This window comes from Lissotriton vulgaris, chromosome 7 (assembly GCF_964263255.1).
Source record: "Lissotriton vulgaris chromosome 7, aLisVul1.2, whole genome shotgun sequence".
Lineage (NCBI taxonomy): Eukaryota > Metazoa > Chordata > Amphibia > Caudata > Salamandridae > Lissotriton > Lissotriton vulgaris.
In genome coordinates, this window is record NC_141695.1 from 363,303,336 (window position 1) to 364,456,768 (window position 1,153,433).

General features: G+C 45.3%; 1 protein-coding gene across 6 annotated transcripts; it reads left to right on the forward strand.

Annotated features, from left to right (window-relative positions):
• Nucleotides 1-25,598: 25,598 nt before the first annotated feature.
• On the forward strand, nt 25,599-957,712 carry LOC147701649 (immunoglobulin superfamily member 1-like). 6 transcript variants are annotated; one of them, XM_086930280.1, is made up of 14 exons: nt 25,599-25,741; nt 185,302-185,340; nt 341,126-341,242; nt 365,034-365,321; nt 365,654-365,935; nt 509,807-510,094; nt 510,428-510,709; nt 542,516-542,803; nt 553,722-554,003; nt 617,113-617,403; nt 652,929-653,219; nt 695,252-695,557; nt 706,482-706,787; nt 956,869-957,707. In XM_086930280.1, exons 4-14 carry the CDS (start codon nt 365,135-365,137, stop codon nt 957,006-957,008), a joined length of 2,943 nt encoding a protein of 980 aa, XP_086786406.1. In that variant the 5' UTR covers nt 25,599-25,741; nt 185,302-185,340; nt 341,126-341,242; nt 365,034-365,134; the 3' UTR covers nt 957,009-957,707. The 6 variants fall into 6 exon arrangements, with proteins under 6 accessions (XP_086786406.1, XP_086786404.1, XP_086786405.1 ...); XM_086930278.1 differs by lacking the exon at nt 341,126-341,242 and having other exon boundaries at nt 706,485-706,787; nt 956,869-957,709; XM_086930279.1 differs by lacking the exon at nt 341,126-341,242 and having other exon boundaries at nt 510,428-510,547; nt 956,869-957,709.
• The last annotated feature ends 195,721 nt before the right edge of the window (nt 957,713-1,153,433 follow it).

Here is a 1,153,433-nt window from a genome sequence, read left to right on the forward strand (position 1 = left end):
TTTGTTTGGATGGTATTTAGCGGCTGGCCTGAGCCGCGGAAGACGCTCCGATGCTGGTTCAACATCCCCGTTGATCCGTGAACAGCGGATTAGCTTTGGGCACTGGTGCCGTTTTTCAAGAGTACACAAACGGTGGCATGGACAGTGACTTGGTGCCACGATCCACTTGGATGTTATTAACTGTTATGATCGAGCAAACAGCAGGCGACTCACTGTAGTAAAAATGCGGCACTACGAATACCAGAGGCCTTCAGGTGAGGGCCGCGCCCATTGAGGCGGGGTTTTGTCAAATACAAAAGTTGCCGCCATAACTGCTCTGCTGTTTGTTTCGAGTCCTCTGCCCCTGAGGAAGTTTACTACGAAACGCGTTGGGCTGGACATCTGATGCCTGTGGACTACGTTGCCTAAAATGCTGCCTTTTCTTGAATAAACAAACTTGGCGAAATACCTACCAGTGGTGCGGTCTCTTCCACAAACAGGCAACTTTGTTTGGATGATATATATATATATATATATATATATATAGTAGTATAAGTACTGTATCTTTCTTAATCTTGGCCGAATAAGTAACACGATTACTGGTGCTCCTAGTTACATTTCCGATGTACTCCGTTTTAAAATCGTCTGTAATTGCATGACACAGGTGCTGCTCTTCACTGACTCTTGCGTGTTGTTTTAACTTTGCGCTAGCTTTTGCTGTTTATTGATGTTAGATTTTCTTTATTGTAGAAAACTGAAGTTAGTAAATGCTATTGCTAGAGTCTAGTCCTTCCATTGTCCGTCAGTGAAATAGTGGTGGATGGATAAGTTTACGTAGTTTGTATATTGTATCATTTTTTTTTAACGGTCTTCTCTTCTGCATGAAGCCTCCTCTGTCAATGAATGCTAATAGTTACTTCTTACCCTAGCCCTCCATAGAACCGATTTAGTTTGTTTAGTGAGTGGTAGGCTTAGCAGCAATAGCATTTTCAGTTAGTAGCAGAACAAAATATGAGGCAACGAACGTACAATTACGTGTATGCACTAATTTATGCATGTCTCCTCCATGTGATCTATGCATTTTGCTGGCAAAAATAACATTGAATTGCCTACTTACAGATAATTGCCCCATCTTGAATCGGTGGTGTTGGTCAGGTGTTACTGCCTCTGTTACTTAGTATTTTGCAATCAGAATTATTATGGAACATTTGATTAGTGTTCTCTAAGTATACAGTCTGTGAATCCTGCAAGCCAGTAGTCATTTGGTAGATCAATTTTTGTTTCCTAAAATGTTTGAGCAGTGTTTTTTAATGATGTCTTTGTTTCACAGCACTCAATGTTTTTCTCTTTCTTTATTATTTCTTACATGAACATCAGAACCCAGGGGCAAGCAGAAGACGGGGACCAAGTTGGCGGGTGAACCACCAGAGAGCTCCTCTCCTGAGGATCCTGCTGCTGTCCCCAGTAAGTCCGACAGTGCTTTTTTTATGAACAATTATATTTCCCTAACTTTCTAACGCACCTTTTTTTCCAACTGATTAAGTATGTTTCCTTCCTAATTTAATTTTAACAAAAGCTTTTCTGATTTTCATTATGTTTTCCAAAATTTGTGTATCTTTCCCTGCCTTTCAGTTCCATCAAACTGCCTCTGCTATGGCTCTCTGTGCTACTACTATTAGACTGTCTTTAGGTAAGCTTGCCCTGTTGCCCACTCTTTAGTTAAGGTATTCTTTTCAAAACATCTGTGATAGAATAGCTGTAGTCACTGGGTCCACCCTGCCTTATGCGTTTTTCTCTGTAATGTCTCTGCTTTGTCAATTGCCACCAACAAAATGTGCATCCAGATGTTTGTCTAGTATTTTGTAAACGTTAGTATACTACTACTTCTCTTGTGGGTATTCTTCTATGCACAGTCACATACAGAACTATGCACCAGAAAATTGGATGTTGGTGATAGGGAGGTTGGACCTTACTTACACCTCAGTCACAGAACTCAGAGGAACCCACAATTCACTGACCAACGACCTATAGTGGCTCAGTCATTAGTCATCGATTCAATTATCCCACTCCCGACCCCCCATACCAAGATGCCCAATGCTTTTATTACACAATCCATAACATAAGTAAAACCCTTTTGCTCACTCGTGTAAGTCTACAACACAACAGACACTGAAAATATACTTCTGAGTCAATGTGGTAGTTCAAAAGCTTTATTTTTGTATAAGTAATATCAATCTTTGTAAGTTGTTGAGTGAAATAAATACATCCAGGTCCACCATAAAAAATGATTAAAACTCTACATTTGTACAACTACCAGTGCACGATAGGGAAATGTGGAAAATGTGGGAGACCTCTCACCATTGAACGTACACTGGTTACATATGCATCTTTAGTAAGCTCTGCAAATCTCTGGTTCGTAGAAGGAAATCTTCTCATCTGCCTAAAAATAATGACAAAAGTGGTGCATGTTAGACAGTATGAAATAGAATTACGCACGTTTTTTGCAGTCATGCTAAAAAAAAAGTGTAACTTGATGGATAAGCAATAGGGAGTAAGGAAACTCGTTTCCTTATACAAAAACGTGCCTTTTTTTCCAACCTCTTCAGTTGTATGCATTGCAATAATCATGTGGCCTCAAAGGCGTCTTACTGCGCAACAAGCTGCGAGGTAGCATGCGCAAAACAGTAGACATTGATCTACAATGGTTACATGGTTCAGGCTACATTTCCAAGGACTAGAGTAGAAGTAGAGCAGAGTGCAAATCCGGCGCCCCCACTGACCCTGTCCCGGCGAAACTCATGGGAGAACTGGCGCCGTCGCTAGCCTGCTCCTTCCTCTCCATCTGGAATGCCTCCCTTCACCATGGCTTCTTCCCTACCACTTGGAAGGAGGCCTTGGTGATTCCAATTCTAAAAAAGGCGGATGCCGACCCCACTGTTTTCGCTAACTACCGCCCCATCTCCCTTCTCCCCAAACCCGCAAAAGTACTGGAAAAAGCCGCTCAGTTGCAACTCACGAAATATCTGGAAAACCACTCCCTACTGCACGATTCACAATCCGGATTCAGAGCGGGATTCAGCACTGAGACGGCATTACTGGAAGTATCGGAAACCATTCGGGAATGCGTGGACAGGGGCGAGGAGGCCATGCTGGTCCTCCTCGACCTGTCAGCAGCTTTCGATACGGTCTCCCACCCCATCCTCCTCAACCGACTCAAACAGATAGGCATTGGTGGCACTGCCTTCAGCTGGATCGAGTCCTTCCTTGCGGGAAGAAGTCAGAGGGTACTGCTGCGGCCTTTCAAATCGGATGAGAAACCCCTGTCTTGCGGTGTGCCACAGGGCTCCGCCCTCAGCCCCCTGTTCTTTAACGTCTACCTTGCCCCTCTGGCCGACGTTGTGGAGTCCTACGGAGTCAGGGTGGTCTCCTATGCTGACGATACTCAGCTGGTGTTTTCCTTCAGAGACCACTCGGACTCCGCATTCACCAACTTCCGCCAATGCCTCAACAACATCAGTGTCTGGATGACTGATAACCACCTCCGACTAAATGCAGACAAGACGGAGGTGCTGTTCTTCAATCAGAAAGATCCCATCCCCTCTTCTTGGTGGTGGCCCACGGCACTTGATCCTGCTCCCTCTCCTGTTCACTCTGCACGTAACCTGGGTTTCCAGTTTGACGACTCCCTATCATGCAAAACTCAGGTCAATAAAGTGACCTCTGCCTGCTTCCTGAAGTTGCGCATGATCAAAAAAATACTCCCCTATCTCCCTATGGATTCCCGCCGCACAGTTACCCATGCCCTCATCACGTCCCACCTGGATTATGCTAACAGCCTCTATGCTGGTGCCCCCCAGTATCTGTTAGACCGACTTCAGATTGTCCAGAATGCGGCGGCCAGATTGATTGGTAACATTCCCTACCGTCAATCAGTTTCCGCGTACCGTAAGGAGCTTCACTGGCTTCCAGTGGCCAGCCGTATCCAGTTCAAGATCCTTACCCTTACTTTCCGAGCCATCAACGACCTCGGACCCAACTATCTGAAAAAACGCGTCTCTATATCTCGTTCCATCAGATCCTTGAGATCCAATGACCTCCGCCTCCTGATCTCTCCCCGTTTTAGACTTTCTATAATGGGTGGCAGAGGGTTCAGTGTCATTGCGGCAAAATGGTGGAACGCTCTGCCAATTGATCTGAGATTTTGTCCTTCCGAATCCATCTTCCGAGCCAAACTCAAAACTTGGCTCTTCTCTGGACTCTGATTTCTCCCTGCTGCTCCCCTTGCTCTTTGCTCCTTATTCCCCCTTAGAGACTCAGGATCTAGCGCCGGGACACCCCTTCGGGGGTAGCTGTGCGCTCTATAAACTACATAAAATAAATAAAAATAAATGAGTTTGGGGACCATATAACATAAGAAATGAATGCTAATGTCTGTAGTGACTCTGCTGTACTACGCAATTTGGACTACTACTGATTATGTTGTACTTAACTGTTTTGCCAACCTCCCTTCCTGGTGAACAAGTAAAAAGGGAGGTGTGCATGCATCTAAAAAGGTATACTTATTTTTATAGGTGCACAAGCACTACCAACCACCAGTGCCGATGGGTACAGCTGCGATGCAGCAACAGAAGCGATCCCGGAGGGGACAGGAGCTGCGGCACCTACAGCAGCACCAGTGGGGGTGGAAACAACAGCGGTGGGCGATGGTAAGTTACATTCAATAGTGACCCGCATTACTAGGTGGGAGGTGAAAAAATCCCTCACTGTACTCTGAGATTGATATGAACTTGAAGTTGTACTGGACAATATGACGCCACCTTTATTAGGCATTACCAATGCTTAGCATTACCACCGGCGATAATTGATAAAATAAGGCCTCTTCTATCAGACTCCAACTCAGCTGTGAAAGTTTGATGGCAGACTAAAAGTCTGATCCGCATGACCTTGATGGATGTGTTTTTACCACATGAGAAAGAAGTTAAGTATGATGGAAGGAGGAAGGACAAACCACCAGTCATCTACCATACAAGGATACTTTGGAATCAGCAATGCAGGTGGCTGATAGCAGTCTGATGCATGGGTTGTTGAAGGAAGGATGGAAAGGGTAAAACAGCTGCCTGCCTGGGTGGGAGACAAACACAATATGGGTGGGTAGTGGATAGGAAGAATCAGCAGCGGTGTTTGTGTCAAACCCAAAGGCAAGGAAGGAGTGGACGCATGGGTCGTTGCTGGTGAAACAGAAACCAGCTAAGGTTTGTTGCGCGCTATAAAGAATGATAGTCTCTAGACATTTACTTTTAGTGGTTGCCCCCTGAATGTCTTACATCTTCGGTGGAGACTGTCACCGGAAGCAGAGTATATGATATAAAAGGAGATACGAACAATACTGGTGTTCTTATGTGTGTTGATGTTGAAGTACACCCATAGTACTAGGGCAAGCATAATGCCGGGCCAAAAAGTCCAACAAATGTTACAGGCCGTACAATCTGGAAGATAGATACTTAAACTTACCACCAATTTTTGTACTGAGCTTGCTAGTGCTACTGTGCCACTATGTGTTGAATTAATTTTGTGTTATTGATTTGCTGGGATTTTGGATTACAACAATTATGTCTCTTTCTTTATAGCTACTCCTTCCCAAAAACCAACCAGGAAGGAGTTGGCAGTCAGGGCCCGCCAACGGAAAGTGCAGGCCATCGTGGAGGCTTATCGCCGACTGGTGGCTCAGGCCGAGGAGGAGGAGGAGGCGGCGGCAGCAGCTGCTGCCTCTTCCAACGCCCTGGCCCCCAGCCAGGCCTGACCTACAGGAGTACGTCGCCGTGGTCAGGCAGCCGCCCACCGGCGGCATTTGACAACATCAGCTGCCCCCTCACATGGATGCAAATGTAGGTGCCGTGCATTTCGGCAACTGATTCTCCTCCGGGTATCCAAGCTGGAGGATGAACTAGAGGAGCGTGTGTAGATCTTGGTGGATAAACACCTTAAAGCCTGCCGACTGTGATGGACCCTGTTCGTTTGCCCCTTTTTTAATAATTCTGTTGGTGGGTGGAAATTGGGTGTTGGGGTTTTTGTGGGACATTCCTTGTGCTTGGACATTTGGTTGGGGTAAGGGAGGGTAGGGTGAGGTGTCGGGTACAAATTTATATATTTTTTTTAATCTTTTTTAATATTCTGTTCAAGAATAAATCTGACTTATTTTCAAAGGACACATTAGAAGTTAATTTGTGTGGGGGGGTACTGTTTCACCAAGTAATGTACGTTGGAATATCGCAAGGTTTAATTGGACATGCAGGTCAGTGGACAGTGCTTTTGATTAAAAAAATGTATTGCCCACATCTTTAACATGCAGATAGGTAGATGCGGTAACCCTCACCGAGTTATATTTGTAGTATTAGAAGAACTACCAGTCTCTCTTGCGTTATACCTCACAGCAAACTTATCTACCTGTGTTTGCTGATGATGATTGATGATGAAGTTCGGCACTGCAAGGGCTGCATTTGTTTCCCAAGACAATGGAGAAGAATCTGTGGTTGTGTGATGGTAGTAGTAGACAGACCCTGGCAGTAGCATTTTGAGACAAAAAGAAAGAGGCAGTCATTTGCGTGAGAAACAATGTAGGGGTAGTATTAGTACAGAACATCACACAACTGACCCAAAACTATATTGCAACTGCTAAACTGAAAGAAAACAATGGTTTTTGGGACTGTAAAGTAAGACAGAAGATAAGTAGTTCAACTGTAGTTGTGTTGAAGTACTTACGTAAACGTAAACTCATTTCTAACTCATAAACTTTAATGCTGTAAACTGAAACCCAAACAATGCCGACAAGTAATTAAATGTATTCATTGGTTCCCATTGGGAAATTCTTTGGCTTGTACATACACAGAGCTTGGGTGGGCAAGCAAAAGAATATCCTGGCCATGCCTTGTTGATATTTCGATATTGTTGCTTTCACCACATCTGCCCCAGCAAGTGTGTGATCAAATTGTTGGTGTATATTTCATGTAAAATCATCCCTCAATAAAACCACACAGCCCGGGGGAAGAGGGTTAGGGTTTGTTGAATGGATGGGAACTGGGGTTTTGGGAAAGGTTTGAGAAAGAAAAACTGTATGCACGGAGACAACAAAAGCAAAACAATGAAGACGATGATTGATGATCCACTACTACCCTATAAATCTAAAGTTCAGCAAAACGAAATGCATGCATGATGAAGATAGGTTATAACTTGATGGTTACTAAAAAGTGGTACTTAACTACTACTACACAATTCAAATGAAGTATTTCTTATATATGATATGAATATGACTTTTGCATAGGCTGTATGCCCTCTGAGAAACCGTAATACCTGCTTTAGCGGGCTGAAAGGTAGCAAAGAAAAGTAAACAATAGTTTAAGTGAACAATCAATTAACAAACACAAGCGTAAAATAAATGAAGAGGAAAAAGGAATCCAAAAAAATTACCAAAATTATACTAAAGTTAATGTATGGCATCATTCATTTCATATACCTGTCTTTCTCTTCCTTGTGACTGTCAGATCACAGATGCAGCAGAGCCTTCCGAAAGTGATGACGAGTTTACTTTAATTTTGGAGCCCTGCTCAAGTTCTGACATTGAAGAGTTGTGTATGCCAGTGCAGACAGAGGTGGTAGCCTTAAGACAGTGATGCGTTTCAGATTGGAAACAAAACAGAAGATGGCTATAGTCACGTACGTTTCACTTGTAATGGAGGGACTGTTAGGCGCTACATTATTGTACTATTCTCCATCTCCATCCAATGTATGGCAAGATGGAAATGTATTTAGGGTGAGTCAGGAAGATGGAGCAGGACTGTGAGGAGTGGAGTGCACAGTTAAATGCACAGATGTGCAACTCCAATAGGTAATTAAAAAAGTAAAAGGAAGGATGGTGTTGGTGTTGAAGTTTGACCAAGAAAGACAGATACACACAAATAAAGGAAGGGAGAATGTAACAATTTAAAAGTCTAGTTGTCAGGGAAGAGGAGCTCGTCCTCAAACCCTGGTGGTACTTCTGATAGAAGTAGGTCATGTAACCCAGTAGTTATGTTTTCCGACTCGCTCTCCTCTTCCAGGTGTGATTCACGTATTTTGTAGTCTCGTGGTATGAAGTGCTGATTCATTTTGATCATGGTTAACCTCTCCATGCTTTTGGGTGAGAGACTGGCCCTTTTCACAGTTACAATGGCACCAGCAGCACTGAAAACACGCTCTGAAGAGACACTTGCAACAGGGCAAGCCAGATACTTTATCGCCAGCCTGCAGAGCACTGGCCAATTGTTTCTTTTCCTATACCAATACACCAATCGGCTTTGCTCCATGAACACCTCTGTTGTGTCATCCAGATAGGCCTGGACCATCCGCTCAATATTCAGTGGTGCTCCTGTTTGCTTGTCCTCTTTTTGCTTTGTGACAGCAACAGACTTACCCATCCCTTTCTGTAGAAACCAAGCAGCTATTTTTTTGGTTGTGCCTGATGAATCAGATCCTGCTTGTGCTGTTGTTATGGGTAGTGTTGGTGACTGCTGGGAAGCAAACACACTGCTCTCATGCTGTGAAGAGGAACTTGACTCTTTAGGATGCTCAGTAGTACTTGCACTATCCTGGGCTGGCACCGGCAGGCCTCTAATTGAGAGCCGTTCGTTTTCTAAATCAGTGGCTTCCTCAGCTATTACAGTTTTGTACTTGGCAACATCCCCTTCTGAAAAAGGAAATACTGCATTACTGTTCACATATAATTTGTACTGTGGATCCAAAATTGTGGCAGTAATGTAATGTTGATGTGACACAATCTTATTTTGAATCCTTGTATTCTCAGATAAGCAGCCTTCGCCAAATAACATGCGTCAACTTTTCCTTCAACACCTTTGTATGTTTCAGACACCTCCTGCAGCTCTTGCTCTAGCATGTACAACAATGGGATAGCTTGGCCCATAGTACAGTCCTCCCTGCTGACTGCACGTGTGAAGACCTCAAAAGGAAGTAGCATCTCTGTCAGGCATTTAATGAGTTCCCATTGCCACATCTCAACGGTCATGGCTTTAACAGTAGGACCCCCTGATCTTCTTGTCATGACATTAGCATTAAGTGGTATGTACTGCTCAAACAGCCGATCAAGCATATAATAAGTAGAGTTCCGACGTGTTGGGACCTCCTGGATGAGTGCTAACACTGGCATTTTATGGTCACGTTGAATGACCCGTAGCTGCTACCGAGCTTTAAAAGAATGGTTGAAATGCATGCAGATTCTTCTGCAAATGGTCAGTAAGTTGCTGACTTTGCTTTCATTTTTCAGAAAGTCCTGCACAACAATGTTAATGCAGTGTGCCAAACACGGGACCCTGAAATAGTGACCATCTTGCATGGCCTTAACTACATTACTACCATTGTCTGTGGCAACAAAACCAATGTTAAGGCCTCTTGGTCGCAGTCATTTAAAGACCTTGGTGTTAAACTCAACCAAAATGTTTGCAGCAGTATGCGATTTCTCCATAGCAAACATGGCCACAGTTGCATGTCTGCGAGTAGCTTTAAAAATCTCAGCAGTGTCAATGCCTGCAGATACCTTGTCTCTAACACCTGAAAAAGAGATCCAGTGTGCAGTGATGCACATGTAATCAGCGACTTGGCAACTGGTCCACATGTCTGTTGTCAGGTGGATACTATGAACAGCACTCTGCTGCAAGGCTTTTCCAAGCAATTCCAGCACGTCGTGGTAAAGTGCTGGAACAGCAACTCTGGCAAAATAGTAGCAGCTGGGAACATTCCATTTTGGGCAGAGGGTTGTCACAAATTCCAGGAAACTCACCCCTTCAACAAAAGAAAAAGGGAGAAGGTCCAGTGCTAACATTTTAGCAAGCTTAGCATTGTACAAACATGCTATTGGGTGGTTGCGCTCATACTTTCCCTCCTGCCTAAACATGCTAAGAATGGTACGCTGCTTGGTATTTCCATCAGTTATGCTCAATGCAGTACTTCGCATCGCAGACTTTGCACCCGTACTCCTTGGTGTCTCCGGGTTACTCTTACTCTGGTGCCACTGAGATGTTGCTGATATGGAGGATGTGGGCTCTACCACTGCAGCGCTGGGGAGAGGGGTACTTTGTGTACAAGTACCATATAGAATGTCTCCCTCTTCTTCCTGTTCGACCGTGAGTGGACCTTTTACTAATTCCCAACCAACATTAAGGGTTCCTGCTTTCATGATACGTAGGTGGTCCTCCCACTGGATTGGGTGGTGTTTTTTCAAATGGGTCATTTGGCCTTCGGTACCATAGTTGTACCAAGCTTACCACGACTAACAGAGGTATGACAAATGGAGCACATAGCAATGTTCTCCTCATTTGCGCTAACTGTAAAGAAGTCCCACACTGGGGAGCTTCACTTTTGTCTCCTGCTAGAGGTGCCACGTTCAATGCCGGATGAACTGGAGGTTGTGTGTTGAAATTCACTATGTGGCTGTGCAGTAGTACCACAACCTACTTCTGCTGAGGTGGAACTTGTGCTGGATGTAGGACGCTGCCGGCCCTGTGAAAATGTAAAAATGGAAGCTGGAGGTAGTGTTGCTTTTGGTGTGGCCTGTGCTGGAGGTATGCGTGCTACATTCCTACTAGTCGCAGCCATTCTTGCTAGGGTTAAAATGTTGGTCTCCATGTTCTCAGGCCCAGGAGTAATTCTTGTGATGACTGGGTCTGACTTGTCATCACCATCATTATCCAGCTGTTCAACATCACACTCCATAAGTGTAAGGCTTCCTGGAACCTTCATTTTCCCTATCCTGGTCTTCTTCGGATGTCTATCCCTCTCATGCTTAGATTGTTGTGGCTCCCAATTGAGACCAAGATCATCAGAAGGGATGCTAAGCGAAGAACTCGATGGACTAACCCTCCTTTTCCTTGGTGGGGATTTGGAAAACAGTAGATGTCCTGCATCAGGTGCTTTATCTTCTTCTTGCTCTGCATCAGGCTCAATCTCCTGAACTACCCCGACTTTGGGAGAGACAACAACTACTATTGCAGGCGGTGGTTGTGGTTGTTCTTTTCGTTGAGCATCTACTATTGCGGGCGGTGGTTTTTGAACAACTACTATTGCGGGCGGTTGCTCAGGGTGAACATCTACTATTGCTGGCAGGGGTTGTGGATGCTGTTTTGGAACATCTACTATTGCGGGCGGTGGTTGTTGTTCACCACTTTTCTGCTGTTCCCTCTTGCATGGATTGTGTACTACTTTGAGATAGCACTAAGTTTATGTCAGGCTCATTATCACTGCTTTCCACCATTAGGCTGGCTACCTCTTCCCCACTCATCTGCTTGGGCCTGGGTTGGTGACTTGGGCCCACTGATGCGGAGGTGCTGGCCCCAGCAAGGACCCCGGTCACCGCTGCTGCAGGTGTACTTTTTTTCCCAAAAAAGGTTTTCGGGTCAACACCAGACTTAAGTGTCACTTCCTTCTTCTGTTCTTCCTTCTTCTCAGCAGCTTTCTTGGTCTTGGAGGACCTGGTACCTGCTTTCTTTGGGCCCATCTTCTTCAGATGTCTGCAGCTGCACTCAGTTGCACAAGTTGCTGAGAATGATGTCTGGTCAGGTGAGTCACACCACACGTGACGTAGTACAGAAGGACGTCCGTCTGGCAGTAGAACAGGCGATGAATGATGACGGACACCTCCTCTCAGTCTTCAGTCTTTTGTGCACCTACAAGCAAAGAAGGCAGAATAACATCAGTCGAATGTGGAATTTTTTTCGCTTTAATTTTAATTACTACTAGAAGTATTAGTGCACTCAGTAAGAGTAAGAATAGCAAAAAGCAAATGTGGTGGAAGTGGAACTTGTTTATCCTTAATTTGTGCATCATTTAGGATGGATGCAGCATCAGTGACCTGCAGCAGATAGCAATGGGGATGTGAATAGTAGTAAGCCAACAGGAACAATGGCAAGACACAGGCCAATTTGTCAAAAACAAAACAGCACACTACCACCACAGCTCCCAGCCACATATCACATTCACAGGTACATGGGTAAAGGCCAGAAAACAATAAACTCAAGCAGGCCTATATTTATACCTATATGGCCAGAAAAAGGAGGATGCCTGTTACACATCACAGCTTAATGCACAAAAAGGAAAATCCCCATGGCTAAAAGGTTTGAAAGTTACACAACAACACAAACAACAAAGGCATTTACAGTTTTTTTACACATACCCAAACAGTTAACTACACCCCAAACACTACATTTGGGAATTCAATGTATTGCCATCCACGCACTAAATGATGTTAAATTCAACAGACAAAATGGAAACCGCTACATCAAGCACCCCCGCTGCGCTGACTAACTCTGGGACTCTAGGCCTACTGGCAGAGAAATCACAAGTTTGTAGGCCAGCGACAAAACTGAAGCACGATGGAAGGTCACACAAAATGGCCACCCCCCACATGGCCTGGCCATCCCCAACAACATGAAAAGAAAGAGAAGACAGACAATACATGCCTACGGAAAAAGGACAATGCTTGGCTTCACAAAATGGCCGCCCCGCCACCCACATGGTCAGGCCACCCTCAAACAACAAAGTACATAGAGGACAGAAACAGTAAGTGGTCCATGCTCCAAAAACGACTACCAAATGACAACCTGAGGAGTTTCTTTAGCAAAATGAACAGCATCAACATTTTCGAGAAGGTTTTATGCAACTCGAGACATATTGCTCGCGAGATTGCAAAATTGGCGTGTTTGGCAGGGCGAATTGTACAAAACGGCATTATCGCATGCCTGAGCACGCACATTGAGCGCGCGAACAAGACAAAAACTGTAAGGTCGCGTTGTCACACTGTGCAAAGTTACCAAAACTATACGAGCTGAATTCTAGGGTTACCTAGTGGGCAGAAAAAGCCATATTATCAACAAACACCCAAAACATGCAATTCAACACCAAACACACATTTTGCTAATCAACCCAAAGCCATCCATGACCTACATGATGTTACACTTACAACTTAAACACCACAATAACAGTTGAACAACTTTCATGCACCCATGATGATGACTCTAGTGTTACCCTTGGGCCTACTGGCAGAGTAGGGCACAAGCTTGCAGGCCTATGGCAAAAACACAGTGGCTACTAGCACCAGAAAATGGCCACCACCACATGGGAGGTCACACAAAATGGCCGCCCCCACATGGCCTGGCCATCCCCATCAAAATGAAAAGAAAGAGAAGACAGACAATAAATGCCTACGGCAAAAGGACAATGCTTGGCTTTACAAAATGGCCGCCCCCACATGGCCTGGCCATCCCCAACAACATGAAAAGAAAGAGAAGACAGACAATACATGCCTACGGCAAAAGGACAATGCTTGGCTTCACAAAATGGCCGCCCTACCACCCACATTGTCAGGCCACCCTCAAAGAACAAAGTACATAGAGGACAGAAACAGTAAGTGGTCCATGCTCCAAAAACTACAACCAAATGACAACCTGGGGAGTTTCTTTAGCAAAATGAACAGCATCAACATTTTCGAGAAGGTTTTAGGCAACTCAAGACATATTGATCGCGAGATTGCAAAATCGGCGTGTTCGGCAGCACGAATTGTACAAAACGTTGTTATCGCGTGTCTGAGCACGCACATTAAGCGCGCGAACAAGACAAAAACTGTAAGGTCGCGTTGTCACATAGTGCAAAGTTACCAAAACTACGCGAGCTGAATTCTAGGGTTACCTAGTGTGCAGAAAAAGGCATATTATTCAACACACACCCAAAACCTGCAATTGAACACCAAACACACATTTTGCTAATCAATCCAGAGCCATCCATGACCTACATGATGTTACACTTACAACTTAAACACCACAATAACAGTTGAAAAACTTTAATGCACCCAAGATGATGACTCTAGTAGTACCCTTGGGCCTACTGGCAGAGTAGGCCACAAGCTTGGAGGCCTATGGCAAAAACACAGTGGCTTAACACAAAATGGCCGCCACCACCTGGCCAAGCCACCCACAGAAAGTAAATAAACTCAAGCAGGCCTACACTAACTATATGAACTACTAGGGCTACCTAATTTTACTAAATAAAATTAAATTCCACTAAAACAGAGTTTGCAATTGAATCCAATGCCATCCATGATGTTTTACAGACACCACAGAAACATGGTTGGACCCGTGGGTACCTCTTGGCCTACCGGATGAAATTTCAAAGACATACAACTTGGCCCCTCATGAAAGTACAGGCCTCCCTCAATAATAATTTTTAAGAAAGATTGAAAAGCACAGAAAACTGTAGTTAAGAAAAACATTTACAGTACACCAATTCTCAAACTTACTTGTTAAAGAAAAGTTCAAATCCAAAAGTCCTCAATAAATCCAATCAAATGCTATGATGCAGCAGACATACACAAAGAGTGATCCTTCCCACTTCAAATCCAAATGAAAGTGAACAGCACATGGACAAAGCACTGGGAGGAGCCTGGTGGACAGAAAGAGGAAGTTGGAGACTCAGGGGCACTTCCTTTCTCTTAAAAAAATTAGAAACAAAAAGAGGACTCCTTGCCCAAAAAATACAGCCAAATCACAATCTGAGGGAATTTCCTGAGCAAAATGATCATTTTTGATGAGGTTTTAACATGCTAGAGAGATATTCTGTGCCGGATTGCACTTTCTGCGTGTTCGTGGCAAAGTGAGCAAGGGACTCACGTCTGAGCATACCCTGCCAACTTAGGGCGAACAAAGAAAAACCAAAGGGGATGATGGACGGAGCGTTGACAATACAGACACTCACCCCCAGTCAACAGATCTGGGTTTAATCCATCACCGGTCCAGGAAAGACATGGCTTGGCAGTTCGGGCTGAACTGTTCCCATGAGGCACAGGGTCAGACTGATTTGCATATGGCCATGTCTGAACTGGGATGGTGGAGTGAGCTAAAGAACGGTGAAGGATTAAACCCAGATCAGTTGACTGAGGGTGAGTGTTTGTATTGTCAACGCTCTGTCCATCATCCCCTTTGGTTTTTCTTTGTTCGCCCTAAGTTGGCAGGGTATGCTCAGACATGAGTCCCTTGCTCAATTTGCCAGTGGATTCAAGCAAGCCCGGCTGAAGACAGCTGTAATGCCAGAAACCGGTCCTGGGAAACTGAATTCCGGTCCTGGGAAGACATGGCTTGGCAGTTCTGGCTGGTCTGTTCCCATGAGTCACAGGGTCAGACTGATTTGCATATGGCCATGTCTGAACTGGGGTGGCGGAGTGAGCTAAAGAACGGTGATGGATTAAACCCAGATCAGTTGACTGGGTGTGAGTGTTGGTATTGTCAATGCTCCGTCCATCATCCCCTTTGGTTTTTCTTTGTTCGCCCTAAGTTTGCAGGGCTATGCTCAGACGTGAATCCCTTGCTCACTTTGCCACTGGATTCAAGCAAGCCAGGCTGAAGACGGCTGTAATGCCAGAAACCGGTCCTGGGAAGCTTGATTCCGGTCCAAGGAAGACATGGCTTGGCAGTTCGGGCTGGACTGTTCCCATGAGGCACAGGGTCAGACTGATTTGCATATGGCCATGTCTGAACTGGGGTGGCTGAGTGAGCTAAAGAACGGTGATGGATTAAACCCAAATCAGTTGACTGGTGGTGAGTGTTTGTATTGTCAACGCTCCGTCCATCATCCCCTTTGGTTTTTTCTTTGTTCGCCCTAAGTTTGCAGGGTATGCTCAGACGTGAGTCTCTTGCTCAATTTGCCACTGGATTGAAGCAAGCCTGGCTGAAGGCGGCTGTAATGCCAGAAACCGGTCCTGGGAAGCTTGATTCCGGTCCAGGGAAGACTTGGCTTGGCAGTTAGGGCTGGACTGTTCCCATGAGGCACAGGGTCAGACTGATTTGCATATGGCCATGTCTGAACTGGGGTGGCGGAGTGAGCTAAAGAACGGTGATGGATTAAACCCAGATCAGTTGACTGGGGGTGAGTGTTTGTATTGTCAACGCTCCGTCCATCATCCCCTTTGTTTTTTTCTCTGTTTGCCCTAAGTTGGCAGGGTATGCTCAGACGTGAGTCCCTTGCTCACTTTGCAACTGGATTCAAGCAAGCCCGGCTGAAGATGGCTGTAATGCCAGAAACCGGTCCTGGGAAGCTTGATTCCGGTCCAGGGAAGACATGGCTTGGCAGTTCGGGCTGAACTGGTCCCATGAGGCACAGGGTCAGACTGATTTGCATATGTCCATGTCTGAACTGGGGTGGCGGAGTGAGCTAAAGAACGGTGATGGATTAAACCCAGATTAGTAGACTGGGGGTGAGCGATTAACAATCAGAGGGCCAAATATACCTGGGTCCTACGCCTATTGAAGGAATTGGTCTTACAATGCTTGCAGCGCAATGTACACTTTACTGCCAAACATGTACCTGGGGTGGACAACACAGTCGCTGACGCTTTGTCCCGTTTTAAGTTGGCAGAGTTTCGCACACAATGACCGCAAGTAGACAGGCAGATGACGACCTTCCTGGAGGGACTATGGAAGCTTGGTGCCCCACGGCCTCTGAGTTGATCACAGCGTCACTGGGCCCCAAGACCAAGAGTATGTATGAGAGGTCATGGCAATCATGCCTGACTATTTTAAGAGTCAGGATCAGTAGAGAGTTTCCTACCACAAAGTGCCCTGAAGTTCATAGTCCATCAGAAAGGGAGCGGGAGGTCCGTAGTTATGGTTAGAAGACAATTTTCGGCAATAGCATTTTATGCGGGGTTGGGGTTGGGGTTGTGGCGGATCCAACAAAAGATCCAAGGGTGAAAAAAGCAATGAGGGGTTGGGAGCGCTTGGCGCCTAGACTGAAGGACAGTAGGAGACCCATAGATGCGAGCAGACTTATCAGTATCTTGGAAGTACTGTCCAGAATTTGCTACACACCTTACGAGACGCAATTACTCAGGTTGGCATACTCATTAGCATTTTTTGGGGCATTTAGAATTTCTGAATTGTTACCGGCGTCAAAGTCAGACAAGGAAGGGATTATACGTTTGGGAGATGTGATCCTGACCACAGAACACCTTTGGGTCAGGGTGAGGGGATCAAAAACGGATTCGGTAGGTAATGGAACCTGGGTCCAGCTAGGATCAGTGGTGGGGGCCACATGTTGCCCGGTGAGTTTGGCCAGTAATTATTTCTAGATTAGATATGGGAGAGGTGACAGAAGGGGATTATTACATGCTGATGGCATTCCTCTCACCAGGTTTCAGTTCACTAGGATATGTAAGCGGGGTTTAGAACGTTTAGGGATGGAAGCGATACATTTCACTTTTACACTCATTCTGCATCGGTGCAGCCACGACGGCGGCGGCCCTAGGCCTCCCAGAAGAAACAATTAAGAGGGTAGGGCGCTGGAAGTCAACGTGTTTCAAGCATTACGTACGTCCCCAGTTAGCATGAGTTGTCAGTTAGTCTTCTCCACTTGTCCTGTCGCCCGCTGATTGTATCCATTTTCAACTTTGATCTAGGTGGACCGGGTCAGAGAGCCCAGATATGCTGGTGTGGCCATTCTTTTGTTCACAGAGCAGGGCACCTATTCAAGAATTTGTGCGAGGAAGAGATACAGAGTGCGAAGGGAGCTAACCACCATTGGGTGGGGGTTGGCGGACAGAGATTAGCGGAGGTGCCAACTGATGTGCAGGGTGCCATGGCCAAGGGCATGCCGCTGCCCGAAATACTGGTGATTCATTCAAGTGGCAATGATATGATCCCAGCGGGAAGAAGAGGGGTAAAGGAGGCTCTTTTTTCAATTTTGTCCGCAGTCAAGAACATGTTGCCTAATGCAAAAATACTATGGTCCGAGGTGATACCGCGTCAGGTATGGGCGGAGGGAGAACCGCCAAAGGCAATTAATAAATCAGTGAGCAGACTTAATCAGTCAGTGGCCGAGATCTTAAAGAAATCAATCATTCGTACCATCAGGCACAAGTTGATCCAAGTGTGCAGCGGATGGGGTACACCTCTCTAAGGCAGGTTTGGAGTTTCTTACACAGACTGTTTTGGGGGCCCTGGCTGAAGAAGTAGAAGGCGCGAGGGGGAGGGGAGGGAGTGACCGTCAGTGAGCGCCTCACCCTGTGGCATGGTCTTGGGTAAGAGAAATGACGGGGACTCTGTTGGTCGGTGGCTGTTGGGCCCCAGAACAGGGCTTGCAGTATATCTGCGACTCTGGGCTGGCGGGAGAGGGGGCTGACCTGCTGGTGGCTCTGGACTCTCTGGCTCTACCCAGGAATCCGGCGCTTGTCACAAGCAGTGGCAAATTATCTACCTGCTGCTCTGTTGGCCGGGTGGCGGTCAGCATAAGGAGAGCAGGGTGTATATTAGTTGTGGCCTGCTGACACAGCCCCAAGGTAAAGCAAGAGGACCCGTGGAGAAGCAATTGTAATTACAATGGAAACGTATAACCCTGATTACTTATTGGTGTGCTGTGTGTTTAAATAAAGCAAGAATAAAGCGATGGTCACAGAAATTTATAGAAGTAAGGCCAATGGAGTAATTGGCCGTATTTGAAGTTAATAAAGGTAACACTGTGAAGACGAAATACTGACTCATGTGTCTGTACACAAGGGGAAGGGAAAATGTGAAATGCACTTTGTCTGCCAGCTATGACGGGTGCCACTTCCACTTAGGAGGCTTGGCGCCGTTAGGTGCAGCAAAGGGGGAACAGCCTCGGAATCCTCCCTTCCGGGTCAAGCGACCCGGAAGAGGAAGGTGAGGGCTTTTCAGGAGTGAGGCAAGTAGCAACAGCAACCGGCTACACGTCACGCGAGGGACCCACATGACAGGATCTGGCACCGGCGTTTAAAAGCCCTAGGGTCAGTAATGACCCCCTCTTTGTCCAGTTGCTTGCCTGAGGTCGGAGGTCGTTGCGGAAGTGTTTCCCACCCACCCATCCCTATAAACTGTGCTTGGTTAGGCGGGGTCCTGGGCAAGAGAAATGACAGGGACTCCGTTGGTCGGTGGCTGTTGGGCCCCAGAACAGGGCTTGCAGTACAGAACAGGGCTTGCAGTATATCCGGGGCTCCGGGCTGGCGGGAGAGGGGGCTGACCTGCTGGTGGCTCTGGACTCTCTGGCTCTACCCAGGTAGCCGGCGCTTGTCACAAGCAGTGGCAAATTATCTACCTACTGCTCTGTTGGCCGGGGGGCGGTCAGCATAAGGAGAGCAGGGTGTATATTGGTTGTGGCCTGCTGGCACAACCCCAAGGTAAAGCAAGAGGACCTGTGGAGAAACAATTGTAATTACAATGGAAATGTATAACCTTGATTTCTTATTGGTGTGCTGTGTGTTTAAATAAAGCGATGGTCACAGAAATTAATAGAAATAAGGCCAATGGAGTAATTGGCCGTATTTGAAGTTAATCAAAGTAACACTGTGAAGACCAAATACTGACTCATGTTCTGTATACGAGGGGAAGGGGAAATGTGAAATGCACTTTGTCTGCCAGCTATACTACTTCTGCTACTATTTCCATCACACAAGGACAATCTGGATTTTAATCTGTAGCAAACATTTCTAAGCTTATAGACATGAGCAAAATGCACAGGAGGACGCAGGACCCCTTCCACAACATTTACTTGAGAGTGCTATATAAACTATCTGGAAAAAAAAGAACATAGAGTAATATGCGATTTGTAGCATAGGGTTACCGATTTGCAAAAAATCAAATCACATTGATTTTTAGTCTAACAGTATTTCAGATATGGCAGATACTGTACAAGCACTATGCCAAACCTTTATGGAAGCGGCCAACAAACAGAGACGTAGGAAGTTCAAGGTTGGCATTGCATTAAAGAATTAGGTGAGCCTTTGGGGAAATTAGCCTCCAGCACTACATGAGTGTTCCACAGATCAATACATTTCCAAGCCCGATTAATGAGACAGAATACTTTGAGGAATAGGGGCTTAGAAAAAATTAGCAATGTCATAGAGGTTACACTGAGACCTAATTCACATCAAAAGGCAGAAATAACAACACCACAAAGTAAAGAAGGTACGACTGGCACTAACATTTCTATGCATGACTCAAGTGGTGAAGTGAAACCTCCATGTAATCATCAGCCAATCAGCAGACAAACAGATAGTTGATCAAAGTGAAAATAAATGTGTGAATGAGACATATGAGTATGTAATGTTAACTTTTATTTAATTATTGAGTTTTCTATTGTTGTAAAAAAAATGACCACATTTATCTGTGGTGTAAAAATAACAATATTTGTACTCAATGTTAAGCAGAACTTTACTATAGCGTTAATATAAAAAGACAACAAGCATTTGCAATGCATTTGTTCTCGCCTTTGGGACGTTATATGTATTTAGCTATGCAGCACATTAGCCTGGGTGCTGAAACATATACTGTTCTTTAACATGGAGGGAAAGTAAGCACCAAACTGCATGACATGCCAGTTATGGAAACACATGGAGAGAAAAATTGCCTTTCAGCAGGAAATTGTATAGTCCAAAGCTCTGTTTTTAATATAAAATCAGGGTATTCGGTAGTCATATCACTGAAAATACAAGATTTGAAAAAAATATTATTGTCAATGGGTGTTCGTGGAAGACAATTTCTATGTACTGGAATCTAAAGAATGCTAAAGTGATTTTGATATTTTACTGACCTCTGCTTATCGTTTTCTATCAAGAAAGTTAAATAGAGGCAGTTGCCAGGAAAGTTAAAGCAAGAAAGTCCCTCAGCAGAAAGCAATTCTGGTATTTTACTGACCTCTACTGGTCGTTCTCTATTAAGACAGTTAAATAGATGCAGTTGAACAGAAAAAAAAGTCCCTAAGCGAAGCAGACAACTCCTAGGGCTGATCTCCAAAGCCCACAAAGTACATACACATATAAGTATATACTAAAGTATATACAAGAGGTTTCAAATGCTCGACCTAAAAAGGCAGTGGACTAAAAAGAAAGCTGCACCTCAACTGTTATCTCCAAAAAGATTTGTAAGAAAGTGGAATTCTCTCTTTGTGCACTCTATAGACACCTTCTGCCAGAAGAGCCACCCTAAGCTAGAGAGAATCCATATACTGGAAAGTTAGAGCTGCACCACTATTTATGTTCCCTGAAGAAGTCCCTTTGTATATGGATGAAATGTGTTGGCTGGTTTTGCTGTGTACATATTAAGCAACAATAAAGAGAACATTTCTTACTGTTTCCTGATCTTTGTGGAAACATTTCATAAACCCTGTGATTATTGTAAATGTGGTGCATCTCTAGCTCTCTTTTATACAACTTTACTTATGTTAGTTTTTGAAGTAATACATGTCATTAAAAATAATCATTTGTGATCCCTATTCTCTGGTTTCTACTTTCAGCTGAACATAAACTGGCTTACATTCATTTTTGTTCCTTGAAGGGGAACCCTCATCACCATCGGCTTTATCATCAGCTATTTCTTGTGGTAATGCACTCTCCATTGCAATATTATGCAAAATTGTACACACAGCTATTATTTTGCAGATTGACCCTGTTTTATCAAAGTTCTATGCAAAGCAACACAGCAAGATACAATGCAGCTCTGCCTGAAAGGATGAGGACAGGATGTACCATATTTAACATTATATGGTGCTTTCCTGTGCTCTCCTTGTACCACCGTACAATGTGCTGCCTTGTACCAATGAATTCACCCTTGCGCTGTGGTGCAAGGGTGCCTGCATTGTAGACAAGAATGTTTTTGTACAGGAAGTGATACCTTTCTGCAAAAAAAAAAAAACACAGGCTTTTTTCTCTTTTTCATGTATGCTCCAGAACGCAGCACATGTAAAAAGAGGAAAACAATGAGGAGAAATACACATATTTCTCCTTGTTATGCCTCCCCTGGGAAGGCATATCATTTTGACTCATTCCCAGGTTTACCACTCACAGTAAATCTGGAAATGCAGCAAAAACCATCAGTGAATGCGTCGGAACACCCACGGTCCACCCATGAAACACGTTCCCAGGCTAGAGTGACGCAAGGCAGCAACGTGCGCCGTCCCGCGTTACTCCAGATTTGCCAAGCTCCCCAGGGCCACGCAGGGTGGCCTTGCATTGCTCGGCAAGTCAGACTTCAGTGTTGTGTTGCCCTTGTGTTATGTTGCATGACAGAAGGGCAACACAACACTATGATACCTTTGCCCCATCTTCACGCCTATTCGGGACAGACAGATGAAAAATAAAATGGTAATGAACTACCATTAGTTTTTTCATCCCAGGGGCTTTGGGGGGCAATTAAGTGGGACAACGCTCCTATGCTCCAGCGGTTACCATCTGCTTTCACTTGATGGTAATTTGCAAGTGCTATTTTGGCTTTATTTAAAGCAATAGCAATTTCCAAATGTTTAGTATATAGAAATAATGAAAAAAGTATGACTCCTATTTAAGGACTCACTAAGTAATGCTCTATTTGCCGATTCCTGAAATATTTTGTTTCATGTGGCATTTTAAGAAATCCTCATGTTTACCCTTTGATACATAAGGAATGCCTATATTAGCAATAATAAAGCGGTTTGCGACCGATTTATGATTCGCTAAAGCTTTGTACATGAGGCACTGTGTCTGCTATTTAGGGATTTTTTAAAATTTGCATACAACAGAACTTCCAGATATCATCTGTGATCGTGGAGTCCAAATCACGCTCCCATTTCATTCTATATTTCGATGTATTATTATGGGCATTCTCTGCAGCAGAATTGTTATAGTTTTGTGAGGAGACCTCGTGGCGAGGTAGAGGCAAATGTCATGGTCAGGGCTGCAAATGAGGATGGGATGTCAGTCAGTGAATTGCAGAAAGTATGCCTGAAGTGTCTTTCTAACATGCCAGTATAAGAAAAGTGGAAGGGAAGAGGTCTTGCCTCTTAAATTAAAAGCCAAAAGTATGATTTATCTACCTCGGAGAATTGCTACCCCAAAATGTGGATTTCCAAAGACGCCAGTTCATAAGAGAAGGGCAAGAGTGAGTTGTTGGTAATCGGATCCCATGGAGAACAGAACACAGTGTTACTTACATGGTGTGCGAGGGAGTGCCAAGCATGGACTGTACAGCTTATGGTGTTGGAGTAGAGTGTTGGAGGGGTAACCTTTCTTGCAACATAGATGGTGAGTGGAGTGTCGCTCGCCATGTCTCGTTCAGTAGAGTGAAAATGAAGGTGGAACCTGGGGTGGGCATAGTTATAGTTAAGGAGAGTAGGTAAGCAAGATAATAGTACTCCAGACTGGGGAAAGTAAAACCTCCCTTGGAGTAGGGTATGGTCAGAATGTTCCTATGTTCCTATGTATGCTTGGTTGTTTGTTGACTCACATCAAGCTTATAAAATGGAATGCATGGTGATAAAAAATAATTTTGTAAGATTGAGTGGAATATTAACAAATAGGTATAGTAAGACAGGAACGGAAATAATTTTAGGATGGCTGCCCATCCCGCGAAGGAGGAATTTGTTAGGGTGTGTTTGCTGTTTAATTTTCTATACCACTGGGTCACCAACAGCTGGAATGACAGCTGTTGGCTTTTGGTGAGCTCGTATCCCTAGCTGGCATATAGGAGTCTCACTCCATGCAAGGGGAAAATCAGAGCTAGGTATTTGAAGTGCAGGAGGTGGAGCAGTCATCATGGAGTTATCCCAGTCTATGCGCAGCCTGAAACAATGTCCACATTTGATTTCTCTTACGACTGGGTGAACATTAGAACCAGTTTGTTTATATAAGAATATTATCATCCACATAAGAGATACGAGAAAACTTGTCCTTGTTAGGCAGGTGCTTCCGTGGTGGAGTTTCTCGATCAGAATATTTATTAATGGGTCTGTGGCGATGACAAATAACAGAGAGGATGATGGCCATCATTGCCATGTACCACAAGGTATTGTAATTGGACTGGATAAGAGGGCGCCAACTCTCAATCTAGCTGTGGGCTGATAATAAAGCAGCTGAATCCAGTCTAAAAGTCCGATGCCCGCTGTTACCCTACCACGTACTGACCAGGGCAGTAAAGGTGACCATGGTAAGGATGGCTCCTCATTCGTGAGGAGTAGACAGCTCAATGAAAGGAGGACTGGAACACGCCATGGAGAGCAAAAGTAATGAATTTTCCAGTGAGCAACACAAGCAAGAAGCTTCCTAATGAGCTGAGTGGTGGATCATCAAGAAGGGCTTGTGTTATTGTCTAAGACAGTAAGGCTGGTTTAGGATTTGATGGATGTGGGGCGTCAGACAAAAATGTCAGATGTCCCTTTCTCCAAACTCACAGTTCTCTTGCTCCACTGAGAGTCAAGTGAAGTGTCAGGTTTCTGATGGCAAAGCCTCAACTAGCTCCGCTAGTGGACATCTTTGACCGGTGGCCAGTCCGCCCAATGGCCATCGCTCAATGTACATCAGAATGCCTGCCCTATTATGGCGGTTGCTCCTACATACATTATTCCACTCTGGCACTGCCTGGGAACAAGACACAAAGACGCAATCCCTATAGGCTTGGAGGAGATTCCCAGTACTCTTGCTTTGGGCGTTTCATATTAAAAAACACAAACCTTTGCAGGTGACTGCATTAAATATGGAGCCTGGTGGGCCAAGCGTCAGTGTCCTCATCAGAGCCACTAAGGCACTGACGAGGGCCTCATTTTTGGGTTATGGCATAGGGCAGCGCAGCAAGTCACCTTACTGCACTGCCCTACATCAAAGTGAAAGGGCAGGAATGCACCGTATTTATCTAATATGGTGCGTTCCTGTGCTTCCACCAACGCTGGTGTAGTTTCAGCAGCCTAGTGCCAACGCAGGTACCCTTGCACCATGGAGCAAGGGTGATTGTGTTGTTGGCAGGGTTATGTTTCTGCAGGAAGGTGCACCTTCCGGCACAAAAATAATTGTTGGAGGCGTTTTCCTTTTTCTATGTGTGAGGAGAATGCAGCAGACATGGAAAGAGGCAAAATGGGAAGAAATAAAGTTATTTATCCTCGTTACTCTTCCCCTGGGGAGGCGTAAGGTTTTGGCGCATCCACAGGCTCACATAGTTTTGTAAATCAGGGGTAGCCTCAAAATCTATGGGTGTTGTGTGCGGATCACCCACCACAACGCCCATGGAACACCATCCTGAGGCAGAGTAAGGCAACACATCAATTTGCGCTGCCGTGCCTTACTCCAAATCTATGAGGCCATTCAAAGCCACGCATATTATCTTTGCGTGGCCTCATAGATAATATTTCAAGGTATGCCCCGCCGGAGCATAGGAAAAAGTGAGGCTACGGTGGTCTGAGGGGGTCATAAATATTCCCTTGAGGCTTCAAGCCTGCTGGGAGAGGATCTCTAAATATGTTGGTGCTCTCCACCGGGGGAGCAGAGGCCATGCCACATGTGACCTAGAGTGCTAGTAGACCCCTTGCCAAACTTTAAATTAGCCCATATATCTGTTTTATCCAGGACAGTCTCACCTGCATGGGAACATAAGTTTCTTTGTATAACTATTCGTTTTGTGAAATATTTTTTGGGTATTCACTGAGGAGCAAATTCTCGGTGCGGAGATGAATCAATTTCCTTCCCCTTTATGAGTAGCTGAAAAATCGTCTGCTTTGTCATTGTGCAAAGTACACACAAGGGTGTTGTGAAAGTTACCAAGAAGGAGGGGGAGGACAGCAGTTTTAGATCGGTTAGAGTTGAGAAATGGACAGATTCTAGTCAGTTCCTCTTCGCTGGATGAGAGGAGCTTCAGCGGATGCCGAGGTCTGCCTGTGATGCTGCTCAAGATGTCGCCTGCGTTCACCTCCTGCCTCTTCTTCAGCTGTAAGTCTCATCCGGCTCATCCCTTTATTGCATTTTTCCAGACCCTAATTATCATATTAGCAGATAAGGATATTCATCCCCACCAGCCTGCTCACTTCTTAACCTGGCATTTGCGGTTTCCTGGGGATCAGTGCCGACTTTGGGGTGGTGCGACTGGTGCAGCCTCACCTGACGCTGACTTTGGGGGGCACAGTGTTTACAAATAACTTATGGGTTTACAAGCACCCGCTGCATTGTGTCCTATGTCTCAAGTAGATTTCAGACAACAATAAAAATGTCAAGATAACTGGTGAATAATCACCAGCGTAGGTAGGGGGGTCGGTCCGCCCCAGGCGGCACGATTTTACGGGCGGCGGCCGTGCGGCACTGGCCTTTATAATTTATTTGGCCATGGGCTGAACTGACTGTGCAGAAGTCATTATGTGCAGCCGAGTGTTAGCTGCGTTCACGTGACATGGCATCAGGACAGTGACAGGAAGTTCAGTTACAGAGCCAGGCAGGGCCCCAGTGTGAGCGGGCTGTAGTTACGATTTGTTTCTGTAGTTAAAGTGGCATCCTCTCACTGCTCGCTGGGCTGCCTGTTCCAAATTGGTCACGGTGCCTAATCATGCTGCTCTGGGACCAGACCTGTTTGGAGAAGAGAAGTCACAGACTGTCAGCAGAGAGGCCGCTGCGTGGCTCACTGAGGTATTAATACATCTTTTTAAAACTAACAGCCTGAGAAACACCGAGCCTGCCCTGTAGCTCTGCTCACTGCTCTCCAGGCTCGTGTATTTGACAATTCATTATTTCGTGTGTGAAATTATATGAAGAGGACTTAAGTAAACAAAGCGCCCGCGAGTCTAGAGTCACTGAAATGCTTAGTGATAGAGCGAGATATGTTCAAAACATAAAACGCCCTAGAATAAGCTGCGCTTTACTATTAAAGTAATATAGCCCGGCGTATCACCTGTGAGGGTTCAGTTCAGCGTGGTGGGAATTTCTTTTAGCTGGTTGCAAACGTTTGTTACCGTATCCATTTTTGACCAGTTTTTGGACTTTGAATGACATAGTCCTGGCAGAAAAATTGAGTGCACTTCTACTGGTTACAAAAACGACACCAAAACAAGTCCTATGATGCAGCTGCTTCCCCAGGAGCGAGAGCACATAAATTGGGAAAAGAGTGCTGCCAGTTTATGTGTTGAAAATGTGGCATCGTTTGCTGTCACACTATTTTGGTGTTTAGTCCACAAAAATGGCACCAATTCGGATAGTAACCACTTACTTGAATTGTGACTCTTGAAACAGATTGCACTCTAATGAGTCGAAGTGGCCAAAAAATAACACTTTTAATTCGCATTAGTGATGCTGCACTAATTTGCTGCACAAATTGTACATCATCCATCATGCAATTTATCAATGATTTTTCTACAAGTATAATTGACACAGCTGAGACCGTTTCAGATCAAGACTGCAGGCCAAGTTTTTATAAACTGCTTGAACTTGGCTGCGTAGGAGATGACGTGCAGTTAACTCTGCCAGGTGTACAGGGGTGAAGAAGTGATAGAGATGGCAATCCTCTGGCACCACTGGATGGGAGTGGCATCCGAGAATCGGGAAGGAGAGGCCCTTGCCTCGTCACCACTTGCCCTGAGGTCCAACCAAAACTTCGGCACCATGCTAGGTACAATAAACATTTAGCGCCATCTGACACAATGTATGTAATTCAGCGCCTGAAATCTTTCACAAAGCAGTTCATCGTGTGTCCAATTGCAACCACCAGCTTCCAGTGACAACTTGCTTACTGGAATTTCCTCGAGGCAGACCAAGTTTATGGCCAAACAGGGGCCCAGGAGTTCAGATGAATTAAGAATCAAACGTGTTGTTGCATTTCAGTCATATTACCGGTCAGGGTTCGAACTGGCACGATGCCATCCATCAGTGATGGAAAGTGGTATCAGCTAATCAACCAATCTGTTTGTATTGTGCTCACGCCAGAAAGCTGGTTGTTATAGATCGTCAACATGTTGATTGGCGCTTTGGCTATTTGTTTTCTGATCGCCACAAGTGATTTACAAATACGCACGCGTGGGTGGTGCCGCGGTGGGTTAGGCTCCATTCCGATGTCCCTTGATTGATTGATTTATTTACAGATTTCATTTAGATTTTGAATACCAATGTTGCCCTAATTTTACCTTTCAGCAACCTGCTTTTTCCTGAAGTATAACAATCTTTAAACTTTCATCTGCACTTCACCTGGTTTGTTTCCACTCCTGGTCATTTTACCCAAGAAACCTATGAACAAAAACTTGTTACCACTAGTCTGCTTTCCGTTTTTTTTCAAATCCATTCTGGCTATTTTATTTTAAGAAGTGTATCAACTGCTGCTCCTAGCTTTTTGCACAGGACTGTTTTTTAACTGCTATTTTTATAGGATTGATTTGGGAATTAGGGGGCATATTACCAAGCTTTAGCGATAATTATCGCTATTGCTTGGTTAGAGACAAAATTTTAGCGCTGAGCTGCGGCGATTTTTATCGCAGATAAACCTTGGTATTACCAAGGTTTATCGCAAATGCGATAAAAATCGTCCGCAATGCATGAATATCGCTGAAAAGTCAGCGATATTTATGCATTACCGAGCTAATGCTCGTAGCCATGTTATCCACCTCCCATTGGATAACATGGCTAAGAATTGCTCAGGGCAGGTGTTAGCTTTTGGAGATATTCACGCTTAGCGTGAATATCTCCAAAAGTTGGTAATAGGAGATAGCGATGTTAGCGACTGTTTCCAGTCGCTAACATCGTGGCACGCCCACTTTGCATGTCATTAGTGATAAATATCACTGACATGCAAAGCGGGGAACAAGATGGTCGCTATCTCCTACTAGCTGTCGCTAACTGGTGTTAGCGACAGCTAGGTAATAGGGAGATAATTTCATCTCCGCTTTCTTGGCTTTTATAGCCAAAAAAGCGGGGATAAACCCCCTTGATAATATGCCCCTGTATTTATTGTAAAGATTTTAAAAATCACACAAACAAGAGACTCTCTACAAGGTATGCAGTGTACGTTTCTTGCATATTCATGGCATTTCTCCCAGTTCGTTTTCGGCTTCTGAAACTCTGATCTCAATTTTTTTCAGTAAACTATTTTCCTCTGTCATCTAGAGACGAAATGCTGGTTTCTCGCTCCGTGATGATGTGTGTGGTCAGGCAAGTTTCAATAAGGCTCGTTTGTTAGCATCAGTGGCAGCACAAGGTAGGGTGCAGGTAGAATCCCTAGGACCGGACAGTCGCCGAGGATTTTGAGTTCTTCTGACTGATGGCTTCCAATCCATGCGCAGTCTTTGCGCTCGCACTGGTCCTCGGAGCGCCTATTTAAAGTCGTCCTCCCCCGCGCAGCGGGGACGCGCAGTCGGGGCGCCCTCGCGTAGCCCTCGCGTAGCCTGAGTCGTGCCAGAGTCCTGCCCGTCTGCGCCCGTCAGCGACGAGGAAGCGCGAGTCGCGGCAGGGCTCTGGTCACAAGTTTCGATTACCATCATGCCTGCTCTGCCAACATTCAGCTATACTCGGGCTGAACTGCTGTCCATTGGGAATAGGGTCGATGTTGGTTCATGTGATCCTGTGGACCCCTTATCAGGCCCATTTGTTTGCAGCTGTAGGGGGTGGTCCCTAGACAGACCGGTTAGGATTCGATCTTTTGAAGGGAGTGATCCGATCACGCGCAATAACATCGCAGCCCGTGCACTTCGGATCTGGAACCTGAACGTGAGGTCATTGGTCAATCATCACCAGTTTATATATGACCTCATTGAAAAGGACTCCCCCGATCTACTTTTCCTCACCGAAACCTGGCTTCAGGACTCGGATGCCGCTATCCTTAATCTTACCTTTCCACCGGAATATACGGTCTTCACACTGAATCGGGCCATGAGAGGAGGTGGCATCGCCATGGTGGTAAAATCGTGCTTCCCCGCGGAATGGAAAGCCCTTGGGTTGCCAGCCTGTGAGAGTGCCCTTTTTAAAGTGGCCTTCAGTCATCATTTCACGCTGAGCGGTATTCTTATCTACCGCCTTCCAGGCAATGACACAGCCTTCAAGACCGCCCTTGCCGATACGGTAAGTTCTCTAGCACCTAGCTGTGCAAACTTCAACATCACTGGCGACCTTAACATTCATTTTGACTGCGTATCGTCCACAGCCGTAGACACTTTGTTTGCAGATCTTGAAGCACTGCAACTTGTCCAACTTGTAACACTTCCCACTCATACTGGGGGACACATTCTTGATCCCTTCTTTACCACTCTGGAGAGGGTGAAGGTGTCCAACCCGATCCCGGTTGGCTGGACCGACCATCTGCTGGTGGAAGTCTTCTGTCCCATCGATAATATGCCATTCAAATCTGTGGATATGCTGATTCTTAAAAGACACTGGCACAAGCTCAAACTTGAGGAGTTTTACAGGTTACTGGAGCAGAAACCCCTGAGCCCTTTTCTGGATGTGGAACGAGGCTACGAACTGTTTTGCAAATGGATTTCGGATGCCCTTGACTCCCTTATACCTATGCGCTGGTCGAAATGTCATTCTAAGGTACCTAGCCCATGGTATAACGACTCTCTTGCCGAGCTTAAAAAAATCTGCCGGAAAGCTGAGAGGGAATGGAGGAAGTCTTATGACCTCAGCCTGAAATCCTCTTATTTTGCCAAACTGAAGACCTATCATAGGGCAATTTGCAGAACTCGTGCCGCATTCTATGCCCAGGAATTCCAAACCAGTACCAACCCCTCTAAATTAATTTTCAAGGTCCTTAAAGACCTTATGAATAAAAGAGCCACTTCGGCAGAAATCTGCACCGACTCTCACTGCGAGAGTCTAGCTTCCTTTTTTTTGGAGAAAGTGCAGGCTATCTACCGAGGATTTGACCTGTCTCTGCCTGATCCAGAGCTAGCTGGCCCGAACCTCTCGGGCTATGAGACTCTGACCTCCTTGCCTGACTTGTCTATGGAGGCTTTTGACAAGCTGAGCCTCAGGATTAAATCAGGCTCCCCTCTGGATCCGCTGAAGCCAGCTCAAATTAAGATGCTTTCCCCCCTGTGTCGGGTCCCGATACTTACCTTGATCAACCTATCGTTGTCTACCGGAAGGGTCCCCTCCTCATGGAAGCAGGCGGTAGTCACCCCAGTTTTAAAGAAGGCAAACGCAGACCCGCTCCTGCCTGAGAACTACCGCCCCAAATCTCTTCTTCCCTGGACTGCCAAAGTCACCGAGGCTCATGTAAATTCCATCCTGACTGACCATCTTGCTCATAACCATATACTAGACCCGAGGCTTCCGGCCGGGACACAGCACCGAGACCGCTCTGCTCTATATGACCGAGCATCTGCGTCTGGTGCTCGACTCCGGACGGACGGCGGCGCACTTTTTATTAGATCTGAGCGCCGCATTCAATACTGTGTCCCACCGTATTTTGAATCAGCGCCTAGAGGGAGCTGGAGTAGCAGGGACTGCTCTTCAGTGGTTCCGCTCTTTCCTCTCTGATCGATTCTTTAAGGTGGCTATACCACCCTGCCAGTCCACCTTCCATCCTTTGGACCTGGGGGTCCCACAGGGCTCCTCGTTGAGCCCTACCTTGTTCAACCTCTACGTGAAACCGCTATCTGCGATCGTCAAACAGTGGGGTTTGACGATGACCTCATATGCAGATGACACGCAGCTAGCGGTGACACTGAGTGGAGACCCTGAAGTGGATGCCCCCAGATTCCGAGCAGGACTTGTGGCAGTGGCAAATTGGTTAAAAACCAATTGCCTACAACTGAATGCCAAAAAAACTGAAGTTATGGTTTTGGGGAAACATGCGGAGCTTTGGGGAGATCAGTGGTGGCCTCCAGAATTGGGCGTCACTCCCGTCCCAGCTTCCGAAGTAAAGAACTTAGGGGTCTGGCTGGATCCGGCACTTACCTTTACGGGCCATACGAAGAAGGTTGCAGCCACCTGCTACGGAATCCTGCGAGGCTTAAGGCCAATCCTCAAGTTTTTTGACCCCCCTACCCGGCAGCTCGTGGTCCAAGCCTCGGTTCTATCTTGGCTGGACTACGGTAGCGCGCTGATGCTGGGGGTAAACCAGGCTGAGGCATCTAGGCTACAAAGGGTACAGAATGCTGCGGCGCGGGCCATTGTTGGTCTTCCCAGGCATTGCTCTGTTTCCAGCACTATTTCTGCCCTTCACTGGCTGCCGGTCAGGCAAAGAATTAAGTTTAAGGCGCTTTGTTTGGCCTTTAAAATCATGAAGCTCTCCTCGCCGCCTGCACTTGCTCACTTGCTCACCCCTTACGTTCCTTCGAGGTCCTTGAGATCGGAGGCTCTTCATCTCGCGGTCTGCCCCCGTTTTAAACTCAGCAGGATGGGTGGCCGCTCCTACCGAGTGCTTGCCGCTGGGTTATGGAATTCTCTCCCGGTGCACATTCGAGCTCTGGACAATCTGTCCGCCTTTAGGCGTGCTATCAAAACTTTCCTGTTTTCTGTACTTGGTTAGCCGTCTTTTTCCTTTTTCCTGCATGTTATGTTTTAGTACCTGTTCAAGCGCCAGGACGCCCCTTTGCTGGGGCAGATGCGCGCTGTATAAATAATATTAACGTAAGATAACATAACATACTACAAGGTAGGGTGCAGGTAGAATCCCTAGGACCGGACAGTCGCAGAGGATTTTGAGTTCTTCTGACTGATGGCTTCCAATCCATGCGCGACCTCTCAGTATTTGTGCTGCTCACGCTCACACTGGCACCAGGCAGAAGTGTTTTGAAGTCCTGCTGTACCCCCTGCTGTCTCACCAGCCCTGGCCCCTAGGCAGAGATTCCCTCTGGGCGGGCCTTTGATGTAAATAAATAAATGTAAATGTAAAATGTAAATTGATACTTGTATAGCGCACTACTCACCCGCAAGCATCTCAAGGCGCTTGTACGAATACCGCTGTGGAACCCATCCTGGCTTTCCCTGTGAGGTGTCCACTCCTGGGCACCCCCAAGGTGGAGGCCAGGCATCCTTAGCGTTGTGGGGGCCGTTGTGGAGATTAAGCAAGCTATTGCCCAGAGTTGCAGAGTGGGACTCTATGATTTGTATAGGCACCGAGGCGAGAATTATCAGGTCCGTGGAATTTTGAGCCCAAGACCCACCAAGGCGGGGAATTTAACCCTGGTCCCGGGCTAGACCTCTGCATCAGGGTCTGCCGCTCTAATCATTGAGCCACACTTCTCCACTCTTCTTCACCTGCCCTGGCTCCTTGTGTGATGCGGGAATGGTGGGGTCCTTGTGTTCGTCCAGACGAGCTCTGTGCTGTATGTACTATTTTCAAAAGGCACAAGCCAGAGCCTGTAACTTGTCAATTACCTGAAGTGGCAGCTGCGACTGAGGATTCTGCAGACTGTCAGTGCTGATAGAGTGATGCTGATTGAGTGATGTATGCGGTTGGAGGGGTGACGGACATATACCTATAACATTTTATAGTACTTGAAATGGAAACATAGAGAAAGTGCTGCTACTTATTATCTACAGTACCTATTCGCTCCCCCGAAGTGCTGCTGCCCTCCCATTAAATGTATTACAGCAGTGCTGAGAAATGCAGATGCTCTTTCTTTTAAATTAAAGTAGTGCAGGTACTCAGTACCAGACACCATCTACTCAGTTAAAGCAATACTTTACATGAAGAAGTTTGGATTTAATGATCACTCTGGTAAGGTTTTATATCATGGAATGGAAATGTTACACAGGAGCGAGCGGTGTGAATAATCTGCGGTGCAAGCAGGTGTAAAGTGTAGGATGAGAGGAGATTCCACAAGTGTGAGAGCGTTTTTGAAGAAGTGTTTTGAAGGAGTATGTGCATGGGAAAAAGCAGAAGAAGGGTCTTGTGCTGCTTTTGGCACCTGTTGAGGAGAACTGCATTTCCATTTCTGGTACTTTGCAGCAGTTTTAAGAAAATCTTAAAGTTTCTCATTGCTCAAATGGTTGTAATTTCTGGTATTATTGTTTCCCTCGTCTTCATTTCTTGATTTTGCTTGCGAGAAAGTGTCACTCATAGTCATTGAATGTCACCCATAATGACATTGAAATTCTGAAAATGTCACACATAAGTAACCTGAAACCTTGGCAGCTATGCACAATATGTTTAATTGGAGAGTAATTGGAGAGTACCAGCACTTTTCAAGAGTGACTAGTACGTTTAATTACAGAGTACCGGCACTTCTCAGAAACAAGCAGGTACTCTGGTACAGGGTGCCTGCTCTTCAATTTTTCCATTTCTAGTTTTGGAAAGCATAGGTAGGTAACATGCCTCAAGCTACTGTACATTTTTCAAGGACGAGCACAGGAAGTGATTTGTTTTTGCTTGTTTTGTTCGACGTAAGTTCTTTCACACCTAATTCTAGAGCTCAGCTTAGCAGCGGGCTGCCTGTGGAGGAGAAGTGATTTGTGATTTGTGTGGGTATTTGTAAAGCGCAACATTCGCTCCGGAAGGAGCATCTTGGCGCTGATTTCATTGGTAAGAGATCACATTACTTCATAGAGGCTAGGAGTTAGATGGCTGCCTTGGTGTAGTCATCAGGGAGTTTAAAAATCCAGGGGACATATTACCAACAACTAGCGATAATTTTTGTCTCTAACTTGTTTAGAGACAAAAATTATCGCCGCACATCGGCGATTTTTATCGCAGATAAACCTTGCTATTAGCAAGGTTTATCGCAAATGCGATAAAAAACGGCCGCAATGCATGAATATCGCTGAAAAGTCAGCGATATTCATGCATTATCGAGCAAATGCTCTTAGCCATGTTATCCACCTCCCATTGGATAACATGGCTAAGAACTGCTCAGGGCAGGTGTTAGCTTTTGGAGATATTCGCGCTTAGCGCGAATATCTCCAAAAGTTGGTAATAGGAGATAGCGATGTTAGCGACTGTTTCCAGTCTCTAACATCTTGGCACGCCCACTTTGCATCTCATTAGTGATAAATATCACTGACATGCAAAGCGGGGCCCAAGATGGTCGCTATCTCCTTTTAGCTGTCACTAACTGGTGTTAGCGACAGCTTGGTAATAGGAAGATAATTTTATCTCCGCTTTCTTGGCTTTTAAAGCCAAAAAAGCGGAGATAAACCCCCTTGATAATATGCCCCCAGGTTTTTAGTAATTTCCTGAACTGTTTTTCCTGAGTTTGGGACCTGAGGTATTTAGGCATGGAGTTCCAGGCTTTAGTGGCCAGATAGCTTAGGGTTTTGCCACCTTTGGTTTTGAGATTAAACTTTGTTTGAAGGATTTGGTTGTCATTGGCAGGGTTCTGCTAGGGTTGTAGTGGGGGAAACGCCTGACAAGATACTTCGGGCCTGTGTTATTGAAAGGCCGGAATGCAGCAATAAGAATCTTGAAGAATATTCTCTTGTGTAGTGGGAGCCAGTGTAAAGTTTTTAAAGCTTGCGATATGGAAGATTTCCTGGGTAGTTTTAAAACTAATCTGGCTGCGGCGTGTAGCACACTTTGGAGTTTATTAAGTGTGGATTTTTTAGCGCCTGCTAGGAGACCGTTGCAGTAATCTAGGCGTGCGAGAATTAAAGCCACTGCTACGGTTTTTCTAGAGTCTATCGGTAAGAAGTGAAAGAATTTTTTCAGAGACTTTATGATGACGAAGCAGCGGCCCGCTACAGTCCTAACATGTTGGTCGAATGACAGATGAGTGTCAAACAGAACTCCAAGATTCCTTGCTGTTTCAACGGTCTGGGGGGGGAGCAGCTGAGTCTTCAGGCCACCATAGGCTTGGACAGAAATTAACTTTTTTTCCCATTGGGAGGATTTCTGTCTTGCTGGAATTGCATTTGAGATGGTTAATATCCATCCAGTGAAATACAGCCTTTAGACAGCTTTTGAGGTTTAGCTCTGCCTTAGTAGAGTGTTCCTCTAGGGGTACGATGAGTTGCGTGTCATCGGCATACGATGTTACAAGTATGCCGAATGACTCAATCAGAGAAATGACAGGGATCAGGTAAATATTAAAAAGTAGAGGGCTCAAAATGGATCCCTGGGGGACTCCTGATGGGACCCTCTCCTCTTTGGAGAGGAAGGGACCTAGGGCGATCGTTTGAGACCTGTCGGTTAAAGAAGAAGTTATCCATGCGAGAACCACCTCTGAGATACCGATATCTTTCAGTCGGCTAAGCAAGATGGAATGCGAGATGGTATCGAACGCCGCTGTGAGGTCTAGAAGAATAAGCACAGCGTTCTTCCTCTGATCCTGGAGTAGCTTTATGGAGTCTGTTAACTCAATCAGTGCTGTTTCCGTAGAGTGGTGGGGGCGAAAACCTGATTGTTGGGGATGGAGCACGTCATGTGCTTCAAGATGCCTTTTGAGTTGTCTGTAAACCATTTGTTCTGTAATTTTTCCTAGGGCAGGGAGGAGAGATATTGGACGGAGATTAGTAAGGTCAGATGGGGATTTGTTAGGTTTTTTCATCAGGGGCTTTACTGTTCCCTGTTTCCATTCGTGTGGCACGATCCCCGTACTGAGGGAAGAGTTAACAATCTTGTTTATTATTGGGTTTACCACATCAATGAGTTGATGGAGAATTCTGGGGGGGCAAAGGTCCGAGGGAGATCCTGATTTGCATGCCAGAATAGCTTCTCTGGTTTGATCTAAATTGACCGGAGTGAAATTTTTAAGGCTTCCGACTGGGATTACTTTCTGCTTAGGTATGCAAGAGATTTGAGCCCTTTGGGGTGGAGGGAAGTTTTTTTGGATTGCGTCGATTTTATCCTCAAAAAAGTCAGCTATTTGGTCACAGAACTCTTGTGATGGGGGGATTTCAGGTAGTAACGCTCTGGGCTGAGTGAAAGTCTATACTATTGAAAACAAAGTTTTCTGTTTTTGATTAGACTCCATGATGGCGTTGGTATAGAAGACTTTTTTAGCTGTTTTAATGTTGGAATGATATATTTTCCTCAATTGGATGTATGAAAGTCTGTCCGTCGTGTCGTACTTTTTACGCCATTTGCGTTCGGCTTTTCTGCAAGATAGATGGACTTTTGCTAGATCTGGGGTGAACCATGGGGCATTAGTCTTAAGTTTCTTATCTGTTTTTCGAGGTCGTTTGGGAGGTTCTTGTGCTCTGATCTCCTGCAGTATCCATCTATGGAAGAGATTAGAGTCGTGTTCAGTGTCACCAGTAAGGTTAGGGATCTGTGTAAATGTAAATGTGTAAATGTAAATGTGTTGTATTTGTATAGCGCGAACAGTCACCCGTAAGTATCCCGGCGCTTGTACTCCTACCACAAGGGAACCCCTCCTGGTTTTTCCTTGTGAGGTGTCCACTCCTGGGCATCCCATGGTGAAACCAGGCATCCCTTGTGTATCGGGGGCCGTTGTGGAGACTAAGCAAGCTATTGCCCAGAGTTGCAGCGTGGGGCCCATGCTTAGATTCAGCACTGAGGCGAGAATATCCAGTCAGAGGAATTTAAGCCCGATCCCGCCGAGGCGGGAATCGAACCCTGGTCCCTGGCCAGCACTCTGCATCAAGGTCTGCCGCTCTAACCATTGAGCCACACTTCTCCACATGTGTAGGGGTAATGGGATTGAGCTCGAAGTTTTCCTCTATCTTTATCCAGTTTACAAAGTTTTCCGAGTGTGAGCTGGGATTACTGGAGATCTGCGGGCGGGAGATAGTAATGTAGAACGGGATCAGACTATGATCAGTCCATATTTGTGGGACAGGGGGAAGGGTGGTTAGAAGGGGGAAGTTCGTACATACCCCATCGAGTATATGACCCAGAAGGTGAGTGGGTTGGGTAACTCTTTGTTGCAGGTTGAAAATTTCTAGGGTCTGTAGAAAGTTATTGGCTTGAGGGTCCATTTTGGACTCGAGGTGTAGGGTAAAATCCCCAGTGAGAGTAAAGTGTGGGTATCTCAGGAGATGGTGTCCCAAAGAGTCACTAAGCGTATCCAGGAATCTGGAGGCATTACCTGGGGGGCGGTAAATTAAAGCTCCCGAAAAGGAGGTGGATTCGTTAAGTTTAATTGAGAAGCCAAGACCTTCAATGTCTTTTAGGGAGTCTAAGTTGAAAGTGTGGCAGTTGAAAGTGTTTCTGAGTAACACGGCGACTCCTCCACCTCTCCCCTTCAATCTATATTGCCTAAAGATGGAATAGCCCTGGGGGAGGGCAATGGCTAGATCAGGATTGCTATCGTCCGTTAGCCAGGTCTCCGTTAGAAGGAGGCAATCGAGGTCTGAGTCTAGGATGAGATCTCTAACATCTTGACTATGGCAACACATGGAGCGGGCATTGATCAGTCCTCCTTTAAAATGCGGCTTGTTGTCCATGGAGTAGTTACAGGGGTAGGGGACTTGGCAGGGTCTCTGTAGGAGGATCAGCGACAGAGTTTACAGCTGAAGGGTCCATTTAAGTTCCTCATATCGAGCTTGCAAGTGCAGTTATTTTTCCAGCGTAGACGGCGGAGGTCGTTGGGCTGGTATCTTACTAGGGTGGGGGTAAGGACAGAGTGGCCTGCGCCTGTCGCGGACTTGGCGCGGACGGGCGCAGACGAGCTTGCCTCCGGCGCTCCCACTGCGCTCGTCCGCTGCGCTTCCTGTGCATGCACATATCTACCTGAGGGGGGTGTGGCCTCGAGGGGTGGGGTCAGGGCGCACGCCGGTGATGGCGGCCGCTCCAAGTAAACAATAAGCGCTACAGCGTTCAAGTCGGCTGTGCGCTGCTATATGCGTTGGGCTGCTGCCCCAAATGAGGAATGAGGGCTGTAAGTAATCTTTTCCCAGTCAATTTTAAAATCACGAAGTATAAGTTACAACAAACAGCAATATTTAAAAACAGTGTTGAAGCAAAAGAAGTCGTACCGCCAGCTCCCGGCTTTCGCCTCAGGAGTGGGTAATGAAATCTAAGATGACGCTAGTTATCAGCGTTTTTGTGGGCTTGGCGGGGGACATGGTCTTGAGGGGGCGTGGTCAGCGCGCACACCGGTGATGGCGGCCGCTCCAAGTAAACAATAAGCGCTACAGCGTTCAAGTCGGCTGTGCGCTGTTATATGCGTTGGGCTGCTGCCCCAAATGAGGAATGAGGGCTGTAAGTAATCTTTTCCCAGTCAATTTTAAAATCACGAAGTATAAGTGACAACAAACAGCAATATTTAAAAACAGTGTTGAAGCAAAAGAAGTCGTACCGCCAGCTCCCGGCTTCCGCCTCAGGAGTGGGTAATGAAATTTAAGATGACGCTAGTTATCAGCGTTTTTGTAGGCTTGGCGGGGGGCGTGGCCTCGAGGGGGCGTGGTCAGCGCGCACGCCGGTGATGGCGGCCGCTCCAAGTAAACAATAAGCGCTACAGCGTTCAAGTCGGCTGTGCGCTGTTATATGCGTTGGGCTGCTGCCCCAAATGAGGAATGAGGGCTGTAAGTAATCTTTTCCCAGTCAATTTTAAAATCACGAAGTATAAGTGACAACAAACAGCAATATTTAAAAACAGTGTTGAAGCAAAAGAAGTCGTACCGCCAGCTCCCGGCTTCCGCCTCAGGAGTGAGCTTCACCTGACTATCAGCGGCGATTCTATGTGTTTTTCAGACCTCTTTCAGGTGCTCGCTGTCCTTTTTCCCCAGCACCCGCCAGGGGGCGGCAATCTGAAGGATAGCCCCGGGCGCTACAAGCTCTAGCTACGCCCCTGTGAATAATGATCCTGCTGGTGAGCATCAGAGTTGTGTCTAGTGGTAGTTTGACTCATCTTAAAGTAATGTATAAAGAACGTATAATATGCAGATCAAAGAATTGTATTGTATGTAGGTCACTCAGAGTGTTACTGCTTTTGCCACAGAGATCCTTTTGTTACTTGCAGTTCATAAATTAAAATCCTGATATAGGACAGTGACCTATGAACTGTCATCAAGGAGCTGTGCGCAAACTGCATAGTATAGGTTAGAACACTATTCCACTCCCTCCGCCCCTCCCCCTCTTTTTTCATTGTCTATTCATAATGGTGCTGAAAAGATTTAGTTTAGGGAGGAATACATTCTTATTAGTAAAGCCAATCCCAACCAGCACTTTAAAATAAATAAAACATATGTGATAAAGGGCTATGGAAAAATGAGGGGCAGTGGTGGAGGGTGCTAGTGATGGAATCTGTTGGGAAGGAGGTAAACACGGGGCGTAAATAAAAATGGTCGCACTGGGCATCACTTGCGCTAAAGCTGGCCCTGTCCATGACACCTACTTAGGGGTTCGACATCTGATAGAAAATGATTCAAGATTAGTAAATTAGATATACGATTAAAGCAAAATTGAAAATTAAAAAAAGTTAAACGCTTTGGAAATGTGAATGATTTTAAAATTGCAGGGTATACATTACATTGGCATCCTTAGCTGGATTGCCAGAGCTGCACAGGTGCAGTAAACACAATCTAGTATGGAGGATTGGTGGCATCGCTGAATTTAATTAATGGTGTACGGACAAAAAGAGAACATGCATTAGGAGCAAAAAAGACATAGCGGCTTGCTAGAGTCAAGCATATTGCTTCATCTTTTTGAAACAAAATCAAAGTTTGAAAAGTACCAGACTGTCATTAAAATTAAAACTTCAATTTTTGTGTATTTTTTCTTTGCGAATTAAATACCCTGGGGCAGATTTATGTTAACTGGCGCATCCCCAGGGATGCGCCAGTTAATGTGCGCAACAGTGCGCCACAGCTCCGCCACCCATGGTGCGCCGCATTTACAATGCGGTGCACCATGGGGCAAAAACGGCACAGATGCGTGACGCATCTGTGCTGTAAAGGTGGTGCATTGGTGGAGTTGCAGCTCCAGCAAGGCTCGGGGTTGCCCCATCTTCACAATGCTGCGTCAAGACCTACGCCTGCTTCAAGCAGGCGCAGGGTTTTGACGCAGCATTGGCCTGAAAGTGACTGAGTGAAATCTTATAGATTTCACTCAGACACTTTTAGGAGGCGTTCCTGCGCAGGAACGCCCCCCCTGCGCAGGAACGCCTCTTTATGGTTTAGGGCTTTACAACGTGACGCATCTCCTAGATTGCGCCGCCGTTGCGTCAAATAAAGTGACAAAATTGCGGCGCAAAGAATCGCAAGGGCCTCATAAATCTGCCCCCGTATCTCATATTATGTGCATCCCTTTTATGTATACTTGTTTATGTATCTTTATGTCTTGTTTTGTGGTTCAGAGCTTTGCCCAGGGTGGGGCAAAGGTTAAGAACCTATATTTTAACGACTTGTGAGCAAAACGCAATATTTCGTTCCATAGAGGTGGCCACATATTTCAAAGAATTTCATTAGGAATTTGTTTTTATTTTTGTGTCTGGCAACTATCATGAGTACAGAATTTGTTGAAGAAGAGGACCAATGTACTGTACTGCCACTGATGACAAAGGTAAGCCCGGGCATAATGTCGATTGCGCCGGAGTAATCGGATTCATTTTGGTAATGCGGTGTTACACCAGTGTAATAAAAAGCACATTTAGTGAGTGCTAACGCTAGTTACTTATGTTCTTCTACATTTAGCACTATTTCATTCCAATTTGGACGCAAGGGTGCATTTTGGACTAAGCCAATATCTCCAAACACTGGGAGTAAATTGGGGAAAAATCTTCCCCTAAGAGCCTTATTAGCAAGCACAAGTGGCTGCTCACATCCACTATTTGTGTTTTGTTGCATATTGTGCTATTTCTTAGAGCAAAGCGCATTCTCGAGCCCATTTTGGACACGAGGAGACAGTATTGAGATAAAAAATAGCGCCAAACGCACAATTGCGCTTCTGGCGTAACTAAGCATAATCTCAGGGAATTTTCAGGTACCCAAATACGCGAGTCACTATCAGGCCCACACAAACGGTAAAATCAAACAGGAATTTGGTTATTTAATACATAAATTGCATAATCAATTAGGACTATTAGCAATATTATACTTTGTAAGGTACCTTCAACCTTCACAACTCTTTACATGTAGGCTTATCTCTCGAGTCCCCCTATGCCTATAGAAATATTTGCCAGTCTATGGTGAAACACACATTATATACTGGATAAAGTACCCCCTTTTGCACATTAGAAGAATATTGCCAGCCACTGAGGAGTTCCATAACCATATAGAGGAATGAGACCCAAGGTTCTTAAGCAGCAGCTGGAGTCCTCAGTAGCCCAGCAGTAATAGTATGATGTAATAATATGGATTACAGGCTGTGTGGGACCACTGCATTGATCAATCTGATCCCAGGAATTACTGATACCGCAGGTACACTAATTCTGAGGTGCACGATTACCACAGGATTAAAGATTTTGCCTGAGGAATGTAAATAAGTACAGGAATCGGAGTTTCTGCTCCTATTCTAACAGGTTTTATAAATGCCAATTTTCCCCATTACTTGTGAAACTAGCAATGTGAAATAAATGCGCTAATCCCAAACAACTTGGAACCTCGATTCAGCCATATGCTTTAATAAATTTATAGTCGAATTACTGTAAATCTCATAATTCAATTTCAGATTTCAATTTCACCTACTCTTGGTCACAGGCACATCTTTCACATTTATAGGAAGACATGATTTTAGAACACTCTAGTAGCGAAAACAAACAGCAGGTTAAGGTGATAAGCACATTTAAAACATTTACCTTTCACGTCATTGATTAAATGATATGTGGTGTTTGCATCTTTTAAAAAGAGAATGTTCTGTGCGTTGGTAGTTTGGAATGCTTCTAGATTGCGCTCTGTACATGCATCTCAATTGCAGCCTTTCACGTTTAGGCTGCCCTACTGCAACTTTCTGGACATTTTAGATTACAGGGAAAAAAGTGGGAGTTAGTATTACATTATTATTACTATAGCTTGCTACTGCCACTTGTTAATGTTGTGTAGGCTTTACAAAGGCGGAGGAGCGTCGCCCCACTGGCTCAAAGCTAGCAGCTGAAAATTAAAAAGATATTCTACAATTGTTTTAGTTTTCAGCTGCTGGCTCTGAGCCAGCATGTGTAAGGAGGGTCGGGCGGGGGCATGGGAGGGAGGAGGTGGTATATTGTGCACTTCTAAGTGCCCATGTCTGTTTGGCCGGCCATACGAGGTCAGCCAAACAGACATGTACACTTAGGTTTCTTTAACCCCGCTTTATTCTACAGCAGGGCTAGGAAAAGGCACAGACTCCTTGTGCCTGAGTGGAGCGAAAACCAGCCCACTTAGGCCAATCCCTACGCTGCTCTCATAGTATGACTGTTGGCAGAAGCATAACGGTGAGCACCAAAGCGCTAGGCGGCAGCAGGATCAAGTAATGTTTTTTTTTTACATTTTCTTAATTCAAACCCCGGCTCCCCAACTGATGCTCCTGCTGCCCTGCCGCCCACCACTCCATAGTTGGAAAAAGACAAGAGTGCTGTTTTTTAACCACATGGCTGCTGCGGGGATTTTTGCGCTGTGCTGCAAATTGCCAGTTTGCTGCTGTCATGACGAGCTCAGCTCGTCATCAGCACACGACACCCGTGGGTGATGACGAGCTGAGCTCGTCATCAGCATCGAAAGGGTTAATTATCAGCAACAAAGCTTCAAATTAATTAGAAAGCTCGTGAATACTTTCACATGTTTACATATTTAGAAACATTTTTATAGTTACGAGTTTTCACACAACTTTTACATGAACTGTGCATCAACATTAAACACATAGTGAAAACATAATTGAAAATGTTGTTCAAAATGTGAAAACAAGTCTTATATGTAAATAAATGACATAAAAAATTTTCATGCGTACAAGGTACAATCATTTGATTCATAGGTAAACCAGAAACAATCAAATCAGTCCTGTCTGCCTATTTCTTTACCTAATTCGGACTGGAAGTCACCATAGGCTTTTATTTTAAATCAAATTAAGTCCAACAGCCTGGGACTAGTATTTTTTGCCTTAGGTGAATAAAGGGATGAATCCTTTAAGAAAGCCGACGCGTTTCCAAACCCGTTCCTAAATGTGTCGGGTTTTTCTTCAGGGCAACCTGGGTACCTGATGGTGTAGAAAATAAAAAAGACTTAATTTAGTGCCTACTCCTGTTTGTTTTAAAGGTATACTTGACGCTGATAGGAACATGGGAATACCTTTTTGTTCCTGCGCAGTGAAGTCATCAAGATGCAGTGAAGGAAATTTTCTAACCTGTAGTTATGAAAGGAGACATTGTTTGTCCCTGTTTTACGAACGGAAGGCATTTCTTGTTTTACATGACAATCGTGTGAATCACCACTTACTTGGGAATAGCTTGTAATGTGGCCCGGTTTTGTTGTGACGTATTTCGTGTGTTTTACCCCATCTGACGAAAAAAGACTGGTTTTATTTGTCTGTGGATCTCAGTTAGTGGGTGCTTAATATATACGATTGTTTAAAAGCGGCTTACTTGGGGCGGCACTCTTTTTGGTCGCGGTGCTTCTCCTTTAATGATTGCGCTGCCACGGGAACTCTGTCCTGCTGCAAATAAATCAAGAAACTAGGTGTAATTTGACTCGTTTTGGCACGATTTTGAATCTACAAGTGTTGAGTGTGTATCTGCTCACCTTATTCTTGGTTTATTTCTGCCTCACTGGCTCCTGCTGCTGTTTGGGGTGCTCCTCCAAATGCGCTGAATTAGTCACAGGAAGTCTGTACTTCAGTCACATGCTTATGTATGTGGCCGAGACTTCTGGGAGTTGTAGTTCTTATTGGACCGGGCTGTGCTATGTGACATGCGATTCCTTTCGTGATTGCTCCTGCGAGTGTGGATGTGAGTTGCAGACTCGCAGGTGGATACAGTCGTGTGGGCGGTGTTCACAGAGTTTAGTGTATGTTTCTTTGTAGTTCGGTCAGTTCGTTCATACCATCAACCACGCAATTGAACTTTAATATTAAGTATGCTTCTCTTTGCAATAGTAATGATTCAACATCTCCACCACGAAATCCATGAAATCCAAAAAGAAATTTCCGCTAGACTAACAGAGGGATTTGACTTGGGTATCTTAGGTCCAAAAGAATTTGAGTACCTATCCAAAAAGAAACCGCGTACTCCTGTAATTTACTTCTTGCCCAAATTACATAAAAACATCACCGAACCACCCGGGAGGCCAATAGTCTCCGGGTGTGATTCAATATTGGAACCTCTGGCAAAGTACGTGGACGTGTTCCTAAAACCTTTTATGGGCCAGGTTAAATCATATTTGAGGGACACCATGGACTTTATCAATAAAATTGAAGGCTCCGAATTTGATGACAGTCAACATTTAATGGTGTCCTTTGACGTGATTTCCCTATACACCCAGATCCCCCAGGAGGAGGGCCTAGAGGCCCTGGAGTATTTCCTGGAAACACGCCCTAAACCACAAAGAGTACCCACAGAATTCATACTAGCCTTAGCTAGAATTGCACTCAAGAGGAATTATTTCCGATTCATGGACAAGTTCTACATGCACGTGAAGGGGACTGCCATGGGGTGTCCCTATGCCCCAGAGATGGCGGTCCTCTTCATGGCCCTGTATGAGGAGCGGTTTGTGTACCAAAACAACCCGTACCGCAACCACATCATAACGCGGTATCATTACATTGATGATATTTGGTGTCAATGGAACGGTACCACAGAAACTTTAATTCGTTTCCATGATTGGCTGAACACGAGACACCCAGACATCAGATTCACCATCTCTTCTAGCAATGTCCGCCTCACATTCTTGGATGTAGAGGTGTCGCCACAGAATCAAAAGCTCACCACAACTTTAAATCGTAAAGAAACAGACAAAAACACAATCCTCCACTACAAAAGCCACCACCCTCAAAATCTAAAAGCAAACCTCCCCTATAGCCAAATGCTTAGGATCAGGAGAAACTGCTCCAGAAAGGAGGACTTTGAAGCCCACGCAGAAATCCTAAGTAATCAGTTAAAAGCAAGAGGCTACCCGAGCAAAATGCTCAAACAATCCACCAAAAGAGCATGGAATACACCAAGGGAAGAGCTCCTGACCAAGAAACAAAAAACACCCTGGGAGAAGCTGGTATGCGTAAAGACATTCGGACCATACACTAACAGATTCAAAGCAATTATCCTCAAAAACTGGCATTTAGTGTCTGGGCTAGACATACCATTTGAAAAACCACTATTTGCTCTCAAAAAGAACAGAAGTATAGGGCAACAGTTGGTTCGTGCAGATTTAGGAATTAGTCAGGCCAAATCAGATTTACGCGCCCTTTGGAGACTCAAACCAATAGAAGGACACCATAAATGTGGCACATGTGTGTCCTGTGCCAGTACAGTGGAAGGCACAGAGTTCGAGCACAACACCATTAAGTGGACACACAAAGAATTCACAAATTGTAAAAGTCGCAATCTGGTCTATGCAATCACCTGTCCCTGCCCGAAATTATACATAGGCAAAACAACACAACAAATCAATCAAAGAATAGCCCAACATCGGTCCCGAATCAAACAAAACACAATCACAGCCCCAATGGTGCAGCATTTTCAACAATGTGGTCACACAGAAAAAGAATTCAAATGGACAGTACTGTCCGCAATTAAAATTCCCACACGTGGTGGAGATGTTGAATCATTACTATTGCAAAGAGAAGCATACTTAATATTAAAGTTCAATTGCGTGGTTGATGGTATGAACGAACTGACCGAACTACAAAGAAACATACACTAAACTCTGTGAACACCGCCCACACGACTGTATCCACCTGCGAGTCTGCAACTCACATCCACACTCGCAGGAGCAATCACGAAAGGAATCGCATGTCACATAGCACAGCCCGGTCCAAATAAGAACTACAACTCCCAGAAGTCTCGGCCACATACATAAGCATGTGACTGAAGTACCGAATTCCTGTGACTAATTCAGCGCATTTGGAGGAGCACCCCAAACAGCAGCAGGAGCCAGTGAGGCAGAAATAAACCAAGAATAAGGTGAGCAGATACACACTCAACACTCGTAGATTCAAAATCGTGCCAAAACGAGTTAAATTACACCTAGTTTCTTGATTTATTTGCAGCCGGACAGAGTTCCCGCGGCAGCGCAATCATTAAAGGAGAAGCACCGCGACCAAAAAGAGTGCCGCCCCAAGTAAGCCGCTTTTAAACAATCATATATATTAAGCACCCACTAACTGAGATCCACAGACAAATAAAACCAGTCTTTTTTCGTCAGATGGGGTAAAACACACAAAATACGTCACAACAAAACCGGGCCACATTACAAGCTATTCCCAAATAAGTGTTGATTCACACGATTGTCATGTAAAACAAGAAATGCCTTCCGTTCGTAAAACAGGGACAAACAATGTCTCCTTTCATAACTACAGGTTAGAAAATTTCCTTCACTGCATCTTGATGACTTCACTGCGCAGGAACAAAAAGGTATTCCCATGTTCCTATCAGCGTCAAGTATAGCTTTAAAACAAACAGGAGTTGGCACTAAATGAAGTCTTTTTTATTTTCTACACCATCAGGTACCCAGGTTGCCCTGAAGAAAAACCCGACACATTTAGGAACGGGTTTGGAAACGCGTCGGCTTTCTTAAAGGATTCATCCCTTTATTCACCTAAGGCAAAAAATACTAGTCCCAGGCTGTTGGACTTAATTTGATTTAAAATAAAAGCCTATGGTGACTTCCAGTCCGAATTAGTTAAAGAAATAGGCAGACAGGACTGATTTGATTGTTTCTGGTGTACCTATGAATCAAATGATTGTACCTTGTACGCATGAAATTTTTTTATGTCATTTATTTACATATAAGACTTGTTTTCACATTTTGAACAACATTTTCAATTATGTTTTCACTATATGTGTTTAATGTTGATGCACAGTTCATGTAAAGGTTGTGTGGAAACCTCGTAACTATAAAAAAATTTCTAAATATGTAAACATGTGAAAGTATTCACGAGCTTTCTAATTAATTTGAAGCTTTGTTGCTGACAATTAAAAAACAGCACTCAAACTCGAGACCAGGCACCCTTGTCTTTTTCCAAGTTTATAGTGTCCAGCCTGGTCCCGTAGGACAAAACCCCTGTATTGATAAAACACCACTCCATAGTGGCAGTAACTGCGACAGGGCTACATCCGATTCTGAGGCAGCCTAAGCTTGCATGATGAGTTGCCTTGGACATAGTGCAATCCTTTGCTTCCATGGATGGTCCCCATGTCCAAATTGTGTGCAAGCCAGATCTGATGCATGGGGTTGGTGTAGCAGATGCATGGGCGTTGATTCATCAAACTAGTAGGGGTAGTGAAAGTAACATCATACACCCTTTGACCTCAATGACATCACAGGAAGTGATGTGACTGCATTTAATCCTGAATCTTCCCAGGAATTATGTCACATGAATAAAATTCTGATGACATCATAATAATTGTAATTGCTAAAATTTCATTATAATTGCATGAGTTAAAATCAAAGATAAATCTACATTTTTGATACTGCCTATATATTAATTAAGGTGCTCACATGATATGCCAATCACATTTTACTAATTTCTCCTTCATGAAACATTTTGTGCTTGTTTCAAGAGGAGGCTACAGTGCCACAAAAAACAGAACAATCCAAAATATTCATTCCACAAACTGACATAATTTAATTCCCCTAGTTTATGCCTCAATGAGAAAAATAATAATAAATTATGTGGAAAAGCAAAAAAAGATTCGCAAAAACAATAATAGTTATGTCCACCTATATGAATTCGTAAGGACCATTGGACCTAGTCGGAAAGTTAAATTTAGTTCTTAACATAAGTTACTTACACCTTTAAGGAATTCACAAAGGGATTTCTGGTAGACTGTTAGACTTGGCATCTTTTGGCATGTCTCCCCTGTCTTTTTGCTTTCTGACCTCCCGGTTTTTTACTCTGTTTTTGCTGGTGCAATGATTCTGCACACTTTCCTCACTGCGGTCCAGGGGGAAGTGCAAGTGCTCCTGTATAAAATGTGTTATGGATTGGTCTTTCCATAATTGGTATTTTTGATTTATGTGTCAGTCCCCAGTAAAGTGCACTGCGTGTGCCAGGGCCTCTAAATCGAATGCTGTTGGTGGGCTGCAGCCCTTAATTGTGCCACCCATGTAAACAGCCGTAAAGTGTTACTCTGGCCTGCCATCGCAGAGTCTGTGCGCAGCCTGGAGCTGCCGTGCCGACTGGGCGAGTGCACACACTCGCAAGCCCCTAAACCTTCCCTTTGCTACATGTGAGTCGCCCCTAAGGTAGGCCCAAGGTACCCCCATGGGAAGGGTGCATTGTATGTAAAAGGTAGGACATGCCCTGGTGTGTGGGGCATGTCCTGATAGTGAATTACAGCCTACTTAGTTTTTCACTATTGCAAGGCCACCTGTTCTCCGTAAGCCAGAATGGGCAGTTCGGTCATTACATCCTATGATCCTAACTGACTCCGAGAACAAGGTAGAAATTCGAGTTTAGTATGCCTGAACTCAGAATGATAAAATACATCTTTTAGGTAAGTTGGTTTTAACATTCTGTGTTTGAAAATACCACTTTTAGAAAGTAGGTATTTTCTGACCTAACCATCCATTCTGCCTCTGCTAACGTGTGTATTGTCTGTGTGGTTTGTGAGTGACAGGAGCTGGGGGGAGACAGGGTGATTCAGCCGGGCTGAATAGCCACATCTACACCTAGATTGGTGGGAGGAGTAGTGCCTAGGTGTGAATAGGGCTGAGCTCACCTTACACAATGCTGGCTCCACCTCCTGTGGTGCATCTGAGGACCCTGGCCCACACTGACAAAAGAAGAAGGTGCACTCTGGCAGAATGCACACCAAACTGGTTTGAACTAGGTCCAGGCCCCTCTGCCTTCAGAGGACAAAGTAATTGCTGATATAAATATTGGGGCCCAGACCCCAAGACTTTGGACCTTGCTGGAATCAAGGAACCTGCCAAAAAGAAGAGCTGGAAGAGCTGTCAGGAGGAGTACTGCCTCTTTGCTGTGTTGTTGATTTGTTGGGTTGGCCTGCATCTGCTGCTTCTGCCTTGAGCAGTGAAAGGACTGGACTGAACTTTGTCTACTTTTGTTGAGCATCTCCAAGGGCTTGAGGTAGAGCTTGCCCCATGTTCACAAAGTTTCAGGAACATCAAAGACTTCAAGCCTGACGCTGTATACGACGCTGCCTGCTGATGCCAACACCGAGCCGTTGCTCGTACTGTGACCTGTGGGCACCGCACTTCGCACCGCCTCGCTTCACGCCGCCGCCTTGGTATCCCCGATGACGACACTCCACGCCGGACGCAACCCTGCTGCTTGCACCGTCGTTTGGGTTCACCGCTCGTGAAGCTATATGACGCACCACCCTCATTCCGCACCGCAGCCTTGGCCTACCGACGCCGGTATCTTCGACTCCAGTTGTCAGCCAATGACAGCGCTTCAGCAACAGTGAGGCCGCTGCTGCACCGTGACCTGCCAACAGCATAACGAGCACCGCCTTCATCTCACACCGCAACCCTGGTCTCACTGATGACGTCATCTGACGCCGCCACCGAGTTACTGCGCGCACCGTGACCTGAGGGCACCGCACTCCGCACCGCTGCACTTTACACCGCAGCACCCAACACCTGCCAACACCAGCATTCCTGATTCCATCAGAGAGTGGATCGACCTGCAATGGACATGACAACGAGAGGTCATCGAGGACCTGCATCTCTGAAAGGTACTGTTGGCGGGTCTTCCCGACACTGCAGTTGACCCGCGACACTGTGGCCAGCCAGAAATTTTTGGACTTGCTTGTTCACGACACCATGATAGCCCGGACGAGCTATCAACATCAAGGAATGGTGTTTTCAAGACATCGTGCAACCCAACTATTTTAAAAGTAGTGTACAGTGGATTCTTATCGTAATTGGTCTTAAACGTTTGAGTATATAAAAATATTGGATATTTTTCTAAACTCGTGTTGTGTCCGTTTGTAGTGCTTACACTTTATTACTATTGGTTATGTGCAAATGCTTTACACACTGCATCTAAGATAAGCCTGACTGCTTGTGCAAGGCTACCAAGGGGGTGAGCAAGGGTTATTTTAGGAGTATAACTCCCTTATCCTGACTAGAGTGGTGTTTTCTGCCTAGCTTTGGTGCAAACCTCAGCAAACCAGAAATCCCATTTCTAACATTGGTTGTCAGCGGTGAGGATAGGACTTCTGTTTGCACTTGACTTACAGTGTTTGGTGTGCACTACTACCATATCGCAAACCATTACGTACCACATACAGGTTCTTTTTTTTTAACTTGCTACTTCAACATGCTGGAATCCATTGCATCATCGATTGCATCAGTAGAAATTGCCTTTGAGGAGGATTGATTGGAAATCTACAATGTGAAAGAGTTGAAATCGATTTGCAAGAACCTGAAAGTCCAGGTCAGAGGCCTCACCACGAAGGATGAGCTACAAAAGGCGCTGAGGGCCTGTCTAGCAGCCAGACATGCCTGTGTGCCTCTGGTAACCTCAGTGGAGAGGTGGATGAGCTTGGCACAAAGGGAGATGTGCTCTTGGGAGGAGGGGAACCTCCAGGCCGGGCAGCAGTAGCTTGTCCCCAGAGGAGCTGGAGGACAGGCGTGAAGCATGGAAGTTTGAATTGGAGAAACTCAGAATAGAAAGTGAGAGGGAAGAGAAAAGAATAGCCATGGAGGAAAGGAAGATGATACTAGATCATAAGAGAATGACCAAGGCACTGGAGCTAAACAGTAGAAACTGCTCAGACGATGGCAGACACTTTTCAGCACACACAGACAGGGTTGTACACTTCCCCAAGAACGAGAAGGGTGATGACATTCAACAGTGGTTTCAAGGGTACGAGTCATCTATTCATATGAATGGGGTACCTGAGAAGAACTTGGGTGTGGGGTTGTGGCCTCTCTTTCCTGAGGAAGCTAGGGATACCCTGATAGCTTTGGGTAAGGGGCAGGACCTCACCTATGCTGACATGAAAGACGCTTTCCTCACTAGGTATGGACTCACTTGTGAAAAGTACAGTGATCAGTTTAGTTCCAGTAAAAAGTCTGAGGCCAACACTTGGTTTAAATGTGTGGATATGTTCTGTAGGTCGCTGGATGGCTGGGCGAAGGGCAGTACTGTAACTGATTTTCAGGGGCTCTACAATTTGATTGGATGGGACCACTTGTCTAGTCTATGTTTTGCAGATCTGAGCCAGCACCTAGTGGACAGTAAATGTAAAATTGATACTTGTATAGCACACTACTCACCCGCAAGGGTCTCAAGGCGCTTGTACGAATACCGCTGTGGAACCCATCCTGGCTTTCCCTGTGAGGCGTCCACTCCTGGGCACCCCTTAGGTGGAGGCCAGGCATCCTTAGCATTGTGGGGGCCGTTGTGGAGATTAAGCAAGCTATTGCCCAGAGTTGCAGAGTGGGACTCCACGATTGGAATAGGCACTGAGACGAGAATTATCAGGTCCGTGGAATTTTTGAGTCCAAGACCCGCCGAGGCGGTAGCTAACTGACCCCAGGAAGCTTGTTATGGAAGCAGACCGCTGGATGACTACCAGGGTTCACAAGAAAGTGTTTGGGGGAGACTATGCCAAAGTTTGGCAGGGTCCCCAGCAGAAGAGTGGGGGGACAAGGGTAAAAGTCAGGAGTTCTCTAAAGGGCCCCAAACTAGTACCCATGGTAAAGGTTCCCAGCCCCAGATGATAAGAAGAAAGGAGTCTCTATAGGGAAGCCTGCTGAGACTGGCCCCCGCAAGTGGTATGCATGTGATCAGGTGGGTCACATGAAGGGGGACCCCAGGTGCCCAAAGGGGACACAGCCACCCACCGGTGGACAGACCAAGGTGTTGGCTAGTGAAGTGCTTGGGGAGGAGGGGTGCCCACTGTAGGGTGGGGATCCCACAGAAATGACCCTCGTCTCACTAGGGGACAGTGAGATGGTCCGAGGAGAACAGGTGCCCCCTAACACAAAGAAATATAGCACCTGGGTGACCAATAATGGAAAAAGATTGGAGGATCTCAGAGATACTGGAGCCAGTGTGACCTCAGTCCTGTGTCACCTGGTCTCTGTGAAGCAGGTAGTCCCAGGGGCATTCCACCAAGTAGTTGCTGTAGACAATTCGGAGCGCCAGTGTAAGGAAGCGCCGGTTCCCTTTGAATGGGGGGGGGGTCTCAGGGTCCTTGAGGGAGGTTGTGAGCCCTTACATGCCGGTAGATTGTCTGCTAGGTAATGACCTGGAACATTCCTTATGGAAGGATGTTGAATTCAGGTCTCACTTGGAGATGCTTGGGTTGCCAGAGTGGGCATGCATGTCTACTCGGTCAATGGTGGCCAGAGATGGTGATCGAGAGGACTTGGAGCCTGAAACAGTGGCTCAAGTCCCTGCCAAGAGAAAGCTCAGGGGGTGCGGGAAACCGGCCCTCGAAGTTCCCATGGACCGGGAGGAGGTGGACCTTGAGGGGGATGCCCCAGTGCCTACAGGGTTGCAGGTAGTCGAACTAGGAGACATCATTGGCAGCAAGACGGGGGTCCCACCAGGGAGGAGTTCTACCGTGAGCAAAGTGTATGCCCTACTCTGGAGGGTCTGCGGTGACAGGCTGCAGACCAGGTAGCTGGAAATCAGTCCGGGTCACATCTGATCTACTGTGAGAATGGTCGCCTATACAGTGAGCCTAAGGTTGCTGAGCCTGGGTCAGCCCGTGTACTGGTGGTACCCCAGTGCTTCATGGCCTTTTCTACTGGGTCTGGCTCATGACATGCCTTTGGCAGGACATTTGGGGCAGGACAAGACCTTTGACAGGCTTGTCACCCACTTCTTTTGGCCCCAAATGCAAAGGCAGTCAGATGCACACTGTAGGTCTTGCCAAACCTGCCAGGCAAGTGGTAAGAGTGGGAGGAAGGTCAAATCTCCTCTCCAACCTTTTCCTGTTGTTGGAACACCCTTTGAAAGGGTAGGGATGGATATTGTGGGGCCACTGGATCCCAAGACAGCCATCGGCAAAAGGTACATCCTGGTCTTGGTGGACCACGCCACCCGGTACCCGGAAGCAATCACTCTCAGGACAACGACTGTGCCAGTGGAGGGCTGGGTGTTAATGGGGATTTTTTCCCGCCTGGGATTCCCTAGAGAGGTGGTTTCTGACAGGGGGACCAATTTCATATCCAAGTATATGACATCCCTGTGGAAGGAGTATGGTGTAACCTACAAGTTCACCACTCCTTACCACCCCCAAGGAAACTGTCTGGTGGAGAGATTCAACCAAACCTTGAAGGGCATGATCAAGGGTCTAATCAAACCCGTGAGGCGTAAGTGGGACGTCACCTCACCATGCCTACTTTTTGCCTACAGAGCGGTGCCTCAGAAGTCTCTTGGGTACAGCCCCTTTGAGCTCCTGTACAGCCACCCTGCCCGAGGACCTCTTAGTTTGGTGAAGGAGGGCTGGGAGGCAGCTCCAAGGAAAACTCCCTAGGATGTGCTTAGTTACATGCTGGCCTTCCGAAACCAGACTACCCGCTTCAGGAAACTTGCTAGGGCAAACCTAGAAGCAAGCAAGGAAGAAATGAAGAAGTGGTATGACCAGAATGCCACTCTGGTCAAATTTCAACCTTGGCAAAAAGTGTGGGTCATGGACCCAGTGGAACCTTGTTCCTTGCATGACAAGTGGACTGGGCCATACGAGGTGGTGGAGCGCAAAAGTGACATTGCCTACCTGGTGAATTTGCAGTCTCCAAGGAACCCTGAGGGTCCGTCACGTGAACCACCTCAAGCCCCCTTCGAGAGGTCCGAAGTGAGTATGCTCTTGGCGACAGATGATGGGGTGGAAGAAGAGATTAAGCCTCTTCCTGACCTCCTGTCTACCAAGTAGCATGGAGGGTCAGTGGAGGGTGTGATCCTAACCTACCCTGCACTGACTCAAGAGCAGCATGGGGACTGTAGTCAGTTGTTGGGACAGTTCGCCCCACTGTTCTCTCTGACCCCCGATGTTACTCACTGGTGTACCCATGACATGGACACTAGTGACAGCCTTCTGGTAAAGCACAAGATTTACAGGTTGACTGATCGGGTCAGAGCCAGCATCAAGGAGAGGGTCTCTAAGATGTTGGCGTTAGGGATGATTGAGCCCTCGCACAGTCCTTGGGCCACCCCAGTGGTCTTGGTCCCGAAGGCTGCTGCACCCGGTGCCACTCTAGAACTGCGGTTTTGTGTGGACTACCGTGGGCTTAATGCAGTCACCAGGACTGACGAGCACCCCATCCCCAGAGCTGAGGAGCTCATTGATCGGTTGGGAGCTGCCCGGTTCCTCAGCACGTTTGATTTGACCTCTGGGTACTGTCAGATTGCCTTAAGCCATGAGGCTAAGGAGAGATCAGCGTTCTCAACCCCAGAAGGTCATTTCCAGTTTCAGGTGATGCCCTTTGGGTTGAAGAATGCCCCTGACAACTTTCAGAGGTTGGTCAATCAGGTGTTGGCTGGACTGGAGGATTTCATTGCTGTCTACCTGGATGACATTGCTGTATTCAGTTCCAGCTGGGAAGAACATTTACAGCACCTCGAGAAAGTGTTGAGGGCTCTGCAAGGTTCAGGCCTCACGATCAAGGCTAGTAAGTGCCATATCCGGCAGGGTTCGGTGGTATACTTGAGACACTAGATAGGAAGCAGCCAGGTAGCACCCCTACAGCCCAAGATTGACACCCTTCTGGCTTTGGAGCCCCCAAAGCCCCACTCAGAGGTGAGGGCCTTTTTAGGTCTCACCGGTTACTATAGGAGATTTGTTAAGGGCTACGGCACCATCGTTGCCAGCTTAACAGAGCTGATTTCCAAGAAGCACCCCATGAAGGTGATCTGGACTGAGTCGTGCCAGAAAGCTTTCGATGCCTTGAAGACCACCATGTGCACGGCACCCATGCTCAAGGCAACTGACTTCTCCAAGGAATTCATCGTGCAGACTGATGCTTCAGAGCATGGAGTGGGAGTGGTGCTCTCACAACTGAACAAAGAGGGCCTAGATCAGCCTGTAGTCTTCCTTAGCAGAAGACTACTTCCCAGGGAACAGAGGTGGAGTGCCATAGAAAGGCAAGCTTTCGCTGTGGTATGGGCGCTGAAGAAGCTGAGACTTTACTTGTTTGAGACTCACTTCAGGGATCAGACCGACCACAGGCCCCTCAGATGGTTAATGCAAATGAGGGGAGAGAATCCAAAAAGGGCTGAGGTTGTCCATTTCCCTATATGGGACGTACTTTGCGGTGGAACAACGCCCTGGTACAGAACACGGCTGCATATGGTCTGTCCAGGTTCTTTCCGACTCAGTGAAGAGTACTCCCAAGATGGTGGGTAGTTCTCCCTACTTTCAGCTGGAGGGGACATGTATTAGACTAGGCATCTTTTGGCATGTCTCCCCTGACTTTTTGCTTTCTGACCTCCCGGTTTTTGACTCTGTTTTTGCTGGTGTAATGATTCTGCGCACTTTCCTCACTGCTGTCCAGGGGAAAAGTGCAAGTGCTCCCGTATAAAATGTGTTATGGATTGGTGTTTCCATGATTGGTATATTTGATTTATGTGTCAATCTTCCGTAAAGTGCACTGCGAGTGCTGGGGCCTATAAATTGAATGCTGTTGGTGGGCTGCAGCCCAGGATGTGCCACCCACGTAAACAGCCCGTAAAGTGTAACTCTGGCCTGCCATCGCAGAGCCTGTGCACAGCCTGGGGCTGCTGTGCCGACTTGGCGAGTGCACACACTCGCAAGTCCCTAAACCTTCCCTTTGCTACATGTGAGTCGCCCCTAAGATAGGCCCAGGGTACCCCCATGGGCAGGGTGCATTGTATGTAAAAGGTAGTACATGCCTTGGTGTGTGTGGCATGTCCTGATAGTGAATTACAGCCTACTTCATTTTTCACTATTGCAAGGCTACCTGTTCTCCATAGGCCAGAATGGGCAGTTCGGTCATTACATCCTATGATCCAAACTTACTCAGAGAACATTGTAGAAATTCGAGTTTAGTATGCCTGATAAAATACATCTTTTAGTGAAGTTGGTTTTAACATTCTGTGTTTGAAAATACCACTTTTAGAAAGTAGGTATTTTCTGACCTAAACATCCATCCTGCCTCTGCTAACGTGTGTATTGTCTGCCTGGTTTGTGAGTGACAGGTGCTGGGGGGAGACAGGGGGATTTTGCCAGGTTGAATAGGCACATCTGCACCTAGATGGGTGGGAGGAGTAGCGCCTAGGTCTGAATAGGGCTGAGCTCACCTTCCAATACTGGCTCCTCCACCTGTGGTGCGTCTGAGGACCCAGGCCCAAACTGACAAAGAAAGAAGGTGCACCCAGGCACAATGCACCGTGAACTGGTTTGAACTAGGTCCAGGCCGCTCTGCCTTCAGAGGACAAAGGAATTGCTGATATGAATATTGGGGCCCAGACCCAAAGACTTTGAAACTCGCTTGAATCAAGGAACCTGCCAAGAAGAAGAGCTGGTAGTGCTGTCAGGAGGAGTACTGCCCCTTTGCTGTGTTTTTGCTTTGTTGGGTTGGCCTGCAGCTGCCAACCCAACAAAGCAGTGAAAGGACTGGACTGAACTTTCTCTACTTGTGCTGAGTATCTCTAAGGGCTTGAGGTAGAGCTTGACCCCTGTTCACAAAGTCTCAGGAACATGAAAGACTTCAAGCCCGACGCCATCTACGATGCAGCTGCCGACACTGTGTCCTGAAGGCTCCGCAGAGAGCACCGCCACAACGCCGTCACCTGACCCTGGTCTCACTGACGACGCCTTCTGATGCGGCTAATGAGCCACTGCTCGCACCGTGACCTGTAGGCACCGCACTCCGCACCGCCTCGCTTCACGATGACGCCTTGGTATCCCCGACGATGCCACTCCACGCCGCACTCTATGCCGCTGCTTCCACCATGGTTCGGGGGCACCGCTTGTGAAGCTATACAACACACTGTCCTCATTCCACACAGTGACCTTGGCCTACCAACGCAGGTATCACCAACTCGAGTTGTCAGCCGATGACAGCTTTTCAGCGACAGCGACGCCGCTACTGCACTGTGACCTGCCAGCACCGGGACGAGCACCACCTTTATCTCACACCGCAACCCTGGTCTCAACGGCAACGCCATCTGATGCCGCCACCAATCCGCTGCTCGCACCGCAACCTGAGGGCACCGCATGCCGCACCATTGCATTTTGCACCGCAGCACCCGACGCCTGCAAACGCCAGTGCTCCTGACTCCATCAGTGAGGAGATCGACCTGCAACGGGCGTGACAACGAGAGGTCATCGACGATCAGCATCTCTGAAAGGTACTGTTGGCGGGTCTTCTCGACACCGCAGCTGACCTGCGATGCTGCAGCCAGCCAGAACTGTTTGGACTTGCTTGTTCACGACATCAAGGAACTGTGTTTTTAAGACATCTTGCAACGCAACTATTTTAAAAGTACTGTACAGTGGATTCTTATCGTAACTGATCTTGTTTGAGTATATAAAAATATTGGATATTTTTCTGAACTTGTGTTGTGTCCGTTTGTAGTGCTTACACTGTATTACTGTCGGTTATGTGCAAATGCTTTACACACTGCCTCTAAGTTAAGCCTGACTGCTCGTGCTAAGCTAACAAGGGGGTTATTTTTGGAGTGTAACTCCCTTATCCTGACTAGAGTGGTGGTTTCTGCCTGGCTTTGGTGCAAACCTCAGCCAACCAGAAATCCCATTTCTAACAGAGACTTTATTCCTTTTACGAGTGCAGGGAATCTCCACCATACGTTTGTTGTTCTCCACCTCATAAATCCCACTCAGTGTGGGATTGAGGGCTTTTCATGGGGTTTCAGGGTGTGGTTTGCCTTGGAAGTTTGTTAATGCATTGTGGGCATTCACAGCGTCGTGAACAACAAATCCAAACAGTTCTGGCTGACCGCAGCGCCGCGGACGGGCTACGGTGTCAGGAAGACCCACAAAACAGTACCTTTTAGAAATGCAGGGCATCAGTGACCTATCGTCGGGACTAAAGTGCATTTTTCAAAGTCCCATGTTACACACACAGACGCCCTTGGGTATGTGTGTGTGCAACATGTGGAGAAATTGTAATTTAAGGGGGTGCACAGTGTGCCCTTTTGGCACCCTTGCAAACATTGTAATTACATGCGCAATTTGCGAATACATATTGGGTACTCGCAAATTGCGCATGCAATTCCCATTGATTCCTATGGGCCTATAGGCCCATAGTAATCCATGGGAATCAATTCTTTAATTGCGAGTGGCAATTTGTGACTCGCAATTAGGGAATGTGTAGGAATCACAATTATTTTGTGATTCCTACATGCATAGGCAATAGCGATTCTTTAATTGCGATTCCTTAAAAATCGCAATTAAAGAATCACGTTTGTCTATTTTGATGCATGTGCACCTAGGTGTCCTGCCGGTGTGAGCTAGTGGGGACAGGATGTTTATGCTAAAGGAATAGGCAATCTGCCATATTTATTAGCTAGTACTGATTCAATACAGATATTCCTCCCCCAAAAGCTGGGTCAAAACATTTCGTACCGTCCATGATTTGTGGGGTTCTCCTCAGGACCGTGACTTGATCAGTGCTGCAAAATGTAATGTGAAACAGTGGTTTAGAATTGTTATAGTCCAATCTTTTTTGCCTTCCCTAAAAATCGATTCAGAAAAGGGGGTGGTGATGAACAGAGTGTCTGAATTAAGCAGACCACTCTTACCCAGTCCAAAGATCAGGGCTTGATCCATCACCGTTATTTATCTCACTGCACCATCTCAGCTCAGAAACTGGCTATATGCAAATCAGTCTGTCCCTGGCCCAGTGCATCATGGGAACAGGGCAGACTAAACTACCAAGCCAATTCTTCACCAGAAAGGAGACAAGCTACCGGGGTCCGGTTTCTGGCATTTCAGCCGTCTTCGGCCCGGCTTGCTTGAATCCTGATGGTGCAGTGAGAAAGGGACTCATGTCTGAGTATACCCTGCCACACCTATAGTGGCCAAAAACGATTCAGAAAAGGGGGTGGTGATGAACAGAGTGTCTGAATTAAGCAGACCACTCTTACCCAGTCCAAAGATCAGGGCTTGATCCATCACTGTTATTTATCTCACTGCACCATCCCAGCTCAGAACCTGGCTATATGCAAATCAGTCTGTCCCTGGCCCAGTGCATCATGGGAACAGGGCAGACTAAACTACCAAGCCAATTCTTCACCAGAAAGGAGACAAGCTACCGGGGACCAGTTTCTGGCATTTCAGCAGTCTTCAGCCCGGCTTGCTTGAATCCTGATGGTGCAGTGAGAAAGGGACTCATGTCTGAGTATACCCTGCCACACCTATAGTGGCCAAAAACGATTCAGAAAAGGGGGTGGTGATGAACAGAGTGTCTGAATTAAGCAGACCACTCTTACCCAGTCCAAAGATCAGGGCTTGATCCATCACCGTTATTTATCTCACTGCACCATCCCAGCTCAGAACCTGGCTATATGCAAATCAGTCTGTCCCTGGCCCAGTGCATCATGGGAACAGGGCAGACTAAACTACCAAGCCAATTCTTCACCAGAAAGGAGACAAGCTACCGGGGACCGGTTTCTGGCATTTCAGCCGTCTTCGGCCCGGCTTGCTTGAATCCTGATGGTGCAGTGAGAAAGGGACTCATGTCTGAGTATACCCTGCCACACCTATAGTGGCCAAAAACGATTCAGAAAAGGGGGTGGTGATGAACAGAGTGTCTGAATTAAGCAGACCACTCTTACCCAGTCCAAAGATCAGGGCTTGATCCAGCACCGTTATTTATCTCACTGCACCATCCCAGCTCAGAACCTGGCTATATGCAAATCAGTCTGTCCCTGGCCCAGTGCATCATGGGAACAGGGCAGACTAAACTACCAAGCCAATTCTTCACCAGAAAGGAGACAAGCTACCGGGGACCGGTTTCTGGCATTTCAGCCGTCTTCGGCCCGGCTTGCTTGAATCCTGATGGTGCAGTGAGAAAGGGACTCATGTCTGAGTATACCCTGCCACACCTATAGTGGCCAAAAACGATTCAGAAAAGGGGGTGGTGATGAACAGAGTGTCTGAATTAAGCAGACCACTCTTACCCAGTCCAAAGATCAGGGCTTGATCCATCACTGTTATTTATCTCACTGCACCATCCCAGCTCAGAACCTGGCTATATGCAAATCAGTCTGTCCCTGGCCCAGCGCATCATGGGAACAGGGCAGACTAAACTACCAAGCCAATTCTTCACCAGAAAGGAGACAAGCTACCGGGGACCGGTTTCTGGAATTTCAGCCGTCTTCGGCCCAGCTTGCTTGAATCCTGATGGTGCAGTGAGAAAGGGGCTCATGTCTGAGTATACCCTGCCACACCTATAGTGGCCAAAAACGATTCAGAAAAGGGGGTGATGATGAACAGAGTGTCTGAATTAAGCAGACCACTCTTACCCAGTCCAAAGATCAGGGCTTGATCCATCACCGTTATTTATCTCACTGCACCATCCCAGCTCAGAACCTGGCTATATGCAAATCAGTCTGTCCCTGGCCCAGCGCATCATGGGAACAGGGCGGACTAAACTACCAAGCCAATTCTTCACCAGAAAGGAGACAAGCTACCGGGGACCGGTTTCTGGCATTTCAGCCGTCTTCGGCCCGGCTTGCTTGAATCCTGATGGTGCAGTGAGAAAGGGACTCATGTCTGAGTAAACCCTGCCACACCTATAGTGGCCAAAAACGATTCAGAAAAGGGGGTGGTGATGAACAGAGTGTCTGAATTAAGCAGACCACTCTTCCCCAGTCCAAAGATCAGGGCTTGATCCATCACCGTTATTTATCTCACTGCACCATCCCAGCTCAGAACCTGGCTATATGCAAATCAGTCTGTCCCTGGCCCAGTGCATCATGGGAACAGGGCAGACTAAACTACCAAGCCAATTCTTCACCAGAAAGGAGACAAGCTACCGGGGACCGGTTTCTGGCATTTCAGCCGTCTTCGGCCCGGCTTGCTTGAATCCTGATGGTGCAGTGAGAAAGGGACTCATGTCCCTAAAAATCAACACCTGATTTCAGTGTCTTAAGGTACCTTATACTGTGTTGTTGCTGTCTGGAATCAGTGGTAGTTTCGTGTTCAGAACAGCTCGTAGAAAAGTCTGACTAATCAATTAGCGTTTAGATGGGTTTCTAAAGTTTTTCAATTTAGAAACAACTGTGGAGTAGCTTCATGTGTGCACACATTTTTAATTGACCTATTTTTATTTTTACAGTTGCGTGAACATCATACTCTTCTACAGGCTAACGAAGGCGCATTTCCTATGCTGTGCGCTTCGCTTTATCAAAAAGGGGGGACTTGCCTTGTATAAGCAATGAAAATCCACCAGCTTCGTTTTGCTTAGTGTGCGTGGTATGACTTGTTTGGTGTCACGAACTGGCATGCCTATAAAGTTGAAACAGTCTATCAATGAAATGACCATACAAAGGCTAATATGTAAGAACTTCTATGAACAGGCTAAATGAGTTCAGTCAAGAAGGTACTTGCCTCGCAAGAGAAATCACTTGCCTCTAATTTTCCTCATCTCATGCGACCAACTGCGTTCATGGAACTCAGGAGTTGATGTAGTAGAAACAAATCGAGCAGGCATAACAAATCAACTGCCAGAGAACTTGAGTTTCCTACTTTTTTTCAAGCTGGGATAGGTAGTTTTTAGGTCTTGCCTAGCAGTGCGCTTGCGCTGTATAGGCAGAAGACCTTTAGCAATCGGTTTGGTTTTGTCTTAAAAACGTGCACGCATTCCATTGCCTTCAAAGGCAACGCCTGCTCGTTTGGCAATTCCCTTGCGGGAGCGAGCTTGACACCATATGTTTGTAATTAATTTACAAAGACAGGGTGCCCCTGGCTCACTCCCGGTATGGAAACGCTTTCTCTTTTGCTGACATTTTTTTAGGCATGCACGCTTGTTTTTCATTCAGACCTCACTAACAGGAGAGATGAACGGAGCAGTCGCTGCATACACCGGTTTCCCTTGGCGTAGCGCCATTTTCTGGTGAAAATAAGGAGTTACTGCGTCCTACAGGTATGAACGGTGACAAATCCACCCAATGATGCAGAGTTTTTCTTACAAGTTAAGTTGCGTTGTTGCTCACACACTACACAGAGATATCTCAAAGCAAACAATGAAAGTAGCACTTGAGTCCGCACTCTAACATTCAGTCCCTGCAGGACAGGTTGTTCTGATGCAGAGATACAGTCTGATGAAACCCTGGTGTCAGGTGTAGACTTCCACTTACTGACTCATACTTCTGCCCGAGAACTATGGTGATGGTATTTACTCCGGTTCCTCATTCCGGTTTGTCACATTCTTCCTGATACGCAGTAGTAATTGATAATTGTGTGGTGGGTGTGCCTGGCAACCTCCTTGTGCCTCATATTTGTGAGACAAGCAAACGTGAAAGCTTCGAGCTGATGCTCCCCCCTTAGAAGGGTGTCCCGACAAACATTGGAAAGCAGCCCACCTACGGGCTTTCAGTAGACAACGGAGAGTCTTTTAGCCCTAGTTTACCGTACCATGTCAACTACACGAAGTACCGCAGTGTTCAACCACGCACACTAAAAACCACATTATTTATCCTTCATGCCAGCTCCTGTCATCACCATTCAGCCCAAATTGTTGCTGCAGCTCAACACATTACCCAAGTACTTGGCCTCTTCCAACCAGTACTTTTTGTGAATACAAATTACACCAGCACTTGTGTTTTTGTTTTTCTTGGGAGAAATCTTGGCCACAGTTTTATTAACATGTGTTATCTATTTTACGTCATTGCCCTAAATCAGAGCAGCCAGTCATAGAGTAATATAGCAGGCCATTAATCATTATTACAGTGTCATAAATCATTCCGACAGGATCATAATTCATAAACGAATGACTGGTCATAACTTATAAACTGGTTAAGGTTCATAAATCCTATCTGTCATAGATCAATTCAGTCCTATCATTTGCTTGTCATAGTTCCAACACCTTTTACATGTTAGGGCCATCATACATGTCACTTTTTTTGAGTCATAAAGTTTCTTGTTGGTTTTTCTCATATTGCGAGGTGGTAGCCTCTTACTGCTGTTAGGCTTAAGTCGCGCCCTTGGTCTGTCCATTTTGTGTCCACGGATATAAGCTGCGAGTTCCATGCTCCGCTTACTCCCCCATCAGCCTACTCACCCTGCCATAAGGCATCCCCAGGTAAGTGGCCTTCCTCTGGCACACCGTCTTGCCGGTGTGCCTTCTTTGCCAGCAAATACACCCCTTGTGTCCTGTGCACTGTCCCTGCTCCACAAATGTAGCCTATGCAAGGGCAAGGCCTCCTTTTAAGCCCTCCGTTGCTCCAGCTGAAGTGCTGCAGTGTCCCCCACAGGGGGGTTTAAAACATTACTTGAGTCCTCATTGACCAAGTGTTTATGTGCCAACCTTGGTGCGCTTTCTTATCCTGTGGGAAATGAGTGCTGCCTCCCCCTTGTTGGGCACGCTACTGCGGCTCAAACTGGTGTTTTTGGGTCCCTGGCAGCTGTTATGGCGCCCTTTAGGGGCTGCCTTTGCTATAACCCTCAGTAGACAATAGGGCTCGCCTTTGGGACCTTACAAGTATTTAGTTATGCAGCACAATATCCTTGGTGCAACAACATCAACTGTTACATGGGTAAACACTTATAAGGTCGCAAAGGTGCGACCTATTGACTATGCCAATGCTTGTTTCTTTTATAAACTTGTGCTGTAGAGATGAGATAGTGAGATTCCATCAAAATTTAGCAGTCAAGACTGCGGACTGGAGGTCAGCCGGACCAGTATCCACAACGGCACGTCCGCCCGACATCGAGTGTGAATGATGGGTAATGGTCTTTGCGGCCTGGGATGCAGACCACAATGGAGCATTGTTTGGTTAAACCACCCAGGTTTTGTCCAGGTGAAAACAAAAATGTTTTGCCTTCTGACTTTAGTCCTTTAGGCCCCAATCCACTAAAGGAGTATGCTTCTAAAGCCCCTCAGGATCTAAGGGGAGCCACTCAAAGACTCACAGGGTGTTAGACAGAGTCCAGTCCGGGACAAATAACCACTGATCAGCTGGGCAGTGGCAATGAAGGTCTCTTGCTGTTTCCATATAAATTGAAGAGGAAGTTAGCCTTATGACCCTTGGAGTCTGATTCTTTGTCCTGGGTACAAGACGGAGAGCAGGCCTAGTCATTTAGGGTTCTTCTCATGTTTCAGACAGCAGATTCAGTCTTCTTCTCATCTTACCAGGTTCTTACTCACAGGGTCAAACAACACGAGCTAGCAACCCATCAGCGAGTACCGACCCCCGGAAAAAAAGAGACAGACATCATCCTATTTATCCGAGAATTCAAATCCAGAGGAAGAGTGGATACCCTAAACAGGGGCAACATACTAGGACTCATCCACTCAATTGAAAATGTAAAACATATTAACACAGCAGATCTACTTGCAATAGAATTTCACTCTTCCCCAGATCAACATGGACACGAAATGACAAAAACAATATGGAAAACAAATGACTCAGCAGTTCAAATCCTGGGGGAAATGCTCAGATTCTCTTAATGGGGAAAAAAGCTTGAAACTATTTAAAATCATTCAATTGATTTTACTCCAAGAAACCTGGGAAGAGAAAGAGTTACCCCTACAAGGATACACAACTCAAATCCACCCAGCAATTCGAGGTTCTTCCTATGGTCACAGCTCAGGAGGCCTGGCGTCACTCGCCTCAATACTAAAAATAGGAACAATGGAAGAAATCATGGTAAAATTCACTCCCACTAGTGCCATACAGGCAATAGCAATAACAATTGAAAACAACCAGGTTGCTCTACTACTATATATAATAAATACATACATACACCCCAAGCACAGACTAAAAGGGGCAAGAGAACTGGTCAGTGAACTGGTAAGACTCATGGAAGAAAGGGAATGGAGAACTTACTTCTGGCAGGCTATTTCAATCCTCACCTTTTTGGAAAAAAATCAGAAGATGAAATAGCACAGGATTTGAACATTGCGTGGGGAATACCAAACCAATCCCAGCCTCTACAAATAAGCAAACACAATGCTCAACCCAAATATTGAAAGATGTGGAGCAGCTAAACCTGAGAGTACTAAATGGTCGATTTAAAGAGGACACATCACCTGCAATAACATATTTTTCCTCAACCACCTCTTCTCACCTCGACTTCACCCTTGCGACACTACCACTGTTTGATATAATAAGTTCATTCAAGGTTGGAGAAAATGGCCAAAGCGACCACCTGCCACAAGAAGTGAAACTAGGCGTCACTAGTGGGAACTACATTGAAGCAAGAGATAGCGTTGTGACAGAGTATACCTCCAACTTTAGACGGATAAGGTGCAAGACCGATAAAGTAGAAGAATTAACAATCAATGCAAAAATAATCTTCCACCGGATAACAAGGTTGACAAAGAACCCATTAGAGGCTTCGTAATGGAACTTGGAAGAACACACGCCACAGAGCAAGAAACCTGCAAAGGGAACATACCATGCAACATATTGGGAAAGGTAACCACGCCAGAGATAAAAAACCTGAAAACGGAAAGTAAACCAGATCCTAAGGCAGCTCCGCAAACAATCAAACAATAAAGCCCTGCAAAAGGAGTTGCGAACCCCAAAAGCTCTGCAAAAAAAGAAGACTTGGGAAAGGAAAAGGAAAATGAATGAGGAACTCTGGGCGAAAATCGTGTATGACTCGAAACAGAAGTACAGCGCTAGATTCTGGAAAACAATCCATAGCCTACAACGGCCAGGTCACTAAGGAATAAACTCACATATATCTGAAACCGAATGGGCACACTATTTATCAAATCACTTCAACGATAAAAACTCAGAGGGGGACAATCAAGATGTACCCAAGCACTAACAAAACAAGAATACACAAACAGGAAGTATATGATGACTCCAAACTGACTGAGACCAAGCTTGCAAATCTGGAGGAGAAAGGAACAACAAGCTCCATATTATTTATTTTATTTATTTTAAGAATTTATAAAGCGCAACAATCACCATTGCAGGCATCCTGGCGCTGACAGAATCCGAGAAGGAGCGAGAGAGTGGACCAGAGGGGAAATTAGGCTAACCAGGGAAGAGCCAGGTTTTAACCTTTTATCTGAACGGCAGGAGATCATTGATCCGCAAACAAGAAGGAAAAAAATCACGCAGCAACAGCGGCTAGGATCAAGCCACAAATATCAAAAGGGAAACTAGAAGGTGCTCCTGGCCCCGACGGAATCCCGCCAATAATATATAAGCAAGACGCTGACTTCTGGAGCGACACACTTGCGCCAGTCTTCCAGGATATTAGTAAAACAGCGATATATCAATCAACCTGAAGAGAATCAATAATAAGTCTTATCTATAAACAGGGCAAAAGGAGCAATCCAAGTAACCATCGACTTATCGCCTTAATTGACACAGAGGCAAAGTACTATGCAGGACTTCTCTTGGATGAACTAACATCCTAAGCTACTTCAAAACACATCATCCCAGCAAACCAAACCGGTTTCTGTAGAGGTCAGGGCACAATAACTAATATTATAGCTCTAACTCTTCTGGCAGACGCGGTTAAGACAGCTGAGAGCTCGCTATTTCTTTGCTTCATAGATTACAGTGCTGCGTTTGACCATGTAGACCGTAGAAAACTCTGGCAGAAACTGGAAAAATTGGAGTTTCCCGGGCCACTTTTAAAACACCTGATACTACTGCATACCAACACTTGGGTCAAGAATAAACTGGGATCTGGAACGCACCTTTCAAGGCAAATCAACACCACAAAAGGTCTCAAACAAGGATGCGTTCTAGCCCCCAAGGTGTTTAACCTTTTCCTCGCAGATTTTCCTGGAGAACTGGACAAAACCAAATCGCATGCCCCACGGTTGGGAGACATCTTGCTATCACACCTCCTGTACGCAGAGGACCTAGTCTTAATTAGTCGGTCCCCTATTGGACAACAACACATCCTGGACACTACCAACAAATTCTCAATAAACAATGCACTAAAGATCAACCTAAACAAATCAAAAGTTATGTCAGTTAACTACAATAAAACAACAAAACTTGCATGGTTCCTGGATGAACAGAGGCTAGACCATGTAGCCAATTATAAATACCTTGGGGTACTATTAGACAGCAGAGGTTTGTTTAAACCCCAACCAGAGGCCATCCGTCCAAAGGGTCCATCATTCTACTTCTCAATGAAACCCCTGAAGAAAGTGCTCCCAGATCGATCACTGGACCCCCTCCTACAGGTGATGAGAGCACGTCTACAGCCAATGCTCACATATAGCAGCGAACCCATGCAAGAGAAAGACACAACGGCTCTAGACAAAATAATCAATGGGTTTGAATCTGAACCTGCAGATCCAGTGTTGCTGCACCGCTTCGTAATCGAGAGTCCAGGCGAACCATTCGCACCCCGAACATGCTGCTCCACGTGTCCCTACCCGGACCATATTAACTACTCTATTCTCCGGCACAACTTGAATTTTGACAACCGTTGATACAGCGCTTGTCCGCAGCCCCACAGGCAAACCCACCTAATCACGAATCCGCCGCACCACATGTCCCTACTCGGGCAACAAGTATTGCTTCATTCCCCGGCTCCCACACACCGCCATTCCTCTGGCATCCCCACCTTGCTCACCTGCAGACACTAGACATCTACCCACTTACTTTTGGATTGCAAAACTGCTAGCCTTTCAAACGCCACCGCGTACCCGCCTTGGCAGTCTCATCTAATTTCACCGCCCATGGATTCCATCCTGGGGGCACCATTGATCAAACCGCCTCTGGGTCTCAGTTTTATTCCAACCTATAGCATCACCACCTACCACGCTTTTAACCCAAGCTTGTAGTACACCCCAGACCGGGTTGAAATTATCACCGGTCACCTGGGGCCTGCCCTCCTTCCTCTTCCGACACGGAATAGCTCTAAATAGTCATGGGATAACTCCTTGTGATGAAACATGTGTCAACTGGTTGTTTTTTCCAATACCGTTGTTACCTTCTGATATATAAAAGACTTTTTCAAATCACACACTGGTGTCGACCGTCGCTTTGTCAGAACCAAAAATATTTAAACCATCTTTGTAAATACCCTCACCACGTGTGCCGGGGACTGTGCTCAGTTTCCAGTGTGGGTCCTACGACCCACACAAATCCCAGGGTTATGGGGTAAATCCCCCAACCTGGCAGCACTGTACTCACTTAGATCCTCATGAACCTTACGCAAACAAGTCTGAGCGCCACTTCTTCCTGTCCTCACTAAAAAACCCATCTCTAGCTCTCAAAAAATTCAGTAGAGCATACAGGGCAACCTTCAATCCGCCGAACTGCGTGTTCCCAGCCCAAATCCGCCTTGAATTTGGTCTCCAGAGACAAACGGTGGAGAGAAGGGGCGCCTACATAAAAAGCTGGCGCAAAATCAGAGGCGCAGAGCAAGGATCTCTAAACGCCCATCTCTGGACCAAACTGTCTACCCGAGAGAACTCACCCGCCGAGAAATATCCATTAGAATCAGTGGAGTACCTGGAATTAACAATCCTTTGGGAGTCATCCACAGACAATAAAAGCTTTAAAAAAGTGGTAACAAAAGTAAACAAAATGATTTCATCTATACAAGATAAAGCAATTCTGGCCAAGAGGACTCGTGGATGGACAGTGCTGAAAGACTATAGAGCTCTTAAGATGCAGGAACATCTGAAAATGTGTCTCACGCAGAAGAAAAAAAACAAATTCTTAAATCTACTCTTCAGCATACTACCTCACCTGGCATCTTGGAAAAGGGGAGCAGAAGACCACCTTTGCTGTTTTTGTCGAACAGGGAAAGAGGACCTAATACACATAATTTGCATCCGCCCAAACCTGATGGGACATAAGGCGCGCCGAGTATTATGGAACCAAGGGCATAACAAATTGCAGGCAGGCTGTGAAGTTGTGCTTTAAACCTGAAGAGAGCCAGCTAAATTGCAGACCAACAAAGTGCTTTGATATTGTGGCAAGAAGACTCACGATCTAGCCATATGGTACATCTGAAACACAGCAAGCAACAGCACTTTAATCAAAAAAAGGAACAGCCTTCTAAGACACTTGCCAAGCCATAATCCCGTACCGGCATATTGAGGCACACTAATTTTTATACATTTAGAAACAGACAATACAGACAATGCAATTGAGACTGATACGATTTTATAGAGTGTAAAACACCTTTTTCTTTTTATTCTAATAACATAAGTGTAAAACAAGGTTCATATGATTTTTAATGATGGAAGTTTTTTTAATTGTGAGTTTTTAATAACTGTACAATAAAGCTATTCCATTCTGGTGAAACACAGAATGTACCACATCAGCCAATCCTTTACAATAGTCCAGACTAAGATCATCAGTTATAGTCAGCAGTTTGTTGACAGGTACAAATGCTTGTCCCATCAGTATTTCATGAGGACTCAAACCTTTTTTACCTGTCAAGGATGGCTTCCTAACATCATTAGGACAAGTGGCAAAGCATCCGGCCACTTGAGTCCTGTGGCCAAACACATTTTTCCAAGTCTGTTTTTGATTGTTCCATTTACTTGTTCAAGCCTCTGGTCCGTAGGCACAATGCAATGTCCGATGCCTAACATATTGTTTGAATTATTTCATTCTGAAAGTGACTTCCTCTCTCTGTTTCGATCGTCACTGGAAAACCATACCAAGGAATTAATTCCCTCAGTAAAAGTTTTGCTACTGTAACTCCATCATTTCCCCTGGTTGGAAACGCCTCCACCCAGCGAGAGAATAAGCAAACAATCACCAAAACATATCTAAATATATTACATGGTGGCATTTCGATAAATTCAAGTTGCATTCTGGTAAAAGGACCTCTCTCCCGTCCTATTGATCCTAGACTAATAACTGTTTTTCTTCCTGGATTCAATTGTTGACATATAAGACATCTTTGACAAAGGCTCTAAGCTATGATCCGAAACTTAGGGTTATACCAAGTTTGTTTGAAAAGTCTAATCATTGCATCTCTACCAACGTGTGCCTGTCCATGGGACATCCGTGCCATGTTAGAGATCATGCTATCAGGCCTAACTGGTCTTTCATCCCTGTAAATCCAAACTTCATCTTCCTCTCTTTGTCTACAACCTACTTTTATCCATCTATCTTTTTCCTCATCACTCTCTTATTCTTGTAATTGTATCACTTCCTGCAAAAGTTTCAACTATGTTACTAAGCATTAAAGGACAAGAAACATGTACTTTTTCCCTTCTCCGATTCATGGAAGTCATGTGCCTAGCACAATATTAAGCTATCGCATCTGAAAATTTATTTCCTTCAGTGATGTAATCATCTCCATTTTGGTGAGCAGCACACTTTACAACTGCTATCTTTTTAGGCAGCTATATTTCCTCAAGCAACATTTTCACAATTCCGGATTGGAGGTCCCGAGGAGGTCATGTATCCCCTCTAGGACCAAATTCACCCAAAATCATGCACAACTCTGAACCCATACTGACGGTAAGTAATTACAGTAATTCTGCATTCTTTCCCAGTTTACAAGCTCGATTCAAAGCAATCAGCTCAGCAACTTGGGCTGAACGTATTCCTTTAAAATAAGATGCCTCCTTTACAGTTGCCACTGTGCATACAGCATACACAGCACTCAAAACTCCTTCGTTTGTTCTCATACATGATCCATCCACAAACATCACATAATCTGATTCTTCCATAGGTTAATCTTTAATGTCAGGTCTTGGTTTTGTACAGTACTCAAGTACATTCAAACATTTATGGTCAACGTCATTTGTGACTTCAGCATCCAATGCATCAGGCAATAAGGTGGAAGGATTCACATACATACATCTTGCAATCGTTACATTGTCTGCACCCAAAATCCCTTTCTCATATCTGGTCAAACGACCATTGGTCATGAATTGTGTTTTGGTTTGGGTCCAAAGTATTTCAAATGAATGTGGAACATATACCTTAGCAGGATATCCTATCACAATGCTTTCACTCTGTTCCAAACTCACACTCCTAGCAGCTACAGCTTAGAGACATCCAGGTAATGCTTTTGCTACTGGATCTAAAACAGCTGAAAAGTATGCTATTGGTCGTCTCATTCTTCCATGCCTTTGTATTAGGACTGAAAGTGCACACCCATCTCTTTCACTGCAATACAGTTCAAATTCTTTCTCATAATCAGGCATGCCTAGTGCTGGCGCTTCACATAAACTGTTACTCAATTGTACAAAAGCTTCCTTCTCTTTTTCATTCAGCACTATATGGTCTTCCGCAGCCCCTTTGGTTAATCGCTGCAAAGGTTTTGCAATCAATGAGAATCCACTTATCGAATGACGGCAAGGAACATTCTCACCTGTTTCTGTGTCGTTGGGGGACTCATTCCTTTAATAATTCTGATTTTTTCGGTGATCACCTTTCTCATCCCTTTTTCACTCTTATGACCTAGATACTGTACTTCTTGTTGACAGAACTGTAATTTTGATGGAGACACAATATATCATACTTCTGCCAAGTGGTGCAATATTGCAACAGTATCAGAAATGCAAGGTTGCTTGGTCCTTTATGCCACTAATAGGTTCTCAATATATTGAACCAAAACAGATTTTTCAGGCATTTTCAAACTTTCTATGAATTTCTTAAGTATCTGATTAAAAACGCCACACTGACTTTTGCCCTGTGGAGGAAGGAAGGAGTTTGACATCGTCGAGGGAAGGACTGACCAGCAACTTGCGGAACCCGCTGCGCGGGTCCCGCTGCGTCGAGGCTGCACATCCGTTTGTTGGCCCCTGCTGGGTGAGAGAGTGAGAGACAGGGCTGCGAGCGCTGGGTCCGGGATTCGCTTTCCCAGGAGTCCCGGCTTCCCAGAGGCCAAGTCACCTGGCCCGCTCTCCCTGACCGCCCCGCCCAGCAGAACAGCTGAAAAGGATTCTGCCTGTTTAGGATCCCGGGAACGCCACACTGACTTTTGCCCTGTGGAGGAAGGAAGGAGTTTGACATCGTCGAGGGAAGGACTGACCAGCAACTTGTGGAACCCGCTGCGCGGGTCCCGCTGCGTCGAGGCTGCACATCCGTTTGTTGGCCCCTGCTGGGTGAGAGAGTGAGAGACAGGGCTGCGAGCGCTGGGTCCGGGACTCGCTTTCCCAGGAGTCCCGGCTTCCCAGAGGCCAAGTCACCTGGCCCGCTCTCCCTGACCGCCCCGCCCAGCAGAACAGCTGAAAAGGATTCTGCCTGTTTAGGATCCCGGGAACGCCACACTGACTTTTGCCCTGTGGAGGAAGGAAGGAGTTTGACATCGTCGAGGGAAGGACTGACCAGCAGCTTGCGGAACCCGCTGCGCGGGTCCCGCTGCGTCGAGGCTGCACATCCGTTTGTTGGCCCCTGCTGGGTGAGAGAGTGAGAGACAGGGCTGCGAGCGCTGGGTCCGGGACTCGCTTTCCCAGGAGTCCCGGCTTCCCAGAGGCCAAGTCACCTGGCCCGCTCTCCCTGACCGCCCCGCCCTGCAATCCCCCCTCCCCTATCCACGCCCATAAGTAGTGACGAACCCCGCTGCGCGGGAGCGCGCGGGAGCGCCCGGGGCTAAGCCCGGGCAAAGGGCGGGCCCTCTGCGGCCCTCAGAGGCCAGAGGAGGCTGGGCTGGGCCACTGACCCTGGTCGTTAGTAACTATCTTGCTCGTACTTTGTACCCCTAGGGCATATGGGTTATGTCCACACGGAAAACCAGAAGTATGGCAGTTGCTAGTGCAAAAAAACTTACTGGGACACTGGATGACTTTATTACCCGCACACACGCATTAATTGACGAAGGAATCGTATTAATGGACAGGAGAGTATCACAAGACCTGGCCATGGCCAAACGTTCATCATTGGGCCTGATTGCGATGGCCCAAACCCCTATCACTGTTTGCCGTCCAGAAACCCAGGCTCTAATACATAGCCACGAAGATATTGGGGCTATGGATGGCTCTAATAGTAACATTGATACCGTTCAGGACTTGGAGGCTTCACCTAACCTTAATATTCTAACTCTGAGCGGAACACAACCGCAAGAGTCACACACCTGTGATACCACCGATGTTAACACTAGAAGTGAGAGGGGTAGGATTGAAGGGGCTATTCCTAAACAGAAACAGAAGGGTAATAAACAAACTACTTCTAAACGAAAGAAGGGCCAGACACACCCCAACCCCAATCCCCCTAACTGCGAGAAGCTGTCTGAGGTTCAAACTAGCTCAACAGGGGGGACACTCCCAAACAAGGTCGGTTTACCCCTAAATCTACCAGACGACACCTTAATTGATCAAAGTCTGGAGGAAGTTTTACAGTTTAGTGTAGACACTGGTAATCCTCCTCCTATTGCGCCATCACAGGAGGAGGATGGTTTAACTATCAACAACTCTGTGATTTTCAATATGTTGAAATCACTGCTAGAACCCATAGAGGTAAGACTACGTTGTCTTGAAACTGTCCTTAAAAACATACATAAGGACATAAGTGCTCCTAGTTTCTCCTTAAATAATAAAACTGTCCAGATTTCTAATCAGCCTAAACCACTAAAACCCCAGGTGATTTCTAAAAAAACATTGGAGTCCGCCAAAGGGGTGCCTAAGAATCATAGTAATACTCCAATTCAGACTATTTCTAACAATAAGCCCCCTTCAGCAGAGGGAACTAAGAAAACTGACTCCGGCCATACACCCTCCAAAAACAACTCAAATTTAACTCCACAGGCTTCTTATAGGGATGGTCTATCTAAACCGACAATCCCTGAAGCACTTGATAATGTTAAATGTAAGGTCCGGAAAAATATCCATCTGCCTCCAGATGCCTGTCCCTATGTTGTTATACTTACTGGGGTCACTGAAATACCCGCAACTGAACAAGAGTCATATCAGACCCTAAAAAATAAAGTATGCCACTGGTTAGCCAATAATTATCCTCTCCCTCCAAATATTCCCTGTAATATCTTGATGATAGAGAGAGCTCCATGGGTAGGACATAATAGGAAAAATCTTCCAGGGGATTGTGTAGTGATTACTTTCGAGAATACTGAGGTCGTAGAATTTATTTGTAGCAGAAGGGCCCCGAGATACCAGGCGAGCACAGTAACCGCTAGACCTCTCTCCTATTTTTATCTCCCACACAATCAAGCCGACAATCGATGGAGTTGGCTTAAGGGTCCTCACGATCGTAAACCCAGACAGAGATCCAATCTTCCCTGGATGCCACAAACCCCTGGATGGGAGGAGGAATGGGGTGGGGGTTGGAACCTGGTTGGGAACAGAGGAGGCAGACCACCTCAAGGTGGCCCTTTCTTTGGTCCGCATTCTTCTCAACTACATCATTTCCCCCAACAGCGAAATGGACCTCCCAATGCTCTGTACTTCCCAATGGCGAATCGTTTTGAATGCTTCTCAAATACAGACTGGGTGGACTGACATATGCGGGGCTCTCCAAAGGGAAGGGGACCTCTGACCAATTTAATTCCTCATCATAAGGAAGTGGCAACATCGGTCTTAATTACGGACAAACCCTCTTTTACTCCCTCTGATAGTTCGTTGGAGGCGCAGGAACGGGGCACACCATCTTTTCTCCCAGCCACACCTCCCCCACTTTGTAAATTCCTTACTTGGAATGTGGCGGGTCTAAATGCAAAGGCGTTGGACCCCATATGGCAAGAGTTTGTAAAACAATATGACATAGTGGGTTTGCAAGAAACCTGGGACACCACAACTAATTTTGCACTAGATGGCTTTCGTAGCTTTTTTACCCCTGCAGCCTCTAGTGCAAGAGGTAGGGCAAAAGGTGGCCTACTTACACTGTGTTCCCTGGAGCTGGTAGGGGCATTCAAACAATTGGAATCTGCACCTGCAAACACACTAGTCGTGGAGTGGACCTTACCTGGCTTCCAACCTTTTCTAGTGGTTAATTTTTATAATTCCAGGGAGTCTTTATTTGTGAATGAACATTTGACTTCCTTACTACAATTTTTGTCAGCCTATAGAAGCGACTGCACCTCTTCCCTAGAGATGATCATCTTGGGTGATTTTAATATTCATCCCTGTGAGGGTGATTGCCTAAATGATAGCTATGGGGGTTCACCGACGGAGGCCATCCCCCATTTTGTGCATACAATTGAGGGTGAGTGTCTTGAGTCTTTCCTGGCGACTTTAAATCCATTTGAATTTGCCCAAAGTAGGAACGATCCCAGAGCCCCAACCTTCATGGGGAAAGACGCTAATACTATTATAGACTTCATTTTTGTTTCATCTGGGGTACTAGCTAAGGCACGCGAGTACATGGTGGTCACTGCTAGTTTCAGTGATCACAATCCTGTCCTCCTGATGCTGGACCTAGACTGTTTCCGGACCCATAATCCAACAGATGTGGCAGCCCCAAGGGACTTGATAACTAAAGGCCAGGGAAGGCGCCTAAAATGGGAACAAATAGTACCTGAACACTTTTTCCATTCACTTGCCCAAGAGTCAGAGGCAGATATGGCAGTATGTCTGGACCCAACTGCTCGAGGCCCGGATGTAGTAGTCGCATACGAGGAGATATGCGGAAGGATTGCTAAGAATTTGGAGCTAAGGTCTACCGGGCAAGGGATTAAGAAACCCCAGAAATGGTTCAATAAAGAATGTTCCCAGAAACATAGTGCTCTGATGAAAGCTCTAAAACAAAAACCTAGGGACAGGACGTTGGTGGCCAATTTAAGGAAGGATTACAAAACTGCAGTTCTTAAACGCAAATCTGGAATCAAGGAAGAAGCTTGGGAGAGCCTTTTATCTACGGATGTATTGAGAGACAGCAAAAAGTTTTGGGCCATTGTGAACCAGCCCTTCTTCTCCAATGAAGGGAAGACCGACATGGACTGTGTGATAGAAGATGATAGATGGGTAGCCCACTTCGAAAAGATCTACGAATCCACAGCACCTGGTCTAACCGATAATGTCCATAAATCCCCTAACATGGTTATGGAATTTAGTAGTTCGGAGGTTGAAAGGGCGATTAGAGACACAAGTAAACACAAAGCCCCGGGCCCTGACGGGGTCCCTGCAGACCTCTACATCCAATACCCCCAATTTTGGTCGAAGATATTAATGAACGTTTTTAACGCAATACCCTCAGCTGGTTTTCCTTCCTCTTGGTCCACCTCTATCATTGTGCCCATATTCAAGAAAGGGAACAGGGGGGACCCGGCTTGCTACAGGCCAATCTCCTTGCTGGACTCTGCCGTTAAGATCTTGGGCAGGGTCATTTTGCAGAGGCTTGAGGACTGGCTTGGAGAGAGCAGGATCCTCTCGGAGTTACAGTATGGCTTCAGAGCACACAGAGGGACCATGGACCAATGTCTCAACCTCCACCTAATTATCAGCAAGTACACAGTGGCGAAGGGGGGACTCCTTTATTTGGGTTTTATGGACTTATCATCCGCTTTTGATTTGGTCAATCGTTCTAAACTGTGGACTATTTTGGGCAATATGGGTTTGGACACAACTTTGGTTAATTTTCTGCACGATCTTCATTTAAATTTATTTGCATCTGTTAGGGTGAACAGGGATGGAAGGTGCACAGCAAAGTTCAAGTCTGGAAGAGGTGTCAGACAAGGCTGCATTCTGGCACCTCTCCTTTTCACACTGTACATCAACTCCCTGGGTAATTCACTGAACTCAGTCACCCCAGACATTCCGCGTATGGGGGGGGTACCTATTCCGGTCCTCCTATATGCGGACGACGCCGTCCTCTTAGCTCGGACTGGCACAGGCCTCCAAAAACTCTTAGATCACTTTGGCCTTTTTATGGAAGCTCTCGATCTTAAAATTAACTCGACCAAATCCCATGTTATGGTTACAGGTTCACGGAAAAAACATACGAAGATCAGATCTTTTAGCTGTAATAGTTCACCAATTTCCAGGGTCCCTTTCTTTTGCTATCTGGGCGTCACCTTCGATGAGAAAGGAACATGGGGCGCACAAATGAGATTAAAACAGAATGGAGTTACTAGATCCACTACAGCCCTTCTGCACTTCTCTAAAAAACTGGGATCAAAACCTATGGAAGCCATGACCCGTATCTATAAAGCTAAATGTTTGGCAATTGCCTCTTATGGGGCTGCCATATGGGGCTATGTCTCATGCCCAGGCATTCAGATTGCAGAAAATAATTTTTTACGAGCCTTACTATCACTACCTAAATCTTCCCCAATACACACAATTCATAATGAATTAGGCTTGGGTCACGTTACTGACCTCCTAAAAATGGCCCCAGTGATATATTGGGTTAAAACGTGGACAAACGAGGAAATCAGTTTAAATCATTGTATCCTCAAAGATTGTTTGTCTCTGGATAAAGCCAATAACATCCCGTGGCTGGCGTATGTTAGAGCGGCATGCGCGAGACTAGGGCGTCCAGAAATGTACTCTTTACCACACAATTTAAAAAAAGAGGATGTAAAGTGGGTCAAGCTGCATTTCCAAAACTTGCTGGAGTCTGAAAGGGAAACGGTTGAATTAGGTAAACCAATGGTACGATCACTTTTTCAACTCTCCTCAACTTTAGCCATGGAACCTTATTTGAAATATGTTACCAAGCCTTACCATCGCTTTCTACTCATAAGGTTCAGGTTTAATTTAATACACCTAGTGCTTGGCTCACAATCAAAGTGGGGCTTACCAGAGAACTTACCCCCCTGTACCTGCGACTGTTTTTCCATACAGGACACCCTCCACTTAGTTATGCTTTGTGAACATTATTTGGTGGCTCGCAAAAAATTTCTGGTACCTATTCTGAAAAAATTTAATTTTGTCCAGGTACGGCCAGCATTATTACATCTACAGATGCTGAACTCAGTACAGACATCATATGGGGTAGCCTGTTTCCTGGCAGCAGCTGCCAGACAAAATAAACTAAGAATGGCTGCTACTTCTAATAACCAAAATTTTACACTTGTATAACTTTTGTTGGACACCATGTAAACTTGCTCTTACAGTCACTTATTTTTAACAAAATTCGGTTCTTTGTACTTTTTATGAAGGTGTAATAATGTCTTTTCATATATGTTTAATTGAATTTTAAACTTGTTTTGTATACCATGTCTTGCTTTTATGGTTTTAAATAACCGAATAAAGTTTCTTTGACTGACTGACTGACTGATTAAAAATGGAATACCCTTGAGGAATTTGGCACCATGCCAAAATGTGCTCGCCAAAACTGAAGGCAAAAATTGGTTGGCTCTCAGTTTGAAATGGAATTGTAAAGAATGCATTGCACAAATCAATGACTGTGTACCATTCTGTATCATGCGGAATTTGGTATAGTATTATAGCTGGATTTGGCACAATTGGCAACAGGGAACAGCAATTTTATTTACCTTTCTCAAATCTTGCACTATTCTAAAAGTTCCATTTGGCTTTTTCAGTGCCATTATAGGTGAATTACATGGACTACTCATTATTTCTTTTAAAATCCCTTGCTCAAGCATTTTATTAATTATTGGGGTTACTCCTTCAATGATTTCTGGTGTCAATTTATATTGTGGGTATTTGGGTAAACTGCTTCTTCTTTTACAGTAATCTTTCGGGGATTCACTCCTTTCATTAGACTTACATCTTCTCCTGTAAAATCCCACACCTCATTTTTAACTCTTCTTTTCAATTCAATGGGAATCTTTTCTTTATCAAACACAGGGAACGTTTCACCTTTCTCTGAGTCAATTAGTGACATGGTCATTTTATACAAAACATCCTTATCTGCTGGCCGTTAGGCAATGCCATCTGGGGTACAGTACATGGCACAGTTCATTTTACAGAGTATATCACATCCAAGCAAATTTACAGGACCGCTATCGCATACTACAAAGCAATACATTTCTTTAAAGGAACCAATTTCTACCTCGACTGGTTGTGTGAGAGGGGTTTTAATCTGTCTATTTGTTATACCTACAACTTGGATGTATTCTCCCAAGAGAGGAAGGTTTGGAATTTCGCCTGATTTAACTGCAGAAAGGGTAGCACCAGTGTCCACTAGGAAAGTAACATTTATGCCACTCACCTTTCTATCCACAAAGGGACCAGACTGATCTACCTCTAGAGTTGCTCCAAGCATGCACTCTACTTCTTCTCCTAGGCACTGTCAAAGACTCATTTGATTCATTTCCTTCCGGTCGTAACCAATACTGTGAAACAGCAGCTGCATGCGGTAATCTCTTTACCTTCTCTCCTCCGTAGAATCCTGTCTCTGCACTGTATCTCTGAGGATTTACACTCTGTGGGAGAGGTGGTTGTGGCACCTGACTCTGCTGAGTAACTACCTGTTGTTGTGGCAGTGATTCACCTCATTTTGCACCTGTGGATTCAATGATTTATTTTCGGTATTAACTTTTGTAGGTAACTTACACTCGTTCTTCCAATGCCCTACCTTTCCGCAATTTTGACATGGCCCTTTCTTTTCAGCTTCATCTATATTCATTTGACTTTTTCCTTTACCAATGTTAAATTTCATATTTGTCTGACCTATTTCATTAGCCAGATTAATCAACTGTGCTTCTTGTTGTTCAGTAACCTCCACCTGTGCCGACATAGCTTTTTCTTTAAGCTTATGCTGCCTAGCTTCAATGTCATCACTACAATATTTTGCGTACCTCAATACCTCATCAACGGTACTGGACTGCCAGAACATCATATGCTGTTTTGTCATGTCACTTATCTCCGGTCTCAATCCAAACACAAATCAATATACAAAGTGACTCATATTAACCCTGGGCGAAGAACTACGCTCCGTTTGCGGAGTTTGCGGAGTTTTGGCAACTCCGCGTTCCGTGGAGTTCGCGTAGCTGCCGATAACTCCGCTATCCGGTGCGGAGCGTAGTTGTCGCGCGCTAAATAACATTGTCGCGCGCTAAATAACATTATCGCGTGCGCGGCAATGGCTTACCTTGGTTCTGCGTTCGCTTTTTCCCGGTCGCGTCTGCCACCATGTTTGTAAACCCTCCCGTGCGACTGTGCGCGCTAGCCATCCCGAGCATGCAGGCAACGCCCCGAACACGCGCACCGCGCTCCCGAAGACGAAAAACGGCGCGCGAACGGGCCCAGCAAGCAACTCCGCATGGTTGCGGAGCTACGCGTAGTTCGCGGAGTGCAACTACGTCTTCGCGTAGCTCCGCGGAGTCCGACTCCGCGAACTACGCCCAGGGTTAACTCATATCATTCTCACTCAAAGTCTCATATCTACTATTCTGTTTAAAAACTAGACGTAATGTTTCATAATAAGCATGTACAGATTCTTTAGCATCTTGAGTAGTTCTATCGATCATTACCCAATCTCTTTCTTTTGGAGGAATTTTATTTTTCAAAAATGTTATGACCTGTTCATATTTCCTCATTACTTCCGGACCTGGAGCTCCTGTTTTGTGCATCTCTTGGATATTCTTCCTTTGGCCAATCAATTGTAATTTTACATTCTGTCCACAAATCTGCAGGTACAACTATGTCAAACAATCCATCTAAATCTTCCCACAAAACTTTTGAAACCTTTACAAACCTATCTACTAGGTTTTTCTCGTAATCTTGGGAAATCATTTGTAAATGACAATATAACTTGTCTAATCCATGGCACAGATACAAAACCTCCTCCCGGTATTTCTCTCATCGGATATTCTACTACCACTGGTTCATTTTCTTTAACAGGGAAGCTAATGATGCTTTATCAATTATCTCATCCCTTTTCTTTATCCACCTTCTTCTCCATCGATCTACGTCTCCCCATTTTCTCAGCAATACAATTTATTCTTTTATCTGTGTTTACCGTCCTGATGTATTCAGATTCTCTATGGGCCAGATGTATCAAGAATCCGTTTTGCGAATCCTAAATAGCAATTTTTGGGCGAATCGCTATTTAGAATTCGCAAAACGGTATGTATGTACAAAATCGCAATTTTTTTTGCGTTTCCTAATTATTGTTTATTCGCGAATGCATTCCTATGGGCCTGGAGGCCCATAGGAATGATAGTGCAATAATTCTCAAATCGCAATTTGAGAATTATTTCAAGGGTGCAGGGGTGTCTCAAAGACACCCTGCTGCACCCCTGAAATCTACATGAGTACACACATACATGCCCTATGGGCATGTATGTGTGTCACATGCCACCCTCACAAATGCCAAATAGGGCATTTTTAAAAGAAATCGCAAATTACCACCAAGTACAAGTTGGTGGTAATTTGCGATTCCTTAACTTAAAATCGCAATTTCAAAATGTGTCATACATATCATTTAAGGAATCACAAAATTTGTGATTCCTTAAATGCTATGGCAAAATAAGGAATCGCAAATAATTGCGATTCCTTAAATTGCGATTTTTTTCATACATCTGAAAAAATGCTAATTCTGCAAATTTCGGCCTTTGCGAGTCGCAAAAGCCTTGAACATCTGGCTCTATATCTTTCTCAGTGAAATCTACTCTGTAGGGTTTCTGCAATATTTTAATTTTGCAAATTCTACTCCTAATTCATTTGCTGTTTCTTCCAATTTATCATGCAGATTGTCTGCTCTCGAAGTTATACTTTTGCACATAAACATTAATTCAACTTCTTGATATGATTTTAGTCTATCAGTTCCAATTGTTCCGATAATCAGTTCTTCCATGTCTATTTTTATTCTAACGACATCCAAAAGTTTTGGTTTGATATCTTTCTTTTGGAAAGTTTTAACCCAGTCATTTACTTCTTCTGCTGTTGGCCCTACAGGTGTCTTAGATAAGTCGATTCTATCCACACTTCTTTCTGGAGTTTCAGTTGCTGATTCTGATCCAATAGGAACTCTATATATTGGGCTTTGATTTATTGTCAAATCGACAGGTGGTGTTGTTTCAATTGTACTTTTTGTTTCATTAATGTCAGGATACATTTTTTCTCATACTTTTTGCATACTGGAATTCAAAGGAATCGTTAACGGATACTCATCTATTTTCGAATTCTCAAATACTGGTATCACAAGATCTATAGTTACTGGTATAGTTACAGATTCTACATCATCATCCATTCCTTTATTTTTTCAGCTAATTCTTTTGTTGATTTTTCTAAGTCTGAAGTACTAGGTTTTACAGTCTGTGGTATCTCCTATTTTTCAAATGGACCTTTTATTTCAGTAAATCATTTTGGGGGTTTCATTTATTTCAGTCTCTATTGGCGGTGCATTTGATGTCACCACTGCAGAAGTCTGTTGATATGGAGGAGGTTTCTTATTTAGAATATCCTCCAACACCTCGTCTTCTGTATCACTAATTCCACATTCATTCTTCACTGGTATTCCATGTTTTCTTTTCTCTGTATACTTTCTTCCCACTATCTCATCCACTGTTCTAATAGGATACATACCATTCCACATATCAGCACACCTTCATCGTCTCATCCTACTTTCGTGATTGGATTCCCATAATTTTTCTGAACTATACCTTTTTTTTGTATCTAGGAATCTCTCTCTTTCTCTCTCATACATCTCATCTTCCCATTCTTTCAAAGCGTCAAATTGCGTCGGTCTAGGTCTCGGTTCAAGTTTCATCATCTTCTCTCTTAAATTCCGTAACACCACTGTGCTAAATGAACCTAAATTGCAGTTGTTTTTTACTACGGAGTTTGGGGATAACTTGTTGTACTGGGTAGGAAGTCAGACGATGGCTCAGCGAGCAGGAAGGAAATGCTAACCACCACAGATGGCCGCAGTGGGCAAGAGGTGAATGTTTTGATGTGTTTTGCATTCCGTCCATCAATTGTGTGTCTTTTGCTTTCTCACCCTAAGTGCACCAGGTATGTCCAGACATGGGTCCTGGGCTCACTGTGCCACTGGAATTAAGCTATCCTGGCTGAAGAGGGTGAAACCCCAAAACCGGTCCTAGGATACTTGTTTACGGTCCAGGGAGAACCTGATTTGGCAGTTCGGGTTGGGCTGTTCCCATGAGGGACAGGGTCAAGACTGATTTGCATATGGCCAGGTCTAAACTGGGGTGGCATGGTGAGCAAAATAATGATGGAATTAACCCAGACCTCTTGACTGGGGGTGAATGTTTTGATTTGTTCTGTATTCCGTCCATCAACTGTGTGTCTTTTGCATAAAGTGCAACTGAGCCATTATATGGGACACAGCTGTTGTGAAGAATTTGACTCTTGAGGCACAACCTATAGTAACCCAATACCCAGAATATACAGATGCACCTTTCACTGTACAGAATGTGGTGCCTCACATCTTTTTAATGCTGGTATATTGCAAAGCTTTTTGATATCCACTCCACGGGGTGTATCAAATATACGTGCATCAGATGGAGACCCAAGTGTCAGTGGATCACATAGTGTGATGGGTCGACTGCACCTAAATTGCAGTTGTATTTTACTATGGAGCTTGGGGACAACTTGCTGCACTTGGTAGGAAGTCAGACTACGGCTCAGCGACCAGGCAGGAAATGCTAACCACCACAGGTGGCCACAGTGGGCGAGTGTCCATAAAAAACACTTGCCCACTAAAGACAACTTCAGCTTCTTTACCTGCCCCTACAGACCGCACCCAACTCTAACTACACGATACTGTGTCTCTTGGTGCATCCAAGACAAGAAGATTGACGTGACAATATCAAGCTTTAAAAAAGTCATGGCCATGCTAGCCAGAGTTAAACAGATGTTGGCTGTCATCCAAAACAATGCAACTTCCATGAACAAGAGGAAACCTGAAAAACATGGCATTACTCTTAAATTATGCACTTTTGTCAACAGTGTGAACAGGACCAAAGCGGATGTCCAGAAGAAGAAAAAATATAGATACCCTTTTTTTTAAAGAAAATCACTTAAGCTTTTATGAATCACAACATCATTGTTTAATATCTCTAAATTTCAAATGCAATGATTGTTTCCTTTTCCTGATTTTTTAATGGCCTTTGTTGTCGGCCATGCCTGCTGTTTTCAACCCCACTCTTTGGAACTTCCTACAGCTGCATCTTAGATTTATCCCACCCCATTCCTGCCTCAGAACGGAAAAAGGAATGGAAATCTTTACATAATAGGGAGTAGCCCTTCAAATAGCTGTTTCCTTCTGTAGGTCATAGAGCGAAGAGAAGCACAAAGTTATAATGCACTCTGTAGAATCTCAATAACATAACATTAGAGTTAATTTCACAATACGTTTGTTAATAGCAAAACATGAGCAAGTTCCGGATATGTATCTCTGAGAAAGGTGTGAGTCGTAGGTAGCAGGATATTTTGGCCATGTATACGGTGACAACAATAATGTACATTTATTCTGTTGCAAAATGAGGAGGGCATCACAATTAAATTATTGGTGCAGAGTCTGTGTTAAACTGATTGACAGATTCCTTGGCAGACTGGCTGATATTTTCTTCCGGCATCAAAGCTCAACTCAAAGCCTTTAAAGTGTGTGACTCTATGGTGGGGGTTCATACATCAGTTTGGAATGGAACCTTCTGCAGCATCCAGGAGCACCATCTTTCCTTCTTGGACTGATTGAAGCTCTTTAGTGGTTGGTGGAGGGGTGGGGGCAGGGTGAATGAAAGATACAGTCATCACTTCTTTACAACACTTTTGTATAGTTGTGACCCATTTTTTCCCAACACATGCTTATCTTCAAGACCACCAAAGCATGGCCATGTTGAAGCTGTGTTCACGGCATGGGACCAATTCAGTGAATGAAAGAGTTAGCCAAACAAAAGATAAATAAATCAAGGAGTAAGGGGACATGTAACAGGGGCAATCACCACAAAGGGAAAAACACACCAAAAGGTGGGACAAAGAGCAGCGTTGTACCAATAAAAAGAAAGAAATTCAGAAAGGCACACCAAGGGACAAATAGAAAGCAGTGGGTGTGCTCTATGCACCCCAAGCAGATACAGCATAACTCGCAGAGCAGCGCATGTGTGCTGCTAGGATCGACCCAAAAAGGACTCTAAGACAAATTATTAAACTTCTGATGTCATCAGGGGCCACCATTTGGTCATGAACGCAAATAGGTAGGGGGTAGAGTGCGACAGATGATAGGGCCAGCATGGTAGCCAAATAGGTCAAGAATATCACCTCACTTCCGAAATAGACATGAATTGAACAGTAGCTTTTCAGTTAGTGGTCTGTGGTACAGAATGGGGAGCAGCCATAGGTAGGATGTATGACGGAACAATAGGGGCATTTATAACAAATGCCTTTACAACAACGCAGGAAACATGACAGCATCATTACAACGAAAGCCTTTACAGCTACTTTTTATACCATGAGTATGCCTTTGCCACAAATGTCTTTACCATGAAAATTTAAGTATTTTACTGGTAAGTATAAACCCCCAATCTGTTTCATAGTGATGAGGGTTGGAAGTGGCAAACCAGGAAGGGGGGGGGGGTAGCCATTGTTTTTAAAATCAGTACGAAAATTACATCTTGGACTCTCAGTGTGGCTTCCGTCGCAACCTCAGCACTTGAATCAGTCCTCTTAGCCGTATCTGAACATCTAAGAGCTGCTCTGGATGAGGGGCGGTCCTAGGCACTGATCCTATTGGTTCTCAGTGCCGCTTTTGATACGGTCTTGCATCAGATCCTGATTCAAAGGCTGAAGGAGGCTGGCATTGCTGGCGCTGCCCTGACATGGCTTTCTTCTTTTCTCTCAGACAGGCTGCCCCTTTTTCTTCTAGGATGTATCTCATTAAACAGGGGGTCCCCCAGGGCTCTGCGCTAAGCCCAACACTTTTTAACTTGTATGTTCTGCCTCCGGCTTTGCTATCCAAAAGGAAAGGGCTGACGATCGTGTCATATGCTGATGACACCCAGCTTGTAGTCGCCCTTTCCAATGACTGTCAGGACGATGCGGCCAAGTTCCAAAGTGGCTTAGCGGCTGGACAGGGAGGCTGACGGCCAACTACCTACAGCTTAATGCCAGCAAGACAGAGGTCTTGCTGGTTGGAAAGGACCATGAGCTATGGAGCGGGCACTGGTGGACCTCCTCCCTGGGACCCCCTCCTATCCCAAAAAGGTGGTGAAAAAGGTGGTGAAAAACTTGGGTGTTTGGGTTGACTCAGCATTGAGCTTTCAAACCAAAACTAAGAGGGTGGCGGCAACCTGTCTTGTCATTCTACGTTGGCTTAGACCCATGCTAACGTTCTTTGATCCCTCTATTTGGCAGCCCATTGTGCAGGCGTCTGTCCTTTCTAGACTGGATATGCCAATGTGCTCTACCTTGGGGTTAATAAGACCGAGATCTCAAGACTTCAGAGGGTCCAGAATGTCGCCGTAAGAACGCTTTTTGACATACCCAGTCGTTGCTCCACCTCTAGTACTATTCGGCGGCTACATTGGCTACCAGCGGAGAGAAGGGTGGAGTTTAAATCTCTTTGCTTTGTGTTTAAGATTTTGAAATCTCCCTCCTCTGGCATAATATCTGGCCTGTTTACATTCTACACGCCTCAGCGTCATTTGTGGTCTGCTAGTAAACACTGGTTTCTATACCACACGTGCAGATGGCCCGTGCTGGTGGTCGCTCGTTTCGCGCACTGGCTTCTAAGCTCTGGAATGACCTCCCGTTTCATATCCGGAGCATGGATAATTATTTGACCTTCCGGAAAGCGATAAAAACCCATTTGTTCTCGCAATAAGCTTTCCTTTTCTACTCTTTTGCCGTTCCAGCCCCCTTTTTTCTCTTATCTGTGTGGGATTCTCTTGCAGTATTTGTGTTATTGTTGCTCAGCGCCGGGACGCCCCATTGCTGGGCAGCTGTGCGCTTTACAAACTATCTTAACATAACATACCATGCATTACCTATGACTCACCAATTACAGCATGTGAAACAATGTCTTTCTCGCTGGAAGGTACTCAAAATTTCACAATACCATCGGGCATGCCAGAGATCGGTGTACACTACTCCCAGATCTACTGGCACCACAGACACTCAGGCCCCAATTCACAGAATTCACTTAAGACAAAATCCTAAACTTACTACTTTTGGAATTCACAGAATGCACTTACTACTTTTGGTATTCACCAAATGCACTTACTACTTTTGGCATTCACAGAATGGATTTATGACTACTAATTTTAAGTCCACACTCGGGCCGGAGATTCCGGCCTGGAGGCGGAGCTTCGGGCTCGGAGGTGGATTTTCCGGCCCAGAGGCAGAGCTTCCGGCTCAGAGGTGGGGATTCTGGGCGGTGGCGGAGATTTAGCCATGGCCTAAATCTCCACTCTCACCCCTAAAATTACCCTTGCAACCCAAAAACCCTAAAAATATCATTGCCATCCCAAAACCAATATACATGGTAAATACTAAAATTACCACCCAAAAACCTATATATATATCTGGATATTACCTACTGGTGGTTGTCAGTATGTAGTTGTCGTTAAGACATAATTTCCAAAGAAAATGCTCTGATTGGCTGGACACAACCTGACTAGAAAGTTGCGGCCGCCATTTTATCTATCGGGAATGGTTCCCCGGGGCTGAAATATTGTGTGAAAGCCCACATAAAGGGTCATGGTGGAGATACTCTGACCCCAAGTTTGTGAAATAGAGGTGTTAGTGACAGAAGTTATATGTCCAAAATTATTTGAAATATACATATGAAATATTACACAACATTCAATTATAGAAAGATAGTATGAAAATCTTATAGGTTCAGGTACAAAAAAAAGGACATTACAATTCGCAAATAGAATTTTTAAAAAACCTTAGAAATTGAAAAAAAACAAAGGATACGGGAACGTTATAGTTAACAATTAGCATTTTAAAAACCTTAGAAATTCACTGAAAAAAACAAAGGTTACAAATAAATTCAGCAGTGATAGTTAGCTGAGCTAACAATAACTTGCGCCCCCGTAATACACTCTTTATGACCTCACATAATACATCGTTCATGACATGGTCAGTGACCTCACTGATGACATCACTGATGACATCACTGATGACATCATCTACAGAATCTCTGACCCACCACTCCCCCATGTAACCTTTCATACACCCACTAAAACGTTCACACTACCATGTGACACACCCAGATCAATACTTACATAACCACTCACTGATTTATAGGTCTACACACACATCCACTCATGTACCCATTCAGCCACTCATACAACCACTAACTCAATAATACAGCCAATGACATATCTACGCATACACCTATACAGCTACTCACACACTGTCAGACACTCATACAGTTACTCACACACCTACTCACTCACTCATAGAGTCAATCACAGCCACTTACTCACCTATCAGTTATACACACACCAATCCACGTATTCATAAACATACTACTTACACCTACTTACTCACTGTTAGACGTGGCATCATTGGCGTGAGTCTCCCTTCCATTTTTGACGGATTGCCTCCTCTGTTTTGATATGTTTTTGCTGGATTTATGCTTTGGGCACTGTGCCACTGCTAATCAGTGCCACAGTGCAAGTGCTCCCTATGTTAAATTGATAAACTGATTGGATTTCATGATTGGGTTGTTTGATATATCTGTCAGTCCCTAGTACAGTGCACCATATGTGCCCAGGGCTTGTAAATCAAATGCTGCTGGTGGGCTTGCAGCACTGGTTGTGCCACCCACAGAAGCAGCTTGTAAAGTGTGTCTCAGGCCTGTGTGCAGTCTAGCACTGCCATGTCGACTTGGCCAAGTGCACCCACTTGCCAGTCCCTAAACCTTCCCTTTGCTTCCTATTAGATACCCCTATGGTAGGCCCAAGGGCAGGGTGCATTGTAAGTACAAGGTAGGACATGCTCTGATGTGTGTAGCATGTTCTACTAGTGAATTACAGACATTGTCGTTTTTCACTATTGAAGGCTTCCATGTTCTCATAGGCCAGAATGGGAAGTTAAGATTGTTACATTCTTACAATCCTAACTGACTCAGGGAACACAGTAGTAATTCGAATTTAGTATGCCTGAGCTCAGAATAATAAAATACATCTTTTAGTAAAGTTTATTTTAATATTCTGTGTTTGCAAATACCACTTTTAGAAAGCAGGTATTTGCTTGCCTAACCATTTGAGCCTGCCTCTGCTGAGTTGTGTATTCCTCGTCTGGGTTTGTGAGTGACAGGGCTAGGGAATTCCAGGAGACAGTGCACCTGGGACCTGAATAGGGCTGGGCATTCCCTCTACAATGCTGGCTCCACCTCCTGTGGCTTGTCTGATGTCTATGCCCTGCACTGTGAAAGGAGAGGGGAAATCATGTCAACAGGTGCTCCAGAGCTGTATCTTCCCTCCCCTGTGCTGGCTCCACCTCCTGTGGGGCGTCTGATGACTCTGCCCTGCACAGTGAAAGGAAGAAGAGAGTCATGTAAACAAAGTGCTCAGGAACTGGTTTGGACTAGGCAGAGGCCTCTCTGCTTTCAGAGCTGGAAGCGCGACAAATCGAGAAGAAGCGTGTCGCAGGGCCTGTCGCGGCTCCAAAGTACAGAGTCGTCGCAAGGCTGCCAGGGCGTCATCGCATTGTCATTGCCGCATCAAGGGCGCCATCTTCTTGCATCGCAACTGGATCATCGCATCGCATCAAGGTGCCATCTTGCGCACCGCAACTGGCCCACAAGCCAAGAATGCACGCATCACCTTCACTCTTATAAGGCTCACGACGAGTCCCCTACGACGCAACCATTCCCCGGATTACGGAACCGACGCATCACCCCTTTTGCGAACCTTTTGTTTACTTTGCGTTACGCATCCAGGTACTTTGTTGAGAACTTTCTCACCTTTACCAACAACTCGAATTAAGAGACTTTAATCATCTTTTCAGTAACCTTAAGTGTAGTATTGTGGATTTTTGTCATTTGTGGTCTTGTGTTTAAGTCTATATAAAGAATACTTATTTTTTATAAAACCTGTGTTGTGTCCACCTGTAGTGTTATCACTGTATTACTGTGTATATTCACAAATGCTTAGCACACTGCCTCTGAGATAAGCCTGTCTGCTCGTGCCAAGCTACCAAGGGGGTCAGCAGGGCTTATTAGGGAGTGTAATCCCCTTATCCTGACTTAGAAGTAAGGTTTCCTATTTGGACAAAGGTGATAACCATTGCCAACTAGAGACCCCCAGATCTAACCCTCACCTACACAGTCACTTTCACAATCGCTCACTCACACATACAGTCAGATATATACTCCAACACTCACCTATACCGTCACTGACACAAGTACACACTCATCCATACAGGCGCTTTCCTAATCACTCACTCGCACATACAGTCACGTATAAACTCCAACACTCACCTATACTGCTTTTCACATATGTAGTTACTCACCCATATAGAACTGACACATCCATTCAACCACCAACACAGCCATAAGGACCTACACCTACCCATAGAGCCCCTCTAAGATGAACTCATAAACCCATACAGCCAATGATTCACCCACTCACTCATCCATTCAGAGTCACAAATCCCCTCACCTACCTGCACAGACACTCAGACACCCATACAGCTACTCAGACAACTGATCCATAACCCATACAGCCACACATGTACCTGCTCATCAACCCATGAGGCCAGTTACATACCAACTGACAGAATGATACAGACATTCACACAAATTAGTCAATTGCCCATACATACACTGAGACATCTATAATTACTCACTTATACAGTCAGTCACACACCCACTACATCATCCATACATGCCCTCATACACCCACTGATTCATCAATACACCTTTGTGTATATCTATTTAACAACTTTTTAGAAACACTCAGTCACCAAATGATGTCATGAGTGATGTCATCAGTGTGTGTGTGTGTGTGTGTGTGTTATTACCTACTGACAGTCGCCAGTAGGTAGTCATTGTTAAGACCCAGTTTCCATAGAAAAGCATTTTTTGACTTGCCTATAACATTGGCGTTGTTTGACCAATCTTCATCAAATTTTCCGAAAAGAAGTGTCAAGGTAGGTCCTGGTTGTCATTGAAAGTTTGGGTATGATCCATGCAGTGAGGACTGAGAATTTGAGGTGAGAAAATTGGGTGTGTTTGTGATGTTAATTCCCATGGGAATCTTTAGTCACAGTTACAGCCCAAACTGCTGAACGGACTAACACCAAAGGAAGTGCCTTTTACCTATTTGGTGTAAATATGTTCAGTAGTTTTTGAGAAAAAAATCTGAAAATGATAGTGATATCTCTGGTCGTGTAGCCTTCGCGAACAAAGACGAGCTCCTACAGGGAAATGAACTGCTCTGATTGGCTTCCGACACTTAAACGAGGTGAAAATAACACATAGGGGGCAGGGTGGGAATACCCTGACCCCCAAATCATGGTCGTGGGCTCCCCCAATATTAAACAATTTGCAGCAATTCTTTTATTTAAAAAAAGCAATTGCAGGCTCCCACGCTTCCTATTAAATAATCCCCAGTAGAGCCAGGTCCAGGGGGCATGTAATAAATAGCGGAGGGAAGTGTAGTGCTAGAGGCACTACTTTGGTTTGACACCACGTGAGGACCTTTGACTACCATCATTTTAATTGACGTAAGTGTTTCATTTTACCCTAGCATGAATGTACGTCCTGCATATACTTTGCTTCTCTTGAAGATTTCTCTTGTGTAATCTTGTAGTTTTAAAGTGGAAGCTGTCACAGAGTAGAACAGCTTGCCAAGAACAAAACATATGGGATGTGCATTTGAAAGCATGAGAGGTGTTAAATGCACTTTTTGGCCCCGAAGTGCAGAGCTATGAGCAGTGGTGCTCAAATGCGCATTGTGTTGTACATTGAGAGATAAAAAATTTGATTCTATAGGCAGTGGTGCACAAATGTGCATTATGTCATACATTGGGAAGTCAAATGAAGTTCTTACTATTGGTTTTGACATGCCCTCATGTCATCTTTAATCCTAATTATGTCTTACTAGAGCTTTCTGCATGCACAGGCAGGCCCCCAGAGTGCTCAAGTTGTTTGGGTTATTCACATATATGGTTGCTTTGTTTTTGGTGAGGAGATTGTTGGATGTACTCTTGGAGACTTTTGTAAGCTTCGTTACGATACAGGCTGGAACATGTGAGAATGCAGAGGGAAGGATGGAAATCCTTTTGCCTTTAGACTGCTTGCATGGAAGGTGGCCAATTCCAGTAAGTTTCTTTGGTGCAGAGGGAAGGTCTCTTGAAATCTTCTAGTGTGCTTTGAAACTATAAAGCTGAGGTTTGTTGACCTAGAGACTGGGATTTGGAATCCGAATGGGGATGGGCACATCTACTTCAGTACAACAGAACCCGGTTTGCTGAGACTCTTAACCCCGGCTGTGACCAGTGATGTGATTTATTTTTGAGTATTGACTTTTTGAATTGTGAGTGAGTCAGAGTGCACATCCAAAGTAATCATCTGATGTATTTAGTGTATATATCTGTCTGATTTTCTGCAGGACGTCCAGTATAACTTGCCTATTCTTTTGTTTATTATTATTATCCATGCATTTAACAATTGCATTTGTCAATTTTGTTTATTTTATATCCACCCACAAGTTTGCCCAACTTGAGAATGTCCTCTCAGAAACTTGACTTCTTCATGTGAGGTCTGCAGCCATCACAGCATACCGCTTCATCAAATGTATCTGCGGCTTCACGGGTTTTGAATGCAATATTCTTGTTGACATGCCAAACATATGACTGACATCAGTAACTCATTTTTTCAACTGCACTTATTCAGAAAATGTCCCGCCCTAGTGGGAGTGTTCTTGCACCTCAGTGCGCGTATGCTTAAGACATCATGGTATTTGCAGTCCTTAAAATAACTTCCCCAGTGGGCTTTTTGTTGCTCAGTTCATGATTAAAGTTTTGAATCCAAGTCTCTTCGTGGGTTGATATTAGCTAAGAGTGCTGCAGTGGCTGACAAATGCACAACACTCACTTTTGAAAGTTTCTGTCGCGGTATCGGCGTCAGAATTTTCTGCTGTTGCGGGTCATCCTCGCGGCCTGAGCATGGCCACTTAACATCCATTCACAAATTTGCCCAACTTGAGAATGTCCTCTCAGAAACTTGACTTCTTCATGTGAGGTCTGCAGCCATCACAGCATACCGCTTCATCAAATGTATCTGCGGCTTCACGCGTTTTGAATGGAATATTCTTGTTGACATGCCAAACATATGACTGACATCAGTAACTCATTTTTTCAACTGCACTTATTCAGAAAATGTCCCGCCCTAGTGGGAGTGTTCTTGCACCTCAGTGGACGTATGCTTAAGGCATCATGGTATTTGCAGTCTTTAAAATAACTTCCCCAGTGGGCTTTTTGTTGCTCAGTTCATGATTAAAGTTTTGAATCCAAGTCTCTTCGTGGGTTGATATTAGCTAAGAGTGCTGCAGTGGCTGACAAATGCACAACACTCACTTTTGAAAGTTTCTGTTGCGGTATCGGTGTCAGAATTTTCTGCTGTTGCGGGTCATCCTCGCGGCCTGAGCATGGCCACTAAACATCCATCCACAAATGTGCCCAACTTGAGAACATCCTCTCAGAAACTTGACTTCTTCAAGTGCGGTCTGCAGCCATCACTGCATACTGCTTCATCAAATGTATCTGCGGCTTAACGTGTTTCGAATGCAATATTCTTGTTCCCAAGCCAAACATATGACTGACATCAGCAACTCATTGTTTCAACTGCATCTCGTGACAAAAATTCCCACCCTAGTGGGCGTGTTTTTGCACCTCAGTGTGCATATGCTAAAGGCATCATGGTATTTGCAGTCCTAAAAATAATTTCCTCAGTGGGCTTTTTGTTGCTCAGTTCATGATTAAAGTTTTTGATACAAGTCCCTTCATGGGTTGATATCAGCTAAGAGTGCTGCTGTGGCGGACAAAAACACAACACTCACTGTTGAAAGTTCTGTCCCGGTATCAGAGTCTGAATTTTCTGCCATCGCTGGCCTGCCTCACAGCGGCGGGTCGTCCTCGTGGCCTGATCATGGCCGCTAAACATCCATCCACATGTTTGCCCAACTTGAGAATGTCCTCTCAGAAACTTGACTTCTTCAAGTGAGGTCTGCAGCCATCACAGCATACCGCTTCATCATATATAACTGTGGCTGAACGCGTTTCGAATGCAATATTCTTGTTCACCAGCCAAACATATGACTGACATCAGCAACTCATTGTTTCAACTGAATTTATTGATAAGTCCTGCCCTAGTGGGCGTGTTCTTGCGCCTCAGTGGACGTATGCTAAATGCATCGTGGTATTTGCAGTCCTTAAAATAACTTCCCCAGTGAGCTTTTTATTGCTCAGTTTATGAATAAAGGTTTGAATCCAAGTCCCTTCGTGGGTTGATATCAGCTTAGAGTGCTGCAGTGCCTGACAAATACACAACACTCACTGTTGAAAGTTTCTGTCCCGGTTTCGGCGTCAGAATTTTCTGCCGCTGCAGGTTCGCCTCACAGCGGCGGGTTGTACACGCGGCCTGAGCATGGCCGCTAAACACCCATCCACAAGTTTGCCCAACTTGAGAACATCACCTCAGAAACTTGACTTCTTCAAGTGAGGTCTGCCGCCATCACAGCATACCGCTTCATCAAATATATCTGCTGCTTATCACGTTTCGAATGCAATATTCTTGTTCACAAGCCAAACATATGACTGACATCAGTAACTCATTGTTTCAACTGCATTTATTGATAAAATGTCCCGCCCTAGTGGGCACGTTCTTGCGCCTCAGTGGGCGTATGCTGAAGGCATCATGGTATTTGAAGGTTCATTTGACATCTGGGAGACCCTTTCTGTTAGAAAGCATTGCATAAAAAAAAACCCAAGCCTTATTCTGAAAACAGTCTTTGATGTACTCCATTTTAGAAAGTGAAATCCCTTTTTTTAGTGTGTGTAGTGTAATGTTCATTGCTTCGTCCTGTTTTAGCCATTATGTGGGGGAATGGTACTTTGTGTTATCTGACAAAGGGCGAAGCAAGACAGAGGCTTCCCCTTAGGGCTTATCAAAGCCCCGGGAACCACCACTTCCCAGGGGCACTTTCTATTATTAATATGGGAGGACCCACTGGGCCTTGCCTCAGCGGAGGGGACCGCCACCTCCTTGGTTCTATTTTCATTTACGATCTGGGGCCATGTGGGCTCTCCTGCCCCGGAGACTACCACCACTCCCGGGCTAATTTAACAATATGGGGTGCCTCGCCCCTCCCTGCCCCAGGGACCACCACCTCCCTGGGGCTGATTGCACAATATCGCCACCTCCCTGGGGCACATACATATTAATAAAAAATGTAGGGAGGGCCTACCCTGCAACCGCAGGGACCCTGGGGCAAAAATAAATAATGATGCTTGGGGGGTCTCCTGCCCCCCAACGCAGCCCTGGTGCCCGCCACCTCCTAGACAATTTGGCCAAGGCGGTGAATTCTGTTCCACTTGCGGAATTTGGGTAATTTTGCGTTCCGCGGAGAATGCCACATTTTTTGCTTGTTCCCGCTTTCAAAATTCATGTCCGCAAGATATTTCTCCCGGAGCAAGCAAACAGCATTCGCGAACAGGAAAAAAGCAGTGCGAACGGGCGGAACATGCAAGAATTTACCACCCAGGCCTAATAGTTAGGCTGACATTTCACATGGGCAAAACTATAGAAATTCAGCAGTTATCGTTCGCTGAGCGAGCTATAACTCGCGCCCCTGCAGTGCACAGCTTATGACCTCGCATATCACATCACTCATTGATATGGTCAGTGACATTACTTATGACATCTCAAATGACATCACTGATGACATCATCCAGTGACTCTGAGTGTTTAAAAAAAATTTCAGTGTTAAATAAATATACCAAAGTGTATTGGTTAATCAGTGGGTGTATAAGTGCCTGTATGGATGATTCAGTGGGTGCATGACTGACTGAATAAGTGAGTGATTACATGTCTCAGTGAATGTATGGCTGAGGGACTAGGTTGTGCGAATGTCTCTATCAGTTTGTCAGTTGGTGTCTAACTGGCTGTATGGGTTGCTGACTGGGTACGTGAGTGGCTGTATGGGTGATTGATTGGTTGTCAGATTACCTGTATGAGTGTCTGTGTGAGTGGATGAGGATGTGTGTGACTGCCTGCATGGATGAGTGAGTGGGTGAGTCACTGGCTGCATGGGTTAGCGAGTTCATCTGTGCAGGGCTCAATGGGTGACTGAGTGTGTGTATGGATGTGTGAGTGAGTGAATGGATATGTCAGTGGTATATGGGTGTGTATCTATATATTTGAAAGGCAGTATAGGTGAGGGTTGGGAGTATATGAGTGACTGTATGTGTGACTGAGTTATTGCAAGAGTGGCCTAATGGGTGAGTGTGTGCTTGTGTCAGTGACTGTATAGGCGAGTGAGTATGTGTTAGTATCTGTATGAATAAGTGAGTGGGTATGTGTATAACTGTATAGGTGAGTAACTGGCTGTGTTATTGACTCGATGGGCGAGTGACAATGTGAGTAAGTAGCTCTATGGGTGGCTGACAGTATGTGAGTGGCTCTATGGGTGTATGAGTGGATATATCAGTGGCCCTGTTGGTCAGTGAGTTGGTTATGAGTGGCTGTACAGGTGAGTGTGAGCTTGTTTCAGCGTCTGTATAGGTTAGTATGTGTTAGTATCTTTGTGAATAAGTATGATTGCATTTACGGGTGAGTGAGTAGGTGTGCGAGTAGCTCTATGAGTGACTGACAGTGTGTGATTGCCTGTATGGGTGTATGAGTTGACATATCAGTGGCTGTATTAGTGAGTGAGTAGGTGTATGTGTGGCTTTATGGGTGACTAAGTGGATGTGTGTGTAGTCCTAAGACTCATTAAGTGGATGTATAAGTTTGGGTATGAGTTTGTCAATGATTTTGAGAATGCTAGTGTGGAAGCTGGAGTGGGTATATGAAAGGTGATATTGGGGTGTGACTGGGTGTGGCAGCTTCTGTGGATGATGTCATGAGTCATGTCATTTGCGATGTCACTGATGATGTCATGAGTTTTGTTATATGTTAGGTCATAAGCAGTGCATTACAGGGGTGCGAGTTATAGTTAGCTCAGCTGCTGAATTTCTCTGTTGTTGTGTCTGTAAAATAAGAGCCTAACTATAACGTTCCTGTAACCCTTGGTTTATATTTTGGTATATATATATATATATATATATAAATATATATATATATATATATATATACATATACATATATATATATATATATATATATATACAGCATACGACCAATGCGACCATTGCGCCATCAGCTTCATTTTCGGACCTCAGCTGGGCTGCGGAAAGTGATCCAGAAGCAGACCCAATAAGAGATTCAAATCTGGGGTTTACAAAACTATCCCTGGCGCAAGAAGTCAACTGCCTGTGCCAGGATCGCAGAGAAACTTTGAGGTCACACAAACCTACTGGAGCAAGAGACAAAGGGACAACTTCAAACGGAGCGAACAGAGGAAATGTCGCGCCCGGAAACACAAATGGAGGCAAACCGGGGAAACAAGGTCATTGGAATCGGTTTCAAAAAAAGACTGCGAAAAAACCGAACCAAAATCAGTAATTAATCTTACGGACCTAAATTTAACTACAGGGGAGATTGCTGTCCTCAATTTGGGGCTATCATATTGCCCGCCCTGCAACATGAACTATGCAGACACAAGGATGGACATCTACAGATTCACCCGTAAATTAAAATTGAATGCATTCTTCCAATTACAACCCAAAAAGAAAAATCAACTTGAAGTGACGTAAAGCCCAGCAATGGCCAATAGTGAAGACCAGAATACCTTTGAAGAAATTTGGGAATTACAAAACGAACAAGGATCCGGTCGAATTGGAAAAAATATGCTCCATGCTTCTAGTAGTCCACATATCATACTCTTGAAACCTAAATCTACATTTCAGCCAGTCATGATTCATGACAACTTGGACACCTTCCAGGAAATAGTAGTACAAGATGTTAAGAAATTGTATACCCCCATCAACAAAAAAAAGTTCTACATCAGTAAACAAAACAAATGTTATAAACAACTCATCAGCAAGCTAGAAACCAATCATAATATAATCGTAAAGCAGGCTGATAAGAGCGGAAATGTAGTCTTGTGGCCCCGGAAGATGTATTTGAAAGAGGCAAAGTTCATCTAGGTGAACCTACATGCTACCGTAGAAGTAACATTCAAATTGTTAAAACAGTATGGGTGGATCAATACCAAAAACTACAAGCATGGAGAAGTGCGGGTCTTCTATCGGAGGATGAATTCCGTTACTTGAAAAAGGAACATCCAGTGATCCCGTTCTTCTATCTAATTCCCAAAATTCACAAAGGGGCCGACATACCACCTGGTCGACACATTATCTCTGCTATTGACAGTTCAATGGAGAACGTGTCAAAATATATTGACTTCTTCCTTCAAGATTTGGTCAAGTCTTTAGACTCCTATGTAAAAGATTCTTTCGATTTCTTGTGTAAAGTAGAACGATTTTCTTGGGGCCCAAACATGTTATTGATGACTCTTGATGTGTCAGCCCTATACACCTCCATAAGACACTGTGACGGATTGAAAGCCATGGAATTTTATCTTAATAAATGCCCCCCCAGTTCAGTGGCTCACAACAGGATTCTATTGGACATGACAAGGATGTGCCTGGAACAAGATTTCTTCATCTTTAATGGTGCCATCTACCAGCAGGTCAGAGGTGTGGCGATGAGGGCCTGCTTCTCCCCCAGCTACGTGTGTTTACACGCTGGGCTGTGGGAGGAGCAGGTCCTCTTTGGCCAACTCCAGGAAATTGCTACCAACAATATTCTATTGTACCTACGCTATATAGATGATTTGTTCCTTGTTTGGAGGGGCACCTTTGAAAGTGCCATGGCTTTTGTAGAGGTAATTAAGAAGAACAACATCAATTTGAATTTTACCTCCAATATTAGTTCTAAGTCACTGTGTTTTCTAGATGTGGAGATATTTGTGTAGAATGACAGCCTAGCGACCAGATTATATAGGAAACCTAGTGATGGCAACACAGTATTGCATGCCAGTAGCCATCATCCGGCACACCTGATCCGGAGCATTCCCTTCGGGGAAATGCTTCGGATCAGAAGAATTTGTAGCACAGAGGTAGAATGCGCAGCTGCACAGGAGGCAAGCATGCTACGCTTCTTGGCCAGAGGCTACTCAAACACAAGCCTACTTAAAGCAATGCAACGGACCAAGTCTATTACTAGACAGGAGGCTATGGTTCCGAAGGATAGGGCTAAGGCAAGGGTTGATCAACTGGTGGACAAGGTCCCTGAAGTACCCTCTCGCATTATACTGACTTACAATCGTCAGCATGGGGAATTGAGGAAGATCTTATACAAAAATTGGAACCTTGTCCAAAGTGATCCAATTATTGGACAAAGAGTGAGGAATAAACCTTTGCTCACTTTCTGTAGATCTACCTCTATGGCTAAAGTGCTAGTTAGGAACACCTTAGAGCCGTAACTATCTACCACTTGGTTGTCTTCCAGCAAGGGTTTTAAGACATGCCCCCAATGTAAGGCCTGCCGTTATGGTAGTAATAGGACAGACTACAGCAGTCCTTTTTGGCAGCAACCCATTGCTATTACCAAGAGGTTGACTTGTAGGACAGATTATGCCATATATGTGTTATAGTGTCCGTGTGGGTTGAAATAAGTGGGCAGTACTCGACTGCCCGCCCACAAGTGGATACTCCAACACATACGGGCTATTGTGGGACATGACCAGACCTATCCGGTTGCCAGGCATTTTGAAGCCAAAAATCTAGGCAGTCCTGATCAGCTCCAATATTTTGTTATAGATACAGTAGAAGTATCAAGGAGAGGAGGTGACCGTGAGGCCAAACTCAGTCTCCTTGAGAGGATACATATTGGAGCTGAACACAAAGAATCCCAATGGACTTAATAACAGGGAAGATCTGTACACCTTCATTTAGGTTTCTCAGGAATTAATTCAGCCTGTCCAGATAGAGATACAAACTGAAGGTTTTTTAGCTGATTTGAATAGAAATATGTGGCTACATGAGCATTGAGTAATTTATACACAAATTTGTGTCTTTTTTAAGATCTGTTTTGTCTTGCACTTTTTGCACTTTATAATTGCACTTTGCACATCACTTTGGCACTTTAATCCTTTGAGCAGACATTTATTTATTGAATGGCCCACTTGGGCTCTATGCGTTTGGAGTTAATCCAGCTAAAGAATTGTACCAGACAATGTTGAGATGGAAATGTTTTCTAATTGAGTTTTAAACTGTGCTAGTAATTTGTTTTAAAAGGACAATGGGACCATGGCGTATCAGTTTGACCCTAGATAATACAATACAGGGACAGATTAGATTATTTTCCTATTTACACGATGTTAGCCACTGTGGCTTATATAGGAAATCTTTGAATACGCTATTACCTGTGACTTGTTATCGTGCAATCAATTTTAATCCCTTTTTAATCTTTGGGTTTATTGCCATACAGGTTGCTGTTTGTAAATTTGATACAGGATTTATCTATTTATGTATTGGTCCAATTGATGCAAATTTGCACAGTATTTTTTCCATGTCTGTTACCGGCTGCTCCGCACTGTCACTTTAAATAGTCTGCTTCTAGGCTTGCAGTTTGTCATGTGATCAAGCCTCCTTTGGAGGCGAAACGCGTCATGGCGGGCGCGCTGGCACCTACTTAATAAAAGCACTTTTCTGCACCAGCAACTAAAGGGTTCACTCTTCGTCATTTTGGATCTTGACACGGCTCCCCTCCTGAGGCTATTGTTGGGGGTGTGCCTCAATCTTTTTTTTCAAAAGAATTCATTAGGGAGGGAAGCCGCCTAGCCCCCCTCCTCATGTCCACTTCTGGCTCTGGGGATCCGTCAGCGTTGGGGACCATGGGGGGATCCCCAATGCCCCCATGGTCCCAGCTGGCTCCCCGCCTCTTGCGGAAGACGGCATTGCTTTTGGGCAAGGGGAGCAGCTAACATGCAGCTCCCCTTGCCCAAAAGCAATTCTGCTTTTCTTCTTGGAAGCAAGAGCATATTTGTTGCTCTTGCTTCCAAGAAACAAAGCAGTGTTTGCTATGGCACGCCCTGCCATAGCAAAGGGCAATGTCCCAGGAGTGGGCGCCCCGGGACATTACAGGAGATGGTCCTGCGGGGTAGTGGTCCCCAGGGCCAAGTAGGGCTCCAGAAGGGGGGCCGCGAGGCCCCCTTCCAATATATGCAATGCCCCAGGGAGCTGGTGGTCCCTGATGCCGGGGGTCTGCAACAGACCTCTGCATTTAAATATTTAGTTCCCCAGGGAGGTGGTGGTCCCTGGGGCAGTGTGGGGGGCAGGACCCCCCCACACTTCATTTTTTAAATGTAAGTCCTGGGACGTGGTCCATGGGGCATGGGGGCACGCAAGGCCCCCCACATATAATGAACAAAGCCCCTGGGGGTGGTGGTCCCCGGGGCGGTATGAGGGTGCAGGAGCCCTCATGCATTTTTTACCAGCCCGAGGGAGGTGGCGGTCCCCAGGGCTGCAGGGCCCCCTGCGGGCCCCTGCTACATATTTACTCATTGCCCCTGAGACCTAGACCACCCGGGCACTTATAGGAAACGTAGCGCGGGAGTCCGCCCTTCGTTTGTTTTATTTTCTCTACTGAATTCGTGCAACCACTGCAAAATCGGCAGACATTTAAAAAAAATGCTTTTCTTGGGCCTGGGGGTCCTTCTGGGCCCTCCCTGAGCAGGCCTATGGGTCAGGGTGCTTCTACCCTGCTCCCTTTTTTTGTTTTTCACCTTTCTTATACTGTTTAATTGTAACTCAGTAACCGATGGCTGCCAACACATTCTGCTTTGGAGTGTTGGCAGCCAATCAGAAGTCAGGCCATGCTTGGGAGAAGTCGCGACTCAGATATCAATATTTTTATTTTTTATTTTCTTGGGAACTACAGAACAGATATACACCATTTAAATAAAAGGTCGCTTTCTGGACCAAGAGCTACCTTTTCGCCAAAGTTGGTATAATTCCATTCACCAGTTCAAGCTATAGCCTGTTCCAAAATTCCTATGGAAATTAACATGAAGAAATCGCGTTTTGGGACCCCTCTTTTTTCTTGGCCCCCCTTGATGAAGACCACTGACAGCCAGAAACCGGTCCTAGGATGCTTGATTCCGGTCCAGGGAAGACATGGCTTGGCAGTTTGGGCTGGACTGTTCCTATGAGGCACAGGGTCAAGACTGATTTGCATATGGCCATGTCTGACCTGGGGTGGCTTGGTGAGCAAAATAACGATGGATTAAACCCAGATCTGTGACTGGGGGTGAATGTTTTTCCATTGTGCAACATTCCGTCCATCATCTTGTGTATTTTGCTATTCACCCTATGTGGGAAGAGTATGCCTAGACATGGGTCCCTTACTCACTATACCACTGGAGTCAAGCTATCCTGGCTGAAGATGGCTGATAGCCAGAAACCGGTCCTAGGATGCTTGATTCTGGTCCAGGGAAGATATGGGTTGGCAGTTCTGGATGGACTGTTCCCATGAGGCACAGGGTCAAGACTGATTTGCATATGGCCATGTCTGAACAGAGGTGGCTTCGTGAGCAAAATAACGATGTATTAAACCCAGATCTGTGACTGGGGGTGAATGTTTTGCCATTGTGCAACATTCCGTCCATCATCTTATGTATTTTGCTGTTCACCCTATGTGGGAAGGGTATGCCTAGAAGAGGGTCTCTTGCTCACTACGCCACTGGAGTTAAGCTATCCTGGCTGAAGACGGCAGAGAGCCAGAAACCGGTCCTAGGATGCTTGATTCCAGTCCAGGGAAGACATGGCTTGGCAGTTTGGGCTGGACTGTTCCCATGACGCACAGGGTCAAGACTGATTTGCATATGGCCATGTCTGAACAAGGGTGGCTTCGTGAGCAAAATAACGATGTATTAAACCCAGATCTGTGACTGGGGTGAATGTTTTGCCATTGTGCAACATTCCGTCCATCATCTTGTGTATTTTGCTGTTCACCCTATGTGGGAAGGGTTTGCCTAGATGCGGGTCTCTTGCTCACTAAGCCACTGGAGTTAAGCTATCCTGGCTGAAGATGGCTGATAGCCAGAAACCGGTCCTAGGATGCTTGATTCTGGTCCAGGGAAGACATTGGTTGGCAGTTTGGGCTGGACTGTTCCCATGAGGTACAGGGTCAAGACTGGTTTGCATATGGCCATGTCTGACCTGGGGTGGCTTGGTGAGTAAAATAACCATGGATTAAACCCAGATCTAGACTGGGGGTGAATGTTTTGCCATTGTGCAACATTCAGTCCATCATCTTGTGTGTTTTGCTGTTCACCCTATGTGGGAAGGGTATGCCCAGACGTGGGTCCCTTGCTCACTACGCCACTGGAGTTAAGCTATCCTGGCTGAAGATGGCTGATAGCCAGAAACCGGTCGTAGGATGCTTGATTCTGGTCCAGTGAAGACATGGGTTGGCAGTTCGGGCTGGACTGTTCCCAAGAGGCACAGGGTCAAGGCTGATTTGTATATGGCCATTTCTGAACCAGGGTGGCTTTGTGAGCAAAATACCGATGGATTAAACCCAGATCTGTGACTGGGGGTGAATGTTTTGCAATTGAGAAACATTCCGTCCATCATCTTTTGTGTTTTGCTGTTCACCCTATGAGGGAAGGGTTTGCCCAGACCAGGGTCACTTGCTCAATACGCCACTGGAGTCAAGCTATCCTGGTTGAAGACGGCTGGGACCTCCCTGAGCAGGCCTATGGGTCAGGGTGCTTCTACCCTGCCCCCTTTTTTTGTTTTTCACCTTTTTTATACTGTTTAATTGTAACTCAGTAACCGATGGCTGCCAACACGTTCTGCTTTGGAGTGTTGGCAGCCAATCAGAAGTCAGGCCATGCTTGGGAGAAGTCGTGACTCAGATATCAATATATATTTATTTTATTTTCTCAGGAACTACAGAACAGATATACACCATTTAAATAAAAGGTCTCTTTCTGGACCAAGAGCTACCTTTTTGCCAAATTTGGTGTAATTCCATTCACCAGTTCAAGCTGTAGCCTGTTCCAAAATTCCTATGGAAATTAACATGAAAAAATCGCGTTTTGAGACCCCTCTTTTTTCTTGGCCCCGCTTGATGAAGACCGCTGATAGCCGGAAACCGGTCCTAGGATGCTTGATTCCGGTCCAGGGAAGACATGGCTTGGCAGTTCGGGCTGGACTGTTCCCATGAGGCACAGGGTCAAGACTGATTTGCATATGGCCATGTCTGACCTGGGGTGGTTTGGTGAGCAAAATAACGATGGATTAAACCCAGATCTGTGACTGGGGGTGAATGTTTTGCCATTGTGCAACATTCCATCCATCATCTGGTGTGTTTTGCTGTTCACCCTATGACGGAAAGGTTTGCCCAGACAAGTGTCCCTTGCTCACTACGCCACTGGAGTCAAGCTATCCTGGTTGAAGACAGCTGATAGCCAGGAACCAGTCCTAAGATGCTTGATTCCGGTCCAGGGAAGACATGGCCTGGCAGTTCGGGCTGGACTGTTCCCAATAGGCACAGGGTCAGACTGATTTGCATATGGCCGTGTCTGAACTAGGGTGGCTTGGTGAGCAAAATAACGATGGATTAAACTCAGATCTGTGACTGGGGGTGAATGTTTTGCCGTTGTGCAACATTCCGTCCATCATCTTGTGTGTTTTGCTGTTCACCCTATGTTTGAAGAGTATGCCTAGACATGGGTCACTTACTCACTATACCACTGGAGTCAAGCTATCCTGGCTGAAGACGGCTGATAGTCAGAAACCGGTCCTAGGATGCTTGATTCCAGTCCAGGGAAGACATGGCTTGGCAGTTCGGGGTGGACTGTTCCCATGAGGCACAGGGTCAAGACTGATTTGCATATGGCCATGTCTGAACAGGGGTGGCTTCGTGAGCAAAATAACGATGTATTAAACCCAGATCTGTGACTGGGGGTGAATGTTTTGCCGTTGTGCAACATTCCGTCCATCATCTTGTGTATTTTGCTGTTCACCCTATGTGTGAAGGGTATGCCTAGATGTGGGTCTCTTGCTCACTACGCCACTGGAGTTAAGCTATCCTGGCTGAAGATGGCTGATAGCCAGAAACCGGTCCTAGGATGCTTGATTCTGGTCCAAGGAAGACATGGGTTGGCAGTTTGGGCTGGACTGTTCCCATGAGGAGCAGGGGCAAGACTGATTTGCATATGGCCATTTCTGAACTGGGGTGGCTTAGTGAGCAAAATAATGATGGATTAAACCCAGATCTGTGACTGGGGTGAATGTTTTGCCATTGTGCAACATTCCATCCATCATCTTGTGTGTTTTGCTGTTTACCCTATGTGGGAAGAGAATGCCTAGACATGGGTCCCTTACTCACTATGCCACTGGAGTCAAGCTATCCTGGCTGAAGACGGCTGATAGTCAGAAACCGGTCCTAGGATACTTGTTTCTGGTCCAGGAAGACATGGCTTGGCAGTTCGGGCTGGACTGTTCCCATGAGGCACAGGGTCAAGACTGATTTGCATATGGCCATGTCTGTAATGGGGTGGCTTGGTGAGCAAAATAACGATGGATTAAACCCGGATCTGTGACTGGGGGTGAATGTTTTACCATTGTGCAACATTCCGTTCATCATCTTTTGGTTTTTGCTGTTCACCCATTGTGGGAAGGGTATGCCCAGACGTGGATCCCTTGCTCACTACGCCACTGGAGATAAGCTATCCTGGCTGAAGACGGCTGATAGTCAGAAACTGGTCCTAGGATGCTTGATTCCAGTCCAGGAAAGACATGGCTTGGCAGTTCAAGGGGAACTGTTCCCATGAGGCACAGGGTCAAGACTGATTTGCTTATGGCCATGTCGGTACTGGGGTGGCTTGGTGAGCAAAATAACAATTGATTAAACCCATATCTGTGACTGGGGGTGAATGTTTTGCCATTGTGCAACATTCCGTCCATCATCTTTTGTGTTTTGCTGTTCACCCATTGTGGGAAGGGTATGCCCAGACGTGGGTCCCTTGCTCACTACGCCACTGGGGTCAAGCTATCCTGGCTGAAGATGGCTAATAGCCAGAAACCGGTCCTGGGATACTTGATTCCGGTCCAGGGAAGAACTGGCTTGGCAGTTTGGGCTTGACTGTTCCCATGAGGCACAGGGTCAAGACTGATTTGCATATAGCCATGTCTGAACTGAGGTGGCTTGGTGAGCAAAACAACGATGGATTAAACCCAGATCTGTGACTGGGGGTGAATGTTTTGCCATTGTGCAACATTCCGTCCATCATCTTGTGTATTTTGCTGTTCACCCTATGTGGGAAGGGTATGCCCAGACGTGGGTCCCTTGCATACTACGTCACTGGAGTCAAGCTATCCTGGCTGAAGTGGCTGATAGCCAGAAACCGGTCCTAGGATGCTTGATTCTGGTCCAGGGAAGACATGGCTTGGCAGTTCAGGCTGGACTGTTCCCTTGAGGCACAGGGTCAAGACTGATTTGCATATGGCCATGTCTGAACTGGGGTGGCTTGGTGAGCGAAATAACAATGGATTAAACCCAGATCTGTGACTTGGGTGAATGTTTTGCCATTGTGCAACATTCCGTCCACCATCTTGTGTGTTTTGCTGTTCACCCTGTGTGGGAAGGGTATGCCCAGACGTGGGTCCCTTGCTCACTACGCCACTGGAGTCAAGCTATCCTGGCTGAAGATGACTGATAGCCAGAAACCAGTCCTAGGATGCTTGATTCTGGGCCAGGGAAGACATGGCTTCGCAGTTCAGGCTCGACTGTTCCCATGAGGCACAGGGTCAAGATTGATTTGCACATGGCCATGTCTGAACTAGGGTGGCTTAGTGAGCAAAATACCAATGGATTAAACCCAGATCTGTGACTGGTGGTGAATGTTTTGCCATTGTGCAATATTCTGTCCATCATCTTGTGTGTTTTGCTGTTCACTTGCAAAGCTGGACACACCCTCGACCCAATCTTTACAGGTGGGACAAACATCCGTTGCAGCCACACCACCCAGCCCCTTTGGACGGACCACCACTGCGTCCACTTCACCTTCAACACCACCACCATACCCAAGCCACCCCTCGCCCACCACAAGAAACTGGAGCAAGGTCACAGAGAAACACCTCAACACCACCCTCCTCCAAGACCCCCCCCAGTGCCACAACCAACACCAACTCCGCAGCCAGGGAATTTCACCGCTGGACCTCCTGCTGCATCGACAAGCTCGCACCCTTCTGCCGCCCCGCCAAACAACGCCCTCTGAAGGCTCCCTGGTTCACCACTGAACTACAAGAAGCCAGATGCTCCTGCAGATGCCTAGAAAAAACCTGGCGAAACCAGAAAACCACGGTAGCACAGAATAACTACCAGAGCGCCCTGAAGGAATACCACTTGCGCATATGAGACACCAAATGGACCTTCATAAAAGACAAAGTCCAGCCCAATGTGCCCAATGCCAAGGAACTGTTCAACATCATGCAGCAGTTCGCAAAAACCCTCAGCGAAGCCACGGACATCACACCTTCAAAGGAACTCTGCTACAAACTCAGCTTGTAGTTCTGAATAGCACGGAGTCTGCCTTGACAAAAGTCATGGATAACATCCGCAGAAAAGTGGATTTGGGTCTCACCACCGTACTGGTGCTGCTTGATCTTTCAGCAGCTTTCGACACCCTGTCTCCCCTGACTTTAACATCTAGGTTAAGGGAGGCAGGGGTAGTCGGACCAGCGCTCAGTCTCCTGAGCTCCTTTTTACAACATCGAGAGCAGCGTGTCATGCTAGGTGAATACCTCTCCCCTGCCAAGTCTTTGCAATGTGGGGTGCCTCAGGGGTCGGCATTGAGTCCGACCCTGTTCAACATCTACGTGGCCCCCCTTGCAAGACTTGTAAGATCTCAGGGGATGGAGGTAGTGTCGTATGCTGACGACACGCAGATTATGGTATCCCTGACCCACTCTGTCAGTGAAACTGCTTCTAACTTTAGGGCCTGCATGCAACTTGTTGCAGAGTGGATGGTCTCCAACTCCCTAAAGTTGAACGGGGACAAGACAGAGGTCCTGGTCTTTGGCAAGGACCAGGACATATGGTCAGATGACTGGTGGCCCCCTTCTTTAGGCAGCTGCCCCATACCTACCAAATCTGCTAGAAACCTAGGTGTCATCTTTGACACCCAGCTCTCCATGGAGCTACAGGTGAATAGAACGGTGGCAACCTGTTGGGGTGTCATCAAGACCCTGAAAAGGATTGTGCACTATCTGTCCCCACAGGCGCGGAAACAGGTGGTGATTGCCCTTGTTGGCTCAAGGCTCGATTACTGTAACTCAGTGTACGCCGGGGCCAACAAGGGCTTGCTCCAGCGTCTACAGGTCATACAGAACGCTGCAGCGCGGTTTGCTCTCGCTTTGCCCTGGTTGTCATCTATGACCCTAGCGAGGAAGAACCTCCACTGGCTCCCCATTCCGTCAAGGATCACTTTCAAACTCCTTTGCCTTACATATAAGGCTCTAACTGCAGGCCCGGCTGATGCCCTTGGCTCATTACTTACCAGATATGTTCCGGGCAGATGTTTACGATCCAGCGAGCAACATCAACTGGTAATCCCCAGAGCCAAGAAGGCTAGATGGGGGTCCAAAGCTTTCTCCATATTGGCACCTCTGATGTGGAATTCACTCCCCCTTGAAATCAAACGACTTCCTTCCCTTGACCTCTTTAGGAAGTCATTTAAAACTTGGCTCTTTATTAAGGCATACCAGTAGGCTCTGTTTCTGTCTGCTAACAGCTTTATATTTTGGTTTAGGCGCCTTGACGCCCACTGGGCATAGCTGCGCGTTATAAATAATATTTCATTCATTCATTCAAGATCAAAGCCCTCTACAACAACTTCAATGAAAAGACACCAGACACCACCCCCACCCCCACACCACCGATAAGCCATCCATCATGACCTGGAATCCCTCCACCGTAGAACTGGAATCCTGCCATCGAACCCGAACTAGGATGGACCATCAATGCCTCCTTCATGTCCAGCCTCTTCCCAGATGACTGGAAGCGGGCAGAGATCAAACCCCTCCTCAATAAACCAACGGCCGACCCAACAGACCTGAAAATCTACCGGCCCATCTCTCTCTCTCCCTTCGCGGTCAAACTCACAGAGAGACTTGTGAATGCACATCTGACCACCTTCATCGAAGGAAAATCCATCCTGGATGCCTCCCAGTCTGGATTCCGCAGCAAACATTGCACCACGACCACCCTCCTCACCGCCACTGATGACATCTGCATGCTACTCGAACAAGGACACGCTGCGGCCCTCATCCCTCTGGACCTCACCGCAGCCTTCAACACCATTTTCATACCGTACACTCGCAGACTCCCTCCCTTTCTCTCCAATTCCACCGATATCAATTGTGGAGTACACCAAGGATCATCGCTCAGCCCCAACATCTACATGGACCCCTCGCCACCATTGTCAGACAGCAAGGGTTCAGCATTGTATCCTACGCCGATGACACCCAGCTCATCCTCTCACTCACAAAGAAGTCAGAAGACACCAGGCTCTGTTTCCAGGAAGGAATGAAGAACGTGGCAGCCTCAGTGAAAGACACCTGTTTGACACTCAACTCAGAGACGACCGAGGTCCTCATCATTGGACCCTACACCTCCGCCTGGGACTACATCTGGTGGCCCTCTGCCCTCGGAAACCCATCATCCCCTCTAGACCATGTATGAAATCTCTGCATCATCCTCGACTCCTCCCCCTCCATGAACCGCCTGATCAATAGCGTCGCCTCCACCAGTTTCAACTGCCTACGCGTCCTGCGCAAGACCTTCAAATGGATCCCCCGACTGCAGAAGAAACTTCACCCACGCACTTATAACCAGCAGACTGAACTACTGCAACCCCCTATACGCCGGAATCCACAGAACCCTTCTACACAAACTCCAAACCATCCAGAATGCTGCAGCCAGACTTATCTTCTGGACACCACTTCACAAACACATAACCCAACAAGACCTCCACTGGCTCTCCGTCGAGAAGAGGGTCACCTGCAAACTCCTCACCCACACCTACAAATCCCTCAACAACATTGGACCCAAATACCTCAACGAGATGGTATCCTTCCAAGTACCCAAGAGAAACCTTTGCTCCTCCGACCTTATCCAAGCAGAGGTCTCCAATGCATCCGCAGAAACAGAAAAGGCAGGAGAGCCTTCTCCTACATCGCAACCAAGACCTGGAACGAGCTCCCTGTGAACATCAGATGCTCCCCGACCCTGCACACATTCAGGAAGGACCTCAAGACCTGGCTCTTCAACTGATCCGGAGCTGCTCCCTCCCTCCCCAGTGCCTTGAGACCCACGCTTTATTAACCCCTGATTGATTGATTCATTCATTCATAGTTTTGCCGTCATTGTAAACAACGTTTCCCCCACATGTAGTATCTGGACTGATATCCACAGGATGTAGGGTGAACTGATGAGTTCTTAAGACTTGAGAGTTGGTGAGAAACACAAAGTACTAACTCAGCCTCTATTTCATGCTGATTGCCAAAAATAGGTATTCTGCTATTCATTAAAATTTCTAAAATGCCATTAGTTTTACCGTCGTCTGTCAGATGGGTGTAACATATTGATGGTTTTGGGGACTTTCAATGTTAGATTTGTATTCTTTTAAAGACTGCGACATTGTGCAATTTCTGTCTAACCGGCTGTATTCTGCTATTCATTAAAATTTCTAAAATACCATTAGTTTTACATTCGGCTGTCAGATGGGTGGAACATATTGATGGTTTTGGGGACTTTCAATGTTAGATTTGTATTCTTTTAAAGACTGCGACATTGTGCAATTTCTCTTCCCTCTTTCTCTGGAGAGTAGCCAGTGTCCTTTGTCTTACATGATAACTAAGGGCATTGATTTGAATGGCATTTGGAGCTTACATGGTGATGATCACACTCTAGGGCAAAGTCCCCAGCTTTGAAATGTACCTGAAGAAAGTTCCAATTCCTAAATTTCTGCTCTTTGCTCTTGTACCTTAAGTGATAAATCTTCTCTGACTGCACAGATATGCATGTCCAGGATGAGGAATGAGAAGAAGAATCAGTCACAATGCCACCCATGTTCATCAAGTCATAGGTGCAGTTGAGGGGCATATGGAATGTGTTCTTGTGTTATCTAGGATACCTTAATGTGGTATATACTATACCACAGTAAGGTCCAGTTTGCACAGGGTCCAGTGGATTCCCAAAGGCTTTATAGAGGCCAAGGGGTGAGTTAAGAATTTTTTGTACACACTCAGACAAGAAATGGTTACACACACTCAAAGATTGAATCCAAGACCAATTGTTATGTATGAAAATATTACTTTGCTACTTTTATTTTATTTCTAGGACCAAGAGAAACTCAGTTGCAAGTAAGTACCAGTTTTCAAATATCAATACGTTTCAGGTACATTAAATTGTGTTTGCAATAGCAGTAAAAATACTTAACACGTATACTGAAAATACTTTGTGATATAATATTCAACAGTAGTAGAACTTAACAATTGAAACAGATAGACATTTAGTGCAACAGATAGAAATGCAAAGCACTCCTATGGAAGGAAAACAGTTTTTCACCTTTACAGGTAAGTACTCTACTTACACATCCAGGCTTTGGGGGTTTAGACCAATACAGGGCAAGGGTCAGATCAAGGTAGGTATTATACCACCAGCGGCACTGGGACTGTCAGGTGCAGAGGTCACTGGGTCCAATGTTAGTCAATAGAGACTGAGGGCACAACAAGAGGTGCTGGTTGCAGGTAAATTCCCACGGTTTCAGGGCACAGGCTTTAAGGGTTAAAACAAGCACAACTGGGGCCACATGGCTGCACCAACCATACACTACCAGCAGCACCGGGGCGGCTGGGTGCAGGGTGCAAATCAGCATCAGTCGCCCAATGCAGGTAAATGTGATTCTCAGTCGCACAAAGAAGCTGCAGGCTTCGTCCAGGAGGCTGGACGAAGGTGACCACCAGCTGGGCAGGTAGGTTGATTTGTGAATGGAGGCTTGAGCCTCGTCAGCTGAGCTCTCCAAAGTCTGACAGTGAGGATGCAGGTTTGCCTTTAGGTGTTGGATTTTCTTTACTGGAGATGGTTGCGATCAGGGGGACCCTTCGTGTTGATGCTGCAGGCGCCCTTGTGGCATCCAGGAGAGGTCCTCCACTGATGGAGTCGAGGTCAGATCTCTGGGGAGACTTCACTGAACAGGTGAGCCACTCTAAATCCGGCTGTGGGTGTCAGTTGCAGCGTGGCCAGGAGATGGGGAACCGGCTGGATCTGGAGTCCTTGTACTTGGATTCTTCTGGACAAGGATGCTGAGATCTTGTATTTTTTGAAGAGTGACAGTCTTGCTCAGGTTTCTGGAAGTCACCGGCCACAGGACAGGTGTTGTCTTCTTGGCAGGTCCTTTAAGATGGAGACAGGTCGGAACACTGGGGCGAAGTCAGTAGTCATCTTCAGGCTTTGCTGCATGGCGTCTTTTTCATCCTTTTTCTTCGTAGGTTGCTGGAATCTGAGGATCAAGGTTCAGGGACGCAGCCAAATCCAAATGTAGGGGTGTTTATGGGTCTAAGACCCATTTGCGCATGCAAATATCCATCGTACATATGGCCATTGGAGCAGGACCATATTTTCATTTTATTATTTAAGATTTTTGCTAAACATTTGCCAGTAACAACCAGTAGGGCAATGAGTCTGAAGTTGGCTGGGTTATCCCTCAAGCCCTTTATATGGATTGAGGTGAGTATGGCACCTCTCCAGCTATCCTAGAATTTGTTTTACATTAAGCGGTTTTTAAAGAGTGGCTCCAGAAGATCGCCCAATCTTCTGAAGCATCTTTGAAGATCTTTGTGAGGATGCTGTTTCGGCCAGGGGCTCCTGCAGCTCTGAAAAAAGCTGAGGTGTGCATGATCTGTTGCTAATGTGGCACCGGACCACAATGATGTACTTTGAAGTGTGTTGATGTCCTCCGGTAACTCTTCAAAAGCAGTCTCTAGGCTGCACACTAATTTATCAGGGTTGTATGGATTATGTATGTAATTGTTCCACTGCTCGACGGATACAGCTGGAAACTTCTTCCAATTGTTTTGATTTACTTTTCTCTTAACAAGAGACCAAAATGTTATTGGCCTCATATAATTTTACCCAAGCTTGATCTTCTCTGGTTAAAGCAAAGACTTTTTGTCTGTACATCTTCAGGGGCTTCCTGAACTCCATTAGCATGCTTCCCGTGGCAAAATCTCTATGGAGCCCCCTCCAGGGTTTGTTTAGATCATGTTATAAGGGCCTCAATACAGGATTGTTGGTTTAATTTTCGTACTGAGCTCTGCCTGTTGCTTGTGGCTAGTGTGCCAGTTTTGCTAGTAGTTTAGTCAGTAGAGTTGGCAACCTCAGCAAGGAAGTTAATGTTATTGATGTTTTATTTTGCAGTTGTTTCTTCAGTTCTGCCCAAATATTCTGGGGCCAGATTTGCAGATAATTTTATTCTTCATATCCCGCAGGTGCCCTCTTCTGTGCCAACTACATATAGTTGCTGTAATTCCAAAGTCTCACTGTGGATGGAATTGAGAAGCGTGGGAGCTATTTGGAGAGTGGCAGACTTGGAAGTTGCAAATCCGGATGAAATACTGGGAAGAAACTCAGATATAATCAATTTGTGAGGTCAAAAAACTAGTTGTGTGAGTATGACTGGCTGGTTGATCCTTGCTTCCCCTTCCATTTAAGGTTCATAGATCCAAGGCGTTTAAGGCGGAGGCAAATTTCTGGATGGGTCTTTCTCGTTTCTTGAGGCCGGGCACAATCTCTGGAATATTCCATTGGTTGTCCTCTTCTTGCTGCTTGGGGGACATGTGGGATAGCCCAAGTAGAAATATATTTAAATCTCCTGCCAAGATCCAGAATTCGTTCAGATATTGTGGGCATAGGCCCTTATTCAAATTTAAAATCTTTAGCGTGATCAATTTTTTTTAGGTTGCTTTGGATTTATATATATGCTTCCAAAGATTAACAATGGACTCTTTTTTCGGTGCTTTGTGGATCAAGATTGAAACACCTCCTGAGGCAAGCCGCCCTGAAGTAGAGAGGGAGGTCAATGGCAGTATTCGTTGTGTTTGGGCCATGACTTGTGTGATAATTGCCAGTTCTCATGTAGGCAAATTATATCTTTGAAGCATATTTCCTTAAGAGCTAAGGTGTCATTTAGAAGGGAGCTTAAGCTTCGTACATTCCATGAGCACGGATGCAATACTGACTTGTTTATTTGTTTGGGGGGTACTTGGGGACCCTGTCCCCTTAAGTATTGCATACACTTCAGTGACTGTTCCTTCTGAGGCAGCATACTCTTTTGTTGGCTACATGGTCCATTGAAACCCTTTTTTCCAAATGTTTTTTTTAGGATTTTGTATTTCATTACATCGATTATGCCAGTGAGAAGAAATCATTTCATCATGAAATTACATTAATCTGTGTCTATTATCCATCTAGAGAATACTGGGAGGAAAAGACCTCTTACACATGTTCGCATTGTACTCAAGTCATAATAGAGAAACCCTTCTTAAGCAGCAACCACTATTCTTCTCACGGGGAAGTCAGTGGCAAACCCTGAACTGACCAGTGCTCAACTCTCAAGTAGCTTGGCACAGAGCAGTCAGGCTTCACTCAGAGGCAATGTATAAAGTATTTGTGCAACACTTCAAACAATAACACAGGGAAAACACACCACAAAAGGATCCCACACCAATTTAAAAAAACAGAATAATTTCTAAAAAATAAAACAGACCAAAATTACAACAATTCAGTCAGTAGAACCAGAGATATGCAGGTTTAGAGATTTTAGTAAAAACAGTGTCTAAAAGCACAAAGTGCCAACTGTGGATATCTGGTCGCGCCAGACTGGGGTAAATTCAAAAGTTCAGGCCAACCGTGATGAAGCATGAGCTGGCTACAGGACCCACTTAGGCCCGCTAAACAAAGTACCTTAAATCCAGGTTAGCAAAATGTTTCAAGCAGCAGAAGCAATGAGTCAGTTCCGAGATGTGGCATGGCTGTGGGGCGAAGTCTTGTGTCATTCTCAAGGATGGCAGCAACAAGGGGTTGCATAGCAAAGTCCCTCCTTGAGGATGCGTCACACAATCAGGACAGCGTGTCAGTTCCGTGAAGCTGCAAAGCTGTGTTGCAGAGTCAGCAGTCCTAATTGAGGAAGCCATCTACAAGAGATATGATGCATCGTGCAGCAGAGGATACGATGAGGCAACGGGCTGCAATGCAATGGGGGTCTTTGCGACAATTCCAATGTACACAGCAACAGCGATGCATCAGTACTGATAGAGGTTGCGCTGTGCTGCAGAGGAGATGCATCGGTTCTGCTGGATACACAGAGACTGGTTGAGCACCTTAGGCCCACTTCCAAGGGATAAGGACTTGGGTGGCACCAATTGGCAAGGTAGATTCACTAATGGCAGTCCAGGGGCTGGGTTCAAGGTTTTTGGAGCCTTCTGTCCCTCGGGCTCTAGTCAGGAGGCCAACCAACTAGCACTAGGAGTTACTCTAGGGTTCTGGGTTTAACAGATGCAAGTTCTCACCCAGACAAGAGGGCAGCAGGCTGCAGGTCAGTACAATAAATAGCTATCTAGCAGGGCAGCAGTCTATCAGAGTGCCAGTTCTTCAATAACATCATTCTTTCTTCCGGGCAGAGTATCTACCGGTCCAGAAGTTTACTGAAGAGTTGGTGTCTGAGGTTCGGTATCTATACCCAGTTGTGCCTCTGAAGTAGAGGAGAAGATTCTAGAGGTTTTCATGTGAAGTCCACGGCATCCTGCCTTTCCTGGCATAAGACAAACTATAGGGGGTATGCAGCCCTTTGGGTGAAGGCAGGACACAGCCTAATCAAGTGTAGGTAAGGCTGTACTCAGCTCCACCTTCCCATCCTGCCAGTAATGAACCATACCGACACACCCAAGCTGCCTATTGTGTGTGGCTGTCTAGGAGGAAAACACAAAGTCCAACTGTTAGCTACACCCAGTTATGTGAGCCAGAGACAAGCTACAGGCACTAAAGGCAAATCACTAAAGTCAGGAAAACACCAACTTATTAACAGTGGCATTTTCAAAATTGTAATTTAAAATTTGACTGCACCATAAGTTAGTTTTCATTGCAATTCCAAAGACGCCAAACATTAACTGGCTACCTGTTCCTATTTGGAAATTACAGTCTATTAAATGTAATAAGGAAACTTCAATGTGAGTCTATGCCTTTCAGTACAAGTGAAACTTAAAAGTACTTGCCTGACTTTCAAATGCATTTTACCCTGCTCTCTGGGCTGTCCACTTCTACCATAGGGGTGACTTATTTGTTTCACAAAGGGGGTTTGGGCCTGGCAGAAGGTTGTTTTTGGCAGATAGAAATTAAAAACTGCACACACAGGCTGCAATGGCAGACCTGAGACATGTTTAAAGGGCTACTTAAGAGAGTGGCACAATAAGTGTTGAAAGCCCACTTGTACATTATAATTTCAGGCCTGGATACAGGTAGTACCACTTTACTAGAGACATATAAGCAAATTAAATATGTCAATTGGGACAAACTATAGGAGGTATGCAGCCCTTTGGGTGAAGGCAGGACACAGCCTAATCAAGTGCAAGTAAGGCTGTACTCAGCTCCACCTTCCCATCCTGCCAGTAATGAACCATACAGACGCACCCAAGCTGTCTATTGTGTGTGGGTGTCTAGGAGGAAAACACAAAGCCCAACTGTTAGCTACACCCAGTCATGTGAGCCAGAGACAAGCTATAGGCACTAAAGGCAATTCACCAAAGTCAGGAAAACGCCATCTTTTTAACAGTGGCATTTTCAAAATTATAATTAAAAATTTGACGTCACCATAAGTTCGTTTTCATTACAATTCCAAAGACGCCAAACATTAACTGGTTACCTGTTCCTATTTGGAAATTACAGTCTATTAAATGTAATAAGGAAACTCCAAAGTGAGTCTATGCCTTTCAGAACAAGTGAAACTTAAAAGTGCTTGACTGACTTTTCAAATTTTAATAAATTAGAGTTCAAGATCAAGAGACAAGCTGGGAATTTACATAGGGGTGGCAATATGTCTAGTTTCTGGTTGGGAGAACAGAGTTGGAGAGGAAAGTTACACTAGACTCTGTGGGAGCGAGAGGGTAAGTGTTGTGCTTCACGTGGCTGCACAGGATGCAATGTACGGTAGGACGTTTGTCAATCACCATGAGTGTGTTAAAGGAAATAAGGAAGAATGTAGTAGGATGGAAGGGATGGCTCTCTTTGTAAGGTGCTTGCAACCAGGGGGTGATCATAGTGAAGGAATGTAATAAGGGAAAAGGGTTCTTGGTGTAGGAATAAGCAGAAGAATGAATAAGGGAGTTGACTCCAGTCAGTGGGGGTTTAGACTTTGTAAAGATGATACCTGAAAGGGTTGATCTTTAGCTGTTTGCATAAGATATAGGTATATTTGATGCTAGTTTTGAGTGATTGTTAATTCTGCGCTCCAGAAATTCATTGCTAATATATCTTAGGTGCAAGAGGCCACTTTCCACTGTGGCTCTCAACTCATGACTTCTGTGGAGTCATTTGCTTATCTGTATCGAAGAACATTTGTATGGCAATTGGAGTACTGCTGTCTGAGACAATGGTCTTGTATCTTTGGTGTAACAAGTGTTGGTTCCTGTAAATCTGAGGGTACTGTAAAGTTGTCGTCCCTAGACTCATATACTAAAGTAATGAATGACTCAGAAACTTAGTTCTAGTGGGTTCAACTGACCCAGAGAACGTGCACCTGGATCCTTTTATTGGGAGGGTTACCTCACTGTGATACCTGTGATGAATGGTTGTGGGGTGGGTGTAGTCACTGATCCTATGAAGGGGCTGCAATATCGCATGTCCAGTGGGACACTACATTCCTCCCAAACTCCAAATGAAAAAAGACAATGGGCCTGATTCACAGGACTAACTTACGACAAAATCCTAAACTTACTACTTTTGGTATTCATAGACAGCATTTAGTACTCTTAAATTAGGATTTTGTCTTAAATTAGGATTTTGTCTAAGTTAGGATTTTGTCTTAAGTTAAAGTTAAGTTTGCCTTAAGTTTAACTTAAGACAAAATCCTAAATTAAGACAAAATCCTAATTTAGGACAAAATCCTAATTTAGGACAAAATCCTAACTTAATATAAAATATTAATTTAAAACAAAATCCTAATTTAGGACAAAATCCTAATTTAAGACTACTGAATGCCTTCTGTGAATACCAAAAGTAGTAAGTTTAGGAGTTTGACGTAAGTTAGTTCTGTGAATAGGCCCCTAAGAATCAAACCTGTAGAAACAAAACAAATAAACTGGATACCACATAGTGTCGTGTAGTTCCTACAAATCTATATAGGATCTGTGCATTGAGACAACATAAACTAAGGGATTGGTGTCCAGACTGATTCTAGAATCCAACATAGGATATGTTAGTCTGTAAACCAGATAGCTCACAGTGCCACTATAAGCCCCACAACTTTACCAAAGAGAGAATCATTTCTGGCAACTATTGAACATGACAAGCTTGATCCCTCAGGGATTGTTAAACAGTACAGTAATTTTCGCTCAGTCACTCGTGCTCACTCAGAGAGATACACAGAATAAACTGTGGGGACATTTTCAATAAGTATTTATTGAACCAGTGTCATGCTAGTATAAAATATGTGTGCCGCAACAACCATTAGACAGAAGCAGATGTATACGGTTATGAGCACTAACAGATTAAAGAAAAGGTAGAATTCCACCATGGTACTAAAACAATGAATATATGCTGGTATGTAGATACATGACAATAATCATGAGCACCCCTAAAATGCAAACCCTAACTAGAAGTACCTAAATTTACCAAGCATGTGTGAAGGTGTACGGCCAAGAATCTCCCTGGGAAAGAGCCAACCCCATTACCTGATGGGAGAGAATGAAGGACACTGTCTTTGTCTCGAAATGGACAACTCGCTAGGGATGTCAGACCACTGCCTGCTGGAATGTCTGCGGGCAGGGACTTCAACGTCTTGTGTCAGCGTGTGAGCATGGAAGCTTCTTCTCCTCTGGTTTGCCCAGTGAAGATGTGGGACTTATATACCAGAAAGGTACCCACTTTGCTTTCTACCTCAATTTGGAATGATACTGTGGGCTTGTCGGCCAAGGATGACGATAGTGGTGACTTCTGTACAAAGTTATACCATATACAGAAAGAGGCAAGAGAAGTACAGAAACAGGCAGGAACGGTACAGAAACAGGGAACAGGGGTACAGAAAGAGGCAAGAGAGGTAGAAAAAGAGAAAAGAGGGGTACAGAAAGAGGCAAGAGATCTACAGAAAAAAGCAACAGAGGTGCTGAAAGAGGCAAGTGACGTACAGAAAGAGGCAAGAGAGCTGTAGAAAAAAGCAACAGAGGTGCTAAAAGAGGCAAGTGAGGTGCAGAAAGAAGCAAGAGAGTTACAGACAGAGGCAATAGAAGGTCAGAAAGAAGCAACAGATGTGCATAAAGAGGCAAGGGGGTGTAGACAAAAGGAGAAGTGGCGACAGAAGCCACAGAGGTGATGAAAGAGTCACAAAGGTTGAGGTAAGAGGCAAGAGAAGTGCAGAAAGAGCCAAGAAAAGTACAGAAAGAAGCACCAGAGGTGCCGAAGGAGGCACAAGGGGTGCAGAAAGAAGGAAGAAAAGTGCAGAAAGAAGCAACAGAGGTGCTGAAAGAGGCATAAAGGGTGCAGAAAGAGGCAAGAGAAGTTAGAAAGAAGCAACAGAGGTACAGAAAGAGGCAAGAGTGCTACAGAAAGAGGGAAGAGAGCTGTAAAAAGAGGCAAGAGTGATGGACAAATAGGGAAGAGGGTTGCAGAAAGAGGCTGGAGGGGTGCAGAAGTAAGCAACACAGGTGCCAAAAGAGGCAAGAGAGGTGCAGAAAGAAGCATGTGAAGTGCAGAAAAAAGCAACAGAGGTGCAGAAAGACACAAGAGAGGTGCAGAAACAAGCAAGTGTTGTGAAGAAAGAGGCAAGATAATTGCTGAAAGAACCAACAGAGGTTTAGAAAGAAGCAAGAGAAGTGCAGAAATAGGCGAGTGAGATGCAGAAAGAAGCAAGAGCAGTGCAGAAAGAACCAACAGAGGTGCTGATAGAGGCAACAGTGGTGCAGAAAGAGGCATAATGGGTGCAGAAAGAAGGAAGAGGAGTGCAGAAAGAAGCAACAGAGGTGCTGAAAAAGGCACAAGGGGTGCAGAAAGAAGGAAGAGAAGTGCAGAAAGAAGCAACAGTGGTGCTGAAAGAGGCACGAAGTGTGCAAAAAGAGGCAAGAGAAGTACAGAAAGAAGTAAACGCAGTACAAAAGAGGAAAAAGTGGTGCAGGAAGAAGGAAGACAAGTGTAGAAAGAGGCAAGAGAGTTGCACAAATAGGGAAGAGGCGCAGAAAGAGGCAGGAGGGGTGCAGAAAGAATTAACAGAGGTACAAAAAGAGGCAAGCGGGGTGCACAAAGAGGTAGGAGAGGTGCACAAAGAGGTAAGAGAGGTGCAGAAAGAGGCAGGAGGGGTGCAAAAACAAGGATGAGAAGTGCAGAAAGAGTCAAGAGAATTGCTGAAGGAAGCAACAGAAATGTAAAAAGAAGCAAGGGAAGTGCAGAAAGAGGCAAGTGATGTGCATGAAGAAACAACAGAGGTGATGAAAGCAGAACAAAGTGTACAGAAAGAGGCAAGAGAAGTTCAGAAAGAAGCAACAGAGGTACAGAAAGGGGCAAAAGTGCTGGAAAAATAGGGAAGAGGGTGCAGAAAGAGGCAGGAGGGGTACAGAAAGCTACAACAGAGGTGCTGAAAGATGCTGGGCTCCACAAAGTCTGACGGTGCAGATGCAGGGTTGACTTTAGGTTTTGGATTTTCTTTATTGGAGCTGGTTGCAATCAGGGGGACCCTTCGTGCTGATGCTGCAGGCATCTTTGTGGCATCCAGGAGAGGTTAGCCACTGATGGAGTCGAGGTCAGGATCTCTGGTGCGACTTCACTGAACAGGTGAGCCACTCAGACTCGGACTTTGGATGTCGGGGCAGAGTGGCCAGGAGATGGGGATCCGGCTGGATCTGGAGTCCTTGTAGGCAGATTCTTCTGGGCAAGGATGCTGTCCTCGGGTGATCTGGTCTTTTTTGAAGAGCAACAGTCTTCCTCAGGTTTCTGGAAGTCACTGGCCGAAAACAGGTATCGTCTTCTTGGCAGGTACTTTAAGCTGGAGACAGACCGGTACACTGGGGCCAAGTCAATAGTCATCTTCAGGCTTTGCTGCATGGCGTCTTTTTCATCCTTTTTCTTCATAGATTGCTGGAATCTGAGGATCAAGGTTCAGGGCCGCAGTCAAATACTAAATTTAGGGGTGTTTATGGGTCTAAGACCCATTTGTGAATGCTAATATCCATCGTACATCTGGCCCTTGGAGCTGGACCATATTTTAATTTCATTATTTAAGACTTTTGCTAAACATTTGCCAATCACATCCAGTAGGTCAATGAAGTTGGCTGGGTTATCCCATAAGCCCTTTTTATGGATTGAGGTGAGCATGGCACCTCTCCAACTGTCCTAGAATTTGTTTTACATTAAGCAGTTTTTAAAGAGTGGCTCAAGAAGATCAGCCCAAGCTGCTGAAGCATTTAGAAGATCTTTGTGGGGATGCTGTTTGGGCCAAGGGCTCCTGCAGCTCCAAAAGTAGTTAAGGTGAGCATGTTCCATTGCGAATGTGGCACGGGACCACAACAATGTACTTTGAAGTGTGTTGATGTCCTTCGGGAACTCTTCAATAGCAGTCTCCAGGCTTCACACTAATTTATCAGGCTTGTATGGATTATGGATGTAATGGTTCCACTGCTCGACAGATGCAGCTTGAAACTTCTTCCAATTTTTTTGATTTACTGTTCTCTTAACAAGAGACCAAAATGTTATTGGCCTCATACAATTTTACCCAAGCTTGATCTTCTCTGGCTATAGCTATTTCCCAGACTTTTTGTCTGTCCATCTTCAGGACTTCCTGAACTCCATTAGCACGCTCCTTGTGGCAAAACCTCTATGGAGCCGCCTCCAGGGTTTGTTCACATCATGTTGTAAGGGCCTCAATACAGGATTTTTGGTTTCATTTTCGTACTGAGCTCTACCTGTTGTTTGTGGCTTGTGTGCTAGTTTTGCTAGTAGTTTAGTCAGTAGAATTGGCCAGCTCAGCAAAAAAGTTCATTTTATGGTATAATTTTTTTTAAATAATTTTCTTTATTAACAGTAGGAATCAACATTACAAGGCAAATCACAGTATATTTACGCATCTCTTCGCAGGATAGTTTGAACAGGCGAAAGTGCACGTTTTACAACAATCGGTAACATGTTTCATATCTAGATTGTTTCTTCATGAGCTGGTAATAGCGGCGAAGTGCAGATGTTCGTTAATACCTCACCCATCACCTTGTGTACCTATTTCCAATACCTATGTATAAATGTGCATTCCCACAGTATATGGAGGAATGTGCCCTCACTCCCACACCCCCTCCTACATCGGCTGTCTGTTGCTCTTCCCATTAGTAACATAGTTGGCCCGGGATGTAGATTCTGTGTAATATTTTGAGTTGTACCAGCCTTAACCTAGCTGCAATGGCAACGTCATGTGGCGAGGCTAGTGCTGTTATCCAATCCTCATCATCTAGAATCTCTTTCCAAGTTTTTGTGCAGTTTCAAGAGGGGATCTCCAGTGTGATTTACTAACTTTTTATAGGTGAGTGATATGGCTTTAATTGGCAAATATATGTCAAGAAGTCTGTCCTCAAGGGTTGATGAGTCCGTGTGGGTATCTCCCTTCTGGAAACAGGATAGCAACATGTGATGGATCTGTAAGTATCTGAAATATTCTGTGGGGGCAAGATCGTATTCCTGCTGCAGGACTGAAAATGGTTTGATTGTAGCTTGTCCATAAATCACCGATTTTCTAAATACCTATGAGGTCCCATTTGTCGAAACCTTTAGATGACCATAGATTCCCCAACTGGGCCGAGTCCCATGGTGGAGTGGCCAGAGTCAACTTGCGGTCCCCTCCCAGACTTTTGTTGGGCGCCTGCCAAACCTGCACCGAGTGCTTAGTGGGTCCGGTGAGGCAGTCCTTTCCGGCACTTGAGAATAGCGCATGCTGATAGTTCCCTCTCGGTAGTACCAAATGATCCATTGCATAGCCCGGATCATCCGCCTGTCTGTAGGTGCCGTGGTTGATGGCTGCCAGATGGGCTACCCAATATTATTTTTTGAGATCAGGGAGGGTGATGCCCCATCGTACCAGGTGAGATTTAGTTTGGGGAGCGCTATCCGCGGCTTCCCATTCAAGAGTAGGCGGCGTTGTAAACTTTCGATTTCTTTAAAGTAGCTTGCAGGTACCAAATCCAGTGAATCTTGCAGGGCATATAGGAACCAGGGTAGGGACATCATTTTAAATGAAGATGCTCTGCCCAACATCGAGAGTGGAAGCGTCATCCAACGCTCCGTGTCTTTTTTCAGTCTCTGTATGGGAGGGAGTAAGTTCTTAGCGAATCTGACTGATGGATCTGAGGTAATGTAAATGCCCAAGTATTTGAAACCCTGTGTGGAGACCTGTATCGTGGAATTCCTGGGAAGGCCCGCAAGGATTCCCTTGAGGACATATAGCACTGATTTGACCCAGTTGATGGAATACCCTGAGTATCCTCCAGAAATGGCAATGATTTCAAGTACTGCAGTAAGGGAGGCCCTTGGGGATGTTAAAAACAATAGGATGTTGTCCGCATATAGAGATGCGGTCTTCTTGCATTTCAGCCCATTTAAAACCTCGAATCACTAGGTCTCTGTGCACCCAGTATGCCAGGGGTTCCAGTGCCAGGGCAAAAGGGAGGGGAGAAAGCGGGCATCCCTGTCTGGTCCCTCTATTAAGTCCAAACACTTCAGATTTTTTGTTATTTACAACTATCTAGGCTAAGGGTTTTGTGTAGAGGAGTCTCACCCACTGAATGAAGTGGGGCCCAAAACCCATTTTTTCTAGAATGGCAAATAGATATGTCCATTTGAGCATATCGAATGCCATGGATGCATCTAGTGACACTAATACCGCCTCTTCCTATATGGATGCTGCCCTTCTTATCACCCATGCACCCTACGGAGTGCTGTGTTGCGCTGGGGTATGAAACCAGATTCGTCAGGGTGTACTAAGTTGTTAATGACTTTAATAAAACTGTTGGCCAGGAGTTTAGCTAAGATTTTGGGATCGGCATTCAGAAGGGAGATTGGTCTATAGGACAAGCAGGTCGTTCGGGGTTTGCCTTCTTTGTGGATCATTACTAGAGTGGCTATCCTCTGGTCGCGAGGTAGCTCCCCGAGTTCTTTACTCTCAGTAAACATTTTACACAGGTGGGGGGCAAGTTTATATAATTCAATCAGGAGGCTGTTGGGCCCTGATGCTTTCCCCGGTTTAAGTCCCCTGACTGCCTGTGTCATCTCATCTGTCGTGCGTGCCCCTTCTAAATATTCCAGCTCTGACGCTGATAGTTTAGGTAAAGTAATGTCTCGCAGGACATCGAGAGAGTCTTGCATTGTGTAGGGATTCTGTGAGGAATAGATCTGTTCGAAGTGGGTAGCAAAGGTGTTGGCAATGTCCTGGGGGTCCGGGATCTTATGGTAGGCTTCGTCAATAAGTTCTGGTATGAGCCTGCTAGCTAACCTTTGCTTGTCTAACCACGCAATCAGCTTCCTGGCCTTATCCCCTTGGTCATATATCCTTCCTAGCGTCACTCTTCTCAGTGCCTTGGCTCTATCTGTCACCAGGGCCTTTTAGTGTAGCTGTCTTTTTTTAGGTGCAGGGCGTGCAGGATGTCTGGGTTGGATCCTTCTGTCAATTCTTCCTAGAGTCAGAGGATCTCGACTCTAGTGCTTCCTCCTCCTTGACCTTTTCCTTCCTCACTCGCGCTATTTGGGAAAGGTCCTGCCCCTGACTACCGTCTTGAATGCTTCCCATAGTGTCTGATGAGAGCTAACTGAGCCCACGTTTTCTAGAAAGTATTGTTTGATTGCAGTGCGTAATGCCTCATGAACCACTGGGCTCTGGAGGTGCCAGGAGTTGATGGGGCAACTCTTCCCACTCTTTGGAGACCAACCACAATGTTTGCCCACAACGGGGAATGGTCGGATATAACTCTCGCCATGTGTCTGATCTCCCGTACATGTGTCAAGTGGTCTGAAGGGGCTAGCAAGTAATCTATCCATGACAGGCTGGCATGAGCGCCTGAGTAGTATGTGTATTAGGTAGTAGTTGGGTGAAATGAGCGCCATAGATCTTGTAGTCCCATAGCCCCCATAAAATCTGGTAGCCAGCTATTGGAGGCGCAAAGTTCTTCTGGAGGGCTCCTGTCTTTGGTGCCATCAAGTCCCATCCCTCCAGAAGAAGTCCCTCTGGTACCGTTAACAAAATGGTGCCCAGGTCTTTAAAAGCGAGTTCCTGATGGCCCGGCAGCACATAGACCGACATTAGGGTTAGTACCTTACCTTCCCATTGTCCCATTGTCCCAAGATGCCCACATACCTCCCCCCAGTGTCCACCCAGGTTGACTTGACCGTTATAGGGAAGACGTTCCTAAGTAATATACCTGTTCCCCTCGAGCCTGAGGTAAACCCTGAGTGTGCCACAAGGCGGTATCCCCACCTATTAAGGGCTTTGCAAGTATTTCCCATCAAGTGCCCACCGGGTCATGCCTCTTGATGTATTGTAGTACCGCGGTTCTCTTTACCTTGTCCCCCAAACCATTTACATTCCAGATCATTACTTTAAACTCTTTGTCCCATTGAGTACTCATGGGTATTCACGTCGGTCTAGTGGTTATAATTGATGTCTCGCACCCTTCACAGTTAATCACGGAGAGCCTGGCACCATTGATGATGCCGCCCATACCCCAACACACAACTCAAATGAGGCCAGGGCCCCGGTACCTCCTAGTCCCCTTGGGAGCCACACTCTGTTGGGTTTTTCCAGCCATCCAGCCAATCGGAAGCATCTTACGGTGCCTCAAATAATCTGGTTTTCCCCCCAGCCTCCACATGTAGATGAGCCGGGAACAACAAGGCATACTTGAGGCCCTTGTCTCTTAGTCGTTTTTTGACCCCCAAAAAGGATCTGCACTGCCTCTGTACCGCGTGGGTAAAGTCCGGGAAGAAGCTGACCTCCAAATTTTCAAGTCGTATGTGTGGTGCAACCCTGGCCTTCTGTAATAAGAGGTCTCTGTCTTGATAATTCAACAGTCTGGCCAGTATGGGATGAGGAGGGGCTCCCGGGGTCAGACGGCCCTCCGGCACCATGTGGGACCTTTCAATGACAAAGATATTTGATAGGCCTTTTGGTTGGAGGTGCTTGGTGATTAGATTTTTGACAAATGGATCCATCGCTTGTGCTTCCGCTTTTTCCTGTACACCAAGGATGCATACGTTATTGCGCCTACTACGGCATTCATAGTCATCCAGTTTTCCTTCAGCAATCTTTCGGAATGTCTTTAGTTCCTGCACTTCGATTTGTAGTTGGTTGGTGTCTTCTACCAGGCTTGTTGTTGTGACCTCCAATTGTTTGACTTTCTCCCTATTCATGGTTAGGTCTGCCCTGATTGACATGACCTCCGCATCCATTCTCTGCTCTAGAGACGCGCGAATCCCACCAATTGCGTCCAGCACAACCTTCAGGGTGTGCTCCTGGGCGTCCGCCACCGGTTCTTCCCCTGGCTTTACTTTGGGTGGCAGCTGTTCGGCCAGGGCTGTCTTCAGGCATGTGTATCTGTCCAGTTTATTATTTTGAACAGTCTTAGATCCCCTCGCAATCGACATTGTGACAGAATGGACAAGGACCATCGTGTTGCAAGTCTAGGGTTTGTCTTCCGCTGCCGTAGTGTGGTCACGGCGTCCCGGGCTCACGTAGGCCCTGTCTGTCCGACCCCTCTGTCCCTCTGTGTTACGAATGTACTGCTACGATTGTTCACTATGGAGTGGAGTGCAGCGCAGGGAGTACCCAGATGGAATTTCAGAAATAGTCAAGATGGGGCGAGGAGGCAGTTAGGTTACGGCCTCAAGCAGGTGCGACTCTTTGAACGGTAGTCCGCCCCCGCCAACTGAGACTGTGCACCTCCCTAGGCCAATTTCTCCTCTCTCCACCCTAGGTTGGGGAGTTAGCGGCTGTTGTGGGGGTGGGGCCCCCCCGAGGTGTGCTGATACAGAAGTTACCCCTGTGATGTGCTTTACTCTCTCTTCTCTAGCTTCGCAGAGGGATCCACAGCATCTCTGTCGCCTCCCGGTTACTGGGGGGCCCCATGTATTACTCCAGCCCCCACTGGTATATCGCTGCCTGCGTGGGTTCGGTGCCTTGGGGGGCTTACCTCAGTATATTGGGTCGAGGATCTGGCTTCTCTTGGACCTCTTCGTCTGCCTCCTCGCTGGCCCCCAGGAGCACCCCTGGTTATTTCCAAAGCGGCCACTCCTCCCGACGGGTGCCTGGGGGGCTTTTAGTAAAAATAGTGTCTAAGTGCCAACTGTTGATATCAGGTCACGCCAGACCGGGACAAAGTCAAAAGTTCAGGCCAACCATGATGGAGCACGAGTTGGCTACAGGGACCCACTTAGGCCCACTCAACAAAGTACCTTAAATCCAAGTTAGCGAAACGCCTCAAGAGTCCACGTTGAAGATGTGTCATGCAGCAGAAGCGATGAGTCAGTTCTGAGATGTGGCATGGCTGTGGTGCGAAGTCTTGTGTCATTCTCAAGGATGCCCTCAACAAGGGGTTGCATAGCAAAGTCCCACCTCGAGGATGCGTCGCACAATCAGGACAGTGTGTCAGTTCCTAGAAGCTGCAAAGCTGTTTTGCAGAGTCTGCAGTCCTCGTTGAGGATGCCATCGACAAGAGATGTGAGGGTGTGTGCTGAAGATGCATCATGCAGTGGCATTTCCGATGAGGCAACAGGCTGGAATGCAGTGGGGGCCTTGGCGACAATTCGGATGTACTCAGCATCGGGGATGCGTCAGTACTGCTAGAGGTTGCGCTGTGTTGCAAAGGAAATGCATTGGTTCTGCTGGATCCACAGAGGCTGGTAGAGCACCTCAGACCCACTTCCAAGAATTCAGGACTGGGGTGGCACCACTTCGCAAGGTAGATTCACTGATGGCAGTCCAGGTGCTGGGTTCAAGGTTTTTGAATCCTTCTGTCCCTCAGGCTCTAGTCAGGAGGCCAGTCAACTAGCCCTAGGAGTTACTCTAGGGTTCTGGGTTAAACAGATGCAGGTTCTCACCCAGACAAGAGGGCAGGAGGCTGCAGGTCAGATCAGTAAACAGCTGTCCAGCAGGGCAGCAGTACAGCAGAGTGCCATTTCTTCAACAGTACAGCAGCCCTTCTTCCTGGCAGAGTATCCACAGGTCCAGAAGTTTCCTGAAGAGTCTGAGGATCGGTATCTATACCCAGTTGTGCCTTTGAAGTGGAAGAGAAGATTCTAGAGGTTTCCCTGTGAAGTCCCCAGCATCTTGCTTTTCCTGGCATAAGACAAACTATAGTGGGTATGCAGCCCTTTGGGTGAAGGCAGACACAGCCATATCAAGAGTAAGTAGGGCTCTACTCAGCTCCACCTTCCCATCCTGCCAGTAACGAACCATACAGGCACAACCAAGCTGTCTATTCTGTGTGGCTGTCTAGGAGGAAAACACAAAGCCCAACTGTTAGCTACACTCAGTCATGTGAGCCAGAGCCAAGCTACAGGCACTAAAGGGATTTCACTAAAGTCAGGAAAATGACAACTTTAACAGTGGCATTTTCAAAATTGTAATTCAAAATTTGACTTCACCATAAGTTAGGAGTTTTCATTACAATTCTAAAGATGCCAAATATTAACTGGTTACCTGTTCCTATTTGGAAATTACTAATGGGAAAAAGGGGGGATTGCACCGGGTTCAGTGCTGGATGATAATAGAACTCGTAGCTTGTAGACCACTGTGCAAACAAAGTGCATGAGACAAAATGTATAGAAAAATATATATTTTTGATTTATTATTTTCTCATTTTATACATACTGGTTATCCATTTTTTCTGACACCAGTCATTTAGTTAACATGCATTGATAAATATTAGATATCCAACATAATTAATTGTTTATACAAAAATAGACGTCATAATCATAAATAGTCAAACCACTGAACGATATATTGCAAAGGACCCTATATAAACGTGTAACTACAATTGTTGCACTCTAGTAGATTCAGCATACAACAAGACAAAAGAGAGAAAGACAATTATAATGTTTGTTAGCCCATTCTCTAGATATTGGTTTAGTTGCTGGCTACCAATGCGTTTCGTCTGAGCATTCGTCAGGGTTTTCTTTACTAGTGGTTACTACAAAAAAGAAAATTACAATAAACATTTCTAATTGCTGACTCTGATTAATTCATTTCAGAAGTGGTCTACAAGCTTACAGCTAACTTACTAAATGTACATGCGTGCCAAGCTGCATCTTAAAATCAATATATTGATTTAACCGGTCTTTGAATATTGAATCAAACCTTAGCTGTGCCCATCAACATATAACAATATACAGTGAAAGAAGACATTTACTCGCAAAGATACATTCCCTGTCTTACCAGAAATCTAGTTGGTATGAATCCTCACTAAAGTTGTCCAAAGTTTTCAATTATATTAAACCATTAAAAGATTAACCTCCTTAACTAAAGAGATGAGGTTACTTCAAACATCTTCTAATAATTTGTCGCAGCACTCACCCAATGTGATTTCCTCGTGGTTAGATTTTTTTGCTTACACATCTTTTTCAATATATTATCTAAATTCAAAAGTTAAGGAACCCAGATATAAGATATCTTTTGTGTTACTCTATGAGTAAAGAAAGAGACCCTTGTCTAGTTATGATTTAAGGGATTAATTTATCTCAACTACCAACTGTGAACTTTACTTAAAACTTGAATTCAGCTGGTTATATTTATCTGAGGTTTCCTATTGATGTTGAAATTCCTGGCATGTATCTACGGATAATACGCAGGACCTAAGTTGCATGAAAATAAAACAACAACATCTAATAGTACCTTAATTTGAAATAATCTTCTGTCCTTCATATATGTCTTGATGGAAAAACTGCCTGAAACCAAGTGGTATGGCCGACAGAAGGTCAAAAAAAGGTAGAAATATTTCAGTTCTGGGGTAATCGATGAACCCCATGTTAATGCGACCTCGTTGTTCACTGAATAAATGACGGTAGTGTTACCTTCTGAAAACTCGACGTTTCCACTCCGTGGATGAAGCTCTGCCTGCTTCCCAAATGTGGGTATTGTTACAAACCATATGGTGTAAATCTGAAATGTTAAATGATAGAGCTGTGCTCTGTACCATTAACTAAATCCCCTCCTAGGTTGTATGGCTCCCATGATCATACTGACCTCTTTCAATAGTTGCAGTGTTTATAATGGATGGACAATATTAGGTATTTTCATCATAAAGCATGTGGGGCCAGATGTAGGAAGGCAAATACAGGTCGGTAACGGATGATTTTGGCCGTTACTGACCGGTATTTGGAGTTTGGGATGTAGGGGCATGTCCAGATACAGATTCGGTAATTTTATCGAATCGGTAATTTTACCGATTCGGTAAAATACCAATTCTGTAAAATTACCGAATCTGTATCTTGACATGTAGGTAGCACTGTAATCAGTGCTACAGGGGTTTAAGAGTTCGTTATTTACCACCAACTAGAAGTTGGTAGTAAATAATGAAAACCCTTTAAAAAGCATTTTTTTTTGCTTTTAAAACAGTGCCATGTTGCAGACATACATGCCCTAGGGGCATGTATGTCTGCAACATGTGCACCCATGCACAATTGAGGGGTGCAACAACAGGGTGTCAAAGTGACACCCTGCCACCCTTCTATGTTTCCCCCAATTACGGAATCGGTATTTACCGATTCGGTAATTGACATTCATTCCTATGGGCCTTCAGGCCTATAGGAATGAATGGCAATTACCGAATCGGTAAATATCGATTCGGTAATTACTGAATCATACTGATTCGGTAATTACATCAGTAAAATTACCTACATCCCGATTGCCAGTTCTTAAATAACGAATCGGTATGATTCGGTATTTAAGAATTGGTAATCTGGGATTACCTACATCGGCCCTTGGTCCGATAACGATCTTAACCTATGCTCGATTCAATTTAGACAAAAATGGAAATAATTAATGGACTTAGTGCAATTCCTTCCTTAAAGTTGATAACAATGTTATGATAGCACAATAACATCAGTGTTAGGATGAACAATATTTTCTTATGTACGGTCCATTTATTAAATGTGGATTAATTTATCAGGATTTCATCCGAGCATTTCCTATGGGGTGATCTGTATGTTGCCAATATGACCATTTGAAAGTACGGCCCTATTTCTCGGTCTTTTATGGCCTAAATGCAGTACAAATCACTGATCATGTCTATCCCTATACCAAGTTGCATAAACTGCGATACTCTTGTTTACACACGAAAAGTACTATAGTGAATACCAAAGTGGGTAAAGGGCCATGTAGTGTCACTAACAAGTGACTGTATCTCTAGCTCCCAGTAACTACATGAGGTTTCAATATAGAGAGTGTATCCCTTGTGTTAAAATAGCGCAGATGAAATACAACAATGTGCCTACCCTTACTCGGGTGTCTAAGCACTCGCAAATTTTTTTTTTTTTCCGTGGGCAGCAAAAACAGGCTACCTCTTGGAGGAGATTAAACACACATGATTGTATATATTTTGTATTTTGTTTATTGTTTCAATTAATTAAAATTGTTACAAAAAGAAACTGGTTGGGTTCGATCATAAATAGGCATGGTCATTTCATTTAACAAGACTGTTAAACATATCTAAAACATTATAATTTCTGAGCCATTCTCATAATTACAGCAATGAAACATGGGTTAAAACTACTGTTTCTAGTCTTTGACTGAGTCATTATGTAGTAGTTCTTTCACCTTATGTGCAAATTTCGCTAATCTTGCTTATTCCATTGGGATCTCCATCTTGAAGAGGAGTTTCATAGCATCTGTGCAGGTGCGTATCCCATATGTTAAGAAGAGGGGTTTCAGTAAAGTGCGACGTGCATAATACAAGCGATGGCATGAGCAGATCATATGGGTCATGGATTCCTCGTACTGATGGCACAATCTACAAGTAGTAACCGACTCTATTGTTTTCAAATGCCCGTTGATGTCTTTTATCGGTAATACCATCAATCTCACAGACAGAATTTGCTTTAAAATAGACTTGTTCAAGGTGGAGTCAAGGTATGGCTGACTCAGTTTATCATGAAAGGAACTGGCTAGTAGACTGATGTTGCGACTAGAGGACTCTAGTTTCTTCATGTCCACTTCCTTGGATAGTAGTCTAACTTGTTTCTTTAAAATGTTTTTTAAAATTCCAGGTTGGTAAATAAAATCCTGCCAATTGGACAAGTCAAGGTGCAATTCAGTGCAAGCAGTTAGAAGGCCGTTTCCTTCAAGATTGCCTTCATTGTGTTTGAGGGGGCAGCACAGACCCCTCGATAGTACCGAACAATCGACACTCAGCGTTCATAGCACTGTTTGTTTAGCCCAAATTCAAGCCGTACCAAGATGCTTCGAGCATGAGCGGGTATATGGAAGATCTGTTTAAATGCCCGGCAATTGGCATGCTCCATGATGTTGATTGGTGCCGCGGTGAATGCTAGTTGGCCATATGTAATTGAAGGGAGTAACTTAGCTTTTATGACCTTTCTAATGGGTCCAGTTGTCGGGCTACTTAGTTTGGAGTTCAATTTGCAGAGGGCGTATGTCACTGCCTTAGCTTTTGATTCCATGGATGCAGTGTATGCTGCTGATTTTCCACTGTTCATAATCCAAACCCCAAGGTAGTTGTATTTGGTTGTTGTTGCTATATTCGGGTTACCCATTCTCCATGGTTTTTTTAGTTTATTTGTATACTTCCCGAAAATTACTACCTTTGTTTTCCCTGCGTTTGCTCTTAAATCGTTTTCGTCGTTATAGATGCTTAATGCATTCAGTGTTCGGTGCATGCCCGTTTTGGTATGGTCCATGAGCACCATGTCGTCTGCATACTGCAGTAGAAACAGTCTAGTAGATCCAATTTTCGGGGGTACCAGATTGGCTTTAGATATTGTTTTGCCAAGGTCGGCAGTGTAGAGATTAAAAAGCAAGAGTGCCAGTACACACCCTTGTTTTAAACCTCTGTATGTGTAGATTTTTTTGTGTTCTGCGTTCGTCGATACCTTCACGCGTACCCAAGTTCCGGTATAGAGAGCGATATTTGCTTTCAGCAGGGTAGTCAGAATCCCCCAACCAAAATTTCCTCCACAGCAAATTCCTGTTGACTCCATCGAATGCTGTGGAATAATCCACAAAGCATGCGAAGAGTGAAAGCTGGTTTTCCTGGGTGGACTGTTCTACCAGATAGGCGAGGGCTATGATGTAGTCTAGTGTTGAAACTCCTGGCCTGAAACCGGACTGATATACTGGAAGAATTTCATTCTCGTTAGCCCAATTTTGCAGGTCTTGCAGGAGGAGGCTTGAATATCCTTTTGCCTCAATATCCAAGAGGGCTATCAGCCTATAATTAGTTGGATCCCCAGTGTCCCCCCTTTTGTGTATCGGTTGAAGCAAGGAGCCTTTCCAGGCTTCAGGCACCATTGAGTTATTCTGGGAGAACTGATAAAGTGGAGTAAGTAAAGTTCCCCAGAAATCGCTGTCTTCTTTAAAGAGGCTTCCAAGCAGACCATTGGGTCCCGGGACCCCATCCTTTCTAATATTTTTTAATATTAGTGTCACCCGAGGGCCTGCGTCAAGAGTTTCAGGAGCTTCCTCCGTGGTCATTATACGGGGGTTAATTGAACTGGTGTTGGTAGAAGCTCTTTGATGGTTTACTGGTCTGTGGTCCGGAACATTACAGTACAGTGTAGTCACATAGGAAACCCAAGTTTGGCTGGCGACCCCATTGCGCCGGTCGTGGCCGTGGCTGGACAGCCTATTGATATATGACCAGAATTAAGCCTGTCTATTTGGCATCAACAGGCTAAAGATATGCAGCCATTGTGAGTCTTGCAATTGCCTTTTGTGAGCCCATGGGTTTTTCCGGTGAGCTTTTCTTGCTAACAACCGGGTTTGAAGTGTTTTATCGTTACCCTCTCTTGTATGCTCACGGTTGGATTGTCTTAAGTCCTGCTTGCTTTGTGCGATGTTTTCACATCTTGGTTGAGTTTTGCAGCTCACCTTTTCTACAGAGTCTTGCTGCTGGTGTGGTCTTTTGCCTGACAAAAGGCGATACAGTTCTGGTGCCAAGTTGGTCCAATTCTCACCTTTATTGCCAGCTGTAAAGTCTTTAGTGGGTGCGGGCCAATTGCTTTTCTACTTTGACAGGCCAGTTGTATCTATTTTATTCCATTTTAGCCTTCTCGGGAATACATGTATTTCCTCTCCTTTAGAGTGGCCTAAGAGGGGAATATTCAAAAGCCTGGCTGTTTGCAGCGAGATGGCTATGGCTAATGGAAAATGATCACTGGTCTGTAGCACTGGATTGCAGAGTTCTGATGCTTGTTCATACTGGCGATTGCACAAAAAAATATAATCAATTGAGGGTTTGGTCTTCCCCTGTGAAGCGGTATTTGTGACATAGTTGGTAAGCTGTGGGTCGTGCGTTGACCTTCATCTGTATGTGTGTAAAAAGATGTTTAATATGGTCCCAGCGCGATCCATGTGCAGTGATGCATCTTTTACTTTCCCCAGATTCTGGGTGTTGAAGTCCCAAGCCAATATGATCCCGCTGTTTGAGTGGTTACTAAGCAAGTCTTCAAGTGTGTCTACCATGGCCCTCATCTCGGAGTATATTGGTTTATCTTTACAATTAAAGTAAATATTCAATAGGAGAATTGTAAATAGACGGCCTTCCAATTGTAATCCCTGCAAGTAGATAGCTTGAATGTAATCCGTGTTTAACACAGTTTTAGCTTTTTATGTTACAGCCAATTTGTATGTATATGGATAAGCCCCCAGATGGCCTGCCAAATATATTGTACTTTTTTGCTGGTTGTTGGAATTCTACAAAGCCTGGGATGACCACTGGAGCGAGTAACCAGGTTTCTTGGAGACACAACAGATCCCCAGGCTATAAGAATTCAAATGCAGCTCTATTTTGCAACTTAGTTTTTAATCCGTACACGTTCCATGAGATGACTTTTATAGTGGTGATCATTTGACTCCCCAAACGATCGTTCCTTATTGTGCTAGGAGTTATTTGGTTTTATGCATGTACGGGTCATTATAGTTCCATTTTGGGACTTTCTAGATTGGTGAATTTGTCCTCGTTCTGTTTGGTTGAGGTTTGGTGAAAGATGTATTCTTAAGTTAAGAAATGACGACATGTGGAGAACTGGTTTTGTCCCTCTTAAGATGGTCTTTCTTGGGTTGTTGTCTTTTTGTCGTTTGAACCGCCTCCTAACATATGCGGGTACTTTTCCTCTTTTGATATGTATATACTGATCCCCCATTTCGCAAATTGATCTCTTTCTTGCATGATTTTGTAGGCTATTGAATTATTTTTCCATTTTGATATTGTTGACTCTCTTGCATTACTCCCTAGAACCTTGAATTGGACTTGAATGAGGTCTTCAATCACAATACAAGAGAGCTCTGGGATGTATCGGAGGAGTTGTAAAATATTAGATCTGTTTAATGTGTCGGAGATTCCATGAGATATATATTCAGGTGTGAAAATTATGATGTTGTTCTCCGTCTCCATTTGCACTTGAACCCTTTGGCTGTCGGTGGGAGGTTGTGTTTCCAAACTTTGAACCGTTGTTGTGGTTACTCTGTTGTCATCTAGTCTGGCCTCATTCCCCCATGTCCCGAGGTTTTCAGCTAAATAGAAGGATATCCTTTATCTGCTCCTAGCCTGTGGTGATGCAACCAGTTCTTGATTTTCTAAGCACTGTTCTACAAGGTGGCGCTCCCCGCTATCTATGTTTAGTGAAGGTTTGGGCTCATTTGGGACTCCAATAGGCTGCTCTTTGTGCTTGAAAATAAGACGAGTATCAAGATTTGTGCTTGTGTTTAATTTGATAGCTAATGATTTATTTAGCTGATTATTGTCACAATTTGTATTTATAATTAGTTTCAATGGCGGTATTTTGTTTAGCTGATCTTTTCCTGGTCTAAACTTTTGAAATATAGGATAATATTCCTGAGACTCTGGAGGGCTTTGTGCACGGGCCTTCTTTGGGTTCGTTTTTTTACTCTGGCTGCTGTGTGATGTATCCAGGCCCAGCTGTAATTCCTTTGCACCCATTAAGACAATGGGGTGACCCAGAACGTCAAGGAGACCCGGGTAGTAAATGCTATTCAAAAACAATGGTCTCAGACAATTATTTCTGCTTCAGAGATTATTCACTTAGTCCTGGGGCATGTACAATTACTCAGCCCAAGTACATTCAATGATAGTAGGAATACAATCAAAATCGAAATCAAACGAAGCAACAGCAATAATTCAGGGCAAATTTAATTTATGGCAATTGTAGCTATCTCAATGCACAGAGAGAGAGATTCGGTTGCCCAAACTAGAGTATGTGCACGAAATTGAATATAGCGTGTTAGAATAGAAAGATATAAAAGAGCATAGAGTGAAAAGTGCTTCAAATAAGAGACATGAACAGTTAATTTATATCAAAACACAGTTTTTTCAAATGTCCTGGCGTATAATATTTTCAAAACACTTCCTTATGGAGACCATGCTTCCACAATTATGTTGCACACGAAAAGAGTTTATGAAAACATCCAGGATAAAGGTTCAAATGGCGTCGACGTTTCGACTCGTCTTTGAGGCCTTATGGAAAGTTAAACCTTGGCCAGCGAGTCTTCATCAGGACTAATAGTGTGGGCAGCCAGAAGAGTGGCAAGGCCCTAATCAGTATAGGTGGCAGGGGAGGTTGATGCGTTCAATCTCACACCCGGAGATAAGGAATTAATGCCTTATTAACAAGGTGGTTCTAGGTTGTAAGTTTGCTAGATTCCTGCAGGCAATTAGTCTCTGCTTCCTCAGAAAATTTAATCAGGTCCCATTATGGCTTCCAAGTGGCCCATTGAAACTGCCAGTAGTAGAATTAAAAAGGCAGTGGTGGAGGTACACGTTGTGGGTAAAGTTACCAGTAATGTAAACAGTTCCCCAGCGCCGTTCGGCATTTGATTCCAAAATGTGGGTCGAGTTGCCAGTCTTGTCAACAGTCCCCCGGCTCCATTCGGCGTCTACTTCCGAATGAGCCGGGCTCATTCGGAAGTAGACGTCGAACGGAGCCGGCAGTTTCAATAAGGAAGTGTTTTGAAAATATTATACGCCAGGACATTTGAAAAAACTAAGTGAATAATCTCTGAAGCAGAAATAATTGTCTGAGACCATTGTTTTTGAATAGTAATTCCTTTGCACGGCTGCGTTGTTTATTATTTTTTGCTTGCTTCTTCAAGCGTTTTTTGCTATCCTTGATAATACTTTGGCAGGTTCTGAGGCTTCTTACGTGTTAACTGAATGGTTAAAGTTGCTATAGACAGTCTTGCCCGTCACCGGTTCCTCGTCGTTGGGTGTATTTTAGCGCATTACTAGCGCCAACTGTGTCGATGTCAGAGGTGTGTCCGGCCCTAAGGTGAGTTTGCTGTCTTGAATATAATTGTTCATGAAATACTTGACTTCTGGTCTTGGGATGTGGCTCATGCTCTTTGTTGTTTGATCTAACAAAATGAGGGGGCTATCAGACCCTGTTGTGGCGTTGATGCCATTATATTTTGCGTGATTTAGTGCTTTTTCAGCTATGTTTTGTTTTGGTCGATCTGTAAACTTCAATTGTCTTTCCTTTAGCTCTGATATTATTGATGTTAAAACTTCTGGAAGAGAGCTAAACTTCTCGACTATTGGCAAGCAAGAACACCAAGCAGTTGTCTGCCGCTTTAACAGCTCCAAATTTACTGGTAATATATATTCTATGTTGATCATAGCTGTTGCAATTGCCTGCATTGTGTCCATTTGAATTTCAAGTTTTTGTGTTTGCCAGGTAAGAGCCTTGATCGCCGTCGACAATGTGGAGTTTATTGAGGATAACAAATTATTTTGTTGGTAAGAGCCACTTTGGGTTGTGCTCTTTGTTTCTACAGTTAATTGATGGGTAATGTGTACCCCCAGGTAGCTATTCTCTTTAAGCTCCGCTCCCTGCAAAATTAAGCTTTGGTTGAAGGTGAGGAGTTTGATTGCTGATAGATACGGTGACTGGGACAGTTTTTGTAATAAGATCCTCTGCCAGCTACCTGTGGGGTCACAGGGCTCTCCCCGTACATCTGCAGTTTAACCTTATTTGGGGACCCCAAAGCTGATGATATTTCCAGGACTTTCTTGGTTTCCCGGCCCCGGTACATCTTGCCTCCTATCAAATGACTCAGATACTGAGGATTTTTCCAGGATTTCCAGGTTGTCTTGCCCTGATACGTCTGGTCTCCTTTCCGGGGATGTACAGGGGTCTGCTTCATTATTCCGGGAGGAAGAATAGTTCTCATCGTCCAGTATGTCAATGCTCTGTATTTTTGATTTCTGTCGCATGGCGTCTTTAGCTTGTTGTTTCACTTGTTTTGGTGTATTGGTGTCGGGCTCTCCATTCCCCAAGGTTCTTTGTCCAGTCAGTTTTGTCATAAAGTATTGACTGATTCCCTTGCTTTTTAAGTTGGCATTTGAATTTAATGTGAAATGCACGATAGGGGTAGACTCTAATTGTGCTCGGGCCTCCTTATCCGACTTTTTCTTGATGCTGGTGCCAGAACTGACCCTGGTTTTACGTATTTTGATGCCTGGTCTGCTCTTCGTCATTTCCCTCCCCTGTTGTGCGTGAGCTTGTCTTTGGTTTTCTCGTACAGTCCTGTCACCAAGTTTGTATGGTAATTTGTATGTCGATTTCCAGCTATATACCCCGTATCTATGTTCTTTAAATACCAAGGTTTTGCACGTCTTGTGAGTGGTAGCACTTTGCTTGATCACTCCTCCTTTTCTAATTTTACAATTGTCCGGAGTTTTGTCCGGAATTGTCCGGAGAAGTCAGTTTGTTGGCTGAATGTTTTTTTTTCTAGGCTGTGCTGGGCAGGAATCCTGTGTTCCTCGCCTCATGTGCCCTGCTCAGTACTCACAACTAGCGGTTAGGGTGAGCGCAAAGCACAGTCTGGACCGGCTAGTCAAGAGCAGTATCCGGAGCTGGAGCAGTGGCACTTTCAGTCAGAGTAAGCAGGGCGAGCAGAGGGTGGGGGGGTGAGCAGGGGACACTAGTGAGTTCGGGCTGCACTCCTCCGTGAGTTCACCAGGCTCGCACTCCGCGGCCACAGTTAATTGCGGCCGCGCTCGTTCCTTGGTGCACACTCTTTTGTGCACAGGACTCACCGCACACTCTATGTGCACTCTATGCACTCATGCTACCGTGGCCGGTCTAAGGTAAACACCATGGCCCCGGATCTCTCCTGTTCATGCTGCTGTTTCCCAGCTCCTCTCTGCTCCCCTCTGCTCACTGCGGTCGCTGGCCCTGGGTGCGTGGCTCTGACCCCTCACGCTCCCTCGGCCACTCCGCGCCCCTCCGTGGCCAAGGGAAAGTAGGGGCAGGGAAGCTGTGGGCCTGGAATGGCTACCAGGGGCCAAGAGCCGGGAGAAGAGAGCAGCAGCCTCGGCGTCTTCGATCGGCGTCCTCCTTGCTCAGTCAGGTGGCGTGAAAAGACGGTGTGGACCACTTAGGGGGAAAAGGAAAAATCAACGAGAGAGGTACCACACATGACTGCTATACGTTATGTTGATTCTCAATCTACTGACTTGTAAAGTTTGAAACTCTTAGCGTGAAAATACAGTAACAGATTTACCACTGAAAAATTGCCTCGCTATTAGAGACTAACATATACGCTATTATACATATGTATTGTGGGTATTCCTATATATAGACTCACCTTTATTAATAAAGGATATCCATCCTCTGGCTCCCGGTCATTTTTCGAGAAAGATTTTCGAAGCTGATGGAAGCAAGCTTTTATTAGAGCCGCTGCTCTTACGTACGTGGCGTGAATACGTCATGTATCCGCGCCGTGCCCACATAGACTAGAACATTAAATGATATAATAGACTCGTCCTAATGGAATCACTAAGGCGCCTCAGTAGTTTAATGATTAATTTCATATGTTATTTATTGTCCAACTCAATTTAGAGACCCTAAGCTTGCTATAAAGAAAATAAAGTTTGCCGGATGTTAAAAGACAACTCGTATCTGACGAGCACTGCTCTATTATCAATCACATGTGTTGTTTGTTATCTCAGTCAAAGTAGAGACACTATCTTTGCTTTAAAGACAGTAAAGCTTTACAGATATTAAAACAACTCATATCTAGCGGGCACTACTAGAGTTTCCATTGCATGTTAATATTTATTGTCTCAACCTATTGAAGAATGTTTCTGTAAAGTTAAAATATGTCTTACATATTGAAGAATGAGTGGATGTATAAGTGTCTGGATGAAGGATTTAGTAGGTGCATGACTGACTGTATGAGTGAGTGATTAAATGTGTCTCACTGAGTGCATGGGTTAGTGACTAAACTGTCTTAATTTGTGCATCATTATGTCTGTTGTTCTGTAAACTGCTGCATGTGTTGATCAGTAGCTATATGAGTAACTATATGGGTTATTGATTGGTTGCCCAATTTTTTGTATGGGAGACTGCGTGTGTGTGTGGGTGGCTGGGAGGTGTATGACTCTGTGCATAGATGTGTGAGCAGTTGATTCACTAGATGTATGGGTTCAAAAGTGCATGCGGAAACAGCTGTATGGGCGGTTGACTGTGTGCATGAGTGTATTGGTGAGTGAATGGATATCTCAGTGCTACATGTCAAAGTAAGTACATATGTAAAACACAGTACATGTGAGAGTTGACATATATAAATAACTGTGCATAAGAGCCAGTGAATGTGTGAGTGGCTGTATGTATCATTGTGCACTTGTTTCAGGGATTGTATAAGAGAGTAAATATGTGTTAGTATATGTTTGAATAAGTAAGGTGTGTATAACTGTATAGTTGAGGAAATGGAGGTGTGATTGATTCTTTGCATGACTGACTAGGTGTGTGAGTAACTCCATGGATGAGTGACAGTCTGTGAGTGTCTGTTTACACTGAGTGTATCTAAGGTTATATTAGAGTCTGAAAAGGTTCATCGTATTATCACATGAATGATGTCATCAGTGATGTCATCAGTGATGTCATTTGAGATGTCATCAGTGATGTCATCAGTGATGTCATTTGAGATGTCATCAGTGATGTCATTTCAGATGTCATCAGTGATGTCATCAGTGATGTCATTTGAGATGTCATCAGTGATGTCATCAGTGATGTCACTGACCATGTCATGAATGATGTAATAGGTGACATGATCAGTAGTGGATTGCGGGTGCACGATATATAGTTAGTGCAACTAACTATATATGCGAATTTCAATGGTTTTGTGTGAGTAAAATAAGGTTTTGTAAATGCTAATCCCTAACTATATATGGTCTATAACCTATGGTTTTTTCAGTGAATTTTCAAGGTTTTGTAAATGCTAATTCCTAACTATATATGGTCTATAACCTATGGTTTTTTCAGTGAATTTCAATGGTTTTTTAATAGAAAATATCAAAAGCTGTAAAATGTATTCTTCTTTTAAATGAAAAATATATTTTATATGTTTTTAATATAATTTTTTTATGCATCTGCCAAACCCTGACCTCTTAATAGTGCACTGTGGTGGAAATGATTTTGGGACTATGACTGGGGTTGGTCTGGAAATGCTTTTAAAGGACACCTTTCATCAATTGATGACACTTTTCCCCAAACTGCCTTGGTATATTCCAATATATGCCAAAGACAGAAATGGAACTGTTCCAACCAATGTTGTCCACAATTTGAGAAAGCACGGAAACGTGAATAAATCTGTTTCTGCTTACATGAGAGACTTTAGAATGGGTTCAATATACAACAATAACTTGCGTTACAACATGCAAGACATCTACAGAGGAGATGGTGTGCACTTCTCAGATGAGGGGAATAGAATATTCCTCCTGAATTTAAAACTGTGCATTGGAACATACTTGTAGGTACCTAAATCAGCCACAGAACCCAACAGCTCTTTTCAGAGCTACCCTACCTCTGATCATTCAAAACGTTTATCTTTTTCTAACTTTTTTCACTATTTTTCACCAAAGTACGCTCCCTGGTTTGCTTACCGGTGCGCGTACCGGGCGCTCCCCACGCAAATTTTTTTGTATTTTATTTTTTGCCTATATGAGCGTCCTAAGCCCCCTTCAGAAAACCTAGAGGGTCAGAAAGTGTCTACCGTGCCCCCTTCTACCCATTCCGAACATTGGTTCCCCTCCATCTTGTGTCTCAATTCTACCAATACACAAAATGGAGGACTCCCGTAACGCTGCTGATCCACGTACCGGGGTGCGCACCGGTGAGCGCTCGCTAAAAAAAGGTGGGAAAGTAATTTACAGAAAAACCACTGGAGACACTTTCATCAAATATAGAATAGGCCCTACTACATAGCAGTCCCTACCATTTACCCAAATTTGATGGAATTCCATTGAGAAAATTATGCTGTAGGCCTGACTAAATATCCTGAGGTAAATTACATGACAGAAACACATATGAAGTGTTAGAATTGACAACCAATTAAAATGTTACTTTCATTTTCTACTATTATTTCAAGACATTTGATTGGTTATGTACCTGAATATATATAAAGAAAGAGAGAGAAACACAGCCATTTTGACTACTACTTCCTGAAGTACATTTCAAGAGCATTTTCACTGTCAACTTTAACTTCTTTTTCAAAGGTAAGATATCATTTAAAAAATTTGAAAGGAGAACTATGTTATGCACTTTAAATTAAATAAGGAAAACGTTTTCAGATAGTTACATACTGTCCCTCTATAAGAGTTAGTCATTGAGAAAGACTTAATTATTTAAATTATTGATTGAGTTAGGCTTCTGTGGTATAATTATGAATTTACTTAGGCTTCATCACAGGCACTTTTTAATAGTTCTACTTCCTGCCTGAAACCATGCACTGCCCAAAGATTACTTCACTGTTAAAAACTCACAAGTACCTGTCTGAACTTAAACCCAACAGTGCCCTATCTCCACTGATATATTATATAGAAAATGGAAGCACAGCAAAAAGAAAATACAATTTCATTTGAAATTAAGATTGAAAGCAATCCAAACCAAGAAAAAGAAGAACTAGACTTTGTGGATGAATCAGTAGACCAAGAATTATTAAAATGTGCTGAAGAATGTCATTCTTGGAATGAAAAGGAGGACATTCCTGATGATTTAATGTTACAAATTCTCTTAGATTTTGAAAAATCAGAACAATAAATTTAAATTTTAAAAGTTTAAATTGTTTGAGAGATTATTCTTTTTAATATGAAAATTATGAAATAGTACCCAAAAAGATAAAATATAAACTGAGACTTAAAATATACTGTGCAACTTTTTTTGTGTTACATAGTAAGTTTGCTCATAGTTACTTTCTTTCTCCCACTATATTATCTCCAATGTGTATTTAACATCTCTTTATCATCTCCTGCCTCCATGTTCTTTCTGCTTTCCTCACAGACTATGCTATGAATTCCATATACCACAATAACTTCTGAAACAACATGCAAGATATCTACAAAGGAAACAGTGTATATTTATTTTTAGACTCTGCATTGGTACCTACATGTTGGTACTTAAATAAAAAAAATAAAAACAAAAATACAACAAAAAGAACAATCAATAAACATACAATATTTGAACATTCTTTTTTCGCTCCCCGGACCACTTCCCGGTGCGCGTACCGGGCGCTCCCCCGCAAAAAAAACGATAATAAAAATTTTTTTTTTTGCCCCGCGGGGCCCTTTTAAAGCCCCCTCATCAAACCTACGGGGTCAGGGAGGATGTACTCTGCCCCCTTATGCTCATTTCCCCCTTTGTTTTTGCCACCTCTTGTGTCTCGATCCTACCGAGACACAAGATGGCGGCCGCTCCGGACTGTTTAGAATGTTGACAGTCACCGGGGAGCCAATCCGCTTCTCCTCGCAAAGTTCCGTTACGCGTCAGATACACGAACCGGGGCGCTAACCGGGACGCTGTCACAGATATACATATTTTTTAAAACATTAATTTCTCAAAATCCACTGGAGCACATATCTTGAGACCTAGCAAAGGCACGTCGGGCAAACCATATCTACCATTTTGCCAAGTTTCGTGTAAATCCATTCAGCCGTTCGAGCTAAAAGGGAGTCCAACCGCCCTATGGAAAAATGAATGGGAAAAACGCGTTTGGGACCCCCCTTTTTTCTCGGCCCCCCCTTGACGAACCCCCCCACATTTTCAGGGGCTGCTCAGAAAACAAAATGTGCCATTTTCCTGAAAATTTCAGCCAATTCCGTCCACAAACGCCAAAGTTATTCGACATAGAATTTTCAGAAATCCCATAGGAAAAAAATCCTAACTATATATACCTACTGGCGACCGCCAGTAGGTAATATATATATATATATATATATGTATATATATATATATATGTGTGTGTATATATATATTTGCCACAGTGGGGGCACAAGATGCCCCCATGCTGACATCCTGATTTTGTCTATAAAGTTGGTTATTAAATTCAAAGATGTTGTCTGAGAGTACGATTTTAAGACATTCTAGCACAAAAACTGATGGGCAGCTGATTTGATATTCATGGATGAACCAAACTACTGCTTCTATCGCTCCATCAATTGGAGTATTTCTGTAAAGCGCTTCAATGTCCACGGTGACAAGGTATTGTGTTTCCGGACTAATGGGTACATTTTCCACCTGATTGATGATGTGTCTTGTGTCCTGCACGAACGCTGGAGTGCAGGAAACATGAGAACACAGTATTGCATCCACATATTTTGCCAGCGGCTCTGTGGCTGATCCTATCGTTGTGACTATAGGCCTTACGGGCGGGTCCACGACACTCTTGTGGACCTTCGGTATACCATAAATATTCGCCATTCTTGGTGTTTCAGCATTTAAATAGGCCCATTCCTTCTCACAGATGTCCCCATTTTGAAGAGCTTTACCTGTAACTTTACGTATTTTGTTTACAACCTGCCTAGTGGAATCTCTAGTAATGGGAAGATAGAAGCGAGTATCCCTCAGCATTTCTTCCATTTTTGAAAATACGTTGTGGTATCATACACAACGATTCCACCTCCTTTATTGCAGGCTTTGATTACTTTATCTGAATCAGATTTCAAATCTTTCAGTGCTCTATGTTCATCTCTGTTCAGGTTGAAAGGAGTTTTTTTGACCTGATTAGTTATATTGACAACTTTTTTATATAGTATTTTTTCAAAGATAGACACCTCTGGTGGTAATTGGTCCAATGTGGGGGTACAAGTAGATTTAGGTGAGAGCCCTGACAGGTTGGCATTGTACTATATGGGATTTTGATTGGAAAAAAATATACGGAACCTAACTTTCCTGAAAAAGGATTGTAGATCTCGGAATTGGAAATTAAACTCTATCAAATGTAATAAGGAAACGCTAATATGAGTATATGGGCGAGGTAGGCCTTGCGGTACCAGTACAAGTAAAACTTAAAAGTACTTGTCTGATTTTTCAAAATGCATTGTACCCTGCTCTCTGAGCTGTCCACGTCTACCCTAGGGTTGACTTATTTGTATTACAAAGGGTGGTTTGTGCCTGGCGAAAGGTTGATTTTGGCAGATAGAAATTAAAAACTGCACACACAGGCTGCAATGGCAGGCCTGAGACATGTTTAAAGGGCTACTTAATAGAGTGGCCCAATAAGTGCTGAAAGCCCACTTGTAGAATTTAATTGCAGGTCCTGGGTACATGGAGTGCCACTTTACTAGGGACTTATAAGTAAATGAAATATGTTAATTACGGATAAGCCAATGTTACCATGTTTTCAGGAGTGAGCACATGCACATCCACTTTAGCCTTGATTGGCAGCAGTACAGTCCTATGGCTAGCAAAAAACAGGATCAGCAAAAAATGAAGAAAGGCAAAAGGTTTCCAGGAACCCTGCAGCCAACAGGTCTAACAGAGGATCATTGTGATATTGTACCCTACTAAAGATCCATGTGTGGATACATATTTTTCTAGCATACTGATATCTCCATCAGCCTCACAGTAGTAGGTGTCATTGTGAACTGCCACAACGAGGTACCTTCCATCAGGTAGGCTGCAAACATCTGCGCTAGCCATCAGCCATGCAATGTTTGGGTTATCCTCTAATATTAGGGGGCTGGCCAAACTCCTGGTCACACTGTTAGGCGTGCAAGGTAGCACAGGACATTGATTGCTCAAGAATAATCGGCAAAATTGTTATCATCCATGTATCATGGTGTAGTGCTACAGTTGGCATAATGCTGTTAACTCTTTGTATCTAGTGGGTTTCTATGGTACAATGAAGTTCAGTCCTGTCGCAATGCTATACCTCGTATCATTGTGCCTAGCCGTAGCATAATGCTGGCCCTGGTTTGATGGTAATAATTTTTGGCATGGGATGTGCATACCTTGCATTTATGGTAATACACAAGGCTGTAAGATCAAGTTTGTACATGAATTCCCAGATAAAAGGCATTAGGACATATGAGTATTTGATAAAAGCGACATTCATAATTTTAAAGACCAAGGGCCAGATGTAGGTCAGCAAATACCGGTCAGTAACGGCCGATTTCGGCCGTTACCGGCCGGTATTTGCTAATGGAGATGTAGGGGCCTTAAAACATACAGAATCAGTATATTTAGCGATTTGGTAAATTTACCAATTCTGTAAAATAGTGAATCTGTAAATTTAGCGAATCGGTAAATACAGATGTAGGTGGCACTGGAAACAGTGCCACAGGCCATTACTGATTCGTTATTTACCATGTAATAATATTACATGGTAAATAACGAATTCCAGTGTACATGCACATCTGTGCATGTACACCTGTGCCATGTGGCACACAGACATGCCCTAAGGGCATGTATGTGTGTCACATGGCACACAAGCCAGTAACAGGGGTGCAACAGGGTGTCAAAGTGACAACCTGTCCCCCTTGTACAATTGGTAATTTTACCGATTCGGTAATTACCGAATCGGTATTTGCTATTGAATCCTATGGGCTTCAAGGCCCATAGGAATCAATGGCAAATACCGATTCGGTATTTTTACCAAATTATTTACCTACATAGCAATTACCTAATAGTAAATACCGAATCGGTAAAATTCGGTATTTACCATTCAGTAATTTGCTATTACCTACATCTAGGCCCATATGTTAAAAATGCATGAGAGTTGTAGAGTGTGAACCTAACTATAGCATGCACCCAACTACAAAGCAAGGGATGCCCAAAAAACATAGGCATCCTCATTGACGATTCCCTTTCCATGAAGGACCATGTGAAGGCCCTCTGTGGAAGGGGTTTTGTAACCATGAAATTACCTAGGAGACTCTTTCCCTGGATCCCATTGGACTGCAGAAGAACTGTCACACAGGCCTCACTCATAAGTAAGCTCGACTATGGAAATGCCCTATTGGTTGGTATGGCTGAATACCTTTTTACACACCTGCATGTGCTTCAAAATGCTGCAGTCAAACTGGTGTGTAATAAAGGCAGATTGAGCTCAGCATCTAAGTGCATGAAAGATCTACACTGGCTACCCATGCGACAAAGAGCAGTGTTCAAACAACTTAGTCACACATACAAAGATCTGCATCAACGTGTCCCTAGAATTATACAGAATAGAATTGAATTCTACGTCCCCACGAGGAGCCTACGTTCACTATCTCAAGCACTGGCTAGGATGAAGCACATAAAGAAAGTGGGAGCGGGGGGAGGTTCATTCGCATATCTGGCAGCCAAAAAATGGAACAAACTCTCCCAAGAATTGCGCCTAACGACTGACGATTTTGCCTTTAGGAAAAAACTTAGGACCCATTTTTTCCTAAGACCAATACAAAGAGGGGCCCCCTGAAAGAACAGATTTCGAGCAGACAAGCAGGGGAAACAACAGCTAAATCGAAAAAGAACAACGTCTGCCCCTATAGATTAATATTATGGCTCGAGTTGAGTCCTAACTTTACAAACAGCAGGGATAAGCTCACTGTAACCAGAATCCTACAAACATGAGTCAGAGTCACACAAGTCGTTATAAAAAAATATTCATATTTTATTTCATTTTTTCTCGTATAAATATATCATTTCTTTACAAATCATCAATCCAAATCCACAACACATACATGATAATAGTATACATCATGACAACTTAAACTCATCCTACAAACCCCTGTGTTCATTCAATCAGATTTATCCACAAACACACAGACTAAAACATCCAAGACCCCATAGGTTCATACATACTCATCCATTCAAGAATCATCACATACACATCATAGTTCAGTAGTTCAGTAGCCAGATGGTGTACAGGTATTGTGTCCTGGGTCATCTCCCGACACAGGATCGGAGACAAGATGGCAAAATCACAGGACTAACTAAAACGCCAACGCACGTTTCGGTGCAATGCCAGGTCTAAGGCCACACCTTCATCAGGGCACACAGAGGAGAATAGGGAGAAGGAGGAAATGGCATACAATCTGAAATGTGTAAAGACATACATTATAGTGAAATACACATAGGACCTCTAAACAATTGTATTTTATTTCCACAAGAGTCCTTGGTCATAATTATACGTTGTATATTCATTAAAAAAATGACATTACATTCATACTCTAGTCAAAAACAATCCATCAACAAAATGTCGATGGATTGTTTTTGACTAATAGGCCAGCATAAATGTTTTGTCTACGAGTTATGTTTAAATCGGTGGGATTCACCGTAGAAAGTTTTTATCCTTTTTGATCAATTTAGCAGTGTTTAAGCTCACTTCTCTAACCAGATTTAGAGTATGAATGTGATGTCATTTTTTGATGAATATACATCCCTGGGCAACTTTAAAAAAAAAAATTTAAATGTAATTAAAGGGAGGGGGCCACATGGCTCCCCTCCCCGGCCACTTCTGGTCCCGGGAGGTTTCCTGCTCTCGCTTTTAAAAGCAAAGCAGGGTTTGCTATGACAGGCCAGGAGCAGTGCTCCAACCCTGCCATATAAACAGCAATGTGACATTGCAGGAGCCAGCCCTAAGGGGTGGCGGTCCCCAGGGCCATAGAGGGCTCCAGGAGGTGGGCCATGCAGCCCTCCTCCAACATGTAAATAGCCCCGGCGAGGTGGTGGTTCACAACGGACTCCGTATTTACATATTCAATGCCTTGGGGAGGTGGTGGTCCCCTGGGCAGTGTGGGTGGGCTCCACCCCCCCCCCCCCACTAATTATTAGTTATAGCTCTGGGGAGGTGATGGTCCCCGGGGCTTGGGTGGTCCCACAAGGCCACCCCACCCAATTTTATTAAAGTCCTGGGGAGGTGGCGGTCCCTGAGACATTGGAGGGCCCGCGAGGCCCAGGGAGGTTGCAGTCCCCTGGGCAGCGGGGGGGGGGCTGTGTGCCACCCCGCACATAAATTATAAAGCCCCAGGGAGGTGGCGGTCCCTAGGGGCTGTGTTAATGTTAATGTTAATGTTAATCAATCAATCAATCAGTGACACTTATAAAGCGCGCTACATACCCGTAGGGTCTCAAGCGCTTGTAAAGCGCATCTGTTACCAAAAAGGTGTCCTGGCACTGGGAGAAGTACTGAAGAGGAATCAATGGAAGATGAGTAGTGGGGTTTTTATTTTCAGTTTGTAAAGAGCCAAGTTTTTAATGTCTTTCTGAATGCAAGTAGGTTAGTCATGCTTCTCAGAGAGAGGGGAAGTGCATTCCAAGCCTTAGCTGCATTAACTGTGAAGCTTCTGCCTCCCCAGTTAGCTTTCTTTACCCTTGGTATAGTTACCATCTTGGCATCAGAGGAGCGTAACGTTCTGGTCGGGGTGTACCATTGGGTGAGTTGTTTAAGGAATTCAGGCCCTATTCCATGAAGGGCTTTGAAAACCAAGCACAGGGCTTTGAATTGGGTGCGTTTCCTTACAGGAAGCCAGTGTAGGGCTTTGATTTGGGCGGAGATGGATTCGGATCTGGGTATGCGGGTAAGTAGTCTAGCTGCTGCGTTCTGCAGAACTTGTCGTTTATTCAAAGATCCCTCATGTATCTTTAGGTACAGGCTGTTGCAGTAATCTAGCCTAGGCATGATTAAGGCAGTAACAATAGTTTTTTATGCTGCTTTAGGGAGAGATGGCAATATTTTTTTTGCAGGATTTAAGAATAAAGGTGGTAGTCGAGACCACTTTATTGATCTGATCCCTGCAGTTCAGTTTCTCATCAATCCAAAAGCCCAGGTTTTTCACTTTTTTTACTGGCGTGAGAAGCTGGCCTAGATCTATCGGACAGCAATCTGGTGTCCAGAGATTAGGATTATTTCCAAACAAAACCACCTCTGTCTTGTTAGAATTCAACTTCAGACAGTTTCGTGTCATCTAACCCCCCACGGCACTCATACAGTTCTTTAGCCTCCGGGGGGCAGTCTGAGTGCCGCCAGGAAGAAGGTTCACGACTATCTGGGTGTCGTCGGCATAGGATGTTAGTGTGAATCCAAATGATGGGGACCACCACCCATGTTTAGTGGCCTGTGATGTCACTCTCGGAAGTTTAAATGTAGGAGAAGAGGAGTTTCAGAGCATAGCGTGCGTGAGGGAGTTAGGAGTCTTCTATCAACAAGCATTAGAAATGCAATAGGTCTCGCAGCATTAGAGTTAGTGCATTTAGAATTGTTTATGGGTTTTTTTGTAAATCTTTAGCATGAGGTTGAGGGTGAGTGAGGGTGAGTGAGGGTGAGGGGTTGAGGGTGAGTGAGGGTGAGGCTGAGGGGTTGAGGGTGAGGGTGAGTGAGGGTGAGTGAGGGGTTGAGGGTGAGGGGTTGAGGGTGAGTGAGGGTGAGGGGTTGAGGGTGGGTGAGGGGTTGAGGGTGAGTGAGGGTGAGGGGTTGAGGGTGAGTGAGGGTGAGGGTGAGTGAGGGTGAGTGAGGGTGAGGGTGAGTGAGGGTGAGGGTGAGTGAGGGTGAGTGAGGGTGAGGGTGAGTGAGGGTGTGTGAGTGAGGGTGAGTGGGGGTGAGTGAGGGTGAGTGAGGGTGTGTGAGTGAGGGTGAGTGGGGGTGAGTGAGGGTGAGTGTGGGTGAGGGATTGAGGGTGAGGGGTTGAGGGTGAGTGAGGGTGAGGGGTTGAGGGTGAGTGAGGGTGAGGGAGGGTGAGGGGTTGAGGGTGAGGGGTTGAGGGTGAGTGGGGGTGAGTGAGGGTGAGGGGTTGAGGGTGAGTGAGGGTGAAGGTGAGTGAGGGTGAGGGTGAGTGAGGGTGGGTGAGTGTGAGTGAGGGTGAGTGAGAGTGAGGGTGAGTGAGAGTGAGGGTGAGTGAGAGTGAGGGTGAGTGAGAGTGAGGGTGAGTGAGGGTGGGTGAGGGTGGGTGAGGGAGAGTGAGGGTGAGTGAGGGTGAGTGAGGGTGAGTGAGAGTGAGGGTGAGTGAGAGTGAGAGTGAGGGTGAGTGAGAGTGAGGGTGAGTGAGAGTGAGGGTGAGTGAGAGTGAGGGTGAGTGAGGGTGAGTGAGAGTGAGTGAGGGTGAGTGAGTGAGGGTGAGTGAGGGAGGGTGAGGGTGGGTGAGGGTGAGTGAGGGTGAGTGAGGGGTTGATGTTGAGGGGTTGAGGGTGAGTGAGGGTGAGTGAGGGGTTGAGGGTGAGTGAGGGTGAGGGTGAGTTAGGGTGAGGGGTTGAGGGTGAGTGAGGGTGAGGGGTTGAGGGTGAGTGAGGATGAGGGGTTGAGGGTGAGTGAGGATGAGTGAGAGTGAGGGTGAGTGAGGGTAAGGGGTTGAGGGTGAGTGAGGGTGAGGGTGAGTGAGGGGTTGAGGGTGAGGGGTTGAGGGTGAGTGAGGGTGAGTGAGGGTGAGGGGTTGAGGGTGAGTGAGGGTGAGGGGTTGAGGGTGAGTGAGGGTGAGGGGGAGTGCGGAAGCAGCACGGAGGGCAGAAAAGGGCGGAAGCAGCACGGAGGGGCGGAAGCAGCACAGAGGGCAGGGAAGGGCGGAAGCAACAGGGAGGGCAGGGAAGGGCGGAAGCAACAGGGAGGGTAGGGAAGGGCAGAAGCAACAGGGAGGGCAGGGAAGGGCGGAAGCAACAGGGAGGGCAGGGAAGAGCGGAAACAGGGAGGGCAGGGAAGGGCGGAAGCAACAGGGAGGGCAGGGAAGCGCTGAAGCAACACTGAGGGCAGGGAAGGGCTGAAACAAAACGGAGGGCAGGGAAGGGCTATTTTGTATTTTATTGTAAATATGCGGACACAGAGGGATGGAGCTAGCCTTGCGCGAAGATGGCTGCGCTCTAGGCAAGCTCCTTTGGCTGCCACCTAATGAACAGCAATATGCTGCGGTAAAGAAAATAATTAGAATTTAGAGAAGCTGACCTGTGCTTCGTAGGGGATTGAGCACACAAAATAGGCTTGCCACCGTACATGTGAAGCAGGCGTTGTCCCGCGGCCTAGATGGAAGCGGCAAGGACCGCCCTGCAGAGGATGTGGGAGGCCGCTGGCTGTGAGCTGCTCCTGTGCAGGCGGGCACTCTGTGGAGCCGGTCAGCGCCTGTGACGCTGTGCTCTGCAGCTGGAGGACGGGCGGCACCGAGGGAGCTGCGACCGGCCTGTGGGAATGACTGGCAGGATCAGTGTACAGGGAGGGTAGGGAAGGGCAGAAGCAACAGGGAGGGCAGGGAAGGGCGGAAGCAACAGGGAGGGCAGGGAAGAGCGGAAACAGGGAGGGCAGGGAAGAGCGGAAACAGGGAGGGCAGGGAAGGGCGGAAGCAACAGGGAGGGCAGGGAAGCGCTGAAGCAACACTGAGGGCAGGGAAGGGCTGAAACAAAACGGAGGGCAGGGAAGGGCTATTTTGTATTTTATTGTAAATATGCGGACACAGAGGGATGGAGCTAGCCTTGCGCGAAGATGGCTGCGCTGTAGGCAAGCTCCTTTGGCTGCCACCTAATGAACAGCAATATGCTGCGGTAAACAAAATAATTAGAATTTAGAGAAGCTGACCTGTGCTTCGTAGGGGATTGAGCACACTGATAAAGTCCTAAAGGTTATGGTTTGGGGCTCAGGTGTTCCTGAAAAGAAGACCTGGCAATTTGTAATGGGCTGTCCCTATTGGAGTATGACCAAACCTGTATATGGCAGGCCTGTTTGCACTCGCAGGGTGGGCAAAATAAAAGAATATAAAACATGTTGCTGCTGTCCTCAGACTCCGATCGAACGTGGTCAGGGTTGCTGGTGTTCTCATCTGGAGGGGACCTGGCCTGGCAGTTTGGTCAGGACCACGACTGATGTGCACGACTCGCCTCAGACTACATTGGCATTGTGGGCAAAAACACAAAAGATGGACTAGAATGCACTCGAAGAACAACGCTCAGATGAACTCGAGCACTTCACCCATCTATTTTCCCCATAAAGTGCTAGTGGCACAGCCTGGCCACAGTACGAAAGCCTTCGTCTGTTCTGACGTGGCCTGCTCCGGAATCCTGGCTCTCGAAGGGAGTGCAGTTTGCTCTGATCTGTGATTCTACAAACAGCCTGAACTCTCGCTGGCTGAAAGTATGCTGGTAAATATTAATAAAGTGTACTTACGAGGCCGTGGGAGCTCCAGGGTGGTAAGTGCACCAGATGCTGTGGGAGCTCCAGGGTGGTAAGTGCACCAGAGGCCGAGGGAGCTCCAGTTTCGCCGGCTGCTGGGGCTGCTTCGATGTAGCTCATACTCCAGAGTGAAAAGGTGCTCCAGGGTGCACTGCTGCTTCAAGGGGTGAGAATTCTGGGATCTGTAGTTCCTTCAAGGTAGGCTGGTGATGGTGGCGGGGGGGGGGGCAAAAACGTGTTAGGGTATATAGAGTGGGTGCATACAGAGGGACACACAGATATGCCAGGGGAACAGAGACAGGCCGGAGGATAGACATAAAAGAGGCATAAGCGGGACAAACGTGGGACGGAAATCAAGACGGGGAAAGAAACAAGAGTAAACTGGGAGACAGAGACAGTCGTAGGGAGGGAGGCCGCAAAATCAAGACAGAAGGAAAGAGACAGACTGCGTGACAGAGTCCGATTAAGGCATAAAGAGAAGAAGTTAAAGGGTCAGACACATGTAAAAGGAAAGAGGTCAACAGAACCACGGGGTTAAAAACAAGCCTTTCACCGTAACACGGCGGGCAGGGGAGGGGGCGGGCAGGGGAGGGGGCGGAGAGGGGAGAGGTGCGACACGGCAGGATGTGACCGTTGCGGCGGTGTTACGCGGAAGGAAGTTAGACGGCGTTAGACGGAAGGAAGAGAGGGGAGGGGGAGGAGAAATGCGACACGGCGGGAGGGGGCGGAGCGGGTAAAGAAAGACGGACGTGCACGCGCACGCGCTTTTAAGGTCAATGCGCATGCGCATAAGCTCAATGCGCATGCGCATTGACCTTAAAAGTCACGGGCACTGCAAGGAATCGCCACGATTCCTTGCAGTGTAGATAAAGAGTGGATAAGTCGCAATAGTCTCGCTTGCTCGATGCGCATGCGCATCGACAGGCGAGACCTAAAAAACATCAAATTGCTAAGGTAAGAGAAGGAGGGCTTATTCGCCCTAGGATTACTGAGAAGCCCAGAAACTATTGTTTACCACGTCTCTTTACTTTGCAGTATAATGCTCAGTGTTTGATTGTCTGAATCCGTGGAAGAGAAAGGAGGCAAGTCATTCAGAATCTTGAAGTATGTCATATTCATGATTTTCGGGTTTGGGCTTTGGGTACTTTAATGCAAATCGTCTGTTCACCGGTTTAAACAGAGACATTAATTTTTGTCATTACCTTTTCGCTGCGTGCACCCGCACTGCTTTCAAAATGCAATAGATTTGTGGCATCCTTTTAGGTTAGTCTTTTAGGATTCAATAGGGGGAGACTAATTAGCATGCTTTTAAAAGTTTTTTTAGTTTTTTTAGTTTTGTTAGTTGCACTAGCTTTGGAGATTGCCTCAGTTGTGAACAGGGCGTTTGCACACTGTTTATTCTGCGTGTTTTTAAACACTTGGTACTCTGCACTAGACACAATGTGTTTGCATGGCCACTGATCATTTCTTTCACTAGTCATCACAACCTTTGATCACAGGACCATTGGCTTGTCCTGATTACCCCTTGGATCTTTGCTTTGAATCACAACTGAAAATGTTTATTTGTACAATCATGTCTATAAATTTTGAATTTAGTAATCAAAAGGGTAGGGAAGAGGAATGAATGTCCACTTACTGGAAGAGATACATTGACGATATTCTCCTCATATGGGACATAAAACATGATCTGAAACTCTTCATCGGCTGGCTAAATGGACGCGATCCATGGCTCAAATTTACCTACACGGCCAACAACTCAACAATTGACTTTTTGGATCTCACCATCTTTGTTGAAAATAACATCCTACAAACAAAAACTTACACAAAGCCCACTGCCAAAAACAGTTTACTGTCGTACAAGAGCTATCACCCAAAACCACTGAGAGACAATCTTCCTTATAGCCAGTTTTTAAGAATTAAAAGAAACTGTACAAAAAATGAGGATTATAAGATACAAGCACTGGAACTCAGCAAAAAATTGAAAGTGAGAGACTACACACCTGCCACAATCCGCAAATGTAGGAAACGTGCAAATAATCAACCCAGGGAATGTCTCTTGCAGATCCATCCAAAAGACCCTACACCTGATTTAGCCACATGTGTTACTACTTTCTGTCCCTCCACATATGAGGTCCAAAAACTAGTGAATAAAAACTGGAATAACCTGAATACCGGAAAATTTGACTGGCCAAAACCCCGGTTCGCAAATAAAAGAACCAAAAATTTGCGAGAAACTTTGGTACACACCCGTCCCAGAAAAAAACAACTGCCGGTTTTAACAAGAGACATGACGATGACACCCATAACAGGCCATTACCCCTGTGGTAACTGTATAGCCTGTAAATACACGATAACATCAAAACAGTTACAACTATCGGAAACTCTGCTATGGACCCAGAGGCAGCACACGAACTGCAATTCTACTCATGATATATACATGGCGAGCTGTCCCTGCTAAAAGAAATATATAGGGATGACCTGCAGAAAAGTTAAGACACGAATAGGAGAACACAGAAGCAACATCAGGCTCAAAAAGACAACCACTAAATATGTGCACACTTTGTCGAGGCAAGACATTCCTGTGAAGATATACGTTGGACAGTGCTAGAAATGCTTGTGGATAAAACTCAAAATGCAGAAAAAAGGCTCTATGAGAAGGAACAAAGATGGGTGAATCGCCTTAAAACCCATGTTTGGGGACTTAACGACAATGTGCCTTGGCACCAATTTGCTGTACATTGACTACATTTGCCCAACAGTACGATGCTATAGACACTACTGTACACAAAGATGTCTCAGGTCACTAACTGTTACTGGCCATATTAACACTACTTCGTTTTAGTGAGTTAAGAAATTAAAACAGAATCTGTATTTAGCACAAGACCATATCAACAGGGTTACAATGTATTTGTATGAACCAAAACAGTGCCATGCAACCGCAAAGAATAGAAGCTTGCACGGACAACTTTACGAGTGCCCGAGTGCCTAAGACACGATTAACATTATACGACTCAATTAAGTAACACTCTACTCAAAAATAAGGGCGTATTTATATAGACAAGTTATCCGCAAATAAGCGCTATACATCAAACAAAGGGATTCCAATCTAATGCATGAGCACGAACAATGCTACACACCATCACCTTTAAATCCCAACATAAATCAATAATTTTCTAGAACTAACTCGATACAAGAATAATATGATGAGCCTAAATCCAGTAAACTTAGCGCTAGCCACAACCCCTACCCAGGGGCACGTCAACATGACAACTAATAAAGTTTTAGAAATCAGCAAAAAACTGCACCCATGACCCCTTTAAATACGTGCCTCTGACGTGTGCTCCTAGTCCAGGGGCAGAGTCAGCACAAGTGGCAGGATCCTTGCACATGCGGGTAATGGCGGTGGACTGTTTGCTGTTCTCCTTTTCAAAATCTAGCGGTAAGGTTATTGGGTAAGCCTAACACCACATTGTGTCGCTTACCTTTAGCTCTGAGGCTACAAGGAAGCTTGAATCCCCTGACGAGGCCCGTAATGAACAGCTTTTAGGTAAGAGGGTGCCTGCGGTCTTTTACCGAATACGCGCTTAATGATTAGAGTGACGAAAACCTTTTAAAATAACTTTTCAAGCCGCATTAATGTAATTGCGAACTTGATGCCACAGCTAATGGTGCAACGCGTAGACCCTGTAAGCACGACTTTCAACTTTCAACTTTCCAATAAGCGCGAGCATGACTTTCTATTAAGTGCTAGGACTACTCATTAAATAATTGCCGATTTTGCCGAACTATGAAAGTTCGAACATTGAGCATGTTATATACATTTTTGCTGACAAGAAATAGCGCCCTGTGCCCTAACAGGTTTTAAAAGTTAACATCTAATAGAGCTTGGGACTATTTTAAAGACGACCTTAACCCGAGGTCTGTGAAAGACAGTGTACGTGCACATTTATCACTACCATTCAAGTACATGCACGTAGTACAACTACCCAGTGTAAATACTGAAAAACTGCCTTTACGATATTTTGACCGCACAAAGGTGTATTAATGCACACTTTCAACAGTAGCCATACAACCCCTATCAACCAGTGGGTTACCTCCATTACACAATGCCCACTTTTGCACCTAGAATGACGAGCACCCGCTGTGAAAACATTAGGTACCTTAGTGTAAATATCTAGACATATAATGGCCAAGCACACCTTATCCTTGGTAAAAGCCATATATAAGCCACATTTTCTGCACTGTGGGTCCAAGCACATCTACGGGCCCCATCAGAGTTTTGCCGAAAGTCGCTTTCTAACCTCTCTCAGTCCTCTACCTAAAATAGCCCTTCCACCATCTGATACCAGACATAATCTTAAAATAAGAGACCCACAAGATTAGACTATCGCTAACTCTGGCGCCCCCACGATACCTTACACTATATTTATGTGTATTGTATGCATGTTTGTCTTTCTCTTTTTACAGGTTAAAAGAGCACAAATGGCCAGTGAACACCTAATAAGTAAGCTATCTTAATATACTACACAAGTTGTGTAAGTAAAAGATACGATTTAAATGTTTGTCTGTCTGTTAGTCCTGACAAAAGCCCCATAGACTCCTTTGAGTCAAGGAGGGCTGAAACATGTCGACACAACTTCTAATGATATACTTATAGATCTAGTAACACGATCTATTATAAGTACCGCTTATGTTTTATTGATAATAGACTCACACCATTCATTAAATACCTAAGGTGTTGATCTATTTTTTAACTCACTTTCATTCACTTACCCTTACTCAGTGGGGGCATCTTACAAATCTCTGGACACTGCAAATCTAGACCAGAGGAGCTTCTGGATGAGGCGGGCACCAAGCACTATCTATAGTACCCAATGATAATTGCCAAAACTACAATGTGGGGCGGATGAAAGACATATACCGCAAGACTGAGATACATTGAGTTTTTGAGGGTACTATAGTTTTTCTATCCAAAGGTTTAGAATTGTAACTAGTGTCCATTTTCTGCACCTGATTACTTTTATAAATTTTGAATCCCAGAAACATGTGTATTATATATATTTTTGTAGCATTCCCCTGATGAAGGTGTTTGCACCGAAATGCAATGAGAATTGTTTGATGCCGTTTTGATTTATCAAGAAATGAAAGCATGGAAAATAAAACAAACAAGAACAGAGTGCTTTGAACTGTCATCATTTTGTTTGCGCATTTATGGATTTCACTTGCTTCTGCAATTTGTCTTTTTGTATACTCTATCCCAAGAACCCTTAGGTCATTAACCGTTGTTGAAAAACATTGCTTGTATTGACTATTGAATACATTGTGAGAACAATTTGATTACTAGTGAAGGTACACATAATCGTCCTTATTTTCTCAACAAATTTTGTGAAAATTATAGAGCACCATATAGGGTTTGTGTAAAGTGCGCCCTTAGGTTCAAATAGGTCCTGTTTGACTTTTTAAAAGTAGACATTTCTCTGCACTTATTGCTCTGTATGCCTGACAACCTGTCTCCAATACACGTCTGGGTTGAGCTAAGTGACAGCTACATTTGTGCATTCCCTAGAGACAGCCACAACACAGATCACTCAACTGCATTTACATTCATCTTCAATCTGATGGTTCTTCTTGGGCCGGGGCGAGACGGGTGCTGCTCACACCCCACTTGAATAGCTAGTGTCCTGCACAAGCACAAGGTACTGACAGGACAGGACTGGGTTGAAAGGGATCCTTTTGCACTTTGGAGAACTCCTTTGAAGTTACCCCCTGCATCAAAGGCACTTTTGGATACAAGTACTGGGGTTCTGACCCATAAAATCAGACACTACATGGGAATTGTAAGCAGATGCTGCTGGCTCTATATCTGCACACTGTCAGAAGGACTGTTGTGCTGCCAGAAGAGACTGCCACTTTGCTAACTGTTTTGCTGTGTTAGCCTGCTGCTTGCTGAGTGTTGTGCTGCTAGAGAAACTGTCACTCTGTGACCTGATTTTGTGTTCTGGCTTGCTGCCTGATACCTTTTTGTTGTGCAACAAGTGTTCTCCAAGAGCTTGTTGGCTTGCCCTCTTTTCCTAAAAGTCTCAGGGTCACCAAAGACTTTTGCCTTACCTGCGCTGCTGTGGGACGCTGAGTTCGGCAGCTGAAAGCTCCTCAGACTCTGTGCTTCACTTCTGTAAAGACAAGCGCTCGCCCTTGGGAGGCTGATGCTCCATGCCTCTCAAGTCCGCGCAATATAAGCAGAGAATCCAGATGAGAGTAGCACCTTAGGCATGGGCCTGGTCTGCGTGAATGGAAGAAAGGAAGTGGACCGGCCCACGAATCGTACCTTTAAAGTAGGGCAACAAATGTGCCCCATAGATTACACATTCATACAGGCCTGGAATTTTTATTTAATTAAACAGTTTGAAATTCTCAAGGTGGATGGAAGTGACCACTGCCCACTGCAGGAAGAACTCCAGGTAAATAGCTCCCCGCTTAGACAAAAAGTGCTACCAGTAGAGGTGGAATATCCTAAGCAACTCACTACGAGAATTACTGACGAATACATAAAAAAACTGAGTGCACACCAGTTAACCGTGAATTTAGATAACCTAGCACCAGAAGAGGGTATAACCTGGTATGAGGATACAATAAGGCAACTGGTGGAATGCCTCAGGATAAAATTAAAGCACGGTAAACATAAATCAGTAAATAATGCGAAATCATACCCAATAATACCAAACATTGGTTTGATGATGATTGCCGGAAAGTAAAGGCCGGTATTAGAAAACAGGAGAGACGCCTAAGAGGTAATTATAGTGATGAAGCGGCAATAGAACTTAGGAAATTAAAGATAAAATATAAGGCCACTATTAGAGATAAAAGAGGATTTTTAAGGACAAATGTTGGGGGAATCTACTTGAGGCAATAGAAGAAAAAAATGGGAGAGGCTTTTGGAAGTTAATACAGGAAGGCACGGGGAAAGTCCGAGTGACACTACAGTGCTCTGTGCCAGAGGACAAGTGGATGACCTACCTGGAAGAAATCTATGGTAAATGGCCAAGGAGGGAGGGAACAATAGCCAATGTTTGGCCTGAAATAAGGGAAGAAATAAAAGTACACTTCTCCCCAGATGCCATCAGAAGTATAATAAACAGATTAAATCTAACACGGGCAGCGGGCCCAGATAATCTACCAGCTGTTATAATAAAAACGAACATAGAATGGTGGGCGCAGTTTTTCTCTAATATGTTCCAAGGGATTTTAAACACTGGCAATTTCCCAGATAATTGGAAAGGGGCTATTGTCAGGCCAATACATAAAAAGGCGATGTAAACTCCCCAAAAAATTACCGCCTAATAAATCTTCTGGACATAGGCGAAAAGGTTTTCTCTAAAGTAATTCTAGGTTTACTAAAGGAATGGGTGGATGTCAAACAGATAGTACCACCAGAACAGGGTGGAGGTTCAAAGAAGGCCACTCAACGGTTGACCACTGCTTTGCTCTTTGGTCCATTGCATGGAAGTCGATCGATCAGAGAGGTAATTTATTCTGCTGTTTCGTGGACTTCCGTGCAGCTTTCGATCTGGTGGACAGGGAGCAACTGTGGTCAACATTGGTAGGGTATGAAATACAGGGTGACCTGCTAGCCCTAATCGAAGCACTGCACACAGAAAATTGGGCACAGATAATTCTGGATAAGGAGGGAGGTTTGACGAAGAGAATCCCAATTGGGAACGGTCTAAGGCAGGGGTGTGTACTCGCCCCCCTACTATTCTCCCTGTTCTTAGCAGACCTAGCCCAACAATTAAGAGAGGTCAGAGGAGCGAACCCAAAACTGTGAGGAAACCGGATATCGTGCCTCCTATATGCTGATGATCTGGTAATCATGGATCAGACGGAGATAGGCCTCCAAAGAAAATTAAATCGATTTAAAGAATACTGTACAAGCAAAAAATTAGTAGTAAACATGGAGAAGACAAAAATTGTATGCTTTGGAAGGAGGAAAACGAAGGTCTCTTGGTACCTGGGCACAGTATTGCTTGAGAGGGTAGCTGATTATAGATACTTGGGAATGTGGTTTTCTGGTACCCTGAAATGGTATACTCATTTACAAGCATTAAAAATGAGGGCATTGGCGTCTGTGAAAGGCTTAAAAAGATTCAATAATACCTATGGGGAAATGTCGGATAGACCGGTCCTAAAAGCCTACCAAGCAATGGTGCCCCCACAATTTTTGTATGGAGCCGAGGTTATTTACATAAGTGGTAAGACCTCCTGGGATAGAGAGGAGGGAAATATACTAAAAAGATTATTTGTGCTGCCTAAATCACATATGGTACAGGCGGCAAGACTTGAGCTGGGAATCACCTCGTGGGCGATAACTGCTTGTATGGCCCTTGTACGATTCTGGCAGCGATTGGGAGCAGAGAAGCTTTTTAAAATCTCCCAGTGGGCCAAAGAGGAAATTACCACGAGCCAGCTACCCTGGGCAAAAGAGACTAGAGTATCAATAAATAATGCATATAGGGTGCTCGATCTGAAGGAATGTTCGCTGCAAAACCACATAATAATAGGTAAGAAAGAACTAAGGCTTCAAGGGACCGATATGTCCCGTACTTATGATCGGGAGTACCTTTCACAAAAGAGCTTGGTAGCCCACATGACATCGGCCTGGGAGCTCGACCAACATTTTCCCTATGTGGACCGGCTACGAAGTCATAGCTTAAGGCGGGAAGTCCTAAAAATGCGAATTGGAATAAACCCATGTTACGCTGATAATGGAGTTCGAAACCAAATGGTAGGATGCAATGGTAATTGCACTTGCACTTTAGGTACTATTTGCAATATTTTACATATTTTACTTGATTGAATGTGGTTTTTAGATATACGAAAGGAGTTTTTATGTCCGATTTTAAAATTTATAATATTACGAACAGGATGCAAGCAGTTCATCATTTGGTGGAAATGGGGAATTTAGATATAGCCTGTGCTCTGGGGAAATATATGAATAAAGTTAAGGTGTTCCTCATGTGCACAGATTAAGCACAAATAATGCTACTCCTCGGCAATATATAAGGGTGGAACAATTAGTGTTTACAGTAGTAAGTGCTGTATGATTAAGGAGGTGTTGTATGGGTATGAATTAAATGATTTTAATAATTTAATTGTTATAATACTACGATTTTAAAAATGAAAGTCAAACTATATGTATATCGAGAAGTAATATGTTGTGTGATACCGCCGTGTTATGTTTTTGTTGTTTTTATTAGGATAAGAGGTAAATTGTACTTTTATGGTTGTAACAAACCAAATAAAGTTTGTTTTGACTGACTGACTGACACCCCCTGCATCAAAGGCACTTTTGGATACAAGTACTGGGGTTCTGGCCCATAAAATCAGACACTACATGGGAAGTGTAAGCAGATGCTGCTGGCTCTATATCTGTACACTGTCAGAAGGACTGTTGTGCTGCCAGAAGGGACTTCCACTTTGTTAACTGTTTTGCTGTGTTAGCCTGCTGCTTGCTGAGTGTTGTGCAGCTGGAGAAACTGTCACTCTGTGACCTGATTTTGTGTTCTGGCTTGCTGCCTGATACCTTTTTGTTGTGCAACAAGTGTTCTCCAAGAGCTTGCTGGCTTGCCCTCTTTTCCTAAAAGTCTCAGGGTCACCAAACACTTTTGCCTTACCTGCGCTGCTGTGGGACTCTGAGTTCGGCAGCTGAAAGCTCCTCAGAATCTGCGCTTCACTTCTGTAAAGACAAGCGCTCGCCTTTGGGATGCTGATGCTCCATGCCTCTCATGTCTGCACCATGTAAGCAGAGAATCCAGATGAGAGTGGCACCTCAGGCTAGGTGCCATGTGGATCAGCTGTATTCCCTTTGAATGTGTTGCCTGGGCAACACAGATTGCAGCGACTATGTCATGCCTGTCCCAGCCTCCTTGGGCCGTCCAATGCTCGGGGCCCACTTCCCTTGTTATCAACGTCCTTAGCAGGCAGAGTTTGACAGCAGACCTTGGAGGTCCCTGCAGCTTCCTCGCTCGCAAACATGTGGCGGATTCTGCCTCATTAGCAGGACCATGTTGTTCCCACTACTCTGTTGTTAGCGTCTGGTAGTGTAAACCAGTCAGTGATACTGTGGCTGCCCGAACCAATGTGAGTGTTCTTTTGGCATTCCAGAGTTTGCTAATCTTACATTTTTGCCTATATAAACAAAATGCTTTGAACACCAGTGTCCCTTCAACCATTGAATACCGTGAGTCTTGGTATGCTTTAAATGTGCATATCTTGAGAAATATATATGACATTTTCATCATTTTGGTCTTGTTTTGTTAATAATACAAGAGAACTATTTTTATAAATCGGTGTGTATTCTTTTTATGGTGTATTCATTGTGTTACTGTGTGTGTGTGTTTTGCACAAATACTTTACACATTATCTCTTTAGATAAGCCTAACTACTCTGTGCCAAGCTACCAGAGAGAAAGCACAGGTTATCTTTTGATCAATGAGCAATTGAAGATTTGAGCATTTCTAATTGTACTGCTAGTCAAACCAGCTGAGAGGTGTAGCAATTGTAATGAAAGTGCTCCATTTTAAGCAGTGACATGTGGCCCAGAAGATTAATACTTACTACATTCTTTTAATAGTGGATGGGAAGCTTTTTTGACTCAGGTTTCTTAAAGGGGTGATTGTAATCTAAACAAATTGGGAGATTGAGCAGGGTCAACAACACAGGAAGTGGCCACAAACTCACTACCATTTTTAAGCTTTTTTATTGCTGACGGGCCATGTTAATTGACCAAGCTTTATAATGAATAAAATACCAGGATTGAAGAAGAGTAATCTTAAGAAAGGATGTCAGAGACATTTCCTGGCTAGGGGAAGCAGTTCAAATAAACATCACGCCTAGCTTACTTCATGGATTTCAAGCACTCAATCATTAAGGATTTATAAAGTGCAGCTAATCACCCGAAGGGTATCCAAGTGGTTGCAGGTCCCAGAGACCCTTCGAACAGCTAAGTCTTGAGGGCATTTTGGAATTCTGGCAGAGAGGTGATGGTCTGTTGCTGTGTGGGGAGGCTGTTCCAGGTCTTTGCTGCGATGTAGAAGGAGCATCCTCCACTTCTGCTTCGGTAGAAGTGGGGAGTGTGGGCAAGTGAAAGGGAGGAGGAGTGTAATATTCTCAACAGTTGGTGGAAGGTCAAGTAGTGGTTGATGTAGGTAGATGTTTGGTTCTGTAGGGCCTGATGTGCATGGGCCAGCAGTAAGGGTAAGCAGTGAACTCCACTCGACCAGCAAACTTTGCGGAGATTTAGTAACTCATACTCCATTTGGAGTGCGAAGTTTTTCCAAAACTCCACCTACGCAGCAGAGCGGAGTTTACTGGTGCAGGCAAGACTTACCTGCAACCCAAATCTGTGTCTTGTCTGTTATGATACTGCTGCTAGGCCTGGACCCAATACTTCCTCTGCTCCAGGAGAATTACAGGAAGAATTGCAGAGTGCATGGTGTATTTTGATAAGGCATGCCTGACCTATACTGTAAGTATTGACATTTAGGAAAAGAATAAATAGAGTGGACCTTCATCAGGAAGCCATGTTGTCAAGAACAAAGATGTGACCTGGGAAGTGAAATAAGATATATTCTGATGCATGTATCTTCAATTCGTCTCACACATTAATTACATAGCGGTCCTACACATTATATATAGAAAGAAAATAATATACTTAAATACTAAGGATGAAAACATTTGTCGCAAGCCTATTATCAGGAAGTCTAGAAATACAGGCAAATAGTGCTGTGAAATGAATAGAGGGCCACCACCTTATCGTTTCCTAAACATGAACAAAGCAGAGTGGAAATAACACCCTTGTGAAGAGGCAAGGAATTCCTGAAGGTACATAGCCGAAACGCGCGTAGGAACATATTCTCTAGCCATGCTTTAAACCACCATGGTTCATCATTTTGAATTGTACTGTGACCATTAAGTATTTGACCTGATACTCATAGATGTGTTTTATTAATAATGTTCTGTTAAGGAATTTTTGGATCATTGTGTATTTATTGTATTTGATATATATTTATAAAGATAGAAATAAAAAGATATCCCTATAAAATCATTACTTCTAGCAGAAATTGATGATATGTATCTACCGTATTTGTGAGTTGATAATTTTGCTTAGGTCCACTCTATTTATTCTGTTCCTAAATGTCGATACTTACACCATTGTAATTTTCCCTGATTTAGGAACTTGTTTCAGGGGTATCCCATTCTTTGCACCCGATGCCTGACCTATACTTCAGTCTGGTTCATGTTCAGCTTCACGAAGTTGTTCTTTATCCATTTGGTGACACTTGTTATGCATCTGTGGCAATTGGTACTGGTGGTGGTAGAGTCATTGGTGAGTGAGAGGATTAGTTGGGTGTCATCTGCTTAGGCTATTATGTTGAGACCGTGAGATCTGACGATGTTGGCCTGTTGGCTCATATATGGGTTGAAGAACGTGGAGCAGAGGGAAGAGACCTGGAGGGACACCGCAGACAATATCCATGGGTTTGGAGGTGAAAGGTGGTAGGTGTCAAGTGAGACTCCAGCAACTCACCTGAATATCCAGGGGAATTTGCAGGGGCGATGTTGATGCTGATTCACCTTACCTCCTGAAACAATCCTCAAGGCCAATGGAGAAACAGCAGACTTGACAATTATTCCAAAAGGGAAGGGGATTTGGGAAGACAAGAGAGAAAAAGAAGACACTGCAACGTCTGCTACCTGGACCAGCCAGGATCCAACTTCTTGCTAACAGGTGTTGTTTTTAACTTCTTATCTGAATGAATTGGATCTTGTAACGCGCAAACTTAGCCCAATGGGCGTCAAGGCGCCTATACCAAAAAGGAACTAGCCAGGTCATGCAACAGTATCTCATTGATAAGCTCTGATGAAGCATCAGGTTTTGAGGGCCTTTTTAAACAGATCGATGGAGGGTAGAGTTTTGATCCCCACCGGGAGGGAGTTCCAGAGCTGAGGGGCGGCAACAGAAAAAGCTCTCGCTCCCCATCTGGACCTCCTAGCACAAGGCACTACCAATTGGTGTAGCCCGGCCGATCGTAGGCATCTAGTAGGTGCATAGCGGGTAAGCAGAGCACCAAGGGCATCCGCCGGACCAGCCGCAAGTGCTCTATATGTAAGCCATAGGAGCTTAAAGGAGATACTGAGTTGAATGGGGAGCCAGTGGAGATTTCTCCTAGCAGTGGTGGCAGAAGATGCTATGGGAAGGGCCAGAACAAAGCGCGCTGCTGCATTCTGTACTGTCTGCAGTCGATGAATGAGTCCCTTGTTGGACTCCACATAGAGAGAGTTACAATAATCAAGCCTGGAGCCAACAAGAGCAATCGCAATCTGCTTGCGCGCTTGGAAGGTCAGATAGTGGAGTATTCTTTTTAAGATCTTGATAACACCCCAGCATGTGGCCACGGTCCTATTCACTTGGAGAGTCATGGCGAGTGAAGTGTCAAAGATGACTCCGAGATTTCTGGCCGATTGGGAGGGAATGGGGCAGGTGCCAAGAGATGAAGGCCACCAATCACTCGACCAAGCGTGTTGGTCTTTACCGAAGACCAAGACCTCTGTCTTGTCGCCATTTAGCTTTAGGGAGTTTAGGATCATCCACTCTGCCACGTGTCGCATGCATGACCTAAAGCTGAATGCGGATGTATTGACAGAGTGGGCCAGCGACACCATGATCTGGGTGTCATCGGCGTAAGACACCACCTCCATCCCCTGTGATCTTACTAATCTAGCAAGGGGGGCCACGTAGATGTTGAATAGGGTTGGGCTAAGGGCCGACCCCTGTGGCACCCCACATTGCAATGACTTGGCAGTGGAGTAGTTCATGAATAGTTATCTGTGAATAGTTAATGGAATCCATACTAATATAATAATGAGAGAGACCAAACCTTTGAGGCGGGTAATGTCAGGAACCACAGCACCAATCACAACACCCAATACAGCGTTGGAAAGGGCAGTTGCAGCAGAAGGACATAGTCTATGCAGACGCCCACCATATACATTTAAAAGGTAAAAGAACCGTGCCAGCAAAGTAGTCCCTTGTGGGCGTGTCTGCGTTGTGCCGTGGGCGTGTGCTGGGGGCGTGTGCTGGGGGTGTGACAAACGCTGGGGGCGTGTGGTACTTCCGCCCTTCATAATGTAAACAACAAGGACCCCCTGTTAAGAAAATCAATTCGTGGTACAGGGAAATAAACAGTGCGAAAGAAATAGCATAATATCAACACAAAGGGGGAGAAATTGTATGAAAGGCACACAACCAAATAATTAAAAAAACTGAATTACATTTATTATGTGTGAACTTATTCACATTAAAAACATTTTATAAAAAAGCATGATGAATCAACAATTACATAAACAACACAGTAGCACAATAATCGTATACTTATATCACAATTACATGAAAAAAGTCATAAAACGGTGGCAAACAATGTTATTTGACGCGCGTTTCGGCGTTGTTGGAAACGCCTTCTTCAGGAGCCACAATACAGTCTGAAAAACATTTAAAACAAAATTAAAACCAACTAAAATATTCAATATATTCAAAAATTACAATCTCAAGTTTTAATATGGACAATGAGAAGTACATACAAAAAATGCCTTTAACTGTGCTTACATAACAATGACTCCCTTCTTGTGTAGCTGGAAAATATAGCTACGCAAGGTACAAGCTAATAGTTATATATTTGAGCAGTGGTCAATGGGCGAAGGGAAGGTACCATATAGGTAAAGTATGTTCACAACAGGTCAGTCAGGATGATGGACTCTGAATCTGTGGAGCTGTGGCCTTAAATAACTTCATACCTTCCATAAACTACACATAGAAGGATAGATCTATGTATATATTTATAAAACAAATGAACTATTTAACGTAACCCATTAGTGTTCGGAAATCTGTAAATGACATCAAGTATTGGCCCAATGTTCCTATAGCTGATGTGGGTGTTTAGGAGCAAGAAATGGACTGTAATGGGGAGAAGATTCACCTACTGTCAGAATTCTAGGGTGCGAAACGTTGGAAATCACTTACCAAGGTGTCTATGACGCAAGTGAAAAAATACACTTTTTTTCTTTCTTATTATGTCACTGTCCGTACAATCAAATCTGGAAAAAGATATGGCAGGGTAAAATGAGGGAGAGAAGTACTATCAGTGATTACTTCATGAAAAAAATTAATGCAGTCTCTCCGACTGATCGTAATTGCAAAATAATATCCCACATATGGAAAATGAGATATCAGATTGCAGTTTTATATGTTATATATACTCCATCACTATACTTGATATTGGGGGTAACAGTGATTTGGTGATTAAAAGATCATAGATGCTCATCAAGATTAAAATGGGGGAATCTAATTATTCCGACGTTAGAGCTCAGATAAATGTTTAGTACAGTCTGCCTCTTTGCTCCTGCTTACCGTAATAATACTTCGCTAGCAAGTTATGTTGCATAGGCCTCTTCGGATATGGCAGAAACTATCTTGGTTAATCTGAACGGGTAGCTTTCATATCTCAAGACTGGAAATAAGCACATAGGAAAGTCTGGTCAAATTTTTACCATGAGAACACTAAGTGAAGCTCTTAGCGATTTAGACCTAACTGGAGTGCAAGAACCTGCGTAATTTACCCAACACGACAGGGATGGTTACTGGTGGTTAAACACAGGGAAGTATAATGAAGAAGTATCATGGAGTCATATTCTATGGGTTACTCGATAGATTTGTCATTATTGGAATTGGGTCGTCTAAAGCAGAAGAGTATATGACTTACATCGATAGTTGGGTTTGAATGGTGGTTAGGACTGAAGCTGGATTTTATCGTTTATCCTTTCCAAAAACACAGATAGCGTGCTCAATCCTTTTATCTGGGGGTACATATAAAGGAGACGACTCATGATCCCTTTGTTCTTATGTGAACTGGATGGAAATGTAACTCCACGTCGCGACTATGTTTCTGGAATGGAAATGGAAGATAGCTACAGTTACGATTAAATTAATGAATACTACATATTGTATTCAGACCGGTAGACCTTGGGTTCGGCATGGGCATGTATCTTACCATTAATTAAAAGTCGAGAACGTGTGTATCAACCTGAGGGAGCCGTGCTAATGATGTCTGCTGGCGTCCCGCAGCCGTTGGGAAAGGAAAGTAACCCGGTGTGCCAGGTAGGCCCCTCCTTAAGTATATGAACTGGGTAGAAATGTAACTCCACGTCGGACTTAGTTTCTAGAAAGGAAATGCAAAGTAGCTACAGTTACGATTAAACTAATGGATGTTACATATTACAGGTGCTGTGATAAACCCGGGGTTCGGCATGGACATGTATCTTACCGTGGATGTGAAGTCGCGAACGTGTGCATCAACCTGCGGGAGCCGCGCTAAAGATGTCTGCTGGCGTACCGCAGCCGTTGGGAAATGAAAATAACCCGACGTGCAGATAGGCCCCTCTTTAAGTATGGGTAACTAAGTTACCTCTAATGACGCGCCGGCGGAACGGTTCCTCCTATTAAAGGGGAATTCGTTCTAAATAAAAACCGTGCTGAGCGTCACAGACAGAAAAGCCCGATGTGGGGAATACGGTACTAAACAATATCTAGATTGATGGCACGGACCGTCTGTTCGGCTATGATGAAAACATACCTATTATGTCAAACTTATATCAAGTTGATAACGGGTAATAAACAACGTGCTGAGCGTCACAGACTGGAAAGCCAGGTGTAGGGAGCATGTTACTACACAATATCCCGTTAGCTGGCACAGATCGCCCGTTCGGCTATGATTGGATGATGGGAACATACCTATTCTGAGGAACTAATACCACGTTGATAACGGGTATTCTCTAATGCAACTGAATGAGCGATTTAATGGAATCTCAGTTCTAATGCTACTGAAAAAAATATTCTTACAAAAATATTTCAATCCCCTAGTTCGAATAATTATTATCAAGGTATTCCATGTGATCCAAAGATAAAGGTAGGGGACACTAAAAATGTATCAAGTGGACCATGATTAGTTCCTCAGAATAGGTATGTTCCCATCATCCAATCATAGCCGAACGGGCGATCTGTGCCAGCTAACGGGATATTGTGTAGTAACATGCTCCCTACACCTGGCTTTCCAGTCTGTGACGCTCAGCACGTTGTTTATTACCCGTTATCAACTTGATATAAGTTTGACATAATAAGTATGTTTTCATCATAGCCGAACAGACGATCCGTGCCATCAATCTAGATATTGTTTAGTACCATATTCCCCACATCGGGCTTTTCTGTCTGTGACGCTCAGCACGGTTTTTATTTAGAACAAATTCCCCTTTAATAGCCGGCGCGTCATTAGAGGTACCCATACTTAAAGAGGGGCCTATCTGCACGTCGGGTTACTTTCCTTTCCCAACGGCTGCGGGACGCCAGCAGACATCTTTAGCGCGGCTCCCGCAGGTTGATGCACACGTTCGCGACTTCACATCCACGGTAAGATACATGTCCATGCCGAACCCCGGGTTTATCACTGCACCTGTAATATGTAACATCCATTAGTTTAATCGTAACTGTAGCTACTTTGCATTTCCTTTCTAGAAACTAAGTCCGACGTGGAGTTACATTCCTACCCAGTTCATATACTTAAGGAGGGGCCTACCTGGCACACCGGGTTACTTTCCTTTCCCAACGGCTGCGGGACGCCAGCAGACATCATTAGCACGGCTCCCTCAGGTTGATACACACGTTCTCGACTTTTAATTAATGGTAAGATACCTGCCCATGCCGAACCCAAGGTCTACCGGTCTGAATACAAAATGTAGTATTCATTAATTTAATCGTAACTGTAGCTATCTTCCATTTCCATTCCAGAAACATAGTTGCGACGTGGAGTTACATTTCCATCCAGTTCACATAAGAACAAAGGGATCACGAGTCGTCTCCTTTATATGTACCCCCAGATAAAAGGATTGAGCACGCTATCTGTGTTTTTGGTAAGGATAAACGATAAAATCCAGCTTCAGTCCTAACCACCATTCAAACCCAACTATCGATGTAAGTCATATACTCTTCTGCTTTAGACGACCCAATTCCAATAATGACAAATCTATCGAGTAACCCATAGAATATGACTCCATGATACTTCTTCATTATACTTCCCTGTGTTTAACCACCAGTAACCATCCCTGTCGTGTTGCGTAAATTACGCAGGTTCTTGCACTCCAGTTAGGTCTAAATCGCTAAGAGCTTCACTTAGTGTTCTCATGGTAAAAATTTGACCAGACTTTCCTATGTACTTATTTCCAGCCTTGAGATATGAAAGCTACCCGTTCAGATTAACCAAGATAGTTTCTGCCATATCCGAAGAGGCCTATGCAACATAACTTGCTAGCGAAGTATTATTACGGTAAGCAGGAGCAAAGAGGCAGACTGTACTAAACATTTATCTGAGCTCTAACGTCGGAACAATTAGATTCCCCCATTTTAATCTTGATGAGCATCTATGATTTTTTAATCACCAAATCACTGTTACCCCCAGTATCAAGTATAGTGATGGAGTATGCATAACATATAAAACTGCAATCTGATATCTCATTTTCCATATGTGGGATATTATTTTGCAATTACGATCAGTCGGAGAGACTGCATTAATTTTTTTCATGAAGTAATCACTGATAGTACTTCTCTCCCTCATTTTACCCTGCCATATCTTTTTCCAGATTTGATTGTACGGACAGTGACATAATAAGAAAGAAAAAAAGTGTCTTTTTTCACTTGCGTCATAGACACCTTGGTAAGTGATTTCCAACGTTTTGCACCCTTGAATTCTGACAGTAGGTGAATCTTCTCCCCATTACAGTCCATTTCTTGCTCCTAAACACCCACATCAGCTATAGGAACATTGGGCCAATACTTGATGTCATTTACAGATTTCCGAACACTAATGGGTTACGTTAAATAGTTCATTTGTTTTATATATATATACATAGATCTATCCTTCTATGTGTAGTTTCCTTCTGGGAGACCTCAACTTTCACCTTGAAAAGAACAACGACCGCAACACCACCACCCTCTTGGACAACCTCGCCAACCTCGGACTTAAACAACTGGTCACCTCCCCCACCCACATCGCAGGTCACACACTCGACCCCATCTTCACCTCCAGCAACCATGTCTCATTCAGCCACACTACGGATCTCCTCTGGACTGACCACAGCTGCGTTCACTTCACCTACAACAAGCCGAAACCCACCAACCACCTCCAACCAACTCTGCAAAGAAACTGGAACAAAATCACCATCGACCAGATCTCCTCATCGCTCCTTCTAAACACCCCAGCCCACTCTTCTAACGCAGACCAAGCCGCCGCCAACCTCACCCTATGGTTATCCAACACCACCGACATCCTAGCACCACTGAAAAAACGTCAAAGCAAACCTGGCAGCAAGAAGGCCTCATGGTTCAACGATGATCTTAAGAAGTCCAAGAAACTCTGCCGCTCCCTTGAGAAGGCCTGGAAAAAAGACCCAACCACTAGCACCAAGGACGCCTTCAAAAACGCCACCCGCACACACCACCAACTAATCCGAAAAGCCAAGAAAACAGCATTCAAGGATCGACTAGACAACAACGCCCACAACAGCAAGGAACTTTTCAACATCGTCAAGGAATTCACCAACCCCTCGGCCAACTCCAACGACATCACCCCCTCTCAAGCCCTCTGCGACTCCCTGGCTTTATTCTTCCACAACAAAATCGCAGACATCCACAACAGCTTCGACAACCAACCCGGAGACCAACCCACCCAACCATATGCTGGACATTCTCCCCCCTTGAACACCCTCAACGAATGGAACCCAATCTCCACTGAGGACACCATCCGCCTGATGAACTCCATCCACTCAGGATCCCCCACAGACCCATGTCCTCACCACATCTTCAACAAAGCTGACTCCGTCATAGCACCGCACCTCCGAGACGTCATCAACTGCTCCTTCAACTCCGCCACCTTCCCGGAGAGCTGGAAACACGCTGAACTCACCGCCCTTCTGAAAAAACCCACAGCGGACCCCAACGAACTCAAAAATTACCGCCCCATATCGCTCCTTCCTTTCCCGGCCAAAGTCATTGAGAAAGCTGTCAACAACCAACTCGCCGCTTTCCTCAAAGCCAACAAATCCCTCGACTCCTCACAATCTGGCTTCCGAGCAAAACACAGCACGGAGACCGCCCTCATCGCAGCAACAGACGACATTCGAACTCTACTGGACAATGGAGACACAGTCGCCCTCATCCTCCTCGATCTCTCTGCAGCCTTCGACACAGTCTGCCACAACACCCTTTTACAACGCCTCAGAAACATCGGAATACAAGGAAAAGCACTTGAATGGATCACCTCGTTCCTCACCGGAAGAACGCAGAGAGTCCGCCTTCCACCATTCAAGTCCGAGGCCACTGAAGTTATCTGTGGTGTACCACAAGGATCATCACTCAGTCCCACCCTCTTCAACGTATACATGAGCCCCCTTGCGGCCATCGCTCGCCAACACAATCTCAACATCATCTCTTACGCGGACGACACTCAACTGATCCTTTCTCTCACCAATGACCCCAGCACCGCCAAAACTAACCTACATGAAGGAATGAAAGAAGTTGCCGAATGGATGAAACACAGCTGTCTGAAACTGAACTCAGATAAAACAGAAGTCCTCATCTTAGGTACATCCCCCTCTGCATGGGACGACTCTTGGTGGCCGGAAGCCCTTGGAAAAGCACCCATCCCGACAGACCACGCTCGGAACCTAGGCGTTATCCTGGATTCTTCACTCTCAATGAACAGACAAGTCAGTGCCGTATCCTCATCCTGCTTCAACATTCTTCGCATGCTCAAAAAAAAATTTCGCTGGATCCCCACCGAAACCAGAAAAACAGTCACCCATGCTCTGGTCACGAGCCGACTGGATTACGGAAACACCCTCTACGCAAGTACTACCGCTAAAATCCAGAAGAAACTCCAACGAATCCAAAACGCCTCAGCCAGGATCATACTAGACATCCCGCGCAACGAACACATCTCTGGCCACCTGAAAGACCTCCACTGGCTGCCCGTCGATAAGAGGATCACTTTCCGACTGCTGACCCACGCACACAAATCACTCTACGACATCGGACCAGAATGCCTCAACTCTCGACTGTCCTTCTACACCCCCTCCCGCCAACTTCGCTCTTCCAGCCAAGCCCTCGCCACTGTACCCCGCATCAACAAGACCACTATGGGAGGAAGATCCTTCTCATACCTTGCAGCTAAAACATGGAACTCACTCCCCACTTACCTCCGCCTCACCCAGAACCACCTAGCATTCAGAAAGCAACTTAAAACGTGGATATTTGACAAGTAATCCTCCTCCCTTCCCTAAGCGCCTTGAAACCCTCTGGGTATGTAGTGCGCTATATAAATTCTTTGACTTGACTTGACTTGACTGACCTGTTGTGAACATAATTTACCTATATGGTACCTTCCCTTCGCCCATTGACCACTGCTCAAATATATAACTATAAGCTTGTACCTTGCGTAGCTATATTTTCTAGCTACACAAGAAGGGAGTCATTGTTATGTAAGCACAGTTAAAGGCATTTTTTGTATGTACTTCTCATTGTCCATATTGGAACTTGAGATTGTAATTTTTGAATATATTGAATATTTTAGTTGGTTTTAATTTTGTTTTAAATATGTTTTTCAGACTGTATTGTGGCTCCTGAAGAAGGCGTTTCCAACAACGCCGAAACGCGCTTCGAATAACATTGTTTGCCACCGTTTTATGACTTTTTTCATGTAATTGTGATATAAGTATATGATTTTTGTGCTACTGTGTTGTTTATGTAATTGTTGGTTTATCATGCTTTTTTATAAAATGTTTTTAATGTGAATAAGTTCACACATAATAAATGTAATTCAGTTTTTTAATTATTTGGTTGTGTGCCTTTCATACAATTTCTCCCCCTTTGTGTTGATATTATGCTATTTCTTTCGCACCACTTCCGCCCTTCATGCCATGTCTCATATCGTGTGCTAATCCCACCCTGCTCCCTTTAAATACCCCTGCACCCCATAATCATAACCCACCCATACTCCTTAAAATACCCCAACACCCTTAAACACTAACCCGTCTAAACCCTATAAATATACCCTATACCCCAAAACCTAAACCTATCCCTAAACCTATAAAATACCCCTGTACCCCAAACCCCAAACCTAGCCCTGAACCCTATAAATACCCCTGTACCTCAAAACCCAAACCTAGCCCTGAACCCTTAAAATACCCCTGTACCCCCAAAACCCAAACCTAGCCCTGAACCCTCAAAATAACCCTGTACCCCAAAACCCAAACCTACCCCTGAACCCTAAAATACCCCTGTACCCCAAAACCCAAACCTAGCCCTGAACCCTAAAAATACCCCTGTATCCCAAAACACACACATAGCCCTGAACCGTTAAAATACCCCTGTACCCCAAAACCCAAACCTACCCTTGAACCCTAAAAATACCCCTATACCACAAAACCTAAACTTAGCCCTGAACCCTAAAAATATCTGCGTACCCCAAAACCCATACCTATCCCTAAACCCTAAAACTACCCCTGTACCCCATAACCCAAATATATATATGAACCCTTAAAATACCCAAACACCCCAAAACATATACCTCAGTACCCCAAAATATATACCCCTATACCCATACTTACTTTATCCAAAAAAATAAAATAAACCATGCTTTTAACATTCATGCAAATGTATGCGTAGTAAAAGCATATAAAATGTAATGCCATGCGCTCTAATTGCATTGCGGAGTCATTGTACTTTCGTAATGAAAGTATGCGGCGTGATGGTATGGGGAAAAAAAGTTGCGGAATAATGGGCGTTTACCCTCCCCGGTAAGTACATTGGTGGCACGGCAGCCAACATCTCCAGCAGCATACTCATATTTTTTCACCACCCATTTGAAAAATGAACAGGTCTCTCTCATTGATGGCCAGCACCGACATACACTTTTAGACACACCTCCCGCCACAAGTTCTAGAATTGCGAACTTTAGAGCTGGGGAGCTACGTTCGAATCTCGGCATGAGCTCAACATCCTGTGATTCCAGGCAAATCGCTTTGCCTCCCGTGCCTACCACAAAATGAATGTGTTCTTCTGTAATGTAAATTGTGCTCATGCCATGTTGTCGAGTTTGCGCTATATAATATTGCAAGGAAAAATAAAGTGGGGAAACTCCGGTTCACACACTACTGAACGCTCACTCTTAAGTGTATCAGCAGTGCACTGTGAATCGGAGCGTTTCACAGGCCTGTCACAGATAAGGAATGCTATCTAAACAAAATCCTACAAAACAATATACTACTGGCCGGCAGCAATTCATACCCGGACAACGTCAGGACGGGCTGCTAGTTATATTATAAAATTACACTAACATGAATCATCTTACAGAGAGAGGAAAACTGCACTAAAAAACTACACTAATATACCTTATAAAGTCTTCTGTTTCAACTGTATTCTCTCTGTATTAAGACTGACTTCTTTATGCATATGGACTGACTGCGTAAAGAATTCATAAAGAATTAAACTGAATTAGAACATTGGAATGTTGGGAGCTCTATTGAAAACAATGGAGTGGTCTGGGCTTATAACGGCTGGCATAAGCCTGGAGCTCCAACATTCCAATGTTTATTTGTTCACAGCTCTGGCTGTGAACAAAGGCTTCAGGGAACCTGAGGGGATTCCAATCCCCTCACACTTCCAAAAGTTTTTTTTTTGTTAGAACATTCTGTCCTCTAGTGACAGAATGTTCTAATAGCCTTATAGCCCTTCGTAGATGGGCTATACCGCTATTAAAGTCCCTCTCCCTTGTTAAAGGCCCTCGCCTTCGGCTCGGGCCTTTAACGCTGGAGAGGGCCTTTAATAGCCGGTATAGCCCTCTACGGCAGGCTATAAGAAATGCAAAAATCATGTGAGTGTATATCCACATTTCCATTTTTTGTTGAATTGAACACTGTTAAAATCAAATCTCTGACATCATGAACTCTTACCTCAATATTCAATGACAATTATTCAAAAGGTTCATCCAAGTGTTCATTATTGCAAAAGAAAAAGTCTCTCTGGGAATTTTTCTGAAAATACTTCTACCGGCAAACTAAACAGTTAAATATCACTGCCTAGATACACATGTTCTTTTTAAATGCACAAATTCTAAATGCTGGTTTATTTATAATGCTTTTTACACTTCCTTCTTAATCAGCTTGATTAATGTCCGATGCCAACATTAGGAAGTATAAATCAACGTTGCTGTCAAACATCTTTAGAGTTCTTTTTCATTCGGAAACCTGGAGCACGCCTTTTCTATTGGTTTAAATGAGTTCAAAGTCTGCTGTGCCCAATAATGAATAGAATGTTTCTTTAAATATATTGAAGTCCAACATGCCCTCTCAATGCAGAAAGCTTCACTCGGCAATGATGTACAGTGTTTAGACACTCTGAAAGCAATGCGTCTTTTTAGAAATAAAGATTGCTTTCACTTCGCTGTAACATTACATGCGCTTTTAAAAGTCACACGCGCATATAATGTGCAAGAAAATAAACAGCGCGTTTACACCAAAGCGTGATAAAATATTAAACGAGTTTCATTAGTTCACTTAGCTGACACATGAGGAAGGGTTCTCAGGATTCAGGATGACTTGTACAGCCCAGGAGTTTCTTCTTTCAGGATTCAGGAACGACAATCTCCTTCTTGAACTCGACCCTTCAGACGAAAAGCCAAGCGCTGTTTCAACATGGGTGTGGCTATTTATAGAGGAGCGAGGGTGTGGCTCCTACGTTCATCACGTTTTCTGAACGTGATAGAACGGAGATGTACCTGACAAAGGCTAACAGTCTAAGCATGGCATTTAGTAAAACATCAAGCATTGCTAAAGTCAAATGTCCCATGCCATGTGAATAACTTGTACAATTGAAATATAATAAATACCAAATCAGCATACATGATTAAAATACTTTCCAGAAGGATGCAGGCAAATTATACAGGAAACATGAGGGTTTTTAGCATGATCATGAGATTTCCTAACAGTAGGGGCACTATCTGTGTTCTTCTGAAGAGGTGATCCATCTGAGCACGTCCCATCGGATGCCGAAGTAATGGAGTATTTCTATAAGCGTGTGGTAGGATGTGGTGTTGAAGGCTGCTGAGAGGTTGAGGAGGATCAAAGCTGCTATTTCCCCTCATTTGAGGAGGGTTTGCATGTCATGGGTTGCTGCGATCAGGTGCTGTGATTCTGCGGAAGCCGGATTGGAAAGCGTTGAGTAGCTGGTTTTGCTCCAGGGGTGTTTTGAGTTGATTGTTAACAATCTTTTCCAGTATCTTGGTTGGGAATGAGAACAAGGAGATTGTCCAGTAGTGTTTGAGCTTGCTGGAGTCAGTGGATGGTTTTTTGAGAAGTGGTAAGGAGTCAGGAAAGGTTGCAGTGTTGATTGAGGTGCTGAACAGGGTGGTGAGTTCCTGGCCGAACCTTTGGTTTCTGAGTTTAAAGATGTGGTATGGGCATGGGTCTGTGGGAACTCTCAAGTGGATGGATTTCATGATGGAGGTGGTGTCCTGGGTGGAGAGAAGGTTCCATGTCGTCAGGCTGTAGTTTGTGTTGGTTGCGGTGGAAGTGAATCTGTCAAGGAAGGCTGAAGGTATAGTTTGGGGATTGAAGTTTCTTTGTATGGTTGCGATCGTGTGATGAAAGAAGTTGGTGAGGTTGCCGCACAGCTCTTGTGAAGTAGTGATGACGTATTCTCTGTCATCCGGTTTGGAGAATTCCTTAATGATGCTGGTTCGGACTCTTGGTCCAAACACCAGAAAAAGATATGAAACCGCTTCAGATGGCTGTTGACCACTTCATTTGGGCTGGCAAATGTGTGCGTCTGTCTTGGAGAGTCTTGAGAGTGCATAAGAGGTAATGGACCTGGGAACGCCAAATATTACAAGTTACTTTAAGGTTGCACAACTTAGGATATTGTTTGAGTGGTCTTTGAAACTGAGGGACACTGGATACATATGGGCGTTGTGCATATGGGCGTTGTGGTCATCGGATATGACTTGAGCCATATAAAAGGTGTACTAGGCTACCCAATTTAAGCATATTTCATCATAGCTACACTTGGGATCAGGCCACCTGAGAATAAAGCCATGTGATTAACTGACTGGAGAATAGTTACAAACATGATTCTTGCCGCCAAATGGCTATTGGCTCTCCACTGGAAAACCGAAAACATGCTGTAGATGCAGGAGTGGGCCACTAAGCTGTGGTCTTTGCTGGTTATATAAAAGCTGACTTGTGATTTGAACGATTTGAAGCAAACTGGCACCCTCTGGTGGACTATCAGCTGATGAGTTGGTTGTTGCTATGATGCCCCCAATCTCAGTGCTTGTTCAGACTTGCACAATACGTCTGTTTGGCTGGGGTATGTTTACAGATCTGCCAACTGTATGCTGTGCCTTTGATGATCAAGCGTAGGACAATGGTCCCTATTGTTTGTTACTCTAAGTGCTAACATAAGTGATGGGGAGGGATGGATGGGTAGGGTTTGTTTGCCCAGGGTTAAAATCAGTGTTGTAGATTGTGAATGACAAAAATCAATAAAGTACAAATGAAAGAAAGGCTGTCAGAGACCTCAGTGATAACTAATAGGTTTGAGGTCTTGAATCAGTTGATAATATTAACGAAAAGGAATGGGGAACTTAGGGTCTGATTTGGATCTCGGCGGACAGGTTAATTCATTACAACGGTGATGGATATCCTGTCCACTGAAATATAAATCCCCTTACATCCTATGGGATTTCTACTTTGGCAATGGGAGATCAGTCCGTTGTGCTGGAGTAACACATCTGCCAAGATCTAAATCAGGGCCTTAGTGTGGTACTTCTCAGGGATGCCAGGATATCACTGCTCAAGGTGTGGCACTGCTCAGGGGTTCCAAGAGAACAACTAGGCTGATTGGACAATGATGCTTGAGAAGAGAGAAAAGTAAAGAAAAAATTCCTTCTTAATCTGTGTCATCACAGAAAAAAAGATCATTTTAAGTTCAGGCAAGCTTCAGACACTAAAATAAAAATAGAAGAAAACTTTTGAAAATATGGGTTTGTGTATGTTATGAGACAACTGCTAGTTAGGAGGAAACGGAACTGAGTCCATTGCTCACATTATTCTAGGAGTTGTTGCTCAACAAAAAAGACAAAGGTTGACAGGTACTGGATAGGTACGATCATTCTAACAGTTACTGTGGTCTTGTCAATTGAAAGGACAGAGTGAGGTTCACCTTCTTGAAGTTGTAAGTGCATTGCGAAGAAGGCAAGGGTCAGAAACGAAGATGCCAGGTGAGGGGGTGAGTATCCATCTCTAATAATAACCACAATCCTTGTTGGGTGAGTCACTAAAATCTCTAAATAAATCTGAGATCATGCCCCTGGTAGCTATAGCACAAAGTGGACAGGCTGAACTTAGAGGCAATGTGTAAATATGTAAAGTATTTACGCAGTATTAAAATGGTAATAAAGTTGAAAAGCAAAACAATAAAAATCTAATAAGAAATCAGAAAGGTATAGTGAAATTGGAAAACAAAATTACACCAAAATGACATAAAGCCAATTAGGGGAACCAGAGACAGGATTTTTTAAAGTACTTTGTAGAAATAGTGCCAAGAAGTGCAAAGTGCTAATTATAGTTGGTGATCATTGCAGAACAGTACCTAGGCACTGAATGCGATGGAGAGTGGGCCAGGCACACTAACCAGGTTCATCATTTTACTTTCTGACTTTAGTCCTTTAAGTCCATGTCCACCACAAGAGTACACCTTTAAGTACCCCTACCCTCCATAGAACCGAAGGGGAGGCACTTTGAGACTCACCAAGTGGCAGGCAGAGGCCAAACAGCAGGGTCCAGTTGGGTTCAGTTGCCACTGGTCATCTGAGCAGTTGCAAGAAAAGACCTCTTGTAGCCTGTTGTGTCCCTGTAGCTTTAACAGTAGATCAGTCTTATGATCCTTGAAGTCCACTTCTTGGTCCTAGGTACAAGAGGGAGAGTAGGTCCAATGTTCTATGATCTTCTCCGGTCTATGAGAGGTTGTGGTTCAGTCCTCTTCTGATTTTCCACAGGTACAGCAGTGTTCTGACGTGGATATCAGGAGATGCCAAATTTATGGCTGATACCAGCTAGTGGACTAGAATGCCACCTGAGGATGCCCCAAACAATACATTAAAGTTTACTTGGGCTAACCCTACTCATTTTGTGCATTTTAAAGATAATCAAACTTTTTGGGCACACTAAACTTGAGCTCTAGGGACTGGGGCTATGGGGGAGCGTTCCATTACAATCCTAGTGTCCTCCTATATCTAAAACTAAAATCCAGTTGTAGTCAGTCCCTCTACCCCCAACAGAATTGTGGTAGGACAACAGTGAGCTTTCAGCTACCCGACACACAAATTGATACAAAGGCAAGATTTCAGCAACCAGACACACAAATTGTTTTGGCATTCTTTTTCTATCCTTTAAAGGGTGCCTCCAAATTACCTAAGAAAACCCCAGCAGACCTGTCAAGCCATTCTTGACAATCCAGTAGGATCTGACATTGTGATATCAACAAGAGACCCACTGTGATGGAAGCTGGTCTGGCAGGGGGACAATAGAAGGGCACAAGCCTGTGTGTTAGCTGCATCTGCTTCTGACAGGGTAGGCGCCTTTGAAGTTAATCAAGTCCTTGGGTCCAGTCAATAGGCTATTCTGTCAAGGGCACAAGAAAACCTCCACACACCCACAGCCTTTTGTTCCTGTCTTGTGAGCAAGTTCATACTGTATTGACTCAAAATGCTAATTAATACCTGGCAGAAGCTGGAGATCAAAATGCAGATTTCGTTTCCAGGGACATCAGCTAGACAAAGGTAATTTTCTAAAGTTACTTTTGAATATTATCTAGAAAAAATCTGATTTTACCAATGAATTCCATTTTTAATATCTATTGAGATAGGTGTTTCATTATTTGTCTAGCTAGTACCATACCAGAGATACAGTATTAGTACTCAATGTTGTAACCAAGTTCTTTCCTAAGGAACAGCCAAGCCTTCTACAGTGAAAATAGCTTTGAGTTGTTAATCGCTGTAAGGATATATTTAACATGAAAGGTCACATGTTCTACTTTTAAATATCATGCACCATGCCTTAATGGGCAGTGAAGCTACTTTGGACTGCCAATTAGGAGTATGCCAATTTCACAATTTTGAAATGAGTAGTACAAACACTTTACCTCTAAATAAGAGAGGCAAATTGCACAGTGTTGCATAGCTCGCGAAAAGAGACTTCAGCAAAAAGGCCCAAAAACATTTGGTTGACCCTGCAAAAGCGCAAAATTCCAACAACTAGCAGTCATAGACTGAGGCTGGACAAAAGTGGTGAAATGATTAGTGAGATTTCAGACTGACACCACACAGACTCTACACTGGCGTAAAGACAGTTACTCATTTTGTGTCAGTTCCAGTATTTTCCATTTTTGTATAATTTGGTCACTCATATTAATTATGAGTTGCTTGGGGTTGACCTTTATGGACCTTTGTGGCATGTGACTCTTGAAAAACTGGTATAAACTGGGTCTGCTTACTGATTCAACATGAAGCAGACTGTCCTCTTAACTGCTGCCTCACAAGCAGGAGGTAGATTGTACAAGACTCTGAACAGTGCCCTTGGCTTGTGCTACCAAATAATCTGGGTAAAAAGGATAAAATCTACAACATATTTCTGTGAGTGTCTTAAAGACAATGGAGGGAAAAATAAGTTTAATAAGTATAAAATCATTAGCATGCCTATAACTAAATTGAATTAGAGATATGGTAATCTTTTTTCAACTCTGCTTTCTGTTTTTGTGCCAACAGTCAACCTATTAAAACATTTTAGCTGGCATACCTCCAATGTTGTACCAAGGCATGATTGGTCAATCCGTGTGCTTCTGGCAATTGATAATGATGATAAATTAATTGTGAGACAGATGATTATTTTAAATACGTGAGTAAAGCATGAACAAAGAAATTGGAGGTACCAATATCAAACTCTTGCTTCATAGGATTTTTGAAAAACACCAGGTTGCGCAAAGTAGGAGAAGTCTGACATTCTATGGATGTAATGTTGAGTACCTTTGATATTTTTCCTAATAGTTGATTGGTACATCCTATTTGCCTAATGTATTAATTTGGTACTGTTGTGTGGAAAGGATGAAGATTGACTATTGAAACAAAGTTCACGCCTCAAATTACAAGTGCGTCCTCTCAACAGTGAAACTCCATCACATGATTCCTTTTTTCCTCTGCAAATTGAACAAAAACATCAGAGAGGATTAAAGGACCTTCACGGAAGATGTGAACTCTAACTCTCAATAATGGCAGAAAAAATAGTCTGAGTCTATCTCTTACCAGGATTTCTAATATATGAAGGGTGGGTTGTGATAGAGGTGACTGGGGAAAGCCTACCAAAACTATTTCTAATAGAGCAAAAATTAATCTCACTGGCTTCTGGATAAGAGAGAGGACTAGCAAAACGACTTGCCAAAGTTAAGCTTTAAGTACGTGAAATACAGAATTTAGCAATAACATTCTACATGGAACACATTGCACTAATAATATACTACTTTATTTTTAGGTTTCTTTCTGGACAGATGGAATTTGGTGTCATTGCAGGGTGAGTATTTAATTTTAGTATTTAACTAATGATTATTAAATACTTTGAACCACATAAATGGTGCAAACTGAATGGTAATGGTCATAACTAAGGGATGAAGTATGCTTTACTTTTCTCCACAATCAGTATTACTTACATCTATTGAGGCCCATTGTTGGACTAGGCTCTCTCTACTGGGTCATCCCCAAATGTTTTGTTTTCTCTTCTCCTGTTTTCTGAACCAGTTCTTGTTGGCACTTTCCAACTGCTAACCAGTATTAAAATGCTTGTACCCTGTACAGAAACATGGTAAAATTGGCTTACACCCTATCTGCACATTTACTTTACTTAAAGATCCCTAGTAAAGTGGTACTGCATGTACCCAGGGCCGGCAAATTAAATGCTACAAGTGGGCCTTCAACATTTACTGTACGGACCACTTAAGTAGGCCTTTAAAAGATTTCCCAGGTTAGCCTGCACAGCCTGTGTTCAGTTTTTACCTGACAATTCTACTTGACAAAATAAACCTTTTGCCAAGCCTGCCCTGCATGTCCTGGTGGTAAAAAAAACTCCTACATGTGTTCTTCACTACTGTCTGGCCTACCTCTCCCATTGGATAACATTGGGTTTCCTTTTTGCATGTAATGTTTGCTAATCTTTGTTTTGAAACAGGTGGAAAAGTCATGTTTGGTCTCAAAAGAATTATGATTTAAAATCCTCTTTAATAGTCAGATACGCCCAATTCTAAAAATGGCCCTTCTAGAAAGTAGGCGTTTTCTTATCCTAACTATTTGATGTCTGCATGTGGGTCACTTGACTGTGAATAGCTTGGCAGGTGGCCTTTGTGCATAATGGGGTTCAGTGGATTCCAGAAAGTGCAATCCTACCAGATATCAGCTCTGCCCCACTCACATTTCAAAGTGATATCTCCAGCACACTCACTAATGGACTTGACGCCATTCTTTTGTCACTCTAGTCTTCTTGGAGCCTGGCAGGGGATGGCAAGGAAATTTCTAGAACCAGAGTGGGGGAAGCATAGAAGCATGTCAAAGTCCGGCACAGGTATACATATTAGACTCTCAGAACACTTCTTCAGTTCCCTTCTGGATCTGTGGAGGACACTCAAAAGGACTGCTTTGTATTTCAGAGAACTGCCCTGCTGCTACCAGAAGCTACCCTGCTGCTTTAAACCTGCCATGTACCCTCAGATGACTGCCCTTCTGCTTAAGGCCGACCCTGTTGCTTACCCCAGAACTACCAGAGTGACTCCAAGGGCTAGTTACCAGGCCTCCTGTTCTGAAGTACAGGGACATATTATGCTCCAGAACCCTTGAACCCAGTACCTGGACTCTGCCTGGAGTGAAACCTGACCCCCAAAAGTGGGGCACAACCAGTTCTGGTCCCTTGGAAGTGGAGCTGAATGTGCATTTCCATCCTAACCTTAACACCTTGGACTTAAACAAGTTTTCACTAAAAAGTGGTCTGAGAACTGACAGGAGACATACCGGGAGACATACCTACCTGCCAGTCGATCCACCCAAGGTGCATGGTCCATTGGCTTCCAGCTACATTCTCCTCCACAACAACAAATTCTTCTCAACAGCTCCTCCCAGAATAGGGATCAAGTCTTGTGCCCTCAATGGATACAGTCTGCAGCTTTGTTCCACTGGATTTACTTTGCTTCTAATAAAGCGACAAAGTCCCAACTCAGAAATCTTTGCCGGACTTAATTCAGCAGCTTCCCTATGATTATACCTCTTCCTCAGACAGCACCTGCTGCCGTGCACCACTGAAATGTACCTTCTCAGGAATGTTTCCTTGAAAATTTGGCTATAGGCCTGATTACGAGTACTACGGTCCACAGGACCGTGGTACTCAAGGTTGCAATACGACCACCGCCACACTGCGGTACCAAATGCTGCAATTGGAATGTGGCAGTTGGGCCACCACAGGACTGCCACTTCCACGTGGATCTTGGATTCCGCTGTGTAGCGGTCAGGCATATTAACATGCTGCTGGTGCTGGTGCGTCACTGCGAGCATATTTTGAGTTGCCGCACATGCCATTTTCATGGCAGTAAGCCCGCCATGAAAAAGGTGGTGGTGAGGCAGCTAAGTGGCCCCGTAATGGGGCCCCCTTGCTGCTCCTGGACCTGGAGGTGCATATGGGGGGGCATATGTTCTGCCCCCCTAGATTTGCACACTAGTTTCCTGCACAGTGTGGCATGTATGCCACATAGTGCAGGAATGTTCAGTCGGTGCTCTGACAGCAGCGGTCTGCATGTTCAGCTCTTCAATGAGCCTAACAGACCACTGCTGTCAGACTGCCACTGGACCACCCACCATGACAAGATTGAACTCCTAACCTGGTGTGTGACCGCACCACAGCTTTGGTGGTCGTACATTGGACGGCGCATTAACGTTGGACTTTCCCTGGTCTCCCACTACCAGATTACTGTGGTGCGTGCTTAGTTCTTTTTGCTGCTATTGTTCACTTTAAACTTTAACAATTTCCAACTCTGTTTCTACTATTGGGGTTTAATGTGTTTTGGTGTCATTTTATTTATTACATTTTAGTTTATTTTCCTAAAAGTATGTGGGATTTTTCTTCTGTTGGGTTTGTACTGTTTGTGTGCTGCATACATATTTAACACAGAGGCTCTAAGTAAAGCCTGACAATTTTTGTGCGGATCTACCAGAGGATTAATCACAGCTTAATGTAGTGACTTTTCTAGTTCACCCTGACAAGGATTGTTGTTGTTGTTTGATAGGGGTATGCATCCCCCTCAACCAATTATATAATTTCTTACTGTAAGAATTGGGGGTCTATGGTTGGCACAGGTAGGTACTTGTGACAAGCAGTGACCCTCTCCTCTAGTCAGGGCAAGGGAATTACTCTCTCCAAATAACCCCTGCTCACCCTAAAGGCAGCGTGGCGCGAGCAGTCAAGGCTTATTTCGGAGGCGATGTGAGTTAAGAAGTTGTTTCCACATACAGTAACCCAGTGACAACACTACAAATGGATACCACACAGGTTTTATATAAAAAATAAGTATACTTTATATAAAGTTATCACAAAACCAATAAACGACAAAAAAATCCACAGTACTATTCAGTTTCAAGAGTTCAGGTTAAAAAGGCTTAATTCAAGGTTCTGTGCGAGTTGGTAGCCTTGTCCGGCTACAGCGCTGCTGAAAGGAGCACAAAGTCTAACAAATCCAGCGGACTGCGGCAGTCCGGGCCAACTCAAATGTCGACAGACTCAGTCACAGTACCTTTTCCTTGAGGCGTCCGGCACGGATGTGCGAGCCGGTTCCGGGGTTTGTCACAGTGTAGAAAAAGAAAGCGTTGCAGGTCACAGTGTCCTTCCAGTCACGGTGCAGGCTACAGGCTCGTTGACAGCATTGAGACGGAGTCGGTGAACTCAGAGCATCCGTTGTTCGAGGTGTTGATCAGTCCGGACAGCGGTGCGAGTCAGGCGGTGCGTGGCAAAGTGTGCGAGGCGGTGCCCAACTCCGTTGCGGTCACAGGACTCGAAGTCAGCATCAGCTCCCTGCCTCTGTAGCCACTTGTTTCCAGCAGCAATTCACAAAGGCTGGTGAAGTCCACTGGTCCTGGGACTTCGGTCAGTGGGCAGGCTCTCTTCCAAGCCCTTGGAGATCTTTGCACAAGTTGAAAGAAAAGTCCAAAGTTCTTTCTCCTCTCTTGGGCAGTCAGGCAACCACTGCAAGCCAATCCCCCAAGCAGCACTTCAGCTTGGGAATAGTCTTTCCTCAGTTTCTTCAGGTTCCTTCTCCTCAGCAGAGGTTTAGTCTTGTAAGTCAAGGAGTGATCTAATTTCTTGGGATCAGGGTCCCAATACTTATACCCCTAAATCCTTTGTTCTCTGAGGGGAGAGGGACCTGTGCCCAGTTCAAGCCAGTTCTGAAGTACTCTGCTTACCAGACTTCTCCTTTCCTTTCACCACGCAGGGCAGGCATATCAGACGCCCCAAAGGAGGTGGAGCCAGAATTGTGTAAGGCAAGTACAGTCCAGGAGCACTTTGTTAACAGTCTTCCTTCTCTTCTTTCAGTATGCAGGGCAGAGACATCAGACACACCACAGGGGGTGGAGCCAGCATTGTAGAGGGAAGGCCCAGCCCTATTCAGGTGCAACTCCTCCCTCCCATCTAGATGTAGGTCTCCCTATCCACCACCGGGCTGCCCCAGCCTGTCTCTTGGAGTCCCCCAGCCCTGTCACACACAAACCCAGACAAGGAATACACAACCTCGCAGAGGCAGGCTTAAATGGTTAGGCAAGCAGATACCTACTTTCTAAAAGTGGTATTTGCAAACACAGAACATTAAAATAAACCACTAAAAGATGTATGTTATGTCCAGGCTTGCTAAACTCGAATTTCTACCATGTTCTCTGAGCCTGCTAGGAGTATAAAGTGTAATAATTCTAACAGCCCATTCTGACCTAGGGAGAACAGGTAGCCTTGCAATAGAATAGTGAAAAATGAAAATGGCTGTAATTAAGCATGGGCGAATTTTGCGAATTGGCAATTCGCGAATTTGCGAATTGGCAATCCTCAAAATTCGCAAATTCGCCCGAATTTGCAGATTTTTTTTATTTTTGCGTGTTCGCGGATGTTCGCGATGCGCTTTGCATGTTTGTGGGTGTTCGCGAAGCGCTTTGCAATTTCGCGGGGTTTTTTTTTTGCCTACTTAATCACTGCCACCCTCTTGTTTTTTATGCCATCTGCCCTCTGTACCACTTGTTTCTGTGCCCTTATGCCCTCTGCCCCACTCATTTTTTGTCCCTTCTGCCCTCTGTCCCACTTATGTGACTTTCTGCCCTCAGCCCCACTTAGAATGGCGCCGGCAAGCTGCCAGCGCCATTCTAAAATAGCTAGAAATAGCTTCAACAGGAAGCACTAATAGATAAAGTAAAGCAGGTGCTCCAGTTGAAGGTCAAATTAAGTTACACAATCATTAATCACCCCAAGTATGGGGGTGATTAATGATTGTGTAACTGAATTTGAGCAGCACCTGCTTTACTTTATCTATTAGAGCTTCCTGTTGAAGCTGACTTTTGTAACTATTTTAGAATGGCTCTGGCAGCTTGCTGGCGCCATTCTAAAAGAGTTACAAAAGTCAGCTTGAACTTTTGACCAAATCCCCGTTCGTTGATTTCCGTTCGCGGATTTTGCGGGAAATTCACGAATCTCGCGGATTGCGAATTTACTGAAAATCCGCGAGCGGAACGGATTTTCCGCCCATGCTTAGCTGTAATTCACTATTAGGACATGCCGTACATCTGGGCCTGTCCTACCTTATTGTTACAATGCACCCTGCCCTTGGGCCTACAATAGGGATGACTAATATGAAGAAAAGGGAAGGTTTAGGGACTGGCAAGTGGGTGCACTTGCCCAGTCAGCATGACAGTACCAGACTGCACGCAGGCTCTGCAATGGCAGACCTTAGACACATTTTACGAGGCCGCTTCTGTGGGTGGCACAATCAGTGCTGCAAGCCCACTAGCAGCATTTGGATTTACAGGCCCTGGGCACACTCAGTGCACTGTACTAGGGTCTGACAAGTAAACCAAATAGTTAATCATGAAATCACCAATTAATACATTCATTTACAGTAGGGAGAGCATATGCACTTTAGCACTGATCAGCAGTGGTAAAGTGCCCAGAGTCATTAAACCAACAAAAACAGGTCAGAGAGAATATAGGAGGAAGGCAAAAAGTCCAGGGATGACCCTGCAAAAAGAACCAAGTCCAACACTTACATTTACGGAGATTTGGACCCCATATAGGAGTAGAATAAGAGAGCTAAGTTGCACCCTTAACACAGGCTCAGGATAGACCTGGAGTGGATTTGAATTCAGTAAAATCTGTTAGCATTCTTTCCTTTGCCTACTAGGGTTCTAATTACGAGTCTGGTGGTCCTAGGACAGCCAGACTTGTGGCGGGGCGGCGGTGGCGGTCTTACGACTGCCACAATATTACCCTAGTGGTCTTGCCACCCACCGTCAAAACAGCCAGGAAACCACCTTTCTCTGGCTGTAACATGGCAATCCAGAGGCTGCAATATGCTTAGCGAGACCACTAAGCATGTTAAAAGTTTATTCTATGCCAGAGTTTTCATGGCGGTTCCACCATGATAAAAACACCGGAGGAGAGGAAACGAAGGAACCCCCTTGTGCCTCACTCCCTGTGGAAGCACAAAGGCAGCACAGCATGTTCCCTCCTGTGTGCATGCACAGAAATTCCAGCACGGCATGGATTTTTCAGTCCATGCTGTGCTAGAACTTTCTTGGACATTCCTATGCGGTGCCCATTTTATAGGCACCGCCGTGGGAATGCCAAAAGAAGCGCCATCCAGTGACTAAAAAAGTAATTATATGGCAGGCGGTTCTCACAAGGGTTTGGCAATATGGAGGTCGTCCCTCTGTCGCACTGCCAAACTTGCAATCGGGGCCTTAGTAGTTAACAGTAATGTGTTTACTTAATTGACTATTTATGGTGAATATATGTTTGTAAGATGATTTATAGAGAGACTTGTTGACATAAACCTATTGAAGCAGAAGATTGACTCGTAGATCTGATTAAACACATTGAATTTAAATTATAATATTAGCATATCATTCACAGGCATTCACATCCTTTCCAACAGTGACCGAAGAGCCCCTTATAATGTTGAAATGTCAGAGTTTTGATGGTACCAATGACAAAATAAGTAGGGAAGTCAAGTGAAGAAAAAGTAAAGAAATTAACATAAGAATGTTGAATGTATCTTATCACTTAATGATGTAACACATCTTACCCTTTAGCAAAGAACTACCAAAACACACTCCTGTATATTTACAAGATGGTTTCCTACATCCAGCATGGTATTTGATCACATGAACCAGTGTCTTCCATAATACTTTCATGTAGAGTACCCTCAAAAACGCTTTCTCTAGTAGCATCAATGAAAAGTTGAGGATACTCCTCATGCATATCAGGTTGGACACTTTCTCTTTGAGAATGGTTTCCACAACAGGGTTTATGAATCCCACTATTTTATCATAGATAATACCATTATGATTATCATTCTCAATTAAGATATTTATCCACCTTGCACATCTTCCGACACTTCCATCAGATGTCATATACATTATTGCATAATTACTATATATATTTTGTAAGGCTATATGTATGTGAGTTTATCAGTCTTTCCTGGTGAACTCATATTTTCTTCGGCTATCTTTATTATTTAGGTGTGTTGTTTTGCTCTATAATTTCCTCTACTGCTAGGCATTATTTTGTTTTGCGTTGGTACAAAATATGCGGCATTTATTTGCAATGAAATGTGAACCACCACAAAAGATTTGCCCAGAGCTAAGCGGATCCACCTATCCTGTGAAAAAGATCGAAAAAAGAATGACCTTCTTGTGTAGTAGCCTTAGAAGCAGAGATCAAATGCCAGTTGAAAGAAACAATTCAAGCTGCTACATTGTCTAGCCTCATAAGGCCAGGAAATATTTAAGACATTACCAAAAGGTGTTTCTGCTGAGGGTGAAGATGATTTGAGTGATTTTAATGAGGCCATCCACAGGTTAAACTACTGTTTTAAGCTCTACCCCCACACCAGTGACATGGGAAACCTATAACATCTATACACCTGTCCAAAACCACAGTGAGACATTTAATGACATCCTCATGGCTCTAAGACGGTTAGCCAATACCTCCAACTTTGGAGCATCTGCTGATGAAATGTTGGAAGACCAGGTAGTAATTAATACCAACTCTAATACAATGGAATAAACATTGCATATTATGGGTATTGCCAAATTAGACTAAAATAATACCTACACTTGAAGCAATACAGAAATCAGTATCTTGAATGAAGGAGGTCAGAGAAATAAGCCTGAAACTAGACCAAGTGAAATACGTGAAGTTTTGATTTCAAAATCAAAATGAAATTAAAAGAAATGAGGGTAGCTTGTTGTGCTAATGTTGTGGTAGTTATTTTCATGTGGCCTTATATGGAGGGTGCCTAGCTGTGAGAAAGGAATGAAACATTTGTGGCAAAAAGAGCATTTTACAAACAAATGCAAAGAAAGCAAAATGTTCCCATGGGTAGGGTCACTCAAATGAGTCAGACTTCAGTAACTGAGAATGAATGTTTTAAGATAAATGATATGGGGCCTCATTTATGAAAAGTGACGCATCGCTGCGTGAAAACAGCGATGCGTCACTTTTCACTGCGCACTCCTTGCGACACCCATGATGCGTCATATTTAATGTATGACGCATCATGTCGCAAGGACTTACAGATATGTCAGTACTTCTGACGCATCTGTAAGCGCAAAAGTGACGCATTGCTGGAGTGTGTCACAAAAGTGACGCAACTCCAGCAATGCGTCCTTTCACATGGGGAAAACCCCATGTGAAAGGGCTTGCGTCAGTCTTACGCCTGCTGTGAGGCAGGCACAAGATTTTGACGCAACAGCATCCTAAAAGTGACGCAGTGAAATCTCATAGATTTCACTGCGTCACTATTACGAGGCTTTTTGCGGTGGAACGCCCCCTCTGCATACATTATACCTGACGCAGGTATAATGTGGTGCAGGGGTTTAAAAAGTGACGCATCTACCTAGATGCGTCACTTTTTAAATATGGCGCAACAAGGCGCATTTTGTACGCCGCTGGTGCGTCACAAAAAGTGACGCACTGGCGCCGCAAAACTGACGCAAGGGCTCATAAATAAGGGCCCAGGTGTTTGTTGTAAGAACTGTCAACAATGTAAGGAATGCCTTATTTTTTCGGTCAGGAGATGTTTGCCGTGATTGCTTAGATCTTCACGCCCTTACGTCTGATTTAACAGTAAATGTGGGAGGATAGGGGAGTGGCTGGAAAAAAAGGGAATACCCACTACAAAAAGGGAGGGGTTTAGGGAGCAGCAGGTGCGCACCAGCAAAAGACTAAGCCGATTCCTATTCATAAACTGCATTTAGGAAACTACTCTAGCCAAAAAGGCCCTAACACTTGTAAATGTACTCCAACTCTGGACTGGAGAATGTCTAGAACCACACATGGTCAAACACTGGTAATGCAAAAAGCTCCCATAAAAAACAATGGGGGCAGGGACTTAAAATGACACCCTATAGGAAATAATGTTTATATAAATAAATTGACGTTTACTTTTTTTGAAATATATAAATAGTATGTATTGTTTAAAAAGTATATAAGAGAACAACAATATCATTTTAGTGTAAAATATTTTCATAACCTCTTTTAACATTCAAAAACATTAAAATAAATGCAACTTAAAAAAATTAAATTAATTTAAATGCATTATGTAAATACATTTAATGCACAATAAATCAATATAAATGTAGGTATTTTTTATATCTCTTTTTAACATTATTTTAATTTTATACCTTTATATTTGTTAAAAATGTACTTCAACATTAGGTTATTTGTGCAGTGGCATATTTTATTACGTGGTACATTTAAAATAAAAATACAAAAAGAATTTACTTTAATATTTAACATCAAAATATTTGTTCTTCATTTGTTTCCTAAATTGAATAAACATTTTAAGTTTTCTCTATACCTTACCAGACGGAGCTCTCCACTTTGGTGAGAGACCACTGCCTTCATGGGAAAAGTTACAAATAGTAACTTTAGGCTCATAAATTTGGCTCCCCCATTTTAGGAGGGGTGTAATTTAAGTCCTAATTACGAGTCTGGTGGTCTTAGGACTGCCAGACTCATGGTGGGGTGGCAGTGGCGGTCGTAACATTACGACCACAGTAGTCAAGTCACCCTGGAACCACTGACACTGCCAGGGAACTGCTGTTCCCTGGCAGTGCCGCAGTGGTCCAGAGGGTGCGATATGTCTGGCAGGACCTCAATCATGAAATTCCTGGTGCAGAGGGAGCAAGAGGGCCCTAAAGGGCCTCTAGTGCATCACACGCTGTGGAAGCACAAGGTGGGAACAACATGAGCACCCCTGTATGCATGCACAGAATTTTCAGCACGGCATGGACTTTACAAACCATGCCGTGCTGGAACTTCCTTTGACGTTCCCATTGCAGTGATAATTTTATAGGCACCACCGTGGGAACACCAAAAGAACTGCCCGCCAGTGACGTAAAAAGTAGTTATATGGCGGGCAGTTCTCATGCAGGTTTTGCTGTGCATCTGCACTACTAAACTCATAAACAGGTCCTTAGAGAGTGCACTGTGTAGTAAATTCATAATAGTCAATTGTGATTAGCTACTTGGTTGAATCTTTTGGAGCCAAGATAATCTCATTTGCAAAATTCAGTTGTTTTTCTCCTTTAACGCCTTAACCGCAGCGGCAAATCCGCCGCGGTGTGGGCGTTCTATTGAGTGGGCGGGGCTGTGACGGCCTTTGACTGTTCGCAGCACTGGGAAGGGAGTGCTCCCATCGGCCAACGGCAGACGGGAGCACGGAAGGGGTTAATAAAAGTGAAGATAACTCTACAGATTTAATTAGACCATATCTAACTGCATTATTCTACTAGCTGCACCAGAATCAGCTGTGTGCGATGTGGATAAGACAGAAATACTCTTCTTTGCCTTGTATGTCCCCCCTGACTGGGTGGCTTATTTTCCAGAGGGAGCCCCCCAGTGCTCTCCCCAACAGATGTGGTTAAGAAATTAGGGGTTTCGTTTGACACCCAACTCTTGTTTCAGCCTCAAGTTAGGTCTGTGGTAGGGACCTGTTTTGGTCTCCTCTGAATGCTGAAAAAGGTTTCAGTTTGTTCTGTCTGCACTTGCCAGGAAAACTGTAATTCAGGCCCTCATCATGTCAAGGCTAGAGTACACTAATGTGATGTACATTGGACTGCTGGACTTTGAAATCCAAAGGCTCCTGGTAGGCCAGAATGCAACAGCACAACTGCCTCTTTGAGCCCAGAGCTAAGGTTTCCTCATACCTCTGTGCTTTGTATTGGCTTCCTCTGAGGAGATGGATTATGCTTGAGACTCTAGTCCTTACTTATAGAGCCTTACATCAGATAGGCCCTAAATGTCTGGTCCTCAGAATTCATCTTTACCATCCAGCTAGGAACCTCCAGTCTTCTAACATGGCCTTATCTTTAGTTTCAAGGATCAGTCGTTCTAGGAGAGGTTGTCACTCATTTTCCTCTCTGAGTCCTTCTGCATGGAATAAACTTCCCCTGAATCTCCACCTTGCAGTATCAGAACACATCTTTAAGAAGAGGCTGAAAGGTTGGCTGCTTGCCCAGCTGTAAATGTAACCTGATAAGACTATTGCTGAGACACTCTTTGGAGCAGCTGTGCGCTTTGCAAATCTGATTCATCATCATCGCCATGCCATCTCAGTTTGGACCCAGCCATATGCAAAATAGTGTTTCCAGTAGGTGGCATAGAATCTGAAACTTGCAGCTGTGATGCCTGGCATTCTGCACATAAAAGTTGTAGTTAGGAACACTGGCAGCGGACCGCTGGTAGTCTTATTACTCAATTTTCAAAAATCTGCATTTATATGGGGGGCGGGGGTCCTGAGGGATGAATTAAAGGAAATATCTCCTCAGTTTGAACTTCTCTGGATGCAGATTAACATAGAGCAGGCTGGAAAAATACCATTACTCAGACCACCAGACATCCTAAAGATCATTGGTTGTCTACTAGGCTGAGTCAAACATTGGCAACAAAGTCAATGGCTGAAGAGGGCTGATGCACTGCCCAATTATATCTGTGCTGTTCTGAAGTACTGAACTAATAGGTGAATGAGACCGTCTGATGAATAACTGAAGTGGGTTTACCCTAAGCCAATTTTCTCTAAGCAATATTATGTACTATTTATGAGACAACATGATACAATCTTTACAATCCAAAAACAATTAACATTTTTGTTCATTGTACCACACCGGCTAGTGTCTGAAATTTTTAGTCAACAGGTGCTACTTCCAAATAGTTCCACTGTTATGAATGGGATCACACTCAAACGTCAATCAATCAATAATATTTGTAGTTCATGATGATCAGAAAAGAATGTCTGGTACACATGCAGGCTTCAGCCAACACATTTCTTTCATACAAATTTTTTCAACGCACAAAATAATGTTTCAAATTTCAAAGGGCATCAAATGAATTCAAATTAATAGTTTATCACATACATAGACGTATCATCCAGGTGGGCATAACACTGCATATATTTTTTCCTGATCACTATGGACTAGAGCTAAAAGAAAGAATTGATGGACTGGGCTTGGATTAGAATATTTTTTATTGAGTTGTTGTGAACGTATCTAGGACCCTAATTAAATGTTCCCGATTTATGCCTTATGTGGTTATAACAAATCATATCCTTATAAAGGCATAAGAATCATATCCATATTTAGTCATAGCCAATGCAGTCCAAATACGGCAAGGCTACTTTCTTAGACTCCTAGAAAGTACAATGAGTTCTTTAAACAAACCAAACCTCCAGCAACCCGGGAATTTCCCCTGCTTTTGTTTTGATTTGTCCTAGAACTCCTGCGAGTCCTGAAAGAACAGCCAGTTCTTAGTGACAGTTCTTATTGACGTCTTATGTCCAACCTTACGTCAAACACGGCACCTTCCAGGTATAAATGTACCAGCATTTGCCTTAAGCAACACACGGTGGTTTGAAGCAGAGCGGCTAACTACTTACCCGAAGCCCAGCTGATGCGAGTGCCGAAGGAAGCCGTCCCTCCCATTTGACGCACTGAGAAAGACGCTGTCTTTTCTCCTGCCGAGAAAATCCAGCTTCAGTGTTTCCAGTCACCCTTGCGGGTGACTGGGAGATCCAGTCCTGAGAACAAGATACAAGACCTCCTTCATTCTAAAACCAAGGTACGGAGCTGATTAGACCCTTAGAGAATTCCTGATTCAGATTCTTGGCAAAACTAACTTAACTTAAACTGCAACTCCCTTACTCCTTCCCACGTACTAGGCTTAGGTTAGGTACACTGGGGTAGGTGTATTTTAGAAGCACCAGTTTAGTACATTTAGTCAACTTTTATCATTGTATACAACTGTATATATTTTATCCGTTTTAAGCATCATATGGCTCAGAAACCATATCAATGCTTTTACAGTATTATTTCATAATACTCCTTTTACTGTACGCACTTTACTTTATGACAAGTATTACAATTGTGGCAATTCTATTCTCTTGCATGAGAAAGAAGAATGCTCAATAAATAACACCTTTTATTGAAAACGCCTGTCTCTCTATTTCTCTGCACTCTGGTGAAACTAAGCATGCACGATTGACTGAGTGAAATAGCTATCTATTGTTTTTACAAGACTCTGGAGATATACTCCTTATTCTGGAGGGAGCAACGTTGTCATGTTTATGCGGTTGTCAGAAGCTAATCCCTTCTTGTCTAATCAGGGAAGTTAACTCCTCCCTTTTTCATTCGAGAAAGTTTCTAGTGACCTCTGAGCTAGCTGGCATACCTAATTAAGTATAACATATTCAGTAGAGACCTAGTCGACCTCAGTCATACGTCTAAACTACCGTTTATGTTATTCCAATGCGCAGAGCCTATTGGGAATATAGGAATTACACTACAGAGTGACAGTTGAGTGACATCCCTTTCAAAGGAAATGAGAAAACAAGAGTCTGGTGAGACAGCTTAAAACTGTTTTTAATCAGATCAAAAACACACAGAACTATATGGAGCACAGGGAGCAGGAGTTCCTGGAGTCTTTGGCTCACACACATAAGACATACAGCTCTGATATAGAGCACCACAATCTTCCCTGAAAAACAAGAAAGAAGGATAATACTGCAGGATTACTGCAAATTTCATTTAGCGACACTGAAGAAGGGTGGTACGGCATTGCCAGCCTTTGCAAGCTGCTTCATTTAACAAGGATGCTACTGCAAGGCTAGTCAGTGCAAGCATTCTTCAAACACATGTAACAAATGCGGCACTCATGGGCCAGTGCAAACTTGCTTCACAGATGCTACACTGGAAGATGGAACACTAGTCTCTGATTTTTCATAAACTTCTTCTACCTGCTGCAAGAACTCAGGTCTAGTAAACCACCTACTTCTTATATATATTTGTTCAATACATTCTGTCTGCAGATTAGATTGAACTGATCTACAATTGGACAATCCATCGTACACCCTGTAGCGCTCGGCAATTGACCACCATTGCTTCTGCTTATATGGCACACATTTGTTTCTGCTTCACATGCCGCAAGCGTACAGTGTATCTTAGATATCTACTCTATACTCAAGAGATTTGGATCAGTTAACCGTTTGATCATATTTCATTAACATATTTCATCAACAACTTTTAAGATCATTGATTGGATCTTACAAATTGCAGGTTCATTTTAGCATTTCACATAAATTATGGCGAAAGGATAGGCAATTTGTGTGGAACATTCTTTAGTAGGAATTTTTTGATCCATTTGAAAATACACTCAACATTTTATAAACCTGCAATTTGTTTGGCAAATGTGTAGAATGCATAATTATGAACTAAATGCAGCAGCTAAAAATCACATAATCCACTGGGCCACACCTTAGACATTTTTTATTAAAAAGCTAAAAATGAAAGTTAAAGAAAACCTAAACATTGTATTTACAACCAGCAGCAATTTGAAGAGAACAACTTCTCTAGGCCTACTACCCCAAAATAATCATGCAATACTAAATATACATAGTCTGTAGCATGGTTATTATGGAACAAATTTGGCGTTGCAGGGCCACTGCAAGCCTCTCCCAATTAAATACAAGTGTGGCATTTAATGCCTAAATTAGGAGCTGATTTAAATGTCTGCAGATGGGTGGCTCTGCCTCAACGGTGATGGATATCCCATCGGCTGAAATATGAATATCATTATATCCCACGGGATTTATATTTCGGCTGATGGGATATCCGTCACTGTTGTGATGGAGTTACCGTCCATCGAGTTCTAAATTATGCCTTTAGTTACAACAAACAAGCAGCATTTCAGATTTGGGACAGGTGTAAGGAACAGCACTGGCATGTATGAGTGCAAGCTTGTCTCACAAGCATAGCAAGATTTCCAAACACAAAATGGGTACAGCATGAGGCAGGAGTACATGCTTCCCTAATACCCATAGAACATATATCGATCTATTAAAAAATAATGTTAGTTTCTCTCATACAGACAGAACATAGACATCATCTGCAGCAGCAGTCCAAGTGTGTGTGTAAACACACACACAAAATGCAGCATTTACAGCAGTGTAAGTTCCCCTCACATGTAGCACAGGCACAAGGTGGCCATCAGCAGTGCGAGCTAAGATATCCTCAGGGCTTAAGGGGCTAATGTAGTTAGGCTCCTACCAACCTCTGAGCCCCAGTGAAATGCACCGACTGCACCACTAGCAGCTACGCCAATAGCAGGTAATGATATGTCAAATCACTGAATTTGCTATGATTCAGTGCCCTAAATATTCTGCACTGGAAGAGTATCATGCCAATATGTTTAATTGTGTCCTAAGAAGAACCTAAGAAATTCAGGGGACTATCTGACTTGCCATTAATCAACACTTTTGGTGGTTATTCGGAAAATAGGACGATGAATCAGATCTTCTATCAATAGCAAAATACACTGGAAGTCCCTTGAACTATTAGGCAGAGGAGTCTCACCTCTCATTAAGAGAAATTATACAGTTCACACTGGCCAGTTCATTGAATAAATGTAGTGATATTGGCATCTAGGAGCTGTTTAACTGCTTTAGTTTCCCATGGACTTGAAAAGGAACCTGGCATAACAATTGTATCCAATAATATGCACAGAGCATAGAGTATGTGTACCACCTCTGTTGGTCCCAAAATCTGATATGAAACATTTTCCCAAAAAGACCACCAGGTAAATGATAATGAATGCTGTTAGAATAGTCACTCCTTGTCACACTATGTGTAGGTAAATTTGGTTGCAATTGTTGTACAACTGAAGACAGTGGAAAATACTCTTGAAGAGTGTGCCTTTGCTCTATAGCCAAGAGAATAACCAGAATTGCAATCCACAAAAAATGATGAATTGGCTGTAAAAATTCCAAATGAATAGCTATAGTGAACAAATGTGCCAACTACTACCCAAGACACGTGTGATCATCAATTTAGATCAACACCCACTGACTTCAGACATCAACCTTTCCAGGAGAGATGCTTCTTCAGTATCAGGATAAACTTTTAATATTACAACTTCTTACAAGAGATTCAGCTCTTAAACTGGTGGAGAGTCTCATGATTCTGAGGATGCAGTTAATGTTGGTGCAAGTTCAGTTGTTAAATTGCTGCTTGCACCAAATCAGAATGTGTCTGAATTCATCAGATTTAAAGCTGGGGGTTCATCAGTCCCTCGAATAGATAAAACTATTTCATCTTGGCCGATGTCTTCTTGGGTAACTGTAGAATAGGGAGCATGTATTGTATAATCTGGAGGAACTTTAGTATCTGTAGGTGGCTGCTGAATAGATTCAGAAACTGGACACTTCTTGAAGTGAGATCCATTGATAACGTTACTACTTTTCTTAGCTCCAGATAATAATGGCCGGATTATGGTTAAGTACCTTCTATCCCAAGATTTAAAACTGTTGGTCTATATGTTGGTACAAAAAAGTACATTCTCACAAATCCTCATGGACTAGGTCTCCCCGTTTTCAATGAAAGAATGTATTTATTGTATGATTAATTAAAATCATTACAATTGCAGAAGCAAAAAAAACAAAAAAAAGATAAGAAGCTAATCAATAACATACACATAAATAAAAAAATAAAAGAAGTTTAAAAACAATATTCTACAATCAGCATCCAGAGCTTCATAATTTATCTAAGGCTGGTTTTAGACATATGAAATACAGGTGGGCCTCCGAAGCCCACGGTCATTGCACAAATATGTCAAGCATTTTCGTGTTTTTCGCGGGTCACAGCACCCCAAGTAAAAAAACTTATGTTAGGTATTAAGTCGAGATCTCCACTAGAGCCATGTCTGCCTAAAATTCTGCAATTAGCCCCTAACATTATAGTGAAACATCTCACTATGATCCTCAACCAGATTATTTTTTCCTAATCTATGAAATTAAACTATTATCACTTCATTGCTCAAAAAATCTAACCTAAAGCCAGAAGCCCTAAAAACTTTTGACTAATTTCCTTTTTGCCTACACCTGCAAAGTATTGGAAAGACATCTGAACCAGAAACTCATGGAGTTAATTGCTACATATAATCTTCTTGATCCTTCCGTGGCTGGCTTTGGGAGTGGACATAGCACAGACTTGCACAGGTTGTGGTGGCTGAGAGTATCGGAGGTCATGTTGATCGCAGAAGCTCCATAGTTTTGATCAAGTTTCACCTACCCAGAGCTTTTGATTTTGTCTTCCCAGTGCTTTTAACATGACACCTCTGTCTTTTTTTTTAAGTTCAAGTATATTGAAACCAAGCACAAAAAAGAAATATAGTAACAGTGCTTCAAAACAATATATTATATACATGAAAATTAAAAATACATAATAAAGATGCATAATAAGATGGATTCAATAAACAATAATATCTGAACCGAAGGCAAGGAAAGAAGGGGGAATAAAGGGAGAACAATATAATGAATTTTGTCAATAAACAAATTAAAACAATTTTAAGTATAACATTATATGCAGATAAGTGACTCTATAAATAAAGAGCATGAGTAAATATAAGTGTAGATTAAACAACAATATTGAGAATAACTAAAGAAAAAGACAACAAGAAATGATCATGGCGGTTTACGAACATCATCTGACTTATTTGTATGAGTAACAGTAGAGGGACTTGGGGAAGAGATTGTGGATAGGTATGTGGTAAGTGGAATCCATAATAAATCTCTTTTAATTGCTAAGGAAATAGGAGTGACATAATTAGTGTCAAGTGTGTGATGAAAACATATGGCATTCCACCATGCCGAATGAGTAACTTTTGTTGTATCTTTCCAGTTGGAGGTTATCAAGGGTAAAGCTACAGCTAGCAGTAAGTTAAGTAATTTAAAATGAGAAGGGGTTTGGGGCCAAGATGGGGATAAGGAACCCATGAGAATAGTTGAAGGGAAGAATGGAACTTTCGTGTTAAAGATAATGTTTATAAGAGGCCAAATTGATTGCCAGAAGATATGGATATTAGGGCAATGAAATAGCATGTGAATTAGATCAGCATTTGGGTATGGGCAAGACCAACATTTAGACAAAATATCTGGAGACAAAAAGATACGAATTTTGCTGGAGAGTATAATAAACGCTGATAAATGAAATACAGGGTTTGAGTAGTGTTGGCTGCTCTTGAAGTTTTATGAATCTTTAACCATAATTTATCCCATAAAGAAACAGACCAGGAAATTGACAGATTCTGTTCCCAAGCCAATTCAGTCTTTGTCTTAAGCCTTTCTGAAGGAGATAAAAAAAAATTGTAAGTACGGAAAGCTGAAGGAGAAGTATTCAAAAGCGAAAAAATTGTGGAACAAGAAGTGGGAAGATCAGGGGAGGAAGGGAGTGATTGAAGATAATCTTGGAGGGCAGGGAGCAGAAGATCATATTGTTTCCTAAAAGAGTTAGGAAGAAGGAATTGAGACTGAAGATCAGTAAAGGATAAGGGCACATCATCAAGCAAAAGTTGAGAAATCCATAGTAAGCCTTTGGATCTCCAAGATTTCCAGAAAAAAGTGCGATTTTTAATGCAAAGTAATTTGTTATGCCAAATAGGTTGTTGAGGTGAGGAAGTAAGTGACGGGTATGAGGAAGGTAAAAGGAGAATTAAAAGTTGACGTGTATGAGAAATAACAGAAGAGTGCAGAAAAGAAGTATTAGCAGTAAATGCAAGTGTTTCAAGAAAGTCAAACGGCGAGGTATGGGATTTTCAATGGATAACCATACTGAAGGGTGCGGGGAGAATTTGGTAGATAGCCATCGAGAAGCTTGTCTGAGAGAGAATGCATGATGATAAGATTTAAAGTCAGGGAACTTAAGACCTCCATTGATTTTATCTTTCTTAAGATAAGATAAGGCGATCAGTGGGGGTTTATTTTTCCAGAGGAATTTCAATAAGAATTAATCTATTCTTTTAAAATAATAACCTGGGATATGGACAGGGATCATAGAAAGAGAATATAAAATTAGAGGAGCTAGCATCATTTTATTTGAATCCAGTCTACCCCACCACGAGAGAAAGAGAGAATGCCATCTGGTAATTGAGTCAGTCAATTTTTTGGTGATATACTCAAAATTAAATTTTAAGGTATCAGAAATATTGAAGTAAAACCATAATCCTAAGTATTTTAATTTAGTCGGTTGCCAGGAAAATCCAGTTTGATCGAAGTAGTGACGCAGACATAAGACATTAAGGGGTAAAACTTCACATTTATCTCGATTCAGGCGACAGCCTGAAATTTTCGAGAAAGTGTCAACTTGACGGTGGAAAGAAGGGAGAGAAGTATCTTGATTAGAGCAATATAATAGGATGTCGTCAGCTTAAACAGACAATTTAACTTGGTTGGGCCCGAGGTTAAAACCAGTAATTTGAATGTCCTGTCTTATTTTTTGTTAAAAAGGGTTCTAATGCTACTATAAACAACAAAGGGGACAAGGGACAGCCTTGGTGAACACTTCTGGAAAGAGAAAAATAATCTGAGACTCTGCCATTGGCAAAGATAGAAGCTCTAGGGCCAGAATACAATAAGGAAATATGGGAGATTAATTTGGGGGGAAAGCCTATCCATTTGAGAGCATGAAACATAAAATCCCAAACAATCCTGTTGAATGCCTTTTCCGCATCTAAGGTTATGGTGGCGAGTGGGTAGTGTAAGGAAGATGCTTTGCTAAGAACATTACAGAAAACTCTAGAGTTATCGGAGGATAAACGTCCTCTGACCAAACTGGATTGTTCTGGTCCAATGAGTTCAGGTAGGATGGGGTCGATACATAGTGCGAGTAGCTTTGCAAAGATCTTATAGTCCGTGTTTATAAGAGAGATGGGACGATAGTTTTTACAGAAAGAGGGATCTTTATTGTCTTTGGGTATTAAACAAATCATAGCTTCTTGAAAAGTTCCTTGGGAAGAATCATTCCCAATAAAAGAGTTAAATAGGAGAAGAAGGTGCGGAAGAAGAAGCTTCGAAAAATGTTCATAAAATTCGATGATAAAACCGTCGGGGCCAGGAGCTTTAACGCATCTTAAGACCGAAACGGCATGAGAAATTGCTTCCAAAGTTATGTCTGTTTCGAGCGCATCAAAGGTAATATGGGTAGAAAAAGGAGAAGTGAGTGATTGAAAGTAAGAGGATATATTAGATTGAAGGGGTTGTGTTTCAGGAGTGTAAAGATGTTTATAAAATGTGACAAATTCCTGTAAAATATTGTCATTTTTAAAAAGAGAATCACCATTAGAGTTTGTTATGAAAGCAATCCTGGTTCTATCACAGCAGGTTTTTAAGTAAGTAGCTAAGAGCTTCCCCATTTTATTTTGACCCCCATAATATTGTGCGCTACTTTTCAAAAGCTTGGAAGCTGAAGCTTCAGTAGATAATTTATTAAAGGTAACTTTGGCGGAAACTAGATCCTTTAAAGAAGATTCTGTAAGTGAATGGTAATAGGTATACTCTAGTTGTTTAATTTTAGTGAGAAGTTGGGAAGATTGTTTTTCAAAACTCTTTTTCTTCTGAGAAACATAATTGATTATGAAACCTCTTGCAGTTGCCTTAAAAGAGTCCCAAATCATAGTTGGAGAAGAATCAGAGAGGTTATTAGTAGTAAAAAGTCACTAGCAAAACAGCTGAATTGGCCAGAGAATTTAGGATCTGCAAGAAGGGAGTTATTAAAATGCCATCTGCCAGAGGACGGTGAAAAGGGAATTAGGTAAAAATCAACAAAAACCGGGGAATAGTCTGAGATTAAAATGGAGCCTATCTCTGAATGAAGAGCATGTTGAGCAAGGCACCTACTAAAAAAGAGATAAACAATGCGAGGTTGTTTTTATGTGGGGAGGAGAAATAACTATATTCTTGGAGGTCTGAATGACAAAGTCTCCAGATATCAATTAAGGATTTACGACGAATGGTGGAGGTAAATTGGGTGTGCATTTTAGAGTGCACAAATTTAACTGGGGAGTGTCTATCTAATATGGGATCATGAATTTGGTTAAAATCACCACCAAAAATATTATAGTCATCATCAAATGAGAGCAGTTTATCTGAAATAAGTACCCAAAAGTTGTTATCAACAGAAATTGGAGAATAGATGTTAAAAATAACTAATGGTACGTTATCTATTAATAATTTGGTAATCACCCAGCGACCATCTGAATCAATTTCTTGATGAACAATAGAAACATTAAACTTTTTGTGACATAGGATTACAACACCATTCTTTTTCCCTAAAGCTGGAGAAGAGAATACATTGCCAACCCAAAATCTTTCCAATTTAAAGGCTTCAGTATCTGATAAATGGGTTTCTTGTAACATGGCAATATCTGTTTTTAATCTAGCCAAATGGGATAACACTCGCTGTCTTTTAATAGGGTTATTTAGACCTTTAACATTCCATGTAGTAACTCTGAATGTATCTGAGATAAAATAAAATCATTAAACAGGAAGCATACAATACAATGAACAATCTTAAAAACTAATCTATGCAGCATGCAAGAGAGAATAAAATTGTAAATAGAAATGCAATAGGGAAGATACTTATGAAAAGTAACAATGAGTGGAGTAAGGAGGGAGAAGAAAAATGTAGAAAGAAGGAAACATTGTATAGTAAAGGAGAAGGAGAAGATAGGAGAGAAAACACTTGAAAAGTAGAAATAAAGAAAGAAAGAGATGAAGCAAGAAGTTAAAGAGGGAAACATTGAATGAAGACTACAGAAGAAAAACCAGAGGAATACAAAAAATTTGAACATACCTACAAAAGGAAGATTCAAAAAGACAAGGGGAGGGATGTAACCACACAGGACGGAGGGTACAACTGGGGCTAACCAAATGGAGGACCAGGGGGCAGCACATCAGGAAGAGGAAAGAACTGTGGGAACAAAAACAATCAAACAATATAGGAGCTTAGAGGGAATATGGAAAGGGTCGCCCTCCACTCACAATTAACAATACAAAATGAGACCCAGTCCAATGGCGTATGCATATATCAGTGACTCAAGGGGGGTCAAAAAAGTCCTACTCCCCACTACTCTCTTATCCACATAATAATGAGGTAATGCACTGTACTCCGCCGTGTTTAAAATACCTGTTCTCCTGGGCAACACAACAGAACACCCACTCAGAGTGACCCAAAGTATACTGGTTCACAGTAGTCCACACCAGACATTGGACCTTACTCTAAATAGAGGAAAAAATGTGCGAGAAGCAAATGACCCCTCACGGAAACACCACCATCGGGGTAACTGGTATGCAATTTCCAGACAGGCCCCTGTCTCATCATCGGTGGTCACTTGCTTCTCAAAGGAAAATAAGATGAAAGAAAAGAAGTGTCCAAAACAAACAACATATAAAGTGACAAAGTGAAGTGCAGAGAAATCTGCTGGTGACAAACACACATAAAGATAACTGAGTGCCTAAAAACACACACAGTACATCAATCCCTTAGCCAATTTTATTCCTAGGGTGGTGATCGTGTGCTATTGATTATTAAAAAGGCTGGTAGCTAATCACGCATACCATTACCTACAGTGCCGACATGTTTCACTGCTGTATTGCGAAGAGCAGTTTCATCAGGGCTGCACTCAAGTGCTGCCACTTCACTCTTTATGGACACTAGTTCTGCCTCGCAGCGGATCTTAGCGCTGCCGAGGACACTATGTTGGAACACATCTTGCCGCCATTCCCCGCCGCACCCCAGGCCACGCCCCTTTTTACGAGGCCATGTCCCCCTGTACTGCATAAGGCGCACTAGTCTAGCGTCTTGCTAGAGATCGTTTCTCCTGAGGCGGAAGCCGGGAGGTATAGGCAACAAGCACTGCTAAATTCTAAATTTTAATCTTTGAGAGTCACTTATTGATTTACTTGCTTTTAAAACTGTCACGAGTGTATGTGTGTGTGTTGAACAAAAACCTCACCATCCACATTTACAGCTTCTGGGCCACAGCCTCGCAGCGGATCTTAGCGCTGCCGAGGACACTCTGTTGGAACACATCTTGCCGCCATTCCCCGCCGCTCCCCAGGCCACGCCCCTTTTTACGAGGCCACGCCCCTAGACTACATAAGGCGCACTAGTCTAGCGTCTTGCTAGGGATCGTTTCTCCTGAGGCGGAAGCCGGGAGGTATAGGCAACAAGCACTGCTAAATTCTAAATTTTAATCTTGAGAGTCACTTTTGATTTACTTGCTTTTAAAACTGTCACGAGTGTATGTGTGTGTGTTGAACAAAAACCTCATCATCCACATTTACAGCTTCTGGGCCACAGCCTCGCAGCGGATCTTAGCGCTGCCGAGGACACTCTGTTGGAACACATCTTGCCGCCATTCCCCGCCGCACCCCAGGCCACGCCCCTTTTTACGAGGCCACGCCTTCCTCCCACGGCTCCCTCTTCCCATAAAATTATGCGTGTCTTTCGGACGCGCAGCGGGCGAGCGCAGCGGGTGCGACGGTTGCGCGCCGAAGGCGCGCCTAAGGCAAGCCCGTCTGCGGCCGTCATCACCAGGACATCGCCTCTCGCCTATCCCCCTGGCCAAATACCACGAGAACCCCGTCAATATGATAAGAATTCTCTAATTGCCCTGAACTCGGTACAGAGCTGCGAGGAGATATCAGGAACTCTCGGACAAACACGTCTACAATGTAAGTCCTGCCATTTCTCCACACCCAGCCCGTGTCTATTAAGGCACCTCTCAGACACACACAACCTTACCCCCCTTACCATCCTACAACTCAATGTCAGGTCTCTTGTTAAACACCACCTAGAAGTAAATACTCTTCTACTTGAAGAGAACCCTGACATCCTCTTTTACCGAACCTCACGCTACCAGATAACTACTCCATGAAATCGTTAAATAGAGACGCCAGAGGAGGTGGCATCGCTGTTATTTACAGGAAACAATTCACCTGCTCCTTTACTAAAGAAATTATCTCGAGCTGTGAGAGTGCCCGATTTAATATCACTACAGGCTCCCATTTCTCCCTATCTGCCTATACATTTACAGGCCTCCTGGTCCGGCTTCTAAATTTATTGATGCTCTCCTCGAAGTGACAAGCTCCCTAGTTGTGAGCTCGGCCAACTTTACCATATTAGGAGACCTTAATCTCCACTTCGATCTAACTCAAGACTCCACTATTAAAAACCTCTTGGCGGACCTAGCAGCCCTACAACTCTACCCTTTGATCCAGGCCGCCACCCACTCAGCCGGACATACTCTGGATCCCATTTTCACCAACATCCTGGAGACTACGACAGAAGTTCCCAAACCCATGGGATGGACAGACCACTACCTTATTAAATTCACCATATTGATCACAGAAACATTCAAGATAGCCGAACCCACTGGACACCTAAAAAGACTATGGCATAAACTTTCCACCAGCGACCTGCACTCTGTTCTTGTAGAATTCCGGCATAAGGCTGACATAGATATCAACAATACTTATGCTGCATTCCATGATTGGATCACGAAAGGACTAGATGCCCTTATCCCTCTCAAATGGTCCAAGGGACGCTGTTCCCCTTCCAACCCATGGTATAACGACTCCTTAAAATCCATGCGGAAGGAATGCAAGAAAGCTGAGAGAGTCTGGAGAAAAGAATACAATAAAAAGGATAAAATTGTCTACTTGTCTAAACAAAAAACTACCACAAAGCTATCCGATCCGCACGTGCCACCTTCTACGCGGACGAAATTAACTCTAGCGCCAATCCCGCTAAAGTCGTTTTTAAACTATTGGAAGAATTACAGAGCAGTAGATCTTCCTCCTCCAGTATCACCTCTGCTCAACATTGTGAAGATCTTGCTACGTTTTTTGTTGAGAAGGTGCAAAAAATCTATAAATCATTTCCAAAGACCGCCTCTGCTCCACTTAACCCCCTTAACTCCATCAGCAGCGGCACCATGTTGATGTCCATACCCGAAATCTCACAGGAGGATCTTGCGAAAATTTGTATAAAAATCAAATCTGGTTCCCCTGCAGACCCGATGAGACCAGCGCAATTCGTCGAATCACTAGATTTCTTCCTGCCTTCCTTGGCGTCCATACTTAATCTCTCCTTCTCCTCGGCCACTGTCCCGACCGCGTGGAAGCAGGCTTGGGTTTCCCCTATTATCAAAAAGCCGACTCTTGACCCCTCCAAGTTAGAGAATTTTAGACCAATTTCATTGCTCCCATGGACATCTAAACTTGCAGAGGCCCACGCTAACATCATCCTATCCCAGCACATGGATCATAAAAACATCCTAGACCCATCCCAAAATGGTTTCCGGCCGGGACACAGCACCGAATCCGCCCTCTTGGCCACGTCGGAGCATCTACGAACGATACTGGACGCCGGACAAAGTGCTGCGCTGATTCTGTTAGACCTCAGCGCAGCCTTTGACACGGTCTCTCATACCATCCTTCTAGATCGTTTGGCCGATGTAGGAATCTCAGGTCTTGCCCTGGAGTGGTTTCGCTCCTTCTTGAAAGACAGATCATTCAGGGTGTCTGCCCCTCCTTTTCTCTCCCAGCCACACCCCATTGGACAGGGTGTCCCTCAGGGCTCTGCTCTTAGCCCATCTCTTTTTAACCTATATGTACAACCACTCGCTGCAGTAGCTAAAGCATGGGACCTCTCCTTAGTGTCTTACGCAGATGACACGCAGCTTGCTATCACTCTTACTGAAGGCCCTTCCACCACGGCCTCAAGATTTAGAGATGGTTTAGCTGCCGTAGCCCAGTGGATGACGGACAACTGCCTGCAGCTCAACGCAGGAAAGACGGAGGTGCTGCTCCTCGGTAAGAACACCAATTACTGGAACGAGCACTGGTGGCCTTCGTCACTTGGCACTATCCCACCTCCTAAATCCCTGGTTAAAAACCTTGGTGTGTGGATGGACTCCGCACTCAGCTTCCAGACCCACACAAAAAAAGTGGCAGCTACATGTGTGGGCCTGTTAAGGAATCTCCATCCTATACTTGGATTCTTCGATCCCAAAACTCGCCAGCTGATTATCCAAGCTACAATCCTCTCCCGCTTGGACTACGCTAACGTACTGCTACTGGGCGCAAACAAAGCGGAAACTGCACAACTGCAACGCGTGCAGAACACTGCAGCTAGAGCCTTAGTGGGTCTCCCCCGCAGATGCTCAGCCAGAGCCACTATTCGGAAACTGCATTGGCTACCCATTGAATCACGTATCCAGTTTAAAACACTCATTATGATTTTCAAGATACTTAAAACTGGTCGCCCAGAATTATTTCGCCCACTTTTAACACCTTATGTGCCACAACGTAACCTTCGCTCTTTAGGGCAACATCTTCTGACTGTCCCTCGGACGAGACTTGCCCGCACTGGTGGACGCTCCTTTAAAGTGCTAGGAGCCAAGCTCTGGAACACCCTCCCTCTGCACATCCGCTCTCTGGATAACTTGACTGCCTTTCGTAAAGCCGTCAAAACACATTTGTTCCCCTTTCCTTAAACCCCCTAGCTCCTTCCTTTTCTTATCCCTCAGGTGCTGACTTGGGTCTCTTAGCGCCGGTACGCCTCTTTGCTGGGGCAGCTGTCGCGCTCTACCAAAAGCTAACATAACATAACATAACCCTCTCATCTCAGGTGCTGAAAACTTCTTCATCTTTCGTAAGCTTCTTTAAACTTGGCATTTTTCGACCTAGTCCTAAGAGATCATGTCATCTCTATGTCTTCCTGGCACTGTTGTGGTGCTCTCTGACCTGCTAGGGCCTACAAACCCTCGGGTAATGGTGTGTTTTATAAATATATTTAATTTCATTCCATTTTAACTACTCTGTAGGAACTTTCCATTCAGTCCATGGGTGCCCGCTTCATATGCCATAACAGGTGTGCTATAAGCTAGTCAAGACTAAAAATCAGATGGGAAATACAAGAGCAGTTTGGGGTAAAAAACAGCCAAATGAAATTATCTTTTGAGACAGGGGAATGTTGCTATTGTCTTGCCGCATAACGCTCGGCACAATTCTTTATCTTGTCTTCTCATTTCGCTGGGGCTGCTCGACCAGAGTCTCCCCTTTCCATTCTGTGATTGCCTGCTCCAGGACCCCTTAAAACCGTGCTGTCACATGGGCGAATGTTTCAGAGTCTATCCGCTTATGCCAAAAATGGGCCTAGCTCCAAAAGGTGAGGGCAGATACAGACACTATGAGTTAATGATTCAGATGTGGTGCGAATCGCAAAATTCGACCGTTTGCGAATGCAATTCCCATTTTTGGGATGCATTAACATTTTTGTAATATTCGCAATTTACATACTCCTAGAGTACGTGGAGGAAGGTGCCCAAGTGTTGTGTTTTATCTAGGACCCCGATCAATATTGTGACCTTATGCCCCTATACGGCTATAATTAATAGATATCCCTATAATGGCATAAACGATCAGAGCCATATTTCAGTAACTCGTCTCTGCAGCTCATTAAAGTATATGACACAGCAGAAGCCACTTCCTTAGATTCCTAGATAACACTTCGAGTTCTTTCAACAGATAAATCCCCCAGCAACCTGGGAAAGCCCCGCTTGCTTTGTTTTGATTAGTAATAGAACTCTAACGAGCACTGTAAGAACGACCAGTTCTTAGTGACATCTTTATTGACGTCTTATGTCCAAAAACGTACGTCAAACAAGGCACCTTTCAGGTATAAATAATACCAACATTGCCTTAAGCAAACGCGATGGTGGTGGTGAATACAGGAGCAGAACAGCTGTCCCTTGCAGAGCCCAGCAGATGCGAGAAGCCCACGGATGCTGCCCCTCCTCCTCCTTGACGCGCTGAGAGAGGCGCTGTCTTTTCTCCTGCCGAGAACATCCAGCTCCGGCGTTTCCAACCTACCCTTGCGGGTAACTGGAATATCGAGTCCTGAGAGGAGATACCAGACCTCCAACATTCTATTCCAGAGGTACCGTGCTGACTAAACCCTTAGAGAGAATTCTTGAAGCAAACCCTTGGCAAAATCAACTTAACTTAAACTGCTACTTACTTACTCCCTCCCAAGTATTAGGCTTAGGTCAGGTACACCGGGGTAGGCGTAGTTAGAAGCACCAGTTGAGGACGTTAGCCAAATGTATATATGAATGTATATATTTTATTCATTTTAACTATCGTATGGCTAAGGAACCATATCAATGCTTTTACAGTATTATTTCGCAATACTCCTTTTACTGTACGCACTTTTTATAATAACAAGTCTTGCAATTGTGGCAATTCATTTCTCTTGCATGAGAAGAAAGACTGTACAATAAATAATACCTTTTATTGAAAATGCCCGTCTCTCTATTCTCTGCATCCTGGTGAAAGTAATTCTGCACAACTGACTGAGTGAAATAGCTGTCTATTGTTTCACACGACTCTAGAGATTGACTCTTATTCTGAGGAGCAAAGTTGTCATGTTAATGCGGTTGTTGGAAAACTGAATCCCTTCTTGTCTGAGCCAGGGAAGCTGATCACTTCCTATTCAGTCAAGAAAGTTTCCAGTGACCTCTGAGCTAGCTGGTACAAACCCAATTAAGTCTAACATAGTCAGTAGAGACCTAGAAGACCACACTCCTACGTCTACACTGCTGTTTATGTTATTCCAATGCGCAGGGCCTATAGGGAAAATAGGAACTACACTACATGGCGCCCAACATTTGGTAAGGCGATAAACCTAACGCAAGACGTTAGAGTAACTCAGTCGTGCTTTTTCACACAGACCCTTTCTCCCGTAAATACTCCAATAGACGTCTGGAGTGGGTGAAAGGTTAAAATCCGCCCGAACTTAGTAGGAAGAGATTCCTATGTAAAGCTCTGGTTTATTCAACGTTGAAGGATACAGTGTTCCAAAATATTGTGCACCTAATCTTTGTCTCCTTGGAGACCTGTTCTGCAAAACTCTCATTTATACAATGTCAGTAGAAAACAACGGAACCACTGAAGCCGCAGTAAATGCGACTCAGCAGGGTCCCGATGTTACAGGAATTAATGAACCGGGTGCAATAATCATCCCGGTCAACATAAGAAAAACTATAACGTTAAAACTTATAGAAAACGGACTGACCACACAAGGTGGCACAGTCGTCTTCGTGATAGAGGCACATGAATATCGGCAGACAGAGGTATTCTAATATTGGATAAAATTTCCAGCAGCAAACGCTACAACACACGAGTTCCACTATTAAAAAATAGAGGATCCACCGGATGAGTATGCTCCTTTCGAGGAGATTGAAATCCCATTAAAATACCAAGAGCATCTGCTCTGGTTTAAAGGCGCCCTAAAACACAATGATCATATTACCAGGCTCGGTCCACTAGGTAGACCAGGAGCAACGTGGCCGGTTCTAGCCAGCTACACACCACATCCGGACATTGCAAAAATGTCAAAAGAAGAACTTTTAGCACAGCTAAAAACATTAATTAAAATACATAGACAATTAGTCCAATATGTGATGCGGACTGCAACACTCCAAACAGCTGTAAATGTTCCACAACTGACCCCTCATCAGGGGAACACAAATAAAATTACACCACAGAACATACAATCATGTCTTGGTAAAACACCCATAAAACGGGAACAAATTCCTTTCTGGTTAGCGCAGAAAATTACTCAAATAGAGGCAGTATTTCCGAATACTACCCCTATTGAGAAACACAGAATTCTGACCATCTGCCTTCCAATGGGGGTCGCACCACACGTGGAGGACTGTGAGACTTGGGGTACAGTTTTTGCTTCCATTTACACAAAAACACATGGTGTTCCGTCAATGGCGGTAATACCAGATGTGCTAAAACAGATTCAGAATGAATACGGTCCGGAACCTGCTTTAACTCTTGGTATGAAATTACTGAAAGACTTCAAGCAGGTCTCGGCTATATTACTAGCCAATATAAAAGGAGAAGCAGCATCTGTGGCGAACCGCCAGAAGTTGAAGGAAACAGATATAACAGATCAACCAATTGAGCTTGCCAGAATTATAGAAAAATGTTATGAAGAATTAGGTAGAGACAGCTTGGGTGGGAAACCAGTGAAACCCCAACTACTCGAAAAATCCTGAAAAATTGTTTATTAAAAATAATTTAAACACTCCTAAAAAGAGCTGGGATGGAAATAAACAATCCACTCCCAAGGAAAAAGTTTTCCAGTCCAGAGGAAGGTCTCCTCGACGGAGGGAAAGAACTCCGACTCGAGAACACCAGTCTCCCCAGAGGGAGCCCTCTGAGAAAAGATATAACCTTAGAAATAGGGATAACTTGAAAAAGCCTGATAGATATCAAAGTATTGATACACGTCCCTCTCGGTCTTTTTTGCACTACAAATACTAAGTACAAACTACACCACCCTCCTTACCCGTGGTCATTAGGTTTACCGTAGGATCTAGTGAGTTAATAAGTGGAGTAATGGAATCACTTGGGGCACCCAGCAACAAAGGGGCAGTTGCCCCCTTCTTGTTTGTAGGTATATTTAGGTTTTTTTTTATTGCCCTCCTTCCTATCTTTGCCCTGTTTAGGTATAGCGCCCCCGTTTGCCCCCTTAGGCAGATTCTTGGGACCTAGGTCTTCAGATAAAATTAGCTGGAGGTCTGGGGTTTTCTCAAGGTTCCCCGTAGAGTCAAAATCAGAAGTGAGATTGGTAGCTGACAGGTCAACAGATTTCGGGATAGAGTGGACCTCCGCCATGGCATTTGATTGCAGTAAGACCGGAATGGGCGAGGCTAGTGGGAGTGGGGATAACGCAGAAGCTAAGGGGCCCATAGAAGATCTCCTCGCAATTGCCAGGTCTTGTGACACCCTTCGCTCCAGCAGGGAAATGCTTAGGTCAATGGCATCATTAGTTTTGGTAATTGGTCAATTGGTCCAGTGATCAAAGCAGTTTTCATCGCTGTCTTGCTTCGGGACCCCCTTGTCATGATGGTAAGACAGGTTTCTTAGCACAGGAATTGTGGGGTACAGGTAACTGAATATCAAGAAGCAGAAAATTAAAAGTACCTTCAATGGGAAACTTGCAGACCGGATCATGCAGCCAAGAGGGTCCGCGCTGGCTCAGCTGTACAGGGAAGGCTTGGTGCACAGCGTGCAAGTGATTACGGATGCAGGCAAAAGCGGCAGCAAAGTCGTAGGAGATTCCCACCCCTCAATGGGGCTGATGGTGATTTTAAGCGCCTCCTGGCGCTCCCCGGTGACGCAGTTCGCCGCAAGGGCCTCTGGACACTGAAGTCTGCCCCTCGCCGGTCTCCGCTCGGCAGCCCCGCTCAGGATATTAAAGAGCAGCCGGGCAGCGGGAGACGGGCGGGCGGGTCCGCGCTGGCTCAGCTGTACAGGGAAGGCTTGGTGCACAGCGTGCAAGTGATTACGGATGCAGGCAAAAGCGGCAGCAAAGTCGTAGGAGATTCCCCTAACACATGCCTGTCATTATTCTTCCTGAAACTCTGAAGCAGTAATCAGAGATAGACAAATAGGTAGGCCCTGCCTAGGTTCCTCACCTTGAGCAACAAAAACTGAAGTCCTGCCCCACGATTATCGTATTTCTCTAGCAAGGCAGAAATCCATGCAATACACTTCCACTCTCGGGGAAGCTATATCTCCCTTCCATCTTTTGCCATGCTGAGCAAGATACTTCCAGAATGTGTCCCACTAGCCTCTGTACTCAGACTCAAACCACATTCAGAGTCCTAACACCTTATATGTGCTACACACTCACTACAAATGCACACACTCAAAATGCACATGGAAAGTCAGATCGCAATTCTGGGGAGTCAGGAACCGGTAGACATTTACAGGAGAGGAAACAGAATGGTTACTTCTCCTGGACACATAGAACAAGGTCTGGTCACAGTCCTATTTCACAAAACACAGTACACTGCCAGTAATGCTGTATGTTGTGCCGACAGAGCATATACAGTAGTAAACTCAGAAAATATGTTCTGGGTCATACATTAGCAAGGAGGGACAGAGGACTCTACATACACTCTAGATTTGCATGAAGCCAGGGTCAAAATAAAAGTCAGGATACCAGTTTCACAAGCAAGCAGTCAGGCATTCAGGGCAGCAGGACATTCCTGTTTGCCATGCAGGGAACATTCCTGTCTCAACTCTCGTTTATGAGCTTAAACACTGATACATGTGGGGACCATTTTTATCAGGCTACCAAGATGAGGACCTCAAAGTTGCTTGTCTATCAATGATAAAGACCCACATTTTATCAGTCATTGCTAGTCAAGTCAAGTCAAGTCAAAATGATTTATATAGTGCGCTACATACCCAGAGGGTCTCAAGGCGCTTGAAGATGGGTGGGGAATTACTTGTCGAATATCCATGTTTTAAGTTGCTTTCTGAATGCTAGGTGGTTCTGAGTGAGGCGAAGGTGAGTGGGAAGTGAGTTCCAGGTTTTAGCTGCCAGGTAGGAGAAGGATCTTCCTCCCATGGTGGTTTTGTTGATGCGAGGTACAGTAGCAAGGGCTTGGTTGGAGGATCGTAGCTGGCGGGAGGGGGTGTAGAAGGAAAGTCGTGTGTTGAGGCATTCGGGTCCAAGTTCGTAAAGTGCTTTGTGTGCGTGGGTTAGGAGGCGGAAAGTAATCCTCTTATTAACTGGGAGCCAGTGGAGGTTTTTCAGGTGACCAGAGATGTGGTCTTTACGCGGGGTGTCTAGTATGAGTCTGGCTGAAGCGTTCTGGATGCGTTGGAGTTTTTTCTGGAGTTTTGCAGTGGTACCGGCGTATAGGGTGTTTCCGTAGTCCAGGCGGCTCGTGACCAGTGCGTGGGTGACCGTTTTTCTAGTTTCGGTGGGGATCCAGCGAAAAGTTTTTTTGAGCATGCGAAGAATGTTGAAGCAGGATGATGAAATGGCGTTGATTTGTCTGGTCATCGAGAGTGAGGAGTCCAGGATGACGCCTAGGTTCCGTGCGTGGTCCGTCGGGATAGGTGCTTTTCCAAGGGCCTCTGGCCACCAAGAGTCATCCCAGGCGGAGGGGGAGGTACCTAAGATAAGGACTTCTGTTTTTTCTGAGTTCAGTTTCAGGCGGCGGTGTTTCATCCACTCGGCTACTTCTTTCATTCCTTCATGTAGGTTGGTTTTGGCAGTGTTAGGGTCTTTGGTGAGTGATAGGATCAGTTGAGTGTCATCAGCGTAGGAGATGATGTTGAGGTTGTGTTGGCGTGCGATGGCGGCGAGGGGGCTCATGCATACGTTGAAGAGGGTGGGACTGAGTGAGGATCCTTGTGGCACGCCGCAGATGACTTCAGTGGTCTCTGACTTAAAGGGTGGGAGGCGGACTCTCTGAGTTCTTCCGGTGATCCATTCCAGTGCTTTTCCTTGGATTCTGATGTTTCTAAGGCGCTGTAATAGAGTGCTATGACAGACTGTGTCAAAGGCTGCGGAGAGGTCAAGTAGGATGAGGGCAGCTGTTTCTCCATTGTCCAGTAGAGTTCGAATGTTGTCTGTTGCTGCGATAAGGGCGGTCTCAGTGCTGTGTTTGGCTCGGAAGCCGGACTGTGAGGAGTCGAGGGATTTGTTGGTTTCGAGGAAGGCGGTGAGCTGGTTGTTGAGAGCTTTCTCGATGACTTTGGCCGGGAATGGAAGGAGCGAGATGGGGCGGTAGTTTTTGAGTTCGGTGGGGTCAGCTGTGGGTTTTTTCAGAAGGGCGCTGAGTTCTGCGTGTTTCCAGCTTTCCGGGAAGGTGGCAGAGTTGAGGGAGCAGTTGATGACGTCTCGGAGGTGTGGTGCTATGATGGAGTCTGCTTTGTTGAAGATGTGGTGAGGGCATGGGTCTGTGGGGGATCCTGAGTGGATGGAGTTCATCAGGCGGATGGTGTCCTCAGTGGAGACTGGGTTCCAGTCATTAAGGATGTTCAAGGGGGGTGAAGGTCCTGTAGAAGGTTGGGTGGGTTGGTCTCCGGGGTGGTTGTCGAAGCTGTTGTGGATGTCTGCGATTTTGTTGTGGAAGAACGAAGCTAGGGAGTGGCAGAGGGTTTGAGAGGGAGTGATGTCGTTGGAATTGGCTGAGGGGTTGGTAAATTCTTTGACGATGTTGAATAATTCCTTGCTGTTGTGGGCGTTGTTATCTAGTCGGTCTTTACATGAATAGCTAATGAAATAGAACGAAACTATTGTCATTCTGTTTCAGATTACTAAGGATTGTAGTGAATGTTCTCCAGTGGAGTGTGATAAAAATTAACTTCCTTGGACTATTTTAGAATTATTGAAACTAGGCTGCTTTAAAAGACTGAAGACTATAGAGGAAGTCCTGTCCTTTGTTAGGTTTGCCAGATCGACAGTCTTGCAAAAGATATCACAAGCCCTATTTAAAAAAATGTTAAGTTTGCTATGAACTATCTGCCTGTTATATTGAGTGTAATAACAGTCCACACCTAAGCACAGCATTTGTTAAGGTTAGATTTACTGTTATAATTTTAAATGGTCCGCAAAGTGTCACAGTACAAAGCCTATTTCGTTTTTTTCAGGGCACACTCAAAATGGCATCCATAGTCTGCTTTCTTGAAGATGATTGTGAACCACTACAGACGACGCAGACCTGTCTGTGCTCATGATCCATAGTTTACAGTCTCAGCATCAGCGGACTATGAAAAGGTCCAAATAGAGTTCATAAGTTTCATAGTTCCCGGGCTCATCATGAAGACCAGGGATTAAAAATAGCAACCATAGTATGAAGCCTCTGTGACAGAACTGCAGACTTTGATACTTGTGGACAGTTGTTGAGACTACTTCTATAGATAATGAAACCGTGGACTATTGATCGTTAATGCAGGAGTCTGCATCTTTTAGGATTTTCCAATTCTGTGTTATGGTGCCATTGGACAGATCATCCACTACGACCAGGGAGACACGATGTGTGCTCAGCATGCTCATTTTTGTGGGTTTTCATGTGGGGTTTTTTCAGGGCACCAGGATCATGCCACACATCATGTAATGCCAGCTGCAGTGGGCAGCTAATCAGGAAGCTAGGGTCTACAAACCCATCTTTAAGAAGCAAAAATGAACAATGTGGCTATGCTATGTGGATGTTTGTATATGTAATGTTGGTTGAGCTGATATAGATGATGGTGGGCATGTTTCCATAAGTTAGTTGGTCTGTTACATTATGATGTTAGTTGTATGGATGTGTGTATGTGGACTTATGATGTTTGTTCTGTGGATATATCATGATTTTGTGATGGCATATGAAACTACTTTTGTGGATGCACAGTCATAGCTGTGCTGACATATTACAGTAAGTATGTTGACATATAAAGAATGGTGGCGGACATATAGTGTTGGTATATGATGCTTTAATATTTGGTAGGTGGCTGAGCCTCCGCCAGGATGATGGAGTAAATTACTCCATCACCCTGATGGAGGTTCCTCTGGCCAAATTTAGAAATGTCCACTGGGCCAGTGGACATTTCAAACATTGGCAGGAACTGCCATCATGGCTCTTCATGTCAATGTATTGTAAGTTTGCAGTAAAGCTCCATCAACATGACAGAGCCGTTCATCAAACTTTCAGTTTTCTTTTATTTCAAAAAGAAAATCCCAAAGTGGGATTTTCTTTTTGAAAAAAACCCAGTACCCCCATCGTTATAATTTCCTCCCATGGTGAGGGGTATTGAGCATTTTTCAATGCCCCTTACCATCAGATTTTTCCTGGTGGTGATGGACATTGATAAACGGCCCTATGTATGCTCCCCTAAATTTGATGGGTGGACATACAGCCAAACCTCCGATGGCCCTTACTCTGCTGAGACTTTGGAGGGGTTTCACCAAGGCAGAGACGGAGTAGTCGTACCATCATCAAACCATGGTCTATCCAACTCTAAATTGGGTGGGAGGACCTTTATGTTAGAGCGGAGGGATCTCTGTTGCCGTCTTTGCCAACATATAAATCAGGCCCATAGGTTTGCTTGTGTGGACATATAAAGGTGTATAAGGACTATTGGGTAGTCGTATCAGGACAAGTGGATTGGCGATTCATGTATGTGTGCATGTGCTATTGTGAATGAATCGATATAATGTTGGCAGTGTATTTAAAATGTATGGTGTTTTGAGATATGATGTGGGAATGTTGTAAAATGATGGTGCGTGCAATGGCATAAGATGGTGGCAATGTTTGCAGATCATATTGATTATGTGGACATATGATTGTGAATGCGTTGGTCGTGTGCATGTATGGTGGAGGTCAGTTGGTGTCAAGACGTGAATACTGAGATGGTCTGTTGATTTGCCACTGTGATTGTGCAAGGAAAGTGTTACTCCTCTAAGTAGCCAAGGTATCAGCTTGCATAGAACAACATAAGTAAAAGTTGTCAAGGGTCTCCTGAAGATGGTCCCATTTAGGAGGGAAAACAGACAAAGGGTAAAACAACCTTCATGGAAATCTTGTAGCTCTTGATTGAAGATAGCATTCTGGAGAAATCATTAATACACCAAACTCCTCCTGACATTAGGAAGGAGAAAAGAGCCAAACTAGGATCCAAGCATTGAAATCCATAAGAGAAAAAGTTCCCTTTCCCTTTTTCAAAGACGAGGGCTCTAAAAGTTAAAATGTCGATAGGTACCAAGCTGATAACCGCTTGTGAACCATGTTCTCCATTAGGGACACAGCTAAGCAACATGTGCCAAGTGGGCCCCCCTTATGGGGCTCTCACTATACTGTAGCCCATGAATGGGCTGGTCAGCTGGCACCTGCTCCTGCGCTTTCATCCAGATTGAGAATAGGGCACAGGAGTGAACGACAAGTGACTTCCTCCTCGGTGGCTCCAGCATTGTGCAGGTCACGGACAAGTGGGTCAGATGGCTCGCACTACTTTGTGACCTGCACAATGCTGTAGGCCATGAAGAAGTAGCTAAAACCTGGTACTGCACCCTGCTCTACATTTAGAACAGAGTGCAGAGTGGGTGTACGGTGACCCGTTCCCCGATGGGCCCTGGATGCAGTGTACCGTGGAGGAGTGGGTCACTGCTCACCTGACCTGACCCTTCACACAAACTCCAAATTGGAAACCAGGTGAAAGAGCAGGTGAGAGATAATGCACTCCTCCATGACCCACAGTGGGAACAGGGTTCAGGGACAGATGACAGGTGGCCATACCCTGCGGATGTATGTCATTACGAAGCAGTGTTTACACCGCGCTACCATTATAACGCAGTTATCACAACACACATCGTTACAATGTCCTGCGCATTAGGCGCTGGACACAGGAATAGTATGATTTACTATTCCAACTCCAGCCCACGTAACAATAGGGAAGGTGTTGGGATAGTAAATCATACAACTCCTTAGTATATAGCGCCATCCAGCGCAAGTCGTTGCCACGACTTGTGTTGTGATGACCGCATCGTAATGGTAATGCGGTGTAAAGACCGCGTTGTAATGGTCGTTTCCCTACCCTGCTCCTGCACCCTGTTTTTAATTTGCAACAGGTACGGGGGTGCTGGAACTCCCTTCTCATATTTCATTATTTTTTGATGCCCTACTCTCCCAAGGGCAAGGTGAGGGGGATTATTAATAGGGGTGGGAAGAAATTGCGTAATTGCATTACGCAAATCTCTGCAAAACGGTAAAAAAATCTCACCGAACACGCAGAAATTCCGTGAACACTCGCAATTGCTTGTTCGCAATGCTTTTTTCCTGTTCGCAATCGCTGTTTGCGTGCTCAGAGGGAAATATCTTGCGAACATGCATTTTGAGAACGCGAACAAGCAAACAATTTCACGAAGTTGCGGAACGCAGAATTGTGGGCAATTTCGCATTCTCCGCGGAAAGCAAAATTAACCAAATTCTGCAAATTCCGCAAGCGGAACGGAATTTACTACCCAGGCCTAGCCTAGTCTTAGATATAGGACTCTACCCCTGCACTAAGGCAGTTTTAGGAGTGAAGGGTAGTTCCCCCTCACCTTTAGCAGTTTGTGGGAAGGGTCCAGCTCTCACCTCTTGCCCATATGGAAGGTTACAGAGAGTTTTTATGGAAAACACCCCTTGCCTTAGCCGCATTGGTGAACATTCCTGGGTCAAGATGTGGGAGCATGGCAGGCATTCCAATTTCCCATCCTTAGTAAAGACCTGGGAGGACTACGCTATTGGGCAAGGTGTGAGAAGAGTGTTTAACCCCCATGGTCCAGGCCAGGGAGTATGAGGATTACTCCCTTATGCCCTCATTTATGAGAATGCAATATTGGCTCTCCCAGCGCTGCTTTTGCATTGTTCCTATTTTCTTTTAATTGTTATTATTTTGCTCCCAATCGTTGAGCATGGGCTTGCGGTCAGTATGTTCACACTTGCCATTTATGGGAGTCTATGAACTGCCTGAATTATTCATACTTTTAAATGTTCAAGGGGCACTCAGATTTTCCCTTACAGCTGCAAAGCGGCAGAGCCAAACCTAAAAAATTCACTGAATTATCAGCATAGTACTAGAAAATCATAGCCAAAATATTGGCTGATATAAATATACCTTAAATATCATTAACAAACATATTGCCTCATTGGAGTTAATAGACGAAATCTACACCCAATAGGGTGATATTTTGTAAGCCAAATTCAGGACACACTATTTATGTTGCACAATACTTCCGTATAAAACTGTGACTCTTTCTTTTTACATATTTTTATTATTACTTTTTGTGGGTGAAAATGTGGAAATACATTGGCTGGGGCCACTTTGTTTTCATAAAAAATATTAGTCCTTGTTTTTTTTCTTTTAACATATTTCAGCACAAAAAATGTAATCATGAAATCAAACACAGAAAGGAATTGTATTTATTTGTATACAGCTTCAGGCTACATAAACCACAGCAATAATACCAACCCCTGGAGGACGTTGCAGTCCTAGCTGTAAAGCAAAAGCTCAAACTTGAGAAAAGTTTTTTTTAAATATGGTACATTCTCCTGGGGTCATGGTTTCAATGACCCAGGAGACTTCGTTTTTTTCTCTAATGTTCCTGGGGGCTGCAGAAAACCCTGCACCTCCTCACAACATTACAAAGAAAGTGTGTTGCCCCCTCCCTTCAAGGGACATCCCCCCAAAAAATGAATAGCCCTTGCAGGGCATTTTAGATGGCACTCCTTGAAGTAGCAGTAAATAATTCATGTGTGGTTGTGGCCGCTCATTTATTATTCACTTTTGTCAATTTTTTCCTATTTTTCTGAGTGTTCTGGTCCCACACGGACACCCAGGGTATTTTTGGCTTATGGGCTACGGCGGAGCCCCAGCATGCCTATTTAGGTGTGCAGGAGCAGGCATTTATTTAATTTAAGGGGTGCCCATCTAGGATACCCCAGACAATTACTTTTGATGAGGGCAGCGAGGATGCCCCAAGGCCTCTATTTCCCTACCGGCTCTCTGACCCGCAGGATTGGTTGTCATTTATTTTTTGGAGTGCCGTGACAGTGTGCCCACCTGGGGCATGCCACAGCTGCTTCCTTGCTGCGGGGAGGCTCAGGGGCTCAGCAGCCATGGCAGCTCCCCGTGTGCACCCATTGCAGCTTCTTTAGATGCCCGCATTTCACCCACCCTGTGAAAGAAGTTTTCTCTTACTCCTGCGGGGTGGGAAAAGTTAAGTCTGCTCTCCCTGCACAAGAGCACAGACAGGGAAAAAAGCTTTGTGCTCCCTCCTGATGGGAGAACATTACTTTGCGCTTGCCCGCATTCTTGGGCAGGGAAAAAACACTGTCTCTGGGTTTGGTGACCCAGTGACACTGTCCTTCAGCCTGCCCTGGGGGATGGGGTCCCCACACAGGCCATAGTATAGTTCAGGTAGGGGCTGCATACACCTCTCACCAGTTCATGGCTTATGTTAATTGGGGATTAGGTCCCCAGGGCTTCTTAGAGGCTCAGTGAGAGGGCCACGTGGTGCCCCCCCTTCATTAAGTTATCAGCCCTAGAGGATGTGGTTTATCGGATTTTAGAGGCCCAGGAGGGAAGTGTGGCCCTCCTACCTTTAATTAATTTAAATGCCAGAACCAGTGCATGGGGTCCTTGGGCCCCTTAGAGGGTTGGGGAGGCATATGTCCCTTCCCCTTGTTATATATGAGCTGCCGCCCCACTCTGGCCCACCCAGGGATTGTTTTATTGCACAGGAAGCCACATTTCTTTCTTTTTACATTTTGCTGCTGATTTGCACACCCTTAGCAAACTTGCAACAATTTTAAAACAAGCATTGGCTGGGCAAATAGGTCTCGCCATATATTGGAGTTTAGAACTTAAAAAGTATAAAAGAACAGTGAAAGTATTAAAGAGCAGTGGTAGCAAAAACGGAAAACAAACCCCGACAACGTCAACAGAAAAAGAAAAAAGAAATGATCTACCGTATTTTTTAACCCCTCCCATGCTCATGATGAGCTCAGCTCGTCATGAGCCACGGTGCTCCTGTGCTGGCCATTAGAGCGCTCACACGGGGGGATAATTCCCCTGCTGTGCTGAGCATTCTAAGGAAACGGGTGTGGCCGTGACGAGATCAGCTCGTCATGAGCACGTGGGCGCTGTGAGCCCCCCCTACCCCCAGCACAGCCGGGGAATAACCCCCGCAGCTAAAGGGTTCATAACATGCAATGCTTAATATTAGTAAAGTAAAATGCTCCATAGTTTTTTAATATTATTTTTATGCTTGACTGTTTGGTATAGTTGTATTAGTCACACCAACGGACACAGCTTTAATTGGGTCGGGTCCTACCAGTGCTCACCATTGTTAGCTCCAAAAAGCTGGTGCTGAAACAAGTGCATATGCACTGCGATTTACTCCCAGCCACACCTTGCATAACTCCTGCATCTCTGACCATGTCCGCTGGCAAAACGGAAAACAAACCCCAACAACTTCAATAGAAAAAGAAACTAAAAACTCTCTACCATATTATTTAATTAATAACACACAATATATATATATATATATATTTTAATATTTTTTATTAACATGAGTTCATTCATCATAGACAAATAACAAAAAATAAAGTAATACATTAGTAATACAGATACATCGAGACAAACATAACAGATATCAAAAAATGAAACCAGTGAATTATAGTACAAGATACAAGATGACATCAAATACGAATCTGAAAAAAATAAGAAAAAAATAAGGCCAAACTTTACATAAAACTTCCCCAGATTTTTGTTCATCTTACAGAACAATTGAACCCCCCTAGTTTTAGCAAGTAAAAGCTCCATATTATATATATCTTTAACCATACAACACCATTGCATTACTGCTGGTGGTGATTTTGAGATCCAGGCCCGGGCTATAGTAAATCTGGCACAGGACAATAATATAGTTATTAAATCCTTCTGTTTAGCGTCCCAATTTTTTCCCCCGATTAAGACATCAGATATTGTGAATTAAATATGTCTATCTGATTTAAGTGATACAGCTTTGGTCACCCCTTGCCAGAATTCTCCCAACATAGGACACAAGAAAAACATGTGTTGAAGATCAGCTGCCACCAGATCACATTTTGGGCATTTGGTCCTATAACCAGTAATCAAGTTTGATGCCCACTTGGATATTCGCTCTGGGGTATAATATAAAAAACAAATAGTTCTATATAGCTGTAATCTTAAATTATATGAATGCACCACTTTGCATATACCACTAAGATCACATTTCGGGCATTTGGTCCTATCACCAGTAATCAAGTTTGATGCCCACTTGGATATCAGCTCTGGGGTATAATATAAAAAACAAATAGTTCTATATAGCTGTAATCTTAAATTATATGAATGCACCACTTTGCATATACCACTAATTGCAGACGTGATCATATTAGCAGATATATTATACCCCATTTTCTGACTCCACCGTACAGCTATTCTTCCACAATCGCTTTCTTTGTGAGAGTTAAAGCTTTTATAACCAGTGCTGACCATCGATGTATTCTCCCTTTGATATATGCATTTCCATAGATTAGAATCCAATATTACCATGATCTTCAATTTTCGCACAAAATAATCACGTATCTGGTAATACTTCCATCGCATACACTCTGTCAAGTCATATATAAGCTTCAGTCTCTCAAATGTTAAGAATCCATTGGAGTTATATAAATCTCCTAAATTTACAATACCCAGGTTAGCCCATGTTTCCATCCTACCTCCTGAAATATTCCCCGGAGTGCTGGGTTTTCCCATAAAGGGAATTTAGAATGGTAGATTGATATTTTATATTTATTTAGGATAGTTCGCCAAATAAATATAGTCTCACGTACAGTCTTAAATTGAACCCGTTTGTAGTAATTGGGTCATTGACTCTGTAAAGAAACTTCTTGGTTTCTTCTCCTAACATAAATACATAATAAAAAAGCTTATTACCTGGGTTTATTAGGCTGCGTATCCGACCCAAAAATGCTGACCAGAAGTAAAGTTTAAAATTAGGGAAGTCGAAACCTCCTTGACTGAATGGAAGTTTTAATAAATCAATTGCATGCTGTGCTTTTTTGTACCCCTAGATGAAACTGCTAAGTATGCCATCTAAACGTTTAAAAAATGAATTGCTAATACGTAAAGGAATAGAGCGAAACAGATACAAAAATTTTGGGCGAATTTTCATTTTAACTAAGTTTATACGTCCACTTATACTGAGAGGAACCTTATGCCATTTTTTCAGTGAGATGACTGTCTCTTTTAACAAAGTTTCATAATTTAATGTAACTACTTGTTCTAAGTTGGCAGAAATTTTTACCTCCAAATAAATCGCAGTTTTACAAACTCCTTGTACCCTCGTTGATGCGTTATAATTCACTACTACCTGTGTTTTATTCGTGTTTATTCGATATCCAGAAACCGACCCATATCTTCTTGCTTCTAATATAATCCCTTCAGTAGCTTCTTCTATATCTGTTGAATAGACAGCGATGTCGTCTGCATATACAGTTATTTTCAGTAGGTTCAGACTTGAAGTAAAGGGAATAATACATGATTGATTCTGCAAAGATACTAAGAACGGTTCCATTGATAGAGCGAATATTAATGGGGATAGAGGACATCCTTGGAGAGTGCCCCGTAGTATAGGGAACACTGTAGATTTTAATCCTGCATAGCTGATCTTTGCCTTAGGATAATCATAAATAGCTTTGACCCACTGTAGAAATTGTCCTTTTATCCCAAATATTTCTAGTGTAGCCCAGAGGTAGTCCTACCCCACTCGGTCAAATGCTTTTTCCGCATCTAGTAAAATCCTACCGAGTGGGGATGAGCCAGCTCTGGCCACATCAAATGCTGCAACAGCAGTATTTATATGGGTCGTAGTATCCCTCCCTAGAATAAACACATGCTGTTGGGTAGACACCAAATCAGACATTATCGGTGCCAGTCGATTTGCCAGAATTTTAGCAAAAAATTTTGCATCGGTATTGATAAGCGATATGGGTCTATACGACCCACAATCATCAGCTAGTTTATTATTTTTTAAGAAAAATACAATTTTCGTGATGTTCCAGGAGCTAGGGGCTTTTCTCTCATTTCTAATATATGATATTACCTTATTAAATAGAGGACCTCTTCCATATATTCTCTATGCAGCTCTAAAGGGATGGAATCCTCTCCAGCCGCCTTCCCGGCTGCTAACGACAACACAGCTGTTTTAATTTCTACCATTGAGATGTCACTGGTTAATTATTATTATTATTATTATTATTGCATTTATTGAGCGCACAGCTACCCAGAGGTTTCCCGGGGCTTGCCTTGGGAACCCGTCCTGGCTTTTCCCTGTGAGATAGCCCCTACAGGGCATCCCCAAGGTGAAAGCCAGGCATCCCGCCGCAGGGGGGCCGTTGTGGAGATTAAGCAAGCTTAATGCCCAGAGTTGCAGAGTGAGAACACATGATTAGAGCAGGCACCGAAGCAAGAATTATCGAGTCCATGGACAATTGAGCTCAAGACCCTGCCGCGTCGGGAATTGAACCCTGGTCCCGGGTCTGACCTCAGCTTCCGGGTCTGCCTGCTCTACACCGTGAGCCACACTTCTCCACAATGTGTCTAGCTGTCCATTCTCAATCTGATTAAGAGGGGTAGTCTGCAGATACGCTTGAATATCAATAAATAATGGCAGACTCTCAGGAGTATACAGATCCCTATAATATTTAGCAAATTGCGCTAGTATCTGCTCGGCATTTTTATAAATCACATTATCTGATCCTTTAATAGCCTTGATTAAAGTTTTAGCCTTTTCGTCTGCTACTTTGCGAGCTAAAATGTTCCCTATTTTCTCGCCTCCCTCATATTGAGTTAGATGATATTTGTTCAAATTACTAATGCTTTTCTCCCTGAGTGTATTTTTGAGAGTAGATTTTAGATCAACGAGGATACACCCCAGAGTTTCTACCTCTGATGAGTGCTGTAACAATGCATCCGCTAATTGCTTTACTGCTTGAAGTATATTGGCAATGGTATCATCTTTTTCTTTTTTCCTTTCCCGATACTGTCTAAATATAAATTTTTGTGTAAACCCCTGAGGTTAGCCTTACATGCATCCCAGACCACGATATGTGAGGCTGATCCTATATTAATTTCCCAAAATTCCTTCAAATGTATCTTGAGCTTGGCCATAAAATTCAGATCTGAAATTAAACTTCTAGGAAATGAGAAAGGCCTAGGTCTCTGCTTATCGATCTTGATTTTGAATGTTAAAAGGATTGGATTGTGATCTGATGTAATCCTTGGGCAGATTTGCATACCACTTGACTCCAATATTCTGCCTGAAACCCAAGCCATGTCTATACGCGAACAGAGTTTATGTGCCGCTGAGTAATACATATATCCAGCAATATCTGGATATAGCACCAGCCAGGCGTCTTTTATACCATGTATTCTCCCAAGCTCTCTAATCGCAGCTCGTGTTTTGCTCATTATCTGAAATGCGCCTGTTCTAGTGGTGTCAATGTAATAGCTCATTATGCAATTAAAGTCACCCATTATTACCTGTTCTCCCTCCCGGTCCACCAGCTCTATATTAACCTTATCGATGACAGTAGGGTAATCCCTATTAGACCCATACAAGACACAAAATATGTATTTAACACCTTCCACCTTAATCTGTGCTATAGCCCACCTATCGCTTTTATCAGAAGATGTGTGGTACTGAGAATTCTGGACCTGCATTATAAACATCGTCGATTCATGACGATGTTGGTATCAGAGAACCGCAAATGATGAGTGCGGTATACATAATCATTTTCGTCATGATCGAGTGTTGGGATCACCCTGAAACCGGCATTTCCGTCACGAACCCTCGGGTTCCATTTTGTGAACGGCATCCATTTTGTGATTGCCCTCACATAAGGCAATGACTAAAGCCAAGATGAGTCCGAAGGACACGTACACCTTCGCTGACTCCACCATGACCTGGGCAAGCTGACTCCACTGCCTACAGCCAAACTTGTTCGGCCACGTCCTTTTCCAGTGGCGGAGCGAGATCAGTATCAAGGCACAACATATCATAAACCTTTCATCGCACACAAACCATGCCTAATCTTACATACACCTGTCCCTTTCTGTTGGTTTATGACTTGCTTTACGAGGAGGAGGTGCCCGATTTTATTAGGGGTCTGTCGATATCTGATGGAAATACTGGGTCTTGCCGGGTAATCAATTATGGGTTGGGCGAACTGAAATATGTGTTTGACATCATGACTCTGCTTTTTCTTTGTAGTAGAAATATATGTATGGTCTACTGTAAAATAAGGAATGTTTGCCCGAAGCTAATTATTTGGTATAAAAGAAGAAGACTGGCTTTGTAACTTTGAGCAGTCTCCTGAGAACTTACACGCTGTTGTACTTCTAGGATATCTGTTACTGGCTGCAGCCAATAAATACGATCATTGACTTCACCAAGAAGACTCTGTGTTTCTGTGGACTGAAACAGGAAGAACTCGAAGTTTTCAGGTGTTCTCCCTGGCACCGCTGGGTTCTTAAAAACCCGGTACTTGAATTAGCGCCCAACGCGGTGGCGAATTCAGCGGTACCGGTCCAAGCCAGAGGTTTGTGAGGAGCTTCGCGTAAAAATTCTGGAGGAAGGCCATCCACTTTATCGACCCCTGTATGTCGACGTGGTCCGAAAGTCTTTGATGCGAGGTTCCCCGCGTCCCAACGGCTACGAAGGACTGCTGCCCTGACTATCGCCCTGTTTTGGACCCTCGATCCTTGGTAGAGCGAAACGATAGACGAGTCTTCTGGTGACGTCATCGATCATCGATACCTCAGTTAAGTATGAGTGGAGCGTCTCCCAGTCCTTAGTTTGGTTCTTAGTTTGGTATCCTGCGGGATTGTTTTGTTTGGTACCTGCAGGCCCCAAAACCGAAGGATTCGTGTTTTCACGAGACTATCGTATTCGATAATCCTTTGAAGTTTGAAGCTAGACTAGAGAGCGAAGATGCCTGGTCTAAGCAGACTTGGAAATTTATTTTGTCTTGGTTGTAATAGGGATTCCCGATTGGAGGACTCGTGTCCGGTTCCTCCGATTGGAACTCCAACATATGAACTCTATGTGAAACATGGCGTAGGCCCGATCACATATAATGAAGTCTGGATCCGATACACCAGAAAAGACGGTGTTTTAAAATGGCCCCAATATGGTAGCTTTGACACGGAAATTTTAGATAATCTCGAGGTTAAACTTTTTAAGAGGAAAGCCCGGCCGGCAATGTTTGACTCTTTTCATCTATGGCGCAAGGAAGCCAAACAAAAAGAGATGAAATTAGCGAAGAAAAATAAACGAGGTATGTCAATGGTACAAGCCGCTGTTGCGTTTAGGGATAATGAAGAAGAACAAGAGAGCGAACAAATGCATAGAATAAGGAAATTAGCGGATGATAAATGCTACCAGTTTTGCCGCGGAAAGAACAAGAATCTAAATAAAAACTCGATAAAGACCCTTTGATGTCTCATTTACTGAGTTCACCACCCCCTTATGCTCAGAGTGTTACAGCACCTCAGCAACCTTTGGTTGCGCAACCCCCGATTGTTGGGCCACAGGTTCTACCGCAACCACCAGCTCCTCTTCAGCTGGTTCCGATTCCTACGGCGCAGTCCCCTCAAGGGCCGCCGCTTTTGCTACCTACTCCATCTGTGTTTCCTACGACTTCGCCTACTGCTCCAACTGTTTATCCTACTACTCCCTCTGCTACTGCTCCCACCTCTACTTTACCGCTGCATGTCTTTCCTGGTGTTTCTGTCCTTCCGTCAGCTTCTCCTTCCGTTCGGCAGAGAATGGCCAACACTGTTAGTGGCCTTTTCTCGCCTTTCTTTGGGTCGCCTAATGCGACCCTTATCGCAGAACGAAGACAGTTGCGGAGCCAACTGCCCGACTATCGAGAGAGAGAATTACTGAATAGGTTAGCGCGTAAATGGATTGTCGATACTGCGAGATATGATATACAGTCTATCATGGAAGTTTTCCATCAATGGGAAGCGTCGAAGCTGAGATATGTTTTTGAACAAATGTGTATATTTCTTCGTGAAGATTTGGAGGGAAATGATCCGGAACTCGACCTGTCTGAAATATGGCGTGTGCGGTTTGAGTTCTCGGAAGGCATGATCATAGGCACTGATGTTGAGAGAGCGATTGCGATACTGTTGTCGTATCGGAGTAAGGGAGACACTTCCCGTCATCCTCTGAGCATGACGCACCCGGTAGGAAAAAGGCGCAACAGTATCCCATGAGAGAGGTTCCCCCGGTTTGGAGGGAAGGGGACGCAAACGCCAATCCAGCCATTCCGCCGCATTTTCAGCGTGTATGGGTACATGTCCCTTGGAAGAGGTCTGTAGTTTTGGCTCTCAAACAGACATTACCTGACCCCTGTAAAAATCCTGCCGGGTATTATAAGGAGTTGTCACAAACTGTAGGCTCATGAATTATGAACTTAGCCGATATAGACATGTTGTTTGGAAATGTTGTCCCACAGCCTTTATGGGGAAAGATTCGACATACGGATCACGATCAGGAGTTAGGTGATACATGGGCTAATTTTGCTGCCATAGATAACAGACAAGTTGGTGGTGCTAAACCCGAGCCTTTAATTTCTGAACTCCCTGGTAGAATTATTACTTATATGAAAACCCTAATGCCCGAATTGCGCGTTAATTGGGACAAGTTGTCTGCATGTAAGCAGAAGAAAGACGAGAATGTATTTGACTTTTTCACGCGGTTCGAATAAACTTTTTCAGATCATAGTGGTCAGGATATGGCTACCGAGGGTGGCCAGAGATTGTTCGTCGACAAATTTGTACATAATTTACTTCCTGAATTGTGTAATAAGTTGAAGGATTCTGAGAGTGCTTGGGCTATTTCCACGTCAGCACAGATTTTAGCTACGGCCCAGTACTATGAAAGTAGGCGCAAAGATGAGTTAGAAAAAAGCGGATAAGAAGACTAAAGAACTAAAGACTAAGGTTCTCTTACAACAAGCTTATTTGCCCCGTACCAATAGTCAGCGCGATTATCAACAGCCCCAACAATATTCGGGGAACTCGCAAAGAAATGAGTTTCCTCAACAACGCTTACAGTATGGACCCAATCAGTGCGCGTATTGCAAGAAAGAGGGTCACTTTAAGAATAGTTGACCGGTTTTGTTACAACGCACGAACGGTGCTCCTGATGCAAGAGGTCGAAGTAATCAACAGGCTCCTAGAGGGAGGGGACGCGGTGCGTTCCCACAAAACGTGCAATCCTTTCCGTCTCAGAATTCTATGAATAGTTTTGATCAGCAGAATAGTGCATCTGGTAGGACGGCTCAGTACTATACTGATGACTACTATGCAGAAGAAGAGGATATGAATAATACTGATTGCTAAGACAGCCAAGGACAAAGAGAGGGAGTCGTTTCAGTTCCAGTAGATCAGAGTGGACCCTATGTTGAGGTTATTACATCAGGTGTGTCAGAACCTTTTCTGTTGGATACTGGTGCTACAAAGAGTTCTATTATGCACTCGAAACTCCCTGGCGCACCTTTGTCTGGCAAAATGAATGTTTCAGTAGGTTTATCTGGCGCCCCGGTTAGGAACCCGATTTCTAGTCCTATGTCTCTTTCTGTTGGACCTTGTGAACTAGAAGCACCCCTTATTCTGTCGACGGGTTGTGGCGAAAACTTGTTAGGATTGGACCTATTGAAAAGATTACATGCGACTTTGTACTGTTCCCCTTCGGGAGTACAACTTACACTGGGTAGGAGACTAGTTTCTCCAATGTATTTATCGAAAGACACGCTCCCGACAGAATTGTCTTGTCTCCCGGATGTTCTTTGGGCTAAAGGTCCTAATGATGTGGGTCTTTTGGAAATACCGCCATATGTAGTGACATTAAAAGCCAATGTTAGAATGCCGCGCATTCCCCAGTACAAGATATCTAGCGAAGGTGAAAAGGCGTTGTTAGCGATCATTTATGATTTGATCGAAAAGGATGTGATTGAAGAGACGAGAGGAAATGTTTGTAACAGTCCTGTTTTGCCTGTTTTGAAACGCACTGATCCTTCCCAGCTGCCTGTTTACAGGTTTGTGATTGATCTTAGAGAGGTGAATAAAGTTGTCGTGCCACAGTTTCCGGTTGTCCCTGATATCACTGCCCTATTGACTATGATTCCAGTTTCCGCCACCTGGTTTTCGGTGATTGACTTGAAGAATGCTTTCTTCAGCATCCCGATTGCCGAGGAGAGCAGGGATATTTTCGGCTTCAGTTTAGGAGGACGAAGTTTCCGCTTTAAGCGCGCTCCTCAGGGCTACTGCGAAAGTCCATCAATATACAGTCAAGCTTTGTATGGGCCGGGATGCCCGCCACCCCCTCCCAACACCAATTCCCCATGGGAGGAGACAGACACAGGTTTGAACTTTTGGAAGGCGGGGGGGAGTTACCCCCCCGGCCGTATTTATTAAAATATGAAACAAAATGTAAAACTTTAAATTAAAAACGTTTCATGAATCATGTACAATTTTACTTCCATTACATTTTGATGAAGACAAGTTCTTTGGCTAACCTTAACAAATCTCTAATACAAAGGTTTCCTAGCCGAGTCTAGCATCCTGAAAATGCATAACATTCTAAAATAAAATTGTACATCCTAGCATTAAGGGCCAACGGCAAGGTCTTAACCGGTGTCAGATCCCTACTACCAAATTCCCGCCCTCACTGTGTGAGTGGCGCATGCGCAGAGGACTTTACCCTCGCTGCCAACTGTAACTTCCCTTGCCGTGGGGGCCCCCTTTCACTCGACGCCATCTTAAAGGTCGTCCGAGTTCTCGTGCGAGGTATCCGTAAGAAGGACAGCGTGGACTCCCCCCTTCCCCACACTCTCTTCCGCCGGAGCGGATATCCGGCCCCCGGGAAATTCGTAGGAGGGGCATATAGCCGTCTCCCCCTGGGAGGGGCCTATGGCCGTCTCCCCCTAGGCGACCCATCTGTAGTGGGTGCCGCCTCCCCATGGGAGGGGCCAATGGCCACCTCCCCCCGGGCGCTCCCATCCGTACTGGGTGGCGCCCCCCCTAGGGACCTTGAAATCACTGCTCACCGATCATGACCTTACCGCCCGACCAAAATAAATACGACAGTTGTTTTACCTACTAAAAGGAAAGAAAATACGCCTAATCGGCAATAGCTTGACAATTCATCACTTTGACATTGCTACAAAGGGAAAAAAGTCCTAAAGAACAAGACAATTTTTATTATTTGATCCATTCCTCTACGTTTCTACAAAGGAAAAAAGTCCTACAAACATTTATTCAATCAAAGGCATACATCCATGATGCAAAAGTGACTGTACCTTTTTAATACATTTGAATATCACCAACAATTACTTTATTAAAAAAACATTGCAAAAAAGGGGCTGGTGGGTGGGTCAAAATTGCCGCTTGTTCCTTCGAGGGCTCACGAGCGACGAGTGGTGCAGCCTTCAGAGCACTGAAACAAGAGGAAGCTTCGTTGAATTCCCGCTCCATTTATCCATCTGCGGGAGGGCGGGGGCCCGCCTCAGGTATGCCCATCCGTGCACGGACTTCCGGGCAGGTGTCTAGGACAACCCCTTCTGGGCGGGAAAGGCGTGCTTCGGCTACGCCGCTTTGGGCATACCAGCCGAGACACGCCCCCCGCCCACAACGGTTTCCCGGGGGATCGGGGCACCCATCCATACGTTCGGGGGGACCGAGTGGTCTTCCCTTTCCATATGGGCCGGGATGCCCGCCACCCCCTCCCAACACCAATTCCCCATGGGAGGAGACAGACACAGGTTTGAACTTTTGGAAGGCGGGGGAGAGTTACCCCCCCGGCTTAATTTATTAAAATATGAAACAAAATTTAAAACTTTAAATTAAAAACGTTTCATGAATCATGTCCAATTTTACTTCCATTACATTTTGATGAAGACAAGTTCTTTGGCTAACCTTAACAAATCTCTAATACAAAGGTTTCCTAGCCGAGTCTAGCATCCTGAAAATGCATAACATTCTAAAATAAAATTGTACACCCTAGCATTAAGGGCCAACGGCAAGGTCTTAACCGGTGTCAGATCCCTACTACCAAATTCCCGCCCTCACGGTGTGAGTGGCGCAGGCGCAGAGGACTTTACCCTCGCTGCCAACTGTAACTTCCCTTGTCGTGGGGGCCCCCTTTCACTCGACGCCATCTTAAAGGTCGTCCGAGTTCTCGTGCGAGGTATCCGTAAGAAGGACAGCGTGGACTCCCCCCTTCCCCACACTCTCTTCCGCCGGAGCGGATATCCGGCCCCCGGGAAATTCGTAGGAGGGGCATATAGCCGTCTCCCCCTGGGAGGGGCCTATGGCCGTCTCCCCCTATGCGACCCATCCGTAGTGGGTGCCGCCTCCTAATGGGAGGGGCCAATGGCCGCCTCCCCCCGGGCGCTCCCATCCGTACTGGGTGGCGCCCCCCCTAGGGACCTTGAAATCACTGCTCACCGATCATGACCTTACCGCCACAGGCCGGATAGTTGACCGACTATCCGGCCCCCCCACACCTCCTAAAGGTCATGTCTCCTCAATGCCACTAGCCATGCTATGATGTCTCCTATGAGTAAATCATTCCCAGCCCTGGACAGGTGAACCCCATCATTCAGGTAACAGTGATCACCCCGAATACACCCATGGGGAATGCTTTGCAAATGCGTGGATCGAAACAATTTCTCAATTTTGTTGTTGACCCTCTTTACCGAGTGGTTCAACGCCATCACAGAGATACCCCCCCGCCAGATTCTTCTGGGGATCATGTGGGACCATGCAATTGTACACCCCGGGAGCCTCCTAGCCAACCAGCTGACTGCCGACAATATGTGTTCAACTAACACCCGCCTTCCCAGTCTTACCAAGTCATTGCCCCCCAGGTGCACTATGAGTACAGATGGCGGTGACCTTTGCCGCCCTAAGAGTTCCTCCACAAAGGTTTGAAATTGGTCAAAACAGAGGCCTCCCTTCCCATGGAAGGTCACTCTGAACCCGTATTCCGCCAGATGCGTGAATCGCGTCACCTGCCTTGAATACGTCCCCGGCACGCCTCACGTATGAGTGGCCCACGACCCATACCACTTGATCTCCAGTCGGTGATCCTTGACCGCTGGTCCTCTGATGTTGGGTCGATCCCAATTTCCGCCCCGCGTCACAGGCTTGCGAAACTGTAATCCAAACAAAAGACAACAAGCGTGAGTGCATTTCATCAGTCTTTTACAACATGTGCAGTGGCACATACCTCTTGAAACAGTTCGAGGACCAACGGCCTAACTGCTTCACTTCCTCAGCACCCAGACCCCGAGCCGTAGCCTCAGTAGCGGCCCCTATTCTGAATGAGTGGGTCCCAAAATCGCACGGGTTCAAGCCCGCCGCTCAATCGTAATTGCCAGCACCCTCCGGAACTGAAATCTCGTCAGCGGGGTGCCATTCTTGTGTATAAGCAGGGTCCCCCCCCATGTTGTCGACCTCTGAGCCAGGTAGTCCTCTAAGTACCTTATGGGACAACAGGAGCTCCTTTGGGCGCGCTGCAAAACCACACTATTCCCCAAAGCCTCCTGGTCTGTCTTGGACCTGGCTATCGAGATCAGCAGAGAATCACCTCGTACTTGAACTTGATCCCTGCATAGACCTCCCTCAACATCCTTCTTGTTCCTTGCTACGAGTTCACTTACCCGCATGGCCCCGTGGAATGCCAATGCGAAAGCCGCTCGGAACAGAATTACCTCGCAGGGCGAGGAGCATGTCTCATCCAGCTTTGCTAGTAGCAGGGACAACCTGTCTAGCCCAATCGGGTGCCTTGTATCTTGCCTGCGACCCTCCAGGCGCTGCCAACCGCGGAGCGCTTTCCTGACTAAGAAGGAACCCGTTGGGTCCCGTACCCCATGGAGTTGCGCCATGAATGATATGGCTGCACTATATCTGTTGGCCGTTGCCGCCGATCGGCCTTCCTTATGAAGTGCCACCAAGAACCCGAGGAAGGATTCTTCCCGCCCCCAGCTATGGCTCCCCACCGGCCCTAAAGAGGCGCAGTATGAACGAAACGCTCCCTCATAAGCTTTCCTCGTCCTGAGCGCTAAGCTGGCTGCCACGAGATCTTGTAATCCGGGGCACCGATCTGCCATAGTGCTTCGGGGAATGGTGCCGCTACTAGTTCCGCTGTGGGTAGATAACCCCTGAAAGCCTGCATGTGTGAACGAGAGAGTGCATCAGCTGCATTATTCAGTACACCCGGCACATGTTTTGCCCTGAACTGTACATTCAATCTCATGCATCGCAATACAATTTCCTTCAACAATCTCAATATCCACTTGCAGCGTGCTGCCTGGTGATTAATGCACTCGACCACCATCATGTTGTCCGACCAGAACACCACTGAGCGGTTCCTAAAGTCTTCCGGCCATGTCAGCAGAGCCACCCAGATGGGGAATAGCTCCAAGAACCCAATGTTACCTGTTAGGCCACTTGAGTGCCACCACAACGGCCATGTTTGCGCCGACCACCGGTTACCAAAAATTGCGCCAAATCCCACGCTCCCAGCCGAGTAGGTCCACAAACCCAATTCGTCAGACGATGCTGGGGGTTTGTTCCACGCCACTCGACCATTGAAATCCGCCAGGAATGCCAACCAAATGCGCATGTCCTGGCGAACCTCTGCCGACAGTCTAGTGCGGTGGTGACCCTCCTTGAGGCCTACCATAGCTTGCGCAATGGAACGTGAGAACGGGCTAGCCATCGGTATCACTTTCAAGGCAAAATTAAGCTGACCCACTGTCTGTTGCAACTGGTGTAGGGTCACCTTGTCCTTACTGAGACATTGTATCAAGGAAGCCCTGAACTTGGCCACCTTTTCAATTGGCAGACGGAAACATCCTTCCACTGAGTCGAGCTCAATCCCCAAAAACTCTAGTGAGGTAGATGGCCCCACTGTCTTACCTGGCGCTAATGGGACCCCAAACTCGCGCATGAGCGTGCAGAAGTCCCGTAGTGTTTGCGCACATTCCGCAGTGTACGCCGGACCTAGAAAAAGGAAGTCATCAAGATAATGCATCACCCGTGGCCTCGGTGAACGCCCATTCCAAAAAGGAGCTGAACATCTCAAAATAGGCACATGAAATTGAACAACCCATGGGCATACATTTATCCATGAAATACTTCCCTTGAAACGTGAATCCCAACAAGCGCTGGTCCTGAGGATGTACCGGGAGCAACCTGAATGCCGATTCGATGTCTGATTTTGCCAACAGTGCACCGGGGCCCAGGCGATTCAGCAGAACGACGGCATCGTCGAACGATGCGTATCGAACTGAGCACACTTCAGGGTCAATGGCCTCATTCACCGAGGCCCCCTTCGGGGCCGACAGATTGTGAATGAGTCTATACTCCCCCGGGTCCTTCTTCGGGACCACTCCTAGAGGTGAACACACAAATTCGGACACTGGCGGGCTTGCAAATGGCCCTGCCACCCGTCCCAAGCTGACCTCTTTCGCTATTTTCTTGGCGGCCAATGCCGGGTTATGTTGAATAGACAGTTGGTTCTTACAGACGGGGCTCCCCCGAAAATTTCCCACCGGGATTCTGAAGCCGTACAGAAAGCCATTCCTCAAAATCCCGGCGGATACATTATCTGGGTATCGGTTCAGCCAGGGGGTCAAAGCCAAGATATCGATGGGCGAAGATGTTTGCTTCCAAGGCACCACCTCAATCCTGCTTGGATCCCCCCCTTCCTCCCGCCCCATTGGACTTGGAGCGGCAGCCAGTTTCATGGTGTGAGGAATTCCCACAGCCCAAACAAGCATGCCGGAACCTACACGTTCCTTGAGGCCTGGTACAGGTTCCTTTGTTGAATCCCCAACAAACCCCCCGCTTGCCTCCATTCCCGCCGGACCTGGGATGCTGCTCCCCCCCGGCGTTCGTCCGAAAGGAGTGTGCCGGCTTCTGTTGGAATGTCCCAGAGACGCTCGTGCTCGGCACTGACGTCCCCGCGGGTCCCGCCAACAGCTGATTATGCCAGGACACCGTGTCCAGACAATCCCATGTTAAAGCCTCGTTAAACTCCTTCGCCTTTCTAAAATTAACGTCATATCCCTTCCATTTGTTTCCCCCGTACATTGCATAGAAATTCATGATCCTGTTCTGATAACATGTTAAGTCGGGCAACACTTCAGGTCTACGCTCCCCCATAACTGCAGTGAAAACAGAAAAGGCCCTGACCCAGTTCACCATGGTCTCGTCGACCCTGAATTCCGCCATCTTGGCCCGCCATACGCTGGGGTGCCATAAATCCTTCTGGGTCTTTGCATATTCCATCTCTCGATGGTCAGTCAAAAGGGAAAACATATTGATGTATTTGTCCACCCATATCATTTCCTTTGTGGCTGCCGGAATGTGCTGAGACAAACGTTCCCGCCTCGAAGGCACTGAACTCTCCCCTGCCAATGGCAATGGTCTCTTACCGGGTTCGGACGGCGTGTCCGTTGTCTTCGTTCGACCATCATCCGTCGTGACCCCGTCGCCACCTGTGGGGAAATACAAGGTACATTGACTGTCCCGGCATCCCTTGACTGCCGCAACTGCTCAATTATTAGTCTGGCTTCCTCCGTCGGATCACCCGCAGCCACTGTTCCCCCTGCTCCCTTCTTTAGCCAAGGTAGTACTGCCGCTAACTGAAGGGCCAATTCTGGGGCATTTGGTCATCCCCGACTGGCGTTATTACTACGGGGATTGGTAAACCCACATCCGGACCTGGTACCGGGCTATCCACTGGGACTGGGGCCTCCCTAGAACCTGCCCTCCCCCTACTTTTCTTACCCTTACCCTTCGGGGCGACATCCGGCAAGGCCGGCCCTATTACCTTTTTAGGCCGTTCCGAGGGGGTGTTCTGGGCTGCCAACTGCTTCTTGACGTCCGCTAAGCCTCGACCGATTACGTCCACTTTACCCATTTTCCGGTCGATCACAGCTACCCGGTTTACCAAGGTGCGTAGCATCTTCTCCATCTCGGAGCTCTTTCCCGCTTTCTTGCCAGACATGCTCTCGGTCTAGATCTTCCACACGCCTGACACTGAAAAAGAAACAAGAAAGATTACAAGTTCTCAAAATTGCCGCTTGTTCCTTCAAGGGCTCACGAGCGACGAGTGGTGCAGCCTTCAGAGCACTGGAACAAGAGGAAGCTTCGTTGAAATCCCGCTCTATTTATCCATCTGTGGGAGGGCGGGGGCCCGCCTCAGGTACGCCCATCCGTGCGCGGACTTCCGGGCAGGTGTCTAGGACAACCCCTTTGGGCATACCAGCCGAGACACGCCCCCCGCCCACAACGGTTTCCCGGGGGGATCGGGGCACCCATCCATACGTTCGGGGGGACTGAGTGGTCTTCCCTTTCCAAAAACACAGCTTGACACGATTGTTTTACCTGATGGCGCTACCCTTATCCAGTACGTTGATGATTTGCTAGTTTCTGCAGATACTAAGGAGATTTGTAAAAATGCCACCTTATCGTCATTTGTCAAAATTGCATCACAAAGTGTCTCTATCGAAATTACAATATTGCCGACAAGAAGTGACCTACCTAGGTCACCTCTTTTCAAAGGAGGGAAAGAAACTGACCCCAGAAAGAATTCAGGCGATTGCAGAACTGAGTGTGCCTAGGACACAGACGAAGTGCGTGCTTTCTTGGGTATTACATCATATTGTAGGCAATGGATACCGAATTTTTCCCTGTTGGCCAAACCGTTGGAAGCATTAACCTTTAAGGATACACCAAATCCCATTCCGTGGTCTGAAGAGTGTCGGAGAAGTTTTTCCGAATTGCGTGATGCATTGTGTTTGGCTCCTGTGTTGGGTACCCCCGACTACAGTAAGCCCTTTACACTATATGTCCATAAGAAAGAAGGATGTGCATTATCAGTGTTGATGTAGTCTTTTGGGGACAAGCAACGTCCATGCGCGTATTTCTCGTCGACTCTAGATCCAGTAGCTAGGGCGTTGCCGAGTTGTCTGAGAGCCACAGCCGCAGCAGCTGTTTCTATTCGACAGTCTGCTGGTTTGGTGATGGACAATACCCTAATTGTAAAGGTCCCACACGCAGTAGATACCTTATTGAATCGCACCAAGATACAGCACTTAACTAGTGCTCGATTGTCAGGTTATGAGTTAACCTTGTTAACAAGCCATGTCCACATTAAAAGATGTAATGCATTAAACCCAGCCACGTTGTTGCCGATTCCAGTTGAGACAGAAAATGCTGAAAAGCAGCACAACTGTTTCTTTAGGACAGAAGAAGAAACGAAAGGGAGAGTAGACCTTAGGGACACTCCTCTTACTCAATGTGATGGTACTTTGTGGGTTGATGGGTCGTGCTTTAAGCTTCCGAATGGTGATACGACTGTGGCATATGCTGTTACGACTTTGCATACGGTTGTTGAAGCTGCACGAATCCCACATAACTCAGCGCAAGCCGCAGAGTTGATTGCACTTACGAGAGCGTGCGTGTTGGCGAAAGGAAAGCGAGTGAATGTGTACACTGACAGTCAGTATGCGTTTGGAGTGGCTCATAGTTTTGGATGTTTGTGGCGTGAACGTGGGTTTTTGACTTCACACGGTGCTAAGATCCAGCATGGTCAGTTGGTGAATGAGCTCCTTGAGTCACTGACCTTGCCGTTACAAGTTGCAATTGTGAAGTGCAGTGCACACAAAAAGGTCACGGATGATGTTGGTCGTGGTAATGCATTTGCCGACGAAGTCGCGAAAGAAACTGCAAGGAACGTGACGAGTCGAATGTATGTTACAGGTCCTGCAAGATGGATTGGTGATGTTGGAATGTGTGAAGACACGATAGAGAGCGTAAAGTCGATTCAAGCTGAAGCTTCAGAGAAAGCGTTGAATGAATGGAGAGAAAGTAAAGGTAGATTGGATGTGAATGGTTGTTGGGTCGAATTGTCAGAACACCAGCGATGGTTGTTGCCCGATGCGTATGTGCTTGCAGTGGTGACAATGGCCCATGGTATGGCTCATATCAGTGTGAAAGGGATTTGTAAGTTGTTAGCTCCGGTATGGCAAAATGCGGGTATATCCAAGTGTGCAGAGAATGTGGTCAAGAATTGCATGGTGTGTTTGAGAAACAATCCTGGTAGGGGAACCCCAACTCCAGCTGGTCATTTTGCGCCTCCAACGTATCCGTTCGAGGTTTTGCAGCTAGATTTCATCCACATGGAAAGGTGCAACAATTTGAAATAAGTACTCGTTGTTGTTTGTGCCTTTTCAAGATGGGTAGAGGCATACCCCTTAAAGGACAATACTGCCCTGTCCACAGCTAAGGCCTGTGTCAAAGAGTTCTTCCCTAGATTTGGAATGCCGAGAATGGTCTGGAGTGATAACGGAAGTGAATTCGTGGGTCGAGTGATGAGGAGAGTATGTGAAGGGCTAGGCATTCATCAGAAGTTCCACGCTGCAAATCACCCCCAATCAGCTGGATTAGTAGAGTGCTATAATGGCACATTAAAACTGAAATTGGCCAAGATTCAAGCAAGCTCTGGTCTTAAATGGCCTGACGCCCTGCCTTTAGCACTCCTATCGACAAGAATGACTGCGCATTCGGGACTGGGACTTAGTCCGTACGAGATTGTGTTCGGCCATCCGGCCAACATTTGGGGAGAGTGCCAAGGCCCACTAGGTTTAGCGAGGTAGAACACCCTGTACTGCTTAGCAGAAAAGGTGACAGTTTACACGGAGCGCACAGCGTGTGTAAGTAAATTAAGTTAACAAGTATAGGAGGTGCTCAAAGTGAACAAGAATCTGTCACCAAGACTCTCATGAATAGCCAATGAGTGGCTAACAACCAGTACAAAGAATTCACCAAGCACTCAATTATCAAGTCCACGTTCAAAACAGTAAAATGAATGAGTTTCTTCAGATTTCTTCTTTTATTCCGTCATCCAATGAAATTGACCCTGGTTTTAGGTGCATTACATTTGCCCAGTAATGAGCCATTCATATAGGGTAATATGACTCACACCTATCTGTCTGACAGTCGCGTTGATTTGTGGACAGTGATAACATTATGACATTATACTGAATAAAGAAGGCAATAGAACATCTGATATAGTGGAGATGACTTAGCACACATATGGTTACTTATTTACCGTATTATCATATACGTCTACATGGATTACGAACTGTTTAGCGATATTAGCTGGTGTTACTAGTTTCATTTGCAGTGTGGATAGTGTTAACTTATTAGGTTAATTAGTTTGTTGTGATACGCTATTGATGGTGCGTATTATCATATAATATTAATTACTTAGTAACGTGTATATAATACAGAGAATAGATACGTGCCATTACTTCAATACGACAATTGTGCTATCGATTTAATTTCTAGTTTAATGTTTACGTTGTTGCATGCTTTTAGCTATTACTTAAAGCCATTACAAGATGGCGCCCGCGTAACTCACGGAAATATGGAATGTCGGACACTCTTGATACGAGGTGAATTGTTACTCGTAACCATAGCTTATAGGCTCATTTTTTATATAACAGAGAATATATACGTGCCATTACCACAATACGGCCATTGTGCTATCGATTTAATTTAAAGTTTAATTTTTACGCTGTAACGTGATTTTAGACGATAGCACCGCTCCAAGATGGCGCATGCTCTCAGTTACTACTTAAAGCCATTACAAGATGGCGCCCGCGTAGCACGCGGAAATACGGAACGTCGGATACTCTCGGACACTCCTGATACGAGGTGAATTGTTACTCGCAATCATAGCTTTTAGGCTTATTTTTTACGAATTCACTGCATTTGGAAATCAAAGTTAGACGCATAGAACTTATGACTTATATTTTGTCAGGTACTTTTTTAGCGGATGATTACTTACATTATGGGAGAGTGATTATTGGATTTATTGACTCGGCATACAGATAGGTAAGGAGACGACTTACATTGTTAATCTAAATATGCTCTTTTGTAATCACCAGTGAATGGTGTAGTTACTTTCTGTTACGTTTTACTTGCAGTTGTTGCCTGAATTTTGTGAGGTTTGAGGTTACTACCCATTCTTCACATATGTGATGAAGATAATAATAAGACGTGCTACAAGAGATATATATATCATTGGTTGTGGGTGAGTTTTACCAACGTTGTTTTTTTGTGTTTTATTCGTCATAGATCCCTTGAGAATGGCTTGTGATCAGGGTACTCTAATTTTTCAGACAGATGAGAAGACGTGATTGTACTGAGGCTTGAGGAATACTTAATACATTCTTTTTTGGGGTATGATTTTACTCCGTTGTTATTTATTTATTTACCGTGATTGACTCTGTCTTACTATGGGTTTCATACTTTGGACTGCCAACTTGGCGAGTTGTTCTGTCACGCTTGGGTGATACAACTTTTCACGCTTGGTATTTGGGACTTCCTTTTGCTTTACGTTTTTCTGTGTTACATTGTTCGGTGACTTTGAGAAGTAATTATTAGCCTATGTTATTGTTATAATTTTTGTAGATGTACTATATTGTTTGGTATCACAAACCAATCACTTGCAGCCCTGAAGAAGTCTTAATGTCAAACACAGACTAGACGAAACACGTGTTGGATGTATTGCTGTATCAAGAATTTCTTTTCATTGGATGACGGAATAAAAGAAGAAATCTGAAGAAACTCATTCATTTTACTATTTTGAACGTGGACTTGATAATTGAGTGCTTGGTGAATTCTTTGTACCCTGTACTGCTTGACTATTTGTATGAATTGATGGCTAAATTACGCGTCTTACACCAACAGGTCCACAGCTCCTTACCGCCAGCGTCTGACGATCCAGGCCACGCAATTGAACCTGGCACCTGGGTCCTGGTGCGCAACTTCCAGCGAACCAAGAACGAACAGCCTCGCTGGTCCGGACCCTTCCAAGTGCTGCTGGCTACCCGCTCTGCAGTACGTGTCCACGGCAAACGGAATTGGGTGCACGGCGCCCATTGTAAGCGGGTCCCGTTGCCCTTGCCGAGCGACCGGTGGGTCCAGGAGGGGATTGCTGATTCTGAAACAGAGACTGTGCCACGCTTTCTACCCTTCAGAGATGCTAGTGTAAGAGGAACAACTTCCGATCTGGAAAACGATAACGTGTTGCAGGAAGCTGTGCCACCGTCAATCCGATTGAACACTACAGAACCTGAACTATTGTTCAGAAATCAAGAACTGCCTGAAAGAAACCGTTATAATTTGAGACCGAGAGTCATGGACAAATAAAGTAAATAAAGCCTTTTTTGTGATTTTTGGTTGCAGGTTGAACTCTCCACCGAGGATCTACTTATTTTTGGGGGTTTTTAACCGCCATCCAGGTTCAGCTGCTAAGGCCGCGGTTGCTTAAAGTCTTCTGAGTGCAGCCCGAGACATAAGGTCGACGGTTCTGGTTGGTCTAAGGGAGTTGCCCTGGACTGACAGAGGCATTCTTTAGCAGAATCAACCTACCACCGCGGGCAGCAAATAGAGAGGATGGATTTCCTTGAGTTGGAGAGACCTGCACGGACAATAACTTTCAGACAGAAATTATGTAAATTGACTACAACAAAACGTTTTTTAATATTATGTTCGTTTTTGCTATTGAGCTTAATGATTTAACTTAATGGGTTATGTGACATTCTCTTTTCAAGTAACGTTTATGCCTACTGTACAACCTACACCTCCTTCTACTGCTTCCCCGCATTCTTTCCACCCTCTGCCTGAACACGAGTCCGCTAGGAGATCCGAATTTATTAATAATTCCTTTGTTCAGCTCCTACACCAACACCAGCTAGTAGTTAACACAACTAATTGTTGGGTTTGTGGTCTAATGCCACACACGACAGATAAGGGTATCCCGTACTTGGTCTTACCGTTTAGTTACAATGGTTCTCTGTGGGCATTTCAAACAATGTTCATATACGCCATCGAACCATATCCCACACATTCCATGAGAGGTAACCTGAGCAACAAAGCACTGGTAGTGGGAATAACGAACATGAGCAGGAACATCGATTCATACACAATGATTCTGAGAGATGAGTTGCAGGCTTATGATAGATGGAACATAACAGGGTATAGAGTCACTTTGAGTGAGAACCAGCAAGAAAAAAGGTCCTACCCGATTTGGATAGTACCCCATCAGGGTCGCCTGTGTCTGCAATGTAATGGTAGAAATCCCGGAGCTCAGTTAGGGAGAAGTGTCTGCACCGAAACATATGTTTTTGCATCTCAGACTTCCCCTTCGTTCCTGGCAGCTAGGGGCACCTATTTCATCTGCCATGATAGAGCCTATACATGGTTGCCCCCTGACTTCTCGGGCACATGTTTTGTTTCGTTCCTGTTGCCTCCCACCTACACGGCCGCAGCAGATTACCATAGGACAAGGATAGTTAGAGGTGCCATGAGTAAAGATGACACTGCCGGACAAGAATTTGGAGATTTCTCAAGGGGTTTTCTGCCTTTTTGGGGGCCTATGGTGAACAGCAGGAAAATAAGGCAATTGACAAGGGTGGTTGAATCCACTGTCATTGAAACAGCTGGTGCCCTTAGCAATTTGACTGCCGAGCTCCAGTTGGATCGCCTTATGACTCTTCAAAACAGGGTCGCACTCGACGTCATACTTGCAGACCGAGGTGGGGTATGTAAAGTGATCCAATCAAGTTGCTGCATCTTCATCCCAGATAACGCCCCGACAGTCTACCAGGCCATCTCCAAACTGCATAAAATCTCCGAATCTATCCACACGGATAAAGGAGATTGGTCATTAGTGGGGTGGTTCTGGGGACTGATATCCGCCTGGGGATGGAAGATTCTGATGGTCATTGGGATGGTCTTAGCCATTCTCTTTCTGTTCTGCCTATGTGTACAGTGTGCTCCTGCAATATGTGGCCTCTGCGCTACACCATGTGTAAGGAAACCGGTATCAAGAAACGAGCTAAATAGGATGATGCTACAGCAACATCTCAATGACTTCATGAACACAGACCTAGACTAAGATTAAATTGAGTATAGGTTATTGCCTTAGTAAGGGCAAAAGGAGGGGCTGTGGTACTGAGAATTCTGGACCTGCATTATAAACATAGTCGATTCATGACGATGTTGGTATCAGCAAACCGTAAATGACGAGTGCGGTATACATAAGCATTTTCGTCACGATCGAGTGTTGGGATCACCCTGAAACCGGCATTTCCGTCACGAACCCTCGGGTTCCATTTTGTGAACGGCATCCATTTTGTGATTGCCCTCACATAAGGCAATGACTAAAGCCAAGACGAGTCCGAAGGACACGTACACCTTCGCTGACTCCACCATGACCTGGGCAAGCTGACTCCACTGCCTACAGCCAAACTTGTTCGGCCAGGTCCTTTTCCAGTGGCCGAGCGAGATCAGTATCAAGGCACAACATATCATAAACCTTTCATCACACACAAACCATGCCTAATCTTACATACACCTGTCCCTTTCTGTTGGTTTATGACTTGCTTTACGAGGAGGAGGTGCCCGATTTTATTAGGGGTCTGTCGATATCTGATGGAAATACTGGGTCTTGCCGGGTAATCAATTATGGGTTGGACGAACTGAAATATGTGTTTAACATCATGACTCTGCTTTTTCTTTGTAGTAGAAATATGTGTATGGTCTACTGTAAAATAAGGAATGTTTGCCCGAAGCTAATTATTTGGTATAAAAGAAGAAGACTGGCTTTGTAACTTTGAGCAGTCTCCTGAGAACTGACACGCTGTTGTACTTCTAGGATATCTGTTACTGGCTGCAGCCAATAAATACGATCTTTGACTTCACCAAGAAGACTCTGTGTTTCTTTGGTCTGAAACAGGAAGGACTCGAAGTTTTCAGGTGTTCTCCCTGGCACCGCTGGGTTCTTAAAAACCCGGTACTTCAGATGTCTTAATAACTACCCATTTAAATTGCCTATGCTTCAAGATGACAACTCCTCGGACCGCAGTATTTAACTCTGAACTAACCACTACATCATACCCTAATTGACCAAGTAGATTCTTGCCTTGATGCGTAATGTGGGTTTCTGAAAGTAGGGCAAGATGTGGGTTATACATTCTTATTTCTTCCAAAACTAACCTTTGTTTATTTTTACTATTCAGTCCCGCAACATTCCATGCCATACATCTCAATCTATCCATACCGATCTATCCATACCAATATTGTCTTTCCCTTTTTAATCTTACTCATTGCAACAACAATTCTTTTTCCCTTATCAATTTTCTCAAAGTGCAATTTCCTCATGTTATTTTTCACCCCTTTATCCCCCCACCCAAGCTCATCCCTAGGAATGCCCATCCCCCACTCACACGCCCACCCTCCTTATCCCAAGAGGAGGATTCCCCTGTCTTCCCAGCTGGTGTTAGTCTAGGCAGCCATAAAGAGCTACAGCAATAGTGATCCCCCCTTGTATACTGACAAGGCTCAAGCGTTTAATTGTGTACTTTATTTAATTTTAGGGCCCCCGTTAGAGCAGAGAATAAGTTTCAGATAAAAATAAATAAATAAGAGAAGGTTATAAAATTTCAAGTATATATACTACAGTGGGGTTTATTTTATTCTGTTGCGCTGCCCGTGCTTTCCCCCTGCCACTTAATCACCATCTTTTTGTCTTCCATCTCATCCGTAAAGAAGTAGGTATGCCCCTTCTTGAAAACTTTGAGCCTAGCTGGCTGCTGCAGGAACACCTGCCCTCCAAGAGCTTTAATCTGATCTATAAACTGCCTCAATTTCCATCGCCTATCCATGGTAGCCTTACTTAAGTCCGACCTAACAAAGAAAGTTATAGATAAGATTCCATTGTGACTGGGGTGTTGGGGCGGGCCTTAAGTGAGACCGTTTGCCTCAATAAGAAGTTACCCAAACATATCAGAAAGGGCCGCGGGTATTGGCTTCCCTTGTTCCTCTGTACCAGTGGTAGTCTATGTGCTATTTGGACCTGAGAGTCCCAGTCCGATAAATCCGTAAATGCTTTTTGCAATAGCTGAACGACATAAGCTCTTGGGTCCCCACCCTCAACCCCCTCTGGAATACCAAACAATCTGAGATGTTGTCTCCGCTGTCTGTTTTCTATATCCTCCAACTTTATTTGCAAGGCCGTGATCTGGTTCTCATGTCTTTTCTCAGACTCCTCCGTGCCAGCAAATGATTCCTCAACACCAACTACTCTTTGTTCCAGTTCTGACATCTCCAGCGTCAACCATTCCAATTTGCTTGCCATTTCAGAGAGTGAGTGCTGCATTCTCCCATTATCCTCTTGCATCTGGACGTAATGTTGCTGTGCCTCCTGCCTTTGTTCAGTAAGCATCTGCCAAATTAAACAAAGCAAGACATCTTCCTTGATCGAGCCGGTCTCCTGCGATGTCTGAGTAAGCAGTCCTGTCTGATCCGGACTGTCCAATGTATTGACAGAGTGGAGAACTGGAGAGGCAGCTGATAATACCGACTGTCCCGTCATACCCAGCTTGCCCTTATCTGTTTCCACTATACCTGGTGATATATCTTTTACAATTTCCCCTTCTGTAGGGCTAGCACCTGAGTCTCGCAGTGCCATTGATTTAACACCTCCTTTTGACTGTATCCATCTCCGTAGCGGACTGTCATTGATCATCGATTGTCCTTTGGTGATTAGATTAGTATTTAGATTATTTTGTCCCCTGAGCGCCTTCTTTATTTTATTCTTAGCTTTTGCTCTCCCTTTCTTGCTCCCTGGGCCTTTATCAACACTTTTGTTCGACTCTCTAAGGTGCTCGTCTACTGTCTCCTCTAAATCCTGGAACTCATCGTTGGAAGCCGAGTCTTCTCCCAAAGTGATATCTATGTCTAAATCCGCAGCCTGATTCTCCATAGCAGAGCCTGCTTTTATCCCTGTTTCTGCAGAGTTAGTTGGATTAAGATACCCCTCCGGGCCAGAGATTTCTAGATTTTCTGAGGGGACTGCATGTGGCGAAGCGTTACTCGGGTCATTCCTGGAAGTTATCTCTTTTTCTGGGGGGGTGTCTAATACTGATACCCCTTTCTCGCACTCCACCAACAGGGATTCCTCCATTAATACTAGAGCCTTACTTATGCCTGTGTTTGTCTCTGATTGCAGCATATTGCTACTTGCAGCGTACCTCTCTGTGATGGTATTGTTGCAGCACAAGGGTTCTGTAACAGTTATTGGTAGTCCCATTATTGCTTTGTTACCTTTGTTTCCTTGTTGTTTTTTGAGTTCCCCCCCCCCCCCATCCTCAGTCTCAGTCTCAGTTCCCGGTGCTCTCTGTGATTGCACTTGTAGTATGGGAGCTCGAATTATTGATTTAACAACATTTTGAGAGGTTTTCTCTATTGTTACATCACCCCCCTGACTAGAGCAGGTAGCATCACCACTCACCAGATATTTTACAATTGGACCGTGAGGGATTTTTCGGGGCCATCTCTTGATGTGCAGATAGATTCCCTGCAAGGGATTCCATGGGTATCTCTCAATTTGTACCTTGGTTGGTAGTAGAGCCGCAATAAAGAAAGTTGTTTGTACGTTGTAGCAATCAGCCCTTGACCCCCCCCTTCAGAGTTGTACAATGCTTATATTTTGTTCTTATGATCCGCCAGATCCGCCAGACCTGCAGCCCATGAAAGCGCAACATCCACTACCAAACTTACTCCCGCAGGTCCTCTGCAGTCTCTGGTCATCTCTACGTGGCTTCTCACAGGCCCCACACTTTCCCGCTAGCAGGTTTTTCCCAGTACCAGTCTTTTCCACAGCTTTCTTACAGCGTTATTGTCCCAATACTTTTACTGTGGCTGCTATGTTTGTTTTTTTTTAGGCGCACTGTGACTCTGTGACTCTGTGACTCCATGACTTCTGAGGCTCACAGCACCACCTCACCACTTTTCGCAGCGATCTCCTCCTTCACTGAGCCCCCGCAGCTGCTCCGCTTTTGTCTTCACTACAGATTTGCATCAGGACGCCGTGGCAATCTCGCCCCTCCAGGCAGCTTTCCCTCGTCGCTCTCTCTCTCTCCCCGCGGCCAGCTCCGCACCGCTGACTCTCTCCGCCGGGCCCCGCCAAGCTTCGCTGGATCCCGCCGGACCCCAGCAGACACTGCTCAAGTTCCGCTCCCGCCGGTGCTCCACCTCAGCCCGGCGAGTCGACGTCTTTTTTCGCCATGCTTCTGCAGTTCCTGCATTAACTGTGTTGGGTCGCAGCTCTCCACTCTCCACTCTCGATCGGGGCCGGGGCCGAAAATGCTCAGTTAATTCGCTTTCTCTCTGCTCTCACCGTTAGCCCATTCGTTTCACATTAGTCGTCCATAGCCACGGGAGAGAACGCTACGATGCTGTGCTCCGTGGTGGCTTCAGTCCGCCTTCTTGCTCCTCCCCCAATCAACACACAATATTTAATATTAGTAAAATAAAATGCTCAAGCATCTCTGCCCATGTCCGCTGGCAAAACGGAAAACAAACCCTAACAACTTCAACAGAAAAGGAAACTAAAAACGCTCTACCTTATCATTGAATTAATAACACGCAATGTTTAATATTAGTAAAATGAAATGCTCCGTGTCTTTAGGTCAGAATGGAAGTCAGACTACAGTTATGAGAAGGATAATTGCTAACAGATGCACGTCTCTATAAATAGAGCCCATCACATACTACACAGTGTGGTGGCCAAACTAAATACTCAATAAGTGAAACTGTCAGAAGGAGAGAAGGGAGAGACTGTTACAACCCTACACCGATACAAAGGCTAAATTTTTTAATGGCACAGTCAACAGCCAATAGAAAGCAGTTAATATTTTAATACACATGGAATACAATACAACATGTCTTGCAGACAGCACAAGCATTGTCTAGGCTCGACCTAAACAAATGTTTTTGACCCTACCACCATGCCTAAGGGCCAGGGCTTCCCTACCCAGCTCCCTTATATCTTTTTTCACATTTTGTTTAGGACTCAGGACTGCAGCACTGTGCCACTACAGCAGGTGCAGTGGCACCAGGGCCAAGAGGATGTATGACGTACAACGCGTACCGTTTCAACGCGTGCCTTTACAACGCGTCTTTAACAACGCAAGTCGTTACAGCGACTTGCTTTGTTGGGCGCGGATAGTAAATAGTATAATTTACTATTCTAACACCAGTCCCCGTGGATAGTAGGGAAGGTGTTGGAATAGTAAATATACTTTTCTTTATCCTTTAGCGCCCTCCAGCGCAAGTCGTGGTTACGACTTGCGTTGTAAAGGGCGCGTCGTAAAAGCACTGTGGGGTAACATCCGAGTTGAAAAGGATGTTCCCCGGGCCAAGAGGCCTAATGGGCCCATTAACCCCTGATTAACACCTTGGCTGTGCAGGCTATTCCTCTGCTGTGCTGGGCCATAATGATAATGGGTGTGGTCATGACGAGCTCAGCTCGTTATGAGGACACGAGCACTGTGCCTCATGACGAGCTGAGCTCGTCATGAGCACCGAAGGGGTTAATGCCAGCAGTCTTGGAAAGTGGATTATTAGTGTGGATGAGTAGGAACTTGCCACTAGTAATAAGGCCACGATAAAAAGTCAAGTCAAGGTAACAATAAATGATTCCCTTGCCCAACATTTGGTAGCTGGTGATGAACAGGCAGGGTTAACTTAGGAGACAGGTCTTCAAAACATTTAAAATCCATAATACATTAACAATTGGGACACAACACACAATAAAAATAAATCCAACACCAATTTATAAAAATCGGAAATATTGTTATCTTTAAAATGACAACAAAATAGCAAATATCAGAAGTGGGAAACCTGAGATATGAATTTTGAACGAATAAACATTTTCTAGTGCTTAAAACTCCAAAGCTCCAACTTGTAACATCTAGTTGCACTTAACCATGACAAAGTCAAACTTTGAGGCCACCACGATAGAGCACAGGTCGGGGACACTAAGTGGAAGGCCTCAGACAAAATTTTACTTTCCCACTTAGAAACCTTTTCGGAGCTTTTTCTCTCAACGTAGAGCGAGGATGGCTCATCCACGTTCATGTAGGGGGTTGGTTCAAAGCGAGGCCTTGGTAAAATCCTGGAAGGCTTGAGCTCCAGAGCTTTAAGTGGGATGAACATTAAATCCAAGCCAGGTCGTGGTTTGACATTGGCAGCTTGACTCTCGTCGGCAAGTCGGTCACCTTCTTCCAGAAGTTTCTCTTGTGGATTGCAAGTGTCTAAAACACCAGTCCAGGGGTCTAGAAGCTCTAAAATGGTTCTTGGGGTGTTGGGACTACATTTCCCACAATGCACCTAGCCAAATGCTTAAAAGTCCCCTGGATGCTCTTCAGATGGGGTTTTCTTGGTGGAGATGGTGCAGGTGGAGCATGTTGCTTGAATACAAATTAACCTTTAAAAATAGACAAAAGCTGTTTAGCAAAACAGAAACCGTTGGTTTAATTAATCACTTCAGCTGGGAGAACAGGTACAGTGTTGGGGGCTGAGGACTGCCTCAAAGTACAATTGATCTGAGGGCCAAACAATTCATAGATCCTTTTTAGGAAAAGGAATGCAGGCGTAGTCTTGGAGCCATACATTATTCCCACCTGATAACAGATGTAGGTAGGCCTTAACCTTGCATGGACACAATTTGGGCAAGTGGGTAACATGTTCAGATGTCCTACATGAGTGCATGTGCTGTGTGTGCTGTGTTCTGTTTGGCTAAGTGTTCCAAACTTCATGTGGCATCCAATATTATGGTGTTTTGGGAACGCACTCGCCCTCTGGCCATATGTGCTTTATTCGTCCCAATCTCCCTGAACCATTGTATTGTCCCTGCCTATCTGTAGGATAAAACTGGGTTAATCAAGTTTTAAGCATTTGTCTACTGGCTACATGCCACCCCACCTGTGATCTGTCAATCAGTTGCCTCAGGCATAGGTCACAGTGCCTGCCTAACCACTTATTTTTGACTCTGGATTGATGGAGATGTCATATCGGGTGAATATGAAAACAGTAATGCAAATCTGTTTTGTTATACACGTGTATCATTGCATATATTGATATCAATTTTTTCAATATTGCAATTTTATTCATGTTCGATAAGTTAAAATCACTACTTGTAAACACCTATGATCAGAGTTCACAATATACCATGCTAGGACATGTTAATAAATAGCATTAAATAGTGTCATTCATTGTAAACTCTGTAAAGTTTCTAATGGTAAAAACATTGTGAACTCTGGGTCTAAAGTTCGTGGGCCCTATTGCCCTTGAACTTGGCCATATGGGAACTTGTGAGGCACTGGTACAAACCAGTGTGTTGCTGATTTTAAAATGTCTTGTACCTTATCTTTTATCTCCCTGCTAATCTGGGTTCAGGTTTGTAAAGCCTGCAATTTGTGTTGCATCAGCAGGTTGTCCAAGCCGGCCAAATTCTGTGGCTAAATAGCAAGTTGCAAGGGTACTTTTCTTGTTAAATTTAAAAGGGAGGTGCATATTAAATCTGTAAATTTCTCCAGCCTGGCTAGTGCCTGTGTAGTATTGATGAAGAAACACAAGCCCGAGGCTTCTCTGCAGTGTCTGAGGCTCTTGTTCCAGCATAACATGGTTAGTAGGCAGTGGTGGTAGCTAGCCAGATTAGGGCAGCAACACAACAGGTGGAACCAAGATTCTCAGTGGTAAATGCATAGTAAGCAAGATGCTAATTCATCCCTCCGTGCCCCGGCTCGGTTAAAGTCTACGATAGGGAGTGCGATAAGCCTCATAAAAGTGATTTTCCTTCAACCCTAGGCTGTCAATGGTTGCTCAAAATAAGGCTGGGCTTTCCCTAAGATATAGGAGGTGTCCAGTGCAGTGAAGGCGGTTCTATGTTGAAGCCTATCAGAGTCTCATTCGAATGAAACTTTCATGAACTGCACGCCCCTTTTTTCCAGGCTGTAGTGTAAACGGAATGTCCTGAATGTGCAGATTGAAGGTTTCAATTTCCAAATGGCTTGTGCCCACTATCGGTTGTGAATGCAATGGGGAGTCTTCCTCTTCAAAGATGTTTTTTTAGTTGCTCTTTGGGTGAAAGCGCTTGGGCTCGAAGGGTTGTTATGTAATATTTTGGTAGGTCCCCTAAGCATATAAGGTCTGGGGTTATGAGAGCCAGTTCCGCTCCCATCCTTGCTCTCCCAGCCTGCTGGGGAGAAATAAAGATTTTATTCATCAGCAGTCATTTGAGAGTTCATAAGGTACCTTTTCAGTGCTATGTGACCGTAGTTTAGAGAGAGGATTAGTTTAGCTCTCAGGACTGAGTAGTTGCAACTAGTGCATGAGTTTATTTGTAGATCTTCAAGTTACCATTAGGCTAATTTCTTGCGTGGGTATTTCCCAAAGATGACTATGTTGGTTTTTCCCTGGTTCACCAAGACTTTATTTGCTTGGTTATACCTGGTTAAACATGGATGAACGCCTCCTCAGCCCCAGACATCACCATTGCCATCCCGGAAGGATACAAGATTATTCGTAAAGACCGCACCAAGCAAACAGGAGGAGGCATCGCCATCGTCCATAAGAATTCCATCCGCATCTCAACCAGCTCAGACGTCAACCTCACTCGCGCCAAACACCTTCACTTCCAGATCCACACCGACCCCAAGACCACTCTCAGAGGCACCCTCCTCTACAGGCCACCAGGACCCCGTGCACAATTCAGTGAAGACATCACTGACTTTATCACTCCTCACGCCCTCCCCTCCGAGGACTACATTCTACTGGGAGACCTCAATTTTCATCTGGAAAAGAGCAACGACAGCAACGCCACCACCTTACTGGACAACCTCGCCAACCTTGGACTCAAACAACTTGTTAACACCCCCACTCATCACGCAGGCCACACACTCGACCCCATCTTCACCTCCAGCAAACATATCTCCTTCAGTCACACCACAGTTCTCCATTGGACGGACCACAGCTGCGTTCACTTTGACTACAAAAAGACCACAACCCACAACCATCCTCAACCCACTGTACGAAGAAACTGGAACAAAATCACCATCGACCAGATCTCCTCTTCGCTTCTTCAAAACCCCCATGCCCACTCTTCGAACCCCAACCAAGCAGCCATTAACTTCACTCAATGGCTAACCAACAGCGCCGACAACTTAGCACCTTTGAAAAAACGTCAACACAAACTAGACTGCAAAAACGCTCCCTGGTTTAACGATGATCTTAAGAAATCCAAGAAACTCTGTCGCTCCCTCGAGAAGGCCTGGAAAAAAAACCCGAACACCAGCACCAAGGACGCCTTCAAAAAACGCCACCTGCACACACCACCAACTGATCCGGACTGCCAAGAAAGCTGCACTTAAAGACCGACTAGACAACAACGCCCACAACAGCAAGGAATTATTCAACATCATCAAAGAATTTACCAACCCCTCTGCCAACTCCAACGACATCACTCCCTCTCAAACCCTTTGTGACTCCCTAGCCTCGTTCTTCCACGACAAAATCTCAGACATCCACAACAGCTTCGACAACCAACCCATACACCAACCCTCACAACCTTCTGCCGTACCCTCACCCCCCTCGAACATCCTCAACGACTGGAACCCTATCTCCACCGAGGACACCATCTGCCTGATGAACACCATTCACTCTGGCTCCCCTACAGACCCATGCCCTCACCACATCTTCAACAAAGCAGACTCCATCATAGCACCTCACCTCCGGGACGTCATCAACTGCTCCTTCAACTTCGCCACCTTCCCGGAAAGCTGGAAACACGCCGAACTCAGTGCCCTTCTGAAAAAACCCACAGCCGACCCCACCGAACTCAAAAACTACTGCCCCATCTCGCTCCTACCTTTCCCGGCCAAAGTCATCAAGAAAGCTGTCAACAACCAGCTCGCTGCCTTCCTCGAAACCAACAAATCCCTCGACTCCTCACAGTCCGGCTTCCGAGCCAAACACAGCACTGAGACCGCCCTCATCGCAGCAACAGACGACATTCGTACTCTACTGGACAATGGAGATACAGTCGCCCTCATCCTCCTTGACCTCTCCGCAGCCTTCGACACAGTCTGTCATAGCACCCTCATACAACGCCTCAGAAACATCGGAAACCAAGGAAAAGCACTGGAATGGATCTCCTCGTTCCTTGCCGGAAGAACTCAAAGAGTCCGCCTCCCACCATTCAAGTCAGAGGCCACTGAAGTCTCTTGCGGAGTTCCACAAGGATCCTCACTCAGCCCCACCCTCTTCAACGCATACATGAGCCCCCTCGCGACCATCACACGCCAACACAACCTCAACATCATCTCCTACGCTGATGACACTCAACTGATCCTCTGACTCACCAAAGACCCGACCACCGCCAAAACCAACCTACATGAAGGAATGAAAGAAGTTGCCGAGTGGATGAAGCACAGCCGTCTGAAACTGAACTCAGACAAAACAGAAGTCCTTATCTTAGGTACCTCTCCCTCCGCCTGGGACGACTCTTGGTGGCCAGAGGCCCTTGGAAAAGCACCCATCCCGACGGACCACGCACGGAACCTAGGCGTCATCCTGGACTCCTCTCTCTCGATGAACAGACAAGTCAACGCCGTTTCATCATCTTGCTTCAACATTCTTTGCATGCTCAAAAAAACATTTTGCTGGATCCCCACCGAAACCAGAAAAACGGTCACCCACGCACTGGTCACGAGCCGCCTAGACTACGGGAACACCCTATACGCCGGCACCACCGCAAAACTTCAGAAAAAACTCCAACGCATCCAGAACGCATCAGCCAGACTCATACTAGACATCCCGCGTAATGACCACATATCTGGTCACCTGAAAGACCTCCAATGGCTCCCCGTCAATAAGAGGATAACATTCCGCCTCCTAACCCACGCACACAAAGCACTTTACGAACTTGGACCCGCTCAACACTCGACTTTCCTTCTACACCCCCCCCCCCCCCCCCCGCCAGCTACGCTCCTCCAACCAAGCCCTTGCCACTGTACCTCGCATCAACAAGACTAATATGGGAGGAAGATCCTTCTCCTACCTGGCAGCTAAAACCTGGAACTCACTTCCCACTCACCTTCGCCTCACTCAGAACCATCTAGCATTCAGAAAGCAAGTGAAAACTTGGATATTGGACAAATAATTCCCCACCCCACCAAGCGCCTAGATACCCTCTGGGTATGTAGTGCGCTATATAAATTATTTGACTTGACTTGACTTGTGTAGAGCATTGAGGGCTCTCTGTTAGCCAATTCGGGAGTGGTCCATAATTGTGATAGGAAATGAAATGAAATGAAAAAAAGATTTCTATAGCGCCAACTACCCGGAGGCATCATAGCGCTTGTGAGCAGGCAGGACAGAGTTAACCAGGAATGTCTAACTAGCGTTAAAAAGGTGGGTTTTAAGCAACTTACTGAAGATTTGTAAGTTGGATTCCCTACGTAGGGTGAGAGGGAGGCAGTTCCACAAGTTGGAGGCGTTTATTGAGAAGGAGCGACCGCACCATCTCGCTCTGCGGACTCTCCTAGTAAAGGCCTAAAAGGCCTCGCTAGAGCGAAGGCTCCTAGCGGGAGAGTAGGGAACCACAAATGAGTGGGTGATGGCAGGACCGGTTTTCCGAATGGCTCCATGGGTAAGGCACATGGCCTTAAAACGTATTCTGGACTGAACGGGGAGCCAGTGGAGTGTTTTCAGAGCAGAGCTCGCAGACTGCCTACCAGGAATCTACCAGGAATCTGCAAGAGTAGACGGGCTGTGCAGTTCTGGATTACCTGAAGTTTTTTATGGTGGCACAGGGAGCGCCCAAATATAGGGCGTTCCCGTAGTCCAGTCGAGACAAGATGAGGGCTTGCACCATGATCCCGCGTGCAAGAAAAGGAAGTAAGGGTAGAATTTTCCGCAACATCCTCATCAGACCGAAGCAGGTGGCCGAGAGCTTGGCAGCTTGATAGTTGAAACTAAGGGAGCTGTCAAGCCAAATGCCAAGACTCTTGATCTGCTGCTTAGGAGTGGGCATACTGCCAAGACAGGACGGCCAAGATGGTATGCTGAGAGGAGAGGGTAGTTTGCCCAGAAACATTAGCTCTGTCTTGTCCCCGTTTAGTTTGAGTTGGGATAGTTCCATCCATTCAGCTACCGCCTATAGGCAATTGCCCTAGGCGCCAGATGAACCTTCAGGGTGGTTTAATGCAACCACCAGTTGGGTATCATCTGCATAGGTGATGATTTGAATGCCGAATGGAAGAACTATCCCTGACAGTGGGGCCATATAGATTTTAAACAATGTGGGGCTGAAGGAAAAACCCTGAGTGACCCCATAGCTGAGAGGCCACTGATTGGATGAAGTTGTATCCTCAATAACTTGGAAAAACCGGTCCTCCAAAAAGGGCTTGAACCAAGCCAGGGCACTGTGCTTCACTCCAAGGTTGTGCAGGCGCTCAAGCAGGATGGCATGATCAACAGTGTCGAAAGCGGCACTGAGATCCAGCAAAATAATTGCTGCTGAGCCGCCTTGATCTACCAGCCTTCTAGCCTCTTCCGTTACTACCAGTAAGGCACTCTCTGTCCCAAGCTTTGGCCGGAACCCTGTCTGAGACTCATGGAGAAGACTATTTAATTCCAGATGTTGAACTAAGTTGAGGTTGATATGTTTCCCAACCAGCTTACTCAACCACGGGAGAAGGGAGATAGGTCTAAAACTGGCCAGGTTTGAGACATCCAAGTTGGTTTCTTAGAGGGCTCTGACCTGAGCACATTTCCAGGCTGAAGATACCCTTCACATGGTGATAGAAGCATTTAGGATCTGTAGAATTGTTGGACGGATGACTTCCGATACAGAGGTGAGATGTTGTGGAGGGGCAGGGTCCGTGGGTGAGCCAGAAGTGACCCTGGACATCAAAGTACTCAGCGCCGACTCATTCAACAAGGGAAACTCAGCTAGTGAGCACAGTGGGTAAGGGATGAACTTGTGTTGTTGGGAACTATAGACCCACTCTGATGTAGGGGGAAGGATTGAGATATCAGGTTAATTTTTTTGGAGGAAGTATTTGGCCAGATTATTACAGCGAGCTTGTGTATCTTCTAGATCAGAAGCTTTACAGGGTACGGAGATCAGGGATTTGAGTTAAGGAACTGACCTAAAGGCCCAGGGGGACGGTATAAGAGCAAGCCAGTAAAGGTGTGGGTAGGTGAGAGTTGTAGGGAGAAGGACAAGCTTTCTGTATCGGGTATATCTTCCATAGAGGACCGGCAGCAATAGTTGTCTTTAAAGATGATCGCTAGTCCTCCACCTCTGCCTGATTTGCAGTCTACTCTATGTATTAAGTACCCCATTTGCACAATCTGAGTAATGGCTGAGTCGACTTTATCCTGCAGCCAAGTCTCTGTTAGAAAAAGAACGTCCGGTTTGAGATCTTCAACGAGAAGAGCTAGTTCAACTGAATGTTTGGGAAGAGAGCGGCAATTTAAAAGATAAAATTTGAGGGGGGCATAGCCTTCTTAGTACCCATACTACTGGATTGTAATTTAAAATTGCAGTAGGAACAGTTGGTAGGGTTGTCAGCAAGGGCCAGTGAGTGTAGGCATTTATGTCCAGTGCTCCTCGCAGATTCAGGAGGGTCTGGGCACTATAAATATAGGTTAGGTGGGCACAACCCGGGTTCGTGGCCCCTGGTCCCGGTCGGGCGCGGACGGGCGCAGACGGGCTTGCCTTTGGTGCGCCCGCTGCACGCGACTGCTGCATGGGATTTAAGTAAGGTAATGCGGGGAACCACTAGAGCGAGAGGCTCTCAAAATGGCCGCTCGCGAGTGTCCCACCGGAAGTGAGGATAGTGCCCCTGCGCGAAGCGTCTACTCCCTCCACACAAACAGCATGGCAGCTGCGGTGGACCGGGGAGGCTGACGCACACAACACCAAGCACAAGATTGCACAGGTAAATCAAATCATTTAAAACAGCAAGAATTTTTAGTTTTTAAAACAGATAAGTAGCAGTGTCAATTCTGTCAGAGCAAGGAATCAATAAATGGCGCTAGCGCATTGACAATCGAGCCCACTCGCCTGTCTGTCGCCGTCGCTTTGGCATACTGCAAAATTTGAAGGCACACTTTCACTAGCCTCGGAGTTATTAAGCTGATGCCTTCCACTGATTTGCCCAGATGGACTGTGTAAAGGTTAAAAGGAGAGCCAGTGCGCAGCCTTTCTTGAGGCCGTTGTTTGTTGGCATTTGTGCTGTTGCTGTTGTGGGACTAGTTTTAATCTGAACCCAGGTCCCCTGATGTAGATCTGTTATGGCCTTGAGAAGCTGTTGGGGGAGCCCCCGGGTGACAAATTTCTCCCACAGTTTTCCCCAGTCACCCGGTCCAATACTGTGCTGTGATCTACAATGGAGCAAAATAAAGAATGGATGCTTTGGCCGTGTTGCTTGGTGTGACATGTATTCCAGTGCTGAGATGTTGTCCATGGTGGAGCTTTCACACCTAAATCCAGATTGAAAAAAGGTGAGAATGGCTGTTATATGATGCCCAGGCTCCCAGCTCTCCCAATAAAGTTTGAGTGTCAGCTTTTTCTTCAAGATCTAGAGCAAAAAGCCAGTAATTAACTGGATTTGAACGATCCCTTTTTTTGGATTGGGAAAGTATTTAACTTCTCCCTGAAGATGGAATCACTACAGTAGCAAAGGGATTGTTACAAAAGTGGTTTAAGCAACCCAGCCCAGAGGAGTAATGCTCAGTTGAAGACAGTGACTGGGCTCCCATTGGGTCCATGAGCGCCATTGTTCCTATTTTTTTCACTAGTGTCGATTATTGAGGCTTCTGAAACACAGGTGGCTTGCAAGGCGAAACAGGGTGAAGTACATGGGGGATGTGTTTGTTGTGCCCGGATTATTAGAATACAAGTGCTTAATATAGTTGACCCACACATGGTCGCCACTCCAGTCTCCTTTTTCTGGCTATATTTGCTAAGATTGCTGATGTACTTCCAGGGCTGAGTGTAGCTCTTCTTTTTAATGAGGGTGAACATTTTCAGCCATTCTTCTTAAATCATCTTTGTTCTTTGCAGCCAGATTCTCTTTCTGAGTACAGGACCACAATTAGGCACTATAAAAATCAAATAAAAATCGCCCAAGCAGAGTTCTATGGAACTAAAATCACTCAGGCAGTGAATGCTCCTAGAGAAATGTTTAAGATCGTAAAATCTCTAATCTCTCCTCCCCCGGAGCTTCCAGCTGCGGATGGTGCGCAGGCTCGTTGTGATAATCTTGCCACTTTTTTCTCTCAAAAAATCCAAACAATATACTCCCTGTTTCCAACAGGGGGGAATGACCTGGGTCTGACTTTTATGTCAGATTTCGACCTACCTTTGTCCTGTTCACTGGCCACCCTTCCCCTCTTGGATCTTGTTTCTTTGGATACATTGGTCCACAAAGTTACCTCTGGATCCCCGAACGACCCGGCCCCCCCACAGGCCCTAGTTAAAGTGATGGACACTATTGGCCCGCACATTTTAGACGTCTTTAACACCTCCATCTCCTCCAACTCTGTCCCAGCCCCATGGAAGTGTGCGATGGTTAGGGCCCTGTTAAAAAAACCAAATCTGGATCAGAATGACCTGTCCAATTTTCGTCCAATATCCTTACTCCCTTGGATGAGTAAATTGGTGGAAAGACATGTCAACAAGGTCTCGGTGGATTATCTGGAGTCTAACAGCCTACTGCGTGTTTCTCAGACGGGGTTCCGTCCTCAGCATGGTACTGAGACGGCCCTTCTGGCAGTAACGGAGGCAGCCAGAGCCATAATGGACCAGGGAGGAAAAACAGCCATTATTTTGCTCGATCTAAGTGCCGCGTTCGACACAGTTAACCATGTCACACTATTACATCGTCTGAAGAACATGGGTGTGTCGGGCGCGGCCCTTGCATGGCTGACCTCCTTCCTGGACGAGCGATCCTTTCGGGTGTTCGAGGGTGAGGGGGTTTCATCAAAGCATCCGCTTAGGTGTGGTGTGCCTCAGGGTTCCTCCCTGAGCCCCACCCTTTTTAACATTTATATGCAGCCGCTAGAAGGGATAGTCCACCCGTTCGGTGTGCGTATTATTACATACGCTGACGACACCCAGCTGGTGGTCTCCCTGGACCACGCGGAGGGCTCCTCTAACAACTTAGGCCCCTGTCTAGAGGCTGTTGCTAAGTGGATGCACTCTTCCCACCTTAAGCTTAATGGGGAGAAAACCGAGATCATATTATTGGGCAACTCTCCTCTGACCAACTTAATTTCCATCTGGCCCTCATGTCTCGGTGTCCCCCCTCCCCCTAAGCCCCTGATAAAAAGCTTGGGAATTTGGCTCGATAAAGCACTGGACTTCTCAGCTCAAGCCAGCAAAACTGCCTCCACCTGCGTTGGGCTGATGAAAATGCTCCGCAAAGTGCTCCCTTTGCTCCCAATCCAGGCGAGGAGGGTCATGGTGCAGGCCCTTGTACTCTCCCGCTTGGACTATGGAAATGTGTTATATCTGGGAGCCCCTGCGGCAGTGGTCAACAGGCTCCAGGTCACCCAAAACTGTGCCGCACGATTGCTGTTTAACATCCCTCGCTGGCAGTCCGCCAGGAAGGCGCTAAAAGATCTCCATTGGCTCCCGGTGGCTGCCCGAGCACAGTTTAAAGCCATGTGTATTCTACATAAATCTCTTCATCGAACAGGCCCGGCCATTCTACATCCTCTAGCGTCACTCTACACTCCTTCCAGAGCTCTTCGCTCTGGAACACTGTATCTGGCAACTTCGTCCAGAGTCAAGAGGGCCAGATGGGGCGGCCGCTCTTTCAGCCATACAGCGACAAGGCTCTGGAACTCTCTGCCTGTGACCCTGAGGAAAGACAGTAACTTACAGTCCTTCAGGAAGGCCTTAAAGACCTACCTGTTTGCAAAAGCGTACTAACTACCCGTAGGTCCGACACAGTAATCAGTCTAAAGCGCTGCGAGGCCTCCGGGTAGTTATGCGCTATAGAAATGTAATTTTTCATTTCATTTCATTTCATTTCTTTCTGTGCACTGCTCTTAGTGCTGGGATTGTTTGAACTTGCGACATTATGTCTCCTCGTCCTCTTGCCCTCAGGGCCTTTCGAAGTCTCTGCGAATCTGTGAGCAGCTCCCTGGATTTAAATCTTTTGAGGGGAATGGTCGAGCGTGAAGTTCCTGCCTCGTGGGAATCCTGAGTCCTCCCTCTAGCAGGGCCGGCTCTAGGCTCAAGGTGGCCCTGGGCAGGCAGTGTAGGTAGGGGCCCCTGGAAGAAGGGGTCCGATCGGGGCGGAGCACGGAGGCCAGTGAAGTGGGGGTGGGTAAGGGTGTTTGGAAGTGGAACAGAGCGGGAGGCTGCCAAATCCCTGCCAGGGGCCACCACGCAAATATGTATTCCATCTTCAGAGGATTATTATATTAAGGATATATATTGGCGTGGTGGCCCCTGGGGTTTGGTGGCCCTGTGCAGGTGCACAGCTTGCACATGCCTAAGGCCGGCCCTGCCTCTAGTGTCCATTGAAGTTCTGAGAAAAGGTCCTCTAAGTGCTCCAGGGGAGTGGCTGTTCCTGGTTATGTGTGGGTTGTCTCTTTTGTTGCTATTCAGTCTGTACGTTTTGTGCCAAGATTTACTGATCATTTAATTTTGCAAAGGACTTTACGGCGTACTTCCCCTGTGGTATCCCCACGTCCACGTGTCAGTAGTTGTGGCGTGGCTTTTCTGGCTAATTGCAAAACTGCCAGCTGGGGACTGAGATCACTCTCATACCTGTACTCAACTTCAAAATTACCAACGGTTGGGGTCAGCGAACCATATAGTCAATAGTAGATGTGTTCCTGAATGTAGGACATGGTAAACATTGTTGTTCATAGGCCTCTTTGATGGAGTGCACAGAGACTAAACTGTAGCTGTCAAAAAGACTATTCAGAGAAGCTAGCTCTGTTGAAGGACTGGGGTATTTAAGGGACTTGCCCAGCAGCATGTTGTTAAAGTCCTCAACCATTATTGGGAAATGAGAGGCATATTTGTTTAAAGGTTCTTCATGTTTAACTGCAAAAAAACAAGTTTTTTTTTCTGATGGAAAGAGTGATTAATATAGCAGTTGATTAACAGTAATTGGATGGACTGATAAATAATTACTATTTAGCCCTTTGATGAGTAGTGCTTGCAGCTCTGGTGTGTTGATGAGTATTGCCATGGCCTCTACCTTTAATGTTTCATAAAGATGGAAAGACAGCTGAATGGCCGTCCGAAGATATTGCGTTTTATGGTATGGATGTGAAATTGATAATAACATGTGAGAGTTGTGGTTTTAGTGGCTCAGGTCTCCTGAAGACAGAGGAGGTCGCTGTTATAAAGATAATCAGTGGCAGAGTTGATCTCGGTGTGTTTTTTTTATGCTGCCACGTTCGAGGATATGATTGATAAATGCGAGCTGGGTCCGGTGCCCCTGATAAGATTCCCTTGTGTGTTGGTGTTTATGTTGTTAATGATGCTGTCGTGAGAGGCAGCTGTCCAACAGAACCCTGTGATTCTGTGTTTATCATGGGCTGGTCCTTAGGTCAAGTATGCAGATTATTCTGTATGCGTTGGGGGTCTTGCTGTTGCTAATTAATTATTGCCCTGTGGGTTGCCGTCTGCTCCTCTTGGGATGGAATGGACTTCCTTCTTTGGCGAGATGGTATTGAGCATGTGTGGATATTTCTCTAGTTTGGGGACTTTGATGTCTATCCCCATTCAGCGAGGAGAGTTGATCATAGTTTCCTGATGTGATAGTTAGTGCAGTCCTACCAGAGTTGTCTCGCCATAAGTGTCCCTGAGGAGCCCATGTTTATTACCAGCGACATCCTGCTGACACCCACAACTGTTGCCACGAAGCTGGGGGCCTTCAAGTCCTCCCAGGGCCACGCTGATGCCCGGAGCAGCCAGGGACTTCATCCTTCACTGTCCTTCGCGGCGCTCACGCCACGCACCACGTTTTCGAGCTCCAGGAGGCACTGAAAAGGGGGCCAGGGCTCCCGCAGCACGGGAGCCTTTGTTATTACCTGCGACATCCTGCTGACACCCACGACTGCTGCTACAGAGCTGAGGGCCTTCAAGTCCACCGCAGGGCCACGCTGCCGCCCAGGGCGGTCATGGGACTTCATCACCCACTGTCCTTTGCGGCTTGCACGCCGCGCACCACGTTTTCGAGCGCCAGGAGGTGCTGAAAAGGGGGCCAGGGCTCCCGCAGGCTTGTCCGCAGCAGGACGAGGCTGGGCTGGGCCACCCCTCTGACATCTTGGCACCAGGAGAACCCCGTGATTTTTGGAACGGATTTCAGATTGGCCAACTAAGGACATAAAAGATACTGTTCTTTTTCCCAGCATCAAAGTGCTTCTAGCCCCGTAGAATGAGCAAGCGCAAGGGAACGGGCTCGTTGGTGGGGTCACGGGGACTCCTGAGGCTTTCTCAATCAGAGCGGAATCAAGATTGGTCCATCAATCCAGCTTACGGAGAAGAGACTTTCCCTGGACTCTATAGTGACTCAAAAACGATCATCTATGGGCAGCATAGCCACGTCTAAATCGCCCAATGACGGGGGTCTTCCACACCTAGAGAAGAGGGAGGTGGTAATAACCAAAAAAGTCCAATATCCGTTGTTTTGTCCCCACAGGTATCTCCCCCACTACCACACCTATTGAGCCGCAATCTGTGGAGAGTGGCTGCTTAGAGAAAGCTGCAAGAAACATTGGGGGGACACTGATTCGGACGCATTGTCAAGGCAGGGCGACGGGACCATTGCATTGGTCCCTCCAAGCACAAGTGTTGAAACTACATCACGCTTAGACAGGGAGGTTATTACTCTCTCTAAAAGGGCCTCCAAATTAAATAGCTCCATGAAATTATTAGACAACGACATTGTTCCAGCAAAGCGAATGAGGGGTGGGGGGCCCTCTAATTCTAAACAAAAACCGAGACAAACGCCCAGATCAGCATCCAAAGCTATTAAGCCCCCAGATTTAGAGAGCACTGTAGATAACCATCTGGGTCAACACTGTGGAGGGGATAATGTGGGGCAGGGAGCGGACAATGAACTATGGACACGGATGGAAATTATGTTAACCACTCTTCTGGGGTCCGTATTAGAGAAAATCAGGTCAGTAGAAGAAAAATTGTTGCTGCTCTTGACACAGAACAGTACCTCAACTACTGAGGGCAATAGGTGTGCAGCTAGCAGCCATGAGGTACAGGAGGGTCCCAATTTACCAGATGTACCAACCATAATAGGTAGAGTGTCACCCCTAGGGCCCCTGGAAGGAAAGGCACCCAGTACACATATTAATTGCAGAGGTCACAGGTACACAAGGGAAGGGGCTATAGGATATAACACAAATCAACAATTAGCCCCCGTCAATACTGGGGGTAGAGCAATCATACCTCAAGACACTGAGCAAATGTTAGTCCACACTGTTAGGGGTACCCCAGACTTGCCGTCTTTAGATTTCCTGCCTGCTTCATGCCCATATACAGTGGTCCTGACAGGGGTTCCGGCCTGCATAAGTGATGGAGAAGAAACCCCACTAAAGTTGATTAATAAAGCAGCCCATTGGATGAGTAGAAACGCAGGATTCAACATCACTAATCATGTGCATATTTTAATGGCTAGAAGGGTGTCCTGGATCGGCAAGTCCAGGAAATGTTTTACAGGGGACTGCATGATCGTGAATTTAATGCACCCTGAGCTTGTACACAACTTGCTCATGCAAAGTAAGGGGTTTTGTCATGATGAGGGGGGCTCTAGCATCAAAATGCTGCCCTTGGGCTTCTTTTACAGGCACACAATTAACCCGAACAACAGTGATGAACACAAGGGCCACACGGTGGGAACATATGGGGTGGCTCAATAATCCCAGTATGGAATCGGTATGCCTCACTTAAGAATGCGAGGGATCTAAATGATATTGATTGACTGGACCGGTCGGGGGAAACCAGGGGCGCTCGTGGTTTGGAGAGTCATCCTTTTTACACAGACTTGGTAGGAATTGTTAGGGCAAATTTAAATGAGGACATCATAAGTCCATCGCACTCAGAGCTTTTGGGACCCGGCACACAAGAGCATATTCACTTACTAACAGAACCCCATATTCCCCAATCTTGCCCTACACCAGATATCCCAGACAGACACAGCCTGAGGGATTTTAAGATAATCTCCTGGAATATAGCAGGCATAGCTACTAAATTTAAAAATGAAGAGTCTTCGTTAGTTTACATAGCAAATTTTCAGGTTATCTGTCTACAGGAGATGTGGGAGGTAAATAGTAGCACCTTCCACCTTGAGGGCTATAAATTATTTTGTGCCTGCAAGTAAGGCTGCATCGGGGAGAGCAAGGGGATTGATTGACTGCGATTGGTACAATAGTTAATTGTGGATGCAATAACAAATGATGTGTGCACTGATGGCTGGTGGTGTGTGTGCCTGTATAAATTGTGCACTGATGGCTGATGGTGTGTGTGCCTGGTGGAAGTGTGCACTGCTGGCTGGTGGTGTGTGTGCCTGGTGGAAGCGTGCACTGACGGCTGGTGGTGTGTGTGCCTGGTGAAAGCGTGCACTGACGGCTGGTGGTGTGTGTGCCTGGGGAAAGCGTGCACTGACAGCTGGTGGTGTGTGTGCCTGGTGGAAGTGTGCACTGATGGTTGGTGGTGTGTGTGCCTGGTGAAAGCATGCACTGACGACTGATGGTGTGTGTGCCTGGTGGAAGCAGGAGCATTCAGAGTGATAGAGACACAAATGAAACTGAGGAAGAGGAGGAGGGGGAGAAGGGGGAGGGAGTGGAGCAGGGGAGAATGAGTCACAGCTAGAAGACACAAATGAAGCTGAAGGCTGAGTGGTGAAAGTAAAAGACAAGCCCTACTCAGCCATCAAACCTTTCGTGGTCAGTTAACTAAGCACCATTGAATTCGGTGATTAACACTTTCTGTTGCCAACTCTAGTGCCTTGAAGCCCTTAGGTATAAGCTGTGCTTTACCAAAACCCAAACAAGACAACTCTTATAGCCTACTACCTATTACAAAGTGCGTTCCATTGTTGTTATTGTAAGCTTATGCTAGCGCAGGACGATGTGTGGAACTTTTCATTGAAGTACTGTAAGAAAATTGGTAGTCTTGATTACAAAGCCAATACTTTGAAGAACAGGGCCGTAATGGAGACGCAAACTGCAAACAGACTGGATTGGTTCCTAATGAAAACAGCCCAGTAAAACACGTGTCTGTTTATCTAGAATACGCAAAACCTCTGCTGGGTACGAGCACAGCGTGCAACGTACTTTGAGCCTGAGGCTGCTCTGTGGTGGGGGAGAGGGAGGGGCAGGTGTGAACAGGCGCCATGACAACAAAGGATGCAGGAAAAGCAGATGGCTGCGTGTACACGTGCACGTGCACTCATGCTTGTAGCCAGCAAGCAAAGGCTGAGTGGCACTTTTGAGATCTCCTTTACAAATATAGTACCTGAAGTACAAAACGAGTGGTGGATGTACACTAGGGGAGAATCAACAGATGCCAGAATCCAGGGGCAGACTGAGGTATTGCTGAGTGATGCTGAGGTGGTTGTGTGCTACTGTGGAGGTGATGCTCCGGTGACACTGGCTGATACTTAACCCCTTGCTTGCTCAGGACAGCCCCGGTCGTCATGCATCTTGGTGGGCATGTGTGGAGGACGGCCGGGGGCCATCTGAATCCCGCCCCCTACTCAAATTGCCTGAACAGCATGAAAATTTGCGCCGCATGCTAGGGGATTAGTGATGCTGAGGTGGTTCTGTGCTGATGCAAAGATGATGCGGAGGTAGTGCTGAGTGATGCTGTGGGCCTATTGTTGTCTCACTCAATGTCAACGGAAATGTAGGGGCTGGGGGAATGGAAATGCTGTGTTTGTGCTCGAAGGGTAGAGATAGGGCTTCTAACGTGAAGCTTGAGAGGGGAAATTTAAAAAAATCAGGACAAGTCTAGAAAGTGCAGCGCTCCTGAAACTTGGGCAGCGCAGAGTGAAAATATGTTAAAGTCTATTCAAAATCAATAAAAAAAAAGTAATTTAAAAAGGTGAGCGAGCCACGCATAACCAAAAAAAGACACAGCTGCCATACTTAAAGATAAAACGTGGCTGAAGCATAAAGAATAAGAGGGAGGAGAAGAGCAGCGTGAGGTACAAGGACAAAGAGTAAGGAGAAGAGCAGCGTGAGGCACAAGGACGGAAAGTGAGGAGAAGAGCACCGTGAGGCACAAGGACAGAGAGTAAGGAGAAGAGCACCATGAGGAACAAGGAAAGAGAGTCGGGAGAAGAGCAACATGAGGCACAAGGACGGAGAGTGAGGAGAAGAGCAGCGTGAGGCACAAGGAAAGAGAGTCGGGAGAAGAGCAACATGAGGCACAAGGACGGAGAGTGAGGAGAAGAGCAGCGTGAGGCACAAGGCAAGAGAAGAGCAGCATGAGGCACCAGCTAAGGCGTGACCAACATTTTTTATTTCACGTTGCAGACATAAACATAATTGCCATTTCTCCCGCCAAATGGAATTCCAGTGCCATCAAACACCACAAGGTTATGACCATGAAGCACAACTAGGAGAACTATTTGGGCCCAATTTTGGCAAAAAGTCAACAGCAAAGCAGAACAGGGTGTGGCTCTAATTTTTAAATTGTGGTGTTTCACCTATTCCAACAAGTCATAAATCCTCACGTTTAAATAGTAAAGTAATTTTGTTTATCTGTACCACTGATTCTCTATTAATCTTAATAAACTATTTTAATACTGTAGAGGTAGGACCCCAGTGGCTCTGTGAGAGTAAGAGATTGCATAAGAAGCCTTGCCTAAAACTTTGATTAATAATAGAACCCTAAATCTAAATGATTGTTTTAAAAAACTTAAACATGCACAGGCACTTGTCTGAAATACAGCGTATTCAAATACTGGCTGCGATATCTCGATGATATAATTGTTTTTTGTGCACTTTAAATGAGATTCACTTCTTGTGGCAGCTTTCTTTCAAGATGAAATGCTGCACTTTTTCCTTTACCCTCACATAATCTCCCCTGGGTGTTTAAATACAGCCCCCCCAAAAAAGCTCTATGAGGCACCTGTCTAAAGAACAACGAGAAATGTTTTTGCTATTTATAAGTAATTCAATGTGACAATCCTTCCCTTAATACTCACGGACACATCCGGCACTTAAGAGTCCCGATAGTATCATAGCCAGTTTGAAGGCTGTCTAAAGAATGAGAAATGTTTTTGCTATTTATAAGTAATTCAATGTGACAATCCTTCCTTAACACCTTGGCTGCTAGAGGTTTCCCCCCCCCCCGGTGCTTGACTCACAGAGTTCCCATTGTTCATGACGAGCTCAGCTCGTCATAAGCACAGCTCAACCGTGCCTCATAATGAGCTGAGCCCGTCATGAGCAGCAAAGGGGTTAATACTCACGGACACAGAGCCGGGGAGCACCCAGCACTTAAGAGTCCCGATAGTATCATAGCCAGTTTGAAGGCTGTCAGTGGCGGCTGGTGGATTATGAAAGTGGTGATGCGGAAAAAGTTGTACCCCAACGTAATAAGCGAGCGAAGCGAGCGAGCTCGAACTGTAACAGGAGGGTGCGGGGGGTTCTCCCCCTGCAAGAAAATTTTGAAAAACATTGATTAAAATGGTGGGTTTTACACCACATATTAACTGCAAATTGTTGAAAAAAGGGGGGGCAAAATATATCATTTAGAAGCACAAGTGTGAAGAAAACATTAGAATCAAATCAAAAATGTGACCAATCCACAAACTGATCTGCTGGCAAAATGACCCCCAAGCCAAGCACATACAACCAACGGAAACAGGCCCTCTAAGTGTTTCCCACCTGTAACACATCTGTGAACCACCTATGTTTTCATAGTATATAATAATGAAAATGCTGCAGTTTGTTCTTATTTATCTTATGCAACTTACAACCATTGACAAAGCCTATATTCCGGGCTGGTTGTACGTTTAGTGTCACTCGTATTATATATCTGGAGGCAATGACAGAAGAAGCACAATACCAGTGGGACAGCACACTACGTACAGATGATTTTTTTGCTTAACAGTTTTAAGCCACGCTCATTATTACATTGGCTGCCCCAAAGAGAGATCCCCCCCAGTTTTTTCATCCCACTTAAAGCGCTGCACACATACTTTGCCTACACTTTTCGTGAGAGCCCTGGGAAACTGAGACGCACAGGTTACTCACACATAAATCATAAAAATAAAAATAAAAATAAACTTCAAGCTCCCTGGAAGACACAGCCTATCATTTGACCTCTGTCTTTGATTGCACAGTTAATGTGACAAGATAAGAACAAGATTTAAAAGCTTCTTTACAGAAAGCGAGTTTGTGGAAAAACACAGTATACAAGATTTTGGCAATGGAAGGGCCGACCCACACAGCTTAAACAAAGCCAGCAAACAGAAAATGTGAGTTACAAACCACACAGCTAATGGTAAGCAACGGGCGAAATGCATTCCTGGGTCAACTTTCTGAATGTCTCCAATGTCTTTAGCAAACCAGACAGCTACAGGGTTTGGTAGGCTGAGATGTAAAAAAAAAGTCGTTATATGAGTATGAGCAGTGGAAGGATAGATGTCATCCAGTCAAAGGGATTGTAAAGAAGCTAATTTCCAGGGGAATGACAAACACAAGTGGAAAAAAAGACATTAACACCTTGGCTGCTAGGGAGATTTTTAACCTGTGCTGGACACAAACAGCAATGGGTGTGTTCATGACGAGCTCAGCTCGTCATAAGCACACGACCAGTGTACTGCATGACGAGCTGAGCTCGTCATGAGCAGGGAAGGGGTTAAGTAGGAAGTAAGCAAACAAGCGACTAGACAGGCAACCAATGATTAGCAATGGGCTGGCTCAAAGTCCCCTGGAAGTTTTTGATATGTTTCAGAGAATGTCTTTTAAGATTCTGTAGGTAAGATCTAAAAATAGCAGATTAAATGCAAATGCCTTGGTCCTTGCATTGAAGAATGGGACTATTGGGCTACTAAAGGTTTGACCGGCTGAAAGGAGAGGGTGCAAATGCATGCGTGTGAGTGAGTGCATAGCTGGAAAGATGAAAGCATGTGTGCATGAATGAAAAGATGAATGTGTGAAAAGATGGATGATTGCCGTTATCCCCCCATTTTGAAGGCAGAGAAAACAAATGCTTCCCCAGCTCCATGAAACAGAGAAATCCGGGGAGAGGTTGCATTGTCATGGCTATGCTGGGATCAGGGTAAGCCAAATTTCAAGTCCCATAACATTATGCAATTTTGTTTCGAGTGTAAGTCTGGTCCATTGAGGAAAATATGGCCACAACACAATGGGACCACCGCCGGTGCAAGGACACACACTGCTGAATGTTTTAATGCACCAGTGTCTTAAGCGATGCGTCAATGGATGCCTTAGAGTGGGATCGTACATGGATGGTGTAGCGGGGAGAGCGTACCTCCAGTAGAAGGAACCCCTGTAGTGGACTGGTGGGTCTCTGAAGTAGATGCCCCTCCCTCTTGTTCCCCACACCAGGTCAACTCGGGCCACGACTCGCTGAATAGCTGGCCAGATGACTACGCTGGAGAAGGAGACAGCTCCTTTAACTGGGAGACTGTGCTGGACAAAGCCACACCCCGGACTGACGTCTTCACCACCGGATTGGTGAAAACCCAGGAAGCAGAAGGGACGGCGTGTGACATCACCGGACCAAGACCGGAGGAGGGAGTGCAGTTCGTGTGGAAGCCGAAAGACGTATCAGAGAACTGAGAAGACGTTTCTAAAAGAACGGAGGCGGGAGAAGGAAAGAAGACCCAGCCGGTGTCCAGGCCAGAGGAAAAAGGAAAGCCAGGAGGCCAACAAAGAGAGCAGCCATCCCCACACAAAGCCAGGAGGAAGAGGAGTCAACCCTGCAATACTTGCTAGAGAAAGAACTTCACAAAGGAGAAAAAAACCTTTATTAAAATAAAACCCTATATACCACGCTCCAGTCTCCGTGCCCCTCATTCTCCACCATCACCCCCGCTACAGATGGCTAAATAGGTATGGATAAGTGCCTGGGTGTGACTGGATTAATAAAGGAAGGTGCAAATGTGGCAGAAGTCAAGAGCTGGACTCCATGGTGTCTGCATCAAAAGTGAATACCAGCAGAAGGCACATAGGTCCCAGGAACTCCACAAGAGACGCAAGCGGGACACCAGCAGCCATCATCCTGCTCCGTGGACCCTCCTTTTCTACGTACACATGACTTTTATCCTCAAAAACATCAGAACCTTGGTTAACTTGCAGTTACACAACCTCTGGCTTACCCGAAAGATGAGAGATCCCCTGAATCCACCCTGAACTGCAAGATCGAAATCGGACACTCCAAAGTGGTGGAGTCGTGGAGTGCTCGAGATTTGAGATGGGTCTTGATGAGGCCTTTGGGGTATTTTACAAATACATGCCTACTGTTTTTCTGTGTTTTCGATATGTGACCTATTTTTAATAGAGGAACCAACAAATTAACAGGAAGAGCCAACCTAGAGTCGAGCCAGGGGTCAGTCTGGGCTCAAAAAGACAAAGCACAAGCAAAGCCAGTAAAACATTTGTTAAGTAAATCGTGCAACAATCATCTTGTAAGCACAGAAAAAAAAGTTTCCCATTTCCAAAAAGTTTTCTTTGTAAGGTGGGAGTGTTTCAATCTAGTACGTTAGTTTTTTTTATACAGATGAATTGATGGTTATTTGCTAGTAGTGGTAATTACTTAAGATGAGCTTAGAAACATGAATGCTACCTCCTGCCTTGCCCTAACGATGATGTCAGTATAGAACCAAGTGGCAATTCAGAAGGTCATTGCCTCCTATATGTACCTCACTTGCAAGCAAAGATTTTATACAGAGCATATCCTGAACGGATGTAGCTCAAGGTGCTGTTAAATGTGCTGATGACCGAAAAATTGTCACAGTAAAATAAAATAATTATCTAGCATCACACAGTTTGTTCAACTGAGGTGAGGTAGACGAGATTGAGCACAGATTTCCTGAATTAACACTGCACAATTCAGCCATTAATCTTACATGACAGTGCCTGCACTGAGAAAGCGTTCTTCTTAATACATTTTCCCTTCGGAGTGGGTAGGCTTGAACAACGAGGTAAGAGGGTGGGCAGGAAAGCAAAAATCATGAGAAGGCTCGGCTCCTTTTGGGATTGAGGTTCTAAGAATACCTCCAACGAGCCAACCATTAGGCTCTAGCCTTTTAACTCTAGGTCTTTCCTGATAGTTCACACCAAGTGTCCTGCCATGCGTGGGCAAGGTAGGTGGCACTGGAACCGGTTATCTACTGAGAAAATACTGTATGCATTTGCCTCAAAACGATTTCACTACGAGCGGGCACATCATTGACCCATAACAGTGGCAGACTATCAGAGGTTCTAGAGGTTCTAGACAATAAAATACAAAAAAGCAAGAAGTGATACTCGATTATTAGATTTCATAATAATAATGAAAAACATAAATCCATTTAAAAAGCAAATGTGTGCGCCTTGAGACTGATGTCTGTAGTGTCCACTCTGTAAGTAATAAAAATAAACCCATAAGTACATTTCAACTCAGATGGACTTGTTTCTCTTGGGCTTGGTTCCACTTTATCTGCAGCTCTTCCTCTCGGCCCTGGATGTTCCGTGCCTGTACTTCATCTGATCTCTTTTCCCCCAGACCTGGTGACTCACAGTAACTAAAAGGGTCGACTGGCCTGCTGGGCAATCAAGCTGTGCCCGAAGGGCTGGTCTGAAAGGTCAGCGTTTGATAACCCCACATCAATAGTTCTCTCTTCTGGGGGCTCTTCAACCATAACTGCCTTAACAGGAGAATCAGTTTGAACTTTAACAACACCTGCGTACCTGTATCTCTGCTGGTACTCAACAATCCCAGTCATTGCAATCACAGATGGGGCACTTGCCATTTTACTCACAGCCATCACAACGATGGCAATTTGCATAGAAATGCGGCTTAATTCAAGCACATTAATAAAAACACTTTTATGCATCATAGAAAGTTCATTTAATTTGCGATTATGTTAATATCTCTCTATATTTGCAAATCCTTATACATTTCATAGAAATTATTATTAGTCAATGCACAAAATGCAAACCCTAAAAACTATCCAAGCAGCCCCTGCAGAAAGAGCAGCTAGAGTCAATGTATGATTCCATGCTACACAACCTCTGCAGTCATTGAGTCACACACAGGTCGTCAATGAAGGGTATTTTGGTGCTGAATAACAGATGCTTATTGTTATCCAACTCCTTGGTACTCATTTTATCGACCTCAGAAGGAGGTGGACCCATCAGGATATGTAACTGTGGTCAAACAGAGCGCCTATAGTGGACGCATTAGTCCACTAAGCCACCAGGCTTGGCTGTGTCTCTCCTCTAATGTGATTACTTCAACTTTCCTCTCTAATGAACTTAATTTAACTGGGTGGAAGAACTTTATTGAATTTTTGATGCCGTTTCGCTATATGGAAAACCTAGCACAAGTCCAGGATTCGGAATGCTAAAAGTGAGATTGTGGTAAAAGGCAAGCTTACTGATTCTGTTATAAATGTGGTCTTTTTTTGTAATCAAAAGTCTACAGTCTGCCGTCTGCTGCACTCCTGGCAATCAGCATTTGAAATGTGATCTAGGCAACGTTCTTTTGTTGGCGTTTTTATGGAGGAACTTTAACGTCATAAATATAACAAGAGGAGGGAGGGAGAGGAAAAAGTGGATTCAGTCTCCCCTTGCAATTCGTTTAAACAAAATAGAATCCACTCAGAAAGTGGTCGTGATCCCTAAAGTGATGGGGAGCACACAGTGTTATAGACAGCGTACAGCTGTGGGAGCCCCTCCCTATTTTGAACACACTTAGACATTTGCCATACACTACATCCAACGCCTAGTCTTCCCTTTCACCATCTTAAAATGGAGGACGAACACGGCCTAACCTTCAGTGAGAACGACATCGACAGAATTCTTGCAGATGTCAATCCTTTTGAGGGGTTAAGCAACAGTGACCCGAGCCAAGCCGTAGCAGACTGGGATGAATTGATGAACTTAAGAAAAGTCCAAATAAGGGCAGCCTTACATGATCTACTAATGAGGGAATATTTGAGGAATAAAATAGCCCCACAGGGGTTGCTGGTAAGAAACAAACCTTTCATCTTTCAAGATGACCTCACCTTTAAGAAAGCCTGGTCTCTTATCTCCTGGCATTGCACCAGAGACTGGTTGGTGCTAATAGTTCAGACAGCTACAAGAAAATCATTGGAATTAAAAGTAGAGATTCAGAAACTTGAACTACAACTGAAAGCTTTCATTTCACCAGCAGACTTAAAGAAAGGGCTAGAAGAACTGAATCAGCAAATGAAGGATTTCGAGGTCACCCTAAAACAAAGTAAGTTTAACAAACTGAAAAAAGATAAGGACCGGTTTACACCAGAGAGGGCTTACCCTTACACAAAAGCTGGTTATGTTACAAAAGGGAACACTAGTGACACAGACAGTGTGAGTTCGGATGGTAGTTCCACGAGTACTAACTCAGGTGGTTTTCAGCAAAGGAAACACCAAAGGGGTGGTTTCTGCCAACAGAGATCCCAATTCCGCCGCCAGAGATGCCGAAGAGGTTTCCAGGGACCACCTCAATACAACCCCTTCCAAAACCATTTTCAATTCCCTCAATACCAATTTGGCCCACCACAAATGGGACAAATGTACCCCCAATGGGGACCAGACCAACCTACTGTACCCCAGAATGCCCAGCCTTTTTTATCATGGGGCCAAGGACCGCGCAGAGGGAGGAACAAGAAGGGAAACAATGTCAACTGGCAGCCCGCGGACGAAACAGACCCCAGGGTCCTTACTAGGAGCATGACTGCGAACCAAGCGTCAACAAGCAAGAGGGGGACTTAGTAATTAACATAACCCCCTGGCCCTTAACAAACCTACAACATGAGGTATTAAAGAAGGGCTTAGGATACGTTCCAACTAACAAACCTGACTCGTTCCTTTTGCATAAAGAGATCCAGGATTTCATTAGAACTATAATACCGAGGGCTTTCTTTAAGGACAAAGAACCTTCCCAAGAAACCTCTGATACGGGTTTAAAACCTAAATCTAACTTTACACCCCTGGACAATCAACTCCCTGTTGAGGTACTGGCATTCGAGAAAGCCATCATGCTCGAACTCAGTAAATTGAACATCAAGCAAAATGTTTTCCAAAACATGAGCAAACTTGAGAATGAAGCAATGAGAGAACTCATACAAAACAAAGAACTCATCATAAAACCTGCAGATAAGGGCGGGGCAGTGGTAATCCAAACCACAGCTGCATATGATGAGGAATGCAGGAGATTACTCTCTGACAGAAGGAACTATCAGGTTTTGGTAGAAGACCCTATTGAGTCTCTGCGTGTGCAAATACAGACAATGATTGAGGAGGTTTGGGCGCACAATTGGCTTACCAAGAAAGAATCGGAATTCCTTGTCCAAAAAAATCCTCGTACACCTTATTTCTACACAATACCGAAGGTCCACAAAAACCTTGAAAACCCACCAGGCCGCCCTATTGTGTCCGGCATCTCGCCCATTTTGGAACCACTGTCAAAATTTGCCGTTGCCTTTTTGAGACCCTTGGTGCAAGCAACAGATACGTACCAAAGGGATACTAAAGCAGTTCTGCAATTACTACAGAACCATCCTTTTGATCCAGACTCACAGATGCTGTTGAGCCTAGATGTGGAGAGTCTCTACACGAGCCTCCCACATGACGAGACACTACTGATCATTGAAGAGGTACTCCACTCTGACCGATGGAAATATCAAACCCCCCTCTCGATAACACTTACAAAAAACTTTTTTGAATACGAGGGCACTCTGTATTGGCAAAGTCATGGAACTAGTATGGGGAGTACATTTGCACCGAGCCTGACGGGATTATATGTTCACCATCTAGAATCCTCCAAAATTCTCCACCCAGACAACCCCTTCAGGGAAAGAATCCGCACGTGGCGGCGCTATATAGATGACATTCTGGTGATTTGGGAAGGGGATGGACAATCGATCACTGAGTTCATGCATTGGCTGAACAACCAAAACCCTTTCCTGAAGTTCACCCATCAAATGTCCAACAGCTCAATGGTCTTTCTACATTTGAACATCTATTACGAGGCAGGTCTGTTAAAAACTGAGACGCATTTCAAATCGACGGCGAGGAACTGTCTCCTCAGGTTCGACAGTTTCCATCCACGTCACCTGAGGGATAATTTACCATACGGGCAGTTCTTACACCTACGGCGCAACTGTAGCGACATAGCCAAGTACAAAACCCAGGCCAAAGATCTGGGTGAAAAACTGCAACAAAGGAAGTACCCTAACCAGGTCATTCAAAAAGCAATGAAGAGAGCGAGAAACAATAATCGTGAAGCCCTCCTGGAAGAAAAACCAGTCAGAGAAAACACACCCAGTAGAACAGTCTGTGTCACGACGTACAGTTCAGTTTCAAACCAAGTTTCTAAACTGGTTAACAAACATTGGCGCATTCTGACCAGCGGTTCACTTGATCTGGAGAAACCTCTGTTTGCCCACTGGAGGGGCAAGAACTTAAAAGACATGCTTGTACACACGAGACCGCAAACCACAAAAAAACAACAAACAAGGCTACAGGGACTACATGGCCACCATCCCTGTGGAAACTGCAACAGCTGCCATCTAACTAAAAAGAGTCAGACCCTTACTTTCATGAATGGCACTAGGTGGGAACAACGCACGTTTTTACTAATTGCAATAGTAAGAACGTTGTGTACCTAATCACACACCCTTGCAACAAAGAATATGTGGGCATGACCACAAGGGCGGTCAAAATCAGGATTAATGAACATAAAAGCAACATAAGATGTAAGAAATCAACCACGAAAATGGCAGCCCATTTTCTTGAACGCCAAGACTGTGTGAATGAAATACAGTGGACAGTGATTGAACAACTGCCAACGGATGTTGGCCTATTCGAAAAGGAGCAAAGATGGGTGTTCCGTCTAGGGACAGACTCCACTGGATTAAACGACTCTATCCCTTGGAGCCAATTGCAAAATTACACACTCCACCCTTTTGAGTTGTTGGGCAAGTAACTAAGAAAACACCTGTAAAATTGCAATGCAAAGAACTTTACTTTACAAACTGTGAATAATGTATATAACTATAACTACCAACCATCTTAGATTGGCTAGTACTACTGAAAATCAGGAGCTGTTCGTTATGCATAGACCATGATCAGGTTAACCCTGGCCCTTTGGCATTTCACTTTAAACATTGCACTCGTATCTAGGACCTCCGAGTGCTCCACTACGCGTAACAGGCATACGCGAATAACTAGTGTCTCGGAAGTCGGACACCATTGCGCATCCTCGTTACCTTTCCCCTAACTAGCTTCATGGTTGTTATCACGCATGCGCGTATTTGGGAATGCTTTTCTCTAGCGCATGCGCCTTTCAACCCTGAAACACGCCCCTGATCAGTGCGCAATACCGGACCTGGCGAATAGATTCCATCCTTCTTTGGGCATGCTTCCGCTTCTAATTAACACTTAATTAAAGTGAGTTGAGCGGTATATAAGCTATGGTTTAACACGACTCAACACATCGTCTGAGCCGCGTTGAGGGGATGGCAGCCTACTAGGTCCTGCAGTAACCGTGAGTTATGATTGTTCAAACAAGGGCCACTGAGTCTTTCAGTAATACCACCTATTCGAGAACCTAAAACCTATCTTTAACATCTTATAGGTTGCTATATTGGGCAGTGAGGAAGGAACCCCCAATACCACGCTTAGGCTCATGAGGTCAGACAACCTTGATCCATAAGTAAGCCACACTTATAACATCCTTCTCCTTCCTCCACAGTCAATGTTTGGAAAGATAATTTGGCGTTTATCCAATCAGTGTATGTCTATGTCTGTTGTGTGTTCGTTTGATTGTTTTATTCCACAGGGTCCCTGAACCTTATTTTTGGTTCAATCTTTACCCTATCATACATGGAATTATTTTTTCGTGTTCCTGGACGTCCGACTGTGATGTTTATTATGTTGTGGATTTATCCCACAGGTTCTTCAAACGCCAATTGGGCGCAACAGAGCTTAAACATACTAAAACACCTATAGGTACATTTCACCTAGTGTTTTTTTGTATAATACACTTTTACATTTCATAAACCCATGTGGGTAAGGTGGGGATAATCGTGCATATCCTCGTCCTGAAGAAGGAGTTGCTGTACTCCGAAACATGTCGACGCACTTTGAGAGGTTGATATACCCTAATATGTATAACTGACAACCTCGTCTTGCACCCCTTTTTAATAATACCAGCCGAGGACATAATAAATATTTTTTCCTACGAGCCAGGTATTTTTTAATCCTCACTCTTTTCACCTCACCACTCACCTTCCCTCTCACACACACAAACACATAGCTCACTATCAGTGCTCCTACGTATTCGTGAGTCGTAGCATGCTGCATCCCGTAGAGGGGTGCGAAGGCCCCGATGATGAAGCATGACACCAAGGGGCCTGTTGGTGTGTGAGGGGCATTTAAACAACACTGTGTGCTCCGCATCACTTTAGGGAACTTTAACGTCCACACCGTTCCCTGCTGCCTGCAGTGCCCTTTTGAAACACTCATTTGAAGGGACTCTCAAGTCAGCCGCAGAGGGCAGATGTCTCCTTTACTGATTTGAACTCCCATTTGTCTTTATGTGAGAGTTTCATATAATGACAACAGTGAGAGTAACTTTTGTACGCTGCTAAAATCCACGCAACCATCGTAATGCCAAAGCCAGTGCCCCATGCTACCAGAATGAAATAAACTTTTTTTTAAAAAAAAGAATGATCATACGAACTAGGAACTCCTGAAACAACAAAACTAGCCTGTTCATTACAGCCCTAGAGACAAGGCCTGGGTCCGACCACGAGTTGGTTTCAGGCTGCTCTGAAATGAACCCACATGTGACTCTCTGGAGATTCAAAGAGGAAAGCAGGCAGGCACCTCGAGTCTGCGCAGACTCCATTTCTCGGCTTCCAGACTGTTTGCGGCCTCTACCCTGCCCTTTCCAAACTCGTCACAGTGACGAATTGGGAAAAGGGCGGGGTGACCAATTCTCCATTCCCTGATTGACGTGAAGCCCCGGTGCTACAGGGCTACACTGTCAAACGCCCAGGGCTGATTCTATCTCCATGGCATCAGGGGGTGAAGACTGGTCTGCAATTCAATGCTTTTGCCGAGCTGATGACATCACAGGCCCCAGGGCTGTGAGATTGTCATCCGGGAAAAAGTGGAAGACCTTGTCACTCAGCGTTAGCCTCACTGCAGACTGTAGTAACATCGCACCGTGAGTAGCAGGCAGTTTTTAGCTGCACCGGTCGGTCCTAAAAAGAAAAACCTATAATGAAGCATCTTTAGCCTGTGGGAATTCGTTATAAAACAAAACAGTAAAGCACAACACGTTGCTTTATTTTGACAGACCAGTCCTAGCTAAAGTAACGAGTGCGGAGCCCCGACGCCCTCAAAGAAAAACCGCCACTGCTGTAGACAGAAAAAAAAGGGACTTGTGATGTGGTTTAGTTAAATAAAGGGACTACAAAGTAAGGAGATCGTGTTGAACAAATAGAAAGGTAAATGTTTTTTTAGAGAAAAATAAATACCAGTGGACTTATACTTCCAATGCTCAATCAGATACTTACTAATAAAAATTAATTTGCTTTGCGTGAAAAGACTAGGGAAAAAAAGAACACACCGATTAAAAAACATATGATCGAAGAAAGAATTAAAAGCAGCTTTTGGCAGAAATACAGCGCATTCAAATGACAATACTTAGGGACACAGAGCCGGAGCATCCGCCACTTAAGACACCTGATACGCATGAAGCCAGATGTAAGGCTATAGACAGAGAAGAGGGACTAATGATGGGTGTGGGGTAAATAAACGGACCTCATTTTAATGGGACCATACCGAACAACTAGAAAGGTAAATATTTTATTCAGGAAAAAAATACCAATGGAATTATCCCATTGCTGGGCAGTACTGAGTTTCTACACATGAGCAGGGATGTGAGATAACTATGTTAAACATTGTTGTCACACCCTGTATGCATTTGCACCACAGCAGCCGATTAAAGTGTCGCTTCCCGCACATGCCTGGTTATTGTCCCCGGTTGGATAGATAAGCACCTCCGATGACATGTGGGCAGTGAAGTATACAGGGGCGGCTGACTGCATATGGCTGCCAGGAGAGTAGGGCACTGGAGCGGACAGCACGCACTGCAGCCGGAGGCTAAGGAGCACCATTGACGGAACGGGAACAGTGCCACTGTCAGGCGAGGTACTGCAAATAGCAGGCTAAGTGTCTACTGGTTCATGGGGCTGCACTGAGGCAGGCAGTGACCATAGCAGGTAAGTGCACCCAGTACCTTGTAGAGCGAACATGAAAACATGGCGAATGTACTCTGCTGCTTCGGTTATACCCCGCCTAGCTTGCAAGTTTCAGAGTCGACAATATGTTGCGCTGAAACGAGAGGGTGGCTTCATAAGGGGCTGAAGAAATATCAGCACCACAAGATCCAGTTGTGGAGGGGTGGTGTCCTTCAGAGGCAGGTCTTCCTTTAAGAAGCGAAAGGAACGTAATCCACTAAGGGGCAGAGATATAGAGAGAAGAAACAGAAACAGCCTGAGGCAGCGGAGGGAGGAGGAGGAGATAGCACGAGATAGACATATGGGCAGTGAAGTATACAGGGGCGGCTGACTGCATATAGCTGCCAGGAAAGTAGGGCACTGAGAGGAGTAGTGGTCAAACAGGAGAATAAACCAGACGGGAGGAGAGGCCATCACACTGTAGTTGCAAGTGCTTCTTTCCCAGCGATCAGCTTGCTATAACGCGCATGCACGCACACTCTTGTGTGTGTTCTAGCAAGCTGATCACCGGCAAAGTAGCATTTCTCAGAGCCCTACTAAATGCCTCAGCCGAGCCAGCACATGCGCTGGATCAGGCCAAGGCCTAAAAAGCAAGAACGAATGACCCAAGGTGGTTCGACCAACAGTGCTCCCGCGCCCTGAGAGAGCTGAAAATTGCATTAAAATCCTCTCCAAAAGACAATAGCAGGGTGACCCTATGTATGTTAAATTATTAATCGGCAGTAAAACGCCGTAAAATCGGTTTGTTTACAACAAGGGGTGGTGAGGGACAGAGTCTCTGAATTAAACAGAATACTCTCACCCAGTCAAGAGATCAGGGCTAGATCCAACACCGTTTTTTAGCTCACTGCACCATCCCAGTTTCAGAACCTGGCTGTATGCAAATTAGTCTGTTCCTGTCCCAGTGCATGATGGGAACAGGGCAAACCAAACTACAAAAGCCAATTCTTACACTGGGAAGGAAACAAGCTACCGGGGACCGGTTTCTGGCATTTCAGCCGTCTTCGGCCCGGCTTGCTTGAATCCTGATGGTGCAATGAGCAAGGGACTCACATCTGAGTATACCCTTCCACGCTTAGGGTGGACAAAAATATTTCCTCACTGCTCCATCAGGATTCAAGCAAGCCGGGCCGAAGAAGGCTGAAATGCCAGAAACCGGTCCCCGGTAGCTTGTCTCATTTCTGGTGAAGAATTGGCTTGGTAGTTTAGTCTGCCCTGTTCCCATGATGCACTGGGCCAGGGACAGACTGATTTGCATATAGCCAGGTTCTGAGCTGGGATGGGGCAGTGAGATAAATAACGGTGATGGATCAAGCCCTGATCTTTGGACTGGGTAAGAGTGGTCTGTTTAACTCAGACACTCTGTTCATCACCACCCCCTTTTTGTAAATCGTTTTTGGCCACTATAGGTGTGGCAGGGTATACTCAGACATGAGTCCCTTTCTCACTGCTCCATCAGGATTCAAGCAAGCCGGGCCGAAGAAGGCTGAAATGCCAGAAACCGGTCCCCGGTAGCTTGTCTCCTTTCTGGTGAAGAATTGGCTTGGTAGTTTAGTCTGCCCTGTTCCCATGATGCACTGGGCCAGGGACAGACTGATTTTCATATAGCCAGGTTCTGAGCTGGGATGGGGCAGTGAGATAAATAACGGTGATGGATCAAGCCCTGATCTTTGGACTGGGTAAGAGTGGTCTGTTTAACTCAGACACTCTGTTCATCACCACCCCCTTTTTGTAAATCGTAAAATCGGTTTGTGGCAGCAGGCCTGCGAGGACTTAAGAGAAGCGATAGAGCTAAAGAACACAACTGCCTTCTGCAAAGTGTATAAATGACCCTTGCTTCCAAGAGGCAAACAAACCAAGGGTAGCCAATCACATCTTGCCAGAATCATGGGCTTTATAATCACTGCCTGACTGAGGCCCAGACAGAAGCTGTAGGGGGAGAGCAGTTTATCATCCAGACAAGTTTCACCCTGGGGGCGATTAAGGCAGGAATTGAAGGACTGACTCCAAATAAGGCCCGGGTCCTGATGGGATCCCACCAGATCTTTTCTTGAGCTAGGTAGATCTATGGGCACCAATCCTGACCAGAGTCATTAATGCAGCAGTAGACACAGGTATGCCACCATCCTGGTCCACAGCCATAATCGTTCCTATTTTAAAAAAGGGCAATAAGGACAGCCCACTTTGCTATCGGCCCATTTCCCTAATCGATGTGTCAGCGAAAGTTCTAGGAAGGGCTATCCTCAGCCGGTTAATGGACTGGGCGGAGGATCAACAGATTATAACTGACACCCAATATGGCTTTAGGCCAGGAAAGTCAACCACCGATCAACGTCTTAATCCTCATTTATTGGTAGCCAAGTACACCATTGCCAGCCACAAAACTGTGTCCTTGGTTTTCACGGACTTGACGGCGGCTTTTGTCCAAATCAATCGCAGGAAATTATGAGCAATTATGGCCCTGTGCTTATTAACATCTTAAAGGCATCGCACCAGAATACTGACGCCAGTGTTAGATACAATCAGGAGGGAAGTACCACCGACCCTTTACCATGTTTAAGTGGGGTGAGACAGGGATGTATTCTGGCCCCATTTCTGTTCACCCTGTACATAAATGGCTTGGATCAAGCACTTAGCACCTTAAAGCGTGATACACCGTGGATTGGCTCAAGAGGGATCCCTGTCCTGCTTTAAGCAGACGGCACGATACTCCTCGAGTGGACACCCAACGGGCTTCAGGGTTTGATAGATGGCTTTGTTTCCTTTATGAAGAACTAAGACCTGTCCCCCAATCTAATCAAGTCATACACCATTGAGGTGGGGAAACAAATGAGTAAAAATTATGTCTACTCAATTGGTTCCCATCACCTGGGAAAGGTGCATTCCTTTTCTCACCTGGGGATATTGTTTTACAGTCGTCTTAATTTTAAGGCCCTTGTAGAAGAGAAATGCCGCACACTAGTGAGTTGCTCTGGGTCGATCATGAACTTTGCACAAAGGTTGGGCCGTTGGTCCCCGGAGCAAATCCTGAGATTATACAGCTCTATATGTTGTGCCAAAATTCTTTATGGAAGTGAGGTATGGGGTTTTATTGACTCACAGCCTCTGCAAACCGATGAAAACAAGAACCTCCGGCGCCTACTGAAAGTACCCCAGAGTACACCGTCCCACATCATTCATGAAGAACGGGGCATCAATTACGTCAGAGATAGGCTAGAAGCCAAACCCCTAACCTGCTGGGCCAAAATATGGGCAAATACAGAGGCCTCATTTAGCAAGTAGATTATAACAGAATGCCTTGCCCGTGACCGGGGGCTGAACATCCTATGGCTCAAGTATGTGAAGCAGACCCTAGAAGCCATAGGATGCACAGATCTCTTTAATAACCCTATAAAAATGTCAATGCATGACAAGAGTTTGGTGCATGCCCGGTTCCAGAAGCATGTGATATCGCTCAGGAAAGATAGGGAACTGGTTATACAGTCAGTTAGAGAACACCTACTGACTAAATCATGTCTGTGCATTGAGCCTTGTCTATCTTACTTCCATAATGCCCATGATAGATTTATAATGACACGCTTTAGGCTCAATCTATTGCACCACATACTAGCTGACCAGGTAGGATATACTCTGTCCATAGAGTTGAAGGTTCCGTGTGGCTGCGACCATCGGTCTCCACAGAACACCCTTCACTTTGTTTTATTCTGCCCTTTTTATTCACAACCCAGGAGTTTGTTTTTAAAAAGTATTTTAAAGACTTCTAGATTTAAACATGCAAAGGTGGCCCTGTTATTTTTAAGATTGTCGACAGACGCATTAACCTTGTTCTGCACTGTAAACTTTTTAAAGGCAGCTGTCAGACTCAGAAACACAAGAGGTATTACATGAACAAATGCGGTTCGTAATGCCAGTCTGTAAAAGGATAAACCACAGTTGATGGACAGAATGCAGAACAATGTCATACATTCACCCCAGTACAGAGATCTGGGCCTAAATCCATCGTTTTTTTGCACTCCACACCACCCCAGTTCAGACATGGCCATATGCAAATCAGTCTGACCCTGTGCCTCATGAGAACAGTCCAGCCCGAACTGCCAAGCCATGCCTTCCCTGGACCGGAAACACGCTTCCGAGGACCGGTTTCTTGCATTCCAGCTGTCTATAGCCCGGCTTGCTTGAATCCAGTGGTGTGGAGTGCATGGGACTTACGTCTGAGCATACCCATCCCACTCGGGGTGACAAATGCAAAAACCACAGTTGATGGACAGAATGCAGAAGAATGTCATACATTCACCCCAGTACAGAGATCTGGGCCTAAATCCATCGTTTTTTTGCACTCCACACCACCCCAGTTCAGACATGGCCATATGCAAATCAGTCTGACCCTGTGCCTCATGAGAACAGTCCAGCCCGAACTGCCAAGCCATGCCTTCCCTGGACCGGAAACAAGCTTTCGAGGACCGGTTTCTGGCATTCCAGCCGTCTTCAGCCCGGCTTGCTTGAATCCAGTGGTGTAGAGTGCATGGGACTCACGTCTGAGCATACCCATCCCACTCGGGGTGACAAATGCAAAAACACAGTTGATGGACAGAATGCAGAACAATGTCATACATTCACCCCAGTACAGAGATCTGGGCCTAAATCCATCGTTTTCTTGCACTCCACACCACCCCAGTCTGTAAAAGGCACATGAAAAAATTAAATTGATGAGGGGAAGGTTATTTTAATTGTGAAGGGAGTGAATATGTATGAATTTTAAGCTGTCAAACTATTACGTCTCTCTCTTAATTTTGATGTTTTCTACCTGTACTTTGTGGCCCGAGTTCTTAGCCTCTTACTGGTCCCAAATGTGAATATTCCATGTGAGAAGGGGTTCCCATTCATGGATGGATCGAACACGTATCACTTTAAGCTGCTTATTTTCTTGGTTTTATATTACAATGTATTTTATTTGCACTTTTATGGTATTTTTTTTATACCAAATAAAGTATTATGAATTGACTCAAGAACCTGACCTAAACAAAATTAGGATGTCATAATCTCACTTTATGTGATATGTAGGGGTTAGCACTACATAGTGGGTCACATTAGGGGGACTTTGCACCAGGGATAGGGCTCAGTCTGCTGGTTGGGCACTAGTTGAGACGAGGTCTGCTTCCTCCTCTGGGGTTTAAGCATTTGGGGTAAGACCTGAGAATAGTGGGACGTTGGGCAGGCAGAAACTCGGAGCAAGCAGTTTTATGGGGCCCCAGGTGGATCGCGCCCCAGTGTTTGTGCCAGTTACCCCAGTAGGGGTGGCCTGAGTGCTTGCGTCGGTCTTCTACTTTATTGTCGCTGGAGCCATTTTATTCTTGGGAGCCGGGCTTTTTCTCTTGTCCTGTTCTCCTGTTAAGGTTTCCGCATTGGGAAAGGTTTTATTCTCTTGTTCTTTAGCTACAGTAGCTGTTGAATTGTTGGGCTGGACTTTGAGGCAAAGCTCAAATACATCTAGGCTGTGCCGTTTGCAACTTGAGGGAGCTGAGTCTGAGTGGTTTACAGGGATGCCACTCATTTGGATGTTGTAGCCCTTTTATGTTGTTTCCTTCGTTTTTTTCTTAGCCCTTCTAGAGAGCGGTGCATTTGGCTGTTTTGGACTGAGTAGGGTATCCTTGTTTTCCTCAAATATGAGGTGAGTTCTGGTGCTGATACTTTTCCCCAGTTGGCAAGAAGAAAAGTTATCACAAGAACATTCAGCTTGTTTGCCAGGGTTTGCTGGGGTCTTTCAGTTATATCTGTTTTTGAGTTGGAAGGGGCTGGCTATTTTTTCCCACCAATGCGTTATCGACATGCTAGCTGCATTTGTCAATGATGGCAACGCATGAGTAAATGCAGGACCAGATTTCTTGATTGCTACTGAATTTGTTTTCAATAAGATCCACCTTGGTGCTCAGGTCCACTAGGCTCTGTGCTATTGATTGGCAGAGATCTATTTGTAGCTTCATTTTGGAGGATTTCCATGATAATGCTGTAGCCTTGGAGCAGTGTGCTTCACTGGTTGTTGTCAATTGAGGGGCATCCGTCCTGTTGATGTTTTGGGTGTTTTGGGAACAGAGGGTGGATTGCTTGGTTCCTTCTGCTTTTCTGAATAACTTCGGGGTGAGCTCCAATATGCTTAAAATTTTGGACTCCTGGTTTTGTAGAAATTATGCTGAGAGATCCCCCAGTTCTTGTTTAAAGTCTGGTGCCCCATCCTTATAGAACTAACAGTTGGTAATTCGGGAGTTTTAAGCTGGTTAGAAGACTGTGCGGTAAGTTGCTGATGATAATGGTTTTGGGCTGAGACTACTTGCTTCCGTCTTTCCGGAGCCGGGGTATTTATTGAATCTTAAGAGTGCCACAAATATGTTGGGTCATTTCCTTGGGCACTGCCTTCTTTGGGCAGGATTGAGACCTGCGTTTCCCTGTTGTAGCACACAGGTTATATGCGGGAAGTGGCTGACTGTCGGTAAGTCGGTGAAGGAGGTATGCTGCTGTTTGAAGATTGTGAAGATGTGCATGATGAGGTCTGTAGTGGGAACCTTTTTGTGTAACGTTGGGGCTGGGATAGCCTGGGCATCATTCTAAATGCTTTGGGTGTTCCGGGGGGCCTCAGGGATCAGAGAGGCTTTTCCCTCAGAGGCTGATTTTGGCTGCATGGTAGATTTCCTTTTGAGCATACTGCGATTGGAAGAGGTGGCCTGACGTCCACAGTAAGCCTTATTTTGAAGTTGTAGCTGCCAAAAAGGGTATTACACGTCTGATTGATAGGGTCCTTCCCACTTGGTATGGGGAAGGGCAGGTGGAGACTTAAGGGTTGCAAGGGCACCCTGGGGCAGTAGGAGGGAAGCAGGCTGGGAGCTGTAGGACTTCCAACAGGGAAGGCTAAGCCAGTGGGGTGGGGGAGGGGGGAGCTCACCCAGTTTGCAAGCTGCACCTGTGCCTAATTCAGGCCTCTTCAGCAGGCACGGGGCTCATCCTACACACTGGGAAAAAAGTGACTGCTGCTGGCCTCGCCCCTTCCCCCCTCAGCTCTTCCGAAGTTCTACAGCCCAGCAGTTTTCTCTGTGCTCTCATGCTCTCACTCACAATTGTATGCCACAGATCTCCTGCTTGCAGTAGGGTGGGGGCTGGTGAGTTTTCTCGGTCCTTTGGTTACCACAGTCCTGGTTACTTTTGGCCTCAGATAAACGGGTGTCTGAAGTCACAGATACAGTTGCAATCCGCTCCTCCAGCTTCTCTCCGAACTTTGCAGTGCAAGCTGTGCACTTACTAGGCCCGGCATCCAGAATTATGTTTCAGGTGTGAGCTGATACTATTCACCAGTGCTTCAGACCAAGAGCTGTGGAACATTGGTGTGATGAGAAGGTAAGGCTGCACCGCAGTCAAACAAACCGCACCGGCCTAGGGCTGGTCGCTTCTGTCCGGCGTGTGGCCCCTTGATGCTGCTGCTCACTGGAGGTACCCGTCGCTCTCCATCCTGTCACATGGCCCATGGGGACATTGTCATCTTCTCTAAGTTAGAATGAGCCCGTTTCAGCTTGCCTGCTGCTTTGCACACATTACTGCACATCTTCATTTTTTCAATATTTTCTATGGCTGTTTTCACATGAGAATTCATCGCTGTGTTCACTCTCTGCACATTCCTGGGATTGTGACTGAACATTGTGAGCAAGGTTTAACAACAGTGGCCCTTGTTATTTTGTTCTGGCAATGCCTTAGGCCTTAGACAAAACATACAGATGCATCTGTTGTTTGGACAATGTACTTTGGTTTTATTGGAATACACAAATAAGTAGGGCACACTTTGAGATGGACCTTTCCAGGAAGAAAAGCAAGACAGACCTATGATGTAGATCTATCATCTGTAGGCTAAGGTATGAGGTCTGCTGACTAGTATATAATAATACTGCTTCATAGAAAGGGGAGGGAGGTTAGGCTCTATTGTCTTTTCATGATGATATCTCCCTTCATGATTATGGACTAGCTGCTATGCTGACTGGTATTTGTACTATGAATTTTCCTGCTTGTGGTGGCACGTATACTGCATGTTAGGGCATGTTATTTAAAATAAGTATTTTAAACTGTTTTGTGTCTCTGTCAGATCTTACTGTGCACAAGTACAAGAGTGCGATCAAAAGGGTGTGTCTTGTTACAGCAATTCCTGGGAGATCTGGGAGTGTTGTGTTCTGGGGTGTCTAATCATTTGTTGAGTGAGTAGGAAAAGCAAGTGAGACACTATAGCTAGTCAGTCCTGGGCTCATGGGTAATAAGGTGGTAGGATGAGTCAGTCCCTATATACCAAGGTCCTATAATCCTGCGCATAGTTCTGTTTTTGGGCAGAATCCCTGCAATAATCCTTGATGGGGCCTTCGGGTGGAGGAACTCTGAATGTGGAGTGTCGAGAGCGGGTTGTGGACAATAAGCTGTTGCTGAAGAAAGAGCCCAGCCTGGCGCAGCTCCCCAGTAGGCAAGTATGGCAGCAAGGGAGACCACAGCCACACCCTCTCAGCCCTCCACTCTCTTCCGGCATAATGAATATGCGCTCTGGTAACCTATCCTGCACCAATATTAACAAACTCTTTTAACTTGGTGTTGTCAGGGAGTCCACTACTTCACTTCTTGAAGCCAGGCAAAGTTCTTAGGGCTGTAGTTCCAAGTGTGCAGCAGGTACAGTTATTCAAAGAGCAGTTCTTTGGGGTGCAGGCCAGGGTTCCAGCAGGGCAGTCCTTCTTCTTCTTTAGTGTTAGGCAGTGAACTTTTGTTGGTCATTTGTACCTGTTGCTTTTGGGGAATCCCTCTTTAATCCTTTTTAAGCAAGGCAAAGTCGTGAGGGCTGCAGTTCCATAGTGTGCAGCAGGTGTAGTCTTTATGAGTGCAGTCCTCTTGCAGTGCAGACCAGGGGTTCGAGCAGGGGAGTCCTGCTTCTCTTGATTATTCCAGACAGGGAGCTGGGTTGCTGGGCAGCTCTCCCATATTTATATATTGTTCCTGACTGACAAGCAGGGAGGCACCCCTGACCAACTTCCTCCGAAGTGTGGCATATTCTTGTCCCAGAAAGCTCTAATCTTCCAAAATGTAGAAACTGTCTCCTAGAGGTTAAGATCTGGCTAAGCCATCCCCATGGTGTGACTAAGTATCCCTAACATTCCCCTTCCAGCCCCTCTGCTAATCTTATTACTGGGGCTTCAGTCTGGCTGGAGGTGCAGGATGTGGGGGTGAGACAGTGCTTCCTTAAACTGTCATTCTACCTTTGTAGACCAGTTTGGCTACTCCACACCCACTCTGGCATTTGTTCTGCAGCTTGCAGATCTCTTCTCAAAGGAAATCCTTTGTCTCTAGTCAGGCAACTTCACACTTCATTAAGACAGCTTGGCTCAGCCTGGCAGAGGATGAACAATAGGAAGAGGGTTGTTGGAATGCTGAGTTTTGGCTCACACAACAGAAAGTTCTATAATGCATTTTCTGTAATAGTTATAACAAATTAAACAGGGGCACATTGTTGGATTTATTATAACTATTCTTTAAAGATCTTGAATTATATTTTTAGCCCACTCCTATCAATAGTTATACTTTAACAAAGTAGTCACATGTTAGCCTATAGAGCAATTGTGCTACAGTTGGAAAAATTAAATTGCCAGGTTTTTCATCAACAGCCCATATAAAACATTTGTAATTATGTCCCTGCTTCTAGTTAAAATGTGCCCTACCCCTGAGGCACCTCGGGAGGACCTTAGGGGTTACTTATATGTACCACTGTGGTTCAAACTTTAGTGCATGAAATCTACTGGGCCTCTAGACCTACATGTCATACATGCCCTACCATATACTGGGGACTTACAGGTAGGTTGTCAGTACCAACTGTAATTATACCTAATTACCATGGACATTTAATCAGACCACATGCCCTCAGTCTGGTTAGCATAACCCAGGGCACAGTCAGCATCAGAAAACCAGCATGGTGTAGTCAAAATGAGGGCAAAAAGTGTAGAGCACTGCAAACAGGTCCTGGTTTCTCACATGCAGTTACTGTGGCCATCTTTTTTTATTGCACTAGGGCCTACAGCCCCCACGCTTTGCCACTGCCCCAGAGTGCAACCATTCTTGTTGATGCTACAGGCTGAACATGCTTTGAAGGCCTGTGTTTAACTTGTACTTGCGCAGAGCCTCCAGTGTATGATTCTGTTCATTGATCCATGTGGAAAAGCATAGTCTTTCCCTCCATAAAATGTAAAGGATTCTTAGGCCTGTCCTTCCAACGTTCAACACTTGTCATTCAAAATTCTGAGACGTTTATCGACATTTACGGGTAAATGTTTAATTCTATTTTCAAAAGATAGAATCAGCAGCACTGTCCATGGCAGTGCCAGTGGTACTAGTGCCAGTGGTAGACACAGCCAGTACCTGCACTCCTGTAGTAGCCATTTATCCATCTGGAGAGCAGACACCTGGCTAGTCCCTGCTTATGGGACATATGGAAGCTGAAAGGTCTCTATTCAGTGACATTCATCTACAGTGCCACACATTACCAGGACATGAGTATGGTGGCAACCTAGTCTTGGTGAGCAGTTGAGTCCTTACCTTTCCAGACTAACTGCCTCCCTGGTGCCTGTGTGACTGGTGGGCCTTTGTGAGTGCCATGTGATCTGTGAGCCTGTGTGCATGCAGGGTAAGCGATTTGAGTTCAAGGAGAAAAGTCTTGATGTGTGAGAGTAGGTTAAAGCTAAGTACCTGCGTGCGTACAGAGAGAGGTAGTAGTTTCTTACCTGTGACTCCAGTTCTGTAGTAGGGGCATCTCTGTTATAGTCATAATCTAGTTATTAGTCCCACCCATGTGCGTGGACCCCGGAGCAATCAAAAATATTCTCTGAAGCTGTCTTCTTTGCAGTCCTGCATAGACACTTAAGAGAAAATCAAGACAAATAATGCAGCCTAACACTTAAAAAGGCTACAATGGCCACCACTTCATCCAATCAGTGAAAAGGATAGCCCAAAATGTCAGATTTTACACATTTTACCAAGTTTTCCCTCCTGGAGAAAACTCCCCTACACCAAAATCCTTGAAATGATAGAGAGGAAGGGTTGGACAGACAAGCCCCCATAGGCTGCCATTATGTGTCTGGAAAAGGGATACCGTGCCTTTAAGGAACTCTCCAGAGACCCTCAGTATCCCATGATGCACAGCCAAAGTTCTTTTACTTTCAGTTCTTTTTGAAGGTGTATAAAGCAAGGCCTGTAGCATACTTTCAGTTCTTTTTGAAGGTGTATAAAGCAAGGCCTGTAGCATACATTACAGTACCATTTTCTCCACGGGGGAGGAGGGCGGGCGCTTATGACTATAACAGAGATATCCCTACTACAGAACTGGAGTTACAGGTAAGAAACTACTCCTTCTGTAGTAGGGGATCTCTGTGTATAGTCATAATCTAGTGAATTGAATGGCAAGCCCATCCCAAAAACCAATCCTGCGGTGGAGAAAAAACAGACAACATCACTACTGTGCAAACAGATTTCTCAACGAAGCCTGCCCAACTTGAGCATCTGCTCTAGCATCAGAGTCCAGACAGTAATGCTTAGCAAAGGTATGAACCGACTTCCAAGTGGCAGCCTGCAGATCTCTGCAACAGGAACATTGCGAAGCAAAGCTGTTGTAGCTGCTTTGCCTCTGGTAGAATGAGCCTTAGGCTTACCCCCTAAGGTTTTGTTAGCTTTCTGATAACATAACTGGATACAGGTCACAATCCATCTAGAAATGGACTGTTTCGAGGTGGCAAGACCAGTCTTGACTGACCCATAATTGACAAACAATCGGTCTGACCTACAAATGTCCTTGGTCTTATCCAAGTAAAGTTCCAACACTCTTCTGACATCCAGTGAAAGAAGAGACCTCTCCGCTGGAGTGGAAGGGTTTTGAAAAAACGTAGGCAAAGTTATAGTCTGATTGACACGGAAATCAGAAATCACCTTTATAAGGAACATAGGTTGAGTACGCATCACAACCTTATCAGCCTGAGACACAGCGTAAGGTTCCTGGCAACCCAATGCCTGAATTTCACTCACCCTGCGGGCCGAAGTAAGGGCCACAAGGAAGGCCGCCTACCATGACAAGTGCTGTAGTGAAGCCTTATGAAAAAGTTCAAAAGGCTCCTTCATCAACCTGAACAGCACCCCATTCAGCTCCGATGAAGGCGAAGGACGCCAAACAGGATGAAACACTTTCTTCCATCCTTCCAAAAAATCTTTAATCACAGGAAACTGGAAGAAGGATGTTTGTCAAAGGCATTTCTTATACGCAGTGAACACTGCGAGGTGAACCTTAACAGAATGAAAATTAAGGCCAGACTGATCCTAATGCAAGAGGTATGGAAGTATTACATCTTCCTTGCAGGTCATCGGATCATAGTTCTTGGACGTGCACCAGATGCCGAACCTCAACCACTCATAGGCATAGAAAGTCCTTGTGGAAGGTCGCTTAGCCTCCTTGAGTATTATCCATACAACCATTGAGCAGATTCAGGGGCCCATATTGCACTATCTGAGAAGACTTGCTGCCAAACTCAACGAAGAGAGGTTGGGGTGCACCATCCATCCCCCAAACTTCGTGGGAAGGTCAGGCCGACACGGCAGCTGCAGGTGAGGCAGGAGAGACCTGTGAAACAGGTTCAGGAATCACAACTGTCGGGCCACTCTGGAGCAATTAGGATCATCCGTGCTCTGGACTGAGACAACTTGATAAGTACCGCCAGAATCAGGGGAATGGGAGGAAAAGCGTACAGAGAGCTGTTCGACCAGCTGATCCATAGCGCGCACCCCAGAGTCCCCGGTTGGTAAAACCTGGAAGCGAAGTCTTGGCGTTTTTTGTTTTCGGCGGTGGCGACAGATCTATGTCTGGAGTGCCCCACCTGTCGGAGAGGTTTCCTAGCACCTCGTAGTTTAGAAACCACACATGGTTTACTTGCCCCAGCCTGCAGAGTGGATCCGCCCGAGCATTCTGCACACCTGGCAGATGGGTAGCCGTTATCGTCAGTCCTCTGGCTAGCAGCCAGTACCAGACCTCCTGCGCCTCTTGTGACAGAGCGCGCGATCTCGAGCCCCCCCCTGCTAGTTGAGGTAATACCTTCTAAACAAGCAAGGAGTTGGTCTGGACGGACAGATGAAAGGCCTTCAGTGCCAAATGCATAGCTCTGAGTTCCAGGAAATTGAAGTGATACATGGATTCTGCTGGGGATCACGTTCCTTGGATCTGTAGAAGGTCTGAATGTGCCCCCCCCCCAGCCGTGGAGAGAAGCATCCGTAACGATAACTGAATGGGAATGTCCTTGTGGAATCAAACCCCTCTGCGGAGATTCTCTGCAGAGCACCCCCATCTCAGGGACTGCTGAGCCTTTCGTCCTGTCGCCCTCCCCCGCTTCTGGTCCCACTGATCCTCCAGGGATTCCTGCAGCGACCTCATATGGAGGCGCACGTGCGGCGTGAGGAAGATACACAAGGCCATCGACCCCAGTAGAGAAGACACCGTCCTCACTGTCGTAGATGGAATAGCTATGAGCCTGAGCCTTTCGAAGGATCGATAAGCGTCGCTCCTTCGAAGGAGACATGCTTGCTGAAAAAGTATCGAAGGAGGCCCCCAAGTACTGTTGGCACCGGACAGGAGTCTGAACAGACTTGGCCATGGTCATGTGCAACCCCAGCGGATTCAACAGAACGATCACCCTGTTAAAGTGCAATTGCGCTTCCTGGAAAGGGGAGGTTTTGAACAACCAGTCAACCAGGTACGGGTATACAAACACCTTGTTCCTTTTCAGGTGCTCTGCCACCACTGCCATGCATTTTAAAAAAGTCCTGGGTGCAGACTTCAGCCAAAATGGTAGTAGGATGCAGTGATAGTGACTGGTGCCGACTAGAAAGCGCAGGAACTTCCGGTGTTTCGGTGCAAAGGGCACATGGAAGTACGCCTCCTGCAGATCTATAGCGCAACACCAGCCTCCCCTTTGCAGCCGAGGATAAATCTGGCGCAAAGACAGCATGCGGAACTTCTCCCTGAAAATCCGAATTGTTTGCTTGTCACAAACCCAGAATGGGCCTGAACTCCTTCTTTCGCACCAGAAAGAAACCTTGAGACGGAAACATCTCATATCTCCCTTTGTCTCAACAGGATATCGGCCTCCGCGTGGAGCTCGTGCAGCTGGAACTGCGAGTGAACCGGTGGACTTGCTGGAGGAGGGCTGACAAAACAAAGAGAGTATCCATCGCAAACAATATTCAGCACCCACTTGCTCTGCCAGGTAATTCTTTCCCCCCACCGTAGCGGCTAACTGACGAGGGGGAAGTAACTCCTCAGGTCTTAGACCCGGCCGGGCCTTTGTGCGCCGAGGAGCATTGACCTCTTCAGTGTATCCACTGCGCACATTATACTTGTGAATTATTTAATGGCAGCCCGGGGCCACAGACAAATACTGGGAGGAAAAAACGTCGCTAGAAAGGGCAGAAAACTGTAGCCGTTCTCCATGGTTCCCCAAACCTACAGCCTTCAAAAGTCTCTGATGCAGACTTCATGCAGACCACTCACTACCTGCATGAAAACCAAAGGGTTGCCCAAAGAATGGGAGATAAGAAGCACACTGCTGTGCCGCAGGCTGCCGCGATGTCAGACAAATACAAGTCTGCCCCATGGAACAAAACCAAGGCAATACCTGGGGGTCGCCAGGAGAGACAAATCCGCTCCAGCGCCGATGATTAGGCCTGAAACCATCAGGCCCTTTAAGCTATCTCTTGTAAGGCTTCCCTCCCTTGGTAGGAAATCCACAAATTGGCGAAGAAAACACACACACACAGGGATCTATCAAAACGGCCAGCAAGAGCGGACCACAGCATGCCGCTCACCTGCCGCCCCCCCTGTGACAAAGTCAGGAGTAGGCTCGAAGCTAGAACCTCCTGGCAGGCGGCAGTGGATGAAAGTTAAGTACCGCCGACCAGTGAACAACCCGCTAGGAGGGAAATTTGTAAGAATAGGAGAGCATCTCCCCGTACTCATGGTGGAGAACTGGGATATCAAATACCCAGCGGCGCCAGGGACACGCCCAAAGTCCTCTGGGTTCCCCTGCCTTGGGATACAGAGACATGGAATACTTCTAGGTGGCGTCAGAGATCAAATTTATTAGCTGCAGCTAGTAGCAGAAATCCCAGCAATACAACAGGGTGTACAACTCAAGAAACTGCTCAATTTTACTAAGGCGAGACATCCCTATTTATACACAAAAAGGTACATTTAAAATGCACGCCCCTGCACCAAAATTCAACCAATAGAAAATACATGACATCACACAGCATCATACAGTAAAGCTCATTTTACAGTGTCCCAACCCACAAGTTAATATTTAGGCATATCTAAATAATAATCTGAAAGGCCCAGACAAACCCTTAATTGAAAGCGTAACCCATGAAATGAAAAAACAGTAAAGAAAAGTAGTTTCAGATAATGTGCAAGATAACAGAAACGTAAAGAAACTTAAAAGTTAACAAATGTCTTGAATGGTGATTGGGAAAGTGGATAACGATCTTGCAGGGAGATTGGCTTGGCAGGGTCAATTCCAGGTGAAAGGCCAGCTTCTGAAATTAACTCCAGCGCACGAAGAAAACCTTAGTTAATTATACATGACCCACAAAAGGTCAGACTGCTATGCTCGCAGACTAAATTCTGAGGCCTACGTAAAAGGCAACACCAGATGGCAGTCACGAGGCATGTCAAAAACCCATGTTTAGAAAAGAAAGTCGTAAGGAAAGAAACGATTTAGATATTGTTTAGGATAAGATATGTGCAAGGAAACTAAAGGTTAACAAGGTCCTGAACAGTGATTGAAAAACTCAGACAACGATCAGCTAGTGAAAGGTCAGTTTCAGATGAAAAGGGTCACTCTCTCTGCAGTTCATTCAGAGTCAGAAAAACCCAAGTTAATATATGCACGAACTCAGAAGGCCAGGCCACTTGTTCGTTGGGCCTACTTCACAGGCCTACATGAGGGCAAGACTAAAATAGAGTCAGGTTTGAGAATTACAGAACCACAGACCCTCCTTTTGCCATTACGTAGGCAATAACCTAAGCTCATGTTAATCTGAATCTAGGTCTATATCTATTCTCATCAGGTCATCAAGGTGTTGCTGTAACATCATCTTATTATCCTTCACTTCTCTCGGGACTGGTCTTCTCACACAGATCGTAGCACAAAGACTACAAATGACGGGACCACACTGGATGCATAAACAACACGAGAAAAGGATAGCTAACGCCATACCAAGGAACATCAGAATCTTCCATCCCCATTTGGACAGCGATTCCCATAACCACCCCATCAACGACCAGTTACCTTCGTCCACATGAATAGACTCAGAGATCTTATGTAGTCTAGAGATGGCTTGGTACACTGTCGGGGCATTATCTGGTATGAAAATGCAGCAACTAGATCTAATCAATTTGCATACCCCACCTCTATCTGCAAGTATAATATCTAGAACAAAGTGGTTCTGTAATGTCATAAGGCGATCCGCTTGAAGCTCAGCTGTAATATTGCTAAGGGCACCTGCAGTCTCATTTATAGTGGCCTCAACCACTCTCGTAAGCTGACGAATATTCCTACTATTAGCCATAGGACCCCAAAAGGGTAGGAAACCCTTGAAGAAGTCTCCAGCTTCTTGTGCGACAGTATCTTTCGCATCGATTATACCTCTACGATATCTTGTCTTATGGTAATCGAAAACAGCAGTGTATGTAGGGGGAAGCAGAAATGCCACATAACATGTGCCAGAAAAATCAGATGGCAACCATGTGTAGGCTCTGTCGTGACAAACAAAATATATGCCTTTAGCTGGCACGAACGGAGAAGATTTCTGGGACGTATAAACGTATGTGTGAACACACACACTCTTACCAAGCTGAGCTCTCAGATTCTGACCATTACCTTGCAAACAGAGATGACCTCGGTGGGGTATAATCCAAGTAGGAGGAGACCTTCGCTGCCTTTCTTTCTCCAACAAGCTAATACTATATGTCGTCTTATTCCAACCGACATATGCTCGTACCTCATCTCTAGGGATAGCGTTATACGCATCGATATCTCTAATCTTATCAACTATTCCCCGTATCAAGGACTTATTACTTGCATTGTCTTTGACGGAACGTACAGAAGAGGCTTCATTTGCATAGATAAACATTGATTGGAGTGCCCAAACTGACCCGTTAGGCGAAAAAGGCAAAACCAAATAGGGCATTCCCTTATCTGTAGTATGTGGCATAAGACCACACACCCAACAATTCGTGATATTTATGACTAGCTGATGCTGATGCAACATCTGTATAAACAAATTGTTCACAAATTCTGATCTTCGTGTCTGTTCATGTTCAGGTAACGTATGAAACTCATGTGGAGAAACAGTAGAAAAAGAAAGAGTAGGTTGGGAGGTAGATGTAAGTGGCAATTGTGTGACATAGAAAATCCCACCCACACAAGCTAACGTAATATTCACAAGCCTAAGAAAACACATTATTAAAAAACATTTGCTACAAATCAATATACATGTTTGGACTTTAGAATCCACTTTCCTAACACATTTATCAGACTCAAGAAACTCCATCCTCTAACGTGCTGCTCACAGAAATTTTCCTTCTTCACTTAAGTGTGCGCCAAGATCGCACTAACGACCCTGAACCACAGACCTTGTGTCAATACGCGGCTCTCCCCTTAAGAACTTCCTACCGTGACCCTGCAGCTGAGTCCGGATGGTGACTCGAAAAAGGAAAAAGCAAAAAAGTCTCCTGGTCTGACAAGGTGTAATTCACTATATAAAAAAATTTGGTTTTATTTGTCCATGGCAATAGACTTTCTTGGCCTTAAATCGTAGCGTTCTTTATCAGGTACAGTTGGATCCTTAAATAAAAGTTCCGGATTGGTGGTGTCAATCTTTAGATGAGGAGGCACAGCAGCTTGCAGAACATCATCATCCTCGCGTTCTGACCGTGTCCATGTCAAATGAGCATCACTAAAGGGCACAAATGTGGGGACTCTCTCGCAATCTGTGTCAGCTGTCATCTGTGTCAGCTATACCATCCCTCACCCACATACGGTAAAGGCAAAGGAACTTTTTTCGTATGGGTGGCATGCACCCAGTTCTTTTTACCAGCTACTCTAACAGCAGTTCTAGTGACCAGCAATACCAAATAGGGACCAGTCCAACTCGGTTCCAAATTCTTGGATCGCTGAAAATTATTTGTCAAGATAAAATCACCAGGTTGGATCGTGTGCCCTGGATCTGTAGTAGCTGTCGGCAAACTGTCATAGACCTGTTGGTGGAGAACACGTAATTTAACAGTCAAGTCATGTAAGTAATCCACCAACATAGGGTACTCAATACTGCTGTATTCTTTAGGACGAGGCACACCCCAAACATTCGCAGGACGACCAAACACAATTTCATACGGACTAAGTGCCACTCGAGAATGCACAGTCATCCTTGTTGACAAAAGAGCCGACGGCAAGGCATCCGGCCATGTAAGACCAGTGCTCGCTTGTACCTTAGCTAATTTCAGCTTCAAGGTACCATTGTAACATTCAACAAGTCCAGCAGACTGGGGGTGATTCGCTGCATGGAACTTCTGATTTATTCCCAAACCAGCACATACTTTCTTCATGATTTGACCCACAAATTCACTCCCATTATCCGACCATACAATTCTCGGCAAACCATACCTAGGGAAGTACTCTCACAGCAAAACCTTGGCTGTAGACAAGACAGTATTATCCTTTAGGGGGTAGGCCTCTATCCACCAAAAAAGGCACAAACAACCACAAGGACATACTTCAAATTATTGCATCTCTCCATATGTATATAATCTAGCTGTATCACCTCAAACAGATACGTCGGAGGAGGAAAATGACCAGCTGGAGTTGGAGTTCCCTTACCAGAATTATACTTCAGACAAATCATACAATGTTTCACCACGTTCTCTGCACATTTCGGAATTCCAACATTCTGCCAAACTGGAGCCAACAACTTGCATATTCCCTTCGAACTTATGTGAGCCATTCCATGAGCCATTGTAACCACTGGGAGCACATACGCATCTGGCAACAGCCATCGCTGGTGTTCTGAAAACTCAACCCAACAACCTGTCGAATCCAACATACCCGTATTCTCTCTCCAAACACTCTCTTCTTTCTCAGTCGCTTCAGCCTGAATCATTTTTCACACTTTCTATTGTGTCTTCACACATTCCACCAGCCATAACCCAATTAGCTGGGCCTGCAACATACATACGGCTCATCATGTCTTTCGCCGTTTCCTTCGCAACTTCATCTGCAAATGCATTCCCTCGACCAACATCGTCCACAACTTTCTTATGCGCACTACACTTCATAATTGCAATCTGCTTTGGGAGAGTGAGAGATTCCAAAAGTTCATTCACCAACTGTCCATGCTGTATTTTCGTTCCGTGCGAAGTAAGGAACCCACGCTCTCTCCACAAACGCCCAAAACTATGGGCAACACCAAACGCATACTGGCTGTCGGTGTAAACATTCACTTGCTTTCCTCTTGACAACACACACGCTCTAGTCAATGCAATCAACTCTGCTGCTTGCGCAGAATTCTGTGGAATGCGTGCTGTCTCAACAACTGTATGTAAAGTTGTAATAGCATACGATGCAGTCGTTTCACCATTCGGAAGCTTAAAACACGAACCATCTACCCATAGGGTACCATCAACATCCGTCAGGGGAGTATCCCTTAGGTCAACTCTAGCCTTCGTTTCTTCTTCTGTACGAAGAAAACAATCATGCTGTTCCTGAGGATCCGTCTCTGTAGAGATCGGTAACAATGTAGCTGGATTCAAAACATTACATCTTTTAATGTGCACATGACAAGCCAACCACGTCAACTCGTAACCTGACAGACGTGCACTAGTAAGGTGCTGTGTCTTAGTCCTGTTTAATAAGGTATCCACTGCATGTGGGACCATCATAATCAACGTATTATCCAATACCAAACCAGCAGACTGTCGGATAGAAACAGCCGCTGCAGCTGTAGCTCTCAGACAACTCGGCAATGCCTTAGCAACTGGGTCTAACGTTGCTGAAAAATACGCACATGGACGCTGCTTGTCCCCAAATGGTTGTGTCAATACTGACAACGCACAACCTTCTCTCTCAAGTTCAAGTTCAAGTTTAAAATTTGTATAGCGCACTACTCACCCAGAGGGTCTCAAGGCACTTGAGGGAGGGGGGTACTTTACTTATCAAATATCCACGTTTTTTAGTCGTTTTCTGAAGGAGAGGTGGTTCTGTGTGAGGCGGAGGTAGGTGGGGAGAGAATTACCGGTCTTGGCCGCTAAGTAGTAGAAGGATCTTCCCCCCATGGTGATCTTTGGATGCGTGGTATTGCGGCGAGGGCTTGATTGTACAAACGTAGTTGGCGGGTGGGGGTGTAAAAGGACAGGCGTGTGTTGAGGTATTCGGGTCCTAGGTCTTAGAGGGCTTTTTGTGTGTGGGTGAGGAGACGGAACGTTATTCTCTTGTTGATGGGGAGCCAGTGGAGGTCTTTCAGGTGACCGGAAATGTGGGCTTGGCGGAGGATGTCTAGGATGAGTCTGGCTGAGGCATTCTGGATGCGTTGGAGTTTTTCTGTAGTTTGGCTGTGGTTCCGGCGTAGAGAGTGTTTCCGTAGTCCAGTCGGCTTGTGACCAGTGCATGGGTGACCGTCTTTCTTGTTTCGGTGGGGATCCAACGGAAGATTTTTTTGAGCATGCGTAGGATGTTGAAGCATGAAGATGAGACGGCGTTGACTTGTCTGGTCTTCGAGAGGGAGGAGTCCAGGATGAAGCCCAGGTTACGTGCGTGGTCCGTTGGTATTGGTGCGTTTCCTAGGGCCGGAGGCCACCATGAGTTGTCCCAGGCGGAGGGGGATGATCCTAAGTTGAGGACTTCCATTTTGTCCGAGTTCAGTTTTAAATGGCTGTTCTTCATCCACTAGGCTACTTCTTTCATCCCTTCGTGTAGGTTGGTTTTGGCGGTGTTTGGGTCTTTGGTGAGGGAGAGGATTAGCTGGGTGTGGTCTGCGTAGGAGATGATGTTGAGGTTGTGTTGGCGCGCGATGGATGCGAGGGGACTCATGTATACGTTAAAGAGGGTGGGATTGAGTGATGATCCTTGTGGTACGCCGCAGATGACTTTGATGGCCTCTGATCTAAAAGGGGGGAGGTGAACTCTCTGGGTTCTTCCGGCGAGGAATGAGATGATCCAGTCCAATGCTTTTCCTTGTATTCCGACGTTGTTGAGGCGTTGTATAAGGGTGCTGTGACAGACTGTGTCGAAGGCTGCGAAGAGGTCAAGTAGGAAGAGGGCAGCTGTTTCTCCGTTGTCCAGTAAAGTTCGAATGTCATACGTTGCTGCGATGAGGGCGGTCTCGGTGCTGTGTTTGGCTCGGAAGCCGGACTGTGAAGGGTCGAGGGATTTGTTGGATTCGAGGAAGGCGGCTAGCTGATTGTTGACGGATTTCTCAATGACTTTGGCAGGGAAAGGTAGGAGCGAGATGGGGCGGTAGTTCTTAGGGGGGCGCTGAGTTCGGCATGTTTCCAGCTTTCCGGGAAGGTAGCGGAGTTGAGGGAGCAGTTGATGACATCTCGGAGATGGGGTGTGATAATGGATTCTGCTTTGTTGAAAATGTGGTGGGGACATGGATCGGTTGGCGATCCTGAGTGGATGGAGTTCATCAGGCGAATGGTGTCTTCAGTGGTGATTGGGTTCCAGGCGCAAAGGTTGTTGGAGGGGGGTTTTAGTTCAGAGGTGGGTGGGGTGGACTGGTCTCCAAAGCTGTTATGTATGTCAGCGATTTTGTTGTGGAAGAATGAGGCAAGAGAGTCGCAGAGGTCTTGGGAGGGAGTGATGTCGTTGGTGCCGGCAGTGGGGTTGGTAAACTCTTTGACGATGTTGAATAGTTCCTTGCTGTTGTGGGAGTTGTTATCGAGTCGATCCTTGAATGCTGATTTCTTGGTGGATCGGATCAGTTGGTGGTGATTGCGGGTGGCGTTCTTGAAGGAGGCCAGGTTGTCAGTGGTTGGGTTTTTTCGCCAGGCTTTCTCGAGGGTGCGACAGATCTTCTTGGATTTCTTAAGGTCATCATTGAACCAGGGGGCTTTTTTGCTACCTTGCTTGATTTGATGGTTTTTCAAGGGTGCTAATTCATCAGCGCTGTGGGTGATCCATTGTGTGAGGTTAGTGGCTGCTTGCTTTGGGTCCGATGATTTGGCAGGAGGGTTTTGGTGAAGCGATGTGAAGAGCTGGTCGGTGGTAATTTTGTTCCAGTTTCTGCGGGGAATTGGTTGTGGGTGGTTGTGGGTCGTGGTCTTTTTGTAGTTGAAGTGAAAGCAGCTGTGGTCCGTCCAATGGAGAGCTGTGGTGTGATTGAAGGAGATGTGCTTACTGGACGTGAAGATTGGGTCGAGCGTGTGCCCGGCATAGTGGGTGGGGGTGTTTACCAGTTGTTTGAGTCCGAGATTGGCGAGGTTGTCCAGAAGGGTAGTGGTGTTGCTGTCGTTGTTCTTTTCCAGGTGGAAATTGAGGTCTCCCAGTAGAATGTAGTCCTCGGAAGGGAGGGCGTGTGGGCTGATGAAGTCAGTGATGTCTTCGCTGAATTGTGTGCGGGGTCCTGGTGGTCTGTAGATGAGGGTGCCTCTAAGTGTGGTTTTGAGGTCGGTGTGGATCTGGAAGTGAAGGTGTTCGGCGGCTGCGAGGTTATTGTCAGAGCTGGTCGTGATGCGGATGGTGTTCTTATGGACGATGGCGATGCCTCCTCCTGTTTGGTTGATGCGGTCCTTTCGGATGATCTTTTAGCCGTCCGGGATGGCTATGGCGATGTCGGGGGCTGAGGAGGCGTTCATCCAGGTTTCTCTACGAAAGGCGACGTCCAGTGATGTGGTGTCGAGTAAGTTCCAAAGTTCGATGGCGTGTCTGTGGACTGAGCGGGTGTTGAGCAGGATGCACTTCAGGTGGTTAGTGTCGGGGCTATGTTTGGAGTTTGTGGATTTGGTGTCGGTCCTGATGCAGTCGAACTTGCAGAAGTGGCAGGTGAAGGGTCCAGGGGTGTGTCCTGGGGCGGCTTGGTAGCAGTTAGGGAGTCGGCCGGGGTTAAGTGCTGAGAGCGTAGTGGCGTCGTACGTTATGCGGGTTGAGTGGGAATTACGGGGGGCAGGGGGTCTGGCGCTGGGCGCGGTCCAGGCACGGACGGGCGTAGACGGGCTTACCTTTGGTGCACCTTCGGCGCGCATTGGGGCGTCCGCTGCGCGTGAACGCTGCGCGCAAGAGTGACTGTCATAAGTTGATAGTGGGGGGGGGGGGGCGGAGCGAGGGAGGGTCAGCTGGGAGGCGGGAGCGGGGTGGAGAGGCGGGCTGGGAGGCAACAAAACAACAACAAAATGGCAGCAGACCAAAATCGAAACAGGACGAGATTGGGGCACAGGCAAAAATATTGCTAGGATGTGGGCAGATGCACCGGCACAATCAGGCACAATTTCAATTAGCCAGCAATGCAAGCTTTTACAAATAGCGCTACGAGGTCACAGAGGCACAAGACACAGTGCGCGCGATGTGGGCTATGTACTAAAAGCGCAACAAAAATCAATCAGGCAAGTTAAATGCTGTTAATGCGATCAGATGGTGATGTCAGCAGAGAGCAGCAAAGCGCTACGATACCAGTAGTTGAGCAGGGAGCGTGGGGAGCGACCGCTTCTGAGCGAGTCAGGAAGGTCACTGCGTAGGTGCGGAGAGGTCAGCCCCTAACTTCCAGTGGGAGGGAGGGTCAGCTGGGAGGCGGGAGCGGGGTGGAGAGGCGGGCTGGGAGGCAACAAAACAACAACAAAATGGCAGCAGACCAAAATCGAAACAGGACGAGATTGGGGCACCGGCAAAAATATTGCTACGATGTGGGCAGATGCACCGGCACAATAAGGCACAATTTCAATTAGCCAGCAATGCAAGCTTTTACAAATAGCGCTACGAGGTCACCGAGGCACAAGACACAGTGCGCTCGATGTGGGCTATGTACTAAAAGCGTAACAAAAATCAATCAGGCAAATTAAATGCTGTTAATGCGATCAGATGGTGATGTCAGCAGAGAGCTTCAGTAGTTGAGCAGGGAGCGTGGGGAGCGACCGCTCGTGCACGTACAACGTGAAAGGCTTACTATAGTCTGGAGTACCCAACACAGGAGCCGAACACAATTCATCGCGTAGTTCAGAAAAACTTTTCTGACATTCGTCAGACCAAGGAAGAGGATGCGGAGTATCTTTCAGAGTCAATGCTAACAGAGGTTTCGCCAACAGTGAAAAATTGGGGATCCACCGTCTACAATACGATGTAATACCTAAAAAGGCACGCACTTCTCTCTGTGTGGATGGCACATTCATTTGCGCAATTGCTTGAATTCGTTCTGGGGTCAATCTCCTTCCCTCCTTCGACAAGAGATGACCTAAGTAGGTCACTTCTTGGCGACAATATTGCAACTTTGAAGGTGAAACTTTATGATGAAGATCAGACAAATACCGCAACAAAGAAAGAGTAGCCTCTTTACAAATCTTTTCATCATCAGCAGTAATCAACAAATCATCGACGTACTGAATAAGAGTAGCACCAACAGGTAACACAAAACCGTCAAGCTGAGTTTTCAACGCCTGACTATAGATGGAGGAACTTTCACAATAACCTTTGGGAGCTCTCTTAAACCGGAAGCTTCGGCCTCTGTAATGACCGGGTTCTCAGACTAGATGGGATCAGCTCCTGAGAGCCCCTCCAACCCAGCCGTAACGTAACCACCTCCCTCCTCAGGACCATCTATCCAGGCACCTGGGTACCTACCTGAGGATGGGGAACTCGCAATATACAAGCTCATATCATTAGAAACACCACTAAATCTATAGGGATTACTAGGAATACTCACTGATTACTAAGGACGTCCATGCCCTACACCACACTCATACCTCATAGTCTCGCGACCACATGGGTCCAGACTAATCTACCCTGGGGCAGTTCTGATTATCTACCATTACACACTGATCACCATCAGTGCTCACTCGACACACAATCCGGCATGCCTTACACACTGAGCTGCAGCCTCAGTGCTCACTCTCTTTCTATTGTGTCCACAATCCGGCGGAACTACACACTGGTCTCCCCCCCAGTGCTCACTTACTTACTTTCCGGTCCACAATCCGGCGGACCTAGGCACCAGTCTCCCACCTGGTGTTCTCATTAACGCCGCTTACCAACGACGACCACTTTCCTATGAATACCTTTAGCTCTCTCTATGTTGGGAAGTCTCTCTCACTATCCACTAAAGGTTTGCTACTACAATAATATTATGGGATGGCCGAATTACTTAGTATATACTTTATCCCTCAGTTCCAGGGCTCCTCTCTCTCCCTAATTATTCAGTTATCACTTACCTGATCAGGGGTAGCATCTGTTCAAACAGTAATACCTGACTAGCAGACAAGGTTAACTCCACTGTGTGGGGACAAAAGATATACACACTGTATGCAAGAGTTTTTCCCTGATTTAAGCGCTCCTACTCCCTTTTGATCCATCAGTTGCTACACAGCATCTGGTTAGAAGAAAGGTTAGCTCTATCTTAAGAACAACACATGCACACTGGTTCACTAAGAACTGGGGTATCTTTATTACAATAGAATACACATACATAAATCTGCGGGGTCTCTATAACTAACAGGAACTGTAACACACCGCTGAAGAAAAGGGATTAAACATACAGTATAAGGACAAGGTTATCTGCGGGGTCTCTGTAACTAACAGGAACTGTAACACACAAGGTTATCTACCGGGTCTCTGTAACTAACAGGAACTTTTAACACACCGCTGAAAGAAAAGGATTAGACATACAATAGCCTAGGGAATAAGGACAAGATTAAGGTGTAAGTGTAAAGTGGATTAGTTTAGACTACCTCACCTATTAGAAGGAAGATTTCTCTCTGACTCTGGTGGGATCAGGGCTCTCTCTGTCTCTCCCTCCATCACCACAGCTCCACCCCTCTGGCTCAATTGCTCCAGCTGACAGCCTCAGCTCCTCCATCTGCTTTAATGCATTCTGATAGTCTCTCTCCAGCTTCAGCAATCATCTGCCTTCTTTCTCCATTCCAGAAAACCAATAGGACTGCACTGTATTCTGCAGCTCCAGCAGACATCCTACTCTCCACTCTTCAAGAACCAAACTGACCACTCCTCCTCTTCTGCACTCGCTAATATGGAATCCTCTCCCCTCATGGAAATTTCCAACAGAGGGCTGCCTCCCACCGAATTCCTGTGCTAGCTCCAGAGCTCTTTGCGCAACCGCAGTGGCCAGCTGCATGTTACGTCTGGGCCCAAGAGACAAACACATTCTTCGGATAAGAACCAGTCCTGGCTGGTTTTCCCCTAGCAGTCAACAGCCTTAACTATAAACATTACCTTTCCCCTTGAAGCATCTCAGCTCTGCAGGGATAGAAAGCAAAATGGAGTCTCTCTAGTTCTGGGCCTTGTAGGCCTGAGAAGGATGAAATAACCCTTAGCTCTGTCAGAGTACCTACACAAACCATACTAAGGTGTAATATAAAGTCAGGACCACAGGATCCACCCTCTACTATAGGCAAAATAATGAAAGGCAAAGCCAATAGGCAATAGATGGATTAGAGTAAGGGATCTATCATCATATAAAGCAGCTATCCTCTTCTAGGTCTGGAAGAAAGGGCTTAAAAGAGCCAACACAAGCTAAGAATACATATCCTAGATGTGAGCAAGCTTAAAGTCTTTATCACTCCGAAATAGAGCCAAAAAGCTTGTCAAGACATTCCACCCTTAGACTTTATCTTGCGAACATCTATAAACAACAACATCCAAGTAAACAAACATCAACATAATCTATCAACAAAACCAAAAACCAAAAGACTCTGTAAAATAAATGACAACTTAAGGAAATTCCACCTGAAACTTAATGTAGGGAATACAAATCTAACAACCAACTGAAAACAAATCAAAGCACCCTTGACCTGAATGCTGAAACGTATCTAAGATTGATCTGATAACAACAGAAACCAACCAAAGCACCCTCGAACTAAATGTGCCTCAACCTCTAGTGATAACTGATAAAATCTATTGATGTAGGGACATGTTTGTAGAATGAAAACAGCAAGGGGCCTAAATGGGGCCTACCTACTTCGGTCAACTTAAGAACTAAATGTACCTCAACTTCTAATGATAAAACAACAAAGGGCCTAAATGAGGCCTACCTACTTTGGTCAACTTAAGAACTAAATGTACTTCAACTTCTAATGATAACTCATGAAATCCATTGGTGTAGGGCCATGTTTGTGGAATAAAAATAACAATGGGCCTAAATGAGGCCTACCAACTTTGGTCAACTTAAGAAAGAATTTGGTGAAATCTGACAAATAAACATGACAAAAGGTCTTCAAGGTCTGCGCAAACATTAATAATAGATGTAGGACATAACCTGACTAAAAGACACACCTCCCAGGACAACTTAAAGTTTAGGGTAACCACCCTTGGAACTAATCCCACTGTTCTAATTAAGAGTTAATGAATCAAAGTGAAAGTGTAATAACAGGAAAATAAGGATAACCCCATTCCTACAAAATAGCTGGTGTATGTATGTATGTATGTATGTAAATGTATAGGGATTTATATAGCGCACTACATACCCGTAGGGTCCCAAGGCGCTTCGACCGCTGCGAAACCCTTCCTGGCTTCCCTGAGAGATGGTCCCTTAATGGGTATCTCCAGGGTGAGACCAGGCATCCCCGGCGGTCTGGTGGGGCCGTTAGTGAAGATGAGGCAAGCTAATGCCCAGAGTTGCCGAGTGTGATCGCTGATCAGAGTGGGCACCGAGGCGAGAGAATTATCGAGTCCGCTGACCCTGGTCCAGAAACCTGCCGCGCCGGGAATCAAACCCTGGTCCCGGGCCGTCCTCTGCTCTCGGGTCTGCCGCCTCTAACCGGTGAGCCACACTACTAGCACTATGCATATCAAGCAATGAATCAAAGAAAATTATCTAAGTGTGGTGCATATATAAAAGATAAATTTGAACCATGCCAAAGGCAATAAGTAAATGTCATAAGTCATCTAACTCAGGAAACAGTTTGTATCTAATCCTTCTGTATCGATCTGTGGAACACATGTGTGCACCACCATTTAAAAGATTACATTTCTTTCATTGGCAAAAACTGTTTTGCAGAAAACAGGAAAACTATAATAGGTGAAAGATAAACAAGTGTAAAGTCAATCTGTAATAGCATAGCATATTAAAGGCAAAATATATATGAGCCATGCATAACAGGACTGAGAAATTGTCAATTGGGGCCTGTTTGTGGTAATGTCCATCTGAAAAAAAAAACATGGGAAAAAATGCAATGCTCAATTATAACCAAATAATCATAGCACATGACTCGTGCAAAATTTAATTTAGGGGTCAAGGCAGTCAATTGTGGGATTCATCAGTGTAGGTCACCACCCTTCATCTTCATCTGTATCCGGTGCCAAGGAAGCACTTCCTCCGATCTGGTCATTAGTCACCAGCTTCCGCCGTTCATCCGCCACTAATCCGGTCTGGTCTGGTTCCATCTTCCAAAAATAACAAACTAACATAAAAAAAATAAAAACAAAAAAGTAAAATAACAAAGGGAGTGGGAGGGGGGTGGGCCGACGCACACACCAAACACCTCAACCCAACAACCTGAAACGAAAAAACAAGTATCATTAATCTAGCAAAAATAAATTTTCCATTTAAAAAGCACCCCAAGTGCTTTTTATCATCGAACGAAACCTCCTAATTAATAAAGATAAGTCTTCTAAATTCAAGGAATGATTTAAATCATATTCTTTTAAATTTGTTTGGGCAAAATCAAATTTTTTCATACACAGCCAGAAGGGCTGGGGCCTAAGCTACTCTCAACTCATCCGAGAAACAGCCCCTCCCTTCAGAAAGATGCTCGCGCTCTGAGTCCTGAATCCGATCCAATCAAAATAAGCAGGAGCCGAGCTACAGTGCGATGTAATTTTGAATCACTGCCAAGTGCTGATCTCATTGCAGGAGCAAGGCTGCTGCCAACCACTCTGTCCAAGCATCTCTAATCTCTAGTCACGGAAGCTCACTTAGGCCTACTGTATTTATCTAACTCCAAGGGCCAAGCGTCTGTCAATTATTCTGCATGTGCAAGGATCCCTTATCTGAAGTCCATGAAGCTGTCTGCGCCGAGAGCAAGGAAGAGCGACTTGACCCCCCCTTACATAAACATTTCTCCGCGGAAAGAAATTGGAATGTAGCCAAGAATAACAAGCTGGCTCACTCTGCTCTCAGAAGTTACACACTGGGCCTCCTCCCTCACAAAGCTCCGAGCTGAGAACTGGTGCCTGGCTCATATCAGCCAAGGTCATTTCAAATTCTTTGTAACTCAAAACACATCTGTTCCCAGGCCAGAGAGCTAACCATTATTCTCTAACTAACCGAAGCAAAATTAAAACGTGATGAAAAGCATCCTAAAACCAATAATTATTAAGGACATATTTTTGCAACTAAGTCACATGCTAGTATTTTTAAATAAATCTATTATAAAAACAGCTGTTTGCTGAAAGGGAAAAAATAATTAGATGCAAACACATTTCATTTTCCATTTTGAAAACAACATGAGAAGTAAAACAAGGGGTAACATGTAATTTTGCATTGCAGCATAATTTAGTGTGCAAGCTATTCTATTCAACCTATCAAAAAGGGCCAGATTCAACATCATTTAATTTTCAAATAGCCATTTTTTCAAACTGAGTGGGTTAACTTTCACACGCTATTCTAAGGGGCAGCTTGCATTGGAAAAAAAAATAATCATGCATAATTTCTAGAACACACATTTTATTTTTAAAAGCACACGGTTGCATTTCACTAATTAAAAGCACATTCTATGATGGGTCTGTTTTTATATTTTCGTTCTTCACAACCGCTAACGCACTAATTCTAAAACACTAGTTCGTGTGCCATCCACAGCTGAAAACCCTTATCTCAATCCGACTGGTTGATTTATAACTTTACGACCTCTAAGACAGACACATTAAATCATGTGTTCTAAGGCAAACCCACACAAATTCGTGGACGCATTTCAAATAAAATGTTAAATGAACACAGCTTTTCTGTCTGCGCAAGATGTTACCATTATCTCAGCAAGCTGACAAAGCACATAGGCAGAACCCAGCAACCAATGAAAGTCAAATCAAACCACCATTCATCTAAACACTCACTGACTTTTAGTGTCAGCTCACATAACCATGCATGTTAAACAGCATGTTAAAATAAATGCTGCCGTCACAATTCAAGATATTAACCCTTTGGCAGCTCAAACACAATCATTCCCCAATGTCTGTAGTACATGGGAAATTCAAGAACATATCACTCCACGTTTTCAAATAACACATGCGCACATCTACAAAACATTTTCCCCAAGCATTTGAAAGAGATCCAGCTCTCTCCTGCCTAACGCAACAATAACATCCACTGTACAAGCCATATCCACATGGCCCTATTCACAAGCCATATTCACAAGAAAGTCAAGTTCAAAAAATGACACGCTCTTCACAAGGAAAATATTCAAGGCGCAATTCACAATGAATACAGCAAGTCAAAAATGAGAACATGCACCTCACAAGCCATAATTACATGGCGCTATTTACAAGGAACTACACAAATCATATTACAATGAACACATTTCACATTGCACAACATAAGCAAACGCAGCAAGCAATTTAATGGGCAATTTAAAAGCATTTTTCACACATATTTGTACAATTGGATCATCACCAAGATGTAATTGGCTCTCTCATGTAATGTCACCCTTCAAGCCTGACAGTTGAAACACCAAGATGAAAAGCATTTCTTCCACCCTGCATAAGTCAAATGCCATGATGTACTGCAATCTCCTTACACTGCAACTGTTCAAGCCCATAGGCCAATGTTCGTGCCAAGTGCAAACCATCAAGATAAAAACCAATACAGCGCACACAGGCTTCGCAAGCTGTTTGTCGACGCCAGATGTAACTGGCGATTAGGGCACTCCCCCACAACTTATGGGAAACTATCCAAATACATGGCCAGGGCACACAGGCTTCGTAAGCAGCTGACTACGCCAGATGTAACGACCGGGTTCTCAGACTAGATGGGATCAGCTCCTGAGAGCCCCTCCAACCCAGCCGGAACGTAACCACCTCCCTCCTCAGGACCATCTATCCAGGCACCTGGGTACCTACCTGAGGATGGGGAACTCGCAATATACAAGCTCATATCATTAGAAACACCACTAAATCTATAGGGATTACTAGGAATACTCACTGATTACTAAGGACGTCCATGCCCTACACCACACTCATACCTCATAGTCTCGCGACTACATGGGTCCAGACTAATCTACCCTGGGGCAGTTCTGATTATCTACCATTACACACTGATCACCATCAGTGCTCACTCGACACACAATCCGGCGTGCCTTACACACTGAGCTGCAGCCTCAGTGTTCACTCTCTTTCTATTGTGTCCACAATCCGGCGGAACTACACACGGGTCTCCCCCCCAGTGCTCACTTACTTACTTTCCGGTCCACAATCCGGCGGGCCTAGGCACCAGTCTCCCACCTGGTGTTCTCATTAACGCCGCTTACCAACGACGACCACTTTCCTATGAATACCTTTAGCTCTCTCTATGTTGGGAAGTCTCTCTCACTATCCACTAAAGGTTTGCTACTACAATAATATTATGGGATGGCCGAATTACTTAGTATATACTTTATCCCTCAGTTCCAGGGCTCCTCTCTCTCCCTAATTATTCAGTTATCACTTACCTGATCAGGGGTAGCATCTGTTCAAACAGTAATACCTGACTAGGAGACAAGGTTACCTCCACTGTGTGGGGACAAAAGATATACACACTGTATGCAAGAGTCATTCCCTGATTTAAGCGCTCCTACTCCCTTTTGATCCATCAGTTGCTACACAGCATCTGGTTAGAAGAAAGGTTAGCTCTATCTTAAGAACAACACATGCACACTGGTTCACTAAGAACTAGGGTATCTTCATTACAATAGAATACACATACATAAATCTGCGGGGTCTCTATAACTAATAGGAACTGTAACACACCGCTGAAAGAAAAGGGATTAAACATACAGTATAAGGACAAGGTTATCTGCGGGGTCTCTGTAACTAGCAGGAACTGTAACACACAAGGTTATCTACCGGGTCTCTGTAACTAACAGGAACTTTTAACACACCGCTGAAAGAAAAGGATTAGACATACAATAGCCTAGGGAATAAGGACAAGATTAAGGTGTAAGTGTAAAGTGGACTAGTTTAGACTACCTCACCTATTAGAAGGAAGATTTCTCTCTGACTCTGGTGGGATCAGGGCTCTCTCTGTCTCTCTCTCCGTCACCACAGCTCCACGCCACTGGCTCAATTGCTCCAGCTGACAGCCTCAGCTCCTCCATCTGCTTTAATGCATTCTGATAGTCTCTCTCCAGCTTCAGCAATCATCTGCCTTCTTTCTCCATTCCAGAAAACCAATAGGACTGCACTGTATTCTGCAGCTCCAGCAGACATCCTACTCTCCACTCTTCAAGAACCAAACTGACCACTCCTCCTCTTCTGCACTTCGCTAATATGGAATCCTCTCCCCTCATGGAAATTTCCAACAGAGGGCTGCCTCCCACCGAATTCCTGTGCTAGCTCCAGAGCTCTTTGCGCAACCGCAGTGGCCAGCTGCATGTTACGTCTGGGCCCAAGAGACAAACACATTCTTCGGATAAGAACCAGTCCTGGCTGGTTTTCCCCTAGCAGTTAACAGCATTAACTATAAACATTACCTTTCCCCTTGAAGCATCTCAGCTCTGCAGGGATAGAAAGCAAAATGGAGTCTCTCTAGTTTTGGGCCTTGTAGGCCTGAGAAGGATGAAATAACCCTTAGCTCTGTCAGAGTACCTACACAAACCATACTAATGTGTAATATAAAGTCAGGACCACAGGATCCACAATCTACTATAGGCAAAATAATGAAAGGCAAAGCCAATAGGCAATAGATGGATTAGAGTAAGGGATCTATCATCATATAAAGCAGCTATCCTCTTCTAGGTCTGGAAGAAAGGGCTTAAAAGAGCCAACACAAGCTAAGAATACATATCCTAGATGTGAGCAAGCTTAAAGTCTTTATCACTCCGAAATAGAGCCAAAAAGCCTGTCAAGACAGCCAAAAATATCCCTGCTCTCCTCAGCAATAGGAATACTGAAGAAAGCATTCTTCAAATCTATGACAGAAAACCAAGCTGCCGAAGCAGAAATCAAAGTCAACAAAGCAGTGATATCAGGTACCACAGGAAACTGTGGTACGATAATCTTATTTACCTCTCGAAGGTCGATCACAAACCGGTACACAGGTGGCTGAGAAGCATCAGTACGTTTAAGGACAGGCAAAACAGGACTGTTACAAACATTACCTCTCGTTTCCTCAACTACACCCTTCTCAACCAGATCATAAACAATCGCTAAAAGAGCTCTCTCACCATCACTCGAGACCTTATATGAGGTAGCCTAGCATTTGACTTGAGGGTGACAACATAAGGTGGAATCTGCAAAAGACCAACATCATTTGGACCTGTAGCCCAAAGTGTATCAGGAAGCGAACGCAATTCCAGTGGCAAACAATCCTTAGACAAATAGATTGGGGAAATCACTTTCTTACCGAGGGTAAGATGTACTCCTGAAGGAGAACAATGTAATGTCACATACAATCTTTTCAGCAGGTCCAAATCCAACAGATTCTCACCACAACCAGTCGTTAGAATAAGTGGAGCTTCCAATTCACAAGGGCCAATGGAAAGGGACAAAGGACTAGAAACCAGATTACGAACTGGGGCGCCTAAAATCCTACTGAAACATTGATCAAGCCAGACAAAGGTGTGCCAGGAAGTTTAGAGTGCATAATAGAACTCTTCATCGCACCAGTATCCAAAAGAAAAGGTTCTGCCACACCTGATGTAATCACTTCAACATAAGGTCCACTCTGATCTACTGGAACTGACACTACTCCCTCACTTTGTCCTTGGCTGTCCTAGTTATCATAAAGCCAGAACTCTCACCTTCGACATAGTAATCCTCAACATAGTACTGGGCAGACTGACCACTCGGAACATTCTGTCTGTCAAAATAATTTGCAGAATTCTGTAGGGAGGAGGAACGCTCATTCTGAGGGATCACACCACGTCCCCTACCCCTAGGAGCTTGCTGAAAACTACCACGACCTCTCTGACCAGATACACCATTCGCACGCTGTAACAAAGCCGGGCAACTATTCTTGTAATGACCTTCCACTCTGCAATAAGCACACTGATTAGGGCCAGGAAAGAATCGCTGAACATAAGGCTCAGGCTTCTGTAAAAATCTCTGAAATTGTGGAGGTTGCTGAAACTGAGGCTGATTCTGACGAGGCGGATAAGCTTGCTGCAAAAGAACTTTCGTCTTTAACTCTTTAGTTTTCTTCTCCACTTTATCCTTCTCATCTTTATCCCTATTCTCGTAATATTGTGCAGTAGCCAATATCTGGGCCGACGAAGAGACAGCCCATGAACTCTCAGAGTCCTTTAACTTATTAGAAATTTCGGGAAGCAAATTAAAGACAAATTTATCCACAAACAACCTTTGACCACCTTCCGTACTCATATCCTGACCACTATGATCAATAAACGTCTCTTCAAACCTAGTGAAGAAATCAGATACACTCTCATCTTTCTTCTGCTTACATGCTGCTAACTTATCCCAATTCACTCGTAAAGTGGGCATCATTGTTTTCATCAAATTAATAATTCTACCTGGTAATTCTGAAACTAAAGGTTCAGGTTTAGCACCTCCCTCCTGTCTACCATCTGCAGCAACAATATTCGCCCAGGTATCACCTAATTCAGCAGCATGATTCTCATGACGAATCTTCGCCCATAAGGGTTGAGGGACTACATTACCCATCAACATATCGATGTCAGCTAAATTCATAATACACGCTTTAACTGTCTGGGACAACTTCTTGTAATAACCAGCAGGATTCTTACGAGGGTCAGGTAAGGTCTGCTTAAGAGCCAAGACCTCTGCTCTCTTCCAAGGGACATGTACCCATACTCGCTGAAAATGAGCCGGAGCGGCCTGAATACCCAAATTTACATTAGCCTGAACTGCTTCTTTCCATACAGGAGGAACTTCTCTCATAGGGTACTGTTTCACTTTCCTCCTAACAGAGGAATCAGGTTCATACAATGTCTGAGGCGAAAGTCTAGATCTGAAAGCAAGTATTGTCTCTACGGCATCAGTAACATCAGATTCCACTATTATCCCTTTAGCAAAATCTGACTGAACTTCGAGCACATCCTGCGGAATCGGACTCAACTCATTATCTTCCCATTCCTGACGCAGAAAAGTACACATTACATCAAAAACATACCTTTGCTTAGGCGGTTCCCACTGAAAGAAAACATCCATAACTGCTGGCAAACCATACCTTGGAGCATTTAAAATCCACCTACGAGCCAACAAATCCAACACTGTTCGTTCTTCAGAACTAGGAAGCTGACTACGACTCTGTTTACGTTCCGAAACAGGGGTCATATTCAGTGACCCAAACAATGGTGCCAACAGATTAACAACAGTCTCGGTCATTCGTTTTCGAGCAGAAGGGGAAGAAGTAGACATAAGAACAGGAGAATAAGTATTCTGAGGCAAGGACGGTAAAGGGACAAGAACAGTAGAAGTCGAAGATGCAGAAGCAGAAGGCAAAGGAGTTTGAGGCAAAGCTGGTAGCAAGGCTGGCGACCCTAGAATGGGTTGCGCAGGAGGAGGCAAAACCATCTGTGGAGCACCGGGTGGCTGAACAACAGCAGGAGGTTGAACAACAAAGGGTGGAGCAACCAGGGGTAATAGAGGCGCAGTAGCACCCTGCACATAGGGAGGAGGCAATCTCAGTAAATGAGAGATCAAAGGATCTTTTTCAAGGTCTTCCTTCACTTTCGGAGGAGAAGATGGCAAGGCCGGATAACATTTATCTATGGCCATGCAACGCTGTCTATCTAAGACTTCACTTGCACGCTCTTCTCCATATTCCTTAAACTGTCTAGCAGCTTGTAGTACTGACATATTCTTACCTTTCCTATCTCTCTTTGCTTGCTTAATTTCTCGCTGTTTGGCTTCCTTACGCCAAAGGCGGAAAGAGTCAAACATTGCCGGCCGGGCTTTCTTCCTAAATAGCCTAACTTCTAGATTGTCTAAAATCTCTGTTTCAAAACTACAATGTGGGGGCCATTGCAAAACACCATCTTTTTTTGTGTAGCGGACCCATACCTCATTATAAGTAATGAGACCCACTCCGTGTTTAGAATAGAGCTCATAAGTCGGAGTTCCAACCGGAGGTATCGGACATGAATCCTCCAATCGGGAATCCCTGTTACTACCACAAAAAAACCAATTACCAAATTTACCAAGACCAGGCATCTTGCTCACTAGTCTGGTTTCAAACTTCAAAGGGAATCAAAAAATGATACACTCGTAAATATACAAGCCCTTCGGCTTTGGGTACTGCAGCAACCAAATCAAAACCAAGGAACCAAACAAAGTCGTGGGAGCCACCAGAAGACCGTCTATAATCTCGCTTTACAAACCTCAATCGGAGGGTCCAAGACAAGGCGACAGTCAGGGCAGCAGTCCTTCGCAGCCGTTGGAAAGCAGGAAGCCTCGCAGAAAAGACCTTTGGTCCACGTCGACATGCAGGGGTCGATAAAGTGGGGTCCCTCCTACAGAGTTTCCTCAGGTGGCTCCTCGCAATCTTCGGGCTTGGACCGGTTCCACTGAAGTCGCCCCACGTTGGCGGCGCCAACTGAAGAACTGGGATATCAATTACCCAGCAGCACCAGGGACACGCCCAAAGTCCTCTGGGTTCCCTTGCCTTGGGATACAGAGACACGGAATACTTATAGGTGGCGTCAGAGATCAAATTTATTAGCTGCAGCTAGTAGCAGAAATCCCAGCAATACAACACAGTGTACATCTCAAGAAACTGCTCAATTTTACTAAGACGAGACATCCCAATTTATACACAAAAAGGTACATTTAAAATGCACGCCCCTGCACCAAAATTCAACCAATAGAAAATACATGACATCACACAGCATCATACAGTAAAGCTCATTCTACAGTGTCCCAACCCACAAGTTAATATTTAGGCATATCTAAATAATAATCTGAAAGGCCCAGACAAACCCTTAATTGAAAGCGTAACCCATGAAATGAAGAAACAGTAAAGAAAAGTAGTTTCAGATAATGTGCAAGATAACAGAAACGTAAAGAAACTTAAAAGTTAACAAATGTCTTGAATGGTGATTAGGAAAGTGGATAACGATCTTGCAGGGAAATTGGCTTGGCAGGGTCAATTCCAGGTGAAAGGCCAGCTCCTGAAATTAACTCCAGCGCACGAAGAAAACCTTAGTTAATGTATACATGACCCACAAAAGGTCAGACTGCTTTGCTCGCAGACTAACTTCTGAGGCCTACGTAAAAGGCAACACCAGATGGCAGTCACGACGCACGGCAAAAACCCATGTTTAGAAAAGAAAGTCGTAAGGAAAGAAACAATTTAGTTATTGTTTAGGATAAGATATGTGCAAGGAAACTAAAGGTTAACAAGGTCCTGAACAGTGATTGAAAAACTCAGACAACAATCAGCTAGTGAAACTGGTTTTGCAAAAGGTCAGTTTCAGATGAAAAGGGTCACTCTCTGCAGTTCATTCAGTGTCAGAAAAACCCAAGTTAATATATGCACAAACTCAGAAGGCTAGGCCACTTGTTTGTTGGGCCTACTTCACAGGCCTACGTGAGGGCAAGACTAAAATGGAGTCAGGTTTGAGAATTACAGAACCACAATGGAGGATGCCTCCCTGGCATGCCTGAACCGAGACCTTCCACCAAGGTGACGTCGGGACCTAATGGAAGACAGCGGAGCCCATGCAACCAAACGCCCCAAAAGGAGATCTCTTTCTACTTCCCCCCACCGTTCGACGGAGGTCGCAGACTGAGGGGCCAAAGTCCCCTGAGGCGGTGGGTGGGAGAGGGGCCGAAGAGAATTCCAAGGCATCCCTGGTGGCATCACCAGTGGGGGCAGATCAGGAGGCGGCCTAGACAGTGAGTCAAATACTCAAAACTAAGCAAAGGGACCAACGTCCCTCGCTTACGAGTGGTAAGTAGCCTCAGTCTCCCCAACAGAAGGATTCCCCGACACAGACTGCTCAGCGTTGAGAGTCGACGTTGCCGGGAACCCAATGTCCCCGCCAACGATGATAGGCTCACCACGGAGCGAGGCCTGGAACAAGACCTAGGCGTCGAGCGCCGGCATGACGTCGACATCACTAGGACGTCACCATCACTACGACATTGACCAACACCACGATGTCAAAACGCCACTACGGTGTTGAACACTTTTATACTTGGACGTCGCTGCACTTTGAAGTCGAGCAGCACTGTACTGAGAAGCCAAGCATCCCTCGACGTCGAGCATCACTGCTCTGTGAAGCCTAGCAAACCTAGACATCGAGCATTACTGCTCCTCATCGTCGAGCGCTCCTCGACGTCGAGCATTGCTGCTCTTTGACGTTGAGCATTGCTGTTCCTCGACGTCGAGCCTTGCTGTTCCGCGACGTCGAGCCTTGCTGTGCTCCTCGACGTCAAGCCATGCTGTACTCCTCGACGTCGAGCATGCTGTACTCCTCAATGTCGAGCATTGGTGCTCCTCGACATCGAGCTCCTCCTCGACGTCATGCACTTCGACGTCGAGCATAAACTGCACTCCTATGACGTCGAGCCTCACGTCAACGTCGAACATGACCACAACGTCGAGGTCCTCAAGGTCCACTCCTAGACGTCGACCTTTAACATCGTGTCAACCGGAGTCCTGGGTTGACGGAGAGCATACCTGCTCTCGACGTCGCCATCCTCGACGCTGACCGGAGCCGCGTCATTCTCCAGACGAGTTCCTACAAGGGGAAACCCCCGAGGTCACACCATGGGACCCAGTAGAGGACCTACCCTCTCCTTACCCAGAGGCTGAAGAAGATGCCCTCAAACTTCCCTGCTCTAAACCTGGTAGCCAAAGCCTCCTGGAAATGATTTGACAGAGAAGACGGTTGTCAAAGACATAAGACACAGGCAAGCACAGAAAACAAACTCTGTGAGCTTCAGCTTTTGGTCTTCATTTCAACTGCAGTCAAAGCACTTGTCATAAAGAAACAGCATAAATACAAGAAGACTGCAGAAATTCTGCCAAAAAAACACAGCAGAATTTAGATAAAGGCCAAAGACGTCGAGTGAAGCTACAAAAATCCCAAAATAATCACTAAAAGTGAATAAAAAAACCTCAAAAAATGAAGAACTAATGCTCCAGGGTCCTGCTAGCAGGAGCCGGAAAAAAGAACTGAAAGTAAAAGGACTTTGGCTGTGCATCATGGGATACAGAGGGTCTCTGGAGAGTTCCTTAAAGGCACGGTATCCCTTTTCCAGACACATAATTGCAGCCTATGGGGGCTTGTCTGTCGAACCCTTCCTCTCTATCATTTCAAGGATTTTTGTGAAGGGGAGTTTTCTCCAGGAGGGAAAACTTGGTAAAATGTGTAAAATCTGACATTTTGGGCTATCCTTTTCACTGATTGGATGACGTGGTGGCCATTGTAGCCTTTTTAAGTGTTAGGCTGCATTATTTGTCTTGATTTTCTCTTAAGTGTCTATGCAGGACTGCAAAGAAGCCAGCTTAAGAGATTATTTTTGATTGCTCCGGGGTCAACGCACATGGGCGGGACTATTCACTAGATTATGACTATAACAGAGATCCCCTACTACAGAACTGTGTGTTTGTGTTAGTACTGGTTGAGTCGTGAGTCTGTCTGCAGTGTGATGAGTGCAGGAAGGCACCATTTACACCCTTTTTTCCAAACATTAGTAGTACGTTTCCTTGAATATTATTTAGTATAATACACAATTTTCACCCAGGTGAGTGTATTAAAACCTACACATAGGTATTTTGTTACATAAAATGTAAAGGATTTCCTCTGTAAGGAATGACTTTAGTGTTGCTTATAGCCTCTGCCAAATCCTTGGGGGGAAGATTTGCATTGTAAACATTCTTGCTAGAATCTTTTCTTAGCTGGGTAGCAGGATCCTGCAATTAAAAAAACCCACAAAATTATACATATATCTGTACATATCGTATAGATACACTGAGTGCCTTTGGGTCCGCTCTGTTCTACCATTTATTGTTCTGTCTGAGTGTCATTTACACTCTGCTTTCATCAATGAAAGCGAACTGCATGAGTTAATAGTTCATTCTGTGTCAGTTATTGGGTCTCTTACCCTATAAATGAAGGCATTTTCTATCAAGCCTATCTTGAAAATGAGAGTGCTTCAGTGGCAGCAATGGTTGGCTAATACTATACTTTTTAATTTCTCCTTTCATTTATTTCCTTCTTCTCCTCTTTTTTATTTTAATGTTTCTTAAAATGGTAGGACAGCTCTCCAGTCAGCGCTAATGGATTGCTTGCCACTCATTTCATCTGCAGTGAGCAGCCACTCGATTCAAGTTAGCCTGGCTGATGAGAGGAGATACCCCGAAACCGGTCCCAGGATTCTTGTTTCAAGTCCAGGGAAGGCCTGGCTTGGCAGTTTGGGCTGCACTGTTCCCATGAGAAACAGGGTAAAGACTGATTTGCATATGGCTGGGTCTGAACAGGGGTGGCGAAGTGAGCTAAAGAACAATGATGGATTCAACCCAGATCTGTGACTAGGGGTGAATGTCTGAAAAGTTTCAGTGCTCCGTCCATCATCTACTTGTGTTTACTTTGTACACCATAAGTTGCAGTGTATGCCCAGAAGTAAGCCCCTTGATCACTTTGCCACTGGATTCAAGATTGCCTGGCTGATGAGGGGTGTTACTCCGAAGCACGTCCCAGGATGCTTGTTTCCAGTCCAAAGAAGACCTGGCTTGGCAGTTAGCGATGGACTATTCCCATGAGGAACAGGGTCAAGACTGATTTGCATACGGCTGGGACTGAACTGGGGTGGCGAAGTGAGCTAAAGAACGATTATGGATTCAACCCAGATCTTTGACGGGGTTTAGTGTCTCAAACATTTCAGCCCTGCATCCATCATCTTCTTGTGCGTGCATTGTTCGCCTTAAGTTCGCAGGGTACCTCCAGACATTGGTCCCTTGCTCACTTTGGCTTTGGATTCATGCTAGCCTGGCTGATGAGGGGTGTTACTTCGAACCTGATCCCAGGATGCTTGTTTCCGCTGTAGAGAAGACCTGGCTTGGCAGTTCGGGCTGGACTGTTCCCATGAGGAACAGGGTCGAGACTGATTTGCTGTTAGCTGCATCTGAACTGGAGTGGCGAAGTGAGCTAAAGAACGATGAATGATTCAACCCAGATCTATGACTGGGGGTGAGTGTCTGAAAGGTTTCAGCACTCTGTCCATCATCTCCATGTGTTTGAGTTGTTTGCCTTAAGTTGGCAGGGTATGTCTAGACATGGGCCCCTTGCTCACTTTGGCAGTGGATTCAAGCAAGCCTGGCTGGTGAAGAGTGTTACCTTGAAACCAGTTCCAGGATGCTTGTTTGCGGTATAGGGAAGACCTGGCTTGGCATTTATGGCTAGACTGTTCCGATGAGGAACCTGGTCAAGACTGATATGCACATGGCTGGGTCTGAACTGTGGTGGCAAATTTAGCTAAAGAACAATGATGGATTCAACCCAGATCTGGGACTGGGGGTGAGTGTTTGAAAAGTTTTTGCTCTCCATCCATCATCTCCTTGTATTTGCCCTAAGTTGGCAGGGTATGCTCAGACATGGGTCCCTTGCTCACTTTGCCACTGGATTCAACCTAGCCTAGAGGATGAAGCATGTTACCCCGAAACCAGTCCCAGTGTTATTATTTCCAGTGATTATTATACGCACATACAGTGGCAATGCCTAGTTGCGAATTCCCTTCAATCTATAAGGTCCACCAGATAATAGTATAAGAAAAAATCTATCATATAGTCTGGTGCTCTCCACGCAAAGATCCTCCTGCCACCTTGGAGGAAACAAGCTCTAAAGAGAAACTTCTCTATAGAGCTAAACATGTATACACAAATGCTGAAGTACACAAAAACCAGTCCATACTGTTTATAGGGCAGTGACCATATTAGTAAAGCAACAAGTCCATTTCAATGTTCCTTTTCTCTTTATTTTCTGATTTCCTTCTTCTATAAGTAGTACAAAAACAGTGGCAATCTAGCAGCACCACTCCCAAAGACTCACGAGTCTACAGTTTGCATACTCCCGGAGTTACAGGTTCCGTTCATTGACATCCTGTGACCGCGCCGGAGCCGGGGACTCGAATGCAGGCAGAGGGTAAAGGTGACTGGAAGGTGAGGCCCAACGCAGTTGAAAACCCCGGACCCCGTGAAAACAAAAAAAGTAGAGCGTTGACGTCAACGTGTCCTGTCACACACACTGAACCATCGATTAGTTGAGGCAGCTGACTGAGAGGTATTAACGGCGCCAAGAGTGGAGCCCAGCCAGACAGAAGCGGAGTGAGAGGGGCCCATGTAGCCCGATAATGGTACTGGGACCATTAATGCGCATCAGAGGAGGCAGTAGTGAGAGACAGGGTGCCGGATTTCGGGTTGGGGAGCGACTGTGATTTCCCCCGCCCCCTCTTGTTGCCGACCTTTCCCTCAAAACCAAGGTGGCGTAGGCAAGAGGACAGTGATTGCCTTTACTTGAACGGGGAATCTCCGCACAGCGTGTGTCGGAGCCCGTAATCGCTAAGAGGCCCTGCCAATAACTGAGGGAGACTAAGGCACCTTTTAATGGCCTGGTGGTGGAACCCTTTGGGGTTGTGAGCACACAAGGCCTAACTGCGCCACAGTTGACACGCATCACGACCCGCAGTGGAGGGCCGTAACTACCGCTCAGGACTACCACTGATTCAGAAGGCAAGTGCTTGAGGGACGGAGAGTACTACCTCCCCCCCACTGATCCTTCACCCTACAGTCATATCGAAGATTGACGGCCTATGATAGGGCTCCGACATTAAACCGACCTATGCACTGCGGGGGACAGACGGTGAGAAAGGCTGAGTGACAGAGTCCTAGGCCTGCGAAGACACAAAATTGATAAACCCAAAGCAACAGGGGCAAAAGGTTCCAAGACAGTCCAAACAAATAAACTTGATCGCTACACCCTCACTAAAGACTCACTGCAGGAACTCCAAGTAGGAAGCAAATCTACAGGTGACCAGGGAAGAGAGAGCCAGGAACTGACTCTGAAAGATGTCATTATTGCTATATCTGGAATCAGGACCACCTTAGAGCATAAAATGGAATCAATCTCGATGGAACTAAACCTAATCAGAGCAGCTCTCACCAAAATCAATGAGAAAGTCAAACAAGTAGAAATCACTGCAACAAGCCTAGTGGGTGACGTCACGCAAATACAAGGAGAGATACAAGCCCTCAAACCTTCCGCAAATTTACAAAACAAAAACTGGACGATTATGAAGGGCACCTTCGGTGGAACAACATACGCATACTGGGGGTGCCAGAGAGAGCATAAGGGCAAGCCTTGGACCACTTTGTGGAGGAACTTATACTGAACTATCTGCAGTCCAAGGGCCTCAGTAAATTATTTGTCATCCAACAGGCGCATAGGGTCCCTGGTGGACGTCCAAAGCCGGGGCCCCCCCACGCCCGATGTTAGCAAGAGTTTTGAATTTTCGAGACAGGGATGTAATCCTTCAGAACGCCAAGTAAAGACCCCCACTTCGTTATGACAATGCCGTAATAACCTTTTTCCCGGATTTCATGCAAATGGTACAGAGGCAGAGACAAAGATTCATGGAGGTGAAAAGGAAGCTCAGAGAGGGAGGGTTTAAGTATGCAATGCTATTCCCAGTGCATCTTCGTGTAGAGGCAGAGTACGAGCTTGGTTCTTCGAACAACCAGACTGTCTCATACTGGCTTGAGAGCCAGACAGAGCGAAATCTCAACGCCCGTAGCAGTGGCGAGGAATCAGCCTCCCAGACCAGAAGATGAAAGGGCATGAAATGAGGGGGCCTCCTTGGATCAGAAAAGGTCCACAGTCATGTTGAGACAAATACCTGGGGCCCATCACAGCCGACGTCCGATGGGACTCCTCTCCCAGTCACTTAAAATTAGAACTATTGAACGTGACTCTACATGGGGAACGTATGGCTGCTGAAGGGGAGGAGTGGAAAGAGGGACGGAGGGCAGCGCCCCACATATTTCTACCTTTGGTTCACCTTGAGGGAGACAGGCACTCTGCAAGTTTTAAAATGGGCAGTTCGACGCCCAGAGTGCAGGAAAGCAGGGAGTGGGGTTGTTGGGTTAGGGGTTTGTGTTTGTTTTTTGTTGTGGTTTTTAACATCGACAGCGCATATTGGCATCGTGGCAGAGGATACAAAGACTTATTCTGGACCCAATGAGTACACAGTGGGACAAGAGTGCTAGAATACTGAGCGGGAATATTAACGGGCTTGGGGATAAAATCAAACGCAGTGTGGTCCTTCAATATATTAAAAGGCAGACCCTGACAATATCATGCTTCAGGAAACGCACTTGGTAGGAAACTCCTGTACGGCAATGCACTGATGGGGATACAAAATGGTAGCGCATGTGGGGTTCACAACTAGCTCACGAGGCATTAGTATTATGATGAAAAACTCATTCCCCCTCACCATAAGTTCCACATGGACAGATGATAGGGGCAGGTACATAGGAGTTACGGGCTCATGGGAAGGGTGTACCATAACACTCATGTCAGTTTACATACCACCTGGCCTACAGGCTACCACATTTAAAGACCTGGGCGCCATCTTGCTTTCAGTGCCGTAAAGTCTACTAGTACTTGATGGCGACTTCAACTCTGTGGTTTCAGGTACGCTGGACCGCCAGCCTCCACGTGAAATAGGCCCTCTTCTCGTTTGCTGCCAGACTTTATTGAGGCCCTGAGATTGGCTGACTGGTGGAGAACACATAACCCTGACAAAATACAACAAACTTTCCACTCCAGGGGTCATCATAGCCTTTTCCGGATAGACTATATCCTAATACCTGGCCCACAAATAGCGCACATTCGTGAAATTCGGCACTTAGCCAGGGGCATTTCTGATCACTTCCCGGTGTGGGTACACATGGTCCTCAACCAAGTAAGAGTGGGGATACTTGCCCCGATAAGCCTTTGGTAACTCCGGGACCCCATAATCCGTAGTGTCTCGTCAAAGCCATGGACAACTACTTTCGAGAAAACGAGGGGACAGTGGACTCCTCACACACTCTATGGAAAGCCTTTAAATCAGTGATCAGGGACCAGGCCCTATCTCTAATAACTGGACAGAAGAAAGGCAAAAGGAAAGAGATCTCAGAAATTGAGGAATAGATCTATTGACTAGAAGGGGAAATTGGAACTGAGGCAACGCAAGAGAGGCTTCATGTGCTGCAACTTAAGCAAGACGAATATAGAGACCTAGTGACCGACAGGGCTAAAGTCCTGGGGAGGGAAAAACTCAGAAGAACATATGACCTGGGGGATAAGGCGGGGAAACTAATCGCCTGACTTGATAAAAGAGAGTGGGTGAGCCGGCTGGTTCCAGAACTCAGGGATACAGGTAGCACTTCCATAACAGACCCACAGGATATCACAAAACGATTTGCTAGACACTTTAGTGAGGTGTACACTACGGGGCACCAGACATTGAAGAAGACTCTTCCGAGCTCTTGCAAGGCATAACGCTGCCCACCCTCTCTGCAGAGGACCATGATTTTCTAGACAGTACATTAACGATGGACGAAATAGCACAGGCAATTAGATCATTGAACTCAGTAAAAGCCCTTGGCCCAAACGGCATTCCTATTGAGCTGCATAAGCTCAGGCCCGACAAGTTAACACCCTATTTAAAAGCAATGTTTGAGGAAAGCTAGGAAAAGGGGATACTGCCAATATATCAAAGAGTGGCCACCATAGTCACCATTCATAAGGAGGGTAAAACCAAAACTGACTTCGCATCATACAGACCGAACTCGCTCCTCAACTTGGAACCCAAAATTCTTGCCAAGGTCCTGGCTAATCGCCTAGTTAAAAATATAACAAGCCTGGTGCACCCGTATCAATCAGGCTTCATGCCGCACCTAAACAAAGCACTGAACCTGCGTAGAGTCCATGGAGTTCTGGGTAGAGCAGCCACGATCTCCGAATCAGCCATAATTGTATCCTTGGATGCGACCATGGCATTTGATACTGTCGAATGGTCCTATCTCCTGTCCGTACTCGCAAAAATGGGGTTTGGTCCGGGCTTCATTCAATGGGCACGCCTCTTGTATAATAGGCCCATGACGCAGGTTGTAGTCAATAACAAAAGATCAGACACGCTTACCCTGAGTCAAGGAACCCATCAGGGATGTCAGCTTTCACCTCTCCTGTTTGCCTTGGCCTTGGAACCACTGCTGGTTTGGATCCGGAGGGACCCAATAATAGGAGGACTGCATTGGTCCCCTGATTGGGAAGACAGCATTTCGCTTTATGCGGGCAACATACTATTGTATCAGGCCTCCCCCAAGAGGTCCCTGGTGTCAGTCCTGGACATTCTTGCAGTTTTCGGCAGATATCCCGGGTTTTCCATCAATTGGAATCAGTCCCATCTCTACGTCCTTCAGGGAGACCCACCACGAGGCTGCACAATACAGATTAGCGCTGTGGGCTTCAAATATTTGGGAATATTCATCTCCTTAGACCAAACACTCTGATACAATCGCAATCTTCTCCCTCCGTTATTGAGGTTGAAATAGGATATAGCTAGTTGGAAGTCTCATCCCCTGTCACTCTTGGGCAAAGAAGCTCTTTGCAAAATGATGTCCTTACCCCGTTTCTTGTATGCCTTGCAAAATTTGTTAGCTCCTGTGCCACTGACATATGGTAAAGAAATTGAGGGCCTCCAGCTGGACTTGCTAAGGGACGAGAAACCACGCATTGCCCTAAACAAGCTCACATTAAACTGATAAGATGGAGGCATTAGCCTCCGAGACATCCAGAAATATTATTGGACTGCACACCTTGCAGCCGTCAATCACGGCACCTGTGGTAGCCCAGATGACCCTGGATATAATATGGATAGTTGGCTCCTCCCAGGGGGGAATTTCAATAGAGCACTCTACTCCAAACCTGGCCAATTCCATCTGACAGGCACTACCAAACACTCGGTAGACGTCTAGCATGTTGTAACTAAATCACTCGGGTGGGGACATAAACTGACTTTAGAAACTCCCTTGTGGGACTCGGAGAGGCTGGGTTGCCTATGGAAATCGGACAAATTCGATAGGTGGGACCTGATTGGAATCTCGCAAGATAAAGACATGTGGGAGAAGGGCAAAGTGAGGTGCTTTACCACTCTATAGCAACAACACGAGCTAGTCGACCCAGAACTTTTTCGATAAAAACAAGTCTGCCATGCACTGCATTCGCTTCTCCCGTAGGGCTCTTCCCCGCCTGAGTCCTCCCCACTGGAAGATAGAGTGCTGGATGGTCACCTGCCCGGAGAAACCTATAGCATTAATATATAAGAAGTTAATAAACAATATGACAGACCCCCTCCAAACCCTATGGGAGAAATGGGTATGAGATGGTATCGAATTGGATGATGAAGAATGGCAGGAGGCAGAATCTTCTCTGAGAGTGGAAGCAATCCCGGCAGTACTTAGGTTGGTACAACTCAAAAGTCTCCATAGAGTATATGTTACAGGCCCCCGACTGGTGCAGATGGGAAGGGCTGAAGGAGGAGAGTGTAGGAGAAGGTGCGGCCACTTAGGCACCTTCATGCACTTTATATGGGAATGCGAGCATATGCAATCCTACTGGAGAAAAATACACAATATAATATGTAACATGCTCACTGTAGTCCTTCACCCGGAGGCATGTAGGTGCCTTCTGAACATATGGGAGCCTATAGATTTGAATAAACATCACACACAGTGGGTTACACTGGGGTTGATGTTGCAAGGAGGAACATTGCACAATTATGGGGAGAGGTGTAGCCACCCACCGTAGAGGCCTGGAAAAAAGATTTTGATTGTTGCATGCACTGGGAGAAGACGGTCTATGTAGCCCGGGGTTGACCAAAAAAATGGTCTCGAATCTGGAGCCCATGGAACGCATACGGAGGGGACATGTGCCTTCCACAGCGTAGTATTGAGCAGGATGATGCCCTCACCCGTAGATTGTCCCTACAGTATGAAGTTATACTTAGTGATTGCCTATTGTTGTCGCTGCATATGATAATCCTGATTCCACTGTATTGTATGTTTTATGTCGATGAATGTTAATAAAAAGAAATTAATTTTTTTTTTTTTTAAGATTGGTCTACACCTTATATAATTTACCTGTCAGTCCCTTGTAAAGTGGTATCTCAGATACCCAGAGCTGGTAAATTAAATGCTGCTGGTGGGCTTGCCGTGCTGATTGCGCCACCCACCTAAGTAGCCTTTCAAACCCGTCTCAGTCCTCTGCCATTGCAGGGCCTGTGCGTGCAGTGTTACTGCCGCTATTACGTGGCACCTAAAGTGTGTGCCATGTCTGTGACCCCCCTTTTACTGCACCTCAGTCAACCCTAAGGTAGGCCCTAGCTAGCCCTATGGGCAGGGTGAATTGTAGGTAGAAGGTAGGACATGTACCTTAAGTGTGTGACATGTCCTGGTAGTAACAAACAGCCATTTTGATTTCTCACTGCTGTGAGGCTCTCCTCCCATAGGAATGCATTGGGGATTCCCTGATAAGTGTTTCAGTGGTTATTCCTGATATGAGAGGAGGAGCGTGTTCAAGTTTGGTATGGTGGGAATAGTAATAATAAATGCTGCACTATGGTGTGCGCAGATTTATTATCACTATTTTAGAAATGCCACTTCAAGAATTAGGCATTTCTTGGTGCTATGTGTCTGCCTGTCTGATGTGGATTGCATGTCTGCCTTTGGAGTGACAGGGATTGGTGAGGTGTGTGTGGCTCCAGGGAGGACACGGTGAGTCAGTGCTAGGCTGAATGAGAGATCTGCAATTGGAGTAGTGGGAGGAGTAGTCCCCTGACCCTGAATAGGTCTGTCCCTGCCTAGATGAATGCTGGCTCCGCCCACCTGTGGTGTTGCTGATGACAGCCCCAACCTGACAAAGGAGGGTGGGAGCCCTGTAAGCAAAGGGCTCCACACCCCCCAGAATGAGTTGAGGCTGGATTTGCCCAAGCCCTGTGCCAGGGCAGACAAAGCAAAAGTGGTGTATAAATATTGGGGCTGTGACCTCATGAAAAGTGGGCTTCCTTGTGCTTTTGAGGACTAGCTGCTGCTGGGCTCCAGGAGGTACCTTCATGAGGGACTGCCTCCCTGCTGGAGGGCCCTGTGAGCTGGCCTGCCTGGGTCTGGCCTTGTGCCCCTGAAACTTTGCTCTTTGGAGCTGTGGCCCCTAGCGCCTTGTGAAGCACTGTATCCAGATTCCAGGAAAGGAGGAATGTGGGGCCGTGCAGCACTGTGCTGCGAAGTGCCTGCAGAGGGAATCCCGAGCGTAGAGATTACCCCGAGTTGCTGGAAGGAGCGGGAGCCCAGCCTGCATTGCCACTGCTTAGAAGAAAGGGAGCCTACCCCACATTGGTGTGCGTTTAGAGGTGGGAGCCCACCCCACCTTTATGTTGCGAGAAGGGGGAACCCACCCGCATGATGGTGCCTTTATTTGTTTAGTGGGAGCCCACCCTCATGCTGGTCCCATTATTTGTGGAGCGGGTGCCCACCCCGCATTTCGTGCGGATCAAAACCAAAGCGGGAGCCTACCCTGTGTCATAGTGCCTCCCGGAGTGAAGCCGCCACAGAGAACAGCAAAAACAGAAGTCAGGTGCGACTCGTTTTTTGGTTGTAGGTGGGCCGGCAGGAGAGACGATGCCAGAGCCCCGTGTGGTGCTACTTGAGTCAGGCCATTGTAGCCTGGTCCTGGGCAGGGCCCCCGTGAGCTGGAGAGAGCTCCGCGGAATTGGCCAATTAGAGAGAGAGCAAGACCCCTCCGGTGACTGCAAGAGAGCCTCGGAAGTCAGGTTTTGTGGAAGCCTGATCGAGGGAGTCATGCAATTGGAGCTTTCTGTGCCCCGGTAGCTGCAGAAGTGAGACTGGTGTCCCAAACAGGGCGGTGTGTCGCAGATTCAGTCAGAAGAACCAACCCCGGTGAGTGGGGCTGTACGTGAGCCTTTTTTTCTGGTGCGGAAGCTACACCAGAGGAGTCCCGGTGCAGGGGTCACTGTGATTGCTAGAGTCCTGACGAGAGGGACTCTTGGGCCACTGAAGTGCTGAGGCTAAATTCCTTGTTGGGGAGCAGTTTGTATTGGAGAGTCCCGGGGCCAGTTTGTATTTAGGAGTCCTGGAGTGGGGCTCAAAAGGGTACAGTGGTACCAGGCCTCATAATCACAGCTGCACCGTGAGAGACAGCTGCCACATTGGGGACAATTGTGGTAGAGTTCTAGTGGGGATTTAGGGGAAACAGAGGTGCCAGGGCCTAATTTCCAGCTGCACCACGAGAGAGAGCGGGCAGCTACAATGTGGGGCATTATTTTTACTTTCTGATGATGAGGGAGTGAGATACACTCCTCTGCCCCAACGCATTGTGCACCGTGATTTTGCTGCATTAGCATCTACGAGCCCTGACATTTAGGACAAAGAGCCTTTGGGCCCCAGAGAAGGCCAGTTCATCTGGGGTCATTTCAGTGTGTCTGCTAAGGTGCTTTGTGCACTTTATCTGTGGTACTGGGGTGCAGTACTCATGTTTTAGGCATAATGTGTTTATTCCTAATGTGGTTTATTCCTAATGTGTCTATGCCTATTGTGATGCCTATGACATAATGCGTTTATGTTAGGATGTTTATGCATACGGTGTTCATGCCTGATAGAGCGCCCAGGTCGCCCGACTCTTTATTTCACCAACTTGTACGCACTTAGGCCCATAACATGTTTATCACTGTATTCCTGTGAATCGGGCGAGCTTACACATCACCATCAGTAATACTTATGTTTCTTTTACTATTAATATTCTGTTGTACCTGACTTGCCAATTCTTGTCACAGGTACCTAAGTTTCCCGATGAATCAGGAGTAAGCAGGGGTAGGAGATAAGGCTAACCTGAATGCCTTGTACATTTAAATAACACTTTATACCTTTTGTAATAACCACAGACACCTGAAGGGTTTTCAAGGCTTTATATAGCAAAAATTAAAGTCCATATGCCATGAGAATAAAATTGATACAGATTAAAATATCAATAACTTGAATCAGAACTATAATGTAACTATGAATGAGAGCGAGCACTATTGAATGTCAGAAAACTAAAGGAAAAGGGTAACAAGGAACATACTATTCAGTTTATAGGCTTAAACTAAGGCTGTAAAAAGAGACCTTATTTTATCTACTGATTGAAACAATATTTTCTAACAGAAGGTGAGAATAAATCCCACTAATTAAGTAAACAGTTCATTAATATCCTACAGGTAAGGGGAAAAATGGAACATAACTAATAAAACAATTTGCATGTAAAAATCCTTCTAGAAGAGACAGGGAAAATAACATAGGCAATGATGCTTTATTCAAAAAGAGAAAAGGAAAAGTAAAGTTAGACGGACACCCACAGATATATTTACCTAGGATGGAAATGAGGACTAACCCTGGCCACGGGTCAGTTTGGGAAAGCGAGGAGAAAGACCCTCAAGGACTTAGGATGCCAGTAAGCGAGCAGGTACAGCTCATGGACAGTCAGGACAGGATACTCCTCAGGATTTGGATCAGGACTGGGCTCATCAAAGGGTACGACCAACACCTGCAGCTTCGGATGCAACGCCTGCGCTACTCCCTCTCTGCACGAAATCTGCCAATAACCCCGATTGGGTTCTCGAATCTCCCAGCAAAGTGCTTCGCCAGCACTTAAGACTATTCCACCCCTTGGAGTTTGTGGAAATTATGGACAGAGTGCTCCGCAGCTCTCTGTATCAATCACCTATAGAGTTCGTAGGGTCGGTGACAGGTCAGCTACTCGGACAAGTCAGACAATTTCTCTATCTAAAACTAGGCTAGTTATACTGTTTTCGGGTAAGTGGGCCACCCACAAATGTTGCAAATGACAGGATCCCCAACTTTGGATTGGACAAGAGAGGTGGTTAGGTCATTGTCACCACCTAGAATTCGGTGTTCTCATAATTAATATGCGATATTTCGAACCCACCCCTTACATTCCAGTTCCCATGGCATACGTGTAAAGAGAACAATAGGGCAGACAGTGGACTATCAATTTCGTAACACTTTTAGGTGTAATACAGTTTCTTCTCGCTAGGTCAGAGTGCAGGTTCCCAGGAGCATCTCAGGTTTGGTAGCCAGCTGGCTGAGTTCCACTGCTGCAAGACTAGGTTCTCTTGTCATGTGATCGGTTCCTTTCAGATTTCCAAGATGGAGGGGCTACCCACTCCCAGGCCCGCAAATACGCGGTACATGAAAAGTAAGCGAAAACAAATTAGAAACACAGAAAAAATAATTACACTGTATACCATGATTAGCTACACTGCACCCCCTTACTTTATATTATCTATAGCGTTAGAGGTTAAGCAGAAATAGACAGCTGAGCAAAAGCAGCAGCAGCAAGCAAGATGCATGTTATAAACAAAGCGGCCATATTTGCTATAATGCGCATGTGCGAAAAAATCCCTCCAGAACTACGAGTGCGTCACATCACATGGGTATGACCGACGCATGCGCAGACTGAAATCCCGCATAGCAGCGACCAGTCAGTGTGCAAGCTTTGTTAGGATTAGAAAACACATAAGCAAGCGTCTCTGGGACACCCGCGTGCTCTGTGAAAGTGCGATATTAATACACGAAACAGGTTGGTTAATAACATTATTGATCAAGTGAGGTTCTTGAATGCAAGCAAGTCGCTTTTCGTGCGAATCCTTGCTCCATCAATCCCCTCTTTGATGATATTTACTATCATCACTATTAATGGAAACAGATGCCAACTTTTTCTTTCAGATCTCATTCATTTCAATCTCCACGAACTTATTATTGAGCCTTTTTTCTGCATCCTTATTAGGATGGGAATTCTTGGCTCTCTTGTAAATGTACTTCCTCAGCTCTTCTAATTCCAGTTCATCAACATTCCTTTTCACTCCCCTTTTATTCACAGTATACTTTTTTCTGCATTTTTGACATTTGCAGCAAATTATTATAATCAGCACAATCAAACTTATTCCAGCCATTGGCATCAGTATTTTACCCACGAGACTTCTACCTATGTTAGAAAACCAACTACCTATTGAGGAGAGACAATCAGTTAGTCTCTTCCAGGCACTGTCAACCTCCAGTGATTTGAGTTCTTTTTCCAAATTAGTTATGTTTCTCACGTATTTCTTAATTTCAATGCTCTTGTCCGGAATGTAAGTGCAACAATGTTGCGCTTTCAACATTCTACAGACTCCGCCCTCTTTTTCTAATAAGGTATCAAGAGCAAGACGGTTTTGTAAAACCATTGATCTGATCGCAACCAATTCGGTATTGACCATCAGCAATCCAGCAGCAGAGTCAGTGGATAACCGATCCACTACTGTAGACAATTTGCAAATTCGATGTGTATTCAGAACCACTCCCACTCCAGGTATCAATGCACTAAATATATCACCTATTATTTCTCCTACACTCTCTCTTCTACTGCGTACTAAACCATTAGTATTTTCATTGCTTCCAGTGGCGTCATTCACATGGTATATTTTCGGGAAGACAATGCCAAAATAGCAGCTTCCATACCAGTGATCTGGCAATTTGAAATAAGCCCTGTTTCCACATATATAATATATTCCAGGAAACACAGGTTCTGACCCATTTTTGAATCCCCAACGTCCAATTACCTTATACTTGTGTTTGCACTCACTGGAACCGATGAATACATTGTTATAATAGCTAGTCTTTTCTCTGTGAAGACACAGTTTCCCCTTTCTTTCGAAGTCCAACAACAGTGCAGGATTAGCTTCACCATTTGAGGTGCTTTCCATGTTTTCTGCCCATTAAGGAGTTCTCTGTCTTTTATCATTTGCCTTTCTTTGGAAACTGTCCCTTCTTTTCTCTGCCATTTTAAAAAAAAAAATTTCTTGTTCATGTAATGAACAGGTCAAATTATTTCTGTGTGCTTCATTTAAATCTATTGCAAAAAACACAGTTGATGGACAGAATGTAGAACAATGTCATACATTCACCCCAGTACAAGGATCTGGGCCTAAATCCATCGTTTTTTTGCACTCCACACCACCCTGGGTTAGACACTGGCTATATGCAAATCAGCTCTGACCCTGTGCCTCATGGGAACAGTCCAGTCCGAACTACCAAGCCATGTCTTTCCCAGACCGGAATCAAGCATCTAAGGACCAGTTTCTGGCTATCAGCCTTCATCAGCCTGGATAGCTTGACTCCAGTGGTGTGGAGAGCCTGGGACTCACGTCTGAGTATACCCAGCACACTCGGGGTGAAAATTGCAAAAAACACAGTTGATGGACAGAATGTAGAACAATGTCATACATTCACCCCAGTACAAGGATCTGGGCCTAAATCCATCATTTTTTTTGCACTCCACACCACCCTGGGTTAGACACTGGCTATATGCAAATCAGCTCTGACCCTGTGCCTCATGGGAACAGTCCAGTCCGAACTACCAGGCCATGTCTTTCCCAAACCAAATTGGACTGTTCCCATGAGGCACAGGGTCAGAGCTGATTTGCACATAGCCAGTGTCTAACCCAGAGTGGTGTGGAGTGCAAAAAAATGATGGATTTAGGCCCAGATCCTTGTACTGGGGTGAATTTATGACATTGTTCTACATTCTGTCCATCAACTGTGTTTTTTGTCATTTAAATCTATGTCGCCTATAGAAAATATTCTCCCATATAACGAGTCACATCACTTTTAGTATGTACAATATTCAGGTTTCCCCCAATAGGAAGTTCAGAAAAAATGACGTCAGCGTTTGAATAGTAATACTGTAGGGTGCTTCTGTAAAATAAGCTTGCTAAAATACTACAGGAAATTCTATAGGTTAGGGGTAAATAGTGATAGGTCACACCTTCAGCTACAGAAGTGGGTAGTTTCATACAGACATAACAGTCTTCTATTTCCATAGCTTCTACATAGTGTACTAAAAGGTTTGCAAATACATTTAAATGTGTTCTGTTCTTAATTCTGTGATAATGTAGTCCTCCCTCATCTGATGCATCTAAGTCAGGTCTAGTTTGTTTCAGGCTAAATGTATTCTCATGTCTTTCTACGCTTCGTGGTGTTTCTTCTGTCAGTTGAATGTCTGAGTCCTCTGTCACTTGTTTAGTAGGATACAGGTTAGAATCTTTACTTAATATGAACGGGATTAAGACTGTTAGTCCTATCCATACTATCAGTACTATTGCTACACTACATAAGCATATTTTACAGCATGTTTTACAGCAATTCTTTCTAGGTCTTCCATTCACACTTGAATCAGACATTGTGGCTCAACAGAAGTTTTCCATCCCCTCTTTTTTTCTTTTCACAGGTAGCTTACGCAAGTTAACCTTCAGGTTGGGTCTTCTTCTTCGGAACCCTGATCAGTGACCAATTCTCCGTCACTTTCGTCACTTATTTCAAGGTCTTCAAATTCTTCAAGCACTAAGTAAGTCCATTCAGGATCTCGATAGTTTTCGTTTTGTCTTCTTATTCTGCTACTTCTTCTCTTAGGTTGGACTCCAGCTCTTTCCTTTTCACTGGCAGCCTTTTTCCGGTCTTCTAGTTTTTCCTCTACAGTTTTCAATCTTAGTTTCAGTCTTCTTATGTACCTGGGTACACTTTTCTTCCTTTTTAGTCTTTTAACTGGCACTGTGATCTGACTTTCTTCACGGGCTCTGTTATTTTCATTCAGTTGTGGTACATTTATTTCGACAGTGTTTTCGTCCCTTCCTGTCTGACTAGTTCAGGTCTTACTTCAGTTTCTTCTGCCTGGTCTCTAAACTGGCCTTGTTCAGGTATACTTTGGATTTGACTTTGACTTTCAACTGTTTCAAACTCGGTCTCCTGAACACGTTCGTCTATTTCTATCTGTTCCTGTTCATGCACTTCGAACCCTTGATTTTCTTCCGCATGAACTTCAGCCCTAATTACTATCTGTCCCTTTCCAGTTTCTGGAGTCTTTGGAGGTGTGTCGATGACTTGGTCTGTCCCTATCTGACCTTGTTCTTCAGCAGGTCTGACATGGATTTCGATGACCTGATTATCTCTGTCAATTCCTGTCTCGTCCTCACTATCCCACTCTCTATCTAGATAGGAGTACTTTCTGGTTCTTATTGGATCAAGAATCAGATCGTCTGCTGGGTACCATTCGTCTAGACTTGTGCTCGGTTGATCGACATCAGCTAGTTCCAGACCTTCATCTGGAGACCCCTCAGCTGCACAAACTTCAGCCTCAGTCGCTTCTTCTCCGGTTACCCGCTTGGTATGACTGGCATGGATCCACTTTGGCACCCCTGCACACTTCACTGCAGTTGTGGTGACAAGGATCACTTGTCTGCGCTTTCCCCACTTTGGTGCAAGGCAACTCTTCCGGGTGTGTTTCTTTAACATAACCCAATCACCTGGTTTCAGGTTATGGACTGGAGTTGTTGGCCAGGCGACGGCGTCCTCCCCAATCTGGTGAGAGATAGAACGCACTTGGTCACCCAGCTGCTTGCAGTATTCTAGTACCAAATCATCAGAAATACTTAGCAGTTTGTGTCCTGGTACCCATGCCTGTTGCATCACTCTTCCCATTAGTATCTCATGGGGACTCAGGCCTGTCTTTCGGTCTGGAATGCTCTCAATCCCATCAGGACAAGGGGTAAAGCGTCTATCCAGTTCAATCCTGTAGAGTTACACATTTTTCCCAATCTTGACTTTATAGTGCCATTCACCTGTTCGACTATTCCAGAAGCCTCTGGATGGTATGCACAGTGCAGTTTTTGAGTAATTTTGAACGCTTTGTAAAGTTCATCTAATATTTCATTGGCAAAATTCCCACCTCTGTTCGATTCAATCGTGACTGGAAAACCGTACCTAGGTATCAGTTCCCTTAGTAACAATTTGGCTACAGTAATAGCATCATTTTTCTTTGCTGGGTAGGCCTCCACCCACCTTGAGAACAGACAGACTATAACCAAAACATACCGGTAGCCTCTACACATGGGTAACTGGATAAAGTCAGCCTGTAGTCTGAAAAATGGACCTTCTGCCTTCCCAATCGTACTTTGTCCCACTGCTGTTCTCTTCCCAGGGTTAAACTGCTGACAAGTTAAACACCTCTGGCAAAGTGCCTCTGCAATGTTCCTGAACTTCGAATAGTACCACACTTCTTTGAAAACACGGACCATCGTATCTCTCCCTATGTGTGAGTCTCCGTGTGTTAGTCGGGCCATTGGAGCAACCATACTACAAGCAATGACACCATCTCTATCCCTAGGCATACATACATCTTTCTCCCATCTTTCCTGTTCTTCTGGTTCTGCTGCCATTTGCAACTCTTTCAGTTCCTCCCAAGTAGATACACTCTCAAACACCATAAATTGACTGCTGTTTCCGCCTCCCCACAATTTGATGTTTAATGACATTTTGTGTTGTGCACAATATTGGGCAATTTGGTCAGCGTATCTATTTCCAGCTGTCACATCGTCATTTCCAGATTTGTGAGCAGCACATTTGACCACTGCCAATTCTTTGGGTAACTGGATTGCTTCCAGTAAGTTCTGTACCACTTTTCCATTTCTAATAGGGGTGCCTGAGGAAGTCATGAATTCTCTTTGCAGCCATAACTGGCCGAAGTCATGCACAGCCCCGTAACCATACTGGCTGTCAGTATATATGGTTACTCTTTTGTTTTTCCCTTGTTTACAGGCTCTAGCCAATGCAATCAATTCAGCTACTTGTGCAGATTGTATTTCACTTAAATAGGAGGCTTCTAGTGACTTTTCCAGAGTGACTATAGCATAGGCAGCACTCAGGCCCCCATCCTCATGTCTTAAGCATGAGCCATCCACAAACATTTCAAGATCTTCTATTGGCAAATCTGTTTCTTTTATATCAGGTCGTGGCTTAGTGCTAAATTCAGTTAGGTCAATGCAATTATGCTCAATTTCACCCTCAACTTCTGCACTTTGGGTGTTTGGTAACAAGGTTGCTGGATTCAGTATGTTACATCGGGAAATTATCACATTTTCTGCACCTACAAGGATTCTCTCATATTTAGTCAGCCGACTTGGTGTGAGATACTGAGTCTTGGTCCTGGTTAGCAGAATCACAACTGAATGTGGAACATATACAGTTACAGGATGTCCCATAACAATGCATTCACTTTGCTCTAGACTAGTGCAAGTTGCAGCTACTGCCTTCAGGCAGCCAGGCAATCCAGCAGCCACTGGATCTAAAGTGGCAGAAAAATAGGCCACTGGACGTCTGGTCAGACCATGTTCTTGCGTTAGGACTGAGAGTGCACAATTGTCTCGTGTATCACAAAACAGATCAAAGTTTTTAGAATAATCAGGCATTCCTAATGCAGGAGCTGAACACAGACAGTTTCGTAATTTTATCCAGGATGTCATACTTTCATCATCCCATTCAACTGGATCTTTTGCTCCCCTCTTGGTCATCTTTATTAATGGTTTTGCTAGAACAGCAAATCCCACAATCCACTGTCTGCAGTATCCTACAACTCCTAGGAACATTCTAACTTCTTTCTGGGTTCTGGGTAACTCCATGTCTCGAATTATTCTAATCCTTTCTGAAGTGACTCTTCGGATACCTTTTTCTATCTGGTGTCCCAGATATTTCACTGAGTTTTTACAGAACTGCAATTTGTCAGGTGATACTTTATGTCCTCCCTTGCCTAGATGGTTCAACAATGCAATGGTATCAGTAACACAGTCGTTCCGACTTTTAGACGCCACTAGGAGGTCGTCTATGTACTGTACTAAAACTGATTCTCTAGGCAAGATTAATGATTCAAGGCATCTTTTTAAAATCTGGTTGAAAATCGAAGGACTCTCTGTGTACCCTTGAGGGACACAATTCCAGACGTAGACATGACTGTCAAATTCAAATGAGAAAAGAAATTTGATGTCGGGATGCAATGGGATGGAAAAGAATGCATGACATAAGTCAATAACGGTAAACCATTCTGCATTCCATGGAATTTGGTACAAGATCACTGCAGGGTTTGGCACAATAGGACAGCAAGGTACAACAATCTGGTTTACCTTTCGCAGGTCCTGCATTACCCTGTACTTTCCACTAGGCTTTTTAATTCCAATTATGGGTGAATTACAAGGACTGCTCATTACTTCCTGTATGATGTTTGCTTCTAGCAATCTTTTTATTTCTATGGCAACTCCGGCCTTTACTTCTGTGTTCATTTTATACTGTTTGGTATTCGGGTAAACTGCATTCGGTTTTATGGCTATTTGAATTGGGTCTACATTTGCCATTAACCCTACATCTCTCCCAGTGAAATCCCACACATCTGGCATCACCTTTTGTTGGAGTTCTTCAGGTAAGTCCTGTATTGTCAGTTTCTTTATTTCCGAGTCAGGCCTTAGTAACATTAATTTGTAAAGTCCATCTTCATCTGGGGTCTGAATTTCAACTCCCTTTGGTGTGCAAAAGATGGTGCAGTTCATTTTGCATAGCAAATCACGTCCCAGCAAATTCACAGGACTAGAGTCACAGACGACAAATCTGTGCATTTCTTTAAAATTCCCTATGGAAATCTCCATTGGTTCAGTTACTGGAGTACTGATTATTTGATTTGACACGCCCACTACTTGGATGGCTTCTCCCGAGAGGGGTCGGTTTGGAACCTCTGCTGTTCTCACAGTAGAACGGGTAGCACCAGTGTCCAACAGAAAGGTGACGTCATTTCCTTCAACCTTTCCTTCAATGTATGGCCCTGTCTGGTCTACCGGTAAGGAAGCGCCAAGCACGCATTCCTCGTCCTCCCCCCTCAGGCCCCGTCAGTATGGTTCATCACAGAGGAATGTATCATTCAACAGGAATTGCGAGGTTGCTGCATTTCTCTCATCTCTTCCTTCCCATACCTCGACCCCCTCATTCTGCTTAGCTTGGTTCTTATAATTAGGTCTAGGAGCTCGAGGCAACTGATTCTGTTTTACCTGTTGCTGGTTCTTTCGTGGCCCCTCTTTCTGCACCTGTGGATTTAAACCATTTATGGGGACATTACCAGCCTGTATATGTGGACACTCGTCTCTCCAGTGCCCTATCTGACCGCACTCATGACAGGGGAACTTCTTTTTGGCCTCTTCGCGACTCATTTTTACTCGGGGCTTCCCTCCTCCCCCAGAGTTGGTATTCGGGTTATTATTTTTCACATTACTTAACTGTTTTTCTTGCTGTTCAGCCAATTTCACTTGTGCCCACATCACTTTCTCCTTCAGGGCTTTTCTTTTGTTCTCCATCTCATCCTCACAGTACTTGGCGTACTTGAGGACCTCATCTATGGGTTTTCCCTGCCAACAGATTTTATTATCCCTGATCCACTGGGAGATTTCAGGCCTCAATCCCAACACGAATCGGTAAATGAAATGGGTCATATCCTTCATTTCAATGTTATCGATTCCACTGTAGGTTTTGAATATCTGTAGCAGTCGTTCATAGTAGGAATGCACAGTTTCATCACTATTTTGGGTAGTTCTATCTATATGGGTCCAATCAGTTTCTTTAGCTGGCACTTTCTCTTTTAAGTATTGTATTACTTTATCAAATTTTCTCATTACCTCCGGTGAGGGAGCTCCGGTTCTGGAGTCTCTCTCATACTCTTCACTGGGCCAATCAACTGCAATTTTGCATTCTGTCCACAAATCCACAGGAACTACAATGTCAAAGAACCCATCTAGGTCCTTCAGGAGACATTTTTGGACCTTAACAAATCGCTCAACCTGCCTATACCATTCTACAGGTTTCTCTCTAAATTTTGGGAAATCATTTGTGAAAGACACTATGTCTTGTCGAGACCATGGAACATGCACATATTTCCCACCTGGTACTTCTCTCATGGGATATAATTTTTCTGCCTTGTCAACTTCTTGGAGTACATATTCAGAAGTCTTCGGTCTGGCCTTACTGTCTTCTTTTTTCTTTGCCCACCTGGTCTTCCATTTTTCTAAGTCCCCCCATTTCTGTAACAAATTCAACAATTCTTTTATCTGTATCTTTTTCCCTGACACGTTCATGTTTTCCAGGTCTTTATCTGAAAATTCGGCTCTGTAGGGCTTTTGTAAGACTTTGGATTTGCTAACATCTATTCCCATATTCGCTGCAGTGTCCATTAGTTTCTCATGGAACACTCTGGTGTTTCGGGTAAGGCTTTTGCTTATGAACAGTAACTCCTCCTCACTAAGGGTGTTTAATCTGTCTAATCCCACATTTCCAGCTATTAGTTCCTCCATTTCTATTCTTAGTTTGTAGATATCCAAAGGTTTGGGCTGGGGTGTTTCCTTTTCTATTTCTCTGGTCCACCGATCTAATTCCTCCGAAGTTAATACGGTGGCACTCCGTGTTCCTGAACCTGTTTCAATCAGGACTTCCTTTGCCCTAGTCTGGGGTCTCGTCCGGGGTTTACTGCTTTCCAGTTCCCTTATGGGCATATCCATTAGGGAAATCACAGACTCACATTCGCTTGCCTGGTCATCAACAATGAGTGGCTCCTTCTGGGGATGCACTACGGCAGGAGAAACAACTGGAGTTCTTGTACCAGTCTGTTTATCCCCATAAAGAGGGACAACGGGTCCAATAGTCACTGGAATTGTCAGTGCTTCAGGACTGAGATTTATCTGTGCTATTGTCTGAATGAGTTCATTACGCTGTTTAATTAAGGCTTCTTTTTCTCTTTCGTGCAAAACCCTTTCAATGGATGTGTCATGCAATGCTTGCGGAACTAAAGGTGGATACAGACTTGGGGCAGTTGGGACTGTCATAACTGGTCTTTCATTACCGAATGGTCTATAATTTGGGACCGTGGTATCAGGTCTACAAAACCCGTCCCTATTGGTTTGTCTGTTACCTATACCTGTTGTATCTGTTTCACTGGCCCTTCTACTTCTAGGACGTCTGAAAAAGGGTTTTTTGGTACTTAGGGACCTTGTCTCCTCCTCATAAGGAGGTGGATTTTTCACAAATAAATCCTCCAGATACTCATCTGCTGAATCACCTGCAGCCATCAGGTGTCGGGTTTTCTCTGTGCATTTTCCTCCCACAGGTTCCTCTACCCCAAATACTGGAAACAGTCCCTCAACCATCATATTCTGTCTCCACTGTTTCATCTTTTTCTCCTTGGTTTCTCGCTGTAATTTCGGATACCATTTGCTCACCCCCTTATCCATTCGGGGTCTGTCTCTCTCTAGAGCCTCAATCTCCCATTCCTCTAAAGCCTCATATTGCGTTAATCTAGGTCTGGGATGTAAGTCATTCATTCGGGTCCTCAAGTTAACCAGGATTCTACTATTAAAAGTACCATCGAGAGGAAACGCTAAGATTCCATCACCTTCGGTATACTTTACCCAATTTTCCAACCATACACAGGTATGATACCCTTTATCAAACATCATAAAGGATGCGGGTGTATTAGGTGGTGGAATGATTACACCCTCCCTAGTTCTGACGGGCTTGTCTTTCTTGAAATAATTCCTGATCTTTTCGGCAAATGACATTTTCCTCTTGCTTCCGTACATATTGTAAGGTCTACCTCTGAGCATCTGCTCCTTATGAAAACCTAGACTTTTCGGATCAGGTAAGAATTCGGGATACCACATACACCTCTCCAAGCTATCCTTAAGCTCCGAATGTGTGGTTTTGTTTATAAACGGGCTTCCAATGTTAGCGTGTCTTTCAATTCTCGACAACCAATCAACACAGAGATTGCAAATACTCTCGCCCAATGGATGTGCGGCCTTTTTCGCGAGACGCGGTCTCACACTCCGGCACTCACCCCTCCTTTACAATACTATCTTCGTTACACGCCCGCTGTTTCAGCCAATCTCAGCGCGGCACGGAGTGACGTCAGCGCAGCTTTGCAAACGACTCCCTCCTTCACAAGGTAACGGAAACTTTGAATTTTTCTTAAAGTGCAAGTGCTCAATTTAGTTAACAACGTATAACATTCGCCACTGTGCTCGAGTGTTTTAAAAAGAAAGAAGGTTTTGGTTTCGCTACAAGTAAACCACTTCTGTCTACTTTTCATTCACTACGGATAGATCCTTCTGCCTACCCTATCACACAAGCATTAGAGAACCAGTTACTTCTTCGACTCATCCACTCTTTCCGGGATATATACTAAGTCAAAAGTTTCACCAGCGCACTCTTCTGCTACCACTCAAGCTCCGATGACTCTATTACTCCTTCCCTTTGTGACCCTTACTAGGTAATATCACAACCGAAGTTTCTATTAGCAGTCTCGTTGCTGACATTTATCCAATTATTCACTCAGAGAAAATCCTAATTAGCGCTTCCAGTTCTGCCTAACCATGCACTAATCTTCCTCACAGCAAGTGACCTCACAGCCAAATGGATTCTACTCACCACCCGCTATTCTATTCCCCGGGGATTCCAGACAAACACAGAACAATCACTAACAATTTGTTAATCATATATAATAATATAGCAGCATTTCATAAAATATAATTTCAAAACATTTTATAACAGTTTCAAAGCAATAGTAAAAACTTGTTTTTAGCAGCAAATAAGTTTTAGGAGCACATATTATAGATTCACGGTTTATTCATAAAATATCTTATCTGCCTATCTTAACTAGTCCTAACCATAGCTCTGCTACCAGAAAATTACTGATAGAGCGCGCAGGTCGCCCGACTCTTTATTTCACCAACTTGTACGCACTTAGGCCCATAACATGTTTATCACTGTATTCTTGTGAATCGGGCGAGCTTACACATCACCATCAGTAATTCTTATGTTTCTTTTACTATTATTATTCTGTTGTACCCGACTTACCAATTCTTGTCACAGGTACCTAAGTTTCCCGATGAATCAGGAGCTAGCAGGGGTAGGAGATAAGGCTAACCTGAATGCCTTGTACATTTAAATAACACTTTATACCTTTTGTAATAACCACAGACACCTGAAGGGTTTTCAAGAGTTTATATACTAAAAATTAAAGTCCATATGCCATGACAATAAAATTGATACAGATTAAAATATCAATAACTAGAATCAGAACTATAATGTAACTATGAATGAGAGCGAGCACCATTGAATGTCAGAAAACTAAAGGAAAAGGGTAACAAGGAACATGCTATTCAGTTTACAGGCTTAAACTAAGGCAGGAACAAAAAACCTTATTCTATCTACTGATTGAAACAATATTTTCTAACAGAAGGTGAGAATAAATCCCACTAATTAGGTAAACAGTTCATTAATATCCTACAGGTAAGGGGAAAAGTGGAACATAACTAATAAAAGATTTTGCATGTAAAAATCCTTCTAGAAGAGACAGGGAAAATAACATAGGCAATGATGCTTTATTCAAAAAGAGAAAAGGAAAAGTAAAGTTAGACGGACACCCACAGATATATTTACCTAGGACGGAAATGAGGACTAACCCTGGCGACGGGTCAGTTTGAGAAAGCGAGGAGAAAGACCCCCAAGGACTTAGGATGCCAGTAGGCGAGCAGGTACAGCTCATGGACAGTCAGGACAGGATACCCCTCAGGATTTGGAACAGGACTGGGCTCATCAAAGGGTACAACCAACTCCTGCAGCTTCGGATGCAACGCCTGCGCTACTCCCTCTCTGCACGGAATCTGCCAATAACCCCGATTGGGTTCTCAAATCTCCCAGCAAAGTGCTTCGCCAGCACTTAAGACTATTAAACCCCTTGGAGTTTGTGGAAATTACGGACAGAGTGCTCCGTACCTCTCTGTATCAATCACCTATAGAGTTCGTAGGGTCGGTGACAGGTCAGCTACTTGGACAAGTCGGACAATTTCTCTATATAAAACTAGGCTAGTTATACTGTTTTCGGGTCAGTGGGCCACCCACAAATGTTGCAAATGACAGGATCCCCAACTTTGGATTGGACAAGAGAGGTGGTTAGGTCATTGTCACCACCTAGAATTCGGTGTTCTCATAATTAATATGCGATATTTCGAACCCACCCCTTACATTCCAGTTCCCATGGCATACGTGTAAAGAGAACAATAGGGCACACAGTGGACTATCAATTTTGTAACACTTTTAGGTGTAATACAGTTTCTTCTCGCTGGGTCAGAGTGCAGGTTCCCAGGAGCATCTCAGCTTTGGTAGCCAGCTGGCTGAGTTCCACTGCTGCAAGACTAGGTTCTCTTGTCACATGATCGGTTCCTTTCAGACTTCCAAGATGGAGGGGCTACCTACTCCCAGGCCCGCAAATACACGGTACATGAAAAGTAAGCGAAAGCAAATTAGAAACACAGAAAAAATAATTACACTGTATACCATGATTAGCAACCCTGCATCCCCTTACTTTATATTATCTATAGCGTTAGAAATTAAGCAGAAATAGACAGCTGAGCAAAAGCGGCGGCAGCAAGCAAGATGCATGTTATAAACAAAGCGGCCATATTTGCAATAATGCGCATGTGTGAAAAAATCCCTCCAGAACTACGAGTGCGTCACATCACATGGGTATGACCGACGTATGCGCAGACTGAAATCCCGCATAGCAGCGACCAGTCAGTGTGCAAGCTTTGTTAGGATTAGAAAACACATAAGCAAGCGTCTCTGGGACACCCGCGTGTACTGTGAAAGTGCGATATTAATACACGAAACTGGTTGGTTGATAACGTTATTGATTAAGTGAGGTTCTTGAATGCAAGCAAGTCACTTTACGTGTGAATCCTTGCTCCATCATGCCTACAGATATTGCATAATGTGTTTATGCTTGTGATTTGTGCATAATGTGTTCTCTGCCTAATGCTAATGTGATCTAATGCTGAGGTCATTATTGTACCAGTAGTTACTGGTTGTGATATTTTTACTACTAGTGCTTTCTAAAGGTTCTGACAGCGGCCTGCTTGGCCCTGTCCTGTCTATTATCCCCTGTGAATATTGCCTAGTGACAGTTGGCACAGTGTATTGTGTGATTATGATTCTGTTGTAAATAGGATGGTCACAGATGACAGGATACTTCTAGTTGATTACATGTAGATTTATTGTAGGACACAGCTGAGCACACAACCTCGCTAGCTGACCAGACCATCAACTGACACTAGTAGAATTCACAGGTGGAAGTAAGAACATACATAGGCATTGTGGTAAACAGAGAATGAGAGAACACTAAGAAAGGACTAAGACTACAGACAACCATATTACATGAAGAATCAATGTACAACACATCTCCCTCCTTTACAGAAAAGAAATTAAATAAAGCAAAAACAAAGATTACAACACCTACCCCATGTAGTACAAAAACGAGAAACGCAGATCTAATTAAGTACCACACGAGGTATCAGAAATATCACTAACATGAACGGAAATACAATAAGATAGTAGTATTGTAGACATTTGTACTACACACACCATCCCCCTCCCTTGGTGAAACCAAAACACGGGTTAGATGAATGAAAATCAATGCAACAAGGAAAGGTGTTCACGCCCACAACCTCCCCAAACACAGGTACACCAAAGAATAGGTACACTTTCCACACTGACCCCCAAAACACACAATAAGTTAAACAAACCAGGTACAATTATATAAGCTCTCCTAGATAGAGCACATCAGGGGTATTGACCCTTAAAACTATAATGAGGCTCTGAACGTCGGCACAACATAGGGTATACCATGGGTACTGACTGGCCCCACACCCTCCCCAAAGAAGGCTACACCATTGGGTAAAAAAAAAACACCGCCCTAGGAAAGTACAGCCACAACAGCTTTTCTTACACTTTCCACAATGACCCCCAAAACACACAAGTTCACCCCCTGGAACTAAAACTACAACATACCCTACATTGGGTATACCATGGGTACTGACAATCCCCACACCCTCCCCAAAGAAGGGTACACCATTGGGTAAAAAAAAAACACCGCCCTAGGAAAGTACAGCCACAAAAGCTTTTCTTACACTTTCCACAATGACCCCCAAAACACACAAGTTCACACCCTGGAACTAAAACTACAACATACCCTACATTGGGTATACCATGGGTACTGACACGCCCCACACCCTCCCCAAAGAAGGGTACACCATTGGGTAAAAGACACCGCCCTAGAAAAGTACAGCCACAACAGCTCTTCTTACACTTTCCACAATGACCCCCAAAACACACAAGTTCACACCCTGGAACCAAAACTACAACATACCCTACATAGGGTATACCATGGGTACTGTCAAATTCAAATTCAAATTTAGCTTTATTCGATTTATCAGCAAAAATCATAAAAGCATACAAGTACATTTTATACAATAAATTTAAAAGGATTTCCCCATCTAGAAATTTTGTAAAAAATCTATAAGACAGTTTTCCATACGTAAAAAGTCAATGATGAAGATATGACCGAAGGCCTCATGTTAGAGCGTCTAGTAGAATTAAACATATAAGGCTTACATCATAGAATTTCTGTATTTCATCACTGACATTAAAAAGCGAGAAACAACAAAGATGACATACACCTCATCTAGCAAGAGTAACTTCAGATAAGCGTTTTTACATGTTCTAATGCCCCAGCGTTTAAGAAGAGGTAAGAGGAACAATTTCCTCGGGGCAGAATACAGGTTACAGAAGAACATAATATGAATGTTACTTTGTGATGAGTGATCATCGCATGGGCAAATTAGGTTCGATGAAATCCAATCATTTTGTTTCGGGAGGGTGACCATACGGAAGAAAGTGCCTAAACGCAGCCTGGTAAGAAGCATACGAGGGTAAGGTGCAGTTTCAATCCTGAGATACAATTGTAAACCTTCAATAGGGGTAATTTTTTGATAACACAGGGTAGTATTTTTGAGCTTCTCAGTGTCCCATCTAACGCTTTCCAGGTGTGTGATTAAAAGTTTTTTGAGAGCTGGCCTAGACAAATTTTCTAGGGACTCTGGGTCATCATAATATTCAGGATGTCCAATCTTAGAGAACATCAGCCGGACGTGTCTTAGCCATTTGATTTTGGATGCACCATCCAAATTCATACAATCCGTGATGAGTTCTCTATTAAATTGGCATTCCATAGTGGTCCAGATTTTGTGCCAAAGCAAACACGGTGATAGCTTTATAGTGTCGCTAAGGTATTTGAGACCAGTCTCAATGTGAGTAATAAAAGTTGAGGTAGATTTACTCACACCTAGTAAATAGCGAATAAAAAGATTCTCACAAATTTGTAATGAGGACACATTTTCGAAGCCCCATAGGCCTGCTCCATAAGTGACTGTCGCTACACACTTGGCTTGATATATCTGTAACATCTCGACAGTTGGTTTGCCCCCAATTTTTGCTGCAAAAGTTCTCAGGGCCCCAATAGCACGGGTAAAAGCAAGTTTCCTAGCAGATACTGCATGTTTCCAAGCTCCTTTCCTCTCAAAAACAACACCCAGATAACAAAAAGTGTCCGTACTCTCAATTCTTTGCTCATCAAGATATATCGAACATTGTGGCCTTTTGTTTTTTTGGGTGCATGGCATGGAGAAAGTTTTAGAGATGTTCACTTTCAGATTTCTTTTCCCCATGTAGGAAGAGAATTCACTTACCGCTCTCTGCAACCCTACCTTAGTCCTAGACATAATTGCCGCGTCGTCAGCATATAAAAGGATGGGTACAGGCCTACCATTGACGGCTGGGTAGTCACTTGGCAGATTTGTTAAATGCTCTACAACAGAGTTAATATAAAAACTAAATAGAAGGGGCGCAAGTATGCAGCCTTGCCTAACCCCTCTATTTATGGCAAATTTCTGAGTACATTGCCCCTGGGTCCCGAACCTCACTCTGGCGCCGGCATCTCTGTACAGTTCTTTTATGAATATGACGATGGTGGGATCCACCCCAATATGTTCCAATGTTGACCAGAGCTGCAGATGATCCACACAATCAAATGCTGAGCTAAGGTCAACAAAGGTGACAAACAGGTCCCCTTTTTTGGCCTGGGTATATTTGGACATCAGTAGGGACAGGTTTAAACATTGTTCCTGGGTACCCAATCCCTTTCGGAAACCATATTGAAGTTCCGAGATGACCTTTTTTTCCGTCTCCCACTGCTGGATTCTCTTAAGGACGATCCTTACTGCGATTTTCATGAGGCCGTCCAGTAACGATATGGGACGGTAGCAAGCAGGATCGTCCCTATTTCCCCTTTTAAAGATGGGCACTACAATTGCGTCTGACCAGGTGTTAATTAAGCCGCATTTGTTTCCCATATTTAGAACGTTAGTTAACAGGGGAACCCAGAATTCAAGATTTGTTTTATAGACATCCACTGGAGTGTGGTCGGGGCCAGGGGCTTTCCCTGGCGGGCTTTCCCTGATGGCATTTTCAACTTCAATGGTGGTAAAGACCAGATCAATTGGGTAGGGAGATACTGGGGGGTCACTTAACTGATAATCCTGAGTTGATTTATTCAAGGATGAGATTGCCTTTTGTTGATTCTGGGTGTCCCCCTGGCTGTTGGTGTAAAGTTTGCCATAGTGTTCTACCCAGAGCTCTGCCGTGATTGCTACATCTATGCAATTGTCAGTATCTTTTGTGTTGTATACTGATCTTATAACTTTACAGAAGAGGTTAGTGTCCTTATTCCTGGCAGCTTCCCCCAAAGCTTCCCAGGCCTCCCTTTTCATAGTTGCCTTCCGATGATTAATTTCCCTCTTATACTCTCGTCTGGCCTGGGAAATTTGAACCCTGTTTTTCGGGATGGTGTTTAAAACTTTCTTCAAATTCTTTAGGGCAGCTGTACACCTGGAGTCAAACCACCCGCATGCGTGTTTCCCATTCTTTTTGTAGCTCCTAGTTAAAATATCTTTTATGTACAGCTGGATATTAGCGAAAGCTGCCATAATCGCCGTAGGATCAATATCTTCTTCTAAACAGACAAATATGTCTGCAAAGCAAGATGATATGAAGTTGTGAAAGAAGATTATGCGGTTCAATTTCTCCCACTTTATCACATAGCCATTTATCTTTGTTAAGGTGACCTCTAGTGGATAAAGCGGCCCGCTGGGTTCCTTTGCTTTCTCCTCTGGGAGCCTTACCCCAAAGGTAATAGGGTAATGATCACTCATTGGTTCATCTCCTATCTCCCAAAAAGTTATAAAATTGGGTTTAGTGGGTGATATCAGTGCAAAGTCGATTGTAGATTCACAGCCTCTTCCATTATATGTAGGGGCAAAGGGAACTGGGGGGGAGCATGCCTGATTAATGAAAGTAAAATCAAAAGAAAATATAATACTGTTAAGGAGAGACCCCAGGTTGGTGTGTGAGAAGTGGAAAGGGCCATCCTCCTCATGATCTGCAAGGCCGCACAAACCTAACTCAGAAAATGGGCAGATGGCACAATTAAAATCTCCCGCCCAAACAATTGTGTGGTCCCCCGTGTTTTGATCTCTCACTTTATGAATATGGTTTGACATTTTATTCAAAATCAATTCCATTTCATTTACTGGCATGTTATTATAAAAATTCACCAGTATGACCTTTTGTGTGGTGCCCCATTTAAATGAAAGGATTTGGAAATATTGGTCAGAGTGGAAAGTATATACCTTTATATCCCCTACATTCGAGGTGTATATGCACAAACCCCCTTTATTGCGACCCTGAGGAGAGGGCACAGCGGGTGAATGGAATGTTCGATACCCCATAATGTGCCTTTCCTCTACAAGCCAAGTTTCTTGCAGGCAAAGTATGCCATGCTTCTGCACAGTCTCCAACCAAGGTTTATGCCTGATCTTATTTCCCAGACCAGCTACATTCCAGGATAACAGTGAATGCTTTAAGTCGCTAACTTCCTGATGTGGTGGCCCAGATTCCCCGTTAGGTCTACCGGGGCTTGGGAATGTACCCTATCTAGATATTGTGTGGCCCGCACTGGGAGGGGGCGCTGGACAGGGCAGTGTTGTTCCACCACCGAATGGGTCGAAATGTTGTCAATAAGTGGTGATTTGTCACTGCTACTGGCATTCATTGGGTGATTTTGGGCACTCGACCGGGGTGGAAGGTCGACAATTCCCAGTCAATCCACCTGATCTAGGCATTCAAACCTATTCATAGTGGGTGCTCCTTCCCACCAGTTGTTAGTGGGTTGCCATCCCTGCCCATGCCCCTTCCATCTGTGATTGTGGGCTATGGTCCAGGCCCCAGGACACTCTACTACCTGTTTTGGAGGGTAAAAAAAGGTAAGGGGTTTAGCGACAATGGCTTGTTCAGTCGCATATGGATCCCACGTGGTGATGAGATGTGCTGTATGAGGGTCTGCAAATGACACCACAATGCAGTCTCCTGGTATCGACTTGTAGGTGCGACCCACCCATGGGACTCGCCTGACCATTAAAACCCTACTCCTGTTGGTATGAGGGAGCTGCCTGTTGACATTTAGCCAGTAGATCACTTTGTTCTTTAAGGACCACTGGGTTTCCACAGTGTCAGGGTCAAGCGGAGGTACCCCGGCCAAGATGACAACATAGGGCCCGGCCTCAGGAGGGAGGTCAATATAGCCCCCGCGAAAATTCTGATGGTTTTGATGTGGGTTAGGTAGGCGCTCTAAAAGAGGGGTGATAGGCTTGCTCGCCTTCTGGTCAGTTCTAGGAAAAGTTTTGGGCTGCACCTGTTTTTTGGAAGGTTTTTTCTCTGGTTTTGGTGGATTAGATGAAGGAGGGGCAGCGACATTTGCAATTGTCCGGGGTTTGGGAATTGGAGTAGGTTTGGGTAATGGGGGGGGTAAAAGTGAGGGCAGAATTAAAGGAACAAGGGGGGCCTCCTTGGGGGCCGGAGCTGCTTGGATGCCAGTGTTAGGGGCTGGTACAGGTTGGATGCCATCATTACTAACCTGGGGAGCAACCTCAGTAATATGGGGGTATGTTGCTTCCAACTGTTTTAGGCTAAGCGTGGCCAGGGATACTAAGGTTTTATCCATTTCAAGAAGGTGATTCTCAATACGTGACAGTCTGAGTTCGAAAGGTGTCAATAGTTGTTTTAAAGTAACCCAGACTGTTTTGAGAAAGTCTTCATCATCACCCGCCTTGTCCATGTCCCTCCCTAGCTCATTTTGCCCTCCCCTTGTTAGGTTATCGCCAGGGACAGCAGGATTCTCTGAAACAGGGGCAGTAGTGGTGTTAAAATAAGTAAGATTGCTATCACCCCCTGTTGGCTGGATAGCTGGAGGTGATGTTTGTTTAAGCTCCCCTGTATTGGGCAGAGTTCTTCTATGGTTGAAAAACTGCTGCCTTGCAATTTTTGCTTTCTTACGAGCATAAGCAGATTTTGCATTATTTTTCTTTTTCAGGCCTTGGCGATCTAGGTTTTTACTTTTTGCAACAGAAAAGGAAGGGACAGGGATGTCCGGCACAGTGATAGAGTTTCCCTGTTCAGTAGGCAATTGACCCTCAGTAGGTTTGGAGGTCATGGGTGAGAAGATAAAGGAAGAGTCTAATGGGAGTGGAGAGGAGGAAGGGGGAGAGTGATGAACGTCGGCAAGGATCAACAGAGGGGGGGGCGTGAAGCCTGTTGGGGGGATGCGGCAGACGCAATGTTTCCCAGGGAAGATTTTTTAGAATTAGCAAATGTTTGGGAGAGTCTGCGCGCAGCATCTAGCTCAAGTGAAACCCTCTTCTGCATTTTAGTGATTTCGGCGTCTATTGCCAAGTTTGTTTTTACAAGGAAATCGTCCAAGGTACCATTTGGCTTAGTCAAACCCAGCGCAGTCTTACTGCGACTCCCCCGAGTACACATAATGTGTGACAGTTATGATTTCTGTTGAGTACTCACTAATCTCAAAGTCCAGGCACGATGACAGTGGCAAGAACCAAGGGGGGTGGGCCAGGCCAGTCCTCTTAGTCCTCGAACGGCCTCAAACGGTCCCGCCCTTGTCCCGGGCTTCTCCCGGCGCCCTCCCGCGCGCTCCCGCGCAGCGGGGATGTTACTTGACTTTTATGCCTATGAGATTGGTGGATGAGGGGGTGGAGCCGACAGGGAGAGCAGCCCAGGTGGTGAAGGGCGCGCGGGGACTCCTGGTCCTTGGAGTCCCCCGCTACAAGCTCGCAGCCCTGCCGGTCAGTGGAAACGCCCAAACCTTGCTGGAAAGTGGAGTATGGCGAGGCTGCTAACCGCGCAGCGGGACCCGCGAAGCGGGTCCGGCGAGTTGTAGCGGCAACAGCGGCAACAGGCAGCAGGGTCAGCAGAAATCCGAGGGTGAGGCTAGTGTCCGTGAAATCGCCAAAAGGAATCCACTTGCAAAGTTTTCAGCCGCCGATTTTAAGAGGAAGGATGGGGGTGGAGCCGGCAGGGAGAGCAGCCCAGGTGGTGAAGGGCGCGCGGGGACTCCTGGTCCTTGGAGTCCCCCGCTACAAGCTCGCAGCCCTGCCGGTCAGTGGAAACGCCCAAACCTTGCTGGAAAGTGGAGTATGGCGAGGCTGCTAACCGCGCAGCGGGACCCGCGAAGCGGGTCCGGCCAGTTGTAGCGGCAACAGCGGCAACAGGCAGCAGGGTCAGCAGAAATCCGAGGGTGAGGCTAGTGTCCGTGAAATCGCCAAAAGGAATCCACTTGCAAAGTTTTCAGCCGCCGATTTTAAGAGGAAGGATGGGGGTGGAGCCGGCAGGGAGAGCAGCCCAGGTGGTGAAGGGCGCGCGGGGACTCCTGGTCCTTGGAGTCCCCCGCTACAAGCTCGCAGCCCTGCCGGTCAGTGGAAACGCCCAAACCTTGCTGGAAAGTGGAGTATGGCGAGGCTGCTAACCGCGCAGCGGGACCCGCGAAGCGGGTCCGGCGAGTTGTAGCGGCAACAGCGGCAACAGGCAGCAGGGTCAGCAGAAATCCGAGGGTGAGGCTAGTGTCCGTGAAATCGCCAAAAGGAATCCACTTGCAAAGTTTTCAGCCGCCGATTTTAAGAGGAAGGATGGGGGTGGAGCCGGCAGGGAGAGCAGCCCAGGTGGTGAAGGGCGCGCGGGGACTCCTGGTCCTTGGAGTCCCCCGCTACAAGCTCGCAGCCCTGCCGGTCAGTGGAAACGCCCAAACCTTGCTGGAAAGTGGAGTATGGCGAGGCTGCTAACCGCGCAGCGGGACCCGCGAAGCGGGTCCGGCCAGTTGTAGCGGCAACAGCGGCAACAGGCAGCAGGGTCAGCAGAAATCCGAGGGTGAGGCTAGTGTCCGTGAAATCGCCAAAAGGAATCCACTTGCAAAGTTTTCAGCCGCCGATTTTAAGAGGAAGGATGGGGGTGGAGCCGGCAGGGAGAGCAGCCCAGGTGGTGAAGGGCGCGCGGGGACTCCTGGTCCTTGGAGTCCCCCGCTACAAGCTCGCAGCCCTGCCGGTCAGTGGAAACGCCCAAACCTTGCTGGAAAGTGGAGTATGGCGAGGCTGCTAACCGCGCAGCGGGACCCGCGAAGCGGGTCCGGCCAGTTGTAGCGGCAACAGCGGCAACAGGCAGCAGGGTCAGCAGAAATCCGAGGGTGAGGCTAGTGTCCGTGAAATCGCCAAAAGGAATCCACTTGCAAAGTTTTCAGCCGCCGATTTTAAGAGGAAGGATGGGGGTGGAGCCGGCAGGGAGAGCAGCCCAGGTGGTGAAGGGCGCGCGGGGACTCCTGGTCCTTGGAGTCCCCCGCTACAGGCTCGCAGCCCTGCCGGTCAGTGGAAACGCCCAAACCTTGCTGGAAAGTGGAGTATGGCGAGGCTGCTAACCGCGCAGCGGGACCCGCGAAGCGGGTCCGGCCAGTTGTAGCGGCAACAGCGGCAACAGGCAGCAGGGTCAGCAGAAATCCGAGGGTGAGGCTAGTGTCCGTGAAATCGCCAAAAGGAATCCACTTGCAAAGTTTTCAGCCGCCGATTTTAAGAGGAAGGATGGGGGTGGAGCCGGCAGGGAGAGCAGCCCAGGTGGTGAAGGGCGCGCGGGGACTCCTGGTCCTTGGAGTCCCCCGCTACAAGCTTGCAGCCCTGCCGGTCAGTGGAAACGCCCAAACCTTGCTGGAAAGTGGAGTATGGCGAGGCTGCTAACCGCGCAGCGGGACCCGCGAAGCGGGTCCGGCCAGTTGTAGCGGCAACAGCGGCAACAGGCAGCAGGGTCAGCAGAAATCCGAGGGTGAGGCTAGTGTCCGTGAAATCGCCAAAAGGAATCCACTTGCAAAGTTTTCAGCCGCCGATTTTAAGAGGAAGGATGGGGGTGGAGCCGGCAGGGAGAGCAGCCCAGGTGGTGAAGGGCGCGCAGGGACTCCTGGTCCTTGGAGTCCCCCGCTACAAGCTCGCAGCCCTGCCGGTCAGTGGAAACGCCCAAACCTTGCTGGAAAGTGGAGTATGGCGAGGCTGCTAACCGCGCAGCGGGACCCGCGAAGCGGGTCCGGACAGTTGTAGCGGCAACAGCGGCAACAGGCAGCAGGGTCAGCAGAAATCCGAGGGTGAGGCTAGTGTCCGTGAAATCGCCAAAAGGAATCCACTTGCAAAGTTTTCAGCCGCCGATTTTAAGAGGAAGGATGGGGGTGGAGCCGGCAGGGAGAGCAGCCCAGGTGGTGAAGGGCGCGCGGGGACTCCTGGTCCTTGGAGTCCCCCGCTCCAAGCTCGCAGCCCTGCCGGTCAGTGGAAACGCCCAAACCTTGCTGGAAAGTGGAGTATGGCGAGGCTGCTAACCGCGCAGCGGGACCCGCGAAGCGGGTCCGGCCAGTTGTAGCGGCAACAGCGGCAACAGGCAGCAGGGTCAGCAGAAATCCGAGGGTGAGGCTAGTGTCCGTGAAATCGCCAAAAGGAATCCACTTGCAAAGTTTTCAGCCGCCGATTTTAAGAGGAAGGATGGGGGTGGAGCCGGCAGGGAGAGCAGCCCAGGTGGTGAAGGGCGCGCAGGGACTCCTGGTCCTTGGAGTCCCCCGCTACAAGCTCGCAGCCCTGCCGGTCAGTGGAAACGCCCAAACCTTGCTGGAAAGTGGAGTATGGCGAGGCTGCTAACCGCGCAGCGGGACCCGCGAAGCGGGTCCGGCCAGTTGTAGCGGCAACAGCGGCAACAGGCAGCAGGGTCAGCAGAAATCCGAGGGTGAGGCTAGTGTCCGTGAAATCGCCAAAAGGAATCCACTTGCAAAGTTTTCAGCCGCCGATTTTAAGAGGAAGGATGGGGGTGGAGCCGGCAGGGAGAGCAGCCCAGGTGGTGAAGGCCGCGCGGGGACTCCTGGTCCTTGGAGTCCCCCGCTACAAGCTCGCAGCCCTGCCGGTCAGTGGAAACGCCCAAACCTTGCTGGAAAGTGGAGTATGGCGAGGCTGCTAACCGCGCAGCGGGACCCGCGAAGCGGGTCCGGCCAGTTGTAGCGGCAACAGCGGCAACAGGCAGCAGGGTCAGCAGAAATCCGAGGGTGAGGCTAGTGTCCGTGAAATCGCCAAAAGGAATCCACTTGCAAAGTTTTCAGCCGCCGATTTTAAGAGGAAGGATGGGGGTGGAGCCGGCAGGGAGAGCAGCCCAGGTGGTGAAGGGCGCGCGGGGACTCCTGGTCCTTGGAGTCCCCCGCTACAAGCTCGCAGCCCTGCCGGTCAGTGGAAACGCCCAAACCTTGCTGGAAAGTGGAGTATGGCGAGGCTGCTAACCGCGCAGCGGGACCCGCGAAGCGGGTCCGGCCAGTTGTAGCGGCAACAGCGGCAACAGGCAGCAGGGTCAGCAGAAATCCGAGGGTGAGGCTAGTGTCCGTGAAATCGCCAAAAGGAATCCACTTGCAAAGTTTTCAGCCGCCGATTTTAAGAGGAAGGATGGGGGTGGAGCCGGCAGGGAGAGCAGCCCAGGTGGTGAAGGGCGCGCGGGGACTCCTGGTCCTTGGAGTCCCCCGCTACAAGCTCGCAGCCCTGCCGGTCAGTGGAAACGCCCAAACCTTGCTGGAAAGTGGAGTATGGCGAGGCTGCTAACCGCGCAGCGGGACCCGCGAAGCGGGTCCGGCCAGTTGTAGCGGCAACAGCGGCAACAGGCAGCAGGGTCAGCAGAAATCCGAGGGTGAGGCTAGTGTCCGTGAAATCGCCAAAAGGAATCCACTTGCAAAGTTTTCAGCCGCCGATTTTAAGAGGAAGGATGGGGGTGGAGCCGGCAGGGAGAGCAGCCCAGGTGGTGAAGGGTGCGCGGGGACTCCTGGTCCTTGGAGTCCCCCGCTACAAGCTCGCAGCCCTGCCGGTCAGTGGAAACGGCCAAACCTTGCTGGAAAGTGGAGTATGGCGAGGCTGCTAACCGCGCAGCAGGACCCGCGAAGCGGGTCCGGCCAGTTGTAGCGGCAACAGCGGCAACAGGCAGCAGGGTCAGCAGAAATCCGAGGGTGAGGCTAGTGTCTGTGAAATCGCCAAAAGGAATCCACTTGCAAAGTTTTCAGCCGCCGATTTTAAGAGGAAGGATGGGGGTGGAGCCGGCAGGGAGAGCAGCCCAGGTGGTGAAGGGCGCGCGGGGACTCCTGGTCCTTGGAGTCCCCCGCTACAAGCTCGCAGCCCTGCCGGTCAGTGGAAACGCCCAAACCTTGCTGGAAAGTGGAGTATGGCGAGGCTGCTAACCGCGCAGCGGGACCCGCGAAGCGGGTCCGGCCAGTTGTAGCGGCAACAGCGGCAACAGGCAGCAGGGTCAGCAGAAATCCGAGGGTGAGGCTAGTGTCCGTGAAATCGCCAAAAGGAATCCCATGGGTACTGACAATCCCCACACTCTCCCCAAAGAATGGTACACCATTGGGTAAAAGACACCGCCCTAGAAAAGTACAGTCACAACAGCTCTTCTTACACTTTCCACAATGACCCCCAAAACACACAAGTTCACACCCTGGAACTAAAACTACAACATACCCTACATAGGGTATACCATGGGTACCGACAGGCCCCACACCCTCGCCAAAGAAGGGTACACCATTGGGTAAAAGACACCGCCCTAGGAAAGTACAGCCACAACAGCTCTCAATACACTTTCCACAATGACCCCCAAAACACACAATAGGTTAAACACACCAGGTAAGATTATATAAGCTCTCCTAGAAAGAGTACATCAGGGGTATTGGCCCTTAAAACTAGAATAAGGCACTGAATGTCAGAACAACCTCTCCATGAAGAAAACAAAAGGAGAACAGACCCTTGAAACTGGATTAAAAAGGAATCGCTCATGCATGAAGAATCAATGTACAACAGATTCTAATGTGTTTTGGATAATACAAAGGCTATTTTTCATATAACCTTGTGTGGAGTGTCTTTTGTGGTGTGCCTAGTGTGTTGCTGCTGTTTGTATGTGTTGCGCAAGCGCTTTACACATTGTCTCTCGAATAAGCCTGACTGCTCATGCCAAGCAACCAAGAGGGTGAGCAGAGGTTATCTTCCGTGTGTAACTCCCTTACCCTGACTAGAGTGGTGGTTTCTGCCTGGCTTTGGCACAAGCCTTAGCCAAGCAGAAATCCCATTTCTAACAGAGGGTGAATGCATTAATGAATCAGTGGATGTGTGATTAGATTCATGAAAGTAAAGATGAGTGACAAAGTGCATGAATGATACGTTTTTGAGTAACTAAACCCATCAATGACACAATAGGTACTTTCATTCACACTCCAGGCCTATTGGCATTGCTAATGCTTGTTACTGTTAAAAAGGTGCACTTCGCAAGAGCAGCTGAGACATAAAGTGAAGAAAGATGATACTTAGTGCTCTCGTCCAGTCCTGACATAGAATCAATAGCCATGTGTGGATGTGAGACTAGGGGACAGACCAAAGTCACAATTGAGTACAAACCTGACACAGCCTAAAGATGCGGAAACTCGATTAACAGCCCGAAAAAGGGTGGAGGCGGAGCAAAGCTAAGAGCCAAAGACAAGTGATCAGGAATCAGAGAGGCAGGCCACAGATACTCCTGAAGGGGAACATGATATGCGTCTTCACCGTCACCCCGAAATGCATAACATGTAAGCAATTGTGTAATGTTTATACCACGTATCTAGTCTAAAGGTGCGTATTATATTACACGAAACAACCAAGATCGGTCGTTTCACAAGTACCAGTATTATACTATTAAGCTGGTGTTTCTCGGGTGCACAACGATTACATAGTTACTGGCGTTGGGCCAATATTAGGACATTTTCCGAGTGAGCAGAATCACAGAATGGAGACTTGAGGTAAGTAAGAGACATTTGAACATTTGATTCAAGATTGGTAATGACCCGAAGTGGTGGGAGGTAAAGATGCCATCGGGGGCGGGAGCGGAAGAGGAGGGAAGTGGGAGTGAGTCCCATGTTGTTCTTTTGTACATTGTGGTGAACGTGTCTTCTTTTATTGTGTCTGCAGAAACCTTCCCGAAACCGACCCTTCGGATCACCTCCGGGAGCGCGACCGTGAGAGGAGGAAACCTGATCTTGAGCTGTGCGGCTGCTGCACAGTACAGAGATATGAGATTTATTCTGAATGGAGGTGGAGTCTATCGCCCTCCACAAGACCCTCCTGGGGCCGAGGCCGTCTTCCACTTCACTGATGTAAACTCGGGGCACGAGGGGAGATATTACTGCCAGTACTATTCCAAAGGAGCCCCCAGCACGGAGTCTGACTTCAGTGACCGCGTCGAGGTAACGCTCCGAGGTGAGAGCTGAGGTGTTCTTTTGTGTCTTCCGCTGCTTTCGTGTCGTGCGCGCCTCTCGATTTAGAGGGTTATTTTGTATTCAGCTTGTGTCCTCTTTAGTTAGGGAAACTCGAGCTCGTTAGATTTCCACACAGATATCGCAATGCTCGGGGCTCAGAGGGCGACTAATGCTTCCTATAGGGTGAAGCCATAAGAGACGGACCAACCGAGGTTTCAGAGAAAAGCTCAGTGTGAGGCGATAGCTGGGACAAGCTGGGGTGCGGTGTGTACTGTGGAGTAGAAGATGGTTCGTTTCTGGCCTTTATGTGTGTTTGTTTCCCGCTCATCACAGATTCCTATCCGAATCCATCGGTTGTGTTGAGCCCCGGGAGCCTGGTCGCCAGAGGAGGAAATCTGACCATAAACTGTTCATCGGAGTATCCGAACATGAGATTTTATCTATACAAAGAAAGTAACATTTACCGTCAAGTGGACCCCCCTGGAAGCGAGGCTGTGTTCGTCATCAGCGGAGTCCGAGAGATGGATGAAGGGCGCTATGAGTGCCGTTATCATCCCCTATACGGAGCGGTCGTGTGGTCTGATCCCAGTGACCCCTTCCAGATTAGAGTCCTAGGTAACACTGTGATACTGTGACTTTACTTCATCTCTCTCCTTTCCTGTAAAACAACTCGATGTTTCTGACACTCACTTCTCTTGGCCTGCTTCAGTCTAACGCCCGTAGCCTCCTCGCGGCTCACACCGAACACACAGGGTTGGGAGGGATGAAGGGGGGCAATCGAGACCGACTACCATTTTGTGTGTGTAAAAGGCCGCTTTATATGAAACAGGTGCACATCACATATATAAAAACTGGAACCGCCTCACAAAACTAACACCTCTCTAAACATCGAGTTACCTGACCCCTTAGGTTTTGTCTCCCCCCACCCCTACGATCCCCACATGATACAATCCCCACACCCTGCATATACAAATATACAATTCCATTACATCCTCATGTATCCACTTTTCTCCCCTACATCCTAACTCCAAAACCTGTCAATACCTACAGACCTATCTGCCTTATTGCAACTGTAACTAAGCCCCTCTAATGTAACTCCAAAACTGTTTACCCTTTCCCCGCTCCCGTTCCCCAAATCCCCAACAAAAGACCCGAACTCCAGCCAAACTTGGCCAACATCAACCCAAACTCCGCCTGCACCTGCTCAAAGCGACAAATACATACAGAAATCCCCCCTGTGCACCTGTCCCAAACGCCGCCACCTAAAAACATGACCGCCAATACATCCCCCCCAACAACCTCATCTTAAGGGTGGGAGGGTGGGACAAGCTGCTAATTACGCTCACAGCCACCAGGTTTCCATACCTAAAATGGTGGCTGGGCGGAAGTGTAAACCCCCTATATAGCCCCTTTGGGCTTGTTAGTATTAATTGGGCTGCCTTTGGGCTATCCCAGGCAGTCCAAAACAGCGGCAAAATGGCCGCCCCCATGATTCCCACTTCCCCCTCCCAACAGGGGCGTAACACAAGCCCCCGCAGACCACGCATTGCGGGGGGCCCCCACGCTCCAGGGGCCCCCATCCGCGGCTGCGCAGCCAGCCAGCACTTACATAGATACCTCTTTAATTGGTGCGCGGCGCGCACGTCTCCACGTCTGCGCCGGGAAACTGGTAACCATTGCCATGCGTATTAGAGGGACTGTACGGCCGCTGGCCATAATTTAATTCTCGCTAGCCCCTGAGTGGCCCCTTGGATGTACGCGGTCTATTCTTGTGTTCTGTTTAACTATGGAAGCCAGCGCAGCCGGGAGTATGCCTCTGCTGCTGCAGCTCTCATTTTGTTGTGGTGCACTTCCGCACGGGGCCCCCAGCCAGGTAATGAACACGTGGAACCCATGGCGGACTCGTGGCCTGTTGCCTGAGCACTGCAGCCTGGCCCCCAAGTATGTAAAATTCAATGTAATCGTTCCATGCCAGTCAGAATGTATTTGTCTGTAAAATGTAACATGTGCTCAATATCAAAGACACGGCCTCAAGGTAAGAGCCTGCACGTGTCTGAATTGTGATCTTTCACACACTCGTGAGGTGAGGTGAGCGCGTGTCAGTGCCCGGGGCTCACCTCTATCAAGATGCTGCCACCACAGAGCACACAGTCACAATTACGCGTCGGCAATTACTCTTCAGACACTGACATATGGAAGATTTAACAAAACGGGTCACCACCCAGCAAGGCAAGGAGTTCAGATCCATCTTCTAAATAGAGCCTAGAAAAGTAACTTTGAAGTGCTTCTTGGGGCTTTTTTACTGAACCCTGGGACAATTCTACCAGCTGATTCTGGGGGGTTCTTCCAGGCGCTATGCACAGTAGCAAGTCAGAGAGAGCCTCGGTCAGCGAGCCAGGCCTGTCTGCAGTGCAGGCCACGAGCGCTCTCAGACGGTGATACCAGCACTATGCATTTATGTGACATTGTAATGTATGCACATGTTAAGTTTTTAAGTAAACTGTGGTGTTTGGACAAACCTTCGCGTCTTTTTCCTACAGGTTGGCATCAGTCCAGTATGACCCCAAATCCGGTCCCCACCCTAGACACATAATATTAGCACACTTCTTTAAATCAAATGTAAGAACTTTAAGGGCTAGTCTTGGCTTTAATTGCCCCTTCTCTTTCGTTGGCCCTTTGCAGCGTGGGACGTGTGCCCCGGCCTCTAATGCAAGCAAGCCTTAGACTCAAACCCTAGACTAGAGCATTCTGGTCATCGTACTTCTTAATATTGGGTGATGCTGCTCAGCGCTTTGGCCTGCCTAGCACAACGGTAAATGATGTCGGACTTTATGGGATTAAAACTTAAAAAATAACGGGATGCAACGTCATCACTTCAGGTATGAATATTATTTTTGGAACGTGAATTCAGTCTGTCAGATTCTCATGGAGAAAACACATCGCGCATGCCCAGAACACATATTCTAGCGCTACGTGGCCACTGCAATGGCATCTCTGCGCTTTGCAAATGGGGAGGATAACATAATATGCAAATGGTCACGTAGGCCTACATGGCACCACACAAATAATCACAAATGCATGTACACACATGACACCATGGACGTGCACACATATGCCAGAGTTATATTTCGTTATTAAACCTTAATATTTTGATCGTTTTCAATAGTGTTTGATCCAATGCTGCTGCGCACAGGCCAGGGAGCATTGTATAGGTTTAGGGAGAGAAGACGAAACTGGTGCTCACGTAAAGCACTCTGATACCCGATTTCTCGGGTCTAGTTCGCGCTATATAAAACTCTAAAAAATAAATAAATAAAAATAATTTGGCAACGAGTGGTAATAAATGTGCAGGGCTCTGGCTGGTGGCAGCTGTATAAGTTCTTCAGAGATCTCAAAACTGCGGTCATTAATTTGGCTAATGCTCTAGTTGCAACACTTTGAAATCCCCAACTAGTGAACATTTTCTTTACTGCACAGTTAATTTCTAAGTTGCAGATCAATGTTTATATACGGGCCGTAACTGAGATAAGAGAGTTATTTGGTATAGATTACCAGCTGCATTTTATTTTATGCTACTATCAAATAGTAGAGGAAGGTATGGTACAGTGGGAAAGGGCGCAGGACAACTTCACAAATCACAAAATACCCCATGTCGGGTGTGAGTGGTTTATTTAATCCAGGTACTACACTGCATTTACTAAAACAAGATTTTGCTAATCCACTGCCAGTTATAAGGTGACACACATGAGATGTGAATATGTCACTCATAGGTGTCTTGAAACTTAGAAATGTCACTCGTGTGCAATTAAAAGTTGGCAGCTATGTTTGGGCTGCGCCCGTGAGGATCCGGTGACTCTGGTCAGTGGTGTTGGAGATAGTGTCACTTATAGTCGTTGAATGTCACTCTTAATTACACTGAAATTAAGAAAATGTCACACATGAGCAATCTGAAACCTTGGCAGCTATGCTGGTGAATCACAACATCTCTGTTAAAGGTAATGCCCATCTGGGGCGCGAGCGACTTGTTTCCAGGGGGTGGCGCACATCAATCTTTCAGTGAGTTAAGTGGGAGTTCAACTTATAAATACACCAAATAAAACCAGGAGTCTGGTTGGTTTGTTAATTTTAAACAGGTTATTTGAAGAAGCACAAAACGTTTTGAGGATATTTATTTAATATGAGGCTAAAGCTCTGTTAAATGCTAGATATGGCTTTCAATTGGCTGCAGCCAATTGGCAAGCTATTGCACCTATCGCCTTCCAAGAGCTTTAACGATGGCAGGAGAAGACCAGCAATCTGACTCAGATCCCAGAGATTAAAACGTTTTTTTTCTGTGTGTGCTGCACCGTCCTAGTAGGTCTGTCCTCTTTGGCACACACTACGGAGGTGCACCTTTGCTTTCCCCTTCAGCCAATGGCAAGTCGGGATCAAATTGACATTCCTGATACATCAATCATTGGTGGGGCTCGGGCCCCAGGGGATAGAATAACCTGGTGCATGTGTTTAGTGAGAGATGACTGACCCCACATCAGCCCTCCCAGCCATTCGGAATCAGTTGTGTTTCTGGGAAATTAACCAATGTCGCAACAGACCAGCCCCATTCTTGACATATTTCCATCAGAAACCTTGTTTTATGCGTCAGTTGCTGTTTGGATTTTATTCTAATCTTGTGAGATGTCGAAGATGCAAATAGCCTTCCATTGTACTACATCTCCTGCTCCTATGAACCATTTGTGTCTGAAAATGTGAGGAAACCATAAAAAATGTTGTGAAAATTACGGAGAAATGTACAAACTGAAGGAAATGTGGGGGAGGTCGCAACTATGGACTCTATTTATTGCATAGTGCTTGCATGCCACATCTCTAGGGGCGTAGCGAGATCTGACTTAGAAACGTGAACTGTGCACACCTACCCAATACCCTAATTCAATGTAAAATAATCCTGTAATCATGGGAACGAAATGTTTTTAATTAAAAGGAAAAGAAAGTAAAACATTAAAATGTTTATTACAGATTAGTATTGACAGCCAGGCTTACAAATACCCGTACATAGTTAAACACTACTTAAGTGTGTGGGTGGGAGGTGGGGAGGGCATCACCCATTCTTTGCCCCCAGGGCACTGAGCAGAACATGTCCCATAGGGACACCGATCGCACACCCAGAAGGCTTAAAGTCCAAAGGCAGTGCTGTGGATGGGGAAGCACTGTGAGGTTCTGAGTGCCTGTACTTTATCTGATAGGCAGAGAACCTGCACTCTCAAGAAGGACCCATTGCTATCAATGGGCAAAGCGCCAGCACTTCTCAGTGGGACAAGAGCACTCTAAGGTTGTTAACATCTGCACTTCTCTCCTGCCATTTCAAGCACTGGTCAACACCAGTGCGGCTGGAAATATGCCGAAGCACTTTCTACAAATTGAACTTGTTCAGAATCTATGATACGTTGCATATTTTCAACAAAACATATTTTTTCTAGCTCAAAAGATTTAAAATGACTAAACAGTGTCACATAGGCTGCTTCGCAGTTGAAGACACCTTGCAAGGGTAAACTGGTCACCTTTCTTTTGCTGGTTTGTTTATTCATATTCCACAGTTGTATGTCAGACCATCTTGTACACAAATATCACCTGACATACATATTTTGTTCTAAATATCATTTACAAAAATATTGTCGCATTACAAAAATAACATCCCATTGGCTGTGCATTCTTTTATTAACTCCAGTGGGTAATATTTTTATGAATGCTATTTAGCACACAATGTTTTTGTTATATGATATTCTGGTCTCACACAGTTAAACTGCTACTGCTGAAGTATTAGTATGTATTGAAATGACAAAACAACACACCCACAGAATGTTACTGCATAATGCATATTTGTTTGCCTTTTGTGACCACTTTATTTAATCAACCTGGCAACCTAATTTGATCCCCCTTGCATTATAATTCTAGTGGTCCTGGTCAAGGGGACTTGCAGTTCTTTGGCCTGAGATATATCACACACAAACAAAAACACACACAAACACACCACATACATACATGTATCTAAACACACAGTCATAACTGAGGAGAAAACTGTATTTTACATTTTCAAAATCACATCCCTTCACACAAATTTGTCATATCCAAGAGGAAAATATGTTTCAAATTTCCCAAAAAATAATTCAATACATTTTTCAGTTACTTTTGAAAGCCCCCATTATACTGGTCAGATTGCAAAAGAATTATGCATAGACTATATTAATTAAAAGAGAGAAACTGGTTCTAAAATAATGGCATGATGGTCTTGAACTGTTTATTTGCAATCAAGGTCAAACAGTCGTTTGTGTTTTATTTTTCCATTTAATGCCTTTAGAAGGCAAGGGAAAGACCCCTCAGACATGTCACACACATAGCGCAGACTTACCAGAGTTCTTTGTTATGTTAATCTGGACCGAACACCAGGAGACGTCGATTATCCAGAGCTGCCCTTTTTATATGCTCCAGGTTCAAACTAGAGCAAACATCAAACTGATGTAGGTGGCTCTTGGACCGGCTCCATATCAGAGTGGCACAAGAAGGCGTGAGGGATCAGGGCATCAGGCTATCTCATTTAAATTTTGAGCCAACTTGATTATTTGATGACAGGATCTGGCTTGCCTCGTCCTGGCCATGGGTGGCGACAGTCCACATCCTTACTGAGTAAATGCTGTGATACTAGATGAAAATGGCCAAAAGCGGTGATTCGTTCAAGAAGCATAAGTTCTCACTCCATAGCTATAGGGAATGGGTTGTCATTTAAGCACTAAAAGAAAAGCTTAAGTGGTCCAGTTGGCGCATGCGATGACTAGGTAGGGAGAGCTGATGGAACACAGAAAATGAGTCACGTCTCAATAAGGAGAACCAGAGAGGGACAGATGAAAAGAGATTTGGGTAGAAAGCCATGCAGAGTTTGTCTGCAACCCTGATCATTTAAATGCCCAAAGCTCTTCACCAGACCCGAGGTGTGAGGTAGGATCTTTGTCCTCACAGTAAATTGCAACTAGCTTAACTCGTGACACTGGAGCCGAGTCGTTGGTATGAGGGTGGAGCCACAACTTTGGCTGCATTTGGACACTCGTCCTTGGTGTGAGCCTGAAGGCCGGTTGTCAGTTTGAGACGGGAGGCCAGTGCACAGAGCCAGATGGGAGCTCATCCTTGGTTAACAGATGGAGTTCAGTTATTGGTGTGAGGCTGCAGATTCGCTCTGGTGTAACAATAGCCCCTGCAGCCCCCGCATAGTGGGGGCCCGAGCTCCAGGGCACCCCCGCCAGCACTGTACACGGATGGACCTGAGAGCTCCTGACTGGATCCGGGAGCATGGGGCCCCCTCCGTACACTTTGCAGGGGGGCCCCCGCAAGTTTCGTTACGCCACTGCATCCAGGAGTGAGGAGCTTTTAAGCATTGCAGGGAACAGAGCTGTTCCCCTCCAAAAGGCCCCAGCTCCCTGATTGGGCGCCTAGCACTCCTCTGAGCACAAGAGCAGCCCCTTCTGCGTGGGGCTGATTGCCCCATACAGAATGACAATGGGTGAGTCTGGGTGGGCACAGCATGTGGTGGCCTCCTCCAGCCTGGGTCCAGGGCAGGGCATTCTGTCACTTGAAAGTGCAAAAACGCCCCTGCTGCTGCTAGGTGAGAAACCACTTAGCCAAAGGAAGGCGGTGAAAGAAGTTGAAAGGAAAGGATTATAGTTTTAGTACAGCAACCATGATTGCTGCTTTTTTTTATTTTATTCAACTAACAACCATTGACAAAGCCAATAGTTCTGGCTTGTTGTAGGTGTAACGTTACTTTTTCTAAGTGTAACGTTACTTGTATTATATATCCGGATGCAATGACAGAAGCAACAAAAATACCAGTCAGGCGGCACATTATATTAAGCACAGAATTTTAGCTTATGTGTTTTAAGGCACGCATTTTGTTACATCAAACACCCTTTTGAAGAGACCCCCTAGTTTTCTCATCCTACTTAAAGCTCTGGAAACAACATCATGTCACAGTCGCCCCACGTCAAGGCCCTGCGCATCATGCATGACTCATGCCTTCCACTTTTTCAGATTGCCTCTGTGCAGGGGCACAATGAACCCTGCTCCACCCCACCCCTAGCTTTAGGAACTACAGCGAGGGTGGAGTCCTTGATGGGTCTCATAATTAATGTGAAAAGGTGAGTGAATAAGTAAGTTAAGGGATGAGTGGATGGATGGATGGCTGGATAGATGAGTGAAATGATGGATGGATGGATGAGTGAAAGGGTGGATGACGGGCGAGTAAATGGGTGGATGGATGAGTGAAATGATGGATGGATTGATGAATTGATAAGTGAAAGGGTGGATTAATGAATTGATAAGTGAAAAGGTGAATGGATGGAGGGATGAGTGAAAGGGTGGATGTACGGCTGGATGAGTGAGTGAAAGGGTGGGTAGATGGACAAAAGGATAGAGAGAGGAGAGAAGGAGTGAAAGGATGGATGGATGAGAGGAAGAGTGGATGGATGAGTGTACAGATGGATGGAAGGAAACGTGATGGATAGGTTTGTGAATGGATGAATTTGGACATGGATCGGCACACAGATGGAATGACAGAATGAATCGTGAAAGACTGAATGATGGATGAAAGTAAGATTACACATTGTAAGGCCCCTTATCTTAAGCAACATTTCCTATATATTGACTTTCTCATTTATATGATTGATTGTCTCTATATAATATGTGTGTGTTGTAACGCACTCCAAAACTCTGCCCCACATATGTGGGATGAGTAGCACTATACAAGAAATTAAACACACATGAGAGAGGGTCTATGTGAAGATGAGGGGCGCCTTTGGAGGGTGGTATCAAGGCCAGACTGGCCGGAACGGGCATCAGGCGTTTTCTCTGGGAGCTGGAAAGGTGAGGGCGGTTTTGTTACCATAAAAAGACCTGCACATTTGCTTAAAGCTGCACGTTTACTGACAAACCATGATGTGCACAATTGTCTCAACCTAATATAAACTTATTTTCACTTGTACTTTAGTGGTTGTCTATTTATTTACTTATACACTATTGCGCAACCTTCTCTGATGTGTCTTTAAACCTTACCTTTTGTCCTGAATTTTGACCTCCTGTCTTGAATTTTTGTCCTGAATTTTGACCCTTTGTCCTGAATTTTTACACTCAGTCTCCTGAATTTGCACCCATGCCAGTTGGTCTCTAGGCATCACAGCAACCCCTCCAAGTACCGGTGGTTGGGGGGGCGGTGATCCTTGGCGTTCAGAGGGAGGGGGCTACCAATGACAGAGGGGGCAAGTGCAGGCGCCCTGCAACCCACTCATCACCACCACATAAAGGAAGAAAATAACCCGATCAGCTCGTCGACCCAACTTCCTGAAAAAACTTTCAGACACCATGGAAAGGCAGCAGCATTTGCTGTCTGCGAGTATGTCAAATTAGATTTGTACAATAAACCTATTTGTAAAGGAAACTGCATTAAATGTCTGCCCCATCACGGTCACCACTCAGTCAGTGTCTTCAATCCCTTGTTCACCCCTCTTTTAAACCTCACGTCAACTCCTCTCCCTCAAATTTCGGGAGGGGGGCTAATTCATCCAGCCAAAGCCATGTGCAGAGTGGAGATGCAGGGGCTCTAAGTAGGGGTGAAAACACAACAAAGCCTCATTACCAAGTAAATGGTCTTTTGAAGACCTGTGTGAAGTACTCGGGTGCGGCTGTGTGTCTGTGGTGTGCTGGGAAGCTGTCTCAGTCGGGTACACACATTCTTATAACATTCACACCCCTCAGAATGGCAAATCACCACTTCTAGCTGCCTGGTCATGGCGTGGGAGTGGGAAGATGTGCACAGCAAGGGGAAAGGGATAGTGACGCTTTTCTTTTGTATAGGAATTTCTGCTGGCATCATAGCCCAGGGTTTGCTGCCTGTGCACTTGTAAAGGTGTGTAGCCATACAAGTGCACAGACAGCAAACCACGGGCTATGACGCCAGCAGGAATGACTTTACAAAGGAAAGCATCACCTGCACTGCCATCCCTTTCTCCCTGCTGTCTGTGCACTTGTATGGAATACACATCCATGGCGCTGCTCACCAGATAAATGGTGAACAGGGCCATGGATCTTTCTCTTTTTGCATCCAAGGGCACAGACGAAGAAGCAGAGGAGGCCCAGGCAAGGAGAATCCAGGAGACATTTGACCAACACCTATCTAGAAAGTGAGACCTTCATGAGGGGCTGAATGCCAGGACGACAGTGTTGCTGATCAGCCCAACTCCACCGAATAGTATCGGAAGAGCAGGCAGCAGTTTTTAAGTAAGTTCCAGTAACTTTAATGCATTCTGCAGCATCACCAGCATTACCTACTGGCTGCATATCTAGGTTGTAGTGTTTTAGACTTACATGCATGGAAACCTCAAGGAGGACAGCCCCATCCGAATATGCGAATGTAGTGTAAGCTTGTAGGGGTAGATTTACAAGCCCCTTGGGCCACTTTTGCGACACTTTTCCCATGTTAATAGTGACGCAAAAGTGGCGCAGGGTCTTGTAAATCTGCCCCATAGCGTTCAGCTTTTGGCATGCCAGTGGGGTAATTTTAGGGTTTAGGGTGGGTATAGGTTTTGGGGTGGCAGGGATAATTTTAGGGTTCAAGCTGGGTATGAGTTTTGTGGTGCCAGGGGTAATTTGAGGGTTCAGGGCGAGTATGGGGTTTGGGGTGCTAGGGGAAATGTTAGGATTCAGGGTGGATATGGGTTTTGGGGTGCCAGGGGTGATGTTAGGGTTCAGGGCGGGTATGAGTTTTGGGGGGGCATGGGTAATTATAGGGTTCAGGGTGGGTATGGGTTTGGTGGTACCAGGGGGTAATTTTAGGGTTCAGGGTGGGTATGGGTTTTGGGTTGCAAGGGGGGACATTTTAGGATTCAGGGCAGGTATGGGTTTTGGGGTACCAGGGGGACAAATTTAGGAGTCAGGGCGGGCATGGGTTATGGGTTTTGGGGTGCCAGGGGGCTAATTTCAGGAATTAGGGAATATATGAGTTTTAAGGGGCCAGGGTGTAATATTAGGGTTCATATGTGTGCTCTAATTGTTGTCCAGTTTCAAATGCACAATTCACCACTTTTTTTTTCTCAGCTTGGCCTGAGCATTATCCGATCCTGATTGTCTGCCATTTTAGCCCCGCCCCTATTGAATAACATTAGCCACGCCCCTTCATTTGCCAGGTGTTTCCAGTGACACTTTGCCTTAAATCTTGTGGTAGCACCTTCTCAACCAGATTACTATGTAATCATTGCCACAGGGTTTCACTGTGAGTTAAACGTAAATGCAAAAAACCTCTATGGCATTACCTCAACCAAAATGTTAAGGGCATTTAACAAATACAAGCCTCTTGATTAGCACTTTAATGCAAAAAGTGTGTAGCACAAAGAGTAGGGCTGTTCAAATAACTTCATTAGGCTTCTACCACAAGTGTTTGCCTATAGGAGGGTGCCTCCTGCCAGATGCTCATGGCTCTCGTATCACCCGTTTCTAGGGTAAGAAGTGTGACTCTATCAGCTTGCTTTTCTGAATAAAATTATGTGCGTGCTCACATGCAGTATACCTTGCAATTGTTTGCTGTGCTTCACTTTATAGCATTATTGAATATCACAGCCTATGGTAAGGTTTTTTAACAGTGTATACATTTGGTAGAGCTAGGTGGCTGATGCTGGTCGGTGGCAGCTAACACAGGGTGCACCTCCACTGGCTCTAGCTATTATCAAAGTTGACAATTTTTAAATTGATTCTAACGGTTCTACACTAAATGAACCTTCTGGTGCATCTAAAACTGTTCCTAGGTTTTCTCCGTTTAGAATGCCTATTAAAGGTGAGAGCTGTAGGCGTCATATCTACCATGATATGAATGAGTAGATAGGTAGGTAGGTATAGTAACAGCCCTGAAAAATGCCTCAGACCCGAATGGACTGCAAATGCGGGACGAAACATGCTGGATTTTACAGGAGTATCTGAGTCATTCATTCTCAAACAGACCAGATGACATATTTTTATTCATGTCTAGGGTACCCAAATAATTTTATAAAATCTCCTTGGGTATACCTTGAAACATTTTTTCCACTTTTCGTCTGGATCCCTGCTTTATATCAAAGAACAATTTATATAAGATCTCCAAATTTTGGTTGAGTCCGCTATGGTGGTACCATCCTACCAGGATGCAGATAGGTGCCAATAATGTAGCATTCCACTGTTTCGTGGGTGAGGCTTGTACTCTAAAATGTTGGATTACCCTCAGGACCTCCTTTGTAAATCCATCCTAGCTGGAGAGAAAAGTAGAAAGTAAGTGGACACAATAGATTATATCAATTTTGGAAAAGGTGATGGACAGAGTTTCTGAATGATGCAGAATACTCCTACCCAGTCAAGAGATCAGGGCTTGATCCATCACCGTTTTTTAGCTCACTGCACCATCCCAGCTTCAGAACCTTTCCAAAATTGATTTTATCCACACTATGTGTGGGAGGGTATACTCAGACGTGAGTCCCTAGCTCATTGCACCATCAGGATTCAAGCAAGCCGGGCCGACGAGGCTGAAATGCCAGAAACCGGTCCCCGGTAGCTTGTCTCCTTCCCAGTATAAGAATTGGCTTGGTAGTTTGGTTTGCCCTGTTCCCATCATGCACTGGGACAGGAACGGACTAATTTGCATATAGCCAGGTTCTGAAGCTGGGGTGGTGCAGTGAGCTAAAAAACGATGATGGATCAAGCCCTGATCTCTTGACTGGGTAGGAGTTTTCTGCATCATTCAGAAACTCTGTCCATCATCTTTTCCAAAATTGATTTTATCCACACTATGTGTGGGAGGGTATACTCAGACGTGAGTCCCTAGCTCATTGCACCATCAAGATTCAAGCAAGCCGGGCCGACGAGGCTGAAATGCCAGAAACCGGTCCCCGGTAGCTTGTCTCCTTCCCAGTATAAGAATTGGCTTGGTAGTTTGGTTTGCCCTGTTCCCATCATGCACTGGGACAGGAACGGACTAATTTGCATATAGCCAGGTTCTGAAGCTGGGGTGGTGCAGTGAGCTAAAAAACGATGATGGATCAAGCCCTGATCTCTTGACTGGGTAGGAGTTTTCTGCATCATTCAGAAACTCTGTCCATCATCTTTTCCAAAATTCACAATAGATTATATCTACATTTTATTATATGATGTAGAGAGAGTGTAAACCAGTACCTGAACTATCTTTGTTGTGTATAGTATTTCATTTTGCTGTATGGTTAAAGTACATACTTTTTAACAAAGGATATATACTGTACTAGGCTATAAATTATTGCGCTTGTTGGTTGGCTGTTCAGTTCTAAGCTGTTATCCTCCATACTACTTCAACGAGAAGCCTTTGATTGCTCTCGCTTGCAACTCTGAGAGTTAAGTGCTCACAAATGTGTACCTGGGCCAGTTTTCAGGGGCAAAGTAACATGGTCCCATGAACACCAGAGGCAAATGACCCCAACCACTGAAAATGGGCCCCAGCAGCCACTTTCTGGTTCCGGTAGCAAAATACTGGAATGCCCTTCTCTCAGAGCTACAGCTTACCTCTAAAGTCTTGTTCTTTCCCAAAACATTGTTGTTCCCCATGTATCCTCTTGCTTTGTATCAGCTGTATTACCGATATCTGCCTCAACCGTCATGATCCCCTGTTCAGAGGGTAGCAGATAGCGTTCTCTAAATACATACTATAAAATAAGATCTAGAGGTATTCTCTTAGGAAAATGTCTTTAAAACAGAACTACTTGGCGACAGAAAAAACCTGTGTTGATGTACTATTTAAAATCATTGCATCTAGAGAGACTGAATGTGTTGCCTGTTTATCGCATACATCATGAGATTTCACAAGGGCATTGATTCCACATTCCAAATGGATTCTTCACTCTTGATGGGTTTTTTAAGACCTGCAGTGTAAACTGAGTAATCATTGACCAAATAATCTTGCAGCATCTATTCAAACTATAACTTGCACAACAAATCTACTTCTCAAGACCTCACCCTTAATTCAACAGATGCCATTGCAAATGTTGCCAATCATCTTAAAGATCAAAGCATATATCATATCTGTACCATTCAGAGATGACTATGAGTGTAATATCATATATTGGTTTAAGTGTGTTTTCTCTTTTGATTACATTTGATTTGTGGGTGTTGTTATTTATTGATATAAATTTTGTGAGGTCATAAGCATTGCATTTGGTGTGCAAGTTATAGTTTGCTTGGCTGTTGCACTACTTATGGACCGTCCCTAAAAACCATACCCTGCAAAGTTAATTGGATTTATGGTTTTATTTCTTAACAAAAACTGCACTTTAACTGTGGCTTTATAGGTGTTATTACCAAGTGAAACATTGCCTTAAAATAAACTATTTTGTTCATTTGTTTGTTGTTTTTCATCATGTACCACATCCACCTGCACTAAACCCGCTGTGGCCTTTGGCCATGCTCAGCTTTGGATTAGCACCGAGGATGAAGCATGCCACTATTTAGTTGGTGAGGTGTATACTCCAAAATCTTTGGGTTCCACACAGGACCCCCTTTGTAAATCCATCCTAGTTGCTCACGTGTATGTGATTGTGTCAAGGAGAATGCAGATACGAATCCTACTCTATTGCTCTCTCTTTGTGAAAGAAAGGGCAAGGCACAAGCCAATCCTGTATTAATATGTGCTCAATCCTCAGGTAGTTTGGCACCGAGCAGTCAGACCTTAACTCAGAGGCAAAATATAAAGTATTTGTACAAAACTTCAAACAGTAAAACAATGAAAACAAAACACAAAAGGTTGGAAAAGTAGAGTACTTTGTAATAAATAAAACCAAACCAGAAAGACAGAAATCCAATCAGTAGGACGAGAGATAAGCAGGTTTTAAGATTTCAGTGACAATAGTGCCAAAAGCAAAAAGCGCCTACTGTGTATATCTAGTTGCGACAAACTAAGACAAAATCACAAAATCAGGCTGACCATGATGGAGCGCAGGCGGCTACAGTGGCCTAGTTATGCCTGTTGAAAAGAGTACCTTAAATTGTGGTTTGTGTTTTGTTGCAAGGATCCACGATGACGACGTGTCGCACAGCCAAAGAGATGCATCGGTTATGAGATACGGCCAGGCAGCGATGCGAGGTCTGTTATCGACATCAAGGATCCCGTCGATGGGGGCTTGCGATGCAAAGTCCTGAGTCAAGGGTGCATTGTGCAGTTGGGGTAATATTGCAGTACCAAAGGGCTGCAAGACTGCGATGCGGAGTCCTGCGTCGAGACTACTGACGTTGAGGGATTTGAGGACTTGCGCCAAGGATGTGCCGCACAGTGGCAGTTCTAAAGTGGCTGTAGGCTGTGAAGCTGAGGCGAGTCTTTGTGACATGTCCAATCTATGCTGCAGCATCAATGCGTTAGTTCTGCTTGGTGTTGCACCGAGCAGCAGAGTTGATGCATTGGTCCTACTGGGTCCACAGAGACTGGCAAAGCAACTTAGGCCTACTTCCAAAGGTCGAGGACTGGGGTGCCACTGCTTGGCAGGTTACACTCAAAGACTGCAGAGTCCATGTGCAGTTGCAAGTTTGTTTTAAGTCTGTTGTGTCCATGAGGCTCCAGATCAGACCTTCGGCCTACAATAGGTAATCAGAGTCACTCTTGGGTTCTGAGATGCAGTACTTCTCATCCAAGCAACAGGGCAGCTGGTCAGCGCAGCAGCGCAGCAGTTCCTTCAGAGCAGCAGTCCAGCAGAATGGCAGTCCTTTCAGCCGCACAACAGTCCTACTTCCAAGCAAAGTATCCACAGGTCCGGCAATGTACTGAAGAGGTGGTGTCTGAAGTCAAATATTTATTCTTGTTACCCTTCCCCTGGAAGGTGGGAATCTTCTAGTGTTTCTCATTGACGTTCCCTGGCATCAAGCCTTCTCTGTCCTGGCCCCAGACTAATTTCAGGGGGTAAGCAGCCCTTTATTTGGAGAAAGGACACAGCCTATTCAAGTGTAAGTGAGGCGGGCCAGCTCCATCCTCCCATCCTGCCAGTGATGTCCCATCCATGCAACTCTAAGGTGCCTATTGCATAGGAGGAGTTTATAATGCCCAGTTGCCAGCTACACACAGTCATGTGACCCAAGAACAGGCTATAGGCACTAAATCGGCAAGGTATGAAAATGCCAACTTTCTAAAAGTAAAACACACAAGATGATGGACAGAATTTTGCACAATGGCAAAACATTCACCCCCAGTCACAGATCTGGGTTTAATCCATCGTTATTTTGCTCACCAAGCCACCCCAGTTCAGACATGGCCATATGCAAATCAGTCTTGATCCTGTGCCTAATGGGAACAGTCCAGCCTGAACTGCCAAGCCATGTCTTCCCTGGACTGGAAACAAGGTCAGACTGATTTGCATATGGCCATGTCTCAACTGGGGTGGTGGTGAGCTAAAGAATGGTGATGGATTAAACCCAGATCAGTTGATTGGGGGAGAGTGTTTGATTTGCTCAAACGCTCCATCCATCATCCTCTTTGGTATCGCTTTGTTCGCCCGAAGTTGGCAGGCTATGCCCAGACGTGGATACCTTTCTCACTCTACCATCGGATTCAAGATAGCCTGGCTGATGAGGATTATAAATCCGAAACCGGTGCCAGGGGGCTTGTTTCCGGTCCAGGGAAGACTTGGCTTGGCAGTTCGGGCTCGACTGTTCCCATAAGGCACAGGGTCAGACTGATTCGCATAGGGCCATGTCTGAACTGGGGTGGTGGAGTGAGCTAAAGAATGGTGATGGATTAAACCCAGATCAGTTGACTGGGGAGAGTGTTTGATTTGATCAAACACTCCGTCCATCATCCCCTTTGGTATCGCTTTGTTCGCCCGAAGTTGGCAGGGTATGCCCAGATGTGGATCTCTTGCTCACTCTACCACTGGATTCAAGATAGCCTGGCTGATGAGGATTATGAATCCAAAACCGATACCAGGATGCTTGTTGCCAGTCCAGGGAAGACATGGCTTGGCAGTACAGGCTGGACTGTTCCCATGAGGCACAGGGTCAGACTGATTTGCATATGGCCATGTCTGAACTGGGGTGGTGGAGTGAGCTAAAGAATGGTGATGGATTAAACCCAAATCAGTTGACTGGGGGAGAGTGGTTGATTTGCTCAAACGCTCTGTCCATCATCCCCTTTGGTATAACTTTCTTAAAGTGGCATTTTCCAAATTATAATTTAAAATCAGACTTTACCATGAAAGATAATTTCTTCCAAAGACAACAAACATGAACTGTTTACATGCTATCATTTGGAAATTGCATCATATTAAATGTAATAAGGTAAATCCAGTGTTATCCTATGGGAGAGGTAGACCTTGCAGTAGGGAAACATGAATTTAAGAGTTTGTCACTAACTGGACATGTAAAACTTAAAAGTACATGTCTGTCCTTTTAAATCCACTGCACCCTGCGGTCTGGACTGCCCAGGTCGAAATGGCAGGTTTAAAACTGCACACACAGGCTGCAATGGCAGGTCTGAGATATGTGTAAAGGGCTACTTAAGTGGATGGCACAATCAGTGCTGCAGATCAAATTGTAGCATTTAATTCCAGGGCCCTGGGTGCATAGAGTACATGCTACTAGGGGCTATAAAGTAAATTAAATATGCCAATTGGTTAAAGGCTATTGTTACCATGTTTTAAGTAGGGAGCACATGCACTTTAGTACTGGTCATAATTGGTAAAGAGTGCAGAGTCCTAAAGCCATCCAAAACTAGATCAGTAAAATATGGAGGAGGAAGGCAAAAGGTTTGTGGTAAGATCACCCTAAGGCTCATAGGTCTAGCAATATGGCTACAGGACTACACTAGGCAAAATTGTCTTTAAGCCCAACAATTTCATACAAGCAAAGATTAGCATTTTAGCAGCAGTCTCCTGCCCTGCTTCAATGGCATAACAAAATTTGATGGAGGCCCCTCTGCAAAGTACATTGAGAGGGCCCCCCACACTTTGGTCCCTGTCAGGAGCCCTCAAGCAAAGGGCCTGCTGCCCCTGCACTGTGCCCAAGGGGGCCCACCTGGAGGCGGCCCTGCTTGCGTTAAGAAAAGTCTTTCAATTTGTGCACACATAGTATTTCATTACCTGCACCAGAAGGCTTCTGGGGTCCAAGGCATAGGCAGATGTGATCAGTGACTTTACACTGTTGGTCTTCAGTGCCCAGTCAAGAGGTCCTGGATAATGGTCTCATCCCTGCAGAATCATAGGCATTGAGCAGAACTCTTGGCTGGCTTCTCAGGGGTCAGTGCCCCTTGGCTCACAATGGCAGGTGCTTATTTTCAGCAGATGCAGCCCCTGAGGCCAATGAAGGTGGATGCTAATCTTCAACAGTCACAGCTCCTGGGTTGATGCAGGCAGGCGCTCCCCTTCAGAAGCTGTGGCCGCGAGGTAAATGCAGGTGGGTTCTTGTTTTAGGACAACTCATGTGGCAGCAGCAGCAATAGGCTCTCAGAGTCAGCAATGGTAACACTGAGGAGTAGGATGATGATTTGGAAAACAACTTGTTTATGCAGCTCTTGGGAGAAGCTGCAACAGGAGATCGAGAATACCTATCGTCATCCGGTCTGGACCGGCTTTTCTCCCTGCAGCAGTCAGTTACCTCCTTATGCCTTGTACTACAGAAAGACACTGGCCTTTACCTCCTGGACTGTCTCTCTTCCTGCAGGGGCCAGGCACTCTCCTTCCCTCTCTGAACAAACAGGCAGGCTAAATGTTAAGCAGACTCTTGCCTCTCCAGTAGGTTCTAGACTTGAGGTGATGTCACCTCCCATGTGGGAAGCTATCTCATGCCATGCAGATATGAACTCTGGTCACATAGTTCAAGGACTCTGTGGAGATCTCCGTTCCTTGGTCATGAAGAACTAGGTCCTGAAAAAAGTGCTGTGGTTTGTAATTTGGATCCCACTTTTATCTACTTTCCCCAAGCAGGGGATGTCATCCTCTGGCTAAGGTTTCACAGTCAGTTTGGGTGATTTTTTTTTTAATATCCCTTTCAGGTTGCTCCTCAGACACAGTCTTTGTAAAAGGCGATGCATCTCATAGCAGGCAGCAATGTAGCTGGCTCAAAGCAGGAGCATCCAAAACAAGAGTGCAACAGAATATGAGAAATCTGCACATGCCTGTCATTATTCTTCCTAAAACTCTGAAGCAGTAATAGAGATAGACAAATAGGTAGGCCCTGCCTAGCTTCCTCACCTTGAACAACAACTGAAGTCCTGCCCCACGATTATCGTATTTCTCTAACAAGGCAGAAATCCATGCAATACACTTCCACTCTCGGGGAAGCTATATCTGCCTTCCATCTTTTGCCATGCTGAGCAAGATACTTCCAGAATGTATCCCACTGGCCTCTGTACTCAGACTCAAACCACATGCAGAGTCCTACCACCTTATATGTGCTACACACTCACTACAAATGCACACACTCAAAATGCACATGGAAAGTCAGATCGGAATTCTGGGGAGTCAGAAACCGGTAGACTTTTACAGGAGAGAAAACAGTATGGTTACTTCTCCTGGACACATAGAACAAGGTCTGGTCACAGTCCTATTTCACAAAACACAGTACACTGCCAGTGATGCTGTATGTGGTGCAGCCAGACCATATACAGTAGTAAACTGTCCACTACGGTTCAGAAAGCAGGTTCTGGATCATACATTAGCAAAGACTGACAGAGGGCTCTACACACACTCTAGATTTGCATGAAGCCAGGGTCAAAATAAAAGTCAGGATACCAGTTTCACAAGCAAGCAGTCAGGCATTCAGAGCAGGAGGACATTCCTATTTGCCATGCAGGGAACATTCCTGACTCAACTCTCGGTTATGAGCTTATAACACTGATACATGTGGGGACCATTTTTATCAGGCCACCAAGATGAGGACCTCAAAGTTGCTTGTCTATCAATGATAAAGACCCACATTTTATCAGTCATTGCTGGCAATCATGTTACAATGATGCTGCAGCCAGGACATGTCATTAGATTCTGGATTCTTTTACTCAGACTAGTTGCCCATTGAGGGCTCTTTGTATTGATGAGTGGGTTGCATATAAGTATCCCAGACATGAATAGCTAATGAAATAGAACGAAACTATTGCCATTCTGGTTCAGATTACTAAGGATTGAACTGAATGTTCTCCAGTGGAGTGTGATAAAAATTAACTTGCTTGGACTATTTAAGAATTATTGAAACTAGGCTGCTTTAAAAGACTGAAGACTATAGAGGAAGTCCTGTCCTTTGTTAGGCATGCCAGATCGACAGTCTTGCAGAAGATATCACAAGCCCTATTTAAAAAAAATTGTAAGTTTGCTATGAACTACCTGCCTGTTATATTGAGCGTAATAGCAGTCCACACCTAAGCACAGCATTTGTTAAAGTTAGATTTACTGTTATAATTTTAAATGGTCCGCAAAGTGTCACAGTACAAAGCCTATTTCGTTTTTTTCAGGGCACACTCGAAATGGCATCCATAGTCTGCTTCCTTGAAGATGATTGTGAACCACTACAGACGACGCAGACCTGTCTGTGCTCATGATCCATAGTTTACAGTCTCAGCATCAGCGGACTATGAAACGATCCAAATAAGAGTTCATAAGTTTCATAGTTCCCGGGCTCATCATGAAGGTTGAGGATTAAACATAGTAAAAATGGCAATTATAGTATGAAGCCTCTGTGACCGAATCGCAGACTTTGATACTCGTGGACTGGTGTTGGGACCACTTCCATAGATAATGAAACCATGGACTATTGATCGTTAATGCAGGAGTCTGCAGCTTGTAGGGTTTCCAATTCTGTGTAAATGCACACAAATTCGAGATAGTGCCACTGGACAGATCATCCACTATGGCCAGGGAGACACAATGTGTGCTCAGCATGCTCACTTTTGTGGGTTGTCATATGTTTTTTTTCAGGGGACCAGGATCATGCCACACATCATGTAATGCCAGCTGCAAGAGAACATTTTCTCTTGTTGGCAGCCAATCAGGAAGCTGAGGTCTACAACCCCATCTTTGAGAAACAAAAATGAAAAATGTGGCTATGCTATGTGGATGTTTGTATATGTAATGTTGGATGAGTCGTTACATATGATGGTGGGTGTGTTTCTATAAGTTAGTGGGTCTGTTACATTATGATCTTGGTTGTATGGATGTGTGTATGTGGACATATGATGTTGGTTCTGTGGATATATCATGATTTTTGTGGTGGCATTTGAAGCTACTTTTGTGGATGCACAATCATGGCTCTGCTGACATATGACAGTAAGTTACTGTATAATGAGTTGTGGTGGACCTATTGTGTTGGTATATGATGCTGTGTGTTGACATACTGGACCTAATTTAATATTTGGTGGGTGGCTGGTCCTCCGCCAGGATGATAGAGTAAATTACTCCATCACGCTGATGGAGGTTCCTCTGGACAAATTTAGAAATGTCCGCTGGGCCAGCGGACATTTCAAACATTGGCAGGAACTGCCATCATTGTGCCTCGTGTCGATGCGTTGTAAGTTTGCAGTAAAGCTCCAGCAACATGACAGTGCTGTTCATCAAACTTTCCCAAAGTGGGGTTTTCTTTTTGAAAAATAAAAAAAACAATGCCCCCCTCGCTATAGAGTATCCTCCCATGGTGAGGGGTATTGAGCATTTTTCAATGCCCCTTACCATCAGGTTTTTCCTGGTGGTGATGGACATTGATAAACAGCCCTCTGTATGCCCCCCTAAATTAGATGGGTGGACATACAGCCAAACTTCCGATAGTCCTTACTCAGCTGGGTCTTTGAAGGTGTTTGACCAAGGCAGAGACGGAGTAGCCTCACCGTCATCAAACCATGGTGTGTCAACTCTAAATCGGTGGGCGGACCATTATGTCGAGGGTAGGGAACTCTGTCGCCGTCCTCGCCAACATGTAAATCAGGCCCATAGGGTGGCTTGTGTGGCCATATAAAGATGTATAAGGACTATTGTGTTGACGTATCAGGAAAGGTGCATTGGCTTATCATGTATCTGTGGATGTACTATCATGAATGAGTAGATATACATTTGGCAGTTTATTTAAAATGTAGGGTGTTTTGAGGTATGATGTGGGACTGTTGTAATATGATGGTGTGTGCAATTGCATAAGTTGGTGGCCATGTTTGCGGATCATATTGATTATTTGGACATATGATTGTGAATGTGTTGGTCGTGTGCATGTATGGTGGGGGAAAGTTGGTGTCAAGACGTGAATGCTTAGATGGTCTGTTGATTTGCCACTGTGATTGTGCAAGGGAAGGGTTACTTCTCCAAATAGCAAAGATACCACCTTGCATAGAACAACATAAGTAAAAGTTGTCAAAGGTCCCATTTAGTCGGGAAAACACAAAAAGGGTAAAAAATCTTCGTGGAAATCTTGCTGCTCTTGATTGAAGATAGCATTCTGGACAAATCATTAAGACACCAAACTCCTCCTGACATCAGGAAGGAGAAAAAAGTCAAACTAGGACCCAAGCATGGAAGTCCATAAGAGAAAAAGATCAAACTGGTAGATGCAAATGTCTGTAGTAAAAATAGTAGTAAAGGGTGAAGAGTGTGACAAAGAATAAGGGAATACATGTTGTGAGACATCCAACACTTGGAAATGTCTCTTTGTATTTGGTATTCACAGATTTTCATATCACATGAAAGAACTCTGTTCCATCTTGGGTTGATAATCTCTTTTAACATTCTATTAGGTGTGTTGGTATAGATGGACTTATAATAGTTAAGGGATTGGTTTATGATGTTAGTTGTGAGGATTTATGATGGTAGATGAAATGGCCTAAGATGGTAGTTGTGTGGGTATATAAGGTCAGTGAGTGCATGTATGATGTTAATTGTGTGAGGCTATGTTGGTGGGTGTCTTGATGCATGTCAGCATGTGTGATGACATGACAATGGCCTTGTTGGCGTGTAACAAAGTGTATTTTGGAGTATGATGGAGTATGATGGCGGGTTTGTTAGCATATGGCTGTATGTTGGGTGATGACTGACAATGGTTTTGCTGGCTGTGACAGTAAATGTGTTGGAGTATTATAGTGAGGGTATGGGCATATGATGGTAAATGTGTGCCTATATGTGAGGGTTGTTTTGATGTATGATTTTGGTTTGGCCTCTCGTTCATTTCTCTCTTTGTCCCTGCCTCACTGCAACCCCTGTGAATTGCCTTGCCCCCTGTCTGCAGCCCCTTTGTGTGTCCCTTTGCCCCAGCAACACCTCTAGGCCCCACAGTCCTTCTTTGTACCTCTTCCCATTCCCATTCCTGCAGCCCCTCTGTGTGACACCCAGTGCACCTCTATGTACCACTGACATCAGCATGTTGGTGTCAGTGGCACATGCACCTGCTTGTTTTAGGACTCTGCAGACTTTGTGTGCCACCCTGCCCTACCCCTCCAGCCATATTATTTGCCCATCCGTCCACCCTTCAATCCTTCATAATGTTCTTCATTTTTTCTTTTTTTTGCCCCGTCCTGCTGCCCGCCGAAGCCCTGCTGGCCCTCTGTGGGCCCCTTCACCCTTATGCTGCTTCTATTTCGAACCCTGCCGTTCTGCCGCTCCACTGCGTACCATAGTCTGTAACTCTGTCAGTCATGACCAATGGGCTATGCTTGTATTTTAAAGATCTATTAGCTTTAAAAAAAAAATCTCTCTCCCGATGTGGATAAACTTCATGAGTGATTTTTAAAAATAAATTGAGTCTGGCGTTAGTGAGGCACTTTTGTTACACTTCTCAGCCCTCAGGCTTCATTATTTTTAAAACAGTCTCCCAATTTCACAAGCTTTTCGAGGCAATGATGAAATAAATGGTGGTGGAGGAATGGGTTACCTAAAAACCACACAAGGAGAGGGATGTTAGTACTCTAAACGCCGCCTTGCTGAAGAATGGGGCACTGCAAGTCTTTTTATAAAATCTTTGTTTATTGTTTCTTTAGTAGGAATGTAGGAAAGAGAAAAAACAAGAAGAAGAAGAAGGAGAAAAAGGAAAAAGTACAGGCGATAAGCCACCAAATAACCCCACACAGGGGGTGCTGGAGAACGCTGCTACAAAAAAGGCAAGGGGAGACAGCATATATGAACGTTAAATGCAGGTGTAAGAGTCACTGTTCATCAGATGCAGCAGAAGAATTGGGCTCAAACCCTTCGCGAATGGTCCATAAGCTTGCCATGAAGGGTGACAACCCCAACTGGGGGACACAGCTGCATAAGAAGTCAACATAGTCCGTCTCCATAAGCTAAGTAGTGTCGCAACAAAGAAGAACCAACAACCCCATCCACAACCCCCCCACACCCCCCCTTCCCCCCTCCCCCTTCCCCGGTGGTGGCGACCATTCACTCATTCATAGCAGACCTTCACACAGGTCAGGTGGTTAGATTTGGAAGAGGTAAAGAGCACGAAGAGCGGAGGGACAAACCGCAGACGGGAGACCTCGAGACAAAAATCGGACCAGAGGACCCCAGCGGAACAAGACATTTTTAAAATTACCCAAAAATATATCTGACATTCTCTCCATGCTCAGCAGTCGCCATAACCTCGCGTACCATAGAGAAATAGCCGGGGCAGTCGTTTTTTTCCAGGCTGCCGCTAGGGTTAGCTTGGCCGCCCCCAAGCACAGCCATATAATACGTTTGTCGGCCTTAGTCTGGTGTTCCAACATCGGATCCCGAAGCCCCAACAGGACGTAATCCATCGACTCCGGAATCGGATAGCCCACTACATCCTTGATGTGGGATAAAATCTCAGACCAGAACGGCCGGATGGTAAGGCAATCCCACCAGATATGGCGGAAGTCTCCCAGCATACCGCAACCCCTCCAGCACCTGTCCGAGGTGGTTGGGAATATCCGATGCAACTTGGATGGGTAGAGGTACCAGTCGAACATAAGCTTCAAGTGAGCTTCTCTAAGGTCTATCGAGTGATTATGTGCCGCCACGTCCCTCCAGAGGCTCTTCCACTCGCAGTCAGAGATGTCCCTGCTTAGGAGGGCCTCCCAATGTTCCATGTAGCGAGGACGGGGGGATACCACGGTGTCTAACAGCAACCCATATAGGAAGGAGATCGTCCCCTTCATAGTGGACGTGCGAAGGATAAAGGCCTCAAACTTCGACAATGGTCTTGTGGCGGCGTCCACCACTCCCGCCGATGTTGCCCAATGCAAGAGCTGAATGTGTCGGAAGCGTTCAGTGGGCGGAACACCATAGTCTTGCACACAATTTTGAAAGGTCAGAGGCGTCGCACCATGAAACAAGTGGGTGAGGGCTCTACATCCTCCCTCTCTCCATAGTCCGAAAGGTCCCTCACTCAGAGCCGGAGGAAAAGCCGGGTTAAAATGAATAGGCGTACACGGGGACGGGAAAGTGGTCCAGCGGTCATCGCCACTGACCGTGTCCCAGACTTTTAGGACAGTGCTGGTGGGAGTGTTGATATACGCATTCCTGGGTAGGTCAACCTTAGGCTTCCAGGCCAAGTCCCAAATGGACCTTCCGGCCACACTCCGATCCATATGGAGCCAGTGTTTCTCTGAGAGCTGCTGGGACCATTCCACCAGTACCCTTAGCTGTGCAGCTTTATAATACAGGTGCATGTCCGGGAACCCCACCCCTCCCTCCCTCCGCGGTCGCCTCATCGTTGCAAATGAGAGACGCGCCCGGCCTCCCTTCCACACAAACTTCAGCATCAAAGTCTTAAGGCGGCAAAAAAAATCTAATTCCACCGGTATAGGTAGCGCCTGGAAAAGATACAAGAACTTAGGAAGGAGGACCATCTTGATAGTGTGGACCCTACCCAGCCACGAAATGTATTTCGGCTTCCATCTCTCCAGCTCAGCGCACACTGCCGTTAGCATCGGAGGGAAGTTAGCCGAAAATAACGAGCCCAGAGTAGAAGTCAGCTGGACGCCCAGATACAGCAGAGAGGTAGACCACCACGATAGGGGCGAAAGCGCGCGCACCCGGTGCACCTCCTCGGGGGGGAAGAGTCAGGTTCAGTATGTACGATTTGTCGAAGTTGACCCTGAACCCTGCCGCCGCCTCAAAGTCAGAGAGCACCGTGTGAATGTGAGGCAGCGACTGGGCCGGGTCCCCCACCGACAGCAGCACATCATCCGCGAATAGAGAAATCTTGTGCTGCTCACCCGTAAAGGGAAGACCTTTGATTTGCTCCTTCTCCCGGATTGCGAGGGCCAATGGCTCGATACTTAAAGCGAAGAGGAGTGGGGAGAGAGAACACCCCTGTCGCGTTCCGCGCGAGTGAGGGAAGCAGGCGGATCTGTGCCCGTTAACCATCACCCTAGATGTGGGGTTGCTGTAATTAGCACTTATCATTTTTATGAATTGGGGAGAGAAACCGAAGGCTTCCAGGGTACGATGTAAAAATCCCCAGTCGACGCGGTCAAAGGCTTTTTCCGCGTCGAGCCCCACCAACACCGCCGGTATACGAAACCTGTTGGCCTTTTCTATCAGATGGATCACCCGTCTCAGGTTGTCGTGAGTTTGTCGCCCTTTTATGAATCCGGACTGGTCCGGATGAATGAAGGCCGGCATCAAGTCCTGGAGCCTACTCGCGATGATAGAGGAGTACAATTTAACATCCAGATTGAGGAGAGCTATTGGGCGATACGACGCGCACTTGGTGAGATCCTTCCCCGGTTTGGGGAGAACGGTAATCATGGCCTCGGCCATGGTCCCAGAGGTCAGTCCGTCGGTTGCCATTCCATTAAAGAGGGAAACCAGACAATCGCACAACTCCGACGCAAATGTTTTATAAAACAGGGCAGTGTAGCCGTCTGGGCCAGGAGCTTTGTGGAGCTTCAGAGCCTTGATGGCGTCTAGCACCTCCTCCCTGATGATAGGGGCAGACAGCAACTCATTCCATTCTTTGGAGACCTGTGGTATAGGGAGGCCGTCCAAGAACGCAGACTGGGCACCCGGATCAAGGGCGTCGCCCCTATAAAGAACGGCATAAAAGCGGCCAAAGATATTCGCCTTGTCTGCATCCCGGTGCTGCACGGACCCCGTAGGATCCTGAATTCTCCCAATGTAGTCCCTCTCCCTCTTATCCCGGAGTTGCCGGGCTAAGTGCCGCCCCACTTTGTTCCCCTGTGAGTAGGAGACACGCCGCAGGCGCAAGAGAGTGAATTTGGCCCAATTGTTGTAGTGGGCCCTCAGCTTCCCCCTCACCGCAGTTAGAGGCCAGAGGGTCACTCTAGACGGATTCGATTTATGTGCCTGTTCCAATACGGCGAGTTCCGCCTCCAGGTCCTCCCGCTCCTTCCTCCTTAATTTGTTGAGGTTCGCATTGAGGCCCAGGCAGGTGCCCCGTAGCGAGGCCTTGCAGGCGTCCCAAGTGTTGTACACCGAGGTGTCTGATGGCGGGTTAAGAGCCAGGAATTCCCCAATGGCTTTCCGCAGCTCCCTGCAAGAGACATCATCCCGTACCAGTGCTGCCGGAAAGTACCACTTCTGCCAACCGTCCCCCCCACCGACCAGTGCAACCCGAGAACCACCAGGCTATGATCCGACACGGAGAGTGGAAAAACGCTGGAGACACGGATATCTCCTCTAAGGGCCTGGCTCACGAAGATATGGTCTATGCGAGAGTAAGAGCGATGGACGTGTGAGAAGAATGTGTAATCCCTGGTCTGGGGGTGCAAGAAACGCCAGCTATCAACCAACCCCAGGTCACCCACCTGTTGCTGCGTTTCATCGGAGAAGACCCCAGACTCCGCCCTCTGTGTGCCTGAGCTATCCAAGTCTTTGTCCCACACCATGTTAAAGTCCCCCAAGAGGAACAAATGCCCTTCCACAAAATCCCCCACCCTGTCCAACAATTCCTGTAGAAAGCTATTCTGTCTAGCATTGGGAGCATACACCACCACAAAAGTACATAGTTGACCATACAACAACCCCTTCACCATCAACCAACGGCCCTCCTTATCGCCACTCACCCCCACAGGCTGAAAGTGAAGGGACGCCCTAAACAGGAGAGCCACCCCCCTATGCTTGGTGGACGCAGACGCCCTATAGATGAGAGGGAATTGTCTGTGCTGGAGTCTAAGTTCATCTTTCCTAGCTAGATGAGTCTCCTGAAGGCCCACCACATCAAGATGATGGTCCGACAGATATTTCCAGAGCTTCTGGCGTTTCTGCGGGGAGTTGAGACCTTTCACATTCCAAGTGCCAACACTAGCATAATGAGACAGGAAGCCCCAGTGCTGTGTGCTCAATAGGGTGACCTGGGTCCGCCCCCTGACCCTCCCCAACGTCCATGCCTCCCTCCAAGGTCCAGTCCCATCCTTGATTACCTCCGCCCAACTCCCATCCCTTCTCTCCCACCACAGGCCCCAGGCTCCAAGGCCCCCCAAAGGCCATGTACTCAGTAAGAAGCATAGGATCCCTAGCAGAGCAAAGGTCATTGTTATCACCTGAACAGAAACACTGTCAGCAAAGGCCCACATAGCAACCCTCCAAAGGGAACAACTCACACCCCAAACATCCATTGGTCACCACCACCACTTTGCCCCCCCAACCCGAACCCCATCGCCCCCCCTGCACATTCCACCCCCAAGACGCCCCACCCCCCCACTCCCCCTGCAAACAGAAGAACAAGAAAGAATAACACAGTGCACTGAACCTGAACATTGCACTTAGCAGTTCCAGTAGACCATAGTCCGTAAGGGCCCCCCTGGACTGGGGTTGGGGCACCAACGTAGTGTTCTCCAGGGCCACGGTCCGGGGTGTCTTCTCCAAAAGTACAACCAAACCCATGGGACCTAAGATCCTGTGCCCCCTCCGGCACCAAACCAACAGCGGCTCAAGGATCAAGCCGCTCCAGAGCTTTGTTGGGAATCTGCCAACGTGGCTGAGGCCACCGATGCCACCGCTTCTCCCCTCTCCTGCAGACTAGCAGTACGGTCCGGCCGTCTCCGGTCCGGGGACGGACCCACTCTGTGCCAAGAGGAGGACCGACGACGCCTCCGCGATGGTGAGATGATCGCCTCCTGCGATGGTGCGACGTCATCCAGGCCCAAAAGATCTTTCGCCACCTGAAGAGATCGAATCTGTGCCAGTCTATTTTGCCATCTAAAGATGATGCGGAAGGGATGACCCCACGAATAGGAGATGTTGCGCTCCCGCAGGAAGGAGGTCACTGGACGGAACTCCCGTCTCTTCTGGAGTGTCAATGCCGCCAGATCCTGGTAGAGTTGCGGACGGTGCTCCCTGAACTGTAAAGATGGGATGGCTCTAGCCTTCCGCAGGATGCGTTCCTTTAACTGGAAGTTGTGTACACAAACGAGAATATCCGGAGGGGGCCCCCCTCCACGCCTGGGCAGGCCGACTCTATGTACTCTTTCCATTCTGATGTCCTGTACATCCTCCTCGTCCAAAATCTGCAGGAAAAGTGCCTGGACATATCCACGCAGGTCCCCTGCCTCTCCGTCCCATGGCACCGCGTGGATGCGGATGTTGTTCCTCCGGGAACGGTTCTCCAGGTCTTCCGAGTGGGCCTGGAGGTCCAAATTTTGTTCCGTGAGCCGGATGACATCTTGCTGTAGCTGGTGGACATCGTTCGCCACACTCAAGTCATGATCCTCCAGAGTCGCCACTCGCTCTCCAATGCCATTTACATCTCTCCGCACTTCCCGGAGGTCCGACGCCAATTGAGCGCGAAGCTCAGAGATGTCTTCCTTAATAGAGGCGAAGAGCTCAGTCATAAAGGCCTTGGTAGCAGGGGCCTCATCATCCGACTGCTTGGATGACCCACTGGCTCCGGGAGAAGCCGGCTGCTGAGAGGATTTTGATGCGCCATCTTTCCCAGGCCTCCCCTTGCGTAGCGTGTTGAACATCGTGGGACACCGCTTTGGCGGGAAGGCAGAGCGGCCTTACACGTTCCAGAGGTAAAAAGGCATCAAGGCGGTCACCCGCACCCCGTCATCGCCGTTAGGACAGCGGCCCTTATAGCACCCCCACCAGACAGCTCAGTCGGGGGTCACACCTCCTTTCTCCCCTCCAGGGATTAACGCTAGGATCCTCGCCCCAGGAGATACCTGTTTTATGTCTCCGCCAATCCACCTGCTGCTCCCAAAGGGGGGATTGAGTGCTGTGGGCCCCCGAGATCAGTTCAAGCAGGAAGGTCCAGGAGTGATGCAAGGCTGCTCCAAGCACCCGGTCAAGCCGGAGACTGGGGGGGGAGCGAAGTGGGCAAGCACTGTGCTCGCTGGTTCGGGCCGTTCGATGAGGCAGCTACCAATTGTCCAGTCGGGGCGGCGCCGCAGTGGTGGCCTCCCGGCAGGAGGGCGCTCCCCTTTCTCCCCGTGGCTCCCCCGGCAGAAGGCAGCCCGAGACTGCGGAGTGCCAAAAGCTTAGGCCGCTGCGACTCCTCTCCAATGCGTCCCCGCCGCCACCTCAAAGCAGGGAGCCCGGGCCCTGCAGTCACCACAGGCTGGGGATCCCTAGGCCTCAGGTCGCCGAAACCGCAGTTCCCTCCTATGGCCCCACTGGCCAGCGGGTGTCTCCCACTCCACCCGCGCCACTCATAAGGCCACAACAGGACCCCGTCAGGTGAGGCAGTTTGGCCGGGCGGCCCGCTTCGGATGGCAGACAGAGGCGGCGCGCGAGCAGCACCGGGGCCGCCGTGCACACTGGTTCCAGCCGGCTCGTCCTACCGGCGCTTGTCTTCCGGCTGTCATGGGGTTCTCAATGTAGCCGCTTCCCCCCGGAGACGTGTGCAGGCTCAAGCAGGCGGCGGGATGGGAGCCGCGAGTCCCGAGTCCGTTGCGGCCCTCCGCTGGCGTCTTTCCTGCGTCGCCGCAGAGCAGGAGGTCCGGCCCCTCCTCCATGCAAGGCCGAGGCTCACAGGGCCGCAATCCGCCGCCACTCCACAGACCGCTCCAGGCGACCTCCGGCCCCGCTGGCAGCACCGGACTTTACCCCTCCGCTCCGGGGTCCACCGCTGGCCTCTGGAAGTCGGTCAGCACGCCGCCAGACTTGCAATACAATGCTAAGGTGGGTTCGGCGCCCGAGGGACACGAAAGAGCTTCTCACTCCGTCGCCATCTTGACCACGCCCCCTACCTTTCGTTGGCACTGCAAGTTTTAACTATCACTACTGCCTTGCCCAGGAGCGGAGTACAGTGTTCCTCCGCCCTCTCCCTTGCCCAGGTGACAAACAGGATTTTCTTACTTAAAATGTCGATAGGTACCAAGCTGATACCCGCTTGTGAACCATGTCCTCCACTAGGAACACAGTAAAGCAACATGTGCGAAGCGGGCCCCTCTCTTGGGGCTCTCACCATGCTGTAGGCCACGAATAAGCTGGTCAGCTGGTACCTGCTCCTGTGCCTTGATCCAAACTGAGAATAGGGCACAGACGCGAATGACAGGTGACTCACTCCTCCGTGGCCCGCAGCATTGTGCAGGTCACGACAAGTGGATCTGAAGGCTCGCACTACTCTGGGACCTGCACAATGCTGTAGGCCACGAAGGAGCAGCGAACACCTGTTACTGCACTCTGCTCTACATTAAGAACAGAGTGCTGAGTGGGTGTACGGTGACCCGCTCCTCGGTGGCCCACTGGATGCAGTGTACTGTGGAGGCGTGTGTCACTGCTTACCTGTCCCTGCAATCAAACTCCAAATCGGAAACCAGGTGCAAGAGCAGGTGAGAGGCAATGCGCTCCTCCATGACCCACTGTGGGAACAGTGTTCAGGGGCAGATGACAGGTGGCCATACCCTGCTCCTGTGCCCTTCTCTTAATTTGGAAAAAGTACAGGGGTGCTGGAACTCCCTTCTCATATTTCATTATTTTTTGAAGCTCTACTCTACCATGGGCAAGGTGAGGGGGGATATAGGGCATCCCTCCTTGCACTAAGGCAGTTTTGGGAGTGAAGGGTAGTTCCCCCTCACCTTTGGCAGTTTGGGGGGAAGGGTCCAGCTCCCACCTCTTGCCCATAAGGAAGGTTAGGGGGAGTTTTTATGGATAACACCCCTTGCCTTAGCCGCATTAGTGAACATTCCTGGGTCAAGATGTGGGAGCATGGCAGCCATTCCAATTTCCCATCCTTAGTAAAGACCTGGGAGGACTGCGGCTATTGGGCAAGGTGTGAGAAGAGTGTTTAGCCCCATGGTTCAGGCCATGGAGTGTGAGGATTACCCCTTATGCCCTCATTTATGAGTAAACAACATTGGCTCTCCCTGTGGTGCTTTTGCATTGTTCCTATTTTCTTTTAATTGTTATTGTTTTGCTCCCAATCGTTGCGCCTGGGCTTCGCTGTCAGTAGGTTCACACTTGCCATTTATGGGATGCTGTGAACTGTCTGAATTATTCATACTTTTAAATGTTCACAGGGCGCTCACATTTTCGCTTACAGCTGCAAAACGGCAGAGCCAAACCTAACAAAATCACAGAATTATCAGCATGGTACTAGAAAATCATAGCCAAAATAGTGCCTGATATAAATACACCTTAAATATCATTAACAAACATATTGCCTCATTGGAGTTAATAGACGAAATCTACACCCAATAGGGTGATATTTTGTAAGCTAAATTCAGGACACACTATTTCCACAATTCTTCTGTATGAATCTGTGACCCTTTCATTTTACATATTTTTATTATTACTTTTTGTAGGTGAAAATGTGGAAATAAAATTAGCTGGGGCCACTTTGTTTTCATAAAAAATATATATGTCCTTGAATCTTTCTTTTAACATATTTCACCCCAAAAAATGTAATCCTGAAATCAAACACAGAAAGGAATTGTATTTATTTGTATACAGCTTCAGACTACATAAAATACAGCCATAGTACCAACCCCTGGAGGACATTGAAGTCCTAGCTGTAAAGCAAAAGCTCAAACTTGAGAAAAGTTTTTTAAAATATGGTACATTCTCCTGGGGTCATAGTTTCAATGACCCAGGAGACTTTGTTTTTTAGGTCGAGGACCGTAGACTGCACTTGCGCAGTTCGGTCCAAAGATTTAATGTTTCTTAGTACGGGGCATTAACCCGCCCCTCTTCTCAATTGGCTGGCCTCGTAACTGCTGGCCAGCCATTGGAGGAGAGGGGCGTAACTCCGTTTAAGCCCCGTCCTTTTCAGATTGAGGGGCGTGTTTTTTTGCAGTTTTCTCGCTGTGACGTCATCCGTCACTAAAAAAAACCACGCCCCCAATCCCAAACTTCCCAACTTTCATCACAACGTCTCCCTCCTGCTGGCCAAACCCGGCATGACGTAACGCGTCTCCCATTCCGCCACGCTCAGCCAATCAGCGCCTTGTTTGCATCTAGCAGGGCCGAGGCTAACGGAGCAACGACATTCATTTCGTGGTGCACCCGTTATCGAGGACCGAAGACCAGCTGAATCATAGGTGAGAGGCATTGGAGGAGCTGCGATCTGGCAGCCGCACTGGCATCAGTGGGTATTTCTGCACTTGTATTTTGTTGGGATTTTAAAGACCCAAGTTTCGCGGAGTCACATGTGGTATTTGAAGGTTGTGGTCAGTTGATTGTGGCAGATGACTGAATGTTGCTAAAAGTTGGTAATAATTGACGTTCTCAGCAGTGGTTAGTGGTAGTGTCTGATGAACACCCTTCTTAAGGTTGGCGGTTTCAATTCAGCTAACCAAGGAGGAGTCACTGAAGTTCTGGGCTTTTGTTTTGCAAAAAGTTGTTTCCTGGTGTGTCAGTTCAACAGGGCCAAGAAAAGCAGATCTACAGCTCCCAGAACTGTCTGCTGTCTGCATCCTTAATGTCTTGGTTTTCTAGTAACATTACACCATCTCGGTTATGGCCTATGAAGATTAATTATGAGTGGGTGTGGAGTTCCCATGGATGGGCTTACTTGGAGGAGTCTAGTGATCAGCCCTGGCCCAGGTGTGTGCGACCACAGCGTGCAAAAAAAATTCATTTTCCTTTCGGTTGCACTCCGCAGAGTTAATCATCTTCTTACATCCACTTCAAAAGCTATGTGTGCGATGTAGGTTCAGGTTGGGTCTTATGCCACATAAGCTGTGCCGTCTTGGGTGTTTGTTTCCGCCAGAAGTTAGGGCTTTCTAAGGACAAGGGCATGGATGAATGCCATTACCCAGTGCCCCCTTGTAGTATCTTGGTAAAATGGTGCTGGAATATAGTGTGTGCTCAGCTGCACCGGGCTCCTCTCTTGAGGGGCCCCCTTGCAGCCTGTTCGTTCTTCAAATGCACAGCTCTTCTCAGGGGCGTAGCTAGAGCTTGTGGCGCCCGGGGCTATTCCTCAGATTGCCGCCCCCCCTGGGGGGATTGTCGGGGGGTGCTGGGGAAAAAGGACGGCAAGCACCTGAAAGAGGTCCGAGAGGCACGTTGTATTGCCACTAATAGTTACCTTGATCATGCAAGTTACATGCACAGATATGACACGGTCCAGGGCTAAACAGCCCCCGTCCACAAAATAGCCGCCCCCACCTAGCTACGCCGCCAAAACTTACATCAGTTCTACCTACCCTGTGACATCTCACTCATAACATCACAGCTTGTGCAGGGACCTTGTCCCCTGTCCCCTATCTGCCCCGTCTTTGACCTCAGCGATGTCTGCAGACCGGTCCACCACACTGGGTTTGACCATGGTTCCCCTGGCAGCACATTCAGGATACTACAAGTGAGTCCTTTACACCTGATCACTAGACTAACTTGAGTTCTGCAGTTGGGGCAGTACCAGGCCGGATGATGGGGTGCAGGATCAGAGGTGGGTGGAGGGGCATCTGAATCTGAGCCATGGTCATTCAGTGCCAGGGCCCAGGAGCCACCTTGAAGTCACTTGACCCGCTCCTTGACCCACTCCTAGGAGAGAAGTATCCGAACCAGATTAAAAGATTTTCCAGATACTGCACTGAAGAGGCCCTGCCTGCCTGACGGGGGACACGGATGTGTCCGGCTCCGCCTTTCACTGCTGGGTGAGGACAGGCCGTGAGACGGGAGGGATGTCTGTGGGGGGGGGGGTGGCTGAAGCCCCTTAAACACAATGAACGTTGCACGCCTGATGTGAGTAATCTCATGCCAACAGATTGTCCTGGCTGCAAGTTAACAATTACACCACATTCTTTCTGAGCCTGGAGCATTTCAAATATGCTTCAGGTGAGAGTGTCGCTGTCTGTAGCCTAGGCCTTAGATTTTTGTTTTTATTTTCCAGCAACTGCATGCAGATACCACCTGTCCACCGTCTGTGGCTGTTGCATTGAGAGTGTGCATGCATGTGCAAGTGTCCGTATATGTGCACATCTGCTTTTGAGCCTGTGTTGGTTTGTGTCTGTGTGCGTGTGCCAGTGTTCGGCCTGCTCTACATGCATGTGGGAAAAGGTGTTGCAGACTGCAGTCGGGGACCACTTAGCACAAGAGGAACGTGCACACCTTCACGCATCCCCCAAAGGGGCATCTATTGCTGTCAAAGCTGAGGATACAGACACTTTGGTGTGCAGCACAATAACACAGGTCTGCACTGTGTCGAGGAACCCCTGCCCCCATTTTACAAGGATTCCATTTCCAATATTAAAGGGACGGTCACGGGTTCAGACAAGCTACGGAGGCCAGTGCAGCTTTAGCGGTAACACAAAGAGGCTGAGGCTGTCTGTGTTCTCTCGACGTCACACATAGCTGAACTGTTCTTCGCAGCTCATGAAGTCCTTTGCAATATTGGCTTTTAATTTACATTCATTCCTCATTCACTCATCATCGCTCAGTCATTCTCCTTTCACTCCTCCTAAGCACTTTATATAAGCCAAGCTGAAGACCTGTTTGTTTACCATCTAAATGTCCTAATGGTCATCTTTTCCTCCCGGGTGCCTCTTTCACAGGTTTTGGCTTTCTGACTAAACTAGCACTGGGACGCCACATTGCTAAATCACATAATATAACTAATGCATAATTACAAGGGGGTGCTGTGGTGTTGCGGGCTGCATCAGTTGTTCTACCAGGTGGCCCATTGGAACGGTGTTTTTGAATCAGGGAATTACTTTCTGATAACACTGTGGCTGTTAAATTAGTGATTGGACTGCGTCAGCGTGTTGGGGATTGCATTGCAGGAAGGACTACGCTCAGGAATGGTGCTGTATCAAAGGAGACTGGTGCTGCGCCTTGAAAGGGGTGGGGGCAGCAGACAGTTGTGGAGGGACATGTATTAAGATTTTGCAGTACTTGGTATGTTGCTTTAAGTTAATATATGGTGGTGCAGTGCCATGGCTCTGTATCTGGGAAGTGCTGTGTCAGGAGTGCAGATGCCTCTATCTAAAGTTGCACATGGAACTCTTGATTCTGGTGATGCAGCTACTCAGGATGCCATTCAGGGGGTTTGTATGTATTCTTCAGAAGGTGATAGCGTTTGTTAGAGAAGGTGTGGTTGCTGAAGTGTTTTAAAGTGGGATTCTGAAATTATAAAACTGCATCACAAAATAATCAATCATAGCCCCACCACCCTGGTGTCTGCCCCGGTCCGGGGCCCCCATCTGACTGGACTCACTCGACTCCGGCGTCCGACCCGAGTCTCTCACCTCAATCAACGCGCAGAGTGCCGCCCGCCCGCCCGCCCGCAGCCACAGCCAGCCTACAAAGAGACAGTACTGAGTTAAGTACTGTAAAGCTGAGCAGCAGGGCCAGGCAAAAAGAATGGTGGTCCACACTCCTCGACTGCTCGACACGATGGGAGGGGCGCTGGGGCGGTGAGGTGAGCGCGTAACGCGTCACACTACGGTGCAGCGGCAAGGGCTGGCCCAAAAAATGTTACAGGGCCGTCATTGGTTAAGGCTGTGCGCACCGCTCACGCTACTTATTGACGGCCCTGTGAGCGCGAGGCTGGGAGGAGGTGGGGGCCCCCCAACGGTCGGCTGCACAAGGAAGTCGGAACCCATTTATAAATGTTTTATTGTCGTCATTGTGTGCTTACTGCTTAGCCTTAGTGCTGCGTGCTATAATCACTTCCGATATTGAAATCAGATGGTGATGAACCTTACCGATGGGCCGGCAGGTGACGGGTCACAGGTCACTAGCTGCCGGTGATAATAATATGTGTGCATGCATGTACCACTGCACCGCCGACCGCCCTACAGTCACTGACTCACAGGCCTCCGCGGCCGCAATGGGCCTCGGCCGGGCCTCCTCAGTCAGTCAGTGAGTACCTGTGCCGGGGCGGCCGCGGCCGCCTCAAAAAAGGTGCTGCCTGGGGCGGACCGCCCCCCTCCCCGCCCCCCCCTAGCTACTCGGATGGCTCTTCTGCCTTGCTCGGTTGCTGTGGCTCGCGCCTGCTGCTGGCAAGCAGTGAAGCTCCCCGTCGAGCTTTAGTAGCGGTAGACGGCTCCGCGATGGTTGCCGGCTGTCCACTGCACATGCAGTCCCTTCAGAAAGACTCCTGCACCTGTCCCCTGTTTCCCAGCACAATAGTCCCTGCACACAGCTGCTCCTTCCCTGTGGATCCCCGGCCCACACTCCCCTGAGCCCCAAGCCTCAGCGGGACACCTTGCCGGGTCTGGCACTCAAGTATGGTGTTACGGTGAGTACTGACCACTTGCTTGTTTCAGAAACTTAAATGTGTCTACCAGAGCTCTGTGCTGGTGGCATGTAGTATTACACATATGAACGGATTATGAACGTGTATGATGTATGTGTCAGCATGTACTGCATGTGAGTTTATTTCCGACGCACCCACCATTTTGCCTTTCTCGTTCTCGCATTAAAAAGAAATGCATTGCGGGTTACAATGTTTGTTATTTTGCAATTTTGTGTAGGTCTGTGCCCCCCTCACTCCCATTTATAAGGCTGAAAGTGCAGGTGCCTTGTTTTCAAGTTGAAGATTAGTAAACACAAAGATGATTTGATGTGCTCCTGTGGAGCCAGTACCATCGTCTGATCTAGGTTGGGGTTGGTATCGTGAGTCACATATGCCTTTACCTTTCAGTAGTTAGAGTGAAACGGTGCACGGTTTTATTCCTGATGGGAGTCGCGGATTATGGCGACTCTCTAATGGATACTTAATGTTCAGGCCATATCTTGTTAATTTATGCTCTCTGGTACAACAAAAACTAGTAGTTGATGGATGGATAGCTGCTGCAGACTACATCTGCAGTGATATAGGAGTCCTCTGCACAACCGCCGCAGGACGTTGCAGAAGACTCCACCATCTTTGTATTTGCATCCCCAGAGCTGCAACAGAAGTGGCAGTTCTACCTTCACATTATGGTGTCACTGATTAAAACCAGTGTGCACCCCTACCACTAAGTATATTTCTAACACAAGTGCACCAAATATAACAACACTGAATGGTGCTCTGAATGCATGCGCCATGGCATTTTTGTTGTGCCTAAATGGTATTTAGTCATACTCCTTGAACACATCACCACATTCGTTACAAATCAGCCACAAATTCTGCCAATCGGTAATCCGCATTTGCGTACAACATGCAATACAACATAGGGAGCTGCGGGGGTACTCATCTACCTACTGATGTGACACCCAAACTGTTGTTATTCAACATCTATGCACTCACTACTATTCAACAACTCTCTAATACTCCCTACTCACTTTAGTACACAAATAAATACTCTACAGTACTCACTATAACGCTCTATTACACACTGTACTTCACACCCTTTACTACACTCTCTACTACTCACAAATACTCACTCAAATAGTCACTCTATACTACTCACTATCAAATATTATCAATACTCACTCGAATACTTACTATACAACTCCATAACACTCTCTACTCACTGTAATACTCAATATCAACTACTCGCTACTACTCACTCTACTAAATAGCATCTAATGTATAGTACTTACTGTAATACTGTACTACACACTCTCTACGACTCAACATTACTCACTCATAATTAGTCACTCTATACAACTCACTCTTTACTACTGAAACTAAAAATACACTTTGTATATGTAAGGGTGTGGCTGTGCATGTAAATGTGTGTGGTTCTAGGATTCTTTACTACTCACTCTCTCACTATTTAATACGCACTCTCACTTTTTACTACTAGCTCTCTAATACTCTCTTTACTAATAACTCTATTCTACTCACTATCAACTACTCACTCTACTACTCTACTACTTACTCTGTGTGTGGGTGCTAATGCAATATGTCTCGCATATGCAAGCGATTAAGCTATTGGTAGGCTTTCCTGTTTTCAATTTCTATTTTTGGCAAATTCTGGTGGTGTTTTTTCAGTGTTTTCCAGTGATTTCAATACCTTACAAAAACAGTGCTTTTCAGTGGTTACCCATTTTCGCTCCATAAGAAACAGCAGAAACAGTGTTTTATGGGTGTTTATGGAACGCTTTGCTTTTATTATTGCTTGCTTTCTTCACTGATGCATGGTATGTAGACAGTGTACGTACAGTGTATATGAGGTTCAAATATATTTTTATGAGTCGAGCTTATTGTAACACACTATGCAATACTTCTTCAGTCAATCTTTGGAAAACAGACGATTCACAATAACGAAAGACAAGAGCAAACTGAATTGAAAAATGTGATCATACAATTTCTGCCACAACAAGGAGTCCAGAAGCTGCTTGTTTTCCCATCAACAATAGTGATGAGGTGCATTTTACCTAACAAATGCAGGTCTAACAAAACCAGCACAGTAGTCCTACATGTATTAGCAGCCTGCTGCATTTGAAAACGCATGGGGATTGGGGTTGACACTAGAGCAGAAATGTTTAGAGTTAAAATATTTTATAAAATATCACATATAATTTGGAATGCCTAACACTTTGGCGCTTCATTAAGGCAACTTCTGCATAACCAGAGTAAGGTTTAACAGTTGCTTTTTGCTGCATATTTTTATTTTTTTGGGGTGTGTGCAACCTTTGATTTATTGCGGGAGGAGAACTATCTACGTTATCGCGGACCCTGGCCTAACTGCTGGTGTCCTCGTACGTGTACCCCGAATGAACGGTGCCACCAATAGGCCAAATTAGCCTCTTATGCAGCCCAACATTACACCCCCACCCTCCTGGTGTAGCACTGGCACCACCCAGACAATCTTCCTTGCTCCTTGTCTGTCAACAGAGGGGACACAATTAGCCATCTGTAATCTTTTCGCTGCTGCCATGCCAGACACTCAAATTATTGCACGCTCCGCCACCTGTGTGCCCACCAGCGTACCACCGACTGTTCCTTCCATCTCCAGCATCATCCCCCTGTGTCCTTACTGCCTCGTGCCATGAGACCCCCCCTTTCATGAAGGTGACCACCCACTCCCCCACCACCTGCGCAAACTACCTCCAGCTTCCCTTGCATTTCTCCCTGTAGTGCGCCCCTTCATCCCTCCCCAGACAAGTCCCCTTGAGCACAACCGTAGGCACTGTGGTTATTGGCAACGAGTTGTAACTTATATAATTAGTCTCAGAAGGATGAAAGCTGGGGAATAAAGAAAGGGCCCGAAACCGCTGTCCAAGGAAACCAGCGGCTCCTTTAATCCACCCTGCATCCGAGTTGGAGCCAGCCCAGCATTCGATTCGAGGGCGGAGAACAGACAACCTTGCCCTATGTAGGTGGCCTTAGGCGATTAATTGAGAAATCTGCTCCTGTCAAGAGTGTGGTTAAAAATGTAATCTAATTCTTCTGGAACAAAAATAAATGCACCCTCAAAAGTATTTTTTACCTTTCCGAGTTTGAAACCGATGGGTGATATTTGATATTTTTGTAAAGTGAATTCCCGGAAAATCTGGAGTAACAAAGAAAAAGGCTATGGGTCCATGCTCACCTTTACCTTCCTTAGCAGGTATGCAAGCACAGCTGTGGCCAGTGTGAGAGGCTTGCGCCGCTCCTTTGAGATATATTCTAAATGGCCATGTCAGCACGACATGCCCTTTTTATTTAAAAACAGGAGCCTATCTTCTCTTCTCAGTGATAGCATTTTTGGGAAATCTGAGAAAAAACACCCAAGCACTCAATCTGCCCTACAAATCAGTTTTAACGCACAGTGAAGAGCAGCGTGGGAAGTTTGCACTTCAGTGCTTTCAACAGTAGATAACACTGCCAGAGGGCTACATCCAGAGGGCACAGGCAATTCTTAAAGCAGGTGCTCAGACGCCTCTCTATTGGGCTTTCACCCTCATGGCGATTTTTTTAAATCTCTGCAGCAGTGCCACTGCTCAAAGCATTTAATGTAACCAGACTCGTTCTAGATCTTTCAGTGTCTCATCAATTTAGCATGGAAGCATTTTCAATATTATATAAACAAGGCTGTGGTTGCTGCTTATTTATCTTTTGCTACTTACAACCATTTGACTAAGCCAATAGCCCTGGCTCATTGTAGGTCGAATGGATCGGAACCGGCCAGACTCCATTCTTCTTACCTTACAAAAACCTCCCCCATGGCAGCCTGGTTCCCTGCATTAACTTAGTAATTAGACCCCTATCTGCCCTGTCTTAACCTGGTGAAACGAGAGCCCCCTATGCCCCTCCCTTCTCGCCACCCCCACGTACACGCTTTGTCTCCCTCTAACCCGCCTCTGATATTGAAGTGTTGTGCTGCCCCTGTTGCGTCACCCCATTACAAATACATCATTTGCAGTATTCTGGGACATATATCATCCCCCCAGGCTCACAGGATGTTGAGCTACATCGAGATTCAAACTTAACTCGCCTGCTCCTGAGTCAGCAGGTCCGAGCCCCAGCCCCCTCACCTCCCTCATTTACAACTATTGCCTTGCGTAACAACCTTGTGCTCCTGCGCCCAATTACGATGAGCACAACTCCTTAAATGGGCCTCCTGCATCCCCTCTCACTGCTCTCATTCGCACCCGCTCTGTCAGCCCATCAATCCGATTCCGAAATTGTAACTCGACTCCACACTGAAGCTCTCCCCCACCAGTCAGTGCTTGACCCCCAGGCCAAAGACCTCGTTTGTGATCGCCTGAGGACATTAACATATCTACCCAGGATCTCTATGTTGAGCCGCTCTGCGCATAGGACCGCATCGCTTTTCCCCTTGGTCTCCGCTATTGCCTGCTGTTGTCCAGCGGGCCCCATTGATCTGCGCTAAGCCTCCAGCATCCCGAGAAATATTCTCCCTCACGAGCGTTACACCTACCCCAAGCGTATCTCGCCCCCTGCCGTATTAAGTACCGACCATTACCCCCCCCCCCCATATCCATATTAGTGCCTGGACGTCCCTACCCTCCCCCGCCTAGCTATCCACGGGCAATTCACCACTTTTAATTATCCTTATCCTCTGCTCTCCCTTTATATCTTACGTGTTGCAGCTTGTTAGGACCTAAGTACCCATCCCACACCTATGAATGGCACTTGAATCCCCGCTGTGCCCTTCCCACTTCTCTGCCCATTTATAACCCCCATCAAGCCAGCCCCAGACAACAGTTCCGCCCTACCATTATCACACGTCGTTACCTCCTCTCCTGCACATAACTCCACTGCTGCTGCCATGTGAACTTAAATCGGGGGGCCATTGTACTGCTTTGGCTCCACCAAGTGGCCAAAAGGTTAAACAAATTGTGCAACAAATAAGAAAATCAGTGACACTCGGTTTAAACCGGGTCAGCTGATTTTCAGCCGGTAGGGTATTTTCGAGTACATTCGGTTTTAACCGAATTCCGGACAGCCTAGCTGTTGGCAATATAAATGACAATGCCATTTATTTATGATTAAAAAAAAAGAAAAAAATAAGAAATGTCATGAGCAATGCCAATAGCTCTACCTTTAATAATGCCGAGACCATTGCATTGTAAATGCTTGTTCTCTAATGTTCCTGGGGGCTGCAGAAAACCCTGCACCTCCACACAACATTACAAAGAAAATGTGTTGCCCCCTCCCTTCAAGGGACATCCCCCCCTAAAATTAATAGCCCTTGCAGGCCATTATGGGGCACTCCTTGAAGTAGCAGTAAATAATTCATGTGTGGTGGTGGCCGCTCATTTATTATTCACTTTTGTCCACTTTTTTCTATTTTTCTGGTCCCACACGGGACACCCAGGGTAATTTTCGCTTATGGGCTACGGGAGAGCCCTAGCGTGCCTATTAAGCATTGCAGGAGCAGGCATTTATTTTGTTTAAGGGGTGCCTGTTGGACTTGGCCCTTTTGGCAGGTTCCCCCCTGTACTTTTTGCCTTTTATTATGTAAATGTAAATGTAAATGTAAGGTGTTTTGTAGCGCGCTCAATTACTACCGGAGTATCCTGGCGCGAATGACCGCTGGGGAACCCGTCCTGGCTTTCCCTGTGAGATGGTCCCATGCTGGGTATCTCCAAGGTGAAGCCAGGCATCCCCGGCGTCTGTGGGGGGCCGTTGTAGCGATGAGGCAAGCTTAATGCCCAGAGTTACCGAGTGTGATCACTGACCAAAGTGGGCACCGAGGCGAGAATTATCAGTCCGCTGACCCTGGTCCTCGACCCTGCCGCGTCGGGAATCGAACCCTGGTCCCGGGCCGTTCTCAGCCTCCGGGTCTGCCGCCTCTAACCAGTGAGCCACACCTCGCCACATGATATGATGTTCATTGATTTCTGGTCTCTGCTCACTTTAGCACTGTGGCCCAGTTTAAAGTGCGTGCGCTCTCTGATTGCGTGTGGTGAGATTGGCCTGCCCTCCCATAGGAATGCATGGGGAATATGTGTGTCCATGGTAGTTCCTGATGTGTGGGGAGTGCAGGGTCGAGTTTGGTATGTGCAAACTCGTGAGATGGAATGCTGTGCGATGATGTGCGCAGATTTAATGTGTTTAGTGTAGAATTACCACTTTTAGAAGTTGGCATGTCTGTGCAGTGAATGTGAATTGACTGTCTGGCTTGTGATTGGCTGGAGCTGGCTGGTGTGTTTGGCTCCAGGAGTCAGGATGGGTCTGCCCGGTGGTGAATGGGGAGATCTGCAAGTAGATGGGAGGGAGAAGTTGCACATGGGACCTGAATAGGGCTGGGCCTTCCCTCCAAAATGCTGTCTCCACCCCCTGTGGTGTGTCTGATGTCTCCGGCCTGTCCTGTGAATAGGGAGAGGGGCTGAGCAAAACAAAGTGCTCCAGAACTAGTTGCATCTGGTTCGCCCCTCGCCTGCACCTTTGGAGACAAAAGATATCTGTGTATAAAAAGGGGCTGTGATCCCATATAAAATGATCTTGTTCTGCTACTTGAATCTACCAGGGGTATGCTGCTGCTAGGGGCCCAGGGGAAGGCTTGCCTCCCTAGGCCCTGCCCAGCCCCTGGATGCCCTGGATGCCTTGAGTTCTACTTGCGGAATCCTAACAGGGGGGCCTGCTGCTGGTGGGGCCCAGGAGGGACCACCATGGGGGCTGCCTCCTTGCTGGAGTGCCCTGTGTGCTGGCCCCTACATTGCCCTCCCCTTTCATTGGATCCTATTCTCTCTCACTGGCCCTTCCTAGGGGCTTTGTGGTTTCTGTGCCTCCAGCGCTGCGTGAGCGCTTTATTCTGAGCCTGGGGGCTGAGCAGCGCGGCGCTACCGCCCTCACTGAGGGAATCCCCCTTATAGGGATTCCCCCCTCCTCCTTGTGCCTTGCAGGTGCCATGCCGCTTATGGGATCGTTTATGGGGCGCAAGTGCCCACCCTGCATCTTGCAATGGCTGCTTGCCGTTTTATTTAGGCGGGTGCCCACCCGCAATGTATCTCTGACATAGAGGGAGCCTACCCCTCATTTTTCTCCGAGATCGCCGTCTCCGGCCCACCTGGTTGTGGGCGGAGCCGCCAGACGGAAGGGGAAGTGCGGCCGGAAGTTGAGTTTTTCGAGAGAGGAGGTCGGGAGCCCACCCCGCCTCCTCGAGTGCTGAGTCCCGGGTCTCCCAGCAGGGGGCCCGGGTGAAGAAAGAAGGTGGCTGCAGCCACCAACGGCAGCGCAGGGCTCCCAGGAGCGAAGGGCAGCTCTGCACCGCAAGTGTCTCTGCCAGTGTGCGGGGATCTCCTAGTGAGGAGAGAGCCCCGCAGATTCCTACGGCCAGCAGGAAGCAGCCCGAGTGTTGCGGGGCTCCCATGCGCTGGAGGGAGCCCCAGAAGTGAAGTCCTACCCCGAGACGGAGAGACGCCTCCAACAGCAGCCCTGTGAGTCAAGGTTGGACCGGGTGGAGAGAGACTGAGTCAGAGCAGCCCTGTGTTCTCAGGGGGCCGCTCCAACATGGGTCCCTGATTGTTTGAAGGGCCCAGAGGGGCCCAGGCTTTCACTGAATAGTGCCAGAGGGGGCCCGTGACCACTTCCCTCCATGCCCCAGTGTGAGGGCTTCCCTCTTTGCACTTGAGGCCCCCAAAGCACCATGTGAGTGTTTGCTTGTGCCACGGTGTGTTGGGAGGTCCCCATGCCTAGGGGCCCGTGTTGTCCCCAACTCTTCCTTCCTGAGCCTAGATGGCTCCAGCAGGGGCTTTATTTCTTTTATAGGCCCATGTTCTTGCCCACATTGTTGCCTCATGTGTATCTTTCAGAGCTTAGGTGGCTCCAACATTTGGGCGCAGTTTTGTTCCTAAGGGCTAGTGAGAGCCCATGCCGCAGTTTACAGTTCACAGCTGCCCAGCAAGTAGTGGGCAGCTGCACCGTTTAGGCTTTTCTTTCAGGGGACATGTGCTTTGTGAATCCAGGAGTGAGACGCACTCCTTCGCTCCTACCTTGGCCTCCACAGCTGCGCAGCACTTAGTGCCAGCTGCAGTGTTTAGGCCCCAGTTCATTGTTCCCAGCTGCCCAGCAAGTAGTGGGCAGCTGCAACGTTTAGGCTTTGCGCAGTGGCGCAACCTTGACCTTTGCTGCTTAGGCAGCAGCCCTGACTCTCTGGACATAGGACGTTTGAGCCCCCTTTTTAGATGGCCAGTTGGCCAGGGGGATGGTTATTTTTTACAGGGCAGCAGGCCCTAATGTGATTTATGTGTTAATGCTTTTGGGTGCTAGGAAATGTATTGTGTATAGTATGTTTTGTGCACCCTTTCTGATACCTCTAGAGATGGTTTATGCTTATGAGGTTGTTTTACCTAGTTTGGTTTGCGTTAGGGAGATTATACTTCCCTGTGTGATTTACGCCCCTAGTGTAATTCTTACATGGGTAGTGAGGGTCTAATGTATTTAGACTTGTGGGATATTGTGCCTGTTATGATTTATAGTACAGGTTGACGATGACTATAGTGTCTGCCAGTGATTTCTAAGTTCATATGTATTCTTTTACTACTTCTTTACCAAGTGCTAATTCAGCCAGTGGTCCACGTGGCCCTGTCATGTGTAAATAATCCCTTGTAAATGTTGCCAGTGTCAGTTGGCACAATGTATATTGTGTGATTACTATCTGATGTATTTTGAGAATACAAAGGCTATTTTTGATATAACCTTATGTGGAGTTCTTTTTGTTGGGGGCCTGGGATGTTGTTGCTGGTGGGTGTGTGCGCAAATGCTTTACATATTGCCTCCGGGATAAGCCTTACTGCTTGTGTCACGTTGCCAAGGGGGTGAGCAGGGTTTATTCTTGGCGTGTAACTCCCTTGCCCTGACTAGAGTGGTGGTCTCTGCCTGGCTTTGGCGCAAGCCTCAGCCAACCAGAGATCCCATTTCTAACACTGGAAGCAGCGGAAGGATTTTGCACAGTACCACAGCGACAACTGGCTTCACTACAAAACTCTACATTTTAGATAGTCATATGGAAAAGGGATCATTGTTTTTAAGTTGGTTCTACATTTAATTTCTTTGGAAATGTGTTTCTTGTGCATTGTGAGTTGGGTGTCCTGCCAAGGACAGAAACCAGAGAATCTGGAGGAGAGACTGCCCTTGAGCCATTGCACTGGTTCTTGGATTGGCCTACAGTGGGGACTTAATTGGTATGGTGTCACTAGCTCGGTAGGGTAGATAAATAAATAAATCGTAAATCATACGTTCTTATATAGCGCCTTTCACCGTAAGGTCTCAAGGCGCTTGCTTTAGGAACCCGTCCTGGCCTTTCCCTGCGAGATTACCCCTACTGGGCATCCCCAAGGTGAAGACCAGGCATCCCATCGCAGTGGGGCCATAGTGGAGATTAAACAAGCTATTGCCCAGAGTTGCAGAGTGTGAACCCATGATTCGAGTAGGCACCGAGGCGAGAATTATCGAGTCCGTGGACATTTTTGAGCTCAAGGCCCTGCCGCGTCGGGGATTGAACCCTGGTCCCGGGTCTGACCTCTGCATCAGGGACTGCCTCCTCTAACCGGTGAGCCACACTTCTCCACCGATCATCCCCTAAGTGCAGTGTGAGTTTTCTGGATTCACCAGTAAGGGTGGGATCCAGTGGAAGCAGCATAAGTGTTTCCAGTGCATGTGTTCCCCATCCCGTTCCCAGAGTGTGGTACCTGGTGCTCAGTAAGAGGGGTGCAGGTTGAGATTCAGGGACAGTAGATACTGTCTCACCGGTCTGGGGGGGTGTGCATGGATGACTGGTGTGTTGCACTGGACAAGTGATTGGGTGAGAGTTCTCTGAAATAAGGAGCTTGCATTGGGGAGTGATTCCAAAAGGAGTGGCTGAGGTGTCTTCCAGCCCAGAGTGGTGGAAGAGGTTCAGAGTAGCCCAGCTAGGTCCCGGTGTAAGGGTCCACGTCCTGTCTCTGAGGAGAAGGAGTGGGTGGGACTGTGTGTCTCCATGTGCCTGAAACCCTGTCTCAGAGCCTGGATGGTTTCTTTAGGGAACACCAGGTGGGGAGCCTAGGCTGGCAGTTATTTTTTTAATACACATGGAATACAATACAACATGTCTTACAGACAGTGCAAGCGCTGTCTAGGCTTGACCTAAACACATGTTTTGGACCCTACCACCATGCCTAAGGGACAGGGCTTCCCTACCCAGCACCCTTATATTTTTTTTCACGTGTTGTTTAGGACTCAGGACTGCAGCACTATGCCACTACAGCAGGTGCAGTGGCACCAGGGCCAAGAGGCCTAATGGGCCCATTAACCCCTGATTAATTCCAGCAGTGTTGGAAAGTGTATTATTAGTATGGATGAGTAGGAACTTACCACTAGTAATAAGGCCACAATAAAACGTCAAGTCAAGGTGTCAATAAATTATACCCTTGTCCAACATTTGGTAGCTGGCAACGAGCAGGCAGGGTTAACTTAGGAGACAGGTCTTCAAAATATTTAAAACCACTAATACATTAACAATTAGGACACAACACACAATAAAAATCCAACCCCAATTTATAAAAAATCGGAAATGTTGTTATCTTTAAAATGACACCAAAATAACAAATATCAGAGGTAGGAAACCGGAGATATGAATTTTGAAAGAATAAACACGTTTTAGTGCTTAAAACCCCAAAGCTCCAACTTGTGACATCTAGTCGCACTTGACCAGGACAAAGTCAAACTTTGAGACCACCACGATGGCGTACAGGTCAGATACACTAAGTGGGAGGCCTCGGACAAAATTTTACTTTTCAGAGCTTTTTCTCTCAACGTAGAGCGAGTATGGCTGATCCGCGTTCATGTAGGGGTTGGTTCAAAGCGAGGCATTGGTAAAATCCTGGAAGGCTTGACCTCCAGAGCTTTCAGTGGGCTGAACATTAAAACCAAGCCGGGTCATAGTTTGACATTGGCAGCTTGACTCTCGTCGACAAGTCGGTCACCTTCTTCCAGAAGTTCCTCTTGTGGATTGCAAGTATCTAAAACACCAGTCCAGGGGTCTAGAAGCTCTGAAATGGTTCTTGGGATGTTGGGACTACATTTCCCACAATACACCTAGCCAAATGCTTAAAAGTCCACTGGATGCTCTTCAGATGGGGTCTTCTTGATGGAGATAGTGCAGGTGGAGCATGTTGCTTGAAAACGAATTAACCTTGATAAAAAAGACAAAAGGTGTTTAGCAAAACAGAAACCGTTGGTTTAATTAAACACTTCAACTGGGAGAACAGGTACAGTGTCAGGGTCTGAGGACTGCATCAAAGTACAATTGATCTGAGGGCCATTTTATATATTTCTTCGAGCATCAAGAAACAATTCATAGATCCTTTTTAGGAAAAGGAATGCAGGCCTAGTCTTGGAGCCATACATTATTCCCACCTGATAACAGATGAAGGTCGGCCTTAACCTTGCATTGACACAATTTGGGCCGGTGGGTAACGTGTTCAGATGTCCTACATGAGTGCATGTGCTGTGTGTGCTGTGTGTATGGCCCATCTGGCCATATGTGCTTTATTAGTCCAAATCTCCCTGAACTATTGTATTGTCCCTGCCTATCTGTAACATAAAACTGGGTTAATCCTGTTTTGAGCATTTGTCTACCGGCTACATGCCACCCCATCTGTGATCTGTGATCTGTCAATCAGCTGCCTCAGGCATAGGTCAAAGTGCCTGCCTGACCACGTATTTCTGACTCTGGATGGACGGAGATGTCATATCGGGTGAATATGAAAAGAGTAATGCAATATTGTTTTGTTATATACATGTATAATTGCATATATTGATATCAATGTTTTCAATATTGCAATTTTATTCATGTTCGATTAGTTAAAAGCATTACTTGTAAACACCTATGATCAGAGTTCGCAATATACCATGCAAGGACATGTTAACAAATAGCATTAAATATTGTCAATCATTGTAAACTCTGGAAAGTTTCTAATGCTAAAAACATTGTAAACTCTGGCTCTTCTGTTCGTGGGCCCTTATTGCCCTTGAACTTGGCCATATGGGAACTTGTGAGGCACTGGTACTAACCAGTGTGTTGCTGATTTTAAAAAGTCTTGTAGTTTAGCCTTTATCTCCCTGCTAATCTGGGTTCAGGTTTGAAAAGCCTGCAATTTGTGTTGTATCAGCAGGTTGTTCAAGCCAGCCAAAATCTGTGGCTAAATAGCAAGTTGCAAGGGTACTTTTCTTGTTAAATTTAAAAGGGCGCTGCATAATAAATCTGTACATTTTTCCAGCCTGGCTAGTGACTGTGTAGTTGATGGAGAAACAAAGGTCCGAGGCTTCTCTGCAGTGTCTGAGGCTCTTGTTCCAGCATAACAGGGTTAGCAGGCTGTGGTAGTCGCTAGCCAGATTAGGGCTGCAACACAACAGGTGGAACCAAGATTCTCAATGGTAAATGCATAGTAAGCAAGATGCTAATTCATCCCTCCTTGGCCCGACTGTGTTAAAATCTACGATAGGCAGTGCGAGAAGCCTTATAAAAGTGATTTTCCTTGGAACCTAGGCTGTCAGTGGTTGCTCAAAATAAGGGTGAGCTTTCCCTAAGATATAGGAGGTGCCCAATGCAGTGAAGTCGGTTCTATGTTGAAGCCTATCAGAGTCTCGTTCGAATGAAACTTTCATGAACTGCACGTCCCTTTTTTTCCAGGCTGTAAACGGAATGTCCTGAATGAGCAGATTGGAGGTCTCAATTTTCAAACGGCTTGTGCCCACTAGCAGCTGTGAATGCCATGGGGAGCCTTCCTCTTTAAAGATGTTTTTTTAGTTGCTCTTTGGGTGAAAGCGCTTGGGCTCGCAGGGTTGTTATGTAATATTTTGGTAGGTCCCGTAAGCATGTAAGGTCTGGGTTCATGAGAGCCAGTTCCGCCCTCAACCTTGCTCTCCCAGCCTGCTGGGGAGAAATAAAGATTTTATTTATCAGCAGTCATTTGAGAGGTGTTTGCCTTACCTGGATTGGAGGTTTTAACGGAGGGACTGCGAGGACCGGTAGGCCATTCACTCGCAGCTGCAGCCTCTTCTCTCAGCGCCCACACCCCCTGCCTGGACTCTTGATAACTTTTCGCGGCCCCCGCTTCGCGGGAGCCGCTCACAGAGGTGTTTACCTTACCTGGATTGGAGGTTTTAACGGAGGGACTGTGAGGACCTGCATGCCATTTCACTCGCAGCTTCAGCCTCTTCCCTCAGCGCCCAAGCCCCCTGCCTGGACTCTTGATAACTTTTCGCGGCCCTCGCCCCCTGCCTGAAAGGATAATACTGTCGTCATCTACCCGCGACGTGGGACGTGCGCGGACAAGCGCCGGGCGAAGCCCGGGCCAAGGGCGGGCCCGTTTTAGCCTGTTCCAGACCGCAAGTGACCGGACCGGGCCACCCCTCTTTCGCCTACAACTTTGGTGAGACTCACAATTTCAGAGGGCCTGTGTGAGTATCTATTTGGGTGCTGGGCACTGTTAAGTTTATTTAGGAATGACAGCCCGGGAACTGAGAAATAAAACTATGGCCGCCAGGGGCCAGTTCACAGGTACCCTAGATAATTTTATCATAAGGGCAAATTCGGTGATTGACCGGGGATAATTCTGATGGAGCGTCGTGTATCGCAGGACCTTGCCATGGCGAAACGCTCTTCGATGGGCCGAATTGCTAATGCTCGCACACCGGAACGCGAGCGACCACCAGGCACGATGTCAGTCTCAGCCATTGTCCATACCCCGCCTGCTCTCCATGGGGAGGAGCACATTTCATCACTCGGCTCTCAGCAAGGTGTGGACACTTCATTGACTGTGGATACTTCAAACTTGGCTGACCTCCCCGAAAATCAATAACTACACATGCTGAGGGCAGCAAGACGGGGGTAATACAAAAAGAAAGCGTGTAGTAACTTCTCTGGCTGGCAGAAGGAAATCGAAGCGCGCTAAAGCTGTGACTGAAAGTGTTATATCATCTGTGGACGAGGGAGGCTGTGTTGGAAATGCTCTGGTTGTTCAGGGGACTGAGACATTGTACCAACAGGGTTCTGGTCAAAGCACTATGGATGCGGTCCAGCATGCTGTAGGTTCTAATATGGCTAATGATCGTATAATAACCATACTAGGAGATTTGCTTAAGACCTTGCTAGCTAGGACCATTGGAAGATAGATTAGGGCACATTGAGCATAGGCTTATTCAACTTGATCATGTCACAAGGGGTTCTATGTCAAAGAGAAAATCCAAGGCAGTAGAACAGGAGAATGTAGCTGTGAACACTAGGTGTGAAGGGGCTTCTGTGCACAAATCGCCCACCCCAATTGCTGGTGTTAGCAATGGTAACAACGCGTCCCTGGGTTGTATCTCAGACCTCTGTGTCCCTAATCACGAAAATTTGAGTAAAAGCAGCTCCTTGGGTGTGACAAAACCAATGGAGAGTGGTCAGACTCGGTCTCTGGAAGAACCTAGAGCGATCCCTATTATTGATCTACCACTGGAAACTAGTCCGTACCTGGTGATCCTGACTGGTATTCCTGAAGTAAGGAACATGGAAAAGGAATCATACAGGTCCCTCAAAAACAAAGTGACCCATTGGCTAAATGTGAACAGACCTTTGCCTTCCCATGTCACTAGTGAACTAATGATGGTATGTAGGGCCTCATGGGTGGGACGCAGGCCCAAAACTATAATGGGTGACTGCGTCTTGGCCAATTTTAGGAATCCCCGCACTGTCGGGCATATTTGTGGAGTCACAACAGTAATGGGTCAGCAATTCGGCCTCACCCCACTATCCTTTTTTTATCCACCAGCTAATCCTCAAGATAGGGCAGGTGGATGGTCCTTCGTGCAAAACCATCATGGGGCTTGACTAGAAAGGGCTAGGCAAAATCAGATGCCCGCACAGAGTTACCTAGCCCTGCAGAACAGGTTCTCTTGCCTGGATACGGTAGATTGACTTTACCGCAACGAGCGGGTCGAAGAAATGAGCATTCAAGTTCGTAACATAAAGGGGGAAGGCAGGGCCTCAGAGATGTTAAAGAGAGATTCCCCGAGTTCTAAGATAGATACACATGCAGGCATCACAGGATCTGTTCAGGTATTGGACCCGGAGGATCTGGTTGGGCCAGCCTCTCCAGATGGGGTGCTCTCCACTCAGTCACACCGAGAGGAGGAAGCCCAGGTGGGGAGTACAGCCATTCCGGAGCCAAAGAGAATGACTATACTATCATGGAATGTTGCAGGCCTAGCTAATAAATTTGATTCCACAGACTGGGGTTCCCTAGTGGATAACAATGACATCTGTCTTTTTCAGGAGACATGGGCTAGGGGGGATTACCCCAGAGAAGGCTTTGCAACTTTTTATGTTCCTGCCAGGTGGGGTGGAAAAGGGTGGCCGTCAGGCGGCCTTGCAATCTGGGTTGCCACCCATTTGGGATGTATTGCGGAGAATATGTCAATGTACTCGGAAGATGTCCAGTGCGTACTCCTCAAATGGCCAAATGCTTACAAACTAGCTGTTGTGAACGTGTATTCTCGTCCAGTCAATTTGACCATGGAATCCCCCACCATAGATGAATTATCCCATTTTCTAGGGTCATTGCCAGGCGACTGCAAGATTCTTGTGGCAGGAGATGTCAATTGCCAGTTCGAGCCACTTCTGGGATTAAAGGAGGGTGCTCTCATGGGTGAGGACGACTACTGGGGGATTCCCCTGTGCCAATCGCCTAGTCCAAAATCATGGTCTCCCCTGGCGATTCAGATTATGTCTCTTACCCTGAACAACGCCTTGAGGGCCTGTAATGGGCATACTCCATTCAACAGCTCTTCAACGTGTACCTTCAATAAGAAGGGTCATGAATCGCGCCTAGATTATATCTTAGTGGAAATAAGTATGTGATCTAAGGTTTTGGATTTCAGTGTAATCGCCATGTGCTGATAGTGACCATAATGCCCTTTGTCTGGAAATGGTCTTTCCAGGGCCCACCGAAAGTCCTATCCCTGAAACAAATGACTTGGCCACAGGGGCGTTAATACTATCAAATAATAGGCGAAGGGTAAAATGGGGGAAATTAGTAAAGTAAGTAAGTAAGTAGTTCTTTATTGTTGGTTAATTAAAACCATTACAATATATACAATTCCACAATGTTTAAAATGAACATTTAAGTAAATAAAAAGAGAAAAGGTATGTATTCTAAGTGTCCAAAAGACTGACGTGAGTTTCAGTGAAATTATTCAAGACACAAATTGTCTTTGGAAACAGGGTTCTTAAGTCAAGATGAAGGTCGGACCTGTGACAATAGGTCTTGTTTTTTCACGAAACTGTCCAGGAATTTAACTGATCTACAAATCAGTTGAGGATCCGCAGTGCATAAGATTTGGATTATCGCAGTCCGGCAGGTACGAACTCCTTGCTCGTTGAGCTTGTCCTTTAACCAATACCGCCGACCTTGATACATAGCCGGACAGATGCAAACTATATGAATAATGTCTTGTTTACCTGCGCCACAAAGGTCACATTCCGTTGATTCTTGTGGTTTCCATTTTGGTTGATCAAATCTTGTCGGGAGGTTACCCAGCCTTAATTGAAGAAATTTACATTTGATAAAGAACGAGAAGGCCATGTCTAAATAAGCTGCTGGTATGGGCTTTATGTATGATTTGATGGTCATCCAGGCGTGGGTCCGGGCGCTGAAGGTTATTTTATCGTTGAGAAGCGAGTGTTTCTTGGCGATCCTCACGACCGCTTGTTTGAACGAAGAAACTGGCAGTTTTGTTCCCCACAGTGGTCCCAGCTCGGTTGTATCCAGTGAGAGTTTTAGGTACTTTGCGTGCTCGGAGCTCGGGTTTGTGTGGATTGCTTCCCACAATGCCCCATTCATTTTGTTCTCCTTGTTCCTCCAAACGTTGTACCAGAATTTGATAGCCTCATATTTTTTCAGTAGTACTTGTGATTGTAATCCAAATTCAAGTCTTACTTGCGCTGGTGAAGAGCTGTTCGGTAGGGAAAAGACCCGTTTATAGACTTTAGTTTGTATTTTGTCTATGAGAGTAGCACTTTTCCCATGATGTAATACACTCCCATATGCTATTGTGGGTAACAGCTTTGATTTCATTGCGGTTAGCGAGGGGGAGACAAGAGGACCTTTTAGCTCTGCTGCCAAACTAGTGAAAGCGTGCAGTAAGGTGGACCCTTTTTTTTCCATGTCCTTAAAATGCACTTGGAAATTGAGGCGGTTATCTAAATGTACCCCCAGGTACTTGTAGCTGTTTACCACTTCCAGTTGATCATTGTTTATTCGGAAGCTTGGTGAAGTTTTGCGTCGTCGCGTTATGAGCATTACCTTTGTTTTCCTGATGTTTATGGTTAACAGGTTCTTTTTTGTGTAGACGGACATGTCATGCAGTAGGCGTTGGAGGCCAATTTTTGTTTGGCTCAGCAATACCACGTCGTCCGCGTATGATAAGTGCGTTACACGGAGGCTACTTAACCGGGGAGGATGTGCGTTGACCTTGTCCAGGCTTTCTGTCAGATCACCCATAAATAGATTAAATAGATGTGGGGACAAAACACATCCTTGCTTTAGACCATCGGCAGTGTTGATCTTCCGGGTTAGGCAGTGCCCGTTGTCAATTTTTACCTGCATCCAGGTGTCAGTGTACAGGTTAATGATGGGCAAGAGAATTGAGTCCGGTAGGCCCAGTTTTTTTAGTTTTGCCCAAAGCAATTGCCTGTTGACGCGGTCAAATGCCGCCTTGAAGTCCACAAAACAGGTGTAGAGCTCCTGGCGGTTCTGTAGGCTTTTCTCTGCGATCAGGCATAGGGCCATAACATTCGTCATTGTTCCCATGCCACGGCGGAACCCAGACTGATTCAGTGGTATTTTGTTGTTCTTATCTGACCATTGGGCCAGGTCTGCTAGTATCATTGACGCGTAGTATTTTGCTTCAGCGTCGATGAGGGCGATCAGACGGTAGTTATTTGGATCTTTACGGTCTCCACCTTTATAGATTGGAGTTATGATCGCCCCCCTCCAGCTCTCAGGGATACCACCTGTGTTGTTTACTGTTCGGAAGAGCAAATCGAATTTACTGGCCCAGTACTGTGGGTCCTCCTTGTAAATGGCTTGCGGAATGCCGTTTGGACCAGGGGCGCTTTCTTGCCTACTTTTCTTGATTATTTTTAATATGCTTTGCTCTTCGTCTTGCCTGGTGTGTGGTGCCAAGTTTTCCACAGTTTTTAGGCGGTCCCCTTGATGGACTTGGACAATGTGTTCTCCCACTGATTTAACTGTTACTTTGCTAAGCAAAGTTGCCGGTGTCATCCAATTATTTATTGAAAATGTATCCATTATATGTTGGGTCCATTCCGGTTCGGTTATACAGGTCATACTTATTGGTTGAGCTGTCTGGTTTACGGAGTTAACTTGTAACCAGAACGCCCTCGAGTCTGCTCTCTTTATATTATGCAGTAATTTAGACCAGAATTCATTTACAAGATTTTGCTTTTCAGTCCATATTAATTTCTTATATTGTTTCCTGGCCTTACGTACTGCTTCCCAAACGCTGGAATTTTGGGTTTGACCATGTACTCGATGCGTTAATTTTTTCAAGTGCCTCCTTAATGATCGTGCTGAGCTATCGAATCTGATGTTAAATTTGAGAGGAGTTTTGGTTTTGTTGTTTGTACTGGTCCTCGGGAGTTGTTTCAAATAGTCACTCCAAATTTCTGGGCTCAGAACGTTCTCTATAAGGAGCGCTTGTAATAAGTTCTTAGCATCATTGGCTATTTGAGGGAGGGATTTGCTCGTCCACTTAAGCCGCTTCAAATTAATAGTAGTGGTGCTGCCTGGTAGCATGGGCGCTGGTGCGTGTTTGGTTATGCCCGTCCTAATCTCAAGATGTTGCATTGAATGGTCACTGTCCAAGGAACAAATAATGTGGAAGTCTTGTACTTGACTTAACAGGGGTAATGTGACTAACGTGTAGTCCAGAATGGAGCTTGTGTTGTGACCTGTGTAGGTCATGGAGGGGGGGTTGTCTTGGTTACATCTTCCATTTAGTACCCTAAGGCCAAGATTTTCTAGATCCCACATGAATTGTTTGCCCTCCTTGTCCCTCTTCCTGACTTGAGGAATCACCTGCGGCACAACATTCCAAAATTCATTAGCTGTGTTGATGTTAGTTTCATCTTCTGATTCTTGAAGCAGATTAGAGTTAAAATCACCAGTGAGAATTATCTCCCAGTTAGGGTGTTCCAAACGCAGGTTTGAGACCACTGTTATTATACGTTGGAAGAGTGCTTTTTTGGGAGTTTTTTTTGGATTAACATAAGTGTTTATTAAAATTAAAGTTCTGTTTATGGCCCTTATCGTGCTTTCCAGTTTTAGAATTTGCATGTCCGCCGTTGTTGCAGCCAGTTGTGATGCTTTGATGTTTAAGGCTGTTGAAATATAGATGGAGAGGCCCCCACTAGCTCGCCCGAAGCGTTGAGAGCGGGTCGCACTTACATGGTAGCATAGCCGGCCTGGTATGTCAATTGGCTCGATTAGCCACGTTTCTTGTAGGGCTATTATTGCGTATGGAGCCCAGGTGGCAGCTTTGCCATTTTTGGTTACAATGTCTTTTGCGCCTGCAATATTCCAAGAGAGTACCTTTATGACTTGTCTTTCAGTGTTAGTTGACTTGCGGGAGATTCAATTGGGGGATGTCGATTGCGGCCATAGGTGCTCAAACTCAGTTACTTCGGGTCCCCTAGCACCATGAAGGACTGAGCGCGTTGGTCGGTTCGTCTGTACTTGATTTACGATCTCGTGGCTCCTTTTTAGGAGCGGGGACGGATACGCTGCCTTGGCCACTTCCTTCAGAACGATTCCCCATTTCTTAAATTTAGCCATCTCTGACAGAATGTGGGTCACTATACTTGCGTCCCTCCATGTTGTAACCGTGCATTCTTTTTTTGCCTCGTCATTCATTGTTGTAAACTCAACCGAGAGAAGATCTGCTGAGGTGAGGTGACCAAGGCTTGGGATTGCTGATGTTAAACGAAGTATGTTCCCTCGGTTTAGGTAATCTTGTGAGCCTTGTAGTTCATATTCGGGGATAAAGAGAAGTTTCCCTATGTTAGTGGTTTCCTCCTTTATCATTTGCAAATTGTCACAAGTTTTAACGGTTTGACGTTGTTTCGTTTGCATGCGACTTCCAGTGTCTATTATGTTAACGGTGTGATGGTTTTTGAGTAAATTAAGTGCACCATTCTGGAGTCGTATTTGTGGTATAGTTAATGTTTTTGCTTCTTGTTCCACACTTGTTGTTTGCCTCATTGCTGCTAAGCACTCATTTGCGTCAACCGGATTCTCAGGGTGGTCTCTTCCCCTTACTTTGTTTGTTGTTTCAGCATTAGCTGCCTTTATGTCAGTGGGGAAGGTAACTTTGATGAGTTCCAAATTTTTCCTATTAACGTTTGTTACCAGTTGCCTGTCAGTTTCTATGTCCGCACTGGTGGTGGTGGTTAAAATTGTGGATGCCATGCCGTTATTGATTGATTTTTTGGTAACCTGACTGTAAAGCCTGTAATTACCAGATTTGCCATTGTTTTGCTCTTTCTCTAATATTAGGTGCCGCTTGTTTGTACTCTGCAGACTAGGACTTTGTGTTGAGGCAAGATCAGGTTTATCTAGTTTGAATTGACAAGTCATTAATGGCATACTTGATTGATCTTCAAGGCTGACTCCTTGTTCAAAGGAGGAACTTGATCCAATAGAATTACATTGGTCAGTAATTGGAAGGTTCCCTGTATCCAAGACTTTTGGGGAGGTGACTACTGCTGCATGTAGGGGTCTGCTGGACAGATTTTTCTGTGCTTGTTTGCTAAGAGTTTCTGTCCTGCAGTCAGGTTCATTCTTCTGATCGTTATATTTTTTGTCTTTCATTATCGTCAACTGTGGTGAATCATTTTTGGTGACACTCCAGTTTTTTATTTTTGATTTGGCTTGATCAAAAATGGGAAAGTTTGCTATGCTCTGTTTATTTTCAGGTTCGCATCTAGGTTGTTGATTTCTGTTTTTTCTGGCCCTTTTTTTCTGGCGTTTGGTGAGTCTTGTCCCATTGTCAATATTGGTAGTTTGATCGATTGTGGGGTTTTTAGTGGTGGTGGGTTGACCTGTCAAAAGAATGTTGGATTTTACATTTGTGGTACCCATTCCTTCGTCTATTATTATGCCTGAGTTGATTTGATTATCATTTCCTTCTGTCGGCTGTTGTAGAGGAACAGCTTTGTGAGCTGCCTCTACGTTCCTAGACTTGCTTGCGTCGCTTGGTTGGGTCACTTGATGGTCAAAGGAGATCAAATCGCCACTTAGTTGAATATTGTTAGTAGGTTGACTTGCCTGCTTGCATTCCTTCAGGATATCCTTTAGTAGGTGCGGCAAGTCCTGCAGTTTGTCTAGTATTGGATAACAGGTGCAAGGCTGGGTTGGCATACTTGGGCAAACTTGCTCCATGAAGCTGTTAAATGTGCCAGCCATAGTGTCAAGTTTTTTATTTATGCCAGCTATATGTTCAGCTATTGAGCCCATTAAGTGTATTTGTATGTCAAGTTTATCTGATTGCATATTGAGGGTTTTTATGGACGTTTCCAATATGCACCCCAGCGCGCTATGGAGAGTCAAAATGGCGTCTAGATTGCTTTTTACGTCCTGTTCAACTTCTGGTTGGTTGCTGTGGTTTTTATTTTGGCTAGTAAAGATATCCAGGTGTGCCTGTTCGCAGAACAATGTTTTTTGTTTCATTGCCTGGATTCGATTTTGTTCAAGTTTTGGGTTGCTTACTTTTGATGCAGTGTCTGATGAGGATAAGCTTGATATTTCTAGTATGGATGCTTTCTTTGGACCCTCCTTGTCACAAGGTCTTGCATATGTAAGCATTTCGTTATCTGATGCCGGTTTTGATCTACTGAGGGTCTTTACTATGCTTTTGTTCATTCGACCTGTATTTAATGAAACTTCTGACTGTGAGTCATGAATCGTTATTACTTGGTCCTCCAGTGCCGCAAGGAGTAGTTTGTCGCTTGTACTGGTTTGGTCCATATCACTTCTGGTTGCATTAATGGAAGAACAGCTCCTGTGCCTTGCAATGTTTTCGTTGTTATTCATTATTATGTGTGGTTTACTTACCAGATTTTGGTCTTTTGTTTTTGCTGCACTAGATTTTAGTTCTTTGTTTGGGCGTGGAACCGGTCTTGGAGTTGAATGGTTATTAGGATGAGCCTTGTCCAGGGAGTCACTCCAATTGATTTTGTGAGGGCTATTCCTCTCGCAAGGACTATCCCTTGTGCTTACTGAACACTTACTTTCAATCATGGGTAAGTTTGTTCCACTGTTGTTAGGTATTAATTTGCTTGTGTGTCCTTCCAGAGAGGTGTCGAGGGGTCTTTTTGATGCTGGCATTGTTGTTAATGAATTCTCATCGTCAAGTCCTTTTGGCGGGTTGGATGTAGTGTTATTCCTGTGGACTTGGGCTTGACATTGCATCATGTGTATATTTGTGTCATGGGTTAGATCCACGCAATTGTGCTTCAATTCAACTCCGTTCGGCGTTGTGCTTGAGGCTGGTTTAGGAACCGTCATGTTTGTATTCTCTGACTTTGTTTTACAAGTGTTCGGCGTCATAGGTTTTTGTAGACCATTTGGGGTTGCCGACATAGAGTAAATCACCGACATTGGGTCCTTCATGAATGCAAACTTCCCGGAATGTTTCAGTGTTCCAAAAATTGGGTAGGTAGGGGATGTTAGACTGGGAAGTGGGCCAGCTTGTTGAAGGTGAGTGGGCGATTTGGTCTTGACTTTCTTCCTGGTGGTTCTAAGTGGAGTTGTTCTCAGCTTCCCAGATCTCATCTTTTTGTTTCCCAGGTGGTTTACTTTGTTAGATTTTTAATTAGTTGGTGTTTTCTGAGATTTCCTGGTACTGGCTTGGGTGCTTACAGCCTCGCACCTTGTTTAACACTGAGGACCTTGAGAGGGCACGCAGCTATCTATGAGGCAGTTTGGACTTGCCACTAGTGTAGATTTTAGTGATGGTGGTAATACAAAGGACTTTCAGGGTCTTCAGGGAGTGTTGTCGCAGCGCTATGCCTTTACTTCCTGCGCTCACACCACCTGCTTGTCAACTGGAGGGCTGTGGTGCACTGTGGGGCACTGGAGAAACCACAGGACGCAGGGCACTCAGTTGGGCACTCGGTTGCGCACTTCCGGAAGGCTGTCGCTGCTCTAGGGCTGTTAGAGATAGTCTGGCAGTTGTCTTGGGTGGAGGGTGGTTTTGCTGTTAATAGATTGTTAATAGGTTGAGTAGATTAGGTGCTGGCTGCTGGCACACCACAGCCTCCCCTCTCTCTGCAACTCTCTGCCACTCGTTCGCTCTCTGCTACGCTCGCCTTTCCGCAGTGCCTGTCCACTTCTCCCGGCACCTGCACCTGCCTTGACAGCTGCTGCCACAGCTCTCTGCACCAGATTTTTTTTTTTTTTTTGCAGGGGCGCCGGCAGCCGGCCGGCAGTGGCTCTCCCAAGCTGCACAACAGGACACAGCAGGGCACAGCGGAACACAGCGGGACGCAGCCAATCCACTCGCTCCGGACCACACGACCCACCTGGCCCCGGTGGACGGCGGTGAAGGAGGAGCCGGCGAAGATCCCCGGCCCCGGCAAGGACCACAGCAGGCTGCTCGAACAATGAGCAGCGGTCGTCGCCACGACCCCCTCGCTCTCTGCAGGCAGGCAGGTAGAACAAGGCGAAGCAAATTGCTGTGGTCTGGAGCCTGTTTTCCGAGGCTTGCTCGCCACTCGGCGTTTCTGGTGTTTCTGGCGTTTGCTGTCAGTTACAGCTCTCTTGCTCCCTCTAGCGGGAAATTAGTAGACTCCCCAGAGAATGTAGCGAAAATGTATGATCTGGTCCTTCCACGATTTACCGAGGTGGACATTTTGATTAACCAACCCATACCTGCAGATTTTAACGAGAAACTAGGGCATATTTACGCAGACCTAGTTCATGGGCTGCGAGATGTCTTTTACCCACTCTAAGGAAAAAGAGGACACCAACTTCAGCCTGGTATAACTCTGCCTGTAGAAAGGCCAAGGCTGAGTTGATCTCAGCGGTTAAGTCTAGCACTAATAAACATAAAATGCATGAGCTTAGACGGCAGTGTAAAGAGGTAATGGCCCACGCAAAGAGTGAATGGGACTGGGACAGATGGCATAATTTACTAATGGCCCTGGAAACCAGGGATGCACGAAAATTCTGGTCGTTAGTAAATACAGGCTCAGGGGATCCGAGAGCGGCTGTAGAACCAAATATCGCTGCCTCAGTATGGGAATCCCACTTTAGAGCATTATACTGTGATGGACCCACTGCGTCTATTGAGGCCGACTCCCCAACTCCAGTTGTACAATATGATCCATTAGAGTTCACACTGGGGGAAGTTCATAACGCAATAGGGAGACTTGCATTGGGAAGGCTCCAGGTCTTGATAAACTTCCTGGAGACCTATTTAGGCACCAACCGGAGATCTGGCCCCCTTATTTGCTTATTATTTTTAATTCAATTTTAAGGGGCATGGAGATCCCCTGTACTTGGCTGGGCGCAGAGATAGTTCCGATCTTTAAAAAGGGCTCTCCTCTGCTCCCAGCCAATTATAGGCCGATCAGCCTCATAGATGTCTCCCAAAAACTTTTCGCTCGTCTTGTGCTGGATCACCTCCAGGGTTGGATGGAGGTGATCCAGCATCCAGAGATAGTTCCGATCTTTAAAAAGGGCTCTCCTCTGCTCCCAGCCAATTATAGGCCGACCAGCCTCATAGATGTCTCCCAAAAACTTTTCGCTCGTCTTGTGCTGGATCACCTCCAGGGTTGGATGGAGGATAATGAGATCCTAAGTCCCTTTCAGGCAGGATTTAGAAGGAACACATCCACCATGGACCAGATCTTCCGCCTTGTCCTCCTTTATTGGAAAACGGCAAAGATCGAGGGTGACAGCCTCTACATGGTGTTTGTGGACCTCAGGTCCGCATTTGATCTGGTGCCGCAGAAGAAATTGTGGGCGGTTCTCAGGGAATTGGGCGTTCCGCCTCAGCTTTTGCACGTACTGACCAGGCTCCATGAAGGGAACTTCCCTCAGGTCAGATGTGGAAGGGATGGGGCACTGTCACCCAGGTTTCCAGTTGGCAGGGGGGTGAGACAGGGTTGCGTCTTAGCACCGACCCTGTTTTGCCTCTACTTCAACGGTGTAATGTCACATCTTGACAGTGTCCCCAACAATGACGCCCCAAGGCTGGCAGGCAGGAGGGTTCGGCAATTATGTTTGCCGATGACACCCTCCTGCTCTCCAAATGCCCAATGGGGATTCAACAGATACTGGACGGGTTTGGGGACTTCTGCAGAATCCATGGCCTTGAGATAAATGCAGAGAAAACAAAGTATATGATATTTAACCCCTCGGCATCTACCCGACCAAATCCGACTTTAGGGTCGGACAGGTTGGAAAGGGTTATGACGTTCCAATATCTTGGGGTAACTTTGCACGAAAATCTTTCCTGGGGCCCACAGCCAGTAAAATCACGTCTAAAGCTATCGCAACTGGTGGGGGGCATTTTGAAGGTTTCAAACTCCTCAATCTTCAAGCCAGTAAGTTCAGCACTGGAGATGTATAAAACCCAAGCCAGAACAGCAGCTCTCTATGGCGGAGAGCTGTGGGGGCACAACGGTAGCACTGAACTCACCAAAGTGGAAACAAATTTCATTAGACGCTTGCTGGCGCTACCACAAGGCACCCCACTTTTTCCCTTAAGATTAGATCTGGGGCTCTCATCCATAGGAGATGAGTTAGCACTGAAACCATTGAGGTTTTGGCATAGGCTATGGTCAACCGCAGAACTGTTGTACCATATTCAAGAGCTCAAGCATGTACTGAGCCTTAACAGCTCTGATAAAATACCTTGGCTAATCTTTGTCAAGCGAGAACTTTTACGATTGGGCCTGGCTGTTATGTGGGAGGACCCCGAACGGGGTTGTTCCGAGGTCTCTGGCAAAACCCTGAGCAGGATTTTTAAGGATAATAGCCTAAGCATGCCTGTGCGTGCTCCAAAGGCTGGCACACTAACTGAACAATTTTTGGTTTCCAAAAGTTCCTATAGGTTTGAAGATTTTATGGACATTGTTTTTCCTATTACTGCCAGGAAACTTTTCATTCAATGGAGGTATGGTACCTTGCTTCTTAAAGTCTTTACAAGTAAATGGTCTGCTTCGGATGACAAATCTTGCCCAGGATGTAGCAGTAGTGCGGAGGATGAAATCCAGGTGCTCTTTTTTTTGCCCTGCTTACATCAGATCAAGGAAGCACTGGCTCGTACCACTTTGTAGGAATTTAGGCTTCAGAAACTGTTCACACTCTTTCAGAATCCTAAAGACCAGCACTTCAAGCTGTGCCGTATTTGCTGTCTCTAAGTATTTGCTAGCTATGTGGTTGACAAGGCGAAAATTATTGCTTAGTTAATTTTTAACTGTAGGATGATTTACCAGTGCATACTACACTGTAAATATAGATCTTACTTATTTAATGTAATCTACTGTTTTTACGGGTTGTGCACATCTTTTTATAAAATACCTCCTTGTAATAATGTAATGATTGGATGATTTTAATGTTTTTATTGCATCTTTTATGGCCTTGATGGCCGAAATAAAGAACTTTTGGATTGGATTGGATTGGATTTGAGAGTTCATAAGGTACCTTTTCAGTGCTTCAGGGAAGTATATGTGACCATAGTTTAGAGAGGGGATTAGTTTAGCTCTCAGGACTGAGTAGTTGCAACTAGTGCATGAGTTTATTTGTAGATCTCCAAGTTACCATTAGGCTAAATTCCTGCGTGGGTATTTCCCAAAGATGACTATGTTGGTCTTTCCCTGGTTCACCAAGAGTTTATTTGCTTGGTTATACCTGTGGAGGGCATTGAGGGCTCTCTGTTAGCCAATTTGGGAGTGGTCCATAATTGTGATATCTTCAGCATACTGCAAAATTTGAAGGCGCACTTTCACATGCCTCAGAGTTATTAAGCTGGTGCCTTCCACTGATTTGCCCAGATAGACTGTGTAAAGGTTAAAAAGAAGGAGAGCCAGAAAGCAGCCTTTCTAGAGACCATTGTTTGTTGGCATTTGTGCTGTTGCTGTCATGGGACTATTTTTAATCTGAACCCAGGTCCCCTGATGTAGAGCTGTTATGGCCTTGAGCAGCTGTTGGGGGATCCCCCGGATGACAAATTTCTGCCACAGTTTTCCCGTCACCCGGTCCAATACTGTGCTGTGATCTACAAAGCAGCAAAATAAAGAGAGGATGCTTTGGCCATGTTGCTCGGTGTGACAAGTATGCCAGTGCTGAGATGTTGTCCATGGTGGAGCTTTCACACCTTAATCCAGATTTAAAAAAGGTGAGAATGGCTGTTATCTGATGCCCAGGCTCCCAGCTCTCCCAGTAAAGTTTAAGTGTCAGCTTTTTCTTCAAGATCTAGAGCAATAAGCCAGTAATTAGCTGGATTTGAACGATCCCCTTTTTTGGATTGGGAAAAGTTTTTAACTTCTCCATGAAGATAGAATCACTGCACTAGCAAAGGCATTGTTAAAAAGTGGTTTAAGAAACTCAGCCCAGAGGAGTAATGCTAATTTGAAGACAGTGACTAGGCTCCCATTGGGTCCCAGAGCTCCATTGTTCCTATTTTTTTAATAGTGTCAATTACTGAGGTTTCTGAAATACAGGTGGCTTGCAAGGCCAAACAGGGTGAAGTAGATGGGGGATGTGTTTGTTGTGCCTGGGTTATTAGAATACAACTGCTTAATATAGTTGACCCACACATGGTCCGCCACTCCAGACTTCTTTTTCTGGCTATAATTGCTAAGATTGCTGAAGTACTTCGAGGGCTGAGTGTAGCTCTTCTTTTAAATTTTTTTTTAAATTTTTTTTTTTATTGAGAATTCATTGATACAAAACAGACCTAGCAGCATAGAATCTTTGCTTTACAATAAAAACACATAGTTCTGATGAAGGTGTATTGCCTAGTAAAAAGAGTTCGGTAAAACAGGGATACAGCTTAAATGAATTCAAACAATATATATACAAGTAAATACATATTTACACATACATTATAAATATAAATATAAGTGGACCTAGCCTCATTTAAACTATGTCTGCTCATCCCTCCAGACTTTCAGGGGGTCCCTCATCTTATTGCCGAAATCGTGCATTTTTATTACCCTTATAGAGATGTAAGGTGGATTCAATATTATGTATACCAAGAAGTCTGGACAACCACATTTGGAATGTTGGGGCATTAGGATCCTTCCAGGCGGCTAAAAGTAAAATGCGTATTACCGCCACGGCCAGAAAGATAAAAGCCTCAGTTTCCCTGTTAACAAGGGCCGTTTTACTATCACTTCCAAAAATCAACGCTGTCGGGGATAGGCTGATCTTTATGCCTAGCAGCCCCTCCAAAAATGTATCAATCTCAGTCTTTATCAGACTGAGCTTCTCACAATAGAAGAACATGTGTAAAAGATCTCCAGGGCCTTTCTGGCACCTGGGACAATTGCTATCTATCCTCATGCCCCAGTCATGTAACTTAGATGGAGTATAGTACAGATTAAATAATGTTTTAAAATGTTGAGCCTTCAGGTTTGAGGACCGCAATATTTGTTTATCCAGCCCCAAAGCTTTATCGAGATCGGTGTCAGGATCTTGTAATCTATCTGCCTAAGCAGCCTCGTGCTTCTCGAGGTCATCGGGTATTCTTTCTATAAGGGCTTGGTATATGTTCCTGATCTTATCTCCCCCTCTTATCAAATATCCCAGCACTGGGCATGGTGGGCCAGGAGCGATATCTGATATAGCATTTTTAAGGGTTTGTGAGACCTAGAGATATTTAAAAATTTGGCGGCTGGTCAGACCGAACTCCTCCTGTAGCCTGTTAAAGCTCAGTATGCTGTCGTTTGGCATCACGTCCGAATAAGCAGTAGTTCCCATTGTTGCCAGGCCCCATCCACACTCAAATTTGGTAGATACCCTGAGTTCCATAAAGGGGTATACTTATTAATGAGGGCGAACATTTTCAGACATTCTGCTTAAATCATATTTGTTCTTTGCAGTCAGACTCTCTTTCTGTGGACTGCTGTAAGTGCTGGGATTGTTTGATCTTGCTATATTTTGTCTCCTCTTCCTCTTGCCTTCAGGGTCTTTCGAAGTCTCCGCTTGCTTTTGAGCAGCTCCCTGGATTTAATAATTGCGGGGAATGGTCGAGCGTGAAGTTCCTGCCTCGTGGGAATCCTGAGTCCTCCCACTAGTGCCCATTGAAGTTCTGCGAAAAGCCAGGGGAGTGGCTGTTCCTAGTTATGTGTGGGTTGCCTCTTTTGCTGCTATCCAGGCTGTACGTTTTGTGCCAAGATTTACTGACCATTTAATTCTGCGAAGGACTTTGCAGCGTTCTTCCCCAGTGAGATCCCCACGTGTCTGTAGTTGTGGCGTGGCTTTATTGGCTAATTGCAAAACTGCCAGCTGGGGTCTGAGATCACTCTCATACCTGTACTCAACTTCAAAATTACAAATTACAGGTTTGGGGTCAGCGAACCATATAGTCAATAGTAGATGTGTTCCTGAATGTAGGAAATGGTAAACATTGTTGTTCATAGGCCTCTTTGATGGAGTGCACGGAGACTAAACTGTAGCTGTCAAAAAGACAATTCAGAAAAGCTAGCTCTGTTGAAGGACTGGGGTATTTAAGGGACTTGCCCAGCAGCATGTTGTTAAAGTACTCAACTATTATTCGGAGATGAGAGGCATATTTGTTTAAATGTCCTTCATGTTTAACTGCAAAGAAAATGTTTTTTTCTGATGGAAAGAGTGATTAATATAGCAGTAGATTAACAGTAATCGGATGGACTGATAATTACTCTTTAGCCCTTTGATGAGTAGTGCTTGAAGCTCTGGTGTGTTGATGAGTATTGCCATGGCCTCTACCTTTCCGGCGTGTTTAATAAAGTTAGAAAGACCGCTGAATGGCCATCCGAAGATATTGCGTTTTATGGCATGGATGTGAAATTGATAATAACATGGGAGAGTTGTGGTTTCAGTGGCTCAGGTCTCCTGAAGACAGAGGATGTCACTGTTATAAAGATAATCAGTGACAGCGTTGATCTCGGTGAGTTTTTTTTATGCCTGCCACGTTTAAGGATATGATTGATAAATGCGAGCTGGGTCCAGTGCCCCTGATAAGATTCCCTTGTGTGTTGGTGTTTATGTTGTTAATGATGCTGTCATGAGAGGCAGCTGTCCAACAGAACCCTGTGATTCTGTGTTTATCATGGACTGGTCCTTTGGTCAAGTATGCAGATTTTTCTGTATGCATTGAGGGTCTTGCCGCTAATTCATTATTGCCCTGTGGGTTGCCATCTGCTCCTATTGGGATGGAGTGGACTTCCTTCTTTGGCGAGCATGTGTGGATATTTCTCTAGTTTGGGGACTTTGATGTCTATTCCCCATTAAGCGAGGAGAGTTGATCATAGCCTCCTGACATGATAGTTAGTGCAGTCCTACCAGAGTTGTCTCTCCATAAGTGTCCCTGAGGAACCCGTGTATTACCTGCGACATCCTGCTGACACCCACGACTGCTGCCACGGAGTTGGGGGCCTTCAAGTCCACCGCAGGGCCATGCTGATGCCCGGAGTGGCCAGGGACTTCATCCTCCACTATCCTTCGCGGCGCTCATGCCACGCACCACGTTTTCGAGCTCCAGGAGGCACTGAAAAGGGGGCCAGGGCTCCCGCAGCACGGGAGCCTGTGTTATTACCTGTGACATCCTGCTGACACCCACGACTGCTGCTACAGAGCTGAGGGCCTACAAGTCCACCGCAGGGCCACGCTGACACCCAGGGCAGTCATGGGACTTCATCACCCACTCTCCTTCGCGCTCGGAAGCCCCGCACCACGTTTTCGAGCGCCCGGAGGTGCTGCAAAGGGGGCCAGGGCTCCCGCAGGCCTGTCCGCGGCAGGACGAGGGTGGGCTGGGCCACCCTCCTGACATCTTGGCACCAGGAGAACCCCATGATTTTTGGAACAGATTTCAGATTGGCCAACTAAGGACATAAAAGATACTGTTCTTTTTCCCAGCATCAAAGTGATTTTAGCCCCGTAGAATGAGCAAGCGCAAGGGAACGGGCTCGTTGGTGGGGTCACGGGGACTCCTGATGCTTTCTTAATCAGAGCGGAATCATGATTGGTCCATCAATCCAGCTTACGGAGAAGAGACTTTCCCTGGACTCTATAGTGACTCAAAAACGATCATCTATGAGCAGCATAGCCACGTCTAAATCGCCCAATGACGGGGGTCTCCCACGCTTGGAGAAGAGGGGAGGTGGTAATAACCAAAAAAGTCCAATGTCCGTTGTTTTGTCCCCGCAGGTATCTCCCCCACTACCATACCAATTGAGCCGCAATCTGTGGAGAGTGGCTCCTTAGAGAAAGCTGCAAGAGACATTGGGGGTACACTGATTCGGACGCATTGTCAAGGCAGGGCGACGGGACCATTGCATTGCTCCCTCCAAGCACAAGTGTTGAAACGACATCACGTTTAGGCAGGGAGGTTATTACTCGCTCTAAAAGGGCCTCCAAATTAAATAGCTCTATGAAATTATTAGACAACAACATTGTTCCAGCAAAGCGAACGAGGGGTGGGGGGCCCTCTAATTCTAAACAAAAACCGAGACAAACGCCCAGATCAGCATCCAAAGCTATTAAGCCCCCAGATTTAGAGAGCACTGTAGATAACTATCTGTGTCAACACTGTGGAGGGGATAATGTGGGGCAGGGAGCGGACAATGAACTATGGACACGAATGGAAATTATGATAACCACTCTTCTGGGGTCCGTATTAGAGAAAATCAGGTCAGTAGAAGAAAAATTGTTGCTGCTCTTGACACAGAATGTAGTGTAGTTCCTATTTTCCCTATAGGCCCTGCGCATTGGAATAACATAAACAGCAGTGTAGACTTAGAAGTGCGGTCTTCCAGGTCTCTACTGACTATGCTAAACTTAATTGGGTTTGTTACCAACTAGCTCAGAGGTCACTCGAAACTTTCTTGACTGAATAGGAAGTGATCAGCTCCACTGGCTCAGACAAGAAGGGATTCAGTTTTCCACCAACCGCATAAACATGACAACTTTGCTCCTTAGAATAAGAGTCAATCTCTAGAGTCTTGTGAAACAATAGACAGCTATTTCACTCAGTCAGTTGTGCAGATTACTTTCACCAAGATGCAGAGAATAGAGAGACGGGCGTTTTCAATAAAAAGGTATTATTTATTGAACAGTCTTTCTTCTCATGCAAGAGAAACGAATTGCCACAATTGCAAGATTTGTTATTATATAAAGTGCGTACAGTAAAAAGAGTATTGCGAAATAATACTGTAAAGGCATCGATATGGTTTCTTAGCCATACGATAGTTAAAATGAGTACAATATATACATTCATATATACATTTGGCTAACGTCCTCAACTGGTGCTTCTAACTATGCCTACCCCAGTGTACCTGACCTAAGCCTAATACATGGAAGGGAGTAAGTAAGTAGCTTTAGTTAAGTTGGTTTTGCCAAGGGTTTTCTTCAAGAATTCTCTCTAAGTGTTTAGTCAACACCGTACCTCTGGAATAGAATGTTGGAGGTCTTGTATCTCCTCTCTGGACTCGAAATCCAGTCACCCGCAAGGGTAGGCTGGAAACGCCGGAGCTGGATTTTCTCGGCAGGAGAAAAGACAGCGTCTTTCTCAGTGCGTCAAAGAGGAGGAGGACGGGCAGCGTCCTTGGGCTTCTCGCATCTGCTGGGCTCTGCAAGGGACAGCTGTTCTGCTCCTGTATTCACCACACCATCGTTGTCGCATTTGCTTAAGGCATTGCTGGTATTATTTATACCTGAAAGGTGCCTTGTTTGACGTAGGTTTTTGGACATAAGACGTCAATAAAGATGTCACTAAGAACCGGTCGTTCTTACAGTGCTCATTAGAGTTCTATTACTAATCAAAACATAGCAAGTGGGGCTTTCCCAGGTTGCTGGGGGTTTTATCTGGTGAAAGAACTCAGTGTGTAATCTAGGAATCTTAGATAGTGGCTTCTGCTGTGTCATGTACTTTAACACCTTGGGTGCTAAGGGTTTTCCCCCCCGGTGCTGGATTCCCACATTTACCATTGTTTGTGACAAGGTCAACTCGTCATAAGCACAGGGCAGGTAAAGCCCATGACGAGTTGACCTTGTCACTAGCATGGAAGTGGTTAATGAGCTGCAGAGGCGAGTTTCTGAAATATGGCTGAAATATGGCTGAAATATGGCTCTGATCGTTTATGCCATTATAGGGGTTTGATTTGATTATAACCGAATAGGGGCATAAGGTCACATATTGATCGGGGTCCTAGATTAGAACACAACACCCACTCCACGAATTTATGTCCTTCAAATTACTAAAAACTAAAGCAATAAGATGCGTGTGTAACATTACCCACCCCAAAATACATATTTGCATTTGAAATGGCGTATTTGAAATACATGATAGTACTGTATGTTTTAAGCAAAGAAATCATTCAAAACTATTGTATATATAATCAGTTGAACGATTTTGCGAAAACATTACACATGAAATATCTCTTTATACAGAAAAGAAGGGCGAGATAATTTCATCACATAGAAATGCATTTGCTAGAGGCTGAGGTAAAGTTATTATGTCTCTAGATCTACCTAAAAATAAAAGTTCTCTTCTTTTTGAATAGTTCTACTTTAAGTAAAGGTTTTCGTGCCAGAAAAAAGGTAAATATTTTGAAAAAATGTTCAATTAAAAAAAAAAAAAAATCATGGTGAACGGGGCAATAGAGTTCCAACGCAATTCAGCAGTTTTTTGTTGCTCAAAACTGAAGGCCGAATTCAGAGTTCATGGGAACGCTGTGTGTCGGAATGCTTTTCAAAAATCATTGTTTCTGTTCAGGGGAGAATATCATATCAGACAAGCTCTCAAAAAATTGGTCTACAAAATCAGGTGACAGTTCGACCAAGTTCGATAATGCAGTTACTTGGCAGGTGTGAGAATGATTGCTATCTTCGGTGTCTGGATCAGCAATACTCACAGATGGTTGTACCTGGGTGATGTTGCTTTTATTTCTCGCTCCACTGTCACCACCTAGTCGTAGCACAGGAGTCTCAACGAATGCCGTCATCAGGATTGGTAGCCGCTGGGGACAATACAATGCATGAGCCGTTACAGGACTTAGCAAAGTATCGATATCCATTGGTACTGCTGATGGGAGTGCAAGACAGGTGTCTAACACGCATTCTTCTCCGCATAGCATACATCGAAGCACAGGTATGATGCAGGTCTGCCATATAGGTCTGAATGAAAGAAACCAGGTCATGTTCAGATCTCTCAGCCTGGCCAATCCAAGGACTCTAGTTATGCGGTCCCAGTAGCGTACTGCTAGGATCGTTTCTTCCATCCTTGCCGGAGTCATGTCTGTGTTTTGGCTTGCCATATCAGAGCAGGAGGGTCAAAAATAAAATGCCTGCTACAAGTCCCAAAATCAGGGGTATGCCGCCAAAGACTGAATGGACAAAATTAGGAATAATTCCTAGGATTGCTTTGAATGGTGTTAACAGTCCCGAAAAAATGGTCTTAAATACGCCTGGGATGCCTACGGCACTTGACATATTGAGAATTTGGCTAAGCATTTCTGTGAAATGCACGGGGCAATTTGTTGATAAAAGGTCATGTATCTCCAAAGCTGTCCTTGCAACTTGGAGATCATACGTCTCTTTTGATGACGCTATGGGCACTGTTGTCTGTAAAAGCACAGACTTCATTCTGCTTAAAGTATCAATTCATATAGAGGAGACATTCAAACGAGGCCATATCGGAGTCTCGGAGTCTCCAGGGCCGTTTGGAAACAATGCTTGCATACAGCAAGTGACCATGGATGTTACGCTTACGAGATAGGCTTTCCCTGGCAGCAAGCCACAACAGCTGTGATCCGTTATTAGAATGTAACTCCCGTTAGAAAGTTGTCTAAAGAAAGGCTCTATGAAAGGTTGTTTGAAGTTCCTTCACAGGCCCCGTGTAAATTAATACCCTGGCACAAAAGTATACCGCTCAGTGAATGTTTGCAATTTTCACCACTAAGAAATACATTTTTGTTGTTGTCACTGTTGCATGTGTGTGTATATGGTAATTTCCATGCTGACTTAATGTACCCTTTACTCAATCGTTCATACTGGCCAGTCGGTATATACTCAAGGCAATTTTTAAATCGGAAAGTTGTTATGGGAATTTTGATAATACCGTGTATTATCCATTCAATGACAGGTCTTTCTGACATTGTCAATGGTAATCTCTCAAGTTTTTCGATGCTCAGGATTGTATAGTCTGTTCCTTTCTGTGCCAAGCTGATTTGTTTATCAGTAAGGTTAAAGATGGAAAACAATGACGTTGTGTTGATTAAACGCCATGGCATATAGCCTGAACGAAGATTTTGCAGCGTCCAGCCTAGCTGTACAATAGAACGTAATTGCGACTGGCCATGCTGTAACATTAGCAAATCCTTATCTATTATATCGATGGCAGATGATACAACACTGTCCAGTGAATATATTCTGGAAGACAGAGTCATTAACCCATTGTCCACAACAGAAAGTGATTTTTCCAAATTAATACGATCAATTTCTCGTATTTTTTCAGCTGTTTCAATTTGCATTACTTTCCTTGCCTCGTTGTAAGCTGCATATACACTTGCCGCTATGAAACGTTTTTGACGCTGTTTGCGTGGTCCCAGAATGAAATCGCGCAAATCAGCACCATCTTTAAGTAAAGATAAGTGTTGCTTAATTTCTGCCAGTGTGGATGATTCTAGCCATTCAAGGAACAGTTTCCCTACACTGTATGTTGTTACTATCCCTGGATGTTGTCTCTGGGAGTATCTAGGGTCTGGTCATTGTTAACCCCTGTGTTTTGTTCAGGAATCTATCTTGACAGTTATTCGTGTCAGTAGGCCAGATTAACCACTTTTTCTAATCAGGATGTGTTCTGTTTAGATGTAAAATTTTAGATACGTCTATTTCAATATCTGTGGTTGCATTATCAGTTATTGGCTTTGGAATAGACGGTTTGTTAAGGTCTTTAATCTTAGCTAGGCCAAGACAGGTTGTTTGGTGAATTGTGTCATTTAAGAACATTATTTGTTCTGGGATCATGCAGGCTCGAAATAATGCTTCTAGACCTTGTACCTGCCAATCTTTTGTACCCCAGATGGTTTTTGTTTCAATGTTTTTTCTCCAAAAATCAAAACCAAATGTCATCATTTTTTCATAAAATGCTTCTGAATATATCAATTTAGTATTTGTCAGCATTGTCTTCAACCCTGTTTTATCCAACAGTTTTTGATAAAACGTTTCTGCATCACTTGTGTTAAACCCTGAGAAGTATTGGAATCTCTCATAGAATGTTTTCGAGCTACTTCTAGGTGGTGTAGCACAATGTTCCCATTGGTTATATTTAAAAACATTTCCAGGTTGTGCAGATTTATGTAAGTAATGGTCTCCGTAATGTGAGAAGCAGTACATCTGTTCATAATTAGACGAACCTTGTAAATAATCATGTTCTGTAAATCTTGCTGACAACACTAAATCAGACATCATATTATTTATACTTTCAAAATCGCAATCATCAGAGAATGTACTTGGTTTTACAAAGTCACTTAATGAAACCTTGAACTGGTGAGGATATTTCAGGATTTCGACCGGGCCATATACTTCATAGTCATTCTTGTCCCATACTACCCCGCCGGGTATTGGAATGGCTGTGACATTTACTGATGATAGTTCTCTTTTCTCGACGTGATATGATTTGTGTGGTTTCAGGACTAAGTTGATGTTCTGACTTGCTGTGTCCATTGAACTGTAATAAACTTTCCTAAAATTATAACCAAGATTAGGCATAGTAGGAGTATAAATACCCCTGATACAATCCAGTGCTCAAACAGTTGTGCATTCAGAAATGCTTCCTTGAGTTGTTGAAAGCGTTCTGTTGCCTTTTCTTTAAGAGTCTTTGTTTCTGGCGTCACTCCAGGGTCGTTTTGATCTTCCGAAAAGGTATCGAAGTTGATGAAGTAGCCAGAGGCAGTTCTGTCAATTGTTGGAATTTGTTTCTCAATTTGTCTTTCATTAGCACATTCTGATGCCACATCATTGTAGACAGGTGTTTCATGACGAACTTTTTCAATCTGTGTTTCAAGAGGCACGAGTTCCATGGCATTATTGCATAGTCCCTCTCTGTGCACTGCAGGCTTATCGAATGTGATTAGTCTTTCAGTTTGAACCTCTTGGATTGTTGCAAATTTGGGTATTCTGTTATTTCTTGGGAGTCCACTTGGCCTACTGTTGATTATAAGCCACATGATTGTGGTTTTACCAGGTCGATTGATACAACTCTGTTCTCCTTTTTACCAGCAAGAGGCTGTAGTACTACTGATCTTGTACCGTTGATTGCCAAGACAGGTACTGCTTTTCTGTAAGAAGGCCCAAATTCCTTATTCACCGCTATTTTCTCTCAGACTAGATCCCCAATCTTTGGAATCCAGACAGGTCTTGCAGGGGCTGGTGGTGCCTCTTCAGTGGTAGTTGGCTGTTGCTTTCATTTTATGTTGCCTAAGGATTTTCTTGTTTCATTCAAGTCCTGTAAAACAGCCAAACGATCTTTGATGTCAAAGTCTTTATTCTTATCTTTTACCACTGATACCTGACTATCAAGGTCCTGAATATGCATTCTAGTTCCGAACAATAGTTCGTACGGGCTGAAACCCTTTAGAGAATTTCTTGGCAAATTTTTAGACTAAGTTGGGCACTTGTTAAATGTTTGACCCACCCATCACCCAAACTTAATACCTTCGCCGTTATAGATTGCTTTATGTCTCGGTTTTTTCTTTCCACTACACTGTTCCCTTCGGGGTGGAATTGACAAGAGTATCGCAACCCAACGCCCATACTGGCCATGGCCTCCTTATAAGCTCGAGAGCTGAGAGCAGGACCCTGGTCAGAATGGAACATGGCAATTGCGTATGTGCCGATAAAGACTCGCAGATCTTTTATAACAGTTTTGGCGTCAGCCGAGCGCTGGGGCCACATCCATACGAATCTCATACAGGAATCCACTGCGACCATGATATATTTATAGTTGCCATCCCTTTGCAAGGGACCTCAGTGGTCCAGGTAAACACACGCTAATGGTTTATCCGAGATGAGAAGAGGTGTCTGCACTGGTCGTTTCACTGTTGATACTTTCATTTTTTGGCAAATTTCGCATCCTAGTACATATTTCTTGGTTTGTATACTCATACGAGGCCACCAATATCTCTGTTTTAGTAATGATATTGTTGCAGAAACGCCAGCGTGTGCAGAAGCAAGCCCTTCGTGTGCCGCTATTATTAGTCCTAACCTGTGTTCCATGTTTGGAATTACCCTATCCCCCACTCCAGGGATTCGAGCAAAAGGAACATTATTCGTATCTGTTAAATATGAGTACTTTTCTGGAAAGCCTCTAGGAAGTGTTTCTTTATTATCTGTTACTGACGCACTGACAGCTTGTAGTATATCGCTGTCTATTTTTGTTTGTGACGGAGTAATCGCAGCTACGGAAGCCGATTGCACAGCTGCCTTCGCGGCTTCATCAGCCAATGAATTCCCTGCAACGTGAACGCCATCACGTTGATGACTCAATGTGTGTATCACGTGAGTCTTTTGTAGTTCTTTCTGTAAAAGAACTACTTGTTTCTAAAGCATTTTATGCTTAATTGTGCCACCTTTTGCATATTTGAACCCGTTTTCAACCCAATTCTTTAAGTATTCATTATAAGATTGAACGCAATAATATGAATCGCACACTATAAGTGTGGGGAATTCGCGATCGATATTTTCAAGCGCCATCTTGAATGCTAGTAGTTCAGCTCGTTGAGCTGTACAATCTCCTAGAGATTGAGTTTTCGTGACCATTGGTCTAAATTTCCTTTTGTGCCAATGACCTTTAACAATCGCGCACACAGCACTGTAAGCTTGTTTACCCCCAACTGCGGGTTGTGCCGATCCGTCTGTATATATGATACATGCGTATTGTTCTAGAGGCAGGATTTCAAGTGGCAGAGGACATTCATATTCATATTGTAAAAATTCCAGTGTTTTTAAGTTAGGATCAAATTCATACATTACGTCTGTTGCAGCAAGAGAATTAACCCATTGTATCCATCTTGGATGCAGAGCTTTAGCATTTGGAATGCTTGCTTTGGTTACCGCTTCTAATGCAGGTATAGGTGTAACGGTTATTATTCGTTTGCCTTGTGCTAGGGCCCTTTCTTTTGCTACAGCAGTCTGAACGCAGTTAGAATTTTTTCCGTCAAACTGAATTTTATTTTAGCTTTTGAGTACAAATGTGATTTGTAAGCTATTGGTACCGTTTCTCCCTCATTAGAGGTCAGGTACGTGAATCCGCATCTTCCTGGGATGACTCAGATTGCAAGGTTGCGTGTATTGTCACGTGTTTCTAATTTTGTTTTTGCTAACATGTCTGTTTGCAGTGATCTCAAAATTTCTGTGTGTTTTTGAGTCCAGTTGATTGGTTTTAAAATCAGGTTTAATTAGTTCGTAGAGAGGTTTAACCCTCTCCGCGTAGTTTAATATGTATGTTCTTCCGAAATTCAGGAAACCTAGAATCGATTGTAAGTTCTTCATCGTTTTTGGTGCGTGGAGTACAGCGCACTTCTCTAAGAAGTTGTCCGCTAGACTTTTTCCTTCACTTGATAATCCGTATCCTAAAAATAAGACTGTCAGATGGGCAATTCTTGACTTTTTAAAGTTGAATTTGTAACCCTCTGCAGCGAACCCAAGTATTATGGTGTTCACCCTTTTCAAGTGAGTCACCAAGTGGAATATTTTTGTGTGGTGTCCACGTAGCACCTGAGTGCCGTGTTGCTGCTCCGCCCCCACACGAGGTACGCGATGGTGGAGGGCGTTGGCGTTTGTTCCTCGTAGCAGGAGAGAAAGCGGCGGTTTTCGGAGAAGCATTCCCGGAGGCTTCTTTTCTCGATGTTTGAGTAAATTTGCTACCGACGTGAAAGCAGCAGCGGATGACAGCAGATTACAGTTCTCCGGTGGTATGCTCTCCAGATTTACTGCCTGACTGAATAACGCTGAGGGGGCCATGCATCTTTTCCTGCCGTAGAGAGTGGCGGCTTCACAGTGAATATTTCTTTGTCTAAAACGGCCCTGAGCACTCTGGGGGGAGCTTGCATCTATTAAAAAGTACGGAAGGAGCTGTGCTCTGTGTCAGCAACTAGTAGTTGGCAACCCTCTCTCGAACACTTTAAAGTGAGCTATCGTTCTGGAGAAAAGTAACTGTGGTGTGATAGTGGATGGTAATTCCCCAGTGGCGTTCTTATCTCACAAACTGGCCTGACTCGAATTGCGGAGCAGGGCTGAATAAGGCTGAGAACACTACGCCGCTTCTTTGAGGAAGTGAACGTCGCCCACTGAACATTCTTAACATTCTGAGGGGAGATTGCATTTAAAACACGAAGTCTGTTAAAAACTGTGAAATTCGAAAGGAGCAGAGAAGACACGTTTTGTTTTGTGTCAGCAGTCAGCAGTGGCTGGACTTCCCTTAAAATACTTTAAAGGAGTTATTGTTGGAAGAGAATGCTGAATATCGAAATTTTGTCTAAAACAGAAAGAACAGAGGAGCAGAAGAGTAAGATTATCCGGCTGAATATAGAGAGGGATGCTCTGAGAAATTCTGGCTGACAGCCCAGATGAAATGGATCTGGGTGTTCGTTGCTGTGTGGTTTCTTTCCCTCGCAGCCGGGCTTAGCTCCGCCCCCCTGCCCTCACCGACCGGCCGGGCTTTGCTCCGCCGGTCCAGTGCCCCGGATTCCATTGCCTGACTACATGCCCTAGGAGCCACAGGGGTAGATCGCGCATTTCCAGCGCGCCAGGAGGCGCATAAAGACTTGCCTGCTCCTTCGTCCCGCGAGGACGCGCGCGGGACGCCCCGGGCTAAGGCCGGGCAAAGGGTGGGCCCTCTGTGGCCCTCAGAGGCCAGAGGAGGACGGGACGGGCCCACCCCCCTTGGCTGTTCATGAGGAGGAAAAGCCATCGGTTGATATTTTGCACTGGACAGTAGTACCTGTCATATAAACTGTACTAACCTTATTACCTCCATCCCATACTATGATCCGCAAGGGGGCTACCACTAAATCAGCTCTCTGGTCGGATTCTTGCCCTAGGACGACTGACACAAACACAAATAGTACACTGTTACCTACGCGCAGAGATGTTGAAAAAAATTCCAATCTACCTATAGACAGTCTAACCAGTAATCAATCCCCTTCACAAATAACCAATACAGGGTGTAGCCTCTCACTGTTGGATGAATTAAACAGTCTATGTAAAACTAGGTATGCCCCAGCAGGATTACCCTCCCCGCCAAACAACATTAACCCCTCATCCCCTAACGAGAGTTTGCTGGAACCCTTCTCCATTTTCATAAAAGCCAACACTCAAAGTATAGTACCCGATCGGGCTACATCGGCTAAAAGGAAGCATGACGGGGACAAATATAATAGGAGTCAACCTAAAATACAAAAATTACAAAATGGGTCCCCAGCTCCAACTTTCTCTCCAACCAACTCCCCACCAAATCCCGAGGTGGCTAACAAATCAGACGACCTAGCACTCACTTCCCAGATGGCTTTAATGCCTATGATTGAACAACTGATCAAATCTATTATATACCCCCTGATTGACAAAATTAACATCTTGGGGGATAGATTGACAGGGATTGAGGAATCAATCAAACTTAACTTGTTACCTCCTCCCAAAGCTACAACTTCTAATCATCCCTCGTCAACTGCTCCCCCGAATGTGCCTAAACCAACCACACTAAATAAAATTGCTCAAACCCAAGTAATAGTTTCTCCTTCTTTGCCCCCAAATGTTCCTAAAGCTCCTCCTAAACCCACCATAGTGCACAAAATTGCTACCAGAGTAGACCGTAATAGGGTTTCTCGAATTAATCTACCTCCGGAGGCCGCTCCATTTGTGTGTGTCCTCTTGGGAGTTCCGCAACTCAAACAGGGAAAATCAGAGAGACAACATGACCTGTTAAATAAAGTCAAGTTTTGGCTATCAAAAAATAGACCCCTGCCCCATGATCTTGACGGAAGGATCATGAGCGTGAGGAGAGTGGGCTGGTTGGGTCCCCTCCTAAAAGACATCACTGGTGACTTGGTACTAATAAGATTTAGGAGTAGACACATTGTCCCATACCTCCGAACTCGGCCACCCAATGAAGGTGATGGTCCCATATCTATCTGGGACCTTCACGATTTCTACCCAAGCACCTCATATACCCCAGCCCCCAGAAAAACGGCTGAGGATAATATCAGGATGGGTAGAGGAGTTTGTGTACCACAGTGCTGTACTATCCCCGCGCCTAACAGTTTTGATTTACCGTATAATAATTTTAAGTACTGTAACACATATTAACTCCCTTTTTTGATGTATTGTAAGGCGAATCCTGCAAAGTCTGTTATTATTAAGATAGTCATATTTACAGGGTGTGCAAAAGTTTTTTAACTTTTAACTTGTGGATAACTTGTGACCTCATATGTATGTTTCTTTTAATCATGATTGTATTTTTCTAACTGTACGCTTTTATGATTTTAAACAAAAATCGAATAAAGCAATCTGAACTGAACTGACTTTTTAAAGTTGAATTTGTAACCCTCTGCAGCGAACCCAAGTATTATGGTTTTCACCCTTTTCAAGTGAGTCACCAAGTCGTCATCTGTTAGATAGATGTCATCGACGTAAGATAATGCCTTATCATCATATATTTGTAGTAACTCTGTTACTCTGGCTGAGAATAGTCCTGGGCTGTTCTTGAATCCCTGTGGGAGCCTACAGAAATTTTTCTGAGACCCCATTACTAAGAAAGCGGTCAAGTATCTACTTTCTGGTGCAATGTTTTGACAAAAGAAACCATTAGATATATCTAATGTCGTTTTATATTTTTTGCGAACTATGTTATTCATTAGTGCAGCACTATGCAAGTTTTGTACTGCAAATGTTTGCAACATAAGTTAAGGTGTCTGTAGTCCAAGACTAGACGATACGAATCGTCCGGTTTGGAGACAGGAAACAAAGGATTGTTCATTTGAGAGGTGCATGTTTCAATCACCCCCTGGTATTCAAGTTGATCTAAGATCTCCTTGACCTGTTTTTTAGCTTCTAGCTTAATTGGATACTGCCTTTGTGCAGTCGGTTGACTTTTTAACTGGATTTTGTGAGGAGGAGAGTCCTCATCTCATCCTACATGATTCTTATATAATGCCGGTGCCTGGGCTACTGCCCATTTCCTTGCATATATATATTTAGTGTGAATCGGAATGTGATTCGAGAAGGCAGGCATAATCATTTCTTCACCACGAGGGCACTCCCTGACAAACTCCGGGGGCCAATCTTTTTCAGCTAACAGGATGTCATAGCCTTTTGAGAGGTTATCCCAAAATAGGCCCCTTATTTTCCTGGTCTTATCTCCCTCTATACGCAGTGTTATTTCGTATATCTTATGAGGTTCGCTAACTCTGGTGTCCGCAGTTTCCACCTGAATGTATTCATTCGTGTCCACTGTCTCCAGATGACTCATCAGGATCTTGCGAGCTATGGTGATTTCTGCTGCACTGTCTAACTTTGTCTTTGCCCACTCCCCGTTTTTCAACTGTGTCCTCAGTATTCTCGGCATAATCGATTACTCTAATACTGGCTACCTTCTTTCTTGGAAATTGTAATTTTTTGCTTTGAGCAGGTTCCTTGTCTTCGGACTTGGTGTGCTCTCCTGGGTCTGAACGTCCTCTTCTTTCCGATTTGTGCGAAAAAGATCGAGAGGGACATGTATCAATACTTTGATATCTATCAGGCTTCTTCAAGTTATCCCTATTTCTAAGGTTATATCTTTTCTCAGAGGGCTCCTTCTGGGGAGACAGGTGTTCTCGAGTCGGAGTTCTTTCCCTCCGTCGAGGAGACCTTCCTCTGGACTGGAAAACTTTTTCCTTGGGAGTGGATTGTTTATTTCCATCCCAGCTCTTTTTAGGAGTGTTTGAATTATTTTTAATAAATAATTTTTCAGGATTTTCGAGTAGTTGGGGTTTTACTGGTTTCCCACCCAAGCTGTCTCTACCTAATTCTTCATAAAATTTTTCTATAATTCTGGCAAGCTCAATTGGTTGATCTGTTATATCTGTTTCCTTCAATTTCTGGCGGATCGCCACAGATGCTGCTTCTCCTTTTATATTGGCTAGTAATATAGCCGAGACCTGCTTGAAGTCTTTCAGTAATTTCATACCAAGAGTTAAAGCAGGTTCTGGACCGTATTCATTCTGAATCTGTTTTAGCACATCTGGTATTACCGCCATGGACGGAACACCATGTGTTTTTGTGTAAATGGAAGCAAAGACTGTACCCCAAGTGTCACAGTCCTCCACGTGTGGTGCGACCCCCATTGGAAGGCAGATGGTCAAGATTCTGTGTTTCTCAATAGAGGTAGTATTCGGAAATACTGCCTCTATTTGAGTAATTTTCTGCGCTAACCAGAAAGGAATTTGTTCCCGTTTTATGGGTGTTTTATCAAGACATGATTGTATGTTCTGTGGTGTAATTTTACTTGTGTTCCCCTGATGAGGGGTCAGCTGTGGAACATTAACAGCTGTTTGGACTGTTGCAGTCCTCATTACATATTGGACTAATTGTCTATGTATTTTAATTAATGTTTTTAGCTGTGCTAAAAGTTCCTCTTTTGACATTTTTTCAATGTCCGGATGTGGTGTGTAGCTGGCTAGAACCGGCCACGTTGCTCCTGGTCTACCTAGTGGACCGAGCCTGGTAATATGATCATTATGTTTTAGGGCGCCTTTAAACCAGAGCAAATGCTCTTGGTATTTTAATGGGATTTCAATCTCCTCGAAAGGAGCGTACTCTTCCGGAGGTTCCTCTATTTTATAATAGTGGAACTCGTGTGTTGCAGCGTTTGCCGCTTAAATTTTATCCAAGAATAGAATACCTCTGTCTGCCGATATTCGTGTGCCTCTATCACGAAGACGACTGTGCCACCTTGTGTGGTCAGTCCATTGTCTATAAGTTTTAACGTTATAGATCTTCTTAAATGTACCGGAATGATTATTGCATCCTGTGGGTAAATCCCTGTTTCATCGGAACCCTGATGAGTCGCATTTACTGCGGCACCAGTGTTTCCATTTATACAATGTCTCTTCTTCTGACATTGTATAAATGAAAGTTTTTTGTAGAGCAGGTCTCCAAGGAGACAAAGATTAGGTGCACAATATTTTGGAACACTGTATCCTTCAAGGTTGAATAAACCAGAGCTTTACATAGGAATCTCTTCCTACTAAGTTCGGGCGGATTTTAACCTTTCACCCACTCCAGACGTCTATTGGAGTATTAACGGGAGAAAGGGTCTGCGTGAAAAAGCACAACTGAGTTACTCTAACGTCTTGCGTTAGTTTTATCGCCTTACCAAACGTTGGGCGCCATGTAGTGTAGTTCCTATTTTCCCTATAGGCCCTGCGCATTGGAATAACATAAACAGCAGTGTAGACGTAGAAGTGCGGTCTTCCAGGTCTCAACTGACTATGCTAAACTTAATTGGGTTTGTTACCAATTAGCTCAGAGGTCACTGGAAACGTTCTTGACTGAATAGGAAGTGATCAGCTCTCCTGGCTCAGACAAGAAGGGATTCAGTTTTCCAACAACCGCATAATCATGACAACTTTGCTCCTTAGAATAAGAGTCAATCTCTAGAGTCGTGTGAAACAATAGACAGCTATTTCACTCAGTCAGTTGTGCAGATTACTTTCACCAAGATGCTGAGAATAGAGAGACGGGCGTTTTCAATAAAAAGGTATTATTTATTGAACAGTCTTTCTTCTCATGCAAGAAAAATGAATTGCCACAATTGCAAGACTTGTTATTATATAAAGTGCGTACAGTAAAAAGAGTATTGCGAAATAATACTGTAAAAGCATCGATATGGTTTCTTAGCCATACGATAGTTAAAATGAGTACAATATATACATTCATATATACATCTGGCTAACGTCCTCAACTGGTGCTTCTAACTACGCCTACCCCAGTGTACCTGACCTAAGCCTAATACATGGAAGGGAGTAAGTAAGTAGGATTAGTGAAGTTGGTTTTGCCAAGGGTTTGCTTCAAGAATTCTCTCTAAGGGTTTAGTCAACACCGTACCTCTGGAATAGAATGTTGGATGTCTTGTATCTCCTCTCAGGACTCGATATCCCAGTCACCCGCAAGGATAGGCTGGAAACGCCGGAGCTGGATCTTCTCGGCAGGAGAAAAGACAGCGTCTTTCTCAGCGCGTCAAAGAGGAGGAGGAGGGGCAGCGTCCGTGGGCTTCTCGCATCTGCTGGGCTCTGCAAGGGACAGCTGTTCTGCTCCTGTATTCACCACACCATCGTTGTCGCGTTTGCTTAAGGCAATGCTGGTATTATTTATACCTGAAAGGTGCCTTGTTTGAGGTAAGTTTTTGGACATAAGACGTCAATAAAGATGTCACTAAGAACCGGTCGTTCTTACAGTGCTCATTAGAGTTCTATTACTAATCAAAACATAGCAAGCGGGGCTTTCCCAGGTTGCTGGGGGTTTTATCTGGTGAAAGAACTCAGTGTGTAATCTAAGAATCTTAGATAGTGGCTTCTGCTGTGTCATGTGCTTTAATGAGCTGCAGAGGCGAGTTTCTGAAATATGGCTGAAATATGGCTCTGATCGTTTATGCCATTATAGGGGTTTGATTTGAATATAACTGAATACGGGCATAAGGTCACATATTGATCGGGTCCTAGATTAGAGCACGACAAGAACAGTACCTGAACTACTGAGGGCAATAGGTGTGCAACTAGCAGCCATGAGGTACAGGAGGGTCCCAATTTACCAGATGTACCAACCATAATAGGTAGCGTGTCACCCCTAGGGCCTCTGGAAGGAAAGGCACCCAGTACACATATTAATTGCAGAGGTCACTGGTACACAAGGGAAGGGACTATAGGATATAACACAAATCAACAATTAGCCCCCGTCAATACTGGGGGTAGAGCAATCATAACTCAAGACTCTGAGCAAATGTTAGTCCACACTGTTAGGGGTACCCCAGACTTGCCGTCTTTAGATTTGCTGCCTGCTTCATGCCCATATACAGTGGTCCTGACAGGGGTTCGGGCCTGCATAAGTGATGGAGAAGAAACCCCACTAATGTTGATTAATAAAGCAGCCCATTGGATGAGTAGAAACGCAGGATTCAACATCACTAATCATATGCATATTTTAATGGCTAGAAGGGTGTCCTGGATCGGCAAGTCCAGGAAATGTTTTACAGGGCACTGCATGATCGTGAATTTAAGGCACCCTGAGCTTGTACACAACTTGCTCATGCAAAGTAAGGGGTTTTGTCATGATGAGGGGGGCTCTAGCATCAAAATGCTCCCCTTGGGCTTCTGTTACAGGCACACAATTAACCCAAACAACAGCGGTGAACACAAGGGCCACACGGTGGGAACATATGGGGTGGCTCAATAATCCCAGTATGGAATCGGTATGCCCCACTTAAGAATGCGAGGGATCTAAATGATATTGATTGACTGGACCGGTCGGGGGAAACCAGGGGCGCCCGTGGTTTGGAGATTCATCCTTTTAACACAGACACGCGGAATTGTTAGGGAAAATTTAAATGAGGACATCATAAGTCCATCGCACTCAGAGCTTTTGGGACCCGGCACGCAAGAGCATATTCACTTACTGACAGAACCCCATATTCCCCAATCTTGCTCTACACCAGATATCCCAGCAGACACAGCCTGAGGGTTTTAAAGATAATCTCCTGGAATATAGCAGGTGTATCTACTAAATTTAAAAATGAAGAGTCTTCGTTAGTTTACATAGCAAATTTTCAGGTTATCTGTCTACAGGAGACTTGGGAGGTAAATAGTAGCACCTTCCACCTTGAGGGCTATAAACTTACTCGTGCGTGCAAGTAAGGCCGCATCGGGGAGAGCAAGGGAATTCATTGACTGCGATTGCTACAATAGTTAATTGTGGATGCAATAACAAATCATGTGTGCACTGATGGCTGGTGGTGTGTGTGCCTGTAGAAATTGTGCACTGAAGGCTGATGGTGTGTGTGCCTGGTGGAAGTGTGCACTGCCAGCTGGTGGTGTGTGTGCCTGGTGGAAGAGTGCACTGACGGCTGGTGGTGCGTGTGCCCGGTGAAAGCGTGCGCCGGCGGCTGGTGGTGTGTGTTTGTCTGGTGAACCCGTGCACTGACGCTGGTGGTGTGTGACAGCTGGTAGTGTTTGTGTGCCTGGTGAAAGTGTGCACTGACGGCTGGTGGTGTGTGTGCCTGGTGGAAGCGTGCACTGGCGGCTGGTGGTGTGTGTGCCTGGTGGAAGCAGGAGCATTCAGAGTGATAGAAGATACAAATGAAACTGAGGAAGAGGAAGGAGAGGAGGGGGAGAAGGGGGAGGGAGTGGAGCAGGGGAGAATGAGTCACAGCTAGAAGACACAAATGAAGCTGAAGGCTGAGTGGTGAAAGCAAAAGACAAGCCCTACTCAGCCATTAATCCTTTCGAGGTCAGTAAACTAAGCACCATTGAATTCGGTGATATTAACACTTTCTGTTGCCAACTCTAGTGCCTTGAAACCCTTAGGTATAAGCTGTGCTTTACCAAAACCCAAACAAGACAACTCTTATAGCCTACTACCTATTACAAAGTGCGTTCCCCTGTTGTTATTGTAAGCTTATGCTAGCGCAGGACGATGTGTGGAACTTTTCATTGAAGTACTGTAAGAATATTAGTAGTCTTGATTACAAAGCCAATACTTTGAAGAACAGGGCTGTAATGGAGACGCAAACTGCAAACAGACTGGGTTGGTTCCTAATGAAAACAGCCCAGTAAAACACGTGTCTATTTATCTAGAATAGGCAAAACCTCTGCTGGGTACGAGCACAGCGTGCAACGTACTTTGAGCCTGAGGCTGCTCTGTGGTGGGGGAGAGGGAGGGGCAGGTGTGAACAGGCGCCATGACAACAAAGGATGCAGGAAAAGCAGATGGCCGCGCGTGCACGTGCACTCATGCTTGTAGCCAGCAAGCAAAGGCTGGGTAGCACTTTTGAGTTCCCCTTTAAAAATATAGTACTTGAAGTACAAAACGAGCAGTGGATGTACACTAGGGGAGAATCAACAGATGCCAGAATCCAGGGGCAGACTGAGGTATTGCTGAGTGATGCTGAGGTGGTTGTGTGCTACTGTGGAGGTGATGCTCCGGTGACACTGGATGATACTTAACCCCTTGCTTGCTCAGGACGGCCCCGGTCGTCATGCGTCACGGTGGGCATCTGTGGAGGACCGCCGGGGGCCGTCTGAATCCCGCCCCTTACTCAAATTGCCTGCACAGCATGAAAATTTGCGCTGCATGCTAGGGGTTAAGTGATGCTGAGGTTGTTCTGTGCTGATGCGGAGATGTTGCGGAGGTAGTGTTGAGTGATGCTGTGGGCCTATTGTTGTCTCACTCAATGTCAACGGAAATGTAGGGGCTGGGGGAATGGAAATGCTGTGTTTGTGCTCGAAGGGTAGGGATAGGGCTTCTAATGTGAAGCATGAGGGGGGAAATTTAAAAAAATCAGGACAAGTCTAGAAAGTGCAGGGTTCCTGAAACTGGGGCAGCGCAGAGTGAAAATATGTTAAAGTCTATTCAAAATCTATAAAAAAAGTAATTTAAAAAGGTGGGCGAGCCACGCATAACCAAAAAAAGACACATCTGCCATACTTAAAGATAAAGCATGGCTGAAGCATAAAGAATAAGAGGGAGGAGAAGAGCAGCGTGAGGTAAAGGACAAAGATTAAGGAGAAGAGCAGTGTGAGGTACAAGGACGGAAAGTGAGGAGAAGAGCACCGTGAGGCACAAGGACAGAGAGTAAGGAGAAGAGCACTATGAGGCACAAGGACAGAGAGTAGGGAGAAGAGCAGCATGAGGCACAAGGATGGAGAGTGAGGAGAAGAGCAGCGTGAGGCACAAGGACAGAGAGTAGGGAGAAGAGCAGCATGAGGCACCAGCTAAGGCGTGACCAACATTTTTTATTGTACGTTGCTGACATGAACATAATTGCCATTGCTCCCGCCAAATGGAATTCCAGTGCCACCAAACACCACAAGGTTATGACCATGTAGCACAACTAGGAGAAGAACTATTTGTGCCCAATTTTGGCAGAAAGTCAACAGCAAAGCAGAACAGGGTGTGGCTCTAATTTTTAAATTGTGGTGTTTCACCTATTCCAACAAGTCATAAATCCTCACGTTTAAATAGTAAAGTAAGTTTGTTTATCTGTACCACTGATTCTCTATTAATCTTAATAAACAATTTTAATGCTGTAGAGGTAGGACCCCAGTGGCTCTGTGAGAGCAAGAGATTGCATAAGACGCCTTGTCTAAAACTTTGATTAATAATAGAACCCTAAATCTAAATTATTGTTTTAAAAAACTTAAACATGCACAGGCACTTGTCTGAAATACAGCGTATTCAAATACTGACTGCGATATCTTGATGATATAATTGTTTTTTGTGCACTTTAAATGAGATCCACTTCTTGTGGCAGCTTTCTTTCAAGATGAAATGCTGCACTTTTTCCTTTACCCTCACATAATCTCCCCTGGGTGTTTAAATACAGCCCCCCCAAAAAAGCTCTGTGAGGCACCTGTCTAAAGAACAACAAGAAATGTTTTTGCTATTCATAAGTAATTCAATGTGACAATCCTTCCCTTAATACTTGGAGCAGATCAGCAGCTGCGTACGCCAAGTGCCTTCTGCTGCGAGATACACTGCTTGCTTTGTCGAAGAAAACCTCACCGCGGGAAATCGTAAAAATCTTGACTCCACTGGGATATCACCGCACAAATCCCCTTGCGGGCCGATGCGGATACCGTGGTATAAAGGGGCAACTCTGAACCCAGAAAATAGGGGAAAAGGACTCTCTAAACCCTGCAGAGCACCCGCAAAGGGAAAATCAGTTGCACAGCAAAGTGGATCTTGCTCCAGTAACCAGTAATCAGTAATCCAGTAATCCGTGCCAGCAAGTCTTGTTGCAGTTTTCTCCCACAACCGGACAACAACCAGGGGAGGCCAGTGCAGCCCCCGCCCCCGCCTCCCCTTTGTCATGAGGTTTCTTGAGCAGCATCGGGGGGCCCAGTGCCCAGTGCCCTCACCTAAGCCACAATCAAGGCAAGATCTTCAGGACTTAACAGAAGTGACCCTGGGTAGCCCAGCGTGACAGAGTAATCGCGAGCGCGGCTGCCGTTAGAGGCCGCTGCGAAGTAAGAGGGGGTGGTGGTCTAGGCTGGTCTGACTAGGTCCGACTCCGCCAGTGGCCCCCCCTGTGTGCTCCACTCGCTCACGCTAGCTCTTCAGTGGCCCGCCAACAGAAGGGCACAGACGCTGGGAGAAAACGCCAGATCTATTCCACACTGAGGGCACTAACTTCTTTTCAATTTATCACAACTATCCTGACATTAGAAGAAACCCCCGCCTCAACTACGACCTCACTACAATGCGCACTAGGAGCAGCCTCCAATTGCAACCCATACACCGCCCACATAAATCTGCCAAACGCCAGAAATCGAAGCTGTTGTATCCCAGGAGGCAGGTCATGGCCACCAATCTCCATTCTGTCTACTGCGGCTCGAATGAACGGAAGAGGCCGACGAAAAGCTCTTAAAGGCCTCAATGGAAGCCCCCAAGGGCGTAAAAACGCCAATCAACCTTCCTGGACAACTCGCTTGTCCTTCACATTCATCAAAAACCAAAAACAACGGCAGTGCAGACATCAGAGATCACTTTCTCCGTATCAGTCAACTAAATAAATCTGTCCGCCAATTTTCAAAAGACAAGAATATAAAACTCTCTCATTTATCAATAAATTCTCCAGTTTCCTCTAACCCAATTTCTCTCTATCCTGAAATAACCATTTGCCGCAAGACCACAGCCAGCGATACTGTTACTGTACCAGCCAATCCATCAGTCAGTCATTCCCTCTTTCACCCGACATTACCCCTGTTTCTCCCAGAGAAACAACTTTTACAATCAAGCCCAAGTAAACCGTCTGATGTCATCCCATCCTCGGCAATGTCCGCTTTTCCCACTTCGTCGCAGGCCAACAGTATTGTCAGTGCCTCTGATTTAGAGAAAGAAAATCCATTTCCCCAGTTGGGAAAAGACAAAGATAAAGTCAAAACCATGACAAGTACCTCAGCTGATTCTATAATCTGGACTTCATCGACCCATTCCCTGATTCAATCATTAAAGCTTTCACCCGGACACGCGGACATACACAACAGCTTCAGCACCCAACCGACGAGCACCACGACCGAACCGCCGCCCCCCACCTCCACCCTCCGCGCCTGGACTCCGATCAGCACCGAAGACACCGTCCGCAAGATGAACTCCATCTACTCCGGATCTCCGACTGACCCCTGCCCTCACCACGTCTTCAACAAGGCCGACGCTATCATCGCACCCCACCTGCGGGACATCATCAACACCTCCTTCGACACGCTACCTTCCCGGAGAGCTGGAAGCACGCCAAACTCAGCGCTCTACTCAAGAAGCCATCGGCTGACCCCACCGACCTCAAGAACTACTGCCCCATCTCGCTGCTCCCGTTTCCTGCAAAAGTCATTGAGAAGACCATCAACAAGCAGCTGGCCGCCTTCCTCGAGACGAACGGATCCCTCGACCCCTCGCAGTCTGGCTTCCGGGCCAACCACAGCACCGAGACCGCCCTGATCGCAGTCACCGATGACATCCGAACGCTGCTCGACAATGGAGAAACAGCGCCCTCATCCTCCTTGACCTCTCCGCGGCCTTCGACACTGTCTGCCATCGTACCATAGTACAACGCCTCAGCAACGTCGGAGTCCAGGAGAAGGCAATGGAGTGGATCATCTCCTTCCTCGCCGGAAGAACACAGAGAGTCCGCCTCCCCAGTTCAGATCTGAAACCACCGAAGTCATCTGCGGCGTCCCTCAAGGCTCCTCGCTCAGTCCAACCCTCTTCAACATCTACATGAGCCCCCTCGCAGACATCGCACGCCAGCACAACCTCAACATCATTTCCTACGCCGACGACACCCAGCTGATCCTCTCCCTTACCAACGACCCCGCCACCGCCAGAGCCAACCTTCACGAAGGGATGAAAGAGGTAGCCGAATGGATGATGAACAGCCGCCTGAAACTGAACTCGGACAAGACGGAAGTCCTCATCCTGGGATCCTCACCCTCCGCCTGGAACGACTCCTGGTGGCCCCCCGCCCTAGGCAGCGCACTCAAACCAACAGACCACGCACGCAATCTGGGCTTCATCCTGGACTCCTCACTCTCCATGACCAGACAAGTCAACGCCGTCTCCTCGTCGTGCTTCAATATCCTGCGCATGCTACGTAAGATCTTCCGGTGGATCCCCACCGAGACCAGGAAGACGGTCACCCAGGCCCTCGTCACCAGCCGTCTGGACTACGGCAACACCATCTACGCCGGAACCACCGCCAAACTCCAGAAGAGACTCCAGCGGATCCAGAACGCCTCAGCACGACTCATCCTGGACATCCCCCGTCGCAGCCACATCTCCAGACACCTGAGAGATCTGCATTGGCTCCCGGTTAACAAGAGAATCACCTTCCGTGTCCTCACCCACGCACACAAAGCCCTACACAACCAAGGCCCAGGATACCTCAACAGCCGCCTCAACTTCTACGCTCCCAAACGCCAGCTTCGTTCGTCCAGCCACGCCCTCGCCGCCGTCCACCGCATCCGCAGAGCCACCACAGGGGGACGGTCCTTCTCCTACCTCGCCGCCAAGACATGGAACTCCCTCCCCACCCACCTCCGCAAGACCCAGGACCACCTCGCCTTCAGGAAGCAACTCAAGACCTGGTTGTTCGAGCAGTAGCAGACCCCCCCCCCCCCGCAGCGCCTTGAGACCCTCTGGGTAAGTAGTGCGCTATATAAATAAGATCATTGATTGATTGATTGACCCTCGCAAAGCTCACTGCCGCATGAAAATATGCCAAATATGCCAAAGGATACATCAAACGATTACACTCAAAAACGTAGTTTCGATTTTTTGTCGCAAACATCCACTCCGATTCCCAACGGAGTACTTCACTTCACTCTTTCTAGCAACAATGACTCACTCGAGGCGACGACCAAAACAAGTCCACCTATTGTCCCATTTGTAATTACCAGCAATCCCAAAACTGGAATCAAAGACTGCAGTCTAAATCAAGCATCAAACAAAAATTTCCAAAAGGACCAAATTAATTCACTTATCAACTCACCTTTCGTATACAACTTCCCCACTGGGAATAATCACCCCTCAACAGGCCTTAGACAAGGGGCCTCTCAAATTAACTCAGGAACGCCTAAAGTTGAAGCACTTCTCGCAGTCAAAGCCCTGAATTCTGTGGCCAATGCTGCTCACATGCATGCTGACAAGCTTGACACTCAGATAACTATCCTCCAATTATTAGCAGACTCCATAACGGGAATAGACCTAAAACTGGACCAGCTAAACTCGCTGATACGAAGAGCCCAAAAAAACGTGGCTCAAAACTACAGTCCCACAGTAAATCCAAGTCAGGAACCAATTGCAAACACAAAATCATATCCAAACTACGCTCAAATCAGCTGCAACTGTGAGCCCCTAATAAAATAACTTGAGTCTCTGCCCGAAATAATGTCCACTTTAATAGAAGATTTGAGGACAAAGTCTCAGACTAGACCAGAGAAACCAAGTACTCCGACTCAATCTCAAGAAACTTCTAGAACACCAAAATTAAGCTCCAACAATCAAGATCGCCCTAATAACAACAACAATAGTTCAAAACTGGATCAACCACGACTCAATGCCACAACAAATATCCACTATGAGCAGCCTTTTCCTGCGGCTCAAGACCCCACTCAAGGCTCCCAAGGAAACATCTTCTACCCTGACAACATTACCATCTCTTCCTCACAATCACAGACGGCTGAAGACACGACTACACAACCTAACATCGAAGAAACGCCACCTATCACATCAAGCCTTTCTATGTCCTCAATCAAGACCAAACAAACTCTGAAGGAAGGAACCTCCTTGTCTAGAAAGAACAAGAAGAAACTGAAGAAATTAAACAAAGCAAGGAAAAAGGGCAATGCATTATTACAATGGCTTGGAACAAACAAGAGGGATCCACCTATGAATTTGACTAAGCAGCCAGAAAAACCAGCCGACTCACGTAAAGAAAAAACTGAAAACCTGAAAACGTCTTTAAATCATACGCAAAAATTACTAGACCTAAAGAAAACTAAAACAACTAAAAATAGTAGCAATAATAAAAAATCTCATAGTAACCATCCCAGCCAAAATGATAATCCTAATAAACTCATTAACATAAGTCTCTCTGCCACCATTGGTGAACAAATCAAACCTTCTATTCAAGACTTAGGACAAATAACAAGAACTTATACTGTAGAAAATCCACAGCCAAGAACAGAAGAAGAACCACCCTATAACGAGGCCATCATAGAAGATGTTAGACCTGACAACAAGACGCACTTCGTCCAAAACTCGGCTATAGGCAGCGACCTGCCCATAAGTACCTGCTCCTCAATTTTAAAACCAATTACTCAAGAAAATTTGGAGCGTCTACGCAATGAAAAGCCCCTGATGAATCCTCTAATCCGCAGCCCCAACCAGGTACAATTACACAAACTGAATTCCAACAACCAAGACCTCGATTCATACAGCAACAATACAAAAAAATAATACTGCACCCGGAATATGAATCCCAGGGTCAATGGGACATTCTAAACAGAGGAAATATTCTAAAGCTATGCTTGTACCTTCCAGGTTTAGAAAGCGTCAATTCAGCGGACATCGAAACAGTGGCTTTTATAGACCCCATAATGGGACTGAAAAACCAGTCGACAGTGGTTACTTTTTTCAATCCCGATCAGGCTGCAACATTAATGAAGAACGCAAAACAACTGAGTGAATGGGGCATTCAGGCTAGCCTTTACACAATCACCAACTATCCGACCTTTCTAAAAAACACTTCCGAATCCATAACGACTGACAATACCAGACCAGACCTAAACCAGGAAAGGAAGAATCAGCAGTTACCCCCGACACTACATGGCCACAGACAGGAATCAAAAACAGCACCCTGGATTGAGACCCCGCTTCAAGTTACAGCTACAACAGCAGGAGGACCACGAAAATGCGTATTCAAGCCGAATAAATCCCAAGATGGGTCTTGGCTCTCCCAGGCCTTAGGGTAGTGCACAGACAACTTTGCACGAAAATAAACCAAATTATGACATAGCCCACTGCCTAAATATATGCTGCTGGAACATCCGGGGCCTAACAAAAGAGAAAATCAGACGATTAACTACAGACCTCCGGAAGACCCATGACATCTTCGCTATCCAAAAGACCTGGGCCCTGGAGGACACCATCTGGGAAGATTTTACCGTAATGGAATCCTTCGCCATTCCATCCACAGCAGGTGGCCATGCATCCAGGGGGTGTGCTAATCGCTGTGAAGAATACATTGGTCGCAAAATTTGAAACACTCCGCAAGGGCGAGGGCGACTACATCTTCATAAGCATTGAGATCAAGAGCCACGAAAAGGGAAAAACTAAGCAAAAAATCATCCTTGGCCGTGTCTACCTGCACCCCACAAAAACAAGATGAGAGTCCACTTTAAGCAATATGTTGCCTATAATAAACAATCTTGAAGCCCTATTCCCAAACGATTTGTGGCTGTTAATGGGCGACTTCAACTGTAATCTTATGAATACCGACCTCACCCAATCCTCTCAACTATTATCAGTAAACGAAATGTGGGCAATCCCAGAGATAAAATCTCAGTGCCAACGGAAGGAAGCCGATGGTATAAAACTAGCAACAAAACTAAATCAATCCGGCTTGCGCATCCTCAACGGAAGGATTGCCTCGGACAAACCAGCTGCATATACTCACATATCCTCCTCCCGCATGGCTACTCTAGACTATATATGGATATCACTCACCCCTTTCCACCAGGTATGTCAGCTCTCGATAATACCATCCTCAGATAGCGGCCATGCCATCTTAATATGCAAGATTGCCCTGAGGCAGTTACATCGCCCGAACATTCCCCAGTTGGGGATTGAATCGAATCTCCAGAATGTAAGAAAATTGAGATGGTCCGAAGGCTATCGCGAAGTAATAGAAGCGGAAGTGTCCAAATGGGCTCTGGCTGGCATTAATCATTCGTCAGCATCCTCTTGGGAAATCACAATGACCAACTTCAGAGATCAATTAGCATTAAAACCAACAAATAGCCTTCCGAAGGACCTTCCGGCTTCGATTACTTTGTTAGAGCAAAAACAACTTATAATCACCACAAAAAGCAGATTAAATAAGTTGCAACATACCACCGTGAATAATGAAAGCAAATATAAATCTCTGAAGAGTGACATATCAGCTGCTAGAAAATAATACAGGAAGGCCAGGTTCCTCCTAAAGAAACTGGAAGAAGAGCATCACTGGGCGACAGCCTTTGAGATCATAAAAACTAAAGACCAAAGGAAATTTTGGAACTGGGTAAATAAGGCCACCAAAGGCATTAAACCACCCACCGCAACCAATATCTCTCCTGCTGATTGGAAGTCTTCTGTCAAAATACTTTATACAGCACCGCGCGCTTTAAATAGCAATAGCAGTAGCCTGTCTTTGCTTGATCAATCAATCCCTCAGGAAGATACAATCTCCTCCGTCAAGTTAACAACAGACGATATAGCAGGAATAATAAAGAAAAGGCGCCCCCGGACCCAATGGAATCCCTATTCAAGTATTCAAAGCCTCCGCCCAGAAATGGGCCACGATACTGACCCCTCTTTTCGAGGCCGCAATACTGGGAAGCCCTATTTCGGCATCTTGGCAAGGATCACTCCTCGTCCCCTTCCATAAAAAGGGCTCGCGCTCCAATCCTGACAATTATAGGATGATAGCCTTACTCGATGTGGACGGAAGGCATATGCTAGTGTCCTTTTAAAGGAACTTACAAAATGGGCGGAAAATAACAACCTAATCCCTTTCCCCCAAACGGATTTCCAAAGAGGCAGCCATATTGAGGACAATTTAATTTGCATGGCTCACCTGATGAAAACCACACTAGCATCAAAAGGCAAATTGTTGTACCTAGGATTTATTGACTTTCGTAAAGCCTTCAACAGCTTGAGCCGGCCTAAACTGTGGGAAAAATTGGCAAGATGTGGCATCCCACGGTCACTATTGAATGCACTAATAGCCCTACACACAGACACCTGGGTTAAAATAAGAGTAACAACGAGATGGTCTACTTCTAACAAAATCTACACTAGCAGAGGCCTAAAACAAGGGTGCACCCTTGCACCATTACTCTTCAACCTGTATCTCGCAGACCTCCCTGAATGGTTGTCCCGTTCCAGAGCTTTTCCCCCTGGAATTGAACAAAGAAAAATACAAACTCTGCAATACACAGACAACATCATTCTCTTAGACCCAACCCAGGTGGGCCTTCAAAGACTGTTCGACTCCCTCGCCCAGTACTGTAACATCATTACCTGCATTTAATTAAAAAAAAAACTGTGTGTTATAATCCCTGTGCCTTTTTTAAACTCTTAAATACTGTTACCTGTTGTAGCGCTTGACATTTGGACCCCCTGTGCCCCGTTCCACCGCGGCTGGTGCCGATTGTTGTGGAGGGCTAGACGGGCGCCATCTTGAGTTAGGCTCGGACCCGGCTGGACCCGAGTTAGCGGTCCAGCGGAGGGAGGGGCTGTGACTATAAATAAACATGCACTTTAAGACGCGCAGCGGCCACGCGCAGCGGGCGCGCCGTCTGCGCGCTGAAGGAGCGCCAAAGGAGGGCCCGTCTGTGCCCGTCCGTGCCTCGGACGGGCCCAGGGCCAACCCCCTTACCAACACTCCTCGGCGCCCTGATAACACACCCATTCGGTACTCTCGTGGACTCCTCATGACGCTGAAAGCCAGCTCCTGTCTGTGCAACGCCTCATGGGAGGTGGCAAACAGTGCATCCCGGGTCTGCCAGGTGTGTAAATACCGTTTTCAGCCCACGCTTAACCCTTTGCCTCCCCGCCCTGTGGCCTCTTCACTGGTCCACGCCGGTTTGATTAATGCTAGGTCACTGGTCAAACATGCAGCAGACATTTTTGAGCTGCTGAGTGACAATCAGCTGGATCTCCTTTTCATAACGGAAACCTGGCTCAATGATACCTGCGCCCCCTCTGTTGAATTGGCCGTTCCACGCGGTTTTAAAATTGTCAGATCTGACCGCCCTCTAGGTCGAGGTGGGGGGATAGCAGTTGTCTTTAGAGAACAGTGGACCTTTTCTTACGACTCCCAACAACAATTGCCTGAAGCCGAGATGCTCCATTTTTCCCTAATCTTTAACGCCCACTCTTCCATAGGCGGCACGCTGGTCTACCGCCCTCCAGGCAACGTTGGTAACTTTGTGCAGGTCTTAGAAGAATTGATAGTCCCTCGGATTTTATGCCATTCCCGGTATCTTCTCCTAGGGGATTTTAATATTCATGTTGATAGCCCGGACCTACCAGAGGCAGCTCGCCTTGCAGAAGCTCTCTCTATGGCCCAACTAAGGCAATGGGTAGCTGCCCCAACCCATTTAGGAGGTCATATTCTCGATCTGGTATGCTCTAATTTTGATATCACTATGACTCATCCTGAGCCAGTAACCTGGTCGGACCATAAGCTTATCAGATTCTCTTGGACTCTGATAACTGCTGCTGTGATCCACCCCCAAACTGCCCATACACAGAAGATTAATCTTAACACCCTCTCTGAGGGTCTTGCTGCTTCTCGCCCTTCGCTACCTTCTGATATCGAGGCCGCAGCCAACGCATTTAACTCATGGGTGGAATGCGCAACCGCTGCATCAATCAATAGTAGCCGGGTCTGCAGACTCCGTTCTACCCCCTCCAAACCCTGGTTTTCCCCTGCCCTCCGAGACCTCAAATCAGACTGTAAAAAGCTGGAGAGGCTGTGGAGACAAGCCTATCTTCCCGAGGCAAAAAAGGATCTGCGGGTTGCACAAAAAAAGTATTATGCAGCCATCAGATCGGCCAAACGCAGCTATTTTGCAGGACGCATTAATAAAGCAAACAACAATAGTAAGGAAATCTTTACGATTGTAAAAAGTTTTGTGTCCCCCTGTGCATCACAACCTTTGTTGCCTGCTTCGAAGGAATGGTGCGAAGAACTATCTGAGTTTTTTATTGAAAAAATCGCTAAAATTCAGGAGGACCTACAAAATGTTTGTAATGGCCCCACACCACCTCTAACCACTCTGCGTCCTTCAATGCCCCCACGTACTGAGCAATTGGTTACGTTTACTCCCCAACTAAAATCTGACATCACTTCTATTGTGGCTGCTCTAAAATCAGGATCTCCCTCTGACCCCTGCCCGGCTAGAGTATTTGCGGGTTTAGCGGAAACATTGGGAAATGAGGTTACTCAGCTGATCAACCTTTCGCTCCTTACAGCTACTGTCCCCGCTTGCTGGAAGCAAGCCAAATTGCTTCCATTGCTAAAAAAAAATGGATTATATCCGGCCACGCCGTCTAATTACCGGCCTATATCTCTGCTCCCAGCTCTTGCAAAGATTTGTGAAAAGACTGTCTTTAAGCAGCTGGATAAATTCGTCGAGTCAACTGAGGCCCTACATCCAGCTCAATCCGGATTCCGGGCCTCCTATAGTACCGAGACGGCCTTGGTTGAAATCTCAGAAGCTATTCGGGAGTGCCTTGACGGAGGTGGCAGAGCGGCTCTGATTTTATTAGACCTCTCTGCTGCCTTCGATACGGTGCCTCACTCCCTATTACTCGCCAGATTAGCAGATATTGGTGTCACTGGCCCTGCATTTGACTGGCTGACTTCTTTTTTAAATAACCGTACTCAACAGATCTGGCTGCCCCCATTTGCCTCCACCCCTAAACAACTTTCCACAGGTGTTCCCCAGGGGTCCATTTTAAGCCCCTTACTTTTTAATATCTATCTCACCCCGCTGATTTACCTCGCTGAACAACTAGGGGCAAAAATTATGGCGTACGCCGACGATACGCAGCTTTTGTTTACCTGGCCTAAAGATAATTTAGATACGTCGGATGCCCAACTTTGTCTGTCCTCTGTTTTTCAATGGCTAGCACACGCACAATTAAAATGCAACGAAAGTAAATCCGAGGTTCTGCTGTACGGCTCTTTTCCTGAGGATTTTAGTGAGCGTCTCTGGCCTGCTGACCTCCCCCCTCCAAAAGCCACATCTGGCCCAGTGAAAAACTTGGGAGTTTGGTTTGGTAAGAACCTTAAGTTCGAGGACCATATAAAGAAACTCACGGGGGTTTGTTTTGCCACCCTAAAAACCCTACGTAGGTTCTTCCCTCTTCTACCACAAGAAGCAAAAGAGACAGTCATCCGTGCCTTAATTCTCTCCAGGCTAGACTACTCGAACGGACTGTTCTGTGGATTGCCGGCATACCTGATTCACCGCCTTCAGGTCATTCAGAACGCCGCCGCCAGGCTCTTGTTTAATGCACCTAGGCGCTCCAGTGCCCGTCCCCTGCTTTGTGCTCTCCACTGGCTTCCGGTCGCCCACAGGATTTTGTTTAAAATTCTAGTGCTGGCCTACCGAGCCATCTATCAAACTGGCCCTGTCTATCTGAGAAAAAGGTTCTGTTTGTATGTCCCTAACCGCCCTCTACGATCGGCCAACATGTGCCAGATGTCTGTCCCCAAATTTAAATATTGCAGACTTGGCGGCCAATCAATCTTGGTAAAAGCAGCAAAATCCTGGAATGCCCTTCCCCTCCACTTAAAAACTGCACCGTCTCTTAATGCTTTTAAGAAAGGACTAAAAACTCACCTTTTTAATATTAAAGTCTAATTTTTTCTGTTATGTTTCTTAATATTTGTCCTCTCCCAGTCTGCTCCGCCTTTACCGCGCCAGGATACTATTTTTTAGTAACAGAGCGCGCTATAAAAGCCTTTAATAATAATAATAATAATAATCAATATGCTACAGATAAATGTTACTAAAACCAAAGCAATGGTAATATCTTCTACGAATATAAAAAAGCCATGTGGTTTATTGAAGGGAAACCACTGGAGACTTTAATCGCATATAAGTATCTGGGCGTCTGGATTGATCATAAAGGGAGATCTTCTGTGCATACAACTGAGATGCAGGTAGTTGCTTGTAGCCTAGAGGGGGCTTTCATAAGAATGAAGAATGCTCTGCACTTCCAGGACTTGGTCCCACTGATAAAACTGATTACCGCAAAATTCCTTCCCACAATCTCTTTTGGAGCAATAATTTTTAAAGATAAAATGAATAACTGGCTAGACAGAGCGCAATCATCATGTTACCTCAGGGTCTTTGGGTTGCCAAACTCAACCTCCCACGCCCAAATTCGGAAATAATTCTCTCTATCATCCATGCGATGGATTATGAGCGCAAGATATATCACCTATTGCCTAAAAGCGAAACAAGCTAGCCCTCTCACTTTAAAGAGCTGCATATGGTCAGTGCTTAGTAATCCCAAAACATTGTGGAATAAATATCTGACATTCTGCCTCGACTCCCTCGAAGCAAAAGATATATGGTCAACTTCTTTGCCCATCGAGGTGAAATCAAAGCTTTTTAGCAAACAAGCAAAAATCTTATCAAATGACTTTGATGCGCAACAGGTACTCCATCTCTTCCACGGCTCTTGGGCCTCCAAACTATGTGCCTCGAAAACTTTACCGTCTTATCTTACATCCTCTTTGAAACCACATACAAAACTCCAACTAATGAGATTCCGTTTCGGTTTAATTCCGCTGAAGGCATATAAGTTTGGCCAAGGATATATGAAAGAAACTTCCTCCCAATGCCGCTTTTGTAACCAGGAAGAGGAAAACCTCATCCACATCTTGTGTATTTGTCATCGCCTACGAGCCCAAAGAATTTTCTGGCTGAGACCAATTTGGCTTCTTCTTAGTATCAGGACATGTCAAGAAGCACTAGATGCTTGCATGAGGGGGGACTCACCTCAGATAGCGACACGCTTTGTAAAGTTTATTACAGAAATTAACTCTTTGATCTTACCATCTGATCAAGTTTGAGCTCTATCCTCTCTAAGTTACTTTCCCATTGCTCTTTTAACCAACAATCTTACTGACTTTTTAATAGACTTGAATACTCCTTTTCTACAACAGTCAATTTTGAATGTGTTTATTGCAATGATTTTAATTAATTGTGAAAATAAAATTTTACTTACTTACTTACTTACTTCCCTTAATACTCACGGACACAGAGCCGGGGAGCATCCGGTACTTAAGAGTCCCGATAGTATCATAGCCAGTTTGAAGGCTGTCTAAAAAACAACGAGAAATGTTTTTGATATTTATAAGTAATTCAATGTGACAATCCTTCCCTTAATACTCACGGACACAGAGCCGGCACTTAAGAGTCCTGATAGTATCATCGCCAGTTTGAAGGCTTAGACAGAAAAAAAGGGACTTGTGATGTGGTTTAGTTAAATAAAGGGACCACAAAGTAAGGAGATCGTATTGAACAAATAGAAAGGTAAATGTTTTTTTAGAGAAAAATAAATACCAGTGGACTTTTACTTCCAATGCTCAATCAGATACTTACTAATAAAAATTAATTTGCTTTGCGTGAAAAGACTAGGGAAAAAAAGAACACACCGATTAAAAAACATATGATCAAAGAAAGAATTAAAAGCAGCTTTTGGCAGAAATACAGCGCATTCAAATGATAATACTCAGGGACACAGAGCCGAAGCATCCGCCACTTAAGACACCTGGTACGCATGAAGCCAGATGTAAGGTTATAGACAGAGAAGAGGGACTAATGATGGGGGTTGGGTAAATAAACGGACCTCATTTTAATGGGGCCATACCGAACAACTAGAAAGGTAAATGTTTTATTCAGGAAAAAAATACAAATGGAATTATCCCATTGCTGTGCAGTACTGAGTTTCTACACATGAGCAGGGATGTGAGATAACTATGTTGAACATTGCTGTCACACCCTGTATGAACTTGCACCACAGCAGCCGATTAAAGTGTCGCTTCCTGCGCATGCCTGGTTATTGTCCCCGGTTGGATAGATAAGCACCTCCGACGACATGTAAGCAGTGAAGTATACAGGGGCGGCTGACTGCATATGGCTGCCAGGAGAGTAGGGAACTGGAGCGGACAGCACGCACTGCAGCCGGAGGCTAAGGAGCATTATTGATGGAACGGGAACAGTGCCACTGTCAGGCGAGGTACTGCAAATAGCAGGCTAAGTGTCTACCAGTTCACGGGGCTGCACTGAGGCGGGCAGTGACCATAGCAGGTAAGTGCACCCAGTACCTTGTAGAGCGAACATGAAAACATGGCGAATGTACTCTGCTGCTTCGGTTATACCCGGCCTAGCTTGCAAGTTTCAGAGTCGACAATATGTTGCGCTGAAACGAGAGGGCGGCTTCCTAAGCAGCTGAAGAAATATCAGCACCACAAGATCCAGTTGTGGAGGGGCGGTGTACTTCAGAGGCAGGTCTTCCTTTAAGAAGCGAAAGGAACGGAATCCACTAAGGGGGCAGAGATATAGAGAGAAGAAACAGAGACAACCTGAGGCAGCAGAGGGAGGAGGAGATAGCACGAGATAGACCTATGGGCAGTGAAGCATACAGGGGCGGCTGACTGCATATAGCTGCCAGGAAAGTAGGGCACTGAGAGGAGTAGTGGTCAAACTGGAGAATTAACCAGACGGGAGGAGAGGCCATCACACTGTAGTTGCAAGTGCTTCTTTCCTGGCGATAAGCTTGCTATCACGCGCATGTGTTCTAGCAAGCTGATCACCGGCAAAGTAGCATTTCTCAGAGCCCTACTAAATGTCTCAGCCGAGCCAGTGCATGCGCTGGATCAGGCCAAGGCCTAAAAAGCAAGAACGAATGACCCAAGGTGGTTCGACCAACAGTGCTCCCGCTCCCTGAGAGAGCTGAAAATTGCATTAAAATCCTCTCCAAGAGACAAGAGCAGGGTGACCCTATGTATGTTAAATTATAAATCGGCAGTAAAACGCCGTAAAATCGGTTTGTAGCAGCAGACTTAAGAGAAGCGATAGAGCTAAAGAACACAACTGCCTTCTGCGAAGTGTATAAATGACCCTTGCTTCCCAGAGGCAAACAAACCAAGGGTAGCCAATCACATCTTTCCAGATTCATGGTACGAGCATTTCCATGGGCTTTATAATCACTGCCTGACTGAGGCCCAGACGGAAGCTGTAGAGCGGGAGCAGTTTATCATCCAGACAAGTTTCACCCTGGTGGAGATTAAGCCAGGAATTGAAGGCCCGGGTCCTGATGGGATCCCACCAGATCTTCTCTTGAGCCAGGTAGATCTATGGGCACCAATCCTGACCAGAGTCATTAATGCAGCAGTAGACACAGGTATGCCACCATCCTGGTCCACAGCCATAATCGTTTCTATTTTTGAAAAGGGCAATAAGGACAGACCACTTTGCTATCGGCCCATTTCCCTAATCGATGTGTCAGCGAAAGTTCTGGAAGGGCTATCCTCAGCCGGTTAATGGACTGGGTGGAGGATCAACAGATTATAACTGACACCCAATATGGCTTTAGGCCAGGAAAGTCAACCACCGATCAATGTCTTAATCTTAATTTATTGGTAGCCAAGTACACCATTGCCAGCCACGAAACTGTGTACTTGGCTTTCATGGACTTGACGGTGGCTTTTGACCAAGTCAATCGCAGGAAATTATGGGCAATTATGGGAGGCCTTGGTGTGGACCCTGTGCTTATTAACATCTTAAAGGCATTGCACCAGAATACCACCGCCATTGTTAGATACAATCAGGAGGGAAGTACCACCGACCCTTTCCCATGTTTAAGTGGGGTGAGACAGGGATGTATTCTGGCCCCATTTCTATTCACCCTGTACATAAATGGCTTGGATCAGGCACTTAGCACCTTAAAGGGTGATACACTGTGGATTGGCTCAAGAGGGATCCTTGTCCTGCTTTACGCAGACGGCAGGATACTGGACGCGTGGACACCCAAAGGGCTTCAGGGTTTGATAGACGGCTTTGTTTCCTTTATGAAGAACCTAGACCTGTCCCCCAATCTAATCAAGTCATACATCATGGAGGTGGGGAAAAAAATGAGTAAAAATGATGTCTACTCGATTGGTTCCCATTACCTGGGAAAGGTGCAGTCCTTTTCTTACCTGGGGATATTGTTTGACAGTCATCTTAATTTTAAGGCCCTTGTAGAAGAGAAATGCCGCACATTAGTGAGTTGCTCTGGGTCGATCATGAACTTTGCACAAAGGTTGGGCAGTTGGTCCCGGGAGCAAATCCTGAGATTATACAGCTCTATATGTTGTGCCAAAATTCTTTATGAAAGTGAGGTATGGGGTTTTATTGACACACAGCATCTGCAAACCGAGGAAAACAAGAACCTTCGGCGCCTACTGAAAGTACCCCAGAGTACACCGTCCCACATCATTCATGAAGAACGGGGCATCAATTACGTCAGAGATAGGCTAGAAGCCAAACCCCTAACCTGCTGGGCCAAAATATGGGCAAATACAGAGGCCTCATTTAGCAAGCAGATTATAAAAGACTGCCTTGCCCGTGACCGGGGGCTGAACATCCTATGGCTCAAGTATGTGAAGCAGACCCTAGAAGCCATAGGATGCGCAGATCTCTTTAATAACGCAAGCACTCATGCCAGCCCCATCTGGGGTGACTGGCACAAACACTGGGGCGCTATCCACCAGTGGCCCATAAACCTGCTTGCTCCGGGTTTATGCCTGCCCAACGTCCCACTATTCTCAGGTCTTACCCCAGCAGACTGAGCCCTATCCCTGGTGCAAAGTCCCCCAAATGTGACCCACTATGTAGTGCTAACCCCTAGATATCACATAAAGGGAGACTATGACATCCTAAATGGGTCAACATACTCTGGCTATTTAAGCACAAACCCTCTCTGGCCCCCATATGATCGTCCTGTTGATGTTTTGGGTGTTTTTGGAACAGGGGGAGGATTGTTTGGTTCCTTCTGCCTTTCTGAATAACTTCGGGGTGAGCTCCAGTGTGCTTTCAGTTTTGGACTCCTGGTTTTGTAGAAATTATGCTGAGAGACCCCCACTTCTTGTTTAAAGCCTGGTGCCCCATCCTTATAGAACTAACAGTTAGTAACTCTGGGGTTCTAAGCTGGTTAGAAAACTGTGGGGTAAGTTGCTGATGATAATGGTTTTGGGCTGAGACTACTTGCTTCCGTCTTTCTGGAGCCTGGGAATTTATTGAATCTTAAGAGTGCCACAAATATGTTGGGTCATTTCCTTGGGCACTGCCTTCTTTGGGCAGGATTGAGACCTGCGTTTCCCTGTTGTAGCACACAGGTTATATGCGGCAAGTGGCTGACTGTTGGTAAGTCGGTGAAGGAGGTATGCTGCTGTTTGAAGATTGTGAAGAAGTGCATGATGCGGTCTGTAGTAGGAACCTTTTTGTGTAACGTTGGGGCTGGGATAGCCTGGGCATCATTCCAAATGCTTTGGGTGTTCAGGGGGCCTCAGGGATCAGAGAGGCTTTTCCCTCAGAGGCTGATTTTGGCTGCATGATAGATTTCCTTTTGATGATACTGCGATTGGAAGAGATGGTCTGACGTCCACAGTAAGCCTTATTTTGTAGTTGTAGCTTCCTAAAAGGGTATTACACATCCGATTGATAGGGTCCTTCCCACTTGGTATGGGGGAGGGCAGGTGGAGATTTAAGGGTTGCAAGGGCACCCTGGGGCAATAGGAGGGAAGTGGGCTGGGAGCTGTAGGACTTCCAACAGGAAAGGCTGAGCCAGTGAGGGTGGGTGAGCGGGGAGCTCACCCAGTTTTCAAGCTGCACCTGTGCCTAATTTAGGCCTCTTCAGCAGGCTCGGGGCTCAACCTATACACTGGGGAAAAAGTGACTGCTGCTGGCCTCGTCCCTTCCCCCCTCTTCTCTTCCAAAGTTCTACAGCTCTGCGGTTTTCTCTATGTGCTCTCATGCTCTAACTCACAATTGTATGCCCCAGATCTCCTGCTTGCAGTTGGGTGGGTGCTGGTGAGTTTTTCTGCCCTTTGGTTACCACAGTTGCTCCCTTCCTAGCTACTTTTGGCCTCAGATAAACGGGTGTCGGAAGTCACAGATACAGTTGCAATCCACTCCTCCACCTTCTCTCCATACTTTGCAGAGCAAGCTGTGCACTTACTAGGCCTGGCGTCCAGAATTATGTTTCAGGTGTGAGCTGATACTATTCACTAGTGCTTCACACCAAGAGCAGTGGAACGTTTGTGTGATGAGAAGGTAAGGCTGCACCGCAGTTAAACAAACCGCACCGGCCTAGGGCTGGTCGCTTCTGTCCGGCGTGTGACCCTTGGTGCTGCTGCTCACTGGAGGTACCCGTCGCTCTCCATCCTGTCACATGGCCCAGGGGGACATTATCATCTTCTCTAAGTTAGAATGAGCCCGTTTCAGCTTACCCGCTGCTTTGCACTCATTACTGCACATCTTCATTTTTGCAATATTTTCTATGGCTGTTTTCACATGAGAATTCATCGCTGTGTTCACTCTCTGCACATTCCTGGGATTTTGACTGAACATTGTGAGCAAGGTTTAACAACAATGGCCCTTGTTATTTTGTTCTGTCAAGGCCTTAGGCCTTAGACAAAACATACAGATGCAGCTGTTGTTTGGACAATGTACTTTGGTTTTATTGGAATACACAAATAAGTAGGGCACACTTTGAGGCGGACCTTTCCAGGAAGAAAAGCAAGACAGCACCTATGATGTAGATCTATCATCTATAGGCTAAGGTATGAGGTCTGCTGACTAAGCCAAGAGATCTTCTAATATATAATAATACTGCTTCATAGAAAGGGGAGGGAGGTTAGGCTCTATTGTCTTTTCATGATGATATCTCCCTTCATGATTATGGACTAGCTGCTATGCTGACTGGTATTTATACTATGAATGTTCCTGCTTGTGGTGGCACGTATACTGCATGTTAGGGCATGTTATTTAAAATAAGTATTTTAAACTGTTTTGTGTCTCTGTCAGATCTTACTGTGCACAAGTACAAAAGTGCGAGCAAAAGGGTGTGTCTTGTTACAGCAATTCCTGGGAGATCTGGGAGTGTTGTGTTCTGGGGTGTCTAATCATTTGTTGAGTGAGTAGGAAAAGCAAGTGAGACACTATAGCTAGTCGGTCCTGGGCTCATGGGTACTAAGGTGGTAGGATGACTCAGTCCCTATATACCAAGCTCCTATAATCCTGCGCATAGTTCTGTTTTTGGGCAGAATCCCTGCAATAATCCTTGATGGGGCCTTCGGGTGGAGGAACTCTGAATGTGGAGTGCGGAGAGCGGGTTGCGGGCAATAAGCTGTTGCTGAAGAAAGAGCTCAGCCTGGTCTTTCTCTGCGGCTCTCCAGTAGGCAAGTATGGCAGCAAGGGAGACCACAGCCACACCCTCTTGGCTCTCCACTCTCTTCCGACATCATGAATATGCTCTCTGGTAACCTATCCTGCACCAATATTAACAAACCCTTTTAACTTGGTGTTGTCAGGGAGTCCACTCCTTCACTTCCTGAAGCCAGCAAAGTTCTTAGGGCTGTAGTTCCAAGTGTGCAGCATGTACAGTTATTCAAAGAGCAGTTCTTTGGGGTGCAGGCCAGGGTTCCAGCAGGGCAGTCCTTCTTCTTCTTTAGTGTTAGGCAGTGAACATTTGTTGGTCATTTGTACCTGTTGCTTTTGGGGAATCCCTCTTTAATCCTTTTTAAGCAAGGCAAAGTCGTGAGGGCTGCAGTTCCATAGTGTGCAGCAGGTGTAGTCTTTATGAGTGCAGTCCTCTTGCAGTGCAGACCAGGGCTTCAATCAGGGGAGTCCTGCTTCTCTTGATTATTCCAGACAGGGAGCTGGGTTGCTGGGCAGCTCTCCCATATTTATATATTGTTCCTGAGTGACAAGCAGGGAGGCACCCCTGACCAACTTCCTCCGAAGTGTGGCATAAGCTCTAATCTTCCAAAATGTAGAAACTGTCTCCTAGAGGTTAAGATCTGGCTAAGCCATCCCCATGGTGTGACTAAGTATCCCTAACACTCCCCTTCCAGCCCCTCTGCTAATCTTATTACTGGGGCTTCAGTCTGGCTGGAGGTGCAAGATGTGGGGGTGAGACAGTGCTTCCTTAAACTGTCATTCTCCCTTTGTAGACCAGTTTGGCTACTCCACACTCACTCTGGCATTTGCTCTGCAGCTTGCAGATCTCTTCCCAAAGGAAATCCTTTTTCTCTAGTCAGACAACTTCACACTTCATTAAGACAGCTTGGCTCAGCCTGGCAGAGGATGAACAATAAGAAGAGGGCTGTTGGAATGCTGAGTTTTGGCTCACACAACATAAAGTTCTATAATGCATTTTCTGTAATAGTTATAACAAACAGGGGCACATTGTTGGATTTATTATAACTATTCTTTAAAGATCTTGAATTATATTTTTAGCCCACTCCTATCAATAGTTATACTTTAACAAAGCAGTCCCATGTTAGCCTATAGAGCAATTGTGCTACAGTTGGGAAAAATTAAATTGCCAGGTTTTTCATCAACAGCACATATAAAACATTTGTAATTATGTCCCTGCTTCTAGTTAAAATGTACCCTACCCCCGAGGCACCTCGGGAGGACCTTAGGGGTTACTTATATGTACCACTGTGGTTCAAACTTTAGTGCATGAAATCTACTGGGCCTCTAGGCCTACATGTCATACATGCCCTACCATATACTGGGGACTTACAGGTAGGTTGTCAGTACCAACTGTAATTATACCTAATTACCATGGCATTTAATCAGACCACATGCCCTCAGTCTGGTTAATATAACCCAGGGCACAGTCAGCATCAGAAAACCAGCATGGTGTAGTCAAAATGAGGGCAAATAGTGTAGAGCACTGCAAACAGTTCCTGGTTTCTCATATGCAGTTACTGTGACCATCTTCTTTTAATGCACTGGGGCCTACAGCCCCCACGCTTTGCCACTGCCCCAGAGTGCAACCATTCTTGTTGATGCTACAGGCTGAACATGCTTTGAAGGCCTGTGTTTAACTTGTACTTGCTCAGAGCCTCCAGTGTATGATTCCGTTTATTGATCCATGTGGAAAAGCATAGTCTTTCCATCCATAAAATGTAAAGGATTCTTAAGCCTGTCCTTCCAACGTTCAACACTTGTCATTCAAAATTCTGAGAAGTTTATTGACATTTACGGGTAAATGTTTAATTCTATTTTCAAAAGATAGAATCAGCAGCACTGTCCATGGTAGTGCCAGTAGTACTTATGCCAGTGGTAGACACAGCCAGTACCTGCACTCCTGTAGTAGCCATTTATCCATCTGGAGAGCAGACACCTGGCTAGTCCCTGCTTATGGGACATGTGGAAGCTAAAAGGTCTGAGGTAAGTGACATTCATCAACAGTGCCACACATTAACAGGACTTGAGTATGGTGGCAACCTAGTCTTGGTGAGCAACTGAGTCCTTACCTTTCCAGGCTGACTGCCTCTCTGGTGCCTGTGTGACTGGTGGGCCTTTGTGAGTGCCATGTGATCTGTGCGCCTGTGTGCATGTAGGGTAAGCGATGTGAGTTCAAGGAGAAAAGTCTTGATGTGTGAGAGTAGGTTAAAGCTAAGTACCTGAGTGCGTACAGAGAGAGGGAGTAGTTTCTTACCTGTAACTCCAGTTCTGTAGTAGGGTTATCTCTGTTATAGTCATAATCTAGTGCAGAGGTATTCAAACTTTTCCAGGTTGAGCCACCCCAGCTGAATTCCCCCAGATGTTGGGCCCCCCCACCACCTGACCGAAACCTCGGGGGATCCGGCACACCACATGATCGACTGCAACGCGCACACCATGGGCCATATCCGGCAAACAATGCTCAACACAACAAGAGTGCCTAGCAAACTACAGGCCTGTGAGTGGGTGTGGCCAAACGACAGAGGCGTACCACACAGCTCAAAACACAATCCTCCAAGGCAAAGGAAGTCATCACAACCCTCCCCATCCATCATGTACACCTTGTCATCCACCAACTCCCCCACCATTCATTCCTTCCCTCCATCTGTGCCCCATCCACATCCAAACCCCTTCAACCACTTGCAAACCCATCCACCATCCATCCCTCCATCCATCATCTCACCCATCCATCCCTCCATCCACCCCCTCACCCATCCATCCATCATCCATCCATCCCTTCACCCAATCCATCCCCTCACCAATCCATCAACTCTTCCACCCACCCATCCAACCACTCACCCCTTCACCCAAGCTATCCTCCCACTCATCCATCCACTCCTCCATTCATTCATCCATCCACTCCTCCATTCATCCATCCATCCACTCCTCCATTCATTCATCCACTCTTCCACCCATCCACTCACTCACTCATCCATCCAACCACCCACCCTCTCACCCATCCAACCATCCCCCCACCCACTCATCCATCCACCCAGTCACTCATCCGTCCACCCACTCAACCCCCCACTCATCCATCCACCCACCCATCCATCCATCCCGCTCTCCACCCTCCCCCCACTCATGCATGCACTCTCTGACCCATCCATCTCCACTCTGCCAATCATTCATCCATGTCCTCACTCACTCATCCATCCATCCATCCTCCCCCTCTCTCTCCATCCCTCCCTCGCTCTCCCTCTGTCTCCCTCGCTCTCCCTCTGTCTCCCTCGCTCTCCCTCTGTCTCCCTCGCTCTCTCTCACTCTGTCTCCCTCGCTCTCCCTCGCTCTCCCTCTCCCTCGCTCTCCCTCACTCTGCCTCCCTCGCTCTCCCTCTGTCTGCCTGTCTCCCTCCCTCGCTCTCCCTCTGTCTCCCTCGCTCTCTCTCACTCTGTCTCCCTCGCTCTCCCTCGCTCTCCCTCACTCTGCCTCCCTCGCTCTCCCTCTGTCTGCCTGTCTCCCTCCCTCGCTCTCCCTCTGTCTGCCTGTCTCCCTCCCTCGCTCTCCCTCTGTCTGCATGTCTCCCTCCCTCACTCTCCCTCGCTCTCCCTGTCTGCCTCAGTCTCCCTCGCTCTCCCTCGCGCTGCCTCCCTCGCTCTCGCTCTGTCAGCCTCTGTCTCCTTCCCTCGCTCCCCCTCTGTCTGCCTGTCTCCCTCCCTTGCTCTCCCTCTGTCTGTCTGTCTCTGTCTCCTTCCTCCCTCCCTCTCCCTCTTCATCTCACCATGCCTGTGTGTGCCCGGGCTGACACAGCTTCTGGGCACACACACACTCAGCCAGGCAGCCGCACCGAGCACTTCACACCTCTTTAAGAGACCATTCGCATGCTAATGAGCTTTGTTCAGCTCTTAGGCCCCTGCAGCCCCACTCTGACGGAAATCGCCCGCCCTCACAGAGAGTCTCTGCATCGCGCTGCACAAAGGGAAGATCGGAGTGGAGCGTGCGCCCCCCCCTGGGATGGTGCCGCGCCCCCCCAGGGGGGCGTGCCCCACAGTTTGAAGAACCCTGATCTAGTGAATAGTCCCACCTATGTGCGTGGACCCCGGAGCAATCAAAAATAATCTCTTAAGCTGTCTTCTTTGCCGTCCTGCATAGACACTTAAGAGAAAATCAAGACAAATAATGCAGCCTAACACTTAAAAAAGCTACAATGGCCACCACGTCATCCAATAAGTGAAAAGGATAGCCCAAAATGTCAGATTTCACACATTTTACCAAGTTTTCCCTCCTGGAGAAAACTCCCCTTCACCAAAATCCTTGAAATGATAGAGAGGAAGGGTTGGACAGACAAGCCCCCATAGGCTGCCATTATGTTTCTGGAAAAGGGATACCGTGCCTTACAGGAACTCTCCAGAGACCCTCGGTATCCCATGATGCACAGCCAAAGTCCTTTTACTTTCAGTTCTTTTTGAAGGTGTATAAAGCAAGGCCTGTAGCATACATTACAGTACCATTTTCTCCACCGGGAAGGAGGGCGGGCGCTTATGACTATAACAGAGATACCCCTACTACAGAACTGGAGTTACAGGTAAGAAACTACTCCTTCTGTAGTAGGGGATCTCTGTGTATAGTCATAATCTAGTGAATCGAATGGCAAGCCCATCCCAAAAACCAATCCGGCGGTGGAGAAAAAACAGACAACACCCCTACTGTGCAAACAGATTTCTCAACGAAGCCTGCCCAACTTGAGCATCTGCTCTGGCATCAGAGTCCACACAGTAATGCTTAGCAAAAGTATGAACCGACTTCCAAGTGGCAGCTCTGCAGATCTCTGCAACGGGAATATTGTGAAGCAAAGCTGTTGTAGCTGCTTTGCCTCTGGTAGAATGAGCCTTGGGCTTATCCCCTGAGGTCTTGTTAGCTTTCTGATAACATAACTGGATACAGGACACAATCCATCTGGAAATGGACTGTTTCAAGGTGGCAAGACCAGTCCTGACTGACTCATAATTGACAAACAATTGGTCTGACCTACGAATGTCCTTGATCTTACCCAAGTAAAATTCCAACACTCTTCTAACATCCAGTGAAAGAAGAGACCTCTCCACTGGAGTGGAAGGGTTTTGAAAAAACGTAGCCAAAGTTATAGTCTGATTGACACGGAAATCAGAAATCACCTTAATAAGGAACATAGGTTGAGTACGGATCACAACCTTATCAGCCTAAGACACTGCGTAAGGTTCCTGGCAACCCAATGCCTGAATTTCACTCACCCTACGGGCCGAAGTAAGGGTCACAAGGAAGGCCGCCTACCATGACAAGTGCTGTAGTGAAGCCTTATGAAAAGGTTCAAAAGGCTCCTTCATCAACCTGAACAGCACCCCATTCAGCTCCTATGAAGGCAAAGGACGCCGAACTGGAGGAAACACTTTCTTCCATCCTTCCAAAAAATCTTTAATCACAGGAAACTGAAAGAAGGATGTTTGTGAAAGGCATTTCTTATACGCAGAGAACACTGCGAGGTGAACCTTAACAGAATGAAAATTAAGGCCAGACTGATCTAAATGCAAGAGGTATGGAAGTATTACATCTTCCTTGCAGGTCGTCGGATCATAGTTCTTGGACGTGCACCAGATGCCGAACCTCAACCACTCGTAGGCATAGGAAGTACTTGTGGAAGGTCGCTTAACCTCCTTGAGTATATCCATACAACCATTGAGCAGATTCAGGGGCCGACATTGCCATATCTGAGAAGCCATGTCGCCAAACTCAACGAAGAGAGGTTGGGGTGCACCATCCGTCCCGCGAACTTCTTGAGAAGGTCCGACCGACACGGCAGCTGCAGGTGAGGCAGGAGGGACCTGTGAAACACGTTCGGGAATCACAACTGTCGGGGCCACTCCGGAGCAATTAGGATCATCCGCGCTCTGGACTGAGACAGCTTGATGAGTACCGTCAGAATAAGGGAAATGGGAGGATAAGAGTACAGAAAGCTTTTTAACCAGCTGATCCATAGCGCGTACTGGAGTTCTGGACTTTTTGGTTCCGTCCAGAGGTGTCAGGGTACAACACCCAAAGACCCCGGAGTCCCACCTGCCTTGGTGCACAAATGAACAGAAACACGGGCTTCTCGATGGTGGCGTCAAAGACCAAAGGTTTATTACTGCAGGGACACAGAAGTCACAGAATCTACACACGGGCAGAATCTAGGAGACTGTTCGATTTGTACAAAGTGGGTTGCTCCTTATATACTAAAAATTGTGCTCTAGGCAAATATTTCACATGTCGGTACATTCCCAAACCTTTGTGTCTCTAAACAATAAATATTTGGCGTTACACAGGAACTGTCGATAATATCTGATACCAAACATCACGAAGAGGGGTTCCCACCAGTCCATCACAATCCCTTGTCAATATTGTATTCAAGACCCGGACCGCCTCATCGTAAAGTTCGTTACCTCCCCCTAATAAAGGCCCAGAAGGAAAAGAGTAGAGCCAGGTGCAGGAGATAGAAAAGCGGGATAAGAGATGTTTGTGGGTTGTAAAAGGGCAAGGCTACCGGCTTCGGCCGCCTAATCATGATCAGGTACAATGGACAGGAAAACCAGTTCAGGTGGGCTGGCCTCGGGCAGAGGAGGCAGCCTTTGTCGAGTCATGCAGCTTCAGCGTGATCTGGTTTAAGGTGCACGTGTCACGTAAGAGGTGAATCTCCGGCTAAGGCTACGTGTCCTTAATCAAAGTGAAGTGAATGAAATGATCAGAGGCTATTGCATATGTGAGGGCAAGGAACCACAAAATGGCGGCCACGATCTAAGATGGATGCCGTGTGTATATCAGAAATGTGTCAGTGGAAGGAGTGCTCTTGCTCGTAGCGTAGCGAAAACACTAGGATATACTAAATGGATCATTTGCGGTTCGCTGATACTAATTTTATGTATTTCCGACAAACTTGAAAACACGGGTTCAAGTCGTCACGGAACCGTCACGGAACCTCAGACCCTCCTTTTGCCCTTACATAGGCAATTACTCAATCTATGTCTGAATCTAGTTCTATGCTCATCAGGTCAGTGACATGCTGTTGTATCATCATCCTTTCTCGTGTCTTTTCTCCAAATGCAGGTGGTTTTCTGAGACAAGTTGCAGCACAAAGACTACACAGAGCAGGACCACACTGGATAATCAGACAACATGAGAATAGGAATACTAGGATGACACCAATGACCATTAGAACCTTCCATCCCCACGCTGAGATCAGAGTCCAAAACCACTCCATGAAGGACCAGTTTCCCTCATCTACATGTATGGAGTCCGAAATCTTGTGCAACTTAGAGATCGCCTCGTAAACTGTTGGAGCATTATTAGGAATAAAGACACAGCAGCTCGATTGGATCATTCTGCATACCCCACCTCGATCTGCAAGTATAACATCTAGAACCATACGGTTCTGCAATGTCATGAGCCTATCCGCCTGAAGCTCAGCTGTCAGATTGCTAAGGGCACCAGCAGTTTCGGTAATAGTAGATTCAACTACCCGTGTTAGCTGACGTATGTTTCTACTATTGGCCATAGGCCCCCAGAACGGAAGGAAGCCTTTGAAGAAGTCTCCAGCTTCCTGACCAGCTGTATCTTCCTTGCTGAAGACACCTCTCGCTACTCTTGTTCTGTGGTAATCAGGTGAAGCAGTGTATGTCGGAGGCAACAATCGAGCAATATAACATGATCCTGAGAAGTCGGCAGGCAACCATGTATAAGCTCTGTCTCGACAAATGAAATAGGTACCCCTAGCAGTAAGAAAGGCAGGGGAAGAGTTAGCCGGAAACACATAAGTCTCTACGCACTCACTCCTCCCTAGCTGAGCTCTCGGATTTCTCCCATTACCTTGCAAACAGACCTGACCTCGGTGAGGTACGACCCAGATTGGAGTTGAGCTTTTACGCTTGCTTTCTCCTAAACTAAGGCGATACTCTGAAGTATTCCAACTTAAATATACTCGCAATTCGTCTCTAGGGTATGATGGAGTATTATTGACGTCTTTGACCATGTCAATAATTCCCTGGACTAAAGCTTTGTTAGCAGAGTTATATTTAGTGGAACGTGGTGGACGTGGAGGATAGGTCTCAAGAGCATAAGCAAAGATGGTTTGAAGGGCCTGAAATGATCCATTGTAGCTGAAAGGCAAAACCAGATAGGGAATACCTTTATCCATAGTGTGAGGTATCAAGCCACACACCCAACAGTCTGTCGTGTTAACTACCAGTTGGTGTTGGTGCAAGAGCTGTACAAAAGTATTATTAATGAATTCTGAGCGTCGAGCTTGCTCATGTTCCGGAAACGAGTGAAAAGAGTGTATAGAAGAAACAGTAGAAATAGCAGGATCAAGGGGAGGTACTGTAGATACTGGCACAAAAATCAAATTTATGCTAAAGACAATTCCACCCACCAGTGTTGCTAAAACAATCAAAAATGTAATGGCACATTGCATCAAGAAACATTTGCTATGAAGAATTCTATTTAGTCTGTTTCTGCGAACGTAAATCACATTTTCTCGTTGCAGCGCAGGAAGTTCCATCTTCTACAATCCGCTCGCGACCACTGATGATGTGTACGTAGATGAAAATGCCTCTGTCAGCCCTGGGAGTTCCCAGTACTAACAGAAAGATCGACCTTGTGTCAGACCCCTGCAAATTCAAACTAGGCACACAGCCACGACCCTACGGCTACCCAGACGGCAAGGCAATTTTAAAAACAATAAACAATAGCAAACTTCCTGGCTGAAAAGCAAAAAAAAGTCCAATGTATATAAATATCAAAATCACAATATGCAGTTGCCTGCTTTATTTGTCCTTTTTATGGCTTCTAAGGTTGTATTTCTGCTTCGCTGGTACTGTCTGATCGGAAAATAGTGTATCACTAGCAGCTGTTGCAGAGTTTACGTTCGCAGATGGCAAAGTTTCTTCTGATGCTGGAGACAAATGTTCAATGTTCAAAGTAGTCTTTTCAAGAGGAGAGTCACGTTTCAAAGTGTCAGAAATCAAATCGGCATCGCTGAAAGGGACAAATTTTGGAGTTATTTCAGATTCGGAGGCACCAATTCCCTTCTTCACCCAGTCGTCGTAGGGCAGCGGCAGTGGAACACGCTTTACGTGAGAAGCGTGGATCCAGTGCTTGCGACCAGCAACACGTACAGCTGTCCTCGTCGCCAGCAGGATTTGGAAGGGGCCGATGTAGCGAGGCTGAAGATTCTTTGTCCTCGCAAAATTTCTGACCACCACGTGGTCGCCGGGTTTCAGCTGATGCCCTGGACTCTCCGGAGGTTTTGGCAAAGCATCAAAGACCTGTTGATGAATAAGACTTAATTTAGCAGTCAAGTCGTAAAGATAGTCTATCAACATAGGATATTCAATGGAGCAAAATTGTTTAGGCCTTGGCACACCCCAGACATTTGCCGGGCGGCCAAATACAATCTCATATGGAGAAAGCCCTATTCTAGAATGCACTGTTGCTCTCGTTGATAACAAGGCCAAAGGAAGTGCGTCTGGCCAAGCCAAACCTGTGGATGCTTGAATTTTGGCTATTTTAAGCTTGAGGGTGCCATTGTAACCCTCAACTAAACCAGCAGACTGGGGATGGTTCGCACTATGAAATTTTTGTTTCAATCCTAGACCAGCACACACACTCTGCATAACTTTCCCTATAAACTCACTTCCGTTATCTGACCATACAATCCGTGGCATTCCAAACCTAGGGAAAAATTCTTTGAGAAGAATTTTGGCAGTTGATAAAGCAGTGTTGTCCTTTAGTGGGTATGCTTCTATCCACCTGGAAAAAGCACAAACCACCACCAGGACGTATTTTAAATTGTTGCAGCGTTCCATGTGAATGAAGTCTAACTGTATTACTTCAAAGGGACAGGAAGGAGGAGCAAAATGACCAGCTGGAGTTGGAGTTCCCTTGCCAGGATTATGCATCAAGCACACCATACAATTTTTCACCACTCTCTCTGCACACTTACTGATTCCCTCATTCTTCCAGACTGGAGCTAACATCTTACATATCCCTTTAGAACTTATGTGCGCCACTCCATGCGCCATCGTCACTACTGCAAGCACATATGCATCAGGCAACATCCAACGCTGCTGTTCTGTCAAATCGATCCAACATCCATTCGAGTCCAATTTGCCCGTACTTTCTCTCCATACGCGTTTCTCTTCCTCAGTCGCTTCTTTCTGAATCTCTTTCACACTTTCCATTGTGTCCTCACACATTCCAGACTCAGCAATCCATCTTGCAGACGTAGCAACATACATTCTACTCATCATGTCTCTAGCTGTCTGTTTAGCTGTTTCATCAGCAAAGGCATTTCCCCGACCAACATCATCCGTGATTGCTTTATGAGCACTGCACTTCACAATCGCAACTTCAGTCGGTAAGGTTAGAGATTCTAACAAGTCGTTAACTAGCTGACCATGTTGAATCTTAGTCCCATGGGACGTAATGAAACCCCTTTCTCTCCACAACCGGCCAAAACTATGGGCCACGCCAAATGCGTACTGACTATCTGTAAACACATTCACTCTCTTTCCCTCAGCTAAAACACACGCTCTCGTAAGAGCTATTAACTCTGCAGCTTGGGCAGAATTCTGACTCACTCTTGCAGTCTCCACAATCGTCTTCAAAGTCGTTACCGCGTAGGCAGCAGTCACATCACCATTCCCCAATTTAAAACATGACCCGTCCACATACAGCGTACCATCTGGGTCGGATAGAGGAGTATCTCTCAAGTCGATACGACCTTTTGTCTCTTCCTCCGTTTTGAAATAACAGTCATGTGGCTCAGAATCACTCGACTCTTGATCAGTCGGCAACAATGTTGCTGGGTTCAATACATTGCATCTTTTTGATCTGAATATGACTCGCTAATAATGTCAGCTCGTAACCAGATAATCTCGCACTAGTAAGGTGTTGTGTCTTCGTTCGGTTCATGAGTGTGTCCACTGCATGAGGAACCATGACCACTAGCATATTGTTCATCACCAAACCAGCAGATTGTCGAATGGAAGCTGCAGCTGCCGCTGTAGCCCTCAAACAACTAGGCAATGCTCTAGCTACCGGATCTAATGTTGATGAGAAATACGCACAAGGGCGTTGTTTATCACCAAACTTCTGTGTCAAGACACTCAACGCGCAACCTTCTCTTTCGTGAACGTAGAGCGTGAATGGCTTACTGTAATCAGGTGTGCCCAATACAGGAGCTGAACACAAAGCTTTTCGTAATTCAGCAAAACTCTCTTGACATTCATCAGACCATGGCACCGGACTCGGAACATTTTTCCCAGTCAAAGCTACCAATGGCTTTGCTAAAAGTGAAAAATTTGGGATCCATTGCCTACAGTAAGAGGTAATACCTAGAAAGGCACGTACTTCTCTCTGTGTGCGTGGAACACTCATCTGCGTAATTGCTTTTATTCTTTCTGGGGTCAACTTCCTTCCCTCCTTTGATAAGAGGTGACCTAAGTAGGTTACTTCTTGGCAGCAATATTGCATTTTGGAAGGTGACACCTTATGATTCAAATTAGACAAATGATGCAATAGTGAAATTGTAGCTGCTTTGCAAGTTTCCTTGTCATCGGCAGCCACCAAAAGATCATCTACGTATTGTACTAGGGCAGAACCTGGAGGAAGGACAAAAGAATCTAACTGGCTTTTTAAAGCTTGACTGTAAATAGATGGACTTTCACAGTAGCCTTGTGGAGCGCGTTTAAATCTGAAACTGCGACCTCCTAAACAGAAGCCAAAAATATCTCTGCTTTCCTCGGCTATCGGAATGCTGAAAAAGGCATTCTTCAAGTCGATGACTGAGAACCATGTAGCTGTAGCAGGAATCAATGTTAACAAAGCAGTAATGTCTGGCACTACAGGAAACTGCGGAATTACAATCTTATTAACTTCTCTAAGGTCTATGACAAACCTATAGACTGGAGGCTTTGTAGGATCTGTTCGTTTCAAAATCGGCAATACAGGACTATTACAAACATTTCCTCGCGTTTCTTCAACCACACCTTTCTTAATCAAATCTTGCACAATCAATAAGAGTGCACGCTCACCTTCATTCGATATTTTATATTGAGGAATTCTTGGAAATTTCACATTCGCTTTCAAAGTTACTACATACGGTGGAATCTCTAGTAGACCTACATCATTGGGACCAGTCGCCCAAAGAGAATCAGGGAGTGAACGTAGCTCCGGCGGGAGTGCGTCCATTGACAAGTACATCGGAGAGGTGAGTCTTTTACCCAAAGTAAGCTGTACTCCTTCCGGAGAACAGTACAATGTCGCATATAGTCGTTTTAACAAATCTAAACCAAGCAGATTTTCATTACAACCTGTCGTCAAAATTAAGGGTGCTTTCAATTGACACGGTCCAACAGAAATAGACAAAGGACCAGATATCGGGTTGTACACAGGGGCGCCTGAAAAACCTACGGAAACATTTGTTGAGCCAGACAAAGGTGCGCCAGGGAGTTTCGCATGCATGATAGAACTTTTTGCGGCACCAGTATCCAACAGAAACGGTTCGACTACACCTGATGTTGCTACTGCGACATAAGGCCCACTCTGATCCACTGGAACTGATACTACTCCCTCTCTCTGTCTATGGCTGTCCTAGTACCCATTTTGTTGAAAACCCTCTTCAACTTCACAATAATCCTCAACAAGATATTGCTGAGATCTATTCTGTTGAGCTGACTGTACATTTCGCTGATCAAAGTGATTAGAAGGACGATCATTAGTTTGTGGAGGCATAGCACCTCGTCCCCGACCTCTAGAATTCTGTGCAAAACCACCACGACCTCTCTGAGCTGCTGCCGCATTATTTTGCGCTAAAATCTGACAATCATTTTTATAGTGACCCTCTTTCTTACAGTACGCACACTGATTCCACTGGTATTGAGGCCTGGTCGAATTATAATCTGTCTTTTGATACGAATTCTGTTGCATATTAGTCTGATTCGTGCGAGGCGGATACGCCTGCTGTAAAAGAACTTTAGTCTTTAAATCTTTCGTTTTCTTCTCTGATTTCTCCTTTTCCTCTTTATCCCTATTTTCATAGTACTGTGCAGTCGCAAGTATTTGCGCTGTCGTAGATACAGCCCACGCACTTTCTGAGTCTTTCAATTTATTGCATAATTCGGGTAACAAATTATGCACAAATTTATCGACAAACAATCTCTGTCCTCCTTCAGTGCTCATGTCCTGACCACTATGATCCACAAAAGTCTCTTCGAACCTCGTGAAGAAGTCGGAGACACTTTCGTCTTTCTTCTGCTTGCATGCGGATAATTTATCCCAATTAACACGCAATGCTGGCATCAGAGTCTTCATTAAATCTATTATTCTACCTGGAAGATTAGCAATTAGGGGTTCGGGTTTCGCACCACCTATTTGTTGAGCATCTGCTGCAGTGATAGCTGCCCAATCACCACCTAAAGCAGCCTGATGATCCTCTCTACGAATTTTAGCCCACACTGGTTGTGGAACTACATTACCAAACAACATATCAATGTCGGCTAAGTTCATTATACAAGCCTCAACTGTCTGTGTCAATTCCTTGTAATATCCGGCTGGATTCTTACGTGGATCTGGCAAGGCCTGTTTCACTGCTAACACTTCTGCTCGCTTCCACGGAATATGTATCCATACTCTTTGGAACTGTGCTGGAGCAGCTGCAATACCCGCATTATCATCACGTTGTACTGCTTCGCGCCAAATTGGAGGAACTTCCCTCATAGGATATTGGCGACTTAGCTTCATTCTACCTTTCTCTAAATCTCTCGGCGAACGAAGAGATGGATCATTCCTAAAACTCAAAATGAATTCCATCGCTTGCTTTATATTATCGCCCACTATCATTCCAGCAGCAAACTCTTTTTGAATCTTAATTAAATCTTCCAAATCTGATTCGACATCGTCTTCTTCTATTTCCTCACGTAACAACGAGCACATCTCGTCGAAGACGTATCGCTGTGTTGGCTCTCCCCATTGCATAAATGTCTCTAACACATCTTTCGTACTATATCTTTTAACTTTTGTAATCCATCTGAGAGCCGTGGAGTCTAAAACTCCCCGTTCCTCAGTACTTGGAAGCTGACTCCGTCTCTGAACAGAGTCAGGAGTAGGAGTCTTAATCAAAGTTTTATATATAGGAGACAGCATATTAGTAACAGAATCAGTAATTCTTCGACGAACAGAAAGTGGAGTTAGTACACTCGCAGACATAGAGAACGCAGTAGAGGTAGGAATAGATGACGAAACAGTAGGAGTATCGAGGAAAATAGTTTGAGGACCAATAGGTACAGTGGTAGGTATAGGAGCGGGCAGTGCAGGAAGAGGAGGAGCTGTAGGAACATTTACATTCACCACAGGAGGTATAGGAACTTGATTCTGAGGAACAAGAACACCAGGTTGTCCAGCAACCGGCAATTGAACATTCGGTATAAGTGGAACCGTAGCACCTTGTGCATACGGTGGAGGCGACCGTAACAGATAAGATAGCAGAGGATCGTTTTCGGAATCCTCCAGTATCTTAGCCATTTTCGATGGCAAGGCAGGATAGCACTTGTCAATCGCTAAGTTACGCTCTCTAATGGCTACATCTATGGCTTTCTCACACTCGTTAGCCTGCAACTGCTTAGTCGCTTGCTCTAGAGTTAACTCTTCTAGTTCTTTTTGCTCTTTCTTCAACCTTTTCATTTCTCTCTGTTTGGATTCTTTCCGCCAATAACGAAAAGAGTCAAACATTGCCGGCCGGGCTTTCTTCCTAAACAATTTCGCTTCTAAATTGTCGAGAATCTCTTGTTCAAAACTACCATGCAGTGGCCAACTAAGGACACCATCCTTCTTACAATAACGGACCCATATCTCATTATAAGTTATAGGACCCACACCATACTTACAATATAGGTCATATAGGGGAGTCCCAATCGGAGGAACCAGACAGGAATCCTCTAATTGTGAGTCACTGTTGCAACTAAAACAAGACAACATTTTCCGACTTACCATTCTCAGTCCGGAACACAAAACAAACAAAACACGAAACAAATTGTGCACTTGAACCAAGAACTTAGGCCTACCAAAACGAACTGATGTATCGATACCCAAAACTGAACCAAATAGATTATCGTAACCAGAACAACTAGTGATAATCTAACAAAACCAAACTAAACCAAGAACCGATCAAGGATTTTTAACAATCCTCACAAAAGTAACCAGCTAGCTATCACTAAATACTTAACTGAGGCACTGAAGACGTCACCAAGGAGAAACCCGTCACGTTTCGCCGTACTAAGGACTGCACCACTTCGGGTCCAAGACAGGGCGACGGTCAAGGCAACGGCCCACTGCAGCCGTCCTGAACGGGAACCCTCGTGGAAGAGAACTTCAGGGCCACTTTTGCGATATGCCGGGATCGATGAAGTGGGGCGCCTCCCTCAGGAATCTTCACACGAAGCTTCTCGAACTCTTCAGGCTTTTGGACCGGTACCGAATGACGTCGCCCCACGTTGGGCGCCAATTGGAGTTCTGGACTTTTTGGTTCCGTCCAGAGGTGTCAGGGTACAACACCCAAAGACCCCGGAGTCCCACCTGCCTTGGTGCACAAATGAACAGAAACACGGGCTTCTCGATGGTGGCGTCAAAGACCAAAGGTTTATTACTGCAGGGACACAGAAGTCACAGAATCTACACACGGGCAGAATCTAGGAGACTGTTCGATTTGTACAAAGTGGGTTGCTCCTTATATACTAAAAATTGTGCTCTAGGCAAATATTTCACATGTCGGTACATTCCCAAACCTTTGTGTCTCTAAACAATAAATATTTGGCGTTACACAGGAACTGTCGATAATATCTGATACCAAACATCACGAAGAGGGGTTCCCACCAGTCCATCACAATCCCTTGTCAATATTGTATTCAAGACCCGGACCGCCTCATCGTAAAGTTCGTTACCTCCCCCTAATAAAGGCCCAGAAGGAAAAGAGTAGAGCCAGGTGCAGGAGATAGAAAAGCGGGATAAGAGATGTTTGTGGGTTGTAAAAGGGCAAGGCTACCGGCTTCGGCCGCCTAATCATGATCAGGTACAATGGACAGGAAAACCAGTTCAGGTGGGCTGGCCTCGGGCAGAGGAGGCAGCCTTTGTCGAGTCATGCAGCTTCAGCGTGATCTGGTTTAAGGTGCACGTGTCACGTAAGAGGTGAATCTCCGGCTAAGGCTACGTGTCCTTAATCAAAGTGAAGTGAATGAAATGATCAGAGGCTATTGCATATGTGAGGGCAAGGAACCACAAAATGGCGGCCACGATCTAAGATGGATGCCGTGTGTATATCAGAAATGTGTCAGTGGAAGGAGTGCTCTTGCTCGTAGCGTAGCGAAAACACTAGGATATACTAAATGGATCATTTGCGGTTCGCTGATACTAATTTTATGTATTTCCGACAAACTTGAAAACACGGGTTCAAGTCGTCACGGAACCGTCACGGAACCTCAGAACCCCAGAGTCCCCGGTTGGTAAAACCTGGAAGCGAAGTCTTGGCGTTTTTTGATTTCGGCGGTGGCGACAGATCTATGTCTGGAGTGCCCCACCAGTCGGAGAGGTTTCCTAGCACCTCGTAGGTTAGAACCCACACGTGGTTTACTTGCCCCAGCCTGCCAAGTACATCCGCCCAAGCATTCTGCACACCTGGCGGATGGGTAGCCATTATCGTCAGTCCTCTGGCTAGCAGCCAGTGCCAGACTTCCTGCGCCTCTTGTGACAGAGCGCACGATCTCGAGCCCCCCCTGCTTGTTGAGGTAATACCTTCTAAACAAGCAAGTAGTTGGTCTGGAAGAACGGATGAAAGGCCTTCAGTGCCAAATGCACAGCTCTGAGTTCCAGGAAATTGAAAAGAAGCGTGGATTCCGCTGGGGATGACGTTCCTTGGATCTGTAGAAGGTCTGAATGTGCCCCCCCCGAGCCGTGGAGAGAAGCATCGGTAACGATAACTGAATGGGAATGTCCTTGTGGAATGGAACCCCTCTGCGGAGATTCTCTGCGGAGCACCCCTATCTCAGGGACTGTTGAGCATGAAGGGACAGCCGGATCCTGTCGTCCCAGCTCCCCCGCTTCTGGTCCCACTGATCCTCCAGGGATTCCTGCATTGGCCTCATATGGAGGCGCACGTGCGGCGTGAGGAAGATACACAAGGCCATCGACCCCAGTGGAGAAGACACCGTCCTCAATGTCGTAGATGGAATAGCTATGAGCCTGAGCCTTCCGAAGGATCGATAAGCGTCGCTCCTTCGAAGGAGACACGCTTGCTGAAAAAGTATTGAAGGAAGCCCCCAAGTACTGTAGGCACCGGACAGGAGTTGGAACTGACTTGGCCATGGTCATGTGCAACCCCAGCGGATTCAACAGAATGATCGTCCTGTTGAAGTGCAATTGCGCTTCCTGGAAAGTGGAGGCTTTAAACAACCAGTCGACCAGGTACGGGTATACAAATACCTCGTTCCTTCTCAGGTGCGCTGCCACCACTGCCATGCATTTTGAAAAAGTCCTGGGTGCAGACTTCAGCCCAAACGGTAGTATGATGCACTGATAGTGACTGGTGCCGACTAGAAAGCGCAGGAACTTCCGCTGTTTTGGTGCAAAGGGCACATGGAAGTGCGCCTCCTACAGATCTATAGTACAACGCCAGCCTCCTCTTTGCAGCCGAGGAGGAATCTGGTGCAAAGACAGCATGCAGAACTTCTCCCTGCGAATCCGAATTGTTTGCTTGTCGCAAACCCAGAATGGGCCTGAACTCCTTCTTTTGCACCAGAAAGAAACCTTGAGACCGAAACATCTCATATCGCCCTTTGTCTCAACAGGATATCGGCCTCCGCGTGGAGCTCAAGCAGCTGGAACTGTGAGCGAAACGGTGGACTTGCTGGAGGAGGGCTGACAAAACGAAGACAATATCCATCGCAAACAATATTCAGCACCCACTTGCTCTGCCAGGTAATTTTGCCTGCTTCCCCCCACCGTAGCGGCTAACTGACGAGGGGGAAGTAACTCCTCAGGGCTTAGACCCGGCCGGGCCTTTGTCCGCCGAGGAGCATTGATCTCTCCCGCGTATCCACTGCGCACATTATACTTGTGAATTATTCAATGGCGGCCCGGGGCCACAGACAAATACTGGGAGGAAAAAACGCCGCTAGAAAGGGCGGAAAACCGTAGCCGTTCTCCATGCTTCCCCAAATCTACAGCCTTCAAAAGTCTCCGATGCAGACTTCATGTGGACCACTCACTACCTGCATGAAAGCCAAAGGGTTGCCCAAAGAATGTGAGATTAGAAGCACACTGCTGTGCCGCAGGCTTCCGCGATGTCAGACGAATACAAGTCTGCCCCGTGGAACAAAACCAAGGCAATACCTGGGGGTCGCCAGGAGAGAAAAATCCGCTCCAGCGCCGATGATTAGCCCTGAAACTATCAGGCCCTTTAAACTATCTCTTGTAAGGCTTCCCTCCCTCAACAGGAGATCCACAAATTGGCGAAGAAAACACACACACACAGGGATCTATCAAAACGGCCTAGCAGAGCGGACCACAGCATGCCGCTCGCCTGCTGAAACCCCCCCCCAGTGACAGAGTCAAGAGTATGTTCAAAGCTAGAACCTCCTGGCAGCTGGCGGTGGACGAAAGTTAAGTGACGCCGACCAGTGAACAAACCGCTAGGAGGGAAATTTGTAAGAATAGGAGAGCACCTCCCCGTACTCATGGAAGATGCCTCCCTGGCATGCCTGCACCGAGACCTTCCACCAAGGTGACGTCGGGACCTAATGGAAGACAGCGGAGCCCATGCGACCAAACGCCCCCAAAGGAGATCTCTTTCTACTTCCCCCCCACCGTTCAACGGAGTTCATAGACTGATGGGCCAAAGTCCCCTGAGGCGGTGGGTGGGAGAGGGGCCAAAGAGAGTTCTGAGGCATCCCCGGTGGCATCACCAGTGAGGGCAGAGCAGGAGGCGACCTAGACAGTGAGTCGAATACTCAAAACTAAGCAAAGGGACCAATGTCCCTCGCTTACGAGTGGTAAGTAGCCTCAGACTCCCCAACAGAAGGAATCCCCGACGCAGACTGCTCAGCGTCGAGTCGACGTTGCCGGGAACACAAAGTCCCCGCCGATGATGATAGGCTTACCACAGAGCGAGGCCTGGAACAAGACCTAGGCGTCGAGCGCCGGCATGACGTCGACATCACTACGACATCACCATCACTACGACATTGACCAACACCACGACGTCAAAACGCCACTACGGTGTTGAACACTTTTATACTTGCACGTCGCTGCACTTTGAAGTCGAGCAGCACTGTACTGAGAAGCCAAGCATCCCTCGATGTCGAGCATCACTGCTCTGTGAAGCCTAGCACACCTAGACGTCGAGCATTACTGCTCCTCGACGTTGAGCGCTCCTCGACGTTGAGCATTGCTGCTCTTTGACGTCAAGCATTGCTGTTCCTCAACGTCGAGCCTTGCTGTTCCTCGACGTCCAGCCTTGCTGTGCTCCTCGACGTCGAGCCATGCTGTACTCCTCGATGTCGAGCATGCTGTACTCCTCGACGTTGAGCATTGGTGCTCCTCGACGTCGAGCTCCTCCTCGACGTCATGCACTTCGACGTCGAGCATAAACTGCACTCCTATGACGTTGAGCCTAACGTCGACGTCGAACATGACCACAACATCGAGGTCCTCCAGGTCCCCTCCTAGACGTCGACCTTTAACGTCGTGTCGACCGGAGTCCTGGGTTGACGGAGAGCATACCTGCTCTCGACGTCGCCATCCTCGGTGCTGACCGGCGCCGTGTCATTCTCCAGACGAGTTCCTACAAGGGGAAACCCCCGAGGTCACAGCATGGGACCCGGTAGAGGACCTACCCTCTCCTTACCCAGAGGCTGAAGAAGATGCCCTCAAACTTCCCTGCTCCAAACCTGGTAGCCGAAGCCTCCTGGAAAAGATTTGACAGAGAAGACGGGTGTCAAAGACATAAGACACAGGCAAGCACAGTAAACAAACTCTGTGATCTTCAGCTTTTGGTCTTCATTTCAACTACAGTCAAAGCACTTGTCAGAAAGAAACAGCATAAAGACAAGAAGACTGCAGAAATTCTGCCAAAAAAACACAGCAGAATGTAAATAAAGGGCAAAGACGTCGAGTGAAGCTACAAAAATCCAAAAATAATCACTAAAAGTGAATTTTAAAAAACTCAAAAAATGAAGAGCTGATGCTCCAGGGTCCTGCTAGCAGGAGACGGAAAAAAGAACTAAAAGTAAAAGGACTTTGGTTGTAAATTATGGGATACTGAGGGTCTCTGGAGAGTTCCTTAAAGGCACAGTATCCCTTTTCCAGACACATAATGGCAGCCTATGGGGGCTTGTCTGTCCAACGGATGTATGACGTTACAACGCATACTTTTACTCCGCATACCATTACAACGCGGTATTCACAACGCATACCACTACAACGCATAGCGCTTTGTGGTGCTGGATAGTGGTAAGTATAATTTACTATTCTAACTCCAGTCCCCGTGGACCCTAGGGAAGGTGTTGGATAGTAAATTAAACTTACCTCTTATCCTAGAGCGCCCCCCAGCGCTATGCGTTGTAATGGTATGCGTTGTAATGCCTGCGTTGTAGTGGTAGTGCGTTGTAAAAAATGCGTTGTAACAGGTGAATACCCTGTCCAACCCTTCCTCTCTATCATTTCAAGGATTTTGGTGAAGGGGAGTTTTCTCCAGGAGGGAAAACTTGGTAAAATGTGTAAAATCTGACATTTTGGGCTATCCTTTTCACTAAGTGTTAGGCTGCATTATTTGTCTTGATTTTTTCTTAGGTATCTATGCAGGACTGCAAAGAAGACAGCTTAAGAGATTATTTTTGATTGCTCCGGGGTCCACGTACATGGGCGGGACTATTCACTAGATTATGACTATAACAGAGATCCCCTACTACAGAACTGTGCGTTTGTCTTAGTACTGGTTGAGTCGTGAGTCTGTCTGCAGTGTGATGAGTGCAGGAAGGCACCATTTACACCCTTTTTTCCAAACATTAGTAGTACGTTTGCGCGAATGATATTTAGTATAATACACAAGTTTCACCCAGGTGAGTGTATTAAAACCTACACATTGGTATTTTGTTACATAAAATGTAAAGGATTTCCTCTGTAAGGAATGACTTTAGTGTTGCTTATAGCCTCTGCCAAATCCTAGGGGGGAAGATTTGCACTGTAAACATTCTTGCTAGAATCTTTTCTTAGCTGGGTAGCAGGATTATGCAATTTAAAAAAATCACCAAATTATACATATATCTGTACATATCGTATAGATACACTGAGTGCCTTTGGGTTCTCTCTGTTCTATCATTTCTTGTTCTGTCCGAGTGTCATTTACACTCTGCTTTCCTCAATGAAAGCGAACTGCATGAGTTAATAGTTCATTCCGTGTCAGTCATTGGGTCTCTTACACTATAAATGATGGCATTTTCTATCAAGTCTATCTTGAAAATGAGAGTGCTTCAGTGGCAGCAATGGTTGGCTAATACTATACTTTTTAATTTCTTCTTTCATTTTTTCCTTCTTCTCCTCTTTTTTATTTTAATGTTTCTTAAAATGGTAGTACAGCTCTCCAGTCAGCGCTAATGGATTGCTTGCCACTCATTTCATCTGCAGTGAGCAGCCACTTGATTCAAGTTAGCCTGGCTGATGAGAGGAGATACCCCGAAACCGGTCCCAGGATTCTTGTTTCAAGTCCAGGGAAGGACTGGCTTGGCAGTTTGGGCTGGACTGTTCCCATGAGAAACAGGGTAAAGACTGATTTGCATATGGCTGGGTCTGCTCAGGGGTGGCGAAGTGAGCTAAAGAACGATGATGGATTCAACCCAGATCTGTGACTAGGGGTGAGTGTCTGAAAAGTTTCAGTGCTCCGTCCATCATCTACTTGTGTTTACTTTGTTCACCATAAGTTGCAGTGTATGCCCAGAAGTAGGCCCCTTGATCACTTTGCCACTGGATTCAAGATTGCCTGGCTGATCAGGTGTGTTACTCGGAAGCCCGTCCCAGGATGCTTGTTTCCAGTCCAAAGAAGACCTGGCTTGGCAGTTAGGGCTGGAATGTTCCCATGAGGAACAGGGTCAAGACTGATTTGCATATGGCTAGGACTGAACTGGGGTGGCGAAGTGAGCTAAAGAACGATGATGGATTCAACCCAGATCTTTGACGGGGTTTAGTGTCTTAAAAGTTTCAGCGCTTCATCCATCATCTTCTTGTGCATGCATTGTTCGCCTTCAGTTTGCAGGATACGTCCAGACATTGGTCCCTTGCTCACTTTGGCTTTGGATTCATGCTAGCCTGGCTGATGAGGGGTGTTACTTCGAAACCTATCCCAGGATGCTAGTTTTCGGTGTAGAGAAGACCTGGCTTGGCAGTTCGGGCAGGACTGTTCCCATGAGGAACAGGGTCGAGACTGATTTGCTGTTGGCTGCATCTGAACTGGAGTGGCGAAGTGAGCTAAAGAACGCTGAATAATTCAACCAAGATCTATGACGGGGGTGAGTGTCTGAAAAGTTTCAGCACTCTGTCCATCATCTCCTTGTATTTTCCCTAAGTTGGCAGGGTATGCTCAGACATGGGTCTTGCTCACTTTGCCACTGGATTCAAGCTAGCCTGGCTGATGAAGGATGTTACCCCGAAACCAGTCCCAGTGTTATTATTTCCAGTGATTATTATAAGCACATACAGTGGCAATGCCTAGTTGCAAATTCCCTTCGATCTATAAGGACCGCCAGATAATAGTATAAGAAAAAATCTAACATATAGTCTGGTGCTCTCCAGGCAAAGATCCTCCTGCCACCTTGGAGGAAATAAGCTCTAAAGAGAAACTTCTCTGTGGAGCTAAACATGTATGCACAAATGCTGAAGCACACAAATAGCAGTCCATACTGTTTATAGGGCAGTGACCATATTAGTAAAGCAACAAGTCCATTTCAATGTTCCTTTTCTCTTTATTTTCTGCTTTCCTTCTTCTATAAGTAGTACAAAAACAGTGGCAATCTGGCAGCACCACTCCCAAAGACTCCCGAGTCTACAGTTTGCATACTCCCGGAGTTACAGGTTCCGTTCATTGATGGCCTGTGACCGCGCCGGAGCCGGGGACTAAAGTGTAGGCAGAGGGCAAAGGTGACTGGAAGGTGCGGCCCAACGCAGTTGAAAACCCCAGCCCCTGTGAAAACAAAAAAAGTAGAGCGCTGACGTCAACGTGTCCGGTGACACACACTGAACCCTCGATTAGTTGAGGCAGCTGACTGAGAGGTATTAACGGTGCCAAGAGTGGAGCCCAGCCAGACAGAAGCGGAGTGAGAGGTGCCCATGTAGCCCGGTGATGGTACTGGGACCATTAATGTGCATCAGAGGAGGCTGTAGTGAGAGGCAGGGTGCCAGATTTGGGGTTGGGGAGCGACTGTGATTTCCCCCCGTCCCCTCTTGTTGCCGACCTTCCCCACAAAACCAAGATGGCGATGGCAAGAGGACAGGGATTGCCTTTACTTGAACGGGGAATCTCCGCACAGCATGTGTCGGAGCCCGTAATCGCTAAGAGGCCCTGCAAATAACTGAGGGAGACTAAGGCACCTTTTAATGGCCTGGTGGTGGAACCCTTTGGGGTTGTGAGCACACAAGGCCTAACTGCGCCACAGGTGACACGCATCACGACCGGCAGTGGCAGGCCGTAACTGCCGCTCAGGACTACCACTAATTCAGAAGGCAAGTGCTTGAGGGACAGAGAGAACTACCTCCCCCCCCCACTGATCCTACACCCTACAGTCGTATCGGAGATTGACGGCTTATGATAGGGCTTTGACATTAAACCGACCTGTGCACTACGGGGGACAGGCGGTGAGAAAGGCTGTGTGACAGAGTCCTAGGCCTGCGAAGACACAAAATGGATAAACCCAAAGTAACAGGGGCAAAAGGCTCCAACACAGTCCAAACAAATAAACTTGATCGCTGCACCCTCACTAAAGACTCACTGTGTCATGGATGATACATCTGGAATCAAGACCACCTTAGAGCATAAAATGGGATCAATCTCGATGGAAGTGAACCTAATCAGAGCAGCTCTCACCAAAATCAACGAGAAAGTCAAACAAGTAGAAATCACTGCAACAAGCCTAGTGGGTGACGTCACGCAAATACAAGGAGAGATACAAGCCCTCAAACCTTCCGCAAATTTACTGAACAAAAACTGGACGATTATGAAGGGCACCTTCGGTGGAACAACATACGCATACTGGTGGTGCCAGAGAGAGCACAAGGGCAAGCCTCGGACCGCTTTGTGGAGGAACTTATACTGAACTATCTGCAGCCCAGGGGCCTCAGTAAATTATTCGTCATTGAGCAGGCACATAGGGTCCCTGGTGGACGTCCGAAGCCGGGGGCCCCCCCACGCCCGATGTTAGCGAGAGTTCAGAATTTTCGAGACAGGGATGTAATCGTTCAGAACGCCAAGTAAAGACCCCCACTTCGTTACGACAATGCCGTAATAACCTTTTTCCCGGATTTCATCCAAATGGTACAGAGGCAGAGACAAACATTCATGGAGGTGAAAAGGAAGCTCAGAGAGGGAGGGTTTAAGTTTGCAATGCTATTCCCAGCGCGTCTTCGTGTAGAGGCAGAGGGACGAGCTTGGTTCTTTGCACAACCAGACTGTCTCAGACTGGCTTGAGAGCCAGACAGAGCGAAATCTCAACGGTCATAGCAGTGATGAGGAATCAGCCTCCCAGACCAGGGGATGAAAGGGCCTGAAATGATGAGGGGGCCTCCTTGGATCAGAAAAGGTCGACAGTCATGTTGAGACAGGTACCTGGGGCCCATCACAGCCGACGTCCGATGGGACTCCTCTCCCAGTCACTTAAAATTAGAACTATGGAACATGACTCTACTTGGGGAACGTATGGCTGCTAAAAGGGAGGAGTGGACAGAGGGACGGAGGGCAGCGCCCCACATATTGCTACCTTTAGTTCACCTTGAGGGAGACAGGCACTCTGCAAGTTTTAAAATGGGCAGTTCGACGCCCAGAGTGCAGGGAAGCAGGGAGTGGGGTTGTTGGGTTAGGGGTTTGTGTTTGTTTTTTGTTGTGGTTTTTAACATCGACAACGCATATTGGCATCGTGTCAGAGGATACAAAGACTTATTCTGGACCCAATGAGTACACAGTGGGACAAGAGTGCTAGAATACTGAGCTGGAATATTAACGGGCTTGGGGATAAAATCAAACGCAGTGTGGTCCTTCAATATATTAAAAGGCAGGCCCCGACATTGTCATGCTTCAGGAAACGCACTTGGTAGGAAACTCCTGTAGGACAATGCACTGATGGGGATACAAAATGGTAGTGCATGCCGGGTTCACAACTAGCTCACAAGGCATTAGTATTATGATGAAAAACTCATTCCTGCTCCCTGCTCCTGCTCCCAGGACACCCCCGCACCGCACGGCCACCAGCTGCTGCGTGTGCCCCCTGCTCGCTGCCTCTCTCAGCCTCGCTGAGCCTGCTGCCTCTTCCCCGCCCCCGCTGCCCCAGCGGGATCGCTCTCCCCGCCTGTGTGCTGCCGCGCTAATTTTTCAACTGTGTTTGCATTTTTCTGTCACTGCATTGTCCACTGTTGTTCGTGTTTTCTCCCCCTGAGCCTGCGATTTAATTCACTTTTCCTCCCCGTTTTTCCCCTGTGCCCCCCGCCCCGCTCCCCGCTTCCCGCCGCCGTGCCAGCGGCCACACCCCTTTCCTTTGTGTACCCTCCCCGCTCCCCGCCTCCCAGCTCCTCCCTCCCTCACACTTCGCCAGGTATGGCGACCGTGCAGACGCGCAGCGGGCGCGCCCGAAGCGCGCCGAAGGTGCGCCAAAGGTAAGACCGTCTGCGCCCATCCGCGCCTGGACCGCGCCCAGTGCCAGGACCCCTGGCTCCCGCAGACACCAGCCCACCCGCCGGACCTATGACGCCACCGAACTCTACGCACTCAACGCCGGCCGAACCCCGGGTTGCTACCGAGCCACCCCGAGACGCACCCACGGACCCTTCTGCTGCCACTCCTGCAAGTTCACCTGCATCCGGACCTGCACTACTCCTGCACCGACCAAGACCAAGACGAGCAACAGCAGCAGCCACCTAAAGTGCATCCTGCTCAACACCCGCTCCGTCCACAGACACGCCATCGAGCTCTGGAACCTGCTCGACACTACTTCACCAGACGTCGCCTTCCTCACGGAAACCTGGATGAACGCCTCTTCAGCGCCCGACATCGCCATCGCCATCCCAGACGGCTATAAGATCATCCGAAGGGACCGCATCAACCAGACCCGAGGAGGCATCGCCATCATCCACAGGAACACCATCCGCATCACGACCAACACCTACGACACCCTCGCACCCGCCGAGCACCTGCACTTCCAGGTCCACATCAACCCCAAGACCACCCTCAGAGGCACCCTCATCTACAGACCCCCGGGACCACGCACACAATTCAGCGAAGACATTGCCGACTTCATCAGCCCGCACGCCCTCTCCTTCGCTGACTACATCCTCCTCGGGGACCTCAACTTCCACCTGGAGAACAACAACGACCGCAACACCACCACCCTGCTGGACAACCTCGCAAACCTCGGACTCAAGCAGCTGGTGACCACCCCCCACCCACTACGCCGGACACACACTCGACCCAGTCTTCTCATCCAGCAAGGACATCGCCTTCAGCCACGCCACCGGACTCCACTGGACGGACCACAGCTGCGTCCACTTCAGCTTCAAAAGGACCACGATCCCCCACCAACAGCAACAGGTTGCACGCAGAAGCTGGAACAAGCTCACAGCCGTCCAGCTCGCGACTTCCCTGAGCAAGAACCCACCCACCAGCGCAACGAACCCCAGCCAAGCGGCCACCAACCTCACAAAATGGATCAGCGACTGCGCAGACGACCTCGCCCCCCTGAGGACCCCGCCTAGCAGACCCGGCAGCAAGAAAGCCCCATGGTTCACCGACGAACTCAAGAGCTCCAAGAAGAACTGCAGAGCCCTCGAGAGAACCTGGCGCAGAGACTCAACACCTGACAACATGACTGCCCTCAAGCTCGCCACCCGAAAACACCACCAACTCATCCACACAACCAAGAAAACTGCATTCAAGGAACGACTGGACAACAACACACACAACAGCAAGGAACTCTTCAACATCGTCAAAGAGCTCTCCAACCCCAACGCCGGAAACAACGACATCACCCCTTCGCAAGACCTCTGCAACTCCGTCGCCTCCTACTTCCACAACAAGATCGCGGACATACACTACAGTTCCAGCACTCAACCGACGCACGCCACGACCGAACCACCGCCCCCCACCACCACCCTCCGCGCCTGGACCCCGATCAGCATCGAAGATACCGTCGACACGATGAACTCCATCCACTCTGGATCTCCGACCGACCCCTGCCCTCACCACGTCTTCAACAAGGCCGACGTTGTCATCGCACCCCACCTGCGGGACATCATCAACACCTCCTTCGACACCGTGACCTTCCGGGAGAGCTGGAAGCACGCCAAACTCAGCGCTCCACTAAAGAAGCCATCAGCCGACCCAACCGACCTCAAGAACTACCGCCCCATCTCGCTGCTCCCGTTCCCTGCAAAAGTCATCGAGAAGACCGTCAACAAGCAGCTGGCCGCCTTCCTCGAGACGAACGGATCCTTCGACCTCTCGCAGTCTGGCTTCCGAGCCAACCACAGCACCGAGACCGCCCTGATCGCAGCCACCAATGACATCCGAGCACTGCTTGACAACGGAGAAACAGCGGCCCTCATCCTCCTAGACCTCTACGCGGCCTTCGACACTGTCTGCCACCGTACACTAGTGCAGCGACTCAGCAACGTCGGAATCCAGGAGAAGGCACTGGAATGGATCATCTCCTTCCTTGCCGGAAGGACACAGAGAGTCCGCCTCCCCCCGTTCAGATCTGAAGCCACCGAAGTCATCTGCGGCGTTCCTCAAGGGTCCTCGCTCAGTCCAACCCTCTTCAACGTCTACATGAGCCCCCTTGCAGACATCACACGCCAGCACACCCTCAACATCATCTCCTACGCCGACGACACCCAGCTGATCCTCTCCCTCATCAAAGACCCCGCCACCGCCAGAGCCAACCTTCACGAAGGGATGAAAGAGGTAGCCGAATGGATGAAGAACAGTCGCCTGAAACTGAACTCGGACAAGACGGAAGTCCTCATCCTGGGATCCTCACCCTCCGCCTGGGATGACTCCTGGTGGCCCCCCGCCCTAGGCAGCGCACCCCAACCAACAGACCACGCATGGAACCTGGGCTTCATCCTGGACTCCTCCCTCTCCATGACCAGACAAGTCAACGCCGTCTCCTCGTCGTGCTTCAACATCCTGCGCATGCTAGGTAAGATCTTCCGGTGGATCCCCACCGAGACCAGGAAGACGGTTACCCAGGCCCTCGTCACCAACCGGCTGGACTACGGCAACTCCCTCTACCCCGGAACCACCGCCAAACTCCAGAAGAGACTCCAGCGGATCCAGAACGCCTCAGCACGACTCATCCTGCACATCCCCCATCGCAGCCACATCTCCGGACACCTGAGAGACCTGCACTGGCTCCCGGTCAACAAGAGAATCACCTTCCGTCTCCTCACCCACGCACACAAAGCCCTACACAACCAAGGCCCAGGATACCTCAACAGCCGCCTCAACTTCTACGCTCCCAAACACCAGCTTCGATCGACCGGCCACGCCCTCGCCACCATCCCCCGCATCCGAAGAGCCACCACAGGGGGACGGTCCTTCTCCTACCTCGCCGCCAAGACATGGAAATCCCTCCCGACCCACCTCCGCCAGACCCAGGACCACCTCGCCTTCAGGAAACAACTCAAGACCTGGCTGTTCGAGCAGTAGCAGACCCCCCCCACCCCCTAGCGCCTTGAGACCCTCTGGGTGAGTAGTGCGCTATACAAATGCCTTGATTGATTGATTGATTGGTTCCCCCTCATCATAAGTTCCACGTGGACAGATGATAGGGGCAGGTACATAGGAGTTACGGGCTCATGGGAAGGGGGCACCATAACACTCATGTCAGTCTACATACCACCTGGCCTATAGACTACCACATTTAAAGACCTGGGCGCCATCTTGCTTTCAGTGCCGTAACGTCTACTAGTACTTGATGGCGACTTCAACTCTGGTTTCAGGTACGCTGGACCGCCAGCCCCCACGTGAAATAGGGCCCTCTTCTCATTTGCTGCCAGACTTTATTGAGGCCCTGGGATTGGCTGACGGGTAGAGAACACATAACCCTGACAAAATACAACAAACTTTCCACTCCGGGGGTCATCATAGCCTTTTCCGGATAAACTGTATCCTAGTCCCTGGCCCACAAATAGCGCACATTTGTGAAATTCAGCACTTAGCCAGGGGCATTTCTGATCACTCCCCGGTGTGGGTACACATGGTCCTCAACCAAGTAAGAGTGGGGATACTTGCCCCGATAAGCCCTTGGTAACTCTGGGACCCCATAATCCGTAGGGTCTCGTCAAAGCCATGGACAACTACTTTTGAGAAAACAAGGGGACAGTGGACTCCTCCCACACTCTATGGAAAGCCTTGAAATTAGTGATCAAGGGCCAGGCCCAATGTCTAATATCTGGACAGAAGAAAGGCAAACGGAAAGAGATCTAAGAAATTGAGGAATAGATCTATCGACTAGAAGGGGAAATGGGAACTGAGGCCACGCCAGAGAGGCTTCATGTGCTGCAACTTAAGCAAGACGGATATGGAGCCCTAGTGACCGACAGGGCTAAAGTCCTAGGGAGGAAAAAACTCAGAAGAACATATGACCTGGGGGATAAGGCAGGGAAACTCATGGCCTGGCTTGATAACAGAGAGTGGATGAGCTGGCTGGTTCCAGAACTCAGGGATACAGGTAGCCCTTCCATAACAGACCCACAGGATATCGCAAAACGATTTGCTAGACACTTTAGTGAGGTGTACACTACGGGGGCACCATTCATTGAAGAAGACTCATGTTTGTTAAATACGGAGTACGTACAGTTACACATGCTATGATTTTAATTTTTAACTTGGAATCGGCAGACATTTGTTTTTATACTGCGACGTTCTTAAATCAGTGCATCAACGCTAGGAAAAGTATGATTTTTTAACTGAAATTTTGATCAATTGGTTAGATATGTCTATTTTAATGTAAATAACCACATCTGATATGATATGATTTTATGAAATATGTAATAATAGTTTTGATTCCTTTTTTAACATTTTGTATTCTGTCTGTGCTTTTATGGTCATCTATTTGAACCGAATAACGCTTCATGAAATGAAATAAAATGACTCTTCCGAGCTCTTGCAAGGCATAACGCTCCCCACCCTCTCTGCAGAGGACCATGATTTTCTAGACAGTACATTAACGACGGACGAAATAGCACAGGCAATCAGATCGTTGAACTCAGAAAAAGCCCTTGGCCCAAACGGCATTCCTATTGAGCTGCATAAACTCAGGCCCGACAAGTTAACACCCTATTTAAAAGGAATGTTTGATGAAAGCAAGGAAAAGGGGATACTGCCAATAGATCAAAGAGTGGCCACCATAGTCACCATTCATAAGGAGGGTAAAACCAAAAATGACTTCGCATCATACAGACCGCACTCGCTCCTCAACTTGGAACCCAAAATTCTTGCCTAGGTCCTGGCTAATCGCCTAGTTAAAAATATAACAAGCCTGGTGCACCCGGATAAATCAGGCTTTATGCCGCACCTAAACACAGCACTGAACCTGCGTAGAGTCCATGGAGTTCTGGGTAGAGCAGCCACGATCCGCGAATCAGCCATAATTGTATCCTTGGATGCGACCATGGCATTTGATACTGTCGAATGGTCCCATCTCCTGGCCGTACTCACAAAAATGGGGTTTGGTCCACGCTTCATTCAATGGGCACGCCTCTTGTATAATAGGCCCATGACGCAAGTTGTAGTCAATAACAAAAGATCAGACACGTTTACCTTGAGTCGAGGAACCCATCAGTGATGTCCGCTTTCACCTCTCCTGTTTGCCTTGGCCTTGGAACCACTGGTGGTTTGGATCCGGAGGGACCCAGTAATAGGAGGACTGCATTGGTCTCCTGATTGGGAAGACAGCATTTCGCTTTATGCGGACAACATACTATTGTATCTGGCCTCCCCCAAGAGGTCCCTGGGGTCAGTCCTGGACATTCTTGCAGTTTTCTGCAGATATTCCGGGTTTTCCATCAATTGGAATCAGTCCCATCTCTACGTCCTTCAGGGAGACCCACCACGAGGCTGCACAATACAGATTAGCGCTGTGGGCTTCAAATATTTGGGAATATTCATCTCCTTAGACCAAACACTCCGATACAATCACAATCTTCTCCCTCCGTTATTGAGGTTGAAATAGGACATAGCTAGTTGGAAGTCTCATCCCCTGTCACTCTTGGGCAAAGAAGCTCTTTTCAAAATGATGTCCTTACCCTGTTTCTTGTATGCCTTGCAAAATGTGTTAGCTCCTGTGGACCTGACATATTTTAAAGAAATTGAGGGCCTCCTGCGGGACTTGCTAAGAGATGGGAAACCACGCATTGCCCTAAACAAGCTCACATTAAACTGATACGAGGGAGGCATTAGCCTCCGAGACATCCAGAAATATTATTGGACTGCACACCTTGCAGCCGTCAATCATGGCACCTATGGTAGCCCAGATGACCCTGGATATAATATGGATAGTTGGTTCCTCCCAGGCGGGAATTTCAATTGAGCACTCTACTCCAAACCTGGCCAATTCCATCTGACAGGCACTACCAAACACTCGGTAGAAGTCTAGCATGTTGTATCTAAATCCCTCGGGTGGGGATATAAACTGACTTTAGAAACTCCCTTGTGGGACTCCGAGAGGCTGGGTTGCCTATGGAAATCGGACAGATTCGATAGGTGGGACCTGATTGGAATCTTACATGATAAAGACATGTGGGAGGAGGGAGAAGTGAAGTCCTTTACCACTCTATAGCAACAACAAGAGCTAGTCGACACAGAACTTTTTCGATACAAACAAGCCCGCCATTGCACTGCATTTGCTTCTCCCATAGGGCTCTTCCCCCCTGAGTCCTCCCCGCTGGAAGATAGAGTGCTGGATGGTCACCTGCCCGGAGAAAACTATAGCATTAATATATAAGAAGTTAATAAACAATATGACAGACCCCCTCCAAACCCTATGGGAGAAATGGGTATGAGATGGTATCGAATTGGATGATGAAGAATGGCACGAGGCAGAGTCTTCTCCGAGAGTGGTAGCAATCCCGGCAGTACTTAGGCTGGTACAGCTCAAAAGTCTCCATAGAGTATATGTTACAGGCCCCAGACTGGTACAGATGGAAAGGGCTGAAGGAGGAGAGTGTAGGGTAAGGTGCGGCAACTTAGGCACCTTCATGCACATTATATGGGAATGCGAGCATATGCAATCCTACTGGAGAAAAATACACAATATAATAAGTAACGTGCTCACTGTAGTCCTTCACCCGGAGGCACGTAGGTGCCTTCTGAACATATGGAAGCCTATAGATCTGAATAAACATCACACACAGGGGGTTACACTGGGGTTAATGTTGCAAGGAGGAACATTGAACAATTATGGGGAGCGGTGCAGCCACCCACCGTAGAGGCCTGGAAAAAAGATCTTGATTGTTGCATGCACGGGGAGAAGACGGTCTATGTAGCCCGGGGTTGCCCCAAAAAATTTTCTCGAATCTGGAGCCCATGGAACGCATATGGAGGGGACATGTGCCTTCCACCGCGTAGTATTGAGCAGGATGATGCCCTCACTCGTAGATTGTCCCTACAGTATAAAGTTATACTTAGTGATTGCCTATTGTTGTCACTGCATATGATAATCCTGATTCCACTGTATTGTATGGTTTATGTCGATGAATGTTAATAAAAAGAAATTAAAATGTTATTTTTTTTAAAGATTGGTCTACACCTGTTTGGCTTATTTAATTTACCTGTCAGTCCCTTGTAAAGTGGTATCTCAGATACCCAGAGCTGGTAAATTAAATGCTGCTGGTGGGCTTGCCGCGCTGGTTGCGCCACCCACCGAAGTAGCTTTTCAACCCGTCTCAGTCCTCTGCCATTGCAGGGCCTGTGTGTGCAGTGTTACTGCCGCTATTACGTGGCACCTAAAGTGTGTGCCATGTCTGTGACCCCCCTTTTACTGCATGTCAGTCTCCCCTAAGGTAGGCCCTAGCTAGCCCTATGGGCAGGGTGAATTGTAGGTAGAAGGTAGGACATGTACCTTAAGTGTGTGACATGTCCTGGTAGTAACACACAGCCATTTTGGTTTCTCACTGCTGTGAGGCTGCCCTCCCATAGGAATGCATTGGGGATTCCCTGATAAGTGTTTCAGTGGTTATTCCTGATATGAGAGGAGGAGCGGGGTCAAGTTTGTTATGGTGGGAATAGTAATAATAAATACTGCACTATAGTGTGCGCAGATTTATTATCGCTATTTTAGAAATGCCACTTCAAGAAGTAGGCATTTCTTGGTGCTATGTGTCTGCCTGTCTGATGTGGATTGCATGTCTGCCTTTGGAGTGACAGAGATTGGTGAGGTGTGTGTGGCTCCAGGGAGGGAAGGGTGAGTCAGTGCTAGGCTGAATAGGAGATCTGCAATTGGAGTAGTGGGAGGAGTAGTCCCCTGACCCTGAATAGGTCTGTGCCTGCCTAGGTGAATGCTGGCTCCGCCCACCTGTGGTGTTGCCGATGACAGCCCCAACCTGACAAAGGAGGGTGGGAGCCCTGTAAACAAAGTGCTCCACACCCCCCAGAACGAGTTGAGGCTGGATTTGCCCAAGCCCTGTGCCAGGACAGACAAAGCAAAAGTGGTGTATAAATATTGGGGCTGTGACCTCATGAAAAGTGTGCTTCCTTGTGCTTCTGAGGACTAGCTGCTGCTGGGCTTCAGGAGGTACCTTCATGAGGGACTGCCTCCCTTCTGGAGGGCCCTGTGAGCTGGCCTGCCTGGGTCTGGCCTTGTGCCCCTGAAACTTTGTTCTTTGGAGCTGTGGCCCCTAGCGCCTTGTGAAGCACTGTATCCAGATTCCAGGAAAGGAGGAATGTGGGGCTGTGCAGCACTGTGCTGCGAAGTGCCTGCAGAGGGAATCCCGAGCGTAGAGATTACCCTGAGTTGCTGGAAGGAGTTGGAGCCCAGCCTGCATTGCCACTGCTTAGAAGAAAGGGAGCCTATCCCACAATGGTGTGCGTTTATTGGTGGGAGCCCACCCCACCTTTATGTTGCGAGAAGCGGGAACCCACCCGCAGGATGGTGCCTTTATTTGTCTAGCGGGAGCCCACCCCTCATGCTGGTACCATTATTTGTGGAGCGGGTGCCCACTCCGCATTTGGTGCAGATCAAAACCAAAGCGGGAGCCTACCCCGCCTCATAGTGCCTCCCGGAGTGAAGCCGCCACAGAGAACGGCAAAAACAGAAGTCAGGTGGGACTCGCCTGGTTGTAGGCGGGCCGGCAGGAGAGACGATGCCAGAGCCCCGTGTGGTGCTACTTGAGTCAGGACGTTGTAGCCTGGGCCTGGGCAGGGCTCCAGTGAGCTGGAGAGAGCCCCTCGGAATTGGCCAAGTCGAGACAGAGCAAGACCCCTCCGGTGACTGCAAGAGAGCCTCGGAAGTCAGGTTTTGTGGAAGCCTGATCGAGGGAGGAGTCATGGAATTGGAGCTTTCTGGCCTCCGGTAGATGCAGGAGTGAGACCGGTGTCCCAAACAGGACGGTGTGTCGTGGATTCAGTCAGAAGAACCAACCCCGGTGAGTGGGGCTGTACGTGAGCCTTTTTTTTTTTGGTGCGTGAGCCACACCGGAGGCGTCCCGGTGCAGGGGTCACTGTGATTGCTAGAGTCCTGACGAGAGGGACTCATGGGACACTGAAGTGCTGAGGCTGAATTCCTTGTTGGGGAGCAGTTTGTATTGGAGAGTCCCGGGGCCAGTTTGTATTTAGGAGTCCTGGAGTGGGGCTCAAAAGGGCACAGTGGTACCAGGCCTCATGATCACAGCTGCACCGTGAGAGAGAGCGGGCAGCTGACACATTGGGGACAATTGTGGTAGAGTTCTAGTGGGGACTTAGGGGAAACAGAGGTGCCAAGGCCTAGTTTCCAGCTGCACCACGAGAGAGAGCGGGCAGCTACAATGTGGGGCATTATTTTTCCTTTCTCATGATGAGGGAGTGAGATACACTCCTCTACCCCAGCGCATTGCGCACCGTGATTTTGCTGCATTGGCAGCTACGAGCCCTGACATTTAGGACAAAGAGCATTTGGGCCCCAGAGAAGGCCAGTTCATCTGGGGTCATTTCAGTGTGTCTGTTAAGGTGCTGTGTGCACTTTATCTGTGGTACTGGGGTGCAGTACTCAAGTTTTAGGCATAATGTGTTTATTCCTAATGTGGCTTATTCCTAATGTGTCTATGCCTATTGTGATGCCTATGACATAATGTGTTTATGTTAGGATGTTTATGCATAAGCTGTTCATGCCTACAGATATTGCATAATGTGTTTATGCTTGTGATTTGTGCATAATGTGTTCTCTGCCTAATGCTAATGTGACCTGATGCTGAGGTCATTATTGTACCAGTAGTTACTGGTTGTGATATTTGTACTACTAGTGCTTTCTAAAGGTTCTGACATCGGCCTCATTGGCCCTGTCCTGTATATAATCCCCTGTAAATATTGCCTAGTGACAGTTGGCACAGTGTATATTGTGTGATTATGATTCTAATGTGTTTTGGATAATACAAAGGCTATTTTTCATATAACCTTGTGTGGAGTGTCTTTTGTGGTGTGCCTAGTGTGTTGCTGCTGTTTGTGTGTGTTGCGCAAACGCTTTACACATTGCCTCTCGAAAAAGCCTGACTGCTCGTGCCAAGCTACCAAGGCGGTGAGCAGGGGTTATCTTCGATGTGTAACTCCCTTGCCCTGACTAAAGTGGTGGTTTCTGCCTGGCTTTGGCGCAAGCCTTACCCATGCAGAAATGCCATTTCTAACAGAGGGTGAATGCATGAATCAATCAGTGGATGTGTGAATAGATTCATGAAAGTAAAGATGAGTGACAAAGTGCATGAATGATACGTTGTTGAGTACCTAAACCCATCAATGACACATTAGGTACTTTCATTCACACTCCAGGCCTATTGGCATTGCTAATGCTTGTTACTGTTAAAAAGGTGCACTTCGCAAGAGCAGCTGAGACATAAAGTGAAGAAAGATGATACTTAATGCTCTCGTCCAGTCCTGACATAGAATCAATAGCCATGTGTGGATGTGAGACTAGGGGACAGACCAAAGTCACAATTGAGTACAAACCTGACACAGCCTAAAGATGCGGAAACTCGATTAACAGCCCGAAAAAGGGTGGAGGCGGAGCAAAGCTAAGAGCCAAAGACAAGTGATCAGGAATCAGAGAGGCAGGCCACAGATACTCCTGAAGGGGAACATGATATGCGTCTTCACCGTCACCCCGAAATGCATAACATGAAAGCAATTGTGTAATTTTTATACCACGTATCTAGTCTAAAAGTTTGTATTATATTACACGAAACAACCAAGATTGGTCGTTTCACAAGTACCAGTATTATACTATTAAGCTGGTGTTTCTCGGGTGCACAACGATTACATAGTTACTGGCGTTGGGCCAATATTAGGACATTTTTCGTGCGAGTAGAATCACAGAATGGAGACTTGTGGTAAGTAAGAGACATTTGAACATTTGATCCAAGATTAGTAATGACCCGAAGTGGTGGGAGGTAAAGATGCCATCGGGGGCGGGAGCGAAGAGGAGGGAAGTGGGAGTGGGTCCCATGTTGTCCTTTTGTACATTGTGGTGAACGTGTCTTCTTTTATTGTGTTTCAGGACTCTTACCGAAACCGACCCTTCGGATCACCTCCGGGAGCGCGACCGTGAGAGGAGGAAACCTGACCTTGAGCTGTGCGGCTGCTGCACAGTACAGAGATATGAGATTTGCTCTGAGTGGAGGTGGAATCCCTCGCCCTCCACAAGACCCTCCTGGGGCCGAGGCCGTCTTCCACTTCACTGATGTAAACTCGGGGCACGAGGGGAGATATTACTGCCGGTACTATTCCAAAGGAGCCAACCGCATTGCGTCTGACTTCAGTGACACCGTCGAGGTAACGCTCCGAGGTGAGAGCTGAGGTGTTCTTTTGTGTCTTCCGCTGCTTTCGTGTCGTGCGCGCCTCTCGATTTAGAGGGTTATTTTGTATTCAGCTTGTGTCCTCTTTAGTTAGGGAAACTCGAGCTCGTTAGATTTCCACACAGATATCGCAATGCTGGGGGCTCAGAGGGCGACGAATCCTTCCTATAGGGTGAAGCCATAAAAGACGGGCCCAACCGAGGTTTCAGAGAAAAGCTCCGTGCGCAGCGATAACTGGGACAAGCTGGGGTGCGGTGTGTACTGGGGAGGAGAAGATGGTTAGTTTCTGGCCTTTATGTTTGTTTGTTTTCCTCTCATCACAGATTTCTATCCGAATCCATCGGTTGTGTTGAGCCCCGGGAGCCTGGTCGCCAAAGGAGGAACTCTGACCATAAGCTGTACATCGGAGTATCCGAACATGAGATTTTTTCTATACAAAGGAGGTAACATTTACCGTCAAGTGGACCCCCCTGGAAGCGAGGCCGTGTTCGTCATCAGCGGAGTCCGAGAGAAGGATGAAGGGCGCTATGAGTGCCGTTATCATTCCTTATACGGAGCGGCCGTGTGGTCTGATCCCAGTGACTCCTTCCAGATTAGAGTCCTCGGTAACAATGTGATGCTGTGACTTTACTTCATCTCTCTCCTTTCCTGTAAAACAACTCTATGTTTTTGACACTCACTTCTTTTGGCCTGCTCCAGTCTAACGCTCGTAGCTCCTCGCGGCTCACACTGAACACACAGGGTTGTTCTGTCACTTTGGCGGGTCTAACCAGAGCGCAAGATTCGCGCGAGCGTCAGAGAGGGCAGCGCGTGCCAGGCTGGAGCGTGTGAAGAATGGAGGAAGGGTTTGTAAGAGGAAGGAATATATCCCACATCTTTTCTACCTCATTTACAGACCTGCCAACCACCGGGCGGTCTTTTCACTCCAACTAGGGGTAGTGATGGCAGTTGATCTATATAAGAACAGGTGAACAGCAGGAAACACGCCTGCACCATTTGTAGGAAGGAGACATTACTCAGATTTTAAGCATTGAAGATGCCACACATTATCCACAGAAAATTAATCTCTTGAGACGCTCACACTTTTATTTTTTGTAAGAATTTGTTCCTCAAATCCCTTTACTTTCCCGGATGTGCAAGCAAGTGTAGCGAGTGATATCCTGCTATTCTATCCTACAAAGGGTTGTTTTGGACTCTATTCCAGGCAACACATGGGGCGGCGGGAGGGGGGATTTCGGGTTGCATGAACCATGTGAAAAGGGCATGAGGTTGGGTCAGACACTCGCTTTCGTTTTCTCGCTTTATTTTGTGTTTCTGGTCGCATGATCTCTTTTTATGTTTCTCTTTCTTTAAGACATGTACCTGCCTATCTCGTGTTTATATCCTCGCCTCCCATATTTATGTCTTTCCTTCTTTCTTATTGACAATTCCTCGCTCTGACGTCCTTTCCCTCTTCTTTGCCTGTGTTTGTATTTTACATTTCTTGGTTCATCCTATTTTTCTTTGATTCTTCCACTTTCATTCTTTCTTTCTCTCTTTCAGTCTCTCTCACACTTTCTGGGCTTCTCTTAATTTTTCCCATGTTCTCACCACTTTCTCTCTGCATGTAATTCCTTCTTCCTTTGCCTAGCTCGTCAGCTCTGTCCGCCTCACTTCCCCTTTCTCTGCTGATTTAGTATTTTCTTGTATAACCTTCATTTTCCAGTTTTTCCCCTCTTCCTGCCTGTCTCTTCTATAGAACAGTCTTCTACTTTCCCTCTCTTAAGTGTGGCTTGCCTATCTTTGACTCTGTTTCTTCATCTCTCTATATCTCTTTTGTCGCTTGCCACGCTCTCTCTTTCAATGTCTGTATGTCCTACCTCAACCCTCTCTTTCTTCACCTGCTTTTTTTTATCTCCGTATTTACAAGTTGTTGCTAACCGCAGTTAGCGGCAGTTTTCCGGGGTAAACTTGAATTTTTAGGATCGCCACTTTTGTTAGCAGGACTTAACGAAAATGAGATGCAAGGTAGACGTTCCCGTGCAAAAACTGCTGTTAACTCCTCTTTGCGATATTTACAACAAATTCCTTGCATGGTGCAAACCAAAAAAACTGCCTCTAACTCCAGTTTTAGGCAGTTTTTTGAGACCATAAAATAGCTGGCCTTAAAAATGGTGCAAACAATTGGGGCCTCATTTCAGAAGGTTTTGGTGCTGGACAGCGCTGCCGGGAATGTTGGAAAGAAACAGTTTAATGGAGTATAACCCGTTAACTCAGGTGAGACCGGGTAAAGTTTGTAACATACGTCAATTTCTCAACTGGAAGGCATTTAATTAGGACGAAGACAAAAAAACGCGTTGTAGATTACAGCGGGAAGGGGATAAAGAAAGGGAGACCACAACGGGGATGGTAAAGAAAAGGAGTTATTATGTGTGTGTAGTTATAACAGCACTACAGTGCAGATTGATAAACAGTGAACATTAACACACAAAGTGAGCACTGTATATGCTAGTGATAGTGAGCAGTGCAGTGACACAAGGGTTAGGATAACAGCGTAAACAGCGAACAGAGTGACAATAGTACTGTGGTCAAAATAATGCAAATAAGGGTTTTTAGAACATAGGAATGTTGGGAGCTCCATTGCAGACAATGGAGTGCTACCTGCTTCTACGGGCCGGTAAAGGCCCGCAGAGCAACATTCCAATGTTCTACAATGGCTTCTCGAAGTTCGAGGGGATTTATATTCCCTCGAGCTTCGAGAACCCTTTGTTTAATTTGTTAGAACATTCTGCCCTCTAGTGGCAGAATGTTCTAATAGCCTTATAGTCCTTCGTAGCAGGGCTATACGGCTATTAAAGTCCCGCTGTTTCGTTAAAGTCCCTCGCCTTCGGCTCTGGCCTTTAACGATTCAGCGGGTCTTTAATAGCCGGTATAGCCCGCTACGGCGGGCTATAAGGCTATATTAGAACATTGGAATGTTGGTAGCTCCATTAAAAACAATGGAGTGCTCCGGGCCTATAATGGCTGGTATAAGCCTGGAGCTCCAACATTCCAATGTTTCTTTGATCACAGCTCTGGCTGTGAACAAAGGCTTCAAGGAGCCTGAGGGGATTCCAATCCCCTCACGCTCCCATAAGGCTTTGTTATTTTTTGTTAGACTATTCTGCCCTCTAGTGGCAGAATGTTCTAATAGTCTAATAGCCCTTAGTAGTTGGGCTATACCGGCTATTAAAGTCCCTCTCCCTTGTTAACGCTGGAGAGAGCCTTTAATAGCCGGTATAGCCCTCTATGGCGGGCTATAAGGCTATAGTATAAGCCTGGAGCTCCAACATTCCAATGTTTCTTTGTTCACAGCTCTGGCTGTGAACAAGGGCATCAGGGAGCCTGAGGGGATTCCAATCCCCTCACGCTCCCATAAGCCTTTTTTTTTTGTTAGAACATTCTGCCCTAAACTGGCAGAATGTTCTAGTAGCCTTATAGCCCTGCGTAGCTGGGCTATACTGGCTAATAAGGTCCCTCTCCCATGTTAAAGGCCCTTGCCTTCGCCTCGGGACTTTAACGCTGGAGAGGGTCTTTAATAGCCGGTATAGCCATCTACAGCGGACTATAAGGCTATAATATACAAAGTAGATATTTATCATTCAAGACAAGTAAAAATGACCAAAACAGCGCCAATGTTTTTAGCTGGGTAGTCAACGACGTTTGAACCTGATTGATTTCAGGTCATCATCAGGACAATGGTCAATAATTTTAAAGTAGTGCTTTTTAGAGGGAAGGAGAGAGAGAGAGAGAAGGGTTAGTAACTAAGTAGCCCAAGAGTGAAACAAAGAGAAGATGGGAGGGTACTGGTGGTTGGTAAATACCTCAGGTGGATGTAGAGTGGCTCAAACGTCCTGGTTTGGTGAAACAAGGGTTGCCACAAGAGAGGCAACGTCAAGCAACCGTGGTGAAACTGCATGGGGAAATGCACATGTAAGCAGTGGTGGCTCCTCCATTGGGGTGTGAGGGCATTGCCCCACTGCTTTCTCACAATGAGAGAAGCAGAAACATGAAATTGTAAAACTACCATTTCATATTTCTGCTTCTCGCACGACGAGAAAGCAGAAGTGCCTGGAGTGCCTGGTTGGGGGCGGGCGGGTGGGCGTTCCTCCTTGAGTGCAGGGGAGGCGTGGCTAGCCCACTGTCTTTGGTGCGGACTGTTTGTTCAGTCCCCAGGGCTGACCAAACCAGTCATGCGCAGTAGGGCACTCTCTCTTTTTCTCTATGTAGGCTGCACCTACATAGAGAAAATGGCTTCCTGGCCTAAAGGTGCTCAGCCGGGTGCTGCCCGCCCGCCTCCAATCACAATGATGCCATTGCAGCGTTGTGATTGGCTGAGGGGAGCGTGACGGAGGCTGCCTAGGTTAACGCCTGGCCGGCAGCAGCAGGAGAGGTGGCGTGTGATCTGGAGGAAGAAGTGGAAGGAAGGTATTAAGGTAAGTTTAGTTTACATTTTATTTTAATTACTGTCCCACTCTCCCCCACACCCGCGCGAACCCCCCCTCCCGTCTTGCTGGCCGTGACTGCTTGCAGGCCGAGAGCCTCATCTGTTGCTGTGGTAGGCCCCTGGTGTTGTAAAGCGCAACGGGCGAACCTTTTGGCAAGCGAGTTCACCAGCGACGAAGTTGAAACCTTCCAGCTGGGCGTGCTCATTTTTCCCGCTTACTCAGGAAATCACGAAAGGTGCTACTGCAGAGTTCCCTGACAAAGAAGCACAAAAAAATATGCTTCGCTAATTTGAATTTGGTCTTTCTGTAAATAACTTCTTGGCTCTTGAAAGCGCATATCCAGTTCCAACCGTCTCAGGCTCATTTACTCGCTGTCCGAAGCCGGGTTTCCTTACTTCACAGCGATTCTCTGGGCACATTTCGTGCACCTAGATGAAAGTGCCTGCAGTCAGGGAAACCGAGCCCCTAACAAATAGCTTGCCCTGGAGTTGTCTCCCAACCTGTTTAAGAAGAGTGAAAATAGTGAGGGGGCCTTTGCATTGCATCCCAAATGCAATAGTCTCTCTGACATCAGCGAAGGAGAGGACAGGGCTATTTGAACAGCGTGGAATTTGACAGCTTGAGGACTGTGAGCCACCCGAGGGGCCTCTCAGTGCACCTGGAGTGGCTTTGCCAACCATAGGCATGCTATGCACTAGTGGATCTTACAAAGAATGAGGACTTCTTAAGGGGAACCTACATTTAGAGCTCCAAATTTTTAGGTGTCAGTGTTCATTTGAAAGGGCAGACAGCCAAAGAAATTAAAAGAAGTCGCTGCTTTGAGAGACAGACAGGGCCGGACTGGCCATAGCGGGCACCGGGCAATCCCCGGGTGCGCCGCACAGATGGGAGCCGGTTTTGGCCCCCTGGTGGCCCAAGTTGTTACAGGGCCGTTTTTGCAGCATAGCGGCAAAATCGGCCCTGTACCAAATCAGCCGAAAACCGCCCCGGAAAAGAGCTCTGGGGCTACTCCAACCCCCCCAAGTGGGTAGGGGGCAGGGGGGGGCGCCCGAGCACTTTGCCAGGGCCGGTTGTGATTCCCAGTCCGGCCCTGGAGACAGAAATAGTGAGCGGGGGGAGAATGACTTCAGTGTTAAGGAAAAGCCACCAATCTTGCTTAACATTGTTACAAATCTGAGGCTGAACTTTGATGTGAGTCTGGCCCTGGAGGCGAAATTGACTACTGTAGACAAAGCAACTTTAATCTAAATCCACATGCCAAAACTAATTTCACACATCACCATGGATTCATCCTGAGCATGCTCCAAACAGTTACACAGCGCATGCTTCTGCACGTCATGTGTTTTCTGTTTAGCGCCCGCTGAGATGGCCTGAGAGATGATTTTTATGAGCTGTAGCAGCTGGGCCTCATCATTGAAAATGCCATCGTGGCCTGTTGAAGTGCACTGATTGGAAGACTCCTGAGGGTGAGTGTTGTTTTATTTACTTGCTGTAGTGTCGGGCTCCCTTTAATCTTTCATCCTGTCTTTTTCTTCCTACCCTGCACTGCCCTTGACCTGTCAGTCGCTCTCTCATTTTCACTCGCTGTTTTCTCTCTCCAACACACTCTCTTTATAAAGGATGGTAGGAAGACGGAACAAAGGTAGCCTGATTGTGCGCCGATTTACCTGCCGGAAGTTTGCTTAATCAATTTTCTAGCAAGGAAGGCTCAGCACTTTCCTCAATTACTTTCATTAATGATGGGAGCAGGTGATTCAGCTACCTATCAGCTCTTCATAAACATGGTCTGCAACATGGAAGTTAGGGCTCCGGTTGATTGGGCTTACGTGTTTGGGCTTTTCAAACATGGTTTGCAACAAAGGGCAATCTTCGACTATGGACAAGATTTTGGGTGCTGCATTGTGTGTGAAAATATATATTAAAAGGAACAACGGTCCTAAGGAGTTGCAATGTAGACGAAAAATAGCAATATAGAACACAATAAGTACTATATTTACCTCCAAAACCCAGCCGAGCAAGGAGTATTTTATTTTCAGGAATAACAAAAGATTAATTGACCTAGAGGGTCAATTAGATAGGGCACAATCCTGTACCTATCCCGAAAACATAGAAAAACCATAGATTAAGAGAAGGGGTAAGTTGAAAGAAAAAGGTTTTACAGGCAAGTAGAAATTTCTTTGGAGCCAGAGAGTGGCTTGCGAATTAAATGAAAAATTCCGCAAATCTCAATCAACAGTGTATACAACTTAATATGTACAATGATTTACATGTCACACTGTTTTTAGAGCGTCAACGTTTCGATTCCTATTGCTCCTAATGAAACGGGATCATCATCAGGACTGTTTTAAATCACTGCCTGTTTACAATACGAACGCCTGTGAGAGTGAAGAAGGGAGAAAAAATGAAGAAACAACATGAGGCATCCGCCTGAAATCGTAAGGTTAAAGAGCATTTAGCAAGGTTTAGGTGTCAATTATAATTTAAATTTAAAATAAAGGCCACTTTTGGCTGCATCTCATAGTGAATTATCTGAGATAACGGTGAGTTGTGATGTCATCTCGTGGTTTAATATACATGCGTGCATTTTCATTTAGCACAGTGAAAAAACGGCGCGGTGACTTGGGGATCAGGTGGTCATTCATTTCTTGGTTTTGTTCAATAGTGCATAATAGGGTGGGTGGTGACATCTCTGGTCCGAGGTAAACGAAGAAATGACTTTGGGGTGCTCGTGACGGTGGTGAACCAGTGAATTCCAATTTTGGATCGCCTAATTGTGATCCTGATTGCCAGGCGAAGTTTTGGGAGGATTGCAGTCGACGTGGGTGAAGTGGGGTGGTGGTGAACGTGGATGAGAAACGCACTGACCTACCAAGTCCTTAAGAGGCTTGGTTTGGCGTGGGACTGCCTACGGGCAGTTGCCGGTCTGTCTGAAAGTGATTAAAGGGGTAGCTCTAATCATGCAATTGAAGTTATTGCTAGAGCCGGGGATAATTACCTTCACGGGTTCTGGATCAGGGTCGTGAGGGCGCGATTGTTCCTTGTTGGAGGGATTTTATTTACTCCATTTCTGTTAAGGCTCTGAGAGCGGGGTGCTGTATGGTAAGAAATTGTTTTTACCATTAGGAACGGGCACTTCATGGTCTGGGTTGGCGTGACTAATAGGTAAAGATGGATGCTTACCTTGCTTCAATTGGAAGCAGCGGCGGGTGAGAGACAGGAACACGAGGGTCTTCTCCCTTTTGGTTAGCGGAGTGAAATAGCTCCTTGGATTTGGTCCGCAAGCTCGATGCTAAATAGTGAAAATCACATTTAGAGCGGCCTTTTCATAGTTGGGGTGAAGGAGTCCGGGGGAATTTGGAAACAAGCTTACCTAACTTCTCAGTGGAAGCGGCGGTTGGAGGGAGGAAGAAACACGATGGTCTTCTCCCTCTTCGATGGCAGCGCAAATCCGCTGTGCAGGTGTGCCTCGTTGGTTGGACATTTAAGGCCGGTGAGGTGCCAAACCTAAGGGAGGACTAGGCACAGCTTCCTTATGTTTGGCGGCCATGATGGAGTGGTGGAATTGGCTGGGAAGATGTGCAACTGGGTTGTTTTGCAGTCGCCATGATAGATTGGGCAGCCCAAAATTAGTTTAACATCGGACAGTGCTCTGTCGTGGCTTATAGTGCTCATAGCCGTGACGAGTGAGGGCCTTTAGTGCTCTACATTCATACACATTGGATTATAAAACAATTAAAATTGGTAGTAGTAAGACTTTCAAAGTTAGTTAGTTCTGTATCAATTTCTTCACGCCTCAAGGCTTTTCTGGTTTTCAGAGAGAATGTGAACAAGTCTTAACGTGGCTGCGCATCAATAGACATTTAGATTAGCGAAGTCCAATCCTCTGTCCGGTTCAGTCCATTGCGAATAGAGTCCAGCAGTATTATGCACTTCAACTCTTCTTTGTTAAGGAGACTGGACATGCTGCCCCCTCTCTGGGGGAGTTTCAATGCTTTTAAAACAGTCCACCGAATGTCGTCCTCATCATGATTTGCCTCCAGTAAGTGTTCGACCAGTGGGGCATTTGGCGTCCGACACCTGATGCGGCTCCTATGCTCTCTTAATTTTTTGTGAGGTTTGGCCAACATAGTTTTTGTTGCAAGGACATTGGATGAGATAAATTACATTGCTTGTGTTACAGTTTGTGAGAGTGTTACATTTAAAGGTGACATTGTTGAACACAAACGTTTTGCCTTCAATTGTTAAATTACAAACTGTGCATCCACCACATTTGACATGTCCAACTATGGGGGACAGACCCCATGCCGTCTCAAGAGTAGAAGAGTGGTTAGGACTGGGGAGCGCTGCGCAAACCAGATGGTCCTTAACATTCTTACGTTTTCTGAAAGCAAAAATGGGGCGCTCGATTTCTAGAATGCCTGCATTAATCACCGGCCAGTGTTTTAGAATCATTTTTCTCAGATTGTTGGAGATGGGAGAGAAAGCTGTGACACATGCTATTCTGTCCATGTTTTTCTTTGGGTTTGGAACAAGGAGTGTCTCACGTGGGCGGTACCAGGCCCTTTTCAGGGCGTTTTTTACAATTTTCTTCGGGTATCCCCTGTCTTTGAGTTTATTGGCCAGGATAGTACTTTCTCTAAAATAATCCTCCCTCTGGGAACAGTTTTGCCTGATTCGTAGGAATTGGGAAAATGGTAAAGAGTCCCTCAATGCTCTGGGGTGATTACTCGAGTATTCTAACAGGGTGTTTCTCTCGGTGGGTTTTCTAAATAGCCTTGTAAGCAATTCGCCTTCCTGATGAAAGATTGTTAAATCCAAGAAATTTATGGAAGTCTTATCAGATGTGGAGGTGAATTGGAGTCCCAAACAGTTGTTATTCATCCAGTGTAAAAAGTGGCGCAGTACATTGATGTCTAATCTCCATATCATGAAGATGTCATCAATGTATCTGCGCCACATGATGACACCGGAGAAAAAGGGATTATAGGGTAGCAGAATTACCTGCCTTTCTATTTCGTCCATGAACAATATGGCAAGGTTTGGGGCAAAAATCGCGCCCATCGAGGTCCCCTTAATTTGCTGATAAAAGAGGCCTTGGAACGTGAAGAAATTTCTGGTCAGGTAGATTTCCAGTAATTTGCAAATAAAGGATGTGGGAATGGCATGTGGTCGTGGGCGACTGTCTAAAGTCCTCTGTATAACAAGCAGAGCCGCTGTTTGCGCGATATTAGTATACAGAGACTCCACGTCCATGGTGCACAGGGTATCGGTTTGGGGATTAAAGGGATGGTGCTCGATCAGGTTGATCATGGACATGGAGTCACGTACATAGCAAGCTGTTGGGTGGACAAATTCTTTTATAAAGAAATCAACAAATGCCCCTAAGGGTTCCAGTATAGAACCTCATGCCGATACAATTGGGCGGCCTGGGGGGGTGTTCAGATTCTTGTGAATCTTAGGTAAAGTATATATTACCGGGGTCCTGGGACTTTTCACATTTAGATAGTTGAATTATTTTTTAGTCAGGAAGCCTTCTGATACTGCCTCTGTTGTTACCTTACGTATGAGTTCCTGAAGTACCTTGGTCGGGTTAGATGCGAGCCTAAGGTAGTGGTCTGTGTTGTCTAGTTGTCTTTGGATTTCAGATGTGTAAGAGTCAAGCTCCTGTATGACAATTCCACCCCCCTTGTCTGCACTTTTAATCACGATTGAGTCATTATTTTTCAAGGAACAGATGGCTTGTTTTTCTTTGAGTGTGATGTTATATGGTATAAACCTTTTTTGTTGTTTCATGCTCGTGAGGTCTTTAAGCACCAGTTTCTTGAATGTAATTACTTCTGGTGGTATTAGACTCGCAGATGGTAAAAAGGTTGAAGGAGGGCGAAAAGGAGTCTGTGCATTTACTTCTGGCGATGGGTGAATTTGGAAAAATGCCTTCAAGCGAACGTGCCTGAAGAATCTTAGGAGTTCGGTGTGTAACTCCATAAAGTTAGGTGCCACAGTAGGAACAAAAGTGAGGCCTTTTTTAAGGAGGGAGAGTTCATCTTGCGCCAGCAAGTGAGTGGTAAGATTAAAAATGGGAATGGTGTCAGTTGTGGAGGGAATCTGTGTAACCATTGGTAATAGTTGTTCCTGGTCCTCCGTACCCCCGGGGGGTTGACCCATCTCTGAGCTTTCTTGATGCGCCCTCGTTGTGGTAAACTAATTTTGGGCTGCCCAATCTATCATGGCGACTGCAACACAACCCAGTTGCACATCTTCCCAGCCAATTCCACCACTCCATCATGGCCGCCAAACATAAGGAAGCTGTGCCTAGTCCTCCCTTAGTTTTGGCACCTCACCGGGCTTAAATGTCCAACCAACGAGGCACACCTGCACAGCGGATTTGCGCTGCCATCGAAGAGGGAGAAGACCATTGTGTTTCTTCCACCCACCAACCGCCGCTTCCACTGAGAAGTTAGGTAAGCTTGTTTCCAAATTCCACCGGACTCCTTCACCCCAACTATGAAAAGGCCGCTCTAAATGTGATTTTCACTATTTAGCATCGAGCTTGCGGACCAAATCCAAGGAGCTATTTCACTCCGCTAACCAAAAGGGAGAAGACCCTCGTGTTCCTGTCTCCCACCCGCTGCTGCTTCCAATTGAAGCAAGGTAAGCATCCATCTTCACTTATTAGTCACGCCAACCCAGACCATGAAGTGCCCGTTACTAATGGTAAAAACAATTTCTTACCATACAGCACCCCGCTCTCAGAGCCTTAACAGAAATGGAGTAAATAAAATCCCTCCAAAAAAGGAACAATCGCGCCCTCACAACCCTGATCCAGAACCCGTTAAGGTAATTATCCCCGGCTCTAGCAATAACTTCAATTGCATGATTAGAGCTACCCCTTTAATAACTTTCAGCCAGACCGGCAACTGCCCGTGGGCAGTCCCACGCCAAACCAAGCCTCTTAAGACTTGGTAGGTCAGTGCGTTTCTCATCCACGTTCACCACCACCCCACTTCACCCACGTCGACTGCAATCCTCCCAAAACTTCGCCTGGCAATCAGGATCACAATTAGGCGATCCAAAATTGGAATTCACTGGTTCAGCACTGTCACGAGCACCCCAAAGTCATTTCTTCGTTTACCTCGGACCAGAGATGTCACCACCCACCCTATTATGCACTATTGAACAAAACCAAGAAATGAATGACCACCTGATCACCAAGTCACCGCGCCGTTTTTCCACTGTGCTAAATGAAAATGCACGCATGTATATTAAACCACGAGATGACATCACAACTCACCGTTATCTAAGATAATTCACTATGAGATGCAGCCAAAAGTGGCCTTTATTTTAAATTTAAATTATAATTGACACCTAAACCTGGCTAAATGCTCTTTAACCTTACGATTTCAGGCGGATGCCCCATGTTGTTTCTTCATTTTTTCTCCCTTCTTCACTCTCATAGGCGTTCGTATTGTAAACAGGCAGTGATTTAAAACAGTCCTGATGATGATCCCGTTTCATTAGGAGCAATAGGGATCGAAACGATGACGCTCTAAAAACAGTGTGACATGTAAATCATTGTACATATTAAGTTGTATACACTGTTGATTGAGATTTGCGGAATTTTTCATTTAATTCGCAAGCCACTCTCTGGCTCCAAAGAAATTTCTACTTGCCTGTAAAACCTTTTTCTTTCAACTTACCCCTTCTCTTAATCTATGGTTTTTTCTATGTTCTTGGGATAGGTACAGAATTGTGCCCTATCTAATTGACCCTCTGGGTCAATTAATCTTTTGTTATTCCTGAAAATAAAATACTCCTTGCCCAGCTGGGTTTTGGAGGTAAATATAGTACTTATTGTGGTCTATATTGCTATTTTTCGTCTACATTGCAACTCCTTAGGATCGTTGTTCCTTTTAATAAGTATATGACCCTTGGTCCAAAGGCCCCTTTCGGGTTTCCTTGTTTTCTTAAAATGAAGCATTGTGTGTGAAAGGCATCATGGAGTGTTGTAATGCATATTTACCGGTCCAGCAGAATTTAAGTCTGTTATTAAACATACTCCGAGGAAGGTCTGTGCTTCATATTCACACACAAGGCTGCACAAAGCTTTGCCTTGGCAATGCAGCCTGCACAGCTGCAAACTCACCATCCTTAGGGAGTGACATCCACTTTCGATGTCTTACACCCTCTCACCCGCTAACCTGCTTTCTCATCCGCTTGCATCTGGGTGAAACAGACAAGGGCTGCAACGCAGAACAGGGAATTAGAACAGCAGGGGCTCCAAACTATATGCAGATATTAAGGTTAATTCGTTTTTTGGTTAGTCCTCTCTAGTAGCAGAAGTAGTGACAATCACTGTGGGACGCTGAATTTCAATAGTTTAAATTAAATACTTCATAGTGTCATTGTGTGTTTCCTGTTCTGTAAAATGAACGCCAGACAGGCAGCTGAGCTAATCAAAATCAAGCCTTCCTCTCAGGATACTTGCTGGCCTGAAAAAAATTCAAATGTACACTACAACAAGTTAATCTGTAATTGTTAAGGCTAATCTGCAAATGAAAAGGGAGGTTGGGAGCTGGGTATTGGGAAATTGGCATTAATTGATCAAATCACTTCAAGGTGAGTGGCTCGCTAAGGAGGTTGTGTTCCTGTGTTGCTGCTGGCCGTTTTGGAGCCCTACTGGACTTGGAAATCTGCGAGTGGGAGAGCTGCTGCCAAGGAGAGCGGGACTGCGAGGTCCGGCAGGCTGTGCGTGACCCAGCGAGCACACCTGCCGCCTCTTCCCGTGTCTCCGCCCCCCTTTTCAGAGAACGTTTAGGATTTGGCGCACTCACGCGTAAGCGGGACGCGTGTGCGGGACATATCCCGGGACGAAGCCCGGACTAAGGGCGGACCCTCTGAGACCCTCCGAGAACCGAGGAAAACCGGACCGGGCGCATTGCTCTTTGCCCTCAGGTACTGTTTGCTAACAACATTGATCTATTTTGGTTGCGTGCACCACCATCCGCCCGTAAATGTCTCTAGTTATACCAGAACAGCCCATGTCTGATAAAGCGGGAGTACTGTTGAATGGCACTTTAGACAAGTACTTCTCAAAATCCACAACCGACGTTGCTAGGGAAAGTACTTTGGCAGAGAAGCGAGCGGATCGTCGCCGCTCGATTGAAAATATGAAGAATGGGTCTATTCTCTTGCCAACATCCCCCGTCATAGGGTTGATTGACATTGTCACCGAAACAACATCTGGTGAATTGATCAATCTATTAGACTCTGACCCCTTGGAACTAAAAGTAGCTGTGCTCACACCTAATGTGTCAACTTCATTAGAATTGACCAGGCCAACTGCATCTTCTGCATCTGCATCATCTAAAGACATTAGTGAATGTACGCCAAAAGAGGATAACTTGCTATTGGTAACTACATCACGTAGCAGGGCTGCAAAACAAATTCCCCAGGAGAAACGCTATGGCCCACCGCCTATTAAGAAACAGCGAAGAAGGAGGGACCTGTTGCAACCAAAGTTGAGTTGTAGAGACTTTGGTAAAAAGGCAATCACTGCCCCAAAGGTATCACATAATTCTAATGTTGAATCAGAAGGGAGCACTATACCGCCTTTATCATTATCCCAGCCTAACCCACATCTAGTCCAAGAGCATAGTATGGACACTAATGATGTTGCGAATGTATCAATAGTAAACAAAGGTTCTGTGACCCTATTAGATATAGAGAGTTTGATTAAATCATACTCTGCAAGTATCATTGAGAGGCTGATGGAAGTAGAAAGTAGGCTGTGTAAGATTGAACATGTATTAGGATGTAAGGATGTTGTAATCGATCCTGGTCGGAACAATGTAGGCAAAAAACATCAGAATATCACTACAAAACCAACATCGACCCCTGCTCATGTGTCTACACACACCCCAAACAGTACTACAATTCCATCCACGACTGCACCTACCGTAAAACCCATGGGGAAAACAGTAACAGCACTGGTCCATCATCATTCTCCTCCCAAGCCCTCTCAAACTAAAATTGTTGATCAACCAGCTATAAGTGTCATAAATAAGACTATTGACAACACTAGTAATAAAACACTTCTGAGAAAACCAGTGAGGGAGGTGGGAGAAACTAGACATACCTGGGGTAAACCTAGAAGGACTCCCTTACCCGAACTTCCCCCAGAGGCTGTACCCTATGTGGTAATTTTAACAGGGGTGCCTGTGCTTGGTCCAAACAAGCGGGAGGGTTTTGCCCAATTAAAAAACAAAATTATGCATTGGCTGAGCATTTACAGGCCTATTGCAAACCACATCAATGGGGATATCGCCCATGTTCGACGTCTAGAATGGCTAGGGGGCAAACCCAAAGATATCGAAGGAGATATAGTGGTTGTGAATTTTCGAGACCCGAATGCAGTCCAGTTCATTTTGAACTGGCAGTTGGGTGCCTCTAATAATACAATAATTCCCAAACCACTTACCTACTTTTATCCTAGATCTTTGGTGTTTTCATCTCAATATCACCCACCTCAGCACTGCCCTCCACAGCGTATACAGCATTTACAGCAAAATAATTATTCAAGCGTCCAGGACGCTGCTAGTATCCATCATGTTTTGCACTCTTCATCACTTCAGAACATAAATAACACGTACCAAGCACCACACCCGGTGGAAACTTTAGATCCTAGGGTATGGAACTATGTAATGCCCAAAATTCATAATCCCCAGAATGGAAGTATGGATCACCTACAACCCTTCACCCCCCTAGAAACTTTCAACAGGTTTGACATCTTTAGCGGTCTAGAAGATTGTGATTGATGCCATCTGTTCGGGGGGGATGAGGGATCAAAGAAAATGTTCGTGGGTGATGTGGGCACTACAGTTAAGCTTGATGTATCTGATATTAATGTGCTTCCCTGTTTGGACAAAACTGTACTCCTTGATATGAATGGTTCTGAAGATATAAATGTTATGGCAGAACAGGTATTAGCCATGACCAGTTCGGGGAGTACCTTAACTGTTGATGTAGTGCCCTGGTTGCCCCCAGCGGTGCCTTTCCCCAATCTTGATGAGATCTCTGGGGCTGCTGCTGAAAGGCAATCAAATCTCACTGTGTCGATAAAGATGATTTGTTGGAATATAGCTGGTGTTGTAAAAAATCTGAGGGATCCTGAGTGGTCTAATTTTATAGAATCTTTTGATTTCTGCTTCCTTCAGGAAACTTGGGCAGTCGAGGTGCCTCATAGGGTGGGTTATAAGACTTATGGGATTGAAGCGATTCCCTCTAGAAGTGGAAGGGCATCAGGGGGTCTTTTGATATGGGTGAAAATAAATCTAAAGGTAAAGATTGAGGTGGTGCCCACGGACTCTGTAGACATATTGGTGCTAAAAGTCATTCTATCCAACGGGAAAAATTTGTTCCTTGTAAACATTTACAACAGGCCCTTACCTTTATCTGGAGAATCACCAATTGTTGCAAAATTAGACTGCTTTCTGAGCAATCTGGATCACAGCCATGATTTTGTCATCTTGGCAGGAGATCTAAATTGTAATTTTGAGCCAGTTGAGGGTCTTAGCGAAATCTTCATCGAAGAAGATCAAGCAAACAAAATCCCAACTTTAGAGAATGTCAAATCAGTTAAATGCTCAACCTTGGGTCTTCAATTGTTGAGTTTATGTACGGAACACTCTCTTAGGGCTTGCAACGGAAGGTTACCATCTGATAGCTCTAAGAAACCAACATTCTCTAGAAATACTTACAAAAGCAACTTAGATTTTGTCATTGTCTCTATCCCTCTCTGGCCAAATCTCCTGGACTTTGAAGTACTGGAGCGATTTGAAAGCGATCATTTCCCCTTAATTTTAACATTAGAGGCTTTACTCTTTAATAATACGGTCGAACAAAGCATAACTGAGGAAGGGGTGAATTCCAATTCTGAGATTCATATTAGTAATAATAGAAGATCTCTGAAATGGCCACTCATATTGGACCGTAATGATATCCTCAGTGAAATTTATTCACTTCTGGCTGGGACGTTTGGCCCTTATTTGGCGTCAATGGGCGAAGATGCAACAACAACTGCATTCCTGCCATTACACCAAAATTTTTTTAAAGAATTAAAATTACTGGTTACCAAGATGCCCAAAAAAACCCAACAGAAGACCCAGAATCTGTCCCATAGTAAACCTTGGTACGACAGATCCTGTAGAGAATCGAAGAGGGAATTATTGATTGCAATTAAGGCTAAATCTCCTTTTGATGTAAAACAAGCGAGGAACAATTACAAATATGTACAAAGGGCCGCAAAGATGGCATGGGAGGAAGACAGATGGGCCAATTTGCTGCAAGCAGCTAGGGCACGTGACAACGTTACCTTTTGGAGGCTAGTGGCAAACGGAAATAAGGTGGGCAGGGTGGCCAAGGATGTGTTCCTAGATGAACAAACTTGGGTTACCCATTTTACAAATTTATACAAAAAGTATGATGACCCATGTTTGGATATGCATGCACCAAATTATGAATCTTCGGCAGACCAACTCTCCTTTACTCTAGGTGAAACAGAACTGGCAATAACCCAGATCAAATCAGGAAAAGCACCAGGCTTGGATAAAATTCCTGGGGACCTATACAAGCATGATTTAGCTGTATGGGTACCATATATTAATTTTTTATGTAATGCATTCTCATGCACTTTAGAATTTCCAGAGAGCTGGAAGGGAGCGGAAATTGTTTTAATTTTTAAAAAGGGAGATAGGATGGATCCTTGCAATTATCGGCCAATAAGTTTAATGGATATTCTACAAAAAATGTATTCACGCCATATTCTTTTACGCGTGAATAATTGGCTAGATGAAAATGCAATACTGACTAAGTTCCAAGCAGGATTTAGATCTAACATCAGCACATCAGCACAATAGATCAGATTTTTAGATTCTGCTGTCTCTATTGGAAGTACGTGGTGATTAAAAGGTGCCATTTATATGTTGCCTTTATCGATTTAAGGGCAGCATTTGATTTGGTGCCTCGCAATCTACTATGGAAAACTTTGAGTTCAGCAGGTATGCCAAATAACCTTGTCACTCAGATAAGGGAGTTACACGCAGGGAATTTTGCTAGAATTAGATGGGGTCCAAATGGTGAATTAACCCAGAAGATACCCATCGAGCGTGGAGTTCGCCAGGGTTGCGTCCCGGCCCCCACGCTCTTTTCCCTGTTTGTAAACGATATTCCCCAATTTTTGGAGAAATGTAAAAATGACTCCCCGAAACTAAATGGTGAAAAGGTGACATCGCTACTATTTGCTGATGATACCATTTTGATTTCTCAAACGAAAAATGGTCTGCAGAGAATTATAGATACTTTTAATGAATACTGCAGTCAGAAGGGGCTTGAAATAAAGACCAAATATATGGCCCTGAATCCCATAAAACCTGACAGAGGCAACCTTATACTAAACGGCGAAAAGCTAGAATCCGTCCCTCATTTTTCTTATTTGGGGGTGACATTGGACTCCAACTTTACTTGGAAAACACAATTGGATAAAAGTAAATTAACTTTTGTCCAGAATGTTAAACCTATTCTTAGGGAGCAAACTTTAAGTACAAGTAAAGCAGCTTCTCCCGTGATGGAACTTTTTAAAGCCAAGGTTCAATCAGCGGTCCTTTATGGGGCAGAAATATGGGGTCCCGGTTCAAAGGAAACGTTCAGTCTCCTAGATAACAACTTTATGCGAAGTTTAGCAAGGGTCCCGAGAGGCACTCCTTTAGTCCCCCTGGAACTTGATCTAAACTTCAAAAGAACTGATCACCAAGTCTTGATTCGACCATTGATGCTGTGGGTCAGACTATGGCATGTCCCTGAACTTCAAGATTATAGAGATGGATTAAAAGAAGTTATTAGACTTGATAATCAGGGTGACATCCCATGGCTAAGGCACATCAAGATTTGGTTAAGTAATATAGGGCTGAAACATTTTTGGGAGAACCCCGAACATCTACCCGCAAACCCCAAATTAATATTAAAAAGGGCATTTTGGAGTTTCATACTAAATAGGACTACAAGTAATAGTACTAGTGGGACCTTGGTCTCAAGGTTCCTAAACTTTAAGAATGAACCTATGTATGAGACTTTTATGGATGAAATAGAGCCCCCATTAGCAAAAACTTTATTTCTAAAATTTAGATATGGGAACTTACAAATAAAAACCACCTTGGCCCGTTGGGCTAGAAATCGTGCTGCAGGAACTCTGATAATGGATGAGAATTGCTCTATGTGTACTTACAACCAGATCGAAAACGAGCAACATATCCTCCTTTTTTGTCCTTGTTATAAACAGGCCAGAAAGAGATGGATTAAACCCATTTGCCTTCTCTTAGGCTTGAGTTCCAGTGCACAGGCGGTGAGAATCCTAACAACTAATACCTCTCAACAAATAACATTTAGTGTTAGTAGATTCCTACTTTCCATATTCTATACAAGGAAAAAATTGGGGCACTATTTGTAATGTAATACAATTAATCTGCTTGGAATTGTTAAGATGCTCCCTATTTTGACCTATGAATGTAATGTTTCGTTCCATCCAGCTCCTTAATTGTCGTAGTCTTTTTTGTATTTTAAACTAATGTTTTATTTATTGTAATGTTTTATTATAATGAAATGTAAAGTAATATATGCATTGCTCTTTTATGGCAGTTGTGCCGAAATAAAGATCTACTGACTGACTGAGTGGCAAATATTTATTTTTTTGAGCATCAGTGTAAAGAGTTAACAACAGAGCTGTAAAGTAAGTGTGAGATTTTAATTGTAATTGTGTATAGCCTTTACTACCCCAGACCAGGAATTGAATGGACAGTTATGTTAAATAAAAATGTATTAATAGTGCACTTTTAGGTCAATATCTTGCTTACCCCAGTCACATGATACATATAACTTATAAGGGAACGATTTTAAGTCCGTGTGGTTGACTTCCTTATGCTGTGTATTTTTCAGCATTTTAGTTTTAGAAACACTAGCATGTATGCTCAGAGCAACGGGCGGCATGACCTTTGGTATACTGAATAAGCAGCTACCTATGTTGTTGAGTGACATCTCTTTATTAATGTAATAATTGCACTTTCACAATTGCTTTATTAACCATCCTGCTTTCCCATACTTACTTGAAAATGTCCACTCTTTTTTCAAAATTTTCACGGGGGCCTTCCCCGAACCCCACCGTAGGCTGTTCGGGCTCGCTCACTAGCCGCAGTGCAGTACAACATTAATTTTAAGCCTCACCACTTTCAAATGTCACCAGCCGCCACTGCGTGTAAGTACAGAGCCTCAAGTGTAGGTCAGAAAGTATGGAAAAACGATAATTGTAGCAAAATGACCTAATATGAATGAATAGGGGCGGGGTAGGAAGGTAAAGTCTGTGGTGTATTCACGTCCTTGCCAGGGAGCGATAATCTGCCCGACAGGAAGGAATATTAAGGCATGTAAATGTAATGCAAATGTAAATGTAAATGAATTTATATAGCGCAAATCACCAAGCGGTTTCTAAGCGCTTGCTTAGGGAACCCGCCCTGGTATTCCCCTGTGAGATAACCCCAGCAGGGTATCTGCAAGGTGAAAGCCAGGCATCCCACCGCGAGGGGCCGTTGTGGAGATTAAGCAAGCTATTGCCCAGAGTCGCAGAGTGTGATCCCGTGAATCGAGTAGGCACCGGAGCGAGAATTGTTGAGTCCATGGACATTTTAGGACTCAAGACCCCTCTGAGCCGGGAATTGAACCCTTGTCCCGGGCTGACCTCTGCTTCCAGGTCTGCTTCCTCTAACCAGTGAGCCACACTTCTCCACTTGGAACAAACAAATTGTGAAAGTGTCTGCCTGTCTGATGTGGATTGCATGTCTGCCTTTGGAGTGAGAGGGATTGGTGAGGTGTGTGTGGCTCCAGGGAGGGCAGGATGAGTCAGTGCTAGGCTGAATGGGAAATCTGCAATTGGAGTAGTGGCAGGAGTTGTCCCCTGACCCTGAATAGGTCTGTGCCTGCCTAGGTGAATGCTGGCTCCGCCCACCTGTGGTGTTGCTGATGACAGCCCCAACCTGACAAAGGAGGGTGGGAGCCCTGTAAACAAAGTGCTCCACACCCCCCAGAACGAGTTGAGGCTGGATTTGCCCAAGCCCTGTGCCAGGGCAGAGAATGCAAAAGTGGTGTATAAATATTGGGGCTGTGACCTCATGAAAAGTGTGCTTCCTTGTGCTTTTGAGGACTAGCTGCTGCTGGGCTCCAGAAGGTACCTTGATGCGGGACTGCCTCCCTGCTGGAGGGCCCTGTGAGCTGGCCTGCCTGGGTCTGGCCTTGTGCCCCTGAAACTTTGCTCTTTGGAGCTGTGGCCCGTTGCGCCTTGTGAAGCACTGTATCCAGATTCCAGGAAAGGAGGAATGTGGGGCCGTGCAGCACTGTGCTGCAAAGTGCCTACAGAGGGAATCCCAAGTGTAGAGAATACCCCGAGTTGCTGGAAGGAGTGGGAGCCCAGCCTGCATTGCCACTGCTTAGAAGAAAGGGAGCCTACCCCACATTGGTGTGCGTTTAGAGGTGGGAGCCCACCCCATCTTTATGTTGCGAGAAGCGGGAACCCACCCGCATGATTGCGCCTTTATTTGTCTAGCGGGAGCCCACCCCTCATGCTGGTACCATTATTTGTGGAGCGGGTGCCCACCCCGCATTTCGTGCAGATCAAAACCAAAGCGGGAGCCTACCCCACGTCATATTGCCTCCTGGAGTGAAGCCCCCACAGAAAACGGAAAAAACAGAAGTCAGGTGGGACTCGCTGGGTTGTAGGTGGGCCAGCAGGAAAGACGATGCCAGAGCCCCGTGTGGTGCTACTTGAGTCAGGCCGTTGTAGCCTGGTCCTGGGCAGGGCTCCCGTGAGCTGGAGAGAGCCCCGCGGAATTGGCCAAGTCGAGACAGAGCAAGACCACTCCGGTGACTGCAAGAGAGCCTCGGAAATCAGGTTTTGTGGAAGCCTGATCGAGGGAGGAGTCCTGGAATTGGAGCTTTCTGGGCTCTGGTAGATGCAGGAGTGAGACCGGTGTCCCAAACAGGACGGTGTGTCACGGATTCCGTCAGAAGAACCAACCCCGGTGAGTGGGGCTGTACGTGAGCCTTTTATTTCTGGTCCGTGAGCTACACCGGAGGAGTCCCGGTGCAGGGGTCACTGTGATTGCTATAGTCCTGACGAGAGGGATTCATGCGGCACTGAAGTGCTGAGGCTGAATTCCTTGTTGGGGAGCAGTTTGTATTGGAGAGTCTCGGGGCCAGTTTGTATTTAGGAGTCCTGGAGTGGGGCTCAAAAGGGCACAGTGGTACCAGGCCACATGATAACAGCTGCACCGTGAGAGAGAGCAGGCAGCTGCTACATTGGGGACAATTGTGGTAGAGTTCTAGTGGGGATTTAGGGGAAACGAGGGGCCAAGGCCTAATTTCCAGCTGCACCACGAGAGAGAGCGGGCAGCTACAATGTGGGGCATTATTTTTCCTTTCTGATGATGAGGGAATGAGATACGCTCCTCTGCCCCAGCGCATTGCGCACCGTGATTTTGCTGCATTGGCAGCTACGACCCCTGACATTTAGGACAAAGGGCATTTGGGCCCCAGAGAAGGCCAGTTCATCTGGGGTCATTTCAGTGTGTCTGCTAAGGTGCTGTGTGCACTTTATCTGTGGTACTGGGGTGCAGTACTCATGTTTTAGGCATAATGTGTTTATTCCTAATGTGGTTTATTCCTAATGTGTCTATGCCTATTGTGATGCCTATGACATAATGTGTTTATGTTAGGAAGTTTATGCATACGGTGTTCATGCCTACAGATATTGCATAATGTGTTTATGCTTGTGATTTGTGCATAATATGTTCTATGCCAAATGCTAATGTGACCTATTGCGGAGGTCATTATTGTACCAGTAGTTACTGGTTGTGATATTTTTACTACTTGTGCTTTCTAAAGGTTCTGACAACGGCCTGATTGGCCCTGTCCTGTATATAATCCCCTATGAATATTGCCTAGTGACAGTTGGCACAGTTTATATTGTGTGATTATGATTCTAATGTGTTTTGGATAATACAAAGGCTATTTTTCATATAACCTTGTGTTAAAAGGGGTTCAAAGACAACCAGTAACCAAAGACCCCTTTATGTTGCCCGGCGGTGTCGCCTCTATGACCCACCAATATTAATCAATGAAGAAGCAGGCGCTGGAGACTGGAAGGCAGGAAACGAGGATTTTATTCTCTCCGGAGGAGAACACATCAATTCAGACAGCAAGTATCGTCACGAGGTGCTCTAACCACATCTCTGAGGCCTGGCCTCTTATACTAGGGTTTATGACCTTTATTGCACGTAACACATTCTCGCAACACTTTGATATTTGAAAGAACATCCTCGGAATCTCCCCTTCAGGCCCGTTCCCACATACATTTACAGTTGAATTCCCCACCCCGGTCACAACAGGTGATGATTGTCGCGCAGCAGGGCATTCCGCCGATTCACGGAATGCGTGGAGTTGATCGGATCTCATAGGGTGGGGGCTTTGATCGGCTCGAGGGTCTTTTGATGGGGAGGGGAAGCTTCCTACTGTACGGGGTAATAAACAGTATCCGCAGGGCCAGGTGGCGGCCTGGGAACAAGGAAGACAAACGGGGACACAGGGAAAGGGGGTTTGCATCAAAAGGATCTGAGACCATGAAAGGAATGAGGGGAGGTGTCGCGCTGGGAACAGGATGGGATTCTGTGGTGAAGCTGCGCTGAAGAGGGGTTTATGACCCAAGGCATGAGAGAGCGGGGGTTGTCAGCGTGTGGGGGATGCTTGCGAGGTTAGGAGAGAGAGAGAGAGACGCGCTGGCTATCAGCGAGGGGCAGGGAGGCCATGGTGTTTAAAATGGCTGCCGCTTATGCGCAAGGCATGTGAGAGTGGGAATGACCGGTGCGTGGGGGTCTTTCGTGAGGGTGATTCTGATCGTAACGGCTAAAATATGGTGGATGTGCATGACGAAAAGTGTGGCATCGGGAAAAAGGCAAGATGGCGTAGATAATGTTCACCAAACTGTATTAATTTTCCACAGTCCTCCCTTTAACATTTCCAAGACATCTTGCTGGCCTATTTCCTATCTATACCTATTGCAGCGGTCATAAGTAAGGGAGAGGGGACTTAGGCAAAAGAACTGTACATAAACATCACATTATAAACATCACATTGAAAAATCTCATCATCTAGTAGGCGGGTTCATCGTTAAGTTGGTTGCAGAAAAAGTCATAGTAATGCAATATCATACTAGAATTATGTAGCGAGGGCGTTGGGTACAGATCATAGATACTTATAGTCATTTGGAATAGGAACTGGTAAGTTATCATATAAGTAAGTCCTTTTTGTACTCGGCGGGAGCATAGTCAGTCCAATGGTGGTTGGGAGAGAAATGAGATATAGTAAATATCAGAGTTCTCAGTGTCTTTGTCGTCTTCTGTTGGCACTGTTAAGCACCTGGATTACAATTCGTTCTGTCAACAGGAATGTTCATGTGGATTGAGTCGTTGGAGGTCTGCGGGCGGGAGTGCATCTTTGTTTTGTTTCGCCAGACCTCTTGAGAGGAATGCATCATGGTTCCGGAGCACGTGCATTTTCTTCCGTAACTCAGAGCATAGTTATTAGGAGGCAGAAAGGATTGTGATAAAAAGTGCAATTGTCTTTGAGTGGTGGGGTCTGTTTGTTTCTTGAGTCTCTGTGATGGGTATTTCCTGTTGCTTCCATCATCATCGAGGCGTTCAGCAGCGGGTAGAACCACATACTTCGTTCATCTTCTCTTCGGGGGCGACCCTTGGTGGAGTTCTAGGTCACCGTTCTGAGATTAATATAGTTCGTGGTCTACTTAGTCGGAGCTCCCTCCCTTTTGACGCAGGGAATACCCTTCTCTGGATAGCTCAGTAGGATTTGGAGGAACTTGAAAGTTCAGGTGGAAAGGTGTGTGTGTGAACAGTCCTTATGGTAGGTCGGAGGAGGAGGGGATGGAGCAGGGCCAAGTCGGGAACAGATCAGGGGGACGGAGAATTTGAGACAGGCGGGTCCATAACCAGGTTCAGAGAGCGGGGACTTTTTTTTGGCACACGTCGATCATAGAGCAGGGGCTTCAGGTCAGCCCCTTCCTTAGCTTTGTCTGAAACAGTGCCTTATCCTGCGACTCCTTACTGCCGTGGTCTCGCCTTGGCCTCCGTCGCTGAGGTTCCACGATCCGCAGTCAGGCCGCGTGCTCCCACATCCGGTCTCTTTCTTCTCCGACAGTGGTACCCTTAAATGAGTTCGAAAAGACAGTCTTTAGAGATTTTGCAGAAGAAGGTAATTACATAAACCTATTTCTCTCCCAACACCGAGCAACTGGGGTAAACATCCGCTACATTGAGATTTGCAGCCAACGTATAAACAATTGATGATGGGTTTGCTGGATTTCCTACAACTTCCCTTTGTGGCTAATTCCTTGGCGTTTTGTTGGTTATTACATTCATTTGTCGTGGTACGAGGTCTGATACCCATTCATTGCATTCGTCTATTACAGTAGATGTCAGTTCTTCTGGTAGAGACCCATTTCCCTAGTATGAGTCTTGCAAGGCTAGGCCGGTCTTCAGGGCTTTGTATCTTACGGAAAAGTGCAACGTGCTATTCACCATAGTCTGATAGGCATCCTTCTGAGGGATGAACATAGGCTAAACGACTCTCCATTACATCAATGCGTCCTATCTTTTAGCTAAACATCCTATTTTCAACAAGGTTTACTGCAACAAGTTCCTTCAGTTTTCGATCTAATTTTAACTTTGCACACATCTTTCTAACTTTCTATATAGTTTCTCGCAACCTGGCTACTACAAAAACTCGGGGGGGCTTGCGATAATTATTAAACTTATCCTTGGGGTGGGTGGGGTCTTATGGAAAACAACTAGGAACACAGCGAATTGGAGCAAGGGGCGTTTTTCAGATTCTCGTTCAGGGCAGCTGATACCAAACTGGGGGCATTTTGGGAAGACGGGGGTGTCTCGATCATTTTTTACTGCTTGGGGTATGGAGACAACTTGGAATGGGGAAGGTCGCGTTACCACAGACATTTTTTTTTATTTATTTTTTTTTTTTTTATCATAGAAGCCACTGACAAATCGTTCCCTGACTGTGGGTCAAATTTAGGGAACCTTAGTCGTCTTACCTGTCCCTTTCCTTTTGGCCAATTTAATTTTCATCCATATTTAGCAGAAAAGGAGAGGTAGTAACGTGGTATCGATACGATTTTATTTAGGACGAATTTGTGCAAATACTTGTGGTATTTGGGGCCAATCAGGAGGTGCACCAGGTTCGCCAATTAGGTGCCAGTCGCTAGGAAGAGGGAAAGTGTGGAGGGGTGAAGAGAGAGAGAGAGAGAGAGAGAGAGAGAGAGAGAGAGAGAGAGAGAGAGAGAGAGAGAGAGAGTAACAATAGGCCAAATAGTACACGTGTGACATGGAGAATGACCGTGTATTGTTTGGGCTATTCGGTGCATTACCCAACGTTAGACGTTTCGGGTCTGTGTTAGGATGTAGAAAGCATGCAGTTTTGGGACGGAAGAGCATTAGGTCAGGTACAAAAAGGTCGCGCATTGAGTAGGGTGTCTTTTTGTGTCGTCTTGCAGCGTTAGTCCGTTTTCATGCATCGGGCGTGACGTGGCTCCAGATCCTTTACGGTACCCTAATCGGGACTCCAATGTAACCTGCAGAGGGAAAAAAGGAAGAAAAGGGAGGGGGAACAACATCCGAGCACATCAAATGTACGGGCACGAAAGTCCTTTACTTACCACATACTCGTACTTATCTCCTCGGGATATAATCCCTAGGGTCTTGGTTTCTGAAGTCAAGGGGGCGGGCAGTGTGATAGGTGGTTCATGGGGGGGTTCGAGGGTGGCATTATGGATCGTGTGTAGGGAAACGCTAAAAAGAGGAATCAGAGGTGCCTAGCGCGAGGTACCTGGTTTTGTAGAAGTATCTGGCCATCGGGATCCTTAAATCATTCCCAAAGCTGTGATGTTCTAAGGCATATCAGTTCTTCGGTCAACCCTGTCCCTTAGTACCTTCGACCACCATACCTTTATAACATTCTATCAATCACACCGCTTTACTTTACCCATTCTCAGAAGTCGAGGTCCTTCTTCATACGTTAGTTCCTGAGCTTAGTCGCATATTTTGGAGGCAGCGTATCATACCTTTGATTCGATCATCACTCCAGGGCCGAACAACCATTTTTCAGATAACCTTAAAAAAAGAGCAGAACGGTTGCGCACAGAAAAAGCCCTCCCACCAATTCCCACATTTACAAAAGCATGTGATGCCTATTCATAGTTTGGAAAACCTTTATTTGCATAATCGTTCAGTACGTAAAATGTGAGAGTGCAATCATATTTTGGCCGGACATGTCGACGATGGAAGCACATACAGTAGGGGGGTTATTTTGTAGCACAAGAACATGTTAAAAAGGCCTAATTAATTATTTGCAAGTAACTAAAGACGTTTCATTGCGTGATGAGGGATCAGGGGCATTTCAGTTCATAAATGGAAACACAGTCAAACTCATCGTAATCGCATTTCCTAGATGTATACCGTGGGTGTGCATCATAAGCGACGTTATGTACCAGTTACAATAAATATCAAAATAAATCGTTCATTGGAATCAACATTTTTACGGGACCCCCTTTCGAATGTTCGCCAAGTGAACCCTCCTCCCTTTTTCATCAAGTGCGCAAAGGTTCGTATATATATCTTAGTACATCAAGTCTCATTAGCTAAGGAACACCACGAGGCATCCGTTAGTTCCTATTGATACCGGCGCCATTTTGGGCGAGGCCGGTTTAGTCCGGAAGTAGCATCAGGGGCAAAAATGTCTCCGACGATTGGCGGTTGGACCAGGGTCCTTTTCGGCAGTTCAAAAAACCTGTGCTAACAGAGGGGCTGGTGGTGTGGACCGTCAATCAAGAGAGGGAGGGAGGTAGAGTCTTTCTTACCGGGTCATGTTGATGTTCAGCCGGAACTTACTCGAGTTTGTTAGCCCATAATGTTCCTGGGTGGTTCAGACTGAAGCTGGTGCAGACACGAGAGCACCGCCATCTTGCTGCTGTGCCGTGGTTATTTCATTAGTGATCAATGCCGCTGTTCCCCACCGGAAGCCTGAAGGGGCCGAGGGCTCTTGGGACTTTGGTAGAATCTTCAAAGTCGAGGGGATGTTTGTCGATGGTGGGGGCTTGCGCCCAGGTGGGCAAGTGCCCGAGTTGCAATTTTCGGACAAAGTTACTCCAGCGGCCTAGACCCGCCTTCCAGAGGGCCCAGGCGCCATTTTGAGACCCTGCAGCTGCCGCCCTTCGTCGTATCTATCAGGAGTGGAAGAAACTTCTTGTGGTGATGAAAGCGGAACATCATGCTGTTGGAGCAGGGCATTTTGGTTCGGGGCGCCAGGGTGCAGCTGTGGAGCCTTCATCTGGGGAGGTGAGGGAGACTCATCCGTGCCGTCTCCCTCTCCCGGCGCATCCCACGCCGTCCCTTTGAATCAGGGGTGCACATGATGACCACCCTACACCCCTGATTCCGACTCTTGGGGGACCATTGTACGTCCGGTGCTGCGCAAGTATGCCCGTCGGACATTGTATGTCCTGTGCTACGTAAATATATGTGCGTCGGACATTGTAAGTTCTGTGCTGCGCAGGTATATGGCCGTTGCCCGGCTGGAGGACATCGGCGCCGGGCCAGGGCTGGGAAACCTCCTACCTGCGGAGGCGGGAGAGGCTCGTCCGCGTCGCCTCTCCCTCCCTGCCCACCCTGCATCAGTTCGATGGAGGAATTCGTGATGGCCGGACCAGGAGATACGAGGGAGGGGGTCATTTGCATCCGCCCCCTCCCTACTCGTGGCCCGGGGGACGCCATCCCTGGAAGGGTAGTATGGGAAGACCATTTCATTGCCTGCTTTGAGGAGCCTCCTGTACCTTCTCGCCGGCGATCTCTTTTGGTCTATGGCTGTTGGCAGGCCCCGCCCCACACGTGCTATGTGTTTCGGGTGGGCGGGACCGTCGAACTGTTACATTTCGAGGACTTCCGGAGTGAGCGTAATATGTTTTGTAATTCTCCTATTAGTACAGTTTGCTTTAGAGAGTGTTTTACTAGTTATTCTATTTACCGTTGGTTGTGTGTCATCTTTACCGTAATTAAATCCTAAATTATATAACAGATGCTTGGCTTCCTTGAGTCCTTTCTCTAACGGGGGTTGTTTACACTGGCCTGTAATTGTTTTTTTTTGTTTTTCAGAGTGGGGGAGCAACAGAGAGCAATCAGTCCCAGAACTCTAACATGTCGTTAAAATTGGTCTGACGAAATCTGTGCCATCGAGCATAATCAAGCGTGGTGGTTCTATCCGTCCTGTCCGTGCTAGTCTGATTGGTTTTTATCTCGCGCCTTTTCCCTTTCTGTCGGCCAGTTCTTTCTGTCGACCCTCCGCTCTTACCTATGCTCTGTAGAGTCGGGCATTGGGCTTTCCAGTGCCCGAGGCATCTACAGAAAGCACATTGGTTTTGTTTTAAATCTGTTCGTCCTGTGCATAGTGTCGGGGGATTACTTTCAGGTCGTTGTGTCCCGGGGTTGTTCTGTCGGCACATCCCTTTACACCGTTCCCTTTTCATGTCTACTCCTCAGAACTGTGCCATCACTGGCCCTTCCCTTTGCCTACTAGACGTTTGGAGGGTTGTCCGTCGTGTCTCTTCACCCTTTCTGACTTCATCGCTTTCCTTTCGTCGTGTGGCTTCTTTGCGCCACATACCGAGACTATCGAGCATAATAGGTGTTGTTTCATTCCTACGAAGGGCTATTTCTACCGTTTCTATTTTGTCAAGATCGAAGGATCCTATCAGTGGCCACTGACTTTCTCGATCCTTTTTCGTATATTTATGCCACAGCTGGCTATAGGCTATAGCGATTAATCCATGCTTCATGAACATGTCCTTATTAGGGGTGCCTTCCAGCGGAGCCGGATGGTTCATCTCTAATAAGCGGTCCGGGCTAAACAGGCTACTAACCAGTGGGGAGAAGACAGGCATGACGGATCACAATGGGGATAATAGTCAGCACTACCTATCTTATCACTGCGTGCAAAGACTAGACAGAATATTTCTATTCTACGTTGTTTGCAGGCAGTGAATACCTCATGAACCAATCTTGAGCAATCAATGTTAGGTCAAAAATAAAAAATCAATATGGTCAATGGGGAGAATAAGTAGGCTCGCAAAGGTCCGCGTCACCTACCCTTTCACTATCTGCAAAGAGGGGACCTATTCTTCCCTGTTTGCAGACAGAGAATCTCCAGAAAACAATCTATAACAGTTAATCAATGGGGGAGGGGCAATTGTTCAGTGGGGGAGAAATATAGGTCCGACGGATGCGTACCTATCCTTCACTGTTTATAAAGGGAGAGCCTGTTGTTTCTCCGTTTGCAGACAGTGAATCTCCAAATAAATTAACAAAAAGTAATACTAGTATTTTCTCATCAATTATCAATCACTTTCGCAATTCGTCGTGTTTACACGACCTTACCCGGACCGCATGGACAGTTTCTTGTCTTCCGAATCCAGCGCCCGATCGTCCTCTTCTCTTCGTACTCCTTGCGGCACTCCTGATGGTTCCCAGTCAGGACCGCAGATCACTCGAGAGAGGTCTGTTCGGAACCAGTGAAGTTCGGATGATCGGCTGTCAGACGAGGGTCTATCGGACAGGGTACCTTCCGATCGTTGCAGTCGTTCACTCTGTCGTCAGGACCTCTCCCACTGGATCCACGAGTCGCTGATGGGCCCCACGCTTGGGACGCCAATTGTTAAAAGGGGTTCAAAGACAACCAGTAACCAAAGACCCCTTTATGTTGCCCGGCGGTGTCGCCTCTATGACCCACCAATATTAATCAATGAAGAAGCAGGCGCTGGAGACTGGAAGGCAGGAAACGAGGATTTTATTCTCTCCGGAGGAGAACACATCAATTCAGACAGCAAGTATCGTCACGAGGTGCTCTAACCACATCTCTGAGGCCTGGCCTCTTATACTAGGGTTTATGACCTTTATTGCACGTAACACATTCTCGCAACACTTTGATATTTGAAAGAACATCCTCGGAATCTCCCCTTCAGGCCCGTTCCCACATACATTTACAGTTGAATTCCCCACCCCGGTCACAACAGGTGATGATTGTCGCGCAGCAGGGCATTCCGCCGATTCACGGAATGCGTGGAGTTGATCGGATCTCATAGGGTGGGGGCTTTGATCGGCTCGAGGGTCTTTTGATGGGGAGGGGAAGCTTCCTACTGTACGGGGTAATAAACAGTATCCGCAGGGCCAGGTGGCGGCCTGGGAACAAGGAAGACAAACGGGGACACAGGGAAAGGGGGTTTGCATCAAAAGGATCTGAGACCATGAAAGGAATGAGGGGAGGTGTCGCGCTGGGAACAGGATGGGATTCTGTGGTGAAGCTGCGCTGAAGAGGGGTTTATGACCCAAGGCATGAGAGAGCGGGGGTTGTCAGCGTGTGGGGGATGCTTGCGAGGTTAGGAGAGAGAGAGAGAGAGACGCTGGCTATCAGCGAGGGGCAGGGAGGCCATGGTGTTTAAAATGGCTGCCGCTTATGCGCAAGGCATGTGAGAGTGGGAATGACCGGTGCGTGGGGGTCTTTCGTGAGGGTGATTCTGATCGTAACGGCTAAAATATGGTGGATGTGCATGACGAAAAGTGTGGCATCGGGAAAAAGGCAAGATGGCGTAGATAATGTTCACCAAACTGTATTAATTTTCCACACTTGTGTGGAGTGTCTTTTGTGGTGTGCCTAGTGTGTTGCTGCTGTTTGTGTGTGTTGCACAAACGCTTTACACATTGCCTCCCGAATAAGCCGGACTGCTCGTGCCAAGCTACCAAGGCGGTGAGCAGGGGGTATCTTCGGTGTGTAACTCCCTTGCCCTGACTGGTTTCTGCCTGGCTTTGGCGCAAGCCTTACCCAAGCAGAAATCCCATTTCTAACAGAGGGTGGATGCATGAATGAATCAGTGGATGTGTGAATAGATTCATGAAAGTAAAGATGAGTGACAAAGTGCATGAATGATACGTTGTTGAGTACCTAAACCCATCAATGACACAATAGGTACTTTCATTCACACTCCAGGCCTATTGGCATTGTTAATGCTTGTTACTGTTAAAAAGGTGCACTTCGCAACAGCAGCTGAGACATAAAGTGAAGAAAGATGATACTTAATGCTCTCGTCCAGTCCTGACATAGAATCAATAGCCATGTGTGGATGTGAGACTAGGGGACAGACCAAAGTCACAATTGAGTACAAACCTGACACAGCCTAAAGATGCGGAAACTCGATTAACAGCCCGAAAAAGGGTGGAGGCACCCTGGGAGACAGAGCAAAGCGAAGAGCCAAAGACAAGTGATAAGGAATCAGAGAGGCAGGTCACAGATACTCCTGAAGAGGAACATGATATGTTTCACCGTGACCCCGAAATGCATAAAATGTAAGCAACTGTGTAATTTTTATACCACGTATCTAGTCTAAAGGTTTGTATTATATTACACGAAACAACTAAGATCGGTCGTTTTACAAGTACCAGTATTATAACATTAAGCTGGTGTTTCTCGGATGCATAACGATTACATAGTTACTGGCGTTGGGCCAATATTAGGACATTTTTCGTTTGAGCAGAATCACAGAATGGAGACTTGAGGTAAGTAAGAGACATTTGAACATTTGATCAAAGATTGGTAATGACCCGAAGTGGTGGGAGGTAAAGATGCCATCGGGGGCGGGAGCGGAAGAGGAGGGAAGAGGGAGTGAGTCAAATGTTGTTCTTTTGTACATTGTGGTGAACTTGTCTTCTTTTATTGTGTCTTCAGGACCCTTCCCGAAACCGACCCTTCGGATCACCTCCGGGAGCGCGACCGTGAGAGGAGGAAACCTGACTTTGAGCTGTGCGGCTGCGGCACCGTACAGAGATATGAGATTTATTCTGAATGGAGGTAGAATCGATCGCCCTCCACAAGACCCTCCTGGGACCGAGGCCGTCTTCCACTTCACTAATGTAGACTCGGAGCACGAGGGGAGATATTACTGCGAGTACTATTCCAAAGGAGCCCCCCGCATTGAGTCTGACTTCAGTGACACCGTCGAGGTAACGCTCCGAGGTGAGAGCTGAGGTGTTCTTTTGTGTCTATCGCTGCTTTCGTGTCGTGTTCGCCTCTCGATTTAGAGGGTTATTTGTATTGATCCAGCGTCACTATAGAAATTCTGTCTCTCTACCTAATACTCACCATACTAATCAAAACCAAGGCCCATACAACCGGGACAGAAAAGTGTGCAGCTGAATCATATGGCCTAATTAATCACACTATCTAATCAAACTATGTACATTATATACAACTGCAGTATAACATTCTATTCATAGACTCTAGTAAACATTTAATTAGACCATTTGGGTTAATGGATTTAGATGTTGGTAACGACTAAATGATCAAGACCAGCTTGACGTTTTAAGTCTTTTATTTTTAAAGTTTCAAAGTTTCAATTTCAAAATCTTTATTAGCTCATTTATTAATTTCAAACATTTTTATTAAATCAGTATTATCCATTAGTTTTTTAGCACAAAAGTCTGACTCTTCAAAATTGCACAAAATTAATGAATTAAAATAAACATCAACCCTAATTCCCTATGTTAAGCTTTCTGACCTGAAAAAGAAAAACGTTTAATAAGCATTCAGAATTCGTACGTGTCCAAGGAAAATCGGACAGCACTTTGCCCTCAGGAACAGTCAACCCCGCTCCCATCAATGGGCTAAGTTTTTATACTTTTTCTAACTCACTAATCTAGCTAAACAATATATTTTTAATAATTTCCAGCACCCTGATTGGTTGCTGTCTGTCAGACCACCGTGAGGCCACCGCTTCCAAATATCAAAAACGTCACTCGTCATTGTCCATTGACATGAAGCGACACCGGCTTCCGAAGGATTGATACAGTAACCAAAGTCAGTTCTCTGTTTCCTCCATAGCTCGGCCAAACCATCCCTTGTCATTTCCTTGGCCTTGAAAAAAATATCATTCAGAGCACATTATGCACAATTGTCTTTGTTTAGGCTTAAGTTTATTTCAGAGAATAATTTTCGTGGAAAAGCTTCAACATGGCTGTGCTTGGCTCTGCTCTCAGTCGGGCTAACCATCATTTTCCAAAACTAGGCCTCAAGCCTTTCTCTCAGGCTCGTATTCAAACAAACAAAAAAGAATAATTAATACAAGAAAAGAAAGGCGTTCTGTTACCTAACTTCCATTACTAATGTTATCCCATTAGTATAAATCACCTAGCAGAAGCACATAAAAAGCAGCACATTTATAATCTACCATTCTTCATAATGTCCAGCAGGTTTTTTTATAAATCTGAAATGATAAAAAGAAATACAAACACAACATAGACAACAACGTAACGTAGACACTAGCACATATAAACTAAGCACATGCCATCAATAAATCAGCCGCATTAATGTTGACAAAGGCAATAAGACAAACAAAACAACATTAGTTATGTATTATAAAACATACTTGCAAATGCAACAAGAGCACATTTATCATTAAACCCGCGTGTAATGCAATGATGAACTTTTAACCTAAATTGATTTAATACAACAAACATGCAATAACACATTAATATATTAGTTCATGTTACAAGGGATTAACTTCACGAGCCAGAATAAAATTATTTCTGAAGCTCGCTCCATCAACTCCCTCATCTGGTGATTTCAAAATCACCAAAAAACACCCAAAATTTAGAAAATGTTGAACCCAATTTAGAGACATCACATATTGAGCTCTTTCAGTATTAGTCTCCCTAAACCCCTGTTTCTGCTGTTTGCTCGACACTTTCAAACTGAGCCTTTCGCATTTCCTCTAACTCATATTCCTTTTCTTGTTCCTTTCTGAGGTTATAAATTCTCCTTTTTTCCTTCTGATGCTTCTTTCTCTTGTGAATCATGCAACTCATTTTTAGCAGCAATGTCACCATAATGATGACAATTACTGGACAGAGCACTTTGCCGATGATTGAGCCACCAATCTCTGAAAACCATTCTTTAATTGCCTCAATCCTTTTGCCTATTCGTTCAGTGAAATTTTGTTCCTCCAGGGGTTCTATCTCTTCATGAAATTCTGTTATGTTTTTAATAAGCAACTCTATATTCCGACTCTTGTCAGGAATATATGTACAACAATGCTGGACATGTAAAACCCCACAGACTCCTCCCTCTTTTGCAAGCAGAATGTCTAATACAAGACGATTCTGCAAAACCATGCTTCTAGTAGCAACAAGTTCTGTGTTGACTAATTGAAAACCACTTGCTGTATCTGTATACAATCTATCTACAATTGTGGAAACCTTTCTAATTTTTATTGAATTTATGGTAATTCCTACCATAGGAATGACTGCACCAAAAATGTCTCCCAAGACTTCTGTAAAACTTTCTCTTTTGTACCTGTTCAGGTCTTCTCCAAATTCAAAGGTACCCTTTTCATTTCTGTCAACATGGAAATTTTTGGGAAAAACTAATCCAAGATAGCAAGTCCCATACCAATGGGCTGGGAGGCTAAAATATGCCTTATTACCACAAATAAAATAAATTCCAGGAAAAATTGGATCTCTACCACCCTTAAATCCCCATCCCCCTATGATACGATAAGTATCCTCACATTGACTAGCGCCAACAAAAAAGTTATCATAAAGCGTATTATCTCTTCTAATGCAAATTTTACCACTAACTAGTTCATCAATGTGTATAGCTGCATTTGTGTTAACACCATTAAGCTTAGCATCCTCCATCTGCCAGAACTTGGACTTAGCATGTTTTAGGACATCATTTCTTTTGTAAATAGCCCTTCTCTCCTCAACCATATTCAGGAAAGTCTTTTACTCAGCTCTCATCTTGCATGTTAAATTGTTTCTATAAGCATATTCATAATTAAGTTCATTAGTTACTAAGAAGAATTCCCTCATCTGCTTTGCAGGCTTAACTTTGTTTAAGCTATTTACAACTTTGAGATTGGCAAAACCTCATCAAAGTCTGAGTAATAATACTCCAGTCGACCAGTTTGATAAATCAGACTAGCAATTACACTACAGGTGATGCCATAAGTGAGAGGTAACATGTTATAAGTAACCCCCTCTGAGACAGAAGCAAGCAGCTTCACACAGACATAGCAATCCTTTACATTCATTACTTTAACATATTCAGACAAAAGCCTAAAAAATGAATTGCTAGAAAAATCTCCCACAGATCTATCTTGATGTATCTCTGGATTATGCTCAATAATTCTGCTAGACTTGCCAGCATGTTTTTCATGTTTAGTCTCTACCTTACTTGTTATATTAGTCCTAAGTTTCTGTTTATCAATACCAAAAGGATATACTACAGCTAAAATTAACCAAACCAGTATTAAGAGAACCACACAAATTGAAGACATCTTGCAACATCTTTTCAAAATGGAGCACCTTGAAGTATCTGAGCTAGGCATTTTAAAATGAAATAAACAAAATCAAAAATTTAACATAAGTAATGAACTATAAAAACTAAAATTAAAATATCCCCCCTTTTTAATTTTTTTTTTAAAAAGAACCCTAAAACAGCTTTTCTTCGACCTTGCGTCACATGAACGTGTATATTTCAGCTAACTTAATTTCTTTGACCTTATGTCACCTAACACATTTCCTTCGGCCTTTTGCCAGGAATTTAAAAACCCTTATCCAAAATTAAACAGCTTCAACCATTGTCACTAGCTTCTTCCAAATCTTCTTGACTACTGCTTCCTACCTCAACAATTGGCGGGATTATTATGTACGTCCACTCTGGGGACTTATACTTTTGATTTGGCTTTATTACTCTTTTTGTCTTACGAGTGATTACTTCAATTTTCTTATTCTTTTCGTCATTCTTATCAGAGTCACCTCCCTGACTAGAAACTTTGTTGATCTGTTCTTTTGATTTCTTTACTAATTTCAATTTCAGGTTATCTTCTGGCCAAATATTTCCTTTTCTCAAAATTTTCTTTTTCGGCACGTTTTCGTTACTTCCAGCTTTCCAAGCTCTTTTTCTGAATTTTCTTATTTCAGATTCTTCATCACTCCCATCTGTGTCTGTTTCTGAGACTTCAAATCTGTATTTAGGAACTTCTTCAATCTTTGTAATGGCTTTGCAATTACCGAAAATCCACTAATCCATTGACGACAATATCCAACTATTCCCAAAAACATTCTGACCTGTCTTTTTGTTGTTGGGGGCTGTATTGCTCGAATCATTTTGATTCTTTCAATAGTCACTTGTCTGATTCCCTTTGCAAATCTGTGACCAAGATACTTTACTTCTTGTTTGCAAAACTGTAATTTCGCAGGTGACACTTTATGTCCCTCATCTGCCAATCGATTTAAAAGAGTAATGGTGTCAGTTACACAATTTTCTCGTGTCTTTGCTGCCACGAGAAAGTCATCAATATACTGGACCAATGTTGAATTTCCGGGTAAAATCAAATCTTTCAGGGATTTCTTTAATAACTGATTAAAGATAGATGGACTCTCAGTATACCCCTGTGGGATACGACACCATGCTAAAATGCGATTCTGGAACTAAAAGCAAAAATTTGCTGGCTCTCTGGATGCAGTAGAACTGTAAAGAAGGCATTACATAGGCCAATGACCGTGTACCATTCTGCATCATGCGGAATCTGATAAAGAATTACCGCAGGGTTTCGAACAATTGGGCAACATGGAACAACAATTTGCTTAATTTTCCTTAAATCCTGAACAATACTGTATGTTCCATTTGGCTTTTTAATACCCATAATCAGTGAATTACATGGGCTGCTCTCAATCTCTTTTAGTACACCTTGGCTTAAGAATTTTTCAATCACTGGAATGACACCTTCAATTGTCTCAGCTTTCATTTTGTATTGTGTAACATTCGGAAAATCTATTCCTTGTTTTACAGTATTTTTTACTGGATCCACATTTTTCATAAGACCCATATCATTTCCAGTTAGGTCCCAAATTTCTGGTTTGACTGGCTTTTTGAGCTCTTCTGGCAAATCATTTTTGTCAAAGACAGGAAATAATAATTTCCTTTCCTCTTCAACCATCAACATTGTTAATTTGTAATGACCATCTACTTCTGATGTTTGTAACTCGATGCCATCTGGTGAGCAATATATCTTGCAATTCATTTTGCACAATATATCACGACCCAGCAGATTTACTGGACTACTGTCACAAACCAGAAACCTGTGTTTATCTTTGTAATTTCCAATCTCAACTGTTACAGGCTCTGTCAGACTTGTTTTAATTTGCTGATTTGCTACACCTACAACTTGGATGGACTCACCAGACAGAGGAAGGTTTTCTATTTCTGTTGATCTAACAGTAGAACGGGTAGCACTTGTGTCCACAAGAAAAGTGATATCTACATCATTCACTTTACCATTAACAAATGGACCAGACTGTTCTACCTCAAGAGTGGGTCCAAGCACACACTCTTCTTCCTCTCTCAGGCACCGTCATGAGTATTCTTCTGATGAATCACTCTCTTCCTTATTTTTCAACCAAAACTGTTGAGAAGCATTTGACATATTCATTTTCGACCCATTATTTATCTAATTACCTCCACAGAAACCTGTTTCTGGTGTAAACCTTTGAGCATTTACCCAATTTGGAAATGGTGCTTGTGGAATCTGTCTCTGCTGAATTTGGCTCTGTTGAATCTGACTCTGCTGATTCGCTACCTGTCGCTGTAGCTGTCGCTGCTGACTTAACTCGTTTAACTACTGCTGTAGCTGTTGCTGTTGCTGCTGATTTAACTCACTCTGCATCTGCGAATTTAATGAAGTATTTTTAACATTTTTGGGCGGGTTTTTACACTTGCGCCTCCAGTGTCCAATTTCGCCGCAATTAAAACATGGGAGCTTCTGTTTTAGCTCTTCCACATTTACATTAAATTTAGGTTTATTATTGAAATTATTCTTAAATTTCCCTTGATTTTGTTGCACATTTTTATTTTCAAAAGCCATTTGCTGTTGTTCAGCTACTTTCACTTGTGCCCACATTGCTTTCTCTTTAAGATTTTTCTGCTTGGCATCTATCTCATCACTGCAATATTTTGCCTTTCTCAAAATGTCATCAACCGAAAGTGATTGCCAGCCCACAATTCCATTTTTAATCATCTCACCAATTTCAGGTCTCAGGCCATAGACAAATCTGTAAATAAAGTGGCTCATGTCCTTTTCCCTTAATTTTTCATAACCACTGTACTGTTTAAATACTAACAGCAACCTTTCATAAAAAGAATGTACTGATTCTTTTGGCTCTTGATTTGTTCTGTCAATTTTAACCCAGTCTACTTCTTTCGGGGGAATTTTCCCTTTCAGCCAATAAATTACTTTATGATACAAATCCATAACATCTTTGGATGGGGCACCTGTAATTGGTTCTTCTTTTGGCCAACTCACAGAAATTTTGCATTCTGTCCAAAGATCTGATGGGACAACAATGTCAAAAAATCCATCCAGATCAATCCACAGAACTTTTGACACTTTAATAAATCTGTCTACCTGTCGATACCATTCAACAGGCTTTTCTCTCAGCCGAGGAAAATCATTGGTAAATAACAGAATATCCTGTCTGGACCAAGGGACATGCACATATCCTCCACCTGCAATTTCCCTCATTGGAAATTCTGAAACAGTTTCACCTCTGACCCTTTTGTCTTGTTCTTTATTCTTTGACCATTTCATTCTCCACTTTCCTAATTCACCTAATCTTTTGAGAAAAGCTATCAATTCTTTAATATGGGTCATTCTTCCAGCAGTATTGAGATTATCAATATCCTTTTCAGAAAAATCCACTCTATAATGTTTCTGCAAATGTTTCTGTTTGCTCTGATCAATTTCTAATTCAGCAACTATTTCTTCAGTTGCTCATACCTGTTTTTCGTTTTCCACTGAATACTTTTACAAATAAAAAGTAATTCATCATGCTGATACAATTTCAGACTGTCAGTACCAATTGTGCCAATAATTAATTCCTCCAAATCAGCTTTTAATTTGGCAACATCAAGCTTTTTAAATTCAGGAGCTTCTGGAGACAATGCATTTTGTGTTAAATTTATTCTATTTATTTATTTATTTATTTATTTATTATTTATTTATTTTGTGTTAAATTTCTGAAGGACCCGGATCTGATTCTGCAACAGATGGTGTCTGAGAACCTGTTAAACTTCGATTTAAAGTTAAATTTGGCATCATAGATTTTTCTCTGTGAATTTCTGAAAGTTCAGAATAAAATTTTTCAGCCACTTTTTGAATTTCTGTATTCAATGGAACTGTCAAAGCAGAATGTCTATTTTCTCCCTGATCAAAAACTGGTACAACAGGACCAATTGTTACTGGTACTGTCACTGCTTCCATGCTTTTTGTTAATTGCTGAATTAAATCTTCCTTTGCTTTATTATAACTTGACATTTCTGGCATATCAGCAAGAGTTCTTTCCTGATTACTTTGAAAAATATTTCTCTGTTCTGGAAATCTATTTTCTCTGGGTGTACTAGAATTATTTATTGACCCTACTCTTTCAGGAAATTTTAAAAATCTGGTTGACCCTTCATTAGCTTCCCTAGGAGGAGGTGCACTTGGAGAAGTTCCTGTAGAAACTCTCGGGTGGATTGAGAATCTATTTGATAAGGTGGCGGTTTGCGTTTAGTGGAATAAATGTCTTCTAAAATTGCATCATCTAATTCCTCATCAAGTCTACTTTTCTGTTGAAATTCTTTTTTACCTGAATCTTTAGTAATCATTATTCTCACTGGATACAGACCATCATACATGTCTGCTTTTCTCCAGCATCTCACCTTGTCCTCATGTGTTTCTCTGTTTAGAATCTGTTTTGAATTTCTAGGTGCTGAACATGTGCTTTCACGTTCAAGCTCCATCATCTCAACCTCCCATTCAACTAAAGCCTCAAATTGTGTAGGTCTACGCTTTGGCACCAGATCCATCATCCTTTCTCTCAGGCTCCTTAAACCTTTCATATTAAATGACCCATCTTCTGGCCATGTTAATACACCATCCTTTTGTGTATAATGCATCCAATTTTCAAACCAAATTACAGTATGATAACCATATTCGCCTTCCATATAGGCTGCGGGTGTTTTGTACTTATGAAGTAATTTACCACCTCGCGTTTCAATTTTCTTGTCAGGTTTAAATACATTTGTCATTTTCTGAAACCATGAAGGCTTCGTTTTCTCTTTATCATACCAATCACTCATGTTTTAAATCAAAGTTACTTATTCCGAAACGTCCAAAATGTTTTCTCGGTGTTCCGCTACTTCAACCAATCTGTGCGCAAAAGACACCAACAAGCCAATCAGGTCAAGCTACGTCACTACCTTGCTCAACCAATAGAAATACAGTATTCAGAACTGTCCAATCTGGTATCAACTTGTCACTTTCACGTGAACCAATCAGTGTGCTTGCTGTGAGGTATGTTAGCCAATCAAAGCGCGGACCGAAATGACGTACACTGCCGCTTCACTGTGTGTTACTCCGTAAACTCACCCCTTCTTCAAAAAAACTTTTCACAGCGCCATTTTAAACAATACTTTTCCAATGAATTTCAATTAGAGACTACAAATAAACAAACCATTTGTCTGTTTCGCTAAATAAAGTAATAGTTTTGCAAACATTCAGAATTCTTTTCGCATAAAATAGACGACGCTATTTTTATACGATTATTCACACATTCAAACGGAAAACCCTGATCATACCAGCACAAAATCTTGGCAGGACTTGAACCAACCACAGAAATCGTCAAACGTTAATAAGAATAGACGACGCCATCTTACCCTTCACTCAAGCTTGGATAAATCCTATTACTCTTTTCACAAAAAGTTTTAAAACGGGCTCACCAGGTCCCTATGCTTAATGCTTCAATTTGATAGGCGATCCTCACTATTACATTCAACCAGTCACATCTAAGGCCCCTAAACTTGTGCTGTACGTCCACAACACTTTGCGATATATTCTATACCACAATTTTGAAACAGAACAAGTGCATTGTGTAACTCTTCTAGTCACACTACTCTTTGCCGGCAACCAACCAGGAATTTTTCACACTGCAGGAAAAGTCCTTTCGACTACATAAAACAACTGAACAAACTTAACAATATGTTTTAGACATGTATCCTATGTAATTAACATGTAACATGTCAGTTACCATAGCAACCGAACTCTGCTACCAGAGATTTGATCCAGCTTCACTATAGAAATTCTGTCTCTCTATAAGCACCAATCTCTACCTAATACTCACCATACTAATCAAAACCAAGGCCCATACAACTGAGACAGAAAAGTGTGCAGCTGAATCATATGGCCTAATTAATCACACTATCTAATCAAACTATGTACATTATATACAACGGCAGTATAACATTCTATTCATAGACTCTAGTAAACATTTAATTAGACCATTTGGGTCAATGGATTTAGATGTTGGTAATGACTAAGTGATCAAGACCAGCTTGACGTTTTAAGTCTTTTATTTTTAAAATTTCAAAGTTTCAATTTCAAAATCTTTATTAGCTCATTTATTAATTTCAAACATTTTTATTAAATCAGTATTATCCATTAGTTTATTGGCACAAAAGTCTGACTCTTCAAAATTGCACAAAATTAATGAATTAAAATAAACATCAACCCTAATTCCCTATGTTAAGCTTTCTGACCTGAAAAAGAAAAACATTTAATATGCATTCAGAATTCTTACGTGTCCAAGGAAAATCGGACAGCACTTCGCCCTCAGGAACAGTCAGCCCCGCTCCCCTCAATGGGCTAAGTTTTTATACTTTTTCTAACTCACTAATCTAGCTAAACGATATATTTTTAATAATTTCCAGCACCCTGATTGGTTGCTGTCTGCCAGACCACCGTGAGGCCACCGCTTCCAAATATCAAATACGTCACTCGTCATTGTCCATTGACATGAAGCGACACCGGCTTCCGAAGGATTGATACAGTAACCAAAGTCAGTTCTCTGTTTCCTCCATAGCTCGGCCAAACCATCCCTTGTCATTTCCTTGGCCTTGAAAAAATATCATTCAGAGCACATTACGCACAATTGTCTTTGTTTAGGCTTCAGTTTCTTTCAGAGAATAATGTTCGTGGAAAAGCTTCAACATGGCTGTGCTTGGCTCTGCTCTCAGTAGGGCTAACCATCATTTTCCAAACTAGGCCTCAAGCCTTTCTCTCAGGCTCGTATTCAAACAAACACAAAAGAATAATTAATACAAGAAAAGAAAGGCGTTCTGTTACCTAACTTCCATTACTAATGTTATCCCATTAGTATAAATCACCTAGCAAAAGCACATAAAAAGCAGCACATTTATAATCTACCATTCTTCATAATGTCCAGCAGGTTTCTTCATAAATCTGAAATGATAAAAAGAAATACAAACACAACATAGACAACAACGTAACGTAGACACTAGCACATATAAACTAAGCACATGCCATCAATAAATCAGCCGCATTAATGTTGACAAAGACAATAAGACAAACAAAACAACATTAGTTATGTATTATAAAACATACTTGCAAATGCAACAAGAGCACATTTATCATTAAACCCGCGTGTAATGCAATGATGAACTTTTAATCTAAATTGATTTAATACAACAAACATGCAATAACACAGTAATATATTAGTTCATGTTACAAGGGATTAACTTCAAGAGCCAGAATAAAATTATTTCTGAAGCTCGCTCCATTAATTTTCAGCTTTTGTCCTCTTTAGTTAGGGAAACTTAAGCTCGTTAGATTTTCACACAGATATCGCAATGCTCGGGGCTCATTGGGCGACTAATGCTTCCTATAGAGTGAAGCCATAAGAGACGGACCCAACTGAGGTTTCAGAGAAAAGCTCTGTGTGAGGCAATAGCTGGGAAAAGCTGGGGTGCGGTGTGTACTGGGGAGGAGAAGATGGTTAGTTTCTGGCCTTTATGATTGTTTGTTTCCCTCTCACCACAGACGCCTATCCGAATCCATCGGTTGTGTTGAGCCCCGGGAGCCTGGTTGCCAGAGGAGGAACTCTGGCCATAAACTGTAAAGCGGAGTATCCGAACATGAGATTTTTTCTATACAAAGGAAGAGACATTTACCGTCAAGTGGACCCCCCTGGAAGCGAGGCCGTGTTCGTCATCAGCGGAGTCCGAGAGAAGGATGAAGGGCGCTATGAGTGCCGTTATCATTCCTTATATGGAGCGGCCGTGTGGTCTGATCCCAGTGACCCCTTCCAGATCAGAGTCCTAGGTAACACTGTGATACTGTGACTTTACTTAATCTCTCTCCTTTCCTGTAAAACAACTCGATGTTTCTGACACTCACTTCTCTTGGCCTGCTCCAGTCTAACGCCCGTAGCTCCTCGCTGCTCACACCGAACACACAGGGTTGTTCCGTCACTTTGGCGGGTCTAACCAGAGCGCAAGATTCGCTTGAGCGTCAGAGAGGGCAGCACGTGCCAGGCTGGAACATGGGAAGAGTGGAGGGAGGGCTTGTAAGAGGAAAGAATATATCCCACATCTTTTCTACCTATCTCCTCCCTCATTTACAAATCTGTCAACAGCTGTGCAGTATTTTCACTCCAACTAGGGGCAGTGATGGCAGATGATATATATAAGTCCAGGTGAACAGCAGGAAACACGCCTGCACCATTTGTAGGAAGGAGACGTTGTTCACCTTTTAGGCATTGAAGATACCACATGTTATCCACAGAAAATTAATCTCTTGAGACGCTCACACTTTTATTTTTTATAAGAATTTGTTCCTCCAATCCCTTTACTTTCCCGGATGTGCAAGCAAGTGTAGCGAGTGCTATCCTGCTATTCTATCCTACAAAGGGTTGTTTTGGACTCTATTCCAGACAACACATGGGGCGGGGGTAGGAGGGTAGGGGGGATTACGGGTTGCATGAACCATGTGAAAAGAGCATGAGGTTGGGTCTGACACTCGCTTTCGTTTTCTCGCTCTATTTTGTGTTTCTGGTCTCATGATCTCTTTTTATGTTTCTCTTTCTTTATGACATGTACCTGCCGAGCTCGTGTTTATATCCTCGCCTCCCATATTTATGTCTTTCCTTCTTTCTAATTGACTCTTCCTCGCTCTGTCATCCTTTCCCTCTTCTTTGCCTGTGTTTTTATCTTACATTTCTTGGTTCATCCTATTTTTCTTTGATTCTTCCTCTTTCATTCTTTCCTTCTCTCTACCAGTCTCTCCCACTCTTTCTGGGCTTCGCTTAATTTTTCCCATGTTCTCACCACTTTCTCTCTGCATGTAATTCCTTCTTCCTTTGACTAGCTCGTCAGCTCTGTCCGCCTCACTTCCCCTTTCTCTGCTGATTTTGTATTTTCTTGTATAACCTTAATTTTTCAATTTTTCCCCTCTTCCTGCCTGTCTCTTCCTATAGAACAGCCTTCTACTTTCCCTTTCTTAAGTGTGGCTTGTCTATCTTTGACTCTGTTTCTTCATCTGTCTATATCTCTTTTGTCGCTTGCCACGCTCCCTCTTTCAATGTCTGTATGTCCTACCTCAACCCTCTCTTTCTTCACCTGCTTTTTTTTATCGCCGTATTTACAAGTTGTTGCTAACCGCAGTTAGCAGCAGTTTTCCGGGGTAAACGTGAATTTTTAGGATCGCCACTTCTGTTAGCGGGACTTAACGAAAATGAGATGCAAGGTAGGCTTTCCCGTTCAAAAACTGCTGCTAACTCCACTTTGCGATATTTATAAGGAATTCCTTGCATGGTGCAAACCAAAAAAACTGCCTCTAACTCCAGTTTTAGGCACTTTTTGAGACCATAAAATAGCTGGTCTTAAAAATGGTGCAAACACTTGGGGCCTCATTTCAGAATGTTTTGGTGCTGGACAGCGCTGCCAGGAATGTTGGAAAGAAACAGTTTACTGGAGTATAACCCGTTAACTCAGGTGAGACCGGGTAAAGTTTGTAACATACGTCAATTTCTCAACTGGAAGTCATTTAATTAGGACAAAGACAAAAAAACGTGTTGTAGATAACAGCGGGAAGGGGATAAAGAAAGGGAGACAACAACGGGGATGGTAAAGAAAAGGAGTTATTATTTGTGCGTCGTTATAACAGCACTACAGTACAGATTGATAAACAGTAAAAATTAACACACGAAGTGAGCACTGTACGTGCTAGTGATAGTGAGCAGTGCAGTGACACAAGGGTTAGGATAACAGCATAAACAGCGAACAGAGTGACAATAGTACTGTGGTCAAAATAATGCAAATAAGGGTTTTTAGAACATAGGAATGTTGGGAGCTCCATTGAAAACAATGCAGTGCTCCGGCCTTATAATGGCTATTAGAACATTGGGATGTTGGGAGCTCCATTGAAAACAATGGAGTGCTCCTGGCTTATAATGGCTGGTATAAGCCTGGAGCTCCAACATTCCAATGTTTCTTTGTTCACAGCTCTGGCTGTGAACAAAGGCTTCAAAGAGCCTGAGGGGATTCCAGTCCCCTCATGCTCCCATAAGGCTTTGTTATTTTTTGTTAGAATATTCTGCCCTCTAGTGGCAGAATGTTCTAATAGCCTTATAGCCCTTCGTAGTTGGGCTATACCGGCTATTAAAGTCCCTCTCCCTTGTTAACGCTAGAGAGGGCCTTTAATAGCCGGTATAGCCCTCTACGGCGGGCTATAAGGCTATAGTATAAGCCTGGAGCTCCAACATTCCAATGTTTCTTTGTTCAAAGCTCTGGCTGTGAACAAGGGCATCAGGGAGCCTGAGGGGATTCCAATCTTTTTTGTTAGAACATTCTGCCCTCAAGTGGCAGAATGTTCTAATAGCCTTATAGCCCTTCGTAGCTGGGCTGTACTGGCTATTAAGGTCCCTCTCCCTTGTTAAAGGCCCGAGCCGAATGCTGGAGAGGGCCTTTAATAGCCGGTATAGCCATCTACAGCGGGATATAAGGCTATAAAATACAAAGTAGGTATTTAGCATTTAAGACAAGTAAAAATGACCAAAACAGCCCCAATGTTTTTAGCTGGGTAGTCAACGGTGTTTCAACCTGATTGATTTCAGCTCATCATCAGGACAATGGTCAATAATTTTAAAGTAGTGCTGTATAGAGGGAAGGAGAGAGAGAGAGAGAGAGAGAGAGAGAGAGAGAGAGAGAGAAGGGTAAGTAACTAAGTAGCCCAAGAGTAAAACAAAGAGAAGATGGGAGGGTCCTGGTGGTTGGTAAATACCTCAGGTGGATGTGGAGTGACTCAAACGTCCTGGTTTGCTGAAACAAGGGTTGCCACAAGGGGGGCGACCTCAAGCAAGCGTGGTGAAACTACATGGGGAAATGCACGTGTAAGCAGTGGTGGCTCCTCCATTGGGGTTTGAGGGCATTGCCCACTGCTTTCTTACAGTGAGAGAAGCAGAAACATGAAATTGTAAAACTACCATTTCATATTTCTGCTTCTCACACGGCGAGAAAGCAGAAGTGCCAGGAGTGCCTGGTTGGGGCGGGCGGGTGGGCGTTCCTCCTTCAGTGCAGGGGAGTGCAGGGGAGGTGTGGCTAGCTCACTGTCTTTGGTGCGGACTGTTTCTTCTGTCCCAGGGCTTACCAAACCAGTCATGCGCAGTTGGGCACTCTCTCTTTTTCTCTATGTAGGCTGCATGCAGCCTACATAGAGAAAATGGCTCCCTGCCCTAAAGGGACTCTGCCGGGTGCCGCCCGCCTGCCTCCAATCATGTGATTGGCTGAGGGGAGCGGGAGGGAGGCTGCCTAGGTTAACGCCTTGCCGGGAGCAGCAGGAGAGGTGGCGCGTGATCCGGAGGAAGAAGTGGAAGGAAGGTATTAAGGTAATTTTATTTTCATTACTGTCCCACTCCCCCCCCTCCCCCACACACACCCGTGCGAACCCCCACTCCCTCCTTGCTGGCCATGACTGCTTGCAGGCCGAGAACCTCATCTGTTGCTGTGGTAGGCCCCTGGTGTTGTAAAGCGTGCCGGTCGAACCTTTTGGCAAGCAAGTTCACCAGAGACGAAGTTGAAACCTTCCGGCTGGGCGTGCTCATTTTTCCCGCTTACTCAGGGAAACACGAAGGATGCTGCTGCCAAGTTCCCTGACAACGAAGCACAAAAAAATATGCTTCGCTAATTTGAATTTAGTCTTTCTGTAAATAACTTCTTGGCTCTTGAAAGTGCATATCCAGTTCCAACCGTCTCAGGCTCATTTACTCGCTGTCCGAAGCCGGGTTTCCTTACTTCACAGCGATTCTCTGGGCACATTTCGTGCACCTAGATGAAAGTGCCTGCAGTCAGGGAAACCGGGCCCCTAACAAATAGCTTACCCTGGAGTTGTCTCCCAACCTGTTTAGGAAGAGTGAAAATAGTGAGGGGGCCCTTGCTTTGCATCCTAAATGCATTAGCCTCTCTGACGTCATCGCAGGAGAGGACAGGGCTAGTTGAACAGCGTGGAATTTGACAGCTTGAGGACTGTGAGCCACCCGAGGGGCCTCTCAGTACACCGGGACTTTGCCAACCATACGCATGCAATGCACTAGTGGATCTTACAAAGAATGAGGACTTCTTAAAGGGAACCTACATTTAGAGCTCCGAATTTTAAGGTGTCAGTGTTCATTTGAAAAGGCAGACAGCCAGAGAAAATAAAAGAAGTCGCTGCTTTTAGAGACAGAAATAGGGTGCGGGGGAGAATAACGTTCCACAACAAAACACAGCAGAGATCAGTAGTAAAGCTACTGTATGATTATCTTTGTTTTAGTCAGTCATGTTTATCGCATCAAAGTCCAGGAATGCACCCGGTTTCCATTTTTAAATTAAAAAGGATACCTTCATAACCTACATGAAATAAATCGTCGAACAGTCGTCCAGGGTCAAGGAATGACTTCAGTGTTAAGGAAAAGCCACCAATCTTGCTTAACATTGTTACAAATCTGAGGCTGAACTTTGATGTGAGTCGGCCCTGGATGCGAAATTTACTGCTGAAGACCAAGCAACTTTCATCTAAATCCACATGCCCAAACTAATTTCACACATCACCATGGATTCATCCTGAGCATGCTCCAAACAGTTGCACAGCGCATGCTTCTGCGCCTCATGTGTATTCTGTTTTGAGCATTATTGTCTAGCGCCCGCTGAGATGGCCTGAGAGATTATTTTTATGAGCTGTAGCAGCTGGGCCTCATCATTGAAAATGCCATCGTGGCCTGTTGAAGTGCACTGATTGGAAGACTCCTGAGGGTGAGTGTTGTTTTATTTACTTGCTGTAGTGTCGGGCTCCCTTTAATCTTTCATCCTGTCTTTTTCTTCCTACCCTGCACTGCCCTTGACCTGTCAGTCGCTCTCTCATTTTCACTCGCTGTTATCTCTATCCAACACACTCTCTTTATAAAGGATGGTAGGAAGACGGAACAAAGGTAGCCTGATTGTGCGCCGATTTACCTGCCGGAAGTTTGCTTAATCAATTTTCTAGCAAGGAAGGCTCAGCACTTTCCTCAATTACTTTCATTAATGATGTGGAGCAGGTGATTCAGCTACCTATCAGCTCTTCATAAACATGGTCTGCAACATGGAAGTTAGGGCTCCGGTTGATTGGGCTTACGTGTTTGGGCTTTTCAAACATGGTTTGCAAAACATGGCAATCTTCGACTATGGACAAGATTTTGGGTGCTGCATTGTGTGTGAAAGGCATCATGGAGTGTCGTAATGCATATTTACCGGTCCAGCAGAATTTAAGTCTGTCATTAAACATACTCTGAGGAAGGCCTGTGCTTCATATTCACACACAAGGCTGTACAAACCTTTGCCTCGGCAATGCAGCCTGTACAGCTGCAAACTCACCATCCTTAGGGAGTGACTTCCACTCTCGATGTCTTACACCCTCTCACCCGCTAACCTGCTTTCTCATCGGCTTGCTTCTGGGTGAAACAGACACGGGCTGCAATGCAGAACAGGGAATTAGAACAGCAGGGGCTCTAAACTATATGCAGATAATAGCGTTAATTCGTTTTTAGGTCTCGGACCGACGGCTGGCTTGCCAGTCGAAAGTCGGAGAATTATTGTGTTTCAGTGAGGGGGCTTAAACCCGCCTCTCTCCTCGTCTCTCCTCCATTGGCTGGCTTCCTAAACGGAGGCCAGCCATTGGAGGAGAGAAGCGTCCCTCCAAAGAAGCTCCGTCTCTTTCGGATTCGGGGCGTGTTTGTGCTGTTGTTTCCACTTTTAAGCCACGCCCCGAATCCAAAAATTCTTCTGAGTTGCGGCCGCCATTTTGTTTCCTGCCTGCCGGCTGTTCTCTCTCCCCTTTCTTTCTCCCAGCCTGCGCAGTTCCCCTCCTCAGCCACCCTTCTCCCCCAGCTCCACTTGTGCTCGCCCCGCGCTGCCTTTCTCCAGTTAGCCGGTCTTTCTTCGCCGAGGCTCCGGCCGCCCTCCCTCGCCCGCTGAGACACACGAGCACAGCGCGGGCTCCCTCGCCTCATGAAGCGGCGTCCTCCGGCGGCGCTGGCTGCCCTCCTTCACCGCCCTGTGCTCTCCCTCCTCCCGTTCCGAGCTCAAGGCGTTGGAGGCACAAACTCAGGCTTCCTCGTTCTTGCCTTCTGCCCCCAAGGCGGCTCCCCTGACACACACAGGGAGTTAAGCCGAACACCACACTGCATTGCTGAGCCGATCACGCTTTTAAACTCTTAATTTGAAGTTTGTTATAAAATTGTGTTTACTCTTTTAATACACTGCTTAGCATAGCGTATGACTAAATAGGCTGTTGGGGGCTTTTTCGAGCCGTTACTGGGCTCCTATTTACCTCGGGCTACCGACAAGGGAAAACCGGAAGGAACCGCCATCTTGGGTAGGGGAAGAGGGCACTTAGCGCTCTAGTGCGAGGGCAAACACAGGCCCTCACGCTATAAATCAAGGCAGGAGCCTCGCGCGCACCCTGTACACCAAGGCGGCTCCCCTGACACACAGAGGGAGTTAAGCCGAACACCACACGGCATTGCTGAGCCGATCACGCTTTTTTAAACTCTTAATTTGAAGTTTGTTATAAAATTGTGTTTACTCTTTTAATACACTGCTTAGCATAGCGTATGACTAAATAGGCTGTTGGGGGCTTTTTCGAGCCGTTACTGGGCTCCTATTTACCTCGGGCTACCGACAAGGGAAAACCGAAAGGAACCGCCATCTTGAGTAGGGGAAGAGGGCACTTAGCGCTCTAGTGCGAGTGCGAACACAGGCCCTCGCGCTTCATAAATGGCCGCACTCACTCGCCCGCGCAGCGGGCGCGCCGATGGCGCGCCAGAGGCGCGCCAGAGGCAAGCCCGTCTGGGCCCGTCCGGGCCAGTACGGACCTAGGTCCAGATACGCTGCCCAATGCAGTGCGAGTACCCCTAACATACTCGCAAGAACAACTTATGCATCTATGTCCCAAAGCCTCCTGCCTTTGTCCAAGGGGACTGAGGTTGGATGCGCTTTTCAAAGTCTGCGACCTCTGCATCAATAGGAGCAAAGAGGCTCTGAATGCTCCCCCTCCCAGGGAACCATTACGGCTGGCTCTCCTGAATTGTAGATCCTTACCGAGGCATTCCTTACATATCCACCACCTGATTTTAGATCACAAGTTAGATATTCTGTTCCTGTCGGAAACTTGGACATCGGACAGTTTTGATTTCGACGTGGTGAACGCCCTTCCCCCCCGGATTCTGCATCTTTTGTCTGCACAAACCGTTGGGTAGAGGGGGTGGGCTGGCTATCATATATAAGGATACATTGGCATGTAGGGCCGATGAAGGGTCCATTTCGGACGCGGAAAGTTGCAGCTTTAAGATCCAACTGTCCCCCAACGACTTGTTGTCGGGGTTGCTGATCTACCGGCCTCCGGGCAATATCAAACAATTCGCAAATTCTCTGCTTGAAGAGGCCCCAATGCTGATAGCATCGGCACCCAATTTCCTCCTGCTCGGAGATCTGAATCTCCATTTCAATTCACCGGAGGATAAAGTAGCGAACGATCTAAGATCTGAACTTGGGCTGGGGAACATTATCCTACATAACCAGGAGCCCACTCATGTCAAGGGCCATTTATTGGACACAGTGTTTTCCAACATTCCCCTTCTCTCCACGTCGCCGCCCCTGCCTCTCCCGTGGACCGACCATTTCCTGATCCCCTTTCAATTGGGTTTTGCCTCAGCTCCCCCACCCCCTTCGGCAGCCACAGTACGAGTACCAGTGAGGGTATGGTCGAAACTCCCTATCAATGATCTAACCTGCAATTTGACACAGACCATCCCGGTACTTAGTAGGGACCCGTTAGAAGCCGACGATGCCTTTTGCGATTGGCTCGGTACGGCTTTAGATGCTGTACTTCCCCTGAAAATAGTTAATAGGAAGACTGGGGGCCCTAAATCCTCATGGTTCACCCCCGAGTTAGGTCTCCTGAGGAAAATATGTAAAAAGAAAGAACGGGACTGGTGAAAAAACTGGGCAGTAAATACCAAAGAAGAGTACAGGGCAGCCATGAGAACTTATAAAGCGGCACGCAATTCCACCAAAGCGGCCTACCTTGAAGACAGGATAAAATCATCAGCCAATTCATCGAGTGAAACTTATAAAATTCTCAAAGAGCTGCTCAAAGTTCCAGTGCCCTCAGGATTCCCAGAGGGGAGCTCGGATCGCTGCAATCTTCTGGCCCAGTTTTTCGACCATAAAATCCAAAATATCATAGCCGGCCTCCCCAAGCCCCGACAGAGACTGGTCTCAGGGGAGATCTGCTTGGCTGCCGACAGAGCTGTGCTGGACAATTTTGTCCCGATTACCAGGGAAGCTTTTTGTAAAGAGCTGGCCGCGCAAAAAAGTGGCTCACCGATGGACCCCATGCCTATGCACATCCTAAAGCATTTTACGGATGTCATAGCGGGACCGGCAGTATATTTACTTAACGCTTCCTTCGCCTCTGGCCAGGTCCCCCCCAGTTGGAAGCGGGCCATAGTAAAAGCCCTGTTGAAAAAAGCTGGGCTTGACCCCGCCGATTTTTCCAACTTTCGGCCAATTTCCTTACTGCCAGGGATGGGAAAAATCGCAGAGAAATGGGTCAACCGCCAGCTCTCGTCCTTCTTGGAAACCAACGAGCTGTTGCGGCACTTCCAAACTGGCTTTCGGCCCAGTCAGGGCACTGACTCGGCGCTGATTGCTATGATAGAAGAGGGCAGGTGCATCTTAGATTCAGGAGGATCAGCAGCTCTGGTCCTCCTGGATCTGAGTGCCGCATTTGACACGGTGGATCACAAGATCTTGATCCACCGGCTGGAAGAGCTGGGAGTAAGAGAGTTGGCGCTCACCTGGCTGACGCCTTTCTTGAGTGAGCGAACGTATCAAGTGTGCGAGGGCAATAGAAGATCAGTGCCCACCCCCCTTCAGTTTTCTACAGAAGGGAGGTGGTCCACAGGGGAATCCAAGTCCACATTAGTTTTCACAGGGTTTTGATAACGGTAACACACTCAAAAAAACTCTGGACCTCTTGAGTTTTCAGACAGTAAAGTATTTGAAGGGGATGATGAGTGTGTTAGGTTTTGCGTCTTAGTGTCCTTAGGCTCAATCCTTATTTGTATAGACAGAATCAAGAGAGTCCCTGCTTTGTAGAAAAGTTGCTCTTTATTTGTGTAGGTAAAAGCGTGAACAGCCGACACGTGTTTCGCCCCTGTGGCGAATTGCGCCAGGGCTTTTTCAAGGCTGTAATGAATCACAATTAAAAATGTGAGTGTACATGAATAAAGAGAGAGTGCCTATGACCCCAAGAGACGTGCACAAGTTCGAAAGAGAGGTGGTGTGGAGTACAAATTCATTAATATGATTTCTGGTATGTGGTCAACGGATACATGAGACCCCATTTGTGAATTTTTAAACAACATTGAGAAGAGGTGTGTGCATGAAGACAGAGAGCATCAAACACTGTGAGTTGTACCACCAAGGTTTTTTGCAAGTTATATATAAAGGTGTTGAAAGTTACAGTTCTGATTTGTTAGAGGTGAGAGAGGATCAAAGCGATCATGAATAAGCAGATAACACCAGAGGTCTAGTTATAGAAATAGTTGAGGTGTTTTACCACAGCAGAGAGATTAAAGGATGTGAAGAGAAAAGCTTAACCGTATCTATTTCATACCTATTTACAATGTTTTTTGTTCTGTACACTTCCTCATCTTATACAAAGTATTTTTCAACATCAAATCCGGTTTTTCAATCTGTTGACACAACATTTCCATTTTTTAGAAAACATTTTTTTGTTATAAAAAGCCATTTTTACTATATTCATTAAATAACATCTTTTGCCTGTTTCTAAGCCTACTAACAGTCTGATTAGAAGGGTGCGATGTGGTGTGCAGCCATCTTTTTACATTACTATCACTGTTTCCATCACGTGATTCATAACATTTGATCCCAGATATTCTAATATATATTACAGAATTATCACAGGTTAAATTAACACACTATGTGTCGCAATGTATCGGGTGAGATCAGGGTAATGGATTAGAGTCAATTGGGTCATGTAAAAAAATGTTATTCTGGGAAATAGGTCCCTTAGTTTGTAGAGACGTAATCGTTAAGGAGTTAAGGCAAATGGTCAAGCAATGAGGAGTATGGGGATTATCACATCATGGGGGTGATTAATGGCGTTTTAGAGCTAAAGGGAAGGCAAGATTTAAAGTTCTCAGCAAATTATTCCAGCATACTACTGTCTCACTCTACTATTCTCTCACTCTACTACTCTCTCTCTACTACTCTCTCTCTCAACTCACTCTCTCTACTACTCACTCCCTCTACTACTCACTCATTCTACTACTCACTCACTCTACTACTCACTCACTCTACTACTCTCTCTCTACTACTCTCTACTCTCTCACTCTACTACTCTCTCTCTACTACTCTCTCTCTCAACTCACTCACTCTACTACTCACTCACTCGACTACTCTCTCACTCTACTACTCTCTCTCAACTCACTCACTCTACTACTCACTCGACTACTCTCTCACTCTACTACTCTCTCCTCACTCTCTCCTCACTCTCTCCTCACTCTCCCCTCACTCTCTCCTCACTCTACTACTATCTACTACTTACTCTACTCACCCTCTACTACTCACTTTACTACTACTTGTATGAATTACAATTAATAAAAAATAGCCACCAATCAATTAATCATTATTTAATGTATAGTTGTCGTTTTCTCAGAAAATTATTGAAGAGGATTGCCTCACATAAGAGCAAGCAAGTACATCACAATTTTCCACACAGTTTATGCAGGACTAGCAGAAAGCCCGCCAAATTTCCAATTCTAACTCAAGTGTACTGCACTAATGCCCCGATGCAGGGCCCGTATTGATGAAAACGTTACTGAAGAGTCGGCAAAACACAGATATTTCGAACTCCACGTAGCTATGAAAGCACTGAACCGACATCTAACCAAGCGCTATCAATGATTGATTCCGGCCGAAATTAGTAGTTGAGCAGGTACAGAAATGTCTGTTAGCTAAATCCCCTCTGCTTTTGTCCGACAATTTTGCTTTTAATAACCATGTTCTACTCTGCTTTTTTTTAATTGTCTGTGTTGCACATGTCATGGCTTCTAAAACCTTTGGGTGACTTTGTGACATCATCGCCAATGATCACTTTACTTTTCAAACTGACAGGATCACAGAGCGTGACATCACCTGTACCCTGACCGCACTCATGTAACAATAACATCTCTAAATCTATGCTGCGACTGGAATTAGAATCTCACCGCTGTCTGTGGCACTCTTAGGATAGCCTCGTCAGTCAGCCACACTTCTTTGAATGGTGTTCAACAATCCTATGTCTTTGGGCTGCGTGGTAGTCATTCGTGTGACATGGTTGACACATTTAGAGAGTTATGGTGTTCAAGATGTGACTAATACTCGAGTGTAAAATATGGAAAGTATAAAAATCATGAACAACATCAGTTGTAATAAGCTGAAGACAAGAAACATCCCCTTCAGCCACATGTCCCTCTCTATCATCTGGGGCAAGTAGGAGGTAGATTTTTAATAACAGCTCTAAAGACATGTCTATGTAAACATCGAGAATTTTCCTGCCATTGTGTCTTTAACAACAGTTGCATGATATGGACCCGGAAGCCCTTCCTTTCCAAATTAGCTTTTGTATCTGCACTCCAAAGGTATCGGAGTACAGGCTCGAACCCAGTTCCCCAGCATCAAAGTCGGCTGCTCCAGTCATTATGCCATATTCTCTTCATTGCCCCGTTCTGCCTGCTCCACCTTCCCCCGCACTAAGCACAGGATGGCCCCTCACGTAACTACCTTCCCATTCCAAGGCTCTTCCTGTTTTTCTGTTGTGCAAATGTTTTTACTCTTAGGCTTCGTGGTGTTGCAATGGTACTCCTCATTTAGACTTCGCACTTCAAGGGTTATTCTCTCCAGGAAGATGGGGAGATTGGAAAGGGGCGACCACTCGGTCCCCCCGAACGTATGGTTGGGTGCCCCGATCCTCCCGGGAAACCATTTTGGGCGGGGGGCGTGTCTCGACTGGTATGCCCGAAGCGGCGTAGCCGGGGCGCGCCTTTTCCCGCCCAAGAGGGGTTGTCCTAGACACCTACACCGATGGCCATGCCCAGTATGCGTACCTGCGGAGGGTACACGCCCTCCCGAAGAAGAATAAAGAGAGCGGGAATCCGAAGAAGCGTCCTCTTGTTCCTGTGCTTGGAAGCTGCACCCACTCGTTGCACGTGAGCCCTCGACGGAACAAGGAGCAATTTTGAGAACTTGTAATTCTTGTGTTTCTCTTTCAGTGACTTTACAGAGAAGAGTCCCGGACCGTCTTGATCGACCCGGAGTGGAAAATCGAACCATGTCTGGCAAGAAGGCAGGAAAGGGTTCCGAGACAGACCAGGTGCTTCGCATGTTGGTGAACAGAATGACGAGGATTGAATGAAGCAACGGTCAAGTTCCAGCGCTTGGTGGTGATATGGCGGGCATTAAGAAGAACTGGCCGCAATGAACAAGCCTGTTAACCCGAAGAAGGTAATAGGCCCGGCATTGCCGGGAGTCGTCCCAGAGGGTAGAGGGAAACGGGTCAAGAGGAGGGCGGCGGCAGGGGAGGTTCCGGTCCATGAGGTGCCCCCGGTCAGCCCTGCCATACCAGCTGATGCCCCAGTACCAAACCCAGACGCGGGTCAACCGATTCCGGTTGTGATTACGCCCGCCGACGACGAGGACATGCCTCCCGAATTGGCCACCCAGTTGGCCGCATGGCTCAACAAAAAGGCAGGGGGTGCTACGGCGCCCGGAGACACGGCCGAAGAGGCCAGGTTATTAATCCAGCAGTTGCGGCAGTCGCGAGATGCCGCGAAGGCGAATCGCCCTCTTGTCTCCCCACAGGTGACCCCGGAAGGACCGGAAACTGGCATCGAGAGAACGGCGGGAACAACGACCGAACCGGGTAAGCTCGCTTTGCCAGTGGCGGGGGAGGGCTCATTGCCCTCAAGATGGGAGAGAGTGGTTCAACATATCCCGTTGGCCACAAAAGAATTGATATGGGCAGACAAGTATGTTAATATGTTTTCATTATTGACCGACCATCGCGAGATGGAGTATGCTAAGACACAGAAAGATTTGTGGCACCCGAGTGTTTGGCGAGCAAAAATGGCGGGATTCAGGGTGGATGAGACAATAACAAATTGGGCCAAGGCCTTTGCAATGTTTACTGCGATTATTGGCGAGCGTAAGCCCGAGGTGTTGCCCGAATTGTCTTGTTATCAGGCACGTATAATGGATTTTTATGAAACATATGAGGGGAATGAATGGATGGGTTACGACATGAAATTCCGTAAAGCGAAAGAGTATGATTCATCTCTGACATGGGATTGCCTCGACTCGATTTCGTGGCAAAAGCAGCTCCTGCCTGGCGCGGCGAGGACGTCCTCGCCAGGTGGGAATGGGTCAGGGTTTTCCCGCCAGCAGCCCGCGGTGCCCTTTTGAGCAGGCACCGGTGGTGATCACCAGCCGAGAACCGGCGGGAATGGAGGAAAGCGGGGGGTCTGTTGGGGCTTCAATAGAGGCAACTGTACCAGACCGCAAGGGGCATGTAAGTTCAAACATGCATGTGCGGGTTGTGGGAATTCCTCGCACCCGGAGAGTTCATGCAGGTCAAAAAATAGCGGGTCGGGAGGTAGAGGAGGGTCCAAACAAGACTGAGGGGAACGTTGTGTACAATTGCCCACTCCCGTTGATCTCATGGCTATGACTCCCTGGTTAAACATATACCCTGATTATGTCTCTGCTGGGGTGTTGAGGAAGGGATTCTTATATGGCTTCCACATCCCGGCGGGGGATTTTCGTGGGGAACCTTTTTGTAAAAACCAGCTTTCGGCACAACATAATCCAGGTGTGGTGGAGAGGAAAATCGCCAAAGAGGTGACCCTAGGCCGAGTCGCTGGCCCATTTCAGCACCCCCCAGTAGCGAATTTCATCTGTTCCCCATTAGGGGTGGTCCCCAAAAAAGACCCCGGGGAATTTAGGCTGATCCATAATCTGTCTGCTCCAAGGGCTTTCTCAGTAAACGAAGCTATTGACCCAGAAGTCTGTTCGGTGCGGTACGCATCATTCGATGATGCCGTCACCATGTTAAATCGCCTGGGCCCGGGGCGCTGATGGCGAAATCAGATATCGAATCAGCATTCCGGTTGCTCCCGGTACACCCACAGGATCAGCGTTTGCTAGGTTTTGCGTTCCAAGGATGTTATTACATGGATAAATGCATGCCGATGGGTTGCTCCATTTCTTGTGCCTATTTTGAAAAATTCAGTTGTTTTTTAGAGTGGGCATTCACCGAGGCCACAGGGCATAGGCATGTTATGCATTACCTAGATGACTTTCTGTTCTTGGGAGCAGCCGGCGACACGGAATGTGCGCAGGCGCTACAGGACTTTTGCATCCTCATGAGGGAGTTTGGAGTGCCATTGGCACCAGGTAAGACGGTCGGACCATCTACTTCACTAGAGTTTCTGGGAATTGAGCTTGATTCTGTGGAGGGATGTTTCCGTTTGCCGGTGGGAAAGGTAGCTAAATTTAGGGCTTCCCTGGAACTGTGCCTTAGTAAGGAGAAAGTGACCCTGCACCAGTTACAGCAAGCAGTAGGTCAGCTTAACTTTGCCTTGAGAGTGATACCAATGGCCCGCCCTTTTTCACGCTCTATTGCACAAGCTATGGTTGGTCTCAAGGAAGGACACCACCGCACGAGACTGTCTGCAGAGGTTCGCCAGGATATGCGCATCTGGTTGGCATTCCTGGCGGACTTCAACGGTCGAGTAGTGTGGAACAAGCCGCCAGCGTCTTCGGACGAGCTGGGTTTGTGGACTGACTCGGCGGGGAGCGTGGGATTCGGCGCCATCTTTGGTAATCGATGGTCGGCGCAAACATGGCCGACGTGGTGGCACACCAGCGGTCTCACAGGTAATATAGGGTTCCTCGAGCTATTCCCTATTTTTGTTGCTCTGATGGCATGGCCGGACGAGTTCAGAGACCGCTCTGTGGTATTTTGGTCGGATAATATGACTGTTGTCGAATGCATTAACAATCAGGCAGCACGCTGCAAATGGATCTTGAGATTGTTGAGGGAAGTTGTGCTGCTTTGCATGAGACTGAATGTACAGTTCAGGGCGAAACATGTGCCGGGTGTACTGAATCATGCGGCTGATGCACTCTCTCGTTCACATATGCAGGCGTTCAGGGGTTATCTACCTACAGCGGACCTAGCGGCGGCACCATTCCCCGAAGCACTCTGGCTAATCGGTGCCCATGATTACAAGACCTCGTGGCAGCAAGCTTAGCCCCCAGGACGAGGAAGGCATACGAAGGAGCGTTTCGTTCCTATTGTGCATTTTTGGGTCCGACAGGGAATCAGAACTGGGGTCAGGAGGATTCCTTTCTAGGGTTCCTAGTAGCACTGCACAGGGAAGGCCGATCAGCGGCAACGGCCAATAGGCATAGGGCGGCCATTTCATTCATGGCGCAGGTGCATGGCATAAAAGACCCAACGGGTTCCTTTTTGGTGAAGAAAGCCCTTCGTGGCTGGCAGCGCCTCGAGGGTCATAGGCAAGATGAGAGGCGCCCGATTGGCTTAGAGAGGTTGGCCCTACTCATGGCGAAACTAGTCACGACATGCTCCTCCCAATTCGAAGCAGTTCTGTTCCGGGCAGCTTTCGCATTAGCGTTCCATGGGGCTATGCGGGTGAGCGAACTGGTCGCAAGGAATAAGAAAGATGTGGAGGGTGGCTTGTGCAGGGATCACATCCTAATTAAGGGTGATTCGATGGTAGTCACGATAGCTAGGTCCAAAACTGACCAGGGAGCTATGGGAAACAGTGTTGTTGTGCAGCGCATGCGAGGGTCCCCCACGTGCCCGATAAGGTGCATCGAAGAATACTTGGCACTGAGGGCGGGTACATGGGGGGGGGAGTTTGCTGAGGCACATCGATGCCACCCCACTGACGAGGTTTCAGTTCCAGAGGGTGCTAGCACTGACAATCGCGGCGGCGGGCATGGACCCGTGCGATTTTGGGACCCACTCCTTTAGGATAGGGGCTGCTACTGAGGCTACAGCCAGGGGTCAGAGTGCGGAAGAGGTGAAACAGTTGGGACGATGGTCCTCGAATTGTTTTAAAAGGTATGTGCGATTGCACATGTTGTGAAGTCAAGTTACATGAACTCACGCTTCTTGTCTTCTGTTTGATTTACAGTTTCGCGAGCATATCATGCGGGGCGGAATTTGCAGTCGACCCAGCACCAGGGGACCAGCGGTCACGGATCACCTGCTGAGGAGAGAGTGGTGTGGGTCGTGGGCCACTCATACGTGAGGCGGGCCGGGGACGTATTCAAAGCAGGTGACGTGACTCACGCAGCTGGGGAATACGGGTACAGAGTGGCCTTCCACGGAAGGGGCGGGCTCTGTATTGACCAGTTCGAATCTTTTGTTGAGGGTCTCTTAGGGCGGCAGAGGTCACCGCCATCTGTAATCATAGTACACCTGGGGGGCAATGACTTGGTGACACTCGGTAGGCGAGTATTACTCGAGCGAGTTTTGTCTGCCGTTAGCTGGTTGGCTAAAAGAATCCCGGGGTGCACGATTGCCTGGTCCCACATGATTCCCAGAAGGGTTTGGCGGGGGGGCCTTTCAGTGTCAGCTCTGAACCATTCGGTGAAGAAGGTTAACAACAAAATTGGTAGATTGTTTCGCTCTGCGCAGTTGCATAGCATTCCGCATGGGTGTATTCGGGGTGATCACATGTATCTCAATGATGGGGTTCACCTGTCCCGGGAGGGGAATGTCTTACTCATAGGAGACTTCATAGCATGGCTAAGGGGTTTGAGGAAACATGACCTTAAGGAGGAGTTTGTGGGGGGGCCGGATAGCCGTTCAACTATCCGGCCTGTGGCGGTAAGGTCATGATCGGTGAGAAGTAATTTCAAGGTCCCTAGAGGGGGGCGCCACCCACTATGGATGGGAGCGCCCGGGGGAAGGAGGCCATTGGCCCCTCCCACTGGGAGGCGGCACCCACTAAGGATGGGTCGCCTAAGGGGAGACGGCCATAGGCCCCTTCCAGGTGAGGAGGCGGCTATATGCCCCTCCTACGAATTTCCCGGGGCCCGGATATCCGCGACGGCGGATGTGAGAGAGAGTGTGGGGTGGGGGGGAGTCCCCGCTGTCCTTCCTACAGATACCTCACACGGGTGCTCGGACGACCTTTAAGATGGCGTCGAGCTGAAATGGGGGCCCCCAACAAGACAAGGGAAATTGGAGTTGGCACGGAGGGTATAGTCCTCTGCGCGGCCGCCACTCACACCGTGAGGGCGAGAGTTTTGATAGTAGGGATCTGACACCGGTTGTGACCTTGCCGTTGGCCCTTAATGCTAGGATGTACAATTTTAATTTAGAATGTATGCATTTGCAGGATGTTAGACTCGGCTAGGAAACCTTTGTATTAGAGATTTGTTAAGGTTAGCCAATGAACATGTCTTCATCGAAATGTAATAAATGAAAATTGTACATGATATGAAACTTTTATTTTAATGTTTTAATTTTGTTTCATATTTTAATAAATACGGCCGGGAGGGTGACTCCCTCCCGCCTTCCAAAAGTTCAGAACTGCGTCCGTCTTCCCATCCTTGGGGATTGTGTTGGGAGGGGGTGACAGGCATCCCGGCCATATGGAAAGGGGCGACCACTCGGTCCCCCCGAACGTATGGTTGGGTGCCCCGATCCTCCCGGGAAACCATTTTGGGCGGGGGGCGTGTCTCGGCTGGTATGCCCAAAGCGGCGTAGCCGGGGCGCGCCTTTTCCCGCCCAAGAGGGGTTGTCCTAGACACCTACACTGATGGCCATGCCCAGTAGGCGTACCGGCTTAGGGTACACGCCCTCCCGAAGAAGAATAAAGAGAGCGGGAATCCGAAGAAGCGTCCTCTTGTTCCTGTGCTTGGAAGCTGCACCCACTCGTTGCACGTGAGCCCTCGACGGAACAAGGAGCAATTTTGACCCACCCACCAGCCCCTTATGGCAATGTTAGTTTTGCAATAAAGTTTTGGCTCTGATAACATCTTCTTTCCCTCCGTATAGAAGTAAATGAATGTCTAGTTTAAGGAAGTAAGTTCTGTTTGTAGGTACTGTTTTCCTTAGGAGTAAACAATTGATACAAGTAGACAGGATGATATTTTCTCCCTTAGTAGGTAAACAAATGTCGTATTTATTTTTTGGTCGGGCGTTAAGGTCATGATTGGTGAGCAGTAATTTCAAGGTCCCTAGAGGGGGGCGCCACCCACTATGGATGGGAGCGCCCGGGGGGAGGTGGCCATTGGCCCCTCCCACTGGGAGGCGGCACCCACTAAGGATGGGTCGCCTAAGGGGAGACCGCCATAGGCCCCTTCCAGGGGAGGAGGCGGCTATATGCCCCTCCTACGAATTTCCCGGGGCCCGGATATCCGCGACGGCGGATGTGAGAGAGAGTGTGGGGTGGGGGGGAGTCCACGCTGTCCTTCCTACAGATACCTCACACGGGTGCTCGGACGACCTTTAAGATGGCGTCGAGCTGAAATGGGGGCCCCCAACAAGACAAGGGAAATTGGAGTTGGCACGGAGGGTACAGTCCTCTGCGCGGCCGCCACTCACACCGTGAGGGCGAGAGTTTTGGTAGTAGGGATCTGACACTGGTTGTGACCTTGCCGTTGGCCCTTAATGCTAGGATGTACAATTTTAATTTAGAATGTATGCATTTGCAGGATGTTAGACTCGGCTAGGAAACCTTTGTATTAGAGATTTGTTAAGGTTAGCCAATGAACATGTCTTCATCGAAATGTAATACATGAAAATTGTACATGATATGAAACTTTTATTTTAATGTTTTAATTTTGTTTCATATTTTAATAAATACGGCTGGGAGGGTGACTCCCTCCCGCCTTCCAAAAGTTCAGAACTGCGTCCGTCTTCCCATCCTTGGGGATTGTGTTGGGAGGGGGTGACAGGCATCCCGGCCATATGTTATAGTGTAGCGCCTACTGAATTTAATATTCATGTGCTGACACTGCATTCCCTGCAAAGTGGAAGAGGCTAAACTCTGGCCTTAGCGGCACAGAGACATCTTAAGCGGCCCTGCTAATGTTAGCTCAGCATGAAAAGGACCCGATTTGCAATATGATGGGACTCCATTTTCGTAGACTACGCTTTTTCGTAGACTGCGCTTTAACATTGAAAGCATTTTATTCCTTTAATTATCGTATTTGTTTTTGTTCATCACGTACATTAGTAAGACGTTAGAACTGTTATCAACTCTTATTAAACAGTTCCTTTTGCTGCTCCTTACTCAGAGGGATGGTGATAATATTCAGTGCTCAACGCCCTCTGAGTTGTCAGGTGTGAATTTCTTGGCGAGTAGTTACTCCACATGGTGGTTGCTATTTTGGAAAATGTATGTCAGTTGCTGGGTTATATATCTGGATGCAGACACTTTAACAACTGCTTCTTGCTTTCTCAAATATGCTTGAAAATGCACCATTTGCCCTCTATGTTTTCAAACTTTCCTCAGGGGAAGAACCCACCCCCAAAAGCTCTTTATGATGGTGTGCTCACAATGCTCGCTTGCCACCAGGCGCTCACTCTATCTTTTACGCCCACCACTTTCAAATGTCACCAGCCACCACTGTGTAGCTCTGTGTGTGTGTGGCTCTGTGTGGATAGCTTTTTTGTAGGTGGTCCTGTGTGGGTGGCTCTGTGTGAGGGTGGCTCTGTGTGGCTGGCTCTGTGTGGGTGGCTCTGTGTGGGTGTGTGGGTGACTTTGTGTGTGTGGCTCTGTGTGTGTGGCTCTGTGTGGGTGTAAATGCAATAGGTCATGCATTTGCGAGCGATTAAGCTATTGGCATTGTAAATGACAATGGCATTTATTTATAATTATTTTTAAAAACACCCCCAAAAAAAGTCATGAGCAATGCCAATAGCTCTACCTTTAATAATGCCGAGACCATTGCATTGTAAAGGCTTGTTTGGTTAGTCCTCTCTAGTAGCAGCAGTAGTGACAATCACTGTGGGACGCTGAATTTCAATAGTTTAAATTAAACACTTCATAGTGTCATTGTGTGTTTCCTGTTCTGTGAAATGAACGCCAGACAGACAGCTGAGCTAATCAAAAACAAGCCGTCCTCTCAGGATACTTGCTGGCCTGAAAAAAATTCAAAAGTACACTACAACAAGTCAATCTGTAATTGTTAAGGCTAATCTGCAAATGAAAAGGGAGGTTGGGAGCTGGGTATTGGGAAATTGGCATTAATTGATCAAATCACTCCAAGGTTTGTGGCAAATATTTATTGTTTTTGAGCATCAGTGTAAAGAGTTAACAACTGAGCTGTAAAGTAAGTGTGAGATTTTAATTGTAATTGTGTATAGCCTTTACTACCCCAGACCAGGTATTGAAGGGACAGTTATGTTCAATAAAAATGCATTAATAGGTCAAAATCTTGCTTACCCCAATCACATTATACATATAACTTATAAGGGAACGATTTTCAGTCCGTGTGGCTGACTTTCTTATGGATTTATATCTGCATTGCTGCACTAAGCACATTACACAGATAGTACAGTATGCGCCTGTCTGTATGTGAGGTAGAACAAATGAACAATTTCCCAACAGGTAATAGTATTAGTCAAATAGGTATGCATGCAAAAAGCATTACAATGACGGAAATAGGGAGAACACTCGTTTAGTCGATTCAAGATTGTAAATCATCTTATATTGTAAATCACAAGTTCATGGTCGAGTATATACAGTTAAAGCAGCACTGCATAAAACAAATTTTGAGACAACCATGTTGCACTTGGTGCTCAAAAACGTGTCTGTGGAGAACGTGGCGACGCAAGTGAAAGGGTGAACAGCATTAACAGGCGCATTAACAGGCGTACCTCTCAACGTGGCTCAACACAAATTATAAAAATACTGTATTCAGTGATGTCACTTTGTCACAATACTTGAGCCACCCACTGTACATAACTTGCACCATTGTTCACTGTACGCCGTCTATGCTGTTCACCCTTTCACTTGCGTCGCCACGTTCTCCACAGACACGTTTTTGAGCACCAAGTGCAATATGGTTGTCACAAAATTTGTTTTATGCAGTGCTGCATTAACCATATATACCCGACCATGAACTTGTGATTTACAATATAAGATGATTTACAATCTTGAATCGACTAAACAAGTGTTCTCCTTATTTCCGTTTTTGTAATGCTTTTTGCATGCATATCTATTTGACTAATACTATTAACTGTTGGGACATTGTTCTTTTGTTCTACCTTCCTAACCCAGTCCCGACTTGGTGTATGGGTCACACTCCTGTAACCTTTTACCTGTCTGTATGTGAGGCTGCATGTCACACACATATTTTACAGAACTTTAGTTTTAGAAATACTAGCATGTATGCTCAGAGCAGCGGGCGGCATGAGGTTGGGTATACTGAATAAGCAGCTGCCTATGTTGTTGAGTGACATCTCTTTACTAATGTAATAACTGCACTTTCACAATTGCTTTATTAACTATCCTGCTTTCTCAAATTTACTTGAAAATGTCAACTCTTTTTTCAAGATTTTCACGGGGGCCCTCCCCAAAACCCCCCCCGTAGGCTGTTCGGGCTCGCTCACTAGCCACAGTGCAGTACAACATTAATTTTAAGCCTCACCACTTTCAAATGTCACCAGCTGCCACTGCGTGTAAGTACAGAGCCTCAAGTGTAGGTCAGAAAGTGTGGAAAAACGATAATTGTAGCAAAATGACCTAATATGAATAAATCGGGGCGGGGTAGGACAGTAAAGCCTGTGGTGTATTCACGTCCCTGCCATGGAGCGATAATCTGCCCGACAGGGAGGAATATTTAGGCGTGGAACAAACAAATTGTGAAATTAGATAGGGGACCCAGAAAGAGCCGTAACTTACTTGAAGTTGAATGCGAGTGAAGGAGTCGATCCAGGAGCTGTATCGCTAAGTAGCGAACTTCGGATTAGGAGCTGCACGAGGATACAAAACCTCTGCACGGTGGCCTGGAGATGAATTAAGCGTCCAAGGGTATGGAGACGTGAGTTGACCGGCATTAAGGGGCTGGTGCGCTGATCATGTCACAGGGGTCACATGGAGTGAAGAACTAGAACGGGGACTGAGTGGAACTAATGGGAGCCCCGCCGGGACCAGCGGGAATCTATCACGGCAAATACACCACCAGGCTTTACTGTCCTCCCCAGCGCCGAATCATTCATATTAGGTCATTTTGCTCAAAATATTGCTTTTCCACACTTTCTGCCTCTGACTTACACTTGAGGTTCTGTACTTACACGTCCATGCAGTTTCACCATGGTTGCTTGATGTCGCCCCCCTCATGGCAACCCTTGTTTCACCAGCCCAGGGCGTTTGAGTCACTCAACATCCACCTGAGGTATTTACCGACCACCAGGACCCTCCCCTCTTCGCTTTGCTTTACTCTCCACTCTCTCTCTTTCTCTCCTTCCCTCTATACAGCACTACTTTGAAATTATTGACCATTGTCCTGATGATGACCTGAAAACAATCAGGCTGAAACACCGTCGATAAACCAGCTAAAAACATTGGTGCTCCTGTGGTCATTTTTACTTATCTTGAATGCTAAATATCTACCTTATATATAAACCCTTATTTGCATTATTTTGACCACAGCCCTGTTGTCACTCTGTTCGCTGTTTATGCTGTTATCCTCACCCTTGTGTCACTGTCCTGCTCGCTATCACTAGCACGTCCAGTGCTAACATCATGTATTAATGGTCACTGTATATCAATCTGTACTGTAGTGCTGTCATAACTATGTACAAATAATAACTCCTTTTCTTTACCATCCCCATTGTGGTCTCCCTTTCTTTATCCCCTTCCCGCTGTGATCTACAACACTTTTTTTGTCTTTGCAAGGAATGTTGCTGCACTGCAACAAAACTACAGGGCAGGAATGCTCACCATCAATAAGATGGGGTGCATTCCTGGGCCTCATTCATGAAACGTATAGCATCGCTGCGACAAAACAATGATACAAAACTTTTCACTATGCCCTTCTTGTGACACCATGGATGCGCTGTATTCACTGTGTGGCACTCCATGTCAAAATTAATGGCAGATACTTCTGGAATCGTGACATATCTATCAGCGCTAAATTCACGCATTGCTGCAGTTGTGTCACAAGCATGATGCAACTCAAGCAATGCATGGGGCCAGCCTATCCCTGTAGCACTGCGTCAACCTTATGGCTGCCATGAAGCAGGCTTAAGGTACTGATCCTGTGCCATCCTACAATAGTTGCAGTGAAATCTGATGAATTTCACTGCGCCACTCCTATGAGGCTTTGTTGCGTGGGAACTCCCACCCTGCATACATCATACCTAATGCAGTTTTAATGTGGCACAGGGCTTCACAAGTTCATGCATTTGCCTAGATGCGTCACTTTGCTAATATGGTGCAACATGGTGCAAGAATCACGCTGCACGTGCAAGAAAATGACACACCGGCGGAGTGAAACTGTCACAATGGTGCAAGGATGACTGTGTTAAGAAGTTGATTGATGTTGTGGCTCCATCTCGTCTCAAGATGTCTGCAGGTGGGGCTGGACTGGTGGCGGGTGGGAGTGAACCAGTTGGACTTCTTGGAGTGTTGTTTGCCTGGTCTTTTCTTGAGGGGTGCCAGGGTGTCGGCGCAGTTGGAGATCCATCGGTGGAGGTTGCGGGCTGTGGTGTTGGTGTCTGTAAGCCTTGGCTGAGTGGTGGTGCTGAGGGAATTGATGGGAAGTTTTCCTGTGGCTTTTATACAGCTGCGAGGATGGGTCTTTATGGCAATGGTGTACAGTGGGCATGATAAAGGAGTGATGTAAACAATGATGTTCAGTACAGGAGAGTCCTGTCGTGTAGTTGAAGTTCCTGCTGGTGAAGAAGACAGGCTCGAGCATGTGTCAGGATATGTGGGTTGGTGCTGTGACTAGCTGCTTGAGTCCAATGTTGGCGAGGTTCCCCAGGAGGGGGATGGTGTTCTGGTCACTGGGGTTGTCTACGTGAAACTTGAGGTCTCCGAGTAGGATGTAGTTGGTGGATGGGAGAGCCTGGGATACAATGAGGTCTACAATGGCATTAGTGAATGGGGGTTCATGCCCTGGGGAGCCTGTAGATGAGGGTGCTGTGGAGGAAGGTGTTGGGGTTGGTCTGGATCTGGAAGTGGTGTTCCATGGTCAACGCGGGTCATTAGAGTATGTGGTTCGTCTGAGTGTGCTTTTGTAGCCAATGGCAATGCCTCCTCCTGGGCACTTGGGCTGGTCATGCGGGTGAATTTGTAGCCGTAGAGGATGGTGATGGCGATGTCCAGTCCAGAGCAGAGGTTGGTCCAGGTTTCTCTGCAGAAGGCAATGTCTGGAGAGGTGGCATTGAGGAGGTCCCAGATTTCTGTTGTGTGTTTGAGGAGGGACCGCACATTGAGGAGGATGCAGTTGAGCCGGTCGGCTGTGCTGTTGGGCAGCTGGGTGGCCGGGCAGCAGAATGCTCTGGTGTGATTCTGTGGCAGAAGGTGCGTTTGCAGTTTCGACAGGCGCAGGGTGCAAGAGAATTCTACAGTGTTACTAGATGGCAGGCAGTGTTAGGGTTGATGGCGAGAAGGGTGTTGGCGCCAAAGCAGTGGTGTGTCCGAGATGAAGTTCCTTGGTGCATTCCAGGGTCGGACCGATGCAGACGGGCTTGCCTTTGGTGCACCAGTAGTACACTTGCTGCGCATGGCCGGCCGCCACTTAGTAGTGCTGTAAGGGGGACTGGACAGCTGGGAGGTGGGAAACACGGGAAAGGACACTGGATGGAGCAAGGATTGTAAATATATTTTAAAATACTTCTTACCTTGAGGCCTGGTCCCGCTTCTTCTGTGCTCCTGCTCTCCTGAGTGTGCTTCCAGGAACAGTAAAAAGGCAGCCAGACTCCCTTACCTAAGCCAATCACAATGCTGCAATGTGGTGTTGTGATTGTTCTTGAGCACTGTGACTAGGTGTTCAGCAAGGGGCTGGAGGGGTGGGCATGCACTCCATGAAGGCTGTAATGCAGCTGCATTGCAAACAGGGAAGTGCACATGACTGCTTTGGGCTGCCTGAGAGGGCCAACCAAACAGTAACTGGACACTTGAGTGGGCATTCTGATCCAGTGGTTCACCAACAACAGATACTCCACTACCATATACTCGCCTGGGCCCATAAACTCATAAGTGGTAAAAACCACTGGGGTCGGTTAAGTTTGTAGTTTCCACAGTGCTCAAGATTAGTTATTTATTACTCCTAATTAACCTTTCAATGATTAAAAATTATTTCTTCTTGTCAATGGACCATTAGTTGAACTAGTTGATGGTGAAAATTAACCTTAAACTAACTGTTCTTTCATTCAATGTAAATAACCACAGACTCAGGCAAGTTTTAAATCTGTATCTAAATTAATGTATGTGAAACTATTCCAAAATACAGTGCAGTCATCGTCACTCATAGGAGAGAAAATTCAATTAATAAAACATCAAACATATACTTCAGACTCATACACTAATCAGTGCTCAGAAAGGGAGAGGACACAGAGAAAAGGAAATCAATAAATAACAAGAAAATATAGTTACCAAGGATGGTGTGAAAGACCAACCCCCTGGCCAAAGGGCTGGTGAGGGTCCCCCGGATTAGGGCAGGAGACAAAAACACCAGGACAGGATTCAGGACAGGATAGATGACCTCTCTAGAATACCGATGATTGCGCAGCACCCGTCTCTGACACTCTCTCCCTCTTCGAGATTCTCTGCGATCTTCTGATCTAACCCAATTAAATTAGGATAGAAGGTTTTGCTTCAGGTTCTGCATTTGGTTCAGCATCTCGCAGCATCTCGCAGCATCTCTCCCAACGACAGCATCTCCGTCATCTCGGCAATTCTTCATCTGCTTCTTCATCTGGCTTACTAACTAAAGCTATTTTATTATACCTTTTGTTCTGCATGTTCCACCCATTGATGTTTCAATATCATAAAAATACGAAATCTGATTGGTCAGGCAAGGGAGGAAGCTCCATCACACCATGCTTACATGTCATTAAAATCAGTTCAACTATTGTTTGCAAACCCATCCCCCTAATTTTTATTCATACATTTAGTTCTCACACGTCTTTTAGCTTACTTTGCAACATTTTAATAACATTCTGAGTATGAGTCTTCATTGTTGAACTCGTCACCATTCAATTCAATTCAATTCAATTGATTTATATAGCGCGCTACATACCTAGAGGGTCTCAAGGCGCTTGAGGAAGGGTGGGGAATTACATGTCGAAAATCTAGGTTTTAAGTTGCTTTCTGAATGCTAGGTGGTTCTGAGTGAGGCGAAGGTGAGTGGGAAGTGAGTTCCAGGTTTTAGCCGCCAGGTAGGAGAAGGATCTTCCTCCCAAGGTACAGCAGCAAGGGCTTGGTTGGAAGAGCGTAGCTGGCGGGAGGGGGTGTAGAAGGAAAGTCATGTGTTGAGGCATTCGGGTCCCAGTTCGTAGAGTGCTTTGTGTGCGTGGGTTAGGAGGCGGAATGTTATCCTCTTATTGACGGGGAGCCAGTGGAGATTTTTCAGGTGACCGGAAATGTGGTCTTTACGCGGGATGTCTAGTATGAGTCTGGCTGATGCTTTCTGGATGCGTTGGAGTTTTTTCTGAAGTTTTGCGGAGGTACCGGCGTATAGGGTGTTTCTGTAGTCCAGGCGGCTTGTAACCAGTGCGTGGGTGACTGTTTTCCTAGTTTCGGTGGGGATCCAGCGAAATGTTTTTTTGAGCATGCAAAGAATATTGAAGCAAGAGGAAGAAACGGCGTTGACTTGTCTGGTCATCGAGAGTGAGGAGTCCAGGATGACGCCCAGGTTCCGTGCGTGGTCCGTCGGGATGGGTGCTTTTCCAAGGGCCTCTGGCCACCAAGAGTCGTCCCAGGTGGAGGGGGAGGTACCTAAGATAAGGACTTCTGTTTTGTCTGAATTCAGTTTCAAATGGCTGTGCTTCATCCATTCGGCTACTTCTTTCATTCCTGCATGTAGGTCGGTTTTGGCGGTGTTAGGGTCTTTGGTGAGTGAGAGGATCAGTTGAGTGTCATCAGCGTAGGAGATGATGTTGAGGTTGTGTTGGCGTGCGATGGCCGCGAGGGGGCTCATGTATACGTTGAAGAGGGTGGGGCTGAGTGAAGATCCTTGTGGCACGCTGCAAATGACTTCAGTGGCCTCTGATTTGAATGGTGGGAGGCGGACTCTCTGAGTTCTACCGGCAAAGAACGAGGTGATCCATGCCAGTGCTTTTCCTTGGATTCCGATGTTTCTGAGGCGTTGTAACAGGGTACTATGACAGACTGTGTCGAAGGCTGCAGAGAGGTCGAGGAGGATGAGGGCGACTGTGTCACCATTGTCCAGTAAAGTTCGAATGTCGTCTGATGCTGCGATGAGTGCGGTCTCAGTGCTGTGTTTGGCTCGGAAGCCGGACTGTGAGGAGTCGAGGGATTTGTTGGTTTCGAGGAAGGCGGCGAGCTGGTTGTTGACAGCTTTCTCGATGACTTTGGCCGGAAATGGAAGGAGCGAGATGGGGCGGTAGTTTTTGAGTTCGGTGGGGTCAGCTGTGGGTTTTTTCAGAAGGGCGCTGAGTTCGGCGTGTTTCCAGCTTTCCGGGAAGGTGGAGGAGTTGAGGGAGCAGTTGATGGCGTCTCGGTGGTGTGGTGCTATGATGGAGTCTGCTTTGTTGAAGATGTGGTGAGGGCATGGGTCTGTTGGGGATCCTGAGTGGGTGGAGTTCATCAGGCGGATGGTGTCCTCAGTGGAGATTGGGTTCCAGTCATTAAGGATGTTCAAGGGGGGTGAGGGTACGTCGGAAGGTTGGGTGGGTTGGTCTTCGGGTTGGTTGTCGAAGCTGTTGTGGATGTCTGCGATTTTGTTGTGGAAGAATGAAGCAAGGGAGTCGCAAAGGGTTTGAGAGGGAGTGATGTCGTTGGAGTTGGCGGTAGGGTTGGTAAACTCTTTGACGATGTTGAATAATTCCTTGCTGTTGTGGGCGTTGTTGTCTAGTCGGTCTTTGAATGCGGCTTTCTTGGCAATCCGGATCAGTTGGTGGTGTATGCGGGTGGCGTTTTTGAAGGCGTCCCTGGTGCTGGTGTTTGGGTCTTTTTTCCAGGCCTTCTCAAGGGAGCGACAGAGTTTCTTGGATTTCTAAAGGTCATCATTGAACCAGGGGGCGTTTTTGCTGCCTCGTTTGATTTGACGTTTTTTCAAGGGTGCTAGGTTGTCGGCGCTGTTGGTTAACCATTGAGTGAGGTTAATGGCTGCTTGGTTGGGGTTCGAAGAGTGGGCAGGGGGGTTTTGAAGAAGCGATGTGGAGATCTGGTCGGTGGTGATTTTGTTCCAGTTTCTTCGCAGAGTAGGTTGAGGATGGTTGTGGGATGTGGTCTTTTTGTAGACAAAGTGAACGCAGCTGTGGTCCGTCCAATGGAGAACTGTGGTGTGGCTGAAGGAGATATGTTTGCTGGAGGTGAAGATAGGGTCGAGTGTGTGACCTGCGTAGTGGGTGGGGGTATTAACAAGTTGTTTGAGACCGAGGTTGGCGAGATTGTCCAGGAGGGTGGTCGTGTTGCTGTCGTTGCTCTTTTCTAGGTGAAAGTTGAGGTCTCCCAATAGAATGTAGTCTTCGGAGGGGAGGGCGTGTGGGGTGATAAAGTCAGTGATGTCTTCACTGAATTGTGCACGGTGTCCTGGTGGCCTGTAGAGGAGGGTGCCTCTGAGTGTGGTCTTGGGGTCGGTGTGGATCTGGAAGTGAAGGTGTTCGGTGCTAGGGAGGTTGACGTCTGAGCTGGTTGAGATGCGGATGGAATTCTTATGGACGATAGCGATGCCTCCTCCTGTTTAGATAGTGCTGTCCTTACGGATGATCTTGTATCCTTCCGGGATGGCAATGGTGATGTCTGTTGCTGAGGAGGCGTTCATCCATGTTTCTGTTAGGAAGGCGACGTCCGGAGAGATGGTGTCTAGTAGATTCCAAAGGTCGATGGCGTGTCTGTGGACCGAGCGGGTGTTGAGCAGGATGCATTTTAGGTGGTTGGTGTCAGAGCTCTGTTTGGTGTTCGTGGAAGAGGAGTTGGTCTTGGTGCCGATATACTTGCAGGAGTTGCAAGTGAAGGGTCCATGGGTGTGTCCAGGAGCGGCTTGTGCGCAGTTGGGGAGTCGACCGGAATTTAGGGCTAGGAGGGTGGAGGCGTCATATGTAATGCGGGTGGGCTGCCTGGGACGGGAGCCAGGGGGTCTGGCACTGGTTCTTTGTCTCCCTTTCAACTGCTCAGTCATGACCTACATGGCTTCCCTCAGTGGACATGCGCGGAGTTCGCATCACTCAGCTTAATCCAGTTACACACGAGAGGCCCAAATACGTACCAATGATAAAGTCAGAAAGACAAATATTAATTTCACAAATAAAGTGGTTGCAATGTATACCACCAGTGTTCCCTGCAACACGCGCGCTTGAACCTTGCTTACCCCCGAGCGCAAAGAGTCTTTAGGAAAGCGCGCACATCCAAACATTTTCACAAGGGCTCACAATCAGCCCCCAACCGTGCTCCCTTAAGAGAAGACATTTAGCAAGTCCAAAAGCACGACGTGTGATGCGAGAGGGGAGGGTTGAGGATGAGGTCAGGAGACAGACATGGGCAGATAGCAAGAGGGAACAAGCATTTACAATGCAATAGGTCTCGCATTTACGCGAGTTTGAGCTATTGACATTGCAAATAACAATGCCAATAACTTAAACTCGCCTAACTGCAAAACCTATTGCATTGCAAATGCTTGTGTTTTTTAAAGTCACATCTGACATATGTGAGTTTAATGACTAACTATAATAAAGCTTGAAACATTGAAAGAACATATTAGAACCAGTTGTTGAATGGTTGCACAGAGTGATGCTGTGGCGTTGAGTGGTGCTGAGTGCTGCTGTGGCCTTCAGTGGTGCTGAGTGATGCTGTGGGGTTGAGTGGTGCTGAGTGATGCTGTGGCAGTGAGTGATGCTGTGGCATTGAGTGATGCTGTGGCGTTGCGTAATGCTGTGACTTTGAGTGATGCTGTGACGTTGAGTGATGCTGTGGCGTTGATGGATGCTGTGGTATTGAGGGATGCTGTGGCCTTGAGGGATGCTGTGCGCTGAGTGGTGCTGTTGCGTTGAGTGGTGTTGTGGCGTTGAGTGGTGCTGTGGCGTTGAGGGGTGCTGTGGCATTCAGTGGTGCTGAGTGAATCTGTGGCACTGAGTGATGCTGTGGCATTGAGTGATGCTGTGGCATTGAGTGGTGCTGTGGTGTTGAGTGGTGCTGTGGTGTTGAGTGGTGCTGTGGCGTTGAGTGGTGCTGTGGCATTGAGGGGGCTGTGGCATTGAGGGATGCTGTGGCATTCAGTGGTGCTGAGTGATTCTGTGGCGCTGAGTGATGCTGTGGCGTTGAGTGATCAGCCCTCCTCCTTGTCCTTCCACCCCCAACAAACAGCTTGGTACCAGTGTGAAGAAAGCTGAGCTGTGCTGTGAGTGACTCATGTGAATTGGAGGGGGTACAGGGGTGTTTGTGTTTAGAGGCTAGACACCACTGTGATCCCATCAGTTAGGAGCTAACCTGTGAATTTTGCGAGGATGACATAGGTATTTCTGTATGGCCGGCTCTGCATAGCAGGCTAGTAAACACCAGGTATTCGCATAACTGTGAGTGCTCGAGCAAAACAGACAACCATGACTCACAGGAAACAAGAGCAAGCAGCATGAGCTCTCACACAAACAGCGCTCACTTGGGGTTGGACGGTATCTGCTGAGTGACTCCATCTAATGTGACATCATCAGCCAAACCTATCTTTTAAGTCAGATAGCTCAGTGAGCTAAGTGCTCTCTGCTCATGCCCTTTGCAACATCCAGGTAATGGGTTTGGATCATGGCAGGGCTAACTCAGCGTGTTATCCTTCAGAGGTAGAAAAGTGGGTAATATAGTACCTGTGATACACGAAACTGCAACAGGGTGGATGGAATCCAGCAATATAAAAATAAGAAATTATTTGTCCTTATTGTTGGCATACTGTGCTCCCAAAAAGATCTCATCCACCATCTCTCTCGAGACAAAAAAAGGGGAAGTTACAACAACACCTCCAGAAGTAAACACGCGCGGGTGCATCAACGACATGTTTATGAGCAGGATGTCAAAAATACTTAGATACAGACATGAGGCAGGCCAGAGTCGCGCTCAGGGGAGCTCCGAGGCAGCGCTGGCCGGGGGAGTGCAGTGCACGCGCCCGCTGCCCCTCTCTCACGGACTCTTCCTGGTTGTGAGTTTCCCTATCACATGACCTGTCGGGGAGGAACTGAGAGCCCAGCAGCAGCCCTGCCAGTGCGACGCCGAGCAGGGGGAGGAGGGGACTCCTGACCGAAGTTTGTGCGGAGCTTTAACAGTGACCCCCCGCGCCGCCGGCCAGGTGAGCTGCCCCGGGCACCTATGGGCATTCCGCAGTGACCCCTGACTTCACTTCAGTTCGCAAAAGGCACAAAGGGGACATGGGTAGCAGACGGGATGACCTTTTCAGCTTCCAGGTCATCCTTGCATTGTCCCACGGGGGCCTTCACCTCAGACCCTCGCCCTGAACGTAGCTGAAGAACCCACTTCAGGCCGCAGTCACCCCGGAACCTGCTCCAGGGAAGGATCCGAGCTGCAGCCGGGCCGTGGAAGGGGTGAGGGGTGGGGGGTGGTGAGTCGGCTGGGACCGGGGCAATGCAGTCCACGTGTGTCATTTCTGCAGTCCATGGGTGCTAGAATGTAGCTTCAGCCCGCGGGGTGTCCTGCCTGTACCCCGCAGGGTGTTCCTGATGTCCTGACTGTACTCCACAGTATCCAGACATCACACCGCAGGGTGTACAGACTGCACCCCGCAGGGTGTACAGACTTGCACTCTATAATGTGACTGACTGCATAGCACTGAGTGGCTGCCTGGGGAATCATGTCTACTTTCTATCTTTTGGGAGGGGTCCTGACTGCACTTCTGCACTTTTCATGGGGTTCTGATTGCTGTCTGCTGGGGGGGGGGGGCTTGCATTAACTGTACTCTACGGGGGAGGGGTTGACTGCACTAGACGAGGGGTCCTGACTACACTACACTATGGGAATCCTGACTGCGCCCCAAGGGGGGTGACTGAACTCCCAGAGGGGGTTTACTACTACTGCAGCGCACACAGAGAGGTTTACCACACTCCCGGGAGTGACTGCAGCTCTCAGGGGGCCCTGACCTCAGTCCATGTGAAGGGGGCGGCGGTTGCCACAATCTACAGTGGTGTAGCCGCAGTCCAGAGTAGGCAGTCGCATTGGTGCCGGCCTGGGTGAAGCCAGTGTGTGTCCGGGAGAGTAGGATGGAGGTAGGGGCGTAGCTTGATCAAATGTTTTAGGGGGGATGCGAGTCTGAGGCTAGATATACCACAACAGCAAAAGAGCAAGGGGCCAAAATCATAAAATGTGGAACCTGTATGAAAACAAGCTGAGGATCGCCGGGCGCGAAACTGAAAGCGCGGTGGGAGAGCACGAGACGCCGTCGCCGTGAGCGTGCACATCGGCTGTATCCCGGCGCAAGCTGAGGATCGCCGGAGAAGACACGCCGAGCTCCGAGTCTGAATTGGAGCCTGCTGCCGAGACTGACTCACTGCGGAGGGAGAGGGACACGCGGAAAGAGCTCAGTGAGGGGGGGCCGAGAGGGACAAGAGAGAGGGCGGGGATGTGTGTGTGTGTGTGCGCGTGTGTGTGTCTGCATGTGTGTGTGCGCGTGTGTGTGTGTCTGTGTATGTGTGTGTGTGCGCGCGCGCGTCTGTGTGTGTGAACAGCATGCCGGAATTGGAGCGCGTGTTCACGCACGTGACCTGATCCGATTCGGGTATGCTGCGCATGCCCATCTTCTTGTAAGAAGAGCCGACAGCAATAGGTCTCGCTACGACAGGGCTTTCGCCCTTTATCGCAGGTGCGAGACCTAAAAAAGACAAAACAGTGGAGATGGAAGAGGAGAAAAGAAGGAGACAGGGTAAAGGTACTCTGGGGCAGTGGTGGCTGCTTGAGGCAGCCTCCTGGGTCCCAGGGATTCTAACTGGATCAGATGAGATAGTTATATGCAGACCCTTAAAATGCACCATCCCCTCTTAGGAGGACGCGGGGGCTTCCTGTGAGGGCACCCGCGGGCCTGCTTCCCTTCCCAGCCCTGCTACGGCTCCCCGGGGAAGCACGTCACCGGCCCTGCATCCAATTAACCTGATCAATGAAATATGTGACCCTATCAGTATCAGGAGTACATCCCTACCAGGGCCCTTGGGGCCAGTCCTGGCAGTGCTGGCATCAATGACACCAAGTCGGAGGCCCAATCCGAGGAAGGGATTCACTCAAGACAGGCCTTCCTGCCAGGCTTGGACAGGAGTGACAGGAAACAGCCTCCCGGCGTCAATGTTTTTTAAAAATATTCCCGATGGCCATCCAATTCAAGTCCAAAATCACAACGTGTAACGTCGTGCTTTTGCATAGCTGCCAAGGTTTCACATTGCTTATGTGTGACATTTTCATAATTTCAGTGTAATTATGAGTGACATTCAACCACTATGAGTGACACTTTCTCACAAACAAAATCAAGCATTAAATACAAGGGAAGCATGTAAATATCAGAAATTACACCCATTTGAGCAAGTAGAAACTCTAAGATCTTAAAACTGCTGTAAAGCACAGGTTCACAACATAATTTTGTTGATTTTCGTGGTTCTTATTTATACACCAGCACACATTGCTTTCTGAGGCACTGCACAATGTTCAGCCTCTTAATTTCTTATGTGCACAGTCTCTGGATTTAACTGCCTACTGCACTGACTTGCACATTGATATCAAACTCCAAGCTCAAACACAAACTGTCACTCACTGTGACTGTACCTGATGAACAAAGTCTCCAAATATAGGTGTTACCTGTCAAGAGCGGATCGCACTCACTGTGACTGCATTATGCTCAATCAAGGCACCAAACAATGGGCCTCATTTATGAGCCCTTGCATCATTTTTACGCCGCCAATGCTTCACTTTTTGTGACGCACCAGTGGAGTAAAAAATGCGCCTTGTTGCGTCATATTTACAAAGTGACGCATCTAGGTAGATGCGCCACTTTGTAAACCCCTGCGCCACATTATACCTGCGCCAGATATAATGTATGCAAGGGGGGCGTATTTACGCAAGTAAGGGTCGTAGAAGTGACGCAGTGAAATCTATGAGTTTTCACTGCGTCACTTTTAGGACACTGTTGAGTCAAAATCTTGCGCCTCCCTCACAGCAGGTGTAAGACTGACGCAGGCCCTTTCACATGGGGCTTGCCCCATGTGAAAGCATGCTTTGCTGGAGTTGCGTCACTTTTGTGACACACTCCAGCAATGCGTCACTTTTGCGCTTACAGATACGTCAGAAATACTGACGTATCTGTAACTCCTTGCGACATGATGCGTCATGCATTAAATGTGACGCATCAGGAATGTCGCAAGGAGTGTGCACTGAGAAGTGACGCATCGCTGCTTTCACGCAGCGATGCGTCATTTCTCATAAACGAGGCCCAATATTTCAACCAATGCAGGCAATCAGGAATGCTATGCTCTTCTGAGCTCATTCAATGTGGAATGTACTATAAAACAGAAATTGCCCGTGCAGATCTCACATAAGCATGTCAGTTGTATCGGTGCATGTGAACCCTTAGCATGCTGCTGACCGGCCTTTCTAAACTTTGCCTTGACAGCTTTCCGGCACACTCTACTCAGCGGCCTCTCTGCTGGAGAGCACAATATTGAGTGGTGAACCGAATGGTGTGCCAGATTTACACTGCAGCCGCTTTGCTGACAAGGCAGCTAAACAACCCAGGGGTATCATGGGTCTTGAAGTCTCAGATGCCCACATTCTATTTTACAGGATTACAAGAAAATTAAAAGCATGTTGTGTCTATTACAGAGATGCTTACCAAAGCCAGTCATTTAACTCTTGTTCCATAATGTGTGACTTTGCATAACAGTGCGGTGATGCGGACCACCACACTGAAATGCCTTCGCAAAATGTGTGATGCATGGTACTTGGCAGGTCTGGCCTGGGGAGCGTTTTCTAGAGAGACATGCACCGGAGCTTTTTCCAGTCCAACAGTGATATATGGCTATGTGCTCATGTGTGATGCCTGATTGCACTGAAGACGCTGTTGGCAGAGGTATCTAGATATCTTTTCACAGGAGTGACTGTATGTCTCAGTCTCTTTTCATGATTGCTTGTAAACTGTGTGGATGAGTACATATATACTTGTATGTGCTGGTGTCTTTAAGTGGCTGTCCTGCTAGGCTTTCCAGGTTCAGATGTGATGTGCTGCTATGAAGTGGGCTGGTGTGTGTGTTTTTATCCATCTGTATGCAAGTAAAATGCATCATTCCAAGAGTTTTGCTAATGGTTCAGTTTAAACTTACAGTAAGAATCCCTGGCAGGATTGCCAAGAAAACAAATCAGCCGATTTAAGTAAAAAAGAACACAAATCTAGCTGCTTTTAGATGTAAAAAAAATAAAGCGAAATTGTATTTATGACTCATGACATTTTAGATACGAATTAAAGTTATTGTCACCCGTTCAAAAGTATTACTCATTTTTATCAACCTAGGAATGATGAAAGACTTGTCAACCCTGCTGGGATTCAAATCATTGACTTGCATATCACGCCGACGTCGAAGCTGGGGAACCGGGTTCGAGTCTCGGCTTTGACGCTCAACATCCTGTGATTCTGGGCAAATCACTTAATCTCCCTGTGCCTAAGAAAAAATGAATGTGTCCTTGTGTAACTAAACTGGTGCTATGTAAAGCGATCTGATACCCGATTTATCGGCTCTAGTTCGAGCTATATAAAACTTCCCCCCACACACAGCTCTCAGCAGCCAGCATTTAAGTCACATGTATGTTTTCTTTTTTTTGTATAGTTAATTAATCACCCCTGTATGCCTGCACCCATGTGAGCTACCTTAGCAGAAAGCATAAGTGTTATATAAAACTTGGCAGAATTGGACTAGTTGGTCGTTTCACGAGATCAGACTGCATTTCATATTGATCATATCCGAATTTGCTTTAAAACTTTTCATTCTGGGGCTGAACTCGGGCAAAGTGTTCTAGTGGCAGTTTTCATAATATCAAGTCCCATTGTCAAAATTAGGGTATGAAGATTATATACTCATTCCGCTTCCTTCAGGCGAATTCCCTCTGCCTTCCCTGTTTTCATGCAGAAGATGACCTTTTCAGTTTCACTTTCGCATCAATCCAGGAACCAGTAATCCGAACGACTTCCAAATCTTCATTTTGATAATAAGAGAGTGCATCTTTCCAGAGGAGCGAAAATTGGCATCAGGGGAAGTATGTATAAATCTTGCCTCAGTAGGGTTCATGTCAGTACCTAGACGGATCCCTTTTGGCGATTTCTGTAGTTTATGTCCACTTCAACCGATGAGGCTTACTTGACGTGAAATTACACAAGTAATTGGACCGGCATCCCTTGCCGTGCGCTAGCGCAATAATACCATTTAACACACAATTTTAAGGAAGAGATAGATACCCAAGTAAGACACAACTTACTTAGCATGGTGACTCGATGAGCGGCAATTGTACAGGCGGCAGCTCCGTCTTTTGCCCAGCAGCAGCTGTATGGGAGGGGCTGGTGTGCTTGGCCAACTCAAGCCATAGCGGTCCATCCAGGATTTAGCTGATACTGCTGGTTGGGTCCCTAGTGTCCATGGCAGACCACCTGGCTCTGATGCCGGAAAAAGTGCATCCCCTCCAAACACGAGGTGCCTGCTGTCCAGCAGCCATCATGCGGCCCCACTTGCTGACCTAGCAGGGCGGCCCCATCTCTGCCGCTGGAGTCGATGCCAGCCCACCTCCATGAGTACAGTAGCACTCCTATCAACCAGTGCGGCAGGTCTCCCCTGTCACCGGCCTCCGATCACCCAGCTTGTCTTTGCCTGCTTTGCGGTTTGGCCCACAAGGCCCATGGGACTGGGCAGACTGTCTCTCAGGACGGGCCCCACTCCTCCTCCATTAAGACTTTTCCTTCACCAAAGTGAGGAAAGGGATTTAAGGGAATAAAATACCCGTGGCACAGTGCGGACATGGAGTGAGCAGCTTACTACTGCCGCCTGAACAGCACTCGCGCTGCAGCGTCATGAACCCATAATCCTTAATCATGCTACAGCTCATGTCGGGTTATTGTCTGTTACATTGTAGCACCTTACAGCTGAGCTGCAGACTCGCCCACAAGCCTAACAGAAGCAGGGCGCACGGCGCGCCAGCCACTCCAGACCAGCTTTCTGTTTCAATCAGACATTATTGGTGCATGAGTAGTTAGCCTGAGGAGGCCCTATTATGCTTGACTTAGCATTTAAGTGCGATGATGCGGACCACCACACTGAAATGCGTTAGTATCACGCCTGATGCGTGATACTTGGCAGTACTGATTTGGACTTGCTAAAAGTCTTCTCTAAGGGAGCGCAGTTGGGGGCTGATTGTGAGCCATTGTGAAAATGTTTGTTAATTGAAGCGCATGACGGTGCTGCAATTAACAAATGTTTTCACAAAGGGCCACAAACAGCCCGCAGCCTCAGCCCATTAGGAAAGAAGTGCAGCAAAAGAAAAGATGTGATTAGGCGTTGTTTCCCGCCTCTATTTTGCCGCCATTTTAATCATGTCACCAGCCCCTCCTCACTAGTGGTACAGGTCTCTGTTGTCTCTGGCTCGGGCAGATGCATGTGCGCTCTGCTCAGCTGACAGCTCGGGTGAGACAGAGCCATAGCTGTCAAGGTTTCAGATTGCTATGGGTGACATTTTTATAATTTCTATGTAATCTTGAGTGATATTTCAACAAATGTGAGTGACACTTTCTTTCAAGCAAAATCAAGCAATGAAGATAAGGGAAACATAAATATGAGACATTACACCCCTCAGATAGCTGTAATTTCTTTTATTCATAGGTTTTTCCTCTTTTTCATGGCTGGATTTTACTAGCCAGAAAGTGTCACTCATAGTTGTTGAAATGTCACTCATAATTACACTGTATTTATGAAAATGTCACACACAAGCAATCTGAAACCTTGGCAGCTATGTGTAAAGCACACATCGTGCTTTTGGGCTTGCTGAAGCCAAGCCTCCTAAACGTTATACACAGCAGTAGTTGGCTGCCAGATTGTGAGCTGTGCATGGAGATAGATGAAGGCCACTGACAGGCTTTGCTGCATGCAGCTGACTATACATATAATAAGGGTGTTGTCCTCGTGTGAAGAATTGGATGCCGTGCATGTTCCTGGCCTCCAGCAATTTTCAATTAAAATGTCTAGATAACTCTAGTGATTAATCGTCTTGCTGAAAAGAGATAGAGGTTTGTCTAGTGGAAGTTTTGACTCATCCAAAGGTCGCACAGTGGGTTAAAATGCCTGCTGCTAAGAACATGTACCATGCAGATAAAAAAGTGCAGAAATGTAAATAGGTCAGTGGGTTACTGCTTCTGTAAGAGAGCTCATTTTGTTACTTGTGGTTTGTAAGTCAAAATCCTAATATAGAGCGTTGAGCTATTAACAGTCATCAAACAGCGGCATGTTAACTGCAAGTATTATGTTAGAGCAATATGTTTTATTGCCCAGTCTTTTATTATCCTAATTTTGCCAAAAGGGTTCATTTGGGTAACAAACCAATTCTTGTTTTAAAGAGAATCTCTAACAATGGTGTCACATTTTGAATTCTGAATTCGTACTTTTCCAGAATAAGCACTCTTAAACTATATTGCCTACTAGTATTGATAACTCCTACACTACACCTTGCAGTCTTGTCTGATGTAACACTTCCAATACACTGATTTACACACCTATGATTGTCTCTGTGCAATGTGTGTATTATGTAAAGTGCTCTGACACCTTACACTGGTATGAGTGGTGCTATAATACTTAATGAATCAGAGAGCCAGTGGTTCTGGAGACTTGAGGGCCGCTGTTAAAGGGTGCTAGTGAGGGAATCCGTGGTAGAGGTGGCCATTGGGGGACGCCAACAAACAATGTCACACAGGGCGCCACCAGTGTTAAAGGTGGCCCGGCTGTGCCTACTTGAAGTGGGCTGACCAAAGTCCAATTGAACAACTTGTAAAGCACACGTTGTTCTTTTGGACTTGCTGCAATTCTTTTAGGTATCAGGTAAGTTAGAAATCTCTCTGCTTAGCCTAGTGTGCCTCCTGGCTGGTATTTTGTTGCTTCTTTCTGTCTGTGCATCCAGATATACAATACAACAAGTAAAATTATACCTACAGCAGTAAAATCTTATATTGGTACTATCATTGGAGTCTTGTGCTTTTCTAAACCCGAAGTGTACTTGCCTGTGTAACCAATTCATGTCATGGTGTGTGTCTACATTGCAAACCTGCCATAAGACCCTTAACGTGGCGATTTATGTGTGAAAATGCAGACTTTTTACTTGTTTAAGCATGAGTTTGGAGTGATATTTGGCGCTGCACCTGTAGTGTAGTTCCTATTTTCCCTATAGGCCCTGCACATTGGAATAACATAAACAGCAGTGTAGACGTAGGACTGAAGTCTTCTAGGTCTCTACTGACTATGCTAGACTTAATTTAGGTTTGCGCCAGCTAGCTCAGAGGTCACTGGAAACTCTCTTGACTGAATAGGAAGGGATCAGCTTCCCTGGCTCAGACAAGAAGGGATTCAGCTTCCGACAACCGCATAAACATGACAACTTTGCTCCCCCAGAATAAGAGTAAATCTCTAGAGTCGTGTGAAAACAATAGACAATTATTTCACTCAGTCAGACGTGCGTTCTTAGTTTCACCAGAGTGCAGAGAAGAGAGAGACGGGCGTTTTCAATAAAAGGGTATTATTTATTGAACAGTCTTCCTTCTCATGCAAGAGAAATGGATTGCCTCAATTGCAATACTTAATATAAAGTAAAATACATACAGTAAAAGGAGTATTATGAAATAATAATGTAAAAGCATTGATATGGTTTCTTAGCCATAAGATACTTAAAATTAATAAAATATAAACAATATATACATTCATATATACATTGGCTAACGCACTCAACTGGTGCTTCTAACTACGCATACCCCGGTGTACCTGACCTAAGCCTAATACGTGGGAGGGAGTAAGTAAGTAGCAGTTTAAGTTAAGTTGGTTTTGCCAAGAATCTGATCCAAGAATTCTCTCCAAGGGTTTAGTCAGCACTGTACCTTGGGAATAGAATGTAGGAGGTCTGGTATCTCTCTCTCAGGACTCGATATCCCAGTCACCCGCAAGGGTTGGCTGGAAACGCCGGAGCTGGATTTTCTCGGCAGGAGAAAATACAGCATCTTTCTCAATGCGTCAAAGAGGAGGGGCAGAGTCTGTGGGCTTCTCGCATCTGCTGTGCTTTCTGCAAGTCGACAGCTGCTCTGCTCCAGATTTCACCACCGTGTGTTTGCTTAAGGCAACGTTGGCATATTTATACCTGAAAGGTGCCGGGTTTGACGTAAGGTTGGACATAAGACGTAAATAAAGATGTCACTAAGAACTGGCCGTTCTTACAGTGCTTCGCAGGAGTTCTAGGACGAAATCAAAACAAAGCTAACGGGGATTTCCCAGGTTGCTAGAGGTTTGGTATGTCGAAAGAACTCGTTGTGCTTTCTAGGAATCTAAGGAAGTGGCTTTTGCCGTGCTTTGGACTCCAAGGGCGATTTACTAAAATATGGATCTGATCCTTATGCCGTTATATGGATATTATCGATTATAGTCAACGTAAGGGCATAAAATGGTAATATTGATTATGGTTCCTAGATAAACACACAACACCCACTCCACGATTTTATGTCCATCAGTTACTAAAACTAAGCAATAAAGGTGCATGTGTATTTCAACCCACCCCAAAATACATTTTGCATTCGAAATGGTGTATGTGAAATACACGAAAAATCATAGTTACTGTACGTTTTTAAGCAGTGTAATCATTCACTAAAAACTGCATATATATTTAGCTGAACGATTTGCGAAAATTTACACATGAAATGTCTCTTAATACAGAAAAGAAGAGCGAGACTATTTCATCACATATAAATGCAGTTGCTGTATGTGCTAGAGGCTGAGGTAATATTTTGTCTCTAGATCTACTAAAAATAGAAGCTCTGTTCTTTATGAATAGTTCTACTTTAAGCAAAGTACATGTGCCAGAAAAAGGTAAATATTTTGGAATTTGGAAAAAATAATTTCATCATCAGGGGAAGAGAAAAAATAGTTCCAAACGTTTTTCAGTAGCTCTTGTTTATCAAAGCTGAAGGCCGAATTCAGAGTTCATGGGAACGCTGTGTGCCGGATTCTTTTTCAAAAAGTTATTGTTTCTGTTCAGGGGAGAACATCATATTCAGGTGACAGTTCGACCAAGTTTGATAATGCTGTAACCTGGCAGTCGTGAGAATGATTGCTATCATCGATTTCAGGATCAGCAATGCTCACAGAAGGTCGTACCTGGGTGATGTTGCTTTCATTTCTTGCTTCACTGCCACCACCTAATCGTAGTGCAGAAGTCTCAACGAATGCCGCCATCAGGATTGGTAACCGCTGGGGACAACACGATGCATGAGCCGTTACAGGACTTAGCAAGGTATCGATATCCATTGGTACTGCTGATTGTAGTGCAGGACAGGTGTCTAACACGCATTCTTCACCGCATTGCATACATCGAAGCACAGGTAAGATGCAGTTCTGCCATATAGGTCTGAATGAAAGAAACCAGGTCATATTCAGATCTCTTAGCCGGGCTAATCCAAGGACTTTAGTTATGCGGTCCGATAGCGTATTGCTAGGATCGTTTCTTCCATTGTTGCTGGAGTCATGTCTGCGTTTTGGCTTGCCATATCGGAGCAGAAGGGTCAAAAATAAAATTCCTGCTACGAGCCCCAAAAGTAGTGGTAGGCCGCCAAAGACCGAATGGACAAAATTGGGAAAGATGCCCAGGACTGCTTCGAAGGGTGTTAACAGTCCCGAAAAAATTGTCTTAAATACATGTGAGATACCACTGGCATCCGACATATTTAGGATTTGGTTTAACATTTCTACGAAATGCAAGGGGCATTTTGTTGATAAAAATGTACGTATCTCTGCAGTTGTCCGTGCAACTTGGAGATCATACGTCTCTTTTGATGACGTGATGGGCACTGTTGTCTGTAAAAGCACTGACTTCATTCTGCTTAAAGTATCAATTCGTATAGAAGAGATATTCAACGGAGGCCAAATCGGAGACTCTGAGTCTCCAGGGCCGTTTGGATACAATGCTTGCATACAGCAAGTGACCATGGAAGTAACGTTTACGAGATATGCTTTCCCTGGCACCATGCCACAACAGCTGTGGTCCGTTATTAGAACGTAACTCCCGTTAGAAAGTTGTCTAAAGAATGGCTCTATCTGTGTTGCAGGTATGCCGTGCTGGTGGCATGAAAGGTTATTTGAAGTCCCCTCACAGGCCCCATGCAAGTTAATACCTTGGCACCAAAGTATACCGCTTAGTGACTGTTTACACTCATTACCACTAAGAAATACATTTTTGTCACTATAACATGTGTGTGTGTAAGGTAATTTCCATGGTGACTTAATGTACCCTTTACCCAACCTTTCATACTGGCCTGCTGGCATATATATTCCTGGCAATTTTTAAATTGGAAAGTTGTTATCGGAATTGTGATTATTCCGTGTATTATCCATTCAATGACAGGTCTTTCTGACATTGTCAATGGTAATCTCTCAAGTTTTTCAATGCTCAGAATTGTATAGTCTGCTCCTTTTTGTGCCAAACTGATTTGTTTATCGGTAAGGTTAAAGATAGAAAACAATGACGTTGTGTTGATTAAACGCCATGGCACATAGCCTGAACGCAGATTTTGCAACGTCCAGCCTAGCTGCACAATAGAACGTAACTGGGACTGACCATGTTGCAACATTACCAAGTCCTGATCTATTATATCAATGGCAGATGATACAATACTGTCCAGTGAATACATTCTGGAAGACAGAGTCATTAACCCATTGTCCACAACAGAAAGTGATTTTTCCAAATTAATACGATCAATTTCTCGTATTTTTTCTGCTGTTTCAATTTGCATTACTTTCCATGCCTCGTTGTACGCCGCATATATACTAGCCGCTATGAAACGTTTTTGGCGCTGTTTGCGTGGTCCCATTATGAAATCACGCAAGTCAGCACCGTCTTTAAGTAAAGTCAAGTGTTGCTTAATTTCTGCCAGTGTGGATGTTTGTAGCCATTCAAGGCATAGTTTCCCTACACTGTATGTTGTTACTATCCCTGGATGTTGTCTCTGGGAGTATCTAGGGTCTGGTCATTTTTAACCCCTGTATTTTGTTCAGGAATGTATCTTGACAGTTATTAGTGTCTGTTGGCCAGATTAACCACTTTTTCCAGTCAGGTTGTGTTCTATTTTGATGTAAAATTTGGGATACGTCTATCTCAATATCTGTGGTTGTATTATCAGGTATTGGTTTTGGAATAGACGGTTTATTAAGGTCTTTAATCTTGGCTAGGCCAAGACAGGTAGTCTGTTGAATTGTGTCATTCAAGAACATAATTTGTTCTGGGATCATGCAGGCTCGAAATAATGCTTCTAGGCCTTGTACCTGCCACTCTTTTGTACCCCAGATGGTTTTTGTTTCAATATTATTTTTCCAGAAATCAAAACCAAAAGTAATCATTTTTTCATAAAACATTTCAGAATAAATCAGTTTAGTATTTGTCAGCATGTTTTTTGTCCCTGTCTTATCTAACAGTTTATAATAAAATGTTTCTGCATAACTTGTGTTGAACCTTGAGAAGTATGGAAATTTCTCATAAAATGTTTTTGAGCTGCTTTTGGGTGGTGTTGCACAATGTTCCCATTGATTATATTTAAAAACATTTCTAGGTTGTGCAGATTTATGCAAATAGTGGTGTGCATAGTGGTTGTAGCAATACATCTGGTCATAGTTCGATGACCCCTGTAAATAATCATGTTCTTTAAATTTTGCTGACAATACTAGATCTGACATCATATTATTAATGCTCTCAAAGTCCCAATCATCTGAAAATGTACTTGGTTTTACAAAGTCACTTAATGAAACCTTGAATTGATGTGGATATTTCAATAGCTCGACCGGGCCATATATTTCATAATCCGTTTTGTCCCAAACTACCCCGCCGGGTACTGGAATGGCTGTGACACACTGATGATAGTTCTCTTTTCTCGATGTGAGATGACTTGTGTGGCTTTAGGACAAAGTTGATGTTCTGACTTGCTGTGTCCATTGTACTGTCTTTTCCTTCAATGAATTTTCCCAAACAAAGTACCATGATGAGCCAAAGCAGGAGGAAAAGTACACCTAACACAATCCAAAATTCAATCCATGGATAAATCAGATAGGTTTCTTTGAGTTGAAGCAAGAGTTTTGTTGCTTTGTCTTTAAAAGTTTTTGTTGTTGGCGTTTCTTCTGGTTCACTTGGATCTTCAGAAAAGTTATCGAAATTGATAAAGTAGCCAGATGCAGTTCTGTCAATTGTTGGGATTGTTTTTCCAATTTGTCTTTCATCAGTACATTCTGATGCTACATCGTTGTAGACTGGTGTTTCTTGACAAACTGTTTCAATTTGAGTTTCAAAAGGCACAAGTTCCATGGCATTGTTGCATAGTCCTCTTTTTATTCACTGTAGGTTTATCAAATGTGATTAGTCCGTCAGTTTGAACCTCTTGGATTGTAGCAAATTTGGGTATTCTGTTATTTCTTGGGAGTTCACTGGGCCTACTATTTATTATTGACCACATGATTGTGGTTTTACCAGGTCGATGGATACAACTCGGTTCTCCTTTTTACCAGCAAGGGGCGGTAGTACAACTGATCTTGTTCCGTTGATGGCTAAGACAGGTACTGCTTTTCTGTAAGAAGGCCCAAATTTCTTCTTCACCGCGATCTTTTCTCTGACCAGATCCCCAATCTTTGGAATCCAGACAGGTCTTGCTGGGACAGGTGGTGATTCTTCAGTGGTTGTTGGCTCTTGTTTTAATTTTACGTTGCTCGGGGCTTTTCTTGTTTCATTTAAGTCCTGTAAAACAGCCAAATGATCTTTGATGTCAAAGCATTTTTTCTTATCTTCCACCACTGAAGCATGACTATCTAAATCCTGAATATACATTCTAGTTCTGAACAATAGTTTGTACGGGCTGAAACCTTTTAGAGAATTTCTTGGCAGATTGTTAAGACTACGTTGGACACTTATTAAATGCTGGACCCACCCATCACCCGAACCTAAAACCTTTGCCATTATAGATTGCTTTATGTCTCGTTTTTTTCTTTCCACAATCCCGTTTCCCTCAGGATGGAAGGGACAAGAGTATCGCAATTCAAAACCCATGCTGGTCATGGCCTCCTTATAAGCTCGAGAGCTGAAAGCAGGACCCTGGTCAGAATGTAGCATGGCAATTGCGTATGTGCCGATAAAGACTCGCAAATCTTTTATAACAGTTCTGGCGTCAGCCGAGCGCTGGTGGACTTAATTTTTAGTGTATTTAGTCTTAAAAGAATTTTAATGGGATGCTGGATTTTACATGTAGATAGCCTTATCCTAACTACTGAAATGGCCATGGCACCACTCCGGTCGGTTCACTGCTACAATCTCTGTTGCAGTTTGGACAGCTCTTTACAAATTTGTAATGTTGCAGGCTCATCCCCGGCCACCAGAAATCTGATTGTAATTCTGTCAGAGATTCTTTGATCTCTATGTGCCTCAGACCCAATCCCAAAACCACCCTGAAGCCTTCAGCTACGGTCGCTCCCCATGCAGCTCCCCGCACTATCTGCCATGGTATTGTAGCGCTCATCCGCATTGCCCCTTCATTATTTTGCACTGTGCCTGCCTGTCTGCTTGCGCCCACCCGCATTGCTCCCTCATTATTTTTGAACTGTGCCTGAATGCCCGCTGCAATTTAATATACTATAGCGCTTGAGCTTTTGGGGAATTGCAGCGCGCTATTGTTGTTAGGAGATCGCAGCGTTTCTACAATTGTTTAACATTTACAGCTGCCCGTCTGTTTCAAATTACTGCTCGTAGCGCTTGAGGTAGCCAAATAAGTTTCGTCGCACTACACTCAGTAAGCGCGCAGCCTGCAGGATTGTATTGTGCCTGGCTACTTTTGATTACTTTGTTTAAATAGTGCAATTGTGCATAACATCCATATCAAGTTGTGCCTCCAATACAGTTTTGTTTTTGGCCTGCAGCCATTTTGTGCTTTGTTGTTGTCCCTCCCTGCCCGGACCTACGCCCCGCCCCCGCCTCCTAGCTGTTCCTCCCTCGCCCCTCCCCCTCCACTATCCACTTATGACAGATGCTCTTGCGCGCCGCGTTTACGCGCAGCGTTCGCGCCCCATGAGAGCCGAAGGTGCGCCAAAGGAAAGCTGTCTACGCCCGTTCCCGCCTGGACCGCGCCCAGCGCCAGACCCCCTGGCCCCCACAAACTGCACTCCTCCAGCATAACGTATGACGCCACCACCCTCCTAGCCCTTAACCCCGGACGCACACCTCAATGCTACGAAGCTGCCCCGGGGCGTACCCACGGTCCCTTTGCTTGCCACTCCTGCAAATTTTCCAGCATCAAGACTCATACCACATCCACTAACCCCAAACACAGCTCCGACTCTAACCACCTGAAGTGCATCCTGCTGAACACCCGCTCGGTCCACAGACACGCCACTGAACTCTGGGATCTACTCGACACTACATCACCGGACGTCGCCTTCCTTACTGAAACATGATGAACGCATCATCAACACCCGACATCGCCATAGCCATCCAGGACAATTACAAGATCATCCGAAAAGACCGCACCGTCCAAACAGGAGGAGGCATCGCCATCGTCCATAAGAACACCATCAAAATCACGACCAGCTTTGACGATAACCTTACAACCACCGAACACATCCACTTCCAGATCCACACCGACCCTAGGACCACACTCAGAGGCACCCTCATCTACAGGCCTCCAGGAACCCGTAAACAATTCAGCGAAGACATCACTGACTTCATCAGTCCACATGCCCTCGCCTCTGAGAACTACATTCTACTAGGAGACCTCAACTTCCACCTGGAAAAGAAAAACGACAGCAACACCACCACCCTTCTTGACAACCTGGCCAATCTCGGCCTCAAACAACTTGTTGACACCCCCACCCATGTAGCCGGACATACGCTCGACCCAATCTTCACCTCCAGCAAACACATCTCCTTCGATCGCACCGCAGCTCTCCATTGGACGGACCACAGTTGTGTTCACTTCAGCTACAAAACCACCTCGACCCACAATCCCCCACAACCTATTCCCCGAAGAAAATGGAACAAAATCACCACCGACCAACTCCTCACATCGCTCAACCAAAACCCACCCGCCCTCTCATCGGACCCAAACCAAGCTGCCATCAAATTCAAACAATGGATCACTCGCAGCGCTGACGAATTAGCACCCTTGAAAAACCATCACACCAAACAAGACAGCAAAAAGACCCCCTGGTTTAACGATGACGTTAAGAAATCCAAGAAGATATGCCGTACTCTCGAGAAAACATGGAGAAAAAACGCAACCTCCAACAACATGACCACCTTCAAGGCAGCCACCCGCAAACACCACCAGCTGATTCGATCCACCAACAAATCAGCATTCAAGAATCGACTCGACAACAACGCCCATAACAGCAAGGAACTAATCAACATCGTCAAAGAATTCACCAACCCCACCGCAGCCTCAAACGACATCACTCCCTCCCAAGATCTCTGCGATTCGTTATCCTCCTTCTTCTACAACAAAATTGACGACATACATAACAGCTTCGAAAACAGTTCCAACGAACAATCCTCTCCACCCCCCTCAGAACCTAAACCGCCCTCTAACACCCTCAGCGCCTGGAACCCAATCACCACTGAAGACACCATCCGCCTAATGAATTCCATCCACTCTGGCTCGCCAACCGACCCATGTCCCCACCACATCTTCAACAAAGCTGACTCCATCATCGCACCCCATCTCCGTGATGTCATCAACTGCTCCTTCAACTCTGCTACCTTCCCAGAAAGCTGGAAACATGCCAAAGTCAGCGCCCTCCTGAAGAAACCCCCAGCAGACCCCTCTGAACTTAAAAACTACCGCCCCATATCCCTCCTCCCATTCTTGGCCAAAGTCATCGAGAAAGCCGTCAATAGCCAACTCGCCGCCTTCCTCGAATCCAACAACTCCCTCGATCCCTCACAGTCCGGCTTTCGAGCCAAACACAGCACCAAAACCGCCCTCATCACAGCAACAGACGACATTCGAACACTACTGAACAACGGAGAAACAGTGGCCCTCATTCTACTCGACCTCTCCGCCGCCTTCGACACTGTCTGTCACAGCACCCTCATACAACGCCTCAGCAACATCAGCATAAAAGGAAAAGCCTTGGACTGGATCATCTCGTTCCTAGCTGGGAGAACTCAGAGAGTCCGACTTCCTCCATTCAAATCAGAGGCCACCGAAGTCATCTGCGGTGCACCACAAGGATCATCACTCAGTCCCACCCTCTTCAACGTTTACATGAGTCCACTCGCTTCCATCGCGCGTCAACACAACCTTAACATCATCTCCTACGCTGACGACACCCAGCTGATCCTCTCCCTCACCAAAGACCCCGACAGCGCCAAAACCAATCTTCACGAAGGCATGAAAGAAGTAGCCGTATGGATGAAACACAGCCGCCTAAAACTTAACTCAGACAAAACGGAAGTGCTCATCCTAGGAATATCCCCCTCTGCCTGGGACGACTCATGGTGGCCTTCGGATCTGAGCTCAGCACCCATACCCACAGACCACGCACGCAACCTTGGCTTCATTTTGGACTCCTCACTCTCGATGACCAAACAAGTCAACGCCGTCTCATCCTCCTGCTTCAACGTACTTCGTATGCTCAAAAAAATCTTCCACTGGATCCCCGCCGAGACAAGAAAGACTGTCACCCACGCACTGGTTACGAGTCGACTAGACTACTGAAACACCCTCTATGCCGGAATTACAGCCAAATTACAGAAAAAACTCCAACGCATCCAAAACACATCAGCGAGACTCATTTTGGACATCCCTCGCCAAGATCACATTACCGGCCACCTGAAAGACCTCCACTGGCTTCCCGTCAACAAGAGAATAACATTCTGTCTCCTCACCCACGCACACAAGGCCCTCTACAAACTAGGGCCCGAATGCCTCAACACTCGACTATCCTTCTACACACCCACCCGCCAACTAAGATCCTCCAATCAAGGCCTTGCCGCAGTTCCGCGTATCCAAAGATCCACCATGGGAGGTAGATCCTTCTCCTACTTGGCGGCTAAGACCTGGAACTCACTCCCCACTCACCTCCGCCTTACACAGAACCACATCTCCTTCAGAAAATAACTTAAAACCTGGCTATTCGATAAATAATGAACCCCCTCCCCAAGTGCCTTGAGACCCTCTGGGTGAGTAGTGCGCTATATAAATTCTTGAACTTGAACTTGAACACGTGTGCGTCTGCTATTAAAAAGATACTCCGATTCGTGTTTGGAATTACCCTATCCCCACTCCAGGGATTCGAGCAAAAGAAACGGAGTTTGCGTCAATTATGTATGTATAATTGAGTGGATAGTTCATGGGTAGTGCTGCACAGTTGCCTTTTGAAGACGTTTTTACCGCCAGCATGGTTTCCCCGTCCATGTGTTTTTCTGAACGCTTTTTTGTGGCTACGGAAGCCGGTTGAGTTGCTTCCCCTGTGGCTGAATTAGCCAATGAATTCCCTGCAACGTGAACGCCATCACGTTGATGACTCAATGTATGTATCACGTGAGTCTTCTGTCGTTCTTTTTGTAAAAGAACCACCTGTTTCCAAAGCATTTTATGCTTGATTGTGGCACCTGTGTCATCTTTGTAATCGTTTTGAACCCATTTCTGCAAATCATTATTGTAAGATTTGACGCAGGAATGCAAATCGCACACTATTAGTGTCGGGAATTCACGATCGGCATTCTCAAGCGCCATCTTTAAAGATCTGATTTCAGCTCGCTGAGCCAAACAGTTTCTCAGTGATTCAGTTTTCGTTATTTTTGGTCTGAATTTACCACAGAGCCAGCGACCTTTAACAATCGCGCAGGCTGCTTTGTACGATTTATCATCTACATTGTAATGTTGTACAAATCTGTCCGTATAGATTATACAAGAGTACTGTTGTAGAGGCAGAATTTCGATTGGCAGAGGATATTCTTCTTCATATTTCAAATCATTCAGTTTTTTCATGTCTGGGACAAAATAGTATGTCATGTCTTCTGCCGCAAGAGAATTTTCCCACTGTATCCATATAGGATCTAATGCCACTGTTTTTAGATTGACTGGGCTGAATAGCAGCTCAAAGGCTGATTCTGCTGTAAAAACAGTTATCCTTTTGCCTTGGGCTAGGGCTCTTTCTTTTGTTATCGCAGTTAGTACCACCTTCACAGTATTTTCTTTAAGACTGAATGTTTTTTCTGTTTGTGTGTACAAATGTGATTTGTATGCTATTGGTACCGTTTCTCCCTCATTAGAGGTCAGGTACGTGAATCCGCATCTTCCTGGGATGACTCGGATTACAAGTTTGCTTGTATTGTCACATGTTTCTAATTTTGCTTTAGCTAACATGTCGGTTTGCAGTGATCTTAAAATTTCTGTGTGTGTCTGAGTCCAATGTATTGGCTTGAAATCAGGTTTTATTAATTCATAGAGAGGTTTAACCCTCTCTGCATAATTTAGAATGTAAGTTCTTCCAAAATTCAGGAAGCCTAGTACAGATTGTAAGTTCTTCAGCGTTTTTGGTGCTTGGAGTACAGCACACTTCTCTAAAAAGTTGTCTGCTAGGCTCTTTCCTTCACTTGATAATTCGTATCCTAAGAACAGGACCGTCAGATGGGCAATTCGTGACTTTTTAAAGTTGAATTTGTAACCCTCTGCTGCGAACCCAAGTATTACTCTTTTCAAGTGAGTATCCAAGTTGTCGTCTGTAAGATAGATGTCATCCACATAAGATAATGCCTCATCATCATACATTTGTAGTAACTCCATTACTCTGGCTGAGAATAATCCTGGACTGTTCTTGAATCCTTGTGGGATCCTACTGAATTTTTCGGTGACCCCATTGTTGAGAAAGCGGTTAAATACCTGCTTTCCGGTGCTATATTTTGACAAAAGAATATATTAGAGGTGTCTAATGTTGTTTTGTATTTTTTGCGAACTATGTTATTCATCAGTGCCGCACTGTGCGAGTTTTGTACCGCAAATGTTTTGCAACACGAGTTAAGGTGTCTGTAGTCCAAGACTAGACGATATGAATTGTCTGGTTTGGAGACAGGAAACAAAGGATTGTTCATTTGAGAGGTGCATGTTTCAATCACCCCTTGGTATTCAAGTTGATCTAAAATCTCCCTGACCTGTTTTTTAGCTTCTTGCTTAATTGGGTACTGCCTTTGTGCAGTTGGTTGACATTTTAACTGGATTTTGTGAGGAAGAGAGTCCTCATCCCATCCTACATGATTCTTATATAAATCAGGTGCTTGAGCTAGTGCCCATTTTTTAGCATATATATATTTTCTATGAATTGGAATATGATCCTTCGCCATGAGGGCACTCCCTGACAAACTCTGGTGGCCAGTCTTTTTCAGCAAATAAGATGTCATAGCCTTTTGAGAGGTTATCCCAAAACAGACCTCTTATTTTCCTAGTCTTATCTCCCTCTATACGCAGTGTTATTTCGTATATCTTATGAGGTTCGCTAACTCTGGTATCTGCAGTTTCCACTTGAATGTATTCATTCGTGTCCACTCTCTCCAGATGATTCATCAGGATCTTGCAAGCTATGCTGATTTCTGCTGGGCTGTCTAGCATTGTCTGTGCCCACTCTCCGTTTTTCAGCTGTGTCCTCAGTATTCTCGGCATGTTCGATTACTCTAATACTGGCTACCTTCTTTTTTGGAAATTGTAATTTTTTACTTTGAGCAGGTTCCTTGTCTTTGGACTTGGCGTGCTCTTCCCTTTGTTCTGACCGTCCTCTTCTTTCCGATTTCTGCGAAAAAGATCGAGAGGGACGTGTATCATTACTTTGATATCTATCAGGTTTTTTCAAATTATCCCTATTTCTAAGGTTGTATCTTTTCTCAGAGGGCTCCCTTTGGGGAGACTGGTGTTCTCGGTTCAGAGTTCTTTCCCTCCGCCGAGGAGACCTTCCTTTGGATTGGAATCTTTTTCTTTGGGACTGGATTGTTTATTTCCATCCCAGCTCTTTTTTGCAGTGTTTTGATTATTTTTAATAAATATTTTTTCAGGATTTTCAAGTAGTTGGGGTTTTACCGGTTTACCACCCAAACTATCTCTACCTAGTTCTTCATAGGATTTTTCTATGATTCTGGCAAGTTCAATTGGTTGATCTGTTATATCTGTCTCCTTCAATTTTTGGAGGTAAGTTATATCTTCCATTGCCAATTGAACTAACTCTCTATATGCTTTTGTTAATTCTTTTATTTTAACTAAGAGTTCTTCGCTTGACATTTTTTTGATGTCTGGATGTGGTGCGTAGCTGGCTAGGACCAGCCACGTTGCTCCTGGTCTACCTAGTGGACCGAGCCTGGTGTTGTGATCATTATGTTTTAGGGCGCCTTTAAACCAGAGCAGGTGCTCTTGGTATTTTAATGGTATTTCAATCTCCTCGAAAGGAGCGTATTCATCCAGTGGTTCCTCTATTTTGTAATAGTGGAATTCGTGTGTTGTAGCTTTTTTCGCTGGAAAGTTTATCCATGAATAGAATACCTCTGTCTGCCGATATTCGTGTGCCTCTATCACGAAAATGACTGTACCACCTCGTGCTGTCAGTCCGTTTTCCATAAGCTTTATAGTTATCGTTTTTCTTATGTTGACCGGAATGAGGATAGCATTCGGGTCGTTATGTAGGAGACTCGTGTCATCCTCTATCAGTTGAGCTGCTAATGTAGCAGCATCTCTATCTTCATCACTGTCTGCCATTTTTACTGGCAGAAGGTTTCTTTGTTGCAGATCAAATTTCAAGGAGACAAAAGATTAGGTGCACAATATTTTGGAACACTGTATCCTTCAACGTTGACAAACCAGGAACTCTACATAGGAATCTCTTCCTACTAAGTTCCGGCGGATTTTAACCTTTTACCCACTCCAGACGTCTATTGGAGTATTTACGGGAAAAAGGGTCTGTGTGAAAAAGCACGACTGAGTTACTCTAACGTCTTGCGTTAGTTTTATCGCCTTACCACACGTTGGGCGCCATGTAGTGTAGTTCCTATTTTCCCTATAGGCCCTGCGAATTGGAATAACTTAAACAACAGTGTAGACGTAGGACTGAAGTCTTCTAGGTCTCTACTGACTATGTCAGACTTAATTTAGGTTTGCGCCAGCTAGCTCAGAGGTCACTGGAAACTTTCTTGACTGAATAGGAAGGGATCAGCTTCCCTGGCTCAGACAAGAAGGGATTCAGCTTCCGACAACCGCATACACATGACAACTTTGCTCCCCCAGACAAAGAGTAAATCTCTAGAGTTGTGTGAAAACAATAGACAATTATTTCACTCAGTCAGACGTGCGTTCATAGTTTCACCAGAGTGCAGAGAAGAGAGAGACAGGCGTTTTCAATAAAAGGGTATTATTTATTGAACAGTCTTCCTTCTCATGCAAGAGAAATGGATTGCCACAATTGCAATACTTAATATAATGTAAAATACGTACAGTAAAAGGAGTATTATGAAATAATACTGTAAAAGCATTGATATGGTTTCTTAGCCATAAGATACTTAAAATGAATAAAATATATACAATATATACATTCATATATACATTGGCTAACGTACTCAACTGGTGCTTCTAACTACGCCTACCCCTGTGTACCTGACCTAAGCCTAATACCTGGGAGGGAGTAAGTAAGTAGCAGTTTAAGTTAAGTTGGTTTTGCCAAGAATCTGATCCAAGAATTCTCTCTAAGGGTTTAGTTAGCACTGTACCTTGGGAATAGAATGTAGGAGGTCTGGTATCTCTCTCTCAGGACTTGATATCCCAGTCACCGGCAAGGGTAGGCTGGAAACACCGGAGCTGGATTTTCTCGGCAGGAGAAAAGACAGCGTCTTTCTCAACGCGTCAAAGAGGAGGGGCAGCGTCCGTGGGATTCTCGCATCTGCTGTGCTTTCTGCAAGTCGACAGCTGCTCTGCTCCAGATTTCACCACCTTGTGTTTGCTTAAGGCAACGTTGGCATATTTATACCTGAAAGGTGCCGGGTTTGACGTAAGGTTGGACACAAGACGTCAATAAAGATGTCACTAAGAACTGGCCGTTCTTACAGTGCTTCGCAGGAGTTCTAGGACGAAATCAAAACAAAGCTAACGGGGATTTCCCAGGTTGCTAGAGGTTTGGTATGTCGAAAGAACTCGTTGTGCTTTCTAGAAATATAAGGAAGTGGCTTTTGCTGTGCTTTGGACTGCAAGGACGATTTACTAAAAGATATATCTGATCCTTATGCCGTTATATGGATATTATCGATTATAGTCATGTAAGGGCATAAAATGGTAATATTGATTATGGTTCCTAGCTAAACACACAACACACCCACACGCATGGTCTGGTTCCTGACGCACATGACCATGGCCGCAGCGCACAGAGACCCCACAGTGCCACACACAGAAGAAAAAAATTAGATGGAACATTGAACAGCACCTGTCAAGAAGTGGTAATAAATGCGCGCAGTGTTGCAAGCCTGCAACTATTCCGTGTTCCATTTCCTCTCCCTACTCACTAGAGAAGTTCTCCAGCATTAGCCAGTCTTCATCTTCTGCTGAGGGCTCCGAGCTATCTCCAACGCACGCTCCACCCTCCCCACCACGGTTTTTCTCTCTCTCTGGTTGTAGTTCTTTCACCGGGGACAGTGTTTGGTAAAATTAAGAGAGTACTGCACAACAGTCTTATGTCATCAAATGGGGACAGAAACAGAGCAACGTACACTGGCGTGTCAAAGAGGAGAAGTGGCCGTCATTTTCGAGCTTCCTAATTTTCACAGTTCTTTAAAGGCAAAACAAAATAGCCATATTGTTATTTTATGATTTTTTTTTTACCTGCATGATACACAATTATTTTATTAATTAAATGTGATACCTAACGTATGTTTTATTTAGGTTATCTAACTAATTCATGCTGTATATTAACCAAAAAAGTGTGCACATGAGTCCTAGTTAAAACAGAATAAAAGCAACCATTCCAAAAACACGCGCTGGGCAGAAAGCAACATAAATTTACCTCGTCTAGTGCACGGCGTGTGGATGTTGTGAGCACTGGCAGGGAGGGGCTCTTGAAGAGAGACTCAAGATCTGAGGCTTTTTAATTTTAAAGTGAAAGAGCTAGTTGTACACGTCTGTGTAATGAAGGGAACTCACTTCCCATTGCTCACGGGGAGGCTTAGGGAAGCAAAAGGGAGGAAGGGGTAAAGGTGGGTGCATGGTGGGATGGAGACTCAGTGAGGATAAACCCCCTAAAATGCATATTGTCTTTAAGCAAGGAGGTGGTTTAAAAGCTGCAGACTTTGGAGCTGGGGAACTGGGTAGTAAATATTAGCAAATCGCTTTCTATTAATAATAATTTAATAAACAGTGATCTCGGAGAAATGCAAGTGCAAACTATTTTGGGAAGCAGCCACGATTAATAAGTTGTTACTTGGAGAAATGCAAGTTGCTGGTGTCCATGGAGTGATGTGTAACTTTTAATAAAGTAAATAGTTCTAGGAACTGCTAATGAAAGCTCCTGAGTTAGGACACTTGTAAAAGGGTCAGTCCTCGTGGGAGGCTACAAATGGAGAAAAGATTATACTAAGGAGCGGCTAAGAAGCTCATTAACAAATCAGAAACCAGCATTTACAAAAGACAATAACACAAGCCAATGAAAAATGTGGGCGGAGATGGGCGGAGGTTCAAGTCCATACTCTAATACAGCATGCTTTGCAGAGCATGCGCTGCCCAGGCTCGACCTAAACAGTAGATGTCAATGTATTAAAAATGTCACATCAGCCTACAATTCATCCAGTAAGTCAATGGAACAACCAGTGGCTGCACAAAATTAAAAAAATATCAAAGGCTTGCACATTTCCTTATTTAAAAAAGTATTAAAATCACAAAAGTTAATTTCGGAGTCAGACTACTGGGGAGGGGCCCAGGTGTTCGACTGACCCACATATAAATTAGGACAAGGGCCCTTGATAAATGTGAGACATTGTAAGAAAGTAATGCTTAGCCGTAGTGTAATTATATGAAATTACCACAAAATGATGTGTTCTTAGGCAAAATGCATCTCCAACTGAATAAATTACCCTAATGGTTTGTTCTGATAAATATTTAACTTGAAAATGTAATTTTGAGTTGCTTTCTGGTTGTTTGCATTCAAGACACTGCTGCTCTCAATTTAATTTGTAGTTTGCACTCAGAAATTACCCTAATGGTGCGCTTGGGTAAAAACTCTACCTGAAATATTTGATGAGTGTGCACATTTAAGGAACTGCCTGCGGCTCACATTTAAATCATTGCTTCTCACGTTCGGTTGTGTAGTTTCATACCTAAAAATTACCTGAACCATTGGGTTAAAAATTAACTAGACATGCCGCTCAAGTTCAAACACATACAAATGTCTCCCTGAAATTACAAAATATGGCATAATGGTGTAATCTCTGTGATTTCAAGTTTAATTATGCAAAATTTCCTAGATTGCACCAATTATGCCTGTGTTATAAATATTTCACCCTAGCCTACTTACCACCAGGAATATTTATTTCTCGAGTTCTCCCTTCCTCATCCCAGTAATGTATGTAAGAGTTGAGAGGCACCACATTCTCAGTTCAGCATCGCTTCCAAACCATTTCTTTCTTCATTTCCGAACATTAAACTAACCTTACTCTGTTCCCATCATCATCCCTAACCATGTGAGGGTTCCAAGTTCAAAAAATAACTGATGGAGAGACAGACACGTGGGCAGTAGCTAAGTACTAGGATGAGGAAGGGAGATTCGCAAGTAATCTAATCATTATGTCCTCCTCCTCTTCTTCTTCCCATTCCTGACTTCTTGAGACACTAGCCAAGTGGTATGCCTAATTCCTAAATTTGTATTTATAACTGCAAAACTCCATAGAATACACTGAATATAACAGGCCTAAGGCTGAGAAACACCTGACAAGACACCCGTGCAAGCAGCTAAATCATTTCCTTGTCACAAATGTTGAAGATGAGGCCTAAGCGGATACTGTAGATACCTCAGTGGCAGAAATGTCAGCTCAATCAGCCAATAATGCAGCCATTCCTCTCATTAGTCTAGCATGAATTAAGCCCAGGATCTCCACTACCTTTGTACTTAAGCAGAAAAAAATGACAAATCCTGTTGTAGAAGGATTTACTAGTGGTGGGAGAAATGTAGGTTTACACTTAGATGCACATCACCTCTTTGAAATGGTAAACAGCAAAAAAGTGTAGACTTACACTCAGTACAGAAGCAGATTTATATGTGAGTACATCTAAAAGTTTAAATTTACCTTGATGAACTAGCCCTATTGTCTATGTTCAATTGTTCTGTGAATTTTGCGGATGGTTTGAGGGCTGTTGCTAGTTGGCTTACGGCCAACTGTTTACAGCTCAACGCCCTCAAAACCGAGGTGATGGTACTGGGGAAACATCCTGATCTGTGGGGTGCTAGCTGGTGGCCTAAAGAGCTGGGGCCTCCCCCAAAACCTGTTTCCGAACTTAAAAATCTTGGCGTCTGGTTGGATTCCAAACTAACCTTCTCGTTCCATACTAAGAAGGTGGCATCCATGTGCTTCGGCTTTTTGCGTGGTTTGAGGCCTATCCTCAAATGTTTTGATGCCCCCACTCGCCAGATGGTGATTCAAGCTAGCGTATTATCGAGGCTCGATTACGCGAGCTCACTGTTTTTGGGCGCCAACCAGGCGGAAGTCCTGCGACTCCAACGGGTGCAGAATGCGGCAGCCAGGGCCCTGGTGGGCTTGCCGCGTTTCTGCTCAGCCCGCAGTACAATCTTTAAATTGCAATGGCTACCAGTAATTAGACACATAGAGTTTAAGACCCTTTGTTTTGCGTTTAAAATTCTGAAAAACGACACTCCCGCCATCCTCCAGCACCTCCTGACTTCGTACACCCCTTCGCGCAGCCTTCGTTCTGCCGGCCAAAATCTGGCACTTGTTCCTCGTTTCCAAAAATGCAGACTAGGCGGCCGATCGTTTACGGTGCTGGCCTCCAAATTGTGGAACGCACTTCCTGTCCACATTCGCTCTTTAGAAGACCTCTTTGCCTTCAGGAAAGCTGTTAAAACTTATTTTTTCCCTCTGTCTTATTAACTACCCCCTATTTTGTCTGTGTTGTTAGTTATGTTACCTTTTCAGATATAGCGCGGGGACGCCCCTTTGCTGGGGCAGCTGTGCGCTCAAAAATTCAATTAACATAACATAACATAACATTTAAATCTTGAAATCTTGATCACTTTAACCTAAAAGGATAAGTTCGGTTTTGATTCTTATCATTAGAATCATTGGGACAAATAACTTGATTAACTACTTCTTGCTCATTATGAAAGGCTGAGTTCACCTTTGGAACAAAACCTGGTGCTCGACTTAATACTATTCTGTCATCAGAATCCTCGTACAAGAAAGGCAATTCCAGCAATTGTGCTGTTCTGACTACTCAAAAGAAAATATTGAGTCTAAAAAATTGGTCTGTAATTTCCTGTAATGGTGAAAATCGACAATGGCAAATGTGGATAAAGTTTATGAAATGTCCCATGGAGGTCATAATTCGCTTCCATTTGGTCTTAATAGAGAAAGCCAAGGAAAGGCCAAGTGATTAAAGGCTCCTTTTGTAAAAATCAATTGAAACCCCATGAGAAGAAAACCGGGCAATGCACCACATATATATTAAAATTGGGTACATGCCAAATACTTGGGAATAGGTGTCTCTAATGACCCGGCTCATTTCAAAGAATGCAGCCTCCTGCCCCCGCTGCAGCAACTCAAGAGTGATGTCCTGCACTTGAAGTCGCTCCCATTGTCCCGCCTGGGGTGGGAATCCTTATTCAAAATGATGTCCCTTCAACGGTTTTTGTATGTCTTACAGAACATGCAGCATCCAGTGGGCGCAGAATACTTTAGGGCCATAGATGGTGCCTCTAGAGAGCTCCTGTGGGACGGTAACCACCCAGAATTGCTATGCAGAAGCTTACACGATGGTGGTACGACATGGGACTTGATTTCCCAGACATCAAGAAATAATATTGGCTGGCACAACTTACTGGAGGTAAGATCACACTGCTCCCCCCCACTCTGGGACACCAATCTACTTGGCAATCTATAACACACCCGTGGATTTGACCGCTGGGACTTAATAGGCATCTCTAGAGTTGGGGATCGCTGGAAGGCAGGAGGAGTAATCCCTTAGTCCATTTGCAAGTGGACTATGAACTTGCTAATACTTTTTTTTAGGTATCTAAAGTTCCGGCATGCGTTGCTCTCAGTGATAGCAAAGGGAGAGACGCCACCAGACTCCTCCCCACTAGAAGATAGGGTCTTAGATTGGTCTCTCCTGGAAAAAGCCATATTGTTAATATATAAAAAAAGTATCAATAAAATGATGGACCCTCTGCTTTGGCTTAGAACCAAGTGGGAATACAACGTTGCGGGTTTGGAGGATGAAGAATGGCTTGAGGCCTTGGCTTCTCCTAGAGAGACTGCCATCTCCTCTAGGCTTAGACTTGTACAGCTGAAGGTACTTCATAGAATATACCTCGCTGGACCAATGCTGGTAAAGATGGGATATAGCGCAGAGGTCAGATGCACAAGAGGATGCGGGCAGGAGGGCACTTTCATACACATACTCTGGGAGTGTATGGTCATCCAGAGATACTGGTCAATATTGAACTGGTGTATGGAGCGAGTAATGGGCAACAAAATTGACTGCAATATAAAACTATGTCTTTTGAATATTTGGGGCCCTACAGACTAAAATACTAAAGATAGAATCTGGGTGACACTTGGGGTGATGATTGCTAAGAGGAATATTGCAAGATTTTGGCGGGCACAGGAACCACCAACACTGGGTGAGGGGGGGGGGGAGGACATGGATTGGTGCATGGCATCGGAGAAGACTGTATACGAATCCAGGGGGTGTGCCACCAAACGGACACATATTTGGGGGAAACGGAATGAATACAGGGGAGGAATATGTGATCCCCCACAGCCAAGGCGGGGTGCTGATCCGGGATGGCCGTTCATAAGTGGACCCAATGTAAATTGTTTGTAATAACGCTATGGTCTCATATACATTGTTAAGTTTGTGCCAGCACAAAGCCTCTGGCACACGTCTGCATGATGTCTAATGTGTTTAAACCAGTCCCAAATAAAAGGTTTTACAAAAAAAAGCAATTGGGTACAGGCATCAACATTGCCAGCCCTACCTCCTGTCACCGTTTTTTAAACTACAACATTATTCCACGTTTATTCTGTGAAGAAAGCACAAATAAAAAACAACAAAACTGTTATTTCAGGTAATTCTGAAACAGCGTTTTAACTATTCAGTGCACTGCTCAGATTGCTACGCAGTGCTTAATTTGTGAATGAATAAGTGACACGCCCAACATTTTCTACAGAAACCAACCACTGGCTCTCCCAAACATCAGAGTTGACAAAATTTAGCTGCATATGGTTTTGATTCCACGTCAGTCTGATTATTCCCCTGGCCATTTAATCTCACTCGTGCAGGTTTGTTTTTCTTGCTGTTTTCTTCACTTTTCATTGTTTTCTGCTCTTTGGCCAGCTTTAGTTGGAGCCTTTTACCTTCTTCAGCAATGCTCTGCTTTGGAATTAGTGTACAGAGTCCAGAGACAGTCAGGGGTCAAATGTCTGAAGGGGTTTCTATGTACCTATCCTCCTGTTTTAGCTCAGTGGTTCTGGAGGAGTATAGCTTAGCAGCCCAATTTTGACCATGAAAGTTGTGGTTTCCACTCCTGTCTCAGTCAGTAGTACAGTAGATAATCCATTTTCACTATGCCCTCCACTGATCATTTTCCCCTTCTCCCGAAGTGCTCTTTAGGCTCTAAAACTGCCGGTCTGAAAACTGACTGAGTGGAGGGCATTGCAGGCCTTACATTGTTCAAGACTCGTGGCCTTATATATACAGCAATCCAGGAAATTGTCTCATTTATTTGCACATGCAAACTACTGGTGTACTTTTAAAAATAGTGTTTATAGAACAACTGTATTGCAACAGCTTATGACCCTTTTAACATGGTAATAACCATCAACATTGGCAGTGACTAAAAGTTGTTAATTTCTGGAAGCCTCCAACAAATCTTGCATTGTTAAGAGGATGAATAAACTGTTCACAATAAACAAAAATATTAAATATTCAATGGTGCCTCCATGGGGTTTACCGACAGTGTTAAGTGGTATTCAGTAACCCCTATCTAAGCTTTAAAATTGGTTTCTCATATTGGCTGACAGTTAAGATGGTCTTGTTGGTGGTAATAATGTCAGCAAGAAGTCAAGGGGAGGAGGGAGCCCTATTAGCTTCATATCCTTATATCTGTTGTTTTCCAGATGGTGTGAAACTAAAGCTGGATCCAAAGTTTAATTCCAAAATGTAGTCACAATTTCATAAACATTAAGAAATAATTCTACTGGTTTACAGTCTGGGGGTGAGGATTCAGTCCTTCTAGGTTTGGATATTAAGAAAGCATTACAAGTGTATCTAGCTACAACAAAGGATATAAGAACAACTAATTCTCTTTTTGTTGCTTTTGAATCAACAAAGAGGGATAATAAGCCATCTATAATAAATATTGGTACATGGGTTCTTCAATCCATAGCAAAAACCTAAGCTGCAGCACAAAGTCCCTGGCTCTTTTCAGAGTAAGTTTAGGAGGTGAGTGTCAGCATCTTGGGCAGAAGCAAATAATTCATTTATTTCTCAATGCAAATTGATGTTAAAGCATACTTTTGAAAAGAAGGGGGATCTGTGGCCAATAAAAAGGGTTCTTCCATGTAAATATTGAAAAAAGATTCGATAAGTTGTATAGTCTAGAGACCGGGTCCACCTCCATATTACGTTTGGACTGAGATGGGGAAGAACGAGGTTTTGGGTAAGGAAGAGTATCCTGAGTAATATTTTCATTTACACAAGTCTGTTAGTTGCTGGTCCCAGCACAAATAATAGTCTCTCTGAATATTGTGTGTTCTATTTTTGCCAAATAACAATAAGGTATAAAAATAGAGAGTTGGCCTGCATTTGAGGGCTGCCTCCAGTGGCTACATGTAGCCTGTTCAGTGCTAAAGAAGAGATATTTAATTGTATTAAGACATTTACACAATGTGTTCTGGTTTGTGCGGGTGGTGGGCACTGGCACTCATTGGGAAATGGGAGAAAGAATGACTAAAAGCCACATAGGAAAACAATGCATTGGAGGTGAAAACAGACGTGTAGAGGGATGAAAGAAAGAGGCAGAAGTTAGAAACAAAAATATATTCAGCAACCTAGGTATTCAGAGCATATGAAAATGCTAGGAAATGTACACTCTGATGTCTCACAATGCCGTTTAACAACATTTTTATCATCGGTTATTTCAGATCTCCTCAAGCCGTTTATCTCCTATGAGCCGGTGCGGAACGTAGAAGGAGACTATGCAATTACCTGCTCAGCACCCCAAGACAAGACAGTGAAAAGAATGTTCCTGTATAAAGATGGAAAGCAATCACCTCTAACTGATCGCACTCCCTCGCCTGGGAGCCAGAGCGTGACTATTCCCGTCAGCGGCGTGAATGCCAGAGCTGGCACAGGGTACAGGTGCTCCTATCAGATCCAAGAGTCTGGAGAATTTGTGGAATCACCGCTCAGTGACCCCATACAGATTGTAAAAGGTGAGCTGTGTAGCATTTTATATTTAAAGATGGAAAAAACAAACAGTTGGAAAAAAGAAAATGCCATTACATTAGTAAGCCCTTGATTTTTGTGTTGTCACAAAAAGAGGCTTAAGCAAGGTCTGTGAAGTTCCCATCTCCAATAAGAACCACTCGCACACTTGGTACATTTTAAGAATAATTTATTTCTAGCCCATCATAAACGAGTCACAAATCTTCAAAGAGACCTGCCTGCAACTACCTCATGCTAAATATCAACATTCCAATATAGAAGCGTGGAAACTAAAACACCCCATAGTGACTGAGAGCTCCCCTTTAATTGATGTCACTTCACATGCAACTCCCTACCAACCTTATATCAGCCACTAGAATTTCATTGCACTTATTCACTTCCCTACTCTTTGCAGAGTTTTATATAGCACGAACTTGACCCGAATCAGAGATCACAGCGCTTTACATAGCACCAGTTACGTTACATGAGGACACTCATTTATGTTGGGCACAGGGAGATTAAGTGATTTGCCCAGGATCACAGGATGTTCAGCGTCATTGCAGAGACTCAAACCCAGTTCGCCAGATTCAAGGTCGGCCGTCCTAGTCGTTAGCCAACTCCTCTCCCAAGTAACGACGTAAAAGGCTAACTAAGGCTAGGGCATAATGTTGCTTAGTTAAGGATGGATAAAAGTCGCTTAACCCACTGAAACTGATCTAATGTGCAGTTCTCTGTTCATTTTAGAAATCTAGGGTTGTTCTACAAAGAAAAAAAAATTCAGCAAATATGCAACTGACTACAAGGATACAATTTGATAGGTTCGATAAATGTTCCATACATAACAGTGTTGGAAAGGTGAGTAAATAATGTTTTAAAAATATTTTAGTTTGTGAACATTGGTAGACTTACTCTAATACAACAGGAAAATATATGAACTATCAACCGTAGAACAAAAGTGATTTACATTTTTTCTGCAATGTTTTAATGGACATTCATGAGACATTGTTTGTAACATCTCATGTGAGATCGTGAGCAGTGCATTGACAGCAGGTGTATGGTATGTGATCCTCATCGTATGGGCTATTTTCAAGCTCATTAGGCTTTGCATCATAATCATCGTGTCCTTTCAAATGAAGGGGCTGATTTAGATCTCAGTGCAGTAAATAGTCCATCACAGATGTGATGAATGTTCTGTCCCCCATATTACAATCCCCATTTAAAAAAAAAATGGGATTGTAATATGGTGGACAGAGTATTTCCGTCCATCAAGATATACATCTGGCCCAATTTTTTTAAGGTCATATCTAGGGTCTTTCATAAAAGACAATATTTCATCTTCTGAGTAAAGAACTATAATTTCTATTTATAATTTCTATTTATCATTCCATCCCATTTAAAGTCTTTTTAAGTGAACATGCTAAATTTTCGCTAGGCAGTTCTGATCTCAGATAGTTTCACATTATTCTTGTTATGCAAAATTACTGAAATTATTCGAGCACCCACAGTTGCACAATTACACAACATTTGGAGCTAAATTTAACTGTGAGTCCTTGGGGCAAAATGTAAACAGTGTGAGAATGCGAGCGGCTATTGCTTGCAGCACTTGATTTTTTTTAGGTATATTTTTAACGTAAAATGCATTCTTGTATCCAAAGTAGTAAACCTCGATTTGCTTTTGTTGTATTTATGCATATTTTTGTGATTTTCCAGACATTTTGCATACTTATGCAAAAGCAAATTTCACAAATTTTGCACATTCTTAATCTATACATCGATACGTCACAAAACAATAAAAGAAAAGAAATACAAAGTTAAGCAACCAAAACAAAATCGTCAACATATCTGCTGCTTATCATGTTACCGATCAGGCATATGGATGCCAATGTTCAATGTGTCAGACTAAGATGGTTGTGCGAAAGGTGACATCCAGATATACTCTTTACATTTGTTGGTTGCTGAGTGAGCAAATGTGCATTTAGCAAGCTGAGTAGTAGAGTTTCTATAAAAAACTACAGTGCCTAAGATCTGTTGGGCAACAGGAAGCTGTTTCTATAGCCTTTATGTTCTATAGTCTTTATATTTTTCTTTTGTTTGCATGTGAGTTTGGCTGAAGAATTCATTGGTCGGGTGACGTAGGCATGTTGTTGATATGCAGAGGACGGCCCGGGACCAGGGTTCGATTCCCGGCGCAGCAGGTTTCTGGACCAGGGTCAGCGGACTCGATAATTCTCTCGCCTCGGTGCCCACTCTGATCAGCGATCACACTCGGCAACTCTGGGCATTAGCTTGCCTCATCTTCACTAACGGCCCCACCAGACCGCCGGGGATGCCTGGTCTCACCCTGGAGATACCCATTAAGGGACCATCTCTCAGGGAAGCCAGGAAGGGTTTCGCAGCGGTCGAAGCGCCTTGGGACCCTACAGGTAAGTAGTGCGCTATATAAATGCCAATACATACATACATTAACTTTTTTATAACTAATCGTCAGGTTAGCATTTGCATTTCAAGTAAACACATTTGCACGTTCTCTAACAACACAGGATTTGTAAACAAGCATGCGTATTAACCTTTTCACTGCGGCGGCTATTCCGCCGCAGCGCTAACGGGGCAGGGCGGCCGCGCAGCGGCCGCATGCTGGTAACAGAACCGCTCCGTCACCAGCCGCGGTTGAGCTGTGCTGGTGACAGAGCGGTTCCGTCATGACCCGCCCTGCTCAATACAACTTCCGCGCACGCGCGGCGGCCGGGCAATGACGGAACCGCTCCGTCATCAGCACAGCCCAACCCTAGCTGATGACGGAGCGGATCCGTCATCAGCAGGGGAGGGGTTAAAGAGCAAACTTTGCTGTATGCCAAGTAGTTTGTATGTAATCTATGTAGTATTAATACAGCTCAAAGCCAGCTGAAATACAGCAAACTGCTGTACAGGGTAAAGTTTGTGAACATAGAAGCCCATTTACAAACAGCATACTGATAAATTTACTGGATTTTGCTTCCAGAATACGTCCTGTGAAAGGGCAACAGTGCACTTTCAACTGTAAAATATAAACTTGAACAAATGACTCTCCATAATGCAAAAGGGAATACCCGAATGAAAAACATATGAAGATTGTGTAATACCCAGAATGATGATGAAGCCGTTGACTTAAATATATGATGGGTATATAGGCAAACAGCTGCAACTTCCGGTTGTCTCTACTAAATTCACATTGTTTTTTGGGTTTTTTGTCCTCATTCACCTTCAACTACAGTGTACATTTCGATTGCCCGTACACCGAGTTCGTAGGTGTAAGGTCGGGTGTGGCCCACCATCAGGCACACAATAGGACAGAAGCACACTGCCCCGGAAGGGTAAGTCTCTCTCAGCTTTGTCCGGATAACCGATAGATGCATATAAAGGAAATGAAGAGGGAAGTCTATTGCAGCTTAGAGAGATTTTCGTAGGTGTAATCATTGGGCAAGCAGACATACCATAGATTATACACCTCACTCGTCCCTCAACTTTCTCAATAGAAACTCTAAAACGTCTTCTTTTTGTTTGCAGTGTTCTCCATTAAATCCATTTTAGACACATAGTGCAAAGCGTCCAGCCACTCTATGTACTGAGGGGGGATGTCTGCTATCCACTTAACGCAAATCTCCCTTCTCGCAAGTATAATTGAACAAAACAGAAGATGTGTAGCAGGGCCTGTAATAGCCTCCTCCACTCCAAAAACAATCAATGTGAGGCTTATCTTGACCTGGACCCCAGTTTGCTTGAGATGGTCTTACCCAATTTTTCAGAGAATTGCAGAATGACCGCACACTGTTGAAACATATGGCCGTCTGATGCCTTTTCTAATTCACATTTCATTCATTTGGCCGAACCTTCCCTTGCCATCTTAGACAGCTTTCAAGGAGTTATGTAGGCCCTATGAAGTGAAAAATGGTGGTTTCTTCTCAACCAAGCAGGCTTAACAGTTGAGTATAGTGTGTGCATTGAACTTGCCGAATGTGTTACAACTGCTCCCTAGGCAAGTACTCCTCCCACAGATCCTCAGCCAGAGTGAACAATTCATCGGCGGCCTGATGAAGTGCTTCCTTGCTTCCAGGGGATTTTACCACCAGCTGAGACTCCAGATAATTTCTGCTTCCCAAAGGGGATCTGCGACTTTGCTCCCAACTTTTTAGTTGAATGTATTTAAATTTCGCCAGTTTCCCCCCATCTTTTGGTTCATCTCAACCCAGGGTAAGAGTTCTCCATTCTGAGCTAGTTCTCCCCAACAGCAAACACCTGTCACTATTATAGAGGTATCTACCTTGTCTTTTAGACATTCCAGTATCCCTGGAGAGTCCCAAATAGGAACCAAGTTCGAATAATAGCCTAAGCTTGTACTCTGTCTAATTCTTGACCACATTTTTGCCATGACTTGCTTTACTTTCAGTTTAACCTTCTTGAAGTACTTCGAATCTCCATACTTAAAAAAAAAATGGTCTATACCTACTTCAGCTCCCTTCAGAATAACATTAAACAGGGCACACAAAATCAGAACAGTCTGGCGAGTTTAGTAGCATTCCAGAGTGTGTCCACTTACAGACCCATTCATATTATTGGAGGGAGGGATAAGTCCTGCGTCTCCCTTTTTCGCCGTAGTTTTTTCCATGAGATTCTTATGCCCTTAAATGCCCAAATGAATGCGTTAATGGCCTGCTGGACTCTATCAATCTGAGGTTTTTCAAAGTGCAAGAGAACTGTATGAAACAAATAGCTGATTTTTTGGCAAAATTATAGTTTTTACCAGGTTCACCTTCCCAAAGATTGTTAAAGGGCGGTGTGCCCAGCCCTTCATTATTCAAGTACATTTCCTTACAATGGTGTCAAGGTTAACCCCTGTGATTTTATCAATATCTTGTACAAAATTGAATCCCAGATAGCTCCTCTTCTTTTTAACTAACGGGCTATCCTCTTCAAGATACCAAAACCATTACCTCTGTTTTTGCCACAATAACTTCATATCCAACCCCTCATAACCAAAACATGGAATATCAGCTGCGGCTCTACTTTTTGTTCTAAGGGCTCTATATATAGATTAAACATGATGGGTGATAAGGGGCAGCCTTGTGTAGTGCCTCTGGATATTTTATCAAAAGATAAAGAGGGAGCTACCCTTTTGACAGGAAAAGGAGTGGGTCAACAATCTTATGAAAACAAAAAACTCCTTCTCCTGAGTTTGGCAAATGATTAGTGATGCTAGATTCCCCTGGGGGCCGTTTGCATCAGTGGGAGGGATTTAAATATTGCGTAGGTTAACAAATTTACAACTTAATATGTATCAGACCAAAAAATTACATGAAAACATTGCATACACAAAAATGAAAAGTTTCATTCACTTATTCAAATAATTTAAAAATAATAACACGTTATTTCATAAAAACAATCTGGTGCACATTTGTTTTTTGCTGTTAGTCAGCTATATAAAAAAACTCCAATGTTTTAAAAAATGCTGTTAAGCATTGCTACACAAGTCTACATGTACATCATATTTATTTAGACATAAGGAACAAACGGCGTTTGGTTGCCTCAAATAATCTTGCACCTTCTTCAGGACATTTAAATCATATCTATAAAAAACATATCACAATACATTTCATTAGGTCCAATATTTAATCTAACAATTGCACATTGATTCATTAACATTTTGGCTAGTCTCCTAATATTTGATAGCCCCGCCATTTTGTAATCCGGATCTATTCCCTACGTCCCCTGTATTACTAAGTTCCCACACCTTAGTATTACTCAGAGGGAAGACATAACTAGCGTGGTATATTTTTATCGCTAGGATGTGGTGTCATCAATTTACTTTTGTCGGACACAAGTGGGCTGCGTATAAAGGTAAAAAAGGGCTGTCAGATTTCGTCCCTTCTTTATTATAGAGTCCCACCCACAGGTACCTCTATATTCTTACCCAGGTTTGTATTTCCTTTAAACAGTTCTTTCAGATTACCTTTTACAAGTATTTTACCCAATGGGTTCTGCTATTTTAACCGAATAACCTTACAAAAATGATTGCCCAGATTGTACCTCTTCAAGTTGGTCGCTAAGAATGAGCAGTTTACTCTGTCAAAGTCTTTGGCAGCGTCTAGGTTCACTACTGCCAGAAGAATTGAAAGAGTAGAGGTTAGGTCTATCGCACCTATCAGGCTAAATGTTGGTTCATGTAGATATCTACCCTTGGGGAAATCCTTCTGGTCGCTATGTATCATCCCATCTATGACTTTACTAAATATGTGCACCAAAATCTTTGCAAACTTTTTGTAGTCTTCGTTAAGCAGAGATATCGCCCTAGCATTTTTTTTCTTCCTGGTTTGAAAATCAGTGTGATTGTTGCCTCACTCCAGGATTTGGGCAGCTGTAGGCCTGCACCCAAATGTCAATGAGCAACAGTGTCATGAATGGGATGAGAGCCTCTCCCAGGATTCTATATAACTCTAATGGTAACTTGTCCGGGCTCACAGCTTTCCCGCTTTCACTTGTCTTCATAACTTTCCTGACCTCGTCCTGAGTGACTTCCTAGTTAAGAAGAATTGGCATGTTCGAGTCTGAAGGTTTGAATATATTTGATCCCATCCAATGGTTAACCTCATCCTCCGACACTACCCGCTCTTCTGCATAGAGTTTCATTAAAAGCAGCCTCAATTTCTAGTTTGTTTGTAAATTTGGCCTCTTTCTCTATGCCCTCTATTTTTTTTATCAAATTCCTACTTTTATCCTCTTTTCCCTTCCAAGCAAGTAACTTCCTAGCACCTTCCCCGTATTCAAGGTTTGCCAGTGGAAAAACATGTCTCGTTAAGGGAGAACATGGCGGCAGCAGCACTAGCAGGTCGCTATTGCGCTGACAGAGCCCGCCACCGATGTAGCTGTACGATAAATGTATAATGTCCCCACCTCCTTTAATACCGTTCGCACCTATGGATGTGCTTCCCTTGTCACACGAAGAGACACACCTGGTGAAGAGAAAGTATATGGAGATCTTCAATGGACAACCATGGGTTCAGCAAGTTATATACACAGAGCAGAGTGCAAATATAAGAAGAGTAGCAATACTAATTAAGAAGCGGGAAGGTTCTTATATTAGATACAGGTGATTTCAATGTAATAATTGATTTAAAACTAGACAAATCTAAACATAGCAGAGCACTAGCCACCCCTAAATCACTTACGTAGTTAAGGGCAATGATGAAGCAAAGCCCACTGTGTGCTTTATGGAGAGAAAGGTCAGGACAGTACGCTAGATTCCTCCTATCACAATACAACTTATTTTCTGGTTAGTCTACACCTGAGGGAATACATTCAAGATATTACCTATTTGACTGCCCACCTCTCGGATCACTCTATGGTCACATTGAGTATGGACCTAAAAAGTAGGTCCTTAGGAAAAAAATGGATGTTAGATCGCACCATACTCTCTGACACAGATGCAATGAACCACTTGCAATATGAGGTAGATGAGTTATTGACCTATAATATAGGCTCTGCTTCTGTCACAGTAGTCTGGAATATGCTTATGGCTTACATAGGGGTAAAATAAGGAGCATTATATGCTTTAGGAATAGGAGTTATAGAGCTGAGGTTAGTCAGTTAGAGACGGAGATGAAGGCTGTAGAAGCAAGTCTAAAGAGGAGCAAGGATGAGCAGCATAGGCTTTTGGAGGGGTCAACGCTGCAAACACTCAGAGAACAACTAGAAACTATCTTACAGACCTAAATTCACATTGTTGTGAAGACATAAGAACATTTACAAACCTGCAGCACCCAAAAATTCAATGCGCAGATGAAAACTATGATGATCTTTCTGTAGTGAATGAGATTACATGCATTAAACTTCCTTGGAAGAGTGCAGGGTTTCACAAGATGTTGACGATAATAAAGAAGCCATAAGCCTCTCAAGAAATTAGCATGCTGAAACCATAGGTGTAGAAACTAATGTTGAAGGTAAGGTTTTTGTTGTTGAGGCATTCTGCAACACAAGAGCAATTGGAGCCTATTCACAAACTGCAATATGTAGTATGTTTTGTAGTGCTAAAATAGTACTACAGAATTACTACAAAATGCTATTCACAAACTGTATGTGGAGGCCTATATCTCCATCTGTCCCTTATTTTTCTGTGGTAGATCTCCTCCCGTATGCGTAGTCCTCGCTCACCTCTGTTTTAATAGTAAATGTGGGAGGGACAGGTTTCCGTGGCTGGAGAACTGAGAATTTCTATGACTAAAGGGGAGTGGTTTAGTAGGGATAAGGATGGGTTAATGGCAGTCTAAAGAAGAAAATATGAGGGACACACACCTACCTAAAAGTGTAAGCCAACTCCTGCTCACAAACTGCAAATAGGGTCTGATTGTAATGGCAGGGAGACCGCCACTGACAGACTGTCGGTGGCAGTCTTCCCGCCATCGTAACTAAGTTTACCACCTGCCATATTATGATGAAGGGCGGACGTGTGGCAGTCGTAAAGACCAATCGCCACACATCCGATGGGCTCCTCCTTGAGCCTGCCAGTGCGATGGAGGGGCTTTTAGTCCCTACAATTCTGGCAGTGCCTACAAGGCACTGCTGTAGGGATTACAATGTCCCTTTCCGCCAGCTTTTTCATGTCGGGTCACCTGCCATGAAAAAGGCTGGCGGAAATCGACATTCGCTTCCCAAATCGGGTCCCTCTTTCCCCCTGGCCCCTGTTTGTAGGTGTTGGGGGGCACCTATGGTGCCTGTCATGTAGTGCAGGGATATGTGTGGGGTCTCTGTTTTGTATTGCGGCAGGTTCTGCAGAGCGCAGCACCCGTGGCAATACAGAACATGTTCAATGCGACCACCACGGTGGCGGTCGCATTAATATTAGGGCTCCCGGTTTTCCGTTTAAACTGATTTTTACATATAAATACAGACCGAAAACAAGTTTTCTTTTATCTGTATTTATATATAAAAACGGGAAAATACTAGTACATTTTGTCATTTGCCTCAATGGATTCACACCCCCAACCATCTGCTGTGTCCCCCTCCTTCGAGGTGTCAGCCCAGGCTGACACAGCTCTGGGGCACACACACAGCCGCACCAGAGTACTTCACAGGTCTTTGAAAGACCGTTTACTTGTTAATGTGGCTTTGTTGTTCTTTCACACCTTAGCCCCTGCCTCTTCACTCTGCGGATTGCACTGAAGGCCGCTCGGCTATCTGTGGGCACCCCAGCTGGGCCTGCTTTGAGGCCGCATTTACTCCTCTACATGAACACAAAAGGATTGTTTCTCTCGGCTGCACCTGCGTTTGTTCTTGCAGAGTGTGCCACGTGGATTGTGCGTGTTTGCACTTTGCATAGTGCTTAATACAGCAGTGTTCTTCTAGGCACTGTAAATAATAGGTTATTTTTACTCAGTCCAGGATCACTCTTTTCATGTCTGTAGGAGGGGGGGAGCCACACTGGCCTGCAGGTCACACCAGAGGTCAGCAGAGGGTGCTGCGCCTTGAAGATAACATTTGAAGCGCCAGCATCTTTGTGAATCCAGCAAAATGTTTGTACTGGATCCCTCTGGACAATGTCAGCATTATTTCAGGGTCTGGGGGTGTCTCCCCAGCAGGTTTATGTTTTAAACTAGCATGTCCAACACAGAATACCAGTTTTTTTTGTCTTACTAGAGATCACATTAGCAGTAAGCCATGTCTTGTGATGGCAAAGAAGTATACCCTCACCAAAATGGAAGCTCTTCATTTAGTGTGATTTCAGTGTTTACAGTGGTATTCATTTACCATTAAAACGTAGTATTCATTTAGTATGCATGACGACTATGCCCACAAGCCGAAATATGCTAATGAGGGAATACTAGTTCTACTCAACTACCCTTCAAATACATGATGAACACTTCAATTGATTGCTAAAAGAAGACTAGAAGTATTAGAGAATAATAGTATTTGAAGGTTAGTAGTATTCTGTTAGTGTTTATCTGCAGCTCTTGTGCTATTTCAAGAGCAAAATGAAGGCTAGTCTCATTGATTGTGACCACTATTTGAAGACTAGTGGTATTCTTTGTGAGCAATATCTGAATAATAACGGACCACTATTTGAAGACTAGTGGTATTCTTTGTGAGCAATATATGAATACTAACAGACCACTATTTGAAGACTAGTGGTATTCTTTGTGAGCAATATCTGAATACTAACAAACCACTATTTGAAGATTAGTGGTATTCTTTGTGAGCAATATATGAATACTAACGGCAATGATTGTGAAGACTCAAGTAAGACTAGTAGAATTTAAAGTGAATGTTAATTGAACACTAGTCACATTCGCTCTGATTAATTTATAGTAATGCGATTGATTTGATTGCTTGCACAGGGCTTCTCTTAATGATGCCTTATGGGCCATTCAGACTACATGTTATTTGTAACATGTTTTAAGACTCAATGATTATAATCTGACTGTTACAAACTCATTAGTCATACATTCAGCAAAAAGTTTATGATGTGTACCTGGAACATGCGTTTGTTTTCAGATTACCCAGAAGGAACAATTGTGTAAAATTGAATTAGTCGCCAGATAAAACCTTAACTGTTCTAATTCCTCCTGTGTTGATTTTCCACCAGACTCTATTAATGTTATAATTTAGAAAAACAGTTTGCTAAACACATTGTACAAGTTTTTATGGCATTCACTTGTAAAATGTTCTTACCGAGATGCAGGTTGACTGTGAGATGACATTTTATTGATAGAAGAAACTTGCAGATTGGTTGAACTTATAATGTAACAATAGTAAACCACATTATTAGTAAAAATGTCTATATCAGATGTTTGAATGGAGTTATAGTTTATCAAATTATCAGAACAGATTTTAAAAAAATGTGACAAATATAACCAGTCCATCTCTTGGCATCTGCACTTTTAGATATATTGCTATTTAAATCAAAATTTATAAGCAAATCAGTAGTACAAGTGTCTGCATCACATTTGAATGGAGTAATCGTCTATCAAATTATCAGAATAGATTTAGAAAAAACTTGACAAATATTACCAGTCCATCTCATGCATCTGAACCTGTAATTGCTATCTAAATCAACAAAGCTTATAAAGTTTGATGTACTAAAAATGTCTGTCTTGCATTAGTGCACTTGTTGTTAAAGATCCGTGGGTCACTTTTTGAGACTTTCCAGTGGCGCTCCTTGCAAAGAGCCCAAACAAATTCTGTAGAATAAATATAAAAGTGGTTATATTAAAAGGTGGGAACAGTCAGGTCAATTGATTTCTGTCATGAGCATATCCTCCAGTCAGTGTCCTCACAGTTCCATTTACCACCTGCACCCCACAGACACCCATTCACACTGACACTCAAGCATATCAGCAGACATACATAATCATACAACCACAAACACTATAATACACTCTCAAATGCCATGAGAAGCCCAAACATATGCCATCAGGCATCAAATCACATTCACATACTCTAAACTATTTAGCCTCTTATCAAAACAACTTTTCTTGCCTTCAGAAAATATGATAACTCACCCAGTTTGATACTCCCATGTAATCTTAGAAACTCATGCTACATATTAGACACACCCTCACATTGAAAATCTAAAAACAGGCAGCAACTTATTAGGAATGCATCTACCCTGTTATTAACCCTCGTAAATTATCCATGCAGACATGACTCATTCACCACACTCACAAAGCGGACACTGATAGATTAGGGTGGTGATGTGAGCTAAAGAGCGATGATGGATTCTACCCAGATCTGTGACGGGGGTGAGTGTCTGAAAAGTTTCAGCACTCTGTCCATCCTCTCCTCATGGTTGCTTTGTTCGCCCTAAGTTGGCAAGGTATGCCGAGACATGGGTCCCTTACTCACTTTGTCACTGGATTGGAGCTAGCCTGGCTGATGAGGGGTGTTACCCTGGAACCAGTCCCTGGATGCTTGTTTCCGGTCCATCATACTTTATGCTGGTGAATGCAAAGCTGTACAAAAGGGGGTGGTGATGGACGGAGCATCTGAATCAATCAAACACTCACAACCAGTCAAAAGATCTGGGTTTAATCCATCACCGTTCTTCAGCCTGAACTGCAAAGCCATGTCTTCCCTGGACCGGAAACAAGCTTCCGAGGACCGGTTTCTGGCATTCCAGCCGTCTTCAGCCCGGCTTGCTTGAATCCAGTGGCAAAGTGAGCAAGGGACTCACGTCTGAGCATACCCTGCCACACTTATGGCGGCCAAAAGCGGTACAAAAGGGGGTGGTGATGGACGGAGCATCTGCAAAGCTAGCAATGGCTGTGTGCCTACCTCATTATGTGGGGACAGTTAGAAACGACAGCCTTGTTCATGTTAAAGGCCTGGGTGAGAGGGAACTTACTCTTGCATGTTCGTTTTTGTATTTTTTTTTCTTTGTCACTTTTGCTTTCCCTAAGTCTTACTCCTTTATCTGTGTTTCTTTATGCTGCTCTTGATCAAAATACATTTTGAACCCTAAAATATGAGTACCGGTGTCCACCACCTGCAACCACCAGCACAAATTAAGCATGGAAGTACGGATGTGATGGGACTCTTTCACATACATTGAGTGCCTTGAAAAGGTGTCTGGTACATAGAATACACTGATCCTTTATTAAACAGAGTGCACACAAAAGACCTAATTTTTAGGTGCACATGGATTGTCCTAGTATGAAAGAGGTAACAGACATTAAATTCATGTTCAAATCTAACTGAAAATGCAGCACAATTGCTTGGTACTTAGAAAAAAGGTAATATGGACAATTTAGCAACAGCTGATTAGCGATGCTTTCACGTGGGCATAATGCTAGTTATGTTGATGCTTATAGCGCCACATGACACCCTGCCAAGCATCAGAGCGCCTACCATTTTCATAACAAGAAGCATGCTTTCATGAATGACTGCAAGTGTTAGGAGTGCCTGGCATGAAAAATGATTGTTGCTTTTCATGTGATCCCTGTGATCGGTGTCTCCAGGAATCAGGCACATTTGCAGAACTGCTGATTAGTTTTCCCAAACAGCAAAATTCAAACATTAATATAGAAGGTAAGTTTGGCTAATCGTCATTTCTACACAGTAGATGTGGTACGTTTTTTTTCTGCTTGGGCTGTGATCTAGTGCTGATCTGTTCAATTTGGCGTTCAAAGGCACTGCCATTTCAATTTTTTTAATTGGGCACCACAAAAATATCAGTTTGGACATAACTGAATCTTGATAATACAGGAAACAGTTGATGCATGTGGGTGGAACCTCACAATAGAGAATGCATGTCCTTAATCTCCGAACCACCTAGCATAGCAGGCTCATTATTTGGTGAATGTACAATTTCTACAGAAAATGTTTCATTAGATATGGGTGGACTGCTGATGAAAGTGATGAATCTTGAAACATAAATAGTGAAAGTGCAGGAGCTACACAAGTGGGCAGTATTGTCATGAATGAAAGCCTTTTGAGTACTTGACTATACAGAAGGCATGGGGAAAGGAATATGTCTCACAAATCTGGCTTAATTTAGGACACTTGACGTTTGAAACTGTATTACTTCCTTATTTATTTATTTGTTTATTTGTTTATTAGAATTATGATGGCGCTTTTGGCCAAAGCCTTTACAAAAATTAACAAGTTGGTTTAATAAATTAATGTAAGATGGCCATATGCAGAAAAAAATAGAACAAAAGTCCAATCAAGGTGAAATCCCAGAAATGTATTTCCTGCTTGAAAATGAACATGCCGCAGGTGAAACTGCATCGAGTAATCTACCTAGTTCCTTAAAGACGTCCCTCACACAGTGTGGAAAAACGCCTTTAGGTTTTTTTTTTTTAAAGACCCCTCCCTCACCGACTTGGTTGGTTTCATACTTTATCATTGGGGGTCCCACCCGGACACTTAGCGCATCACACGTGTAGTTCGATGCCAGAGTTCAGCAGAGTTGTTTTTTTGGGGGTTGTTTCTTTTCTTCAGATCAGATGAGGGAGTAAATTGAGGTTGTCTTCCGGGTTGCCCACCAGTGTGCCCTTAGCCAACATTGAAGTCAATGGTGAATGTGTGACAAGGAATTGGGGACCTCACATCCTTCATAGAAATGTTTTAGGCATGCAATAGTTTCACAATGCGTAACTTACAGATTTCAGAATTACTCCTTTTGAGATGCTCTGTGAAGTAAAGGGAGAGAGACACAGCATGTTGTACTATTGGTAGCCAGTACAAGCAAGGGTCAAGGGCTAAGCACTCTCTGTGCGCTTGCGCCATCATGCAAACCATAAATGGAACCACAGAGTCCTTGAATTGAAATGGCAGCTTTCTGCTGTGTATGGTTCTGCATTGACTCGCATGCAGACTATTCAGGTGTGCCGGTGGTGTCCTTAAATGTGATACTTTCGGTGCGGTGTCTGGTGACTCGGCATGCACGGTATTATGTCATCTGAACAGCCAGCAGGTCTTGAAGCTCTTCCTGCTTGCGGTGTGGGGCTTCATCTGATGCTAAGGGGAAGTTCATTCCAGGTCTTGGCCGCGGCGGAGGAGAAGTACCTGCCACCCGTTCTGGCTCAGAGGATGCGGGGTATTTCAGGCAAAGGCTAGGTCAGCGAGCGGAGGTTTCTCCTGGGGGCATAGAAGGAGATTCTTTAGGTGAGGTATGGGGTTACGGTGTTGTGGAGGACTTTGTAAGCGTGTGTGAGCAGCTTGAAGGTCATTCTTTTTTTGATGGGAAGCCAGTGTGATGCTGGGTGATGTGATCATGTTGTGGGATGCTGAGGACGAGTCTGGCTGCAGCATTCTGGACAGTCTTGTGAAGTAGAGATTTTTTGATTCCGGCATAGAGAGCGTTCCCGTAGTCCAGCCTGCTGGTGATGAGTGTGCTATTATCAAATTTATATACTTAAGAAAATACATTTCAGCTAACCATTTAGTTTAAAGAGTTTTCATTGACAAGGTGGGCTTCTATGCGTCTCAGTCATTGTATGTGGAGATTGTTCATTGTGTTACTGATAAAAACCCATATACTTTTAATCTTTGGACTGTTGAAAATTAAACCAAATACTCATATGAACAAAAATGGTCATAAGTGCTGGAATACTTTGACCATTAATTCATACTAATATATTAATTGAGGAAGTTGTGAGATCCTCCCACATATGCATGTGTAATTGGGAAGTATCTGCTAGAGTACCTATTTATTTGTTAATATTGTGGTATATCATTAACCTAGCCATACCGTTCGGTTTAGCTTTAACAGTTTGGAAACAAAATGCTTTGGACATAATAGGTTCACGATCTGCTACAATTCAGCATGCAGTAGAATGTTAATAGTAGTCCAGTATTATTCAAATTGTTTGTATTTAGTAAATGTTCTGCATTGTAAATGAAGATTATATGATTAGCAAATAAGTATTTGCTTACTATTCTGTTAGTGTTCAAGAAGTATCACTCACATATCAGTAGTCTTTATGCACTAGCCTTTACAAAAAGAATACTACCGAATACTAAAATTGGCATAAAATAGTCTTCGAATGCTATAAAAAGACAGGTTAACCACTAAATGTAGTATTCAACTTCGGTAAGGGTACACAGAGGGGCTCTTCCTGTTTGCTTCAGCCGTTAACGTCTTTTGTGTTTTTGAATTGGTGAGGCAGATTCAAAAAGGAGATTTTGTACACCATTGCTTCACAGAGCTGCCTTCACGCAAACGCAGCCCCTGGTGTTGGTTCATATTTACAACAGTAATACCTATGGCAGTGACAAAATCTCTTGTCCTTGCGCCAACCGATATGGATAACCAAAGCAGCTGCTGTGCGGCAGCTGTTGCGCCTCTGGTCACTGCCGTTGTCCCTACAGTGGTCGCAGCTTTGGCATCTTCTGTATTTCCTGCTCTTGTGATAGAAACATCTTATTTGCAACGTTCTTCTTATTATTTACCACAAGGTGTTAGGTGTCCCTGTCTTCTGGTTTTGGGGCGGGTGGCTATGGTTGCGACGTGGCCTGTCTTTGGCAGGTCAGGTGAAGGGTCATGTAGGCCACAAGATATATCCTCACCAGACTCCCACCTGGAATGAGGGGGATTAAGAGAAGTTTTCGAGATAGGATTTAAAAAAATGAGAAACAAAGAGCTTTACTGTGTGTGGGCTGAGAAAGGAGACAAGAGGCAAGTCGGTTTAAACACCACAATGAGATGGATCCAAAAAAAGAAGAAACACTTTTGCTGCAAAGGTCTTTGTCTGACATTTTTCTACTCCAAAATGCAGCCTCTGGAGGAGAGAAAAAAAGGTTTTAAAATACAAACAATAAATACATAACTAAATAAAGCAAGATTGGTTTCATTTACACTAAAACACATTAGCGCCACCTTACAGATTTTGCAGTGAAGCTCTTCTTTTTTTTCATGTTGTTAGCTTTTCAAGCAAAAACACTCATTGATTTCTGAAAATGATGATGGTAAAAGCTTTAAGTTGTATTCCCTATGAGTGTTTGCTTTTTTCCAGTATGTTGTTACTTTTTTTTCAGGCAGTATATTACTGAAGTCTAGTGCATAATTTTAATTGAATTTCTTCCTGCTGTTTAAAGCGGGGCACAATTGGGTTGCAGCTGAAGACAGTGTGAGTTTCTCTCAGTGGGGCAGTATGGTGTTCAGTGGGGGAGAGGATGTGGCACTCTGCCAATGACCGAAACTGCAAGACTCTGAGACAAATGGCTAGTGATCGCACTTTTAAGCATATTTGGGACATTCTGCAAATGGCAAAGTTTTCAGATGAATGTATAGTGTTGACCAATACCAAACCAAGCGCATGTGTGCATTGTCAATTTAAATAAATGTGGAAAAATACTAGCTGTAGTGTCATCTTTCGCTTGTGGCAAAAATAAATGTGGATAAATACAGAAAAAATGACCCAAAAATAAGTATGGATGAATACAGACGGAAATGGCAAAAAAATAAATACCATCAAATCGGGAGCCCTAATTATAATTAGCCCTTTGGGACTGCAGCCTTGTAGGTGGGCGGTCCCAATCCCCGATACGATGGCAGACGGACTGATGTCCGTCGCCATCATAATCAGCCCCGTAGTTACTTCGGACACAAATTATCAGAAACATAAGAAAATGTACACAAGTTCAGATCTGGAGTAAATCCAGCCCCACCCAAACTATCGGTTAATTACCTTAACTTCTGTAGAAGCTAAGGTAATTACTTCCCAATTATTGGTTGATCGGAAAATTTGGGCAGCATTGTAGGAAATATTCCCAATTAACTAAACAGGATTTCATAAGGGCCACTCTACAATTACTAATTTGCTGACACTAACTTTTTTTAGGTGAGAGGGCTGTTTTAAAAAACTAAATCTATACATTTCTTTTATAGCTTTAAAAGCTGCTTTCAATTCAGTGCAATGAGTATTATTATGGCAAAAACTTGTAGGATGGGGCAGTCCCTAAAAGATGCTGGACTCTATAATACTCTTGTACGCTAATATTTGGATTCAGGTTAAGTTAGGTGATGGTTTTAATTTGTGTCAAAAAATCAAAACTTGTAATGACCTTAACCAAGGCTGTGTACTTACCCCTTGTCTTTTTAAATTGTTTATGTTGGATCTACCACAGCACTTTGAGTCTGTCAATGTCTATTCTCCGAAAATCTCTGATGTGCAGCTTAGATATCTACAATATGCAGATGATCTGATTTTGATGAGTCAAAGTCCGAAATTATTAAAAGAATAATTATTACATTTGATGATTATATTTTAGCTAATGGCATGGAGGTGAATGTTAAAAAAAATTAAAATCATGGAAATTGGCTCAGTTAAGTTTAAGACTAGATCATGGAGAGCTAGAGGTGAGCCAATTGAATTGGCAAAGAAATATAAAAAACTGGGCATTTTATTTGACAATAAAGTCTCATTTAAAAGATATTTCAATGTTCTGAGGTCAAGAACATAAGCTTTTATTTATACTTTTAAATATTTACATAAAACATTGAGGTGTCAACAGTTTAAAAATCTTCTAATAGTTTTGGGAGCAAAGCAATAGCCAACAATTACATTGGCTCTCCTATCAACTGGGGAAAAGATGCTAAACTATTGGACCTACTAGTTATCAAGGCTTGTAAATTAGTCTTTGGAATATATGTATTCCTTGTTTTTATTGGATCCGGCACTCTCTAGCAAACAAGTGCTGGTGTGAAGTAACTTTACACAGACGCCTGGAGATCCCATATTTCAACATGTTTCCAGAGTATTGATTTGCAGTCAGGGTTTCCAGAAACGGTGAAGCTCAGTTTTAAACAGTTTCTAACTAAAAATATTCAAATTAATTAAATCATTGCGGATACGGAGGCTTTAGTGGCAAAAACACATGCTTGGTCAGTGGTTAATTCTCATCGGTTTTTGCGAATTCAGCCCTATTTGACTGCCTATTTCTTGGCCCATAAGAGGGATACATTTAGAAAATTAAGGCGGGCCCACCAACCTAAATAAAATAGTGGCCAACCAGTGAATGCACATCGTGCGGCTGGCCATGTGAAACTTACAACACATTGTGTGTGTGTGTGACCAAATTTGCTTAAAACATGTTGTGCATTGCTAAAATACTTACTTCTTGAAACCAGGCTAAGTTCCCCGATTCCCATGCCCATATTTTATGTTTTTCGGGTATGTTGATTTCATTGATTTGTCAAATCATATACTTTTTATCAATTGTCGAACAAATGCTGGCCTTTGGAGTCTAAATTAATTTGTTTATGCCTTTTCTAAAGGAACATTTTTATAGGATTGGATAATAGAAGGTTATTGTTTTTAGGCACTTGTCACTTTGAATTTGTATTCAGTTTGACTCAATGATTCTGTTTCCGGCAACTTTTGGAACTAGGCTTTAAATATAATAGGAAAGCACAGAGGCACTTTATTGTTCATTTGTACAGTGGTATAACATGTTTACAGCTTAATTGAATTGTGTTATGGCCTCCTATATCATGGTTCTGTGATGGTCAATTTTTAAGCTGTTTGTGTGATTCGAATTTACAGATCATGTGTAAGCACCTAGGCACTTTCTTGTTCATTTTCACAATGGTGTATAATGTTTACAGGTTTTATTGAATTATTTAGGGAACTTCTTGTTCATCATGTGTACCATTTACAATGATCAATGAACAACTGTGATAAAGATGTGCATATGTGGTATCAATGTCGCAGTACAGTATGTAAACATTGAAGCATTTTTTGTGCACAGTTGTAACCAGTTAATTAGCATATAACATTTTTAAATGATTGAGGAACAGTTCTCATGATATCAATGTTTTAATTGTAATGCTTTTTTATTAATCAAACAACAAAGAATTACTTCTGCCATGGCCACTCACTGGCACTGCATTAGCCTCCTGCAACAAGTAATGAAGGTAGGGACTTAAAATAAAAACTCATAGGAAATAGTTCTGAATTAAATTAAATGTTGTAAAAGAGATACTAATATAAAGTATTGTAACTTGATGTACAACAAATCTATAAATAAAACTATTTATTTTATGGGAACACATATATATATATATATATATATATATATATATATATATATATATATATATATATATATATATATATATATACACACACACACATACACACACACACACACACACACACACACATATATATATATATATATATATAATTGTTGCATTTAAAAATAAAGGTAACATTACATTACATTACTTTTTTAAATTAAAATATAATTAAAATATTTTAATTATTTCTATACATCACTTCCAACTTTAATTAAATTTAAACTCCAGAAAAATTACTTTTATTTATACAAAATAACAAAGTTGTAAATTTAAAATCAGTCATGAATGCTACAGTATTTTCCTCAATTTGTTTAACTTTTAAAACAAAAATGTATTTCCCACTTTTCAATGTATTTTACCATAGGGACACTCCACAGTCAGGTTGGAGAGCTCCATATGCTAAAGTGTAGGGAAAACTAGATACGTTTATTAAACTTGAAAAAGTTGTAAAAATACTTTTATGATGAATATTATTGTACATTAATTGTATGTATTTGTTTTAATTAAAATGAATAAAAAAGTATGCTAGAGTACTGTTAAAATATTTAATTCATTAAAACATGTTACAGTAAAATACTTAAAAAAATTCTTTTCAGAAAAAGCTTCCCATCTTAAGTTAAAAAAGAAATTCTATTATGTGTTAATAATTACCACAAGTAATATATAGAATAACCTAAAAGTAATTTTATTTAATTTCAATAAAAATGTTTCTTTAATTTTCAAATAGAAATTGTAGTAACATAAAATATAAACATATCTTACGTTTTTTTACGCTGAGTTTAGCATTAAATTAAATGTTAAATTGTTTAACTTAACAATATTTCCTATTGGGTTCTATTTTAAGTCAATGCCTCCATTATTTTACATGGAAGTGTATTGCAGTATCAGTGGTTGGACATGCAGTGCTGCACTTGCTGCTACTCCTTTTTTGCAATGATAACTTTACATTCGTAGACTTGGCTGTACCCCCTTTTGCAGGGGGTGGAGAAATGTAATGTAATGTGGCATAATGGCTTCTCTGTAATTTTGAGTACATTTTGTTATGCAAAATTTCCAAAATTACACCAATTACAAATCATCTCAATAGTTAATCCAGGAGTTGGGAGGCACCACCTTCTGAGTTTAGCACCACTTCCCAACCATTCCTTTCTTCATTTCCACACATTAAACTAACCTTACTCTGTTCCCAGATAATAGGCTTAAAATGTATTTATTTCCTAACAGCCCTGGTATTTCCAAGTTGAAAAACAGATCTCTGATGGAGAGACAGACACCTGGGTGGTAGTTAAGTACTAGGATGAGGAAGGGAGATTCGTAATTAATCTAACTGTTATGCCCTCAGTCCCTTCTTCTCCCCATCTTTACTTTATGAGGCACTAGCCAAATAGTATTTCTTCATCACAATCCCAAGGCAGGACGGAAGTAATGGGGGTGTAAGAAGTGAGAAGTACATCATAGATTTATGGATAAATGAGGTGTTCTGTATAAACACGAAAAAGGTTTGGAAAATCTTGAATTCTTCCCGAAAGCTACTCCACAATGAATTCCGGTATCTGATTTACAAAGATAAACTTACGCTTTTGTGTAAATGTACTATTTTTGCTATTCTTGAACAAATGCACGAGTAGTACTAGTCATGAAGACAACCAAGTTACCAAAGGTTATATTTTCGTCAAGGGTGGACTAAGATAAGATCATTCAGATGTCTGGCACACAGGATTTGCCTTTGGGAGGAGATTCATCTCCTGCCACTCTCAGGAATGTCACACCAGGCAAAGACAATTTACAGGTGGCTCTTTAAGCAGGAAGTTGCTTCTTCAGTCAAGAAGCCTTCAGACAGGTTGTGGGGACGTTTGTCCAGCACTGGTTGGATCGTTTTGACTCCTCAAGCAATGCTCATCTTCAGAATTACTGTACGGAGTCCAGAGACAGTCAAGCGTCTGATGGCCGAAGGGGCTACTACATACCTTTCCTCCACCGGGAAACACTTTTTGGGTAGCTGTCGCGCTCTACAAGCCTAATAAATAAATAAAATACCTTTCCTCCCAGGGATTCTCACTGGATCAGATGAGATAGTTATATGCAGACCCTTAAAATGCACAATCCCCTCTTAGGAGGCCTTGGGGGCGTCCTGTGAGGGCCTTGCGGCCCAGCTGCCCTTCCCAGCCCTGCTACGGCTACCCGGGGAGGCACGTCACCGGCCCTGCATCCAGTTATCTGATCAATGAAAAATGTGACCCTATCAGTATCAGGATTGGGGCCAGTCCTGGCGGTGCTGGCATCAATGTCACCAATGTCACCAAGTCAAAGGCCCAATCCGGGGACGGGATTCACTCAAGACAGGCCTTCCTGCCAGGCTTGGACAGGAGTGACAGGAAACAGCCTCCCGGTGTCAATGTTTTTTAAAAATATTCCCGATGGCCATCCAATTCAAGTCCAAAATCATGACGTGTAACGTCGTGCTTTTGCATAGCTGCCAAGGTTTCACATTGCTTATGTGTGACATTTTCAGAATTTCAGTGTAATTATGAGTGACATTCAACCACTATGAGTGACACTTTCTCAAAAACAAAATCAAGCATTAAATACAAGGGAAGCATGTAAATATCAGAAATTACACCCATTTGAGCAAGTAGAAACTCTAAGATCTTAAAACTGCTGTAAAGCACAGGTTCACAACATAATTTTGTTGATTTTTGTGGTTCTTATTTATACACCGGCACACATTGCTTTCTGAGGCACTGCACAATGTTAGCCTCTTAATTTCTTATGTGCACAGTCTCTGGATTTAACTGCCTACGGCACTGACTTGCACATTGATATCACTCTCCAAGCTCAAACACAAACTGTCACTCGCTGTGACTGTACCAGATGAACAAAGTCTCCAAGTACAGGTGTTACCTGTCAAGAGCAGATCGCACTCACCAAACAATATTTCAACCAATGCAGGCAATCAGGAAGGCTATGCTCATCTGAGCTCATTCAATGTGGAATGTACTATAAAACAGAAATTGCCAGTGCAGATCTCACATAAGCATGTCAGTTGTATCGGTGCATGTGAACCCTTAGCATGCTGCTGACCGGCCTTTCTAAACTTTGCCTTGACAGCTTTCCGGCACACTCTACTCAGCGGCCTCCTGCTGAAGAGCACAATAATGAGTGGTGAACAGAATGGTGTGCCTGATTTACACTGCATCCGCTTTGCTGAAAAGTCAGCTAAACAACCCAGGGGTATCATGGGTCTTGCAGTCTCAGATGCCCACATTCTATTTTACAGGATTACAAGAAAATTAAAAGCATGTTGTGTCTATTACAAAGACGCTTACCAATGCCAGTCATTTAACTCTTGCTCCATAATGTGTGACTTTGCATGTCAGTGTGATGATGCGGAACACTACACTGAAATGCCTTCGTAAAATGTGTGATGCATGGTACTTGGCAGGTCTGGCCTGGGGAGCGTTTTCTAGAGAGACATGCACCGGAGCTTTTTCCAGTCCAACAGTGATATATGGCTATGTGCTCATGTGTGATGCCTGATTGCACTGAAGACGCTGTTGGCAGAGGTATCTAGATATCTTTTCACAGGAGTGACTGTATGTCTCAGTCTCTTTTCATGATTGCTTGTAAACTGTGTGGATGAGTACATATATACTTGTATGTGCTGGTGTCTTTAAATGGCTGTCCTGCTAGGCTTTCCAGGTTCAGATGTGATGTGCTGCTATGAAGTGGGCTGGTGTGTGTGTTTGTTATCCATCTGTATGCAGGTAAAATGCATCATTCCAAGAGTTTTACTAATGGTTCAGTTTAAATTTACAGTAAGAATCCCTGGCAGGATTGCCAAGAAAACAAATCAGCAGATTTAAGTTAAAAGAACACAAATTTAGCTGCTTTTAGATGTAAAAAAATAAAGCGAAATTGTATTGGCATTTTAGATACGAATTAAAGTTATTGTCACCCGTTCAAAAGTATTACTCATTTTTATCAACCTAGGAATCATGAAAGACTTGTGTACCCTGCTGGGATTCAAACCATTGTCTTGCAAATCACGTCGAGGTCGAAGCTGGGGAACCGGGTTCGAGTCTCGGCTTTGACGCTCAACATCCTGTGATTCTGGGCAAATCACTTAATCTCCCTGTGCCTAAGAAAAAATGAATGTGTCCTTGTGTAACTAAACTGGTGCTATGTAAAGCGATCTGATACCCGATTTATCGGCTCTAGTTCGAGCTATATAAAACTTCCCCCCACACACAGCTCTCAGCAGCCAGCATTTAAGTCACATGTATGTTATCTTTTTTTTGTATAGTTAATTAATCACCCCTGTATGCCTGCACCCATGTGAGCTACCTTAGCAGAAAGCATAAGTGTTATATAAAACTTGGCAGAATTGGACTAGTTGGTCGTTTCACGAGATCAGACTGCATTTCATATTGATCATATCCGAATTTGCTTTAAAACTTTTCATTCTGGGGCTGAACTCGGGCAAAGTGTTCTAGTGGCAGTTTTCATAATATCAAGTCCCATTGTCAAAATTAGGGTATGAAGATTATATATTCATTCCGCTTCCTTCAGGCGAATTCCCTCTGCCTTCCCTGTTTTCATGCAGAAGATGACCTTTTCAGTTTCACTTTCGCATCAATCCAGGAACCAGTAATCCGAACGACTTCCAAATCTTCATTTTGATAATAAGAGAGTGCATCTTTCCAGAGGAGCGAACATTGGCATCAGGGGAAGTATGTATATATCTTGCCTCAGTGGGGTTCATGTCAGTACCTAGACGGATCCCTTTTGGCGATTTCTGTATTTTATGTCCACTTCAACCGATGAGGCTTACTTGACGTGAAATTACACAAGTAATTGGACCGGCATCCCTTGCCGTGCGCTAGCGCAATAATACCATTTAACACACAATTTTAAGGAAGAGATAGATACCCAAGTAAGACACAACTTACTTAGCATGGTGACTCGATGAGCGGCAATTGTACAGGCGGCAGCTCCGTCTTTTGCCCAGCAGCAGCTGTATGGGAGGGGCTGGTGTGCTTGGCCAACTCCAGCCACAGCGGTCCATCCAGGATTTAGCTGATACTGCTGGGTGGGTCCCTAGTGTCCATGGCAGACCACCTGGCTCTGATGCCAGAAAAAGTGCATCCCCTCCAAGGCACGAGGTGCCTGCTGTCCAGCAGCCATCATGCGGCCCCACTTGCTGACCTAGCAGGGCGGCCCCCTCTCTGCCGCTGGAGTCGATGCCAGCCCACCTCCTTGAGTACAGTAGCACTCCTATCAACCAGTGCGGCAGGTCTCCCCTGTCACCGGCCTCCGATCACCCAGCTTGTCTTTGCCTGCTTTGCGGTTTGGCCCACAAGGCCCATGGGACTGGGCAGACTGTCTCTCAGGACGGGCCCCACTCCTCCTCCATTAAGACTTTTCCTTCAACAAAGTGAGGAAAGGGGTTTGAGGGAATAAAATAACCGTGGCACAGTGCGGGCACGGAGAGAGCAGCTTACTACTGCCGCCTGAACAGCACTCGCGCTGCAGCGTCATGAACCCATAATCCTTAATCATGCTACAGCTCATGTCGGGTTATTGTCTGTTACATTGTAGCACCTTACAGCTGAGCTGCAGACTCGCCCACAAGCCTAACAGAAGCAGGGCGCACGGCGCGCCAGCCACTCCAGACCAGCTTTCTGTTTCAATCAGACATTATTGGTGCATGAGTAGTTAGCCTGAGGAGGCCCTATTATGCTTGACTTAGCATTTAAGTGCGATGATGCGCACCACCACACTGAAATGCGTTAGTATCACGCCTGATGCGTGATACTTGGCAGTACTGATTTGGACTTGCTAAAAGTCTTCTCTAAGGGAGCGCAGTTGGGGGCTGATTGTGAGCCATTGTGAAAATGTTTGTTAATTGAAGCGCATGACGGTGCTGCAATTAACAAATGTTTTCACAAAGGGCCACAAACAGCCCGCAGCCTCAGCCCATTAGGAAAGAAGTGCAGCAAAAGAAAAGATGTGATTAGGCGTTGTTTCCCGCCTCTATTTTGCCGCCATTTTAATCATGTCACCAGCCCCTCCTCACTAGTGGTACAGGTCTCTGTTGTCTCTGGCTCGGGCAGATGCATGTGCGCTCTGCTCAGCTGACAGCTCGGGTGAGACAGAGCCATAGCTGCCAAGGTTTCAGATTGCTATGGGTGACATTTTTATAATTTCTATGTAATCTTGAGTGATATTTCAACAAATGTGAGTGACACTTTCTTTCAAGCAAAATCAAGCAATGAAGATAAGGGAAACATAAATATGAGACATTACACCCCTCAGATAGCTGTAATTTCTTTTATTCATAGGTTTTTCCTCTTTTTCATGGCTGGATTTTACTAGCCAGAAAGTGTCACTCATAGTTGTTGAAATGTCACTCATAATTACACTGTATTTATGAAAATGTCACACACAAGCAATCTGAAACCTTGGCAGCTATGTGTAAAGCACACATCGTGCTTTTGGGCTTGCTGAAGCCAAGCCTCCTAAACGTTATACACAGCAGTAGTTGGCTGCCAGATTGTGAGCTGTGCATGGAGATAGATGAAGGCCACTGACAGGCTTTGCTGCATGCAGCTGACTATACATATAATAAGGGTGTTGTCCTCGTGTGAAGAATTGGATGCCGTGCATGTTCCTGGCCTCCAGCAATTTTCAATTAAAATGTCTAGATAACTCTAGTGATTAATCGTCTTGCTGAAAAGAGATAGAGGTTTGTCTAGTGGAAGTTTTGACTCATCCAAAGGTCGCACAGTGGGTTAAAATGCCTGCTGCTAAGAACATGTACCATGCAGATAAAAAAGTGCAGAAATGTAAATAGGTCAGTGGGTTACTGCTTCTGTAAGAGAGCTCATTTTGTTACTTGTGGTTTGTAAGTCAAAATCCTAGTATAGAGCGTTGAGCTATTAACTGTCATCAAACAGCTGCGTGTTAACTGCAAGTATTATGTTAGAGCAATATGTTTTATTGCCCAGTCTTTTATTATCCTAATTTTGCCAAAAGGGTTCATTTGGGTAACAAACCAATTCTTGTTTTAAAGAGAACCTCTAACAATGGTGTCACATTTTGAATTCTGAATTTGTACTTTTCCAGAATAAGCACTCTTAAACTATATTGCCTACTAGTATCGATAACTCCTACACTACACCTTGTAGTCTTGTCTGATGTAACACTTCCAATACACTGATTTACACACCTATGATTGTCTCTGTGCAATGTGTGTATTATGTAAAGTGCTCTGACACCTTACACTGGTATGAGTGGTGCTATAATACTAAATGAATCAGAGAGCCAGTGGTTCTGGAGACTTGAGGGCCGCTGTTAAAGTGTGCTAATGAGGGAATCCGTGGGAGAGGTGGCCATTGGGGGACGCCAACAAACAATGTCACACAGGGCGCCACCAGTGTTAAAGGTGGCCCGGCTGTGCCTAATTGAAGTTGGCTGACCAAAGTCCAATTGAACAACCTGTAAAGCACACGTCGTTCTTTTGGACTTGCTGCATTTCTTTTAGGTATCACATAAGTTAGAAATCTCTCTGCTTAGCCTAGTGAGCCACCTGGCTGGTATTTTGTTGCTTCTTTCTGTCTGTGCATCCAGATATACAATACAACAAGTAACATTACACCTACAGCAGTAAAATCTTATATTGGCACTATCATTGGAGTCTTGTGCTTTTCTAAACCCGAAGTGTACTTGCCTGTGTAACCAATTCATGTCATGGCGTGTGTCTAAATTGCAAACCTGCCATAAGACCCTTAACGTGGCGATTTATGTGTGAAAATGCAGTCTTTTTACTTGTTTAAGCATGAGTTTGGAGTGATATTTGGCGCTTCAACCACACGCATGTTCTGGTTCCTGGCGCACATAACCATGGCTGCAGCACACAGAGACCCCACAGTGCCGCACACAGAGGAAAAAAATTAGAGGGAACATTGAACAGCACCTGTCAAGAAGTGGTAATAAATGCGCGCAGTGTTGCAAGCCTGCAACTATTCCGTGTTCAATTTCCTCTCCCTACTCACCAGGGTAGTTCTCCAGCGTTAGCCAGTCTTTATTCATCTTCTGTTGAGGGCTCCGCGCTATCTCCAACCCACGCTTCACCCTCTACACCACGGTTTTTCTCTCTCTCTGGTTGTAGTTCTTTCACCGGGGACAGTGTTTGGTAAAATTAAGAGAGTACTGTACAACAGTCTTATGTCATCAAATGGGGACAGAAACAGAGCAACGTACACTGGCCTGTCGAAGAGGAGACGTGGCCGTCATTTTCGAGCTTCCTAATTTTCACAGTTCTTTAAAGGCAAAACAAAATAGCCATATTGTTATTTCTTGAATTTTTATTTGCCTGCATGATACACAATAATTTTATGAATTAAATTATATACCTAACGTATGTATTATTTAGTTTATCTAACTAATTCATGCTGTATATGAACCAAAAAAGTGTGCACATGAGTCCTACTTAAAACACAACAAAAGCAACCATTCCAAAAACACGCGCTGGGCAGAAAGCAACATAAATTTACCTCGTCTAGGGCACGGTGTGTGGATGTTGTGAGCACTGGCAGGGAGGGGCTCTTGAAGAGAGACTCAAGATCTGAGGCTTTTTATTTTTAAAGTGAAAGAGCTAGTTGTACACGTCTGTGTAATGAAGGGAACTCAGGGGCGTATTATCAAGCCTGTGCGCTAAAATTATCGCCGCTTTATCGGCCGAAAACGGCAGATAAAGCGGCGATAATGGGCTTGATAATATGCTCTGTGGAATTCCAATCGAAGCCCATGTTAGATGTCTTCACATCTAACATGTGCTTTGATTGGAATTCCATAGAGCATATTATCAAGCCCATTATCGCCACTTTATCGGCCGTTTTCGGCCGATAAAGCGGCGATAATTTTAGCGCACAGGCTTGATAATATGCCCCTCACTTCCCATTGCTCACGGGGAAGCTTAGGGAAGCAAAAGGGAGGAAGGGGAAAGGTGGGTGCATGGCGGGATGGTGACTCAGTGAGGATAAACCCCCTAAAATGCATATTGTCTTTAAGCAAGGAGGTGGTTTAAAAGCTGCTGACTTTGGAGCTGGGGAACAGGGTTCGAACCTCGACGTGGGTGGTAAATATTAGCAAATCGATTTCTATTAATAATAAATTAATAAAAAGCGATCTCGGAGAAATGCAAGTGCAAACTGTTTTGGGAAGCAGCCACGATTAATAAGTGTTACTCGGAGAAGTGCAAGTTGCTGGTGTCCTTGGAGTGATGTGTAACCTAATAAAGTAAATAGTTCAAGGAATTGCTAATGAAAGCTCCCGACTTAGGACACTTGTAAAAGGGTCAGTCCTCGTGGGAGGCTACAAATGGAGAAACGATTATACTAAGGAGCGGCTAACAAGCCAATTAACAAATCAGAAGCCAGCATTTACAAAAGACAATAACACAAGCCAATGAAAAATGTGGGCGGAGTTGGGCGGAGCTTCAAGTCCATACTCTAATATAGCATGCTTCGCAGAGCATGCGCTGCCCAGGCTCGACCTAAACAGTAGATGTCAATGTATTAAAAATGTCACATCAGCCTACAATTGATCCAGTCAATGGAACAACCAGTGGCTGCACAAAATTAAAAAAGTATCAAAGGCTTGCACATTTCCTTATTTAAAAAAGCATTAAAATCACAAAAGTTAACTTCGGAGTCAGACTACTGGGGAGGGGCCCAGGTGTTTGACTGACCCACATATAATTTAGGACAAGGACCCTTGATAAATGTGAGACATTGTAAGAAAGTAATGCTTAGCCGTAGTGTAATTATATGAAATTACCACAAAATGATGTGTTCTTAGGCAAAATGCATCTCCAACTCAAAAAATTACCCTAATGGTTTGTTCAGGTAAATATTTAACTTGAAAATGTAATTTTGAGTTGCTTTCTGGTTGTTTGCATTCAAAACACTGCTGCTCTCAATTGAATTTGTAGTTTGCACTCAGCAATTACCCTAATGGTCCGCTTAGGTAAAAACTCTACCTGAAATATTTGATGAGTGTGCACATTTAAGGAACTGCCTGCGGCTCACATTTAAATCACTGCTTCTCACGTTCGGTTGTGTAGTTTCATACCTAAAAATTACCTGAACCATTGGGTTAAAAATTAACTAGACATGCCGCTCACGTTCAAACACATACAAATGTCTCCCTGAAATTACACAATATGGCATAATGGTGTAATCTCTGTGATTTCAAGTTTAATTATGCGAAATTTCCAAGATTGCACCAATTATGTCTGTGTTATAAATATTTCACCCTAGCCTACTTACCACTAGGAATATTTATTTCTCGAGTTCTCCCTTCCTCATCCCAGTAATGTAAGTAAGAGTTGAGAGGCACCACATTCTCAGTTCAGCATCGCTTCCAAACCATTTCTTTCTTCATTTCCAAACATTAACCTAACCGTACTCTGTTCCCATCATCATCCCTAACCATGTGAGGGTATTTCCAAGTTAAAATAATAACTGATGGAGAGACAGACACGTGGGCAGTAGCTAAGTACTAGGATGAGAAAGGGAGATTCGCAAGTAATCTAATCATTATCCCCCACATGCATCATTGTTACATTGTGCGATTTCTTAATTGTGAAAATTAAGGAATTGCAATTAAGAAATCACAAAATGCTATGCATTAAAAATTCACAATATTTTTTGTGATTCCTTAATTTTCCTTAATTGCGATTCACAATTTGCGAATCGCAATTAAGGAATCCCTTCCCATTCATTCCTATGGGCCTAGAGGCCCATAGGAATGAATGGGAAGCCATTCTCATTTTGCGATTCGTAATTAAGGAATCGCAAAATGAGAATGCTATTTCAAGGGTGCAGGGGGGGGTCCCAAGGACCCCCCGCCCCGCACCCCTAAAATTTATTTTTAAGAAAATTTTTCACACACACATGCCCCAAGGGCATGTGTGTGTGTAAAATGAAACTTTCAAAAATGCACTTTTGTGCATTTTTGAAAGATTTAGAAAATTACCATGAAGTTCAACTTTATGGTAATTTAGCTCTTCCTATTTGCGAATCCGCAAAAAAAAAATATTCAAGCATTGCTTTTGAGAAATAACAAATTGCGATTTCTTAAATGCGCTCGCAATTTAAGAAATCGCAGCATAATTGTGATTGCTTAAATTGCGAAAAAATAAAAAAACATGATGCATCCCAAAAAAGGAAATTGTATTCACAAACGGCCGAATTTTGCGATTCGCACCGTTTGCGAATATAATTTACCTTGATTCATGTGGGCAAATGTCCTCCTCCTCTTCTTCTTCCCATTCCTGACTTCTTGAGACACTAGCCAAGTGGTATGCCTAAATCCTAAATTAGTATTTATAACTGCAAAACTCCATAGAATACACTGAATATAACAGTCCTAAGGCTGAGAAACACCTGACAAGACACCCGTGCAAGCAGCTAAATCATTTCCTTGTCACAAATGTTGAAGATGAGGCCTGAGCGGATACTGTAGATACCTCAGTGGCAGAAATGTCAGTTCAATCAGCCAATGATGCAGCCATTCCTCTCATTAGTCTAGCATGAATTATCCCAGGATCTCCACTACCCTTGTACTTAAGCAGAAAAAATGACAATCCTGTTGTAGGAGGATTTACTAGTGGTGGGAGAAATGTAGGTTTACACTTAGATGCACAGCACCTCTTTGAAATGGTAAACAGCAAAAAAAGTGTAGACTTACACTCAGTGCAGAAGTAGATTTATATGTGAGTAAATCTAAAAGTTTAAATTTACCTTGATCAATTGTTCTGTGAATTTAAATCTTGAAATCTTGATCACTTTAACCTAAAAGGATAAGTTCGGTTTTGATTCTTATCATTAGAACCATTGGGACAAATAACTTGATTAACTACTTCTTGGTCATTATGAAAGGCTGAGTTCACCTATGGAACAAAACCTGGTGCTCGATTTAATACTATTCTGTCATCAGAACCCTCGTACAGGAAGAGCAATTCAAGCAATTGTGCTGTTGTGACTATTCAAAAGAAAACATTGAGTCTCAAAAATTGGTCTGTAATTTCCTGTAATGGTGCAAATCGACAATTTGCTAATGTGGAAAAAGTTTATGGAATGTCCCAGTGAGGTCATAATTTGCTTCCATTCGGTCTTAATAGAGAAAGCCAAGGAAAGGACAAGTCATTAAAGGCTCCTTTTGTAAAAATCAATTGAAACCCCATGAGAAGAAAATCGTGAAATGCACCTCATATATATTAAAATTGGGTACAGGCCAAATACTTGGGAATCGGGGTCACTGAAGACCCAGCTCATTTCAAAGAATGCAGCCTCCTGCCCCCGCTGCAGCAACTCAAGAGTGATGTCCTACACTGGAAGTCGCTCCCATTGTCCCGCCTGGGGTGGGAAGCCTTTTTCAAAATGATGTCCCTTCAACGGTTTTTGTATGTCTTACAGAACATGCAGCATCCAGTGGGCGCAGAATACTTTAGGGCCATAGATGGTGCCTTGAGAGAGCTCCTGTGGGACGGTAACCACCCAGAATTGCTATGCAGAAGCTTACACCATGGTGGTACGACAGGGGACTTGGTTTCCGAGACATCAAGAAATAATATTGGGTGGCACAACTTACTGGAGGTAAGATCACACTTGGCCCCCAGTCTGGGACACCAACCTTCTTGGCAATCTATAACACACCCGTGTATTTGACCGCTGGGACTTAATAGGCATCTCTAGAGTTGGGGATCGCTGGAAGGCAGGAGGAGTAATCCCTTAGTCCATTTGCAAGTGGACTATGAACTTGCTAAACTGAGTATTTTAGGAATCTAAAGATCCGGCATGCGTTGGTCTCAGTGATAGCAAAGGGAGAGACGCCACCATACTCCTCCACACTAGAAGATAGGGTCTTAGACTGGTCTCTCCTGGAAAAAGCCAAATTGTTAATATATAAAACAAGTATCAATAAAATGACGGACCCTCTGCTTTGGCTTAGAGCCAAGTGGGAATACAACGTTGCGGGTTTGGAGGATGAAGAATGGCTTGAGGCCTTGGCTTCTCCTAGAGAGACTGCCATCTCTTCTAGGCTTAGACTTGTACAGCTGAAGGTACTTCATAGAATATACCTCGCTGGACCAATGCTGGTAAAGATGGGATATAGTGCAGAGGTCAGATGCACAAGAGGATGCGGGCAGGAGGGCACTTTCATACACATACTCTGGGAGTGTATGGTCATCCAGAGATACTGGTCATTATTGAACTAGTGTATGGAGCGAGTAATGGGCAACAAAATTGACTGCAATATAAAACTATGTCTCTTGAATATTTGGGGCCCTACAGACTAAAATACTAAAGATAGAATCTCGGTGACACTCGGGATGATGATTGCTAAGTGGAATATTGCAAGATTTTGGCGGGCACAGGAACCACCAACACTGGGTGAGGGGGGGGGGGAGGACATGGATTGGTGCATGGCATCGGAGAAGACTGTATACGAATCCAGGGGGTGTGCCACCAAACGGACACATATTTGGGGGAAACGGAATGAATACAGGGGAGGAATATGTGATCCCCCACAGCCAAGGCGGGGTGCTGATCCGGGATGGCCGTTCATAAGTGGACCCAATGTAAATTGTTTGTAATAACGCTATGGTCTCATATACATTGTTAAGTTTGTGCCAGCACAAAGCCTCTGGCACACGTCTGCATGATGTCTAATGTGTTTAAACCAGTCCCAAATAAAAGGTTTTACAAAAAAAAGCAATTGGGTACAGGCATCAACATTGCCAGCCCTACCTCCTGTCACCGTTTTTTAAACTACAACATTATTCCACGTTTATTCTGTGAAGAAAGCACAAATAAAAAACAACAAAACTGTTATTTCAGGTAATTCTGAAACAGCGTTTTAACTATTCAGTGCACTGGTCAGATTGCTACGCAGTGCTTAATTTGTGAATGAATAAGTGACACGCCCAACATTTTCTACAGAAACCAACCGCTTGCACTGCCAAACAGCAGAGTTGACAAAATTAAGCTGCATATGGTTTTGATTCCACCTCAGGCTGATTATTCCCCTGGCCCTTTAATCTCACTCGTGCAGGTTTGTTTTTCTTGCTGTTTTCTTCACTTTTCATTGTTTTCTGCTCTTTGGCCAGCTTTAGTTGGAGCCTTTTACCTTCTTCAGCAATGCTCTGCTTTGGAATTAGTGTACAGAGTCCAGAGACAGTCAGGGGTCAAATGTCTGAAGGGGTTTCTATGTACCTATCCTCCTGTTTTAGCTCAGTGGTTCTGGAGGAGTATAGCTTAGCAGCCCAATTTTGACCATGAAAGTTGTGGTTTCCACTCCTGTCTCAGTCAGTAGTACAGTAGATAATCCATTTTCACTATGCCCTCCACTGATCATTTTCCCCTTCTCCCGAAGTGCTCTTTAGGCTCTAAAACTGCCGGTCTGAAAACTGACTGAGTGGAGGGCATTGCAGGCCTTACATTGTTCAAGACTCGTGGCCTTATATATACAGCAATCCAGGAAATTGTCTCATTTATTTGCACATGCAAACTACTGGTGTACTTTTAAAAATAGTGTTTATAGAACAACTGTATTGCAACAGCTTATGACCCTTTTAACATGGTAATAACCATCAACATTGGCAGTGACTAAAAGTTGTTAATTTCTGGAAGCCTCCAACAAATCTTGCATTGTTAAGAGGATGAATAAACTGTTCACAATAAACAAAAATATTAAATATTCAATGGTGCCTCCATGGGGTTTACCGACAGTGTTAAGTGGTATTCAGTAACCCCTATCTAAGCTTTAAAATTGGTTTCTCATATTGGCTGACAGTTAAGATGGTCTTGTTGGTGGTAATAATGTCAGCAAGAAGTCAAGGGGAGGAGGGAGCCCTATTAGCTTCATATCCTTATATCTGTTGTTTTCCAGATGGTGTGAAACTAAAGCTGGATCCAAAGTTTAATTCCAAAATGTAGTCACAATTTCATAAACATTAAGAAATAATTCTACTGGTTTACAGTCTGGGGGTGAGGATTCAGTCCTTCTAGGTTTGGATATTAAGAAAGCATTACAAGTGTATCTAGCTACAACAAAGGATATAAGAACAACTAATTCTCTTTTTGTTGCTTTTGAATCAACAAAGAGGGATAATAAGCCATCTATAATAAATATTGGTACATGGGTTCTTCAATCCATAGCAAAAACCTAAGCTGCAGCACAAAGTCCCTGGCTCTTTTCAGAGTAAGTTTAGGAGGTGAGTGTCAGCATCTTGGGCAGAAGCAAATAATTCATTTATTCCTCAATGCAAATTGATGTTAAAGCATACTTTTGAAAAGAAGGGGGATCTGTGGCCAATAAAAAGGGTTCTTCCATGTAAATATTGAAAAAAGATTCGATAAGTTGTATAGTCTAGAGACCAGGTCCACCTCCATATTACGTTTGGACTGAGATGGGGAAGAACGAGGTTTTGGGTAAGGAAGAGTATCCTGAGTAATATTTTCATTTACACAAGTCTGTTAGTTGCTGGTCCCAGCACAAATAATAGTCTCTCTGAATATTGTGTGTTCTATTTTTGCCAAATAACAATAAGGTATAAAAATAGAGAGTTGGCCTGCATTTGAGGGCTGCCTCCAGTGGCTACATGTAGCCTGTTCAGTGCTAAAGAAGAGATATTTAATTGTATTAAGACATTTACACAATGTGTTCTGGTTTGTGCGGGTGGTGGGCACTGGCACTCATTGGGAAATGGGAGAAAGAATGACTAAAAGCCACATAGGAAAACAATGCATTGGAGGTGAAAACAGACGTGTAGAGGGATGAAAGAAAGAGGCAGAAGTTAGAAACAAAAATATATTCAGCAACCTAGGTATTCAGAGCATATGAAAATGCTAGGAAATGTACACTCTGATGTCTCACAATGCCGTTTAACAACATTTTTATCATCGGTTATTTCAGATCTCCTCAAGCCGTTTATCTCCTATGAGCCGGTGCGGAACGTAGAAGGAGACTATGCAATTACCTGCTCAGCACCCCAAGACAAGACAGTGAAAAGAATGTTCCTGTATAAAGATGGAAAGCAATCACCTCTAACTGATCGCACTCCCTCGCCTGGGAGCCAGAGCGTGACTATTCCCGTCAGCGGCGTGAATGCCAGAGCTGGCACAGGGTACAGGTGCTCCTATCAGATCCAAGAGTCTGGAGAATTTGTGGAATCACCGCTCAGTGACCCCATACAGATTGTAAAAGGTGAGCTGTGTAGCATTTTATATTTAAAGATGGAAAAAACAAACAGTTGGAAAAAAGAAAATGCCTTTACATTAGTAATCCCTTGATTTTTGTGTTGTCACAAAAAGAGGCTTAAGCAAGGTCTGTGAAGTTCCCATCTCCAATAAGAACCACTCGCACACTTGGTACATTTTAAGAATAATTTATTTCTAGCCCATCATAAACGAGTCACAAATCTTCAAAGAGACCTGCCTGCAACTACCTCATGCTAAATATCAACATTCCAATATAGAAGCGTGGAAACTAAAACACCCCATAGTGACTGAGAGCTCCCCTTTAATTGATGTCACTTCACATGCAACTCCCTACCAACCTTATATCAGCCACTAGAATTTCATTGCACTTATTCACTTCCCTACTCTGCATTTCCTATAGAACCATCTTGTGCAATTTATAAGCAAAGCTTTTTTCTTTTTTTTTTAGTTTTATATAGCACGAACGTGAACCAAATCAGATATCACAGCGCTTTACATAGCACCAGTTAGGTTACATGAGGACACTCATTTTTGCTAGGCACGGGGACATTATGTGATTTGCCCCGAATCACAGGATGTTCAGCGTCATTGCAGCGACTCAAACCCCGTTCGCCAGATTCAAGTTCGACCGTCCTAGTCGTTAGCCAACTCCTCTCCCAAGTAACAACGTAAAAAGCTAACTAAGGCTAGGGCATAATGTTGCTTAGTTAAGGATGAATAAAAGTCGCTTAACCTACTGAAACTGATCTAATGTGCAGTTCTCTGTTCATTTTAGATATCTAGGGGCATATTATCAAGAAAGGGCGTTACATTATCGCCGCTTTTATCGGCAGGAAACTGCCGATAAAGCGACGATAACGGGCTTGATAATATGCTCTATGGAATTCCAATCGAAGCCCATGCTAGATGTCTTCACATCTAACATGGGCTTCGATTGGAATTCATAGAGGGGCTGATTTAGATCTCAGTGCAGTAAATAGTCCATCACAGATGTGATGAATGTTCTGTCCCCCATATTACAATCCCCATAAAATAAAATGGGATTGTAATATGGTGGACGGAATATCCGTCACGTTTGTGACAGAGTATTTCCGTCCATCAAGATATAAATCTGGCCCAAATTTTTTATGGTCATATCTAGGGTCTTTCATAAAAGACAATATTTTATCTTCTGAGTAAAGAACTATAATTTCTATTTATCATTCCATCCCATTTAAAGTCTTTTTAAGTGAACATGTACATATATGCATCTATGCTAAGCAATGCTAAATTTCCACTAGGCAGTTCTAATCTCACATAGTTTCACATTATTCTTGTTATGCAAAATTACTGAAATTATTCGAGCACCCACAGTTGCACAATTACGCACCATTTGGAGCTAAATTTAACTGTGAGTCCTTGGGGCAAAATGGAAACGGTGTGAGAATGCGAGCGGCTATTGCTTGCAGCACTTGATTTTTTTAGGTATATTTTTAAATGCATTCTTGTATCCAAAGTGGTAAACCTCGATTTGCTTTTGTTGTATTTATGCATATTTTTGTGATTTTTCCAGACATTTTGCATACTTATGCAAAAGCTAATTTCACAAATTTTGCACATTCTTAATCTGTACATGGATACGTCACAAAACAATAAAAGAAAATAAATACAAAGTTAAGCAACCAAAACAAAATCTTCAACATATCTGCTGCTTATCATGTTACCGATCAGGCATATGGATGCCAATGTTCAATGTGTCAGACTAAGATGGTTGTGCGAAAGGTGAAATCCAGATATACCCTTTACATTTGTTGGTTGCTGAGTGAGCAAATGTGCATTTAGCAAGCTGAGTAGTAGAGTTTCTATAAAAAACTACAGTGCCTAAGATCTGTTGGGCAACAGGAAGCTGTTTCTATAGCCTTTATGTTCTATAGTCTTTATATTTTTCTTTTGTTTGCATGTGAGTTTGGCTGAAGAATTCATTGGTCGGGTGACGTAGGCATGTTGTTGATATGATTAACCTTTTTTATAACTAATCTTCAGGTTAGCATTTGCATTTCAAGTAAACACATTTGCATGTTCTCTAACAACACAGGATTTGTAAACAAGCATGCGTATTAAAGAGCAAACTTTGCAGTATGCCAAGTAGTTTATATGTAATGTATGTAGTATTAATACAGCTCAAAGCCAGCTGAAATACAGCAAACTGCTGTACAGTGTTAAGTTTGTGACCATAGAAGCACATTTACAAACAGCATACTGATAAGCTTACTGGATTTTGTTTCCAGAATATGTCCTGTGAAAGGGCAACAGTGCACTTTCAACTGTAAAATATAAACTTGAACAAATGACTCTCCATAATGCAAAAGGGAATACCCGAATGAAAAACATATGAAGATTGTGTAATACCCGGAATGATAATGAAGCCGTTGACTTAAATATATGATGGGTATATAGGCAAACAGCTGCAACTTCCGGTTGTCTCTACTAAATTCACATTGTTTTTTGGGTTTTTTGTCCTCATTCGCCTCCAACTACAGTGTACATTTCGATTGCTCGTACACCAAGTTCGTAAGTGTAAGGTCGGGTGTGTCCCATCATCAGGTACACAATAGGACAGAAGCACACTGCCCCAGAAGGGTAAGTCTCTCTCAGCTTTGTCCGGATAACCGGTAGCTGCATATAAAGGAAATGAAGAGGGAAGACTATCGCAGCTTAGAGAGATTTTCATAGGTGTAATCATTGGGCAAGAAGCCATACTATAGGTTATACACCTCACTCGTTCCTCAACTATCTCAATAGAAACTCTAAAACGTCTTCTTTTTGCTTGCAGTGTTCTCCATTAAATCCATTTTAGACACATAGTGCAAAGAGTCCAGCCACTCTACGTACTGAGTGGGGATGTCTGCTACCCACTTAAGGCAAATCTCCCTTCTCGCAAGTATAATTGAACAAAACAGAAGATGTGTAGCAGGGCCTGTAATAGCCTCCTCCACTCCAAAAACAATCAATGTGAGGCCTATCTTGACCTGGACCCCCAGTTTGCTTGAGATGGTCTTACCCACTTTTTCCGAGAATTGCAGAATGACCGCACACTGTTGAAACATATGGCCGTCTGATGCCTTTTCTAATTCACATTTAATTCATTTGGCCAAACCTTCCCTTGCCAACTTAGACAGCTTTCCAGGAGTTATGTAGGCCCTATGAAGTGAAAAATGGTGGTTCTGTAGTAGGGGATCTCTGTGTATAGTCATAATCTAGGGAATAGTCCGCCCATGTGCGTGGACCCCGGAGCAATCAAAAATAATCTCTTAAATTGTCAAAAAATGCAGAACTGCAAAGACACTTAAGAGAGAATTTAAAGACAGATAATGCAGCCTATATCCACAGGCTACACTGTCCAGTACTTCAACTAGACATTCCACCAAACTAACCACACAAACAGCACAGCTTGCCCAGTTTCCTCACAGAGAAAACTTGCCTCTACCAGCAAAAGCCTCTGGAATGATAGAGAGGAAGGCATGGACAGACAAGCCCCATAGGCTGCCATTATGTCGCTCAAATAGGATACTGTGCCTTTAAGAAAACTTTCCAGAACTCTCTCAGTATCCCAGAAAGCACAGCAGGTCCCTTTTACTTTCAGTTCTTTTTGAAGGCGTAACACCCCAGACCTGTAGCATTCCTTATATGAATATCTTACTCCACCGGGGAGGAGGGTGGGAGCTTATGACTATAACAGAGATACCCGTACTACAGAACTGGAGTTACAGGACAAAAACTACACCTTCTGTAGTAGGGGATCTCTGTGTATAGTCATAATCTAGTGAATGGAATGGCAAGCCCATTCCCAAACTAAAGCGGCGGTGGAGAAAAAAGCATAACACCACTACTGTGCGAACAGATTTCGCAGTGAAGCCTGCCCAACCTGAGCGTCTGTCCTGGCATCAGTGTCCAGACAGTAATGCTTAGCAAAGGTATGAAGCCGACTTCCAAGTGGCCGCCTTGCAGATTTCTGCAATTGGAACATTACGCAGCAAAGCAGTCGTGGCAGCTTTGCCCCTTGTGGAATGAGCCTTAGGTTTACCCCCTAAGGTCTTATTAGCCTTTTGGTAACACAATTGTATACAGGACACAATCCACCTAGAGATGGACTGCTTGGAGGTAGACCGGTCCTGACTGATCCATAATTGATAAACAATTGGTCCGACCTACGAATATCTTCGCCTTCATGCGAATAGAATGTGGTGCTGTCCAGATTGATGAAGGAGCCTTTTGAACCTATTCATAAGGCTTTGTTGCAGCACCTGTCCTGGAATGCGGCATTCCTCGTGCCCATTACATCAGCCCGCAGGGTGAGTGAAATTCAGGCGTTGTGTTGCCAAGAACCTTATACTGTATTTCATGCTGCTTAGGTTGTTATGCGTATCCACCCTTAATTTCTTCCCAAGGTTATTTCTGATTTTCATGTCAACCAGACTATATGTTTGCTACGTTTTTTCAGAATCCTTCATCTCCAGCGGAAAGGTCTTTACATTCCCTGGACGTTAGGAGGGTGTTGAAATTTTATCTGGATAAAACCAAAGATATTCGTAGGTCGGACCAATTGTTTGTCAATTATGGATCAGTCAGGACCGGTCTTGCTACCTCCAAGCAGTCCATCTCTAGGTGGATTGTGTCCTGTATACAATTGTGTTACCAAAAGGCTAATAAGACCTTAGGGGGTAAACCTAAGGCTCATTCCACAAGGGGCAAAGCTGCCACGACTGCTTTGCTGCGTAATGTTCCAATTGCAGAAATCTGCAAGGCGGCCACATGGAAGTCGGCTTCATACCTTTGCTAAGCATTACTGTCTGGACACTGATGCCAGGACAGACGCTCAGGTTGGGCAGGCTTCACTGCGAAATCTGTTCGCACAGTGGTGCTGTTAGGTTTTTTTCTCCACTGCCGCTTTGGTTTGGGGATGGGCTCCCATTTCATTCACTAGATTATGACTATACACAGAGATCCCCTACTACAGAAGGAGTAGTTTCTGTCCTGTAACTCCAGTTCTGTAGTACAGGTATCTCTGTTATAGTCACAAGCGCCCGCCCTCCTCCCCGGTGGAGTAAGATATTCATATAAGGAATGCTACAGGTCTGGGGTGTTACGCCTTCAAAAAGAACTGAAAGTAAAAGGGACCTGCTGTGCTTTCTGGGATACTGAGAGAGTTCTGAAAAGTTTTCTTAAAGGCACAGTATCCTATTTGAGCCACATAATGGCAGCCTATGGGGCTTGACTGTCCATGCCTTCCTCTCTATCATTCCAGAGGCTTTTGCTGGTAGAGGCAAGTTTTCTCTGTGAGGAAACTGGGCAAGCAGTGCTGTTTGTGTGGGTATTTTGGTGGAATTTCTAGTTGAAGTACTGGGCAGTGTAGCCTGTGGATATAGGCTGCATTATCTGTCTTTAAATTCTCTCTTAAGTGTCTTTGAAGTTCTGCATTTTTTGACAATTTAAGAGATTATTTTTGATCGCTCCGGGGTCCACGCACATGGGCGGAACTATTCCCTAGATTATGACTATAACAGAGATACCCCTACTACAGAACTGGAGTTACAGGATAGAAACTACTCCTTTCTTCTCAACCAAGCAGGCTTAACAGTTGAGTATAGTGTGCGCATTGAACTTGCCAAATGTGTTGCAACTGCTCCCTAGGCAAGTACTCCTCCCACAGATCCTCAGCCAGAGTGAACAATTCATCGGCGGCCTGAAGAAGTGCTTCTTTGCTTCCAGGGGATTTTACCACCAGCTGAGACTCCAGATAATTTCTGCTTCCCAAAGGGGATCTGCGACTTTGCTCCTAACTTTTCAGTTGAATGTATTTAAATTTCGCCAGTTTCCCCCCCATCTTTTGGTGCATCTCAACCCAGGGTAAGAGTTCACCATCCTGAGCTTGTTCTCCAACAGCAAACACCTGTCTCTATTATAGAGGTATCTACCTTGTCTTTTAGACATTCCAGTATCCCTGGAGAGTCCCAAATAGGAACCAAGTTCGAATAATAGCCTAAGCTTGTACTCTGTCTAATTATTGACCACATTTTTTGCCATGGCTTGCTTTACTTTCAGTTTAACCTTCCTAAAGTACTTTGAATCTCCATACTTAAATAAAAAATGGTTTATACCTACTACAGCTCCCTTCAGAATAACATTAAACAGGGCACACAAAATCAAAACAGTCTGGGGAGTTTAGTAGCATTCCAGAGTGTGTCCACTTACAGACCCATTCATAGTATTGGAGGGAGGGATAAGTCTTGCTTTTCCCTTTTTCGCGGTAGTTACTTCCATGAGATTCTTATGCCCTTAAATGCCCAAATGAATGCGTTAATGGCCTGCTGGAATCTAACAATCCGAGATTTTTCAAAGTGCAAGAGAACTGTATGAAACAAATAGGTTATTTTGCGCAAAATTATCATTTTTACCAGGTTCACCTTCCCAAAGATTGTTAAAGGGAGGTGTGCCCAGCCCTTCATTATTCAAGTACATATCCTTACAATGGTGTCCAGGTTAACCCCTGTGATTTTATCAATATCTTGTTCAAAATTGAATCCCAGATATCTCCTTTTCTTTTTAACTAACGGGCTATCCTCTTCAAGATTCCAAAACTACTACCTCTGTTTTTACCACAATAACTTCATATCCCAACCCTCATAACCAAAACATGGAATATCAGCTGCGGCTCTACTTTTTGTTCTAGGGGCTCTACATATAGATTAAACATGATGGGTGATAAGGGGAAGCCTTATGTAGTGCATCTGGGTTTTTTAAACAGTTCTTTGAGATTACCATTTACAAGTATTTTAGCCAATGGGTTCTGCTATTTTAACCGGATAGCCTTACAAAAATTATCGCCTAGATTGTACCTCTTTAAAATGGTCGCTAAGAATGAGCAGTTTACTCTGTCAAAGTCTTTGGCAGCGTCTAGGTTAACTACTGCCAGAAGTATCGAAAGAGTATAGGTTGGGTATATCACGCCTATCAGGCTATATGTTGGTTAATGTAGATATCTACCCTTGCGGAAATCCTTCTGGTCGCTATGTATCATCCCATCTATGACTTTACTAAATATGTGCACCAAAAGCTTTGCAAACATTTTGTAGTCTTCGTTAAGCAGAGATATCGTCCTAGCATTTTTTTCTTCCTGGTTTGAATATCAGTGTAATTATTGCCTCACCCCAGGATTTGGGCAGCTGTAGGCCTTTGCCCAAATGTCAATGAGCAACAGTGTCATGAATGGGATGAGTTACCTAAACAACAACACAACTGCCAGTACTGGATATATTTTGAATGATTTTAAGAAAACCCCTATGGATGAGACATAAGGGCCAGGATAGTTATTTGCATCACTAGTTTATTCATTTATTTTGGCACTAGTAAAAACAATTATTTTCATAAGCAGAAATGATTTACATGTGTATATACAAAAGATTTAGAAAAATAAAATAATGACAATATACTTATACAAAACAATTTACACAATATTTACAACACATCCACACTTTCACTTTGGCCAAACACATTCATCCATCTACAATCATACCACAAAGCAAAAAATACTAAGGACAAGTCTATCTAGATACAAAAAAGGATATAAGAACAACTAATTCTCTTTTTGTTGCTTTTGAATCAACAAAGAGGGATAATAAGCCATCTATAATAAATATTGCTACATGGGTTCTTCAAGCCATAGCAAAAACCTGAGCTGCAGCACAAAGTCCCTGGCTCTTTTCAGAGTAAGTTTAGGAGGTGAGTGTCAGCATCTTGGGCAGAAGCAAATAATTCATTTATTCCTCAATGCAAATTGATGTTAAAGCATAATTTTGAAAAGAAGGGGGATCTGTGGTCAATAAGAAGAGTTCTTCCATGTAAATATTGAAAAAAGATTCGATAAGTAGTATCGTCTATGGACCAGGTCCACCTCCATAATACGTTTGGACTGAGATGGGGAAGAACGAGGTTTTGGGTAAGGAAGAGTATCCTGAGTAATATTTTCATTTACACAAGTCTGTTAGTTGCTGGTCCCAGCACAAATAATAGTCTCTCTGATTATTGGGTGTTCTATTTTTGCCAAATTAACAATAAGGTATACAAATAGAGAGTTAGCCAGCATATGAGGGCTGCCTCCATTGGCTAAATGTAGCCTGTTCAGTGCTAAAGAAGAGATCTCTTATTGTATTAAGACATGTACATAATGTGTTCTGGTTTGTGCAGGTGGTGGGCACTGGCACTCATTGGGAAATGGGAGAAAGAATGACTAAAAGCAACATAGGAAAACAATGCCTTGGAGGTGAAAACAGACGTGTATAGGGATGAAAGAAAGAGGCAGAAGTTAGAAACAAAAATATATTCAGCAACCTACGTATTCAGAGCATATGAAAATGCTAGGAAATGTACACTCTGATGTCTCACAATGCCGTTTAACAACATTTTTATCATCGGTTATTTCAAATCTCCTCAAACCGTCCATCTCTTATGAGCCGGCGAGGAGCCAAGTAGGCGATTACAAAATAACCTGCTCAGCACCCGAAGACATGACAGTGAAAAGAATGTTCCTGTATATAAATGGAGTGCAAAGACGTCTAACGGATCGCACTCCCTCGCCTGGGAGCCAGAGCGTGACTTTTCCCATCAGCAGCGTGAATGCCAGAGCTGGCACAGGGTACAGGTGCTCCTATCAGATCCAAGAGTCTGGAGAATTTGTGGAATCACCGCTCAGTGACCCCATACAGATTGGAAAAGGTGAGCTGTGTAGCATTTTATTTTTAAAGATGGAAAAAACAAACAGTTGGAAAAAAGAAAATGCCATTACATTAGTAAGCCCTTGATTTTTGTGTTGTCACAAAAAGAGGCTTAAGCAAGGTCTGTGAAGTTTCCATCTCCAATAAGAACCATAGCACACTTGGTACATTTTAAGAATAATTTATTTCTAGCCCATCATAAACGAGTCACAAATCTTCAAAGAGACCTGCCTGCAACTACCTCATGCTAAATATCAACATTCCAATATAGAAGCGTGGAAACTAAAACCCCCCATAGTGACTGAGAGCTACCCTTTAATTGATGTCACTTCACATGCAACTCCTTACCAACCTTATATCAGCCACTAGAATTTCATTGCACTTATTCACTTCCCTACTCTGCATTTCCTATAGAACCATCTTGTGCAATTTATAAGCAAAGATTTTTTTCTTTTTTTTTGCAGAGTTTTATATAGCACGAACTTGAACCGAATCAGAGATCACAGCGCTTTACATAGCACCAGTTACGTTACATGAGGACACTCATTTTTGCTAGGCACGGGGAGATTACGTGTTTTGCCCCGAATCACAGGATGTTCAGCGTCATTGCAGCGACTCAAACCCAGTTCACCAGATACAAGTTCGACCGTCCTAGTCGTTAGCCAACTCCTCTCCCAAGTAACAACGTAAAAGGCTAACTAAGGCTAGGGCATAATGTTGCTTAGTTAAGGATGGATAAAAGTCGCTTAACCCACTGAAACTGATCTAATGTGCAGTTCTCTGTTCATTTTAGAAATCTAGGGTTGTTCTATAAAGAAAAAAATACTCAGCAAATATGCAACTGACTGTAAGGATACAATTTGATAGGCTTAATAAATGTTCCATACATAATATGTTGGAAAGGTGAGTAAATAATGTTTTTAAAATATTTTGGTTTGTGAACATTGCAGTAAATTGTCCATCACAGATGTGATGAATGTTCTGTCCCCCATATTACAATCCCCATAGGATAAAATGGGATTGTAATATGCTGGACGGAATATCCGTCACGTTAGTGACAGAGTATTTCCGTCCATCAAGATATACATCTGGCCCAAATTTTTTAAAGTCATATCTAGGGTCTTTCATGAAAGACAATATTTTATCTTCTGAGTAAAGAACTATAATTTCTATTGATCATTTCATCCCATTTAAAGTCTTTTTGAGTGAACATGTACATATATGCATCTATGCTAAGCAATGCTAAATTTCTGCTAGGCAGTTCTAATCTCACATAGTTTCACTTTATTCTTGTTATGCAAAATTACTGAAATTATTCAAGCACCCACAGTTGCACAATTACGCACCATTCGAAGCTAAATTTAACTGTGAGTCCTTGGGGCAAAATGTAAACAGTGTGAGAATGCGAGCGGCTATTGCTTGCAGCACTTGATTTTTTTAGGTATATTTTTAAATGCATTCTTGTATCCAAAGTGGTAAACCTCGATTTGCTTTTGTTGTATTTATGCATATTTTTGTGTTTTTTCCAGACATTTTGCATACTTATGCAAAAGCTAATTTCACAAATTTTGCACATTCTTAATCTATACATGGATACGTCACAAAACAATAAAAGAAAATAAATACAAAGTTAAGCAACCAAAACAAAATCTTCAACATATCTGCTGCTTATCATGTTACCGATCAGGCATATGGATGCCAATGTTCAATGTGTCAGACTAAGATGGTTTTGCGAAAGGTGAAATCCAGATATAGCCTTTACATTTGTTGGTTGCTGAGTGTGCAAATGTGCATTTAGCAAGCTGAGTAGTAGAGTTTCTATAAAAAACTACAGTGCCTAAGATCTGTTGGGCAACAGGAAGCTGTTTCTATAGTCTTTATATTCTATAGTCTTTATATTTTTCTTTTGTTTGCATGTGAGTTTGGCTGAAGAATTCATTGGTCGGGTGACGTAGGCATGTTGTTGATATGATTAACCTTTTTTATAACTAATCGTCAGGTTAGCATTTGCATTTGAAGTAAACACATTCGCATGTTCTCTAACAACACAGGATTTGTAAACAAGCATGCGTATTAAAGAGCAAACTTTGCAGTATGCCAAGTAGTTTGTATGTAATGTATGTAGTATTAATACAGCTCAAAGCCAGCTGAAATACAGCAAACTGCTGTACAGGGTTAAGTTTGTGACCATAGAAGCACATTTACAAACAGCATACTGATAAGTTTACTGGATTTTGTTTCCAGAATACGTCCTGTGAAAGGGCAACAGTGCACTTCCAACTGTAAAATATAAACTTGAACAAATGACTCTCCATAATGCAAAAGGGAATACCCAAATGAAAAACATATGAAGATTGTGTAATACTCGGAATGATAATGAAGCCGTTGACTTAAATATATGATGGGTATATAGGCAAACAGCTGCAACTTCCAGTTTTCTCTACTAAATTCACATTGTTTTTTGGGTTTTTTGTCCTCATTCACCTCCAACTACAGTGTACATTTCGATTGCTCGTACACCAAGTTCGTAAGTGTAAGGTCGGGTGTGTCCCATCATCAGGTACACAATAGGACAGAAGCACACTGCCCCAGAAGGGTAAGTCTCTCTCAGCTTTGTCCGGATAACCGGTAGATGCATATAAAGCAAATGAAGAGGGAAGACTATCGCAGCTTAGAGAGATTTTCATAGGTGTAATCATTGGGCAAGCAGACATACCATAGGTTATACACCTCACTCGTCCCTCAACTATCTCAATAGAAACTCTAAAACGTCTTCTTTTTGCTTGCAGTGTTCTCCATTAAATCCATTTTAGACACATAGTGCAAAGAGTCCAGCCACTCTACGTACTGAGGGGGGATGTCTGCTACCCACTTAAGGCAAATCTCCCTTCTCGCAAGTATAATTGAACAAAACAGAAGATGTGTAGCAGGGCCTGTAAGAGCCTCCTCCACTCCAAAAACAATCATTGTGAGGCTTATCTTGACCTGGACCCCCAGTTTGCTTGAGATGGTCTTACCCACTTTTTCCGAGAATTGCAGAATGACCGCACACTGTTGAAACATATGGCCGTCTGATGCCTTTTCTAATTCACATTTCATTCATTTGGCCAAATTTTCCCTTGCCAACTTAGACAGCTTTCCAGGAGTTATGTAGGCCCTATGAAGTGAAAAATGGTGGTTCTGTAGTAGGGGATCTCTGTGTATAGTCATAATCTAGGGAATAGTCCCGCCCATGTGCATGGACCCCGGAGCAATCAAAAATAATCTCTTAAATTGTCAAAAAATGCAGAACTGCAAAGACACTTAAGAGAGAATTTAAAGACAGATAGTGCAGCCTATATCCACAGGCTACACTGTCCAGTACTTCAACTAGAAATTCCACCAAAATAACCACACAAACAGCACAGCTTGCCCAGTTTCCTCACAGAGAAAACTTGCCTCTACCAGCAAAAGCCTCTGGAATGATAGAGAGGAAGGCATGGACAGACAAGCCCCATAGGCTGCCATTATGTGGCTCAAATAGGATACTGTGCCTTTAAGAAAACTTTCCAGAACTCTCTCAGTATCCCAGAAAGCACAGCAGGTCCCTTTTACTTTCAGTTCTTTTTGAAGGCGTAACACCCCAGACCTGTAGCATTCCTTATATGAATATCTTACTCCACCGGGGCGGAGGGCGGGCGCTTATGACTATAACAGAGATACGCGTACTACAGAACTGGAGTTACAGGACAGAAACTACTCCTTCTGTAGTTGGGGATCTCTGTGTATAGTCATAATCTAGTGAATGGAATGGCAAGCCCATCCCCAAACCAAAGCGGCGGTGGAGAAAAAAACATAACACCACTACTGCGCGAACAGATTTCGCAGTGAAGCCTGCCCAACCTAAGCGTCTGTCCTGGCATCAGTGTCCAGACAGTAATGCTTAGCAAAGGTATGAAGCCGACTTCCAAGTGGCCGCCTTGCAGATTTCTGCAATTGGAACATTACTCAGCAAAGCAGTCGTGGCAGCTTTGCCCCTTGTGGAATGAGCCTTAGGTTTACCCCCTAAGGTCTTATTAGCCTTTTGGTAACACAATTGTATACAGGACAAAATCCATCTAGAGATGGACTGCTTGGAGGTAGCAAGACAGGTCCTGACTGATCCATAATTGACAAACAATTGGTCCGACCTACGAATATCTTTGGTTTTATCCAGATAAAATTTCAACACCCTCCTAACGTCCAGGGAATGTAAAGACCTTTCCGCTGGAGATTAAGGATTCTGAAAAAACGTAGGCAAAGTTATAGTCTGGTTGACATGAAAATCAGAAATAACCTTGGGAAGAAATTTAGGGTGAGTACGCATAACAACCTTAGCAGCATGAAATACAGTATAAGGTTCTTGGCAACACAACGCCTGAATTTCACTCACCCTGCGGGCCGATGTAATGGCCACGAGGAACGCCGCCTTCCAGGACATGTGCTGCAACGAAGCCTTATGAATAGGTTCAAAAGGCTCCTTCATCAATCTGGACAGCACCACATTCAATTCCCATGAAGGCGAAGGAAGCCGGACAGGAGGGAATACTTTCTTCAAGCCTAGGAAGTCCTAGTGGAAGGTCACTTAGACTCCTTCAGTATGTCCATACAATCTTCGGGTAGATTCAAATGGCCCTTCCAGAAATGCCAGAGGGGCAGAGGAAGCCAACAGTCCGCAACAGCGACCAAAGGCCCGGCCGGGTCTAGGCCCTGAGCGTTTACTTCCCCCACATCCGTTACCCACTCCGGTGGGGGGAAGCGTTCAATTCTTTTTGGCAGAGTGGAGAAAAATTACTCAGGACAAGTGGGTGCTGAATATTGTTTGCAATGGATACAGTCTTCGGTTCACCAGCCCGCCTCCAGCTATTCCGCCGGTGAGCTCGCAGTTTCAACTGCGCCAGCTCCAGGCAGAGGCCGACATCCTATTAAGGAAAAGGGCGATAGAAGACGTACCTCGGCCTCAAAGGGGAAGAGGTCTGTACTCACGGTTCTTTCGTGTCCGCAAGAAGGACAAGAACGAATTCAGGCCCATTCTGGACTTGCGGCAAGCAAACAAGTGGATTCGCAGAGAGAGAATTCGCATGCTGTCATTGCAGCAGATTTACCCTCAGCTGCAGCAGGGAGACTGGCTTTGTGCTATAGACCTACAGGATGCGTACCTCCATGTGCCCATTGCACAGAAACACAGGAAGTTCCTGCGATTCCAAGTCGGCGCCAATCATTATCAATACACAGTACTGCCATTCGGGCTGAAGTCTGCGCCCAGGATGTTCTCGAAGTGCATGGCAGTGGTAGAGGCACACCTGCGGAAGAACAAGGTGTTTGTGTACCCGTACCTGGACGACTGGTTGATCAAGGCCTCCTCCTTCTCGGAAGCTCAAGCACACTTCCAGAAGACGTGCGTTCTATTGAACAAGCTGGGGTTGCACATCAACATGTCCAAGTCTGTCTCGACTCCGGTCCAATGCATACAGTACTTGGGAGCATCCATCAATATGCTGTCAGCAAGCGTGTCTCCTTCGGAGGAGCGACGGTTATCACTACTTCGGAAGGCTCAGGCCCTTATGACCGCTCCATCTACAACAGTGAGGACGGTGTCTTCTCTACTGGGGTCGATGGCCTCTTGTATCTTCCTCACGCCCCACGCACGGCTGCACATGAGACCACTGCAGGAGTGCTTGGAGGATCTGTGGGATCAGAGAACTGGTTCTTGGGATGACACGATACGACTGTCTCTGCATGCTCTTCAGTCTCTGTAGTGGTGGTGTTCAGCGGAGAATCTCCTCAGAGGGGTTCCCTTTCACAAGGACATTCCCGCACAGACGATCGTGACGGATGCGTCTCTCCACGGCTGGGGAGCGCACTCCGGAGACTTACAGATTCAAGGGACATGGTCTCCGTCGGAGTCCACGTACCACATCAACTTCCTGGTACTCAGAGCTGTTCACTTGGCACTGAAGGCTTTTCATCCGTCTTTTCAGCCTAACTCTCTGCTTGTACAAACGGACAATACGACCACGATGTATTACCTCAACAAGCAGGGAGGCTCGAGATCACGCACTCTGTCGCAGGAGGCGCAGGCAATCTGGCACTGGCTTTTGGCCAGAGGACTGACGATAATGGCTACCCATCTGCCAGGCGTGCAGAATGTTCAGGCGGACGCACTGAGCAGACTGATTCAGGAAAACCACGAATGGGTCATAAACGACGAAGTGCTAGGAGAAATCTTCGCAAGGTGGGGGACTTCAGACGTAGATCTGTTCGCCACCGCCGAAAACAGCAAATGCTGAGACTTCGTCTCCAGGTACTACCAGCAGGGGACGTTGGGGAATGCCCTATAGATCGACTGGTCGAACAGCTTTCTGATCGCTTTTCCACCCATTCCCCTGATTCCGGCAGTACTCATCAAGCTGTCCTGGTCCAGGGCGTGGATGATATTGATATCCCCGGAATGGCCCAGACAGTGGTGGTTCACGGACCTGCTTCACCGGTGTCTCCTTCCTCACATACGGTTGCCATGCAGGCCGGACCTTCTCACGGAGTTCGGGGGGCAGATGGTGCACCCGAACCTCTCGTCTTTGAGTTTGGCGGCATGGCTCCTGAGATGGTGCAATATGGCCATTTGAATCTACCCGAAGATTGTATGGACATACTGAAGGAGTCTAAGCGACCTTTCACTAGGACTTCTTATGCTTACAAGTGGAAGAGATTCTGCATCTGGTGCAAGTCCAAGAACTATGACCGTACGACGTGTAAGAAGGATGTCATCCTTCCTTATCTTCTACATTTGGGGCAATCTGGCCTAATTTTCATTCCATTAAGGCTCATCTCGCTGCATTGACTGCCTACAGGAAATGCCCTTCACAGACTTCCTTCTTCCAGATCCCTGTGATCAAAGATTTTTTGGAAGGCTTGAAGAAAGTATTCCCTCCTGTCCGGCTTCCTTCGCCTTCATGGGAATTGAATGTGGTGCTGTCCAGATTGATGAAGGAGCCTTTTGAACCTATTCATAAGGCTTCGTTGCAGCACCTGTCCTGGAAGGCGGCGTTCCTCGTGGCCATTACATCGGCCCGCAGGGTGAGTGAAATTCAGGCGTTGTGTTGCCAAGAACCTTATACTGTATTTCATGCTGCTAAGGTTGTTATGCATACTCACCCTAAATTTTATCCCAAGGTTATTTCTGATTTTCATGTCAACCAGACTATAACTTTGCCTACGTTTTTTCAGAATCCTTCATCTCCAGCGGAAAGGTCTTTACATTCCCTGGACGTTAGGAGGGTGTTGAAATTTTATCTGGATAAAACCAAAGATATTCGTAGGTCAGACTAATTGTTTATCAATTATGGATCAGTCAGGACCGGTCTTGCTACCTCCAAGCAGTCCATCTCTAGGTGGATTGTGTCCTGTATACAATAGTGTTACCAAAAGGCTAATAAGACCTTAGGGGGTAAACCTAAGGCTCATTCCACAAGGGGCAAAGCTGCCACGACTGCTTTGCTGCGTAATGTTCCAATTGCAGAAATCTGCAAGGCGGCCACATGGAAGTCGGCTTCATACCTTTGCTAAGCAATAATGTCTGGACACTGATGCCAGGACAGACGCTTAGGTTGGGCAGGCTTCACTGCGAAATCTGTTCGCACAGTGGTGTTATGTTTTTTTCTCAACCGCCGCTTTGGTTTGGGGATGGGCTTGCCATTTCATTCACTAGATTATGACTATACACAGAGATCCCCTACTACAGAAGGAGCAGTTTCTGTCCTGTTACTCCAGTTCTGTAGTACGGGTATCTCTGTTATAGTCACAAGCGCCCGCCCTCGTCCCCGGTGGAGTAAGATATTCATATAAGGAATGCTACAGGTCTGGGGTGTTACTCCTTCAAAAAGAACTGAAAGTAAAAGGGACCTGCTGTGCTTTCTGGGATACTGAGAGAGTTCTGAAAAGTTTTCTAAAAGGCACAGTATCCTATTTGAGCCACATTATGGCAGCCTATGGGGCGTGTCTGTCCATGCCTTGCTCTCTATCATTCCAGAGGCTTTTGCTGGTAGAGGCAAGTTTTCTCTGTGAGGAAACTGGACAAGCTGTGCTGTTTGTGTGGTTATTTTGGTGGAATTTCTAGTTGAAGTACTGGACAGTGTAGCCTGTGGATATAGGCTGCATTATCTGTCTTTAAATTCTCTCTTAAGTGTCTTTGCAGTTCTGCATTTTTTGACAATTTAAGAGATTATTTTTGATTGCTCCGGGGTCCATGCACATGGGCGGAACTATTCCCTAGATTATGACTATAACAGAGATACCCCTACTACAGAACTGGAGTTACAGGACAGAAACTACTCCTTTCTTCTCAACCAAGCAGGCTTAACAGTTGAGAATAGTGTGCGCATTGAACTTGCCGAATGTGTTGCAACTGCTCCCTAGGCAAGTACTCCTCCCACAGATCCTCAGCCAGAGTGAACAATTCATTGGCGGCCTGATGAAGTGCTTCTTTGCTTCCAGGGGATTTTACCACCAGCTGAGACTCCAGATAATTTCTGCTTCCCAAAGGGGATCTGCGACTTTGCTCCCAACTTTTCAGTTGAATGTATTTAAATTTCGCCAGTTTCCCCCCATCTTTTGGTGCATCTCAACCCAGGGTAAGAGTTCACCATCCTGAGCTAGTTCTCCAACAGCAACCACCTGTCTCTATTATAGAGGTATCTACCTTGTCTTTCAGACATTCCAGTATCCCTGGAGAGTCCCAAATAGGAACCAAGTTCGAATAATAGCCTAAGCTTGTACTCTGTCTAATTCTTGACCACATTTTTGCCATGGCTTGCTTTACTTTCAGTTTAACCTTCCTAAAGTACTTTGAATCTCCATACTTAAATAAAAAAGGGTTTATACCTACTTCAGCTCCCTACATAATATCATTAAACAGGGCACACAAAATCAGAACAGTCTGCGGAGTTTAGTAGCATTCCAGAGTGTGTCCACTTACAGACCCATTCAAAGTATTGGAGGGAGGGATAAGTCCTGCTTCTCCCTTTTTCGCGGTAGTTACTTCCATGAGATTCTTATGCCCTTAAATGCCCAAATGAATGCGTTAATGGCCTGCTGGAATCTAACAATCCGAGATTTTTCAAAGTGCAAGAGAACTGTATGAAACAAATAGGTTATTTTGCGCAAAATTATCATTTTTACCAGGTTCACCTTCCCAAAGATTGTTAAAGGGAGGTGTTCCCAGCCCTTCATTATTCAAGTACATATCCTTACATTGGTGTCCAGGTTAACCCCTGTGATTTTATCAATAACTTGTTCAAAATTAAATCCCAGATATCTCCTTTTCTTTTTAACTAACGGGCTATCCTCTTCAAGATTCCAAAACTACTACCTCTGTTTTTACCACAATAACTTCATATCCCAACCCTCATAACCAAAACACGGAATATCAGCTGCGGCTCTACTTTTTGTTCTTGGGGCTCTATATATAGATTAAACATGATGGGTGATAAGGGGTAGCCTTATGTAGTGCCTCTGGGTTTTTTAAATAGTTCTTTGAGATTAACATTTACAAGTATTTTAGCCAAAGGGTTCTGCTATTTTAACCGGATAGCCATACAAAAATTATCGCCCAGATTGTACCTCTTCAAGATGGTCGCTAAGAATGAGCAGTTTACTCTGTCAAAGTCTTTGGCAGCGTCTAGGTTCACTACTGTCAGAAGAATCGAAAGAGTATAGGTTGGGTCTGTCACACCTATCAGGCTATATGTTGGTTCATGTAGATATCTACCCTTGCGGAAATCCTTCTGGTCGCTATGTATCATCCCATCTATGACTTTACTAAATATGTGCACCAAAAGCTTTGCAAACATTTTGTAGTCTTCGTTAAGCAGAGATATCGTCCTAGCATTTTTTTCTTCCTGGTTTGAATATCAGTGTAATTATTGCCTCACCCCAGGATTTGGACAGCTGTAGGCCTTTGCCCAAATGTCAATGAGCAACAGTGTCATGAATGGGATGAGTTACCTAAACAACAACACAACTGCCAGTACTGGATATATTTTGAATGATTTTAAGAAAACCCCTATGGATGAGACATAAGGGCCAGGATAGTTATTTGCATCACTAGTTTATTCATTTATTTTGGCACTAGTAAAAACAATTATTTTCATAAGCAGAAATGATTTACATGTGTATATACAAAAGATTTAGACAAACAAAATAATAACAATATACTTATACAAAACAATTTATACAATATTTACAACACATCCACACTTTCACTTTGGCCAAACACATTCATCCATCTACAATCATACCACAAAGCAAAAAATACTAAGGACCTAGTGGCAAACACTGAGAGAACAACTAGAATCTATCTTACAGACCTAAATTCACATTGTTATGAAGACATAAGAACATTTACAAACCTGCAGCACCTAAAAAATCAATGCCCAGATGAAAACTGATGATGTTTCTGTAGTGAATGAGATTACATGCATTAAACTTCCTTGGAAGAGTGCAGGGTTTCACAAGATGTTGACGATAATGAAGAAGCCATAAGCCTCTCAAAAAATGAGCATGCTGAAACCATAGGTGTAGAAAGTAATGTTGAGGGTAAGGTTTTTGTTGTTGAGGCATTCTGCAACACAAGAGCAATTGGAGCCTATTCACAAACTGCAATATTTAGTATGTTTTGTAGTGCTAAAATAGTACTACAGAATTACTACAAAATGCTATCCACAAACTGTATGTGGAGGCCTATATCTCCATCTGACCCTTATTTGTCTGTGGGTAGATCTCCTCCCTTATGCGTACAGGCCGGACTGGGAACTGAAAGCAGCCCTGGCAAATTTTGGCAGACCAGCCCCCGCCCGGCGCGCTTAGCGAGCGAGCGCAGCGAGCGAGCATGACCACTAATAGGGAGGTTTGGGGGGGTTCTCCACCCACGAAAATTTTAGAAAAAGACAGACCAAAATGATGTATTTTACAGCACTTTTTTCATTACATATTCAATTGTGTCAACTTTCAAATCACAGTAAATAGTAGATGATGACCTTAAAGAGCACCAGGTTACCCACCCAGTCATATGTACCCATAGACAGTCTTTCAGAGAGCACCAAAAATAGACACAAGTAATGAATCAGAGAGAACAAAGTAAAAGTGAGACCAACTCCCACTACTAGGGGGAGTTTGGCGGCTTGTCCCCCCAAGAACATTTTGGAGACATAAAAGCCAAAACAAAGCATTTTTCAACACATTTCTCATTGAATGTTTACTACAGGAGAGAGTTTACGAGTGTATATTCTTTAAAGTTCTTTTAAACCATTCTGAGTGTTATGTAACGCAGATTAGCAGAACCGCATGTCCATTTACTTTGAGGAGTTAATAATTGGCATAGCACTCCATCACTAGCAGCAATGAAAGTCCCTGATGTGCGCTGCATGCACCAAAGAAAGTACAAACTGCTCCCAGATAAATGGGAGGCCTCAGTCAGACCACACATTTTTTACCATGGATCGGGGATATGTCCACAAGGATTTCAGACGCCTGCATGGGATGGTACCGGACTTCACGACTGATATAATTTTCTATGGATTGATGTGTACACTAGCATCCATTCTGGGTCACCCAGATGCCATGCCAGTGTACACATCACCGCTGCAGCTCTGGTTCTCATATGATAGCCTAGAGCCAGGCCAGCTAATAGTCAAGTATCCTTATAAAAAGTTGACAGGGGACTCCTTAATATTGTAAACTGGTACTGCAGTCAATTCATAAAGGGTATATCATAACCTGTTCAAACTAGAATACACTGCTTGCATTTTTATCATAAACAGCTCAATATATGACTGGATTTGCCCCGCCATACTGGCAAAATGACCAGGAAAGACATTAGATAATTTCAGACACAGCACTACTTGTTAAAGCGGTGTCGGTCTGAATTATAGGCAAGACAAAAGATTTCATAGGGTAATCTAATATTTGACCGAGCCTGTCCTGGACCTTTTAAGCTCTCAGAGGTCTTAAATGCTTTGAAATTCCAAAAGACCATACTTTGTAGTCACCAAAATTGTGCAAAAACTTAGTTTTCAATCTGCTGGTTGGGATCAGCGAATTATGGGGCAAACCTAGGAGGCATAGGACAGATGAGTGAGATAGACTTATTTCGAGTTAGCGTGTTCACTCATGTGCAGGTTTCAATCTACTTTCCACAGGTTTCAGTCTATACTGTGTAGTAACACACTAAGGAGCTGGCACTTGGGTCAGTCGCAGGTGGACATCACTTGCAGCTCCAAGTCTATGTATCCTCAGATACCCATTTGAGGAGGGTGAAGATAGAAGAGGGTGAAGAGGAGATGGGATTTAGAGAGTGTATGGCAGCATGTTAGGAAATGTTTGTGCATTGAAAGGAGACTTTACATACCAGGGTTTCTGGTATGGCTCTATATTTGTACATACCGAGATGATGTGTATTTTGGCCTGACAGTGGTGCTGGACATACCTGGGAAATATGTTTAGCATTAGATCATGTCAGCATCCACTACTATTTTGATTTTTTGTATGAAAAGAATCTCCACAAATAATGGCTGCTTTCATAAAATTGTATCTTAAAGCCGAACGATTATTGACCGCAAACAGTCAAACAAATGTAACCTAAGGATGGCTCCACTGTGACTTTTTTTTTAACCAGGGCACAATTGGAACTTTAGTGATGCTAAAGGAAACTTTTAAAATCTGATTTTAATTTCAGTAGAATTAAGATCTTTTAACGTTTTTATCTGTGTAATATTCCATGTTTTTTATTAACTGAAATAAATGTATCTATCTATCTAAAAAAAAAAAACTTGGGCAAGAGGGAGCCAGGAAGGATTGTCCAATGGCTGAGAATAATCAATTCTGGTTCAACAATGCTTCACACACCAGAGGAATCTGGTTTTTGGTATGATTTCTATATCTGCACATTTTGTTTTATGTCATGACAATGGTGTTTTACAGTTTTAAAATGTTATGATAGTATGTCCTTGTCATACTATGGTAAAGTGGGTACTGTCACTGGGATGTAATGCAATCTGATGAGCAAGTGAGCCCTGAGATATACTAATGATTAAACCTTGCCAGTTGCACCACCCTGAACAGGAGCTCTAGTAGCTTAATCTGCCACTGACTCTGTGAGCTTTCTCACTTCACAATTAGCAGCACTTGCCGCTTTGAGGATCAGTGATCACCTTCACAAGCTGAGAGTATGAGAAGTACTCTGTCATGCAGGAATAATAACCCTAGCAGCCTAAAAGAATTTTGGATGGTGTGTTTAGTGGCAGAGGAACAGTGATGGACAGTATATTCTGACATACACTTTTGTTCTTGGAGCTTGTGATTTTTATTCCCCTTTTATTTGGAGGGGACATTGCCTGAGATAGGCACTGCATCGCCTGTAGCAACCACAATATTCTGATTTCCATCCATTTTTTTCTGCAACAAAATTTCTTTATGGGCATATCCGTGTTCGCTTAGAAGGGATATTGCTACTCAGTGGTCTGCTAAACCTAGAACTATTGGGATATTATTTATTTCTCTTTTCAGTTTTTAAAACATTTTGCTTTTCAACAGCTTATTACACAAGCATTGGCATAGCCAGTGGGTCTCGCCTTTGGGAACTTGTATGCATTTAGCCATGCAGCACATTATCCTGGGTGCTACAACACCTACTGATACTTCACGTGCCACTGGAGCATGAGCTGCATGCCAATAAAGGCCTGGCTTGTATGGGACACAAGGGGTGAACAAGCTGTCAGGTACTACACTATGGAAGACATATAAAGAATATGAAAGCTTGGCAGTTATGCTCATGAAAACGGTGGAAAGGTACGCTGAGCTCACTCCCAAGGTATCTGAGGGGATATTAACCTCAGAAGAGTATATCAATTATATCTTCTACCAACACAAGGATCACATAATACACATTGGGTTGCACACTTCCAAAGGTGGAAGCACTAACAGTGCTTGTGGAGAATGGGTCACTCACACTGTCCCCAAACATCCATAACCAAGCAACACCAGCTCTCAGTGCATGAAGCATTTCAAGGCGTCCTGTGGCACCGTGATCTCCTGGGAAACTGAGGTGAAAAGCAGATACAGCCTGGGAGCCATGTTTGGAGCAAAGATGGGCACGGACTACTGTGATGATAACAGTGCAATAGTGGTAAAAGTGAAGACTAAACGGATATCAGATACCGTAGTATCAGCTCCCCGTGACAAAAACAGATAAAAGTTAATGAACTCTCACCCTAGATGTATTTCAAACTATTGCTAATAATACTTCGCCGTATCTCAACCTCAGAATTTGTTATTGCAGACAGCAGTGGATGACGGAAGCCTGCTTTTAATTTGCATTTATTCAAGCAAGCTTTGCTGCAGCCAAAAAGTTGTCAATCTTAATTGGCGTTTTTGTAATTACTTGTTGCATTGTTTGCTGTTGGATGGAACTGCATCTTTTGAAACAAATGTTATTTCTACTTTACCGAAAAGGAAAGAGATGCAAGTTACAGCTTTAACTTCTGCGCTGTGCACATTCAATGTGATACTACTCACGGCATTCAGCAGTAATCTTTTATGCACAGAATGCACCAGAAATGCTATTACAAATGCCTGCTTTGCTTGGGTGACAATAGGTAAAATACAGTTGAAGTCATCAGGTAGCAGATACAATTCTGCAAGAAGGGCACAGATTATATTTATTCTTCTAATTTGATAATCGGATGTCTGAGTGCTAATATATGCTATTTAGACCTGTCAAGTGTACCGTACCACCTTCAGCATGTCCTCGCTGTGCACTTTTTAGGTTGTGGCTTTTGCTAGCGAAGGGAGACAAACCATGTGCGCGCACAGACAGGCGATGTGCAAGCGCATGGTGTCTCCTCTCTGCAAGCAGATAAGAAAAGTGTTCATGAAGCAGAAGAGCTGCGGCGCACAGGCATTCCAAGGTGCCTGTTCCGAGCACTTTCCTTTTCTCTTATTTGATGGGCCATTACTCATGTCTTCTGTTTCCTGCCCTCGCTACCAGGGCCGGACTGGCTACCGGGCATTTAGGCATTCTGCAGAGCTGGGGGCTGATGTCACTGCGGTGGGGGCTAATTTCGTAGATGGAGACCTGCGTGTGCTTCGAAATCAACAATGCAAAACATTTCGTTTTGCTCACGCAGGTCCCCATCAACAAAATCAGACCCCAGCTTGGCAGCATGACAAAACGCCCGGTAGCCAGTCTGGCCCTTCTCGCTACTCTACCCCCCACCCCACTCTCTCTGCAGTTCCTCCCCTCCAGTGCTGTGTGGAGCGCAACAGCGACAGCTTGTTTAAGCAAAGTAGTAGAAGGCTGTTTTTAAACATTGAAAAGTGCACACCAGACTTAAGCATTACAGAAAAACTCCAATGTCGACTATTAATGGACAGACAACTCCACCAGCACGAATGCATAGTTTCTTGGTAAAAATCACATGGATAACCAGTGGGAACAGCCTGCAACATAGGGTCTTTTAAAAGTCATGCCCATTTTTATTTAACATGGTCATGAAATCGGGAGCTGTGGCAATTCTTGTTTTTCTCTGTCATTCCTCCTTCATTCTCAACCCCATGCCTCACAGACACTGTTTGTGCTGCAGTGCTTGGAAGCAGCTTCTCAGCACCGAGCACTATACAAAATACAAATACATCATTTGATGGAATGGAATCTTAATGTCAAAACAAAATTCTGCACATGTGGATGCGTAAGAAAGCAGAAGACCAAAGTGACACCTTTCTCATGAGCGGTAAACACATGTAACCTACACTAGTGCCGTGAAAAACACAGTATTCTGGGAAGCACTATAGAACACTCCCAGAAATGAAACTGTCTTTACAGCAGGAGTGCGCAGGGAGGAGGGTACACCCAAGGGCAGAGAGCCTCAGACACAGCGTTTACGAGCCCTGGCAAAAAAAAACAATTTGAAGTCATGTTTCACCAAATACACTCACACCCTTTGCAGCACGGAGGAAGCTTCCAGGTGCGGTTCACACAAGAGAGAGAGGCGCTCCCTGCATTCCTCCGCGGCGGCGGCGGCACTAGGCGAGATGTGTCAGCGGCCATCAGCGTCTTTGTTAGCTGCCACAGACCACCCATCTCACCACAGACCAACAGGGTCCTGCAGCCTCGCTCTCAGAGGCCCTTGACAGTTCTGGTGGTAAGAGTGAGGCCCCTCTTCTAATGCCCGTGTCACCAGGGCGAACCGGGAACAGATGGGCCCACGTGGAAGCATAAAAACATGTCTCACAAAAACCTAAACTCCAAAATATCGGCTGCCAAACTCTCGCCCTTGCATTAAAAAAAACATAAACGTCGACCGTTATCTAATTCCTAAATTCACATCACTACATTAGGAGAGGGTTAGTTTCTTCATCTGACACCACTGCTCACTGAGCCCTTCCAGACCGGAGGGAGGGGAGGCTTACCCGTGGGGAATTCGAGCAGCTTTGGGCACCGCTAAAGACAACTATCCGAGATAGGCCTCCATTTTACCCGCCACACTAAGTTTCTTTTTCATTTTTTTCTCCACTCCTTTTCATTTGTTCGTTCCTTCCATTTTATTGTACATTATTCAATTATCCCTCATTCCTTCGTCTTCCTTCCTTTCATGTCTTTTCTCCTCATTCCTTCCTCTCCTTACCTGTATTTCTTTTATCTTCTCTTCCTCTCTTTTTTTTACTTCCTTCGTATTTTACTTAACTTTTCCTCCTTTCTACACCTTACTTTATACCTGCCCACTTTCTACCTTCCTTCTTCTTTCTTTCCTTTCTTTCTCACATTTGTCGTTCTTCACTCTTTTCATTTGTACGTTTATACCATTTTGCCATACTTTCAGCTCTTCCTCCTTCATTTCTGTCAACATTTCATCATTCTCTTCCTACTTCCTCTCTTCCTTAGTTGATCTTTTGCTTCGTTTCTATTTTCCTTAACCATTCCATCTCCATCTTTCTACTCCTTCCATCTGCTCCCATTCATTTCAGCCTTACTTCCTTCTTCCCCTTATTTTCTCTTTTATATATATCTTGTTCCTTCATTCACTTCCTTCGTTTCTACTGTCCTGTCTTCTAATTTGAGTTTATTGCCCCATTGGCCATCGCCATTCTTCACACTTATTTCATCTCCCCCCCTCTATACCATTTTCGCTTTCATTCTTCCTGCTCCACTAACCCTCCTTTTGTTCATTTTCTTATTCCTTTTTTCACTCCCCCTCCCTCTCTTGCTCATCTGCACTCCCCTTCCTATGCACTTTCCTTTCCTTCCTTTCATGGTTAGTGTTCTGCTTTTCTCCCTTCCCGCTCCCTTTCTTCCTTTTTTCCCATTCTTCCTTTTTTCCCTCCTTTCATTCTACACTCTTTCCTTTCTTCCCTTAGCGCACCTCCCTCATCTTTCTTCCCCTAGCCGTCCTTTTTAACTCCTTTGCTTTTGTTTGTCTTTCCTTCTTTCCTTTCTACCTCCGTCCCTCCTTCCATTCTTCACGCTTTCCTTCCGTCACTTAGCTCATGCCTGCCACCCCCCACCCTCCCTCCACGCAGTCCTTTACCTCTCCCCTTGAAACCCAGGGAGGGCGGCAGCTGCCCTCTCATCGAACGTACCTTCTAATTTCGCACCCAATCGCACCCAATCGCACCTGCAGCGCTGCGAAGGCCCATTTTCCTGAGCAAAAAAATACATCATTGCCTCGAAAGCAGTGAAAAGAGGCAATCTGTTGGTGCTGTTGTTCGATTAATCATTGTGTTCCAGCCTGTGCCACGCGCCGGCCTGCCCTGCTTGTTAATGTAAGCTACCAGTGCGTTTCATGCCGGAAATGCTGTTTATTTTGGGGCCTAGCCTTTTGCTCTTAATTCCGGCCCGGCCGGCCCCTCAGTGCTGTAATCAGGGATTGCATATTTTCATGCAAAGGACTGGACTCACCTGCGGCGGCAGACAAGGGGTCTAGATGTAATAAATTACAGAGTGCATCTCCTCAGCGTCGACTCGTATGTCTGGCCTCTCAGTTCATGAGATGCCTGCCTCCTCCTAAGTCCCCTCTGCAAGTCACACACACTTTTTGAAAAGATGATCATGCGCATTGGGGCTGCGCGGGCCCCAATGCGCATGATCATCATCACCAGACCCACCCCAGCTAAGGGTGAACTGTAAAACAGCGGCGCGCAGATTCGGCGGGGGCAGGAGACATCTGAGCGTTGCGAGCAGCATGTATAATGTGCAGCTGCAGGCGGAGCAAAAAGAGACACGGCAGAGCACTAGTCTGACTGTATTTCAACACAGTCAGACTAGTCACTCTCAGGGTCCAAATCGGCCCCCAGCACAAAAACCTGCCCCCTGTCCCAAAACCGGCCCCCGCCCCCTCCAGTCTACTGGGGGATTGCCCGGTGCCCGACATTATCAGTCCGGGCCTGTATGCGTAGTCCTCACACACCTCTGTTTTAGTAGTAAATGTGGGAGGGACAGGTGCCCCTGGCTGGAGAACTGAGAATTTCTATGACTAAAGGGGAGTGGTTTAGTAGGGATAAGGATGTGTTAATGGCAGTCTAAAGAAGAAAATATGAGGGACACACACCTACCCAAAAGTGTAAGCCAACTCCTGCTCACAAACTGCAAATAGGGGCTGATTGCAATGGCAGGGAGACTGCCACTGACAGACTGTCGGTGACAGTCTTCCCGCCATCGTAACCAAGTTTACCACATGCCATATTATGATGAAGGGCGGACGTGTGACAGTCGTAAAGACTAATGGCCACACATCTTGTCATGTTCTGAGACCAGGTGAACTTCCCCTGCCTAATATTGATACTACATGTCCCCGAAGTCTTGGCGGCATGAAGGCGGGAACTACATAGTCTCTTTGAACCCGGAGGTCGGGTTGTATTGGATTTGGTGTTTGTTCTGGATTCGTGAGCGGTGCGGCTGCCCGTTAATTGTTGGTTCCGTGGTGCTTCACAGAGCTCTTCGCGAAGAGACTGACATCTGTGGCTATGACCCTTTTTGGGGTCGGACTTTGATTCTGCCGCTGTGGGAGTGCGAGTCGGCTGATTCGCATCCGGTGAGCTGTGGTGCTTCGCTGTGTTTGCTAGACGCGAAGACACAGCCACCGTCGGAACCACAGAGAAACTGAAGAAGCGTGTCGGCTGAGGCGCTTAGGTGACGCTGTGGTGCTTCGCTGTGTTTGCATGACGCGAAGACACAGTCACCGTCGGAACCGCTGTGACATCGGAGAAGCGTGTCGGCTGATGCGCTTAGGAGGCGCTGTGGGGCTTCGCTGAATTATTCGCGAAGACACAGACGCCAGCGGTATCCTGTACTCAGAGAGGGATTCTCTCAAGGGGGAGTGCTTTGATGATCAAGGAGGAGAATGCTCATTACTTACAGAGGAGCCCAGTATACTGTTGACTCCGGGTGTATTGGCGGTAAGACGAGTAGGCTCACTTCTCCGAGGAGCCTCCTTGTTTTCTTTTGTTTCTATTTCATATTACTTTCCGGGCTCTGGTGCATTACATATGGATACTGTCGTAGCTTCTGTGACTTAACAGAAGAGGGGGTGTGTTAGACCTGTCTGCCCTTTGGGTAGTCCCTCCTAATTAATTATTTATTTTATCCCCTTTTTGCCGCTCCTCACCTTTCATTTTTTTATGTCCACTGGATTTTTCAGGTGTTGGCCTAGGGGTTAGGTGTTCTTTGCCCTCATAGTCTTTTCTTGAGGCCTTGGCGCCTTCCTGACTAGATTCACTAGACCCACAAAATGGTGGCCAGCAACTGCCACATCTGCCACCTTAGAGACTGGACCCACAGGTTAGCATAGGAATGTTCCAGAACCCTCTGGACCCTTCTGGACCTTCCTGGGTCAGCCTATATAAGGCGGAATGTTAGGCAGCCATTTTAGGTTGATAAAGGCGACTGACTTGACTGGAGTGAAGGCTGTGGGACGAGGAGATTTGGACACTGAGAGGGGAGCTGATTGCCCCCAAGGGTTGCTGACCCCCACTCCGGATGTTGTCCCTCCCTCACTGACCTAGCCCAGCAGGGACATTGAGGATTGGCTCCTTTAATCAAGAGTTGTGAGTGGATCAGTCCAGACATCATTGGAGAAAAACTGAGGTGAGGGTGTCCGAGACTGTTTTCCTGACTAACGTCAGACGCTAACCAGACAAGGCTCTGGCCTGGCTGTCCTGCCCTCCTCCTTAGAAAGAGTAAGACACCTGATAACCCGCCTGGGCTAGCCTTGGTAGAAGAACCACTTACCGGCTTCCTGTACTGGGGATCCCCCCTGGGCTTCCTGCGCTGTTGTTGTGCACTGCCCCTGGGCTGTAGAGCCCGTGAGTCGGAGCCAGCCACTGCCGCCTGTCGGACCACCCATTGCCAGTGTGGGTTACGGGGCCGCTCTTCGGCCGAGTCTTGTGGGGGATAGCACGAGCGGACAGCGGGGACGCCTAGTGTGTGGCGAGTTGCCTTGCGGTGTTGTGCGCAGGGCGAAAGGAAGGCGGGGAGAGGCCCTTTTTGGTGCTGTCTGCAGGAGCGCGCTGGAAGAGAGAAGGCGTGACTGACGGCAGCAGGGGGAGGAGACCGCTCTTCCTGCGGCCTGTGGGCGGTGTAGGGAGTCGACGACGAAGAGCTCCCAAGGAAGGTCAGGGTCCGCCTCCTCAGGCTAGCGTCTGACAGACTTCAGACCTCTTTGTGACTTCCGTGTGGGGAATCCCGGCCCAGCAGACGCCGGCCGGGTTGGGCAGAGCAGCGCTCAAAGGTAACACGAGCAGGGATTTCAACTGTGGGGGCTGGAGGAGGATAAACTGAACCACGGAACACCCTCTACCGGGCCTGCTAGAACACGAGGCTTCCTGGCCCTGTCAAGAGAAAGGGTGGGTCAGGACGAGGAGGATTCTAGTGGCAGAACTAGCAGAGGAGACTGCCCTTTTCCTGTGAATGGATTAGCTGAGACTATACTGAGCTAACATAGATAAAGATACGACTTAAGTGTTGAAAATGCATGTACCAGGATCACCCTTGCAAACAGTGTATATATATTAATGAAATGAAATGATTACTGTATGTGGCTATCAGCAGAAGTGACATGTTTAAGAGATAAAAGAAATCTTATTGACAACCTGAACCATAACAGTAAAATTAGTGCCAAGAAGATTTGGGTGCAGATAGTTACAAGTACCCTTTCAAGCTGAAAACCCATGTAACCAGTAGTCTTGTTAAGCTGTTGTCCTGCAACTAGACAATTGATCAACGACAGGAATAGATAAAAACTCCTAGTATAGCAGGATTGTTGTGGAGGTTGTACCTGGAATATTACATGTGGTAGTATGAATTGTAAAGACAAACATTAATGAAAGTAACCCATAAGAGGAAAAGATAAACTTTTCTACTTTTATAAAAATTAAGGTGTAGTGTCATTTTTGGATGGATGGGCACTGAGTTACTGAGTGAGTGAGACGCAAACTTTACACATGTACCATTGAGTTAGGCCTTCCTACTTAGTGCCAAGCTACCCTATGTGACTTGGAGACCCCAGGTCCAACAGGGTGTTTTATCGTTTGGTTGCTAAGAGGACTTTATATCGGCGCTACCTGACGGTTTCCATAGAGTCTTCATGGGGTGTGTCACTGGAAGCTTCCAGGGGCAGCACACAGGAGGAGAGCATCAGGCGACAGTGAGGTTCTTCCCGCTGGTATTCTTAGCAAGGTACAAGTACGAAAACATCAGATTATAAAGACAGACAGGTGCCCAAGAGTATTTATAACAGGCTCTTCCTTTGTTTTCCAGATTGGCAACTTCCAGGCCGCACCATACCGGCCATTACATTTTCCCTCGCCTGACCGCCTCTAAGCTTTGGGTGTCTGAAAAGAACCAAGCTTGGGGAGGTCTGGAGGTGGACCCTTTGAGCATCGCCTGGATCCCGAAGAGCGTTGTGGATTCCGACACATCCGATGGGCTCCTGCTTGAGCCTGCCAGTGCGATGGAGGGGCTTTTAGTCCCTACAATTCTGGCAGTGCCTACCAGGCACTGCCGTAGGGATTACAATGTCCCTTTCCGCCAGCTTTTTCATGTCGGGTTACCTGCCATGAATATGGCTGGCGGAAAGGGACATTCAGGTCCCAAATCGGGTCTCTCTTTCCCCCTGGCCCCTGTTTGAAGGTGTTGGGGGGCACCTATGGTGCCTGTCATTTAGTGTAGGGATATGTGTGGGGTCTCTGTTTTGTACTGCGGCAGGTGCTGCAGAGCGCAGCACCCGTGGCAATACAGAACATGTTCAATGCGACCACCACGGTGGCGGTCGCATTATAATCAGCCCTGTGGGACTGCTGCCTTGTAGGTGGGCGGGCCCATTCCCCGATACGATGGCAGACAGACTGATGTCCGTCCGCCATCATAATCAGCCCCATAGTTACTACTGACACAAATGATCAGAAACAGTAGAAAATGTACACAAGTTCAGATCTGGAGTGAGTCCAGCCCCTCCCAAACTATTGGTTAATTACCTTAACTTATATAGGAGCTAAGGTAATTACTTCCAATTATTGATTGATTGGGAAATTTGGGCAGCATTGCAGGAAATATTCCCAATTAACCAAACAGGATTTCATAAGGGCCACTCCACAGTTACTAATTTGCTGACACTAACTTTTTCTAGGTGAGAGGGCTGTTTTAAAAAAACTAAATCTATACATTTCTTTTATAACTTTAAAAGCTGCTTTCAATTTAGTGCAATGAGTATTATTATGGCAAAAACTTGTAGGATGAGGCAGTCCCTGAAAGATGCTGGACTCTATAATACTCTTGTACGCTAATATTTGGATTCAGGTTAAGTTAGGTGATGGTTTTAATTTGTCTCAAAAAATCAAAGCTTGTAATGACCTTAACCAAGGCTGTGTACTTACCCCTTGTCTTTTTAAATGTTGTTATGTTGGATCTACCACAGCACATTGAGTCTGTCAAAGTCTATTCTCCGAAACTCTCTGATGTGCAGCTTAGATATCTACAATATGCAGATGATATGATTTTGATGAGTCAAAGTCTGAAATTATTAAAAGAATAATTATTACATTTGATGATTATATTTTAGCTAATGACATGGAGGTGAATGTTAAAAAAAAATTAAATCATGGAAATTGGCTCAGGGAAGTTTAAGACTAGATCATGGAGAGCTAGAGGTGGGCCAATTGAATTGGCAAAGACATATAAAAAACTGGGCATTTTATTTGACAATAAAGTTTCATTTAAAAGCTATTTCAATGTTCTGAGGTCAAGAACATCAGCTTTTATTTATACTTTTAAATATTTACATAAAACATTGAGGTGTCAATAGTTTGAAAATCTTCTAATAGTTTTGGGAGCAAAACAATAGCCAACAATTACATTGGCTTGCCTATCACCAGGGGAAAATATGCTAAACTATTGGACCTACTAGTTATCAAGGCTTGTAAATTAGTCTTTGGAATTTATGTATTCCTTGTTTTTATTGGATCCGGCACTCTCTAGCAAACAAGTGCTGGTGTGAAATAACTTTACACAGACGCCTGGAGATCCCATATTTCAACATGGTTCCAGAGTATTGATTTGCAGTCAGGGTTTCCAGAAACAGCAAAGCTCAGTTTTAAACAGTTTCAAACAAAAAATATTCAAATTAATTAAATCATTGCGGATAGGGAGGCTTTAGTGGCAAATACACATGCTTGGTCAGTGGTTAATTCTCATCAGTGTTTGCGAATTCAGCCCTATTTGACTGCCTATTTCTTGGACCATATGAGGGATACAATTTGAAAATTAAGGCGGGCCCACCAACCTAAATACAATAGTGGCCAACCAGTGAATACACATTGTGCGGTTGGCCATGTGAAACTTACGACACGTAATGTGTGTGTGTGACCAAAATTGCTTAAAACATGTTGTGCATTGCTAAAATCCTTACTTCTTAAAACCAGGCTAAGTTCCGCGATTCCCATGCCCATATTTTATGTTTATCGGGTGTGTCGATTCCATTGATTTGTCAAATCATATACTTTTTAACAATTGTCGAACAACTGCTGGCCTTTGGAGTCTAAATTAATTTGTTTATGCCTTTTCCAAAGGAAAATTTTAATAGGATTGGATAATAGAAGGTTATTGTTTTTAGGCATTTGTCACTTTGAATTTGTATTCAGTTGGACTCAATGATTCTGTTTCCGGCAACTTTTGGAACTAGGCTTTAAATATGATAGGAAAGCACAGAGGCACTTTATTGTTCATTTGTACAGTGGCATAACATGTTTACAGCTTAATTGAATTGTTTTATGGCCTCCTATATTATGGTTCTGTGATGGTCAGTTTTTTAGATATTTGTGTGATTCGACTTCACAGATCATGTGTAAGCACCTAGGCACTTTCTTGTTCATTTTCACAATGGTGTATAATGTTTACATGTTTTATTGAATTGTTTAGGGAACTACTTGTTCATCATATGTACCATTTACAATGATCAACTGTGATAAAGATGTGTATATGTGGTATCAATGTCCCAGTACAGTCTGTAAACATTGAAGCATTTTTTGTGCACATTTGTAACTAGTTAATTTTCATATCACATTTTTAAATGATTGAGGAACAGTTCTCATGATATCAATGTTTTAATTGTAATGCTTTTTTACTAATCAAACAACAAAGAATTACTACTGCCATGGCCACTCACTGGCACTGCATTAGCCTCCCCTAACAAGTAATGAAGGTAGGGACTTAAAATAAAAACTCATAGGAAATAGTTCTGAATTAAATTAAATGATGTAAAAGAGATACAAATATAAAGTATTGTAACTTGATGTACAACAAATCTATAAATAAAACTGTTTATTTTATGGGAACATATATATATATATATATATATATATATATATACACACACACACACATGCACACACACACACACATATATATCTATATATAATTGTTGCATTTAAAAATAAAGGTAACATTGCATTACATTACTTTTTTTAAATTAAAATATAATTAAATTATTTCAATTAATTCTATACATCACTTCCTACTTTAATTAAATTTAAACTCCAGAAAAATTACTTTTATTTATGCAAAATAACAAAGTTGGTAATTTAAAATCAGTCATGAATGCTACAGCATTTTCATCAATTTGTTCTATTTTTAAAACAAAAATGTATTTCCTACTTTTCAATGTATTTTACCATAGGGACACTCCACAGTCAGATTGGAGAGCTCCATATGCTAAAGTGTAGGGAAAACTAGATACGTTTATTAAACTTGAAAAAGTAGTAAAAATACTTTTATGATGAATATTATTGTACATTAATTGTATTTATTTGTTTTAAATATAATGCATAAAAAAGTATGCTAGAGTACTGTTAAAATATTTAATTCATTAAAACATGTTACTGTAAAATACTTTTAAAAAATTTTTTTAAGAAAAAGCTTCCCGTCTTAAGTTAAAAAAGAAATTCTATTATGTGTTAATAATTACTACAAGTAATATATAGAATAACCTAAAAGTCATTTTATTTAATTTCAATAAAAATGTTTCTTTAATTTTCAAATAGAAATTGTAGTAACATAAAATATAAACATATGTTATTTTTTGACGCTGAGTTTAGCATTAAATTAAATTAAATGTTAAATTGTTTAACTTAACAATATTTCCTATTGGGTTCTATTTTAAGTCAATGCCTCCGTTATTTTACATGGAAGTGTATTGCAGTATCAGTGGTTGGAGATGCAGTGCTGCACTTGCTGCTACTCCTTTTTTGCAATGATAACTTTACATTTGTAAACTTGGCTGTACTCCCTTTTGCAGGGGGTGGAGACATGTAATGTAATGTGACATAATGAGTACATTTTGTTATGCAAAATTTCCAAAATTACACGAATTACAAATCATCTCAATAGTTAATCCAGGAGTTGGGAGGCACCACCTTCTGAGTTTAGCACCACTTCCCAACCATTCCTTTCTTCATTTACACACATTAAACTAACCTTACTCTGTTCCCAGATAATGGGCTTAAAATTAATGTATTCCCTAACAGTCCTGGTATTTCCAAGTTGAAAAATAGATCTCTGACGGAGAGACAGATACCTGGGTGGTAGTTCAGTACTAGGATGAGGAAGGGAGATTTGTAATTAATCTAACTGTTATACCCTCAGTCCCTTCTCCTCCCCATTTTTACTTAATGAGGCACTAGCCAAATAGTATGTCTTCATCACAATCCCAAGGCAGGAGGGAAGTAATGGGGGTGTAAGAAGAGAGAAGTACGTCATAGAATTATGGATAGATGAGGTGTTCTGTATAAAGCTACTCCACAATGAATTCCGGTATCTGATTTACAAAGATAAACTTACACTTTTGTGTAAATTTACTATTTTTGCTAATCTTGAACAAATGTACGAGTAGTACTAGTCATGATGACAACCAAGTTACCAAAGATTATATTTTCGTCAAGGGTGGACTAAAATAAGATCATTCAGATGTCTGGCACACAGGATTTGTCTTTGGGAGGAGATTCATCCTCTGCCACTCTCAGGAATGTCACACCAGGAAAAGACAATTTACAGGTGGCTCCTTAAGCAGGAATGTTGCTTCTTCAGTCAAGAAACCTTCAGACCGGTTGTGGGGACGTTTGTCCAGCACTGGTTGGACCATTTTGACTATCCAAGCAATGCTCATCTTCAGAATTACTGCACAGAGTCCAGAGACAGTCAAGCGTCTGATGACCAAAGGGGCTAATACATACCTTTCCTCCGCCGGGAAATCCTTTTTTCGGTAGCTGTCGCACTCTACAAGCTTAATAAATAAATAAAATACCTTTCCTCCCATTCTCTTTTAACACAGAGTGCTGTAAATGATTTAGGAAGAGAATATCTGCAATATCGCCCACTGCAACAAAAGTGGCACAAAGCTTTCCACCAGCACATGCCAGGCCCCTTCTGGGGCCGGCTGAGCTCCTTGCCAGGGCCGGTGTCGGTTTCCAGTCCGGACGTGCTCCTGTCTCAGTCAGCAGTACAGCATTTCTACTATTAACTCCACAGATCATTTTTACCCTTCTCCCTGAAGGCTCGTTGGCTCTAAAACTGCTGACCTGGAAACTGAGAGGTGGGGATTGCAAGCTTTACATTGTTCAATAAATGGTGGTATCTATATAGCTATCTAGGGTCCGTCCACTTTATCTGCATATGCAGAACACTGCAGTTTTAAAACAAATCAAGAACAACTGTATAGCAACAGCTTGTGACCCTTTTAAAATACTGCAGTTTCTACAAAAGTGTTTATAACGATCAACATCGGCCTATCAGTTAGCAGCTACTCAAGGTGTTGGTGGTTCATTTCTGGAAGTGTCCAAAATCTCTCGCCTTGTTAAGAGGTTGATAAAGGGTTCAGAAAAAACAAGTACATTCAATATTCAGTGGTTCCTCCATGGGACTTACCAACAGTGTTAAGTGGTGTTAAAAAAAACCTTTTGAGCCTTGAAATTGGTTCTTCATATTGGCTGACAGCTAAGATGGTCTTGTTGGTGGTAATGTCAGCAAGAGGTCAAGGGGAGCTGGGAGCCGTCTTAGTTTCATATACTTATATCTGTTTTTACCACAGGATATGAACCTAAAGCTGGATCCAAACTTTCATTCAAAAGTGCAGTCCCAGTTTCATAAACATTAGGATATAGTTCTTCAGATTTATCAATCTGAGGGTGAGGATTCTGTCCCTCTGCGTTTTAAGAAAACATTACAAGTTTAAGTAGACATGACAAAGGCTGTAAGATAAACAAATTCTCTTTTTGTTGCTTTTGATACATCAAAGAGGATTAAGAAGCCATCTCTATTAACTAGCGGAGCATGGGTTTGTCAAGCCATAGCACCAGCCTAAGATGCAGCCCCTGGCTCTATTCAGAGTAAGTCTAGGAGGTGTGTGGCAGCCTCTTGGGCTGAAGCTAATAATGTAGATTTTTCCCAACCTTGATGGTCAGAAAATCTGGATTTTATTAAATACAAGAGGCTAATCTCATTGCAATCATCTTTATTTAGCTAACCACAGCCACTTTAAAGAACTTAGAATGTTATAAAACAAAAAATTCCAACCCAATAAAAGGTCAGAACAGGTATAACTCTTCCTTTTATTTGGCTGCCGCAGTCAAGATAAGTATTCTTTCACTCCCTGTTCTGCTTTCACTATATTTAGGCTGCTTTGCCCTAAATACTCCTATTTACCTTTATTTAAAATGCTTAAACTTCTCTCTACATATTTTACTTTTTCAGGTGTTTTATTGTCTACCCTTATTGGTGTTGTCAAACATATATCTGCTTATATCTCTACCGCTATCTAATTGTTCCTTTATTGCTGCCAATTGCCTTTGTTTTGCTATTCTGTTGTCCGTGTAATGCAGAGTAATTGTTTTTCCACAGTAATGACCTTTCTTTTCAGCGTTGCTCTGCGATATGTTTCCTTATCAATTTTACTGTCCCCACAAAACGGAGGGAAGCGCTCCATGGCAACCTGCCTGGTTACCAGTTGCGTGCCTCGGCCGCATTGCTAGGAGCTTCAATAATTCTCCGAACGTGGCCGAGCCCTTGTCATTTGTTCCGACCAGCTTACCCTGTTCTCTCTCCTCTGAGCCGCTGCAGCTCCAGTCGCAGCCGCCTTTTGAAGAAATCACTGCTGCTGCTTATACGCATTTGTGTATATTAAAGCACAATTGTTCACCTTTGCTTCCGACGCGTGGGATCCTAATCCCCATTCCTCTACCTGAAGTATAACTTGGCACTTTCAATAGAAATTGAAAAAGGACTATCTGGATGCCCAGACCACGTTTCTACGTAGTCTTGGTGGCCATTTTAGGACTTTGGGATATTTTACGTTGCTTTTAGTGGCTTTCACACCCCGTGACCCTTTTAAAAAGAGTGACAGTTTGTATCAGCTTTCTGTCAACTGCTGCTTCGAGATGCTCCTGTATCCTCTCATTAGGTTTACCCTGCATTTCACACATCTAAACTTCTTCCTTTGACTTCTCCTCACCATGAACCCCCAGAAGGAATTAACAAATCACTCCCTAGTACCTCTGCTGAATCCCTTGAGGACAAATTAAGGGGAATGTTAGAGAAATTCTCTCAAGATATGGAGAAAAAATTAGACAATGAACTAGAAAAAAGTTTGGGGGACAATAATAGACTCCCAGATGAGGAGAGGTTTTGGTCAGCCAATAAGGACCCCTTCATAAAACAGGAGGTAAGGCTAGCAGAAAACGCAAAAATATTGAAACGACCGGCCCAATTTATAAGAAAGGTAAATTCTCTGATTCTAACAAAATCTCTGCCCATATGAAAATTGGTGGTGTCGAGCACACGCAAGGGACCCTGGTAAGGGTCCATCTAATGAATCAAGAGATATAGTACCTAATGCTCACAAACCTAAGGTTGTGCTTTGTGACAACTCCTTGGGGAGCGCTGAAGTTGAACTAAGCTGTTCTTCTGATTTTGACTCTGAGGGTTCTGACATTTTTCCATCCAAACCAAACAAGGAATCGCTACTGGGCGAAGAGAATACTGGAGAGTTATTGGACCCTTTCAGGGGCCTTATGTTCTATCCTTCTCTCCTGAAACATCCTTTATCCCCTTAATGGTCACCAACTACCTATGTAGCGAACTACTTACACAAATTCATATATATAACAACAAAACAAATGGAAAAAAGCGCCGACGCGCGTTTCGGAAAAGGACCATGTGTCCACAGTTCCTTTGTCAGGGCGCAATAGATACCATTCTTGATGGGCATGAATTCTTGATAGGCGTAAACAAGGTTCTTAGTTTCTTCTTCAATATAATACAGTTAGTCCACCAAAATAAAGTTTTTTTACACACAGGGGCTTAATATTATAGTAGCATCCAAGTTCATAATGTCATCTTAGATTTAGGAAGTTCCCAGATATTGAGGAATTTAGAAGATTCTTCAGTCTCGAATCGAGTTTCTAAATGATAATCCTATTAGGTCCAAATAGTGAGCAACCCCTCCCATGATGCTCTTAGTGAAAGCATATGGTATAGATCAACCAAGGTTGCCTGGGTCCAAGATTTCAAACGTTTGAACGACCGGATATCGGGGGGTCCTCCCTGCACTCGACCAAACGGGCGCAGTGGGGGCTTATAGAACAGCACCCTCGTAATATCCACTCAATCGAAAAACAAGAATTGGTAGTTTCTGAAATGGGCACGTCGTCCACGGATAGGAAAGGATCACATGGTCCTTTTCCGAAATGCGAGTCAGCGCTTTTTTGACTTTGTTTTGTTGTTATATATATGAATTTGTGTATAGTTTTATGTACTGTTCTTCGTTCTTTTTTCTAATTTTATAGGAGTTGAGTGGTGTCTGATAGGTTTAACTGGAATGGTTGATTGGTTGGTAGAAATGTTTGAATGAATGACTGAATTTGGTTGGTTCTAATGTTTTTGTGGGGCTTGTATAGATAGTGTTGTACAGAATTAAATGTAGTGTATGTAATGATGATGTTTTTTTCCTATGAAGAATTTTGTCAAGAAACAATGAATAAATAAGAATATGTTTTTCTAAATAATTCTTGTATTTTGACAATGTTGATTTAGATGTTGGATACATTACCTGAATATTAAGTTGATACCGTGGAAAGGTTAGTTCTTGTTCGATTAAGATTATTTTATCGCACCTTTCTTTAATAGGTCTTGAACCTCTTTGTTGACTAGTTCTGATAACTCTTCATTGAACTTTTTTATCTCCGGGGTATTGTTTTGCACGGGAACCCCTACAAAGTCTATCTGGTAGCCCAAAACGGTCTCCAGCACCCAAGGGTCTTGTGTTATTGATAGCCAGTTTTCTGAAAACTGAGCTAACCTCCCAACTAACTTTATAGGAATAAGACAAAGGTCTTGACCTATCTGAGGCTCTGCAACGACAGTCGCCTCGTTGTCCTCTTCCTCTAAACCCTTGTCTCTGAGGGAAGCTGCTTGTATATGAGTTTTGGGATTGGTAGAGGATAGGTCTAAATCCCCTCTGAAAGGAGGCCCTTGACACCTTGGCCTCTGCCAGGAAATCGGCCTCATGATCGCCCGGCTGCACCAAAAACATGCCTGTTAAATACCTTCTTAATCTCCCTTTGAGATTTTTGTAGGAAGCTAAAGGCACCTGCATACTTGGTTATTTCTTTGATAAAATCATCGCCGAAAAATAGTATATTGGCTTCCTGTCCTCCTTCATTGTTGACGAGTTCTACCAATTTGGGGTCAATTTTTAGAAGGATGCTCTTCCTTCCTTTGACAGATAAAGCAGTATTGGCGTTGCTTATAAGGAATATTGCTAAATAATATTTTCATATGTTAATTGATGGTCCCAGCACAGATAATATTCTGTCTCATTATTGGGTGTCATTAGTTTTTGTTCAACAATTAACACTAAGGTATGAAAATAGAGGGTACAGAGCAGGAATATCGTCGTAAAAATATCGACTAACATAAATATCGCTGCAAAAATATCTACAGGAAGAAATATCGATGACAAAAATATCGTCTGACCAGAATATCGACAGACAGGTAAGTAATATCGTTAACATTAATATAGTTGTAATAAATATCGTTTACAAAAACATAGTTTACAATAATATCGTTTTTTAAATAATTATAAGTAATGTAGTGTTTTTAATGATTATTTTTAGTCAAAGTAGTATTTTTAGCAGTATATTATTATTTAATAATGTATTTTCAGTTGAATTTAGTATTAATAGTTCCGTAGCGGGTTGTGGGTTTATAGGGGAGTAGGGTGGGAAGTAATTTAAATATAATGAAATAATACATTAATTAATGTTTTAAATGAATATAAATAGTGTAATAAATAATAGTTAATTAATTTCAATTAGTTAATTGAATAATAATTATGTAATTAATTATGTTAATTTTTTAATAATTTTAAGGTGTGTGTACAGGATTTTTTTAGTGAAAATGTTTTTGGGTAAAGGGGTATTTTTAGGGTTCAGGGTCAGTTTTCAGTTTTTGGGTAAAGGGGTATTTTTAGGGTTCAGGGTCAGTTTTCAGTTTTTGGGTAAAGGGGTATTTTTTGGGTTCAGGGTCAGTTTTCAGTTTTTGGGTAAAGGGGTATTTTTAGGGTTCAGGGTCAGTTTTCAGTTTTTGGGTGAAGGGGTATTTTTAGGGTTCAGGGTCAGTTTTCAGTTTTTGGGTAAAGGGGTATTTTTTGGGTTCAGGGTCAGTTTTCAGTTTTTGGGTAAAGGGGTATTTTTAGGGTTCAGGGTCAGTTTTCAGTTTTTGGGTAAAGGGGTATTTTTAGGGTTCAGGGTCAGTTTTCAGTTTTTGGGTAAAGGGGTATTTTTTGGGTTCAGGGTCAGTTTTCAGTTTTTGGGTAAAGGGGTATTTTTAGGGTTCAGGGTCAGTTTTGGGTTTTTGGGTAAAGGGGTATTTTAATTATATATATGTATTATTGTTGTTATATAAAGTAATGTGTAAAATCAATTTATATGTCCACATTTATTAAGTTTATAATTAAAAAGTGTAGTAAATTTTTTTGAAATAGTTAAAAAATAAAAGTAATGTAATGTATTTTGTTAATAGTACTTGTATTTATTTATTATTTAATGTAATTTTAATTATTTTAAAAAGTCGATATTTTTTACATCTATATTAATTACAACAATATTTTGGAGTCGATATTTATGTACTTACCTGTTTAAGTATAGGGTGTCGATATTTTTGTAAACGATATTTTTGCAACGATATTTATGTCAGCTATATTTTTGTTATCGATATTTTAACACCCTACCAAAATAGAGCATAGCCTGCATATGAGGGCTACCTCCAGTGGCTACAAGTAGCCTGCTCAGTGGTAAAGAAGAGATCCTCAATTGTACTAAGACGTGTGCTTAATTTGTTCTGATATTTGCAGGTGGTGGGCACTAAGATTTATTTGCCATCATCAGACTTTGGCCAAAGCAAGAGAGAGAAAAGTAGAAATTGGAGAAAGAATGACAAAAGCAAACACAGGAAAACAGTGACCAGGGGATGAAAAGATTCTGCATGTGTGAGACCAGGAGAAAGGACGTGTAGAGTGATGAAAGAAAGAGGCAAGAGTTGGAAACAAAATTAAATATTCAGCAACCTGGGCGATCAATAGGCGCTTGTGAAAAAAGTTGAAAAATGTAAACTCTGATGTCTCACAATACCATTCAACTAAATATTTCTCATTCTTTTTTTCAGAAGTGCCCAAACCGTCCATGCCCAAACCGTCCATCTTTTATGAGACTGTGCATCATGTAAAAGGATCTTACAACATTAACTGCTCAGCACCCCAAGACAAGACAGTAAAAATATTTTTCCTGCACACAGATGGAGAACAAGCAGCTTCAATTGATCGGATTCCCTCGCCTGGGAGCCAGAGCGTTATTTTTCCCATCAGTGGCGTGAATGCTGGAGATGGCACTGAGTACAGGTGCTCCTATCAGATCCAGGACTCCGGAGTATCTGTGGAATCACCACTCAGTGACCCCATACAGATTGGTAAAGGTGAGCTGTGTAATATTTTATGTTTAAAGACAGAGAAAACTAACAGGTGCAAAAAATCAAACACCATTATGATAGTAAGCCCCATGACTTTTGTATGTTCACAAAAAGAGGCTTAGGCATTGTCTATAAAGATTCCCTCTCCAATAAGTGCCAGTAGGACTCCTCAGGTATATTTTAAGAATCATTTATTTCTAGTCCCTCAGAAATGAGTCATAACTCTTCCAAGAGACCTGCCTGATAACCGCCTCCAGGTAAATAACGACATTCCAATATAGAAGTGTTACAAAGTGAATAAGCAGAGGTTCATACAGGGGATCTTTATTATGCTTCTTACACCATCACAAGGTTCTAGTCAGCTGGAGTCAGCTGTGAAATGTTCATCTGACAATTGAGTGGGAACATTCCAAGTGGTGAGAAAGGAAGGGGGAGTGGGACTGATCCAAAGAAGGTCAGAAATGACAACACACCTCCCTTACATGGGAGGAAAGAAAAATAACAAAACCTCACTGTCAGGAAAACCTAAGGAGAGGAAATAAAACAACAGCAAAATACTAAGGTGAAGGGGTATGAACAACACAGGGAAAAGCTACATAGCAATGATAGGAGATGAGACTGTCAAGGATAGCCTACAATACAATAGTCTTTCAAAAATACACATTCTCAAGCAAGAAGGTGAATGAACTTACACTATGGAGTATTTAGGAGAGGACACAAAGTCCAATACATCACTTCATCACGAGAAAGCAGTACAATAAGTGCAAAACTCCAGTACACTATTTCATAACATAATCGTTATGCCAAATAGGAGGAGAACTCATTCTTCCAGATCTCTTAATGCCCTCCTGATCTTTCAATTCTTGCCATATTGTACCCATACTACCTCTATTTTGTGAAAATGTATGAACCGTATTATGTGATATTATTTTATCCATCCCCCAGATGTGGGGCCTGATTCACAGAACTAACTTAAGACAAAATCCTAAACGTACTACTTTTGGTATTCACAGAAGGCATTTAGTAGTAGTAAAGTTAGGATTTTGTCTTAAGTCTGTCTTAAGTCTGTCCTAAGTTTGTCTTAAGTCTGTCTTAAGTCTGTCTTAAGTCTGTCCTAAGTTTGTCTTAACTTTGTCTTAGGTTTGTCTTAAGACTGTCTTAAGACTGTCTTAAGCTGATCTTAAGTATATCTTAAGTTAAACTTAAGACAAAACCCTAACTTTACTCCTACTAAATGCCTTCTGTGAATACCAAAAGTAGTAGGACAGACTTGAGACAGACTTAAGACAAACTTAAGACAAACTTAGGACAGACTTAAGACAGACTTAAGACAGACTTAAGACAAAATCCTAACTTTACTACTACTAAATGCCTTCTGTGAATAACAAAAGTAGTAAGTTTTGGATTTTGTCTTAAGTTAGTTCTGTGAATCGGGCCTGTGGCCATTATCTGATACAACAACATTAACCCCCTAATCAAGATATTTTGAAAGGCACAGAAATCCTGGAATCTTCCCTCCTGTGGGGTTTGGGCAGATCAGCACATACCAGTCTCCTTCCTTAAATGATGGACTCATACATGTGTTATTTCATGATATCCGTTTTTGTATTTCTCATGGTGGATGGGCATTTGTCTCTATATTTTCTCTCTGTCCACTGCAACTGTTGCTTGAACATGAAATAACTTGAGAAAACAAGAGATAAGAGGAATTTGGCAAAACACAAACAGTATGTTGAATTAAACAATGCAGCTGGGAGAACAGTTACAGGTATAGAGTCTGAGGAGTATCTCAATTTACAATTGATCTGAAATGGGTTTTGATACAATGCATAGAATGTCATTAACAGTTCTAGCAATCCTTTTTGGTAAGGATTATGAACTACTGTCTTTGGAGCAATAAAGTAATGTCCTCATTGAGGAATCCCGGTGGGCCTCAACATTGGGTGGACATAATGCAGCCAGTGGATAATGTGTCCAGATGTCCGGCATGGGGAGCGAGTGATCACTACATGTAGTGTGTGTGCTGTGTCCTGATTGTCTATGTGTTCCTAACTTTATGTAGCATCTGACTTTATGGTGTTTTGGGAGCGTGCTACTCCTGCGCCATATTTGCTTTATTGGGGCCAATCTCCCTAGACCATTGTGGTGTTGCTGTGCCTATCTGTGGGATTGACCAGGGGTTTCCTGTTTGCACATTTGTTTGCCGGCTACGTGCCACCCCACCTGTGATCTGTCAATCAGTGAACTCTGGGTCTTAGAGCCTGCCTAACTACAGTTGGGCTTGACGTGGAGTACATAATGGCAAATTTATTAATAAAGAGGCAAATTAGGGCCAGATGCATCAAGCGAAATGCGCTCGCAAAAGGGCCAGATTCTCAGAATCTGGCCCTTTGCGAGTGCAATTTTTGCACTTGGGATGCATCATCCCAAATGCAAAAATCGCAAATAGAGAATTCGCAAAATTGCAATTGTTTGCATTTAAGGAATCTCAAATTGAGATTCCTTAAATGCAATGCATGAAAGTATCAAAAATAGCGAATTCGCTAATATGGCACGCAAATTACCACGAAGTACAACTTCATGGTAATTTGCAAACACTTTGAAAAATGCATTTTTGTGCATTTTTCAAAGTTTCATGTTGCGCACACACATGCCCTAAGGGCATGTGTGTGCGCAACATATGTGCACAGTTCAAATTCAGGGGTGTAACAGGGTGTCCTTTGGACACCCCTGCACCCTTGAACTCGCAATCTCAATTTGCGAATCGCTAATTGCGATTCGCAAATTGAAATTGTCTTCTCATTCATTCCTATGGGCCTCTAGGCCCATAGGAATTAATGGGGAGGTATTCATTAATTGTGACTCGCAATTTGCGAGTCGCAATTAAGTAATTCTAAGGAATCGCTATTTTTATAGTGATTGCTTGATGCATTCCATTTTGCTATTCCTTATTAGCGATTCCTTATTTTTCGCTAATAAGGAATCGCAAAATGGATGCTTGATGCATCTGGCCCTTAGTTTTTGTACATGAATTTATCATTATTCATATTAACATCGACTTTCTCAATATTAATGTTACCATTCTTCTTTTCCTTAACCATGAAGCTGTCATATTAGTTCTAGGGATCCACCCTTCAATTACAGGAAAGGAGAAACCCCAGTGACACAATAAGGCGCTGTACAATAAGTCCACACACTGTCTTGAAGTCCAGTTTTGGTTGACACACCAGTAGCTTCTGTCCTTTGTAAACACTCTTTCACCATTCTATTCCTCCTTTCCACTAACCCGTTAACCTGGAACAATATAGGGCTGTCTAGTGATGACTGATTTGTAGCTCCTCTAGAAAGTCTTTCATAAGGTCAGAGGTGAACTGTAATAATAATAATAATACACATTTGTAAAGCGCGAACAATCACCCGTAAGAGTCTTTAGGTGCTGGGGGCCGTCGGGAAGATTAAGCAAGCTATTCCCAAGAGTCACATAGTGCTAGGCTAATCTGCCGCCTGCACCGGGGATCGAACCGTGATCCCCACATTCCGGAGTCAGTCGCCCTGGCCGCAGCACCACACCTCTTCCTGTACATCGTGGTTGGTTAATAAGGTTTTTGGGGTACCCTCCTCCACAAATACTTCTTTAAGAAAGTTGATTAGGGTTTCTCTGTTTATTTGCTGTAGACATTTTGTAGTGATCCAATGTGAATAATAGTCAAGCAATACCAGGATAGTCCTCTGTCTTAGAGTTTTAAATGTTAATGGGCCATTGGTCTAAGGCTAATAATGTCTACGGCTCAGCAGGGGAAAGAGGAAGGTTCCTGACTTGGTGTGTTTGTCTCTTTTTATGCATTCAAGACATTCTTTCACCACATTGTACACCACAGCATCCATAGCTGGCCACCAATATTAAGAGGACGTCTTATTTTTTGTGAGGCTCCATCCCAAGTGACCTTTGTCAGCTAAATTGATGATCTTGTCTATAACCCCTTCTGGGGATTTATCTTGTGGAGTGGTGTGGCTCACTGGTTAAAGGTGGCAGACCCGGAAGCAGAGAACAGCCCGGGACCAGGCTTCAAATCCTGACGTGGCTGGGTCGTGGACCAGGGTCAGCGGACTCGATAATTCTCGCCTTGGTGCCTACTCTAACCAGGGCAAAAACAACAAGTGATGGACCGAATGTGGATCAATGTCACACATTCCCCCAGTCAAAGGATCTGGGCCCAAATCCATCGTTTTTTTGCACTCCACACCACCCTGGGTTAGACAATGGCGATATGCAAATCAGCTCTGACCCTGTTGCCCCATGGGAACAGTCCAGTCCGAACTACAAAAGCCATGTCCTTCCCAGAACGGAATCAAGCATCCGAGGACCGGACCGGTTTCAAGGTAACACCTCTCATCAGCCCGGCTAGCTTGACTCCAAGTGGTGTGGAGTGCAAAAAAACGATGGATTAGGACCCAGATCTTTTGACTGGGTTGAATGTGTGACATTGATCCTCATTCGGTCCATCACCTGTTGTTTTTGCAAACTCGCTATAAGTGTACTGGGGATGCCCAGACGTGGGTCCCAGGCACTCCACACCACTGGAGTCAAGCTAGCCGGGCTGATGAGAGGTGTTACCTCGAAACCGGTCCGGTCCTCGGATGCTTGATTCCGTTCTGGGAAGGACATGGCTTTTATAGTTCGGACTGGACTGTTCCCATGGGGCACAGGGTCAGAGCTGATTTGCATATCACCATTGTCTAACCCAGGGTGGTGTGGAGTGCAAAAAAACGATGGATTAGGACCCAGATCTTTTGACTGGGTTGAATGTGTGACATTGATCCTCATTCGGTCCATCACCTGTTGTTTTTGCATACTCTAACCAGGGATCACACTCTGCAACTCTGGGCATTAGCTTGTCTCATCTCTACAACGGCCCCCCACGTTCGCCGGGGATGCCTGGTTTCACCTTGGAGATACCCAGTAGGGACCATCTCACAGGGATAGCCAGGACGGGTTCCCCAGCGGTTTACAGAGCCACGACGCCTCAGGGCAGCAGTGCGCTTTACAAGACCACATACATTACATCTTCCTTACTACTATTTGGACAGTTTGGTGGTAATCTAATTTCTACTATCTGGCCAAACCTATTGTACGCATATTGTTAGCAATATCATTTATTCATGTAATCTTCCCATTCATTCCTGTTCACGCTGACTAACTCCAGTAGAACATCATTCTCTTTTGCCTCTGCAATGTCTGTGGTTCAGTCCAGAGGAGCATGTGAAAGAAAATCTGCTAGAATGTTTTACGTTCCAGGAAAATACTGTACTCTGAAGTTGAACCCTTCTAATCCTAATATCCAGCTCAATATTCTTGGTGTGGTCTTGGTCGAGCCTTTGGTGGTGAAAGCGTGCACTAATGGTTTGTGGTCTGAATTGAAAGTAAATGGAATGCTCCACAGGAAAATTTTGAACCGCCCAATAGCATGCTAAGGCCTTCCTTTCGACTACTGAATATCATTTCTCTGCCCCCCTCACCATTTGAGATAGGCTAACTCCTAATAGAATAGAATAGAATAGAAACCATTTGTAAAGCGCCTGGTTACTCAAAAACAGAGTGTCCCCGCGCTGAAGACTGCAAAGGAGCTCAGAGGAATAAACACAGGTAGGTCAGACATGGGCACGGGAAGAGGAAGAGATTAGGTGCGAGGGAAGAGGAACGTTTTCAGTTTTCCTCGAAATCTAATTTCAGAGGGTTCCATACGCATCTCGAGTGGGAGTTCGTTCCAGCCCTTGGCAGCCAGGTATCTGAACGAGGAACCACCCATCTTGGCTCTAGTGATCTTAGGGATTTTGAACAACATCGTACCAGAAGATCTTAGGTTCCTGGTGGGCCGATGTATTGTGAGTAGGCAATGTAGATAACCTGGACCGGTGCCATGGGCTATACGGTGGGCAAAGCATAAAGACTTAAATTTGATTCGCTCCTTGATGGGGAGCCAGTGGAGTTTGGACTAGGCCGATCTCCCTGAGGCCCTTCGAGGAAGCTTGAGCACAAGGCGCGCAGCGGCATTCTGAGCGCACTGGAGTTGGTGGATACCCTTCTTGCTCAAGCCCAGTAGCAAGGCGTTCCCATAGTCCAGATGGGGGGTTACTAGGGCATGGACAATGGTCTTTCTGGAGTCCATGGGAAGGAGGTCTAGTACCTTCCGAAGGACCTTCAGTACGCTGAAGCATCTTGCTGTGACTTTGTTAACATGAGGTTTGTATGAAAGGTTAGAGTCCAATGTTATGCCCAGGTTACGCACTGAAGCCACAGGACAAGGCGGACTGCCCAATTCCGCAGGCCACCTCATGTGAGACCATGCGGAAGAAGATTTTCCTACCACCAGCAGCTCGGTTTGGTCGCCATTAAGGCGAAGGCAATTGTTGTTCATCCAAGCTGCCACGGAAGAGAGACAGTTGGAGAAATTGGTGGCATTTTCACTGTGGTCGGGCGTAAGCCTGAACATCAATTGGGTGTCATCAGCGTAGCTGACAATGCCCACCCCATAAGTCTCAACTATGCGAGCCAGGGGTTCCATATAGATATTAAACAAGGTGGGGCTCAGACTCGAGCCCTGAGGTACCCCATGGCTCGCCTTTCTGAGAGAGGACTTGAAGGGGGGGCAATGCATCTGGAAGTTCCTGTTGACCAGAAAGGACTCCAGCCACGCAAGGGCTGGCCCCTTTACTCCCATTCCAGATAGCCGAGACAGAAGCGTTTATTGCTGGTGTCTGTCATTAACACAGTAGGTCCTCACAACTAAACTGTGACTAGAAGCCTGCAGGTGGACCAGCACACTTGTGGCTATAATGGAATAGAACAGCTGAGATGAAATGAACATTGCATAACGTTCCTCACTAGACAGGCTTAACCAAGGCGTTTCCGCTTGACAGGCTTTAAGGCAAACCTAGACAGGCTTCTTTAATGAGCTGTGCCTGTCAGCCTGTGAACAAAAGCTAAATTCTTATTGGAGTAAACGCTGATTCACCGTGTTTGACACCAGACAGGTTTCCATATTAGCTGTCAACGTGAGTAACCTGTGGCTGAAAATCTTCCCCTCAGCGGCACGCGGCTCAGAAACTGTGAAAGGCATATAGAGTCAAACGGACACAGCACGCTCGCAACTCTGATGAATGCATCATCGGAGCAGAAACAATGCCTGAAATGTGTGAATGTGCTTTTGATTAAGTGTCATGTCGAGGCTATTTTACAAAGCATTTTCTCCGATACTAGCACGGAGGGATCTCGTTGGCCAATGAAAGGTACTTGTAGTGTATGAATTAACCAGCCTTGTTTTACGTGTGCCATTTAATATTAATGGTGTAACCCATTATCTCACAGACCAGGGGTGATATGACAGTATAAACTAATAGTTGCTTCTGTCAAGAAAAGTAAAATTGCTTCAGAACCTTTTGCATTTATCCTGACACCTAGGAAAACCAATTAATGGCATACAGTCCATATTGATTACCATACAGACAAAAGGATAAGACTGACACTATGAGTTCGAATTGTGCCCAATATACTGGAAATCATATATTGTATAAAACAATACATAAACTAATATTTAAAGACACAGGACTGCTCAACAAGATATAAAATTACATACATATGTATGTGCCATATACAAAGTACATTACATAGAACACAATCCAAATAGTAGAACATACAACATTTTTAGCACACAGAGAATAACTTAGTTGGGCATTTGTATGTGCTTAGCATGTATATTCAACCATATGACCTTAATTTTTGGCATATATATGTCAGATACTCGAACAGAATACCTAATCTGTAAGTCAATGTTTCGACCCCCAATAAAAGAGTGTAGCGAACTACTTACAAATTTGGTTAAGAAAGCAGATCCCCAAGGACTTTAGACTATGCCTCAGGTCAGAATGCCCTAGACCTATGCTACCCGCACGGTCACCCAGAAATAATTGCCTTTATTGGAAAGGTGGTCAGGACCCCAGAAAAGGGTTAGACAAGGGTTTACACATGTGCCAAGACCGACTCTTAGACCTTTATCCAAAATATTTGATATGACGGAAGAGGCCTTTGTTGGAAAATCCACTCTTAATGTAGAAGAACTCAGGCAACGCCAATACTGCTTTATCTGTCGAAAGAAGGAAGAGCATCCTTCTAAAAATTGACTCCAAATTGGTAGAACTCGCCAACGATGAAGGAGGACAGGAAGCCAATGGACTACTTTTCGGCGATGATTTTATCAAAGAAATGACCAAGTATGTAGGCAGCACTTCCCATAAAGTCCTGTAACTCTCCAGGCCATCATTCTCAGTTCTCCTGATAAAACTATATCGTGCAGTTCTCCTGAAGGACCTAGAAGAATTTCCGGGAATACAGGTAATAAAACCGGAAAGTCCACTAGCATTTCTAACATAGGGTACCACACCTGATACTTCCAAAGGGGGGTCACAAGAACCAGAGAAACCTTCCATATGAGGACCATTGCTGCTACTCGAGTAATCATCAAAAAGGGGGAAAGTCTTTCCCCCCTATCTTGCCAGAAAGCATCTTTGCCTGCGGATTCCGGATCCAGATGCCAACTGAAGAAAGTCTCTAGTTGGGTATTGAGTCTGTCTGCAAAGAGATTTACTTGGCAAGGACCCAGGATGTCCATCAGAGCTAGGAACTTCCCTGTTCGGACGCCAATTAGACAAGTCACAGTGATTCCAAGAAAACCAATCTGCCTCTAAATTGTTCAACCCAGGGATGTGTTCCGCCTGAACTGCAATATTCTGTTTGAGACAATAATCCCAAAATACTTTTGCCAAATCTGCCAGATCCTTCCATTTAGGCCCTCCTAGCTTGTTGACATATCTTACCACGGAGACATTGTCCATTAGTAAGAGAATTGAACATCTGGCAGTGTCCCTTACAAAACTTTTTATAGCAAAGGAGCCTGCTAGGAGTTCCAAACAGTTTATATGTAGACTCCTTTCTTCTTCCTTCCAAAGACCACCAGTAGAAACTGAGCCACAGTTCCCACCCCATCCTGACAAACTCGCATCTGATGCTATCACCAGGTCCGGGAGAGACCCAAAGATAGCTCTCCCATTCCATGCCTCCATATTTTTAAACCACCAATCTATTTCTTCCCTTGCTTCTTGGGAGAGTGTTATTTCCTCAGAATAACTTAAGCCATCTCTTAGGTGTTTGCTATTCAGGCGCTGGAGTGCCAGGTAGTTCAAGGGACCAGGAAAATGGCTTAAGATTCTTTTATCAACAACAGTAGAGGGTCCCTGTATAAATTATTTACCGGGAGAGGGAGGAAGGGAAACACAATTGGCGTCTTCGCTTTTTTTCCTTTGTTTTGTTGCTATATATATGAATTTGTGTATAGTTTTATGTACTGTTCTTCGTTCTTTTTTCTAATTTTATAGGAGTTGAGTGGTGTCTGATAGGTTTAACTGGAATGGTTGATTGGTTGGTAGAAATTTTTGAATGAATGACTGAATTTGGTTGGTTCTAATGTTTTTGTGGGGCTTGTATAGATAGTGTTGTACAGAATTAAATGTATATAATGATGATGTTTTTTCCTATGAAGAATTTTGTGAAGAAACAATGAATAAATAAGAATATGTTTTTCTAAATAATTCTTGTATTGGGACAATGTTGATTTATATGTTGGATACATTACCTGAATATTAGGTTGATACCATGGAAAGGTTAGTTCTTGTTCGATTAAGATTATTTTATCGCACCTTTCTTTAATAGGCCTTGAACCTCTTTGTTGACTAGTTCTGATAACTCTTCATTGAACTTTTTTATCTCCGGGATATGGTTTTGCACGGGAACCCCTACAAAGTCTATCTGGTAGCCCAAAACGGTCTCCAGCACCCAAGGGTCTTATGTTATTGATAGCCAGTTTTCTGCAAACTGAGCTAACCTCCCACCTATCTTTATAGGGATAACGGAAAGGTCTTGACCTATCTGAGGCTCTGCAACGACGGTCGCCTCGTTGTCCTCTTCCTCTAAACCCTTGTCTCTGAGGGTAGCTGCTTGTATATGAGTTTTGGGATTGGTAGAGAATCGGTCTAAATCCCCTCTGAAAGGAGGCCCTTGACACCTTGGCCTCTGCCAGTTAATCGGCCTCATGATCGCCCGGCTGCGCCAAAAACACGCCTGTCAAATACCTTCTTAATCTCCCTTTGAGATTTTTGTAGGGAGCTAAAGGTACCTGCATACTTGGTTATTTCTTTGATAAAATCATCGCTAAAAAATAGTGCATTGGCTTCCTGTCCTCCTTCATTGTTGACGAGTTCTACCAATTTGAGGTCAATTTTTAGAAGGATGCTCTTCCTTCTTTTGACAGATAAAGCAGTATTGGCGTTGCTTATAAGGAATATTGCTAAATAATATTTTCATATGTTAATTGATAGTCCCGGCACAGATAATATTCTGTCTCATTATTGGGTGTCATTAGTTTTTGTTCAACAATTAACACTAAGGTTTGAAAATAGAGCATAGACTACATATGAGGGCTACCTCCAGTGGCTACAAGTAGCCTGCTCAGTGGTAAAGAAGAGATCCTCAATTGTAATAAGACTTGTGCTTAATTTGTTCTGATATTTGCAGGTGGTGGGCACCAAGATTTATTTGCCATCATCAGACTTTGGCCAAAGCAAGAGAGAGAAAAGTAGAAAGGGGAGAAAGAATGACAAACACAAACACAGGAGAACAGTGACCAGGGGATAAAAAGAATCTGCATGTGTGAGACAAGGAGAAAGGACATGTAGAGTGATGAAAGAAAGAGTCAAGAGTTGGAAACAAAATTAAATATTAGTAACCTGGGCGATCAGCGCTTGTGAAAAAAGTTGAAAAATGTAAACTCTGATGTCTCACAATACCATTCAACTAAATATTTCTCATTGTTTTTTTCAGAAGTGCCCAAACCGTCCATGCCGAAACCGTCCATCTTCTATGAGACTGTGCATCATGTGAAAGGATCTTACAACATTAACTGCTCAGCAGCACAAGACAAGACAGTAAAAATATTTTTCCTGCACACAGATGGAGAACAAGCAGCTTTAATTGATCGCACTCCCTCGCCTGGGAGCCAGAGCGTTATTTTTCCCATCAGTGGCGTGAATGCTGGAGATGGCACTGAGTACAGGTGCTCCTATCAGATCCAGGACTCCGGAGTATCTGTGGAATCACCACTCAGTGACCCCATACAGATTGGTAAAGGTGAGCTGTGTAATAGTTTATGTTTAAAGACAGAGAAAACTAAAAGGTGCAAAAACATCAAACACCATTATGATAGTAAGCCCCATGACTTTTGTATGTTCACAAAACGAGGCTTAGGCATTGTCTATAAAGATTGCCTCTCCAATAAGTGCCAGTAGGACTCCTCAGGTATATTATAAGAATCATTTATTTCTAGTCCCTCAGAAATGAGTCATAACTCTTCCAAGAGACCTGCCTGATAACCTCCTCCAGGTAAATAACGACATTCCAATATAGAAGTGTTACAAAGTGAAGAAGCAGGGGATCTTTATTATGCTTCTTACATCATCACAAGGTTCCAGTCAGCTGGAGTCAGCTGTGAAATGTTCGTCTGACAATTGAGTGGGAACATTCCAAGTGGTGAGAAAGGAAGGGGGAGAGCGACTGATCCAAAGAAGGTCAGAAATTACAACACACCTCCGTTACACGGGAGGAAAAAAAAATTACAAAACCTCACTGCCAGGAAACCCTAAGGAGAGGAAATAAAACAACAGCAAGATACTAAGGTGAAGGGGTATGAACAACACAGGGAAAAACTACATAACAATGATAAAAAATGGAACTATCAAGGATAGCCTACAATACAATAGTCTTTCAAAAATACACATTCTCAAGCAAGAAGGAGAATGAACTTACACTATGGAGTATTTAGGAGAGGACACAAAGTCAAGTACATCACTTCATTACGAGAAAGCAGTACAATAAGTGCAAAACTCTAGTATATTATTTCATAACATAATTGTTATGCCAAATAGGAGGAGAACTCACTCTTCCAGATCTCTTAATGCCCTCCTGATCTTTCACTTCTTGCCCTTTTGTACCCATACTACCTCTATTTTGTGAAAATGTATGAACCGGATTATATGATAATATTTTATCCATCCCCCAGATGTGGGGCCCGATTCACAGAACTAACTTAAGACAAAATCCTAAACGTACTACTTTTGGTAGTCACAGAAGGCATTTAGTGGTAGTAAAGTTAGGATTTTGTCTTAAGTCTGTTTTGAGTCTGGCTTAAGTCTGTCCTAAGTTTGTCTTAAGTCTGTCTTAAGTCTGTCTTAAGTCTGTCTTAAGTCTGTCTTAAGTCTGCCCTAAGTTTGTCTTAAGTTTGTCTTAAGACTGTCTTAAGTCAATCTTAAGTCTGTCTTAAGTTATACTTAAGACAAAACCCTAACTTCACTACTACTAAATGCCTTCTGTGAATACCAAGTAGTAGGACAGACTTAAGACAGACTTAAGACAGACTTAAGACAAACTTAAGACAAACTTAAGACAAACTTAAGACAAACTTAGGACAGACTTAGGACAGACTTAAGACAGACTTATGACAGACTTAAGACAAAATCCTAACTTTACTACTACTAAATGCCTTCTGTGAATAACAAAAGTAGTACGTTTGGGATGTTGTCTTAGGTTAATTCTGTGACTCGGGCCTGTGGCCATTATCTGATACAACAACATTATCCCCCTAATCAAGATATTTTGAAAGGCACAAAAACCTGTAATCTTCCCTCCTGCGTGATTTGGGCAGATCAGCACATACCAGTCCCCTTCCTTAAATGATGGACTCATTTTTGTTTGAATATTTTTTTATTATTATTATTGCATTTCGTGCATAAGGTTACATGAGAACTACAAAGAAAACAGCAATCATGTTAAACAGAACAGGTATTATTTTTTGTCAATATCCGTCCCTTATACCCAACAAGAGGAAGGAATATGGCATATATAACAAACATGGCTGTGTAAGGATATCCGTAAGCATCAACAGTTTGCTGTAATAATCACCATTGCCACACGGAACCTGTAAGGCAAACAAGCGGGTTAAGGCACCTCTTTCATTAAACAGGCCATACAGGAGCAGTTTAGAACCCTCATGGTCCTGCAGACTAGCTCGGGTGCACTCTGACCAAGAGGCGCCATCTTAACCAGAAGGTGTGTCATAACAAATAAGGTCCGGACAGTGTGCGTGTTTCAGTGTGTCAGGTCACTTCAATCGCACTGCAATGTCCCCGTTCCCAAGAGCGTGCCTCCCGTTCGTTACCCAAGTAAAGCACTCTCGCCTCTGGGCGCTTCAATGTATCAGCATACCACAATCCGCATGAGTGGCCACCAAGCGAGGCCCAGAGGGATCCATGGCTGAGTCAATATTCAATACCTTTCATTCAAAAAAACGGGGGGGAACCATGGAACCGAAACTCATAAAAAACAGGAACTGAATTTTATGCAAGATCAAAACAAACGGGAGATAACACGGGTAAGCACGGGTGTGTGTGAGTCTCCATCAACAGTGTAAGCCGGTTAGTGTGACAGTCCATTGTCACGGCGGGGGGGATCTCCACTGGAGCTGCATTGCTCAGGGCTACGCAGGTGCGTCCGTGTGAGCGCCCGTCAGTGAGGCTTGCCCACCCGTGAGAGCACAAGTGCAAACATATCACGAGGGGCAGTCTCCTGTCCTAGTGTCGTTACTGAAGTGGTAGGTAAAGGGATGTGTGCTTAAGTGATACCTCCCTGTAGACACGCCCGGTGGAAAGCGGCCAGGGCGTCATCCCAGGCCTGGGCTATGGGGTACGTACGGGTGCCCGCAGTCTCCTCCCTGTGTAGGGCTATGCTCTCCGCTCTCGCCCAGTTGTCAAAGGAGATGCGCCAGTGTATAGCTTGCGGGGGCTCAACGTTCTTCCAGCGCTTGGTGATGAGTCTCTTTGCACTGATTAGACCAAGATCCCAAAATCTGGCCGAAACCTTCGTCATCTTTGTCCGCCTGTAAAGGCCCAACAAACAAGCCTCCCATGTGTGAGGCAATCCTCCTCCCAACCCCGCCGCCAGTGTAGACGACATCGCTACCCAGTAGTCGTGCAGGGAAGGGCAGGCCCAGAGCATGTGCATGAAATCTGCATCCACCAGCGCGCACCTGGGACATGCAGTTGTGACTAGCCCAAAATAGCGATTTATCTTATCCGGGGATAAATACGCCCGGTGTATTATATAATAATGAATACGTTTAAAGCGGGAATTGCGTGGGATATTGAGAGTACTAGCAAGTATCTGAGCCCATTCTTTGTCGGTCCTGTCCCGCCCTCTATCCACGGTCCATTTATCTCGCAAACGCTGTGGGGAAAGCTGTGTGTGTGTGTGTGTAAGGTTTGCGCAAGCCAATGCACCAAGTGGGAACCGTTCCCCATCACATGTAAATACTGTATCAGCAGATGGGTCGGCAATTCTTCCGCAAGATCACCCCAAGCACATGCCAACGCGCGCGTGAGTGCTGCATGTGTAAGGAATTGTCCCGCAGGCAGTCCCGTGTCAGCAGCCAGCGTCTCAAACGGAATTAAAGCACCTTCCTTGTATAGGTCGCCCAGTGTGTCTATTTCGACCCGTGCCCAACTGCTCAGCGCCGCTTCCGTGAGCGCACCGCCTTCCCAGGGTGTCCCCTGTAATGGCAGATTAGGGGCGTACGGTTTGGTGCGGTGTGTGAGTTTCAGGCTTCGTATGTAACATTTCCGCGCCACAGCCAGATGTATCTGTGCAGGGCAGCGGGATTTTGTCAGTGGATGAAACAGCGCATGTATCTGGGCAGCATTCATGACCACCATATCCGTGGCAGTGTCACACAGGTTCTTCCCACTCAACCAATAGGCTACCCACTGCAATTGTGCAGCTAGGTAGTATAACTCCTGGTTGGGGACGGCCAATCCGCCAGTCTCCACCGAAGCATAAAGCGGCTGTAGCGCAACCCTGGGTCGCCTCGCGTTCCAGATCAGCCTCCTGATCAGAGTCTCCAGTTCACGAAACACGCGGGTAGGGACATAGACCGACAGATTGGCATAGAAATACAATAATCTGGGCAAAACCACCATTTTCGACTCGGGACGTTGAGCGGGAGGGAGTTCCAAAATGCTACCTGCGCTGTGAGCGAAGAAACCGCCCGCATCAAGTTACCGTCCAGCACGTCAGCGGGGTCCCGGTATATAAAGATCCCCAGATATCGAAAGGTGGTAGAGTGCCACGCGAGCCGCTCTCCCAGAACTGTAATATCACGTTCCGGCGTATCGGCGTTAAAGGGGTACACGCCTGACTTTGCCCAGTTAACATTAAGCCCCGACATGTCTCCGAATATGCAGAATATGTCGGAAAGCTCCGGTGGGAAACTGGTCACATCTCTGATATAGAGTAATAGATCGTCTGCATATAGCGATACCGCATGTGTCCCGTCAGCTAGCGGAATGCCCCAGTTCTCGCCCGAGGCTCGAAGTAGGACCGCCAGAGGCTCCATCAGAAGAGCAAAGATAAGGGGGGAGAGGGGGCACCCCTGCCTAGTACCCCTGCGTACCCGAATAAGTTCGGAGAGCAATTTGCCTGTTCGAACGTGCACCGTGGGCCCCCGGTACTGGCGCTCCACCAGCTGAAGAAAGCCGTCACCCAAGTCGTATTTATGCAACACCGACATAAGGTAGGGCCACTCCACAGAGTCAAATGGACAAGAGTAGGCACCAGCGGTGCCAACTGCTGGGCCAATGTAGACGCCAGGAGCTTATAATCCGTGTTGAGGAGGGCTAGCGGCCTGTACGAGCCCATCTTGGTCCCGTCTCTGCCCGGCTTCATGAGAGATATGAGGTTTGCCTTGTTTAGTCTGGGTGGAAGGGCCCCAAATACACGCAGCAGTTCCGGAATTAATATAAGAGAGAAGGCCTTATAAAGCGGGTAATCCGTCCGGACCCGGCGTTTTCCCGTTGGATAGGGAGAATATATCTGTTCGAAGTTCCTCCGATTTGAGCGGCCCACCCAGGTCATCGCGCTGCGCGTCAGTGATCTCCGGCAGGGGCAGGGCAAATAGATATGCCGAGATCTGGTCGGCAGTGGCCTGCATACGGGAGCAATAAAGGTCCTCAAAGTGTGATGTGAAGGCATCATGGTTGGCCCTTTGCGTATACACAATGGTTTCTGGGGCTGCATGTATAGCCATCACCGGGGTGGTTTGGGTATCCCGCCTGATTAGCCATGATAGTAGCTTGCCTGGCTTGTCCCCAAAGTTATGTGTGCATGCTGAGTGTGCAGCGCAGTTCAAGTGCTTCAATCTATCAAGTGGTAATGCGTGCCGCTCCCTAGTTGCCAGCAAGGTCCCATCATCACCCTCAACCGCCTCTCGCTCCGCATCCAACAGTTCAGATTCAACACGCGTGAGCTCTCTTTCGATCTGTTTCCGCATTCCCACTTGTGTGCCCAAACAGTGACCTCTGATGACAACCTTAAACGCGTCCCATTCTAGTTGTGGGGAGGAGGCAGTGTGATTGTTTTCCTCAAAATATTGCAGGAGGCGTGTCTCAAGTTCTCCCCTAAACGGGGCATCCAGTAGTGTGTCTGGCTGGAGCCGCCAAGTGAGTGCGGCCCAAATAGCAGGAGTCCGTGACTTGGGGGAGGAGGTCGCTCGACAGCATGTATCTGTCTAATCTGACATGTAGTGTGTGGGCCCCGGAATAGTATGAATACAACTTTGTGTGGGGATTGCGCTTTCTCCAAGCATCATGAATATCCCACTGCCCGGCTCAGTCCGTGAGTGCCCTCATGGCCCCGCTCACCGGAGCGCTGGCCAAGGGGGGGAACGATCGGTCCAGTGCAATGTCTAGGACACAGTTGTAGTCGCCCCCCAGCAAGAATGGTATACCATGCCATGGTGCGAGCACTGCTGACAATCGTGTGAAGAAGTGGGCCTGGTCAGTGTTAGGGGCATAAAGGGAGGCCAGAACAATGGGTTGCCCATCTAGAATACCTTGTAGAACCACGTACCTGCCCTCTGTGTCTACTGTACAGTGGGAAAGCGCAAAGGGAACCCCAGGGCGCACCCAGACCAATGCCCCCCGCGCGTAAGCTGAGTGTCCGGTGGCATACAACTGTCCCCGCCATCTGCGGCGGAGTGCGAGCGTCTCCGGTCCAGTCAGATGAGTCTCCTGTAATAGTGCTATTTGTATATGGTGTCTCTTAAGGTAAGAAAAGATATGGTAGCGGCGGGATGGCGTGTGCATTCCCCGCACGTTCCATGTGCAGAATTTAATCGCAGCCATTCTATGTACGTGGTATCAGTGTTACCCCCGTCCACCCTCCGCTAATCACCCACACCAGCCCATGTCCGCACAGACCGTTATGCACAGCACCAATATATCGCCACACACACCCGTGACTCTGGCGGAAAATGTGAGGGAAGAACAAAGGAACAAACAGTTCTGAAAACAAGTAAAACAATAATACAATACCAAAAGGTCGACAGCAAAACATGTTATCGTCCAAACGCTCTAGGGAGCTGAAGAAACCGTGAGTTCGAGGAGACGTCACTGAGCACTCAGTTCTGTCGCTATTAGCGCATCATGTGATCAGGTGGATGATGCCTCCCCCCACAGGCTTCACAAGGCCCCTAGCCAGGTCGCAGCGGGTGTCACTGCGTCTCAGGACCACAAGACAGGCAGGCTCCGGCGCCTCCCACGTAGTTTGGTTTGCCCTGTTCCCATCATGCACTGGGACAGGAACAGACTAATTTGCATGTAGCCAGGTTCTGAGCTGGGATGGTGCAGTGAGCTAAAAAACGGTGATGGATCAAGCCCTGATCTTTGGACTGGGTAAGAGTGGTCTGTTTAATTCAGACACTCTGTTCATCACCACCCCCTTTTCTGAATCATTTTGTCCACCATAAGCGTGGAAGGGTATACTCACATGTGGTGCACAGACAAAATATCGACTCCAAAATATCGACTGGACATAATATCGAGTTTTAAATATAGACTGGATAAAATATCGACTGGACATAATATTGACTACAAAAATATCGTTTTTCAGGTAAGTGAAGTAATATCGACTGTATAAAATATTGATAGCAAAAATATCGAATTTTTAATAATATATAATATTTTATAGTGTATTTTTATGTAATAATATGTGTGAAAAGTGTGTATTAATGTTATAAAATATTTTATTAAATGAATTTTGTTTTTTTAATAATTGCGTAATGTAATTCTGTAGCGGGTTGTGGGTTTATAGGGGAATAGGGTGGGAAGTAATTGAATAATAATTAATTAATTAATATATGTTTGTAAATATTTATAATTAATAATTAATTGATAATTAATTAATAATAATTAGTTAATTAATTAATATAATTTTGTACATATTCTGTATTAGTAATTAATTGGTAATTAATTAATTGTAATTAGTTAATTACATTAATTAGAGTACATTTTAATATATATAAATTTGTGTTATTGTTAAGTAATTAATTGGGAAAAAATAATATTAATTATTAAAATAATTACAGCTAATGTGCTAATATATTTACTTTATTGTTATTGTTAATTAATAATTATTTGGTAATTAAATAATATTGATACATTTTGGGTAAAGGAGTATTTTTAGGGTTCAGGGTCAGTTTTCAGTTTTTGGGTAAAGGGGCATTTTTAGGGTTCAGGGTCAGTTTTTAGTTTTTGGGTAAAGGGGCATTTTTAGGGTTCAGGGTCAGTTTTCAGTTTTTGGGTAAAGGGGCATTTTTAGGGTTCAGGGTCAGTTTTTAGTTTTTGGGTAAAGGGGCATTTTTAGGGTTCAGGGTCAGTTTTCAGTTTTTGGGTAAAGGGGCATTTTTAGGGTTCAAGGTCAGTTTTCAGTTTTTGGGTAAAGGGGCATTTTTAGGGTTCAGGGTCAGTTTTCAGTTTTTGGGTAAAGGGGCATTTTTAGGATTCAGGGTCAGTTCTTAGTTTTTGGGTAAAGGGGTATTTTTAGGGTTCAGGGTCAGTTTTGGGTTTTTGGGTAAAGGGGTATATTTTAGGGTTCAGGGTCAACAAATAAGATTGTAAAAAAATATTTTTATTATTTTCATTTATTATTTAATTATTATAATTTAATTTAAGTATTTTTAAGTATATTTTAGTAATTAAAATTTAATATTAATTTAATTTAACACTGTTTTTAATAAAGTCGATATTTTTTACATCTATATTATTGTTAACGATATTTTGTACTCAATATTTTTGTACTTACCTGTTTGTAGATACAAACTCGATATTTTGACTGTCGATATTTTGTCCACGATATTTTGGCAAGTCGATATTTTGTCCCTCGATATTATTTCAGTGATCCCTCAGATGTGAGTCCCTTGCTCATTGCACCATCAGGATTCAAGCAAGCCGGGCCGACGACGGCTGAAATGCCAGAAACCGGTCCCCGGAAGCTTGTTTCCTTCCCAGTATAAGAATTGGCTTGGTAGTTTGGTTTGTCCTGTTCCCATCATGCACTGGGACAGGAACAGACTAATTTGCATGTAGCCAGATTCTGAGCTGGGATGGTGCAGTGAGCTAAAAAACGGTGATGGATCAAGCCCCTATCTTTGGACTGGGTAAGAGTGGTCTGTTTAATTCAGACACTCTGTTCATCACCACCCCCTTTTCTGAATCATTTTGTCCACCATAAGCGTGGAAGGGTATACTCAGATGTGAGTCCCTTGCTCATTGCACCATCAGGATTCAAGCAAGCCGGGCCGACGACGGCTGAAATGCCAGAAACCGGTCCCCGGAAGCTTGTTTCCTTCCCAGTAAAAGAATTGGCTTGGTAGTTTGGTTTGCCCTGTTCCCATCATGCACTGGGACAGGAACAGACTAATTTGCATGTAGCCAGGTTCTGAGCTGGGATGGTGCAGTGAGCTAAAAAACGGTGATGGATCAAGCCCTGATCTTTGGACTGGGTAAGAGTGGTCTGTTTAATTCAGACACTCTGTTCATCACCACCCCCTTTTCTGAATCATTTTGTCCACCATAAGCGTGGAAGGGTATACTCAGATGTGAGTCCCTTGCTCATTGCACCATCAGGATTCAAGCAAGCCGGGCCGACGACGGCTGAAATGCCAGAAACCGGTCCCCGGAAGCTCGTTTCCTTCCCAGTATAAGAATTGGCTTGGTAGTTTGGTTTGCCCTGTTCCCATCATGCACTGGGACAGGAACAGACTAATTTGCATGTAGCCAGGTTCTGAGCTGGGATGGTGCAGTGAGCTAAAAAACCGTGATGGATCAAGCCCTGATCTTTGGACTGGGTAAGAGTGGTCTGTTTAATTCAGACACTCTGTTCATCACCACCCCCTTTTCTGAATCATTTTGTCCACCATAAGCGTGGAAGGGTATACTCAGATGTGAGTCCCTTGCTCATTGCACCATCAGGATTCAAGCAAGCCGGGCCGACGACGGCTGAAATGCCAGAAACCGGTCCCCGGAAGCTTGTTTCCTTCCCAGTATAAGAATTGGCTTGGTAGTTTGGTTTGCCCTGTTCCCATCATGCACTGGGACAGGAACAGACTAATTTGCATGTAGCCAGGTTCTGAGCTGGGATGGTGCAGTGAGCTAAAAAACGGTGATGGATCAAGCCCTGATCTTTGGACTGGGTAAGAGTGGTCTGTTTAATTCAGACACTCTGTTCATCACCACCCCCTTTTCTGAATCATTTTGTCCACCATAAGCGTGGAAGGGTATACTCAGATGTGAGTCCCTTGCTCATTGCACCATCAGGATTCAAGCAAGCCGGGCCGACGATGGCTGAAATGCCAGAAACCGGTCCCCGGAAGCTTGTTTGCTTCCCAGTATAAGAATTGGCTTGGTAGTTTGGTTTGCCCTGTTCCCATCATGCACTGGGACAGGAACAGACTAATTTGCATGTAGCCAGGTTCTGAGCTGGGATGGTGCAGTGAGCTAAAAAACGGTGATGGATCAAGCCCTGATCTTTGGACTGGGTAAGAGTGGTCTGTTTAATTCAGACACTCTGTTCATCACCACCCCCTTTTCTGAATCATTTTGTCCACCATAAGCGTGGAAGGGTATACTCAGATGTGAGTCCCTTGCTCATTGCACCATCAGGATCCAAGCAAGCCGGGCCGACGACGGCTGAAATGCCAGAAACCGGTCCCCGGAAGCTTGTTTCCTTCCCAGTATAAGAATTGGCTTGGTAGTTTGGTTTGCCCTGTTCCCATCATGCACTGGGACAGGAACAGACTAATTTGCATGTAGCCAGGTTCTGAGCTGGGATGGTGCAGTGAGCTAAAAAACGGTGATGGATCAAGCCCTGATCTTTGGACTGGGTAAGAGTGGTCTGTTTAATTCAGACACACTGTTCATCACCACCCCCTTTTCTGAATCCCACGGGGGCGAGGCAATCCCAACAGGACCCCAGCAATGGACAACGCAGGCAAAGGGGGTCTCCCTGCAGGGTACAAAGAGTCTCAGTTCCATACCAAATGGGCCAGAATATCCGAGCAAGCTTCAGTGAATAAAGTCAGTGGTCTGTGGGGTGACATCTGGTAGATCCGCTGACACCTGCGAGTCCGACAGTCCATATATACGCTCATCATCACTCGGGATGTGGCGGGGGCTAGACTCCAAATTTGAGCCCGCTTCCAGCGAGCCACTGATTACTGCCACCATCCGCAGAGCGTCCTGTTGTTTGCTGTGTACGAGCTCGACTGGGGGGCCTATATCTGACTCATTCCTCCCTCGCCCAGGCGGCGAGGGTCTTCGGTGGCGACGATGTCGGGGCCCTCGGCTGTGCCACATATTTGATGTCGATGGCATTGTGCGGGGCTCCGTGTCGGTGCTCGAGTCCAGCCAAGCCTCCACTGCCTCTGGGGTGTCGAAAAAATGGGTCTTATCCTGGGCTACCACACGCAGCCGGGCTGGAAAGAGCAGAGAGTATTTCAGCGCTAGACTGCGAAGACGTCGTTTCACTGCCAAAAAGGAGTGCCTTTGGCGCTGTACCTGAATAGTGTAATCAGGGAATAACATAATCGTAGCGTTCTCAACAGCTTCCTAGTCTCACGCAGTATGGCGTCGCGGTTGCGATAGTTCAGGACTCGGATAAGCATGGGTCTTGGGTTGGAGCCCTCGGGAGGAGGCCTCGCTGGCACCCTATGAGCCCGTTCCACCACAAAATGTTGAGAAAGGGAGCCCTCTGGAAGAAGGTCTGTGAGCCATCTCTCCACGTGTACCTCCGGTTCCCTACCCTCCCATCGTTCCGGAAGGCCTACGATATGGACGTTGTTCCTCCTCGCCCTCCCTTCCGCATCCTCCGCACGATCCTCCAGGAATTCCACACGGTTGAGGAGGTCTTGGACATGTTTGTCCGTTTGCGCTACCTTGGGCGTGACATCCGCCACGGCGGCCTCAAGGGCGGCCGTGCGCTCCGACAGTTTCCTGTGGTCAGCCCGCAGGTGCGTGAGGTCGATGGCCACGCTATTGATTTTCGTTTCTAGAGACGTGCGGGTGAGTTGCAGGGATTCCTCCAGCCGCTCCATCGCCGCCAGCATCGTGTCCAGTTTAGAGGATGTCTGGTCGTGGTCCGCCGATTTTGCCATTTTCGCCTTCACCTGTGTGCCGACAGCACCGGCTCTCGTTTTAGGACCCCCAGACATGAGCAGCGTGGTGTAGATCAAAGCCTGTGCGCTTCCGGGAACCCCCACAGGGTCCCAGAGAGGGTTCCGGCTCTTGCCATGGTAGAGGAGTCCAGTTCAGGGAGGGGGGAGGTCGGACAGCAACACCCTCCAGACACGCGGGGGACTCCAGCACACACCAGAGACGGGCGCAGGAGATCGTCCTCTCGCGCGGCCAGTGCTCCCAAGAGATCGGTGTCCCCCTGGAAGGAGGGTCCCAACGTGGGAGTCATGAGTGTCCCCAGATCTCCGCCAGTCAGTCCCCCTCACAATCGGCCGCTCGGGCTGCCCCAGCACGCTCTGTAGACTGGAGCAAGACAGACGCACGCTCCCTCAACACCTCCGGCGGTGCCCCCCGGGCTCTCCAAGTGGACAATGGCCCCAGCAGCAGGGTTGATAGGCACAGGGTCTCAGTGAAGCAGGCAGCGCAACTCACCGCTCATCCCGGGTGCAATTCAGAGGACCGACTCCGGGCTAGCGGTCAGGTCGACAATGAGTAGCGCGTTGTCCGCACTGCAAGAAGGGGGGGTTCTCCAGTTCATGAGCAGCAATGAATGCGGCCGAGGGCAGGGAGGTCAGTCTCCACACGTGTATGTCCCAGGCGCCCTCCTCGTTGTCCAGTATTGCCCCGCAACGGCGCCAGACACACCACACAAGGGCGCCTCAATACAGATGCCAGTTGGAGGGGGTGTCCGCGATGCACCCGATCTCGGCCCGCCCAAGTTCCCACGGTGGCTAGGGAAGTCAGTCCAGATGGTGACCACCTACGCTGCAGGCCGGTCAGGCAGTAGACGGCACCACCACCTACCGGGACATCAGGCCACGCCGGGCTGCTCCGCAGGACACCGGCTGTAGGTGGGGCAGCAGTAGCAGTGTCCCAACGTGGCGCTGGAATCCGCGCTGCGAGTCCCTCGTAGTCAGGCCCCAAGAAAGGGGGAGCGGCTCCCAGGTTCGCGCCGACTCGCGCGCCGATCGGGAAGACCTGTCAAGATGGCTGCCCAGGTCTGCAACCTCCGGAGCAACCAGCCGCTCCCCACCAACTCCACGGCCACTAGGGGACCCAGACCGTGCCTCGCCGTGCCTCCGCCAGCATCAGGGGTAGGGCAGGTCCAGCGTCGCGGCCCCCCGGGACCACCCTGTGACAGGCAGCAGTCAGACCTCCCGCTCAGTGCTCAACTCCGGTCCCGCGTCAGGTCGCGTGCCGACCGGGGGAGCCCGCAGGAGGGGCACTCTCTTTCCACCCCCGTAGAAGCGAGCCGAAGCCACCGCTCGCCACCAGACTCTGCAGGAGCACAGGGGACAGCTTCACACGGCTCCGCTGGCGACAGGGGCCGTGTACGGATGTCTGTTGCGGGGAAATTGCCTGTGGAAGGGGAGCTCAGCGCGGAGCTCTACTCGGGCACATCCGCCGCCATTGCGTGCCTAGCCACGCCCCCCTTAAATGATGGACTCATACATGTTGTATTTCATAATATCCGTTTTTGTATTTCTCATGGTGGATGGACATTTCTCTCAATATTTTCTCTCTGTCCACTGTAACTGTTGCTTGAACATGAAAAAACTTGAGAAAACAAGAGATAAGAGGAATTTGCCAAAACACAAACAGTATGTTGAATTAAACAATGCAGCTGGGAGAACAGTTACAGGTATAGAGCCTGAGGAGTATCTCAATTTACAATTGATCCGAAATGGGTTTTGATACAATGCAAAGAATGCCATTAACAGTTCTAGCAATCCATTTTGGTAAGCATTATGAACTACTGTCTTTGGAGCAATGTCCTCAATGAGGAATCCAGGTGGGCCTCAACATTGGGTGGACACAATGCAGCCAGTCGATACATGCATCTTCCCTTTTGGTACAGTTACGTCTAAGACGCAAAAACTGTCCAAAAGGGAGATTATCACGTAGATTACGTGGATGGTGACTCGTATATTTCAAAAGAGTGTTACGGGCCGTCGACTTTGTAAACAAACTAATTGATAGTGTGCCATCATCATTCCATATTCTGAGGTCTAGGAAATGTATACTTTCCCTATCATATTCCAGGGTAAATTGTAAGTTGGAATCTTGTGCATTCAGCCATCCATGGAATTCTTCAAGCTGTGCTATGGGGCCTTCCCAAATCAGACATACATCATCGATGTAACGTAGGTATTCCTTAATGTAGTTCTCAAATGGATTATTGGTATAGATGACTTTGTCCTCAAATGCAGATACAAACAAATTTGCTATACCAGGCGCAAAGATTGCCCCCATAGCCACACCTTTTATTTGGCCATAAAACTCGTTGTTAAAAATTAAATAGTTTTCATTTAAAGCAATTTTAGCACAATCTACAATGAAATCAGTCGGGACTTGATGTGGTGAGGGTCTATTTTCTAATACACTCTTGATTACATCCAACGCCTCCTCTTGGGGAATACTAGTGTATAGACTTTCAATGTCCATGATTACAAGGACATTGACTTGGCTGTTGAATTGTTTGCCTTCCAAGCAGTTAATCACACTAGTGCTATCTCTGGTATAGGATCTTGTGAGTGCCACTGATGGTTTGATGAAACAATCTACGTATTCTGCTAATGGTTGCATAATCGATTGGCAACCTGCAACAATAGGTCTACCCGGGGGTTTTTTGTTGTCCTTATGAACTTTTGGAAGCGTATAAAACGCTGGAATTGAATAATCTTTTTTGTTCAAATAGTCGAATTCTTTTTGACTAAGCCATCCCCCATCTAGGCCTTGTTTAGTCAGGCATAAAATGTTTGATCTAATTTTATCAGTGGGGTCTCTTTTTAGACTCTTGTAATAAAGACTATTCTGTAATAGTCTGGTAACTTCTTGATCATAATCAGCTTTGTCCTGTACAACAATACTACCACTCTTATCTGCCGGTTTGATTATTATTTCATCTCTACTAGCAAGATTTTTAAGGGTATCAAACTCGTCTTTGGTGAAATTGTATTTAACAAATGTCCTCTCATTGAACATCTGTTCAATCTCGGTTAAGATCACATTTTCGAAAGTAATTACTTCTTTCGGCATCAGATTAGTTGCCGGATAGAAGGTAGAGGGACAGCGTAAGCCTGTGGCTGTTGTTTGTATTGGTAAGGGTGCTTTGTTAAAGAAATGTTTCAAACGTATAGTTCTAAAACGTTTGTACATTTCCACATAGGTATTCAACTGATCATTCCTCTGCGTTGGCACAAATGATAGTCCATAACTTAGGACGTTTAGTTCTTTTTGGCTCAGTATTTGAGTGGAGATATTAAAAATAGGTACCACCTCCAAGTTTTCATTGGTCTGATCATTAATACCTAGTAGATTAAACATTGTGGAAGTGTTCCCAACACAGGTATTATCTACCACTCGTAATAATTATTATTATTATATTTGAGTTTGTAAAGCGCGCAGATACCCAGGGGTTTCCCGGCGCTGACAGAGAAAAAGAAGCAGGGAGACAGTAGAATGGGAGAGGATTAAGCAGAGAACAGCCAGGTTGTTCCTCGTTTGTCGAAACCCCGGGGTGTATTGATTTCTGTACCAACCCCTCCTGGTGTTCAGAGTTCGTCCTCTCTGTGTGCCCTGACCTCTCCCTAAAAAAGGGGATGGACTTTGCCCTCGACCACCTCTATAGTTGGGATCATGACCTCTACCTGCCCCTTCGTCAGAGCTAGAAGAAGCTGTGTCTGAAAAATTAGTGTGCTTTGGAACCCAACTAGTTTGACTTTGTGTAAAGAAATCCTTCTTTAGATAGGGATAAGTACGATCTCTTGCGTAATTCTTAATATCTTTTTGCAATTTTTCTGTCTTTTTTAATATGTTAGTTTTTTGGAAATCTGCTATTGTTGTTTCTAGTTTCTTGAGAAATTCCTGATTATCTGTAGTGCTTGTATCTTCTATAACTTGTTTCTCTAGCTCTGCGATTTCTTTTTTCAGTCTCTCTATGTGCTTAAGGGCGGTCTCTATGCTCAACACCATCCAGCTTCTTGAGCATTTATTCGACACAAAACTAAACCCCACCTTAAAATCTTCGTCTTCTACAAAGATTACAGGAATATTACCCACCTGTAATCCTACAGGGATGATGTTATTATTAAGGCAATCCGTAAGAAACTTTGCATGTAGTTACGTTCTAATTAACTTTTTATGCAATCTTTCTAAATTATTCCTTACCGTTGTTTGTTGAGTATTCAAACTTGTATTACCCATTTGTGGACCTAGTAAGAAGGGACCTCCTGCTATTCTCGCTATGTACTCATCTGTATATGAGAGAGTCTCGAGTTCAGACATTGATGGGCTAGACCTACAATGTATAACAATGGTGCACCAAGAATATGTGACTTTAAACAACCCACATTTAATTACATCAAAAACTAATTCACACAGACATATGTACACAAATTATACACGCGTAACAAAAAAGTTTGGAGGGGAAAACAAAGAAAAGGGCAGACCGTCAAAAATTAACTAAATTATACAAAACCACTTTTTATCCAAAGGGCCCTTGCAGACAGCGTCTGCGCATATATATGAAACAACAATAGGGCAACCCAATAGTCCCAAGGAACTGGGTATAATCAATAACAAATCAACAAGTGTTCCTGAAGGAATAATTTAACACTACTTACAATTTGTAACTTGTCACAATAGTGAGCATGAAATCAAAATACTCAAGAGACATTTGTATCAAAAAATATATTTTCTTTTTATATATCAATTTTTCTTTCAAAACATATACTTTTTTATATTGTATAGATATTGTTTCACATATCCATTCATATACGGCAACAAAAATTGTACTGCGTTTTTCTCAGCATGTGCAGTACGTTTTTGATACTTTTTAGACGTTATATGGGCAGTATTTACAAATCAACCATATATACATTCATTTACAACTTTATACATTGCTTGATATTCATTCAATGATGGCAATATATACAAAAAAGCGTCATCAGCGTGGACGTTTCGGTCTCATATAGTCATTCCAGGAGACCATCATCAGGACATGCGTTGCACCATGAATCTAAAACAATATAGGTATAATCAATAGTATATCTACAATCTCTCGAGAACATAATATAATCCGTCTGACCACATTTAAACCAGTGCCAAAAGCCAGTGCTCAACCTATCTACAACACTATAAACCATCACCACACCAATGGTGTCAATAAACCCAAACACTCTTTTCTACAGCAATGTAACATATTGATACGTGTATGCAGTGGTCATGCCCCACAGTGTCATGCACCCACTGGATGAAGCAATTGTTACAACAAACATATATTCTTTGTAATACTCACTGCGACTTATTCTAGTCACCAACTCTATAAAACAAACCGATGCAGTGGGTCGTTAAATCCTAATATTAAATCGATGTATATAGCCGACCATGAGGAATAATAATGGTCTTACCTTCTGCTTCAATTCTAGTTCTAAATAAAATAAACACGTATATCAGCCCAAGGCTCAAATCAGGAAATCACTAGGTCAGAAAGTAACCATAAAAACGGGTCGGTACGTGTGCCATTTAATATTAATGGTGTAACCCAGTATCTCACAGATCATGGGGTGATATGACAGTATAAACTAATAGGTGCTTCTGTCAAGAAAAGTACAATTGCTTCAGAACCTTTTGCATTTATCCTGACACCTAGGAAAACCAATCAATGGCATACAGTCAATATTGATGACCACACAGACAAAAGGATAAGACTGATACTCTGAGTTCGAATTGTGCCCAATATACTGGAAATCATATATTGTATAAAACAATAGATAAACTAATATTTAAAGACACAGGACTGTTCAACAAGATATAAAGTTACATACATATGTATGTGCCATATACAAAGTACATTACATAGAACACAATCCAAATAGTAGAACATACAACATTTATAACACACATAGAATAACTTAATTAGGCATTTGTATGTGCTTAGCATGTATATTCAACCATATGACCTTACTTTTTGGCATAGATATGTCAGATACTAGAACAGAATACCTAATCTGTAAGTCGATGTTTCGACCCCCAATAAAAGAGTGTTGTTGTAAAACATCACCCAAGGTCTTCTTCAAGACTATAGATATATTTCTTTACAACCTGTTAGAAAGGCTTTTTGGTCGTAACATGGATCAAGGGATCGCAAAAATCTCAGAAGTCCTCCATTTATGCCTTTGGAATCGAAAGTTCATATAATGGAGGCTGCCCCGTTACTGAAATCTCTGTGCGTGATTGGGACTGATATTCAGGAGCCGGTCAACGCTTCCTGAATTGCAGCACCCTACGGTTACTTGTTTGTCTATTAGCTTGTGTCAATCAGGAGGAATGCAAGACATCTTATTCCTTCATCTGTGTTGGTATTGGGAAATGGGAGTCATTAGTGCTTTCTGCATCTGAGTAATTCAAATAATTTCTACAAAAGCGGTGCAGATGCACCCGCTTGTATCAACGTTGCGACCCAATTCATGCTTGACAGGCTTTAAGGCGAGCCTAGACAGGCTTCTTTAATGAGCTGTGCCTGTCGATGTGAGGACAAAAGCTGAAATATTCCTCAGCGACGCACGACTAGAAACTGCGACCAGCCTATAAAGTAAAAAGGACACAGCATGCTCGCAGCTCTGATGAATGCAACAGTTGAGAAGAAACAAAGCCTAAAAATGAAGTGTGGGCGATAAACTTTGGCCTGCCAGCAGAGTTCACTGAGATTTTGTAACTCCGCACTTCACTTGAAGGGAGGAGTTTGGCAAAAGCTCAGCCTATGTTGCGTAGAGGAGTTTACCGGTCGGCACCCACCTCTATCTTGTACACTGCTGTGGAACCAGCTCTGAGCTCGGCAGCCTCGAGCATGAAAGCGATGATTGCAAACTCGAGGAATATCTGGAGAGCTGCTCTGACTGCTATCCCAAAAACACACACAAATACACTCAAGGAACGGATGCACTGGGTGTGTTGTGAAAATGAGCAGCCATTCCATGCTAACACCTCCAGGATAGCTCTCTTTAATTGATTACGGCACTGGTTGTTGATAGAAACCATATCAATAACCTACTGAACTGGGGGTCTCACAAACAAAGTGCCAACAAATGCCTAGGACTACAAGAAACAGAAGTACAGAAGCAAAGAAGCAGGAGTATTGTGAAAGCGCAGAGACCCTTGAGCAGAGCTTGGATTCCCATCAATTGTCAACGTGATCAATCTTATCATCTGGTCATCCACCCAGACGAATGATATGTCTCTTGATCATAGAGACTATCTTCAGGAAAAAAACTCACTCAATAGAGTCAAAGAGGGAGCGCCAGAAAATGAAAAAAACAGATTGCATGTTTCTTGGATCAATGATCACATGGGAACTACGTGCAGTGCATAAACAAGTGAGTGCAGTGTTTAAAATAGGGATGTGAGGAGACAAACAAAGTTTATTAGAAATATCGCCTCACACTCTAATTAAAACCAAAACAGTGCAAAAAGGAGTTTTAACAAATAACTGCTATGTATCAAGGTCGACATTCTGCCAACTGGGTAAAAATGCCCAAGGCTTTCTTCAGGACCTAAGTTGTCAAAATTTGCTCCTGCATGTGCTCCTGCATGTGATCACCACAATAAGGTTGGAATGAAATACAACCTTCTTTTACTGATCCTCTGCTTCAAGGGATGCAGATGTCATCCGTCTTGACCGAGGACTGGACCTCACCTCACCTGGAACCTTGCTCAGGAATACGAGGCCCCGCTCTGTCTGTCATTGCATCCGGCGTCTTCTGAGTCGAGGGTGTTGATAGAAACCACCCCGTTTACTCTGTGCATTTGTTTTGGTTTAAAACAAGCCGGGTTGTTGCTTTTCGCATTATGCTTATGAGCCGCTGCCCCCCTGCTAGTGCCGGTAGTGGTTGGGTCCGCACTGATAATGTATTCAGACCTCATTAATACCTGTCACTAAATTTGTATTTCCTGCTTTCGCCTCTTTTTGTGCAAGTACAGAATGCAAATTGCAATTCCGTTTTACCTTAAATTGCAGAAAAAGCACTGCATAGCAGGCAGAATGGAAAACAAATCAGATTTGAAATCGCCAGTAGCACGAGGCAGGCACGTCACGTGCAGAAGGGTCTAATCTAAATGTGCCTCCTTTGAGTTTTACCCTCTTATAGTGCTCCAAGGTGACTCGCCTCCTCTTTCTTACTGGACTTCTTTTCCATCTTGGCAGCTGTCTTCTCTCAGCCCCCTCAACCTTTTTTTAACTTTTTTAGGTTCGGGAGGGAGCACGCATGGGTGTGTGTGAGGGCGGTGACCGAGGATGTTTCTTCTGTGGGCAGCTGCTGCCAGTGAGGGCTGCCCTCGCAGGAGAGATGGCTCTAGAAGGAGCGCGCAACAGAGGAAGCTGAGACAGGCAGCTGATAGGGTCGTGTGGTCTGCAGGGCCGCGAGGACACGGTTGGGGCTCGCACAAGCTGGCTCTAGCCTATAGCCCTAGTGATGAGGACGTGATACCCACCTGGTGCTGGCCCTGGCTCTTTGGGCCACTGCTTTCCCTGAGTCTGGACTTCGCATTGTGCTATCAGCAGGTGATTTCTGTGGGGCAAAGGCATGGGTGAGAAGAGAACAGCATCCACAAGCTCTACCTGCCGCTCTGCACCTTCAACTTCAGGTACAAATTAGTTTCACTATGGTCTTGTGTATCTCCTGTATGATGTGTTTGATTACGTCTCTTCCGGCCTGATGCCGAGTTTACGCAGTCGAACAGTCAGCCCCTCCTGATTGTAGGCAGGTCATTTAGCAACACCCGGGGGCAGGGCAGAGGTGGTACTGACACTCCAGCCTACAGAGGTGCAGCGGAATATATTATGGAAAATGTAATCCAATACCAGCACTGAGGGGTCTCTTTGGCTGATGAAAGGTATTTAATTTGTAGTGAAATAATTAACCAGTCTTTTGTTATCTGGGGCCACACTGAAAGAAGCATGGCTGCTGTAAAAAGGTTGCAGCTTTCTAATAATAGTGAGCAAAAAAGGCACCAATCAGCTGTTGGTAAGGGCGCAAAATGTTCTATGGTAAAACAGTACCTTGAGGTGGCATAGAGAAAAAGTAAACTTGCCCTAGGAGTACTGCACAGATGCACAGTGCAGTTGCCACTGGAGAAGTAGTTTGGGGTGATGGTGTGGCTGTCCTCACACAGCAAAATCTCACCAGTGTTACAAAGCTTGGAAGCAGAGGTTCAACAGGAGGTCTTTATTATGCTTCTTACACCATCACATGGAGATGGACTGCTCTAAAGAAGGTCAGTAATTACAACAGGAAGCTTGAAAACTAACACTCCTTTCAGTCACTGAGAGCTCCCCTTTCATTAATCTCATGTCACATGCAACTCCCTACCAACCTTATCTCAGCTCTCCAGCTACCAGAATTTCATTGCACCCAGTCACTTCCCTATTCCAGATCTCCTATAGAACCATCAAAGGTTCAAGCAAATTTATAACTATTCCGCCCAGTCATACGCATTACACATACACATAGAATTGCATTTTTATTTTACACACACAGTTATGCAATTTATAAGCAAAGGTAATGAACCTTTTGCACAGCAGTGTCTGTAATCTTCAGGTCATAGATTATAGTAAGAAAACTCGGTATTTGAGTAATTAATCTCTGTTTATAGCCTGTTCAGAGCACAACCCAAGGGTTGCTTGCAGTGTACACGGATGACTTTTTTCCATGAGTTCCATGCCCCCCTGACATGGTGCTGAGACCCTCAAGGGGGTGTGGCGTTCTTAATTTTGAAGACTGTTCTTGATGTATTAATGGAAATGCAGGATGATGATGCAGATGGTAATGGTTTAGTAACAATGTAAATGACCAGCGAAGGCTAGGGCACAATGTTGCTTTTCATGACGCACCGGCATTGCATTTCACTGCCAGATATTTACAAAGACAGGAAAAGCCACTCTGCGTGACTTTTCCTGTCCTTGTAAATACGACGCCTTTACATGCAACACTTTGTGTGAAAGGGGAGTTCCATGGGTGTTCCTGTCCCTGTGTTTTCATGCAACACCCATTGAACCAGACACATTTCCAGATTTACGAGGAAAGGTAATCTTGAAAATGCGTCAAAATGCTATGCCACCCTATGGGTGGCATAGCAAGGCGCAACGAGGAGAAATGTTTTAATTTCTCCTAATTTTTTCCTCTCTTTCAATGCGTGCTGCATTCTCCAGCACGCATTGAAAGAAGAAAATGCCTGTAGTGATTGGTTTTGTGCAAGAAGGTGCCCCTTCTTGCACAAAAACAATCTCCCCATGATGCAGGCATCCTTGCACCATGGTTCAAGGGTGCCTGCCCCGGCGCCAGGCAACTGTTTGTGCACCAGTGCAGGGGAGAGCACAGGAATGCAACATATTATTATAAATATGTTGCGTTCCCGTGCTTTGAAAGCCAATGGGCTTGCGTTGCCACGCTGCGGAACTTTCTTGTAAATCTGCTCCTACATGTATAACAGAAACAGCTATATTAAACGCACCTGAATTTACAATATAGAGGCAGATAGGGGGGCACACATCTACCGCAAGTCAACAGGGATGACACCCTTAGAAGATTCCAGTGTATATAGGCACGCCACACCTGGAGAGTAACCTCCCCTTCTTAGCTCGAAGACAAGAATATCTAATTAGCCTAGTGATACAGACATGGGAAGCAGCCGTCAGATTGCACGAGGAGAGGACGAGATGGCCTTTACAAAGGAGGTTCTTTTAACATTTTTACACAATTTAAAGAAAGAATTGCGCTAGGAGCTTAAAACAGTCATGTGCACAACTCTATAGTCCCTAAAAGCAGATGTAAATCCGAAGCTGGTGACACTTCGGCAGGATATAGACTTGGCAGAGAGCAGGGTGATAGATCTGGAGACAAAAATGACAGAGCTTGAACACTGTACCATGCAGCTAAAGACCACAACGCAAGCTCTCCAGATGCAACTTCAGTCAGCCCTGCTCAAAAATGAAGACATCTCAACAGGCACAAGGGAAACCCTACTCACAGAGAACCTGGGTACGTATTTATATCAAGAAACAGCGGCTCTTGTGGAGACAATACCAGGGTAAAAATGGATAATCAGAATGCGCAATGGCAATGTAAATGGGTTGCACGGAGTTCAGACAAAAAGGCAGCCGAGTAAACTGTGGATGTGATTTGTTAAGTTTATAGTAAATATTGAAGCCAAATTCAAATATACAAAAAGATTGGTGCTTAGTGTCCCCGGTGCAAAATTGGAACCAAACAAAGAAACTGTAGTGACATTTGTGACAATTATAATCTGGTTTCCATTATTCTAAACAAACGACCATTCATTTCTTCAACAATTTTTCACAGTAATGTAAGCAATGGTCAGTGCTGATATAATGATTTGTTTTCTCTTAAGTCGACGGCGTTTCGACCCTTCAAAGAATTCAGGGTCTCTTCAGGACCTAATAATATAGGGACATCTCGAAATTAGAAACGAGAGTGACGCAAACTAAAGTCCGGTGGGAACATTTTGTATAAATAAATTACTCCAAAGGGCAAATAGCGAGAAGTAACCGGAACAAAAACAATTGATATGCGCAGCCAAGTGAAGTGAAAACAGGTTGAGTGAGAAAAAAACGAAAAAGTACTCACTCTGGACCCAGCCGGGTACGACAGAAGTGAGAGAGAAAGAAATTCTGAGAAACGAAACATGGCATTGTTGATGGACGTGTTATGGAAGAATGTCATACAAGCTTACCTCAGTGAGATGCAAGTGGGAGACACAAGGGAAAGGCTGGTGCTAGAGGATGAGGCCTGGAGGATGCTGTGGCCTGTATTGCAGCCAGGAGGTGTGTGCTGCAGAGAGACAATTCGGATTATCAGTGCCACGTGTGCCGCAAAGAATGTGTTCCCACATACTGTAACTGAAGGTGGCCTTACCCAAATTAAATCTTTATGATAGGTGGCGCGATGAGGCAAAAACAATGCTTTGTTGGCAGGAACAGGATGTGTCCCAGCGGATAGTGTCCTGCAAAAATGTGCGAGGGGCAATGAGGAAAAATGCTTCCATTTCTAACGATAATGGCATTACTCCTAGTCCTACTCCCTCGCCTTCCTTCAGTACAAATGAGGCCCCGCCTCCCATCCAGACCCACCCCCAGCATAAAAACTCTGCCCGCCCCCACCTCCACCTGTACACAAACAAGCCGAGCTAGCACTCAGTTGAACCGCACCGGGAGGGAGGGAGGGTCCTTGAAGGAAGGCGAGGGAGTAGGACTAGGAGTAATGCCATTATCGTTAGAAATGGAAGCATTACCTCCCGTCCCTCCCTCGCCTTCCTTCAGTACAAATGAGGACATAGCAAGCAGAAGAAAACAGGGACGGACAACTGAGTGACAAAGAACACAAAACAGTGCCCAAAACACAGCAGATCAACATCCCCGGCCTCGCAAAGAGGACAAGACTCTGAGGCCCGAACCCCCACCAGAGGAAAAGCCACCAAGACGGCGGACCGAAACCAACAACCCCACGGAGGGGGAAGCCAAACCCCGGAGTCGGACCAAAGCGAACAAACAGAGTCCACCACCCGGAAGGACACCACAACCAGCAGGCACCACAGCAAAAGAGGCCGGACAGCCAAACAGAGCAAACGAGACTCCACAGCCAAGGAAGGAGCAGGACAGAACACAGGCAAAACGACCCCCTAACAGAGCGAAAACGCCGAGCCACCGGAGGGACAAGGGACGGAACCGGACCCAAAACCAGCAGAACCATACAGACCAGACAGAAGGGAACGCACAAGACAGGGCCCAAACACCCCCAAGTGCCCAGCAGGGGCGACAGCAACCAAAAAACAAGGCCCAAAAGCCGAGAGTCGCAACCCAAGTCCCAAAGGAGCCCAAAGGGCGGACCGGACAGGACATCCAACACAAGCAGCAAAGACCCCGAAGGGAAGGACACGTCAGGGCAGGGAATCAAACACCAGACCCGGTAAAGAAAACCAGGCAACAGACCCCAGGCAACATGCAAGGAAGCCAGTAGCACCAAGAAGCAGGAAAGCCGCCCCCCTGCACCCGCAGAGGAGCCACCGACAATCCCAGAAGAGCCCCAGAAGGAGCGAACCGCTACACAAAAAGGAGGCCAGCACCAAGGGAACAACACCAGAGCAGAACCCCGGGCCAAAAGGGCCAGCAAACACCAAGCATAGGACAGCCGAGAGGAGGACCGACGGGAAGCCCGCAAGCCACCGCCAGCCGGCCGAGAACCCCCAACCCAGCCAAGGCCAGCCGCACAACCGCCAGGCAGCAGGGGCAAGCCCCGCACAGAACCCAGGGGAAGGGCACGGAACATCAAAGGGCACGGAACCCCAGGAAGGAACCCACACTGAGCCCAACACAACCCGGACAGGAGAGGAAAACAAGGAGTCCAAGGCCAACAGGGAGCAACCAACCCCCGAGAACAGACCCACAGGGCCCGCACCAGAAACGCCCAGAGCAGCAGAAAAGCAGCGAGGGGGAAGGGGAAGGCACACAGAAAAACCCAGAGGCCAAGGAGAGGGCCAGCCGCCGACCACCCCAAGACCCGGGCCCCTGGCCCAGAGACCAGAATCGGGCCACCCAGGCGCCGCAATAGGACCACCACAGGGAGGCCCCAACGACCCACCAACAGGCTGGACACAGGGAAGGAGCGAGAAACCCCAGGAGGAAGGAGGGACCCAGCACAACAGAACAGCCAGCACACCGGCCACCCGCCAAAGGCAGAGAGCAGACAGCCCCAGCACCCAGACCAGAGTCCACAGACACAGGACAAAGGAAACCAAGGAACAAGGACCAGAACCTGGACCAATGTCAGCAAGAGGACCCCCGGGAGACCAGCAGGAACCAGAACCGGAACCCAAACAGAACCCAGCAAAGCCAAGGACAGGCCGGCGACCGAAGCCACCAAAAGCGGAGCCGGAGGAGCCAGTGAACAACCAGCCAGAAGGCAACAGCGGCCGAGCCACCAGGAGAGCACCCCCGGGGACGGACCGACAAGGGCAGCAGGGACAACAGACCCCGGAGACCAACCCAACAGGAGCCGGATGGACAGGCAGAGAAGAAGAAAACGAGCCCAGGCAAACAGAAACACCACAGAAGCCAGGCGCCCCAGCACCCGCAGCCACAGGACCGCCCAAGGAGCCCTGGGACAAAAAGGCCCAAACCCACGAAGGAAGAGAGACCAGGCACCCGGACAAGGGAACGGGGCCGAGCACAGCCCGAAGACGGCACCCCGACAAACCCCAGGCCCAGAGACGGGATCAGCGAAGACACACCCCGGGCCACCAAAAGCCCGATCACCAGAAGAACCAAAAAGGACCTCCTGAACAGACCGAGCAAAAAGACACTCCAGCCGTAAGTCGCAAGAGGCCGACCAGAGAAGGAAGAGGGAACACCCCTGCCGTAAGATGGAGAGCCATGAGAGCAACCGGACATGCCGGAAGACCCAGGCTGAAGGCCCGAGGCCGAAGGGGAAGGACGCAACCCAGAAAACGTGCGTACCACACGCAGAGCCCGCGGAAAAGCCGCCCGAAAGGCCAACACACGGAAGGGAACCGGCCAAAGCCAGGAGCAGACCCCCAGGAGAACCGGAACAGGCACAAAGCCGCCGGACACCATAGCCCCAGCAAAAAATCGGGCCGAAGCCAGGAGCAGACCCCCAGGAGAACCGGAACAGGCACAAAGCCGCCGGACACCACAGCCCCAGCAATAAAACGGAGCGGGCCCCAAACCCTAGCCCCACCGACAGGAACCCAGCAGAGGGAACAAAAGGCAAGCAAACAGGACACCCAGTCCAGGAGAGCCACCCAGCAGGAACCGGAGACGGGCACCGGCAGAGGAACCCCAACGAACCGGAGGAACCGGCACCAAGCTGACCCAGCCCCCATGAACCACCGCACATAGGACCCCGTCAACAGAAATGTCCCGCAGACACAGAGGGAGAAATGCCAAAGATGACCACCCACTGACAGGGAATGGACCAGACAGCAGTGACAGGAACCCAACAGGGCACGGCACCCAGAAAAGGAGGCAGCAAGCCAGGGCGAACAAAAGGCCAAAACCATGAGCACCCGAAAGCCAGAGGAGACACCCACAGCGGGGAGAACGGAAAGGCCCCAGAGCAAGGCACGCGGGAAAGGCAGAACTCCCCATCCCAGGCAAGGCAAACAGAGGGCCAAGGTGGCGACACCCAGCCACCACGAGCCGCCGATGCCAACTCCATGAAACCCAACATCAAGGAGGGCACAGAAGAAGCAGAGAACAGGCCAACCAGCGCAACAGCAGCAGCCAAGCAGAACATCAGACCCACCAAGCAGCACGGCCAGGACAGAGTCCGGCAGCACAACGGGAGGAAAGGGGCGACCACCACCAAGAAGCAAAGCCACTGGAGGAAGAGAGGGATGAGTAGCACAGAAGCTAAACCCCAGACACCACCCGAGCGCGCAAAGAAACCAGAAAACTTTCCAGGATCAACACAGCGCAGAAGGAACACAGAGGGCAGAGGAGAGACCGCCCTACGGCACGACACACAGGCAATCGCCAGCCGGGCAGGCCACAGTGGACAGAGCAGCGCACAACAGTGGGAACAGCATGGAAAAACACCACGCACGGGCAACGCATGCCACACACCCCACCGGGCACGAAGGTCAAGCCCTAACCAGAAGGGCCAGGAACAGCAAAGAAAGAACCCCACAGTACCAGCCCGGCAGGAAAAGAGCAAAGCCCCCCCAACCAGTGCAGGAGTTCAGCGAAAAAGTCATGACAAGAACCCAGCGTCCTACGCAACGCCAAAGGCGGCAGAAGGACCCCCAAAACCCAGGAAACAGCCCCGAACAGGAGCCTCAGGATGAAGATGGGAGGGCACAGAAGCCACCCGCCGAACCCCAGAACACTGGACAGAGCAGCCTCATACAAGTCAAGCAACAGAAGCAGACACGAGAGGCAGAACACCCCCATACGGAGCCCATGCGGTCAGGGCACCCCAGGGGGACCGGAGAACCAGCAGCAGGGAAGAGGCAGCAAGCCCCAACAACCCCCAGCGACCCAGGGGCAGACAAGCGCCAAGAGCACCACCCTTTTTGAGCGCAAGCATCGCATGTATGAGGCCCCGGGTTCAATCCCCGGCATCTCCAGGAGTCACCGTTCCGTATCTAGGCTCTTTCCAGAAGGCTAGACTGCCATCACAAGGAAACATGGAGCAGCGGCCGGAGACGCACCCCAGGCAGCCAGAGCCCGAGCCACCAAAGGCACGAGAACCGTCGCCAAGCCACAGCACCAAGGGCCGCACTGCAGGGCAAGAGAACCAACCAAGCAGGAACAACATAGGAAAAACGGGCCGAAACCCGCCCTACCTGGCCTCCGAGAAGACAGCATACCGGGAGGAGGCAGCCACACAGCCCGACCCGGAAACGCAGCCCCAGCCACAGGAGGACCGCCGGACACCGCCGAGGATTCCTGAGCCACCGCTCCGCCCCCACACCACGAGGGAGACGAGGAGAGGAGGCACCGCCAGGAGAACGCTGCAGAGGGCACCGCCGTAGCAGAGAACCAGACCGAAGACTCCCCGGCACCGCCACAGGGAGGAGCTGAAAGGTAAGTCCCACTAGGGAGACAGAAAAAAACAGGTGGAGGTGGGGGCGGGCAGAGTTTTTATGCTGGGGGTGGGTCTGGATGGGAGGCGGGGCCTCATTTGTACTGAAGGAAGGCGAGGGAGGGACGGGAGGTAATGCTTTTCTCAAATGTTACTGTTGGGTGATTAAATTGGCATGCGCAGTCCTACCATGACATCAGACGTACGTCTGACGTAGTGGATTCTGCAGGAACATGGCAGGAACATGGCAAGTTATAATAACCTTAATTTTCATTTTTTTTTAAATAAGATATTTATTATGGTCGGTGGAAGCAGGGGGGTCCAGGTCTGAACTCCGCTCTGCTGCGAAGTTGGAAGTTTTGCATGAACTTCGCGTTCTCCAGGGAACGCTGAGTATGCAAAATTCCGCAAGCTCCACCAGCGGAACAGAATTCCTGCCCAGGGTTAGTCACTACTGGGGGGATTGCAGAAGGGGAGATTCTACTCATGGGTGATTTCAGCCTTACTAGGCACTCTGGCACCGACAGCACACACCCATTAAGATCCCGCATGGGCAGATTTTTTAAAAGTGATTAAGCAGGCAATACAGGATATGGGTTTTGTTGATGTCTAGCGGTAAGTTCACCCAATAGACAGAGACTATACCTTTTTTTGCCACATACACTCTCCTCTTCAAGACTAGATTATGTGTTCATGAGCCGTACCCTAATGCGAGAGGTCTGTAGAACTAAGATCTGTCCAATTATTATCTCAGACCATGCACGGTAGTAGTCACTCTTGGGTGGAGGGACCCTGTGCCAAAATTCTCCTGTTGGTTCCTCCCACATGCATTACTGCGTGACAGAGTAGCGAGAAATGAACTACAGTAAACTATAAATGAATACTTTTAACTGAACAATCCCCAGGATACATCTCTCTCTAACACATGAGATGCATTCAAAGCAGTTTTTAGGGGTCACTGTGTCGCGGCAAAAGTGGTGCTTAACCAACAACGAACCACAGAACGTTTGAAAATGGAAACTGAGCTACACACCTTAGAACAATTGCACAAAAAGGCCTTCTGCTCTAGCTCTTCGGCGTAAGGTATCAGCTGTGGGGGGGAAATTAAATGCAATATATGCCAATAGAGCAGAGCTGACACTTTTAAGGTTGCAACAAACATCCCACACATTAGGCAACAAGGTGTGAGCCCACTTAGTGCGTCAACTACGGGTTCATCAGGGAAAAGGAATACATTGGGAACATTTGTGGCCCCACAAGAGACTTGGAGACATCAGAACTGGGGAAGGTAAATATTTTGGGAGACTTCAATAAGTTGCTCTATACTGCTGCACCCACAAACGCCCAAGCTAAACTAGATATGGTGGACTTACCTAAAATTACAACTGCTCAAAATGAGCTTTCTAAAGCTTTATAAAAACCGTTTGCCAAATAGGCTGATTGCATGTTTCTACAAAACATTCAGTGCATTTAACCTCTCTTTTCAATCACATAGAGGAAGTAGGATGGGTAACAGAATCCACGAGTGAGGCCATGACCACAGTCATCCCTAAAACAGGGAGAGAGCCAACACTTTGCAGTGCCTTTCACCCCATAGCTCTTCTAAATCTGGACGCAAAGCTTTACTCCAAGTTCTTTGCCTCCCGATCAGAAGATATTATGCCTGAATTAATTCCCCCAGACCAATCAGGATTCATCAAGGGGATACAAACCTATGATAATGTACAAAGAATAATCTTCCTAATAGAGAAAGTTACAAAAAAGACATCCCAGCTGTCATGCTCAGCCTGGAAGCGGCGAAAGCATTAGACCGGGTAGACTGGGCTTTTCTCTTTCCTACACTGAGGCGATTTGGCTTCTGCAAGACCTTTCTCACCATGATCCAGGCAAATTATGCTGAGCCTAGCTCAAGGATCTTGGTGAATGGGGTGAGTGCAAAACCCCTTTCTAAGATCCTTTAAACAGCTGAAAGGATCACACAGGAAGGCAGGTAGTTAAGTAGAACTTCAAGTTTATTTCAGGGTGAGAAGAAACCCTTCCAGGTTCCAGCCAGTCACAGGTAACAGCTCCAACACATTTGACTCAACACATTCCATCACCTGGGATACCAGGGCCTCACATGGAATCAAACATAACCAAGGCACCATGACATCAGAAGTAAGACAGGCTTCAGATGCCACACGCCTTCCCTCATTACCTCAGAGAGAAAAAAATATGTTTGTGGAAGATAGGATGGGAGGGGAGGAGGCAAAGAAAAGGCATAAAGATTAGCAGAAAAAAACATGTTAACCATACAAGCATGTTTTCAAGATACATAGTCTTTTAAATATCCTGGCCTCTTGACAACCCTAAGGGACAAACGTGGAGTACCAGCATTTTGTCTAACCAGCGAACTTTCACTAGAGACAGACCCTTTGTACACTGAAACCCTCTTCAAATTCCAAACTCTATGAGCCTGGGTTCTTACAGCGTTTTTTTAAATCTTAGTGATGCATATAGGTTTGGAGAAATTAACTTTGGAACCAAGTTGCCCACATTGACTACAGTGACCTTGGTGGATTTCTTGGAGTCAAAGTACAACTTCCTAGACAAGCACTTGGCTTCCTCCCTCATTTGCCAGTCAGAAAAGACCCTCTCAGACAGAGTTGCAGGGACAGACTCCTCTAGGTGCCTCACCCAAGAGGGTTCAACCATGGTACACGGAGACCTACCTTTGAAGAGAACAAAAGGTGACTTCCCTGTCGTGCTGTGTGGGGTCACCCTACAGGTCTCAACTTTTAAAAGAACCTTCTCCTTCCAGAGCTTTTAGCACCCTATCGAACCTTTCCACCATGTTTTTGGTTTCTGGGGGGGTAGAAGGAGCATATTGTGTGCCTGATGCCACGATCTTTTAAAAATCCATCAATCTCGCATGAAACTAACTGCACCCCATTATCAGTGAGAATAACTTTGGGGTACCCCTCCTTGGCCATAAGAGTTTCCAGCAACTTTATTACATGTACAATCTCTATGATAGTGGTAAAGTGAATCTCAGGCCACCTGGAGAATATATCTAGGAGTACTAGGATGAATACCTGTTGACCATTAGAATGAATTGTCTCAAGTATATCCAAAAGCCACTTCCTTCCAGGGTCCACAGGGAAATTCCCTGATCATCATCGGATAGACTCTTACCAGCTTCGACTTTTCACTCATAGCGCACACCTCTGCTTTCACACACTTAACATTAGAGGAACTTGTCTTAGCTTTAAAAACAATAGAAAGATTGCCCTTTTTTTTTTACATTTAGAACAAATAGCATTCAAAGCTAGGCATTTCTTGTCATTAGCTAGGTGGCCAATTTTGTCGCACCTGTAGCATTTCCAAACAACAGTCTTATTTTTACTTTTACTCACATTATCAGACCTAGACTTTTGTCTCTTCCTTGACAACTTGAACAGCTGCCTGCTTGTCTTTCTTTATGGTGTCAACACACTTTAACAAGTGCTCGACCCTTTTCGCTACTTGGATTACCTCGTCCAAAGAGGGTTCATTACTCAACCAAAGCTCTTCACTGATCCTTTCGATGTTGCAAGGCAGCATGAACTGGTCTCTGATCCTCTCATCCAACAATTCCGCAAACTTGCAGGATGAAGCGAGCTTTCTAAGTTGAGTGTTTCCTTTCATTTTACAACCTTTTTGTGAATTGATATCTTTCTTATATAGTGCTCACTTTAGTTAAGTAGTGCATGTCAAGTTTTCTCATGCAGATATCAAATTCATTTAAGTCTCTTCCTTCTGCATCACTGAGTTCAGGAAGGTCCCTTCTGACCCTAAGCAGTGAAGCAGGTGAGAAGACCTACGCTCCGTACTCAAACGTACTCCACAAACTCTTGCATAACGTTCAAAAACCTTTTTCTATTGCTGCCATTTGATGGGAGGCTCCCTAGGAGACATCAGAAAGAAGGGAGAGGCAGTTACATTCGGCATGACTACTTGTAACTTAAACTTTAAAATTTCAATAGAAAAAGCCTGTTTAAAATGTACAAATGTAATACAAAGAAGAGCATTAATGTAAAACCTGTAAATGCTGCTTTTAATCCACTGTATGTGTGTGCATGTCACAGACATGGTGAAAAGAGCAATAAGACAGGCATAAAGAGTTGTGTGTGTGTCACAGTTGTAGAAAAGTGGAAAGATTGCAGTTTCTTTGCCTCGTTTCCCCTTTTTAGGTCTCGCCTAGGCAGTACTTGCGCTGTCTCGTTGAGACATGCAGTATATACTATAGCAGGGAAGCTTCTTGAAAGCTCCGCCCAGTCTCCACTCATTATTTTCATTGGCTTGTGTCTTAAATGCTGCCTTCAGATTGGTTGCTCCTTATGATGGACATGTCTTCGTTTGTGTCCTTCCACGGATATTGACCCCTCTACTGCAGACTACTTTCTTTCTGTGCCTCCCCCCTCCCACCTCTGATGCCTGAATTGCCTTTATCACCTCAGAGCAAACTTTTTTTTTAAGTGCAAACGTTGCGTTTAGCTCCATCACGAGTGCCTGGTTTGCCTTTATCACCTCGGAGCAAACTTTTTTTTGTTGCAGAATTATGTAGCTCGAACAGTCGACACAATCATTTTTTGGTAGGCACGGGTAAGATTGAGTGATTTGCCCAGAATCACGTGACACTGAGCCGACACTCCCCTTTCAAGGACTTTGAAGATACGGGGACCGCACAAAGAATGCGCCGGCCAGCATGTAGCGGCTTCACATCACCATGTAACTTTAGGAAGTAGTTCTCATTTAATTGCGGCGTCGCTTGCAAAGGATGGGAGTTGTTTGCTCTGTGGTGAGTTTTTATGGGATTGGAGGGTAGCTTGGTAAGATGTGACACCGTGTAGGGGTCGATCCTGGTTCCACGTCGCCGGCCTCGGACTGTCACTACAGGTATATGAGCAGTGTGTGCGATTAGGAGTGTGAAAACTCCTTTGTGCACCTTCACCCCGACCAGCACTCCCGTTGTCAGTGCCCATGTCTCCACCCTCGTGCCCATGGTCCGGTGAAGCAATGCAATAGGTCTTGCGTAAATGCGAGTCCCATTGCATTGCAAATGCTTGTTTGAGTAGTTGGCAAAGAGCAGGTAGAGGTGCCACAAGTAGTTAGGCTGTTCTGCGAGGGGCCGGAGCGCGGTGAGCAGCAGGAAGTGCTCCAGGGAAAGCTCAAGAGACATTAGCATGTGGTGGGTGTTGACGTTACTTCATTATCAGCCTGACTGTGAGCCCCGGTGTCCCATTGAAGAGGTTAATTAACGCACACTGTGGATCAACAGATGTGTGCAGCAGGGAAGCTCAGGGACTCATGTGAAGGGATGAACATCAACAAGTGGGAGTGGACAAGGGTGCCCGGCGCCCATACAGCTCCTGGTGATTGCTTCGAGGAGCTAGACAGCCCCAAGCACCCCCTGTCCCCAGGTGTCAGATAGATGACGTGGAGCAGCAGCATGACCAGCAGGTTCAGCAGCCTGGAGGAAGACTACTCCACAAGTGAGGAAATCTTCTACACCACCCGCACTTCCCTGCGGCCCCCACATGGCAAGGGACCCCGAGCCCGGGAGGTAAGTGAGTGAGGGAGTACCGCGGGGTTCGCAGTTCAAGCTGCTGTCCCATTTCACTTTAAATACACCCAGATGGGACTGATAACACCATACAGTAACGCTTTCTTTCATGCCATGTAAAGCAGACTTTTCAAAATGTCATTGTTTACAGTATCTTGTATATACTCTGGATATCAGATTATAGCCCATAGAAAGAAGGGTGGGGGCTCTTTATTGTATATGATGCAAATAAACGCTGTTGACCTCACAAATAGGAATATATGATGTTTGGCTTTAAATAAGGTATTCATCTGAAATCAAAAGGGAATTCTGATAGTCCGCTTTGGCGTTCCCCTGCATGAAGATGGTGCAACACATAGTTTTGTACACATTAATTACTTGTATTTTTTACTTAGAGTGCCAAATATGTTGCCTTCTGAGCATTCCCTGGCAACCTAACAAACATAGGTATAATTTCAATTACTGTAGGCCGAGCACCAAAATTTTATGGAATCTTGGAACCTTGGGCCTGCTTTTACTTGAACCTGTTAGGTGTGGCTAATCAAACACCTCTTCTTTGGATAAATTTGACCACTTAGCTATGTAACCTGTTGGAAGGTTGGGTAATACAGAAGACTATTTCACAAGTACAATGATGGCCATGACACCTGCCCCACAAACCTGAGAACCCGAGTGCGGTAATTTGTAGGTCGAGCACTCAAGACCTCTGGTATAAACATTAGTAAATACTTTAGTATATATACGTTTGCATATACTTAGGTGTATGTTCTTTGTGGGCTCTTGAGATCAGCCCTAGGACTAGTCTGCTTCTGCTTAGGGACTTTTTCCTGTTCAACTGCCTCTATTTAACTGTGTTGATAGAAAACAACCAACAAAGGTCAGTAGAATTCCAGAATTGCTTTCTGCTGAGGGACTTTCTTTTTTTATTTTTCTGCAACTGCCTCTATTTAATTTTCTTGAGAGAAAACGACTTGCAGAGGTCAGTAAAATACCAGAATCACTTTAGCATTCTCTAGATTCCAGTCCATTGAAATTGCCTTCCATGAGCACCCGTAGACAATATTTTTTTCAAATCTTGTATTTTCACTGATATGAGCACCATAGGCCCTGCTTTTATATGAAAAAACAGAGCTTTGGACTATACCATTTCCCGCTGAAAGGCAACATTTCTCTCCATGTGTTCCCATTCCTGGTGTGTCACGCAGCTTGCTTTTTACTTTCCCTCCATATTAAAGAACGGTAGATGTTTCAGTACCCAGGCTAATGTGCTGCATAGCTAAATACATATAAGGTCCCAAAGGCGAGAAAGATGCATTGCAAATGCTTGTTTCTTAATGTGTGCGTGTCAGACGTAGCATGCAGCATAGGGGTATAACAGATAAAACCCTCCTCCAAACTCAATAAACCCAAAGATGGCGGCCGCACAGCGTGGAATGCGTTCCGCCGTAGGCTAAAGATGTGCGTTCCAGACCTGACACGTAAGGGATGGCGCAGGTGTTCGAAGTGAAGTAAGAGCTTCGTGAAGGCTGTAGAGCCGAACCAGAAGACAGGGTTCGAAGAGTCTTCAAAGCTTTCGTGGCTAGTGGTGGGGAGAGAGGTAGGATGTGTTATTCTCAGTGTAGAAGAGTCAGAAGAACAATACAAGCCAGAGGACGAGCCCGCGTCGACCATCCAACACCAGAGGGGCACAAAGAGGTGAAAAGCGCGGCAATAGCTCCCAGGCCCAGGGTGTCGTGCAATAGCTCCCAGTCCCAGAGATTATAAGCTTAAAGCTGACGCAGGGTCTGGCAAAAGGTAACATGTGGGACAGAGGCACAGTACCTGAGGTAGGAGTGTCCATTAACTAACTGTAGAAATTGAAGGTTTCAAATTGTAGTTGAGGCTTGTTAGGTTCTTTTTTCCTTTCAGCTGCTGACTACACGAGTGTAAGATCCTTGAAACAGCAGAGGTTCACGCAGGAAGGCAGGTAGTTGAGTAGAACTTCAAGTTTATTTCAGGGTAAGAAGAAACCCATCCAGGTCCCAGCCAGTCACAGGTAACAGCTCCAACACATTTGAATCAACATATTCTATCACCTGGGATACCAGGACCTCACATGGCATCAACAATAACCAAGGCACCATGACATCAGTAGTAAGACAGGCTTCAGATGCCACACCCTTAGATTGTAAAGAGGAACTAGACAAGGTTGTCTGCTTTCACTTTTCCTCTTTGCTGTAAGTATTGAGCCGTTTGCAGCAACTGTACGTGCTAATCAAGGGGATCCCTTTCGGGACAGAGGACCAAAAAATCTCTCTATTTGTAGATGATATTTTGCTCCCTCTGACAGATCCACAAAACTCATTAGATGCCCTACAATCTGAACTTCAAATATTCGAGGAGGTAGCCGTCTTTCGCATAAAATGGCAAAGTCCTCTCTGCTCAATCTAACTCTACCAGATAAACAAATGGAAGCCCTAGTCTCAACAACGCCCTTCCAATGGGCAAAGAGAAGCCTCACTTATTTGGGCATCAAACTAACACCTAATATATAACAACTCTTTCAAGCTAACTACCCACAACTGCAACATAATTTGAAAGTAGACTTAAAGAAATGGGCCCCGATGTACCTATCATTGCTTGGAAGAATCCATGCAGTCAAGATGGTGGTACTGCCTAGGTTCCTCCACTTATTTCAAAGTCTGCCCATAGAACTAGAGACCGAATACCAGAGGGGGCTCAAGACTATCCTCAATGCATTTATTTGGAAAAACAAACGTGCTCGGTTTCCTTTAAACTACTCCGAATACACAGGTCAGAGGGAGGACTAGAGCGTCCAGACCTCAGTCTTTACCATAAAGGGGCACAACTCAGAGTCATCATTGAGAAGTCCCAGAGAGAGTCAGATAAGTGCTAGCTAGACATGGATAGGGAAATTGCAGGTAGAGTTATGTAGGGTATTTGTAGATACAGAAAGCAGACCGGCTCCTCAACGCATACCTTAGCACCCCAACAGGGGCTACGCTGAGAGTGTAGGACAAGGTTCTCAGGTTCAGATCCATTATAATCGAGCATTCCCACCAGCAGCATGCTGGGAGATTTTGATGCATGTTGGGAGGGGCGTGTTTAACACTATCACACCTCTTTCACAATTCAGATATTCTCACTTTTGAACTCTGCCAGCGGAACTTCGACCTCAAAGAATGGGAATACTTCCACTACCGCCAACTGCACCATTGAGCACTGCAACCAAACATAAAGGCAGCGGACATATTGGAACTCACCCCGCTAGAAAATTTTGAGAAATAAACCACTAGTACTAGTGGTATCATAGCCTTCTATTAGATCTTCTCCTCCGCACAATGCACTCAAAACTGCCCGCCATATGGCGTTTTGGGATCACACACCATGGCAATATATCACAGAAGAAGAATGGTGGAGATTGACTGAGGATTTGCCCTTTTTGGGCAGAAATCTTAGCACAAATTAAAGAAATCTTGGATACCCAATTCCACACACTCCGCCCATTTGCACTGCTGACGTTTAGATCTACAACATTGAAAAATCAAACAAATGCAGATAAAGGTATACTCTGGCTATGCTTGGGGGCAGCAAAGACAGCAGTAGCGGCTGCATGGAAGAAATCAGACGCCCTAACTCTGACCCAATGGCATGCCCAACTTTTGCAGGCAGTAACAATGGAACAAATGAATGATATCTTCAGGGACGACTTCAAATGTTTTTAGTATACATGGGGACCTCTAATAAGCAACCACTCAAAAGGCCTACTGTTGCAAGGATCCTGAACTGTGCACAGAGACCTAGGACATAAGTGAATTGTGGTGTACCAGAAACTCACCTCAGTACCTAGAAAAACCCCAACCAGCTAGCATCAGTGTCACATTATCTCTTCGTCCTATAGCAAAGTAACCAATGATTAGACAACCTAGAACATATGACTTAAGATCATCTCAGGAATGGTGGGAAGTGAGAACACTCTGTCCTTATACTCTCATACCAGTCCACAACAGGAGTAAATTAGAGACACGGGTAAGGTTAAAATATTTATTTTAATAATGTGATCTCAGGTGCAGTATCTTAGCTAACATAAGCAGACATATGATTAAAAAATAATATGGTCAGCATTGTTACAATTCCATAAAATACAAAAGGAGAAATCATATTACAATGATGGTGAAAACAGGTCTTATAGCACCTAGTTTTAACACCCTCCCTATATAGGAACTGTGTATTATAAGCTAAAGAAAGTCTCTTAGGCTTGTTTGGGGGACCCCATTACCTTTCCGCTCACTAAGAGTAAATCACATCTGGATCAGCATAAGCTCTCTGCATCCCTGGAAACGGAAATCTTCCAAGTGTGTGAAATCATGTCAACTGTGGAATAATGAGGGGGGCCAAAATGTCAGTTGGCTCACAGCTGCCAAATTGTTGTGTCTATAAACGTTAGCCGATCATGTCAAACAACAGCTACCATGTTATGACAACCTTGACGGCTTCAGCACTCACTGTGCAGACTAGGGGCAATGTAAGTCTAGATATGTCGAAAACAAACCTTTTCTCATGTGTAGACCTTCACGAAAGCTATCAAAAACAGCTATGTGCAGTGTCATGTGCAAAAGCGGCAAAAGGTAAAATGGCGTTTAAACTTTTAATAGGCCATGCTAACATAGCATGCATGCAAAGCAGGCCTTCGGCCACACTACACCCTCCCTTAATCGGAGAACTCACAATAAAGGGGGCAAGATTCATAGAATGCAGAGTTCAAGTTTGAATGAGGCAGAACCAAGTTCAGAAATGTTGCCACACTTGATAATTGGGAGTAATAATTTGAATTAAAAAGTAACCAAGTCAGTAAAAACATCCACGGATGGCCGTGGTGTGAAGACCTAAAAAAAAAAAGTCAAACACATTCATACATCAGGGTAAAACAATTCACGAGTTCAGTACCTGTCTATGAAGCATAAAAAAAGTTTCACTTTAATCCAACAGTGTATAGGCACTGTATGTCACAACTGCATCCAACAGGAAGTTGTTGTTATCATCCGTGAACATTTTAGCCATCCAATTCAGTAATGGAAATGAACATACACGTTCTTCAATAGCCAGAGCCTCTAGCACCATCAGAGGACAACACGGGCTTACCTCAAGATAACGCGTGCCAGATAGTCATTGACCGCAGTCCATATATTCCATTTGCCCAGGATGAGCCCGATGAGCCGCTGCGCAGGCCATAATCCCAAAACCAGAACAATCTATTGCATGAGCAACTAAGGGACTCATTCGTAGATTAAAATCCGGGTCAGGAGACACCGTGTTGCAGAGACACATATCGAGGACCCATTCAAATCCACAATCCAGGCAATGGAAAACAGGCTGCTGCAAGTGCAGTGTGAGAACCGGAAAGATAAACAATACGCCACACTCAGAGTCGCCAGTGGTAGCGATCCATAGTATTCTAGCATCCAGTTACAAAGCTGGAGCAGCCGGGACAGATTGTCGTGGGGCACAGAATGTGCATCCATTTTGTACTAAAAAAATTCCCCCGAGAATTAACGGGAAACCGCCGAAGACACTCAAAAAAATCAAATAAAAAAATCAAATAAAAAAATGCTGGGATCACACCAAATATAGCTTGGAATGAGGACACAAGGCCAGAACTTACTACTTTAAAAAAGTGTGCCAGGCCCGTGGTTGACGAGGCATTAAATAATATGTGAATCAAAGAACAAAAATGTAGGGACAGATATGTATTTAATAAGGGATGTACCTCAGTGCAAGTGTTTGCAACGTGAAGGACGAATGTTTCACGCATAGATGTAAGGGCAACTTCATTCTGGGACAAAAGAGCTCTTATTCAACTCATCTTATTGAACTCTGCTTTCAAGGTCGGGATAGAAGGCCAGATGGAAACATCGAGCCTCCCATGTGGAGGAGGAAACAGGACATTCTTACAGAAAACTACACGTTGGGAAACTGTAATGATATACGGAATACCAGCAAGCATACCACAGCAATCTTCATTATTCAATAACAAATAACTACCGTTTGTAAGCAACGTGAAAGTTGGTTTAATAGCCGGAGCAGGGGTGTCTTTTAAAGCACACACAAGATTTGGTGCCAGTACATTACAAGAACCGTGCAATTGCAGATTTCTACAGACTAATGAGTGATCTGGTGTGGATGTGCAGTCTTCACCTTTTAAATAAACTTCCTTTCCTTCCCTTAAGCACCTATATGTAAATGGGAGATTCCAGACTTCATTCAGATAAGCACCACCTAAAGGTTCAAATCTACCTGTGGCATAGTATTTCATACATGACTCAAATTTAAACAGGGGAAAAGGCAAAGTTATTAACCCATGGATGAGCCAAACTGCCGAATTTGACTCGGCCAATGAAAATGGTAACGGTTCCAGCTTTTCAATATGCAGGAGTGAAAACGTGGCATCTTTCATTGACATAAATTGCTGTTTAACAGCCAAATTAAAAGGTTAAAAAAATGAAGTTGTGTTCATGTAATCCGAAGGCACATTCCCAGATTTTAACGTTTGAAGAGTCCAATCAAACTGCATAATAGAACTCAATTGATTTTGTCCATGGTACAGACCTAAAACATCTAATGTGTAAATATGGGAAGAAAGGGTGTTAATGTTATTATCTACAACGGCAAGCACTTTTTCTAAATTAGCCTGATCAACAGCTCTGAGCCTAGAAGCAGCTTCAATTTGGGACCGTTTCTAAACCTCGTTGTATGCAGCATATATCCATCTTTTCGACCTGCCTGCTGCAGGACCTTTTACAAAATCATTCAAATCAACGGCGTTAGTCAATTTAGACAATTGTGATTTAACTGATGCTAAGGTAGAGTGTTTGAGCCAACTCTGACACTACTTGCCGACAGAATAGGTGGTGACCGAATGTTGACTCACAAAACAGGGATCTACTCTAACCTCTGTATAGCGAGGGGTCAGAACCAGAAAATGGTGCTGGCAGGAATCTACACATTTTTGCCATGCAACCAGCCTTCGGGATTAATGCTGGGAGCATTAAAAGAGGATTTTGCAACAGGGCCTGTAAATCACTAAGGGAAGTACTGGTGTAATTATTTCAATTGGGATATTCACCCAAAGCAGGAATTGAAGGAGCATTTAATTTTTTAGAAGTAGCCAAACCAAAGCAGGTGGTTTGTGAAATAGAAGCATTCAGAAACAACATATAGTTCGGGATGAGGCATGACCAATGCAAAGCCTCGGTGCCTTGCACTTGCCAACTTTTAGAACCCCAAACAGATTTAAGATCAACGGTATCTTTCCACAGGTCATAGCCCCCAACAGCCAACTGGTCTATAAAGGACTTAGAGTACAGTAATTATGTGTGGGTAAGTCTAACCTTGAAAATGAATACTTGTATAGTGCACTACTCACCCGCAAGGGTCTCAAGGCGCTTGTACGAATACCACTGTGGAACCCATCCTGGCTTTCCCTGTGAAGCGTCCACTCCTGGGCACCCCCAAGGTGGAAGCCAGGCATTCTTAGCGTTGTGGGAGCCGTTGTGGAGATTAAGCAAGCTATTGCCCAGAGTTTCAGAGTGGGACTCCATGATTGGAATAGGCAACGAGGCGAGAATTATCAGGTCCGTGGAATTTAGAGCCCTAGACCCGCCGAGGCAGTGAATTGAACCCTGGTCCCGGGCTAGACCTCTGCATCAGGGTCTGCCGCTCTAACCATTGAGCCACACTTCTCCACCTTGGAAGAGGACTTCTCAGTCATCTTAAAATAAAATGCATCAGGGTTTGATTGATCAAAATCAGTAACAGAAGAAAACTTTTTTAAAAGAGATTTAGAGCTGCCTTCGACAGGTGCGGGACAATGTTCCCACTGTGTGTAGTTTACCACATTTCTAAATGTGTTAGCTTTATGCAGAAAGTGATTTCCAAAATGCTGGTAAGAGAATAAATCACTGTAGTTAGCAGAATCTAGATACAAATCCTCAGCATCAAAAGCAGCATAATATTTCAAATCAGAAAAGGAAGCCTCTACAGCCTGGACATCCCAATCATCAGAGCAAATATTTTGTTTAACCACATCCCCCATAGAAACACAAAGTACATTGGGGACATAAATAACCTCTGTGAGGCCATGAATCTGGAACTTTACAGCATCCCATACAATCCCATCTAAAATGAGCCAAGCAGTTACATTCACAAATGCCTGGTCCCTCTTCATGGTGTGCGAAGAGGAGTGGGGCCAAAGTTCTATAAATTAGTCTAATTGAAGTTCTTTCTTTAACGTAGTGTCCATTCACAAAACGAAAAAAATACACCACAAATCCGATGGACATGAATACAAAAATTGAAAAAAGCACAAGCCAAATGTAAGTCCAAGGGGGAATCAAAAAATGTTTTTTAAACCAGGTAGCAAAAATCAAAAGTTTTGAAGGGGACTTTGATGTGGAAGCGCCAGTGTCAAATGAAAAACATACTTGATTAGCTATACGGGTCTCCAAATCAGGCATAGACAAGTCTGTGGGGTAAGTACATTTAGTATCATTAAGAGGATCACCAGTAGGTGGATGTAATAAAGGATTTGCAACTGTATTAATCTCAATGGAAACATCAGGCGCGATGGCAGGATCCCGGGCTAAAACAGAGTGTCGCACCATTGCTGGACACGAGACCGCAGGTGTCATACTAAGAAGAATCGGCCACCCTGTGTAGTTAGACATTGTCAATGGAAATGTACCTGTTCCCCTTACACCCAGGAAGAGGAGGTAAAATTACTGTTCTTGTACCCTGCACGTCAAGCACAGGAACTGGAGCTCGATAGGAGGGACCAAATTCCTTCTTGTTCTCGATCTTCTCTCGGACCAGTTCTCCAACTTGGAGTAGCCAGCCAACTACCGGAATCGGCAACGCAGTATCAGATGTGGAGGGCAAATGTTTCTTTGCAAGACTGTCTCTGGTCTTTTGTAGGTTTGTTGATCTACGTCAAAGGATACAGCGGCCGCCACCATGTCTAGACCCTCAAGGTCCAGAACAAGCATTTTGATGCCAAACAGCATTTCTTATGGGGTCCGCCCACCCAGAGACCTTCTAGGGAGAATATTTAGTGCAGGTTGTATGCTATTGAGGTGGGTTAGCCAGTCTCGGCCAGTACCTTATACCTTAGCTGTCAAGGATTGCTTTAAGTCATGGTTCATTCGCTCCACAACACTATTACCCTCAGGCCTGTATGGAGACAAAAATTTGACCTGGACCCCCAAAGAACTCATGGCATCCTTGTACGCCTTAGAGGCAAACGCTGGACCCTGGTCCGAATGTAAGGTACCACATGCAAAAATTCCCACAAGGACACGCAAATCCCTTACGAATGTTCTGGAATCAGCACTGCATTGCGGCCACAACCACAAAATGCGCGTGCAAGAGTCAATTGCTACTAAGATGTACTTATACGCAGTATCAGATGAGAAAGGACCGCAGTGATATAAATAAACATACGCAAGCGGTTTATAAGATATGTACAACTAAGTTTGGGGCAGGCGTGCAGCAGTTGAAAGTTTAATTTGCTGGCAAATGCCACATTGAAGGACATAATCATGCGTTTCTTTGTACAAAACCAGCCACCAATATCTTTGCTGGAGAAGAGACACAGTAGATGACACTCCGGTATGCGATGAGGCCATCTCAGCATGGGCTGCTGTAATCAAAATCTGCCTGCTGTCCGCGTTGGTTATCAACCTGTCACCAACGTTGTTAATTTTCACATAAGGAACTTTAACAGGACTTAAATAATAAGAGTATTTAAAATGGAAACTTCTAGGGTAATTACCTCCATTCTCTGTTGCGGCAATAGCTGCCAAGATGTCATCATCAATCTTACTTTTGGAACGTGTAACTTCTGCTACGGCATATGTTGCAACTGCTGTCTTAGCGGCTTCTTCCGCGAGACAGTTGCCAACATCGTGAACTCTGCCACGCTGTGACCCAGAGTATGAATTACAAAGACAAGTGGCAGCCATTCTTTAAGCTCAGCCACTCGAACTCAGATCATTTTATGTTTTATTGTGCGACCCTTGGAGTCACGATAATCATTTTCAGTCCAAAAGGGGAGATTGTCATTGTATGATTGAACACAGTAGTAAGAGTCACTTACAATAAGAGTAGTCACATTGGGATTGGCGTTTTCCAATGCAAGCATCAGAGCACGAAGTTCTGCCAACTGGGCGGTACAGTCCTCTAATGTCTGTGTATGCACGACATCGGACTTGATTTCTCCATCCACCATAGTGCCCACCACAATTGAGCAGGCCGATGAATATGTGTGCTTTGAATCTGTAGCCACTTGCGCGCTTCATTCAGTTAAAATGATAAAACAGAAATCCTCAAGTGGGCGCATTGTCAGAGGAGCAGGATGAACAAATTCATACTGTAAGAATTCCTGAGTCTTCAGTGAGGAATCTAAAATGAACGTGACGGAGCGTGGCTGGGATGGCTGCCTGAACGCGTCGCTCGGCAGACAGAGGAGCGATCAGGGCCGTATTCAGCGGGCTAAACGCCATATTTGAAATCAGAAAATCAGGCCTCAACTCACCTCGCCAGGTAGCACAACATGACGCTACGACCTTCGACCTAACTGCCAAGGGAAAGCTGTAATCGATGTTGCACCCAGTAGCCCACAGATCCGAGGCGAGCAGGCTTAAAATAGTGGCGTGACGCTGGATGAGACTATCCCAGCCCCGCTGCTCACTCCCGGCACCGTTGACCCTGCGACAGCCTGAACAGCGGCGCTTCTCCTCACTATTCCAGCGCTACGGAAGGTGGGTGCTTTAGATAACAAAAGACACTAGAGACATGAAACTGCCCTTGCTCCGCACTGCCTGACTACAAAATGGCGGACGCTCATTAGCAGCACGGCACCACAGCGCTCATCCAACAGCTTGCACCGAGACCTGTGTTCAAATGAACATATCTGCAGCGGGATGTAAGGTGCTCTGCATATAACTCCCACCTGTCTTACACAGTCAACTGCCCCAGAACCAGTAGGAGTGTGGATGTCTCTTAACCCAGACACAAAATGGCGGCAAGTGCAGGCCCGCGATATACGTATGTAGCGCGCACGCATCCTTATCTCTACATGCGATGTCCGCATCCTGACCCCAGCGTGGGTTGCACCCAGTGATCCACAACATCGAAGCAGGGTGAAACAAAACCCAATGCTTTAAGCCCACTGTGCAGATACTGCCTGTTTATGATCTTCTACCAATAATATGCCTTGATACTCCGCCTTTGCTGGTTGCTGGTTCACTATCTCTGCTGTCTCTTGCGACCCTGTGTTGCCCTCCATGCAAGTAACCCGGGTGTGGACAGCCTGCGGGCAGCTGATCTACTGCGTCCTATTCCGCCTCTCAATACCTGCGCTCCGACCTCTACTACTGGCACAACTCCTGCAACAGGGCATAACTTAACAGACCCAGTGATGACAGCAGGGTGGTCTAGGGGGGCAGGCGAGATCGATAGAGTAGACATCATCAAGTTCCTTCGCCAACGGTGCCAAGCACATCAGTTCATTTCCTCAAACGCCTCAGCTCTGCCTGAAAATGGCGAATAGAGAATGCAGGACCAACAAAAAGAAGGTACGTCCAGAACCGTCACCTTCAGAATCCCCGATCAAAGCCAGGTCGGACATGACAGCTACTATGGGAAGATCTTAAAAAAACTTGCAAAAGTCCATGACTTAGCTAAATCAACAAACAGCAACACTGATACTATGCAGCTAGAACTTACGGCAATCAGGGCAGACATGAGCACTATGAATAAGAGTATCAGTGAAGCGGAACAATGCCTAAGTGATGTGGAAGACAGGACCTCTCAGTCCTCAAAAATAATAAAGCATCTCCAGAGCGCCACAAACGATCTCAGAAGACAAAACGCCGAATTGGAAGACCATAACAGAAGAGGAAACGTACGCAACTTTGGAGTTCCGGAGAACTCAGACAAAGATGTAGGTTCATGTGTAGCATTCCTTGAGGCCTGGATACCGATGATAACAGGGATCACATTCCAACACGGCCTAGAGCTTGACAGAGCACACAGCATACCAACGTTCAACATCTTGGGGAGGAAAGCTCCTCGACCTCTGATCGGCAAACCACTCCGGCATCAACATGTTGAGACCATTCTGCAGTTCGCCAGGAAAAATCATCATGTCTGCTGGGAAGGTCAACGCAGAATATTCACCCAAGACTATTCTAAGGAAACTGCTGAAGCGAGGAAAGGATTCCTCCTTCTGAGGGATAAACTGAAGGCGAAAAACATTCAATTTTCCTTTGCGGGTCCATCAAAGTTTAAAATCATCGAAAATGGCAAACCACATCTCTTTTCAAGTCCTCAAGACCTTGCACGCCACCTAGAAGATTCTACAACACAGAGCATGGACGTCCAGCAGTTCTTCCAACAAGAGGAAACCGAATGTCCAGGACTCTTCCATCTCCTGAACTGCCTGGTCAATTACACAACTGATATAGTTGATTATTGATTACTTACTGTTGATTATTATTCAACAAAAAATATCTTGACTCCCTTTAGCCAACTGTCTTCCTATACTTTTTCCTTGACTATTTCCTGTTGTCAAAAGTTAACAAAATGTTTACAAAAGTTAACAAAATGCTTACAAATGTTAACAAAATGTTGCCAATTTCTAAGTCGGCTTCACGCCACTACATGTCCCGACCAGGGTAATTCATAAGCATGAGCATCTAGCGTCTGTTTTAAGTTATCTCCTTAGACCCTGTAGTTCGATAGTTGTGTAATTCCACTACAAATTCACTGTCTGCCAGGTTTGAGTCTACCCAACTACGTTTTTAAGAGGTATGTTAGTTCACGAGCTTGAAATCACCTATTTTCATTGCTAATCTCCACACCTAAGCGCAGGTGTAGTTCTCATTCCATGATTCTCCTGAAGAACCAATGTTCCATTCAATTTCTCTGCGCTGCCTCTAGACGGTACTGCCTTGCAGCTCCTAAGTTCAAATCTTTTGGGAGGAAGTGGGTGGGCTGGGAGGGAGGGGAGGGATGGAGGGGGCAAGGGAGGCAGGGGAGGGGAGGAGGGGGGGTTTGGGAGTTGGGGTAAATGCAGTATTGGTTGTTTCCCTTTTGTTTGTTTACTGTTCTTTTTCCTTTGCTGTCAATACCTCTTATGTAGTATTGCACAAGACATGCACTGTTTGCAGGCTCCAATTCAGACATCACAGGTATCCTTGTAGGAAATAAAATCCACAAAGGCCACAAATGACTAGTCTCATACCTTGTTGCGGTTACTACGCAAAGGGTGGCACTCTAACCCATCGTCCTCCTAATTCCGGACACCAAGATGTCACCCACTCTTCTAGCGATCAACATCCTCTAGATGGCTCAAACTAAATCCTTGTTAGAAAATCTCACTGTAATCTCTCTGAATGTCAAGGGCCTCAACCACCCAGTGAAACGGCGGATGGTCTTTGACTAATTAGCGAAATCAAAAGGGGACGTCATCCTACTCCAAGAGACTAAGCTCTCAGAGGAGGATATAAGTTTTATACATCTTAACTGGATCTCCCACACTCTATGCTCCTTGGCTGTCCACAAGAAAAGAGGGGTGATCACCCTAGTCTCAAAGAAATCAAACCTTTCCATCACCTTACACACTCATGACGCAGACGGCAGGCTATTAATTACCCACATGATGAGAGATGAAGACCCCATCCATGTGGTCAATATATATGGACCTAACTCTGATGACCCAGACTTCTGGGAACCTATTTCATCATCCATAGAAAACATACCACAAGATGAGCTCTTGATTCTAGGTGGTGACTTCAATCTCCCGTTAGACCCTCTAATAGACCAGCAATCCAAATGCACATAACAACCATCCCGCTCTCAAGAGTCACTCATACGTATGTGCTTCAAATTTAACTTAAGAGATTCCTGGCGCCTCCAAAACCCTGATGGACGGGACTATACATTCTATTCAGCTCCACACAATTCCTACTCCAGAATGGATTATATTCTAATCTCTAGGCCCTTCACTCACCTTATAGAAGAAACGCACATAGCACCTAAACTAGTCTCTGACCATTCTTGCATTAGTATTAAACTTGCAGGCTCTCACTCTATTCTACCCCCAAAGCGCTGGCGCTTCAATGAGGAAACACTGTCGGATCCCGAGAACAAACGGCAAACAGAGAACGCTATCAGGGAATATATCACACTAAATGATTCCCCAGACACGAACGCCTCCATCGTTTGGGATGCTCTGAAAGCTACAATTAGGGGTGTCATTATTGGCATTAGAGCGCGGACCAATAAAAAATTAAACACGGAACTCGACACACTGGAAAAAGATATCAAGGCCCTAGAAATCGCCCACTCAGCTAACCTAGACAACAAATTAGTCCTGGACCAACTTATTAAAAAGAAATACGAATATATCACTATTGTGAGCAAACGCGCTGGTGTATGGATCAATACATTCAAAGCACTGAAACTGTGAGGGAAATAGAGCAGGGAAATTGCTTGCGTCCTACCTCAAGCATAGACAGAAACTACTCACTATATCCTCACTCAAAGACTCCGCTAATAATGTCCACACGAAACAAGACAAAATTCTAGCCTCCTTCCAGGCCTTCTATGAGGACCTCTACAAGAACAAGATGTCATGTGAGCCAGATGCATGTGCTAAATATTTGGACACTCTAAACCTCTCTAAGCTCTCTGATGACACCAGCTCTACACTAGGGTCCCCCTTCACAGACAAAGATATGTGTACCTCTATTAAATCCCTCAAAAGCAACAAAGCCCAGATGGCTTTTCTGCAGGCTTTTATAAATCGTTTGATAAATCTCTCACCCCCATATCATTAAAATTATTTAATGTCTCTGAGTCAATGGGTGAAGCCACTATAATCATTATCCCCAAGGTAGGTAAAGACCCCCTTTTAAAAAAAAACGATCGCCCTATTTCGCTCATAAACCTGGATTGCAAAATCTATGCGAAGATCCTAGCCAACAGACTCAATGCCATCCTCCCTAAATTGATCAGTAACTCTCAAGTGGCCTTTCCTAAATACTGCATGTCCAACGACAACACAAGACTATTGTGCCATATCCTGGAAAAAGCTAAAACAACCCCCACACCCTTTGTGGCCATCACCCTGGATGCAGAAAAAGAGTTTGACAGGGGGACTTGGTCCTTCTCAAAACACTGTATGAGAGCTTTTAATCTGAGGAAGTCTTACATTGATATTGTAATGGTCCTATACTCCTCTCCATCCGCCTGGATCGCCATAAATGACACCCTGTCGGACCCATTTCGATTACTCAGCCCCACCCTCTTCAACGTATACATGAGCCCCCTCGCGGCCATCGCCCGCCAACACAACCTCAACATCATCTCTTACGCGGATGACACTCAACTTATCCTTTCTCTCACCAATGACCCCAGCACCGCCAAAACTAACCTACACGAAGGAATGAAAGAAGTTGCCGAATGGATGAAACAAAGCCGTCTGAAACTGAACTCAGACAAAACAGAAGTCCTCATCTTAGGCACATCCCCCTCTGCTTGGGACGACTCCTGGTGGCCGGAAGCCCTCGGAAAAGCACCCATCCCGACAGACCACGCACGGAACTTAGGCGTCATCCTGGATTCTTCACTCTCCATGAATAGACAAGTCAGCGCCGTATCCTCTTCCTGCTTCAACATTCTTCGTATGCTTAGAAAAACATTCCGCTGGATCCCCACCGAAACAAGAAAAACAGTCACCCATGCCCTGGTCACGAGCCGACTGGACTACGGAAACACCCTCTACGCAGGCACTACCGCTAAACTCCAGAAGAAACTCCAACGAATCCAAAACGCCTCAGCCAGGATCATATTAGACATCCCACGCAACGAACACATCTCTGGTCACCTTAAAGACCTCCACTGGCTACCCGTCAATAAGAGGATCACTTTCCGACTGCTAACCCACGCACACAAATCACTCTACGACATCGGACCACAATGCCTCAACTCACGACTATCCTTCTACACCCGCTCCCGCCAACTACGTTCTTCCAGCCAAGCCCTCGCCACTGTACCTCGCATCAACAAGACCACCATGGGAGGCAGATCCTTCTCATACCTGGCTGCTAAAACATGGAACTCACTCCCCGCTTACCTTCGCCTTACCCAGAACCACCTAGCATTCAGAAAGCAACTTAAAACGTGGATATTTGACAAGTAATCCTCCTCCCCTTTCTAAGCGCCTTGGGACCCTCTGGGTATGTAGTGCGCTATATAAATTCTCTGACTTGACTTGACTTGACTCCCCAGCTCCGTTTTTCCTGGCCCTCGAACCGCTCATAACTGCTATCAAACTAAACGAGGACATTGCGGGACACACGGGTGAAACTGGCAGCATACGCAGACGATATCCTCATGGTTACGGAGAACCCAGAGACTTCCATCTAGGCTCTCATGACTACTATAGAGAGATACTCAACCCACTCCGGATATAAATTGAACCGGGAAAAATCAGAGGTTAAGCCCCTGAATATCCTTGGCACCAGAGACATCTTTGGAAATTCTGGTCTCTCATGGCAGACCGGCTTTATTAAGTACCCAGGTATTGAGTTTGGCAGCACCCTTCTCGAGACCCTTCAACACAACAAGTCCATCACGTTAGATAAAATTAAATCACAATTAGACAGCTGGTCTCCCCGCTTCATAACTTGGTGGGGAAGGGTTGTGACCATCAAAATGATGATCTGCCCCCAAGTAAATTACCTCATTACAATGCTCCCTCATACCTTGTCCCAGGACTTTCACCACAAATTGGACACTCTACTGTCTAAGTTCCTATGGAAAGGGAAAAAGGCAAGGATTAGTATAAGAAAGCTCCGCCTTGATAAATCTCTAGGAGGGGTCAACTTAGCGGATTTCAAACTGTACCAGATGGCCTTCCTACCAGACGGCCTTCATTGCCAAACAAGGTTCTTACTGGCTATCCCCCCTGCTGGCTACACTCCTGTGCATGCGGTGGATTGCAGTCCGGTCCGGGTCTTGAATCTCAGAGAGCAAGAGTACGAGCAGAAGCAGAAGCCGCCCGCAAGAGCGAAAAGCAGGGACCGATACTGCGCAGTGGGGGCAAGTCGAAGTGACAGCAGGAGACTGGGGGGGAGGGAGATAAGCAGACAAGGAGAACCCCCGCTGGAGAGTTCCGCCCGGACCTGCTAGCCGCAAGCCGAGACCCGCATGGAGAGTGCCGCATGCCACGAGCAGCTCCGCCTGCTCGAAGTCGCCATAGGAGGTAAAGGATTGCCGGGTTAGCGGGCAGGAGCGGGAGCGGGAAAGGAGCGGCACAAGAGTGGAGAATCATTCCCCCCTTCCCCCACAAGCAGAGAGAAAATCTTCCTCCACATCAGAGACATTGATTTCTTGTTTTGCTGAAAGAAATCCTTGTATTGGGCATTGTTTGCCTGCAAACAAAACTGTGTGATGCAGGCTACAAACGGCTCCACTGTGAGCCCTAGAAATTGCAGCAGGTCTGTGGGGAGGCTATCACAAGACCATCAAGGCCACCAAAAGACCACCACAAGATTAAAAAAAAAAAAATCATAAGACCACTGCAGCTGCAGAGTGGGAAGAGTGGGAGCAGCGTGGGAGGAGGCAGCAGTTCCACTCCCAGCACCCCCTGGAGTAGGGGCTACAATAGGAGTAACTGAGACTGTGGGAGCATTAGAAGCACCAGAGGCAGCAGTTCCACTCCCAGTCCCACCCCCAGCAGCCCCTGGAGTAGGGGCCACAGTCTCGTTAGCCTTGGCTTCAGAGGATAAGAGGCTAACAGGGGCCAAAGAGCGCAAAAGTATCATCATTAGGAATTGAATGTAAAGCGATGTAGTGTAGTTCCTATATGTTTTTTGCGGACTTTCGGAGTGGTAGTAGGGAAGTGAGGGAAGTGAGCGGGGGCCACCAATCGTGGACAATTGGTTCTGACCACCAGACAGAGGCTGACTGAAAAGGCTGAAAGAAGCCCCCGTTGTGCCCCACCGAAACCAAGGTGAGAAGTAGGTTTCTGGTGCAGGTGGGGCTGTGGGGAGTAAAAACTAAACAGCGAATTACAACGTACAACTATGCCACGCAGCAGAACTGCATAATAGAATAGACTTTGGTGCTCAGGACGCAGGTGCTACGTGGGGGTGTTGGGGGGTGTACAGGTATCTATCTAAATAACTAAGTAACTAAAAGCGGAGGAGTTCCCGTACGGATGCACTGCTGTGCTTAAATCTTGATTTGACTTACCCAACTGGGCTGCCATTCCATCGACCTCCATCCACCCGGCCCCCACAGGCCTCCACTGCTAGACCCCGACGGCTGGTATTCCTGGTACCTGCAGTTACCCAGTTGCTTGACATTGCCAAGGCCCAATACTACCCCACCTCAACAACGCACTGAGCTGTGCGGTCTTAGTTTGCGGTGGGGGGACTTGGATGACTTGGCGTTGACACCTATAGAATTAGGTGACTGAGACTGTAGGGGAAAAGAGCACACAGGCTGGGGAGGTGGAGAAAACGGTTACAGGTCGGCAAAGGGTGTGGAAGTAAAACTGAGGTCAGTCCACCAGGTTTCATCCGGCTTTTTCTCCATTTTTACCTCTACTGTGATCTAAATTTAAGCCCTCTATTGTGATCTAATATTACTCAGTGCTATACCAGAGGAAAGCACGGGCAAACTGACTGGGGAAGTTGGGGAATTATGCATTCTGGTAAGGAGAGAATATCCGGACCAACGGTAAAACGCGCAAAGAAAATACAACAATCTAGGGTATCAAAAAAGCTTAAATCAAATACAGTTGAACCAAATAAAATGCTAATCTCTCCAATAGCAAGGATGTTTGAGAAATCAGGCAAAATACCAGAGAGATTTTCATTCATGAAGGATCCAACTGGGGTGCTGATAACAATGCAAACAGATGGGGAAAATAGAAAATTACAGACCCCAATCAAACCAACAAGCAGCGAAACAACCAATAAACAGGTCAAACAAAACGGCCTTCAATACGGGATCTATAACTCTCAAACCCAGCTAAAGGAGCAAAAGGGGAACAAATTTCAAATCGCGGATCAAGAGCTACTAAGGGTAAATATAACTCCAGGGACAATTTATCAAGGGGACTCACAATAAATAAATATATTTGATCCAACAAAGGTATCAGAGGTAGGGACACTTCATTGTGAAAAATCAAAAGAAATGGAGATATCGGATGAAACAAGTACATCTGAGGTGATGAACAAGGAAATAAATTGCTTTGTAACCAGCACCGAGTATAATATTCCAGAAGTCAACCCAGCATATCAGGAAGGTAGGAAGGGACAAAAACAGTTAAGGATACCTATAGAAATAAATGTAGAAATCAAGAAAAGGTTACTTATAGCCCCGGAGGAAATCTCGCATAAACATCTGAATAACCACAATCATAAAGTTGGGGGAGATATCCAAGAACACAATGACCATCACGGAATAAGATATGATAACCCAAAGGGGGGGGGAAGACACAGGGAAGAATGAAAAAAATGATTCTGACGCAAAAATAAATCATAGCTTGGTGGAATACATATCTGCTGAAAATATTTGTCAGAATGACACGACAACACAACAAACCACTGAAAAAAATAACTGCCAAAATGACAAGACAACACGAAATAACCAATTGGGAATAAAACTACAAAATATTGGGATAAGTTGGGATATTTTCTACCAAACGTTAACTCTCACTTTGAAAGCATTACAATATCAATCCAGTAAAATGGATATACAAATTGACACAATATGTCCAAATGCAAATGTTCAATACAGTGCAGAGAAACAACAATAATATGCAAGTTGATGTAAATAAATAAACAAGTGTTTGTAAAGAAATCTTGGTCTCCTTGTTTTAATCAGTCACAGCTTGTGAACAACCAGCCGACACGTGTTTGGTGTCCGCACTCCGAACACAGAGACCCGGGAGAAAAGACGAGACGTCTAAAAGACATCAAGTCCGGACGAGGCCATTGAGCTTTCCTTATCAATCACGACATAGAAAAAATCATAGATACAGAGTGATTCAACACCTTTACCTTCTCCCGGGCGACCCACACCAAGCGCATTACGCTTGCAAGCTAATTTAATTCACTTCGAAATTGAGATTGGATGGTCTTGGGCCCTTCCGGGTCGGAAGTATCACCGGAAGAGCGACCACTTGGTCCAAACACAACCATTGGAGCCCTGAAGATTCGCAAGATGCGATGAAACACGTGTCGGCTGGTTGTTCACAAGCTGTGACTGATTAAAACAAGGAGACCAAGATTTCTTTACAAACACTTGTTTATTTATTTACATCAACTTGCATATTATTGTTGTTTCTCTGCACTGTATTGAACATTTGCATTTGGACATATTGTGCCCATTTTATACCTTTCAAGTGTGTGCATAGGGTATGTTTCTTTCTGTAACGTTGGATTAGTACAGCTTGCTGACTTCTCCTTTGAGTGGTTATATGGTTGTCCACTCACTCAGTTGCACCACATCCCACTTGGTCCTATAGTGCTTCCATACTGGCAGTGCGCCCTTTCTCTGACATCCCAAAAACATTTTTTCTTTGGATATACAAATTGAACTGTTAAAAATGATGGCAAACTCAGTTGCGGGGATTGATAACAAACTTGCTCAGCTAAATGGATTGATAATTAGAGCTCAGAAAGATAATGAAAAAACATCTACGGAATGTATCTATTCACCAATTATAGACAAACTAGCAACAATACCAGAGGTTTTGAACAGTATAATAGAAGACACTAAACGCAAAATTCAAATAAAAAATGGAAACAACTATGAAAAAAAGAAAGACAATACTCAATATATCAAAACGATCGATAAGTTGGATAATGAACCTATCAGCCTCACAGAAAATCTTGAGGGCCCAGAAGTTATATCAGTAAGAAACTCACAGACAAAAACTATAGTACAAGGCGAAAAAAATCTCCAACACTGAACGTACAGTCATTGGATCAAACAAGGGATGATACTATCAATACTGAAATAAGGGCAGAACAGGAATGTAAGGAACATGACACTGATGGCTTCACTATGTTGTCAAAACGTCAAAGGAAAAAATTACGTAAAGCAGGAAAAAACGTAAAAACAAATAACTGTGCTACAATACAATTAGATGAAAATCAGATAACAACTATAGACGTGAATGGACATGAGATAGGGGAAGATAGTGCTGTAATGAAACCAGGCCAAGAACAGATAAAAACCTTAGATTTGAACATGCATGATATAGATTTACCAAAAGGTCGCATCACTTAATATGACTGGAAATAACAGATACTTCCCATTATTTGAACAAAAACAAACAAAGGGAAATGTTTCTGCAAAATGCGCTACAACAATGCAAAAAGGGAAAGATAAAACTTAGCGGGATGAAAACAGCACAAGGAGGAATTTAGAGTCGAAAGGCGAATTGATGAATATAGATCAAAAAATACAGCAGGAGGAATGGAGAAGATATGAAGAGAAGAAGGACAGAAGGGCCTTAGAGGACGAGCTACTCCAAGGTGAGGAGGAAGAAGATACTGGCCCATTCATGTATAGTCCACAAAGAAGGAAGGACAAGACCCCTCTAAAAGTAATAATAAAAACCATTAATCAACAATATCAATCTGCCGATGAAAAAGCAGAAATATGACTGGAAATAACAAATACTTCCCATTATTTGAACAAAAACGAACAAAGTGACATGTTCCTGCAAAATGCGCTAAAACAACGCAAAAAGGGAAAGCTCAAACTAAGCGGGATGAAAACAGCACTATGAGGAATTTAGAGTCGAAAGGCGAATTGATGAATATAGATAAAAAAATACAGCAGGAGGAATGGAGAAGATATGAAGAGAAGGAGGACAGAAGGGCCTTAGAGGATGCGCTACTCCAAGGTGAGGAGGAAGAAGATACTGGCCCATTCATGTATAGTCCACAAAGAAGGAAGGACAAGACCCCTATAAAAGTAATAATAAAAACCATTAATCAACAATATCAATCCGCCGATGAAAAAGCAGAAATATCCTCTAAATCTAATATGAGTAAGAAAGACAAAAGTAATATAAAAATGACAGAATGGGACCATTTGGTTATTGAAAGCAGTGAAGGGGTAAAAAGAATTACCTACAAAACAAAGCAAGCGAAGGAAAAGGATCCTCAGCATAATCAGCCACCAAATAATAAAGTACAACTTATTTTTAAACCAGAATTCGAGTCTAGAGGTAGGCAAGATACATTAAATCGAGGCAATATATTCAGATTATTCAAGTCAATTCCATCCCTCTGTAAAATAGTGAGCGACAATATCGACTCTATTGAATTTATGTTAGAAAAAAAGAGTCTCCAGGCTGCAACGCTAATTACAATAAACTCCCGGGTAATAGCAGAACTGATTCTTACCGAACAACAGGCATTCAAAGCCTGGGGTATATTAATTACTAAACAAATCCCAAAGGTTTATCCAACACCGCCTATTACTGAAGAAAATGCCCAGCAGATAAAAACATGGAACATAAACGGGTTGGGAACAAAGATTCATAATACACACATAGCTTCTATATTGTTCCAGTCTCAGATTATTTTCTTACAGGAAACGTGGGAAACCAACCCATTTGTTCTACATGGATACATAGGTCATTTTGAACATGCAAATAAAAACCATAAATTTGGGCATCCAAGCGGGGGGCTAGCAACATTTATTTCGACTGATCTACAGGTTGAGCACGAACGACTCGATTCAAAAAGTACGAATATTTTAATAATCCAATTGAAATATATAACAACTGACCAGAAACCAAAGTCCTTATATCTGATTAATGTATATATACAGCCAACACGCACGAGTAGGGAGTCAACTTGTGGAATACTTAATAATCTCTTAGTGAAATTAATGTTGGAAGACGCTTTAGCGGACTATATCATGACTGGGGACTTTAACCTTAATTTAATGCCATCCTTTATAAAGGATGATATTTGTCAATCACAAGACTATCAATGGCCAATCCCCCCACAGGATCCAGGAAAAAAAACTAAACCCTTTAGTAGTAAAATTGGTAAACCATTTGTTAAAGACATGGAAGCGATGGGTGTGTGAATTCTTAATGGTCGATTCAAAGAAGATACGCCACCTGCATGTAATACATAAATCAAGAACAAGGCAAGGACAAGGATTGACTACACAATGACATCACTTTTTTTTTTTAATGTAAGACTTTATTTAGATTTGCCATTAGTACATTGCTCTTTTCCATCATAACACAAGAAAACATTCCGTATTCAACATCACGTCCATAATGGTACACAGCTATTTAGCCGACAACCTTCCGGTCCGGCAGCAAATTTTGGAATATTACAAAAGGCATTCAGGATACATTAGTAGAGTATGTGTCGTCTTACTTTTTTGTTTTTTATAACTTAAACCAAAACTTTAGACTCATGCAGATTGAATAGTCACAGTTAATCATCACATTTTATTCCCAGTGTCACGTGCCGGTTCAGGGTTCCCAGGCTACTGCCCCTCCCCCTCCGAACTCCAGGCTAAGCAGTACCGCTAATACCCGGTCTCTACCTTCCCCTGCTCATCTGCCCACTCCCCACTGTCTCATTCATCCAACTCTTCTTCACCTCCTGAGCTGTCGTCCTCCTCCTCTGGAAGCGGCTCACATAGGTCCCCCCTGTACCTATTCCATGCCTCCCAGACCTTATTCCATTTGCGAGGGTTGGCTCTCATTTTGTACACTGCACGTTCAGTCAACATAAGTTTATCCATCGTCCTACACCATAGTGCTAGCGTAGGTTTTTCCGCCACTTCCCACCTCTGTGCAATGTCGCGCTTGGCCACCATAGTCCCAGTAGGGACCCATTGCTGTTTCCGATGTGTCAGATCAGTTCCGTCCCATACATTCAATAGGCATACACGTGGATCCGGCGTTAAGGAAGTGTCAAGGGCCTGGGAGATGGTGCGCAGGACTTGCCGCCAGTAGCTCAAGATGGCCGGGCAATCCCAAAGTGTGTGCAGCAGTGTCCCCTCCTCCCCACACCCTCTAAGACAATACTGGGTTTCCGCCCTGTGCATTTTGTGTAGAGTGGTTCTGGTGTAGTACACTCTATGTAGTATCTTGAGTTGTATTAGCCTGAACCGGGCTGAAATGCCCGCCTCCCGTGGTGACGCCAGGGCGGCATTCCAGTCTGTCTCATCCATGGTGCCTAACTCAGTTTCCCACTTCTCTTTTAGCTGTTGCAAGGGATCCGGGAGATTATTCAGTAATTAGCTGTATGTGAGTGAGGTGGCGCATGTTTGCATAAAGTCTGTGAGAAGTCGATCCTCCAGAGGTGAGGATTCCGGGACAGTGGACCCTTGCTCAATTACTGCCATTAGTGCATGCCTTATTTGTATATATCTGTAAGTTTCAGTGGGGCCTAATGCGTATTGTTGCTGCAGGTGCGGGAAAGGGACCATTCCAGTAGAGGTCCACAGGTCTCCCACAGTAGTGATTCCAATATTGTCCCACTGGGTAAAGCCTTTACTGGATCTAAGACAGCCTAGTTGTTTAGTGTCCCATAATGGAGTAAGTTTAGTTATGACCCCTTTCCACTTAAGCCGTGTCAATGCCCTGTGCCATAGTGATACAGTGTGTTTAGTAGGACCGATTAGTTTCGTCGTTAGGCCTGGATTATACAGCGGAGCCAGCAAACTGTGTGTTCCCAATTGCGCTCTATCTGCTAGGTATGCCGGGTCATCATGCGGGGCATGGATCCATTGATTAATTACTTTGAGCTGTGACGCCCAGTAATAAAGCTGCATGTTTGGCAAAGCTATCCCCCCGTCGTACCACCCGCGATTGAGTTTAGTATGCGCTATTCTGGGTGGACGCTCTCCCCATAACAGATCGGTCATCACCGCTGTCACTTTCCGGAAATAGGAAGGCGGAATTGGGACTGGGGTGTTCTCCAGTACATATAAGAGGTGTGGCAGCGCCATCATCTTAAATAACGCCGCGCGTCCCAGCAGGGGCAGAACCCCCATCTCCCGACACTCCGAGAGCATGGCTAACAGAGGTGAGCTCAGGGTGTCTGATACTGTCTGGAACCACTCAATCGGAATCCCGTTAGGGCCTAGTGCTTTACCCGTGTGTAAAGCACCAATTGCTGTCTGAATCTCATCCTCCGTCAGATCTGCCTCCAGTTCAGTCACCGTCTCCGGTGGTAGAGTCTCGACCTGTATATCTTGAAGCGCCGACATCGCCGCCCCAGCCGTAACTACATCTTTTGGGGTATAGACTTCCTGGAAGTGGTCAGCTAAGATTTCTATAATCTCAGAGGGACGCGAATGAGATATCCCTTCCGGATCCTTCAAATGTAATATATGTCTGCTGCTCTCACTTTTTTTGTCTAGCCAAGCCAATAGTTTATTGGCTTTGTCCCCTATATCATAGACCCTATGCGCAGTCGTCTCAATATTTTCTACTGTCCGTCGTCTGAGAAGGTCGCCATGTAACTGCTGGCAGAGGTGGAGTGAGTGAAGTGTGTCTTCTGACTGGTGTGCCATATGGGCCACGTTTGCTTGCTCTAGCTTTAGTTCCAGAGCTAGCAGTTCCTGTTTTTGCTCACGTTTATGTCTCGCTATTGTCGCAATCGCCTGCCCCCTTAAAACTGTTTTATACGCTTCCCACAAGGTCGTCGGGGAGGACACTGAGTCTGAATTTTCCGCAAAATAGTATCTAGTTACTTGTTTTAAGTCTTTACGGACGCGAGGTATCTTGAGGTACCCGGGGTAGATTGTGTAGATTCTCTTACGGGCAATCGCCGTGCAGGACAGGATCATGGTCAAGGGGGAATGATCCAATATACCTCGGGGTTGTATCTGTACATCATTTATCGTGAGTCGGCCGCCCCCCAGTGTAAGGAAATAGTCAACACGGGACAGGCAGTTGTGTGTGGCAGAGTAGTAAGAGTATTGCTGATCCTCGGGGTGTAGGTGCCGCCATATGTCTATCAATCCCTGTGCCTCCATGGACTCACTGAATCGGGACGGGCCAGGTGTCTGCGTCCGAATCGGGAACCTATCCTGTGTGACATGGGCCACGGCATTAAAGTCGCCTCCCACCACTAGGTCTCCTTCCGGGAGCTCAAGGAGGAACTTTCCCAGGTCCGGAAGTGCAGTCGCATGTAATGCCGGTGGGATATAAACAGACACCACATTGATGGACGTTCCTTCCCACTGCCCACACGCTGCTGCAAAGCGGCCATGACTTGCTCGTTGGGGGTGAAGAGTATTCCGGAGTCAGCGACCCCTCTTACCCTCTCCAGAGGCCCTCAGCCCAGTGTCCATGGCAGCCCAAGCGGCAGTCCCATTATCAAGAATGTCTCGTACCTGCCGGGTCGTTAAATATCCACCTCCAGATCTGCACTAACATTGTCTTTCACCGGTGAGCTTCTTTCTTCCTCCGGTTCTTCCGCTCGGACGTCGTCACGGTCCCTCATATGCTGATCCTTTTTAGTCCGCCCCATGCGGCGGGACTGAGAGGTTGGTCGCCAGCCATCCAGCCAGTCCCGGGCAGTCTCTGGATTGTCGAAAAACCATGTCCTGTTTTCCGCTACCACCCGTAGTTTAGCCGGAAATATCATGGAGTATTGGATCTCCCTCCTCCTGAGTTCTTTTTTTATGTCCAGAAACGTCTTTCTTTTCCTGGCCACCTCTGCTGTGTAGTCCGGGAAGAAGGCCAATGTGGAGTTCTGAATCTTCATGGGTGGGGATACCCGTGCCGCTTGCAGGATGGCATCCCTATCGCGGAAGTTGAACAGTCTCGCCAGGATTGGTCTAGGGGATGCCCCCGGTTTTGGCTGGCCACCTGGTACTCTGTGCGCCCTTTCGACCGAAAAGAACGCTGATAGCCCTTTAGGTTGGAGTTGTGATTTGATGAGTTCTTCCACAAAGAGATCAGTTGCTCTAGTACCTTCCGATTCCGGAACTCCAAGAATTTGTATATTATTCCTTCTGGAGCGTCCTTCCTGGTCATACAGCTTTTCCTTTAGCATTTTATTCTCTGCCACGACTGCCTCCATCACCGTCTGAAGCTCCGACAAATCCTCCACCAGTGATTTTGTGACCAGTTCCAGCAATCCTACTTTTTCGGCCATTTTGGGGAGATCTGCTCGAATGAGAGTTATTTCGGTCGAGAAACAGCCCACCGTAGTCTGGACCTGCGTGAGCGCTCGCATCACGTCATCCAGGGTCGCCTTTTTCGTCCCTGCATTGTCCGCCGTTTTCGTGGAAGTGTGCCATCCTTCCGCTGGAGGGGACGCAGTTTTATCGCTTGTGTATCGTTCGATACGTGTTTGAGTCGCGCCACCTTTGGAGCCCTTTCCCGCCATGATGTCCACCGTCAACACCTTAGGTTTGCAGGAGGGAGGGATCGGGAGGGGGGATCAGCCATGGATACAGTCCGGCCTGTGGTCCGGGCCGGCCCCTGTAGCGCTTAGGCAGGCAGCCAGATGTAAATGGGGGTTTGCACCCGATGCACCTCAGACGTCAATGGAGCTGCAGCCACATTACTCCCGCCCTGCCTGGCGATCTGTCCTCCCTGGCCGCCCAGCACCTTCCCGTGTCTCAGGGTCACAGCTGCGACATAGTGTGGAGTCGTACTATGTTTCCGAGTTGCCACAAGCGGCGCCCCGTCTCAGTTGTGTTCCTCGGCGCTGTAATGGACTCGTGTGTGCGCCAATGCTGCGTGGCGCAACGTGGCACCCAAGGTCCACGGTTATGGGGCTAGGGCAGCTATCAGTAAATCCCTTGTTCGAGCCCTCCAGTGCACAAGCAGCGTAGCCCCACTCACTCGGCTCACTTCACGGTGCTGCCTCCAGGCCTGTTGTGTGCGGGGGGGGGGCAGAACTCTCCAGGCCTCCCGCAGCCCCAGTTGATCTTTCCCGCTCCGCCGACTGCAACGGACGGCACCTCACCTTCTTGCCGCGTTCAGCGTTCAGCTCCGGTCAGCGCGTCAGTCACGGGTAGCCCCTCCGTCCCTCCAGCAGCGTTTCGGCCTCCTGATCTATTCACCGCCGCAGCCGGGGACGACAATTAAAGCTTGCTGATCACTTCGTGAGGCCCCCTTCCCGTCCCGGTTACTTCCGGTCCACCGCCGCCAGCCTGGTCGCACTTCCGGTCAGCACCACTTGCCACTGGGTCCCCCGGATTCAGGCCTGTGCTCCGGTCCCGCAAACACTCGGCTGTATCTCAGCCGCCCGGCATACAATTTTTGCCCGGGTACTTGCCGCCGTCGCCGCCCGGTCCTGGGCTTTCGGTTCCTCCGCCAGAGGTCTGATTCAGCCACGGATCATAGTACGGATATTCTGAGAGGCCGCTTCTCTACCGGAGCTAGTCCTCTAGGCTGCCGCCATGTTCGGCCGCTAGCCACGCCCCCCACAATGACATCACTTAATATTTTCCAGAACATTATCTCATATCAACTCGAGAAAGTTACGGATAGTGATCAATGCCAGCAGATAATAACAATCAATATTATGAATAAGGCAAACCTACCGTATCGAACTGTCCCGGGACACATTGGAACGGTAAACTATAAAAAACTGATTTGGACTGTCCAGAATAAGGATGTGACGAATGAACAAGTTAGGCGAATACAAGAGATTTGCTTCAATGAAAGAACACTTACCTCGATAGAACAGTGGGTAAAGTTTACTATGATTCTGGTTAAACACCAATCTCAAAATCAAATCCGATGGAATAAAAGCAATCAAAATGAGGAACGAAAGGAAAAGAAAATATACATAAACCTTCCATATACAATAACGAAATTAAAAAGAGCTCGAAATAGAATGATAAGGCAAATTAAGAAATCTGAAAAAAATTTACCGCAGCGCTGCGGCGCTTTTTACCGCAAATAAACCTTGGTATTATCAAGGTTTAACGCAAATGCGGTAAAAATCGCCGCAAAGCATGAATATCGCTGAAAAGTAAGCGATATTCATGCATTAGCGAGCTAATGCTCTTAGCCATGTTATCCACCTCCCATTGGATAACATGGCTAAGAACTGCTCAGGGCAGGTGTTAGATTTTGGAGATATTCCCACTTAGCGCGAATATCTCCAAAAGTTGGTAATAGGAGATAGCGATGTTAGCGACTGTTTTCAGTCTCTAACATCTTGGCACGCCCACTTTGCATCTCATTAGTGATAAATATCACTAACATGCAAAGTGGGGCACAAGATGGTCGCTATCTCCTACTAGCTGTCGCTAACTGGTGTTAGCAGCAGCTAGGTAATAGGGAGATAATTTTATCTCCACTTTCTTGGCTTTTAAAGCTAAAAAAGCGGAGATAAACCCCCTTGATAATATGCCCCTCTGTCCCTAGTGAGGAAATATCAGGCACATTGAAAGCTGTAAATCAAAACTTGAGAAAACTAATATGGAATGAGAAAAATCAGGCAAGACAAGGATTCTGGGCAAAATTATTCCAAGCAAGCAATCAGACAAATGCAAGAGAGTTCTGGAAAATCATAAATGGTCTGGTTAGACCAAATAAAAGAGTTGTTTCCTCTGTTCTAACTGAGCAAGAATGGGTGACATTCCTTAGAAAACATTGAAACCAGAATGGTATAACAATAAATAATATTGAAATACAGTCTACAGATAGCTATGACTGTGATATGGAAACACCAATCGTAATAACAAAAGATCAACTAAAAAATTAATTAAAAAACAGAAAGATGGGGCGCCAGGACCGAATAGTATTCCTTTTGCTCTATTTAAAGAGAATCCAGATTTATGTGCAGCATACTTAGAAAAGGTATTCAAAGAAGTTATCCAGAAAGGCGTCATCCCGGAGTCATGGCAAGGGTCATTAATTACGCCAATTTACAAAAAAGGGAACTGGGCGCTCCCGGAAAATTATAGGCTTATTACCCTTCAAGACACAGATGCCAAGTTGTTTGCGAGGATTCTGCTTACTGAGTTGAATGAATGGGCAACAGAAAATAAGATTCTGCCACTGAACCAAACTGGCTTTGTCAAAGGCTTGGGGACATCTACAAACATCCTGGCATTATCACTTCTAATGGACAAGTCAATTAGACTCAAACAGCCATTGTATCTATGTTTTGTAGACTTTAAATCTGCCTTTGATTGTGTCCAAAGAAACGTACTGTGGAAAAAGCTCAGAGAAAAAATATTCCAATGGTCCTGCTGAAAATGATCCAGCTTTTGTATAGCAAAACCTGGGTTAGGGTGAGGATGGGGGATGGCCAAACGCTATCAAAGGAAATCCCAGCAATTGAAGGCCTAAAACAAGGTTGCGTACTGACCCCACTTCATTCCAATTTGTTTTTGGCAGATTTAACAGCGAACCTCGATGAATTAAACGCATACCCTCCGAAATTAGCTGATAAACATATCTCTAACTTGCTGTATGTCGATGATGCCATCCTTTTAAGCAACACAAAATTGGGCTACAGCGACTAATCAATGGAACATGTATCTACACAAAGGAAAATGGGATGGTGATAAATGAAACTAAAACAAACATCATGGTAGTCTCCAGGAATAAAAAATTAAGACAAAAACATAAATGGTACATTGAGAAACCCATCTAGAGCAAGTTGAAGTTTACAAGTATTTGGGTGTACTGTTTGATGAGACGGGTAATTATCAGCCGCAAAAAAAGAGATATTCAAAGGAAGACTGCAGCATTTAGAATCTTGCAGAAATCATTGAGCAACCTTACATATGGACCTCTCTTAAAGATTATAGGGGCAAGACTGCTACCAACAATTACTTACGGCAGTGAATCATTAATGGGAAAGGATACTGAAACAATAAATAATGCTGTATCTAAAACATATAAATCACTATTTCACCTCCCAATTAATGCCTCGCCAGCGCAAATTAGACTGGAGTTCGGTTTAACCAACCAATATTATGCGAGGAAGGGACATTTTATTAAAACCTGGAATCAGATTAAAAATGATCATGATAACCAGATATCGCACTTATTATGGAAAGAGATAAATAATAACGCAAAGTCAACTGCATGGAACTATCTTAAAGAAGCGATAGAAGAGTTTGCGGTTACCTCAATTTGGAACAACACTATAACTAATGCATAGTTCAAAAAAATAATCAATAGAACTACAAACCATCTATCACTCGTAAATGACAAAGGTAGTCTGACAAAAAGAAAACATGCTTGGACAATAATAAATGGATATAAAAAAAGAAGGTACAAGTCTATTTGGAAACCCCGTGGTCAGAAAAAAACAAGCAAATCCTTCTTAAAGCAAGATTTGGAATACTCCCGGGACCTTGCCACCTCCCCCCGTGGAAAACCACTGAATGGTGTACTTTATGTTGACTTTGTAAAAGTGGAGAGGAGAACATTGTGCACCTGCTTTGTATTTGTCCTGTACTCCAAAATGAAAGGAAATTTTTACTTAAACTCCCTTTTAATGTACATGGAATACGGACATGTAGGCAAGCCCTGAAATGTTGTCTCCAATCGAATGACATAGGTATGAATGCTACCTTTGTACGGTTCCTACTAATAGTAAAAACAAAATTAGGAGATTAAGTCTTTAATGAAGTAACGTAATGAACTTTAATGAATTTTATGAAGAAATTGCTTTTATTGGTTTTAGATACTAAAAGTATATATTTTAGTAATTGTAATATTGTAAGATTTTAAATAATCCAACAATAAAGATTAACTGTTGCTGTGAAGTAACACTCCTGTGTGGCTAGCTGTTGAGAAAGCTCTTTTTTGAAATCTTGCTCCAGCAACCATCTTAACTGCTAATCCTAGTACGGCCACTTGCTCAAAATCCTTCTTCAAAAATATGAAAATCGCCCTGTTAAAAAACTCCTAGATAGAAGCATAAGACGTTCAAACTGGGAATCAATATGGTGCAATCACGCAATACTCTACAAAGGGAAGCCACTACACAATGAGCTATGGATCAATAAGGGTATATTCTTCCTGCATCAACTACTTGGAGATACTTACCAGTCTCTCCTTTAAGGAACTCCATTCCAAATATGACTTGGACTCATTGGAGTTTTACAACTTCTTGAGCATTAAAGCAGCAATCTCCAAAGCAAAAATATCCACAAAATCTCCCTCTCTTCCCAAACATCTGGCTAACCTCAATAAACTGGGCCACCATGTTTCCAGGCTCTGCAAACTACTGCGGCCGCAACACTCCAATCTCAATAAAGCTCTTATACAGTTCTGGCAATCTCACTCATCATTACCAATTTCAGATATGGATTGGTCCAAAACTTGGGAATCGACTACGAGACACAAAATAAGCCCTACATTCCCCCAGACGAAGTTTTGGCTTCTCCATAAAGCTTTCTGGACACCGGCGCGTCCTTTCTCACTTAACATGAGGGAAAAAGCAATTTGCTGTAATTGTAACAACAAAGACGGGGACTTAGAACACCTCTTACTGCAATGTGTATGTGTTGCACCCTTTTGGGACAAAACCTTTGCCTTCCTTTCCAAGGTCTTCTCTTTCTCCCCCGCCTGTAAGTTATCCACCCTGGTACTTGGCTTTCTAAGAGCTGGTTCTCTCACAGATATTGATAGGGCCCTAATTGACTTACTCCTCACTGCCGCTGTAAAGATTGTTCTAAATGCAAAAATACAGCAGAGGGACCCTGAAAACATAAGACCATAGGCACGGGGAGAAACCCACCAGGGAAGAATTACTTAAGTGAACATGAAAGGGAGCTTCCCCAAGGAATAGAGAATCAAATGAATGGAAATCTACCAAAACACCCACAGAACAGCTAAGTTATTTTAGAAAATGTATTTTCAGTTGATCATTTTTGATAAAACCATTTAGTTCAGCATTGAAAAATGTCAGTTTCTAATGTAACAAAACATTCTTCAAAAACTCCCATGTATGCATTGGCCACATTCGGTGCACAAGCTGCTCCCATACTTATGCCAAGCACTTGTTGGTATGTAGTTTTATCAAATTCAAAATAGTTTTCTTTGAGGACTAAGGCCAAGCATTCCAGAATGAAGAGTTTCTCTGATGGACAGTCTGATCCGTCCAAAATGTTATTGACAGCCTCAATGGCACCATTTTGAGGGATATTCGAGTACAGCGCCTCGATATCCATAGTGACCAATATGTCAGTGTCAATGTTGAAATCAAGCCCCTCGATTTTGGTGATAAGATGGCCAGTATCACGTACATAGGCAGGAAGTTGGCAGTTGATGGGGGAAAGACATGCGTCCACAAATTTGGAAAGAGGTTCCGTAAGTGACCCAATCGTGGAAACAATGGGTCGATAGGGAGGGGTAAGCAGGTTTTTGTGCCTTATTGGTACCCCATAAAGAACTGGAATTTAAAAAAAAGCTTTATTGAAAAATTCAAATTCTTGATTGCATATGGAGCCTCGTTGGAGAGCAGCATTGGTCACACTAAAAATCTCCGTCTTGATCCTTTCCGATGGATAGGATGCCACCTTGCGATAGTGTTCAGGGCGGTTGAGCATGGCAAGTATTTGTTCCTTATAGCAAAGGCTATCAAGAACCACAATGCCCCTGCCTTTGTCACTAGGTTTCACGGTCAGCGTGTGGTCTGAGGATAATTTTTTGAGGACTTGATATTCATCATAGTTCAGGTTGTAGGCTGGTTTGGGTACAAATTTTGTAAGGTTTTGGATTTTGGCATATACGATTTTCTCAAACATACCCACCTCCGGACCGACCTGGTCTAATGAAGGTGTGAAAACAGAGGTGGGTCGGAAACCTGAGGTGTTGTTATTAGGTGGCAGATCTTTGTCTGCAAAAACTTTTTTTTTTGTGTCATAATTTTTTATAGCCTAATTTTACGAAAAAAGGCCTGTACATCTTTGTTAAGTTTGAATGCATTAAAGAGTGAGCTAGGGACAAATGACAAACCTCGGGACAGGAGATCAATGATACTTTTATCCAGAGGTTTGATGGATAAATTAAAGATGGGGATGAGGCTATAGTTGTTAGATGTTTTCATTCCCTCCAATATTGGTTCCTCCTGGTTTCCTTCCAGAAAACGAGGTTGATTCTCTTAGTGTTGGTATCTCCCCCGTTCCTGATTGTCTTGGTATGTCTCCCTCGTCCTTTCTTGGGGTCTGAATTTGACTTTGGTCGCTCCTCCGCGATACCCTAAAAAACGATTCGATCTTGGGGGGACGTCAAAGCGTCTATTGGAAAAGTTGTCAGCGGAGTTAGATCCCCCCTCATTTTCTGACTCAGAGGTATCTGAGAAGGTATCTGAGAAGGTACAATAACAGTCCAAGTCACGATCTGGTCCTTCATTTAGAACCTACACCTGGTCAATATGTATGGAATGTGCCGACGAATTAGCACCCTTGAAAAACCATCACAACAAACCAGGTAGCAAAAAGCCTCCTGGTTCAATGACGACCTCAAGAACTCCAAAAAGAACTGCCGCACCCTCGAGAAAGCCTGGCGAAAAAACCCAACCACAGACAACATGACCACCCTCAAGGACGCCACCCGCAAACACCACCAGCTGATCTGATCCACCAAGAAATTATCGTTCAAGGATCGACTCGACAACAACGCCCACAACAGCAAGGAGCTCTTCAGCATTGTCAAAGAGCTAACCAATCCCAACGCCTGCTCTAACGACATCACTCCCTCTCAAGACCTCTGCAACTCTCTAGCCTCATTCTTCCACAGCAAAATCGCTGACATACATAACAGATTTGGCGACCAGTCCACCCCCCTCACCACCACCGAACTGAAGCCCCCCACCACCACCCTTGGCGCCTGGGACCCAATCAGCACCGAAGACACCATCCGCTTGAAGAACTCCATTCACTCCGGATCACCAACCGACCCATGCCCCCACCACATATTCAACAAGGCTGACTCCATCATCGCACCCCATCTCCGGGATATCATCAACTGCTCCCTCAACACCGCTATCTTCCCAGAAAGCTGGAAACATGCCGAACTCAGTGCTCTACTGAAGAAACCCACAGCAGACCCGACTGAACTCAAGAACTACCGCCCCATCTCGCTCCTCCCTTTCCCTGCCAAGGTCATAAAGAAGACCGTCAACAATCAGCTCGCAGCCTTGCTCGAATATAACGGCTCCCTCGACCCCTCACAGTCCGGCTTCTGAGCCAAACACAGCACCAAGACCGCCTTAATCGCAGCCACAGACGACATCCGAACACTACTCGACAACGGGGAAACAGCTGCTCTCATCCTCCTGGACATCTCCGCAGCGTTTGACACGGTCTGTCATAGCACCCTTGTACAACGCCTCAGAAACGTCGGGATACAAGGAAAAGCACTGGACTGGATCATCTTGTTTCTCGCTGGAAGAACACAGAGAGTCCGCCTCCCCCCTTTCAGGTCGGAGGCCACCGATGTCATCTGCGGGGTACCACCAGGATCATTGCTCAGCCCCACCCTCTTCAACGTCTACATAAGCCCCCTCGCATCCATCGCACGCCAACACAACCTCAACATCATCTCCTACACCGATGACACCCAGTTAATCCTCTCCCTCACCAAAGACCCAAACACCGCTAAAACTAACCTTCACGAAGGAATGAAAGACATTCCGAATGGATGAAGAACAGCCGCTTAAAACTGAATTCTGACAAGACGGAAGTCCTCATCCTAGGATCATCCCCCTCCGCATGGGACGAATCATGGTGGCCAGCGGCCCTGGGCAGCGCACCCAAACCAACGGACCATGCTCGCAACCTGGGATTCATTCTTGACTCCTCCCTCTCAATGACCAGACAAGTCAACGCCGTCTCATCATCATTCTTTAACATCTTACATATGCTCAGAAAGATCTTCTGCTGGATCCCCACCGAAACAAGAAAGACGTTCACCCAAGCACTTGTCACAAGCCGACTGGACTACGGAACCACCCTCTACGCCGGAACCACAGCCAAACTACAGAATAAACTCCAACGCATTCAGAACGCCTCCGCCTGACTCATCCTAGACATACCCGACACAATCACATTTCCGGTCACCTGAGAGACCTTCACTGGCTCCCAGTCAACAAGAAAATAACGTTCCGTCTCCTCACCAACGCACACAAAGCCCTCCACGACCTGGGACCCAAATACCTCAACACGCGCCTGATCTTTTACACACCCACCCGCCAACTACGATTGTCTAATCAAGCCCTCGCCGCGATTCCATGCATCCGAAGAGCCACCATGGGAGGAAGATACTTCTCCTACTTAGCGGCCAAAACCTGGAACTCTCTCCCCACCCACCTCCGCCTTACACAGAACCGCCTCTCCTTCAGAAAACAACTCAAAACCTGGCTATTTGATAAGTAACGAACACCCCCCCCCCCTCAAGTGCCTTGAGACCCTCTGGGTGAGAAAGTGCGCTATACAAATGTTTGACTTGACTTGACTTGGCATTATTTTAGTTTTTTCATTCCCTCCAATTCCTGCATTTTCTTTGTGTATCCCATTAGAAACCTTTTTGGGGATTTTCATTCGACAATGTGTTTCTCTTTCAGATTTTAGGAACAGAATACTGGGACTTTCTCAGTTCATCACATCTATTGTTCTGATCAGGAGAACACTGGGACAGTACTGGAATCTACTAACGATATTCCTCATAGGTACTTCATCTTTATTTTCGTAATTTGTAGTCCCCACATAAGTCCTTAGAGTTGCTACCCCCTCGAACTTAGTCCCTTATATGTAGGACGCACAGTTCTCTAACAGCAGCATTTACTCAGCATCAACTGTTTGTGTATATTTTCTTTTCTCCAACAGTTTATAGCAACTTTGTTGACAGCCTGCCATCTCCTGTACATACTCTCCGGAACAATTTCCTGACCATAAGTGACTCCAAAATCTTGGTCAGTTTCAATGGACCCAGAGGTGTGTATAGATCACCGTTCCTAAACATAGGTGTATCTCTAGATTCATCATAGTCTCATTAACTGTTACTAAGGGACCCTCCATCCCCTCCTTCCCTTTCTTTCGGATTGCCCATCTTCTTTTCCATTTCTCCCCTCTACACCAGGTTGAATGATGATAACACTTATGCTGGTATTGTGTTTCTTGTATACTGCCTTGTTTCTTTATTGTGACCTGGAATTATAGCTCTTATATTCATCTATTTTTTTCACCCACAGATATGCTCTGTCAGCCCAATATTTAAATTGTGAACTGATTTTTATACTTACGGTGTGCTATTAAATTTGGATCGCTCCAGACCGCACAGATTTATGGATTAAATATATGCGCCCTGATGAAGGATTCTCTTAAACAACTTTCAGTTTTTCTCCCACTGTATGCTGTTTTTGATGCTTTGTTGAATGTGAATACTTGGTTTGCTTGATAGAGAGAGTGTGCATGATTGATTGAATGAATGAACGGTGTGTCATGTTTTTATTGTCATATATGCACTTGGGCTGATATTTTCTCATGATTCTATAATCCAATGTTTTTTACATTAGAAACTGACCTTTTTCAATGCTGAAATAAATGGTTTTATCAAAAATGATCAACTGAAAATACATTTTCTAAAATAACTTAGCTGTTCTGTGGTGTTTTTGGTAGATTTCCATTAATTTGATTCTCTATTCCTTGGGGAAGCTCCTTTTCATTTTCACTTAAAGATTGTTCTAAATACCTGAAAAAGACACTCGCAAAGCCTCTTTCAAATGTTGGTTAAATGGGGTCACCAACCTCAGAGGTGCTGATAACTTCTCACTACAAAACACTCTGCGGCGCCCTCCTGTCAGACAAATGTGGGTCACTCTTGATGATTACTTTAGCGTATACAAACCTCCTTTAGCTTCCCACACTCTCCTCCGGCTCCAGATCAACACGATCTCACACTTTATCTGCTGTCCCCAACCTGACATATCCATAAATGCTCCTTACATGCTAATCCAACAGGTCCATCAGCTTCGACGACTGTAAATGCCTGCAGTTCAATGTCCTTGTGTTGATACTTCAGACGTGATATATATGCATTTGCTTTTCTTTATGTTTACCCCATGATTTTATTCTATTTTCCTTTGTTTATCATCGCCCACTCAGTTATTTATGTAATTATGACACTGCAATCACTCTCCACTTCGATTGTACCCATCATTAACCCTTATGTTTCTTTTTGTATGTATATGCAACTGGAAACAACCATTAAAAAAAGTTTGAAATAGAAAACTAAAAAAAAAATGAACGTGACATTCGGGGATGTCAAGGGCATAGTCCATTGTATCCACCGTGGGTGAAAAGCTTTTGAATTTGGTACACTGGCTTTCATCACTGTCTCCAAGGCAGGATACAGGGTAACAACCAAAATGCACTTTCCCTGCGACAGTGCACGTTCCTTAAGAATCGCCATTTGCACTGCTGTCAAAACTTTTTCCACAGTGGAAAACCACAACTCAGCCGAAGTGTACAAGTGTGACTTGTAAGCAATAGTGACTGTGTTACCCTCATTAAAAGTGAGGTACGTGAAACCCACTGCCCCTGGTACGATTCTTATCACCAGGTTGGTATGGTTATCACAAGTCGACAAGAATTTAGATACTAGAAGATCAGCCTGCAAAGATTGCAAGATGGCTGAATGTTCCGGCTGCCAGCACGATTTGGAGAAAGTAGGTTGTATCAAAGCGTAAAGAGGCTTGATACGCTGGGCATATTTGGGAATGTAGGTACACCCAAAATTCAAAAAGCCCAGTAAAGATTGTAGTTTCTTCAGTGTTGTGGGAGCTCGCAAAAACGCGCATTTATCAGAAAGTAAGGAGCCAAACCACGACTTTCATTGTTGAGCTCGTAGCCCAGGAACAACACTGTGTACTCTGCAATGTGTGACTTCGCAGAGTTAAATTTATAGCCAAAATCCGCAAAACTGCAAATGATGTGGGGTACACGGCACAGATGCGGCCATAATTCGTCGCCTGTGAGATAGAGGTCATCCACATACTAACATGCATCTGCGTCGAGTCCCTCCAGGAGAGAGACAATGCGGGCGGCAAAGACGCCTGGATTGTTCTTATAGCCCATAGCCAAACTGCGAAATTGGCGTTTTTTGCCACCACTGGTAAAAGCTGTCCATTGACTACTAAGAGGGGACAGATTGTGGGCCAAAAAACCATTGCATATGTCAAGTGTGGTTTTGAACCTTTTACGCATGAGACTATTCACAAGAGCTGAATTGTGAGTATTCTGTACCGCACAAGTCCAACAAGGGAGTTTAAGTAAAGAGAGGGTTATTTATCGGAGACACAGACGTTTCAATCACACCTTGATATTCCAATTGTTCAAGGATTTCCGCAACGGAAGCTTTCGCTTCTCGCCGCATGGGGTATTGGGGTTGAGGCTGTGGCATTGACCGCAAAGGAATCTCATGTTGAGGGGAAAATTTGTCCCACCCACAGTGAGTATGGTACAATGCCGGCGCAAGGGCCTTAGCCCAATCTTCTGCAAAATGCAGGGCCTGTTCCTTCAGCACTGTGTGGGCGAAACTAGGGAGGAGCACCTAATCCCCTTGTGGAGCAGCTAAGACAAAGGGTGGGGGCCAGTCGACCTCCGCCAGCAAAATATCATAGATAGTAGTTGGATTTTCCCAAGATACCCCTTTTATGGTACGTGCTATGTCACCTTCAATTATAAGGTCAATTTCATAAAGTCTTTCAGGGGGAGCCACTCTAGTGTCAGCGGTCTCAACCACAACGAAGGTGTCAGTCGCTGTCACCTTCGGTAGTGGACGCAATCCTTCTCAAAATGCGCTGTCCAACAGTGTCAGCGCTCATGTCAGATTCTGAAGCTGCGTTCTCACTATCTGTGGCATATCTCGTTGTTACTGTAGAACCTTCTTCTTCTGAAACTGGGGCCTTTGATGAGATGACTCGTCCTGCTTGTCTTTTCCGTCAGCCTTGCGAGGCTGCTCACAGCTCTGTTGGGCACCTTGTCATCTGCCGCTGCCTCCTTCATCGGTGGGTGAGACGATGTTTCCTGCAAAACGCGAGGAGAATGATGTTTAGGAACCTGAAATCTATCAGGTGACTTAATCGTAGTGTGGTAGCGCAACTCATATGTACGCTCAGTAGAGGCAGGTGTAGGTGAAGCAGGACGGGACCCCTGTTTCTGTTGCTATTTTCCCTGTTTTTTGTTCTTACTCCAATTTTGTTTCAGAACTTTCTGCCCATCATCTTTATCAGATGATGTCTGCTGAGTTTGCTGCTGTATTTGTTTATTAGCAAAAGGCTTAATACTCAAACTATTATGGCCAACGGTCTTATAAGCCTCTGTAAAAATTCTCGGTAACTGATGGGGTTTCTCGGCTTCGAGAATATCACGCAAAGCATTATACACCTGGAAACTTACCGCATCTCTCTTGACATTAGCAAGGAAGAGATTGCGAACCATGTCAAACGCTCCCAAGGGTCGCATTCCCAATTCTACAGCCGCCTCCGGTCCATGTTCATCCTGAACACGTTTGATGACTGATGACAGTACAGCCATTGACGGGGTGCTGAAGCACCCAGTATAGACTGCTGCAAAAATCACACCCCAAGTGGTACAGTCATTTACGTCCAGCACTAAGTCTTTCTGCAAACTAATAGTAAGGATCCTGTGTTTCTCCACAACAGTGGTATTCGGGAATACTGCCTCCAGTAGGTCAAATTTCTCTGCAAGCCAAAAGGGCATTTCATCCTTATCCTGGGGACGCTGGCCCATAACTGCATTAACCATAAAGGACTAAGCTTTAGCCTGTTCGTACCAACTGGATGCACCGCACCACCCGGGGCCCCACCTGAGAAGTTGCGGGAAATGCAATGAACAAGACCCCTTATCACTGACACTGCAGAGGCATAAAGGGGTCTTAATTCAGGGGCTATACAACGCGCTACATGAGGGTATGGAGTATAACCAGCTAAAACAGGCCAAGGAGCGCCTGCAATTGACAACGGTCCTTGTCTGACCGCAGTTATAACGTGTGGGAGGGCACCACTAAACCAAACGGCATGCTGCCAAGCAGAAATCAGAACTTCCTGTGTCCTATATGCTGCGTACTCCGCAGGTACGACAGTTGGAGTGTAAGAGTGAAATACACCATTACCAGCATCAACCACAGGAAAGGTGACCCATGAGTAAAACAGCTCAAAAGGGTACGCTGCATCAGCAGATACAACAAAAACCACTGCTTGTCCTTCCAAAGGGACTAGAAAATACTGCAAATAATTTTGCACAGCCAAGCGACTGTAAACCGCGATATCAACCGCAGCCCTATCGACAAAGTGAAAGATAAGTACAATGCATTAGAATAAAGCACAACTGGGTAGTAATTCAATAAAAAACGTTTTATATTATCAAGCTTGAAAAGATCTATATACCTATAGGTAGTTTTTTTCCGTCACCACTGATAACCGGAAACAATACTGAGGGGGTCGTGCACTGATATAAGCACTACTCAAGAGTCCGACAATAAGACCACTACATTGGGCGCCATGTTGCAAGGATCCTGCTCATACACAGAATTGTGCACAGAGACCTAGGACAAAAGTGAATTGTGGTGTACCAGAAACTCACCTCAGTACCTAGAAAACCCCCAACCAGCTAGCATCAGTGTCACATTAGCTATTCGTCCTATAGCAAAGCAACCAATGATTAGACAACCTAGAACATGTGACTTAGGACCATCTCAGGAATGGTGGGAAGTGAGAATACTCTTTCGTTATACTCTCATACCAGTCAACAACAGGAGTAAATTAGAGCCACATGTAAGGTTAAAATATTTATTTTAACGACGTAATCTCAGGTGCAGTATCTTAGCCAACATAAGCAGACATATGATTAAAAATAATATGGTCAGCATTGTCACAATTACATAAAATACAAAGGGAGAAATCATATTACAATGATGGTGAAAACAGGTTTTATAACGCCTAGTTTTAACACCCTCCCTATATAGGAACTATGTATTATAAACTAAAGAAGGTCTCTTAGGGTTGTTTGGGGGACCCCAGTACCCTTTCCGCTCAGTAAGAGTAAATCACATCTGGATCAGCATAAGCTTTCTGCATCCCTGGAAACGGAAATCTTCCAAGTGGGTGAAATCATGGCAACTGTGGAATAATAGGGGCGCCAGAATCTCAGTTGGCTCACAGCTGCCTAATTGTTATGTCTATAAACGTTAGCCGATCATGTCGAACAACAGCTACCATGTTATGATAACCTTGACGGCTTCAGCACTCACTGTGCAGACTAGGGGCCCGATGTAAGGCTAGAGATGTCGAAAACAAACCTTTTCTCATGTGTAGACCTTCACAAAGGCTAACTTACAAAAACAGCTATATGCAGTGTATTGTGCAAAAGCTGCAAAAGATAAAATGGCGTTTAAACTTCTAATAAGCCATGCTAACATAACATGCGTTCGGCCACACTGTACTACCACTACTTACTTGTCCATCGTGAACTCAAGCATTTCACATCTTTCCGTTCTAACCACGTCTCTACAGTACTTGCTCCACCCTCGCAAGGTAATAGACCCGCCATCTTGTCAGTTACAGCACCAATCCTGTTGGCCAACACCACATGCAAATGCCATTTGAGTACCTACTTTCATTTTGGAAATTTACCTAAGGTACTAAGGAGCAGATCTACAAGGAAGTGGTGGAGCGTGGCACCGCACGCCCTTTGGCTGCGCCATTCTACGGCACTTCCGAAGCACATGGATGCAACATATTTACAAGAATATGTTGCATATCTGTGCTTACCCTTGCGCTGGTGCACAAACTGCAGCCATGCGCTGGCACAGACACCCTTGCACACTTGTGTAAGGATGCCTGCATCGTGGGGAATGTTTTTGTACAGAAGGGGCACCTTCCTCCACAAAAACAATCACTACAGGTACTTTCCTCTTTCAATGCAGCACGCATTGAAAGAGGAAAAAATTAGGAGAAATGAAAATATTTCTCCTCGTTGCGCCTCGCTATGCCACCTCTAGGGTGGCGTAGCATTCAGACGCATCTCCAGATTTATGATTTCTCATAATGTGACGCCCCTTCAACGCAAAGTGCTGCGCGTGAAGGGGCCTTATTTACCAGGAGAGGAAAAGTCTTGTAGGGTGGCTTTTCCTGTCCTTGTAAATATAGAGGATCCCCCTGCGCCACCAGTATGTCACGAAAAGTGACGTACTGGTGGCGCAGGGGGCTTGGAAATCTGCCCCTGATATTTTGGATAAGAGAGGGAGGCGGGAGGGTAGAGAGGGGTTTGGGGCTTGCTGAGATAACACTGCAAATGCGAGCGAAACAGGGACATCCGAAATGTTACGAAAACAGTATTGTGCAATAGCAATGTAAGTCGAAATATGTGTCCGCATGTTATGAATATATTTCAAGCCTCATTGAAAATTCCACAATAAAAAGAAGTTTGACAAAAAAAATATGTTACTTTGGGAACATTGGCAGACTTTTGCCACGTATACAAAAATATTGCTTTTAATGCTATAGAAAAACGTAGAACAAAAGTGATTTACATTTTTTCTACAAAGTTTTAAAGGAAATTCATGCAACATTGTTTGTAACATCTCATGTGAGATCATGAGCAGTGCATTGACGGCAGGGTTATGGTTTGTGATCCTCAATTTATGTGGCTATTTTCAGGTTTATTACGCTTTGCATCATAATCATCGTGTTCTTCCAAATTAAGGGGCTGATTTCGATCTCAGGGGAGTCAATAGTCCATCACAAACGTGTCGTATATTCTGTCGCCCGTATTACAATCCCCATAGGATGTAATAGGATTGTAATACGGCAGATGGGATATCTGTCACACTTGTGAGTGAGTATTTCCCTCCGCAGAAATCTAATTCATGCCCTCATTTTTTTAAGTCATATCTCGGGTCTTTCATTAAAGGCAACATTTAATCTTCTGAGTAAAGAACCATCATTTCTATTTATCATTCGATCCCAATTAAAGTCTTTTTGATTAAACATGTACATATGTATGTATCTACGCTAGGCCAAGGCTAAATTTCCCCTAAACAGTTCTAATCTGACATAGTTTTACATGACTCTTGAATGCAAAATTACTGACATTATTCAAGCACCCACACGTGCACAGTTACACACCATTCGCCGCAAAAGTTTACAGCGAGTCCTTGGGAAAACTGTAAATAGCAAGAATTCGAGCGGCTGTTGTGTTTTTTTAGGTATATTTTTTTACGTAAAATGCATCCTTGTATCTCAAATGCTAAACCAGGATTTGCTTTTGCCGTATTTATGCATAATTTTCTGATTTTCCATACATTTTGCATAGTTATGCAAAAGCAAATTGCACACCCCTAATCTATACACGACTACGTCACAAAACAATAAAAGGTTAGAAATACAAAGTTAAGCAACCAAAACAGAAGCTTCACACTCAACCACGATATCTGTCGCTTATCATGTCACAGATCAGGCATAAGGATTCCAGTGGCAATGTGTCTGTCTAAAATGCTTGTGCCAAAGGTGACTGCCAGATAGATATACCCTGTACATTTGTTGGTTGCTAAGGGTGCAAATGTGCATATAGCAAGCGGGGTAGTAGGGTTTCTAAAAAATTACATAGCCTACGATCTGTTGGGCAACAAGAAGCTGTTCCTCTACCCTTCATTTTTTTTTTAAACTTTTGCATATGAGTTTGTCTGAAGAATTAGTTGTTCGAATGATGCAGGCATGTTTTTGAGGTGATTAACTGTAATTAATCTTCAGGTGAGAATTTGCGCTTCAAGTAAATGAGCTCTCATGCTCACTAACAAGACATGGTTAGTGAACAATCATGCATATTATAGAACAGACTGTGCAATCTGCCAAGTAGTTTGTATATAATGTATGTAGTATTAATACTGTTCAAATCTAGCGGAAATGCAGCAAACCCTCTGACAACAAAGAATTTCATCAATATACCAATCTGAGACAGAGAACCCGGTGTGGTGAAACCCATGCAACCCATTGGGCAGTCAGAGGGAGGTGCATATAAGGCAACGATTAGTCCTGTGAGACTCACAGAAGTGTTGTCTTTAGTGGACTCCAAACCTACTTTCTACATGAATAGACAAACTCAAGAATTTACACTGGGAATATACTTTGATGATTTTAATAAACTCAAAAACCTATCCTAGTGCACACCATATATATAGCGGATATTATTAAAGCAACCAAAACAATATGAAATACTGTAACATTAGAATAATAAGTCTGGGTTTTTCTGCATTTGTTTATCAACCCACCCATGTCTTTCTTTAGCTAAGCTACTCTTCACAGCCATTGTTTCTGTCTCTGCACTCCAGCAGCTATGGTATCCTTAAGCAGGCTGATAAGCCTGGCTGAGGACCCCATAAGCCCTTCTTTAGACTATAGACTATAGAAATGAAAAGTTGTTTACAGCTTTCATTGTGTGACACTCATCCTGAAATCTCTGGAAATGAAGATTCCTCTCTGACATAAAGTGCTCCATTGCAATTCACATACTCTTTTTAGTTATTTCTGTATGTTTTTAAAATAATCAATATAGAAGCCCTTTTACCCTTTCACCTACATTTGTTCTGTGAATTTGTATTGATGGTTCAAAAACAATGACTGTGAGCTCAAGAAACCTTGCAGACTGTTGAGAAACAGTAATTGAAAAATTAAAATATTAAATTGTTGCAGGGATTCTGTTCATGCACAGAACTATGCACAGGAAACAAGGACCTCAGTGAATTGTGATGTACCAAAAAACTCACCTCAGAACCCAGAACCCCTATCCGACTAGCATCTGTGTCTCATTAGCTGTCCGTCCTAAAGCGAATCTACCAATGATTAGACAACCCAGAACATGCAACTTAGGGTACTCTCAGGAATGGTGGGAATCAAGAACACTCGTGTGTTTTTATTCTCATACCATTTCACAACGTGAGTAATCAGAGACAAGGAAAAGTTTAAAATGTTTATTTTTAACAAATTGCTCTAAGAGGCAGTATTTTTGCTAACATAAGCAGGAATATGATTAGAAATAAAACAGCCAGCATTGTTACAATTCCATAAAACACACAGGGAGAAATCATGTTACAATGATAGTGGAAACAGGTCCTTATAGCGCCTTATAGCAGACCCGGCAGCAAGAAGGCCCCATGGTTCACCGACGAACTCAAGAGCTCCAAGACGAACTGCCGAGCCCTCGAGAAAGTCTGGAAAAGGGATCCGACACCGGACAACAGGACCTCCTACAAACTTGCCACCCGGAAACACCACCAGCTGATCCGCGCCGCCAAGAGAACAGCATTCAAGGACCGGTTGGACAACAACGCACACAACAGCAAGGAACTCTTCAACATCGTGAAAGAGCTTTCCAACCCCAACGCAGGAAACAACGACATCACCCCATCGCAAGACCTCTGCAACTCCCTCGCCTCCTACTTCCACAACAAGATCACAGACATACACAGCAGTTTCAACAACCAACCAACGCACACCACGACCGACCAGCCACCCCCCCCCACCACCACCCTCCACGCCTGGACCCCGATCAGCACAGAAGACACCATCCGCACGATGAACTCAATCCACTCCGGATCACCAACCGACCCCTGCCCCCACCACATCTTCAACAAGGCCGACGCTGTCATCGCACCCCACCTGCGAGACATCATCAACACATCCTTCGACACCGCCATCTTCCCCGAGAGCTGGAAACACGCCGAACTCAGCGCTCTACTCAAGAAACCAACAGCGGACCCCACCGACCTCAAGAATTACCGCCCCATCTCGCTTCTCCCGTTTCCAGCCAAAGTCATCGAGAAGACCGTCAACAAGCAGATGGCCGCCTTCCTCGAGACGAACGGATCCCTCGACCCCTCACAGTCCGGCTTCCGAGCCAAACACAGCACCGAGACCGCCCTCATCGCCGCCACCGATGACATCCGAGCCCTGATGGACAATGGAGAAACAGCGGCCCTCATCCTCCTAGACCTCTCCGCGGCATTCGACACGGTCTGCCACCGCACCCTAATACGGCGCCTCAGCAACATCGGAATCCAGGACAAGGCGCTGGAATGGATCATCTCCTTCCTCGACGGAAGAACACAGCGAGTCCGCCTACCACCGTACAAGTCAGAGGCCTCCGAAGTCATCTGCGGCGTCCCCCAAGGATCATCCCTGAGCCCCACCCTCTTCAACGTCTACATGAGCCCCCTCGCGGCCATCGTACGCAAACACCACCTCAGCATCATCTCCTACGCCGACGACACCCAGCTGATCCTCTCCCTGACCAACAACCCCGCCGCCGCCAGAGCCAACCTACACGAAGGGATGAAAGAGGTAGCCGAGTGGATGACGACCAGCCGCCTGAAACTGAACTCGGACAAGACGGAGGTCCTCATCCTGGGCTCCTCTCCCTCCGCCTGGGACGACTCCTGGTGGCCTCCCGCCCTGGGCACCGCACCCGAACCGACAGACCATGCACGTAACCTGGGCTTCATCCTGGACTCCTCCCTCTCCATGACCAGGCAAGTCAACAGCGTCTCCTCGGCGTGCTTCAACATCCTACGCATGCTACGGAAGATCTTCTGGTGGATCCCCACAGAGACCAGGAAGACCGTCACCCAGGCCCTCGTCACCAGCCGACTGGACTACGGCAACGCCCTCTACGCCGGGACCACCGCCAAGCTCCAGAAGAGACTCCAGCGGATCCAAAACGCCTCAGCCAGACTCATCCTCGACATCCCACGATCCAGCCACATCTCCGGACATCTGAGAGACCTTCACTGGCTCCCCATCAACAAGAGAATCACCTTCCGCCTCCTCACCCACGCACACAAAGCCCTACACGACCAAGGCCCGAGCTACCTCAACAGCCGAGTCAACTTCTACGCTCCCAAACGCCACCTCCGATCAGCCAACCACGCCCTCGCCGCCGTCCCCCGCATCCGAAGAGCAACCACAGGAGGAAGGTCCTTCTCCTACCTGGCCGCCAAGACCTGGAACTCCCTCCCGTCCGACCTGCGCCTGACCCAAGACCACCTCTCCTTCAGGAAGAAGCTGAAGACCTGGCTGTTCGAGCAGTAGCGGCACCCCCCCCCCCCCCCCCCCCCCCCCAGCGCCTTGAGACCCTACGGGTATGTAGCGCGCTTTATAAGTGTCACTGATTGATTGATTTGATTGAGTGTACCACCCTCCCCTTGCTAGTAACTAGGTTTTATAATAATAGAAGGTCTCTTAGGCTTAAATGGGGAGGCCCATACCTCCAAGATCAGCAGAGGTGAATCACATCTCAGGATCAGCAAAGCTATCTGTCTCCGGAAAGGATATTCTTCCAAGTGCCCAAATCATGCATGCAATGCAATATTAAAGCACTAGGATTTCGGTTGGGTGCTGCTGTGTGCGTGTTATGTCTCGAGCGTGGGCCGATCAACCTGAATCACAGCATACTTGTTATTCTGACCTTGGAGACTTCTGCATGCATTGTACAGGCTAAGGTCGCGGTGTAAGTCTAGGGATGTGAAAAACAGACCGTTCTCATGTGAAGAAAATCAAGCATTCTAACTTGCAACAACAGCTACCTACAGTGTTGTGTGCAAAAAGCGGCAAAGTGAAAAAATGGCATTTAACTTCTAAAACGCTTATGCTAACATTGCAATGTGTGCAAGTAAAGCCCTGCCCTCACTACAAAATTACGTTGGACCAAACAATGAACAGTATATTCGAGCCAGCTGAATTATCACATGTAATAAAACAAGTATTTAAACAACATTGACAACTGTGCACTTTTAATTGTAAAATATACACTTGAACAAATGAACATCCATAATGCAAAAGGGAATACCTGAATGAAAAACATATGAAGATTGTGTCATACCTGGAATGATAACGAAGCAGTGGCGCAGCAAGAGGGGGTAGGGGTGGTCCTCCCCGGGCGGCACAAGTTTTAGGGATGTCGGCCTCCCACCCCCCACTCTTACCTGCAACTGTGGCAGGCGGCACTGGCAGGAATCACCAGCCCCCCCTTACATGTGGCTGCCGCAGGTGGCAAAAGCAAGGACTGCCACGGGCAGCTAAAGGTCTAGCTGTGCCACTGTAATGAAGCCAATAATGTGAATATATAATGAGTGTAGGCAAACAGCATCAATTTCTGATTGTCTCTACTAACTTCACATTGTTATGAAGACATAGGAACATTTACAAACCTACAGCACCAAAAAAGCAACACGCAGATGAAAACTATGATGATTTTTCCATAGTGAATGAGATTACAAGCGTTAAAATTCCATGGAAGAATGCAGGTTTTCACCAGATATTGGTTATAATAATGAAGCCAAAAGCGTTTAAAAAAATGAGCATGGCAAAAGTAATGTTGGAGACAAAATTGTGTTGCGGAGGCATTTTGCAACATAAAACCAAGTGGGGCCTATTCACGAATTGCAAGTTTTAGTATGTTTTGTAGTGCTAAAATAGTACTACAGACCTACTACAAAATATTATTCACAAACTAATTGTAAGAATCCTGTGTTTTTCTATGGGAATCGAATTAGGAAAAACTGCTTTCAGCTGAGCAAACTTCTCGGCAAGCCAAAAAGGCATATCATCCTTATCCTGGGGACGCTTGCCCAGTACTGCATTGACCATCACGGGACTAAGCTTCATTCTGCTCGGTCCAGCTGGAAGGGCGGCAACACCAGGGGCCCCGCCCTGGAAATTGCGGGTAGTATATTGAACTAGGGCCCGAATAACACTAATAGAAGAGTTATACAGGGTCCGTAATTCAGCAACGGGGACTTGCCCCGCATGAGGATGTGGGATGAATCCAACCAGACCGGCCAAGAAGCGCCCGGAAAAGACAAACGACCCAATCTAATCTCCGTTACACTGTGGGGAAGGGCGCCATTAAACCAAACACGGTGCTGCCATGCAGAAATCGGAATTTCCTGTGTCCTACAAGGAATATACTCCAAGGGCACGGCTGTGTGAGTATAAGTCTCAAATGTACAACAAATATATGAATAAAATATTGTTTATGTAAAACTATAAATATCTTTGTTGCATTTAAAAAATGATGATGACATTACGTTACTTTTTTATTAAATATATTTAAATTATTTTAATTAATTCTATACATCACTTCCAACTTTAATTTAATTTACACTCCAGAAAAATCTCTATAATATATTCAAAACAACAAAGTTGTAATATAAAACAAGTTGTCAATGCTACAGCATTTTTATCAATTTGTTCTACTTTTGAAATAAAAACATATTTCTCACTTTTGCCTATACTTTAACGTAAGAACACTCAAAAGTCAGAGTGAAGAGATCCCTAAGGTAAAGTATAGAGAAAAGTAGATACATTTATTAAACTTAAAAAAGATTAAAAATACTTTTATGATAAATATTATTGTAATTTAATTGTATGTATATATTTTTGATTACATTTATAATAGTATCAACAAAATATGCTGAAGCAATGTTAACTTGGGATTGAGTTAAATAATGAATTCATTTGCATATATTTCAGTAAATAATTTGTTTTAATTTTTATTAAAGAAAAAGATTTCCATCTTATGTAAAAAAAAAGATTTTCTTTTATGTGTTAATAATTATTAAAAGTGATATTTGGTATAACTTAAAAGTCATTTAATTTCATTTCAATAAAAAATAATGTTTCTATAATTTTCAAATCGAAAAAGATGATAAAAATATAGTAATGTAAAATTTAAATACATTTTATTTTTAGACTATGTTTTTAACCCATTGATCGTAGCGAGAATTCCGCCGTGGTGCGGGCATTTTAATCCATGTGCGGGGTTTGGACGGCCCCCGGCCATACCCCGCTCACGCCCCGTCACTTGGGACAGCCAAGCAGACCCTCCAGGATATCGCGATTTCGCGATTTCGCGATTTGCCGCGAAACCGGCAGTTTTGTGAAAATGCCGCGATTTTTACAAAAGTGCCCGCGAAATCAGCACTTTTGTAGAAATCGCGGTATTTTTACAAAGGCATGCCACTATATCCTGGGGGGTCTGAAAAAGTGGGCTCGGAAGATGTCCCCCCAGATCCTCGGAGGTGGGAGGCAAGCAGGTGCGGGCCCAGCGCTGCTCGGCTTTTAATCCTGCTCGGAGCTCTGGCTTCGGCTCAGATCATTGGCTGAGCGGGGGATCTCTCACATTTCAAGCTTGGAAGGGTGCAGGCAAAGTGAAGTGAAGCGCTCTGTTGCTGCTTAGGCTAGCTTTCCAGTGTGCATCGTCCTGAGCACTGGGGGCAGGAAACCTAATCAGTGTTCTATCAGAGGTGAAGGAAGCAATGCAGATGCCTTTTACGTGTCAGTGTTTAGCTCTCACGCCAGAAGCACTGCTGCAGTTGCAGACAACACGGGGAAGCATTATTATTCTCTTTCTATCCAGCGCTTTTTTTTCTTCTGAATTCCTTGTGGGGATTGTGCTCTGCCCTAGGCGCTGAACCATGAACCAAACAGCTACGGTGTCCCATCAGGTCAAGTGCCAGTCTCCAAGGATAATTAAGATAGGAGGCTTAGTGCAATATGCTGCAGTGTTCTGTTTAGCAGAATGGAAATTGCATGGCGCATGAGATGCCAATAAATGTTTATAATGATTATGAGAGCGTAGTTAAGTCCGAAAATAAAGTACCCTTTACGTGGATGCGAACTCTGAACTACCAAATCAATCAGTATGTAGGTCACACCAGAAATTTAATTAAAACGCCTAAACAAAAGTGAAGATAGTTTAATATTTCCTTTATTTGAGCCATCACTGTAAAACTAGAATTATCAATGTTTTAACTATTCATGTGCTTACTGCATAAGAGAGGTGAAAGTGCATTTACTGTAATAATGGATGCCTTTGTGCTGCCACGTGATGCTGTCATTTCGATGGATGAATTAGGATATTGACACTCGATAGGTAGAAGCCACAATCCAGGTGGTAGGATGTCAGAAATTGCTTCTTCCAACAAGTCAATTTGACTGCCATCTTAGAATGGTCCATGTTTATCTTAGAGAAAGAATCACAATACGTTTCAGGCTAACCAAGCTTTTAAAAGGAAGTTTATAATCAGGGTTACTGGAATGATGTGGCAGTAGAAGGCTAAATTATGCAGTAGGGTTGAGTAATTTTGTTGGCAATAAAAGGCAAATTATGCGGTATAATGTAGCAAATTTGTCATTGGATTATGTCATTATTTCAGTACTTTTCAACTTGGTAACACTCTATGGGCATTGGATGCTCCTCATTAGTGCCAGTTTAACACCTCAATATAGCGATATAGCTTCATGTTGTTAAATAACTAAAAAAGCTAAGATATCTGGGTTTGTTGGAGAAAAAATGGCCAAAAAAATGCCGCAAAATTGCCGCTAAATTTCCCTATTTGTGCCGCTAAGTTTCCATTTTTGTGCCGCTAAATTTGCGAATCCATGCCGCTATATCCTGGGGGGTCTGGCCAAGGGCCGTCCTCAGCATGGAACAGGTTAACATAATGGGAACTATTATGATGTTGGGCGGACTTGCATTCGCCCAACACCATCACGGAAACAGTCCTGACCGCTTAATTATGATTCGACTACACCATGGTCGCATTCCCACATTTCCTTATGGGTGCATCTGTTCCGGCTGTAAACCAGCCTTAGTACATGCCGCCATAGGGAAACGGGATGTTGTGTTAATACCTGCACCCCATGGCAGGCATCTCAAGGTTCAGGGATAAACAAGAGGCATCTAGGTGTCCCTCAACCCCCAACTGGAGGCCACAAGGTAAAGGGGGCCCCCCAAACACGTTTTGGGTTTCAACTGACATCTTATGCGGATTACAACCAAATAGTGTTGTCCCTCCAATGCGGCTAAGAAGCCGAAACTTGAATAGGGTGCCATGACTGTATGAAAGCTATCTTGGCATGGATGTCATCTAATTGCCTGAAACTTAATTCAGGAAAAACTGAGGTTATTATATTTGATAACAACTTAAACCTCTGGACGCCTGACTGGTGACCGGAAGAACTGGGAACTCTCCAGGTTCCAACTAAGAAAGCAAAGAATCTGGGGGTTATTGTGGACATCAGACTCACTTTCGGGGGATCAGATAAGTGGGGTGGAGCCTGCAAGATTCTTCCTCCTCAGATTTCTGAGAAAAATAAAGTTCCTACTTCTGGAAGAAAGCCTGGGGAAAGCGGTCACAATGCTCATTTTGTCTCGATTGGACTACTACAATGGTCTCTACTTGAACATCCATAAGAGATATATGAACAGACTCCAAGTCATGCAAAATGCAGCAGCCAGGCTGTTGATGAGTACACCTAGGTTTGTTTCAGTCAAGAAGGGCCTTAGACATCTTCATTGGCTCCCAGTACACCAACTGGCACAATTTAAAGCCCTCTGCACAGTCTTTCATGCCCATAAGGGTGCAGACCCCGATTATTTGAAACAACGGCTCCAATGGTATGTTTCAAGAAGAATGATGAGTTCTATGGAAGCAAAACAAGTAATTGTTCTCCCAGTCAAAACAGCCAGCTGGGGTGGTGGGAGCTTTATTAGATGCTCCGCAAAGGCCTGGAATAATCTACCATTCCACCTTAGAAATGTAACCGAGCTCCTCTCCTTCAGGAAGGGGCTAAAACCTTGGCTATTTACTGTATAATCTCTTATACCGCAATAACCATTTAGGCAGTGCTCAGTGCCAGGACACCCTAGGGTAACAGTTGAGCTTTAGAAAGTACAATAAAAACAAGGTGCAGTGGGTCGCAATTTGGTGGAACTACATTTTTTATGGGGTACTATTAAATCCAGAGCCTCCGTTAGAATAGTGTTCAAGGTGTCTAATTTGTCATTGACCTGAAAATGATTTACTGGCAAAAAAAGTGAAATGATCCACTGAAAGCTTTCTGGGGAAAGTAGGTACTAAGGCCAGCTTGATGTTTTTGCCATTCTACAATTATTCTTCATGTTGAGAGGCTGAGAAGATTGGACATGGAATGGAATCCTAAAATTATCCATCTATGTTAGAGGCGTAGATGTCTCACATACAATAGGCTCAGAGTTAGTAAATAATATATCAAGCGAGTGAATGCTTGATGAGTAGGGCCTCTGATACGTTGAGACAAACCAAGCGTTTCCAAGTCAGGTATAAGCTTCCTCCTTTCTGAGTTAGTATGATCTTTCCCATGGTAATTAAAGTCACCCAGGAGAGGAAATGTTTTGGGTGCTAATGCATGAGTGGCTATTCTTCCACCAACCATTGGATGAAACCTTTCTTAGTTCCATGAGGACGGCATAGCAAGGCTCCTTTCCAACTATCTGTGGCAGATACATTTATTTAGAAGTTTGAAGTCTGAAGTCAGCCACATGCTAGCCTTTTGGTGCCAAAGGGTCCGGTTGTGGAAGCAAACCTCCCACAACTTAGAAGTGGTACGACAAGAAAGCCACTCCAGTGAAATTGACACTGGGACCGAAAGTGTGGGTGATAGAGGCTGAAGAGCCGGCAGCCTTTCAGGACCGATGAGCCAGACCCTGCGGGGTGATTGAGATGAAGGGGGAAACCACCTGGCTGATGGATTTCAAGACCCGAAGGCAGAACCTCCAGGTACTGCACATCAATTGCCTCAAGCCCCACTTTTAGAGGTCTGAAGTTACCATGCTAATGGTGACAGACGGAGAAGAGGAAAGTTAGCCTCTCCTCAACATCCCAGGAGAGGGATGGGTTGATGAAAGGGGTAATCCTATCCCCCTCCCAAACTTCTATCTAGCAGAGGAACTGTCACCGAGTGTTGGGACAGTCCCCCTCCCTGTTCTTCCTTATCCCGGGAATGACCCACCTGTGCACCCATGATGTGGACAAAGATGAACACTTACCGGTCAAGAGTAAGTCTGGGGGGTGAACTCTGCTCCACTCACAAAGTTTGCAGAGATTTCTGCACTCTGCGTTACGAGGAGCTGGCGGAGTTCTGAAAAACTCTGCTCCTCATAGCAGAGTGGAGTTTTTTCCCTCGCTCTTGTTCGTCAACGTCAAGTTGGAGAGCAATGAAAATCGACCTCCCCGCGAGATTTTTCATCGTTCGCGATCATCATCGGCGAGCGCAAGCGTGTAAAATCAACCTCCCGGTGAAATTTTTCAACGCAGGCGGACAAATTTCTCATTGCGAGTGCTCTTGTATGCTAGAGACGGCTCACATTGAGAAACTGTCAGACACCTGACATTGAGAAACTGTCTACTCACATTGAGAAAGCTGCAGCTCAAGTAAAAATCTACTAGAGCGGAAGAAAGGAAGCCGTTCCCACTTGTGCTGTGCATGGTGCAATGATTGCACAGTGTAAACAAGCACCTGGCACTGAAAATCACCGCAAACAGCATTTATGCAACGCTCTCCGATGCTAGCAGAGCTCGGCGTAGCGCAGCAGAGTTTTTTGCACTTTCCAAAGTTCTGCTTAGCAGAACTCAGCAAATTCCACTCAGGCTTAGTCAAGAGTATATCTTGTAGGTTGTCTGATAGGGGTAGGGTTAGCATCATGGCAGAAGTGTCCAAGATGCTAGAATTGAGGGTTATAGAGCCCTCTAGCAGATTTGGTCCAGTCTGGTGGTACTGGTCCCAATGGCCCATCCAGCAGGCACCACCCTTGAACTAAGGTTCTGTGTGGACTGTAGGGGACTGTATTCAGTGGCCCGGATGAATGCCCATCCAATCCTGCAGGCAGATGAGTTGATTGATATGTTGGGTGCTGCACAGTATTTAAGTACCTTCGACCTCACCTCCATCTACTGGCAGATTGCCCTCACTGAGGGAGCCAAGGAGAAAACTGCCTTCTTTGCTGCAGAAGGGTTATACCAATTCATGGTCAAGCCCTTTGGACTCAAGAATGTCCCCACCTCCTTCCAAAGGCTGGTGACCCAGGTCCTTGTTATGATGGGGGCCTTCGCTGCTGCATATCTAGACAACATTTCCATCTTCAGTAACTGTTGGGGGAATCATATCTTTCACCTCCAGGATGTAATTCAAGACCTGCAACAAGAGGGCCCAACTATCAAGGCCAGTACCTGCCAGATAGGGCAAGGATCATTGGTGCACTTGAGACACCAGGTGGGCCAGAGTAAGGTGCAACCCCTGCAGGCTAAAGTGGAAGCCCCCAAAACCCAAATGGGCATCAGAGCCTTCTTGGGCCTCGCCGGGTACTACCAGAGGTTCATCAAGGGATATGGCACCATAGTGACCCCCTTGATGGTACTGACTTCAAAGTTGCAGCCCAGAAATGTAATCTGGACGAGGCCTGACAAACGGCATTTGACTCCTTCAAACAGGTCTTGTGCACAACTCTTGTGCTCCGGGCCCCTGACTTGTCTTGGGAGTTCATCGTTCAGATGGATGCCTCCAAACACGGTATTGGAGCGGTACTGTCTCAGCTGAACAAGGAGGACCTAGGCCAGTCAGTGGCCTTCATCTCCTGGAGGTTACTCCCCCTGGAGCAGAGGTGGAGCGCGATAGAGAGGAAAGATTTTGCAGTGGTCTGTGCCCTGAAGAAGTTATGGCTGTATTTGTTTGGAACACACGTCTTGGTCCAAATGGACCAAAGACCCCTCTGGTGGCTAATGCAGATGAGAGGCAAGAATCCATAACTGGTGAGGTGATCTGTTTCCCTACAGGGTATTGACTTTTGAGTGGAGCACAGACAAGGGTTCGACCGCTCCAAAGCTGATGGCCTATCCAGGTTTTTTAGCCTTAGTGAGTAGGACTACCTGGAAGCTGGGTAGAGTCTCCCTACTTTCAGTTGGGAGGGACGCATGTTGGTTGGTCACTTTCCCACTGTAAATACAGTGGGAAAGTGCATGTGCCCTTCCTACCCTTGTTGTTAAGTGGCGCTGACTTGATTTTCTGCAACATTGGCCGGTGGGTGTGCACTGGTTGCTTGTGCAGTCGGCCATCACAAACCTGTGCATGAGCACTGACATGTGTATACGTTAAACATGTGCCCTATCTGCCTTTGGGTGGGCGCACTTGGGATTCTGCACATATACAGAACTATGTGCAGGAAACAAGGACCTCGTGTATATTGGCGTACCAACTACCCACCTTAGTGCCTAGAACCCCAATCTGACTAGCTATAGTGTCTCATTAGTTCTCCGTACTACAGCCAAGCTACCAATGATTAGTCATCCCAGAACATGTAACACCGACTCTCTCATGAATCGCAGCAGCAAGAACACTCTTTCGCCCACTCACTCATACTTGTCCACAACATGAGTAATCAGAGACACGGTATAGTTTAAAATGTTTATTATAACTATCGTGCTCCAAAATGCAGTACACGTGCCAGTACTATCAGCAAAATGCATAAACACAATAGAGTCAGCATTGTTACAATTCCATAGAAAAAACAGGAATATAATTTTATTGAGCTAATGGAAAACAATATACTGTGCCTTGCCACCCTCCCTGTGCTAGGAACTAGTTTGTCATAAAAAAGAAGACCCCTGGGCTTTGTCTGGGAGACCCTACACCTCCATGTCTAAATGCAAAGGTTTACATCCCCGGACAAGCACAGCTTTTGTCTTGGGAAAGGTTTTCTCCAAGTGTGTCTAACCTTCATGCATGCAAATATTAAAAGCACTCGATTTTCAGCAGTGCAGCTGCGTTTTCGTGTTTTGTCTAAGTGCGGGGCACTGACCACAGCACAGTAACAAGGGACATTGTTTTTCGACATTGAACATCATGTGCAGACGAAAACCACAGAGTACAGCAAGGAATGTGAAAAGCAGACAGTTCTCATGTGAACACGCACAAGCAGAGGTTTTGCGAAAACAAAATCTTTTAGTAGCGTGTGCAACATGGCAGCCAAGCTTGTGCTAACCTATGCTAACTTAGCAATGTCCCCAGTGAATCCAGCAGCCTCACTACGCCCTACCCTGGTAAGTCTATTGGATGTAGACATAGGACGAACACAGAGTTCAACAAGTGAGAGCACAGTTCAAGAGCGTGTAGAGTTTGCTGAATTCTTAGAGAAAAAAATTGTGAATAGGGGCCAGGCAAAAAAATATTTTGCTAAGAAATACAAACATAAATCTGGCACAGAAGTGTACGGTGAGCCATTCCATCAGAGTGTATGTGCAATAAACCACAAGAGCCTCCAAAAGGAAATCATTTTCATCGTTAGCAAAAAGTGACGCCATCCGAATCAGCAAGCTGAATGAGTAGTCGTGTTCCTCACATTGGGGTGTGTCCAAGAGCATCGCAGGACAACTTGTGTGATATTCAATGAAGCTGTGTTGTAGGAGATTCTGCGCAGCTGCACAGACATCCCATTGTGCCAACACTCCAAGTGCAGCTGCACGCGCCATTTGGGCAACTCTGGAACATTCCTGCTCATGGGCCATTAAGGGACCCATTAACAAGTCGTAATCCGGGCCCGAACGTGACGTATTGGAGAGGCAGATATCCAAAGCCCATGAGAAGGATCATCGTAGACATGAGAAGACGGGTTGCAAGCAAGTGTAGTACGCAAAGCGGAAAGGCAATCCATAAGCCAATCTGAGTGTAGCCGGGGCCAGTGTGCCAAAGCATTCAAGCACACGTTTACGGAGCATTTGCAGCTGATCTGGGCTGTGTAGGACCACAAGATTTGCAGCCATTGTGTAGCAGGCAAATCAATAGAAGTATTCCAGCAGCTATGGCAATTAACAGAAGTAAGCCGCCAAAGACGCTAGAAAAAATAAAATAAATAAAGGCTGGTATCACACCAAATATAGTCTGAAATGAGGTTACAAGGCCAGAGCCAACAACCTTAAAAAAATGTGCCAAGCCGTGTGTATCAGACGCATTGAAAATGCAATGAATCAATTTACCGAAATGTAGTGGGAGGTTGGTATTTAGAAGGGCCTGAATCTCAGAATTGGTGCTAGCCACCTGCAACACGAATGTTTCATGCGCAGAAGTAAGGGGGACTTTCTGCTGAAATAATAGCGCTCTTATTCTGCTTAACTTATTGAAGTCTGCTTTCAAAGTTCGTATGGAAGGCCAAATCAAGGTATCAAGCTTCCCATGCGGGGGTGGAAAAAGAGAATTTTTACAGCAAGCTACATGCTGTGAAACTGTCACAATGTACGTTAAGCGATCCAGCAAACCGCAACGTTTTTTGTTATTCAAAAGAAGATAGCTACCGTTAGCAAGCAGGGTGAAAGTGGGTTTTATAGTAGGGACTGGAATACTTTTTAAAACACATGCAAAGTTCGGGCGGTAACACTGCAGGACCTGTGTAACTGTAAATTTTTGCAAACAAGGGAACGACCCATTGTAGAATCACAGGATTCCCCTGTAAGGTATACCTCCTTGTCATCTCGCAGGCATCTGTATTTGAAAGGCAAGGACCACACTTCATGCAGGAAAGCGCTACCTAAGGGTTGATAGCGACCTAGCGGGTAATGCTTCATGCAGGAGCTTCATTTAAACAAAGAGAACAGTAAAAAGATAACTCTCTATGAGCCAGACAGCAGATTCAGTTGCAGCCACGGAGAAGGGTAAAGGGTCTATCTTTTCAATATGTAAAAGAGTGTACGTTTCATCTTTCATGGACATAAACTTCTGTTTGTCTGTCAAATTAAAAGGCAAAAACAAAGCAGATGCTTTTAAATAATCCCATGGTACTTTACCCATTTTTAGAATCTGCAAAGTCCATGCAAACCGCATTATTGAACTCAATTGATTTTGACAATGATATAGCATAGACACATCATCTTGAACAATATCAACAACAGATGAAACAATATTATCAAAGGTGTAAATGCGGGAAGACAGTGTGTAAATACTGTTGCCAATAACAGCAAGTACCTTTTCTAGATTTGCCTGATCTATTTTCCTTAAACGTGATGCAGCTTCAGTTTGAGATAGCTTCCATATTTCATTGTAAGCTGCTAAAAGAAATCTTTTTGTTCTAGGACCAGGAGGTCCCTTGATAAAGTTGGCCGAATCAATGTTATTGGATAACAACGATATATGTTCTTTCACGGACAATAGGGATGAGTGCTGTAACCAATTTTGGCATAATTTACCCACAGAATACGTGGTAACCGAATGTGTTTTTGAAAAACCAGGGACTGCATTATGGAAACGTAATTGGCAGGCATCAGAAGTTGTCTGCCAAACCAACCATCTAACTGGAACTAAAATAGAAACATTAAAGGTTATATTTCGAAATAAAGCATGCAGTGCCTCAATGGAATAATTGGTATGCAAGCTCCAGTTATGATATGTAGCCAGAGTAGGAATGGTAGGGGCATTCATCTGTTTTGCAGTCTGCAAACCAAAACAAGTAGTTTGATAAATCAAATCATTTAAAAATAGATTTTGTTTTGGGATGAGGCATGCGCTATGTAGAGCTTCAGAGCAGCACACCTGCCAGGATCTAGAACCCCAAACTGATTTTAAATCAACCGTAGCCGTCCAATGTTCATAGCCACCAACTGACAATTTATGAATAAACGAATTGGAATATAATAGTTTCGTGCGGGTTAACATTACCTGGGAGTAGAGGAAATATTTCATTTAAAATAATAGGACTCCAGGTTGGACCTATCAAAATCCGTAAAATATGGAAATTTCTTTAACAGAGTTTTTGAGCTGCCTTCTAATGGAGTTGGGCAATGTTCTCACTGTGTGTTATTAAAAACATTTCTAAATGTATTAGGTTTATGCAGGTAATCATGTCCATAATGCTGGTAACAATATAAATTGGCATAATTAGCAGTATTTAAATACAAATCTTCAGCATCAAAGGCAGCATAATACTTCAAATCAGAAAACAAAGATTGTATGTCCTGCAAATCTCAATCATCTGAACGTATGTTCTTTTTCACTACATCGCCCATTGAAACACGAAGTACATTTGGTACAATAATAATCTCTTTTGGACCATGAATTTAGAAATCCACTGCATCCCAGACTATGCCATCAGCGACTGGAAAGGCGGAAATGTCAACAAGAAACTGGTCTTGTTTCATGATGTGAGAAGACAAGTGCGGAGCCAAAGTTCCCGTAACCAACTGAACAGCAGAGAGTTCTGGCAAGTAGTGACCATGGATGAGTAAGAAAAAAACTGTCACAAAACCAATGGACATGAACAGAAAAATCAGGATCAGCACTAACCAGATGTATGTCCAAGGAGGGACCAAATAAGTCTGTTTAAACTAGGAGACAAAAATACTGAATTTTGTAGGGCCAAATGATGAGATGGAAGTCGAGTCAAAAGAAAAACGTGACTGGTTGAGTGTAGTTGTTTGCAAAGCAGGCAAAGACTCGCTTGTGGGATAAGCATATTCAGTGTTCTCGTTACAGGGGGAAGCAGGAGGGATTAGCAAGGGATTATTAAAAGAGTCCATCTCAATGGCAGTGTTGGTTTGCGCGGTGTTGGTTGCGCCAAATACAGGATTCCTTGAAATTGCTGGACATGATGCAGCAGTTGTTATACTATTCAAAATCTGCCAGGTGTTGTAGCTTGACATTATCCACTGAGATTTATCTGTTGTCTTTGCAACCAAGAAGTGGTGCTAAAATGACTGTACGAGTACCCTTCACTCCAAGCACTGGAACTGGTGCACAATAAGAGGGCCCAAACTCCTTTTGGTTCTCCACCTTCTCTCTGTCCAGATCTTCACCTTTGGGTAGCCAGCCAACTACCGGAATCTGCAGTTCAACGTCAGTGGCAGAGGGTAAATGTTCATTTGCAAGACTGTCACGGGTTTCTTGTAAGTCCTGTAACATTGCCACCATGTCTAGACCATCAAGGTCTGGCACAAATATTATTATGCCAAAGAGCATTTTATATGGGGTGCGCCCACCCAGAGATCTTTTAGGGAGATTATTTAGTGCAGGTTGAACGCCATACAAGTGGGCTAGCCAGTTCCTGCCAGTTCCTAAGACTCTAGCTCTAAAGGATTGCTTTAAGTCACAGTTCATTCGCTCCACAACTGAGTTGCTCTCAGGCCTGTATGGAAACGTAAATTTCACCAGCACCCTCATAGACTTCATCGCATCCTTGTACGCCTTAGAGGCGAACTCTGGACCTTGGTCAGAATGGAAGGTATCACATGCAAAAATTCCCACAGACATGCAAATCCCTGATGAAATTTCACGCATCAGCAATGCATTGTGGCCATACCCAAATTAAACGTGTGCATGAATCAACTGCAACAAAGATGTATTTATAAGCAGTATCTGAAGAAAATGGACCGCAGTGATCAAGATATACACAGCCTAAAGGTTTATTAGAAATACACAGCTGTTTTTGTGGTGAACCTGTAACCGTAGAAGGTTTAATCTGCTGACAAATGTCACAAGATAGTACATAATTACGAGTCTGTTTATATAAACCACGCCACCAGTAACGTTGCTGCAAGATAGAAACTGTTGCAGACACACCAGCATGGGCTGAAGCCAAGCCTTTGTGTGCAGATTTTATCAAGAAAAGTCTGCGGTCCGCATTGGGAATCAACCTGTCACCAACCTCATTAATTCTTACATACGGAACCTTGTCGGGACTTAAATGATAAGAGTACTTTAAAGGGAACCCTTGAGGGTAATTACCACCCTTGTCAGTAGCAGCAATAGCTGTCAAAATGTCATTATCAATCTGAGTCATGGATATTGTAACGGGTGCAACTAAACACGTGGCTACTGCTGATTTGGCTGCTTCATCAGCCAAACTGTTATTGACGGTGTGTGCTCCCACACGCTGGCGGCCAAGAGTGTCAATCACATGTGTGAGAGGCAGACATTCTTTAAGATCTGCCACTCAAACTCAAAGCATTTTATGCTTAATTGCGCTGCCTTTGGAATCACAATAGTCATTCTGAAACCAAAAGAATAAGTTGTAATTGAAAGACTGAACACAGTAATAACAAACACTTACAATACGAATAGTCACATTAGGATCTGCAAACTTGAGAGCAAGCACCAAAGCGCGCAGTTCGGCCAATTGGGCGGTAGAGTCAACTAGCGCCTGCGTATGAACAACACTGAACCTGAACTCATTGTTCACTATGGTACCTGCCAATACAGCACAAGCCGCCGAATAAGCATGCTTAGACCCGGTGGCCAATTGCACCGAACCATCGGTGTAAATGATACAATCATACTCCTCAAGCGGACGCATTGACAGAGGAGGAGGATGAACAAGTTCATACTGCAAGAACTCCTGAATCTGAAAAGAGGAGTCAAAGATAAACGTGACATCCGGAGACATCAAAGAAGATGCCCATTGTATCCAACGGGTATGCAAAGCCTTAGAGTTTTGTACACTTGCCTTTGTCACTGCCTCAAGTGCAGGGTATGGTGTTACCACCAAAATGTGTTTCCCCTGTGCCCGTGCGCGTTCCTTCAGGATCGCCATCTGTACAGCTGTCAAGACTTTTTCAACAGTTGAAAACCACAACTCGTCAGAACTGTATAAATTTGATATGTAAGCAATAGGTACTGTGTCACCTTCATTAAATGTCAAGTAAGTGAAACCCACTGCACCAGGCATGATTTGAATGACCAGGTTAGTGTGGGTAGTGTGGTTATCATGTGTTAACAAGTATTTAGATTCAAGAAGATCAGACCGTAGAAATTACAGGATAGCTGAATGTTCCGGAAGCCATCAGGCTTTCGAAAATGTAGGTTGTATCAAAGCATAAAGAGGCTTGATACTCTGCGCATATTCAGGAATGTAAGACAGTCTGAAGTTCAAAAATCCCAGCAGAGACTGGTTGTCGGAGGTAAGAAACGTGCACATTTCTCCAGGAAGTGAGGAGCTCAGCCTCTACCTTCAACATTGAACTCATAGCCCAAAAACAACACTGTATACTCAGTAATGTGTGATTTAGCAAAGTTAAATTTGTAACCGTAGTCCGCAAACAAAATAATGATGCGGTCGACTCGGCAAAGATGCAGCCATAATTTGTCGTCCGTGAGAAAAATGTCATCAACGTACGAGTACGCATCTGGGTCTATGCTGTTTAGCCAAGAGACAACACCGGTGACGAAAACTCTGGGGCTGTTTTTATAGCCCATTGCTAATCGCCTAAATTGTTTTTGTTTTCTGCTGGTTGTGAATGCGGTCCATTGACTGGATGCAGGGGACAGATTGTGACTGAAGAAGCCATTGGAAATCACGTAGTCATTTTGTATTTTTTACAAACAAGACTGTCTACAAAAGCAGAACTAGGGGTATTCTGTACCGCAAAAGTGCAACAATGAGAGTTAAAATACCGGTAATCCAAAACTATGTGGTACGACCCATTGGGTTTGGTAACGGTAAAAAGAGGGTTATTTATTGGTGACACATATGTCTCAAGCACTCCTTGATTCTCTAACTGCATTAGAATCTCAGAAACTGGACCTTTCGCTTCCTGCCAGGGGGGGATATTGGAGTTGAGGCTGTGGCATAGACCAGAATGGTATCTCATGGGGTGGAGAATCCTTATCCCAGCCCACATGCGTACGGTACAGTGCCGGTGCAAGCATCATAGCCCATTCTTCTGCAAAAGCTTTCTGTGAAAAACTCGGAAGTTTCACCTCCTCCCCTTTCGGAGCGTGCAAAAGAAAAAGAAGGGGCCAATCTGCCTCCGCCAACAAAATGTCATGAGAAGATGATACATTCTCTCAAAAAATGCCTTTAATGACACGTTGAATGTCACATTAAATTAGAAGAATTATGTCATATAGTCTGTCAGGGGTAGCCACTCGCGTGTCAGCTGTTTCAACTGTTATGAAAGTTTCAGTCGCTGTCGCTTCCAGAAATGGACGCAGTGCTTGCCGCACTATGGTAACTTCCACAGCGCTGTCGAGCAGAGTCACTGCCCTTTTTAAATTCAGGAGCCGCGTTCTCACCGTCTGTGGCACATCTGGCTGTTGAAGCCACAACTTTCTTTTTCTGAAACTGAGGACGCTAATGAGGAAATTCATCTTGTTTTCCTTTTCCTACAGTCTGCCGAGGCAGCTCACGTCCTTGTGGTGCACCCTGACCTCTGCCGTGATCCTGGCGTTCCCCTCCACCGGTTGTAAACCTGATGTTTCCTGGAAAAGAACGAGGAGAACGCTGATCAGGAACCTGAAACCTGTCAGTAGACCTAATTCTCGCGTGGTTGCACAAATCGTAAGTGCGCTCAGAAGGCAAGGGTGTCTGTGACGCAGCACGGGACCCCTGTCTCTGTTGTTGGTTTCCCTGTTGTTTAGTTCTCCAATTTTTCCTAGAAAAGATTGGACGCTCGTCTTTATCAGACTGAGACTTCTGTTGTGTTTGCATTTGAGGTGGTATTTTAGCAAAAGGCTCAACACCCAAACTATTGCGGCCAATGGTCTTATAAGCCTGTGCAATACTTTTGGCCAATTTGCGTGGCTTCTCACCCTTTGGGATGAGAGCCAAAGCATTAGCTACTTGAAAGTTCATTGCATCTCCCTTCACAATTGCAAGGATGAGATCAGCAACTACGTTAAACACCCCCGCCAACCTCATCCGCAATTCAACTGCCACCTCAGGGCCGTGCTCATCTTGAACACGCTTAATCACTGAGGGGTGTATGGTCATTGAGGAAGTGCTGAAACACTTCTCATATACTGCCTCAAACACCTTACCCCAATTGTTACAGTCGGTTAACTCACAAAGTAAGGGGCATATTATCAAGAAAGGGCGTTACATTATCGCCGCTTTTATCGGCAGGAAACTGCCGATAAAGCGGCAATAAAGGGCTTGATAATATGCTCCATGGAATTCCAATCGAAGCCCATGTTAGATGTCTTCAAATCTAACATGGGCTTCGATTGGAATTCCATAGAGCATATTATCAAGCCCATTATCGCCGCTTTTTATTCCTGCCGATAAAAGCAGCGATAATGTAACGCCCTTTCTTGATAATATGAGCCTAAGTCTTTCTGCAAACTAATAGTCAAAATCCTGTGTTTCTCCATAGGAGAAGTATTCGGAAACACCGCCTTCAGCTGGTCAAATTTCTCAGCAAGCCAATAAGATAAATCATCCTTACTCTGAGGACGCTTGCCTATTACCCAATTAACCATGACAGGACTGATAGTCATACCGCCAGGTCCAGCTGGTTGCACAGCAACTCCAAGTGATCCCACCTGAACGTTGCGCAGGACATATCGTACAACAGCTCTATGCACCCGTATCAAAGAGCTGTGCATTCCGCGGAGCTCATCCACTGGAACTGACAAATAACGTTGGTGTGGGGTGTACCCAGCCAAAACGGGCCAAGTAGCCCCATGATTAGATAACGGGCCTAAACGGATCAGAGTCACTGGGTGGGGGAGGGCGCCATTAAACCAAATCAGGTGTTGCCATGCCCTTAGCAGAACTTCAAGAGTTCTATAAGGTGGATAAACAAGAGGAAGGGCAGAGGCAGTGTAAGAATGGAACAAATCATCGTCTCCATTCACCGCCAGAAAAGTGACCCAAGAGTAAAATACTTCAAAGTGTGGAGCTGGATCAGCTTCCACTACAAAGATAAGAGGGACACCCACATCTGGCACTCCATATGTGGCCAAATGTCGACGAAGTGCTGCACGGCTATGTGCTGCAATATCTATATCAGCCATGAAGACAAAGGACGTATAACAACCTAATGCGTGGCAGCACAATAAAGGGTTAACAATTAGGAGAAAACACCTTTCAATAATATCAAACTAGAAAAAACCTATATAAACAACAATTTAGGAGGTTACACAGCTGTTTCCGGAAACAGAAGTGAGGGTATTGTGGACAAGCACAAGCACTACTCAAGCGTCTCGCAGATAAGAACCAGATCAAAAACCGTTGGTGGCGCCATGTTGCAGGGATTCTGCACATATACAGAACTATGCACAGGAAACCAGGACCCCAGTGTATAGTGGTGTACCAACTACCCACCTTAGTGCCCAGAAACCCAATCCAACTAGCTATAGTGTTTCATTTGGTCTCCGTACTACGGCAAAGCTACCAATGATTAGACAACCCAGAACATGTAACTCTGACTCTCTCATGAATTGCGGGAGCAAGAACACTCTTTCGCTCACTCACTCATACTTGTACACAACATGAGTAATCAGAGAAACAGCATAGTTTAAAATGTTTATTTTACCTAATGTGCTCTAAAAAGCAGTACACATGCCAGTACTATCAGCATAATTCATAAACACAATAGAGTCAGCATTGTTACAATTCCATAGAAAACAAACAGGAATATCATTTTATTGAGCTAGTGGAAAATGGCCTACTGTGCCTTGCCACCCTCCCTGTGCTAGGAACTAGTTTATCATAAAAAAAAGAACTCTTCTTTGTCAGGGGGACCCCATACCACCAAGTCTAGATGCAAAGGTTCACATCTCCGGACAAGCACAGCTCTTCTCTGTGGAAAGGTTTTCTCCAAGTGTGTCTAACCTGTATGCATGCAAATATTAAAAGCACTCGATTTTCAGCAGTGCAGCTGCGTTTTCGTGTTATGTCTAAGTGAGGGGGACTGCCCACAGCAGAGTAACAAGGGACATTGTTTTTCAACCTTGAACATCATGTGCAGATGAAAACCACAGAGTACTGCAAGGTATATGAAAAACAGACAGTTCTCATGTGAACACGCACAAGCAGAGGTTTTGCGAAAACAATTTTTTTTAGTAACGTGCGCAACATGGCAGCCAAGCTTGTGCTAACCTATGCTAACTTAGCAATGTCCGCAGTGAATCCAGCAGCCTCAAATTTTCTGAAACATTGGCCGGTGGGTGTGCACTGGTTGTGTGTGCAGCCTGCCATCGCAAGCCTGTGCGTGAACACTGACATGTGTATACGTTAAACATGTGCCCCGTCTCCCGTTGCAGACTTTAGTGTGTGCACTTTCACCCCTGGTGCTGGGGACTATGTGTCCAACTTGTCATTGTAGGTCAGTGCGCAAACTAGCCCACGTACACCCAGGTAATGAGGAATACCTGTGTGTGTTTTCACTATCTGTGAGGCTTGCTCTTCCCATAGGTTAACATGGGGAAGTAGTTGACACTACTTCAGGCTGCAATAGAAGATTGAAGCGGAGCATCAACATGATTTTTCCTATCAAAGAATTTACCATGCCAAACCCTTTTCAGTGGTAAAGGTGGTCTTGGTTTAACTCACGTAGAAATGTCACTTATTGAATATGGACATTTCTATGCTCTAGGAGTCTTGTGTGGGGTGGTACCTGGCTCCAGTGGGTGGAGATCAGGGGAGAACATCTGTGAATTCCCCAGTGACAATAAAGGGTACCTCTAGAAGGACCTATATTACTTTTACCAGAGGAATATATCCTAGAAACATTCACATTGGAAGGATGCTAAAGATAGAAGCCAAAACATCAAGATATTATTAAAACATATTTTTATTTATCTTTTTATATATTTTAGTTTGAACTAAAACTAATAGTTCAAACTAAAATATATAAAAAGATAAATAAAAATATGTTTTAATAATATCTTGATGTTTTGGCTTCTATCTTTAGCATCCTTCCAATGTGAATGTTTCTAGGATATATCCATCTGGTAAAAGTAATATAGGTCCTTCTAGAGGTACCCTTTATTGCCTAGTTCACTTTTGTCTCCCCCCTCTGGACCTCAAACTAACTGGGAGTACTCTTCCTTGTTTCAATTCCCCAGTGACAGCCATAAACCATGGGCATACCACTAGAACAACAGACCTCAGCCATTTGCGGGCCTAGATAGAAAGATTGGAAGGAGAGGTTTTGACACTTGGCCACTTGGCCACTAGGTGACAGATCATGGCCCCAATAAAGATTAAGATATACGTTCCAGATCCCCATGGCATACAGGCCTACAATTTAGGGGAGATGACTGGGAAACCCCTTAAACCACCTCCAACTTCAAAGACACATGACAATATAACTACTGGTACCATCCTTCAGCAAGGGGTGAGATGCGGGAACGCGAGACCAGAGAACCCGAACTGTGCAGTGCACACTGCCAGAGAAGAATCTGTTATGCACAGGAAGGATTACTGTCATTGAAGGGGACCGCTCACCATTTATTAATAGTGGCGGGCCTGTGCTGAAGAACTGCTGAGGTGTAGTGCCCTGAAAAGTGCTCACAAGGGACCCTTCGGCTGGTCTTCTGTTCTTCCAGAGATCTCAGAAAAATCTAAAGGGACCTACACCATCTACCTGACATCTAGAGAGTGGTGGTCTCTCCAGTACCCACATTGAATACCAATGGGTAGCGCAGTGTGAGCGTGGAACTAAGACTTGTGCCTGGAGACCGGATCATGCCCGCATCTAAGGCGTGTGGTTGCTATACTGCCCTGACCCTGACACTACAACCAGGGAGGTACCCAATTTGTGACTCTTCGTGTGTGTGACCGGAATTCCCTGGTGTAACCCATATCAATGGGTACCAATCATTGTGCCTCATTTACACAGAGGTACGGAATTTGGAACTCTTCGTGTCTGAGGTCTGAGGTGTCTGATGCGACCCATACCAACTTGCACCAGTTTCCGGATTTCCTGGGCACACCCTTTTCAACGGGTAATGGTCAGGGTGCCTACTCCCACCGAGCGGCTTCCCTATGTTACTCCCCATTGATCGGTTGTTCTCTTTTGACCCTCATCGCGGCGGACCAACTGCCCTCTCCACACCTGGCAAGTTCCAAAGACATCTTTGTGCCAGGTAGTAGCAAAGAGAGATTGACTGGGTTGAAGAAAAGCTTCTGACACTGTTTGGAAATAGGTTAAGGGGCTGCCTGACTCCATTGTGTTTTGAGACCTGTGGGTGAACTTCCTGACAGGTTCCGGTATAGACTGGAACTTGTTGCGCCGTGCAACATTGCAGAGTGAATGTATGTGTGAGTGGGGGAGATAGCCTGCGGAGGGCCTGTGATTCACAACACTGGCCAGAGGTGAAGTGTTATATGCTGATTTTACCCTTTGTTTACCCAGGTGGCTCCAGCTCGCAGTGCTGCTAAAAAGAGTTCTAATTTTGTGTATGTACATATTTTTTATATCATTGTGATCCGGGGTATACCCTGTAACCGTGTGAGACTGTATTATCAGAATTTCTAGGCTGGGTCTGCGGTGGACAGCGTGACACACCAATCATGGGCAGCCACGGCCCTTGGAGGGAGTTTCGGTGGGGTGGAGAGGCGGGGGAGGGGCAGGGTGGGGGGTGCTAAAAACCGGAGTATGGATAATTGAAGGAAAGTAAACAATTTAATTGATAAAAACGAATTTCGTAGCATGCCCTGCATCTTAAAATGTGATGCAGGGTGCGCTGCGAAATTCATTTTATTAATTAAATTGTAGCACTTTCAAAAGCCACTCACTAAATTTCTCGCAGAGAAGTGCATGCGCTGACTCAGCGAGATCTAAAAATCAAACAGATGTGGATGTTCAGCCGCAAAATGAAGCATCGAAATACATGGCAAAAACTGGGTCACTCTAAACTGCAGTAAAAGAGGAGCCTAGTTGGACAACTGTACAGAGAGACAGGGCCAGCCTTAGGGTGGTGCGTCCGGTGTAGCTGCACTCGGCGCTGATCTGGAAGGGAACACTGACCTCAGGGGGCGGTGCTGTGTTTAGTGATAACGTACAATTTGCAAGCATCTGCTGCAGAGTTCCTAGTGCGTCCAACTTTCAGGCAGCATGAAAAATGTCATGATAACTCTTGCGATTAATGTTTCTGTTAGAGCGAGAGCGATCAGAGTTTTGTTTAGGAGCAATTTTATCTCGCTGTAAAGTAGCAGAGGGTTGATATGCATGCTGGAAAAACAGATATCCATTTTATGTGGAAAGACGAGTGGATTCGTAAAGTCAGCTTTTACCAGCGCTTTAAAACAGATTGTATTTGAGAGAGGGCCAATTGAGAGATGAGGGGCACTTTTGCCAGGAGGTAGTGAAGAAATCCGAAGACGAGGTCATATTGGGTGGGTGCCAAAAAAAGCTAGTTGCACCCGGCGCCACCAGCGCTAAAGCCAGCCCTGCAGAGAGATCCCCTCTGGGGTCCCTCTCAAATCCTGTAGTCGGCCTTGAGTTCCACGTGGCAGAGAGCCTGCACAGACTCTGTGAATTGATCATGATCTGATCATGCTATTACTTTTATTGATTGCCAGCCAGGGTGTCGCAGACTGGCTAAGGCAGAGAATCTCTGTTTAGCTTCTTGTTTCTCTACCACCCCGCTCGGCAACAGGTGTCCGACCTAGGATGTGGGATGTGCCATGCTAGTTCTTAGTGTGGGTGACAATATACTATTCACGAGAAAGTGTCACTCATACCAGATGAATGTTACTCATAATTACACTGAAATTATGAAAATGTCATACATAAGCAATCTGAAACCATGGCAGCTATGCAGAAGGCAATCCGGAACTCACCCTGAGACCAAAAGCCGAATTATTTCTGATCAGGATGCTCTGCTACCATCCTGCTACCAAAAATATGCACGTAGTAATAATCTTATCCACAACACTGATAACGCAGCTCAGTCCGAGCTGGGCTTGAAGGAAGGTATCATGTGATGCACGGGTATACTAATACTAGGCTATACAAATCGTTGGTAACTTCATCCAATACTTGAGATAAAACCTCATCGGTATGTATCCGTTGTCCACAAGCGCGTTAAGGACCACAGTTCTTTAGCGCTATCTAAGCACCACATAGCGGTGGCCCTTAATAAGGATACATTCTGGGGAGTCTGATGTACAACCCATTAATCCTCTGATTATGAGTTGTACATCAGACTCCCAAGAATCTATACACGGACCATGTGCATGGAGCAGGGCCTGGAGCCACCACCAAAAAATGCATAAAAAGCAATATATATAACCTGCACATTGGGCAGGACACGAAGTACAAGGGAAATTAGCAGCCATATCTCACAAAATGTCATCACAAACTGGGACACGAAAGAGACAGCGTTAGTGCGAGAGATGCTGATGATGCTCTGCCATGTCCACCAGAGGACACGTGGAAGAGGCTGGAGGCCATAAGACCCTCGAAGACTGTCTGTCCATACTTGTGGGCGGGCAGCAGCACGGGTGGGTCTGGTGTTCCAAACATTCTGCAGTAATTTAACCGAAAACGGGAAAGGGCCAACACCAAGGAAAAGTCAAACGCAGCGGGAAGTTCAGGATGCCCTTGTAAGACTAGTGATAACGTGTTGAAGTGGGGACAGGGCTTTTAGTGGGCCGGGTCTCACCAGGTCTGAGCACCCGCAGTTTTTTTAAGGGGCCTCGAAACAGGTGTCTATCGGGCTCTGTTTTGTGCCCTACAGGGTTTTTTTTCCGGACTGCAGTGGCAGTAGGCACATCGATGTGCGCGTATTCACAGTGCTCAATTCTCACTAGTGGAGAAGTTATGGCATGAGGTCATGCCAGGTGAGTGTTGTAGGGGAAGGGAAATCCTTTAAAAAGAGTCATTTTCTCTCTGGATTTCCCTTCTCTTTTTGAAAATCAGGAGCAGCAACATTGTGGTGGTGTCACCAGGGCTTTAAGTAGAAGAGTTTTCAATATTATATACAAGCCATAGTTTCTACCTAGTTATTTTATGCAACTAACAACCATTGACACAGCCAATAGTCCCGACTTGTAGGTATGATGTTACTTGTTGTATCCTATACATGGATGCAATGACAGAAACAGCAAAATACAATTTGTTTGGCCACACTATGCCTAAAGATTTTTAGTTTATATGTTTTTAAACCACACCCTTAATTACATTGGCCACGCCCCTTTGGGAAACCGCCCAGTTTTGTTAATCCCACTTAAAGCCTTGAGTGGGGAAATTAAGATTCGAGCATCAAAGGGGAAGAAAAAGCTGCAAGAACACCAAGTGCCTGGGTCTTAACACACATGTACTACTAAACTTAGAAGTTACGGTTTTGACGTTTGCTGTTAGTTCTTTAACTCTGGCCAACAAGAATCCCAAAACTGTACAAGTTGCTTTGATTCAGACAACACTTCAGTACCATTCAAATCGTGAAAATGTGGTATACAGTGCCAGGCGCGCAATGCCCATTGGGTTCAAAGGGCTTCAGCCCCCATCACCCCATCTTGTGTGGCAGCCCGAATGAGACAGCTTCCCCCGAGTACTTCACAGGTCTTTTTTTGTTTTGTTTTTGTACAGTTTTATATAGCACAAACTTGACCCGTATCGAGTATCAGATCGCTTTACATAGCACCAGTTGCATTACATTTGCTTGTTAACGTGGCTTGTGTTGTTTTTTCACCCCTTCTTGAGCCCCTGCAGCTCCACTCTGCCTATTGCTTGAAGAATTACCCCCCCAAAAAAATATGGCTCTACTTGCGCCTCTGACAAATGCACATATTGCAACCTATGAACTACAGGGAAACGAAAGGGATTCTGTTGAGGTCCGTCGACCACCCTTTCTTATCATAATTTTTACAACAAAAAGGTGAGACAAGATCTATTGGTTATGAAACAAAGGGTATGAATTTCTGATCTTTGAATTAATAATCAATTTCTCTAGTGTGTCAAATCTGTGTTTGTTTCTTACAGTCCTTTTTAGGTTGAGCCTGCGAAAAGCGCGCAAAGCTCGTTCTCGCTGCGAGAACTATAGTCGTCGGCTCAGCCGACAACGAGTGGAGACAAGAGATGGCCAGGCGCGCAGCATAGTAAATGGGAAAGACAAGAAATGGCCACGCGCGCAGCATTGTCAATGGTATTTGATCGCACGCGTGAGTCAGTCTCCAATTCAGACTCGGAGCTTGCGCCGGGACAGCCGATGTGCACGCTCATGGCGACGGCGTCTCGTGCGCTCCCAGCGCGCTTTCAGTTTCGCGGCCGGCGATCCAGGGAGCTCCATGCACCACGGCTGCCGCCATGAAGATCCCGAGGGAATCCATGAAAATGCAGGCCTCAGCCCCCAGAGCAACGCCAGCGGTAAGCGGGCTTCAGGGGCTTCAGTTTGAAAAACGATGCCTCGAGCCTCAGTGCCTCCCAGTGCTGCCCAGAGCGAGCCCTACGCACACACCCCCCGGAGCAACGCCTTCGACATGCGTGCTCTGGGGGCTTTATTTTTATTTGCAATAAAGGGGCTTGTTAGTTTCGGCGTCTTGTGCGCTCCCACCGCGCTTTCAGTTCCGCAGCCGGCGATCCAGGGAGCTCCATGCACCGCGGCAGCTGCCATGAAGATCCCGGGGGGATCCATGAAAATGCAGCCCTCAGCCCCCAGAGAAGCACCAGCGGTAATCGGGTTTCGGGGGCTTCAGTTTGAAAAACGATGCCTCGAGCCCCAGTGCCTCCCAGTGCTGCCCAGAGCGAGCCCTATGCACAGACGCCCCAGAGCAACGCCTTCGACATGCGTGCTCTTGGAGCTTTATTTTTATTTGCAATAAAGGGGCTTGTTAGTTTCGACCGCTGCTTGCAAAGTTCATCGATCTCTTTACATACTGTTCCAGTGTCGATATCAAACACCAGAAGACAATGTTCTTTCAAAGTAGGAAGTGTTTGGAATTGTGCATTATAAATAGCTGCATTCTAATAGTTACAGCAGCATAGTGCACGCCACTGTCTCAGAAAACCATCAACAAACATTTTTCAAATGTGCCTGTACTTGACGCGCGACACCAGTCATCCCAGCAATGCATTATGCTAGACGCAGCCTTTTAAAAAAAAAACACACATCAATTTTACTTATTTTTGGATGTCCAGCACAGTTTTTAGTTTCAGCTGGTCCTTGCAAAGTTAGGAAAAGCTCCTGTTCACAGAGTTTCAAGAGCATTGCCCATTGTCTGTAGAGAATAGACTCTCAAAGTTGGTGGCGACCTAACACGTTGCCTGCGCTAGCACATAAGATACTAAGAGTTGTGCAGCGTTTCACAGATCAACAAATAAGCAAGCATGCTGCTGAGAATTCAGCCAGAGAATACGGATGAATAGGGCTAAATCCCCGTTTCCCGAGTTGCCACTCCTGGAATGACTCTGACAAAGGGTTAAAGAAAGACAGCATACGCAACAGGTGCCGCTGCATTGAATGGTATTGCTTCTCTTTTAATGTGATGCTCTCCTGTAGACATTATAACTAGTCTACTTGGTGGTACGCTTCAAAGAGCCCCCGCGAGAGACGGGAAGGAGAAAATTGAGGCCTTTCAGAAGAAAAGGTTGTTGTTTGCCTAGAGAGGTCCATCCATGCAGCAGAAGAGGGTCTCTGCAAGTGCCTTCCACACAGTGCAGTTGGTAGAACGTGGGCCTGAGACCAGCAAGGCCATTTATTCCAAACCTCTGCAGCAATGATCCTGAACTTGAGGACCGGAATTCTAAATGTTCCCACAACCCAGTCTCCACCGGGTTAACTTCCGTCATAGCCAGGAAAGACATCTGCATAGGCATTGAAATACCTGGGTTGATGTTCCAGGCTCTGATAGGTAATATAATGTGGCTTGCATTTTAATATGGCAGGTGGAACTCCGAAGTTGTTTACAGAAGGCAATTGGACTAGGTGCTCACAAATCCGGCTGTTGAATTTCGCCTTAGAGAGTTCCCACAGGCTCTTCTAGAGATGTCAGAATCACTGGAATGAAAGGAAGTATCCTTAAAATGAAACCTCTCCATTTTAGATGTGGCTCAGATGGCTGTAACTGTTCGTAAATCCTCATGTCGTCAGTTCTTTAAATGAAGTACAATAAGAAGTACACAGATGGTGGGGTTTGTGCCTGGCCCCTAAGGCATTGGCTTTCATGAGTTCTTCAGGGTTTGCCGATCAAGGCCATAGCATTTTGTGGATGATTAAATGATCCCATTTTGGCTTCCATTCGGTTTTGGTGAAGGGGCATCAAGTGGTCCTTTTGTTCGACTACTGCCTTGCGTGCATTTCTTTGTGTTTACTTTGGTAACATGACATATTATTTGTCAGTTTATGGCTTATTTGTTTAGGTAGTGTTTGCCAATTAGATGCCCTTATGCTGTTCACTAATCGCCCTTGTGCATATATGTGTTTCACTTTACTGTCATGTTGATATGTTGTTGAACTTTTTTCGCATAGTACAAGGCTTTTCTTAAAGGTGCAACATAAATATTAACCCTTTGCCAAAAGGAACTCCTGTACATTATTTAGCTGTGTTTGCTTTTTAGACTCAAACGTAGGATGCATCTGCTGACTCCTTTCTATAACACTTTTCTTTAAGTGTACATCTTAAATCTGACAATGTAGTCTGTTCATGAAAGGGGCACCACTCCCACCTTCTGTATTTTTTGTAGCCTGCAATTTTGCTTCATTATGGGACTTTATTTTATATGGGATTGTTTGTTTCTTTCACTGTTTTACATAGTTTAAAAATTCTGCATGATTGAAGCTACTAAGCTCATTGAGGCGTTGTAAGCACCTGAAAGCTGCAGTATGCTCACACTGGTTGGTGGACCTAAAAGGGTGTGGGTTGATGGGAGATCTGAAGTAGGGGTCTCTAATGTTTTCTGTAAGACGAGCTACTTCTGTTCAATGAAAATCATCTCAAGCCACTAATATTGTTAGTGTTGCAATAATATCCATATCAGACAAGATTACATTAGTGGCACCTTATGCAAGATTGTCATCAGTGGTCACCTCATTGCAGATTTGCCAGCAATGATCACTTAAGTGCATCAGACAGGGTTACAAGAAGGAATATAAAACAAGCATTTGCAATGCAATAGGTCTCGCAGTTACGCAAGTTTAAGCTATTCGCATTGTAAATGACAACGCCTTTTATTTATGTTTTTAAAACAAAAATAAAGGGCATTGTTATTTGCAATGTCGATAGCTCAAACTCTCATTACTGCGAGACCTATTGCATTGCAAATGCTTATTTATAAGTTCTTCGTAGAATGGTAGTTTTCATGGTGATCTTCTTAGCTAGCATCTATTAGCCTTGCATCGGATAATCACTTGCCCATGGTAATGATTAGAATCTTTCCATCCTCCGGGCACTTGTGTGCTACGTATAACCTGTCTTTTCTGGAGTGAAGGCTATCCAAGAAAATAGCGAGTTTGTTGGTATCTGTTCATGGCATAAAAAAAATTGGTCAATAAACTTGAGAACAGTCCTACCTTTGAGAAATATTATTTTTGCGTGTGCGAGTTCTATCTCCTAGATATCGCACTTTATTCATACAGTCTATTGTGCTCCATTTATGTACCTTAAGCACTGCAACATGGCGTCCTCTTTTAGAGGCTGTATTTAGACTTCATTCCACCACCATTAGACTGCCTGTGAGTGCCTCGTCTACCCCAGGAATCCATGCTACATTCCTATACGTTAATTCAAGCCTTATACTCGGGTATATTGTGGCCGATCCACAAATGTTAAACTTTCTCAGTATTGAATGTGATGTTTGAAACGAGGTTATGACATGCAGAGTGGAAAAATGCAAAAAAAGAGAAGTCTTTACGAACAAGGACTGTTTGCACATGCAATGCATACAATAAAGATGTGAAGAAACAACTATACATTTTTTTTAGAACAAATTTTATTGACAGATTGCACATAAGACGCGACACTCCATTCTCCGGAGAGGCCGCAAGCAGGTAAGCATTTGTCATAGAAAAGCAATCCATATAACAGTTTAAAGAGAACAGTCCCCCAACCCCCCTCCCCTCCCCCCGTCAACTTTCCCACTCGGATCTCACAAACAACTATACATTTGATGAAACATCATCTGTGCGATGTCCCCAGGGACCGTTGCCCATCTGACCACAGGGTGGTATGTTGTCATTAAGTATGGGCAAAAATTGCGAAATCGAATTCTCAATCCGCAAAATCCGTGAATTTGTGCGAATTCGCGGATTTATGTTTTTTTCCGTGTTCGCTGGGTTTTTTGCGTGTTTGCGGGGCTTTTTGCGTGTTTGCGGGCCGCTTGCAAGGCGAAGTTACCCATGCGGTCGTGTATGGGCACAGCACCCTCTGATTCACCACTGCCACCCTCTGGTTCACCACTGCCACCCTCTGGTTCACCACTGCCACCCTCTGGTTCACCCTGCCACCCTCTGGTTCACCCCTGCCACCCTCTGGTTCACCACTGCCACCCTCTGGTTCAGCACTGCCACTCTCTGGTTCACCCCTGCCACCTTCTGGTTCAGCACTGTCACCCTCTTGTTCACCACTGCCACCCTCTGGTTCACGACTGCCACCCTCTGGTTCATCACAGCACCTCTGGTTCACCACTGCCACCCTCTGGTTAACCACTGTCACCCTCTGGTACAGCACTGCCACCCTCTGGTTCGCCACTGCCACCCTCTGGTTCACCCCTGCCACCCTCTGGTTCACCACTGCCACCCTCTGGTTCATCACAGCATCCTCTGGTTCACCCCTCCCACCCTCTGGTACAGCACTGTCACCCTCTGGTTCACCACTGCTACCCTCTGGTTCACGACTGCCACCCTCTGGCTCATCACAACACCTCTGGTTCACCCCTGCCACCCTCTGGTACAGCACTGTCACCCTCTGGTTCACCACTGCCACCCTCTGGTTCACCACTGCCACCCTATGGTTCATCTCAGCACCTCTGGTTCACCACTGTCACCCTCTGGTTAACCACGGTCACCCTCTGGTTCAGCACTGCCACCCTCTGGTTCACCACTTCCACCCTCTGGTTCACCCCTGCCACCCTCTGGTTCACCACTGCCACCCTCTGGGTTATCACAGCACCCTCTGGTTTACCCCTGCCACCCTCTGGTACAGCACTGTCACCCTCTGGTTCACCACTGCCACCCTCTGGTTCATCACAGCACCTCTGGTTCACCACTGCCACCCTCTGGTTCAGCACTGCCACCCTCTTATTCAGCACTGTCACCCTCTGGTTCACCCCTGCCACCCTCTGGTTCATCATTGTCACCCTCTGGTTCATCACTGCCACCCTCTGGTTCACCACTTCCACCCTCTACCGAGACTTTTGTGACGCAGCGGCAGCACAAAAGATGTGCCATGGTGCAGGGAATTAACAACGTGACGCATCTGAGAGATGCGTCACGTTGTAAAGCCCTGTGCCATCAGGAGGCGTTCTGGCGCAGGGAGGAGGCGTTCCTGCCCAGGAACGCCTCCTAAAGGTGGCTGAGTGAAATCTACAAGAATTTACTCAGTCACTTTTAGGCCACTGCTGCGTCAAAACCCTGCGCCTGCTTGAAGCAAGCGCAAGGCTTGATGCAGCATTAGGGAGATAGGGCCCCCCAGAGCATTGCTGGAGCTGCGCCGCAAGCTCAACGCAGCTCCTGCAATGCGCTGCTTTTACGGCACAGATGCGTGACGCATCTGTGCCTTTTTTGCCACATGATGCGCCGCATTGTAAATGCGGCGCACCATGGGTGGCGTAGCTGCGGCGCACAATAACTGGCGCATCCCTGGGGATGCGCCAGTTATTGTAAATTTGCCCCTATACATTTAGCCAACGAGGGAGCACTTACTGATTATACAATAGAAAGTACTCCAGTTGTGTAGAGGTATTGCACAAAAAGGTGGCATCTTCGTGGACAAACACGCAGGGCGGGATTCATTCTGCCCCCTGTTAGACTCGTTTTTTGTGCCCTTCTGCCCTCTGTTAGACTTGTTTTTCCCTTGTTTTTCTGCCCTTCTGCCCTCTGTTAGACTCGTTTTTCCCTTGTTTTTCTGAACTTCTTCCCCCTGTTAGACTTGTTTTTTGTGCCCTTCTGCCCACTGTTAGACTCATTTTTCCCTTGTTTTTCTGCCCTTCTGCCATCTGTTTGACTTGTTTTTTGTGCCTTTCTGCCCTCTGTTATTACCTTGTTTTTGTGCCCTTCTGCCCTCTGTTAGACTCGTTTTTGTGCCCTTCTGCCCTCTGTTAGACTCGTTTTTCCCTTGTTTTTCTGCCCTTCTGTCCTCTGTTAGACTGGTTTTTTGTGCCCTTCTGCCCTCTGTTAGACTCGCTTTTCCCTTGTTTTTCTGCCCTTTGTTAGACTGCTTTTTGTGCCTTTCTGACCTCTGCATCACAACATCATCACTCAGCGCTACCCCAGCATCACTCAGAGCCACCACAGCATCACTCAGCGCCACCACAGCATCACTCAGTGCCACCACATTATCACTCAGCACAACCACAGCACCACTCAGCACCACCACAGCATCACTCAGCACCACCACAGCATCACTCAGTAGCACCACAGCACCACTCAGCACCACCCCAGCATCACTCAGCACCATCCCAGTATCACTCAGCACCACCACAGCACTACTCATCATCACCACAGCACCACTCAGCCCCAAAACAGCACTACTCAGCGTCACCCCAGCCTCAATCTGCACAACCACTCAACAACAACTGGTTCAAATATGTTCTCTCAATGTTTCAAACTTTATTACAAATGTCACAAAAAGATGTTAATATTTCACTTCTGCTCTTGGATTTTCGTTACAATAAAAGACACTGAACATAATCTTCACAAAAGTTATTTACAAAATTTTAAGCTATTGCCATTATAAAGTAAAATCACTTTTATTTAAGTATTAATTATTTAAAAAATTAAAAGCCATTGTAATTTGTAATATCAATACAGCTGTCACGTAAATACAAAACATGTTGCATTACAAATGCTATAGTTGTCACATTTGTGAAAGTTATAAATATTGGCATTGTAAATGACAAAGCTATTAATTTAGCTATTTTCAAAACCATCACATAAATAAAAAAATTGTCATTTACAAGACCAATAGCTCAAACTTTCCTAATGCGAGACCTATTGCATTGCAAATGCTTGTTTTTATATCTGTCAGTGCTTCCTGTTGAGGTTTAATTTTCGTGACAGGCGCCTCATTGCCTACTTGTAACTATTCTCTGACCCTTCTTCAAGGGTCAGAGCAGGGTCAGAGAATAGTTGCAAGTAGGCAACGAGGCGCCAGAAAGCACTTACAGGCTTACAGCAGCAAGTTGAAGTTAATTTCTTTGTAACCCTTTTGTAAAAGATTACAAAAAATTAGCTTCAAATTTTGCACCTGCTGCTGTAACCCTGTAAGTGCTTGGGTGAAAATTCGTCCCTGCTGATTCGCGGATTTTACCGCGAGTTCGCGCGATTCGCGGATTGCGAAATCGCGGAAAATCCACAAATTCCGCGAGCGGAACAAATTTTTAGCCCATGCTTAGTTGTCATATGGGAATGTACTTCCTAGCTATGCTTTCCGCGGTGGCTGTGATTCGGTGTCAGCGGTGTTTGGGGTTATAGTGTCTTGACTGAGATAGCAGGGGTGTACCTTTGACCTCTACTTTGATTTTCTTTTAATCACTTACTTAATGTGTAGCGCTTCACGTCGAAGATCTGCTTTTTCTAAACACTGTAAATAAAAGTTGTTACGATTACCCAATACAAAGGCATTTCATTCACTGACCTGCAGATCGATGGAAGGCAGACTCTGCCCTAGCAGGATTCAAACTCATGATCTTCAGGTAGAGCACTCATCAGCGGGGAGCATTTAACTCATTGAAGCATCCTGCCCGCTGTTAGTGATGCATTGCAAGTGATGTTCTTGTGCTATTCACTAGAGCACAATAGTAGTTTGGACAGAGGGATGGTGCATAATGTGTTGACTTTGGTGTTCTATAAAGAGGCACACAGCAGGCACAAGGTGGCAATGTTTTTTCAGTGTAGTACATGATTGAGGCAGAAACATTTGTCTGGTCACAAGTATTATGAGGCATTTACCAGAGTTGTAACCACTGGTTGTACATAGTTGTTGTATTGTCCTTGATAAAGTGGCTCTGTTGCCTTAGTGATCATATTTTGGATTTACCTATGTCATGAAGGTGTGTGCTTTCCTTTCTGTCTGACCACCTGGGTATGACTGCGTGCCATATGCCAATCCCTGTCAGTACTATCCATCAGCCAGATTACAAATGACTTGCACAAAAAGAATAATGCTTGGTTAGTGTTGTTATTGAGAGTACTGCTCTTCTAACCTCAAACTGTCTATTCTACGTGGAAATTCTTTCCTCACTCCTTGGGTCCACTGTATTCCATAGGTTAAGGTGATGGCCTTCCTGTTTCTTGGGTGATCTGTTACTCTTCTTTTTATGCCAAATACTCCTTTTATCTGGCTAAATGACATGTCATAATAAAAAAAAATATATATAGTAAGATGTTTAGAGAGAGTACTTTTTTGACAGCCCTCTCAACCATTGGCTTTTCCGTGATAGTCATGCTGTGCCATTGTTTGGATGGCCATGCTGCTGTACGCGCACCCCGCTTGTCCACAGTATTAAAAAATAAACACTTTTGCACTACTTCGTTTTATCTTTTTTATTTTTTTTATTTTCAGCTCCATCTCAGATCAAAAAATGAAAACAATTGTACCAACACCATTTTGTAGGTGTGCATGTGTAACTGTGCATGCATGCGGCTACAAAATAATACAGCTGTATCTTTGTGATTTTTTGTAATATTTGTTTGGGGCTATGCTGCACAGCATCTTCACTGTCCTATACAACGTCACGTAAGGAACAGTAAAATCCTATTAATGCTCCACCCAGTATGGAAGAAGACTCCTATGGCAAGGGAAGCATTGTATTCTTTCTCTTCAAAAAGACAATTCTGCTTCGGGATTTCGTTTTTGAAAAAAAAAACATACCGTTTGCTGTGTGCAGCCTTCTGATGCAGCCCTCTGGCAAAGAGTAAAATGCACTGACCGGAACCGCTGGGATGGAGGTTCCTGTCCTTGCCTTTATAAATGACTGCTTGACAGTCATTTGTAAGTTTAGTGGGTGGTCTGTCATTCATGGGGACAGAGCAATTTACTCTGCCCCCATGGCGGAACGGTGGGCCACCTACCGTTATATAAATGGGGACCTCAGTCTGAACATAGAAATCTTCACCAGGACTTTTTTTGTCCCAATTCTGCACCAATTTTTGCATCCGACTCGCGCTCCTTCGCGGTTGACCATATGTTTGGACTTTGCCCCCGGTATTGTATGACTAAATGTCTGCAGTTGGTGAACATTTCATGACTCTGGTTCTACTGATTTGATTGTTGTGATTTTGGTTTCAAGTAATGCATTCAAAGTTACTCTATTTTTCTAACTTGGTGTGGGATTTGCCTTGTGTTGTGTTGCCAACTTGTTACTGTTTCTGTGCTGCAGAAATACTACACGCATTGCCTCTAAGTAAAACCTGACTACTTTTGTGCCAAATTACCAGAGGGATAATCACCTGCAATATGCTTCACAATATATGTCCTAAGCCAATCTGATAATATTGCTGTAGTATATTAGTGTACTACAATTTAATTCACAATGTGTTATGGCTTTCTCAAGGTGGGCAAATACGGATACCAAATTCGATGATTTACTCTGATCTCAGTTGACATGTGAGCAGAATTGTGAGCGCACATCATGGGATGTACATGTCTATATCAAATCTGCCAGTACAGGAATTGAGGCACACTGGACTAGCACAGATAATCTCATTTTAATAACACCACTGTCAAATACCAACAATGAATGCTGTTTTTACCACTAGCTAGCTCCCAGTGTAACACTGACATTAGTGCTAAATAATTGCACCTCTAACATGGTAATGTAGATTTATCTACTCTACACACACAGACACAGACACACAATGCAGCTGAGTAACCTGATTATTTTGGCGTTGGTGTCCAACAGACTACTTAATATTTGCATGTATGCAATGTAGAAGTATGTGAGTTGAAATACAGATATGTGCACATCATGTTGACTAGGCACATCACTGGTCTAGCTGCAAGTTGTAAATATTTTAAAAAATAGCTTTTCTTAATATCCAACTATATGCTCAGGGTGCAATTTCTAACATAAATAAGTAAAATACAGACAAGTCTATATACACTACCTACCGCTGACTTACTTATACTCTCATACCTATACTAATATAAATCTAATCTATCTAATATAAATCAACTAACTACTTTTCTACGCCTAACACAAAACATAAACAAGCATTTGCAATGCAATAGGTCTCTGCTCGTAGAGGTGTTTGCTGCCTGATTTGGAGGCTCTGTTTCGCGTAGGGACTGCGAGGATCAGCAGCCCATTTTGCACACAGCTGCAGCCTCTTCCCTCAGCGCCCACGCCCCTTGCCTGGATCTTGAAATACTTCTGGCGGCCCCCGCTCCGCGGGCGCCGCTCGTAGAGGTGTTTGCTGCCTGATTTGGAGGCTCTGTTTCACAGAGGGACTGCGAGGACCAGCAGCCCATTTTGCACACAGCTGCAGCCTCTTCCCTCAGCGCCCACGCCCCATGCCTGGATCTTGAAATACTTCTTGCGGCCCCCGCTCTGCGGGAGCCGCTCATAGAGGTGTTTGCTGCCTGATTTGGAGGCTCTGTTTCACAGAGGGACTGCGAGGACCAGCAGCCCATTTTGCACACAGCTGCAGCCTCTTCCCTCAGCGCCCACGCCCCATGCCTGGATCTTGAAATACTTCTTGCGGCCCCCGCTCTGCGGGAGCCGCTCATAGAGGTGTTTGCTGCCTGATTTGGAGGCTCTGTTTCACAGAGGGACTGCGAGGACCAGCAGCCCATTTTGCACACAGCTGCAGCCTCTTCCCTCAGCGCCCACGCCCCTTGCCTGGATCTTGAAATACTTCTGGCGGCCCCCGCTCCGCGGGCGCCGCTCGTAGAGGTGTTTGCTGCCTGATTTGGAGGCTCTGTTTCACAGAGGGACTGCGAGGACCAGCAGCCCATTTTGCACACAGCTGCAGCCTCTTCCCTCAGCGCCCACGCCCCATGCCTGGATCTTGAAATACTTCTTGCGGCCCCCGCTCTGCGGGAGCCGCTCATAGAGGTGTTTGCTGCCTGATTTGGAGGCTCTGTTTCACAGAGGGACTGCGAGGACCAGCAGCCCATTTTGCACACAGCTGCAGCCTCCCTCAGCGCCCTCGCCCCTTGCCTGGACAGATATTACTTACTCCATTTCACCGCGATGCGGGACGCACGCTGGCGGTTGTCGGGTGAAGCCCGGGCCAAGGGCAGGCCAGTTTTAGCCCGTTCGAGCCCGACAGAGACCAGACCGGGCCCCATCTCTTTCGACCACCTTAAATAAACTGTATGTACTCTGCTATTGTAAAACTGTAACTTTGGTTGAGGCTTTTTCATATATTATCATGCCAGCACGGGAGAGTAAGAGCAGAGCTGCTGCAGAGGGGGTTACTCTAACAGGTAACTTGGATAATTTTATCACAAGAGCAATCTCCGTAATAGACCAAGGGATTATCTTGATGGAACGCCGGGTAGTCTCAAGATTTGGCCATGGCGAAAAGATCGTCTATGGGCCACATCGCTATTGCTCGAACCCCAGAACACCCAGTAAGAGCTAATATAACTGAAGTACATGCACGTGTTCACAGTATCCCTACTTCCCATGAGCAGGTATACATTCAGTCTGGGGGTGTTTTGCATTTGTTATTAGGAGCAGAGGTTAACACGGAAACCACAAGGGATCCCTCACCAGAAAAATCTGATACCATGCAATTAAGGGAAAGAAGGGAGAGTGCTAAACCAAAGAGAAAGGGGGCTAATACAATTGTGGTGCGAGGTAGAAAGCCAAAAGCAGCTAAAGGTATGGGGAATACTGATATATCTCTCGTAATCAGCAGGTAGGGAGGAGGAATTCTGGTCCATTCCGTTCCCCAATTCTATATACCACATAATCAAGTGAGAGAATGGACACTTGTAACTACATACCCGTAGGTTGGATTGAATCACCCTCATAAACGCTATGTAAATTGTGCGGTGTATATCTTTTATGCGCCCCACATACGCGTTACGGCATTATCATTGGGTGTCCAAATTTGTGCTTCATGCCAGCCTCAACCTGAGGCAACCTCTGGTATAGGTAGTAGTGTCCAGAGATAAAAGGGCACCCCAAAAATGAAAAAAGAGAAGTTAGAGGGTTATGTCTAAAAGGCAAAATTTCACCACAGGTGAACTTTAATAAAAAATGGTGAGGTTTTGTTGGATCTCTTTATATCACTTATATGACAAAGTCAAGTGACTTTGTCATATAAGTGATATAAAGAGATCCAGTAACACGATCTGAAATTATACCCACTCATTTTTAACAACAAAACCTCACTGATTCAATCCAACCTACGGGCACTTAGTTACAAGTGTCCATTCTCTCACTTGATTATGTGGAATACTGATATATCCCATAATCAAAATGGTGAAGGAGAAAGGATCACTCAAATTAGGGAGACAGCCCCGAGATTAAACCCTCAGTGGGAAGACTCGCTTTCTGAAGTTGTATTAAATACTGAGATAGGAAGTGAGGAAGAGGATGACCCACTGGTAAAAAAAACTGAGGGTCCTTTTAAAAACCTCTCTTATACCCTTGGAAGTTAGACCATCACATATTTAAAAACAACTTCTCCAATTAGATGCGATCACTGTGGGCCTGTCAGTCACCCTGAAGGAAAAGGAGCTATGCCCACGTACTGCATTATTAAGCACCGATTTAGTTGCACAAGAAACCAGTAAACCCCCGCCCCTCCCTAAGCAATTGAATCTAAATAACTTGAGTGCACCAACGAGTCATCCACCGTTGGAATTACCTGGTCCCACTGATCCGCCCGAGAAAGGCACCATTGTATCTAACGCCCCCCCAAATGATGCCAGAGGGGGTCTGACGTTAGATGCTCCACAGGGGAGACATATTATAAACCTTCCCCCAGAAACCAAACCATACTTGGTTGTATTAACTGGAGTCCCAGAACTCAGTACTCACACATAGGAATCATTTATGACTCTGAAAAATAAAGTAGCACATTGGCTAAACACTAACCGACCCCTACCACCTCATATGGACGAGTAAAATACTGATGGTTAGAAGAACTGCATGGTTGGGGAATAGCACAAAAACAATTCTGGGTGACTGCGTATTGGTCAACTCTAGGGACCCCCGCATGGTTGACCATATCTGTAGTTGGAGAAATTATAAAACACACTCACCCATAGAAGCCCGCCCACTCTCCTACTTTTACCCTGTAACTGAAATACCTGACTGTGATGATAACTGGATGCGGGTTAAGCATCAGAATCGGTATAGAATAGAAAGGGGGGGGTATGGCCAAATACATAGATGGAGAGCATCCCTACTCAAAATAGGTTTAGTTGTTTAGACACAGTGGATTGACTACGGCCAACTGTAGAACAAAAAAATGAAATTAACTATGGGCCCTGGTATCAAAATTCGAAATTTCCTCCTGAGTGCACTGTATTAGAAAAGGGGGAGGTAGTAACAGCATCATTGATGAGTGCACGACAGGGAACTCTAATACCCCATCGGTTTCATTACCAGTGATGCCATAGGAACAAGCGACGTTAGACAACCAACGGGGTATAGAAATACAACTAGTTCAAACATCCCCATGCAGTAGCATGGTTGTTCTAAATAATGACAGGGCCCAAAATGATATTGCATCCAAGAGCGATGTCACTACCCTACTATCCTGGAACGTAGCGGGTTTATTAAATAAATTTAAGGAGACGGCGTTCTTGTCTTTTATAGAAAATTACTCAGTTCTCTGTTTACAAGAACGCTGGGAGAGGGAGGAAATCCATATTAACGGTTTCCATACTTTTTTTACACCTGCTAAGTTATCAAGAAGAGGCAGGAACTCAGGGGGCCTCTGCAATTATATCTTCAACACTGCAGTAGTCACTGTTGGAAAGTATAACATGGAATCAGATTATTATCAGATATTGCCATTGACTCTGGGAGGAAAACAAGCAGTTACGTTGATCAACCTTTACAACAACATTCCAAGGGAAGAACTAAACAAGGTTTTTGAGGGTCTTACACAAAGCCTGCACAACTTGGTTGAGTATACGCAGGGGGGAACTGTGTTATATTAATGGGGGACCTAAACAGTCATATATGCAATTATAGTTATTCGGGTATTTGTGGGGGGGAGAATCTAAAGGGTGATCATTGCTCCCATTTTGAACACTTTACTACTGGGAGTCTTTTTAATTCTTTGATTTCCCAATTGGATTTGAGATTCGTAAATGAATTATGTAGTCCCCGCTGCTTTTCTACCCACCTATAATGGGAGGGGGTGTTGTTCTGTTATAGATTTTGCCTTGGCTTCTAATAGTTACTCATGTAATATTTTTGGTTTTGAAACGGGAGACATAGTATTAAGTGATCATTTTCCCATCAGCTTCTCCTTATATTCCCCTTCGCAAAATCATAAACACAATAATGCAATTGATAATCTTTATAACTATGGGTTAACATTAGCAAAATTGAATGGCTACTCCATAAAATGGAATAAAGTAGATTCTACGGCTTTTTTTGCAACATTGTTGAAAAATCTTTATAAGGACTTCATGACCTGATCAGAAAATACCGATTCTTCTTCAGTAATCGCAGCCTTTCAGATGATTTGTGAAGAAATCGGTAAGGCATTAAAAAGGATACCTAGGAAAGGCGCGAGCGCGAAGGCAGAGGGGTGGTTTGACTCAGCGTGCAGTAAGGCACACGCAATCTTAAAAACAACCCTTAAGAAGGAACCGAAAAATGTTATCGAGATAAGAAAGGCTAGAGCCATTTATTATCTACTATTAAATCTAGGAAAAAGGAACTGAAGCAGGAAGCATGGCGAGTTTTACATCAAGCATGCATCCTGAAGGATAATATTGGCTTCTGGAAGGCAGTCAATGCCCCTGTCTTTGTAAATAGAAATAATGATACTATAGAGACAGCCATAGATGAAGGAACTTGGGTAAATTACTTCACAGTACTGTATACAAAAGATGAGCATGTGGGAACAGGGTACATTAATAGCCCCGGAAGGGGGGGGGACTAATCTACAGGGCTTGTTCCCATTAGACATTGAGTTCACGCTTCCTGAAGTAGAGCTACCAATTGCAGAAAGTGCAGCCGGTAAAGCAGCAGGGCCCGATGGGGTCCCAGTGGATATCTATAAGTCAAATACAAAATTATGGGCGCCCCTCCTGACTAATGTTCTTAATAGCAGTAATAAAATAGGGTTTATTGACACTTGGCAACAGGCGATTGTGGTCCCAATATTTAAAAAAGGGGATCGAAATGACCCAAAGTGCAACAGACCCATTTCTCTTTTAGACTCCCTGATGAAGTGGCAGGCAGAATTATCTTAAATAGGCTGCAGTCATGGGCAGAAGAGACAGGTGCTCTTTCAAAATTTCAGTAGGGTTTTAAAACGGGACTGGGCACTGTTGAACAAGGGCTAAATTTAGCAATATTAGTAGGGAAATATGTGGTGGCAAAAAAGGGTAACATATCCAACATTCATCGACTTGAGCTCGGCCTTCGACTGCTTGAGTCACGAAATTTTATGGGATACCTTGTCACAACTGGAAATTGAACCTAATATATTGAACTTTATCAAGGAACTATATAGGGGCGCAGGGCTGAAGTACGCTTTGGATGTAAGGGTGAATGCACATCTATATTCCCCATAATGAAAGGAGTCCGACAGGGCTGCATCCTTGCGCCCTTTTTGTTTAATCTTTATTTCAATTTCAATTTCAATTTCAAATCTTTATTTCGATCATAAAAGATCATAAAAGATATACACAGAATACAATAATCATTAAAATGCAAATAAAAACCCAATAAGAACAGTAAGTGACTCAAGGGCAGGAAAAAGAAACCTATAACCTTCGTTTGCACAGGAAAGGAAGTACAAAGGGTTCCTTCCTTTACATATTTGGGCGTGTTATTCGATGATAAAGGTAACTGGGGTGCTCAACATAAGGCCACATCAAATGCAGTTACCAGATCTGCTGGAGCCCTCTTGAATTTTGCTAAAAAAATGGGGTCACGTCCAATGAACGCTATTCTTAAAGTTTACAATGCTAAATGTATGGCAATTGCCATCTATGGGGCCTCAATATGGGGATATACAAACCCAGTCTTCATTCAGAGGGCGGAAAATAGGTTCTTTAGATCATTACTCTCCGTCCCCCAGTCTACTCCTACCTTTACCATCCATTCAGAGCTGGGTACTGGGTATGTCTCAGACATCATAAAATCTGCCCCTGTCATTTCTTGGCTAAAAACTTGGCTAAACGAGGAAATTTCATTAAATCATAAAATCCTCAAAGATTGCTTGAGTATGGATGGAGCCTTAAAGATCCCATGGTTGATGTACGTAAAAACAATGTTAACCGAGGTGGGACGCATCGATCTCTTTAACTCCCCTGAGGGCATCCAAAAGGAGGATGTCAAGATGATAAAGACATCACTGATAAACCTTCTTACAGCAGAGCAGGAGGAATAAGAGTTAAAAAAAACAACGGTTAGAAGAAATTTTGCCCTTAAGACTGTCCCAGGCCCAGAACCCTACCTGGTATTTGTTAATAAACCATTTCACCGTTTTCTTTTAATTAGATTTCGTTTGAACCTAGTACACTTTTTGTTGGGCACCTACTATAGATGGGATACACCTGATAATACTAAGCCATGTGACTGTGACCAGTTTTCATCTCAGGACACTTTACATTTTATTATGTTCTGTGATCACTACTCTAAAATCAGAAGGAAATATCTTGTTCCCATCCTTCGAGAGGCTGGCTTTTTACAGGTTAGGCCAGCGCTCCTATTTCTGCAACTTTTGCACAATGCACGAATCACTTTTCATGTTGCAAATTTTCTAGTAGCAGGAGTCCGTATTAACAAAACGCGTAGTAAAGGAAACAAAGGATTAATTATAAACTAAATATCTTAATGTATTCTTAATAGATATTTTGATGTTTTACATTTTTTAACTGAAACGTTTTCTTCTATGTACTGTGATATATAACTTGTGTATATATTATCTTAAACATTTTTTTGATGATTTGACGTATGATTTATTATGTAGATACACTATGTAGATATTTTTATTACTGTCTTTTTATTTTTTTATTTTGTGTATTTCTTGAAATGTATCCTGTGTCTTTTTATGATTCTCAAAAATCGAATAAAAGTGATTGACTGACTGACTGACTGACTGAATGTACTAATACAATACAAGTCTAAAATGGATAAGCCCAGATGAAAGGGAAGAAGAAGAGGTGTTCACAGTCTTGTGGTGCCCTTGATTGTTCGAGTGCGTGCCAGCCACATTGCAGTCAGGAATTTTGCCATAGCAAACACTGTTGGCAGAGATAGATCTGACTTTAATACTCTATAGGCCGGAGCATATGTTCTAAAGCCCAAGTTTTTTAAATGAGGGACCAACCAATGTCTCCTAATTCTGGTGTAGGCTCCACAGAACAGGACCAGGTGTAAGTCATTCTCCAATTTATAAGCACATGCCGGGCATGCCCCTGTCTCCGATCCACCTACCCAAGCCTTTGTGAAGGACCTTAGAGGGAGAGACCCATACCTCCATTGCAGGAAGAGCATCCTGGTAAGCACCGGAGTCATGCCATCCAGGACACATTCATGGCTGTACGAGTCTTTGATTTTAATGAAGAGATCTGATAAGGACCCCTCCCGAGTGGTATCCAGTGTTTTTTGGAGCATGTAATTATAAAACAAACTAGATAGTGCTTTTCTGGACATCCTCGTGCACGCACTTTCGGGATCCGACCATAGGTCAGGCACTCCAAGAGTCTCGCACATTCTCCTTATATACTTTAGCCAAGGGATTTTAGTGGCATTAGGTAACGTGAGAAATTCCTGCAGCTCCGATCTGTAGATGATGAGATCCTGGCGGCTCCAGAAGCGGCGCCAGTAGATCAGAGGTTTGAGGCCCAGTTCTTCCGTGATAGGTCTCAGACCCAGGTCTAGTCTCAATGGGAGAAGTGGAGTACTTGGGGGGAGAGCTACCAGCTGTCTAATGAATTTGTTTTCTATGCTTTGGATGGTGTGTGTCGAAATGTGGCCCCACAGCTCACCTCCAAAGATAATTCCCCCCTGAGCCTGGGCTTTATAAATCTGAATGGCAGGTGCCAGCGGGCGGAGTGGGGATTTACTAGCAATTCTCGTAATACCTCCCGCCCTCTGCAATAGTTTCATACTATCTTTTGTTATGTGGGCCGACCATGTTAAATTTTGATTTAGAGTTATCCCAAGGTATTCTATTGTGTGTACCCTTTCCAAACATGCTGTGCCCAAGCGGGGGTTTGGGCGATTACTGGCCTTTGGGTTGAGAATCATGAATTTAGTCTTTGCAGGATTGATTTCAAGCCCCCTTTCTGTGCAAAAACCTAGGAATCCATCCAGCACCCGCTGTAGCCCCATTGGTGATTTGGACAGCAGCAGGGTGTCATCCGCAAACATGATTGCAGGCACCCTGCTGCCGTTCAATTTTGGTGCATCGATGTTACTAATCCTCCTCAGGTGTTCTATCACCCCGTTCACGAAGAGGCAAAACAGGGTCGGGCCAGCACACAACCCTGCCTCACCCCTCTGCGAACGGGGAACCTGTCAGTCAGCTTGCCACCTTTCCCGCACCTGACTCGTGCATAGTTATCTTTGTGGAGTCTGATTAGGATTTCAAGGATGTCTCCCGGGACGCCCAACTCGGCCATTACCTCCCACAGTTTTGCCCTCGAAACCAGATCAAAAGCGGCACGTAGGTCCACAAAGACCGCGTACAAAGTGCCGCCCTCGATCAGTGCTGTCTTCCAATAGATGATATTTAGTCAAAATAGTTGATCGACTGTGGAAACTCTTCTTCTAAATCCTGCTTGGAGTGGACTGAGGGTGTCTGTCTCGTCCAACCAGGTCTGTAGCCTATTGAGTATTAACCTGCCAAATGACTTCTGTGATACATCAATGAGACTTATTGGGCGATAGTTGGCCGGAAGCAGGGAAGATCCCTTTTTGAATATCGGGACCACCTCCGCCCCCAGCCAGGTATCAGGTAATTCCATCCCCTCAAGGACTGCATTGAATATCAACAGAAGGTAGGGGGCCCAGATACCTGGTTCCTGTTTAAATAAATCTCCTGGCACCCCGTCCAGCCCTGGGGCCTTACCAGAGGATAACCCTGCAATCGCCGCCCTTACCTCTTTTTCAGTAAAGGGCTTCGGAGCCTGGTTACTTTGTGGGATTTGGAGGGGGGGTTCCAAGGATTCAGCCTCCGGCGCGTATAAGGACTGGTAGTAGTTTTGCCATACACTCGGGGCAATGTTTGGTTCAATTGCCGACGGAAGGTTTTCGGAACCGTGGTTGACCACACGCCAACATTTGCGGGAGTCCCTGGTTGCTAGTGACTCAGAGAGCTTCTCCCAGTGTTGGAGATCCCATTCCACCTTGGCATTTGCCACAAGTGTCTTATACGCCCGCCTTCTGGCACGAATCTCCTCCCGGGTTCCCCCCGCTTTAATTGTAAGCACAAGGTCGCGTTTGGAGTTGCGGCATGTGGTATTAAACCAGGTATCTTTGTGTATTCCCCTAGTCCTAGAGGGTCCACTGCTAAACAGATCCACCTCTAGAGTTTTAATTAAGTGTTCATGTATACTCCAAAGCTGGTCTCTGTTTTCCGGGGTACTCGATGGCCTCCACGAGGCAAATGCCTCTTCCAAAATCGGTGTAATCCTAGCATAGAGGATCGCTATCTTGTCGTCCCTGGCGGACAGCTTCTCCCATCTTATTCTCCTTCTATTGTTTTCTAGGAGATGTCCTGCCATGGCCCTTTGATCGTCCTTTACCCTGTCCTCGGTCCGTGGGATGACATATTCCAGTTCCAGGGCGTTATGGTAAATGTCTTCTCTGTCTATCACTCTAAAGTGTATAACCCATTTCCAGGCAGATAGCTGTACAAGGAGATAGTCTAGTCTTGATTCTCTCCCTATTTTATTATATGTACATTTGCTCGGGATGTCAGATTTGACGCGGCCGTTGCAAGCCCTGAGGCCATGGGTAAGGGTAAGTGTATTTATCTGCACGGCTAGTGGTGTCCATGCTCTCGGCGGGGGGGCCTCTGAAGGAGGAACCTGCCAACTTGAATCCTCCTCTAGGGAGGGTCCATCAAGTAGGCCCGGTAGTGGCTCGAAGTGCGAATTAAAATCCCCCCCACCACATAGGGCGTACCCCCAGGAATAGCATCCAGGAAAGACGACAGTTCTTCTATGGCCTTTGAAACACTAGATATAGGGACTGGTCTGGAATAAACATTTATTAAAAGTAGTTTGAGTGATCTGGGCCATTCCAAAAGGACGGCCAGTATGTCTTCTGAGTTCACACCTTGGCGTGTGGCTAGTCAGCCCAAGTGGGATGCCACCCAGATTGCGAGTCCTCCCGATGGGCGACCCCTGCCTCCCCATTTTGCCGGTATCGCAAATACCTCAAAGCCCCGAAAAATGTGCTCCTCCCTTGCCCAAGTCTCTTGAAACAGGCATACACTTTTGGAGTCAGTTAGGGCAGCCCACGATTGGGAGTCTATTTTGTTAGCCAGTCCGGCTACATTCCATGACAACAAATTTAGAGTATGGTACTCTCTTAGTTGAGTGTCATGCTGGCTGCTCTCCAGTGTACCTGGATTTATCAGTGAGTTATTATGGTGTTTTGGGGATACCCCCTGTGTGGGCCCTTGGCCCCTATGGTCCTCAAGTGATTCGGGTGCCATTACTACTCTATGTTGGCGATCTCCTAGCTTTGTGCGGAGGACATGCACTTTCCCTTGGTTAGTGTTGCATAATATAGCAGGCAGCTTGTCCCCGCCGCCCTCTGTAATGTTTGGAGTAGCTTGCCCATGGAAATGTGCCCTGCCTTTGGACTCGAACTGTCAATCCACCATTTCAAGGCAATCATACCGATTGAAAGTTGGGAGATAAGGGGGCTGGTAATATCTAGGGGGCCAGGGTGCTCCTCGCTCTCGTCCACCCCTTCCCAATCCCCTCCTGATGACAGTTTCCCACCCCTCAACCTCGCCATGTATCATAGCGTGCCCCGGTGCCATTCGTCTCTGGTGGTATGGGTCCCTCCTCCCTCCTTGATTGTACTCCCAATTCCCCAATGAATCCTGGGGGCAGCCCCATCTCTGGTCATTGGCTATATGCATGTTTGATGGATAAAAGAATGAGAGAGGGAGCGACTGGATGTTATTCCCCTCGTCTAATCTTTATATAAACAATGTGGCGAATCACCTTATTTTAGATAAACTGGATTTCCCCCAAATTAAAGAGAGCCCAGTCCCTTTATTACTGTACGCAGATGACGCAGTAATTATGGCCAGAACCCAAGTAAGTCTACAATGCGCGCTCACCACATTTTCAGATTATATGGGAGCTAGAGGTTTGAAAATTAATATTGGGAAAACTTTTAACATGTGTTGTTGAACTAAAATTAACGTTCAATGCAACACATATTTAGCAAAGTCAAATATAGAAACAACGAATAATTTTTCTTATTTAGGGATCACTTTTAATAAGAAGGGGACTTGGTCGTCGTCAGCAGCTACAAGGCATTTAGCTTTTGCTCGTGCAATTGGAGCTGTGCGAAAGTTCGCAAACAAACTGGGGGGCCGACCAGTGCACATTCTAGTGGACATTTATAAATCAAAATGTGTGTCCACTGCAACATATGGGGCAGGTGTTAGAATTGGGGGTCTCTGGTTGGCGCAAGCTTTCACTTGTGACAAGCAGGGACACTCTCCTCTAAGTCAGGGCGAAGGATGACCCCTTAGAATTACCCTTGCTCACCCTCTAGGTGCGTGGCGTGAGCAGCCAAGGCTAATCTGCAGGCTTTATTGAGTTAAGCATTTGTAATTACACACACAGTAAATGTACCGATCCCCCCCACAAATGGACACCAGGCTGTGGATATGTAAAAATACGAATACTTTATGTAAAAATATATATCTCTATACAGGCAAATACTACAAGACCTTTGATAACGTTTTAGGTTGGCCACAAAATGTAAAACAATGGCAATTTCTCTTCTTGATGGTAAACTGCTTCCTTCGAATCTTGGTTATAGTTCAAATGTTTCCTGTTAGTCTCTGTTACTTTCTAGCAGTTCTCAAAGTCCTTTGGATGTCTTTACGGTCTCTACAATGTCCTTAGTCCCTTGTAGGACTCACTGGGCACTTCGTAGCGCTTCGGTGCGCTCAAACGAGAGAAATCACGGTACCCTTTTAAAGCTCACACATCTAGCGTGAGTACAGGTACGCGACGTACAGTTTTGTAATGAAGAAACGAAGCGTACAGTTTCCAGGCACCTGTACGATGCGTACCGGTCACTTTAAAGGGGGGAAGCTTACAGTTAGCTTCCAAAACAAAGCGTACAGTTCATTTCATCAGATGGGCACGCAGTGTACAGCACAATTTCACTTTTGTGCGCAGTGTATGAGTAACCATACGAAGTTTACAGTCAACACAGTTCCAATGTGAGGAGAGGGGCGTACAGTACGCTGCAGAGGGCGAAGCGTACCGGTCAGAAGCGTATAGCTCTATTCGGATCAGGGATACGCGGCGTATTTCTTCAATGCGCACCGTTCAGGACTTTAGGCAAAGGTACAGTTCTCTTTAAGACTACGAAGCACACAGGTGATTTTAGAATGACGCGTACAGCTCAAATCAAGACCACGAAGCGTATGGTCTTTCTCATACGCAGTGCACAGTACAAGTTGAAGAACGAAGCACTCAATTCAATGAGCAGATGAGTACACAGTGTACAGAGCACTTGAAAGTTACGATCTGCACAGTACCTTTTTAGTTCTTTGTAGATCCCGGGAAGGCGGGTGCGGGACGCACGGCGGCTCTGTGGTCAGGGCGAGGCTGGCGTCCAAGGCGTCCGGTCTTCCTGGGTCTGCTCTCTAGATCTGTGGTCACGATGGGGGCATCAGCGGGAGCGTGGGGGGCCCTTCAGCGAGCCTTCAGCGGCGAGGTGGCAGGGGCGGCCTGGCACAGCGGGGGAAGAGCGGCTCAACAGAGCGGGGCTCTCTCCCGCAGGGAACGGTCAGGCGGCAGTAGACACGGCCAAGGAGGGGCTGTGGGGGTACCAGGATCACGGCTCCGGTGGGGAATAAATCCTCACGGCGATCACAGACGGGCAAAGAACAGGTTGAGCCAGATGGTCCTGTGGCTCAGGTCAGGGGGCAAGCTCAATCAAGCCCTTGGAGAAAGTTTCAGCACAAGTCTACAAAGTCTTTTCAGCAAGTCCTCTCCTCTCCTTCCTCAGTAAGGCAATCAGCAGGCCAGTCCTTCCAGCATCTTCTTCTCCTTCTAGTTGGGCAGAGGTTTGTTGTGGGAAACAAGATCTAGTTTGCAAGGAGCAGGGCTCCTACTTTTATACAGCATTACTTTTGTCTTCTCAGGCCAGGGGGGCCTTTGCATAGCCTAATTCAGTTTTGGAGCACTCTGCTGTGCTGTTCCTGGCCTTTCCTTTCAGTGTGATAGGCAGGCTCATCAGACGCTCCGCAGGAGGTGGAGCCAGCATTGAGATGACATGTACAGCCAGGAGTATCTTGTTGACAGTCTTCCCTCTCCTGGGCCAGGTGTCGGGCAGAGTCATCAGTCGCTCCCCAGGGGGCGAAGCCAGCATTGTGGTGGCAGAGCACAGCCCTATTCAGAGTCCAGAGGCACTCCCACCTCCCACTAAGGTGTAATCCTTGAATTCACCACCTGTCACCCCCCAGCCCTGTCACTCACACAACCCAGACAGCAGATACACATCCTAGCAGAGGCGGGCTGAAATGGGTAGGCAAGCAAATGCTAACTTTCTAAAAGTAGGATTTGCAAACACAGCATATTAAAATAAACTTTACTAAAAGATGTATTTTATTATTCTGAGTTCAGGCATACTAAACTTGACTTTCTACCATGTTCCCTGAGCCTGCTGGGATTATAGGGTGTAATAATTCCAGCAGCCCATCTTGGCCTAAGAGAACAGGTAGCCTTACAATAGTGAAAAACGAAATTGGCTGTAATTCACTATTAGGACATGCCACACACATCAGGGCTTGTCCTACCTTACACTTACAATGCACCCTGTCCTAGGGCCTACCATAGGGGTGACTAATATGAAGCAAAGGGAGGGTTTTAAGGCGGGCAAGTGTGTGCACTTGCCCAGCCAGCATGACAGTACCAGACTGCACGCAGGTTCTGCAATGGCAGACCCTAGACACATTTTAAAAGGCTGCTTCTGTGGGTGGTGCAACCAGCGCTGCAGGCCCACTAGCAGTATTGGCATTTACAAGCCCTGGCACTCCTGGTGCACTTTACTGGGGACTGACAGTAAATCCAATGAGCCAATCATGGAAATCAATCACATATACACTTTACATTGGGAGCACTTGTACTGCGACACAGATTGGCCGTGGCGCAGTGCCCTGAGCAGCGGATACCAGCAAAAACATGTGAGGCACATCAGCAAAAAGTGGAAGGGAAACTCCCGCCAAGGTGCCAGGTCTAACAGCAGGCATATGGGGGATTGCAGATACTCGAAATATTCAATTGTGTGAAAATTCTTTCCTCCGCTATTTACTAGCCGTCCCAAGCTCAACATCTACATATGTATGCCATAAAGAACTTGGGCTGGGATATGTTTCAGATCTTATTAAAATAAGACCGGTGCTTTTATGGCATAAGGTTTGGACATCTGAAGAAACCGGGCTTAATAGGGAAATCATACAGGACTGCCTAAAACTCGAGGGGGCACATAAAATCAAGTGGCTTCTATACGTAAAAGGGTTTTTTAACAGAGATTGGGCATCCTGAATACTTTGGCTCCCCTATTGCCTTAACGTTAATCACTAGGAAAAAATTAAAAGAAAGGTGTATTGAATTGCTAGAGACCAAACGTTGGCAGATAGAGGGAAAAAAGGGGTCGGTAGTACAGAATCAAATAATATTGCAGGGACACGGCCTACAGCAACATTTAATTTCTATCCAGAGTAGTTACTCTAGGATGTTGTTAACAAGATTGAGGGGAGACAGTTTTTTTAGACAAGTTACTTTTCCAAAACCAAACAGCTGGTCAAGAAACCTGATTTTGTGTCCCTGTGATGATGTATCACAACAGTCTTTGATTCATTGTGTTTTATTCTTTAAATTTTACTCACTACCCAGAAAAAAATATATATTATTCTTACTGAAGAAATGGGGGTTGAGACAGTGTAGACCTGCCCTACTGAAACTTCAGATGCTAGAGGATGAAATGTCAATGTATTTAGTCTCAGCATTTTTGAAATGTGTTATTAGATGCTGATCCACCATGAATTGAAACCCCTTTACTGTTTTTAATAGTGATTATTTTGTAATATATATATAACTTTGAAATGTATTATTAGATGTAGATCCATTATGAATTGAATCCTATTAACTGTTCTTAATGCATTTTTGTAATGTGTTATTAGATGCAGATTCACATGAATTGAAACCCCTTAATTGTTTTTAATAGTGATTAAATCTGCAATATATCTTTGAAATGTGTTATTAGATATAGATCCACCATGAACTGAAACCTCTTAACTGCTCTTAATACTGATTAATTCTGTAGCGTATTTTATTTTGCCGCTTTTGTGATTTTAAAACTAAAAATCGAATAAAGCTATCTTTGACTTTGACTTTGGCAATAGGTCTTGCATTAATTAAGTTTGAGCTATTGCCATTGTTAAATATTGCAACACCGATTGCAACAAAAGTCTATAAATTGTAGGCCAAAAAAATGTGTATTTATTTTTGTAGCATTGGTGGCATGCTGCGCTTGAGATGAATATGTTTAAAAGTAAAGTGCGCCATGATGCGATTGCTACAATAGTTGATTGTGGATGCGTTAACAATTGATGTGTGCACTAATGGCTGGTGGTGTGTGTGCCTGTAGATATTGTGCATTGATGGCTGCAGGTGTGTGTGCCTGGTGGAAGTGTGCACTGCCGGATGGTGGTGTGTGTACCTAGTGGAAGTGTGCATTGACAACTGGTGGTGTCTGTGCCTGGTGAAAGCGTGTACTGACGGCTGTTGGTGTGTGCCTGGTGAAAGCATGCACTGATTTCTGGTGATGTGTGTGTGCCTGGTGAAAGCGTACACGGACGGCTGGCGGTGTGTGTGTGCCTCGTGAAAGCGTGCACCGACGTCTGGTGGTGTGTGCCTCGTGGTAGCGTGCACAAACGGCTGGTGGTGTTTGTGCCCGGTGAAAGCTTGCACTGACGGCTGGTGGTGTTTGTGCCCGGTGAAAGTGTGCACTGACGACTGATGGTGTGTATGCCTGGTGAAAGTGTTCACTGACGGTGTGGTTTTGTGTGTGGTCCTATGGAGTTGTGGTTGTGTGTGTGTGGTTGTGTGTGGTTTTGTGTGTGTGAATGTGTGTGTGTGGTTGTGTGTGTGTGTGTGTGGTTGTATAACTGGTTGTGTGTGTGGTTGTGTGTGGTTGTGTATGTGTTGTGTCTGGTTATGTGTGATGGGTTAAAGCAAAGGCAAGGTGGCAATGTTATAATGACGTTACAATGGGAGTAAAATGGTTCCTAATGTTACTTCTGCACCCGAGGGTTTTGGTAACTATAAGTCAAACAAGTTTAACACAGCACCCCAAAGATACATATTCACGTAGACTGGGCACAAAAGAACGGTTCCTCTAAAGCCATGCCATCTATTTTTTATTTTGATAATTTTATATACCGCAGAAATGGCCCAAAGGCATCTGAGCACTTTACAAGAGTAGCAGGATACATGGGTTACAGCGAGTTCCAATTACAGCATTAAAATAGGGCGTTTACATCTGTAGCTGCAAGCAGGAGTTGCCACGAGACAATTGAAGCAGTTGGTCAAAGGTTGTACATAGATGAAGCCCGATTTAGATGGTAGGAGTCACATAACGAGGTGGTTCAGATCCTGATGGAGAGAGTACTTAAGTATGGTTGAGCAAGGCGTGTCTAATAGGAGTCCTTTTTAAAGGTGACTAGGCAGGTGATTAGGCGGAGGGAGATCTCCAAATTCGTGTGGCACTAGCAGAGGAAGACTGTCTCATGTACCGTTCTCGGCTGAAGGTGGGGTGGTCCAGGAGTAGGGATTGGGCACGAATAAATGACAGTGTGCAAACGGGCAGGACAAATATGCAAATAAATCTAGCAGTCTCAAAGTGATAGAATTGCCCTATTGCCCCAGAGATGTTCACTTTCTCGTTTAGATGTTGGGATGAACAGGAGTGAAGCGCCCTAAGGGTAATGCAGGTGGTCTTGCATTGGGAAAGTGGGAAGCAAATGGAGGGTGAGCAGGGCAGGGGAAACGTGGTCAAATTTCCTGTTTTTGTAGATTCACACTTTTTTGTTGGGAGCAGAGCTCGCGGGACAAAAACTAGCAAGACCATGACTTTCTGAAAAGTCTTGTGAATCCACCCCAGGGTTCAGAAACTCACTGTTGCTGTTTTTTTACACTAATCGAAATGCCCAAGGAGCACTTTCAACAGGAACAAGCTTGGTGAAGTGCCGAACTCAAGTACAAATACAGCGCTGCCTATTTCAAGGCAAACAAGCCAACTCGCATTCTACACAAGGGACGGGGCTTGCTATGCTTATTCAGCCAATGAAAGGAACAGGGAATGTAATGCCATGTTCCTTGTCCTGCACATGGGGAAAGGATCTTTGCTTTACTTGCTTTGGAGACCAGTTTCTGCAGCCTGCACTGCATGCATAGCGCTGAGAAGTTAACTCGTCTCAGACAGTCTCTATGCATGCTCCTTGTTCATCAGCAAAGGCACTACAAATGAAACGAACTAGTACTAGCTGTCCTGATGATATACGGGGTGTAGTAATGCAGGAAAGAAGCGACGGATTGCAATAGGCAGCGCGGCGATGGGAAGAGCTTCCAGGGAGGAAGCGGTTCGAATATTTACCCCCATGTGTCGACATCAGTGCTGAGGGAATTTGGTGGGCAGGGTGACGAGTGAGGGGCCTGTGTGGTGCAGCAGCAAAGGCAGATTGCTGCTGTCTTTCACAGGTGCATCCTGTACGGCTCATGCAGTGCATTATCCGACGGTGCAACCTGTGCCACCAGAGGGGATGGTGCAGTCACAGCACAGCTCACATGCAGCGTTTACCTTCGCCTCGACCCTGCACTGCCCCTTCTACTGTCCAATCTATAAATGCGCAGAGGTGACCCCGCCCCATTCTTCTTACCTTGGTGATCTGGGCGATCTTTTTGCACATTTTCGTATGTATTTCTTGGCCGTATCCTCAGCGGGGTCCGTGTGCTCGGTTTTCGACCATTGCAGGTCGCGGGCGAGTGCACCTTGCCCGAAGCCATTCTATTTTCCGAGATGGTTTGCAGTCCGGCTCCTGCCCTGTCCTCCTCAGGCTGGCAGCAGCAGCTGCTGGAAGGCTTCTCGCCCAGTGGCGGGCGAGCGGAGGCAGCGCAGGTCTCGCGCACAGGCTCGCTCCTCTCAGCAGCTGCCGTCTGACGCCCCTTGCTGCAGATCTCCAGACCTTTCATCAAAGCAGCCCCGACAGGGCGAAGCATGCACGAGGCTTCGTGGTGTGTTTTTTTGACAGAAGATATGCCTCCGATGCCTGCGTGCTGCGAATTCCTGGGAGCACCCACCGCATTACTGTATGCGGGGCACGTTGTTACACGGCGTTTTCAAGAAGGCATTGTTGAGTCACATTCTTGATTATAAGACCCTCATTCGGCCTATTGTTTCTGTGCGCGTTTTCCAGTTGCTCTCTGCTACCGATGTAAATAGCCTGTCTCTGGCCAATGCGGTCGAACACATTTTTCTTTGGGAGTTATGGAGTTTGATTGGCGCTGGGTGCCCGTGTGAAAGGAAAAACTGCTTTATTTTAACCGGTAGTAAGTAACCTCAAGGACTTATAACTTTCTCTGAAATTAGCAATATCTGATATTTGGCACCTCGTGCACCCGACGATAATATTAAACAAGCGATCGCGAAAGTGATCCTATTACACAGCAGCGAGTGGTGCGAGCGCGCCAGGCATATGTCTTCAATTATAGCACCGGGCGCAATAATTGAAAACATATGGGCTTTGGTGCGCGTAACAGACACCAATAGGCCATAGGCGGAGCTACGGGACCGCCTATGGCCTTTTGCGTGTTCTGTTATAAAACAGCACGCATGCAAAGCCCATTCAAAATGGACCTTGAAATGCACATGCACGAGCTATGTGGAATTTCAAGGTCCATTTTTGAAACCCTAATAAAAGGGCTTTTCGCTCGCTTCGCTTGTGAGCCCTAAAAACACCAACCCTCTCCCTTAAAATTCATCAACAGACAAAACAACTGCACAGACTAAATCCTACACATATATCCTAACTAAGGGGCAGATTTATGAGGCCCTTGCGCCACGTTTACGCCGCTGTTGCGTCACGCAAGGCGGCGTAAACGTGGCGCATCCCTGCGAACGATTTACAACGTGACGCATCTAGGCAGATGCGTCACGTTGTAAAGCCCTGCGCCGCTTGTGGGCGTTCCGTCGCAGGGTGGGCGTTCCGGGGCAGGTGCGCCTCGCAAAAGTGGCTGAGTGAAATCTATGAGATTTCACTCAGTCACTTTTAAGCCAATGCTGCGTCAAAAGCCTGCGCCTGCTTGAAGCAGGCGTAGGTCTTGACGCAGCATTGTTAAAATGGGGCACCCCCGAGCCTTGCTGGAGCTGCGTCGCGCTTGCGACGCAACTCCAGCAATGCGCCACATTTCCGGCACAGATGCGTCACGCATCTGTGCCGTTTTTGCACCATGGTGCGCCGCATTATAAATGCGGCGCACCATGGCTGGCGGAGCTGTGGCGCACAGTGGCGCATATTAACTGGCGCATCCCTGGGGATGCGCCAGTTAACATAAATCTGCCCCTTAATATGTATTACTATATATAAACTATTGTTTTTGTATTTTTTATTTTTTGTTAATTTTTTTCACCTGCACATTTTCATTATCCCCGTCCCAAAAAATAAATAAGCTATATAAAACTATATAGCAAACGCAGCCTACCTAAAGCTAACTTAGTCCTCACCTAAACTACATCTATCTACAATAATAATATAATAATATAATAAACATAACATGAGGAATTATATGAAGGGAGGGAGAAAGGGTGAGAGTCCATAGCAAGCTTATTTTCTGGACAGGGCCAAAAAGAACCCCTGCAGCAATCTATTATTCTCAATCATGAGAGTAGTCAGATTTGCCACTTATGCTGTGAGGGTATTCATGCTCCTGCTCCTGGCTGTCCAAGCTTTTAATTTCCAGTGCAGCTGTAGTGCCTGCACCATGGGTCTTTTTGGAGGTGCCTTCTTCTAACCCAGAGGTGTCACTGTCCTGGTTGACACCAAAGGCTTTGATATGCTTGGTGGGTAGGCCCATGTGCCTTTTGCATTCTCCTCCTCTTAAAATCGTTCCATTCCCTGGAATGCCCTTGCCACCTTCCTGATTTTGTTTCAAATAGAGTTTGCGTGCCCAGATTTCTTTTTTACTTCCACATTCATAATGACTAAACAGAATATAAAAACACTGCTATATTGGTCAAACATAACAAAGTTAGAGCTCAAAATTATTGTTCATTATGGCATGTATACGCATGATTCCCTGCTTTACAATGTAATGAGTACTTGAAAATCACTTAGTGGTAATGCAGACCACATTTAATTTCAAGGGACAGGAAACCTAATATCCTGGTTTACTCGTTTGAGGGAACCTCCATGGCAGTACCATTATTGATAATCATCTACAGATATATCCGTTTGTAATTATTTCACATGTGTATTGTCTATGGGCACATACACATTCTTGATAGTCAATCAACATTTGCTATAGGTAACTGTTTGGGTGGAAATTTCTAGGCTTTGGTGCTCCAAATGTCAGGGCCAAATTTTTTTGTGGCACATTCCTCACAAATGGTTTCACCCAAGAGTCATTATGGGGTTAGGTATAGAGAGAGATAGAGGATTACACCCTCTTGATTTGTCAACATTAGTGCAGAATAATTATCAAACGTTCTTTGATGTTTTTACATGCGTGGTCCTTATTTGTTTTTTCAGAAAAACAAATAAAGACCAGGCACGTAAAAACATCAAAGAACGTTTGATAATTATTCTGCACTAACGTTGACAAATCGAGAGGGCATAATCCTCTATCTCTCTCTATAATCAATTTGCTGCATCCACTGCTATATCATGTAGTTTGTGGACCACCCATATACACCAAATGAAGTGAACTCTATTGCTAGATAATCATGTGTGTTTGTCTGTACGACAATGCCATCAGGAATCATTTGTACAAAAATGTGATCTACGCAGGTCATGAAGTCAAGTTAGTTTGCTTTGTTTCACAGCAATATACAACAATACACATTCTTGTGTAATTACTTGTGGTTACAACGTGTAATTATGCAATAAGCATAATTCAGCATTTAGTGCTTTTCTCTTAGTGCAAAATGCATCCTTGTGTCCAGAGGATGCGTTTGTTTTAGAAAAATAGCACTAAATGCCACAACACACAAACAGCAATAGCGACTCACTCCCACTTGGTTGTTCCTTAGCTCCTGCAATAGGATTTCTCCCAGGCCTACAATATACCAAAAAATATAACTTCTTAGACGAATCACTGACAAATTATCGAATTCACAAAAATCGATTATTTTTTTACAGAAACATTGATTAAACAATATCGTAAAACAAAAACATCGACCCCACAAAAATCGTTCACACACATATCGAAATTAAAAATATCGACAGTTATAAATAAATATAGCACATTACAAAAATATCGAAAACAAAAATATAGACATCAATATTATCAACATAACCTAAATATCGACATCTCTAAACTAATAAAAAAATATTATTAAACACACTAGACCTTTAAACTATTAAAAATACACTCATATAACTATTTATATACATACCAAACACAACTAAAAAAACACATCTTCCTAAAAAATTATTAAAAAATACTACATAAATAAAAACAATTTAAACAAACACATTTAAAATATACACATTTTTAAATAAATATAATACATTTTTAAATGCAATACAAAATCTAAAAACTATTCATAAAATACATAAAAAGACACAATATCTCTAAATACCCATTTCACATACAACTAACATAATAAAGTTACTTAAAAAAATTCAAACTAACCAATAGAAACACATTTAAATGTATCTGACCAATGACATACAAACACTAATTAAAGACACACTATATAAAGAAGTAAACTCAATACTCTAAAACCAGCAGAAAATATTCAGCTTGAAGAAACACTGCAAAATTCTCTACAGCCTTAAAGAATCATCTGATAACAAACAAACTACAGATAACAAAAAGTAAGTAATCAAATGTTTCTGGATAAAATGTTAAATTAAATGTAACCTACAATTCATAGTCAGAACTTAAACACTTAATTATATTTCTATCTTATCATATTCCCACAAAAGATTCAACCTTAAGAAAAATAAGAACATTTTCTGCAAACTAAAACAACCAACTGAAAATGTAAGTATACTAGATTTATTTTTTAAACATTAAGAAAAAGCTAAATAATATGCTCAAATGTTATAAGCATCTAAGAAACTCCTATTTTACTTTCAAAAATGTTAAAAAATGTAAACACATGTTTAAAAGAAAGAAAATCTAAAAAGCATCTTTAAAAAAATCCAACTTCACATATAAATACAAAATAAAATATTAAACATACTTTTATTTCTTTCCACAGACAAATTAAAAAGGAAATGCAGCAATATATCAAGATAAAATCAACATTAAACAACAAATAAAGAACACTTAGTAAGTATATAAGACATGCGTATGTACTAATATTTCTCTTAAAAACACAAGAATGTTAATACTTAACTTAACTAAAACATTATATATATATTTTAAAACCTGTATTTAATTTATATAAAATAAATAGAACTTTTTAATAATAAAATATAGTACACTACAAAATGTTTAACCAAAATACACATGTAAACATTTGCTAAAATATACTTAACTTTCTTTCCACAGACCACTAAAATCCAGAACAGCATCAACCAAAATAGACAACATCTACATTGAAAGTCAACTACATTACAATTGGTAAGTACCTAACAATAGTACATATATTATTAATTATTCCTATATTATAAATACATTTTCTAATAATATGTAATGCATCCTTTCTAGATTTAAGAAACCAACTATGACTGAACATGCAAAATGTATTACATCTCAGAAAGGAACATTTTTGTTATGCTATATAGGGTATATTTATACTCAGGAAAAACAAAAAGACCTTAAAGTAAACTGGAAATGCACTAAGTATTACTCAAACAAATGTTATGGGCGTGCAACAACCAGAGAAACAAGTGTAATTAATACAACTGAACACAACCATCCACCTAATATCTCAGAAATAGAGGTTAGATCTACTCTAGAAAATATTAAGGAAATACGCAGCACCTCAACTACCAACAAGTGTAATACTTAAAGAAATAATACCTAGAGTACCTATAGAAGCAAGAGGTCAATTACCAACAATAGCTTCCATAAAAAGAACCATAGCTAGTACAAAAAAATCCACAAGACCAACAATACCAACACCTAAAACTTTTGAAGAGGTCATAATTCCACCTGACCTTACCATAACTCATAACGATGAACCTTTTATCTTCTACGATAACAACAATAAAGATAAAAGGATAATAATGTTTGCTACAATAAACAATATAAAAAAATTAAAAGAAAGCCAAACATGGATGATGGATGGCACATTTACCATATGCCCTAAACCATTCTATCAATTATATATCATACATGGGCAAAACCATAATACTTGCATACCAGTTATCTATTGTTTGTTACCAAACAAACAAAAATTCAACATACACAGAAATATTAAACAAAATAAAAGAAGAAACAACAGACTTCTTTCCCCTAAAAATTATAATAGACTTTGAACAAGCAATGATAAATTCCATCCTTAAAATATATTCTCACACATCCATACAAGGATGTTACTTCCACTTTAACCAATGTCTATGGAGACATTTGCAAAAATCAACACTTAGGGGCCCATTATGATGTCGGGCGGATTGCCCCCGCCAAGCTGGCGGTGGCCACTGCCAGCCTGGCGGGAACAATCCGCCCGACATCCACTCTTGATTTTCCCCTGCCATATTAGTATGGAGGGGGGGACCTCGGCGGACGGAAAGACTGTCCGCCGCAGCGACCGGGGCGGAAAAGGAATAATATAGTGGCGGTGTCTATCAGACACCGCCAGCCATATTATTATAGGCATTTTTCAATGCCTTTGCCGCCATTAAAAGGCATGCGGACTGCACTCTGGGGGCCCCCTGCGGGCCCCCAGAGTGAAGGAGAGTAGGGGGTTGCACACGGGGGGGTACCTGTGGTACCCCTGCATTTACATAATCAAAGCGGCAGGCACCGCGGGTGCCTGTCGCTTTGATTATGCAAATGCAAAACTGCTTTTTAAGCATTGTGGCAGGCGGTGCTAGAGCACCGCCTGCCACAATGCTTAACTTGCAGGATGTGCCCGCCACTGTGGTGAGCACATTCTAATACCCCCCACGGGACCCCCGCCCTTATGGCGGGCGGTCCCTATTACCACGAGGATAGCGGGCGGGCAAAGTCTGTCCGCCATCCTAATGACCCCCTTAGTGTTAAATAAGCAACCAATATCACATTTGCATACCAAATAAAACACCTGATAGCCCTAGCACACGTACCAATCACCGATGTTGCTGAGCACCATAACCTTTTAATAGAAAGTCCTTTCTATACAAAAAATGAACAAAAACTAGCTCCACTTCTCGATTATTTCGAGGACACCTGGGTGGGGAGACTACACAGGTCAGGCCACAGACGCAAACCAAAATTCCAAATACCTTGGTGGAATGTATATCTACCAACCCTAAACCAAGAAGCCAAAACAAACAACGCAGTGGAGGGTTGGCATAATGCCTTCCTGTCTTCAACTGGCCGAACAACTCCTACACTACACAAGCTCCTAATGACAATACAAAAAGAACAAAGTTTTCAAGAATTAAGAATGGAGCAATCTGTCTTACAATTAAAACCTAAATTATCAAGACAAACTGCCCAAATGTACCAATATTTACAACAAAAAGTACAACTTTATCCTACAACAAGAGGACTAGAATACTTAAAAATGATTGCCAAAACACTAATCTAAAAACACAAACCATATAAACTAAAAATAATCCTAAAAATCCCTAAAATATAAACAAACACATTTCCTTTACAAATTATTACATATTTCAGTCAAAAATAGTCTTTATTTGATATTTCATCATGAAAGACATGCTACACAAATCAGCCATAGAAGTTAGACATCTTCGGGGTTCCTCTAGGATTGCATGGCTTTCAGACCATAGAGCAACATTGACGGACATGGGATAAAGGAGCTTTGATCCAACCTGAATACAGCTAATTTCCCTTCCGAAAAAGCTGTTGAGAGATTTATATTGGGGATGGGTCACCTCTAAAAGACATGCCTCATTGACAGGTGGCTCGCTGACGGCAACATTTGTGACTATGAAGGATGTCAGCTACCTCGAAGAATACTGGAACATTATCACTAGGCCACTGGATCGCAAGCTCTTCCACCAGCTTAGGGTCGGTGTGCTTCCACTTCATGATCAAACAAAGTCTTGGATCAATAGTGGCAATGGTCACTGCCCATATTGCAAAGAGCGGGCAGAAACAGTAGAACACTTTTTTTGTCTGCCCTGTGTACCATGCCCCAAGACAGGTCTCTGGGTACACGATCGGCGAGAACAGCCAGTAGAAATTTGAAGTCTGACACCTCGTCATTGGTAGTAACTGGGGTTGCTAAATTTATGAGTTGGGCATGGATCCTGCGGTCCAGGTTGATTAACTCCCAATAGAATACTTCCCAACCTACTTGAATGGGTACTGGTCTGAGGTTACCGGAGAATGCTACACTGTATTATAAAGGATAATTTTAATACTGTTTTTTTATTATAAGTCCAGTCTTGTATATGTGATTTAATACTATTTTATCAAGCTTTTATTGCTCATTAATTTATTGTTTTATCATGGTACACGTTGTCATTCATAATTGTGATTTTGCACAACAAGGATATTGAATCCCTTTTTAATGTTCTTATTTGTAGGGATTGTGACTGTTTTTATGGCTGATTTGTGTAGCATGTCTTTCATGATGAAATATCAAATAAAGCCTATTTTTTTGACTGACTATTACATATTTATTTTGTCTAATACATTTAAATGTCTAAAAATACATAGACAAAATAAATATCTATCTAAACAAAAACTGTATAAAAATAGAACATTTCCCAACCCACAAAAATATTAATATAAAATCACTTACCTTTCACAGCAACATAAATAGCAAATCCAAATGGTCCATAATAATCCAGGTAGTAATAAATCCACAGGATAAAAAAAAATACCCCAATAAAATGCAAAAATACAACTGTGCCAAATCCATCGAACATCCAAATAAATCAATAATCCAGAATCCATCAAAAACCCGAAAAAGTTTAAAAATAATTAGAAACGCTCCAGGAAACCCAAAAATAAAGAAATTGTAAAATACATATTAGTTGAAACAACTAAAACACACTTCCTAAAAAAAACAACGGAAAAGGTCCGAAAACGAAAACGCTGTATCCAAAAACCTAGAACAGAAACATAAACATTTCCACCTACAAAAAACTTAAAACCATACATTATTAATCACCATTACATACACATTTAAAACCCAAAGTAAGTAAATACACACAAACACAATAACTCCAACAAGGCCGTAAATCGAGAAAACCGTGAGAAAAATAAAAACTTAAATAACCAACTACAAACAATATAACTCCTAAAACACAAGTCCACAAACCCTATATAACAACCTACTACCTTCCAAACATACTTAAAATAGTTAAAATATAAAGAATAGAACTCTTAACTTCTCAGACCCGAAGTAGCTTCCAACCACGAGCTTCAATCTTCCCAAATGACCAAAAAAGACTAAGAGCGGTTACAAAATAAAAGACCCATATAATAATATCACCACAGAAATAGTTAAATAAATGACAAGAAAATGTATTTAACATTGAAAAATTTAGTAAAACTTTATTAAATTATTTTCCAAATTTATTGTATGATTTTTTTTAAAAATATATTATTATATTCATATATTGTAAAAATATAAAACTAAATATTATTACAGTATAATATTTAATTTTATATTTATAAAAACATATTTCTGCTACAAAATGCTAAAAACAATGTATACTTTTTATGTATTTTGTTAAATACATTTACAAACATTTTTAAAATATTAATATTAATAATAAAATATTAATATTAATAAACTTAAAAAATGTACCAGATATAATAATTCAAAAAAGTTATTAAGAAAATGTATATTGTATAATATAAACAATATATGATATCAATCTTGTTTTTGAAAACTATATCAACATGTACAACATAATTTCGACACTAAATTTATATGTTAAAAATGGTATAAAATGTACAGGAATAAAAATTTTGCAATGTAAAAAGTTTTTTTCCAACTGTATGTACTATATATAGTCTAATATTAAATATATTTTCATTTACTATATTGTTTATATATACCTAAAATGTACTTGACTTAACAACTATACAAAAACCAAATATTTTGTTTAAAATGTTAAAAAAACATTCTTATATTTATTTGTTAAAATTGTAGACATTCATTTATAAAAAATGTACTGTATGAATAATTAAATAAAAATGTTTTTCAAAAACTGTGTAATTTTTGTCTACTACCTATTAAAAAATATTACTACCAATATATAAAAAATTGTTTATTGAAAACTTTATATATATAGATATTAAAAAATGTAAAGAACTATACAAAAATATTTTTTATATTTACTATTCACACTTGAATCTACATTTAATTGAGGTAGGTACTGGACACTGAACCTAATTAATTTACTATTCCAACTCCAATCTACATTTAATTAGGGTAGGTGCTGGACACTAAACCTATTTAATTTACTATTCAAACTCCAATCTACATTTAATTACGGTAGTGCTGGACACTAAACCCATTTAATTTACTATTCAAACTCCAATCTACATTTAATTAGGGTAGGTGCTGGACACTGAACCTATTTAATTTATTATTCCAACTCCAATCTATATTTAATTGAGGTAGGTGCTCAACACTAAACCTATTTAATTTACTATTCCAACTCCAATCTATATTTAATAGAATTAGGTGCTGGACACTAAACATAATTATTTACTATTCCAACTCCAATCTATATTTAATTGAGGTAGGTGCTGGACACTAAACATAATTAATTTACTATTCCAACTCCAATCTACATTTAATTGAAGTAGGTCCTGGACACTGAACATAATTAATTTACTATTCCAACTCCAATCTACATTTAATTGAAGTATGTGCTGGACACTAAACATAATTACTTTACTATTCCAACTCCAATCTACATTTAATTAGGGTAGATGCTGGACACTAAACCTATTTAATTTACTATTCCAAATCCAATCTATATTTAATTAGGGTAGGTGCTGGACACTAAACCTATTTAATTTACTATTCCAACTCCAATTTACATTTAATTGAGGTATGTGCTGGACACTAAACCTATTACATTTACTATTCCAACTCCAATCTACATTTAATTAGGGTAGGTGCTGGGCACTGAACCTATTTAATTTACTATTCCAACTCCAATATACATTTAATTAAGGTAGGTGCTGGACACTGAACCTATTTAATTTACTATTCCAACTCCAATCTACATTTAATTATGGTAGGTGCTGGACACTGAACCTATTTAATTTATAAATCCAAATTAAATTTCTATATAATAATTAATTTTAAATATATTAATGTCTTTTCTAGTTATTTTCAAATAATTTAACTATTTTTTTATTAAATTTGTTATATTCTAAAACAAATCACACATACACACAACATCCAAATTATAAAAATGTAGTACAAATTAGAAATTATAATTATACATTTACTAATTCAATTTTTTTTTCAAATTTAAACAAAATATTTTTCTAAACACTCACCTTATCCCCTATAAAACCAACATCCCACTCATAAAATTTCACAACAAAATAAAAATTTAATTTTTTTAAACCGTCTCCACCCTTATCCCCTATAAACTCAACATCCTTCTCCTAAAATTTGAAATAAAATTATAAATTAGAAGTTTCAAATTCCTATTTCGAATTAATACATTTAAAAAAAATGTTTTTAAATTCAAGATTTTTAAAACATTCCACACCCTTATCCCCTACAAACTCAACATCCCACTTCTAAAATTTAAAAGGAATAAAAAAATTCAACTTTCAGATTCATATTTCATTTAAATAAATTTAATAAAAAATTGAATTTCAAATAAATATTTTTAAAACACTCCCCACCCTTATCCCCTATAAATCCAACATCCTGCTGCTAAAATTTTAAATTAAATAAAACATTTCAAATTTCAAATTCCTATTTCAATTTAATACATTTTAAAATAAAATTATTTTAAATTATATATTTTTAAAACACTCCCCTCCCTTATCCCCTATAAACCCAACATCCCGCTCCTAAAATTTTAAATAATATTTCACATTTCTAATTCCTATTTCAATTTAATAAATTTTAAAATAAAATAAATTTAAAATATATATTTTTAAAACACTCCCCACCCTTATCCCCTATAAACCCCACATCCCGCTCGTAAAAATTTGTAATACATTTCTAAACTTTTTAAAATAACAATAAAAAATTAAAAATTTAAAAATTATAAAACATAAAACAACGATATTTTGACATTTCGATATTTTAACATATCGATATTTCTTATTTCGACATTACTTGACTCAATATTAAACACAATAGATAAAAACGATATTTTAAACTTCGATATTTACAACATCGACTTTTCTTACCTTTTATATTTGAGACTCGATATTACTGCAAGTCGACATCAGGGACTCGATATTTTGACTGTGTACCTTCTAAGATATATAAGTACCTTTTTCTACTGATCCTCGTATCTGCTTTATTTGTGCAGCCTTGCATTAACCCCTTCGATGCTGGTGACGGAACCATTCCGTCATCAGTCATGGTTGAGCTGTGCTGATGATGGAATGGTTCCGTCACGACCACACCCTGTCCTGCATTGTCCAGCACAGGGGGGAAATTCAAGCAGAATCAAGGTGTTAACGCAGGCACCATTGCACCATGGTGTTAAAGTGCCTGTGTCACAGAGATCATTGCTTATTGGGAAGCAAGGGACACATTTCTGCACACAAAAGTATCTGAGGCATTTTCCAATGCCTATTGGTGTTGTGACATGTAGTACACATAGCAAGAGGAAGTTATCATGATATTGTATCATATTTCATCCTGTTAAGGCTCACCTAGGATAATGTAGGAGTTTGACATATTTCCTGGTTAAATAGTCTTATAACATCTGTCACTGTGGCAAATAGCATTGATAGATGCATGGGAGCGAGAACACTCCACCAATGTATACCTTTCACAGAGCAGTGTAAAGGAAGGTAGCTGCCTTGCATTACTCCAGATTTACTATGCCATGCAGAGATGTACAGGGTGTTTCTGCGGGTCACAGTTAAATTGGCTTAAGTGCTTGTGTTACCTTCCATTGACTTGCATAACAGAAGCCCAACGCAAGAACTTGCTATAGCTAGGATACAATTGCTCACCATGAACACCTGTACTACCTCACATACATCTAGAAAAATTAGAAACAACATAGGTGTTTGTGTGTAAATGCCCATACATCTAACCATGGAATTAGAATCCCTCCCAAATTTTGTAAACCTTTCCAAAAGAGCGATTACAAGGATGGATTTTTTAAATTAACCTCATATTTTCATATTTCTTTGTGTACTACATTCTGCAGCACATGTTGTAAGAGGGACATGCCCCAAAGGGTATGTTTTGTGCAGTTAGGGGACCATTCATACTCAAAAATGATCCTGCATGTAACCTATGCACAGTTGCACTATGGCACCAGGGTGCCTCATTTGGCAGTAGGCTGCACTCAGTACTGCAGTGCAGTTAGAGGCCAGGAATGCCAAGTATCTATTTAATTAGGGTGCATTCAAGCACTTGTCCTGTGACACAACACCACACCAAGTTGATTTTGATGTGTAGCACTGTGTCACTGTCTACAACATCTTCTGGGTCTTCCTGTCCATGCTAGTTAAGATCACAGTCAGTAAAGCTGTATGAAGAATCATCTAGTACTTTAGTACTGACACATACCTTCAGTATTAGGGTCGGAGCTGTTTGAAGTCTTTGCTTCATTGTAAGGATGATGTCCACCTGAAAGATATGTTACATCCAGTCAGAAGAGACATTTACCATAGCAGCTATGATTAGTTTATAAAACTATGTGTGTCATTGGCTACATATCAATATGTAACACACACTTCACAGCTATGGAAGTTATATCAGGTAAATATCTTGGAGAAGATGTACATATCTTTCATGGAGTGCAATGCAGCATGGAAAATAGGGTTGCTGCACTGTGTGAAGTGAGAGGGCGGGTAGCCACCATGATTTTATATATTATATATATATATATATATATATATATTCACTGAAAAAACCAAAGGTTATAGACCATATATAGTTAGGAATTAGCATTTACAAAACCTTATTTTACTCACACAAAACCATTGAAATTTGCATGTATAGTTAGTTGCACTAACTATATATCGCGCACCCGCAATTCACTGCTGATGATGTCACATAATACATCATTCATGACATGGTCAGTGACATCACTGATGACATCACTGATGACAACTCAAATGACATCACTAACAACATCACTGATGACATCATTCATGTGATAATACGATGAACCTCTTCAGACTCTAATATAACCTTAGATACACTCAGTGTAAACAGACACTCACAGATTGTCACTCATCCATGGAGTTACTCATACACCTAGTCAGTCATGCAAAGAATCAATCACACCTCCATTTCCTCAACTATACAGTTATACACACCTTACTTATTCAAACATATTCTAACACATATTTACCCTCTTATACAATCACTGATACAAGTTTTCAATGATCCATGCAGCCACTCACACATTCACTGGCTCTTATACACAGTAATTTATATATGTCAACTCTCACATGTACTGTGTTTTACATATGTACTTACTTTGACATGTAGCACTGAGATATCCATTCACTCACCAATACACTCATACACACAGTGAACCACCCATACAGCTGTTTCCACATGCAGTTTTGAAGCCATACATCTAGTGAATCAACTGTTCACACATCTATGCACACAGTCACACACCTCCCAGCCACCCACACACACACACTCACTCTCCCATACATATACTTGGGCAACCAATCAATAACCCATATAGTTACTCATATCGCTACTGATCAACACATGCAGCAGTTTACAGAACAACAGATATAATGATGCACAAATAAAGACAGTTTAGTCACTAACCCATGCACTCAGTGAGACACATTTAATCACTCTCTCATACAGTCAGTCATGCACCTACTAAATCCTTCATCCAGACACTTATACATCCACTCATTCTTCAATATGTAAGACATATTTTAACTTTACAGAAACATACAGTCACTGGATGATGTCATCAGTGATGTCCTCAGTGATGTCACTGACCATGCCATGAATGATGTAATATGTGACATCATCAGCAGTGGATTGCGGGTGCGCGATATATAGTCAGTGCAACTAACTATATATGCGAATTTCAATGGTTTTGTGTGAGTAAAATAAGGTTTTGTAAATGCTAATTCCTAACTATATATGGTCTATAACGTATGGTTTTTTCAGTGAATTTTCAAGGTTTTGTAAATGCTAATTCCTAACTTTATATGGTCTATAACCTATGGTTTTTTCAGTGAATTTTCAAGGTTTTGTAAATGCTAATTCCTAACTACATATGGTCTATAACCTATGTTTTTTTCAGTGAATTTCAATGGTTTTTTAATAGCAAATATCAAAAGCTGTAAAATGTATTCTTCTTTTAAAGGAAAAATATATTTTATATGTATTTAATATAATTTTTTTATGCATCTGCCAAACCCTGACCTCTTAATAGTGCACTGTGGTGGAAATGATTTGGGCACTATGACTGGGGTTGGTCTGGAAATGCTTTTAAAGGACACCTTTCATCAATTGATGACACTTTTTCCGCAAACTGCCTTGGTATATTCCAATATATGCCAAAGACAGAAATGGAACTGGTCCAACCAATTTTGTTCACAATTTGAGAAAGCACGGAAACATGTGAATAAATCTGTTTCTGCTTACATGAGAGACTTTAGAATGGGTTCAATATACAACAACAACTTGCGTTACAACATGCAAGACATCTACAGAGGAGATGGTGTGCACTTCTCAGATGAGGGGAATAGAATATTCCTCCTGAATTTAAGACTGTGCATTGGAACCTACTTGTAGGTACCTAAATCAGCCACAGAACCCAAAAGCTCTTATCAGAGCTACCCTACCTCTGATCATTCAAAACATTTATCTTTTTCTAACTTTTTTCACTATTTTTCACCAAAGTACGCTCCCCACGTGAATTTTTTTTTTTTTTTTGCCTATATGAGCCTCCTAAGCCCCCCTCAGAAAACCTAGAGGGTCTGGAAGTGTCTACCGTGCCCCCTTCTACCCATGAACATTGTTTGCCCTCCATCTTGTGTCTCAATTCTACCCAAACACAAAATGGAGGACTCCCGTAACGCTGCCGGTACACGTACCGGGGTCGCGCACCGGTAAGCGCTCGCTAAAAAAAGGTGGGAAATTAATTTACAGAAAAACCACTGGAGACACTTTCATCAAATATAGAATAGGCCCTACTAGATAGCAGTCCCTACCATTTACCCAAATGTGGTGGTATTCCATTGAGCCATTTGGGCAGTAGCCCTGTCTAAATATCCTGAGGTAAATTACGTGACAAAAACACATATGAAACTCTTTGAATTTTTAACCAATTAAAATGTTACTTACATTTTGTACTTTTATGTGCTGACATTTGATTGGTTAAGTACATTTAATATATATAAAAAATTAGAGGGAAACACAGCCATTTTGACTAACACTACCTAAGGTACATTTGGTATAATTATGAATTTACTTAGGCTTCATCACAGGCACTTTTTAATAGTTCTACAACCTGCCTGAAACCATACACTGCCCAAAGATAACTTCACTGTTAAAAACTCACAAGTACCTGTCTGAACTTAAACGCAACAGTGCCCTATCTCTACTGATATATTTATTTTTTATGCAATTTACAGCAAGAAAATGGAAGCACAACAAAATGAAAATAATATTTCATTTCAAATTAATATGGAAAACAATCCTAAGGAAGACAAAGAAGAAATAGACTTTTTGGATGACACTGTAGACCAAGACTTAATTAAATGTGTTGAAGAAATTGAATCATGGAATGAAAAGGAGGACATACCAGATGAATTAATGTTGCAAATTCTTTTAGATTATGAAAAATCACAACAATAAATTAAAATTTTAAAAGTTAAATTTGTTTGAGACATTATTCTTTTTTATATGAAAATTATGAAATAGTACCCGAAAAGATATAATATAAAGTGAGACTTAAAATGTACTGTGCAACTTTTTTGTGTTACATAGTAAGTTTGCTCATAGTTACTTCCTTTCTCCAACTATATTATCTCCAATGTGTATTTAACATCTCTTTATCATCTCCTGCCTCCATATTGTTTCTGCTTTCCTGACAGACTATGGTATGAATTCCATATATCACAATAACTTCTGAAACAACATGCAAGATATCTACAAAGGAGACGGTGTTTATTAAATTTTAGACTCTGCATTGGTACCTACATTTTGCTACTTAAATAAAAAAAACAAAAAAAAACCAACAAAAAGAACAATCAATAAACTTACAATATTTGAAAAGTCTATCATTCTTTTTTCCCCATAGTACGCTCCCCGGACCGCTTCCCGGTGCGCATACCGGGCGCTCCCCCAGCAAAAAAACAAATTTAAAAAAAAAAAAAGTTTGCCCTGCGGGGCCCTTTTAAAGCCCCCACATCAAACCTAGGGGGTCAGGGAGGATCTACTCTGCCCCCTTATGGTCATTTACCCCTTTGTTTTGGCCACCTCTTGTGTCTCGATCCTACCGAGACACAAGATGGCGGCCGCTCCGGACTGTTTAGAATGTTTACAGACACCCGAGAGCCAATCAGATTTCCGCGCGCAAGTCGCGCAGCGCGCCCGGAGCGCTCCCCGGTGCGCGTACCGGGGCGCGCTTACAGATATATATATTTTTTTTAACCTAAATTACTCAAAATCCACTAGAGCACATATCTTGGGACCTAGCAAAGGCACATCAGACTACCAGTCCCTATTTTGCCAAGTTTCATAGAAATCCATTCAGCCGTTCGAGCTAAAAGTGAGTCCAACCGCCCTATGGAAAACTCAATGTTAAAAACACGTTTTGGGACCCCCCTTTTTTCTCGGCCCCCACTTCACGAAACCCCCCCCAAACTTTCAGGGGACCCTCAGAAACAAAATGTGCCATTTTCCTGAAAATTTCAACCAATTCCATCCATCAACGCCAAAGTTATTCAACATAGAATTTGTAGAAATCCCTATTCAAAAAAATCCTAACTATATATACCTACTGGCGACCGCCAGTAGGTAATATATATATATATATATTCCACTTCTCTTTACTTCAGAAAGAAAACTGCCGCCTACCAAAGCAGCGGGTGTCTCGTTGAAAAAAAGGACCTCCGAAGTCGGGTCCTGGCAACACTTCACCTCTCAAGCAGAAAAACTACAGGTGACGAGACTGTGTGCTGACCATAAAATTTTATTTCATGTCGCCCTCGGACGCGTTTCGCCTGACCAGCAGGCTTGTTCACCGAAGCTTCAATACAATACAGTCGCCATTTTAAACAGTGCGCCCACAATTAGTCATGTGATTAGAACTACAAACTGGGAGACAGTGAAAAAAGACTCGTAGTTTTTACGAGTAAATGCAAACAATGAATTGCAGTTAGGACTCGGTGGCGTGATTCATATTCTTGCATGCTGACCTGAGTATAAGCGAAGAACAGAGTGATAATTATCCGTTGATAACATATTTTGCTCATTCATTCACTGCTATCAAAATAGGCAAGCACAAATAAATACGCGCGCATTCAGAACAACATTACATGCTTCAGTGCATAGCATTCGTAATTCGCGCTGCCAAGTATTTAGCTGACAAGCCCTGAATTCGCCCAAAATGGCTCACGTTATCTCCGCCTTGCATAGATCAAAAGGAGATATTGGAAGATACCACCGAGTTACACGATACTGCCCAAGTGGGCGAATGCTATTACCTGTCCCTAGGAGTAAAAAAAGGGGGGGGGGAAAGTGCCCGTGAATTAACAATACAAAGTGCTCTGACATGTTGTGTATGATTGAACATAGATAGTTAAAAGGGGTTACCACAGCTCTGAACCCACCTTCTGAATTAACACAAAACTTGACAAACTTTTGGGGATTAGAACCTACATTGTTTCCTAAAGGTGTGTGCTCAGATCTTCTTCAAGATTTAACCCTCCTGGGGCCTTGGAATTGAGCTCTAAAATGTACCTCGACTCGAGGCGTCTTAATTTTTTCAGTCTATCACCGCCTCTGACATTTTTAGGCACATTATCAATTACAAAGTAGCAGAGCCCTGTTTCATCCTTGTTATGCTTTTCTTCGAAATGCCGGGCCACCGGGTATGTTGGGTCTGTATTTCGGATGGCTCGCATATGCTGCAGTATGCGCATGTGTGCCGGGTGGATAGTGCTGCCCGCGTACAACCTCTTTTGTATACATATATCTTTGTTGGCCAAAGGCCATTCCTCGCTTCTCATTTGTCTGTTTCAATGTCTTTGAAAAAATCTTTGCTCACTAGTGGCCAGTCCTGCCTCTTTGTCTCTCATTTTTCCTCCAAGGTGCAGGGACTTAGTACAATATCATTACACTTAGTTCTGTTGATCTGCTCGTGGGGGGACTATTTTATTATGTTTTGAACCTCGTGTTACATTGTGGCTGCTCAGACCCATTGCTGCTTACATTTTATTGCAGCATTAACCCTCTGAGTTCCTTCCATTTGCTTGGCATGCCTTTGTATTCTTCCTGAAGAAAGCTCCCAGGATGGCTTGGAATGCAAGCAATTAATTATTGTGGTTTTAAGCGTAAGTCTGCCTCCTTACATTTCCTCCAGAAACAGGCACAAAAGCACTGCAACAGCATGCCATCTAGCTACTGCAGCTCTAAATCATGTAAAAAAGTTAAACCACTACTTAAAAACAGTCATTGTTTCTGTTCCATTAAATCAACGCTTCAAATGATACTTTCATATGCATGCTCCTTGTATTATTTCCAACCCTCCAGGACCTGTAATTGGCTGCTGGCTGAGGGGTTGGAAGTCTCTGCTCTTGGTTTAGTGCTGAGGCCAAAATGGTTCTTTCTGGAGGAATGCCCCTTGTAAATGTGCATTTGAATGTAGTACATTAAATAAATGCAGAACAAGAATGCAGGGCTGGGATCCGACTGGATACTGACCTCAGAGCAGAGGGGCCCTGTTTCCCAGTTTATTTTGCTCTTAAATGCACTCACTGACACATTCCTGGCCTCATGCAATTCCAGACAATAAAAATGTCAAGATAACTCCAGTGATTAATGTTCTTGCTGGAGAGGTGGAGTTGTCTTGTAGAAGAGTTTTGACTAATTGCAAGGTAGCAGAGTGTTAGTATGCTGGCTCCAAAGAAAGTGTACCATGCAGAACACAAAGTGCATAAAATATAAATAAGTCAGTGGGTTACTGCTTTTCTGTTATTTCAGCTTATAAGGTAAAATCCTAACATAGAACCTTGAATTAATAACTGTCATCAAAGAACTGCATGCACTCCAAAGTATAGATTTGAGCATATATTAATGTTGCAAAAATGGTTCACCTTGGTAGAAATTGGTTCTTTTTATTTAGGTGAACCCCCAACTATGGTGTTCTGTTTTCAATTCTGAGTTTGGGGCTTCTGGGGCCCAAGCACTCTTTAGCAATTCCGCCTAACATTATGCATGACTTGTGACTCCTACACCCTGCATTCCTCTGTCTTATGTAGCATTTCCTTTACACTAATTTATACACGTATGATTGAATGTCTCTGTGTAATTTGTGTGTGAAGTAAAGTGCTTTGACACCGTACACTGGGATGATTGACGCTTTAGAACTAATTAAATGTATCTAAACGTTTGTGGTTATGGAGCCTTAAGGGACACTGATAAAGGGTGGTGGTGATGAAGGAATGCTCAACACTCAGCCTTACCTCAACATCACCTCAGCATCAGCGCAGCACCACCTCCTCATCAATCCAGTACCACCAGTGCAGCACCAACTCAGCATCAGCCCAATACTAGCTCAGCACCAGTGAAGCACTACCTTAACATCAGCACTGCACCATCTTTAGCAAATCACTATTTCAGCATCAGTGCACAACCACCACCAACACAATCCCACCTCTTCAGCAGCTCAGCACCAACAAAGTACCACTTTAACATCAGCGCACCACCACCTCAGCACAACACCAACTTAACATCACTCAGCACCAGCTGAACACCGGCTAAGCACCATCTTAGAACCAGTTCATCACTACTACCTTAGCATCACACAGCATCACCACAGCATCACTTAGCACCACCTCAGCATCAGCACGGCACCACCTCATCAGTGAGCCACCACCAGTGCAGCACCAGCTCAGCATCAGTGCAGCACCACCTCAGCATCAGTGCAGCACCACCTCAGCATCAGTGCAGCACCAGCGCAGCACCACATGAACACCACCTCCTCAGCCTTAAGGGACACCGATAAAGGGTGGTGGTGATGAAGGAATGCACAACACTCAGCCTTACCTCAACATCACCTCAGCATCAGCACAGCACCACCTCCTCATCAATCCAGTACCACCAGTGCAGTACCAACTCAGCATCAACCCAATACCAGCTCAGCACCAGCAAAGCTCTACCTTAACATCAGCACTGCACCATCTATAGCACAGCACTATTTCAGCATCAGTGCACAACCACCACCAACACAATCCCACCTTGTCAGCAGCTCAGCATCAACAAAGTACCACTTTAGCATCAGAGCACCACCACCTCAGCACAGCACCAACTTAACATCACTCAGCACCAGCTGAGCACCGGCTAAGCACCACTCCGAACCAGTGCATCACCACCACCTTAGCATCACCACAGCATCACTCAGCACCACCTCAGCATCAGCAAGGCACCACCTCATCAGTGAGCCACCACCAGTGCAGCACCAACTCAGCATTACCTCTACGTCCCTCGTCCTCGACCCAGTCATCACACATGAGGTATTCCACACGACAGGGAACAAAACAGGAAACGCTTTTAGACTCCACCCACCCTCCCGTCAGGTGCTATAACACACCTCACCACCAGAAGCACATCCTGTTTTGTTTCCTGCCGGATGGAATTCTGATGGGTGACGCTTGGGTGAGTGCCGGGCACTTACCTGCTACGCCTGTCCTGTGCTTTCCTCCTTTGCTGGGCCTTGTGGGTGCTTGTGGACCTCCGTGGGATTTTGGAAACCGGGCTGCTGGGCTTCCTGTGCTTTCCTGGATCGCAGGGGACCTGGGTTGCGGGGCCTCTCGGGTCCCCGGGGATTTCTTCTTGTCTTTGGACTCCCTGCTTACTGTGCTGGTCGGGCGCGTGTGTGCGTCCCGGGGCCTGCTTTCTACCTGATGCCTGTGGGTTCCGGTTCCTTTTTCTGTCCTGTGCTTTTAAGGTTGTTTCGCTGCCTGGCACGCCGCAGCTCCTCACGTCCCGGCCGTTCCTGCATCTGGCTTGTCTGCCTATGCTGGTCGCGCTCGCCTCCTGGGATTCAGGGCTCGTCTTTCTGGATGTCCGATTTTGCCTCTGGTGTGCGGCGGGCGTTCACCTTGGCTGCGGGGGCTGGAGGCTCCGGGATGTGTCGGACTACGGCTGGGAAGCTGGTTCCGGCTTCTGCTCCTCATTTGCCTGTGCAAGCACCTGGGTTGGCTCCGGGATGCTTGTCTTCCGTCTTGGTTGGAGGGAGGGGGTGACGTCATCGTTTCCTTGGAGTCGGTGCCTTCTGGAGGTTTTCATTCGACGGCCGCTGCTTTGGCCCCTCCTTCCCCCTCCTTCTTCCTCATCGGTTCTTCGCTGTGGCTCAGCTGGTGGGTGAGTGATTCTTCATTTATTTGGCGGGAATCTGATGTTCTTTCATTCCTTTGTGCTACTTGTGGTGCTGCTGTGTGTCCCAAGTCTGCTCTGTTTCCTGGTTTGCTGTGGCTCGTGGGTGCTGCTTTGCTATGGGGAAACACCACGGGAAGAGAAAGCATGTCTCTCCTGTTTGGTCTTCCTCTTCCTCCACAGATAGTGGGGATTCTGCTCCTGCTGCTAGGAGTGCCAGTTTGGATGACACTAAGCGTCTGAAGCGCCTGATTTTGGAGACGCTGTCTGATCTCAAGGCTTCCAGGAAGGGTGCTGGGAGTCGCTCTGAGGCTACTGCTGCCCTGTATTCGGATATGTCTTCCTCTGCTTCCTCGGATGAGTCTACTTTGGGCGCAGTGGATCTAAAGGGGAAGTACATTTCCAAGGACCTGATGCCTGATCTTTTTTGTCATGTTCGGGAGAATATGGACTTCCCTGAGGACTCTCTGCCCAGCTCCTCCCAGGACGCTGTTCTGCCACAGTTTCGGAAGCCTGTGGCTTCTTCCATGCCCATCCACCCCTTTGTCATGGATGTCCTCCTTAAGGAATGGAAGGACCCGGACCATATTTCTATAACCAGATTTATGTGTAAGCTTCATCCTTTACAGCATATGGAGGTTGCCCTGCCTGATTCGGTGCAGGTGGACTATATTGTTGCTTCTCTGGTGGGTCGGTCTTCCATGGCAGATGATAATATCCTGAAGGATGGCGTTGATAAAAAGATGGACTCTGCTCTGAAGAAGTCCTATGCTGGCTCTCACCTGGCCCTTCGGTCGGGTGTGTATGGTGCATATGTTGCGCAGTCTTTGCTGGCTGATTTCAAGACTTTGTTTTCTGCTATGCAGGAGGGGGGCAGTTGTCCGGAGTTGCTGGAATCTATGGAACGTCAAACAGAGTTCCTTTCGGACATAGCCTTTGACTAGGTCAGGGCTTCCACTATGTCTTGTGGTTCCTCTGTTGCTGCCCATCGGAACTTGCTGCTCCGGGGTTGGAAGACGGATGCTGCGCAACGATCTATGGCCTTAAGATTGCCGTTTTTTGATATTCATCTTTTTGGGGACGCCCTGGAGGACAGGCTCCATAAGGTCTTCCAGGAGAGGAAGAATTCATTGTCATTCCGTCATACTCCTTCTCATAAGGGGTCCTTCTCGAATGCCAGGTCCTTTCGCCAGCCTTTCAGACTTCAGCAGTCCTTGTTTAAAGGCCAGCGTGGTGCTCGTAGATCCTTTTCTAGGTGGTTCCAGAAGAAGCCCCCGCCGGATGGTGGGTCTGGCGCTCCTCGTTCCTGACTACGCCGTTCCAGTGCCCGGTCTCGTTGGTGGTCAGCCCACGGTTGGTGGGAGACTGCGGCTATTCCTCCCTGCTTGGCTGCTGACGACCTCCGACCAGTGGGTGCTGGATGTTCTCTCCAGGGGTTACCGGTTAGAGTTCCTGTCTCCTCCGCCTCCCTCAGGTGTTGTGGTGACCCCTTTGCCTTCGGACCCGTCTCGCCGTCTGACGTTGCTGGAGGGTGTTCAGGTGCTGTTCAACAAGAGGGCGATTGTCCCAGTCCCCCCCTGGAGCGTGGGCTGGGGACTTATTCCATCGTCTTTGTGGTTCCAAAGTTCATGGGGGGTTTCCGTGTTGTGATCAATCTTTGGGCCCTGAACTTATTGGTGCAGAAAATCCCATTCAAGACGGAGACTTTGCAGAAGGTGATTCTAATGATCCAGGAGGGTTGGGTGTTCACCTCGCTAGATCTCCAGGATAACTACCTACATGTTCCGATGGCGTTGGTGGATCAGCAGTTCCTGTGCTTCTGCCTGGAGGGTCATCACTGGCAGTTCAGCGTCCTTCCCTTTGGTCTCCGGTCCGCCCCCAGGGTGTTCACCAAGGTGGCTGCTACCTTGGTTGCTCATCTCCATCTCCTGGGGGTGTCCGTGTTTCCATACCTGGACGATTGGCTTTCATCTCCGGAGGTCATGTCTCGCCACCTTTCCTTGACCATGCGTACGCTCGAAGATCATGGTTTCCTTATCAATCTGCCGAAGAGTCACCTGGACCCTGCAACTCGGAGGACCTTCATTGGGGCGGTGTTCGGCTCTGTTCAAGGCAAGGTCTTTCTCCTGAAGTCCCGGATTCTGCGTCTTCAGTCTTTGCTGAGGAGGTTGCTTTCCCGGGTTTCGGCTCCTCTCCTGCAGTGGCTGGTGGTTCAGGGCTGCATGTCTGCCACTGTGTTCACGGTGCCCTGGGCCAGGGTTCATCTTCGGCCTCTGTTGTGGCATGTTCAGAGTTGGGTGCCCTTTCCTGTCCAGGACTTCTCGATTCCTGTGCCTGTGTCTCCAGAGTTGGTGTCTGCCCTCCAGTGGTGGCTGGATTCTTCGAATCTGTCGATGGGCATGTAGATCCATCCTCCGCTCCCCTTGGTGTTGACAACGGATGCCAGCGCTTCCGGATGGGGTGTGACTCTGGGCCCTTGGGCGGTGCAGGCGCGTTGGCTTCCTTCGGAGTCGCACCGTTCTTCGAATTAAAGGGAGCTGTCTTCGCCTTTTCAAGGATCGTCTTCTGGGGTGCAACGTGTTGGTGAGGTCATACAACACTGTGACCGTGGCCTACATCAACCACCAGGGCAGTACCCGTTGCCTTTCCCTGAACTTGGTGGCGTGTGCAATTGCGTGTTGGGCCGAGTGTCATCTGGTGGCCCTCTCTGCTCTGCATATTCGGGGTGTGGACAGCGTGGTTGCAGATTCCTTGAGTCGGACGTTCCCGTCCTCTCTCTCCCTGTGTCTGGCCCCTCGGATTTCGGCCCCTCGGATTTTCCGGTTGCTCTGCCGGAGGTTCGAGACTCCGGTGCTGGACCTGTTTGCCTCCCGGACCGATGCCCTGCTTCCCCTGTTCTGCTCCAGGATTCTGGAGTCGGGGGCTTGGGGTGTGGATGCCTTGTCTGTCCTTTGGCCTCCTTGGTTCCTCTATGCATTTCCCCCTTTCCTCTGATCCCTGCTTTCTTGCTGAAGGTTCAGCGGGTGGGTGCTCAGGTGGTGGCTGTTCTCCCGTATTGGCCTTGTCGCTCCTGGTTTCCTCTGCTGCTGAGTCTGGCGGTGGGCCCTCCGTGGATCCTGCCCCGCTACCCGTCTCCTCTGGGTTCCCCATCTTCCTCCCTGTTGGTTCCCCTCACCGCGGTCTGGAGGTTGAACGGCTGTGTTTTGGAGTCCGGGGTTTGCCCGACCACCTCATCACTGTGATGCAGGCGTCTCGTGGGAAGTCCACTCTTTCCTCCTATTCCAAGCACTGGGTTTCCTTTTCTTATTGGTGTGCTGCCCTGGGCCTGTCCCCTGCCTCCTGTGATGTTTCTACTATTCTCCAGTTTTTTTTGGATGGCTTTCAAAAACACTATGCTTTGTCCACTTTGAAGGGCCAGTGGGCTGCTATCCGGGCCTTTCAGGATCCGGCTTCTCTTCTGCCTTTCGACAGGTTGTTGGTTTCCCGTCTGTTTCGGAGTTTCCCTCTTTCTGCTCCTTCTGTCCGCTCTCCGGTTCCTCCTTGGGATCTTTCTTTGGTTTTGGGTGCCTTGCAGTCCCCTCCCTTTGAGTCTTTGGAGTCCGTGGAATTGAAATTCCTGTCTTTCAAGGTGGCCTTTTTGGTGGCTGTTGCTTCTGCTCGGAGGTTGGGCGAGCTTATGGCATTACGTTGTTCTCCCCCTTTTTGAAGTTTCTGGACGACGCGGTGGTCCTTTCTTTGGACCCCGGGTTTTTGCCTAAAGTTCGTTCCTGTTTCCATTCCTCCCAGGAGTTGATTCTTCCTTCTCTCAGTCCTTCTCCTTCCTCGCCTTCTGACGTCTTGCTCCATTCTTTGGATGTGAGGCATGCGTTGTCTGTTTATGTTGCACGTTCTGCTGGGTTTCGGTCTTCTGACTCCCTCTTCGTGACCTTTGGTTTGGCTGGTAGGGGTAAAGCTGCCTCTCGTCTTACTTTGGGTCGCTGGATCAAGGCTGTGATCTCTTTGGCATACCAGGGCTCTGGTTTGCCTTGCCCGTCAGGGGTTCAGGCGAGATCTACCAGGGGTGTGTCTGCTTCTTGGGCTGCTTTCCATGGAGTTCCCCTTGTGGAGATTTGTAGGGCGGGGACCTGGGCGTCCGAGTCCACTTTTGTGCGACATTATCGCTTGAATTGTGCTCTGTCTGGCCACCCTAATTTTGTTTCTGGAGTGTTGCAAGCTGTGGGGGTTCCCCCCCTGTTTGATTCTGTTTGTTTCTGTTTTATTATTAAACTCTGTCTTGCTGCACTCCTTGGTGTCTGGTCTGTTTCCGTTTGTGGTGTGCCAAAGGCCTTTGTGGGGGTTGCTTTGGTATGCCTCATGCGTGATGACTGGGTCGAGGACGAGGGACGTAGAGGTAATGCTATGATTACTGGGGGTAATACCCATTACTCTTAGTCCTACTCGTCCTCGACCCAGTCCTACATCCCACCCGCCCTCCCTTTCCAGGCCTTTGGTGCTTGGTACATCAGGATGTGCTTCTGATGGTGAGGTGTGTTATAGCACCTGACAGGAGGGTGGGTGGAGTCTAAAAGCGTTTCCTGTTTTGTTTCCTGTCGTATGGAATACCTCATGTGTGATGACTGGGTCGAGGACGAGTAGGACTAACAGTAATGGGGATTACCCCCAGTAATCATAGCATCAGTGCAGCACCACCTCTGCATCAGTGCAGCACCAGCGCAGGACCATCTTCGCATTAGCGCAATGCTACATACACACCACCTCCTCAGCATCAGCACAGCCCCATCTCAGAACCAGCACAGCACTACCTCATCAATGCTACACCACCTAAGCACCAGAGCAGCAGCACCACCTCAGCATGACTCAGCACCACCTCAGCACCAGCACTGCATCACCTCCGCATCAGTGCGCCACCACTAGCATATCACCACCTCAACACCGCAGCAGCCCCACCTCAGCAGCAACTCAGCACCACTACTGCACCACTTCAACAACAGCACAGCATCACCTCAGCACATCACCAACTCAACATCACTCTGCAACACCTTAGCATGAACCAGCACCTCAGCATCACTCAGCACCACCTCATCATCACCTCCTCATCTGTTCTCCACCAACTCAGCATCAGCGCAGCACCAATAAAGCGCAACATAAACATCAGCACAGGACTATTTCCGCATCAGTGTACCACCACCAACACAGCACCACCTCAGCATCAGCAGAGCATCACCTCGACATAGCATCACATCAGTACCAGCGCAGCCCCACCACTTCAGCATAACACAGCGCCACAGCTTCACTCAGCGCCACCTCTGCCTCAATCAGCACCACCTCTGCATCACTAAGCACCTCCTCAGCATCACTCAACACCACCTCACTTCCATGCCACACAATTCAGCTCCACACATTTCCAGTCCACACCACATAATTTAACACCAAATCACATAATACAATTCACCAACACAATTACACAACACACCATATACATCTAATTCACACCACACAATTCCACATTGTGCCACAAAATTCAACCGCACAACACATAATTAAACTGAACTACTTACCACTCCACAACACACAACCCCATTCCACATAATTCCACTACATTGAATGCCACATAATTGCTAACCGTATATTTCCACAGCACACCATGCCACATAATGCCACTACACAAATCCACTCCACAGCACACAATTCCACAACTAACAAATCCAATCCAACCCATATAGTTCCACTACACACCACATACATACACTCCATAACACATAAGAAGAATACATTGCCATTTACAATGCCAATAGCTCCACCTCAAACAAATGTGAGACCGATTGCATTTCCAATGCTTGTTTAATTAGGCAATGGTGACATACTAGAGTGATTATGTAAATAATTTCAGTGCAATCCTTGAAATGTAATGGGGAAAGTATATGCACATCATTTTTCTTTACCAAAAACATTTTTTACATTGCTATTACTGTTACATTGTGAGGCAACACATACATACCACAGACCCAGCAATTTCCAGTCCGAGGAGGTCCAGCAGGTCTGCCTCTCTGGCAACACCTTCAGCCCATCTGAGCTGCAGCTGGGAGATGCTCCACTCCACCGATGACAGGCGGCTCAGGTGCCTAGGCATCCATCCTTACACATCTCTCTGCAAGTCCATAGCCTTTGCTCACCCATCACCAAGCAATTGAGAGCGGTAGAATACAATTAGTCAGATAAAGGCTCCTATCTCCCTCTCTTCAAAAATGGTTACTCTCCCCTTATCAGACATCAAATCTCACTATTACTATTTAGAAAAAAAACACCCTTTTGAAGCCCATAACAATTAAACCCCTAACCTTCCACAAACAGACAAACACATTTTTAACAAGACAAAACACTTTACAACACACAAATGACACACAGGAACAACCAACAGGCAATACGTTTGACAAACTACACCAATGCCATACACCAGACACTCCACAATACTCTCCGAACCACAAAGCAAATCTCATAACCTTCACCAAGCACCAACCTGCAAACAGAAAGTGAAATAATCTTTCAGACTCTTCCTGGTATGTAGCCATGCCCAGTGCATCATTTCCTGGGTGTTTTCACCACATTTGCAGAGAATGGTGTCGTTTTTTACCACGCAAGATATGTTTGCGCTATTCTTTGTCCTATTTTACCATGTAAGGACCAGGCAAGACATGTTTGCACTATGCACTGACCAATGTTAGCACTCAAGGGCCACGCAAGACATGCAACATCTTATTGTACTACACAAGGGCCACCAAGACATTTTTTAACTAAGCAGCATCATGTGTTAACACGCAAGGCCACATAATGCATGCTTGCACTAAGAAGCATCCTATGTTAACACATAAGTGCCACCCAATACATGTATGAGCTATGCAGCATCCGTTTGTACTACACAAGGGTCATTAAAGACATGTTTGAACTACGCAGAGTCTTATTTTACTATGCAAGGTCCAGGTAAGTCATGTTTGAGCTATGCAGGGTCCTATTGTAGTACGCAAAGGCCACGAAAGACATGTTTGCACTAAGCAGCCTCGTAATTAACCACACAAGGCGTGTTTGAGCTCTGTACTACTGTGTCAAGCTACTTGTAATGCAAAGTATGGCAGTACGCACACTTTGGCCAACACATAATCAGAGCTGTTGCCACGCATCACAGCAATGCACCTTGCTGCACTGAGTTACATAATAAGGGCACAGCAGAAAAACACCATATTTACCAAGATATGCTGCATTTCTGCTTCCTCATAGTGGTGTTGCACTATGTGTTGCTTAGCTGCAGTACAGAGAACCTTTCACCATAATTCTAGTATAGCTGTGTTAGAGGTATGTTCGGTGGTTAGCAGGCAGGGACACCTTCCAGCCCATAATTATTTCCATTAAATTAGTTTGTTGCGTGCTTATCTAGGTTCCTGATCGATACTGTGACCTTATGCCCCTATTCGGCTATAAATCCATTTATTCCCTATATTGGCATAACCGTTCAAGTGCGATTTTCTGAAAAGTCATCTCTGGCCTCACACGAACAGAGCCACATTCCAGCATGACTCTCTGCTACTTCCTTTGCGACCAATTAGTGCAATGACAGAGCAGCAGTCACTATCTGATATTCCTAGATAACACTCCGAGTTCTTCAACAAGATAAAAACTTAGCAAACCTGGAAATCCCCGCTTGCTATGTTTTGATTAGTAATGGAACTCTAATGAGCAACTGATAACTGTCACTTCCTAGTGACATCTTTAATTGACGTCTTATGTCCAGCAAACTTGCGTCAAACCCGGCACCTGTCAGGTATAAATATTACCAACGTTGCCTTAAGCAATGTGAGTTCGTTGCCTGTTGCTGATGCCAGCTGCCTGCATGACCCTGTGTTGGTAAAAACTAGCACTCTGTCGCTGCAGCCTGCTATCCTGTGGTGGTGAAGCTGCTGATTACCATTATCGCCGCTACAGCGCGAACTATGGTGCAGTACGCTTAAGGAGCTGAACAGCCGTCCTCTGCGAAGACATCCAGCAGATTCCAGCTGCCCGCGGACGCTGTCCCCCCTCCTTCCTCGACGCGCTGAAGAGCAGCCGCTGACTTTCTCGTGCAGAGAAATCCAGTCCCGGCGCTTCCGGTCTACCCTCGCAGGTGACTGGGATATCGAGAGAGACCCCTGAAGGAGATACCAATCCTCCATCATTCTATTCAGAGGTATGGTGTTGACTAAACCCTTAGACGAGAATTCTTGAAACAAACCTTGGCAAAACCAACTTAACTTAAAGCTACTTACTTACTCCCCTTTTCACGTGTTAGGCTTAGGTCAGGCACACTGGGGTAGGCTTAGTTAGAAGCACCAGTTGAGTACGTTAGCCAAATGTATATATGACTGTATATATGTTTTATTACTTTTAAACCATTGTATGGCTAAGAAACCATATCAATGCTTTTACAGTTCTATTTCGCAATACTTATCTTACTGTACGTACTTTTTATAATAACAATTATTGCAATTGTGGCAATACATTTCTCTTGTACGAGAAGAAAGACTGTTCAATAAATGTTAACCTTTATTGATACACGCCCGTCTCTCTATTCTCTACATCTCGTGAAAGTAAACTGCACTAGACTGACTGAGTGAAATCTATGTCTATTGTTTCACACGACCCTAGAGATCGACTCTTGATCTGAGGAGCAAAGTTGTCATGTTGCACGGTTGTTGGAAAACTGAATCCCTTCTTGTCTGTGCCAAGGAAGCTGATCACTTCCTATGCAGAGAAGAAAGTTTCCAGTGACCTCTGAGCTAGTTGGTAACACAACCCAATTAAGTTTAGCATAGTCAGTGGAGGCCTGGAATATAAGCAGTTCCACGTCGATACTACTGTTTATGTTATTCCAATGCGCAGGGCCTAGTGGGAAACTAGGAACTACACTACATGGCGCCCAAACGTTTGGTAAGGCGATAAACTAACGCAAGACTTGTAGAGTAACTCAGTCGTGCATATTTCACAGACCCCTTTCTCCCGTAAATACTCCAATAGACGTCTGGAGTGGGTGAAAGGTTAAAATCCGCCCGACCTTAGTAGGAAGAGATTCCTATGTAAAGCTCTGGTTTATTCAACGTTGAAGGATACAGTGTTCCAAAATATTGTGCACCTAATCTTTGTCTCCTTGGAGACCTACTCTGCAAAGCCTGCATTTTTTAAATGTCAGACAATGAAGAAGAAAGGGAAGCAGCTAGGCTGGCTTCCATACTAATAGAGGAGGACTCGAGTCTCCTACAGGCAGACCCGGATGCTATTATCATCCCGGTCCAGTTAAGAAGATCTATAACTTTAAAACTTATAGAAAACGGACTGACACCACAAGGTGGTACAGTAATTTTCGTGATAGAGGCTCACGAGTATCGGCAGACAGAGGTATTCTATTCATGGATAAACTTTCCAGCGGTAAACGCTATAACACAAGAGTTTCACTATTACAAAATAGAGAAACCTCCGGAAGAGTATGCTCCTTTCGAGGAGATTGAAATTCCACTTAAATTTCAAGAGCACCTGCTCTGGTTTAATGGCGCCCTAAAACACAATGATCACATAACTAGGCTCGGTCCACTAGGTAGACCAGGAGCCACGTGGCCGGTTCTAGCCAGCTACACACCACATCCTGACATTGCAAAAATGTCTAAGGAAGAGCTGTTAGCACAGCTAAACACATTAATAAAAATACATAGGCAATTAGTCCAATATGTAATGCGGACTGCAACAGTCCAGCCAGCTGTTAATTCACACCAGCTGACCCCTCACCAGGGGAACACAAATAAAATTACACCACAGAACATACAGTCATGTCTTGGTAAAACACCCGCAAAACGGGAACAAATTCCTTTCTGGTTAGCACAGAAAATCACTCAAATAGAGGCAGTATTTCCTGATACTACCCCTATAGAGAAACACAGAATCTTGACCATCTGCCTTCCTATGGGAATCGCACCACACGTGGAGGACTGTGACACTTGGGGTACAGTCTTTGCTTCCATTTACACAAAAACACACGGTGTTCCGTCTATGGCGGTAATACCAGAAGTGCTAAAACAGATTCAAAATGAATTCGGTCCAGAGCCCGCTTTAAATCTAGGTATGAAATTACTGAAAGACTTCAAGCAGGTCACGGCTATATTATTAGCCAACATAAAGGGAGAAGCAGCATCTGTGGCGATCCGCCAGAAGTTGAGGGAAACAGATATAAAAGATCCTGTTGAGCTTGCAAAATCATAGAAAAGTGCTATGAAGAATTAGGTAGAGACAGCTTGGGTGGGAAACCAGTTAAGCCCCAACTGCTCGAAAATCCTGAAAAATTATTTATTAAAAATAATTTAAACACTCCTAAAAAGAGCTGGGATGGAAATAAACAATCCACTCCCAAGGAAAAAGTTTTCCAGTCCAGAGGAAGGTCTCCTCGACGGAGGGAAAGAACTCCGACTCGAGAACGCCAGTCTCCCCAGAGGGAGCCCTCTGAGAAAAGATATAACCTTAGAAATAGGGATAATATAAAAAAACCTGATAGATATCAAAGTATTGATACACGTCCCTCTCGATCTTCTCCACAGAATTCGGAAAGAAGAGGACGGTCAGACCCAGGAGAGCACACCAAGTCCAAAGACAAGGAACCTGCTCAAAATAAGAAATCTCAATTTCAGAAAAAGAAGGTAGCCAGTATTAGAGTAATCAACCATGCCGAGAATACTGAGGACACAGTTGAAAAACGGGGAGTGGGCATTGACAATGTTGGACAGTGCAGCAGAGATCAGTATAGCGCGCAAGATCTTGATGAGTCATCTGGAGACAGTGGACACGAATGAATTCATTCAGGTTGAAACTGCCGACGCCAGACTTAGCGAGCCCCATAGAATATACGAAATAACATTGCGTATAGAGGGTGATAAGACTAGGAAAATTAAGGATCTATTTTGGGATAAGCTCTCAAAAGGCTATGATATTCTGTTAGCTGAAAAAGATTGGCCCCCAGAGTTTGTCAGGGAGTGCCCTCGTGGCGAAGAAGTGATTATGCCTGCCTTCTCGAATCACATTCCGATTCACAAAAAATATACATATGCAAGGAAATGGGCAGTAGCCCAGGCACCTGCATTATATAAAAATCATGTAGGATGGGATGAGGATTCACCTCCTCACAAAATCCAACTAAAAAGTGAACCAACTGCCCAACGGCAGTATCCCATAAAGCAAGAAGCTAAAAAACAGGTCAGGGAGATCTTAGATCAACTTGAGTACCAGGGGGTGATTGAAACATGCACCTCTCAAATGAACAATCCTTTGTTTCCTGTCTCCAAGCCAGACAATTCATATTGTCTAGTTTTGGACTACAGACACCTTAATACATGTTGCAAAACTTTTGCAGTACAAAACTCGCATAGTGCAGCCCTAATGAATAACATAGTTAGGAAAAAATATAAAACGACATTAGACATTTCTAATGGTTTCTTTTGTCAAAACATTGCACCAGAAAGCAGATATTTGACCGCTTTCTCCGCATTTGGGTCACAGAAAAAATTCTGTCGACTCCCACAGGGGTTCAAGAACAGCCCAGGACTATTCTCAGCTAGGGTAACAGAGTTACTACAAATCTATGATGATGAAGCATTGTCTTACGTAGATGATATTTATCTCACAGACGACGACTTGGATACTCACTTGAAAAGAGTGAACACCATTATACTTGGGTTCGCAGCAGAGGGTTACAAATTCAACTTTAAAAAGTCCCGAATTGCCCATCTGACGGTACTATTTCTAGGGTACGAATTATCAAGTGAAGGGAAAAGCCTAGCGGACAACTTCTTAGAGAAGTGCGCTGTACTCCAAGCTCCAAAAACGCTGAAGAATTTACAATCCATACTAGGTTTTCTGAATTTCGGAAGAACTTACATACTAAATTACGCAGAGAGGGTTAAACCTCTCTACGAACTAATAAAACCTGAATTAAAACAAATCAATTGGACTCAAAAACACACAGAAATTTTGAGATCACTGCAAACAGACATGTTAGCAAAAACAAAATTAGATACACGTGACAACACACGTGATCTTGTAATCCGAGTCATCCCAGGAAGATGCGGATTCACGTACCTGACCTCTAATGAGGGAGAAAAGGTACCAATTTCAATTAAATCTCACTTGTACACACAAGCAGAAAAAGCATTCAGTCACACAGAAAGAACTGTGAAAGCAGTGCAAATCGCATTAGCAAATAAACGAGAACTAGCACACGGCAAACGGATTAATATCCTTACAGCGGAATCCGCCTTCGAGGCGCTATTCAGCCCAGTAAACCTGCCTACAGTGTCACTGGACCCGAAATGGATACAGTGCATAGATTCTCTAGGAGCGGAAGATGTGAAATACTATTTCGCCCCGCAATTTGAAGAACTGAATGATTTAGAATATGAAGAAGAATATCCTCTGCCAATCGAAATTCTGCCTCTCCCACAATATGTCTGTATAATCTATACAGATAGCTTTGTACAGCATTTCAACGTAGAGAGAAAATCCTACGATGCAGCATGTGCGATCATTAAAGGTCGTTGGCTGTGCGGTAAATTCAGACCAAAAGTAACAAAAACTGAATCTGTAAGAAACTGTTCGGTTCAGAGAACTGAAATCAGATCTTTAAAGATGGCGCTCGAAAATGCAGAACGTGAATTCCCGACACTTATAGTGTGCGATTCTCATTTTTGCGTCAACTCTTACAACAATAAACTGCAGAGTTGGATCGAAAACGACTACAAAGATGACACAGGTGCCACAATAAAGCATAAATTGCTTTGGGAACAGGTAGCTCTTTTACACAAAGAACTACAAAAGACTCACGTGATTCACGCACAGAGTCTTCGACGTGATGGCGTTCACGTTGCAGGGAATTCATTGGCTAATACAGCCAAAGCGGAAGCAACTAAATCGGCTTCCGTAGCCACAAAAAAGCGTACAGATAAGTACATAGACGGGGAAACCATGCTGGCAGTAAAAACGACCGTAAAAGGCGACTGTGCAGCACTACCCGTAAACTATCCACTCAAATATGCATACATCATCGATGCAAACTCCGTTCCTTTTGCTCGAATCCCTGGAGTGGGGGACAGAGTAATTCCAAACAGGAGCAGGAGGGGCTTCCTCTTACTGGAAGCACACATGGGATTGGGTCTGAGACACCAAACAATCAAAGCCTCTCTGAAAGAATTACAATCAGAGTACTGGTGGCCAGGAATGAGTATAGATATTCAATGTTTTGCTCAAAAATGTGAAAACTGCAACCGAGATCGCAGAAATGAACAGGCAAGTGTAGTTTCAGAATCCCTTCTAGACAGCATAAGGCGGTCTATCTGCGCAATCAAAGAAGAGAAGCGCGTCCCAGTGTACACAGTTAAGGCGAAAAGCACTTAAAAAATGAGGTCCCCAGCGCTCGGCTGACGCTAGAACGGTTATAAAAGATTTGCGAGTCTATATCGGCACATACGCAATTACCACGTTCCATTCTGACCAGGGTCCTGCTTTCAGCTCTCGAGCCTATAAGGAGGCCATGGCCAGCATGGGAATTGGGTTGCGGTATTCTTGTCCGTCGCACCCCGAAGGGAATAGTGTGGTAGAAAGAAAAAACCGTGACATAAAGCAATCTATAACAGCGAAGGTATTAGGTTCAGGCGCTGGGTGGGTCAAACATTTAATAAGTGTCCAGACTAGTCTTAACAACATGCCAAGAAATTCTCTAAAAGGTTTCAGCCCATACGAACTATTGTTCGGAATTAGAATGAACGTTCAGGACCTCGATAGTCAGATGTCAGTGGTACAAGAAGAAAAAACGCAGTTTGATGTAAAAGACCGTTTGGCTGTTTTACAGGAACTGAATGAAACAAGAAAATCATTAAGCAACATAAAGTTAAAGCACTGACGAGGCACCACCCGCAACAGCCCCAGCAAGGCCTGTCTGGATTCCAAAGATTGGGGATCTAGTCAGAGAAAAGATCGCGGTTAAGAAGGAATTTGGGCCTTCTTACAGAAAAGCAGTACCTGTCTTAGCAGTCACCGGAACAAGATCAGTTGTGCTACCGCCCCTTGCTGGTAAAAAGGAGAACAGAGTCGTGTCTATCGATCTGGTAAAACCACAAGCATGTGGCCTATAATCAACAGTAGGCCCAGTGGACTCCCAAGAAACAACAGAATACCCAAACTTGCAACAATCCAAGAGGTTCAAACTGAAAGACTCATCACATTCGATCAGCCTGCAGTGCACAATGAAGGACTATGCAATAATGCCATGGAACTCGTGCCTCTTGAAACACAGATTGAAACAGTTCGTCAAGAAACAACACCAGTCTACACTAATGTGGCATCAGAAAGTGCTACCGAGAGACAGATTGAAAAAACAATCCCATCAATTGACAGAACTGCCTCTGGTTATTTCATCAACTTCGACAACTTCTCTGAAGATTTTAACGACCCCGAAGTGATGCCAGAAACAAAAAAGTCTTTTAAAGAAAAAGCAACGGAACTCTTTCATCAACTGAAGGAAATCTACTTAATTTCCCCTTGGCTAGAGTTCTGGTTCGGTCTAGGTGTATTTTTCCTCCTGCTTTGGCTCATCATGGTACTTTGTTTGGGAAAATTCATTGAAGGAAAATATATTACAATGGACACAGCAAGTCAGAACATCAACCTAGTCCTGAAACCACACAGATCATCCCACGTGAAGAAAAGAGAACTGTCAACAGTAAATGTCACAGCAATTCCAATACCTGGTGGGGTAGTATGGGAGAAAACAGACTATGAGATCTATGGTCCGGTCGAAATCCTGAAGTATCCTCATCAACTAAAGGTTTCCTTAAGTGACTTTGTGACACCTAGTACATTCTCTGATGATTGGGACTTTAACAGTATTAATGACATGATGTCTGATTTAGTAATGTCAGCTAGATTCACAGATCATGATTATTTACAAGGTTCATCTAGTTATGAGCAGTTATTCTGTTACACTCACTATGGGGATCATTACTTGCATAAATCTGCACAGCCTAGAAATGTTTTTATGTATAATCAATGGGAACATTGTGCTACACCACCTAAAAGCAGTTCTAAAGCATTTTTTGAGAAATTCAAATACTTCTCAGGGTTTAACACAAGTAATGCAGAAACGTTATATTACAAACTGTTAGATAAAACAGGAATGAAAACAATGCTGACAAATTCTAAATTGATGTATTCAGAAGCATTTTATGACAAAATGATGACATTTGGTTTTGATTATTGGAAAAATAATATTGAAACAAAAACAATTTGGGGTACAAAAGATTGGCAGGTGCAAGGCATAGAAGCACTGTTTAGAACCTGCATGATACCAGAACAAATGTTATTTTTAAATGACACAATACACCAAACATCTTGTCTTGGCCTAGCTAAGATCAAAGACCTTAAAACACCGTCTATACCAAAGCCAATACCTGAAAATACAACCACAGATATTGAGTTAGACGTGTCACAAATTTTACATTTCAACAGAACACATCCTGATTGGAAAAAGTGGTTAATCTGGCCTACAGACACAAATAGCTGTCAAGATAGATTCCTGAATAAAACACAGGGGTTAAAAATGACCAGATTAGACCCGAGATATTCCCAGAGACAACATCCAGGGATTATAACAACATACAGTGTAGGGAAACTCTGCCTTGAATGGCTAACTACATCCACACTAGCTGAAATTAAGCAACACTTGTCTTTGCTAAAAGATGGTGCTGATTTGCGCGATTTCATTCTTGGACCACGCAAACAGCGTCAAAAGCGTTTCATAGCGACCAGTATCTATGCTGCTTACAACGAGGCTTGGAAAGTAAAGCAAATTGAAACTGCTGAAAAAATACGAGAAATTGATTGTATTAATTTGGAGAAATCACTTTCTGTGGTAGACAATGGGTTAATGACTCTGTCTTCCAGAATATATTCTTTGGACAATATTGTATCCTCTGCCTTTGATGTGATAGACAGAGATTTGCTAATGTTACAACATGGCCAATCTCAATTACGCTCTATTATAGAATTAGGCTGGACGCTGCAAAATCTTCGTTCAGGCTATGTGCCTTGGCGTTTAATCAACACAACGTCATTATTTTCCAGTTTTAACCTTACTGATAAACAGATCAGTTTGGCACAGAAAGGAGCAGACTATACAATCCTGAGCATCGAAAAACTCGAGAGATTATCATTGACAATGTCAGAGAGTCCTGTCATTGAATGGATAATACACGGAATTATCACAATTCCGATAACAACTTTCCGATTTAAAAAGTGCCTTGAGTACATACCTGCTGGCCAATATGAACAATTGGGTAAGGGATATGTAAAATCCGAATGGAAATTACCATTCACTCATTCTTGCTATAGTGACAGTGACAAAAATGTATTTCTTAGTGGTGACAACTGTAAACACTCACTAAGCGGTATACTTTTGTGTCAGGGTATTAATTTACACGGAGCATGTGATGGAAATTCAAACAACCTTTCATGCCACCAGCTAGTCACACCTGCAACTCAGATAGAGCCCTTCTTTATGCAACTCGCAAACGGGAGTTACATTCTTAGAACGGATCACAGATGTTGTGGCCTGACGCCAGGGAAAAGTTATCTAATACAAGTAACGTCCATGGTCAAATGTTGTATGCAAGCATTGTTTCCGAGCGGGCCTCCAGACATAGTGACTCCCCTCTGGCCTCGTCTGAATCTCTATTCTATACGAATTGATACATTAAGCAAAATGAAATCTGTACTTTTACAGACAACAGTGCCTATAACGTCATCTAAAGAGACGTATGATCTTCTAGTCGCAAGGACGGCTACTGAAGTTCATGACCTTTTATCAACAAATTGCCCCGTGCATTTCGTAGAAATGTTCAGCCAACTCCTTAACATGTCTAGTGCAACAAGCATCCCAGGCATATTTAAGACAGTCTTTACGGGACTGCTAACACCCTTCCAGGCAATTTTGGGAATCTTTCCTAATTTTGTGCACTCCATTTTTGGCGGCATTCCATTATTTTTGGGACTCGTCGCAGGGATTCTATTTTTGACCCTCCTGCTTCGTTATGGCAAGCCTCGGCTCAGACATAGCTCCCATGGGAATGGAAGAGACAATCCTAGCAATGCGCTACAGGGACAGGATAACTAACGTCCTCGGATTGGCCAGGCTGAGAGATCTAAACATGACCTGGTTCCTTTCATTCAGACCGATATGGCAAAATTGCATTTTACCTGTGCTACGGTGTATGCTTTGCGGCGATGAATGCGTGTTGGACATCTGTCTTTCACTTCCATCAGCAGTACCAATGGACGTCGATACTTTGCTCAGTCCAATAACGGCTCACGCATTGTGTTGTCCCCAGCGGCTACCAATCCTGATGACGGCATTTGTGGAGACTCCTGTGCTACAACCAAGTGGTAACAGTGGAGCGAGTGACAAAAGCAACATCATCCAGGTACAACGTTCTGTGAGCATTGCTGGTCCTGCCTTCGATGACAGCAATCATTCTCACACCTGCCAAGTTACAGCGCTATCTAATTTGGTTGAACTATCACCTGAATTTGTAGACCAATTCTTTGAGAGCCTGTCTGATACGATGTTCTCACCCACAGAGAAACAATAACTTTTTGAGAAGCTTTCCGACACACAGCGTTCCCATGAACTCTGAATTCGGCCTTCAGTTTTGATCAACAAAAACTGCCAGGAGCTTTGGAAATCTATTTTCTTTGAATTGGACAATTTTTTTAATATTGACCCTTTTTGGCACGAACAATTCTTTGCTTAACGTAAAAACTATTCTTAGAGAACAGAAGCTTCACACTTCTATTTCTAAACACATCTAGAGACATAACAACATAACACCAGCCTCTAGCACACATGTTATTACAATGCATTTTTATGTGATGATTTATCTCGCCTTTCTTCTGTCAGAGATACTTCATGTGTAATTCCTTTTGCATAATCGTTCATTGACTTCATATGCAATAATTTTTTGAATGATTAATATGCTTTAAAAAACGTACAGTACCTAAATTCCATGTATTACAAGTACGCCTATTTCGAATGCATTTATGTATTTTGGGGTGGGCAATGTTACACATGCATCTTATTGCTTAGTTTTAGTAATTTTGATGGACATGAAAACGTGGAGTGGGTGTTGCGTGCTTATCTAGGTTCCTGATCGATACTGTGACCTTATGCCCCTATTTGGCTATAAATCCATTTATTCCCTATATTGGCATAACCGTTCAAGTGCGATTTTCTGAAAAGTCATCTCTGGCCTCACACGAACAGAGCCACATTCCAGCATGACTCTCTGCTACTTCCTTTGCGACCAATTAGTGCAATGACAGAGCAGCAGTCACTATCTGATATTCCTAGATAACACTCCGAGTTCTTCAACAAGATAAAAACTTAGCAAACCTGGAAATCCCCGCTTGCTATGTTTTGATTAGTAATGGAACTCTAATGAGCAACTGATAACTGTCACTTCCTAGTGACATCTTTAATTGACGTCTTATGTCCAGCAAACTTGCGTCAAACCCGGCACCTGTCAGGTATAAATATTACCAACGTTGCCTTAAGCAATGTGAGTTCGTTGCCTGTTGCTGATGCCAGCTGCCTGCATGACCCTGTGTTGGTAAAAACTAGCACTCTGTCGCTGCAGCCTGCTATCCTGTGGTGGTGAAGCTGCTGATTACCATTATCGCCGCTACAGCGCGAACTATGGTGCAGTACGCTTAAGGAGCTGAACAGCCGTCCTCTGCGAAGACATCCAGCAGATTCCAGCTGCCCGCAGACGCTGTCCCCCCTCCTTCCTCGACGCGCTGAAGACCAGCCGCTGACTTTCTCGTGCAGAGAAATCCAGTCCCGGCGCTTCCGGTCTACCCTCGCAGGTGACTGGGATATCGAGAGAGACCCCTGAAGGAGATACCAATCCTCCATCATTCTATTCAGAGGTATGGTGTTGACTAAACCCTTAGACGAGAATTCTTGAAACAAACCTTGGCAAAACCAACTTAACTTAAAGCTACTTACTTACTCCCCTTTTCACGTGTTAGGCTTAGGTCAGGCACACTGGGGTAGGCTTAGTTAGAAGCACCAGTTGAGTACGTTAGCCAAATGTATATATGACTGTATATATGTTTTATTACTTTTAAACCATTGTATGGCTAAGAAACCATCTCAATGCTTTTACAGTTCTATTTCGCAATACTTATCTTACTGTACGTACTTTTTATAATAACAATTATTGCAATTGTGGCAATACATTTCTCTTGTACGAGAAGAAAGACTGTTCAATAAATGTTAACCTTTATTGATACACGCCCGTCTCTCTATTCTCTACATCTCGTGAAAGTAAACTGCACTAGACTGACTGAGTGAAATCTATGTCTATTGTTTCACACGACCCTAGAGATCGACTCTTGATCTGAGGAGCAAAGTTGTCATGTTGCACGGTTGTTGGAAAACTGAATCCCTTCTTGTCTGTGCCAAGGAAGCTGATCACTTCCTATGCAGAGAAGAAAGTTTCCAGTGACCTCTGAGCTAGTTGGTAACACAACCCAATTAAGTTTAGCATAGTCAGTGGAGGCCTGGAATATAAGCAGTTCCACGTCGATACTACTGTTTATGTTATTCCAATGCGCAGGGCCTAGTGGGAAACTAGGAACTACACTACAAGTTTCCTCTTTCTACGTGCGTTGACTTATGTAGACAACATACAAAGAGTACATAAAGCTGATACCATAACAGTTCTATGCACATTGCACAACACTTGTCAAGGTGTGGTATTTGTGCCACAATTACAAGTATTTGCAGAGCTGGGAATGCGTAACAATACGTTTGTGCATGTATGGCAACATCCACGCTACACCCATTACACAACAAATGTGACATAAGGCAACGCCGTCCCTTAAGTCAGATCTGATATGCCCCACAGAGCCTCTTTGCATTGCTCTCTCTGGCATGGTAAGTCAGCGCCTTGTCTTATTCAGCACTGGGTGTGTGTTACATGGGTGGAGCATAGTTGTTCCAACACATCGACCCACGTTATTTGGTGCGTTCACACATTTACTCACACAAATAAACCTGGGAATGGTTCCAAATCAGATCCCATTCCAAGTGAGGCATTACATTGACAACAATGTATATTTCTGCTAGTTACTTCCACAGTCTGTGCTTGCTATATTCTGTTTCACACATCAAAAGAGGAAAATTCCTAAAGAACTTTTTAATTTAGTAGGAAGGCGTCCCTTCCTGCACAAAATATATCCTGGCACCATGACGTAAGAGTGCCTAGGTTGGCACAAGAATGCAGTAATTGTCGCAGTACACTGAGAGGTTAGTAATGCCCCATATGTTTTATTATTTAGGGCACTCCTGCACTCTCTCTGTTATGTGGAGAAGGGTAGCTCAATGGTTAGAGGAGGCAGACCTGGAAGCAGAGGTCAGCCTGGGACCAGGGTTCAATTCCTGGCTCGGGGGTCTTGAGTCCTAAAATGTCCATGGACTCGACAATTCTCGCTCCGGTGCCTATTCGATTCACGGGTCCACACTCTGCCACTCTGGGCAATAGCTTGCATAATCTCCTCAACGGCCCCTCGCGGCGGGATGCCTGGCTTTCACCTTGTGGATACCCTGCCGGGGTTATCTCACAGCTTGGTGATTTGAGCTATATAAAGTCCTGTACATTTACCCATTACAGCAAGTTCGATCACAACGTTGTCTTGCATTACTTTGTTTCAAATCTAGACCTATGTGCCTTAGCAGAGTGCCGTCAATTGAGATATCCATAGTGTGGGCAGAATATAACAGTATGTGTAACATACAATTAGCCACGTATGTTGTGGGATTTGTTTAACTGGAAGTAGAATGTGTACTGTTTGTGTAAATTTAGGTCCTATAGCACAACCATATTTTCTAAACTGTAGATGTCATGACCTACAATAATGACACACTGTATTGTGTAAGTTCCTTTGTTGACACTCTGATTACATATATTAACCCCTTTGCTGCGGCGGCTATTCTGCCGCAGCGCTAAGGGGGTGGGGCGGCCGTGTGGCGGTTCTGTGCTTGTGACGAAACCGCTCCGTCACGGCTCGCGGGTGAGCTGTGCTTGTGACGGAACGGTTCCGTCACAAACCCGCCCGCCCATTATTTCGTCATCGCAGGCGCGGTATTCACGCCGCGCAGGCGCGGCGAGCGGGCCGTGACGGAACTGTTCCGTCACAAGCAGGCAAGGTGTTAAACGTTTCTCAACCACAGCAGACCTGCTTTAGGATGCTGACATTTTTTATAGTTCATTTATGCACAAATAGAGGGGTGTATATGATAGATAGTAAGTATGTATGTATGTGGGTATGCAAATAGATACACCCATAACCCTACTAAGGAGGTCCTTCATAGGAAAACAGTTGCCCACTGAATTTATATGCATTGACCCACATTTATTTTGAGTACACAACACACACCTAGTCACACAAAATGGGTTAGCAGGGCTTAATGCATATCAACATTTATGTAAAATGAGAATTAATACATTTAAGTACCTCAGCTACTATAGTAATAATGACATGCTAACCTGCCCCTGAGCCCATGCCTGATCTACATTCCTTAAATGTTTTATTTAGTTATTCAGAGTGAGTAGATTCAGTGTGCGCATCACATTCTCTGAAACACAGGAGGTGTGTTAGGAAGTTTTAGCAAAACTCCATACATGCACTAGGGATGGCAGACTTAATTGAATTGCATTCTGCAGAATTACAATAAAATTCTGTGGAGTTCAGCCAAAAGCCAGAGTGGGCACCGCAATGTTCAGTGCATACCCATTGATGCCCTTACAACAGCAGGTAAGGGCACCAAGGGGTATCCGCTCCAGTGCATACACCTCAGTGCCCCATAATACTTATGTAAGGGTACTGAGGGGCAGTTGCGGTCAGTGGTGGGATTGCTGACGAGCGGTGACGGGAGAGGGTGGTGGGTAGTAAACTATGGAATACGGCCAAGTACAGGTAAGTCAACGTATAAATAAATGCGATGCAATGCATGCAACGAAATTCGTTTTATTTATGTATATGTTTACTTACCTGTATTTGGCCAAATTCTGTAGTTTACTACCCCCTACCCTGCCCCTCCCCGCCCCACATCACCACCTGGCAGCACTCCCACCACCGACTGCTACTGCTGAGGGGTATGCAGTGTGCTGTAGTGTAGTGCATACTTCTCAGTGCCCTTACATAAGAGGGATTACTACTAAACAACACTGCTCCCTCTCAGCCCTGCTTAAGTAACATTACAGTGCTAATTTAATTTTGCCGGCAAAACGGTGGAATTAATTAGTAATTCTGCATTACATGGGTAATACAGAATTACTCAATTACTTCGATTCCGCCAGCTGAATTAAAAATTCCTCCCACCCCTAATATACACCAACACACATCACCTCTTCTCCTTTGTTTGTGTTCTACAAATTCAGCATGATTCATGGAGTCTCGACCTGTATCACAGACCGCCTATTTGGATAATGACACAATGATACAAAACCAGATATAGTACTGTGATGTAGGTTATATATTTACCTAGCCGGGTCTGGTGGCTCAGTTGACTAATGCATTCACTGCAGGGACCTGTGTTTGACCTCATGATCACAGGTTCAAATCCCGCTCAGCCTTTCATCCAATTTGAGGTCGATAAAATGAGTACCGTTTGGTGACAATATACATCTGTTATTTCAGCACCAAGATGTCCCGTTGCTCAGGTGAACGTGCGCTTTACAAATACACATGTTATGTTGCTTCATATTAGATGACAATACTCAGTTATCATCATACATCCCCAGATTACAAATGTATGCTTGGGGCAGGCCTCAGATGCCTGCCATTGCAAAGGAACCCCTCTTCAAACTTTTACCACACCAATTATTACATTTTATGATATACTGCTAACTGTAAGGGTTCTTGTACATACTTAACACATTTCTTAGTTTTAATTGACACAAATACAACAACATGACTTTGCATTTATAGTGATAGACATATTTATTGGCTGAACACGTGCACAGTTAGGTCAAGATTATCTTTGCCATTTTACAACAATAAACATCTGTTATTCAGCGCCAGGACACCTACGGGTAATCGTGCGCTTTACAATTACACCTGTTATGTTATGTTATTGAATTATGAAAAGAAAGTTGAAATTAACTTATCTCTCTGGTACAGCCTGCCATTGAGTGCGCACTTTGGAAAAAATGATTCTTTATCCTCTTCCTCCTCATATGTGATTGGACATTCTGAGTCTCATTGGAGGCATGTTTTTACACATATATCATGCAGAATTGCACATACAAAGATCATTTTGCACACCACTGGGGGTGTGTAGAGGTGCCTCCCAGCAGACTGTCCAAGCACCGGAAATGATATGAAGACTCTGAAAGTTTGCGACACTACATTGCAGGTTTTACACATGATGCATTACATTTCTTCTGTCCCTCAGTCTGAGATTTTGCAAATGGGGTCATCAACTATGACTAAAGCCCATAGCCTTGATCACCAAGAATATGGCGACCATCTCAAACAATAGATGACATAATAATACAGGGGTTGACACACATTTGACTTAGTGTTGTATTATGTATATTTGACATACATGACATATAGTATTATGTTTTTTGGTAACTGTGACAGAGGCAGTCTGAGTCAAACCAAGACTGCATTAGAATAACTACAGTCCAATACATACATTCACAGATATTTAAGTTATTGTAGGTCATGTACACATATATGTAAAAACTCTATTACCATGTTTGAATTGTCTACCATTATTATCCATGCTGCATATTCCTTAGTCTGACTTTGTTTAAACTGCAGTACTATGGATATGCATGTTATATTTTTTTGCCGTTACAAATATAATATTGAGAACATGAGTAAACCAATGTAAGCCATAGGTTCTTTGAAAAATTGATGGTTGATGTATAGTCATCATCATCATCATCAGCACACTTTATTTGATTTTATGAATAAGACCATAAAAGTTAAACAAACATGATTAATGATATCTTCCAAATGACAGGTTAACAGGTGTTAATACATTAAATTACACTGGACTTATAGTTAAAATACAGAAATTCCAATACAGAAATTAATCACAACTTGACCTGAGTCTTAGAGCAGCCCTACAAAATTAAGAGTGTTCAAAACAGTGTCTGTAGAGAGGAGTTGTAAAAAAATAAAAACTGGTCTTACCCTCTTGAAACCAGATTTTTGGAGGATAAAAATAATAAATAATTTTCTAGGAGGAGCATAAAAACTACAGAACATTAAAAAGTGCATCGTGTCCTGAGGAGACTTTCGGTCACAGCCACAGGGCATGAGACACTGACCTCTGTGGGAGCCTCGTGGTTGAACCAAGAGATAGTGAAAAAGGTCGAGCTGAAACCTCACCAATACAAAACGATCATAAATACTTTTTAGCCTTTAAAGATATGGTTTGGTGGTGGCACAGTTATTAACATAATGTACCTACGCACGCTGGGCTTACACAGCTCTGTTTCCTCTCTTTCGCAACAGCTCCTTCTTAAAAAACACCCTTTGGCCCTTGCCTAGTCGCTCTTACATATACTCTCCGATTAGTAAATAGTTCTGCTCTTCCTAGCCTCAATAGGCCTACTGATATGTACTGCAGTTATAGGATGCACAAAAGGTGGTCAAGCAAAAGCTAGTCCTTAGGATGTGTTTACTGAGTGCATTTTCCTGCTTGACCCAAATCCTGAGCCACAACGCCAGGGGACGAAAAGCCAATTCATCTGAGAGGAAGGGCATCCCAAGTTCTTCATGAACAACGTACGAAGAAGTACTTTGCGGCACAGAAAGGGCCCACCGCAGGAAAGAATTTTCGGCGATTTGCAGGGCCCGACCCCAATATTGCCCCAAATCTCGCACATGTAACTGGCCTTTGAAATGCGATATGCTTGGTAAATCTTCAAGAGTGCCCCAATTGGTTTCCCTCCCACTCTGGTGGCACAGTTAAAAACAGATGCAGCAGATTTCACTAGGACCCCTTTCTTCCGAGAAAGCAAGGGGAACAACTCAAGGAGTCCTCAAAAAATTCAATAGGAGAAGACATTAGTCTTGGGTATTGGTGATGATCCTAGCTTAAAGGTAAACTGCTTACCTGTATGAGGTCACACCTGCATTATAAACAATTTTGAATTATTAACTGTTAGGTCCAGATCCTTGAAAAGTAGGATAGTGTTACTATCATTGCCAATTGTATACATCAACTGCCACAGCTTAGATCTGTTGACACACTTGAATTCTTGGGATACGTCCATGAAGGCTAGGTGTATGGTCCCAGTACGGGCCACAGTATGCTTAGTCAGAACCATGTGCAGATTTAAACATTGTTTCACAGTGGAACAGCCTGGGTGGAAGCCATAGTGAGTGTCACTTAAAAAGTTATTTTCATTGGCACAAGATACAAGTCTACAAAGAACAATGCGTCCCACTACCTTTACCACAGAGTCCACTAGAGAAATGGGCCTGTAGCAAAGAGTATGTTCCCAGTCTCCCTTTTTAAAAATGGGGACAATAATCAACAGGGCCCAAGAATCTGGATGTCCGACTTGGACTGCAGAATTAATAACAGATGTGAGAACCGGTGTCCAGGTGTCTACATGGGTGTTGTAGAGGTCAGCTGGGATCCCTTCAGGCTCGAGGGCCATTTTTAGACAGTCCTAGAATACCAGCTCTTACCTCCTGCTTTATAAAAACAAGGTCAGCCTTTCCTTCCTCCCTTACCTCCTCGGTGTTAGCGGGATGTCCAACCGAAAAATGCCCTCAAAGTGGTGTACACAGTCATGCTCTGTAATGTGGGCATCCAAATGGGTACCACTATCTCCAGATAGAAAGGAGCAATCAATGCTGCCCCATAACTTTGCGCTATTGCACAATGTGCTGGCCTCAACTAAGTCAGACCATGCCTCCTTATGTGCTCTTCGTAGGCCTTTAACTGCCACCTGTTCCCTCGGCCTTAACACCCAGAGGGTTTCCCTTAGAGTCCTGGAAGCCTGGGAACATGCAGAATCAAACCATTCTGGGCCAAGCTGCTTGCGGGCCCCACCTGGGGCCTGTAGTAACTTCCCAATAGCAGTAGACATTTTCCCAAATGCATTCATAATGTTTGAAGTGCTTGCCTCACCATCATTACAGATGGCAAATTCTCTGTGACACTGAGTTTGGAGGGACTCATGAAATAGCTCTGGTACTATATGCCACCACTTTATTTATTTTATTTATTTAACATTTGTATGGCGCAACGTATCATCCCCGGGGGATCTCACGGCGCCTAGGCATGACAACAGACAGAGACCAAGAGCAAAGCAAACCCCTGAAACATCCAGTTTTTTAGGCTTTTTTTGAAGTGTCCCAGAGAGGTACACCGACGTATCTCTTCCGGAAGCCTGTTCCAGTGGAAGGGGGTCAGATAGGAAAATGCACGCCCCCCCATTCTGGATTTATTCATTTTACAAGGCACTAACAGGTTTTGATTACTTGACCTGAGAAGACGACCGGGAACATAAGGCCTCGTCTTCTTCCTTGGGTAAGCTGGCCCCAGGTCTCGAGTTGCCTTAAACACCAGTGTGAGAAGTTTGAAGACTGCTCTATTTTTTACGGGCATCCAATGTAGGGCTTGAAGCAAGGGTTGCGAGGGGGAGCGTCTGGGTTTGTTCAAGACCATTCTTGCTGCCGTATTTTGCAGCACTTGGAGCCTAGTGAACAATTCTTTCTTGGTTCCGACCAATAGGGCATTACCGTAGTCTAACCTGCTTACAATAAGCGCATAAATCAGGGTCTTTCTTGCACCCAGGGCAATCCAAGGAAAGACCTTTCTCAACATCTTCAGAATTCCGAAACAGGTGCCAGAAAGTGATTTCATGTGGTCTTCGGACAACAATTTGCTGTCCAATAGAGCTCCAAGATTCCTGACCTGCTTTGTAGGGGAAGGGGGTTCCCCCAGCTCTATAGGCCACCAGTCTGGTGACTAAAGTTCCTCAGCCTTCCCAAACAGGACAATCTCTGTTTTATTGGCGTTCAATTGGAGGAAATTGTCCCCCATCCATTCTGCTATGTTCAACATGCAGGTCCTTAACTTGACTCTGGTGACAGCAGGGTCTGAATCAAAAGGAATGATCACCTGCGTGTCGTCCGCATAAGAGATGGTGTCAAAGCCATTTGCTCTTATGATAGCGGGCAACAGGGCCACATATATGTTGGACAGAGTAGGGCTTAGGATGGAACCTTTAGGTACTCCCTTGTCAAGTGGGGTGACTTTAGGCTTCTTCCTGCTTCTCTCACTTTTATAGGGGGTCCCGCACCCCACCCCCCCTTGGTATTACTGTGTGCTTGTGACCAACCTGTTAAAACAAAAACAGGATTATGATCGCTGTGTACACTTGCTCGGACAGAAAAATCAGTGATCAGAGAAAAAAATGGGGTGGGTACAAAGGCAAAATCAATAAAGGACTTGCATCCTCTCACAACAAAAGTAGGAGTAATATCAGTTTTTCCTGGGGCCAGTTTGTTCATGACAGATCTTAAATCGCATTAATTCTAGATAGAATTGAGATCATTACCCTGGGGTGTGTGTACCATATGCAAGCCAGCTTGCTGTGCATAGCCCTTAGCTTCCACTCCTCCTCACCTGATATCTTCACACATATGAATATTAAAATCCCCTGTTTAAACATGTGATGGTAATTCTAGCCTTTCAAATTAATATCCAGAAGAATAGACCCCAACTGGCAAATATTACCTTGCTCCATGTGTGCAACTCCTGCATTATAAAAATTTAACAACAGAAGCTTGCTTCGCCCACTGGTTAACTGCATTACATCACCTGTAAATTAGGGAAGACAAGTAATGGAGTAATGGAGATCCCAAGGACTGCTAGTGAGACGAAGGTGACAAGACCCCTCTTTGCTCTTCCTACCCTAGATGGAATCGCTGGCACAAAGAGGGTCTTATAGCCATCGAAGTGATATCTGTTTTCTATAGCCCAGGTTTCCTGGAGGCATATTACGTCAAAACTCTTAACAAGGGCTTCGCGCGTTTCCAATTGGACGCGTGAGCACAGGGCTCCCGAGACCCTTTCCGCCTCCCGCATCTATCCTGCAAAATATCCTGATTTGGACGACGGGTACCTTTTGCTGATGCCCTGCTGATACAACAATTTTTTTTCAAAAATCGATTTGGCCACCGGGAACCGGACTTACTGCGCTTTGAAATTTGCTGCCTATATCGTAGACCATACACGGGCTTGAGTCCCCGAGGTACCCAGGTGGCAATTGAACGACAACGGCTGGTGTGACACGTCCACTGCCCCTGTGGTACTTTCGGTTTCGCTCTTGGTCATTGTTGATGGCGATTTGCTGCCGATCTGCACGGCTGACCTGATTCTGCTGCCAGTCCTATGCCTGCTTTTGATCCTCACCCTCTCGCCTCTACAGGCTTGCCGCAAAGGGAATCATTCTGACCAGATCCCAACGGTTCCGTCAGAGCTCGTCGCCCATCATGGGGGACAAGGCGGACACCGAGAAGCGGGCCACCAGGGGCTCATACCGAGGAGGGGTTACACAATCCCAGACCATAGATCGCTTTACTTGCCCTAAAGGATCCCCAGGTGGAGCGAGCAAGGTCCTTGAGGAGACTGGCGATGGTCCTCCTACAATTGAAGAGCCGACTTTGAAGGATGTTATGGGCGCCATCGCAAGTGTTAGAACAACTATGGGTCAGCAGTATGAGACCCTTGCAGCTAAAATAGACACAGTGGCGATCAAAGTCAATCTTATTAGGACGGACTTGGGGAAACCCAATGAGCGGGTCAAGTCCCTGGACATCAAGACCGCGAGCCTGACCACGGATGTCTCGGGTCTCCAGGCCGAAGTTCGCAATCTCCGGACTTCCAATGACTTGTTTGCCCGCCGGCTGGATGATTTCGAGAGCCGGGCCAGGCGCAACAACGTCCGCATCGTAGGTGTTCCAGAGAACTCCGCGGATGTGTCTACAGACCTTCTGGTGGAAGACCTTGTTCTAAAACACCTGGCACCAAAGGGCCTCAGTAACTTTTTCACAGTGGAGCTGGCTCATAGAGTCCCCGGTGGAAAGCCCAAGCTGGGGGCCGCTCCGAGGCCTATAATAGCCAGGATTTTTAATTTCCGGGACAGGGACGCTATCCTGCAAGCTTCACGCACCAATGGTCCCACTAAATTTGAGAATGCGTTGGTCAGTTTTTATCCGGACTTCACACAGGCGGTACAGAAACAACGTATGGGTTTTACGGGGGTGAAGAGGAGACTCAGAGACATGGGACTGAAGTACGCCATGCTTTTTCCGGCCCGCCTGAGGATTGAATATGAAGAACGTGCGCTCTTTTTTGACCGCCCGAGGTGGCCAGTGACTGGTTGGACACTAAACGAACAAACGCTGATACCTTTTCTGGAGGAACGGAATCCTTGCAGCCTGCCCTCTCCCCCTTGCTGGTGGACACTGCCGCTTCCGTGCTACAACTCGCAGCACCCGCTTTGCGGGTGCCGCTTCGCAGCTAGCGGTGAGGGGCAGACGCTGCCTTCGTGGAAGACCGGAGGAGCCTGGGAGGCGGAGCGCGAGCAGGGACTCTCTAGACTAGGAGTCCCTGCGCCTGACCAGGTGTTGCTGCTGGACGCGCCCCCTGGGAGACACGCCCCACGCTCGCAACGACGCCTATAAAACGCTTAGTCCAACGCTCAGCGGGACGCGAGCGGGACGCCGGGCGAAGCCCGGGCAAAGGGTGGGCCCTCTACGGCCCTCAGCGGCCAGAAGAGGCTGGGCTGGGCCACCCCCCTAAAGTTACCCAAGGCATCGCGCTAACAAGGTACCTTCCTGTGCTTTATACTACTTGGCTAACTTAAGCTATTGACACTGCATTCTCTCCTGATATATTATGAGGACGCCAGTTAAAAAGCCAAAGATGCCCACACTAAGATCAAGCACAAAATCGAAAACGGACCCACCACAACCACTACCAACACTAACCGCCATTGATAAGATGCTGAAACAAACAATAGGGGCGGTATCTAACGCCATTGCAAACACGGAGAGAAGGATGTCTCTGCCACCCGTGTCTATTGTTCAAGACTCACAGGAAGCACCCATCAACCTATCTGTAGTCACCCTAGACCCCGCAGAAGACCCAGATATTAGTTTGGCTATCACTTCTTCCTCTTTCGTTGATCTCCCGTGCGCCCAGGCTCCCACCGAAACTAGGAGGGAGCGAACTGACTCACACAAAAAAAAGAGGAAATCAAACACCATGGAAAACAAATGGTCCAGGGAAGGTTCGAAATGCGGGGGAAAAAAAGGCCAAAGCAAAACCACAAATCATAACTTGGTGACACCCATAAATCCACCCACATCAGGAATACCCTGCTGGATTACCAACATGGTGGCTCATCTTAAAATGGACCTAGAACACACCATCACCGCGCTGATCAAACCCCTCATGGCCAAAATTGACAGGCTAACATCTCTGTTAAACAACAAGGGTGTTGGCCCTAAAGGTCAACCAGCACAAGACGGTGCCTCAACAACAACAAAACAGGATGGGGGCCTAACTAAAAAACTAACAAAAGACAAGGCTATCCCAACAACGGATCCGGCATCAAATAACCCCCCTAGAGCATCACCAATGAATATAAAAGATGCACAAAATGACATTACATCACTGAATACGGGCAAGACCAATAGACAAACAACTTCCCAAACAAACAAACCATGTCAAGGAACTGCTCAAACAACACATGGGAATAATGTCCAAACTCCAAAAGCTAATCCTAAGACAAACCCGACTCCACCAGCAAAGGCTATAGAAAACAAAACATCAACCCGTTTTAGGACAATTAACCTCCCTCCTGAAGCTTTGCCCTTTGTAGTCGTGTTGACAGGAGTTCCACCCCTAAGAGAGGGCAAAAGGGAAACACAAGTGGAGCTAAAAAACAAATGTGCACAGTGGTTACAAATACACAGACCACTACCTCCCAATATTCATGGAGAAATTCTCTCAGTAAGAAGGGGGGAGTGGATAGGTAAAGGAACAAAAACTATAGCAGGGGATATAATAACAGTGAATTTTAGAGACATTGCAGCAGTTAACTTCATTTGCAATGCACCCCCCAGCAGTGCCCACTCACAAATCCACCCTGTGCATTTATCTTACTTCTACCCCTATGCACCGCAAAGACCTGTGCAGAGAAACAGATTCCCGATGAATAGGATCTATGGAACCCCAATACAGACCGGCCCAGTGGCAAATGCCATTTCATGCGACCCCAAATTACGATCCCTTTCTAATGCAGCATGCACACTGGAACAGGTTTAGTGCACTTGAAGAGGTCGATTGACATGTATGGGGATATCCACTTTTTACACCCATAAAGCCAAGGGAGGAAGGACTGTCGACAACAGGAATGGGAATGGGGGTTGTGAAAAGGACAGGACCCGTATATAGCAAGGGAGGTGGCAAAAAGACTTTAAAAACTAGTAGGGGAAGATGTAACTTGATAGAACTTCCAGATCATAGGATAAGGACTGAACAAAGTAGATTAGCTACCAATAGCAGCCCACAATCCCGCACTGACACACCACCCACAGAAGCAGATCAGGCAGTGTACACATTAAGAGGACTGACAGAACAATCCAGGGTGGATACTCACGAAAACCTACAAATCGTATCCTGGAACATAGCAGGACTTGCGGCCAAATTTGAATCCCAAGAATGGCTTAACTACATAAATAAATTTCAAATCATATGCCTGCAAGAAACATGGGTTGTTGAACCAAATGACCATAGCCTAGAGGGATATAAATGCTTTTCCGTCCCGGCCAAAAAGATATCATCAGGGAGAGCTAGTGGGGGACTAGCAATATATGTTAGCTTACACATCCAGGGAACATGGTCAAATCTTAACTGGGACTCACACAACTTACAAGTAGTAAGGTTTCGCTTCAAAAGACTAAACCTCTTCCTACTTAACTGGTACAATGCTGTTGGTACGATGGCAAAGGGAGCAGCTGTCAATGAACTGGACTCATGTTTAGATAAACTGATTACCTTAAACAAGACACCAAACCCCCAAGTTTAATACTTTTGGGGGATTTTAACTGTCAACTTTGTGACAAATTAAAACCATTCAATAAAGATTGGTCAAGATGCACCATAGTAAAAGGGCCGCATTTTGCTCATGTAAAAGAGGGATGGGACCTTGAGATACTAACGAAAAGGCACAATTTGGTCCATACTTTGGATCTTGTTGAGCTGGGTGAAAATGGAGACCTCAACCCAACATTCAGAGGCAGAGATTGCCAGTCTTATATTGATTATATCTTAGTCTCGCCCGCACTAAAAAGAAACATCAGTAAAATTGCAATAGATGCAAGCATCTTTAGTGACCTTAACCCGGTAACACTCACCATAAAAGGGTTTGATTTTAAAATAGGCCCAAAGAGAACTGAAGTGATAGAAAAGGCAGTGGATCAAGGAAGGAGAATCAAGTGGGCCAGGACTGACGGGGACGGATTTTATAAAAAACTGATAACAGAGGGTTTAAACGCAATAAATACATGCCTCGATCCCAGGGCGGAAGGAGCCTTAGTGGTCAGGGCATTTGAAGAAATCGCATGCCACGTAAATAATCTCCTGAAGACTTCTAAAACTGGCAAATTGCCCTCCACCCCCCGCTGGTTCGATTCCCTGTGTACTAAGGCGCATAAAAAACTGAAGCTTAGCCTCCATGCTAAACCAAGGGATAAGTTTATAATAGCACAAAATAGATCCGAATATAAAAAAGCTCTGAACACTCGCAAAAAGAGCCTACAAATTCAAGCCTGGGAGGACTTAAGGGACGCCGCAGAAAGGAGAGACATTTCAGGCTTCTGGAAGGTTATCAATACCCCATGCTTCCAGGACCAAGGAGCACCAAAAATAATGAACACCATTTTACCAGAATAATGGCAGAATCACTTCCAGAGCCTCTATAATCACACAGGACATTCAACTCAGGGCGACGAACCAAGGTCAATACAGCCCGCAAAATTGGATTTTTCCCTGAAAGAAGTCGAAATGGGTATAGCAGGGCTTAGTAAAAACAAAGCACCCGGCCCGGATGGAATACCTCCTGATCTCTTCCTAAGCAAAACCGATCTGTGGGCCCCGTTGCTAACGAGGGTTTTGAATGAGGCAGTGGTGGCAGGATTGCCTCGTTCTTGGTCAACAGCAACCATAGTTCCGATCTACAAAAAGGGGAACCGTGACGACCCTCAATGCTATCGGCCCATTTCTCTCATTGACGTGACTGCGAAAGTATTGGGGCGAGTCATCTTACACCGTCTGCAAGAATGGGCAGTGGAACACCAGGTCTTTTCAGACATCCAATATGGCTTCAGGGAGGGCAGATCCACCACAGACCAATGTTTGAATCTATATCTTCTGGCTGCAAAATATACCATCGCTGGCAAGGGGTCCATTTTCATGGGGTTCATGGACCTTTCCGCGGCTTTTGACCGCGTAAACAGAAAAAAGCTCTGGTCATTACTGATAGAATTAGGAGTGGATCAACCCCTTGTGGACACCCTGCAATCCCTACACTGGAATACATCTGCAAGCGTGAGGTACAACCAAGAGGGAAACAAGACCGATCCCTTTGCTTGCACCAGTGGAGTGAGGCAGGGCTGCATCCTAGCGCCCTTCCTTTTCTCCATATATATTAACTCCCTGGAAAAAGAACTCCTCAAACTAAAGGTGGATTCGCCCCAAATTGGCCATCATGCAGTGTCGGTACTACTTTATGCCGACGACGCGGTACTGCTAGCCAGAACCCCCCTAGGATTACAAAAGTTGATCGACGGTTTTGTCGAGTTCATGGATAAACTGGATTTATCAACAAACCTAGAAAAATCCTATATCATGTCAACAGGGCCTACGAAAAAGGGGAACTTTACCTATCACATTGGATCACATAAAATTGACTAGGTCAAGACTTTTTCATATTTGGGGGTACTGTTCGACAACCATCTTAATTTCAAACCTTTGGTGGAGAAACACGCAATGAAACTGGCGGCGTCAGCAGGAGCCATCATGGGGTACGGCCAAAGACTGGGAAGGTGGTCCCCAGAACAAATACTAAATTTGTACAGATCAATTTGCTGTGCGAAGGTAACTTATGGTGCGGAAGTATGGGGTTTCATGGATAATAAAGTACATCAAATACAGGTAGAAGAAAATAAATTCCTGAGAAGAATCCTGAAAGTGCCCCAGAGCGTCCCGGCCTACATTATCCACGAGGAAGTCGGAGAGCCATTTATAGAAGACCGGATTAAAGTCAAACCTCTCCTGGCTTGGGTTAAAATATGGACTAACCCTGAGGCGGTTTTAACAAGACAAATTATAATGGATTGCCTCAAACGTGATAAAGGACACAATATCCCCTGGCTGAAGTACGTTAAGGACTCGCTAGAAGAGATTGACTGTACAAACCTCTTCACATCCCCAGAATCTCTAACTGTGGAGAGCAAAACAATGGTAAAAAAACTTTTTCCAGAACGGTTACAGACAATTAGGGCAGAGACTGAAAGTCACAAACCCACTGTTTTATCCTATTGTAAACTTACAGCGAAGCAAGGAATGGAACCATATCTGAGGGTCATGTATAATGCTCAGGATCGTTATTATATGACTCGCTTCAGACTTAACATGCTCCATCATCTATTTGCGGTTCCTGCTGGGTTCACTCACACAGTGGAGGAGAAGGGTACCTGCGGCTGCGACAATAGGTCTCCGCAGGATACCCTTCACTTTGTTTTATTGTGTTCCTTTTATTCAGTCCCAAGACGCATGTTCCTAGTGGGGATTCTGAAAGAATCAAAGTTAAGACAAGCAAAATTGGCCTTGAAGTTTCTACAGGAAGCTGAAGACGCTTACACACTATTCTGTACCATAAACTTTATCCGAGTAGCACTTCGGCTAAGGAACACTAGAGAAATTGGACTTTAACATTACTTTACCCCTTTAAAAAATGAACTCCTTTTCCCACTAGCCTAATGAAATACGGTTTTAGCCAAACTTAACTTTTATCTCTTTTTAACAGAAATTTATTTTTATAACATTTGTGTGTATATTGTATATGTGCTTTTATGGTGTCTTTTTAAGTACCGAATAAAGATTATAAATTGAATTGAATTGAATTGACTGGTTGGACACTTTGCCGGCACACCGTACCAGCCCAGGAAATTCGAGAGGCACTGAAGGCGGCTTGGAAGAACAGGAGTAGTGAGTCTGCGCCGGTGAGCTAATTTTATGGACTTATGGCAGTGGCTCTGTGACTGTTATGTTTATACAGTGTGGATACCCGGGGGTGGGGGGTATCGGGACTCTTCCTCCTCTGGGGACTTTTTTCTCTCTTCTTGTAGGTTAGTTTAATGGGGCGACAGGCACACTGCAAGTTGGGGTGGCTTTCTGGTCTACCGCAGGGGTGCAGGGTGGGGGTGTGTGTTTCGAGGGTTCCATTGGGGGAGGTGGGAGGGTCTTTTCTTTTTTGTTTGTATCGAGGCTACGCTTTGTTTCAGATTTTATCCTATGTGCCTGTTTCGTGGCGGGGGAGGCAGAGTGTTCATTACTGGGATGGGGGGTAGGGGGCTGAGGGTGCTGAGCTGGAATGTTAACGGTCTTGGTGATAGGATAAAACGGGGGATAGTTTTGCAATATTTGAAGCGATGCTCCCCAGATATAGTTTTACTCCAGGAGACACATTTAGTAGGAAATACGTGCCATGCACTGAATAGACGGGGCTACCGTTTGGTGGCCCATTCCGGATTTACCACTGGGTCGAGAGGGGCGGGTGTCCTGGTCAGGAACTCCCTCCCCCTAGAGATAGACAACACGATGCTGGACGATAGAGGCCGCTATGCGGCTATTACGGGCCGGTGGGAGGGGAAGACGATCTCCGTTTTGTCTGTGTATGTTCCGCCCGGTCTACAGTCCACCACATTTACTGATTTGGGCAGGGTGATCCTGGGGTTTCCGGATGGCATGTTGGTTGTGGGTGGCGATTTTAATTCAGTAGTCAGTGGAGATGAAGACCGTAGCCCCCCAGACTCCTGCCCATGTCGCAGCTATTGCTGGGGAGTTTCTTGGACACGTTGGGTCCAGTTGATTGTTGGAGGCAACTGCACCCTGGGCAGCCCCAGTATACTTTCTACTCGGGAGCTCATGGGAGTCTCTCGAGACTTGATTATATCCTCGTACCAGCCGTTGCAGATGGTCTCTGTAAGGGAAATCAGGCATTTGGCTAGGGGGATTTCAGACCACTCTCCACTCTGGCTTACTATTGATATACAATTGGGGGCCGGGGGCCGGATCGCCCCGATCAACCCCTGGCACCTTCGTAATCCCAAGATTAGAACGGAGGTGGTTAAGTGTATGGACTACTACTTTGCTGAGAATGAGGGATCGGTGTCCTCCCCTTTCTCCTTGTGGGAGGCTTATAAAACTGTGATCCGTGGTCAAACCCTATCCTTGATTGCTAACGAGAGGAAGCGCAAAAATGCGGAAGTGGTGGGCCTGGAGAATGAAATCACTGAGTTGGAGGAACAGATGGAGTCTGGGGTCACACCTGAGGGACTACACTCCTTGGCCCTTAAACAGTCTGAATATAGGGCTCTGGTGACTGACGCGGCCAAGGCAATGAATCGTGAGCAGCAGGGGCGTTTGTATGATGTTGGTGATAAAGCGGGAAAGTTGATTGCTTGGCTGGACAAAAGGGATAGATTGAATCGGGTGGTGCCTGTTGCTGAAAAAGTGGATGGTGCGCGAGTGGTGGACCCGGTTGAGATAGTTGAGGTCTTTGCCCAGCATTTTCAGACAGTTTATGCGCCGGTCTCGGATAGGCCGGAGGAGGACTCGCACTTGTTGCTTCGGGATAACGCGCTGCCTAGACTGTCAGAATCGGACAAGGAGCTTATGGAGGCGGAATTTTCCACCGATGAAGTAGCGCTCGCTATCCGCTCACTTCGTTCTGGGAAGGCCTCAGGTCCGAATGGTATACCAGTTGAACTGTACAAGCTGTGCCTGACAAAATGGCGCCACATCTTCGTCGGATGTTCTCGGCATCGCGAGATCTCGGGTCTCTTCCCTGGGATCAGAGACTGGCGTCCATTGTGGTCATCCATAAAGATGGCAAGCCCCGTGAACACTGTTCATCGTATCGGCCGATTTCGCTTTTGAATGTGGAACCCAAAATCCTGGCGAAGCTCTTGGCAAACCGGCTGATTACGGTGATCAGTGACTTGATCCACCCGGACCAATCCGGCTTCATCCCCCATCGCAACACAGCGCTCAATCTTCGCCGTCTTCATGGCGTCTTAGCAAGGGCGGGGTCTCTTGAGGAGCCGGCCATCTTGGTTTCAATTGATGCCTCCATGGCCTTCGATACGGTGGAGTGGCTTTATCTGTGGGCAGCCCTTGCTAAGTTCGGTTTTGGCCCTAAGTTCATCGGGTGGATCAAGCTTCTGTATGAGCAACCACTGGCTCAGGTTGTTGTCAACGGCAGGGCCTCGGAACCCTTTGCTCTCGGACGCGGTACGAGACAGGGATGCCCTTTGTCGACACTCCTTTTCGCGCTTGCCCTTGAACCCCTGGCCGCATGGCTCCGCTGGGAACCTTCGCTTAAGGGCATTCGATGGTCCCCTGACTTCGAGGATTGCATATCGCTATACGCTGACGACATATTGTTGTACCTTACCTCTCCCCGTAAATCACTGGGTGTCCTATTCGACGTCTTGAGTTCCTTTGGGAAGAACTCTGGTTTAGTTATTAATTGGGCCAAGTCTTGTATCTACCCACTCACGGGAGACTTACCCTCTCTACCCCGCGTTTGCCCGATACCCGTTTCTAGAGTCGGCTTTAAGTTCTTGGGGATCTACATTTCATTGGACCCCACAGTCCGCTATGAGCGGAATTTGTTACCTCCGCTTTCACGGTTTAGGTCGGATGTTGCGGCGTGGTGTGGCTTGCCCCTGTCCCCCTTGGGAAGAGCAGCCCTGTTCAAGATGATGTCTCTCCCCGATTCTTGTATGCCATCCAAAACACACTTGATTTGGTGCCGGCTAGCTATTTCCGCGAAATTGAGGGCCTACAGAGGAAGCTGGTGTGGGGTGGGCGACCGCGCATTGCATTGGCAAAATTGACTTTGCCCTGGTACGACCGTGGTATTGCGTTGCCTGATATTAAACACTACTATTGGGCATCCCAACTAAGTGCTGTTAACCATGCCATGTACGGTCCTGTTCCGAATCCCGCATTCGAGATGGATAGGTGACAGCTGCCCGGGGGCCACTATAATAGAGCGCTCTACTCTAGAGTCGCCAGGAAGAACCTGACGGGCCCCACTGGGGTGGCGGTGCGAATATGGGGTAGTGCAACCACGGCTACGGGATGGACGGACAAGCTGACTAGAGCAACCCCCTTATATGCTGCGGAGAAACTGGGTGGTCTATGGACGTCGAAGGGATTTGATAGATGGGACCTTATTGGTATCAGTAAAGTGGGCGACCTTTGGACCAAGGACAGAGTTAAGACCTTTGATGAACTCAAGCAGGAGTATAAATTGAGTGACAGGGAATATTTCCGATATCTCCAAGTCCGACACGCACTCGAATCGGTTTTCCCAGCTGGAACTACGATCCCGGAGTCTTCCCCCCTGGAAGATAGAGTGCTAGACGGGTACGTCCCTGACAGCACTATCTCTCTTATTTATAAAAAAACGTATTAACGACCGCTCGGACCTTCTTGTACAACTTCGGGGTGCCTGGACTGGCAATGGGCTGGAATTGGACGATGAAGACTGGCAGGCTGCAATATCCTCCCCTAAAGAGGTCGCGATTCCGGCACGTCTCAGACTGGTGCAACTGAAGATTCTGCACCGTGTCTATGTCACGGGTCCACGTTTGATACATATGGGTTATTCTGTGGATGGGCTGTGTAGGCGTGGTTGTGGTATGCTGGCTACCTTCTTTCACATTATATGGGAATGTCCGGAAATGGTGGTTTTCTGGAATCGAGTGCATGCGGTGATGGGTGAAGTGACGGGTGTTGAGTTATTGCCTGAGGCCAGACGCTGCCTGTTGAATATTTGGGAGCCGAATGACTGCACTGCTGCTCAGACTCAATGGGTCACACTGGGCAACATGATTGCGAAACGAGAAATAGCTCAATTGTGGTCTTCTCAGAGGGCACCATCAGTCTCAACTTGGAAAGAAAACATGGACTGGTCCATGTTTAGAGAAAAAATTGTGTATGTCTCCCGTGGTAGGCCCAAGAAATAGGGAAGGATCTGGGGTCAATGGTATCCGTACCGTGGAGAGATCTGCACTCCCCCCTTCATTGAAGCTCCTGATATTCCTCACTTCCCTTGACTGTGCGTTTCAGATTCTTAGCTTCCCGTTGTATGTGATGTATCGTTTTGCTCTCGGCCCCCCCCTCTCCAGGATCTCTCCTCTTTCATAGCACTGCTTATTAATCATTTGTCTCCCCCTGCAGTATGAGACAGTCATTACATTGCACAGTACTGCCTCGATTCTTTTTTGTGTTCAGTTTTTGTTATTTATTTATAAAAATTATAAAATGTAAAACCTTTCACTTATCCTCTTGTTGCCACATGCTTTCCACTATATCGTGACTTTCCGCTGCTGGGCCCTCGGGTTGTCAGCTGATGAGCTGTGTATTATTGTGCTACTGGTGTTGCGTGTAACTGACCAGCCTCCGTGGTTGTAGGTCTGTAACTGTACTTTCTTTTTACAAAATAAAGGTTTTAAAAAAAAAAAACTCTTAACAAGGGACAACTATTCTGGGCCCTCTTTTTTACTCAGCAGTCAAGCAATGTTCCAGGAGAGAAACTTGCCCCCTCCATTCGCCCTGGATACCTGTTCCGGGGGTCATACCTGTTCCTGTATTATAGGTGCCGCAGGGTCCAAAAAACCTGTGCACCGTCAGTAGCAATCTTCTGGTGAACTTAGGGGAGTAAACCTATTTTCCAGGCTCACCCGTATAGCCCCCACCATTTGACCCCCCTGGTCCACGTCTGAAAGCCACTCCAGCTGGGGCACTAATTGGTAATAACTGGGTCTATGAAAGTATCCCAGCGGGATAGCCAAGACTGCTGAGTTCCAACAACTATAATTGGTTTCCATAACTGCACTTAAAATTTGGTTTACCACAACAGGGTTGTTAAAATTAATAACACAGTCTACTGGCCACTTTTTCTTAGCACTTCCCACCCACTGTTTTCCACGCACCATGAGTATTTGATTTTCCGCTCTAGGCCCTTTGGCGATGTTGGAGTTGAGCCAATGCACCACCTTATTCTTCAGTTCAAAAACGTCTTCATTAGTCCCAGGATCAAGGCATGGAACATTGGCTAATTCCACAACAAGCGGCCTGGACTCGGATGGGAGGTAAACAGAGCCCAGACTGGGAGAATGGTTAGATAAGACCCCAGAAAGTGTGCTTTCCCTCCCTCCCTCCCTCCCTACCTCCCCCTTCCTCACCCCCCACACAATCAGGTCTAGACAAACCTCCCGCTTTGAAACCCACAGGTTGGCGACACTGAGAAGAAGTAGGGTTCAAAATGCTGCCCCCCTGTAATTGTCTGTTCTGGCCTGAGAATCAACCCTGTTTATTGGCGGTGCCGTTTTTTCAGGTACTGATGCGGCTGCCACATGACTAGGCTGCTTTCTGGTAGACGCTGCTCTACCTCCACCCCCTTGCCACTGCAGCTAGGGCTGGGGATAGTGGTCATGGTCAAAGTCATAGGCTGTGGGAGAGGGGGGCTTGTGACGTGGGGGTATGGTCTCTTACAAAAGATGCGGTCAATGCGGAAAAGTTATTTTCCAGTGCAGAAAGTTGAAGTAGGATAGGGTCTAATTTTGTATCATGCGCTGACGGTAAGGCTGCTTTGAGCGTTTCTAACGTAATAGCTTCCGGATTAATCACCGCTGGATGTGCTCCTGCGGTTGACTGTGGAACAATATTCTTTCAGCGTTTACAAGGGCCCCCCACTGAGGGGCACTTCCTCTTGGCACCTCCTGCACACTCCCCAATGCTGTTAGTCACGCCAGGTCCTAGAGTTGGAACAGGTGACTGAATACTGACCCGAATGTCGACAAATGATGAGACGGGAACAATACCATCAGCCTGACATTGTGACCTGTCTGCCAAATCTGCTTGGGGGAGTGTAGCTGTGATTGGGCACCTACTAGTGGGTCGACCGAAGAGACCAGTGGTGGCTGATAATTAGGGGTGCAAGATAGTCTTCTGGTAGACAGTCCAATCTCCTTGTTCAACACCCCAACAGTGCGCTGCAGGAAAGCGTCCATAGTGCTCACCGTATTCGCTGGCTCTTTGCTTATGGGTCCAGCCACCCCCTTGCATTGCCCCATTGAAAAAAATCTTAGTCACTTTGTCATTTAGGCCAGCCCGGCACCACTGATGTCGTTCTCTATGGGCAAGATTTCTTAAAGATGACAGCAAGAAAACATAAGGTAAGTAAATGTCATTCAGTCTACAATGACATGCTTGACCTCTGGGCCGAGTTAAGGGTAAGAGAGGTGGCGAGGCAAACAGAATCAGCTCAACAACACTGGGCTCATGGATATAGGCGGAAGAAACAGGATAGTTCACTCTAACCTAAAATAGGCAGCTGGTCTCTGGGATCCTGGGGTGATGGCTACAGGCTCAATGAGGATCAGGAACAAATAAACAAACAAGAGAATTGCAACAAAACCAACCAAGAGGGGGGGCCCGGCCTGGCTTCCTTCGGTCTCTAAAGGGCGCGGACAGACCCGACCTTGGCCCGGGGTTTGTCCAGGCACAGCCCATGCATTCTCTGGAGTGGCTGCTGTTATTTATGCACCTCCAGGCGCAACAGTGATTATGGTGATTACGGAGTACCGGGGAGTCTGGAATTTGGAGTTCCACTCCTTGAGCCTCTCCTGCTCCTCGCGATGCTGGCTGTCTCCATGAAGGGCACTGACTACGGCTTTTGTCTGCTTTCAGCTTTCCACTTTTCTGCTTGCCTTTCCCACGCCGTGGGAGCGGCTGCTGATATTTATGCGCCTCCAGGAGGCAACGGTGATTACAGAGCACCGGGGAGTCTGGGAGTTGGAGTCCTACTCCTTGCGCTTCTCCCACTCCTCGCGATGCTGGCTGTCTCCGTGAAGGGCGCCTGCTATGGCTTTTGTCCGCAATCGGCTTTCGGCTTTCCACTTTTCCGCTTCTCTTTCCCCATATACAGATATATGCCCATAACTATTTTTATGTGTCTTGTTTGTAAACATTTCTTAATTGAGTTTACGAATGGTTTGGCATTACACACAGGAAATTATATACTGTTACAAGGATGTGTGAGTTATTATTACAATGCCACAACTGGTCGGAAAGGAAGCTATTGCTTTGCCCTTGTGTCTCCCTGGGTGACAGTAGGAAAAATCTAAGAGTTCAGTGGTATTTACCAGACCACACCAGACCAGACCACTTTTGAATGGTCTTGAGTAAGTTTGTACATAACTTTCATGCACGGTAGTATCCTTCTATTGACTTACATAACATTTCAGGCTATTCCATCAATGAACTTCTAAAGCGCGCTACTTACCCGTGAGGGTCTCAAGGCGCTGAGGGGGTGGGGGGTGGGGGTGCTGCTACAGTTCGAAGAGCCAGGTCTTGAGGAGGCTTCTGAAGGTGAGCAGGTCTTGAGTTTGCCGCAAATGGATGGGGAGACATTGCTTTGTGACACATGGTTTGTACTCCTAGTTACTTACTTCCTCTCTCAACATGTACAACAGTCTGCAGCTCCCATGGAAAGAGTCTTGTTTTTCCTTAAGATTGTAGCCCTTCTATGAGAAATTGGGTTGTTGCTTGACTGGGCTGTTAGCCTTGAACAAGCAACAGCCACAGTCCCCTGCAGGGTATACGATTGAAAGTCACTAAATTAGCCTGTGCTTAACCCTGGGTAGCTTGGCATAAAAAACAGCCAAACTTAACTTAGGGGCAATGTGCAAAGTGTTTATGTAGCAAACAAATGGTAATAAAATTGAAACACATAACAACAACAATTGCAAACCAATTAAGAAAAACAGAGTAAAATGTAATACATTGTTTTACACCAAAACAACAAGAATACAATCAGTAGAACCAGAGTAATGACATTTTAAAGTTTTTAGTAAAAAACTAGCACCTGAAAGACGAAAATTCCAACCATGGAGATCTAGTCACATGATATCGGAACAAAGTCAAAGGTTAACTTAGGGGCAATGTGCAAAGTATTTATGTAGTACACAAATGGCAATAAAATGAAAACACATCACAAGAACAATTGCAAACCAATTTAGAAAAATAGAGTAAATTGTTGTAATTTGTTTTAGTCCAAAACAACAAAAATACAATCCATAGAACCATAGTTATGACATTTTAAAGTTTTTAGTAATAATTTAGCACCTGAAAGATGAAAATTCCAATCACGGAGATCTAGTTGCATGAGACCCGACCAAAGTCAAAGGTTAAGTCCTACTGCAATAGAGCATGGTTCACATGCAAGAAGTGGAGAGGGCCCGGTCAGCGCTAACCTTTGGACTAAGAAAAGTTCTTGAAAAAAATGTTCAGAGAAGATAAAATTCTGCGGGGTGAGGATACAGGAGGTGTCCGAGGAGGGAGCATCATCGGATGGCCTTGGGTCGAAGCCTTGGTGACGATTTGTACATTCGGACTTAGTCGTCGAAATGGAAGTTGAAAATCTACAGAGGGACGAGGCAGAGGGCTGTACCCGAAGACAATTCCATGAGGTCCGAGATTCCTTTGTCGAATGACTACTAAAAAAGACTTGCTGCTGCAAAGAACATCGCAGGAGAAGCCACAAAGTCAACCAGACCAACGATTCACCTTGGGCAGATAGGCAAGCAAGTTGGTTGCAGTCTCCTCCTGGTTCTCACAGCAGCTCTTGGGCAACATTTTTCAAAGTCCTCAGTTTTGGGAATTAGCATCTGGGCACCTTTAGCACCACAACCAAGGGTCCAGGACTGGAGGAACACATCTTAGGTGTACAGGACCCACTCATAAACTACACAGCCAAGGTACTTGGTTTCCCTTTTCTTTGAGAAAATTACTATAGGGAACTTTCGAGGAAGGGCACTATGGGTTAATAGAACATTTTAATTCCCCTATGCAGATTCTGCTGTGCAGCAGTGGGTTTCTAGTAATCAACCCTTTAGTTAAAGAGCTGAAAGAAGACCCTACCCTTTGGTAAGAATATTCCTCTTAGAGACAGAGGCTAGGAGAAGGACAACTGGAGGGGGTTCTGTCATTAATAGTCAGCAGCAACTGATAGCCTCCTTCCCCTTACTTTGGCAGGATTCAGGCAAACTCCTGTACATGGTATCGTTCTGAGTGTTGTCCCACACAATATTGAGAAGTATTTTGCCCCGTTGATATATACAATTACAGTAAGTACCATTGTGTAAACCTTTGTAGGGTGAGAATAATTGGTTTAAGAGAGTGTTGTATCCCCCAAGCAATGATATCTTTGGGTGTCTATTAATGTACAGTGTTCCTGACTATGGTGATGGTAGCTGAAGAAGTTGTGGTGTTATTCACTAATTGTTGCTGTCTTATTCATGCCCTGTGTCAGTATGGGCTGGATAACTACAGAAATATCACAATCACATATGTCCACATCTTTCAATGGGATACAGTGGCACTTTGGTATCAAAACACACCTTTTAATATGTCTATAAGTGTTGGTAAATTGGGCCAATCAGTGTCTTTGAAATGTATATGTCATGGGCTAGTAACTGATTGATTGTTATACATATTTTTCCTGGAAATCCCAGGGTGTTGAGAACCATTGGTGTGATATCTGGCGGGTCCTGATGAAGGTGGCCCTCATGTATTTTTATACCACCGAAACGCGATGACCAAGTCCTTTTAAAAGCCTACTATTTAGCATCAGCCCTGTATAGGGTCATAGAGACTAAAACCAACTGAACGTGTAAATTGGGATAGCTATATAGAGTTGTGGATGGAACATGTATGTATTGTATATGGCTGAATGAGTGGTATGTGTGGGTTTGTTCTCTACCTGGGTGTGAATATATTATAATTGTGGAAATAGTTTTGTAGTAGAGACCTTTGTAAACAATAGAAATGTGTATTTTTGATAAATGTTGAAAATGAACAAAGATAAAAGAATAATAATATAGTGAAACTACAAAAAGTCAAAATAAACAAGTTGTGATATGTTATTGAATTCTTGGTTGAATAGCCCATGTTTGAAATGTATTTTGAAATTGTAAGGAATAACAAATAAGTCGTGAGGGAGTATTTTTTGTACTGTTTGCTGTTATTGCCCCTCTTCTCCCTTGCCTTTGAAAAGTAATGTGTGTAGAGGAGTCCCAATATTTTTTGCATCCCACTCATGCTGGGTTCAGATGTGGGTTCAAGATGGTGGGATTATTTTATTTCCCTGTGGCTCTCAGCAGTATGCCAGAAACCTAGCCCTTGGAGTCACTTCTAGTAGTCCTGGGTGCAGGTGAAGATGTAAGGATGGCCTCTGATGTTTCAAGGTAGGCTCCAGGCAGAAAAGCAGTCGTCCTAGGTACAGCAGCGTCTGGCAGAGTACACAGCAGGTCACAAAAGCAGGCAGTCCTCTGATAGTCTTTCCACAGGTCCAGTAGTCAACTGAAGAGTGGCTCTGAAGGTCCTATTTTTATATCTTGAGGTCCTTCTGGATGATGAAAGAAGCTTCTGGTAAGGTTCTTTGAAGTGCATGGAATTTCCTGACTCCACTGCCCTGGTTCCAAGGTGGCTACATTGACAGTACAGGGTCATTAGGTCCTTTGTGTGAAGGCAGAGCACAGGCTTTTCAGGTGTAAGTGAGGCTATGCTCAGCTCCACCCCCATCCTGACTGCAGATGGCCCATTGAGGCACACCTAATCCCTCTATTCTGTGACTGTCTAGGAGGAATTCACAAAGTTTAACTGTCAGCTACACTGAGGGGGTCATTACGATGTCGGGCGGATTGCCTCCGCCAGGCTGGCGGTGGCCACCAATGGCCTGGCAGAGGCAATCCGCCCAACACCGCATCCCGAATCCCCCCCAGCCATATTAATATGGCGGGGGGGACTGCGGCGGACGGATAGACCGTCCGCCGCTTTTCCGCCCCAGTCACCTTGCGACCGCGGCGGAACGGGCTTAATATGGTGGCGGTGTCCAATGGACACCGCCAGCCATATTATGATCTGTGGGCATAGGTGCGTTTCCGCGACGGCGATGCCGCCACGGTAAGGCAGGCGGTCTTTGCTTTGGGGGCCCCCCTGGTGAAGGCTGAGGTGGTGGGTGAAAAGGGGGGGTACCTGTGGTACCCCCCAGCATTTGCATACACCTAGCAGCAGGCACCGCGCTGTGCATGCCGCTTCGTGTATGCAAATGCGTGCATTCATTTTTGAGATTGTGGCGGGCGGTGCAGTGAGCACCGCCCGCCACAATGTTAAATTTGAGGGATGCGCCCGCCACCGTGACGGGCGCATCCTAATGCACACATCGGGACCCCCGCCCTTTAGGCAGGCGCATTTACCGCAAGTGTGGCGGGCGGGCCTAAGTCTTGTGACCTAAAACAGGCTGCAGGCACAAAAGGGCTAAAGACAAGGGCAACTTTCTAAAAGTAGTATTTTTAAAATTTAAATAAAAAATCCAACTTTACCATTAAAAAAGGTTTATCATTGCAATTTCTTAGATATCAAGCATGAGATATCTACCTGCTCCCAATTAGGAATTACAGCGTATTAAATATAATAAGGATTCCCCAGTGTTATCCAATGGGAGTGGTAGGCCTCACAGAAGTGAAAAACAAATTTAGGAGGCATCCCTACTAGGACAAGTAAAACTTATAAGTAAATGTCCAACCTTTTAATATGCTGCACCCTGCCCTATGTGCTACCTTGGGACAACCTTAGGGATGATTTATATGTAATAAAAGGGAGTTTAATGCTTGACAAGGGGGGTTAAATAGCAAGTTGAATTGCCAGTTTAAAACTGCATTGAGGCTGCTAAGACATGCCTGAGACATGTTTTAAAATGCTAGTTAAGTGGGTTACAAAATAAGTGCTGCAGGCCCACTGGTAGCACTCAATATACAGGTCCTGGGTATATGCTATATTACTCTAAATATATGTAAATTAAAGACGCCAATTAGGTGTATGCCAATCAACCCATGTTTAGGGAAGTGGACACAAGCCCTTTAGATTTTCTTACCAGTGGTGATTGCACAGAGTCCTAAAGCCAACAAAAATGAATTTCAGCAAAATATTGGAGGTAAGTAGGCAAAGAATTTGGCTGAAGACCACCCTAAGGCTGACAGGTCTAAAACTTTCCTGAAAATAAACAGTTTGCTGCCCATAACACAGACTCCCTTGCTCTTTGGTGGAAGCGTGCCTGGGTTGTAGGTAGACTGGACGGGGTGCGCCAGTACATGGATATACTAAGAATGTTCAAAATCTTTGGCGGTTTTGTCCCCTGTCCTTTTGATGTATCACAGCACAGTAACTTTGTCTGCTGGGCTGCGTTGCTTGAGGGATTAGTACATATGATCCCACCAATTGTACCCAATTGGCTAACTATTTGATTTCCTTATGCTCACAGTGTGTAAATGGAACACTTTATTGATGGTATATTTGGATATTGTCAAATGTCTTTGTGAATCACAGAGGAATAATCAAATATGAACTTTGACATGCTGGTCATTAGGCTATTTCAATATCATCCATTCGGGAACTTCTCATTTATCGTGCAGAGTCTAAATATGTAGGCATCAAGGGCACTTTCAGGGGATTTGGCCAGGTACCGGTGTTGGACAAAATATTGGATTAGAAATATCAAGTTGCAGAAATATCAGAGAAAAAATATTAGATGCAGGAATATCATCGTCAAGAATATCGATTTTCAGATAAGCAATATAGTTTTCAATAATGTTGTTAATATAATTTTTAATAATGTAGTTGTAAATATTGTTTTTTAATTATCTTTATGTTTTAGTTCATATATTATTGTTATGTGTTAGTTTGTATAATCGTTAATAATATTTTTAAATACAGTTTGTCATTTTAGGTGATTTATACGTTTTTTATTTTATTGCTAATAGTAATTTATATTGTCGTATTGGATTACTTGATGTGTAGGGGTGTAGGTTGTGAATTTAGTTAATTGTAATTAATAATTTCTTAATCATTTATTTGTACTTTGGGGCCGATTAGGATGGAGGACTGACCTGCGTCCGTTCGCCACCCCAGAGGAGGAGGGACCGTCCGCAGGGGCAGCGGCGGTCCCTCCGTGCTAATTAGGATGTGACCGCCACCCTGGCGGTCACATCCTGTATTTTTAACATTGCGGCGGGTGCTGCTTGAAGCACTTTCCCTACTGTTGCAAAGAATGGACTGGGAATAGTAGATTTTACTCCTCCATAGTCCAACACTTTCCCCATTGTTGTACAGACTGCAATGAGAATAGTACATTTAACCCCTCCGAAGTCCAACATTTTCTCTACTGTTGCACAGACTGGAGTGGGAATAGTAAATGTTACCTCTCCAGGGTCTAACGCTTTCCCTACTCTTGCACAGATTGCAGTGACAATAGTAAATTTTACCCCTCCCAAATCCAACGCTTTCCCTAGTGTTGCAAAGACTGGTACAGGAATAGTACACTTTACCCCTCAGGAATCCAATGCTTTCCCTACTGTTGCAAAGACTGAAGTGGGAATAGTAAATATTACCCCTCTGATGTCTAGCGCTTTCTCAACTGTTACACAGAGTTTAAATAAATATAATATTACTATTAATTTATTTTATAATATTTGTACATATGCGTTTATTTGCAACATTTTGTTTTTCCTCCAATGAGAGGGGAGTAACGTGTATATCAACCCACATGTGAGCCCTAGGCGCATTTGCAATTGATAAAGACACTTTTGCCGAAACAGGTCATGCTGTTCAGAAATAAAGAAATCCTGCAGACCCTCTGTGTTTGCTAATCGGTTCCTTGAAAGGAATGTTTTTTTTTTTTAATATATGCATATGAATATCGATATATATTTATATATATATATATGTGCTTTATTTAGTAGTAAATAACAAAATTATTATAATGTAAAAGATATTTTTTTAATAAAAGTGTTATATTATATATATATGTTGATCTAAATATGCGTACATATATTTATGTGTGTTTATATAAGAATATAATTAAATATTTAGCCTTAAATGTTACTTAAATACATTCAATTCACTTTATAATATTGTTCTATATTAAAATATTCAATATTTACAATTTTAATAGATATGGTACACAATTGCCCGCCCATTGATTAAATAGTTTTCTTTACAAATACAGAAAATATGTGTAGTAGCTGCAGGTGGCACCAGCTGCACATGGGTGCAATCAATTGCACCAACAACATGAGGAAATCCTGCTATGTCATAAAATACTTCATTGGTGTCTAGTTGTTTATGGCTGGTTTTGGGAAACGCAAGGATTATGATAAGGAGATAAACTCCCAAATCAGAGAAGTAAGACACTATAGGGGACTACAGGGAAATCCCCTACCTGAAATAAAAAAAGAGCTACTAGAAACGACCATGGAAGAGCTTAACCTCATCGCTGCTACACATATTTTCCTCCTGTGCTGAAAAATCATTATCATTATGGTTTCATGACGGAACGGTTCCGTCATCAGCACAGCTCCACTGTGCCTCATGACGGAACCGTTCCGTCATGAGCATTGAAGGGGTTAAAGAGGGTTTCATTGATAAAAAATAATGTGAATTCCTGAATAAAGATAACCCAAGAACACCGGTACTGTATACTTTACTAAGATCCACAAAGACCCCACCAAACCCCCAGGCAGACCCATCTTGTCAGGATGTGGGTCCGTCTTGGAACCTATTAGAGAATACATTGACTTCTTTATAAAAGATTTCGTACCCATCCAGGAAAGTCATGTAAAGGATACCATGCACATGATAAATCTAGTGGAAGGCAAACAATTTAATACCTCAACAGACTAGCTCGCTACACTCGACATTACGTCACTCTACACAAATATTCCCCAAAATGACAGTATAGAAATAATAGAGAGACTTCTGGACTCAAAACCTAGACCTCAACAAGTACCCACCCCCTTTCCAATAAGGATGTCCACAGTGAGACGTCCCTCTACGCCCCTTTCTTTGGGCCCCTTCCACTACCAACACAGTCAGCAGCAAATGGAAATTAAATGCCTGAGCTGACCAGCACAACAATACCTGAACTCCGAGCACTGCAACTAATAGGACAGCCATTGTGCTTCCCCGAATTGTTGCAACCCACACGCTTCATAGGGGTAAGTGACACAGGAATGTAACAAGCCTTATACCAATTGCAATTCCTTTTTCTGCGTTTGTTATCTAATATAATCCATATAATTCTGTCTTCGTAAACAGAACCCGGCTGGGTTTCCTAGTGAGTATTTTTTTTTCACCTGTACTCGGTTCTTCATACACGGCACCTATATTCCAGCAATTCGCAACTCAGGTAATCCCTCTAGCCTAAGCTTTCCTATTATTCTCACACAGTAACTGGACCAGCAATACTAAACACATATTCTTAATTTTAATTTCCCTAGATGTCCCCATACTGTAGGTCCTGAAGAGACCCTACATCCATATTAGGGTCGAAACTCCGTCGACACTTAAGAAAAGCGAACTACTGAAACTGGCATTCTATCACCATATAGATGTTTTGTATTGAAAAATAGAGTGGTCGTTTTTTGCAAACAGCAAAGTTTAATTGAAACCTTCACATATTGTTTCACAAATATTAATTCTATGTTTTAAGGTTCATAATTTTACTTGGGACACATTTCACAATTGTAAATAATTTCTGATACTTCATGTGTAATCACGTTTAGTGTGAATTGAAATTTCAATACAAATATTGAAAAAAGTAATCAGTGTTTCTGGCTTCATTTCTATCTGACATCTCACCGCAATCCCTGTATATATACGCAAATTTACGCTTTTCTGTAAATCTAGTATTAAGTATCTTCTCCACAGGAGCCACTGTTTTTCTTAAAATGGTTTTGGGAAACAGCAGGTACTGTGGTGTGAGCTTGATGATGGTATCCAACACAGCGACACAGATAGAAAAAATGTGGAAAAGGCACTCTGTGACACTCTAACCAACACTGCAGAGGTCTTCTAGAAATACCAAGAACAAATAATGTGCAGTACTGCCATCAGTTTCATATGTGGTGGGACGGAATTTTCCTATTGCTGGTTGTAGACTTGAAGAAATCTTATCCAGCAACTTCAGGATGCTCTTCTTCTTTAGTCTGTGTTGCTGGATCACCTCCTCCTCCTTGATATCGATAAGGGAGATAATTTGTCTAAATATGCACTCCTATCTTCTTTGCTGTTCTGTTTTTGTCTTGCACCAACTCCTGTTACAAAATACCCACCTCCAAAGAGTAGATGTGCTGGGTTAGAGATCTATTTACACTGATGGCCTTGCATCGTTGTGCACTCCTGCATTGGCTATGTGTAGCATTCTGACGCATTTACATTGTTGTGTTACACTGCTTGATGATGTGTCACACAGTGATATATTAGTAAATACCAGTGCCTTTACGTTCTGTTCGATTTTGCATGGAAAAAACTACCTTGCATACATTAATTCCTGTGTTAGACAGGCTGACACAGCACAGGACTTGTACAACACACGTTCCAAAAAGTGACACTGAAAGGCTCCTGCTTTTCTTAACCCCTTGCTTATTTATTTGCAGAGTTTTATATATTCCTGGCTAGACCCTGAGGTATCAAAGCGCTTTACATGAAAACACTTGTACAGAATTACATCAGTTACCAGAGCATAAATAACACAACTACAAGTTACTTGGAGCATAGAGGTTGAGTGGGGGCGGGGGATAGAGACAGGAAGCTGGAAAGACAGACAAAGTCAGGCATACCAACAATGGAAGAAAGAACAACAAGGGACCCTCAAAGTCAATGTCCATGCACCCACAGTCCGTTGTGGGTCACAGAATCTCATTGACCAGGGCCAGACTCGCTCTATGTGCCCGAGCACCACAGGTAGTGGAAGGTACCTAAAGGAACGGGAGTAGAGGGACATCTCACTGTGGACATCCTTATTGGAAGGGGGGCAGGTGTCCCAAAGAGGGTGATTGACTTTATGCAACATACAGGCTGACGACACCAAGACCAGGACCGGCAGATTGGAGCGATCTTAATAGCCGGTCAAGGCCGTCAAGATGGGGGATCAGGACACAGAGCCAAAAAACCTCCTGCACAAAATGGAAGGATTGCAGATCAACAAACATCCAATCCCAAAGTCAGCTAAGAAACCCACCTCAAGGAGCTGGACTGGAAGGGGGAGGCAGCTACGGGATCGTAATGACAGAAAACCTCGTCCCACAACCCTCACCACACAAATGATACACAGACAAGATGTTGGGAATAAGAAGTTGCAGGTTTATTTGTGATACAAATAACAGAGCGGGTTAACTGACAGGCGACCCCCCTATACCCCGCAACCCCTTGTTGCAGGGCGCCTGAAGTTGAGCCAATGATGCGGACACAATGGCCCTAGCCAGGTGTCGATCCTGGGAGGCACCAGCCTCCCACCGGTGGACCTATCGTCCACCTGCCCCACCCTCCAGACAAGGGAGAGTCAACTCACACCTTGCCCATCCAGGCGGGGCGTTATTAGCAAACCCCGGTTGCTCAGGCTCACAACCGCCCTAAGGACTAACGGGGTGCCGTTGAACCAAGTCCCCAAGAAGGGCCCCTCGGCTTATATATGACTCAGCGCTGTGCATTTTGCACTGGGGCTTCAGGTCCTGTTCCTGCGCCTGTCCTGCATGGGGGGGTCGCCATGTAACTCCTCCTGCAACCTAGAAAACATAAATACATCATTAATATTCCCCCCTCCCCACTTCCCCCTTTCAGCGGGTGAGCGGTAGGGAGGGGAGCTGAAATTGCGGGCCTCGCGTCCGGTGTCGTGGGGGGGGGGGTGAGGGAGAGGGCCTAAGGGGCTAAAGGGCCTGAGGCTGGCGAGGAGCAGCCTACACGACCGCAGTGATAGAGGGGGCAGCAGCAAAGAGGGCGCCAGGAGGGAGGAGCTCCCCTATAACCATCCCAGGAAAGGGGGCGGCCTATCCTAGCGTGACCCCGCCCCCCCTCCCTCCCATGGGCTGGCCTCGGTTGGTTCCCTGCGCCCTACTACGGGGTTTGCCCTCCTATGGGGTCCCCTGCAGGGACCTCGGGCCTCCCTCATAGTAGTTGCATCGGTACACCTCGTCCCACAACCCTCACCACCCAAATGATACACAGACAAGATGTTGGGAATAAGAAGTTGCAGGTTTATTTGTGATACAAATAACAGAGAGGGTTAACTGACAGGCTACCCCCCTATACCCCGCAACCCCTTGTTGCAGGGCGCCTGAAGTTGAGCCAATGACGCGGACACAATGGCCCTAGCCAGGTGTCGATCCTGGGAGGCACCAGCCTCCCACCGGTGGACCTATCGTCCACCTGCCCCACCCTCCAGACAAGGGAGAGTCAACTCACACCTTGTCCATCCAGGCGGGGCGTTATTAGCAAACCCCCGGTTGCTCAGGCTTACAACCGCCCTAAGGACTAACGGGGTGCCGTTGAACCAAGTCCCCAAGAAGGGCCCCTCGGCTTATATATGACTCAGCGCTGTGCATTTTGCACTGGGGCTTCAGGTCCTGTTCCTGCGCCTGTCCTGCATGGGGGGGGTCACCTTGTACTTTATCCACAGCCCTGGGCGTGGCACCCGCTGCGCCCAGAGCCCCCACTACCTAGCCTTAGTCCTCCCTTATCTACATCCGGCTGTTTCTAGCACCTCCCCCAAGTCTAATAAGAAGATCGCCATGCCCACTTTGGACAAACCAGAGCTTCCCCCAAGTCCGTAAGAATATCGATCGCCCTGCCTACTTTGGACCAGTGCACCCCGTCAGATCCCCAGCCGCCTTTGGCAAAGCCTTTCACATGCAGCAGGCCGGCCTTATGAGGCCCAATACCACATCTCCGTGGATTTATGCCTGGCTGCGGTTAAGCGCTTACGGGCAACTACCCACGCCTCCTGGGATCTCGCTCCATGCCAATGGTCTAGGAGATATCTCTGACCACCAGAGGCCACACAATCCCTGTTCACTGTGCTTGCAGGGCCAGATGTATTTGGTTACCTATGGTTACTCGCTTGGTGTTGGGTACATGCACGGGGTTCTAAAATTATTTTAGCATGTATGAGTGTTGTAATTGAGCGGACTCTGGTGAGTGGGATGAATGCCAACTGGGAGACAGCACTTGTCAATCTTGCTGATGCTCCTCCGAGTGGGCAAGTTTCTTTGGACTAATAGCGAAAACCCTCTTACTGGCATCTTATTTTTGAGCTGTACTTGCTTTCTACACTGCCCCTTTCAGTACATTGTTAGTTTATTAATTCTTTACTTGCAGCAAATTCCAATTAACTAATTCCCGCCAGATCTGTGTGACCAGCGAACCAGAACTGTGAGCAAGCAAATCGACCTCTGGCCCTATCAATATAAAGAGATTCAGCTTTCAATGGAGGTGCCTAAGTCGCTTTATGTTAGGGAGAGCCGACCAAGACACTTATTCGTCAAGATAACCGGCCCGGGGACCAAAGGCATGAACTGTGCGAATGAAGGGGCAGGCCCTATTTATAAGGCACCATAGGCAGTGAACTAAAGACGAGAACATTCTTTTACCTCTTCATATGCTCCTCCTGTGCAAAATCAAATCTGTGCTGAATAAATTGACATCGTACTGTCTTTAAATATAAAAGACTTTGCGATGCACCGCATGGTTGTTGTTGTAGCCTCCCTCTACTAATTGAGTTTTTTCCTGGAACGAATGAAGATTCCTAATCCTTGTAACTAAGAAGCCCCTAACCAAGGACCACCATCAGTCCTAGACGGCTTTGTAACGGTGTTACAATTCGCGTCACCTGGATACATTCTGGGGACCTCTGAATCCCATGGAAATTAAATTGTTTCTTGGCGCCTGTTCATGCCACTTTACCTATGTTATATTTTATGTATATTGCCTTACTAATAATCTTTAAATAAGCCCTTAAAACTGCAGCAAGTGGCTAACCTTCATACTGATAATGTTACCGTATAAACTAATTGTCAGCACTTCTAAAATTGTTGAGACCGGAACACCCGAGGGCACCAGAATCTGTATATAGGCTACATTCCTCCTGGTACGACCTTTGGTGCGCTCTGAATACGATTATGTGAGACAGATATGCACACCGACACCGTTGCAAAGTTGTGCATGTAAATTTATATCTGTACCCACCTTGATTTAATTTAAGTGTCCTACATCTTCTTTTACCCACTTCTAAGTTCCCGTTGACCTTGCATTGGAGCCTGCATGTGCCTAAAGACACTGAACGCGCCTACTGTAGGCCTCCTACTTCTTAACTATTGTTATATCAGTGTAGCCCCAGCCATTCCCTAGGCCCTAGGCCTTCCCTTTCTTTGTGACTTGGTACTTATACCACTTTCTTAATATATGGTTTGCTTGGCCCCCAGAGCCTAACCGTAAATTGTGCAACATACGTATAATAACTAAGTGTCTTGTTATGTGCTTGCACCTCCGACCTCATAAAGAGCTCAGAGGGGTGAAATGCATCTATATTTTATATATATCCTGTGTGGTGTCCTTTCATTTGGTATGCAGAGGATTACATATGGTCAAACAGCTGGCTTTATACGCCTTCTAGAATCTTGGAGGCTTTTGGTGCGGTCCGCGCTATCTAGGGAAGTGTGACATCAATCTGGGCTCCGCATGAACGAGCAGAGAAATTAATGTTTAAGATGGGGGGAGGGGGGATATGTCTCTTGAGCCCTTCCCATGTGCGAGTACGCACACGTACTAAAACAGCGGGAAAGCCCATCAATATTGAAGTTTACCTGATCCATCTGAAAACTTTCACCTTCCAAAATTATTTAATTATTTACTTCACGGTATGTCTACGGGATTTTTAAAATCTCCCTGAAGATCTCTGAAAAGCTGTTAAATATGCCCAAACTTTTTGCATTGTCAATAGCTCAAATCTCCCTGCCCATAATAGTCACCGGAAGTACAACACCGGTATAAAATCGTTGATCGGCATGGCAGTTTGGAACCGCACATTATTGTTTATGTGTGTATAATGCTCTCTTCCGCTAACGATTATTTTTAATACCTTAAAATTCGGTATTTTAAATACTAAACTTTTGACGGACTAATACTATACGCAGCAATATCGCTAGGCGATGCAAGTCTGCCAACCTGTGGTTAGTTGTAGACATGGCTTTGATTTTCATTTTGTAGAATGTTTGTATTTGCTGCCAACTATTTCCAGTTTCTCACCTTATATGCACATATTAAGTCTCCGCATTTCAAGTTTTTTATCTCCTATATTGTGTTGTAATTTCAGGTACTAAGGGACTGCTATATATAAAAGTACATGTACTTAATAACAACCTAAAAAGTAGGCTCTTTCATAACAAGATAATTCAGAAGTACTAGGTATGTCATTATGCTCCACAACCTTCGTGTCACCTAAGCATTTGAACTACAGGTGCTACAGGTGCTCGTGAAAATTTTATGTTGCTATTTTAATTGCGTGCCTTTTGCAGCTCGTGCTCGCGCTTGTGTTAGAAGCGTGTAGGAGCACAGCGCTGCCTGCCATTTGACTTCCCAGCGCTTGTAAGCGCTTCGCTTTCCCCCCCTCCCTTGCCTGGGACTCTGAGACCGCCCTCGGCTGAGTGTTGACGCCGAGGGCTGGGATCTCATTTTGGCCGCCATCTTGGGGGTAGGACTCTTCACCCTCGCGCTCTAGCAGCGCTACAAAAAGCTCACCCTTTCCTCCGCGCAGCGGACGCGATCAGCGGCCGCGCCGGATCTGCGCCGGAGTCGTGCCAGAGTCCTGCCCGTCTGCGCCCGTCAGCGTCCAGGAGGCGTTCGGCGTGGCAGGCACCTCTGGCCACTATGCTTTCTTACTCCGCTCAGGAGCTCCTTTCGCTGCGCAATAGGAATGTGTCGTGTCTGTCAGTCTTCCCAGGCCGATATAGGGGTAAGCATAAGTGCCCTGTTTGTCTCTGGCACCCTGTCCGCTCCCTCCCTTCCCCTCTCCCTGCTAAGGAGAGTAGCATAAAACACCTCTGCCTACTCCTCAATACGAGGTCGTTGCATCGTCACACTCAAGAGATCTTTGATCTCTTGTCAACGACTAGTCCCAGCTGTTTGATGCTCACTGAGACATGGCTCAATGATTCCTCCCACCCGGACATAGTGGCTGCCATTCCCACTGATTATACCATCCATCGACAGGATAGAGACAAGGGCAGGGGAGGAGGAGTTGCCTTGGTTGTGAAAAATTCTTTTTCGTGCACGGTCACGCATACTCACACCATCGCAGGGGCTGACGCTTTAGCTTTTACCATCTCCCTATCGCCGCAACAAGCACTGAAGGGCCTGATTGTTTACAGACCTCCGGGCCCAGTGGGCTCCTTTCTTGATGATCTCCAACAGGTCATGTCGGTCCTTGTCCTGAGATCGGAGCAATGCTTACTTGCGGGAGATTTTAATTTACATATGGACGACCACAATGACCAGGATGCCATCAAACTGCTAGATCTCGCATCCACCCTGGGTCTTTCCCCCTATCTTTCTGGTCCGACCCACGACAAAGGCCACACACTTGATCAGGTTTTTTCCACCACACCTATCATGGCTGTAACACTTCTGCCAATCGTTTGGTCTGACCATTTTCTTGCCCATTTTGAAATACCCTCCACCTTGGTTTCTCCGGCCAGCGCCACGAGACAGCAGGGCAGCAGTTATAGGGCACTTCATCGGGTGACCCCAGATATGCTCACACAAGCTCTGGTTGACCACCCTGTGTCTTGTACTGGGGACCTGGAGAAAGATCTGGAGAGCCTGCAATCCTGGCTTCTTGCCAGACTAAATGAGCTCGCTCCTCTACAGCCACCCAGGTCCGCTGCTCGACGGGTCTCTGCCCCCTGGTTCACGGAGGAACTAGCCCATGCCCGTAGGCAATGTAAAGTTGCGGAGCGGGCTTGGAGAGCCCAGTATGTGCCTGAGGCCAAACAACGGTATAGAACCATGATGAAGTCATACCATGAACTAGTCCTCCAGAGCAAGAAATGTTATTTCGCTAAAAGGATTGACGATGCTGCCAACTCTTGTAGGGAGATTTTTTCAATTGTGCGAGAATTCACTAGCCCTCGGTCCATCTCTACTCAGGGTGCTCCAGCGGAGACCTGGGCCAACACTATTGCCAACTTCTTCACCACCAAAATTAGGCAAATCCAGGTTTCCTTCCCGTTGAGAGCCCCAGATGATGTGTCTACGGTGCCGATTGAGACAGCTTCTCTGTCTCCCTCAGGCCCAGCTTTGCTTGATTTTCCTCCCCTCTCGGTTGTTACATCCCTAGCTTTGATGAGGAACCTTAAGTCGGGCTCACCGTTAGATCCGTGCCCAGCAAAATTTCTAGCAAAAATGGCAGATGCCATCAACCCCATAGCCAATCCCATCCTAAATTTATCCCTGAGCGAGGGCTTTCTGCCCCAGACCTGGAAGCAAGCCATGGTCATCCCTCTGATTAAGAAGCCCAATCTTCACCCAGAGGCACCCTCCAATTATAGGCCAATCTCGCTCCTTCCAGCACTGACTAAGATCTTGGAGAAACACGTGCATAGCGTGCTTTCCAACTTCCTGGAGTCTAATGATTTACTTCATGAATCCCAATCGGGCTTTCGCTCCAACTTAAGCACCGAGACGGCGCTCTTGGAAGTCTCGGAGATCGTTAAAGAGGTGCTGGACATGGGAGGCCGAGTGATGTTAGTTATGCTAGATCTGTCGGCGGCGTTTGACACTGTCCCCCATGAGGATCTCCTCACCAGGCTCCGTGACATCGGGCTAGGGGGGACGGTGCTCAACTGGTTTTCTTCCTTTCTGGCCAACCGCCGCCAGACGGTCTGGGTCCCACCCGGATCCGCTGAGATGCCGCCATTGGGAGTCGGAGTGCCTCAGGGCTCTATTTTGAGCCCCACTCTATTTAACATCCTTATGACCCCTCTGGCGACATTAGCGGAGTCCTATGGGGCCCGGATCGTCTCTTATGCTGACGACACTCAGCTCCTTTTCACCTGTCGCAAGAGCGAAGAGTTCGATGGAGAAAGGATCCGTGAGTGCCTTGGGGCTGTTTTTAGCTGGTTTTCACACAACAGCCTTAAGTGCAACTCGGACAAATCTGAAATACTATTCTTCGGATGCCCATCAGAACCAGATTGGCAGGGATGGTGGCCTGCCGACATGTTCCCTCCCACACAGTCCTCTAAGTGGGCTAAGAACCTGGGAGTTAAAATTGACAACGAGCTTTCGCTCAAATCCCAGGTTTCCACTCTTACGGGAACATGTTTTGGGATTCTCAGAATGTTGCGCAAGTTCTTTCCCCTTCTCTCGGAGCAACATCGGAGGATCACTGTTCAGGCCCTCATAGGGTCCAGATTGGACTATGCCAATGTCCTATACCTGGGCTTGCCTGAATATCTCCTCCAACGTCTGCAGGTCACCCAGAACGCTGCTGCGCGTGCTATTTTTGGCCTTCATCGCCGCACTAGCGCCTCTAACCTCCTTGTATCCCTTCACTGGCTTCCGGTGCGGAAGAGGATACTGTTCAAAGCCATGACCCTTGCCCATAAGGCCTTGCATGGCAATGGCGCCAAGTATCTCCAGAGGAGGCTGGACTTCTATCGACCTGCACGATCCCTCAGGTCAGAAGCCTTGGCATTGGCTCGGGTGCCACGCATTAAAAGGGCTCGGCTAGGCGGCCGGTCCTTTAGTTTCCTTGCTCCTCAGCTATGGAATTCGCTACCGGTGTCCTTGCGAAACACCGCTAATCTGCTTGTCTTCAGGAAGGACTTGAAAACCTGGTTGTTTGCTGGATAATCTGTCCCCTCCTTTTAGGCCCTTGTTCTGTTATTGTTATGTTTTCTAGCTCTTTTACATGGTCTGGAGCTCAAAGCGCCGGGACACTCCTTCGGAGTAGCCGTTGCGCTATAAAAGTCCCATTTTAACATTAACATTAACATTATTTCGGGATAGGTGTTACTTGCAACTTATTTCCTCAACCTCAGAGGGGTCAATAACTTGTCGCAGAAACCGGTCTACATTTACTTGTGTTCCTGTCCAGAGAGAATGTTACCTCTCGCTTCGAGCAGGACTGTTCCTACAGGAGCAGGACTAACTCTGATATGAATATTGCTAGGGCATGTCTGAAGTGGGACAGCATGTAAAATTATGGACTGGAATAAGGTTCAAGTGATTAACACTAACTGGGGTCAAATAAATCATTCCCGTTTCCACCTATCCATGTTTTATTCCGAAGCAACCTCATTAAAGTGCGGAAAATCAAGAAAGTCAATGATAGAATCTCGAGGATGTGTGAGAGTGAATGGAATGCATATTCATTGAATGGCTGAGAGGTCAAGGAGCTAAAATACAGTCAGTGCCTAGAGTCTGCAAGGGGGAAGGGAAATGTGGCCCTTTCCTGCACCTCTGGGACAGTGGTATATTACATAAGGGCCCACAGGCGCGTGTGCCACACCATCTGTAATACTGCTAGCACTAATACACATACAGAGCACCTCTATCTTAGAGTGTTTCACCAATTGCAAGGTGGTGCACAGTTAGTATGCTCCTTGAACGATTCCTGTCTGGAGAGGGTAAAATGAGCTGCCCCCCCCCCCCTCCAGGCCCCCAACGGCAGGCATGTCCCGTCAGTCACTGAACCTGCCTGCAGGGGGCTCTCTGTTCCCTCACTGGAGTGCAGGTGAGTGCCATCTGCACAGTGAAAGACAGGTTGGCTGCTTCAAGCTGTCACTCTGTCATCTACTAATGCTCTGCCTGGGCATGCCTTGATGGAAATACAGTGCACTGCCGTGGTCTTGCACAGCGTGCTAAAGGTGCACCGCTGAACAGACTGGTATTTGACACCTATTGGTATCTGTGCGCTTTATAAGTGGTTTTAATATAATATACATAACATAACTGTGGCAGTGCACCCTTACCATATGCCACTAAATAGGATATCCCATGATCATTTAAGGGCCATTTCGTGCTAAGCTCACGATTTAAATCTTTTAGAACAGCTGAGTTAAGATCAAAATTAGTTAGTCTTTTACCCATCTATGCTATGTGGTACCATGAGCAGACCACCGGAAAGAGGGCGGGTAAATCTTCGTTTACATGCCCAGGAGAGGTAAGGAAGAAGATCTGAGATAGGCTTGATCAGTCTTGTTTTTGAAGTCCAGCAGCCAGCCACTCTTTTGGCTCATCATTTAGTCATTCATCATTTGTCAGTCTGGATGGGGTCTCAGCCATAATTCCAGTTGGACTTGCATGACAGGAGATCATCCTTTTTTGCGAGCCTTTGGGAGCATGGATGGGGGAGCTAAATCCCAGCTCAAAGTTAGCCTAATTTAGCCCAGTGGTTCTAGTTGACATATGTGCCCCTAGCATAGCAGATATGCTCTGCTCATGTCAGCAACTTTGACTACTGTTCAACCTGTCAGCACAAACCCTTAAGAAACACCACACACAACAGAAATATTAATGCGTGTTAACCCCCTAGATGGTTGTCTGGTAGAAAACTACGTAAAGAAGACTGGTTTATAATGAGGTTAGCAATTGAAAGAGTAAACTGGAAGTCTCTTCTACGTCAGTGAAGACTTGAAAGTATTATGGCCGACTGTTAAAAGAATATCTGCTGAACAGAATACATTTCGAAACTGGCACTACAACAATTAAGGCCCAGGTGTCATTTGCGTTCATTCACTCTACCTGAGCTGAATGGAAGGACAACTTGGAGCCAGTCAAGTCGAATGCACCTAAATACTTCAGGGCTTCTGTCATTAAATAGTAAACCCAAAAAGAGGAGCTGGTAACTGGGGCAGCCTGCCCGGGTGCTCTGCACTTGTGACGTGGGTCACCTAACAGCCACAACGGATGGGGGGGCGAGGCAAAGTTCGGGCCCCAACTGGCCCACACTCCCCGGATACCCTTTGTAGGACCTAACCTGCTCGGGTAACAGAGCGCCTTACATATCACCACTCGTTCCCTTTGGTCAGCTCGGGGAGGACAATTGAATTGGCCAGAATCACAGGATGTGCGAGCGACACTCCAGAGACTCGATCCGGGCTCTTCCCGGTTCGAGGTCCAGCGCCCTAGCCGTTAGGCCACCTCCCCCCCTTGCATGCGATACCCGCATGGCGATTCAGGCAGCACGCCCGTCCGGCAGGAAGAGGCCGGATGGCATGTCCACCTCCAGGCGTCACGGCGAATTGTATTTACCCCTGTTTCTTTGCTTGCTGCCCCCGGTGCCATTCCGGGATGCTTTGTCGATAGCCTAAAAGTCTATTTATCCAATGTCAAGGTCCTGTATAAATACATCCTACCCGACAATTTTAGTGTATAAAGTAACTACCGGCCGCCCGACATGCTAAAGTAGTTCCTGTTTGCATTTGTGACAAATGTATAGTAAGATCCAAGCTATTGTAGAATCGGCGTGGGCCAGGACCACATAGCTCATACTACACAAGCCAACATGTCAGTTTGCAAAATCTGATATGTAATTGATGGTAATGCCACTTCACTGTGTACTGAACAACCCTATTTGATCTCCGTTTACTCGATCACTCTGCCTGCTGTTTTGTCTTCTACAGCGCGAGCCTCAATGTACCATTGTACCAGATCTGGGCGGGAAATACCCGCGATCCCAGCTACCAGTGAAAAAGGGGGGGGGGGGGGGGGGTGTTATCACGCCCGCATGAATGCATTACCCGATCCCGGCTGCCGATTCAACTGGGACCGGTGACGAGTTGCTAAGGATGCACTAAGTGTGTATATGCCGGGGTTTGAACCCCGGGCCTATTGCATGGAAGCCTTTGCTAAACCACTGAGCTACGTTTCCCTCGGGAAACCCTTCGTATTCCTGCACCACACTTGCTCAACCACTGCGCTCCGGTCCCCAGCCTGGCCATAGAGGGAGAGCCCATTGTGTTTGGATCAATTGTGTAATTTCACAGAAAACAAATGCAACTTCCGTATCCTTTCCACTTCCATTTCGTATCAGTTTATCCTAACTCCTTATTCAAAATCGAAGTTCACATCACCATGAGGTCATCTGAGGAACGTCTAATCTACTGTAGACAAAATAGGAGTTCATTTTAATCTGTGATGAGATTCCATCTTGTTTATAGGCGGGATGTGCGAGTATAGTTACGTACAATTTCTATAGCTAGTAAACTCCTGTGTGGATTCTTACTCTGACGGGCCTCCCATTACAAATAATTGTTTTGAGGGGCTCGTTACAAAAACGTCTCCCTCGTCAACAGAATGGCAACACCAGCCGGATTCCCGCGTGGTTAACCTCTCTGGAATATATATCTTCCATTCCTATTGAGTCTGCGAAAATCAGCAGAGCTGAAATTTTATTTACGCAGTGCACAAACATTTGAGCACGAATTTACCTACTGGAGTTGGCTGGGCGCGAACCACCAACCCATCGGTTGATAGCTGACGCATTGCAGGTAGCGCCACAGAGGCTGATATTAAGCCGATTGAAAATTATTACCCCTTAAATTCTCGTGTGAATTAACGAGGGCCTGCAGCTGACCTCTCTGCCCGAGGAAATCGGTGTTTTTGGTCAAAAGCTAATTACTGTCTCCGTGATGTACAACATACATTCTTATCCTGCAAATCCTGTTCTTATCACAAGTCCTCTTTGTTGCGCAGCCTAAATGATCGCCGCCAGGCTAACACCAGCTCGCCGAAAATCATCGCCCCCTCGTGACTTGCTTGCTCCGCGAAGGGTGCAACGGCCTGAAATATTCCAAGATGGGGGAGGAGGCCTAGCCCCCGAGAAAGTCGCTGCAAGGACAGCGCGGGGTAGGCGCAAGGAGTCCCTATCTTTAAGTGCCAGGCAGCGGCCTTCAAAGACACCTCTGCTAGACTTTTACAAGGGACCGAACATTACGTGTTCCCGACGCTGGCCCCGCAAGTGGTACACCAAGCTGTGCATCGTGCTATTGCCCACCTCCAGCTTGCTGCCCCAGCACCCCTTTCCCAAACCACACACGACACGACACGGACCTCAAGTCTCCCCGTGGTCGCTGCCACGGAGCCCTATGCAACTTGGAATTTTATCCAAGGACGGGCCGGGGGGAGACATGAAATGCCCGCTTACCTCATAGGCGTCCCGGCTACATGAACAACCACACAGTCTATGATCCGGGAGGGGAGGGGGGCTGGGCAGCCTACGGCCCGACCGCAACGCGGAGCAAGGGCCGACCTAACTCGCGTCCGGTGTCGTGGGGGGGGGGTGAGGGAGAGGGCCTACGGGTCTAAAGGGCCTGAGGCAGGCGAGGAGCAGCCTACACGACCGCAGTGATAGAGGGGGCAGCAGCAAAGAGGGCACCAGGAGGGAGGAGCTCCCCTATAACCATCCCAGGAAAGGGGGTGGCCTATCCTAGCGTGACCCCGCCCCCCCACCCTCCCATGGGCTGGCCTCGGTTCCCTGCGCCCTACTACGGGGTTTGCCCTCCTATGGGGTCCCCTGCAGGGACCTCGGGCCTCCCTCAGAAAAATCACAGATCTCACTCGAGTCATCAGGAAAAGCAATCGGCAGCTGCGTCTCGATTGTAACTTGCTGCTTTGTCACAGGACATTGACTCGGGGGCCCAATCAGTAGCTCCGGAAAGGGGAGGCAGCTACTGGGTCGGAAGGGCAGAAGACCGGGAAAACGCTGCACTCACTAGGAGATTTGAAAAGGTAGAAATGGCCGGGGGACACAGTGCAGCACCTTCACGGCAATAACCTTGCAGCTTTGTCAGGGAAAGGGGGATTTGGGGGGCAGCCGAGCATCGTGAGGTCTGCCCCCAAGCAGATTTGGGAGGGGGCGAGCAGGGAGCAGCCATTTTGCGGCTTTGGGCTGCCTTGGGAGCAGCCCAAAGGCAGCCCAATTTTAAATTGTAGCCCAAGGCTATGTAGAGGGGGTCAGCGCTGTCCCAGCCACCATTTTAGGTTCTGGTGACCTGGTGGCTGAGAGCGCTAGTCACGTTTTTCTGGCAAGGCTTGTGGCGGTTTGTTGCTGGTGTTTAATTCAGCATTGGTGTGTTGCATTTCGAGATGGCCTGTGACGACGTGCAAGTTCTTGAAGCCATATGCCTGCTTAGTAAAGCAGGGCGGATGGATTTGTTGGTGGGCCCTCAGGGCAGGGCGCGCCCGGTGAGGCGCGAGTCTGCAGGCGTGGCGGCGGACATTTTGGCCTGTTCGCCACCACGCAAAATGGCACGTGTTCAGGTGAGGGACCAGGGCCGCGCAGAGGCCGAGGGCGCGGCCCGGGTTACTGATTCGACTGGTGAGGTGGGCCGGGTAGTGGGCAGGAGGAAGGTGCAGCTGGAGAGCGCCGCGGTGGGTGGAGGAGGTGATGAGGGAAGGAGGCTGAGTAGCGGACGGGAGAAAGCCGCGGCAGGGGAGCACCGTCGGCACTCTCCAGCTGCACCTTCCTCCCGCCCACTACCCGGCCCACCTCACCAGTCGAATCAGTTACCAGGGCTGCGCCCTCGGCCTCTGCACGGTGGGGGGAGAGGGAGGGGAGTCTCCCCGCAGATGGAGCCTATGGTTTCTGGCCGCCCCGGCTGATAAGGGGGCGGTCGCGAGGGTCGGCGGCCAGCAGGGGGGATGATGAACATAGGATACTCGGGGGGAGAGGGGGAAGGGGGGCACATGTGGGAGGGGGCGAAGGGACAAAGGGGTACGCGGGGAAACAAGAGAGCCCATCCCCTCCACGGAGTGCGTTGATACAGGACAGGGCGAGAGGGAGGCAGGGTGCTTCGGGGGGAAGAGCGGGGGAATGAAGGGTGTGGCCTCAGTTGACCACAGGTGGATGGTGGGGCATATTTGGATGCAGGAGAACAGGGAGGTGCACGGGGGGTGGCAGGGGGAGGAATTAAGAGAGGTGCCTGGGGGATATGGAGGTGGGTGCTCGGTTGTTGGGGGGATGTCCCCATTGCTGTTAGAGTCTGATGACAGTGGGAGGGAGTGGGAGGGGCTTGATGTTTTCGACACCTGGGAGGAAGGGGTACGTGAGGCACGGGGGATCGGCTGGGGGTGAGGTGAAACGCGGCGGTGAGGTGGCAGGAGCCTCGTGGCAGGGAGGTATTTCGGGGGTTGGAGGAGACGAGGTAGGAGGGGCGCGGGGAGTGTGGGATTGGGAGGCTTCGTCAGAGGAGGGGGGCAGGGGTAGGGGGGTTGGCTTGGAGTGACAAGGAGGAGGGCGAGGGAAGGCTGGGGGTCAGGTTGAGGTTGGGGGGGCGTGGGTGGGAGGCGTGCGGGCGGTGGGGGGTGTTGCAGATGTGGCGGTGAGCTCAGTTTGAGGGACCCACACGCCAGACCTAACGTTTCTTTTTCAGGAGAACGTACGCCGCGGGGTTCCTGACTTGCAGGGCTAGGGACGGCGCCTCGGCGCCGCAGGTGGGGGGGCAGGAGGGATGGGGAGGATCGTCTGAGGAAGGGGAAGTATGTGGTGGATAAAGGAGTGGGCCCGGATGATAAGGTGTTGGGGCCTGGTGGGAAGGTGTTGGAGGATGACCACAGGAAGGCGGGTGCGGGGACCTCGGGGCGGGGCATGATGCGCTGGGGGCAGCAGTGCAGGCAGGGCAGCAAGCGGGGCTGGCACAGCGGATGAGGGGTCAGCCGGAGAAGGTGTGGCGAAGCCAGAGAGTAAAGAAGTAAAGATTAAGCAACTGCCATACATGGGGGTTACGTGCCTTTGGGTGCGCATTTGATGATGTCTACTAGGGAGCGCATCTGGAAGGGGGAGTATGTTGAGTTGCCAAAACTTTTGCACCGGGAGGTTAGGGCGAAGGAGGGATCCAAGGAGGAGGAGTATGAACTCCAGAAGAGGCCGAAGGTGCCTCTCACGATCGAAAATTGGACGGCGGCCTTTCTAATTTTCGCTAGCGTTTATTGCAAAAAGTTCCCCGAGCGGTCGGTGTCTATGTTTAAGTACATGAACGCCATTAGGAAGGCCCAGATCACGGGGGTGGGTATGCGTGGGCCCAGTCCGACAAGGCATTAAGGGCCCGGATAGCATGGGACCCTAGGCGAAATTTGGTGAGCTAGACTTTGATTTATTGCAGCACACGATGGGGCTGGCTGGGTCAGGTAAGACCATCTTTACGGTGAGCGGGTTGCCCATTCTTTACCAGCCCTTTCAGGGCCGCCCCACCCGCAGAGGGGTGGAGGCAGGGGCCAAAACTCAGTCGGGTCTGTGGGGTCCTGTTGGGACTACAATAAAGGGGCGCGCGCTAGGGAAAATTGCCGGTTTTGGCATGAATGTTCAGGCTGAGGTAAGTACGGCCGCCCCTTGGTTAGATGTTGGGGAGCCTCGGGACAGCACCAAGGGGGTCAGCAGGGGCAGGCTGGGGGCATTCGGTCGGGGAACCCCCATCAATCTGGAGGTGGTAGAGGAGGTAAGGGGCCTTGGCCGAAGAGCTCGTACTCCAGTTAAGGTGGATCGCTTGGTAGCCGCCATGCAGGATTACCCGGACAAGGGGGCTGCGGATCGGTTACGGACCAGGTTTTTGGAAGGATTTTGTTTGGGTTATGAGGGGCCACGGCTTCGGAGATGGTCTGACTATTTGAGGTCTGCCAGGGAGCACCCGGAGGTGGTGCAGGGCAAACTGGATAAAGAAGTCAGTGAGGGCCGCATGGCGGGGCCCTTTGAAGACTGGCCGTTGGAGGATTTGATTGTGTCCCCCATTGGGGTAGTGCCGAAGAAGGAGGCGGGGCAGTTTCGTCTCATTCAACATTTGTCGTGGCCTGAAGGTGACTCGGTAAATGATTACATTGATGAGCGGGAGACCACGGTGTCTTATTCATCGGTTGACGCTGCCACGGCCTTGGTGGTGGCCGTGGGCGCAACGGTGAAAATGGCAAAGTGCAACATTAAGTCTGCTTGCTGGCTGCTTCCGGTCCACCCAGACGATTGGGTCCTACTGGGGATCCAGTTTAACGTCCGCTGGTACTTGAACAAGGCATTGCCGATGGGCTGCTCGATGTCTTGCGCGCTTTTTGAGTGTTTCAGTACATTCCTGCAATGGTTTTTTACAGAACGGACGGGTCACCAAGGAGTAACTCACTACCTGAATGACTTTTTCTAGGTCGGGCCCCAGACTCCACAGACTGCCAGGTTGCACTGAACAGGTTTCAGGAGCTCATGGAGGACTTGGGCCTGCCATTGGCACCGGAGAAGACAGTGGGGTCAGGCACTGCACTGCCGTTCTTGGGCATAGAGCTGGACTCGGGGCAATGGAGGCCCGTTTACCAGCGGAAAAGAAACAGCAAATGTTGGGGCTGCTGGAGGTCATGTTGACAAGGCATAAAGTCACGGTCTTGGAGATACAGGTGCTGTTGGGTCACCTCAATTTTCCTTGCGGAGTGGTGCGAGTGGGTCGGATGTTTTGTAGGAGGTTGGGCAGGGCCTTGACGGGGCGGAGGCGACCGCATCACCACGTGAGGCTGTCTGCGGGCATTCGCGAAGACCTGCGGATGTGGCAATTTTTTCAGCAGAATTTTAACGGGGTCCCCATGCAGAGGGGGGATGACCTGGTCTGGGATGTCCAGATTTTTTGAGACATGGCAGGGAGCGATGGTTTTGGGCTCTACTGGCAGGAGAGTTGGTGTGTGGAGAAGTGGCCCCCGGAGTTGGCGGGGGGAGGGAGGAGCATTGTGTTCTTGGAGCTCTTCCCTCTGGTGGTGGCGGTCTCGCTATGGGGGGAGGTGTTGGCCCACAGACGAGTGACCTTTCATGTGGATAACATGGCGGTGGTGCAGGGGGTGAATCGCCAGTCCGCCAGGAATGAACAAGTGTTCAAACTGCTGAGGGTGTTTTCGTGTTGGGTTGCCTGCGCCATGACATCGCTTTCCGCGCGGTGCACGTGCCTGGGATCAATAATGACATAGCGGATGCTTTGTCTCATTCGCAGTAGGGGAGATTAGTTGGGTTAGCCAAGGATCAAGACCTGACATGCATGCCTCCGCAGCTGTGGTACGTAGGCAACACAGGATGTTGCAGCTGGTTCTAGGGTCCTTGGCGGAGTCGACAAGGACAATGTTTGTGTCTGCAAGGAGGGTGTTTGTGGAGTCCAGTGCGCGATGGTGAGCTCCAGGGCAAGAGAGACAGGAGAATGTTATACAGTTTATCCTGGCGCTCATCGGGAAAAGCCTCACGCGATCACACTAGTGGGCAAGCTGGAGGGGATTGCCTTTATGGGCAAACTCTTGTGGGGTTATGCACCGTTCGCAGGCAAGATCGAGACGCGGATGCTGGAAGGTTGGGCCCAGGAGCGTGGGAAGTTGGGTCAGGTTAGGCTACCCTTGTCGCTGGCTTTGTTGGGGAGGGTCGTGGGAGCCTTGCCTTTGATCTGCAGGGAGGCAGGGGAGGCTTGCTTGTTCACTACCTTAATGGCATGGATGTTCGCGGGGGCCTTTCAGGTGTCTGAGTTGCTGGGGTCGAGAAACGGTACTAGGATATTGTGGTCAGAGGTGGCTTTTGGGGGGGAGAAGGTGCGCCTGTGGTTGCGGAAGTCTGAAACAGACCAGATGAATGTTGGCATGTGGGTATCGTTGGGAAAGGTGGCGTTGGGGGAAGTGTGCCTGGTACGGTGGGGGTTGCGATTGCGGGCGAAGGACCCGGCGGAAGGGTTAGTCTTTCGGCACGCTGATGGGCGGGGGGTGACAGGATCGCAGCTGTTGGCCGTGTTGCGGAAATTGTTGGCGCTGCTGGGGGCATGCACTCATTTCGGATTGGGGCAGTGTCGGAAGGTCACAGATGGGGTGGGGGCGAGGGGATATCATGCGATTGGGGAGGTGGTTGTCCAGTGATATGGCAGTGTGGATAGTGGGCCACTCATTTGTAAAGCGGGCCCAGGTGCAAGCCCGGGACAGTTATTTTGGGTAAAATGTGGGGTTTAATACTGCTGTTTGTAAGTTCTGTTGGTTTAAGAGAGGGGGTATGCATTGGAAGGAGTTGGTGGGAACGCTTAATGGGTTGTTGGTAGCGGGTAGATGTCCTGATGTGTTGGTTCTCCATTTAGGTGAGAATGATATGGTTCAGGAGACGGGGTTGGTCTTGATGAGGACCATGAAAAAGGACCTGGAGGAAATTAAGAGGCGGTGGTCTGGGTGTACGGTGGTCTGGACTGAGTTTGTTCCGCGGAGGGTCTGGAGAGGGGCGGTGAAACCCCAAGCGGTGGATAAGGCCAGAAGGAAGATCAATGTGGAGATGGTTCGTTTTTGTAGGCACTTGGGGTTTTCATGGGTTTGGCATCGGGACACTAGGTACGATGCGCCAGAGTTGTTTCGGGGTGACGGGGTTCATCTTTCCCACATGGGCATGGACCTTTATTAGTTAGAATTAAGGGAGGTGTTGTCCCGGTTGAACTGAGAGTGAGATGCATCTGGCGACTGTTAACGAGAACGGGGGGGCAGGAAAAGGTAGAGGCGGTGTAATCATCTACCCTTCCGCCTTTTCCTGGGTGGTGGAGTTGATTTTGAAGTTGGCCAAGTTTGGCAGGAGGTTGGTAGTTTATCGTTAAGTTTGGGGAGTTGGTGAACAGGAGCGAGGAAAGGTTAAGCAGTTTGGAAGTTTACATTAGAGGGTCGTTAATTACAGTTGCAGGAAGGCAGATAGGAATGTAGGTCTTGGGAGGGTAGGAGTTCTAATGTTATGTGATAATATTGTGTATTATTTAATGTATTGGAAGTTATGTATTGTATGTTGCAGGGTGGGTTTTTTTTTTATCATGTGGGGATCCTAGGGGTGGGGGGAGGAAATGTCAAGGGGTCAGGTAATTCAATGTTTAGAGAGGTTTTAATTTTGTAAGGCAAAGTGCCAGTTTTTAATAAAGTGTGATGTGCACTTGTTTCGAAAAGCGGCCGTTTACACACAGAAATGGTTGGCGGTGTTGCTTTCCCCCCTTTCTCCCTCCCAATACGACTCAAGCATACTAGCAGCAGTCCCTGAGAGCGTAGCGGGAAGCAGAGCATCCAGTCCCTACCAGGAAGGTAGGTGACGCCCGGAGGGGTGATCCCCAGCCCTTCTCCTCTCAGCTGCATAGACAGCTCAACCCACAAACGGCCATGATAGCTAGGTATCTGCTAGCGCCGGTCAGTCCTGGATACTCAGAGAGTGCTGAAGCTGGTCTTTGAAAATTCTCTCGCGTGGAGCAATAGCTGGACAGCCCTCCACAGATCCCTGGAGAGTAAGTGTTCGGACGAGGGGTTTATCCCCAGGAATTACGTCCAAAGGAATTTCCTAGCCGGGGAGGTCATTCCGGAGCTCCTATCCGGCAGCCATCTTGTATGCTCGTCCAGTGTGGCCTTGCATGGTGCAAGGGCAACACAAGGGCTTGGTAAATCTAGGCTTATGTCTCTAGTGCCGGGGTCTACATAGTGCAAGAGTAAGCAGAGCCTATACTTATTATTTTCAATGCTAAATGCACCCCCAAAATATGTAAAAAACGTCTTTCCTTTGAAGCCACACGAGGCCTACAATGATTGACATTGACATCAGACAAGTTGATGATCAGTGGGGCACGCAGCAACAGCGAATCCACAGAAACATGAGCAGGAAACGTAGCAGGTTGCACATTCGAAGTAACTGACTCTGCCTTGTTTCAGGTGTTTCTTCTTTCAAGGGCCACATAACATAAACTATGTGTTATGCCAATATTTAAGAAAAAGAAAAGCAGTGGAGGCCAGAGATTAACACATGGGCTAAGAACTGCTTTGAGTGCATTAGTGCGGTGACCAAAGCATGAAAATAACACTTAGGATATGAAGATGTCTTCTAGCAGTGCAACTTTCATTTATACATGCATCCATGGCACAAACGCAGGACACCGACAATTGAGTAAAAGCACTTTGTGTGATGCAATTCTATACGGTGCTGTTCATTTCAGAGGAGGCTTTTCTCTGACTGTGCTTATTTGCATTTGCATGACTCTGTGTTGTCTCACCATTTCCATGCCTCTACTTCTGACCAAATCACAGGTGAGGCACTGCGACGCCTGGGCTAAATATTCTTTGAAAAGCAATGTGGAAAAACCTCTGCATCTATCACTCACTTTGAGTTGCTTGACTGGAAGATAACCTGATGGAGTTCCCTCTCCATCAACATACAAATTAGGACCCAAGTCTGCCCTACTTAACACGTTATTAAATTAGCCCCCCAGTTGATAGAGCCTTTAACCTGCTTCAAACCAACCACCCATTTCAATAGAGAAATTATTAGAGATATTATTAGAGATTGTTTGAGGTTGGATGCCGTTTTTTAAATGTGAGTGCTAAATTACATTAAATCATTGTTTATTACACTTGGTAGGCCTGTTTATTTGCCAAACCAGAATTGATTGTTAAAAAATATGGACTTTAGTCAAATAATGTTTTTTATGAGTTGAGATGCCCCCTGAGGGATTTATGGAATTATCTAAGCACTTTGTTAGGTCTTTTGTTTAATTGAAGACATCTGGCACCATGGAGTTTTATGCATGTGTGGTTTCAAATTAATGGGAACTTGTTTTGTAACTCACTTGACAGCAAGCACTGTACACTATCATTTCCAAAGGGACGGCAGGTGTTCGTTGATCCAATGCCCCCTTGTTCTAATGGTAAGAGTTCTCTACACACACTTCTGCTTTTTAAGTTTTTTTGTAAATATTTTAAATCAAGGAGACACTTAGGGCCGGATTTTGATGCTGGTCGGTGGTATTCTGACTGATGTCAACGGTATGAATTCTGACCGCCTAATTGCAATCCAGGCAGTCAGAATTTAAACTAGCTGGTCATTCCTGCTGGCTTCCGACGGGCCCGGCACATAATCCCTATGCGACGGCTTTTCCGCTGTCGGAATAACGATGTCAGTTTCCAACTGGCTTTCCATGATGGGCTTTTGACATGGAAAGCTTGTCAGAAAGATACTTTGGGGGCCCCTAGCAGGGCCCCCATTGTCCTTTTAAAGGGCAGTTTTTCCTTACCCACCATAGGTAGCGTGCTTCATCCTTGGGAACCTCCTCGCACCGTGATCCCTAGTCACTGTGTGGGCTACAACCCCTCACTAGAGGGAGGAGCACAGCAGGTGTTTTTTTAGAGGTTTGCGATAGAGAGTACCCTGAGCTCCATGCCAGGGTCTGAGTTAAAGCACTACGCCTGATGATAAGCGTGACTGCCAGTGGATCCCTTCCTTGGATTCATGTAGGACACTGGATGGTTTTGTATTATTTCACCTTGTACATATTGTTTGAGCTTTTTGTGAGCAGAAGCATCCACTTCCATAGGTCCTGATGAATACTGTGACTCCTCTGTGAAGGGTAACAGGCAGAAGCACATTCACCTACCTTGATGATACACCTCAACAGGTTTAATATATCCTGCTGTGTTTTGCTTATTTTAATCCTGACTCAGAGACACACAAATAAAGCTAATTTCTATACTTTTAAAAAAAAAACATCAGCTGTGCTCCTTCCTCTAGTGATGGGGTTGTTGCCTGCACAGTGACTAGGCATTATGGTGAGAGGAGGTTCTTGATGTTGAAGTATGCCACCTATGGTGGGTGAGGGAAATAATTTTTTTATAGGAATACTCCAATCGAGCTAGGCTATATCAAACAACTTTTTTTCTTTACAGTTTAGCACTTTAGTTTAACACTTTGTCCATATCTCTGGACACCTCAGGCTGTCTGGTGTATTCCAGACAGGAAAGGCAAGCAGTAGCAAGGTAGGTCAGCCAAGCTTAAGCAGGGGTTTGGGTGTAGTTCAATTATTGAGGAAATGGTCACCACACATTTCCATGTTCTGGGATGACCGCAGTAGGTTCTACACAGAGCTGTGAATATCGTGGTCTTCAATAAGCTGGGTCAGATCTCTTGTTTACATCCACTGTGTGACATTATCCACTGTGAATCAGTGTCAGTGCACTGCTAACGCTTTGTTATGTATGGCTCTCATATAGCTTTTATCATTTATTTCATTTTCTGAATCTGATAACCCACTGCTATGATACAGCAACTGTTGATAAACAAAACTGGTTACCCACTGTTGTGATGTCAGAAAGGTCTTCTAGGCAGGTCTAGCTGACAGCCCTCACTGAGAGGCAGAAAGCACAGCAGCAGCAGGGGGAAGGTAGTCATGGAAGGTGGTGGAGGTTGGTGAAGTATGGCAGTTACATTTTCTTTTAACCTTTGGGACAGGTATACATAGCTGAACCCACATTATGTCTGGCTCTCTCATTACTCCTGTGCCACTCTACAGCAGTTGAAAGCAAGGGCAGATCACTTTGGGATCCATACCGAACATATATTAATAGTTGGTTCAAAAGTAAATTACAGAGATGTTTTTCACCTCGAGGTTCTGAGTGACATCATAAACAACTCGGGTTTGCTCTAGTTGTCTATTCGATGTTACTAAGAAATCTCTTGGTGAAAAACATCCTCGTAATTCACTGTTACCCATTTATAATTCGATATGTAACCCCAACCACCCACACTGGGGCAGAGATTCCCTCCTCAATGGGATTTAGGAGAAGAGTAGGCATTTCCATGCTGCCAGAATACACTGCTGGGAATGGTGCCTGGACTGCTCCATACTGGTACAATCTCCAGGCACCCGTTCTGATGCAAGATCATGAGTATTCCCTGCAGTTAGGACCCAGTGATAAAGAGATATGAGATAACAAAGGAAGCGGGGAAAGAGCTGGCTTCGTTGTTACCTTCTGCCCAGCAGCCATCCTCCATTTTTCTCTCATCAGCAACAAGATGTTTGTGGTTATCCATAATAACAAAAGGTTCACCAATAAAAGCCAGGATCATTCATCATTTCACACTCATTCTGACATTCATGATCATTATTGTAAAATCAATTCCTATTAATGTTGTGAGTCATCAACATTTATTGTCATGGGGCTGAATTTACATGTAGAGCCTAGTAGATAGTACACCTGGGTGAACCTGCAGAACATGAAAAACCACACAAAGAATCTACCGGCCTGTAAACAAAGAGAAAAGGACTGACATAGAGGCCAACGTATCCAAGTCAAAAAGTTACTAATCACAAAGGAATGAATAAAATCTCATCAGCCCACCATAGTGGCAATTCTCGACATCTGGGATTGCCTTTGAGTTGCTCAACCAATGCAACCAAGTACGGTACCCCTCTCAGCATGAAAGGGGAACATAGGATGTCATAGTAGAACTAAGCCTAGTTCAAATACCAGTGACTGGTAAAGCCAAAACTTGGTTCAGACAAGGGTGCTGATGATTTGCAGTGCAGAAAAAGTGCAAAAGTTTAAAATTGACTACTAGGACACGAAACAAGTTTAATAGACACTATCCTAGTGTCAAATCATAAAAACAGTGCGTGAACAGTTTTAAAGAATAACGTGAAAATGCGATGAAGTGGCAGGTCTACATGTTTCAGCTTGAGGATTAACTAAATCCAAGCTTTCGTCAGGACCAAATATATTCGAACGCAACTGCAAAAAGTGTGTATTCAAGCTATGCAAATTAAATCTCGGACAAGAAAAATGGTTGGTGCAATACATCCTTCCATAACCTGTGTATCCAAAGCAGTGGTCAATTTTCACAGGATTCTTGAAATCATTCCTGAAGAAAAATAACATAAATATGAAGAGTACTTTGAGACACAGTACACAAACCAAAATGCCATCCAAATTCTCATTTTTTGAAAACTTCTATGTAAAATAGGCGATATTATCAAATATATCACTCAGTGTGAGCTTAACTATTCAAAGAGATTGTTTGACTCACCCGTCTTTATGCGGGAGAACTCCTCACCTCACCTGGCATCCGCTCAGGCATGAGGCACCGCTCTGTGCTGTGGGTAGATATAAAAATCACAAACAGAGTGAAATCTCTGCTGGTAAGCTACCTTTCCCATCAATAAAACTCTGTCACGTATAGACAACAAACCTATGGCCCCTTCCAGAGGTTCCCCTTATTCAAATGATCGAGTGACACCATATGTATGCAAATGTAAACAGGACGCATCATGATATCCCCTAGATAGCCCAAGGTGTATCTCATAGTGAATCTAAAGACCCACAATATAGTGTATGAACTCTTCACTAGATCTTAAAATCAAGGGGTAATAGTACCCTAGACTAGGGCTTACTGTATGCAAATCAGAAATTTGACAGTACAAAATCCTGCAACTTATGTACAAAAGCGAAGTCTAATTCCCTTAAAGAAGACAAGGCAAAAATCGGAAAAGCTCGCTTAGTACATGTGCCAGTCTCTGTTATTAGAAACAAAGTACAGCCCCAATTGTAAAAGTTGGATTGAAACAGCGAAAGTGAAAATCCAAAGAGCCCGATCTCTCCTCACCTGTCGTTGGTACCCCGAGCAAAACTGAGCTGGAGGGGAGGTAACCGGAGAGACAGGTCTGCCCTCTTAAAAAGCTCTTACAGTCATTGGTCATTGGTTCGCTTGTTGGCGCCCACACCTAATTGAAAATCAGGCATCCAGTACGGACATGCTCGCACTCAAGGCGGCAGCCATGTCGACGGTAGTCACTTCCTGGTCGGACTGACATCATCGCTTCTGACGTGCACTTCCCTGAGGGGAATCGCGCATGTCTGTGTAGTTTAATGACAAACGGGTGATCTCTGGGAAAGATAGTTTTACTTCCAGAGGACCCTTATTGAAAAATTAGACATTTCCTAGTTATCACCAAGGAAAGTTTCAATTCTATTAAGGACGCGGAGGCGAGGATTATGCATATCCTTTCTTCATTTATTAGACAGCAAGATAAAAGGTAACAGAAAAAACAGCCATGAACTACACAACCCATGAGGCATAGCGGTAGCCATGGGAACCAGTCCACCAATCACAGGCCAGCCAAGTGCATATAGGAAATCCCTTGACGTAGTCCTTCCTCTTTCGCTGTTGCAGGAAGTTAAGTCGACCACCGTCTATTCCGTCTACTGATCTGAACCTAGGATAAGAGAGAACATAATAATTTCCTATCCATAAAGGACTCATACATGAGAACAGTACATAAGCACATGGCACCAAGTCAAGCAATTACAAAGGCAGTAGAGAAATAAAGCAAAGCTGTAAAATAATAATCCAAGTGAAACAGTACATATCCATGTATAAAACATAATAGGAAATCACAAGAGCAATACTTTCCTGATACGTAGAAAGGAACATCTTTGAGACAGGTAATTCCCAAGGAGGGAGGCTAGATGAAGCCAGGGAGGGATAATCCTCGCCTCCGCGTCCTTAATAGAATTGACACTTTCCTATGTGATAACTAGGAAATTTCTCTTTCTATGTCAGGAAGCGGAGGTGAGCATTATGCAAGTTCAAAGCTTACTTACTACTAGCGAAGCGGCTTCATGAATTAGCTTGAAGTAAAACTTTTTAAAAGTTGATTTCGAAGACCAATCAGCCGCATTCATAATGAATTCCAACCTGCCACCTACCTGGACAGCCTTGGAGGCCATAGCTCCTCTAGTAGAATGAGCCCCAAAGTTTCTGACATCAATACCGGATTCAGACATAATCCACTTGACCCACCTAACAATGGTAGGAGAGGAAACCGCTCAAAATAGTTTCTTAATGGCAATAAGAAGTTGCCTCTCGCCAGGAGGTTGAACCTCCAAAGTCATGTCCTCATAAGATTTTAGACATCTAACCACACACAATTACGGAGAATCCGGAGAAGCAGGATAGGTTACTGACCTTGTACTAGATTTAGTCCTCTTGGAAATCGTAAAGGTAACACCCTCTGGAGTAAAAACCCGGGCAGAAATGTCCAGAGCCCGGACATCAGAAGTTCTCTTACAAGAAATGAGACAAAGGAGAATAGCGTGTTTAGCCGAAATCTCCTTCCGGGACAGAAAATCATTATCTTGCCACGATAATAGGTGACGAAGGACTATGTTAACGTCCCAGAGGCCAGAATAACGAGGCTCCGTGGGACGTGAAAGACGAATTCCTTTCAAAAGCTTACAAACCCATGGATGTTCTCCAACAGGAGCCCCTCCACGAGAGAATGACCAGCAGAAATGGCTGACCGGAAAGAATTAATGATGCAATAAGCCAAATTCTGATGGAAAAGTTCCGCCAGGAAGTTAACTACCTCAGCAACTGAGGAGCCCACGGGATCCAGATGTTTCGCCACACACCAACGAACCCAACGTCTCCAAGCTGATCGGTATCGCTTGGTAGTACCCGGGGCCCAGGCCTGTTGAATGAGGAGTTCAGCTTCTCTCGAAAGCGAGCCGTCAGTCCATTGTCTCCTGAAATCCTCCAGGCCATAAGATGTAGATGGCTTTGGAGAACCAGGGGGTGAGGATGGCCCAGGGGATCCAACAGAATGTTCTCGAAAGACGGCAACCGAAGAGGTTTGTCCCAAGACAATTCCAGAAGGGAAGAAAACCAAATCTGAGCTTTCCAGATTGGGGTAATCAAGATCAAAGAGTCCTTCTGCCTGCGGGCCTGGGCTGCAACTCTCTGAATGAACAGGAATGGGGGAAAAGCAAAAGCTGGAGACCCAGGTTGTCGTGAAGGAACAAATGGCAAAAGAACCCGCAAGGAGTTCTAGACAATTGATGTGGAGATGCATCTCCTCTTCCGTCCATCTGCCCCCCACCGAGAGAGAGCCGCATCTGGCCCCCCAGCCCATGCGACTGGTATCCGACTCGATTACCAGATCCGGACGGGAGCCGAAAATCGCTCTCTCGTTCCAAGCCTCCATATGGTCGATCCACCAAAGGAGCTCTGACTTGGCCTCCATGGAAAGGGAAATCAACTCCGAGTAAGTGAGACCCCTGCGGAGATGTAAAGCCTTCAGCCTCTGTAGGGCCCTGTAATGCAGAGGACCCAGAAATATGGCCTGAATTGAAGATGATAACAAACCCACAATCCATGGCCAGTTGACGAAGGGAGATCCTGTATCGACGGAGGACCTTGCGAATCTCCTTCTTGATTTTGGAAATCTTTTGCAAAGGGAAGATTCAATTTGGCATCCCTTGTGTCGATGCGAAAACCTAGAAAAATCATAATCTTTTGCAGAATCAAATCCGATTTCTGAGCATTGATGGTGAATCCCAGATTCTGTAGAAGGGAAACAGTGACCTGCAAGTGGAGGAGAAGTTGATCCCTGGACTGGTCCATCAGAAGGATGTTGTCTAGATAAATATTCAACCGAATGCCCTTCGTGCGAAGGTGTTCGACCACCGGCCGAAGAAGTTTGGTAAAGCACCAGGGTGCTGAGGAAAGACCAAAGGGAAGAATTCTGAACTCGTAAGTCCGACCCTTCCACTGGAACTGAAGGAACCGGCAATGAGGAGGGAAGATGGGAACCGAAAGATAGGCATCTTTGAGATTCAACCGGACTAACCAATCGTCTTGGAGAAGAAGATCCCTGAGAAGATGAATTCCTTCGATCTTGAAGTGCCGATAAACCAACCACTCGTTGAAAGAACGGAGGATGATAACGGGCCTGAAGCCTTTTTCTTTCTTTTCGACTAAAAAGATATTGCTGAGAAAACCTGTCGGATGAAGACTGGAGGGGATGATAGCACCTTTTGAAAGAAGTTCCTGAACTTCTTGGTCTATGAGCGCCTCTTCTGAGGTGGAAAAAACTAAAGGGCAAGGCCGAGAGGTTTGAAGAGGGGACCCGTAGAACTCTATTTGAAACCCTTGAACTGTCTCTAACACCCAAGGATCTGACATGAGGTCTGTCCAGTTTGCCAGAAACCGAGAAATCCTGCCCCCCCAGATGAACTGGAGAGAGGAGATTCATGCTTACCATTGAATCCTTTTGGAAGTATTCTGGTTGCCACCGCGGCCTCTGCCTTGACCTCTGCCTCCACGGGAAGGGTAGAAGGACCCCTGTCTATCACCGGTTCCATCCATTGTTGCGCTTCCCTTGTCCTCTGTTGGAGCCTTGATTGAACTGGCGGCCGGAAGAGCGACCCCTGCCTCGTCCAGCCCCGGCAAAAACCTTTTTCGGAAAAATCTTTTTCATAGAAGCTTGCGCTTTATCAAGGGCAGAAAACGTGGCCACAAACTTCCCAAGTTCCTTTACAAAGGGATCACCAAAGAGGGTGCCCTGAGCCACAGAGCCAGCCTCTGAAGAAAACAATTCCCCAAGTTTTGGGTCGATCTTCAGGAGAAGAGAACGGTGACGCTCAGCTGAGAGGGCACAGTTGGCGTTGCCCAAAAGGCACATAGCCCTCTGCGCCCACCCTGCAATGTCGTCCGTTGGAAGAGGTTGGCCGGATTCTCGTGTCCGTTGCGCCAACTCGATAATTTTTGTCAGGGGTCCTACAACATCGAGAAGCTTGTCTTGACAAGCTCTCCAAGAACGATCTATACCTTTCTTCGGGTCCTTCATATATTTAGCAAAAAATGTGCACAATTTTGGATCTATCTCAGGGGTAGCAGTAACGCCATTAGGGAGGGAAGGTCGAGGGCACTCCGACCTGACGCGAGACCTCACTTCCTGGGTAAGGGGTTGTCTTATTTTTGCGGCCACATAATCAGCAGTGATCTTATTGGGAACCCATTCTGTGGAACGTGGCCGAAAGATACAATTATGGTCAAACATGTCCGGATGAACCGGCTCTCCATCCCCTACCTCCGAACCAGAGCCCTTAGGAAGCCAAGACCTGCCTGAATCCATCAAATCCTCAGAGGATTCATCATCATCTGCAAAGACATCATCATCATCACCCTCTCCGCCTTCGGGAAACCCTTCCTCAGGGTCAAAATCCGGGGTGTCATCGCCACCAGTATATCCGGCTGAGTCTTCCTCCCGTTAGGGTGCGCTTCTCAGCATGCGCGCACTCTTATGGAAGAACTCAGCAAGCTTACTGAAGCCTTCCAGGTGCCCCGCGTTATGCTTAACAGCCTTGCGTGGCACCACGGAGTGAATGCCACTAGGCCCAGCCCCACAATCTCCCAGGATACCAGTCCTAGACTTAAAAACATGAGCAGACAGTTTATTTACGCTGTCCTGCAGAGGAGCAATCGCCTGGGCAATGGCCGAAGAAAGGAGCTTGTCAACCTCTGCAGGGGGGCGCACCTGGGGGGGCGGTCCCTCAATATCTGGGACTGACATATAGTCATGGTCTTGACGTGACTGCATAATAAGAGAGGGTCGGGCACCCATAAACTGAAACACCCTACAAAGTATAAAAGGGGCCCCCCTTCACAAGTGCCCTGTACAGAAAATAACAACACAAACAGTTGTTTCCCTTTATTCTATAACATAATGACAAGGAAAAAACAACCAAATGAACAAAAATGGGCAATGCATGTCCAACCTACCGCAAATACGGCATCAATGAAGGGGGGAGGAGGCAGAACGAAGGAAAAGCGAAGCGCTGAGCCTCCTGCACGTTTCCACCACACGCGCGCAAAGGGCGCTGTGGTGAAAGCAGAAAACATCGGTAGCGCGTAAAACTGACAACACCACACAGCGCACACGCACAGCAAAGAAGCTCGGGCCGAAGCCTACCGCGTCGGAAAGCAAGCGGGAGAAGCCCCGCAACAATAAACAATTAAACACTGTCAGTAAACAAGCTGTCAACAACAAGAACTACCTACGCCACATCCCGAATGCGCAATACGAGAAAAAGGGATTTAACTGATTGGGCAGCAAGAAGAAAAGAGGAAGGACTACGTCGAGGGATTTCCTATATGCACTTGGCTGGACTGTGATTGGTGGACTGGTTCCCATGGCTACTGCTATGCCTCATGGGTTGTGTAGTTCATGGCTTTTTTTTCTGTTAACTTTTAACTTGCTGTCTAATAAATGAAGAAAGGATATGCATAATCCTCGCCTCCGCTTCCTGACATAGAATTCATTGCTCGTCGCTCTAATGTTATTATAGAATGAATTCCGTTTCATTTATCTCAGTAGAAATCTATACAAAGCCGAGAAGCGTAAGACTTATACGACTCTGATAGATATATTAGAAATGGAAGGACAACAGTCACGAGCACCCATTCTATTTGCAGCATAATGTCTGTATGATGTAACTCACATGAAGGCAAATGTGGGGTTAGGGAGTATCACTCCTGTAATTGTTTATTAAATTGAGAAGCATGTAGTCGTAACCTCTCTTTATTAACTCATTTCTCCATACAACATCCTGTCATTAACTTTATTATGCTTATTGCTATGACGGAATGTTTGTGGGAAATGTGGAGTTTAGATGGTATATCTCCTATAAATGATGACTATTAAACTGAGAATCATGTTAATATATCCACACTACATCCCGTCATGAACATTATAATGTTTCTTGCTATAACGGAATGTTTGAACCTGCAGAACCCCAAAACTTAGATAATGATGCCACCAGGCTGGACCTTGACCAAAGGGTGCAGAGTGGCCAATCACCTAAGACTGCAGAATTGGGAGACTGTTTTGGGCTTGTGTAAGTCTCAGTGCTTGCCAAGAGCATCCAGAGAAAGCAATTGATCTGTGGTTTGGGGGAACCTTATGAATCCGAAACCTCTAAATATTGCCCAAATTGGAAAATAAAGCCGAACGTCCAGCAGAATGGAACAGTGTTAAGTGGATGCCTCACAACAAGAGCTGTAGATAAATATGAAGGTTTATTAAGAATCTTCTCCAAAACCATCAATGGTTCCTTGCCAGGCATCAGCTGCAGTTCACCTACCAGAGCATAGAACCCCCTAGGAATCTGGCGGGCTTGAGCTGGGAGAGCAAGATGGCGCCCGCATAGTTGGACGCTAGCGGAGCTAGAAGGCAACAATCCGTGGCTCGGATGCGCGAATCCTGAGAAAAGCTAACCTCCTACGCGTGGCATTCCCTGGTGTGACCCCCCCAACACGTTCCTAATACTGCGGTGTTCTCGACGGTCCCGGCCTCAATATCTCGTAATAGACTCCCTCGTAAGGCGCTGGGTGACGGCGTACCTGAGGCGTTTGGTTTCGCGGCTTATCATATCAAATTCTACGATGGCTCCAAAGTTGATGCAGAGCGGCGCAGCCGCCAAGGCGGCTCCAGCGGCCGCAGCGAGAAGAGCCCGCAGCGTAGCTAATCTCCCCCCGGGCGAAAGTATTACGGTCCCCAGCGAAAGCTCCCCAGGCCAGCCTCTGAAGCCATGCCCACTAGAATCAAGGAGAGGGAAGGGCGGACTTTCAAATGCAGGCAATGGCAGACTCAAACCAGCAGGACCGTCAGTGGTGGACCTGCTGCAACGGGCAAGGGAGACGACGATACCCGTGAGTACCTCTGGGGAGAGTGTGGCAGTAGAAAGTACAGGGGACACTGCGGCTGTTGGAAAAGGGGCCCGGGGGCCTGATGCAGGGGCCACTATCAGAGATAATGCAGGAATAAATATTCAAGTACAAATTGGTCAAGAAGTCCTAGAAAAAGTGAACTCGCCTGAAAATTGCCTAGTGGAAATATTATCCGGGGCGTGGGGCCAGACAGCACCACAGGATCAGAGGGCAGAAAACAACCAGGTGGTAAATTATCCGCCTCTGACTACCCCACCCACTAAGACTGGCAGTCACAATGAGAATGTGGGTGACATCCCGGCTGTTAAAGCGGTTGTGGGCAATGACACGTCCCAGGAGCTCAGGATGGGAATCCTAAAGAGGATAAAGGTTGCTTGGAAGAAGAGAGGGAGCCAAGTGATTGCTTCTTCTCCCTGACAGAGGAAGCGGAGTGGTCCGAGGATGCGCTTAGTACGTCACAGGGGGCTAGTAGCCTCGAATCTGATGTGGAGGGGAGCGAGGAGAGTGAGGAGGAACTATCCCGGACATCAAAGAAGCTGATGGGACATATGATGAAGGAACAAAAAGGGGCGGTAAAAAAAGATCTCTCATGGGACTACTCAGCTAATACCCCGCTTTCGGGGTCTGGAGATAAATCAAATGCTATGGTAAGAACTGAGGCTCCTACTACACTTGAGACCATCCACCAGGCGATCCTTTCCCATAGAGTTTAGGCGCGTCAAGATAGCAGGAAAATGCAGGCTGGAATGCGGAAAATGCAAGGCGTAATAAGAAAGCTATCAAAAGCATTCTCCAACATGGAAGATAGAGTGACAGCCTGGAGGAAAGGGTGATGGGGGCCGAAGGTGATGCGTCTAAAGCAGTAACGATGATGGAGGCTCACGATGCACAAATAAGGGACATGCAATGGAAGCTGGAATTAGCAGAATGGAATTGGTCCTCAGAAATACAAAGGGCACATCGCATCCTTTTAAGAGGCGCACACCAGCAAAAGAAGGTGAGAAACCTCGAGCCATCCTGGTCTTTATCGGAAATTTCCTTTTGAGACAGTCAATATCCGATAAGGTAAGACCGGATGCTAGGAGATCAAGTGGGGAAATCTCCTTCTTTGTGAGGCCGGATGTCTGCCATATAACGGTGGAAAGGCGCTGGCGACTTAGGCAGATGCTGAAACCATTTCAGGACAAAAAGATTCAAGCTTACCTGTTACCTGGTTAACCCCGCACAGTTGAAGATCATTAACCAAGGGTCCACCAGATATTTTTCGTCGGAGATTAAGGCAAAGGAATATTTGGACTCCTTGGACAATTAGCTGTTTGGTAGAATGGGGAACAAGGCTCAAGTTCTAGGGGGGGCTTGGTCGGGGAGTGGGGACAGCCACATTTAAGGGGGGACTAGAAGTGAGGCTGAAATAAGCGGGAAGGGATGGGGTAATTCACATTTTCTATAAGGTGATTGTTTTCTATTTTCTATTTTCCCTTTTACGTTTTTTCTTTTTCTGAAATTCCCTAATAGGTTATAAGCCTAGAATGTTTGGTTACATAGTGGACTTGCTGCCTTCTAGATACGCACACATCACATGACAGACTTTGGTGTGAGCGCTCTCAGGGAGGGGCAGGATGTTCCGGGGACCGGGGAGGGGGTGGAGGTAGAAGGGGGGCTACAGGGGGGTTGTTGGGGGCTGGGGGCTGGGGGTCTATGGGCACTTCTGGTGGAGGGATTAGTGGGGTGGGGGGTAAAAAAGAAAAATACAATAGATTCAGGTGTATTGCAGTTATTGATATCGTTTTAAAGCACGTAGGCTTAGCAATTGAATTGAGAAAGCTTAGGATTTGTTCTTTGAACATAGGAAGTCTGAATGATGGGTTGAAGAGGCAGAAATTTGGCATTTTGTGCGTATGAATCATCTAGATGTTTTATGTGTTCAGGAAACGCATCTCCCATGGTCTAAAAAACACTTATTAAGTATTAAGGGCTTCGAGCTAGCTGGTTGCTCTACAAATACATCCATGGTCCGGGGTGTTGCCATATTGGTTAAAAATAACCTGGGAGGATGTACCCGTACACTATCTAGCTTGCTTAATCTCCACTACGGCCCACCGCAATGGGATGCCTGGCTTCACTTTGGGGATGCCCAGTAGGGGTTATCTCGCAGGGAAAGCCAGGACGGGTTCCCAAAGCAAGCGCTAAGAGACCTGTTGGTGATTTGGCGCTATATAAATCGAAATTAACATAACATAACATAACATCTGATTCCTGGGGTAGGTGGGCTATAGCCGAACTTAAGTTAGGTGTTACTATATGTGTAATCTATGGATCCAATCAGGACAAACCTGATATATTCGATAAACTGGAGATAGAACTGCTCTCGTGGCCATCCCCTCTAATTGTCTGCGGGGACTTTAATATTTCTGCAGACTTTACCAATAAGGTCTGCTATGCTGGGCGTAAGCCTAAAGTTTTTAGAGCTGTGTCGGCTTTAGCTAATACACATAATCTGCTGGATGTGTGGGGCTATAAGGAACCATTGAACCCAGGCTTTACATATTTTTCATGCCCTTATAAAAAAGATACCAAACTTGATTACGTTTTTATTTCCAGAACTGAAGTAGGTAGGATAGGGATTCGCAAGCTGCCTCAAATGTTATCGGATCACACCCCCTTAGTCTTAGAATATGAAAAAGACAATCTTGTAAGCCCCATATTTAGGTGGACATTTGAAAGAAGATTATTACTCGATGGGGAATTTGTCAGCCATCTTAAAAAATGGGCACAGGGGTATTTCGATGCAAACAGGTTCAGCGCTCCCCGCAATATTGTATGGGATGCGTTGAAAGCAGCATTAAGAGGGGAAACAATTAGTTTCTCTGTGACCCAAAGGAAAAGAGCCCGCGAGGTACACGACACTCTTCTCACTCAGTTGGTACAGGGAGAGGAACAGCATTTAAAGGATATTACTGGGGGGAAAGATCCAAATGAAAGCCTGGGTAAGATTCTAGCACTTAAAGCTGAAATTTATAAGGCTGAGTTACAGAAAACTGCAGACAATCAATTTTCAGCTACATAGGGGAAAAATGTCTGAGACAGGGGAACAGGCTGGTAAGATGCTCGCTTTGAGGATTAGGCAAGGGGTTAGCATCAATCAGGTAGATAAAATCCAGGCGAATAACCAGGAGTTTACAGAATCAGCTGCTATCAGAAGGGTGTTCAAGGAGTTCTACCAGAAACTATATCAAGAAGAGACACTGGTAAACTACAGCAACCCCACAGCTGAAGACTGTGGTCAAACTCTGACCTCCCAGGAAAGGCTTGTTCTTGATAGGGATATTGAATTAAATGAAATAATAGCAGCACTTCAGAACTCACCTGCTGGCAAGGCCGTTGGATCTGATAACATCCCAGCTGAAGTATATAAATGTCTGAGATTCTGGCCACGATTTTATTAGATCTTTTTAATGGGGTAATAGGGTCAGGTACGATACCTGACTCTTGGAAGGAGAGGAATATCATTGTTCTCCCTAAAAAGGGCAAACCTAAGGAAGATCATGGGTCGTACCGCCCAATATCCCTCATAAATGCAGATACAAAAATCTATGCAAAGGTCTTGGCTAATAGGCTCGGGAGGGTCATAGGCGGTCTGGTCTCCCCTTGGCAGCATGGGTTTATCCCGGGTCACGGAACAACGGACCACGTAAGACGCGCTATGACGCTCTTTGATGCGCATGCTGCATCGGGGGCCGGATCGCCATGATCCTCCTCGATGCCAAAAAGGCCTTCGACCGTGCTACATGGATATATTTATGGGGGCTATTGGAACGTAGGGGCCTAGGCCCTAAAATTATTAAGGCCATGAAGGCAATGTATGTTGACCCACATGCCAAGATACAGCTGATGGGTGGATCTTCGGATAGTATATTTATTTCATGTGGGACCCGTCAGGGGTGCCCCTGTTCCTCAATTCTATTTGCCCTTTATATTGACCCGATTATAAGAAGGATTTTGGGGTGTGATGACATCAGCCCATTGGCCTATAATGGTTTGAAACCAAATTGCTCACTTATGCGGACGATTTGGCTGTTCTAACACCTGACCCAACGTCTGCTATGGATGCCGTGAAAGGTAATTACAGCGGAATTTGGCCGTAGCTCAGGGTACCTACTTAATGAAAATAAGACCCAAATAGTATGCTCTAATAATATTGTGAATCAGGACAGTAGGTACACAGACTCGGCAACATGTCCTCGGGTTAAAATTAGTGCCTCTATGGACGCTATAATTAAAGAAAATTATGAACCATTGGTTGAGTCAATTATATCAGAGCTAAAGAGGATTGATGTAGTCCACTTATCCCTAATAGGGAGAATCAATGTGTTAAAAGTGACCATGCTACCGAAACTGATGTATCTGTTTCGCTCAATTCCGCTTATAATGGGTGAGAAGGTGTTAAAATCCATTGAAGCGGCGTTTAGAAATTTTCTTTGGGAGTATGGCAAGATAAGAATATCTTTAAAATACCTGGCCCTGCCTCAAGATAGAGGAGGTTTAGGAGCCCCAAATATTAGACTCTATTTTGCAGCATCTCTATTTAGCCAAATGGCGATTTTGCTGGGCAATACCCCTAGCCCACCTAATAGTCACCCAGGTAGCACCCATCCCCCTTCTATTTATGAATTACTGTTAGGGAAAGAAGTAGTTGGGCTTCTCTTGCACAACCCAGATCTCCGGTTTTATAATAAAAAAAGATATAAGGTTGTGGACAGCGCCTGGGGGTCTGGAAAATTGTGAAAAAGGCATTAGGGATTTCGAAAATTAACTGGCATACACCTCTATGGAACTCAAGACTTTTCCCCCAGCTGAGTTGTGATGGATGTTGGTTAGATTGGGAATTGCATGGTATTAGTCGGATTGGGGATTTATGGTTAGATTCGGCCCCTCTGGGGTTTGCTAAGCTCCAGCAGAAATTTGGGTTAGAGGCAAAGCATGGATTTAAATATATCCAAATTTTTCAAACCATAATGTCAATCAGACCCAGGATTAGCCCAGGAGGTAGAGTGAAAATACTTGATTATCTCTTGGCGGGGGGACTAGGATTGGTAGCATCTATGGTGCTCTTTCTGACACAATGCAAGACGATATGGAAAAGGTGGAAGCCTCCTGGGCAGCCTGCCTGGGGGATCCTCATGTGGATCTTGATAGAGCTCTTGATAGAGCACTGCAGACGGCAAATAATCTATTCCGATCCACAAATCTTAGGGCACAGCATTATAAAACATTATACAAGCTATATTTTACCCCTGCTAAGTTATTTGAGTGGGGGAAGAAAGAGGACGACAAATGCCCGAGATGCTCCTGTGATCTGGCAAATATAGTTCATATGTTTGCAGAATGTAGTGCATTGAACAATCTGGGTTCGGAGATTGAAAAATTTTGGGAGGGGCTGCTAGGGATTAAAATCACCCTATCCCCGGCCCTGATCTTATTTGGGATTGATTCTAAATTAAGTTTGAAAAAGGAGGAAGAGGCATTCATATTTATTGGTATATCAGTTTTTAAAATTCTCCTAGCTGCACGTTGGAAGGTCCCCTTGGCTCCCACATTCCAGATGTGACTATCAAGATTGCTTGGTATTCCCAATATCGAAGCATCTCTTTATTCCCGCCGGGGTAGAAGGATGAGGGAATTGGGGCAGAATATTTGGGCCCCTCTGAAAAGCTGGAGGGCGGCTAATAGGCAGGCTTTGTAATATGAATTATGCTGCTATTTATCTGATATAGTTATGTAGTACTGTTATTTATGATGAATTGTGACAATTTGTGCTCTCTATCTTATATCGAATTGCATGTGCTTTATTTGTATATCGATTTTTTATTAATGTTTTAACTGGAAATATATTTTTGTATACACCCGATATCTAATAAAAAAATATTTAAAATAAAAGAACCCTCAGGAATCTACAGGCTCTACATACATACATAGTGTTCCAAGCATAAGATAAACAAATAATACCTTAAGCCATAACAAATAAGTATTATATATTATTATACAAAGTTTATGAGCGCACAGCAACCCAAAACGGGAATGTCCCTGCACTGGCAGTGGAGACAGAGAAAGAGGAGGGATGAGTATGTTGGGAGCACATGGTACTAAGGAAGACTAAAGAGTCATGTCTTCAAGGATTTCCGGAAGCTACACTCTGAGTTGGCCTTTCTGATTTGTTCGGGCAAGGAGTTCCACAGGGTTGTAGTTCTGACGGGGAAGGACCACCCTCCCAGTTTGGCTTTGGAAAGGCGGGGGTTGACGAGGAGTTCAGGATGGTTCGATCTTAGGTTCCTTGTTTGATGGGATTTACGGATTCTTTTCCGTAGATAGTGAGGGCCAACTCCATTTATTGCTCTGTAAGCAAGAGTGAGGGCCTGATTCACAGAACTAACTTAAAACAAAATCCTAAACTTACTACTTTTGGTATTCACAGAAGTTAGGATTTTGTCTTAAGTTTGTCTTAAAACAAACTTAAAACAGATTTAAGACAGACTTAAGACAAATTTAAGACAGACTTAAGACAGACTTAAGTTAGGATTTTGTCTTAAGTCTGTCTTAAGTTTGTCTTAAGACAAAATCCTAACTTCTATGAATACCAAAAGTAGTAAGTTTAGGAATTTGTCTTAAGTTAGTTATGTGAATCGGACCCTGAGTGCTTTGAATTCTGTTCTTTTTTTCCACAGGCAGCCAGTATAGACTACGCAGGTGAGGGGAGATGTGATGCCTTAGTGGTACATTTCTGATGAGCCTGGCGGCTGCATTCTGTATAGTTTGCAATTTCCTGAACAGGTAGGCTGGCAGGCCCGGATATAGACTGTTAGCATAGTCCAGTTGTGATGTAATAAGTGTGTGGACAATTATTTTCCAAAAGTCCATTTGTAGGAGATGTAGGAATCTTCGTAACACCCTCATTTTCCAGAAGCAGGATGAGGACACATGTCCTATCTGGGTTTTGCATGAGAGGGTGTTGTCGAATTTGAAACCCAGATTCCTGGCCGAGGAGGAAGGAAGTGGGGGAGGATTAAGCTGTAAAGGCCACCATAGTTCGGATAGTGGTGGGGAAGGCTGATTAGAAAATAGTACCTCCGTTTTATCAGCATTCAGCCGTAAACGTTTCTTAATCATCCAGGCTGAGATATCTATTAGGCACTGCTTAAATTTTGTGAATGCAGCCTCCGAATGATCTTTGAAGGAGAACACCAGCTGGGTGTCGTCAGCGTATGAAATGACACTTACTCCATGAGTGGGGTCAGGGGGGCAAGGTAAATATTAAATAGGGTGGGGCTGAGGGCGGAGCCCTGAGGTAATCCACAGATCAAGGGGCGAGGTGATGAGACGTGAGGGTACAGCCGTATTCTCTGGGACCGGTCCTCAGGAAAGGAATTGAACTAGGCTAAGGTTGTCCCATTCACTCCCAGTTGCCTGAGCTTGTCAAGGAGGATCTTATGAGACACCGTATCAAACGCCGCCAACCGGTCTAGCAGCACCAGCATTGCACAGCTACCCTTACGAAAGGTCTCCCAGGCTGTTTCAGCTACCTCCAGCAGTGCTGTCTCAGTGCTGTATCAGCTCTAAATTCAGACTGAGAGTCATGTAGTAGTTTGTTAGATTCTAGGAAATTGGATAGCTGTTTCTGCACTTATTTCTCAAGGACCTTTGCTGGTGCTGGCAGAAGAGAGATGGGTCTGAAGTGATTTAGTACAGCTGGATCTGCATCCTCCTTTTTGAGGATAGGTTTGAACAAGTGCAGTTTTCCAGATGGATGGGTAAATGCCTAATTTGAGGAATGCATTCCATAGCAGATTTAATGATGGGTTGATCAGTGGGGCGAGTAGTTTAAAAAACCTAGCTGGGCAGGGATAAATAGGAGATCCAGATTTTATTTCTTCCAACTGTCTGAGGGAGGTAACAGGGTTGAAAGTGCTAAATGCACTTTCAACCCTGGGGTGGTGGGGAGGGGGAAGGTATGTTAGGAGTTTCCGTTTCGGTGAATGAGACGTAAATGTCTTGGATCTTTTCTTGAAAGAAGAGCGGCAGCAAAACACTCACCGCCTCTTCTCGCCCCGATAGTAATGGATAGATTATTGTTTCAAATGGAAAGGAATACTCAGTCATTCACACAATAATTTAAATGGCCAAACAATAGAACCACTCAGAAGTATCAGGGATGCAGCAAGTGCAGCTCAGAGCATACAGTAGCTCAGATGAACAAATATATACCAGAGAATATATAGCTGGGGTGTACTCATTACCAACCTGCGTTATCGCACCCATACTGTATTAATGTTATAAAGACGCAGGTATCTACTGTCTCCGTTGTCACATTATTTATTGTGAGGGTAACCACAGAACTTTCATATCTCTGTATGGGAAACTTAAAGTTATGAAACATTAATTCCTTATATTTTATTTGACAGATTTAACCCAAGGAAACATTGTCCAAATTGTGCTGGCTGGAGTGGTCCTTCTCATTCTTACGGTCATCATCGCTGAGCACTGTTACAGCAGCAAGAGGGATGGAAAGCGAGCCAGGACTAAACATTATCAAAACGACTAATGTACATTGAATGACTCTTTGGCTTATGTAGCAGACTATAACGCTTTAATATGTGCCTTTTTGATCACTAAAGAACTTTGTGCTTGTTTTAGAAAGAATACAACAGAATTAAAGCAAGTTGTATGTATTAGTGATTCGATGGAGAACAACAGTAAAAAAACATGCAAATAACAAGATATTGTCACAGACATTTCATTTAAATCTTTACATCGATTACTGCATGGGACAGCAGTCATTCATAGATACTTGTAACAACTTTCGGTGAGTATATGCGTCCAATATAAATGATTTATAGGACTAGCAATGAATATACTACACAATATGCAATGATATTATATCAAGTGTTTAACCCCTATTTTGCGACTTGATAAAAAAGGGGCATCAGAACAAAAATGAATTGTGCTAGCAGCCTGGAATAATAATAATATTAAGTCAAAATTGGAACAATTGTGGCATGACGGAAGGAGTAGGAATCCTTTCTTTCACCCAAGGGATGGAGCCCGGAATTCTTACCTTCTCAATGAATAATAAATGATTCACAACTATAAGTAAGGAAAAAAAAAGAATAATAATTAAGGACCAAATATATTAAACCCTGTAACATGCAGATGTTGTTAAAACTATCAATAAATTACTCAGAATGACTCAAAAGAATCCATTGTTTGGATATTGTAGTAGGAATGCTCAGTTGCCCCAGTGTTCAGTTTTCCTACAAGGGATAGAAGGGCATCAGCTACAGTTCTGTCTCTACAGAGATTTAGAGGTTTATTCCCAAAGGCAAGTTAAAGTATGTAAATCGTATTTCTGTAACACCCTTTCACCTACCTTTAAATGCATTTATGAATTAACACTAAAACATTTCAAATGGGAATATTCAGAGGCTTGCTCTTCGCCTGAGCCAGAGCTGCCTAACCCCCTAGCCCACCACCCCCCGTCCCACCTGCGCCTTGAGACCCTCACTGGTGAGTAGCACTCTCTAGAAACCCCCTGATTGATTGATTGATTGATTGATTGAGAGGCTATTTATATACAGATAGAACAAGCATTTGCAATGTAAGAGGTCTCGCATTTACGAGAGTTTGAGCTATTGGCAATACAACAGCTTAAACTCTTTCAAATGCGAGACCCAGTGAATTGGAATTATTTTTCTGTTTACTAGCACCGATGTGATGCTTTCACATTTACGGAGGCCCCACCCCTTTCTTTAGGCAATCCACGCCTGAAGAAAGGGGTGTGGCCGACACTAAAGTGAAACCGAGTCATGCAGCGCTTTGAGAAACAAGCATTTACAATGCAATGGTCTCGGCAATATTATAGGTAGAGCTATTGGTATAGCTCATTATTTTTTTATCTTTTTTGTATCCCTAAATAAATGGCATTGTCATTTCTATTGGCATTAGCTTTTTTTGCGTATGTGATACCTATTGCATTAGCAGAGAGAGAGTGAGGTAGTGAGATAGAGAGAGAGAGTGAGGTATTGAAAGAGAGAGAGTGAGGTAGTGAGAGAGAGTGAGGTAGTGAGATAGAGAGTGAGGTAGTGAAAGAGTGAGGTAGTGAGGGAGAGGGATTTTGTGAGGTAGTGAGATATAAGCATAGAGTGATGTTGTGATGTAGTGAGATAGAGAGGTAGTGAAAGTGAGTTAGTGAGATAGAAAGAGTGAGGTAGTGAGATAGAGAGTGATTGAGGTAGTGAGTTAGAGATAGAGAGAGAGTGAAGTTGTGAGCTAGAGAGTGAGGTAGTGAGAGAGTGAGGTAGTGATGTTTTGAGAGAGAGAAGTTGTGAGATAGTGAGGTAGTGAGATAGATAGAGTGGAGTAGTGAGGTAGAGAGAGTTATGTACTGAGAGAGGTAGATAGAGAGTGAGGTAGTGAGAGACAGAGTGAGGTAGTGAAAGAGTGAGGTAGAGGGATGTTCTGAGGTAGTGAGATAGAAACAGTAAGTGAGTTTGTGAGGTAGTGAGATAGAGAGAGAGTGAGGAAGTGAAAGAGAGAGTGAAAGTGACTTAGTGAGATAAAAAGAGAGAGAGTGAGGTAGTGAGAGCGAGAGAGTGAGGTAGTGAGTTAGAGAGAGAGTGAAGTTGTGAGGTAGTGAGATAGAGAGTGAGTTAGTGAGAGAGTGATGTAGTGAATTTTTTGAGGGAGTGAGTCGTGATATAGTGAGGTAGTGAGAGTGAGATAGTGACATAGAAATAGATAGAGTGAGGTAGTGAGATAGAGAGAGGGTGAGCTAGTGAGATAGAGAGAGAGTAAAGTTGTGAGGTAGTGTGTTTAAGAGTGATGTGGAATGCATGCTAACAATAAGCAACAAACAAACCTGCTACAAATACCTCCCACCCCACGACCGGCACTTACCTCTTGCCGCTGATTAGCACACATCAGCTGTCAGGAGAAACAAGAACAATCTATCCCAGGATCATTAGAGCTCGTTCCACTGCCCATCACTCTTTCTTGATGGTTTTGGTATTTTCTCATTGACCTGAGACATGGTGGTCTGGTGCGATTGGGCTCAATACACAAGAGTTTCTGAACTCTACAATGTACCTAAATGCCTGCATCTGGAGTAGGTTTATACACTTTTTTTTTTATTCAACCAATATTTGAAGAAAAGACCTCTCTCTTCTCCCTCTCTCGGGCTGCACACTCATGAACACAGCTAGGAGGGGGTAGTGACTAAGGCGAGACGCAACTGGCGATTAGGAAGACTCGACTGCCTCGCAGCATGAGGTGAAGCGCGCCACTTCCGGTGCGTGTGGCGCAACCGCGGATACAAAAGTTTACACACTTTAATCCATAGGCACTTCGAGTCTGACTCTTACGTGCACCCACTAACGGGAATAGGAGACATTGGTACAGCAGGTGCAGTGGCACCAGAGCCCTGAGGAGGGGGGCGGGGGGGGGGTATTGAACCCTGATTATTGCTCCACTTCAGAGTTCAACACTCAGCCAGGAGAAACATTTCCTTCCTGACACTAGGGCCCATGTCACACTGGTTACGCCACTGATTCTCCAACAATTAGCCCTTTCCTGAACATGATACCCATGTAACAATAACAAATGATGCCATTGATTCCGCGGTCTCCAAACACAAAGGGGGTCGGCACTTTTAGAATAAAAGCCACAGCAGCAGTGTTACATTTCACCACAATACTATAAAGTGATTCGCTAGCACTGTTCGATTTGGGACCTTTAATTGTACTAGCTCGTGACTTTTAAATTAACCAAGTTGTTGCTTTTCGCTTTTTGCAATGATTGAGCCTTTTACTTCTTTTGGGAGTATTTTATTGTTTTTGGATATGTGGCGCATTTTTAACTTTTTGAAATTACCGGTATTTTCACTGTAGGGGATTTAGTACTACTACTTTTACTGGTTCTAGCTTCCACTTTAAGCGACTATAATTTTCACTTGCTTTATGGCCTCCATTTTTAATGCTAGTCAATTTTACATTTTAATAAATTGTGTTTTATAGTGATTTACGTTTGGTTTTCTTTTTACTACATTGCTGCTTATACTGTGATTGTTATGCACTTGATCTCCATTCCGAGTTTTGTTTATTTTTCAGCTGGGTTTCAGCCTCCACAGTACATGAGTGCTGCTCTGCAGGTTTCAACTCTTGCTACTACTGCCTTGTCATGTTAAGTATTGTCATAAGGCTGAAAGGATGGAACTGTGTAGGTTACGTAGCGTTCGGATATGAAAAATTGGAGAGGAGCGATTTTGGAATCAGCAATGAAAACCGCGTAGGTAAAGAGTAAAAAAGTGAAAAAAAACACATTAAAAACAAGTGTGGGCAGCAATAAGCAAGTTACTTCAACAGGGACCGTAAACAAAAACTATTTTCGTAAAAAAATACTAAATGCTAGAATTCATTCCATTCTCTAATTTTGTTAAGGCGGGAGTTGTTTTCTTTTTTTGATTTCAGTAATTTTTTATTGAAAATAAAGCATATTTACATGGTACTGGGTGAAACACAAACACATGGGGAGAAAGAAAGAAAGAAAAAGTGCCGGGGGGGGGGGGGTTGTCAAGCATTGTCTACATTGGCTTAAATTAGTTTGGCTCTTGACAGTCCATTCTACAGTTTGTTTCATCTTCTTCTCTTCTTTCTTGCACGTTCCAGTTCCCCCCCGTTTCTTCCCGTGTCCCTTTGCAGCCAGTATGGTTATCTTTCCGGCCCCCTGGTGAACAGACGGGCAAGGAACTAGAAGCGCTGCCTTTGGGAGAACTGCTAATAGTAGCGGGTGACATGAACCAGGTACTGGACCCAGCCATAGACAGACACTCACAAAGACACAGCCTGAATACGCAGAGGGGCAACCCACTACAGGACCTCTGCGCTAGACTCAGACTAGCAGACCCGTGGAGGCTACAGAACCCAGATGAGAGGGAATATACTTTTTACTCAAACCCACACAACTCATACAGCAGGATCGACTATATACTGATATCAGACACCCACACACACCTTATAGAGCACACGCAGATAGGCCCAAGAGCGATCTCAGACCACTCTCACATCTGCCTGACTCTAACGGGCAGACACAACGAGCACCCCACACGAAGATGGAGGTTTGACGATGACCTCCTCAAAAACACCAGCAGTAGCACTGAAATAGAACTTGCACTCAAGGACTACCTATCAAACAATGACACAGCAGACATAGGAAGAGAGACACTATGGACGCAATGAAAGCCACTGTTAGAGGAACCATAATGAACATTAAAGGAAGACAAAACAAAGAAAGGAACAAAAGGATAGTTGACCTAGAAAGCGGAATCAAAAGATTAGAAGCAGGCCACATAATCAATCTAGAGGACAGAAACACCCTCACAACACTAACAAAGAAAAAGTACGAGTTAAACAAGATCCTTAGTGAGAGGGCAAGAACGTGGGTTAACAAGTATAGAGCAATAAACCTATGCTCGGCCAACAGGGCAGGGAAGGCACTTGCGGCATACCTCAAAGGCAAGCAGAGGCAGCACACAATAGCAGCAGTCAAAGACAGCACGAACAAATCACATACATCGAACAAGGGAATACTGGACACTTTCAGAGACTTTTACGCAGAGCTATACAAAAAAGACGAAATGCTAAAGGCAGATGGGGGAAAGGAGCTACTGGGAGGCGTCACAACTCCAACCCTGTCAGAAGCACAGAAGGACATACTAGACTCAGAAATAACTGGAGATGAGATAGAGAGAGCAGTCAAAAGCCTGAAAGATAAAAAAGCCCCAGGGCCTGACGGTTTCACAGCCAAGTTCTATAAACACTACATCACAGCATTAAGGCCAACAATGACAGCAGTCTTTGCGAGCTGCATACATAAAGGCCGCATGACGCCGTCTATGGCGGAAGCCAACATTATAGTGATCCCCAAAGAAGGCAAGGACGCACAACATCCGAAAAACTACAGACCAATCTCTCTTATCAATGTAGACTGCAAGATATATGCCAAGATCCTTGCCACCAGGCTCAACACATACCTTCCATCCCTCATACACTGCGCACAAGTGGGATACCTGAAGAACAGGATGTCCCAAGACAATACAAGATTGCTGTGCCACGTAATCAACCACGCGACCAAAAGCAACAACGCGGCGGTCATGATCGCCCCCAATGCAGAAAAAGCTTTCGACAGAGTGTCATGGCCGTACTTAGACCAATGTATGCAAAAATTCGGACTGGGCCAACACTATAGAAAGATGGTAATGGCACTGTACAATGAACCCAAAGCCCGCGTGGTTGTGAATGGAGGCACATCGGAGCTACTAGACCTCAAAAGAGGAACGAGGCAGGGATGCCCGCTATCCGCGGGCCTCTTCCTACTAGCAATTGAACCCCTACTAAGCATGATCCGCTCAAACCCCAACATTAGAGGCATACCTATAGAGGGCGAATCCTTCAAATTAGCAGCGTATGCGGACGATGTCCTCATTGTAACAGAGGACCCTGATAGTTCCATTAAAGCACTAATGGAAACCATAGATCAGTTCGCGCAAGTGTCAGGATACAAACTTAACAAGGAGAAATCGGAATGCAAACCACTGAACATACACACCAACAAGACGGTGCTGGGGACCTCAGGTCTAACATGGCAGAAGAAGGCCATTAAGTACCTGGGCCTCCTGTTTGAAAGAGATTTACGGACCACAGTAGACCAGAACGAACAAGCAATCTTACACAAAATAAAAGAGAAACTAGAGGGATGGTCGCCCAGATTTACTACATGGTGGGGAAGGGTTGAGACCATCAAAATGATGGTCACCCCTATGATCAACTACACGCTCAACATGCTACCACTAACCAACACACCTGACTTTCACAAGAAACTGGACAAGCTATTAAACACATTCCTATGGAGAGGGAAGAAACCTAGAATCAGCCTCCAGAAACTCAGACTTCCCAAGGCTCTAGGAGGGCTGAACATAACGAACTCTAGAACCTTCCAAACAGCCTGCTTGGCAGCACAGGGCCTACAATGGATATCACCAAAGAACGATTACACCCCGGCCTGGCTCTCCCTAGAGCGGAGACTACTAGGAGGAATGGAACCCGTAGCTCTACTCACAGCGACAAAGCACCCCGCGATTAAACAGAACTCAATCCTCAGGAACATACGACTGGCCCTACTAAAATTAGACAAACTACTAGACATCAGCGTTAGACAAACTCAGCTAGAGTCGCTATGGCACAACCCCAGAATTAAGTACAGGAATAAAACACTGGATATGCACACTTGGTACAGGCAAGGCATAACAACGGTGAGCCAGCTACAGGAGACAGGGAATCAGACAACGTTTGACAAACGCAGACAACAATACAATTTTGACAACATAGAGCTCTATAATTTCCTTAAAATAAGAGTAGCATTAGCCAAAGCCAACATAAACACGCTCACCCCATCAATAACACAATACGCTAACAGCCTGAACATCACAGGACACCAAGTAGCGCACATATACAGAGCCATGACCCCCAAAACGTCCAAAATGAATAACAGAACTTTAAGCCAATGGGAAGAATCAGCAGGGAGAGAGCTAAGTGAGAAGGAAAGGGCAGATTTATGGTCCTCCACATCAAGGAAGGTGACAACGACCCTTGATCAAACAAAATTCTGGCTAGTGCACATGGCCTACTGGACCCCAGCACGGCTAGCCAACATGGGCCTCAGAGAGACCGACTCCTGCTGGAACTGCAACAGGCAGAAGGGGGACCTTGCTCACCTCCTCTTCCACTGCGCCAAAACAAATAAGTTCTGGCACTCCATAATCACTCTAATCAATGACGTTACAGGGGCCACACTAACAATGGACTTCCACCACCTAATTCTGGGGTACAATGACCCCTCCATAACATCCGCAAGCGACCGAGACCTGATTGACCTCCTGCTCACAGCAGCGGTCAAAGCGGGAGTTGTTTTCATGCTTTATTGTTTCCCACTCTCTGTGTCGCTGACAGATGCAGTCACCAATGAGTGTCTAGTCTGACACAGTTAGATAACGAAAGTGAAAGCTGTCGGGAGATTGCAATGGGAGCTCCATTGTGTGTCATTTTGTCACTTGGCAAGGGAGGCCGTGCTTTTTGGAGGTCACAAGGACACGCTGTTTGTGATAATATGAAAAGTAAAGCAGGGAAGAGTTAGGGGGTTTAATCCTCGAAAACACCCCCAATCTCCGCCTGTAAAAATAATGCCCTCCGTGAAGAGCTCCGCTCGTGAAAAGAACAGCACAGTGAGGGAGGAGTTTATTCATATTATACTGGGAGCTGAGTGAATTTCATTATCATTTAATATTATTTGTTTTCACTACGCAGCCTGAGCCTGCCAACTCACAGAGCAGAGCTGCCCCCTCCCTCAGGGTGCCAAGCACACACGGCTGACAAATGTCGATAACTGCAGGCCACGAGTGCGAAGCCGGCAGGGCCAGCGTGACTGTTCATCCTTGCAGTGTAGGACCGCCACATTAGTCAATTGTACGCATTTTATGTAAAGCAATTCGAAGCGTAAAATCGACTAAGAAAGCACTATATACAGACTGCCGTGTATTTACCATATTGAGTGATTTTAATTAGGAACCAGTATGCATTTTAAATCTGGGTTGAAGTCTGCTTAGAAGGTTCTTGGCACGAACAAGAATGTTCAAAGCAGCAGGCTGGAGAAATGCAGTCTCTAGACGGGAACTCTAAATACGCGTTAGCCCCAGAGGCACACAGATGTTTCGGGCAGCAACCCAACCCTAGCGCGCCGATGAATCTTTAGTAATCCAGGGGAGATGTGTGTATAAAGTGGACTCTGTGTGAACGGAAGGGGTCAGGGAGGGCTCTTATGATTGGATGTGCCATGAAAGCTGTGCTGAGAGAGGGACCGGTGTGCCATGATCTGTCTGACAGAGGGGGTACGGTAGATGGTGGGGCGCAGTGCCGAGGTGCTCTCAGTGTTATGAGAGGGTAGAGTTCATGGGGTGCTGGTTTTGGTGGGGGCGGTGTCTGCTGAAGCCACCTGCAAGAACAATATAGTTTGAGTGAGGGCAGTGTAGGGAATGTGGTGGGGCAACAGTTTCTATAGTATAGGGGCGGGGTGATCCTTACCATACCTTCCAGGTCCACGTTCTGCCAGAGGCTGCTCCCTGCTTCTCCTCGCTTCATACGTGAGCAGTTCCTATGGAGTATGGCACCACGGAGCTACATTACAGGGCATGCGGTGTCATGCCGAGGGTACCCTGCCTCTCTGACGAATCTAGTGGGGTACAAAAAAGAGCGTCAATCCATGCCGAACCTCGTGAAGGGTACGCTGCCTCAGAGAGGTGTTCAGTGAGGGTATAGTGCATTCTACATCAGGGCACCCTACCTGCAGAAGGCGTCTAATAGAGATATGGTAGCTGGTGTACCACGCCGAGGGTACCCGGCCTCTGTGAGGAGTTTAATAATGGGTGTAATCACACTGCAGCACATGCCCTGCAAAGCAGAAGGTACCCTGCCTCCAAGGGAACAGTTTCGAAGGCATACAGTCCTAGCTCTGTGTACCTTTCTTCCACGAGAAATCTGATGGGGTGTATAATGGTGCCACAGTGCACGCAGTACCATGCCGAGGGCACCTGCCTCAGTGAGGGGTTTAGCAGGGTAGAAGGGCGCTGCAGTGCCTGTCTCACCGGGGAAAGCCTGCTTTAATTCTGTGAGGGGGAGTGTTGAGGAGTTTGGCAGGCTACAATAGTGGCAGAGTAGTTGTACCATGCCGGGTCCCTCTGTGAAACGGGGGGTGGAGGTACTGGTGCGAACGTGCGTTCAGTACCGTGCTTTGATGGGTGTACTGCTGGGAGCGGGGTCGCAGGTCAGGTCACATCATTCTTACCTTGCTGACCACATTCTGCCCCAGGCCGGCCCGGATCTGGTAGCTCCACTCGCTGCACTGGCAGTCCTTGCCCACCGGCGGGTCCTCGGCATGGGCGGGGTGCTCCCGGAGCCCCCGGCTATGGCTCATGTTGTGCTCGGGGCCCACCCGGGCCCCTGGTGGGGGCGAGCAGGCAGTGCGCCGTGGCGTTGCCCCGGCACCAGTAGTCCGGCTGATCCAGCAGGAAGGAGTCCGAGAACTGGCTGAAGCCGATTAAGCGCATGGGCACCCAGGTGAGCAGCACCAGGCGCCGCGTGTAGAGCCCCAGACCGCCAGCCACCGGCATCACCTCGCGGTCAAAGTCGAGCAGCAGCAGGCTGGGGGCATTCTCCGAGCCATTCTCCTCCAGCCACCCCGGGGGCTCGCTCCGCTCCCCTCTTAATACTTTACCCAATTTGGGGTAGCTGAACGTTTCAAACAGGACCGGAAGGATAATGTGGGTGGTCCTGGGGGTAGTATTAAGAAAAGGTAATGTTTGTAGACGGGAGAGCGAAGTGAAAGAGAAGTCTCTAAACTGGAGATTTAGTGTGGGCTGATTAAGAAGAACGCTAGTAAGGACGGACTCAAAGTGTGTCTTCGCGTTATTACAGCACTTACTTCATTTTGAAATGTCACTCAGCATCTCAACCTATTCAGGTTCCGGTCCTCAGCTCGTGCAATCAGAGTCGCGGGACCGGAGCATAAATCCTGTCATAGCGCGGCAAAGAACCGGAGTATCGGAGACCCACCGGCCGGAAAGGACGTCATGACGACACTGCGTGTGTGTCACTGTTAGTACATAGGGAAATGGGGCTTGTAGTTCTTTGAGTGAATTTCAGTAGTTAAAGGTGCCGTGTTGCTGAGCATCAAGCCGAATCGGATCACTGCCGGCCAGGCACAAGAAAAGGAGACGTGCGTTACAGTTGACCAATTGTTCCCCCTGTTTTGATAATGTAGAAGGAGCAGGGAGCTACGGACTGGGAGGACGGGTGAGAGCGAAAGGGAGTAGGGAGGTGGGAGTCTGCAGGTGCTGAGAGGGAGGCTTGCGAGCAGGCACACATGAAGCAGAAGGCCGGTGCCCGGCTCTTGTGAGAGCTGCAACCTCATCAGCGGGAGGGGGCGGGAAAAAGACACGGACAGCGGGAGGGGGGCGGGAAATAGACACGGCGCGGGCAGAAGGCTAGACAAGAACAAGAGGACAGCGAGGAGAGGACAGCGAGGAAGAAAACAAAATGGCGGCATAAAGCTCTGCGATTTTTCGGATTTGGGGGCGTGTTCGGTGTTCAAAAAGGGACGTGGCCAAAAAGTGGAAAGAAGAACACCGAACACACCTCCAAATCCGAAAAGGATGGAGCCTATTTGGAGTGACGGCTGGCCTCCGTTTAGGAAGCCAGCCAATGGGAGGGAGCCAAAATTAGAGGCGGGATAAAGAGCCCCTCTAAGAAACATAAGATCTCGCTACTTCCGGTTCTGACGAACCGGATAGTACCTCGACCTAAAAAAGCATCTGTTTGTTAAGTTGACAAACAGATGTTTTTTTGTAAAATCTGGCTCAGGGCTCGTGTGTGCGCCAGTGACTGATGTTCGAGATACCCAGAGAGAATGAGCAGCTGCCAGGAGCTACCAGGGCTCACTCTAGAGACAGCAGTGCTATTTCTCTCACCAGACCGATCCCACAGGCTCAGCGCTCGTGTGAGCTCCACTGACTGATCTTAGAGCTACCCAGGGAGGATGTCACAAATGTTAATTAAATAAAAAAGTCCAGTGTTTTAATAAAATGCGCACTGTCTGTGTTCTGCCTATTTTGCTCCAAGGTTTGGCAGACATGCGAATAGACCCAGCCATAGGTAAACCAAGTGACCTGCGCAGTACTGCACAGATTGTCCAAAATGGAAGCCGGAAAACTGGGGCTCTTTGTTCCACAACCAGCAACTTAGGCACCATGACACCCCTTTTCCGCAAAATCATTTTCCAGTGAACAACAGGCCAAAATGACACGCGATCTTCGTAAAAGTATCTGCCTTTCTGTACAACACTCTGCACTTCGTCCGACTCCTCGAGACAGCCTAAGTGCTGTGTTTGCCCTTTCGAAATGCAAGTGTCTACCTAAACAAATATAGGCACGTGTACAGGTCTCACATTTATGAGTGTTTAAGCTATTGTCATTTACAATGGCAATAGCTCAAACTCTTGTAAATGCAAGACCAATTTAACTTCAAACAAGCGCCCCCATTTTCTGGGGCTGCTTAAAAATGAAAGCGCGCATGGCACACTGAATGTAAGAAAAGCACGTTGTGACTGCAGTAGGAGAAACACGTTAAACAAAATAGTGCTTGTAGACTAAATAAGACATACTGTGTTGCAACAGAATTAAAAGGACCTGTAGCCATGGGAGGATACAATTGAAGGCAAGGCGGTACCAAGGCGAAACTAACAAGGCTATTAACCAATCAGAAGCCAGCGTTGATGAAGGATTATGACACAAGCCAATGAAAAATATGGGCGGAGAGTGGGCTGGGCTTTCAGTGCATACACCAATACAGCATGCAGAGCGAGTAGCACATGTGCGCTGCCGCAAGGCTCGACCTAAAAAGTCACTCTGCAGACCAATAAGGTTGGGGTTTAATGTGTAAATAAATGCTGTGCTTGCCGATTAGAGAGAGAGACACATACACATGATTGAGCCTGCAAGAGCGGAAAGAGGGGTCTAGTTGAGTTCCGCTGATACTTCTAAAGTGCAATCATTCAGGCACAATAATCTTGGAGCTGGGACTAGCACACAGCAGGGGGGCAAATGACTCAGCAGAACAGATGTGTTCTGAGGGACCTTCTTATCCTTTGCTGAGTGTCAATTTTACACAGTACTAGAGAAAGAGTATTCCATAAAAGCGAGGCCCTAACCAGATTCCTAGATTTTTTTAAGGTGCTAAACTGAAAAGAGAAGGGAAGAATCAGAAAAAAGGGAGCCCTCAAGAGAATATCTTGAGAACAAGGATTGCAGCGCCGTGGCACCAGTGTTCTAAAAGGCTTGCCGGGAGTAAGGCAGCTTAAGGCCCGCTTTGGAGACACTGTCAGACTTCCTAAAATTCAAAGCAAGTCAAACTGCCACATTTTATACCGCTTTAAGCTTCAAATAACACCATCTGATAGAATTAAGCAACAAACCTTAGTTTTATCAAGCCTAGTAACAATGTTAGACACAAGTTTTCAAATACCCTGAATAAAGAAGGATGTCTTTCAATATTTTCATTTGACAATAAGAAGCCGCCATTACGGCATTAATCTAAGTGGCCATCTTGCGCTCTGTCAGTCCAGAAGCCTAGGCATTAGCTTTCTCAACAGCAGATGACAGATCTTTGAGGCAGGAGGGTCACCAATCAGAGGGGCTAAACGCGATCCTTACCTGGGGGCCTATAGTTCTAAAGCAGTTTCTCATGCATTTCAATGCACGCACTTCACTGACTACAGAAAAAACCCAGAAACTGCAAATAGAATTAGGTGTGAAATTATTATTCCACTGGGCTAAGTCAAAACTTTACCAACAAAGGCTCAATCTAATGGCTAAAAGAGACTGGTGAAAGAAAGTCAATGGCAGAAGGGGATAGACCCAAAGCCTACTCTGCATCGCTGACTGCGTGGCACATAAATTCCTGGGCAAACTCACAGATGGCAGAGTCCCAGTGCTGAGGCAGGTGAGTTGGAACTCTTTTATGTCAATGAGACTTCAATCAGGAGGCAAGCCAGCAAGCCCTTAAAGTCACTTTGGTTCTAGATTCAGTGATGTGGGTCCAGTCCTCCTTACCCAGGCAAGAAAGGCAGCAGGTCAGTACAGCAAGAAAGCATTTCTTCCAGAGCAGCAGTGCAGCAGAGTGGTGATACTTCAGCAGCACAGCAGTACTCCTTCCTGGCACAGGTTTAGAAATGTACTGAAGTGGTAGGGTCAGCAGTCCAGTTCCTATGCCCAGTGGTGCCTTTAAAGTGGGGGAGACTTCAAAGAAGAACTTTGAAGTGCACAGAGGTCCTCTCTTCCTGCTCTTTCTCCTGACTCACGACAGTGTGTTAAGCGGTCCTTTGTGTGGGTCCTTTGTGTGGGGACAGGACACTGCCTATTCATGTGTAAGTGTGAGGTGGTGCCCAGCTCCTCCCTCCCATCCTGCCCAAAATGGCCCATCAGGCTGTGGATGGACCATCATGTCCCACTTAAGTTCTTTTTGTGTGTGATATTTGATATTTGTGATATTTGTGGGGTATTTGTAGAGCGCGACGTTCGCTCCGGAGGGAGCATCTTGGCGCTAGGGAACCTAAGTGAGCCAGTGCAAGAGGATTAGATGGAAGCTTTGGAGTGATCGTCCGGGAGATTAAAGATCCAGGTCTTTAGCAGTTTTCGAAAAGGTTTTTCCTGGGTTTGTTGTCTGAGGGATTTGGGTAATTTGTTCCAGGCTTTAGTTGCAAGGAAGCTGAGGGTCTTCTCACCCTTCGTTTTCAGATTGTATTTGGGGAGAAGAATGAGGTTGTCGTTGGTTGAGCGAAGGTGACGGCTGGGCAGGTAGTGGGGGAAGCGTTTGGTGAGGTATTTAGGGCCAGTTTTGTTGCAGGCACGAAAGGCTATAATCAGGATCTTAAAGAGAATCCTTTTGTGAAGGGAGAGCCAGTGAAGTGAACGAAGTGCTGCAGAAATAGAGGATCTGCGGGGAAGACCCAGGACAAGACGGGCGGCTGTGTGTAGTACGCTCTGCAGTTTATGGATAGTGTTCTTTTTGGCTCCTGCGAGCAAGCCGTTGCAGTAGTCCAGTCGCGAGATAATGAGTGCTACTGTCACCGTCTTTCTGGCATCGATGGGAAGAAAGTCAAAGAACTTTCTCATGGATCTGATCATTCCAAAGCATTTGCCAGCGACGGTTCTGGCGTGCTGATCAAAGGAGAGGTCGGAGTCAAAAATAACGCCGAGGTTCCTGGCCGACGAAACTGTCTGGGGGGGGGGCAACAGAGTTGTCCGGCCACCAAAGTGCTGGACAGAAGGAGATATTTGTACCGATCGGAAGGATCTCCGTTTTGCTCGAATTGCATTTCAGGTGGTTATTGTCCATCCAGCGAAATACTTCAGTCAGGCAGTGTTTTAGGTTGAGTTCAGCTTTGGTAGATAGTTTGTCTAATGGCACAATGAGCTGTGTGTCATCGGCATAGGAGGTAACAGGTATGCCGAATGATTCTATTAGATTAAGGAGGGGAATGAGGTAAACGTTAAAAAGGAGAGGGCTCAGGATGGAGCCTTGCGGAACACCTGAGGAGACAAGTTTGTCTTTGGAGTGAAATGGGCCCAAGGAGACAGTTTGGGAACGGTCGGAGAGAAAAGACGAGATCCAGGAAAGGGCAGAGTCAGAAATGCCGATGTCCCTGAGCCTGCTGATAAGGATAGTGTGGGAGACAGTGTCAAACGCCGCCGTTAGGTCGAGAAGGATGAGGATGGAGTTTTTTCTCTGATCTTGCAGAGTTTTTATAGTATCAGACAGTTCAATGAGGGCGGTTTCTGTCGAGTGCTTGGGGTGGAATCCTGATTGTTGAGGATGGAGAAGGTTGTTTTTATCTAGATAGTGTTTCAGTTCATTGTGGACTAGATGTTCCGTGATTTTTCCCAAGGCCGGGAGTAACGAGATGGGGCGGAGGTTGGTAAGATCCGTCGGGGGTTTATTCGCCTTCTTCATAAGGGGTTTGACGATTCCTTTTTTCCAGCGGCTAGGAACTGTGCCTGAGCTAAGCGAGGAGTTGATTAGGTTGTTGATGGTCGGGTTAACCTCGTCGATTAGTTGGTGGAGTATCTTGGGAGGACAAGGATCAGACGGGGAGCCCGATTTACAGGCCAGGATGGCTATTTTCGACTGCTCAAGAGTGATAGGGGAGAAGCGACTTAGCGTACAGCTTTGGGAGACCAGTGGGGGGGGCACTGGGAGAGTGGCGGGGGGGGAAAGTTGATTTGGATCGAGGCAATTTTTTCCTCGAAGAAGTAAGAAATTTGATCGCAGAGTTTCTGAGAGGGTGGGATTTCAGGCAAAAGAGCCTTGGGTTGCGTAAATGATTTGACTATCGCAAACAGCGCCTTTTGTTTCTGACCTGCGTTTTTTATGGCGTTGGTGTAGTAGTTTTTCTTTGCCAGTTTGATTTCCGAAAGGTAGTTTTTCCTAGTTGCGATGTAAGAGGTACGATAAGTAACCTCGTAGGTCTTCCGCCATTTTCTTTCTGCCTTTTTACAAAGCAGATGTGCATTAGCAAGTTCTGGTGTAAACCAGGGGGCATTGGGTTTAGTTTTGCCCCGGGAGGTGCGGGGACGTGAGGGCGGGATTCTGGATTTTATTTCTTGGGTGATCCAGTTGTGAAAAAGATCGGCGTCGGTATCAATATTACCGGAGAGGGTGGGTGCTTGGGTTTGTATTGTCGGATTGAGAGTAATGTTATCCTGGACCTTTTTCCAATTGATGTGATTGGCGGGGAGGGAGGCAGATTTGTTGCGGTTGGATAGGTTTTCATTCAGGATGTGAAATGGGATCAAGAAATGATCAGACCAGATCTGGGGCAGGGGCGATAGTGTGGTCAAGAGAGAGAAGTTTGTGCAGACTCCATCGAGGGTATGACCCATGGAGTGGGTGGGTGAGGTGACAAGTTGCTTAAAATTGAATATATCGAGGGTTTGTACGAAATTGATGGTATGAGTGTCTGTTGTCGATTCTAGATGGAGGTTAAAGTCACCAAGGAGGGTGAAGAAAGGGTATCTGAGTGAAAGTTGTCCTAACGAGTCGTGCAGCGAGTCGAGGAACTCAGATGCGTTGCCGGGTGGGCGATAAATGAGTCCGCCAGAGAACGAAGTATGGTCGTTTAGTTTAATGGAGAAGCCTAATCCTTCAGTCTTTTTTAGGGACTCTAGACTAGAGGTGTGGCAGGAGAAGGTGTCTTTGAGAATGATTGCAACACCTCCGCCACGGCCCTTAGGTCTGTCTTCCCTGAAGAGTGAGTAGCCGAGGGGAAGGGCGACAGCAATATCAGGGTTGCTGTCTGCTGTTAGCCATGTCTCAGTTATCATGAGGCAGTCGAGGTCTGACTCCAAGATAAGATCGTGTATATCTTGGTTGTGTTTGCACATGGAGCGCGCGTTGATCAGGCCGCCTTTGAAGGGGGGCCGAGGGGCCTGAGGCATATTGGCCGGTGGGACTGCTAAATGGAGCCCGGTGGACCAGTGGCAGTGTTTGCAACTGACTGGGCCTGAAAGTGTGGCTGGGTCGAGTATACATGGACACTGCTTAGTGACCTGTAGTTGGAGGAGGTCGTTAGAATGGTAGGAAATGTGGGAGGTAAAATGGGCAGAGTTTCCTGCGCCTGTCGCGGTCTTGTCGCGGACGGGCGCAGACGGGCTTGCCTTAGGCGCGCCTTCGGCGCGCAAACGGCGCTCCCGCTGCGCTCGTCCGCTGCGCGTCTTGTATAGGCACATTTATGGGAGACCAAGGGGGGTGTGGCCTCAGAAAGGGGCGGAGTCAGCGTGCACGCCGGTGGTGATGGCGGCGGCAGGCTAGAAGAGCCAGGAAGGGCGCGAAGCAGCTATTCCATCAGCTGTGCGCGAGCGCTGAGTGAGGTATGACTGTCAAGAGGGAATGCACAAAGCCCAGCTGTCATCCCCCTCCCCCACACTCATCCATATATTGGAGACAGGCTGCAGGCACACATTAACAAAAACAGAAAAATGCCTGATTTCTAAATATGGCATGTAACAAATTGTAATGATAAATTCGACTTTACCATTAAAGAGGATATATCATTACAATTCCAAATGTACTAAACATGACAGCTAACTCTTCCCAATTGGGACTTACAACATATTAGCTGTAACAAGGAATCCCCAATGTTAATCTAGGGGAGGGGTAGGCCACACAGTGAGCGAAATACGAATTTGGAAGTTTTTCACTACTAGGGCATGGTACTAGGGCAGGTACATGTCCTACATTCAAGTTATATAGCACCCTGCCCTCTTGGCTACCCTGGGCACTCTGTGTTTGGGAAGGCGATTACAATTGCATTCTAGATGTGGAGCATGATCTTTTTGCATGGCTGATGGAGGGGGGCGTGTGCCCTCAGGCTATACACCACTTCCAGGGATGTTTGGCCAACATGCAAGTGCATGACATATGACGATTGCAGCACCTGATGCCTGAGGAGTATTCATTTTATTCCCCAGTGCACAATGCACATAATGTACACACACATCTGTACATTTTTCTTTGCAGCAATGTCTTTTGTGACCGGGCAGTGATCACCGCTTATTTAGCCCGCACTGATTCTGACAGCTGCTGATAGAGTTGCGATGAGGACAGGAAATGACACCTGAGGGTGGAGGTGTTAGTGGACCCACCGCTCAGTGACGCTATTACAGTGAGCATTGCCCAATACTTTGAACTGAACACGGGTACTGCATCAACCCGCACTTTGGAGCTGGAGGCACACAAAGTGGTCTTGCGAGGTCAATGTATAGCCAAGATTTGAAGGCTTAAAGGGACTCTGCACAGAGAACTGTTAGCCATGGAACAGGAACTTCAGGACCATGAATGGGAGACCCTGAAACATGCGCACAAACTGCAATCACTTAGAGAGAGGTGGCAACAACACCGAGAGATTGAGGCCAGACTGGTAAATCTCGATTACTAGCAGTGCTTTAAGTGGGGAGAAAAACTGTGGGTGCTCTAAAAGGGGCGGGACACACCTCGAAGGGGTGTGGCCTATGAAAGTAGGGGCGTGGTCTAAATAAAGATAACTTGTGTAGCAGTACCCCCTGCTCTTAAAAGCCGTCAGCTCTAGGACTCCTCAGAGCCCCCCCGCCCCCTCTGTGTGGCAGCCCAGGCTGAGACAGCTTCCCGGGCACATACACAGCCGCACCAGAGTACTTCATAGGTCTTTAAAACACCATTTGCATGTTAATGATTCTTTGTCGTTTTTCATCCCTTCTTAGAGCCCCTGCATCTCCACACTTCCTACTACTGTGCCCACGGGAGTTTTGTTCAACAGTGCCAATGCTCCCTCCTCCCCTTAGTCACCCCATGGGTATGCCAGTGGGTGCTTTTCGCTAGGACACTGAACAGGCCCCTCTGTGGCTTTAACACTGGCGGTAAAAATGCCGAGAGGCTTCTGGTGTTCCAAACAACTGAGTGATGGTGCAGGCCAGCATTGCAGCAAAACAAACAAGATGATGGACGGAATGTTGCACAATGGCAAAACATTCACTCCCAGTCACAGTTCTGGGTTCAATCCATTGTTATTTTGCTCACCGGGCCAACCCAGTTCAGACATGGCCATATGCAAATCTGTCTTTGCCCTGTGCCTCATGGGAACAGTCCAGCCCGAACTGCCAAGCCATGTCTTTCCTGGACCGGAATCAAGCATCCTAGGACCGGTGTCTGGCTATCAGTCGTCTTCAGCCAGGATAGCTTGACTCCAGTGGCGTAGTGAGCAAGGGACCCACTTCTGGGCATACCCTTCCCACATAGGGTGAACAGCAAAACAAACAAGATGATGGACGGAATGTTGCACAATGGCAAAACATTCACCCCCAGTCACAGATCTGGGTTCAATCCATCGTTATTTTGCTCACCAAGCCACCCCAGTTCAGACATGGCCATATGAAAATCAGTCTTGGCCCTGTGCCTCATGGGAACAGTCCAGGCCGAACTGCCAAGCCATGTCTTTCCTGGACCGGAATCAAGCATCCTAGGACCGGTTTCTGGCTATCAGCCGTCTTCAGCCAGGATAGCTTGACTCCAGTGGTGTCGTGAGCAAGGGACCCACGTCTGGGAATACCCTTCCCACATAGGGTGAACAGCAAAACAAACAAGATGATGGATTGAATGTTGCACAATGGCAAAACATTCACCCCTAGTCACAGATCTGGGTTCAATCCATCGTTATTTTGCTCACCAAGCCACCCCAGTTCAGACATGGTCATATGCAAATCAGTCTTGGCCCTGTGCCTCATGGGAACAGTCCAGCCCGAACTGCCAAGCCATGTCTTTCCTGGACCGGAATCAAGCATCCTAGGACCGGTTTCTGGCTATTAGCCGTCTTCAGCCAGGATAGCTTGACTCCAGTGGCGTAGTGAGCAAGGGACCCACGTCTGGACATACCCTTCCCACATAGGGTGAACAGCAAAACAGTCAAGATGATGGACGGAATGTTGCACAATGGCAAAACATTCACCCCCAGTCACAGATCTGGGTTCAATCCATCGTTATTTTGCTCACCAAGCCACCCCAGTTCAGACATGGCCATATGAAAATCAGTCTTGGCCCTGTGCCTCATGGGAACAGTCCAGGCCGAACTGCCAAGCCATGTCTTTCCTGGACCGGAATCAAGCATCCTAGGACCGGTTTCTGGCTATCAGCCGTCTTCAGCCAGGATAGCTTGACTCCAGTGGTGTCGTGAGCAAGGGACCCACGTCTGGGAATACCCTTCCCACATAGGGTGAACAGCAAAACAAACAAGATGATGGATTGAATGTTGCACAATGGCAAAACATTCACCCCTAGTCACAGATCTGGGTTCAATCCATCGTTATTTTGCTCACCAAGCCACCCCAGTTCAGACATGGTCATATGCAAATCAGTCTTGGCCCTGTGCCTCATGGGAACAGTCCAGCCCGAACTGCCAAGCCATGTCTTTCCTGGACCGGAATCAAGCATCCTAGGACCGGTTTCTGGCTATTAGCCGTCTTCAGCCAGGATAGCTTGACTCCAGTGGCGTAGTGAGCAAGGGACCCACGTCTGGACATACCCTTCCCACATAGGGTGAACAGCAAAACAGTCAAGATGATGGACGGAATGTTGCACAATGGCAAAACATTCACCCCCAATCACAGATCTGGGTTCAATCCATTGTTATTTTGCTCACCAAGCCACCCCAGTTCAGACATGGCAATATGTAAATCAGTCTTGGCCCTGTGCCTCATGGGAAGTCAGCATTTCAGCGCATAAAATCAGCCTGCTATTCTCACACTTGCAAAACAGGGCTGTCACATCCTCCTTATGATGCGGTCACATAAAATTTCCTTCTGTGCAAACACGTTTGTATTGTTTCACGTCTAATTTTTGTTTGACTGGACTTTTACAAGCAAGTTTCCAATGATCAGAAGTAAAGAAGAGATATCACACAAAGTGGTTTAAGCTGCTAAATGATCCCACTTGAGTTACCATTGATCGACACAATGGTGCGATGAAAGCACACTACCAAGGAGTTCTGGGCACTCTAGTTGCGCCTCTGATCGTGCTGGTGGGTGTGGGGATGCCATGGGAAGCCCATTACCTTGATTTGCTTAAGCAAGCAGTGAGTGCGCATGCTCACCCGAAACACCAACTAAAACAGGGACGTCTGGTAACCCTACCTTTGACCTTTGAGGCACAAAAATAGAGCCCCCTAGAGACCCCTTTCGAGGCCCCCAAAGAAAAACTGGGGGTTCTCAAACCCCCCCCCCCCACACACCCCACTTAAAGCCCTGATTACATGGCATATTTTGCCTGCATACATGCCAATGGAGACAGAGCTGTTAGGAAGCTCGGTCTCCCACTGGGACTCTTCGGTCCAATGGAGACAGATTAAGCCACTTCCACACCGATATTAATGCTACTTTTGTGGACTACTACAGTGCCCTGTATACAGCACATGATGTGGTTATTTGGAGCAGATTCCAAATTTCTTGCGGGGAATCTCCTCCCCTACCTAGACCCCCTCCAGGGCAAGGAGCTGGATGCACCCTTAAAAACAGACAAGACCAGAGAGGAAGGGCCTGATGTATCAAACAGTTTTACCCATTCTGTGTCTATGGGGAAATGTGTTCATACATCTGGCCCGAAATCTCACAGATGGCACATAATAAAATGCAACGAACAGACTGCTTCCTGTTGGAGTATTTATGTGATGTTTTGCTGGCACACTTGCCCCCCACCTACTGAACATGTACAAGGAAGAGGCGGATAAGGAGACACTCCCGTCCTCCCTTAGGGAGGCCTTAATAGTAGTGCTCCCCAAACCCAGGAGGATGTGCAATCTTACTGACTGATTTCCCTGCTGAATCGCGCTTACAAAATATTGGGGAGGATCTTGGCGAACCGACTGCTACCAGTGATTGGCACATTGGTCCACACCGACTCAATCTGATGGGGTCACCTGAGGGTATTGCTGCTGAGAGCGTAGCAAAGCCCCTCAATATAGAGAAGGCGGAGATATCTGCATGGGGTGCTGGAGCGAGAGGGGATGGGCCCGGGCTGTTTGAGATGGATACCAACACTGAATATTAATCAGGCAGCACTAGTGAAAACCACCGCCCACATATCAAACAGCTTCGATATACGTTGGGACACAAGGCAGGGATGCATATTGTCGGCTCTCATATTTGCGCGTGCTATGGAGCCTTTAGCAGCCTGGCCCCGCACTCATGCAGAGTCCTGGGGAGTGTGCACAGCCGAGGAACGGCACATTGTGTCCCTATACGTGGAGACTGCCCTGATTTACTTGTGTGATGCCAGGATTGCTTTGGAGCTCCTCATGTCCATGCTGGACAAATTCGAGGAAATATCAGGTCTGCACATAAACTGGTACAAATCCTGTTTGTTTCCACTTGCACGAATGGAGGATCAAGCACGCGATACGCTGATGTCCACATGTCTGGGTTGGCAGTTTGATATGGCCATATATCTAGTGGTACATGTATACAATTTTGACGCAGATCTAATATGCGGGAATCTGGACAGGGCGGTGGCATTGGCTTTGGCTTGCAGCTCCCTCCCCTTCTGGCAGCGCCCCCTGTGTCCTCGGTGGGTCGTGTGGCTAGCTCGAAGATGTTGGGGGCATATTATCAAGGAATGGCATTAAAATTATCGCCGCTTTAGGGCAGTTTCCTGCCGCTAAAGCAGCGATAATGTTAACGCTGTTCCTTGATAATATGCCCCTAAGTCCTACCCAGGTTACACTTCCTGTTTTTGGTGCTTCCCTTGCTTGTGCAGGGATACTTCTTTAAGGGGTTGAATGGGCTGCTGTCCAATTTAATGTGGGGTGGGGTAGGAACATTGCGCTACACACAACTTAATTTCCCCTAGAGGAGGTGGGCATGGAGTATGATTTATATTATGCAGCAGCTCAGCTGCAGTGGCCTATGCACTGGCTGGGGACAGCACCTTTCATGGGCAGGGAGACGGTGTGTTGTGCAGTCTGTGGAGACATTGCTGATCCTGGTTATGGCAAAATGCTCTGCTGTCCCACTTGGAGAGGTGACTGATGAGGGTAGCACACACATGCTGACACAGATTTATCAAGGGCAGAGGAGAATACTCACTGTATGCACCACAGGTGACGACTTTGCAACTGCTAGGCATAGCAGATTAACTCACCTGTGCCGCAGAGGTGCTACAGGTGGAAGATATATATCAGGAAGGGCTTCTAAAGTCCTTTCAAGTCATCCTAGATGAATGCGGGATACCAGTGAGGCATTCCCTAGATTAGAACACCATTTGACGAGCGGTGTATGTGCTTGGGGGTAGGAGGGGTGGAAGAAGCCAGGGACATCAGTCTTACTGCAAACCCATGGGGATGTCCATGGTCCGAATACGGTGATCTATAGCATGATACATACTCAGAAGTGCGAGTGGTGTTGCCGGTGAGGGCCAAATGTTTGGCGGTCATGGGCACTGATCTTACTGACAAACAATGGATACGGGCCATTTTACATGTGAAGGGGGTATCCACAGTTCAACTGCTTACACCACACCGACCTGAAACCACAGAGAATACACAGGATGTTTCCTGGAGCTTCTCCAGAATGCCTCCTCTGCCATACTCAGCCCTCCGACTTTCACCACATGGTATGGGTTTTCCCCACGCTACAATAGGCATCGAACGTGGTTACGAATCACTGCTGTTGGAGGTCACAGAAAGAACAGTGCTTTCCCCCCCCCTGAATATTGCATATTAGGCATATACCCCGCCACAAAGGGAGACAGGTACACCATCAGATTTTAAGCGCCGGCCCAGGTTCTCTCCATGAGACAGATAGCAGTGGCATGGAAGGCCAGCGCAGCACCAGGGTTGGGACACTGGCTGCAGGACCTAGTGACGTGGGCAAAAGCATAGGTGACGGTATTAGCAAACCTCCACCGATGGGGGTGGTGGGGAGTGACACGGAGTTCACGATTTAAGAAACATACATACTGAGTTTGGAGGCCAAGGATGATGAGAGACCACCATAGTGATATGACACTGGGGTTCACCTGTGGGCTAGGGCTACTGTCTGGGTGCTGTGCAAGCCCTCACTCTGCATATCTTCTCTTCATATACCTTTGTATTGGGGGCTTAGTCCAACTGAGGCCTATCCCCCATTGGAGGCTGGATGGGCTGGATGATTCCCCTCTTCTCCTGATCATTTCCTGATCTCTTATCTCTAAGACAGCATGCCCCTTTACAGGTTATCGTGGATGGCACCATAAAGCGAGCATAGTAGGTGGTCACAGAGATGTAAGACTGGGAGTCCCTGGCAACACCACACGAATGTACTGAGCACATTTTTATAAATAGCTCTGTACAGGATATGTGCTATCCCCCTAAACTGTTTAAATATGTTTTAGTATTATAAACTCTAATAAAGAGATAAAAAAAAACAAGGCTGGCTGTTCTGTAGGAAAACACAGGGATGCAATATGTAATACTAATACTGTATTTCATTCATGGGGCTAGCTACTGAATTAAATCATTATTTCTAATGCTATTAAAAATCCGGTTCAATGGCAATGACATTTGTTTTTCTAAAATATTGCATTTTTCCTGCCTGAAGTACCTGAAAGCTAAATCCTAATTTTACTCTCCCAATTTGACCAGCCAATAATTAGCATTTGAATAGGTGTAAGTAAATTCTGTGCTTGCTCCCACGGACAAACAGTAGGCTGATCTGAATAAGCAGAGAATATGACAGAATATGCAGTGGGGAGCAGGAAGATCCTTTTTTTACATTAAAGTGTCATGTCCTGCTTGAATGTCACATCCTGCTTGACAGGTCTGAAGGGGCTTTTCATATGATACTTGGGACCTGTTTCAACGAGACCTCCTTTGTTAAATGCTAATATTAGCTGACACCTGGACAAGGTCTTCTTTTTGTCCCTCTAGCCAGCCAGGCTCCAATCACAGTAGACCTCCTTCTAACATTACAGTGTCATATCCTGTTTGACGTGTCTGCTGTATTTATAAATAACATTTGGGGTGCACTTTAAAGGGAGAAAGCAGTATACCAAAGCAGTTTTTGTGTATCCCATGTCTGGTTGCAAAGAACTCTATTTTGTTCTACCAGACATCTGTCTCTGTCTCTGGGGTAGCTGTGGGTATAGACATTGCTTCAAACTGGCATTTTTGTTAAATGTGATAGGATACACACTCCTAAACACACCCCAAGCCCTCCAAGCCCACATTTAGTATGGCCAAAGACATCAGTCATCATGAAAATGGCCAAAGTAGGTAGGGTTTGCACCAGTAACCTTTACCCCAATGGTTAGGGTGTACCCAGGGGTCATTTACATCCACATGCTCATGCCAGGCATAACTGCGAGATCACCATGCACCTACTTCAGAATAGTTCTATGCCTGTGGAAGATCAGAAGAGGAGTAACCATGCTGTCTGAGACCTGAAAAGAGTTTAGAAGATTGGACTTGCCTTCCCTCTTTCACCCAGGACAAAAATGTGGACTTCCAAGCGTCATAGGGCTGACCTACTGTTAAAGCTACCGGGACACAAAACCTACAAGAAACCTTTTTCTGCAACTGTCCAGGAGACTAGTGTCAAAAGGACCTGGAGTTGACCTTGGTGTTGGACTCTGCCTGCCACCCTGTAATTTTCTGGTTGCCTCTCCCTGACATCCTGAGGGGCTTTAAAGGACTATAAGGTAAAATCTTACACCAGGACGAACCTGGTTAGTGTATCTAAACCCCATTCCATTGTGGTCATCGTACGTCTGAGCCTAGGTCCTATTTTACTGAGACTATTAATTTTCATTGGCACTATATGCTTTCTAGTGCTATTTATACTTATAACTTTACAAATGTATTTCTCTGATCACCATATTGGATTTTTAGATTTGGGGTTAGCCAAGGCCTTTTGATTTCACTAAAATTATATGTATATTATACTTACCTAAAGGGGCTTACAGCCAGCTCTTTTTTTCTATTGGTCTGTTGAGTGATTTACATTTTGCTTCCACCCACAACAGCATACAGCATGGGGCAGTGGACCACCCTATTTCAGCCACTGGCAAACTTTATTTTGAGGGATAGATTTGCTCCTTTGCAAGAAGCACATCAGCACATAAGTAAGTTTCCTTCAGTGACAGTGTTTTTGTTTTTACTTTATTATTACTTTAGTATTTCCTTTGCGATTAGAGCTTGGTGTATATAGATACGTCACTGCTTTCATCAGGACCTAGATTATAACGGCTACTGCAATAATGATAAAAAGGAATACCTGTGTAGTTTTTAGGTATATCTTGATCTTCTCCAACCTATTTGGTAGGAGGCAATATCATCATCATGACGTATCTATAGTCATTGATGCTGAAACATGTTGAACCTACTTGCAGTCTGATATTTTGTTAAATCAGCTAGTTAATTTGCCCATTTTTTAAGGTGAGGAGAATTGAGAGAAACTATTAAAATTTGCTACCTCTGCTCAATTTCTACCTAATTGTAATACACTTCACTTTATGCACTGCAAAAACAGTTACCGAAATATATTATAACATCTCTTTGGTCCCACCCATCACAAAACTCATTATTTTTATGGAGTTTATCTGTCACGATAACATCTAGTGACAGACATAATAATCTTTCTCCTGGGTAAGGAGAGCCCAGAGGATGACTAGGGCGGCACCGTTTGGGAACTGATGGGCACTTTTTCCCAATTTAGGAACTGTGTGCTCTTTGTTGCACTTATTGCACTCTTTGCTCACTTAGTGTAATTGTAGCATTTTTCAAGACACACATCGAATTTCCACTTTTCTGACCCTCAGACACTTCTTTTGTTATTATTACGTAGTATGAGGGCATGTGCCTGATAGGGTCGTAAATCTAGCCCTAGGACCCTCTTTCTAAATGTTTGTTTTTTGGCCTCTCTGACCCAAAACACAAGCAACCCAGGATCAGGTTCACCCTAATTATGGGCTTTGCAGCCATGTACAGCTTGGCTCCAGTACCAATGTGTGCATGGGATCCATGTCTGGGCATACTCATACCATTTAGGGCAACAGAATAGGGACACAAAACAGTGATGTATAGAATGTTTGAATTAATCTCAGCCACTGGTAATCATTTGCGGTCACATCCCAATCCATTGTTTTCTTTGCGCTGTGCCGCCTCAGTTTGAATCCAGCTATATGCAAATCATTTTTGATCCTGCACCCATAGGAACAGTCCAGCCCGAACTGCCAAGCCAGGTCCTCCCTGAACCAGAACACAAGCAACCCAGGACAGGCTTCACCGAAGTTATCGGCTCATCAGCCGCGTACAGCTTGGTCCCTGTGACAGTGTGCATGGGACCCACATCTGGGCATATCTGTCCCACTTAAGGAGACACAATAAGTATAAACACTGTGATGAATAGAATGCTTGAGAGGCATACCTGTCTCCCTTAGGGCAGCACAATATGTATACAAAACAGTGATGCGTTGAATTAATTACAGCTGCTGCTAATCACTCGGGCTGCATCCAAATCCATCATTATTTTGCACATAATCCTACCTCAGTTTGGTCCCAGCTATACATAAATCAGTCTTGACTCTGCTCCAATAGGAACTGTTCAGCCCGAACTCCCAAGCTAGATACTCCATAAATCGGAACACAAGCAACCCAGGACTGGTTTAACCCTAGTTATGTGCTTTTCAGCCAGGTACAGCGTGGTTCCAGTGATACAGTGTGCACGGGCCCACATCTGGGCATACCCGTCTAACTTAGGGCAGCACAATATGTATACAAAACGATGATGCGTTGAATGCTTGAATTAATCTCGCCTGCTGCTAATCACTCGGGCCGCATCCCAATCCTGCTGCTAATCACTCAGGCCGCATCCCAATCCATCGTTATTTTACACAACATGCCACCTCAGTATGAAGCCAGCTAAATGCAAATCAGTTATGACCCTGCTTTAATAGGAAGAGTCCAGCCCTAACTGGCAAACCAGATCCCTCCTGAAGCGTAATAGAAGCAACCCAGGACCAGTTTAGACCCTAGTTCTCTGCATCAGTAGAGCAAGGAGGAATTTGTAGTGAAGAGCACAGAGCCCTCCAGCCTTAATACATAACACACCTAAGAGACTAAGCAGAGTGTCCTTTGAGACTGCTCAAATCTGCTCTTAGGGTTTAAACTGTGTTTGTATAGTGTATATAGCGCTCATTTTTGGCTAGGAGAGTGAGTTGTTTAAGTGTGCAAAAAGCAGCAATGTTAGTGGCTTAGATTTGGCACTTACCTACAGAGATTTGAACAGGAACTCCAGATTGTGGAGTGAGCCTGTCTGTCTCCAAGTAAATTCTAACTTGAGGAGCAGCACCCAGCTTCCTTCCCATCAACTTATGTTTGAGGTCACACATCTCCTTACATAAGTTAGCCATTGGATGTTATATATGTTCTCTGATCTGTTCCTGTATCTGATGTTTCTATTGGCCTTAGGGGTAGCTTTCTTATTGACTGACAGGTCAGTGTTCTGATTGGTCCCTGGGGCTAGGGGTCCTATTGCACTTAGGGCTTAGGGTCAGGTTTCTGATTGACTTTTAGGTCTGATGCAATAATAACAAGTTGATGGACAGAGTGCTGAAACTTTGCAAACACACCCAGTCAAGAGATCTGGGTCTCAGAATACTTGTTTCTGGTTCAGTTAGCATGTGGCCTGGCCAGGCAGTATGGGCTGGACTCTTCCCAAGGGGGGCATGTTCCACATGATTTCCATATGGCTGAGTCCAAACCGGGGTGGCATGGTGAGAAAAAGAACTATGGGTTTAACCCAGATCTCTTAACTGGGGGTGAGTGTATGAAACGTTTCAACACTCCATCTATTATCTCGTTCTGTATATGTTTGAGCTAATTGGCCAAGGGTATGCCCAGATGTGAGTCCCTTGCTCGCTGTGCCACTCGATTCAAGCTAGCCTGGCTGATGAGGGGTGATACCCCGAAACCGGTCCCAGAATACTTGTTTCCGGTCCACAGAGAACCTGGCCTGACAGTTCATGCTGCACTGTTCCCATGGGGAGCAGGGTCAAGACTGATTTGCATATGTCTGGGTCCAAACTGGGGTGGCATGATGAGCATACGATGAATGGATTCAACCCCAATCTCCTGATTGGGGTTGAGTGTTTGAAATGTTTCAAAACTCTGTCCATCATCTTGTGTTTGATAGGTCTGGTTTTCTGATTGGTCCCTGGGACTAGGGTTTGTATTGGACTTAAGGTTTAGGGTTAGGTCTCTTTTGGCTGCTAGCACCAGGGCTGTGATTGTCTGTAAGAGCCTGGTCTCCTATTGGTTCTAGGGCTTAGAGCCAGTGTTCTGAGGAGTTAGGGTTAGGGCTAGTGTTCCCATTGGCTGAAGATGTCACCTGACCACTAGGGCTAGTTAAGCTCAGTGCCTAGGGCATCGAGGCTAAGGGCAGAGAGGACATGTGCAGTTGCCTGTTTGGGTCAGTTCTGGACTGTTCTGGACTTGTCTGGACTGGTTGGACCTAAGGCTAGTCATGCTGCCCATTTTATCCATTTGCTAAACAGAACAAGATGGCTAGTCAGGTTTGTATTCTGATGAATTAGGACACACACAGCCAGTTTGTGCTGCGTGAACCACATGTATTATATTACAAAATATTTTATATTCATTTTTAATTGAGTTTCATAAATTCATCCATATGTCTTCAAAGGAAAATCCTGCCAAAACAGTTGAATCAACAACATACAATTGTGTGCGCAATATGTACAGGTGTAAAAAAGTTCACAGTGGATGCTCAAAATTCATGACACCAAAATACCACTTATTACATAGTTATTACATACAAAACAAATTGCAACATGAAAGACATTTAAACAAGAAAACGTATTAAGCAAAAAGAACCAGCCCTTGAACTTAAATACCAGTGGACAGGCGGAACTAAGGATGGAATAAGACTACCTGCCTGTCTCACAAAACCTGTGATAAAGTGTTTTTAGGATTGCCAGCAAGGGACCACTACAGTGGTGTCACTTATTCCCTGGCTGCACCCTTCTTTCTTGTCACAGGCTGGGGGTCAACGCGTTTCGAACCGTAGATATTGAAAGGTTCTCCTCAGGACGGGGACTGGGTGTGATCTTCACTGTAAGAAAAATAAGGGGTGGTGTCAAACTGTTGATGCAACAATGTAAGTGCCCTCTCTAACTGTAAAAGAAAAAATGATGGCAATTTACCTGCACAACGCGCACAAGGGCTGCAGGAGTGGAGATTAACTGCACATCAAGTGAATTAAGTCTGAAAGGACAAGTGAGGTGGCCGTCAGGGCTATTAGGTTCAAAAAGTCACCATGAATACATAGACACGGGTTGGAAAATGTTTTACATGGGAACTGGCCTGGGTCATAACTGGACTTGAATGTGGATGCAGAATGAGGAGGACTCATGAATCAGGGCGCCCGTGGAACGGTGCGTGGCCGGTGAGTGAAACTGCTCACCTTCTCTTAATTAATTGCTGAGTGGGGAGGAAAGGCAAACAGTGCTATAATGCATGGTGCCCCCACGCTGTACATAGTCAAAACCACAAAGTGAAACAGGGATTGTTGTATTATGTCCTACCTGCACGCAAATGCAGATTCAGGTAGACAGAGACATCCCCGGAGAAATCCGGGAGTTGCAGAGGTGAAGACTCTTCTGCGCTAAACCGCTAGAAAATGCGGAAAGGATAAGCAGGCATGCTATGGCAAGGGTTGGTGTATATCAAAGTCAAAGGCTCGATAACCAACATGGGAAAAGCAAACTTACTCGGGCGGAGACAGGATTCAATCCATTCCGCTGCCAGAAACATCAAGCGTGTGGCTGCGCGGGCCGGCTCTGGTAAGTTTTACAGGAAGCCCATCTGGGGACATGAAAAGCGAGGATGGACACCGGGCAAGCGCTAAGATTGCTGGTACTTGTGGCTCCGAAGGACAGAGCGAAAACAGATGTTAGTACTAATAAAAGCGAATACTACAGCCAAAGTGTATATTGATAATGCACAATAAATAACGGAAACTAAAGGCATAACCATTAGAACCCAGGATACACGGTTGTGTTATAGAGTGATTGGAACCTAGCCTGACACCACCATCATTAACAAAAACAAGAAAAATTACTATATGAAAAAAGTGACAAAAGATAGAGTAAGTTTGCTTTTCCCATGTTGGTTATTGAGCCTTTGACTTTGATATACACCAACCCTTGCCATAGCATGCCTGCTTATCCTTTCCGCTTTTTCTAGCGGTTTAGCGCAGAAGAGTCTTCACCTCTGCAACTCCCGGATTTCTCCCGGGATGTCTCCGTCTACCTGAATCTGCATTTGCGTGCAGGTAGGACATAATACAACAATCCCTGTTTCACTTTGTGGTTTAGACTATGTACAGCCGTGGGGGCACCACGCATTATAGCGCTGTTTGCCTTTTCTCCCCACTCAGCAATTAATTAAGAGAAGGTGAGCAGTTTCACTCACCGGCCACGCACCGTTCCACGGGCGCCCTGATTCATGAGTCCTCCTCATTCTGCATCCACATTCAAGTCCAGGTATGACCCAGGCCAGTTCCCATGTAAAAAAAATTCTAACCCGTGTCTATGTATTCATGGTGACTTTTTGAACCTAATAGCCCTGACTGCCACCTCACTTGTCCTTTCAGACTTAATTCACTTGATGTGCAGTTAATCTCCACTCCTGCAGCCCTTGTGCGCGTTGTGCAGGTAAATTGCTATAATTTTTTCTTTTACAGTTAGAGAGGGCACTTACATTGTTGCATCAATAGTTTGACACCACCCCTTAATTTTTTTACAGTGAAGATCACACCCAGTCCCCGTCCTGAGGAGAACCTTTCAATATCTACGGTTCAAAACGCGTTGACCCCAGCCTGTGACAAGAAAGAAGGGTGCAGCCAGGGAATAAGTGACACCACTGTAGTGGGCCCTTGCTGGCAATCCTAAAAACACTTTATCACAGGTTTTGTGAGACAGGCAGGCAGTCTTATTCCATCCTTAGTTCCGCCTGTCCACTGATATTTAAGTTCAAGGACTGGTTCTTTTCGCTTAATACGTTTTCTTGTTTAAATGTCTTTCATGTTGCAATTTGTTTTGTATGTAATAACTATGTAATAAGGTGTATTTTGGTGTCATGAATTTTGAGTATCCACTGTGAACTTTTTTACACCTGTACATATTGCGCACACAATTGTATGTTGTTGATTCAACTGTTTTGACAGGATTTTCCTTTGAAGACATATGGATGAATTTATGAAACTCAATTAAAAATGAAAATAAAATATTTTGTAATATAATACGTGTGGTTCACGCAGCACAAACTGGCTGTATGTGTCCTAATTCATCAGAAAACACACCTGACTAGCCATCTTGTTCTGTTTAGCAATTGTTGAGGTCCAGGCTGGTCAGTTGTAGGATCCAAAACCTTCTTTTGTTCATTTTATCCATTTGCCAGCAACTACCTTAACCCATCCACATCCACAAACACAGTAACACACTCACAACAAATGCACTCTACTAATTTACTACAAATAAACCCCCCAAAGCATTTCAGTATCCCTACAACCCCCCCAAGCTCCACATACCACACATTTACATCCTTCTGTACATCCTTCTGTTCCAATTACCACGCATTTACATCACTTCCACACAAAACACCACCCTGTCCTATTCCACTAACATATCCACGCATCAGCAACACAAAACAAAGCTGCTCTGAGCCCTTTTTGTCGCCACCAAACATTTGCTCAGACCTTCAGCATTTCATTCACCAACACCCTTCTCTTCTTTTTACAAAAAATTCAGGCTTCTCTTACACTCCACACCACCACACATATTACCTCTTCCAGCTATCAAATCTAACACAGTCATAACTCTTTCTCATCCCCTATCATACACCACATAGACTTTTTTTCAGAACACATCAAGACCCCCTTTACCATTCAGCTTCCAACACACAAGACTTTACATACAATGATGTCACTGACCATGTCACGAGTGATGTAATATGTGAGATCATAAGCAGTGCATTTCAGGGGCGTAAGGGGCGTAAGCTATAGTTAACTCAGGAAAATCTCTATGACTATGTACAAGTAAAATCTGAGGATAACTGTAACGTCCTTGCAACATTATTTATTTTCAGTGAATTACTAAGAATATTTAGATTCTATTTCCGATCTTTCTCTCTCTCTCTCTCTCTCTCTCTCTCTCTCTCTCTCTCGCTCTCTAAATGGGCATTTAATAGTCATAATTACTGTATCCCTGTTGGTAATTGAACTTCTACCATACAAGGGAATATGATCAGTGCATATTTGGTTGATACAATACATACACATATATTGCATTATGCATAAACTTTTACAGTTTTTTCAATTTTGATAATTCAATGTAATACCCTTGTCAGCTCATAGTGGAGAAAGCATCATCTATGGTAAATACCCGTATAGCTACCTTAGTAGGGATTGCTAGACTCCACCCTGGTACGAGAGGAAGATAGAGAGGCATGGTATAATGTTCAATTACTAAAAGGGATACCGTCATTGTGACTAATAAATGCCCATTTAGGGCACAAGTTGGTATTTCTCTCATACCAGCTTATTTTTGTAGGTAACTGTTGACTACTTGTTTTAAAACACACAAATCAAATGTATCAAAACAGTAACACCCTTTGAAACTAATGCTATGAAGAAATAATATGCATATGTGCAGGTAAAAGTACACTTCAAAATGGATGCTGTGTTTTCAACAAAAAATCCATCAATCCTTAGAAGTGGTTTGTCCCTCAACTATGTCTAGGCAATATATGTATGTCAGTTCAACCCACTGACCAGTGTGTGAGCAAGGGGACTGCGTTCCCCGAAATGCGAAACTGGTATGAAAAACATAGCAAATGGAACGAACTGAGAGAGCGTTTTACTTGGACTGTAAAAATAATATCTATATATATATATTTATATATATTATGTATATATATATATATATATATATATATATATATATATATATATATATATATATATATATATATATATATATATATATATATATATATATATATATATATATATATATATATATATATATATATATATAGATAGATATATTTCTGTTTCCAAGGGGTTTGGAAGCTGTGGAATATATATATATATTCTGCTCACAACATCCACAGGTATTCTTCCTGAAAAGAGATCACAGCACTCGCGGGGGTGGTTTCACAATTATTTTATTCGGAAACCATTTAGCATTGTGAGGCGCGTTTCGGCATCGGCCTTCGTCAATTATTAGGTGTAATAATTGACGAAGGCCAATGCCGAATAAAATAATTGTGAAACCACCCCCGCGAGTGCTGCGATCTCTTTTCAGGAAGAATACCTGTGGATGTTGTGAGCAGAATACTAGAAACGTTACGTGGGCACCCGCTCGTGAGTGCGGCAGGCTGGTGCTGTGGTAGCTGCGATATATATATATATATATATATATATATATATAAAAATATAGATAGATAGATAGATAGATAGATAGATAGATAGATAGATAGATAGATAGATAGATAGATAGATAGATATTTTCAGACATAAGGTTGCCCACTTGAGATTGCCACACGCATCGGGGAATAAAGCACACCATCACGCAAGTGGCAGCAGATTCACCGACTGCTCGCATTCCCTGAAGCCATACGCGTTTCGAGCTTTCCTACGTTCTTGGTCACTGGCGGCATGAAGCAGGAAGAAACAGCCAATGTAAGAACAGCTGATTTTATTCAATGTAAAGTCACCACCCCAGTGGACGTCTACTGTGGCATGCTGGTTATAGTAGTCCCATATAATTTGCCATCCACGACTTAATGTTCATTAACTAAGTGGATGCCGTTTCCCACCTCAAAATTATTAAGTCCCGTTAGGTAAGAACGCAGTAACAGTACTGATCCCTCACTGCCAAATCTCTAAGCGTGTGAGGCTCCCCTCTGCCCACAAAGCACTCGTAGTTGCGGGTGCTCAGGATCCGCTTCCTAGCGTCGGGGCAATCTCGCGGCCAGGCTAGCCGCTTAAAATTCAAACAGAAGGTTAACCATTTGAGATTACCACACACATCGGGGGAAAAAGCACACCATCATGGAAGCAGCAGCGCATTCACAGACTGCTCGCATTCCCTGAAGCCATACGCGTTTCGAGCTTTCCTAAGCTCTTGGTCACTGGCGGCATGAAGCAGGAAGAAACGTCCAATGTAAGAACAGCTGGTTTTATTCAATGTAAAGTCACCGCCTCAGTGGGCGTGTACAGTGGCATGCTGGTTATAGTAGTCTATATCCTGCCATCCATGACTTAATGTTCGTTAACCAAGTGGATGCCTTATATATATGTGATCAACGTTACCTGGTAACCGAAACGCGTCATGCCGGAAGAAAACCGTGAGAAGAGTTAATAAATCATCCTAAAAATACTTATTTGCTGCCTGGTGGTTCATCATATGGCCGGGATACCCGTCACCCCCTCCCAACACAATCCCCAAGGATGGGAAGACGGACACAGTTCTTGACTTTTGGAAGGCGGGAGGGAGTTACCCTCCCGGCCGTATTTATTAAAATATGAAACAAAATTAAAACATTAAAATAACAGTTTCATATCATGTACAATTTCATTTTCACATTACAATGTTTATTGGCTAACCTTAACACAGCTCTAATACAAAGGTTCTCCTAGCCGATTCTAAACATCCTGCAAATGCATATACTCAAAATTAAATTGTACATCCTAACATTACGGGCCAACGGCAAGGTCGTAACCGGTGTCAGATCCCTAATACCAGAACTCCCCCCTTACTTGTAAGGGGCAGGCGCACAGAGGACTGTACCTCTGTGCCAACTTCCAATTTCCCTTGTCTTAACGGGGGCCCCATATTTACTCGACGCCATCTTAGTGGTCGTCCGAGGACTCGTGTGAGGTGTCTAGAAGGTAGCGTAGACCCCCCTCCCACCCCACACTGCTCACCACATCCGCCGTCGCGGATGTCCTGGCCCCGGGAAATTCCCAGGAGAGCCCGTAGCCCCTCCTCCCCTGGGAGGGGCCTATGACCGCCTTCCCTTTTCGGCGGCCCCATCCTTAGAGGGGTACCGCCTCCCCGTGTGAGGGGCCAATGGCCGCCTCCCCCCAGGCGCTCCCATCCATAATGGGTGGCGCCCCACCTCTAGGGATCTTCCAATTACTGCTCACCGATCATGACCTTACCGCCCGACCAAAATAAATACGACATTTTGAACCTACTGAGGACGGAAACGGTTAGACTGGATATTACACAATAACCTTTATTTACACAAGTAACACATCATTCAACTAGGCTGTGATACTTTGCCTAAGAACATGCTAAATAGCAACCATTTTATTAACCTCAAAAAGACAATCCAGACTTTATTAAAACAACCTGTAAAAGAGATAATATCACCGTTAATCGACTTTATTGCAGTACTAATCGCTGCCATAAGGGGCTGGTGGGTGGGTCAAAATTGGCTCCTTGTTCGGTCTCGGGCTCACGTGCAACGATGAGGTGCAGCTTCCAAGCACAGGAACAAGAGGATGCTTCCTTAGATTGTTGCTCTTTTATTCTTCCTCGGGAGGGCGTGTACCCTCCTCCGATCCGCCTACGGGGCATGGCCAACGGTGTAGGTGTCTAGGACAACCCCTCTTGGGCGGGAAAAGGCGCGCCCCGGCTACGCCGCTTCGGGCATACCAGCCGAGACACGCCTCCCGCCCAAAATGGTTTCCCGGGGGGGTCAGGGCACCCTACCATACGTTCGGGGGGACCGAGTGGTCGCCCCTTTCCATATGGCCGGGATACCCGTCACCCCCTCCCAACACAATCCCCAAGGATGGGAAGATGGGCACAGTTCTTGACTTTTGGAAGGCGGGAGGGAGTTACCCTCCCGGCCGTATTTATTAAAATATGAAACAAAATTAAAACATTAAAATAACAGTTTCATATCATGTACAATTTCATTTTCACATTACAAAGTTTATTGGCTAACCTTAACACAGCTCTAATACAAAGGTTCTCCTAGCCGATTCTAAACATCCTGCAAATGCATATACTCAAAATTAAATTGTACATCCTAACATTACGGGCCAACGGCAAGGTCGTAACCGGTGTCAGATCCCTAATACCAGAACTCCCCCCTTACTTGTAAGGGGCGGGCGCACAGAGGACTGTACCTCTGTGCCAACTTCCAATTTCCCTTGTCTTAACGGGGGCCCCATATTTACTCGACGCCATCTTAGTGGTCGTCCGAGGACTCGTGTGAGGTGTCTAGAAGGTAGCGTAGACCCCCCTCCCACCCCACACTGCTCACCACATCCGCCGTCGCGGATGTCCTGGCCCCGGGAAATTCCCAGGAGGGGCCCGTAGCCCCTCCTCCCCTGGGAGGGGCCTATGACCGCCTTCCCTTTTCGGCGGCCCCATCCTTAGAGGGGTACCGCCTCCCCGTGTGAGGGGCCAATGGCCGCCTCCCCCCGGGCGCTCCCATCCATAATGGGTGGCGCCCCACCTCTAGGGATCTTCCAATTACTGCTCACCGATCATGACCTTACCGCCACAGGCCGGATAGTTGACCGGCTATCCGGACCCCTCACAAACTCCTACTAAAGGTCATGGCTACACAAACTCTTTAACCAAGCTATGAAGTCTCCTATGAGTAAGACATTCCCCTCCCGGGACAAATGGACCCCATCTTCAAGATACATATGATCCCCCCGAATACATCCATGTGGAATACAATGCAACTGGCCTGAACGAAACAACCTACTAAGTTTGTTATTAACTTTCTTTACCGACTGATTCAAAGCGGACACAGAGAGGGCCCCCCACCACACCTTTCTAGGAATCATGTGTGACCATGCAATCGTGCACCCCGGAACCCTTCTCGCCAACCAACTCACTGTGGATAAAATTAACTCGAGAAGTACTCGTCGACCAATGGTGACGAAATCATTGCCCCCAAGATGTACTATGATTACAGACGGCGGTGACCTCGTCTGCCCTAGCAGTCCCTCCATAAAAGTTTGAAACTGGTCAATACAGAGTCCGCCCCTTCCGTGGAAGGTCACCCTGCACCCGTATTCCCCAGCCACTTGAATCATGTCACCTGCTTTGAATACGTCCGCGGCTCGCCTCATGTATGAGTGGCCAACGACCCACACCACTCTTCCCTCAGCCGGTGATCTTTGACAGCTGGTCCCCAGGTGTCGGGTCAACTGCACAGTCCGCCCCGCAAAGCCTGCTCGCGAAACTGTAAACCAAACAGAAAACAAGAAGCGTGAGTGCATGACATTGGCTTCACAACATGTGCAACCGCACATACCTTTTATAACAATTCGAGGACCAACGCCCCAACTGCTTCACATTTCAACACTCAGACCCCTGGCTGTAGCCTCTGTAGCAGCCCCTATCCGGAAGGAATGGGTCCCAAAATCGCTCGGGTTCAAGCCCGCTGCTGCGATTGCCATTGTCAACACCCGCTGGAACTGAAACCTAGTCAGTGGGGTGGCGTCGGTGTGCCTCAGCAAGCTTCCCCCCCATGATGCCGCCCTCTGCGCTAAACACTCCTCCACGCATTTTACCGGGCACATGGGAGACCCTGGAATCCGCTGGACTACCACACAGTCCCCGATCGCTCCCTGATCGGTCTTGGACCTGGCTATTGAGACTACCATCGTCTCACCCTTAATTTGAATGTGTTCTCGACACAGACCTCCCCCGTATCCTGCTTATTCCTCGCTACCAGTTCGCTCACCCGCATAGCCCCATGGAATGCTAATGCAAAAGCGGCCCGGAACAGCACTGTCTCTGATTGAGATGAACATGTCGCAGGGAGTACGGACATTAACAGGGACAACCTTTCTAGACCTATCGGGTGCCTCTCATCCACTCTACGACCCTCAAGGCGCTGCCACCCACGCAGAGCCTTTCTTACGAGAAAGGACGATGTGGGGTCCCGGATGCCATGAGCCTGCGCCATGAAGGCAATGGCGGCCCTGTGCCTATTGGCTGTTGCCAGTGTTCGGCCTGCCTGATGTAGTGATACCAGAAATTTCAGGACATACTCCTCCTGCCCCCAATGCTCCCCCCTGTGGGAACGAGAGAGTGCATCAGCCGCCTGGTTCAATACCCCAGGCACGTGTCTTGCCCTAAAGTGGACGTTTAGTCTCATACATAGCAGGACAATTTCTTTCAGTAATCTCAAAATCCATTTGCAGCGTGCTGCCTGATTATTGATACATTCAACAACTGTCATATTATCAGACCAGAACACCACAGTGTGATCACGAAACCCTTCTGGCCATGTTTTCAAGGCCACCAGAATGGGGAACAGCTCAAGAAACCCAATGTTACCTGTGAGCCCACTATCGTGCCACCACGTCGGCCATGTTCGTGCCGACCATTGATTACCAAAGATGGCGCCAAAGCCCACACTCCCCGCCGAGTCGGTCCACAACCCCAGCTCCTTGGAGGAAGCAGGCGGTTTGTTCCACACGACGCGACCGTTGAAATCCGCCAGAAATGCCAGCCATATGCGCATATCCTGGCGAACCTCTGCTGACAGTCGTGTGCGGTGGTGACCTTCCTTGAGGCCAACCATGGCTTGTGCGATAGAGCGGGAAAAGGGGCGAGCCATCGGTATCACTCTCAGGGCAAAGTTAAGCTGACCCACAGCCTGCTGCAACTGATGGAGAGTTACTTTTTTTCTCGCTGAGGCATACTTTAAGTGAGGCTATCAATTTCATTACCTTCTCCTTGGGCAAACGGAAGCAGCCCTCAACCGAATCGAGCTCAATTCCCAGAAACTCGAGTGAAGTAGATGGCCCTACCGTTTTGCCTGGTGCCAGTGGCACACCAAAACATTTCATGAGATTACAGAATCCCCTCAAAGCCTGTGCACATTCCGTGTCCCCAGCTGCCCCCAGGAACAGAAAATCATCAAGGTAATGCATAACTAGCGTAAAGCCCGTGGCTCTGGTGAACGCCCATTGCAAAAAAGTACTGAACTTCTCAAAATACGCACACGAGATGGAGCATCCCATCGGCATACATTTATCCATGTAGTAGCGTCCTTGAACACAAAACCTAAGAGACTCTGATCGTGTGGGTGTACCGGGAGCAACCGGAACGCTGACTCGATATCTGATTTAGCCATCAGCGCTCCGGGCCCCAGGCGATTCAACATGGCGACGGCCTCATCAAACGATGCATACCGCACCGAACAGACTCCCGGATCAATCGCATCGTTCACCGAAAGACCCTTAGGAGCGGACAAATTGTGGATTAACCTGAACTCACCCGGGTCCTTCTTGGGGACTACTCCCAACGGTGAACAAACAAAGTTAACAACCGGCGGGTTTCCATATGGACCCGCCACCCGACCACGGGCCACCTCCTTTGCAATCTTTGCCTGTACCACTGCCGAATTTTGTTGAACCGATAGTTGGTTCTTACACTGTGCTTCCCCCCGAAAATCCCCCACCGGGATGCGGAAACCATATGAGAAACCGTCTCGCAACACCCCGGCAGAGACATGATCAGGGTATTCGTTCAGCCAAGGGATCATTGCCATGATATCAACGGGAGTAGGTAACGGTGCCCCTCGGTCGATGTTAGACCTGTTTGGCCCCTCCTCTACCTCCTGTATCACCATTCTTGGCTCTGCACGAACTCTCGGGGTGTGAAGACTGTCCGCACCCTGCACACTCATGCCTAAACTTGCATGTCCCTTGTGGCCTAGTGCACTTGCCCCTGTTAAAGCTCCAACAGACCCCTTTTCTACCCGAGTTCCCGTTATTCCTTGTGTGCTGATCACTGTTGGCGCCCGCCCGAAAGGGCGCCGCCATAAAATGGCGGGAAGGCTCCGCCCCGTTCCCGCCGAAAGAAGACGACTTCGTCGTGTTCGGCATAACCTGCTTCTGCCAAGAAATGGAGTCGAAACAATCCCACGTCAGGGATGAGTCGTGCTCCTTGGCCTTACGAAATTTGTTATTATAACCCATCCATTGATTGCCTTCATACGATTCATAAAATTCCAATATACGTGTCTGGTAACAAGCTAATCCCGCCAATACTTCAGGCCTACGTTCCCCCATGATTGCAGTGAACATTCCAAACGCTCTGGCCCAATTAGCGATCGTTTCATCTACCCTGAAACCCGCCATTTTTGCACGCCATACACTCGGATGCAACAACTCCTTCTGATTTCTAACGTGCTCTATCTCATAATGATCGGTCAACAGAGAAAACATGTTCACATATTTATCCGCCCAAATCCTTTCTTTCACATCCATCGGGATATGTTGAACCACCTTTTCCCTCCTTGAGGGTAACGATCCCTCCCCCGCCATTGGCAACGGCTGCTTACCCGAACCAGTAGCAGGATCTGTTGTTGCTGCCTTCCCCACGCTCGACGCCGGTTGTTCCGAGGGATTCTGCGGGGAAACAAGAGGACAAGGTGCCTTTGCAGCATCTCTCGATTGCCGCAACTGCTTCATTATTAACCTGGCCTCCTCGGCCGTGCCTCCCGGTGCCACAGCACCCTCGTTGCTCTTGCCTAACCATGCCGCCAACTGGGCGGCCAGCTCGGGAGGCATATCCCCCTCGTTAACGGGTGTAACTACCACAGGGATCGGCAGTCCCTCGTTCGGGCTCGGAACTGGGGCCTCCACTGGACTGACCGGGCTCGCTGGAGGAGACTCGGGAACTGGGGCTTCCCCCCCTGCCGCCCTATTCCTGGCCCTTTTACCTCTCCCGGTAGGGACTACTCCCGGCAATGCTGGCCCGATGACTTTCTTCGGTCTACCTGCACCATTCATTGCCGCCATCTGCTTCTTCATGTTCGCCATGTCTTTCACCAGCATGCGAAGCATTTGTTCGGTCCCCACCTTCTTTCCGACCTTCTTGCCAGGCATCGTTCACGGCTATTCGACTCGAGGTCCTGGATCCAAAGCTCCGGAATCACTGAAAGAAGAAACACAAAAATTACAAGTTCTCAAAATTGGCTCCTTGTTCCGTCTCGGGCTCACGTGCAACGATGAGGTGCAGCTTCCAAGCACAGGAACAAGAGGATGCTTCCTTAGATTGTTGCTCTTTTATTCTTCCTCGGGAGGGCGTGCACCCTCCTCCGATCCGCCTACGGGGCGTGGCCAACGGTGTAGGTGTCTAGGACAACCCCTCTTGGGCGGGAAAAGGCGCGCCCCGGCTACGCCGCTTCGGGCATACCAGCCGAGACACCCCTCCCGCCCAAAATGGTTTCCCGGGGGGGTCAGGGCACCCTACCATACGTTCGGGGGGACCGAGTGGTCGCCCCTTTTCATTCTGTGGTCCGAGAATGCCGTTTTTCAGAATGTGCTAGGATATATATATATATATATATATATATATATATATATATATTCCTCATCAAAAAAGATTACTGCACTCCACGAATCTCCAACAATTAGCTTTTATTCAAAGCGCAATTTCCACCACTACCACCACCAACGTTTCCGCCAAGAAATGGCCTTGACTTGAAGTTGATGATAATTTGTCTTTCCAAACGGCGAAAACGCAATTTGCAAATGCATAATGCATCGCATCTAGAGAATCACAATTTGCAATTCCCTAACTGCATTCGCAAAATATGTAATCGCAAAAAAATTTGATTATCTGTTTTGTGAATGCCTTTGGGCTTGATGCATCCCAAATTGCTATTTACCGGTTGCAAAGGGGCTGATTCTGAGAATTGGCCCATTTGCGACCGTTAATAGCTTGATGCATGTTCCCCGAAAATCCCCATTATATTTTTCATAGACTTCTTTAGACAAGGCTACTGCAAAAACAACTGAAATGAATTATACCAAATTTCCCTGGAACCTACATGTGAGTACGCAGATTGTGGTTGTTGTGATTTGTTGTAAATCCATTAAGTAGTTTTTGAGATATTAAGGTTATAAAAATAGATAGATTTCTGCATGTTTGGGTTTGAGGGACTTTTGCAAGAGTCGTGTGAACCCAATTTTAAATAATTGGGTTTTCTAATTGGCCAGGGACTTTTTTTCCCTTGGGTCATTTTTTTTCACTGTGAGTCAGACTCCCGTAGGAAAGAGCACTCTGCTTGGCTGCCAACAACATGAGAAAAATCCTGCTGGCAGCTATACAGGACTCGGGGACTCAGTCCCCTGTCCTGAATATGTTTTAAAAAATATATAAGAGGGCAGGGTATTTATACCCTGACCCCTTAGGCCCCATGGGGGGAACCAAGAGGGCAATATATTAGGCTGCAGAGACTTTTTTCTATGAGGGGTGGGACTTGTTGTGGACGGTAAGTGTGGAAACAAAGATGATCTGATCATACACAACCTTCTCACCCTTGTTTGATGAGGCTAAGCAGCACCCACCCTCCCGGTGTCAGGAAAATGTTCTTACTACTTAATTGCACTTGACCTACCCTCTGTAACCGCTAATGGGGTTGGTCTACATGTAGCAAAAACAACAATTCCTCCTTTTTAAGAGCTTTTTTTTCTTACCTGAGTAGAAAAAGTGATGTCTGCTACCTCTCCTATAATCAGTCCATACCTTTTGCAAACAGATTTCTTAATGCCAGTGGCGATGGACCAGAGGCACTAACACGGTAGACATGACAGTGTTTGCAGGACACCGTAGAACTTCGTGATGAGGTGAACTTTAGCATCATGGCCCCAAATGGGAATAAAAGATACAGGATGAGTGGAAAATTCAAGCGTGAGAATACCATGATAAAACGACAATTAGCGACTTTGGGCCCTATTCACAAAGGTAACTGTAGACCTGACGTATAAGTTTAGACCTGAAGTCTAAATTTAGACCCAAAGTCTAGGTTTAAACCTGAAGTCTAAGTTTAGACCTAAAGACTACATTTAGACCTGAAGTCTAAGTTTAGACCTAAAGTCTAACTTTACACTTAAAGTCTAACTTTTCAACTAAAGTCCAACTTTAGACTTGAAGTCTAAGTTTAAACCTGGAGTCTAATCTTAGACTGCAGGTCTAAAGTTACATATCATGTCTAAAATAGACTTCAGGGCTAAAGTTAGACGTCAAGTCTAAAATAAGACTTTAGATCTAAAAGTAAATTTTACATTTAAACTTAGATTTTAGGTCTAAACTTAGACTTTAGTATAAACTTAGACTTCAGGTCTAAGTTTACCTTTGTGAATCAGCCCCATAGTGTTGAGTTACTTACTAAAGTAAGCATAATGAACCCTCACGTGTCAGGAGGAGTCAGGAGGACTCAGTAGAAGTTTACTTCAGTAGAATACAAATATATTGGGCATTGATTGTGGAAAAGTGCACACCATTGATCCTTGGTCATACATTGCTGTAACTAAGGGCCTTATTATGAGTTTGGTATTGCGAGAGCAGGATCGCCCCGCTCCCGCACCTCCAAACCTGTGTTAGCACCACCCGTCCACCAGATTTTTATGTATTTCATCACTGGCCAGTGGTTATTTGGTGGTCCCACAGCAGTACCTATAATCCAGTAATTAATACAGTATTTGTAAAGCGCACAGCTACCCGGAGGCATCCCGGCACTGGGGGCCATCGGGAAGATTAAGCGAGCTACTGCTCAGAGTTACATGGTGCTGGGCTGACCTGCCACCAGTGCCGGGGATCTAACTGTGAGACCCAGCGGCCGTGTCAGTCACCCTGGCCGCAGCACCACACCTCTTTCCTATAAAAAAGGCACTGTAATGGGAACGCCAAAGCAAGTTCCTGCAGGCCATGTCAACTAAGTATAACACTACGCACTATAAGACATTTGACTTGACCTGGCAGTAGTGGTAGCACCTTCTTGGGTATATGCAAAAGTGGAAAACATGTGCCCAGTGTTTTTGTGACATGGTTCTCCAAAAATAGATTTTTATCAAAGGTAACCCCTGATTAAGGACTGATTCTGACTGCACCAACTCATCTCCAGACGGGATGGGCCAAATGTTAGGAGGAAGAATCATAGGAATCTTACTTACTGAACAGCACAGAAAGTCTGTTTTGCCCCTGTTATGTTTTAATTAATTTGTGTTCATCCATCTGGAAATATCCAACATAACATTCTGAAAGGCCAGTGTTACCTCTTCTTGATCTTTGTTGAAGGATAGAAATAGCTAGGTGTCATTGGCATAATTATTCAGCTTGATGCTTTGCTTTATTATAGGGGTAATGAGTGGCTTCAGATATATATGAAACAGAATGGGACTGAGTCCAGAGCTCTGCAGTACTCCCTGTCGTAGATGTTTAAATTCAGACAGGTGGGGATGTAAAGAAACAGCCTGAAACCTGTCCGAGAGGTAGGACTCATCCATTTCAGAGCTGTGTCCCCAATACCAATAGACAGAAGTCTCAACAGGAGACTTTTATGGTCTCCAGGGATTGGTTACATAACTGTAGGAAGAGTAAGATCATCCCTCAACTCATTTCATACCCTCGGAGGTCGGGGGTCAACTGGGAAAATCTCTGTATTGCGTTACTTTTTCCACTATACTCTACATTTCTACCTAATTTCATCTACATCCATATGGCACTCCATTCTGTGCTACTCCACTCTACGCTATTCCACTGTAAGCCACTGCAGTGCATTCTATACTACTACACTCTCTGACACTACACACTACTCCACTACAATATACGCCATTCCACTCAACACCACTATAATGTATACCACTCCACTCTATGCCACACCACTCTATATCACTCCTCTCTATGCCTCTACACTGTATCACATGACACTCTACCCCACTTCTGTGCACGCCAAACCACTACACACCACTCCACTCTATGTCATTCAGCTATACACCACTACAGTGTGCACCACTCTACTCGACACCTCTCCACTCTATGCTATTAAACTGCATGCAACTCCACTCTAGTCTATGCCACTCTCTCTCTATGGTACTAAACACTACCCCACTCCACTATACATCACTCCAATCCATGCTACTCCACTGTACGACACTCCACTGTATGCTATTCCACTCTACGCCAATCCAATCTATAATATTCCATTGTATGCCACTCCACTGTAGTACAGTCCACTGTGTACTATTCCACTGCATGCCACACCACTGGATGGTCCTCCACTGCATGCCACTGCAGTGTACAATACTCCACTCTACGCCACTTCATTGTACGCAATTGCATTGGACACCATTCCACTCAGTGCCACTTCACTGTATGTTATTCCACTCTGCCCTACTCTACTGTGCGCCGCTTCATTCTGTGCTAGTCCACTGTATGCCACTTCTCTGTACCCCACTGCAGTCTCCTCCACTCCACTGTATTCCACTTCAGTGCATGCTACTCTACTCTACACCACTCCATTGCACACCACTCAATGCTATGCTATTCCATTGAACACCACTCCAGTCTACGATACTTGATGAGCTAACAATAACATTTTCTTCTGCAATGAACAAGGAGGAACATTTTTTCCAGCTTTGAACAATAAACCACCAAATTCTTCAATTTCAGAAGAAACTTGCCAAAAAGGAGCTAATTCAACAGAAATACATCTATTATTTGGCCTACCATCACTCCTCACTCTGTCACTGGTGTGAGTCCTTTTAAACTTCTTAGGGGCAGGGAACCTTCTTCGGATATTTGTCCATTATGGATTAAAAAATTAAATAGGAACAATTCTTATCTTGATCTTGAGCATATTGCCAAATGTGTTGACAGTAAACAACAGAAAATGAAAATGTTTTTTGATTCTAAAATGAATGTCAAAGTTCCTGAGTTTTTGGTGGGAGACTGGGTGAGGATTAAAAAACCTGTTTTTCTTGTCAAAGGACTTTCTAAATTTGTTCCTCCCATCAAAGTTGTTAAAGTTTTTAAAAACAGTGTGGTAACTCAAGATGGTCGAGTTTGGAATTTTCGTAGAGTTGCTAAATGTTGTGACCCTCACAGTCTGTACAATTCTCAAATGTCTCACTCTGGACACAAACCTCAAAATGTTGTACAAAATAATATGAAGTCGATTCTCAAAATCCTGTACAAATTGATTTCTCTATTGCCTCTAGAGTTAAAGATAATGTTAGACCTAAGAAGTTACCTAGTGGGTATTTGAGATAACTTCTTAATATTTTTAGGGATAAGATGTGTTACATTCTTGAGCTATCATTTTTACTCTTTTATGTCTATTATTACTGATTAGGTCTGGAGCTTGGAATGTGTTGATGCGTGCCTGCATCTTACAGTCCAGGTTCCAGATTCCATAGGTGACTGTTGGATTTGCCTTTCCTGTGATAGACGTGCTGTGCTCGCTCTTTTGAACTTTAAAATAAATATACAATTTTTATATTAAATCTCAGAATGATTTTAAAGTAGGATCATTAATAATCTCATCTTTAATTTGTTTAAAAGCCAAATCTTGTTTGTCGGTCCAAATAAACTTAGCAGAATTTCTGGTTAATTCCCTAAGCGGTTCCATTTTAGTTGCAACGTTGTAGATAAATGTACTGTAATATTCGCATAGACCCGCAAATGACAGCAACTTTTCCTTATTATCAGGTGCAGGTGCTTTTATAATGGCATCAACAAGATTTTTTTTTGGTACAACACCATCACCAGAAAGCGTATGTCCCAAATACTCCACAGATTTGCAAAAGAATTTACATTTACTAGCTTTAAGCGTTAATTCAGATTGTTCTAAACTAGAACATACCTCTTTAAGATGACTGTGATGATCATTAACATTCTTTGAAAAAATAAGAATGTCATCTTGAAAACATTTGATAAACAAACCCAGATCCTTAAAAATATGGTACATGGCTCTTTGAAAGACTGAAGCAGCCGAAGCTAAACCAAATGGCATCCTTCTGAATTCAAATAAACCATGAGGGGTAATGAACGCTGTAAACTGCTTAGAGTCTTCAGTAAGCTCGATCTGGTGATATGCAGACCTAAGATCTAATGTTGAAAATACGCATGCACCATCCAACATACACAGCATCTCATTAATGTTTGGTAGTGGATGGCAATCAGTAACTAAATTTCTGTTAAGTGCTCTTAAAACCACACATAGCCTAATACTTTTATCAGGTTTAATTGCCAAAACAATGGGCGAAACCCACTCTGAGGACTCCACCTCCTCAATGATATTATCCTTCACCATGGTATCTAACATGTCCCTAAGCTCATTTCTAATGCTGATGGGGACTCCTCTCAGCTTTTGTTTAATAGGAACAGTATTAGGTTTAACCTTGATTCTATGACAGAAACCTTTCAATTTACCCAGTTTGTCAGAGAATACCTTTGGAAACAACTGTGCACACTCAGTGGACCATGGTAACTTACTAGACTCTTCGTTAGTTACAACCAGTACAGAAACAGGATCCTTTAGTCTGGGATTCAATGTAATACCTAACTTAGCTTGATCCCTCCATCCTAAAACATTCACACCTTTCAGAGCTACATAGAGTTTGATAACAGCTGAACTATTTTTTACTGTAATAAGAACCTCCTTAAAACCCATAAAAACAATCTTTGAACCATCAAAATTATACACAACAATATCAGGTTTGCATAAGGTGTTGATATCTATCAAATCCCCAAATGATTCCAAGCAATATTCACGAGTAATGATAGTCCACGGGGAACATGAGTCCACCATAAGCTCTAAAACATTTCCCAAAATATTTACCATGCTTTTAGGAGAAGATAAACTATCAGCTTGTGAAATATCATAAGCATCTATTATAGATACCACAATACCAGATTCCTTAATCTGTGGGTCATTCCTCCCTTCTTGAGTGAGAAATGATACATTACCACTAGAACATTTAGGAGAAGAGAATGATAATTTCCTAGTATCCTGGAAAGGTTTAGCAGGAGACTTGCACATTTTAGAAAAGTGCCCAGTGTGCCCACATTTGTTGCACTGTTTGTTAACAGCAGGACACTGCAGAAATGAAGCAATGTGATCAGGATTACCACATCTAAAGCAATAAAATTGATTGTTCTTACTATCATTTCTATTAACATAAACATTCTTAGTTTCTTGATATTTTACCGTGCAAACATCACTAGAATTCAAAGTACTAGGAGTAGCTACCTTATCCAAAGATTTAATCCATTTATCTGCCTGCTCAAGTGCTTTTGCAGTACTAATAGCTATCTCCAAACTAGTGTCACCAAAAATCCACAATTGTTCTTGGACTATCTTACTCGTCACATGCACAATTATTTGGTCCCTAATCATCTCATCAGTCATAAGACCAAAATTACAATGTAATGATAATGCACGTAAAGCCGTAAGAAAGTCATCAAAACACTCATTATCATCTTGAACCCTAGTATAGAATTTAAATCTATTTAAAGCTACACTGGTAACAGGCTTAAATCTCCCCTCAATTCTTAGAACAGCTTAATCATATACATTGGCGTCACCACCAGATCTTACAGGGGCAATGTTCTAAAAACTAATTGTCCTTCTGAACCAAGGCAATGTAAAAAAATATTCTTTTTCCTTTCTGTAGACATCCTTTCCCCATCCATAGCTTTGAGATACGTAAAAAATTCCTCTTTCTATCTTGTCCACGGAATTGGTGGATCACCTTTTGACTATAAAAACTTTGATGGAGGATCAAATTGCATATTGTTAATTATTAGTAAACCTGTAAAAAATAGTACACATAAATAATACCAAACTCCATAAAATGTAGTTCCAGTGTAAATAACAAAACTATTATTAAGGAATCTCAGAAAGAAAAATAATGTTCCTCCAGATCCAGTAGGTGTCAGCAAAGTAATATTTAAAATAGAAGTTTGTGAATTCAAAATGATGAAGAATGCATAAAAACAATGCAAAATTAATCCAGTATTAGGTTGTAGCGTTATTGTCTGAAAATAGCAGATTTAACTCCGTTTAATAACTGTTTTCTTCTTTTAAAGTTATAATTTTAATATGCAGCAAGTTTATAGCCAAATAAATAACAAAGTCTCTTCAGAAATGCTTTTCTCATTTACACGAAATTATCGCGTAAATAGCCGTTTTATAAACTTTGTAGATTGTATCTCTGCGCGTATGTTGCTAAATCAATAAAATGATGCCTTCAGAATATTGTCTTTTTTAACGATAAACCTTCAGAATATTGTCTTTTTTAACGATAAAATCGTCTGCAGTCGATTTCCTCGACCGATTTGTTGCTTCGTTCGGTAACTTTGCCTCAGAGCGTTACCATAGAAACAAAGATGGCTGCTCGACGCATGACGTGATGATGTCAACACGTGAAATGACGCGCCACGCTCTAAGCCTCACATAGTGACGTGGATGAAGAAATCTCCGTTGTTAGCTCGAGCGCATCACAGCCTAATTCCTTAAAACCATCAAAAATCCAGAAAAATCGATCCAAACAGCCCGAAAATGTCGGACAAAAACGAAAGTAGATGAAAAATCAGCCGGAAAAAGATCTTCAGTAGCAGGTATCTTGCAAAGATTTCATTCGTGGGTTAAACAGTTTTCTGCTTCTGTGCTCATCAGAAACGTGGCAGAAATATCAGAGAGGTCCCTCGTCGCCAATATTAAATCTATGATGCAGAGATTTGATATAAAAATTGTATATTTATTTTAAAGTTCAAAAGAGCGAGCACAGCACTTCTATCACAGGAAAGGCAAATCCAAGAGTCACATATGGAATCTGGAACCTGGACTGTAATATACAGGCACGCATCAATACATTCCAAGCTCCAGACCTAATCAGTAATAATAGACATGAAAGAGTAAAAATGATAGATCAAGAATGTAACAGGTGTACATTGGAGTATTGAAGAATAGAATAGCAGATAGTGGAGTACCATACAGTGGAGTGGTATATGTGCAGCTGCTGCTGGCATCTTTTTCTTCCTCCGCCTGACCGCCTTTTCCCATCACTTCAGCTGATGGTTCTCTCCCACCACCAGCTATGCTTTTAAGGTGCTTTTCCCACAATATTGTGTGTTGCTTTTTCAAATGGGACTGTTGGCCTACAGTACTGTAGTGCTCACCTGGCTTACCTCGATAAAACTTGCGGCAAACGGAGCATATTGCAATATTATCTTCATGCAGGCTAGACATAAAGAATTTACATACCAGGAAGAAGAGATTTCTTATTGTGCTAGAGCTTGAAGACCTAAAGGTAAAGTTAGTGGTTTTGTATGCTGCAGCTATTGTAGGGGTGGTGTGAGATGTAGTTTTCTGGGGTCTTGCAAATGTGGGAGCTGACGGTGTTGCTGGAACCACATGTCTCTGAGCAGGGTGACTAAAGGTGATCTGTACCGCCTCAGTGCCACTCTTCATAGCAATGGTCATTGACTGGAATGAATCGGAGAAAGATGAATATAAGTTCCTGTCTGTCAATCTACATAGGAACAATCACTGGTTCATCTTACTTTCAAGGCTTTCACCACTCCAGCGCCAGGAAGCCGCTCGGCCACCGTGCGATCTAATAAATATTTTATTCATTCATTCATTCATTCATTCATTCACTCAGCAACCTTCCTTTTCCCTTGTCTTCCAAAGAGGGTGTCAGAGCTCCAAACCATGTCACTATCATCTGGGATTGGAGTAGGGAGTGAAGAAGATAAAAGAGGGTACATCTTCTTCTGAGAAGATTATGAAGCTGATCTGTCCAATGGTAGAGCAACATCCAGTTCTTCAATTAATTTAGTCTTTAGTCTTTATTTCGACATCATGTCATAAAAGACATACATATTAAAAACAAGAGTTTAAAAAGAATTTAAAGGGACAAGTAAACATCATCATGCCCAAATAGTACAATAAACAGGTCTAATTCATTACCAGCTGTAACAATAGAACTTCCAAGCAATTATGTCCTCTGGCTATTCCTTATCTTTGATTAAATAAAATTTCCATTTAAGATCATAAATATATTAAAATGCATTAAAAAACATTTAAAAGGAACACTATTTACAACAATTTATCTAGAGGGAAACTTTATATACAAAACATTGTTCCGTTTACTTACATCCAGTTCTTCTAAAGTAAGCTGAACTTCCTGCTCTACTGCTAGCTCTGGAAGATCAGGTTTTGTAGACACTATGCGCAGTTGTGTTTCCTTCGAACATTTGATTTGCTGCTTGGGCCAATTTGAATTCAGAGCCACTTCTCTCAGCCATGACTGTAGTCATTGCACTGTTGAGAGACATCTGCTTTAGTTTTCGTGATAGTGGTACTGTTGCTGATTCAGGGGAGATCCTGCTACCAGTGTCTTCCCGCTTAGGTAGGTGCAGCAGGTATGTCACATTGCCTAAAAAAGGTTGAGGACTTGATGCCAGTGGTAGCAATAGACTTCTTTTCCTCACTGATCGCTTTCTTAGCAGGAGCCGGCCAGCTTTTTTCACTCCTTCTACTGTTGGTCAGCAGAAGCACTAGCAAAAGTACTTAGCAGAGAGGTTTCTGAACTCAAGTATCAGCAAATTAACAGGCTTATCTCCATCTCAGTAAGTACCTGCAGGGAATAAAAAATAAGTAAGAGTGAGACTTGCCAAATCTTCTCAACGCAATGCATGTCATCATCAAATCATAACAATATTATAAAAATCAATTAAATTACTGATGCCCCTCCAGTGCCCATGGGGATCTTAAGCATAAACAGAATAAATTAATATGAAAATTCTCTGGTATTCCGCCAGGGAGGCAGGAGGAGGGAGGCAAACATCAAATACATTAATCTTAAGGTACCTGGTGTCTCTTCAGAGCCCATGGGGCTCCTATGAGAGTCAGAAATGTAATAAAACATTAATTTAAAAAAACAACTGTGTAGTACAGACTCCTACAATCAGTCACATGCACAAATAACTAATGGCTTTTTAAAGTGGAATAAAATGATTAATAGTCGGGATGGACGGAACTCGCTGAGTTTCACTCTGTCGAATTCCGTGGAGTTACAAAAAAACTCCACAAGATTCTGAGGAAGTCTGTCAATGGGCAGAAAATATGCAGGCCGTGCAGCAATTTAGCGCCTGTAGCCCAATACAGAGGGCTCCAGATAGTTCCGCTTAAAAGTGCAATTTGCATTGTTTGTAACAACAAATAAGCTTTTATATAACAATTGTTTCTTTTTTTTTTGTGCCGACATGTAAAGACCAACTGGAACTCTCAATGGCAAAACGAATGTACCTGTTTTGTAGAAAATAATAAAAATACCTGAAACAAAAAAATTAAAAAATTAAATCAGCGTTTTGCGCAACAGCACACAGTTATTTGGGTTGATTTTGCTGCTGTTAGTGTAGAAAATCTGCTTGAGCAGCCTCAAATCTACTCAAATTGCAGCTTTCTGAAATAATGCTAACCGCTGACAGAACTGAATATTACTCCCACCCCTTAATAATAGTCAGAAACACACACTGACTCCACAAAATGCTGGACACTACATAAACACACAGACACACACACATACACACACACGCATGCACACACACACTCTCTTACTCTCTCTTTCTTTCAGTTATTCAGACCCAGTAGCTTTGCCAATGCTTACTTTTTCTGTTTCATGAAGACATGGGAGCATGGGCCAATCTTCTACAGGCAGAGACTGCTGGTTGTCGGAACTGACAATCTGGCAGATCAGACAAACCACCTGGAAGACCACACAGTGCCTCTGGGTTGGCGTAAACGGCTCACACATATCACCCACCTGAAGTCAGTTATGTGCTTTCTAACCCCAGACTAACTGTTGCCCAACAGAAACATTCACCCTACAATATTACTTTCACTTTCCGAAAACACAGCTTGCACTTCCCCGTTGAGGAAAGAAGCAGTGACATGGGGTGTCACAAGTCAGCGGATTATGTTTAAATCATCGGTTTTGCTTTGTTTAATTAAAACAATAAGCCTTTTAACACATGTTTGAGGAACTATTTTTCTTCTGAAGGCTTCCTTTTGTGACAGTTCCCCATGTTTAAAAATCTCAGTCCTCCTTCCTCTGCATCTTTGTCTACATTCTCTGCCAGGGATACCAACTACCCAATAGAAAAATACTGGTCATTTGTTCACGTTATAGGAGTCTGCAAAGGCCCGTAAGCGATACTTAAATATATAATCATCTGTATTCATTTCTAACATGTTTATGATTTGTTTACTCTACTTAAGTGATCATTAAAGCAGCTCTAAAGCATATTTTATATTTGCTGTTTGATGTTTGTAGTGAGAAGGGAGAAAATGACCTGGTGATTCTCCTAATTTTTGTACTTGCCCGGCCAATAAAAAAATTTAAATCATGATCATGCTGGTAAAAGAATGGCCAGGTGGTAACCCTACATTCTCTGCAGAGAAACTAAACACTGAGGTGCATATTTACTATGAATTCATGCAATGCGGTGCAAGCCGCTGCGTTGAGTATAATTTCTTTATAAAGCCACACACAGCAGTGCCAATAGCCTCTTGCGTGGCTTTGAAAATCTTACTAAAACCTTTGTGTTGTCCTTGCAATACATTGAACAATGCACGGACAAAGCAAAGGCCTACAAATCTGGACTGGGATCAACCTTAGACAGAATGCTCCCAGAGAGAGTCTCACGATGGATAGAGGGCCATGTCTATCTGTGCAAAAATATATATAACTTAAATACTGCAATTTAGCACAATACCTGAAATGGTAGGAAAGACAGAGTGAAGGTTATAACAGAGAGGTTCAACAAATGGGGGGGGGGGGGTACTGTTCCTGTCAGGAAGGAAAGAAGGTAAGACTAAGGACTAGACAGAAAGTGGGAATCCTAAGGATTATTTAGTGGTGCCCTCAAACATGCCTAGGGGTGTCATGCTTCATCAACTGGTGTGCTCCTCATCGGGCCAACGCTCCAATGCCCAACAGGCCCCATGAAGGGTCAATTTGGCGGAGATCTTTTTTTGCTTTGCTGTATGATGAGTGATGAGAGTATGACGGTGCCCTAGATGTGCGGGGTGGAGTGATAGTGTATATACAAGTGAAAGGAGGATAAAACTGTCACTTCTTTGCTCAGTCTTGATCCAGGCAAGCAGTGGAGGGTAGGTAATTTGCGTACTCCTCGCAGAAACCTTGTGAGTATGGTTCCCTTTACAAGATCCAAATCTTTTTTGGCCATTGTGCAGCAGCATTGGCTCTGCTCGTTATGTTGACTGACATTCAAGTCAAGTCAAGTCAAAAGATTTATATAGCGCGCTACATACCCAGAGGGTCTCAAGGCGCTTGTAGAAGGGTGGGGAGTTACTTGTCGAATATCCACGTTTTGAGTTGCTTTCTGAATGCTAGGTGGTTCTGAGTAAGGCGAAGGTGAGTGGGAAGTGAGTTCCAAGTTTTAGCTGCTAGGTAGGAGAAGGATCTACCTCCCATGGTGGTTTTGTTGATGCGAGGTACAGTGGCAAGGGCTTGGTTGGAGGATCATAGCTGGCGGGAGGGGGTGTAGAAGGATAGTCGTGTGTTGAGACATTCGGGTCCGATTTCGTAGAGTGCTTTGTGTGCGTGGGTTAGGAGCCGGAAAGTGATCCTCTTATTGACGGGGAGCCAGTGGAGGTTTTTCAGGTGATCAGAGATGTGTTCTTTACGCGGGATGTCTAATATGAGCCTGGCTGAGGCGTTCTGGATGCGTTGTAGTTTTTTCTGGAGTTTTGCGGTGGTGCCGGCGTAGAGGGTGTTTCCGTAGTCCAGTCGGCTCGTGACCAGAGCGTGGGTGACTGTTTTTCTAGTTCGGTAGAAATGTTTTTTTGAGCATGCGAAGAATGTTGAAGCAAGATGAAGAAACGGCGTTGACTTGTCTGATCATCGAGAGTGAGGAATCCAGGATGACGCCCAGGTTCCGTGCGTGGTCCGTCGGGATGGGTGCTTTTCCAAGGGCCTCTGGCCACCAAGAGTCGTCCCAGGCGGAGGGGGAGGTACCTAAGATGAGGACTTCTGTTTTGTCTGAGTTCAGTTTCAGACGGCTGTGCTTCATCCATTCGGCTACTTCTTTCATTCCTTCGTGTAGGTTGGTTTTGGCCGTGTTAGGGTCTCTGGTGAGTGATAGGATCAGTTGAGTGTCGTCGGCGTAGGAGATGATGTTGAGGTTATGTTGGCGTGCGATGGCCGCGAGGGGGCTCATGTAAACGTTGAAGAGGGTGGGACTGAGTGAGGACCCTTGAGGTACGCCGCAGATGACTTCAGTGGCCTCTGACTTGAATGGTGGAAGGCGGACTCTCTGGGTTCTTCCGGAGAGGAAGGAGGTGATCCATTCCAGTGCTTTTCCTTGGATTCCGATGTTTTTGAGGCGCTGTAGAAGGGTGCTATGGCAGACAGTGTCGAAGGCTGCGGAGAGGTCGAGGAGGATGAGGGCGACTGTGTCTCCATTGTCCATTAGAGTTCGAATGTCGTCTGTTGCTGCGATGAGGGCGGTTTCGGTACTGTGCTTGGCTCGGAAGCCGGACTGTGAGGAGTCGAGGGATTTGTTGGTTTCGAGGAATGCGGCGAGCTGGTTGTTGACAGCTTTCTCGATGACTTTGGCCGGGAATGGAAGGAGTGAGATAGGGCGATAGTTTTTGAGTTCGGTGGGGTCAGCTGTGGGTTTCTTCAGGAGGGCGCTGAGTTCGACATGTTTCCAGCTTTCCGGGAAGGTTGTGGAGTTGAGGGAGCAGTTGATGACGTCTCGGAGGTGCGGTGCAATAATGGAGTCTGCTTTGTTAAAGATGTGGTGAGGGCAAGGGTCTGAGGGAGATCCTGAGTGGATAGAGTTCATCAGACGGATGGTGTCCTCAGTGGAGATTGGCTTCAGTCATTGAGGATGTTCAGGGGGGGTGGGGGTCCTGCAGGGGATTGGGTGGGTTGGTCTTCGGGTTGGTTGTCGAAGCTGTTGTGGATGTCTGCAATTTTGTTGTGGAAGAATGAGGCTAGGGAGTCGCAGAGGGCTTGAGAGGGGGTGATGTCGTTGGAGTTGGCTGAAGGGTTGGTAAATTCCTTGACGATGTTGAATAATTCCTTGCTGTTGTGGGCGTTGTTATCTAGACGGTCCTTGAAGGCTGCTTTCTTGGCATTTCGGATCAGTTGGTGGTGTATGCGGGTGGCGTTTTTGAAGGCGTCCTTGGTGCTGGTGGTTGAGTCTTTTTTCCAGGCCTTCTCGAGGGAGCGACAAAGTTTCTTGGATTTCTTAAGATCATCGTTGAACCAGGAGGCCTTCTTGCTGCCTAGTTTGATTTGTCGTTTTTTCAGTGGTGCTAGGATGTCGGCGCTGTTGGATAACCATTGGGTGAGGTTGGTGGCTGCTTGGTCTGGGTTTGAGGAGTGGGCGGGGGGCTTTTGAAGAAGCGATGAGGAGATCTGGTCGATGGTGATTTTGTTCCAGTTTCTTTGCAGAGTGGGTTGGGGGTGGTTGTTGGATGTGGGCTTGTTGTAGGTGAAGTGAACGCAGCTGTGGTCAGTCCAAAGGAGAGCTGTGGTGTGGCTGAAGGAAACATGCTTGCTGGAGGTGAAGATAGGGTCGAGTGTGTGACCTGCGATGTGGGTGGGGGTAGTGACAAGTTGTTTGAGTCCGAGGTTTGCGAGGTTGTCCAAAAGGGTGGTGGTGTTGCGGTCGTTATTCTTTTCAAGGTGAAAGTTGAGGTCTCCTAAAAGGATGTAGTCTTCGGAGGGGAGCGCGTGTGGAGTGATGAAGTCCGTGATATCTTCACTAAATTGTGCGCGGGGTCCTGGTGGCCTGTAAAGGAGGGTGCCTCTGAGTGTGGTCTTGGGTTCGATGTGGATCTGGAAGTGAAGGTGTTCAGAGTTGGCGAGATTGACGTCTGAGCTGGTTGAGATGCGGATGGATTTCTTATGGACGATAGCGATGCCTCCTCCAGTGTGGCCGGTACGGTCCTTGCGAATGATCTTATAGCCTTCCGGGATGGCGATGGTGATGTCTGGGGCTGAGGAGGCATTCATCCATGTTTCTGTTAGGAAGGCGACGTCTGGAGAGATGGTGTCGAGTAGATTCCAGAGGTCAATGGCGTGTCTGTGGACCGAGCGGGTGTTGAGCAGGAAGCATTGTAGGTGGGTGGGATCGGATATCTGTTGTGTGTTCGTGGATGAGGAGTTGTTCTTGGTGCCGTCGAACTTGCAAGAGTAGCAGGAAAAGGGCCCATGGGTGTGTCCAGGAGCGGCTTGGATGCAGATGGGGGAGCGGCCAGGGTTAAGGGCTAGGAGGGTGGTGGCATCGTAAGTAATGCGGGAGGGGTGGGCATTACGGGGACCAGGGGGTCTGGCACTGGGCGCGGTCCAGGCGCGGACGGGCGTAGACGGGCTTACCTTTGGCGCACCTTCGGCGCGGCCGTAGCGCGTGGACGCTGCGCGTGGGGGCATTGGCCATAAATGGATGGTGGAGGGGGCGGAGCGTGGGAGGGGCCGCTGGGAGGCGGTCTCGGGGAGGTAGAGGCGGGCCAGGAGAGCTGAAAACAACAACAAGATGGTGGCGGGCTGCTTGAAAACGAAACCGGGGCACAGTCCGAGTTAAGCCTGAGCTATTGCCACAAAAATAAACACCACTGGTGGGACCGGCCAGAAGCGCTATCAAAATAAATGCCAGGCAGCTCGCATGTAATTGCACAATCTAAATGCGTGCAGAAGCGCTATGTAATATCGTATGTGCAGCAGCCAGCAGCAGATGGTTCAGTGCAGGAGCGCAGAATTCAGTCAATGCTAGCAGCGCTATGTGGAGTAAAAATGAGCAGTTAACGATACCAGCGCTGCTTCCAGGTTCGAGGGAGCGAGGGGAGCGACCGTGCAGGAGCGAGTCCAGGAGGTCACAGCTGCACCAGGGAGGAGGCTAGATTGCTGTTCGTGGGTGGGAGGGGCCGCTGGGAGGCGGTCTCGGGGAGGTAGAGGCGGGCCAGGAGAGCTGAAAACAACAACAAGATGGTGGCGGGCTGCTTGAAAACGAAACCGGGGCACAGTCCGAGTTAAGCTTGAGCTATTGCCACAAAAATAAACACCACTGGTGGGACCGGCCAGAAGCGCTATCAAAATAAATGCCAGGCAGCTCGCATGTAATTGCACAATCTAAATGCGTGCAGAAGCGCTATGTAATATCGTATGTGCAGCAGCCAGCAGCAGATGGTTCAGTGCAGGAGCGCAGAATTCAGTCAATGCTAGCAGCGCTATGTGGAGTGAAAATGAGCAGTTAACGATACCAGCGCTGCTTCCAGGTTCGAGTCCAGTCAGCAAATGTGCGCTGGCCTCTGTCTCCGACCTATGGGGCGCATTTGAACTATCATAATGGTAAGACCCTCCGTGGCCTTCGACACTGTCTGCCATCGTACCCTAGTACAACGCCTCAGCAACGTCGGAGTTCAGGAGAAGGCACTGGAGTGGATCATCTCCTTCCTCGCTGGAAGGGCACAGAGAGTCCGCCTCCCTCCGTTCAGATCTGAAGCCACCGAAGTCATCTGCGGCGTCCCTCAAGGCTCCTCGCTCAGTCCAACCCTCATCAACATCTACATGAGCCCCCTCGCAGACATCGCACGCCAGCACAACCTCAACATCATCTCCTACGCCGACGACACCCAGTTAATCCTCTCCCTTACCAACAACCCCGCCACCGCCAGAGCCAACCTTCACGAAGGGATGAAAGAGGTAGCCGAATGGATGAAGAACAGCCGCCTGAAATTGAACTCAGATAAGACAGAAGTCCTCATCCTGGGATCCTCACCCGCCGCTTGGGACGACTCCTGGTGGCCCCCCGCCCTAGGCAGCGCACCCAAACCAACAGACCACGCACGCAACCTGGGCTTCATCCTGGACTCCTCCCTCTCCATGACCAGACAAGTCAACGCCGTCTCCTCGTCGTGCTTCAACATCCTGCGCATGCTACGTAAGATCTTCCGGTGGATCCCCACCGAGACCAGGAAGACGGTCACCCAGGCCCTCGTCACCAGCCGTCTGGACTACGGCAACACCCTCTACGCTGGAACCACCGCCAAACTCCAGAAGAGACTCCAGCGGATCCAGAACGCCTCAGCACGACTCATCCTGGACATCCCCCGTCGCAGCCACATCTCCGGACACCTGAGAGACCTGCACTGGCTCCCAGTCAACAAGAGAATCACCTTCCGTCTCCTCACCCACGCACACAAAGCCCTACACAGCCAAGGCCCAGGATACCTCAAAAGCCGCCTCAACTTCTACGCTTCCAAACACCAGCTTCGATCGACCAGCCATGCCCTCGCCGCCGTTCCCTCGCATCCGTAGAGCCACCACAGGGGGACGGTCCTTCTCCTACCTCGCCGCCAAGACATGGAACTCCCTCCCCACCCACCTCCGCCTGACCCAGGACCACCTCGCCTTCAGGAAGCAACTCAAGACCTGGTTGTTCGAGCAGTAGCAGATCCCCCTCCCCCAGCGCCTTGAGACCCTCTGGGTAAGTAGTGTGCTATATAAATGCGATGATTGATTGATTGATTGATTGACCCTTCACTCGCACCTATAATTAGCAGCCACTTATGGCCCAAAATGTGACACCAAAACAATTTAGATGTTATGTTATGTGTACCACGCATGTCCATTTGTCTGTTTTGTGTTTATGTGTACTGCCACTATCTTCCACGTTTTACATATTTTTTAGAAACTGATGAAGCGCCGTATCACAGTATGCGCTTGACTACCATTGAACAATATAGGATAATGGGGTAGCCCAGTTTTGTGCAGAACCTAGGGATTTGTGCATTAAGGGAACAGTGGTTCTGCCACTTAACCCTTTCCGTGCTCCCGTTGTCCGTTGGCCATCGCGAGCACTACCTCGCTGGTTCTGCGAACGGCCAACGGTCGACACGGCCCCGCCCACTCTGCGGAACCGATGCACTGCGGCAAAATAACAGCCGCGGTTAAGGTGTTAATAGCTTCAAGGGAGCATAAACCATTATTCAATGTTGTCCCTCTGTCTTGATGAGACTAACATTCAATGAAAATATGCATATCTTAATTGCATTCAAACCTAAAGGAAAAACTCCTATGTTTCTTAGATATGATTTTATAGTAAATTCATGTAAGTCATGTATTCAAAAGGAATAAATATATGCACACACAGATAAACCCTATATTGTTGTCCAGGACAGAGAGGATAAAGTCAGTGAGATTAAGAAACAATTACAAGTTGCTGAGAATTACCAAAAAACCAGAGGACATCCCACGAAAGAAGTAGCCAAATTAATAAACACATTGACCACCCAGGGATTGAAGGAAGGTTACCTTAGTGAAGGTTACCCGTGGCGTTTAATCAGAAAGAGCCACGGGTTCCTACGATCTACACACTCCCAAAAGTCCACAAAAACAGGGACAACCCACCAGAGACACCCATTGTGTCCGGATGTGGCTCAGTCTTGGAACCCGAATGCCGGTATGTAGATCTCTTTCTGCAACCCTGGGTGTCCAAGACCAGATCCTACATCTCTGATACTTTGGATCAATTGGATAGAAGGCCGTACCTATGATAAGGACAGACATATACTGGTAACAATGGACGTGTCCCAGTTATACATGAGTATTTCACAAAGAGAAGCTCTAGTTATAGTTTATGAAGTCCTAGAGCATAGAGAAAGGCCACATAGGGTACCTACCGAAATTATCATTGGCCTACTTGAGATGGCCATGACAAAAAATTTCTTCTTATTCCAGAAAGATTATTTTTACCAGACTAAAGGAGTAGCCATGGGGGCTGGTTTGCTCCAGATATAGCGAATCTATATATGGATAACTATGAGGATAAGAACACCTACAAATCCGATAACCCTTTCACTGAGAATATTACTCTGTGGAAGAGGTATATTGATGATGTCCTCATGATATGGACTGGCAACTCTGAATGTTTAGAAGAATTTTGCATTTGGCTTAATGGAAGATCTGATGATATTCAGATGACTATGACATACAGTAAAGAGAAGGTGGATTTTCTCGATCTCACTGTACAGATTAAAAATAATGAGCTATATACGTCACTCTATAGAGAGCCATTAGAAAGAAACACATTATTGGGATATAAGAGCTATCATCCCAGGAACTTGCGAGACAATCTGCCCAACGGGCAGTTCTTGAGACTTCGCAGGAACTGTACCCGGAGGGCTGATTTCTTTAAAGAATCTGATTCACTCCTACATAGACTTTTGGAAATGAGGCTACTCACGCAGTCCCCTGAAAAGATCAAGGAAGCGGGTGTGGTAGTGTCATAGAGACATACTTCTACAAACCAAAACTGACAAATCCGCTGATACTAATCAGATTGTCTGCATTTCGACATTCAGTAATAGCAGTAATGAAATAAAAAAGATTATAAACAAGAATTGCCACCTAGTTTCGGATGAAATAGGTATCACAGACCGTCCCTTGTTTGCTTTTAAACGAGGAAGAAACATCAAAGATGATGTTGTTAGCCCAATAACATATAACATATTGTGATGAATATAATATGTATGTGCCCACACAAAATGTAAGTGGACTACATACAAATATTTTCAATGTCACTACTTCACTATATGAAAAATTCCATTATGCACAGGATTGTGATGATTATTACATGTATGTGACCACACACTATGCAAATGAACTACAAACAAGTACTTTTAATGTTACTATTGCATAGGATGCGACCAAAGTATTAAAATGTAAAATGTACACTGTGAATTTATGGAAGAGGAATTGATGGAAAGTAGCCATGAATATCTTCGCTCTTATTGACTGACACAGACGATGTTTGTTTTTCACATAACACACAGGCCTACACCAACTCTGGCTTTTTATTCTTATTGTGTGAAATCCGCCCGCTCCCTTGTTGAGAATCAGGAATCAATCAATCAATCAATCAATCAATCAATCAATCAGAGTACTTGTATAGCGCGCTACTTACCCGTGAGGGTCCCAAGGCGCTGAGGGGAGGGGGGTGCTGCTACTGCTCGAAGAGCCAGGTCTTGAGGAGTCTTCTGAAGGTGAGTAGGTCTTGGGTCTGCCGTATGTGGGTAGGGAGGGTGTTCCAGGTCTTAGCGGCGAGGTAGGAGAAGGATCTGCTGCCGGCGGTCGTTCATTGGATGCGGGGGACAGCGGCGAGGGCAAGGCTGGCGGAGTGGATCTGGCAGGTGGGGGTATGGAAGCTGAGTCTGCTATTCAGGTAGCCCGGTCCGGCGTTGTGGAGTGCTTTGTGTGCGTGTGTGAGGAGCCTGAAGGTGATCCTCTTGTCAATGGGGAGCCAGTGTCGGTCTCTCAGGTGGGGGGGTGATGTGGTTGCGGCGGGGAACGTTGACAATCAGTTGGGCGGAGGCGTTTTGGATGTGTTGTAGTCGTCGTAGGTGTTTGGCTGGGATTCCTGTGTTGAGTGCATTGCCGTAGTCCAGTCTGCTGCTGACGAGGGCCTGTATCACCGTTCTTCTTGTTTTGGTTGGGATCCACTTATAGATCCTGCGGAGCATGCGGAGGGTGTTGTAGCAGGAGGAGGAGACGGCTTTGATCTGCTTAGACATGGAGAGGGAGGAGTCGAGGATGAATCCTAGATTGTGTGCATGGTCGGTGGGTGTTGGTGCTGTCCCAGTGTGGTCGGCCACCAGGAGTCGTCCCAGGCTGAGGGGGTGGGTCCGAGGATGAGGACCTCCGTCTTGTCCGAGTTCAGCTTCAGACTGCTGCTCCTCATCCAATCGAGGACGGCCTTCATTCCCTCGTAGAGGTTGGTTTTAGCGGTGTGCGGGTCCTTGGTGAGGGAGAGAACGAGCTGGGTGTCGTCAGCGTAGGAGATGTTGTTGAGGTCGTGATGGCGGGCCACTTGTGCGAGGGGGGCCATGTAGACGTTGAACAGTGTTGGGCTGAGCGATGAGCCCTGGGGATGCCACAGATGATGTTGGTGGCTTTGGATCAGAAGGGTTGGAGGCGAATGCTCTGGGTTCTGCCAGAGAGGAAGGAGGTGGTCCAGTCAAGAGCCTTCTCTTGGATTCTGGCTTCTAGGAGGCGTGTCTTTAGAGTGCGATGGCAGACCATGTCGAAGGCGGCTGACAGGCCCAGGGGGATGAGGGCTGATGTTTCACCGTTGTCTAGTTGGCGCCTGATGTCGTCTGTGGCGGCGATGAGGGCTGTCTCGGTGCTGTGGTTTCGTCTGACTCTGGACTGGGACGGGTCCAAGATGTTGTTGTCTTCTAGGTGGCGGGCCAGTTGCATGTTGACGATTATCTCGATGAACTTTGCCGGGAACAGGAGCAGGGAGATGGGCCGGAAGTTCTTGAGGTCCTTGGGGTCCGCTTTGGGCTTCTTGAGGAGGGAGTTGATTTCGGCGTGCTTTCAGCTTTCCGGGATTGTTGCTGTTTCAAAGGAGATGTTGATGACCTTCCGTAGTTGGGCTGCGATGGCTGCATATGCTTTGTTGAATACGTGGTGTGGGCACGGGTCAGACGGAGATCCTGAGTGAATGGAGTTCATGACCTTGCGTGTCTCTTCGTCGTTGACCTTGGACCAGGAGGTCAGACCGTTGGCGCTGGTGATGTTCACAGGCGGGGTGGAGTCTGGCGTAGTCGGGGTGGTCATGGTATTGAAGCTGTCATGGATGTCAGCGATCTAGCGATGGAAGAAGATGGCTAGTGAGTCACACAGCTCTTGTGAGGGCGGGATGTCTGTGGCATTGGCGCTGGGGTTGGAGAGTTCCTTTACGATGCTGAAGAGCTCTTTGCTGTTGTGTGTGTTGTTATCCAAGCGATCTTTCAAGGAGGATCTCTTGGCTAATCTGATGAGGTGGTGGTGTTTGCGGGTGGCGTCCTTGTGGGCTGTGTGGTTGTCCGGTGTGTGTTTTTGGAGCCATGTCTTCTCCAGTTTCCGGCATGTGCGTTTAGAGGTCTGGAGCTCATTGGAGAACCAGGTGGCTCTCTTGTTGGCATGGCTGTTGGAGGGTTTCTTGAGCGGGGCGAGGGTGTTGGCGCAGTCGTCGATCCACTGTCTGAGGTTTCAGGCTGCAGCGTCTGGGTTGGTGGGGTCGGTGGGTGAGTTCTTCGCGAGGGAGGTGATCAGCTGGTCTTCTGTGACTTTGCTCCAGCAGCGGCGAGGCAGCTGTTGGGTGCTGTGGTGCGTGGTTGGTTTCTTGAAGGTGAAATGCATGCCGCGGTGGTCGGTCCAGTGGAGTTTGGTGGTGTGATTGAAGGCGACGTGGGAGCCTGTGGAGAAGACGGGATCCAGCGTGTGGCCAGCGGCGGGGGTGGGTGCGTTGACGAGTTGTCTGAGGCCTAGGTTGGTGAGGTTGTCGATCAGGGTGGCAGACTTGGCATTGTTGTTGTTCTCGAGGTGGAAGTTCAGGTCCCCAAGGAGGATGCAGTCCATGGAGGCGAGTGCGTGGGTGCTGGCGAGGTCGGCGATGGTGTCGCTGAACTGAGCCCTGGGTCCGGGGGGTCTGTAGATGAGTGTTCCTCTGAGGGTGTTGTTGGAGTTGGTGTGGATCCGGAAGTGCAGGTGTTCAGGGGTGTTGAGGGTGTCGTCTGCGTGGATGGCGACCTTGAGGGTGGACTTGTGGACGATGGCTATTCTTCCTGCGATTCCATTGACGCGATCCCTGCGGGTGATCTTGTAGCCGCCCGGGATGGCTATGGCGATGTTGGGCGCCGAGGAGTCGTTCCACCAGGTCTCGGTCAGGAAGGCCACGTCTGGGGTGGAGGTGTCGAGCAGATCCCAGAGCTCGACAGCGTGTTTGCAGGCGGAGCGGGTGTTGAGGAGTATGCAGCGGAGGTGGTTGGGTCCAGTCCTTGGAGGTTTGGTGGTTCTGTCGCAGGTGAAGCTGCAGGTGTGGCAGGAAAAGGGTCCGTGGGTCCGTTTTGGGGCGGCCTGGAAGCAGGTGTGGTTTCGGCTGGCGTTGAGTTCTTGGTGGGTGCTGGCGTCGTAGTGGATTCTGGTGTCATGGTGTTTGTGGGGTCATGGGGTTCTGGCGCTGGGCGTGGTCCAGGCGCGAATGGGCGGGGCGTGCAAGCGGCTGCCCCGCTACGTGCGTCCGCTGCGCGGCTGCTTCTCGGGCTGCAAATTAGGTGGCTTCGGAGAGAGAAGCAGCTGGGAGGCGGGAGCGGGGAGGCAAATCGGTGTGCAAGAGGGGCGGGGCTGCAGGGATGCAGCAGCAGGAAAGGGTCAGATCGGGAGCGGCGGGGCAGGGGGAACTGGTGCACAGGGCAGAGGGGAGGGGGAGGGACAAACCCAGGAAACAAGGAGGCAGCAAGGAGGCAGGAACCAGGCAGTCAGGTGACAAGCAGCGGCGTGGGGGCAACCTGCCTGCAAGCAGGGTCAAAGGTCACAAAAAAGCACAGAAAGGTAAAAAAAGGGGGAAACGAGTGGCACAGAGGCACAAAGGTCACAAGAAAGGGCAAAAAAGGTCACAAAAACGGGGGAAAGGAGTGGTACAGAGGCAGAAAGGTCACAAGAAAGGGCAGAAAGGTCACAAAAAACGGGGGGAAACGAGTGGCACAGAGGCAGAAAGGTCACAAGAAAGGGCATAAAAGGTCACAGAAAACGGGGGAAACGAGTGGCACAGAGACATAAAGTTTGCAAGAAAGGGCAGAAAGGTCACAAAAAATAGGGGGAAATGAGTGGCACAGAGGCAGAAAGGTCACAAGAAGAGGCAGAAAAGGTCACAAAAACAGGGGGAAACGAGTGGCACAGAGGCACAAAGGGGAGTAGAGGCAAGAAAAACGAGTACAATCAGGGGAGCAGAACACAAGAAAAATGAGTGCAATCAGGGGAGCAGAAGGCAAGAAAAACGAGTACAATCAGGGGAGCAGAAGGCAAGAAAAACCAGTGCAATCAGAGGAGCAGAAGGCAAGACAAACCTGTGCAACCAGGGGAGCAGAAGGCAAGAAAACAAGCACAATCAGGGGGAACAGAAGGCAAGAAAAATGAGTACAATCAGGGGAGCAGAAGGCAAGAAAAACGAGTACAATCAGGGGAGCAGAAGGCAAGAAAAACCAGTGCAATCAGAGGAGCAGAAGGCAAGACAAACCTGTGCAACCAGGGGAGCAGAAGGCAAGAAAACAAGCACAATCAGGGGGAACAGAAGGCAAGAAAAAGAGCACAATCAGGGGAGCAGAAGGCAAAAAAATGAGTACAATCAGGGGGCAGAGGCAAGAAAAACGAGCACAATTAGGGAAGCAGAAGGCAAAAAAACGAGTGCAATCAGGGGAGCAGAAGGCAAGAAAACAAGCACAATCAGGGGGAACAGAAGGCAAGAAAACGAGCACAATCAGGGGAGCAGAAGGCAAGAAAAACGAGTGCAATCAGGGGAGCAGAAGGCAAGAAAACTAGCACAATCGGGAGCAGAAGGCAAGAAAACAAGCAAAATCAGGGAACAGAAGGCAAGAGAACGGGCACAGATAAGAATGCAGGCACAGGGGGTAGACAGGCAACAGTGGTCACAGACACCAGAAGACAGTATGGGCAGTACAGGGAAGACAGACAGACAGACCGCGACAGTGATACAAACCTAAGGCCTACCACTGGCCACCATGGATGAGGCGCAGGTGGTAGCCTGCGGGTGGAGGAGGGCCTCAACTTCTACAGCAGCGGTAGCTGGGGCAGGGTCAGGACACACAGGCGGAGCTGTGTGGTGGGGGAGCGACCTACCAGCAAGGTCAAGAGTGCTTTTTTAATTGGATCCCCACTGGAGTAGAGTTGTGTCACACACGTAGCTTCCTCACACGAGGACGTTATAGACACGTTCTTACTGCGGTAGGAGAAAAAATTTAAGAGGAGGGTTCACTCGCGAGGTTAAAATCCCGGATTCCAGACAGAGCATTTAGAGGCCGTACATAAGACGCTGAATTAGCTGGCTCTACCGTGCTACTACTAATATTAGATTACCCACGAGTTACGCGGTGCTTTGAAATAATGGAGGCATCCACTAATATTTTGTTTTTAGAATATTCAAAGGCAAGTACCTTGCCTTGGATCCTTTCACAAAGTAGTTGTTGGAGTCAGAAGGCCCCATTAAGCACATTTTGGATCAAAGGGAGATTCGTTCTAGGAACCCCGAGCGCCAGACACCGGAAGTTAGTGTTTTTCACTAGTAGACATTCAAGTTACTTTTTATGTCTGATATGAATGGAGACATATAGATAACACTAATTATCATCCTAATATAGATATATAGGCATGATGTGCCTAGGATTAATTTTACCAACAGATAAAGAAGAATAACGTGGGATACAGTCCCTGTAAGTGCGTGCTATAACAGAGTTTTGTAGGAATGTTCCTTTTGAACATAGGTGGTGACAGGCTTAATTTATTTTTGACAGGTCATGCATCTTTTGTGAACAAGCTGCCGTGCTGTCATAAAATTTCAGGGTGGAATTTCCTAGAAGGTGAGCAGAGACACAAGGTCTCTCCACTTCTGATCATGTGTCCAAACCTTGTCAAAACACTAAAGTACCTTCATTTTTCTTAAACAAGCCACACTCAGATTAATTTTTAGTCCTGAAAAAGACCCCCGCACAGATGAGTACTTTTTCGCAATATTTCCAGGGGTCGAAATGTTAACGCTTAATAACAAGTGTAAATGATCACCCAGAATAATTGGGAATAACAAGATTAATTTCAAACTGGGCTGAAACAGATTTAGAAATACCTCACACTATGTCTAAATGTGTTTTTTTTAATATATGTTCATGTGTCATATATATATTGTGTTGTGACATGTATACATATTGTTTTGTGTTCACTTCACGTCATCAAATCTGAATGCAATTGTATAGTGTTTATGTGTGTGTGCATACTCCTATTCCTTTTGAATACACAACTTACATGAATTTACTATAAAATCATATCTAAGAAACACAGGAGTTTTTCTTTTTGGTTTGGATGCAATTAAGATACGCTTATTTGCATTAAATGTTAGTCTCATCAAGACAGAGGGACAAAATTGAAAAAAGGTTTTATGCTCCCTTGAAGCTATTAAGTGGCAGACCCACTGTTCCCTTAGTGACTACCATTGGAGCAATCTTAGAGAAGAATCAAACCAGTACAATACAGACACACCCCTATTTTCTCATGGATGATAACCAGGGTCTGATCTTTGGCGAGGCCATGGTCACAGAGATCTTTAAGAGATCATCCTTATTAGAAACGATAGGAAGCACACAAACGACTAGTAACCAATACGATTGGTACTCCATCACTGTCCTTAAAAAATTACAGGTCATGGTAGCCATGCGCGGGCCATTATGATAGAATACCTCGGGCTGCTAGTAATTACAGCACCTTGCTCGTTTTAGGAGGACATCGTGTTCATACGTAAATGGTCCCAAATCGCGTGGAAGTGCAGATGTGATTGGCTTATTCTCATCATCAACATGGTCAAACGCCTATCCAATGCACTTATCATCAAAATCAATCTTGCATAAAATGCATTGAAGGCTGGGATTGGCATCACCATGTTCAAGTCACGGCTTTGGGATATGAAAGAGCTTAAAGACTACCTTATGCAGCAGAAGTTATCAAAGCTGCAGAAGGATATTAAGAGATTTGATAAATATCAGAGAAGATTACCGACCATCCAGAGGGGGGCTCTCATCAGAAGATGGTTCAACTAGCAGCATTTCGAGCAACGACTGCTGGGGCAGAAATGAGAACCGCTGTAGTTTGGTTCCCCCACCACTGATCAGATGCACCCTTCCCCAGGACAAGCACAGGCGGGACACACAGGGTTCCAAATGCCACCCCACAGCCCCTGTTCTAACACCCTTTTCTCCAGGCTTATTGCGGCACAGACTGGGGCAGAGACAGAGGAAGAAGAAGAAGAGGAGACAACAAACAAGTGCACTGTCAGCAAAAAGAGACCCAGATGTAGACCAGGAGTCTGACGGTCAAGAATAGCTAGACTTCATGATGAGACTGCAGTGCTATGTAGAGGCCTCAGATGTGTGCCCACCACTTGGGAAAAACAATTCTGACTCAATAATAAACTTTACCAGTTCTTCCACAAGATCGGCCTTTAGGCATTGTTTCAGGATAAAACCACCCCGGACCAAGTGGATTCTGGACTAAGCTTACCATCCAGGTTTACACCCACCATAGCTATAGCACCCAGTGAAATTCTCACTTATGAAAAAGCTGGACTAAAAGAAACCACGCTGATCAAAGCACTCAGACCCTACGATAATCTATCATCCAGACAGCGTGATGCTGTAACCACCTTGGCAGAGGACACCTCGATCATAATAGAACAAGCAGATAAAGGCGGGCGATCGTTGTCATAAATTCCACCTACTATCATCAAGAATGCCTCCGCCAATCAGCGGATGGAAGATGCTACCGCTCCATGAACACGGATCCTACTAACACCTTGCTGCAATGAATCTAGTCCACAGTCAGTGGACTAGAGCAGGGCAGGGGCACAGAGCTGGATTGCAAACCATGAAGTAGAGATTTTGATGAACACTTCTCTGAGGAAATACTTATGGGTACTAACCCCCCTCCAGGCAGACCCCTTGTTTCCGGCATCGGATCTCTGCTGGAGCCTTTGATTAACTTCTGTGACCACTTTCTCCAGCCTCTGGTCTTGAAAACTCTTTTGTTCCTGAAAGACACCAGGGAATCTTTAACCTGATTATGGACACCAACAACCAACATGAGATTGACCTCCTAGTGTCCCTGGCTGTAGAGACATTATATACAAACATCCCCCATCATGCCAACCTAGCAGTGATTGAAGCCTGCCTCAGGACACAGACCCAGACAACCTGCCAAGCCCATTGATTTCATAATCAAGTGTGCCACTATGGTGTTAAAAAACAACCTCTTCAAAGTAAAGACCAAGTATACCATCAGATATAAGGGACATATATGCGCTGCACGTTCGCCCTGAGCCTGGCCTGTCTCTATATGGCCAATGTTGATAACAGTACATCTTCACTGACATGAATCCCTTCAAAAACAACATCCCATGGCAACGGTATATAGATGCGATTTTGGTATTCTGGAAAGGCTAGGGCACTGTATGTCAAGAGTTCACCAACTGGATCAGTACCTTAAGTTCACCAATCATCCTCCATGAGAGAGATACAATTTCTGGAATTACTTATCAACATTGAGGATGCACAACATAGTACCAAAACCTATAAACGGAAAACAGACTTTAACAGCCTTCTGCTCTTTGATAGCCACCATCCAAAAGCTCTGCTACAGAACCTTCCATATGGACAGTTCCTCCGCCTTCAGAGAACATGCAGCTCACTAAAAGATTATGATGCACATGCCAAGACAATTAACAAAAACTTGTCTGCAGAAAATTACCCAACCAAACCACGATTATCAAGCAGATGGAGAAGAGGTCACAGAACAACCATTGGGAAGCCCTTCTGGAAACAAACACAAGGTCCACTGATGATGTCATTACCTGTGCACCCACTTTTACCCCAAATTCTAACAGGATCAAACTCATCATCTCAAACCACTGGAGCATTCTGAACTCTGGATCCCTAGAGATCTAATGACAGTGATTCGCGTTCCGGTGCACTCAGAGCCTGAAAGATCTCCTCATACACACATGACCACGTACTCAAAAACCCCACAAACACAACACCCTGTGAGCCCTACCACTTGATACAGGACACTTTCCTTGTGGGTTCTGTGGGTTTGCTCCATTACCTGACCTTCAAAAGAAGTGTAACTGAGCCCCCAATTCACTTTTATCCAGAAGAGTCAAACTAATTGCAATACAAAAAATTGCATCCATCTCATCACCTGCCTCAGTGATCTCCATTACGTGGGTATGACCACAAGGTCCGTTAAGACTGGGGTAACGGAACATCAGAGCACAACCAGCTTCAACCACAGCACCACAAAAATGTGTAATCATTTCTGCACTCACAAACACTCCCCTGATGACCTTTGGTGGACAATTCTGGAGTTGAATCACTCATGGAAAAATACCAACCTTTTCAGGAGGGAAGAACAATGGATATTTTATCATACCACTGGCAGTATGGGCCTCAATGATGAAAGTAAATGTGGTGCAAGATATGACCACCTTGGACGTCCCTTCTGACATGAAGCATTCCCCTTAGGGTACCCTGATGCCCGACACGAGGGAACTTATACACCACCTATGATCTTCCTCACATCCGGAATACCCCAACACAGTCGAACACTCATAACTTTGGACACATGGGTATAGTCCCCCCACTCTGCATCTCCACAAGAGCAAGAATTGGGTGACATCGATATGCCACAATACCATCATCCGCATTGGTACCCATTATTTATATTTTTAGGAGAGTTTTAGATGGTCAGATACCCCTCATCTCCCCATACCACTCTCCAGACTGACAACACCATCACAACCACCATCCCACTATGGGACACTGTCCACTGAAAGACAGACTTCCTGAAACTGGCATCCAACCTTCAGCTCTATCTCACTGTAAAACACCCCCCTTACAGCTCACTAGGGCATACAGGCACTTGTACACATATGTCGCACCACCAATGGCTCGCTCCCTCTATTTGTTTGAGGAGAGCCCATATACATCTTCCTTCTGATAATCAGCACTTGCAGTGTGGTCTCTGTTTATGACTAGTCTACGAAGATTATACACTCCAATATGGTCATCGCCATGACACGACCAATAGTCGAGCTCACAAACATCTCTCTATGGTGACTTTGACACCCCTAATATCATACCAGCATTGAGCACAAAGCCCAACATTATCTCTACTTTACATTTTACTCCTTTCCATGTCATGATGACTCTTTCCATCACACTCAGCTGCAACTGTGACATTTCAAGATGGCCACCACAAATGGGATGATTTTTAGAGTAACTCGAGTTTTGTAGTTCCGACTTGAACACAACACCCCACTGCGTACTAGATTGATCACACCACTTCTAGTCTCCGCATGTGAGCATAATTTAACATTTTACATTAATTTAAATATGGACCAACTCCTCTGCTCAGTCGAACAGAGGAGGGTAGGTTGTTTGCGCACTCTGCGCAGAAGCCTTGTGAGTATGGTTCCCTTTACAAGAGCCAACCCTCTTATTCACTTTGCAGCTGCATTAGCTCAGCTCGTTATCTTGACTGTCATTACCTTCTTTTTACAGTCAGCAGCTGTGCACTACCCTAGCCTTCTCTGACCTATGGGGCGCATTTGATCAGTCCTAAAGGTAAGACCCTTTGTTCACATCTAACATAAACAGCCACTTATGACCCAGGGTGTGACACCAACACATTTTGGATTTCATGATATGTGTACCACGCATGCCCACTTGTCTGCTTTATGTTTGTGTATACTGCCATTATCTTCTACTTTTTCCATGTTGTGCTAGCTGATAAAGTGCTGTGTCATAGCTTTCCGCTTAGAGACATTATTCAAAGCAATTTTACTGAGGCATCAAACCAGTAATGCAAAACTGTGGTTTACTATGTGTACTTTTTATGTTTCTCATTTCCTTTGTATGCTGGACGATCAATTTTATCTGAGATACTAGGTATCCTTTTTCTGGGCAATACCTTTACTACACAGTTCATTTTTAGGTATAGGATAGGGCAGAAACCACCCCAACACTTTTTCTAAGGTCCGGTAGAAGCACTGTGGATCCTCTTTTGGGCCAGAGGGTTTAAAACATGATGACCTGATCACATGCACTCTTTTGCTGCTACTTGGGTAAATTAAACCCCTAAAGCAGCCCAGGCCCTTCCATAGAGCCTTTTCATCCTGCCAAGAGAGCCATCATATAAAGAATTCTTTCTGGCATCTCTTAACCAATTTTATCCTCCTTTCACTTGTACACACACTATCACTCCACCCTGCACATCTAGGACACCCTCATACTCTCATCACTTATCATACAGCAAAACAAAACAAATCTCTGCCAAAGTGATCCTTTGTATGGACTGTTGGGCATTGCAGTGCCGGCCCTTTGAGGAGCATGCCCAATGATGAAGTATGACATCCCTAGGGATGTGTGAGAGCACCAAGAAATAATCCTTCAGATTCCCATTGCCTGTCTTATCCTTAGCCCTACCTTCTTTCCTTCCTTATAAGAACAGTACAATGTGTATTGTACTATTGCTTCCAGAACCTGGGCACTGGACCTTCATTGGTTGCTAGGTCCCCCTTTTCTTTTCTTTGATTTGATATAACAGAGAGATGCCAGAAAGGAGAGGGGTACATATCTAGATGGAGAGAGAGTGGAGATTGCCTGCAATTGTTTGGACAGCTTTAAGGATGCTTTAGTGGCGCTGGTGGAGACATTAGCAGATAAGTGGGAAAAGTAAAAGGGTTACGTTTAGTGTGAGACAAGAATGAGGATGGTAACACTGAGCAAGGCTTTACTTGGAGAACAGACTTTTCTGCTCCTTTGCGATGTGAAGATTGGAGGGGATCTGGACTAGCCTGGAGTTCAAGACTTTTGGTGTATATCAGATAGTGATAAAGGAGATGAAATTGTTCTTTGGAACAAGGAATATACATGTGTATAACAGAGAAATTGTGAAACCATGTGTACTTCATCCAGGATTGTACCTATAACTCATCTCCAAAAGCAAAAGTTTGAAGAAGAGCACATGCTGGAAGAAATATAAACATTACACTGTAATCGTTTTTTAAATAGTTGCAAACCCCACCCCCCAAAAAAATATGACTAAGACAAATTAAAAAGAGAGAAAAATAAGCAGTTTTAGAATCAATTACGTTAATCAGATCACATTTGTTTGATCAAGGGTTGCGGCCTATGAATAATTCTTAAATTTGCAAAGAGGTGTACCAGTGTACTCTTCTGGGCCTGTCAAAGACACTTTTTCACTAACAGGTTCTTGGACACTTGCCCAACTTTGAGTGGAATCAACTTAACACATTTGCAAATCCTGCACTACACTTACTCTACTCCAGAGCACTGCAACTATGTTTGTTTCAACCCTTGTGAATGGTCTCGCCCTAATATCAATTTGTAAGGAGATGTATATCTGGTCACATATTTTCCAGATTTCAATGCAGATACTATATTTCCTATAACTTGTGTGACTTATAACAGATTGCTTTCAAAGAAAAAAAGCATCAATCTTCTTTAATTGAATCTGCCTTTCCAGCATCAAATCAAAGGACTGGTAGATTCCACTGCATGATGACAAGAATCGGCCACTTCAATGGTCTGCTTTTTTTGTTGATCTTTCCCTTTTTAAATTCTACAGGGTTAACTCTGTTAAATTGCCACTGCCACTCTGTATTAAGCTGATGATATGTATGCCTTTAACCTTATAGGCAGGGACATAGCTTCACGGGGGCGTTTGGTGTGTTACACCCCCCTAACAAATGTATTTTCAGATGAATAGTTGGGACCAGGTGTTTTCTGCCAGGTATGGTAAAGAGTCTGTCGGATTTCACCTAAAATTGTTGCATGCACACACTGACAAAACCACACACTCTCTCTCATCCTGGTATCGAAAGCCATACATTTTTTTAATTATTTCACAAAATATTGTGTTTCTCTCACTTAGTAGTCCTACCAGTCCACATTCCTCTCCCATTCCACTGTAGCTTATACCATTCTGAGGTACCCTGCTTGTTGTATAATGTATTTTAACATTACATGTCAGAGTGATTGTAGGAAATCTGAAGCTCATACCCCCTACCCCTCCAATCTTACTGACCAAGCTACGCTCTGTCCATATCGTCATTTTTATGGGCTGCATGGCCTCGTGAGACAGCTGCCTACCACGCTAGGTATCCATTCAACCAGATAATCCAAGCGGAGCTATTTCTTTCCAGTTATGTTGTTTTATTCACATCTCATTAAGCATTGAGCTGCTAATAGTTGGCCCAACTGTATACTCTCCTAATGTTCCTCTGCATTTGACTTTTAATATACTCTTCTTAAGTACTGATGAATTAGTTGATGGTTTTTATTGGAAAGGAATACAGTGCTGAAATGTTATTTTGTCTACAGCTAATATGTCGTCCAATTGGTTGTATTGTAAATTTTTGTTTTAAAGGAGTAAGTCTTTGTACTTTTTAGTTGTTTCTTAATCAAAGTTGTTACAATTGTAAGGTTGATAGGTGAAACAATAAACATAAACATAAACGATCATGCTCACAGGCACTCTCATGGCAATGCGACTTACTTAGTAGCTGTGGTAACCTTGTCCTAATCAGTCTTCCAAATAACAGTTCTGATGGGAACCATCCTGTGGATGAATGAGGAGTTGCCAATAGTCATGCAATGTTTGGCAGATTGCTTGATGTAAAGTTATTTGCAATCCATTTGCCCTCTAGCTAGCCTTCTTGATTGTGGCTTGGATCTTTCAGCAGTCCCATTAGCATGAGGCCACAGCGGTGTGATCTTCCTGTGCTGTGTGCCCAAATATTACATGAAGCTTCTGAACTCTGCTCCATTAAACGGTGGGTCATTGTTTCATTCAAGTAAACTCTATTATGCAATTACTTCCTCCATAAGAGGAAGTGGAAGTAGAGCAGAAGTTGTGGAAACTATCGGACCACAGCAGTACCACAATCGCAACACACACATAATTATATGACTATAGTACTCCATAGAAAAATGAAGTGCCCTGGAGACAATACATTTTCTGGAAGCTCAGTCATCATCAACTTGATGAGTTTTGTTATCCCACGGTCTGACATAGGTGACAAGTCTTTATGATATATTGAACTAAAGAATCTAAACCTGGAAACCACATCTTCTCTCTCAACATCTATCTTGTTCACACCATTTCTAAGGGACTCTCGTGTAATATGAAGTATTTATTTCAGAAGTACGTGTGAGATTACTATCCTATTTCATCTTAACAAACAACAATATTCTTTAGCAGTCATTAACTGTCCTTCTTGTATCCTTTTAAAAACATGCAACACTTATTCCCTTTTTGAAATAGTTTCTTCATATTAATGTGGCTCCATTTATTTGCATGAATTGGTTTGATCAATTTCTTTGTATTGGTGGCACTTGACAATCCTTACTACATTATTCTTTCTGCAGTTCACTCTCTTTTCTTGAAATTGGTATATTCTTCAGCAAGCTAACAACCATAATTTCAACTATTCAGTAGACCATGTGAAGTATAATCAAGTAGATTATATTTCCAGGCATGTGTGTTATTTTTATACATGAGTCTTAGTGGACTTTTCATCTGTTGACTTCTGTATATTGTAATGAGTGCTTAATAGTCTGCAGCTAATATAAAAGGTTTCATTTAAAAACAGGTAGTGGTGTTCACAAGCCCACTCAACCATTAAACATTCTTTTTGTGCATGAGAATATGTATTCTTTACCTCTGTTAGACTTCTACTTGCATGAGACTATTCACTGTGGTGAATCTTTTGGCAGTTTTTGTAGAGCAAGTATTGCTTCTAAGCCATCGGGACTTGCATCGACTATTAATTCAGTACATGGTTGTGGGTTAAACAAACATGTTTTTTCTTTCTTTAACTCTTGCTTTATTTGATTAAATGTTGTATCATGCTTCAAAGTCCATTTCAGCACATGACTGTGGATGCAGTCTTATTAGATATTCAAGATAAAGCGCCTACACAGGATCAGGGATGGTGTTGAACCTCAAGAATGTATGAGGCAATGTGTCCCTAAATGGCACTAAAACACACATTAAATATTAAGCCTTTCAAGGAAATAAGTCCTATGGAGTCAGTACTAAGATGTAACCCATGAACGTTTATTAAAATAATACAATGTGGAATACAGAATACGAAACAGTGGTCCATTAAAATGCATAGTAATCAATTATGGGAAATTAGACATAGACTCAATTATTTGCAGCAAGAAAGTGCCATGAACTCAAGGGTTCCAAATATACACAGATTTACCAACTGCACAATTCTTTCATGTCTCTGATTGAGCAAAACAAACTAATATCAATTAAGTTTGTAAGGTACACTTTATTTATACCTTTTTATTTCATGTGTTTTTTACTTATTTTCATCTTCATCATTATCTAAGAAAAACACTGTACATTTTGACACACAACTACAATACAAATCCACATACATGTAATACAATTCCACAATACATATAAATACGATATGCAATTCACTTAATTGATATTAGTTTGTTTTGCTCAATCAGAGACATGAAAGAATTGTGCAGTTGGCAAATCTGTGTATAGTTGAAATTTAATTAAGGTCCAACCAACTGCATGTCCCAAGACCTAACTCCTTATTTAAAAAAAAAAAATGTAAAAAAAAATGAACTCAAGGGTAACATGTTCTAAATCCAAAGCATGAGAAAAACCAACAAGAGTTCAGCCTCTAGAATTTGGACACACCAGATGAGTCTCACGTCTAAAATGTACCATCTTTTATTGAAAAATTCCCAAAAGAAGTCAAATTAAATCCCATAGTCATCATAAGGTGAGCAACACTAACAAATCGCAATACAGAATTATACAGAGTTATCTATTGCCACCACCCTAACACTAAGCCCTAAATGTGTATTATTTTGTGCTATTCTGACCGGGGTACCATATTTAAGACCCTGTCACACAACACAGCACAGCACCCAAACTTGTTTCGCTGAGTGACAGGGAGAGAGGAAGAAAGCGTCATATTCACAGCGATATGGCACACTCCTTCCCTCTTCCTAAAGCCAGCTCACAATCTGGCTGCCGAGCTCTACACACACACCTTTGCACCATAGTGCAAGGGTGTCTGCATGAGTTTAGCATAGGTTTTGTACTGGAAGAAAACCCTTCCAGTACAAAATACTAGGCCACAACAAATTGTAAAACTTTTTCTACTTTATATGTGGCTGCACAATGCCGCACACATGCAAAACCAGGAAAGAATAAATAAATAAAAGTATTTCTCCATTTAACGCCTCCTTCAAAGTGGCGTTATTTTTTGGTTCATGTTTTGCAATAAAAAGTAAATAAAAGCAAAAACATTTTGCGCAGGTTTGCATCACTTTTGTGGTGCAAACCCAGCACAAAAGGTTTGTAAATTGGCCCCTGAATGTCATTGGATATGGCAGTACAAACCTACTTACACAAACAATGCATACCTCCTAAATGAATAGCCTACAGTGTCATAAGCAATAAGAGCCTTTAATGTTGCAATAGACTTAGTTATTTGAAAACAGTATAACAATACAGCACATTTTGGTTACGTGTGTGAGGGGAGAAATGAAAGCACACATCATGGCTGCGTTGAAATCCAATATGGAAGTTAGGCCTACTTTAGTCCTAGTTTGCTCATGGACAGGAAAAGATGGTTCTGTCAAGTGCTTTTTAGGTCTCGCGTATCGAATGCAGCGCAGCTGCTTCGCTTAGTGAGACTCTATTGCTGTGGCTTGCGTTCGCAAAGGGAGACAGGAGGTGGCATGCGAGGACAGGAGATGTTCACGTGTGGACAGGAGATTTGCACTCCATACGCATGCACATCTCCTGTCCTCTGAGGCTGGCAGCACGCGCATCGTGCGCTTGCAGTTTCCCTCCCCACGTCGGCTCCACGGAGCCAGCTTGTTATAAACGCTAATGGCAGCGAGTCATCGCTGCCTTTTGGATTCTGCCATTGTGATGATTTCATGCTTCAGTACACCAGCTGGACACTGACTCACTGCACAATATAGCTTCATTTTGAAGCTGCGTAAAGTGACGAGAGAGTGTCCGTACTCTTAGAAAAGCAGTTCTCGTGTCCAGATCTCAAACCACTACGTTGCCACCGGGCTGCAAGTGCATCAGTGTTTACCTAGGTGCACCCGCTCTGCCTCCTTGGCGGCACCAGCTTTCCTAATCCTCAGTAAACTTTCTGCAAGGAGCTTTCCAGAATGCATATGTGCAGCTGTGGGTTTTGGGGACTGCTTGAATGCATGTGTGTTTCCATTTTGAAGGCATGACCACATGTTCCTTCCTTTGACTGCTTGTTTTGAGTGTTTGTCCCCGAGTCTCTTAACAACCGCAGGAAACACACGGCGCAGCCCCGACTTTCACAACACGTGCCTTTGTTTTTATAGGGGGCTATTTAAGGAAACTTCACGAGTTCCTCATCTCAGCGGCTAGAGTCGGTCTGTGGCCAGAGGGCCCCCAGGCGCTGCATGACTCGGGATTGGCAGCTGGCTCGAGGGGCCCGGGGCTGCCAGCTGGGCAAGAGCCACAACTTGTCTATGGGCCGCAGGGTCCAGCTTATTTACTACTCCAGAGTCAGACGCAGAGTGACCTCACCTGCCACGGGGGGCCTGAAGTGGTGGGGGGGCGGTGTAGAGTATTTCCGTTCTATCATCACTTGCACCCTTTTTGCTGTTTCAGAAAGTTACTACTACTTAGATGTTTTCATACAGTGCTTAATGTCATAAGTGTGCCACTTTTAAGCACTACATATAACATGCATCGCGAGCATGCAATTTTACGTAACTCCACGACTTCTGAAGGCTGGAAGCCCGAGTGGGTCGTACTAACACCATATTATATACTGGTCGGTGCTGCGCTATCTCGAGCCATTTCTCCGAGGAGGTCAATAACACAGATGACCAGGTGCGGTGCAAGAATTGTTTTAAACAATTATGGCAAATTAGCAGCATGTTGCCCCCGGAGCGCCACCGTCACGCCTCATAAGTAGCTCCCTTTTCTTCTAATTTGGCGCCCCCTCGCAGTAGTGCCCGAATGCATCAGCCTTCCCTTGTGTTGGGGAACCCTGCCTGAGAGCAGCTCACATGCTCTGGGCCTAGGACTCCTCCTCCTTCAGAGGCTGCCTGGAAGCTGCCCTGCTCACATACAGCCCCCTCCCCTCGACGTTCACCCGGGGAGGGGTAACAAGACAGACTGCACAAAAGAGAGATAGTATACCAGGGCTGGAAACCGGGACCAGGTGCTTTATAGTTTGACTCCATGCAGCACAGCACCCACAGATACGGTGTTGTGTTGACGTCAAAGGCAGAGAGAAAATGTGAACCAAGGGCCTCACTGAGGAACTGGCGTAGGGCAGTTCCACAAGTCTTCTTTCTGGGCTGTCCAGTCCCAACGTGAAAGGGCAGGAATAACCCCTATTAAGAAATATGGAGCATTCCTGTCCTTTCCCCCCACGGCCGGACTGGGCACCAAAACCGGCCCTGGCAAACTGCTTGACCGGGCCCCCTTGAGAGTGGAGGGTGGTGCAGCAGTTCTGTTTTCTCGAGCCGGTTTTGCTGATTTTGTTACATGCGGCCTATATTGCAGGCCCCCTGTAACAACACGATACAAAAGTAGATGATGGACGGAGCATTTGAGCAGGGAAGACATGGCTTGGCAGTTCGGGCTGGACAATTCCCATGAGGCACAGGGTCAGACTGATTTGCATATGGCCATGTCTGAACTGGGGTGGCTGAGTGAGCTAAAGAATGGTGATGGATTAAACCCAGATCAGTTGACTGGGGGTGAGTGTTTGATTTGCTCAAACGCTCCGTCCATCATCCCCTTTTGTATCGCTTTGTTCGCCCTAAGTTGGCAGGGTATGCTCAGACGTGAGTCCCTTGCTCACTTGGCCACTGGATTCAAGATAGCCTGGCTAATGAGGAATATGAATCCGAAACCGGTCTCAGGATGCTTGTTTCCGGTCCAGGGAAGACATGGCTTGGCAGTTCGGGCTGGACTGTTCCCATGAGGCACAGGGTCAGACTGATTTGCATATGGCCATGTCTGAACTGGGGCGGCTGAGTGAGCTAAAGAATGGTGATGAATTAAACCCAGATCAGTTGACTGGGGGTGAGTGTTTGATTTGCTCAAACGCTCCGTCCATCATCCCGTTTTGTATCCCCCTGTAACAACAAGCATTGAAAATACAATAGGTCTCGCATTTGCAAAAGTTTAAGCTATTCACATTTTTAATAATAATGCCTTTTTTATCTGTTTTGAAAATCAGCATATAAATAAATGTCATTATCATTTACAATGCCAATAGCTCAAACTCTGGCAAATGCGAGACCTGTTGCATTGCAAATGCTTGTTTTTATGCAGAAATGTTCAAATTGTTAAACACACGTTTTTATTAAATTAAAACCAAGCTTCCCATGCCGCTTTATACCTGATGTGAGCACAAGCCACATTCCATGATTTAACAGTTCCTGTCTCCTGCCAATGCTTCTGCAATATCCTTTAAGAGTGCCCTTTGTTTATCTGACTGCTGGTATTTCAAAGCATAATGGATTGCGGCCATTTGAAGCCCGGACAGGCCACACAGGGCATCAGGCGTTTCACCGGGAGGCTGGAAGGGTGGAGGAATGGTTTTGTAACTGAGGGACGGTTTTGTAGCAGTGCAAAAGTTTTAAAAGCACCCACTGTGTGTATGTTCCTTGTAAGTCCAGCATTCTTCAGTCAACAATAAAAGTGTTAAGTTAGCTCTGGTGATTAATGTACCTGCTGAAGAAAGATAGGAGTGTTGTCTAGTCAGAGTTTTTACTCATCTATGGTAGCGCAAAGAGTTAATGTGGCTGCTGCAAAGACATGTACCATGCAAATCACAGAACAGTGGGGCACATTACCAAGCAATAGCGATAATTATCGCTATTGCTTGGTTAGAGACAAACATTTACCGCAGAGCTGCGGCGATTTTTATCGCAAATAAACCTTGGTATTACCAAGGTTTATCGCAAATGCGATAAAAATCGGCCGCAATGCATGAATATCGCTGAAAAGTTAGCGATATTCATGCATTACCGAGCTAATGCACTTTGCCATGTTATCCACCTCCAATTGGATAACATGGCTAAGAACTGCTCAGGGCATGCGAGGACAGGAGATGTTCACGTGTGGACAGGAGATTTGCACTCCATACGCATGCACATCTCCTGTCCTCTGAGGCTGGCAGCACGCGCATCGTGCGCTTGCAGTTTCCCTCCCCACGTCGGCTCCACGGAGCCAGCTTGTTATAAACGCTAATGGCAGCGAGTCATCGCTGCCTTTTGGATTCTGCCATTGTGATGATTTCATGCTTCAGTACACCAGCTGGACACTGACTCACTGCACAATATAGCTTCATTTTGAAGCTGCGTAAAGTGACGAGAGAGTGTCCGTACTCTTAGAAAAGCAGTTCTCGTGTCCAGATCTCAAACCACTACGTTGCCACCGGGCTGCAAGTGCATCAGTGTTTACCTAGGTGCACCCGCTCTGCCTCCTTGGCGGCACCAGCTTTCCTAATCCTCAGTAAACTTTCTGCAAGGAGCTTTCCAGAATGCATATGTGCAGCTGTGGGTTTTGGGGACTGCTTGAATGCATGTGTGTTTCCATTTTGAAGGCATGACCACATGTTCCTTCCTTTGACTGCTTGTTTTGAGTGTTTGTCCCCGAGTCTCTTAACAACCGCAGGAAACACACGGCGCAGCCCCGACTTTCACAACACGTGCCTTTGTTTTTATAGGGGGCTATTTAAGGAAACTTCACGAGTTCCTCATCTCAGCGGCTAGAGTCGGTCTGTGGCCAGAGGGCCCCCAGGCGCTGCATGACTCGGGATTGGCAGCTGGCTCGAGGGGCCCGGGGCTGCCAGCTGGGCAAGAGCCACAACTGGTCTATGGGCCGCAGGGTCCAGCTTATTTACTACTCCAGAGTCAGACGCAGAGTGACCTCACCTGCCACGGGGGGCCTGAAGTGGTGGGGGGGCGGTGTAGAGTATTTCCGTTCTATCATCACTTGCACCCTTTTTGCTGTTTCAGAAAGTTACTACTACTTAGATGTTTTCATACAGTGCTTAATGTCATAAGTGTGCCACTTTTAAGCACTACATATAACATGCATCGCGAGCATGCAATTTTACGTAACTCCACGACTTCTGAAGGCTGGAAGCCCGAGTGGGTCGTACTAACACCATATTATATACTGGTCGGTGCTGCGCTATCTCGAGCCATTTCTCCGAGGAGGTCAATAACACAGATGACCAGGTGCGGTGCAAGAATTGTTTTAAACAATTATGGCAAATTAGCAGCATGTTGCCCCCGGAGCGCCACCGTCACGCCTCATAAGTAGCTCCCTTTTCTTCTAATTTGGCGCCCCCTCGCAGTAGTGCCCGAATGCATCAGCCTTCCCTTGTGTTGGGGAACCCTGCCTGAGAGCAGCTCACATGCTCTGGGCCTAGGACTCCTCCTCCTTCAGAGGCTGCCTGGAAGCTGCCCTGCTCACATACAGCCCCCTCCCCTCGACGTTCACCCGGGGAGGGGTAACAAGACAGACTGCACAAAAGAGAGATAGTATACCAGGGCTGGAAACCGGGACCAGGTGCTTTATAGTTTGACTCCATGCAGCACAGCACCCACAGATACGGTGTTGTGTTGACGTCAAAGGCAGAGAGAAAATGTGAACCAAGGGCCTCACTGAGGAACTGGCGTAGGGCAGTTCCACAAGTCTTCTTTCTGGGCTGTCCAGTCCCAACGTGAAAGGGCAGGAATAACCCCTATTAAGAAATATGGAGCATTCCTGTCCTTTCCCCCCACGGCCGGACTGGGCACCAAAACCGGCCCTGGCAAACTGCTTGACCGGGCCCCCTTGAGAGTGGAGGGTGGTGCAGCAGTTCTGTTTTCTCGAGCCGGTTTTGCTGATTTTGTTACATGCGGCCTATATTGCAGGCCCCCTGTAACAACACGATACAAAAGTAGATGATGGACGGAGCATTTGAGCAGGGAAGACATGGCTTGGCAGTTCGGGCTGGACAATTCCCATGAGGCACAGGGTCAGACTGATTTGCATATGGCCATGTCTGAACTGGGGTGGCTGAGTGAGCTAAAGAATGGTGATGGATTAAACCCAGATCAGTTGACTGGGGGTGAGTGTTTGATTTGCTCAAACGCTCCGTCCATCATCCCCTTTTGTATCGCTTTGTTCGCCCTAAGTTGGCAGGGTATGCTCAGACGTGAGTCCCTTGCTCACTTGGCCACTGGATTCAAGATAGCCTGGCTAATGAGGAATATGAATCCGAAACCGGTCTCAGGATGCTTGTTTCCGGTCCAGGGAAGACATGGCTTGGCAGTTCGGGCTGGACTGTTCCCATGAGGCACAGGGTCAGACTGATTTGCATATGGCCATGTCTGAACTGGGGCGGCTGAGTGAGCTAAAGAATGGTGATGAATTAAACCCAGATCAGTTGACTGGGGGTGAGTGTTTGATTTGCTCAAACGCTCCGTCCATCATCCCGTTTTGTATCCCCCTGTAACAACAAGCATTGAAAATACAATAGGTCTCGCATTTGCAAAAGTTTAAGCTATTCACATTTTTAATAATAATGCCTTTTTTATCTGTTTTGAAAATCAGCATATAAATAAATGTCATTATCATTTACAATGCCAATAGCTCAAACTCTGGCAAATGCGAGACCTGTTGCATTGCAAATGCTTGTTTTTATGCAGAAATGTTCAAATTGTTAAACACACGTTTTTATTAAATTAAAACCAAGCTTCCCATGCCGCTTTATACCTGATGTGAGCACAAGCCACATTCCATGATTTAACAGTTCCTGTCTCCTGCCAATGCTTCTGCAATATCCTTTAAGAGTGCCCTTTGTTTATCTGACTGCTGGTATTTCAAAGCATAATGGATTGCGGCCATTTGAAGCCCGGACAGGCCACACAGGGCATCAGGCGTTTCACCGGGAGGCTGGAAGGGTGGAGGAATGGTTTTGTAACTGAGGGACGGTTTTGTAGCAGTGCAAAAGTTTTAAAAGCACCCACTGTGTGTATGTTCCTTGTAAGTCCAGCATTCTTCAGTCAACAATAAAAGTGTTAAGTTAGCTCTGGTGATTAATGTACCTGCTGAAGAAAGATAGGAGTGTTGTCTAGTCAGAGTTTTTACTCATCTATGGTAGCGCAAAGAGTTAATGTGGCTGCTGCAAAGACATGTACCATGCAAATCACAGAACAGTGGGGCACATTACCAAGCAATAGCGATAATTATCGCTATTGCTTGGTTAGAGACAAACATTTACCGCAGAGCTGCGGCGATTTTTATCGCAAATAAACCTTGGTATTACCAAGGTTTATCGCAAATGCGATAAAAATCGGCCGCAATGCATGAATATCGCTGAAAAGTTAGCGATATTCATGCATTACCGAGCTAATGCACTTTGCCATGTTATCCACCTCCAATTGGATAACATGGCTAAGAACTGCTCAGGGCAGGTGTTAGCTTTTTGAGATATTCGCGCTTAGCGCGAATATCTCCAAAAGTTGGTAATAGGAGATAGCGATGTTAGCGACTGTTTCCATGCGCTAACATCTTGGCACGCCCACTTTGCACGTCATTAGTGATAAATATCACTGACATGCAAAGTGGGGCCCAAGATGGTCGCTATCTCCTACTATCTGTCGCTAACTGGTGTTAGCGACAGCTGGGTAATAGGGAGATAATTTTATCTCCGCTTTCTTGGCTTTTAAAGCCAAAAAAGCGGAGATAAACCCTCTTGATAATATGCCCCAGTATTTTTTCCGCGCAGCTCAGTGGGTTACTGATTTTGTAACAGAGATCCCTATGTTATTGTGCAGTTCATAAGTTATAATCCTTATCTAGCACAGTGAGCTATGAACTACCATCAAAGACCTACATGCAAACTGCATGGAACAGGTTAGAAAGTTATGTTTTTTCCCATTCTTTCATTATCCTAACGTTGCTAACAAGAGTTTGTTTGGGTAAAAATTAATTTGTATTAGTAAGGACAACCCTAACCACTGTGTTACGTTCTGAATCCCGAGTTTGTGCTTCTCCAAACCTCGCACTCTTGAAAAATGCCTACCAATATGGATAACGTGAATTCTAAAACCTTGTAGTCCCCTTTGTCTTACATAACATTTTCTATACACTGATTAACTCACATATGATTCATATTGTATGTCTATGCGTGGGCATGTGTGTGTGTGTCTGTGTGTGCGTGTGTGTGTGAGTTGTAAAGTGCTCCAACACCCTGCACTGGTATGAGGTGCTATAAAACAAATGAAATTCATGTAAGAGAGCAGCTGTGGAGAGATGAGAGGTGCTGTTGGATGGTGATTGTAAGGAACTGATTGAAAAACCCCCAAAAGATTGTCATATTCTTTTGCCCTTCAAGGTCACAATTTACTATGATTTAAAAGCTAATACAATTGAATATATAATGAAAAATGTGATGTAAAAGGCACAGTTTTTGCCATTTTCCCCAAATTTTTGTTGGGGGAACCCTCCAAACCACCTTTGTAGTAGGCAGACTATGCACCATACCGGGCTTGACTGATACAATTTGCCTGCGCTGCTTTGAGTTCACAGTCCAGCCTGCATTTGAAGCTGTTCTGTATTAAGTTATCCTATTTTTTACTAAGCATGCAGTACACAAACCAAAACCTAAATATTAAACATGTGAATTTAAAAGCAGGCAATTCTTTAGGAAACGTTTATTCTGGACTTAATTTCACCAATGGTTCTTTAATAAACTTTGTCCATATTTAATTTAAGGCACTTGCAACTCTTTTTTAAACGTATTTCCTTTTTCTTTCCTTCTTTCTTTCTTTCTTTTCTTCCTTTCATATTTGTTATTTATTTCCTTATTTGTTTGTTTCTTATTTATTTATTTATAAAGTTTTATATAGCGCGGACATGACCCGAACTACCAGATTCTGAGGCAGGATAGAAATATCAGAAAGGGTGGAGGAATCGCTCGTATATATAGATCTGACATATCCATAACAAAAATACAGGCTGACCCCTTAGAGTCTTGTGAATATCTAGGCATGTCCTTCAGATCTTCAGACAACCAGAATTGTAAACTCCATGCACTCTATCACCCCCCGGGCACTAAGACCAAATTCATTGACCAGATGATAGAAATCATTACTACTAACTCTAATCTGCAATCAAATTATATTTTCTTAGGAGATTTCAACATTAATTGGGAGGATCATGATGATAATCAAATCACCCTGTTTAAAACCTTCCTGGACGAGCAATTGTTAATCCAAGGATGTCATCTCCCTACCCACACCAAAGGTTCCACCTTAGATTGGATCGTAGCTAAAGAGAAATCAATCGAGAACATTGTAATCACACCCTGTGATTGGTCGGATCACCACATAATTACATTCGAAATTCCCCTCAGAAGAACTAAATCATCTGCACAAGCTATCAAACCCAAAAAATGGACCAGGGACACTAGAAGAATTAATATGGAAAGCATAGCAGCACGCTGCGTAACAGATTTGCAGCCACCCAAGAGCATGGTTGACGTCAACGACCTAACCCTGCACTATAACAAATCAATGTCCAGCATTATTGACGACTTAGCCCCGCTAAAACTGAAAAGGGTCTCAGACAAAGACAAAAATATGTGGTTCAATGGTGCCCTTAATGAAAAAAGAAGGTCACTGAGATTATCAGAACGTAAATGGCGACAACACCCATCTTTACCTCATCTAATCCTACTGAGACAATCCAGGAAAGCGTATAACAAAAGCATTATTAAAACAAAAAAATAATTCTTCAGGAAAGAATTGGATAATGCAGTGAATAGACCTAGGAAATTATTCGATCTACTTAAAGATTAATCAAATAAATCTGACAAAGTGGCTCCAGTCATGTCCAAAACAAGCTTAAATAACGAAGACTTCTCAGTCTTCTTTACAGACAAAGCTATCACATTGGAGAAGGAACTCAAAAAACCAGCTGAAGACATTGAAATCGAGAAGGGTATGGGGGATCAAGTTCAGGATGAACAAGAATCTGACAAACCTAAAAACAATGACCGATGGTCAGATTTTATACCGGTCAGTGAATTAGACATTTCGAAGATCATGTCAACCACCAAACCAAATAATCACTACAACGATCCCTTACCGGCAAAGTGCTGGTCATCCATAAACCACCTGCTAATCCCGTCGTGGACTAAGCGCATCAATGGATCTTTATCCCAAGGCCAAATACCGGCTTGCCTAAAAACAGGGCAAGTCATTCCTCTCCTTAAAAAACCGACAGAGAACCCCTCAGATCCGAACAATTTCAGACCTGTAACTAATATTCCCATGTTGGCCAAAATTCTGGAAAAATGTGTCCAACAACAACTTAGTCTACACATCTCTGATTACAAGCTGTTAAACGATTGCCAATCCGGTTTCCGTCCAAACCACAGTACTGAAACTGCAATTCTGCACATAGTAGATGACGCGTTACTGACTCTCGACCAGAATGAAACTTGCCTATTAATCATGTTGGACCTGTCGGCAGCGATCGACATGGTGAACCATGTCAAAATCCGTAATCGATTGAAAAACAGAATGGGAATTGAGGGTACAGTTCTAACCTGGTTTAGCTCCTTTCATGAGAATAGATCGCAAAAATGTATCATCAACCAAACCCTCTCAAACGCAACCCATAATACTATAGGAGTTCCACAAGGCTCTTCGCTATCTCCGGCACTTTTCAATCTATACGTAGAACCTCTAACGGAAATACTACATAAAGCTAACATTGCTTTCCACATGTATGCTGATGACACTCAATTGTACATCAAGGTCGCTTCGTTCGATGATATAAAGACAATGAACTTAGCGCTAACAAGAACCCTACTATGGCTAACCAAGAACCACTAAAAGCTAAACCCTCAGAAAACTGAATTCTTACTGATTACACCCCATAAAAGCAAAAGTATGATTGCAGAATGGTCCAAACTTATCACTGCTCTAAAGTGCACTCCAAAGATCGTCGACTCAACAAAATCACTGGGTATCATTCTGGACAAAAACTTGAACATGGCAGCACACATCAACACAATGGCAAAAAACGCCAGCTTCCACTTAAGCTACTTGCGTAAACTAAAACCATTCCTAGACAAAGCAGACCTCAAAACAGCAGTTCAGGCACTGGTCATTTCAAGGATCGAATATGGTTGCACTACCCTGGCAGGGCTCCCGAAGATCTCAACAGCCCCATTGAAAGCATGCCTTAATGCATCCACAAGACTTATAACGGGTTCCAAAAAATTTTACCATATCTTTCCGCACTTGAAAGCCCTCAACTGACTACCATTCGAAGCAAGAATTCATTTCAAGCTGACATGCATCACTCATAAAGCTGTACACAACAATTCTCCAGTCTACCTTGCTCAGAAACTCACGCTTTCGGGAGAGACCCGATCCTCCAGGAGCAAAGCAGATCTCTTACTGAAACCGGCTCGTTTCTGTAAGAAAAGAACTTATGACCGAGCGTTCTCAGGGGCAGCACCGAGAATTTGGAACGCCCTCCCCCCTAACATCAGAAGAATTACAGACATAGCAACATTCAAAAAGGAGACAAAATCGTTTTATATGAGGAAATTTCTTCCCTAAATGTTTACAGTGGATCGTCTGTTTATTAACCTGTCACGTGTGCTTAAATTTCAAGCAAGCAATTCTCTATCCAGTTCTGGATTTATATATGCTTTCTATTGTGGTTTTATTTTTCAAAAGACTTTATGGTATCCTATCTCCCGACTAATATATATGTTATATACTTTCCGGAAGTGTAAATCCCGTAAACCAGTAAGGTCGTGTATTGTAAGTTTCTGACTGTTGAAATTGCACCTGTAAAGCGCTCTGACACCCTATGCAGGGTCATGTTCGCGCTATAGAAAACACTAAATAAATAAATAAATAAATAAATAAATAAATAAATAAATAAATCAGAGCACTTTAAAGTACATAATTATCACATGTTATACATCCACTCGGGAATCGCATATAATACAAATGAGGTAGACATTGCTGTTTGATTAAAAGCGGTGGCAAGTAGGCTTCAGAGAATAAAGGTTTAGGATGTTAATTTGTTCATGAGAAACATTTTCGCCATCTTTTTGAAGATGGTAAAAGAAGAGATTCTGCTTAGGTCTGGGGGAAGGTTGTTCCAAATCTTTGGTGCGATACCTGAGAAAGCTCTGCACCCAGTTCTCCTTTTGTGGAAGGATTGAGGTTTTAGTAGTAGTGAGTTTGCGCTTCGTGAATGTCTACAACCTCCCGACCGCTCAAGCTTTTGTTCTAAATAGCTGGGGGTGTTGCTATGTAGGCCTTTATGTGTCATGCAGGCGATCTTCAGGTGTATTCTCGACTCGTATGTTAGCCAGTTCAAGGCCTTCAGGGCCGGGGTGATGTGGTTTTTTCTTTTTATTCCGGAGACCAGCCTGGCCGCAGCGTTAAGTGATGTTAAAGGTACAATAAAGGTCTTTGAAAAAAAAATGGTGGTCCAAGCCCTAGTACTACCAAGACTGGACTATGGAAGCGCCACTCTTTGCGGTCTTCCAAAATACAAATTAGCTCAGATCAGAGCTAGTTTGTATTTTGGAAGACCGCAAAGAGTGGTGCTTCCATAGTCCAGTCTTGGTAGTACTAGGTCTTGGACCACCATTTTTTTTTCAAAGACCTTTATTGTACCTTTAACATTATACACAGCTTCTGGCCTACAACCCCTAGGGCCGTCCGCGACTTATTCATAGGTACTCTGTAATATCAGGATAACACAGCCCGCGTGCCGACAGCCCAGGGGCACGGCAGTGTTCCAAAACAATGCGGGTACACAATTCACAGTAGGATTATAAATCTGCATAGGTCCGTTTTTTTTTTTTTAATTAAACTTGTTGGTATTGCATCAAACACGGAAGACGACATAAACAACCATGTACGTAGTATTTTGAATGTGCGTAGTGCAATTACAGTTAAGTCCCCATCGGTATATCTTCTGTAAAGTAATGGCTGAATTCTGGAATGGACTGAAAACCCACCGTACAGCACTTAATCGTGGGAATGGGACTTTTAGTCTAAAAGGGCCTCATCCGAGTCAATCTGGGGCGGTTCACAGATATCCCCTCTGAGCTTGTTCCATTCCCCCCAGATCTGCCCCCATTTCCCAGGGCACCCCCGATGAACAAACACCGCCTTCTCGGCAACCATCGCTACATCCATATCTCTACACCCGTCCCTCAGTGTAGGTGACGCTTCAGTACCCCGCAGTCTAGCTATGTTTCGCTTTGCCACATCATCCCCAGCATGGCCCAGTCCTGCTGTCGAAGGGTTAAGTCCATTGCGTCCCACACATATAACAGGCAACGCCGGGGATCAGGTAGTAGGGAAACAGTCATGGTTTGGGAGATGGTACGCATCACAGCAGCCCAGAACATAGCCACTCGACCACAATCCCAAATGGTGTCATAGAACGTTCCCTTCTCCCCGCATCCACGGAGACAGTACTCGTGAGAGGCCTTTCCTATCTTATGCAGGACTGTTCTGGTGTAATACGTGCGGTGCAATATTTTCAGCTGTACCAGTTTAAGTCTGGAGGGGATCGCCGTTTCCTGCGGCAAGGAGATAGCCTCCTGCCACTCTGAATCATCAAAGTCGCCCACATCCCTCGACCAGCTCAACCGTAACTTAGCTAACCTGTCCGGGAGATTGTTGACCAGCTTTCGATACGAGAATGATGTTGCTTTGGGGGCAAGTGTTCTGTCAGTAACCTATCCTCAAGAGGAGTGGATTCCTGTAGGACTGTCTCTGCCGGGACGCCTGTCTGCAGTGCATGGCGGATTTGTATGTACCTATAGTGTTCAGACTGTGCCATCTCATATTTGGTTTGTAGAAACGCGAAATCCACTACCCTGCGCTTTTTCCAAAGGTCTCCCACAACCGATATTCCTATGTTCTCCTAAGCCTGGAACCCTTTACTGTTGAGAAGGAAACCTAGTCTGTATGAGTCCCACAGTGGTGTCATTTGCGTGATTGTGTTAGCGCATTGAAGGTGTCTGTGCGCCTTGTACCAGAGTTGAATCGTGTGTCGTGTCGGTCCCACTAGGTCGGTCGGAACACTACGGCTATAGAGGTTTCGCAACAAACCTCTGGGTTCCAAGCATTGCCTGTCTGCTAAGTAAGCGGGTTCAGCCTGCGGGGCATGCAACCAATAGTTGATTTGTTTGAGGTGGGCAACCCAGTAGTATAATTCGATGTCAGGTAGTGCTATGCCTCCATCATACCAGTCTTTTACCAGTTTGCATTGTGCAATCCGTGCCGGCCTACCGTCCCACAGCAAAGCCAAGACCGCAGATGAGATCGCCGTGAAGTAGGAGGGCAGGACCAGGAACGGCGTATTTTCGAGAATGTACAGGAAGCGGAGAAGCGTCACATTTTGAACAGTGCAGCTTTGCCCAGGAGAGTAAGATGGAGGGAGCGCAATACCTTTACATCTCGTTTGAATCGGTCCAGTGGGGGTTTCAAATTTAGGGCGTAGAATTCGTCCGGGTCTGACGAAGCATAAATACCCAGATATTTAAACGCTGCGTCCGTTTAACTCAAAGGGCAGCTCTCCGGGAGCAACGGCGGATGGCCTGCAAGAACGAATAGGACCGATTTAGTCCAGTTAATTTGGCGAGGATCTTTGGTTCCGCATTTATAAAAGAGATAGGGCGGTAAGAGGCGCAAGCCTCTGCCGCTTTACCGGGTTTATGGATCGGAATGATCGTGGCGAGGTGCTGATCTCTAGGGAGTTCTCCCGCTTCCAGACTATCGGTAAACATTTTGATGAGATGGGGGGCTGTGATTTGAACCGTGTTCTTGTACAGCTCCACTGGGAACCCGTTGGGGCCCAGTGCCTTACCACACGCCAATGCATAGGTTGCCTCTTGTATTTCTTCCACTGTGATAGCTGCCTCAAGTAGAAGCGCTGCTTCTGGGGAGAGGCCGGGAATGTTCAGGTCTTTGATATAATCATATGCCTCCTCAATCGAGTACTGCGCCTGGGGGGTGTACAGTGTTTCAAAGTGGTCTGCAAGTAGGTCGACTATGGCCCCAGGGTCCGAGGTCGCATGACCAGAAGGTAACGTCAGCTGTGCAATGACTCTACCCGCTCTCTCCTTCTTGTCCAGACATGCCAGCATCTTTCCGGCCTTGTCCCCCAGCTCGTAAACCTTATGACGGGTGGCCTGTATTGTATTCTGCAGCATTTCTTTCTGGTATGCCATCCACTCGGTGCGCCGTAGCCGGACAGCCTGGGCAACTCCGAGGGACGGACAAATCTCCTGTTCCCGAATTGCAGTTTTAAGTGCCTCCTCCAAAGCGCTAAGTTCCTGCTGCTGCGTTCGCTTGTGGTCAGCAACGGAGGCTATGGCCTGTCCATGTAGGACTGTTTTATAAGCCTCCCTCAGGGTGCTGTGTGAATCTACGGATCCAGAATTCTCCTGGAAATATTGTTTAGTGGCATTACTAAAAGCCTTCATTAGAGGGGTGACGTGCAGGTAGCTCGAGTGAATAGGGAAAATGAGGCTTCTATGGGTGCGCTGGTTCGTGTATGTGAGTCACAGTGGAGAATGATCAGATATTCCCCTGGGGCGGATGTCCACCTCCTCAATGCCCTGCAGCCCATCTCCTGACACCAAGATGTAATCTATCAGGGAGAGACAGTCGTGGGTAGCTGAGTAATAAGTGTATTGTTTATCTTAAGGGTGTTTGTGTCTCCAGCAGTCCGTGAGTCCTAAGGTGTCAAGTAGCCCGAGGAGTCGTCCGGCTCCCCGCACCGCTGACATATGTTCTTGATCTGCAATGTCATTGAAGTCGCCCCCTATCACCAATGTTGCGGTTGGCAGAGTCAAGAGAAAAGCTGTGAGGGCAGTGTGTGTTGTTGCGTGTCGGCCTGGCGGGATATATACGGACACAAAGTTAAAAAGCTGGCCATCCCACTGAACCGTTGCCGCCGCAAAGCGTCCCTGATTATCTATGCGTGTCTGTTGAGCCACCATCTGGAAGTTCTTCCTTATTAGTATCCCTGTCCCCCTCGAACCCAATAAGAAGTCTGCATGTGCAATGAACTTGTATCCCCATCTATCCATTGCCTTTGAGGCCGAGCCTATCAGATAAGTTTCCTGCAGCAGAACTATGGCCGGGCTACAACGTTTTAGATATTGCAGCACTAGGCCACGCTTCACTCTGTCCCCCAATCCCCGAACATTCCAAGTTAGGACTGTTAAAGCTGACTGGCGGGTTATACGAGTCTCAGGTGTATCCGCTACGTGTGGAGCCATCTATCAGTCTGTGTAACATCGCGCATATCAATGGGGGGAAAATTCTGCAATGCATCTACTTTCGAGAAACATGTCGTCTTCATTATCATACAAAAAGAAAAAGGAACATCGAAAAACAACCCAACCACCCTTCCACCCTGTGTCCCACCCACCCCCCCTGCCTCCCTGCTAGACGAACTTTCAACTACCCGCACCCCAACTCAGCAGAGCGCTCTATCCCTCTCAGTACCCCATTACTTGCTTGTCGGGGGAAGAGTTCAGCCAGGTACCAGCCCCTTAATGCCCCTAGTCTTGACCCAGGTCAGAGTCTCAGGCAGCAGAGGCCCGAACTTGCACCGGATCACTGTTGTAATCAAGGAGCAGTGATATGGAAACAGAGCTCATTCCTCATCATGATGCGGAGAGTGGTGCAGATCGGGGTATCCAGAGCTAGAGCCCCCGGCTGCACCTTCAGCGTCCCGGTGTCGGTGAGGTTTTGGTCTATGATCTGATCTGTCCACACTGCGCCATCCTTCCAACCAGTCATGTGCAGCCTCAGGGGTATCGAAAAACCATGTCTTCTCGTCTGCCACCACACAAAGTCTTGCAGGAAAGAGCATTGAATAGGGCAACTCCTGCGCCCTAAGTAATTTCTTGACCTCCAAAAAGCTTCGCCTTTTCCTGGAAACAGACGCTGTGTAATCCGGGAAGAACGAAACCATAGAGTTTAAGACCCGGATGGGAGAGGCGTTTCTTGCTGCTTGTAAGATGGCGTCTCGGTCCCTAAAGTTGAATAACCTAGCGAGTACCGGTCTCGGGGGCGCACCCGGTCTAGGTTTGCCACCGGGCACCCTGTGTGCACGCTCCACCGAGAAAAAGTTTGAAAGTCCCTTAGGTTGCAGTTTGGTGGTAATTAGCTCCTCAACATACAGGTCCATAGCTCTTGTGCCTTCTGATTCCGGAATACCAATAATCCGAACATTATTTCGCCTTGCCCGCCGTTCTTGCTCGTCGAGCTTCTCAGCCAGTGCCTTATTCTCCTTTTCAAGCTGGGCGACCGAGGTCTGCAGTTCAGAAGTGTCTGCCACGAGAGACTTGGCTACTATTTCCACTTCTTTGACCCTATCCGCCATTTTGTGGAGATCGGAGCGCAACAAAGATACGTCTGTAGATATAGTGCCCACCGTCGCCTGTACGTTAGCAAGGGCCCTCATCACGTCCTCGAGAGTGACCTTTTTTGTCCCTTCGCTGTCTGCAGGCTTAGTTTGGGAGTGGCCGGGAGATGATCCTCTCTCATAAGCAAATTTATCCAGCTTCGCCTGTGTGGTGGTATGCCGTGGTCCCCTGCCAGCCATGGCGACTTATGTCCACAGTACTACTAAACAATGGGGCAGTGGGGGCGCCAAAGAAACTGTCGGGCCGCGAAGAAGGCAGCAGTAACGTTTTATGGCGTTCCACACCCCGGATTCAGGCCCTGTAACACTCTGTTGTTTTGAAGAACGTGGGACCGGGCCCACGATGCAGACCATTTATCTGTGTATGCGCCGGGCCATGCTGGAGTCTGTGCTGGGGAACGAAGGTGAAGGGGGAGAGGGTCGCCCCTGGGGCGTAGGCCGCTTTTCACATGGCGGTAGCTGAACTGAGGGGGTCCCGCACTCACCGCAGCCACCAGTTTCGATTCTGTCTCGGCCAGCAGCCGGAACCGCAGAACCCAGATCAGCAGTTATCAATGTTAAGTTACCAGGCGAGCATGTATCAGCGCTGAGGGATCTTCCGCCCGCTCGTTCCACCGGATCGGGAGCACCGTCTTCAAACTTCCGGTTCTTAGGCATCAGCCGGATCTCAACTTTAGCCCCCGGACTCAGTTTTTCCAGGTAGGCCGCAGTTTGTCAGCAAGTCTTGCGGGTCGATTTAAACCTCCGATTTACACGAAAGTCACATCAGGCGTTACTGCTGGCCCTCCGATCCTAGAGGCCGTCGTCGGAGCAGCATATTTGTCAGGATAAGTGTGCGGATTTATTGAAAAGGGCGGCTGGGTCCCCGGAGCTCACAGGCTAAACGGCCATCTTGATCGGCCGGTAGCCACGCCCCCCTGGACCACCATTTTTAGATCAGACTGTGGGAGGAAGGGTTTAAGTTTCCTTAAGATACTCAGGTGCAAGTTGGCTCCCTTGGTGGTATTGTAGATTTGTTCTTGCATATTTAAATGTTTGTCAAGGGTGACTCCCAGGGATTATGCGGAGTCAATGATGTGAGAGGCGCAATCAAAGGAAGTAAGATGCTTCTGCCATAAGTCTATCTTGGGTGTGTGATTGGGAGGGGAGATGAGGAGAAACTCAGTTTTCTTGGTATTAAGCATGAGGTGGTTGCCATTGAGCCAACGTTGGGTATTATGAAGAAAGGCATAGAGAGAGAGGAAGTCATCTGGTGAGGAGATTTTCAAATATAGTTGAGTGTCGTCCTCGTATAGATGATATAGAATGTTTGCAGAACTAAGCGCATTAGCAAGGGGTTCCATGAGTAGATTAAAGAGTATAGGTGATAAGGCTGATCCTTGTGGGACTCCTAGTGTGACCATGGAAGGTTGATAGAATGATTGATTCAACTAAATCGGCAATAATTTTAACACCATTCCTTGATAATATGCCCCTTAGTTTCTCCCTCCTTCCATAGCCAATGCATGAGCTGCTCTCATTTCAGTTTTTGCCAGTTGCAAGATCTTTGTGAAAACCATAGCTCTTTAGTAAATTGATCCTAAATGCAGCTGTATTTATTATTTTCATCCTTCTTTCTGCAGGCAGTAAATATGGTATTCAATAACAATAAGTAATCTAGCAATCAATTTGCTGTGAGTGAGCTTGTGTGTGTTTCCATGCATAAGGGTGTTTTCCTAACGGAGGTAGACCTGAATCAGCTATTGATGTTTGCTGTTATCTGGAAGATATGGTTCCAGTTAACAAGCAGCGTTTCAATGGTAGTGTTGTAGAGTTGTGGAGTTTACTGAAAGTTTTTGAGTGACATTTTCAGATAATTTAATGGATTTGCTTGTCCTCAATAGGTGGGTGCAGAATGGATTTGAGCGTATGGTTGGTCCAGGCTGTGAGCTGCAGACGTGGCTTGTGAAGTTGGACTCATAGGAGAAAATGAAGCCTTGGGGCACAATTCTTAAAGGTAAATTTAGAACAAAAGTCTAACTTAGACCAAAAATCTAACTTTACTTCTTTTCAGTATTCATGGTTACCCTGCCTGCCTGGATAGCAAACCACTCTGCACTTACATTTGTAGTATGCATCTATGACCCTTGCTCTGACAGTGTCACATACCAGACCTAGTGACCGTTGCCTTCACTAATAAGTCATGTCTGCTACTAGGTTTGGAAGCACCTTTATTCAACTACGACGTCAAGGTGTTAATGTGTGTAATCCTAGTGTCACTCAGAATGAAGACAACATTTGTGATATTATCCCCTTGCCTTGAAGATACCTGAGATACTGCCTAAAGTGCCTTGTGGTGTGTGCTGTGCTGTTATAGAGATTTGAGAACCACTAGGGTTGCAAACATTAACAATTGATATTGACAAAATGTTTCCCAGGTTTCAACATAGAGATTAGGATTCTCTGTTGTTCTACAGTATCCTCATTAGTGTTGATGAATAGTCAATTTTTGTAGACATTAGGTCATCAAACTAGAATACAATATGCCTTATGATAGTGCCATACTTCTGTGTTCGACATGTATACAGAGCTTTATGAGCACTAAGTGTTTGGATTATGCTGCAGCATTTACCCAGAAATCTAGGCGATTAGGCTTCTCAGTGTGAGTTTGCTGATTCACTGCATCAAGTTAGTGGTATATTTTGATAATGTGTTTGCTATTTTGTTTTGTTTCCATAACTTAACTTCTCTTATATACTGTAAGTGTCTTTTTTTATCTATGCGAGGTTAGTAAATATGTTGTGCAACGTATAACCAATAGCAGGAGATGCCCAATTAATTGATGCTGTTATAACTGTTTTACGCTGTACATGATCATAAAACATACACAGTCTCTTTGTTTTTTTCCTTGGCTGCTCAACCATAGCTACCTAAAGAGTCAAGGAGGATTGTATGGGACATTTGCTGTACACTGACGGACTCTTAGGTTTCTCCATTTAAGAACCTGGTGCCTCGTGTACTTATCCGTCTAGAGAAACCAACCTGACAGGTAGGATGTGTTGTTGCACTGCTTGAGATGGTGCAGATGCTTTAGGGGTGGAGAAAATGGATGTGGTGTTGTGCTAGGCCATAGGTCTTTCCTGACAATAACAATGTCCAACAAGAGATAAGCAATGTCTTCATCCATCCTTATCTGAGGGTGTCTGGTCGATGGGACTTGCTGACTATTCAGAGAAGTCGCAGGGTGGCAGAAGGGGGGCTGAGTTTGGCTGCAAGTGAAACATGCACGTCCGGCCTAGCCTTTGACCAAGGGAATCATGTGTCGAGAACTAGTTGATTTTATGAACAGTGGTTGGCATAGCCTTAGCTGTGATGCCAGTGCAGTGGTCAAATGATCGTATATCAAGGATCAAATTGGCATGAAAAATGTAGCCGCCTCTATCACAGTAGACGGTTTTGCCTATTTGCATATTATTATTATTATTATGTTTCTTATATAGCGCCAGAATCGACCCCCGAAGAGGTATCTCCGCGCTTGCCTTGGGAACCCGTCCTGGCTTTTCCCTGTGAGATAGCCCCTAAAGGGCATCCCCAAGGTGAAAGCCAGGCATCCTGCCGCGGGGGGGCCGTTGTGGAGATTAAGCAAGCTTAATGCCCAGAGTTGCAGAGTGTGAACCCATGATTAGGTCAGGCATCCAAGCGAGAATTATCGAGTCCATGGTCATTTGAGCTCAAGACCCTGCCGTGTCGGGAATTGAACCCTGGTCCCGGGTCTGACCTCTGCTTCAGGGTCTGCCTGCTCTAACCAGTGAGCCACACTTCTCCACACATCATACAGAGAATAAAGGTTAACCAGGTTATTACAGGCCAGGCATATATACAATTGCAACAGACTGTCAGAAGCCTGTTGCAAATCAGAAGACACCTACATCCATGCATCAAAATACAGCACAGTGGTAGCCATTAATATTTTTTTTTTGCAGAGTTTTATATAGCGCGAACTTGACCCGAATCGGGTATCAGAGCGCTTTACTTAACACCAATTACATGAGGACACATTCATTTTTGTTAGGAGATTAAGTGATTTGCCCTGAATCACAGGATGTTCAGCGTCATTGCTGAGACTCGAACCCAGTTCCCCAGATTCGAGGTCGGATGCCCTAGCCGTTAGGCCAACTCAGAAATGTTGTATGGCTGTTATGTTGGAATCTTACCTGTTTGTAAGATTCTCTGCACGCTCTGTTCATTCTCTGTGTTCCTTGTGGAACATCTGGCACACGACACTCGATAGCTGACAGTTGTTCTGCGCTTTCGAGGTGATCGGATGCCAGGTTGCTTTCTCCATTAAAACTTACCTGGAAAGGCCTACGTCTCCTGAGTTGTCCTTTCTGCATTGGAAGAAGCATCACAACATTTTTGCCGACGCTTTCCTGATGCTTGGACTCGTTTTACTCGGCACACCGTCTGGCAAGCTGCTCGACCTTCTGTCTGAAAAGCAACCTGGTGATCGTTTGTCATCCTCTTCAGCGCTGTGTGTTCTGCTGTTCCTGTACTTGACTCTTCCGGTTTTCGAGTGATTTGCCTACGTTTAAGGTACTGTTGTTTAAGTTTTACCCCTCGCGCTTGTTGAACTCCCAACGTTCCCAGCCTTTCAGTTATCGGGCGTCACTGCACCGCATTTGACGTGGGTGAAGCGCACTTGACGCTCTGCGTATTGACGCTGTTACGCTTTGTGACGCCTCTCTTCTAGTGTCACTGAAACGCATCGTCAATGTCCTGCTGCCTGCTATGCATTGTGCATTGTTCACGTCATTCTCCTCAGCTCTTCACCGCAGCTCTTCACCGCGTTCCACTCTCCTTTTGTGACGTCAGCCTGACTCCGGGTGGTTTTTCTGACTGCCTCTTGCCATTCCTTCTCAGTATCGCTACGGTGATCTGCTCACCTGTTTTGCAGACACTTTCACGGTGATTTGCACACCTCTGATTTCAAGTTTGCACTTTGGCTTATATTTCTTTATTTTAAAAACGCTTGTGTTTGCTTTTATTTCACTAATTCTATTCTCACTGTTATGGCGTCAAATATTGTCATGCCTCCAATGTTTCTATCCTCTCCAGGCACACCATTGATAGACTGGGAGGACTGGGTTGAGATGTTGGATAACTACATCGTTGCTCTAGACGGGAAAAACTTTCACCCTGAAAGGAAGAAGGCACTTTTATTAAGCACACTTGGTAATGAAGGTCAGAGAGTGTTTAAGTATTTACCTGTTGCTTTGGGTCCCAATGGCCAACCTATGGATGACGCTTACAAAGAGGCCCTTAAAAGGCTCGAGACTAGATTTGCCAAAGAAGTCAACTTAGTTATGGCAAGATACCGTTTTTATACTCATCCGCAAGCTGAAAATGAGAGTATTGACGAATTTGTTTCCAGATTACGTGAACTTTCTATCAAATGTCGCTTTGGTAACATGGCTGATGAGCTAATTCGTGGTCAGCTCATAGTTCAGTGTCGACACAGGAAAATTCAGGAAAGGCTGTGGGCTGCCAAAGATCCCTCCTTAAAAGATGCAATAGACATGGCAAAGGTTATTGAAGAGTCTCAGAAGTGTATCAAAGAGTTAGAACGCAGAGACAAGATTTCCTCACAAATTGGGAGTGTTGAATGTGATGATTGTGTAGAAGGTTATGAAATTAATGCTGTTTCAAAACGTTTTAACAGGAATAACCCTAACAATTTTCCTTCCAAGGTCAAAAGTAAAGAATGTTGGCGTTGTGGAAGCCAATTCCACTTAGGCGATTTTAAAAAGTGTTATGCCTTAGACCAAACGTGTAGAAAATGTGGTCGCAAGGGCCATTATCTCAGAATGTGTAAACAGGGTGAAAGTAATGATAAAGTCAAATCATCCGATAGTTTTGACAAACTCAAATCTAAAGTGAATGTAATAAGTAACAGAGTTTTAATGATTCAACAACTTGAATGTGATCTGGTTAGTGCCACCTATGATTCTCCCAGGTTAACAAGACCTTCCGCGCTTTTTACCATCTGTGGTCAAAATGTTTCACTCATGGTTGACTCTGGCTCCTTGTTTACCATAATTCCTGAATCAACCTTTTCTTCCTTGTGGCACAATGTTTCTCCGGCTGAAAAAGACACTGATCCGGTTGGGTACCAAGGTAAACCCATTGATGTTCTAGGGTACATGTTTGGCGCCATAGTGTTTAAATCCAGGAGTATCAATGGTAAGGTTTATATTGCCAGAGAAGGTCCTCCGATCTTGGGTTGGATGCACCAGTTTGATTTAAATATTGTGATTAATCCCAGCTCACCTGATGTGGTTATGGTAATCGAAAGTGATGTTCAAGTTAAAGACATTTTAAATGCTGCCCATAGAGTATTTGTAGATAAATTAGGGTGCGTCAAAGACTATGTTCATAAAATTGTTTTGAAGCCCAATGCTTCTCCTGTGCAACATAAACTCAGGAGAGTACCCCTTTCTGTTAGACAGGGTTTGAAGGATTTATTGCATGACATGTTAGCTTCTAAAGTCATTGAGCTTGTCGAAGCTTCTCCCTGGATTTCTCCAGTTGTAATCACTTTGAAATCCGATGGTCGGTTGAGATTTTGCATCGACCTCAGGTCCCTCAACCAAGAGATTATAACAGATACCTTTCCCCTTCCCAATATCAACGAATTGTTGCAATCAGTAGGGGGGGGGTAGATTTTTCTCAAAAATCTATTTGAGGAGTGCGTACCATCAAATCAGATTACACCCTGACTCCAAATCACTGACTGCCTTTATTACCACCGAGGGTACGTTCCAATTCACTCGTATGCCGTTTGGCCTCGCCTCGGCTGCGAGTGTTTTTCAACGGATGATGTCCAACATGCTTAAGGGTCTGTCTGGTGTTGTCTACTTTCAGGACGACATTCTTGTATCTGGGAAAAGTGTGAATGATCACAATTTGGCTTTACGTCAAGTTTCCTTCAAGCTAGAAGATACCGGTTTGACTGTTAATAAAGATAAGTGTGTCTTTTTAACAGAAAGTATTGAGTATTTAGGATATACTATCTCCGCTGGTGGTATTGCTCCCAAAAAGAACCTCTTAGTTGCCATTAGTCAAGCTCCAGCACCTAAAGATAGAGACCAGCTTCGATCCTTCTTAGGGTTAGTCGAATACTATTCGAAATTTGTTAAGGGTTTCGCAAATTTGTCTGAACCTTTGAGATTGTTATTGAGAAAGGGCAACAGATTTATCTGGGAAAAAGTGCAAGAGGATTCCTTTCAACAGATTAAGGAAAATATTTGCAACGCAGGGATTTTGGCCCCTTTTGATCCTGTGTGCAAATCCTTCCTGACTGTAGATGCTAGTTTAACTGGAATTGGGGTGGTGTTTTCACAACTTCAACATGGAGTTGAAAAAACCATCGCTTTTGCTTCTAGGACCCTGACTCAAGCTGAGAGGAATTACTCGGTCATAGAACGAGAAGCGTTGGCTGCTGCATGGAGTGTGGAGTATTTTCGTGTATATTTGTGGGGTGTGAAGTTTGTTTTGAGGACCGATCACAAACCTTTGTTAAAGATTTTGTCGGGTGGTGGTGCTGGTAAAGGCTCAGCTCGACTTGCCAGATTTGCAGCCAGAATGCAAGAATACTTATATGAGATTGTTTTTATCCAAGGTTGGAAAAACGTTCAGGCAGATTGTTTATCTCGTTTGTCTGTCGATTGGAAGTTGGTCGATCGGGATCTTGAGAAGTCTAGCGTGGATGAGGCCGTTGCTGTGGTCGGGGATGTCTGTGAATCTTCCGTGGGTGCTTTTTCTCAAGATCAGTGGTTGTCTGAAATGAAGAAGGATTCTACCCTGCAAGAAGTGATTCTCCTTATAAGAAGAGGTGCTTCCAGAGAGAGTATGTTGCCTGTTGCAGTCAGGCCCTTTTGGAAACTCTTGGATGAATTGTCTCTTTCGGGTTCTGAGATCATAATGAGGGGTGATCGTTTTGTACCACCTGTTGGCCTAAGGTTGCATATTTTCAAGTTAGCCCATGTGGGACATCTTGGTCAGGGCATGAGGATAAAGCAAGAATTTTGGTGGCCAGGCATGGATGATGTGATCCGCGGTTGGGTAGAAAACTGTTGTTATTGCAAGGAGAGCGAAAAGAGGTTGAGAGTTGGTCTCCAAAGCAATCAAGGTCACATTTCGGATCCTGGAAAACCCTGGTATAATCTTTGTTTGGATTTCATTGGCCCTCTTTCTGGCCTACCTGCTGATATGTGTTTTGCTGCTGTCATTGTTGACGTACACTCAAAATGGCTTTGTGTTGAGTTTCTTAGGGATATCACCACTAAGTCCACTATTGAGGTGTTTGAGAGTCTGTTTTCTCTAGAGGGTTTCCCCAATATGGTTTTAACTGACAATGGCACCCAGTTAACCTCTAATGAAATGAGATGTTTCTTTGAGAAATGTGGTGTCAAGCACTCTCGTACCTCCTTGTACAATCCCATGGGAAATGGTATGGTCGAGAGGTCCAACCGACTCATAAAAGGTACCATTCAACTTGCTTTAGCCAACAATTTAGATCCCAAACGGTTGGTTCAGGACATGGTTTGGTCGTACAGGACCACTCTTAACAGTGTTACTCATCTTTCTCCTTTCCAAGTTATGCGTGGGCGATCTCCGGGTTCCAGAACGGTTCCTAATTGGTTGAAGGATTGGGTACTTTCCGATGGTGAGAGTTTTCCTGTGGTTGTGACTGGGAAGATTGCAGTCGGTGATTGGGTCAAAGTAAAGTCTGGTAGAACTAAAGCTGGTCTGCATAAGTTTAGAGGCCCATTCCGTGTTGTTTCTCTTAACAAATTCTCTCTCATTCTGGAAGGTGGGGATAGATGGAACCTGAGAAATGTTGCTCTTTATCAGAAGGGTGGTTCGCTTCATGTCCCTGCTTCCAAGGGTGAGGGTTGCTCAGGTGCGATGTTCATGCCTGACTCTGATTTCAGTGACTCTGGTACCCGAGAGTCTGCGTGTGATTCTGATTTCTGTGACTCTGGTACCCGAGAGTCTGCGTGTGATTCTGTGGTCCTTCCTTCTCTGGATGTGAGTTCGCCTGTTGGACGTAGAGTGCGTAAATCTCCTTCCTACCTTAATGATTATGTCACTTCTTAGTTTTTTTTTTCTTTTTCTCTTCCCTGCGTGGTGGGATGGATTCTGTATTGTTTCATGTTAATATTTTTCCTCAGTTCTGTTTTTGTTTTTTTTTGTTTCTTTTATTTCCTAGGAAAGAGGATGTGTTATGTTGGAATCTTACCTGTTTGTAAGATTCTCTGCACGCTCTGTTCATTCTCTGTGTTCCTTGTGGAACATCTGGCACACGACACTCGATAGCTGACAGTTGTTCTGCGCTTTCGAGGTGATCGGATGCCAGGTTGCTTTCTCCATTAAAACTTACCTGGAAAGGCCTACGTCTCCTGAGTTGTCCTTTCTGCGTTGGAAGAAGCATCACAACATTTTTGCCGACGCTTTCCTGATGCTTGGACTCGTTTTACTCGGCACACCGTCTGGCAAGCTGCTCGACCTTCTGTCTGAAAAGCAACCTGGTGATCGTTTGTCATCCTCTTCAGCGCTGTGTGTTCTGCTGTTCCTGTACTTGACTCTTCCGGTTTTCGAGTGATTTGCCTACGTTTAAGGTACTGTTGTTTAAGTTTTACCCCTCGCGCTTGTTGAACTCCCAACGTTCCAAGCCTTTCAGTTATCGGGCGTCACTGCACCGCATTTGACGTGGGTGAAGCGCACTTGACGCTCTGCGTATTGACGCTGTTACGCTTTGTGACGCCTCTCTTCTAGTGTCACTGAAACGCATCGTCAATGTCCTGCTGCCTGCTACGCATTGTGCATTGTTCACGTCATTCTCCTCAGCTCTTCACCGCAGCTCTTCACCGCGTTCCACTCTCCTTTTGTGACGTCAGCCTGACTCCGGGTGGTTTTTCTGACTGCCTCTTGCCATTCCTTCTCAGTATCGCTACGGTGATCTGCTCACCTGTTTTGCAGACACTTTCACGGTGATTTGCACACCTCTGATTTCGAGTTTGCACTTTGGCTTATATTTCTTTATTTTAAAAACGCTTGTGTTTGCTTTTATTTCACTAATTCTATTCTCACTGTTATGGCGTCAAATATTGTCATGCCTCCAATGTTTCTATCCTCTCCAGGCACACCATTGATAGACTGGGAGGACTGGGTTGAGATGTTGGATAACTACATCGTTGCTCTAGACGGGAAAAACTTTCACCCTGAAAGGAAGAAGGCACTTTTATTAAGCACACTTGGTAATGAAGGTCAGAGAGTGTTTAAGTATTTACCTGTTGCTTTGGGTCCCAATGGCCAACCTATGGATGACGCTTACAAAGAGGCCCTTAAAAGGCTCGAGACTAGATTTGCCAAAGAAGTCAACTTAGTTATGGCAAGATACCGTTTTTATACTCATCCGCAAGCTGAAAATGAGAGTATTGACGAATTTGTTTCCAGATTACGTGAACTTTCTATCAAATGTCGCTTTGGTAACATGGCTGATGAGCTAATTCGCGGTCAGCTCATAGTTCAGTGTCGACACAGGAAAATTCAGGAAAGGCTGTGGGCTGCCAAAGATCCCTCCTTAAAAGATGCAATAGACATGGCAAAGGTTATTGAAGAGTCTCAGAAGTGTATCAAAGAGTTAGAACGCAGAGACAAGATTTCCTCACAAATTGGGAGTGTTGAATGTGATGATTGTGTAGAAGGTTATGAAATTAATGCTGTTTCAAAACGTTTTAACAGGAATAACCCTAACAATTTTCCTTCCAAGGTCAAAAGTAAAGAATGTTGGCGTTGTGGAAGCCAATTCCACTTAGGCGATTTTAAAAAGTGTTATGCCTTAGACCAAACGTGTGGAAAATGTGGTCGCAAGGGCCATTATCTCAGAATGTGTAAACAGGGTGAAAGTAATGATAAAGTCAAATCATCCGATAGTTTTGACAAACTCAAATCTAAAGTGAATGTAATAAGTAACAGAGTTTTAATGATTCAACAACTTGAATGTGATCTGGTTAGTGCCACCTATGATTCTCCCAGGTTAACAAGACCTTCCGCGCTTTTTACCATCTGTGGTCAAAATGTTTCACTCATGGTTGACTCTGGCTCCTTGTTTACCATAATTCCTGAATCAACCTTTTCTTCCTTGTGGCACAATGTTTCTCCGGCTGAAAAAGACACTGATCCGGTTGGGTACCAAGGTAAACCCATTGATGTTCTAGGGTACATGTTTGGCGCCATAGTGTTTAAATCCAGGAGTATCAATGGTAACGTTTATATTGCCAGAGAAGGTCCTCCGATCTTGGGTTGGATGCACCAGTTTGATTTAAATATTGTGATTAATCCCAGCTCACCTGATGTGGTTATGGTAATCGAAAGTGATGTTCAAGTTAAAGACATTTTAAATGCTGCCCATAGAGTATTTGTAGATAAATTAGGGTGCGTCAAAGACTATGTTCATAAAATTGTTTTGAAGCCCAATGCTTCTCCTGTGCAACATAAACTCAGGAGAGTACCCCTTTCTGTTAGACAGGGTTTGAAGGATTTATTGCATGACATGTTAGCTTCTAAAGTCATTGAGCTTGTCGAAGCTTCTCCCTGGATTTCTCCAGTTGTAATCACTTTGAAATCCGATGGTCGGTTGAGATTTTGCATCGACCTCAGGTCCCTCAACCAAGAGATTATAACAGATACTTTTCCCCTTCCCAATATCAACGAATTGTTGCAATCAGTAGGGGGGGGGTAGATTTTTCTCAAAAATCGATTTGAGGAGCGCGTACCATCAAATCAGATTACACCCTGACTCCAAATCACTGACTGCCTTTATTACCACCGAGGGTACGTTCCAATTCACTCGTATGCCGTTTGGCCTCGCCTCGGCTGCGAGTGTTTTTCAACGGATGATGTCCAACATGCTTAAGGGTCTGTCTGGTGTTGTCTACTTTCAGGACGACATTCTTGTATCTGGGAAAAGTGTGAATGATCACAATTTGGCTTTACGTCAAGTTCCCTTCAAGCTAGAAGATACCGGTTTGACTGTTAATAAAGATAAGTGTGTCTTTTTAACAGAAAGTATTGAGTATTTAGGATATACTATCTCCGCTGGTGGTATTGCTCCCAAAAAGAACCTCTTAGTTGCCATTAGTCAATCTCCAGCACCTAAAGATAGAGACCAGCTTCGATCCTTCTTAGGGTTAGTCGAATACTATTCGAAATTTGTTAAGGGTTTCGCAAATTTGTCTGAACCTTTGAGATTGTTATTGAGAAAGGGCAACAGATTTATCTGGGAAAAAGTGCAAGAGGATTCCTTTCAACAGATTAAGGAAAATATTTGCAACGCAGGGATTTTGGCCCCTTTTGATCCTGTGTGCAAATCCTTCCTGACTGTAGATGCTAGTTTAACTGGAATTGGGGTGGTGTTTTCACAACTTCAACATGGAGTTGAAAAAACCATCGCTTTTGCTTCTAGGACCCTGACTCAAGCTGAGAGGAATTACTCGGTCATAGAACGAGAAGCGTTGGCTGCTGCATGGAGTGTGGAGTATTTTCGTGTATATTTGTGGGGTGTGAAGTTTGTTTTGAGGACCGATCACAAACCTTTGTTAAAGATTTTGTCGGGTGGTGGTGCTGGTAAAGGCTCAGCTCGACTTGCCAGATTTGCAGCCAGAATGCAAGAATACTTATATGCGATTGTTTTTATCCAAGGTTGGAAAAACGTTCAGGCAGATTGTTTATCTCGTTTGTCTGTCGATTGGAAGTTGGTCGATCGGGATCTTGAGAAGTCTAGCGTGGATGAGGCCGTTGCTGTGGTCGGGGATGTCTGTGAATCTTCCGTGGGTGCTTTTTCTCAAGATCAGTGGTTGTCTGAAATGAAGAAGGATTCTACCCTGCAAGAAGTGATTCTCCTTATAAGAAGAGGTGCTTCCAGAGAGAGTATGTTGCCTGTTGCAGTCAGGCCCTTTTGGAAACTCTTGGATGAATTGTCTCTTTCGGGTTCTGAGATCATAATGAGGGGTGATCGTTTTGTACCACCTGTTGGCCTAAGGTTGCATATTTTCAAGTTAGCCCATGTGGGACATCTTGGTCAGGGCATGAGGATAAAGCAAGAATTTTGGTGGCCAGGCATGGATGATGTGATCCGCGGTTGGGTAGAAAACTGTTGTTATTGCAAGGAGAGCGAAAAGAGGTTGAGAGTTGGTCTCCAAAGCAATCAAGGTCACATTTCGGATCCTGGAAAACCCTGGTATAATCTTTGTTTGGATTTCATTGGCCCTCTTTCTGGCCTACCTGCTGATATGTGTTTTGCTGCTGTCATTGTTGACGTACACTCAAAATGGCTTTGTGTTGAGTTTCTTAGGGATATCACCACTAAGTCCACTATTGAGGTGTTTGAGAGTCTGTTTTCTCTAGAGGGTTTCCCCAATATGGTTTTAACTGACAATGGCACCCAGTTAACCTCTAATGAAATGAGATGTTTCTTTGAGAAATGTGGTGTCAAGCACTCTCGTACCTCCTTGTACAATCCCATGGGAAATGGTATGGTCGAGAGGTCCAACCGACTCATAAAAGGTACCATTCAACTTGCTTTAGCCAACAATTTAGATCCCAAACGGTTGGTTCAGGACATGGTTTGGTCGTACAGGACCACTCTTCACAGTGTTACTCATCTTTCTCCTTTCCAAGTTATGCGTGGGCGATCTCCGGGTTCCAGAACGGTTCCTGCTTGGTTGAAGGATTGGGTACTTTCCGATGGTGAGAGTTTTCCTGTGGTTGTGACTGGGAAGATTGCAGTCGGTGATTGGGTCAAAGTAAAGTCTGGTAGAACTAAAGCTGGTCTGCATAAGTTCAGAGGCCCATTCCGTGTTGTTTCTCTTAACAAATTCTCTCTCATTCTGGAAGGTGGGGATAGATGGAACCTGAGAAATGTTGCTCTTTATCAGAAGGGTGGTTCGCTTCATGTCCCTGCTTCCAAGGGTGAGGGTTGCTCAGGTGCGATGTTCATGCCTGACTCTGATTTCAGTGACTCTGGTACCCGAGAGTCTGCGTGTGATTCTGATTTCTGTGACTCTGGTACCCGAGAGTCTGCGTGTGATTCTGTGGTCCTTCCTTCTCTGGATGTGAGTTTGCCTGTTGGACGTAGAGTGCGTAAATCTCCTTCCTACCTTAATGATTATGTCACTTCTTAGTTTTTTTTTTCTTTTTCTCTTCCCTGCGTGGTGGGATGGATTCTGTATTGTTTCATGTTAATATTTTTCCTCAGTTCTGTTTTTGTTTTTTTTTGTTTCTTTTATTTCCTAGGAAAGAGGATGTGTTATGTTGGAATCTTACCTGTTTGTAAGATTCTCTGCACGCTCTGTTCATTCTCTGTGTTCCTTGTGGAACATCTAGCACACGACACTCGATAGCTGACAGTTGTTCTGCGCTTTCGAGGTGATCGGATGCCAGGTTGCTTTCTCCATTAAAACTTACCTGGAAAGGCCTACGTCTCCTGAGTTGTCCTTTCTGCGTTGGAAGAAGCATCACAACAATGGCCAACTCAGAAATGTTGAAAAGCGCGAGAGGGATACAAAATAATTTAAATAATACCAGTGTTAAATGTTAGACCCAGGTAAACAACAGCTGGTAGTCTTACAGTAAAAGACAATTAGAAAATCAGGCAAAACACGGTAACCAACAGGCACACAAAGAAACATGACTTATCTTGGCTGTGAGCAGCAACAAAGAAGGAATATGGCTGCCCTTCACAGAACCTTGTTGACTTTAGAATGTTATCTTTTAAATTCTAAATTCTTTACATTGTTTGCTGTTGCTGCTGTGAGTTGGCAATTAAAGAAATATGCATAATATTGGCCTCCGTGCCTTGCCATAAAATTAGAATTTGCAGACACACAGGTAGGTCTTGGCAATCAAACCCAGACAGACTGTCAAAGAGGTGTAGGGAAACCTTGGCACTTAAAGCACAGTTACACTAAATCTGCTTAAATGGTAAATAATTTCTGAAAGGGGTTATTAGCAAAATAAATATTAGTAGCGTCGAAATCGCAGGTTCAGCTATCCAGAGTGTCGGATAGAAAACTGACTTTGGCGCCTGCACGTCAGGCAATTGCAAGGCGCAAATTCATTCTGGTATACAAAAAGGTCAGCAATGACGCATACATAATGCATTCAAAGAAAGGAAGAAAACAGATCATGGAAGACTGAGACCATGAGAAAGGAAGAAGACGATCCTCAAATTATAATAAGAATGTACATTTTTTTAGCTGTGAACCACAAAAACACCATCTCATCTTGAGAGCCAAGGTGGTAAAGAGAGGCTCAAAACGTCAGCGACAGACTTCATTTGGGCATCTGTTAGTAGAATGAACCAAAAATATTCCAGAAGCAGGTCACAATAACTCTAATGAAAAAAAAATATTCTCCATGATTTAACTCCTTTGGAAAGTATAAATTCATTAGTATGAATGCATACGTTATATGTGTGGGGAAAAGTAAATTACTACCACATGATCTTACCATGACACCATGACCAGCTTTAGAGGTTATGGTGCCCGGTGTGACAGTCTTTTTTGGCGCCCATCCCCCATGATGTCTTCCATGATTCCCACACTACCACCCAGCAAAAGTGCCCCTCATCTCTCAATAACCCCTCTCTCACATATAGTTCATTTGTTTTCAAGCGCTGGTAAAGGCTGGCTTTACTATTCCTGCTGGAAATGGCCCTCTTTATAGGGTTATCCCCAAACATTTTGCTTCCTCCTACTATTTTTTCCTGACCTGTGTTTGTTGGCTATAGGACTCTCTGCACTTTACCACTGCTGATCAGTGCTAAAGTGCTTATGCTCTCTGTGTAAATTGTTATTGTGATTGGTTCTCCCTGATTGGCATATTTGTTTTACTAGTAGGTCCCTAGTAAAGTGCACTGAGTGTGCCAGGGCCGGTAAATCAAATGCTACTAGTGGGCTTGCAGCACCTATTGTGGCAACCACATGAGTAGCCCTGTAAAGAGGTCTCAGACCCTCCACCTCAGTGCCTGTGTGCAGTTTAACTGCCATGCCAACTTGGCAAGTGCACCCACTTGCCAGGCCTTACCCTTCCCATTTCTTACACATAGGACACCCCTATGGTAGGCCCCAGGTACCCCCCTGGCCAGGGTGCAAGGTATGTGAAAGGTAGGATATGTACTGGTGTGTGTAACATGTCCTGATAGTGAAATACTGCCAATTTAGTTTTTCACTATTGAAAGGCTATCTTCTCTATAGGACAGAATGGGGAATGCTTTGTAACATTTTACAAGTATATCTTCCCATAGGGAGAAGAGAGAAAAATGGAGTAGGGCAGAATGGGGAATGCTTTGTAACATTTTACAAGTACATCTTCCCGTAGGGATAAGATGGAAAAATGTAGTTTAGTGCCCCTTAACTCAGAAATCAATAACACATATTTTAGTAAGGATGGTTTTTCACCTGTGTGTTTGAAAATGGCACTTTTAGAAAGTGGCTATTTTCTTGCTCAAGCTTTCTGTGTGCCTCCGCCTATTTGTGGATTGACTGTCTGGCTTTGGTGTGACAGGGGCTGGGGAGGTGCTGTGGCTCCAGGAGTCTGCATGAGTCAGCACTGGCTGAATAGGCCTGATCTGCATTTGGAGTGGTTGGAGGAGTAGCACCTACACCAGAATAGGGCTGTGCCTGCCTTCCACAATGCTGGCTACACCACCCTGTGGTGTGTCTGGAGCCAAGGCTCACACTGACAATGGATGTTGTTTTGCACTTGCAGAGTGCCCACCAGAACTGGTGTGAACTGGGCTTAGAACCCCTTGCGCAAAGAGAACAAATATATTTTGGGGTATAAGTATCAGACCCAAAACCCCAGATTTTAGATTGCTTCTGGAATCAAGAGGAACCTTTGACAAGGAGAAGAGCTTGACAAACTGAGGAGAAGTACTGCCCTTGCTTTGTGTCTGGGGTTGACCTGCAGTTGCTGTTTCTGCCAAGGAAAGGAGAAGGACTTTGCTGCGTGCTGTGTCCCCTGCTTGAGGAAAGTCTCCAAGGGTTTGAGTAGAGCGTGCCTCCTGTTGTGAAGTCTCAGGAACACAAAGACTTCACCCCCAGCTCCCTTGAACATCCTTGCTGGGAGTTCTGACCTGCCAGGAGTGCCTGTGACTGTGTGGGGCCTCTGGAGGTAGTTTCTGCTGCTTGGAGCTGGAAAGCAACACAACAACAAGAAAATCAATGCATCGCTCTTCTTGCAACAGTTTTTCCGACGCAACGCTGTGGCGCACCGCCGCGCCGCTGTTGAAATCGACTCAGCACCTTTTGAAGCTGCAAGAATCGACACACCAAGGGATCACGGCTGAAGATACAAAGGCAGCACCGCTCAATGCTGCTGCATCGTTCGCCGATGCATCCCGGATTTCCACGCATCGTCCTTGTGTAGCAAGTTTTCCCGACGCATCACCCACAGATCGGAGTCATCTCAGAATCGACGCATCGCTTTCCCCTACAGACCGGACCCGATGCACTGCTCTCCTGGGTTCAGCAGAACCGTTGCATCGCATCAACAAAGGTCTCAGGAATCAGCACATCTTTGTTTTTCAACGCTTTCTATCGCAAGTGGCTGTTTGGTTTGGTGAATATTGGCACCTTGCAAGAAATCCTGCATCCATGGTTTTCAATGAACTCAGTTGTTAAAACCTTTTGAAAGTAATTTTCCTTAATACTTAAATGCTGGATTTTTGTCTTTTTTGGTCTTGTTTAGTTTAGATAAAGATACTTTATATTTCTAAACTGGTGTGGTGTCCATTTGTGGTGTTTTCACTGTGTTACTGTGAGTGTTGGTACAAATACTTTACACATTGCCTTTGGGATAAGCCTGTCTGCTTGTGCCAAGCTACCAAGTGGATGAGCAGGGGTTATCTAAAGTGTGTATCTCCCTTACCCTGACTAGAAGCAAGGGCCCCTATTTGGACAAAGGTACCTACCTCAGCCAAGTAGAGATCCCCATTTCTAACAATTCCACTCAGCTATCCACATAAAATACAGATCTGTTCTTTGCAGCAGGCACATTAACCCTCTGTGCTACTTTATAGCAAGTTAAACTGCAACTAGACAATAAATCTAATCTCTCTCTAGCAGGAATATTAATCACAAGAGTTACATTTTTAGTGCTGCCTGAAAGCTGGCAGCACAAGGAACTCTGCAGCAAGTGTTTTTAAATTGTCAGTTAATGCTAAACACAGTGCCCCCACCCACCGAGGTAAGTGCGCCCTCCAGGTCAGCACCCAGTGCGGCCGCACAGGTCGCACTGCTCTAAAGCCGGCCCTATTTAGACTTAACTTACTCATGCTCTATAAAGCTTAAAATGGTCAACTAATACGCTAACCTTCAATGGCCTATCATCTTCCAGCTCTAGAAATTCCCAGATTCAAAGCCTACTCTCCATCCTTCCCTCCTCCAGCCCGCTGCCGCAGCAACATGGTATCTTTAACCACCTATTGGCCCTGCTTCTACACTCCACCTGGAACCATTGCTTCAGTCCTCTACTTCCACTTCTGTCCTACTTCCATGCAGAAGGACTACTCCTAAAAAAAATTGATTGACTACTCCTTTTACGACTAATAAAGGCTGTGTTTAAAAACATTTGCCAGTAATGCATGATGGTGTTCTTCTAAAAAGAGCTGACACAGTCAGACCAATCAGGTCTATTGGCGGAGCCAGACTACACATGACCAATCAGCCCCAGTGACCTTTCCTGGCTGCCAAGCCTCGTTTCCAAGAAAATCTGCCTCTCCTCGCTCTGGCAATGTAGATAGTAATTCACAAATTATTGAAGAAAGAGAGAGCACCGAGGGGGAGAGGAATCCTGTCTTATTCCTCGTTTTTGGGTTTGTTCTTTGTTAGGACAGCTCAACTGTTGAATGCCCTTCAACAGAGAAATATGTCACCCCAGATCTGTCAGTAAAACCGACTCAGCCTTTCATCCTTACCAGTAGAAACAATGAATGTAGTTGAACTGGGAAATTATCTATCCTCCTCTCTCTACCTTCCTTCTTTCCCATAATTCCCTCTTCTCTAACATGTGCCGCATTGAATTGGCCTAACTGCAGCATTGTTGGGAGGGAAGACGAAGGGGATATTAGGTCCCACTCCTCTTCCCTCTACCCCAGTTTCTTACAGTCTTCCCTTGTGCCTTGTCTCACTCCCTACTCCCTCCCTCCATTTGATGCTTTGAAGTTTCCTAACATCGGCATCAGCATTAATCAGTACACGTGCACTTGTGCATTTTGCCTGGTTAGCTAGAATAAAGGATTGGCTACTGAAGGGTCAGCCTTTACCATACTAGACTTGGTAGGTGCTAGAACCAGGCCTACAGCACACACTGTAGAGAGCCCCTACCTGAATCCTAATGACCCTGCTTTCGGTATGTACTTGAGATCTGGGATGATGAAAACTCCCAAGATTTCCCTCCAGATACTCAGTCTGTGAGAAGTTGGCCTGGTACATGCTGTCCACTAGTTAAAGGGGGCACCCTGTACCAGTCCAAACAACCCTTATGGTGATTAGGTTAAAGATAACCTTTAATGAAAGCTATCCTTGTGGTAGCTATGGAGAGCAGTCTTCAGGCTAACTCTTGAAGGAATGTAAAGCAGCTTGTTTTACCAGATCAGAACCTCCTGAATAATCAAATGAAAGGAGAACCACACAAGTGTTATATAAAATATATGTATTTATTACTAAACACTTTTACTAACCTCTTTATGAGATTAGAGCACAAGGCACACAATACTTAATCAATAGAACAACAGTAAATAGCACAATACACAGCGGGCTCCAGGGGGGAACGAAACCATATACTAAAGAAATGGTATAACAACAACATCTTCACTAGACACAGTGCCTAGAGCACATAGAATCACTGAGACCAAACAAAAAGACCCAAAAGAGTTACACAGGGTGCCCACGGAGGACAGGTGCAGTGTGAGAAAACAGATGCGTGTTCCGTACAACTCTATAGGAAAGTCACAGTTGAAAAGTTACAATTTAAGGACACTTCGGAGAGAGGACTTCATTACAAAAAAAATGTCTTTATTAAGTTTATACCAACAATTTCACCCCACCGCTCCCACCCCCGCCCCTCCCGGTCAGACAAGTCTACATACAATTATATGATTCAAACCAAATCATGACTTTAGAAACACAGGTTTCGAGGTACATACATTTTTAAAAAACAAGAAACAAGAAACCGAGGAACATCCACAACTGGAACCACATAGATTGAGATTGACACCATTCTAATAGAGGGGACCAGATTTTTAACCCTCTTTTACGTCGCTTCCTGCCCTTCTGTTTATAAATGGCAATCTCTATATTAGAGATGACTAGTAACCTGGCTAGCCATTGTTGGAGCGACAGAGCTGTAGAGTCCAGCCACATTGAGGCTATTCACAGTCTGAACACAGCCATAGCAATAAAATTGAGTTAATGACCTACTCTAGCATTGCTGGGATCCGCAGCCCCTAATAAAATGACATCGCTAGATAATACAATAGTGCTTTGAAGTACTGCGGTTAAAAATGTCCCTATCTCTTCCTTTATGGATGTTAGTCCTACACAAGTAGAAAAAATGTGTATACAATCAGCATTATGTAGGGTACATCTTGGACGGCACATGCCTTTGCCGCTTCCTCATTTAGCTATTTTGTCAGATGTATAATATAATATTAAAAAAACAGGTTTTAAAAAATTGTGCTTCGAGTTTTCTTGACAGAAGGATTGTTTGTGACATTAAATAAGCATAGTTAAACTCATCACTAGACATACCAACTTTTTTCTGCCATTTCTGCGAGGTTTCCTACATATTGTCCGGAAACAGAGCATTAATACGAGAATAAATCCCCCCTTTTTTTAACATGAATTAGTGTTTCTACTATATCAACTTTTCCAAACAAAACCCAGGTCCCCACCTTTCATAACAAAAAGTCTGTAATTTGGAGGTACTTGAAGATGTCCCGTCAATCCAGTTCGAAATTTCTTTTCAGTTCTTCGAAAGATTGAATCCCTGCAGGAGAGAGGAGGCAGACTATCTGGACAATTCCCGCCTCATTCCATTGTGTATACATCTGTCGCTGAAGATTTCCGGGAGAACTGGATTATCCTTTAGGGGAGTGCAGAAATCTCCCTATGCCAAGCATATTTTTAACAGACTTCCTTACCTTAAATCTGCTATATAATGTTTTAAATTTAATCTGTTTTAATTTAACCTTCTTGTGATAACTGTCGTGCAAATGTCTACTCTCACTGCCTAAAATTAATTGAGAGATGGATGGCAAACCGCCCCCCCTCTGATTCCCCGTTGTTCTGTAATAACTCTCTACTTCATAATAGCACGGATGCCCTGTAATAAGCCTTTAAGTTTGGGAGAGCTAACCCGCCTCTATCGTTAGGGAGAGTGAGGAATTTAAGCCCGCCAGGGTTGTGAGTATGCCCAAATGAAACTTGAAAACATACGTTCGATTGATTTAAACCAAGATATCGAAAATTCTAGACAAATTGCTATGAACAGATACAGAATTTTGGGGTTGAAGACCATTTTAACCGCATTAACTCGACCAATAATAGAGAGGTGCAAATTGTCCAGGCGCTGAAGGTCTTTCTGCATTGAGTCTGTCAATGGTTTAAGATTTAGCTTTACTAGATTGTCAAGATTCAATGAGATGCAAACTCCTAAATAAGTAGCTTTTTCTACAAATCAACAGTCCCTCATTTTGCTTTCCTTGTTCAATACAATCTGAGTTTTTCCTTTATTAAGTGCGTATCCAGATACTAATCCGAATTGATTGGCCTCATTTTCAATAGCATTCAAGGTCATGATAGGATCAGGTGTTACTATAGCGATATCATCCGCATACACCAAGGACTTTGTGGGATAATCCTGTGACCATATGGGTTTGATTTCTCTGTTCTCTTCTAATCTGCGAATGAAAAGGTCTATGTAAATTGCGAAAAGCAATGGCGAGCAAGGCAAGCCCTGCCGTGTTCCACGCGATATTATCAGTTCTTTCGTTAAACTGCCTTTTACATGACTGCTGCCCTGGGATTAACATATAGTTGACTGCTGCCCTGGGATTAACATATAGTTTTTGGAGTGCCTGTATATAACCTTCCTTTGTACCAGCTCTGGACATTACGGCCCACAGGAAGACCCTATTGAAAGCTTTTTCTGCATCAAGCAAAACCAGCACCATACGGTCCCCTGTAACATCAATGTCATCAAATAGGGTGATCACTCTCTGAATGTTGTTAATAGTGGATCTACCTGGGACAAAACCATGTTGGATTTTAACAATCACGTTATGAATAATGGGAGCAATTCTATTGGCCAAAACATTCGAATATGTTTTGGAGTCAGTATTAATAAGGGTAATAGGTAAGGGTAATAGGATAATAGGATGGTATGAGCCTAACTGCTCCGGAGGTTTGTACTTTTTAGGAAAAATTACTATCTTTGCCCTGGACCAAGAATTGGGGGTTGGCCACCTTGGTAAATATGTATAACAAGGTCTGTAAAGATGTAATTAATTTGATCTAAAAAAGCTACCTAGAACTCTGAGGGGATGCCATCCAACCCAGTTGCTTTCCCTTTTGGCAGACGTTTGATTATGAGTAGAATTTCTTCTATGTTGGGAATTTCTTCTAATATACCCAGATCTTCATTGTCAAATTTATCAGTGGCAATCTTATCTAGGTATTCTTCGATATTTGCAGGGTCCCCCCGCCTCCGTATACAAATCTTGATACACCCGCCAGAAGGCTTCTCTAATGAGTTCCGGGTCAGATATTCGGCCTCCCTGAGGATCATGAATTTCACGAATCAAATTTGATGAGGCTTGTTCCCTCATACGTACTGCTAATTGATGACCTATTTGTTCGTTCACTTCATAAAGCATTTCTTTTTCAGAAAGCGCTTTTTTAGCCGCTTTGTCAGTAAAAATGTTTGTGATCAGAGCCTTTGTGATTGCCACTTGGCTTTGTACTTTTGCTAGTTCTTTTCGCCCAATATTTCTTATTGTCACCCTTATCAGACTTTCCTCGGCCATCCTCAAGTTTTCTTGAAGCGCCTGCATAACTGCCCTAGCCAGTTTGTTAGCCTTTAAGTAGAATTGTAATGTCTCTCCTCTAATCAATGCTTTGAGGGCATCCTAAACTACTTCAATTGAAGTGCTCCCCATATTGTCTGTTATAAAATTGGGGATCCACTCTCTCATGTGGACGCAATAATCATCGTCTAGAAGCAGGGATTTCTCAGGAAAAAAATGTGTACCCTGGATCATTCTGTTTTAAGGTCTGCCATCCATCTACTAGTCCATGCGTATAACTCATCTGTCTTAGTGCTTTAAACACTTTAGGTTTACAGCCAACATATTGCCACCCATCTTTTATGGACCAATCATTAGGAAGGTTAAGATTCAGATCTCTGCAAATCATTAAACGTAGTGGCCAATGCGTGAGTTTGTTTGACATCTCGTCAAAAACCGACGGATCATCGCTGTTGCTTCCATAAATAGCACAAAGTGTTATCTTTTGCCCACTCCCGTATTGTCATTCTGTTACCGCCCAGCGTCCAAATTTATCTGCTTTAGAGTGACTAAAAACATACCCACTTCCCTTGGTTAACATAGCAACCCCCTGCGCCCAGCACCTTGTGTAGTAGCACAAATCAACCTATACCCTAATGTTTTTAAAATGTGTGTTTGTGAACCCTCTATGTGTATTTCTTGTAGACAAACAATATTTGTGTCCCAAGCTTGTAATCCTACCCCTACAATTTGCCTTTTTTTAATATCATTTAAGCCACAAACCATCATTGATAAAACTCTTAACAATCCCATCTCATTACATTGTTGGCTCCATATATATGTCCAACGTTTTGAATGCACTGTGTCCTAGTATTACCATCATACCATATTTGTCTGTTATGTTTTTTGACCTTTTGATCAACCTGTCTCACCCATCTACCCCCTCCCTCTCCGACCCCCCCACCCTCCACCACCTTACCTGGCTGGTCCAGGAGTTGGACATCCGGCGTGCAGAGCCCCGCGAGCCCGCTGAGCCTCCCCCCTTAGAGATATAACCTTCTGTAGAAGCTAACACCAAAAATGAACATGTACCATAATAATTATCAGAGCAAACAAAAAGATGAAGAAAAACCCACAGGTGAAAGAGCTCCTAAAAATTATTTACACATTGCATCTGCCTGAATATCAAGTTGCGACTAGGTGACCTGTTTATGCATTTTGTACACTTTACTTATGTCCCGAATCTTCCTCTAGGTACTGTTTAGCATGAATTTCTAAAACAAAGCTATGTGTGACCCCTTTATATACAATTTTCAGCCTAGCCGGGTTTTGTAAGTACACCTCGGCTCCTTGTATCTGAAATGGTTCAAACAACTGTCTAAGTCTCCACCTGCGTTCCACTGTGGCATGTGCGAAATCAGGTCTGGTGAAAAAGGTTATCCCTTCAACGAACCGTTTATTTGTAGGTCTGGCCAAGTCGAAGAGAGTTTGACCGAGAAGGAAATTACCAAAAAATAGAAGCATAGCATGATGATGTTGTGGTGCCGTGGTGCATTTACTGGGAAAAAGAGGAAATCTATGGGCTCGCTGTATTTCTCTGTCCAAGTCTCATGATTGTAGCTCTGGAAAAGCCCCTTTGAGCAGCGAGATCATGAATTTCCTGGGATCATCTTTCTCAGCCCCCTCAGGAATTCCTAGGAAGCGGAGATTGTTACGCCGCTGGTGGTTTTCCTGCTCCTCCATCTTCCACATAAGATGTTTAAGCAGTCCCTCGTGCTCATCATTCTGTGCTTTCATTGTGGCGATGTCTTTTTCCAGTTGTTCAGTCCTTTCCTCCACTGAGGCCATTCGATCTGCAATTTCGGCACAGGTTTTGCCAACCTTCCTGACTGCCCCTTGCAGTTTTTGGGCAGCCAGGCTATCTGCCTTGACTTCCTCCTGGAAGCTTTTGATGGATAGCAGAATATCTGTGAAGGCAGGTTCACCTCTTGAGTCTCTGTGCTCTCCCTTTTTGTCACTACCAGTGATTGTTTGGTTGCCCCCCGAAGCTGCAATGGGATTGGAGAATATCGTAAGAGGGGTGTCATTATAGTCCCATTTCAGATTCCTTGCACCCTCTTTGTCGGAGATCTCGCAATTCTTTTGGAATCGATCTCTATTTTTTTTCTTAAGTAGCTTTTTAGTACCCTGTTTATTTTTCTGAGTGTCCGAGTTGAGACTGCTATACAATTTATTGCCTTCCTCCCCACTTGACAAGGAAATACTTATGTCTGAGATCTCTGACTTATCTGTCAGAGAATAAAATTTGTCCTGATTATCGGGCATTTTTGGTATGTAGTCCGGCGGCACATTGTTACCAGCTTGAGATGTTAAAGAGGACTGGCAAAACTTGTAAGGTCTTCACCGGTAGTTATGTTACTGTTCAAGGTACTGCTGTTACTACCGCAGATAGTAGTATTATTGCCCCCTAAGCTGCCTTTTATCGCCAAAATCTCGGGTACTGGGGCGTTTGTTATATCAGCAGGAGAGAGAGTGACTGATGTCTGTAAAGTGCCCAGCGCTGCAGGTGAAGTGTCTACAATCAAACTCGCCATCCCACTTGCCTCCCGAGTACTATCTGCGGGTAGATTGTCTTCCGCCCTTCTTGCTGCACTGGACCTGCTGGTGATTAAGGGTTGAGATAAGCCAGTTTCCTTAAGTGATCGGGCGGTGCCCTTTTTAACATTACCCGTAATCACCATGTCTTTCTCCGGTGAATTCTTATCAGTATTTTCCCCTCTTTCTCCCCCGTTTTTGCCTTTTATACCCAAAGCATCCAGCTTTTTTTGTCGGGTAATTGCCAGCGATGTGCTAGCCTGTGACCTTACGGGCGCGCACTTCAGCTTCCCTGCTCTTGCTCCTTTGTCGGTCATTCTTACTTGTATGTAGAAAATATAAAGTATCCCTGGAGTTGAGCTGCTCTTTATACGGTCTCCGTCGTGGCTGCAGCGCTGCTTGAGCTGAATACTTTTTTGTTCAGCAAGGTGTGCGCATTGGGTCCCGATTGCTCTCCTGCAGTCCTGTTGTGCCGGGAAGAGCTCACGCAGGTCAGGATGGATCAGTGAAGCTCGAGCCGCGTTGACATCCTCGTGGCAAGGGAGAGACGTGAGTACAAGCCGCTGTGAAAGAATTCCATGCCAGCTTCCGATAGAACTCTTCTGCTGCATTCTTTTTCCCATGAATTTGATGCGTATTCTATGGCTTTAGTAATTCGCTCGCATTTCCCATTCCAGAAGGTATCCAAGACACATAAAATGTTCCATAAGGGGGATGCTCAGCAGAGCATCTCCGTGAAGATGTCAGTCGTACGCCATCTTGCCTCCTCTGGAGAGGACTTCAAGCAAACCTTTGGAACGTAGAAGGTTCTAAGGCCAGCACCCTTGTGAGTACCGAGGTACCTGTGTTACCTATTGTAAGAAAGTGTCTCTTTATATATTGGACCAAAGTAAGGTACAGTGTGCACAGATTCCACAGTCCCCAGAGGTTTGGCAGAGGCTAAAGTTAGATATAACCTTACTCTCTAAAGTGGTAGCTTGGTCGAGCAGTAAGGCAGTATCAGAGGTCAGTGTAAAGCATTTGTTGTACACACTCAGTCAGTAAATGGTCTTACACACTCAAGAACAGAACTCTAGGCCAATGGTTTGTATCAAAATATACAGTTGTTTTATTTTAGAACCAACATAGGTATCAAAATATACTTTCTCAGAATGATTTACTTTAATTAAATACTTTTCAAATAGGCAATAGTCTTATTAGGTACAGTAGGTACAGTTGTTGCACACAATGCAACATTGAGCTCAATGGGAATTTCTGGTTAAATGCAATTAACTACTTTATGGGTTACTTTACTAACCACAGGACTGGATCCTAGATTCAGTCCTGGGACATCTCCTGTAAACAGTTGAGTAAAAGTGTTTTGGTTACAGTTGTGATTTTTAAGGAATATTATTGTATTTTAAAATTTCACAGAAACTTTTTCACATAGAATCACCAATGTTATCCTACGGGAGGAAATTCACTTAACGGGTAAGTAGAGTTATCATTACTTTTTCTTACTCATGTTGGATCCTGGATCCAGCTCTGGTGCATCTCCTGTAAACAATTGTTTATGTCATACAGGTGATTTTTAACTAATATTTATAAGTTTCAAATATCGACGCAAAACTTTTTCAGCAAAAAGCAGGAAATGTTATCCTAAGGAAGGAAGTTCAAGTTACTGGTAAGTACGGTTAGAATTACTTTTCAATGTCAGTGCTGGGCACCAAGATCCTGCACTGGGATCTTTCTTGATAACAGGTGAGTAAATCGGAATTCGTTGTTCGGCTGATTTTAGATGAATATTTTAAATTTTCAAAACTTCACACTTGGAAGAATTTCTAAGTGAAACCAGTCAATGTTACCCTATGAAGAAAAGTGAGTTATCGGCTTTTGGGTAAGTACTCGACTGGCAGAGTTAAGGTTCTGGGCATAGACTCAGGGGTCTCCCAGGATCAGGTAGGTATAGTTGGTACACCCTCAGCGGCACAGGGGCAGCCCGGTCTAGAGGAGGTTAGGTCCAATGTTAGCCCATGGGCGGCAGGTGGCCTTTGGTTGGTGGTATGCAATAGAAGGGGGTTCCCCAAGGGAATTGCTGATATGGGCAGGCCACAGAGGGGATTAGCACAATATAAATAGAAAAAGCAAACAGACCCTGCCAAAATAAGTCAAAAGGTCCCCTAGGGGATCCACACAATTAAAGGTGGGGTGACATCAGCTATGCATCAGAGCCAATAACAACAAGAATATTAGGGTCAGTCCATTATTTATTTATATGTATTTTTTATTATTTTTATAGGATCAGACATTTTCTCAAATTTGATACATTCAATATATAATATAAATAGAGATTCTATTAAAAAATGGTGGGGGGCAATTGTTCCAAGTGATATTTTTAGGAGAAAATACTGCATACATCCGTGTTCCGAGACACTCCCTTACAGACAAGGAAAATATTATAAAAAAACATCCAAACATCTCTCCAGGGGATCAGTCAAATACTCATTCATTCATGAACATCATTCGAACATGTACAGCAAGGCCTGAAACAAAACAATGGAATTGTGGTTGCATGGACAGAAGTGCAATTTATGGAGGCAGATTAGATAGAAAGACGTTGTCCTCATGGACTAAAGTGCTGCCATCCAAAGGAATCACGCCATAGCTGTGTCACCCCACCTTTAATTGTGTGGATCCCCTAGGGGGCCTTTGGTTGGTGGCTCAGAGCAAAGGGGGAAGTATATTAGGACAATGGTCGCACTCCCAGGGGCACTCAGGCGGCTGGGTGCAGGGTGCTTTTGAGCCTTCGGGCGCTCAATGTTATTCAATGGGAGACTTGAAAGTGAAAAAAAGACTGTAGGCTCGGGGACGGAGATTTTTTAGGAGCGACCAATACTTCAAGGGGTAAGTTGGGATCTTGGAGGATAGGTAGGCACCCAGGAGTTGGGCACGGGGGGCCGTGGGGTGGCGGGTGCAGGGGTGTCTTTTGACGTTGGGAAATCTTACCCACTGCTGCTCGCGGATGGAGGCGTACCTTGCTGTGAGGCTGCATGCGACGTCTGGGTCGTCGAGGAGGGTCCTTGGGCACTGTATTTCAGGTCACAATCACCGGGGGATGTTCTCAGGGTCTTTGTTCACTCAGGCACAGGCGGGTCTCGGCGGGTGCAGAGTGTGCTGATTCGCGGTTCCTGGCTGGCACCAGGGGTGTTGCTGTTTGAGCAGAACTACTGCTCATGGGAGTCCCAGTCTTTTAGATGAGCAAAGCAAGCAGGTCCTCCGTAGTTTTCGAGGTTGCTGTCCATAGGAGACAACGGGGTTTAGCAGGAGCAGGTTCAAGGATCAACAGGCCGCTAGGGCAGGGGCCAAGTCAGTTGGTGTTGTCCTCTTGTTAGCAGCTGCACTGCAGGTCTTCTTCTTAGTCTTCTTTCTTGTTTCGGATTCAGGATCTGAGGAAGGAACATTCATGGTGTACCTAAATACTAAATTTAGGGGCATTACAGGTAGGGTAAGGGCAGGGTCCCTGTCCTGGGGTGAGTACACCCCCTATCCTGCTCCTCTCCTGTGGTAGGGGGGCAGGAGCCTATCTCTGATTGGGCAGGGCTCCCCATCCTCAAGATCACCAGAGCCCGGAGTTGTGCTTCACCTTGCCTCTCCCACCCGAGGGGTGAGGTTGGCAGAGGCTGGCACACCCCCTTTCCTCACGTAGGGTTTCCCATCTGTCTTCCCACCAGAGTGGGGGTCAGAACCGGTGGTGGCCAGTTGCTGAGTACAGCAAGGGGCCCGGGGAAGCTCACCACGGCAGCATGCCTTTGAAGCTTCCCCTGCCCATCCTGGGGGAGGAGACCTAGCACCTCGCCCAGGATGTGTATTGTTGCAAGCCCAGGAGAACAGATGACTCTCTACCTAGGGGTCCAGCAACATGTCTGCTTAGGGTTTCCCGTGTGTCTTCCCGCCAGAGTGTGGGTCAGAACCGGTGGGGGCCAGTTGCTGAGTACAGCAAGGGGCCCGCAGAAGCTCACAAAGGCAGCATGCCTTTGAAGCTTCCCCTGCCCATCCTGGGGGAGGAGACCTAGCACCTCGTCCAGGGTGTGCATTGATGCAGGCCAAGGAGAGCGGATGACTCTCTACCTAGGGGTCCAGCAACATGTCTTCTGTTTGGCAGCCTAGGCAGCCTATCAGACAAGACGTGGATTGTAGTTTAGGTTTCCGGGGGCATCTCTAAGATGCCCTCTGTAGTGCATTGTAGATTAAATCCCACACTGGCATCAGTGTGGGTTTAATGTGCTGAGAAGTTTGATATCAAACTTGTCAGTCTTCAGTGTAGCTATTATGGTGCTGTGGAGTTCGTAATGACAACCTCCCAGTACCATATACTCTTAATGGCATCACTGCACTTACAGTGCCCAGGAATGGCCCTGGGTACTGTAGGGGCACAGGGCTCATCACCTGTGCCCACACCACTGGCTTAGGGCACCCAGCTAGAGGGGTGACTGATGTATGCCAGTGCAGTGGTTTTGTGGGCATGGCACACAGGGATGTGTGCATGTCGACTCTTTGTTTAGTTCTGCACCAGGACACTCAGCCTGCAAAGGTAGTGTGTGTGTGTCAGGGTGCAGGGCCCCTAAGGGTAGCACAATAAGTGCTGCAGCCCTTAGGGGTATTCTCTGGTCACAATGCCCTGGGTACCTAGGGTACCATTTACCAGGGGCTGACATGTGGCCAGAGATGCCAATTGGGTTTTAAGTTCAACACAGTTTTAGGGAAGGAACACAGGCCCTGGGTACCTGATTGGCAGGAGCTCAGGGCGCACTCAGTCAAATCACATCAGAAAAAAGTGGGGGCATACCATGCAATAAAGATGACACTTTCTCACACCTATCCCAGGGGAGCCGGGTGCATAGGGGTCAAGTGGTGTCAGAAACCTTTGTCGTTTTCAATGGTGTGATGCAAAGAAGTGCTGCTGCCGGTAAGATTAAAAGTGTCCGGTGGAATCCAAGCCTGGATCTGAGTTGAGAAGAACCTGAAAGTTAGGGGGACAGAGTCTGGGTCACGTAAGGGTGACCAGGGGCTCGGTAGAAGAATGCCCACCAATGTTGGGTGCTTCAGGTGTGAAGATTGGATGCTTGACTCTGCAATACGAGGAGATGTCGACGATGACCAAAGTCCAGAGGTGAACTGTCCCATGAAGGATGTCAAGTGCGAAGGGGACAGTGTCCCGATTGAACACCAACAAGCCTTGAGACATGCAACCCACGCGGGCAGAGGAAACAAGTTACGGTGAGGACCAGGAAGGTCCAGGAGACTCCCCAAGCTATGGGGAGTCAGGGCACTTCTGGAGCAATCAGGGGAGCCCACAGGAAATCAAAGTCACCCTTGCAGGGACCCACAGCCAACAGACTAGGGATCGCGAAGGGACCTCAAGCTGAATCACAAAGTACAGACCCACGAAGCACTCATGGAGTCAAGGCCGGAAATCTTTGGTAGAAATACTGCTTGGGATCTAGACTACACGTAGCTCAAGAGTAGCACAATATAGAAGGGTTTTAAGATACAGGGAAATTTTTAGGCGCTCAGCATCTAGTGGACGCAATATTCAGGAATGAAAAAGTAGTTCTCATGTGGTGCAGCTGGGTGAGGGGATAAGGCCTGTAACCCCCCCAATTGAGTGTGGGAGATCTCCAACACAATGTAGACTATTAGACTAGTACCGAGGCACACAACAATGCAGTATATTACAGTGTGCCAGTGTGGACACATATACATTTCAGATAATTGAGCCAACAAAAATGCAATGAATTTCTTGTGAAGATTGGAAACAGTGTGGTCTTTTAATTTCTCAAACTCGCCAGCTGACACGTGTTTCGTCGCTAGTGGAACAATCTTTCCGCGACTCCTCTACCTGCCAGCCAGATGCACTAAACCAGCTACTCTCAAAACCCTTCTCTTTCTAATGAAATACCTGTGTTTTCAGGAAGATCCTTTCCACCACAAGATTCCTCTATTTCTCTCTCTTCTCTCTTGCATCTTTCATGTCCTCCTCCGTGCTTGCCGAACTTTGGATGTCACAAAGATCACAATAAACAGTCATTGTAACATTCTCTCCTCTGACCTTATGGTCTTTCTTTTCATTCTGCAGTAGTGTACCATTCTTACACAAGCAAGCTGTAAGGGAGGGGAATACCAAACAGGGATAATTGTCTTTTTAGTCTTCATTTCACCGTCAGCACTACTTGCGATGTTGTGCTGGTCACCAATCAGACATCGGAAAGGCTGTAATTATTTACCGCTGTTACACATAGAAACGGCTTTGGGTGCTTACTTCTCTGTATGGTATTGGTCCCTTCCCTGCTTGATGTACATTGTGGTTACTGTTCCTTATGCTGCAAAGTTGGTTCACATGAAACTGATAAAAGTTTAAAAAAAAAGAAAAAGCAACACCCTTGAGTAAGCTGTCCCGGGATACCTCATTTGGGTGATCATTGGACACGTCGCCACTCTTTAAAGTATTTCCAAGTATTGTCTGAGCTTCTAGAGTCTCATGCCATATCGAATTGGCTCAGCTGGATAGCAGCTTGAATCCAATCAGCGACTAGCGAGGGATCTTTAAAAATACATTTTTTTACAAATCGTGCTTCTCACTAACAAGACTTAAAAGAACATCAGTCTGCACTAGGCTTTATTCAATAATAGGACTGTAGATGGCTCCACTCCCATTAAAATTAAAGTGTGGCTTACCTTAATCTCCTGTTTTTTGATCAGGCCTGGTCAGCACAGGTAAGAGAAGTGGGGTGGGCAGGGTGTCGTGAGATGTCATCAGTGATGCCGGTCGAGGGGGTCGCCGGTGCCCAAATAAGACCGGGAAGGGGGTGCATGCCCCCTCCCACTTTTTTAAAAAGGCTGGACACCAGGAATGGGTTCCCCGGGTCAAAATCAGCCTGGGGATGGGGCCAAGTTTTACCCCTCTCAAAAATATACATCTTTGTTCCCTTAAGAAAAAACAAGCCTGTGAGGCCGTCCTTTTTTTTTTGCCACGGATCCGCCCCCAGGTCTAGGTTATCAGAGTATTCCCACCCTGCCCCTATGTCTTATTTTATGCTATTTTTTAGGACTCAAGACTGAATTCTGAGACCTAAGATAGCTGCCATCACTTTCTGTTTGAGGTGGTGGCAGCCAATCAGATCTCATTTCGAGATATGTTGGATCCACAGAGAATTCACCTCTTTAGACATCCATAAATCTTTTTTCTTTAATAACTCCAAAACTATTGAACAGAATTAGATCTAGCTTCCTGCCAAATGTGTTGTAAATCTATTCAGGTGTATGGGATGTGGTCTAGTCTAAAATCCCTATGGGAAATTGCATGGGAAAATGTGTTTTGGGACCCCCATTCGTCTGCTTAACAAATCACCCCGAAACTTTCCAGACAGCAGCCGAATTGGCTAGCACACTAGTTATGAAAATTTGTGAAAATGTGTCAAACGGCATCAAAGTTATTAGTAAAACAAAAAATGCTATTCCTATGAAACTAGGCTCTAACTATAACTATGACCACTGGTCCAGGCCAGCACTCCCCAGCAGCTCTGGCTAGCAGTCACCTCGGCTCTGCGCCCTTCCTCTACAGAGTTTGCGCACGCAGCGTGTCCCAGGTGCTCTTCCATTTTTGCCTGCCACTCCGTTTCTTGTATACGTTTTCCCCTTTCTTGCTCATTTATTAGTATTTTTTGGTCCACTGTGTGTTGTCTTATATTTGGTTCTGTTGTTACTGTATTCTCTTGTAGCCACACTATTTTCCTGTTGCTGCGGCCCCGCCCCCTGACACAGCCCTGCTCCCGCCACCCTACCGCAGGTCCTGCCCCCCTCCCCTACTTAATGCCACCGCTGCGGGGGAGCGCGTGTGATGGATTGACCTCTGGTCCAGGTCAGCACTCCTCAGCAGCTCCGGCTAGCAGTCACTATGGATCTGAGCCCTTCCTCTGCACAGTTCGTGCCTGTATCGCTCCCCAGGTGCTCTTCCATTTTTGGCCTGCCCTTCCGTTTCTTGTATAAGTTTTCCCCCTTCTTGCTCATTTGTTTTTATTTGTTGGTCCATTGTGTGTTGTCTAATTTTGGTTCTGTTGTTTCTGTATACTCTTGGTGCCACACTCTTTTACCGCCGCTGCGGTCCTGCACTGACACAGCTCCGCTCCCGCCACCATACCGCTGGTCAGGACCCCCTCCCCTACTTAATGCCGACCGCTGCGGAGGAGCATGCAGCTCAGCTCCGGCTAGCAGTCACTCCAGCTCTGAGTCCCTTCTCTGCAGAGTTTGCACCTGCAGTGCGCACCAGGTGCTCTTCCCTTTTTGGCTGCCGCTCCGTTTCTTGTATAATTTTTCCCCCTTCTTCCTCTTGCCACTGGGGCCCTGCCCCCCCAGGACAGCCCGCTCCTATCACCCTACTGCTGGTCTCGCACCCTCCCCTAATTAATGACGACCGCTGCACGGTTGCGCTGTTAGCGCACTGAAGGCATGCCTGAGGCAAGCCCGTCTGCGCCCATCCGCGACCCGACCGCGGCCAACGCCAGGAACCCTGGTTCTCTGAAGCCTCACAGCTACAACTCATCCACCCTCCACGCACTCAATACCAGAAGACACACCGACTGGCACGATCCAGTTCTCGTGCAGACCTTGCCGCAGGTCCTTCACCACCGACAAGACTCCCGCACCCACTGAAGGCCCTCCTGAGGCACCCACACCAAAACCCTGACTTGCATCCTTCTTAACATGCGCTACCTGCACCAACACACGGTAGAAATCTGGGACCTGATTGACACCCTCTCGCCCAACGTCGCCTTCCTCACGGAAACCTGGACCAACGCCTCCTCCGGCCCCAACCTCGCCACGGCCATCACCTCCATGGACTACATTCTACTAGGGGACCTGAACTTCCACCTCGACAACAGCAACGACCCAGACTCCACCACTCTCCTCGACAACCTGGCCAACATAGGACTGAAGCAGCTCATCAACACGCCCATCCACAAAGCGGGTCACAGCCTCGACCCCATCTTCATGGGAGGAACCCACATCCGGTTCAGCCACACCACCCAGCTCACCTGGGCGGATCACCACTGCATCCATTTCACAACCACAGCCAAACCCCCCAGCGCCCTCCATGATGGAACTGGGGCAAAATCACAGAGGAACACCTCAACACTACGCTCCATCAAAGCCCCCCCAGCCCCAAGACCGACACCAACTCCGCAGCTAGCCAATTTCACTGCTGGGTCACCTCCTGCGCCTACAAGCTGGCACCCCTCACCCACCCCACCAAACAACGCTGTCTGAAGGCAGCCTGGTTCACCACAGAACTACAAGAAGCCAGACGCACCTGCAGATGCCAAGAGAAAACCTGGTGAAACCTTAAAACCGCGGAAGCACGGATCAACCACAAGAGTGCCCTGAAGGAATACCACCAGTTCATGAAGACACCAAACGGACCTTCATACGAGACGGCATACAGACAACGTGACCAACATCAAGGAACTGTTCAACATCATACAGCCGTTCGTAAAACCCACCTTGCGAAGCCACGGGCGTCACACCTTCCCAGGAACTCTGCGACAAGCTCAGCTCCTACTTCTATCTGATGATCAAGGCCCTCTACGACATCTTCAGAGAACCAGCATCAGACACTAACCCCTTTCCCACCGCCGCTGACAAGCCTACCATCACGTCCTGGGATCCCACACAATCGTCGAACTCATCACTACGACCATGAAGAAAACTCACTCAGGAGCCCCCTATGGACACCTGCCCACCGCACATCTTCCACAGGGCCATTGCTGTCATTGCACCCAAACTAGGACAGATGATCAACATCTCCCTCAGATCTGGCATCTGCCCAGATGACTGGTAACCGGCGGAGGTGAAACCCCTCCTCAAAAAACCAACGGCCAACTCTACAGACCTGAAAAACTACCGGCCTATCTCTCTCCTCCACTTTGCGGCCAAAGTCACCGAGAGAATTGTGAACGCCCAGCTGAACTCCTTCATCAAAAAGAACTCCATCCTAGATGCCACCCAGTCCGGATTCCACAGCAACCACAGCACCGAAACCTCCCTCCTCGCTGCCACGGACAACATCTGCATGCTACTGGACCAGGGACACACTGCAGCCCTCATCCTTCGGGACCTCTCTGCAGCTTTCGACACCGTCTCACATTGCATGCTCACAGCTAGACTTCACAGCGCGGGGATATAAGGAGCCGCCCTCGACTGAATCCAATGATTCCTCTCCGGCAGAACCCAGAGGATTCGACTCCCTCCATTCCTCTCTGACCCCACGGAAAATAACTGCGGAGTACTTCAGGGATCATCACTGAGCCCCACGCACTTCAACATTTACATGACCCCACTCACCGCCATCGTCAGACAGCATGGGCTCAGCATCGTATCATACGCCAACGACACACAGCTCATCCTCTCACTCATGAAGAATCCCGAAGACATGAGACTCTGTTTCCAGGAAGAAATGAAAAACGTGGCAGCCTGAATGCAAGACAGCTGTTTGAAGCTCAACGCAGAGAAGACCGAGGTCCTCATCCTTGGACCATGCACCTCCACCTGGGACAACACCTGGTGGCCCTCCACCCTCTGGAACCCAGCCACCCCGACAGACCACGCTGGGAACCGCTGTATTATGCTGGACTCCTCCCTCTGCATGAACCGCCAGATGAACGTTGTCGCATCCGCAGGTTTCAACTACCTGCGCGTCCTCCGTAAGGCCTTCAAATGGATGCAGAAAGACTGTCACCCACACACTCATAACCAGCAGACTGGACTACGGCAACACCCTCTACGTTGGAATCAACAGAACTCTTCTACGCAAACTACAAACCATCCAGAAAGCCGCGGCCACACTCGTCCTCAGGACTACGCGTCACAAGCACATGACTCAACACCTACGAGGCCTCCACTGGTTTTCCGTCGAGAAAAGGGTCACCTTCAAACTCCTCACCCACGCCTACAAATCCCTAAACAACATCGGACCCAAATACCTCAATGAGAGAGTGTCCTTCCGCGTACCCAAGAGGAACCTCCACTCCGCCGACCTCACCCTGGCCGAGGTCCCCCGCATCTGCAGGAACAGAACCAGCGGAAGAGATTTCTTCTACATCGCTGCCAAGACCTGGAGCATGCTCCCTGTGAGCATCAGACGCTCCCCGACCCTGCACACGTTCAGGAGGGACCTCAAGACCGGGCTCTTCGACTGATCTGGAGCCGATCCACACCCCCCCAGCGCCTTGAGACCCTCATGGGTGAGTAGCACGCTTTTCAGAACCCTGATTGATTGATTGAACTACCCTGGCAACATAATTGCAGTAATAGAGGGTAGGTACTCGAATATGAGTGTACATATGTCCCCTTCTGTATAACTGCACTGACCGAAGCCCCTTAATACAAGGCAGGGATTTCCAGGTCTTCGTTGCTCTTCGGGGAACCCAGCAGCAGTGGCATGAAGTGAACGTCCTCATTTTGGGGATTTCTGAGTCTGTGGTCAGCACACTAGTAATAGCCACTGCTTCCTCTCTGGCACTTTACTGGTTTGAGACAATGCTTTTATCAGTCACTGATGCTTGATTCAGAGGAGATTAACGACTGGAACATCCGCTGCACTTTTCAAGCTCCCGCCATGAAGCTAACTCGCGCCACCTTCCTCAGCTTAGCCTGTGAGTCCTATCTCCACCTGTGTCTGCATGAACTAGAGGGGGTGATAGTCTGTAGTGGCAGGTAGGGGTGGGCGGAAAATCCGTTCCGCTCGCGGATTTTGCGGATTTTCGGGAAATCCGCAATCCGCGAGATTCGCGAATCTCCCGCAAAATCCGCAAATCCGCGAGCAGCGGATTTGGCTCGCACTGCTCGCACTGTTCGCGTGAGTTCGCGCCCCGCGAATAAGTGCGAATAAGTGCAAAATTGCAGAAATACGCTCTTAGCAAAACTGAAAGTAACTACTTACCAGGTTCAAAAGTTCAGGCTCATCATTAGTAGCCATTTTCTGTAGTGCTTCCTGAGGGGCCCCTCCAGAGTTCAGTTGCAGGTTGCAACTATTATGTGACCCTGCTCTGAACCTCAGAATAGTTACATATATGCCACAAAGGTCCTGAATTACAGCTAAGGGAGACAAGCAGGAGCCAGGCTGGAGGTTCAAATCCATTATTCAGCCCCTAATTCATTATTGTCAGTTGGGGCAGGGCAGGTGTTGTAACTAATTTTGCAACAATGAAAGCACTTAGCAAGTTCAAAAGATCACTAATCAGGAAGCACTAAGGAAGCAGGTGCCAGCTAAAAAAATATTCTGTGACACATTAATCAGCCCCAAATTAATTCAGGTCACTTGAGGCAGGGAAGGTGTGCTTGTTGCCACAATAATGTACACTGACTGGACAACCAGAGGGTGCTGTGATGAAACAGAGGGTGGCATGGGTGGGCCAGAGGGTGGCATGAGTAGTCAGAGAGTGGCAGTGGTGACAGAGAGTGGCAGTGATGAAGAAGAGTGTCCCAAACAGGCTGGACACGTAGAAACAACAAGTTCGCGAAACTTGCGACCCGACAGGTAAGTTCGCAATTTGCGACATTGTACAAAACCCTCGCGAACTGGCAGAAACCCGCGCAAACACAAAAAAAAAAAAAATCCGCAAATTCGCGGAAATTCGCGGATTTTGCGGATTGCGAATCCGCAAATCCGCAAAATTCGCGAACGCGAGATCCGCAAAATTCGCTCATGCCTAGGCAGGTATTGTGACCTAAAGTGACCCAGGAAGGCCAAGAGGGGTAGACCATAGTCAGTTACACACTCCTGGATGCAACTGACTCACAACCACTTAAGCAAGCATTTCCGAAATACCTGGAAGTCAAGTAATCTCCAATGCCCCCCACCTCTGTCTGTTGTCGATGTTGTGACAATCCGGCGTTATTGGCTGCCTGTTTGGACGTCTCATGTTTACAAGTGTAAGTAAGAGACTGTGAGAGACTGCTTCGAATGATGTCTTGAGAATATGTTTGAGAGATTCGATGTGAGACTGCCAAGATTTCAATGCCTACAAAGAAATGAGTCCTTGTGAATCTTTCAGAGGGATGCCAAAATATCTTCCCATCAGCACCTGACAGTCTCAGTGTCTGAAAGTGGTTTGGAAAGCTCGCTTCCTATTAAAAATGGAGCTTTAGCCAACACACCGGAACACTTGGATTGGTATGCGATTTGCCCCACTTATATATTAGGTGTGTTCGAAAATTATATTTTTGTTAATCGATTAATTAATTAATTAATTAATCAGGTATAGAGTAGTTATAGCTAAAGTTGATGCTTCACTCCATAGGGAATCCAATATTTGTAGCGCCAATAATGTAGGCCCCTTTGACCAATTTGTGTCAATTTTGAAGAAGACATGTATAGGTGCACCGCACCTATGAAAATGGCGAATTGGAGGAAGAAGTAGATCGGAAAAAGAGTTCAAAAGTTAGAATATATGATGTGATCCCAAAATTGTTTGTCATTAAATATTATAATGGGATTACCCCAAAATTATTTTGCTCCTAACTTAGGAGCTGCCTTCACTGCAGTGGCATAACACAAGTATAGAAGCTCCTCTCACTGCAGTGACATCCACCAGGAGCTAGCTTGAAAGCAGTGACACCATACGGGGGGGGGTGCCCTCACACAGCCGCATTGTATTGACAGATATCTCGAATGCAGTCACATCTCACTCGGAGTTGTTTTAGCTTCAGTGACGTTATAGAGAGAGATATCTTCAGATTAGTGAGATCACACTGGGTACTGCCCTCAATGCAGTGACATCACACTGCGCGCTGCCATCAATGCAGTGACATCACACTGGTAGCTGCCTTCAGTGCAGTGACATCACACTGGGCGCTGCCATCAGTGCAAGGATATGCATCACACTGCATCACACTGGGCGCTGCCATCAATGCAGTGACATCACACAGCACGCTGCCATCAATGCAGTGACATCACACTGCTCACTGCCCACAGTGCAGTGACATCACACTGGGCGCTGCCCTCCGTGCAGTGACATCACACTGAGCGCTGCCCCCAGTGCAGTGACATCACTGCGCGTTAAATGTAAATGTAAATGTGGCGTATTTGTATAGCACGAACAGTGACCCGGAGGCATCCCGGCGCTTGTACTCCTACCACAAGGGAACCCCTCCTGGCTTTTTCTTGTGGGGTGTCCACTCCTGGGCATCCTATGGTGAAACCAGGCATCCCTTGTGTATCAGGGGGCCTTTGTGGAGACTAAGCAAGCTATTGCCCAGAGTTGCAGCGTGGGACCCATGCTTAGAATCGGCACTGAGGCGAGAATATCCGGTAGGAGGAATTTAAGTTCGAAACCCGCTGAGGTGGGAATCGAACCCTGGTCCCTGGCCAGCGTTCTGCATCAAGGTCTGCCGCTCTAAGCATTGAGCCACACACTTCTCTTCTGCGTTGCCCTCAATGCAGTGACATCACACTGGTAGCTGTCCTCAGTGCAGTGGCATCACACGGGGCGCAGACATCAAGGCAGTGACATCACACTGCGCGCCGCCATCAGTGCAGTGACATCACACTGGTAGCTGCCCTCAATGCAGTGACATCACACTGCGCACCACCATCAGTACATCGACATCACACTGGCAGCTGCCCTCAATGCAGTCATATCACATTGAAAGTTGTCTCTGATGCAGTTACGCTGGAGCGACGGCTGTCCCCACTGAGTATATTCACGATGAAAGTTATCTCTAATACAGTGACGTTACACAGCGGTAGAATCCCTCTGGCACCTACAGGCCTGCAGTAGCGGCCCAGAGTTCTAACTGATACTGAATGGGAAAGTCAGAATAACCAAAATATTTAGCGAAAGTCTGAAAACAAGAAAATTCCTTTGGTTTATTATGACATGGTCACCTGCCCAGAATTCACGTCAGTGCTTGGAACCACAGCTTCACATGAGACACCCTGGGACAGATTTACAAGCCCCTTACGTGACTTTTGCGATGCTGTTGTGTCACTTTTGCGCCGCAGTTGCGTCACTTTTGTGATGCACCTGTGGCGTAAATGTTGCGGCCCATTTACAACGTGACGCATCTAGGGAGATGTGTCACATTGTAAAGCCCTGCGTCAGATTAGACCTGCGTCAGGTATAATGTATGCAGGGTGGGCGTTTCCACGCAAAAAGCCATGTAAAACTGACGCAGTGAAAGCTACAAGATTTCACTGCATCACTCTACACCTTCACTGCGTCAAATACCTTACGTCTGCTCAGACCAGGCGGAAGGAATGACACAGGGCTTTTTGAATGGGGCTCACCCAGGGTCGGATTGGGATCACAATTCGGCCCGGGCACTGACGAAAAAAGTGGCCCACATTCAAGAGGCGTGGCCCATATTTAAGGGGCGTGGCCCACATTCAAGGGGCGTGCCCTTTCATGAAACACCATTTGCACAGACAAGGAATGAAAGTGGGAGGATACTGTTCTTGCACACGACACAGGGCCAAGGTGACAATGGCCTACATGCCGAGCAACTAAAAAAAATAGCAAGGCCCCTTTTTGTCACAAAATTATTCCAGCCCTCCAGCACGGAGCACCTGAAAAGCAGCAAAGCCCCTGCTAGTACTAACCTACTCAGCCCTCCCAGACCTTCAGCTCAGGAGCACATGAACAGAGGTAAGGCCCCTGCAATTAGTAAATGAATCAACCCTCCAGGCCTTGGGAAAATGTCCTGGCAGGGGAGCACAAAACACAGCTTTCTCGGTCATCCAAGGTAGCCAGGGGGGAGGCTGAGGTGAAGCTGGTGCATGGGAAGTGCCTTCCCAGTGTGTTCTGGCAGTTTGAGTATTTACCATTTACTGTAGTATTACCCATGTACCTGTGTATGGCACCCTTTTGTAACTTGCACAAGTCACTTTTCTCTTGTAACACACTGTTTGCTACCTCTCACTTTTGTTTGCTTTAGATACTTGCACAAGTGCCACCATTGCCTACGTAACGTTTGTTCTTGTGCTGGAGTGTCTGCCATTAATTGCAGTATTATACCTCTACTTGTATTTTGTACGCATTTGTAACCTGCACACATATCTCTTTTTCCTCCTGTAATGTATCGTTTGCTCCTCTTATATTTTGGTTGCTCACTATTGTCACTTTTGATTCATGTAACTTAACGTTTGCTTTTGTAATTTGGCCACTTATAATTTTCTCCTCATGTATTATAGCTGTTCCTAGTGTGAAGCGCTCTGACACCTTCGGGTAAAGTCCGCGCTATATAAAATCGCACAAATAAATAAATAAAACAAAAAAATTCCAAACATCACCAGGCCCCCACAGCAAGACCCATTCTTCCTCGCCCACTATGCCCTGAATGTGAAGGGCTGTGGGCAAGGTGTTAAGACTAACACCGTTTCTGGGCTGCATGGGCACCAGGGGGCCGAGGTGCAAATGGCCCAAAGGCCTGAGAAACACCTGGCCCCCAGGGAGGCCGATTATTGCAAACAATCACCCCTACCCAGCCCAGCCTCGGCTTGATTGCTTGGCAGGGTAGGGGTGAAGGAGAGCCCACAGCTGACAATCGCTGTCTGGCCGCACAGCGAGGCTGCTTTCATTTTCTCAGTCTCTGTCTCCCTGCACTCTGTGGGCCGGTTTTTTTTCTCCCCTTTCCTAGTCCACTCTCTGTGGACTGGGACAGGGGAGAAAAAAAACGGCCCACAGAGGGCACTGAGGCACCGGCCCTTCGGCCCATTCCCGAATGCCCGCCTTGCCAATCCGCCCCTGGGCTCACCCATCTATTTTGGCGCATTGCTGGAGTTGCATCACTTTCATGAGCAACTCCAGCAATGCGTCACTTTTGCGCCAACAGATGCATCAGAAGTTTTGGCACATCTGTTAATCCTTGCGTCATGGAGCACTGTATTGTAAATACTGCGCATCCATAGTAGCGCAAGGACATTCGGTGCTGACGGAAGGAAACTGACGCATCTATGCAGATGCGTCAGTTCCTTGTAAATCTGCCCCCTTGTCTCCTGCATCACTTGCTGTGGCTACATTATTCCACACCTTGGGGGATACACGTGGCGTTCCCAGAATGAGAAGCTCATCGGTGGCTACAACGGATGGTGTAATTGTTTTGTGCTGCCCCGCCGTCCTGTATCCTCGTAAACCACAGCGTGAAAGTGCACAGCGCCCTGAGGCGGCGTTGGCGGTGCGGACCTCTCTGACCTCCACAGTGCAGACCGGGGCTGTCTGCAGAGATAGCCCAGAGTGCGACCTCCTTAGCCCCTTCAAGGCTCGGACACACATCTGGAACTCGGAAAAACGTTAGCCAATAATAGTGATTGAAGTGTCCGAGCGGAATTGAACCCAGGTGCCCGCGCTGACGATGCGGCCCTTACTGGGCGGGTGTGAGTAAGCCAGTTTACTGGACGGCCGTGTGTCACCCCTCTCTGGACCGGCCATGCCGTCGGCTGTCAGGAAATGGAAGTCTCCTCCGGATTTCTCATGCCATTCTCTTTGTTAATTCCAAAATTCACAGCGCGGGTCACAGGAAGGCCTGTCACTGCCCACCCATCTCACTGCCCTGCTACCACAAAGCATGAAACACAAATGACACAACAGGAAGAGTGATTTTAGGGAGACACTGGCCTCGAGTTTATCTTTTTCAAACACATTTACATAATGGATTCAGCCTGTGATAACATTCTCATCATGTCCATCAGTTTCTGAGAAGGGCCGGCTAATTTCAATTTTTTTTTGTGTGCAAAAAATTAATACATTTCTGTGATCCCCGCATTCAAAATCAGCACTAAACAGGTTGTTAAATAAAACTGTGCCAAAGTCAATAAGACTGAGTTGTTTTAAGTATGCGAGTTTAGTTGTGGGATATGCTTCAATTCACAGACACAAAACGCACAAGATGTGATGGACCCAGGTGCATACAGACAACACCCAGCTGCAAATACACCCAAACAGACACCAGACGTATGAACCCACAAGCAGTCAACAGAGAAAGCAGACACCCGTGGGTTATCTGTGGATGCATAAATAGATATTTACATGGCTGTGAGTGGGTACATAATGTCTGTGGATGCATAGCTGGATGAATGCAAGCATGGACGGATAAATGGTTGGTTGTTTATTGACGGATGAAAGTGTGGGTGACGGTGGATAACTGATGCGTCAGTATGGGTCAATCGATTTATAGGTGACGGTAGATGTGTGTGAAGCGTGGATAATTGTGGATGTAAGAATACATGAATGAGCTCAAGGGTGGATAACTGGGATAGACGGTGCAGATGTATGAATGGCTGCCAAGGTCAGGGTTGAAAGACGCATGGATGATGTTGGATGGAATAAGTAACTTACTTCCAATGAAAATGACCTACTACTGAGTAATAAGCATTTAATGGACAAGAAACCTAAACATCCTATGACCCTGAGTTTCACCACCACACGTGTTTAGTGCCAACATCAGCCCACACCCCAGCCCTCAGTTAACTGAATAACAGAGACAACACAATTATTTGGTGGAGAAATTTGCTGCAGGTTTGTTTGCATAACAATATGCCAACATGTTGGGTTATCTTACGGGCGATCCACGGGCAGGCAGCCCCTCGCCACCTTTCCCACCTGATGCTCCATAAAACCCCTGTGGTATTAACCGCGGGGTGTTGTCAATTTGGGGGAAGGGATGCCCCTCCCCCTGGCAGACCTACAGCCCACCCCTTACTCACGCCCCTCCCCGCTATGGGGGGGGGGGGGGGGCGGAGAGTTGCAGGCAACCCCCGGTTGCTCAGATCCACAACCGCCCGTAGTACTAACGGGCGCCGTCGCTACTCCAGGATCCCACACGAGGACCTCCCTGGGGATAATTGGCTTTAGCACCCTTACTGTGCTCCTGCAGAGGGTACCCTTCTGTACCTTGCAGCCTTTGGATCGCCCTGTAACTCTGCCATGGCCCTGGGTGTGGCCCCGCCACCCCAAGGCCCCCCCACCTTAGACTACCATTTCACTTACAACCTGCTGCTTCTAATGCTTCGCCCAAGTCCAGCTGAAACAGGTCCATACCCACTTTGGACAGGTGTATCCCATCATCCGCAAAGCACCCAGTGGATTTCGCATGCAGCAACCCATGTCTGACAAAACCAAAGCCTCTTTGCTCAGTGAATTTGCGCATCGCGCAGTTCACCTGCCTGCGCGAGGTCTCCATGGCTTCCCCTGGCTGTGTGCTCCACCGTAACTGCCTAGACGTGATATCGGACCACCATAGATCACAGGACCCCAGCATGTTACTCAACTCGCACAATGTACCCCTCATCTCCTGATGCAGGTCTCTCCGCCCTAGGGGAACCAGATCATCACCTCCTAGGTGTATTACCAGTACATCGGGTGGCAAGTCCCCCCGCCTAGTCTCTGTAGAATTCTCCTCTTCAAGCTATTCCAACGCATGTTGGGTGTCCCCAGCCAAATTATCCTTGTTCAGGGGAACCTGTGTTTCAATTTTCTGCTATCCGCCCACTGAGATACCCTCTGGAATCCAGAATATCCCATCACCCAGACAGTTTTACCTGGTAAATAAAGATGCAGAAGTTTTACACATTGTTTATCAACATCAACAAAACCCAACTCTTCAAACAACATCAACATCAAAATTACACCGACTCTTATGTCGCACAATTTTTTAATTTTTTTTAACACTTCTACTTTAAGCTCCTGGCCCAGTGATTAATCCATAACTCTTACCAACGTATATATTTTTTGTAACAGTTCGACTCCTAACGTCCCACTTGTTTGATGTGTTCCGCTGGCAAGCCCGCCTGAAAGGCCGTGGTTGCTGCCCCTATTTAAACGAGTGGCTGCAAAAACGCTTGCCCTGGATCTTATTGCCTGATAGTTCTAAACACACATCCATTATGCGATGTACTTGATATTTGGTCAAGGGTGTATCGCCTGCATGTATAAGGAGGTAACTCTCGCTTGCGGGGCGCAGCGCTAGGTAGCTCGCGACTAGGCGCACTGGACAATACTTGGCGATCTCTAGCTTGTTCAACACTATCCCCTTCCCTGCCCCCACCTGGTCCATATTTGATTTCCACAGCCTTATGGTCATGACCTCCCCTGTCAGTACTGCATCCTTTCTAGACAAGGCCACACCCAATGTGTCCTGTTTTGATTTCGCCACCAGCTCCCCCATTCAAAATGCCCCGAAGAATGTCAACCCAAAAGTTGTAGAAAAGAGAGCTGCTTCAGAAACTGAGTAAGTGGCCCTGTCCACCCAATCCAGCATCCCCTGCAGGTTTTCAAAGTCTATGGCAGACCTGGCGTCAGGTGCTCGCGGCTCGCTCCTGGCCCATCCCTTCAGTGCCGACCTTATTAAGAAGGACTTGGTAGGTACTAACTGCCCCCTCAATCTAGCGTGGTGGCTGATTGCTGACAAGTGTCCTGCTATCCACGGTTGTGTCTTCCCCTGGTCTTTGGCCCACATTATGAAGTCCTGAGTCCTGTTCTCCAGAGAAGGCCTCACTTGTTCCCAAGTGCCGGTTACTGTGCAGAACTTCTCCACACCCGCTCGGTACCGCTTGATCGTCCGAGGTGCCAAGGACAGCTCGCCCAGCCCCCTCAAACACTTTTCAGACTCAGTAGGAACCACAGATGTGCTGGAAAAGGGGTCATCACCTCCCTTGCTCTCGGCCACGTCTCCCGGATCCTGTGCCACTGAAAGCGAGAAAGAGCGTCAGCCGCTGTGTTTTGCACCCCTTGTATATGTCGCGCTCTACACTCAATGTTGTGCACCAGGCACACCCTCACCAGCTCCCTGAGTAGGCACAAGACTAGCGGGCAGGACGCTGAATGTGAATTGATGGCTTGCACCACCGCCAGATTGTCTGACCAGAACAGGACCCTATGTGCCGCCTGCGCCGAGGGTCACAGGTGGAACGCCACTACTATAGGGAAGAGTTCCAGGACAGTAATGTTCTCTGTGATCTTCTTCTTATACCACACATTGGGCCATCTCTGCACACACCACTCCTTGTCCAAGATGACCCCGAAGCCCTCTCTTCCTGACGCATCCGTGAACAAAGCGAGCTCCGGAGACCCTGCCCAAGGCGCCCTCCAAACCACTGAACCATTGAAGTCTTCCAAGAAGCTTGCCCACATTCTTAAGTCCTCCTTCATCCCTTTACTTAGTCTGACTAGGTGGTACTGCCTGGTAACCTTCGCTGTAGCCCTGGCAATTCTGCGTGCAAAGACCCTCTCTGCTAGTATGATTCTGGCATCAAAGTTAAGCTTGCCCAGTAAGCCTTGCAAGAAACCTAGTGTCATCTTCTCCTGACCAATGACTGCCTGGATTTGCTGCGCAAGGTCCTGAACCTTGTCCGCCGGTAACCTGGATTCACCTGCCACCGTATCAATTTCAATCCCTAAAAAAGTCAAGACGTGCGCCGGACCTACAGTCTTGCCAGGTGCCAGAGGGACCCCTAGATGCGCGGCCAGTAACTCAAAATCCCGCAGGGCTTCGCCACACTCCTATGACCCTACACTCCCAATGAAAAGTAAATCGTCCAGGTAATGAAACACCCCACTGACCCCATAGCTCGACTGAAGAGCCCACTGGAGGAAGCTGCTGAAAGCCTCAAAGTACGCGCATGACACTGCACAACCCATGGGCATGCATCGGTCGTAAAAGTACTGGCCCTCTAGTTTGAAACCTAGCAGGTGCTGGCTGTTTGGATGCCCTGCTAGTAACCAAAATGCAGACTCAATGTCCGCCTTGATAAGCCAGGCACCACTGCCTGCCCTCCTGACTAAATCCAAATCCACGTCCAGAGTACAACACGTGACCGAGCAAGCGCATTCCTTCAAACCATGGTTGTCAGAGGCCCGTCAGGGGGAGAGAGGTTGTGAATTAAGCGGAAGGCCCCAGGCTCCTTCTTGGGTACCACCCCCAGACACCACAAAATTGTCCAATGGTGGACTTGAAAATGGGCCGCCACTCTCCCCAGCAACCTCTCCTTCTCTACTTTGGCCCTGACCATGACTGGCTGGTCTTTGACTGACCTAAGATTGTCCGCCTCCCTGGGCCCCTCGGGTCCCACGTAAGGGATTTTGAAACCCTCACTAAACCCATCCAGTAGCAACTGACTGTCAAGCGTGAGCGGGTACTTTCTAAGGAGAGGCAACAGGTTGTACATAATCACTGGCGAAGGGCCCTTCACTCCACCCCCAATCAAGTCAAGCTTGCCTGCGGTGGGAACCAAGGGGGGTAGAGCCGGGTGGTGTGTAATGACCGCTGACTTGCCAAACTAGGGGGGAGGGGTGGGTGAGGGGGGACCCCAGTCACCCCTACTAACTTCCGGCTTCCTGTTTACTTTTGGGGGGACCCCCTTGTTGGGAGTGGCAAGAGGCTGCTGGGTGGGGTCCTCCATATCTGTTGCACACGTGCAAAAATTTACATGTCTTGCCCCATGAGCAAGACCCTGTGTTGCACAAAATGACAGGTCCCAGGGGGTGACCTTCTGAACCCCACTCTGTTACCCCCTTTCCCCCTGAAATCCCCCCAAAAGGGCTGCTTGTCAACCCGAGTCTCATAGAGAAAGGTACTACCACTGACATCCTTGTTCCCCTGACTCTAGTTCTGTGCCCCTGCGCCCTGCACTGTTCGAGAACCCATGTGGTCCAGCCAAAGCTGCACTTCCTTCTGGTCCCACCTCATTTCTGGACACAAGGACATCCATTTCCTAAATTCCCGGTCAAAGCTCTACCAGCCCTGTCCGCCCCATTTCATGGCCTCATTGCGAATGAGTGCGCCGTATTGGATGAGCCCCTGCGCCTGCTCGGGATGTTTCTCTAGGATGACCGCTGACAAAATAGCAAATGCGTCAAGCCAGTTCTCAATAGTTTTTTCTGGCCATTGCTGGTACTTAAATTTCTTGTCTTCCTCTTTCGCCCCTGCCTTCCTGACATCCACCCCATCCTGCCCCAATAGGAGCAGAGAAAAAATGTCTATGAGCTCACGCCTCCATATAACCTCCTTGCCCGCTAAAGGTACCTGCCAGGCCGAAGAGCAGTGACCAGATAGCTGGGGTGTTGCTGTGACCAGCTGCACTGGCGCGGGGGGGGGCGCTATCTGATCTGCTGGGCAGGGGGAAGTACGCCAGGTGCGCCGGCCGCGGGCGGTGCCGGCGTTATAGGCGTGGCCAAACTACTGCCTACAGGGTTAACAGATGCACTGGTGGTCGAGACAGAAATGGGTAACACAGAGGCAGCGGCATCCACCGCCATCCCGACTGCTGATAGATGTAGGAGGGATAACGGGCCCCACAGGAGGGGAGGCCTCCCCAACTCCCTCCGTGGGCCTACTATGCAAAGGTGTGGCCGTAACCACCAAAGAAGCACCTGGGCTGGCGGGGGTCGGAGCCCCCAGCGGAATCTGCAGCACCTTCGCCTGGCTCACCCACACTGTTCCTGCCGCCCTGGCCCCTCCCTCTCCCGAAGACGGGCCGCTGACCAGCTGGGGCGGAGGAAGGGTAACCTGTCCCCCTCTTAGTTCTGCCATGAAGTCTTTCAGTGTGTCCGAGAGCTTACCCAGATCCTCACATGTTGCGTACCCCGCTGTGGCCGGGAGATTGTCCTGGAGGGCCACTGGTGCTAAGGGCTGAGGTGTGACCAGCAGGGGCACCGCCTCTTTCTGCACGTGCAATGCCCTTGCTTTGGCTGGCAGCTGGTCTGCTGGGAATTCCTTGGACGTGGGCTTGTGGGCCTACTTCAATGCTCTTGATGGGCCGTCCTCCTGGTTGAGGACAATGTCCGGGGGGGGCGGCTCACAGACAACTCCAGAGTTCTCTGATTCAACAGCTTTCAAGATCCCCGTGGCCCTTTCCTTTGGTCATCTGAATAAAAGCCGCCCGGGATAAAGTCAGTGTCAGACATATCCTTAACACTTATCTAGCTAGGCCAGACCTTCTGCCGACACTGCTGAGACCCCAACCCCCAATCCCAGAACTTACTTACTCAAGAGTAGGTGTCTATGCTTATGCGTGGCCTGTAAATGAGTCCCCAGCGTGACAATTCTGTATTTAAGACGAAAAGAAAGGTTAGCAACGCCCCGTGCATCCTGAGGCCTTAGGTGCTGGTTGAGAACCACATCACGACACCTTCCCCTCCCGTGACCTTGAAATGCCCCTACACGCAGAACGTCGGACCGTACCTGATCCTGACCAACTTCAGAGTCCTCTGCGTTTTTAATTTTCTGGGCAACAGACAATCTGGAATTAGAAAACACACGTTAGCTTCAATCCCACACCTGTTTGCCAGCAACCCTAGCACACTGACCCCAGTATACCGCAAGCCTTGTACCAGATGATACTTCCTGTGGCCTTCCAGGAGTCCCCGGCGTCCTCTTCTGTGCAGTTCCTGCTTAGAGATAGAACAAACATCAGCTGCCCTAACCCCTAAACTCCTGGCAGCGATAGTGTAGCTGCTTAGCTAAAACCGGGCTTATAATTGGGTCTACTGGCAATGCCTGCTCACTGTATCAGCCAGCCCCCCCTGTCTGCATGCCCCATGTCATCCTTAGGCCCCAGAGTTCTATACGTTTCTGGCCTTGAACGCATTCATTCATACCTACAGAAAATCCCCAAATGAAAATTGCCACCCCCCCCTTGAGCAACCCATCTTTGGCATTCTCCCCTGTATCCTGATATGCCATGAATGCAGCGTAACTGTTCATGCAAGCACCGGTGAACTAAGAACCCGTTGCCCTAAACAGTTGCATGAGCCTTCTTTAAGTATGCAATAAAACATGTCTTATTGCCCAATTATATTGCACTCATTTTATCGTGCGAGAAAGGATCCGAAACTGTGACCTCAAGACTAAACACTGGTTTCTTGCGTGGTTGCATTATACTCCTGTCCCAGCAAACATTCCCATGCTACTCAACAAAAAACACAAAGGGGCCCAGTAGAAAGGAGTGCGGATTGCCCCCGCCAGGCTGGCGGTAGCCACCGCTGGCCTGGCGAGGGCAATCCGCCCGCCATCCTCAGCTAAATGCCCCCCTGCCATATTAGTATGGCGGGGGTGACCGCGGCGGACGGAAAGACTGAAAAGGTCTAACATGGTGGCGGTGTCTATTTGACACCGCCAGCCATATAAGGATGGTCCATGACAGATGCCGCCACGGAAAGGCATGTGGTCTTCACTTTGGGGGCCCCCTGCGGGCCCCCGGAGTGAAGGAGAGGTGGGGGGTGCACAGGGGGGTACCTGTGGTACCCCCCTGCATTTGCATTAACAAAGCGTCAGGCACCGCGCAGGGTCTGCCGCTTTGTTAATGCAAATGCATTCGTTCATGTTTAGCATTGTGGCGGGCGGTGCTGAGAGCCTCGCCCACCACAATGCTAAATATGCAGGATGCGCCCGCCACAGTGGTGGGCGCATCCTAATGGCCCCCATGGGACCCCCGCCCTTATGGCGGGCGGTCCCAAAGACCGATAGGATGGCAGGCGGACTAAGTGCGCCCGCCATCCTAATGACCCCCAAAATGTTTCCCAACTGGTGTATTTAATACCTTCTAAATAAGGACTTCATATTAAAGAGGTAGAGCCGCTCAGAATTGCCATTGGGAAGGCCCCCATGCTAAAATGGTCTAGCCCTTAGGCCCGTCGACCAACGCTCGCGCCCACAGGCCAAGGTGACCGCCTTTTACTGAGATAACAATGTTATGCACGCCCCCCTCCCCGCCGCTAGAAAATGCGAAAAAAGCCACGCTCACAGCGCCCGTCGGCTGCCTGTGCGAAAATGAGGTTTCCGCACGCCCCCCCACCTGCCGCGAGAAGATGCGAAGCCGCCCGGCCCCCAGGCCCCCACGCCTGGGACCGGAGACCGAGCCCCAGGCGCCGTGCCTGCAGAGACACACCCACCACCCCAGAAAAGCAATTGTGCACAAGAGGACGCCAGGCAGCTCCCCAAGCCCAAAAGGACATGCCTGGAAAGACGCGAACCGCGCCAGAGCCCGTCGAGTCTCTGGCACAAAAACAAGGCCACCACCTGCCCCCCCACCTGCTGCGTGTTACCGAGAACAGCCACCCGGCACGCGACCCAAGGCCCCAGAACCGTGGTCCAGACCAGAGCCCCGGGCGCCAAGCATGCCCTAGCGTGTCCCGCAGCCCAGAGAGGCACATAGGACGAGGGCAACCCGAGACGGGCTGAAGCATAGAAATGCTATCAATACAGGGCGAAAATGCCATGCGCTAGGCCGCAGGCCCGACCGCCCGCGAGAGACCCGAGGACCTAACCTGGGGGAGCCTGCAACCAAACCGCATGCAAGCCACGCATTCCGCCGCCCCAACTCCTGCCCGCCGAGGCGCCATACAAAACAAGGATGGCTCCCCCCCCCCTCCGAGGCCGTAAACCGGGGAAAACAGGCAGCACAAAACCCCCTAAAAGACCCCCGGACCCTACTCCACCCCCGGCCCTCCACACCCACACGGGAGAATGCGGAGCCAACTGCGGGGGCACGAACAGGGGCGAAAGTGGGCGACTCACCTAAAACAGAGTTTGGGCAGATCAGCCAAGCAGGTGGAGGGGGACTGCATCCGGCAATGACCAGGACCAAAGAGGGCGCTCGGTGGGCGGCAAAGGTAGTTATAGCTCTCCCCCCCACCCCTCCCCGCACCGGAAGTGATGGCACCCGGGGACCCACACGGGTCCCCAACACTAGACTGCTTGCTGTTGTCTGTGCCATCGTGTGGCACTAAGGGCGGCCGCCCTCTTAGGGGTGCCCCCTTCGGGGGCCCGGGGCAGCCTGCCAGTGTTATTGCATGTGTTGGGCTGGCACTGGTAAAGTAAGTGGGTTCCAGAATGTGGGGCTTGGGGATCCTGAAGGATTTCAGAAATGGCTGAAGCTCTTAGAATGTTTGTGGGAGGTGTGCTTATGAAGTACTGACTACAAATTCTTGTGTCTGCCTTCCTCATTGCAACATGCTTGCCGGGTGTCACATATAAATAAGGCGCTGAGGGAGAATCTCGCTGTAGACTTATTACCAGTGCAGGGCAGATGGGATGGCTTACTTGCAGAGACCCTGACTGAGACAGACTGGGGAAGGGTGCACGCAGAGGTTAAACAAATCAGCTTGAATGTAAGATTTAGGCTCACTCAATTCAATATAGTTCATCAATTGTATCAAACTCCCAACACATTACATAAAATTTATCTGGACAGGTCCTCACAACGCCCTGAGTGCGGTTCAACTGACGCATGCCCCTAGATTCATCATTGGCATGTTTTGCGAGTCTGTAATAGCGATTAATAAGGAATCGCTATTAAAGACTCGCAAAACGGGATTCATGTAGGAATCGCAATATTTATTGCGATTCCTACAGCTTCCTTATTTGCGATTAGCTAATTTCTAATCGCAAATAAGGAATAACTCCCCATTCATTCCTATGGGCCTAAAGGCCCATAGGAATGAATGGGAAGACATATCAATGTGCGCTATTAGCGATTCGTATTTTGAGTTTGCGATTTCAAGGGTGCAGGGGTGTCCAAAGGATACCCTGTTGCACTCCTGAAATGATATTGGATGCCTGTGTTACGCACACACATGTCCCAAGGACATGTCTGTGTGTAACATGCAACTTAGAAAAATGCACTTAAGTGCATTTTTCTAAGTTTTCGCTATTTACCACAAGGTTTGACTTTGCGGTAAATAGCGGCCCAATATTGCGAATTTGCAATTTTTAAATGTTTCATGAATTGCAATTAAGGAATCTCAAATAGACATTCCTTAAATGCAATTCCTCGCAGATTTGCGAATTCTATAATAGCGAATTTTGCATTTGGGATGATGAATCCCAAATGCAAAATTTGCGCTCGCAAAGGGCCAGATTCTCAGAATCTGGCCCTTAGCGAGACGATTTCGGCTTCATGAATCTACCTGTAAGCTCCTACATATGGCCTGAGACTGCCCAAGGGTGACCCCATTCTGGGAGGTGGTCTTAGAACACTTGAAACACGTAACGCAGCATTCCGGCTCCTGGGACTAATACCATGGCCCAGGGCAAAAAGCTTATGAGGCGATTTCTACAGCTGAGGATAGTGTTAGCAAAAAAGACGGAGAGCAATTAGCTGGATGAGTGCACAGCCGCCCACAATAAACAATTGGACCAAGGATCTGGTGGAGTGGGCTACAGCAGAATTGATTTGCATGGGACTAGTCCGGATGGACGAGAAATTAGATGATGATGCAAGAGCATGGCAGGGTATGAGAACAGGGGTCCGACTTGAGGAAGAGAAGGAGGGTTCCCTTTCGCAGCTCACGCCAGGGTCTGGAGGACCGTGATACCGTATAGATTACCGCGGGCCAGTGAGCCCACGGGTGGGCTACAGAAACTGTTACTAATAAAAACTTTGAGGCACATGATAAACAGGTTGTATATACCCAGGTGACCCAAAGGGGGTGGGGGAGTTTGTTAAAAGTAAAATTATTTAGATACGTTTTTAGATATTGTTCTTCCATAATCCAATGTAGCAGGATATATGCAGCACAGGAAGAACGATCAAATGTGATCCTTCACAATACGAAGTGTACAGTTGTGTTTCCCTAATTGTTAGGTCTCGCCTATCCCAATCCGCAAGGAATGGATAGGGGAGAATTATAGTGGGCAAAAAAGTTCTCAAACCATCGGGCGGATTTCAAACAGTTCACGTGAAAACAAGCACGCGCATTTCCCCACATCAAAGCCATCAGCCTCCCTCCCACAGGCTTCCCCAGCGTGCGCAGTGTGCGCTGGCCTCAATTCTCCTCCCCCTAATTGCTTTCACTTTCACGGCCGCTAGGCCGTGTCTTGCATTTCTCCTCCCCCCTCCCAGTGTATTAAACTTGTTTTGCTTTCCTTTTCACCCATTTTCGCTGGTCGCCGCTAATAATTTTGGTGACAGCCTCGCTCGTAAGTTTTTCTTATAGAATTCCTCTTTTACTATGTTTTTTGTGTGTCTTCAAACTTCACCGTCAAACATGATCCCATCTGTTATTCCTCTGTACCTATCAATTTTTTTTATGTGTTTTCTAGTTTTGTCCTTCACTCTCGATTCCTTGAGGGTAGCCTGCACATTGGTTGAGGGTCCAGGTATACTGTCACGGGATCACACATCATAAACAGTGTTTTTTCCCAAAATACACACAACGAGCACAACATGTGACCGTTATTGCATTTCTCGCCTCATCCGACAATCAAGGTGCACGTTCTAGTTCTCATAGACTTGGCACCTACGTGTCTGACTGCATCCGGTACGTGTCTGACTGCATCCGGGACAGAACGCGTTCCCGGTAGTGTGTGGACTTCAGAGCATACTCGCTGAAGGTAAAAATATAATAGGTTTCTGATCTGGCACTTCATAGACTTGTTTGCTCTTTGTAATCTCCTCTGTCGCTTATCTCTCTTCCCCCTCGTTCTCTCGCTCTTTCGTTCCCTCCCCATGTACTTCTCCTCCCTGAGCCCCCTCTCTGTCTCCTTCTCGCGGCCTCTCTTTTCTTTATCTTGCTGTTCATTTGATTCTTTCCCTCCTCTCGTTTTCTCTCTAACTCCTCTATGTTCCTTATATTTCTCACCCCACCCCCTGTTAATTTCATTGTTTTGAGCTTCATGTTGTCGCTGGCATGTGCCACAGGTGCCAGTGCTCATTGGTTGTTCATTGTACAGCAGGCACAAGTTCTTGGTGCTAGTGCAAGAGCGCAAAGTTAGTGTTGTGTGATACTAGTCATGGGACTCGACTCTCATGCTGATGGCTATAGGGATCAGTGGTGGTGCTGTGTATTGTCGACTCCACTGCCTCTTGGTGTGACGGTGTCTGCATGTACCTTCATGCTGTGAGCATCGCAACGTGCGTGTACGCCTGGGGTGCACTGGACATGTCCTCACGCACCTTCATGCAAACTACACAATGAAAACACAGTACTTTGCTTCAGGCACAAGTTGCTTACATTGCTATTTGCACCATCTCAGTCCCTCAGACTTCTAAAGTTGATATATTGAAAACACCACACTTTTAACTAAAACATTAAGGTCTTTGTATCGATTGGCCTCAAATCTCCTCCCCCTAATTGCTTTCACTTTCACGGCCTCCAGGCCATGTCTCGCATTTCTCCTCCCCCCTCCCAGTGTATTAAACTTTTTTTGCTTTCCTTTTCACCCGTTTTCGCTGGTCGCCACTTATAATTTTGGTGACAGCCTCGCTCGTAAGTTTTCCTTATAGAATTCCTCTTTTACCATGTTTTTTGTGTGTCTTGAAACTTCACCGTCAAACATGATCTCATCTCTTATTCATCTGTACCTATCATTTTTTAAAATCTGTTTTCTAGTTTTGTCCTTCACTCTCGATTCCTTGAGGATAGCCTGCACATTGGTTGAGGGTCTAGGTATACTGTCACGGGATCACACATCATAAACAGTGTTTTTTCCCAAAATACACACAACAAGCACAACATGTGACCGTTATTGCATTTCTCGCCTCATCCGACAATCAAGGTGCACGTTCTAGTTCTCATAGACTTGGCACGTAGGTGTCTGACTGCATCCGGTACGTGTCTGACTGCATCCGGTACAGAACGCTTTCCTGGTAGTGTGTGGACTTCAGAGCATACTCACTGAAGGTAAAAATACAATAGGTTTCTGATCTTGCACTTCATAGACTTGTTTACCCTTTGTAATCTCCTCTGTCGCTTATCTCTCTTCCTCCTCGTTCTCTCGCTCTTTCGTTCCCTCCCCATTTACTTCTCCCCCCTGAGCCCCCTCTCTGTCTCCTTCTCGCTGCCTCTCTTTTCTTTGTCTTGCTGTCCATTTGATTCTTTCCCTCCTCTCATTTTCTCTCTAACCCCTCTATTTTCCTTCTATTTCTCACCCCACCTGTTATTTTCATTGTTTTGAGCTCCGTGTTGTCGCTGGCATGTGCCACAGGTGCCAGTGCTCATTGGTTGTTCATTGTACAGCCGGCCCAAGTTCTTGGTCCTAGTGCAAGAGCGCAAAGTTAGTGTTGTGTGATACTAGTCATGGGACTCGACTCTCATGCTGATGGCTATAGGGATCAGTGGTGGTGCTGTGTATTTTCGACTCCACTGCCTCTTGGTGTGACGGTGTCTGCACGTACCTTCATGCAGTGAGCATCGCAACGTGCGTGTACGCCTGGGGCGCACTGGACATGTCCTCACACACCTTCATGCAAACTACACAATGAAAACACAGTACTTTGCTTCAGGCACAAGTTGCCTACATTGCTATTTGCACCATCTCAGTCCCTCAGCCTTCTAAAGTTGATATATTGAAAACACCACACTTTTAACTAAAACATTAAGGTCTTTGTATCGATTGGCCTCAATTATCCTCCCCCTAATTGCTTTCATTTTTACGGCCGCCAGGCCTTGTCTAGCATTTCTCCTCCTCCCTCCCAGTGTATTAAACTTGTTTTGCTTTCCTTTTCACCCGTTTTCGCTGGTCGTCGCTTATAATTTTTGTGACAGCCTCGCTCGTAAGTTTTCCTTATAGAATTCCTCTTTTACTATGTTTTTTGTGTGTCTTGAAACTTCACCGTCAAACATGATCTCATCTCTTATTCCTCTGTACCTATCATTTTTTTAAATCTGTTTTCTAGTTTTGTCCTTCACTCTCGATTCCTTGAGGATAGCCTGCACATTGTTTATGATGTGTGATCCCGTGAGGGTATACCTGGACCCTCAACCAGTGTTTTTTCCCAAAATACACACAACGAGCACAACATGTGACTGTTATTGCATTTCTCGCCTCATCGGACAATCAAGGTGCACGTTCTAGTTCTCATAGACTTGGCACGTAGGTGTCTGACTGCATCCGGTACTTGTCTGACTGCATCCAGTACAGAACGCTTTCCCGATAGTGTGTGGACTTCAGAGCATACTCGCTGAAGGTAAAAATATAAAAGGTTTCTGATCTTGCACTTCATAGACTTGTTTGCTCTTTGTAATCTCCTCTGTTGCTTATCTCTCTTCCTCCTCGTTCTCTCGCTCTTTCGTTCACTCCCCATTTACTTCTCCTCCCTGAGCCCCCTCTCTGTCTCCTTCTCGCGGCCTCTCTTTTCTTTGTCTTGCTGTCCATTTGATTCTTTCCCTCCTCTTGTTTTCTCTCTAACCCCTCTATTTTCCTTCTATTTCTCACCCCCCTGTTATTTTCATTGTTTTGAGCTCTGTGTTGTCGCTGGCATGTGCCCCAGGTGCCAGTGCTCATTGGTTGTTCATTGTAAAGCCGGCCCAAGTTCTTGGTGCTAGTGAAAGAGCGCACAGTTAGTGTTGTGTGATACTAGTCTCGGGACTCGACTCTCCTGCTGATGGCTATGGGGATCAGTGGTGGTGCTGTGTATTGTTGACTCCACTGCCTCTGGGTGTGACGGTGTCTGCACGTACCTTCATGCAGTGGGCATCGCAACGTGCGTGTACGCCTGGGGCGCACTGGACATGTCCTCACGCACCTTCATGCAAACTACACAATGAAAACACAGTACTTTGCTTCAGGCACAAGTTGCCTACATTGCTATTTGCACCATCTCAGTCCCTCAGCCTTCTAAAGTTGATATATTGAAAACACCACACTTTTAACTAAAACATTAAGTTCTTTGTATCGATTTAATCCACAATTAAAAGCTCTCCATTTGTTGGGTACATCAAACGCTCCCTTTTCTTCTTAGGCACAGGTTGGGTCACATTGCTTAACAAACATTTTTTGTGCCTTCTCCTCTGATTGTACTCGTTTTTCGTGCCTTCTGCTCCCCTGAATGCACTCGTTTTTTTCTTGCCTTCTGCTCCCCTGATTGCACTCGTTTTTCTTGCCTTCTGCTCCCCTGATTGCCCTCGTTTTCTTGCCTTCTGCTTCCCTGATTGTACTCGTTTTTTCTTGACTTCGGCTCCCCCACTCCTTCCATCCATCCATCCCCCCCACTCCATCCATCCCCCCACTCCATCCATCCATCCATCCATCCATCCCACTCCATCCATCCACCCCCCACTCCATCCATCCATCCCACTCCATCCATCCATCCATCCCACTCCATCCATCCATCCCCCCACTACATCCATCCATCCCCCCACTCCATCCATCCATCCATCCATCCATCCATCCATCCATCAATCCCACTCCATCCATCCATCCACCCCACTCCATCCATCTATCCACCCCACTCCATCCATCCATCCACCCCACTGCATCCATCCATCCATCCATCCATCCATCCATCCATCCATCCCACTCCATCCATCCATCCATCCCACTCCATCCATCCATCCACCCCACTCCATCTATCCATCCATCCCACTCCATCCATCCATCCATCCCACTCCATCCATCCATCCACCCCACTGCATCCATCCATCCATCCATCCATCCCCCCCACTCCATCCATCCATCTCACTCCATCCATCCATCCATCCCCCCACTCCATCCATCCATCTCACTCCATCCATCCATCCACCCCACTCCATCCTTCCATCCATCCCCCACTCCTTCCATCCATCCCCCCACTCCATCCATCCATCCACCCCACTCCATCCATCCATCCATCCCCCCACTCCATCCATCCATCCCACTCCATCCATCGTTCCATCCCCCCACTCCATCCATCCATCCCCCACTCCATCCATCCATCCCCCCACTCCATCCATCCATCCCCCCACTCCTTATATCCACCCCCCACTCCATCCATCTATCCCCCCACTCCATCCATCCATCCCCGCACTCCATCCATCCATCCATCCATACATTCCCCCACCCCAGCTCCATCCCTCCCCTGCCCCACACTCCATCCCTCCCCCGCCCCACACTCCATCCCTCCCCCGCCCCACACTTCATCCCTCACCAACACTCCATCCCTTGCCCACACTCCATCCCTTGCCCACACTCCATCCCTCGCCCACACTCCATCCCTCACTTTCTTGCCTTGCCTCTATCTCTCACCCTGCCTCTATCTCTCGCCCTCCCTCTATCTATCTTTCGCCCTCCCTCTATCTATCTATCGCCCTCACTATCCATCGCATCACCACAGCATCACTCAGGGGCACCACAACATCACTGAATGCCACAGCATCACTCGTTGCTGCCACAACATCATTCAGAGCCACAAAAGCATCAATCTGTGCCACCATTCAACAATAACTGATTCAAATATGTTCTCTCAATATTTCAAACTTTATTACAAATGTCACAATTTTTTTTGAATATTTCACTTCTGTTCTTGTATTTTCATCAGAATAAAATACACTAAACATAATCTTCCAAAAAGTTATTTGCAAAAGTTTAAGCCATTGACATTATAAATTAAAATAACTTTTATTTAAGTATTAATTATTGAAAAAAATACAACCCATTGTTATTTTTAATATTAATACTCTAAGTCATGTAAATACAACACATATTGCATTACAAATGCTATAGGTGTCACGTTTGCAAAAGTTAACACTATTGACATTGTAAAGGACAAAGTTAATAAATTTGCTATTTTCAAATAAAAAACATAAATAAAAAATTTGTCATTTACAATACTGATACCTCTAACTTTACTAATGCGAGACCTATTGCATTGCAAATGCTTGTTTTTCTTTTTTTTTCTCACTGTCAGATATGAGGACAGGCTGCTTATATTTGGATTGCAATTATACTTGCTACATACTGTGATGGTTTGTGAATGAATGCTTGCAGGGTGACTCTGTAAGCCCTGCCTGGACAGCAATCTAAAGGTTATTTTACTACTAAAACTGTCATTCATGTGCCCTGTAAAACCATGCCTCTCCCCCCAACTGCTTTCTGACTTTATGAACACTAATCCCATTTAGATGCAAAAATCACTCTTCGGTGCAAAATTACTTTTCTATTTTATTTGCACCTAAATGTATGTTTGCACCTAAATGTGACGTTTGCTCCTACAACTCTTTGTGCAATATCAACAGGAATCTAGTGACACTCTTTGTGGGAAATAATTCTTTGAAGCAAAAATAACATTTAGGTGCAAAGTCAGCTGAATGTGGGTGTAGTGTTGCGGCCGTGAGATAGGAGCGCTCTCTAACAGGGTGACGTGCAATGGCGGACAGCTTCTCCAGGCTCCCTTATCACGCCTAGCTGTCCACCCCTTTTATTATTTAACCCCAAGTGACACTGGGGTCTATCGCAACTTGAACAAACAGTGATGTGTGTCAGTGTGAAGGCACTTCATGTGAACAGTGTGATGTTTATTAATTTATTTATTTATTTGCGGGTTTATATCGCGCTAGAATCGACTCCCGAAGGAGTATCTCTGCACCCAAAGCAAGTGATAGACCAGGGGTGGAAGAACTAGAGATCTAGGGAGGTGCTAAGTTTGGAACAAAAATGTTTTTACCAGTTTCCTGAAGACCAAATGGTCCGTACAACGCCTGAGAGAATCGGGGAGTTTGTTCCAAAGGCATGGGCTCCACTGAAGCGACACCACAGTGGGGTCTGATATTTAGTGCCAAAATTACTCAGTACAGAAAGAAACTATTTCATTTCATAAAACTTTATTTCAGCAAACAATGCATTAGAAGCATCATTAAAAACAACCAATATAATACATTAAATTCATAAAAAGTTTACAGATTAATACATTTGATATAAAAATTTGCTATAAAAATAATCAGTGATCCAGTTCCTGGTGCAGCACCTCCCACAACCCAGAATGTGTCCAGAAGAGTACAGTATTAAGGTTGTTCATACAGATTCTACAATGCCATTCTGGTGGGCCATTCTTTTTAGGATGGCTCTTCGAGTGCACCACATTGTGAATAAAAACCGTGAAACGGAGAAGACAATAGGCATTTGCGTATCAGATTTGAGTAGCCTATGCATTTCGCTACAATGTCTGGACCCCAAGTTCCTGCAAAGTTGGAGTAACCAGCATGACCTAGCCTTCCTATAGCCCTTACAAAAGAATAGCACATGCATTTCCTTTTCGACAGGGTAGTTACAAGCCGGATACACCCCGTTTGAAGTCCCCTCCCACTTACTAGTAAAGGAGTGCAGCGGGAGGACTCCGTATCTAAACTGTAGATACAGTTTTTTTGTAAGGAGTGGCTGGATATCGTCCAGCACTAGTTCTAAACTGTACCTGTTTTTTACTGCCAGGAATTCCGCCGTCAGACGGCCGGCGGTGGTTCTCCCTTTGAGCTTGTTGAGCTTAAGCTCTCTAAAGCTCTCTACCAAAGTCTTTCTAGCTGTTATTTGGGAGGTATCTTCAGTGTTACTCCATAGATTGCCCCTACCCAAACCCTCACAGATACTCTTAATGTAGACCAGCCAAGGTATCCTCTCCGAACCACGCAGACCCATAACATCAATCAATTCATCCCTATATGCAGCTAGTTCTGGGGTACTCCAAAGACGGCGCCAATAGAGAAAGGGCCTGAGAGCAACCTTGTTTGCAATAGGTCTAACCCCAAAGTCCAAACGGGTTGGTGTTAAGGGTGTACTAATAAGGAGGCCCATGAGCTGCCTGATGAAAAAAAGTTCTCGGTACGGACTAACAAGACCGATGCGCAATATCCCCAAAGTTCTGCTCCGTAAAGAGAAGCACTCCTGGCCTGCACTTTGTACATTTCTACCACTGGGCTAATCAATTTTTCAGTGCAACTCCTGTGTAGTTTTAGGATACCCCCGTTGTTTGAGTTAATTTCAACCCTGCTTTTTTAATGTGGGCGCCCCAGTTCATTTTTTCGGTCAGCGTCAATCCCAGGTACTTAAAGATGGTTACTCTCTCAGAGGTCTGCCGTCCAAGCAAGGATTGGGGCGGGTGGAGTTGCCTACATTAAATGCCATGTCCTTAGTTTTTTGCAGGTTGATCTCCAGACCCCGATGTCTGCGGAAGGCACTGAAGTTGTCAAGAGTCCTCTAAATTCCCATAGGGGATTTTGCGAGCAGGAGCGTATCATCTGCAAACATCAGGGCTGGGATCTTACGCTGCGCCAACATCGGGGGCATCAATGTTCTTCCCTGCAATCAAGAAGCCTATTAAGCCGTTAATGTAGAGGGAAAAAAGTGTGGGTACCAGGACACAGGCCTGGCGGATGCCTCTCTCTATGGGCAAAGGGCCTGAGAGTTCGCTGTTCTTGCCATATCTCATTCAAGAAAAATTACCTTTGAGTAGACGTTTTAGCTGCTGGCACAGATATTCTGGTACTCCAATATCTGTTAAAATTGCACATAATTTGTCCCTCTGTACCAGGTCAAAAGCAGATTTTAAGTATACAAAGATAAGATAAAGGCTGCCCCCCTCGATGTAGACAGATTTCCAATATAATCAGCTGTAACCTAAATATTTGGTCAATCTTTGATGTTCTAGCTCTTGTAGGAGGTTTGTAGGGGGGTTAGAATAGTATGTTCTTCCATCCAAGCTTGGAGGCACCCAAGTAAGACTTGGACAAATATTTTCTGGCCAACATCAATGAGGCTAATCGGGCGATAATTGACGGGCAAGAGGGGGGAGGGAACCCTTTCTATATATTGGTATAATTTCAGCCCCTGCCCAAGCGGTGGGGATTGCCATGCCTTGTAGTATGGCGTTAGACAGAGTGGTCATGTAGGGGGCCCAGATGGTAGGTTCAGAGCGGTAGAGGTCGCCAGGGATCTTGTCCAAACCTGCTGCTTTTGCAGGTGTTATCTTCCCTAGGGCATCAGTGACTTCCCTTACGGAGATTAGGGGAACATCATCTGGGCTTGAGCCCGAATGCAGCGGCACTCTTGCCATACTTGCTTCCTCTTCCTTATCCTTTGTGTAAAGGGTTTCGTAGTGTGCATTCCAGAGTCCTTCATCTATGTTGTTTTCAATAGCCGATCTACCAGCCTGAGAGTCAATGTTTATGATGTTCCAGAAGGACCTCAGGTCATGTGAGATTAATGCATTTCTAGCGTACTCCCATTTTTGTACTTCCCGGGGAGTGGGCTCAAACAATGCTAGACAGCACAGCAGAGGTCACCATAGTTCGCAGGATCCTGAAGGATCATCTGGAGACAGTGGACTTGAATGAATGCATTCAGGTTGAAACTGCAGACACCAGGGTTAGTGTACCCCACAAGTACCACTCCGGATGGCGGGGGACATAACTAGAAAAATAAGAGCACTCTTTTGGGAAAAGCTCTCTAAGGGCCATGACATTCTTCTAGCTGAACAAGACTGGCCACCTGAATTTGTCAGGGAGTGCCCACATGGCGAAGAGATAATTATGCCGGCCTTCTCAAATCATATTCCAATTCATAAAAAATACACTAATGCCAGAAAATGGGCAGTAGCTCAGGCTCCAGCATTATATAAAAATCATGTGGGATGGGATGAGGATTCTCCTCACCATAAAATCCAGTTAAAAAATCAACCTTCTGCACAAAGGCAGTACCCAGTTAAGCAAAAAGCTAAAAAACAAGTCAGGGAGATTTTAAATCAACTTGAATACCAAGGGGTGATTGAAACATGCACCTCGTCAATGAACAATCCTTTGTTTACTGTCTCCAAACCAGACAATGCATATCGTCTAGTATTGGATTACAGACACTTAAACTCTTGTTGCAAAACTTTTGTAGTACAAAATGCACACAGTGCAGCACTGATGAATAACATTGTGCGCAAAAAATATAAAACCACATTAGATATTTCAAATGGGTTTTTCTGTCAAAACATTGCACCTGAAAGCAGGCATCTGGACGCTTTCTCAATAATGGGGACGCAGCGACAATTTTGCCGTCCCCCCCCAAGGATTCAAGAATAGTCCAGGGTTATTTTCAGCCAGGGTAACAGAGTTACTACAAACGTACGATGATGAGGCATTATCATATGTCGATGACATCAATCTTACAGATGATGACTTGGAAAGACACTTGGAAATAGTGAACACCATAATACTTGGCTTCACCTCTGAAGGGTATAAATTACATTTTAAGAAATCACGATTTGCCCACCTCAATGTCCTATTTCTAGGATACGAATTATCAAGTGAAGGCAAAAGCCTGGCAGCAAACTTTCTAGAAAAATGTGCGCTGCTCCAAACTCCAAGAAAGCTGAAAAACTTACAGTCCTTTCTAGGTTTCCTGAATTTTGGAAGAACTTATGTTCTAAATTACGCAGAAAGGGTTAAACCTTTCTACGAACTAATCAAACCTGATTTCAAACCATCTAATTGGACGCAAGGACACACAGAAATTCTGTGTTCAGTTCAAACGGACATGTTAGCAAAAACACAGTTACAGACAGGCAAAAATGTGCGCAATCATGTGATCCGAGTCATCCCAGGGAAATGCGAATTCACGTACCTGACATTTAATGAGGGAGAAACGGTACCAATAGCATACAAATCCCACTTGTAAACGCAAGCTGAAATGAAGTTCACTTCTACTGAGAAAAATCTGACAGCGGGTCAAACTGCAGTAGCAAAAGAGAGAGCTCTCGTGCAGGGTAAACGCATAATGATTGTTACACCTGTACCTGCCTTAGAGGCAGTGACAAAAGCAAGCATCCCAAATGCATCCCAAATGCTAAAGCTTTAAATTCAAGATGAATATAATGGGTTAACTCTCTTGCTGCAACAGACGTTGAATACCTTTTTTACCCCAGCTTGAAAACACAAGAATTTCTCCAGTACGAACACGAACACGAATGTCCTCTGCTGATCGAAATTCTGCCTCTGGAATATTACGGTTGTATAATATATACAGACGGATCGGCACAGCCCGCAATTGGGGGTAAACAAGCCTATAGTGCTGCGTGCGCAATTGTTAAAGGTCGCTGGCGCAAAGGCAAATTCAGACCTATGGTCACAAAAACTCAATCACTCTGAGATTGTATAGCTCAGCGAGCTGAACTACAGGCTTTCAAGATGGCGCTTGAGAATACCGATCGTGAATTCCCCACACTCATAGTGTGCGATTCGTATTTCTGCATTGAGTCTTACAATGAAAATCTGCAGAACTGGGTTAAAAACGGGTTAAAAAATTCAAAGGGTGGCACAATAAAGCATGAAATGCTTTGGGAACAAGTAGTTCTTTTACAGAAAGAACTACGAAAGACTCACGTGATTCATACACTGAGTCATCAGCGTGATGGTGTTCACGTTGTAGGGAATTCATTGGCTGACAAAGCAGCGAAGGCAGCTGTGCAAACGGCTTCCGTAACTAAAATCGCTTGTGCGAAAAAAGTTATAGATGGTGAAACGTTACTAGCAGTAAAAGCCTCAATGGAAGGCAATCATGCAGCGTTACCTCTAAACTATCCACTCACGTATACATACATAATTGATGCAAACTCCGTCCTTTTGCTCGAATTCCTGGAGTGGGGGACAGAGTAATTCCAAACAGGAAGCAGAGAGCTTACTTGGTTCAAGAAGCACACATGGGAGAGGGTCTGATACATCAAGGGATCTTGAAATCTCATATAGAGTTAGAAGACATGTACTGGTGGCCAGGAATGAGCATCCAAGTTTACAAATTTGGAATAAACTGTGATATCTGTTACAGCTATCATAGCTTTGACAACCATCAGATACCTGACTACAGTGTAGACAGCTCAGTTCAGATACCACTGTTAGACAGCATTAGGCTACCTACACGCAGACGTCCCTACAGACAGATGCGGTCCCACAACTACTAGGACAAGATTTATTTGGTTATGGCCCCAGCGCTCGGCTGACGCCAGAACTGTTATAAAGGATTTGCGAGTCTTTATCCGCACATACGCAATTGGCACGCTACATTCTGACCAGGGTCCTGCGTTTAGCTCTTGAGCTTACAAGGAGGGTATGATTAGCTTGGGCGTTGCATTGCGGTATTCTAGTCCCTTCTATCCTGAGGGTAATGCGGTAGTGGAAAGAAAAAAAAGTGACATAAAGCAATCCATAACAGCTAAGGTATTAGGTTCGGGTGATGGGTGGGTCAAACATTTAATAAGTGTCCAACGTAGTCTTAACAATCTGCCAAGAAATTCTCTGAGGGGAATCACTCCTTATGAATTATTGTTTGGTACTAGAATGATAATCGAAGACCTCGATTGTCAAACTTCAGTGGTGGAACAAAAACCCTTTGATGTCAAAGATCGTTTGGCTGTCTTACAGGTCTTAAATGAAACAAGAAGAAGTCTGAGTAACACAACACAAAAGCCAACAGCCACTGAAGAAAAACCACCTGTCCCAGCAAGACCTGTCTGTATTCCAAAGATTGGGGATCTAGTCAGGGAAAAGATAGCGGTGAAGATGGAATTTGGACCTTCTCACAGAAAAACAGTACCTGCCTTAGCAATCCAAGGAACAAGATCAGTAGTACTACCGCCCCTTGCTGGTAAAAAGGAGAACCGAGTTGTGTCCATAGACCTGGTCAAACCACAACATGTGGCCAATAATAAGTAGTAGGCCCAGTGGACTCCCAAGATGTAGCAGAAGACCAAATATTGCTACTATCCAAGAGGTTCAGACTGAAAGACTTATCACGTTTGATAAACCTGCAGTAAGAAAAGAAGGACTATGCAACGAAGCCATGGAACTTGTACCTCTTGAGACCCAAATAACAGTTCATCAAGAAACACCTGTCTACAATGATGTAGCATCTGACTATACCAATATGACAAAGGAAGAAGCAACTCCAAAGATTAATAACAATCCTGATGCAATTCCAACAATTGACAGAACTGCCTCTGGCTATTTTATCAACTTTGCTACATTCTCTGAGGATCCCAGTGAACGCGAAGAAAGGCCAGCAAAGAAAACTCTCAAATAAAAAACAACAGAACTGATTCATCAACTGGAGAAAATATATCTGGTTTCACCATGGATTGAATTTTGGATTGGTTTGGTTGTAGTTTTTCTCCTGCTCTGGCTGAGTTTAGTGTTAAGCTTGGGACAAATGATAGATGGAAAATACAATACAGTACGATGGACACAGCAAGTCAGAAAATCAACTTGGTCCTAAAACCTCACAAATCATCCCATCGTGAAAAAAGAGACCTGTCATCAGTGAACATCACATCCGTTCCTATACCTGGTGGTATAGCATGGTATTGAACTGACTATGACATCTATGGCCCGGTGGAGCTGCTAAAGATTCTACACCAGTTCAAGGTTTATTTAAGTGACTTTGTATCACCCAGCACATTCTCTGATGATTGGGACTTTGATTGGGACATACTATTAATAATATGATGTCAGATTTAGAAATGTCTGCAAAATTTACTGAACATGACTATTTAGAAGGGTCATCAGACTATGAACAAATGTATTGTTTCAATCACTATGGTTACCACTATTTGCACAAAATCTGCAAGTCCTAGGAATGTATTTACATATAATCAATGGGAACATTGTCCCACACCAACAAAAGGTAGCTCAAAAACATTTCATGAAAAGTTTTCATACTTCTCAGGGTTTAATGTTACAAATCCAGAAATGTTTTATTTTAGAAATGTAATGAGACAGGAATGAAAACAATGTTGACCAACACTAAACAAATTTATTCTGCTAACTTTTATGATCAGCTGTTGACAATAGGTTTTTACTTTTGGAGAGACAACATTGAGACAAAAACTGTCTGGGGCACAAAAGAATGGCAGGTACAAGGTTTAGAGGCCTTGTTCAGAGCCTGCATTATACCAGAACAAATAATGTTTTTAAACGATACTGTTCAACAAACTTTTTGTCTTGGCCTGGCTAAGATAAAAGATTTGAATAAACCGTCTTTACCTAAACCCACTTCTGAAAGTAATGACACAACAGAAAAGGAGGTAGACGTATCATTTATTTTAACACAAAACAGAACTAATCCTGATTGGAAAAAATGATTAATCTGGCCCACAGACACCAATAACTGTCATGATAGATTCCTGAACAAAACACAGGGGTTAAAACTGAACAGGCCAGATCCAAGATACTCCCAAAGACAACATCCAGAGATAATAACAACATATAGTGTAGGAAAGCTATGCCTTGAGTGGATAAAGACATCCACACTTCCGGAAATCAAACAACACTTATCTTTACTTAAAGAAAGCAATGATTTGCAAAATTTCTTAATGGGGCCTCGCAAACCACAACAAAAACGTTTTATTTACGCCGGTATATATGCTGCGTACAACGAAGCTTGGAAAATAACGCAGATAGAAACTGCAGGAAGAATACGAGAAATTGATCGTATTAATTTAGAGAAAGCTCTCTCTGTAGTGGACAATGGGTTAACAACTCTGTCCTCCAGAATGTATTCTTTGGACAGCATTGTATCCTCTGCACTTGACATAATGGAACAGGACTTGCTAATGTTACAACATGGCCAGTCTCAATTACGTTCTATAATGCTGTTAGGCTGGACGTTGCAAAACCTTCGTTCAGGCTACGTGCCATGGCGTCTAATCAACACAACCTCATTGTTTGCTGTATTTAACCTTACAGATAAACAAATCTCTTTGGCACAAAGAGGAGTAGACTATACGATGCTGAGCATTGAAAAACTGGAAAGATTACCATTGACAGTTTCTGAGAAGCCTGTCATTGAATGGATAATTCATGGCACCATCAGGATACCAGTGACGATTTTTCAGTTTCAGTATTGTCTACAGCATATGCCAGCAGGCCTGTATGAAAGGTTGGGTAAAGAATACATTAAGTCGACATGGACTTTACCTTACACATACAAATGTTGGAACAAGGGAAAAGAGGTATTCCTTAGTGGAAAGAATTGTAAAAACTCACTAAGTGGTACACTTTTGTGCAAAGTTATTAATTTACACGGAGCCTGCGACGGTTCTGCAAATAACCTCTCTTGCCACCTGCACGGTACTCCCTCGACTGTGATAGAACCCATTTTCAGGCAGCTAACCAATGGTAGTTACGTTATGTTGAATGATCACAGCTGCTGTGGCATGATGCCAGGAAAACTTTATCTCGTTAGTGTGTCGTCCATGGTCACTTGTTTTATGCAAGTATTGTATCCAACTCCAAAGTCAGACAGTAGGACTACATTATGGCCTTCACTGAATATCTCTTCTATACGAATTGATACTTTAAGCAGAATAAAAGCCATTCTTTTGCAAAAGTCTGTGCCACTGACCTTGTCTAAAGAAACATATGATCTGCAAGTTGCGAGGACATCTGCAGAGATACATGCATTATTTTCAACAAACTGCCCAGTACATTTCGCAGAAATGTTAAGTCAAATCTTAAACATGTCTGAAACCAGTGGTATTGCACATGTATTTATGACGATTTTTTCGGGACATTTGAAGCAGTCCTCAACATTTTTTCAAATTTCGTGCACTCTGTGTTCGGCGGCCTGCCTCTCATCTTGGGACTCGTAACAGGAATTCTATTTTTATTCCTTCTGCTCCGATATGGCAAGTCCAGCAACTAACGATACCCAGACCAACATGGAAAGGGCCCACCCTGCCATGAGGTATTGTGAAAGGATTTTACAGATTCTTGGCTTGGCTAATTTAAGAGATCTGAACACTACCTGGTTTCTATCATTCAGACCAATCTGGCAAGATTGCATCTTACCTGTTCTACGATGCCTGCTTTGCAGAGAGGAATGCGTGTTGGACATCTGTCTTACACTTCCATCAGTCCTGCCATCGGATGTCAACGCCTTGCTAGGTCCTGTAATGGCTCAAGCATCGTGTTGTCCACAACTGCTACCAATCCTGATGACGGCATTCATTGAGATCTCACCAGAAAGTCTAACTGAGGGTGAGATACGAGAATTAACAGGCACGCAGTTACTATCTGATTTGAACACTGCCAATGCGGCACCTGGCGCTGACGACAATGCTTCTCATCTGTGCACATTTGATCTGCTTGATCAAGTGGTTCCACTTTCATCTACTGGGGTAGACGATTTCTTTGCCAGCCTTGATGATCTAATGTTTTCTCCTGACACCGAGAATAACTTTTGATTCATGCACACAGCGTTCCCTGAACTCTGAAATTCGGCCTTCAATTTTTCAAAACAAAGAAATTTAACCTTGAGACTCTGTTTTTCACAACCATTTGAATTTTTTCTTCTCTCCAAAAATGTGGCACAGACTAATCTGCTTAAAGTAGAACTATTCTTAGAGAACAAGACATTCTTTTCTTTTTTCAAACACTGCCTAGAAAATATGTTTGGCTTTGTCCTCATATAACCTTTGACATGGTATGAAATGGTCTCAACCTTTCTTTCTGTATTTAAGAGCCATTTTCATAAATGTAAATTTATGATACATTCTGTTTGCATATTTAGATACAATACTATATGCTTAGAATGTCATCAATTCCTTAAAATGCGTATTGTAGAAATGATCAATATTTCTATCATGTACAAACCATTTCAAGTGCATTTTTATGTATTTTGGGGTGGGATTGTAAACACTAGCTTTAGATATGTTCAGTGCTTATTAGGTTAGCTTAATTGAACTTAAGATCGTGGAGTGGGTGTTGTAATCGAATCTAGGCGCCTAGTGTAATTTTCCCGATTCATGCCCTTATATAGGTATACTTTATCATATCCTTATATAGGCATAGAAATCACTACCCTATTTGGTCTAAGCCATTCAGCCCAAATACGGCATGGCTACTTCCACTAGGTTCCGAGAATCAACAACAATTTCTTGGAAAAACCCGCCTTCATCAGCTAGGAACTTCCCCCTGCTTGAATATTAAGTTCTCCAAGAACTCCTGGCGTTTTCCAAGAATTTAGCCTTTGAGTGACGATATTAAGTCCAAACATGCGTCAAACATGGCTCCTTCAAAGTATAAATATGCTCAGGTATGCCCAGTCAAACACACGGTGGTTTGGAGCAGATCGACTATCTACTTGCCCGACACCCTGCAGCAGCAAGTGCTGAAGGAAGCCGACCCTCCAGCTGATGCACTGAAAGAGACGCTGTCTTTTCTCTTGCAGAGAAATCCAGCTCTAGTGTTTCCAGCTTACCCTTGCGGGTATCTGGGAAATCAAATCCTGAGAGAGAGATACAAGTCCTCCTTCATTCTAAAACCAAGGTATGGAGCTGATTAGACCCTTTAGAGAATTCTTGGAATAGAGTCCTGGCAGAGAACTACTAAACTTAGGCTACTCCTCACTTATTTCCTCTCTAGTACTAGACTCAGGTTAGGTACACCGGGGAAGGCGTATTTTCGAAACACCAGTTGAGTACTTTTAGCCATTATTTATTACTGTATGTATTTTATACATTTTATGCACTTTTATGGCTTAGAAACCATATCATGCTTTTACTTTACTACTTTATAATACTGCTTGTATTATATGCCTTGTACTTTATAACCAGTATTACAATTGTAGCAGTTCATTTTCAATGCTTGAGAAAGAAGACTGTTCAATAAATACTTTTATTGAAAACGACCGTCTCTCTATTTCTCTGCATCTCTGGTGAAACGAAGCATGCACGATTGACTGTGTAAAATAGCTACCTATTGTTTCCACAACTCTAGAGATTTGATTTCTTATTCTTGGGAAACAAAGTTGTCATGTTTATGCGGTTGTCAGAAACTAATCCCTTCTTGTAATTTCGAGAAAGTTTCTATTGACCTCTGAGCTAGCTGGCACTCACTATTAAGTTTAATATATTCGGTAGAGACCTAGTAGTCCTCAGTCCAACGTCTAAACTACAGTATATATTATTGCAATGCACAGAGCCTATTGGGAATATAGGACCTACACTACACTATGACCCAGGCTGGCTGTTCTGGTCCTCCTTTAGGTGAAAGTCTTTGATAATTCGCCCTTGCGGCGGTCATTGTCTCGGGGGCTGGAGCTTTGTGTTTGGACCCCCTGGGTGCAGAGGTTTTGGCTTTCCCTTTTTTGGGGCGGCTGCCCCCTGGGTATGGATCATCCGCCCAGCTTGCTGCTTGAATTCTTGTGTCGCAGGAGGCGTGTTCCTGGTATGTGGTCAGAGGCGATCCTGTTGTATCGAGGGGGCCTGGGGGTGCGGCAAGGTTCGGTGTGAGAGATAATCGTCTTTCTGTTAATTCAATCTTGGTTGCCACGACTCCAATGGCTCTCTGAAGCATCCGGTCTATTGATGTTTGCTGGATCGAAGAGGCCGGCTGCGCTGTTGCTGCATTAGACTTCCCTACCCCCGCTCTCTTCCCCATGTTTGCGAGAGAGTCAAGTTAATACCCAGTAATGAACTGCGCCTGAGGCCTTATGTGGAGCAAAATGCCAGAAGTGCGGAATGAAGCTGGCGGTGCTCCCAGGATCCTCAGTCTCACCAGGGTGTTGCTACAGATGACCCCGATCTGAAGCCCAGCTTCCAGCCTTGAATGTCAACAAAGGGGAAAACCAACAAACAAAAGACTGCACCTGCGGTCGTAAATAAGGCGTAGCAGTGCTGCCGGCTCCTGCCGCACACCGGGAAAAGTCAAGGAATAAACAATGAACTGCACCTGCAGTTTTAAGAGGGATTGTTAGTGTTCACGGCACCTGCCGCAAACTGGAATTGTCAAAGAATAAACAATGAATTGCCCCAGCTGTCTTATGAAGGGTTTGACCAGCGTACACCTCTCCTACCGTGCACCAGGTGGCAATAAATTATGACGGCACTGCGTCCGCCAAGTATTAATCCGGTCCACTTGCTAGTGTATGACCTCTATAGCAGAAGGGGATTTGCCTGAGTAGTCCAAGTCTGGGTCTGTGAGGCAGATGATAGAGGGGTGGCCCAGCCCAGCCTCATCCAGTCACTGACGGGCAAGGACGCGCCCTCCCTGGGCCGGCGCGCGATCTGCTTTGCGGGAGATCGTTGGCGCTTTTAAGCGCGTGAAGCCCCTCCTCCTGGCAGCTGAACAGACTTGTGGGGCTTGGATTCCCCAAAGTGCGGCAAACAGGGTTGTGGCATCTCACGATTCGTGGGAGAATGTTGCTGCTTTTAAGCTCGTGAAGCCCCTTCTCCTGGCAGCTGAACAGACTTGTGGGGCTTGGAGTCCCTAAAGTGCGGCAAACATGGTTTTGGCGTCCCACTATTCGCGGGAGAACGTTGGCGCTTTTAAGCGCGTGAAGCCCCTCCTCCTGGCAGCTGAACAAACTTGTGGGGCTTGGAGTCCCCAAATTGCGGCAAACAGGGTTGTGGCGTCCCACAAGAAACTATGCTACATGTTACAGTAAATGTAAATGATGTGATCACTATGGGCACACATTTGGATCATAACACAATAAGGTAGAACATCATCATTTCTGCAACAGCAACATGAGTCTTGTAAAATGCATAGCAACACAAATCAAATTATTTACATAATCATATTTAGAGGCAAAATCACTTTTAGGTGCAACCTCACCCCTGGTGTAACGTAAGCAGGACTGTGGTATCATATTCGTTGTATTGCAGAATATCAATAGCAAAGATTTGAGCTGCCATAAGTATGATGGCCAAAATATTACTACATTGGTTGTGAATCTTCTATTGTTACCTACAATAGGGTGATATTTTTGTAAACAATGTTTAGGAGACTTTTTGTCAGACTATATTAAGGCCACAATAGTCTGGTACCATACCAACACATTTAGCAGCAAAACTACATTTAGGTGTTAAAACAATTCACCTTTAATTCAACATTGCCTTTAATTCAACATCATGGGAGTAGAATGTAGAAACAGTTTTAGGAGCATATAATAGATTTTGCGGCAAAAATAATTAGTTTTAAATTCATATATGGTACAACATACACAGGAGTGTGAAAATACTTCTTAAAACTAAAGCCGCAGTTAAATGCACATGCATATATATCTGCATAATCAAATTTGGGTCCAAAATCACCCATTGTGCAAAGTGACCATGATTGGGTTATCATACTTACTAGCTGTCAGAAATTAGGCTATTGGGAAGAGGGGCCCTTATCAATTTACTTAACACAATCTGTTTAGGCCAAAACACAGTTCTTAAGAACTGCCTTGGTATCCATGGCACAAACAGCAGGCAACCCTTACAGAAGTTCATATTAGGTTCAAGCAGGGCCAACAAATTTAAAGGCAAGAAGACAACGCAATACATTTTCCACTGTTATTTGGAAAAGTAGAAAAAAATACACTGTGCAAAATTATTCAAAACTACTAAATTTGGATAAAGAAAACTGGAGATATGGAGATTTGAGGAAAAGTGGCAAGAAAAAGAAGAATTTCATTGAAAAATAAGATTTTGTGTTAGGGGGTCATAACTGGCGTAATTTTTTTAGTGTGATCACCTCAAAATTACTCGCAATTATGCATAATTATGTGAGACGCGTAATCCAGCATTTAACACTATTTTCTTTGTGCAAAATGGGCCAGAGGATCAATTTTGCACTAAGAATTTGGGGCTAGATGTATCATCCATTTTTTTTGTCGCAAACTCTGCGAATCGCAAAAAAGCAGCATTTGCGACAAAAAAATCGGCAAATGCGATATATCAAAAAAATACACAGCAAAATTAAGGAATCGCAAAATTTGCAATTCCTTAATTTTGCACAAGCATTTAAGGAATCGCAAATTGCGATTCCTTAAATGCTATGTATTTAGCATTTAAGATTTGCGAATTTAGCCTAAGAAATCGCAAATTACCACCAACTTGTAGTTGGTGGTAATTTGCGAATTCTTTTAAAAAAACACTTTTTGAAATTTCTAAAGGTGCCATGTGACGCTCATACATGCCTTTAGGGCATGTATGTGCGCCATATGCGCACACATGTCAATTTCAGGGGGGTGCAGCAGGGTGTCCTTAAGACACCCTTGCAACCTTGAAATTATTCTCAATTTGCGATTAGCAAATTGCGAATCGCAAATTGAGAATAACTGTCCATTCATTCCTACAGGCCTCCTGGCCCATAGAAATGAATGGGAAATGATTCCCTAATTGCGATTAGCATTTTGCTAATCGCAATTAAGGAATTTTATGAAATCGCTAAAAAATAGCGAATTTCTAGATACATACCATTTAGCAATTCTCAAATAGCGATTTCTTAAAAATCGCTATTTGAGAATCGCTAAAGGGTATCTTGATACATCTAGCCCATAGTGCTAATAGCAACAGGACATGAACTGCAGTAGTCAGCAACTGCTCACTCTCTCTTAGTTTGTTGTTTCTGTGCTACTGTGGTAGGATTCTTGCTCCAAATTACTCTTATTTACCGAATATGGCATAATAGCTTAATTTCAGTCATTTTGCATCACAAGCATAATTACTGAAAGCACTCTAATTATGGCGGCGTAATTAAAAGTTTGCCCAGGTTTAGTTGTGGTTGAACGCTACCTTGATCTCGATCTAGGTATGATTGATGAACTGAAATGGAGTGGAAGTCAAATACACCAAGCAGATTGCCTCGGTCAAAGTTTTTTAACCTTGGACTTAGGACCTGATTTGCAAAGATTTTGTGTCAGGGTTGCATTACTTTTTGACTGCAGACCTAATGCAAAATCTAGATTGCTATTTACAAACTAACGCAATGGTGATTTAGTTAGTTTGTAACCAAAAGTAATGTTACACAGTGCAATACACTTTGCATCAGCTCACATAGAAAGACGACACAAGAACAAGAAATGCCAAAAGATTGACAGACGGCACCAGGCGTATTGGTTTTGCCAATGCTGGTTTAATTTATAGTTAATATGCGGATAGTGCATACTTCTAACAGCATATCATCCCAGATCCATAGGGGCACACAGTCACACCTCACTTGCACACAAACAATGATATCTCATCTGATCACAGTACTTGGTATCACCCACATCAACAGGCAATTCCTAATAACAGACAAAAACATAGTCCATGTTATCACACCTCAGGGCATATTTAAAATATAGTGGTGAGCGTTAAGCCAAGAAGGCTAATGACATTGTTTGTCACTTTAGAAATGCAGGGCTGCATCATATTTACTAAAATATGGTGCAGCCCAGCGTTTCCCCCAGCGCTTGCACTAACTTTAGCTGCCTAGGTTCCTTGCACTATAGTGCAAGGGAGCTTGTGTTGAGGGGAAGATTGTTTATGTGCAGAAACGTCCCCCTTTCTGCACATAGAAAATCTTAAAATGTTTTGCAACTTATATGTGTGCTGTTTAAGGCAGCACACATAGAAGTTGCAAAACAGCATTTTAATTTTTTTTTATTGTTTGTGTGCAGGAAGCGGGACCTTCCTGCACATAAACAATCATATGTAATTTGCCATTCCTATGTGTGCTGCAGAAGTCAGCATGCATGGAAACAGCAAAAACGAGGAGAAAAAAAGCATTTCTCTTCATTTAGCCTGTTTAAGACCAAGTTTTCTCTTGTCTTAATTTTGGTGCTGCCTCCGATTTATTTTGCCCTTGTAAATAGGGGGCAGCGTCACAATCTATGTGTGTCGCAGTGGAATGCCCATGCAACACCCATTACCCTCTCCTTTCATGCTAAATACAACATGAAAGAGTTCCTTATTTACAAGGCAGCGTTAAGCCACGTTACGTGGCTTAACACTGCCTTGTAAATAAGACGAGGCCCCTATCGCCATCACAACATCACTGAAAGTGCTGTTGTGATGGCAATAGGGCTTGTAAATATGCCCCATCATCTGCACACAGTGCATGGTGTCAAACCTCAGTTGTACATAGTCCATGTTATTGCAACCCAGCTGCGCACAGTCAATAGTATCATACCGGTGCTGCAAAAGGTTAAAACTGCTCAGCGTCAGATATGTGGTAACCCCATGCCTGAAGCGGGGCTGACCCACCTCTTCTTGTGCTTCATAAGTAGAAGGGTGTGGCATGAGTGGCTTGGGACACGTTTTTATTGGCCTGAGAAGCCCTCGCTGTCTAGAGTGGCCTGTGTGTGACTCGATTATTCTTTTCGCTGGGCATAGGAGAGCAATTTTTATGAATGCTTCTTTGGTGCTGCTTTTCAGAGGTGTTGGTAGACAGTGAACCGTGGAAGAGCATTGTAAACAGTCTTTCTATATTTAGAACTCTTATGAATAAAAACTTCTGGGAAGAGCAGCTCTGTTCAGTATGTTGGCCGGAAGAGGAACTTGAGGTCAATGTGTGCTTCCTTCGAAGGGCAGGCACTTCCTACCAGTGTGTGCCTAATTTGAAGTGCTATAACACCCTGCAGTATGAGTTCAATTTCACTGCATACAGTTGCTGCCACTGTCTTCTTCATCTGATGTCCAGGCGTCTTGTGCCAGTGCTTGATTTAAAGTGCAGATACTCCTGTTCGTGCTGTTTTCCTTGATATGCTAGCACTTGCTGCCAGTGAGTGCTCCCATCAAAGTGCGGTTATTCCAGTAATTGCTTCAGTTCAAGTACAGTTCAAGTGAGATACTTCATAGAGGTGTGTGCTCCACAGTATAAGAGTAAACACTTGCCGTCAGCCTGGGCTTCACATTTTTGGTTATGTCATGGCAGGTCCATTGAAAGATCCGAGTCACGCTGAGATGAGAGATGTACCAGCTCTGGCATGAATGTCTATGCACTGACGTCTGGGGAGTGTTGTCCACAGTCCAGCCAAACAGGTGCAGCGTGGTCCCTGAACAGCTTTTGGTAAAGGAGTCCCATTCATTTCAGCCCTTTCTTACCAATTGAAAAGGGGGGGCTCTTGGCCCCCCCCGCCCGCATGGCGGCGCGGCGACCGCCTCGTCCTCCGTGCTTCTCGGTGGTGGGGCGTGCCCTCCTGGGCGTGCCCCACCACCGATTGGTTGGCGCCCTCCCTGATCCGGATGGCAGTATAGGACATCCGGGTCAGGGGGGCGGGCCGCAGGAGGGGCTGGGTTGGGGGCTTAGCACTCCACATCCGGCCCCTCATGGATAAAGAGGCGGGGAGCGCCCGGGAGACCCTCTTGTTCCCTGGATGCCCCCCCCCCACATCGCGTCGTGCCCCGCGCTCGGGGCTTTTTGTTTGCCCACCCACCATCCCTGGAACTAAATGGTTGATGCTTTACTAGTCTGGTTTAGGTGTAATTTGCTAGGACATTGTGACGATAATTTTCCATGCGTAAGTGAATTTTATCTGGTTTGTATATTACGCTGATGATGCTTTCTTTAGGAATTTTTTCCCCTTTTAGTGAACTGGGCTGAAACGTGGTTTGATGTTGCAATTGTGTTTAGGCCTTTTCTCCCTTTGTAGCGATACATTTATGCAAACGTGTTTTGATGTTGCAATTGTGTTTAGGCCTTTTCTCCCTTTGTAGCGATACATTGATGCGGGCATAATTTAGCCAGTGTAGTTGTCCTTTAGAATCTTTTTTCCATAGGTCGTCGTATTTATTAGGTATGGGGCATGCGGTAAGGTCATGACCGGTGAGCAGCTATTTTAAGGTCTGAGGGGGCGGGCATCATCCTATGGAGGTTCCCGCCCAGGGGGAGGAGGGCATTGGCCCCTCCTAGAACTTCAGGGGCAAGGTAACTGGTGCTTCAAAGGAGCGCTGGTTGGAGTAGTCACGCTTTCCTTAGGCTGGTAGCCACCCCGCGCGCGCATACTCATGACGTCACCGGATGGCGCAGAGTAAGGGCCCTCCTTTAGTGGGTAAATGGAGTTCACGGCGTGGACCGGGTAATTACCAGGCCCGGCTGCGCATGCGCACATCTCTAGGTGAGGCGCAGCTAGTAGGACGGCGTGGACCGGGTAATTACCAGGCCCGGCTGCGCATGCGCACATCTCTAGGTGAGGCGCAGCTAGTAGGACGGCGTGGACCGGGTAATTACCAGGCCCGGCTGCGCATGCGCACATCTCTAGGTGAGGCGCAGCTAGTAGGACCTGACACCGGTTAGCGACCTTGCCATATGGCCAGAAATGTAGTATACAAAAATCTAGAAGAGGATGTTAGACTCGGTTAGGAAACAATCTGTATTAGAGTTTCTGTTAAGGTTAGTCTCTCAAACTTGTTGACAATATTGTATCTAATGTCCTGTTGATTTTTGTATAAATTGTTTACCATGCAATTAAAAATGTATTAATTTTTATACCTTAATAAATACGGCCGGGGGGTCTTGCGACCCCCCGCCTTCCAAAGATAACCATGTTTCATGTTCATGTGTCCGGGGGTTGGTGTGGCCATATGGGAGGGGGCGGCAGCCAGTCGCTGACCATGTGCCTGGGGTGGCCAGGCGTTGCAGCAATTGGAAATTGATTTCCACAATATATTTTTATTGTGCTGGACTTCCACTACTTTTTACAATAATTTTCAGTCCTGCTACTTTTACCGTTTAAACATGCTTCTGTGTTTGCAATCGTACTTGTCTAGCTGTGGAAGGAATATTTCACTTGTGTACATAATTCCTAGCTCCAAGTCATCGTCCCACAAGAATTTTTTACACGATCAACTCTTATGATGACTAAGGGCCTTATAATGAGTTTGCCCAAGCGGGACCGGCACAGCCCCGCTCCCGCTGTTCCAAATCCATGTTTGAACCGCCCACAAGATCAGGAGTTTTTTCTTGTCTGCTGGGCAATTTTTGGGTGTTCCCACAGTGGTGCCTATGAAATAGGCACTGCAATGGGAATGTCAAAAATCAGTACCTGCAAGGCATGGACTGCTGCGGTCTGGGGTGCATTCACACAAGGGGGCACATATTGTGCCCCCCCTGTGTACATCCACATGGCATGAGGCACCAGTGGGCCATGTAGGGCTCCCTTTGTTTCCTCACCGCCACACTTTTCATGGCGATGGGCACTGCCATGAAAAGTGTGACAATAAAGAAACTCCTAATGTGCATTTTGCGGCCTCATGACCGTGGAGAAGTGTGGCTCAATGCTTAGAGCGGCAGAGTGGAGAAGTGTACCTCAATGCTTAGAGCGGCAGACCTTGATGCAGAACGCTGGCCAGGGACCAGGGTTCGATTCCCGCCTCGGCGAGTTTCGGGCTTAAATTCCTCTGACCGGATATTCTCGCCTCAGTGCCGATTCTAAGCATGGGTCCCACGCTGCAACTCTGGGCAATAGCTTGCTTAGTCTCCACAAAGGCCCCCTGATACACAAGGGATGCCTGGTTTCACCATGGGATGCCCAGGAGTGGACACCCCACAAGGAAAAGCCAGGAGGGGTTCCCTTGTGGTAGGAGTACAAGCGCCGGGATGCCTCCGGGTCACTGTTCGCGCTATACAAATACGCCACATTTACACATTTACATTTACATGACCACTGCGCAACCGCCAGGGAACAACAGTTCTCTGGTGGTTGCGGCGGTTGCGGTGGTCTCAGCGTGACACAACCACCCTAGTGATAATAAGGCGGTCAGGAGACCGCCACCGTGACTCTGGCAGTCGACTCATAATTAGGCCCTTAATTAAATCATCTCTTCAAAGAATCTTTCTTATGGCCGAATAAAGATTCTTTGACTTAATGAAGTAATCACTGTGTGACCACTTTGTGCGAAGATGTCATTTACACTGTGTATTGTGAGCGGTGGGGGGCGAGTAGGGTTGAACTTGAAATGTACTCCAGCACCTCCATATTTATTCAATCAAAAATCCATTAAGTATGAACTCGCTGGACTATCATGTGCAGGAAGTGGGCATTCAATCAACCCTGAACAGAAGGGGTTATATCAGGTGTGCAGTGCGAAAAACAATCTCATTGCATAAGTATTGGAATTTTAAAATAGGCCTGAACTTGCTTAATGCAGTAGGCCACCATACATTGCACTTTACAAATCAGGCTATCCCATAAGTTCAACAAAGCTGCATAGGGCCTGTCATTTATGCGATCATTAATATTGAAAGTCTTAAGCCTGAAATGACAACACTCCGCCCCCTACTCATCGTCTGTAGTCCGACAGTCGCACCTTGTTTAAATTTAGCGGGACCAGTGGCGTCACGAAACTAGCGGGAGCCCCCCTGCAAAGTGCAGAGATCCCCACCCCACCCCCTTTGTTTTGGACCATATCAGGAGCTCTTAGCCTCGCTCCTGCATAATGCCAGAGGGGGGCCCTTGGAGTTCGAGGTCCCCCCAAACTACGGAGGCTGTGGGAGCTATTGTTACCCCACTTGCGGGGGCTAGTTGAAGCAGGGGAAATTCATTACATGATTCACGCTCCTGAGCGGAGTCTCTTTGCACACTATTTACAATTCAATTCAATTCAAAAAGTGCTTTATTCGAGTATTACTCATAAAAGCAAGACAAACATACATACAATTAAAAAAGCAATTAAATTTACATGATCAATCAAACAAGCACATACGTAATTTGGCAATTTAAAAACAATGACACATCATATATACAGGTGCATAAATCATTATCGTCGAAAAATAGAGACCAGAGGGGAATGATCATGATAACAGTGTAAATATCCCCAGTAGATCATACGTTAAAAAGAATTCATTGCATTAAAAAAAACAATATTAAGCCGATGACAAATTACATAAACAGAGAATAGACGAGTGCCTAGCAGTCTCTGGTCAGTTAAAAAATTACAGAGAATAAACGTTAGTTTAGCAGTCTCTGACTATTTACTAAAGGTTACAGAGAATAGACTAATGTCTAGCAGTCTCTGAACGACTTGGTGGCAGTATTTAACTTGCCAGCAGTCTCATTCTTAAAACCCACGCCCATCCCAGGTACTTTGCGATTGCAATATTGATCCATTCTTCAGTAGTAGATTTTACTATACGCAATGCCACCATACTACTTTTTGTACCTAAGTTCCTACACATAGGAGCCAACCAGGCTTGCCTTGGGGCAGCATATACTGGGCAACAAAACAGAAAATGACCTAGGGTTTCTTTTCCTACCCCACAGACTGGACATAATACTGCCCCCCCTGTTTTCCATTTAGCTGTTAAATTACAGAGTGGGAGCGAACCTACCCTCATTTGAAATAACAATTTCCTATCCAGGGGGTTCATTATGTAGTCCCAGTAATTTTCATAGATGGGGAACATTTTAGTTTCTAAGTAGCCGGTGGTCATAGTCCCACTGTTGGTGTTAAGTAAGCTACTATTAGCTACATGTTCCCAAAATATGTCTTTTAACACAGTCTTAGAGGGAAATAAAGCCCCGGCAGGGTCTGCCCATAGGGCATGAAGTCCTAGTTTGAGCAGTGCAGTCTTTAATGTTTTAAGCCACCTAATTTTATTGTAACGATCGGCTTTAATGATATCAGCGAACCCCTCCGCATAATGAGAGAGTTCTGGTGTGGTCCAAAGTCTGCGCCAGAATAATATCGGGCGCAGCTTGGCCTTTTCCGTAAGCTCTCTTCTACCTAACTCGTAGCGCAGGGGCAATAATGGGCTGCTCTGCGGAGTACCCGTCAATGACCTCAAGAATTTATTTTCGGATAGTTGGAGTTCATGGAGGTTTTCATACCCCCATAGCTCCGCACCATACAAGGCCGACCCAATTGCTTTTGCCTCGTATATTGTCAGTGGTGGTTTGATTGGTTTAGTCATTGACTTCCTATGCTCCTTAATTATAGCCCCAGATAGCTGCTTGTGCCTTAATGTAGCGATGTTAAGGTGTTGCTGCCACTTATTATCATTGGAGATCAAGATCCCCAAATAGGTGAAGGATGTTACAACTTCGAGTATGCGGCCACTCATGGTAATATTCGATTTAAAATTTCTATGTGGGTTAAAAGCCATGAGTTTTGTCTTGGTCGCATTCACCTCAAGTCCATGGTCAGTACAAAACCCATCAAATATTGCCAATGCTTTTTGTAAGCCACTGGGGGTTTTTGATAAAATTAAAGTGTCATCGGCAAACATTAAAATGGGGACCTTCTCCCCAGCGAGAGAAGGGGCATCCACAGCCTGAGATTGCATGCGGGAAACAACACCATTAATGAAGAGGGTGAACAGAGTAGGGGCCATTGAACAACCCTGCCGAACCCCGCGCTCAACAGGAAATTCGGCAGTGTTGATCCCGTATCCTCCCCATCTTATTTTGGCATAGTTGCCCTCGTGCAGTCGCATAATTAAAATCAACAGATCCCCAGGGACCCCTAGTGTCTCAAGCACTTCCCACAGTTTTACCCTCGGTACCAGGTCGAAGGCAGCCCGCAAATCAACAAATGCTGCATACAGGCTGCCTCCCCCTAGCACCACGATCTTCCACTGTATTAGTTGGAAACGGAAGACTTGATCCACAGTGCTGGTTGCCCTGCGAAATCCGGCCTGAAAGGGGGATAAAATGTTGTGTTCATCAACCCAATCCAGCAACCTGTTGACAACTACTCGGCCCACTATTTTCTGGATGGTGTCTATTAAACTAATGGGGCGATAGTTACCAGGCTGTGCCCGATCTCCTTTTTTGTATATAGGGATGATTTCAGCGCCCCTCCAAGTCGCTGGGATATCTGCCCCCCTGGCAATCAAATTTATCAACAAAAGAATGTATCTGCACCATCTATCAGTGTCATTCAGGAAAACATCTGCCGGCACCCCGTCAATGCCAGGAGCCCGCCCACTACGAACAGTTTTTAAGGCAGCGAGTATTTCATTCTTAGTGAAGATGTCATCCCCAATGGGTGAACCATGCATGTACCTTCTATCCACTGCCTGATCTCTAGAAGCATACTGTTCACTAAAGAACTTTACCCAAGCATCCTGGGGGACATTATTAGTACTTGCTTCTTCTATCCTATCATGTCCCCATTTCACTATATGCCAAAATAACCTGGAGTCCTTACGATCGCTAGCATTTTTCAGGTTGTTCCAGTGTGCCTCATCCCAATCTTTTTTTGCTCTTGTTATACATTGTTTGTAATGCTTCCTGGCAGATCTAGTTGCCTCTAAATTCTTGTTCTTAATAGCATCACCCAAGGAGATTCTTGCCAACCTACATTCGTGATTGTACCAACGTGCTGGTCTGTGGGCATGCATCTTTTTGTTTGCCGGTTTCAGGAAATAGCCTCTGATTTCATCAAAGAGAGCTTCATGGACCTTAGTGGCATTATTTACACTAGAAAGAAGCCCAGTTTCACCCTCAAGGGCCATAATAGCCTTGTCAGTTGCCACATTTATTTTTTCCATAACCAGCTCATCAGTTTTAACATTAATCCATCTCAGCCTACGTAAATCATTTGTAGGTACAATCAGCGGGGGTAAGGGAACAATAGCAGCATTGGGGGCAAACACATCAGACAGCCACCATTTATGGAGAACGCAAAGAGGATTATGGTCACTCTCAAGCCTTTCCTTAACCTCCATATCAATAATGGATGACCATAGGGCCCTACAACATATAACATAATCAATTCGACTCTTGGATCTTCCATTATCAAAAGTCATGGCTGCTACTCTGTCAGACTTGGTGCGACCATTCAGAGCCCTTAACCCATATTCAAGGCACATAGCGTTCAGGCCTAAAATATCCTCGGTCCAGCGAGTTATTGGGGTTAAATCAAGTGCAGGGATTTCCCACAGATTATCTTCTTCCGCACCTAAAAAAGCCTCACCAGTATCAAGGGGTTCAAAAGTGCGGTTTAGGTCACCTGCCAGTACGATGTTGTTCCCAGGAGAATGAATGTCTAGGTAACTGTACAGTGACGCTAAGACCGTAGATTTGCCAGCATTTCCCCCTCTAACATATAAATTATAGATGTCAATGGGAGTAGAGGAGTCCCTCTCTATTCTAATGAGCTGGATGTCTTTGTGATTTAGCTCTATATTTTTTACTAGAATCTTCAGGGACTGTCGGACCCATATAGTGAGACCTCCCATTGGTCTCCCCTTGGGACCTTTGGAAGCCGGTACATAATAGTTCAGATACCCCAATGCATAAACAGGATCACAGGCCCAAGTTTCTTGGAAAATGCAGACGTCATACTTATTGACGAATTCAAACCACTCTCCACAATCCATTTTGGAACATAACCCAGCTATATTCCAGGATAGTAGGTTCCCAGAGACATGCTCCCCACATAAATTAGAACTAAAAACAGTCCTGTTCGCATTTACATCCACATTAACATTACCTTCAACTATTAGATTTGTTAATCCTACTAAAACATCTGGAGTACATAACTCGTTTGAAGAGCCAATGGCTTGATTATGCCCCCCAGTTGCACACAAGGATAAGGGTATTTGCAGCTGAGACATACAGTTAATTATTTGTCAATCACAGGCATCTAGATTGGAAAGAGCAGAGAATCTGTTTTCTAAACCTAGTCCCCACTCAACGGAACCAAAATTCTTACTAGCCCTTTTGGTTACAACGTTCCATTTTGTTCTCAAGGTGCTTGGATTGGGGCCTCTGCCTTTTCGAGGATAAAAGAAGTCAAGGGTTAGTGGTACAATAGAAGTGGAGCGTCTCTGTGGCGGAAAAATGTTAGGCAATATGTTTGGTAATGCGTCAGGGTGTGAGAGATTAAGCACAACGCAATCGCCCTTGAACTTTTTTTCTCTGTTCCCAATCCACTCCACTCTTCTTGCATTTACCAGTTCCTCGGCCAGTTGCTGTTTCCCCCACGAAGATATGGCCATGTTGTTGGTTAGCCAAGATAAAGATTTGTTTACAAGCGATGCTGTTGATTCAGCTTCACCGGAAGCCAGAGGGGGTACATTTGCTAAAACAAGAACTAATGGCGAGGCTTCCACCACCAGCTCAAATGACCCTTTTGAGGTATTAGTTTCAACAATAGAATTGGCGAGGGGTGCAACACCAGAGCTAATTTCCGGTAAGTTCATCAGAGGAGCCACTGGGGGGTTTGGAATAACAGTGGGTGGCAATTTGTTTGCTAAAATGTCATTAACCAAAGGTTGTACGTTGGACGTAATGACTTCAGGAAGTTTCCCTACTTCACCCAGCGTTTTACCAAGGAGACCTTCCAGTTTAGCCACTTCAGCGGATAGCTTATCAATTTTGCTTATCAGAGGTTTGACTATACCTTTGATTTTTATGTCCATCAGATTGCAAAATTTCTGAAGTAGAATATTAGAGAAGGTTGCATATGTTTCCCCCAAGGGATCGTCCTCCTCCACACAAGAGGTTTTCCTTGGTGGTGTTGCAATTTTGTTTTTAGATGACCTTAACCCCGGTCGTTTTTGTATAGCTTTTCTTTTAACCCCAGTAATCCTTGGTGCTGGAATTGGAACAATGGGGGGGGTGATTAGCTCACAGATCATGGGACTCAAAGGCACTACGTCGATGTCGTTAATATCTTCGGTGCTTGCCACTATGCCACTAGGTTGAATGGTGACAGTATCCTGTGAGGGAGCTTGTGCTACCCCAGAAAGGCTAGTGTTTATCAGGTTAAAAGGATCCTCTGTTTCTATATCTACTAGTGGGGATTGTGTGGATGAATCCAAACCCAAAGAGGACCTTCTATCACTGTTGATTTTCGCCACTACCTGGACTAAATAGTTCTCCATAGTGTTAGTGGCAGGCGTTGACTTTTTACCAGGCAAACCAGGCATGTGTACAGATGGCTAGGTAACAGGATGTAAAGTTTAAATGTTAAAAGGCGGATTACCTGGCAGACGGTGATTTTGCAGCTCAATGTACGTCTGTAGGCCTGTAGATGTTTGGGCAGAGTTCCTGGCCCAACCCAACCTTGTCCAACCTCGGACGGCCTCAGACGGCCCGCCCTTTGCCCGGGCTTCGCCCCGGGCGTCCCGCTCGCGTCCCGCGTAGCTGGCCCTTCGGCGCTTTTGTGCGCCTCCCCTGGCGCCCTCGCGGTGTCACAACGCGCGCCGCCGCGTAGGCTGCCGGGAATCGTAGTCCCGGAGCGGCGGCGCGACCAGAGTGCTGAGAAAGTGACTCTCGGCGGTGGCGGCGTGGGCTGACTGTCCTGGCGTGAGGCAGGTAGGTGCTGCGTGCTCCGGCGTGTGGCAGGTAGTTAGATGCTCTCCCAGTGCTCCGCCGGCCCTTCGGCGCTTTTGTGCGCCTCCCCTGGCGCCCTCGCGGTGTCACAACGCGCGCCGCCGCGTAGGCTGCCGGGAATCGTAGTCCCGGAGCGGCGGCGCGACCAAAGTGCTGAGAAAGTGACTCTCGGCGGTGGCGGCGTGGGCTGACTGTCCTGGCGTGAGGCAGGTAGGTGCTGCGTGCTCCGGCGTGTGGCAGGTAGTTAGATGCTCTCACTATTTACTGATTCATAGTCTACGTTTTCTAGAATGAATCGAATTAACGGACACAAGCGTGAACTGATTGTGACATTGTCTGATTTTATCTTCTTTTAACGGTTTAGAATGTTTTATGTTATATTATTATGGTTTTATTCACTTGAAACAATAAAAGCCTACTACTCCTACTACCTGCTTAGTGCAGAAAATCACAGACTTATGTTATGGCTTTGAGGGTCACAAAAGGAGGATCATGTTTGAACCCCTAGTGGGATCAACCCTCTTTGAAAATCATGCAAGGATCAGAGGCTCGGAGTGACTACTGTCTGCCTTGGTCTGAGGCAGAAGAGTTTTGTGGTGTTGGATTACAGGGATCAAGTGATTATTTAAAGATAAATGAACAGTTTTCATCAGGCTTCTGCCTGCTGCCAGATTGATTAGGTTATTTTTAAAGATAGTGGTCCCTAGGCAGTTCCAGATAAGCAGTGAAGTAAATATAGACTAGATAGTTTCTATATACTTTGTCCAGCCGGACAGAATTTAATATTTGATACGTGAATTAGCAGTGAGTTTCTATACAGATTCAAGTGGCACACAACATGCGTCCTACTACCACATTAAACAAAACGCCATACAAGAAAAGGGAATTCAGGCAAGGGAGAACGGTTTGTGAGCCATACAGTATTGCAGACTGATATAACAAGAGTACAGTATTGCAGCAAATTATACAATGTATTCATAAGTATATGGTGTGTATATTGTCAACGGCGTTTCGATCCCTATGCAGGAATAAAGGGATCATCCTCAGGACATTGTATTAATGCCTGTAAACATTGCATTTTTAGGACAGTAACTTTAAGCACGAAAACATAATTAATATATACAGTGTAAACATAGTATAGAAGATTGGTAAAAAATTAGAAGAAATGAGAAAAACACGAGATTAGGGTGGGCATGGATAACAAATCCAGTAAACGACCTTAAAAGCAGTATGGCAGAGGTGGATTCAAACAAAAGTCAGTTGAGTGGCATAATGCAGAACCTGCGTCGAGTGCTCAATTATAGAAATTGAATGTAATAAGTGTTTGATGGGAAAAACTAAAGTATTTCAAACCACAGTAGCAAAATATTTTAAACCGCAATAGAGAATTGTTGAAAACAATAACAATTGACATTACCAAGAAGATTTGCGAGAAACAGAAAATATCAAGGTGTTGGGGTAAAGCGATCAAGGTGGATACAAGACGGCAGGAATAAGTGCAATGTTGGAACGGTTACGGGTGCCGATACCTAGTAAATTGCAGTAGTGGAAGGAGCTTGCGGTTCCAGGTGGTAAAGGTGATTTCATTGCGATTGCTCTTACCTGCGGCAAAAAGGGCAGTGCCTAGGGCCACGGTGAAGTGACAAGGCGTCTGGAGTACTGGGAGACCGGGTTAAAACATCCTAGAATTTAAATTATACAATTATAAGGAGTGCGCTACACGCTCGGTGGAGAGTGGTGACGTGTGCATTAAGTAAATCTTAGTGCGGTCGGTCCGCGCTGGAGTCGGTGGACTCTGGGGGGAGGAATTAAAAACTGGTTTCAAGAACAGGTATTGGAAAGGACAGAGTGAGTAAGAAATTGTTTCTACAGTTGGGGCTTACCTAAGAAACGAGGAAATTACAAGGCTCTTGCGTAGAGCGGCGGCTAATTTCAACCTGCGGAGAGAGGGGTGAAGGTTTAGGCCAAGGTGGTAGGCAAGCCTGTTTTAATAAACACCACCAGTGGCTCTGAGACTTTACCGTGTACTGGGCGTGTAGGAGCCATGAATGGGTTCCTTGCTCGTGGGTGAGGCGATGCTCGTGGGTCTGATCACATGACCAGACATAAGCCTATATCTAGGGCGATGTGAAAGGGAGTGAGTGGATAAAAACAGCAGCCATTTTGTAAGGTGTAATGAAAGTGAAGAGGGGGTTTATTTCAACCCATGGAAAGGACATAAAAGAACATATTTCCTACAATTAAGCTTTTAGTGCTTTACTCTTTGTGGACTTCATTGTACCCAGGTAACAATTAAAAAGAGATTAAAATAAACATAACAAACACTGTACAGGTTCATAAGGAGAACTGACTGGTGTGGTTGTACCATGTTCAAATTGTCTGATTTTTTCTTGTTTTAACGGTTTAGAATGTTTTATGTAATATTGTTATGGTTTATTAACTTGAAACAATAAAAGCCTACTACTCCTACTCCTGCTTAATGCAGAAAATCACAGACTTATGTTATGGCTTTAAGGGTCACAAAAGGAGGATCATGTTTGAGCCCATAGTGTGATCAACCCTCTTTAAAAATCATGCAAGGATCAGAGGTTCGGAATGACTACTGCCGTGGTCTGAGGCAGAAGGGTTTTGTGGTGTTGAATTACAGAGATCAAGCGATTATTTAAAGATAAAAAAAAACAGTTTTCAACAGACTTCTGCCTGCTGCCAGATTGATTAGGAGAAGACTAACATAAAGGGGCATATTCTCAAGGACTTATCGCCGAGTTAGCAGCACTTTATTGCAGCCAAAGTGGCTATAAATTTATCGCCCTATTCACAAGCTGGTGCTAATAGCCGACATCACCAGTCTCCATGTGATAGCAGCCGCAAAAAACAACCCCACAGATGACACCAGTAACTATCACTAATGAAATGCAGAGAAGGCGTTCCTGTAAAAAAAAAGCCGCAACAACACCACATCGCATCTCAATGACGAGCCAGATCGGCGATAAGATCCCAAAACATGCGATAAGGCGCGTAAGCAGCAGGGATTTAATACCTGCTCTTTCCTGGTGTAAAGTCGGACGACAACCTTCACCATAAAATGGAGCCCAGCCCAGAGCCACACCTAAAGAACAACAGATGCCATGGAGCTACTGATCATCCAGTTTGGACACCCAAGAGGGCCATAACACCCACCGCCACCACCCCCAGGACCCCTCTCCCCCAGGGCCCTACCCCGGGCACCCCACCTCCCGGACAAAGATATTTTACATCAACTTTACGAAATCATGAACCAAGCAATTTGCCTGATGTCACACAATTACAACAATTAACATTCATGTGTGGTCAGAAAAAGGAGTATCATTCATTCCACTTTGAATTGGCAAACAAAATATTTCATTCAAATGTAACTCAAAACAAATATTTGAAAGAGTCATGATGGGTATTCTCTGGACAGTCTGTAAGTCACAGCCAGCAAGACGAAATTCAAGATAAGAAGGTATGCAATGCGCTCATCAAAGGACAAGGTGAGAGTAAGAGAGAGAAAGAGAGAGAGAGAGAGAAGGAGAGAAAGAAAGAGAGAGAAAGAGAGAGAGAGAGAAAGAGAGAGAGGGAAAGAGAGAAAGAGAGAGAGAAAGAGAGGGAAAGAGAGAAAAAGAGAGAGAGAGAGAGAGAAAGAAAGAGAGACAAAGAGAGAGAAAGGGAGAGAGAGGGAGTTAGAGAGAAAGACAGAGAGAGAAAGAGAGAGAAAGAGAGAGAGATTGTATAAGGAGCACAAGGCCGCTCGGGATCTTCGCTCATGCAAGCCAACTATTGTGTGTGTATAGCTATTGGTGCACCATAAGCCTAAGGCCCAGCTTCGATTGCAGCGCCAAAGCCATATCACATTTCCAGAATGCAAGCAGTAGTCAGGCTAACATTAAAGATGAAAGCTCCTTTGTCTCAATACATAAGGCAGAAGGACATCTGCACCTCCGACCTTGATCTTGCATGCGGCTGACACCCCCTGAGAGAGATACAATAGCAGATGATGACGACTCCCACAGTACGCACAGCAAGAATGAAAGACCAACGTATCCACACCCCACACACAGAAGTCCGTGCTCTAGGTACTCTTACATGGAATGCCCTAGACACTTAAGTAAAAAACAACCCATACTTCCAAACGTTGCACACACGTACGACTCATTGCTCCAAGCTGTGGCATATCATCCACATAACTGCCGCAGGTCAGAAGAGCGCCGGTTCTACGAGCCACCAACGCAATGGCAGAACATCCCAGGCACATGCACAACCCCTGTCACTTGGAACTGTACCGTGCATGTATGCTGCATATGTTGGGGGCACTGTCACTGGCAGTATTGCTGATCAGTTACCGTCTGAGCTTCCGTCTTGCGTACGTCACCTGCGTCCAGCCCTGGTTCCACTGTCGATCATGCATATTGGAGTGGCCCATGGATGTCTGCCTATCCAACACAACAGTAGCTGAACTGGATTATGACTTGTGTGTGCGCCCCCTGTTGGCCCTCGACCAGAAGTAAAACCGTGATACCCATTCATGGTATGCCTTGATATTTGGCGTATACGCTTGCAGTTGGGCATGAGAGATTGCATAAGTCCTCGTATGCAGTGACCACATCGACAAGCTCCCCTATTGGGCTGTGTTGTGGATTGGTGAAACAGCGTGGACGGAGCACATATGTTTGGACCAGTTAATGGATTGGCTCGCCCTTGTGTTTGTTGAAGTCAACAACGACGTACTCTTGGAACTGATTGCCCAGGAAGCTGCGCTTGCAATCATGGACGAGTAACTATGTTCCTGCTACCACAACTGATTGTAACCCAGAGCACAGGTCCCAACACCTTGTTGCATCTTAGAGAAATGGTCACATATCCCACCACAACAGTGGACATGTCTGCATTCGCCTGGACTCAGAATGCATGTGCATGCACCTACGCATGTTGACAAACACATGTGCAGGGTGAGGCCAGTCCCATGGGCGGAGCTGCACAGTGTTGTTTGGCAACGTTCCTAAATCTGACATACTACCGGAAGGAGAGTACACACATGGCAATGTAGTACTGCATGTGACCTTGTTGGACCCTTTCACCTGCTCACTGTCAGCAGAGCAGACAGTCAGTGCAGTCCGTTGGTACAGCACTATGCAGATCCCATGGGCTGGGAATCGTGTCCCCTGACACGGGGCAATGAGCAGATGCCAAACATCACATGACTCATCCAGCAAGGCAAGGTGGGCTGAGACCGTTGACATCCATAATGATTGGTGTTCATTTTTGCCTCCCCATTTCTTGCACCTCTACATGTTCCTATCCTGCCTGTTAGTGTCTGAAGCATTTGTCTGCATGTTGTGGCCCTTGTCTTAGCCGTACTGACACACACATGCTATTAAAGTCTACTCAACTTCCCTCGTGTTCAACTGAGATGAGTGCTGATTAGAATGACAAATTGTGTGCCTCATTGAGCATTGTCTGTACACAGGGAGGGACTGACTGACGCATTTCACTTAGGGATGAGTCCCTATTGCCAGCTCCACATCTGTGAGCCATACATTATGGTTGGGATAGTTGTTGGTAGACCTGTGCACTTACGTGTCTTCAGCAATGTGAGTATGGTGTCCAACTTCTTGCCATGTGGATCAATGTGATCCATCAAAACAAGCTGTGTACACACAGTTGAGTGTGAGTAGGTATGCAAAGAGATGTTCTGTTGTCACATGTGATGAGGGACACTACTTTATGCCTGCTACCGAATTTGACATTTTTACACACAGCCCTATTTAATACATGGATGTGGGGCTACGTTGAGGGGTTGTGAGATTGTTGTTCATGAGCAATGAGGCCACAGCTAGTTCACACCTTCACAGTCATCTAATTGGCAATACGCATTGATGTCTTTTCCCAGGGTGTAGCTTTTAGTAGTATCAGTGTCCCTACATTCATCCATACTTTTATACTTGATTGAACATAGATATGACACATCTGTGTGATTTGGAATGTTTTATTCACATTCTGTGGAGTGTCGGAGCTGGTGAGTACATGGCCATGCAAACCCCTGATTACATGGTTGTCCAGTGGAGGGCCAACCAGCGTCCTTTGGGGAATGACAAGTTAATCAGAAGAGGAAGAGTTCAGTCCGCAGCCTGATTGCTGTGTCATATGTAACCAAAGCAGATATGGCAGTCCATGTCAGGGTCCAGGTGAATGTCGCAGAGTGTTTCGGGGGACAGTGGAAGGTGTTGTTCCAGGGCATGAAGCAGAGGGCAGAACCAGGCAGGAACAGGCCATATGGCAGGGATGAATGCTACAACCTCCTTTCTCACACAGAGTCATTGCCATCCACATCTTACTCCTCTGACATGTCTTCTGTGTCCTGTGTGTCAGGTGTGTGTGGTGATGTTATGGCTGCATCAATGTGTGCCACTGACACATCAGGGGGCGGAGGTGGTAAGGCTGCATCACTGTGTGCCACTGACACATCAGGGGGCGGAGGTGTTATGGCTGCATCACTGTGTGCCAATGACACATCAGGGGGTGGAGATGTGTGTGTCGAAGTTCCTGCAGAAGTCATCTGGGACAGGCTCTGTGGCAACTATGGCAAAACGAGGATCTGCAGGGCATAGGAAGATCCCAGCTACATCTCGCTGGTGTTCAGCCGTGGCAGCCATCCTTCCAGCATGCATCCGCTCCATGGTCTTCATTATCCTCTGCATCTGTGCCAACTCTGTGCTGTCATTGCTTGAGCCTGTCTGACTAGACAGTCCTTGTATCCGAGTAATGGCCCCAGCGAGCTCAGCCAAGGATTGTTGTAGAGCATGGGACGGACTGTGGGTGTCCATTAGGGACAGTAAGTGGTCCCTGATGGGAATTATACACCCACGTATGGCATCTAGTTTGTCTGCCATGAGGTCAAAACTCATCCGCACCTTTTCAGCCAGCCCCCTCTGGCAGTCTATCACACGGCGTTGGAGGGCCATGTGTTTTTCCGTGAGGTGCTTAGAGCCACCCGTGGTGGTGGGAGCTTACTGCTGTGTGGTCTGTGCAAGGGGTGGGGTCACCTCAATGCAGCTGGGCTTCTCTGCTCCTGGAGGTGGGGTGTGTAGGCTGTCTATGAGCCATTGGAGGGTGTCGGAGCAGATGGTCAGGGGGTCTTCTTCATCATCACCGAAGAGATGTCTGATCTGCTCTGCAGGAGGTGTTGATTGTCCCTCTGCAATGTAAAGGGGAGATGCAGGTTAACAGTGTGTTCCATGTATATTGACGCATTGTACATGTTTACATACAGACTGCATGACAATGTACATTGTGACTGATTCGGAGGAACTGGCTATTTGATGGGAAACAGTGGACATTTCGACTACATGACGGATGTGAGGTTGTACTCGTATATTATCATCTCACAGTTTCCTGCTATGCCAGATGTGATTGGCCAGTTGCTACACACAGACGGTACCAGTTGTGTCCTCTGTTCTGTAGTGAAAGTGTTGCACGTTGTACCACATTGTTGTCAATGTTGATGTGCTGTGATTGCTAAGTGTGTGTGTTACATTGTGGGAGAGTCGCTCCTGCAGCTCTGATTTAGCGGCCCCTTATCCCTTTGAGGTGGTGTGCGTGACTTGTGTGCTTTTACGGTGCCGAGATGTTGGCGACTTGGGTCATTTGTGCTCTTGGACTGTTTTTGTACTCTTGTGCATTGTTTGTCTGCAGATATGTTGTTGACGTCAGGGGTTGTATGTGCACATGGATGTGTCAGAGTGAAAACTGCTCCTTTGAGGATGTGATCCTCACTGGGCCACCTCAGTGTCGTGCTTCATGTCATGTACTTTGACTGCAGCCATGCTATTGGTCATGCAGTGTCACTTGCATTGTCAGTGTGGCTCACAGAGCTGCTGCTTTGCTGAATTCTAAACAACAGAAAAGCCACTACTGATGAAAACGTTAACCTTATTTGCAGAACAGCCACATTGACCTAAACAAACATGACCATTTCACTATTTCTACTCTAGTTTTTATTTTTCAAAAATAATTAATCCATAGTTGTATTTGAATGGACTATTCAACAAAATGTGTCACTATTTATAGATTACAAAATACATTACACAATAAATCCCACATCCTCACATTTGGTATCTCATATAAAATCCAAAAACATGCTATTAATTCAAAAACACTCTCATAACAGCAAGCACACACATTCATCCTTTCACAATAACAAGGACAGTTCAATTATTTTATATATTCAACAAAAACATATTAGTTGAAACATAACTAGACCTATGGTGCATGAATTACAAAATTATTATGAACATCAAAAATATTTTAAATGGTTCAAAATCACTCAATAGGTCACATCTAGCAGGTCGACGCATTTCGAACACCCCAAGTAAATGGTGTTCTCCTCAGGACCAACAAGCTAACTCTCTTTTTATAGATCAGCCGATCTATATAGCTACTGGCAAACAATCCCAGATAATAGGCCAACCGGGATTTCCAATAAACCGGGATTTCCAATTTACACCTGGGTTCCTTAATGTTGTAAATTAACTCTGCAGTTTGAACGCTCTCTGCAGGAAAGTTAAAATGTTGCCATGTCCCCTTTGAGATGTGGAATTAAACTCTTCACACTTCGTGTCGAGGGACCGCGGTCCTTACTTTGATCGCAATGCGGACAGCTTGCCCGTAAGCAGCTGCCCACATTGCTACACATAATTGTGCATGTGTGCCATTGTGCCCATATCCATATCCCCCGTTCCCTCAGTCCCTGGTCGTTACTCACCCTGTTGCTGTTGGGTCAGGTCATATTGAGCTGTGTCCGGACCCCCAACTCCTTGCACCGTCTCCACACTGATGACTGTGGCCACCATTTCCTCCTGCTCACCCAGCTCCTCCTGTGGTGCAGGACTCCCACCCCCAGTCGCTGTTACTGCCTTCCTGTTGGCTGCGAGTTTCTGCTTGGTTTGGCTTTTCACATCATGCCAGCGCCTCTTGACCTCCTTCATTGACCTCCTCAACACTCCGACTGCATTCACGTTGTTCACGATGGACTGTCATATTTCCGTTTGTGTTCCCAATGACACAGTGTAGGTGACAAACAGTTGTTGGTAGTGTTCTATCACCTCTGTGACGATGATCCGGTTTTCCTGCGAACTGACCACTGTCTTCCTCTTCTCCTTGCCCTTCCTGACCACGGGGTTCCTGGCTAGTCCTCCATGGGGCTTGTGGGGTTCGAGTTGTCCTCTGCACTCGTTCCAGGTGCATCCATGGTGCTGCGCAGTTTATTTCGGTTTTGGTGTATTTTTCTTGTTGCTTTTATTGTGCATTTTTCCACATGACGCGTGGGAATAGCAGGCCTTTCGCTGAGTTTTTATCGCGGTTGGCCACAGCACAAATTTTTTCGCGTTCGCGTTTCGCGTTTTTTTGCCATCACAGTGATTTTAATGCGGTCATTTGACGTGTTAGCATGAGACTATCGCATGGTACCGCCGTGTTGGGAATACAACGTTAACACATCGTTATTTTCCCGCGATAGACTGAGATGTGCAGAGTTGTGTTAAGCTAATTTTGTGATAATTATCACACGTTCTTGGGAATATCCCCCGAATGTGGGCAGGCAGGGCTCCTGTGGCTCCTTACATTTCCGGTCCCTCCCCTCCCCGTAGCTGTGGCCTTGATTATTTTACCCCTGAAAAGTATGTTCTGTCATCACCCTTCGATTCTTTACCTCACCCATGCATTGCATGCACAAAGCAAGAAATATATATATATTTTTTTTCCGTAGCAGCAGGCATTTTTATGTTGCTTTTATAAGTGTTCAAGTGCGAGAATCAAACCGATTGACTTTGCCTAGGCTTGTTTCATTTGTGATATCCTTCCAGCCACCACTTGTGTTGCTAGTATACCTCTAACCATCATTGCTTGTGCTATTGAGATGCCATTACAGTTCTTGCTTGTGTCCCTGATTTTTCCTTCTATTTATTCATCCCTTTAATAATCAAAATTGTGTTTGGAGTATGAAGTAAATTAATGAATTGAGTAAATATTACCAAACTGCAACTATCAGCATAGTCACTAAAGTAACCCTAATTGTAATGCAAAACAATGCAAGTTCAAAGGCCATCCAGAGGTCAGTCACATGCAGTCTGCTTTCAGAAAGAGCGCATGTGCTTGGCCAGCCATAGAAGGAAGGCTTTGAAAGTAATGTATCTGTCCTGCTTCAGAATTCCAGTTCATAGTCCGTACAATCCATGATTTTTCCCAAAATCTTCATGTTAGAGTTCTATTTTTCTTTGTCTTTTTTAAGATATCTCTTCTGCAGCTGAAGGATGGACAGGAAGAGAAGTTGCACTGCTCTGACTTGTTAGCGACTTGAGGAGCAACAAGCAGGACATTTCTTTTTTTTCCAGTTCAAAATAATGTTATTAAGTTGAAGTAATACAATTATACAATAGAGAAAATAATATAAGCATATAAACAGTACACATAAATTATCAATGTATAGAAGAATAAAAAGAAGAAAACAGAAGCAAAATACAATCAATTATAAGGTATATAAAAAGCAAAACATCAATGAATTGGTTCATAGAGGAATTAGAGTAGTCTATAATAATTATTACTATTAAATACCATTAAGGATAAAAAATAGAACAATAAATAAGGGAAGCCCTGGAGGTTTAGATACTTCTTGCAGATGTGGATTATGTGACAGAGAGCGTTTGGTGCTCATATTAATGAACGTTGTAACAGGTGACCATAGTTCCAAATGTTTAGTTGCCATGCATAATGGATATACAAAGGACGTGTCCAGCCAATGATTATAACAAATAGCGTACCACCATGCCTGATAGGACAGTTTAGTGAAATCTTTCCAATTTTTAGTGATTTGTTGAAAGTCCACTGCCAATAACAAATCAATTATACGAAAATTGGAAATATATCCTACCCAAATAGGGGACAAACTACCTAAAAATATATGTGGTAGGGATAGGGGGTGAGTACAGTGAAATATAGCATTAATTTGGGACCAGACCTTTTCCCAAAAATCTCTAACTAATGCAAAATGAAAAAGCATATGACATAGGTCAGCACGAGGTTCTGAGCATGTCCAACAAGTATCAAGAAGATGAGAGTGCCGCATGTTAAGAGTCAGTGGAGAAAGTAAAAGTCTATTGTATATTGAAAAGAGAGTCTGTGTGGTATTGGCAGCTCTAGAAGATTTCCTAAGTTTAAGCCAAATCTTGTTCCAGAGATCTATAGTCCAAGAAGAATCTAAATCTTTTTCCCAAATTAATTCCCCTTTGGTTTTAGTTTGTGATTCAGGTGGGGTATGAAGGAATTTATATATGACTGATGCCTTAGAATTACTAACAAGGAGAGATCTGAATTTATCGTTATGAGAAGTGATTGGGATAGGGGATGTGTAATGTCTTGAATAACTGCCAATAATCAAGAGTATTTAGAGCTGAGATTAGAAGGCAAAGCAAATAAGGTACGAGCTTGGGTAAAGGGTTTAGGTCAGCCATTATTGTATAATTGATTTACCCAAATCAGACCTCGTTTTCTCCAAGATTTCCAGAAAAGAGGTTTATTATTCATCATAATAAATTTGTTATGCCATAATGGGAGGTTAAGAAAATAGATTGAAGAGATGGTCGGAAGTAGTTTAGAAGTAAATTTAATTATGGGAGATGATACCGATTGTGGTTTGCGTGTGAATAGGAGATATTCTTGAAAGGTAAAAGGTGAAAGAAAGGACTGCTTGAGAGTAGTCCAAAGAGGACGATCAGCAGATGAGTCAGCAAGCCATTTTGATGCTTGACGCAATAAGAAGGATTTGTGGTAGATAGGAAAGTCAGGAAAATTTGTTCCACCTTCCATTTTTGAACGAGTTAATTTAGAAATGGACATGCGTGATTTTTCATTACTCCATAAAAAGGAGGATAAGACTGAATCAATCTTTTTAAAATATTTAGAGGGAATGGAGACTGGGATATTAGAAATGGTGTATAAAACTATAGGGGAGAGCATCATTTTTATGGTATCTAAGCGACCCCACCAAAACAGATATAAGGGATGCCATCTTGACGTCAAAGATGAGAGCCTTTGTATACAATCATACAGGCACCGAGATAATGTACCCGAAATAGAAGAAGTGAGGTGTAAACCCAGATATTTAATATAATGAGGATTCCAACTGAAGCCTGAAGTAGCGAATTCAGCTTTGAAAGTATATTTGGTAAGGGGCAGAATTTCACATTTATCTTTATTGAGTTTGTAACCGGATACAGAAGCAAACAAGTCAACTTCCTCCAAGAAAGTGGTAGGAGAGATCTGAGGTTGTAAAAGGAATAGCAAAACATCGTCAGCGTAAGCCACCATTTTAACATTGGTGTCATTAAAAGTAAAACCATAAATGTTACCATTTTGGTGAATCTGTATCAAAAAAGGTTCCAAAGCTAAATTAAAAAGAAAAGGGGAAAGAGGACAGCCCTGCCTGACACCTCTGCCCAGGTGAAAATATGTAAATGTAAATGTAAATGTATGTAAATGTATTGGCATTTATATAGCGCACTACTTACCCGTAGGGTCCCAAGGCGCTTCGACCGCTGCGAAACCCTTCCTGGCTTCCCTGAGAGATGGTCCCTTAATGGGTATCTCCAGGGTGAGACCAGGCATCCCCGGCGGTCTGGTGGGGCCGTTAGTGAAGATGAGGCAAGCTAATGCCCAGAGTTGCCGAGTGTGATCGCTGATCAGAGTGGGCACCGAGGCGAGAGAATTATCGAGTCCGCTGACCCTGGTCCAGAAACCTGCCGCGCCGGGAATCGAACCCTGGTCCCGGGCCGTCCTCTGTTCTCGGGTCTGCCGCCTCTAACCAGTGAGCCACACTACTTCATATGAAGAAACTGCATTATTAGCTGATATAGCCGCTCTTAGATTTGAATATAAGATATTGAGGCAATCATTTTTGGACCATATCCAAACCATTTCAATGTACTGAAGAGGTATGACCACTCAACTCTGTCAAAAGTCTTTTCTGCGTCTAAGGCTATGGCTGCTAATGAATCATTAGAATGAGAAGTTTTGGAAAGGATATCAAAAAATAGACAAGTGTTATCTGTGAGAAGTCGACCTTCAACAAAACCATATTGTTCAGGTCCCAACAAGTCCGACATATGGGATTCTAAGCGTAATGCTAAAGCCTTAGAGAAAATCTTGTAATCAATGTTGACCAGGGAGATGGGGCAGTAATTTTTACAAAATTGGGGATCCTTGCCTTCCTTAGGTATGATGCATATGAGAGCGTCAGAAAAAGA

Bases quoted from the DNA above. Each gene is read 5' to 3' on its own strand.
- LOC147701649 (XM_086930277.1), top strand. From the start codon at position 25,693: ATGCTGCTCAAGATGTCGCCTGCGTTCACCTCCTGCCTCTTCTTCAGC. The intron at 510,095-510,427 runs GTGAGAGCTGAG...CTCTCATCACAG, and splicing joins CGTCGAGGTAACGCTCCGAG to ATTTCTATCCGAATCCATCG. The intron at 542,804-553,721 runs GTGAGAGCTGAG...CTCTCACCACAG, and splicing joins CGTCGAGGTAACGCTCCGAG to ACGCCTATCCGAATCCATCG.